Source organism: Leptidea sinapis, chromosome 2 (genome assembly GCF_905404315.1).
Source record: "Leptidea sinapis chromosome 2, ilLepSina1.1, whole genome shotgun sequence".
NCBI classification, from domain to species: Eukaryota; Metazoa; Arthropoda; class Insecta; order Lepidoptera; family Pieridae; genus Leptidea; species Leptidea sinapis.
The window spans coordinates 7,194,629-8,333,664 of NC_066266.1; the positions used below are offsets into that span (position 1 = coordinate 7,194,629).

A 1,139,036-nucleotide genomic window follows, 5' to 3' on the forward strand; every position below is an offset into this window, starting at 1 on the left:
TTGTGGCGCGTATTTAGACACGAGAGGTTGAAGTCCTACAACTCATCATGATGGGAAAAATTGCCGGAAGAAGAGGCGTAGGTGGCAGAAAAAGTCTTGGCAGCGCAACGTCTGTGAGTGGACAGGAATCGCGAGTGCGGCAGAACTATTTCATCTCGCGAAGAATTAAAAGTTGAATTTACAAAGTTGACTGCCAACCTTCGTTAGTCGAAAACAGAAGAGGCGCGGAGAATCTATAAAGAACTATTTACGCGCCTCATTAGGGCTGCTGGAAATCCAAACGTTTGTTTTTGTCAACGGATCAGCCTAGCTACCCAAACGCGGAAATTCTGCCAATATTCTTGATACACTTCACCGTAAGTAAGATAGTTTTAATTTAATGTAATGAAAGTTTTGTAGATAAAGCTATAAAATTTTTAGTTAAATTATAATATTTAATTATGTATTAACGTTGCGAAACTTAAGTGGCAGTGGGAAGGGAACATAGCTCGATGGACAGTTGAGGCAGTAAAGTCCTCGAACGATCGAGGCGCCTAAAAGATGCGACGATCTGGTCAAAATTGCCGGAATACGTTGGATGAGGGTAGCGCAGGACCGATCGAAATGGCGATCTTTGGGGGAGGCCTTTGTCCAGCATTGGACGTCTTCCGGCTGATGATAATGATGAGCATCTAAGTTTAATTTTGTAATTAATATTTATTATATTATACTGATTAAAATTTCAGATTAGATTCCTTATCAGCTATGTAATTATTGGGATTTTTTCAAATTAAAAATAAAAGAAATTGTGACACATAGTACCTTTATTAAAATAAATACTTGGTAACTGATACAATATTCCTGCTACTCACAACATAGTAAAATTTATAATATAATAAACAGTAATAGACTAATTTACATCTCAATAAATATTTAAATTATTCACTAGTCTATGACTAGTTCCTATAATATCTTTACAGCTATTAATAATTTCTTTTAAATAAAAACATAATATTATTATAACAATTGATTAAGATTTTCACTTAATGCATACACGGACGAGTAAAAAAGAAGGACTCCTCGCCGTGATATTAGCAAGTGAAGCACCGTTATGCTAGTGTGTGTGCGGTTACGGGGGATACAAGTTACATAATTTTTTCTCCCTTAAATAATCATATATGGTCACAAATACTTGTATAGTATCGTTTTTACACTTGTTCTAACGCACAACGGCATTTTTAAAATATTTTATTGAGACGCTTACTGATCTGTCACTGACGATGACAATTCTCATAATGGCCGCCTATCGGCCTGTAGTAGTGTAAGTGTGTGCGTGGGGCTATGTATTTACACGTTAATCGACATTTTTTGTTGCTACACTGTTATGTAAGGTGACACGGAGTTCTAATTTTTTTACTAGTCCGTGAATGCATATTGTGTATTTTTCAAGTTATAATTTCAAATATTTTCACTGATGTCTTAATTATGAAAACCACAGGAAAAAAACACTCATTAAGGCGACACTAAATGCCAGAGACCTTGAGCGATATGAGTTCACGGCTGCCGGCCCACCATCTATGTAACAAAGCCAATATTTTCAAAATTCTTGGGTGGAAAACAGTTTATATGCTTACAATCCTCGTTATTCACTACTAATCTGAATAAATGAACCTACACAAACAAGTACAAGCTATAAGAATAACTTTTCTGAGAGAAGTACCAAAAAAATGCATCACGCCATGCCAAAAAACTTGTTTAACTTCAAAGAAAAGTGTTAGTTCAAAAAGGCTCGGCAGTGTTAACTATAACCAACAGCAAGCATTAGCAACCTACAAATAAGACTTAAGAATATATGTAACAGGATTAAGTAGTGTTCATAGCTCGAAATGCTATACTTTCACCACAAAACTTGTCTAAAAACACCATGTTTGCGTGTTTTGTGCTTACTCTTCGCCTTAAGATTTTGTTTAACTGATAAATTGATGTTACGTGACCAAAAATTCAAATATTTAGATGTGAATTTAAAAGTCGAAAAATTTCTCATAAGTATAAATTTGTCCATTTATCAAAATTCATTTTGAATACAACATCATTCAACAATTCACTATTTGCCTTTTCATGTCAAAATTTATGTAAGTTATTAATAACCACTCTCAAAATAATGTCCAATTATATACATACTACATACATAGTAATATGTGCTTTGAATAATTTCAGATCTAATATCATAAATTTGTTTCTACATTTGTGAATATCTGAAAATATATAATATCTATGTGCTATATACTTTACACAAAATAAAACTGTAAAAAAAAACATATTTTTCTTATCTAACTCTACATACCCTAGGGTTTCATACGATTTTATAAAGTACAATAACTACATTAAATGTAAGTAATTTAAGACGGGTTTCATGAAACCATTAACTTTTGATGTAAGTAGTGAGCCTCAAGTCAAATTCTTGACTTTTTTAGACTTATATATAGGAGTTAATTCAAATACAATTTAAACAAATACTTTAAATATGGCATGAGGCTTTATATAATGAATAGCCCAATTGTCTTATTTCTGTATTTATGTGAAGTTCTTCTATTATTGTTTTGTGAATGTTGTCTACATATTTTGACGTTAGAAGAATTTCATTAGTTTGGGTTTCAACAAAACAAATTTGTGCGTAACCACAGCAGCTCTTGAGGTGAATGCTAGAGCAACAAGATAGCCACATAGACTGGTTTTGAAACATATATATAACAAATTGCTTAAGGACTTGGCAATACTGTCAAAAAAAAAAAGTTTATACCAAGACTCTTAAAATGGCTGCTTGAAAATAAGTTTATGCATACTTTTTCACATAATTATTACATGCTGGATAGAGTACATATTGTTTAATAAGTAATAATTTAAGATTTGGACATACCCTAATTCCCCCTTATACTAGGGTTATTCCCTTTCCAAATCTAAATAAATAATATCATTTCATTTCACTTCATGGATTCACAAAACACGCCTTTGAATACCGAATACACTAATATATTAAGCTTTCATTTAAAATGCAAGTGAAACTATAGCTCATTTTACAATTTATTAACCATAAACACGATTAAAGCACTTAGGAAAGTCGATAGTTACAAAATTATAAAAGGTTGGTAGAAATACTAAGGGGCTTACTAAATACAATAGTATTTTCTAATTCTTAACATACACATCTCACTACTACTTTCAATGTAATTACTTTCGCAATTGCAACTACTATCTATAGTCTATACGATACTTATATTATTTATCCTAATTCCGTATCTTCTATTCTATTTTTAAATCATCATTAATACCTAAGAAGAGATCCTTAATTCGGAGTACCTTGGTCTTTGGTTATCCCCTCTATTAAACATTGAGATCATTTTTTAGACTAGGCTATGTTTTGCACTAATATTACATAACATACCCTTGACTACATCTGTAATTAGTGAAGCCATAAATATTGTAACAGCATAAAAACTTTTTATTTATACATATACTTATTAAAGTGAATATTAAATCAAAATGATAGAATTTAGTGTTAAAGAAAACAGAATTCCGGACCTACAGCAGTTCTAGTTCAGAATCGGAAGTGAAAAGCAAGAGAAGAAGTGAAAAGTAGAAAGTGATACAGTGAAACCGGCGAAGTGGAAGTTCATAGAAGTGAACGCAAATAAAGACTCGTTCTTTTAAGCTGTGTATTATTTTCCAATCTTTGATCTGCTCTTATGACTCTATTAAAGTCAGAATTCGCAGAAATCAAATAAGAAACCAAAACTTTCTCGCAATGTTTTGAAGATTCTCGCTATTAATCTTTACTGTATCATAAAAGGCGATCCCTATAGCCCAGTGGTTGCTACCCTGCCTACCGAGTTAGATCGGTCCCTGGGATCGATTCACGGTAGGTGCAAACATTTATATGATGAATATAAATGGTTGTTTCCGAGTCATGGATGTTAATAAATATTAATTTATGATTAAATAAGTACTTGCTTTGTGCCCATTGTACAGGCTATGCCTAGTTTGGGGCAAAATAATTTGTGTAAAAATGTGTCAATATGAAAAAAAATCAAAGAAGACCTGAAGCTTGGTGCTTATCTTTGATAGACAGGACATACAGTTTCTTTAATAGTAGGGATGTATTTAGGGAACTCTTTGTGTGGCTCGATTAAAATTGCATACACGCAGGTGACAAGTGAAGAAATATTATTTTCACCGAAGAATACTACAAGCAATATGATAAACACACGTACACTTATAGCTCCAAAGAAGCTTCACAAGTAGTCAGAAATGTGTAGCGTCATACTTCTTCATTCATGGTTCAGGTGTTTTCTTATCGAGGAATCACACAGATTCATTTTTGTGAAAAGGAGTTATACATTAGCCAATGTGTGTCAAGAGTCTGTCTTAGAACGTGTTGTGATATGAAATATTTGCAAATAAGCAATATTCTTTTTAGAATGTATCATGGACTTTGCAGCAAGACAGCACCTGGTCACATGGAAACTACCCAAGCTTGGCTGGAAATAAGCGTTCCAGACTTTACAATAGCTGAAGATTGGCCCTCGTCTGTCCCAGATCTGAAACTCTTGGACTCCATATTATGGACAGTTTTAAATGACATGGCCTGTTCTAAGCATGGCGCTGTCTTCGAGTTGCATAAGAAATTGCTAAAACAAGTAGCTACTAAATTTCAGCAGCATTTTTAAAAGAAGCAGTTATCTCTGATAGAATTCTTTTTTATTTATTGCAGAGTCTTATATTTCTAAGATTACACACATTAAAAATAAATGCAATTTTATTTGTAAGAAGAACTTAAGGCTAGACTAGGCATAATCAAATTAATATTTTATACTCACTGTTATTTATTGAGTAATTTTAATATTTTTAACCTCAATAATTTATGTCTCTTAGGCCCGTATTACAGTAAACTGACTTCAAAAATGTACATAAAATAAACAACAGTACTCTATTTTATATGGATTCATATAGGATTAAGTATTGAGATGCTTTATGGAATATGGGCGTTAATCTCTTGACGCATAGTCCAGCAAGACAAAATTTTAATGACAATCCATATTCATGTTAATATTAAGAAATTACTTCGTCCAGGTTTGTAACAAACGTAAGACTAACATTTTATGTCTTTGGTTTTCCGTTTTTATCATTTGTGCTGTTCACAGTATTGTTGATTTTATTTACAACATCACGAACTTTACCTTTGTTAATAACAAGCTCTTTGTCGTACTTCGGTGTTACGATTTCTCTTGCATTTCCATTAAACTGCGGCTTCCCAGATGAATTAAAATTTGCGCTTTGTGATAGTTTTATTTCTCTAACTGATTTATCAATGTTGTTAATCAGATCTTTAGCGACAAATGTTGCAATCTCGTGTTTAATTCGATCTCTTTCCGATTTATCAAGAGTTGTATCTTTATTATCATTCCTTTTAGGACTTTCGCTGTGTGTTAACGAATGGGATGCAGGACTGTCGGGCCCTTGAAATGTGAAACTAGGATTTATATTTGGAGATTCATCTTCTTTCACTTCGCAGATTCTTATATCTTTGTCCTTTTTTTCACCGAGCAGCCAATACGTGGTCATTTTTCCTTTCCCCTGTTAGTGAAATCGTTCTGTATAACTCTTATATGATATAACGTTATGAAATAAAAATTTAAAAAAAAGAAATCTGATATATTTCAATAATTAGTTAATCCCAGTTTAGCCATGTATTGCATATTTATTATATGACAACTATGTATTATAGAACAATCTCCTACTCTTTTTATTACGTCGCTTATAACTAATAATAAATAAATAATTTTGAATTAATAATTTTTCTAATGCATGAACCTTCTGATAATAGCGCTAACACATACAGTTATTGTGTTATGTTTTTTAATAATAAGTTCAGCGAAACTTGAAGCAGGAGTTTCTCCCGCAAGCTCCGCGAAGCATGATTTTTCATATACACATGCTAAGTCCATGAAATGAACAGAATGTTTTAGTAAAATTTAAAAAAGGTTTAGGTTAGTTGTGTAGAATACTTTACAAATTGTACTGCCAAAATTGCTAGGTATTGCAAATTTTTAAGAAAGTTTACCTTCATTGCGATTTCTCCTCTGCATTCAAGATCGAAGCAATCATACAAATCAAGAACTTCTTTAGTTTTTGGGCTAACGTGAATCCTTAGTGCTTCACCGTGTGATTCCATTCGGGATGCAGTGTTAACAGTATCTCCGAACAAACAGTAGCGTGGCATTTTAAGGCCAACAACACCAGCGACGCATGGACCTAAATTTAAAATCGTAACATAGAAAACGAATATAATTTAAATGTTAATATTGATGTCATACTTGATTAGGTATATTTCTAATGTTGATTATTACTTAGTCACAATTTTTTATTTCTAATAAAATTAGTGCAAAAATTCAGTAAACATTCTGGTGGTCTAATACTCTTAAAGAAACTCTATTCAAAATAACTAGCAGAGTGAAAGATACTACGTAAGATCCTGGGCCCAAACTATCTGAAAATGGAGAATAGAGAGTCTGCAAGAATACCGACATATAAGACCTCGAGGCTAAGACCAATATTATTGTAGATGTTAAGGCCCATCTTCTCCACCGGCTCGACTACGTAGAACACATGAGAGAGGATCGTGGAGTAAGAAAAGCATACTCGGTATTAGCCTTCCAAAATCGGCAACTATCGCAATGCACAAGATTTTTACAGCAAAATTGAAAGTGCCTTACGGCATGCTATGCCCTAACCAAGTTCTGACTCATACTTTGTTTATAAGACGGTTTATTTTGCATGGTTTTATAGTTTGTTTCAATAGCTTTCTGATACATTCATTCAAATCATCCTAATTATAAGCAATACACGTAAAATAATACGCACTAACACACCGCTGCGCACGCGCCAAAATCATGCCGATTTCGAAAAGCTAGTAGAGCACTAACGCCGAATAGGTCACCTCTTGTACAGGTGGAAAGACGCGGTGAACGCTGACGTATGCGAGTTGAAAATCATGAAATAAATATAGCACAGGACTGCAATAAATGGAGAATTCTCATGACAACACCTCGACAAGTCACCATGTAAACCAAGCTAAACCATGACTGATGCACAATGATACACCTTCCACTTTTCCGATCACTTTGGAGCTATGACCGTGCATTTTGTCATTAGCTTGTACTACAAATTTCTCCACCTGTGAATGTTGGATGTAATTGGTTGGGACCTTCTTTTAGGTGTCAAAGCCTGTGTGAGAATATCCCACTCTTCCATATCTATAATCATTGAGTAGGTGCCTACTCAACACTAATAAGGTGTAGGTGTGTGACGATGTGTATGTGTGTGTTTGAATGTGTATAGATGAAGATAATATTGATTAGATATTGTTCATACCAGTATGCATTCCGATTCTCAAAAGCAGTCGTTCACCAGGTCGGTGTGGTACGGTTTTTGCTCTCACCGCGTTGAGCAATGCAAGAGACATTCGCGCTATTTCGGCTGCGTGACGATTTCCATTTCGCATTGGCAACCCTGACACCACCATGTACGCATCGCCTATTGTCTCCACCTAATAAAAAAACATCGATTAACAAATTTATAATCACAGCGCCTTGGGTACATTTAATTCATTTTAGTAATTCGTATTAAAGTATTTCATTTTTTTTCTAAGGTGTGATTCAATTTTATGTCACAATAAACAATAGTTAGTGAAAATTGGCCTGCATATAAATAAAATCAATAAATAATTATAGATTTAATGAATACATATGCCCTCAAATTAAAAAAATAATTTCGTGAATTTAATTCAAGTAAAAAGTAAACCTTAAATGTACATGGTTATAAATTTTTTTTAAGACAATAAGGGACAAGACGAGCAGGACGTTTAGCTGATGGTAATTGATACGCCCTGGCATTACATACATTACAATGCAGTGCCGCTCAGGATTCTCGAAAAATCCAAAATTCTGAGTGGCACTACAATTGCACTCGTGTCCTTGAGACATTAAGATGTTAAGTCTCATTTGCGCAGTAATGTCACTAGCTACGGCGCCCTTCAGACCAAAACACAATAATGTTTACACATTATTGCTTCACTGCAGAAATGGGCGCGCTTTACTCGTTCTCATTTACTTAACATTGATTGATGAAATATTTTTTTTAAATCTCAAGATGTATTACTGGAGAGTATCATACATGAGCAATTATAGAAAAATCATAAAAGCATTAATAAAAAAATGACAGCCTGTTTATTCCTTAAAAATAATAATATGCGACGTGGTCGTGCCCTTCGAGTCGATGGCTGGTCCATGCGTCATGCTCGTGAACGGGTGCTACTAGCAGTGGCAGGATGACAGTGTAACCAGAAACTCTGCTTCATGTTCTTAATTTTTTTTACAATCGCCAATGAAATGTTCACAAAATACCTTTATTTATTTACCTCGTGTGGATGATGCATCTACTGTAGTAGCAAGTACTCAAGAATTCTAGTTTTTACGTATTGATATTATATTTACTTTTTTTACTTACTCGTATAAGGCGTTGAGTATCTGACGTTTGAGTATTTCTGTTGCGTCACGTTACATAATATGTAATTTGCATAAATAATTTGTAAACCGATGAAACTGTAAATGTTAATTTATAAATATTTTGTTTTTTATGGTCACCTGGTGTTAAGTCATCACCGCCGCCCACATTCTCTTGCAACACCAGAGGAATCACAAGAGCGTTGCCGGCCTTTAAGGAAGGTGTACGCGCTTTTTTTGAAGGTATCCATGTTGTATCGTCCCGGAAACACCGAACAAGGAAGCTCATTCCACAGCTTTGTAGTACGTGGAAGAAAACTCCTTGAAAACCGCACTGTGGAGGACCGCTACACATCCAGATAGTGGGGATGATATCCTGACTTGTGGCGTGTCGTGCGAAGGTGGAATTCGGCGGCAGAAATCAGGTTAAACAGCTCTTCTGAACACACCCTTATAAATAATAAAATTAATTTAGAAATTAAAGATCAACCTTTGGCGGTGAATGTAAAAAGAAAAGGAAACTTGACATTCTTATGTATTATTTCCTTGGCCCACATAAATAAAGTGATTTTGATTTGATTTGATTACATAAAACATACCTTATACACGTCGAAATTTTCAATAATAGAATCAAAGCTGGTGTACAAGTCATTCAACAGATCTACGACTTCCAGCGGTGTAGACTCGGCAGAGAGTTGGGTGAAGCCAATAATATCGCTGAAGTATATTGTAACTTGATCATACGTCTCAGCCATCACTGGCTGTCCCATTATAAGTTGCGATGCTACTGACCTATATAAAAAGTAATTAATTAATTTATACTTTAGTAATAATAATATTGACACACTTTTTACACAAATTATCTTGCCCCAAGTTAAGCATATATAGCCTGTGTTATGGGTTACAAGACAATGATATATTTAATACAATATACTTATATACTTACTTAAACACACATAAATTCATATAAACATACATAAATACATTTAAACATCCATGACTCGGAAACTAACATCCATATTCATCATACTTGCACCTACCGGGATTCGAACCCGGGACCTCTAGCTTAGTAGGTAGGATCGCTAACCACTCGGCTACACAGGTCGTCGTTAATAAAACTAAAATAAATAAACTAAAAATATTACACAAATATTAGTTAAAAAATACAGAGTTTACTGTATTATCAAACATACAAATACCATTCATCCATTCCTCTTACAAAAACGCAATCACTCTAAAATCGTCTGCCTGTGTTTCTTCATGTACAGAAAATAGATTGGATTAAAGAATAGCTGGGTTTTAATAAAATAGTTTGGAAAATCCGAAAGTGCAGTCCTCAGAATCTCATTTTTCACAATAAAAGTGTACATAGGTACGTAGATGCACACATTCTCATGTGACAAAGATTGTGTATTCCCTGAAGGCCTTATAAGGTGTCACTAACGTCGTAGTGTGTGGTATTTTAAATTGAAAATTTTAAATAGAGTTAAAAAGATCCAAAGTGACAAGTACAGTATCATGACAATGAAACATATTATCTAAAATTGCAAAGTCTATCATTATTAAATAACTGTCTGTATAATTGTGAAGTTTGTCAACAACATTATTATTATTGTAATAAAAAAAAAATCCAGTACGATAATTGTTTCGGCTAATTTCCCTGCAATATACACCTACCTATTCATAAAAACATACGTACAGACTCCCAGAAAAGATTATTTTTTAATGTTATTATTTACTATTTTAAACAGAATTATTTTTATTGAAATACTAGCTGACCCAGCAAACGTTGTATTGCCATATAAAGTAATTAAAGAAACAAATCAATTACAAAAATTTTTGAGGTATAAAAAATAGATGCTACCGATTCTCAGACGTACCAAATATATCGTACTACAATTATTGTATTCGATTGCTACCCTGCAACCCTATAGCGGTTTTGTGAATGGAACAGAATAATGTAAAAATAGCGATACAAAAATAGTAGAATGATTCGATTTATCGATCGTAGAAGGGCGAAAATTTGAATTTGTATGTATTTTTCAATGCTGAATCATAATTTATTTATTTATTTATTTAGATTCACCAGTGGTAATTACAATAATACATTTATAATTATTATTATTATGCTAATTTACAAGGGTCTTATTACTAAATGCATTACCTTTTAAGGTGAATACCGCATGCTAAATTATATTGTGTGAAATAGTTACATAAAATAAATATAAGTTATAAAACAACCATTCTATAATGTAATGAAATTAAGAAATTAACAAAATCTACTAAATAAGTCAAGATAAACGTATTAAACAAATCAAGAATACTTATAAATTATTTATTTACAATACATTTTTTTACATTTTTGCGAAACCTTGGCAATGAATCACTGAATGGGTCCAAGCATTTATAATCGTTTATAATTTTGCATAATCGCGACACAGGTGAATTGATCCCCAAAATAGTTCTGCGAGATGGTTTTTCAAATAAGTTCACAGGTTTACGTGGGCATCTAGGCACTCTAAAATTAAACATAGACACCAGAAAGGAGTTGTCATAAATATTGTTAATACTTTTGTATAAGAAAAGTAAATCCAATATGTCCCTACGTTGTTTCAGAGTTAGTATATTAAAATATGTAAATCTTTCAGATTATGTTGCGAGTGATCTAGATTTCCCAATTGAGAAAGCCAAGTGATAAAGAAAACGCTTCTGAATTCTTTCGATTCTGAGACAATGGCTAGCGTAATGTGGTCTCCAGACGGTACTACCGTATTCCAAAATACTCACAACGAGACTTTTATATAGGATCATCTTCGTGCGCCAGTTCCTAAAAACTTTGCCATTGCGAATTACAAATCCCAGCATTTTAGAGGCTCTGCTTACAATAGAGTCTATGTGCGGTATAAACGTAAGTTTGCTATCAAATATAACACCCAAATCGTTAATAGTATCTACTGTACTGAGAGGAATATTATCTAAATAGTATTTAGTTGTAATATTATTTTTGCATTTTGTAAACGTTATATGAAAGCATTTATTTTTATTCAGTATCATACCGTTAAGCTCGGACCATCTAAATAAACTATTTAGGTCTGACTGCAATGCGCTAACGTCATCGGGACCATTGATTATCCTAAGAATTTTTAGGTCATCAGCAAACATAAATGGTGTGCAGTATTTAAAGCAGTTGGGAAGGTCGTTGATAAATATGTTAAATAGGAGAGGACCTAAATGCGACCCTTGTGGTACTCCTGATGTTATTTCGTATTTTACAGATTCAAATCCATTAGCCACTACGTAAAAACATCTGTCAGTAAGGTCTGAATTTAACAAATTTAAAATTGATCCAGCAATGCCATATACAGATAACTTCAAGAGTAAGATGGAAATTGGCACTAGATCGAATGCTTTACTTAGATCAGTGTAGATAACATCTACTCTTTTCCTCTTATCAACCGCGTCTATTAATAATTCTGAAAAATTTACCAAGTTTGTGCAAGTCGACCTTCCATTTATAAAGCCATGCTGGTAAACACTAAACGTATTTTTCAAGTAGCCATAAAGTCGTAAATAAATTACGGCCTCAAATACCTTACCAAGCAAAGAAAGTATGGAAATTGGTCTGTAATTCGTAACACTTTTTTTATCGCCACTTTTGTATACTGGTACCAGCTTGGCAATTTTCCACTTTTTAGGAAATACTCCCGTTTTTAATGAATTATTAAATAATACTTGTAGTGGTAGAGCAAGTGTCTCAGCACAGTTGATTAGGTACACAGGTGATATTTGATCAGGTCCAGCACCCTTATTACGATCGAGATGTTTAAGTTTCTGAATTATCTCATCTCGATCAAACTGTATAGACGATAGACACTGACAATTGAATTTAATATTGTTTAGGTTATTTAGAATTTCATTTTTTTCATATGGATTGTAATTCCGCTGCACGTATATGGATGAAAAGTGTGATGCAAATAGATTACAAATACCTTGACCATCAAATACACAAGTATTATCTTTTGTCATTTCAGCAGGATATGAATTAGAAGCATTTTGTTTTTTACGTTTTGTGAAGGTCCAAAAAAATTTTGAGTTAGAAGCGATTGCTTCTTCAGTAAATTCAATATAAGCGTTATAGCATTGTGTTGATAGTCTTTCACATCTTTTCTCCAATACTGATAATATTATCGCGTCCATCGGATTTTTGTACTTTTTATACCTTTTTCTTACTATTTCTTTTTCTTTTACTCTTTTGATTAAAGTTTTGTTGAACCACGGAGGAAATTTTTTACTATTATGAATTGTGATCTTAGGTATGTAATAAAATAAAAACAAGTAATTGTACAAAAAATAAAGTGTTAAGGGTGAACCACCTTTATCACTTAGGGGTATGAAAAAAAGATAGTAGCCAATTCTCAGACCTACAGAATATGCATATAAAATTTGGAAAAAACGTTGCATTGCCAATATTAAAATCGCGATACAAAAGTAACTGTCGATCGTAGATGGGTGAAAATTTTAAGTTGTATGTATTTTTAATGCTGACTCATAATCAAACAAATTTAAAAAAAAAATGGGACCACCCTTAACATTTAGGGGGATGAAAATATATGTTGTCCGATTCTCAGACCTACCCAATATGCACCCAAAATTTCATGAGAATCGGTCAAGCCGTTTCGAAGGAGTTTAACTACAAACACCGCGACATGAGAATTTTATATATTAGATATATTTCATTTACCTCACAGATTATTTGACTTGATATAAGTGAACTCATGTTCCTGTAAGTGAACTCATGTTCCTGTAAGTGCGGTAAAAATAAAAAAACATTATCAGTTTGGAGAAAATTCCTTTTTTGACATGTCGAGAGAAGAGCTCTACCTGAATGCTTTGCTTATAAGGCGTGTGTTAGATTATTAAGCTTTTATGTTATTATTTAATTATCATAAAGTACTAAAATAACACTTACTAGCCTTATTCAATATTCACATGGGGTGACGTTTTTTATAATAATAATAATATTGACACACTTTTTACACAAATTATCTTGCCCCAAGTTAAGCATATAGCCTGTGGGTTACAAGACAATGATATATTTAATACAATATACTTACATACATAAATTCATATAAACATACATAAATATATTTAAACATCCATTACTCGGAAGCAAACAAACTTTTAGATTATTAATAGGTACTAAAAGGGATAATAATATCAGAACAGAAAATAGAATAATATAATGAAAAATAATTAAAAGTACTTAACTCTGATGTGTCCGTTCGGTGCAGCAGCAACGAGCCGAATGTGACTAAGCAGCACTGCGCCGAACCAACGAAACCTTAGTAGACTTAGGTTGGCAACCCTGCTCATATTGGCTGTATTGACTTTAAAATACAATTGAGCTACTTTTTAGTTTTAAGATATCAAAACATAACTCTTTTCACCCTAAATCACGCAAACAAGGTTTTCAGTGTTATTTAGTACTATAAGATTATTAAAAAATAAAATAAAAATTTAGTAAGCTTAATAATCTAACACTTGCAATAGACTAACCACACAAATTTATATTGCGAATTTGAAAGGCAGTCTTGGAAAAGGACATACTTTTGGCATACAACCAACCTGTGTAATGAACTATTTTATATTTACGAGGAGTTTCCAGATTGATATGACATTCAGGGCCGGATTTAAACTTAATGTCGCCCCTGGGCACCGGAAAAAATCCGCCCCAATAATTTTACTTAAACTTATAGTTTATATATTTTATTTATCAAAACTAAAATACCTAATTTGTTGCAGAAACTTTATCAAAAGAAATACTAATTGATTTTTTTGTAATTCCAGAAAACAAATAAATCGATTATTATTTTAAATCTCCAAGGGAATAAATTGATTAAATCGTTTTTATTTTTTCAATTTTACTAAACGTGCCAAAATTATAATTTACAAATAATGGATAAATTGAATTTCTTGAATTATCAATTAAACCATAAATTATTAATTAACAGAATTAATTAATTATATTAAGCAACATTGATAAGAAAAAAAAAAATTATTTCACTTTCAAAATTTTGCCGTCCTAAAAATTTGCCGCCCTGGGCACTTGCCCCAACTGCCCCTAGTGTAAATCCACCGCTGATGACATTGATACGTTGAACGTATCTTTGTACGTAGCTTTGCATGACTGAAAACTAGCAATTTAATTCCTTTGCTGCATTGACGTATAATTAACAACTAGTTTCGAAATCGCCTATTGAAAGATCATCAAAAAAAAGTCCGAGTGGCGTTGTATATACATTAACTTATACAGATAACATTAACACCTTATTTCGTGACAGTGTCGTTCAAAGTATAACGACCGTTCCCAATATACTATCTACAGATAGAGATAAAGCTGCTGTAGAGATAAAAGAGTAAGCTGTACGTCGTCCAAAAGGCAGACAGCGTGTACGGATTAGATGAGTTACCGTCGATAAGTTTATTGGGACAGAAAAGTCAACGATAGTTACGATTTTATATCTCGAGTAGGCCACAGCCGAAGATAGACTGAATATTGGGAATGGCCGTAAGCTTATTAGATTTTGCTCTCGAGAGTTTGATTATGAAATAGACGGAACATTTCGTTTTAGCAATTCAAATGTAGTTCTACAGCAAAATGATTGAAAACGTCAAGTTAGTTAAGCAATTTCGTTCAAAGGGGCACTTACCTGAAATACGACGCTCCATCCTTTTGACGTTTGAATACTCTTTCATTTGAACAGTTTTTGAAAACTCTCCCTAATAGTCACGTACGGAGAGTTTTGCTTTAAACAATTTTAAGCGTGATTCTGAGTTAGTTCTTTACTGTACGTCAATGCTTTGATGTAAATTACTTGACAGAGGTAGTCCCATAAAAACACAAGAATGTATGTCAGGGCGAACGGTGTTTTGTAATCTCTTCCTATCCATCGACTTTAAACCCATTAGACTCGTTCTTGTACCCGTATTTGTACGATGATGACGATGTTATATGCTGTTATATACACCCATGTTTTAAATCCTTTATTACAAAATCTAAAACAGTTAACTTATTACCAACATTAAAACACCCAATGTCCTAATAACCATTACATCATCCAAACGAGTGTTGTAATGAAATTCAGTACAATTTTTTTCATTACAACACTCGTTGGGATGATGTAATAGTTACTAGGACTGGCTGTTTCAGAATCTTTTAAAGAGGATTTATATGGGTGTAGATAAAGTCTTGTATGCAACTCTTGATGATTAGGTATTAAAACACTCATGTGATACTATGATAAACCCACATTCGTGTTTTTATACCTTTTATTACACAACAGTTGCATAAATAACTGTTACAACTTGATCCCAGAAAATATACAAACCAAAACAAAATTTAAAATTTAATATTACAAAATTCAAAAGAATTGTTAAAAAACTTTTGTGTGGTAAAAGTTTCTTTAACAAAAAAGACTTTCTTAACAGACTGAATGGAGCGTCCGTCCTCAGGCTCTTTAATAATTAATTTTATTGTACGATGTTACATATATTTTAATGTATTTCGAAATAATGTGAAATTTTAATGAGAAAACACCTGCTGAGTTTCTTGCGCCCATTCTTCTCAGGTCATAGGCAAACTATTTCGACTAGCTGGTTGTTTTTGTGATGTGATTTTAAATCCTATCTACGCATATATATATGCGTAGATAGGATATAGGATACATATATTATTATAATATATAATAATAGATAATTATAATTGGAGTATCTGTTTGTAATATTGAAATAACCGTTTTTTACTGTAATATGTATATGAATATATATAGGGTACAAATACCAAAATCACATTTTTACAATTTTTTCTGATTGTTCCGGATAATCTCTGAAATGGCTGGACCGATTTTGCCGGGAGATTTGACGCGATTTTCGGCAGATAGCTGATTTTATAAGGAAAACTTAGGCAACGTTTATTGTATAAAAAATATTTTATTTAAAAAATAAAGTAATGTCCAAGAAACGGTCTACTATTAAAAATAATTTAAATGGCAAAAAACGTTTGCCGGGTCAGCTAGTTTAGAACAAAAATATTTGAGTTTGTATTTATTTTCGCAGAGAGCAACCAATTGAGTTGAAGGGTCTTCAAAACTCAGCAGTTAGAAATGAAACATATTTTTAGTAGCTCATAGGCTACTACATATTGATGTTCTGTTCCGTTGAACGACGTGATTTTATATTCATATAAATAATAAATGTTTTGTTCCGTAAGCGTTTTATGGATAATGAATAATAACCAACAATAAATAACCCAAATAATGTATAAATTCTTAGTCACGTATACATAATATTCCTTCAAAGAGTTTTTAGGGTCATATCAGCGGCGCCATGGTACACTTAGAATAAGAAAAACCAAAAATCGAAAATTTTGAAATACCCGCCGTTTTGGTCGAAACTAAAACGCTAGGGCCTAAACCTCTGAGCCTTCTAAGGGCTGATTTCACTATTGATATAAAACGCCATTAGAACAATTTAAACTAAGTTTGTGTCTGTAAGGGAGCTTACAGATTTATTTTGCATTTCACCAGCAAAAACAAATCGCAGGTATAGCCTAAACTTTGAATATTATCAAGATATTTCATCGCGTTCAAGAGCTGTCACTGTCATTTCTGTATCAGAAACGTTGATTTTGTTCATACTTATCGATGACTATTTTGATAGTTATTTCATACAATCTAGACATGCAAACTTAGTTTTCGACACGCGCTTAAAATGTCTCGATATAATCCTTGTGTCTCGAGATAAACATCAAGACTGGCATTTGAACTATTTTAAGTAAAACTAAGTTTTAGTAAACTCAGTTTAAAGTGTGATTGGTGAAATCGGGGCTTAACGTGATCTACTCCTTACCTATCTGCACAGACTTAAAGACCGATAGCATAATATTAGCCTCCAAAGAAAAAAAAGTATATTTGTCAAGATGCAAGAGGAAAAGATTTACGTTGACAAAAATAAATCCGGAATTTCGTATCAAAGATATCGGGTGAAAATTGCTATCCATTTACGAACGGCATTGAATTTCTTTCGTGACGTTATAGGATTTGAAGCAAAGCTGAAAATAATAACGTGGATATTAATTTATATAGGAATTAAATAATCTCATTTATTTATTTGTTTTGAAACGGTGTGATTTTTATAATGTTTAAGTTTATTTTAGAATGGATTCCTCACTTTTATTATTGTATATAAAATTTGGTTTCATGTGCTCAAATGTATCTCATAGTCAATCAATATAGAGAGTTGGGAGTTTATTTTTTGTTCATGACATCTTAACTTTTCTCTACTTTTTTCTCAACTTTTTTCCAAGTTGAAAGAAGATTCTCCAACTTTTGAAAAGGGTATGATGAATCACGTTAAAAAGCTAATAATTGCGGATTAATGTGAAAATAGCTTTTCCCCGTTATTAAAAGCCTCTCAAGAAAGACCTCGATAGAAATTACAAGTTGTATATTGGAAACATGGAGCATAATAGTTATTGGGATTCTTATGCCCGTTTACACAAACGTCCCCTAAGTGGGACCCTTAATCAATCAATTAAATCTGTTTATGGGTTACCTAATTTCACCTACGAAAGTTTTATCTTATTGTTCAGCCTTTATAACTTAACTAAATAGCTGGTGTTAGGGCAATATTTTGTCCAATATCAATTTATTTTTATTTTATTTTTTAAATTGAAATACATATAAAGTAAACAGCGCTATTTTCTTAAAAAACCACCAACTTTTTGTTGCTTTGTTTTATATTAGACACATGATTGCTTCATCCATCTTCAGGATAGATTTTTTTCCGATATCTACAGTTTCTCTACATCTACAGTTTTAAAACGATCAACAACTATCCGATATCTACAGTTTTAAAACACTAAACACTTGCACACACCAAAAACTCTCTGTTGCTAGTAAATTAAATCAAACTAAAAATAATTTCCAATAAATTTAAATTAGGAATGGTGTAATGTCGTCTGGTGTAGTGGGTCGAATGCTTTAAAAGATATTTTGAAAATCACTCGACTTTTACCAATATGTGATGATGAAATAAATTTATAACAATTATCGACATCAAGAGCCTTTTTATATTAAAATCATTTTTTGTTAGTAAGACATTTCCTAATTTAAAGCATAAAAATTATTTTCTAGTTCCTAAATTAATATAATTAATTATTAAATTCAGATTTCTTGCACATTTTTTTAAATTTAAATCTATGAATAACCTTCCACAACAAATTATCTCCTATCCGTTCCGGAAGCTTAAAATAACTTAGTCTTAGCTTATCAATGTAATAATTTGTATAGCATACTTGGGTAGAAGTTGATAGAGTAACTCTTCGCATTTCCTCTTTTCTTCGAGGTAATCAGATGTCCTTTCTTCAACCAGAGCTTCAAGGCTATTCGCGTATTGTTCCACTTGGGTCAACAGAAGGTCTAATCGCGTAGATGTTTCGCAATCTCTGAAAGGGAATTATAGTTATAAATAAAAATCTTAAGTGTTAACTCCATTAAAGTCCAACAACTTCGTGCGCGACCGTCCCACAGGGTGAAAGACGATTGCGGGGGCGGGGTATAAAGATGTCAGCGGGTAGCGGGTGGTGTTGCGGGGAAGGGCAGCTTGTGAGATTGCCATAACTCGCTACCTGCTGACATCTTAAGTTGTCGGACTATAATATTCAGTAAACTACATGCAGAATGCATGCATAGAACAACGAAGATTTAAGACAGGGTTAAACAAACATGATATACGCAATATGGTGGACACCCTGACATCCCAGTACTTTAGTAGTGTGTCCAGTACTAAAGTAGTTTAATTTTTGAAAATACGAAGTCGTTCCTTCATAGAAGACATTGAATACACGGGTAGAATACCCTATCCGTAAGCTTAGAAAAATAAATCGAAAAATTAAGTAAATAATTATTCAAATTTGAAAACAAAAAAAAATAAATATTTAAAAAACACAATTTTCATCAAATCCACGTTGACGCTACTCTCCTACGCGTTCTGAACGACTACGGCGCGGTGTACAATAAGTAGGTGTAAGAGCCTACGTTAGCGCGCGGCTACTAGATTACTTACAGGTTGTTGTTATATTATGAATAATTGATTTAGTTAGGTGAATTCAGTATTTTCAATTTCCTAATATGTGATTATTGTGGTTGAGCGGGTTATCAACTGTAAAGTACATCCTATAGATGGAGGCAAAACATAAGAGTTAAACAAGACATTTCGGTCGATGCGTCACTCGGACGATTGGCTAAGTTGGTAAGAACACTCGGATGGAATCCGTCAGGCGCGGGTTCGGGTCCCGTATCGTCCATGAATTTCGGTGCAAATTAAAATTTGTATATTTAATACCTGAGGTGAAGAAAAGTAACAAAGTGATAATGTATATTTACTTGAAAATTTAAGCTGAACACTAACTTCAAGCAAATGCTTATTGCCTGTTCTAAATTCTCGCAGATTTCAGTAAATAAATGGAAAACAATTGTAAGGACTGGTTTGCTCAAATATTATATAAAATTTACTATGTTTTTCGTGTGGGTAACTTTTTTGTAATTGTAGTATATTATAAGGGAAAAAAATGCTTTATTACTAAATTTTAGGCAACCAATGACTGTTGACAAAAAACACTAGTATTTAGATTTATCATGACAATAAGGGACGAGACGAGCAGGAAGTTTAGCTGTTGGTAATTGATACGCTCTGCCCATTACAATGCAGTGCCGCACAGGATTCTTGAAAAACCCAAAAATTCTGGGCGGCACTACAATTTCGATCGTCACCTTGAGACATAAGGTTTTAAGTCCCATATTAATTTCACTATCTACAGCGCCCTTCAAGCCGAAACACAATAATGCTTACATTACTGCTTCACGACAGAAAAAGGCGCAGGTGTGGTACCTGGCATACTGTGCAAAGGAGCCACAGGTAAATGCCTTTAGTCGCCTCTTACGAAAACCTTTGGCATGGAACGAATTATTTTCATGCCTCGGGGAAGCACAGGGTAATTAATGGAAATTAGTTAATCGTAAACCAAAAAGCAATCTTAAAATACGCTAAGTTGGATTATCAACTTATCATATTTTAAGCATATTAATGCCGAATATACTTGTTAATCCTTTTAATATTCTCCTTCAGTGCCAAGAAGTCCGGGCGGTCGTCGTCCGACAGAGACCAAGGTGGTTCACCGGTGAGTGACTGTCGAGGTGACACAGACAAGGGTGATGTGCCACGGTTGCGCATTTCAGCATTGCCTGTTAAGAAAAACATTGATAATCTTAATGAAAATGTATAATACTCACTATATGAAATGTTAAGCGATATTATCTTATAACACTAATAAGAGGAACGGAGAGGATGCATGTGGGAAAAAGAAAAAAGTAATGAAACTCTTAGCCCATCTACAATACTTAATTTTATCATCATCATGATGTTAGCCGGAAGACTTCCACTGCTGGACATAGGCCTAACCCAAAGATCACCGCTCCTCAGCACCAGCTTCTACCATTTGACTTTTTTAAAATGAAAATAAGGTACGAGATGAGCAGGTCGTTCAGGTGACGGTAATTGATAAAACCTACCCATTACAATGGAGTGACGTTCAGGATTCTTCAAATAACCAAATATTCTGAGTGGCAGTACAATTACGCTCGTCACCTTGAGAAATAAGATGTTAAGTCTCATTTGCCCAGTAATTTCACTAACTACGGCAAACACAGTATTGCTTACACATAACTGATTAATGACAGAAATAGGCGCCTTTTTGGTACCCATAATCTAGCCGGCATCCGATGCAAAGGAGCCTTCCACAGGTTTATTCCTGACCGTCTGACTCCCACATTGATAGTCTAAATGAAAACGAAAAATATTCACTGTATGAAATGTTAAGCGACATTATATAGCCAAATGGTTAGTGACCCTGACTACTAAGCAAGAGGTCCCGGGTTCGAATCCCGGTAGGTGCAATCATTTATATGATGAATATGGATGTTTGTTTCCGAGTTATGGATGTTTATATGTATTTATGTATGTTATTGTAATAAATATATCGTTGTCTTGTAACCATAGTACAGCCTATGCCTAGTTTGGGACAAGATAATTTGTGTAAGAGTGTGTCAATATTATTATTATTATGTTACAACAGTAATGATAGGATATGAAGCTTAACACATTAAAAAATTAACTAAGGCCTAACATAAGATGATGTTACGATGAAACGATTTGCCACCGACAAACCGTTTTAAACGGAACACCAGTACAAATATTTCAAGAAGAATAGCCTGAATTAAAACCTTACTCATTCTTTGGCATAATATTTCTTCCGCAGTTTCCCAGATATAGTGAAGTACAGTAAAGTTTCCGTTTAGATTATGAAAATCCAGTTTCAGTGGGGCTATCCTGGATGGTGCAAAGCCCATAATCATTCTGATAACTACTTGAATTAATTACCAACTAAGTGTTAATATTAAAAAAATACTGAGATAATATGGTATTTTGACGGTAGTAAAATAATGTTTATTTTAAACTTAGATCATTTATACGTCTGAATAGACTGTGACTGCTGTGAGAACGACGAAAAAGTGATTGAGGTTGACAGTTAACCTCTATTTAGAGCAATGCACCGCACACTAACACAAAGTGACATACAAATCGCGAGTGAAAGACTTAGATTGTCACGCACACTTAAGTAATAAACCTGGCCTGACTTTCATCGGTTGTCTAGCAGCAACAATCTCTTTCTAGACGTATATAAGTTATCTAAGATTGTAAATATAAAACTTCACTGTCACCTAAACAGATTTATTTAGTTTATTATCTAAGAACTTCAACCTAAGCACGAATCCCTTTCTTTTGTCACGGGTGGCAAAAGAAAGGGATAATTATTTAATTATTTTAATTATTGGACGAAATAATTCTTAACGTTATGAAATATTATTGACAAATTCATATAAAAACGGTATTTTATTTATTATGTACAGGAACAACGTCTGTCGGGTCAGCTAGTATAATTTAACTTTTCCTGAATCGTTATCGTATTTTCTTCTTGCACGTTATAAAACGAACTGAATGAGGCGAACAAAACATAATAGACACATTTAAATACTACGTTTGACCGAGTTTGTTTTGTTCGTGTTGCAATTAAATGCGACGGAAAAGCTTTGCACAATACAATATGCTCAACATAATACTTTATGGAAGCACGTTCCATAGCTAGAAGTGGTAATAAGCGATCTAAGCTAATAGTATTTCTCTAAACTCGTTTTGAAAATGGAATACAATTTGAACACTTTTTGAGAACTCTAATTCAAATCGTACGTTTCTCGAATAGAAATAGCGGATTTGTGTTCTTATATTCTGCACTTATCGTGTGTAGAAGTCGTACAAAATGGTTATGTGGTTTGTCGTACTTCTGTTAGCACTAAGAAGTGCTAGTATTGATATTATTAATTGCAACGACATAAATAAGCAGTACATTCGTGGTCATAATTCATTTGCGTTTCAAACAAATTCAAGGTTTATTGCAAGTATGTGTTCTGCAAAACATGACTTGCGAATAAATTTGTAGATTACTGTAGCAAAAAAGGCACTGATAGACGAACCTGTTAATAATAACAATAAGAGACGAGAAGAGCAGGAAGTTCAGCTGATAGTAATTGATACGCCCTGCCCATTACAATGCAGTGCCGCTCAGGATTCTTGAAAATCACAAAAATTCTGATCGGCACTACAATTGCGCTCGTCACCTTGAGACATAAGATGTTTAGTCTTATTTACTCAGTAAATTCACTAGCTACGACGCCGTTCAGACCGAAACACAATAATGCTTAATAATAATACTGCTTAGGCGCCATTGTGGAATCCATAATCTAGCCGGTATCCTGTGCAAAGGGGCGCTCAGAATTTTTGGGCTCTTCAATAATTCTGAGCGGCACTGCATTGTAATGGGCAGGGCGTATCCATTACCATCAGCTGAACGTCCTGCTCATCTCGTCCCTTATTTACATAAAAAAAATACAGGATTGTGAACAGAACGCCATTTGGTGCGTGTTTTTGCAAGTTTGATTATTTGTAAAGGGTACCGTAGCTAGTGGAGTTACTGGGCTAATAAGACTACATCTTATGTATTAAGTAGACGAGCGCCATTGCGATGCCCTTCAGCTTTTTAGCTTTACAAGCGGCACTTCAATGTAATGGGCATGACGTACGCTTTATCATCTGTGGGGAACTGCATCATATTCAAACCTGGAAATACTCCAACGCTTTCAATCTTAAATGCTGCGGATCATAACAAATTCACCTTGGTATATCACCAACATCCAACTTCACCGCGAACTGAAAGTACCAATGGTCAAACAGAGATACTTAATAAACTCAAGTCTTACGCAAAACGTATTAAAGCCCACCCAAACGCACTCGTCTGCAATTTGATGAGTAGAAGTTCTTTCAACAAGCCCTCAAGACCTCAATATTGTATAAGATATTGGCATTAAAAAAATGGATTGGTCACTGGACTAATACAATTCCACACTAATTAGAACTGTGAAACCTCTAGCCAAATGCCAAGTCATTAGGCAGATTGCAAGATAGTAAATATTTAAAAAAAAAACTTTATCTTTAGATGCGTAGATGCTCATCAACATAGACTTCGTCATCACGTGAAAGTAAAGGCATTCCAGCTCCTTGACAACCATGATACAGTTAGAACATTTATTAGTAATTGTAAATAAATAAAAAATAACGGGTTGAGCTCTGGGAGTCCCGGCAGAAGTGAAAACTTGAAGATCAACGTTGTGCATTTTTGACTATTTTTGAATCGTTAGGAAATCATTTAGGTTGCTTTATTTATCAATATAAGAGTACTAGCATTTATGTAGTTAAAAACAATATTCATCGTACACAAAAACGACAATTAATCTTATAAATTATATTTTTGTTATTATATTATAGTTTATAATTGTCACAAGAGATTCAAGTTAGTCCATCTTACGTATTTTCGATCAGGCCACGTGTCCTGACGCGAATTTAACATTTGATATCAATGCCAAGTAGAGTGCTCAACGAATCTTAAGAAGTTTTCACTTCGATAAAAATACCAGTTAAATATCCGCCCTTTCTTCGTCGGGTTAATAGTACTTACGTTTGAATTTATCTTCCAAGATTGCGGCACAGTAATCGCACGCTAGAGTGCAATGAGGGCGGCGTGACTCTAGCAGAGGGCTGACTGCGCGGCGAGGACTTGGTGAGTCAGTGCCTCCCGGAGGAACGAGGGACATTTTGCTCCTGTAACAATAAAGAATAAATAAATAAATTAAAAAAGCCGTATATTTCTTGCAATAAACAGTTAAAAATGTTTAATTGCTGGGGTTAGTAACTCTAATTGTTAGTACTTAAAGTAAATTTATTGAAGTAGGCGTTACTTTGCGGAAATCCATTATTATCCAAATGATTTGAGTTTCCTTTAGTGTTAATTCCGCCAATATTTGTCTTTAATAAATTTGACACGTGTTTCGCCTCTTTAACTAGGCATCCTCAGGACGTGTTGTCTCGCCAAAATCTGGCACGTGACTGGAACTGGAGCGACGTTTTGATTTGACTAGTATACTTTAGTTATTTCCATAGTATTATGTCCTATGGTATATTGCTATGGGGCAACGCTGCCGATATTAATACAATATTTGTGCTGCAGAAGAGGGCTATTCGCGCTATTTATAACCTAGGTCCTAAAGAATCATTGATAGCAAAATTCAAAGAAATTAACATCTTGACTGTTGCTTCTCAATATATTCTTGATAATGTAATGTTTGCTAGTTAATATTTAATAGTTTAATGTTTAATAGTTTGTTAGTTAGTTAATAGGCACATAAGTAGATTTGCCAGAAACTGTCATAACCATAATGTTAACACCAGGAACAGACATAAACTTATGGTGCCTACTACTCGGCTAAGTCCAGTTGGTAAGTCATTTGTGGGGCGATTTTACAACAAGATCCCAGAAAATGTTCGAAACAAAAATATTACGTTATTCAAAAGAAATGTTAAAAAACGTTTGTGTGGTAAAGGTTACTATAACATAAATGACTTTCTTAATGATACCACAGATACCTTAGACGATCTTCGTCGACGACCTTTCTTGAAAAAAGCCCACTGAGTCTGTTGCGCCCATTCTTGTCAGGTGTGAGGCATTCATTTTGGAATGGGTGGTAGTTTTTTGACTTTCAATAAGTGATGTCACATCCTATTTTGAATAAAAATATTTGAATTTGAATTTGTTAAAGCTGCCCATATGATGTCATGTGCAAAAGCCTTTTGGTAATCTATGAAAACTATATATAATGGTCTTCTCATCTCCTGGTATATCTCTATTGTAATTTCGAGAGAATGTATATGATCAATTGTAGAAGAGTTTTTTCATAAATCCCGCTAGAGCAAGCTTATGGGTCTATAATTTGAAATGTCATGAGGGTCTCCGTTTTTATATGTCAATATTATGTTTGATTACCCCTTTGGTTCGGTGTTATGCCAGTATCTAATATGTTGTTGAATAATTGAGTAAAGGGATTACCTAGTATCGGCAGTGCTAGTTTAAAGCTTTCGTTTGTGATGTAGTCTGAACCAGGGCTTTTCTCTGTTTTTAGCTTTTAAAGGTGATTTCTACTTCTTCTTTAGAAATATGTACTTCTATTTTCGTTGTTTCCTTCGAATTGCATTCTGAGTTCTTAATATAGTAGTATCTATTTATTACTGAAAATTGGGTTGTCGTTAGTCCTGTATAAGTCTCTGTAAAATTTGGTCGCAACTTTGATAATATCGCGACGGTTGTGTGTTGTCTTATTGTTTTGTTTTAATCCATCTATCCACGTTTTAGAAGTTGTAAGTTCTTTGTGTGATTTTTTTGTGCTTCCACTCTGCTAGAAATGTGTTTCAAAAGTAGCCGCTCTATGAATTGCGTAGTCGTTTCTTATGTATTTTCTTATAAGCTTGTTTAGAGCTGAGATTTCGTTTGTAATTTGTCTACTTCTCTTGTTGATTTTTTGTAATTCTTGTGTTCTTTCACGTTCACGTTCTGATAAGATTGTGTGAGTACTGTGCAGTTTTTGATTATTCTGTAAGCTTCTGGCGATGGCTCTATGTTATCGTACTGCGTCTGAACTGTCGTATTTTCTCAGCTCTCTAAAAGATTCTAAGGAATTTAAAACGTTTAAATATTTGTTTATTTGTTCTTTATTTTTCAAATTATAACGATGAATATTTTGATATTTACATCTGCTCTTCTTTGTACGCACGAGAGATAGTGTCTTACTGGTCTGTGGTCTGACAGATACATTATATTCAGTATTTCTGTGTTTTGAAACAAGTGTGCATTATTTGACAGTACACAATCAGTTTCGTTTCCATACCTTCCATCTCCAAGTCCATTTTATTCCCTTTTTCTTAAATAAACTATTTATTATTGTTAGTTTTGTTTTCTGCAGCAGTTGTAGTCGTTGAGACCCTTTCATCTGTTACACTTTATCCGTTAGGTTTTAAGACCAGGTATTCTACGTCTTTTGGCTGGCCAATTTCTGCATTAAAGTCACCCATTAATATGAATTTCTTGTGAGCTGACTCTGTTGCTGTATTAATAGAAATATAGAAGTCCTCTATTTCTTCACAGTTTGCTTTTTCTGTAGGCGCGTAAACTTGAATAATAGATAAGAGGGTGCCATCCATGTTTTAGTTGAGTAATGCGACTCTATCGGTGAACGCAAGGTAACTTTCTATGGTTTTTTGTAAGGATTTTTTATTAGAAAACCAACACCATACTTACCAGGTATAAAACCAGTGTAACCGAAGATAAAATTGTTGTATTCTTCTATTTTATTGACTAATCGTCGAATTTCTGATAAGCCAATGATTTTATGTCTTTGAATGCCTCTTTAAGCTCTATAAGTCGTGCATGTGTTGAAAGCGATCCGACGGTTATGAAGTAAATTGTTTCTTTCTTTTTAGGGTGTTGGTCGTCATCTTCCATGGTGACCAACCGGCTTGGAAGATATTATGTTCTGTTTTTTAAATGTGATTGTAATGTGTTAACCGTGCGAGAGGGGGGCGGGGGTTACTACTTATAATTTATGGACTTGTTTAATAGACGTATCATTGTTTTTAGTAGTTAAAAAGTTAGTATATTTGGATTAAGAAGTTCCTCCGATAAACTGGACGATCTCTGTAATCCAGTCTGAGTTTTGAACTTTTTATTTCTTTACAGAAATCAAATTTCTGATTCGTTCGTGTAGCAGTATTATTTTCGGGTGATATTGAGAGAGTTCTTTTCTTATTGGATAATATTAATTTATCATACCTGATTGTTGCGGAGTTTCCTTTCTCTATTTCATGTTTCACTTGCTGTTGCAGTTTCTTTATTTTTTCTTAAATATGTTGGGGGAAATCTTCTCTTATATAGTAGGTGGTATCTTTTAAATTTCTTCTTTTTTTGAAAATTTCTTTTTTTAAACCCAATGTAGCTAACGTAACACTAATGGGCCGAGGCTTACCACCTTTCTTTCCTATCCTCCTAGCTTCCTGAACGTCTCTTTGTTCGAAGCCGACAGAAAAGTATTGTTTTAAAAAGCTTACTACAATTGCTTCTAGATTTCTATAAGATTTTTCTGTTTCCAATAAGCCAAATATTACTATATTCCTTTGTCTTGCCTGTTTTTCCAGAAAGTATAAACGCTTTTCTTGGTTTTCTAGCTTTTTTTTAAGATTGTCATATTTTTCTTCCATTTCTTTAAGCTTTTCTTCTACTATATAATTTATATTTTGCATAACTTGTTCTGTAATAGACCAGTGCTGAAGCCTTTGAAAATGATAAAAAGTGAAAAAAATAATAGTACGATGAAACTTATTGGAAAAAGAAGAGAATATAACAAAAATGAAAGGAAAAATTAATTACGAGCTATCTGAGGTCGGGAAGTGGAAAAGGGTGGGGTGTTTTAGGGTAACAAACGGTTTATCTCGATTTCTTATGGCAAAAAGTTAATTGAATTTTTCACATAAACTTTGAGGTTATGTGATAAAAGTGAGAGAACAAAAGTTGTAGATCTTTTTATTACCTACAACTTTGCCATTTAAATTTTTGCCATAGGACTTGTTGTTTTGCCGGAAATTCAGATAAACCGTTTTTTACCCAAAAACATACCCCCCCGTTCCACTTCCCGACCTCAGATCGCCCGTTTTTAAGTTTTTCTTCCATTTTTGTTATATTGTTGCCCTTTTCCAATGGGTTTCACCGTACTATAAATTTTTTTGGTTTCAAAAATTATCGACCCTGGTAACCCTTTCACCTGCTTGTTTAATGGTCGATTTCTGTTCATAGAGTTGAATTTGATTTTTACGTAGCATGTTCATGACTTCCTCAATGGTAAAATTAGATTTATTTCACGTTATGTACTCTAATTATAAGAAATAATTTGCTACTTTTGACTTTCTTGCCCTCTTTTAATAGTAATGGGTACTTCAATGGATGGAATATCCTCACATTAGTTATAGACTAGATAGTACAGGGTGAATCTCCTAGATAGCGCTGTTTTCTTGAACAATGTTGCAAAATCATGCGCATTAATTTCGATTGCTTTAACATTTCTTCACTTTAATGCTGTGTATATGCACTATTTCACTTCTTGTGGTCTTCAATGTGTATTGATAACAGTTAAAATCAGAAAAAGACACTATTTCTTCAGTAGACCCGTTTTTATATTCACGTATTGTACACGTTTTTAAATATTTATTCACTGATTATTGAGCTTTGTCCACAGTATATGTGGTTAGTCACCTGTTTATGTTATCACTGCATTTACACTGGCCTGCAAAAGTAAGTATCACACTTTTCAAATTATTTTTTTTTCTTAACTATAGAAGGTAGAGATTTAAGATTAAAAGCGTTTTGTTGCAAATTTTATAGGCTTTAATTCTTAGAAACTAAAATTATACATTAGTAAAATTTTTAACTTAAAAAAGATAAAACAATAAAAATATACATTTTTAGTTTAGTGTAAAAAAATTCAACTAAAATGTATTACATGTTATTTCATTTTTAATAACTGGTATTGCCTCCTCGAGCTCTGATTACAGCTTCGAGCCGGTTTGGCATACTGAACACTAGGTTTCGGAGCCGATTGGGTTGGGAAATATTCTCCCATTCTTCTACCAGGGCCTGCTTTAGTGCCCTGAGGGTAGTAGGTGGTGGTCTGCGATTTCTGACTAGCCTCCCAAGCTCATCCCAGGCGTGTTCAATCGGATTGAGATCAGGACTTCTTGATGGCCAAGCCATCACGCTGATACCGACCTCCTGAATATACTCTTGTACGATATGAGCCGTGTGTGGCCGGGCATTATCATGCATCAGCATCGACCCATCACCCATATTTGCTAAATACGGCCCTGCATACTCATTGAGAATCTTTTGAGCATATCTTTGCCCAGTGAGGGTGCCATTTTCTATGGCTACTAGCTCTGTGCGACCTTCTGAAGATATGCCAGCCCATACATGTACACTGCCTCCACCGTATTGGACTCCTTCTGAGATGCAGGCTTGAAGGTATCGCTCACCAGGTCGCCTGTAAACACTTCGCCTTCCATCAGAAGTGTAAAGGGAGAATCGAGACTCATCTGCAAACAAAATTCTTGACCATTCTTCTTCAACCCACTGCATGTGTTCACGGGAGTATCGCAGTCTCGCTACTCGATGCTGTCTCTCGAGTTTTGTGCCACTCGCTGGTCTTCGGGGTCTTCTTCTCACTGTACTGTCACTAATGTAGTCCCTCCGGGTCTGAAGTAGCTGTTGCTGGACTTCAACTGCATTTTGGTGGCGATTTCTTAACACAGTGGAAATAATATAACGATCTTCTCGGGCACTGGTACACCTGGGTCTGCCATTACAAGGTCTCCTCAGATGGTGTCCAGTCTCTTCGTACCTTCGCTTTACCTTCTGGACGGTTCGTACCGTCACACCCACCATTCTTGCAGTGCGACGCGTACTGATGCCTAGTTCCAGAAAAGCCATGCACATTCTTCAACAGAAAGAGGCATGATAAATAAATGTTATGTGCTTTTTAGCATAAATTTTTAAAACAAGACCCATCGATCTTAAAAAAAATTTAAAACAGAAAGAAAAATGTGAATGGTAAAATTGTAATTCGGAAACGTCCACTTTGAAAAAGGAATGGTTTTGTTTTTGAAGTTTTTTTTCAGCCAATTCTTAAAAAAAGGTTACCGACTATAAAGTTTTTATGCAGAAAATTAAATTCTCTTTGGAGTCCTTTTTATTTCGAAAGTATATCTTGTGAACTTAAAACGTTATCCCAATTTTAAAAGTGTGATACTTACTTTTGAAGGCCAGTGTATTTTAATTGAAATATGTAGTTTATTTATATTTTTAGCACAAAATAAATACTGAGACGATTTTTACAGTGGCTCACTGGCGCCCTCTCTCTAAACAATAAATAATACTGCTGGAATCTTTTGAAGTGAACTCCGCATCCGTGATATGCGTCAGATTTTAGCGTTACACAAGAGCGTCAGATTTACGACCGTTACACGATATAATATATATGTATAGGTATACAGAGTGGCAGCTGCAGCACATATACCAAAACGTCAACAATTTTCGATATGAATTTTTTAGACATTTTTGATGATAAAGAAAACAATTAATTTATATACAATTCTTGTAACTATTTTTACAAAACTTTGATAACATTTAATAAAAATTATCATTACGGTGAATTGTACCAAGAATACTGGCAGCATTTCCGGGTTGGATAGCTAGGCTGATCCTTTGACCAAAATAGCTGCCAAGGGGTACTTGGGTTTCCAGTAGCAGTATATAATACTTTGTACATTCCCCACGGGCCAAGTGTCTCGTCACCAAACGGCACAAATTCATTCATTATTATTTAAATAAAATACTCCCATATTGCGTTATATTAGCTTCGCCTGAATATGCTATATTATATATAAACTAGCTGACCCAGCAAACGTTGTATTGCCGATATTAAAATCTCGATACAAAAGTAACCGTTGATTGTAGATGGGTGAAAATTGTATGTATTTTTTAATGCTGACTCATAATCAAAATATTAAAAATAAAAATTCGTGTGGACCACCCTTAACATTTAGGGGGATGAAACATAGATGTTGTCCGATTCTGAGACCTACCCAATATGCACTCAAAATTTCATGAGAATCGGTCGAGCCGTCTCGGAGGAGTTCAATGTTTAACACCATGACACGAGAATTTTATATATTAGAAGATAACGTATATGTAATGGTATATTAAAACGTGAATTTCACTCACTTCACGATGTCCAAATTACTTGAAAAGATTGACACGTAGCAAGAACCGATCACATTTTCACAACTTGGCCTTATTAAATACGTTAGATGTTTTTTTTAAATCCCTACTAATATTATAAATGTGAACGTAAGTTTGTCTGTTACGCTTTTACGCCGGAGCTACTGAACCGATTTTGATGAAATTAGGTATAGACGAGAGCTTGAGAAAGGACATATGATACATTTTATCCCGGAAAAATCCGTATATCCCGCGGGATTTGTGAAAAACTGAAATTCACGTCGATGACCTATAACTATACCAATAGTAGGTTTAGTTTGCCATAGCAATCTTCCTCGAAATAAGATTCATATAATATGTTGGGAACGGGAGCGAAAACCGGAACTGGAATATGAGATAATCTTCAATTCCAAACTTGCTTATTATTTTTAAAAACCCCTTTATCTACGCGGACGAAGTCGCGGGCATCAGCTAGTAAAAAATAAATTATAATTGAAAATAAAAAATACCGGATAAGTGCGAACCTCGCCAACCAAGGTGGTAAAAATAAATGTATAGTTTTCAGATTTATCCTGTACTTGTGGTAAAAGACTGTACTTCTTGCCAAATTTCATAGATGGATCGGAACAAACTCATCCTGTAAAATCCCTGTAAAATCATACAATAAAATTTATTATTTAATAGCCTGAGGGCCGTCGCTCCATTCCCATTATAAATTATGATTCCCACGAGATTGTCGATATATATATGGTTTTGCAGCATAAATGGCCGTATTTTTTACGTTAACTTGGAAGTTTAATTTTTTGCACAGCTTCAAGAGACTGAAGACTTGAGTATATCGTTTTAATTTCAACTCGATACCTAAACTCGTACCGAAGACAGACAGTTCTTGACAGACAGACAGGAAAACAAAGGGTTTCGTTTCTTTTCTTTTGAGGCATGCAACTCTAAAAACGCTTAAAGAAACCACATAATATTTTTAAAGATGTGAGTATTAAACGATATATCATTAATGTTAATACTAGCCGACTCTATCGACGCTGCGCTGTATAACTATATATAATCTAAATCTCGGAAACGGCTCCAACGATTTTCATAAAATTTAGTATACAAGGAAATTTTGGAGGCGATAAGTCGATCTAGCTACGTTTCAATTAAAAAAATGTAGTTTTATCCGTGTTTTAATGCGAAACAGCTAGAAAACAACGGTAATTTTCGCCACTATATACAAGACTATAATAACTCAGATGGGTCATTGGGTGATCCGGAAAGCAGAAGACCCCGGTTTGAATCCAGATGTCCTATTACTTTTTTTTTGTTCAAGTTTTGTACATTCTTAAAAATCCGAAGAGTCGTCCGATTATTATAAAATAAATTGTGAAAGTATTCGGGAGTAATGAAGTCTATATAGCCATAAGAAATTAGTAATGAAAGTTAATGAGTTAAAAATGAAGCAAAAAGATATTTCTGAATGGTTTGAAATTGATAAGATACACAATTACATCATACATTATTTTGTTATATCTCAAAGGGTTTAGCGTTTTCGTTAAAGCTCCCAGACGCCTCATTTTTTTTCCGATACCTTCAACAAATATCGTTAATGTATACCAAAAATTTAAATAAAAACTTAGCAAATTATATAGTTAAATCTTAGAAAATTTATTGATGTAGACGTTACTTTGCGGAAATCCATAATTATACAAATGATTTGAGTTTTCTTTAGTGTTAATACCGCCAATATATGTCTTTAAACAATTCTACACGTGTTTCGCCTATACACGAGGCAAATATTGGTGGAATTAACACTAAAGAAAACTTAAATCATTTGTATACTTAAATCTTCATCGAGAACCACGCTATCCATTGGTGGAAACAGCGTGAAAATCAGTGAAATAGTTTTTGTGTTTATCGCGAACAGACAGACAGACAGACGCGGCGTAGGACTTTGTTTTTTAATATGTAGTGATAGAAGGACGATTGCAATTGTGATATATTTTCATGATTTAATAATATTATAGATATGAGTCACAGTGAAGCGAGGCTTAAAAGTAGATTTACGAGGATAAAGACATATCACAATACAGTATGAAGTAGGTCATGTTTGCTCTCGAACACTGCTTTGATACTACTTGCTTGTATTGTTGTATTGTCGTTATTCAAATATCTTCTGAATACATTCATAGACACTATATACTACTACATAAAAGATTTATCGACGAGACGTCACTCGAACGGATAGCTCATTGGAAAGAGCGGTCGCACGGAACGCAGGAGGTTCTGGTTTCGAGTCCCGCATCGTTCATACATTTTGGTTTTAATTTTAATTATGTGTTATCCCAGAAGTGTAAGTTATTACTTTAACTTTAAAAAATAATAAATTGTTTAGATTTTAAAGAGCGACATCACAAGTCAATTTCCTGATATGCAAATATTGGGGTTGAGCAGGTTATCAACTGTAAAGTAAATCCTGTAGATGAAGCCACAACCTGAGAGTTGAACAAGATGTACAAAATTTATCAACGATACTTCACTCGAACGGTTGGCTCAGTGTAAATTCACTCGCACAGAACGCGGGAGAAATTTTGTTTTTAAATTTAATTTGTGTCATTTATTCCAGAAGGTTTTCACTTCAAAAATAACAATCTATTTACTAAAATTATACCTTAGATAGGATTTTTTTAGTAGATAGTAGACAGTTGTTGGTAGTAGTTAGTATTAAATATCTTGACTGTTGCCTCTAATAAACATATATTCTTGTTATGTACGAATAGGTACTTAAGTGAATTTAAATTTAGATTAACCATAAGGTTATGATATTTTTTATTTTTTTAACAAATTCACATTATAAACATTATTGTTAACAGCAAACAGTCGGCTAAGTCGAATTAGTAATTATTTGTGGCGTTGTATGTGCTTTTATAAAAAGATCCCAGAAAATGTTCAAAACAAAATGTATACAGTAAATTCAAAGGATTTGTTAAAAACGTGTAAAGGTTACTATAACATTAATGACTTTCTAAATGATAACGCAGAATAGGAATGGAGCGACCGCCCTCACGCTATTAAATAATCAATTTTATTGTACGATTTTACATTGCCCGCTGAGTTACTTACGCCCGTTCTTCTCCGGTCTGAGGCATACCTTTTCGAATGGGTAGTTTTTGACTTTCAATAAGTGATATATAGTCCTATTTTGAATAAAAATACTTCAAATTGAATTTGAATAAGAAAATGCTATCTAGCATTAAGATCCTATCCTTCAGCCAACAATAGTTTGTAAAATTAACGTTTGTTACGCTATCCATACATTCTTTCGTGTACTAAGAAATTTTAGAGTTGGCGGCGCAGGTTGTAGTATGTTTAGATAGTTTCAAAATGGCTGTACTTTTAACTATCATTCAATTAAATATTTATAGTAATAGATATTAAACAACCCAAGAATTTGAAGTGAAACTTCTTTAGAATAGTTGTGATTTCAAACCGGATGCAACGGAAAAAACGACAGGTAAGAGACACAAATACAAAAATGCGTAGGATGAAGCCGGCAAAGAATGAGACAGAAATATGCATACTATTGAAGTGAAAACTTCTATATCATCGATGTGATTTGAAAGTCGATGAAACTAAAATACGACGGTAAAAAGAGCAGTGACATCAATTCATAATATTTAACATGGGAGATAATGAGATAGGAAGCATAATACAATGTTTTGGTACCAGGCGATCATAGTTAATGAAGCGATTGTCTTAAGTATGGTTCGAGTATACCTTAATATATTCTGACTCCAAGCGCGTATTACTACATAGACACCAGGAGAACATATTATTATATATATTAGTGTTGGTAGGAATGCGTTTCATAGCGGTTGAAATCATGTGTCATCCTAGGAACACGTATATGTATATGTAGCAGGACTTCATATGCAGTTTAAAAATATTTTTGAAGTGAAGACTTCCTTGGTCTCGTTGGGCACTTTTTGGTAGGGAAAAATCATATAGGTTCGCGTCAATGATATGCTCATGACTGGCACACGCGATAATGAATAATTAAAAAAATATATAAAAATATATTTAGTTAGACACTTTTTGGATGGGTGAAATCTCGTGAATTCGCTTCACTGAAATGCTTACAGCAGTTTGACGTATGTACTGTGTATATCTTATAACTAAAATTGAATGGATTTAGTGAAATTATTATTGTGGTTATGCTGTGCATTGTTGAAATAGTGTTTTATTATTTTTAATATGGTTATCTTATGTGTGTGTTCTAGAAGTAAAACCTCTTTAGACGCGTAAAGTAATTAGGCGTCACTTCCGTCAGAAACAATGTTTTTAACCGTTTAAATTGAACTGTTTCAAAATAATTATATTTCTAAAGTTAATTTATTACTAGGGTTTATTTCAATCGCGCTTAAAAATTACACACATACTTATTTTAACTATTATTTATTGAAGTCAAAACTCCAGTATAATTGAGTTTACTAGTAAATAGAAATAGCTTTCTTCAACTTTCGCAGAAACAGTTATTTCCAAGAAGCTCATGCATGCGATCCTAATTTGTAACGAGATTTCTTTTCCTCTTCAGTCACTTTTAAAACGTCTCACAATTTGCAGTAATTTATCTTCAGTACAACGTAACAAAGAGATTCACTTTAGGTTTTTTATTTGAAAGGACTCGTAATTATTTCATCAATAAATTTTTCATTGAAAAAATAATTGTCTTACTAAATGTTTAAGGTTTGGCTTTCAGCTATAATGAATCATTTATTAAAGTGAAACTTTACTAATACGTCGCCTCAAATTTTCTTCAATCTACGAATGTTGCATTACAGGCGGCCGCGGAGTAGGGTATAAATTATTAATATCAACTACTACTGCAAGTCATGTTGGCTGAGTAGTTCAAGGTGCCAGATTTAGCTCTGGTTCCCGAGATGAGCTTGGGTTCGAATCCCACACGTGACAAAGATTTTTTTATTATATTTTATAAATAAGTAAAGCATTATATATACGCAAATGTTATTTCTTTGGATTATTATTGGTTCAAATATTACTTTTCACAGTTCCCTTTTTATGTTAAGTCGCATTTGCCAAGTATTTTCACTAGGTACGGCGCCTTTCAGACCGAAACACAACACAACTGGCAAAAATACACGTCGTTGTGGTACCCATAATCTAGCCGGCATCCTGAGCAAAGGAGGATTCCCACTGAATTTATATGATCTGTTTAAAAAGCGACGTAGAGTTTTCATATTCTATCTTCATAATCGCTGTGGATTGCTTGTATTCATTTGAATTGCAAATACTACATTGAGTAACTACTGAATCTTTGTAGTAAATGTATTTTAATTTCACAAACAAACTACGTAAACACATACCTATTAGCCCCCAGGTCGCATAAATTTTATATTATAACCAGCTGACCCGACAAACGTTGTTCTGTGCATAGCAAATAAAGTACTGTTTTTTATGAATTTGTCAATAATATTTCATAACATCAAGAATTGTTTCGAAAAAATGCTCCTGTTGTTATAGTGAAATTGTTTCACAGTGGACTTGTCAGACCGTGCGTCATTATTTTCTCATAGAAAATATGTCCTTACATATCAAATATTGAAAATAAAAATAATTATGGGTCCCAAATCGAAATAAAAACTATCCTATCTCTCAAGTTGTACTAAACTGCACTCCATGAAGTGAGTTTTTGAGAGTTATTTCTTGGAGTTTGAAATATAACTTAACTTATTTCACCGCTGCGAATAAGAAATCCCAGAGAATGTCACATTAGTACTCATTGGTGTATTTCGTCTTTCTGTAAAAATTATAGACCTATTTGAATGTTAATATTAATGACGAGTGAAAATCTTAGAATACATAACGTAAAGCCTAGCTAACAGTATTTCATGATCCTAATCTTTTTTATTTACGATTTGTTTGTTGTGGTTTGACGTTAATTGCAAGAGAGCATGTTGTTCGGAAACCTAGATGCCAGACCAGACATTAGGTCAATAGATGCATCCATTAAAAAAAACATTACGGGTTGCCGGCAGAAGCGAAAATTTAAACATTAACTTTGTGCATATTTGAATATTTTGGATTTAGATTTATCAGTATAAATTGCGAGTATTTATATGGTTCAATACAATATTCATTTATTGCGCTATCGTACACAAAAATGACAACTTTAGATTACATAAAAAATTTAACACTTCAAAACTATTACAATTATTCAACATTAAAAAGTGTATCTTTCAGAAAAATCAACATTCATCCATAATTTCAACGACTGTCTTACGAATTTTCGATCAGGTCACGTGTCCTGACGCGAGTTTAACATTTTATACCCATCGCAAGAAAAGTGTTCACTGCCGCTAAAAAAGTTTTCACTTCAATAATGAAATGTAATACTCAAAAATATCTGCAGTCCGCAGTTTCTGCAGACACTTATCTCTTCATTTGTGTACGATATGCGAAGAGATTTTACATTCTACAATTGTGAAAAAGTAATTGTCTTACTAAATGTTTAAGGTTTGGCTTTCAGCTATAATGAATCATTTATTAAAGTGAAACTTTACTAATCCGTCGCCTCAAATTTTCTTCAATCTACGAATGTTGCATTACAGGCGGCCGCGGTGTAGGGTATAAATTATTAATATCAACTACTACTGCAAGTCATGTTGGCTGAGTAGTTCAAGGTGCCAGATTTAGCTCTGGTTCCTGAGATGAGCTTGGGTTCGAATCCCACACGTGACAAAGTTTTTTTTTATTATATTTTATGAATAAGTAAAGCGTTATATATACGCAAATGTTATTTTTTTGGATTATTATTAGTTCAAATATTACTTTCCACAGTTCCCTTTTTATGTTAAATTTAACACTTTAAAACTATTACAATTATTCAACATTAAAAAAGTGTATCTTTCAGAAAAATCAACATTCATCCATAATTTCAACGACTGTCTTACGAATTTTCGATCAGGTCACGTGTCCTGACGCGAGTTTAACATTTTATACCCATCGCAAGAAAAGTGTTCAAAGCCGCTAAAAAGTTTTCACTTCAATAATGAAATGTAATACTCAAAAATATCTGCAGTCCGCAGTTTCTGCAGACACTTATCTTTTCATTTGTGTACTATATGCGAAGAAATTTTACATTCTACAATTGTGACATTTTCTCATTATAAAAGCTCACAATGTTCATGTTGGTTCACCACACAAATACAATTTTGCATTTCAACCTTACGTAATTTACGTTGAGCGTGTAGTGCCGTAATTGCATCGGCCCTCGAGTGGACAATTATACATGGATCACAGATTTTCAAATTGATTATATAACAGTTCCACTTAAGTTTATTCATATTGTTTTTATTTTTATTCATTTCATAACTTTATTATTATCTCACTACCATGTCAATAAAACTTTTATTAAAAATAACACATTGCTGAAATGGAAGAGCGGAGACACTTGGTAGAGAGCGGACACATTATTTGCCTCAAAGGTGACTCCTGCCACTAGCTGCTGTAAACCTATGTTTTTAAGTTAAATAAATTATGATTATTATTATTGTCTACAAACTTAAACATTAAACATATAGAGGGCAAATGGGCAAGTCAGCTGCATTTACGGCCGTTTTCAATAACGTATCTATAGTTACGGATACATTTCTGTCACCGTTTAATGACAAGATCGTACCTATCCATAGTTATGTCCAGTATAGTTATAGTCCAATGCTTTATATCGATAGGTTATTGAAATGTAAGTAAGCGTATAAGGATAGATTGTCCTACCTCCAGTAAGTTAAATTAAGAATAGATAGGTAATTGAAAACGGCCGTTAGTATATTCAATTAATATGTAATAATTGTCACTATTAATTTAACAGTTATGATTGGTACTTAATAATTTTAACAGTTATTTGGCTTACAATGTGAGATTAGTGTATGTGTGTAGTAAGTGGTTTATCGTGCTAATAATAAATCTTTAATATTAATAAAATACTATTGTATATGCTACCTATTGATAGGATTGAAGTTGGTACCAAGCCAAAAGTAAAAGCAGGTACCTACACTCGCCACGCGTGACTTTGAGCGGGATAGCTTCGTCTAGAACAAAACAACCCTGTCGGGCAGACTTCATTGATAATAATTGAGACAGAGGTGTATTAATTATACCTTTATTTTTTTATACTTTTAGTTTATGAAGTTGGTTTTTGTTATTGTAGTTTTGGTCGTTGCTTTTTGTTACAAAATTTGCGTGTTAATATATGTATGTAAGTATGAATAGGCTGCATCAAAGTTCCCGTCAGCACATGATATATTATGGAGCGTCACATGTCAACCTTCGTCACCGATAAAAGGTTGGATCAAACACAGTTTCCCCCGTTTGTTCTCCTATATTCAGTTAGGTATATTTAAAATACAGTCCACTTTCAGTGACAGATTCACTCATTTAAGTGGAAAAACAATTCAAAATAACAAACATTTTGCCAATGAGAATCAAGCTTGATTGCTGTGTTTTAGTTTGAAACCCATTTTAAGTTTTCTTAAGTATGAAAGTAATACCGACTTTATGTCTGTGCCCTTTTATACTTAGATAATTCATATGTCTCTTGCTGTTAAAAAAATAGATAAAAACAGGCCTGGAATATGAGTTTAGTGTGCGTGATAAGCTACGTGTTACACTCGCGATTTGTATGACAATTTAAGTTAGTGTGCGCGAATTGCTCAAAATAGAGGTTAGTTCTAAATTTTTTTTTTCGATTCGATTCTAAGTTTTCATAGCTGTCATAGTCTATCTAGGCGTATAAAAGATCTATGATTTTATGCTTAACCCGCTGATTCGATTGAGATTAAATTGAAGACTCTGAAATTGAAAATGATGGTTTTCATCCCGTATATCATCGCTTGAGGCCGAGATAAAGGTGGTGAAACTGTGTCTGGAGAGTCAAAGAATTTTCTAAAAGAGATATAAATTCATTTTAATTATATGGTTTACTGTAATATTATACAACAATGCCGGTATAATATTAAAATAAATACACTTATCATGTGCAATATGCGTCATTATATTATTTAATATCTGAATCTAGGTACCATAGATAATTTAAACGTTTAGATAGAGCCTTTTGCTGTTAGACAACCGATGAAAAACAGGCCAGGTTTATTACTTTAGTGTGCGTGACAAGATACGCCTTACACACCCGATTTGTATGTCACATTGTGTTAATGTGCATACATTGCTCAAACTAGTGGTTAATTCTCAACATCAAATTTTTTCGTTGCATTCAGGGCTGTCACACTCTATCTATAAATGATCTAAGGTAGGTGCAAATCCGAGGTATTCCGAGAATATAATACATACCTACTAATATTATAAATGTGAATGTAAGTTTGTTTGTTACGCTTTCACGCCTAAACCACCGATCCGATTTTGATAAAGTATTACAATGGAAAAAGATTTTTTTTATGAAAATAAGGGACAAGACTAGCAGGACGTTCAGTTGATGGTAATTGATACGCCCTGCCAATTACAATGCAGTACCACACAGGATTCTTGAAAAACCCAAAAATTCTGAGTGGCACTACAACTGCGCTCGTCACCTTGAGACATAGGATGTTAAGTCTCATTTGCCCAGTAATTTCACTACCTACGGCGCCCTTCTGACCGAAACATAGTAATGCTTATACATTAAATATTAAATATTATTAACAAAAATAATTTAACCTCTTTTGCGTCTTTTTAATAAAGATAAGTGTAAAAATATTAAACAGATAACCCCTACGAATATTATAAATGCTTTCACGCCTAAACCACCGAACCGATTTTGATGAAATTTAATACAGAGATAAACTAGTGCTTAAAAGAGGACATAGGCTACCTTTTATTGTAATAAAAATAAACGGAGTGGTTGAAAATTTGTTATCGAACATAAAATCAGTATTTAGGCACTTGATGAGAAATAATTTATAAAAATTTGTACACATTTTTGGAACTTTGACCTGCATGAGGAATACGGAAAGAGCATTTTGTATATGTATGTGTATTATTTAAAGAGTATCCTAAAAAATAAAAATGCCCAAAGTAATAAAGTAAGTAAAAGCTAGTATTCAATAAAGATATTTTTCTCTACACCAATTTATTATTTAAATTTGCTTTTAAATTGTTAAAAAAATAAGCGAATTGCCTTTAAATGCTGTATTGTTACGATTTATACAAAACTTGCATATATATAACTTAAGTTGATACAGGCGTGTTTTATTTTACTTATTTTTTTTAATTATTAATTATTTTTGCTGTTTCAGTCTTATTTGATGATAATGTAGTAGTAATGAATAGTTTATGTGTTAGTACGAGAGACAGTCTTTGGCATCTGCGTGCAAAGGTTCAAATCAATCTGAGGTTTTGAATGCCATGCTTATAAAAGTGAGACATACTGTTTAAAATATTGTATTGTCATCCGTCCTTGATTGGTGTGCAAAGTTTCAATTGAATACGATATTTTAAAGTGGGTGAAAATCATGTACAAAGATTCCATTACACATTACATATAAATAAATAAATTTTAATATATTTTGTTTATTCCAAGAATGCATATACATTTTAGTGGGTGAGACTTATTGAGAGTATATACCATTAAGTTGTATTAAGACACTAGTATTGGGAATCTCTTGCGACTTCCTTTCGGCCGTTCCCAATATACTATCTACAGATAGAAATAAAATACTATCTTCTACTGTCAGTAATTAGTTGTCAATAATCTGAAGCTGTCCCAATATATCCGATAGGTCATTCTAATCGCCTTATATTGGGACGCGTGAATTGCAATTTCCATACAATGTTCTATCCCTGGTAAGCTATATGTCGTCCCATTGACAGACAGCATGTACGGATAAGGTGAGTTACCGTCGATAAGTTTATTGGGACAGAAAAGTCAACGATTGTTACGATTTTTATCTCAGGTAAGAGAAAGACTGAAAATTGGGCGTTAGCGGATACATAAACAATATAGAAACAAACAGAAGTGATTAAAAACCAAATCTACAACTATCGTACGATTAAAACAAATCTGAAAACTGCGTGTTCTTTTCATGACAGTCTGATCAGAAGATTTTCTACTTAATCCTAAGCAAGACAAGTTAGCCAATGAATTAAGGCTTTTCTGCAAAAATGTAATGTCAGAGGATATATTTTTAGGTCACGATTTATCCATACTTCCATACTAATATTATAAAATGGAAAGATTTGTTTGTTTGTTTGCATTGAATAGGCTCCGCAACTACTGAACCGATTAGAATAATTCTTTCACTGTTGGGAAGCTACATTGTCCCCAAGTGTTACAGGCTATATTTCATTTTCAAAAAATTAGGGATCCCTACTAAAAGTCCAGTAATGTAACCCAAGGTGTAAAAATACGTTCGCGAACGACGTCGCGGGGTGTCAGCTAGTTTTATTAAGTATATAAGTACGTTGATTGACAACCAAACTGTCGTTTAGAAAAAGTAGTGCGGACAGTAATGTTGGGAGCTACTTTATCATTTCTTCTTCTGATCAATTTCATAGATAAAGTTCAAGCCTTAGATAATGGATTGGTCTCCGCTCCGCTCCAACTAGATACCGAAGGCGTAGTCGTGGTCATGACTATGGATAGATAAGATCTTGTCATTAAACGGTGACAGCAATGTATCCGTAAGTTAAACTAAGGATAGATAAGTTATTAAAAACGGCCGTTAGCTGATAAGTCGATGTGTCAGTTAAGAGCGATAGTTGGAGATGAGGGTTACTCGCGCTTTTTATAACCTTGGACCTAAATTATCATTTAGAGTAAAATTTAAGATATACACATCTTAACTGTTGCCTCACAATATATTATTGGTAATGTTATGCATGTACATAAGCACATAAGAGAATTTGCTACAAACTATCATAATCATAATGTTAATACCAGAAATAGAAATAAACTTATAATGCCTACTACCCGACTAAGTCGAGTTATTTAGTCTTATGTGGGGCGATGTATTTGCTTTTATAACAAGACCCCACAAAATGTTCAAAAAACAAATATAATAGAATATAATAGAAACGAATTCTTAAACAACGTTTATTTGGTAAAGGTTACTATAATATAACTGACTTTCTGATACCACAGATTAAGAATGGAGCGACCGCCCTCAAGCTATTAATTAAAAAATTGTACGATATTAGTACGGTATGTTCCCATATTAGTTTTTATAAAAAAAGAAGCCAGCTGAGTTTCTTGTGCTCGTTCTTCTCAGGTGACAGGCATATTTTTTCGAATGGGTAGTTTTGCCTATCAATAAGTGATATCACATACTACTTTGAATAAAATATTTGAATTTGAATGTCAATAAAATTTTAAAACATCACATAATAGAACATACATAACCCTTTAGTAGCAGTAGAAATATTTTAGATTTAGTAAAACAATATTAGTATGTAATTGCCTGAATATAATAAAAAAAAATCATACTGTATAAAAGGCAATTTAATACATCGTTTCACAAGAAAGCAATAAAAGGAAACCTAGCTGGGATGAAACGTGTAACCTCAATAGCAATCTCGTTGGGAAAGTTGAAAAAGACGGCACCTGTAGGGTCGAGAAATTTATATATAAGTTTAAAGTTTTCGACATAACTTTGCCAAGCACACAACGCTCGAGTGGGCAGGAAACTTTTAATTGGGACGATGTTAAGTTGATTCGGAAGTTTTCATTGTTATTTCTGAATGAACTTGATACTTGATACATTTAAGGTATTGACGTACATAAACAACTAGGTGTTGTATACAGGTTGGTTTTTTGAGATAGAGAGAGGAGCGGTAAATGATTGTAGCAGTATATCTGTAGGTATACGTCTGACTTAGTGTGCAACATTGTGCACATCTTGTAAGTGAAATTGAATGTATTTAGTGAATAGTAGTGTGTGTGCCTGAGCGCACTAGCTTCTTACCGCTCTTTACAGCGTGTATCACTTTCGCACATGATGTTGGATGAGATAGCATGCATTTTAGCCGCGCCCTACAATGAGCTTGAGTTCTGTTGACTAGTGTACCCTTAACACTTTTGTTTTAGATGCGTGCCGTATCTCAGAAACGTCGAATAAATAAAAATAGTTTTCATGTACGTGTTTATATAAGTTCTTGAAAACAACGGACGAAAGTGGGGATCATATTTCAGTTTGTGCAGGAATCTGTTCGTTTGAATTAATTTCGCGGGAAGTGGAAAAGCGAGGACACAAAAATCATTTGCATTTTCTTTTAAAGTTGCAGACACCGTAAAGACAAATGCAATAAAATTTACATTAACATAACTGAGCCAAACGTTCGTGTGACGTATCGTTGATAAAATCTTGTATGCTTTGTTTATATTAACTACTTGTGGAAGGACACGTTTTAATTACAGAACGGAAAGGTAAAAAAAGCTGTTCATTTTGTCTTGAAGACCGACATTGAACTCGTGACTTTGAACTCTTGAGATGAATATCCGACAAGAGCGTAGTAGAAATTGTGCCACTTAGTCTTTTGAATAAAGTCGTTAGGCCATGCAATTTGCGACAACTCTCAAGGCTCAGTAACTTGAAGTAACATTGCCTTTCCTCATATCTAGCCAGCTCCCGTTTATGAAGTTCTGGAAGGAGCTAGTCTGGTTGGTAATTCTCCAACGTTGGTCGCCTAACGGACCCAATTAGGGATCTGATTGCGGAAACAGGAACTACAAACACCATGATCTATTAATAATTTTGCCATTGTAATATTGGTGATAAAACCGAAAGGTAAGCTTCCCAAGTCCTTTATGATGCCTTGCAAATTAGTGAGTCAGGTAAATATAATTTTTGTTAGTTTTACTTGATTGCCTTTATTATTTTTATAGGTTTTTTATAATTTGTTCACCCACCAAAGACCAATGAACAATGTTCAGACGCAAGAAATACTTGAAAACTGGAACACACATAACGGACCAACTACAATAAAGTATTTCCAATACTTTGGTCAAGTGTCTCGACACCAAACGGCACAAAGATGTAAGATTCACTGAGACTGACATATTTGCGACGCTTACTGTTCAGCAGTCGAAGCAACAGCCCCAGCACTAACTGACGTAACTTGGACATAAGAAGGAGCCAGAGTGTCGACGCAAGTCACGTCAAATAAAAATTACAAACATAAAATAAAAATCTCTCAACATATTGTGACGGAACCCTGCAATTCTAGTAATAATGCCCACATCTCGCTGGTTTGTTGAATGACGGCATAATATGAATATAGAAAAGCCATTTTCCACCTACGTATGCAAGAAAATAAGAAATGTTACAGCTTTACAGTGTGGGAGTAACGAAATAGACAGACAGATCTAACAATGTAAGAAGGACGATATTGCCTGCGTCACAACGATGTCTTTACCGTGGAAATAGCAACGAGAGCATTATATTTTATACATCCTACATATGCAATTACGAAGACTATTTGTAGAACTAGTATTTCGCTGAAATGAGCACGTTATTGAATCAACTTTATTAATTCTTCAAGTAAATTATTTTACTAATCAAATTATATTTTTCAGTATACATTAAGCAAGAATAGAATTAACTTAAGTTTTTTTTACACGTGTGTATTTGTGTTCATATTGAGTATTAATTGACAAAATCTTTTTAATAGATCTACTTGTGCTGTCAACAACAGTAACCTCATAAACAAACAGTGAAAAAGACCTTTTTTTATATAATAATAAACACATATAGTGGCAAAACCTCTAGTAGAAGAAAAAATGTCTTAAATCATGGGTCTTATTTGCCTGTGGGCGTTCGTCTAAAGCTAATATAAAGTAAACATTTTCATCAAAGCAGGATTTGCTGGAAAATATTTTTCCGACAAAAATATTTACAAATCCGTTTAATTATATTATCGAAGGCTCTACGTGGGTATCACTGAAAATGTTTAGAACTGGCCAGTTAGAAACATTGCTAATGAAAACTTTTTTGAATTTCAATTTTAGAACTCTTTGATAACCTAATTTAGTTTATTGCATTAATTTGTCATTTGTTTTTGTGAATTGGCGGCAAATCTAAAACTCTTGTTACACGTGAAAATGAAACTAACGCGAGATCATTTTCGGTGAATGATTTATTATGACTTTCGTTGTGAGCTTAACGAAGCTATGATAAGCTGCTAGTATTTCTTAATGAAGCCCCATCTCGTGCCACTATGTACAATTGGTTACAAGTTTAAGCGTGGACGTAGCAATCTCAATGATGATCCGCGTGAGGGACGTCATTCAACAGCGACTACTGAAGATAACATCAGTGCTGTGCGATGCATGATAAAGGAAGATAAGAGAGTGACCTATCAGCAGATTCGGGCAAGGCTAGGAATTGGTATAAGTCAATTTCAAAAAATATCACACGAACATTAAGGCGTCAGGAAGCTTTGTACCAGATGGCTTCCCCATACTTTAACCGACGACCAGAAACACCTTCGCATGAACTGGTGTCGCCAAATGTTAGATAAGTCCAACGGCGGTAACTCAAATGTTGTATTTGACATCTCCACAGGTGATGAAAGCTGGATATATTGCTACGAACCCGAAACCAAAAGACAATCAGCTCAGTGGGTGTTTCCTTTCGCGGATTGGCTAAGGTAAAGAAAGGAAGAAGTCAAGGAAGAAGATGGAAGGACAGTTATTGCAGACTGGTATGTCAGTCGCTGTTTGCCTGTTGTCTAAGAAAAAATTCGACAGCGACATTCCCTCGAAGCAGGATCCTGCTTCACAACGACGTGAAGCGTCATTGCGCACTCCGCAAAACGGACTGTTGAATATTTGACTATGGCAGGTGTCGAGATAATGAGTCATCCGCCATACAGTCCTGACCTGGCGCCCTGCGACTTTTATTTATTCCCAAGAACTAAAGATCAAATTCGAGGTATGCGCTTTACGGGCCCTGAAGTTGCGGTGAGAGCGTACGTAAATGCCATAGAAGAGACCCCAAGGAAGACTGGGCCCACTGCTTTTCTCAGTGGTTCCATCGAATGCGACGATGTGTAGAGATGAACGGAGATTACTTCGAAAAACAATAAAGGTATTGGCAACTTAAGAAAAATGTATAGTTTTATGAAACCACAATTCAAGCGAAAGTTTTTACTTAGGTAGACAAAATAAAAGAAATTTTTGGAGAGTTATTCGAGTTAGTTAGTTTTAAAATCGCGCTTTTAATCTTAGCTTAGTAATTGAAAGATGAGAAAGATAATGGGAAACCGATAGTATACACAATATCCAACTATTAATGAAAATTTCAATCTGCGATTTTAGAGTACAGAATACAAAAACACAACCGACTTCAATATAAACTATTCCAAAACAGTTTAATATACTCTAAAAAGTAAAAAAAAAAAAAAAAAAATGCGTATTCTTCTAAAACTTAATGATCAATTTATTTTTAGAGTTCTCCTAAAAAATTAAATGAAAAATATTAGAGTACCCAAACAGTCTAAGAGGAATCTAAAAAAAAGGAAAACTATTCCACCTCAATTTTTATGCGATCTTCTTCAAATTGCCCTACAGATGATATAAATGCAAGTTGCCATGGTGCAACCCCGTGCCATATTTTACTGTTACTTACTAAAATTGAAACAATCTTGATAAGTTTTTTTGACGACCTGTATAGCCGAGTGGTTAGCGACCCTACCTACTAAGCTAGAGGTCCCGGGTTCGAATCCCGGTAGGTGCAAGCATTTATATGATGAATATAGATGTTTGTATCCGAGTCATGGATGTTTATATGTATTTATGTATGTTTATGTGTATGTTTATACGAAATTTATGTATGTTTTAGTAAGTATATTGTATTAAATATATCATTGTCTTGTAACCCATAACACAGGTTATAAATGCTTAACTTGGGGCAAGATAATTTGTGTAAAAAGTGTGTCAATATTATATATTATATTATTATTATTATATTATTAAGTTTAATAGTTTTAATAAAGGTAAGCAAAATATACTTGTAAGCGTCCGAAATTAACAATTAAAAAATTGGTACTCGTGCGCCGATTCCTCCTAGACTAAAGAGTCAATCAAATTATTACTATAACATAATGACTTTATATTTTTTTTTCTACATAATATTTTTTATTCTTATTTGTCTGAATATGTACACCTACTAAAAGTGTTACTCATATAAGACAGCGCCACAATTTCATTATAGCAACAGGGAGCATGTTTTACGAAATAATTATTGGTGTTATGAAATATTATTGACAAATTCATAAAAAACAGTATTTTATTTATTATATATAGAACAACGTCGGGTTAGATAGTCTAATTTTAAATGTGAAAGTTACCTTGTAGCTCTGAATCATTCCAATTCTTACAATCAGAACTTTGTACCTTTAAATTGCTCAGCCAAATTAGATGAATTAATTAACTACCGACGAGTCTGGATTAAGATAGCATACGCTACATTGTACCCGACAATTTTAGGTTCACTGGAGTGAGTAACATTTCCTAAAATATTGTTAACGCGATGGCTGGTCCATGCATCATACCTATATATACGTATACCAGGCTAATCCACCTATCAGTGGAAATGCTGCCAGTATTCTTGGTACACTTTCTCATAGTGACTGTTTTTTAATCTCATGTCATGATATTATATTATTTATTATAATAGTAACATAGGTTACTATTCAAATATATTTATAAGCATTGATTTTTAATATATAAATGATATCACATTCTAGTTGTTAATGTGTGTGTGTAGCACAGTGTGTGCGATTATTACTTTTACTAATACGTCGGTATCCATCCCTAATACGAAAGTATCCATCCCAACTCAGCGCTTTTACCAATCATATGTGACATTTCTTTTGACATAAATGAATTAAGTGATATTTATTCGATTCGATTGGATTCACTGACCTCTACTATGTACCACTGGACTGGCGGTTGTCAAAGTGCTTTTGTGCCTGTTTGATATTCGCCATTTTGGCGCTGTTGGCAAGCGAGAGTCTGCGAGAGTAGCAAACATCGATAGATGGTGGGAAACTATTTACAAAAAAAAATGTTTATTTTATTACGTTGATTCTCGAAGTGTAAATGGCACAGAAAACAAACGAAATTAATTCAAAATGCAAAAGACTTCAGAGTATTGTACGTTCCTTCGCAGCCTTCGCAGTTGTATTATACGTAAAAATTAGTTCTCTGGACGCTCGCGAGTGGCGCTTAAAATAGGCACAAATAGATTCCTGTCAAACATATTTGTACTGCTTTCGAAACTCAATCAACAAAAAATTTATAGAAGAAGTAAATATTTATTGACATTAATTTTATCAAATCCCCACGCAATATGAAGAATCGTTTATAAACACCTCAGCAGATTAACTTGTAGTACTGGAGCTCAGGTCTCTCTTTAAATAAATAAAATCGGAAATGGCAAATGCTTACCTTTGAGGCAGAACCTAGCTCCGCTCAAGTTTTAGAGCAAAAGCCGATTAATACTCTCAACGTTTTCACACATGGTTCTCGAGGAAGGTTTTAGTAAATAATTTGTTAAGTTTGGAATTGGGAACATGCAAGGGGTTTATATAAATGTAAAAAACTATAGGGCTTCTTAAAATCAATGGATGTTCTCATAATAAATCCATACATTTTGAAAAAAGTGTCAACAATTTTGTCAATATAAAGATTTAAGTGTAATTTATAATCCAAGACCAACTCCTACGTACCTAACAGATAAAACTTTACTCAATGTAACATTACAAAGAGAATAGTTATAGTTTATAATGCACTTTAATTTTTGAAAAGTTGATAGAATTACATTAACGTAAGCTTCATATTAAATTATTCTTTCTGCAGTAATCAGATAATCTATTTAGGTCCTGTTGGATTAAATCACAATAGTTAAGGTTTGTAACAGTTGTTTTTGGTTTGTTACAAAGTTGACTTGAATATTTTTAGATCATGCGCATATAATAAAAATTTACACTGCTAAATTCCATTAATATAAATAATAAACATAGGTCAAGTATGGAGCCCTGAGGTACGCCAGAATTGATGTGTATACTTACAGACCTAAACCCATTAATAACTACATTTTTAGTTCTTTTTGTAATTTAAGAAGAAAACTAGCGTAGTAAATAGCCCTGTATGCCAATAAAAGCAATTTTACCTAACAAAATTTCATGGTCCACCTTGTCAAATGCCTTCATAAAATCAGTATAAATCACATCTGTTTGAACGTTATTCTCCATATTATCAAACAGAAAAGAAGTAAAATTAATGAGAACGGTAATAGTAGATCGCTTTTTAACAAAACCAGGTTGTTCCTCGAAAAATATAGTATTAAGGAGAACAGGATTAAGTTCATTATAAACAAGTCGTTCAAAAACCTTTGCTGCTTCGCATAAAGTAGAAACGGGATGATAGGTTTCCGCGAAATGCTTAGAGCCGTTCTTATGAACTGGTACAATGATTGCACGTTTCCATACTTCAGGGAAATCGCCATAAAATATATATTTAATTTAATTAATAATAATAATAATTTTAAATTTATTTATTAAAATCAGATGTCAAGGTTTGTAAATGGCATTAGCCGTTCTAATGAGGATAAATGCAAGCAGCCCATCAGGTCCAGTACCTAATGATGAATCCAGGGTTTTTAATGTTGCTAGAACCTTATTTTCGGTGAGGTATTAGTAATCTAATGTTATATAATTCTCCGTTGATGCTGGTGTGGGTGAAAGAGGGAGAGAGGACGGTTAATAAGCAGATTGGAAAAAATCAGGGAGAACATCCTACAAATTCTGTCCCATTCAATCGATTGAAAATTTTTGTAACACATGTACCAACATACGTTTGAAAAGCATGCATTTCATGACATGAAAAGCATATGTTCGGATCTAGAAAAGTCAGGTTTACAGCGGAGCAAAAATAAAATTGAGTAACATTTTTGCAAAAAAATATTATTAAGACAATGAATATAATTTTTTTTTTGAGCGAATTATGGTAAACATAATACTTTTTATTTTTTAATAACTAGACCAATATAAACCTTAAACACAATTTTTTGTTTTTCACTTAGGTACGACTTTATTTCTGAAATAATTTCGTTTTCGGCACTTTTTGCGTACATTACGAGTATATACTGGCAATTTCTATGGCTGAACTCTAATTTTATATTGCAATGCAGAATCATTGCACACGGGTAGCACCTGCTTTCAAATAAAAAAAATAATGATCAAATTCGGTTTACCCAGTCGAAAGTTTTGCGGTAACAAATATAAAAAAAAACATACCGACGAATTAAGAGCCTCCTCCTTTTTTGAAGTCGGCTAAAAACTAATGTAATAAATTAATAATTTTATTACATTCTAATTTAAACCTAGATCTGAATAAAGAAAATTGTTCATAATCAGTAGCGTTTTTATATACTTCTTTCCAAGACTCAATCTGACCTGACCTAAGCCTTTTTTTTAGCACTGTGTATTAAAGATGACGAAAAACAAATAAGGTATCTGGTAGACTTGTGCTTTGCCAGAGAAGTGTATAATTTAATTATACCAAAAATTAAGTTATAAATGTATCAACAGCTTTGTCCACATCGCTTGTAATGAGTATCGTAGGCCAGTCAATATTGTTCATGTCCTTGTTTATAAGGTCAATATTAGCTTTATGAATATTATACTTTAGTAATGAACATGATTTATGAACATGAAAATGATTTAGTATTCCAGTGGTAGGCTCCTTTGCAGAGGATGCCGGCTAGATTTATAGGTGGGTACCACAAAGGCGCTTAATTCTGCCGTGAAGCAGAAATGTGTAAGAGTTATTGTGTTTCGGTCTGAAGCCGCTGTAGTGCCGCTATTGAAATTACTGGGCAAATGAGACTTAACATCATACGTCTCAAGGTGACGACCGTATTTGTAGTGCCGCTCAGAATTTTTGGGGTTTTCAAGAATCCTGAGCATCAATGCATTGTAATGGGCAGGGCGTATCAAATACCATCAGATGGACATTCTGCTCGTGTCGTCCCTTATTTTCATAATGGACACCGTGGCATATGATAAGAAACAACCTTAAATGAAATTGAAACACAAAAGGGGGGTGAATGTAGTTAGTTAGCTAACTAACTACATTGCAGGTGTTTAAGACGTAGTTTGTCACGCACACTAATGCAATTATGCCTGGCCTATATTCATGAGTTGCCTAAGAGCAAGAGCAACGCATAAATTATCTAAGGCTTGCACATTACTTGACGCTGTGGTGTAGAGGTGCTTCCCAATAAAACTTTGTTAGTAGTTTTAATGAAAATCAGTTATCAATTAAATACTGATGCATGTAATTGATAGAGCCCGTGACAATGCTGCAAAGTATGCATAAAATAAATAAAATATAATAAAATCCGACCGTTATAAATGTAAAAGGTAACTGAATTTCAAATTACACGCATCCAACCCGACTTTATATGAGTAATTATAGAAGTTGTATAAGCTGGATCACTTGGCGTTGCGTAGAGACATCCTTAATTGTGTGTCTTCTACCGCATTTATCACTGGGAGTGTTCCGAATAGCTGTTTAACCTGATTCCTGCCGCCGAATTCCACCTTCGCACGACACGCCACAAGTTAGGTTATCATCCTCACCATGTGTTATCATCCTCATCTGGATGTGTGGCGGTCCTCCACAGTGCGGTTTTCAAGGAGCTTTCTTCCACGTACTACTAAGCTGCGGAATGAACTTCCTTGTGCGGTGTTTCCGGGACGATACGACATGGGTACCTTAAAAAAAAGCGCGTACACCTTTCTGAAAGGCCGGCAACGCTCCTGTGATTCCTCTGGTGTTGCAAGAGATTGTGGGCGGCGGTGATCACTTAACAACAGGTGACCCGTACGCTCGCTTGTCCTCCTATTCCATAAAAAAAAGAGAAGGGTCAAATAAGGCAAGTTGTTATATAACGTCGCATACAAGAATTTTTCTACAATTCGGTGAATTTAATTGAAACAAAAAAAAACAAAAGTTGCTGGTTATATGGACGCGAATTAATATAATATTGACACTCTTTACCACAAATTATCTTGCCCCAAACTAGGCATAGCCTGTACTATGGGTACAACTAGACAACGATATATTTAATACAATATACTTATATAAACACATAAAAATGTATGGTTTACTTACTAATCTCTGGTAAGTGGTGTTATTTTTACCTTTAGGACTGGCAAAGGTACACCCATATAGCTTACTCGGGAAATGAGAAAACTACATACTATACCTAGCAGTATTTTGGAAAATTATATTTTAAAAAAAGTTTTTTCTTATGATTACTGAATGTTTTTGACACTCAATAAGTGATTTTGAATCCTATTTTGAATAAAAGTATTTGATTTTGAATTTGAATTTAACATCAAAATGTTTAGTCTTACGATGGAAATGGATAAACATAGAAATATTATGTATGTAATATATAATGTACTATCTATTACCTAATACTGATCGTGGCTGTATAAATGACAGATAAAAAAAGTGGCCAAAGCGAGTCGGACTCGCCCATGAAGGGTTCCGCAGCAGCAAGTAATTTAGTTTTATAATTCCCTTATTTTAGAAGTTACAGGGGGGGGGAGACATACTACCATTTCGGAAGTGTGTCTCGCGCAAAGTATTTAGTTTAGAAAAATATGATATTAGAAACCTTCAGTATCACCTATCTATTGCAACGTCCGATTAATGACAGCTGGCAGGTAGCGAAACGTCCGATGACGCGATTAAGATTATCCGACGGCGAGCGCGAGATTCATCATTATTAAAAGCGATATAATTACATAACGACTCCACCTATGGCTATATAAAAAATACATTCACGTACTTAAAAGTATAGCAAATCAACGAGTAAAATCATAAATTATGTTTTTGAACCCAAGTTATATATAAATAAAAGGTTAAAGCTCGAGATTATAGGTAGAAATGTGATAACATTTTCATTATATTAAGTTTTTAATTAAAATATTAGCGCACACATTAATAAAACTTGATTATTATTGAAATAGACTATATAACCTATTTTTTGATATTAATATGTCATTACTTCGACTTACGGGATTGTTGCATTAAACTAAAATAAAGCACCCATTCTTAGTATATACCTACAATTTATCTGCGGAATGCACAAGTAAAACGTGAAATACTTGGTTGTCTCAATACATCCAGATTGTTGAATATTATAAACATTATATTTATGATATTTTGTCCCTATTACAAGCAATGATTTACTGTTAATTAATTGGATTACAATAAAAATTTGATATTTAAACCAAATCGATAAAGTAGTATCGATCATACTGTTATAACTTGTCGATTTAATGTCGTAATAAGAATTTTATATGTAATTTGTAGATAAAATCGGAAACTAGATATCATGAGGATTAATTTCATATATAAAACAAATATAATACGTAATTAAAATATTACACTTACATGATAAACAAAACAATAACAAAACACTTGACACTACAAAAATAAACAAATGACAATTCCCCCCGGAAAGCGATTTTCAATTAATTATTTCTTTTAATTTTTGCTCGGATACTTGATATTTAAAGATAAGCCTATTACAATTACTAACCATAGAGTCTTAAAAATCGTATTTGACAAGCTAATTCACTCATACTACAGATTATAACACAAAATAAATACGCAAGTCGACTGGGCCACTCTGGTTGCCTGGACGTTTGACTGTCTAAAGAAAAAAGCCGCTCTAGTTGCCCGGACGTTTCAGTAGCTATCCATAAATGTCCCACACTTATCACTGCGATCCCAAAAATTTCTTGTTTTTTTTTTTTTAATTTTTGTGTAATAATCTTAATGCGGTCTAAGAATACATCTACTTACCTAAGTTTCAACAGTATAGTTGTTATAGTTTCGGAAAAAAGTGGCTGTGACTTACGGACGGACAGACAGACAGACATGACGAATCTATAAGGGTTCCTTTTTTGCCATTTGACTACGGAATCCCAAAAAGTAGAGGAGTAGAAAAAACATTAAATAATAAATTTATCAGAACGATTTTGAATTATGATTTTACACGAGTCTCAAAGCGACTAAAGTAAACAGGAGTATCAGATGTTATACTCGTATCCAATAATAATAACCATAATTATTGTAAACTATCCAACAACGTAACATTACACTTTTGCAAAATTTAACTACAACAGTTTATACTATAAATATTATGCTATGCTCTGTGTTATTTTTAAACAAATAAGTAATCTAGATGCAACGAAGTGTGTCAAGTTAAATTCGCATAAAAGAATTAGAAAGAAATTTATTATGAGTTTACCACAATGGTGGATTTTTCTGCCGTGAAGGAGTAATATGTAGCTTGATTGTGTTTCGGTCTGAAGGGCGCCGTAGCTAGCGAAATTACTGGGCAGATGAGACTTTACATCTTATGTCTCAAGGTGACGAGCGCAATTGTAGCGTCGTTAATAATTTTTCGGTTTCTCAAGAATCTAGAGCACTGTATTGTTGTGGGCAGGGCGTATTAATTAACATTAGCTAAACATCCTGCTCGTCTCGTCCCTTAATGACAGAAAAAAAAGATATGCGTGTACGCTGCATGAGTACTCGTGTTGGGGTTTTCTCTGTCTCTTTCGTCCAACAGTGCAATTAAATTATCTTCTATCAAGATCCGGTCATGAAGGCATAATATATTTTGTCGCTAATTGAGGTGAATTGAACCTTGTTCAGTTTAATTTCCTCAAGACTCAGAATTGCCCGTCAACTAGAAAAATCTCATGTCATGTTCATTTGTCGTATTACCGCTACTCAAAATCCCTTTCATCATCATCATTTGGAAGGCTGAGCAAGAATTGGCTTCGAAAAAACTGGTGGCCAACAATTTAATATAACAACACAACATACAGCGCTCAAAAAATGGTACTATATAGCAAATTGCGATGCCTTAAGAAATGAGAATGCTTAAATTATTCGAGCTACACATAGAAAATTATTAATACAACGCTCCTGTGATTCCTCTGGTGTTGCAAGAGATTGTGGGCGGCGGTGGTCACTTAACACCCGTGTGTCCTCAATTTCCAAAAAAAAAATTATTTATTTATTTATCAGGTTTATTTACTTATCACTTACAATAATACACATAAATATAAAAAGAAGAACTAAGAACTAGGAACTAAATGTAGTGATTATTTACAAATAAACACAGCATGCACAGAAATTAATAATTTTAAGTATTAAAGAGAATAAATTAAGAAATAATCAGTTTTTTTTTAATTCATAAATGAGTTGGTTACACAGTTACATAAATATACCAATTATTAAAGATTACCAATATTGGTACAAATGGTCTGGCGGAATTTGGGTAAGGCATCAGAAAATATGTCAATTTTAGCTACGCTATAAGAATTTAAAATTTTACATAATCGTGGGACTGGGGAATTGATACCTAGGATCGTTCGACGAAGTGGAGGACAAAGTGAATTAATAGGCTTACGTGGAATTCTTACTGGAACTCTAAGGCTAAATTCATTTAGAAATTTGGGGTAGTAGATAAAGCCGTTCAGTAGTTTAGGAGTATAGTTTTAACAGAAGATCCCAAAAGTTCCCGACGTTCGTCCAATGTGATAATTTTGAAGAAGGTTTCTTTGTAAGAAGGAATTTTCTTGATGATTTATTAAAGGTTATTAGAATGCCTATAGTCTCCGAATTGCAATCCCAAATAAATATTTCCTAAGCAGTTATCATAAATAAATGAAAAAGAGCTATGAAAATTCGGAGAACGTTATAAATATTGGTACTCACGTTTATATATATATAATTTATATTCCTTATGGTTGCTAACACAACCATTCATTTAATTTATTTCTTATCCACATTGGCTTTCATTTTCATCTTTATAAGAGAGATCGTTTTTTACATGCCAAGAAAAAAAAATTCTGAGTAATAAACAAACTCCTTTCTTCGATATTAAAAAATATTGTAGACGAAACATGTATGGTATTAAAATGAAACTTATATCTTAACACAAAAAAATACAATTGTAATTCGCATTAGTTCAATATTCCAAATAAATTTTAATGCATTTTATAAAAAAAAAAATTGTTACATGTTTCATTAGCACTTTAAGTGTAAATTTAGGTATTTTACAAACTAATGAAGAAATTAAAACTGATTTTTCACATTTTGGTTAAAATTTCAATATTTCTTTAAATGTATATTATAAAGTCATTGTCACAGAAAAACAGTAATTAAAGTGTAAACATTACTAGTGATAGAGGGAAAGTGATAGCTGCACTTGAACCTAAAGTTCAGCCAAGCTAAAACACAAATTAAAACCAGAAACAACTTCAAAACAGTTCGGATACTGACCTGAGTCTCTCAACTCGTTAAAACTCACGTCAGCAACCCCTCCGAATCTTATAATCACTTCATAACAATTAATGTTCAAGAACTTTAAATTTATGTAGCTTAATCTCGCGTAGCGCTACGTCTGTTCCGGACTACGGCCGTAGCTCGACTGTCTACGCGGGCCTACAGCTGCGATTCGAAAAGCTATGATCAATGAGGCTTCAAAACTGCCGCTCGGCGTGGTACGATCTCATCAACAATAAGTGATGTTTTCCTTTCGTTTCTTTACATTATTATTTTGATTTAACCCTCAACCCTGATAATGATGGATAGTAAATATTCCTACTTTGGAATAAAAACACGAAATACATTTTACGGGTCACGTAATTCTTAAAGTATTTTTTAAAGATATTTTTTTCACGTGAAAACATTGCCAAAGGCTGTTTCTTCAATACTTTTTTAATGTGCATGCAGGAGACTCTCTACACGTATTTTACGGCTTTTTAATATGGCCTTTGCGTTTATTTTGGCATGTACCCATATCATATTGAGTTCAAATCACTGAAGATGAAATAAAGTTCTATCAAGATTTTTATTTTAGTTTAGAACGTTCCTTGTAAATAACACTGAAGATTATGATCCATGTGATGGTATTAGAGGAAGAATGGTGTTCGCAAAAGGTGATAGATGCGGTAGAATAAACTCGATTCGAATTCAAAAAAAATTTTTATTCAAAGTCAAAAACTACCACCCATTCGAAAAATAATGCCTCAGACCTGAAAAGAAGGCGCAACAAACTCAGGGGGCTTTTTGTTTTCATCAAAAAAATATATTTAGAAAGTAAGAACAATTAAACTTATTATTTAATAGCCTGAGTGCGGTCGCTTCATTCCCAATCTGTGGCATCATTAAGAAAGTCATTTATGTTATAGTAACATTTTCTGGGATCTTGTTGTAATGGAGTATGTTTGTTGCATCGTCTTACATATTATATTGTAATTGAAATGATTTGTAAATCGATAGAAATGTAAATCTTGATATAAAAGAGTGGCAATGAGTTTCTTGATACTTCTTCTCATTAGCTCATCCCTTTACGAAGTAGCAGTAGATTCAATAAGAAAAATATTTTAGACTTAGACATAGACATCCATAATTATGTATATATGTCATTTCCGTGACCTACATGAATAATTTTATTTTGATTTGATTTGATTTATGCATTGCCCCACAAAAGACTTACTAACTCGACTTAGCCGAGTAGTAAGCATTATAAATTTATCTCTGTTCCTGGTATAATGGTTATGACAGTTTCTAACAAATTCACTTATGTGCCTATGTACATACATTACATTATCAAGATTATATTGAATTTTTTTTAAATTTTGCTCTTAATGCTTCTTTAGGACCAAGGTTATTATTTTGATAAATTTAAAGTTGGCAGGCAACTGAAATATCTGACGATTTAATATACCTTTGTAATTCACGCCAGCTCAGACTTAGGGACTCGACCAGTGATGAATATTTCAATTAGGGATTCAGATCTGCATCCTAAAATGTATATAATACAGTTAGATTCTGCAGGTTCTGAGGTAACTAAATACATACCAGTAATTTGCCTGTTTTCTTAGTCAATGCTGTTCTGGGGACAAATTCTCAGGTTTATCGAATAAGCAAACTCCTGAACAATTGTAGCTCGTCTGTTCACATTGCTCATGATTCCTTGTCCAGATTCAGGAAGAATATTAGTGATTGCTTTAATAAATAGCATAAGACAAAATTCCACTGTTTTTGGCAAACATAATATAGCAAAATCTGTATATTATATATCATATTTTTTATGAAAAAAAGGGACGAGACAAGCAAGACGTTCAGCTGATAGTAATTGATACGCTCTGCCCATTACAATGCAGTACCGCTCAGTATTCTTGAAAAACCTCAAAAATTCTGAGCGGCACTACAATTGCGCGCGTCTGCTTGAGTCGTCTTGTCTAATTTACCGAGTAATATCACTAGCTGCTACAAACTATTCTTACTACAATATTTTATTTTTTGTAATTATTTCAATATATATTTTGTTTTTAACCTTATTTTTATTATTTTTGTTTTTTGTTCACATATTATCTAGGCTGTATTTAAGTTTGTGTTAGTTATATTAAATATATTTTAAACATGTATTATCTGTGTTTAGGTTACGCGTTGTACAATCATTTAATAATGTATAAGTACCATAAATTTTAGCTAGGGGCGGTTAGTACCGTAGTAACATTTTTTTAATGGAATAGCAGGACAAACGAGCGTACGGGTCACCTGTTGTTTAGTGATCACCGCCGCCCACAATCTCTTGCAACTCCAGAGGAATCACAGGAGCGTTGCCGGCCTTTAAGGAAGGTGTACGCGCTTTTTTTGAAGGTACCCATGTCGTATCGTCCCGGAAACACCGCTCAAGGAAGTTCATTCCTCAGCTTCGTAGTACGTGGAAGAAAGCTACAATGCATGTATTGTTGCTTTTTTAGAATTTTTATTATAATAGAGCTAATTCAAAATAAATAAATTATAGAAAATTAACAGTAAATTTAACCTAAAATATAAAAATACAATAGCAGCATAAATTTAAGGATTTAATAAAATTAACATACATGAAAACTGTATATAAGAATCTGCGCAACTTAATAGACTGTCGAAACGTATATATATACTAGTATATATGTATTTATACTAGTGGACCCGACAGACGTTGTCCTGTACACACGTCTTAAATTTGAAAAATCGGTCCAGCCGTTGGGAGGAGTTCACTAACATACACATGAGCAGGAGGATTATATTATATGGATGGAATTGAGGATCTAAACCGATCTCAAATTCACTGGAACACACAAAAAATCATCAAAATCGGTCCAGCCGTTTAGGAGGTAGTTCAATTGTGAATCTAAACCATTCTCAAATCCACCTGAAGACACACAGAAAGTTTCATTAAAATGGTTCAAGCCGCTTAGAAGGAGATCAGTTACAACAGACGCACAAAAGAAATATATATATATTACTAGCTGACCCAGCAAACGTTGTATTGCCGATATTAAAATCGCGATACAAAAGTAACTGTTGATCGTAGATGGGTGAAAATTTGAGTTGTATGTATTTTTAATGCTGACTCATAATCAAACAAATTTAAAAAAAATGTCAGAAAAATTAAAAAAAGAATTTGGCGTCCACCACCCTTGACCACCCTTAACATTTAGGGGAATGAAAAATAGATGTTGTCCGATTCTCAGTCCTACCCAAGCCGTTTCGAAGGAGTTTAACTACAAACACCGCGACATGAGAATTTTATATATTACAAGATAATTAGGTATTATGTTGACAGTTTAGCAGTATCTACAAATACACAGAACAAAGTCAAGACATTCATATCCTCTGGGAACAATGATGTCTTTATAAATGTTAAATCTTAGTTTGTTTATCATTACTTACCATTCTTAGTAAAAAGAACTGCGCTGTCGTTTATCTGAAATGCGCTGACACGACAAACGCTGTTCTGTCAATAGAAAAAAAAATGATGTACCTATCATAATGTGTCATACACCCATTGGATTAATATATTTTTTTATGGAATAGGAGAACAAACGAGCGTACGGGTTACCTGTTTTTAAGTGATCACCGCCGCCCACAATCTCTTGCAACACCAGAAGAATCACAGGAGCGTTGCCGGCCTTTAAGGAAGGTGTACGCGCTTTTTTTTAAGGTACCCATGTCGTATCGTCCCGGAAACACCGCACAAGGAAGTTCATTCCACGGCTTTGTAGTACGTGGAAGATAGCTCCTTGAAAACCGCACTGTGGAGGATCGCCACACATCCAGATGGTTGGGATGATATCCTAACTTGTGGCGTGTCGTGCGAAGGTGGAATTCGGCGGCAGCAATCAGGTTAAACAGCATTTTCGTGTAAACAGATTTTACATTACCGCTTTATATGTAATTGCAAATTTTTCAAGTGTTAAAATGGATATAGTATGTTATCCTTAAGAGATAGACATACGCCATTGCAGACTTTTCTGTAGTACTATGTATGATATGCAATCTCTTTGGGCGTAGGTAGCGTTTTCGTTGAAAGCTCCTAGACGGCTTATTTTTCTTCCGACACCTCCAACAAATATCGAGATATGTATACAAAATATATACAATAACTTAACAAATTGTATACTAAAACCTCCCTCGAGAATCACGCTATCCATTGGTGAAAACAGAACGACAATCGATGCGGTAGTTTTTGAGTTTATCGCGAACACACAAACGTAGCGGAGGACTTTGTCTTATAATATATAGTGATTTACCTCATTTCTCAATTTCTTATAAAAAAAACAAAGTATCTATACAAGATCATAAACTACCTTACAACATACTTAGAATTCTATAATTTCTATGAGCGAATTTCATTGTTAACTACGGATTAGGAAGTAATCGTTATACGTTAAAACTTATATTATGGATATATTTAAACTTCAACTTAAAAATATTGTAACAAAATAAGACTCGAACTTAAAAATAATGATAATGAATTATTTAAAAACTTAAAATTAATATTAAATATTTCAAATAAATTCAAAATATCTCTTACACTCGAAAATCATAAGCTTATAGAGAATCTAGAATTTTTTATACAAACCCAAAAACCGACAAGAATTTAACAGACCTTCCTTCTCAGAATTAAACTAATACATATGGTGACAGGACGAGTAATTTTATACTGCCCAAAGTCCCTAACTGTCAACCTAAAGATACGCTACCTAACTTTGAAACTTGCAAAAAATATATTAATAATAAAATTATTTATATCAGGCATGTTACTCATATAAATTTAAAAAAAAAACAGATAAGCACTGAAAGGAATGGTCCTTCATCAATTCCATTTTATAATCAATAAACCAGAGAGATTTACTTCAGAAATGTCAGATGATATCTGAATACTCCACTGTTAGCGTGGGTATATTCAATTACTGATGTGAAACTATTTCAATAAGATTAATTAACACTGCCAGGGGCGTAGCTTCCCCGCCGTATCACCCCTATCAATTATACAGGGCTTGACTTGCGAAAGCAAAATTAATATAAACTTTTGCTGCTGGCCAAAAAAAAAGGCAAGGAGAGAGTATATTTAATTTGAATTGTTTGTAAAAAGTAACAGTTATATAATTACGATAAATAAATATTTCTTTTAATTTTATGCAAACTTTTAATTTTTCTTTTGTGAGAAATCTTTACCCCTCGTAAAGGCCCCCAAGCAAATTTTTATACGAGGCCCCGCCAAGTCACGCTATGCCACTGATATATGCAAAACTATTTTACTCTAACTTACACATATATTTGGGCAGTGTGACTATTTCAGAATAATATAAATATACTTCACAAACAACATATAATTTCCAAAAAATAAGACATTCAAATTACTTAGTAATATATACTTTACCTCTACTAATTAATTGAGAGCCGGTTTTTTCCTTCGGTGTATTTCCGAAGGAAAAAACCGGCTATTGAACCGATCGGAATAATACTTACACCATAATTTTTAATATATTTCGGAGAAGGTTATAGTGTGTAATATGTTGGGGAACTCTGCAACCAGTACTTTTTGACTTAGAAATATTCGCAAAACAGTGACAATACATACAATGGTAGCGCGCGAGGAACTTAGGTTACATGGCAAAACTACGTTTGCCGGGTCAGCACTTGTATAAGAATAAAATAAAAATAAAACAACCGACTTTCAAAAAAAAACTATTCCAAAATAAAACATTTATTATTTACTAAAAATTTTAAAAATAATTTTATACAATCTAATTAACTATTCTAATTCCAGTTGCGCATTCGACACAAGCACATCTCACCTACAGCTATGTATATATGATCTATATGTATTATGTGATCTAGACCAGATCGTCGGTCCATCTTCTGGGGGGCCTACCAACACTACGCCTTCCGGTACGTGGTCGCCATTCGAGGACCTTACTGTCCCAACGGCCATCTGTCCATTCGTCGAGCTATGCCCTGCCCACTGCCACTTCAGTTTCACAATCATTTGGGCTATGTCGGGGTTCTCCTACGGATCTTCTTATTTCTGATTCAATCTCGCAGGGAAACTCCGAGCATCTTTATTTTTACGGAGCTTCCCGAACGCTGCCCATCCGAGTTGGACTCGACGAGTGATCTCTCCCGACATTGGACCTCGATGTCTCCAGTTGGGCAACTGGAGACAAGGTAGACGTACTCGTCAATAATTTCGAGAGTACAGTTAAAACAGTAATTTTAGTTTAACTGTAGTATTAATTACCAATACCAATCTATAACCATAACACTCGATACAAAAATTTCATGTATTAACTAAAACATAAGGGATTATACCTAAATCACTGTCAGTCGAAAAAAAGTAATAAATTTTTAACATATTCTAACTCTGATAAAGGTTGTCATGAAAATGTTTTTATTATTAAAAAGGGATAGGCTTCAACATATCAAAGCTTATCTTTAAAGATAAGCCTTTGAGTTTGAACAGAAGGACAAAGTAAGGATGAATATTTATTAGGTTTGCTTAAAATCTTATGATTCAAAAACACTACACACAAATGTTATATATTCATTTAAAGCTTAAAATTACTTAGCTTCTTAAATCTTGAAAACTTTTCAAGCAATCCTAGCAATATATTAAAAACATTTGAGCGCAATTCTTATGATTTTAGTTTTATTAAAACTTGTAAATAGATTTCATATATGTGTACAGTCAAACACATCATTGTGGAAAGGATTTCCAAATTAAATATAGAAAATTGAAAAAAAATTGGTACATAATAAGTTGGGTTCGATAAAAAAGAGTTATTGTTATGAAAGAAGTTACAAACGCTGGAAGGGTTAACTGTTAAGTAATCTCCGCCGCCCCGCTCTTGAAACACCAGTGAAAACACAGGAGCCTTACTGGGTTTGTAGGAAGGTGTACGTACTTCTTAAAATACTCAAATCATATAACACATTCAACAGTTTGGTTGTGCTTGTCACAAACGTTTGTTAACGTCGTTACACATCATCATAAGTGTGATAGCGAAGCTTGTGGCGTTGTCGTAAGAAGGTGGATTTCGATGGCAGAAATCAGGTCAAGAACTCTACAGAATACCACTCCCTGTGATTAATTCGATAGAAGACACACAATGAAACCACTCTCAGAGTACTCGATCTCCGAGTATTTGACCGCATCTTTGTTGCACGCAGTCAAATGGTTCAAATTCAAACAATTTTACTAAAAATAGGACATAAAATTACTTATTGAAAGTAAAAAACTACCACCCATTCCAAAACGTATGCCTCAGACCTGAGAAGAACAGACGCAACAATCTCAGCGGGTTTCTTTTTTTATAAAAATATAATAGCTAAATAAATATAATCTATATATATATAAAAGAGAATGTATGTTTGTATTGTCCCTAATAACTCCTAAACTATTCAACCGATCTCAATGAATGAATCGTTTGTAATAGATTCGTTGAAGCGTTAATTTATATGGCAAAACACCGTTTGCAAGGTCAGCTAGTATATAATAAAATATTAAAATATAACAAAATAGCCTGTGGTCGGTCGCTCTATTCCCAATCAGGGGTATCATTAAGAAAGTCATTTATGTTATAGTAACCTTTACAACACAAACTTTTATTAACAATATTTTTAAATTTCGTAAAACATTTGTTTTGAACATTATCTGAGATCTTGTCGTAAAAGCATATACAAAAAAAAGACTTACGAACTTTGACTTAACATTATGATTATGACAGTTTCTAGCAAATTCACTAATGTGCCTATGTATACATGCCATACATAACATTATCCAAAGACTACACATAAAACATTTAATTATATTAAACATATTGTGCAACACCTAAATATATATTTTCAAATAATATTTCAACAAATAAAACAACAAAAATCAATCTTTAAATAGTAATACTTAAACATTTATAGCGTATATTTTAAATTCAATTGTATTATTATGAATCGTATAATTTATTAAGTGATTATGGATTTGTTCAAGAAAATGACGACGACTTGAAAATTTCAAGTAACAACCGATTGTAAACTTATGTAGCAAACAACATAATTAATAATTTAAAAGTCTTTTGAACTCTACTGTATCTGAACTGGATGGCTGCCAAATCATGATAGACTACGTTGTAAATACTGCCTGATAGAGGCTATTTAAGTTTTGTAAACTTTGCTCACTAGAGAAAGTCTCATTGCTAAAGCAAATAAACTTTTATTTACTTAATAATAATAATTTGGGCTTAAAATAAAAGTTTACGTTTGTTCCTGTGAATAATAGGCGAATGGAGAAATATAGAGGTAATGTGTCAGTTAAACTCTCAAATTTGGATTCATTGAAATATAATATAAATCCTAATGAAATGTATGATATGCTATTTAAAATAATTAAAACAGAGTTTACTTCTATATTTACTTCAAAGACAGTCAAATAAGGCGGTCTCTTGTCATTTAATGATTGGGCAACAGCTGGCATTCATAGGAGCAGACAAAGGCTATATGAACTATATAGTGAGAGATCATTATATAATCATGATACATCTTTTATCGAGTATGTTAAAAAATACTCTAAATTATTTAAAAGTGTTTGTTCTATTGCAAAGTCTATGCATATTAGACAGATAATTAAAAATGCACCGAATAAAATACAGATGAATTGGAATGTGATTAGCTGGGAATCTGGAAGAGTGAAAGACCACAACATTGAATACAATTTATCAATAAACAATACTATAATTCAATCTCAGCAGGAAGTTGCTTCTGCTTTTGAGAATTTTTTTTCTGACATTCCAGTTTCTATCACAAGCACTCTTGTCTTCTCCACCAGTGTTGCTGAGTCACTTCTTCTGGAAAATGTTAAAGAATGCCAACAAACTTTCAATTTTAGTTTTGTTAGCCCTGGAGAAATAATTAAAACTTTTAAGTCTCTCGACATGAAAAAAACTGCTGATATATGGGGCATTTCTGTTAAAATAATAAGTTCAATAATTGATGTCATAGCACCATATCTTGCAATAGTCTTTAATAATTGTATTAGTCGTCACGTGTTTCCTGACCTTCTGAAACATAGTAAAATTACACCAATATTTAAGTCGGGTTGCTCTTCTGACCCGAATAACTATCGTCCTGTGTCGGTTTTGCCGACCCTAAGTAAAATTTTTGAAAAAATAATTTTAAGCCAAATGCTTACTTACTTTAACTCTCATAAGTTACTTCATTTGAAACAATTTGGCTTTACTAGGGGACGTTCAACAACGGATGCAGGTGTTGAGCTAATCAAGAATATTTTTGATGCCTGGGAGGAATCGCAGAATGCACTTGGCATCTTCTGTGATTTATCTAAGGCTTTTGATTGTGTTCAGCATTCAACGCTGGTCAGGAAGCTATACCACTATGGCATAAAAGGAACTGCGCTCGATCTTCTGACTTCATATCTAAACAATAGAATTCAGAGGGTCGACGTGAATGGCAAGAGATCTCCTGGGACTCTTCTCAGTATGGGGGTACCACAAGGGTCTATTCTTGGACCATTCCTCTTCCTTATCTATATAAATGATCTTCCTAATCTTATAGAAAAAAAACATAAGGTAGTATTGTTTGCGGACGACACTTCACTGATTTTCAAAGTGAAAAGAAACCAAGCTATGTATGACGAAGTGAACGATATTTTATCTGACATCGTGTACTGGTTTAGCGCTAATAATCTATTGTTAAATAGCAAGAAAACTAAATACATTAAATTTACCGTACCAAATGTCAAAAATGTAAATGCAAATGTCTTGTTGAGAGGTGATAGAACCGGTGGAATCTGCTATATTTCTTGGCATAACTCTAGATTCCAAATTACAATGGGGCCCCCATATTGAAGGATTGGCGAACAGACTTAGTTCTGCAAAATACGCGGTTAAAAATATTAGACAATTAACTGACATAGATACGGCGCGACTAGTATACTTTAGTTATTTCCATAGTATTATGTCCTATGGTATATTGCTATGGGGCAACGCTGCTGATATTAATACAATATTTGTGCTACTGAAGAGGGCAATTCGCGCTCTTTATAACCTAGGTCCTAAAGAATCATTGAGAGCAAAATTTAAAGAAATTAACATCTTGACTGTTACTTCTCAATATATTCTTGATAATGTAATGTATGTTCATAGGCACATAAGTGAATTTGCCAGAAACTGTCATAACCATAATGTTAACACCAGGAACAGACATAAACTTATGATGCCTACTACTCGGCTAAGTCGAGTTAGTAAGTCTTTTGTGGGGCGATGTATATGCTTTTACAACAAGAACCCAGAAAATGTTCAAAACAAAAGTATAACGTTAATCAAAATAATTGTTAAGAAACGGTTACTATAACATAAATGACTTTCTTAATGATACCACAGATTGGGAATGGAGTGACCGCCCTCAGGCTATTAAATGATAAGTTTGATTGTGCAATATTACTTTGTAAACATATTTATTCGATGAAAAAAAAAAGCCCGCTGAGTTTGTTGCGCCCATTCTTCTCAGGTCTGAGGCATTCATTTTGGAATGGGTGGTAGTTTTTGACTTTCAATAAGTGATGTCACATCCTATTTTGAATAAAAATATTTGAATTTGAATTTGAATTTGTCACAACACAAAAATACATAAATAATAATATATGAATTACTATAGTTAAATAAAAAGAAACTATGAAATCGACAATGTTTTTTATGTTATTTGTGTTGTACAACTAGAGATTTACTTTTTTGTTTCATTACTTACATAAGACTACAAAACTAAAAATACAATAATTTTGGAGAGAATTTTATAACGATGAATTGAAAATTTATATTCTGTAATATAATGAATTCACGTCCTTCAAACATCTCTAGGAAATGTTTCACTGACTTATAAACGGCTGAGAGAGTTCTCTGTAATGAGCTGAGTATCTCTTCTCCGCCTCTGAGAATTCCTTTGAGAAGTAACCGAGTGGTTGCCAATTATTTGCATTGTATTGTTATAGGACGGCACCGGCTGCATTGTCAGACGCGTCACAGAATATTACAATGGGGGTATTATGAGATTAAGTTACTGCGAGTACAACTTCAAATTCAAATATTTTTATTCAAAATAGGATTCAAAATCATTTATTGAACGTCAAAAATTACCATCCATTCGAAATAGACTGCCTCAGACCTGAGAAGAACGTGTTGCGCAAGAAACTCAGGGGGCATTTTTTAATTAAAATATGGATTACAATGTAATATCGTCCATAAAACATTTATAATAAAAGAACCTGAGGGTGTCCGCTTAATTCCCAGTCTGTGGTATAATGACCTTTCCTACACCAAAGTTTTTTAACAATTCTTTTAAATTTTGTAATACATTTGTTAGTACATTTTCTGTAATCATGTTATAAAAGCATACATCGCCCAATAAAAGACTTACTAACTCGACTTGACCGAATATTCACAAACATTGATCATGATGATTGAAAATAAATTTAGTGGAATTTTTATTTATGAACAATTTCAAATAAAATGATTTCAAGCAAAGTTACGCTATCATATTGCAAACACAAAATCAATCAATTTAATTATTTACTCTCTCTTCTTTACTTCTTCCGGAAGGCGGAAAGGATGCAACGATAATGGACATTATAAAGCGTCACCTCCACGAACTATTGCATTGCGACATAACGATGTGAAGTTGCCAACACTTAATGAAGTAATAGGCGGAAGTAAGAGGAATAGGTGGAGGAATAACTTAACAATTGCTCATTAAACAATATTTGATACTGATAATATTTTCAAATATCATTTTAAATTAATTTATGGCTTGTCAAAAATAAATGGATTGATTTGGGAGCCAACCAATATAGGATTGCACTTGACATTTGATAGTATACTCGACACGGAGCGTGGCACTCTCATTGCGAATACGCTACGTGTAGTATCAGACGCGCGACGGTACGTTGACTTTTGCTCACACTTTTGTAAGTTTTTGTGATAAAACAACTCGCTCGTGGAGTTAGCGCCTTAACAAAGCGGAAGTGACGGAATTGAAAAAAGAATATTTATATTTTTACTACGTAGCGTACCTTTACAGTGTATTTTCTCTTGTGTATAATATAGCGTTCAGTTATACTTTATTGCATTTTATGTGCTCGAAAATAACCCACAAACCAAATAATATTGATACACTGTCACACAAATTATTTTCTCCTAGCAAAGCACAGCCTGCACTACGGGTGGAAGTAAACAATTCTTAAATATACATATAAACATCCATGACTCTGAAACAATCGTCCACAATTCACCATTATAAATGTTTGCACCCACAGGGATTGATCTATTCATGACAAGGAAACAAACATCCATAATTATTCATCATATAAATGTTTGCACCCACCAGGATTGACCTATTTCATGACAAGGAAACAAACATCCATAATTCATCATATAAATGTTTGCACCCACCGGGATTGACCTATTCATGACAAGGAAACAAACATCCATAATTCATCATATAAATGTTTGCACCCACCGGGATTGACCTATTTCATGACTCGGCAACAATCGTTCATAATTCATCATATAAATGTTTGCACCCACCGGGATTGACCTATTCATGACAAGGAAACAAACATCCATAATTCATCATATAAATGTTTGCACCCACCGGGATTGACCTATTTCATGACTCGGCAACAATCGTTCATAATTAATCATATAAATGTTTGCACCCACCGGGATTGAACTATTTCATGACAAGGAAACAAACATCCATAATTCATCATATAAATATTTGCACCCACCGGGATTGATCTATTTCATGACTCGGCAACAATCGTCCATAATTCATCATATAAATGTTTGCACCCACCGGGATTGACCTATTCATGACAAGGAAACAAACATCCATAATTCATCATATAAATGTTTGCACCCACCGGGATTGACCTATTTCATGACTCGGCAACAATCGTTCATAATTAATCATATAAATGTTTGCACCCTCCGGGATTGACCTATTCGTGACAAGGAAACAAACATCCATAATTCATCATATAAATGTTTGCACCCACCGGGATTGACCTATTTCATGGCTCGGCAACAATCGTCCATAATTAATCATATAAATGTTTGCACCGTCCGGGATTGACCTATTCATGACTAGGAAACAAACACCCATAATTCATCATATAAATGTTTGCACCCACCGGGATTGACCTATGTATGACTCGGAATCAAACATCCATTATCCATCATATAATGTTTGAATCTACCATGATTCCAGCCCGGCACTTCAACTTCAGTAATCAGGGTCACTAACAACTGGGCTATATCAGTCAAAAATAATTCTAATTTAAATATTCTAAATAATTTTAACCCATCTAAGATCAAATACTACCTGCAAAATATCACAATCAAATCTTCGTTATACTTGGCAAGAATACTATTTAACAAGATGTATTTTTTCAGAACATCATGTGAGCACGGAGAGTCGCCTCTTGTCGAATGTCAGTTTTATTCCCTCACCCGTCGTAAACAGGATCAGGGGATATTAATATGTTTGGCCGAGACTTTAATAACATTAACCTTTCTAACTACAATGTTCTTGAGGGTTACATATTATGACTGACACAACAATTTGATGTGAATTTATATATCTGTTAATTATTCTAAAGGTTAATTTAATAATTATAATTATTTTAATAATTAAGTTTAGGAATAAATAACAGATATATAATAAGTTGATGAAAGAGTGGAATGTTCCTGGAATTCCGCAATTTCATTTAAAGGATTATAATTTTATTTATTTATATTTTATATAAAATGCATTAATACCACTTTTATATCTTCAAAATTAAATATTCACTCATTAAATAAAATTATTGGGAATAAGAAATTGAAGGTTAGATTATTATCTATTTTATAATTAATTTTTCCTACTATCGTCCGCAAAATTCGATTTTGCGCATGCATTTGCGTTCGCAAAGTTCCACTTTCCCACGCGTTGACAAGAGCGTGCGGGAATGTAGCTGAGCGTGCGAGAATATTTGAAAATTATCATAGTGGTCCAACTTTGCGCATTTCAATACGAAAAATAGTATACGATACTCGTGCGGACGTAGCCAACCTGCACTTGCTTCGCTCGTTCGGGAACGACCTACTTTGCGCACTTGTATCGTAATGTACTATATTGACTACAAAAGTAGTATTAAATAAACATACTCTTGGAAATTAATAAAATACTGAGCATTGTAAAACAATTTTTTTACAACCGTTTATATTTAACGGCTAAAAACATTGTTTCTTACGGAAGTAACTGTGCATTACTACGAACGGTGAAATAAAATCTGAGCTACCGTCAATTCGAGCCTAAAGAAGTTTTACTTAAAATCCGAAGTCCACAAGACGCGGTTATAGCTCTGTTTTCAGCCACTTAGATTTCACTTCGAAAAATCTAACCGTGTTTCATAAGAAGAAATTGTCAAAAAAAATCTTGAAAACATTGTGTTTAAAACTTTATCGCATTTGCTAAGAGTTAAGAGAAAAATAGAGCCTACTTATTCGACCCACGTCACTTTTATACTTAGGCAACAAAGGAAGATTATGAAGCTTTTTAGGCGTGGAATATATTTTTATGAAAAGAAAATCTTTCTTCAGATTTTATTCTGCTGAATATTGAAGGTAGTTTGAATTAGAATTGCTATTATCTTACGTGATTCAGGCATTTTATGCAACTGTTGTTGAGAAGTACCAAACAATGTAAGTGGTGTGGGTATGAATAAAGTTTTTTTTTATCTACAGTTATTCAACGTTGCATACAATACTTCTTTTATGACTAAGTCATTTTGTTTAAGACAAAAATTAAACAAACAAAAACCACTGTATTGTATACCTACATGTCATCACTGGTAAGTGGTTTTATTTTTACTTCAAGGAATGGCAATACAGCAAACAAATTATATTTAAAAGATTTTTCTTAAGTTTACATAAAAATGTTTAGTCTTATGATTTAAGCATGGAAATATTTTTTTATAAAAGAAGGGGCAAATGGGAAAGAGGCTCACGTGTTGGGGAGAGGTGAGGCAACCACCCATGGACATCCACAGCAACAGGGGTCAAGAGATGCTCTTTTCTTGAAGGTCCCGAAGTCGTATTGGTTCGTGAAAACAGCAGCCGCAATGATTCCACAAAGTGACTGTGCGAGGCAAGAAATTTCTTGAAACGGTGTGGTTGAGAAATGTCAGACGTTATGACGTCATGCGGCTGGTATTTAATATTTTGATGTAATTTCCGGTGGTGGAATTCGGCCACTGATATCAACAACAAGCACTTCCCTTTGAAAAATGCGATAGAAGATGCAGTTAGAACCCACATCTCTAACGCCTAGGAATCAAGCCGACCAGAGATTACTTGATCGTTGATTTCATGAAACTTCCATACGTAACGTAGATGTGTTTGTCTGTGACATCAAAAAAACTGTAGGTACGTTTTAGCAACATTTAAGTACAATATACTATGCTTTTAAAGGCATATATTTTTCAAATACTCAATAAAGTAAGTACTATATACTATGCCTATACAAATGACAAATAAAAGTATAGAAGTACATAAAAAGTTTGATATATTTATTTATCTATAGACAACAAACGTTACGGATATTGTACAAAGTTCTATCAACGCGTCTCAATATAGTGCAAGACCTAGTTGTCAATTTCAGCCAACGGATAAGCTTTGTTCTCCAACTCGGAAACTCCGCTCAGTTTTCTTGGTACACTTACACCAGCGATAATTTTACTACATATACCCATATTCAGTTTTATAAGTATTGTTTGTTGTAAATAAATTGGTTTTATATTTTAACTTCACTATATTTAAAATACTATACTATTATGTATGTAATCTATTAGGCAACGGGTTCCCAACCAACTCGATCATCGGTTTTGTTAAAGTAAGTTAAGTGATCACCGCTGCCTACACTCTCCTGCTTCCACAGAGGAATCACAGGAACGTTGCGGGCTATTTTTGAAGGTTGGTAGAATATTGTATCATCCTAGAAACACCGTACAAGGAAGCTCATTTAACAGCTTGGTTGTATGTGGAAGTAAGTAGGAACGCCACACATCCGGGTGGTGGGAATGATATAAGTACTATATAAATATTCTGAACAAAGATATTGCTTCACACAATTCTAGAGGGTGAATTATCAGCTAAGTTCATGGAGTTGGAAAATCTTTACTCTGTGCTCGGGCTTTTAATAAAAAGTTATGGCATAATTGTTTCAATACTATAATATACTAGAGTAATTGCATTACTTTAGTTAAGTTGTAGTTGAAGTGATTTGTAAAACGATGTTGATTTAAAATACGGGCAATGAGTTTCTTGCTACTTCTTCTCATTAAGCTCAAAGTTTTGTGAAGCAGCAGTAAATGAAAAAAATAAAGAAACTTGAAACATATGTATAATTGTCATTTCATTGACATACATGAATAAAGTGAGTTTGATTTGATTTACAATTTCCAAATTAATAATATCGTTAAAAATTCCAGTTGATGTTCATTAGATTTTCTAGACGACAGACTAAAAGCCAGTCTATGAAGGTAATTTTCTATCGGTTTGGCTTGGATCCAACATCGTAAGTTCTACATGGCCCCGTGTAATAGTACGAATGATCCCTCTAGTGCTGTACATCATTCTTACAAGACTAGATATTGTAATAAAATACTTTCTCTCTTTCCAGTATTTTCACCAGTAACTAAGCTAACTTTTCTTATTTTTGTGATTTAGTGTTATTTGTACAAAAATTTGTGACTTTATTATGTTTTCGTTGCCTATATCACTAAAAGTTCTAGAATGTTTTGCAATATCTGTTTTCTTCAACTCCGATAAAAAAAGTTTCTCCAGAATATATATTATAAAAATACAAAACCTTACATTAATTACGAGCAATACAGTACAATACTTAAAAAATACAACATGTTGAGTTTAGTTGTTGTTATACTATATATATATATATATATATATATATATACTTATGCAATAATAAATATGACTGTATTGACTTATTTATTTATTTATTTAAAACATCACAAAATCCACAGAACTTAAAATAGGTTATAATAATACTATTTTGTAGGACTTACATCTAATAATGGATTTACAATATTTATAAAAAGACATGATATTTGTGCGTGTGGGGTTTGGTGAGAGTGCGTGTGTGTGTGTGCATGTGTGTGTGTGTGTGCATGTGTGTGTGTGTGTGCATGTGTGTGTGTGTGTGTGCATGTGTGTGTGTGTGTGTGTGTGTGTTTGTGAATTACTCTAAATTTAACCTTCCTTTAGATTTTTACTAACACTCCTTTTAAAGCAGCCTTTACTGTTATTAAAAAGTTCAGTACTGTTGAATTGCTTAGTTGCATAGAGTGCGACAGATTACCGAATTTTCATAATAATTAGTATGACTCAGCGGGACTTGGAATAGAGGCATGTGTCTAGTGCCAGCTGACGGCACTCGTAATTGTATGAATAGTTCAGTTAGCTCTGTACTGTCGATCCTACCATGAACTATGTTATGAAGGAAAGAGAGTTCCAGAACCTTGCGCCTGTCCTCAAGTGTCATCGTATTGTGAAACCTGCAAGATTCGGGGTAGTCCACATAATTGTGTTGTGCGCGATAGTTGATATGTTTTAAAAATTTTGCTAGTATGTTTTCAATTTCTTGGACATGTGTTATGTATCGTGGGTTCCATATATGGCTGCAATATTCATGAATACTTCTTACGTAAGCATAATATAGTATTTTAATACATTTTATGTCTGAGAAAGGTTTACTGACGCGCAGAATAAATCCCAAATTTTTGTATGACCTGGTGACTATTTCTGATAGGTGTTCATTGAATGTCATTATAGTGTCCATTTAAACTCCTAGGTCATGGATTAGGTTAGTTTGCTGAATGATCGTGCTATCTATATTATAATTGAAGTTGATGGTGTTTTTCTTTCTGGTGAAAGTAATAAACTTGCATTTGCTTACATTAATTTTTATTTTATTAGTCTTATAGTAATTGTTCAAATTATTTAGGTCAGTTTGGAATTTAAGTCAGTTGGATTATTAATACGTAAATAGATTTTTGTGTCGTCTGCGTACATAAGAAATTTTGTGTATTGAAAGCATTTTCCTACATCATACAAGTATGCGGCATATAACAAAGGTGAGAGCGCCGAGCCTTGTGGTACGCCGGAAGGGTTGTCTGTGTAATCTGAACGATGCCCACCTACTACTACTGCCTGGCAGCGATTGCGCAGGTAAGATTCGGTCCATCTCAAGAGATCACCGCAAATACCTAGCTCCTGTAACTTTCGTAGCAGGATGGTGTGGTCTACTCGGTCGAAGGCTTTCTCAAAGTCCGTGTAGATCACGTCTACCTGCGAGCCACCATCCATACCCTTCAATATGTCGTTAGTGAAGATGGTTAGGTTAGTGTTAGTGGATCGACCTTTTATAAATCCATGTTGTTGTGCAGGTATATTGCAATACAACGTTCGATAAAAATATTGATGAGCTATTTTTTCCATCAGTTTACTAAGTGTATTAAGTATTGAGATCGGGCGATAGTTCTCAATGGATGTCTTCGTGCCCTTTTTGTGAATAGGTACTATATGGGCCGTTTTCCAAATTTTCGGGAAGTAACCCTCACGAAAACATCGGTTGAACAGACACGAAATAGGCTGCGCAATACACTTCGCACACTTGGCGTAAAACAACGCTGGTATTCCATCACTACCAGCTCCTTTAGTAGTATCAATGTTTTTGAGTAGTTTCATTATAAAATTTTCATTCGTATGAATAGTGTGTAGTGGATCGTGAGCAACAATATTTCCAGGCACTGATTGATCGTTAGATGAATTATTAAAATTTCTAGAGAAAAAATTGTTAAATGAGGAGCATATTTCCTTTTCCGAGTAAAGTTCATCATTTCCATCGAACATCAGCTTAGGGTAGTTTCTGTTATTTTTTCTTCTGGATTTAACGTAAGACTAGAGACTTTTGGGGCATGTCTTTATATTATTTTCTGATGTTGTTATAAATGATTTATAGTCGCTACGTTGCAGCGATTTAACTTTAGCTCTTAAATAGGAAAACGTTTCATATTCTAGTTTATTGTTATATTTTTTCCAATAAAAATGTGCTTTAGCTTTTTCTTTAATGAGTTTTATTAATTCACGACTATACCAAACGGGATATTTATTCGTAGCAGAGAGAGTTACGTGGGGTACATTTAACACGTAAAATTTGTTATCGTGTACCCATTCGACATCATATGAGAGGAACACGTAGACATCATTTATTTGTCTTAACAAAATGTCGTACTAACGCTGATCGATCTATAGGGCAGCAGATTTATACAATAAAAATATTGTAACGACATCGAGATGTTTAATGAAAAAGAGCATAAATACAGGCGCTTAGTCTTGAATAAATTAAAATTGTTAAATAACATTTAAAACTGTTTGCTTCAGGAAACATGTCGTAAACTAAGTTTATAAGTAGTAGTTAAGTACTTAGTTTATAAATATTATATAAGATTGTTCATGACCCCACTATCATTAGTAAGTCGTGAATAACGGGGTTGATTGTACAAATAGTTGACTATTTGAACAATTAGTTATAAGTAATACTGTTTGTTGTCCTAAATAAAATAAAATAAAAATAAAACTCTATACGCAGGACAGCTATCATTCTATGAACGTTCAGACATCCGGCGTTGGTTTACTTTCTTATAGCTTACTAGCTGACCCAACAGACGTTGGTCTGTTCATAACAAAAAAAAACTTGGAATTTCGTAAAATCCGTTCTTAGCTGACCTCTACTCGGTGAAAAGAATATTCCTACCAAATTTCAAGACTTTAGCTCTAATGGTTCCAGAGATATCGTGATGAGTGACTATATACGTGGAAATGTATAATGCGCAAATTAATAGGAAAAATAGTATACGATACTCGTGCGCACATAGGTCATCCTGCACGAGAAAGATCTACTTTGCGCACTTGTATCGTAATGTACTATTTTCTTCAAGCGAGTTTCGATTTGTGTGCAAGGGACAATACCGAGTACCTCAAAATACACCTGAGTAGGGAGTTCAGCTATCTCCTCGACGAACAAAATGAGGACAACTTGTTATAATTTTAACCAATATCTATTTTAAAATAAAATGCAGCAAAGGTATTTTAAGATTTTTTGACTGCCTTTCAAATTAATTAATTCAAATTCATATACTTTTTATTCAAACTTTGGTTATTAATCATTTATTCAACGTCAAAAGCTAACGTTTATTCTAAAATATAACGCCTACAACCTGAGAAGAATGAGCGGAAAAAACTCAGCGGGCTTATTTTTAAAATAGAATTTCCTTACGATGATTTATAATTAAATAGCCTGAGGTTGGTTGCTCCATTATCAAGGTGTTTTATTATTAAGAAAGTTATTATGTTATACCTAGTAACCTTCTTTAGTACCTTTATGTAACTTTATGAATTTTCTAGGATCATGTTTTAAATCATATACATCGCCCAACAAAAGACTTACTTACTCGACGTAACCGGCTAGTAGAACGTCCTATTTGTTTTATAAATTACAGCAACTGTAAAATACTGTATTGATTGGAAAGAGTGGCCTTTGAATATCTAAAAAGTTCTTCTCATGAGCCCTACTTTTTCCGAACACATAGTAAATTCAATAATTAATATTACTTAAATATTTTAATGACGATCCAAAACTTTAGGTAAAGAGCTTAGCTAATTGAATAAAGTTTATTTCACTTTGACTTGTTTTCCTGTCAAAAGATGAAGTGTTAATTTACTTAAGTTTTTCTCTTAATGGTTAGAGAAAAAATTTCGGATGTAGGTTATTAGTAGTGCTTAATACAATTATTACGTCTTAAGCAGCACAAAGATGGTATTTAATATCGGTTGAACTGCCCATAACAAGATATCATAGGACATAATTTACATAATATTTTGGAAATAACTAAAGTAAGTTTACTTTCGTAAAGAAGTCGCTAAAGTAAGTCGCGATGTATCTACGTCAGTTAATTGACTAATATTTTCTATCGCATTTATCTATAAAAAAGTTATAACTGTCAGACAGATAAATTATTACTGGCTAATATCGTATACGGTTTAAAAATTCAATATGCCTAGGAAAAAAATACAAATTAAATTTTTTTCTTTAAAATTCTTAATAAATTTAAAACACTGGTATGGTAGGTACTTAGTTTTTGAATAATTTCGATGTTGTTATTTAAAGTTATGAAGTTACTATTTCATATTGATTCAAACAAAACAAATGTTATAACTATATTTACAATACTATGATTATATTAAAATAAAATTTTCATTACGTGGAAGCGTACCAAGAATACTGGCAGCATTCCCGCGTTGGTAGCTAGGCTGATCCGTTGACTGAAATAGTTGCCAGCGCTTAGATTACCACTAGCCCTATTGAGACGCGAAGATAGTATTTGTACGTTCTCAGCTCTCTGAAGCAGCAGCCCCAGCACCAACTGACGTAACTTGGACGTGAGAAGGCGCCAGAGTGTTGACGCAAGTCACGACCCACACCAGCGCCCTTCCCGTGTTCAAGCCACCAGGGTCATTCCATCAGGACGCTTGCCATCGCGGCGGGCAATACCATTTGTCTCCACAACAGCTGGTATATCAAGAGCGGTAAATGCCCTGAGGATGACTTCATTAATGCTGGCATGACGACTGATACGGTCTGAGCATCTACCTGAACGCCATATTTACATCGATGTGCATTATTAAATTATTATTATCATTAATAACTTACTATTAATTCTTATTATCTCCGATGCATATTCAAAAGCTTGTACACTGATTAGGTTAATAACATGTTTAAAACTAGAAAAACGAAATAACAAACCATTGAAATCTGAAATAATAAACCATTTTACTAATCTATCTGTTCATTTCTGTACTGCACAACTTCCGTATTTGGAATTGTGACTTTTCCAACTTGATATTTCACATAGAACAAAGCGCTTACTAACTTCCGCGTTAAACAATGAATTATTCAAATGAAATAAGTCTTATGAAAGCGACCCTTTCAGTATTCAACTAAGAAGTTATTAACTTCCGAATAAGTGAGTTGAAGATATAAACGCAGATATACTCGCTTTTTGGCCTTCCTTTCAGTAATCGATAAAGAATTTGAACATAGTTGTAAGGGATGGTTTCGAATGGTTATGTCAAGGATGAATATTTCAGGAAAATTAAAGAATAGCTTAAACGTTATTCGATTTTATCTCTTATGATTTTCATCTTATCTAACGAGTTATTGGTTTATTTATATATTTTAATACTAGCAAACCAGACAGACACGATTTTTTTGATAAAATAAGGGACGTGGTGGGCAGGACGTTCAGCTGATGGTAATTAATACGCCCTACCCATTACAATGCAGTGCCGCTCAGGATTCTTGAAAAACCCCAAAATTCTGAGTGGCACTACACTGGCGCTTGTCACCTTGAGACATAAGATGTAAAGTCTCATTTGCCCATTGATTTCACTGGCTACGGCGCACTTCAGACCGAAACACAGTAATGTTTACACATTACTGCTTCACGGCAGAAATAGGCGCCGTTGATGTACCCATAATCTAGCCGGCTTCCTGTGCCTACCACTGGTGGACTGTACTGTCAATAGAAAAAGACAGATATATTTGGGAATGATGTAGTCTAAAGCGGTCGGACACATGCAGTTAAAGTTAATGAGTTAAAAATGAAATAAAAACGTGTTTCTAAATGATTTTACAATATTTAGTAATAAAATAATAAGGATTAATATTGTATTTGTGTAAGCAGCCCTTAGAATACCGCTTTAAAACTGCTAATTATTTGAAGTATTAAAATGGATATAGTATGTTATACTTAAGAGATAGTCATATGCTATCGCGGACTTTTTGTGGACATATATAAAATACACAATTCCATCATACATTATTTGGTTACCTATATATCAAAGGACTTAGACGTCGTTTTAGTTGAAAGTTTTCAGAAGGCTTATTTTATTCCGACATCTGCAACAAATATCATTAATGTATACATAAATATAGTCAAAAACTTAACAATTTATACACTTAAACGTTCCTCGAGACTACTCTATCCACGGTGAAAACATGAAAATTGGTGTAATAGTTTTTGAGTTTATCGCGAACAGACAGACACACAAACAGACGTGGCGGAGGACTTTGTTTTATAGTATGTATTGATTATCACTCGCTGTGTTTCTAAAACCGTGGCTACCAGTAAAATACAACCGCAGTTTATTCCTTAACATTTAAAAGAAATATGTGTTTCGAAATTGTTTAAAATATACCTTACCATATTGTAACAAGAAGATTTTTCTTCTCCCGCATAAAACATTTCTTCCTGTAGCGTTCATTAGTCATATCTATATATTATGAAATAGAATTCTAAGGTCTTCTGATGAAAACCTATTATCAAACGCTACTTTTTTATATTAAGTGATAATATGTTTAATGTGTTTGCTATTTTCACTTGTTATTTTAATGTTTTGTCTAGGCTTTTCTTTTAAAACTTTTTTGAAACTATTGAGACTTTCTATGGCTTCAGAATGTAAATAAAAAATTGATTTTGTATCATTTTATTTATTTAATCGATTTTAGTAGCGAATCGATGCAGATGCTATTCGCGCTAATTATAACCTAAAGATTCATTGAGAGAAAAATTAAAGAAAATCCAAACGAACAAAACAATAGTCTAAAAACAAATAAAGTAAGGCGTTTTAAGTGATAGCGTTATAAGAAAACAACTTTTCATACGATCATTTATAATAATATGAGTCATAATAAATTTAAGTCAAAATTGTAACATAATCTATTATTACTGCACTCGCCGACCGATGCTACTTTTTAATAATCAAAGAACAAGATGCGTCTCAAGCCGAATGCTTAGAGCGATCGTGCTTCTCTATCACTTGTTCTTCTCTCTCTCTTGCACGCTCGACTCAGGCGGTACGTAACGCTTTTTCATGCGTGCAGCCGGCGATCGATTTATAAGACGTTTTCACGTCAAATATATTGTGGTAGCACCACCTAGTTAAATAAATGCGCACAAATCATTCGAGAATCTTCCGCAGTCCAAGACACCTTCCCTAACACTCCCTCATCCCTTACCGCCCCGCGAATCCACCAATTTTAGCTGCGGCCGAATTAGACCGACGCACGTATGGACCCGAAGACGCGAGGAACGTGTCGACGGTCGGTCAGTCCTGAATCGCGAACCAGGCAGCAACATTTTCAACATAATATTATATTAATAAGTGTCGAGTTTTTTCTCTTTTACCGCGTCAGTGCCGGAATCAGTTATGGTAAAAAAGACAATGCGAGAAGTAAATGGAAGATTACTGCTAAAGCCTACATCAGCTCCTTGGAGTGGCAGCCAAGGCCAGGTAGGACAGGAGAAGGCAGCTGCTTCCTGGTGTCACTGAAACGTTACGACAGTCACCCCTCAAACTTCCTTTGCCTAATGTCACAATATTAATTTTAAATACAAGTAACATAATTTGCAACGCTCATAAAGAAGTGGCGCGGCCATATTGTAATTTTTTTTTAATTTGTCTACTGTGTCACCATTTGCAGCTTACATACTTTTGATTGGTAATCTTTGAATCTGTTTGGATTTGACGTCATTGTGACGTAACTAAGTTGGGGACCTGTCCCCATATCAACGCGTGGTTATTATAGTATAATTACATTTTATAAGCAGAGTTGCCAATGTATCTACGATGAGTCACGACTATCCAATCTTTACAATAACAAGGCAATATCGCCTCCGCTACATTGTTATAACAGAATGGCTGTTTCATTACTCCCACGCTAGAAATCTATAAAGATTCTTATTACTATGTTGTTGCTTAGAGACATACATTTAATGCTTACAATTTAAATGGATGATTCGTTTTAGATAAGAATTAAGTTGTTATAAAAATTGCGTGCGTACAAAATTTCAATATAAAGTTCTAATATTAAAATACTAAACAAATACATCAACCAGTAGCGTGTATTTTTTCTCAATCTTCCTTTCTATCTCACTCGCTCTCTCCCTACTCGCGCTCCATGGCTATGTGCTTCATGCTACGTTCATCTTTTCTCACTCTCTCTCAATCGGTCTCAATCGCTCTCTCCCTCTTCTTTAACAAAACGTCCCACGTTTTCGTGTCACTTTATTGCGTTTCATCCGTAATAAACAATTTACATGTGCACAAAGAAGATTCAATCCAATAATATTTCTAGTGTAAGGTTTTGTGCACTTTATAAGTTTGATTAAATATTGAAACATGACCTCATGCAGTTTAATGAAAAACACTACTCGTATTTCCTTTTATTAATTAGGATTCCGTGAAAAAGATTATATTATAACATCTAGGCAGCAGAAGTCGCGATTGCTCATAATGGAAAATATGGAAATATTTTATGTATGAATCTAACAAAGTTTTTGCTGTCTAGACTGCAACAGTAATGAAATAAAATTGCTGACTTTATAGAAACATTTAGTACTAAGGGACTGCTACAAAATAAATTCTATTACAAAGGTGAATAGTTGCCGCCTGGGGCGAAAAAGTTATTTTACTTTATAAGTCCTTCTTTCTCCTACAGCTAACTTATAATGGCAATTTACTTTAAGGGTTCGGTGGAACATTATGATAAGATAATAATAGAAAAATATCGTAATGCAGTGCTAATATTACTTTTTTAATAACACTTATATTGGCGACAAGCTTGTTTATTAATACGGTTTTACTCTCGTTTTATCGGTGTGGGAACCGACTAGTTTCGGACCTCGGAGGTTCCAACACGTCACATTATATTAGGTTTGATAGGGTAAAAGTATTGGCTCGCAATAAAAACTTTGTGTCACGCAAGCTGCTTGCCATAGAAATTGACCGTCTACCAAATTTTAATAGAGACAAGGGTTGGGCTTTGCCTCCTACTTGGAAGCCAGTGTTACTAAACATATCTCGCAATAAGACCCATAGTGCAGATGATCACGTAGTGGACATTGTGAGTACATTTTGTGCACCCGTGAACACCAATAGTGGCATAGAGTCAGTGATACCATGCTCGTCATCACCACCGGCGCCCCCCACCCTTTCCAGCCGCGTACTACGAGCCCAAGGCCGCAGTAAGATGGGACGTTATCGCGAACCCACTACACTCACCCTGATAAAGAGCCTCCGAATGGTCCAAAACTAGTCGGTACCCACACCAATAAAACGTGAGTAAGGCCGTATTAAGAAATGAGATAATAATGTCTCAAGAAAGTTTTAATAATCGATCCCTACTCTGTGGTAGTACCGAGCGGTGGCAGATTATAGCCATTATATGGTTCAATATGTTGTATCTAAACTGGACAAGCACGCTGAACGTTAAGCATCCAAACCGCAAAATACGAAAGAAGAAATACGACAGTGCCTCCAGTGTCTGCGTCAAATTGCCCTTGCGAGATCTAAACACGTCGTCAAAACTGGAGAATAGCTTTGGCATTTCTTCCGCCATGCTCCGAAGTACTCATACTCGAACGGCATACTACTTATAGAAGTCAGCGCTTGTCCATTCGATCCCAAGACAAGATTGCCAGCTTGGATTCAGCTTCCTGCAGGCCAATTGCTTTTACCTTCCTGCTCTTCAAAATCACGGAAATCATAAAAAACCGCCAGCTCTCGGTATACCTAGCCTCTTGCCCAAAGACCGAATTTCGCCATTATCGATCGGCTGGCGATGTACTGGTATACCTAACAAATAGATGGGTGGCGGCTATTATAAGTAGCAGAAAGAATGCCCATTTGTTTGCATAACAATATTATGTTAATTAAAAGTACTGGAAGTCTCTCTCGAAAAATTGTCGAAAAATGTCAAAAGAATCTTTTTCTATCGAGGCCTTTCTTGGGAAGGTCACGGAATGGGTTAAATTGAACCCTGTTCATAGCATTCCCCACAAGACTTCGTTTACTCACAAAAAGGCCTTATTTTTCGGGTCTCCTGTTTTTCGGGGCTCGTCGGTAACACTCCCTCAATCCCTCGCTTAGTATTAGAACATGTCGAAATCTCTTACGATTGTCAACTGCACAGTCATATTCCGTTTCATAGTCAGTTTCCGTCGGGCGCCGAAGCTAGTGAAATTACTGTGCAAGTGAAATTTAATATCTTACGTGTCAAGGCGACGAGCGCAATTTTAGTGCCGCTCAGAATTTTTGGGTTTTTCAAGAATCCTGAGCGGCACTGCGTTGTAATGGGCACGGCGTATAAATTAACATCAGCTGAACGTCCTGCTCGTCTCATACCTTATTTTCATAAAAAATATCTGGTATTACAGAATCTATCTAGTACACAATACTTCGTGCTATTATTGTTAAACAATATTTTTTATGATAATAAGAGACGAACCGAGCAGGACGATCAGCTGATGGTAATTGCCCATTACAATGCAGTGCCGCTCAGAATTCTTGAAAAACCCAAAAGTTCTGAGCGGCACTACAATTGCGCTCGTCACCTTGAGACATAAGATATTAACTCTCATTTGCCCAGTATATCTACTATCTACAGCGCCCTTCAGACGGAAATACAATAACGCTTACAAATTACCACATGTTACTGTTTCACGACAGAAAAAGGCAAAAAAATACGACCGTAGCATAACTTAATGTAGCGTTCCGCGTGTCTGAACACAGTACGATTTGTGACGGGTGACCTAATTATAATGTAAGAACTAGGGTGTCGTGTGAAAAGAGACTTAATGCTTTGCGAATAAATTAATATTGCAATTATCAAAATAAGCACACTGTTATGAAACTTTACGATTATTTTGCTCACAACGAACTATAATGAGTTTATTGCTTTAATTATTCTAATATTTTTTCAAATATATTTTGTTACATATTTTCCTGATGGAATGACGCTGGTTTCTTGGACACGGGGAAGAGCGCTGGTGTGGAACGCGACTTGCGTCGACACTCTGGCTCCATATCATGTCCAAGTTACGTCAGTTGGTGCTGGGTCTGCTGCTTCGACTGCCGAAGACAGCAAGCGTCGCAAATAAATCGATCTCAGTGAGTTATACATTTTTGTGCCGTTTGATTTCGAGACACTTGGCCCGTGGGGCCCAGAAGCGCAGAGAATGTACAGAGTACTATCTTCGCGCCTCAATAAGGCTACTGGAAATCCAAAGCTAGCAGCTATTTCGGTCAACGGATCAGCTTAGCTATCCCACGCGGAAATTGGCAGCATTTCCGTGCTTATTCTTGGTACACTTCCACGTAATGGTAGTTTTAAATTTATGTAGTCGTAGTATTGTAAATATATTTATAAGATTTGTATGGTTTGAATGAATAAATTTTTTGTTACAAGTAATATGTTTGTGAACATTATAAGTTTTTGTATAATTTGTGAAGAATGTTATTACTTTTCTCGGGCAGTCTTTTTGTCTCGAGATTATTATTGGAAAAAATATTCATACCGAAACTTATAATGAATATTTTGACACCTCACCTTTTTTGTTCCGTCACTTTTCATATATTTTAGTTCGTTTATATAGTTTCATTTATAGTAAAGAGACAAAATATTATAGAACACATTAAAAAAATAGCTAGATATCTAATAATTGGTACGCCAAAGTGACTTAAAATTATATGGCTGGTCTTGTTGAGTTGGCTGGTCTTCCTCGAGGGTCTTTTCAACGCATGCTAGTTTTTTTAAATGGCAATAAGAGACAAGACGAGCAGGACGTTCAGCTGATGGTAGTTGTAACACCCTGCCCATTACAATGCAGCGCTGCTCAGCATGAAAAACCCTTGTAAAACCCAAAAATTCTGAGGGCCATTACAACTGCGCTCGTCAGTTTGAGTCATAAGATGTTTAGTCTCATTTGCCCAGAAATTAATTAATTAATTGATTAATTAGTTCTGGGTAGAACGTAAATATTGAATTAAATCACGAAACATAAATAAAACTGAGGGGTATTTTCTGTTGCAGGATTTAATTTGGTCTTCTCGCTCAAGCGACTATAGACCTAAAATTGGCAATTAGGGGATTTGTCAGTCAAGTCAGGGTGTGAGGGTAGTCAAATCAAATCAAATCAAAAATATTTTTTTTTCATAGGTAAATCATGTTACACTTGAAATATGTAATGCAGATTTCCTTAGAGAAGAATGAGCAGAAACTCTAAGGTTGCTCTTTTCAAAACAGATTAATGTTGCAAGTTCTTATTTTTGGTGCAATTTACAAATCATTTCAATTACAATATATGCAAAGTGACGGAACAAAAAAGGTAAGGTGTCAAAATATTCATTATAAGTTTCGGTATGAATAATTTTTCCAATAATAATGTTGAGGCAAAAAGACTGCTCGAGAAAAGTAATAACTTTCTTCACAAGTTATACAAAAACTTATAATGTTCACAAACATATTAGTTTTAACAAAAAATGTATTCATATTCATATTCATATTAATATATATATACAATAATATGACTACATAAAATTAAAACTATCATTACGTGGAAGTGTACCAAGAATACTGGCAGCATTTCCGCGTGAGATAGCTAAGCTGATCCGATGACCGAAGAAGCTTGGGATTTCCAATAGCCTTATTGAGGCGCGAAGATAGTACTTTGTACATTCTCTGCGCCTCTGGGCCCCATGGGCCAAGTGTCTCGAAACCAAACGGCTCAAAAATGCACTGTCTTCGGCAGTCGAAGCAGCAGACCCAGCGCCAACCGACGTAACTTGGACATGATAAGAAGGCAGAGTCCCACACCAGCGCCCTTCCCCATGTCCAAGCAACCAACGTCATTCCAACAGGAAAATATGTAACAAAATATATTTGAAAAAATTTTAGAATAATGAAAGCAATAAACTCATTATAGTTCGTCGTGAGCAAAATAATCGTAAAGTTTCATAACAGTGTGCTTATTTGCAATATTAATTTATTCGCAAAGCTGTAAGTCTCTTTTCACACGACACCCTAGTTCTTACATTATAATTAGGTCACCCGTCGCAAATCGTACTGTGTTCAGACACGCGGTACGCTACATTAACTTATGCTACGGTCGTATTTTTTTGCCTTTTTCTGCCGTGAAGCAGTAACATGTTGTAATTTGTAAGCGTTATTGTATTTCGGTCTGAAGGGCGCTGTAGACAGTGGATGTACTGAGCAAATGAGAGTTAATAACTTATGTCTCAAGGTGACGAGCGCAATTGTAGTGCCGCTCAGAACTTTTGGGTTTTTCAAGAATCCGAAGCGGCACTGCATTGTAATAGGCAATTACCATCAGCTGAACGTCCTGCTCGCTAAGTCTCTTATTATCATAAAAAAATATTGTTTAACAATTATAGCACGAAGTGTACTAGATAGATTCTGTACCAGTCATTTTTTTTTTAAGAAAATAAGGTACGAGACGAGCAGGACGTTCAGCTGATGTTAATTTAGACGCTGTGCCCATTACAATGCAGTGCCGCTCAGGATTCTTGAAAAACCCAAAAATACTGAGTGTCACTAGAATTGCGCTTGTCGCCTTGACACGTAAGATGTTAAGTCTCACTTGCCCAGTAATTCCACTAGCTTCGGCGCCCGACGGTAACACAGTATTGTTTACACATTACTGCATCACGGCAGGAATAGTCACCATTGTGGTACCCATAATCTAGCCGGGATCCTGTGCAAAGGAGCCTCCCACTGGTAAAACATCGTCACTCATCATTACTACAGCATCACTCACGCTCATCACAACAATCCCATTGAATAAATAAATGAAACTAAGTTTACCGTCATTTACATTTACATATAAATTATTAAAATGTTTCCTCTAAAAGTGAGAGAATTTGTAATTTCATATGAGAAATAAATTCTTTATCCGTAACCGTGATAGAGTTTATATAAACTCTATCACGGTTTTCTTCACTATTCTGCCTCATATGAAGTAGAATAGTTGATGAAGCCAAGACCGAAAATTAAGGAAGTAACTATGTTCTATAGAAAATACTAAACTATTTTAGTCTCCATGACTATTCAACCTCACTTCAAACGCTTCATACTTCATAGAAATTTTGCAGACATGAAGCTATCCGCCGCTTTCATTATATCATATACTAATAATAATTATAATATTGACACACTTTTCACACAAATTATCCTGCCCCAAGTTAAGCATATATAGCCTGTGTTATAGGTTACAAGACAATGATATATTTAATACAATATACTTACTTAAACATACATAAATTCATATAAACATACATAAATACATTTAAACATCCATGACTCGGAAACAAACATCCATATTCATCATATAAATGCTTGGACCTACCGGGATTCGAACCCGTGACCTCTAGCTTAGTAGGTAGGATCGCTAACCACTCGGCTATACAGGTCGTCATTCACATGCAATCTTGTACCGTCAAAATGAAAAAGAAAGTGACTGTACTATATTTAATGAAACATAAACTTTATAGATGCTTTCTGCCACTAGCGGTATAACAGTTAAAAATAATAATTACAATATAATGTATATAATTCTCGCGTTTATTACCAAACTCCACTTGTATCGTGGTTTCATAAAACCACACAATTGCTTTTTATTATATTATATGGCAATACAACGTTTGATGGATCAGCTAGTTTTATTGTATAATTATATCAAATAATCGTTACCACAATAATATATGAAACTATTTTAAATATTTATGTACAAATAAATCTTGTATGATTTATATTCGCAGCCTTGAAGTGATAGATTGTTGCCGAACAATCACAGTTATAAGAAACGTGTTTTCAGTAGAATGTGTGACAATTTATATCTACCCGGATCTCTGTTCCTTCGACAGGATTCAATTTATCTGTTGGCATGCAGTAATCAATCAAGTTTATTCTGCGAGGTAAACGATAGACGCTTTAAGCAATTCTATTATCTTATTTGTTTTACATAAAGAAATTGTTTATAAGATTATGTTTAACCATGGACGAGTAAAAAAAGAAGGACTCCGCGCCGTGATATTAGCAAGTGAAGCACCGTTATGCTAGTGTGTGCGGTTACGGGGGATACAAGTTACACATTTTTTCTCCCTTAAATAATCATACTATATACAAGTACTCATAAAGTATAATTTTTAAACTTTTTCACAACGCACTCAGGCATTTTTAAAATATTTTATTAAGACGCAAACTGATCTATCACAGACGATGACAATTCTCATAATGGCCGCCTATCGGCCTGTAGTAGTGTAAGTGTGTGCGTTGGCTATGTAATTACATGTTAATCGGCTTGTTTTGGTACTACACTGTTATGTAAGGTGACACGGAGTCCTTATTTTTTTACTAGTCCGTGTGTTTAACATACATTTAAAACAAATTTAATTTGAGAAGGCTTAAGCACATTGAAAGTATGGACCCTAAATACTCAGAAGATTAAGGTTAGCAAACATTTTATGAAATATATTATCTTTCTTTAAATTTCCAAACATTTATGGTTTCTGGTTTTTTATTTCAAATAATGTGTAAAATTTATATTAATTAGCTTATTATATAATTATATTATAGCGACAACCTGTGGTTAGCGATCCTACCTACTAAACTAGAGGTAGGTGCAAGCATTTATATGATGAATATGGATGTTTGTTTCCGAGTCATGGATGTTTATAGGTTTATTTATGTATGTTTAAGTAAGTATATTGTATTAAATATATCGTTGTCTTGCAACCCATAACACATTCTATATATGCCTAATTTGGGGCAAGATAATTTGTGTAAATTATGCAGACTCATAATAAAGGTCTTTAAGTTTCTTTTACCGTTTAAGAATAAAATTAATTGCAACAATTACAATGATTGGCCTGTCTATAAAACGGAAGAGCAATTACACAAAATTCAATTTGTACCTAATGGGGGTGATGTGTTAGCCGGAAGACGTACACTGCTGGAAAAAAGCCTCCCCCAAGGATCTCCACGATGGTTGGTTCCTGCTATACCCAATTCAACGTTTTTCGGCTATCTTGATCACATCAGTAGTCCATCCTGTAGGGGACCCACCAACAAGACGTCTACCGGCACGTGGTCGCCGACTTGCCCCACCGGCCATCTGAATGTAAATAACCCCTCAATGTTACGTGGTTGGCGAAATATAAATCACTGTTCAAATACCAAACCAACATTTAACAAATCCTCAGACTACCACATGATAGGCCGTCCACATAGTGTTCGTACAAAAATGGTGGTCAAAGTAGTAAGAGAAAGAATTCGAAGAAATCCTGTCCGAAAGCAAAAGATTTTATTTCGGTAGATGAAGATAGAACCATGTCGCGTATTTTAAACGATGACTCAGGACTTGTAGCCTATAAGACACTTACTGGTCATTTCTTAACAAAGAATTGGGTAGTAAAATCGAAACAACTACTGAAGCGGTAGGCAAAGGAAGGTTACAGAAAATTATTGTTTACGGATTAGAATTTTTTTACAATTGAGCAATATCTTAACAAATCAAATATCTGTATTTATGCTCAAAGCTGTAAGTAAGCTTCCCAAGTAGTTGACAGAGTGCAACGTGGGCACTATCCGATTTCAGAGATGGTTTGATGGGGTATTAGCTATGAAGGAGTGACTGAGGCAAATGAGGTTAAAGGTATCCAAACATCGGCATAAGTGTATCAAGATACCAATCATCAGAAGGTAGTAAAGTCCCTAAACAACACCATATTCAATATCCAAGAATGGTCCATCCAGCAAAATTCGGCGGTGGGTCATTAAGCTCGGTCTATGCAGTCTTGGTTGGAAACTAACGTTTCGGACTTAATCAGAGCTGAAGACTGGCCGTCGTCTAGTCCCGATCTTAGATTGTTTGATAGTTCTGCTGTGACATTATTTCATTACAAGAACAGGAAAAAGCGATATAATCATGATTCAACTCCTACAAAATCGCAAGTAACAAAAAATATTTATATTTTAATATAAAATTTGCGAAGGTATTTATAATAAATGTCATTTACAATGAGCTTTACTTAATCGAAACAGTTCTTGTTCGTAAGAATTAGGTTAACTTGCTCGGACGTGCTCTAAATACAGTGTAGGTAATTGAGTTTTTACGATTGTGGGACTGGCTTACGGTAAGAAATCGAATAATAAATATGTAATTAAGGTGAGTGCGGACCAGACACGAATTTGAATGTGGTTTGGTTTTGTAAGAAGTTATTTACGTATTTTGCACTTCATATAGTCAAATATTTCATTTACTTTTAAGCACTACATACAGTACATACTCCCCCTTTTTTTACTCGAGTTCACGCGTGGCATACTATTGTTGGCATCTTTAAAATGGAAATTACTTGTATATTCCATAATATCCGATTGAAACAACAAATGCAGTGGAAATATCTTCATTTTTTTGTTTATAACTTAGTTATTAGGTAAATTATAAAGAAATTATTTTGGGCTAGAATTTGCGTTCTTGTTGGAAAATATCTTTGTGCCAAATAATTCCATTCGTCAATCTATACACAAGACCGCGCCCTCTATTTGATAGTTGTGAGAGAGGAACGTTATCAGAAGCTGATGTTACATAAGAATTATCAGTTCAAAAAAAATTGAAGTCTTGGTACGTGTTGATGACACATGATTTCAACCGCTATGAAAGACATTACTATCACCACTAATATATATATGTTCTCCTGGTGTCTACGTAGTAATACGTCATGCGCATGGCGTCAGAGTATATTAAGGTTAACTCGCTTCATACATCAGACAATCTCTTCTTCAACTATGATAGCCTGGTACCCTGGTATCATCGTTGTTTGAGATTTGCGCAGTGTCAATATCGGCACTATGTATGTCTACATAGTTTGCTGATAGATGGTACTAGTGTGTATGTACTCTAAAAAGCTCTTTAAATATTAGTTTTCATATTGTTAGGATACTTAATTAGGCTAGCAACTAGTCAACCGAGTCACTGACTAGAGCCTACAAGTCTGGTTATGGTTGAACCTCATCATCTTCACTATCAATCACTTCTTCATCTTCAGTAACTACCTCGTGCAGGGACTTTTCCGCTAGTGAATCGGCTACAATGTAGTCAGACTTATAAGTCTCTAAAAATATAAATGAGAAAACTTTTTACAATTTGTTACCAAGATAATGATATAAATAATATATTTTTTACGAGTGGGAGGCTCCTTTGCACGCGTTGCCGACTAGATTATTGGTACCACAACATGTAAGTGTATTTTTACATAAGGTTATTGCGTAAAAGTTATAAAGTTAGCCCCCTGAAAATTGGCTCTGCAAAGATCGTGAAACGTCGGATTCAATACAGTAATAATAAAAATATAACTTTAACGCAAAAACCTGATATAAAATACAGTTATAGTTGCACGCGTTTTAATCGTTTAAAAATATTTATTTCAAATAAAACACTCGTGTTAATCAAAGACAATACTAAATAACTATTATGTTTAAATTGAGCCTATATTATAATATCCAATGTGCATCCATAAGAGACAGTTATTTCTTATATAGAATTCTTCTATAACTATAGAAATAACTCATTCTTTACACGATCTGCAAGTAATTTTAACAATTGAATTGAATTTCCTGACTTCAACACGTTTGATATACATATTTAACTCTGAGCCTAACACTATTGAATCATTACTTTCAAAATATTGATTTACGGCCGTTTTCAATAACCTATCTATCCTTAGTTTAACTTACTAGACGTGCACAAATCTATCCTTTTACGCTTACTTACATTTCAATAACCTATTGACAGATAGCATTGGACTATAACTCTATTGGACATAACTATGGATAGATAAGATCTTGTCATTAAACGGCGATGGCAATGTATCCGTAAGTAAAACTAAGGATAGATAGGTTATTGAAAACGGCCTTTACTAAATTATAATGTAATAAATTTTATGTGTGTTTGAATTAACTATAATTCCTATCTAATGTTCTGACTATTAATATTATTTTATGTTCATGTCCTTAATTTATGTTTTTTAGTAGTTAGAGTAAGAAACCCTATTTAATTTTAATTAAGTATTTCCTTGAATAGATTTAGCTGGAATTATAGAATTCTTGTTGTATTTTACATCTAAGTTACTGTATTTTACTTTACTGTATATTACAATAATTTCCATTATTAATACATATAAGCGAAAACTTTATTGGTGTAAACTGTAAGTTTTCCGAATAAAATAAAATAAAAAATAGTTATTGCGATCTATTTTTCTTTTGATTTTACCATTGGGAGGCTCCTTTGCACAGGAAGCCGGCTAGATTATAGCCGGTACAACGGTGCCTATTTCTACCGTGAAGCAGTAATGTGTAAGCATTACTGTGTTTCGGTCTGAAGGGCACCGTAGCTAGTGAAATTACTGGGCAAATGAGGCTTAACATCTTATGTCTTAAGGTGACGAGCGCAATTGTAGTGCCGCTCAGAATTTTTAGGTTTTTTGAGAATCCTGAGCGGCACTGCATTATAATGGGCATGGCGTATCAAATACCATCAGCTGAACGTCCTGCTCGTCTCGTCCCTTATTATCATAAAAAAAATTGAGTATAATGTTTTTAGCTTCAGTAATGAAAGTGTTAATAAGCAGGATTTATTACCGCAATTGAATCGTATATTTCTCCATAAAACGGTGATAACATACGTCATTAACGTAGACACACGTCCGAATGATCGTTACGCCGACACCTAATGTAAATAGCTCGTAGCATGAGTAATTGGGTGCCATGAGATTGGCTTGTTGTCTTATCTTGGCGGACTCACATGTTTATATCAAGTGAATACAACATTATTTATGACAATAAGGGACTAGACGAGCAAGACGTATAGCTGATGGTAATTTATACACCCTGTCCATTACAATGCAGTACCACTCAGGACTCTTGGAAAATCCAAGTTTTCTGAGCGAGTTTCTCATTTTCCCAGTAATTTCACGGCGCCCTTCAGACCGAAACAAAATAATAGGCAGGACGTATCTATTACCATCTGCTGAACGTCCTGCTCGTCTCGCCCCTTATTATCATAAAAAAAAATATTTTCTGGGATTTAGTTATACAAATTAAATTAGAAAAGCCACAACCTGAAAGTTGAACATGACAGACACACGGGACTCAAACCCGGTCAAAACCCAAACCCAAACAAGGTCGCGGGTTTGAGTCCCGCATCGTTCATAAATTTTGGTTACAAATTCAATCTGTATAAAACGGACATAATTACACGTGCAGTTAGTAATATTTAATTTCACGTTTAGGTTTTTATAATAAATCAAAACATTTAAGTTTGCATTAAGTTTTTAATTATTTACAAAACTAAAACAGTCTTATATAGTGAAAAAGTATTAACTTTGTCATTATATTACTTCCACAGATTCACATTCAAATTGACTAGAATAATGGAGAACTGTAATTGTGTAATAACATTACCTTAAAAATAACATCCCTAATCACATCTTTCAATGAAACATATGAAATCTCCTTTTTATCCTCTCTGCTTATATTACAGACTATAATATCGAAGTCAAATTTCATTAAATACGTTGAATAGTTAAGCCGTAGAAGGTCCAGACAAGTGCAGTATTCATCCAGTTCTACTGTACTGGACCTGACAGATCCACTTATGATCGGGATCCAATCTCATTGTGCTACGCCCTAGTTCATTTGGCGATACACTACGTATAGACAAACAAAAAAGAAGCCTGGAGTTTTGGGTATTTCCCTTTCTTTCACGAAACCTTGTTTCTTTGCATCACAGTCATATCGATGCTCATCCTAGTGCTCGACGCGAGGCTAAGGCGCTTTCTCCACAAACGACAGAATCACGACGCGTGCGCGATTCTATCGTCTGGAGATCTCCACGAAAGAGCGAGTATTCCACCAGTGTATCGTCATGACAGAATCGCTGCATTTCCTTGACGATGCGTTGTGCTCGCTACGAGAGCGCCACGTTCTGCGTGTAGAGACGCATTCATAGAGAGTATATAGAAATACCTGGCACGAAGATAATATTGCCGCGTTTCTCTTTCTCGTGGAGATGGCGCATTAGCTTACGTCATGTGTTTCATAAAATGGATGAGATACAAGGCAGGACTTTGTCCCCGTGCCGAGCCTTCAGAACCTCGAAGATCAATTCCAGGGTCATTCGCTGGAACGTTCTCCAAGATGTGACATCTCCTCGTAGAACAATACGAGTGCCTTAAGACCTATCGTCTCTATAAAATTCTCGCAATCATCCGACGTGACAGTATCATTTCATATTAGTTCGATTGGAATCATCCAAATGTTTTGTGTTTTCTTTTCTTTAGTTTTAATTCCGGCAATATATTGAGTCTTGTGCCAGATTTTGGCGAGTCACCATGTCCTGAGGATGCCTTGTATAGAGGCGAAACACGTGTCGAATTGTTTAAAGACAAATATTGGCGGAATTAAAACTAAAGAAAACGCAAAACATTTGGATAATTATGGATTTCCGCAAAGTAACGCCTACTTTAATAAGTTTTCGATTGCAATCTGCTAATTTCGTCACTATTTCGCTTTTGAAGTAAAATTTTAATATAATATCGCATAGATACTTCTAAGAGAAAATAAATATCTAATAATTTTGTATTCAAGAAATTTCTTACAAAACAATTTGAAGAAGGGTTCTTATTATTCAAGCGATGTTATTTTAATAAACGTCTGTTACACGTGTCCGCTCTCAGCCTTCAATAACAATCTCTTCAATTATTACATTATAATTCTCTATAAACAATATTTTGTGATATCATTTTAAAGCTTATTTTAATAAAAGAAATTTCTATCATTTAAATCTTCTTTAGTCTTGTAATAATATATTAAGGTTCCTGCCGCCGAATTCAAAGTTAGGATATCATCCCCACCATCTGGATGTGTGGCGGTCCTCCACAGTGCGGTTTTCAAGGAGCTTTCTTCCACGTAATAGTTAATTTCATTGTTCGTGTAATGTAAATTTAAAAAGTGTTTTATTTAAACCAATTTTATGTAAACGCCATACAAACTGTGTTTCGGTCCAAAGGGTGCCGTAGCTAGTGAAATTCCTGGGCAAATGAGACAAGCGCAGTTGTAGTGCCGCTCAGAATTTTTGGGTTTTTCAATAATCTTCAACGGCTCTGCATTGTAATGGGCATGGCGTATCAATTACTATCTGCTCAACGCCCTGCTCGTCTCGTCCCTTATTTTCAATAAAAATAAAAACGTTTTTATTTTTTTTTTAATATTAATTAAGTGAAAATATTTATATAGTTAAAGTAAATATACAATACAAGACTACCAACAACGAAACTAATGTAAATTCAATTCATAATAAACCCCGAAAGTCTAATCAATTAAGTATTGTAATTATGAATGACACCTCTCTTAGGTTACGTCCCATCTCTACAGGATGGTCTGCATTGTCTCTGTCATACTGTCAAGCTGTCTGAAAACAGTGGTTAATTATAGTCAATAACAAATTATAAAATAGTCTGAATAATATTATACAACTGTCTTTCAATTTAATACATGGTAGATGGTGTCAAAAGTGGGATCAACTGGTTTTGGAGGTAAAAATATAGCTGTTATTGGTCAATGTCAAATAGAATGCAAACTTAGCAATAATGTGAAAGAAAATATATCATTTATTGAAACAAATATTTATTCCCCTACTGTGTTAGGTCTATCAACTTGTTAAGAAATTGTTATAGAGTCTTTACTTTAAATGAATCTAACAGTAATAAAATTCTAACAGAGTACAACGATGTGGTCGATTTCAGGGTCTTGGATTCTCCGAGGAAAGTTCCATTTGCCTCACTTGACAAGCTTCGGGAAGAGTTGGATCGCATGTAGGAAATGAAGGTCATTGGAAAGGTTACCAAACCTAGTTCATGGGTCAATTCTATAGATATCACTGTAAAACAATTTGGTCAATTGTGAGTCTGTCTAGGTCCAAGATCTAACCAATACCTCACAATTCGTACTGTTAAAATTCGTACTGTTAAAGTACAAAATACATACAGTGACTCCAAAATGGTGACTGAGGGAACGCCTCAAGGATCAGTCCTAGGTCCCTTACATTTTTTATCTTATGTGAAAGGTTTTGGAAAACTGCCTGAAATACATCAAGTGTTACCAATTTTCAGATGAGACCTACCTTATAGTGTCAAGTAAAGATATCAATAAAGCATGTGAAGCTCTTCAGTCTGACTTGGACACGCTAACTTTGTTGCTGGTTTAGTACTAAACATTAGTAAAACTTAGGTCATTATTATCAAAATATATCAAGCACTCTTCACCAAAATCTATAATTTTACATAGCCATAATTTTTCTGCATAGGCTAGGAACCTGTAGGTGTATAAAAACGAAAAGATGAAATATTTAAACATTGCAAACTTTGCCCATTTGTGGTAAAGTTAAGCTTATGCTTGAGCTATTATTGTGTCAATACTTATTTAATGACAAAATAAGATTGTAAAAGATCCTATTCAAACAAGAGCCATAACTCAGAACCGGTTGTCGATACTGCGGGCCTGAAAAAAACTAAACGAACACTTACTTTTTCATAATAAACTTCAAATTTACCGAAACGGCTCAAAGTGTCAAAGCTCCGCTTTGCTCAATACACAACCTCCGCTCGACCGGATATGGCTTGTGTGACATATCGCACCATCGTCGGTGATGTTGATGCGAAAACCGGTCCAACACGCTGTTCCATCTTGGCAACCATTGGACAATCGGAGAAATAAACTCTGCCTTTCACATAACCCCCAAAAAGTAGTCCAAGTCCAAGTCAAACATGCCATGGAGGGAAGTAACTTGAGGCGCAGAAAGATACATAAAATCCGTAACAAAGCCAATCAATCAGGAAAAAACCAATCTTACAGATGTCGTTGAATATGCACTGAAAATGGAATGGCAATGGGCAGGATATGTGGCTGGGGTCCCAGACCAAAGATGGACTTTAAAAGCGAAAAGATGGACTGGTCCCTCAGGTAACAGATACCTAGATAGACACATAATAAAATCTATGCTCTTGAATAAATATGCTATTATTATTATAACACTGAGTAGCTCTGGGATCACAACTGTCAAAAATGTTTCAATGATTTAGAGACAATAATTACGAATTCTCCTGCATTAATTCATTATGATGTCAATATACCTGGTGTGCTATCAGTGGACAACAACATCAAAATCAGTTGTTGGGGCAGTCAGAGGGCAGGCGCTCCTCTCCAAACTTCCATCATTTGGGCTTCCCGAGAGCTTGTGCAAGTGGACCTCCAGCTTCCTCACTGGGCGCAGCATACAGGTCGTTGTCGACGGATATTGCTCGAACCCGAAGCCCGTGAATGGTGGAGTACCCCAAGGCTGTGTGCTGTCTCCCACGCTGTTGCTTCTGTATATCAATGATATGTTGGACACCTCCAACATTCATTGCTATGCAGACGACAGCACTGGTGATGCCGTATACACGGGCCATGCAGGTCTCTCTCGGGAAATCGTCGACGAGTGCCGGGAGAAACTTGTGTCTTCTATCGAGTCTTCTCTTGAGAAGGTCGCGGAATGGGAAAAATTGAACTTTGTGCAATTTAACCCCCAGAAGACTCAAGTTTGCGCGTTTACCACTAAAAAAACCCCATTTGTCGTATCACCGCTCTTCGACAACACTTCCCTCAAAGCCTCGCCTAGTATCGGAATACTGGGTCTCGAAATCTCGAGCGATTGCCAATTTCATGGTCATCTGGAAGGCAAAGCCAAATTGGCTTCAAAGAAACTGGGCGTCATTAATAGAGCACGGCAATACTTCAAGCCGGCCCACATACTAGCGCTCTACAAAGCGCAGGTCCGGCCACACATGGAGTATTGCTGTCAACTCTGGTCTGGCGCACCCCAGTATCAGCTCGATTCATTTGACCGCGTACAACGCAGAGCAGCTCGAATTGTCGGGGACCCAGTGCTCTGTGAACGGCTGGATCACTTGGCGTTGCGTAGAGACGTCGCTTCATTGTGTGTCTTCTACCGCATTTATCACGGGGAGTGTTCCGAAGAGCTGTTTAACCTGATTCCTGCCACCGAATTCCACCTTCGCACGACACGCCACAAGTTAGGATATCATCCTCACCTTGGATGTGTGGCGGTCCTCCACAGTGCGGTTTTCAAGGAGCTTTCTTCCACGAACTACAAAGCTGTGGAATGAGCTTCCTTGTGCGGTGTTTCCGGGACGATACGACATGTGTACCTTTAAAAAAAAGCGCGTACACCTTCCTTAAAGACCGGCAACGCTCCTGTGATTCCTCTGGTGTTGCAAGAGATTGTGGGCGGCGGTGATCACTTAACAACAGGTGGCCCGTACGCTCGTTTGTCCTCCTATTCGATAAAAAAAAAGTCATCATTCAAAGTAATCATCCAATTGCACATACCGATCTGCAAAAGGCATCAAATCGCACATACATAAAAAAATATAGATATGTTTTAATTTATCCAGTAAAGTAATTTAATATAAAGAAGTAACTCAAAGCAGCAGATATTCGTAGTGTATCTAGTCACAGAAAAATTTGAACATGCTGAAAATTCTATGACAAACGCAACTTACTATATGATATCATATTATGAACATTTAAGTCTTAGGTTTACTATATTCAGAAGGCTGCTTGCTCTTCTTGTGTAGATAATAAATTCCATAGATTTATTAAATGCCCATTACAGCACCGAAATATTGAGCATTACCACGTCATGTAATACAAGATATAGTCGAAATGTTGGCTTGAGTTACTGAGGTCATTGCCATAGACAGAATCAGTTAGGAATGAGATATGTAGCTTAGTTTCCTAACAAATAGAATCCATTCATTGCTAAGTAAGGTAGAACTTACTCGATGTGACATATTCGATTTAAGGGTAAAGTAAGGAATTACGTCCCATTTGTTTTAAATGCAAACATTATTTTGGTAAAATTTTCATCGGGATTTAGATTTTCCGTGTTATTGCTTGGCTACTATTAAAATTATGAATATGCATTCGACAGAACAACCGGTGGCATTCTGGTGTGCGAAAAGTTTCACGTTTAACAATAAAAAAAAATCTGTGCTACCTGATATATAAGTGAAGAAAACTATTTTTTCCCATATGAGGAGGGAGAGTAAGTAATCATAGTAAAAGTTTATACTGAAAAAGAGTGCAGAAAGCTAAACTAAATATATATTTTATGAAATGATTTACAAATTACTAAATTAAGTTATTCATTGTTTACGTTGTGCTTAACAACGTCAATAAGAGTCAGAATGTAAGATAGAAGACTGATGACACAATAAAGTTAAGCAGTCAGTTTACTCTGTTATTGATTAATAAAAAACTTCACTAACGTATTATTAAAATTATTATGATTTAAGGTCTTAAAAGTGGTCTTAATTATTTAAAATTAAAGCCAAAATAAACCTTCTATTAGAAATGCAGATCCTCCGTTCTTGATACTTTTACCCTAGGGAGAATTTATGTTGTACAGGTCTATGAACTCTGTACTATCAGAATTGGGCAAGTGCCAAATAGTAATATATATAAGATAAAGTAAATACAACCCGTTAAAGAAGCTATTTTAGTTTTGACAACTTAACGATCTCTAGATAATTAACAATTTACCTTTATCTTAATAATTAGTGTAGACAGGTAGCTCAAAGTGAACTATTTTGCCATTAATATTGACTTCGTTTCGAAAAAAACCTCGCTACATAGCATATTTTGAAAGTCATTCTCTTTTATGGCTTTGACCATGCTCTATCTAAATTTATTTTTTCACAATGAAACTAATGTAAATTCAATTCATAATAAACCCCGAAAGTCTAATCAATTAAGTATTGTAATTATGAATGACACCTCTCTTAGGTTACGTCCCAACTCAGGATGGTCTGCATTGTCTGTCTTACTGTCAAGCTGTCTGAGAACAGTGGTTAATTATAGTCAATAACAAATTATGAAATAGTCTGAATAATATTATACAACTGTCTTTCAATTTAATACATGGTAGTTGGTGTCAAAAGTGGGATCAACTGGTTTTGGAGGTAAAAATATAGCTGTTATTGGTCAATGTCAAATAGAATGCAAACTTAGCAATAATGTGAAAGAAAATATATCATTTATTGAAACAAATATTTACTCCCCTACTGTGTTAGGTCTATCAACTTGTTAAGAAATTGTTATAGAGTCTTTACTTTAAATGAATCTAACAGTAATAAAATTCTAACAGAGTACAACGATGTGGTCTTGGATGTCTTCCACCTGTCTGTCATCTCAAACTTAGTCCAGATGCTGTTCCATGAATATCTAAATTTATTTTTTCACAAATTGCATTATTATGTGACTTAGTAACTATACAAAATATTAAAGTACTAAATTATCATAAAGAAAGGCATAAACAGCAGAAGGGCAATTCAAAAGTTTTTTCCCCAAATTATTCATTAATAGAATTTTGAGTTTAGTACTAGATTTTAGATTGTCGACTTGACAATCTACAATCGTTAACGCTGATAGAAATCTCTAGTTAATCTAATATATGGGAATGACGTCACAATAACGTTAAGTCACGTGGTTAAAACAAACTAATAGAAAATTTGTAGCCAAGTTTACATTGTTGAAAATGATAGAATAGAAATGTAATCGTTTATTGTTTTTTTTATGATAATAAGGGACGAGACGAGCAGGACGTTCAGCTGATGGTAATTGATACGCCATGCCCATTACAATACAGTGCCGCTCAGGATTCTCAAAAAAATCAAAAATTCTGAGCGGCACTACAATTGCGCTCGTCACCTTGAGACATAAGATGTTATGCCCAGTGATTTCACTAGCTACGGTGCCCTTCAGACCGAAACACAGCAATTACATTATTTACAGCAACAACATTACTGCCTCACGGCAGAAATAGGCGCCGTTGTGGTACCCATAATCTAGCCGGCTTCCTGTGCAAAGGAGCCTCCCACTGGTAAGTGGTCGATGTTGATTGTTGATTGCTGCCAATGACTAAAATCACTACATCTCATATTACATCGTAGCCAAGTTACAGTTTTGACAAGCGCTAACGAAACATTATCTAAGTTTTTGTGCACTTCGCGTTCGCCGAGACCCACTAGATAACGATAAAAAATGGCGTCATTGGCGTTTATTTGATCCAGCTGTGTTGAGACGGAGAAGTATTTTGTTTATTAGACTTATTTTGGATTATATTAACCAATCCGCATTTACTATCAATACATACATACTTTCAATATATTGATGTGCGCTTATGATAAAGAAGTGTGGCTTAGTGGCATTTTTTAACATATTATTTGATTAGATAATATTATATGTAGGTTAGTAAAATATGAAAGTTAAAATAAAAGTACATTTAAATTAAAACCCTTTTTATTTTCAGTAAGTAGGTGTAGGTAGTTCTAAGTATTATTTTAATTTCTGATATTTTTCGTATTCGTATTTATTCGCAGCTGTTTTGTGCCTACGAGGATAATACGGCTCAACGCTTCGTAAGAAAAACATATTTATTTATTTATTCATTTGTTTTTGGGAAACAAACAGTCTTTAAAACATTTATAAAAATACGTATAAAAATGTACACACACCAATAAAGTTTCCACTAATATACACATCATGTGAGCAGTCACAAAATGAGGATGAACAAAATAAAAAACATACAAATCTAGAGAAAAAAAACAAACGGATTATTGCTTACTTAAATGAAATTATATATACAAGTATTCTCTAATATCTTTCGTAAACTGTTTGATCGAACAAGTATTAACATACTTCATATACTCAATATTATTAAATTTTATATTATACTTAATACAAGCCCGATATATAAAAGTATTTTGAACATATTTAGTACTTGTTGGTAGAACAAGAGTTAATACACCTAGCTTAATATTTTTTAATTTAAAAGCATAACTTAATTTCTTGTTTGTGGTAAAGAGACGGATACCCTTTCTTACATTATTGGGCCTAGATGTAAAAGGATGAAATTAGTGTCAATAAATAGCTTATAAATTAAAAAAGCATCACTGAAAATTTGAGGATATTTTGGCAATCTGAAAGCAGAGTTATTATAACGGCAACAACCTATACTAAACAGCTGATTTTTGAAATGCGATTGTTGTTTTAATCGGGAATTTTAAGATAATGAAATCTTAAGTTTAAGGTTTCTCGTGTTCTAGATTGTGAATTAGGCTAATTTTCTATTATTTAAATAGAAAAATATGACCGTTTTTCTAAACCATATCACAACTTATTACATTTTGGCCCAGAAATCCCTGTCTGCTTTAAACAAACAACATTTTGTTTTTATTACGTGACGTCTAAAATCTAATTTAGGTACTATTAAAATGGTTTTAGGAAATAAGGCTGTGACCTTAACCGCATTTAACGTTAGACGTAGTTCAGTTGAGGGTCCAGTTACTAAATTTAAGAATTATTTACAAAGATTATCCACGTTAGAAATATTAACTGTTGAAATGACACAACTTACACTGAAACTTAGCAAAATTTGAAGCTTTATCTACAAAATTTTACAAACTTCAAAGTCAAATAGAAATTTTTAAAGCTGTTCTATTAGAGTTGTTCTGAAACATTGTTGGGAACATTGAAAATTCTGAGCGGCACTATAATTGCGCTCGTCACCTTGAGATGTAAGATGTTAAGTCTCATTTGTCCAGTAATTTTACTAGCTACGACGCCTTTAAGACCGAAACAGCAACAATATTAACATTGTGTTCTTAAATCTTGCTGTGAAAACTCTATAGGATGTTGATGATTAGGATGATCATTATAATTTCTAATACAAATTAAAAATAATAATCTTATAACACGACGATTCACAAGTAACTTAGTTTTCCCTTCTATCGGCATTACTCAAAAACTGCCCCGCTTATTCATATTGACTGCACCATTGCAATCACTTTTATAAATACTTGTCAGCTTGATGTGTTACCAAGCGCTATCAACGTCATGAACTGCCGAAATAAGATATCCCAATTAATAATTACATTTTTTCAACTAACTCATTACTGTATTAATAATTTTATTTTATATAATTATCACTGATTAGAAATAAGTATAATCTAATATATAAAAATCTCATGTCGCGGTGTTTGTAGTTAAACTCCTTCGAAACGGCTTGTCATGAAATTTTGAGTGCATATTGGGTAGGTCTGAGAATCGGACATCTATAGTTACTTTTGTATCGCGATTTTAATATCGGCAATTCAACGTTTGCTGGGTCAGCAAGTAGCATATAATATTCAGATCTTCAGTTAACTTGATTCGTCTAAGTTAGTTGGCACTACAGCAGTGCCAACTAACAGGTCGTGCCCTATATAAGCCAGAGCGCTGAGTTCGAATATGCATTACTTATTGTGAATTCTAAGGGGTAATGCTGCCCAAATTGTATTGAGTCGGTTATTATTATAATTATTAGTGTAAACTGTAAAATACAGATATTTCTTCTACGAGTACATACTCTACAAAATAAATGTAGACATAGGTACCATTTGGTTCTCAAAAGTTCTTATGATAAGCTCTTATTCAACCCAATATTTAAATGCTCAACGCACCCTAAATATAATATATTCAAATCAACATTATGTCAAACCGTTGTGGCAGCTATGTATGATAAACATCGGTACGTGCTTTGTTCGCATGAATCTAAACAAGTTGAATTTATTGCATCAAGATAAAGTTTAAAAATGATAATTTGTCTGTTCACATACATTATTTGCTTTTATATAAGTTATATCACTTAGATTAAGGATTCTCCGCTGCGCTCCAAGTACATACCGCAGGTGTAGTAGCAAAGTGCGACAACTAATACTACGCCAGTGGTCGTACTCGAGCCAGCCTCGAACAATATGTGATGTTGACGTGCCACATGTTCTATTAAACTTTCCTTATAATTGAAACTAAAATGCCTGGTTGCGTAATAAAACTTTGTAAAAATATATACTATACGAAATAAGAGAGACACTTGGATCACATATCATCAGTAATTATTGTGTATTTTATTAATTTCAATGTAAAATAACACGAAGAGTATGTTACAAAATTTGACAGATGCCATTGAGTGTGAAGATGCCACGTACACAAGCATGTAATAGTTGCCGAAATAAAAAAAAATGTTCTTAGGTAGTGCGGTATCTAGTTGGAGTTTAACCTAAGTTATATGAGTACACTTAAATAAAATTGTGTTTATTCTTATTTACGATATCTACTTGAAGCATAACCAATTTTTAGGGTTAAGTACCTCAAAAGAAAAGACGGAACATTTATAGGATCAATAAGTTGTCCATCCGTCTGTCTGTCTCTCTGTCTCTCAAGACCCTTTATCTCGGGAACGCGTGGAGATATCGAGAATTGAAATTAAAACGATATTCTTAGAAACACAAGAAAATTTTCAAGACGTGACGTCAACTCTCCCCACTAGCAGCTGACAGACCGCTATATAAGCGGTAGCAGAACAGTTGGTGACCATTGGCGTTCGACCGTGGATGGTACACTGGACTCGTGCACCTCCTCGCCTGGTGAAGATAGTCGCCAACTTTCTCGAAAACCATCGGTTTCGAGTAAGGGTAGATGGTGCCATCTCATGGCCAAAAATGATGTTCGCCGGCGTACCGCAGGGGAGCTGTTTGTCACCCCTGTTGTACGTCAAATGCACAGATGATATCCCGCTCGAACCGATGGCAACTCTGGCGCTGTATGCAGATGACGCGGCGTACATTACCACGTCACTCAACCTGACACACGCCGCTGTGAAGATGCAACGCCAGCTGGACACCCTGCATGAATGGCTTAAAAAGTGGCGACTATCGGTAAACGTGGGCAAAACCCAGGCGCCGGCGACGGTAAAGTACCTAGGGGTCAGCATCGACCGCCGGCTCAACATGAACAAGCACGTCACGAAGACCATCGCGTCACGATGGCCTTACTTCGTCCAGTGCCTCAAGCTTCCCTTTGAGGGTGAAGGTCTTGGTGTACAAGACCCACCTACGCAGCCAACCCACATACGCGCATGAATGGTACGCGCTCGTGAGCCAAACAAATCGGAAAAGGCTACAAACCTTACAAAATAAGATCCTCCGACGCATCACGGGCGCACCATGGTACGTGATTAACCAAACAATCCAGAGGGACCTAAGAGTCGAGAGCCTGGCGTCTGCATTCATCGTCTCGCCCTCAGCATGTTCGCGCGTGCCGACGCGTCGGATCTTCATAATCTGCGAGATCTGGCCCCCTGGCACGCGCGGCCACCTGACAGCCACCACTACCCGCGCGATCTCGTGCGGGACGAGGTTGAAGAGTGACGTGTTTGCGCCCGGCCTGGCTGATCACCCGCCTTCTTCTTCGGGGCTTATCGCCAGGGCCCACGCAAACCGGTGACAACTCACCGGAAATGACACCAGAGCTGAGGGAACAGGCGCTTCCTTAGCTCCAAAAGATGACCTAAACGGGGAGCAAAGCTCCCCCGACAAAAGTAGTTACTTTGAATTTTTATACAAAATGAAGAAGAGGACAGCAGGGAACAACGCTCCCACCCCAATGACCTGCCCGTCTCCACTGGCGGCGACTATAACTTGCTGCAGGGGACGAGAAGTCCCGATCAGCATTTCCCCAACAACCCTTGCGGGCGCGGCGAGACAAGACCACGACGTTTTGGTGACCATTACTTCATTCGTCGTCGGACTGTGAACATCTAACCGAAATTCTGTCCATTTTCGTAATGATTGTTTGTAATGAGAAATTATTTAAATTGTGTTGACAGTGACAGGTGGAGAGGGTGAAGACGTCTATATAAGACGACGTCTCCCTAGCGTCGACACATTTTCGCTGCAACCGTTGACTAGTTAGGACGTTACTCTGCCCGATTTCTATTAGTCTTTGTTTTGTTTGAAATTTATTCTTAGAAGCTTAAAAACCTTTTTTGATCTTATTTCCTGATTTCAGAAACTGGATACTTCTTTCACCCATTTTTATTGTTACAGCTTTTTGTGTTTTACAGTAATTCGGTAGTGAATAATTGTGGTTCTGTCGTTATTAAGTCGAGTTCTTTTTTTTCTACGTAGGTAGACAAATTTTTATTTAGTTTGCGTTTAATTAGAGACTTGTTGATTTTTTTATGTCGAACCGTGAGCGTGATCATAGTGTGAATAGTTGTGATAGTCGTAGTCCTGGTTGTGGTGGTCGAAGCAGTGGCCTGACGAATATTTGTATTTGCGGCTCGAAATGCGGTTAATGTTTGCTTGTCTTAAAGCATACGAATTCTTTTCTAGGGCTTCGCCTGGGCCGTAGCGTTCGGATGTTTATGATACGAGGGTACGACAAGAAAATTTAAGTCTTAATAGGTCGTTATTGCGACATGATCAAGTATCACCATCACGTAAGTACAATGCTATTCGATTACCGGCTCAGGTCGAGTCACGCAATGTGTGCTGTTCGCCACTATCGGTCAATTTGCGGAGATTAGTGTCCTCTAGTAGGCATGGGGTATCGCAATTGAGAGATCGATGTCACCTGTTCACGTTCACGTTCTCGGCTTGGATCGCCGCCGCGTCGTTCGGAGCCCACTGCTCATAAGGCATCGGGAGTCTCAGGATCAGGATCGGGAGTCCGTTCAATTAGTAATGGAAGTGGATTAAACCTAGGTTTTTTTACGTTTCTAATTTTAACATTTACATTATTTGATAAGACTTGAATTTACAGGATACATTCAATCTAGAACGAATTTAAATGAAAATTTTATTTGAAAGCGTTGACTTTGATGTTTGAAACTGTGAGTGCATTGTTTTGCGCCACCCTCATTTCATCCAGGTGAGTTTTGAAATTGTTTGTACTTTACGATTTCAATAAAATTTTATGACATACGGATCGTAGGTTTACACCCACTCACCAAAACGGGCCTGTTTTCATCGATTGTGTAGCAGCAAGACTCTTGGTCAGTTTGGCCAACCGGATTTAAAAGATGTAGTAATTGTTAATTATGAACATTGATTTAATTAATTGTGTTTAGGATGTCATTGCATTTTATGCTCAAAGGTGTGTCACGGGCTTGAGGTGCTACGAAGTGGCAATTGCATTTTCTGCATAGCCTGGCGTGGTGCATAGCGTCTAAGAAGAAGGATGGAGCATCGTGAGACGCATTTTCTTCTTCTTTTCTTTTTCTTTTCTGGAGCATCTTATTTTCCATCGCGGCATCAGCTCTTGACGATGCAGTGTGGTGTCCGTTCGTGGTGCTGTTGGGTGGTACCTCTACATACTTATTTACGTTGTATGCTGATAGACGCGCATACTGTGGTATGTTCTGATGGTTTGTCACTGCAACATGTATAGTGAGAAATTTTAATTTTACGATTGAGGAGCATAGAGGGCGTGCCCATGCGCCGTGTAACATTATTATTGTTACAGGAGGAAGACTAGATTATTTTGTTGGAGGGCGCGGTTGCGTCCATAGCACTCACGATCTCTGCGAGTTTGGCATTCATCTTGACTGATTGCAACGATGGCAGTCAGTGAGCGAGGGCAATGTAACCGAAATTAGGAAATTTTAGTCTCATGATGCGGTTGCGTTAGAGTTCTGTTGTGGTTGCAATTGACCGTAAGGTATAATTTATAATCCGTCTTTTGAAACTACCTTCAAAGCAAAAAAAGAGTTTCATTACTACTGTTAACAAAGCCGTTTCGACTAAATTATTTCTGGTCACCCTCATTAAGTGTTTGAATTTATAAGAAGATAATTTTTTTTTTAAAATAAGTTCACACTACCGAATGTCCCTTGGCTATAATTATTTATGGCTATTGCTCGTGTGTCGGTGACACAGTTGGTGAGATTTTACTGTATACATTTGCTGGATAGGGATGGGATATTTGGTCAGGTTCGACCGAGCAAGAAGATAACTGAAAAATGTTTTTATTTCATTTGATGAAGTAAGGCAATAAGGTTTTTTTTATTTTCATGTTTAATGGATCCAACGATGTGTCACTGGCTCGGAGTGCTGCAAGGTGGAAACTGCATTTGCTGCTTATCTTGATGTGATGCGTGGCATCTACGGACGAGGCGTAGAGCATTGTGAGGAGCTACGTGTGCTGACGCTGCAGTGGGGTGCTGTAGATGACACCTGTATATGCTTATTTTACGTCGGTAGAACATGCCTACTGTGTGACGTCACTGTTCTGTGGTTTTAGCTGGATATGCCTACTGAGTGACGCCTCTGTCCACGCTTATTTTACGTTGGTAGAACATGCCTACTGTGTGACGTCACTGTTCTGTGGTTTTAGCTCGATATGGGTACTGAGTGACGCCTCTGTCCATGCTTATGTTACGTTGGTAGAACATGCCTACTGTATGACGCCTCTGTTCTGTGGTTTTAGCTAGATATGCCTACTGAGTGACGCCTCTGTCCACGCTTATTTTACGTTGGTAGAACATGCCTACTGTGTGACGTCACTATTCTGTGGTTTTAGCTCGATATTCCTACTGAGTGACGCCTCTGTCCATTCTTATGTTACGTTGGTAGAACATGCCTACTGTATGACGCCTCTGTTCTGTGGTTTTAGCTAGATATGCCTACTGAGTGACGCCTCTGTCCACGCTTATTTTACGTTGGTAGCACATGCCTACTGTGTGACCCTTCTGTTCTGTGGTTTAAGCTGGACATGTCTACTGTGAGACGCCTCTGTCCTTTGTAATAGAAGGTTGGAACGCCTTCCGCTTACTTAGTGTGTTCACAGGATTCGAGACTTGTGGCTGCAGACATGACGAGGAGTTTGCAGTAAAATGAAAGCGTTGGTGGTAACGTACTGGGGTTTTTTGAGAGCTCTCAAAGTGTTATTTTTATTATTATTTTTTGTGATACTACCGCATGTGTTGTGTCATATTATTTTGTTGTGTGTGTGTAATTTTTTGTACTAAACAATTGCAATTAATGTATATGTGGGTAAAATGGAACAGACCTATGTAAGTCCTTAAGGGCACATAGTTTTGGGGTGACCAAAACGCTACAAACTTGCTCCGATGCGCAGTTTGCAGGAAGCGATTTGCGTCAGTGGAGCCCATGCTGACTAGATACCCATGTAAAGCCTGCCAATGTTATTTAATAGAATTTAGGGTGACCCGTTAGTGACTGATGTAAATCCTAGTGCGCATGTGGTAATCAGTTGGACGGGAAGATACCTATGTAAAGCCTACTACGTTGTGATATATTCGTTATTGTGGTGCTGATCCATCTACGGAGAAGGATGAGGGCCGTGGGAACGCGGCCAAGTCAGGAGAGGCAGTCTTCGAAACTCAAGAAAATTTCCAAGACGTGACGTCACCTCTCATCACTAGCAGCCGACAGACCGCTATATAATCGGTAGCAGACCAGTTGGTGACCAATACTTCGTTTGTCGTCGGACTGTGAACATCTCACCGAAATTCTGTCCGTTTTCGTATTGATTGTTTGTAGTGAGTAATTATTCAAATTGTGTCGACAGTGACAGGTGGACAGGGTGAAGACGTCTATAAAAGTCGACGTCTCCCTAGCGTCGACACATTTTCGCGGCAACCGTTGACTAGTTAGGACGTTATTCTGCCCGATTTCTATTCGAATATTAGTCTTTGTGTTGTTTGATATTATTTTTAGAAGCTTAAAAACCCTTTTTGATCTTATTTCCTAATTATATATTCAAGTCTACAGTCTCTTGAAACTGAAAAAATCAAACTTCTAGTGTGTTCCACTTGCTTTAACTTTCAAGAAGCCCAAATGATAGAAGTTTTGAGAGAAGCGCCTTCTGCTTTACACGACCAAAGACCTTCGCTATATCCAGGCTAACTGCCAGGCCTTCTCCCTCACTTTCGATAGCCGCCGTTCTTCTATGTGTTAGATACACCAGAAGATCACCTGCCGACCGACCATAGCAAAAGCTGTACAGTCGGTCGTTGATCAACCGGTGAACCTCTAGGTATACCACAAGAGCTGACGTAACAATGCATTCCATAATTTTAGAAAGCAGAGAGGTAATAGCAATAGTTCTATAGTTAGGCGGATTCACAATATTTATTTATTTTTTTCGATTTTGTCAACCAAAGAAAAGGAAAAATAATCATTATATAACCATACTACATAGCCACATTATCTCTGGACTTCGCTGGAACGTAATGCCCTCTCCCATTTCCCTTTCACCCCTTCGCGGTCATCCTGTTGCGTGGTACCGTTTGCAGTTTTATTAGGTACCGTGCATGAACTTAGTGTTTAAATTCTCTTTGACCGTATATGTGATATATTCGTTCTATCACTACTTTGTGTTTGAAGTTTTAATTGTTACGTTTTGACTTTTGTTGTTAATAGTTCTGTAGTTTCTGTTGTTCTGTGTCGCTGTAATAGTACTGTCAGAGAAATAAACTGTACCATAAGCCTAGATGCTTTTCGTTGATTTTTCATCATTATTGTAATACTAATCAGCATCACAATACAACACCTTTAAATTAATCAATAATACAGAAAAATAAATCGTAATTTATTTACTAATATTGATATTAGAATTTTGTTAAGTGATGCTTGTTTTTCACACCGTAACAAAGCGGCGATGTGACGTCATTGATGTCAGGTCATTGAGATAATGTAAGGGTAGTTTATATTTATTCATATATCTGGATTATTTTGAAATTAGAAGAAGTAATAATAATATTTTAATGTGGTTAAGTTGGTGAGTTTGTTTGGTGTAATCTCTGGGTCTACTGTACCGATTTTGAAAATTCTATGCCTTTTCTTTCACAATTCTTAATTAACCCGAAAAATTAAAAGTCTATGTGGTAGCCGGATTAACAAACTTGGAGAAAAAGCTCATACTCCTTTCTTAAAGTCCGGCAACGCTCATGTGATTTCTCTGGTGTTGCAAGAGATTGTGGGCGGCGGTGATCACTTAACACCAGGTGACCCGTACGCTCGTTTGTCCTCCTATCACAAAAAAAAACGGTCAAACACGTATCTTATGGACGTTGCCTTAAAAAATGAGAGATATATTATGATTGTCACTTAATATTATAAAACAAATTCTAAAGATTTTCATTATATTTTAACCAATTGATAGCGTGCTTCTCGAGGAAGGTTTAAGTTTATAATTTGTTATGTTTTATATACATTAATGATATTTTTTTGAGGTTTCGGAAAAAATAAACCGTCAACGAAAACGCTGTGTAAGCCTATCGAGATATAACAAAATAATGTTTAGTGGAATTGTGTATCTTATATCGGTTTACAGAAAAGTCCGGAATGACATACTTAAAATAGATGTTATTACTTTAAAAATCGGTAATTATAATGCGGTAATGTAAAAGTTGGTTACACAAATACGTTATTATTATTATTATTTATAATTTTATTACTACATATTATAAAAATCATTCATAAGAATTACGATTTTGTTTCATTTTTAACTCATTAACTTTGATTACAGATTTCCGATAGCCTTAGACTACATTATTCCCGAATACTTACATTATTTTTTTAACAGAACAGAGTCTGTCGCGTCAGCTAGTTTTGTATATAACATATTCATGTGGCGCCGTTTGGACATTAGCTAGTATGGTTACACTAAAAAGTGATTCGGAATGAATAAAACTTTATTATTTTTATTATTATATATCGTCAAAATATGCACTCACACTTCAAGGTCCTTAAAAATTATGAACGTGGTTAATACGAGTAGACCCGTTAACATTTTAAACAATCTTACCACCAGAACTGTATTTCCAGCGGAGATCAAACCTACAAGTAGTTGCTCGAAAAGCAGACACATGAACTAATCGACCAACGTGCTCATCTTAAGTAATTTATATAGCAAGTGGCTGTATCTAAACGTATTCGTAATCTAAGGTGCTCATAGACTTATGTAAAATCAAAATAAAAGTTACTCCAGATAATAAAAGAAAAGTATTATTTTCCATAATATTACTACAGAACATTTTAGTTACAATTATTAGCAAAGTTTAACAGAACATGTGGCACGTCAACGTCAAACACTGTTAGAGACTGGCTCGAGTACTTTGGCGTAGTATTAGTTGCCGCAGTTTGCGACTACGCCTGCGGTATCTAGTTGAGACCAATCATTAATTTAAGGTAATTTGATCGAAAATGAAAACAAATAAGTTTAAAATTATGTAGAGGACATAAAAGACACACATAATAATAAATACATAGATTTCAAATATGGTTTACGATTTCATAAAAAGGAAAATGATTAATTTGTAGCTGCAATGTAAGAATAGATAAAATGTTGATAGCACTTCATTGTGTCTAGACGACGGTTCTAGGTACTTTGGGTGGCGTGGGGCATAAGGCCGCGAACATAATGAACAAAAAAGGCACATTTATAAATAAACATTTTTATGTTTTTAAGGTGATAACATTCACTTCTGGGATTAATTACAGAAAAAAAATTGATAACAATATTTTATGAACGATGCAGGACTCTAACCCGTGATCTCTAGCATTCTCTTCAAACTGAGCCAACCGTTCGAGTGACGTATATGGATAAAATCTTGTATGTCTTGTTCAACTCTCAGGTTGTTGCTTTATCCACAGGATCTACTTTACAGTTGATAAACTGTTCAACCCCAATATTTGCATATTAGGATATCGACTTGAGATGTCGCTCTTGTAAATCTAAACAATTAATTATGTTTTTAAATTGATAACCCTCACTGAAGCCAACAATAACGCGAGAGTAACAAAGCATACAAGATTTTATCAACGATACGGCACTTGAACGGCTGGCTCAATTGGAAGAGCGCTCACACGGAACTTGAGAGATCGCGGGTTCGAGTACCGCAACGTTCATAAAATTTTGTTTTCAAATTTAATTTGTGTATTTATTAATAACTCAAATTATTCTCTGATTGTTTCACATTTACAGCTGTTCAGTAAAAACATTTATTTTGAATATTGTTTTTGTTTTTTGTTTGGGCTAAGTTTTGAAACACCCTATGGGGTCTTTTATTTCAGTATGCAAGTATTTAGCAAGCCTCGTTCTGTTAAAATTATGCCTAATGTCATATCTCCTTGAAATCATTCAGGAATTTTCTTACTTCTCTTCTCTACTTATTTTTTTACCGTCCCTCTACATAATATAACCTCTATTATTGTTGTACATACGCGAAACCGCAGGCAAACACTGGCTCGGATTGGCACAAGATAGGGATAAATGGCACAACCTGGAGGAGGCCTACACCCGCACGGGGGTTCCTATGAATGAAATCAAATAACTAATAAATACTAACAAAAATTACTTTATTTCATTATAATTACTTATCCACTAAACAAAATGTTACTTAGTTCATAGGAGCAAATAAAAAAGCTCTTTATTTTATTTTATTATTTTATTTTTGTTGTACATTTTTTTCGAAAAATCGTCTATGATTCTCGTTTTAGATTACAGAGTATATCAGGCAAATTAAGAGTGAATTAAAGATTAATCTCAAAAAATTTCATATTTATTTATATATTCGCGTTTCATTCAAATTCAAATTCAAAAACACTTTATTCATGTAGGTCACGGAAATGACACTTATGAATGTCAAAAAAAAAAAACTTGTTTCTTATTGAATTTACCGCTACTTCGTAAAGGGTTGAGCTAATGAGAAGAAGTAGCAAGAAACTCATTGCCACTCTTTTAAGTAAAAATTTACATTTTAATTGTTTTACAAATCATTTCACTTGCAAAAGCAAGTCAAACTCATAAACTAAAATAGAATTTAATTCAAACCTATGTTGTCACGTAAATCAAATATACGCGTCTTAATTAATAAAATAACTGTATCGATAACATTTTTATATAGACTAACGGCAGTTCCCAATATTCAGACTATCTCTTACTTGAGATAAAAATCGTAACTATAGTTGACTTTTCTGTCCCAATAAACTTAACGACGGTAACTCACCTTATCCGTACACGCTGTCTGCCAATGGGACGACGTAAAGCTTACCAGCGATAGAAGTTTGTATGAAAATTGCAATTCACGCGACCCATTATAAGGCGATAAGAATGACATATCGGATATATTGGGACAGCTTCAGATTATTGACAGCTAATTACTGATAGTAGAAGGTAGTACTTTATCTCTATCTTTAGTTAGTACATTGGGAACGGCCGTTAGGATATATGAATAATTATCATCCCGTCTTAATAAAACTGCACATATCACGTTCACATGTTTCATCTTTAAAATAAAACTAGACGATGTCTAGGTGTGAGATTATAGGTAGTTTAATGGCTGGGCTCACGTACAAGCGATCATGAGGGGAGATATGTTCACGACTTCGTTTAAGCATATTATAGTCTGACAGAAGTCGTTATTAAACCGACGCGAATCCCAGGCGTGGATGATTTTTACAGTTTTTCGCATCACACGTCGTTCGCGTGACGTCAGAATATAATTTTAAGCTATACTCGCGTTTTGAAAAACCACCTACTTTCTCCTCATGTAGAAATGACCAAGTAGCCATTACTAGACTACGAATTGGACATAGTGGACTAGACTTAACTGTGTTACACCTGTTAGTTGTGTGTAATTATTATTTTTATGTAAATATTATTTGTAATCTTCCGAATAATATAAAAGATTGTTTAAATCAAGATGGATGTATAAGAACACTAGAATTTTTAATAATTATAGATTTATATAAATATTCGTAAGACACCGTGGTCGCTAATAACCTGTTGTTAAAATGCGACCTTAAACAAACAGAAAAAAACATAAGACAATTTCTTCTCCTTAAGTATCCAAATGTAATGAGATTTTCTTCAATGTTAATTCCGCTAAATTACGTCTTTCACTAATTCGACACGTGTTTCGCCTTTACACGAAGCATCTTGAGGAGATGATGTTCGCCTCTTTTCAGAAATTTTCACTTTTGTTACAGTGTGTACTAGCCCTTAGCTAACATCGTTTGCTTCTGTATATTAGATAAAGGTCCTATCATTGAAACACGAGTGATATTTGTGCATTTACGAGTTTAATTTAGATTTGTTTGACATGTTATACGTGTAGGAGGCTTATTTGTACAATATACCGGCTAGGTGAAAGATTTTGAAAGCGTGAAATAGTAACAGCTAGTGAAATTTTGGGTATTTTTTTAAGTTTGTCACCTCTGAACTTTCGACTTTTTTATTTGAATTGAATTTGGTCCAGATTAAATCAAATCAAAAATAACTTTATTCGTGAAGGTCACGGAAATGACACTTATGAATGTAAAGAATGTAATATTTTTCTTATTGAATCTACCGCTACTTCGTAAAGGGTTGAACTAATGACAAGAAGTAGCAAGAAACTCATTGTCACTATTTTAAATGAAGATTTACATTTTCATCGTTTTACAAATCATTTTAATTACAATATAATATGTAAAGTGATCAGATCTGCCAATGGTATCCATGAGAAAACCATAAAAGTCTTAAATTTGATATAAAGCACGTGACAAATTTATGAATAACTCAATATTGGCGGTCACGATAATCAATACGACGGTTCAATATGGCGAAGTGTCGCTGGTGTGGAAAATTCCTGTCACCGCTAGGTGCCGCCCTATGTGCAAGTTCAGCGATTTATCATAAAGCGTGCGTTGCAATTCCAGAAAATAAGCTCAAGAAAGTTAGCCCCCCAGATTTTTTTTTAATTTTTTTTATTTTTTTTTTATTACATCGTTAGTTCGCCATTTGTTCTTGATTGTTTTCTATAAACATTTGTTTGTTCTCGATTTTTTTTTTTAAATTTGCAATTCATTAGAATTGGTTAGGTTAGGTTATGTTAGAACAGTTAAAACAACGCACGAGCCGAGCGTAGCGTGCCGCGGCAGCGGCTGGCGAGTGCCAGAACCAAATAGCAGGCGATTCCCCCCAATTTTAATTAATTGTTTTCTGATCTGCGTAGTAGGTATAGTACTGTCCGCATCGAACGAACGGCTGGACAGCTTAGAGAAAAGAATAAATGCGCTTGAAAATCAAAAGGAAATGAACGATTCTGCTTCCAAAGTGAGTGCTTTGGAGCAGACTATTGTCCAACTTAGGCTAGATATCAATGACCGAGAGCAGGACATGTTACAGTCTGATATTGAGATATCCAATCTGCCAAAATCCAAACTTAGCAGGTTAAAATCCAACCCAAACTTTCATGGTTTTGGCGACAAAGCTAGATGTGCCTCTTAAAACATGAAGACGTTATGTAAAAAATTTGATAAAAGGGTCGAAATAAACAAATCATCTGATTCTGATGATGATGGTCATGAAGCAAACAAATCGCCATCAAAATGCCTGCGCCAGGTTTTGCTTCAACATCCCTGCTCGCTCCCATGTCACTTCTTACATTAAAGAAGCAAACATGTTAAAAAAGGAATCAAGCAGATGACTACATCTCACCAATCTACTCTTTGGGGTGCTTGAGAACGGTATCCCAAAATACTTGCGTGAGAAACATATGTGGTTGACTCATAAGTCAGCAGGCATTAAGCGAGATTTTTATATGACTTTATTGGTTACGCCGAGGTATAGAACAGTCGTATAAGTGCTGGAGTGACTTGCCACCACCAGTAAGATCACAAAAATCATTATTTAAAATAAATTAAAGACGTATCTTTTAACTACACAAAAAAAAAATTGAATTATTCATTCCAGCGCTTAGACCGTACCAGCGCTGCAGCTTGCTGCAGCACAATGCTGAGTGAGAGACCTGTATTTGATCACATACCTAAAACAATTATTGTTTTAATTTAATTTTAGATTTAGTGTGGTTTATGTTACTTAATTTTATTTTATTGTTTTTCTTTCTTTCTTTCAAAGATCCAGTTGGGCATGTCTTCCACTACTTCCCCTGAGGGTTTTGTTTGTAGTCTTCTTCATTCTGGCGGCTGGGGACTATACGTCTATATCTATATCTGTGTATGAGCACTGACTGCCGATCGATGGAGGTGCGCTGTACGTCTGCATCTCCTCAAGGATACTCTCCACACTAATAGAGTATGGAGAGAGCTTCTTTTAGACCACGTGGCATGCGCTCGTTATCAAACGTATGTGTTCCTACTTCAGCTCGCGACCTAGCGTGCCCATAAATCTCGAATAAAGTCTGATGGTTTTATTACTGAAAGTTGGTGTTTTTATAAATACAGATTCAATTATTAATCACAATCAACATCATTTCAGCCGTAAGGACAAAGGCCTCCCCCAAAGATCTCTACGACGATCGGTCCTGCGCTGCCCTCACCCAACCTACTTCGGCGATCTTAACCAGTTCGTCGGTCCATCTTGTGGGTGGCCTACCAACTTTACGCCTTCCGGTAAGTGGTCGCTATTCGAGGGCCTTACTGCTCCAACGGCCATCTGTCCGCCGGGCTTTGTCGGTGATTTTTGTCCTCGTACGGATCTCCTTCTCATTCTTGATTCGATCTCGCAGGGAAACTCCGAGCTCCAATTATTAATATTGCTATTCAAATGTTAATTCATTCGTTACTGATTTGTTTACGAACTCAGAGAACGCGTTCATACGTTACTGAATATGATTTGACTACATTATGGAGGTAGTTGTCAATTTTGCTCAAGCTGAATAATGAATGAGAGTCGATTTGATATTTTGATATATGTATGTATCTACAATGGCCAATGACCACGCTTTCGCGAGGGCAAGTTGAATTTTTATTGAAAACAAGAGAAAACAAGCTCAAACTACTCGAACCCAAAAGAAAGCGTGATAATCTTGACTTGCTAAGACGTGGAATAAGAAGGGAAAATGGAAGTAAATACGTACCGGGTCCTGCTACAACCGTCGTATATTCCTGTATTTTGGATATTTGGCTGTTCTGGAAACTTTCACCACACTCACAGATATATATAATTGTCAACAAAGTAGTTTTTATTGGTTTTAGCTCCAGCCGGGCCTTTTTAGTCGTTATTTTTATGTTTCATCGGGAGGACGCACGCGCTCGACCGACATTACAGTTACGACGTTCACCAGGCGGCGCCACTGGTAGGTATTAGGGAAGAAACAGAAAAAAGGTGGGAAATTTAAACTGGCTTGCAAGTAAGTACAGCCAAGATCAACATTATAGATAGGAGTAATTACTGTGGAATTATGAATTACAATAACATACCAAAATAACATTACACATAAAGAACTTCGGATATGGGACAGCAGGCTATTTAATGAAATAAATTCAAATGTTTTTACTCAAAACTAGCTGACCCGGCAAACGTTGTTTTGCCACATAAATTATTTTTTGAGTTAGACCGTTTCTTGGACATTGCAACATTATTTTATTTTACTAAAATAAAAGATTTTTTCTAAAATAATCGTAGCCTAAGTTACTCGTTATTACATCAGCTTCCTGCCAATAAAAGATCGGTCTCCCATCAAAATCGGTCCAGCCATTTCAGTGATTAGCCGGAACAAACAGACAAATATTACATTGTAAATAATGTTATTTTGGTGTATGTACCATATATATATTGATATATATGTAGTAAAAACAGTTAGTTCAATATTACAAACAGACTCTCCAATTTTATTTATATGTATCGATATGATAATATGAAATCACTTATTGAAGGCCAAGAACTTTTTTATATGGAAAAGGAGGTCAAACGAGCATATGGATCATCTGGTGTTAAGTGATCACCGCCGCCCACATTATCTTGCAACACCAGAGGAATTACAGGAGCGTTGCCGCCTTTAAGGCAGGTGTGCGAGCTTTTTTTGAAGGACACCGCACAAGGAAGTTCATGCCACTGCTTTGTAGTACGTGGAAGAAAGCTCTTTGAAAACCGCACTGTCGAGAACCGCCACACATCCAGATGGTGGGGATGATATCCTAACTTGTGGCGTGTCGTGCGAAGATGGAATACTGGGTTGCGCCAGACCAGAGATGACAGCAATTCTCCATTTGTGGCCGGACCTGCGCTTTGTAGTGCGCTAGAATGTGGGCCGGCTTGAAGTATTGCCGTGCTCTATTGATGACGCCCAGCTTCTTCGAAGCCAATTCAAATTCGCTACTGTCTTAGATATTTTCTTATATACCAGTAAACCTTTAGATACATGGAAGGGTATGGAGTCGACACCCAGACGTTAGCTGGTCAACTAGACCATTTGTATCATTCTTTAGCTACCAATCCTCTAGTAATTCATATGTCTACCATAACCAATGCACGAGAATTTAATAAATTCCAACATATAATTTCAATTTACAAGACAAGATTTAAAATTTAAATACAAAATTGTAATTGTATAAAAATTATTTAATGATATTTAAGTACACGTCGACACTCTGGCTCCTTCTCATGTGCAAGTTACGTCAGTTGGTGCTGGGGCTGCTGCTTCGACTGCCGAAGACAGCAAGCGTCGCAAATATGTTGGTCTCAGTGAGTCATACATCTTTGTGCCGTTTGGTGTCGAGACACTTGGCCCGTGGGGTCCAGAGGCGCGGAGAATGTTCAAAATACTATCTTCGCGCCTCAATAAGGCTACTGGAAACCCAAGCGCTGGCAGCTATTTCGGTCACCGAATCAGCCTAGCTATCGAACACGGTAATGTTGCCAGTATTATTGGTACGCTTCCACGTAATGAAAGTTTTAATTTTATGTGGTCGTAGTATTGTAAATATAGTTAAAAGATTTGTTTTGTTTGAATAATAAATATTACACGTTATTTAACTAAATTGTGCGGTATAATAATATTTTAATTGGTTGTATTTAATACCCTCTTTGTTACAATTTTATTTTTTCCACAAACGTAAAAAAACACTAGGTATAATTTTTTATCGACTTTTGATTTTTTTTGCCAAAGAAGAATATTTAATACCTTCTTTACTACAATTTGATTACACAAATAAATAAATCTGTGTATTTATTGATTTATAGAGTCTCGTGCCAGATTTTGGCGAGACAACACGTCCTGAGGATGCCTCGTGTAGAGGTGAAACACGTGTCGATTTGTTTTTAAAAATAAATAATGGCGGAATTAACACTAAAGAAATATTAAATCATTTGTATATTTATTTATTATTTATTTGTGTATTAATCCTCAGTTGGTTAGAGCACCGGCACGGAACGCCGGAGGTCATGGGTTCGAATCCCGCATCGTTCATAAAATTTTGTTTTTCAAATTTTATTTATTTGTGTATTAATCCTAGAAGTGAGAGTTATTACTTTAAAAACATAACATATTGTTTACAATTTTATTATTTTTTCTACAAACGTAAAAAAAAACACTAGGTATAATTTTTTATCGACTTTTGATTTTTTTTGCCAAAGAAGAATATTTAATACCTTCTTTACTACAATTTTATTATTTTTTCTACAAACGTAAAAAAACACGATGAATAATTTTTTAAGGACTTTTAATTTATTTTTCCACAGATGAATAACTTAACTGAGTACATAAGTACAAAAACTTTTTTTTTAGAAATACACCGAGAATAGTAAAAGAAAACAACAAAATAATAAGACAGTCTTTATTGTTACAGATTAAGTAAAGAGCGCAATATCAATTTACTGCGGCGCAAACAATTGGAATTATAAAACTATGGAATTCATTAACCAATCAACAATCTTACATTTTATGGTTAAATCGGTGAGTTCTCATGAGAAGCCTCTTAAATAATACATTTTTTATTTATACATTAATATTGTAGATACCACGTCGTAAGATAGCAATCAATTGGAACCTTAAATTCGGGAATTTAAACAATGATATAAATTGATGCAATTTCACATTTATCTGTGATCATCATCAGCCGGAAGACGTCTACTGCTGGACAAAGGCCTCCCTCAAAGATTTCCACGACGATCGGTCCTGCGCTGACCTCATCCAACGTATTCCGGCGATTTTGACCAGATCGTCGGTCCATACTGTGGGGGGCCTACCAACACTACGTCTTCCGGTACGTGGTCATCATTCGAGGACTTTACTGCCTCAACGGCCATCTGTCCGTCGAACTATGTGCCCTGCACACTACCACTTCAGTTTTCGCAACTGGGCTATTGGTTACTTTGGTTCTCCTACGGATCTCCTCATTTCTAATTCGACCTCGCAGTGAAACTCCGAGCATAGCCCTATCCAGTGCCCTCTGAGCGACAATGACCATCATAAGGTCCATAGTTAGCGACCACGTCTACGTACACGCATTACATAGCCCCAATTTAGGCAGAGTCTAACGGCCGCAATAAACATCCGCCATTATTTTGAATCCAAATTTTATGACACCATGTTAATCTAAGTCTGCATTGCAATGTGTTAAACTTCATTTCTCTCACATTTTTTATAAGAGGGAGCAAACTAGCCAAGGATCACACGGGATGCAACAAAAGGTATCAAGAGATGCTTTGCCAGCCGTCCCTAAGTCATATCGGTTCGGGAAAACGGTAGCCGGTAATTGATTCAACAAAGTGTCTGTGCGAGGCAAGAAATTTTATTCAAAACGCGCGGTTCTCGAATACCAGACGTCCGTAATGCGGATGGTATTTAGTACTTTGATGTAATGTCCGGTGGTGGAATTCGACCGCTGGTATCAACCCGAAGAGACATAAATACAAGTAGAAATCTAAGTAATATACTAAACGTCATACCAGAATTGGTTTAAAATAATAATAGGACTTTAACAAGTGCTGAATAATTATCTTAGTAAAAAATACAAAGCTATCCCTACGAAAAAGTAAGTAGACATGATATTTACAATATTAAATCACCATAATTTTAATTAAAAAGATATGTTTTAATACCATCCTATACTACCTTAATTAATACCATAAGGCACATTCAAATTGCAAGCTATTAAGTATAAAAATAACTATAACATGTGACTCAACGTGAGCCAATCACAGCGTTGAACGATCTTCAACGTAAAGGTTTAACCGGGACGGATGTTGAGCGGTAAGCGAAACTAATAAACATTTTGACTGTTGCATCTCAATATATACTTGATAATGTTCTATATGTTCATAAGCATATCGCTAGAAACTGCGACGATCATAATGTTAACACGAGGAACAAACATAAACTTGTTATACCTACTACTCGGCAAAGTCGAGTAAGTAACCCCCTTATTCATAATGGTCCGCTAACTTAAAACAGCCGCTGAGGAGTGTTTTTTCTCATTCTGACTTAGGTCAATAGAAGAAGACATAACGAGAATTAGCAATGCTTTAAGTTAGCAGACTATTATGAATAAGGGATTAAGTCTTTTAGTGGGCGATGCATATGCTTTTACAATATGATCCCAGAAAATGTTCAAAACAAATTTGTTTTCAAATTCAAAAGAATTGTTAAAAAACGTTTGTGTGGGAAAGGTTATTTAAACATAAATAACTTTCTTAATGATACCTCAAGACTTTTTCTTAAGCCTACCCAATTTCTGTGAAGTTGTAAATAGTAGAAAAATTATTTGTCATATAGTTTCACTTCTTACCTGTGTACTGTGGGTACACACAGATATTTTTCACTTGAATTAAGCCTACGTCAATATTTATTATTGCTGCACATTCAAAGACACCGCTCAACACCCATGCTGACTATACCTAATAATATATCAGATAAATATATTTATATAAATTCAATTTATTACTATTTACACAATAAACGTATACATCTGGTTAAGGCACCGGTTTTTACACACATACAAAGTTCAACACACACACACGTCAAAAGCTCGTTGGCATGTCTGCTCCTAAGGGGAACTTTTGACTGTAGTCCGGGCGCTAAAGAGGAAGAATTTCGTACGTTAATCTGTTATTACCTGTCCCTCTTACTCCCTCGTAAATATAATGCGTCTCGCTCGCACAGATGCAATGGCCGACAACAATGAAGTGACAGAGATAGGTAGAGATATAGTGCGAAGTCTCTTCAAACCCAGAGTCCACTGGACAAACAGATATATTAGATCGTTAGTGATCTTCTCTCCATCCAGCCTAGTGAGCAGGCGGTCCGAGGTTCGAGTCTCCTTCCGAGAAGCCCCGCGCCTGTGAGTTACATTTTCGGCCTCCAAGGCCCCCGCCCGGCTTCGCTGTAAAAGCCTTTAGGGTTATCAGCACAGAGGAGGTTTTTAGTCGGGTGTTTACACCCGAGTCCGACATATGGACCCCGTTTCGGGGTCTTCAATACGTAAATGTATTTTACTCCTTTCGAAAAAAAAGAGATAGGTAATAAAGGTCAACGTACGAACTTCTTCTCACTTTGCGGCCGGACTTTAGCAGAAGTTTGTGTTGTGACTTTCTTGATCAATGGTTTCGTATAAATTATCAAATCTATGTCTGAAAGAGCCATACAGTTTTCATAATCGCTTAATGGGCAATATTTTTGCAGCAGTGAATTGAAAATATCGCCTGTAAACTGGCTATTTCATATTAGAAATGAAAAAAAAGTTGTATCCAGATAAAATGTTCTTCGTAATTTTAATTGATTATAATTCTAAATATTCACTAATGTTCCATAAACTTATAAACACAGTGTAAAGTTACTCGAAGATTAAAATTACTTCTCCCTGTCATGTAATTCTGTACTGACAAAGGTAAGATAGTTTTAAACTTGGAATAACTTTACTTCGCATTTTTAAGTAACACTTGGCGATTGAAATCGTAAATATTTCAGTGCGAAATGCAGAGTTTGAATCATTGAATATATTTATATCGTATTTTTTTATTCACATTCATACCAATAGTAACTGTTTTCCTTAATAAATTACAATATGTTATAATAAATTGAAAAACTGCCAACAAAATATCGTTATTTTTAAATTATGACAACAAAAACCGAAACTCGCGTACACACCTAATTCACCGACGATTTTTACCACTGCAAGCAACGAGTGTTTGACAATCCTTTAATATTAATTCCCTTATCGAATTATTTAGTACTTAAAAAAAAGTCGGGGAAAATCCAATATATTTAAAAAAATAAGCCTAGATTAGCAATACAAAAGATTATCATTATAAATCCTACCTAGCTTTATATATAATACAGCCTATTTTCCTTTGAACAAATATAGACGATTTATAAATCTACTTAAATCGTTTTCACATGGCACTCCACACTATAAAACCTATTTTTATCTCTTTTAGACACTGGCTTACAATTTTTAAGTAATTCTTAAGAACTAACATTTTCTTAAAATCAAAATATAAATTCATTCAAAGGCACTATTTACGATTGTGAACCACACACAATTTGATATTGGATAATTTATATACATGTTAAATCAACTTCATTTAATTATTTAAATTGATGTCTTAAGACTGTTTAATTTTATATCATTCATTTTCATAATTTGAAAATGCCTCAATCACAATTACAATTGTAGGTAGTTCCTGAAAAACGGTCCAAGCCACAAACATCAGATTTTATGGAATTCGCGTTTAAAATTCACGGAAATGACACTTATGAATGTAAAAAAAAAATTTTTCTTCTTGAATCTACCGCTACTTTAAAGGGTTGAGCTAATGAGAAGAAGTAGCAAGAAACTCGTTGGGCTACTAAGTCATGATGTCATCATTTAAAGAGTGACAGTAGGGCTGCCATTTTTTGTCAGTCCGTTAATATGAATCACGTGACCAGTTTTGTTTTCTTAATTAAATTTCGATATGATTGTGGTTTGGGATGGTTTTCTGGAATTATGTCCAATTATGTACAATTACATACAGTACTTTATCTACTCACATATCATAAGCCTCCATGATGCATTCAGAAGCCGCATATTATGACCACCATAAATTATAACCGGTTATTACCGGTAATCAGAAGTTTTCTAGCGGCTGTGACAGTTATTTTTTAAATTCAGAGACAAACTAGAGTCGGCCTCAACTATAAAATCGTTCGATATCTTACTTACGTGCAAAATTTGTCAAATTTGTAAGCAAATTAGCAAAAGTTCGAAATAAAATGTCTATTGACGTTTACGTCATCTCGACTGATATTAGAATAGAGGTCAAATCAAATTTATTTATTCTTCAGAGATGTTCGAAATTTGAATGAATTAAATAATATTATCAAAATCGATATCGTATTGAAGGTTTACGTTATTTGTTTACGTTATTTGTTTATGATATTTGAGTATATAAAATTATTATTACATTATTATTATTTTCGTATCTGAATACATACTTTTATATAGCATTATAATACGAACAAATTTATTTTTATCCAGTAATTTAAGCTGTAAGATAAAACTAATTCTGTAATAACACTAATATAAATACGAGTGCAATAAACGCGTATTTTGATAGATATACTATTAAATTAAATCTGGGAAAATAGTAAAAAATATAAAACAAGGCATACAATAACAATGAACAAATATTTTACTACATACCATGGCACTGGGTCGTTTATCTAATAAGCATTACATAATTTATATTTACAAATTAATTAATACGACTAAAAATAATGTTATATAGTATGTGAAATGTAAATATTGTATAGTAATAAATTTTTATTTGTTCAATAGTGATTTACTTATCTTCTAAGTTCACGCAAAAGTGAAAATGCAATTTTGCCTTAATATTACATATTATTTACAAAAAATAGCCGTAATTATATCTTTTGAAATATTTAACAGCTTAAAAATATGCTTTTTGAACAATATCGTGTTGTTTAGCTAAATTACTACAAAATATTCCAAATAGTTTAAAGCCCCCCATACACGGGCACGCCATTTGGAGCGGTGTATAAAATTTTTTTGCACACTCGCGGGCGCACCAACTCGCCATGCCAATTCGTATAGGTAAACAGCGACACTAGCGGTCGGTGCTTTCGTATCAATAATTCCCTTTTGAAAAATGAGTTTTGTTACTGATGATGAGTTTTATACAACTGCCATAGTGGTTTGTTTGTATATAAAGTAAAAAAAAACCACAAAGAGAAAATTTTGCCACAAATAATGTAATTCCCTAAATTTCGAAATAAACTCAATTACGAATTCCCGATTACTCATCATTATGCAGCAAAGAATATGCACACTGCATCGTCAGAAAGTATTAGATTTTTGAGAGTTCACGAGCCGCTTGGAGCGATGGTGTGCCCGTGAATGGGGGGCTTAAGAAGCTTCATAGGACGGAATATATCTATTTATTCTTAAAGGTATATAAAACTGGCTGCCCTTTTATAGCTTATTTAAGATAAACTATTTTATAGATTTATAAGCTCATTACATCCATTAGATAATATCCTTAAGACTAAACGAAGCATCTAGAATTTAAACATATTCTTCATCATTACTAATCTGTTTGTTTTTGCACATATTCACAAAGACACATGATATCCAATTAATGTCATTTAAAAATCAAAATGGCGGCTCATAACGCTCTTTAAGACCAACGAAACGATACATGATCTTTTTGCAAATTGACAAAGCTGCTGCATATTTGCTGAAATATTTGCAAGCCAATTCGACAAAATATTACGAATACTTTAGCATCACTAATATTTTATTTCGCAAATATGTATGAGATCCATTTAATGTCATTTTACAATTATTATTCAAAATGGCCGCTTAGCACGCACTATTACGAATACGCTCGAACTCTAAATAATAATGATCGTTCTTACAAGTAAATTAGCAATTGGACAAAGCTACGTCATTTTACGGCCAAATCGATAAATATTGCGAATACTAGGAATAATTCGCTCGTCAAAGTATATTCAAACTAATGTCTTTTATGTTTTTAAAGCGAGTTTCACTAACGTAACTCAAATTGTCTGCATAACACGCAATTCCCAACATAATATGATGTAACATTCCTTCAATAGAACTTATCTTCTTCCAAGTCTAAGTTAGTTTTATTATTGGGTTGGTTGGAATGACGTCGCATCGTTCCCATGGTGTCATATTCGTTCGCGATGGCCTTTGGGTACAGTTTGGGTGTCGCCATAGAAGTGCTGTGGTTATTAGCGTTAGATATATTGTTGCTTTTTGATAGAATGATGCCACTACCTCCACCTATTCCTGAGAATGATGGTTGACGTTTCGCTTTCCGGGGCTGTGAAAAACAAATACATTTTATTGTTTTTTTTAACATATCCCACCTCTAAAAATCCTTATTTTTTATGACAATTAGGGGTGAGACGAGCAGGACGTTCAGCTGATGGTAATTGATACGACCTGCCCATTACAATGCAGTGCCGCTCAGGATTTTTGAGAACCCAAATTTTCGGAGCGGCACCTTGAGACAATAGATGTTAAGTCAATTTGCCCAGTGGTTTCACTAGCTACGGCGGCCTTCAGACCGAAACACATGTTTACACATTACTGCTTCACGGCAGGAATAGGCGCCGTTGTGGTACCCATAATCTAGCCGGCATCCTGTGAAAAGTAGCCTCCCACTGTATGGAGAAAATCGCACTGGAAATCGCGGCAGACTTGCCTCCGAGAGAAATACTTGACCAGTACAGCACAGCTCTAGTGCGACACAGCAAGCGGCGCGTCCCTTCAGAATGCATATTGTTAATTATTTAGTAAGCTACAAATATAATTCTATAAATAGAATTTTGTCTCCGGCATTCTCAAATAAGTGTGAAATCGTGTAGTCATTAAGAAGACGAGGAAAAAATTGTGATATTCGCCTTCTTGATAGCGTGATTCATTCAGTAATCAATTCCTTCCAATTTTTTTTTTCTCTTCCTTCTGCACACACAATAATTAAATAATGATCCAAACTGCTATAGAAATGACTCACGCTGCAGCTTACTGCAGTTGCAATGCGATAGGTACCGTCAAGAGACGTGAAGCGACTCGCAGCGCCGTTCTAAAGAGGTCCAGCCTTTACAGGCATCATCTATCTAAAGATGTATATATGTACTCTTAAGAAATAACAACACTTACGACTTCCTTCAACGGGACTGTGACGTAACTGTTCTGTTTTGTCATGTAGTGGGGACTGGAGGGGACTCCAGTCTGTTTGTTGCACCACATTGCCCCGCGACGTGACATTACTATTACCACTGCAAGGCAGACTAGACAACCTGAAAATATATCATTTATACATACGAAATAGTGACATCATTTTTAAGTTCACAATAGGTTTATAAAAAATAAGATAATCCTACTACTATTATAAATGCGAAAGTTTGTGAGTGTGTGTGTAAGTCTGTTACGTCTTCACGCAAAAACTACTTAATGGATTTTAATGAAACTTTACAATCATAAAATAGCTTATACATCAGAATAACACATAGGCCACAATTTATAAAGTAATATTGCATATCATCAAAAAACGTCGAAGAGTAAAAATACTTTATATTGCAAAACAACGTTTGCAGGGTCAGCTATCTATTAAATAATATTGACAAACTTTTACACAAATTATCTTGCCCCAAACTTATTTATATATCTTGTACTATGGGGCCAAGACAACGAACGATATGTATAATACAATATACTTAATTAAACATACATAAATACATAAAAACATCCATGACACGGAAACAAACATCGATATTCATCATAGCAATGATTGCACCTACCAGGATTCGAACCCGAGACCTCTAGCTTAGTAGACAGGGTCACTAACCATTCGGCTAAATGGGTGATCATTAAAAATTTACATCGTCGTCGTCAAGATAAAATGAACATCTAAATTTACACGTAACTCACGAGTTACGAATTGTGAAAACAGTGCATCAAATTCAAATTCAAATATTTTTATTCAAAATAGGATGTGAAATCACTTATTGAAAGTCAAAAAAACTACCACCTATTCCAAAATTAATGCCTCAGGCCTGAGAAGAATGGGCGCAACAAACTCAGCGGGCTTTTCTTTTTCATCAAAAATATGTTTTACAATTAAAGTAACATTTACAAAGTAATAAAATTTAAAAAACAAAAATTTATGAACGATGTGGGATTCGAACCCACGACCTCCGGCGTTCCGTGCCGGTGCTCTAAACCACTGAGCTAACCGTTCGATTACCGCCTTGTTATAAAATTCTGTTTGCTTTGTTCAACTCTCAGGTTGTGGCTTCAATGTTCACGGAACGCCGGAGGTCGTGGGTTCGAATCCCGCATCGTTCATAAAATTTTGTTTTTCAAATTTTATTAGTGTATTAATCCTAGAAGTGAGGGTTATCACTTTAAAAACATTACAAATTGTTTAGATTTCCAAAGTAACATTGTACAACTAAACTTATTATTTAATAGCCTGAGGGCGGTCGCTCCATTCCCAATCTGTGGTATTATTAAGAAAGTCATTTATGTTATAGTAACCTTTACCACACAAAAGTTATTTAACAATTCTTTTACGTAATACTTTTGCTTTGAACATTATCTGGGATCCTGTTGTAAAACCATATACATCGCCCCACAAAAGACTTGCTAACTCGACTTAGTCGAGTAGTAGGCATTATAAGATCATTGGTTGAACCGTATGTAGTTGTCCCCAGTATTCTACCGGAAACTAGATTTATGTGTAGTTGTTCTTTCAAAATGTATAGAGCATGTTGGCTATTGAAAAGATGCAATTAAAAACCCTCAGTGTTTTGAAGTGAAATCTTCTTTAGCTGCGTTGGTACTTTTTAGCTGTGGAAAATCTTACGGGTTTGCGTTATCGACATGCTCCTGACGCACTCGATAAATAAATAATTAAAAAATTTAATATAAATATATATAGTTAAACACTTTTTGGATGGGTGTACTCTCGTGAGGTCAAGTCCCTGAAATGCTTATAGCAGTATATCTGTAGCTATACAGCTGACTGATTGTGCAACATTAGTGCTGTGTATATGTTATAAGTGAAATTGAATGGGTTTAGTGAAAAGTTCAATGTGTATATGCTGTGCTCGGCTACGTCGAGTTAGTAAGTCTTTTGTGGGGCGATGTATATGCTTTTACAACAAGATCCCAGAAAATGTTCAAAACAAAAGTATAACGTTATTCAAAAGAATTGTTAAAAAACGTTTGTGTGGTAAATGTTACTATAACATAAATGACTTTCTTAATGATACCACAGATTGGGAATGGAGTGACCGCCCTCAGGCTATTAAATTATAAGTTTAATTGTAAAATATTACTTTGTAAAAATATTTATTCGATGAAAAAAAAAGCCCGCTGAGTTTGTTGCGCCCATTCTTCTCAGGTCTGAGGCATTCATTTTGGAATGGGTGGTAGTTTTTTGACTTTCAATAAGTGTTGTCACATCCTATTTTGAATAAAAATATTTGAATTTGAATTTGTGCATTATTGAAATATTTTTTTCTTTTGATTATTATATTATTGAAAATAGGTTTTAAAAATAAATTGAAAATATTTATTTAATTAATTGTTTTTAACTAAAAGTTTTACATTTTCACTTCCAAGGGCAGTCTCTACTACTACAATTTTTTTTTAAAAGAACAGTTCAGTACTCACCCATGACAAAGGCAGCGACGATACAGCCAATGATTCCAGCTATACTCATAGACTGGCCGCCGCTCGTCACGAAGGAAGCCATTTCGATGCTCTCACTGTACGCGGGCATTGCGTACAACTCTATAACATATTATGTACATATTTAAGGTTCAAAATTGTATGACTGTAATATTTCATTGGATTTCTAATGCAGATTACGAGCTTACATAATCTATGTGCTGAATTATAAGGACATGTAAACTATAAAACCGAGAATAACATATAACTCACTGGTCAAATCGCAGGATATTGATTTGTACTTGCCGTTTGAAAAAAAAATCACAAAATTTACACAAATGATTCTTTTTTTCACATTACATTTTTATTGTTATATCTACTACTACAATATGTGTAAATTATAGTTTCCCTCCCTTGCACAGGATGCCGGCTAGATTATGGGTACCCCAACCTCGCTGTAAATTTCTGCCGTGAAGCAGTAATGTGTAAACATTACTGTGTTTCGGCCTGAAGGACGCCGTAGCTAATGAGATTTCTGGGCAAATGGGACTTAACATATTATAATATCTCAAGGTGACTAGCGCAATTGTAGTGCCACTCAGATTGGGGTTTTTCAAGAATTCTAAGCGGCGCTGCATTGTATTGGGCAGGGCGTATCAATTACCATACGCACGTGGTTTTCATAAAAAAAACTGCCTAACACGTACTTTAAAATTATGAATGTAGTGGTAATTTGTAATGGAATCCCATTGATATTGTTACTAAGGTGCATATTAAGACTGCAATTTGTTATTTGCCTTAATTAATAAATAATTAAATATCTTACTCTACGGCAGTAGCCTTGAGATGATTCCAAACAAGACAGATTAAAAGCAAATTATAAATTTAATACTTTATATATGTATTGAAAAAACAATGAAATGAAATAAGTTTTACGCGCTGCACACTGACACACTGAAATAATTAAAAATGATTGCATGATTAAAACAATAAGAGAAAACGAAACGGATATACTTTGTCACTGGCGCGTTAGTATATACAAAAGTCTATCTCTGTCGAAATGCGTCCCAATCATATGCTTTCGGGTCACCAGCGGTGGATTTACACTAGGGGCAGTTGGGGCAAGTTCCCAGGGCGGCAAATCTTTTTTGAGCGGCAAAATTTTGAAAGTGAAAATATTTTTTTAGTCTTACCAAGATTGCTCAATATAATTAATTAATTCTTCAGTTTTGAAAAATAAATATATAAGTATAAGTTTAAGTAAAATTATACACTATAAGTTTAAGTAAAATTCCAGTATTGGGGCGGATTTTATTCCGGTGCCCAGGGGCGGCATTAAGTTTAAATCTGGCCCTGCGGGTCACGCAATGCGCATGCTCAGAATATAATGCAATATCATTAATAACCGCTGACTTGTATAAATACCACTGGACAGGCTGTTCAATATGTTTGACAGCAATTTTTTGTGCCTATTTGAAGCGCCACACGCGAGCGTCCAGAGAACAAATTTTGACGTATAATACAAATGGCTGCGAGATAAGCGTACTCTGAAGAATTTTTTTACATTTTGAATTATGATCGGTCGTTTTCCGTGTTATTTATACTTCAGGAATCAATAAAAAAAATAAAACAAATAAATCAAAAGTAATAAAATACACAATTTTTTTGTAGTTTTCCTATCGATGTTTTATTAGCTGAGGTTGTCACTACTGGTTTTAGTACCGTAGACTCTCGCTACAGCGCCAACAGCGCCAAAATGGCGAATATCAAACGGGCACAAAAACACTTTGACAGTTCATTGGTAAATAGTAGAGATCAGTGTAAGTAATATATAACTTACCGTTATCCATATCGTTGTCTCCGTCGCACTTAGCAACTTGTAGTTGCGCTCCGACGCATGCGCCCGACTCGCAACTTCTCTTTCTCACTCTCTCGCCACCTTCGCAGTCACCCCACGGACCCCAAGAACCCCAGCGAGCTTCTGAATCTAAATTCAAACACAGAAATACAATAATTCAGAAAGCATTGAATTGAACACAGTTAACTTGAGACTTAACATATTATGTCTCAAGCTGACGAGCGCAATTGTAGTGCAGCTCAGAGATTTTGGATTTTTCAAGAATGCTGAGCGGCACTGCATTGTAATGGGCAGGGCGTATCAATTACCATCAGATGAACGTTCTGCTCGTCTCGTCCCTTATTTTCATTAAAAAAAATGCGATTTGCCTTAAAGTCACGAGCGCAAACGCGTTTCAGAATTTCAATTTCGTGACACAGTCCTCGAATCATAAAAACGTCAAGATAAGTCTTGGACAGACCTGATAAAGGCTCACACAAACCACCATAGTCCAATGTTCCCGTAACGCTGAAGACCGTGGCAAGTGGAGGCGCATTATCCACCATAGATACGTATTGTGTGTACCTACAGCCTCATCCAAACCACTACCACTCTGACAAGAGTGAACGACTAATGACGCTGAGGAGATTTTACTAAAACAGCTATAATAGGGTATTCTGGTTTATCTATATCAAGCGATACAAAAATTTGTCTTAAACTTACCAGGACACGTGTTAACACATACGCGCCGCTCGAGTGCCGCGCCGGCGTCCGCGCAACCTTCGGGAGAGAGACACATGCGTGTTCTAGTCCGATGTCCTGTCCCACTCGCACCCGCACCGCAGCCGCCGCCCGCGCACTCGGACCAATCGCTCCAACACGACCACTCTCCTACAAATTCATTATACCCTAGTACTTATTACATTTATAAACTGGGCATTTATGTTATATAATTATATTAATTTAATTTACACATCACTGAAATTTATATATTTACATTAAATATAAGAAAATAGTAGGCGATATTATACTCAATGTTGAAAACTCTAAAAAGTTGTTAACTGAAAATAATAAAATCATTGTTGCTGTGTCCTGTTCTGAACTATACTCTTATAGCTGTTTCAATTTTCGTTTTGTTTGTTGTAATTTTGTAGTTGTTGTATATCCTTTCCGCAATTTTGCAAACGGTACTGATATTTTGGCAGTCTATTCTCCCTCCATTTGAGATTATGTGTAGGCTGTAATAAATATGAAAGCTACCGAATGACAGAGATTAGGTAGAAAATAGAAACTGAAACAGTTATTTGTGTTTCGACCGCGCTTTGAATACAACGCCACGCAATGACAAAGTGTTCAGTGAAAAACTTTCCAAATAACAGCATATCCAAACCTAAAAATGATGGTGTCGTAATTCAGGTAAGTGCCCATTTAAATTAACATATTAATTGTGTAACTAAAATGTTCTTGCCTCGTGTCCGCGTCCGAGCTCCTAATGAGCGTATACAATAGACTTTGAACATTACTGCCACGAAATAAGGTGTTAATTTGAATGAATATTTTATTGATATCTGTATATGTTAATGTATATGTATATTCAACGCAGCTTGCACATTTTGACTTCCTTTTTATAGGCAATTGGAAGTTGTTTATTGTATGGCAATGCATAAGCTGCAACATGATTTACAAATTACTGTAAAAACAACTTCAGCGGCACTGCATTATAATATTATATTATAAATAGCTGACCTAGCAAACGTTGTATTGCCGATATTGAAATCGCGATACAAAAGTAACTGTTGATCGTAGATGGGTGAAAATTTGAAGTTGTGTGTATTTTTAATGCTGACTCATAATCAAACAAATTTAAAAAAATAATGTCAAAAAAATTATAAAAAAAAATTTGGCGTGGACCACCCTTAACATTTAGGGGGATAAAAAATAGATGTTGTCCGATTCTCAGACCTACCCAATATGTACTCAAAATTTCATGAGAATCGGTCAAGCCGTTTCGAAGGAGTTTAACTACAAACACCGCGACATGTGAATTTTATATATTAGATAATATTGACACTCTTTACCACAAATTATCTTGCCCCAAACTAGGCATAGCCTATACATGGGTACAAGACAACGGAATATTTTTTTTTATGGAATATGAGGACAAACGAGCGTACGGGTAACCTGGTGTTAAGTGATCACCGAATATTAATATATCACATTATATACTTACTTAAACATACATAAATAAATAAATATAAACATCCAAGTCTCGGATACTAAAATAAAATTATGCAATATTGTACATTCATTTCTATCGCTATAAAATAATCACAATCTAGTCCCAGGTCTAGTTTAGTAGTCAGGGTTACTAACCATTCGGCTATATGGGTCGAGCATTAATGGGCAGGGCGAATCAATTACCATCAGCTGAATGATAACTAAATAAAAAAAATTGTTTAATACTAGATTCTTCCAAAGATTGTATGGAGAGTGTACAAGGTACCTTTACAATAAGGTAAACAAAGTGCTGTCAATTTACAACCTTAACAGAACTAAATACAAGCTTATCTTGAAAGAGTGGTAACAGAAATTGGACTATACCTCCACTGAAAACCTTCTACACTAATAGTAACTGAGAGTAAAGTTCGCTCACACACACACAAACACTCAGACACTCAAAAACACACACACATTTTATTACTAGATTAGTGCTTTTCTAGCTACTTTTACACACTTTCACACAAATTATCTTGCCCCAAGTTAAGCATATATAGCCTGTGTTATGGGTTACAAGACAATGATATATTTAATACAATATACTTACTTTCACATACATAAATTCATATAAACATACATAAATACATTTAAACATCCATGACTCGGAAACAAACATCCATATTCATCATATAAATGCTTGCACCTACCGGGATTCGAACCCGGGAACCTCGTCGTCAGCTACTAGTACAGATGTATACTATTTTAATAATTATGATCCTTATATCTAGGGGTGAGGACCTGGTGATCTGTATAATACAGGGTCAACCTACTTCAGACACTTGCTCCTCACAAAATACTAGATGTTAAAAAATGTAACAATACTGTACTGTTTTAGCTTTAAGATCTTTGTGAGGAGAAAATAAATAGATATGTATACATTACTATACAAATAAAATTTGAAAAACAAAATTTTATGAACGATGCGGGACTCGAACCCACGACCTCCGGCGTTCCGTGCCGGTACTCTAACCAACCGTTCGAGTAGCGTATCGTTATGAAATCTTGTTTGCTTTATTCAACTCTCAGGTTGTGGCTTCATCTACAGGATCTACTTTACAGTTGATAACCTGCTCAACCCCAATATTTGCATATTAGGAAATTGACTTGTGATGTCGCTCTTGTAAATCTAAACAATATGTTATGTTTTTTAAGTGATAACCCTCACTTCTAGGATTAATACACAAATAAAATTTGAAAAACAAAATGTATATTATTGTTATATTATTAACTCGTCTCGTACCTTATTGTAATAAAAAAAAAACTATATATGCAACAACCCACCAACACAAGCATGCGTGTTGCACGCTCGCAACATATCAGAGGGTCCCGTACAATGTGCTCGCCGACACTTCCTTGACCGGCTCTGTTGTCCGCCACCACATACGGCTGAGCAGCTACCCCAAGGTCCCCATGTCTCCCAACCACCCTCGTCCTCCGGTATACTGCTACTACAAGACCCTAACGCGGTGCAATAACGTTCCTCTTCTCGAGCAAGTGACAACTGGAAAAGAGCGATTAGATTTAATATTACATTCAATACATTTTTTGCACGAGTGAAATGTTTAGTCTATTTTTATTATGGAAAAGGAGGACAAACGAGCGTATGGGTCGGGTCGCCTGGTGTTAAGTGATCACCAGAGAAACCTTTAAGGAAGGTGTACGCGCTTTTTTTGAAGGTGCCCATGTCGTATCGTCCCGGAAACAATGCACAAGAAAGATAATTCCACAGCTTTGTAGTACGTGGAAGAAAGCTCCTTGAAAACCGCACTGTGGAGGACCGCCACACATCCAGATGGTGGGGATGATATGCTAACTTGTGGCGTGTCGTGCGAAGGTGGAATTCGGCGGCAGGAATCAGGTGAAATAGCTCTTCGGAATATCTCCATCTATATTATATCATTATATTAAAAGGCGTTAAAGGAATTTGTTTTCTAAAAATTAAATTCCTTTAGAATTCTTAATGATGTCATATCTAATATACTAGATACTACTACCGCTTCGGAAACAAATGGCGCTGTGAAAGAGATGGAGCGGCGCAAGAAACTCTCACAGCATTTTTTTTGCGCTCTTTTTAATCAAATGGTCATTTAAAACGTTTACATACTCATAAATCATAATTTGCACTCATTAAAATCTTTAATAGCGTTATAAAAAAAAATGTGTTTCGAGAAATTGCAAGTTAGTCCTGCCATCAATACTGTTACAATTAAAAATAAACAAAATATTAAATTTGAATTTGGAATCCGTCATTTTTAAATGATTGTTAATTGAGATTTCTCATATTGGCGCCAATACATTGTACACTATTTTGCGACATTAAAATGGAGTGGGGTGATAAAGAGAGCCGAATCGCTGTGATTGTATTACACAAAGTAGGTATGGAACCAAATGCAATTTATAAAACTCTCCATACGCTTGGTATTAGTAAAATGTTTATGTACCGGGCTATTAATAGGTACAATGAGACCTCCTCTGTTTGTGACAGAAAAAGGTCTACCGTCCATGTAGTCTTGGTCCAAAAAGGTGGTCAAAGCAATAAAGGAAAGAATTCGAAGAAATCCTGTCCGAAAGCAAAAGATTTTATCTCGGGAGATGAAGATTGCAACTAGAACCATGTCGTTTATTTTAAAAGATGACTTAGGACTTGCAGCCTATAAGAGACGTACTGGTCATTTCTTAATTGATAATTTAAAAAATGTAAATATACCCTACCTATACCCCTACCCTACCTATACCTATACCCCATACCACCCCATGGTAAAAATCGAAACAACTACTGAAGCAGAACGCAAAGGGATTTCACAGAAAAAATTTGTTTACGGGTGAGATTAAAGTTTGAAGGACAGGCAATGGAGACCACTTCAAAGAAGCCTTTAATATTTAAAATTGCCTTATATTTATGTATTAAACACACTGCGAAAGTAATAAATGTTATTTGCAATAGAATTTGTTTTTCTCTGTGTCAGTATTTATGGCAAGATATATAATATTCTGAAAGGCACGACGGCAGCGCCATCTACGCCCTAACGCACTTTATGTTTCTGTTTCATTCAACTATATTTTCGTTATATTTACCTTAATTTGTTCCGGCGTGGGCGCTTTGCACAAAAATTTAAATCGCTTTTCAGTATAACTGCCATCTGACGAATTGCCTAAAATAAAATAATTTTAAATATATTAATTTTGTATAAATAATACCAGTAGAAATGAATGTAAGAGACGAGAACTGAGTCATGTTAAGTCAAAGGAGAAGAAACCACTGTGGTAACAAGAGAAGTAAAAAATGTTGTAACACTTGATAAAATAGCCTCAAACCAGCAATAATTAAAATAAATAATTGAAATTACAAAGTTATTATCGTCTTCTATGAAAAATTCACGTGTCCCGGTGTTTGTTACCAAACTCCTCGGAAACGGTCTACGATCAACAAAATCTGTAAAATTTGCATACACGATAATAAAAATAATTAATTACCCAAAGTCTGCACCCAGGGTGTCCACGCGGTCGCCTTTCTGACGTCACACGGTCTCAAGTCGCAGGGCTGTCTCTCGGAGCGAGCGCCGTCACAATCCGCGCCGCCATATTTGGGGGCGGGGTCATTGCATGTGCGGCGTCGCTCGCGCACGCCCGCGTTTGCGCCGCAAGTGGCCGACGAACTGGTGCACGTAGACCACGCACTCCAAGACGACCAGCCACCGTCTACTGCTGCCAGCGCTGGATCTGTATAAATAGTATATACTTTACATATCTTTTCAAGCATAAAGCGCAGTAATAACGATGTAACATGTATTATAATAGTATATTATGAAACAAGTGAGCAACTTAGCATATACGAGGCTATCGACCCGTATAAATAAATAAAATAAGGTGCAATAATAATAATAATTGCAAACCTTAAATAGAATGCCTTGAATGACCTTAAATTAATAGTTTTTGATTGTTATTTTGTATTTCTTTTATAGTATTCTGTAATATTATATTAAATAAATAAAAAGAGTTATAAGAGACTTGGTAGGTGAAGCCTGATACAAATAGTTTGTGTTGTTGCTTGTTGATCTCCTAACGCCAGGGTGTCGAATTTACGTGACATGTAAAAATTTACTTTGATAAATTTTTCTGTAACGCGCCAAAAGAAGTATATCTTCAGTAATCAAATGTCCGCTCCGGCAACCTTCTCCGATAATATTTTATACCTGGGCAAGGTGGTAGATTAGCGCAGAACAGATCTTGTACATCCTGTCCCACGCAGACGCGGCCTCCGAACCTGGGCTCAGGTGAGGTGCAAGAGCGACGCCTAGACTTGACGGCGATCCCGCATGTGGCAGAACATGCCGACCAAGATGACCACGCTGACCAGCCACCGTGGACTGTGCAGTTTGCAACCGATATACCAGCACCTAATATTAATAATAATAATATTGACACACTTTTTACACAAGTTATCTTGCCCCAAATAAGGCATTTATAGACTGTGTTATGGGTTGCAAGACAACGATATATTTAATACAATATACTTACTTAAACATACATAAATACATATAAACATCCATGACTCGGAAACAAACATGCATATTAATCATATAAATGCTTGCAGCATGCAATAATGTGTAAACATCACTGTGTTTCGGTCTGAAGGGCGCCGTAGCTAGTGAAATTACTGGGCAATGAGACTTGACATATTATGTCTCAAGGTGACGAGCGCAGATGTAGTACATCTCAGAATTATTGGATTTTTCTTCTCATCCTTACGGCAGTGCATTGTAATGGGCAGGGCGTATCAACTACCATCAGCTGAACGTCCTGCTCGTCTCGTCCCTTATTTTCATAAAAAAAACCGGTAGTTTTCTCGAACCCGGGACCTCTAGCGTAGTTGGTAGGATCGCTAACCACTCGACTATATATTGAAAGAGTATTTATTGTATAAAGATAGCACACAACCAAAGGTTAGCGTTTCTGATCTCGTTAAATTCGCCGTGTCGGCATCGTAGGGTAACCCTAAGATATGCCGAGAGATGCATATTTTGTTTTTTTGGAATTTAAAGTATAACGGCCTTACAAATAAACTTGGTATAAACTATAAAGTTGTAACTAAGCATAAACAAAGAATATGCAAAATGTTTACAATACCGTTGACTTAAAATATGAATGTAAATAAATGTAATAGTATATGTTTAAATGTTTATAATTTTATTTGTAAGGCCGTTTATTTATTTAATAACTAGCTGACCCTGCAAACGTTGTTTTGCCATATAAATTACTTTTAGAGATAGACCGTTTCTTGGACATTGCAACATTACTTTATTTTTCTAAAATAAAGTTACTCCTTATTACATCTATGTACCTGTCAATAAAAGTGTCGTCAAAATCGGTCCAGCCATTTCAGAGATTAGCCGAAACAAACAGATAGACCACCGACCAGTGGGAGGCTCCTTTGCAGAGGATGCCAGCTAGATTATGGGTACCACAGCGGCGCCTATTTCTGCCGTGAAGCAGTAATGTGTAAGCATTACTGTGTTTCGGTCTGAAGGGCACCGTAGCTAGTGAAATTACTGGGCAAATGAGACATAAGATGTTGGGTGACGAGCGCAGAAGTAGTGCCGCTATACATGTAGTAAAAAACGATTAGGTATTTCAATATTACAAACAGACACTCCAATTTTATTTATATGTATATATATATATATATATATATATATATATATATATATGGATAGATATGTAGATCAGATGTCACTACATCACTGTCTCTACTAAATTTAATCACAGCCGGTTGGGTACTTTAACAGTAAAAAAGAAAGAAATAGTTACAGATAGCGCGGGAGTTGAATACCGAGTTCAGGAATGCGATAGTGCTGTGACCTAATTATGGTTGATGACCACAATCATTAGTGTACAGATAAATTTATACCAGAGGTGCTCAAACGGTCGATCGCGAACGACAGGTCGATCGCGAGTGCTTCTTGAGTCGATCTCGAGAAAAAAATCCGATATAGAACTATTCACAGATTTTGTTTTAGGTTACTAAATCCGGTAATTTCCGTACTATCTTATGAAAAGTATGCTCAGGACATGCAGTGTCACACTAGAACGCTTTGTTTTATAAGAGCCAATAAACTCGCAATTTTGAATATTTATGAGATTTTTCATTGATATTTCAGAGCAGCAAAACTAATATCTATGTCATTGTGACAGTCTACATAGACGACAATCCTTCATCACACATACTTGATGCCTCTCAGAGTCGATCAATCGTACTGTAACAATTTTGAGGTAGATCGCGAGCAGCTCAAGCTTGAGCACCCCTGATTTATACGATGCCTCAAGTTTACCATTTTACACTAGGTTAAAACGATGAAAAAAAAAATAATTTCATTAATTTTTTTCATCATAAAATGATGGCCTAATAATTAATTCAAAATTTTTGTTCTGTCTTTCTTCAACACACATGTCTTTAACATTTTATGCCATTTCTCGTACTTGGCGATACATAAAAACTGGTTTTTTGAAGTGCAAACTTCTTCTTCGTTGCGATTTGAAAGTCGATGAAACGAAAAATCGACAGTAAAAAAAGAGAGGAAGCATTATACTGTGTTTTGGTACCAGGCGATCATAGTTGAAGAGACTGTCTTATGTATCACGCAAGTGTACCTTAATATATTATGACGCCATGCGCACGATGCATGTTACTATGAGACCAGGAGAACATAAATAAGTTTAGCTTTCGTCAGTATACCTTTACAAGTTTGACCTCCATTAGCCGGTCTCGGGTTATCGCAGCGCCTCTTACGACACATGCACATGTCAGGTTTGTCATCTGTGAAGCTGTCGCGAGGGGTTCCGTCTTGCATGCATTCCTCCCAGTCTGACCACGACGACCAGCCACCGTCCACTGTGAAATAAACAAATATTTATACGATATATTCGATCCATGGAGATTCAACATGAGGGCTAAGCTATTTCTACTCACCCACGAGGGAATTATTAGCCACAATAACCTAATCGACAGACAGACTTTTTGAGTGGTGTGTAAGTATACAAATGATTTGAGTTTTCTTTGGTGTTAATTCCGCCAATATTTGTCTTTAAACAATTCGACACGTGTTTCGCCTCTACACGAGGCATCCTCAGGACGTGTTGTCTCGCCAAAATCTGGCACGAGGTGTGTAATTGAAAAATTGCCGCTCCCCTACAAAAAAGTGCCCAAGCCACGTTGAAGCCAAGCCAAGCCAAGCCAAGAAAATCTTAAGGGTTCGCGTCACCGACATGCTCATGACTGGGGCACGCGACTAATAAATAATAAAAAATATAAATATATACAGTTAAGACACAGGTAAATATATACAGTTAAAGGATGGGTTCAATTTCGTGAGACCGCGTCACCGAAATGCTTACAGCAGTATATCTGTAGTTATACAGCTGACGTATTGTGCAACATACTAGTATAGTATTGTGTATATCTTATAAGTGAAATTGAATGGGTTTAGTGAAAAGTATAATGTGTCTATAATAGTATTTTTGTTTCATTAATATATTATTGAAAATATATTTTAAAAATAAATTCAAATTAATAATTTAATTGATTTAAACATTATGAAAGTTTAAATAGTAATACTAAAAGTTCTAAGTTTTCACTTCTATCGGCAGTGCCATTTTTTAAATAATAATATTGAATGATCATACCAGGCAATCATAAACTAAGTATCTCACCAGGCGTCTTTAAAGTCGGGCAGGCAGCAGTACTCTGTACGAAGTATGACTGGTGCAAGTGAGTGGCCGCCTTGAGGCACAGTTCACGCGCGTCATCCCATCCACAGTGCGGGTCGGTAGCTCCCACACAGCTTGATCTACTCTTGTACCGGGAACAATGCTCGCTTCCTACGCGAAGTACGTTCGAATAGCTGCCTATGTACAAGGACATCTGAAAATATAAGTGTATCATAAGAGGAGACTTATGAATAAAAGAAAATGCACTATCCTGTTATTTTTTCGCATTTGATCTATCTAGGTAGCATTTAACGTACGGCCGTTTTCAATAACGTATCTCTAGTTAGGGATACATTGCTGTCACCGACTAATGACAAGATCTTATCTGTCCATAGTTATGTTCAATATAGTCATAGACCAATGCTTTATGTTGATAGGTTATTAAAATGTCACTAAGCGTAAAAGGATAGATTTGTCTACCTCTAGTAAGTTAAACTAAGGATAGATAGATCTTGACTTTCATAATGACATCATAGATTGTGTATCACTTAATGATAAATTTTATTGTACTAATTAAATTTTGACGAATTATTATAACGATTTAAAAAACAACTGAATTTCTTGCGCCCGTTCTTCTCAGGTCTGAGGCGTACTTTCTCTCGAATGAGTAGTAGTTTTTGACGTTGAATAAATGAATTAAAATACTATTTTGAATAGAAATATTTGAATTTGGATCTGATTTTGTTGAAGTCCTTAGTAGAACGAGCCACCTGGTGTTAAGTATCTGCACCTTTCTATGATAATATTATTTATTATACCATATATTATACCATTTTAATCAATCAAATAAAATATATTCAGATCATAATATATTCCATACAAAAATAGCATTGGCATACTGCCCGGTAAAAATACTGCACATACAATTACTTGTGGTACTAAAATATCAGGGTATTACGGAAAGAGTACGGTGCCCTGACGTAAAGTGATCACCGCCGCCAACATTCGGAATCACAGGAGCGTTGCCGTCCTTTTAGAAAGGTGAAGGAGCTTTTTTGAATTGTTTTTTATTTTTATTTTAATGATATTCAAACGATTTTCTGATAATTCAATACTATATTTTAATAATATGTATTATCTTTGATTAACGCGAGTGTTACACATTTAAATAAAACACTTTTTTCTTTTTTAATAAGATTTAGTTAACCAGACGTTTCGAGATCTTTCTAGATCACGAACTATAATAATAATAAAATATAATTTTAGCAAAATCTAATGTAAAAAGACAGTTACAATTACACGCGTTTTAATCCTTTAAAAAGTGTTTTAATTAAATTCAATACTATTTAGTCGTAGTTCGGTTCTGTATAAAACTTACAGTATCCTTAACGAATTGAATCTTCTGAATATCAAAGATATCCCCTTCATCTTTAAGCTTCCAGATCTCAACGAGGCAGGCTCCCTCGAAGCGCGGCAGTATTGCCAGCTTCATAATTGTGCTCTTCTCCGTTGCCACGAACGCTACTAGTTGTTTTCCCACATTTTTGGCGTTGGCAACATCGACGGTCACGTGGGTAAAGCGTTCTAGAGTTGCTCTGTACACTGGCTCACCAGATATCGGCTGAACCGAATCGTACATCAGGTGGTATGTGTGATATTCCATTGCCTGATGCTCTCTAAAATAAAACAAATTGATATTGAAGAACATACCTACATCTAATTTGCTAAGCTAGCCCATTCTCTAGCTACTCAGATAATATTTCTGGATATAACAAACGCGTCCGAATTTCACATGACCAGCTTAAAATACAGTCCATTTAAATAAATGTTCAGTTTAAATAGATATAAAAAAATAACAAGTTTAGACGCGAACAACAGTTGAGATTTAAGAGGTGAGTTGAAGCAAAATTATATATTACTTAGATAATTTATAAGTCTAGATAATTTATAAGGCCAGGGATATTAGTTTGGTGTGCGTGACAAGCTACGTTTTTTTTTCGACGTGTTTACAGCAGCTTTCATAGTCTATCTAGACGTATAACGGCCGTTCCCAATATACTATCTTCAGATAGAGAGAAATTATTTCCTTCTACTGTTAGTAATTAGCTGTCAATAATCTGAAGCTGTCCCAATATACCCGATAAGTCATTCGTATCGCCTTATATTGGGACGCATGAACTGCAATTTCCATACAAACTTCTATCGCTGGTAAGCTATACGTCGTCCTTGGGACGTTTATTGGGACAGAAAAGTCAACGATAGTTACGATTTTAGATAGACTGAATATTGGGAATGATCTAAGCAATAATAAATGAAAGTATTAAAATTTCACTCTCGACAAAAAACAAACGAACCGATTTTTCGTAAACAATTAAGCGTCACCAGTTAAAATTGATCCATGTGAAAACACTATAAGATTTAAAATTGAATGCAGTTAATTATTTATAGATGTTTACATTACTACTATCTCACCTAGTATTGTTGACACATCTGAAGTGTTCTCTGGCTTGTGGGGAAGGGGAACGCGGTTCCCAGGTGGAAGTTGGAGAGTCCTTCACTTTGTAGGGGCCGTCGAATGCTGCTTGGATGTCCGACATGTTGTAGATACATACAGCGCTGCCGGCAATGCTATTCCTGTAAATTGCTATTATATGAGAATCACCAAAATATGCACCAGTGGGAGGCTCCTTTGCACAGGATGCCGGCTAGATTATGGGTACCACAACGGCGCCTATTTCTGCCGTGTGTACTGTGTGTCGGTCTGAAGGGCGCCGTAGCTAGTGTAATCACTGGGCAAATGAGACTTATCATCTTATGTCTCACGGTGACGAGCGCAGATGTAGTGCCGCTCAGAAATTTTGGGGTTTTTTCAATAATCCTGAGCTGCACTGTATGTTAATGGGCAGGGCGTATCAATTACCACCAGCTAAACATCCTGCTCGTCCCTTATTTTTATAAAAGAAATGTGAATAATAAAGGGACTTGTACAACCAGGATACTAACGGGAGGCAGGTTAAACAAACACCTCTCAATCAAGACCTCAGAGATTGCAGAGCGTATAGATTATGTAATAGTGCAGATGAAACCCCGCCTCTCTGAATGTGGTCCTTAAATGTGTAAACTTTGCAATCTCTTTGGGACGTATCAAACGTATCTCTTTAGGAAGTCCAACTTTTCAATAACTTAAGATACGTCAGCTCACTGCAAAAGATATTATAAGATTCATGAAAAGAATCAATCTTAGCAGTGAGCTATCATTAACAGTGGTTATCACAATAGATCACACTGGTCCCAGTAAAACAGGGCTGCATTCAATTGTAAAGCCGCTTTACAATTCAATGCGGCCATAACATATCGATTCTTCACGAAAATTATTTGACGATTTTGCTGAATGGACAGAATGAAAAAAGATTAAAAGTTTCACAATTCAGTATTTTCAATTTGTAATTCATCAGTCAGTTCATTCAAATGTCAATGGGTATATGTGACACAATATATTATGTAGATTTTCAGCTGATTGTTAACAAAAATAAATTATATATCCTGCATTCTGAAGGCGACATTACAAGTTTCTACATTTATCAAAAATTAAAAAAAAAAAAACCTAGACATAACATAAAAAAACATATCGACGTAATGAGAACCTCCTCCTTTTTTGAAGTCGGTAAAAAACAGCAATTGCGAAATTGTAAACATATCAAATACATCACAATCATCTAACGTCATATTAGTAACATTAAAAATAACAGTTGAGCAGGTTATCAACTGTAAAGTAGAACACAGATGGAGCCACAAACTAAGACTGAACAATCTTACAAAGATTTACGGAACATGCGGCATGGTTGACGCAGTTGTTAAGAGCGCTGGGACGTAGCGCGGGTTCGAATAACGCATCATCCATAAATTAAGTAATAATTAAAACTTTTATATTTAAATAGCACAAGTGAGAGAATATCACTTACGAAAATAAAAAACTGAGTATAAATAAGTACTGTTTGAATGATAATAATATCAGAAGTACCCACATTTCATGTTAAACCAAAGAGGATGTAAATACTACGTAATAAGGACTGCCTAAGTAAAAATTGAAATTTAATTTAGTATGAAACGTCCAGTTTAACATAAGTTTGAAATAGTCGTAATTACAGTATTCCGATTAGCCACGAAGTATAATCCAGCTAAGTTTGAAAGCAGTTTGAACAGTTGCTTACAACGTAGTGGATTTCGGCTATCTACTTTTTTCACAAGATTACAGCCGTCATCTGTCAATCTATTGATACTGCACGTTTCATACAATCGAGTGAATCGCTTTGTTCTTAGAGAGTTTCGCTAGACTGGTTAAAGCCGTCATAAAGCTTGGCTTCCCATAAAAAAATATCATTATTTGATTGATTGATCAACTGTACTTACGTAGGAGTTGTGAAGACCGCTACCAATATCTTCTCTTGCGGAAGATATTCCATGCTCTGGATCTCATCGTAGTTGAAAGGGACATCACCAGGAACCGAGCAGTTGAGACGAGCCTTTAGGAAAGTACTCCAGTTTTTCTTCATCACCAAGTTACCACCTGGATCGTTCTTACAAACTCTGGCTATGCGCGAGTAGATTATCTAGAATATTTATACAAACACACAATCACACTTGTCTAAATAAACGTATAGTATAAGTAGTTGAAAAATGTTTTAAACATGAATAATATGAAAAGTATTGTGTGTAGAACGCAAGGCAAGTATTTAAAAAAAAAACAATTTACAATTTTAAAATCATAAATGCTATCATAATTACTTTTATACTGATTATTCCTCAACCGTTCCGAAATATTCAAAAATGCACAGCGTTAATGTTCAAGTTTTCACTTTTGCCGGCACTCAAGCGCACCCCGTTATTTTTTTAATATTGGTTTCGGCTTTTAAGTGATGTTGTAACTTAGGTATTATAACTAATTTTAATTGACATTGGGTAGAGACTTGAATGTGTAATGATAATTTAGATTTAGTTTGCAAAAGATGATTTTTATAGCGAGGTATGTTGCGTAGAGATGTCGCTTCATTGTGTGTCTTTTACCGCATTTATCACGGGAAGTGTTCCGAAGAGCTGTTTAACCTGATTCCTGCCACCGAATTCTACCTTCATACGATACGATGTGTGTGTGGCGGTCCTCCGTACGTACTACAAAGCTGTGGATTGAACGTCCTTGTGCGGTGTTTCCAGGACGATACGACATGGGTATCTTCAAAAAAAGCGCGTACACCCTCCTTAAGGGCCGGCAACACTTCTGTGAATCTTCAAATGTTGCAAGAGAATGTGGGCGGCGGTGATCACTTAACACCAGGTGAACCGTACGCACGTTTGTCGTCCTTTTTCCATAAAAAAAAATTGTGATGTAAGTTAGCCATCGTTCGGTATAATGTGTGCCCAGCCTAACGGCACACTACAGTAACTTACATTCCCGCAATTGAGAAACTCCACCGCGACTTCTCTGAAGACAAAGTAAACAAAGAGGTCATCTTCGAAGCTGCCTACAAACTGGGGCTCGTTCAGCCAGTTAAAGTCATACTGCGTGGTCCTCAACATGCCCGGGTCATATGGCGAGGCGCCACGACTCCTGAAAACAAACGCAACAAAATTACTATTTTTATAAACCAAAAATAAAGAAATTGTTGTTTTTTCGGAATTTAATTGAAATTATTCCTTCGATGTGTTTTGAAAGCTAAGACGTATATTATTGAAGGTGACAGGCAATTTATAATCTTTATATATACCTATAATTCTTCTGTACTGCTAAACCATCCGTTTAGCAATACAGAAGAAGAATATAAACAGCATGTGAAGACTGAATGAGAATCAATGTGTTGGATAATGTCGACCGTGTGGTCGTACAAACTACATGTGAAGACTGAATGTGAATATATGTATTGGATAATGTCGAGGTCGTATAAACAACATGTGAAGACTGAATATGAATAAATGATTTGGAAAATGTCGACCATTTGGTCGTATAAATAGTATGTGAAGACTGAATGTGAATAAATGTATTGGATAATGTCGAGGTCGTATAAACAGCATGTGAAGACTGAATATGAATAAATGATTTGGAAAATGTCGACCATTTGGTCGTATAAATAGTATGTGAAGACTGAATGTGAATAAATGTATTGGATAATGTCGACCATTTGGTCGTATAAATAGTATGTGAAGACTGAATATGAATAAATGATTTGGAAAATGTCGACCATTTGGTTGTATAAATAGTATGTGAAGACTGAATATGAATAAATGATTTGGAAAATGTCGACCATTTGGTCGTATAAATAGTATGTGGAGACTGAATGTGAATAAATGTATTGGATAATGTTGAGGTAGTATAAACAGCATGTGAAGACTGAATGGGAATAAATGTTTTTCTAAATTTCCACCTAATGTACAAATACAAATGGGGGTGGTATAATGGGCTGGTTCATTGATAGCTGTACTGCGGTGATACTGACCTGTATATAGCTGTGTCAGAGCTGGTGAAATCAGTTGGTGTTCCTGCGTAGTACTCGCCAGTGGAAGACAGGACGGCGGTCACGTTGGAGTGAGGGTTGTGAGGACAGTTTGCAACGCCGGGCACCCACTCCGCAACCATGTTGAGTGACTCGATCTGAAATACAAGATAAGGGCATTTACAAAATATATATATATTTTTTTAATGAAAATAAGGGACGAACCGAGCCGGACGTTCAGCTGATGGTAATTGATACGCCCTGCCTATTACAATAATACCAAAAATTCTGAGCGGCACTACAAATGCGCTTGTCACCCTGAGACATAAGATGTTAAATCTAATTTGCCCAGTAATTTCACTAGCTGCGGCGCCCTTCAGACCGAAATACAGTAATGCCTACACATTACTGCTTCACGACAGAGATAGGCGCCGATGTGGTATCCATAATCTAGCCGGCATCCTGTGCAAAGGAGCCTCCCACTGGTAAAATACAAAACATCAAAATTTATAATATTTTTTGTTAATTGGCTACAGTGGGATCACTTAGTTATTCAGCTGTGGAGTAGTAGGACTTACGACAGAGCCATTTTTTAACAAAACATTTAAATTTATTAATAGATAATGCCTGAACAGTGTCTGGGACTTTATTATAAAAGTGTATACATTTACCATTAAAGCTATTATGTATCTTATGAAGCCTACTAGAATAAGTCACAAGCAATCCCTTATTTCTAGTGTTATAATAATGAAAATCATTATTAAGAGCAAAAAGGTGGCGATTTTTGTAAACGTATATTAAATTTTCATAAATGTACTGACAATGAACAGTCATTATATTTATTTCTTTAAACTTTTCTTCGAGTGACTGTCTATATCCAAGCTGTTACATACATACTATTGTCAAAAATTAGAAAGTAGAAGTCTAAGCTGTCGTGCACAGATTTATTATCAATTTGCATATGCCATGTAATCGCTAGAAATCCGTCTAGACTGACAATCTATAAATAAAATTGGTGGTAAATATCTGCTTCGCATATTAAAGGTCAGTTGTCTGAATAATTCCGTTAATCTTATGATAATGAAATAGATAAGATGTTTCTGTGTATGACCTTAGTTCCTCATTATCGGGGGGGAGTAGGTCATGGCATGATAATATAATTAGTATTTCAGTCTGAAGGTAGCCATACCTAGTGAAATTACGGGGCAAATGAGTCTTGACATCTTATTTCTAAGGTGACGAGCGCAGTTGTAGTGCCATTCATAAATTACCATCAGCTGAACGTGCTGCACGTCTCGTCCCTTATTGTCATAAGAAATATATATATTCACTTGTTTTAGGTGAAGCGAAGTACACCAATCACCGACTAGTTAAAAATATCTATTGATAGTTAACTCACCTCTCGCCAAGTGCAGAGAGGACTGAAGGCGTTGGTGCCACACGTGAACAGTTTGTGACCGTACGCCAGGAGCACTTTGATGTAGTTATGACAGTCATCATCAGTCTGTCCCTTGTCTTGGCAGAGCTTGGTCTTGTCAGCCGGTGCTGGCCAATCAGCACGCTCCAACGGCCGTAGACCACGTAGAGACAGTCGGTACAAGGTGTCCCTAAAATAATAAAGTTATACAAATTAAAGTAACTGTTTTAGGCTCTGTTTTGGTCGAAAATTCACGTTAGTCTTTCGAGAGAATGTTTTAAGAGTTTTATTTTATAATATTTATTGAGAATACAATGTAGTTTATAGCTTAAAATAAAATAACACACACTTAAACTTTAAGAAGCTTATCTGTGTGTGAAGCCCCTTAAAATTAAATTACATAATATTTAAAAAGAAAAGAACAATTGTTTTTAATAAAAGTTATTACAACATAAATCTTATTTTAAACAAAGTAGTAGGAATCAATAAAATGGAAAAATTTAATCCCCGCAAATGCGTTGTCCATAAATTCCAACGTTTTTTTTTAAACGAAAATAAGGGCCGAGACGAGCAGGACGTTCAACTGATAGTAATTGATACGCCCTGCCTATTACAATGCAGTGCCGCTCAGGATTCTTGAAACACCCCAAAAATTCTGAGCGGCACTACAAGTGCGCTCGTCACCTTGTGACATAAGATGTTAGGTCTCATTTGCCCAGTAATGCTTACACATTACTGCTTCACGGCAGAAATAGGCGCCGCTTCAACAAATCAAATTAATATCACATTATTTACTTGCACTTAGCACTGCATTGTAATGGGCAGGGCGTATAAAATACCATAAGGTGAAAGTTCTGATCGTCTCGTCCTTATTATCATAAAAAAAAAAAAAACAAATAATACCTAAACGGTAGCTAATCAAATATGGTGAACAAGCGTAAATCAAAACAAATTTAAAGCACCTTTCTAAACTATTAAAAAACAGGATACCGATGTCCTTAAAGTACTTCCTTGTACGATAGCCTTATTGAATAGCATATATCGTAAATCCACGTTCGTTTGTCCATCCTCAATAAATTAACATCAATGTGTAATAAAAACACCATTACCGAAAGCGTCATCTAATGTGTGGCCACCTCATACACACAACCAATGTCTATACTAATACTATAAAGAGAAAAGATTTGATTGTTTGTTTGTTTGCATTGAATAGGCTCCGCAACTACTGAACCGATTTGAATAATTCTTTCACTTTTGGGAAGCTACATTATCCCCGACTGTTATAGGCTTTATTACATTGTCAAAAAATTAGGGATCCCTACTAAAAGTCCAGTAATGTAACACAAGGTTTAAAAATACGTACGCGAACGATGTCGCGGGGTATCAGCTAGTATTTTATATTTTGGTAAATAATGTTAAATATGTTGTATACTTACTTATATTCAAAGTCAAATTCAAATTCAAATATTTTTATTCAAAATAGGATGTGACATCACTTATTGAAAGTCAAAAATCTACCACCCATTCCAAAATTATTTTAGGCTTTTTTTTTTCATCGAAAAAATATGTTTACAAAGTAATATTGTACAATTAAACTTATTATTTAATAGCCTGAGGGCGGTCGCTCCATTCCCAATCTGTGGTATCATTAAGAAAGTCATTTATGATATAGTAACCTTTACCACACAAACGTTTTTCAACAATTCTTTTGAATAACGTAATACTTTTGTTTTGAAAATATTCTGGGATCTTGTTGTAAAAGCATATACATCGCCCCACAAAAGACTTACTAACTCGACTTAGGCGAGTAGTAGGCATCGTATCGACATGAAACTACCACCATTCGATGCTAAATTTATCCTAGATGGTTTATGGCTATTTATTCTTTTTATTGTTTAATTTATTTCCTTTAAAATTTCGTCCAGCGAAGCGGGCGGCATCGGCTAGTTTTAGAAAAGTAATTAAGGGTATATCTATTGAAATTCTAGAAAAAAAAATTGATAGATATTAAATTAGACTGAGCCGTCACTCTCGGCTTGTAACGCTCGTTCGGGTAAAGTTGGCTAGAGTCGACTAAGGGAGAGCTGCTTGGTTAGCAAAATGAACATTGTATTTAACCACATAAATGTTAGAGCTTTTATACTGATAAATAAAGCAATTCGTGAGAAAAAATTCACAATTTAAATGTTCAAGTTTTCACTTATTTTGTTGCACTCCCGGAGTGCAACTCGTATTTTTTTATTTCAATCATTATACTGATATAAATATGTTATTTGTGAAAACAGTTTCTCTTGCATCGTGGTTTCATGAAAGACAAAGAAAAAGAAAAACTTTGTAAGTAAATAAAGGTATACTGTGAGAATTTTATAAACGAATTAAATTCTTTAAAGATATGCCTAATGATTCTTTGCTGTATTCATTTTTTCAGGACTTTCATTTAGTTATAAGTTATAACTAATGCGTCTTGATTTTACAGAACGAAATTTGATGCCGCGTAAAAAATACATACATACATTCATACTCACGCCTTGTTCCCACCGGGGTAGGCAGAGACAATAGAATGCCACATGTTTCTATCCTTACAAACCTCACGCGCTTCCTCTACAATCATTACAAAATACAACTAATAAAATTGTGAATTGAAGTAGCGGTAGATTTAATAAGAAAAAATATTTTTTGACATTCATAAGTGTCATTTCCGTGACCTACATGAATAAAGTGATTTTGATTTGATTTGATATCCTAGTGGGAAAAGTCATGGACGAACGCTCGTAATAATCTTGCTAAGTTGCATTCAATGTAGAGTTATAAGTTGCTCGGTAAGATTTAGAGGTATCGAAGGCATCGCTATGATAACAAGTGGTAGCGCTAAAGCCTTCAACTGTTATCTATTTATATCCTCGAATGACACCCACGCCTGCAAGTTGCACAAGCACAACCAAGCTGGTTAGATTCACGTTACCTAGTACCTACTTAATATCACATTAAGATTGTGTGAAACTTAATACACATGTGAATATGTAAATAGTTACCACTTATGTAATATTATACTATCTTAAGAGGTTTTATTTAATCTTTATACTATCACGGGTAAAAGGGCCAATATTTGGCATTTAAAATTTATAGTAATTGTTAAATAACATATATTTTATCTACTCCCATTTCGTAATTTACTTAATCCCGAACCATAACACAAAACTATTCATTCCGACAGGAAATGTTCTTCAATCTTTTGCAAACGAGTTAACTTGTACAATGAAAATTTATTGAAGTAGGCGTTACTTTGCGGAAAACCATAATTATACAAATAATTTGAGTTTACTTTAGTGTTAATTCCTTCCTTGTCTCGTGCCAGATTCGTGTAGAGGCGAAACACATGTCGAATTGTTTAAAGATATGTTAATATTGGCGGAATTAACAGTAAAGAAAACTCAAATCATTTGTATTGTACAATGAAAACTTTTTAAATATTTGCATGGCATTAGCTATCAAAATTCAATATATGATTATGACTAAATGTCATCATTTATAATAGTAATGATAATTGACCTTTTCGTCGACAAGCGAGGTATTTAAATTATTAACTTGTTATTTTTCTAACATTTCATTATTGCTTTTTTTTGTATGCAAATTGCATCACTAGGTCAGAACTTAAACTATACCATGTCCGACAACACTTAAAAACAGACCTAAAGATTTCGCATCACATATATTAGATACATGTATGTATATAGGTATGTGTTTCACAATAATATTGAAACGATCAAAATATCGAGTTCAGCATTACATTAGAAAGTTCCCTACCCTATACCTAATTAGCCTGCACTCGCAAGCAAGATACCAATAGGTCCCACACAAACGGCCATTCCGCACATAAATTCTCGCAATCTTTACTCGCTATAGAACCGCTTGGAATTATTTAAGCTGCAAATTACGATCTGAGCCACCGATAACCCCGCGAATGTGATTATAAGACATTCATCACGCATATCCGATGCGTTTTCTCTCGCTTCCTCGACAAATGAGGACAGATGCTGTGAATTAATTCTTATTTATAGACACAGACGTACGCATTACTATATTTCTTCAAAACAAAACAATACTCAAAACGTAATCCTATTTACAATATTAATGATATTAAATCCAGTGTCCTGATGGTTTGTTTCCAGTGAACTCCTAAACTAATGAACGGATTTTAATGGGGATTACTTCATAGGGTGCAGTTTAGTCCAACTTGAGAGATAGGATAGTTTTTATTTCGATTTAGGATTCATAATTGTTATTATTTTCAATATTTGTATTGTACGGAAATATTTTGTATGAGAGAATTTATTGACGCACGGTTTGACAGTTCTGCTGTGAAACAATTTTAATTATAACAACAGTGAGCATATTTTGCGAAATAATTCTTGATGTTATGAAATATTATATTGACAATAAAAGACAGTATTTTATTTACTATGTACAGAACTCAGTCGGGTCAGCTAGTAGTTAATATGATTACATGAAGTAAAAACTATCAGGAAGTTCCAAGAATTCTTCTGATCCGTTGGCTGAAGTGAAAAGAGTGGCCGTTAAGTTTCTTGTATGATCTTCTCACGAGCTCAACAATGGTAGATTCAGTAATTTAAAAGAGATATTTATAGTGACTATTCAAAAGCTTACTTTAAGCCTAGTTGAATAAAGTTTATTTGACTTTGAAGTATCTCACTTCCTCTGTATGAGAAGCATACGAGATAGCGACTGAAGATTTAATACGAACTCTTTTTCGCCGCAACAAGCCATTAAGAACTTGGTTCCAAAAAACCATTATAGTTGTGTTGTACCAACATCTCTAGGCCCCGGTTATGTTACTTAATGTACAGTAGTTAAAAATAAGGTGCTCATGCACTTAGGCACGTTGGGATCCACCGTTCTATATCAATGCACGCAGCTGTCTGTCAATCTACACATTATTCTTGCAAAAATTCAATGACGACCCATATAGCGCAGTGGTTAGTGAACCTGCGCACTCAGCTAGAGGTCCCGGGTTCGAATCCCGGTAGGTGCAAACATTTATATGATGAATATGGATGTTTGATTCAGAGCCATGGATGTTTAAAAAATGTTTATGTATAGTTTACGTATATTGTATTAAATATATTATCGTTGTCTTGTACCCATTAGTACAAACTAGCTGACCCGGCAAACGTTGTTTTGCCATATAAAGTATAATTCACGCGATAGTTTTATAAGTAATAAAATATTGCCTATATTATAGCCTGTACATCTTTTTGTTCTATTGTCAATAGTTTTTGCAGCGCACGCAAAAATAGGTTTTCCATTTTACACCTTGTGTTACAAAATAGCAATTTTATTACGGATCCCTAATTTTGAAAAAAAAAATATAGCCTATAGCCTTCCTCGATAAATGGACTACCCAACACTGAAAGAATCATTCAAATCGGACCAGTAGTACCAGAGATTAGCGCGTTCAAACAAACAAACAAACAAACAAACACTGCAGCTTTATAATATTAGTATAGATAACACCAGGATGTATTACGAACTCATATTACATCGCAGTATTACACGGGTAACCAGTTACCGCAATATCATTGAAATAGTACAGTATCATATACAATTACATTACGATATCAGTGTACAATGAGAAATCAAGAGTTATTGGTTGTACATAAATATATGTTTACGCGACCTCGAATATGCGGAATTCGCTGCGATTGTGGGAATGCTTATAATAGGAGAAATAATCAAGAGTAACTTTCAACTTAAAATAATATTCAATAAATTTTGAATAACCAAGATCTTTAGTTTTCCAAAAATAAGAAAATCAGACAAGAGAAAGTTTAAATAGTACACGAAGGTGTCTATAACGTTGTATAATGTATAAATATCCGCACGACCGAGCCTTGTACCTTGTAAATCTTGGATTTTTAAGAATGTACAAAAGTTGTAAAAAAAACTAATAGGACATCTGAATTCGAACCGGGGTATTCTGCTTTCCGGATCACCCAATGTCCCATTTGAGCTATTATAGTCTTTTATATAGTGGCGAAATTTACCTTTGTATTCTAATTTTATTGTAGCTGTTTCTCATTAAAACACGGATAAAAATACATTTTTTAAAATTGAAACCTAGATCGATTTCTCGCCCCCGAAACTACATGTATACTGAATTTCATTAAAATTGCTGGAGCCGTTTCCGAGATTGATCGTTTAAAGGTATAAGATATAATATAACTGTATGTTAGTACTTTTTAAATACTTTTGTAAATATAAACTCATATTAAAACCTATTCGAAAATATATACATCCGACCTGAAGGAACGGACACAAAATAACCCAACGGGCTTCATTTTTAAATAACTTATATATACATTTCTTTACTTATTTTGCCTGCAATATATGAAATCTTTTAATACCTTCAAGGCGTCTGATCTGCTTAAAAATTTGCATATATATATATATATATATTATCAAGGCAAGGCTTTATAAGCGGTTTAACATATAATAAGACAATATAACTAACTTTAAACTTAACGAACAATTAGCTTTTGTATTATAACTGAGTATGATTTATACCAAATAAATATAGCAGATTCCACTGGTTCCGACCGGAACACGACCTTACAAGATGTTATTGATATTATTATAAGTACCTTCATAAATACATAATACTAATAAAACCGTTTTTAAACGAAACTTAATAATATATAATATACCAATCAACAATTAACAGATAGTAAAGAATAACATAAAATCTGCCAATGAACACAGAATTAATACAAAACCCATTAATTCACATTATGATCAGTCAAAACTGGTTCTTCAGTGAAATTAGAACACCGTATTGATTTATTATCATACCAAAATATCGTTTATCGTGAGAATTTACAACTATGTCATTAAAAACATATATTATACCGCGACTGTCTCTACAGTGTTATCCCCGCGCGATGATATGGGGACAGGACGCCATCCGGTGACGGAGGCACGGAAGCCGCTCTTTTATACCCTCGTCCCATGAAATGACGCGCTGTGATTGGTCGGCTGTTGTGACGTATTACCCCCGGAAGAGATACGTAACAAAGGTGTCGAGACTAAATTTGTTTGTTCATTCAACAATGGAAACATGTTATTTTTGTGTTTTATTATTTCTAATTGCTCTAACACATTTAAGCGAAATACAATAAATTTTCATAATACGTCTCATTGAATTCGTGCTTTTCATTACAATTTAATGAAACCGATTTGAAAAAAATAATATATTATATACGTTTGGTTTTTTTACGGAAGAAAACGTACTTGACGAACTTAATGTCAAATGATAACACCTCCTAGTGTCTTGCAACACCAGAGGTATTACATTACTAGAATCTAGAAGCTCTGCTTTTTAAATGGTTTAACCCGCTTTGTATGGTGCTGGAAATACCGCGCAATCAGTTCCACCTAGTTTGGTAGTACGTGGAAGAAAAGTTTCTTCCAACTAATAGTCGAAACTGCGTATTTTAACGAGACTTTCATTGGCATATAGTACATGTAACTCAGGGGCATGCATATTATATAGGCAATTAGGCAGTGGCAAGTTAATTTAGTTGAATTTGGTTCCGTTACTTTATAACCAAACTTCTAATGAACACCCCCCATCGTAAGATTTTCCTTGATACTAGATACCAACGATAAGTAATCTTTGCATATACAAAAGCTCAACTACCACTATTTAGATCCACAGTGCCTACGTTGCTAGAAAACCAATGCACGCCAATGATGTGACTGTATTTTAAAACCTTTGTGATAAGGTGATTTTAGTGAATTTGTTTCTCCGAAACAAATAAGTAATCTGTGGATAACGTAGTTGATTAAACATGTATTTACATTATAAGAATTGTTATTATGAAGTAAGATGTCATGTATAAACAATTTGTTATGTTTTTAATAAACGATGCGGGATTCGAACTTTCTTTTTTTTTAATTTTATTTGTGTTTTAATCCTAGAAGCGAGGGCTATCGCTTTAAAAACATAACAAAATGTTTAGATTTACAAGAGCGACATCTCAAGTCAATTTCCTAATATGCAAATATTGGGGTTGAGCAGGTTATAAACTGTAAAGTAGATCCTGTAGATGAAGCCACAACCTGAGAGTTGAACGAAGCATAAAAGATTTTATGACGATACGTCACTCGAACGGTTAGCTCAGTTGGGAGAGCACTGGCACGGAACGCCAGAGGTCGTGGGTTCGAGTGGTCCCAATAAAAAAATAAAACTTAAACCACATTAATTTTAGAAAATATATGTGTTTCCGCAATCTGAAAACCGGTCATTAAGACCAAATTGCTAGTCTTCTAACAAAATATCTCGTTAGCAACATAAAGTACCGTTAGCATATTGACGTATTACCGCGTCCATTACTTATGTAATGATATTGACTCGACGCAAATGTTGTACAAACATACAAGAAATCGAGATGGGGGCTAGCGTCGGCATCCATCAAAGACGGACACGCGTATCATGTCAAATTACTGTATAACTAAGTCCGATGTAAACACAGGCTATTAAAACACATTGTTTGTTCAAGTGTGGACCGTGCTTTATGTTTATTTCAATGAAGGTTACATGGAATTGTTTAATTTGATATCAAACAGGTTGGGAAGGACTTTTGTATTATATTGAGTCAGCAAAGGTCTGTAAAAAAATAAAAATTATAACTGTTCATTGCCAGTACATTTATGAAAATTTAATGTACGGTCACAAAAATCGTCCTTTTTGTTCTTAATAGTGATTTTATTATTATAACAATAGAAAGAAGGGATTACTTGTAACTAATTCTGGTAGGCTCCATAAGATACAAAATAGCTTTAACAACCCAACCGCTGTTCTGGCATTATCTATAAATAAATTTAAATGTTTTATTAAAAAACGGCGCTGTCGTAAATCCTATTACTCAACAGCTGAATATCTAAGTGATCGGACAGCCTGGGACTAGATTATGATTAATATATAGCAATAACAACGACAATGCAATGTTGTATATTTTATTTAAAAAAGAGCCCAAAAAGATTGATGGGAGAGTCTTGCGCTTCTTCTTCTCCCTCAGAGCGCTTTTTGCTTCCGAAGCGGTAGTAGTATTAGAAATGACATCAAAAAGAATTCTAAACGAATCAATTTTGAGAGAAAAATAAATGCCTTTTTATGTCAGGCGTTCTGGTATGGAAACTTAATGTAGACAAACCGACAGATATACCGGTGGGAGTTATCTTTAAGCAGGATGGCTACGTGGGTAACACAACGGAGCCTTTTAGTGTCATGCAGTAGGTAGTAATGTGTAAGCTTAATTGTATTTCGGTTTAAGGAGAGATTCATCTTATGTCTCAAACAACGACCACCTTTCTCATCTCGTGACTTTTTCAAATATTTTTATTCAAAATAGGATGTGACATCACTTATTCAAAGTCAAAAACTACCACCCATGCCAAAACGAATGCCTCAGACCTGAGAAGAATGGGCGCAACAAACTCACGGGCTTTTTTTTCATCGATTACAAAGTAATATTGTACAGTTAAACTTATTATTTCATAGCCTGAGGGCGGTCGCTCCATTCCCAATCTGTGATATCATTAAGAAAGTCATTTATGTTATAGTAACCTTTACCAGACAAACGTTTTAAGCAATTCTTTTGAATATCGTAATACTTTTGTTTTGAACATTTTCTGGGTTCTTTTTGTAAGACACAAAAGACTTACTAACTCGACTTAGCCGAGTAGTAGGCATTATAAGTTTAAGTCTGTTTCTGGTGTAAACATTATGGTTATGACAGTTTCTAACAAATTCACTTAGGTGCCTATGATGGCGAATATAATATCCTCAACAGCATACAATTATGCCAAACTAACAATATCAATAAAATTTCACAGCCTTTTTTGCATGGAAGAGGAGTATAAGTGAACATACAGGCCACCTGATTGGTAATCCAAGATCACCGCCGCCAGAATTATCTTGCAACACCAGAGGAACCAGACTTGAGTGGACTTTTGCACAGACACACTTACTGTGTTTCGGTCAGAAGGGCGCCGTACCTAGTGAAATTACTGGGCAAATGAGACTTAACATCTTATGTCTCAAGTTGATGAGTGTAGTTGTAGTGCCGCTCAGAATTTTTGGGTCTTTCAAGAATACTGAGCTGCACTGCATTTTAATGGGCAAGGCGTATCAATTAACATCAGCTGAACATCCTGCTCGTCTCGTCCCTTATTTTCATGGTGGTATATCGGTATAGTCGACCAGGAAACACTGCGTAAAGAAGCTGATTCCACACTTTGTTTATATATTCTTAGTGATTTTCTTACTGCATTAAATTCATCAGAAGACCACCTCGGGCAACCCTATTTGTAAGGCATTTGGAGGAATTAATGGGTGGATTGAGCTGGTCATTCATGGGCGTGCCGTTTGTGTCAATGACAAAGGGGTTGCATCCAAATTAATTGGCGCAATATTTTGACTACATCCAATTGATCTTCTCTTCTTCCTGTTCTTAGTGGTTGTGTGTGTTGTTTTGACGATGAGTACCTATTTTGAAGAGGAATTATTCTATATCCCCTGCACTTTGTCTCTATTTACAACAGAAAAATTCAAGAAAAAGTTATATTGTGGACATTTTAAATAGTTTGAAATTGATTCACCAGACGACTTTGCAGTGTGACGTCTCGTATTAGACTGAGCACAAAATGGCGTGATGGAAGAGCGGGTGCTTTCACGACGATCCCGATGTTGAGTTTTGCTTCGTGTTTTCCATTCAAATGGCGCGTTGGCTTAGGATCTGTTTTTGGTTGCCACCAAGCTGCTTTTGTGATTCGCGGTTCAATTTTGATACAGCGCTGCTACTCCTCCGTTTAGCTTGTTGGAGCAGTCGTGAATGCTTCACGATTGTTCCGTATGGATAGCGCGTTGACGTATCGCGCCGATTTTCATTTGTTTGGTGTATACACTAGGTCAAGCCAAATGCTGAGGTTTTCTCTTTCGCGGTTGGAATTTGGCCCGTCGCCACTCCTTTTGACTTGTTGGAATGGTCATGAATGGCGAGCTTCAGAAGGAAATGGGAATATCTTTCTTGTAGTTTTCAATCTTGTAGTTGGTAAAAATTTTATATCAATGGCAAATTCCAAGCTTTTTTAAGGCCAGACTTTTTTCTGAATAGGTTCGTTTGCTAAATGATAACGCTACTCTTTGAAACTGTTGTCTTTTTTATAAGTATATATAAACTTCAATATGGAAATTTGGTCAGTTGAGACAACTGATCCATTGTCTTTTGAAAATTCTGTAGGTAACATCATAATTTTAGTATAAACAGCAAGAATCTAACGACAAAAGCTGGCCTTATCCTAAACCACTTTAATTTTTTTTTTTTGGAAAATCTAATAATTTTAAAATAGATTTCTTAGTATTAACAGGCAATAACTTCAACATAAGCTTATAAAATTTGATGAATAAGTATAGAAGCTATGGCGGTCCAATAAATAAAGACCTTGAGAAAAAATATAAGTATTTTTACGCAACTAAAATAATAATTATATATATTATTGTAAGCGACCAATGGATTAACAATCCCAGACATACGAAAGCTATTGATTTATCGCACATTCAAACCCTAAGTGCTGAACAACATTATTATCCTTCCAAATAACGAGCACATTTCAAAGTTAATGATGTATTTACAACATTATTTCCAATCCAATCGTAAAGTTTTGCAACGAATACATAAAAATGCCGTCAACAACAACCTAATTTCTCAGGGCATAAAGCGTATCAAATTTATGAAATTTAAACTCCAATAAAGCCGGCAATAATCCTTGAGAGCCCTTCACTTAAATTACGTGTGTAAATTAAACAAACATGCTTAAATAGACGCGAGGGAATCGTGACAGAGAATCAACAAAAACTTGTCCCATCGTTTTTACATGTAACTCATTTGCAACGTTTGCAAAACCAGTTGTTAGCTCTAGGCATACATTAATGTTTCTTTTATGTTTTTCTTCTTGTGCTATTCTGTTGCCATACATGCTCTTGCTTTGTAAATGGTTCGTAAATCTTTTCTTGCGTAAATATTGTTCAATTAAATTTTGTTTTTGAAGTGAAAACTGCTTTAGCGGTGATATTTCTGTACTTGCCACCTGGGTTTTGGGACAGCAAGTATTCCATTGATCGAGCCAATCTCTGAACTATATTGGATGTCCTGTATATCGACGATAAACACCAATCTTTAAGTCTTCTTTGATACAAATCAGTGTTGGCAGGAATCTACATTTCTCGCAATATTTTTGAACTGAACAAGTGAAGTAAAAATGAGTTTTTTAGCGGCGTTGTGCACTTTTATTGGGATGGGTATAAAATGTTAAACTCGCGTCAGGACACGCCTCATAGAAAATTCGTAAGGCAGTCGTTGAAATTATGGATGAAATTTGATTCTTCTGAGAGATAAAATTTTAAATGTAAAATAATTGTAATAGTAAATTTAACAATGTAATGAAATAAAACTAACCAATATTTATCTAAATTTAAGTAAGGCAACCATCGAAAATTATCGTCATGCAGGCATCATGAAGAAATCTAGTATTTCCAGTAAAATACTAGTGGAATAATTTATTAAATCATTTTAGATTGATAGGATATTGATGGGCAGTTTACAATAACCTATATAGGTATCCTTAGTTTAACTTACTAGAGTTAGACAAATCTATCGTTTAACGCATATTGACATTTCAATAACCTATCGACAGATAGCATTGGACTATAACTATGGATAGATAAGATCTTGTCATTAAACGGTGATATCAATGTATCCGTAACTAGAGATACGTTATTGAAAACGGCCGTAATATGATAAGAAAAGTTTCAATCTGTCAGATAGGAATCTCACATTAGACCCAGCACCACGGACGTTATATGCCTTTTCATACCATAACAGGAGGTGGCCTCTTGAACCAACCAGTATTTATTATCCTGACAACGATATATTTAATACAATATACTTACTGAAACATACATATAAACATCCATGACTCGGAAACAAACATCCATACTCATCATATAAATGAATGCACCCACCGGGACCACTAGCTTAGTAGTCAGGGTTACTAACCATTCGGCTATATAGGTCAATTAAACTATACATACGAAAATAGTATATTGTCATCGAACGTGAATAACACAATAAACGTGAGGCAGAAATCAAGAAGATAAAAACCCTACCTTACTTAAATTACTTATAAGATTCATCTTCAAGTTTCAAGATTTACCTTCGATTATACAATATTTTCTGAACATTGCAAAGACAATGACCGCCCGTTAACTGTTATCGCGAAAATACGGCGAAGTACAAAGATGCGTCTTGCATTCCATTAATTATTGTTATCACACGGCGGGGCGCGACAAATTAACACATAGTTCGTTTAACTAACGACCACCTCGTTTCTACGCCTACACGGTTTGCATGTCCGTTCATTTTTAAAGATAGAAATGACAGATTGACATATTATAGCACATACAAGCTTTAATTCTATTACGGAGCATGTTGAATATAATTAAAACACATTCGAAACATAGATTTAAGAGATATAACAAAAATCACATATGTTATAAGAAAACTTAAATGACGCTGGACGGGACACAGACAAATGGAGCAAATTCATCACAGACTGGTACCCCAGAAACCTAACCAGGAAACGGAGGGGACAATACAGGAGATGGTCAGGTTAGCTAAAGATAGAAAATAGTGGAAGAAGTTGGAAGAGGCCTTTGCCAATAGACAAACAGATAGTGATAGATAATTTGTTTAGGATAGTATGTAAGTAGATATGTAATTCTAAAGAAAGGCTATATTATTATTATTATTATGTGTAACCCTTTACTCTTATTTTATAATAAAATTACTACTCGGTTAGAGCGCTTTTGCACTACGTCCGATCCGTATCGGTGAAAACACGGTCCGGAGTAGACGTAGAACTCTTTCTATAGCTGTTTACGCACTAGATCCGGCTTCTGTCATCCGTTTTCTTTCCGACAACCGAATAAATAGTTCTACGACTACTTCGGACCTTATTTTCTAAGATACGGATCGGACTCTGATCGGACTTAGTGCGAAAGCGGTCTTATATTATCTCTGGACCTAACGTCGATAACGTCACATCGTTGCACACGGTGTGCAAAACATGCATCACTAGAATATTATTATTAATAAGTAAACAAGGATTTAATTCTGCATTACAGATAGATGTAAAGGTTTTGTGTGGTAATGCTGATTATTTTTAAGTATTATAATGATGAAATCTGGGTGTTGTAAAAAAGTGTTTATTTTTCTGGCAGAACTATTATAGCGACACATAACAAATAAACTATTCTGTTATGTTTCAGTCTGGCGCCGTAGCTAGTGAAATTACTGGGCAAATGAGACTAAACATCTTACGACTCAAGGTGACGAGCGCAATTATAGTGCCGATTTTTCAAGAATCCTGAGCGGCACTGCAATGGATGAATTACCATCAGCTGAACGTCCTGCTCGTCTCGTCCTTTATTTTAATAACTAACTACAAATAGCTTTTATGGTAAATGTATACACTTTTATAATAAAGTCCTAGCCACTGTTCCGGCATTATCTATAAATAAATCTAAATGGCTCTGTCGTAAATCCGACCACTCCACAGCTGAATATCTAAGTGATCGGACAGCCTGGGAATAGATTCTGATTATTTTATAGCAATAGCAATTACAGTACATTTTTATTAAAAAGAGCGCAAAAAAAAGAATGCTGGGAGAGTTTCTTCCGCCGCCTCTCTCAAAGCGCCATTTGTTGCCGAAGCGGTAGTAGTAGGTATCTAGTATATTAGATATGACATCAAAAAGAATTCTAAAGGAATCAATTTTGAGAAAATAAATGCCTTTTTATTCCACTACTAACATTACCGCAATGAAAATATCTCGCTACTAGCTGACCCGGCAAACGTTGTTTTGCCATATAAAGTATAATTCACGCGATAGTTTTATAAGTAATAAAATATTGCCTATATTATAGCCTGTACATCATTTTGTTCTATTGTCAATAGTTTTTGCAGAGCACGCAAAAATAGGTTTTCGATTTTACACCTTGTGTTACAAAATAGCAATTTTATTACGGATCCCTAATTTTGAAAAAACAAAAACAGCCTATAGCCTTCCTCGATAAATGGACTACCCAACACTGAAAGAATCATTCAAATCGGACCAGTAGTACCAGAGATTAGCGCGTTCAAACAAACACTGCAGCTTTATAATATTAGTATAGATTAAAATGTTTAACATTAAATATACTCTCAAATATAAATCTCACAGTTCAGATGATACAATACATTTCAGTTAAATTATAACGATATATGACTGGCAATACAAGCAATATCTGAAACATTAATATTGATTCTCATATTGTAGCAACCTTAATTTTTTATTGACGCCACATATCTTTTATCATAACATTTTTACGTACCGCTGCGTAATGATTTAATGTGGCGTTTTGAATATTATCTCGAGTCGCATCTACCGCTACGCATGCAATGGCGTGAAAACTTTATTTATACATACTTGGAAAAGAAATTAAAATGTTATCGAGGACGTGTTTACTATGTAGGGCTTGTCTGGTTAATAATGTTGTACTTACGACCGTTCCCAATATTCAGTCTATCTCTTACTTGAGATAAAAATCGTAACTATCGTTGACTTTTCTGTCCCAATAAAATTATCGACGGTAACTCACCTTATCCGTACACGCTGTCTGACAATGGGACGACGTATAGCTAACCAGCGATAGAAGTTTGTATGGAAATTGCAATACACGATGACTTATTGGGTATATTAGGACAGCTTCAGATTATTGACAGCCAATTACTGACAGTTAAAGGTAGTAATTTATATCTATCTGTAGATAGTATATTGGGAAGGGCCGTTAGTAATATACTTAGATTACTTGTACGTTTTAGTCTATTGCTGAAAGACAACCGATAAAACAGGCCAGGAATATTAGTTTAGTGTGCGTGACCAGCTACGTCTTACAATCGCGATTTGTATGACTTTTAGTGTTAGTGTGCGTAAATTGCTCAAAATACAGGTTAGTTCTAAAGTCTATTTTTTTCGACGTTAAAAGGCATAAAAGGCATTTATTTACTCAAAATTGATTCCGTTAGAATTCTTTTTGATGTCATTTCTAATATACTAACTAGGATTTTTTAATAAAACATTTAAATTTATTCATAGATAATGCCTGAACAGTGGCTGGGAGTTTATTATTACATTAACTATTATGTATCTTATGAAACCTACTAGAATAAGTCACAATCAATCCCTTATTTCTAGTGTTATAATAATGAAAATCACTATTAAGAGCAAAAAGGTGACGATTTTTGTGAACGTTTATTTAATTTTCATAAATGTAGGTACTAAAAGCCAGTAGCTTTTACTAAGGTCGAAATCTACAGAGCGTACTTAGACTTTGCTCTGACGTTACTTATATAATACTTAGCTGAGTGTGATAAAACTTAAATTTGACTTTTGTACGTAACACTGCGTTACGGTATACTCGCGTCATACATAAGACAATCTCTTCTTCAATTATGATCGCCTGGTACCAAAACACATATATATATATTGCTTCCTTTCTCATTTTTCCCACGTTAAATCTAAATAAATTTCTGTGTCTCGCTTTTTCGTTTCACCGACTTTCAAATCACAATGATGCTATAGAAGTTTTAGAAACACTTGAGAGCATTACAAATACTACTATCCTGAGATCATGCGTGATTAAGTATGGCGTTATCTTTCAAAAAAAAATTATTAATGAATATCTTACGTATTGTATCTACGTTTCTACCGATGCAGAAAGTACAAATGTCAAGAAACAAATATCTGCTTCAAATCTCACCTGAACTTTGGCCGTTCATATATAAGACATAATAACATTAATGTCAAATTAGTAAGTAGTACCATGGACGAGCAAAAAAGTAGGACTCCGTGTCACCTTGCATAACAGTGACGCACCAAAACAAGCTGGAAAACGAGTAAATACATAGCCCAAACGCACACACTTACACTAATACAAGCTGTTTGGCCGCCATTATGAGATTTGCCATCGTCTGACAGATCAGTTTGCGTCGCAATAAATTATTTTAAAAATGTCGTCGTGCGTTGTGAAAAAGTGTAAAAACGATACTATAAAAGTATTTGTGGCCATATATGATTATATAAGGGAGAAAAAATGTGTAAATGGTATCCCCCGTAACCGCACACACACTAGCATAAAGGTGCTCCACTTGCTAATATCACGGCGCGGAGTCCTTCTTTACTAGTCCTTGAGTAGTAGGACTAGCATAATTAATGCACCCCGACGCAGAAAAGGGTATTGTAAGATTTGCACGTGTGTCTTTCAATGTTATGTTACTCTATCGTCAATAAAGAAAACGCACTTCAAATGTAATTTATTAAATTCCAATGCATTATGAGGCCTTTGTCTACGCCCTTGCAAGAGGCACCCGCATCTCTTGATCAGATTACAAGTGCCTAAGTATTGTGCTTTCCATACAAACATAAGCGCTTGTCTCCTGGAAGAGTAGGCAGAAATAACAAATTCATTAACGACGGCTCTGTCCGGGCATACTGTACTGGTCTTTTCCATTCGCATTGCAGTAGCAACAGGACTTTTAAGCTTACAACATACTCCTTTATAACATATTGATTTACTATCCTCATCTTTTCAATTCGCATCGCAGTAGGTACGGGACTTTTAGGCTTACACCATACTCCTTAATAACATGTTCATTAACTATACAGATCTTTTCCATTCGCATCGCAGTAGCTACGGGACTTTTAAGCTTATGTTATAGTATTTAGTAAATGAATATGTTATTAAGCATAATTACATATTCATTTACTGTCCTGGTCTTTTCCATTCGCATCGCATTAGCTACGGGACTTTCAAACCTTAGACCATACTCTTATTAATATATTAATTTACTATCCTGATCTTTTCCATTCGCATCGCAGTATTTTTGTAGAACATTAGGCTTACGTAACGTTACTGGACTTTCAAGCCAAGTATACATATGTCTACTGTGCCTATAGTATACTCACTTCAAAGGCCAGTGCAACGCATCTTTTGACCTCTACGGGTTTTTACTTTCTCTCAGCTTCCTCACTTACCCCCTCTAATATAGAAAAGCGCTCTTTATCTTATTCTTATTGTCAACCTTTCCCAACATTATCATCCATATTTTCTGTTATATCTAAACTCATATTATTGCCCTCATTACAGCTATAAAATTAGGAGCACATCTTCAAAACCTTCTCTGTTCCTTATGAAATAGAAAAAGAATTCTAATAATGGTTCTATGACAAATTATAGAATTTACAGGGGTTTTCGGCCTGTACCAGGGAAGCGAATTCAAAGAAGAGTGGTCCAGTACCGACCATATTGACACAGAACACAATTTTTCACGATTATTTTCGGTTAAACTAGAAAATTAAGATTTATTCCAATATACTTAACCCTTAAATACTATAATAAACACTATAGTTGGGTTGAGGCGAAAATAATCTAGATTTGACACACACATAACATTTTGTCGCGACCACTTGCCTCTTAAAAAAATGCCTCCCAAATTCTTAAATTGTTTTTTTACAAAAACTTTTAGCATACTGCCTAAGAGAGAAATATTTCTACTATCTGAACAAACAGGGTACATAAATCATTAAATTACTACTTCAAATCCGCCCTCTGTCCGTAAATTTCCATTGTTCCAAACATAAGTCAATTGTTGTACTTACAAGTATAGAGATATGCAAAAATTCTGGAAATATATGATCATGAAAAGAAACTATAAAGAATAACAATAAGAAATACTTTTCAATCAAAATTACAAGTTCGCTTTTCTCTGACATGTATTGGTATGTTTGTTTTAAATAATATCAAATGTAATTAAGAGTGCATCCGAGCTATGACTTATATTCTAATACGTCTATTAGAAATCCCAACCTAAAGCGTAATTTAATTTTAATTACTTACCACAAATAGGTATATAATTAAAAACATATTGCTGTATGAATAATGATATGATACCGACGAAGTAATAAATAATGATAAAATAATTAAACGTACAGCATTAATTACCCAGTACATATTTGAGTATTTTAAATATCAGAAACCTTTAGGTCGACTTTCAAGTGGTATATTCCATGTCTTAATTTAACTACACATTGAAAGTTTAAAGTAAAATAGCAATTCCTAATAACAAAATAAGGCGAGAAATCGAATGAGGTCATGTGGATTTCGTCGTTGAGCCTTGGTGTCGCGATTTCTTTACTATTTTCGTACATATGGCATATTCGCACGCTAAAGGTATACGACGTTCATAATCGTTTCTCAGGATTTCCGAAGATATTCCAATACAATTTTAGACCTCTTTAAAGTGTTAAAAGCGAAAACTGCCTCTAAGATTGGGCATCCTTTCCATGGTAGGCGATGCTTTACGCCAGTATAGCTTCTTAATATAATATATAAAGCTTAAATCTGATCTTAAATCCGCCTTATGAGAGGGCTTTGCTCCGAGTTTCCCAAATGATTGCGAAATTGAAGTGGCAGTGAGCAGGGCACATAGTTCGACGGACAGATGGCCGTTGGGGCGGTAAAGTTCTCGAATGGCGACCGGAAGACGCAGTATTGGTAGGCCCTCCACAAGATGGACCGACGATCTGGTCAAGATCGCCGGAATACGTTGGATGAGGTCAGTGCAGGACCGATCGTCGTGGAAATCTTTGAGGGAGGCCCTTGTCCGGCAGTGGACGTCTTCCGGCTAATGATGATGAAAACTCATCTTGTATTTAGAACTACCGCGCCCATCAAAGTATAATTGGTGACGAATCAGTGTATTAATTTCATAATTTCAAATTAGCCCAGAAGCAGCTTAGGAGCCGCGCGCTAGTATTAGTACTGAGTACTGACACCTTCTTCGTGCCTGCTTGTGCGAACACGTAAGGGTGTTGAACAGGCACAGCATTTCATTAAACTATATAATTTAATTGTTTTTTTTTAATGATAATAAAGGACGAGACAAACCGGACGACATGGAGTGCCGCTCAGGATTCTTGAAAGACCCAAAAATTCTAAACGGCACCATAATTGCACTCGTCGCCTTGAGACACAAGATATTAAGTCTCATTTGTCAAGTCATTTCACTTGCTACGGCGCCCTTGAGACCGAAACACAGTAATGTTTTACACATTACTGCTTCACGGCAAAAATAGGCGCCGTTGTGGTATCCATAATCTAGCCGGCACCCTGTGCAAAGAAAAAGTAAATGATGGAAAGTTGATGGAAAATTTCAATTACTTACTTTTATTTTTAGATTTATTTTTTATAATTCGGTCAAGTATTAAGTGTATTCATTTAATGTCTCCATTGCATAGCCACGCATACATCGATGTCCATAGCTGAGTCGCAAGCCAGAGATAGGTGAATACCTAATAACTAACATCCGACTTTCGCTGTTCGGCAATTATCGAACATACCCTGAGTGACCCCTATTAATCTATCTAATAACTATTCAGTAAAAAAGCGTTTAATTCCCATTCTTAATTTCAGAATTAAATTAAAGTAAATTAAAATCGTTATTATTAATTAGTTACCTTAACTTAAGCCTAGTATTATATGGTCTTTTACTCGGACCTTTCCATTTCGTTGTATGTAATGTCTATCTCTAGTAGGCCTCCCACAAGATGGACCGACGATCTGGTCAAAATCGCCGGAATACGTTGATGAGGGCAGCGCAGGACCGATCGTCATGGAAATCTTTGGGGGAGGCCTTTGTCCAGCAGTAGACGTCTTCCGGCTGATGATGATGATGACGAGTGTCCATCCCACCATAATCCACCGATTAAATTGTACCGGTGGATAATTCTATTCTCATTTACCCTAGCAAGCTTACGATTTCACATTAGCTTGAACACATTTCAACTGAGCTGGTAAACTATAAACTACATTAGCCTTATTTAATTTCACGGTGATTTTAATTACGCACACGACAGCCAGTAATCATTTTTAATATTAATACTGCCGCATGTTGTAAATCATAGACGCGATAACCATTTCTCTACTTCTTTATAACTTTTAAGAAAAGCAGCGGTTTTTAATTAATTATACCACAACCTGTAAGATTAGAGTGATTTATTATGAAAGGCTTTATATGGTGAACTAGAATAACACATTTTTAAAAGCATTCATAGTATTAGGATATACTAGCGTAGGTGCATAGACAATAGCTCGATAATTCTTGACCAATTTTGATTGAACAATGTGTGCGTTGACTAGAGGTTTTGGTAAGCAAAATTGTTCGAAGTAAATCCATCGAACAGCATTATATTAACCATGTGTTGCCTTTAGTAAGGCAACCATTGATCGGTCCGGTCCTAGTTACCATTAACCATTTGCCTATAACCATTACAGGACTGGTCCGAGTAACCATTTTAAACAATTAATAGTAGAGATCCGCGTACTCACCAGTAGAACCATTAATTATAGTTATTTAGCAAGTGTCATAGATAAGTTTAGTATCTTAAGTAAATAAATACTTCTACCATAAAACTAATATATATATCTACCCCTAAGTGCACCCCTTTTCAAAATTACTAAGAGTGGCTGACTGTTTACAACTTCTCAATCAAAAACGGCTTCAGTAACAATAGATTCGCTTTCCTTTTCTATCTTGCTGTATCTCCGTTAGAGATGTTCTCTCTTGCACGCATTTTTCGTCTCTAGCCTAGAATATTGTAAATCTATGGTACCTAACATGAAATGGATGGGTTCCATACCTAAATCGTGACCAAAGAAAACCCTATCAAGACACCGCTGTCCGCCCGTCCATCTTTATGTCAACGAGCTGTATTTTATAAACCACAATTGTCATATTATCATCATCATATCAGTCGGACTTCGTCCACTGCTGGACAAAGGCTTGGTGGCCTGTCTTCATCCAACGTATTCCGGCGATCTTGACCAGATCGTCGGTTCATCTTGTAAGGGGCGTACTAACACTACGTCTTCCGGTATGTGGTCGCCATTCGAGGATTTTACTACCCCAACGGACATCTGTCCTGCCCTTTACTTTTAATTTAATATATACCTAATCAATAGTCATATATAATATTTTCGACTCGCACTTGACCTGATTTTAGGATTCGTTAAAACATATTCCGACAGGACAGAGCAACAATGAAATATTTATCATGATTCAAATACATTGATATTGTATTGCGTAAAGAATATATACAAAACAAAAGTAACTAATATATCAATATTTAAATTGTTTGTAATAATTACGAATGAAAATTTAATATCATCCGATATCGGAAAAATTAGGTCAAAACAATAAATGGCGACCTGGTCAAAGCATATTTAAACGACTTAGCAATGTGTGTGACATTTGACACATACGTAATTGTTGATGAATGACAAAGAAAGCCCACCCAACAAAAAACATGCTTTGAATATCCTATTGGAATTGAAGAGCTTATGTAACTTATTAGATTAAACACAATCAGTGGTATTTTCAGATCAATCTGAAATGGCCGCTTTTTAAACATAGCGCATAATTGAAACCATTTCTTAACGGTTTATACAAAGCTTTTATTTTGACAAAAAAAAATATATCTACATCTTTACATACATACACTCACGCCTTGTTCCCGTCGGGGTAGGCAGAGACAATAGAATGCCAATTGCTTCTATCCTTACAAACCTCACCCGCATCCTCTACATTCATTACTCTGTTCATACATGCTCGCCGGTTGCGGGTGCTTCGGACCTTTCCTTTTCTCAAAACGTCCCCAATTTTGATCGACGAATGTTCTACGAGGTCTCCCGCGACCATTTTGCCCACACACACTTGCCTTATATATATGATGTGTCATTCTTTCTTCACTATAATGACATAGATTTGTTATTTTTTAAAGAAAATTGTCTATATTTGTAATAAATTAAAAATGCTTCTAATTCTGAATTAAAACTATGGCCATCTTGTGCGAGGGAGGTAGCCTAGCTCCGCTCGATTACTCAAGGCCGTTGAGTCGGTTCCCAGCCACATGGTTGTTTCAAAGTGCGAGATAGATACATAGACACTTCAAGGCACGCAATACTCTGGTATTAACACAGAACATACACGGCATTGATACAATCAGGTGTCCCTTAAGCTGGTAATAACTCTCGTCTATAACTCGTACCAATCCTTTCATCAGGCTTTCTTATTATTAGTGAGTTCCTGACTATACTTCTAGTTCACACATTGCTGCTAATAGTTATTTGGTTAAATTACCTGTGGACCTGACGTCGGAGACGTCACATCATCGCTTACGGATGTTACGGAGTGCAAAACAATCATCTAGGATATTACTATTAATAAATAAACTACGATATATTTTGTCAGTATGATATGGGTATTTATGTAAAGATACAACACCTTATTGTGATGCTGAATTTTATTGAAAATTCAATGAAAGAATCTAGGTTAAGTCGATTTCTGCTAGAACTATTGTAGTGATACAGAACTCTTAACAACAAAAGTTAAAACGTAACAATGAAAACTTCAAAAACAAAGCAGTGATAGCACGAAAATATCACGACATGTACCTGACAGTAATGAAACTGCAAACCGTACTGAAGTAACAGGTGAGCACGGAGGTGTGAAAGGGGAACGGGAGAGGACGCCACATTCCAGCGAGTATATCTACGTAAAATAGTGTGCGTGACAACATCTCTGATGTTATTACAAACTAAAAATTGGGCGAGGGATAGGTATACACCTAAGAAAATACAAAATCATTTATTTCGCACTTTTCGTGTACAAATTAACATTTTATACTGACCCCCACACTAGGCGGTGCCTGTCTCGTGGGGGAAATAGTAGAATTAACAGAAAATAAAGATATACAAGCGGCTAATGACAACAAGCTGATTACTAAAATTTAACTTATCATATAAATAAATAAACTTAAATTAATAACTATACAAGTATTAATTGTGTGTATATCATGTAGGCGAAAGTGTGTGTATTGTGTATATATGTATATATGTATTTTTTAGGCTTGTACCTTACGAAGATTTTCAGTTTCCATATAGGATAGTTGTATAAATTATTTTGATAGAAGCTCTTTAGCCTTGAAGATGGAGTGTTCTTTAAATTTACATAGCTGGACCAGTTTATTATAAATCCGGGGGTACAAAAAGGTTGGAAAGCGACATGCAAATGCAGTTTTGACAGTAGTAACAGGCAATTTGTAAACTCAAGAAGAAGTATACATCTGGATTTCTCTAGAAAATAATAATACCGTGGATGCACTAGATCACAATTTACAAATAACTGATACCAATAAAAAGGAGGAAAACTATATTGTGTGTCTTTGTCAGAGTTTTTTTGTCTTTTGTTTGGTGGCGACCCCCACTTACGACTAATACGTCAGTTGTGATGGTAATTTACTCGTAAATTGTGCGTGCTTGACATTTAGTGAAGTGGTAATTTAGTGTTGTGTATTCATTTTAAGAAATTTTATTATTTATATTATTTATTAGGCAGCAAAAGACATACTGAGCGGAAATCAGATGGAACGCTTAATTTGACCTAACTCATAACCGTACCTTCCAACAATTTTAGACATGTTTTTTTGTCATGTACACTGTAGGTACTTGTTGACACTTGGATCTCCTTAATTCTATTCAAATTTTTAATTTTAAATACCACCCACTTCGAGTGTAGTGATAGAGTGACCTTGTGAGGCCTTCAGGGAATACAAGAGCTTTGGCAAATGAGAACGAATGCATCTACGTACTTGTGTACACTTTTGGATTTTCCATACTATTTATGCATAGTTTAGGCAAAATATTGGGGTGAAAGTGCGTTTTTATGGAAAAAGAAACAAACGAGCGTACGGGTGACCTGGTGTTAAGTGATCACTGCCGCCCACATTCTCTTGAACCACCAGAGTGATCACAAGAGCGTTGCCGGTCTTTAAGGATTATGTACGCGCTTTTTTTGCAGGTACCCATGTCGTATCATCCCGGAAACACCGCACAAGGAAGCTCATTTCACATCTTTGTAGTACGTGGAAGAAAGGTCCTTCAAAACCGCACTGTGGACAACCGCCACACATCCAGATGATGTGTCAATTTAAATTTAACTAGAGCCATAAATATATAAAGTGGGGCATTTATTCATTATAATAACCACACAATAAGTACACCTGTACTATTGCGTCCCACGAAAAGTGTATATAAAGTCATTGCGGTATACTGTTGACATTCCGCCACGTATTGATTCAGATTGTCTCCATTCATCACATTCAAATAACTGCTATTGAAACAGTACAGTTGACGATAGACATCGTAAAGATGTAAAAAATAAATGTAGTTAGATGTAATGAAAAATAAATAAATGTAGATGTAAGTAAAAAATTGCGTTTTTCATTTACCCGTATTAAACGTTATACATACTTTTCATTTGCAAATATTAGTATGGTTAAAAATAGTTGTTTTCATTTAACAATTGTAATTTTAAATTTTATGAACGATGCGGGACTCGAACCTACGAGCTCTGGCGTTCCGTGCCAGTGCTCTAACCATTGTAAATTTTTGAGTACCTTTCGAACGAAACTGTATTGTCAAATATTTTCTTTAACTGTAGTTGGTTCATGTTTTACTGAAACATTTTAAGATCGTATGAACTAATTTTAGTAACATATACTTAACATAAGTCTAAGAATCATTCGCATTGGATTCAATTTGTTGCCAATAACGTAACACAGTCCTTTATTCCGAAGGTGAACAATCCGCTATTCCAGCCAAGATAAATAAAAAAATAGGCCTACTTTTCGTGTATGACATTTTAGTAGAAGGTTTTACTCACGATTCACTCACTGCAAATGTAAATAAATAACCGTTTATGTAGTAACTCCAGCATTGAGTTAAAAGCTTGCTTAAATTCAAACGACCCACACAAACAGCCCACTTGTCATAACGCGGCCGAATTGAGACATTTCCGAATATTTTCGCCTTATACGGACTGCGGATGAAATCTTGGTGGACAATGAACATAAATTATTATTATGTAGATCTTCGCCCACACAATACGTGTAAATACATACCGAACAACATATTTTTAAGAGGAAATATAAGTCTGTCAACTTTGCAAGCACCTATTTGTAGAGACGGTTGTGATGAAGTGGTCCCGCAATGCTACAAGCCGCCAAAAGTGGAGGAACATTAACAGCCACAACCACTCTGACAAGAGTGAACGATTAAAATTATGAGCAATTTTGTATAATATCTACTAATGTATTAATTCTAGGAGGCTTCATAAGATACATCTTCTTAAAATATATAAATTAAGTGACACGTTGTTTGTCCGCGATGGACTACTAAACTAACGAACGGATTTTAATGGGGATTACTTCATGTAGTGCAGTTTGGTCCAACTTGAGAGATTGGGTAGTTTTTATTTCTATTTGAGACCCATATTTATTTTTATTTCCAAAATTTGTTTTGTATGGACATATTTTCTGTGAGATAATTTATTGACGCAAGGTTTGACAGATCTGCTGTAATTACAACAACAGGGAGCATTTTTTACGAAATAATTCTAGATGTTTTTAAATTTTATTGGCAAATTCCTACAAAACAGTTTTTTTTTATTATCCACAGAACAACGTGTGTCGGGGCAGCTAGTAAACTATAAGGGTAAATGTATACACTTTTATAATAAAGTCCCGGCCACTGTTCAGGCATTATCTATAAATAAATTTAAATGTTTTAAAAAAAAATTGCTCTATCGTAAATCCTACTACTCCACAGCGGAACTGAGCTGATCGGACAGCTTGGGACTAGATTATGATTATTTTATAGCAATCATAATGATAGTACAATATTGTATGTTTTATTAAAAAGAGCGCTTCATGTCTCCTTCTTCTCTCAGAGCGCCATTTGTTTCCAAAGCGGTGGTGGTGCCGCCCAGAATTTTTGGGTTGTTCAATAATCTTAATACTTAATACGTCAATATGCGAAATCCTACCTACAACAAGTTGACATCTGTCATTCTACAACCGCGCGTTTTACAAACAAATTCTTGCCCCACTTTGTGGAATCTATTACCGGCTCCTTTTTCCCGAACCGACACGACTTACGGCCGTTCCCAATATACTATCTACAGATAGAGATAAATTACTACCTTCTACTGTCAGTAATTAGCTGTCAATAATCTGAAGCTGTCCCAATATACCCGATAAGTCATTATTATCGCCTTATATTGGGACGCGTGAATTGCAATTTCCATACAAGTGAGTTACCGTCGATAAGTTTATTGGGACAGAAATGTCAACGGTAGTTACGATTTTTATCTCAAGTAAGAGATAGACTGAATATTGGGAACGGCTGTTAGGGACCTTAAAGCATAGAGCATACCCCCATCATAAAAGCCGGCAACGCATCTATAGACCCTGGTTTTGCAGAAGAAAAACATTTAATTTTAAGATACCAAATTCTGTTCTGATATGTGTAAGCGATCAGTTTTACTATGAGACGAGAGGTTATTCGCAGTAACATAGGTGAACCCTCAACTCAAATCTATAATAGCAATAATGTTCTACTAACCTTGCACCAACGATGACCTGGTCTCTGGCCACATCAAATAGCAGTTGTGAAAACGATCTAGCGTCCTTGTCTTCGAAAATGTCGCTATCAGACGCCAGCAGGTCTAGAAAAAAAACGACACATTATAGCAGTGTTATCATCATGCATGGTTAATCTTATCAGGATTACAAAGATAACATCGACAAACAGGATCTATTACGCAAGCAGTATTCTGATAAATCCAAAATAATTATAGTTTAAAAACTGCTAAGTATTTTGCTTATTAACTGCACACAGAAATTTTCTTATCTCGGGAGCTGTGTGTCAGAGACGGGAGGGACTGAAGAGAATATCACCTCACGGATCGTCAAAGCACGAGCAATTTTTGCACGGCACCGATCGGTATGGCAATCACGGAAACTGATACGGAGAGTTAAGGCGAAGAGTAAGCAGAAAACACGCAAACATGGTGTTTTTAGACAAGTTTTGTGGTGAAAGTATAGCAATTCGAGCTATGAACACTACTTAATCCTGTTACACATATCCTTAAGTCTTATTTGTAGGTTACTAATGCTTGCTGTTGGTTATAGTTAACACTGCCGAGCCTTTTTGAACTACCACTTTTCTTTGAAGTTAAACAAGTTTATTGGCATGGCGTGACGCATTTTTTGGTACTTTTCTCAGAAAAATTATTCTTATAGCTTGTACTTTTTTGTGTAGGTTCATTTGTTCAGATTAGTAGTGAATAACGAGGATTTTAAGCATATGAACTGTTTTCCACCCAAGAATTTTGAAAATATTGGCTTTGTTACATAGATGGCGGGCCGGCAGCGAACTCATATCGCTCAAGGTCGCTGGCATTTAGTGTCGCCTTAAGCTCAAAATATTCCGGTCGAACGTGAAGACCGTATTCTTAAATCCATCAACCCAAAATCTTCTCAAACGGATAAAACGTTAATTACATTTTCACTTATTACCATAACTTGAGCAAATATGCACATAAAGACGCTGAGACACTACTTTGGTGAGCGGCGAGTTTCGTAATTCATAAAATGGCAAAACAAATTGACTTCACAGATACACATAATCATCCGAGTGCATAGGCAAATATTTATTACTTTTTTAATGAAAAGACGACTTAATTACTTCGTAAAGACTTAAAGACTGTAAGAAAATTACCGATTTTAAAGTTTCATTACTTTACTAGCTACAAGCACGGACGAGTAAAAAAAGAATGACTCCGCGCCGTGATATTAGCAAGTGAAGCACCGTTATGCTAGTGTGTGTGCGGTTAAGGGGGATACTATTTACACAACTTTTCCTCCCTTAAATAATCATATATGGTCACAAATACTTATATAGTATCGTTTTTACACGATTTCATAACGCACGACGGCATTTTTAAAATATTTTATTGAGACGCAAACTGATCTGTCACAGACGATGACAATTCTCATAATGGCCGCCTATCGGCCTGCAGTAGTGTAAGTGTGTGCGTGGGGCTTTGTATTTACACGTTAATCGGCTTGTTTTGGTGCTACACTGTTATGTAAGATGACACGGAGTCCTTATTTTTTTACTAGTCCGTGGCTACAAGAGCTATTATCTCAGTGAAGTCATGGCGATCGTCGAAATTAGCCATTTCTTGTCAAAGGCTGTAATTGCGACAAGGCAACACTTCTTACAATTAATGTTAAGGCGGTGCAGTTTCCTTATAAACGGTAATGTTACATAATTACGACAATTATCGGAACGGAAGTTGAAATAGCAGGATGTCATTTCTAGATGTAACTACAAGTGTAGGAATTAGTGGCACTGAATCATACCAGCCAGACAGATCGGGGCCAGTGGGAATGCGTATCTCTAATTATAGAATTATGATTAATACTGGAACAATGAACGATGCAGTTATTATGTAAACATTGAATGTTATCTGTGGAAACATTCAACTGTGTTTTGTTTTGCTCTTTTATATGATAAGACGACACCACGGGAGCAAGACGTGAGAAGGTTCATATAATGCAGTGCAAAGGGAATAATTCTGCACACCTTGTTTGCATTCATCACATTGTTGTTGTTCTTGCTACGACACCTACAATACAGAGAAGAACCAAGCTACTTGATCATCATGATGGATAGATAATTGAGTTAAAGAGACACGCTAGGCTAGTGAAGCAATAATGTCTTAGCATTACTGTGTATCGGTCTGAAGGGATAGCTAGTGAAATTACTGGGCAAATGAGACTTAACTTATCTTGATCTTAAATCTTATGTCTCAAGGTGACTAGCGCAGTTGTAGTCCTGAGCCGGCCTGAATTTTAATGGGCAGGGCGTATCAATTAGCATCAGTTGAACGTACTGCTCGTCTCGTCTCTTTTTTTCATAAAAAAAATAAGACACTTATTCGTGTAGGTGATAAGGACATATCATTCGCAGGTTGATAGCGGAACGGCAAAACTGTGCTTAAATGTCTTTAATTGTCATGTAAGCACACTGTCAACTGCACGGAACAGAAAAAACTAGGTCAACTGTCACTGTCCGACTCGGGTTCTAAATTCAATATACGTAATCTAAACAGATTGTTTTACATTGCTGCTTATTGACTAAGAATATTTTTAACAACTGCAGTAAATGCGGCAATGTATATAGCAGTTGAAGTTTATTACGGTGTGATTGGTGGCATGTTCCATATTTCGACTCTATTTTACGACACGATTTATCTCTATGCATGGGACGTCATTGGTGTAGGTAAAAAAATATGATGATCATGAAGGTCAAAGAATGTCAGATAAAATTCAAAGTGAATTACACATTTCACCATTCATGAAAAATAGCAAAAATCTTGTCAATCAATATTTGCAACTACATTTTCTCTTCGGTCCTCTTTTAAAAAATATGAAGCTTTATGACTTCTTCATAAGAAAACCTTTACCAAGCCATACCGATACAATATAATGATAACCACCACGGACTAGTAAAAAAAAGGACTCCGCGCCGTGATATTAGCAAGTGAAGCACCTTTATGCTAGTGTGTGTGCGATTACGGGGATACCGGTTACACAATTTTTTCTCCCTTAAATAATCATATATCCACAAATACCTTTATAGAATTGTTTTAACACTTGTTCACAACGCACGACGACATTTTTAAATTATTTTAATGTGACGCAAACTGGTCTGTCACAGACGATGGCAAATCTCATAATAATATAATGGCGGCCGATCGGCTTGTATTAGTGTAAGTGTGTGCGTGGGGCTTGGTATTTACACGTTTACCGGCTTGTCTTGGTGCTTCACTGTTATGTAAGATGACACGGAGTCCTTTTTTTACTCGTCCGTGGATAACCACATTGCACTTATTCCACCTCTTGTAAAACTTCTATGGAGCTATAGGCGTACATTTCGTCATTCTGTTTGATATAGTGTGTACTCTTCAATTGTGAAAATGTTTTCATCAGTGATAGGATATTTCTGTACTAGCCACCCGTGTTTTGGGACAGCAATTATTTTGATCGTGTCAATCTCTGTAACTACCTATATTGTATATCCTGTATATCAACGATAAGCACCAAACTTCAAGTCTTCTTTGAAGATAAGCAAATGAGATTTAGCAAGAACCTTCATTTTTAAAAGGTTCACATTTAAAACGAAACTTAAACTTTAAATTGGAGAAAAATAATCTCGCTAAAACATAATAAGCATCTAATAATCTATACTAATAAATGGAGAGCACTTTTTGAACTGAATACTTCTTTAGAGCCGTTGAGCACTTTTCTTGGGATAACTCCGCCTCCATATCCTTCCCTATATCAAAGGGTTGGTATGGTGCCGGTCCCAAGCCCGGATAAAGGAGGAGGGAATCCAAGCCAAGTTGTGAGACGTACCGTGACGAGGGCTGCGTGTCTGGGGGAGAGCTCAGACTTTAACGGTGTACCTCCGATACCTGGGCACCTCGGAGTGTTATTTTATGCCCTTCGGCCAGTAAGCGGGGCTCTGCTGGTTCGAGACCTTTATTTCCCTAGCTTCTCGTGTGGTGGAGTGGAGGAAAATAACATTTTAAGTTCTATTTTGTCTACCATAGGTGCAAACCTATCTATCTCGGAACCCGAGGGTGAGCGGCTAGACGCCCCCAAGGGAACCGAAAACTTACCTCAGGCCGAAAGACTAATCCCAGGCGAGCTGGCAACCGTTAAGGAAACCACAACGCCTACGGAAACAGACTCGAAACTGAGAAATATAAAGACGAAGCCAAAGAAGCTGTCCGGTGCAGCCCGGAAAAGATTCAGAAAGCTTCTCCAAACGGATATGCCTGTAGAGGAAGCCAAGGCGTTAGCCAAAATGCCTTGGAATGACCTACAGAAAGCAGGTCACAACCCTCCACCACCTGAAGCGAAAGCTGAAAAACGTGGCAGGTCAGAGGAGATTTCTCCGAAAACCCAGCCGAAGAAGTTACCCAGGCTAGATGACACTCAGTCAACCTCGGGAAGACCTAGCTTCAAGGAGGTAACCGGGTCCTCACGTGTGGGCATTCGACATACCCATACTATGAGCGAGGACGAAATGCGGAAAGTGCGCCGCGCACTTCTTGCTTTGATCACCGGGGCTGAACAAGGTACCGGGCCGACATTTTTGGGCTTTGCCCACAAGCCTGGCTGGATTCTAGTGACTTGCGAAAATGATTTCAGCCGAGAGTGGCTTGTGGACAAAGTCAAGGATCTGAAGCCGTGGCCGGAGGCAGAGCTCTCATGCATGTCGGAGGAACAACTGCCCAAACCCTCCATAGCCACGACTTTTCTGCCGAATACTGAGGCTGACACAGTCGAAGAGGCACTGAAGCTGATCCGAGCGCAAAATGCGGGACTGAACACCGAACACTGGAAGGTGCTCCACGCGAGGGAGGACAAGGGAGGCCAAGTGGTCACTTTTTCCTTGGACGATCCCTCCGCGGAGACTCTGAAAGAGTCCGAGTGCAGAGCTGCCCTTGGTTTTAGAAAGATCAATTTTAAGATCAAGGGCGTCTCTGTGGGTTCCGCAGCAGCGAGTGGACAGCAACCCATCCAGACCAGCGGGCCTGTGCGACCGGGAACATCCGGGATCTCAAAGACCCCGCTACGGCCGGCTGCCCCCACAACTACGTTCCGGGGCAAAGGGCCGATGTCGAGGAACGTCTCAGGTCCCCTCAGGGGAGGGAAGGATCAGAGTCGGGCTAATTCTGGCCGCGGGCGGAAACACCCATACCAGAAGACAGACCGACCTAAGCCTTCCACCTCCGGTGGGATCCAATGACGCTCCGCAGAAATAGGGCGAGGATACTCCAGGCAAACCTCCACCACGCCAAAGCTGCTACTGCAGTAATGGAGAAATGCCTTGCGAGTGGTGAAATCCTCTTTGCCCTACTACAAGAGCCGTGGGTCAATACCGGCAAAATACTGGGACTGAACACCGCTGGTAAGTTAATCTACAATACCAGCGGATCAAAACCCAGAGCTTGCATAGTCTTCAACAAGAACACTAATTTCTTACCTGTTACAGAGGTCTGCACCGACGACCTTGTTGCGGCGTATTTCTGTTTCGAAGGTTGGGAAGGCACCAAAGTGATCGTTTGCTTGGGATGGGTATAAATGTTAAACTCGCGTCAGGACACGTGGCCTGATCGAAAATTCGTAAGACAGACGCTGAAATTATGGATGAAAGATTTACACTTCTAACTAATTATAGTTCGGCTATTTCAACTCAAAGATCATACGGTCATTGGGCCAGTGGATGAATCATTGTGATTGCGAAGCCGAAACACCGCGAGCTCGAGGGATCTACTCACAGGAGTTCACGTTTCTCAAAGAGCTAAGAGACGTCGGGAAGATATATATATATATATATATATATATATATATTCATTAAAGTCAAATGTTATCAGAGCTTATAATTATTTATACATATTTTGATGTTCTTATAAAGCGATAAGGCATTGTTATGACTTAAATATTGGACTATATATTGAGATTAATATTAACCTGCGACCTTTAGTACGATTAAGGCGAACTGTTTTTAACTTGGTAGTTTTAGTAGTAATAATAGTTAGATAAATAGATAACCTTAATTTGTTTATAGAAACAGAGCCGGGTATATATATATATATATATATGGGCGGCGGTGATCACTTAACACCAGGTGACCCGTACGCTCGTTTCTCCTCCTATTCCATAAAAAAACAAACGAGCGTACGGGTCACCTGGTGTTAAGTGATCACCGCCGCCCACAATCTCTTGCAACACCAGAGGAATCACAGGAGCGTTACCGGCCCTTAAGGAAGGTGTACGCGCTTATTTTCAAGGCACCCATGTCGTATCGTCATTATTTGCAATATTTGTTTTGTATCCGGGTCTATTTTGTATAAGAAAATTTATTGCTGTGAAACAATTTCATTACAACAACAGTGTGCATATTTAAGGAAAAAAATCTTGATGTTATGAAATATTATTGACAAATTCATAAAAAAACATTATTTTATTTATTAAGTACAGAACAACGTCTATCGGGTCAGCTAGTCTTACTATATGTTTAGCAGTTAGCTGACGTATTTCAAGTGTTTAAAGAATTTGAGTTCCCAAAGAGATCCAACGTTTACGAATTAAAGGACCACATTCAGAGATGTGTAACGTGGTTAATAAGGTTCTATACACATCATTCGCAGTCTGCTAGTCGTGTGTCAACTGTCACTGTCCGAATCGGGATCTAACTTCCATAGACGTGACTTAAACTGTATAAATATACTACATTGCTGCTTATTGAGCAAGAATATTTTATGCAACCAGAGTAAATGCTGCAATGTATAGATATAGCAGCCGAAGTTCCATATTTATGTTTTTATACTACGTGATTTGTACTCGACATGACCCCTAATACCAAACTAAGTAAGCCTGGGATTTATAAGATCGATGAGCACAAAGTTTCAACAAGTGAACAATAGCTTAGAAGGGTTAACACTCGTTAACCCTTAACTCGTCATACTCAATAAACATGTGTTGTTCGGATCGGGGTTACCTTGTTTGTTTATTATCCTGAAATCATCTTCGGGCAACTCTCCTCGACTCAGCGCTCCGAGTAGAACTATTATAACGATCTTCTGTACGCCTCGATTCATGTTTGCTTGATCTGTAACAAAGGGGATTATCACTACATATTATATAACAAAGTCCTGGCAATAAATGCATTTTTTTTCCAACAAGAGGTCGGGGCAACATATATGCCTAATATTGTCACGCTAAATGCAGGCATATATATTTTCGTTGCTTTATAGCGTCAATGCGGACGAAGTCGCGGGCAGCAGCCACTTATTATAATTGTAAGGATAGGTTATACAAGAAAAATACTTTTATGCGTGTGTTGTACTATATATAATGTGTATATATTTAACAAGAACCAACTATTAATATAATGTCGTTATCTAATATCTTTAAACGAGCAATTCTTGTATATATATATATACAAGAATTGCTAGCCGTCCAGCCGTTTAGGAGGATATATATATATATATATATATATATATATATCCTCCTAAACGGCTGGACCGATTGACCAATTTGAGATTAGTTTAGAATTTAGATTCTCAATTCCGTCCATATAATATAATTCTCCTGCTCATGTGTATGTTAGTGAAATCCTCCTAACGGCTGGACCAATTATTCAAACTTTAAGACGTGTGTACAGGACAACGTCTGTCGGCTCCACTAGTATATATATATATATATAAAGATATAGTCTCTAGAATCTCGCAAACGGCTCCCACGATTTTAATGAAATTTAGTATACAGGTAGTTTCGGGGGCGAGAAATCTTATTTTCATATAAATAAATAAAAAACACAGAACAATGTCTGTTGAGTCAGATAGTTGAACAATAATTAGAACCTATCATCATACCGTGTTATCTCGTTACCATTAAGGCATCGTTGATAGTTTATAACACAATTTCCTGCTCATTAGACCATAATTTGCAGAGAGGCTATCTTCATTAAACAAACAGGCTAGATAGCCAATGTTTATAAAACGGCTCGAATATGCTAAGTAGACCGGCCAACGGCCATAACTATCAACTCACAACACTCTCTGGACCTTTTTGAAGTTTTGTTATCAAAGGTCATTAGCTTTGTATAGACTTATTTAAACGATTGGTAAGAGCTGCTAAAATGTTCCATTTGCTACAGATGTACAAACAAGCAAACTAGTTATATTTTATTCATCTTAATCTATACATATAAATAAAATAAAATAAAATTTGATTGTCTGTTTGTAATATTGAAAATACCGTTTTTTACTACATGTATATGAATATATACACCAAAATAACACTTTTTACAATTTTTGTCAGTCTGTCTGTTTGTTCCGGCTAATCTCTGAAATGGTTGGACCGGTTTTGACGCGACTTTTATTGGCAGCTGATGTAATAAGGAGTAACGTCGGCTGCGTTTATTTTAGAAAAAATATTTTAATTTAAAAAAATAAAGTAATGTTGGAATGTCCAAGAAACGGTCGAACTCTAAAAATAATTTATATGGCAAAACAACGTTTGCCGGGTCAGCTAGTCTTAATATATATGTATATAAATTACGTGTTACGTTGTTTGTCCGCGATGGACTCCTAAAGTAATGAACGGATTTTAATAGGGATTACTTCATGGAGTGCAGTTTGGTCTAACTTGAGAGATAGGATAGTTTTTATTTCGATTTGCGACCCATAATTATTTTTATTTCAGAATTTGTTTTGTAATGACATAATATTTTCTATGAAATAATTTATTGACGTACGGTTTGACAGTTCTGCTGTGAAACAATTTCATTATTATAAAAGGGATCATATTTTATCACTACATTGTAATGGGCAGGACGTATAACCATCAGCTGAACGTTCTACTCGTATCGTCCTTTATTGTCACAAAAAAACCATGATGATACACAAACAACGGACTGTGACGAAAACAGTACAATCGGTGGTTGATCAACTGGTAGCCCTTAAGATATACCAAGAGATGACGGTTAATAATGCTTTCAGATATATTGGAGAGCATTGAGGTCATAGCAAAACCTGTAGCTGGGCGGATCCGAGCTGTCACCTTTTTTAGGGATGGGCTTGGATGGATAAGATATTATGCCTGTCAAGTATGAGTGACGTCAGCACCACAGTGTATGTACATTTTATTAAAAAGAGTGCAAAAAAGAATGCTGGGAGAGTATCTGGCGCCGTTTCTCCTCTCTCAGAGCGCCATTTGTTTCCGAAGCAGTGGTAGTGTTTCAAGTGACACCAAAAGGAATTCTAAAGGAATCAATTTTGAGAAAATAAATATATTTTATGCCTTTTTATTGATGCTTTATGAACATATTTTAGTGTACATGATTTTAGAACATGATCCCAGAAATCCCCTTGTATTATAAATTATATCATCGAGTTAAAAGATTATTATATTTGGATCATTTTTAGTTAATAAGAAAGTGTAAATGACCAATTTAAACTTTAATCCTTGATCATAAGCACTTATAATAATGTCGTATAGTTTTTTATTTATCAGTAGAAAGTATTATCACGTTCCTCACCATAAAACAACACAAGAAGGCCCACAAGCACCCTCATCGATCCTCCTAACCAACTCTCGCCTGACCTGGATCGCCTCTTCGCATCCTGGGATAATCAGACGCAGTTAGACTCACTTCCAGTTTGTCATCATCCTTCTGATGTTCTTCCATCACCTTCTGTATTATATCCCAGCGGATACTCCCAAGGGAGTGCCGCTGCTTGCGCCTCTCTCTCCCCAAGAGAAGGTAGCCTAAGAGTAAGATAGTACAACTACGATACTAAGGTAAGATGAAGGCTTAGAGGGCACTTGCCCAAAGCCAACATCAGGTGGTGTTTAGTGGGTAGGCACTTAGGTTTTTATGTGAGTCCCACATAACCAACGCAGACATAAGCATTGGTATGCATGAGTATTCACCACCTCCCTCCCATCGTTATCCTGAAGGGTAGCTCATTCCATTTGTCAGCCACTTAGGTTTTTATGTGAGTCCCACATAACCAACGCAGACATGAGCATTGGTATGCATGAGTATTCACCACCTCCCTCCCGTCGTTATCCCGAAGGGTAGCTCATTCCATTTGTCAGGGCGCAAAAAAATGATCACGTATAAGGTTAAATACTATTTTAATTTATTGCGCTGTAGTATGTCAATTATTTTACATATTATAAAAAAGTTTATGCTTCAGAATTACTTATTTCAATTATTTTACAGTAACTATACATATAGCTCGCTTGGTGACTTCGCTAGTTTTCTCAATATTTAGTTATGGAGCGGAGACCTGGGCACTGAAAAAGGCCGACAGAGACCGAATAGACGCCTTTGAAATGTGGTGCTGGAGAAAAATGCTGCAGAATCCATGGACCGCCTTTCACACCAACGTGTCTATTCTAAGAGCACTTAACGTCAAAACTAGACTTTCCAGAATATGCCTTCGTAGGATGCTGAGGAGGGTCATAATCTGGAACAGCTTATGGTGACAGGCAAGGAAGATGGCAGGCGTCCCAGAGGACGCAGTCTAACGAGATGGTCGGACCAAATACGATCTGCTCTAAACATCAACTTCCATGATGCCCTTCATAAGGCTAAGGATCGCAGCAGATGGAGGGGATTGTTGTTTTTGACGTTCGATTAGTGTTCGTGAATATTTTTTTTTCAAAAGTATACATATTATAGTGTTACTATCTGACCCAGCAAACGTTGTATTGCCGATATTAAAATCGCGATACAAAAGTAACTGTTGATCGTAGATTGGTGAAAATTTGAAGTTGTATGTATTTTTTAATGCTGACTCATAATCAAACAAATTTAAAAAAAAATGTCAAAAAAAAATAAAAAAAAATCGTGTGGACCACCCTTAACATTTAGGGGGATGAAAAATAGATGTCCGATTCTCAGACCTACCCAATATGCCCTCAACATTTTATAAGAATCGGTCATGCCGTTTCGGAGGAGTTCAAAGTTTAACACCGTGACACGAGAATTTTATATATTAGATATCTTGTACGATGACATGGAAGCCTTCATGTGCAAGTCACACTTGAACGGTTCTTTAATCTGTTTTATGTTTTTTGGACATAGTTTGAAACTATAGTTGGGTCTAACGTGTGTTAAAACATCTGGAGTTGGGATACTGGAAACACAATGCTCACAGAGGAATAACAATGAACGCACACACGTAAGGAAGCAGCCCGTATTTCTCAGAACCTGTAACATTGAACCAATGAGTATTTAACTAATCGAAGATGCGGCTTAAATAAACTATTCAAGACTAGCTGACCCGGCAAACTTCGTACTGCCTCAATGCCTCAATAAAAGACCTAAGTTTTTGTATCGGATAAACTTAAAACAAACAAAGGAATCATTTAAAGATGTTATTTATCCGTGTTTTAAGGAAGTTTATTTTTTACCTCCTGAGAATGTTAGAAAGATATAAATTCTAGTAAATTATTCATTTAAACTATTCTTTCAATTTGATTTCTGAACGACGGGGGACACATCAAAGGAAAAACTAAATTGTTCCCTGGACTTCCACGAATAATTCAAGACCAAATTTAACCAAATCGGTCCAATTGTTCTCGAGTTTTAGCGAGACTAACGAACAGCAATTCATTTTTATATATATATAGACTAGTGGACCCAACAGACGTTGTCCTGTACACATGTTTTAAATTTGAAAAATCGGTCCAGCCGTTAGGAGCAGTTCACTAACATACACATGAGCAGGAGAATTATATTATATGGGCGGAATTGAGAATCTAAACCAATCTCAAATTCACTGAAACAAACAAAAAAGTCATCAAAATCAGTCCAGCCGTTTGGGAGGTATTTTAATTGTGAATCTAAACCATTTTCGAATCCACCTGAAGACACACATCAATCTCAAATTCACTGGAACACACAAAAATGTCATCAAAATCGGTCCAGCCGTTTAGGAGGTACTTCAATAGTGAATCTAAACCATTCTCGAATCCACCTGAATACACACAGAAAGTTTCATTAGATTCGGTCCAGCCGTCTAGGAGGAGTTCAGTGACATACACACGCACACAAGAATTATATATATAAAGATTAAACCTTCTCTGGACTTCCACGAATAATTCAAGACCAAATTTAACAAAATCGGTCCAACCATTCTCGAGTTTTAGCTAGATTTTAGATAAGAAAGTATGGTAAGGGGGAGGTCAAGAACGAAGTTATACGGACATTATGATTGTTTGTTTTTAAATTCGAGACTCCAGGAATAAAGCAAAGTGCAAGTAAAATCTTTAATATTAATTTAAAAAATATTAAAGTAATTATTGAATTATTGATAATAAAAGGCTTTATTATAGTAGGCACTAAACCATAAAAAATAACAGAATTAAATGATTGTTCATTGATCTCACTTAGTGTAGTGTGTGTTTAGATTCGTCAAAAATCTCTGCAATCTCTCCATTAGGGTAAATACTCCCAATATTGAACCGACCGGTCAGCGGGCAGGACATCGCCTTCTCCCCTTACAGCCCACAACAGGATTTATACTGCTAATAAATCTACACTGTAAAGTACCTGATCGTAAAAACTAGATCTGACGACTGCCATCTATTTTTACTCACAAGAGTTCAGTATAACTCACAGTAGGGAAGGTCATACAAATTTGTTTTATTCTGTACTTCGTTAAAACACGAATTTTAAGTAAGTATCAATCTAAAAATTCACTTTTAAAATAAAATTATTTAGGGATCGTAAAGTGTGGTGTTAGTTTGTAAATATTCCCAACCAGAGGCAGCCGCCAGCTCTTGCGAGGATACCTAGAGGAGCACCAACTGAACAGCGATCACCATTACGTACGGTTTCTTTTTCGCTCAGCTGGTTATCTTTTGCATATTTAATTCTTATCTATCTATATATAATCTGCCTCCTGATAACTTAACCTCCTCAAGGTTCAGTAAGATGTCATTCGGTTACTAACGTTTTTAACACAAACGTTCAGCAAGCCAGTCGAGCTTCAACAGTCGCCTGGCATGGTTGCCTTCTAATACCAAGTTCGTACATTAAGTGAAGTAATATAAGAAGTTAATGTAAATTCTAATAAACCGCTTATTGTAAAGACAACGTTTTACTGGATCGACCTAAAAGTGGGGACATAGCAAAGCCCTTCGATCGGGTGAGGCACAAAGCGAAACTGCCATTCTATGGGCTTCCCGAAAAGTTGTGCAAATGGTTGAACTTTTAGGCGGACTTCAGAACTATACACTAAAAAGTTTATCTCTTAAAAAAATCAACTCTCATCCATAATTTCAACAACTCTTTCATCTTCATTACCAGCATCATCATCGCCAATCTCTAACACTGGTACAATAGGTTTATGGTAGCTGAAGTAAGAAACAAAATAATAAGATAAAAAATTTAAATTAAACAAAATAATAAGTAATAAAGAAATACAAGTATAACTATCGCCTTAGGGATAATCTTCGCTAATTACAAAGCTTAAAAACCAAATAATAAAAAAAAAACAAATATTTCACTGCTGAGATTCGATCCCTCGACCTTGCGGTGATTCGGCTTCGTAATCACAGTGATTCTATATTCTATTCGATACATATAAAAATTAATATAAAATAAAATAAATCTGACGAATTTTCGATCATGCCACGTGTCCTGACGCGAGTTAAACATTTTATACCCATCACAAGGAAGGTGCTCAACGCCGCTAAAGAATTTTCACTTCAAATACATAGCAACACTGAACATTGGTTGTGACAATTTGTTTGACATTGGCTGTAGCAATTTAATTAGCCATAACTGTTTATAAAAGGCAATTTTTTTTTTGTATAGATATTTTATATTTATTAAGCTTATCTTTATGATACCTTAATAGTTAGTCACTTCATAGGCTAATTATAGTCACTGTTATTGTTATGAAATGATGTGTTCTCCTATAATTGTAGTACATACAAATTTACACAGATGTAAAGCATGTTTATACAGGATGTTAAAAAAATCTTGAACTATATCTTATGGTATTAAGTAGTGAGTACATATAAATATCGATTTTCCGGAAATCAACATAAAATAAACTGAAAAAAAAGCGTAACAACGTACCAAATTGTAAAAGTTTGGACACCTCTGTCAGCAGCCATTTTCATTTTTCCCCGCCCACACACCCATTTTATTCATGTTAACTGCGAAGGGCGCCCAGGAAAACAACGAAAATTTTGTATTATAAAACACTTTATTCATTATTATATCCACTTGTTCAGCGTCTCTCAACCGCACAGGGTTTTTTAACAGTGTTTAAGTAAGTTAATATGCAAAACTGTTGGAGATCCATACAAATAAATAAATACACTGAATTTCTTATATCTCCTGAAGTGATTAATAACAGCAATTATACAGTTATATGCCTAAGCCATAAGGCTACCTCGTATAAATTGATCACTCTCAGAGAACATTACAGCTACAAGCTGGCTTCATTATTCGAGTATAGCGGCTCATTATACACAGATAGGATATAGGAGTTGATTATCTATAGAGAAAGCTGGTTTAATAAATTTCAATGCTGTTAAAAGGGCCCTTTACAAACAGGTGGGTTAATAAGTGGATACAAATAAAGTTTTCTTTGTAACATTAATAGCTGTGATGATGAGAGTGAGAGATAGTTTGAGATTTTAGTTCACCAGATTGTTAATGATAGAGCCTGACAATTACAATACCGCCCATGGTTCTTAAAAACTGATGGGCTGCCAAGATTGCGCTCCTTACGTTGACACATAAGGTATTGCTTCAGTGGCCCCGTGCATTAGCTACGACGCCCTTCCAAGCAAAACTATGTAAAAAAAACCATTTGTCGTATCACCGCTCTTCGACAACAACTCCCATAAAGCCTCGTCTAGTATAGGAATACTGGGTTTCGAAATCTCAAGCCATTGCCAATTCCGCGGTCGGTCAACAAAAATCATAAAACTACAAGCAAATGCTTGTGCCAATTCGGCGTCTCTTTCTAGGTAGAATCTTGTCAATCGAAGCCTTCTACAAGTAAACTTATTAATAATAAATAGATTGTTTTAGTTAACTCGGCTTTCCCTTATGTTCGTTTCCTCTGATGAATATTTACTCTAGAATCTAGGGCGTTAAACATGTTTCACTAATATCTAAATGCTAAACCCCGGTAGTGCTTAATCTATCGATATCGATTCTATCGTAAAATTATTTATTACAAGATTACAATAATAAAGTAGATCTTTTATAATAATAATTCAAACGTATTCTGTGTCGTTAATATAATCCCCACTTCTTGGAACCTTGTCACATTAAACTATGCCTGGACGAGACGTTATTTTTTTAACGACACTTAGATCAGTCGCCATGTTATCGTACAGATAGTAAAATAATTAACTTTCTATCGCCTATTTACCATTTCAAGCCACGAGATTGCTGCTGCCACTATTTATAGGTATATATAATAATTTTGGATGCTAATTATATGCAGTTTTTGTTGTTTGTGTAATATCAAAAAACACACGACGCGTGTAGTATTTTTTTCTGTATTGGATGATGCAGAAAAATATTAGGAAAACGGTTAACCCTAAAGGCCTACTATTACAAATTCTACTCTTCGAGCTCAAATATTTAATTTGTGTTATTTTGAGCTCTTCAAGCTCAAAGTGTTAGTATGAGTAGTGACTTCTATGTTTCTGATGAAAGTTAAAACCCTATTTTATAATTTTTTTAACCGCTATTCCTTTTGAATGAATAAACCGATTTTCACGCAGTTTTCAGTCGAGCAGTAAAGCCATTGTAAACTATTCTAAAAAAAGCACATTTAGAAAATTTTATTTTCATCATTGTGTTCAGATTTCTCAAAATGTACCGGTCACACAATTTCTAAGTTTGGTCAAGCCCTTTCGAATGGCACCTACCGTGATGAAATCGGACGAGAACATTCAAGATAACTATTTCTTACCAATCTTGATTTCTTTGGTGTTTTAAAAGGTTATAGGATAACATCTACTGCTGTTCACTAACCATCCAGTAAGCTGTACTCTAATTCGTCCTTTTCAATAGAAATTGATATCTTCATAATTGTGCTCAAATTTAAGATTTTTAGAGGTATTTAGTTTAGGTTGTATGTTTTTAAATTCAACCCTGTTAACATTAATAGGATAAAATATTAGTTGTTTCTAACTTAATATATATTTAGAACAGCAAGAAAGTCTTCCAAACATTACTTTAACATGTATTCTTAAATAATATTACATTGATATTTTTTTTTTATTGATTTCGGGGCTTTTATATGTATGTAGCATGTCAGCCCCATTATAATCTAAGTACATTAAAAAGACAAAAGAAAAACAAAATTCTTAATTTAACAAACTAAAAAAAAAGTTAATAATAGTAAAAGCAAGTTATATCTACAGTGTTCAACAAATAAGACTTATGGATTCAAACAGACTTATGGCACATTGATATATGCAGTGTTTCACATCTGTAGTGTTACAAGCAATTATAAACTTTAGATTTGAATTGCATGGCTTAATGGATGTTGCATTGTATTCATTTCAAACAATTTACATACACTCAAAACTGTATTCTACATCTACTTAATGTCTCATGATTAAGTCATTAGAAAATATGTTTGTTTGATGTTTAATTAAAAAAAAATCGTTATAATATCAATCAGCACACTGGGCATGCTATCACAATATACCTAACTTAATAGAAAAATTCTTAAATGTTATCTATAATTCTATTTTTAATGTGTATGATCATAGCCAATTACTATCTAATATTATAAAGAGGAAAGATTTGATTGTTTGTATGTGTGCAATGAATAGGCTCCACAACTACTGAACTAATTCTTCTATTTGAATAATTCTTTCACTGTTGGGAAGCTACATTATCCCCGGGTGTTATAGGCTGTTTTACATTTTCAAAAAATTAGGGATCCCTACTAAAAGTTCAATAATGTAACCCGAGGTGTAAAAGTATGTATGTGAACGACGTCCCGGGTTATCAGCTAGTCAATAATAAAAACATAAGTGGCCACATATTACTGCTCATCCGGCATCAACCCTAAAACCCGTTGAAATAGTGTAGGTGCTGTATAAAACTGAATTATTGTTATCCCATATGCTTGTTTGTCCTTCCATAAAAAATCAAGCAATGTAGTTGATAACCAGTGTAGGTACTGTATAATATATGAAATTACAGATACAGTCAGTTTCAAGTACAATTCTCATGTCATGGTGTTAAACTTTGAACTCCTCCGAAACAGCTTGACCGATTCTCATGAAATTTTGAGTGCATATTGGGTAGGTCTGAGAATCGGATAACATCTATTTTTCATCCCCCTAAATGTTAAGGGTGGTCCACACGAATTTTTTTTTATTTTTTCGACATATTTTTTAAATTTGATTATGAGTCAGCATTATACATACAACTTCAAATTTTCACACAAATTTTTACAATTTTAGACAGTTACTTTTGTATCGCGATTTTAATATCGGCTATACAATGTTTGCTGGGTCAGCTAGTATACTATATAAACCAAGGTGAGGATGTCATAAAATGTATTTAGCAGGTAGGTAGGTACTTATTAAAGTAATATCACACATAAATTATAAATTCCATTTTAATTTCAGTAATTTCATAAAACCTTCAGTGTTTTTGCTCCAGTAAGGGTTATATAAAGCTAAGGAACTCAACATGTATCATAAGTTGTGTTTGTAGTTATACTTAATAAATATAAGTATAAATTAGTGATTTTAAATTGCTATTGAGATAAAACTCTACTTTTAGTGTACCACCACATTTAATGGCAAATTAGTAATTAAATATGATTAATAAAAAATAATTAATTCTAGCATCCGAAGTGGCGGTACATAATTAAAAAAAGAAAAGAAAACTTTTGACATTCATTAGTATAATTTCCTGGACCTACATGAATAAAGTGATTTTTATTTGATTTTATTTGAATAAGTACATAAAAAAAGATATAAACGTTCATTTTGGAGGTAGATATAATATTATAATAAATATTCCTTGCATATTATGGTGTAGAAAAACTTATAACTTAGTGATGTACATATAAAATGTAACGAGCACGAAGATTTAGTTAAAAAAATATCATTTTCAAAGCAACACAAAAACATCTGCAACAGCATAAACGGATACATTCGCGAAAAACTTGCATATTACGAAACAAAACACGAAACTTTTTACTTACCATAAAAGTAATGTGGGTGAACTTGTGATGTACGTATCGAAATTTGCTTTCCAAAAACACATTCTCCTTCTATATCTTCAGAACAAGCTGTGGTTTAGTTCATCACTGAACTTTTATCAATTGCATGTAACATTAACTTGGTCCCAAAAACTGTTTATTTACAAGCGCACTCACAAGGTTAAAAGTTTCAACATCTGATAAGTTCACTTTGATCTCACTATTTATATATACAATATTCCATAATGAGATTGTATTTGAAACTTATTTATACTAGAATTATGGAATGGTATTATGAACACTTATAAATTAATAATTGTAGCAGCGCAGGTAGTGTAGGGAAACAGCGCGCGGTTACACGTCTAGCTAGCAGTAAAAAAAACAATAAACCACAACGTCCTCGAACTCGAAGCCACCGATCAACTCGAGCACTGCGCTCCTCTACCCGCGCCCCGTTACTACACACATAAACACAGAAGTGTGCGTGAACACTGAATGAACGCGTTCATTCCACCAATCGAATGCAATAGTGTACGGCAGAGTGCGGGCACGCGAATGATACCATATCTCTGAATTTTTATTCTCCCTACATCATTGGAAATGACAAATACACAAGAGTGGCTATACTGTTTAAGCACTATGCCATTTCATTTTACTTTTCTTTCATTTGCAACTATATAAATATCCAGTTAATTCTCTTTTATAGGGTAGATATTTTGAAGTTATATAATAATATTATATTATGTATTAGAATGGTCAACAAGCAAAATTGTTAATTGTTGGAAAAGCTCCCAAAAATATGAGCGATGGCTCATTCAATTCGTAATAGCGCCTAGATAATTGTATCTCAAGTATATATTATGTAAAGTAAGAATGCTACCTTTTTGTATTAATTAATTAATTAATAACAATTGCAATTTTTATGGACTAATGCATACTTTCGACACATTTTTATATACTTTTTTGAACTTGCTAGCGTATAATAAGGTCTTCATATAATTTAACTGCAGGTACAGCCCACATTAGGTAAAAATATGAATACAGTTACTAATAGCATACCTGTCGTTATTTATGGATAGTCAAAAAGTTACATTATTATTCATTAGTATCAAGGTTTAAACCAATAAATGACCTACATCTCTATAATCAATTAACTCGAAAAATTAGGTGATAGTTTGGCTTGTTAAATTATCGGTAGATTAAGATTATCTATCAAAAAGCTGGCAATACTACAACTGTCAATGTTTCGAATCACGAATATGCCCAGAGGCAATGTGACTCGCTGTGTTCCGTGTTCGAACTTGGTAACAGCCAATATTATAAGTATCCCTTGTATTAGAAAGAAGAATCTACGACAGCATAATTATAAGATATAATAATATTAACTCGGCAACACTTCTAAGAATTTCGTTATAAAGCAGAACGTATCGAATTACATTTTAGTGATATGTGTACGAACACCATTAATATTTTGAACGAATATTTATTCAATATTTAATGCATGCCTGCTGTCTATGTTACGGTAGGTAATTGCTAATGAACACATACTGTTTATATTATTTTCTTTGAATGAACATTGAATAGACAACAGAGAGTTCGGTAACAAAATAATACCTACTTAGCGACTTTAAATAAAAATAACTTTTATTACTTTTATACCTATATAAATAGATAGTAAAGTTCCAATTCAATTATTTTTCTACTTAGGTAGGAACTTATAAGTTTGTATTATTTAGGTATCAAGGGTAAAAAAACATGGGAACGTGAAATTGTTAACTTATGATTTGTGACAGATGTGAGATTTGAAATGCTTCGGCTAAATGAAAATGTATATTGACTCGGCACATAGATTTGTTGCGGGTTGCTGAGTGCTCTGCTGCCATAATATTAATAATAGCTACATAATCTATGGACTATGGTATAGCTTGTGTATTCGCGTCCTTGCCACTTGGTCGCTCGCTACGATTGGCCACCGACCGCTTAAGAACCTCGACGCTTGAACCAGTATTATCAACAGTAACACGCTTATACAAAATGTATTTTATCGTAAAAAAGCGTGGGGTGCTTGACGCCTGTTGCCACTTTACTATAAATCTGTCATTCACTAATATTGTTGAAATTAGAGTATTTTGAAGATATCTTAAAAATCCCCACCCTCTTTTTGAGGTTAAAATACATTTTTGTATAAGTTTGTGCTTATTTAAAATTATTTTCTACTTTTTAGTTTGATTTTCTTGAAAAGCGTGTTTTTTAGTATTTCACAGTTGACTCTCTGTTACTTTAATGCGACCTGGTCGGCGCATTTTAAAAATTCATCGCTCGATTTGAAAGACTATTTTTGCTTGAATCCTATTTATAAATATAAATTTCTATGGGTGTTTCCTACGATTGTAACTTATAAATACTTAAATTTATATTTTTTTAAAAGAAAAGATAGGTACTTGATGTGTTTTCTACAAGCGATACCAAATCCAAAAAAGTACTTTTTCTGGATTTTTGCCTGTCAAGGGATTACAAAGTTATCTATGAAGTTGATGTTTGTGTGTTATGCCTACGTACCTAACACTTTAGAAACTTACAAGTCTGGGCGTCATAATTAATGTGGACTTTTATTTTTATTTGTTTATGACTTTGGAAGTAATAAAGCGTAAAAATCCTCAATTTGTGATTACAATAGACGAAGAAGCATTTACCGTCCAAACTTGTCAAAAATTGAAATGTCGAGAAAAACCCATAAAGACAGGGATTAAGCTTTGAGTAAAACTATATGCAGCTGAAGCTCAAAATCAAATATATAATAGGAAAAGTAAAAGAGGAAGACTACCTACAAAAATAAGAAAAGCTCATAACACAGAGGCTTTAAGAAATTCTGTTTTTTTTTTATGGAATAGGAGGACAAACGAGCGTACGGGTCACCTGGTGTTAAGTGATCACCGCCGCCCACATTCTCTTGCAACACCAGAGGAATCACAAGAGTGTTGCCGGCCATGTCGTATCGTCCCGGTAACACCGCACAAGGAAGCTCATTCCACAGCTTCGTAGTACGAGGAAGAAAGCTCCTTGAAAACCGCACTGTGGAGGACCGCCACACATCCAGATGGTGGGGATGATATCCTAACTTGTGGCGTGTCGTGCTAAGGTGGAATCCGTTGTCGGTATTCACGACGTAGAAGGTACCGATAAGGAAAAATAGTAGCACTATCTGCAAAAGGAAACTAGATGCCATCAAAACGCATAAAAGAAGCTAAGTCTTGCAAATCTTCTTCTACCGTAAAAAGTTGTGAGATCCCAGTAATATCAAAGTTGGTCAGTTGATTCTATCGACTGCTATACCCTTTTAATGGTAAATTCTTATCTATCTATGGTTTGCGTTTAAACAATCAAGGACAAGGGCTATCTAACTTAAAACTAATAAATTGAAACGTTTATTGAAATGCAAGTAAGAACAATCAGTCACTATCTCTAGTAGAGACTATCCGTCCTCCTAACGATAGCTAGACAACTTCGGTAGAAGATGATATCTGTCGATAGGTTATTGAAAAGTAAGTAAGCGTAAAAGGATAGATTTGTCTATCTCTAGTAAGTAGAACTAAGTATAGATAGGTTATTGAAAACGGTCGTAAATGTTCTTGATCAAATTATGTTATTGGATTCAATTAACTATTAGGTAACACCTCGGGCAACATGTCCTGTCAAAGTAACTATGCTTAATGACATTACTGCGAACTAAGGCGCCAGACACTAACCTTGTAACAAGAATAATACATACATAAATACTAATAATAAATACTGTATCATTATCGAAGAAAATATCGATGAATTATGCGTACGACAGTTAAGAATATTTTTTAAATTATATTTGCGTGCACACATAGGATATTTAGGTTGGCATAAATAAGAGTGGTAGGTATGCTAAATCATAAAAAAAAATTATTATAAATGCATCGAATTAATTCGCTCGGACCCCTTAAATAATATTGATAATCATTACTATCATGAAGCAGCTTATGAAGGAGATAAAAGGAGATATATATATATATATATATATATATATATATATATATATATGGACAGCATGTCGATTGTCTAATGAGTATTTGAAAGTAAAAGGACTAATGGCCTTCACTATGGAGAATTTTGGATGAATTTGCGCTTTCTAAAGAGATGGTGCTACTACTACCCACGAAAGTTTGCTTGATAATAATCAATATTAAAATCATGTTCTATTCTACAACTTCATAACGCAGGGCTGTAAAAAGAAAAATCAATTTGGCCAAAAATTAAAAAAATAGCAAAATTATTGTTTATTATGACATTCTCTTATTATGTAGTGGATGGCGCTTTATTTGCTAAACCATTTATTATGTTAGATAACAGATTTCAATCATTTTGTATAATAAAGTGAATAGGGACGTATTAAAATTACTATTAGTAATATATTTTGCGAAATTACGTTTTCAACATGTTTTACAACGTATCCTTTATGAACCACAAGAAAGCAGCAGAAAACTGATCCTGAATGAAGTCCCATTTTGTCAATTTTGTGTGAAGAGGTAACGGATAATCGTTTTTACGACATAAAATATCAAAATTTCAAAGCAACGATTTCCCGCTAATTGGAGATAAAGAAGTAATCTATTTGTGGTAATTATTAGTTCTGTTAGATTTAGTTTCATTTCATCACAAACTCTACCGAAAAATATTTTATTTTTGTCGGATTCGTAAACGCGTCCTTAATATAGTCTTCGTAAATAGTAATAGTTGAGAAGAATCGGCCTTATACCATTCCTTTAAATAAACTCGAGTGATCGATACTACTTATTGTATAATTAATTCTTTGACAAAAATAAATATGAAATAATTATTGATATATCTGTGGATTAAAATAATCACAAGTTATATATATATAATTATAAGAGGGACGCTAGCAGCATTATTCCATATAAACGTATTCCCCTTTTTTCTCCCTGCATAATGCTTTTAGAGCCTGAAAAAATCTCTATTTTTTGTCCAAAATCAAAATATGCTAAAGCTATGTCTTTACGTTTTGGTTTTTTCAATCAACTAACGACATAAGAAAATATGGGCTCATCAAAATTAGCCCCCCAAAAAAAAATTTTTCTATTTTTGAATTTTCAATATGGCATGTCGTTAGTTCGTAGTTTGTTCTTAATTGTTCGCTATAAATAATTATTTGTTCTTTTGTTGTTTATTTTAAAACAATTAATTAAGAACATACCCTTTAGTTCCTAAAAACATACCCCCGCCCCCTGTTAATGGGGGGAAACGCCTACTATTTGGTTCTGGCACTCGCCGGCCGCTTCCGCGGCACGCTACGCTCGGCTCGCGCGTTGTTTTAACTGCTCTAACATAACCTAACCTCACCAATTTTAATGAATTGCAATTTTTTTTTAAATAAATAAATCGAGAACAAACAAATGTTTATAGAGAACAATCAAGAACAAATGGCGAACTAACGATGTAACAAAAAAAAATAAAAATAAAAAAATCTGGGGGGCTTACTTTCTTGAGCTGAAAATATGACTCTTCAAACATCGTAGAAAATGCCAAAATTAATATAATGATGTCTCTAGACATCCCTAATCTATGATTTCCGGTTACTTATTTATGATTTCAACGCTGTAATACCTATAGACGTCGATTTGAAGTGAAAGTTGGAGTGCATTTTCACGAGCTATCCATCAAAGGGTCACGGGTTTAACCCTTGGTGAAGAACAATGGATTTTTTCACGTCTGGTGCAATAACGTTGTTCAAGTATTTTGCGGGTGGATAATCTATAATGGAAGACTTAAACATTCAGCACGTTTTGGTCTATTGTGAATCTTCCTAGTGTCATTGACGCATTAAAGATCATATTACCTGACAGTGGTTCCCACGGCAGTTGACGTGGAAAAGAACAAAATATGGAAGTTAATTAAGTTACCAGATGGATCCTCATTTGCACAGGATGCCGGCTAGATTATGGGTTATCTGTTTGGTTTTACCACAACTGCGCCTTTTTTTTGAAGCAGTAATGTGTAAGCAATATTGTATTTTAGTCTAAAGGGCGCCGTAGCTAGTGAAATTGCTAGGCAAATTACTAGTGCTGCTCAGAATTTTTGGGTTTTTTTAAGAATCCTGAGTAGCACTGCATTGAAATGGACAGGGCGTATCAAGTATCATCAGCTAAATGTCCCGCTCGTCTCGTCCCTTATTCTCATAAAAAAAATGATGGATGAATAAGTTGAATAGACAAATTGATAGGCCTGGATGAGGATGAAAGTATTGGGAAAGCTCGACCTAGTCGTACCTAGAATGTGAGCTTGCAAATATTGACGCGACTTGAAGAAGCTAAGAAAGTATTTGAAAACCGTGGCAAATAGATGTCCCGTATTCTTCGCCTACTTTCATGGGAACATTCGAAGTATAGAACGAATGCAGTTCTATTTATTTAATCATGAGAATTTGTTCAGAACTATGATTGCAGCTTAGATTTCAAACATGAATTTATTAATCCGTTTTGACATTTCGCAACAATATGTCCCTTACGTATGTACCTTACTACTTGTTGCAATTACTGTGACATGCCTAGTGGTAAATTTTAATTAAATTAGGTTAATTAACTTGTATTAACACAACCTGTTCTTGGTATGCTATAATGGAGATTGCATTACCAATTTGCTGCAGGTATCTTTTATAATGTTTAATAAAGTTATGAAATTTATGCATTTTTTGTCCTATGTGACAGCTGCCCTCTAAACATCAGCTGGGAATTTAATCTGCAACAAATATGATTGGAGAATAAGTCGTAAAAAAGTTCTAATGGATTTACTGTAGATTTACTAGACTCTTTACATATCACTCACATAGAGTACGTCATTTATTACAGCATAGACACGAAATTCTGTTTTCGCAAGCATGTTGTTTGAGATGGCCTTTTTCCCTTCAATGTTGCGTATACGAATTTTTACCACAGCTTTAACGGAAAGTTTGCTTATTTACCCTGTTTTTCGGGAGGAAATTGGCATAGTTCGATATGTCAACATTTTTCACTCATTTTGAAATGGCCTTCTAACTCCCTATTTTATTTTTATCCAATTTACAATTTTATACTAAAAACTTCCACGAGAACCACGCTATCCATTGCTGAAAAAAGCATGAAAATCGGTGCCGTAGTTTTTGAGTTTATCGCGAACAGACGCGGCGGAGGACTTTGTTTTATAATATGTAGAGAAGTGTTGTCACGTAATCAAATAATTTATCTTATCACAGCCACACTAACACGCAATCAGAAAAGCAACGACAAACAGTGATAACACTTAAATCTCCAATCACCGCCAGCTGAGGCATTGCATCAGCTTTGTCTACAATATTAACCATAGACCCACGGACTAGTAAAAAAATAACGACTCCGTGTCACCTTACATAACAGTGTAGCACCAAAACAAGCCGATTAACGTACAAATAACGTACATAGCCCCACGCACACACTTACACTATCTGTCTATCTGTGACAGATCAGTTTGCGTCTAAATAAAATAATTTAAAAATGCTGTCGTGCGTTGTAAAAGTGTAAAAACGATACTGTAACGATAAAGTATTTTTTATTTAAAGGCCATTTATGATTATTTAAGGGAGAAAAAATTGTGTAACTAGTATCCCCCGTAACCGCACAAACACTAGCATAACGGTGCTTCATATGCTATATATATATATATATGACGGCGCGGAGTCCATCTTTTTTTACTCGTCCGTGCATATACCTAGGATATGCTAGCATCACTTACCTCTACTATATACCACTGGACTGGCGGCTGTCAAAGTGCTTTTGTGCGTGTTAGATATTCGCCATTTTGGCGCTGTTGGCCATGTAGCGAGAGTCTGCGGTACTAAAACTAGCTAACACTAGTGATGACAACCTCAGCAAACATCGATAGATGGTGGGATACTATGTACAAAAAAATTGTGTACTATATTACGTTGATTCTTAAAGGATTCGGAAAACTAACGTAATACGAATATTCAAAATGAAAAAATACTTCACAGTATTGTACGTTTCTCTCGCAGCTATTTGCATTATACGTCAAAATTGGTTCTCTGGACGCTTTGTTGCTTCAAATAGGTACAAAAAATTTGCTGTCAAATATATTGAACTGCCTGTCCAGTGGTTTTAATACAGGTCAGTGGCTAGCATACATTACATTAACTAGTGTTGTTACGTAGTATTTACATCCATATATTAGTGGGTATATTATGGCTACCACAACATTTCTGCGTCTATTTCTGCCGTGAAGCAATAATGTGTAAACATTACTGTGTTTCGGTCTGAAGGGTGCCGTAGCTAGTGAAATTACTAGGCAAATGAGATTTAACATCTTATGTCTCAAGGTGACAAGCGTAATTGTAGTGCGCCGCTCATAATTTTTGGGTTTTTCAAGAATCCTGAGCGGCACTGCATTGTAATGGGTAGGGCGTATCAATATCCATCAGCTGAACGTCCTGCTCGTCTCGTCCCTTATTTTCATAAAACAAGAGCTTTCCCCTTAAATAAATTAGAGATAATGCAAGAATTTCACAGAAGAGGTCAGAAATGCACGCAACAGTACGTACGGTGTACTAACAATACCAGCTTACAGCCATGTGACTCTAATAACAAGGTTCTAGGAATTATAAAAGGCTTTATAACGAGCGACCTGTACTATATAAGGCTGCTCGCAGACGTACCTACAATTCTTAAATAATTAAATAATGTATGTACGCACGCAAGAAGTTATTTTTTTTTTTGGAGCAATAAAACAAAAGTATTGTAGATATAGTATTGTAGATGTAGTATAGAAACAACAATAATGTAATAAAGAAGGTAGGTATTAAATACAACCAATGAAAATGTTATTTTAGGGCATTATTTAGTTAAAGAACGTGTAATAAAGAGAAATCATTTTTTTATTCGTCCATTGGTTGTGGTTCTGTAGACATATGAGTTACATGAAGCTTGGTAGCTGACGTATGATATGAAATTGTTTAGTTGACCAGCTAACGTCAGGGTGTCGAATTTACGTGACGGTGTGCGCGAGCATTGTAAAATTCACTCTCATAATTATTCCGTAACGCACCAAAAGAATTATAACATCAAAAATAATTTTTATACTTTCACGGCGGCCATTTTGAAATTTATAGTCTTAATTTTGATTTTTGTTAAAGCGGCAAACGTCAACACTCTGTCAACTTTTCAGCTCTCTAATTAATTTATTTTGTGAGAAGCCCTCACGGACGAGCGGACGAAGTTTTAAAAGAAAGTTTTCCACAGGAGAGGCGGCAGCAGGGATCTTCTAATATCACCATAGATTTCTTCTCCTCCTTAACAACCTCATATGTTTAATTACAAAGCCTTCGAGCTATACCACTATGTTATACTGTCCATAATTTGCTTACAGTATCCATGAAAGAATAGGTTTTTAAAGAACAGACAGACAAATAGAATAGAATAATACATTTAGTCGCCACGCCAATTAATTGACCAGCCCGATTATTTACTTCACATCATAAATGTCAACGTTTATTTAAAAATCCGACAATTATACTTTATGTTAAGAATATGTTAAGATGAACTTGAAAGGCGGGGGTCAGAGACTGGTGGCTGGCATAATGCCACTCCTACCGCTGCCCTTCAGCCAAATGCGTTCATGGATACAGTCTCTAACCAACAAGTCGATAAATGCCTCAGACTGTACGATAGAAACGATTCCTGCCGTATCACCCAAACTGACACGTCGACTTATTAGCCTAAACAGACATGACATTCGAATTATGATGGGCACCCTAATGGGTCACACATCACTAAACAAGCACTTTTTTATAATCGGCCTAACGTACAGTGCAGAGGCTGTCTAGCCGAGGACGAAACGTTCACGCATGTAATCCTGTATTGTGTTGGGGTAGCCAACCGAAGGGGCTAGTGAATTCAAGATTGTACCAAAAAGTCTACGAACGCCCCAGGAGTGCTCTGAACTTCTGCGAGGAGAAATGGGCTGGTTGGAATAACTGACCAATACTGCAGGCAAAATGGACCCAACTGAGTGGTTTAGTTGCGGAAGTAGGAGCCCCTTTACCAATACCAATACTAAAAAAAGCGGCCAAGTGCGAGTCGGACTCGCCTATGAAGGGTTCCGTAGCAGTAAGTAACATAATATAGTGCTTGTAGTTCATTGTCACGATTTATTACGTATTAAAAAACTACTTTCTAGATCGTTCAAACCATTCATTCATTCAATTTTGCATGAATGTACATCATATATTTTTTTCATTCTCTTATTATAGAAGTTACAGGGGGGGGGGGACATATACCATTTTGGAAGTGTCTCTCGCGCAAACTATTAAGTATAGAAAAAAATGATATGATATTTTTGAAATCTCAATATCATTTTTGAAGACCTATCCATAGATACTCCACACGTATAGGTTGGATGAAAAAAATTTTTTTTAGTTTCAGTTATACGTATGGGGAACCCCCAAAATTATTTGTTTTTTTTCTACTTTTGTGTGAAAATCTTACAGCTTACAGAATACATCTATTTACCAAGTTTCAACAGTATAGTTCTTATAGTTTCGGTTGTATGGCTGTGACATACGGAGGGACAGACAGACAGACATGACAAATCCATAAGGGTTCCGTTTTTCGCCTTTTGGCTACGGAACCCTAAAAACCCGACAATTCTTGTGGTTCCTCTATTTGTAACAGCAGATATAGAAAAATTGTGTGTGCGTGTAATCTTTACGCGCGATTGTAGTAAAACTTAAATATAATTAACTTTAGGAATAATTAACAGATATATATATAACTATATTCTTTTTTTTTCTTATCTGAAACCACCACCGAAGGTTTTGAGAAAATATTACTGAGCATTTTGAAACAGTTTTTTAAACCATTTAATTATAATGGTTAAAAATTGTTTCAATTGACTTTTTTCTGCCGGAAGTACTAACGTAACTTCCATCCGAAAAAATATTCTGAGTTACCCCAAGTCACGCCCAAAGAAATTTACTTCAAAAATATTATATGAAACGCACACTTAGTGTGTATCGAGCCTTAAAGAAAGCTCTGAAGTCTAGAGTTTGACAGCGCAGTAACAAACCATATTCTATAAGCGTATAACGGGACTTCACGTGGGCCGTCACTGTTGGCGACGCAGATGGCTTGTTAGCTAATGTTATCTTAGCGACGCCACGCTAACTCGTAGGTACTACTTATCTTGTAATATTGAACAGATACTAATCTTACGTATGTTATTATTATTAATATTGAGTTTGGGTAGAACAGTATTTTTTTATGATAATAAGGGACGAGACAAGCAGGACGTTCAGCTGATGATAATTGATACGCTCTGCCACTCACTGCTCACAATGCAGTGCCACTCAGGATTCTTGAAAAACTCAAAAATTCTGAGCGGCACTAAAACTGCGCTCGTCACCTTGAGACATAAGATGTTAAGCCTCATTTGCGCCCATCAGACCGAAACACAGAAATGCTTACACATTTTTTCAGGCACCGTTTTGATACCCATAATCTAGCCGGAATCTTGTGCAAGGGAGCCTCCCACAGGTGATGGCAATGTTGAATATTTGCCAGGTCTGTCCAAGTCCGAGGAGTGTCAGTCGATGCCGGCGCTCATGGGCGTGATTGGGGCGACTGCTTATGGTGGGCTCGGGCTGAGCACTGCTTCACGGCAAAATAGGCTCCGTTGTGGTATCCATAATCTAGCCGGCATCCTGTGCAAAGGAGCCTCCCACTGGTATGAATATATTGACGTAATTCATAAGGGAAAAAAAAAGTGTGTACTTAATGTACGCACGCAAGAAGTTATTCTTCTCTGGCGTAATAAAATAAATATCCTTCAAAAAATATTCCTCGTGCTATTTTACGTTTGTATAAAAACAATATTGCAGTAAAGAAGGTATTAAATACGACCACATAATTTAATTAAATAACGTGTAATTAAATATCATTAAATTATTTTTATACTGTAAGAGCGAATATTTTATAAATTGAAATTAATATATTTTTTTTTGCTCGTCCATTGGTTGTGGTTCAGTAGACACATGAGTTACAAGAGGCTTGTTTGGTAGCTGAATTGGTGTCGAATTTGCGTGTCATACTGCCACTTCAGTTTCGCAATCATTTGAGCATTGCCAGTGACTTTACTTTTCCTACGGATCTCCTCATTTCTGTCTCATAAGGAAACTCCGAGCATAGCCCTTTCCAATGCCCTCTGAGCTACCATTGGCTTTCTCATCAAGTCCATAGTAGCGACCACGTCTGCGTACCCGTATATTGTGATACTAGCTGACCCGGCAAACGTTGTATTGCTATATAAAATATTTTTAGAGTTAGACCGTTTCTTGGACATTGCTTTATTTTTCTAAAATAAACGTAGCTTAAGTTACTCCTTATTACATCAGCTACCTGTCAATAAAAGTCGCCGGATTAGACGGAACAAACAGACAGACAGACAGACAAAAATTGTTAATAATGTTATTTTCGTGTATGTACCGTATATGTATTCATAATATACATTTAGTAAAAAACGGTTATTTCAATATTACAAACAGACACTCCGATAATTTTATTTCAATGTATAGATTATTCACACAATATTTTTATAAATTATAGCCTATATGTTATTCTGGTGTGTAAGCTATATTATTGCAGTGTGTTTGCGTTAAAGAAGTTCAAACATACATCCAGACATACAAACTTTCACATTTATATTTTTTTTTTTTTATGGAATAGGAAGACAAACGAGCGTACACCTGGTGTTAAGTGATCACTGCCGCCCACACTCTCCTGCAACACCAGAGGAATCACAAGAGCGTTGCCGGCCTTTAAGGAAGGTGATATTAATAGGATGTCAGGTTTATAAGAAGGTTCGCGAAACATTAGTATAATTCCGTTAATAATTTATTACACTTCACAGCAGTTACTATATACTCCTTCCTGGGTACTAATAATACTTATGTTTATTCTGTTCACCAATAATTAACACAATATCATAGCATGGCTTGTTATTGTATTGCAATCAATATTTACTTTTATCACAGCTTTTATCGCTCTGTTGCTGAATGACTCAACGTCGAATTTCTTAGGCTGCGGATGGCGGATGCCGGCTAGATTATGGACTCTACAACGGCGCCTTTTTCTGCCGTGAAGCAGTAGTGTGTAAGCATTATTGTGTTTTGGTGTGAAGGGCGCCGTAGCTAGTGAAATTACTGGGCAAATGATAGTTAACATCATTTGTCTCATGGGGACGAGGGCAATTGTAGTGTCGCCCAGAATTTTCGGGTTTTCGGGTAATGGGGAGGGCGTATCAATTACCATCAGCTGAACGTCCTGCGCGTCTCGTCATAAAAAAATAACTTGTTGCAATTCGAAGTGTAGAAGTGAAAACTTGTGCATTTTTTTATATTTTGGAATGGTTAGGGAATGTCTTGCACGAATTGCTTTATTAATCAGTATAAAAGTACAATATTCATTTATAGCGCTATCGTAGACAAAAATGACAATTTATATTACATGTACAACTTAACACTTCAGAACTATTACAATTATTTTACATTAGAAAGTTTATCTCTCAGAAAAATCATCTTTCATCCATAATTTCGACAACTGTCTTACGAATTATCGGTCAGGTCACTATCCTGACGCGAGTTTAGTTAGATTTCACTTAAAAAAAACTCGCCGTTAAACATGCTATAGGTAATAGAAGAAACACAGAAACCGCTCATCTTTTTCCCATTAAATGTTGCTTGACACAATAGTTGGGAGCTCACAATTATATCTTTCGTCTGATACTAGTTCTGTACTCGTAAGTGGTTACAAAATGATGTCATCGCGAATGCACAAAACAAGTCTGTTATCAGTCAGTGACGCACGAACATTATAGGTACCATATACCTTACTGGGCACTTTCTCTTTTTTTTTATGGAAAAAGAGCACAAACAAGGGTACGGGTCACCTGGTGTTAAGTGATTACCGCCGCCTACTTTCTCTTGCAACATCAGAGGAATAACAGGAGCGTTGGCGGCCTTTAAGGAGGGTGTACGCGCGTGTTTTTTGAAGGTACCCATGTCGTATCGTCCCGAAAACACCGTACAAGGAAGCTCGTTCCACAGCTTTGTAGTAAGTGGAAGAAAACCTCCTTGAAAACCGCACTGTGGAGGACTGCCGCACATCCAGATGGTAGGGATGATGTCCTAATTTTTTGCGTGCGTGAAGATAGAATTCGGCGGCAGGAATCAGGTGAAACAGCTCTTCGGAACACTACCGTGATAAATTCGGTAGAAGACACGCAACGAAGCGACGTCTCTACGCAACGCCAAGTGATCCAACCATTCGCAGAGCACTGGGTCTTCGACAATTCCAGCTGATCTGCGTTGCACGTGGTCAAATGGATCGAGCTGATACTGGGGTGCGCCAGACCAGAGATGACAGCAATACTCCATGTGAGGTCGGACCTGCGTTTTATAGAGCGCTAGAATGTGGGCCGGCTTGAAGTATTGCCGTGCTCTATTGATGACGCCCAGCTTCTTCGAAGCCAATTTGGCTTTGCCCTCCAGAAGGCCACAAAATTGGCAATTGCTCGAGATTTCGAGACCCAGTATTCTGATACTAGGCGAGGCTTTAAGGTAAGTATTGTCGAAGAGCGGTGATACGACAAATGGGTTTTTTTAGTGGTAAACGCGCAAACTGCGAGTTTTCTGGGGGTTAAATTGGACAAGGTTCAATTTACCCCATTCCGGGACCTTAGGAGAGGACTCGACAGAAGACACAAGTTTCTCCCGGCATTGGTCGACGATTTCCCGAGAGAGACCTGCATGGCCCGTGTATACGGCATCACCAGTGCTGTCGTCTGCATAACAATGTATATTAGAGGTGTCCAACATATCATTAATATGCAGAAGAAACAGTGTGGGACATAGCACACAGCCTTGGAGCACTCCAGCGTTCTCTTCTTGCAAAGTAATTTTACTTCTTATTAGATAACATACTAATAATAATACATAAACCTATTATTTTATCTCATATTGATTCAGTTTTACAGTATTTGTTGACAAACAATTAAATATCCAATTGATTTAAGTTTTCTTTAGTGTTAATTCCGCCAATATTTGTCTTTAAAACAATTCGACATGTGTTTCGCCGCTACACGAGGCATCCTCAGAACGTGTTGTCTCGCCAAAATCTGGCACGAGACCATTTGGCGACAATTTTTTTTAAAGACTTATAAATATTGGCGGAGTTAACACTAAAGAAAACTTAAATCATTTGTATAATTATGGATTTCCACAAAGTAACGTTCAATAAATTTACAAACAATTAAATTATTAAGATCTAAGTACCTACTATAGATATACTTTTTTCATCAAATATAGTAGTCGGGCCTCTTACACAGTAGGATACTATATTATATGGTAGGGTTGGCAACTGTACTTAATTCTTAGACGAGTACATTACCTGCTCCAACACACTGACAAACAGACAATAGACTACTCTCTTGTAGTAAAACTAGCAACCACTTTGACTTTGGCAAACAGTCATAAAACAGGTGGGGATGAATCGTTATGTCAGTACTTATAAACTCAAAGTCAAATAAACTTTATTCAATTAAGAAAAAAGCTAAGCGCTTTTGAATCGTGACTATAGATATTTCTTTTAAATGACTGAATCTACTATTTGTTCGGAAAATATAGAGCTCGTGCGAAGAACATACAAGAACCCAACTCTTTACAATCAATAGAATATTTTCAAATGGCTGTAATATACAAAACAAATTAGTTTGACAATTACAAAGAGAACATAAGTAAAACGAATTCATGTCAACAGATGTCGCTGTTTTCGTAAGTAATATCTTACAGTTTGTATTACTTGCAAATTTTACAAATATTAATTTTAAATTATTTTACCAAGACGCAATCAAAACACTACATTATTACCTTGTTATTACAAATTTTGTCCAGATCGTGAGAATTATTAATTACGCAAAAACGAAAATGGCATTACGATAAGTAAACAAGGCGATCTTAATTGGCGAGTTGATTACTTAATTATTTTTACTGCATACGTTTCAGTGTACAAACTAAATGTATAAACAATTATTAAACATGAGACGGATGTTAATGAACGTTCTCATGGCCGAACTCATTATAATTTACTTCCCGTTGATTATAATATTTTAATGTATTACGGGAACCTTATGATAAATCTCATGGTCGCTCAGAGGGCAATGGAGAGGGCTATGCTCGAAATTTCTCGAGAGAATTTACCCAGATTACCAGTGGGAGGCTCTTTTGTACAGGATGCCGGCTAGATAATGGATACCACAACGGCGCCTATTTCTGCCGTGAAGCAGTAATGTGTAAAAATTTCGGTCTGAAGAGCGACCATAGCTAGTGAAATTACTGGGCAGATGAGACTTAACATCTTATGTGTCAGGGTGTCGAGCGCAATTGTAGTGCCGCTCAGAAATTATTGGTTTTTTCAAAAATCCTGAGCGGCACTGCATTGTAATGGGCGTGGCGTATCAATTACCATCAGCTGAACGTCCTGCTCATCTGGTCCCTTATTTTCATTAAAAAAAAGATAATTGTAAAACTGAAAAGGCAGTAGACAGGGCACATACCTCGAACGAAAGTTAGCCATTTGGGCAGTAAATTCCTTGAATGGTAAATACATACGCAGGCTATAATACACACCCCACTAACTGGACCGGTGATCTAGCCAATATCGCCGGAATAGGTTGGATGACGGCAGCGAAGGATCAATCGTCCTGGAGATCTTTTAGGCAGATCTAGACCTGTCTTTTTAGGGATTTGTGAGAGAATTAATATCAGTAAGAAGAATTCACTTGTTGGCTGTTTGGCACAGAGTTGCGCCAAACTTTGCCACAACGTAAAATCGACTGTTGGTATGTCTCTCATAGGTGGACTAAAGACCGCATTTCAGTCACATTAATTTTCTCTTTAAAGAAGATTTTGAATTTTCTTATATTGTGTTATAACCATATAAAAATACTATATATTTCGCTCTCAGCCGTTTTATTTCTTTAAATAAAACCAGTAGTAAAAAACAAATTAACTTTTTGTGATAATTACGACGTGATTAAAAACAAAAGAACATTAATAATGTATAAAACTAATTTTGTACGCTATTTATATACACAACTGATAAGTTTTTACCCAATGAATAAATTTTTCATGGAATTAACTTCAGCATCACCTATTTCATAGTTCCTGCCGCCTAATTCCACAAGAATAATCGGTTATATTTTATAATTAATTGTCAAATCTCAGGAGCGTTGCCGGTTGCAAAACGTACGCGCATTTTTGAAGATACCCTATGTCCTATCGTCCCGGAAACATCGCACAAGGAAGTCTATTCCACAGCTTTGTAGTTCGTGGAAGCAAGTTCCTAAAAAACTCTCTCTGTCGTAATTTATCCTACTACTCCACAGCAGAATACCCAAGTGTACGGACAGCTTGGGACTAGATTATGATTGTTTTATAGCAATAACAATGACAGTACAATATTGTATATTTTATTTAAAAAAACGCAAAAAAAGAATACTAGGAGAGTTTCTTGCGCCGCTTCTTCTCTCTCAGAGCGCCATTTTTTTCCAGAGCGGTAGTAGATAATTAGAAATGACATCAAAAAGAATTCTAAAGGAATCAATTTTAAGAAAATAAATGCCTTTTATGTCTTTTAAACTGCACTGTGGAGGCCACATCGCCAACATGGGGACGATATCCTAATTTGTGGAATTTCGCGTGCCGGTGGGATTCGGAGGCAGAATTCAGGTCCTGCGGTCGGATCTGCGTTTAGTAGAGCGCTAGAATGTGGACCGGCTTGTTGTATTGCCTGAAGCATTAGTACATATAACTTTGCTTTGATATGTAAATAAAGATATATAAAAATTAAAAAAATACGCTCAAGGCCTTCTAAGATGCTTATAACGCATCTGCGATTTCTCCTCTTGTGTTGTAAGAGAGTGTGGGGGTGGTGAATCTACCACGAGGTCAGGACTGAGGAAAATTAATGTCCGCAATAGATGATTTTATATAAGTGTGTATGTACGTGGGTGACACTGAAAGTTTTTAGAACTGGCCAGTTAAACACATTGCTAATGAAAACTTTTTTTGATTTTCTATTTTAGAACTCTTTGGTAACCTAATGTAGTTTATTGCATTAATTTGTCATTTGTTTTCATGATTTGGCGGCAAATCTAAAACTCTTGTTACACGTGAAAATGAACCTAACGCGAGAAAATTTTGGGTCAATGATTTATTATGACTTTCGTTGTGGGCTTACTCAACAACAAAGCTATGATAGGCTGTGATTAGCATTTCTTAATGAAGCCCCATCTCATGCCACTATTTAAAATTGGTTTAACAAGTTTTAGAGTGGACGAAGCAACCTCAATGATGATCCGCGTGAGGGACATCCTTAACTGTTAACAGGGAACTACTGAAGATAACATTAGTACCGTGCGATGCATGATAGAGGAAGATAAGAGAGTGACCTATCAGCAGATACGGGCAAGCCTAGGCATTGCTATGAGTCAAGTTCAAAAAATATTACACGAACATTTAGGCGCCAAGAAGCTTTGTACCAGATGGATTCCCCATACTTTAACCGACGACGACCAGAAACACCTTCGCATGGACTGGTGTCGCCAAATGTTAGATAAGTTCAACGGCGTCGACTAAAATTTGACATCGTCACAGGTGATGAAAGCTGGATATATTGCTACGAACCCGAAACCAAAAGACAGTCAGTTCAGTGGGTGTTTCCTTTCGAGGATCGGCCAACTAAGGTAAAGAAAGGAAGAAGTCAAGTAAAAAAGATGATTGCCTCATTCTTTGGTCGGAAAGGTCATTTCACGACAGTTGTGCTAGAAGATGGAAGGACATGTACTGCAGACTGGTATGTCAATCGCTGCTTACCTGTTGTCTTGGAAAAAATTCGACAGCAGCCCCCTTCGAAGCAGGATCCTCCTTCACCACGACAATGCTTCAGCGCACTCCGCAAAACGGACTGTTGAATATTTGACTATGGCAGGTGTCGAGATAATGAGTCATCCGCCATACAGTCCTGACCTGGCACCCTGCAACTTTTATTTTCTCCCAAGAACTAAAGATAAAATACGAGGTATTCGCTTTACGAGCCCTTAAGATGCGGTGAAAGCGTACGAAAATGCCATAGAAGAGACCCCTAAGGAAGAATGGGCCCACTGCTTTTCTCGGTGGTTCCATCAAATGCGACGATGTCTAGAGAGGAATGGAGATTACTTCGAAAAACAATAAAAGTATTAAGCCGTTTATCATTTTCTAAACATTTTCAGTGTTGCCTAGGTATATGGTTTTACCTACACCCATGCTTTAAATCCTCTATTTAAGATTCTTAAACAGTTAGCTTATGGCCAACATTCAAACACCCAATGTCCTTATAACCATTACATCATCAAAACGAGTGTTGTAATGAAATCCAGTACAACATTATATCATCCGTTTTCATAATAACACTCCTTTGGATGATATTATGGTTACCAGGAAAGGCTTTTTTATGTTTGCAGTAAGCTAACTTTTTCAGAATCTGTTATAGAGGATTCATATTAAGGGTGTAGATAAAGTCTTGTATGCAACTGTTGATAATTAGGTATTAAAACAATTATGTGATACTATTATCGTAAACCCACATTCGTGTTTTAATACCCCTTATTACACAACAGTTGCATAAATAACTATTACGATTGTTAAATTGTGCTTATGTTTAACCATAAGCTTAGAATACTAGCGTAATAGACAAACACTCTCCTCATTACGGCGAGACTAAATTTAAAATGTTCATGTGTGCTAACTACTTTTACAGATGTGTTGGTGAGTTAGTGAAGTGTGTAGTATTGTGGTTTTGATCAATTCCTTTGACAAATATAGATAAACGAAGTCATATTCACATGGTGAATGGAGCTTTCACTCCTTTATGAACAGGCAGAAGGTGTCTAATAAGGCTCGTTTGGCTGTGCATGAGGGGGTTCCAACACTCATGTACGGAAGTGAAAGTTGGGTATGGCAGAAGAAACATGAAATCAGAATAAATGCAGTTGAGATGAGAGCGTTGAGAAGTATGATAGGAGTTAAAATTAGTGACAAGATAAGAAATAGTGAGATAAGGAAACGTTGTGGTCTGAAAGAAGATGTTGTGACAAAAATTGAGAAAGGTATGCTGAGATGGTGTGGACATGTCGAGACAATTAATGAAGAAAGATTGACGTAGAAAGTGTAAAAGTGTTAGAAGGGGAAGACCTAGGCGGACGTTTCAAGATCAAATCAGGGACGTCTTGGAAAAAGGCCAGGTCAAGAGTACCCTAAACCGAAGAACATGTATGAAAGGAATAATGATAGTGGACGAAGCGAAACAAGTGGAAAGAAGTGGTCTCTGCCTACCCCTACGGGAAAGAGGCGTGATTATATTTATGTATGTATTCACGTATACTATATTTTATTATCTAACATATATTTTTTAAATTAATATAATCTTAAGAAATTAGAGTACTTACTTCGTTTTTAAATTGTAATTCCAAATATTTCAGTGAATATGTTCTACGTAAATAAACACCACGAAAGTAGTATTGAAGACACAGTATTTACCTGTGAAATATTTCTTTATTTTGATTGTTGCTGACTAAAATGAAAACGCGGTCCAATTTGACAGGAGACTAATGGACACTAAATTGTTTAAAAAGCGATTTCGTGGTCCATCTATTCCGTCTCTTTCTCACACCTAGGTTTTTGTTCAATCATAGTTATCTCACTCTCACACAGGGTTCGTCTATTACGCTTTATATCTGTTTAACAAAACTTAAAAGCCTATCACTATTATAAAGATTAATCAAATCAAAAAAAAGACTATAGCGAGATAAAATCTCCATCAAATAATCGCTAAAGATTTGACAGATCATTTATTTATCACGACAATACAATGGCGCAGTATAAAGTTGAAAGAAATGCGAATAATGTTAAACACCTACGAGCATTAGTCTACGCCCGCGGCTAACAGAAGTGTGGAGAAACGAAATACCGACCAGAATAACATGAGCTCTCAATAAATAGTCTTGTCGATCGCTCATCTATAAAATATGTGAAGCAAGCGGCATGCTGATTTTGTACTAATTTTCTTTCTCTAAAAAATCTAATCTTTTTAAAAGATTTAATACTTTATTAAATATTTATTTATTTATTTAAATTGCGATTTAGTTACTAAACAAAATTGTAGTACTAAAAATATCATGTGCACCTCGTTATCGAAGTTAATTTAGAATCTAAAATTATTTTAGATTTTAGAACACCAACCGTATAGGTTTTTTAAAGTCATTACTTTATATAGACCTTATATACCATACTTTACTTACTTATACTTTTTATAGACCATTGTCTATTGGCGAATTATTTTATCAAATATTTATAGTACTTTAGATTTCACATTAATTGGACCCTTGAACTGGTGGAAAATATTATTACATGAATATGAATTACAACATATATGAACGTTTTCCCAAAGGTTAGAGAAGTTGGAGATGTTTTTCCACCCCAAATATTACCCATGTAGTTATTTCCATCCAAATACCTGTGGGAAGATCCTTTGCACTGGATGCCGACTAGAGTATGGGTTCCACAACGGCGCCTATTTCTGCCGTAAAGCAGTAATTTTTAACATTACTGTGTTGTGCCGTAGCTAGTGAAATTACTTAGCTCAGAATTCTGAGCGACACTGCATTGTAATGGGCAGTCATATTAATTTCCATCAGCTCAATGTCCAGCTCGTCTCGTGCCTTATTTTTATAAAAAAAAAACGCAAAATATATATACAACAGCATGCTAAAACCCCGACTTTGCCCGCTTTCACCTATGACGGAGCACGAAGTGCGTATTAATATAGTTCTTTCTTCAAAACTTACTTTAGAAAATACAATATTTTTAGATAAGTAACAAGTCTCTAAGAAATAAACTTAAAAGACTTAATTGAAAACCATCCAGTTTATAATATCAGGATTTTTAAGAATCCGGACGACCGAGCCTTGCTCGGATTTTAAGAATGTACAAAACTTGAATAAAAAGCAAACTTATAGAACATCTATTATCAGGGTTCGAACCGCTATCTGAGCTATTATAGTCTTGTATGTAGTGGCCAAATTTACCTTTGTATTCTAATGCTATTGTAGCTGTGTCTCATTAAAACACGGATAAAACTACATTTTTTTAAATTGAAATCTAGCTAGGTCAATTTATCGCCCCGAATTCCCCTGTAGGTATACTATATTTTCCGAGATTCAGTTTATATATACAATAATTGCTCGCTTAAAGATATAAGATAGATAAAAGTACAATAATTAAACATATATATATTATAAAATGCTAAATATATTATTATATATAACTGAAAATTTTTAAATTGCAATTTTAAGCAAAATCACGGGTCACGTTATATCGGTCGGTGTTAGAAAGTCAGCCGTAGTTTCGAGTGGGCTGCCATTGCATTGAACTATTATCTAAATATCATCCATCAGTATCATGGAAATATATATTCCATGTAAAGGCGTTATATTTATCTCTTTCGGATATTGTATAATTTTTAGTTTAGATAATAAATAATAATGCAAAATTTTAGTAACAAAGTATACCATAGATTACTTAGATTAGTGTACCATAGATTATATTATACTAGCTGACCCAGCAAACGTTGTAATGTTATATAAAATAAAAAAAGAATTGGCGTGATAGTGAAATAGATGACGAAAGATTCTCAGACCTACCAAATATATCGTACATAAAATTGATCGTACTACAATAATTATTATATTCGATTGCAATCTTGCAACAAATTTAAAAATCGCGATACAAAAATAGGTGTCAATCGTAGACGGGTGAAAATTTGAATATGTATGTATTTTTTAATGCTGAATCACAATAAAATAAAAATAATTTTGACAAAAACATAATAATACATATTTAGGGGAGGTCACCTTATCGTTAAGGGATATGAAAAAAAGAAGTTGGCCGATTCTCAGACCTACTATGCACACAAAATTTAAGGAGGAGTTTGGTAATAAACACCTACCGATATGTCAAAATGGGTTATTTTTGACAGGCGTCGCATTTCAGTGAAATACACACGAGCTTGAACAGAACCATGACACGATAAAGACTTTCAGGTATCGTATTAAAATAAAAAACAACTTTTTTCCGTCGGCCCTTCGTCTAAGTACGGAACACAACCATTGAACCTACTTGGCATAGGTAGCTATATATGAATGATATCTATTCATAACGAGCGTTACATTGTCATAGGTAAGTCATTCAATATTAAAAAAAACACAAAGTGGTTAGCGCACATAAAGAAGTTTTAACTTAAAAAAATAGTTCATTGTTTTTTTTATGGAAAAGGAGGACAAACGAGCGTACGGGTCACCTGGCGTTAAACAATCACCGCCGCCCACATTCTCTTGCAACACCAGAGGAATCACAGGAGCGTTAGTTAGCGAAAGTGTACGCGCTATTTTTCAAGGTACCCATGTCGTATCGTCCCGGATACACCGCACAAGGAAGCTCATTTCACAGCTTTAAAGTACGTGGAAGAAAGTTCCTTAAAAAGCGCCCTGTTGGGGACCGCCACACATCCAGATGTTGGGGATGGTATCCTGATTTGTGGCGTGTCATGTGTAGGTGGAATTCGTAGGCAAGAATTACGTGAAACAGCTCTTCGGAACACTTCCGTGATAAATTCGGTAGAAGACAAACATTGAAGCGACGTCTCTACGAAACATAGTTGAAATAGATATGATACATAAATAAAAACAAAAAATAAATAAAATAGCCTTTATTGCTGCTTTTCCTTACAATTAGTATATACATGCCTACTTACTAAACACTTAATTGATTTAATCTATTCTATTATTTGAACAATCGGCAACTGGATGTTTGTGTAGGACAGCTTGTCTATCGACAAAGGCCTCCATTTCCACGTATTCCTGTCTCTCGCTAAACGGGTCCATATCGGACCAGCCACTTTCTTGAAGTCATCTTCCCATCTTTTGCTTTGTCTGCCTCTATTTCTTTTGCCATCTCTTGGGTACCTTTCTGTTATTAACCTAGCCCATTTTTCTTTACTATCTCGTAACATATGTCCCGTTCAAATTTCTTTTGCCATCTCTTGGGTACCTTTCTGTTATTAACCTAGTCCATTTTTCTTTACTGTCTCGTAACATATGTCCCGTCCAACGCCAGATATGATACAGTAATGGATTAAATACACCTACACCTACAAGATAGCTTCATTCGGCCACATAATAATATATTTTATGTATCTTGACATAATAGGCGCATATGTCGAAGGCCTATGGTAATTCAGAACATCAATAAAATATTCGATATGGTCGCATATATTTAGAAGCGGACGTGCTATTAATCATCAGATTTTGGAATTAAGCTAACTAATATTCACTTTATATTTTTTCCTTGATTAAGGCGAATTATAAAGACATACCAACACTTTCTTACAGATCAATGTCACTGAAGATAGTTTCCACTATAATACAAAAACAGGTCTTAGGGAAATGTCAGTGAAATACTACAGAATTTATTACAGTCTTCTAAAATTATTGTTAAAAGAAAATAATTAGAAAACATGTTTCTTTATATATTTTTATAATGATATTGAAATTTATATATTTTCTCTTCTTTTCTGAAGTTGAAAAATAAATTATTGAAAAAAAATTACTCGAGTTTCCATGTAAAATGCGAAAATTATTTTTCACCAACATGAATACCTAGAGTATATCTTGCATGCATGCAGTATTTACCAGTGCGAGGCTCCTTGGTACAGGTTGCCAGCTAGATTATGGGTACCACAACGGCGCCTATTTCTGCCGTGAAGCAGTAATGTGTAAACGTTATTGTGTTTCAGTCTGAAGAGCGCCGTAGCTGGTGAAATTACCAGGCAAATGAGACTTCATCAATTGTACACATTTTGGAACTTTCTAGATTGATTACATTAGTTGCACACATTCTGGAACTTTCTAGATCATTCCCGAGATTTTCAGAATTTTACAGAGGTTTACACTTTACATTAGTTAGAGAAGGACAGATGTATCCGAAACTTATTCTACATCGTTTATGGCTAATTATTTTTTGAATTCCAACGTTCCTTCATTAATTTATTTCCTTTTAAAATTCGCCCAGCGGAGCAGCGGGAACGGCTAATTTAAAAATTAGTTTGCCCAATAAATTCCACTTCTCACATGTGTAATTTGTAGGCACTCAATTTTTAATGGCTTTGGTATTGTTTGAACAATACACACTAAGTATTCAGCATACTATATGTATTCGACAAGAATCTCTTAAATCAATTTAATATTCTTTCATTAAGCCAGCGACGGAGTTTAATTGAATAAGTCACTCTGAGAAAAATATGTACGAGTGAAATTATATCCTCAGAATTGCTTCATTTAATCGATTTTCATACACCAGCCCGTGCTAAACGCTCTAATAATTTATTTCATCTCTCAAACACCAGGACAAATACTGGTATACGTACGCCACTGCACAGAATTTTTGCCCTCCATAACTCTAGATTTAATGATGTAGATATTATTCCGTGTTAATCAAAAACTTACAAACTCAGAATAAAACAAATCCTGGCACAAACAGAGTAAGTTAGAAATCACGTAATTTCATCTAAATTGTAACAATATCTACAACTGCATTATGTCAGATTTATTTATTAACAGGTTGTCTGCAACTTAGTGTAATTTAAGTGTAAATCTAAATATTAAGTGTACTTAGTGAAACTGTTTAAGGAGACATCCTTGTGTCCATATTTCTATTTTTACTTAATCAACTTTATGTTTAACGACTTATCTGTATTTGTTTCCAAATAAATAAATAACATATCAAGGTATAGTTTTTACTTTATTACGATTTTATAATACTCATCTAGATGTATACATTAATCTTGCATATATAACTGTGAAGTCCCTTAGCCCGGCGCCAGCATTCGTCATCGGACCAGTTACTGGAGAATGTTAATTATTCACGCCATTTAAATTATAAATTTGTCACCCGATTATATCTCAAGTCCTGTTATTATGTAAATAGTTCGTCGCCCACAAACATATCTACGAGGTACATTTCATCATAGCTGCAATTATGAAAAGCAATAAATAACTAAGGCAAAAAAAGCAAGCACTGTTTACCAGTGGGAGGCTCCTTTCCACAGGATGCAGGCTAGATTATGGGTACCACAACGGCGCCTATTTCTACCGTGAAGCAGTAATGTGTAAGCATTATTGTCTGAAGTGCGCCGTAGCTAGTGATATACTGGGCAAGTGAGACTTAACATCTTATGTCTCAAGGTGACGAGCGCAGTTGCAGTGCTGCTCAGAATTTTTGGGGTATTTCAAGAATCCTGAGTGGCACTGCATTGTAATGGGCAGGACGTATCAATTTCCATTAGCTGGACGTCCTGCTCGTTTCATCCCTTATTTTCATAAAAAAAGCAATTTGGTGGTTTTATGAAACCTTGTGCAGTGAAACTTTGTGTCACAAAATAACAGTCACACTGAAATATATATATATATATATAAATATATATGTATATATATAGCCGAAAGAAAGAAACAAATTCTTTATTTCTTTAAAAAACGTAAATATAATGTGATAAATACCTTGGTGAGGTGTGGGGTTCGAATCTACCCCAACTCTCGGGAACCAGAGCTTAAATTTAGCGCCTTAAACCGCGCTGCCAAACTGATTTGAAAGCAGTATAAAACATGGCTTATTTTTGTCCCAACACCTTCAACAAGTTCAGTTCATATATACATACACTAACAATTATATACTGAAACCTTCCTCGAGAACCCCGCTGTTCATTGGTGAAAACGGCATGAAAATGGATGCTGTAGTTTTTTAGTTTATCGCTAACAGACAGACACACGCAGCAGATAACTTTGTTTAATAATATGTAGTGACACATATCGTAAGACTATTAAAGTTACTTTAGAACTGTATACAAGATTGCCTTCTAATGGCACCTCTTCACAATCGGCAATTAAAGGCGATTACACACGAGCACGAGCGTGTGGAGGGCTTATTCGCATCTAGTCGCCGATTATCATCTATAATCGTCATAGTAATCGCAGCGATCGGTTAATTGTCGGTTGTTTGGGCACGCATCAAAGGGATTTCGCGTGTATTACTGGAGGACACTGGACAGTGAGTGACTGAGAGACGCCGTACGTACTTCGGCTCGTCGTCGCGACGTTGTTTTGTTTCCCAGTATTTACATAGCGCGTTTATGATACAATGGCTACTGGGTGGTCAAATGAAGAAACATTTAAATTCATAGAACTTTATCAGAACTACCCAGAAATATAGAATCCCAAATATAAATATCACAAAGAAATAGTTTGTTTTTTTTTTAAGTGATAACCCTCACTTCTAGGATTAATACACAAATAAAATTGGAAAAACAAAATTTTTTGAACGATGCGGGATTCGAACCCACGACCTCCGGCGTTTCGTGCCGGTGCTCTAACCAACTGAGCTAACCGTTCGAGTACCGCCTCGTTATAAAATTCTGTTTGCTTTGTTCAACTCTCAGGTTGTGGCTTCATCTACAGGATCTACTTTACAATTGATAACCTGCTCAACCCCAATATTTGCACATTAGGAAATTGAATTGAAATGTCGTTCTTGTCTTGTCATCTAAACAATATGTTATGTTTTTTTTAAAGTGATAACCCTCACTTCTAGGATTAATACACAAATAAAATTTGTGAAATAATACACAAACAAATATAAAAATAAGGTAGGTACATAGGTACTCAGATATTTATTAAAGATGAGACATAATCGCTCACAAATATTATTTATAATATTATTAAATCATGAAATTACGTCCATCTTGAAGGACTGCCGCTCAATAAATGACCACGGACGATCGTGTGGATGCTTACACGATGATCAACGGTAAACTTGTCGATGACAGCTGATCGTAGAAATAGCGATCATCGCCGATAGTGGAGAGGAGGCATAATAGTCATTGACTTTTATGTACGTAGTATCAATAGCAATTCTTTCTGTAGGTCGACCGAGCCATGTATAACAAAAGTACCTACATATTGTTTGAATTTCACATTTCTCCACGGTGCTTTCATTTCTTAAATTGGACATACAAGATTTAGATCCGGTTTCAAGCTGTTTTATATCGTGTTGACATCTATCAGATAAGAGGTAATACTTTTGTTATAATGTTTATTAAACAGAAATAATACTTTTATATGAAACTAGCGGGAATCTATGACTTCGCTCGATTGATTTTAATTCATGATATAATTGGATTACAAGGATATGAAATCACTTATAGAGAGCCAAAAACTCATTCGGAAGCTTCAGACATGAGAAGAACGGGCGCAAGAAATTCAGTGGGCTTGATGTTAATTATAAAAAAATCGAAACAATCTAATTTATAATTTAAAAAAGGCGGTCGCTCCATTCTCAATTTGTGGCATCATTTAGAAAGTCTTTTAAGTTACCAGTGGGAGGCTAATTTGCACAGGATGATGGGTACCACAATGGCAATTTGTGCCGTGAAACAGTAATGTGTAAGCATTATTGTGTTTCGGTCTGAAGGGCGCCGTAGCTAATGAAATTACTGGGCAAATGAGACTTAATATGTTATGTCTCAAGGTGACGAGCGCAATAGTACTGCCGTTCAGAATTTTTGAGGTTTTTCAAGAATCCTGAGCGGCACTGTATTAAACGTCTTTTAAAGTGACACTAAATGTCAACGACCTTGAGCGATATAAGTACACGGCTGTCGGCCCGCTATCTATACAACACAGCCAATATTTTCGAAATTCTTGCGTGGAAAACGTAACATTTTAACAGATTATATGCCTACAATGCACGTTATTCATGACTAATCCGAATAAATTTACCTACACAAAAAAGTAAAAGCTATAAGAATAACTTTTCTGAGCAAATGCGTCATGCCATGCGAAAAAACTTGTTTAACTGCAAAGAAAAGTGGCAGTTCAAAAAGGCTCTCGAGTGTTAACTATAACCAACAGCAAGCATTAGAAACCTACAAATAAGACTTAAGGGTATTTATAACAGGATTAAGTAGTGTTCATAGCTCCAAATGCTATAATTTAACCATCAAATTTGTCTAAAAACACCTTGTTTGCGTGTTTAATGCTTACCCTTCGCCTTAACAATGTACTTTTTATATGTGACGTAACAACTAATCAACGCGAATGCATAGGGTTGTTTGCTTACATATTCGCGAAGCATACAAAATATTTTCTATTAATGATGAAATACATATAAAACGACTAACAAAGATTGTATATAAACTTTAATGACGGTTTATCGAACTTCTAATGGGATACGTCCGCTGTGCGATTCTGCAAAGCAAATAACGACTCGGGATACGTGATTGCAGTATGAATGAGAGGAATTAAAAGACTTCAACGTAATGACATACACGAGGTTCTGTTAAGACAATCAATAATCTGTTAAGCCACGATTCACGATCTTTATCTCTGTTATTTATGTCTTCGTTATTATGAAGATTCAGGTCTTTTATTTATGATCCTTTTCTACGTTTTGACGACATTTTTTCTCCAAGCGGGCGTTTTATCAAGCATATTAAATGTCATTGCGATTAAAATATAAAATTTTGAGCATAAATTAAGGATTGGTTACAATTAGATACCGCAGGCGTAGTTGTAAAGTGCTGCAACTAATACTTCGCCCAAGTGGGCGTACTCGAGCCAGTCTCGAACAATGTGTGGTGTTGACGTGCCACATGTTCTGTTAAACTTTGCTAATAATTGATACTAAAATGCTGGGTTGCGTATCAAAGCTTTTTAAAAATAATACTAAAATAAATAAGAAAGACACTGGGATCACATATTATCAGTAAGTATTTTGTATTTTATTAATTCTATTTTGTATTTTATTATGTCTATGTTAGCCGAATAGAAAACGAAAAGATTAAAGATTGAAGATTGTTTGATGTATAATAATACTTTACCGAATAGTCATAATGTCAATAGAATAATTATTTTTGGAGTCGGTGTCAGTCTAGGTAGGTCTGTAACTACATGCACAGGTGAGATGTGCTTGAGTCGCACGTGCGACGTGAGGGGGGGAGAGGCGAGAGCGGGGCCGCGGCGGAAGGACACCGATTCCAAAAATAAAAATAATCGTAACTAGAATTAGATTAATTAACTATATTGTATAAAACTCTCAATTATTTTTATACTTTACAGTGCATATTTATATCAATTGTTTTGGAATAGTGTTTTTGAAGTCGGTCGTTTTCTTGTTAAATTTTTTTTCATTGATTCGTTTATTTACCATTTATTATAGTATTATTCTTTTTCATAGACTGGTAAGCCTATTTGTGCCTATTTAGACAGTCGATCCTGAGAATTAAATTCCAGTCGTGCGTCGGAGCTGACACACATTTACCACCACTTCGGAAAAGGCTGAGCTTTAAAGAGAAGAAGTGGCAAGAAACTCATTGGCACTCTTTAGAAAGAATATACAGAAAGGTGACTTCTTATTACAATTACACTAGTAATTGTAATATGAAGTCACCATAAATAAGATATTATATTGTTCTATCTATTATATTTTTTATGAAAATAAGGGATGAGACGAGCAAGCAGGACGTTCAGTTGATGGTAATTGATACACCCTGCCCATTACAATGCAATGCCGCTCAGGATTCTTGAAAAACCCCAAAAATTCTGAGCGGCACTTTAATTGCACTCGTCGCCTTGAGACATAAGATGTTAAGTCTCATTTGCCCAGTAATTACACTAGTTACGGCGCCCTTCAGACCGAAACACAATAATATTTACACATTACTGCTTCACGGCAAATAGGAATTTGGATAGTTATAATAAAATGTAAATAAGTTAATCTTGCGAGCAAGCCCTCAGGGTTCCATTTGCTTGCGAAGCGTAAGTATGCAGTAATTTAGCTGACGTAAAAAGTTACTGTCTTAACGATGCATATCAGTTATGGGATCAGAAAAACAGGAAATATATTTACACCAGTGGGAGGCTCCTTTGCACAGGAAGCCGGCTAGATTATGGGTGCCACAATGGCGCCTATTTCTGCCATGAACCGTGAAAGTGTAAGCATTACTGTGCTTCGGTCTAAAGGGCTCCGTAGCTAGTGAAATTACTGGGCAAATGAGACTTAACATCTTATATCTCAAGGTGACGAGCGCAGATGTAGTGCCTCTCAGAAATTTTGTGTTTTTTAAGAATCCTGAGCGGCACTGCATTGTAATGGGCAGGGAGTTACAATTACCATCAGTTGAACGACCGGCTCGTCTCATCCCTTATTTTCATAAAAAAAATAAGCAGTAATTTACCTGACGTATTAAATTTACTGTCTTAACGATACTTTAAAGCTATTGGATCAAGAAAACCCAGGTGTATATCTACACCGATCCAATTAACATAATAATCCAATTAAAAATAGGTTGGCAACTCCTGATAGATGTCGCGTTGTATCAATAATTCAAAGAACTGGAAAGCGATACGATGTGATACAAATTACTTCACCGGCTGGCGTCTACTGATCGATTGAATTTAATCACCTGACTTATCAGGATATTGAAATACTATCTACACGTCTAAAGTTGTACGACATGGCAACTTCACAATTAATTAATTCAAAATAGATGATCTTAAATGAACGCGAAAGAGGTCACTTGTAGAATCCAACTCGGATGGGCAGCGTTCGGGAAGCTCCGTAAAACTTCACGTCCCAAATGCCACAGTGTCTGAAGACGTAGGTTTTCAACCATTGTGTGTTGTGAGTGATGACTTACGGTACGCAGACGTGGTTGCTAACTATGGGCCTGATGAGAAAGCTCATGGTCGTTCAGAGGTCAATGGGGAGGGCTATGCTCGGAGTTTCCCTGCGAGATACAATCAGAAATGAGGAGATCCGTAGGAGAACCAAAGTCACTGACATTGCAAACTGAAGTGGCAGTGGGCAGAGCTCATAGTTCAACGGACAGAGGGCCGGTGGGCCAGTAAAGACCTCGAATGGCGACCACGTACCGGAAGACGTAGTGTTGAAAGGCCCCCAACAAGATGGACCGACGATCTGGTCAAGATAGCCGGAATACATTGGATGTGGGCAGCGCATGACCAATCGTCGTGGAGATCTTTGGGGAACACCTAATGTCAGAAAATTTATTGAATAAGGCGTTACTTTGCGGAAATCCATAATTATACAAATTATTTAAGTTTTCTTTAGTGTTAATTCCGCCAATATTTGTCTTTAAAACAATTCGACACGTGTTTCGCCTCTACACGAGGCATCCTCAGGACGTGTTGTCTCGCCAAAATCTGGCAATCAGTCTCGTGCCAGATTTTGGCGAGACAACACGTCCTGAGGATGCCTCGTGTAGAGGCGAAACACGTGTCGAATTGTTTTAAAGACAAATATTGGCGGAATTAACACTAAAGAAAACTTAAATAATTTGTATATACCTAATGTCATTTTCCTACAGTCATAATGAACATGTAGATCGAATTTCGCTTGAACATACAATTCCTAACATTATCAAATAATATCTAATGTTATAATTTTGACCGACTCCAAAAAAGATGTTTTTTTTTTGTTTGTTGCCTCAGAACTTTCGACTTGGTGAGCGCTGGTGCTTCTCGTGTGGTCTCATTGCAATTTGGTCCAGATCTGACGATGGCATCCATAAGAAAACCATAAAAGTCTTAAATTTACATAAATTTAAGGTATTGGTGCACATACATATGTGCACCAATACACCGACAAATCCATATCTGTTGTAGCTTACGGTTGTTCCCAATATTCAGTCTATCTCACTTGAGATAAAAATCGTAACTATCGTTGACTTTTCCGTCCCAATAAACTTATCGACGTTAACTCACCTTATCCGTACACGCTGTCGCCTGTGTGTCAATGGGACGACGTATAGCTTACCAGCGATAGAAGTTTGTTTGGAAATTGCAATTCACGCGTCCCAATATAAGGCGATAAGAATGACTTATCGTGTATATTGGGACAGCTTCAGATTATTGATAGCTAATTACTGACAGTAGAATGTAGTATTTTATCACTATCTGTGGATAGTATATTGGGAACGGCCGTTAGTGGCCAAACAAGCGACACAGTTAACTCATAGCTGTCGTATAATTTATAAATGAAACGATCTTTAACTCTGAAATTTTACAAAATTCACTTGAGATGTCGCTTTTGCAAATCTAAACAATTTGTTATTTATTTTTAAAGTGATAACCCTCACTTCTGGGATTAATTACACAAATAAAAGGAACGGAAAACGGGAGTTTATTTGTGTTATTAAGCTTATTAGTTAATAAAATAATTGGCATATTATGATATTCACGTCTCGTATTTCAAACTATTATAAAGATGTTACACAACAGTTTAACTTGTCAAGAACAACATTCTGTTGTGATCGCAAGAATGTATTTGTTCATTAAAGTATCCTTATGAAGTATTCGTTAGCGGCTGCCAAATGACAGATTTTTATACGAGACAGCGTGGGTATGTTTGTAAAAAAAACTGTTGATTCTCCCGTGGGAATAGTACAAACCTTAATGGAACATTCAATAGCAATGGTTAATTATTAAAAAAATTAAAAAAGGTTGTGTGTGCACTTAATATCAAAGAGGATATAAATACTACGTAACAAGAGGCTGCTTAGTAAAATTAAAATTTCGTTTAGTATGAAACGACGGATAAGTTTGAAAGCGAACAGTTGTTTAAAACGTAGTGGATTTCGGCACTCTCTCCATTATTTACAAGATTATAGGCGTCATCTGTCAATCTATCAATGACTGCACGTTTCATACAAATGAGTAGTTTAGTAGTTTCTTAGACAGTTTCGCTCGGGTGCTTAATATGTATGTACACGCATTAGAAATTATATTTCGCTGGCGTTAGAAAAAAAAATTAAGTAGCAATAATGATAAAATGACGGAAAAAGAATATTTTATTTACATACAGTGAAAAGAAATGTATTTTACTTTTATATCAATCACTCGGTTTTAAATTTTAATATACTTAACAAGTTCGTTAAAAGTGTATATATTATAAAGTATAAAAACAAAAACGGGTTGCACTCCGGGTGTGCCGTCAGGATTAAAAACTTAAACATTAACTTTGAGCATTTTTAAATGTTTTGAAATGGTTAGGGAATAATTTCGACGATCTAGCATTTATGTGCCTAAATACTATATTCATTTATTACGCTATCGTACACAAAAATGACAATATATATTATTATGGGGTAACTCCACTAATATTTCAAATGTTTTTCTGGCACAAAAAACACTACGCGGTGTTTCGGCTTTGCAATCACAATGATTCAACCACTGGTCCAATGGCCGTATGATCATTGAGTTGAAATAGACGAACTATAATTAGTTAAAAGTATAAATATTTCATCCACAATTTCAACCTAACGTGTTACGAATTTTCGTTCAGGTCACGTGTCCTGACGCGAGTTTGACATTTTATACCCATTCCAAGAAGTAATTACTTAATGATAATTAACCTCAAACATGCAAATGCACCTAAAAAATAACATAAAAATGTTAGGATAGTCCACTTTATTACAACCAGGTTTTCAGTAGGTCTGACTATCTTGTACTGAAAAACCTAAAGAAAAACAATAGTTACAATTACAAATGTCTTACCGCTAGTTGCAAAAAGCATCCTTAAAGTTAATGTTTCATTAAATACTAGCTGATCCAGCAAACGTTGTATTGCCGATATTAAAATCGCGATACAAAAGTAACTGTTGATCGTAGATGGGTGAAAATTTGAAGTTGTATGTATTTTTTAATGCTGACTCATAATCAATCAAATTTAAAAAAAATGTCAAAATATTAAAAAAAAAATCGTATGGACCGGACCACCTTTAACATTTAGGGGGATGAAAAATAGATGTTGTCCGAGACCTACCCAATATGCACTAAAAATTTCATGAGAATCGGTCGTTTCGGAGGAGTTCAATGTTTAACACCATGACACGAGAATTTTATATATTAGATAATACTGTCACTTTCCTTTTCATTTTGACAGTCAAAGATAGCATGTAATATAACGAAATTTTTACGAATTTACAAAAGTTGAACAAAAAGAAGACTCATAGGACATCTGGATTCGAACCAGGGTCTTCTGCATTCCGGATCAACCAATGTCCCATCAGAGCTATTACAGTCTTGTATATAGTGGCGAAATTTACCTTTATATTCTAATGTTATTGTAACTGTTTCTGATTAAAATTCGGATAAAACTCCCTTTTTAAATTGAAACTTAGCGAGATCGATTTATCGCCCCCGAAATCCCCTGTATACTAAATTTTATGAAAATCGTTGGAGCCGTTTCAGATTCAGATTATATATATATACAAGAATTACTCGTTTAAAGATATAAGATTAACTTTAAGGATGTTTTCTACAACCATCGGTTAAACTGTTTTCATTTAATATAAAGTATTTTATTTAAATCTGTAACACTCGAGTTCTTCAAAGAATATATACTGCACAAAGAACGCAGCGATAGATTGAATAGCGCGTAGAAAGCGGATTAAGAACGGAATCGCCAACGGCACAATATTGATGCATTCCAGGGTCGAGTCCCTTTTACGGCAACCTCTGGTCTAACAGTAAACCGGCTTTGCAAAAAGACTCCTCTAATTACAGACAAACCTCTGCTGACCGCTACGGTACCGGATCTTGAGGTTAGCAAGCAAAAACCTACATTTATCTGATGCGAGCATAAATGGTATGGTCTGCCTGTGTTAACGACCGGAACGGATTTAATCTGATCTTATAACTATTGTATGTCCTGTGTTCAGTTTTATTTTGTATTGTCATTGTTCATTATGTATATTGTTCCTCTATGGATACCATTTTCTAGAACCTTCTCGGTGATAATGTAGAATTACTGAGGATTCTCCAACTTTTTTCCAATAAGTATAGGCTGCGTGTGTTGTTAGCATGTTTCGATCTTTGTTTTTGTAAATATTATTTATATGTTTTAGGAATTATTTACTTAAATGAATAAAGCATATAATGATATTTTGTGAAAAAAGTTTCACTTGCATTGTGGTTTCATACAATCACTTTTTTTAATGATTTAATTGGCGGCCATCTTGATATTTACTCTGCTATCCTAACTTGTGAGTCACATACTCGGGCAATATGTTTATTTTTATGGAATAGGAGGACAAACGAGCGTACGGGTCACCTGGTGTTAAGTGATCACCGCCGCCCACAATCTCTTGCAACACCAGAGGAATCACAAGAGCGTTGCCGGCCTTTACGGCCGTTCCCAATATACTATCTACAGATAGAGATAAATTACTACCTTCTACTGTCAGTAATTAGCTATCAATAATCTGAAGCTGTCCCAATATACCGGATAAGTCATTCCTATCGCCTTATATTGTGACGCGTGAATTGCAATTTCCATACAAACTTTTATCGCTGATAAGCTATACGTCGTCCCATTGACAGACAGCGTGTACGGATAAGGTGAGTTACCGTCGATTAGTTTATTGGGACAGAAAAGTCAACGATAGTTACGATTTTATCTCAAGTAAGAGATAGACTGAATAATGGGAACGGCCGTTACTCATCTATTGCGGTGTATGAAATGCCACTGACAAACAGACGAATAGGTTGAATACGGATCTTAGTATTTGGATACCATTCGGGTGAGGAACACTAACAACGCACTGTCAGAAAGTCTGTGTCTTATAATATGTGATAGATCTAGAAAATTCGTAAATCAACACCTTACCAGTGGGAGGTTCCTTTGCACAGGATGCCGGCTAGATTATGGGTACCACAAAGGCGCCTATTTCTGCCGTGAAGCAGTAATGTGTAAGCATTACTGTGTTTCGGTCTAAAGGGTGCCGTAGCTAGTGAAATTACTGGGCAAATGAGACTGAACATCTTATGTCTCAAGGTGACGAGCGCAATTGTAGTGCCGCTCAGAATTTTTGAGTTTTTCAAGAATCCTGAGCGGCACTGCATTGTAATGGGCATGGTGTATCAATTAACATCAGCTGAACGTCCTGCTCGTCTCGCCCCTTATTATCATAAAAAAAAAACTTCCGATCAGAAGTTATTGTAAGATAAAGTTGCCCTTACAAGTGATGTCAAAAGGTTCAATATTCTTTACACTCATGCTTATCTTATACAGAAGGTTAAGTGTTATTTTGATTGCATTTTTTTGACCGTTGATTTTCGTAGATATTTCTGGTTGTTTCGCCAACATTCCTTAGTCCACACATTTAGAGATGGACAAGGTGATTCTTAGAATGTGAATCTCTTATGTGCTACCAAATGATATTGCTAAATGCTAAGGTACATTTTTCATTTTATATAGGCGCTGTTAGGTAGTTTTTTTTTCTATTAAGAAAATTTACTTCAATCTTGCATCAAGTTCATTAAATATTTTGAATTATATACTTAGTTTTGAGCTGACTCGACATGCGTTGTTCCTTTTGTTATAATGAAATTGCCATACAGCAGAACTGTCAAACCGTGCGTCAATTAATCTCTAATATATAAAATTCTCGTGTCATGGTGTTAAACATTGAACTCCTCCGAAACGGCTTGACCGATTCTCATGAAATTTTGAGTGCATGTTGGGTAGGTCTGAGAATCGGACAACATCTATTTTTCATCCCCCTATATGTTAAAGGTGGTCCACACGATTTTTTTTTAAATATTTTTAAAATTGTTTGATTATGAGTCAGCATTAAAAAATACATACAACTTCAACTTTCACCCATCTATCATCAACAGTTACTTTTGTATCGCGATTGTAATATCGGCAATACAACGTTTGCTGGGTCAGCTAGTTATCTTATAAAAAAAAGCAATTGTTTGGTTTTATGAAACCACGATGCAAGTGAAACTTTTTTCACAAAATAACATAGGTATTAATATCAACATAGAAAAAAAACAAATTTATATATTATGCTTTGTATTTTTATAAAAAAAAAAAATCAAGTGTGTTGGGTTCGAACCTACTCTTCCACCCGAACGCAATTGCATTCAATATGCGAACTATAGGCGCCGACCGTCACGCGACATGCAACACACAGACGAAAAAGTTAGAGACGATGTATTAATAGTTTCACTTTTAAAAATATGTCCATACAAGACAAGTATTGGAAATAAAAATAATTATGAGTCCTAAATCGAAATAAAAACTATCGTATCTCTCAAGTTGGACGAAACGTATTTCCATGAAGAAATCCCAGTTAAAATCCAGATCAGATGGACGTATATGCTTACGCGTTCGTCCATCAATGCTTTTTTAATAGTTTATGAACATATAATAAACATATAGTTCTAATTCCAATTATCTACTTTATTATAATATTCTTTCTCATTACTCCAATCAATCACGCCATTATGAACATATAATAAACATATAGTTCTAATTCCAATTATCTACTTTATTATAATATTCTTTCTCATTACTCCAATCAATCACGCCATTCTTACAGCATTTGAATTTGTCAGTGTGCTACGCGAAACACATCACAATATCAATGTCTATACAGGATATTATTGGGTGTTTATTAAAAATCTAATATATATAAAATACTTATTATATTTTAGAAAAAAATGTGTGTGTGTACTTATGTATGCACGCAAGCAGTTATACTTCTTTACATAGCAAAGCAAAGACAAAATTGGAAAAATGATAGGCTACGATGGCTTTGACAATTAACTATTAAATAACGAATACGGCTGCATGGGATTGAACGCTTTGCCTATCCTAATAACGGACGAAGAAACCAAAAAAAAAACGAATGTCGCAAACGTCAGACACCAACTTCCAACCAACTTCAATATGGAGAAAAAAAATAGATTGGTCATACCTACGTGAGCGTAGTCGCGGGCATTATCGATAATGTCTTAAATAATTAATTGTACATATTTATTTACGATCTGGTAAACTGGTTCGACAATTTTCTATCATGTCCAGTAAAGCGCATAAATTGTACCTTACAAGAACTGTTTCTATGTTGTGTTGCATTCTGGAAATTCGCTGCTAGTTCTGTTCCAACAGAAACGCGGATGGAGCCATTTCATTTTGTGACATTAAAGTTAGATAAAATTTGAAATAAACAGGATAATACTGATGTGAAATAAAATGCTAATACACTATTAATTACGAGAGGACCAAACTGGGATTGTTACCTTTGCCGTCGCTTTATATTTTCGAGATATATATGTTTGTAAAAAAAAATAAAGAATTGTTTAATTCAGCTAATGATCTAAATCCGCGGAACCGGCGTGATCCACAAAGGCTATTTCTACATGGTGTTCCAAAAATTACTAAATATAATAAAAGTTGTGTATGAAAAATTACTAAATATAATGATAATAGTGTTCGTGTTTATAATAAGTTACCGAGTAGCATTAAGAATTTAAATTCTAGATTATTTAAGAATAAGCTATTTAGTTGGCTAAATTCTTATAATTTTTATAGTGTTAAGGAATTTATGGAAATTAAATTCTTATATTCATTGTAGTTCAATATTTGCATGCTAGGAATAGTGCTTGCAAAACATATAAGCTCATTATTATAATATTTTAACACCATTGTATACTATGTTTTTTTGCAAATAAAAATATTATTATTATTATATTATTATAAAGATAGTATCTAATTAATAATTATTCAAATAATTATTTAGTAAGGTTTTTTATAATAGGCATTTAATTTTATCATCTGCTATTTATACAATAATAACATTAATTTTAACATTTACGAAAATTTAATATACGTTCACAAACATCGGACAAGAACTATATATAAATAAATTTAATTGTTGAATTAAATAATGGCTTTGTCCTAAATCCTACTGCTGCATATGTAAGTGAACGGACAGCCTGGTACTAGATTATGATTTTTAAAGCAATATCAATGACAGTACAATATTGTATATTTTGATTAAAAAGAGTGCAAAAAAAAGAATGCTGGAAGAGTTTCTTGCGCCGCTTCATCTCTCTCTAGTAAGTTGTAGTAGTATCTAGTATATTAGAAATGACATCGAAAAGGATTCGAAAGGAATCAATTTTGAGGAAAATAAATGCCTTTTATGCCTTATACGCACGTCACATATGATGCCCGTGACGTCATCCGACACCACGCAGCAACAACATACTATGCCTGCATTTATCATGATAGTAGCCTATATGTTAACCCGATCACTTGTTCAGGCAAATTATCCTATTGTTATGAGGTTTTCTTGAGTGTTAATGCCACTAACTTTTGTTTTGTCGTTTCAGAATTTGGCGAGACAAAAACTCCTGAAGATGCCTCGTGTAGAGTCGAAACACGTGTCGAATTTGTGAAAGACAACTTACCTAACCTTACTTATGTTCATAAATGCAAAATTTGAATTAAATTTATCGTCTACATTTTGCGTTTAGCCCGTATTTACTAACAGACAAACAGATAAATGAACATACAGACAAGAATTCTATAAAATACGTTCTAATTTGCGTTAGGTATTCCTCGTAGAGCACACAGCACAGTATCCTTTCACAAAATATTCAATGTTTTTACTTTACACAAATAAAACTGACAAAATTTTATGAACGATACGGGATTCGAACTCACGTCCTCTCGCGTTCCTTGCGAGCACCCGTTCCAATGGAGCCAACCGTTCGAGTGACGTATCGTCATAAAATCTTGTATCCTTTGTTCAACTATCAGGTTGTGGTTTCATCTACAGAATCTACTTTACTGTTGATAACCTGTTCAACCCCAATATTTGCATATTCCGAAATTTACGTGAGATGTCACTCTAGCAAATCTAAAATTCTAAAGTAGATCCTGTAGATGAAGCCACAACCTGAGAGTTGAACAAAACATACAAGATTTTATCAACGATACGTCACTCGAACGATTGGCTCGGGTTGAAGAGTACTCACACGGAACGGTTTTCAGTTTTATTTAAGAAATTGTTTTTACGTTATCACGATTTCGTTACAATATTTAAATAGATAATTATCATTGCTATTATTCAACAATAGTTTTTACAAACCTTGTATATTTACTGCACGTAGTATTGTGTGCTAATCAGGCAATATCAAAGATGTTGAGACAAAGTGTTTTTAGTTGTTCACGTGAGTTGATTCTTAATTATATATTACATCGAAACCAGTAGCTGATGCGAACTGCGCTGAATGACACAACCTGTTTTAAAATTGAGAATTGCTCACAAAAACATTATCTTGTCTGTTCATTCATTGAATCTGGATTTTATGGGTTCGGTTTACTTGGCTTTTGATTTCTTGTTTAGAAGACGTATGTGGCTTGTGAATGATACTTTTTAGAGTGAAATTATTACAATCGCCTCAATATTTTTGTCTATCTATCCCATGTCACATTACAAACGGCCGCCGAATCTTTAATTTCAACTAATGCTTTGACCGAGTGGTCTAATATAATTGGCTCTGGTTTCCGATAGGGAGCGTAGCTTCGAACCCCGTAACAAAGGTTCTATTATTACATAACATTATTATTTTATTAAATATTCAAACATTGAAAAGTTATTTGAGTAAGAGAAAATTAAAAAAAAATATGATTATGAAATGATATCATTATGAAACAAGCCCTGTATAAATAATATATAATAATAATAATAATAATAATGCCCTGTACTTTTCCCGGGGCATTAAAAGAATAGGGGAGTACCAGGCCCATAGGTGTCGTAAGAGCCGACTAAGGGCATTTTAGTAGTGGGAGAGTCACGCTGCCGTCTTTTGACGTCAGCACAATCGGGCCAGACTCGTCCGGGTTAATTTCCACACTCGCACAGAATACCGGCGTGAAGTAGCGGCCTAGTGCCGCTATGTTTCGCATGGGTTAGTGTCGAGGACCGGTGGCCATCCCCTGGTGTTCCAAGAGATTGTGAGCGACGGTGATCACTTAACAACAGGTGAACCGTACGCTCGCTTGTCCCCCTATTCCATAAAAAAAAAATAATTATGCCTAATCCAAGATTCAATAATTAACATTATATAACTACTAAAATTAGATTCTGGCATGTTCCATCATACTTCTGATAGATAATTGCATTCATTACAAATCTATCGACTAGTTTTAATATTGCGGTATATCCGTTATCTTACGGTCCACATTTACGAGGCAAGTGATACAGAGAAGGTGAATAAGTGATAATTATGGTAATTAATCTAACGATAAAGTTGATTGATGCAATGTCTATGACGTGGAATGTGAAAATTTATATTCACCTCCCTCGCTATTGCTACTTGAAAGGGCGCAACAAAAACTTTTCGCGCGGTTTTTGTTGCGAGCGTGGGGCAGTGATTTAAATTTCGAAGCCCACGTGACCAGACACCCGGTAATTACTCCGCGTTAAAAATATAAGATATTTATAATAAACATTGTTAAATATTATCTTAATTGTTTCTCTTACTATAACCTATCTCACTTTTCTCGCTAGTTGAGGTGAAAAGTTGTATGTTTCACACGAGAGCAAAATTGTCTCGTGCCTTTAAATCACTCACTATCTCAGTATATATTATAGTCTACTAGCTGACTCTACAGACGATGTTCTGTACATAATAATAAAAAAAAATGTTTTTTTATGAATTTGTCAATAAATTTTCATAACATCAAGATATTTTCTTAACGTATGCTCCCTTGTTGTTGAAATTGTTTCACAGCAAAAATTTTCAAACCGTGCGTCAATAAATTCTCACACAGAAAATATGTCCATACAAAACAAATGTTGGAAATAAAAATATATATGGGTCCCAAATTGAAATAAAAAGTATCCTATCTCTCAAGTTGGACTAAACTGCACTCCATAAAGTAATCCCTATTAAAATCCGTTCATTAGTTAAGGAGTCCATCGCGGACAAACAACGTGCCACGTAATTTATATATATTAGAATCTTCGCCAATTCGTGATTTAAAGTGAGCACTCGCAGCAAAAAATAACTTTGCTTACTTGTTGAACAAATAACTATTACTGTATCAGTGGAAGTGAACTTGTTGGCAAGAAGATTTGCACACTGTTCAAAACAGGCCAAATTTACACTTTTTATTACACGCTTTTTATTAGCTGTACCTGAATATATGTTTATTTGTAACCGACCCATTTGGGCGCGATTTTGACCCACTTTAAACAGTCAGATTTCGTTCAATTTCGTAGATCTATCGAGGACCGATGACAATACATTAATTTGATAAAATTATTATTTTCAATGTCTAAATAAGTATTTTGATAATTTATATAATGTTCATCTACCGTATATAAGGCAGAAATTAATGGATGTTAATTTTAAATTTCTCTATAATTAGTTCGGTTTTCTTTAACTACTATTTATTAAGGCTTTGACTTACATTTTACACGTGGAGTCTGTGTGCCAACTATACACGTAAAACATTACGCTCTCAGAGTGCAATACAATAACGCATTTCGGATATTACTTGAGTTACCTCGTCCTCGGTTTCTCGTTGTTTCTCATTCAACGAGAGAAAATTTTAAATAAATAAACATGTTGCCTCTCAATATATTCTTGAAATTGTTATGTATGTATATAGGGACAACGGTGAATTTCCTAGAAACTGTCATAACCATAATGTTAACACCAGGAAAACAAACATAAACTTATAATGCCTACTACTTGGCTAAGTCGAGTTAGTAAATATTTTTTTTGGGGCGTTGTATTTGTATTTACTACAAGATCCCAGATAATGTTCAAAACAAATGTATTATGAAATTCAAAGGAATTGTTAAAAAACGTTGTATGGTAAAGGTCACTATAAAATAATGATTTTCTTAATAATACCACTGATTGGGCATTGAGCGACCGCCCACAGGCTATTAAATAATAAATTTTATTGTACGATTTTACATTGTAACCATGTTATTATATAAAAAAGAAGTCCGCTGAGTTTGTTGCGCCCGTTCTTCTCAGGTCTGAGGAATACCTTTTGGAATGGGTGGTAGTTTTTAACCGACTTAAAAAAAAGGAGGAGGTTCTCAATTCGTCGGTATTTTTTTTTTTATGTTACCTCAAAACTGTCGACTGGGTGAACTGATTTTAATAATTCTTTTTTTATTTGAAAGCTCGTGATTCTCGAAAAGTCCCATTGTAATTTGGTCCAGATCTGACAGTGGAATCCATGAGAAAACCATAAAAGTCTTAAATTTTGCTATACATACGTATAGCAAAGTGGATGATAAATTTACGAATAACTTAATATCGCGCCAACCGATTACGATTTTTTATTGGAAAGGATATAATTCAAAGATAGTTTGGTGAGAGTTTGGATAGGTTCTGATTACAGAATCCATGACAAAGTAACGGAACACTGTCTGTAATCAAATTGCAAAGTACTTACGTTCATTGCTGCATTGAAAAGTTTAGTATATGTACACATATTTAGAGAAATTGTTAGTTAGTGTACTACAAATTCACTAAAAATCATAAAATAAAATAAAAATTGGCATAAAAACAACCACCTTCAAAAACACTATTCCAATACAATAGATACAATGTGCACTAAAAAGTATAAAATAATTGCGTATTTTTATACAATCTAATTAATTAATCTTATTCTAGTTACAATTTTTGTAATTTTTGGAGTCGGTGTCATGCAAGATAGGTTTGTTACTACATACGTCATAGTTATAGGTGAGATGTGCTTGAGTCGTGAGGAGGCGAGAGGCGAGAGCGGGTTGCGGCGGAAGGACACCGATTCCAAAACTAAAAATAATCGTAACTAGAATAAGATTAATTAATTAGATTGTATTAAAATACGCAATTATTTTTATACTTTTAGTGCACATTATATCTATTGTTTTGGAATTGTGTTTGTGAAGACGATTGTTTATTTGTTAAAATTTTTTTTTTGACTTTCAGTAAGTGATTTCATATCTTATTTTGAATAAAAATATTTGAATTTGAATTGCACGAACAAATTGCTTCTGTGCAACAATGAGAGCGAGATGTGCCTCCCTGATGCTTGGTGTGCGTGGGACACAACAATTATTATAACATTATCTCGGATGGGCTGATAAACATGGCTATAATATATAATAATAAAATATTAATTTAATAATTAATTTTTAAAATTATAACAAAACATTAAGTAGTAGTACCTGCTACTAACTAAACTTTTTTTTATGACAATTAGGGACGAGACTAGCAGGACTTTAGCTGATTGTAATTGATACGCCCTGCTCATTACAATGCAGTGCCGCTCAGGATTCTTGATAAACCCAAAAGTTCTGAGTGGCACTACAATTGCGCTCGTCACCTTGAGACATAAGATGTTAAGTCTCATATGCCCAGTAATTTCACTAGCTACGGCGCCCTTCACACCGAAACACAATAATGCTTACTCATTTGTAATTACTGCTTCAAGGCAGAAAAAGGCGCAGTTGTGGTACCCATAACCTAGCCGGCATCCTGTGCGAAGGAGCCTCCCACTGGTGTCCGTGCAACTAAACTGAGTATGTAACTGTAACTTTATAGAATACTTCTTCAAGTAAAAACTTGGTTCTATAATTTTGACATATTTTTAGAATCAATGTGAATTTATATCTCACATGTTTATAAATTAAATTGTACTAAAACAGCAAAATACTAAGCTTTTTAAGCTTTTTTACAATTTTACCGTTACCAAACGATAACACTGAATTGCTAATTTGCAATTTTAACACAGTTTTAAGTCGTTTTTATTATAAATTAGTGGAGATTGATTTCATTGGAACGTGGGAAATTAAAAAATCAAGTATTTAGGAAATAATTATTGCTAACACACATGTACAGGCGTTTTAACCCGTTAAGTATGTAATGAGTTAAATTTATCATAAACGAGCACCGGTATTTCAAAGATTACTCCTTTCTTTCGAGTTTCTAAATAGTTGGTATAGAGCTTCTTGTCTGATTACAATTAAAATGCGCGACTCGAACCCACGTCAACCTCTCGCGTTCCGTGCGAGTGCTCTGTTTTCAAATTTTATTTATGTATTAATCCTAGAAGTGAAGGTTATCACTTTAAAAACATAACAAATTGATTATAATTAATGTTAACAAATTTAATAAATAAACAAAATTGGCAATGGAGACTTCCGTTAGAAGTGAAAACTAAGAACTTTTACTATTAAAATTTGAAAGTTCATAATGTTTAAAAACAATTAAACAATTATTTTTAAAACTTATTTTCTATAATATATTAATCTAACAAAAACACTATTTCAACAATGCACAGTATAAACACATTGCACACAACACATAAACACAACTATTTACTAAATTGCACAATACGTCACCTGTATAGCTACAGATATACTGCTATAAGCATTTCATTGACGCAACCTCACGAGATTACACCCATCAAAAAAAAATTAATTATTATTATATGTATATTCATTTTTTACTTATTTATTTATCGCGTGCGCCAGTCATAACCATGTCGGTGACGCGAACTCGTGTGGCTAAAGTAGTTTTAATCAAGTAGGCGTTACTTTGCGGAAATCCATAATGATACAAATGATTTGAGTTTTCTTTAGTGTTAATTCCGCCAATATTTGTCTTTAAACATTTCGACACGTGTTTCGACTCTACACGAGGCATCCTCAGGACGTGTTGTCTCGCCAAAATCTGGCACGAGACTGATATACAAATGATTTGAGTTTTCTTTAGTGTTAATTCCGCCAATACCTCGTGCCAGATTTTGGCGAGACAACACATCCTGAGGATGCCTCGTGTAGAGTCGAAACACGTGTCGAAATGTTTAAAGACAAATATTGGCGGAATTAACACTAAAGAAAACTCAAATCATTTGTATAAAGTAGTTTTCACTTCAAAAACAACGGCTTTTAATATTATTCTAACGTTTCTTCGGTTAGCACAATCTGAGACACAACTTCATGCGAGTAATTATGCATTAATATCCAATTTGCATAAAGGCATGGTTGGATCACGTTTCTGTGATATAATTTTGATGATCTGACCACGGCGAGCGTCACCTTTGATCTCATGTAGTCCGCGAAGAGCATGCCTAATGAGCGCATAGCATGCTACTGACTACTGACTAATGTACATGTCAAACTTGTAGTAATTGCATTTCCTTGCAATAATATAACCACAGAGTAGGAATCGATACTTACGAATAGAGACATGCAGCTCCTGTACTATGAATTAAAGTACCATAAATCGCATAGAAGTAGCGACAGTGGTGAACGGTAGGTATTGGTATTGGTGAGGGGCTCCTGTTTCCGCAATAAGACCGCTCTGTTGGTTCCATTTTGCGTGTGGTGTTGGCCAGTAACTCCATCCAGCCCAGCTCCTTCCAGAAGTTCGGAATACTCCTGAGGTGTTCGCAGACTTCCTGGAGAAACCTTGCACTTACTAAGGTTTTTGCCCGTTGATTGGCCAATCTAGCACATTCCAGCCCCTGCACCTAGGACTGTCCGTTACGCCGATTGTAAATAGGTGTTTGTTCAGTGATGTGTGACCTGTTAGGGTGCCGACCATGATTCGGATGTCAAGTCTGTTCAGGCTATTATGTCAACGTGTCAGTTTGGGCGATAGTGCAGGAATCGCTTCTTTCGACTGTCTACAGCCTGAGACATTTGTCCCTCGGGTTCTGTGTAGGTTGTTAGTGACAGAGCGTATCCATGACTGCATTTGGCTGAAGAGTCGCTACTCCCGCTGCTGGAGTGGCCCTGGGCCAGCCACTTCGGTCTCTGACCCTTGTCTTGCAAGTTCATCGGCTGCATCGTTCCCCAACGAACCACTGTGTCCCTTGATCCATTGCAGAGTTACCCAGTTGTTAGAGGCAGCTCGTTCAAAGGATCGGTGACACTCGTTTATCAGCGCTGAGTTATAGGTATTGCTCCTCAGCGCAGTCAGTACCGCCATACTATCGGATAGAATACGGATATTGTATTCACGTACTTTCCTTCTTAGTATGGTGAATGGTAGAAACTAAGATTACTAATATAAATTACTAAGATAAACATTATAATTTATATAGTAAAACTAGCTGACCCAGCAAACGTTGTATTGCCGATATTAAAATCGCGATACAAAAGTAACTGTTGATCGTAGATGGGTGAAAAATGCGAAAATTTGAATTTGTATATATTTTTTAATGCTGACTCATAATCAAACTTTAAAAATTTGGCATGGAGCATCCTTCACATTTAGGGGGATAAAAACTAGATGTTGTCCGATTCTCAGACCTACCCAGATGCACTCAAAATTTCATGAGAATCGGTCAAGCCGTTTCGAAGGAGTTTAACTACAAACACCGCGACATGAGAATTATATATATTAGATAACCGACAACCATAATTTAAACACTAGAAATAATTACAAGCTTATAGTGCCCCCTACTAGTCTCTGTAAAATAAACAATTCTTTTGCATGCAATGGTATTAAACTTTACAATAAATTGCCAAAAAATGTATCAGAATTATCAATAAATAAATTTAAATCTTTTATTGAGCGCAAACTTATGTCGAAGGCTTATTAAAGTATTGAAGATTACGTAAACGATAGTACAATTTGGAATTGAATAGTATTGTAGTTGCTTTTTTTTATGGATTTTATGGTTTGTCCTTGTATCGTTTTAGTGAATAGCATTATTTTAAAAATATGTATATGTTTGAACTATTGTGTAATTAACATGTATCTAGATTGTAATTTTTGATTGTTGACGACAAATCTTTTGATTTTATCACAATAAAATATTTTTGGCTTTGACTTTGAAGACAAATAATTTGTTACTGACACGTACTTCGAGTTTCTTGTTGTTGTGTTGTTATTATTTGATTAGAACGTAATCCAAAGTGAATTGAATAACTGTCTGTCAGTATATTATGTATATTTAGTTTTTTGTGTATTATTTTTTGCACAGACTGATCGTTTGACTTCAATAATTCTTTGATATCTATAACGAAAATCTAATTGCAAGAAAAAATAAAGTACACTGGTCTTCCACACCCCAGCATCAGCCATTTGACCGCGTGCAACGCAGAGCAGCTTGTGGTGGACCCAGTGCTCTGTGAACAGTTGGATTACTTGGCGTTGCATAGAGACGTTGCTTCACTGTGTGTCTTCTATCGCTTTTATCACGGGGAATGTTCCGAAGTGCTGTTTCACCTGATTCCTGCCGCCGAAAACCACCTTCGCACGACACACCACAAATTACGATATCATCCCCATCTGGATGTGTGGCGCTCCTCCACAGTGTGGTTTTCAATGAATTGTCTTCCACGTACTACAAAGCTGTGGAATGAGCTTGCTTGTGCGGTGTTTGCGGGACGATAGGACGTTCATATAACTTCAAAAAAAGCGAGCGCTGTAACTTTACGAAGCGGTTTACCCTGCCATAAGAAGTTATCTTTTAAATAATATATTTATACAACTGCCACCCCATTCTATAGATATGCGGTCATAATTACTCTAAAGCAGGGCTGCTCAAGCTTAAACTGCTGGCGATCTACTTCAAAATTGCTAGACTACGATCGATCGACTCTGAGAGGCTTCATGTAGGTGAAGGATTGTCGTCTAGGTAGAGTGTCACGATAACATAGATATTAGTGCTGCGCACAATAACATACAGTTTTTTGTCAAGGTAAGTGTAGGTTTGCTCTAAAATGTCAGTGAAAAAACTCATAATTATTCAAAATTACGACTTTATTGGTTCTTACAAAACGAACGCGTTCTAGTGTCTAAAGTTCTTAACTTAACTAAAGAGTGACTTTGGATGTTGAATCTGCATGACACTGCATGTCCCGAGTCCCGAGATATACTTTTCGTAAGATGGTACGTAATTACCGATTTTATTTTCCTAAAACATAATCTGTGAATAGTTTCTATTCTTCTTCGTCGGATTACTCTTGACAGAGCAGTCGTGGTCACGTCGAACGACGAACAATAATCCCTGGCTGTTGCTTCTCTGGCACATGTGTTGAGGAGAGTATTGGTTAGGGCTTTGATCTGGTCTGTCCAGCGCATAGGGGAGCGTCCTCTTGACCTACTGCCGTTGACCCTTCCCTGAACAACAAGTCTCTCTATGGCATGCTCTAAACGTCGCGTGATATGTCTGAAGTATCTGAGGATACGGGCTCTGACTATAGATGAAAGCCTTTCTTTCACCTATATCTATATATCAATAGTTTCTATATAGGATTTTTTTCTCGAGATCGACTCAAAAGTCACTCGCGATCGACTGTTTGAGCACCCCCGCTCTAAAGCTACAATCACTCGGAGAGCGATCGGCTAAACATGTCCCTCTAATCACCCATCCTAATGATCCGGTTGACTTCCACTGCGAGTATTAATACAACTTTCATCAGAGTGGCTTTATTAAATCGTCCAATCAGTAGTAAGTCGAGTTGACCGACGAAACAAGACATTTATTGCAAGAATACCGTATGTTATACCATAAAGAATCATTTGTAATGTGGTCTAAACAGAGAAAGAGTCGTCTGATCACTCAAATAATTTTCAGTTATATTTAGAAAATAATGCCTTTTTTCACTTTAAATTTAATAAAAAAACCAATGTGTGATTTACACAACACGACTAAAGTAAAAGAAAATTTTAATTTATAAATTTGTTTAAGAACGAATAGAAATTACGAAATAATTGAAATTAGTGCTGGGACATAAGCAAAAGTGAAACTTCAACCGACGAAGCTTCTTAAAAATAATTATTTGAAAGTAAAAATATACAAAAATATATTCCAAAAAATATTTCAGAAAAAATAAAATAAAAATATAAATAAAAATATTTAAATAGATAATGCAATATTAAAGATTTTCAAAAATATATTTCAAAATAACATAGTTCAAAAAAAAAATATTTTAAATAATTAAAAAAAAATCGTTAACAAAACCCAACTTCCGTTCGTATCACCACATAACCAAAATTTATGAACGATGCGGGACTCGGATCCGCGTCTCTCGGGTTATGTCCCATCGCTCTTACCAACTGAGCCAACCGTCCGAGTGACGCAGATTTGAACGAGTGACATCTCAAGTCAATTTCCTAATATGCAATTATTGGGGTTGAGCAGGTTACCAACTGTAAAGTAGATCCTGCAACAACCTGAGAGTTGAACAAGATATTACAAGATTTATGAACGATACGTCACTCGAGCAGTTGGCTCAGTTGGTAAGACGTTTTGACGGAACGAGAGACGCGGGTTTTTATAGCGTATCGTCTTTAAATTTTGGTACTTATTAAATTTGAATATCTTCAAACAATGCAAAGCACAGACATAATAAAACAATGTAATTAATCATTAGTTCTATCCTATGCACAGTTTTCTTATAATTACACATAAGAATTAATTGTAAATTGCTCTACATAATTAAGGCGACACTAAATGCCGGCGACCTTGAGCGATATGAGTTCACGGCTCCTATGTAACAAAGCCAATATTTTAAAAATTCTTGCGTCGAAAATGTAACATTTTAACTGGCACAAACAGTTTATATGCTTACAATCCTCATTATTGATTATGTAAATGTACCTACCGAAAAAAGTAAAAGCTATAAAAATAACTTTTATGAGAGTAGTATACTAAACAAATGCATCATGCCGAGATAAAACTTGTTTAACTGCAAAGAAAACTGGTCGTTCATAATACTTCTGGAGTGTTAACTTTAACCAACAGCAAGCATTAGCAACCTACAAGTAAGAGTTAAGGGTATGTGTAACAGGATAAAGTAGTGTTCATAGCTTCAAATGCTATATTTTCACCACAGGACTTGTCTAAAAACACCTCGATTGCGTGTTTTCTGTCTACCCTTCGCCTTAAGGGGATTATAAGATCTTTATTGAATATTAATTTAATATTGAATAGTTATTTTAATAGTAATTAACATAAATAATTTTATAATTAGTGATTTTTTTTGCGTCTGCCTATCGAATAACAGCCTGGGAGGCCGACATTCGCTACTTTTGTGGAATCATCACCGGCTCCTGAATTCCTGAACCGATACGACTTAGGGGCTTTCATTGGCATTGTAGCTAGAAAAGTCTTCTTTAGCCAGCATTGTAATACAATGTACAGTACCTACGTAATAAGGGTCAATATCACTTGTACGTTTCTAATGCTATCAGTACATATACATAACTGCTTTTTGGTTTTTTATAATTTTAGGGACTATTCATAAAGATAATTAGATAGTTATGATCAAAATATGGATTGCATTGTTTTCGTATTTTATTACATTCATTCCTACCGGAAGACCTAGTGTTGGTAGGCCCCCCACAAGATGGACCCGTGATCTGGTCAAGAACGCCGGAATACGTTGGATGAGGGCAGCGCAGGACCGATCGTCATGGAAATCTTTGGTGGAGGAAGGCCTTTATCCAGCAGTAGACGTCTTCCAGCTGATGATGATGATGGATTGCATTGCATTTTTAGTTTAAAAAAAATAATCCCCACCGGTTATTTTCAGTGCCACTATATTCAGACTCATGATCTATATTTTACCTCGTATATATATACGTCTCAAAAGCCAGCAACGCATTTTAGTACCTCTGATGTTACGGCTGTCTATAAAATATTTTTTTAATGGGTATAATATAAATACGCAGAGGTTCCCGTTAATAATGTAAATTGATAATTTAATTATTACTAAAAGATTTCTTACCTACTATTCCATTTAAGTTCAAAATTCAAATTTAAATATATTTATTCAAAATAGGATGTGGCATCACTTATTGAAAGTCAAATACTACCACCCGTTCCAAAACGAATGCCTCAGACCTGAGAAGAATGGGCGCAACAAACTCAGCGGGCTTTTTTTTACCAAAAAAATATGTTTACAGAGTAATATTGTACAATTAAACTTATTATTTAATCTATTCAGCCTGAGATCATTGAGAAAGTCATTTTTGTTATAGTTACCTCAACACACACATATGTGTTGAACATTTTCTGGAATCTTGTTTTAAAAGCATATACATCGCCCCACAAAAGACTTACCAACTCGACTTAGCCCAGTAGTAGGCATTATAAGTTTATGTCTGTTCCTGGTTTTAACATTATGGTTACGACAGTTTCTATCAAATTTACATAAGTACCTATCTACATACATTACATTATCAAGAATATATTGAGAAGCAACAGTCAATATGTTAAGTATACTATAAATTGATCACTGCATCATTTTTTCATCTTGTCGCTATAATTTGAGCATTATTTTTCATATTCGGACTTATTTAGATCGTATAACTGTAGAAATAGTACGTTTTTAGTCGTTCTTCGAAAAACAGAAGTTGTCAGAACAGCAAGCCCACGGATTCGAGAGTACATACCAACAAGGCACTCGCAATAGAATCACCTACCTACGCAGTCCCTTCACTTCGCTAATCTAACCGACCTATATATACAACTTATATTCGAATGTTATATATCACGTTGATCAATATTAATTACAACAGTTAGTTCTATTTCGTAATTAACTGAATCAGATAAATCACAACATTAAATGTTAAATAAAAGTTGGCACGTCTTAGATTGGTGTCCAAGATACCGCACTACCTAAGAACAATAGCTTTTTTATTACGGCAACTATTAGATGCTTGTGTGCGTGGCATCTTGACACTCAATGGCATCTTTCAAATTGTGTTAAACACGCCTCCTGTTATTTTACATTGAAATTAATAAAATACAAAATAATTACTGATGTTATGTGATCCCAGTGTCTTTCATATTTCTTGTAGTATTAATCTTACAAAGTTTTACTACGCAACACGGTATTTTAGTTTCAATTATTACTAAATTTTAACAGAACATGTGGCGCGTCAACGCCACAAATTGTTCGCGACTAGCTCGAGTACACCCATTTGGACGTAGTAAAAGTTGCCGCACTTTGCAACAACGCCTGCGGTATCTAGTTGGAGTGCAGCGGAGACCAATCCTTAATATATAATATAATAATATAACACTAGAAATAAGGGATTGCTTGTAACTAATTCTAGTAGGCGTAAATGTATACACTTCTATAATAAAGTCCCAGCCACTGTTCAGGTATTATCTATAAATAAATTTAAATGTTTTATAAAAAAATGGCTCTGTCGTAAATCCTATTACTCCTCTGCTGAATATCTAAATGATCGGACAGCCTGGGACTGATTGTGATTATTTTATAGCGATAGAAATGCTGTACTATATTGTAGATTTTTATTGAAAAGAGCGCAAAAAAAGAATGCTGGGAGAGTTTCTTGTGCCGCTTCTTCTCTCTCAGAGCGCCATTTGTTTCCGAAGCGGTAGTAGTATCTATTAGTATAAGACTGACATCAAAAAGAATTCTAAAGGAATCAATTTTGAGAAAATAAATGCCTTTTATGCCTTTTTAATCTAAGAGTTGGCACTTCTGTAAATCATACAAGTTATAAAAAGCTATTGTGTGGTTTTATGGAACCACGATGCAAGAGATTTTTTTTTCTAATAATGCCAGATTATTATATTCATAATGATCGAAATCAATATTATAAATAATACCACCCACTATACTATATAATACTACAAAATAGAAAAACATTAGAATAATACACCCTTTCTTAGTTGTGGGTTTGAACCCACGCTCCCTGTCGGGAACCAGTGCTTAAACCTGGTGACTTCTTATAGATTTCATCGGCCAAACTGACTTAAAGTGATTCAACTTCACATCTACTCCACGGCCCGCGACATGCGATAGATGGACGAAAACTTTTGAGGCGATGTAACAAAAGTTCAATTTTAAAATTTAATTCTCTAATTAATATGTGTCAAAAAAGTCGTTGATTTATAGCTTCTGTAATACAATTTATAGCTTTTTAATGCTTTGAAAATGTTTGGGACTGTTACACTCTTGTTGTTCATTGAAGAGCCTTTTTGCCCTTTGCTTCCCAGGCCCAAGAGTGTCGTAAGAGATGACTCAGGACATTTTCCTGTGGGAGGCCCTATCTTTTGTACAGGATTCCGGCTAGTTTGTGGCTACCACAACGGTGCCTTGAAGCAGAAATGTCTAAGCATAATTGTGTTTCGGTTTTGCGTTTTTCAAGAATCCTGAGAGGCACTGCATTGTAATGGGCAGTGCGTATCAATTACCACCAGTTGAACATCAAAGTCATAAAAAAAGTTGGAGAGCCATTGAATTAATTAAGCCATCAAGTGTTTCGATATTTCTGTTCCTACAAAATCAGCTGCGAGCAATTATATGGCTACACTTTAGCACTCTATACACAGGTTCGGCCACAACGATATGGAGTATTTATTGCCCTCATCTGGTGCACTCCATTTGACCGCGTGTAATGCAAAAATTCTCAAATTGTCGACCAAGGCCTTCAGTTATTTTTTACAAATCAAGATACCTAGATGCAGTTTTAATATATAAGGAAAGCCTAGTTTTCGAATTACATAAATTTATTATTCTATAAATAAGTAAAAATATTATTTTTTCTATGGTTTATGATATTTTTGAAAGAAATTTTTCACTTGCATCGTGGTTTCATAAAAATACACAATTGCTTTAATCTTAACACTTTTCTTGGAATGTGTATAAAATGTTAAACTCGCGTCAGGACACTTGGCCTGATCGAAAAAAGTAAGACAATGGTTGAAATTATGTATGAAAGTTGATTTTTATGAGAATTTTTTAATTGTAAAAAACTTTATAATTGTAAAATAAAATAATTCTGAAGTGCAAATTTTTTTATGAAATATAAATAATTGTCATTTTGTGTACGATGGCGTAATAAATGAATATTATTATAACCTTATAAATTTTAGTACGTTTATGCCGTTAATTAAAGCAATTCGTTCGAAATAATTCAAATTTTTTATTTAGCAATGTTCAAGTTTTCACTTCTGCCGGCACTCCCGGAGTGCAACCCGTTATGTTTTTATCAAGATCTATATAAATAAATTTATAAATCTATACTAATATTACAAAGCTGCAGTGTTTGTTTGTTTGTTTGAACGCGCTAATCTCTGTTACTACTGGTCCGATTTGAATGATTCTTTCAGTGTTGGGTAGTCCATTTATCGAGGAAGGCTATAGGCTATGTTTTTTTTTTCAAAATTAGGGATCCGTAATAAAATTGCTATTTTGTAACACAAGGTGTAAAATCGAAAACCTATTTTTGCGTGCGCTGCAAAAACTATTGACAATAGAACAAAATGATGTACAGGCTATAATATAGGCAATATTTTATTACTTATAAAACTATCGCGTGAATTATACTTTATATGGCAAAACAACGTTTGCCGGGTCAGCTAGTTATTACATAAAAATATTAAATTTGGTTCATAATATTCCTTAAGTCCTTCTTTTTGTAATGTATTTTTTGTGTTGGAATATTTTCATTGCGTTATGTTATAATCGACTCTCTAACGGCCGTTCCCAATATAATATCTACAGATAGAGATAAATTACTACCTTCTACTGTCAGTAATTAGCAGTCAAATAATCTGAAGCTGTCCCAATATAACCAATAAGTCATTCTTATCGCTTTATATTGGGACGCGTGAATCGCAATAATTTCCATACAAACTTCTATCGCTGGTAAGCTATACGTCGTCCCATTGACAGACAGTGTGCATGGATAATGTGAGTTACCATCGATAAGTTTATTGGGACAGTAAAGCCAAAAAGTTTTTATCTCAAGTAAGAGATAGCCTGAATATTGAGAACGGCCGTAAGAAACCATTTTTTGTGAATATTGAGGTATGACCGCGCCTTAAAATATGAAAATGATTATGACTAATTTAAATACAGAGCTCACAATAGATATTCTTGTAAATTCTGGAGATTAATTTGTGGTCACTGCATTCCCCTTAAGCAATACAAGCCTCCGGGCCATAACTTGCAACTGTCCACCTGAACTGGCGCCTTCGGTTATTTGCAATGGAATGTTTAATTACAGGTATTGACCTCAAATAATTGAATATCGTGGGCATAACAAAATGATTTAGAATATTGACGTGCTGTGACCGGATCTAGTTTTAATACAGTCTTAGTGTACAAATTATTTGAGTTTTCTTTAGTGTTAATTCCGCCAATATTTGTCTTTAAACAATTCGACACGTGTTTCGCCTCTACACGAGGCATCCTCAGGACGTGTTGTTTCGCAAAAATCTGGCACGCACCAGATTTTGGCTCGTGTAGAGGCGAAACATGTGTCGAATTGTTTAAAGACAAATATTGGCAGAAGTAACACTAAAGAAAACTCAAATCATTTGTACAATTATGCATTTCCGCAAAGTAACACCTGCTTGAATAAATTTTCAGTCTTAGTGGTTTGAATAATATAAGTATTTATGTGTTATAATAATAATATCCGGATGACCGAGCCTTGTTCGGATTTTTAAGAATGTACAACACTTGAATATAAAAAAATATAGAAAATTAAAAGGACATCTGGATTCGAATTCGATTCCGGGGTTTTTCTGCTTTCCGGATCACCTAATGTCCTATCTAAGCTGTTATAGTCTTGTATATAGTGGCGAAATTTACCTTTATATTCTAGTTTGCTTTGTATTGTAGTTGTTTCTCATTACAACACGGATAAAACTACATTTTTTTAAATTGAAACCTAACTAGATCGATTTATCGCCCCCCAAATCCCCTGTATACACAATTTTATGAAAATCGTTGGAGCCTTTTCTGAGATTCAGATTATCTAATATATAAAATTCTCGTGTCATGGTGTTAAACTTTGAACTCCTCCGAAACGGCAAGACAGATTCTCATGATATTTTGAGTGCGTATTAGGTAGATCTGAGAATCGGACAACATCTATTTTTCATCCCCCTAAATGTTAAGGGTCCACACTATTTATTTTTTTGACATTTTTTTTTAAATTTGTTTGATTATGAGTCAGCATTAAAGAATACACACAACTTCAAATTTTCACCCATCTACGATCAACAGTTACTTTTGTATCGCGATTTTAATATCGGCACTACAACGTTTGCTGGGTCAGCTAATATATATATATATATATATATATTATATTTGTTTAAAGATATAAGATAATAATATTGACACACTTTTACGCAAATTATCTTGCCCCAAACTAGGCATAGCCTGTAACGGGTACAAGACAACGATATATTTAATCTGACTTGTGCCGTGAAGAGTCTGTAGACTTGACTAAATCATTTTTAATTTCAACTCTGTACCTCCACGCGTTCCCTAGAAAAATAACAGACAGACGGAAGGACAACAAAGTAATCCTATAACTGCAAGGTCGTGTATATCATACAGGCTATTAGGCAGTTCCTACCTCGCTATCAACCTATTAAATATACTGTTAAAGTTAATTTAGTTTAAATTGCTTCCGTTATTTTGTAACCAAACTTCTATTGAACCCCCACTCATAAAATTTCCTAAATACCAACGGTAAGAAATCTTCAGGCTCAACTAAGACTAGTTAGATCTACAGTGCCTGCCTTGCTAGAAAACAAACCCTATAATATTAAACACTTAATAAAACGTTCACTCATTAATTCTAGACACTGGTTCTACAGTCATTATAAGACTGCAATATTATCCAGATAGGATACTGCATAATATCCATATTATGCAGTATCCTATCGCAGAGGGTAGGGCACAAAAACATTTTGTACCACATATTATTAGTTGAATAAAGGATTATTATTATTATTATTATTATTATATATGCACCTGGAGAATTCAATCGCCATAATTTCACAATTTCATCTAAATTTAAACTAAATGGAGCATAATAGCCAATATTTAACCCACTATTAGCATTCCGATAGCGATATCGGTATGATTATAGACGACATTTTGAAACATTGTTGATTGTTCGTTATCTATTTATAATGTAATTCGTCCTCAAATAAATCAACACAGATCTACGAAGTAACGCATTCGATTTACCAGTGGGAGGCTCCTTTGCACAGGATGCCGTCTAGATTATGGGTACCACAACGGCGCCTATTTCTGCCGTAAAGCAGTAATGTGTAAGCATTACTGTGTTTCGGTCTGAAAAGCGCCGTAGCTAGTGAAATTACTGGGCAAATGAGACTTAACATCTTATGTCTTAAGGTGACGAGCGCAGTTGTAGTGCTGCTCAGAATTTTTGGGTTTTTTCAAGAATCCTGAGCGGCACTGCATTGTAATGAGCAGGACGCATCAATTACCATCAGCTGACCGTCCTGCTCGTCTCGTCTCTTATTTTCATAAAAAAAAAAAAAGATTAAAACACAGAGTACTTAATCAGAACGGAGGCGGTATGTAATGAATGTCAAAAGTTTTCTCTTCTTATAATATGTAGCGCCACTTCGGAAAGGGTTGAGTTTTAATGAGAAGAAGGTAAACGATGAGGATACGGTATATATAACAAATTAACGATATAAAGTCGAAATTAATCATTATTATTGGTTTATTTCTCAAGGTGAACTGTTCAGTGTTTTATCGTTTTAATTCTTTGAAGCATTATGTGCAATTATTCTTAGAATATTTTATCAAATCTGATTTATTATAATATGACAATATCATTTTAAATTTACTAAAAAAACAAATTAGTCCATTAACGACGGAGTAATGGGAGGTATAGGAGTTAACAAACAAAAATAAAAAACTATTATGTGGTTTTAAAATGACGATGCAAGTGAATTTTTTTTTTCACAAAATAACATTTTAATATAAGCATGATAATCGAAAGAAAATAAAACAAATTTACCTACATTTTATGCTTTTCTCATCCGAAATAATTAATCATTAAAAACCTTTATCAGGTGTGGGGTTCGAACCCACGCTCATTCTAAAGAATCAAAGATTAAATCTCGAACCTTAGACTACTCAGCCATGAAAGCAGATGTTGAAATGAATGATTCAACTACACCCCTAATCAGCGGCCGGATGTGATGCGACATGCAAAACATGGAGAAAAAAATTTAGGCGATGTAACAATAGTTTCAATTTAAAAAATATACAGACGATTTGATAACCTTTTCTGTTTTTTGCTGTTTCGTTTCGCTCCTCGTTTGCGCCTTTGCATAACTTGAAGTGTAATTAAAAAAACAGTTATCCAAAATCTCTTTATGGCGGTGAGCTTAGAAAGGAATAAATCTACTCACCGCTCAAGATTCGTACCTAAGTTACATTCCGCTTACTTGATAGAACTAAACCGTAGCGAGACTCTCGACAGTTTCACCTCCAAATTTTAGGGTTATTACTCAAAGTCGAAGGAATCAACATAATTAAGCTAAAGTAGTCCTTATTTGATAACACATTACTATCAGATTGTCGTGAAAGATTATCGGCAATCGCTGGAAGCTGCTCACCTTTGTAATGGGCGTTGAAATATTCAAATAATGCAATGTCCTAGACTTAACAATTAATCGGTGGAATGCTATGTAGTATTTTGCTTATGCTTCAATGCTGTTACTAGTAAGCTTCAATACAAAACATTTTTTTTTATGGAATAGGAGGACAAACGAGCGTACGGGTCACCTGGTGTTAAGTGATCACCGCCGCATTCCCACATTCTCTTGCAACACCAGAGGAATCACAAGAGCGTTGCCGGCCTTTAAGGAAGGTGTACGCGCTTTTTTTGAAGGTACCCATGTCGTATCGTCCCGGAAACACCGCACAGGGAAGCTCATTCCACAGCTTTGTAGTACGTGGAAGAAGGCTCCTTGAAAACCGCACTGTGGAGGACCGCCACACATCCAGATGGTGGGGATGATATCCTAAATATATAATATAGATAACATATTATAAAATGTGAATATAAGTTTGTTTACATTATTTAAACTTTCGTGAGTCATTATTAAATTATTTATTGAAACAGCTTTACTCACGTTTCATCGGTGTCGGTACGCAGTAAGAAGTGGGACTTTATCGCGAACCTATCATACTCACCCTGATGAAGGATCTCCGTATGGTCCGAAACTAGTCGGTACTGACACCGATGAAACGTGAGTAAAGCTGTATCAAAAAGTAATTTAAATAATAAGTTTGTTTGTTAAGATTTTGATGAAATTCGGTGCAGAGACAGACTAGAGCTTGGAAAAGGACAAAGGCTTATTTTATTGCGAAAAATGGGCTTGGAAGGGTTGAAATATGGGATGGAAGTTGGCCTCTATCGAAGATGACACCATGAAATTTGTATTTAGGCACTTGATAACAAATAAAAAAAAATGTTCTAGCGGTTTTGAAAATTCGACATGTGTGGGTTTGAAAAAGGGGATGAAAGTTCGTATGGAAGTCCAAACAAAGTCATGCTTTCATACCTAGCTATTCGATTTTAATTATATTTAGTACAATAATGGAACTATTAACAGTTACAGGAGTTTCGTAAGAAAATTTTTTCAGCGAAGGATGGAAAAACTAAATAGTCTTTAAAAATGTATTCAAATAGGCAGTTTGTATGTGTATTATATGCAAAGTATTCTAAAAAATAAAAATCGCTGCGCGAAATAACTATTCCACGCGGACGAAGTCGCGGATAATAGCTAGTATATAAATATATAAATCAATATAAAAGTTTTCATCGATTATGAAAAAATCTCTACAGAATTTACTATATAGAACAATAAAATGTACTTTCAAAGTCTACAGTGAAATAATAACAAATCTATGTGATTTTTTTTATTGAAACTATATTCCTTATGACACGTTGTGGTCTTCCACCACATCATATAGCTTATTACATATACATTACAACAAATATTTTTCTTTCATCAAAATCGTGCAAGCCGTTCACGTGTTATAGTAGAATATCAACAGCGTGACAGAAATTCCTGCCGCCGAATTCCTCCTTCACACCACACGCCACAAGTTAGGATATCATTCCCACCATCTGGATGTGTGGCGGTCCTCCACAGTGCAGTTTTCAAGGAGCTTTCTTCTACGTACTAGAAACCTGTGAAGTGAGCTTCCTTGTGCGGTGTTTCCGCGACGATACGACATGGGTACCTTCAAAATAGCGCGTACACCTTCCTCTTAAAGGCCAGCAACGCTCCTGTGATTCCTCTGGTGTTGCAAGAGAATGTGGACGGCGGTGATCACTTAACACCAGAGGAATCACAGGAGCGTTGACGGCTCAGGTGAGCGTACGGGTACGCTCGTTTGTCCTCCTATTCTATAAAAAAAAGGGGAAATTGAAAACATTCTTAATTTGGCTTCGTATTTTTAATGTTATTATTTTATTGTATAATATTTCTAACATTTTATGCAAATGAAATAAAAGTGCTACAAAAAGTAGCAATATTATGCAAATTATGTGAGCTTTCTTCGTACTTCCGCTAGTATTTGTCTTAAAACAAAGCGACCCGTTTTTTTTCTCAACATGAGGCATCCTCAGGAGATGTTGATTATACTAACGTGAGTCTCATGCTAGTATTCGGCGAATCAATTAACACTCAATTAAATTCACATTTGGATAGGTATTTAATTAAGTTTACAAAACAATTCAATTTCATATCCCTTTCAAATTATGTCTAATATATGTATACAGGTATGCTAATATAACAAGTTATAGGTAAAGCTATAAAAAGGGAATTAAGAAACATAATTCTATTTCAAAAATAATCTCATGAACTGTAATTTGTATCTAACAGCAACGAAATATCTAAATTGACTCAAAACTAATTCATTGTGAAAGGTTATGAGATAAATATTGATTTAAATTGAACCTACATTTGAATAATTTCGAAAAGTCGAGAGATATTTACATTGATAATACAATTGTGGTTTGTTATTGCGCGTCGTTTGAATGAATGATGATCAGTTGAAGGGAGAATGGTGAGAGTGGGTTATTCAATTATATGCAACGATTCGAGTTCACGATGAACGCAGGCGCCAGCATGTCGCAACCTACACACAGCACTTGTGTCCTAATTGGCAACATTTCGCACGAGAGTATTTTAATAGTGGTTATAAAGGTAAATGTATTACTAAAGTTAACCTAGTTTTTCCGAGGCACGAATGTGTCTCAACAAAAAGTATTACAAAGTTAATTTAACCTCTTTTGCGTCTTTTTAATAAAGATAAGTGTATAAATATTCGAACCATTATTCCAAGCATATTAAACAGATAACACTTACTAATATTATAAATGAGGATGTAAGTTGGTTTGTTACGCTTTCACGCATAAACCACTGAACCGATTTTGATGAAATTTAATACAGAGATAGCTCTACTAGATCGGAAGAGGTCATAGGCTACCTTCAATTGTGAAAAAATAAATGGAAGGTTTGAAATAGAGGATAGAAGTTTGTATGGGAATTCGTCATTTTTGGAGATAAAACCATGAAAAAAGTAGTGATTTACAAACGTTTTGTTCGAGCATTTTTGAAACTTTGATCAAAACATCCTACATGGGGATGAAATAGGATATTAAATTTCGTTGGAAAATACTACCATATTAAAGAGACTGCCCACTATGACAAGGGATATCCGCTGTATGATAGAAGAAACAAAAAAAGAATGAAATAAAAAAAGCCACCAGCAGTGGAAAGAGCAGTTTTATGTGTATTATTTGCAAAGTATTCTAAAAAATTAAAATGCTTAAAGTTAGACTTGGTTTGTCCTGTTTCATCCAAATTGTTGAAGCCGATTCCAACATACAAAAACACATAATATGTGTATGGTATAATATGTATATGCAATAATTATTCGTTTAAATATGTAAGATTCTATGTAAACTGGAACCATTTAAATACATTTTTGTCATAACTTGGCAGATATATCAGTATCAAAATTCAGTAGATCCAAAAAGAACAAATATAGTTTTTTTTTATTTCATCGGTGCGAATATTTACTAATTAAGACATGAATAACATGAATTTCGTAACACTCGTCTCGTCATTTAGCAAATTTTCATGAGTACGCTGTAATTATGTACAAATACGTCGATAAGTATTAAATTTAATGACCGATCTGTAGTAGAAAACGGTTCTCCAATAATTTGAACATTTTAAGCCATTAGTTGACATCTTTATATGTAAACATTTCCCCCCTTATTCATGATAGTCTGCTAATTTAAAGCATTGCTAATTCTCACTCTGTCTTCTTCTATTGACCTAAGTCAGAATGAGAAAAAACACTCCTAAGCGGCTGTTTAAAGTTAGCGGACCATTATGAATAAGGGGTTCATGTTTGTCCGCGATGAACTCTTAAACTAGTAAACGAATGATAATCAAATCACGTGATAGTTTTTATTTAGGCTCGTGGTTATTAACCCTATCGTTTTTTAATTTTAAATTCTATTTCTGTTTGAATAATTCTAAGAGATAAATTTATGACGCACAGTTTGAGAGTTCTGCTGTGACATTATTTCATTACACGAATAGGGAAAAACGAAATAATTATTAACTTCTACAAAATTTCGTTATTAATAACAAAAAAAATAAATTTTGACATGAAATTTAATATGCATTTGTTTAGGTCAATACGTAAGTGTCTATCCCTACTCTGTGGCTTAGGTGAAGCGAATGGCAACGGTCACCTGTATTTGTTTCTAAAATTTTCGAACCCATGACCTCTCGGGCTCCGCCCGAGCGCTATTACCAACGGACCCAACCGTTCGACTGATGCGTGGTTCGTAAGTCTTGGTATGTCTTGTTCAACTCTCAGGCTGTGGCTCCATCTACAGGATCTACTTTACAGTAGCTAATCGGCTCAACCCCAGTTATTGCTTATTAGGAAATTGACTTGAGATGTCTTTCGAATCTTAACAATTTTTTTCTGGGATTAATAATTATACAAATTAAATTTGTAGCCAAAATTAAAAAATTGAGGGATATCCCTTTTTATTAACACGGACTAGTAGAAAAATAAGGACTCCGTGTCACCTTCCATAACATTGTAGCACCAAAGCAAGCCGATTAACGTGTAAGTACAAAGCCCCACGCACACACTTACACTACTACAGGCCGATAGGCGGCCATTATGAGAATTGTCATCGTCTGTGACAGATCAGTTTGCGTCTCAATAAAATATTTTCAAAATGCCGTCATGCATTGTGAAAAAGTGTAAAAACGATACTATATAAGTATTTGTGGCCATATATGATTATTTAAGGGAGAAAAAATTGTGTAACTAGCATCCCCCGTAACTACACACACTAGCATAACGGTGCTTCACTTGCTAATATCACGTCGCGGAGTACTTCCTTTTTTACTCGTCGGTGTTTAATAACAAATTGTTTAAAAATTCATTGCAATTCCATAACCGATAATATCACAATAGCTGACAATACAAAGAACCATTTGTGTGACACGTAATGCATTGTAGGTACGTATTCTTATTACGATCGACAATGTTATCAATAACGAGATTTCATTGAAGCGTAACAGATAGATGAGAGAACTGTTATCATATTGTGTTCAATGAATCGAAGTCAATATTAATTGATATGTCCTATTTCTCACAGCACTAGTGACACATTATTATAATGAGGTTAATGTAACGGACAGAAGCTTGTAAGGTAACGGTTATATACAATCAAACAATGATAATAAATTTTCTTATCAACTACTCTTTGTAGCTATACTTCTTTTGGCACGTTATGAAAAAATTATAAGTGTGATATTTTAAGATGCGCGCGCAGCACTGTAGAGGAACAGGGTGAAGTTGGTTCCTAAAGTTTTCTGACGTTTGCGTCATTCTTTATATTATTTTTGTTTCTTCGTTCATTATTGGGATAGGCAAAGGGTTCAAGCTTATACAGCCATATTCATTATGTGATAATTAATTGTAAAAGCCGTCATTGCAAGATTTTTACAAAATTGTTCTTCTATAAACGTAGAATAGCACGAGGATTATATCATTTTAATAATTTTTGCTTCGCTAGGCCAAAGAAGTATAACTTCTTGCATGCATACATAAGTACAAACACACTATTTTATTATGGAGTTTGAAGACCAACGAACTTGTGGTTTCTTGATCTTTCTCGTGAAAGTTTATACCTTACGTTATCATACTTGTGAATCTATAAGAGATATCATATACTATAATAGAGAATCGCTGAAGGCAAAACTTCAGGCCATATTCCAGTTGATAAACATCCTAACTCTTCCTTCAGAATACTTTGCCAGGAGCCATAACGTGATACTTGAACAACACATACCAAGATTTACGAAGCATGCGTCACTCGAACGGAAAAGACCGCTCCGGAACCCGAGAGGTTCACGCATCGTTCGTAAATTTTCTCGTCACCTTGAAACATAAGATATTAAATCTCATTTGCCCAGTAATTTCACTAGCTACATCGCCCTTCAGACCGAAAAATAATAATGCTAGCACATGACTGCTTCACGGCAGAAAAAGCCGCCGTTATGGTACCCATAATCTAGCCGGCAACCTGCAAAGGAGCCTCCCACTGGTAAATATGTATTAGTTTTAAGCATAATAAAAATTTATCCCTCAACATGTAGATAGGGTTATAGAAATAAGATTCTCAGACCTATATAATATATAAGGCTTAATTGTAAATTGCTATAATAAGTAGATTGTAATTAATTTTGTACAAATTTCTGTATTAACTATTAAAATAATTTTCAAATTCATGACATTTACCAATTAGCGTTGTTGCAATAATATGTCATTTATTGGCGCTCCCTTTGATAAATAAATATATTTCAATTCTATTCTTCAAAATAAAAAATCTGTGTTTGTGTATTTTTTTCCCTATATATTAAGAAACCGTTGATCATATTTTGATGAATCATTGATGGAGTGTTATTAGGCGACGGTTCTTGGCCCAAAAATGAGAACCTCCTCCTATTTTGAAGTCGGTCAAAAACTATAGTATAAATAGTTTTTAACCGACTTTATCAATTAGTCGGTATGTTTTTTTTTCTTAATTATTACAGCTAGAAGGGGATAAAAATTTTACATCTACTTTATTCTGTACTTCGATTGATGTAAGAAAGTAAGTATTGTGTTTTTGATTTTTGTTGCTCGCAGTACCGCCATATTTGTGTCTGTGTGACGAGGACAAAATCAAAAGCGATGCCATTTAAAAAATATGATAATTTGCTAGAATCTGAAACCTACCTTTTTTAACCCCTGCAATATATTTGATAGCAAAATTGTGTCCTGCATCTTATGTCGTTGTAATGTATAAAACGAATAGGCCAGTCCCTGGCCCAAGGGTGTCGTTAGAGGCGACTAAGGGCTTTTACCAGGGAGGCTCCATTGCACAGGCGAGATTATGGGTACCACAACGGCGCCCTTTTTCTGCCGTGAAGCAGTAATGTGTTTTAGTCTGAAGGGTGCCGTAGCTAGTGAAATTACTGGACAAATGAGTTTTAACATCTTATGTTGCTGCAAGGTGACGAGCGGAATAATTACGGTGTCGCTCAGAATTCTTCGTTTTTCAATAATCTTGAGCAGCACTGCAATGTAATGGGCAGGGCGTATCAATTACCATCAGTTGAACGTCCAGATCGCGTTCCTTATTGTCATGAAACGTTTAAAGATACTTTGTAAACATGATTGTCGTTCTTTATGTCAAAGTATGTTCTAGTATGAGATACTTTAGTAAGTAAGTACGTAAGTAAGTAAAGTTAAGTACTTTCTATTACTGTATTGTGATCCTGACCACATTTTCATTCAAGAGACGAGACGAGCAGGACGTTCAGTTGACGGTAATTGATACGCCCTGTCAATTGCCGCTCAGGATTCTTGAAAAACACAAAATTCTGAGTGGCACTACAATTGCGCTCGTCACCTTGAGGCATATGATGTTAAGTCTCATTTGTAATCCCAGTAATTTCACTAGCTACGGCGCCCTTCAGACCGAATCACAGTAATGCTTACACATTTCTGCTTCACGGCAGACATAGGCGCCGCTGTGGTACCCATAATATAGACGTGATTCTGTGCAAAAGAGCCGCCCACTGGAGTGTCGCGCACTTTTGTGTTCACTCTGGGACTCCATTCAAGGACTCTTTCCTCCTAGCATTCGAACTATACATTCTCCCAATATCTACAATACTGTGTTCTCTTTCATTAATAACTGTTGCACGGTGCGCTTCACCTACAAAAAATTTCCACTACAGCAGCGCCACCTATCTGACACTAACGTAAGTATCGTTGTCATGTCAGCCTTTATAATATATTGTGAGCATAGTTTCATTTCAGTTAGGCTTTCCGTTCTCGAATTTTAGATCAACATACATACACACATACATTCTTTCTCTGCCTCTTTTATAATATATAAACAGATTACTTGTGACGACCCGTGAGTAAAGCATATGTAATGGTACTTAAAACTAACTCACTAAGTATAACTGGAAAAACAACGTTTTACCTACAAAGTTTAAAAGTACCAGTTTAAATATTAAAGGAATATAGGTATCAATGAACATAATATGTGACATTGGTATCCCTGACTGCACAAAATCTTAATACTTATATATATTTCTTTTGTGCGTCTGTTGTAACTGAGCTCCTCCTAAACGGCTGGACCGATTTTAATGAAACTTTCTGTGTGTCTTCAGGTGGATTCGAGAATGGTTTAGATTCACAATTGAACTACCTCCTAAGCGGCTGTACCGATTTTGATAATTTTTTTGTGTGTTCCAGTGAATTTGAGATTGGTTTAGATTCTCAATTCCGTCCATATTATAATATAATTCTATTGCTCATGTGTATGTTAGTGAACTCCTCCTAACGGCTAGACCGATTTTTCAAATTTATGACGTATGTACAGGACAACGTCTGTCGGGTCCACTAGTAACTTATAAATTTTTACAGGCAATATAGATTTTTTTAAATTTGAATTTGACCATGAGACAAACACTCATTTGATACGAACCCGGGAGCTTCTAGCTCAGAAATTAGGCTAACTTTCCACTGAGCTAAAAGGCCATCAAATTATTAGAGTATTTCATTTAAACGAATTGAAAACAAAATCAAACCACTTTTTATTAAATTCATATTATAATCAAGCATATTTCGCGTTAAAAATTGATAAAAGTATAATTTTTGCTATCACACATCCTGTGGATTACTATATATCACAAGTTGAACATCCGTGTGTCCTAAATAGTTTATTTAAAACGTTCAGTCGCGCTCAGAAATCTCGCGATGAAGGTTCTTTTTATTTTTTCGCTTTGTGTGGTGCTTGGCGTTGATGGGAGATTGACTGAACGTAAGCAGACAATCTTTGTCTAATTATCAATTGTTAATTAATGTGGGTCTTCGATAGGTTTGTTGCTTTCTAGGTCCTTGCAGCCGAAATAGGCTGTATATCCTCAGGCTGTATGATGTTCAGCCCTAGGTATATACTTCTTACTATTTTCATTACGTTAAATATTATCTCTCGTTTTGTTTTTATTCTTAAGTTCTGTTCAATTTGCGACTCCGAGGCAGGCAACTTCATGCTCGCTTAAAAGACTATTTTTGTGCTGTCGTGGGGTGGGTTTTTCTCTTCTATTCTCGGCTATTCAATGCTTCCTGCTCTTGAATGGGCTCTGCTTAGCGTAAATGATCATTTTATTACACTGTCATCGCGAAATTTGCTTTTATCACAAATAAAATGTTTGTTCAAACAGTTTTTCTTAAATATTTTAATTATTGATACAGTTTTTTATATAGGAGGGGGCAAACAAGCAAGGGGCTCAAATGATGAGTGTGGTGAGGTAACTGCCCCTAAATTCCACATCACCAGGGGTCAAAAGATACGTTACCAGCCTTTATGTTGGGGATATGCTCTCAGCTTGAGGGTCCCTAAATCGTATTGATTCCGGAATACTGCTACCGGTATTTAATTTACAGATAAAGAATGCCAGACGTCAATATGATACGGGTGGAATATCGCATTATATCGTTTTGTCTGGTGGTGGAATTAGTAGAAGATGCAAAGAAAACCCACATCTCTACACAACGGAAAGTAATTAAGCCGATCAGAGATGTATATCCATTATATGTAGTCAAATGGAAGAATCTGGTACTGGGGATCACCCATCTAGAGGTGAAAACAGAAAGAACTCCATGTCAGGCCAAATTTGCTTATGCCTTATATAGCTGCAGGCGGTGGCTTGTAGTGAAGTACTGTCTCGCCTTATTGAGTACAGTAAGCTTTTTAGAGGCCAGTTTGGCCTTCTCTTCCAAGTGACAAGGGAACTGAACGTCGCTCAATATTAACAGGCTGTGGCAGTTAAAGGAGCGATCTCGAATCAAGGGGATACGACATAGGCAGACTTTTTAGCGCAGGTGTAACTTGTATATTCTTAGGCTAAAACTGGACAAAATATTGTCGGCCCCATTCCGAGACTGCATCGCATAACATAGTCTCGATTTCAGACACAATTTTGTTTTGGTTCTCGTCGACGCTATCCCGGGACATGTTGGCATGGCCAGTGTAGGAAGCATACCCTGTGGTGTCGTCTGTAGACAGAGACGTATTAGCTATCGGAGGTTTATCAAACGATTATGACGGAATTTTATCGAACGTTCCATAAGACTTAATACACGTTTATATATAAATATACAATAATAAGGCTTAAGACACATTTAACTAATATAGGTTTATACCTTCGATAAGCGTCATATTATGAATAAGGCGGTTAGTGATTTCTTGTCTGAAGTAAAACTTATGTCTGTGAATCCACAGTGGATCCAGCATGGGGCGATGTTATAGCCGCGGGAGGAATGCACATCGGTCATGGCCGAACTAAGCGATTTGTTGAACTTAATCAAGCACAAGTAAGTAATATGTTATTAAACAAATATTAATATATATCATTTAATTTGTACCAAAATTTATGTATGATGAGGGAATTTAAACCGCACCTCTCGTGTTACTTCGCAGCGCTCTTCCAATTAAGGCGACACTAAATGCCGGCGACCTTGAGCGATATGAGTTCACGGCTCCTATGTAACAAAGCCAATTTTTCAAAATTCTTGTGTCAAAAATTTAACATTTTAACAGGCGCAAACAGTTTGATTGCTTACAATCCTCATTATTGATTACTAATCTTAATAAATGTACCAACACAACAAAGTAAAAGCTTTAAGAACAACTTTTATGAGAGCAGTATACTAAACAAATGCATCATGCCGAGAAAAAACTTGTTTAACTGCAAAAAAACTGGTAGTTCATAATTGCTCTGGAGTGTTAACTTTAACTAACAGCAAGCATTAGCAACCTACAAGTAAGACTTAAGAGTATGTGTAACAGGATAAAGTAGTGTTCATACCTCCAAATGCTATATTTTCACCACAAAACTTTTGTAAAAACCCCTTGTTTGCGTGTTTTCTGCTTACTCTTCGCCTTAAGCTAGCCGTGGCATATTAGGAAATTGACTTAAACTTAATCCCAAGAAATCGCCAGCATGGCGCATCGTTGAATCTATTTCTTGACGGTTTATATAAAGCTTACATTTTTACAAAAAATAATTATATATCTACAGAATATAAGAAGAAAATTCATTACATTTCTATTTATTTTAGACAGTGAGAAAAAATATCACCAAAATGCCCCTAACTTTTACAGTTGGAGCCGTGCTAATTATTCAGTCTAGACGAAAATTTATTAATTGTACACCAATACTATTTAACACGACACAGTTTTGTTAGTTTTGTAAAGAAAATTCTATATTGTTTGCAATAAAATAAAAAATGCTTCTAATTCTGAATTAAAACTATGGCGATCTTGTGCGAGAGAGGTAACCTAGCTCCGCTCGATTCCTCAAGGCCGTTTTCTCGGTCACCAGCCTTAATATATCGCTCTTTCAAATCTTAAATTGATTAGTTAAGGCGACACTAATGCCAGCGACCTTGAGCGATATGAGTTCATCCCGGCCCGCCATCTATGTAACAAAGCCAATATTTTCAAAATTCTTGCGTGGAAAACAGTTTATATGCTTACAATCCTCGTTATTCACTACTAATCTGAATAAATGAACCTACATAAAAAAGTACAAGTTATAAGAATAACTTTTCTGAGAGTAGTACCAAAAATATGCGTCACGCCATGCCAAAAAACTTGTTTAACTTCAAAGAAAAGTGGTAGTTCAAAAAGGCTCGGCAGTGTTTACTATAACCAACAGCAAGCATTAGCAACCTAAAAATTAGACTTAAGGATATGTGTAACAGGATTAAGTAGTGTTCATAGCTCGAAACCTTCACCACAAAACTTGTCTAAAAACACCATGTTTGCATGTTTTCTGCTTACTCTTGGCCTTAAGCCCCAGAAGTGAGGAATGTCACTTAAGGCGCTATAGTCCTAAAAAGTAACATTTTTAAAAATCTACTTAAAATACTTCTACAAATACTACGGTTCCAATTTTTTGACATGTTTATCTTCATTTCTTTATCTAAGTTATCGCTGTTTCGAAAACACGATTACGAAAAAAAATGTCGATAGATTTATTTTTTGAAAAATAGTCTTTTTTATTTGAATTGTTTATATTATCGGAAAACTATGATAGCTATAAACACAAAACTTATTTTATTCGATAGTTTATTAGTATTTATAAGTTTTCATTGTGGGATTTATCAATACGCTTTGTGAATTATTTTATATTAATTTTTTTCGTAACAAACCAAACGCGACGTCTTGGTTGCATGCTCACTCATGCCAGCAGTACGCCCGTGACCACTGTCAAGGAAGGCACTGTGTTCGTGTCTCTCGGCCTCATATTAGGTAAGATTTTAGCAAACAAGTACAAAGCGGGAACCATAGTAAAAAAATAATGATGATGCGACAGCGTATTTGTTGAAATATAAAGGTAAATGGAAGTCGGAAAGTACTAAAATAAAATTTACGTAATATTATTTTGAATATTATGCCACGCGGGATTTTTGTATGTATGTACTTTAGGGAAGTTAGAATAATCCAAGATTAAATTATGATTTCATCAATATGGATATCGTGTCCGAGGTTCTCGAGGGTGCAGAGAACGATTTTGGGATCATTTTTGAAATCCAAGATGGCCGCCGCACAAAATTATGATTTCAGCAATATGGTTATCGTATCCGAGGTTCTCGAGGGTGCAGAGAACGATTGTGTGATCATTTTTGAAATCCAAGATGGCCGCCGCACAAATTTATGATTTCAGCAATATGGATATCGTGTCCGAGGTTCTCGAGGGTGCAGAGAATAATTGTGTGATCATTTTTGAAATCCAAGATGGCCGCCGCACAAAATTATGATTTCAGCAATATGGATATCGTGTCCGAGGTTGTCGAGGGTGCAGAGAACGATTTTGTGATCATTTTTGAAATCCAAGATGGCCGCCGCTCGTAATTATGATTTCAGCAATATGGATATCGTGTCCGAGGTTCTCGAGGGTGCAGATAACGATTTTATGATCATTTTTGAAATCCAAGATGGCCGCCGCACAAAATTATGATTTCAGCAATATGGGTATCATATCCATATTGCAATATACCATTGTATACACAACCTATAATCCGAACAATGCGTTATCGATCTGTCAATGGTTATAGCTAGTTTAATAGCCTTTTTTTAATGAAAATAAGGGACGAGACGAGCAGGACGTTCAGCTGATGGTAATTGATACGCCCTACCCATTATAATGCAGCGCCGCTCTGGATTCATGAACCACCCAAAAATTCTGGGCTACACTACAATTGCGCTCATCACCTTGAGACATAAGACGTTAGGTCTCATTTGCCCATTAATTTCACTAGCTACGGCGCCCTTCAGACCGAAACACAGTAATGCTTCACGGCAGAAATAGGCGCCGTTGTGGTACCCATAATCTAGCCGGCATACTGTGCGAAGGAGCCTCGCACTGGTAAAAAGTAGTGTGGCTGAGTTTTAACGACTCGTCGATCAAAACCGATTACTGTCACAATAGATTCGCTTTCCTTTTCTCTGTATATCCCTTAAATGTCTTTGTCTATATTATACTAGCTGACCTGGCGAAGGTTGTTTTGCGATATAAATCTAATATATAAAATTCTCATGAATGAAACGGTTTGACCGATTCTCATGAAATTTTGAGTGCATATTGGGTAGGTCTGAGAATCAGACAACATCGATTTTTCATCCCCCTAAATTCTAAGGGTGGTCCACGCCTATTTTTTTTTATTTTTTTGACATTTTTTTTTAATTTGTTTGAATATGAGTCAGCATTAAAAATACATACAACTTCAAATTTTTACCCATCTACGATCAACAGTTACTTTTGTATCGCGATTTTAAAAGCGGCAATGCAACGTTTGCTGGGTCAGCTAGTTTTATTTATATTATTAGTACTATATATACACAATATTTCATCATACTATTATTTTGTTTTTATTTATTTGGTGGCCGACTCTTTTTAAAAAGGATAAAATATACAGGTTGTCCCAAAGTTATGGGACATGAAGGGAAAGTACCTTAAATATCTAAGATAGATATTTTACTGAAAGAAGACTTTATGTTATTTTTAAAAGTTAGTAATTCTGGATTCAAAGATTTTCTAAAAATTACTTGCCTCGTCTGGGAATCGAACCGACTTAAATTAAAAAAAAAACACACCTACTCTTATGATGCCAATCGAAAGAATGGCCAAAAACTAATAACTCTTCTTTAGTAACATTGTATTCGTATCGTTTTTTGTATAGCATGTCTTTCACGTATCCCTAAAAGAAGAAATCTAATGGTGTACGGTCCGGGGATCTGGCCGGCCTTCTAATCGGTCCATTCGTACCAATCCAAGTAGGAAAACATTCATTTTACGTTGTTCCTTTCTTTTAAAATACTATGTTACTTAAGAAGAGTTATTAGTTTTTGGCCATTCTTTCGATTGGCATCATAAAAGTAGGGTTTTTTTTTTACATTTAAGTCGGTTCGATTCCCAGACGAGGCAAGTATTTTTTAGAAAATCTTTGACTGCAGAAGTACTAACTTTTAAAAATAACATAAACTCTTCTTGCAGTAAAATAGCCTATCTTCGATATTTAAGGTACTTTCCCTTCATGTCCCATAACTTTGGGACATCCTGTATAGTTTCTGAGACGTAGACATTACTGATTAGTGTTTTTTGGTGGGAACCCTGTTATATTATGTTCCGTTTCATAATATTTTTTGTACTTTCATTGTAAACAAATGTACAGGCTAATCTATAGTATTTTCAATCATTTATTTTGCATCTAATTTTTAAGTGAATGACTTCAAAAATAATTCTAAAGGAATCAATTTTGAGAAAATAAATGACTTTTATGCCTTTTACTAATACCATATACTTACAAAAATTTGGCGTGGACCACCCTTAACATTTAGGGGGATGAAAAATAGATGTTGTCCGATTCTCAGCCCTACCCAACATGCACTCAAAATTTCATGAGAATCGGTCAAGCCGTTTCGGAGGAGTTCAAAGTTTAACACCATGACACGAGAATTTTATATATTCGATAATACTACGCCCAAATAGTGGGCGTACTCGAGCCAGCCTAGAACAATGTGTGACGTTGACGTGCCACGTTCTGCTAAACTTTGCTAATAATTGAAACTATAATGACGGGTTGCGTAGTGAAACTTTATTAAATAATACTACAAGAAAATGAAAAACACTGAGAATACATATCATCAGTAAGTTTTGTATATTTTATTAATTTAAAAGTACAATAACACGAAGCGTATGTTACAAAATTTGAAAGTTGCCATTTAGTGTCAAGACGCCACGCACACAAGCATCTAATAGTTGCCGAAATTAAATAGCTGTTATTCTTAGGTAGTGCGGTATCTAGTTGGACCGCAGCGGAGACCAATCCTTAATCCAAGGTGTTATAAATTTATTATGATTATGGGAAATAGTATTATTATATCTATATATTGTGAATTTTGTGACGTAATAAAGGAAAGAAATAAATGTAATTCTTTTTCAGCCCAATATCCCTCACCAGGCGTGTCTCCTACCGGGTGGTAAGACTGGACACTGTCGTCATCTACATTACTGTGTGCAGGATGAATTTAAGAGAGACTTCATGAAGTTCATGGATTACCTTTGCATCATACAGCATTCGTAAGTGCACACATTTAGCTTCGTAATAATAACTTAATAATTATTACTACCACGGAGAAGGGATGGATACTTGGTGGTAGGAGTGGTTCCCATACTACCACTGACCTGTATAAATATCACTGAACAGGCTTTTCCATAATATGTTTGACAGCAAATTTTTTGTGCCTATTTGAAGCGCCACTCGCGAGTGTCCAGAGAACTAATTTTGACGTATAATACTAATGGCTGCGAGTTAAGTGTACAATACGCTGAATTTTTTTTTTTCATTTTGAATTAATTTCGATCGTTTTTCCTGTTATTTATACTTCAGGAATGAACGTAATAAAGTACACATTATTTTTTTGGAAATAGTTTTCCTATCGATGTTTGTTTAGCTGTGGTCGTCGTCACTCGTTTTAGTACCGCAGACTATCGCTACATGGCCAACAGCGCCACAATGGCGAATATCAAATAGGCATCAAAGCACTTTGACAGCCGCCAGTCCAGTGGTAAATAGTAGAGGTCAGTTCATACTACGAACATACTATGGTAACTTAGACCATTAATTTTTTCACTGAAACTAACGCCATATTTGTATGCCGACGTAGAAACGGAGTTTGTAACTTTGACAGTTCTTATAACTTTAAAACAATATTTTATTTGTTGCAAATGGCGTCTGCTTGAGTACAGCTACTGCATACAAATTTTTTTCGCATTTCGAAATAATTAAACTCCTATTTACGTGGATTAACTCCGAGAGTACTTTTAGATACACTTGATTAACTGTTATTTTAGTTGAAGTAATACATACAACAAAATAGTGAATAGAAAAAACATTGCAAAAAGTATTTGGATAAATACACTTACACACGCATTCATTAGTACTGTAATACACTCAGAAAGCGTCCAGATGGCGCTAACGGGTAAGAAAATTTAATGTGCCGAGTTGCCTATCTATGTCAGCATATTAATACTCTTACGGCCATTCCCAATATTCAGTCTATCTCTTACTTGAGATAAAAATCGTAACTATCGTTGACTTTTCTGTCCCAATAAATTTATCGACGATAACTCACCTTATCCGTACACGCTTGCTGTCAATCGACGACGACGTATAGCTTACCAGCGATAGAAGTTTGTATGGAAATTGCAATTCACGAGTCCCAATATAAGGCGATAAGAATAACTTATCGGGTATATTGGGACAGCTTCAGATTATTGACAGCTAATTACTGACAGTAGTAGGTAGTAATTTATATCTATCTGTACATAGTATATTGGGAACGGCTGTTATCTATGACTATGATTTACGAATGAAACTACCGTAAGGAACATTGCAACAGCGACAGTAGCAGGAACTAACACAAATATAATTTTTACTTAGTTTCCACATGCGTTTCGAATGTACTGTGTTGTGTCATGTTATTGACACAAGATGGCGTTTATCACAAAACTTGTTATTAATATCACAGAGTTGGATACCTTTTAGGATCAACATACTGCGGGACGAAATTACAGTTATTTACTTATAGCTAAGACTATAACTAAGGATGTATACCTACATTTATTTTAAAATCATAGCTTAGTTATATTGAATATTTTTTAAAAGAATTCTTGCTGTGCGTTGTACAAACAATACCTACCGACAGACCGCGAAATTACGAATAAAAAAGACATGTGGCACTCGGGGACTGCCGCGGTGAAGCTATTGCGTAGCATTTTTTATCAACTTATGCAATTATAGTTATTTATGCAGTATTTTTTTTAATTAAAATAATTTTTAATTAAAAAAGCAAACGGGAGCTGAGTAAAATTTAACTTGCAAGATTTGATTACAGACAGACAACGGGACAGGTGAAACTAAAAACTAAATAAAAATGCTTGTCATAATAATAAAAATTAAAAAAACGTGATAAAAAGGCTCGAACCTGGGACCTTCTGTACAACGAGCATTAGTGATAACCGCTGTTCCACGGCAAGTGTAAAAAGCGTGCCGAAATATCTATATACATCTAGTAAGTAAGTGTTAGGTTATTTTCGTTACGGATTTTCTGAATTCGGTCCCCACGCTCAAAGCCCGCGATAGAAGCTATGCAATAGCTTAAAAATTCAGATAACAAAATCTATTTTGAAGTGAGACCTCTATGAGTATGACTGGCTCGAAATCATAGACTTGAATTCTGGTTCCCGCCTTGCCATTATCAATCCTTACTTGATCCGCAAGTATGTTTCTTATTCAAAATCAAAACTTATAATCTTTCCCTCAAAGCTAACAGCATTTTTCCCATGTTGTTTTTACTAAAAGCAACATAGTATGACTGACTCTCCGAATCAGAGAAAACTTGAATTCTAGATTAAACCCTGCTATTATCAATCAAAAAGTAGGTTATCAGTAAGGTTGTTTCTCATTCAAAACTAAAACTAATCGTTTTTCATTCAAAGCTAAGTCTTTTTCCATGGTTAGTTCAAACTAACAACAACTTACTAGGACTGGCTCTTCGAATCACAGACTTGAATTCTGGATCCAGCAATGCCATGTTCAATCCTTTATTAATCTGCAAGGAAGTTTTTCCTTCAGAACCAAAACTAATAGAAAACACGGCTTATTTACGGACCTATCAATCTCTGTCCAGGGCTATAGGAGTTTGCTGTCCAGATTCCTTCGTAGAGGGATCTTCTGAAGCTGTCGCAGGCGACCTGCCCGCCACCGCGCCGCGTGATGAAAACGAAATCAATTTTAAGATATCCAAAGCAGAGAATAGAGGTCTGTAATTAAAGAACACCCTGTAGTATATAACTGTGTTTTATTTGTTGTCCTTTATGTTTGTAGGAATTCAAATATTATTAGTATTATATATCATTAAGTGACTTAGGTCCGTATTTCAGAACGACCAATAAGATATCCGTTATGTGTATTTTATCACTGTCTTCAAAATAATTGTCGATATAAGAGACAAAATGCGTTACAACTTTAGGTCTACTGAGTTTTGGACTATTTATTTATAAGTTTTCTAGTGCACTCTATTTTTTTTATTAATCTAAATCATATAATTATATAGTAATCTACTGGTTAGCGACATACAATTTAACTCTAATATTATCGTATACTTGACCAATGTCAAGAAGTGTTTGAGTTTATTAGAAGTAAAAATTAAAATCTGCCTTTTTATAAGATTTATATGGATATTAATTTATAAGTAAAATAGGTGTTAAAACTGTCTGTCTATGGGATTTTGTGGTGGCTGCTCAGTAGACATAAAATATGACAGATTTCTATGAACTCACTTATAATCTGATTCATTTTCGTTTCTTTTTTTATCCATTTTAGATACTATGCGTATGAGTTTTATGTACAACAATTACTCTAAACTAACGGAATATGTATACTATTTTGATACAAATTAAAAGTTTATAATAAATTATAAAGTTAGTAAACTATTCAATCATAAAAGAAACCATTTGAATTCATATTATCGTACACCAAAAGACTAAAATATTTTTTGGCGTCGGTAACGTACGCATAACTCTTATAAAAAGTTTTTATGTACTGTTGTCACGTTAGTAGTATACCATATCTAAGATTAGAGGCTACGTAACCATGATATGCTAAAAGCACTACCTCCTACAGATGCATCCGATTGGAGTCGGACGTTCTCACATTCAGAATTCATACGAGTTCAGTCGGATCATAATATAAATGCGTTATGGCGTCATCTAAAGAAATGGTGGAATTTGAATGTTACTTTAGCAGGTATTTATTCCTTAAGTGAGTAGCTGCCTTCTGTATTTTTGATGGTCCTTCGCCTGTGTCCAGGAACGTGATTTTCACCCACTTCAAGATAACCTATTTTCTCTAAAATTGTTATTACTATGTACTCGTATCAAGCACCTATGACAATATAATCATTACATAATTGGACATAATATCCTAACCAGGATACTAAAAGAATTACTGTTTTTAAAACTAATAATTTATGAAATAAATTATATTTTATCCTAAACTAAAAACTACGCTATAAAACTTAGAAAATATTTTTAACCATCAAGAGTTAGTTCTATAGCGAATAAAGGCCACTGGATCATCGTCTCTTCTGGACAAAGGCTTTCCCCAAAGATCTCCATGACGATCGGTCCTGTGCTGCCCTCGTCCAACTTATTCCGGCTATCTTGACCGGATCGTCGGTACATCTTGTGGGAGGCCTACCAACACTGCGTCTTCCGGTACGTGGTACACCTGCCCGTCGACTTATTTGCTTATTTTAGTTTAGCAATCATTTGGGCTATGTTTGCTTTCGACTTTGGTTCTCCTACGGATCTCCTCATTTCTGATTCGATCTCGCAGGGAAACTCCGAGCATAGCCCTCTCCATTGCCCTCTGAGCGACCAAGAGCTTTCTCACCAAGCTCATAGTTAGCAACCACGTCTGCCGACCGTAAGTCATCACTGACAAAGCACACTGGTTGAAAACGTTCGTCTTCAGACACTGTGGTATTTAGGACGAGGAGATTTTACAGAACTTCCCGAACACTGCCCATCCGAGTTGGATTCGACGAGTGACCTCTATCATGAAATTGGACCTGCCTAACTGGATTGTTTGTCCAAGGTAGACGTACTCGTCAACAATTTCGAGAGTTCAGTTCCCAATTATTACGGGAATAGGTGTGACATGGACATTAGACATGATCTTCGTCTTGTCCATTTTAATTTTGAGACCTACTCCTTGGGAACCTGTATCGAGGCTATCGAGCATATGGCTTAAGTCTTCCATAGTCTTAGCCATGATTACGATATCGTCTGCGAATTGAAGGTCATGTATTCGCCGTTGATATTGATGACCAGTCCGTTCCAATCCAGAAGCTTAAAGACATCTTCCAACACAGCGGTGAACAGCTTCGGCGATATGACATCGCCTTGTCTGACTCCCTGCTGCAGTCGGATAGGCTTCGAGATCTGATCCTGGAGACGGACTGACATGGTGGCGTTTCCATAGAAACACTTTAACGCTTCAATATGTCTTTAATCAATGTGGCACCTCTGAAGAGACTGAAGCACCACACTGGATGGATAGAATTTAAAAAAAACAGTGGCACTGCGGAGTGCGTACAGAAGTGAAAGCTTATTTTCTTGTGCAGGAAATACTTTTAAATGAAGTGTTGTTATTTGGTCACAGTTAAAAGTCACAATGTCGCGAGTTTATTGATTTTTTCCCATGACAAAAAATACCAGCCAGCCTAAAGAGGTTTTCATTTCAAAATCAGTGGACTATATCGTAATCTTTGTATTTTTAAATTAATTTCAACTTTTAAACATAACTACAATGACATATTTGAGTAATTACCATATTGGTGAGTATTGCAGGTTGCGGCCTCAGCACCCGGGCCCAAGGCCGTCTGACTGGAGCGCGGCCTGCCGTCCCACGCGAGTGGCCTTGGATGGCCTCGGTCACGCCCGAGGGCTACGAGCAGTACTGCGGAGGAGCACTCATCACCGACAGACACGTGCTCACTGCAGCTCACTGTACTAGGCGGTAATTACTTCTTATTTAACTTCCTTCTCCAAGATTTGCCCTGTGCTTCCCCGGGGCATATAAAGAATTAACGAAACCCATGCCTAAGGGTGACTCAGGGCATTTATCAATGAGAGGCTTCTTTGCACAAGATGCCGCCTAGATTATGGATACCACAACGGCGCTCTTTTTCTGCTGTGAATCAGTAATATGTAAGCATTATTTGATTATGTGATTTACTGAGCAAATGAGACCTAACGTCATAAGTCTCAAGGTGATGAGTACAAGTGTAGTGCCACTCAGAATTTTTGGGTTTTCAAGAATCCTGAGCGGCACTGCATACGACATATACATAGATTATATTTCACCAGATGGAAAGCTGAAGAATTGTCCGTCCGTCTTGGGGAATACGATCTGAAGAGGACCAATGACTCAAGATCGTATAACTTCAGGGTGATTGAGATACGTCAACACGAAATGTATGAGCACTCGAACTACCACAACGATATAGCGATACTGAAGCTGCATCGGCCAGCCGTGTTCAACACCTATGTGTGGCCCATCTGTCTACCTCCGAGGGGCTTGCAGCTGGATAATGAGCTATCTACAATTGTTGGTAAGTTAAGGCTATGGTCTCCTATTTCATGCTGTACGCGGCGTCTGGCGTTAGCTTCAACGTTCAATTCCGTGGCTTCCATCGTCTGGACGCAACGCACAGCGTCGGCGGTCAAAACGTCTGGCGTGACGCAGGTGGCTCAGTGGCTGCATCACAAATTTTTCTCAATATTGATGCTTATAAATATTGTTTCTATGATTCTTGTCACTTTTATCATACACTAGATTATAAGACTTCTGATTCAATCAACAATTCGTCTATTCCTTTATCAAACCTCAAAATTTTGTGTGACGTGAGCGACGACCTTCACGCTGCAATGGTTCGAAATGACTAGAGACGCGGCGCACGGTGTTCGGATGTCGACGTCAACACGCCAGCGTCGACGTGTGAAAGAGACCATAACAGTACATTTATATAGTAAGCATTATGAGGCAGCCTACAGCGTAACGAGACGTTGCGTACGGCGTAAAATAGGAGACAATAGCCTTAGTTATTGATGTCATCATAAAACTAAGCATCTTCAAAATTAAAAGGCGGTAATAAATGTTTAATATCTGAAGAAAGGTAGATAGATCTAAACTTAATGTGACCGTAACCATTAGGAACTTGACCTAGAATACAAATTTTTAATATACAGCGTGTAAAATAATTACATCCTAAAAGTGGGGGGTTGCAACGACGGTTTTTTGAGAAGGGCGGTGATGGCCAAGTTGGAAACTACGAGTATTGGAGAAATGGAGTCATGCCTTCGATTTATAAGAAAACAATAACTGCAGATTTAGTTTTTTTTAAATTGCTTAATATTTTGACGGAAATTGTCCCGCATGATATTTCAAAAAAAATACATCCTGTATTATTGAACTAATGGACTCTGATGATGATAAGGATCATACTTTGGAAAGATATGTATTACTAAAAATGAAAGGAAATAGAAAAATTTTACAAATTGCTTTTCACATCTTACTCTTACCTATCCAATAAGTTGCTCAAAATGGTTTCCGTTGACTCAAATTCCTATATTTACACGTCTTTCTAATGACCTTACTGCATTTAATACCACGACAGGATTGATTCTCGATAAAATATCAACAAAAAAAGTAAGATTTCTAACAAAAAGTTTGAATAGGAGGTGAGCTTTCTTGCGTGTTTAAATATGGTATTTCCTTTCATTTTAAGGAATACATTTCTTTGCAAAGATTGATCCTTATCAGCAACAAAGTCAATTGGTCCAATAATACAGTTTGTAATTTCTTTTGAAAAATTGTTCGGGTTGATTTCCGTCAAAAGTTCAAGAAATTAAAAAAAAACGAAATATGCAGTTATTTTAGACTTAGACTTTTCTCTAAGCCTCGTAGTTTCCGACTTGGCCATCACCGCTCTCAAAATGCCACCCTGTATAGTCTGAGACCGCACGACGATTACACCCGAGCCAAGACGAGTACCGCAACATTCGTACTCGCTCGTAGCTCGCCGTTCTTGACCACTACATGTATTATATGATATTCACCGAGCCTTTTCTGTAGTAACCCGGATATTTCAGGCTGGGGAACATTATGGTACGGAGGACCAAACAGTAATGTTCTGATGGAAGTATCAGTGCCGGTGTGGAACCATGACGAGTGTGTTAATTCGTTCACTGACTCGGTCTTCGACGAGACGATCTGCGCTGGCGGTCGCGAAGGTGGAAAAGATGCTTGTCAGGTGAGATTTTTAAACTTATACATTTTATTGAGTTTGAGGACCCAGTGCTCTGTGAACAACAGGATCACTAGGCGTATTTTGTTCCTTGGCGTAATAAAACAAAAATCCTTTAAAAATATTCCTCGTGTCATTTAACGTTTGTAGAAAAAACAATATTGTAATAAAGAAGGTATTAAATACAACTAATGAAACTTATGTAATTCTCGTCCATTGGTTGTGGTTGAGTAAACATACAACAAGAGGCGTAATTGAAGTATGATACAAATGGTCTAGTCCAGCTAACATCAGAATGTGGAATATGCGTGATGGTGCGCGCGCGCACCCTAAAAATTAATTTTGATAATATTTCTCTAACGCGCCAAAAGTATTATAATTTCAAAAATTAATAGCTTAGATTAAGTATTGATCTCCGCTGAACTTTGTAAAAATAATACTACAAGAAATAAGAAAGACTTTGTGTTATACATATTATATATTATACTAGCTGACCCGACAGACGTTGTTCTGTAGATATTAAAAAAATACTGTTTTATAGGAAGAATGATTTCGTAAAAAATGCTCCCTGTTGTTATAATGAAATTGTTTCACAGCGGAACTGTCAAACCCTGCGTCACTAAATTCTCTCATAGAAAATATGTCGATACAAAACAAATATTGAAAATAAAAATAATTATGGGTCGCAAATCGAAATAATAACTATCCTATCTCTCAAGTTGGACCAAACTGCACTCCATGAAGTAATCCCTATAAAAATCCGTTCATTAGTTTAGGAGTCCATCGCGGACAAACAACGTGTCATGTAATTTATATATACTAAGATTATACGTATTATATACTTATATAGATTAGATAGTATACTATAGAATCATCAATAAGTATTGTATTAATTTCAATGTGACAAATGTGTGTTACAAAATTTGAAAGATGCAATTGAGTGTCAAGATGCCACGCACACAAGCATCTAATAGTCGCCGTAATAAAAAAGCTATTGTTCTTAGCTACTTCTGTATCTAGTTGGAGCGCAGAAGAGAGCAATCCTTAATCTAAGATTAACACATTAGCGACCGATTACATCTCATAACCGTGCGTATTGTACATAGGGCGCGTTTAACGCAGTACGTATGAGAGCTGAAGAATCTCCTAAAAAATTACCATCCCTACTTAGTGCGTTAGGGACCTCTTCGATCTCTAATTATTTTTAATCAACTTTTGAGTGAAACTTGAAACGGGAAACATGTATGTATATTTGTCTCTGTGATATACATAGATCTGTGATACTCATTTATGATTATACGGTCTCACGCACATAGGAAGAGAACTCGATTTTTGGCACTGCACTGGCTGAAAAACGTACGACACCTTTTAGATCCCCTAACGCACTGATCCTGTTAATAAAATACATTTACAGGGTGACAGCGGCGGTCCTTTGATGTACCAGGTGTCAAGTGGTCGGTGGTCAATCATCGGCATTGTATCCTGGGGGGTGAGATGTGGAGAGAAGAGTCACCCTGGTCTCTACACCAAGGTTGATATGTACCTCGAGTGGATACTGCAGAACACAATCTTCTAAAACCTGCATTTATTCTTTTTTCTCTTGAATACAGAACTTATATAATATATTTCATTGTAGTTTTCTTCGAATTATTATAGATTCCCTTTCATTCAAAAGCTTAATGAAAGCTTTTTTTCGAGCTGGGTCTTCATCTGATGAAGTGCTACATTCTGTTCACTAAGGGCTGTCAACATCTATTAATATATTTTTAGACATCATCATCAGCCGGAAGACGTCCACTGCTGGACAAAGGACTCATCCAAAGATTTCCACGACGATCGGTCCTGCGCTGCCCTCATCCAACGTATTCCGGTGATCTTGACCAGATCGTCGATCCATCTTATGAGGGGGGCCTACCAACACGGCGTCTATATTAATATTTTTAAAATATTTCTTAGTAAGTAGACACCTTAAATCTACATACTTTTTTTTATGGGAAAGGAAGACAAACGAGCGTACGAGTCAACTAAATCACATGAGCGATGCTACTCTCGGAGGTGTACGCGCTTTTTTCAAGGTACCCATGCCGTAACATCCCGGAAACACCCACAAGGAAGCTCAATCCACAGCTTTGTAGTACGTGGAAGAAAGCTCCTTGAAAACCGCACTGTGAAAGACCGCCACACATCCAGATGGTGGGGATGATATCCAAATTTGTGGCGTGTTGTCCAAAGGTGGATTTTGGCGGCAGGAATCAGATGAAACAGCTCTTCGGAATTGTGATAGCTACGAGATAGAAGTCTCTACGCAACGCCAAGTGATCCTTGAACTTAGTGAACACTATATTATATGGCAGTTGGCTATGCCCACTACAATGGAATGCTACTCAGGATTCTTGAAAAAATGTGTTAATTCGGAGCGGCGTCGTAATTGGACTCGTCATTTTGAGACAATTCAGTTTCAAATATTATTTTTATTCAAATTTGTATATGAAATCATTTATTGATAGTCCAAAATTACTATAGATACTTCAAGTCATGATGGCGCGCGGCGCTGTGTGTGTGTGTTCTTGTTAATATGCAGTTTGATCTTATTCAGTCGGCGTCCGAGCAATTATCGACGAGCGTCACTGTCAAACAGATCAAAGCTGCATATTTACTAGCACACGCACATATAGCACCTCACGTCAACATGACTTGAAGTATCTGTATCCATTCGGAAATATATGCCACAGACCTCAGAAGAACGGGCGCAAGAAACTAATTTCAATATAATTTAAACAGCAATTTAAAAAGCCTGGCGGCAGTCGCTCTATTCCCAATGTGTGGTATCCTTAATAAAGTAATATATGTTATAGTAACCTTTACCACACAAAATCTTTTAACAATTCTTTTGGATATCGTAATACTTTTGTTTTGAACATTTTCAGGGATCTTGTTGTAAAAGCGTGTACATCGCCCCACAAAAGACTTACTAACTCGATCTAGCCAAGTAGTAGGCATTATAAGTTTGTTTGTTACTGGTGTTAACATTATGGTTTTGACAGTTTCTAGAAAATTCGTTTGTGTTTCTATGTACATACATAACATTATCAAGAATATATTAAGAAGCATCAGTTAATAATTATGTTTATTTCTTTAAATTTTTTACTCAGTGATTCTTTGAAAATTAAGTCAAATAGGTTGTTAATCACGACATACTATGTAAATGAACAAGACTTACCCCCTTATTCATAATGGTCCGCTAACTCTAAACAGCCGCTAAGGAGTGTTTTTTCTCATGCTGACTTAGGTCAATAGAAGAAGACAGAGTGCGAATTAGCAATGCTTTAAGTTAGCAGACTATTATGAATAAGGGGGTTAATATAATATATAAGTGTGTTTCAGGTTTCAATTATTAGAAAAAAATTGTCATATTGAATTTATTATTATATTTAATCACAGCATATCCGATGTAATCATTTCTCCACATTCTTCAATAGCTTGCAGCATTTCAAGCACATGTTTGTCTTCTAGAACTGGGTGGAATGTGAAAGCTATTCGAAAGAAGTTCTTGTGGTGTCGAAGCGGGGAGTAAGCCACCATTAGTCGAGCGCTCTTTGTCAATAACTCTTTTATCTTTGGCGTTATCTGCAAATAATTATAAATAATTACATAATTTGAAAAAAAAAAACAAGTCATAACTATATTTACAATACTACGACTACATAAAATTAAAACTATCATTACGTGGAAGCGTACCAAGAATACTGGCAGCATTACCGTGTTGGATAGCAAGGCTGATCCGTTGACCGAAATAGCTGCCAGCGCTTGGGTTTCCAGTAGCCTTATTGAGGCGCGAAGATAGTATTTTGAACATTCTCCGCGCCTTTGGGCCCCACGGGCCAAGTGTCTCGACACCAAACGGCACAAAGATGTATGACTCACTAAGGCCAACATATTTGCGACGCTTGCTTCGGCAGTCGAAGCAGCAGCCCCAGCACCAACTGACGTAACTTGGACATGAGAAGGAGCCAGAGTGTCGACGCAAGTAGCGTCCCACACCAGCGCCCTTCCCCGTGCCCAAGCCACCAGCGTCATTCCATCAGACGCTTGCCATCGCGGCGGAACACCATTTGGCTCTAAAACAGCTGGTATATTAAGAGCGGCAAATGCCCTGCGGATAACTTCATTAATGCTGGCGTGACGTCTGATACGGCCTGCCGATTTTAGGCAGGATAACCCGTGACGTCCAAGAGCATCTACCTGAACGCCACATCTACATTGATGTGGTTCATTCAGTTTTATACCTAGCCGGAGTGTTACGCATATTGACAATGTCATATTGTCAAATAGCGTTCCAATCGGCGCAGAAGGCAAGGCTTGTAACCAAAAGCCCGACTCATTTTGTGTCACGGCCAAAAGACGAGCACGCTCTGTTATGTCAGTAGATGAGATCAAAAGATCATCAAAGGCTGACTTACAAAGAAGTGCGTCCCATGCTTTTTGACACTTTAAATCGTCTGAAAAATTTTGAATGTTTGCAATATTTAGCCAAGCATTGTTAGCTTCGTTCAAATACACAACCTCTGAGTTACCTGGTACATGATTTACAATTCTAGTAACCAAAGGCTGCGCAATATGAACTGAAGATAGAAATGCTGGTAAGGCCACGCCCGAAACTTTGCGAGTACCCAAACCACCAAACCGTATCGATAAAGAGGCTTGAGACCATGCATTTGAAAAATCTCTTTAGATACACTTAAAATAAAACACTGTCAGCACTGAGCAGCCTCTTTGGATTCGGGAGCATAAAAGTAAACAGCTATAGTCACCCGTAACTATTTTTTTTAAGAAAATAAGGGGCGAGACGAGCAGGACGTTCAGCTGATGGTAATTGATACGCCCTGCCCATTACAATGCAGTACCGCTCAGGATTCTTGAAATACCCAATAATTCTGAGCGGCACTACAACTGCTCTCGTCACCATGAAACTAAAGAAGTCAAGTCAAGTCTCATTTGCCCAGTAATTTCACTAGTTACGGCACCCTTCAGACCTTCACGGCAGAAATAGGCGCCGTCGTGGTATCCATAATCTAGCCGGCATCCTGTGCAAAGGAGTCTCCCACTGGTAAAACCAAAAATACACAGCATTTGAGTCAAATACGTAAATCATTCAACCATTTCAAGTCACCATTAACCACGTAGGATATTGTGGGCCACTTGGGACAGTGCAGCCGATATTAATACCATCTTTGTGCTTCAGAAGAGGAATCATTAAGAGAAAAATTTAAAGGAATAAAAATTTTGACTGTTGCTTCTCAATATATTCTTGATAATGTTCTGTATGTTCATAAGCACATTGAGGAATTTGCTAGAAACTGTGACAATCATAATGTTAAAACGAGGCACACATATAAACTTGTTATGCCTATTACTCGGTTAAGTCGAATTTGTAAATCTTTTATTGGGCGTTTTATATTTTTACAAAATGATCCCAGAAAATGTACAAAACAAATGTGTTACGAGATTTAAAAGAATTGTTAAAAAACGTTTGTGTGGGAAAGGTTACTATAACATAAACTATAATGATACCACAGATTGGGAATAAGCGAACACCCTCAGGCTCTTTAATTATAAATGTTTATTGTACTATATTACATTAAAAAAAGCCCGCTGAGTTTCCTGCGCCCGTTCTTCTCAGGTCTGAGGCAGTCTAGAATAAGTGGTAGTTTTTGAGGTTCAATAAGTGATTTTGAATCCTATTTTGAATAAAAATATTTGAATTTGAATTATGAGGTAGGTACTCATCAACTGATTAATACAAAAATATATTGTCAAGGAGTTCCATTTTCAAAATTTCAGTTTGTTTTATATCATATTGTTTAGAAGTGGCCAGTTCTAAAAACTCTCAGTGTCACCTTCGTATTTAAAAAGTCGATCATGCAACCATAAATATTTTTCTATTTTATAAAGCGTTTAACGCGCCTAAAGATATTTTGAGTCCTACCATTATAAATTTTATTATACAGGTTGCTTATATTAACCTAATATATAACAAAAATCACATGTTTATTTGTCCTGCTATTCCAAATATATATTTATTTTTCATATTATGTACCTTGTGCATCAGCTCCCACCACGAGTCATCTTCCACTTGATGTCTCATAAACGAGGGTATATACCAGAAGCAGACGTTAGGGCACTGCATCGGCGCTATCACCAAACGGAACCCAGGCTTGCTAGCGACAGACTGCAAGCAGAACTCTGCCAGCTCCATGGTATGTTCTGTCATATGAGCCATACCCTCGATACCGCGGGCTTTCCAGATCATCCAGAGCTTAAAAGCATCGACCTAGAATATTTCAACTGGGTTAAAAATAATTTTAATTGTGGTCTACATTTGTTTAAGGCTAAGTACGACGGCGAATGAGTACCGGCTTAAGGTATGTTCTTATGTTTCACTCAAGCAAATAGCTTTAAATACCACTCAACATGCACCTAACAGGCATTCCTGAGCGTCGACATTGACAGGTATGAAATACCGGTCCTGACAGTTGAGACTGAATAGGATAGGTACCGTACACGAGCACAAGCCAAGGCAAGCACTACGATGGAAATGAAAAGAAGTTTCAACCCTCATGGCAGCGTACATCCATTTAAGTATCTACAAGGAAGCGAAAGAGGAGAAGATTTCAAGAGGCCTGTCAATCGACCGGCAGCCCCAGAAGAAGTTAAAGTAAGGTGAGACCTTTGAAGAAAGGGTATCTGGATGTACTTAGTACACTCTCCAGGACTGATTCTTTTATTCCTCTGTTGGTGCATGTAAATGTTGGCAGTAATGTTCATTTAGCAGTGAGTGCAGAAATTATCCTCACTAAGCTAGAAGTCAAATCGCCGGTGTTTATTCTTCTCGCGGGCGCATAATAAGAACGAAAGTAAACCAAAGAGAAGAGACCGACTCCATAGGGGAACGCCCGTCCCCACACCCAACAATCTGGGCGTATCCTTGCAGGGGCAAATAACCTGAAGCCAAGACTTGGAACAGGGTATATATTTCGGTTCATCGCAAAAAGCGCAGTCATTCTATCCTTAAATGCCAGCAACGCTCTTGTCATTTATCAGATCACTTAACACCAGTTGACTCGTATGCTCGTTTGTCCTGCTTTTGAAACAGCTCTTCGGAACACTCGCCGTAATTCGTACCGGGTGAAACAAAGGATAGTTTTTGCTCTATATGTTAAAATTTCTTCGCATGTGTTTACCTTTCTGCCACACTGTATACTTTTATCCCCCGTATCGTATCGCACATCGTAAAACTTGTCTTGTTGGAACAAATACTGTGCAGCCGCTGAGTTGGCTTCGTGTAATAGATTCTTCTCGCTAAGAAGAAATAGCGAGCACTGCAGAGGAGCGCCGGCCATCTTGTGTGGGTTCCACGATATCGAGTTTGCACTGAAAAATAATTATACGTGATGGCCGTGGAACACTCATTAGGAACGAAATTTCCTTCACATATTATTGATTAACAAATACATATAAATGAATTACTATACCAGTAGGAGGCTCTGCAACGGATGACGGCTAGATTATGGATACCACAACGGCATCTATTTCTGCCATGAAGCAGTAATGTGTAAGCATTACTGTGCTTCGGTCTGAAGGGCGCCGTAGCTAGTGAAATTACTGACATCAGACTTGACATCTCATGTCTCAAGGTAACGATCGCAGTTTTAGTGCCGCTCAGAATATTTGTTTTTTTTTAAAAAATCTTGAGCGGCACTGCATTGTTAATGGCGTATCAATAACCATCAGCTGAACGCCTCGCTTGTCTCGTCCCTTATTTTCATAAAAAAATAGTAATTATTATCGTCTGAGAGTGATTAAATGAAACGGGGAAGTAATGAATTGAAGGAATGATAGGGTATTTAGTAATTGATAATCTTTTTATACATTGTACACATTACATACGTTTAAATCAATGTAAACTTCATTTGACGACCTGTATAGCCGAGTGGTTAGCGATCCTATCTACTAAGCTAGAGGTCCCGGTATCGAATCCCGGTAGGTGCAAGCATTTATATGATGAATATGGATGTTTGTTTCCGAGTCATGGATGTTTAAATGCATTTATGTATGTTTATATGAATTTATGTATGTTTAAGTAAGTATATTGTATTAAATATACCATTGTCTTGTAACCCATAACACAGGCTATATATGTTTAACTTGGGGCAAGATAATTTGTGTAAAAGTGTGTCAATATTTAAAATATTAAATTATTACATTCTCCATCTCTACATTGAATCTTATTTAAACTATTCTTGCGCATCAGATACGAATTTATTTGAACCAATAAGCGCGCAGCTATTACTGACAACAGCCAATAGAATACGCGCTATGGATAACCGTCTAACCCCATTCGCCAGAAAGCATGCAACTTCGTCCCAATAAATAATTTAATTTGACAAAATTTTGTGATCACCACCGCCATTGCTTACTTAACATCTTGACTGTTGCTTCTCAATATATTCTTGATAATGTAATGTATGTTCATAGACACATAAGTGAATTTGCCAGAAACTGTCATAACCATAATGTTAACACCAGGAACAGACATAAACTGATGATGCCGACTACTCGGCTAAGTCGAGTTAGTAAGTCTTTTGTGGGGCGATGTATATACTTTTACAACAAGATCCCAGAAAATGTTCAAAACAAAGGTGTTACGTTATTCAAAAGAATTGTTAAAAAACGTTTGTGTGGTAAAGGTTACTATAACATAAATGACTTTCTTAATGATACCACAGATTGGGAATGGAGCGACCGCCCTCAGGCTATTAAATAATAAGTTTAATTGTACAATGTTACTTTGTAAATGTTACTTTAATTGTAAAACATACTTTTGATGAAAAAAAAAGCCCGCTGAGTTTGTTGCGCCCATTCTTCTCAGGCCTGAGGCATTCAATTTGGAATGGGTGGTAGTTTTTTTTTTGACTTTCAATAAGTGATTTCACATCCTATTTTGAATAAAAATATTTGAATTTGAATAACATACCTTGGGCGATTGGGAATGTAGTTGTTAAAAGTACGTTTATGAAAATACATTATAAAATATCATACTTACTTTTCTATTCCTTTCAGTTTAATTTTAAATTTGGGTGATAATAATAAACTACCACCCCAACATGCCTGTAACAGAGAAATATTAACGTTTTAAAACCTTGAAAAAGAATGTGCAATTATTAATAGGTATTTTTTTTTCTGCTTTTCGTTGTGAAATAAAATAAAACACAACTTGATTAAGGGAATGTTAAGACTGGGACAGCTGTAAGCCGTCGAAAAAAAAATAGAGGTTGACAGTTAACCTCTATTTACTCTTAAAAGGTAACATACAAATCGCGAGTGTAAACGTAGCTTGTCACGCACACTAAAGTAACAAAACTGGCCTGTTTTCTTGGGTTGTCAATCGTGTTTAAATTATCTAAGGTATATACTCCAAATACTAAGGAGCTAATCACTAATGTCAAATGTGGCTCACTTTTGACGACTTGCCAATCAAAATCGGTTACAGTGACAATAGATTCTCTTTCCTTTTCTATTTTGCTGTATGTCTGTTAGTATTTGTTTTGGAATCAATATTTTTTATGAAAATAAGGGACAAGACGAGCAAGACGTTCAGCTAATGGTAATTGATACGCTCTACCCATTACAATGCAGTGCCGCTCAGGATTCTTGAAAAACCCAAAAAATCTGAGCGGCACTACAATTGCGCTCGTCACCTTGAGACATAAGTTGATAAGTTACATTACATTATTCGCCCAATAATTTCACTAGCTACGGCTCCCTCCAGACCGAAATACAGTAATGTTTACACATTACTGCTTCACGGCAGAAATAGGCGTTGTGGTTGGTACCCATAATCTAGCCGGCTTCCTGTGCAAAGGGGCCTCCCACTGGTAGATAATATAGAAATTACTCACATCGACATGCATCCAGATCTTGTATTTCCGACATATTGCAGATATTTCTTCGATGTCATCAATAGCACCAAGAACCGTGGTACCAGCTGTTACATTTACCATAACTGGATATCTTTGATGAGACAAATCATGTTTTAAAGCAACTTCAAGCTCTTCTGTAATCATCTGGCCGGAGCCGTTTACTCTGACCGTTCTGACACTTTCTGTGCCGAACCCAAGCCAGTGAGCAGCCTTCATGATTGAATAGTGACTCTACAAAATAACAGAAGAGTGAAAAAAAAACTTATAACTTTTAGCAATAAAATTTAAAATTTCATAACCTTAAAAAAATATTTATGCGAATTTTTTTAAACTTATTTTCTATAATATAATATTGATCAAACAAAAACCCAATTTCAACAGTGCAATATATACACATTGAACTTTTCACTAAATCCATTCAATTTCACTTATAAGATATACACAGTACTAATAATTAATCTACTAGGCTCCATAAAATTGCTAAATCTTTTAAAGTGGATTGTGTTATATTTTATAATAAACTCCCAAATGAAATTGAAATATTACCTATTAAAAAATTTAAAAGTGTCGTAAAAAATAAATTAACATCCAAGGCCTATTATAATGTGAAAGATTATTTGAATGATAAAGATAGTTGGAATTAATGTTCTTAATTTTGTTAATGAATATTGTTATACTCATTTGAATGCTATTGTAACTTTTGTACTTCATCATGACTTGCACTTATAAAGTTATTTATTTATTTTATTTTTTTTTATTTGGAAAACAAACAGCTATATATTATACATAGTTTTAGCCTTAATTTAGAAAAATACAATAAGCCAGCAAAGTTTTCACAAACGTGTAGATTCATAATTGCTAGATTAATTACTCGATCGGGTACAACTAGGTTCGCATACAACACTAAAGTTATAGATAAAAGTAAGGGTTGCAGCTGCAATCAGGGAACGAGTTAGACACATTTCCTGATCTCAGATACAAACCTACCGTACTTATGAAAGAAAATATCAATTTGTTGGTATTTATTGTTATACCTATCGCATGACCTTTGGAGAAATTTATTTCTGCAGTAGTTACTATTAACTCGTGGAAGATGAAATGTGTACTGCTGCCGACAATTTCGCTTTAAAGGTTTTCGTGCTATATATTTGATTTTATTCAATAAATAACGACTATCGATCAACCCATTGACTAATTTATATAAAAAAAATTGATCCTTATGTTCTCGTCTTAATTCTAAGGAAGTTAAACCATTAGCCGAGAAACCAAATCTTTTATAGATGCACTTATGAAACTTACGCTGGATTCCCTCAATCATATCTACGTGACAGGCCTACTGTGGGTTCCAAGCGGTGGAAGCGTATTCCAACTGGGATCTCACCAGGGAGTTATAAAGTAAAATAAGAGATTTTGGGTTTTTAAAATCAGTTGTTTGGCGAAGGACAAATCCAAGCATCTTGTAGGCTTTGTTTTTAATTTTATTAATGTGTGATTCAAAATATAGTTGTTTGTCCAACATTATACCAAGGTCTCTCACCTCGTCAACTCTGCGGAGTTTATTACCCAATAAATAATAATTTTGCGTTGACACTGTCCTCTTTCTTGTAAATGATATGGTGCAACATTTGTCAACGTTCAAGTGTAAACCATTATTTGAGCAATAGTCAGTGAGACGATCTAAATCTTCCTGCAAACTGTTACAATCTAATTCCGTTTTAATAACTTTTAATAATTTAGTATCATCAGCATACATTAATAACTGAGATTTTTTTATACAGTTGACCACATCGTTGATGAATATATTAAAGAGTAATGGTCCGAGGTGGGAGCCTTGTGGTACGCCAGATGTTATGGGTACAAATGATGTAGTGTATCCCTTGACAGTTACAGCTTGGGTCCTATCACGGAGATACGATGTGAGCCATCTCAAAAGGTCACCGTGAATACCTATTGCTTCCACTTTTGCAATTAATAATCTGTGGGAAATTTTGTCGAACGCCTTCGAGTAATCGGTATACACGGCATCAACGCGAAACCCCTTGTCCATAGCATCGAAAATCATATCTAGCATCTCACAAAGATTTGTTTCCGTGGGACGCTTATTAATAAATCCATGTTGAAACGGTGTTAATAAAGGTCGCACTGCTGAAAATAAGGCATCATGTACAATTTTTTCAAACAATTTTGGAATGACTGATAACTTTGAGATCCCACGGTAATTCCTTATATTGTGCTTATCGCCGCTTTTGTGAATAGGGACAATAATGGATCTTTTCCAAATCTTAGGTAAGATGCCTGATCTGAGGGAGCTCTGAAATAGAAGCGTTAGAGGTATGGATAATTGTTTACTACATTTTTTTAGAAAGAGGGGATGAAGGCCGTCTGGGCCACAGCCTTTGGTAGGGTCAATAATTGATAAGAAATTTTCTACAGTTTTAAAATTAATTTCTACATATCCAATAACAGCTTGATAGTACTCACTTGCATAAATACTCGCGTTCAAAGTGTGGTTAAATTGTTTTTCAAACACGGATTCAAAGAATTTATTAAACAGTTGGGCTATATGTTGTCCGTCGTTGGCATTTTCGTTGTCTAAATATAAGCTATCAGGTATACTATTAACCTTATATTTTGACTGCATAAATGACCAGAAGCATTTTGAGTTTAGAGCAATATTGTTTTCTACACGATTAATATATAATTGAGAAAGCCTCCATTTTCTTGAATTCGTGTCTAAGATCAGAGAATAGAAAGTAGTCGGATTGCCTTCCATATATTTTCCATTTCTTATGTATCCTTATTTTTCTCTTTACAATTTTAATTAAGGGACGTGAATACCAGCATGGATAGCTGGTGCTGTTTATAACTAATTTAGATGGAATATACTTATCGATAATTGAATTCAATACAAGATAAAATTCATCGACTGCCGCATTTATTTCTTTATCATCCAGTAGGTCGCACCAGTTAATTTTTGCTAATTCCTCGTCAATCAGGTTATAATCTGCCAAGTGAAATTTTCTCACGAGCCGAGGAGGGGGTCTCAGGCTAGGCTGCAAGCCTTGAACATTAATATTAACACTGAGGGCAGGGTGGTGGTTATCTTCGGGTATCGCTAGAGCGACAGATCTCTGAACCGAACATTGAGAACTAGATATGACCAAATCGAGACATCTATTATTAATATTACTGATATAATTGAACTGGATCCAACCCGTAAAACATAAAAACGCCCATAGTTGGGAAGTCAACCGGTCCGCGCTGGTATTTAAAATTGTGTAACCTATATCACTAAGATTAGGTTGCCATTCAGCATTCCTAATGTTAAAATCGCCTACAAGTAAGACTTCATCGGTGGGGTACGCTATGCTCAGATCAGATAAGTATTCAAAAAATTGCTGTTGAGACCATAACTGATGCAGATTTTGAGGGAAATAGCAACAGAACAAACGGAGGTTTTTTAAAGATGGGCCCCGGCAAAGAGATATATTAATCTGAGTAATATCAGCGTCGGGGAACACTGGTAGTGGTCGTACGTTTAGTATATTAGTCATAAGCGTACGGTGTACTGCTATTAAGGTGCCGCCGCCCATTTTAACTCCCAGTCGGTCGTAGTCACGATCCGTCCGATAAACATTATAACGCGCGTCGAACAATTCAGCGTCGTGGATTCCAGACAGTAGCCAAGTTTCACTGATACATATTATGTCGTAGTTGTTTTGTAAAACATTTTTTATAAAGCTCGTGGTTTTCGTACGTAATCCGCGAACGTTTTGGTAAAAAAGATTTATTAACACTGCTCCAACAAGGTTACAATAATTATTTTAGGTATTACATAATAAAGTACATTAAACAAGTAAGCCATCGTACAAAATAAATAAATGGAACGTCGTCCGCATTGAACAATAATTAATATTACTTCGTAGTCATTGACAGGTATTAAATATAAGATCATACAATATAAACTAATTGAACTCGTTACAAATTCTCTGTATACTACGAATTTAATTGGTGAATAAAGATTTTTTGACTTTGACTTTGACTAATGTTACATAATACGTCAGCTGTATAGCTACAGATATACTGCTATAAGCATTTCGGCGAACTCACGAGATTTCACCCATCCAAAAAATGTTGAACTACAATAATATGTATTTATATTTATTGTTTAATTATTTACTTATCGCCTAAGCCAGTCATGAGCATGTCGGTGACGCGAACACAAGATTTTTCCCAACCAATGCGCCTAAAGATGTTTTGACTTCAAAAACTAATTATATAATTAGGGACGACTCGTTCGTGTCCCTCGCGGATCTGGTGTCCGTTCCTTAATTCTGCTTTATTTTTATATGACGTGAATTGTCTATATTTTATATAGAACGTCATTGGTTAATTCAAAACAATTATACCGTCATTTACATTCCATGTTTTCGAACACAATTAATTAAGAGATTAAATAATTTATCTAGTTGAAAATAAATGTTTTTCAGAAGTTATCGTGTAAACCTCACTATGTGGACTCTAAATCTGCACTATAAGCCACTAAAACCATTTTTTTTATGTAAAAATAGCAATTAATTAATTTTTTTTAATAAGTACAACAATAATTTATCTTTCGGACGGTGTGATTTTTATATCATTTATATGCAAAATAATATTTTTTTATATGATTTTATGCGTCATAGAGTTGATATTTGATTTTTAGGTCATAGTAGAACATACCTACGCGCATCCAATAGAGAAAAAAATACTTACATCTTCAGAAGTATATATAGTCATTTCTGGTAGATTTTTCATTCCTTTTGATTTGATTTCCGGGAATGCCTTATATCTGGCTGCGACTAAGGCATACATCATGGAGATACTTCCCCCTGGACTAAATATGCCGTCCCCATTGCTGAGTCCAAACATATCGAGGACACGAGATATCACGTTTAACTCAATTAGAGTAAAGACAGGGGCTACTTCGAATGTATATCTGTAATTAGAAGAGTTAAGATAATACCGTGGTATTTAAAAAAAAACTTTATTACAGTTCAGTGTTTCTACCAATAAAAGGTCCCAGTGAGACTTACATCTTTGTGCCGTTTGGTGTCGAGACACGTCTTGGCCCGTGCGGCCCAGAGGCGCGGAGAATGTACAAAGTACTATCTACGCGCCTCAATAGGGTTAATTGAAATCCAAGCACTGGCAGCACTTTCGATCAACGGATTAGCAGAGCTATCCAACGCGGAAATGCTGCCAGTATTCTTGGTACATTTCCTCGTAATAATATTTTTAATTTTATGTTATCATAGTATTTACTTATTGTATATACTAGGGCTTCCAATATCCCAATATATTCCAATATCCAAGATCCCGCAATACCGAGATCCCGCGCCATATTCTAATCCTGCGAGATGCAGGTTTACGAGCACGGGATCCGCGGGAATTGCGGGACTGAAATAAAGCGTGCATGCGATGCAAAATAGGTTAATCTGCGTGAAATATTATTCTTAATAACTCAAGTTATTAACTAAGTTTATTGATACATCCTTTTAAGGGTTTGTACCACAAGCTTGGAAGCAGAAAGGGCATTTTCTGCTGCAGGCTATATCGCATCTAAAATATCTAAAATATGCAGTAGTTTGGCAGACGACAGTTTGTACATGTGTTTCTTTCGCAAACATTTTCAGTTAAGAATTAAAGCTGACAAACTTAATAATTTATCAGTTTAAAATGTGTTTTATTTGGTTGATTTTTTTAATTTTTCTTTGTGTATTTTTTGAAAACGATTTGTTTTGTTTTGATTTGCTTTGTATTCCGAATTTTTTATTGTTTTTTTTTGTGAAAAAAATAGTACAATGTGATTGATGTCCTTTTAATAGTAATATGTACGTAAATAAATGTGGATTTGATAAATTCATTGTTTTAAAATGTGCATATTTTCAATATGAGTGATCCCGCAAATACCGAGATCCCGCGGGATTGAAAATTCGTAGTTCCGCAAATGCCGAGATTGAATACAGGCCGCGGGATTGGAAGCCCTAGTACATATAGTTATAAATTGCCTATTTCATATCAATAGCTCGTACTTTATACTCCTATTTTTGATAGTTTTTTTATTCGAAACCATAATCCCATTACTTTTTTCGTGACAGTTTAAGACTGAGTTCTACAGTGCGTACTTAGACTTTGCTCAGACTTTACTTACGTAAAACTTAGCTGATTTTAGGCCAAGTATAATCTTTGCTATTGTATTCATAGTCATTTGACAGCTGAAGTTATGGTGAGCTTAAGCTAAGACAGTCCATGGCAAATGCGTACAGTTATACAAATAATGGCGGTTTTTCTTTTTTCATGGGATACCTTAGATTAAGGATTGGTCTCCGCTGCGCTCCAATTAGATACCACAGGCGTAGTCGCAAAGTACGGCAACTAATACTACGCCCAAGTAGTCGAGCCAGTCTCGAGCATTGTGTGACGTTGACGTGCCGCATGTTCTGTTAAACTTTGGTGATAATTTAAACTTTAATGCCGGGTTGCGTGATAAAACTTTGTAAACATAAAACTACAAGAAATAAGAAAGACACAGGGATCAAATATCGTCAGTAAGTATTTTGTATTTTATTAATTTCAAATGTAAAATAACATGAACCGTATATTACAAAATTTCAAGATGCCATTGAGTGTCAAGATGCCACGCACACAAGCATCTTTACAAATAGCCAATACACACTACAATATAAAGTGGCCGGCGATAATAAAGCTATTGTTCTTAGGTAGTACGGTATCTAGTTGGAGCGATGAGCCCAATCCTTAATCCAAGTGTCTATCTAAAAATAATTCAATATCTAAGTGTGATCGATCGATTTTAATTCTAAATTATTTATCCATAGCTACGTAAGATATATTTCTGTCACATTTTCTCGATCAATCGATTGATCGTTAGTAATTATTTCAATCGTCTGGTTGTGTTTATTTTGGAGGTAGTCCAGTCCAGTTGTAGCTTCGAATAATATGTGGTTGAGCTACATACTCATGCGTCATTGAGTGTATTAATTTTAGATTTTAAATTATTTTACGCAAATTTACAATCAAATGCATAAACGGAAGTGGATTGTGGTCCTCTTTAGTCCTATAATTTTATATTAAATTGCAGATAACTATTAGATATGATAATTAAGAATTAAATTGAAAATAATGTCGGCAAAGTATATAATTTGTAATTTTTATGGAAAAAGAGGACAAACGAGCGTACGGGCCCACCTGGTCGTAATCACAGGAGCGCTGCCAGTCTTTAAGGAAGGTATTTATAAAGGTACCCATGTCGTATCGTCCCGGAAACACCGCAAAAGTAAGCTCATTCCACAGTTTTGTAGTACGTGGAAGAACGTTCCTTAAAAACTGCACTGTGGAGGACCGCCACACATCCAGATGGTGGGGATGATATCCTAATTTGTGGCGTGTCGTGTGAAGGTGGAATTCGGTGGCAGGAATCAGATGAAAAAGCTCTTCGGCACACTTCCCGTGATAAATGCGGTAGAAGACACACAATGAAGCGACGTCTCTACGCAACGCCAAGTCATCAAGCAGTTCACAGAGCACTGGGACCCCGAATTAATATTTAACAATAATTTTTGAAAGAACAACGGCACTGCAACAGTTAATCACGTAGATGCTGAAAAACAGCGCTGCAGCCATATTGGTTTACAGCACAAGCTGAGCATCGGCCTTTTCTTTTGCCACACAGCATATTTAGTTAAGTTAAATCAAATCAAAATCACTTTATTCATGTAGGTCACGGAAATGAAACTTAAAAATATTTTTTCTTATTGAATCTACCGCTACTTCGTAAAGGGTTGAGCTAATGAGAAGAAGTAGCAAGAAACTCATTGCCACTGTTTTATATCAAGATTTACATTTCCATAGATTTACAAATCATTTCAATTACAATATATTATGTAAAATGATGAAATAAACATACTCAGTTAGGATTAGGAATATATTTAGTATTTAGATTATATTTTTATGTGTGTGGTATGGAATAATTTTTTCTAATGTTTTAAAAAGATTTTTTATGTATCGACGCATCAAATGAGCTAGGTATGGAAGTATACAATTCAATGACTGATCACTGAGGGATTATACATTCGTATAGGATATCTTTATACGGAAAGTTTCTGGACTGGTGATACAATAGTTTAACAAACATAGCTGACCCGACAGACCCTGTTCTGTCAGAAGAAAAAAAATTATACAAGTATTCGTGAATAATAAAGTCTAAAGCTATCGGACATAATAAAGTTAATGAGTTAAAAATGAAACAATAACGTATTTTATGTATTAAATTATAAGGATTATTCCCTAATATCGTATTTGTGTCAACAACTTTTATATTACCGCTTTATAATTAACAATTTTTTAAAGTATTAAAATGGATAAAGTATTTTATCCTTAAGAGACACATATGCCATTGCGGACTTTTCTGTAGACCTGTACAAGATGCACAATTTCACCATACATTATTCTGTTATGTCTCAAACGGCTTAGACAGTGTTTTCGTTTAAAGCTATTGACGGCTTATTTTTTCGACTCCTCCAACATATTCCTTATGTATACAAATTTGTAAACAAAAACTTAACAAATTATATGAATATCTGTGCAGTTGTTTTTGATTTTATCGCGAACAGACGGACGCGGCGGAAGACTTTGTTTTATAGTAATACTAGGTGATGCCCACGACTTCGTAGACCGCGTAGACAAAGGGTTTTGAAAAATAATAAGCAAGTTTGGAATTGAAGATTATCTCTTATATATATATTGATACATTATTGCTATGGCAAACTAAACCTACTATTGGTATAGTTATAGCTCATCGAAGTGAATTTCATTTTTACCCAAATCCCGCGGGAAACATGGATTTTGTCGGGAAAAAATGTAGCCTATGTCCTTTCCCAAGCTCCAGTCTATCGCTGTACCAAATTTCATCAAAATCGATTCAGTAGCTCCGGCGTTAAAGTAAAAGTACAAACAAACTTAAATTCACATTTATAATATTAGTAGTGATGTAGTGACGAAGATTTATATATTAAAGCACTACAAAACACTACCGGCCTTACAAATAAACTTGGTATAAAGTTATAACTAAACATAAATAAAGAATATGCAAAATGTTTACAATATCGTTGACAACACTGTCAATACAATGATAATTATTTTCCAAATGTCAAGCAACCTTGCAAATAAGCGCGGGAAACGTTATACGTCCGAATAACCCAATCATAAACAAAATGTCTATTTGTAAACATTTTGCATTTTCTTGGTTTACGATTAGTTATAACTTTATGCCAATTTTATTTGTAAGGCCGTACCAAATCAAATACTACCAACTGGCTTGTGTTGAATGCCTCAGCTATCCATGCGCCCGCCAAACCATACGGATCTGTAGCGCCGTACAACTGGTTCCTGAACGTGTGTTTGTTCGTCTTCACACTGTACTGCAGTATCTTCCGAACTGACTTCTCCAACTCTTCGTTCGACACTGGTTCTGATATGTCCAAGTCATTACGAAGAATTTCCTACAAAAAACATAATATTGCCTTTATTTATCACAAAATGTTGATTCTATTTCTTATTTTTAGTTCTTTATATAGATCTAATTAATCACAGACTTTACCATTGGAAATTTCCTTATCACAGGATTCCGGCTAGATTATGGGTACCACAACGGTGTCTTTTTCTGCAGTGAAGCAGTAATGTGTAAGCATTATTGTGTTTCGGTCTCAAGTGCACCGTAGCTAGTTAAATTACTAGGCAAATGAGACTTAACGCTCTTAAGCGCTCAGAATTTTTGGGTTTTTCAATAATCTTGAGCGGCGCTGCATTGTCCTTACAATGCCATTGACAGGGCGTATCAATTACCATCAGCTAAACATCCTGCTCGTCTCGTCCCTTATTTTCATTAAAAAAAAACTTATTAGCTAGTGCATTATGTACATAATTATCACAGACACTATTTTTCCAAAGAAAACAAATTGGATAACTTTTTAAAACCTACACATTTTACCTGTATTTAGTCGTTCCTAGATCGTTTTAAGAAAATTGTCTATCATTTTGTCTGTTTGTTTGTCTCATCTCGTGTTCGAAGTTTCCGTACCTCGATGTTATAGGGATATCAAACTTTTACCGACCTACCGTCATGAAGTATTCAAGTACCGCATATGACTATTTTGTTAGAACGAATTCTTATCTGTGACAATGTTGGATTTAATGAAATTAATGATTTGATGAAATTAATTTCCCACCATCTATCAATGTTTGCTGAGGTTGTCATCACTAGTTTTAGTACCGCAGACTCACGCTACATGGCCAACAGCGCCAAAATGGCGAATATCAAACAGGCACAAAAGCACTTTGACAGCCGCCAGTCCAGTGGTACATAGTAGAGGTCAGTGTCATGTGGTCACATAAGCTACTATTACACGGATATTTATATAACACAATAAATAAAGATAAAACACGTACTTATAAGTTGGAAATCTGAACCGGATGAAACCTTCATACATATCAAGCTTATAGTGCAAATCGCTGTGGCATTACGTACAGCTAGCCACACAAGTTGTATCGCATTCCTATTATTGTCATTCATTTTGCCACAGTGAAAAATAAAAATGGGTGGATGTGCTTATGTACCCACGCACGCAAGCAATTGTTCTTCTTTGGCGTAATAAAAATCTTTAAAAATAAATAATTATTCCTTATGCTATTTTACGTTTGTAGAAAAAACAATATTGTAATAAAAAACGTATTAAATACAACCAATTAAAATATTATTATACCGCATAATTTAGTTAAATAACGTCTAATTGAATATCAATAAATTTATTTATATACAATTAGAGATTAGTTTTGAGGGGAAACTTCTTTAGAAACGTTGTGATTTGAAACTCGATGAAACGAAAAAGCGAGACGATAGAGAGACAAACAGGTATAGGATTTAGCTGGCGAGATAATGAGACAGACACATAAATACATACCCCCTTATTCATAATGGTCCGCTTTAATCAGCCGCTAAGGAGTGTTTTTTCTCATTCTGACTAAGGTCAATAGAAGAAGACAGAGTGAGAATTAGCAATGCTTTAAGTTACCAGACTATTATGAATAAGGGGGATAAGATTTAACGTGAGAGAAAATGAGATACGAAGCATTATACAGCCTGGTACCAAAAACCAGGCGATCATAGTTGAAGAAGAGATTGTCTTATGTATGACGCACCTTAATATATTATTCTTATATCATGCGCACCACGTATTAATACATAGATACCAGGAGAACATAAATATGGTAGCGGTGACAGTAATGTCTTTCAAAGCGGCTGAAATCATGTGTCATCCTACCAACATGTACCAGGACCTCATACGCAGTTAAGAGGTTCATGCACAATGCACATCTTAAAATTCTTATACTTGTTGGGCGTTGAATTTGTAACGTATGCAGCAATGATGCTTGGCTGCAAACGTCCAAGCATCCGGAGCGTTGCAACAAATATAAGTTACATAGCAATGTACTGTATGTACAGTCGTCTCGATAGGAATTAGCACTTCTAACACTTCCATTATTTAGATTTCAATTAGCAACTTCCATCAAGGTTGCGAGGAGTGAGTTTACGTCACCGGGTCGCGTTCATATCGTGCATGCGAATCATTAAATCAATTATCAAACATATCAGTTAAATCGATCAAAGCATTTTCCTCTTATCTTAATTGCAAGTGGAACGATCCATGTGTGATAAAATAGTAATATAAATCATTCTGCAAGTCATTCACGCAGAACTTGTTCAAGTATTTCATGAACAGTTGAATTCTTATTATAAACTAGCTGATGCCAGCGACTTCATCCGCGTTCACACATGACTGAACTACATGTTCATAAAGTGTTATAGTGCTTAGAAAAATCGTTTTAATAACTTTATATTAAACTAGCTGACCCGGAAAACGTTGTTTTGCCATATAAAGTATAATTCACGCGATAGTTTTATAAGTAATAAAATATTGCCTATATTATAGCCTGTACATCATTTTGTTCTATTGTCAATAGTTTTTGCAGCGCACGCAAAAATAGGTTTTCGATTTTACACCTTGTGTTACAAAATAGCAATTTTATTGTGGATCCCTAATTTTGAAAAAAAAACATAGCCTTCCTCGATAAATGGACTACCCAACACTGAAAGAATTATTCAAATCGGACCAGTAGTACCAGAGATTAGCGCGTTCAAACAAACAAACAAACAAACACTGCAGCTTTATAATATTAGTATAGATGAAGAAATCGCAATTATGTTTAGCAGGACCAAATGTCTAAGGAATAAAACTTAAAAGACTATTTTATTTTATTTTTATGAGGAGGACCAACGAGCGTACGGGTCACCTAATGTTAAGTGATGGGCGGATTATACTTCGGCGCCATATTGTAATTACAATTTTAAACTTACGCCAAATGACTGCACGTTTCATACTAAACTAAATTTCAATTTTTACTTAGGTATTCTTGCCTCTTATTACGTAGTATTTACATCCTCTTAGTTATAAAGTATAAAGTACCATAGAGTACGTACCTACGTGAAGAAGGAAAGGAACAGGGAAACTCATCAACTCAGCTTTTCAGCAAGCTACGCGTTATGGTTTCAACTTTGTATTTTTCTTCATTAATAAGGTCTCAAATGACTTTGAACACCGAAAAATCATTCTAGCTATAACCATTCTTCTATAAATAAATATACTTGCAATTCTTAAAAAAATTAAATATAATAATGTATTATATAATATGTCGAAAGATTGTTGTACTTTATTTTTCAAATCACATATTTTAACTTAAAAAATCAATGAATTGACCTCGGAATATTTCGTTTACGCGTTCGGTTAATATTGCGCCAAATAACATAATTTTTAGGTTTATTACATGCAGAGAAGAAAATTACGTCGTGTGGTTGTCTTCATTTTGTTTAGTCCTCAATTATTATTAATAAATAACTATTTTAACTTTTAAATACAACTCGTACGCTCTGGTCTCCTGCGAGCAAGGCACTGGCAGATTTTAACGCCTAAAAGGTGAGTATTGTAAAGGTTAAATGTCTGTCAATATATATGTATGTATAGCGAGTAGTGTAATGGCCGTTTCCAATATTCAGTAGATCTCTGGTTGAGGCCTACTTGAGATAAAAATCGTAACTATCTTGACCTTTCTGTCCCAATAAGCTAATCGACGGTTACTCACCTTATACGTACACGCTGTTCGTCAATGGGACGACGTATAGCTTACCAGCGACAGAAGTATGTACGGAAAATGCAATTCACGCGTTCCAATATAAGGCGATAAGAATGACTTATCGGGTATATTGGGACAACTTCAGATTATTGACAGCTAATTATTGACAGTAGAAGGCAGTAATTTATCTCCATCTGTAGATAGTATATTGGGAAGCACGTGCGAGTTCTAAGTGAGAATAGATGTGTTTATAACTAGCTGCAGTCCGCGACGTCGTCCGCGTGGACGTATTCAAAGCAGTAAAAATATTATGTCTGCATCTAGCGTGACAATATGCAGCCTCGGTCGTCGTGACCTATTGTGTATCATGCAAATAAAACATACATACAGACGAAGAGACAAACTGACTAAAAAGTATTATTTATAATATAGCACAGTTGCTGGAATTTTTCGGATATTGATCGCAAAGAGGGTCATCTTGAACAGCTGATTGTGGCAGTCATTGTAGATAGCAAATTTCCCAGAGGACGCAGTCCCACCACGTGGCCGGACCAAATACGATCTTCTCTAAACATAAACTTCCACAATGCCCCTCATGAAGCTAAGGATCGCAGCAGATGGAGGGAAATCGTACGGAAGGAATTGATGCAGCTCACTACCCTCAGGCCTCAATAAAGAGGAAAATCGACGCGAGAAATGGAGTAGTATGATTAATTAATTTATCTGCCATTGGTAAGCATAATATGTAGCCCCGAGAGGCGTGGTTTCGAGTCCCGCATCGTCCATAAATTTTGGTATGAATTAAATTTGTATGTTCCAGAAGTGTTTGTTTAAATATAGGTAGAGGCTATGCCGAAACTACAAACGTAATGATAAACATAAATAATAATAAATCCATGATCCAACATTTTACCTATAACAGCCAAAAGTAAGGTGTATACTTTCGAGTTGTAACAATTTAAATAATTCATTTAGGTCACAAAAATGACACTTAAGAACGTCAAAAAGAAATTATTATTGAATCTACCGCTACTTCGTTGGGGTTGAGCTAATGAGAAGAAGTAGCAAAAAATTCATTGCCGCTGTTTTAAATCAAGATTTACATTTTCATCGTTTTACAAATCAATATTCGGACGACCGACCGCCTTGCTCGGATATTTAAGAATGTACAAAACTTGAACCAAAAAAAAAACTAATAGGACTCTCTGTATTCGAACCGGGGTCTTCTGCTTTCCGGATCACCCAATGTCCCATCTTAGCTATTATAGTCTTGTATATATTGGTGAAATTGACCTTTGTATTCTAATGTTATTGTAGCTGTTTCTCATTAAAACACGGATAAAACTATATTTTTTAAAATTGAAACCTAGCTAGATCGATTTCTCGCCCCCGAAAGTACTTGTATACTATATTTCATTAAAATCGTTGGAGCTGTTTCAGAGATTCAAATTACACACAACAAGAATATGTATATATATATATATATATATATATTCAGGTAATATATATACAAGAAATGCTCGTTTAAAGGTAAAAGGAATTACAATATGTATAAAGTGACGCACTAGCTGGCATTCGCAAATATGAAATCCATGAAGCGCTAACAGCCCTGAGCTTGTGTTTAATTTTGTCTCTCACTGACTTTAGGTATAATAAACAATATACCTACCTGCAATTCCTCAGGGTACTTGAAGTTCACAAGCGGAGTGTGACACGAACTTTCTTCCTCTATTATACCATAAACTCTCTCTAAAAAGTTACCACCACGATCCATTATAAAACCTCTTTACCATAATGTGTTGTTTCAAAGAATGTTGGAGCAATACTGGCTTATAATACACCAGCGAGTAGTGACTAGTGAGTTAGTGACCAGACAGCAGACACCACTAAGTACTAACGTATTGATTACTGATGCACTTGACGTTGCGTTCTAAATTATGGTAAAACGATCGTGTTTGTTTATCAGTGAGTACAATCGTCTACAAAAGCAAATTGTTTAAATATTTGATAGAATATAGATAGATATATTTTATTTTATAATTAATTAATTAATAGAATTTAAGAATATTTTATTCAGTTAATTTGAATTGTAATTAAATGTAATTAATGTACCTATTGACATCAATTTTATTTGTTCAATGTATTGTTGGTAAATGTTTTAAAATAATTTTATTTAAAAAAAGTTAAAATAATAATATATATGTATTGTTATTTAATTTAATCTAATTCAATTAAATGTGAGTTAACTTTTTACGTATGACATAAATATGTGTTTTTTTATACGTCATATTTTTTTATTTTTATTGTACTAATATGCTTCTTAATTGTGAATGTTACTTGCGCCTATAATTATTAAAGTATCACTCAACTTGTATTTTTCTCAATATTATTTTGTATGTATTAGTGTATACTTTGTAGGTGCATAAAATAAATAAATTAAAAATATATACTTAATAGAAATATAGAATTGCGTTTTCAGAGTAAGCATTCAGATGGAGGTTATTTATGATAATAATAATATTGACACACTTTTACACAAATTGCCTTGCCCGAAATTAAGCATAGCCTGTTCGTATTTAATACAATATACTTACTTAAACATCAAATATTTAGATCATCAATACAACAAACATATACAGCATAAGTATAAATGTTTGTACCTATGGGGATTCGAACCCGGGACCTCTAACTCAGTAGGCATGGTCATTAACCACTGGGCTATATGGGTCGTCTCAATACAAACACGGCCACAGTAAAGGAACGAGATAGCAATTTCAATAAATCACGTGTTTGACAAGGACAAAGGATGGCGGCATAGATTAAAAAGTCAGATACAACATCGTAGCTATCGATTAAGCCGGACATATTATGGTACCAACCGTATAATATTACTTCAAAATGATTATTTTATAACATCGTACTTTGTTGTATCAACTGAGAAGTAATAGTATATTATGTGAATTGTGAACTCGGAGTGCGTATGCACATAAATAAATAAATTAACTGAACAGGATGAAAGCTTCCAAACACACTCCAAAGTTATTGTATATTTTTAAAGAGCTGTCACTTGGTTATAGAAAATAAAAAAGGTAGCTTTAGACTAGACAACTGAAATAAACCATCTTTTGCAACATATAGAAACATGTTTATTAATACGGCTACACGATTTATCGGTCTTTCATTAGGGTGAGTGTAGTGGGCTCGAGATAATGACCCATCTCTTACTGCGACAGAGCGGGGAACGCTCGGTGCGTCGGTGGTGATGACGAGCACGATATCACTGACACTATGTCACTATTCCTGTCCACGGGAGCACAAATAGTCCACTACGTGGTCATCGGCACTACGGATCTTATTGCGTGATGTGTTTAATAACACGGGTTTCCAAGTAGGTGGCAGAGCCCAACCCTTGTCTCTATTAAAAAAACTCCTACATTGCTTACAGATTATTTTTTATGATTAAGTACGTTTAAATAGCTCTACCCATGTGTTCATTTGATGTCGCCATTGTAGTGCATACTTGACTTAGCGCCAACTTCAAAATGTTGTACATAATATTATTTTTTTACTTTTTTACTTAATAGTAATTTCTATTCAGTTTTTCTACTGTATAAATTTTACTACATAATCTCATGAGTGAATCGCATCTGAGGCATAAATCACTGTGTAAGGTATAAAGTCATATCTGATTAATTATTCTCTATTGTTTTTTTTTCAATGACGATGCAAGTAGAAAGTTAGATTTCTCTTTTTCGCTTGTGATAATTGTAACATGCTACCCTTCTTTGACGTGTAATCGTAATGTAGTGTGCTCTTGCAATGTTAAATTATTCATGTGTGTATTAAAAAGTTTTTCGTTGCTGAACATTATTGACGTACAAAAATTAACTAGACTCCCAATTGCCTAATATAAGGTCATCAAAGGCCGTCTCTTTCGCACATTTCGCCCGCGACGTACTTTGTTTTAGCAAGTAAAATATAATTATTTAGCAATGATTATATTATATTCATAGGCATATAATAAACTGTGATAAACATAATACTTACACCAGGAATAAAATTAAACTTTTGATGCCTACTACTTGTTCAAATCGAGTTAGTATGTCTTTCGGGGCAAAATGCTTATACAGCATGATCCAAAAAAGAGTTCAAAACAAATGTGTTACGAAATACAAAACAATTGTTAAAAGTCGTTTATGTGTTGAAGATTACTACAACATATATGACTTTCTTAATGATACCACATCGACAGCCCTCAGGCTATTAAATCATAAATTGTTTTATACTAAACTGTATTGTGACGAAATTTTATAAAAAAAAGGAAGAAGCCCGCCGAGTTTCATACATATTATATTTATTTATTAATTTCTTAATTTAGTTACGAACTGCCAACAGAATTATATGTGATACATTAACATTAAACAAGTCTTCGGTGCTAGGGATACACATAATTAATATGAATTTGAATACATGTATTACAGAGGGCCTGACTAGAGAGCCTGGGCGTCATTGGGCGCTTCGCCGTCGAAAGTTCACGTGAGCCGATGCGTCGGGTGTCGCACACCTGCGGAATCTGGCCACCTGGTATGCGCAGCCACCTCTTCCCGCGGGACCTTCTGCCTTGAAGAGAAGCAGTGACGATGTGCTCAATCCGCTGCCCGGCTGATCACCCCGTATTTTCTCATGAGGCTCGATCGCAAGGCCCGCTTGAGGCGACGATCTCCCACCGGTTCGACATCGCGCCCAAATAATTTAGGCGCTCCTCGGTTTTACCTTAATATCTCATACCTAATTTGATATCCCACCTACATTATTATCACAAAGAAAAATACGGCATCGATAGGAATCCTCCGCTTCCTAACCAGATGATCTGATCATATCCATGCCATGCGGAAGAAATTCGATGCGTGGAGCATATTCTCCTGAACATCATTCCCCAGGCGACATTAGGGCGTGCGTGAGAAGATATTCTATATATATTACAATATTGTTGCATACATTTTGTCGTGAAACTCACTCACTTGGTAACGAAAACTGCTAGAGGACATGTACGCTTATCAGAAATCGGAGAAAAATTGGAGAGCCCAATGATAGGAACAGTGTTTCAGCTGTTAAAATTATTTTTAAAGTATTATCAAGTTTTTTAAAGTATTGCAGTCTTCGAAACTTATTTTAGTATGTTATCGTCGTTTATTTACGTTATAACATTATATTCAAATTATGAACAAAGTCTGTCCGGGCAGCTAGTTATTAATATGTATTGTAACAATATGTACTGTTAATCTTTGTTTTATTTTTTTTTGTGTAGATATTCTAAATTTTTCTATGCGACAATGAAGGCAAGCACTTTGCAGTTTGATTACAGACAGTTAGAAATTCTGCCACAGATCGCACTCTTACTGTAAGTCGTTAACGAGTTCCCTTGATCATCATATTCGACTAGGACACATACATGACCATAACTACGTTATGGTGGATGACTTAAGTATCCTACTAGCATGAAAAAGTTTCGGCCGAGTATCGTTAATTTGCTCCTAAGAGCTAATTGAAGAGTTCCGCTATTTTGTCATGGATACCATAATCAGAACTCAACCAAACTCTTTCCAAACTATTTTTGAAGTATATTCTTTTCAATAAAAAAAGAATCATCGATATCAGTTGGCGACATATTGAGTTATTCGTAAATTTATCGTCCATATACGTATAGCAAATTTAAGACATTTATGGTTTTCTCATAGATGCCATTGTCAGATTTTTACCAAATTACAATGGGACCACGCGGGAAGCACTTGCTTTCAAATAAACGTATAAATATAAAGAATTATACAAATCCGTTCTGCCAGTTGAAAGTTTTGAGGTAACAAACATATAAAAAATTAACATACCGACAAATTGGGAATCCTCCTTTTTGAAGTCGGTTAGTAAATATACCATAGGGCATAATACTATGAAAATAAATAAAGTAAACTAGTCGCGCCGTATGTATGTCATTTAGTAGTGTAATCTTTATCGTATCGTATGCTGCAGAAAGTCTATACGCCGATTTTATATATGGGGACCCCATTGGACTTGGAATCAGGAGTAATGTCAAGAAGTATTTCAGATTACACCGGTTTCACCACCTCTCCGTTTTAATAAAAGACTTGCACCTTTCTTATCGTATTTGGTGTGGTGAATTATAATAAATCCACATAGCAGCTACCAAGTTTTTTTTATTAATAACTATTATATTATTAATTTATTGCAGCTACTATTTTAAACATTCGGGCCGCTCGCTGTGCGGGCTGTATACTCGAGCTAAGCGTCAGATTTTCTAACGTTACACTAGGGCGTCAGATTTAGGACCGTTACACGATATATAAAAGTATACAGAGTGGCAGCTGCCACGCGCTACCCAAAACTAATACGTAAACAGTTTTTGCTGTGGAACGCAATGGAGTAGATTAAATTTTCTTATGTTGGATTTATATTAACCTCGTAATTGGAAAGGTAGTACTGTTAAAGTAATCATCGTTTAATACCTATTCGGCAGCCGGTACGTACACGAAAACGAAAACGAAACTGTACAAAACGAAAAACGAAAGCATCCAGTAGTTTCAGCAAAATAAATAGTTTGTTAAAAATACCTAGTTTTGTATCGTGCTGTTGCATACCGTTTTTAAAACTTCCTTCGTCTCTAGACGGCACTATTATTATTAATAATCATTCCATTATTAATTAATTGTAGCCAGTGTTTTCGTCGATACCGATAAGATTTTTTTGTCAACCTTACATACCATCGACATCGAATGATCGCGAATGTATATAAAAAAAAACTTTGGATATTCACGTGAACGATGTACAAATAATTATTATTTAAAATCTCACAAAAACTCTGAGAAGCAATTGCTGCTCAGAGTTTGTGATGTGGAAAAATTATTATACATATAAATATTATATCGATGACTGTACATAATTAATGTAATTTATCTAGGGCTAACTAAGAAGCACTAAATAAAATTGATTGATAATTATATAATATACATTTATTTGTGTATCAGTGCACTTACTAATTACATCATAAATTATGGTAATTAACCATCACATAATAGTATATCGTAACTTGATGTATTTGGCTTGTGATAGGAGTATCTATTTAGTAATTACTATTAACGTTCTTGGTGCTTCATAAGAATTAGTCTTATCAAAAATATGATATTAAAACTAATAACTGACATACCAACAACGGCATTCATCGGTAATCTGTATTGGCCAACGTACAGCAATCCACGCGTGATTATTTCACTTCGATCGCTTGTAGAAATTTCAACTCAATGTGCTCTGGAGAAAGAGGTTGCCGACATGATGGCGGAATACGCGCGGATAGTCACATCCGCATGTCACAAGGTTGAGTAGAACTCTCTCCATAGTGTGGAGAGTATTCTTGAAAAGATGCAGATTCTCAGTGCACCTCCACCAGATTACCCAACGCTCACTAAATCAATATAAGAACACCAGTATGCGGCCGTGCTCACCTCATTTGCACAGCAAAATCAGACGCCGACCGCGGTTGTGTTGGCCTCACCCGCCGCAGCGATGACGACTACCACCCCTGCGGCCATGACAATCCTCACAGACGCCACCACCAACCACTAGGGGACGATTCCGCTGGTGGTACTGAAGAGTCCTGCTGTTGGGATTGCCCCCGAATGGCCTAGTCGTCTTTTTGAATTTGTTCAAATTCTGGAGGTGTAAAAACAACCACCCAGGGACATCCGCAACACCAAACACGTATTGCCAGCCTTTATGGTCGGAGAATGCTGTGCGTAATGGTGATACTCTAAGCCTAAAAGTCCCTAACTCATATCGGTTCGAGAAAACTGGAGGTAGTAATTGATTCCGCAAAGTGGCTCAAAATGTTCTCGCAAAAGACGCGGTAGTAGAATGTCATATATTACTTAACATGATGTGAGTGGAATTTGACATTTTGACGAAATGTCGGTTGATCTGATATCTCCTCTGAGCACTTCCAGTGATATTATATGCAGTAGAAGATGCAAAGAAGCCCATATCTCTGTCACGCCAAAAAGTCACACCGATCAGAGATGTGTTATACTTCGATGATTTGAGCCGAGTTACTGGGAAGCGTCAGTCCTGTGGTGAAATCATTACCCCTTGTGAAGCTTGCGCCTTCATTGGCAATCATTTATCAGGTGGTGCTCCTGAAGGTATCGTGAGAGCTTGCGGTTGATAACTGATTTCATAACTTTGGAGGATAGGGAAGTAATGGTAATGGATTGGTAGTTGGAAAGATCCGAGCGTTACCTATCGGTTGATAGTAAAGACCGGTTCTATAACGAACTACACAAAGCGACGCATCTGGAGCCCTATTACCAAAATCGATATACGAAGTTTCGGTTGACGGATCGAACATTTTCCTATTACGAAAGTGTTTCGAATCCGACGATCAATACGAAGTCCGCGATTAGACATTTTATCTTTCGTTTACCTTATTTCCAAATTCACTTGACATTTACTTTTTAGTTGTCTGACTTGTTCGTTACTACAACTTCACTGTTTATGGTTCCGAAATGAAATCCGTCCGCACTATTCGGATCCGAAGTACTTTGGTAAAAGGATTTAATTCAAAGTTTGTCGTTCTTACGTTTCGGGCTGAAACTTTGGCTTTCGATTTTGGTCCAGGAGGTCTATATACCTCCTGGCGTTACGCGAACGTTTTTCCGTCTGCGGAGTGGCGACTCACAATAAGGACAACTTTATACGATTGAGTGAGAACTTACGATTAAACAGTATACAACAGCACAGTACTAAAATAGGTATTTTTAGCAAATCTATTTATTTTTCCGAAACAACCCGATTTGGTTTTCGTGTAGGTACGTACCGAGTAGGTATTGAACGATTATTATGTTTACAGTAGAGAGATTAATATAAACAAACCGAAGATAAGAGGTTCTCTTAAAGTATTTAATCTACTCTTATGTTGCTCTTGTAATGTATTTTTATGTAATTTGAGTATTGTGTAGTCTTAGGGTGACGGGCGCAGTGTGAACATCACATCGAAGTCATATCATAATATTTTATACCTTATGTCGTTTTGTATCGTGTTACAATACTGTTATGGGTAGGCTTTGACGCTTAATATTATTTTGGTTTTAATCGATCATCTTCTTGTAGAAACATTTAACCAACAATTGCCGTCGCGGCAATGAAATTCCGTAGATAGTGAAATTACTGGGCACATGAGACTTAACATCTTATATCTCAAGGTGACGAGCGAAATTGTAGTGCCTCTTAGAATTTTTGGGTTACTAAGAATCTTGAGCGGCACTGCATTGTAATGGGCAGGGCGTATCAATTACCATCAGCTGAACGTCCTGTTCGTCTCGTCCCTTACTGTCATAAAAACAAATGAACCACCCTTAGTAGGGGGAGTCCGGGTGAGCTTAGCAGGTGGGAGATAATAGCCTCTGCTCATAAAATCTATGTGGAACTGGATTTTGCGATATTACCACACTTCTTAGAGTCCACGCCTCACATCTCGCTAACACGACGCCGTTGCTATCGGCAGTTTGATTTAGGAGTGAGTAGTGACGATAAAATTTCGTGCTCGGTTTGTAATTTTTTTCAATTTTCGATATTCGATTTCTGCTGCTAACTGTGAATAGACTCCAGCGTGTCATTTATATACACCGTAAGTGTAATTATCCTAGTAACGACAGGCAGCTTTTACTTATTTGTCATAGCTTTTTATAAAAATGTACTAAAGGACAACTTGGCATGGGGTGGGAGACATTACCCTGCCGTCGGGGGGAGACTTTACCCAGGGTAATCTCTCCCCTTCTCCCGCAATAATATTTATTTTCATATAATTCTTGGACTTTCAACAACTGCGCACGGAATGATTGTTTCAGAGGTTTAAGACAAGAAACTTTGAACTAAGTTTAAGAACCCCAGAAGCAACCAACTTATCTAGATCAACCAGGTTAATTGAAAAAAATGTTTCTGATTTCTTCGAAAACTCAAAGAAGTTCAAGTTGTCAAATACGTAAATTTAAATGGAGTAACTTTGCTGCAGCCAACCCTCTGCAGAATTAATTTAAAGCCAGTAGATGTTGCCATTAACTGACCTCGCAAGGCTAGATATAATTCAGCCATTAGTTATTGGATGGTTAAAAACCCAGAACAAACTGTTAAGATCTACAATATAGCCATTTGTAAGAACAATTATCTCGCAGGCTTTTAGCTGACATCTTTACAGATGAAGGTTTTTATGCTCCATCACCATAAATTTTGACTAAGGAGGCTTCGAAGCAAGCAATTATTGTAATATTCAGACAATCAGCAGAGGTAGCTTCTACAATCTGAAGATCTGGATATCCAGAATAGTCAAACGAGAGTGATTGATTTTTATTCATGTGTTGGGAGAAGAAAAAGTTATGGATATGAGAATTAGTGCTTTTTGTGGCAAATATGCCTAAGAAATTTGCGTTGAAGTCTCCAAAGGTGATAAGGAACAGTTTATTTGTCCTATTGCTCCAATTAAGAGAAGAAAGTGATGTAGATTTAATTTTTGTTTTATTACTTTACCTAGTTTTAAACCTGGGTAAAGGCTCCCTACTTAGGGGGTAAAGTCTCCCACCCAGGCGGGAGATATAAGCCGAATGTCACTTTGGTATAAATCGTTAATTACTCTTAAACTATTAATGATGCGTCAAACTTTATTAAGATAAAATGTAGCTAATAAAACTTATGGAATATAGCGATTTGTAAGTAAAGAAAGAATTATGAGTATTTTATTCGAAGGGTGGTATATTCTTCCGGACTCCCCCTATATTATGATATATCAACAAAATTTAATTATATTGAGTATCGATTCTTACTTAATAATAATTAATTACTTTTCGTAACCATCATTCCATACCGAAAACTGTTTACGTTTTGGTTATGGTAACGTAGAAAGATCGCGCGGCGTCGACCCGTACGTCCGTATAATTGCATTGAATAATTGTTACGATAAATTAATGCAATAATTTTGAAGCGAAGCATAAATTAAGAGTAATATATTGAACTTCTGTGTGTTTGTAATTCAATACAGCTAATCAGCTCTGCGTGCGTAGTACCGATGAAGGAGCATAAGATTTATTTCATTTGTCAACGGACTTCCTTGATAATTTGATTATAATATTATGGCGTTGAAATATAATCCGGCTAAGTTTGAAAGCGAACAGTTGCTTAACTCATTCACTGTCTACAAAATAAATAAAAAACTTGGAACCACACTTTTTAATTCGAATTTCGATTAAGTACACATGAATGTTTAAAAATATGAATAAATGTATATTGTATACTCGTTTTCGTAAGTTGGCGTTGACTCGCCATAAACGTCAGCGGTTAAAGTGACTACTACAAAATGAACGGGACGCTTGCTCGGATCCGAGAGGGAGGCGCCGCTACTATAGCCCTGCCTTACTCGGATCCGAGTGGTAAGCAAGAATCTATTTCGATAAATTTCGGCAATCTCCGTTTTTTAGAAGATTACGTCATCTGTCAATCTATTAATTATTATGGCTGCAGCTCATCAAACTTAGCCCCCCCAAAAAAAAATTTTTTTCTATTTTTGAATTTTCATAATCGCATATCGTTAGTTCGTAGTTTGTTCTTAATTGTTCGCTATAAATAATTGTTTGTTCTTTTGTTGTTTATTTAAAAACAATTAATTAAAAATGGGGGGAAACGCCTACTATTTGGTTCTGGCACTCGCCGGCCGCTGCCGCGGCACGCTACCCTCGGCTCGTGCGTTGTTTTAACTGTTCTAACATAACCTAACCTAACCAATTTTAATGAATTGCAAATTTTTAAAAAAAAATCGAGAACAAACAAATGTTTATAGAGAACAATCAAGAACAAATGGCGAACTAACGATGTAAAAAAAAAATAAAAAATAAAAAAAAAATCTGGGGGGCTAACTTTCTTGAGCTGCGCGTTTCATACAATCGTTTTCTTAAAGAGTGTCGCTAGCAAAGAGTATAATAATATATAGAGAAAAGAGAGCCCTCTCGACGCATTATGAGGTGTCTATTTGAAAACTAGCGCCATCTGGAGATTGGCCCCGAAAATAACTATTATAAGCTCCAAATTTATGTTGTGTAGCAATTAAATAACTAACTCTACTTTTTAATGTAGGTATTGCAATTTTTTACCATGTTGAAATTGCGTGTAGAGTTAGTTATTTAATTTTGTCACAACATAGAACATAAAGGATAGATTTAGTAATGCAAATATGCAAAATGGAACACGAGAGCTACATACGCATGTACGCAAACGCTAGAACTAGCCGCCATTAAAGTTGAAAGGTTTCAAAGCGAGTGACAGCTGACAATGCTTTCATTTTCGGGCCAACTAACAGATGGCACTACAATCTTCTGAAAACGTCACTTTAAGGCGTCTGTCCCACCCCAGGTCGCTAGGCTGTCATAATATTAAGTAGGTACCCCGCCCCCGCTCATTTTATGAATTCTCATATTATGTAATAAATGTCATTGACTGAATTATTAATATTGCGAATATATAGCTATTTCTTAGTCAAAAAATATAGGTTCCGAATAATTTAAAGTAATCACCAACATTAACAAATAGGTACTAAAACCCTTCTCCGAAACATGCTAAGACGTATGTTACAAGTATTTTTCCGATCGGTTTATTAGTTTTATCAGTATAAAACTATAAATGAAGGAAAAAACTGGCTATGCATTTATTAGTAGGCTTAAGTAATAGATTGTTGACACAGAGTTTAGACTCTGACGTCACAGAAATCCCGCGCAAAATGGCGCGTTTAAATAGCTGAAATATATTGCCCGAAATCAATATTTATTTTTTAATTCAATTAGAATCAATAGCTTTATGTTTTCGATAACTTTTAGGGTGTAAAAAATCAAATAAAAGTATTTTTAAAAATCATGCAATGTCCCTATTGTGATTGCTTAAGGCTGCATTAACTTACACCTGAATAGACATGATAATAACAATAATAATATGTATTCTCTTAGAAATCTATGTATCTCTATCTTATCAACGATAATGCAATATAGTTTCGCGTAGCAACGTCTCGACGTACATGACTAGAGTTGTCAAACATTAAGGCATAGATATTTTTGACAGATTCGTCAACAATACTCGTAGCTCAGCGGAAGTGTTTACTTCAGACGCTGGAGACCAGTGTAAGAAATTTTTTAGGGTTTTGTAAAAGTAAAGGAAATTTCTAGTAAGTTACACACAAGTGTCACACAGTTACTTAAAAGTAAGTTAACAGTAAGTAGTAAGGTAACAGAGAACAAAAGATGGTGAATGTGTAAGCAGGATAAAAATAGTAAAAAATAATTTCTAATACAATGTAAATTAATAGACGGAATGGAAGAGAATCATCTTGAAAATAAAACATATTCGAGGGTATATAAGCCTTTTAGCGAGGCCTACAGCAGTTCTAGTTCAGACTTGGAAATGAAAAGAAAAAGAAGGAAGAGAAGTAAAAGTAGTGAAAAGTGGAAAGTGATTTAGGAGAAGAAGAAGAAGATAGAAGAGAACTAGTGTACGGTGCGGTGTGACCTGCTGAAGGCACCGCCATCGACCGGCGAAGTGCAATTTCGAAAAGTGAACTCAAAGAAAGACTTGTTTCTTTAAGCGGAGTAGTTATTTCCCATCCCTGACCCACTCTCTTGTCAATAGTATAACCAGTTTATTATATATGCTCTATGGTTCGTTATTATTATATAGTAGGCATTACATACCTTAAATATTTTCGACCACTGTAAGATTTTTTACGTAAACATAGCCTCCTAGATGAGGCATGTCAATCATATTATTAATTATTTACTGACTGTTTAAAAATCCTAATAAATGTAATAAAAATCGACGATGAATTTTCGAAGACCACGCACCAGATCACGAAGGAGTTCCCTAAGCTATTCGGCTAGCAGTCATAAGTGGCGAAATGTTAGCAAGAAAGTGTCGTGCAAAGATGACGACTTGAATGAAGACGATGAAGAACCTAAAGCTGGTGAACTTAATGATTGGGTGGAAGAATTTTTCTTACATAAGAAAGCATGCACTACTAAATCGGAAGAAGATGTTGAAGTAAAATTGAGCAAAAAACAAACATTAATATTATCAACATTAGTACCTGATGAATTACTTTTTATGGATACGTAAATATCTGATTATTATATGCATATGGTGTCGCCTATATGGTGGTTTAATAATCATTAAATGGATACTTATATTTCAGATTTGATAAATCGAATGTAAAACGATTCGTTGGAGTTCTTTTGATGGCTGATGTATCAGGCTACACAGCTCTATCGGAGAAGTATACAAATTCGGGAGAAGGTGGTACTTATAGGCTTACAGTGACACTTAACACATACCTTGGATCTCTGATAGAAGTTATCTATAGCCATGGGGGTGATATAATAAAATTTGCAGGAGATGCATTCCTAGCTTTATGGAAAACAGATAAGAAAACGTTTATTAATCACACTATTCATACTGCAATTGCGTGTGCTCTTATTATACAGCATTCATTTGGTTCTTATGAAACAGATGTTAAAGTTAATCTTAAGGTAAAGCTAGCAATATCAGCCGGTAATCTCTTTTTTGCACCAATTGGCTCCGGTATAGATATGACTTACATAATTATTGGGCTTCCAGTATTAGAAGCAAAAGCAGCCGAAAGTGCCTGTGCATCCGGAGAAGTAAAATTGACTTCCACTGCTTGGGGACACTGCTACTCTCGAAATTACGACCATGTCGTTGATGACAACGGCCTTGTAACTATAAAATCAATTTTATATGATCCTCGTGAGAGGGATGTAACAAAACCATTCTTAGGTTTTGGAGCAATGGTGAGACAAATGAAAAAGACTTTTATTTCAATCGAAAGTCTTCCCGATATACTTTACACATCGCCTAATGAACTAAGTAATGCAGACATATGTAAGCGAAATGAAATTTTAAGTTTACGAAAAACAATATTGTTAGCTGATGAAAAGGATGTTGGATCTGAAATTAGAAAATTTATGATAAGGCCTATTCTAACTCAAATAGATGCTCATCAGCCTCTAAAATATCTAACCGAAATGAGACAAGTTTCTATATTATTTATAACTTTGAAGCCACGAGAATGTTCATATGCTCAACTTATAACAATAGTCAATAATGCGTATCAAATAACATGTGAAATTGTGTATAGATCTATGGGTTGCGTTAATAAGATAATATTGTTTGACAAAGATGTGATGATACTAGTAATATTTGGTTTAAGGGGATTTAAACATGAGTCTGAAGCGCAAGCAGCACTGAAATGTGCATGTGGCATAAAAAAATCTGTGTCTGCACTTGACGGAGTTTTAGAAGTATCGATAGGTATTACAACTGGTCCAGTATATTGCGGAGTAGTCGGGCATCCATTACGAAGAGAATTTACAGTGATTGGAGCAGTAGTTAACAAGGCAGCAAGACTCATGTGTGGCTTTCGCAATAAAATAACATGCGACGAAACGACTTTTATCAAAAGTAAAATGTCTAGTAATGGGTTTACGCTGCAACCTGCTACTGAATTAAAAGGAATTGTAAATCCCGGAAGAATATTTGAATATACAGAAGATATAAGAGTTAAGGAAATGTATGATATTCCTGTTATTCAACCATTATTGGATCGGGATGATGAATTCAACTATTTTCAAAAGTGGATCAAAGATTTTAATTCACCCATTAGGGATTTTGATGCATTGTTACTAATAGGAGAATCTCGATTTGGAAAAACTCGGCTTTTAGAATGGATGGCACGATATACAAGAAGTATAAAACTAAAAGTTTGTTACATTTCTTTGACTTCTATACACGCAGCAACGCAATATTTAGCTCTAAGTCAAATATTTGATCAAATATTAGATGTAAAAAATCCAGCCGGTGGATTCGAAAAAGAGGAAAAAATTGTTAATTTGGTAAAACATTATAGTGATGAGCTTTGTTATTTGAATAATGTTATTAAGGTGCGTTTTGCTTATCCCGAGGGCATGTACGTGGATGGTGAAGATATACAAAGAGAAAAAGCCAAAGAAGTATTTAAAAAAGTCCTAACGGCTATACCAGTCACGTGTATCATATTTTTAGATGATCTTCAAAATTTAGATGTTGCGTCATGGGATTTCCTGTTACTTATGCTAGATATGAAAAAAATTTATACAGTTTTAACAGTAACACGTGGTAAATTCAGTTCTGTGCATACTTGGCTCTATAGTGTTTTTATTAGTAGCAAAATAAGAAAAATTGTTTTAGGTCCATTGAATTATAAATGGATCGCACCGTTAGCTTGCCAAATATTGGACGTTGAAGCCGTACCACATGATCTTTGTATTGCTCTGAGAACAAAATGCCAAGGAATGCCTGGCTTAATAGAAAGTTTTATAATTCATTTGTTTTCAAGCGGAGCCTTAGAATTTAAACAAATTAATAAGGATGAGTTGAAAAACTTGAACGAGGAAAATTTACAATTTCCTGAAAGTTCGGTTTTACGTCCGATAGCCTTAAATGTAGAAGACCAGCCTAAATTAGATTTGCTCATACAGGAAAATGAAAACACCGATACAGCAGGTGATATAAAAGTATGCATTGTTACAAGAAAACAAGAGTTGAATGCGGAATTCAATGTTCAAAATCTTGATGCATTAATTATGATTCAGATTGATTCACTTACTCCTTACCAACAGTTGTTGTTAAAAATATCATCTGTTATTGGCAATGTACTATCTAGAGATCTTTTAGAAAGTATCATGTATGAAAATGACCCAATAACGACTGCAAAAGCCATAAAAAGATTATTTTCCATGCGCATCTTTTCGTGTGCAAACATCAGATACAAAAATTACAACCGCAAATTAGGGTCTAATGTAAGTATTAAGTCTGACATTTCATTTCAAGCGGCTATAACTTGTGAATGTTGTTTTGATCATGATCCAGAGCTTAACGAAAATCTTCCAAAATATGCATTCTGTAAAGTAATGCGGTTTAGAGGTAAAAATGCTAGAAAAACATGCTACGAGCTATTGCCACTAAATCAAAAAAAGGAATTTCACTCTCGTATTGTTAATTATTTAGAAAACAACAAGCAAAAATGTCCTGACTGTGGTGGCACAATCATGATAATCCAATCTAGTATGAATTTTTATCCTGAAATTCCGTTTTGCAATCCGAAAAGAGTACTCGAACTGCAAACTCATATTGAACATGACGATTCTGACTCACCCAATGAAAATGAGTTTGAGATAGTTCCTATAACACAACATGCCAAAAATAATTCTATATATGATATAGAATCATCAACTTCAAAAAGCACTATAGAAGATCACAAGTCAGACCAAAGTTTAAGGCCCAGCAAAGTATCTATACTCAAAGTACCGGTTGATGATGAGATTTGTAATGATGAACAGAATAAACGGCGATCAACTAAGAGAGTCACAATGTCAAAAGTTGTCATTGAAAACCACAGCAATGATACTATAGAAGGTCACGCATTTTTTGATATGTTTCGGGCTATAGCTGAGGCTAATAAGCTTAGTGATTGGCATGATCTTGGAATATTAGATACTCAAGACACCTTAGAAGACACGGCTGTTGATAACCACAAAAGATCGTTTCACATAAAAATTGAAAAAAGCGTTTCTAAAATCGATTTCAAAAAATGTACGTGCACAGAATTAAACATAGTTATATATGAACAACTTGTTCACCATGCTGAAGAAGCTGAATTAAAGATAAAAGTAATAGAATTTCTTATCAAGCTTAGTTCGCTTAATATATTGGCAAACAATTGTGAAGCTGCAATCACTAACTTAGAAAACGCTGAAAATAAAATTAATAATGATATATTAATGGGTATTTATACTAAATTTGACATAAAAAAGTACACAGGCAAGATTCTTTCATTAAAAGCAGCCGCGTATTTAATGGGTGGGAAACATATGGCGGCTAAGACTCAAATTGAAAGAGCTGCAAATATGTATCAGATTAACCTCAAAAAAGTTAATGATATCAAGTTAAATTTTAGTAAAATTATAAACTTCGTTAAGTCAAAACACTCAAAATATAAAAGGCAATACAATATTTTAAAATCTGATTCAATATTTTGTTTAAATATAGCTACTTTACTCTACTCAACAATAGATGATGAGAAAACCTCACGCATAGCAGCACAGCATGCATTAAATTTGGTAAAGAGATATGAATGTCCAGTTATTGATTTATGTGATGCATTCACTAATGCTATTCAAATTGAACTGGATGATGGTAAGGCGGATAACACATTACACATTGAACGATGTGCTATAAATGTGTTGAGAAATTTATCTAAACCTATACAAGCTGATGAAGTTTACGCTATAGGAAAAATATTTTTCGCTACTTTTCACGCACGGTTGGCAAGAGGTGAACTTCCTGCTGCTATTCGATCTGGGTTTCGATCCCTGGTTGTGAGCAAATTTTTATGCGCAGAGAATATTTCACTAGATATTATACCTGACCTTTTCTACTTATTACTATGCCGTAGACGAGTAACAGAAGCAATAGATGTTATGAAATTCCTATTAGATTTACATCACGCACAAAATGTATCAGAATGCGAAACATGGTACTACGCTTTATCTATAGATATGATTTTGGACTGCGGTTTTCAATTAGAATCGCCGCAAGATATAAACAGATACACTGATTTCGCATTACGCAAAGGTAAAGCAGGTGGACAATCTCGCAGACGATTGGTTGTTGGTCTGTGGACATATTGGTTGCGAGCTGAGCAAGAACGTAAAGCAAAACGATTGGAAGTAGAGGCCTTGAGTTGGTGCAACGCCGAAGATGACAATGGCTCGCTAAAAACTATAATTAGCGCGTTAAGGCTCGCGGAAGGAATGTTACAAAGTCTAGCTGGGAAACTGGATGATCTCAAAAAGGTTAATAGCAGTAAATAGTTATTTCCGAAGCTATGTAACAAATTGTTTAAATTTTAAAATTCGCTAGTAATATTATTATGTCGAAAAATATTTTCATAAATGATATTTTTACTATAATAAAGGAAACCTAGAACCACAGAACAGTTAAAGACATCTCTTTAACCATTTCTCTGCGTAGAACAATATACTAAAGGTTGATTGACTTAGTCAATGAACCACACATATTTAATATCAAAGGTATATCACTTGTTTAATATAAAAACTATGTTAAAAAAAACCCTAAACACCACTAACAAATATAAAATCAAAATCCCTTAGATTAAACTCTATGATAAAAAGAACATTTCATATTAAATGTTTTCAAAAATATTAAGAACTCCTGACTTATTTATTTTACGTCGCCTTGACCTCGGTCCAATGGGGTATAGCGAGCATCAGCTGCGTGGTGTGGCGGCTCAATCGAATAAGGCAAGCTTTAATGGTTTTTAATGTTTATTACTAATACATAACTTGCGTTATCGCTGCCGCCCGCACGCCCTCCTCAGGGCACATGAATGAAATGAGTGTGTGGGCGGGGAAAAATTAAAAAGCCCCAGGCAGAGGTGTCCAAACTTTTAATGTACTTATTTCCTGAAAATCAATATTTATTTGTTCTCACTACTTGATACTACATTGGTAACAAGTAGTGACACATCACATGATGTAGTACCGGTTTTTTTTAACATCCTGTATATACCTAAACACATTTTATCATTAGGAGAAGTGGCAAGGAACTCATTGCCACTCTTTCAACTTCAGTAATATTATTAATTAATACTTTAATAATACTCAAACGCTTCGACGTTCGCGTAACGTACATATAAATAGTTAAAAAAGTAAATTATGAGTAGATATAGATATCTGTACATACTTTGATAAGGTTTTTATTAAATATAATATCCATCCCTAAGATTTAGGATTAGTCGTCTCTGCTGCGCTCCAATTAATACTACGCCCAAGTGGGCATACTCGAGCCTCTATTTTATTTATTTCAATGTAAAACTACACGAAGCGTATGTTACAAAACTTCAAAGATGCCATTGTGTGTCAAGATGCCACACACACAAGCACCTAATAGTTGCCGTAATAAAAAATCTATTCTTCTTAGGTAGTGTGGTAACAAGTTGGAGCTTAATCTAAGACCCATTGTTTCTAAGTATTTGTTAATCAGTCTCATTGTGACAGTACGTCATGTTATAATGAAGGTAATGTTGCACAGGTAGTTGATTTGATGGAACTACGGTCTTTGGCTGATAAAGAGCTCACAAGACTTGAACAAGACGTAAAAATTGTACGCGCAATAACACCGAGATGGTACTTGTTAAAGTCGAAATCCTTAAGTCTATCCGGGCGATATACTTATGCTGCAGTAGCCAACAACCAGGTAAAAAATAAACTATTATAATCTGCCATGTGTTCTACTAACGCTCCCTATCAGCTGATACACTAATAATTATATGTACTAGCGTATTCATGTTACAGAGGACTAGCATACACTAAATGAGTTGAGTACAATTATCCACAACTTTTGTTACAATTTAGTACAAACAATCAAAAAAGACGTTTTCACTAGTATGGAGTACTAAAATAACCTAAATTATGAAACAAATTACTCATCGCTTGGTAGAATTGTTGTTTTCTTTTAATGAAGTGAAGTTGTCAATATCGAGATAAGATATAAGTCAGGTATTGGAAAAGGTAATTTAATAGTTGACTCAGACGAGTTGCAGGTAAAAGGGTTTTTGAGAAAAAACTTGAACGCTTTAAGTAAAGGAATCACTGACCTGTATACATACCTACCACTGGACAGGCCGTTTGACAGCAAACTTTTTGTGCCTATTTGAAGCGCTACTCGCGGGCGTTCAGAGAACTAATTTTGACTTAATACAAATGGCTGCGGGGGAACGTACAATACTCTGAAGCATTTTGAATTATTTTCGTACGTTTTCCGTGTTATTTATAGGTACTTCAAGAATCAACGTAATAAAGGATACAATTTCTTTTGTAAATAGTTTCCCACCATCTATCGATGTTTACTGAGGTTGTCATCACTAGTTTTAGTACCGCAGACTCTCGCTGCATAGCCAACAGCGCCAAAATGGCGAATATCAAACAGACACAAAAGCACTTTGACAGCCGACAGTCCAGTGGTATATAGTAGAGGTCAGAGACAGCAATAGATACTAGTTTCGCTTTGATGTACAATAAACAACTAAGATGATGATAGCAGACCGGGCCGAACAAATTGGAACCAACTTACACTATATAGCCAACTGTGAAGTGGTGCAGAACTATTTTTACCCTGGTTCTACTATGTCAAGTACTGGAGGATGTGGCGACGAGATCAGACGACGGTGCGCCATCACCAGGTCTCGCAGTGGAACGACTGGAAAATATTTGGAGGGACAGGAGGATTACCAAGAAGACTAAAGTCAGATTGATGAACTGCCTTGTGTTTCCAATCTTTCTCTATGGAGCCGAAACTTTGTCTCTGAGACTGCAGAACCGCCATAAAATCGATGCATTAGAGATGTGGTGCTGGAGACGCCTCCTAAAGATGCCGTGGACTGCATTTCGTACCAATGTATCCATCCTCAAAGAGCTTCATATTAAAGACTAACCTCAATTGTGCAACTAAGAATACTGAACTTCTTTGGTCACGTCTTAGAATTGAGAACTCGATGGAGAGACTGGTAGTTCAGGGCCAGGTGGAAGGCAAGAGAGTATGCGGTCGATTGCCAACCCGCTGGATAGACGCCATCACAAAGGCTACTGAGTCCACCATGGTACAGTGTACTCGCAACGCCTCTTACCGTCAGAAATGGTAGCACATCATCAGGAGATCTACCCTCAGAAAGGACATCGACCTACCGAACACCCCACTGTGTACCTCGTCAGCGCAACCACGACCACTCTGACAAGAGTGTCCGACTAAGAAGAAGGAGAAACAACTATAATCCCCATCGCCTATTAAAAGATCGTCAAAAATGTCCAAGTGGCGTTGTATACTTGTATATAACTGTTGTTAATTCATGTTCAAACTCTGTTCTATGCGCTCTTTAGCACGAATGCGAACACTAAGCAAGCACATTTTGCTTTAACAATTGACATATAATTATTTCGCAAAATGAAAACGTCAAGTTAGTTACACAAATTTGTTAATTTAAAATGGACTTACCTGTAAAACGACACTTCAACCTTTACTAGTGTGTATATGCTGTTATTTGGACAGTTTTGAACATTTTGTCATTGCGTGGCGATGTATTCAAAGCTTCACAACTTCACAAGCAACTAAACGAAAACTCTGCCTAAAATCCGCGTAGGCAAGGTTTTGATTCAGATGATTTTTGAGTGTGACAGTGAGTCTACTTTATTGTACGTTAATGTAGTTTCAATTAAAAACAATATTTCAACACATAGTTGACAACGAAATATTCTTTAAAATTTAAAGGGACATATCTTGTGCTATGAGCCCAGGGCTAGGCCCGATTTCCACCAAAGCGGAGAGGAGAGGAGACGAGAGGAGATAAGCCGCGAAGCTGTCGGATAGTTTCCACCAGAGCGGAGAGGAGATGTGAGCTGTATAACACAGTTCACATCTCCTCGCCTGTGTTTATAGTAACGCTTTCGGGTGTGCAAGGCGCGGGGAGAAGGGAGCGGGGAAAGGGCGCGCGCCTATACACATCTCCGCTCCGCCGCGCCACTTGTTCGGTTACCGCGGCACAAAATTCTATAGAAAAATAAAACATCTCCTCTTCTCTCCGCTTCATCCATTTTCACCGCAGCTAAGCGGAGAGGAGATGTGGAAATAACGAAATCTGATTCTCTATGGCTCCCACTGGTAAATCCCTTTTCTTATTTATTTAATACTTAAGGATTTCATTAAAATATTTTTCTCCGAAAAGGCAATAAATAGAGAAGAAATAATAGTAAAACTAAAAAACAAAAAGTACACGACTCGTTAACTACGCTTATAATCCGAGATTCGTGACTATATATTTTGAAGAAGAAAATTTCTCAAAAATGCGTTGAAATATTGATTGCTTTAATTGAGAGTAGCGTCAATTCCTTGACCAAAACGTTCAGCTAGTTTGAGCACGGATTACGTGTAAGATTTAATACGGATTTATTCTTGGTTATCTACCTACGGCCATGTCGACCTTTCTATTTATTTATTTTTATTTAACCAAGGAGGCTCCTTTGCACAGGAAGTCAAATTATGGGTACCACAACGGCACCTATTTCTGCCATGAAGCAGTAATGTGTAAACATAACTGTGTTTCAATCTGATGGGCGCCGTAGTTAGTGAAATTACTGGGCAAATAAGACTTAACATATTATGTCCCAAGGTGACGAGCGCAATTACAGTGCCGCTCACAATTTTTGAGATTTTCAAGAATCCTGAATTACCATCAGCTGAATGTCCTGCTCGTTTCGTCCCTTAATTTCATAAAAAAAATCAACAACGGACTAAGCCCCGCATCGTTCATAAATTTTGGTACAAATTAAAATTGTATAAAATAAAAAAATTATTAATTAATTTAGGCACTAGAGGAATCAAGGAAAACAAGGAATGACTTGGAAGAGGAATTAGCAAGGGCAGCCACGGGCAATTCTCAGTTTTGGATTTCCAGCGCGAAAACTGGGCGATTTTTACATTGGAGAGGAGCGCTTGAACACGTTCGTACGAATTGGCATCCGCTCATGTACAGGATAAATACTAGTCGTCAGTGAATAATTAGTAATAAAAATCAGAAATAAATGATTAAAATTAAGATTACTTCCTCATTGTAATATTTGTATGCATATAGGCTATAGGTATCCTTACTTCCCTACTAATATTATAAAGGTAATGTAAGTTGACTGTGATAAAATTTATTTCATAGATACACTAAACCTTGAATTGCCCATGAAAAGTTCCGTAGCAGCAATTAAAAGAATATAAAAGTTCTTGTAGTTCGATGTAACTTTGATCAATGTTTTAATAATAGAGTAGTTTTTTGATTAAGTTATAATTGATAATACGATTTACGACGTATTAAGAAAAAACTACTTACTAGATCTCGTTCAAACCAATTTTCGGTGGAAGTCTGCAGGATAATGTACATCATATATTTTTTTTAGTTTTTTAATTCGCTTATTTTAGAAGCTATAGGGGGAGGACACTGTTTACCACTTTGGAAGTGTCTCTTGGAAACCTCAATATCATTTTAGAATACCTATACACAGATACAAAAATATTGAGTTTCAATTCTAAGTATGGGGAACCCCCAACATTGATATTTTTTTGTGTAAAAATCTTAATGCGGTTCACGAAATACATCTAATAACAGATTCGGAAAAAGGTGACTGTGACATACGGACGGACAGACAGACAGGCATGACGAATCTATAAGGGTTCCGTTTTTTGCCATTTGGCTACGGAACCCTAAAAAGGACCCCAATAGGCTACCTTTTATTGCAAAGAATAAAATGAAGGGGTGGCAGTTTGTATGAAAACACGTCATTGTCGAAGATAAAATCATGAAACTGTGTATTTAGGCACTTGATAAGAAATAATTTATAAACATTTGTTCGAGCATTTTTCAAACCTTGACATCCATGGGGGTGAAATAAGAGATTAAAGTTCACAGGGAAATACTATTAAAGTGAGTGTCCACAATGACAAGAGATATGCGCTGTATCAAAGAAGAGCAGTTTGTATGTGTATTATTTGAAAAGTATCCTAAAAGATAAAAAAATTGCTTATAGTAAGTATTCAAGGCGGACGAAGTCGCGGGTAAATTCAAATTCAAATATTTTTATTCAAAATAGGATGTGACATCACTTATTGTAAGTCAAAAAAAACTACCACCCATTCCAAAATGAATGCCTCAGGGCTGAGAAGAAAGGGCGCAACAAACACAGCGGGCTTTATTTTTCATCATAAAATATGTTTACAAAGTAATATTGTACAATTAAACTTATTATTAAATAGCCTGAGGGCATTCGCTTCATTCCCAAGCCGTGGCATCATTAAGAAAGTCATTTAAGTTATAATCTTTACCACACAAACGTTTTTTAACAATTCTTTTGAACATTTTCTGGGATCTTGATCGCCCCACTAAAGACTTACTAACTCGACTTAGCCGAGTAATATATTAGAGTATATTTATTATAGGCATTATAAGCTTATGTCTGTTCCTGGTGTTACTATTATGGTTATGACAGTTTCTAGCAAATTCAATTATGTGCCTATGAACATACATTACATTATCAAGAATATATAGAAGCTAGTATAATATAAATCACAAAGATGGCAACGACGACAAGACCCCAAAATATATTGTTGGGAAGGTCTTGATGAGAAAAGCTTAAAATCGTTCGAGTCTCGGTTTCTAGATGGTCGGAGTCTAAAGCTATTCAGTTTCAAACAACAAACGTGCCACCAATGGCCATTTTGAACCATTTGTAATCAAATTACATTATAAGTCACCTTGAGGGACCAGCGGGTCGTCACTTGTTTTCAAATTCAAATTCAGATACATTTATTCAAAATAGAATATGAAATCACTTATTGAAACTGATTTCAATTTATTTAAATTTTATTGGGGATGTTAAAAATTTTAACAAATTATAAATTTAATGAACTTTTAAAAAAGTATTTTTTTACGATTAAACCTACGAAAATACTGTTTTGTAAATGACTACAAGGGTTTTTTGATGTGGGAGAGTCCTGCTATCGTCCTATGACGGCGGTACGATGGGGCCAGGGGGCCTACTCCTAAAATCGATATTCGATATATCGTGGCATTAGTCGTGTCGAATCCTACTCTTAGTTACATCGTATTCAATGTCGAGACGATGATTCAACGAACGAAACATTATTCGATACTATCGATCCTAACCCCACCCCTAGTTGAAAATATCAGAGACGAATATTCAAACTCGACAAATAATCAAACGTCACTTTTACGATAATATCAACGACACCTTCTAGGCTGTCGATGCTATTATCGTTTTTAAGTTCTAGTTGTGCTTTTATTTTGATTATGGAGACAATTTCTTGAACTTCTGATGTATATTAACAATTTAATATAAATAAACATACGCCATATATTTAAATATTAATTACATATTCAACAGGTTTTTTTTTACTCTCGGAGAGTATATTGTTGCGTAGCAACCCTTCGAAGTATATGACGAGAGTTGTCAGACTTCAAGACATTGTTAATTTCAACAGTGTAAGCAGGATAAAAATAGTTAAACGAATTTTCTAGTACAATTTAAATTTAAAGATGGAATGGGAGAATCATTTTGAAAATAGAACGGATCCCGGGGTATATAAGCCGTACTAAGCGTGGCCTACGGCAGTTCTAGTTCTGACTCGGAAGTGTAAAGAAGAAGAAGAAGAAAAGAAGAAGTAGTGAAAAGTGGAAGTGTTCCAAGAGGAAGAAGATAGAAGAGACTTAGTGTTCGGTGCGGTGTGACGCGTTGAAGGTACCGCCGCCCACAAGAGGGACAGCGGCAGACCGGCGAAGTGCAAGTTCAGAAAAAGTGAACGCAAATAAAGACTCGTTCCTATAAGCGGAGTATTATTTCCAATCCCTGACCCACTCCCGTTTCAATATTTACCCGTATATTTTTTTAAGTGCAAATTTTTAGACTTTATTTTGAATCAAATGAGTTGTCGCTCATATTATATAAATAATTAACACGTTTTTGAACTTGTTGAATAGATTAGAAAGGGGACTCCTCTGTTTTTCCCGGTACGCGGCGGGGATTCCCCGCGAGAGCAACACATTACACAAGTTATACATTAGGCTAAACCTATGGCCAATAATATCATGATCATGTCATGCAAAGAGGATGTAAATACTACGTAATAGGAAACGGGACTGCCTCAGCAAAATTTGAAATTTAGTTTAATATGAAACGTGCAGTCATTTGACATAATTTTGAAATTACAGTATCGCAATTGGCCATGAAGTATAATCCGGCTATGTTTGAAAGTAAAGTAAGTAAGCATAAAGCGTAGTGGATTTTGGCTATATCCTTTTTTTGCAAGATTACAGCCGTCATATGTCAATCTGTCAATGACTGCACGTTTCATACAATCGAGTGAATCGCTTTCTTCGTAGAGTTTCACTAGGCTGATGACATGTAAAATTTTTCGGCTTCGTTCACGGCTTTTAAATAATGCATAAAACCGGGGCGCGCGAGGCCGTAGGCTGAGGCTCACATCACCCACACCTTACGCCGCAGCGAGTCTACCTTCTGTCAGTCAGCCATTTTGTAACAAGTATGAGTTCTCACTCCACGCCGTTAGTGCTTTGCATACCTTTTATTGTTTAAATCGCTGAAGGACTTGGCAATATGGATCTTAGATTGCTAACAATTATCATTGATAATACAATGCCATCGATTTGGGCTCATGTCAAGAGTATTTTGGTCAATATAACGTTTGTATGTAAGAGGAGGACAAACGAGCGTACGGGTCACCTGATGTTAAGTGATCACCGACATACTAGGCGAGGCTTTAAGGTCGGAGAGCAGTGTTACGACAGATTGGTAAACGCGAAAACTCGAGTCTTCTGGGGGTAAATTGGTACCCCATTTCGCGACCTTCTTAAGAGAGGACTCAATAGGATATACAAGTTTCTTCCGGCACTGGTCAACGATTTCCCGAGAAAGAATTGCATGACCCGTGTATACGGCATCACCAGTACTGTCGTCTGCATAGCAATGTATGTTGGAGGCATCCAACGCCTTTTGAATAAGAGTGCCAGAATAAACGCATTAGCAACGGCGTCAACTCAAGCGATATCAAAGTTCTTAATTTGCCAAAAGCATTTACAGATGAAGTTGTTACAAATTTAAGAGTAAGCACATGTTTCGTCGTGACAAACATGCAAATATTCCATTGTTTTCATTTTATAATTATTATTATAACTAACATAAATCAATAATTACCTATCTACACATTCAAGTTGGCCAACGTAAAGCCATACCTAAAAGACCTTACAAAATACAATTACTTAATTTTTTAATAAAATGTTAAGAGATAATGTAGTAAAAAATAATCACATAAATAATCAAGAAACAGATAATACTCTTGTATTGAGTAAAAACAATAATTTTTATTACCGTTACTAATTTAAATGTAAATCTAAACACGGTCTCCTCTCTTATTTGTTTTGGTAATTTATTAACTATTTTTACACACATAGTATAACTGTTTTATTGGTACAAAGTGGTTGTAATACTCGAAGTATAGTAGTATCACGCCATGGAAACAAAGAACAGTCGTATAACCGGGGGTAGGCCAATTTTCGACTTCTTTCATGAATTAAATCAAAATTATATATTTTAAAATAATAACAACAAAAGATATATTATGAGATTCTCATTCCGAGCCCTTTCATTTGATATATTATTATGAACATTAAGGTTTGCAAATCTTATTTTTTAATTCCTTTCTGCCTCGAAAACGACCCTAGATTTTTCTAAATATTTATTTACTTCGTAGATCGGTCACCATCCAACAAAATTTCACCTGATTTGGTCCAGTAGATTCAGAGCAAATTGACCATTGTTTTTTTAATTTTTTCTACGGCGCCCTAAAGCCAGATGTAAAGATATCCAATACTTGATAGTATTGGATATCTTTATCACATAGGCGCAAAAAATGTCTTCTAACATAAGGTTGCAAAGAATGAAAATAAACTGTGAGCAAAAATTTGATTCAGCTCTAATTGTTATAAAAATATATCTAATTGTATTTCGTATTTTTTTAACTTAGTCTCGATGAAGTTTTCAATTACGTCGTGTCAACGTGTGGTCTTTAGCAGATGCTGTTTTTTTAATTTTATTTAATATCACAGATTTTGCAGATGTAAATATATAATATTCTGTATTTGACAAGCAAGAGACTATACACTGTGTCCCGGCATGTAGTGATAAAACTATAGGAATAGTATTTACAAACTATTTCATAGAAGATAATATCACATATAGGGGTCAATTCTAAAACCCAACCAGTCTGCAGCTACTTTTATTATTATCTTAGCCAAATTCATCCTAATTTGTACAACAACGGTGGTTTAAGTTTTACGTCCTGTAGGGGCTTACTTAATGTTGGTCTTTTTTTAAAGGCAAATAAAAAAATGGAAAATTACTGTTTTTTTGTGACTTCTGAAGGGATAAAATTAATTTTGGACAGTATTTGATCACCTCTGGGTGCTTTATTATATAATTGTGTAATCTTTTTTTCTAAAATATAATTATATTTGAGTAGCTTAAAAAATTGGTATACGAATCACTGCTCTCGGTCTAATAATTTAAGAGTTATTGTTAATCAAATAGACCCCTTTACTTACGGGCGCAAACGCAGGTAAGCAACCCAGCTTGTTGCGTTGTGTGCGAGCGGGTACGGAAACATTTTTATAGGAAATAAGAAAGAGACAATGATTGGGTCTAATAGTGGTGCAAAACACACTGCGGTGGTCATATTGAGCACTTCACAGCTACATCCGCCGTCTGTAGACAAGTAGCAAGCTCTCCATTTCAGCAGCAACAATTGTATTGAGACATTCCAGAATTCTGGAGCCATTTAAATTTGGTGGCAATTCTACTGAACCATTCAGTTTATCATCTATCATAGCCACCCATACGTTGATTGAAAACTCGTGCTGATACGATGCAGGTCTTCTTCTTCTTCATACGGGAGCTTTCCGCAACTCGACGTCATATGCGCCTATTTTGCGTGCGAGGGTGGTAGAGGCTACTCCAACCAGCCAAGCTCCTCCAAGATGTCACCCAACCTCTTAACGTCGCGGAAGACTTCCCGAAAAGCGCCTGGTGACCCCAGGTGCTTCGCCCTGTAGTTTGCCACCTCACTGCATTCCAGTAGAACGTGAGTGGCTGTTTCCTCTGCCCCCAGGCAACCTCTGCATAGAGGGCTGTCCGTGACACCTATATTAAAGAGATGCCTGTTAAAATTGCTGTGACCTGTGGCCGCACATAATATTAATCTTAGTCGACACCGATTAAGTTGTAAGATTTGCGCCCCACCAGCCCTTGGGTATGACCCCAGTAACCGGTGTTACTAGAGGACAGGCTTTATGGAAGCAGTTTATTAAGGTGCTGTTTAAGTTACTTACCTGTTGATCAATTGTTTCTATGCTGTCTAACCTAGTGGTAGGCGGCTGTTTTCCCAGCTCTAGTTCTACTAGAGATCTATAGAGCCTCTGGTCAGTCTTCCTCGGGTACCTTGTAGGTTGATCGGGGTTACTGGTAATTTTTAAATCGTAGCGAATCCACCTGTGATCAGAGCATGATGCCTCTTATAAGACATGCCAACCCGCTATTAGATCAGCGGCTCTGGGGGCTGCCAGTGTCAAGTCAATTATTGTTTTGCACCGCCTACCCACAAATGTGGGCTCATTACCTTTGTTTAATATATCTAAATTAGTAGTAAATAGAAAATCAACTAGATCATTACCTCTATTGTTGCTTGCTTCCATTCCCCATAGCGGATGATGGGCATTGGAGTCCGTTGACAGAATCAGTTCCCATCCATTATGTTCGCAGAATCTGATTAGTGTGTTGAGTCCTTCAGGTGGTAACGCATCCGCGTCATGCATGTAGGCTGATGCAATAACGATGTTGAGGTTGTTTATGTCTTGGTTGGAATTCAGCCTTATGGCACACAGATCTCTGGAACAGAAATCCACAAGAGGCTGTATATTTTTGTATTCCCTTTAACGTAAATGCAGGCTCTCACCTCTTCGAAATTGTTTTGGAAGAGCTTACCACCAATATTGGAGAGTCCGCATACGTTGCCGCCCCTAATCCACGGCTCTTGGATCAGTGCAATGGCTAGTGTAGTAGATGCAACCTCCAACCATCTTCGAAGGTGAGCCGTCGCAGTAATGCTATGATGGAGGTTGCATTGTAAAATCCGTATTTTCTTATTGGGGGAAAGGGGCTCCATTGAGATCATCTTCCTCCCCCAGCCCAAGTTTGGTCAGGTCAAGGAGCTCATCGTCGCTTGATGTTTCGACGGCTCGACTCGACCCAGCCTGTGAGGTCTCCTTGTTTGGGGACGGTGGGACTACAGGTTTTGCGGCAGCTGCCGCGACCCGCATCCCCCCTGACTCGTTCGGAGAATCTATAGGGGTATCCACGAACCTCCCCTTGGCATCATGGAATTTTAGCTACACTGCACCCAGCCGATAGCCGAGGCGGCGCTTCCTCTCCAGTACACTTTGCACGATATCGTTGGGGATACTCACCACCACAAATGTCACCCTATCCTGCGGTATAATGGTGTGGACACGCCATCGCTCCACTTGTGCCCATGGGTTCCCCAGTCTAAGGCACATACCAATGAGCACTTGGTCCCCATCGTGTTCGTGTGGTAGACGGATGCCGCAGCGTACCATCTTCGGTATATCTTTTGCATCTATGACCGTGAGTCTGCCCACCCCTGGCAGATCCAGCTCCGAACAAACCCCGACGGTCCACTCCACTGCCTCCTGATTTTCACAGTAGAGGCGAAGCGAGCCGTCATAGTAGGTCGGCTTCCGCATGAAGATGGGGCCCTCAACGGTCATTATTTGTTTTCTGGCTGTCGCGATGAACGCATCGCCAGGTGTTTTTCGACTATGGCAGCCGTCTCTTTAGTAATATAGCCCGTTGCCGATGTGATGACGAGCTCAGCCTTGGGTTTGTCTGCAGATGCTGCCTCGGCATAAGTCGTCGATCTCGTGTCTTGGGCTGGAGTCAGTCTAGGCTTCATGGGCTCGCCTCGAGGAGGTAGGGTCTCGTCGAGCCTAGCCCTCTTTGTTTTGCCTTTGTCCTGTCCACTTTCCTTCTCGGACTGGCCAGTCGCCTTGGTTTCCAGCACAGTCTTACGGAAAATGGCTTTTGTCGTGGACGGTCCTGGTGTTTCGGTTCGTCTGTCGGTTTGTGTTTTTGGGGGAGAGGTGAGTGATTGAGTTTGGGGCTCACGTTTTGCTCGCCTCTTCTCCTTCTTTTTGAGTAACTTTTTGTGTTTTCGCGAGAGCCCGGGTTCACTCGCCAAGCCACTAGGCCGCTGAGCCAATTTGGGAGTGGTTGTAGCAGACCTGTTTTTTGGCGCGTTCACCTGGGCCCATTTGAGCTCGAAGTAACTTATGTTGTGTGTTTGGGAGGGTTCCATAGACCCTGTTTGCACCACCTCCATAGCGGAAGTAGCAGCTGTTGCTTTAGATGTTGAAGGGATGGCCAGTGCGGCTTTCCCTTCAGGTTTTCTCTCGGGATGCCCCTCGGGTGTGTCAGCGATGCAGGTCTTGTTGCATGAGAATTTTCCGGATCGTGTGTAAATTGCAAGAAATCGTTATCCCCGCTCTCGTAAATTTTACCTCGTCTGTACACATTATTAGTCTGATAAAATTTCTATTCTTATCTTCTATGCGAAACACGAGCAACTGGTAATCGCCTAATCCCTTGTTCAGCTACTCGATTGTGAACGATGATAAACGTACGGATGTCAGGTGTTGGTCCTCGTGGAGAGCGCCGACGTTATTCTCGCACCGCAACACTTGCGTTGCCATCGCACAGACCGTACTGCTTTCCATCCATCCTCTCAAATCCATGTCGCTGAAAAAGTAGGTTTCCAATTATACTCAAGTTAAGAGAAACCTTGAAGGAGTGCTATAATCTCAACATCAACATAGTTCTAGCGAAGATACTAGGCCATACCGGTATACTTGGTAATGAAAATGCCGATGCTTGTGCCAGTTTAGCTGCTCATACAGGTTACCAACAACATTCTCAAATCTTCTCTCATGACCTGTGCACAACCTTGAAAACAAAGATGTTTGAGAGTTGGTCCAACATAATATGGCAGATTTCCAAAACTTCTAAAGGCATCTTTTAAGGTGACATTCAACCCGTAAACCCTTTAAAACCGTGGTTCTCGAAATTTAGAAGCCCCAATAAAACAATATTATCAACAGTTTCCCGCTTACGCTTAAACCACTCTTGCACTCCAGTTCCTTGCCAAGCTTAAAATTAGAGACCATTGTTCTTTAAGTAAGTACAAGGAAGTTGTACAATTTCATACCTCCTGAAATCGCCCATGAACCCTAGTTTTCACTCCTTTTGTAGATATTTTATGTAAATATAATAAGCAAAATAATATTAAGTTATGACTAACATAGTAAATGTTTTATGTAATATTATTGTCCATTACTTATAATATAACAGCATGTAAAATATCCGAGATTTCAGGTAGTATAAGAAAATAAAACTGTTTTTAATCTGGGCACCGATCACTACCGTAATCACTTGCAAATTTGTTAACACCGATCAAATAACACACTCTAAGCTTGGTGGTCTACTGAAACGTGAAATTGACCGAGTTGTGGTGCCCCTTCCCATAAATAAGAGTATTATCTATATTCTATGCCCCTTCCACAGAAGCGACACTAGAAAGAATAAGTTCTACTTTATCTGTCACTGTTAGTGATCAATAATTAATTGTTCAACCTCGTAGTAATTGAGTACCTAGCTCTGCTATTATTATTATCTTACAATAATAATTATTGATAGTTGATACCAATTGATACCGTACCGTAATATCAACCAAGAACATAGCAATTAGAATTTAATAAAATAATTTATCTATTCTAAAATCGACTATGTAAAAATTAGCCTTATATTGTTATGTACCTAGGTACATATTTATTAAAAATCGTTAAACTTTTAAATTCTGCGTGATAAATTTTATCCAGTTATGTCACAATAAACTTTGTAGACTTGTAGATATTATAACTTGTGTGTGTGGTTTCAAATATATTGATAACTTTGCTTATATTATATATACGCGTATATAAAATATAAGGTTGATAAGTTTTGTTATCAGTGTCTATAACAAAAACAATGATAATGTAACTGGATGGTAACTGGGATCTTCTGAACAGTTATTATTAAGTCATTTTAACATTACCTAAATATTCTTCATACTATATTATTAAAACTCATATATTATATCAAAAGTTGGTTGGTAATTGATATTACATACCTACGTGAAACATGCCACAAAAAGTAGGCTTTTTAGGATTTATTGCTTATTCTGTGTCCCTTAATGAGTTAGTTGTTTTTAATGGATATTTAACAGTAGAAAGTGGAGTGGTAAGTTTTCATTTCAATAATAATTGTAGCTACAGTATCAATAATTAGTTAAATTATTTTATTACAGAAATATACACTAATTATTTAGTTTTAATAAATTATTATTAATTTGTAGATAACTAGAATGGGCCTAAGAGAAGAGTTTGAAAGCCTTAAGTATTCTGGGAGCTTATCTGGTTTTAACATCAAATATATGGGAACTAATCAAATTCTTATACCAGGATTTGTGGACTGCCACACACATGCACCACAATTTCCGAATATAGGTTTGGGACTAGACAAACCTCTAATGGAATGGCTAGATAAATATACATTTCCTTTAGAGAGACGATATTCAGATCTCCAATTTGCAGCTGATGTGTATACTAAAGTGGTTGTGAGTTTTATTATCTACATAATATTTAGAGACGTAGGAACACTAACAGCCGGTTTCAATAACCTATCTATCCTTAATGTAACAGTAGAGATAGACAAATCTATCCTTTTACACTTACTTACATTTCAATAACCTATTGACAGATAGCATTGGACTATAACTATATTGGACATAAATATGGATAGATAAGATCTTGTCACTAAACGGTGACAGCAATGTATCCGTAAGTTAAACTAAGGAAAGAAAGGTTATTGAAAACAGTCTTAAATGTATGTAACTTTAGCCTTTATTTATAAATTACCCGAACACTATAATTATTCGGGTAACATCCGCACGTAACCTTGGAGTTCTACTGGATGGTGAACAATAGTTTGTGGAACATGTGAATACTAAAATTAGAACAGCTTTTTTTAAATTAAAGACCTTGTATCAAATTAGAAACTATCTTAAAGAAGACTGTGGTACTATCTCAGTTCAATTACTCTAGCTCCGTCTATGGGCCGAGGTTGACCTCTAGCGCAGAGAGGGCTACACAGAGAGAGCAAAACTCATGTGTACGCTTTTGTTTCAACATACTCAGGAAAGCATATATAACTCCCTAGTTGAATAGCAAGGGCATCCTGAAAATGAGTGCAAGAAGACAACTTCACTATGCTTGTTTAACTCAAAAGGTTATTTGGAACAAGAAGCCTGAATATTTATTTGAAAAGCTCCGTTGGGTTAAAGATTTCAACATACAACACAACTTGCGTGCTAACAGACAACTCGGCCTTATAATCCCTAAGCACAAAACAGCTCGGTTTAAGGGATCTTTCAAATTCTCTGCAGCAAAAATATGGCATGACTTACCTCCTCCTCTAAAGAAACAAATGAGTATCGAGTCCCTTAAAAAAAATTATTATTATTTGAAGAGGGTGGCTATTTCCTAGTCCTAAAAGATTCCTAGTAACACTGCGTCAAAAATTGAACTATTGTATTCACCACTCATACTAAAGCTCGTCGTCAAGCCCTGCCGCCTTTACGAACCGCAGTAGTTCCTTGACGCGAGTGTTGCAAACACTATCTAGTGGCACGAAGTAGTCGCCAAAGATTGTGTTACGCTTATGCATTAATGGGCCGCAGTCGCAGAGTAGATGAATAGGTGTTTCATCATCCTCAAGGCAGAACCTGCAAGTTTTGTCGCTTTTGATGCCGACCACACTGAGGTGCTTGTTTAGGCGACAGTGCCCGGTTAGCATCCTAGTGAGTATGCATAGATTTTTCCTGTTCAAAGACTATTGACTAACTTAGACGACGTCAAGTCAGCGTCTAAAGCCAACAATGCTGCCTGACTGCTGAAATGCTGCTTTAAAAAAAATACCGTTTTGCTCTACTAAAAAAGCAACTTGCTGCGGAGAAATTGAACCACTTCCACTGGAAATATCTTTCTCTAAAAGATTTTTCTGTGTACGAACATAAACACATGCACACACTCATGCACATACCTAAACACACACATACATACACACACATTTACATACACTTGCAAGGGTAATCAGAATATTTTTTTTTTCTAATATTACATTTTATAAAAAAAAGATAGCTTAAGTAGGTAATTGGGGAGCCACAATACATCCACTCTTGGTCAACACTTTCATCCATTCCATGCCAGGTGAAGCTGAGCCTTTTCCTTTTGCCTTTTGTTTCATCACATATCATAATTGTTTATTTTATATGTGTAATGATTTGTATGGCAATAAAGAATTTATTATTATTATTCTGTGTGTAAAGTTTATAAAGTAACTGCTGCTGGTATTGTATGGTGTTGAATAGAAATTACTTATATATTTGATAGAATCCCATTAAATGAAAGTAACCTTCTGGCCTCAGCCCCACCTGGCACCTACTAACTAGAAAGTAACAGTCTACATGAACAAAAACTATGATACTTTTTTTGCTCTATTGATACACCAGTAATTGTCTGGGTACTTTAACACAATATCTTAAAAACTAATTTTGTTTTAAATTTTGTATTATAATACTTTTCAGAAAGGTTTATTAAAAAATGGTACAACAACAGTATGCTATTTTGGCTCTCTTCATTTAAAGGGTACATTGGAATTAGTGAACAGTGTGATAAAATGCCACCAGAGAGCATTAGTCGGCAAAGTTAGTATGAACATGCCTAACTCAGCTGGATATTATAATGATACTGCAAAAGAGTTGAAAGACACAGAAGATTTTGTTAGAAGAGTACGAGAGAAACAGGTAACTAAATTCATATATATTATTTATACTATTAGGATAAAATAAACATTTTTCAATAAGTGATAAACAATTAACCTTAGCAATTTGATATCACTTTGAGATCATATTAAATATGAAATTATGAATTTGCTAGAAACTGTCAACAATCATAATGTTACCATGAGTTCAACTTCTTATGCCTACTAATTGGTTAGGTCAAGTAAGTCTTTTATTGAGTAATGTATTTTTTTACAACATGGTCCCAAACAATTTACAAAACTAATGTGTTACCAAATTCAAAAGTATTGTTAAAAATGTTTGTGTGCTAAAGGTTACTATAACATAAATTATATTCTTAATGATACCACAGACTGGTAATGGAGTGAACACTGTCAGGCTATTTAATTATAAATTTTTATGTATGATACAATTTATTATATTGTAACTAAGTTAAGAAAAAAAACCCGCCGAGTTTCTTGCGACCATTCTTCTAAGGTCTGTGGGCTAAATCCTAATTTGAATAACAATATTTGAATTTTGTATAATATATTAGTTATACCGTCACACTCAGAGACATTTAATAATTACCTAAGTTGTTCCTAAGTCAAGATTTTAAAATTTTGTCTCTCAGCGTCAGTTAATGAATGATTAGCAGGCCTAATGACCTTATTATCTTTAAGTAATGCTCAACCCTTACTTAACTTCTAAATGAATGATTAGTGTTATATCAAAAGTGTAATCTTGTAAACTGTATTGATTTTGTTGACTATACAAGAATCTATAAAAAGTGGGCCGAAGAGGTATTTACATGATTATTCTGATCTCATTTCATGCAGCTAGCCTGCATTCACACCAGAATCTGTAAAAAGTGTTATATTTCCTTTGCTGGCACCCGATCTAAGGAAACCAACAATAGTTTCAGAAGTATTCAGGAATAGAAAAGGGTATTTTTCTATCAACATTCAAGCAGTCACAGCTCCAAACTTGATTTATGATTTAGTAAGCCGGTAGCCTGGCAGTGTACATGATAGTTTAATTTACAACAGCAGTGCTATTAAGTATAGTTTAAATATGTGTATTACACAATCTGTTAAAAGGGATAATTTTAGGAGACAACAGGTTTGCAGTTAGCAAAATGCTACATACACCATTTTGATCAACAAATTTAACTCCCCAAGAACATTATAACAGATGCCAAATTGTATTACAATTAATACTTGTTTAGTTATTACTTTTAGTTTATTTCTTTATTTGCTCAGTTATGTTTCAGTAATCAAAGCTCAATGTCGAGAGCCACTTGAATATTTCTGTTAATTTTACTATTTCTCCTACGAAACGGGCAACACCTAGTATGGCATACAACAGAAAATGTAACTGTGCACATGTAAAGTTCGAAATAAATGATTTTGTATTTTAAACAAGAAATACTGTGGAAAGTTGTTTTGTTATTTGAAAAAAAAATTTCCTTGTCTTAATGTGGTAATGGTTATTGTAGTGTACTGACATCTAGTCTTAACAGAGTATGTGTTAACTATCATGGTCACTGTCACGACATCGACAGTGACATTAACCATGTGATGTTAAGTGCTATATAAGGAATGCACAGTACAGCGGAAGGCCAGTTCTAATCGGCTAGTGGTTAAGTGCGGAAGTGTCCGGGTGTAGTGCTACATAGTAAAGATTAGTTGTTTCACTTGTGAGCAAACAAGGGACATTACTGTTATCAAGGTGGAAACAGTTGTAGCTGACACATGTGCATGTGCAAAACTGCATAACATCACATTGTTGGTAGAAAATTTGGTGCCCATGACCTGGGATGACATTCATCTTCAAAATGATCATGTTTAACCCTTATATCATTTATTCATCTACATAGAATGTAGCAGTTGTGAAAACATCAAATAAAGTTGAGGTTGACAATTAACCGCTATTTTGGGGAAAGCATGGAACCTGGCCTGTTGTGATCAGTTGTCTAGCAGCAAGAGGATCTATCGAGACATATAAACATATCTACAGTTGAACCAATTAGTGAAAACTCCAACAGCAATGGTTTTATGGTGTGACAAACTTTGGTTGATAGGTTTTTCTCTAAATATTAGTTCTTTGATAAATAAAAATCCATAAAATAAATAAATATTTATACTTTTATTTCAATCAATAAATAGAGATTAATCAGTTAGTACTTGTTTTTCTTTATTTTTTCTAATTCTATTTTCGCTTTTTCTAATAAATATTTGTTCCTCTCTTCTTCTAGCAATACTGCTCTTTTTTTGATCTGTTCAACTTCCAACTGTAAAGCAAAAAGTATATAAGGCAACTAGGCTATAAATTAAAACAAGATTATAAATCGTTACATAGATCGTTAAGATCTATAGTTAAGTACCTGGGTTTTTAATATTTGCATTTCCATATTTGTCTTATTTTCTAAATGTTCCTCTGTGGTTTTGATTACAGCTGCATCTAAAATTTTATTAAGAAGATATTAGTAATATGTGAATAAAACTATTTTGTATTGAAAGATACATTTTTGTATGTTTTTATATTTATGTATGTTTTCAATTGTAAATATCATATAATAAAAGTATTTATTTCTTGTTTTTACTTCAACACAAAACAAACTTTGGTTTGCGTTAAACAGAGTTTGATTAGCATGTAATGGATTATCATTATATCAGAATCCAAGAATGAGATACTGATCATGCTGGTTGGGTGTCTGGATTGCTCAATTAACAAGCTTTACTGTTCAGTGCACCAGGAGCCTAATAGGAAATAAATAGACCTGAATACAGAATTGTATTTAAATTTAATTATATTATTTTACTTTATACATATACTAACTGATACCCAGCGACATCGTTTGCGTACCAATTTTTACACCTTGGGTTACATTACTGGACTTTTAGTAGAGATCCCTAATTTTTTGAAAATGTAATATAGCCTAACACCCGGGGATAATGTAGCTTCCCAACAGTGAAAGAATTATTCAAATTGGTTCAGTAGTTGAGGAGCCTGTTCACACACAAACATGCAATCAAATCTTTCCTCTTTATAATATTAGTATAGATTATTGAAATTTTAACTGGGTGCATACGTTTTAATAAAGATATATTATTATTATTATCATAATTGGTTCTTAATTACTTACCTAAGTTATCATGTGATGTAGAAGCACAGATATTGGATTTTTCTTTATTTCCTATCAACTCCAATGAAATAGCACCATCACTTTCACTTTTTATATTATGTTTCTGATGAATAAAAATTTAAAATTAGAGTATGGACATCATTAAAATGAGACAACAGGCCAGGCCATACATAGCAAGGAAATAATAGGATATTATTGTACCAACCTCTCCAACTGTATGGGGTTTACGTATAACAGAGTACGTACGTGTGACAGTTTTCATATAATCCCACGCCTTTTTTAAAGTCATAGTTTCACGCTGTAAGAAACAGTATGTATAACAATTGTCAATAAGAAATAATTCACAATCCAATTTATCGTTAATAGTGGCCATCCCACCTTCTGTACATTGGCATTACAATTAAACTCCTTCGTAATTAAACTCCATGCTACTTGTTTCTCGGTGACAGTCTTGCCATCTGTTTTTTTTGATTCCACAATTGGTCTCCTTTTAATCAATTGTGTCAATAAACCTTTTTCGAAGGCGGTGAAATTGGCGAACCGTTTGCGTGGTGTTTTTGTTTTTTGAGACTGCTGAAATAAAACAGAAATATGATTGGAAGTTTTTCCAATACAATATGTGTCGTTTACTGCTGAATTAATAGATTCGCTTAATATACGTATAACGATACTTACCATGATATGATAAAGCTATAATTAAACTTTAGAACACGAAAGTTTCTTGTCGACTGAAACAAAAGAAAACAAAGCCACAACCTAAATAGCACAACCTCAACACTTCCACAGTTTAAAACTCCTTTTGTAACACATTGACAATTTGACAGTTACAAATAAATTTTACCAGAAAAAAAAGGATCCAGTTGTATTTTTATGAAAATAGCTGTTCCTTTGTCTTTCAATGTAAACGACCAATAAAAGAACAAATTTTATTTTTAGTACCTATTTAGGTATATGCTTTTAATGAAATAAACTTTTTTCCTTTAAAAAAACACCTTTTCAAGCGTGGCTGTTAATAGATTGCGCAAACGATACTAGAATGATGTGACGGTACTCCGCCCTACGTATACTTGAATATTTAAAATTGTCACTAACTAATTAGCCCTTAAATGTTGTCTCCAACATTAAATACACTTTCTGCAACTGCATGTTAGATATATCGTTAATTAACGGACTTAATGATAATTAGTTAAGTATTTATTATGATTAATGTTAATGTTAGTTTACTCTTTCTGAATGTGGCAAATAGGTAAATATACTTTGACTGCCACTCGGAGACGTTTAATGATTACTTAAGGCGTTACTTAGTGAAGTTTTAAAAATTTCGTCCGACTCCGTGAATGAATGATTAGCAGGCCAAATCAGCCATTATATTTAAGTAACGTTCAACTCTTACATAACTTCTTAATGAATGATTACTCAGATCAAACTTTCGGTTTTCTGAGGTTATGTGGTGACCGGATTGCCAATTGACAATGAATAGTTTGTTGATTTTATGGACTGTACAAGAAGATTGATGAAGAGCAAATACCTGAAATTTTAAAGGATGAAACTATAATAGCTATTAAGACACTAAAGTTTGATAAGGTACCTGGACCATATCTCGTTACAAATGAACTACTAAAAACTACATTACCAGTGATCGCTCCAAAACTAACAGATATATTTATCGAGATTCTCAGAACGGTTATTATTCCAGAGGAATAGACCAAATCGGCTATAATACTATTACATAAAAAAGGAGACAAGAAAGATATATCAAATTATAGACCAATCAGTTAATGTCCAATGTTTACAAAGTGTTTTCCAAAATCATAACATTATGTAGAATAGCCAATACCCTTGACGAATATCAACCTAAGGAGTAAGCTGGATTTCGTAGAAATTTTTCAACTATAGACCACATCCACACCCTTCGACAAATACTACAAAAATTCAAAGAATTTAAGAAAACCTATTTTATCGGATTTATTGATTTTAACAAAGCATTCGATACCCTACAACATGAATTTATCTAGGATGCATTACATTTTCAAGGAATACAAGTAAAATACATTCGAATCCTGAAAACGTTTACAAAAAGAGCACTGCACAAATAAAGTTTGATTCTATAGGTGAAGTGTATATTTAGTAGAAATTTTCCGATAGCCTAGAAACTTTAAATGGAATGTAACAGGATTTAGCGGATGAGAGTATTAAGGCAGGCCGTTCAATTAATTTAACAAAAACTAAAATAATAACAAATTCTGCACAAACAGTACGAATAACAGTTAATAACGAGCAAATAGAATACGTACAGGAATATATATATTACTCAGGGCAGTTAATATCTAATGAAGAATGTATGCAAAAAGAAATAGAAAGAATAATAATTAATACGTGGAAACGATACTGGTCACTCAATGCAGTAATGAAGAATAAAGAAATGCATAGGCATTTCTTAAAAGGCATAAAAGGCATTTATTTTCTCAAAATTGATTCCTTTAGAATTCTTTTTGATGTCATTTCTTATACTACTAGATACTACTACCGCTTCAGAAACAAATGGCGCTCTGAGAGAGAAGAAGCGGCGCAAGAAACTCTCCCAGCATTCTTTTTTTGCGCTCTTTTCAATAAAAATATACAATATTGTACAGTCATTTCTATCGCTATAAAATAATCACAATCTAGTCCCAGTCTGTCCGATCATTTAGATATTCAGCAGTGGAGTAATAGGATTTACGACAGAGCCATATTTTTATAAAACATTTAAATTTATTTATAGATAATGCCTGAACAGTGGCTGGGGCTTTATTGTAGAAGTGTATACATTTACCCTTAAAGCTATTATGAATCTTATGAAGCCTACTAGAATTAGTTACAAGCAATCCCTTATTTCTAGTGTTATAATAATGAAAATCACTATTAAGAGCAAAAGGGTGACGATTTTTGTGAACATATATTAAATTTTCATAAATGTACTGACAATGAACAGTAATAATATTTATTTCTTTAAATTTTTCTTTGAGAGACTGTCTATAACCAAGCTGATATATAGCACAAACAGCTCTCTTTTGCAGTTCAAACACTAATCTAGCGGTCGCAACATTCGTGTACTCTCTAATCTTTCTAACTGCATATGCCGCAGAGCTGAGTCTATCTGCTAGATGGGTAATATGTGGACTCCACTGAAGCTTTTTATCTAACGTGATACCCAAGAAGACCGTAGTGTCCACAAGTTCCAATCTCTGGTCATTTATAAGTACGTTGGTTTGTACCTCCGCTGTGTTTGGTGTAATGAACCGTAAACACTTTGTTTTTTTTACTGTTTAAATGCAGATTATTCGTCTCAAACCAACGCACTATTTTTGAGAGTGCATTGCTTACCTCGTCATCAACATCCGCACGTCGCTTCACTTTAATAATAAGTGAAGTATCATCAGCAAACAATACAATCTCATGGCTATCATCTACCACAAACGGTAGATCGTTAATATATATAAGAAACAAGAAAGGACCGAGAATAGAACCCTGTGGAACACCTATTCCCACAGGTTTACCCGAGGACCGTTTGCCATTTACATCGACTATCTGAACTCTATCGCTTAAATATGATTTTAACAGATTTAGGGCTCTATTTTTCACTCCATAATGCTTTAGTTTTAGGAGTAAAGTTTCATGGTGGACGCAGTCAAATGCTTTTGACAAATCACAAAAAATGCCCAATGCATCCTGTGACTCTTCTCAGGCGTCAAAGATGTGCTCAATGAGTCTAGTACCCGCATTAATTGATAATTAGTGAAACCAAACTGATTTTTGTTCATTAATTTACAAAAATGCATTTGTAGCTGTTGAAGCAAAAGTTTTTCAAAAATTTTACTAAAAACAGGCAGCACTGAAATAGGTCTGAAATTAAAGAACCCCGATCAAAAGAACTGCCCGATTTAAACAAAGGTATAACTTTGCTGTATTTCATGAGGTCAGGGAACACACCCTCATCTATGCATTCATTAAATATTATTGCTAATTCAGGTGCTATAATGTCAAGTATGTATTTTACAATATTAGTCGAATGGCCCCATAGGTCTTTTGTATTTTTTAGGTAACAGGTTTACCTGTAACATATTTAAATTTCAAATCAGTGGAAGATACTGGTACGTGTAATTTAAGCATATCATATGCTGCTTTTGGCGAAGAGTTAAGGTCTTTGGTCGTGTCAATCGGGATTTCGGAGAAGTATTTATCAAATTCATTTGCAATTTCTATTTCCGAATTTATAACGCGATTATTAATATTTAAACAGATAGAGGTGTTACGGCAATTCGATCTACCAGTTTCACTGTTAATTACACTCCAAGTCGCTTTTACTTTATTATTACTGTTTTTAATTTTATCTGCAATGAAACGTGTTTTCGCTTCATGACAAACTACTTTAAAGAGCTTGGAGTATTTTTTTACATATATTTTAAATTCTTCAATATTATTGTAATGTTTCTCATAATAAAGGTCATATAAGCGTTTACGACTTTTGTGGATACCCATTGTTTCCCAATCATTAAAACTATGTTTGTTGTTTACTGTCACCGTTACTGGAGTAAAAATCCTGTCAAATTCCTCACAGAAGGAATTGAAGACTAAGTTATAGTGAAAATTAGCAGTTTCGCCACAGTGTAAAAATGGTATCGTATTTACCAAATTATTTCTGAACCTCTCAAGACGGCAACCCGTAACTGGTATAATCGTCACCTTTTTTGGTCTGACATTGTCCAATCTTGTATTTACAAATTGTTAATGTCTTAATTCTTAAAGAATTACAATAGGTGTTAAAAGAAAGGATCGAATGAAATTAAAAGCCATTAAAAATAATACAAATTTTAAGAATGCATACAAAACATTCAATCAATTAAAGTGGAAATGGACAGGTTATATGATAAGAGAATAGAAAAGGCAATCACTAGACTGCAAAAGAAATTGAGGTAGACAGCCTATGAGATGGGAAGACGACATCAAGAAAATAGCGGGGCAACTATGGACTCGTATAGCAAAAGATAGGACAGAATGGAAATCTTTGGAGAAGGCCTTTTTCGGAAGACAAGCTGTACCACAGTAAAGACCGTTTGCCGATATTATTTAGAGGCACTTTTTTACTTTATTTTAGTACCTAGTGTATAAAATTAGTACAACAATAAAGGCTTTTTATACCCCAAATATTTTTATTACTTTATATGGCAATACGTTTACTGGGTAAGCTAGTATTTTATTAAAAAGAGCGCAAAAAAAATAATTATAGGAGAATTTTTTGCGCCGCTTAGAGCGGCATTTGTTTCCAAAGCGGTAGAAGTATCTAGTATATTAGAAATGACATCAAAAAGATCAAAGTTTGAGAAAAATAAATGCCTTTTATGCTTTATTTATTAGGTTTAATTTAGTGAAGCTTTTGAGTGTGGCAGTTAGACTTAGGTAATGTTTAAATGTAATAAACTCAACTTATATAATATAATAATAATCTTAACATCATTTCATATTTTCACTCATAATGACTTTTACTTTCCTCAGCGTGACCTGGTTCAACCTGTTGTAACACCAAGATTTGCTGTTAGTTGTGATACAGAGCTTATGACTGGGTTGGCCAAAATAGCCACTAGATATGCCTGCAGGATACAAGTAAGGACACTATTATATTTATTTAAGTCATCAACAAATAACAAGCCTCATTTGATTGAAGCCTAAATTAATGCATCGATAATAATTTTCCACTTATAAAGGAGAAACCCTTTCGATTAAGGATTGGTCTCCGCTGCGCTCCAACTTGAAAAACCCTTTTACATTGGAACATTGACCGAACCTTTGACATCTGAGTGAAGATTTCAGTTACCAAATTGTTGTTTAAATTAATGAGTTTTGAAGTGTCTGATGTTTCTAAGATAGTAATTTGTCAATATCTAGTGTAATGCACTTGTGATCCAGTAGCAGTGGGAGGCTCCTTTGCATAAGAAGCCGGCTAGATTATGGGTACACACCGGCGCCTATTTCCGCCGTGAAGTAGTGATGCTTAAACATTTCTGTGTTTCGGTCTGAAAGGCGCCGTAACTAGTCAAATTACTTTGGCAAATGAGACTTAACATCTTATGTCTCAAGGTGACGAGCGCAATTGTAGTGCCGCTAAGAATTTTTGGGTTTTTCAAGAATCCTGAGCGGCACTGTATTATAATGGGTAGGGCGTATCAATTACCATCAGCTGAACGTCCTGCTCGTCTTATTCCTTATTTTCATTAAAAACACTTGGTTCTATCTTAATATATTTCACTACCAAATAAGTAGGTATTTACTCTATGGTTGGTGGTCTAATTAACATGACATTGGCTAAATTGTGATGAATCTTTTGACTTGAGACTGAAACACAGTTTTCTTTTCTTATTATACCTATATGCTGATCCTAAAAGACATACACAAATATAATTACTTATATTCTTAAATATAAGTAAGTAGGTAGGTACTTATTGATATTTACAAATTAAAAATTGGTAATTTTTTAAATTAATTTCAGAGCCATATATCAGAACATAGAGATGAAGTAGAATATGTTTTAAAAACTAATCCGAATTGTACAAGCTATTCTGATGTTTACGACAAGTGTAACATTTTGAACAATCAGGTAATTAGGTGTTTTACGTTTTTTTATTTTCGTATGTGTTTCTCTTTTTACCACTGTTGTTTCACTTTATTATATGTCGTTATATAATGATTTCTTAAATTGGGTAAACATATATAGTCACTGATATGGATCCGTTTGAGTCTTATATTACTTTCGTGTTGAAATTTTAATAAACTTCCATACATTTACGTAAGGTCGTCAAAAATGTCCAAGTGGCCTATGGATACGTTAACTTTCATTCATTCAAATTAACACCGTATTTCGTAGGGGTAATGTTCAAAGTCTAATGTTTACGGTCATAAGAAGCTCATTGATGGTGGTGCGAAATTTCGTTGGTGATGTGTTTTGTTTTAGCAACTGAAATGTAATTATTTAGCAAAACGATTAAAAACGTCAAGTTAGTAAAATAATTTGTTAATTTAAAGCGGCACTAACCCGAAGTACGACACTCCATCATTTTTAAGATTGGATATGCTGTTACATTTCGACAGTTTTTCACGGAACACACACTTTGTCATTGCGTGGCGTTGTATTCAAAGCGCGGTCAAAACACAATTGAACCTAAACTGAACAAAGCTGAAAACTAATAGACGCGATGGCAGAGTTTTGTTTCAGACAATTTTTGAACGTGTTTGTCGAGTCTAGTGTACGTTAATGCTTCCATAATACTAATTGTATGCTAACAGTGTTTGACCGCGACAGTACTGTCAGGCGCTCTAATTGTATTCTGGTTGGAAGGGAGTGTGTATGAATGCTATTGTGATTATAGACACAGGCATTCATAGGCTCGGCTAAGTCGAGTTAGTAAGGCTTTTGTGGGGCGATGTATATGCTTTTACAACAAGATCCCAGAAAATGTTCAAAACAAAAATAGTACGTTGTTCAAAAGAATTCTTAGAAAACGTTTGTGTGGTAAAGGTTACTATAACATAAATGGCTTTCTTAATGATACCACAGATTGGGAATGGAGTGACCGCCCTCAGGCTATTAAATAATAAGTTATTAAACTTACAATAATTGTACAATATTACTTTGTAAACATATTTATTCGATGAAAAAAAAACGCCCGCTGAGTTTGTTGCGCCCATTCTTCTCAGGTCTGAGGCATTCATTTTGGAATGGGTGGTAGTTTTTTTGACTTTCAATAAGTGATTTCACATCCTATTTTGAATAAAAATATTTGAATTTGAATTCCATTGTAATTCGCACAGCGACGGGCGCAGTGCGACGTGTTCGGGTGCGTGTCGCATTACGCTACGATGAAAGTAATTTTTTATTGCTTATCATCAGGTGCATCATCTAGTTGAGCTATCACATTCACCCGTAAAAATAGTAAACTAACCAAAATGTGTGTGTATTTAACATTCACATAATATTACAGCCTTTCTTGTTTATTTGATTTACGTAAAAGTCCTCTCACACACGGGTAAGCATAAAAAAGCTTTCGTCAAACAAAATAAACATTAACATTACATCTAGGTAACAAATGAGGTACCTAGAGTTAATGACCAGATTAGTCCATGGCCTTACAGCTTTGTACAAGTAAATAACTATTAATTAATTAGCTAATTTTCATGAAAATTCCGTATGCTGTCTTATACGTACGCCTCACCTCAACCCTATTCAAGTACTTATGCCTAGTCTTGCCGTAAATACTAAAACAATGAAAAAAATATTTCTATTGCAAGTAATATTTATTACTTTTACAGTGTGTTAGTTTAATACATAAATGTAAAACAATTTGAAATTAAGAAGCTTATTTGAAGTAATCATTAGCTGCAATACAGTCCTTTAAACGTTGAGGCCGGTTGTCAATAGAAGCACGCACTCTTTACATGGGAAAATCGGTTTAAAGAACTTTAATTTCTCATTAAGACTGTCGTCACATGAGAACATAAAATCAGTGAGTGAGAGGCGAATTTGCTCATTGCTGCTTTCCGGTTTTTTAAGGCGGTGGTCCAAGTTACAAGATATAGTTTATTGTTATTATGATAATATGTTTTTATTCATTGCTTTGTAAATGATATAGCAGCCTTTTTTTGAAGATGTTGAGCGAAGTCGCTTCTCTTACAGTTTTCGGAAGCTTATTGTATAGCTGTGCTCCTGCAAATGTTATATTATTTTTACCATAGTTGGTTCTAATACTAGGTAATACAAGGTGTCTGGCGTTACGTAAACTATATTTGTTGGTATTGTGTTTTGTTGTGAATGTTGTATTTGAGTGAATGAGTCTATGAGTTATCTTAAATATAAGTATGCATGTGTAGTAGTTGTACAGTTGAGTAATGTTTAAAAATTCTACACTGCAATTCGTACGGATTGTTTGAGGGACTCCAAATTATCATGGCGTTTAGAGCAAGCTGTACTCTCTAAAACTGACCGTAAATCATAATCCAACGGATAAAGATCGGGTCTGGACGACGGCCAGTCTTCAGCTCTGATGAAGTCCGAAACGTTCTTTTCTAACCAATACTGCGTAGACCGAGCTTTATGACACGGCGTCGAGTCTTGCTGGAAGGACTATTCTTGATTATTGATCTGTTGTTAAGGGGCTTCACTACCTTATCAAGAATGGTATTATGATACACTTGTGCCGATGTTTTGATACCTTTTTCACAAAAGTATGGCTCAGTCAGTTCATAGCTAATACCCCACCAAACCATCACTGAAGTCGGATAGTGCCCATGTTGCACTCTGTCGACTAATTGGGAAGCTTGCTTAGAGCTTTGAGCATAAAAACGACCGTATTGTTTGTTACAATATTGCTCAATTGTAAAAAAAAATCTCATTCGTAAACAAAAACTTTCTCAAAGGGCGCCAAAACAGCTAACCAGGTGGCTTCTGCGGGCACACAGGACGTGTTGGCATTTCAGAGTGTTACACATAAAAATAAACCTTATCTGACAATCTAATTTCAGAGTATAATGGCGCATGCTATACACCTAACCGACGACGAGATCAAATTGTTCGCGGCTAAGGGTGTGTCGGTGGCGCACTGCCCTGCTTCTAACACGAGGCTGCGATCTGGCATGTGTCCGGTTCGGAAACTACTTGACAACAATATTAAAGTCGGACTTGGCACAGGTAAGCGTTGTTTGAAATTTAAAACTGTTTTGAATTCTGTTTTCCTTTGATGTTAAGAAGTCGAGGGGCTTTTCTTGCCTACATTTTCTTGTTCAGGGTGATGATGTATATGATAAAGAACTTTTCTAACTGCGAGTTGGATAATGTTAAGGGATTATTTTATTGATGTCATTAAAATAATCCCTTAACCTTTTAAACCTTGCTCAAAGTCCTACAAACCGATGTACAACAACGGCGCGAATTTGGGTCATTCTATTGTTATGTTCCTACTGCATTGATTTTGAAGGTCACAGCTACACATTATGGTTTTTTAGGAAGCTAACAGCGTGCACTTTAATTTAAATTTAAATTATATTCGCGAACAAATATTATTCAAAAAATGTTTGCGATCAAAATGAAAATGTAGGAGTGTAATACCAAAGAATGTGTAATAGTACAGAAGACTCACTCCGCAAAATCAACTACAGAATAATGGACTCTTGCGGCGAAACAATAAGGTGTAATTCAGATCGCACAGCGCTATTAACCTACATTTTTATTCACCTAGAAGTTGCCTCTCTTTTATCGCGTGACTCTTACTTCTTCTGACGACATTTGGATTGTCGACTTACCTAAAACTTACTATAAGGTCACCTCATATAATAGCTCAGTTTTTACTATAATATAAAAAGGGAAGTAATCGTAATTTTAAATCAATATTCTTTCGTTGTCAAACCTACATTAGTTGAAGACCACGACATACCTAATCAAACCTAAATAGGTTTATACTAAGTAGTATAGGAAATAAATAGGTAGCTATCATGAATGGTAATTTCATGATAATAATCACTTTAAATAAGGTTGTTTCTGCGTCTTTAAGAATCTTAAAAACAATTAATTGGGATCTAAATGACCTTTAATATGCTTTGCTTTTTTGTGTCTCTTAATTTTTAAGAGTTCGGTCGGACCGGTGAGTTCTGGCTGGCCTTCTCTGTAGAGGCCGCCACACGTACTTACGATTTTTATTATATTAGCCATTCTAATTGTCTCTAATTGCTATGGTCTGGAGTGTAACACTGGATATTTTATTATACTAGACATTGTCTAAAATCTCTTTCAAGTGTCTTTTGAGCTGTGTGCGATTTCTATGCTCTCGAGTTTAATACAGAATAATATTTTATTACATTAGATATTCTATTTGTCTAACTAAACTCTCTTTTCAAGTGTATTTTGAGCTGTGTGCGATTTCTATGTTCTCGAGTTTAATACAGAATAATATTTTATTACATTAGATATTCTATTTGTCTAACTAAACTCTCTTTTCAAGTGTATTTTGAGCTGTGTGCGATTTCTATGTTCTCGAGTTTAATACAGAATAATATTTTATTACATTAGATATTCTATTTGTCTAACTAAACTCTCTTTTCAAGTGTATTTTGAGCTGTGTGCGATTTCTATGTTCTCGAGTTTAATACAGAATAATATTTTATTACATTAGATATTCTATTTGTCTAACTAAACTCTCTTTTCAAGTGTATTTTGAGCTGTGTGCGATTTCTATGTTCTCGAGTTTAATACAGAATAATATTTTATTACATTAGATATTCTATTTGTCTAACTAAACTCTCTTTTCAAGTGTATTTTTAGCTGTGTGCGATTTCTATGTTCTCGAGTGTAATACTGGATAATATTATGTTATTATATTAGACATTCTAATAGTCTAAATTATCTTTCAAGTGTCTTTTTAGCAGTGTGCGATTTCTATAGTCTCGAGTGTAATACGGAATAATATTTTATTACATTAGACATTCTACTTGTCTAACTAAACTCTCTTTTCAAGTGTATTTTTAGCTGTGTGCGATTTCTATGTTCTCGAGTGTAATACTGGATAATATTATGTTATTATATTAGACATTCTAATAGTCTAAATTATCTTTAAAGTGTCTTTTTAGCAGTGTGCGATTTCTATAGTCTCGAGTGTAATACTGGATAATATTTTATTACATTGGACATTCTAATAGTCTAAATTATCTTTCAAGTGTCTTTTTAGCAGTGTGCGATTTCTATAGTCTCGAGTGTAATACGGAATAATATTTTATTACATTAGACATTCTAAATGTCTAAATTCCCTTTCAAGTATGTTTTTAGCAGTGTGCGATTTCTATGCTCTCGAGTGTAATACTGGATAATATTATGTTATTATATTAGACATTCTAATAGTCTAAATTATCTTTAAAGTGTCTTTTTAGTAGTGTGCGATTTCTGTAGTCTCGAGTGTAATACGGAATAATATTTTATTACATTAGACATTCTAAATGTCTAAAAGCCCTTTCAAGCGTGTTTTTAACAGTGTGCAATTTCTATGCTCTCGAGTGCAGTAATACTGGATAATATTTTATTACATTAGACATTTTAATTATCTAAATTCTCTTTCAAGTGTGTTTTTAGCAGTGTGCAATTTCTATTTTCTCGAGTGTAATACAGGATAATAATTTATTACATTAGACCTGTTGTCTTTTCTTCATGAATTTGTTTTAATACCTAATAAAAGACTTGAAAAATTAGTGCGATTTTAATATTACTAACACCATATTTTGTATCTTAGATATATCGGGAGGTGATAATGCAACCTTACTGGACGCAATGCGACGAACAATGGATGTATCAACCCACTTAGAGTTTCACGGTGGCCGACCCGCTATTAACTGGAAGGAGGCATTTTATTTGGCAACACTTGGCGGTGCTAAAGGTTAGATATACTTTAATGGCACAAAAGTCACAAAAAATAGTTATTTTAAAGTGATATCCCTCACTTCTAGTATTAATAATACAAATTGCCAAGATTTACGAACCATGTGTCACTCGAACGGTTGGCTCAGTTGGTAAGAGCTCTCGAACTGAACCCGAGAGTCCCGGGGTCGTGTTCGCATCGTTCATAAATTTTGGTTACAAATTTAATTTGTTCAATAACAAAGTTTTTCATAAGAATCTCAGTTCTTGATTTTTTTCGGTAATTGATGAAAATGTAGGAATTGATTAAAATATATTTTACTTTTAGTTCTGGGCCTCGACGACAAAATCGGTAACTTCAAAATTGGCAAAGAGTTCGACGCTTTGGTCGTAGACATTTACGCTGACGATAGTCAACTGGATAATTACGATTATCCACCGGAAGCCTCGGATGAAGAACGAATTTTGAATTTATTGCATCGTTTTTTGTATGTTGGTGACGATAGAAATATAGTTGAAGTATATGTTAAGGGCAAACAACTTATGATGGTTGTGTACGATGAGAATTAATACAAAATATACAAGTACGTAGGTACTATAAATTATATTTAAATAACTTTGAATAAGCGTTATAATATGTTGATTATATTCTTTAAAAAATGTTTTTTATTTCGCTGAAAATATTTAATACACTGATTGTATTGTATAAAATTAAGTCGAGAATTTAAATTGATTTACAGCAATTAAGGATTTTTATTCATTTATTTATAAATGAAGTTACATGCGAGTTAGTAACTATAATTACTTTCTACAACTTGGTAGTTGTAGAAAGTCATGCATTGTTCACTTGTGTACATTTTAATATTCGTTCTACGTGGGTAACACTGAAAATGTTTAGAACTGGCCAGTTAGAAACATTGCTAATGAAAACTTTTTTTGAATTTCAATTTTAGAACTCTTTGGTAACCTAATGTAGTATATTGCATTCATTTGTCATTTGTTTTTGTGAATTGGCGGTAGCTATGATATGAATGAATGAAGCCCCATCTCGTGCCACTATTAAAAATTGGTTTAACGAGTTTAAGCGTGGACGTAGCAATCTCAATGATGATCCGCGTGAGGGACGTTCTTTAACAGCGACTACTGAAGATAACATCAGTGCTGTGCGACGCATGATAGAGGAAGATAAGAGAGTATATATATAACCTATGAGCAGATACGGGCAAGTCTAGGAATTGGTATGAATCAAGTTTAAAAACTATTACATGAACATTTAGGCGTCAGGAAGCTTTGTACCAGATGGATTCCCCATACTTTAACCGACGATCACAAACACCTTCGGATGGACTGCTGTCGCCAAATGTTAGATAAGTTCAACGGCGGTGACTCAAATGCTGTATTTGACATCGTCACAGATGATGAAAGCTGGATATATTGCTACGAACCTGAAACTGAAAGAAAATCAGCTCAGTGGGTGTTTCCTGTCGAGGATCGGCCAACTAAGGTAAAGAAAGGAAGAAGATGAAGGAAAAAAGATGATTGCCTCATTCTTTGGTCGGAAAGGTCATTTCGCGACAGTTGTGCTAGAAGATGGAAGGACAGTTACTGCAGACTGGTATGTCAATCGCTGTTTGCCTGTTGTCTTGGAAAAAATTCGACAGAAGCGCCCTCGAAGCAGGATCCTCCTTCACCACGACAATGCTTCAGCGCACTCCGCAAAACGGACTGTTGAATATTTGACTATGGCAGATGTCGAGATAATGAGTCATCCGCCATTCAGTCCTGACCTGGCGCCCTGCGACTTTTATTTATTCCCAAGAACTAAAGATAAAATTCGAGGTATTCGCTTTACGAGCCCTGAAAATGCGGTGAAAGCGTACGAAAATGCCATAGAAGAGACGCCTAAGGAAGAATGGGCCCACTGCTTTTCTCAGTGGTTCCATCGAATGCGACGATGTGTAGAGAGGAACGGAGATTACTTCGAAATACAATAAGAGTATTGGCAACTTTCTACATTAAGCCGTTTTTCATTTTCTAAATATATTCAGTTTTACCTAGGTATAGTAAAGAATTTCACTAAACTAAAACAAGTGATTAGCACTTGTAAATATCCTATAGATTTGATAGTTCTATCCGAACTTAGTATTTCAGATAGTATTGGGAATTTATATAATTTACCGGGATATAATATGTATGCCCAATTACGAGATAAACAACGTGGCGGCGGTATAATTATTTATGTAAAGAATTACCTTAAGTTTACTCTAACACCGCACAAAACTTTTATTTTGAAAACTTAACAGGTATAATAAAGTTACCAACCGATGTAAATCTAGTTATATGTGCAATCTGCAAACCTCCGTGTAAAAATAAAAACATTCATGTAGATGAACTTAGCAGGTACATCTCACGGTATGACTCTAAAACAAATAATATAATATTACTTATACTGGCTGGCGATATAAACATACACCTAAAAAACCAATCATCCCATAAAGATTACTACTTGGATACAGAACCGGCCGTTTTCAATGACGTATCTCTAGTTACGGATATATTGCTATCACTGTTTAATGACAAGATCTTATCTATCCATATTTATGTCCAATTTAGTTATAGTCCAATGCTATCTGTTAATAGGTTATTTAAATTTAAGTAAGTAAGGTAAGTTAAACTAAGGATAGATAGATTATTAAAAACGGCCGTTAGTGAGTACTGATTGATGTGTGGCATTTCAAATTACACGAGAATAGAAACAAAATTAAATAAGATCACCAAACCTTTTATAGATCTATTTTTGCGCGGTTCCTCACTTTAGATCCGTACTCGACGGTGCTTGACGATGTACTGGCGGATCATTGAGGTATTGTATTCACATGCATTAATAACTCATCCCACACGAGACGTATACAGATTGCTACAAAAAAGATTACTATTGATCAAAATATTTTTCATAAAGAAATGAGTAGAGTTGACTGGCAACAGACTAAATTAATGAATACACCAGACAATATATTGGCTTATATTAAAAAGTCGTTTCTATTCAGCCAGAGGTTGCAAAAAAATATTTATTAATAAAGTACAAAAAAAAAAATTGAATCAAACACAGCTCCTTGGATAGATGGAAACGTAAATCGGCTTTGCGGAAAATAAAACAATTTATATAAGCTTTGGATAGAAATGACTGTACAATATTGTATATTTTTATTAAAAAGAGCGCTTACCAGTGGGAGGCTCCTTTGCACAGGAAGCCGGCTAGATTATGGGTACCACAACGGCGCCTGTTTCTGCCGTGAAGCAGTAATGTGTAAGCATTACTGTGTTTCGGTCTGAAGGGCGCGTAGCTAGTGAAATTACTGGGCAAATGAGGCTTAACATCTTATGTCTCAAGGTGACGAGCGCAATTGTAGTGCCGCTCAGAATTTTTGGGTTTTTTGAGAATCCTGAGCGGCACTGCATTGTAATGGGCATGGCGTATCATTTACCATCAGCTGAACGTCCTGCTCGTCTCGTCCCTTATTATCATAAAAAAAAAACATAATGCTGGGAGAGTTCTTGCGCCGCGTCTTCTCTCTCAGAGCGCCATTTGTTTCCGAAGCGGTAGTAGTATCTAGTAGTTATCAGAAATGACATCAAAAAGAATTCTAAAGGAATCAATTTTGAGAAAATAAATGCCTTTTATGCCTAAATAAGACTAGAATATAATAAAACCAGAAACAAAACTTCATAACTTAATGGAATCCAAACGTGACGCATATTATTTATAAGAAATTAATAAACATTGTAAAGATAAAGATAAAATCTTCAAAATTATTAAACAAATGCTAGGGCGGACAAATTAAACCATTGACGAAGTGATACTTAAGACGTTCGAAGGTCAGGGGCCTTTCCAATAAACAGATAGCTGATAATATATAATAACTTAAATAATAAGAAAAAAGGCCTATTCGTTGTATGTAGTATCTCTATATCCACAATCTAGGACTAATCTGGGTCAAAACGCAACTATTTCTAGGCTCTGTAGGTCATATAACTCACTGGCCAAATCGCAGAACAATTATTTATTCATTCCACTTGCTCAATATAAAAAGATAATACTTAATTTACACATGTGACTTAGAAACCTTGTTTTCATATTTTCATTTTTATTTTAAATTATATATTTATATTTTAGTTTATAAATGGTTAAAATTACTGTCCTATAAGCGTAGTAAAAATTATGAATGCTGTGGTAGCTTATAAGTGAATTAACTCTTATCCATATTATTATTATATTTTAAGTTTAAGCATGTAAAGAGTGTAATTTTTTAGTTGCCCAAATATATACATAAATAAAATACATTTGCGGAATCCTATATTAAACATGGTTTCAAGCTATGGCATTACATATTCCTCATATCTGTAATTATGTGTGCTTTGAAAATTAAAAGAAAACAAAAATTAAATATTTAAACATTGCAAAATCTTGCCTATTTATGATAAAGTTTAGGAAATGCTATTGTGACAAAAACTTTTATTGACAAAATAAGTTTGCAAAGATAGAACATCCTGTACAAACAAGAGCCATAACTCAGAACCGGTTGTTTATTCTCCGGGCCTGCAACGTGTAACGGTGTACGGCGAACGAACAACCAATTTCCTAATACCTCGCTTGCTAAATGAGCTGCCCTTCATTGAGCGGCAGAATTTAACTACTAAAAACATTAATTATAGATTAAAGGATTACCTATTAAAAAACTATAGCAGCTAAGATAGTTTGTACCTGCTAAGTTCAAGTCGTACAAAATTTCACTGTTGTTAATTTAATTAAAATCTTAAGTAGTGACATAATAAATAGTAATTGTTTGCATTAATTGTAACCTTTGTGGTTTTTAGATGCTAAGTTAACCTAGTTTGTATATTAGTAATAATATGTAAAATGATAAATAAATAAAAAAAAAACTAATATAATTATGAAAATCCTACTCAGTTATCACGTGTACTTCGAAAAGCATAGTCATTCAAAAAAAATCTCCTCAAAGGTATAAATTAATAGAATAGTAACTTTTTCCAGAGTCGCTTTTCTAAAGATCTTATAAATATGTTAACAAGCGATTTGCATTTTACAAGCTGACAAATAAGTGTTGGTAACAAACAACACACTCCTCGAACACTAAGACCAGCAACAAAATTATCGAAACTAGGCTCGCTAACCTTTTTCTAGAAGATGTAAGATAGAACTTACATGAACAATGCAAGAAAACCGCCTAAATCTTTGGTGTTCTGTAAATCAAACAAGCTTAAACTAATTAACCAGCACATTTGCCAAATAAATGGGGATTGGAAGTACCAACCCCCATTTACCCCTTTAGGGGGAAAATTTTGTCAAAATCGTTTCTTATCGCAGACTTATTTAAAATAACCTAACTTTTAAATTTCAAGTTAATAATAACAATTTAATTAAATCTACCATAACTATCAACTCGATTATACCACCTTTAAGGGGGGATTTTCCAAAATCCCTTTTATTAAGAAGACGAGAATTTAAAGCTGATTACCTAAATGCCGATTTTCACGTCTCTAACTTCATAAACATGGGACTTACATACAAACTTCTAACCCCTATTTCACCCCCCTAAGGGTGGTTATTTCTTAGCTGAAACCTAGGTCCTAGATGCCACCCAACTACCATTCATATATCAAGTTTGTGGCCTTTACGGTTTCCGAGATTTCGTGATTAGTCAGTGAGTGAATCAGTGGTATTTCTCTTTTATATCTATTAGTTTATAACTAAAGTAAATACAAAATTGGAATGATTTTCAATTCGATGTCAGCTCCAGAAGATGCACATACAAAATAACTTCGTCTTCATGACAAAATGAGAACATAATTTGTCTCACAGCTGCAATGAATAGGAGGCATTTTACTATTTCTGATATTATATCACATCTATGTTATTCATCTGTTTTGAGTCAGCGAGTTCAGAAAAAAAAGCTGACAAGGGTTGCCGGATGCAGATTTTGCAAAAACTTAGCACTTTTTTTTAATGAAAAGGAGGACAAACGAGCGTATGTGTTAAGTGATCACCGCCGCCCAGTTCCAGTACGTGGAAGAAAGCTCCTTGAAAACCGCACTGTAAAGGACCACCACACATCCAGATGGTGGGGATGATATCCTAACTTGTGCCGTGTCGTGCGAAGATGAAATTCGGCGGCAGGAATCAGATGAAACAGCTCTTCGGAACACTCCCCTAATAAATGCGGTAGAGGTCACACAAAGAAGCGATGTCTCTACGCAACGCCAAGTGATCCAGCCGTTCACAGAGCAGCACCTGGTCCCCGACAATACGAACTGCTCTGCGTTGCACGCAGTCAAATGGATCAAGCTGATACTGGGGTGCGCCAGACCAGAGATAACAGCAAAACTCCATATGTGGCCGGACCTGCGCCTTGTACAGCGCTAGAATGTGGGCAGGCTTTATTTATTTTAAATATTGTTTTAAAATATATTCACATAGTCATTAGAGATGACCAAAGAAATGTCTGGTTCAAAGCATAGTGTACCCATAAAGTTTCACCGTGTACATAATATATAAAAGAGAAATACCATTACATATATATAGTGACCACTACCAGCAATCAGTGTATAGCGTCTATAAGTATTTTATTATAATCAGGATATTTTATGGGAAATGAAATAAATAACAACAACTATAATTATAACTTCGTGTAATTTATAATAGAATGTGCAAATACAATGTGATATACAAATGAATTTATATAACGCATACTGCATGTCGGTAATACTATCTAATGTAAAATAACAAAAGTAGGTACTTTAATCAAAAACAGTAATCGAACTCATCTAACAAATTAAATGATACTACTTTATTATAATCGAAATAAAAATCTTAGTACAGTCGTTTTTATAGTTCAGTACAGTTCAGCTAAAAGAAGCACGCTGTGACAGTCGTTTGCAAGTTTGTCAGCTTGTGAAAATTAAGGTTCGAAGGACCAAATTGGTATTAATTTATGATGGCCACTTTTATAGTAATATAACAATTATTATGATTTTTTATAACAGCTATCATAGAATGCTACTGATAGCTGAAAATGTTTTTCATAATAAATTAAAAAAAAATACATAATACTAAAGTATTGTAATAACTACTGCCAACTCGAGTAGTTACCCGCATATATTCTCAAGCACCGAGAATACACAGCTACACCTTACAGAATACTTCCCTCAGACAACGTTGATAGCGTAATCAGCTGTAGAGTACGTGGATGCCGTTACGGGTTCACACGGTGCGATTTAAGTTGATCAACTACACAACGAAATCGAAACTATAACAATAGAAGAGTTTGACACAAATGTCGCTTCAAATCCTTGTTGAATCAAATTTAACACGACTGAACCAGAATAAAGTAATAGAACAGTACTTTAACTTCATATAGGAACGCCTGAATCTGCACGCACACATACACACAAGATGTACGGCCGCTAAGCAATCTTGGGAAGACAAAACTATTGCGTACAACGCCGAGTCTAGCCGCTGCCCGATTAACTGCGCCGCGTCGTCAATCTTTTTGTATATGTACCAACCCTAGCGGTCTGTCCAGACGTAGGTATAAATTCCAAGGAGACCGCTGAGTTACCCTACTGTTCTATTACTTATGTCTGTACTGTATACTTCGATCTATTACTTATATCTCTTAGATATTTCTTCTCAATTCTTATACAATATAACTTTTTCAATGTGCCATCTAAACGTGTTCATTCGATTTCGTTTCCGATTTTTCTTGGTCAACTGAAATAGAACCATGTGGACATGCCGTTACCCGTGGTTTATCCATGCAAATATACAAATTTCATAAAAGAAAATCTCAAATTAACAAATACTACATGTTATGATACAAATCTCGCCTGCCAGAAGCAAAAAATGATTTGGAATCATAAGTACCAGTATAGTATAAAAATAGTAGAATACAAGAAAAAGTATCCCATGGTATAAACCGGGTAAAGGTGTTCCGTAAAGAAGTGACGCTGTTAGTAACGGGTACATTCGACGGGAATGAACGACATGCTTCGATTGACAAACATACATATAACTAGAGTTTATCTACAATCCGAATAAACTTCTGTGGGAGCCAGTAACAACAAGGGCCCGTTTACACAACTCCTTTATTTAACCTAAGTTAACTTAAACCACTAAACCACTCACGGGGTACATCAATAAATTTAAATTAACATCTAATCAGAGATCTTTAACCTAGAGTTACATTACCCGACCAAAGCAGACGTCGTCTGTGTAAAACATTCGAATGTCATATACAAAATACTAAACAGTCTTATAAAATAATACAAATTAACCTATACTTAACATGTTTACTTGCAATGTTAATAATAAAAAATAGGACGCAAATCGAGAAAAAATGCATTTAAATAAAGTTGTGTTGCATCGGCTTCACAATAATACTAGTAACATAAGAATGATGACCGCAAGGCAACCAGCCCTATAATGTACACCTAAGAATACTTTAATTGGACTATTAAATACTCTTTTGGCCATTGAACACAGAATTTTGGACGTCACATGACCAACAACGCTACAGATCTGACACGTATACATTTAAAAAATAAATATATTCCTATATAATATTTTATTATGGTAAAGACTGACGAGTCTGCCACATGTTTATAGATACTTCAAGTCATGTTGACGCGCGGCGCTATGTGTGCTTGTTAATAATATGCAACTTTGATCTGTGTGATAATGACGCGGCAGTCGTCGTTACTCGTCAGAGCACTTTCGCACTACATCCGCTCAGAGTCCGATCCGTATACGTAACAAATACAGGTCTAGAAATCTCGGACGGATATTCGGATATCGCTTACGCACTAACATCCTCTGATCCAATTCCAAGCAATTCGGGGACCACTTTTTGGCGTCCGCTATTTTACGCGAACCCACACCAGAGCATTCACGTCGTTGATGAGGAGTCAAGTTCTGGCAATGCTATTGTACATACGAACGCGCAGAACTAAAGAATGCTGGGTACACCGCACCACGCAGTGTTACGGCAACACGACATGCTATTTTAAAATTACTACCGAATGAGTGTGTCAACTTTCGATTTAATTTTACATCACATAAAAGATATTTTGCATACAAAATCACATATGTTAGACAATGTATACCGCAAGAAGAAATGCTTGCAGTCTCGGTTGATGGAAGCCGGATCTAGTGCGTAAAAATAGTTCTTCGACTACTCCGAACCGTGTATTCACGGGTACGGATTGGACGTAATGCGCTCTCACTGTCAGACAGAGCAAAGCTGCCATATTTACAAGTACCCGGATAGAACTACTTAAATGTGATCATAAAAAAATATACTCAAAAATAAAATACATAATTCACCTAAATAAATCTATTTTCCATGATATTATTTCGAAACAAACTGTAATAAATCTAGTAGCCGTGCGTTACCGTAGACACTTACACCTACTTCGTGCCATCTTATGCGAAAACGTAGGTAAGGATGATTAAAATTTTGTTTTCTAAATATATAAGTTGTTTATTTGAAATTTCAACTATGCAATTAAATTTTAGAATTATTTTTTTACGATTAAGGTTAGATAGCTGTACCTGTGTGTTCATTTACGGCTGTTTTCAATAACCTATATATCCTTAGTTTAACTTACTAGAGGTAGTGAAATCTATCCTTTTACGCTTACTTACATTTCAATAACCTATCGACAGATAGCATTGGACTATAACTATATTGGACATATCCATGGATAGATAAGATCTTGTCATTATACGGTGATAGCAATATATCAGTAACTAGAAATACATTATTAAAAACGGTCGTTAATATCGCTATTATAGTGGCGCGCACCAACATGACGATCTGTACCTAGCGGTAAATCGCTCAGAATTTTTGAAAATTCAAAGTTATGAGCGGCACCGCGATTTTCAACTCAGTCATAAGATATTCATAAGCTTTCACACTAACCAACTGTTAGACGGCCGTAAACGAATATACAGACGAGCTGACAGCTCGACAATTTTGATTGTCAATGTGTTCGTTAAGCTACTGGTTCAATAGTCAAAATACTAAAGCGCTTATTACACTTCACTCAATTTAGTCGTTTAAATTCAGAAGTAGCTTTAGAAGCAAATTAGAAGCTTCTGATCGCACTGTCTAAAAATTAGTCGTATCAGTAAGATTTCTCTTTAAAATTTCATTTCTTTAATATCCCAAGCCCTGCTGACAAAAACTATCTCTGAAACTTGCTTAGGCTATAAGTATTATTCGGGAACATAAAACGTCCTCCACGCACGAAGAGCCACTAGCGACTGAAATCAGTAACTTAACGCGATCACACTTTCCTAAATGCGTTTCTAATCAGACTTCTAAATGATTCAGTCAGTCAGAAACTACACTTAGTTCTGAATTTAGGATGCTAGCTTGCTGAATGGGATTGTACTTATCTAAATTCACTAATCGACTGAATTCAGACGACTAAATTCAGTGAAGTGTAATAAGCGCTTAAGGAGCTAAGTGTGGCTGATTGTTTACGACTTGTCAACAACACAGATTCAACACAGTACTTCTCTGTCGCACGCATTGTTTGTTTAATCGCTAGTATATTGTAACTTTACAAGTCTATCATGGTCATCTTGCAACCTCCTACAGTAAACTAACTAGCCTCTACGGAAACTGTTATCCAACTCTGTAACACTAAACGTTAACAATAAAGCAATTCTATAAAAAAAAATCGATTGTGACATGAGTGTCCCGCGGCGCTAAAGACCTGTAGTAGCGCGGTAGGGACCAAAAAGTCATTCATCCGACGTAGATATTACTAGCGGTGTCCTCCGTAAAACGGAAAGTACCAACCAACTATGTAGTGGTTTAAATATATAAACGTACATCTGAATTTGCTCTGAACCGTTATATATGATGTAGTACACAAAGAAGAAGTATCGAGCCGATCGGACATGACTTGATCGTAGATGATTCGCGCCGCTCTGAATTCGGTTAAATGGAAGGAGCTAGGACTGGAAGCGCCCGCCCATAGTCCGAACAGTGCTCCATGTGAAAAACTGAATTTGTACTGTCTAGCCTTACTTAGCACACCAAGCTAATTTGGCCATCTCTTCCACTGATTCCTCTTCCAGTAACCACGAAACTGAACTTAGCTCATCATATCGACACCGTGTATTTCTATACAGACTGGCAATTTGGGGAACGTCAACAAAAGATTTTAAGGCAGTGGACGCGCAAACCCGTGTAAGTTATGTTTAAAAGAAGCTGAGATGGAATGTACAAACTGCCTCACATGTAAGTACATTCGAAAGAGCAGAGGTCATTTTACAATAAATACCCATATTTTTAATATTCCACTTATACAGTGATTATTTACAATTGATACAACAACAAACTGCGGATTGCACGTTTTGGCTTTAGTTTATGAATCAACGTTTCTCGAACACAAAAATTTGAGACTTCAAAGCCAGGTAGCTTAAAAGTAAAAAAAACCTCTTCACCCATTTTTAAGTTACCAACGAGACCCAAGCCAAGAACAAAATATTTCAAATCAGTCTAAAAACGGCGAGAAATACAAATTGAAAAGTTCTTATTTAAGTCATTCAATAAAACTCGACCGCCAGCGCCTCAAAGGCATAAAAAAAAACTTATTTTCTCAAAATTGATTCCTTTAGAATTCTTTTGCATATCATTGCCACCACGTTGGCCTACCATCCAGTGAACCCAATGATTTTCGCTTGAATTTATTTTAAAAACATCATGAGTTATAGACAAATCAAAACCATAACTAAACCTGCGTGAATCAGCGCTAGTAGGGAATATGGTACACTTACTGTAGAGGTCTGAAGTACCCTATCTATAAATCAAATCGAAATCAATTTATGTAGGTCAAGAAAATCAAACTTATGAATGTCAAGTCTTCTTTTCTTTTACATTTAACGGCGGAGTCATATTAGGGTGGTGCTACAGTAGCTAGCAAGTATGTAAAATTTAAAGCGAGCACCATATTTGATATTATTTAAAATAAACGTAAAAAATCAAAAATATTTTGGTGTGACAAATCAAATTAAGATTATACTTATTCATTTAGGTCGAAGAGATAACGAGTGAACGTCAAAAGTGCTTTTACCTTCTAAGACCAGTGGGAGGCTCCTTAGCACAGGAAGCCGGCTAGATTATGGGTACCACAACGGCGCCTATTTCTGCCGTGAAGCAGTAATGTGGAAGCATTACTGTGTTTCGGTCTGAAGGGCGCCGTAGCTAGTGAAATTACTGGGCAAATGAGACTCAACATCTTATGTCTCAAGGTGACGAGCGCAATTGCAGTGCCGCTCAGAATTTTAGGGTTTTTTGAGAATCCTGAGCGGCACTGCATTGTAATGGGCATGGCGTATCAATTACCATCAGCTGAACGTCCTTCTCGTCTCGTCCCTTTTTATCATAAAAAAAAAGACCATTACGGAAATGGTTGGGCTTTAACGAGAATAAAGGTACGGACAGACGTGCTCATTACTAGCACGAAAGCATGCTTTTATTGAGCATGTGCTCATTAATCAATCGACGTTTGATTTTCGAGCATGCTACCTGAGGCGCGGGTAGAAGGGGGCTTGCTCCGAGCGCGTCTGAACAGGTTTGCTTATTAGCATGCTATTATCGATTTGACCTCGATCCGCGGCGGGCGACTGTTTTTGCGTCAAATTAAAATAAAAACGAAAATTGAACCCTCAATATGTCGCGTTGGGGACAAGAAAGAACTTTGCTGTTTGTGTCACATTATCGAAGTTGCGAATAACGGCGGAACACATATTCTCCTTTATATAAAAATAATATTGCACGAAATGCTTATTAATGAGTAGGCTAACTTTAAGCATACTCATTAACGCTTTTTTAAAGCACGTCTGTCCGTACCTCAAGTGAAACAAAATACACATTGACAACAATCTTTTAAATCAACATTCAAAGCTTCATCGTTTTAGAAATTATTTCAATTACTATCTATAGTGCAACAAAAATACTCAAATGCCATAACTTACAAGAGTTAAAGTATAAATTAATTAAATAACGCTAGAAAATCTGACGTTATCTTGTAACGCTAGAAAATCTGACGCTTAGCTCGAGTAGACAGCCCGCGCTTCGCTTTAAAAATACAAGAGTTATTGAGTGCAGCAGTTATATCAATCCACACACTGTATCGTAACTATTTTCATTACCAACAATATCAAATTCTTCAACAGCATTTCACAGCATGAACAATGTCTATATTAATACAATTACCTCTTGCTACTGTAGCGCCACTCTGGCGGGATTTGGAACTATTATTCAGAGCTCAATAGCAATATAATTATCATTAAACTGCATGATACTATCACGCAAGTTAAGTCTCTTTTGAGAGAAAATAGTTAATATACACAGGCAGGTGACAGAATATAAACTATGAGACATTAATACTCTAATATTTAAAACTATTCTAACTTACAAATAGACGTTTACAGGAATGTTATAATAATTAATAACAGCAATTTCTAATAGTATTGTTCGTTTTAGTAGTAAGTCCTTGCTTATAGATAGATAAAGGAACAAAAGTCTTTATTACATTTACATTATGGCACATATTTCTATAGCTTGTGACGATTTTCAATAGTAGTTCGGTTACGAATACCTAAATAGGAGTTACTTTTTGGCATAAACTGTTTAAATAACATAGTATACAGAATTTTCAGTAGTCAATAAAGGTAATTTATCAAAAGAGAGCATATTAAAGAATCCCTAAAACATATATCCATACAGTATTAGATTAAAGAAGTTATATAAATAGTATCTCAAAAGTCACAACACTTCATAACACATAAAATATGTCTAAAGAATCGGATTTAAAAAATTCACACAATCTGGTATTAGTGTTAGAATGTTATAGATTTTTATAAAAACGATAAATTTGTAAAAGTATTTCGCCACAAATACAATTACCTAGATATTCAATGTCATTTGATATCATTTCTAATCTATCTCATATATTTGCTATGTAAAACTCTATTATAATACTTATTTACTACTGTGTTTTATATTCACAGTACCTACGGTTTAAATTCACACTACAACGCGTTGTAGATTTTGAAATAACAGAATCAGGCCAATTTCTTCAGTTAATACACGCGTTCTTATTACAAAGTGTGGCATATACTCATCGAAATTGCATTAAAAATATTATATCGAATATAATATTATAAATTAATTATACTATACACTGGCATAAACATCTCTGTATGACAGTAAAATAGTCTAACCTACTTAATATGTTATGAACATACTTTGTCCGAGCGGGAACGCTATATCGACAATACCGCTCCCTCATTTAGTAATATAATTTATAATATGTCCAACATTAATTTATAGGGAAATTTGTTCAAAAATAAAGTTTGTACCAAGGTACCTACCTTATTGGTATTGTCTGGAGAATTATTATTTAAATTAATTCGAACGAGAATGAACCGACTACTCTCCTTAAATATCGTTCGTGTCTCAGGAGTGAGTAGTTAAACTGTATACCTAAGTGTACAACTCCAACGTAAAATTGAATGTAAACCTATCGATAGCGCGGTCAAGGGATATAATACATAGCCCATTTCATGATCTAATTCCGCTTAAGATTCTGTTATATCGAGTTGCCATTCGGATTTTATGTTTCTAATAGTATTATTGAAGAAATGGATTACAAATTACAGCTCTACAGATAAATTTTATGTTTACTTTTTTATTATCCAACAAAACTGCTTAATTATGTGACGTAAAAACCCACGATTTTATTTACCAATATTATAGCCGAAGATAAGTCCAAAATAAATAAAAACTATATATGTAAATGCCCGTAAATTCTCAGCGACTGTCACTTCTAAGTAATTTTTTGTCGAAAAATTTCGGTGGGGAAAACAGGTGAGATCAACCTTTTTCCTGACAACGCTAACGTTAAATGTATCGGTAAACGTGAATTGAAGTACGAATGTCAATTGGAATAATCATTAGCCGGTAAGGCCGTCAGAAATATAAGACTTATTCAATAAACATGATCTTTGTCGTAAGTGTAATACCTCAATGGTAAATAATAGTTTGTCCCAGTTGCAAATAGGATTAACATTGCGGGCATTCGTTTATTCTTGTGTGCTAGATGGCATGATGTGTGGAAGTCTTGTCACCGCGGAGCAGAAATAATTTCGATCAGTGACCTTATATCTCAATCGAATGACGACCACGTACCGGAATACGCAGTGTTGGTAGGCCCCCTACAACATGGAACAAAATCGCCGGAATACCGGTCGTCATGGAGATTTTTGAGTTAGGCCTATGTCCAGCAATGGACGTCTTCCGGCTGATGAAGATGATGACCTTCTAGGTGAGCGTATATTTACGCTTGCGTAGTCAGTATAAAGACTATTGGCAGTTCAATGACCGAAAATCATTCTGATTCGCGACAGTTGTATAGCGCAATGTTGTGTTATGTATTGTGTGATCGCGGGCAATGGCACCGCGGGCATGCGTCGGGTCAGGCGGTCACTTTACGAGGCTGGACAGCGAGCGGGATTTCAGTGTCGGAGAGTGCGAGCCCGCGGCACACGCGAGCGCGCCTCGAACGCCGCCTCGAGCCGCGACGCTCGCGTTCATTGCCTGATATTACAAGCAAGGAAATGATTACCACATCCGTACGTAGACACTTCACTATACTTCACTTCGGCATACGATTCCCAAACCCGTATAACAAGACGATCACTGCAAGATTGCCGTGGAATACTGTCGCGTTAGGCCTATCGCACATGACACACTTTCTGTGCTACCGAGTCTGCGGCAGACCTGTGCGACCTATTTCACAGAATCAACGCACACGACGTCACTTTCGGTCATCTGTATGTAGAGATGTACACGCGATGGTAGTACAGAGATTTCGGTGTATTATTTCGTAATTGAGATAAAAAAATAAGATGACATCTCTATATTGGGTTCATCACAATTTTCTTTTTAAATTTCTGTCATGATACTCTGCCAAAAATGTATCATACAATGCTGGTCTGTTTAATATTTCTTGAACAAACATTGTTACATTGATGTCTAGCGCCATGATACACGTCAATCACTAGCAAGTGTAGACTACAGACTAAAGAGAGCGTCGTTTGCGTTAGCGCGTATTGACGCAAACGTTTATTTTTTGGCACACTTTTTGTACGGTGCGGTGCGGCGCGGTCTGTCAGATCTACGAGAATATTTTGTGTATCAGACTTTAGCGCGTCGTATGCGGTACTTCATATATAATTCTATCGGTTTTATTATCACAGACTAAGAAGTGCGTCACGGATAGTGTGTCATCTGTGATAGGCCTTAGTGAGACCCGCTTAACACGGACAAGATGGCCGCCATTTACAGTAAGCGACGGCATCTTGAAATGAACGACTCGTATATATTAAATAAACGGTATATACTCAGACAGTTGAAAATTGGAACATTCGGCTGTGTGACGATATCGTAAAGTACCACATACCATGAGTTCTTAGACTAATGTCACTTACTATACGGAGCTTGTTTGTAAAGTAATAAATGGTATTGAAGTTATCATGTTTTTAAAAATTGTTTTGTCGTCACAAATAGATACTATTGCAACACCAGGGCAATACATAAGCGTTGCCGGCTTTTGATATATTTACATTTTTAGACTTACTACCGACCAAAAATGGTGATTAATAAGTTCCGCATAGGAAGCGTGTGAGATAATTTAAATGTACAAAGCTAACTTAACTTATATCAAAAGGCATGCTATGATGAGGATCTCGTGCATTGAATTATCGGGAGGGAAGGGAGTACGGCATTTATTGATGTAACCAATACCGTTAACGTAATTGTAGCAAAAAAAATACAAGTACCAGAAGGGCTACTGAAACTTAGGATCCCTTCTGTGTAAACCTTTGTCATCGGGGAACGACAAATGCAGTCAGCGACGAGGCGATTTTTTTTTAAAGTGAAAAATTCTTTGGTCGCGTTGGGCACTTTTTGGTAGAGAAAAATCTTATGGGTTCTATATAAAGTTAGACACTTTTTGGATGGGTGAAATTTCGAGAGTTCGCGTCACCGAAATGCTTATAGCAGTATATCTGTAGCTATACAGCTGACTGATTGTGCAACATTAGTGCTGTGTATATCTTATAAGTGAAATTGAATGGATTTAGTGAAAAGTTCGATGTGTATACAGAAATACTATGTACTGTTGAAATGGTAGTTTTTTTATTAATATATTATTGAAAATACTTTTATAAAATAAATTGAAATTAATTACTTAATTGCAAATCATGAACCTAAATCTCGTAATAACAAAAATATTAATACACAAATAACTTCAAACAAAAGCAGCCAACAACTAACAAATACAAAATTAAAAAATGATAGTTCGGAAATCATTCAACTTTATAACCGAGATAGTGTCTTATACTAAGGGAAAGTAAAATTAGCTATGTTCTATTTATAATTTCCGCTTCAATATATCTTATATTTTATAAACAACCGTGTTAGAATACTTAGTTTCTTAGATAATACTTATAACACAGCGAAGACTTACCACCCAAAAGTACACGACATCTGCCTGTCTTGGAAGTATTTATGTCTGTATTTGTTATAATTTATTTAAAAGTAACCTCAACCACCATTAACTTACCGTGGACATAAAAATTAAAAATAAATCACAACATACCAATACACAGAATATTAGATTTCGAAAAACCTTGCCAGTTGCAACAAACATTTTTCACATAATAACATGCTACAAGAAACCAAATACATGTTTTTCTAGTTGCATTAACATCTATGTACATCGATTAAAGTATAAGCCTCGGATCTTGAGCGGTGAGAGAAACCAACCAAACCTATTATAGACACGTATATAGTCGTGTCGATTATTGACATCACTCAACATCCGAGCTATTTGTATCTATGTAAAATAAAAAACATTTACGTACTAAACAAACATATATGATAAACGCATGCAAACCAGATACGAACCAATCGATACAAACAAAACAATACACAGGCTTAAGCGAGGCCCCAAAAGCTTTAATACTGTGTTATTATTATTAGAATTAAAATAGTGACTTTTCACCCGACACATAACAACATGATCATAATACAGAATATCTGACAGACCGAGAAATTTCCAATCTCTATCCTATAATGTAACTCAGTTGTGACACAAATACTGTCAGACATTTTCGGCGCCACCTCCACGAGCGAGTTGGTTTTTTGGTTGACTATGACTACTTAGAACGTGCCTCCACACGGCATTGTAATCGCGGCGATACTGCGAGTGGCTAAATGCAACCCAAAGCAAACGTCCTCGCAACGCATTCGCCGCCGAATGTGTTAAAAATTACTAACGAAATGATTGTTCCACGAATCATCGCTGTCGGAATACAAGCCGCCTCGAGATATCATCGACGATCGATCAAAATACATTCGCTCGTGGAGGTAGCGCCTTCGAATTAGATGGGGGAGAGATATGACATTAACACAAATAAAAACGATGCCATGTGTCAAGGATGAGAGCCATCGCATGTTGCGGTCCCGCCCACGAAGCGTACACGAACACAGTACCGTTGCGACAGGGCGCGGAGTGCGGACGCTTAAAACAAAAACTCTAGACAGGCAACAAGCACGTATAGCGCCGTGCTCTCGTTGCGAGTGTTGTGTGGTGCGGCGCAGCGAGCGGGGACGGCGGGGGCGGCGGGGGGGCGAGCGGGGGGCGTACCGGGGCGGGGCCGTGACGTGTCCATCGACGCGGCCGGCTGCAGGAACCATTCCGAGCGCGTCCGCATCCGCGCCCGCTGCCGCTCGTGTACCTACATACCACCCACCACAAAATCACCCGCCAGCCTCACCCAGGGGGGCAATTCTAATTAACGCTTTTATTTATTTATTGGTCTACCAGCGATTTTATATAAAAATATTTCTTAAACAATTAACAATTTAAATTACATGTGCCAAATCATTTAAAGGTAAACACTACATGCTCATTTCGCTTTCTTTGCCTTTGAACCTTTTTAAGCTATTGCATAGCTTCTATCGCGGGCCTTGAGCGTGGGGACCGAATCCAGAAATTCCGTAACGAAAATAACCCCTACCACTTACTTCCTAGATCTATATAGATATTTCACCACGGTCATTACAGTTGCCGTGGAACAGCGGTTATCACGACGTATGCTTTTATGCAGAAGGTCTTGATTTTTTTAATTTCTTTATTTTTTTTATCACGTTTTTTAAATTTTTATTATTATGACAAGCATTTTTATTTAGTTTCACCCGTCTCGTTGTCTGTCTGTAATCAAATCTTGCGAGTAAAATTTTACTCACTTCCCGTTTGCTTTTTTTTAAATTAATTTTATCAAAAAAAATACATTAATACAAAAAATAAATAATTATAATTGAATAAGTTGATATTAAATGCTATGCAATAGCTTCACCGCGGCAGTCCCCGAGTGCCACACGACTTTTTTTTTATTAAATTATGGCACTACTAACTTCGTCGATGTGTAACCTAAACAAAATAGAGGAGGGTCACTACCGATACTTGGATTAGATTCGTTCGTTTAAGATATTTCGTATCGGAGAAAGAGAGTAGACCCCTTAGTAGTAAAAAGTAATTCGCAAATCGTTCGCCAGTGCCGTGGCTTACATCTTACATATTCTATTATCGCTATCAAGTAGTAATAGTTATAATTAAACTCCTATTGACGTTTCAACAAAGCGAAATTCCAATATGTTGCTAACAGATGTTCCTCAATCGTTGCCCGTACGATATATTTGTTTATATATATATAAAATGAAAATGGTCTTTGTTTGAGGTTCTTTCAAGCCTAAACCACTGATCGTATCGACATGAAATTACCACCATTCGATGCGAAATTTATCCTAGATGATTTATGCCAACGTTCCTTCATTAATTTATTTCCTTTTAAATATCGCCCAACACAGCGGACGGGAACGACTAGTATTAGGTATATATCTATTTGCTTTACTCAGCTTCTGGCAAGCTTTTAGAATTGCCCCCCTTGAAGGAAATACTGGATTCACGATTTACCCTTAATACACACACACGGAAAGCTTAATGTAACCCTTGAGTACATTTTCTTTACTGAAATTAGAGACGAGACGAGCAGGACGTTCAGCTGATGGTAATTGATACGGCTTGCCCATTACAATGCAGTGCCGCTCAGGATTTTTGAAAAACTCAAAAATTCTGAGCGGCACTAATAACGGCATAAGATGTTAAGTCTCATTTGCCCAGTAATTTCTCTAGCTGGCTTGACTTCAAGAACAGAAGCCTGCTATAAGGTATATAATATTATGTTGGTGTCAGCGTTTTTATATTCACCTCGTTGGCTATTTTCAATGAATAACTTTGAATAACTCAATTAATAAAAAATAACAAACGAAGCAATCCGTGTGTGTATATCCTTTAACAATATCAGATATAAAATGTTATAATACAATGCAAGTGTTTTATTTACGATTGATGAGCATATGAAATTCCTTATAAAATATATTTAAATCAACACAATATAAATATCCAAACAGTAGAACTGTCGTTCGCGATGAAACTACGCATCGTAAAGTAATAAAATATTCGAGGATTTGTTGTTTTTTTTTCATGAAAGGGACGGGCAAACAATCTGACGTTAGATAACCCGATGAGATACAGGAGTGTACGCGAGTTTTTATGGTACGTAAGTTATTAACAAAAACAAAGTTATTGTATATTTACATATTTTTGAGCAAAAACCGCCTAAGGGTGCTTACATAAAGAAACACGTTTCCGGTACAGACAAATCTGTACGGGTCGGTGACCAATGGGCGCAGGTATAATCTATATATACTTATAAAAATCAATTGCTGTTCGTTAGTCTCGCTAAAACTCGAGAACGGCTGGACCGATTTGGCTAATTTTGGTCTCGAATTAATTATGGAAGTCCAGAGAAGGTTTAAAAGGTGAATAAATAGGAAAATGCTGTTAAATTAAATAAAAACAACAAATTGTTTTTCCTTTGATGTGTCCATACATAATTTCTATGAGAGAATTTATTGACGCACGGTTTGACAGTTCTGCTGTGAAACAATTTCATTACGACAGCAGGGTGCATATTATACGAAGTAGTTTTTGATGTTATGATATATTATTGACAAATTCATATAAAAACATTATTTTATTTATTATTTACAGAACAACGTCTGTCGGGTCAGCTAGTATTTCAATATAATCTGTACACTCACTTATAAAGAAACAGGTTGTAACTTGTCGGTGCCGACTACCTGGACCGAGCCATACGGGTTTCAGCATTTACTGGTGCTGGTCCGACGAGCCGGAGGCCATGATTGTCACTACGGATAGATTTATCTGTTTCTTTATGCTGTACCGATCGGTAACCACCTGTACCGGAAACCTGTTTCTTTATGTAAGCACCCTAAGGGTTCTATTTCACCGGGACACCATGGCGGCGCAACCAGGCGCAGCTACCAACAAAATATTTTATTTTTATTTTATTTTATTTGGGACACAAAAAAATTACACACTAGATGATTACATTAGAGGAAGAAATAACATAAGTAGTACTAAGTGCATAACCAACGGCAATGTCCACGGGTTACTATATAAGTGTTAGGTAACAAGAAAGAAAAGTAGTTATTACAAACAGATGTTACTCACAATATTATTATGATGTTACATATAAGTCTCAAATGAGAATATTTAATTTCATAACAATGAGATTTCAATTTAATTAAATAACATTAATTAAGTTGATGCTGTTTCAATGTGCTCTAAAATATACACAGCTCTAAGGGCAGTTACTCATCTGGTGTCCGCAACCAATTTGGTTGCGCTACCATGGACGCGTCATGACTCTGGTGTCTATGTGGTATCCCGGTGTAACATAACCCTTACACTTCACAGCGAAAACATTTAAATCATGACTTGCTAATGTCAGCGGTCACTTGTTTACGATTTGAATCTATTCCTAACATTTAAAAACATTCAACGCGACTCCGTATTTCAAAGACAATCATTTTCAGGTGTCTTAATAATCAATAATTGAATTTTTATCAAATAATTTAATATCTAAGTACTACTATGTAGGCATTTATATTGTGCGACAGTATTTGCAGATTCTTTCATATGTCGAATTAATTAAAAGGGCATTAGTAATATCATTTAGTAATAATTAAAAAAAAGTTAGCTGCCTGTGCTAATGTTAGTCTCACACAAGAAATTATAATAACCCAACACCAACACCTTTTATAGTTAGAGAAAGTAGAAATATCATGAATTGCACACAAAACTAACTACGATACTTTGGAAACAGGATATCAATTATTATTTAATAATGAGGTAATATGTACTGCGTACACGAGAAGACACTGACCTGTATAAATACCACTAGACAGGCTGTTCCATATGTTTGACAGCAATGTTTTTGTGCCTATTTGAAGCGCCACTCGCGAGCGCCCAGAGAACTAATTTTGACGTATAATAGAAATGGCTGCGAAGGAACGTACAATACTCTGAAGTATTTTTGCATTTTGAATTAATTTCGTTCGTTTTCCGTGTTATTTATACTTCAACAATCAATGTAATATAGTACACAATTTATTTTTGTAAATAGTTTCCCACCACCTATCGATGTTTGCTGAGGTTGTCATCACTAGTTTTAGTACTGCAGACTCTCACTACATGGCCAACAGCGCCAAAATGGCGAACATCAAACAGGCACAAAAGCACTTTGACAGCCGCTAGTCCACGTTTGGCCCACTTTCGTCTAGTCTCCCCTACAATTTGTTCGGAATGTCTTCTCTAGAACGTAGCACATATTATCTCAATGTTATTCAATCAATACGAAGTAATATCGCTTGATATTTTCTTTAATTATTGATTCAATTTTAAAATGTTAAAAATACGAATTTATTCCGCTTTCGTTTCCAGTTCGCGTTGACTTGGAAACTATGATATGATATAATAGGAACCTAGGCAACATCTTTCATGCGTAAACATTACAAAACATATACAATTTCAATTTAAGAATAAAACTGTAACTGATTTACAAAAAAAAGTGTTCACCATTTAAAACGATATATCCCTCAGTGTGTGCTAGAAGGCAAATATATACATTTTACACCTACCCGCACAAAGTTTCATTTATTTGCATTTCACAAATTGTTAAAAATACAGTGTAATAACTGATTAATATTGTTAATTGAAGTCATTAATTATTAATATTATTCAATCTAATAAGCCTGAGATTTCATCTAGATACTTAGAAAAAAATATATAATTATATTATGTTTAAAAAAAGAACTTAGTTTCAAATAGACCTAAAAGCAGGTTGCTCGGAATCGATTGAAAAATTTGAATAAATCTCTTTTATTTACAAACATATCCCCAAAGTTGTAATGAAAGAAATGTGAACCTTATATACCATATCAATAAAGACTAGTATCAAACGCAGTGACAAAGACTTCCATACTTTTTGGTCCAAGTATGTGGAAGTAATACATACTATAAGAATATACATCGTTCGTTCGTGAAGTATTTACGTCGAAAGTTACATACTTTTTTTGGGAAATACTATTATCGATTTTTATTGTTATAACACTAAAAATAAGGTATTGTTTGTAACTAAATCTAGTAGGCTTCATGAGATACATAATAACTTTAAGGGTAAATGTGCATTTTGTAATAAAGTCCCAGCCACTGTTCAAATATTATCTATAAATAAATTTAAATGTTTTATAAACAAAATGGCTAATAGCTCGTAAATCCAACTACTCCACAGCTGAATATCTAAGTGATCCGACAGCCTGGGACTGGATTAACATTATTTTATAGCAATAGCAATGACAATACAATATTGTATATTTCATAAAGAGAGCAAAAAAAGAATGCTGGGAGATTATTTTGCTCCGCTTCTTTTCTCTCAGAGCGCCATTTGTTTCCGAAGCGGTAGTAGTATCTAGTATATTAGAAAAGACATCAAAAAGAAATCTAAAGGAATCAAATTTGAGAAAATAAATGCCGTTTATGTTTTTTTATGCCAAACTGAGCTAAGCATTTTGATTTTAGTTTTGTAAAAGTTTTCTTTTTAGTTTTTAAAATGTTAACTTGTTTGTGAATTTTAAAATTTTTTTTGATAAAATCTCTTATGGTCTGGTCTTATTTGCTTGATATAATTATAAATTTTGTGTTCACTGATCGCGCTCCCTTACGGCCGTTCCCAATATTCAGTCTATCTCCCGTTGTGGCCTACTTGAGATAAAAATCGTAACTATCCTTGACTTTTCTGTCCCAATAAACTTATCGACGGAATCTCACCTTATCCGTACACGCTGTCTGTCAATGGGATGACGTATAGCTTACCAGCGATAGAAATTTGTATGGAAATTGCAATTCAGGCGTCCCAATGTAAAGCGTTAAGAATGACTTATCGGGTATATTGGGACAACTTCAGATTATTGACAGCTAATAAGTGACAGTAGAAGGTAGTAATTTATCTCTATCAGTAGATAGTATATTGGGAACGGCCGTTAGTCTACTCGATCGCTTTAGCCAAGATGCCGAGAATGACAGCTCAGTATCTTTAAATACCCACAAAATAAAATGCTTAGCGCGCCTAAGCCTCGGTTTCACCAATGGCACTTCAAACTGAGTTCAATAAAACTCAGTTTTACATAAACGAGTTCAAATGACAGCCTTGATCTCGATTAAACACAAAGCGATTTCACCAATACCTTTTGATTGTGTTGACGTAAACTAAAATTCAAATTCAAAAACACTTTATTCATGTAGGTCACAAAAATGACACTTATGAATGTCAAAAAAAATATATAAATATTGTTTCTTATTGAATTTACCGCTACTTCGTAAAGGGTTGAGCTAATGAGAAGAAGTAGCAAGAAACTCATTGCCACTCTTTTAAGTCAAGATTTACATTTTAGTTGTTTTACAAATCATTTCAATTACAATATATGCAAAGTGACGCAACAAAAATACTCAAAAGTCAAAAACTGAAAGGCTTACATGAGTAAGTCAAAAAAAGAAATAAAAGTAAATTAATACTTATAAACACAAGAGTTATTGAGTATAGTAGATGCATCAATCTACACATACCGTAAATAAATAGAGGCATTATGTGAGCATTTCATAAAATAAAATATATATAACTGATAATCATAAATTATAGAATGTATCAAATACCTGTCAAAACTGTCATCGATGAGTATGAACAAAATCAAAATTGTAAAATTGTTGTAAAACGACAGTGATAGCTCTTGAACGCGATCAAATATTTTGATCGTCCAAAATTCGGCGGTCAGCATTTAAACGCGTTTAGACATTATCTGCGTTTAGTTTGTCTTGGTTAAATCCGAATTGAATCTGTTAACTCGTTTACTCGCGTAATCTTAGTTCAATGTGTTCTAATCGCGGTTTACTTCAATGGTGAAACCGGGGCTAAATTTGTTTTCACTTCAAATACAGTTATATTTTCCTACAACATGAACATTTTGGGCGGCCGATTTCGTTTCTTCAATCGCAAACCTAAAGTGCGCGCCGAGATTGATTACCTATTTTAACATTATGCATTTTAATTCTTTAACCATCATGGGAAGACTTCGGTATTTGTATGAATATGATACATAAGTCTTGTCTTTACTACATGGCTTTGGAAATTAAGATAGAAATCAATGGTATTAAGAAATCTTGATTCCTAAGTTTTGTTATATAACAGACACTAAAACCGGTAGATAACCATTTGGACCAAAAATGTATGAACCGTGAAATTAAAAAGATGTAATAATCGATTCCGAACAAACGTCTAGCAGAATTGCGCTTATTTTGTTGTCATTATGAGGGTAGTTAGAAAAAATCGGGTGTCATACCTGAGGTAAGTACGAGAGGCTCTTGGTACTCTCGGCGTATTTGTTGATAGCCCTCAATTCCTCGAGGGTCATGTGGGGGCTGGAGTTGCTGCATGTGGACTGAGATGAGGAGCTCATTGAAATCTGGAATGATCGTAATGCCACTTAGACCGCATATTTAAAAAAAAAGACAGTTGTGGGGTTTTATAAAGCCACGATGCAAGTGAAACTTTTTAAACAATATAACATATTAGTATCAGCATAGAAAAAAAACAATTTATATTATGCTTTAGGTACAAATTCATAAAATTAAATTATAATGCAATAAAAAAAACCTTTGACTGTTTTGGGGTTTGAACCTACTCTCACACTCGTGAACCGGAGCTTAAATTTGGCCTTAGACCGCGCGGCTAAACTGACTAGAAATCAGTAGTTGAAATTAATAATACAACTTCACCCCTACTACAATCGGCCGCGAAGTACCGATTGTAGTGCGATATGAGCGAAAGAATTTGACTCCTCTTCCATAAAAGAAACTATGAGAATTTATCAGGAAGTGATGATCGCCGCCCAATTTATCTTGAAACCCTTCAGGAATCACAAATGGCATAGCTAACACATGCAATTTGCACCTTCCGGTATATTCAAATTCAAATATTCTTCATCACAAAATAACTTGATAATAATGGTCGCAATAAAGTCCTGTTGACTTTATTGCTATAATTATTTTTATATATATCTAGATTGCAGGTCCAATCATAAAAAGCGATAGTAACCGCTGTAAAAAGTAAAAATGGAGCTGTACACACTCCGGAGGGATCCCAACCATATACCGAGGCAAGCGCTAGATTAGAACCCTCAAGGAAAACGCAAACGTGGCCGTCCAAAGCAAACCTGGCGGCGGACATTGACGAAGCGAAAGACATCGGAAAGACCTGGAGTGAAATTATGAGAGATGCTCAGGACAGATCGCGATGGAGATGCACTGTGGATGCCCACTGCCCCAGCTAGGGAATACAGAATAAAATAATGATAATAATTTAATGATAATAATTCCTTTATTGCTATATTTATTTATATATATTAAGTTATATATATATATATCTAGGTTGTAGGTCCAATAATAAAAAGCGACAGTAACCGCTCCATTCCCGCGGTGTGGTTCATTATCCCGTCGGAAGCCTTTAATTAAATCAGTAGGAACCGGAGTTAATATTTACTATAGCCTACCGCAACCATAATGATGGGCTTGTCTGTAGGTCAAATTCAAAATTTTTTATTCAAAATAGGCTTTGAAATCACTAATTGAACGTCAAAAACTACCAAGTGATACCCATACAGAATATATTGAGATGCAACAGTCAACATGTTTATACCGTTAAATTTTTCTCTTAATGATTACTTAGAACCTATCTTATGAAAAGCGCGAATAGCCCTCTTTTGCAGCACTAAAATGGTATTAATATCGGCTGCACTGTCCCATAACAAAATACCATAGGACATAATAGTATGAAAATAAATAAAGTACACAAGTCGCGCCGCATCTGTGTCAGTTAACTGTCTAATTTTGATGACCGCATTTGCTGCAGAACTAAGCCTATTTCGATCATAACAAGTCTCACCTTAAAGACGCTTTCCTCCAAGGATATGGAGAGCCGGGTGCAAGAGTCGAGCAGGCTGTGCTCGGGGATGATGCCCAGCCCGAGGGCACCGTTAGGAGTCGCCCCAACGACGCCCATGAGCGCCGGCATCGACTGACACTCCTCAGACTTGGACAGACCTGGCAAATAATCACAAACTCCTTTGCACAAGACGCCGGTTAGATGATTGGTACCACAACGGCGCCTGTTTCTGCCGTGAAGCAGTAATGTGTAAGCATTATTGTGTTTCGGTCTAAAGTGCGCCGGCAAATGAAACTTAATATTTTGTCACAAGGTGACGAGCGCAATTGTAGTGCCACTCAGAAATTTTCGGGATTTTCGAAAGTCCTGAGCGGCACTGCATTGTAATAGGCAGGTCGTATCAATTACCATCAGTTGATCGTTGAATTAAAAAAAAACAACCGTTAATAAATGTCGTCCTAATAACAACTACTAATTACATGCACATAAGTCAGAGTTCTCGAATTGATGGACCGTTTTCTATTGCTTTAAAACCCAGAACATATCGTCAATTTTACGACAGTGATGCCTCTAAACATGATCATTATATGCTCGTACTGTCACTTAATCTGATACGAAAAAAAATAATAGAGATTTACCAATGATAGCATTGCTGTCTGTAATATTGAGCAATTATAGCATTGCTGTCGTACGTTGACCAATGATAGGGTTTCTTTACGGAATGATGGACCAATTATAGCATTGCTTTCCGTTATTTTGACCAATGATATCGTTGCAAAGCGGGTTTAACTTGAAACAAGTGCAAGAAGTGCGGCGGGAGGTAACGGCCATTTCGATATACAACTCATGCAAGATGCGTGTACTTTATTGTTTGTTAGTTCTATATATCTTTCAGTATTTCAGCACAGGCTTGTTCGATCAGACTTTATTACAAAACATTGTTGTATTAGGTATACTTTTTAGGGTAAACGGCAAAAGGAAAAAAACGGAACCCTAATGCGGGGCCGTTGCCAACTCTTTTTCAATAAATATTTTTAATAAAACTAGTTTTAAGTAGTTAGTACTGCCCTGGGTATTGTGGATATATTTATATAAAGCACTAAACCCTAACGTTTGCATGTTATTCATAACATCTTAAAAGCCACTTACACTATACCTACCTATTGTGATGAATATAAACATAATGAAGAAGATAAAATCTTATCTAATCTAATCTTAATCTTAAGTATGTATTCATGAAACCCGTAAAACTAGTCTAAAAATAACTAACATAAAGTAAATATAACTAACCGAATTCTCACGCAGTGAATAATAAGGTATTTCAATGAATCTAAATTTAATAATATTCTTACATACAAAAATTATTATTGATAATATATTGTATACTAGAACTAATACTGTTAAAAAAAAGATAAACTTCACGAAATAGATAATACTATCTTAAACATTAAACCCTAAAATTATTAACTACAAACAAATCACTAGAGTTACATTAATGCTTCCATTACCAACTAAGTCCTCATCAAATTGTTAAATACAAATGAATGCCAGGTTAAAATCTAACATAAGCTACACAGATGATAACGAGACGTGAAACGATCTGAATTTGAGTGCTACCGCCAACCAAACCGTACACTGTTGATAAAATATACGAACGAGTATCACTCACCGATGTTATATACAAATATACAATACTTTATTTACAGTTGAGAGTAATTTTACAATTAACGAGTTTCGAGGACGCGACCTGCGAAAAAATTGTTACCTTTAGACCGTTTAGTTTTAAAATGGATGAAAAAATATTCGAAAACACAGTTAAACTATTAGTACCACAATTTCGTTTTTGATTGCTCCAAAAGATTATGCAAAACTGTTACTAAGGTTTTGCGAAACCCAAAAGTCAATAATTACTACTAAAGTTTATTTTGGAACATTCATAAATTTACCTCCAAAATTACTCATGCAATTCCAAACTATTAGGTACTAATTTACTAACTACTCTGGCCATAAATATTATTAAACTTAAAAACATTTATTTTTTCGAATTCAAATTTGAACAATAACTTTCCCGCCTTTCTTCTTTATTAATTCGCCATTCTTAATTAACCCTTAAAATCCTTGGACTCGAATAAATTTGGAACAAAAAAAAACCTTTTCAAAGATGAAATAATTGAGTAGAGTACCCCTAATGCAATTACCAGATCAAATATTGGAAAATAGTGATAATAAACTAAATTCTTACCTTCTAATTTATACTTGTTCCCCCATCGGTCGCATTCGCACTGAAGCCAGGTTTTCTCGGCTTCCAAGGATAATTGTCCTGAAAAACAATAACAACCTGTCCTGTATAAAGTCATGTTACCGGTTCTTAGCTTACCGTAGTGATGTAATTGTTTGATGCGACTCCTAATCATGATATTTACGAAGCATCCTTATACAAACGATGAATTCAAGCTCTAAAGGTTGGTGCATCCATTATACGATAATTTATATTTATACATTAACTTTGAATACAATTCGTATAGGACATTCTTGATTAAGCATAACAAACTGATTGGTTATATTTACTAAATTATTGATAAATTCAAATACGCTTAGTTCAAGCCTAGTGGATTTAGTTATAAATTTTGGTTGAACTAGCAAGCAATTCCGCATTATATCTGATGTGATTGTAGATGCCACCCAATCATATTGTCGCGACTACTGTCAAAATATTTTGTCGCAGCATCAAAGACGCTCAACTTTAATATTTCTTTGATTAAATAAATTTAATCGCGTAACTCATGACATAGAATTTAATCAGGGAGTAGCAATTGGTGGTTCCACTTTCTCTCATTAAGCTCAATCTTTTCCGAATTGGTGATAAATAGTTAAATGTACTTTGGCGCACGAATGCTACTGTACCTTTGGATTTGTCCAAAGTATATTATATTCAGTAGTTATTTTGTAACTATATATTACGATAGTTTTTTAGGTATAGTAAAAATATTTCAACATATTCCACAACAAATAAACAAATGCTTCAAAGTTATAAATATTAGGCACATTCATAACTACGCCAGGAATATTAGTTTAGTGTGCGTGACAAGCTACGTGTTACACTCGCGATTTGTATGACACTTTGTGTAAGTGTGCGTGCATTGCTCAGTATAAAGGTTAGTACTAAACTCATTTTTTTTTTTCGATATTTTCACAGCTGTCATGGTCTATCTAGACGTATAAGTGATGTGAGCTTTTGACATCCATAAGTATCATTTGTTTGACTACAATGAATATTGATTTGATTTGAATGCTCCGCAGGCTAGTTGGCCCACCTATTTTATAAAAACACCAAAATATTTTGTATTAAATTAATGTAATTTAAATGTTCATCGGTCAATTTTGATTCCGCAACTAGACAAAACTGATTATGAGATTTCCTGGTTTTAAAGTGGAATCAATTAATGGATTCAGCTAACCGTCAAGAGGGTAATAACACTTTAATTGCTGTTTATCGTTCGTTCGAGTGTTTTATATAAAACGCTTTGTATTATTTTTAAAACAAAACATAACGTGAGAAGCATAATAGAATGTTCTCATGATTAAAAAAACTTATAACCAAATATTTTCATACATACTTTCTCATATCTAATTTTAAAATCAAACCGTTATTTAAAAAAAAAATATAGACACAAATGGAAATGTTAAGACAAACAGACCCCTAAGTTGAGCCTTGGGGCACTCCTGTAAGGAAAATGTAAGAAATCTGTTTGTAAGAAAAACTAGCTAGCTAATTTCTGATAAAAATTATTTATATCTGCTACACAAGAGGTCCTAGACATAACATATATAATACGTTGCTGGTCTTTGAACTCAGAGCATTAGTAGTACAACTAAAGGCCTTCGCAGACCGGGACGGCATGGCAAGGGATTATAATTTTTTAACATTCAACCATATTGATATGGGAATACGACATAAATTGCTATGCTTTAAAATTATGCCATGACATCGAAAGTCATTTTATTCCACGGCATTGAATGACGCGCCACGGTCTCCCGCGGCGGGATACCGTGGCGTGCTGAGTTACCTGCGCTCGTTGTGACATACCGCGGGGTGAAGCGGGATTTGTTCTCTGTTTTTCGATATTTTGTTCGCTTTCAAACTAAGCCGGATTATACATCGTCGTCATATTGTAATTACTATTTCAAACTTATGTCAAATTTTCTTGCAACGATTCGATGTCATATTTTAGGGAAAAAAGATATGATTGACCTGTACCGAGAAACTATAACAACTGGTTTAATGAGTTTAAACGTGGTTGTACTAATCTATTTTGAATGTTTGCGCTTCAGCTGAACCTTCGGAAATTCCTTTCAGTATTGAGAAATGTATACTAATACTATAAAGGATTTGATTGCATTGAATATCTGAAAATACTGAACCGATTTGAATTATTCTTTCACTGTTGTGAAACTCCACTATCCCTGGGTGACATAGACTAAATTATATTTAAGAAAAAATAAGGGATCCTTACTAAAGCCGGTCCTACATTGGAAGCGGATTCGGTCTGGCCAGCAGGCCCGACCCGGCCAAACCAGACCAGTCCAGACTCGGCGCTCCTACACTGCAGCTAGACAGGAAGGGACGAACCAGTCAGAATCCAACGTCAGTACTGTGTGAACTCTCGACGAGGAAAGGTGTCGATATTGTCCGGAGTCTGGACTAGACGAAAAACGTTTTCAAACCTGTTTGATTGTTGTCATTTCAAACTTGTTCCCCCTCCCCGGAGCGAACACTGGCTCCAGTGTAGGACACGACGCGTCAATGTTTGTTTTATTCAGTCCCGACCATACCGTCTGGTCGGGAGAAATTCCGCTTCCAATGTTATACCGACCTAAATCTCCAATAATGTAACCCACTCTTATTAGGTAGTATTTACATCCTGTTTGGTGCTCACTTGCATATGCCTCCTGGTCGCGCCTGTGCCGTGGCGGCGGCGGATCTCTGAACGAGCATATCCACTCGTCCTTGACCCGCAGCACGCGGCCAGTGACGCGGGCGTAGTACTCGTAGTTATCTCGCCCGAACAGATCGCCGGCGCTGAACTGTTCTATCAATTGTCGCATTATACGGGTCGCCACCTGTTTGTAACATAAATTGTTCAAGTGATAACTTCTGACTGAGCTGTCACAATTACAATTACTTATATGATGTATTCAGAAAAGTTCAAAAGATTAGAAGGTACAAAACTGATAGATGCTCTTGAGCACGCTGTAGCAAAAGTGGCGCTGAACAGGTCATGTGGCGAGATTCATGGGCAAAAGATGGACAGTAGAAACGACAATTTGGGTAGGACCATCTGGCAAAAGAAAAAGAGGCCGCCCAAGAAACAGATGGGTAGATGATATAATAAAAATGGCAGGAAAAGAATGGAGAGGAAAAGCACAGAAGAGGAGACCTATACCCAGAATGGGGTTCCAATAACTTGACTTTTATATTATATGCATAGTGTTAAGATAATATTTATGTATTCGAAGATTGTTGGAATCAATTATAATTATTATTATTATTATTTTTTATGGAAAAGCAGGACAAAAGAGCGTCCGGGTCACCTGGTGTTAAGTGATCACCGCCGCCCACATTCTCTGGCAACGCCAGAGGAATCACAGGAGCGTTGCCGACCTTTAAGGAAGGTGTGCGCGCTTTTTTTAAAGGTACCCATGTCGTATAGTCCCGGAAACACCGCACAAGGAAGTTCATTCCACAGCTTTGTAGTACGTGGAAGAAAGCTCCTTGATAACCGCACTGTGGAAGACCGCCACACATCCAGATGGTGGGGATGATATCCTAACTACTATAATGTTTTAATTTTATGAAAAATAGATGCATTTCGAAGTATTCACTTCTGTCGCGTGGTTTAAGCATTTATTTCGTATAACCAGCTATAACAACATCAATAACTTTAATTTCCGACGTGCAGTCCTACTACAAACAGTTTTGTTTGAATATTATGATGGAAAATAATATAATGGCCAATTACAATTTGTCTCTTTGTTACGGTGTGCAAAACAAGCATCACTAAGATATTATTACTATACAGTAACTGGTTGAGGCAGATTATCCTCTCTAGATGCAACCATAATTGTGATCACGATCCTCGGACACGAGGGACCGACCCCAGAGTGAGAGGGAGGATATTATTAGTAATAAAAAAAACAACAGTTTATTTTTTCAGTATTATTTTCCCAGCGATGTACAGGCATTATCTATAAATAAATTTAAATGATTTATTAAAAAATGGCTATGTCGGAAAACCTACTACTACAGTAATCCTAATCCTACTACTAGAATATCTAAGTGATCGGACAGCCTGGGACTAGATTATGATTATCTTATAGCAATAGCAATGACAGTACAATATTGTATTGAAAAGAGCGCAAAAAAAGAATGCTGTTAGATATTCTTGCGCCGCTTCTTCTCTCTCAGAGCGCCATTTGTTTCCGAAGCGTATAGTAGTATCTAGTATATTAGAAATGACATCAAAAAGAATTCTAAAGGAATCAATTTAGAGAAAATAAATGCCTTTTATGCCTTTATAGATTGATAGATGTATTTTTGTGATGATGATTATCATTATAATGATGAAAATTAATGAAAGAATCTTGGTTAAGTAAAAAAAGTATTGATTAGTCTGGCAGTACTATTAAAGCGACACAGAACAACAGAAACTACAGAACTATTAACAACAAAAGTCAAAACGTAACAATGAAAACTTCAAAAACAAAGCAGCGATAGCACGAAAATATCACGACATGTACCTGACAGTAATGAAACTGCAAACCGTACTGACGCAACAGGACGAGCGCGGGGGGGTAAAAGAAATGGAGGGGGCTTCGCGTTCCAGCGAGGTTCAGAGACAATTTGGCAGTACATTAACAATATAAAAATAAGGTTTCACAGTTTGTATTTTTTCTTCATCTATACAAAATTTTGACGACTCATAGCCGAATGGTTAGTGACCCTGACTACTAAGCTAGAGGTCCCGGGTTCGAATCCCGGTAGGTGCAATCATTCATACGATGAATATGGGTGTTTGTTTCCGAGTCATGGATGTTTATATGTATTTATGTATGTTTGAGTAAGTATATTGTATTAAAATATATCGTTGTCTTGTAACCATAGTACAGGCTATGCCTAGTTTGGGGCAAGGTAATTTGTGTAAAACGAAAAATCGCCCGGTCGGTGCCGACTTATTGTATGTTATTTAACACACAAAGACTCATTTGACTATCTACACAGCAATCCAAACAACTGTATCAGCTCTTATCGAGTTATCAAAACACCACAAGTATTGCACATAGACACAATAAACATGCTCGTATCAAAATACGTTTACGTTGTAGAAACGCACAGACTGCGTCATAATTAAATTGATGATTCACAGGAGTGGCAGGATGTGACTAACCGAATTTACTGAACCAATTGTTATCTAAGGTATGCGGGATGGGATTTACATTACTCTGAACTCTAACGGCCGTTCCCAATATTCAGTCTATCTCTTACTTGAGATACAAATCGTAACTATCGTTATCGACTTTTCCGTCCCAATAAACTTATCGGCGGTAACTCACCTGGTACACGCTGTCTGTCAATGGGAAGACGTACCAGCGATAGAAGTTTGTATGATAATTGAAATTGAACGCGTCCCAAGGCGTTATAAGGCGATAAGAATGACTTAACGGGTATATTGGGACAGCTCCAGATAATTACTGACAGTAGAAGGTAGTAATTTATCTCTATCTGTAGATAGTATATTGGTAACGGCTGTAAGTAATTTACAATGGTGATTTTTACAGATTGATATGGATGAGACTATGCAAAAGATATATAAATCGTGTCAAATGTAATCAAAATCTTAAAATAATTAAGTTAATACCTGGAGTTTGTTAATTTGAATTTAATTGTTAAAATGTAAGTGCCCCAATAACTCTTAACCTCGCTGGAGCGTGAAGCCCCCTCCCGTTCCCCTTTCACCCTCTCGCGCTCGTCCTGTTGTGACAGTACGGTTTGTTGTGACAGTACAGTTTCATTACCGTCACCGCTTGGCCCTCTTCACACACGCTTAAAAGCGTTAATGTTACATCATATGGAATGGTTGTCTTAAACTGAACGACAGACGCCGAAATATATGTCGTTTATCTTGTTTTATTGATTAACATCGCTGAGTTTGGATCGGATTTACGACATAATTCGTTTCTAAATAACTGATTGATGTTAGAGTGTTTAATGTTTTGTCGCTAGTCTGTCCGTGCCCTAAGTTAGTGTACTTATAGGAAACTTACAATCTATGTGCATGTTTACTACAGATTGGCATGCTAAGTCTAATGTTGTAAAGGAACAATATTGTGTTATACTCACGCATACTTCATCCTTCGGTTGCATGTTTTCAAACAATTAGTTGAATATCTATTTATTGCTATTTACAAGTGCCACTTAGATGACATGTTGTCATATGTACCTAACGTAAATAGTACCAATTGTATAAAACATAATGTTATGCAATTTACATACAATACAAACAGTTGCACTTAGGTATATTTTTGCTGTTAGGTAATTTACTAAGGTAATTTTTACAGCTGACATGGATGATATTATCCAATAGATATATAAATCATGTCAGATGTAAAAAAAAACTTAAAATAATTAAGATACTTAATTGTTAAAATGTATATGCTTACATAGTTCCAGATCTAGAAACTATATATTTAAAATAAATAAAAGTTTCTAGGAACTATATATTTAAAATAAATAAAAGTATATTAATTTATATTTGTACTAAGGTATCATGAGTTTGCTCTTGCTGAAAGGCTCTCATTCGACTTAAAATATTTATTATTCAAATTCTAAAACTTCACCCTGCGAAAGGATCACACCAGGACCTCGTCAGTCTAGTCAGATAACAAAATCTTACCACACCAAGACTTAGTTAAATATCTGGGAGTACATCCCGACTTACATGCGTCAAACACATTAAATCGAAGAGAAAAGAATTAAACCTTCGCAATAAGAACCTTTACTGGGCCATTGCCCACCCAATGGTTATGGAAGTTGACAAAGCACGGATAACAAGTCTTATCTATCGATGTGTTGATCACAATTTTTTTTTGTTTTATGGAAAAGGAGGACAAACGTACGGGTCACCTGGTGTTAAGTGATCACCGCCGCCATTCTCTTGCAACACCAGAGGCATCACAGGAGCGTTGCCGGGCTTTAAGGAAGGTGTACGCGCTTTATGGGGCTTTCACAATTATGGGGAGTGCAAGTAATTGCAATATCACAAAACTGCAAAGAATGCAAAACATGATTTTTGATGAGCATAGTTAATGCGCCGTGACATTGAACTAATGCCGAAATCTACAATTATTTACGGATGAAAACTGTCAGGGATGAAATTTCCAATAGTACTGGAAGATATTGGGAAATACTGAAAAGGCCCCCAAATAAACAGGCTATAAAGTTGACAAGTCCAAGCAATCAAAGGCAGCTATAAAGGAGAATATACTTGATATTTCACAAAGATGAATGGATGTCCTCGCTGGAGGGCGCATATGTAAAGGAAAATTATTTCATTTCGAATATGAGGAAAATAAAACTATTTGTTTATCTAAACTATTCATAGATAATATGTAATAATATTAGTAGTACCTATTAAAAAATTAATTGTCAAATTAGGACAATTTATGTCGTCTTTTTGAATTTTAAATCCGAATAGTGAGTTCCATACTCACCGAGTAATTGTTGCGGCTTATTCCGCTCAAAGAAGTTTGTGCTAAGTTCACACTGGCTGTTTAAAAAGTCACATGGCCGCTGCATTTTTTTTTTATTAGTCCTTCTTTTACATAAAACGCTACACAGCTGACAGCAGTTCTATTTTTAAAGTTCATTCCGGCCCTTAGGTGGGACGTAATTTGTATGAGTTTTTCCCTCTCTGTGGAGAGAAGCAACATTTTTCCACCCAATAATCAGATCAAAACAACAATACTTTCCGAGTATGAGAAATGTAAAATTATTTTCCTTCACTACATCTGATATTAGTAACACTTGACTGATTGCAGATTGTACTGAAAGAAAAAAAATCCAAATAACTAATCTATACTAATATTATAAAGCTGCAGTGTTTGTTTGTTTGTTTGTTTTTTTGTTTGTTTGTTTGTTTGAACGCGCTAATCTCTGGTACTACTGGTCCGATTTGAATGATTCTTTCAGTGTTGGGTAGTCCATTTATCGAGGAAGGCTATAGGCTAGGCTTTTTTTTCAAAATTAGGGATCCGTAATAAAATTGCTATTTTGTAACACAAGGTGTAAAATCGAAAACCTATTTTTGCGTGCGCTGCAAAAACTATTGACAATAGAACAAAATGATGTACAGGCTATAATATAGGTAATATTTTATTACTTATAAAACTATCGCGTGAATTATACTTTATATGGCAAAACAACATTTGCCGGGTCAGCTAGTATTTATTATAACCAGGGAGTTCATTTCATGCCGATGACAGACGTATGACGCCAAGCTACATACAGGATGGAAAAAAAACGAATTGTTGGTTTTCATGACTACCTCTTCATTAATTGTATGCATATTTTGGCCCTTTTTATGGATTTTCGTGCATATTTCAGCTATTTTACTTGCATATTTTGGGCATTTCTGTAGCATATAACCCGGTCTCTAATAATAACCTTCGACTGCTATGTCTATCCATTTCTGACTGTGTCCTTTCATCCGTCCCATTCAGACAAGCGGGTCATGTCTGGGGACTTGTCAATAATACTAATAATAATAATACCATATTTAATGAAAAAATATTCGTTTTATCAAATAACTTCCGCTTTTTGCATATCAATCTTATATAATAAAATAACCCACAGGTGGCACACAACTAAGGAGAAAAGTGTGCTTACATTGTCTTTAAGCACACTTTTGCCGTTCCGTTATCAGACTACGAATGATATATCCATATGTATAGAACGTCATTGCGTAGAGGGAATAAATGAGACGCCATTTTCTAACGTGAAGCAGTATATGTGCGATCATTATTGTGTTTCGATTCGAAAGACGTCGTAGCTAGTGAAATTACTGGGGTATTGCGAATTAGCATATTATCATGTCTCATTGACGAGCGTAATTGCTGTCTTGAATCGTTGGCTTCTATTAAGAATCATAATTGGTATTAAGGCATTTTAAATGACAGGTTCCATCATTTACCATGAGGTATTAGGTATTGCTTTACTCATCATGATTATAAAAAAAATAGTAGTGGTGAGCGGGCTTCGATTCCTTAACTTAGAGATATATAAAATATAAATATAAACACCAGTGGGAGACTCTTTTGTACAGGATGCCGGCTAGATTATAACAACCACAACGGCGCCTATTTCTGCCGTGAAGCAGTAATGTGTAAACATTACTGTGTTTCGGTCTGAAGGGCGCCGTAGCTAGTGAAATTACTGGGCAAATGAGACTTAACATCTTATGTCTCAAGGTGACGAGCGCAATAATTGTAGTGCCGCTCAGAATTTTTGGGTTTTTCAATCGTCGTCTCAATCAGCATCAGCTGAACGTCCTGCTCGTCTCGTCCTTTATTTTCATAAAAAAAAAAGTGTATAAATATGAGAATTTTTAATCAAAACTACACTAGTGGGAATTGTAACTGAAATTATTTGTAAAAATACCTTTAAAAGAGTGGCAATGAGTTTCTTTGAGATACATTCTTCTTCTGCGAGATCGAATCAGAAATGAGGAGATCCGTAGGAGAACGAAAGTTACCAACATAGTACAAATTATTGCGAAACTGAAGTGGCAGTGGGCAGGGCACATAGGTCAGGCAATAAAGTCATCGAATGGCGACCACGTCCCGGAAGACGCAGTGTTGGTAGGCTCCCCACAAGATTGACCGACGATCGGTCAAGATCGCCGGAATACGTTGGATGAGGGCAGCGCAAGACCAATCGTCGTGGAAATCTTTTGGGGAGGCCATTGTCCAGCAGTGGACGTCTTCCGGCTGATGATGATGAGTTTCTTGCGACTTCTTCTCATTTAAGCTGAACCCTTTCCGAAGTGGCGGTAAGCACAAAAAGAAAACAAAACTTTTGACATTCATAAGTGTAATTTGCTTGACCTACATGAATAAAGTCATTTTAATTTGTTTTGATTTGAAATCGTCGTTTCTTATCGCCGTAGAATCAAAATTATTGCATATATACAAGGAATCGCAACATTAGCAAGATAATCATTGTAATCGATACAACAATGAACAACGTCCGCGATGCGAATCCAGCCGGTACGAGATAGGACTGATAAGTTCTACCCATTATAATGTATTGGTTCATTTAACACGACACGTGTTTCGAAATTTGGAATGTTTTAAGGAATCGCATGACAAACCGTAGAAAAGGATAATGCTCTCTGACAAACAGACAAACAATAAAATAATATAACAGCATAAGCCTTAGTGAAACTTTTATTACATCGTCTCAAACTTTTTCGTCATGTCGCGTGACGGTCGGGCGGCGCCTATAGTTCGCGAATTGGATGCAATTGGTGGAAGAGTAGGTTCGAACCCCACACACTTGATAAAGATTTTTTTATTTTATGAAAATGTAAAGCATAATATATAAATTTGCTTTTTTTTCTATGCTGATATTAATACCTATGTTATTTTGTGAAAAAAATTTCACTTGCATCGTGGTTTCATAAAACCACACAATTGCTTTTTTATAATAACTCACCAATCCAATTTCTAACGATGTTATTTTACGGAATACTGTTTTTTATTTATTTTTTATTTATATGTGTAATTTTTCTGTAGCAACCCGTATTTTGTCGGTAGCTTTTTGACAACGGTCTCTCGAGTGTACCACAGTATTCTCTCTATCGCCTTATAATTTCTTGCCCATTACAATGCAGTGCCTGCTCAGAATTTCTGAAAAAAAACAAAAATTCTGAGTGGCACTACAATTGCGCCCATCACCTTGAGACATAACATTTTAGGTCTCATTTGCCCCGTAATTTCACTATCTACGGCGCCCTTCAGACCGAAACACAATAATGCTTACACATTACTGTTTCACGGCAGAAAAGGGCGCTGTTCTGGTACCCATAATCTAGCCGGCATCCTGTGCAAAGCAGCCTCCCACTGGTAAATGCCCTAAGTCGCCTCTGACGACATCCTTGGGCCTGGGACTATTCTTTTTATGCTCCGGGGAAGCACAGGGCAAATTGGTCATAATAAACGAAAACCATAATAGTAGTAAAAATATAGTTAGATTTGATCTGATTAATGGAAATTATATTTACGTTCGTTTCTTAAATTGTTTTTACTGCTTATCTAGATAAGCACGCTAGCGTGGAAGACCGTTTTCTCAACATATAACCGAATACCGTCGAAGACCATCATACGAATCTGGGATAAAAATTAAAACCGGTTTTCTGAATACACACTGTCTTTGATAAACGCGGTAGAATGCGCAATTAACAAGACAAATAGTGAGTCAAAAGTCCCAGAGACAAGTTTGCGTCATTTTTTATCACACACATTATCAGCGTTCTGTTCATTAGTCTTAAGTAAAGTCGACAACGAGATTTAAGGCTTCAAATATACACACACGTACCTCACGACCTCTACTTTGCCGATTCAATAATGCTTATTTGTGTTTCAGTTTGCGCCTGTTTCTACCGTGAGGCAGTAATGTGTAAACATTACTGTGTTTCGGTCTGAAGAGCGCCGTAGCTAGCGAAATTACTGGGCAAATGAGACTTAATATCTTATCTCTCAAGGTGTAGTGCCACTCAGAATTATTAGATTACACAGATTATTCAAGAATCATGAGCGGCACTGCATTGTAATGGGCAAGGCGTATAAATTAGCATCAGCTGAGCGTCTGCTCGTCTCGTCCCTTACTTTATTAAAAAGAAAAAACAGATTACTTACTCGTAGAAACATGTATAAGTTTTAATGTTAAAATATTATTAATTTTAAATTATTATTATTATGTTTAATAATGTTATAATTGGAAAATTGATGTAACTGTGTAAAATTTATTTATTAATTTAAAGAAAAATGTTTTATTTGTAACATATTATATATAATACCTAAAACTAATTACTTCTGTGCATGCTGTGTTTATTTGTAAGTAATCACTACATTTAGTTCCTAGTTTTTAGTTCTACTTTTCTATATTTGTGTGTATTATTGTATGTGATTGTAAATAAACCTAATAAATAAATAAATAAAGTCCCAGTCCAACATTCAGACATCGCAACATATTATAAAACATCCTCCGCCGCGTCTTGTTTGTCTGTCTGTTCGCGATTAACTCAATTTTCATCGCCGATTTTCATGCTGTTTTCACCAACGGATAGCGTGGTTCTCGGGGAAGGATTTAGTATATAATTTGTTAAGTTTTCGTATACATTTTTGTATATATTATCGATGTTTGTTTGAGGTGTAGGAAAAAATAAGTCGTCTGGGAGCTTTCAGCGAAAACGATGTCTAAACCCTTTGAGATATAACAAAATAATGTAAAGTGGAATTATGTATCTTATATAGGCCTAAGAAAAATCCGCGATGGATTATGTCTATCTCTTAAGGGTAACATATAGTATGTTTCAATTTTAACTATTTATATAATGATAACGCATTTTTTTCTATTGACAGAACAGAATTTTTAGATTTTAGTTTATAAATTGTTAAAATTACTGTCCTATAAGCGTTGTAAAAATTATGAATGCTGTGGTAGCTTTTAAGTGTATATTATTATTATATTTTAAGTTTAAGCATGAAGAGAGTGTAATTTGTTAGTTGCCCAAATATATAAATAAATAAACAGTGTCAGTCGGGTCAGATAGTTACCTTAATATATATAAATCCAGTGTCCTGATATTTGTTTCCAGAGAACTCCTAAACTAATGAACGGATTTTAATAGGGATTATTCATGGAGTGCAGTTCAGTCGAACTTGAGATATAGGATAGTTTTTATTTCGATTTGGGAGCTATAATTATTTTCATTTCCAATATTTATTTTGTATGGACATATTTTCTATGAAAGAAATTTAGCGACAGTTCCACTGTGAAACAATTTCATTATAACAACACGGAGCATATTTTACGAAATAATTTAATAAGATAAATTCATAAAAATCAGTATTATATTTATTATCTACAGAAAAACATCTGTCGGGTCAGCTGTAAATAAATTTCGAGCAAACTCATGATAGCGCAAACGAACCGCGATCGTACCGTAATCGTGTCGTAATACGCCATTCAACAGTCACTTGGTAGTGATTCTATTGCGCAATGTCACGCTACAATTGGCGGGTAGTTGGAGAACAATTGGCACCGACCTTGAACCGCTGTACATCCTCCATAGTAGCAGTCTTGCCGTCCGACACGCATGAGTGGAAGAAAGACGGAGCTACCGACACGCCGAGCGCTTCCGAAGTCATACCTGTACCTGAAAATGTTAATTCCTTATAGTTGAGGGCTTATTATGTCTTTAAACGAGCAATTCTTGCACATATCTAATATAAAAAATTCTTGTGTCATGGTGTTAAACATTGAACTCCTCCGAAACGGCTTGACCGATTCTCATGAAATTTTGAGTGCGTATTGGGTAGGTCTGAGAATCGGACAACATCTATTTTTCATCCCCCTAAATGTTAAGGGTGGTCCACACAATTTTTTTTTTAATTTTTTTGTCATTTTTTATATTTGTTTGATTATGAATCAGCATTAAAAAATACATACAACTTCAAATTTTCACCCATCTACGGTCAACAGTTACTTTTGTATCGCGATTTTAATATCGGCAATACAACGTTTGCTGGGTCAGCTAGTATTTAGATAAAACTCTCGTGTCGCGGTGTTTGTAGTTACTCACCTCCGAAACGGCTTGTCTATAAGAGACAAACAGATAAAATAGATAATATTTCAACTAATTCAAAAAGTAATTTATGAAGGGACATATTTCCAAATCCAAATAATAACTGTGCATGGCTGTAAAGGCTTTTATTTATTATTATTCAAATGATTTGAGTTTTCTTTAGTGTTAATTCCGCCAATAATTGTTCTTTCCGCCAATAAAGAAAACTCAAATCAATTGAATAATTGTGGATTTCCGCAAAGTAACGCCTTCTTCAATAAATTTTCTTATTAATTATTATTACACGCTTGCAACAGATACACCTTACTGAGGGAAAATTGAATAAAAAAAGACCTTCAAGAAAAGGGCATACTCCCACCTTAAAGGCCGGCAATGTATCTCTTGACGCCATCTCCATGCAGGGTTTCCTCACCACTCCCCACCACGAGAGCCTCTTGCCCGTTTGCCCCCCTCTTATATAAAAAAAATGTGACGTAACGAAATAGCGTTACGGTGCCACTCGATACATTACATATTTAAAAAGAACGCACTGTTAAATAAATTATGAGGGTGCGGAAAACATCGTGTACAAGTACGAAATCTCATTTGATATGGTTTTTTATTTTGTTTGGCGGAGTTTTAACTAAAGGCACTTTTAGCGCTTTCAATATATAATATATAGTATATACCTACTTATATTTTAAATGTGAATGTGAGTTTGTTTGTTACGCTTTCACGCCTAAAACACTGAACCGATTTTGATGAAATTTACTACAGAGATAGATAAGAGCTTGGAAAAGCAAATAGGCTACCTTTTATCGCAAAATGCTTGGCGGGGTTGAAATAAGGGGTGGAAGTTTGTATGAAAGTTCCTCATTATCGAAGATAGCACCATGAAAGTACTCAGGCACCTGATTATAAATAAATAAATATTTGTTCTAGCTTTTTTAAATTTAGACCTCTTTGGGGTGAAAGGGTGATGAAAGTTCTATAGTTGGTAGATTATAAAAATTTATTAACCACAGCAAGTTGTTGTGTATTCTTTGCAAAGTGAGTATATTACAAAATAAAAAATGCTGCCCAAAGTAGCTATAGCACGCGCACGAAGTCGCGGGTAGAAGCTAGTATATCAATACGTTAAATTTTTTTGTAATAAATAATAAATTTCGTTTACTTCAAAGATTACATATACATTTTTTAGTGGTTGAGACTTCCCAGTAAGTTGTCTTAAGACACTTGTATTGGGATTATCTCGCAGCTTCCTTAGCAGATACATTTATTTAGTAGGCAATATAGAAATAAACAGAAATGATTAAAAACCAAATTTAACAATTTACAATTAATTGTGTGTGTGTGTGAGTGAGTGTGTGCATGTGGGTTTGAATTGGACCTTTAATTGGGTCCGTCTATACAATGCGTGTGTTTGCCATGTCAGTCTTTATTCTAAAATTACTTTTTCTGTAATATAACCTAAGAAGTTTCATTCCAATTCTTTGTTTTTTATTTTCACTTGTCCAGTTGCCCTTGAAAAAGTAACAAGATAGAGTCTTTATTTGTCTTTGAAATGTTTACTTCTTGTTCAATAAACTACTTAATTGTATTATTCTTTAAATGAAGTGCTCACGAAATTATACGCCCAGGTCGACCAAGGCCACAATTATTAACTATGATACCGCGCGGCTTCGTCCGTGTACACACAGGATTGAGCACGGCATTTTTAAAATAAAAGACATAAAGATATACATTTTTTTTTTTTAATTAGGAAGTTCATAATATCAGTGTTAGGAAAATACGTCCTAACGTTTGCTGAGAACTTTCCTTTTTGCGAATCGCGCTGCTGCCTCGTTTTTTAGTTATTAAATAATCCTTACATATTTTAAAGCATTAATATCTCTGTCTTTATTGTTTTTTAACATTTGTATTGTTAGTTTTTCTTTTCTTTATTTAATGTTAATTGTTCACATCTATTGTAATTGTAAAAAATTTGGTGGCAGTTTTTCGCAAATAAAAAAATATTATTATTATTATTAATATGCAGTTCCGACACTTTTTGTAAACAATGATGTGTTCTGTAAAGTACATTATAACATTATTTTATTCTATAATCAATAGTTATCACGCACGCGATGTTAAGAATATTTTAGGTATTGAAGTTATAATTCTTAATTTATTTATTTATTAAGGTTCACCGACAGATTATACACTATTACTAGCTTATAAAAATAACAAAATAAGTATAAATTATGATGTAAATCCAATTACAGGCAAACCAGCATGCATTTTTGAGTGGCACAAGTGCTGGTTTACAATGAAAAAATATTGTATTGTACTATAGAAGTGTACAAGTGCGCTTTATGAAAAAATGGTGAGAGTGAACTTCTAAAATGCGCGCGCATCACTCTAGCACAGAAGTAACCTAACCTAACCGGTTGAAGTTGGTTCCTAAAATTTTCTGACGTTTGCGTCATTAGTTGTTTTTTTTTTTGGTTTCTTCGTCCATTATTGGGACAGGCAAAGGGTTCAAGCCCATACAGCCGTATTAATTATATAATAATTAATTGTCAAAGCCATCTTTGCAATTTTTACAAATTGTTCTTTCTAAAAACGTCGTATAGTACGAGGAATAAATCTTCTGATTTTTGCTTCGTTAGGCCTACGCATACATAAGTGCACACAGACTTCTTTTTATACCTTGGGTTACATTAATGGAGTGAGAATACTTATTGTAAAGTTTTAGTAAAATACATAATTTGTCTATATATTGCGTAATTTGGTAGTAGAGCGGTAAATATCGTCACGTCTACGTTATCATAGGTATTAAATCATTTTTATATAGCACAATTCTACGCAAACAAAGTCATAGAGCACAGCCAAGCTTAGCTTTACATAAAGTTAGATAAGCAATAACAAACAAGGAAGTACCCACAGACAGTATATTAAACGCAACGTTAATGTTCACGCTCAATTGAACGCGTAGATGGATAGATACGTGTCCATATATACCATAATATTTGAATGCTGGCAATACACAGGGTGATACAAATAGAACAGTTTTTAATTAATCTTATTTTTCCTCATCCGTTAAGTCTATTTAAGCATATGAAAAATAGTAATTTCAATTATAGCTATTTTTTTTTCTTGGGATGGGTACAAAATGTTAAACTCGCGTCAGGACACGTGACCTGATCGGAAATTCGTAAGACAGTCGTTGAAATTATGGATGAAATATAATTTTTCTGTGATATAAACTATTTAATGTAAAATAATTGTAATAGTTCTAAAGTGTTAATTTTTTTTATGAAATATATATAGTAATTTATGTGTACGAAAGCGCAATAAATGAATATTGTATTTATCCACATAAATGATAGCACTTTTATATTGATAATGAGCATTCGTGCGAAATAATTCCCTAAACATTCCAAAATATTCAAAAATGCACACTCCCAGAGTGCACCCCTTTATTTATTTTATGGAAGAGAGAACAAACAAGAGTACGGATCACCTGATGTTAAGTGATCACCGCCGCCCACATTCTGTTGCAACACCAGAGGAATTACAAGAGTTGCCGGCCCTTCAAACATGTGTACGTGCTTTTTTAGAAGGTATCCATATCGTACCGTCCTGGAAACACTGCACAAGGTAGCTCATTCCATAGCGTAGTCTTATGGGGAAGAAAGACGCCACACATTCAGATAGATGGTGGCGATCATATCTTAATTTAAGAAGTGTCGTGCGAAGATGGAATTCGGCGGCAGGATTCAGGCGAAACAGAAAGTCATGGAGATTTTAATTAAATTATTAATTTAACATTTCAAGAAGAAAGTAATGGATATAATCGTAATAAAAGACGCATGATGAAGACCAAACGACTGTACTAAATATTTAAAATAAATATAGATACATATAACAAAAACGTCATGAAGTAAAATTGAATAATTTGTTAAATAATACATCCTGTGTGATCTACAAACAATACAGAAATGGAAAAAGTACTTTAAGTATATAGTTATTATGTTGTTTGTCTATTGTATGTCCGGACAAAACTACTGAACATATTTAATTCTAATTTAACATTAATATTAATAATATGGACACTATGAAAACTCTAAGTAAAGGGAGGACAAAACTTGCTTGGTTTTCTTGCCGGTTCTTTCCAGAACAAGGTCTCCTGGTAGTCTTTTGCACCGATGGCATCAAAATTGACTTTCGTAAGCATACAAATTGCACCACAATGAATAAAGAAATTTCATTTCATTTCGTTTTGTCAAAAATTGTGAGTGAGTGTATTAATTAATGAATAAATAACCCACTACACAACTACTACTAGCATCGGGAAACACGGTGACGAATTCGTAAGTCTTTTGTTGGGCGACGTATAAAAGTTTACTTTAATATAAATTACCATCTAAATGATACCACACGGTGGCTATACTATTGAGAAGTGAGAAGATCCGTAGGAGATCCAAAGTCACCCACACAGACCAGATGGTTGCGAAAATGAAGTGGCAGTGGGCAGGACACATAGCTCACCGTGGCCGTTGGGGCAGTAAAGTCCTCTAATTGCGAACACGTACCGAAAGAAGTGATTTTAGTAGGCCCCCCACAAGGTCGACCAACGATCTGGTCAAGATCCCGGAATAGGTTGGATGAGGGCAGCGCAGGACCGATCGCCGTGGCTCTCTTTGGCTTTTGTCTTCCGGCTGATGATAATGATGATGATTACAGTTTGAATTTGACGTAAATAAAAAAAGTACTGTAGCCGAACAAAGTATTATTGTACATTTAATACAAATAAGTGTTTGCAGCCTATAAACTAGTAAATACTCGCAATACAGTGGCGGCAATCTACAATGATGAACGCCATACGAAAGTCTTAGAGTATTTATGCAAGTGGAAGCGCCATGCACGGACTGTCAGATGTGAGACGCAAATGAAAACATCACTCAAAAACAGAACCATAACGTTACATTCGCGCAGTGAAATCATTCTTTGCATGGTGGAAATTGGGAAATAAGTGTTGGAAAAAAAATTGCGTGCGTACAAAGTATACATGTCAGAAGTGAAACCTGCATTGTGCATGAACCTCTAAACTGCATATGAAGTTCTGGTACATGTTGCTATCGTAGCAATGGCTCATGATTTCAACCTCTATGAAAGACATTACTGTCACCTCTACCATATTTATGTTCTCCTGGTGTCTATGTATTAATACGTCGTGCGCATGACGTCAGAGTATATTAAGGTATTCTCGCGTCATATATCTTCTTGAACTATGATCGCCTGGTGCCAAAACACTGTATAATGCTTCCTATCTCATTTCCTCCCACGTTAAATCTTATGAATTTATGTGCCCGCCTCTTTTTACTGACTCGCTTTTTCGTTTCATCGACTTTCAAATCACAATGATACTAAAGAAGTTTTCGCTACAATAAGACGTGTAGACTCAGTTTGTGAAATCCCGGTACTCGCAGTTACAATAAACTCCATCATCATTATAGGCGTGACGGGCACGGGCAGATATATATTATTATATCATCCAATGACAACGAGGCTATCAAAAGAACACTCGTTCAAAATCCGGGAACTGTTGCTCTAGCACATCTAATCGCTTCGATAAGTTGCGAAGATTCTAATTAATAAGTGATAAGTTAGCTGAGCAGGTTGAGTAGTTTCGGGTCGTGAAAAACGACATGCCAGTAGATCTTTAACGGGAAACATCACATTGGGATTTCTTGGTTATACTAGACAGATTAAACTTAGTAAATATATAAAGTAGTGACATTACAATAAGTTATAAAAATCTTACGTATTAGTTTAAAGTTTTACAATTTGTTAGCAGTCGTTAGATTTCGTTGGCGGACCGCACAATCAGTACTCGCCGTGGCAATCAAAATCAATATAGTAATTGTAGAGTGCAATTAAAATGCCGTCTCCACTTGGTTTAATAATCTAAGAGATGAGCCGATAAAAATATTATACTTGGCCCCCAAATAGATTGCCCATTGACCCAGAAAATGTAGGAGCATCCGGTTAATGTCGCTAGCGTACAACAACACTCAGTTATTTTTGTCGAATATCGAGATTTATTAGAGTGGCGCGATATCTGATATCAAATGTGAAGCCGTGTACACGCGATCACTCTCTGCTTTTAAGGCGAAGACTAAGCAACTATACACGCAAATAAGGTGTTTTTAAACAAGCTTTATCGTGAAAATATAGCATTTGAAGCTTTAAACACTACTTTATCCTGTTACACATACCCTTAAGTCTCATTTGTAGGTTGCCTTTTATGTCTTTTATCTTGAACTAACATTTTTCATTACAGTTAAACAAGGTTTTTCTCAGGATTGATTGGAACAAGGATTGTAAGCATATAAACGTTTGCTGTGTCTTAAAACTTTGTTACATAGATGGCGGGAGGGCGGCCATTAAATGAACCCATATCGCTGAAGGTCGCTGGCATTTAGTGTCGCCTTAATTAATAAAAGAAAAAGCGTGTGATCACACGACAGAAGCGCAAACTTAACAGCGAGGTTTAATATGAAATACGACTATTTTTGAAGTTATACTTCTCTTAGCGCCTTAGGGAAATAATTGAAACGATGCGCGCACACACAAGACAACATATAAAATAGTTGACGTTAGTTGGTCAACTAGACCATTTGCATTATACTTCAGCCACCAAGCCTCTTGTAACTCATATGTCTACGAAACCACAAGCAATGGACGAGAATTAAATAAAATTTCAATATATACAAGTTTTAAATAAAAAAATAATTTCTCTCCAATTGTATAAAAATAATTTAATGATTTGTTATTTAACAAAATAATTACATTGGTTGTATTTAATACCTTCTTTAATACATGATTGTTTTTTATTTTATTACGCCGAAGAAGAATAACTTCTTGCGTGCGTACATAAGAACATACACTGTTTTTATTCTATATTCATTTAGAAATCACATACAAGTAAATATTATTTTATACTAGTAAAGACTATGTCATGTTAAATAGTATTGGTGTGCAAATAATAAATTTTCGTAAATTTTTATCTAGATTAATTAATGATTAGCATGGCTGCAACTGTAAAACTTAGGGTTATTTTGGTGATATTTTTCGCAGTGTTTATAAAACAGAAATGTATAGAAAAACTTAATTTTATATAAAGCGTCAAGAAATGGTTACAATTGCCCGCAATTTTGTCGTTTTCTTGGTATATTGGCCTTAAATGGTAGTTAATGGCCAATATTAGCACGTTCTTGTCAACAAATCTCATTTCAATTTAACTATGGGAAATTTCGAATCCGAATAGCTTTTGATCCTGACCACTTAGAAACACAAACTCAACATCGCTTACCTAATCTGCCTTGCTTTATCTTTGATATTTTTTAGAGATGTTATTCTCTGCTTCTAAAGGATTATAAGATCGATGTCCTAAAACCTCCATCCGCATTCGCGGTCGCTAAGCCTTACTTGGTTCGCCGGCAGGAGGTAAAACGCAAGGTACAATAAAAAATACAAATTTTGTGAGGACGACGGAAATGTTAACATTTTATTAGAAGTTGACCAACTTTTATTGGAAGAAATAGAGGATATCTGATTTCAAAGGACGTGGATTACTGAACAAAATTTACGGACTTCCAAAAAGTGTATCATTTATTTTATAGTTATAAAAAGGTATTATTTTGGACTTTTTACAGCATATAAAAAAATCATCGGGTTTTAAAAGCATTATGTAAAATAGTATTTTAGCTTAGGTACTCTATTAGTTACTATATATAGAGTTTTGAAAGAAGATAATTCTCCACCGATGTAGTCAAAGATGGGGCGAATAGTTTGTCTGTTCCCTGGTAAAGATAGAGTAGATCGTGTAGCAGAGGTGAAAACCACTACTGGCACTTACCGTCGAGGTGTCTCGTATCTCTGCCAGCAGCAGCTGCCAATTTGGAAGCAGGAGCTTCCAAGGCCCCGAAGGATGTTGCGGCACATCACCAGTGCCAGTGGGTGAGGCGCGAGCACTCATCATAATTAAGTCACCTATCGGCCGCGACACTCAAGTCATATTTGTAGAAGTCAATTAATATACCATAGATTCAATACAGTTTTGGAGTGTTTATTTAATAATTCCCGAAGGAACAGTACGCCTACATGATATACAGTACAATACTCTATTTTAGAGTACGGTAGGAAAAGCTAGTTATAACGAGCAAATTTTATTTGTTACTAGTTGACCCGGCAGACTTCAGGCGACCTAAACTTTTGTATAAAATAAACTTAAAACAAACAGAAGGACTCCTTTTTTTAAGTGTACCCGTGTTTTAAGGAAGTTTATTTTTTACCTCCTCAGAAAGTTAGAAAAATAAAAAAATTCGAATTAGTTATTCATTTTAAACTATTATCTTTATTTGATTTCTGAACGACGGGGGACACGTCAAAGGAAAATCAAAATTATTGTTTTTATCTAAATCCGAGGATTTTCATGTTTATTTAAACCGTTTAAACCTTCCCTGGACTTCCACAATTAATTCAAGACCAAAATTAGCCAAATCGGTCCTGCCGTTCTCGTGTTTTAGCGAGACTAACGAACAGCAATTCATTTTTATATATATAGATAGATAATTAAATTACAAATTATTTATCTGACTCGCCGGAATAATCCAAACTGTATTGGGGCGAGAAATAAATAAGATTGAAAAATACTGCTCTACATGCAGGGGCGTGGATACCATATAGGCAATTAGGCAGTGCCTACCTCGTGAAGATCCTACATAAATTAAAAAGTTGGTTCTGTTTTATTTGGTTCCGTTATTCTATTGCCACTTTTTAATTGAATACCCACTCATAGAACATTTCCTTACGGTAGCCAGTCTGCAGATTGTATATCTATATATATAATCTATCTTTATATATATAATTCTTGTGTGCGTGTGTATGTCACTGAACTCCTCCTAGACGGCTGGACCGATTCTAATGAAACTTTCTGTGTGTATCCAGGTGGATTCGAGAATGGTTTAGATTCACAATTGAACTACCTCCTAAACGGCTGGACCGATTTTGATGATATTTTTGTGTGTTCCAGTGAATTTGAGATTGGTGTGTGTCTTCAGGTGGATTCGAAAATGGTTTAGATTCACAATTAAACTACCTTCTAAACGGCTGGACTGATATTGATGACTTTTTTGTTTGTTTCAGTGAATTTGAGATTGGTTTAGATTCTCAATTCCGCCCATATGATATAATTCTCCTGCTCATGTGTATGTTAGTGAACTGCTCCTAACGGCTGGACCGATTTTTCAAATTTAAAACATGTGTACAGGACAACGTCTGTTGGGTCCACTAGTCTATATGTATAAAAATGAATTGCTGTTCGTTAGTCTCGCTAAAACTCGAGAACGGCTGGACCGATTTGGCGAATTTTGGTCTTGAATTATTTGTGGAAGTCCAGAGAAGGTTTAAAAGCTGAATAAATAGGAAAATGCAGCTAAATTAAATAAAAACAACAAATTTGTTTTTCCTTTGATGTGTCCATACATCGTTTCTATGAGAGAATTTATTGACGCACGGTTTGACAGCTCTGCTGTGAAACAATTTCATTACGACAGCTGGGTGCATATTTTACGAAGTAATTTTTGATGTTATGATATATTATTGACAAATTCATATAAAAACATTATTTTATTTAGTCGGGTCAGCTAGTTGTATGTACAAATTCAATATTTGGACCTCATAACCTAGTATATACTGTCAGACTAAAGCGACTACGACACAAACTAAAAACTACGACTAGTAAAATCTACAGTCCCTAGCTTACTAGAAAATCAATGCACGCCCGTGTCTACATGACCGTTCCCTACTCAGAAACTGACTATTTCTTCCTATTATCTGATTCAATATGGTACACCTCAACTATTATAAATGTAAAAAAAAATGTTTCACAAGTAGCCCTTTATAATAATAATGGTAAATTCACGCCCCAGATTCCGCCCAGCTATGACACAATTATACATCATAATTAAGTCATGAAAGGAATGGTTACACTTGAGTTTCACACACTATAAGCCCGGAGTAGATAAATGTCAGAGGAATGCATTACTGCATCATTAATTTTTTTGTTTGAAGTTTTACTTCTTTTGGCGCGTTAGGAAAATTGTATCAGAGTGAATTTTTATGGATTCGCGCGGACATCGTCACCCTGACGTTAGTTAGTCAACTAGACCGTTTGTATCAAACTTCAGCTACCAAGCCTCTTGGAACTCATATGTCCACTGTACCACAATCAATGTACGAAAAATTAAATAATTTTCAATATTTAATTTCAAATTATATATTTACAAGTTTTAAAACAACAAAAAAATGTTTCTCTCAATTGTATAAAAATAATTTAATGATATTTAATTACACGTTATTCAACTAAATTGTGCGGTAGAAAAATATTTTCATTATTACAATATTGTTTTTTTACAAACGTAAAATAGCACGAGGAATAATTTTTTTAAGGATTTTTGTTTTATTATGCCAATGCAGTTAACTTATTGCGTGCGTACATAAGTCACACAGACTGTTGTTTTGAAAATTTTCTAGAATCATAGTAATAAGCATTACCTCGTCGAAACAATGATTTATCTATCAAACTAACCTGGGATAGAACCGAATTGAGCATAACAAATTCAAAATTTAATTTTTGAACGCAAGAAAGAAAAAACTTTTAGGTATTTCAACACACACACAAATAACAAAATGAAGCAACCTAAAATATATACAAATATAAAAACGTGTGGTGTTTAAAAAGGAGCCACTCAGCATGTGTTTCAACACAAGTGTGTTGCAACGCTGATCTTCTGTGACCCACGAGTGACACATGAACCTCGAGGGCGACACCTCGCCTGTATTCAAATATTACTATACTAATTAAACTTACAACAATTAACTATTAAACTAGACTTAAAAACAAGAACAAACATAAAAAGAGTAATTATAATTAACAATACCTAATTATGACAAATAAGTAAATAAAATAAAACAAAACAAAAAGCCCCTAGTCTCTTTGAACGCAACTAATGCTGGAATACTGACTTTGATATTCATTTAATATATATATATTCATTTTTAATTTAACTGAATTAACAGATAAACAGGCTTCGAAAGGTTGCGGTATTGGTAAATTACAACGGATTATTAGCGGATGTTGGTAAAACTCACGAATCAGACCTTAGTCGTAGCTCTGTGTATTATTTACTCAAGCAACAGTGAGATGAAACAACGCAAGTAAGAAGCATTACATCACTTGCCGCCTACACGACACGCGAGCGCTTGTAATTGGCGAAATTACCTCTAATTATATTTACGGTTTCATTGTTCCAATTTTTTTCTCGGAATCTCAATATCCTCGATTACGGCTCGCGTCTTTAATGGCCCGTGTTTTATCTCGTCTTTGTCGTTCTTGAATTGAAACATCACTATTATATTATACATTCATATTATTTTATCATTCCCACTTGCCTTAATGTGATTAAAGCTGACAGCCTTAGATTGAGGATTCGTCTCTGCTGCGCTCGAACTAGATACCGCAGACGTAGTCGCAAAGTGCGGCAAGTAATACTACGCCCAAGTGGGCGTTCCCGAGCCAGACTCGAACAATATGTGACGTTGACGTGACACATGTTCAGTTAAACTTTGCTAATAATTGAAACGATAATGCCGGGTTGCGTAGTAATAAAATAATACTACAAGGAATAACAAAGACACTGGGAACACAATATTATATCATCAGTAAGTATTTTGTATTGTATTAAATTCAATGTAAAATAACACGAAGCGTATGTTACAAAATTTGAAAGATGCCATTGTGTGTCAAGATGCCACGCACACAAGCATCTAATAGTTGCCGTAATATAAAAGTTATTAGGTATTGTGGTATCTAGTTGTAGCGCAGCGGAGACCAATCCTTAAGGCGACACTAAATGCCAGCGACCTTGAGCGATATTTAAAAAGCCAAAATTTTCAAAATTCTTGCGTGGAAAACAGTTTATATGCTTACAATGCTCGTTATTCACTACTGATCTGAATAAATGAACCTACACAAAAAAGTACAAGCTATAAGAATAACTTTTCTGAGAGAAGTATCAAAAAAATGCGTCACGCCATGCCAAAAAACTTGGTCAACTTCAAAGAAAAGTGGTAGTTCAAAAAGGCTCGGCAGTGTTAACTATGACCAACAGCAAGCATTAGCAACCTACAAATAAGACTTAAGGATATGTGTAACAGGATTAAGTAGTGTTCATAGCTCGAAATGCTATACTTTCACCACAAAACTTGTCTAAAAACACCATGTTTGCGTGTTTTCTGCTTACTCTTCGCCTTAATCTAAGCTAACAGCCATTTGACTTTTTATTTTGACTTCTAGTAATCAATTTAACAAATTCAGGCCTCAACATCAATATACATTATGCGATGGTCATTTTAATAATGATGCTCATCTAAACAACGTTAGTTCGTTGACTCGATTGAAAAAAAAAAATAGTGATTTTATGAAGACTGAGTGAAACGATGCCAGGTTTTACAACAGTCTATAGATCTCCTTCTATAGTATAGTGTGAAGTGACATTTATAATCAATATTATTTCGCAAATGACAGTGTCAATACATAACAAATGGTAGCCGAGACGTCAGAGAAGTTTTTTGAATTGACAGTTTAAAAAAAGAATCTAAAATAGATAAAAAAAATACGGGTTGCACTCCGGGTGTGCCGGCAGAAGTGAAAACGTACTAGCATTTGTGTGGTTAAATACAATATTCATTTATTGTGCTATCGTACACAAAAATAACAATTCAAATTACATAAAAAAAAATTAAGAAAATTTATTGAAGTAGGCGTTACTTTGCGGTAATCCATAATTATCAAAATGTTGTGAGTTTTCTTTAGTGTTAATTCCGCCAATATTTGTCTTTTAATCAATTCGACACGTGTTTTGCCTCTACACGAGGCATCCTCAGGACATGTTGACTCGCTAAAACTTGGTACGTGAGTGAATAAAAAATTAAACATATTAGAACTATTTGACGGAATAACCGCTTAAACCTATCTGGGTGTAACGTATTGATTCACCAAACGCCGAGAGGACACAAACTTTAGCACCATGAGTTCCTTGAGGATTAGCGGGGGCCTCCAACTCATCCATCTCTTCCTCGGAACCACACGTAAGTCTGTCTGTTTCGCCATAACTAATTTTCATTTTTAAGATCATATGTTTTCCTACGCACGCGCTTATACAATAATTAAGTATCAAATTTAATTTATACCAAAATTTATGAGCGATGCGGGACTCGAACCCACGCAACCACTAGGACGGTTGACTCGTTTAGACAGCTCGGACGGAACCCGAGCGGCGCGGTTTCGAGGCCCACATTGTCCATAAATTCTGGTACAAATTAAATTTGTATGTGTTAGTTTTAAATAAACTTTATTCTCATCGGGTCTTATTGACACTTACATGAGAAATTAACATTTTATCAATTAATGTTACCTACATTTTATACATACATCTTACAATGATTTTGGTAGGTATACAATGCAATACAATGTTAGGCAAATAGATAAAATAACCCACTTATGTTATTGAAACGTTTCATTATTGAGTATTTATATGCCTTTGAAGACTCGCCTTAATATAAGTGAATATTTTGGCATTTCTTATTTCCGAGGGTAGATTGATAAATAATAATAAAATTGACACACTGACACTAATTATCTTGCCCCAAACTACGCATAGCCTGTACTATGGGTACAAAACAACGATATATTTAATACAATATACTTAAACTTCATAAATACATATAAACATCCATGACTCGGAAACAAACATCCATATTCATCATATGAATGATTGCACCTACCGCGATTCGAAAGCCGGGACCTCTAGCTTAGTAGTCAGGGTCACTAACCATTCGGCTATATGGATCGTCAAATATCTAATATAATCCCAGAAGTGAGAGATATCACTTAAAACACAAACTGTTTAATTAGTTAAGTATCAAACCTGCTTTGTCAGCGTTGGATGCCATTACCCGGAACGTTCCAAACAGCAATACCAGAAGTCTCTGAGTGCAGATCGGCAAAGACAGCAGCAATCTGGTGACAATATTAATTGCATTATTCTTTTTTTATAGTATAGGAGTACAAACGTTACGTCACCTGGTGTTAAGTGATCACCGCCACCCACATTTTCTTGCAACACCAGAGGAATCACAGGAGCGTTACCGGCCTTTAAGTAGGGTGTACGCGCTTGTTTTGAAGGTACCCATGTCGATAGGTCCCGGAAACACCGCACAAGGAAGGTCATTCCACAGCTTTGTAGTACGTGGAAGAAAGTTCCTTGAAAACCGCACTGTGGAGGACCGCCACACATCCAGATGGTGGGGATGATAAACTAACTTGTGGCTTGTCGTGCGAAGGTGGAATTCTTAGATTATTTATACATCTAGATAGACTATGACAGCTGTGAAAACGTCGAAAAAAATTGTGTTTAGAACTAAAATCTAATTTGGAGCAATTCACGCACACTAACACAAAGTGTCATACAAATCGCGAGCGTAAAACGTAGATTGTCACGCACACCAAAGTAATATTCCTGGCCTGTTTGTAGGTCATTCAGGTTGAGGTAGGCCATCAAGCGTAGAGTTTTTTTGCTCGCAAAATTAAAAAAAATACTTCGTTTGTACTTTATATTAACGAATTTAGAAACTAGGTACACATTATATCTATATATATAAAAATTAATTGCTGTTCGTTAGTCTCGCTAAAACTCGAGAACGCCTGGACCGATTTGGCAAATTTTGGTCTTGAATTATTCGTAGAACTCCAGAGAAGGTTTGAAAGGTAAATAAATATGAAAATGCTCGGAATTACATAAAAACAACAATATTGTTTTTCCTTTGATATGTTCCGCGTAGTTCAGAAATCAAATTGAAAAAATAGTTTAAAATGAATAACTAATTAGAATCTTTATATTTTTCTGTCTTTCTCAGGAGGTATAACAAACATAATTTTAGCTACCTATAGTTGGTAGATTTTATGTACGATTTAATATTTGTTAGCTCTGAGAATCGGTCTATTTTTTATACCCCAAAATTTTTAATTCATGATTTTTTCTTTTAACTTTATATGGCAATACAACGTTTGCTGGGTCAGCTTGTAGCTTATAAATATAACATTGAAAAAAGAATGTGATGTCGGTTTCACAATCTGTAGCAAGGACCTCCGTCCTTGAGAGGATGAAAAAACAATAAAATTTGTGTAACGTCATTTATGGCTAATAAGTACAAAACGCACGAATGAAGATCAGAATAAAACAAGTAGGTAGTTATGTAATGGAATACGAGGACTAAAAATACTTCCAATAGTTTAATAAGGCTGGGTTGCACCATCTCACTTTAGCAATAACAAACATGTTAAAGTACCGGTTAAGCAAAAAATTTGTTGTACTATTTCACAATTTTTAGATGACGTCATAACTTTAACTGTTAACCATAACTGTCCAATCTTCGCCGATTTACGGCCGTTTTCAATAACGTATCTCTAGTTACGGATACATTGCTATCACCGTTTAATGACAAGATCTTATCTATCCATACTTATGTCCAATATAGTTATATTATTAGTTAAAGTCCAATGCTATCCGTCGATAGGTTATTGAAATGTAAGTTAAACTAAGGATAGATAGGTCATTGAAAACGGCCGTAAAGCTATTGTTAATGTTCCTTAATTAGGACGTGTCAAAAGTTTCAAATAAACATTCGATATTTATCATTTTTGATTAAGTTTAACTTTGCCAAGGAATACGATAGTGCAACACATTCCGCTGCAGTCTATGTTAAAGCCAGCGTGACTGTTAACGTTAATTTTGATTTAAACCTTAATTTTAACAGCTAATTATTCAATATATTTAATAATAATAAGATTTTATAAACAAATAACCTTTCCCTACATTCAAAAAAAGGAAGTAATAACCTAAGCTTTTCTTAAGTTAAACAATTTCAATATTAAATAGTACATTAGTTTAAGTTATCACTTTTTTTAAAGAAAATAAGGGACGAGACGAGCAGGACGTACAGCTGATGGTAATGGATACGCCCTGCCCATTACAATGCAGTGCCGCTCAGGTTTCTTGAAAATATGATGGCATTATGACATGCAACCCGGCCTAAGAATATCACTTGTTGTGTTTCAGATCCGCGCACAAGGCGCCGAGATTTACCGTGAACCGGTCGATGCAACGGTTCTGCGGAACCTGTAGCACCCTGTAAGGATGTGTGCCGCATACTATTGATAAACTCGGCATTTGAAGAGTAATGGGACAATAATATAGATCTACCCGCATGAAATGTAATGTGTATAGATTAAAATCTCATGAGCGTTTATTTTAGGCGGGTGTATTCCACACCCTATTGGCAGGGGTATGCCTACTATACATATAGGCAATTAGGCAATGCTACCTCGTTATGAACTTTTTTTTTGAGGTTTAGTAAAATATAATAAAACAAAATATATAACGACAACCTGTATAGCCGAGTGGTTAGCGATCCTACCTACTAAGCTAGAGGTCCCGGGTTCGAATCCCGGTAGGTGCAATCATTTATATGATGAATATGGATGTTTGTTTCCGAGTCATGGGTGTTTAAATGTGTTTATGTATGTTTAAGTAAGTATATTGTATTAAATATATCATTGTCTTGTAACCCATAACACAGGATATAAGTATATGCTTAACTTGGGGCAAGATAATTTGCGTAAAAAGTGTGTCAATCTTTATATATATAATTCTTGTGTGCGTGTGTATGTCACTGAACTCCTCCTAGACGGCTGGACCGATTTTGATGAAATTTTTTGTATGAGTTCAAGGGCATTCGAGGATGGTTTAGATTCACAATTGAACTATCTCCTAAACGGCTGGACCGATTTTGATGATATTTTTGTGTGTTCCAGTGAATTTGAGATTGGTGTGTCTTCAGGTGGATTCGAGAATGGTTTAGATTCACAATTAAACTACCTCCTAAACGGCTGGACCGATTTTGATGATTTTTTTGTTTGTTTCAGTGAATTTGAGATTGGTTTAGATTCTCAATTCCGTCCATATAATATAATTCTCCAGCTCATGAGTATGTTAGTGAACTCCTAACGGCTGGACCGATTTTTGACGTGTGTACAGGACAACGTCTGTTGGGTCCACTAGTATTATATAAAACACAAAGCCACATATAACCAAAATATACAAACACATTATTAAGGCGCGGTCGAACCTCAATATCCACAAAAAATTGGTTTCTTAGAGAGTCGATTACAACATAACGCAATGAAAATATTCCGACGCAAAAAAATACAGTGCACAAAGAAGGACTTAAAGAAAATTTTAAACAGAATAGAACATTTACGAGGGGTGGCTGATATAAAATCTACTTTGTTAAAGAAAGTTTTGAAAATCGAACTGGCCACTGCAAAATCATATTCTATATTTATTCCTTTATCAAAATTATGACGCTTATTTTTTTTCGCTTGCTTTTGTTTTTTTGGCGCGGCTTTGATTTCACCATGTCGAAAGAAAATTGTAAAATGATGAAATTTGAGCATCGAGCAGTGATTAAATTCCTAAGTAAAGAAGGAAATACGCCTACGCAGATCAGAGAGCGCATGTTAAAGGTGTTTGGTGATTCAAGTCCTTCTGAATTCGTCATAAAGTTTTGGTCGAAGCAATTTAAACATGGCCGTGAGAGCCTGGAAGACGACCCACGTAGTGGAAGGCCAATTTCTGCTGTTACCGCAGATAATGTTGAAAAGGTGAAGAACCTGATTCTTGCAGATCGGCGAATCAAGCAGTGGGAGATAGCCAGAGATGTGGGCATTAGCAAGGAACGAGTTCATGAAATTATTCACGAACATTTGGGCATGTCCAAGGTGAGCGCGCGTTGGGTCCCTAGAATGTTGACCCCCTTTGACAAACAAAGGCGAGTAGAATGTTGTCAGGCATTTCTAGACCTGGTCAAAGGTAAAGAAGAAGAGACTATCTCTCGAATTGTGACCTGTGATGAAACTTGGATTCGCCAGTGGGATCCGGAAAGCAAACAACAGTCAATGCAATGGAAATTTAAAGGAGAAAAGCCGCGAAGGAAGTTCAAGGTTCGGCCGTCGGCTGGAAAGCTAATGGCCACCGTATTTTCGGATGTCGAAGGGATTTTGATGATAGATTATTTGCCTAAAAATACAACAATGAATGCTGAATATTATGCAAACTTGCTTGACCAGCTTCGTGAACAAATCAAAGAAAAGCGGAGAGGCAAACTCAGCAAAGGTGTTCTGATTTTACAAGACAATGCTCCTGTACACACAGCCTTAACGGCGAGGTCAGCCCTGAGCAAAAACGGCTTCACAGAAATTAACCATCCACCTTATAGTCCAGATCTGGCTCCCTGTGACTATTTCTTATTCAAAGATTTAAAGAAAAAATTGAGGGGTCGCAGATTTTCGACGGACGAAGAAATGAAGGAGGCTGTGACTGACCATTTTGACGAGCAAAATAAAAATTACTATTATAACGGCATGATGTCACTTATTTGCAAATGTCATAAGTGTATTTCACGTGCAGGAGACTATATAGAAAAATAAAAAAAAACTAGCCATCAAAGTCTTTCTTTCATAGGTAGGTAGATTACTTATCAGCCTCCCCTCGTATATATAATTTGAAATATGCAGTAAAAAAGAAGTTGCTTCCTAAAATTTAACTTTGGCCTCAAAAATCTCCGAAATTTTAGCAAATTGTTAAGTGATAACTCCTTATGGGAGGGTAAACCACTAACTGCCGTAACGTAACGCGTTACGGCGCTTGTCTGTACGCATACGGCAGCGGTAGGCAGGTTCTTCCTCTCACACTGTAACCAACTGTTACTTTTGTAGGATTATATAATGATACTAATAATGTACATACACAAAATTCTAATAAAGGTACACATACAAGAATTATTACTATATATTTTATAATCAATAAAGATTTTATTAATAAATAACTTTTCCCTACATTCAACAAAAGGAAGTAATAACCTAAGCTTTTCTTAAGTTAAACAATTTCAATATTAAATAGTACATTAGTTTAAGTTATCACTTTTTTTTAAAGAAAATAAGGGACGAGACGAGCAAGACGTATGATGATAAGCTGATGGTAATGGATACGCCCTGCCCATTACAATGCAGTGCCGCTCAGGATTCTTAAAACCCCAAAAATTGTGAGCTGCAATACAACTGCGCGTCACGTTGAGACATAAGATGTTAGGTCTCATTTGCCCAGTAATTTCACTAGCTACGGCGCCCTTCACACCGAATCGCAGTAATTCTAACACATTACTGCTTCACGGCAGAAATAGGCGCCGTTGCGGTACCCATAATCTAGCAGGCATCCTATGCAAAGGAGCCTCCCACTGGTACTACTTCTGTAGGGCATCCCGAAAAATCTGACGTGTTTTTTACAACACGTTCATATTCGAGTTTTTGTTCTATCCTTACTTATACACCTCTGTTTAACTATTCTCTGAAGTACACATAAGTGTTGTTCGGAGAAATAAACCGTTATAGCATTGTCCGTGTAACGACAACATCGCGTGAGTTATGGATGTCGATTTGCATACAAGCAACTTATAAGATAATATAGACAATGGCCGACCGTATCGCAGAGATAGTCATTGTCTACATCTAACAACCTGGCAACCCGAAAGACTGCATAATCAAATTCAAATCAGTATTTCTATTTCAATGTCAAAAACCGCCAAAATTTCGAAAAAGTATGCCTCAGACCTAAGAACTGGAGTAACAAGCTCAAAAAATATCGTTACAATGTTGTATCATACAATAAAATTTATTATTTATCATTAGGAAAGTCATTTATGTTATAGTAACCCTATCCACACAAACGTTTTTTTAACAATTCTTTTGAATTTCTTAGTACAATTTGATCTTGTTATAAAAGCATCGCCCAACAAAATTCAAATTCAAATAAATTTGATTCAAAATAGAATATAAAATCACTTATTGAAAGTCAAAAATTACCACTCATTCAACAAACTCAGCGCGCTTTTTTTTCCATAAAAATATCGTTACAATGTTGTATCAAACAATAAAATTTCTTATTTAAAAGCCTGAGGGCGGTCGCTCCATTCCCAATCCGTGTTATCATAAGAAAAATCATTTATGTTATAGTAACCTTTCCACACAAACGTTTTTTAACAATTCTTTTAAAATTCTTAGCACATTTGCTTTGAAAATTTTTTGGGTTATAAAAGCATTTAATATATACATCGCCCCACAAAAGTCTAACTAGCTCGACTTAGCCGAGTAGTTGGCATTATAAGTTTATGTTTGTTCCTGGTGTTAACATTATTGTTATGACAGTTTCTAGAAAATTAGCTTATGTACATATATAACATCATCAAGAATATTTAGCTAAGTTACTTGTGTATGCCGATGCGCTACACGAGCTAAGCTAATCCCCTCCCGCTACCCCGCACACCCTTCGCACATCCTTCGCCAGTGCTGTCCACTGTCCAGTGTTCATTGTTGTACGCACGGTCGTTTAGTAGACAGTGACTGAGCTTCGGCTTAGCTGTTGGTGTGCACGCTATTTATTTCTAGCTCAGCTTAGCTTACTTCGCATAGCTTAGTTTAGCCTTGGCATAGCTTAGTTTTCGGTCTGCAACCGGCATTATAGCCTAAACACATGGTCGGATTAGGTCCGGCCGAATCATATTCGATGAAATGTCGCACTCATTCATTGTCCATCGCACAACATTATTATTATTACCGTATCGAGACGCCGCCGCCGGACCAAATCCGACCATGTGTTTAGAAGCGCGTAGGTATGATTTACTAGGACCTAAAAATCATAATCCAACGTTTTATAGCATAAAATCGTATATATAACAATAATTATATTGTACATGTGAATGATTCTTTGTTTTTTTTTTATATATTTATTTCTACAGCATAATATAATATCACATATAGCTCGATAATAAAAAACATAAGACATTTTTTAAATTCTTAAATAATCTATTAGAAATAAAATCGATTTAGGCAATATGAGATATATAGTAGTACTTAAGTAAAGTAGTAGACTAGCTGAGACCCGCGACTTACGTACACATGACTGAGCACGTAGTACATACTTATAAGAATCATTGTTTCTTAAAACAGGACTAAATAAATAAAAATGTATTTAAATTAAAAAAAAAGCGTGGTGTAAATTTAAGATATTTTAGAAATGACAATCCTTCTACTTATATAAAAAATAAGTTATTTTTAATCCTACTTTGAAATAAAAATATTTGAATTGGAAATAAAAACGACCATAGGTGGAAACAAACATTAACATCCACAAAAATATAAATGCGCGCACGTACCCGGATTAAAAGCCGGGACCTCTAGTTAATTGGGCAGAGTAACTAACCAATGGGCTATATGTTATCTTAATATATTATATAATTATTATAATATAATATAATATTGGCACACTTTTACACAAATTATCATGCCCCAAACTAGGCATAGCCTGTACTATGGGTTCAAGACAACGATATATTTAATACAATATACATACTTAAACATCCATGACTCGGAAACAAACATCTATATTCATCATATAAATGATTGCACCTACCGGGATTCGAACCCGGGACCTCTATAGCTTAGTAGTCAGGGTCACTAAGCATTCGGCTATATGGGTCGTCAAAAATATAAATAAAAAATAAGTAAAAGTAATGGTATCATATAAATCCAGTGAACGAATTTTAATGAGGATTACTTCCTGGAGTGCAGTTTAGTCCAACTTGAGAGATAGGATTTTATTTTGATTTAAGACCCATAATTATTTTTATTTCCAATATTTGTTTAATTGTTGAATTTATTGACGCATAGTGTGACAGTTCTGCTGTGAAACAATTTCAATATTTTACGAAATAATTCTTGATGTTATGAAATATTATTGGCAAATTCATAAAAAAAAACAGAATCTTATTTATTATATACAGAACATCGCCCGTACCATACTTACCAGTGGGAGGCTCTTTTGCACAGGAAGCCGGCTAGATTATGGGTACCACAACGGCGCCTATTTCTACCGTGAAGCAGTAATGTGTAAGTATTACTGTGTTTCGGTCTGAATGACGCCGTAGCTAGTGAAATTACAGGGCAAATGAGACTTAACATCTTATGTCTCAACGTGACCAGCGCAATTGTAGTGCCGTACGGAGTTATAGAGTTTTTCAAGAATCCTGAGCTGCACTACGTGTAATGGGCAGGGCGTATCAATACCCATTAGCTGAACGTCCTGCTCGTCTTGTCCTTTATTACAAGAAAAATATGTATAGGCATACTATATATATATAACATCCACAAACTTTGCCTTCTTTACAATATCAGTATAGAATCTATACTCGATTGTAGTATTTTTTATTTTATAGTTTTTAGTAATGATGATTTTAATCCATTGCTCGTCCTACCAAAATACGTGCACACGTGATAAAAATGGTTACAATACCTACAATAACAAAAATTAAACGATATTAATTTTTATTTTACTTTAGATAGTACGTGATTAGCGTGTATTTTTTGCAATTTTAGACTATATTTTTAATCTACCCCCTGCGCCATCTCAATTCCCCCTAATTTTCTCTGGGTCTTCTACTGCGAAACGCCCACGTTGAGAACCTATGGATACGATAATAAATAGTGTTTAATAATCTTAAATCATGATACGGGGCCCTTTAAGTAAGAGGCCGTCTCGCACTTGACCGGTTTTCTTTGATTTCTCATTAATATTAGCGAACACACTTGTTATAACCATATTGATGCCACTTATTGTTTCGACAGCCATTGTTACCGTAATGAGCGGTCGTGACGTACGACGGCGTCTCTTATTGCGGTAAACAATCGCGACATTGACTAACTTAGACCAAACATTTGAAGCGGCGCTTCCTTACTTGGTATCACAAGTAACTGTTAGCGGTAATTGATACCGCATATATGTTACACAAGCTGACCCGACAGACACTGATCTGTACATCTATAGATATAAATAAAATTGGAGTGTCTGTCACGGACGAGTAAAAAAAGGACTCCTTACATAACAGTGAAGCACCAAAACAAGCCGGTAAACGTGTAAATACATAGCCCCACGCACACACTTACAGTAATACAAGCCGATCGGCCGCCATTGTGAGATTTGCCATCGTCTGTGACAGATCAGTTTGCGTCCCAATAATTTTTTTAAAAATGCCGTCGTGCGTTGTGAAAAAGTGTAAAAACGATACTATAAAAGTATTTGTGGCCATATAATGACTATTTGACGGAGAAAAAATTGTGTAACTATGTATCCCCCGTAACCGCACACACACTAGATAAAGGTGCTTCACTTGGTAATATCACGGCGCGGACTCATTCTTTTTTTACTCGTCCGTGGTGTCTGTTTGTAATATTGAAATAACAGTTATTTACTACATGTATATGAATATATATAAGGAATATACACCACAATAATATTTCTTACAATTTTTGTCTATCTCTCTGTCTGTCTCTTTGTTCCGGCTAATCTCTGAAATGGCTGGACCGGTTTTAAAGGGACTTTTATTGGGAGGTAGCTGATGTAATGAGAAGTAACTTAGGCTACGTAAACGTATTAATATTTCATAACATCAGGAATTCATTCGTTAAATATGCTCCCTGTTGTTATAATGAAATTGTTTCACAGCAACAGTCAGACCGTGCGTAAATTCTGTCACAGAAAATATGTCCATACAAAACAAATATTGGAAATGAAAATATTTACGGGTCCCAAATCGAAATAAAACCTATCCTATCTCTCAAGTTTGACTAAGCTGCACTCCATGAAATTATCCCTATTAAAATCTGTTAATTAATTATACCCCTACACTCGAAACAAACATCAGAACACTGGATTTATATAAGTATATTAAGACTAGCTGACCCAGCAAACGTTGTATATCCGATATTAAAATCGCGATACAAAAGTAACTTAGTAAGTTGATCGTAGATGGGTGAAAATTGGAAGTTGTATGTATTTTTAATGCTGACTCATAAACAAACAAATTAAAAAAAAATGTCAAAAAAATTTAACATTTAGGGGGATGAAAAATAGATATTGTCCGATTCTTAGACCTACCCAATATGCACTCAAAATTTCATGAGAATCGGTCAAGCCGCTTCGAAGTAGTTTAACTACAAACAATATAAAATGAGAAAACTATATATTAGATGACTGCTTCATGTTTTTTGAAGTCTTTTGGCACGTTAGAGAAAAAATATCAGAACAAATTTATACGATGCAAGCGCGCACCGTCACGCAAATTCGACACCCTGACGTTAGCTAGTCAACTAGAGATTTTGTATCATACTTCAGCTACTCATATATCTACTGAGCCACAACCAATCGATGAGAATTAAATACATTTCAAATTATATACAAGTTAAAAAAAAACTCTCCAATTATATATAAATCATTTATTGATGTTTAACTACACTGGCCTTCAAAAGTAAGTATCACACTTTTAAAATTGGGATAACGTTTTAAGTTCACAAGATATACTTTCGAAATAAAAAGGACTCCAAAGAGAATTTAATTTTGTACATAAAAACTTTATAGTCGGTAACCTTCTTTTAAGAATTGGCTGAAAAAAAACTTCAAAAACAAAACCATTCCTTTTTCAAAGTGGACGTTTCCGAATTAAAATTTTACCATTCACATTTTTCTTTCTGTTTTAAATTTTTTTCAAGATCGATGGGTCTAGTTTTAAAAATTTATGCTAAAAAGCACATAACATTTATTTATCATGCCTCTTTCAGTTGAAGAATGTGCTAGGATCATTTTTCTGGAACTAGGCATCAGTATGCGTCGCACTGCAAGAATGGTGGGTGTGACGGTACGAACGGTCCAGAAAGGTAAGGCGAAGGTACGAAGAGACTGGACACCATCTGAGGAGACCTTGTAATGGCAGACCCAGGTGTACCAGTGCCCGAGAAGATTGTTATATTATTTGAAAAAAAAATGCAGTTGAAGTCCAGCAACAGCTACTTCAGACCCGGAGGGGCTACATTAGTGACAGTACAGTGAGAAGAAGACTTGCCGAAGCAAATTTGAAACCCCGAAGACCAGCGAGTGGCCCAAAACTAGAGAGACAGCATCGAGTAGCGAGACTGCGATACGCCCGTGAACACATGCAGTGGGATGAAGAAGAATGGTCAAGAATTTTGTTTGCAGATGAGTCTCGATTCTCCCTTTACACTTCTGATGGAAGGCGAAGTGTTTACAGGCGACCTGGTGAGCGATACCTTCAAGCCTGCATCTCAGAAAGAGTCCAATGCGGTGGAGGCAGTGTACATGTATGGGCTGGCATATCTTCAGAAGGTCGCACAGAGCTAGTAGCCATAGAAAATGGCACCCTCACTGGGCAAAGATATGCTCAAGAGATTCTCAATGAATATGCAGGGCCGTATTTAGCAAATATGGGTGATGGATCGATGCTGATTCATGAGAATGCCCGGCCACACACGGCTCATATCGTATATTCAGGAGGTCGGTATCAGCGTGATGGCTTGGCCATCAAGAAGTCCTGATCTCAACCCGATTGAACACGCCTGGGATGAGTTTGGGAGGCTAGTCAGAAATCGCAGACCACCACCTACTACCCTCAGGGCACTAAAGCAGGCCCTGGTAGAAGAATGGGAGAATATTCCCCAACATCGGCTCCGAAACCTAGTGTTCAGTATGCCAAACCGGCTCGAAGCTGTAATCAGAGCTCGAGGAGGCAATACCAGTTATTAAAAATTAAATAACATGTAATACATTTAAATTCAATTTTTTTTCATTGTTTTATCTTTTTTAAGTTAAAAATGTTACTAATGTATCATTTTAGTTTCTAAGAATTAATGCCTATAAAATTTGCAACAAAACGTTTTTAATCTTAAATCCCTACCTTCTATAGTTAAGAAAAAAAAATAATTTGAAAAGTGTGATACTTACTTTTGCAGGCCAGTGTATATTATGAGGATGAATATTATTTTCACCAACGTCAGGATTTTTTATGGAGGGACGAGACGAGCAGGACATTAAGCTGATAGTAGTTGATACGCCCTACCCATTACAATGCAGTGCCGCTCAGGATTCTTGAAAAAACCAAAATTCTGAGCGGCAATACAATTGCGCTCGTTACCTTGGGTCATAAGAAGTCTCATTTGCCAAATAGCTACGGCGCCCTTCAGACCGAAACACAGTATTGTTACACATTCCTGCTTCCGGCAGAAATAGGCGCCGTTGTGGTACCCATAATCTAGCCGGCAAAGGAGCCTCCCACTGGTAAATGTTAGTAAGTAGGGTGTTGAATTTGGGTGACGGCATGTGAACGCATCTTAATAAACTTAAAGAGCGAAGCTTAAAATCATATAATATACCAGAAATAAGCCAATATAAAAGAATATTTAGAGGTTAAAACCCACCAGCTTCTTCTATTTGACCGCATACATTTTCATTATTATAACACTAGTAATAAGGGGTTGCTTGTAACTAATTCTAGTAGGCTTCATAAGATACATAATAGCTTTAAGGGTAAATGTATACACTTTTATAATAAACTCCCAGCCACTGTTCAGGCATTATCTATAAATAAATTTAAATGTTTTATAAAAAAAAATGGCTCTGTCGTAAATCCTATTACTCCACAGCTGAATATCTACCTAAGTGATCGGACAGCCTGGGACAAGATTACGATTATTTTATAGCGATAGAAATGACTGTACAATATTGTATATTTTTATTTAAAAGAGCGCAAAAAACTAATGCTGGGAAAGTTTCTTGCGCCGCTCTCTCAGAGCGCCATTTGTTTCCGAAGCGGTAGTAGTATCTAGTATATTAGAAATGACATGAAAAAGAATACTAAAGGAATCAATTTTGAGAAAATAAATGCCTTTATGCCTTTTACGACGACGAGCGGCTCGAATCATCGAACGATCAAGCTCAGCTCGCTTCTTCGGCGTTGCGGTCTTCTACGGCATTTAATGGGAGTGCTCAAAGAAGTTACTGACGTCTAGCATTTCACAACCGCGCATTTGCAAAAAAAATTGCCCTGCACAGCAACTTTGAGGAATCAATCGGGAATTGATTTGCAGTTTTCCCGAAGCGATACAACGCACGGACCTACAAGAATAGAGCTTACTGCCAACTTAAGGGTAGGCGACACTATAATTATTATTCTCTTGACCACTGGTGTTGCGTGTGTTGACACATTTCATATCACCAGATCTTCAAAATAAAACTACTATTCCAGAGATGGGAAGAGAAGCAGGCAATAGACCCTTAGGAAGATGGGAGGACTACCTTCTTAAAGGATGGAGGAGATGCACCCAAGATCAGAAAGAGTATAACATCCCTTCAATGCTACGTTATTTGAGTCATATGCAGTAGTATTGTGACGCTTAAGTTTTAATAAATCAAAAAAAGCCCCTACTAAATAAAAACATTATTTTTCAATTTCTTTTCTTAGACAACCCTAACTTTTAAAGAGACCACCATTTTTAGGTGGTGACGTTTTTTGTAAACAAAACAATGTAACCTATCTACGGACTTAAACATTATCAAAGCATAGGTAGATACAATTCTTCTTATTTGTATTGGGCAGCTTTTAAACACTCCTGGAGTTTCACAATAAATACACGGAATACTCCTCTCATAATATATTGATTATTTTTAAGGTAGTTACATACTTAAGTAGGTACCTAGTTATTTCATCACTACTACCTTCAAAACAGCCCAGGTACATCACACATGATACAGGTAGAAGTAATTAGGTAGGTTTTGCAGCAACACCACTAAAGTAAGGGTTCAATGTTTCCTCCTTCCCTTTCAATACATAATACATACACAAAATCAATGCAATCCAAATAGTCCAACACGACAAACTGACAAGCATTGCTGCAGGACGACAACTAAAGTCAGAAATTACTTATTTTGGTAAATCGGAAAATTGAAATTTGGATTGTGATTAAGGTAAGGTAAGATCGAATCACACAAGAGGAAAAATTACATAGGCATGCACATGGCTTATTTTTATGTATTTCACATACAATTACAATAACTTACTTCCTATTATTGTGTAACAAATAAAAAAATAAGGAACTACATAACATTACATACTTTCACTAGTAATTGATACAACCTGCCTATTACAATTCAATGCCGCTTAAGAGTTTTGAAAAACCCAAAAATGCTGAGTGGAACTACAATTGTGCTCGACACCTTTAGACATAAGATGTTAAGTCTAATTTTCCCAGTAATAACACTAGATACAGCACCCTTCATATTGAAACACAATAATGCTTACACATTAGTGCTTCACAGCAGAAAAAGGTGCCATTGTGCTTCCCATACCCTAGCTGGCTTCCTGTGCATCCCTTGCACTATAATGAAAGTAAATACAAATTTGGATTGACTTTCAATGTTAGCTAAAGAAAATGCACATACAAAATAACTTTGTCTTCATGGTAAAACAAGAACATTATTTGCCTCACAACTGCAATGTATAGTAGGCATTTTACTATGATCTGATATCATGTCACATCTATGTTGAACAACAGCTGATAAGGGTGGTGGGATGCATGTTTTGCAAAAACTAAGCACTTCAAAAATTGATTTAAAATATAATGCAAATCCATTTCTGACTTCACATAGTCATTAGTGATGACCTAAAGAATGTCTGGTTCAAAGTATAGTATAGCCATAAAGTTTCACCATGTATTTTGAGCAATGCATGCACACTAACACAAGTTACACACAAATCGCAAGTGACATACAAGTAGCAAAATACATAGCTTGTCATTCGCACTAAAGTAATAAACCTGGCCAGTTTTCATTGGTTTTCTAGCAATAAGAGACTTTATCTAGACATATCAATCACCTAAGGTTATAATAAAGCTGTGTGGTGTCATCATGGTTCATATTATGTTTCAACACTTTTAAACACACATGTGTGTTAGAAGTGGCGTCATGTCATTTTACTTTGGCAATCGATGTCGCCAAACTCACACATTTATCAATTGAATATGTAATACACACAGTTAATTCCGGCTCTATGATAGGCCTTAATTCATAATCATGAAAAGTTACGTTCGATATTGATGTAAATAAATTTATAGATAGTGATTATGAATTAAGGCCTATCATAGAGCCGGAATTAAATGTGTGTATTACATATTCAATAGATAAATGTGTGAGTTTGGCGACATCGATTACCAAAGTAAAATGACATGACACCACTTCTACTAGCTTTTTCTGTTTGGTGTGTTTTAACAGTAAATGAGTTAACTATTATTCTGTAGCTTGGACACAAGAACACACAGTAGCATGTTATGTTTTAACAGTAAATATGTTAAATATTATTCTGGTAAAAAAAAATATGTCTCCAAAACTGCTTACCGTCTAATAGCATCAACTTGCTGTTCTGCCGGCAACTCAACAGCTCTAAACAGATGCATTTCACCTTCACGCCCAAATACACCGCCAGGAATTTTTCTAAAATGAATGAATATAAATAAATCCAAATATTGCACATAGTCCAAAAAGCATGTATTGAAAAATAATCAAAATTAATTTATTTAAGAGGAATTTAAATGCTTTCAAATGATCCCAAAAAAAAAAGAGTTATACTTTCCTCTAGCAGCCATTTTGTCAGTGTTTAATATCTACTTTTTTGTATTATAAATATTCTAATTCTAAATCCTAACTCTATGCCATTCTGTAGGGGTTAATGGTTCCTTTTGGATGTAGACTAACAAATCTTTGCAGATGTAAAAAAATGGATTGATAGATGGATTTAAGCAAAATGCAATGCCTAGTTCAATAATTTTCTCAATATTTTATTTTTTTTATAATTTAAATGTGACAATTTATGGCAAATAAAAATGTTCATGTAATTACTTTTTCCCATTGAATAACACTAACTATTGTTTTTTAAATACTGACCTGTCCTTCTCTCCAATATTTAAATAATTAGAAAATATTTTTTTCATTAGCCCAACAAATAGTAATGAAATAAATACATAAACTTACTATTATTACTTAGTGATTTCTGTACATTTTTATGGAGGTACATGTATAAAACTTAAATGATTATTATAATAAAATAAGAGAAATGAACCTTAAAAACTTCTTGAGAACACTGGCTATGGTATAAACTGAATAGTTATCCACATTCACGAGTCTTCCGGTTTGTAGGAAATGAATTAACTTCTTCATTGCGCCCTGATGGCCAGGAGCGCGAAACACATCACGTCTTAATGGTGCCTCTTTGTTTAATTTCAGTATCAGCACCTACAAGTTAATTCATTATTTTTTAATTAACACATTTACTTACGCTATTTTTTTTTAGTATAAGCATCTAAAACAACAACATAATCTGCAAATCATGTTAGCTAGTTTATGAAAAAAGGGCACTACATAACGTACTAGTAAAGGTCCAGGTATGTCTTCCTTGCATACTTCTTGTAATGGAGCACCGAATTTAACTTTTTCTAATCTCCTGGGGTATGGCAAAGAATTGGGATGGCCGCAAGACGTCACTACATTGCTTAATGTAGCTGCCCTCCGGTGCATTCGACGTGCCCAATTACTCATTTTATCACTTAATTGCACATTAAATATTCCAAATAAATTTCAATAAACATTTTAGGATTCGATTTTTAATAAATATTAGACGCGAGACAAAACAATGTTAACTACTAATTGGGAAACACTAGCGAATACTGTCAACTCAATAGCAAGCCGAGATAGGCGATAGCAAGTAGGTAGCGCCTAAAAGTGTTCTGTAAGTAGCGCACAGAAGTAGCGTATTGTTTGTGAGTTGTGACTTGTGAGCTATGTGTCACTTAAAATTTGCTTCGGTTTGACAGAATTAATTTTGACACATATGATAGATACAAAATTCAATAGACCAACTATCTGTACTACTAACCAACATAGTCTAAGACTCAGTCGTGAGACGTAGTTATTTATTCGTCACAGGTATTTGTAATATGTATAAAAAATATCACCGGTTGTCACTGTGACAAGATACCAAAAATAACAGTGACAAGGATTTTGTAACAACTAGTATTTTAGTAACGACTGTTATTTGAGTTACTGAAAAAACTGAACTGTTACTGAACAAGTATTTGATAATAACTAGTATTTTAGTAACGACAGATATTTGAGTAACAGCTGTTACAGGACAAATGATTAAGAGTATTTAGTAGGTAGTAACTAGTATTTTGTTACTGCTATAACTGTGTGATTTATATTATTTTGATTCATAGTAGGTAAAAAATAGTTATGGCTCAGCTTTTCTTTTAAATGTGGGATAAGAAAAACTATGTTTACTTATATTGTCTACTGAATATTTTTCTTTCAGACATATTCGCAAATAATAAAAACACCACTTTCATACTACCCCACTATTGATTAGATAAGATAGGTAGGTAAGTAAAATATTGAAGTAAATTTCAATTAAAAAAGCCTGTTTTCTTTGCATTATGTATCTACCTAATATTTTTGTTTCTGATATTTATCGTATTCGTATTTATTCACAGTTATTTTGTGCCTACGAGCAGCAAAATACGGCTTAACGCTTCGCAAGAAAAACCTATATTGATAATACCTACCAATGACGTTCCATACATATGGACATATCATTCGCAGTCTGATAGTGGAACGGTAATAGTGTGCTTTACGACAATGTATGCACACTTTTCTCCTTAGTCGTGTGTCAGTCACCTAGTCTAAGTGTGCTATAAAAAGTGCTCAAATAATACGTTAATGACGCAAAAAAAGATGGTGTGACTTATCACCGTTTATTTTATTTTATTCATAAAAGATGGGTTGGCAAAAAGCGGAAATAATTTAATAAAACAAATATTTTTTTATTAAATATGCTTCAATTATTGACAAGTATTCACATCCCTTTCTCTCCCGCTTGTCAGAATGTGACAGATGAAAGGACGAGACAAGCTCACAGTCAGAAATGAAAACTATAGAGTCGCTCTTTTTTTAAAGGCCCAGTGAACAATGATAAGCAATATTGTATTTTGTGTATGGAAAGTCATTAGCGATAGAATAACTTTTTTTAAAGGCTCTTAGAAAAATATTGTATTTTGTGGCCAGAAAAAAGCATTTAAAAGTATTGAAATCTCTATCAAAAGTCAATATATTTTGTCAGTTTAGTCAAATCGACGAACATAGAAAAGTCCAATTAGCCATATTAAGAATTTGAACTTATACTACAAATGCCTTAAAGAAAAAAAATCTATGTCTCAATGACAACAACATTTTAATAACCAGCTTCCCGAATTATTTTATGTAAATAAGAATATATTTGAGTATTTGTCTCCTCACTATAGGCTACCTTAACCTATTAGATCTAAATACATTTAGAGCGTCAAGGAGTAACAAATATACGGATAAGCCAATAAATAAACATACAAACTTTCGCCTTTATAACATGAGTGTAAATTTTGTTTAAAAACGTAAAAACCTCCGACTGAACATATCTTGATCAGAAAATTGTGACAGAATTACAAAACGTTTTGCCTGGGTTTTAAAAAATACCTAACTGCTACTCCACCAATCAAAATACGCAGCTTAAACTAAAAAAGGGGTTTACATTACTGCCTCTTGACCAATAATATTTTAAACAACTGGAGTAAACGCAGAAATGTATAGACATAGTAGTCGACGTTTATTAAAACCAGTATTGCCGCGTACGCAACTAGAACAAGCGGCCAGTGCACTCAATCACACATGCCCCGGATTATTGTAGAAGTACAACCGTTTATCGTGGTTGTATGAAGCTAGTCTCTGTACTTTTTTTACTAGTCTGTCTCGACTGTCGGTAAAATACTATTTTCAGATTATTTGTAAGGATTTTGCATATTCTTGTTTTATACTTAAGCATAACTTTATGCAACGTTTATTTGTAAGGCCGAAAAAGTTTTAAATTAGGAACAACTTTAATTTGCGTTTATTAATAAATCAGACCCGGCTGAAGAAAAGTAGTAAGAGTGCCAGTGGGCGGCTAGCCACCTGAGTCACTGAGCTCCCTTAATAATAATAAATTGTGTCCCTTAATCCATAGCAGTCACCCCTTTGCCAGAGGCAACTTGTACTTTCCTCTTTTGTTCGGAAATGTATCATAGATCAGTTAGAGTCCATCGATAAATTACATCACTATAACATAACATAAACCTGATTTTTTAACCCCTACCCCATCCTTATACTGGTCACAAATGTAAGACACCCTCCTACCTAGTGTGATGTCACATACTTTGCAATTTTATATTTAGAAAAACAGCAGTGTTCTGAAATTATTTTATACTTCCATTTAAATTATTTTTCAATAAAATCAAAGTTAAATCAAAGGATTTAATTACACATAAAAAAAAATCTATTTGCTGGTTTAGTACCACTGTAGTTTAAATTTGGTGTTGTTTGGTATTATATATTATATTTTGAGAAAATGCGATGTCACAAAATTTTGAACCCTCCTATCCCCTTATCACACGAAACCATAATATTCTTAGATCCCCTCCCTCCCCTCCCCCTTGACGCGTGACCTGATGTAGGGTAGGCCCCTTATTGAAATGCCAAAACAAGGAATTGTATCAAAATATCAAACTCTGCTCGCCAATTTTGGTTAGGATAATAATGTAAATGTATGTAATTGACGAATGGAAAATTAAATAAAAACCTTAAATCAAATATCAGTATAGAGTAATTTTTTTATTCTCATCTCTTTTCATTTAACACGAATTCGAGGTAATAAGCATAATAGGACATTGATATCTTCAAGCATACAATAAAACATAATATGTTATTATCAAAACTTAACAAAAATTACTAACATCGGACCGGACACATGAGTTGATTGATTCAGATTATTGTTTTCTTAAATTAATTATTTTCTCATAACTAAAACTGTAAACACGTGTGTTACTGTTTCCTAAATAAATAATAAACTAATTGGACTAATTAAACTCTAAGGAAACAATTCTAGTTAGTTCTTGTTAATTAAAAACATCAAAAATACAACGCCTTCCGGATACGGAAGTAACTGTTGTTTTGTATAAGTCATAATAATATCACAATTAATATGTTTAAAAAAACAATATAATATACAGAACATATGTACAGTAACGTAACAATTGCTTTATATGTTTCATCCAACAATGTAACTATTGTCGAGTCAAATTCAGCTAATGACAAGTTTTGTGAATTTTAAAAGTGAAACAACAACATACAATAAATAAATATACTATAAGAACTAAAGTCCTACACAGTGTTAATAGTTGATAGATGCAATGCTGTTAAATACTTAAACAATTTCTAATCTCTTCATCTCCTTAAATAGTTCAGCCCCCATTTTAGCCGGAGATCGAGTCACAATTACATTAGCCTTCTCTAGGGCTTTTATTTTATCCATTGCCCCTCCCTTTCCACCGGAAATGATTGCCCCAGCATGCCCCATCCGTCTCCCTGGTGGTGCAGTCAAACCAGCAATAAAGGACACAACTGGTTTTGCTTTTTGACCCTAAAATCAATTCAATCAAATTAATTATATGTAACATGGCTTGTTACGTTTGACCACAATGCTACCGTTGAATCATAAAAATACATTCTTATAATATCAAGATGCAATTGTGTTACACACAGGTGTATGACATGACATGTATATATCCATAATGGAATAATTATTAATAACACTAATAAGAAATACGATTTACATGAGTAATGAATATGGGTCATGGAATAGTCATGGAAGACTATACAGCAGATTTTACACAAAGTAATAATAAATAGTCTATATATTGAGTCTGTGCTGAAGAAAACATGAAGATGAAAATGATTTTTTTTTTATGATAATATATATATATGGCTAAGTTCAAGCAAAGTAATGCAATAATTAACTAAAATAAAAGTCAATTGAAATACGAAGATAAATATGCACTGCAAAATGCATGTATTAAAATTCATGTGATAATTTAAAAGGAAACCTTTTCTATGCCAATCCTTTACCTTGCTCTGTCAAAAAGAAAACCAGAAAAATAAATAATAATAAAAATACAAAATAACTTATATGTATACATTCTGTATATGTACAAACAAATCTTAGGAGATTTAACGCTGAGTCTGAGATCTACTGAGAGTGTACTTGGACTTATTTGCTCAGACTTTACTGACGTAAAACTTGGCTGGATGTAAGCTTGGCATAATCTTTGGTTTCGTTTTTGCGTTTTATAACAGCCTCCAAGCCTCAGCCAAGTTAAAAAAAAAATCAAAATCACTTTATTCATGTAGGTCACGGAAATGACACTTATGAATGTCAAAAAAATATTTTTCTTATTGAATCTACCCCTACTTCGTAAAGGGTTGAGCTAATGAGAAGAAGTAGCAAGAAACTCATCGCCACTCTTACGTAAGTAAAGTCTGAGCGAAGTATAAGTTCCGTCTATAGATATAATATATTTTAGGCTTAAACTTAAACTTCAGCAAAAGAACAGCTAATTAAATAAAAAAAATTGTATTTGTTTTGAAAATAAGTATATACTTACAGTGTTGTACTGTGTAAGATATTCGGAGGCCAATTCCTCAGCATTACCACCAATTTCCCCAATCAGGATAATACCCTTAGTGTTTTCGTCTTTCAAAAAGACTTCCAAACAGTCAATGAAATCAGTACCATTGAAGGGATCTCCACCAATACCAACACACAATGTTTGTCCCAAGCCAGTCTGAAAATCAATGACATGTCTTAATGTTATGGATGTCAAATGAAATGGTTGGCTGAGAAGTATACAAAAAAAAACACAGCCCTTGCTTCCCCGGGGCGTAAAAAGAATAGGGGAGTCCCAGGCCCAAGGGTGTCTTAATCTTGTGAGCTTCCTTGTGCGGTGTTGCCAAGACGATATGACATGTGACCTTTAAAAAAAGTGTACATTTTTCTTAAGTCTGGCAACTCTTCTGCGATTTCTCTGGTGTCACAAGAGAAACATTGTGGTGGTGTCAGTGATCATGTATCATCAGGTGACGCATATGGTTGTTTGTCCAACTATTCCAAAAAAAAAAAAAACACATACTAAGAAAGTTTATGGGCACTATACCATTTCTTATAAATATTCCCTGACACTAAGGCTTAAGGTTAGAACTAAAGCAAAATGTAAAATTTTAGATCAAATTGTTAAGGATACTTAATTCAAAATTAATAAGTCAGATTTAACACACATACATTAAAAACTGAATACTGACTGAACCGTAATAAGAAACTTGCGTTCCAGTCTTATAGTTTACAAAGAAAAATTATTCAAACGGTTGTAGATAATATATTAAATAAATATGCATTATATACCACAGTAGTTTGATGGCAGGCTTCGTATGTTAGCGTGCCGGAGCGTGATACAACACCAATACAACCAGCCTTATGCACTGCTGCAGGCATGATTCCAATCTTGCATTTTTCGGGTGCAATGATGCCTGGGCAGTTAGGGCCAACCAGCCTAGACTTATTCTGACGTAACAAGGCATGCTTTACACGCACCATGTCCTGAAAGTATATTAATATGGAGGATCAAATTAAGTATCAGACAGAATATTAGTAACATCTTACTAGTTGCAATCAGTACTATATGGCATTTTATGTATTTTGAACCTTATCTACATAACATGAAGATCTATAAACAACGAAACAATCTTAATAACTTGTTTCATATCTGGTCATTTTTTTATGTCAAGATTTATGACTATGTTGAAGGCGGTCAGAATAGGTAGAGCAGCTGTTGACTATCACAGTACCTCCATTTTATCCGCATCTGTTGGTGGTTTATTAGGTAGAGAATATGAGCTGAGGTGATCGCCTTATTGTTAAGCCAACATGTAGTAAGTCATTAGCATTGCTAATTTTATTGGAATTTGACCAATGCAACATTTTTACTTGCTTATTATATATTACTATGATAAAATAAAGGAATTATAATACATTAATTGTATAAAGTATAATCAAAGCACTCAAATCATTTGTCATGGAATTGTTTTAAATTAAATGGTCAATCTTTTGGTTGGAACAAACCTGCTTCACCCAACACAGAAGCTATTAGTGCAGAAGTGTCTTTATATATTATCATCATCATTCCAGCCATAAGACAAAGGCCTCCCCCAAAGATTGCCATGATGATTGGTCTAAGCTGCCCTCATCCAATGTACCTAAATATTATAAAAAAAATATTCTTACATGCTGAGGGAGTCCTTCTGTTATGCAAACAATCAGTGGTACTTCAGCCTCAATAGCTTCCATGATAGCTCCGGCGGCAGCTGGTGGAGGCACATATAAGACTGTTGCATGTGCACCAGTCTTCTCTTTAGCTTCCCTCACAGTCCCAAACACAGGTTTCCCAAGATGCTCTGAACCAGCTTTTTTGGGTGATACCCCACCAACGATATTAGTTCCATAATCAATGGCTTGTTGGCTGTGAAATGTACCTTGCTTGCCTGTGAACCCTTGTACAATCACTTTGGTGTCTTTTGAAAGCACTAAGTTTTTCCTTGTCTCATGATAGGGATTGTTTGTTGAAGATAAAAATCTCACATTACCAAACTTAAAGACTTCTGCAAAGGGAACAAATTATTAAGATAAATTCTGTAGGTGAGAGGTAAATGGCCTTAAGTCACAATCACTAAAGATTTCAGGAGAGCTACTTAAATATGAGAAACACATACTAAAAATGTAAACATGAGCCTATAGGAAAAATGCGATGTAGGATAGTTGTTAAGCAAAACCCTAGGCTTAGTTAGTTTCTGTAGCTATGAGCTTTGATAAATTTCAAGTCCTCTAAAGCATGCCATGGCTTGTTTTAAGGCTTTTTTTGGACTTAATATTCTTTACGTTTAGCAAGTATTCCAATTGGTAAGTACAATTATGTATCTTAAGTCACTGTATCATTGATAAAAAATAAAATATCATAATATAAAAAAAAAATATATCAATATTTTAATATTATTTATTAGAAATCAAATTTGTTTTTAAAATTAAATTACAAAGAAATTAAATAAAATGGATAAAAATAGGAATCGCCTTTCATAGCACCATAGTAGTTTCAAAAACACTATTCTGGTTCTGGCAGATCACGCGCTGTACTTTCGTGAGCCAGGTTGGTATAAAAATCATAAAAACATGACGGATTCATGACTTGCCAAAATGCTTTGCAATGGGTGCATAGCATTTTGCAAGTCATGATATTTTGGAGTTGTTGGCTTACAATCTAATCTAATGGGCTGCAGGGCTGGTAGGGTGATATCTAGTACTCTTCTTCGATTTCTTATCAAAGACACTTTTTCAAATTCTTCTTGCTGAAATGAAATTTTTTAATTCAAAGTGCCATAGTCTTCCTCTTTTAATCGCATCCATACTATTTCTCTGTAAGGCACTGATTAACCTAAGTCTTCTTTTTTGCGATGTATAAAGGGAGCTGAAGTACCTTCTTGTAGAATAAGCAAATTTTTGTAATCTTCTCTGGGCATATTTATTACTTCCATCGGTGCCATTCAGACAACTGAAGAAAAAGACAGTATAAATTGTTACCAATCCCATGGTGTCATTATAGAAAATTGAGGTTGTCTTTTTTTCTTTCTTTCTATAATGGAATGTACACCATCAACTTCTATAATTTGATATCTTCGTAATAATTTTTAAGTTTGGTATATTTTTTTATTGCCACAAGCAACACATTAATCATAATGTGTTATTTGTGGCAATAAAAACATAACAATGTACATTTTTATTTTGGCAGGCGCAATTGTCGGACCATATTGTGACCTCTGTGGTTGTTGTATTTGCCACCCTTTCTTCGAACCATTTGATCAAACCTGATGATAGTTAATTGCCTCCACAACCTGATACCGATTTGTCCCACATAATACAAGTACTATTGCCTGTCGGACTATCTAATATTGTATAGTTAAAAGTCCACAATTTCCGCCGGTAAAAGCTAAGGCCATTTGTCAATAACGGAATCTGTAAACATTTCTGTAAATCTACAGTTATCATTTTCTTACTAGCTTCAGTATTTATACAAGTCAATTTATCAAAGGCTTTTAAATCACATCTAACCTTTGCGTCTTTCAAGTGGTTGTCATATCGGGCTTTAAGATTCTCTCTCTCAGATCCTTCAGAGCCACGAATTTGAATTATAAACCGATCGCAATCATCACACGTACTGTTCTCTGGTGGTTTAAATCCTAAATTAAAATTGGTATTAAAAATGATCCTGTATGACCAAATTTTTGCTATCAACATTATCCTTTACACATTCTTCTACATATAACTTATACTTTAATTTTATATTTCTGTGCACCTAAATATTCTCGCCTCGTCTTTTCTCGGCTATAATGATTTTCATATTTTGGGAAAAATTCAATATGCTTTTTAATCCTGTCTACAACTTCAATCTTCGTTTTATTAGGTGGAACTTTTTTATCTCTTTTGTTTCTCTTCAATTCCATATTCCATTGCTAGATTTTTTATTGTATTTCTAACTACTGTTTCTGATATTCTTAGAGTCCCAAAATATCAAAAACACTAGCACAAACACTTGCTCGCCAGTGACAGACCACGGGCGGGAAGAGAGGTTCATACACATCCCGAGTCCCGAACCCCACGCGTATTATAGTGCAAAAGAATTGTAAGTCCCACATAATGTCTTTTCACTCCGAACTGTCATCTGCCTACAACTAATTACAAAAGGATAAAAGACTTTAAGACTGTTTAATTTTTACTTACTCATGGACTTAATGTTTAATAATATTTGCTAATTTTTAATTGCCTGGTGTTAAGACTTAATGTCTTTTACCATAATATAAATCTGATTTTTTTAAATTAGAATCTGTAAAAACATGCAAATCGTCAAAAATCGACTTAAGGTCTTTTACCTTTCACCTACAGAATTAATAATGCAGATATGCCAGTTAATGCAGTTTCATTTCAGATAACATAAAAGGTTACATAATTCATTCTCAAGTTTCTTGTATGAGTATTTGTATTGTAATATAATAAAATTCATAATAATGATTATTGCAAGCAAAACTTTATTTTTAGACGAAGGTCTCTGACGGTAATCACACGGTAACATTTGCCTATGATAAAAGTGACATTGAAGTTCATTGTTGAAAACGATATCAATTATTGATCGAAGCATACTATGGCTGTCCTCAATTATTATTAAATTGTATCGTTATTATGACCCTTATTATTATCCTAAATAAAATATTACTGTACTTATTCATAATGATTTGATTTCGGGGTAAAAAGTCAAAGTTTAACTGTTCATATTTAGTTCATTAATTACACATATTTATAACATAATCGGTAATGTTTGTTTACATTGCTGATTCTGTTATTATTTTAGTTACCTTTACAATGAGATAGAATCCTAACTGGAACAGCCATTGTTTAATTGAAGAATGTGAACTGGTAAAATGTAATGAAATATTATTACATATGCTCTGACACTGACAAAATACAGGCTATTACGTAAATGTACCATGGTACCATTATGTTTTTTTTTTTTAATTATTTGGCTTTGGAGTTTGGAAAATTACCGGTGTACAGTATACAGAGAACATCGTCAAAAACTCACTCCTGAGACATGACAGAACACATTCAACAACGTCTTAGGGAAGGTGTACGCGCTATTTTGAAGGTGACTATGCCACATAGTTCCGAAAACACCTGGACATTAAATTAAAATCAAAGTCCTCAATGAAACACCCAGTCTAGGGTACTGCGGGTTTTTGGAAATTGGCCATTTGGAAAAAAAATCCGAAAAGTGTGAAAAGAACATCAACATCTTTCGTTCTTTATCTACTGTATGGTGGGGTGCTAACCCATTCGCTCTTCGACGTTTTTCTATACATTGCCATTATTCGAAGGAGCCATAATATGGATTATCGTACCTTCCGTTTGATCCCTTGTCAAAAAATCAGGTCAGTATATATTAGACTAAATGCTTTCAAAATAAGTTGGCAAACAAAAGTCGATAAATTAACAATTACACATCTATAGGACTAGACTTCTTTGTTAACGTTAGTGAATACTTTATTTATGTTTTGAATTTATATAATATATGTTTGTATTGTTTTTATTTACGACTTGTTAATCAAAATCTTGACGGCAAAAATAGATTCGCTTACCTTAAATATGTATGGTTAGAGATGTCCGACTTTCTCGCACGATTTGTTTGTCTATATGCTACTATAATTATTGTAACTATGGTTATAACAAGAACTCGATTTATGACGTTGGCTAAAACGTTGCTTCACCATTATCACCCAGAAACAATATTACAGTCTATGACTCGGAAGAAACCATGTTGGGGCCGCCTACGCTGCGGATGATGATCCGATCGTCTAGCCATACCGGAGAGGGGAGGCATTGATCGTCGTTCCACTCTCCAGTGCTACGTCGCACCAGTTGCGCCCAAAGAGGATTTAAATACTACGTAATAAGAGGTGCTTGAGTAAAAATTGAAATTTAGTTTGGTATGAAACGAACGGTGATTTAACATAAGTCTGAAATAGTAATTCATCTCAAGTCATAAAGGCATTTATTTTCTCAAAATTGATTGCTTTAGAATTGTTTTGATGTCAATTCTTATACTACTAGATACTACTACCGCTTCGGAAACAAATGGCGCTCTGAGAGAGAAGAAGCGGCGCAAGAAACTCTCCCAGCATTCTTTTTTTTTGCGCTCTTTTCAATCAAAATATACAATATTGTACAGTCATTTCTATCGCTATAAATTAATCACAATCTAGTCCCAGGCTGTCCGATCATTTAGATATTCAGCAGCAGGAGAAATAGGATTTACGACAGAGCCATTTTTTTATAAAACATTTAAATTTATTTATAGATAATGCCTGAACAGTGGCTGGGACTTTATTGTAGAAGTGTATACATTTACCCTTAAAGCTATTATGTATCTTATGAAGCCTACTAGAATTAGTTACAAGCAATCCCTTATTTCTAGTGTTATAATAATGAAAATCACTATTAAGAGCAAAAAGGTGACGATTTTGTGAACATATATTAAATTTTCATAAATGTACTATGAACAGCCATAATATTTATTTCTTAAAATTTTTCTTTGAGAGACTGTTTATAACCAACCTGATATATAGCACGAACAGCTCTCTTTTGCAGTGCAAACAATATATCAATGTCAGCAGCATGATCCCATAGTAATATACCGTACGTCATGATGCTGTGAAAATAACTAAAGTACACTAATCTAGCGGTCGCAACATTCGTGTACTCTCTAATCTTTCTAACTGCACATGCCACAGAGCTGAGTCTATCTGCTAGATGGGCAATATGAGGACCCCACTGAAGCTTTTTATCTAACGTGATACCCAAGAAGACCGTAGTATCCACAAGTTCCAATCTCTGGTCATTTATAAGTACGTTGGTTTGTACCTTCGCTGTTTGGCGTAATGAACCGTAAAAACTTTGTTTTTTTACTGTTTAAGTGCAGCTTATTCATCTCAAACCAACGATCTATGTTTGAGATTGCATTGTTTACCTCGTCATCAATATCCGCACGTCGCTTCACTTTAAAAATAAGTGAAGTATCATCAGCAAACAATACAATCTCATGGCTATCATCTACCACAAACGGTAGATTAAGTTTAGTCAATTTCTTAATATTCAAATATTGGGGTTGAACAGGTTATTAACTGTAAAGTATATACTGCAGATGAAGCCACAACCTGAGAGTATAGCAAGACATTCCAAGATTTATCAACGTTACGTCACTCGAACGGGTGGCTCAGTGGAAGAGCGCTCGCACGGAATGTGTGAGGTCGCGGGTTGGAGTCCCACATCGTTCTCCATATTCATTATGTTATGTCTAACTTTAACTAGGAACTTTTCTTACATATAATATTACTAGATTTAATAAAGTTACCAGCAATATACATACTTTCAATTTTTATTGAACAGTGAACACTCTATGCAATGGAATGAGAAGGTTCATTTGATTTAGCGGTAATGATTGGCTCCATTGTGGTTTTTTGAGATGAGCGGTGATGGCCAAGTCGGAAACTACGGGTCTTAGAGAAAAGTCATGCCTTCGATTTATAGATAAAAACAAAAAAGTTGGTATTCCTTTCATTTTAAGTATTAAATTTATTTGTAAAGATTTATCCTCATCAGCTACAAAGTCCATTGGTCAATTTTTTTGAAAAAGCCTTCGGGTCGATTTCCGTCAACAGTTCAAGAAATTAAAAAAAAAACTAAATATTATTGTTTTCTTATAAATTAAGGGCATGGCTCCTTTCACGACTTTTCTATAAGACTCGTAGTTTACGACTTGGCCATCACCGCCCTTCTCAAAAAACACCTGTCTATATTATTATTTAGTGTTTCGAAATCTTGTCTTAATTGGCGTACGGAGGTCAAATCCGCAGTCCATTACATTTGAGAGACGTTTCAATCGGCACAACTTCGATAATTTGTACGTCTAGATTATACTCTTGATGGATGTCTAGCAACCGATGAAAACAGACTAGGTTTATTACTTTAGTGTACGTATGCGTCTTATACTCGCGTGCATTGCTCATAATAGAGGTTAACAGTCAACCTCAATTTTGTTCGATTACACAGCTGTCATAGTCTATCTAGACGTATAGATGATCTAAGACATAAACATCGGATTTATAATTAGGCATTGCAAGCGAGAAATAATGATAGGTACGTATAAGAATAAAATAAAAAAAATGTTGTAGGTATAATCTTTAATAAGCTATACAAATTGGTATGTACTTATATACTTTATAATTTATTATTTGGAATAAATAAAATTTACTTAATGTTAATGTCCTCCAAACATTGCACAAGAAAATACTTAAAAATAATCTAAAAAAAACGGCATATTTTTATATTCAGGCTGGAATCATTTGCTTATAAGTGGAATGTATACTTTCATGTTTTCAATATACACTATAACTTCTTGCGTGCGTACAAAAGCACACACAGTTTTTTTTGTATTACATATTATATACATCTGACTGGGTCCTCCCGATAGTAGTGACTGATTGTTGAATGAGAATTGAAGGAAGTTTTTTTTTATGAAAGTAAGGGACGCGACGAGCAGGACGTTCAGCCGATGGTAATTCATACGCCCAGCCCATTAGAATGTGGTGGCACTCAGGATTCTTGAAAAATCACCAAAAATTCATACTACAATTGTGGTTGTCTTCCTTGAGACAAAAGATGTTAAGTGTAATTTGCCCAGTAATTTAGTGAAATTGTAACTGTATTTTTATTACAACAAATATCATTAGTGTACACAAAAGATGAACAAAAACTTAACAAATTATATACTTATGTTTCTCGAGAATCCATTGGTGGAAACACCATGAAAATCGGTGCAATAGTTTTTGAGTTTATCGCGACCAAACAGACAGACAGTTGCGGCGGAGGACTTTGTTTTATAATATATATGCAAATATATATGACGCGATTACAAAAAACTTACAAATAGGTACAAATTTAAGTTTATATTAGAATAAAATCTAAATGTACACTGTAATAATTGTGCGTACAAAAATTAATTAAAATGTAATAATTAGTATAATCTTGGAATTATTTAAAATCTGACTCGCATACGAATGATAGTAAAATTTCAATTCAATGAATTTTAAAATCCAAAAAAGTGAAAATCTTAACAAACTTCAAAAAACGACAATCCAAATATCTACTATTTCTAAATATAAATTTAGCAAATATTACAATCATCAAAATACCAGATAAATATATCTAAACATATATTATAAACTTTCGAATAAGTATTTTATTATTTACTAAAATTATTAAGTTTGGTTATGTCGGAAACCAAAGAATACAAAATAAAATACCAAAAAGCTAAGGGTTTGTGAGAAAATGAAAAAAAAACTTGACGTTGGGCCGCGTTCACTAAATGACATAACGTCACACAGGACTATTTGACAACTCATAGCTTTTTTATCTGCACCCATGCTTTAAATCCTCTATTAAAGATTCTAGAACAGTTAGCTTATTTCCAACATTAAAACATCCAATGTCCTAATAACCATTACATCATCCATACGAGTGTTGTAATGAAATACAGTACAACATTACAACACTTGTTTGGATGATGTATTGGTTATTTCAATGTGAGCAGTAAGCTAACTGTTTCAGAATCTTTTAAAGAGGATTCATATTATATTCATAAAGTCTTCTATGCAACTGCTGATAATTAGATATTAAAATACACATGTAATAATATTAACCCACATTCGTGTTTTAATACATCTTATTACACACAACAGTTCCATAAATAACTAATAGAAATCAAAGAGTCCAGAGACACTTTACCACGGCATTTGTAAGTTACCACCTAAATGGGGTCACTTCTTGCACAGTACACGCCCGCTGCGCCGTGTTTTCGTGTTTGTATAAAGGATTTAACCCCAGTTTACTGTTTGTACTGTTGATTTTATTAAATTTGTTAAGAAAATTGAAGACTGATCTCGTTGTTGTTTTCAAAGGGAACACATAAATTGTAAAGTAGCTGCATCAATATACTAAGAAGTACACTAAATCAGTTTTAAAGTGACATGTCACTGTTAGAATTTGAATTATAGAGTTAATTTTTTAATCGTAGTGTCTGACGAGATATGCTGATACGCGCACAATATAAGATAATATACTTAGAATAAGAATTGGTGTCCAACTAGATACCGCACTACCTAAGAACAATAGCTTTTTTAACACGGCAACTATTAGATGCTTGTGTGCGTGGCACCTTGACACTCAATGGCATCTTTCAAATTTTGTAACATTCGCTTCTTAACATTGAAATTAATAAAATTAAAATGCTTTGTGATGATATGTGATCTAAGTGTCTTTCTTATTTAATGTTATATTCGTTTTACAAAATTTAACTACGCGACCCGGCATTTTAGTTTCAAATATTAGCAAAGTTTAACAGAACATGTGGCACGTCAACATCACACATAGTTCGAGACTGGCTCGAATACGCTTATTTGGTCGTAGTATTAGTTCCGCACTTTGTAACTACGCCTGCGGAATCTAGTTGGAGCGCAGCGGAGACCAATCCTTAATCTAATATAATATACCTACTGCTGTCTGTTACGATCGAACTAACAAATGACAATATGTCGAACATGCACCACCAAACCCTCTTCGGACTTAATTATTTGCCGAATTAAAAATATTCTTTAATAGTATATATACCTTATAATAGTGTTAATTATTAACTTTATAAATTAACGATTAGACAATTATTATGACAACTCTTTAAGTATCATTCGAACAAATATTGCAAAAACATTAATCTAAAGAAAATAAGCTTTAAAAAATATAACACATTAATAAAATTCGTACAATAATACACAAATATACTAACCTACAAAATGCGGCGCTATTCACAGTGTATTTGACAGACTGCAATCATGAATGACAGAAGTGTCATTGCGTAGGTAAGTACTGTCAAAAATGTCAGTGTCAAAAATGTATCACGTCCGCAGATAGAAGATGAACAATAAATGCGTCACTGAAATGGCAATAATAACGTGACAGACACATAAATTAGATTGGTTTCGAGAGTAAGTGAGATACACAAACAATATCTGCTATCCCTTTCGCGAATGCGATTTTCTTGGTTGGGCCCAGTTCATCAGCTCCCATGGCTGCTGTGGTGCAATTCTATTTAATTTAAATTCAAATTTATAATATGTAATTGAATGATTTGGTGTGAATTCAGTTAATATTAAAATATGGGATGTTCTCTTTTACGTTGTACAAATCGTCCAGAACGAAAACACGAAAACATAACACGTCACAGACAATTGATATCTCATTTACATACACAGCGAATGTAGTGTTCATCTTCTATCTATGGTCATATGACTAACAGTCATTACGAATTCAGTCTTTACATTATAATCTGTGGCTCCGGTACTGACAGAGCTATAGACTTATGCGGAAGTACTTGGCCACCGTTGACATAGAGTTCATCTTTGACAATGACGTCTTCCCCGAGTACTGTGCAGTTCTCCATTCGAACCCATCGTCCCACGATTGATCGCCAGCCGACGATACAGCCATCAAGCCAAGCGTGCTGTCTTACAGTCGCGCCGCGTAAAATCGTGCTTCGTTTTATACACGCTCCTAAAAAGTAGATATAAATTTAATATACATACAGTTGGTTTATACGTTATTCAAAAGAATTGTTTGAAAACGTTTGTATGGTAAAGGTTAGTATAGCATAAATGACGTTCTTAATGATACCACAGATTGGGAGTGGACCACTCTCAGGCTCTTAACATGTTAACATATTTTTTCGATGAAATAAAAAAAAGCCCGCTGAGTTTGTTGCGCCCGTTCTTCTCAGGTCTGAGGCAATCGTTTTGGAATGGGTTTTTGACTTTCAATAAGTGATGTCAAGTCCTATTTCGAATAAAAATATTTGAATTTGAATATGTTCATAGGTTATAATTAACGTGCAATGAACAACTAGACTCACAATCACGCTCAAAATTGTCTCTCTACTCCACCTACGCGTCTATTTGGCAGAGCCTTCGTTCAGACCGCGCTTTGACTACATCGCCACGCAATGAGAAATTTTTCACAGAAAAACTTTTTAAATAGCAGCATATCCAAACATGAAAAGAATGGAGTGTCGTGATGTGAAAATTGTGTAATTTGACATTTTAAATCATTTTGCTTAATACTCCCATTTCATTTGCTAAAACAAAAAGTTTTTGCCTCGTGTTCGCGCCCCAGCGTCTAATAACCGTAAACACTTTGAACATTACTGCCCCAAATAAGGTATGAATTTGAATGTTTCAATATTATCTGTCTAAGTTAATGTTTATATATATATATACTCGTACACATTTTTGCTAATGTATAACCCTATGTAATTAACTAATAATTAACAGAAAGAAATCTGTTCCTATTAAAAGTTAAACAGCATTTATATAACGATTACATAATAGCAAAGTTTATTCATCAAAAACTTCAATCAAATCAGCGCACCAATGCTTTTATGTATGATTTGGTTAGTGAAATTACTACCGAGACATCTTTTGCCTCAAACCGATAAGCGCAATCGCACTACGTGTAAGAATTTTGAGAGGCACAGTATTGTCAATTAACAAAAATATCAGTCGACAGTCGAAACTAAACTCCATTTATTAGACGCATTAAAACGCGGTAAAACTAAAAATGCAAAACTTAAATACATCGTTTGAACAAAAACTAATTGTTTTTTGTGGTTTATTATTAATCGAATTGAGGTTTTAAAAAAAATTAATGTTGTTTTAAAAGTATCAATATGATAATTATTATTATAAAATCTATCGATGGAAGTTAGACCTATTCGTCGCGACGTAGTAAGGTTTCATTGATAATTTCTAGACTAAATATTCACAGTTATATAGTACAGTGAGAAATAATTATTATTTTTAACGAAAACAAAATATAGTTCCGACACATTTCGTATTTATATTTCAACATTTCTAAACCACTAGCTCATTCAGTAATCTGACCTCGAAGAGATAGCACTTCTGCTATATAAACACAGGAAAATCCTCCTTTTTTGCTCAACGATTTGCTCTTATGCTTCAAACAAATCTACAAACTCCTCCCATCTGAATAATCTGATGATGAATTATCCCAAATCGATGATCTACCTTGAATTTCGATAGTAAAGCTTTATATACCTAAATTATACATCGCATGCAATTAACAATTAAAAAACAAAACAATAGTGAACACGTGTTGCACGTAATGAAATGAGGTGGGTCACTGGCGGCTGAATGAGTGAGACACCATGCAGCTCTATAGTAAATAATGGTGGTGCGACCATAGTAGCGACGCGATCTGTAACAATCAGTGCATGTGAAGTGGTCGCGCAACCAAACGGACACCAGAAGGCCTACCATCAACTTTTAATTCGCGATTCAAATCCAATGCATATCAGTTTAGGTACCTAAACTGAATCGCTAAGATTCGTACCATGAAGTGTCTATAACTGAATGGCGTTTGAATCGCTTATGGAAGAATGAACGAAAGAAATTTGTGTGTGGTCCGCAGTGTGAGAAAGAGATGACGCTGTACAGTCGTTGCATAAGTATGTCTCTCTTACTCGAACCATATGCGTTGCATTTCGAGACCTATAATGATATGATTTTAACGATTTTTTTGCGTAGAAATTACTACAAATATATTTTAAAATTGCGTTTTATAGCGTCAAATTATAAACCATTAATAAGCCCTTTTTAGTACTTATTAAATAATAGTAATATGTATTTAAAGTTCTTTGAATTACAAATTAAAGGTTTTCTTTGTTGTTTTCGTAAAAATATACTGATTAAAACGAGTTATGAACGCACCTCTATTGATATTTGATTTGACATGAACACAGAATAAATTTTTTTAAATTCGTTCTTGCGAACAAGCTATAGCCAGGGACCTTAATGCCTCGTCTTTAGTATTGTCATTTTCGGTATTTTCGGTAATTTGTTTTCCAAAAAAGTCCAATAAAATATTCTCATCTCATGTTTCATCAATACCATTTTCCTTTTCTGTATATTTTCACTATTTTTAATAGTTATTATCAAAACGATTCACTTTCCGCTAAGAAAGTAGCAACTTTTTTTGAATCGCTCACTTTGACACAAGCTATCCAGTTTAGGTTGAAACATTACATCAATGAATGAACGAACTAAAACAGTTTTCGATTCAACTACATCCTTGATTTGACGTCAACCTAAATTGAATAGCTCTAATGGGGTTGTGGTAGGTCCGCAGGTAAGTAACTCCCTATAAAGCTGTATGTATTTTGTAGCAGCTGTGCCTGGTTGCGCCACCATGGTGTCCCGGTGTAATACATCCCTTTATCTAATAAATATTCGATCGAAGTAAACAGTAATAATAAACATCTCACCATCTTCAATGATGACATCGGGTCCTATTGTTACATTTGGTCCTATCCTGCAGCCGTTGCCAATAGTTGCTGTCGGGTCAATCAAGACATTGCCTACAATACCAACTCCTTCGTGTAGTTTCGTTGAATTCTTCTGTCTCAAACTGTTCAAGTAAAGACACATGCCTGTAAAGCAATAGTGTTACAAAAGGTAAAGTGGCTTAAATTTATTACTGATTTCCATTTTGACTTCCACAGCATGACTGGTGAGACAAAAATGGTACTTAATGATGTAATATTTGGTGATCACATAATATTATTTAAATAATAACATTAAAAACTTAGTTCGTTTATATGTCTACATAGATTGTGACAGCTGTGAAAATGTCAAATAAAATAGACTTAAGATCTTCTTTAGAAGTTACTAACGTCTATTTTGACCAATTCACGTACACTTACACAAAGTGTCACACAAATCGTGAGTGTAAACTAATACTCCTGGCCTGTATTTATCTAAGTTTAAAAATATACATTATGTGCCTTTTTTATGACAATATGGTAAGAGACGAGCAGGACGTCCAGCATATGGTATTTGATACGCCCAGCCCATTACAATGAAAAACCCAAAAATGCTGAGAAACCCAAAAATGCTGAGCGGCACTACAATTGTACTCAGCACCTTTAGACATAAGATTTTTTTTATTCTTGAAGCAATGCAAAATAGTGGCATAAATCATTAAATTTCTTTGTTAAGAAATTTATAAACCACACCTGTTTTTTGTTAGATAAGGAAAGAAAAATCATTTATTCACTCAGGTCTCCCTGTGAGTCAAAAATGAAGAGATCCGTAGGAGAACTAAAATCACCGACATAGCCTAAATGGTGACGTTTGAGTGTTTTTGTTGCATCAATTTACATATTATATTGTATTTGAAATGATGTGTAAAACGATAAAAATGTAAATGTTGATTTAAAAGAGTGGCAATGAGTTTCTTGCTACTTCTTCACACTAGCTCAATCCTTTACGAAGTAGCGGTATTTTTTTTTGACATTATTAAGTATTATTTCCTAAATGAATAAAGTGATTTTGATTTCATTTGATTGCGAAACTGAAGTGCCCACTGCAACAGTGGGCAGGGCACATAGATCGACAAACAGATGGCCATTGAGGTAGGCGACCATGTCCTGGAAGACAAAGTGTTGGTAGGCCCCCCACAAATGGAACGACAATTTGTTCAAGATTGTTGGAATACTTTGGATGAGGCCAGCACAGGACCGATCGACATGGATATCTTTGGGGTACACCTTTGTCTAGTAGTGGTTGTCTTCCGGCCGATATGATATGACTCAGGTCAATATGACACTGTAAGATATCAAAGATAATACCACCACTTCGAAAAAGTTATCTGTATTAAAAGGCATTTATTTTCTCAAAATTGATTCCTTTAGAATTCTTTTTGATGTCATTTCTTATACTACTAGATACTACTACCGCTTCGGAAACAAATGGCGCTCTGAGAGAGAAGAAGCGGCGCAAGAAACTCTCCCAGCATTCTTTTTTTTTTGCGCTCTTTTCAATAAAATATACAATATTGTACAGTCATTTCTATCGCTATAAAATAATCACAATCTAGTAAGAGCAGTGGAGTAATAGGATTTACGACAGAGCCATTTTTTTATAAAACATTTAAATTTATTTATAGATAATGCCTGAACAGTGGCTGGGACTTTATTGTAGAAGTGTATACATTTACCCTTAAAGCTATTATGTATAGTATTAATGTAGTTTCAGAATTTTACATGATATAGGTTGGGCAACCCGTGAGGTATCAAAGGAGCGTAAGCAGCCTTTAATAAAAGCATAAAATTACTTCATTATTATCATCATATTCCAGATATATTGTTATCATCATATACCAGATCATTAGTCCATGTTATTAAAGTTAAGTAAGCATAAACATAATTAAATAAGTGGGTACAATTTTGAACATCAAATTCCTTTAAAGCAATATTCTAATACTGTATTAATATAAATACCTGTCAAAAAGTCCTTTGGTTGACCTACATCCATCCAGAAACCTTGTAATTCCATCGCATACAACTGACCATCTTTTGCCATGAAAGGAAATACCTCCTTCTCAATAGATGTGGGACGTAATTCAATTCTGTTAAGCACTGACGGGTTAAGTATGTACATACCTGGAAATAAGTTTAAAAATACTTTAATGATAATGTAGTAATAATTCAATTGGAGTGTAAGCGAAGAATTTATTTTTAAATGTCGTAAGTTGTGTTATATAGTGGGTAAGTACGTGTTTATGTTAGAATTGAAGGTGAGTGACATTTTAATAAAAAGGTATTTAAAAGACAACTGCAAACAACAAAGAGCGATTGAAGATTAAATCATAAACGACGACACAAGTTTCGCGCTAAACCTGCGTGAATCAACGCTAGTAGGGAAGATGTCCTACTAAATCGGGGCCCCCCGCTCCAAGAACTTTATGCGTACAATTACAAAGCCCATCATTACAATATATATAAAATATGAAAGTTTTAAAACATTAGATCTGAGTCATATGGTGTACTCGTCGACTTTGGAAAAATAACCCCTGATATAAATATATAATTAAGGTAAAATTTTTTGTAAGTTCAATTCATAATATGCAGCCAAGAATCTATTTGAATGTCACATTTCTTTTATATCTATGTAGCTGGTTCCCCGCGACTTGGTCCGCGTACACACGGGACTAAGCACGTGGTAGCGGAATTTCAATTCATTTTATGCATTAAAAGAACACTCTTAACATATTACGCTGTAGCCACACTTGTTGTAAATAATGACGTGTTCTGTAAAGTCGTATTACATTATTTTAATCCATACTTTCCGCAGCGCATGTGATGTAAAGAATATTTGAGAAATTTTTTACACCTTGCACTAAATTTTACAATATCAAAGTTAAGTAAGGATCCCTAATTAAAAAAAATGTATATAATATAATAAAAATATATGTGACCCGGGGATTATAGTGTAGCATCCCAACAGTGAAAGAATTTCCAAATCAGTTCAGTAGTTTCTGAGTCTATACAATGCAAACAAAAAATCAAATCTTTCCTCTTTATAATATTAGTATAGATTATAAAAAACAACTTACCCACATAATTATAGAGTACAATTATTTTATCTTATTATCTATCATAAATCAATTCAAATAGTTCTGACAACAAAAACTGATTTGATTTTCTTGCTAAACAGCCAATTTGATAAGATTGTACGGATAAGTATTTCATGATAGGAAAACCCAGTTCTAACACATGGTCACTTGAAACAAAAGGGGCTTTTTATGACAAGGGATGAAACAAAAAAATTACAGGGCCACTCAGGATTTTTAAAAAACTCATCTCCTTGAGATACAAGATGTTAAGTCTCATTTGCGCAGTTATTTCACTAGCCACTGCACCCTTCACACGGAAACACAATAATGCTTATACATTACCGCTTCACAGCCGAAATAGGCGGTGTTGTGGTACCCATAATCTAGCCGCCATCCTGAGCAAAGGAGCCTCACACTGGTAGTGTTGTCATCCCCGGTGTTTGGAGCCAGCCCTTTGGAGCCCAGTGCCATTTGTATACATGTTGTGTTCACACACAAACTTTTTGAATAGCTTCTCTGTTGTGTGTCACTTTCCTTAGAATGTTTTCATTCACCATAAGAATAATGAGTTGAAAATTGTACATGATTGAGGTTTCAAAAGTCAACATCACATTGGTATAGGTGCAAATCGAACCTTCACCAGCAGAGGTGAGGAGAGGCAGTGACTCTACCCTTAATGGTACCAATAATAAGTATAGATGCCTTAAAGCTTATAACACTTATGTAGCCATGTTATATCTACCTTGAAGTACTGTAAAAGATCTTAATTTGGTTTAAGTTCCGTAAATATGCTACAAATAGAGAATCCATGAATAGGGAATGGTAATTTATATGGGATGATAGGAGATACATTCTTAGGTGACCATATTGATTAATTCTTACCTTCAGGCAAGGTAGTGATTTAGTGAATTTTGTAATTTTCCTTCAATTGGTTGTAAGTAGGTAGGTATTTTATTATTATTGTAGGACACATTTACAAAGGATATTTGCCATGCCATGCACTTTTTTTTATGGAAAATGAGGACAAATAAGTGTATAAGTCACCTGGTGTCAAGTGATCACTGCCGCACACATTATCTTGCAACACCAGAGGAATCATAGGAGTTTTTCCTGCCTTTACACTTTATACATACTTTTTTTAAAGGTAATCATGTAATATCGTCCTGGCACACCACACAGGGAATCTCATCCCACAGAACCATTTATACCAATTAGATCCATGTATAAAGAAATGTTTATCTATAAATACAGGAATTGGAATTCACTTTTTTTTAATCCACAACTAGAGAATACACTAATAAAGGAAGCGCAAATAAGAAGCTTTTACTGTACTTAAAAGGTACCTAGTTTATTATTGCAAGTTACTTGAGGGACACACTCGTAGAACATGACATCACGATGGAGAGAATAGTTTACTCTGTGATGTTCAACTCAGCTGTAGTAAGGTAAAGTAAGTCCAAAACAATTTGATTTTTAAATAGAAATAAACATTGTGTTCAATTCAGACCTGCATTAATTTTATTTGAAATGAATTCTTGTGGTTTTTCTATAAAGCTCTCTATTTGTCCATCATCCTTGTATAAAACAACACCATATTTGGATGGTTCTTCAACTTTAGTCACTACTATTGTACCTTCCTAAAATTTAAAAAATAGAACTTAAAATTAGACATAATTTGACTGATTTGAATCCATGCAATGCAATGTTGTTTTATTTAGAGAGTATAAGCTTGTGGAAGGAATAAAAAAGAAGAATTATTGTCATAAAATAAGTTAGATAATAAATCAGAAATCATTAAAATAATTGACATCTTTTTCAACTTATGCTAGTAAGTAAATCTCATCAAGACTATTTCTTTATCATAACTTAAAGTTACATAAAAGCAGAATATGCATGTAAAAGTAAATTTATAGTTTTTTTTATAGTACATCATTGAGAATGTGTAATTATACATGGTAGAAATATGTTTTACATTACCTTTCCATGACTTCTGTGAAACTTGGCAAGTTCTTTAAATGGAAAATCACAAATTACATCAGAATTAAGTACAAAGAATGGTTCTTCACTGGAGCTTAAGAGTTCTCTAGCCAAAGCTAACGGACCTGCAGTTCCAAGTGGTTCCATCTCATGGGAGAAAGTCAATGAAACTCCAAGTTTTGATACTTGCTCAGTTAATTCTTTCTCCATTTCAACAGCCCTGTATGATACTGCTAAAATAACCTAAACAAGATAGTTAAGGGTTAGTGTTTACCCCCTTATTCATAATGGTCCCCTAACTTAAAACAGCTGCTAGGAAATGTTTTTTTCATTATGACTTAGGTCAATAGAAGAATACAGAGTGAGAATTAGCAATGCTTTAAGTTAGCAGACTATTATGAATAGGGAGGTTAGCCTATACTGACTCCCTCATGTCCTAATATCCATCACACTGCTGTACATAACTAATAGCTTTATATGTGTATCTAACACATATAAAGCTATTTAAAAAAGCTATTGAAAAAAATACGTAATAAAGAGAAAAGATTCAAACTTACTTGAGTGACCCCTGCTTCTACAAGGGCCTCTATTTGATGCATAAGAATAGGTTTATTAGCAAATTCCACTAAGGGTTTTGGTCTACTTAGTGTGAGCGGTCTCAGTCGGGTTCCATAACCGCCGACCAGTATCAGGGCACGAATTTCACCCAACTTCTTATCAGATCCACACATTTTCCACTAGATTTATGGAATGAACAATAGTAGTATAGTAGTCTAACAACAAACTATAGTAGCTTTAGTATTGTGTTGAAATATATGGTATTATCAACATATACGTGGCGTATTATTATCTATTTTGTGACCGTGTTTGTATGTACTTTGTAAAATATAAAGATTACGTCTTACATAGATTTTTTTTTTTCTTTTTTTGGCAATAGCGTTTACTTTTTGCCAATAACGTAAATTAAAAGATTGGGAAACTAAGTTAAAAAGGATACGGAAAACGGGAAAGGATCAGATAAGTAGAAAGAGGATTGAAACGGATATTAAAAATTTCATAAATATACATATATACTTACACAACATTACAAATATTTAAACTTTAATATGATTCTGAAGAATGAAAGATGACAATATTTTATAAAAATTTACATGGATACATAATTAGACAGGATATACAGGTAGGAAAAGGAACATTAAGAGATATTAGATCATTCAGGAATGAGAAGTGGTCGTATAGAGAACATGAAAAGAAAAATATGTGATCTAGATCACATTTATCGGATTCACATTCACACATGTCAGTAGATACAATGCCTAATCTATTAAGATGAACATGAGTGCAAACATGACCCAAACGCATTCTTATGATAGAAGAACATACTAACTTATTGCATTTGGCACGGAAAAACCATGGTTTAAATGAAATAAGTGGCTGAAGGTTAAAATATTTCCTGCCTTTTGATTGGCCAGTTTCAGTCCAAAGTCTATTCCAGCAATCCTGAAGGTGAACTATAGGAAGAGCACCTAGATCCTGGCAAAAACTTTATAAGGGAAAATGTCGCCATCGACCACGGCTTCATTAGCTAGTTGGTCTGCTTTTATATTACGAGGAATGTCCCTATGGTTGGGGATCCATACAAACAAAACAGAAAGACCAAAGTGATTGCATTTATTTAATAGATTTCTTATTTCTATGACAACAGAAGAAATATTTTTTGATATAAATGGGAACCTATTGAGAGACTGTAAGGCACTTTTTGAATCAGAGAAAATTATTGTTTTTGGAAGTTTAAATAGAATAATATATTCAATAGCCTTAAAAATACCATAACATTCCCCAGTAAACACCGATGTTTCCGGAGGTAGTTTAATTTTCTGTGATATTTTAAATTGAGCGTGATAGACACCTACACCAACAGGATCCGAGGAGGAATGTTTAGACGCGTCTGTGTAAATATGATGGTAATCAACCCAAACAGTATTTTTAAGAAGATTAAATGAAAAATTTGTACAAATATCGTGCTTATTTAAATCTGAGTTAAAATGAATTTCTGTAAGAAACATTAATGCTTCAAAGCTAGTACTGAAAAGAGGATAGTTAATGGATCGATGAATAGGAGCTTTTATGTTGATAAATTTCTTAAAACTATTGATTAGACAAGGTGGTTTTTTATTTGACCAATATGCAGATGAATCTATATAATGAGAAAGTTTCTGAAGTTTGTTATAAAGAGAGTGGTTAAGAAACTGAAAAGATCGGAATATAAATTTGTCTGCTAAATATTGACGACGTAGATGTAGTGGAGGATCACCACATTCTACTTGAAGAGCATTGATAGGACTTGACCGCATAGCACCAGAAACTACTCGTAAAGCTTTGGACTGTATGAGATCTAGTTTTTTAAATGCCTTAACACTACCAGGCTCCAGCAAGAATGTACCATAATGTAATATACTTTTTATAAGAGCATTATATAACAATTTCATACAAAAAAGGTGCGCACCCCACGTATATTAAGTTGTAAAAGCTTACTCTTTAAAATACTTATTACGACATTATTTATAATAGGCACAATTTATATCTAAGAACGCAGCTATTACTGATTTATTATTTGAAAATGATAATTGAATATCAGAAATGAATATACTTAAGCTATCAATAGTACTTTTCCCACGTCTGAAACCGAATTGGGATTCACATAATAGACCGTTATGCTCAACAAAACATTCTAAACGATTTTTTATAAGATGTTCTGTAATTTTCATCAAAACAGAAGAAAGTGCGATTGGGCGATAGGCAGAATGGTCTGAAGAACACCTATTAGGTTTCAGTACGGGAATTATTTCTTGACGTTTGCACGTGGAGGGGATGTTACCAGATCACTGTCACTATGGAATTTATAAGAGATAAATAATAAAATAAAGCATCATCATCCAAATGAGAGATAAAGGAATACGGAATACCGTCCAGTCCAGGAGCAGAATCCTTAACATGAGACAATACACCTTTTAGTTCAGTGAGAGAAAATGTACTGTTTTAACCAAAACAGTTATCATTATTTATATTTATTACAGGGTAACCAATTATTAAGTCTTCAGGAACGAAAGGTGGAGCCAATTTATCTAAAAAGCTATTAACTAAATGAAAAGGGATTGATTTTGGAGATGAATCTTTGTATGCAGATCTAAACCTTCTTATATTTTGCCACACAAGAGATGGTTTGACATCAGGTTATATTGAATAGCAGAGGTTTTTCCAGCCATCAAATTTCTTTTTCTTTAGAAATTTTGAAGTTTCTGACATACTCTTTGTAAGAATTTGAAAATTCTCATCAGTGGAACATTGACAGTATGTAATTTCAGCATATTTTCTTCTCTTTACTGCCTTAGTACATTCGTTATCCCACCAAGGAGGAGAATTAATAAAACCCAAAGAACTATTTTTAATTGGAAATATCTCATTGGCAACCTCAATAAAGATTCTTGCTAAAGAATCTGCACACTGAGATTCTGTACCTGGATTAATTTTTGGAAGTGTAATAATTTTGTTTTTTATTAGATCTTTATATAAATCCCAATGAACATCATTAAGCTTATATTTTAAACGAGGATAATATGATTTATGTAATACTTTATTGTTATTATTGCAGGTTGGAAATGATAATAATAGTGGGAAGTGATCACTACCAAAAGTAGATTGTAATGGATCCCAGGACAAAGAAGAAGCAAGATTAGGTGTAGTGACTGTTAAATCTGGAGCACTTGGGCCCTCGTCAGAATGAGAACGTCGTGAAGAACGACTATCATTTAATATACACAAATTCACTGAATCAAATATATCTATTTATGTGTTACCATAACTATTAGAAGATAAGTAACCCCAAGTTTTCCTGGCGACAGTTAAAATCACCAAGGATCATAAAAGGCTTCGGAAGAATTGAAATAATATCTATAATTTCATTTAAGATTGCAGAAGAAGGATGAGGTATATAAATATATACATAACAGATATTTTCAACTAAAGCAGCAATAATAGAAAAATCATTACTGTGAGAAGGAATAGAGAAGAGAGAAAAGGAAAGAGGGTGTTTCACAAGCATGACTACTCCGCCATGCCCATCCACACGATCTTCTCTGAGACATGAATAACCACAAATCTTAAATAAAGATCCTGGTTTCAACCATGTCTCTTGAAGAGCACAGATATAAGGTTTATATTTATTTAATAAATAAATAAGATCACTTTTTTTAGGAGCAATGCTTTGACAATTCCATTGAAGAACTTTGTCCATTATTTGGTTTATAAATTTGAGTATTTGCAGAAACTAATAAGGCAGCGTTGGACGGTGAAAATTCATTCGATTGACTAAGAGATTTTATAAGAGAAATAATTAAATCAATTACCGAGAATTCCAAAGGATTTTCATTTTCTTTGTTAATTAATGCACATCCACAATACAGGGGGTTGGGGAATATTAAAATCCCTTAAAATTTCTTGGTGAGCAGATTTGTCATATCCTTTGCTAGTGGAGGCTTTGGTTTAACAAAAACAGTTTTTTTATATGAAGTATTGTTTATAGCTTTAGGTGTTGAATGTTGATGCTGGGTTGGAAAAGTATTAGGAGTGATGTTAGGTGATGAGAGTAATGTATCTGCATATGAAATTCGAGAGACAGATGGATGTATCTTTGAAGCTTCTGAATAGGAAATACAGTTTTTAGCCATTGACTCCTTTATAGCTCTTTGTCTTTCATATTCTAAACATTTTTTATCAGTTGCAAAATGGGAACCTTTGCATAAACAACAAGATATAAAATCATCTTGAACAGAGCAGTTATCACCAGTATGTCCTTGACCACATCTAAAACATCTTGGTTTAGATCTGCATTGAGATTTCACATGACCAAACCGACAACAATTGTAGCATTGAATAGTAGGATATATATACAAGTCTACAGTAAGAGAAGTGTAGCACATATACACTTATTTAGGCAAAAACTGACCATCAAAAGTAAATACCACAGACTCAGTACATTTAAGATGGTTTTGTCCATCAATCATCATCTTTCGTTTTATACTCCTAATTTTTATGATTGGGCCACAGCCAATAAGAACAGAAACATTTTCTTTTATTTTCTCTTCGGACCACTCAGCTGGTACTCCTCTGACTATTCCTATTCTACTCACAGAAAATGATGGAAAAAAGCCTTATATTTTTCATTTTCTAAATTTTTGTTTTCAACTAAGTCATTTGCATCTTGGTACTTAGAAAAAGAAATAGATAACCTATTCCAGCCTATCCCTTTTAAACTTCCATTCACAATATTTTTAATAGAATTTCTTTTGAGAAAACGTCCAAATGTAACTGGATGTAAAGTAATATTATCATCGGGAGATGAATACTGTTTCTGAATCTGTACAACAAAAGGAGCAGCATCTAATGAGTTATAAACAGGGGGCTGTGGCTGTGGTGGAGTGTCTGTGTTATTTTTGTTTGGTCTCTACTACTATAGAAGAATTATTGCAGGAATCGACTTTGGAAAGAATTTGTTTGTCACTAATTTCTACAAATTTGCAATCACTTTCCTTAATATCCTTCTTATTACCACGGTGTTTTCGTCGTCTTTTATTACAGTGTCTGCAGATTCTGGGTCGAGCTGACACTCTTTTACGGCCACTAGATGTCTGAGACACAGAACCATCTGTATCCATCGTACTACCATCGTCATTGTTGGAAATTGTCACTACATGACCTATATCAGGGGCTGTCCCCCCAGGATCATCCGGGGGTCCATTATATCATAGAAAAGTGAAGAAAAGAGGACTTACCAAAAGGATGAAATTTACACAAATAAACAAATTTACACTTTAATAGAAACTAACTACTAAAATATATACAAACTACAACTTATCTGATCAAAATATCAAAATATTTACATAAAATTTAAATTAAAAATTATCAAAATTAGGTGCGACCGATCTTAAGTTTCCCGCCCTTTATTTTTTCTACGTAGGAATTGGATATTTATAAACAAAGACAGCAATTGATTACTACAGAATATACAATCCACTGATAACACTTACTCAATCTTAGTTGTATCGCAATACTGGGTCAGTGATCGCAACGCAGTCTGGCACAACTATCTAGTAAGTCTATCTATTTTACTATAATAATATATATATATATATATATATTTATTATAGTAGGTAGGCGTGTGGCTGCACCACTCGTGCGCAAATTATTTCGCCAATGACAAGTGGATTTTTATAGGGTTAGTTTCTAGCCTGGAACAACACAATATTATACAAAATATACACTATATTACATAATATTTGTAGCTTAATATAATTATATTTGACATATTTACATAAAAAATTACAATATGACTAAACACAGACGTTAACAGACATTCCACAATTTCTTCTTCGTCGGATTACTCTTGACAGAGCAGTCGTGGTCACGTCGAACGACGAACGATTCTACGCCAGTTATCCCTGGCTGTTGCTTCTCTGGCACATGTGTTGAGGGGAGTATTGGTTAGGGCTTTGATCTGGTCTGTCCAGCGCATAGGGGAGCGTCCTTTTGACCTACTGCCGTTGACCCTTCCCTGAACAACAAGTCTCTCTATGGCATGCTCTCCACGTCGCGTGATATGTCCGAAGTATCTGAGGATACGGGCTCTGACTATAGATGAAAGCCTTTCTTTCACCTTGAGCTCTTCAAGTATCGAGACGTTTGTGCGGCGTTGTGTTCAAGATACTTGTAGCATTCGTCTCCAACACCACATTTCTAGTGCGTCAATCCTTTGTGTCTCTCGTTCTTTGACTGTCCATGTTTCGGCACCATATAGTAGTATGGGAAACACTAGAGATCTTACTAACTGAACTTTAGTAGCTTTGGTGATATTCCTGTCCCGCCATATCCTCGTCAACTTCTGCATTGCAGATCTGGTAATAGCCATTCGCCTTCTAATTTCGTCTTCCGAGCCACCAGTATTAGAGACCAGTGATCCTAAGTATATGTATGACTGTACAACCTCGCAATTAGCAATCTCGACTATATCTGGTTCATCGTTTTGACTTCGATCGACAATCATCATTTTTGTTTTCTGCCGGTTTATTTTAAGGCCATACTGGAGGCTGGTATGCTCGATACGATGTAATAATTCAGCAATATTTTTCTTACTTGTCGCTATTAACGTGGTGTCGTCGGCATATCGGAGATTGGATATGTTTTGCCGCCAATTGGTATGCCATCTGTCCAATCTTCTAGAGCTATCCTCATAATGTGCTCCGTATAAATATTGAACAGAAGAGGCGACAAAATGCAGCCCTGCCTGACTCCTGCAGAGGGATGAAGTGGGTCGGACGTGACATTATCCACCTTGACTGAAGCGGAACCATGTTCATAAAGGGCTCTGAGGATTTGCACCAAGTGCTTGGGCACTCCCATCTCTATGAGGATCTTCCATAGTTGTGGCCATTTAACAGAATCAAATGCCTTTTGGAAATCAATGAAGCATAGGAAAGTCGGTCTGTTGAATTCCTTTGCTTTCTCTATTATTTGTCTCACAATTAGGATCTGTTCTCGTGTACCTTTGCCCTTTACGAAACCGGCCTGCTCTGGTGCTATATCCTTCAGAATATAAGCCTTCAGTCTTTCGTTTACTATATGGAGTAAAATTTTGCTGGCATGTGGTATGAGCGCTATAAAACGATAGTTATTGCATTTCGTTGTAGACCCCTTTTTGTGTAATGGTATGAAAACAGAGTGCGTCCATTCCTTCGGCCACATTCCGCACACCCAAATTTTGTTACATATGGTGTGAAACATATCTACTCCGAAATCTCCGCAACATCTGATGGTATCTATTGGAATACAGTCATTTCCAACTGCCTTCCCTCCTTTTAGATGGTTGATTGCAGCTTTAACTTTTTCTCTAAGAATAAGAGGTTCCAAGTCCTGATCTTCCGGTTCAGTGGAGATATAGCTGCGCGAATAAGGGTCAAAGAAGAGCGACTGGCAGTAATTCTTCCAGACTTCCAGAGTATTTTCCAGTTCAGTCACAACCTTTCCCTCCGAGTTTTCGATGGTCCATGTTGTAGAACTGAACTTTTTTGTTATTTAACGAATCTTCTTGTGAAGGTCTTTGGTTTCATGCTTTTCGCCGTGGATTTGTATTTCGGTACATATATTTTGAAGAAACCTATTTTTATCACGACGACAAGCCACTTGAATTCGGCAACTTAGACGGTTCTGCTGCGTAATGTCAGCCCCAGTAACTTTTAAAACACGTCTTTTTTCGATAAGCGCGAGAGTCTCGTCCGTTATCCAACGTTGGCGTTTTGTCGTCACGTCCTTCGGTCGGTCAGCAGATTTTGCGGAATCTATTATAATCGATTTGGCTTGAGACCAGACCTCATCTACTGTACACTGATCAGGTTTCTGGTTTACCCAGTTGTGTTTCTGTTCCTCTACACTTTTGGAAAATTTTTCGCAGTCCACGACACTTATACGAGCGCGTTTCTCAGTGGATCTCGCGGCCTTTAGTTTTACCTTAACTTCTGCCTCCAGCAACTGGTGATCTGTACCACAATCTGCGCCCGGCCTAGTAACGGTGTTTTTAACGGATGATTTCCATCTTGACCTGATCAGTATATAGTCGATTTGATTTCGGTAATGCCCGTCTGGTGAAATCCACGTGTAGAGTCTTTTGTGATGGTGTTGAAACATACTGTTTGTAATGGTAAGACCATTATCTGCCGCGAATTGTATAAACTTTGTGCCACGCTCATTTCGTTGACCAAGGCCATATCTTCCTATGACCTCTCGCAATTCATCATCCGTTGTCGTTGCTCCTATTTTTGCGTTAAAGTCACCTGACACCATCAGTATTTCCCTATTAGAAGTCTCATTGATCGCGATTTCTAAGGTGCGATAGAAATTTTCGACCTCGTCATCCTCTGCGGCACAAGTAAGTGCATATGATGTTTAGATTCACCGGATTAGATCTTATTTTAATCGATATGATTCTGTCGCTATAACACTTATATCCCATTACGCAGTTGTTGATGTCTTTTGGTAGTACAATTGCTACTCCATTTATACTTTTTGTGTCATGACCAGAATAGTATACGATGTTTTGTGTAGTTTCAAAATGCCCATTTCCCTTCAGATGTGTTTCACTTAGGCCACAGATATCGATGCTATACCGTGTGAGTTCCTGTTCTGCAATGTCCAGCTTACCCGGTTGAAGTATCCCACGTACATTCCAGTTCCCGATCTTAATGCCTCTTCTAATTTTAATGGCTGGTTTTCACTATTACTTTATTTTTATATTTACGGGGAAAATTTGATGATAGAACGTCATCAAAGAGAATTTAAACACTACGTTGACCTTCATGAACTATTTTTAAAATGTTTCATTGCCTGCAATGCCAGAATGATATGGAATCCAGAAAAGTGTTAATTCTATTCCATTTTGATGACAAGAGAACAGAGCCTCTCTAATCTGCAGACTAATAATTAGATGTCTTGAGTTACTCAGTCAGTAAAAATAACGATTTGGTTCGTGTTATGGGAGCGAGTAAACAGGATTGCTTCTTATAAGGCAACGGCCTCCCCTGTAAACACCGAAGACTCAGGAGGACATTTGAATTGTAAATTGACTTTAAACCTGGTGACCCAGCAGGCTGGGCCAAGTCAACTTTGCTGAGACATCTTTGAATCATCAGTGTAGATAAGGTGATTTGACAAATTTTAATGAACTAAGCATTAAAATTTCGAATTAGTATGGGGGGCTCCTTTGACCAAACCAAGATCAGTAACCACGGAAGGATTGAAAACCAGGGCTTTGTATGATGAATTTGGAGAATAGAGGACTCATCGATAAAGATAACAAGGGATGAGGGAGATTGGTAAACTTACGGAAACTATCCAATAGATAAGAAGGAAGGCGTGTGCTAAGGACTTGATATAGCTGGTCAAATTTAGTCTACAATGGGTAAGAGGAAAGGTTTAATATTTTGCTGCCAAACCGGTCACATAGGTATTGTCGTCGGAGATGTAAAGGAGGATCAACACATTCAACTTATAGAGCATTAGTGGGGGGAAGACTTCATTCTACCCAGAATAATTCTGAGTCAACGGTAATGAATATTATTTAGCTTCTCAGACACACTTTTCTTAAAGGGGTCTAAAACAAATGAGCTATAAACTAAAGCATAATATAAGAGTTTGAGGGAGTAGGCAAGAGCACCCCTACAGTCTCCCTCTACTGTATATACGTTCACATATATTTATTTCATATTCGGTATGAGCAAATCCGTTCAGTCTGTAATCAAGAAGTACTCCAAGGAATTTTGCCTTGCCTACCAAGTTGATGAGTTGATTATCATAGTAAAAGCAGGTAGGGATAGATCACTTCCTTGTAAACACAACTGCCTGGAATTTAGTCACTAACATAGAGGACTGAGAAGACTGCAAAACAGGTTACATATGAAACGTGTTACCATCGGCGGTACACTCAGCTGGTTCAGTTTTTGCCTGAGGGACGGAAGAGATTAAAAAAAATATGTTCGAATGTCAAATGTCTGTAGTGAGTATACTGATTCTGTCTGCAGTACTGAGCCCTTTGCGGAAACTGAACTGCAAAGGGGCTAGACCTCCTCTCCTTCTATTATCCACTCTAGACGGTTTTTAAGAAGGATCTCCGTAACTTTCGCTAAGGTGGACGACAGTGCAATAGGTCTGTATGAATTGGGGCCCCATGCTTTTTTCCCAGGCTTGAGAAAGGGCGATTAGTATTTGCGACTTCCAGGAACCTGGAATTATTCCTTTTTAAAAAAAACATTAATCAAATTTAGAAAGGAATTTACCAAAAAAGAGTAGGGCACACCATCTTCTCCTGGGCATGAATCTTTTAGACTACCAAGAACAATCTGAAGCTCTGAAACGGAAAAGGGGGCATACATTTCAGACATAATGGGTGCTGGCGTAGAAATAGGGATATCGTCCTGATGGGGAACATACGATGGAGCAAGTTTGTCAGCAAAAGTACTAAGCCACTCAGATGGATTATTGAAGTTTGGATCGGAGTAGTTAAGGGTTCTGAGAAATCTTCTTATGTTTAGCCAAACAATAGAAGAAGGCGATCTGGGGTTGGACGATTGGGGGAAACCATCCTTTCTTTCCTACCAGTTTTAGCATCAATACGCTTAAGAATATTTAATGAAATTCTCATCTGAAATACGAACTGCGTACTCTTTCTCTGCTTCCACTCTCTGATTGAACAAATCTTTACATTCCCCATCCCACCAGGGAGAGGAAGGCAATTGATTTCAAACAGAAAGATTTTTACGGGAAATATTGGAATTGGCCGAAGAAATAAGAGATTTGACCAAATGTTCTAAGTAAATCAAGCTTGGTAAAAGCACTCACACTGAAGATCAGGAAGGGAGTCCTTCAAATCATCCATGGTTTGAGCATAGCGAGACCAATCTGCGTTTCGCAAATAAATTGCGGAATAATTTTAGTAAGGGGTTAGGATTGGGGGAGGAATTAACCTTTTATTTAGCTACTACCTATTATTACCTAGTAAGGATAATAGGGAAGTGGTCGCTACCATAGGTTGTACAAAGAATTTTCCAGAATAGCAGAGACGCAAGGGAAGTTAAAGAAAGGGATAGATCTACTGCCGATTTTTGGTTCTGTTTGGGGTAAACTCTGCGAGTCGGAGAGCCATCATTCAGGATGCAAAGAGTCATATCGTCAAAGATGTCAACCAACGACGGAGCAAACCCGTCACAGTTGTAACACTCATAGAAATTGTGGTGGGCGTTAAAATCACGTATAATCATAGTGGGGCTGGGGAGAGAAGTTAGAATAGTTTAAATTTCTGGAATAAGGGTTGGACTTGGATGTGGAATATACAGAGAGTGGAAGGAAATATTTAAAGCTCTGTGTGCCTGCAGATGGGTCCGAGACCTCCCTGGACACGTGAACTATAAAAGCAAGTTTTTAATCCTCACTGTAACCTATAGTGCCATCAGTGAAAGAAGGATGCGTGTACTTTGTTTGTACTGACGCTTGCGGGGGATTTAGCCCTGATTTATTTCCGCTTTCTGTTCCGGGCTCACTGGATTCGACATGCCGCTTCCGAGAGGAGGCCGCCTGTCGAGACATATTTCTAGACCACCACCAAACAATAGGGTATACACAATACACAAAAACCGGCCACTTTTCAACAAAAAAAAAACTCTGAAAGACACCACAACCAACGCCACCACGACGAAACTCAAAACGCTTTTTTTTGCATAAAGTTACTTACAGTGTCATTTGTCAAGTGTCATCTGTGTACTAACAACTATTCCAGATTTCTTGCAATTCCGCGAAAACTGAAATCCGGTACATTTTGATTTTTGTCGTCTAAGTTTGTTGTATTATTATATGTCTTTGAGCTTTATAATTTATATTTTCTCAATAAAATATGTCTAAAAGAAATAGCTTGCCTAGTTCTAATACACTATTTAACTATTTCTCTAAAACACCTCCGTCCAATAAAAAAGCAAAAGCAAACAATGACGAAGAATCTAGTTTGCAGAGTTCGGTTTCAGAAAATAAATTCGAGAGTAAGTACATTCTACTGCATTGGCTATTCTTATTATAAATAAATTTTTAATTGGATTCTCTTACCTCCAGCCTTACTATTGCCAAGTCAGTTACCAATTTTATGTCATCTAAATATCCACTACCACTAATAATTATTTTTGGTAGGCTAGTTCAAAAATATTCACGATATCTTTATTTATTTATAGTTTTAATTTATGGTAATTACATAGACTAGCTTACTTACCCACTTACCATGTATTTGATAATAATTTAAGAACATAAAAATGTACTCTGTACTTTACTGTTTTAATAACAGTTTTGCAAACCATTAATGGCTTTGATGTTAGCTACTGATTTAAATTTTTGTAGGGATGTTACCATGATCATGTTAAAAAATTATACTACAGTTTTTTTTTATCATACTGTATACTTATAAAGTTTTTATTGTAGGCAAGAAGAGAGAGAGAGAATCAACACCATCACCGGACAATAAGAACAACAATGAAAATTGTGAAAAGGAATCGCCTATTGCTTCTAAAAAAAGAAAAAGAATCCGTATTAATCCCATTGATTCAGATGATTCTGATGTGGAAAACAAAGGTACTGCTAGTATTATACTTATTATTATTATCAAAAGTACTGTTGCAATAAATGATATAATTCAATCAATAATTTTCAGTAGACAATAAAATCGAAGTTTCAAAAATATCAACAGAGAAAAGGTTGCAGGATAGTTTCACTTATGAACCAAGTGATCCTTCAAAGTCTACAAAGGGAAAAGTTGTGAGCAGACCAAGTGTGTATGTAATTTTTTTCTTTCACCTTTTTTAATGAATTTGTCAATCACAAATGATTGTAACTACAGTAAATCTGCCCATTCCAATGCACTGGCAGTGTTCTTGACCTTATCTAAAACATTGTGTGACATAAGATGTTCAGTTTCAGTAGGCCAGTAATAATAGCTACTGCACCTTTCAAATCGAAACACAATATTGCTTATACATTACTGTTTCACAACAGAAACTGGGCCTCTGTGTTACCTGTCTTGACAGTATTGTGTGCAAAGAAGTCTCCCGCTGGCTCCATCTACATGATCTACTTTACAGTTGATAACATACTCAACTCAAATAATTACATATAAGAAAATTGACTTGAGATATCACTCTTTTGTTTTGTTATTGTGGAGCCACAACCCGACAGTTGAATAAACATACCAAGATTTACAGATCATGTGGCATACGGAAGTTAGGCTCAGTTTTATTCCTTAGTTGGTAAGAGTGCTATGCCGTAACCCAAGATGAGTGGGTTTAATCCCCCATTGTTAATAAGTTTTGGTACAAATTAAATTTGGATACTTAATCTGAGGAGTGACAGATATCACTTAAAAATAACATTAATGTTATTTCATTTGTATGAAGAAACTATATAACATGTTTCGTAATGTCATTCTGATAATCTCACATCACATGTGTTGTTCTTTACCCAACTAATTAGCCTCTAATTAGAAAATAACCACAGCTTAACTTTTTTGTTGAAATATATTCGGCTAGATGGTTGAATCATTTTTAACTAGCATTATAGTTTATAAACAATCAGTGAAAAATTCAAGAACATGACATATTTGACACAAACATTAGCTAGGTATGTTATTAACATGTTTTTAAATATTAATTTGGAAGAGAAAAGGTTTAATTGGGACAATAATATGTAATTGTATGATTTTTATTAAAAAAACATGTACATTTGTATCATTATAACCCTATCCTTGAGTTTCATACAGTTAATAATTAAATCATTTAGCTAATTAAACAATTGCTAATTTTAAATGTTAGTGAAACATGCTGGTGTAGTTGGCAGAAAAACTAAAAGCTGTTATTTAGTGATCATTTTAAAAGATTTGCTGGTTATATTGGCAGAATAACAATTCTAATGTAAAATAATATTTTTCTCTATCTGTATTTCTGTACTGTTTTACCTACCTAGGAATGTATATTTACTAAATTCTGAAGGTACAAAAAGATACAGCCCACCCCATTTACTTATTTTTATTATATTATGCCCTATAAATGCTATATTTTTATGGGGCTACTGCAGTGAGCTATTTGCACATTTTTTTATATCCTAGGTCCTAAAAAACCATTAAGAGAAAACATTAATGAAATTTTAAAGGTTGCCTCTCAATGTGTTCTTTATCATAACATTAACAAATGTAGCAACGGCGATAATCATAAATAATGTTAATATCAGGAACAAACATAAATTTATTATGGTATTATGGTGGTAAGGTAAATTAATTTAAATGTACAATTCACCTAATCAGACCATCCACACTACTGCACTTCAAGTGGTTATATTCTTTATATGAAGTTATATGCACATGTCTACAGACATCACCTGCATAGTGACATGGAAAGTTTCCACTTACAATTGTCGAGTCCCACAAGTGACCACTCTGAAGTGGTTCCCTTGAGGAAAATGTTTCAGCAATACACATACAGCATCAAAAATGACAGATATGAAAGAGCTACAGCCAATCACTGACAAATAAAAGTCATTCATATTGATTTCCTTTACTGGAATGCATGAAGTCGACTTGTTGATCACTAAGCATTGACTGGCATTAATATGGGGCCTCTTTGTTAAGTACCTGTCGACGACAAGTACACCCCCAATGCAGTGAACTTCCTACGGTGGATTGCTCTAATGAGCTATAATGCATATGCATGTTTTGGTGTCAGTATGTCAGTCTTTCAAATCTTTCAATCCAAAGAAAAATCAAAAGCTGTCTCCTTTTTAATTTTAATAATCAATCATACTCTGTTTATAGACCTGCAAAAAAACCTGAGGCACCAGAACCACAAAGTGTTGCTGATGAGGGTAACTGGGTTCATTGCAGACTTGATTGGCTCAAGCCAGATAAAGTAAGAGATGCACGGAGAAGAAGACCAGATGATCCTGATTATGATCCGACCACTTTGCATGTACCTGAAGAATTCTTGAAAACTCAGACACCTGTATGTTTTATTTTTACTTAATTTAGTTAACAATTGCCCGTATTAGGTTAAACTGAGCCTATATAATTATTTTGCTTAGTTCCTACTCCTGCATAAAATACTGTCAAAGATAGAAGTTTGTGCCTGTAGTAGTCCACATATGCCAAAGGATGCAATAGGCATGGTGCATGGTGGAGGCATCCAACTTATCAATACACAAAAAATATTGCAACACATGGCACACAGCCTTGACCAACTTGCAAAAACTCTCTTAAAGCCTGGAAGAAAGAAATTTTGAAGAAAATTCTTGAGACCAAGTGGTCTGGATATAGTAGCTTCAGTTTGGACGCTCTGGATTGGCTTTCTTGTCACGACATCTTCTTTTTCAGATTCAGTTTCCAAAATTTCGGTATTATTGGTAAAGTTTTGGAGTAGGAAATAGTTGACTATTTCCTCCTCGAAACTCAAAAATCACCGTTTTGTTTGCGAGAATGACTGAATGACACTGGTATTGAGATGTTACTTAAGATTTTTAGCTGTAGTAAGTTGGTGTTTGTCTTTCTTGCACTGATTTTCGTCTCAAAATATTGATTTAGAATTCTTAAATCTGATATAGGTCTCAAGCTTAGGTAAAGTCTCTCGCTCCAACTAAATACCGCACTACCTAAGAACAATAGCTTTTTTATTACGGCAATTATTACTTAGATGCTTGTGTGTGTGGCATCTTGACAGTCAATGGCATCTCTCAAATTTTGTAACATACGCTTCGTGTTATTTTACATTGAAATTAATAAAATACAAAATACTAACTGATGATATGTGATCCCAGTGTCTCTTATATCTTGTAGTATTTTTTTTTACAAAATTTTACTACGCAACCCGGCAGTTTAACAATACATGTAGCACGTCAACGTCACACATTGTTCGAGACTGGCTCGAGTACGCCCACTTGGGCGTAGTATTGGTTGCAGCACTTTGCGACTACGCCTGCGGTATCTAGTTCCAACTAGCGACCAATTGCAGAGACCAATCCTTAATCTAAGGTCTCAGGTTATATAACCTCTTAAGAATTAACGGTTAAATTATCTCCTGACGTCAATCACTACATATCATCGCTTTGTTACGGTGTGCAAAACAAGCATCACTATGATATTATTAATAATAAATAAACAACGAATTATTATTTCAGTATTATACCAGTACTGTATTATGTATTATCTATATCTTTATATATACATTTCCTGTGTGCGTGTGTATGTCACTGAACTCCTCCTAGACGGCTGGACCGATTTTGATGAAATTTTTTGTGTGAGTTCAAGGGGATTCGAGGATGGTTTAGATTCTCAATTGAACTACCTCCTAAACGGCTGGACCGATTTTGATGATATTTTTGTGTGTTCCAGTGAATTTGAGATTGGTGTGTGTCTTCAGGTGGATTCGAAAATGGTTTAGATTCACAATTAAACTACCTCCTAAACGGCTGGACCGATTTTGATGATTTTTTTCTTTGTTTCAGTGAATTTGAGATTGGTTTAGATTCTCAATTCCGCCCATATAATATAATTCTCCTGCTCATGTGTACGTTAGTGAACTGCTCCTAACGGCTGGACCGATTTTTCAAATTTAAGACATGTGTACAGGACAACGTCTGTTGGGTCCACTAGTATATATATATAAAAATGAATTGCTGTTCGTTAGTCTCGCTAAAACTCGAGAACGGCTGGACCGATATGGCCAATTTAGGTCTTGAATTATTTGTGGAAGTCCAGGGAAGATAGGAAAATGCTGCTAAATTAAATAATAACAACAAATTTGTTTTTCCGTGATGTGTCCATACATAATTTCTATGAGAGAATTTATTGACGCACGGTTTGTCAGTTCTGCTGTGAAACAATTTCATTACGACAGCAGGCTGCATATTTTACGAAGTAATTTTTGATGTTATGATATATTATTGACAAATTAATATAAAAACATTATTTTATTCATTATATATACAGAACAACGTCTGTCGGGTCAGCTAGTGTATTATAAATTATTCTAAAGGTATTGTGTTTTGAAGCTGATAATTATTATTATTATGAAAAATCAAGGAAACATGTAGGTTAAGTACAAAGGGTAAAATATTTATTTAGAACTATTATAATTTATAGCGACTCAGAACAACAACAACTTCAGAACATATTAAAAAATTAAAACATAACAATGATTTATTCGAAAACAAAACAGTAATGAAACTGCAAACCGTACTGACGGAACAGGACGTGCGCGAGGGGTTGAAAGGGGATAGGGGACCAGAGATAATGTGGCCATGTAGTACATTCAACTATAATTAAATACTCCCACACATATTTCAGGCACATAAACAATGGTGGGAGCTGAAGTCGACACACTATGACTGTGTGCTTTTCTTTAAAGTTGGCAAATTCTATGAACTTTACCACATGGATGCAGCTGTAGGAGTCAACGAACTTGGCTTCTCTTATATGAAGGTAAATAAGCCTTTACTATTACCCCCTTATTCATAATGGTCCACTCACTTTAAACAGCCGCTAAGTGAGTGTTTTCTCTCATTCTGACTTAGGTCAATAGAAGAAGACAGAGTGAGAATTAGCAATACTTTAAGTTAGCAGACTATTATGAATAAGGGGGTTAGTCTTTTAACCAGAAATGGTATGGTGCATCTATTTTTTAAAAATTGTCTTTCTGTATGTTATTTTATAACCCAAGAACTTGCACGAACTTCATGTTAATTCCTGTTAAGTTTAATCGTGTGACTATCTAATGGATAGGCTAATGATGACTATATACTGCCCGCGACTTTGTCCCTATTAAATTGGTGATCGCGCATCTTAGCGAAATCTTAAAAATCGGGTTAAATATCCTATGTCTTATCCAACGAAAAAATTATAACATTAACGCCCGAAAGAAATATTTTATAAACTTTACTAAATGACCGACAACCCTCCTGTGATTTCTCTAGTGTTGCAGGAGAATGTGGGTGGCGATGATCATTTACCATCAGGTGACACTGTCTGCCCTCCTCTTCATTTAAAAAAATAAAACTAACATAAAGAGATGGATTTTAATACCGCAGAAGTGGGCACAGCTAGTATACAATAATTGGTTATTGGCTACTTGACAGTTGTTACAATAAAATATGAAATATATGCAGTATATTACCTAATAATATATATAATTGTAACATATTTAGTTTTGCAGAATTGTTGCCACCCTTATGTCCATTCTGCGTGACGTCACATTGTATTAAACATCGTTTATTGACCTTTCCTCTATGGTTGATAGTTTATTTATTTTACGCTGTGAAAAATAATGAAGCCTAAAATAATTTTAAGTCTTATTACATATTTCTTGACTTTACTTATGTTTTCTAACATAAAATGTTATTGTAATTATTGTTATGATTTCAGGGGGATTTTGCGCACTCTGGTTTCCCCGAAAGCGCATACGCACGCATGGCTTCCACTCTCGTGTCTAAAGGATACAAAGTAGCTCGTGTTGAGCAAACTGAGACACCAGAAATGATGCAGGACAGATGTAAACGAGGTAGCCATTTTGTTTATCGCTTTTTTAGCCCATTTTACATGACAATACATTCATTCTAACATTATTTTTTGTTATTCGGCTTCGTTCTCGTGACAGGCATCGTAATGCTCGCCATGCCACTGCTTGTGGCGGGGTCGTGGGACGAGTCGTTCCCTTCCCTAAAATATGATTGAGGAGGGGAAATTTGGTCCATGCTTCATGCTCGCGAACGGGCGCTACATGTTCTTAAAATAAAGTTATTTAATATATTTATATTGTTCCCCATTCCATTATATTGATGGAAGGTTTAAACGTAATAAACTCGTCCCAAAATCGAAATCCAAAAAAGTCAAAATTAGAAGTTTTATGTTTATTTCTTACAGGTATGAATAGCTTGTTGATTTTTCTATACTGTTTGGTAATATACTGAAATCATGTAATTCAATAATTATAATATAACAAATGATGGATTTTCGTGTGCCACAAATACGGGTATTGGAATAACCTACTTTTTTTTACGGCGCGCGACGTTCTGAATTTTTTTTTTTGAAATTCATACAGATACCACGCATCGAGCAATAAGAATGTGGCTGTATGTTGAAACTCTTTGCGCATGAAGGGATTAAAAAAAACATAGGAGTGTTGTTATGAAATTCAGTACAACATTACAACACTCTTTTGGGTGATGTAATGGTTATTAGAACATTGGGTGTTTTAATGTCGGCAATAAGCTAACTGGTTCAGAATCTTTAATAGAGGATTTAAAGCATGGGTGTAGATAAATATATTAATTCAACTGTAACGCTGTAAGGTTACCAAATAAATAAATGTTTTTTTAGAATACCTTACAAGCAAATTCGATAAGGTCGTGCGTCGAGAAATATGTCAGTTGTCAGTAAAAGGTGCGGAAGTGTGTGGTTTACAAGACAATGGTCCGTCGGAAGCCAACTCACCGTTCATGTTGACAATTGCAGAAGAGGTATTTATAAATTTCTCTCATATCTCGAAAAAGACACGGGGGAGCGGTATTGCCATTATCGCGCCCTCCCTCGCACTTTCTCCCTATGTGATTTTTGACTCTAAATTACTTTGATTTACAAGCACTTGGAAATATTTATCATCATATCCGAAAATACTATATGATATAAGTTTCAAATTTAAATGCCACATTGTGTGCAAAAGATTTTCTGTCTCACTTCAACTCCTACAACTTCAACAAAGGCTCCTAAAGTCCTCCCGGAGAGTAGCGGCATTTCAAGTATAATTTTTACCCGGTATGCAGAAATATATTTTAAGATAACATTCTCCTATTCAATAATTGAAATCACTTCCATTGGATATTTTTTTTAAATTGGTTTAGTGTGCATGAAACAGAGCCTTTTACTTGGATTGGCTCCAATCATTGTATTCAGTAACGATTTTATTATATTAGCCTATCAGATCCCACTGCTGTTCAAAGGCCTCCCCTGCTTTTTGAATGAAATTTTTTACCTTTTTAACTTTGAAATATTTTTAGGAAAACACTGGTATCAGTACCTATGGTGTATGTTTCGTGGACACATCAATTGGGCAGTTTCATATTGGACAGTTTGAAGATGATAAACATTCCTCCCGTCTCTTGACTACATTAGCTCATTTCCCACCTGCTCTGGTAAGTATATATCTTAATTAATGTATTTTTGTGTATTTTTCATTGGCACTAAGTTCGAAAGACTTATATAATGACATTCGATACATATAGACAAATCACGTCGTATAAAAACAAAGCCGAAATATGGAACATACTACAAATTACACCATAATAAGGTTATACAAACAAATTGATCCTTATAATATCAAAATAAATGCTTTCATCGCATCTGGTATTTAAAGTAAAGTAATATTTTTAATAGTTACGAATATGGAACCAACCGAGTGCGTATCACGATACCATAGTGGTTGGTTCATCGTCCGCACTCACTATGGTGCGGTCCGAGTGCGGGCGAACTACTGAATAAATTTCATTCAATTTTAAAATTATAATAAGAGGGCGGAACAAAATATAGGCTACATATTGTCACGTAGGATGCAGGTAGATCTTAATAAGTATAAAAACAGCGCCCTTATGTTTGTTTCCAGTGAACTCCTAAACTAATGAACGGATTTTAATAGGGTTTACTTCATGGTGTGCAGTTTACTCCAACTTGAGAGATAGGATAGTTTTTATTTCAAATATTATTTTTGTATGGACATATTTTCTATGAGAGAATTTATAGAGGCACGGTTTGACAGTTCTGCTGTGAAACATTGAAAACGGGGAGCATATTTTACGAATAATTCTTGATGTTATGAATATGATTGACAAATTCATAAAAATCTGTATATTATTTATTATGTACAAAACTACCTCTGTCGGGTCAACTAGTAATAATATTATCGCTGCTTTAATGCGTCAACGCGGTCAGCATCTAGAGTCCTTATATGTATGTATATAGATCGTCATTGGATGCTTGCATCCATTTCTGGAAGGAGCCGTTGCTGTATACGGTATTTTTAACTTAATGGAACTTGAATTTTCTAAATAATTATTTCAGATCATCTACGACCGTAAGTGTACATCGGCACGTACCAGCAAGTTACTGTCTACACACTGTCATAGCGCCCGAAGAGAAGCAAGAAATCTGATGCCAGCAGAGAAGTTGTTGAAGTTGTTGGCCGAGAAGTATTACAAGACTAATGAATGTGGGGAATGGCCGGAAGGGATCAAACCGCTGTTGTACGAGGGTATGTTTATTTTATTGTAGTACAGTTGTCGCGCGAGTTGAATGCATAATGAGCTTGAATGTAAAGAGCGGTAACATCTCCCCCCTCTTTGCACACGCCTCGCTCGCCTGCAGTGTAGTGCTGTACCGTGTAATCGCGTTAATACTAAAGTTACGATCGATTTATTTGATTTTAATAACGACTGATCTGAATCCATCAAGTTTTTACCAGTGGGAGGCTCCTTTGCACAGGATGCCGGCTAGATTATGGGTACCACAACGGCGCCAATTTCTGCCGTGAAGCAGTAATGTGTAAGCATTAATGTGTTTCGATCTGAAGGGCGCCGTAGCTAGTGAAATTACTGGGCAAAAGAGACTTAATATCTTGTCTCAAGGTGACAGGCGCAGTTGTAGTGCCGCTCAGAATTTTTGGGGGTTTCAAGAATCCTAAGCGGCACTGCATTGTAATGGGCAGGGCGTATCAATTATCATCAGCTGAACGTCCTGCTCGTCTTGTCCCTTATTTTCATTAAAAAAAAAAAAGTTCTGTTCCAAAAAAACGAGTTTTATTCACCGCCGAGGACGAGAAGCGGTGAAAAATATTTTAGACATGTGTGTTGAAGAAAGGGTGAACAAAAATTTGAGATCTAATTATTAAGTTAAAATGGTAAACTTAAAGTGTTGTTTAAATATATCGACACACTCTTTGATTATGGTCATCATTTATAATTAGGTCACATCACTATCACAGTCCTGAACTCTACTGTTTATTTATATGCTATTTTATTTTATTGTAGTAGTTATATGTCTCGACGAGTGGATTGAACATTACAATATTGTTTATTCTACAAACGTAAAATAGCATGAGGTATAATATTTCTTAAGGATTTTTGTTTTATTACACCAAAGAAGAATAACTTCTACAGTACACACACCCTTTTTTATTACTTTATAATAAACTGAGAACAATATAATGATACTGAAAATAAACTTAAATTCAAACAAAGAAAATGATACAAAGTTACAGGCATTTAAACTTTTAGATAACGAGTAAGGATATTCATATAAAATATGTGTATTTATATAGCTATGACTAACTACTATGGCAATACTCGCGTTTAGTATGGCTATAAAAAAGGCATTTATTTTCTCAAAATTGATTCCTTAAGAATTCTTTATGATATCATTTCTAATAACTACCAGATACTACTACCGCTTCGGAAACATATCACTGTCTTATCGTTAACATTAAAACTCACTCAACTTTTTTGTTATTTGATCAGTTTAAAGAATGAATTAATATTTAAATTTGAGTATAATATCCACTTGGTTTCAATCATGCATCATGTTGTATCATTTACCACTGTCTTGCCAGTCTCATCACATCACTCTTGTTTTGAGCACTGCAAAGATAGATTTTTAAATGCATACAATAGTATGCACTTAAAAATCTTGATAAACGTTAAATCAATAATTATTTTGAGTACAATATTGGAAGCAGCTCTCTATGTACTCATTAAAGAAGTAATTTTCGTGGACTCCAATAATTATAATAAAACCTTATGAAATTTCCAATGTGGTCTTGTCCGGGCCTAACACAAATTGTTTGAGTTTGACGATCAATTGACCTCCACATTCATCCCATGCCATTTATCAGCCATTTAAAAAAAAAAGTGAAATTTACAACCAATAAGTATCGGCAGTAAATGTATAAATTCATTGAAATTATCATAATAATCATAATCACAGGCGTCGCGCTTAACAGAAAAGTGTGTGTGTTTATACGTCAAGATACTCTCTCTCTCGCTATTACACAACCAATAAAAAACGGCCAGGAATATTAGTTTAGTGTGCGTGACAAGCTACGTGTTACATTCGCGATTTGTATGACACTTTGTGTTAGTGTGCGTAAATTGCTCAAAATAGAGATAGATAGTTCTAAAGTCAATTTTTTTATATATAATATCTTAATATATATAAATTACGTGACACGTTGTTTGTCCGCGATAGACTCCTAAACTAATGAACAAATTTAAATAGGGATTACTTCATGGAGTCCAGTTTAGTCCAACTTGAGAGATAGGATACTTTTTATTTCGATTTAGGACCCATAATTATTTTTATTTCCAATATTTGTTTTGTATGGACATATTTTCTGTGAGAGAATTTATTGACGCACGGTTTGACAGTTCTGCTGTGAAACAATTTCATTATAACAACACGGTGCATACTTTACGAAATAATTCTTGATGTTATGAAAAATTATTTGACAAATACATAAAAAACAGTATTTTATTTATTATGTACAGTACAACGTCTGTCGGGTTAGCTAGTAGACGTATAAATGATCTATTTTTTTTTTTAATGAAAATAAGGGACAAGACGAGCAGGACGTTCAGCTGATGGTAATTGATACGCCCTGCCGATTACAATGCAGTGCCGCTCAGGATTCTTGAAACCCCCAAAAATTCTGAGCGGCTCTACAACTGCGCTCGTCACCTTGAGACAAGATGTTAAGTCTCATTTGCCCAGTAATTTCACTAGCTACGGCACCCTTCAGACCGAAACACAGTAATGCTTACACATTACTGCTTCACGGCAGAAATAGTATTTATATTAACACAAAATTTTGTTGCAGGTGATGCTTTAGGTCTAACGCCTGCAGCCAATAACTCCCTGGCAGTCAAAGCATTGGGTGGTTGTGTCACATTCCTAACCGAATGTTTGCTTGACATACAAATAATGGCTATGGCCCAGTTTACACAGTTCACCCCACCTGATGTCCTCAATAGCACAATGACGGTCGACGAGAGTAAATGGACTGGTGGAAATTCAATGGTGCTGGATAATATAACATTAAGGAATCTTAGAATTGTACAGGACGAAGGATGCTTGTATGAAAGGTTGAATTTTTGCTCAACTGCTATGGGGAAACGGTAAGTACACCTTCCTTAAGGGCCGGCAACGCTCTTGTGATTCCTCTGGTGTTGCAAGAGAATATGGGCGGCGGTGATCACTTAACACCAGGTGACCCGTATGCTCGTTTGTCCTCGTATTCCATAAAAAAAAGTAGGTAATATATTATCAAACAATACTTAAGGTAAAGTTTTACAATGACAAACAAGCGGTAGTAAGTCCACACTTTCTCAAAATACTTTAGGAAGTATTGTCCACTTTTTAATTGGTTGTAAGCGCTTTTTTTTAATGTACCCATTTCATATTGTCAGCCATGTGTGACAGTGTTACTGCCATATTAGAAAATTTCTTAAAACCACACTGGAGAAAAATGTCACACATCCTGACCACATAACAATATGACCCATTTGCTCGTTACATCATTTAGCGCTTATATAAAGGAGAGTGCCCGCGGGGTTTGGCCATTGTAGATGCCTTAGATAAAATAAATAAATAACTAGAAAATACTAAACAATAACTATATTTGTATTCCAGGTTGCTGTATCAGTGGGTGTGTTCACCAAGTTGTAATATATCCGTGATCAAACATCGACAGGAGGCTGTTAAGGCGCTGTTTGATAATCAGGAACTCAGTCAGGAAGCTAAGAATATTTTGACAACTCTACCCGACTTAGAACGACTTCTTGCCAAGTAATTGTCACCTTTATGCTGATTTTTTATGTTGTTCCATGTTTTTTCGTAGCTTTCATGATAGTAACAAAATGATTTGAGTTGTAACGCAATGCAGGACGAACTAAAGCGTAGCGCACCGCGTGATACCCCACATCATACTGAGCGACAACCGTTAAGAAATAAAATTTTAATTTGATTTGGTTATTAAAATAATCACTGGCAACGCGATGCGTTGGCACACTTCATATAGCAATTAAGATTTTTGAAGTGAAAATTTCTTTAGCGGTGTTGAGCACTATTCTTGGGATGGCTATAAAAATGTTAAACTCGCGTCACGACACGTGACCTGATCGAAAATTCGTAAGACAGTCGTTAAAATTATGGATGAAAGTTGATTTTTCCGAGAGATAAACTTTTTAATGGAAAATAATTGTAATAGTTCTGAAGTGCGAAATTTTTTATGTAATATAAATTGTCATTTTTGTGTGCGATAACGCAATAAATGAATATTGTATTTAACCACATAAATGCCAGTTTACTGATAAATAATAATAATAATATAATATAATAATAATATTGACACACTTTTTAAACAAATTATCTTGCCCCAAGTTAAGCATATATAGCCTGTGTTATGGGTTACAAGACAATGCTATATTTAATACAATATACTTACTTAAACTTACATAAATTCATATAAACATACATAAATACATTTAAACACCCATGACTCGCAAACAAACATCCATATTCATCATATAAATGCTTGCACCTACCAAGATTCGAACCCGGGACCTCTAGCTTAGTAGGTAGGATCGCTAACCACTCGGCTATACAGGTCGTCCAAAAATAAACGTTAATATTCAAGTTTTCACTTCTGCCGGCACTCCAGGAGTGCAACCCGCATTTTTTAAGTAACCATACAACATGGAATAAGAATTTCAAATAGAAATATTCACCTTTCAGAGTTCACTCATTGGGAAACCTGAAGAAATCCAAGAACCATCCAGATTCCCGAGCTATATTGTATGAAGAGAAGACATATTCCAAACGAAAAGTGTTGGACTTTATATCAGTGTTGAACGGCTTTACTGCAGCTATTAAACTGAATGAGATGTTCGCCGACGCTGACTCTGTTTTGTTGAAGAATATCACACAATTTGCACCGAAAGGAAAGTTTCCGGACTACAAGGGTACACTGAAGTTCTTTAAGGTGATTACTTACATACGCGTCTGTCTGCTCGCGATAAAATTATAAACTACTGCAACGATTTTCGTGCTGTTTCCACCAATGTATAGCGTGGTTCTCGAGGAACGTTTTAGTATATAATTTGTTAAGGTTTTGTACAAATTTTTCTATACGTTAACGATATTTGTTGGAGGTGTCGGAAAGAATAACCCGTCTGGGAGCTTTCATCAAAATGCCGTTTAAACCCTTTGAGATATAACAAAATAATATATGGTGGAATTGTGTATCTTATTTAGGTCTACTGAAAAATCTTATCTCTTAAGGATAACATACGATATCCATTTTAATACTTTAATATGGCAGTTATGGTAGTAATAAAAGCTGTTTTTATTACATAGTTATATTATTAATTAGTAAATGAAAAAATTTGCGTATATTGCGACAAGTATTCAACGCTCTTGATAAATTTGATGTTTATTATTTAATGTCTTATCTATCTTATCGAATACAACACATGGCTTTATAGTTATTTATGCAAGTGTTGTGTAATAAGGGGTATTAAAACACCAATGTGGACTTTATCTACACCCAGAATATGGATCCTCTAAATGATTTTGGAACAGTTAGCATACTGCTAACATTAAAACACCCGTCCTAGTAGTAACCTAATATCATTCATTACTGATTATATACAAATAAAGTAAGTATTAATGAAACAATTATTTATTTTAGTAGTAATTTAGATTTGTATAGTGCAATAATTAAAATTCACTCGAATATAATGTTCTTTTGCAGCGTTTAAAATGAATCGCTCATTTTTTGTAAACAAAACAATAAAAATATCGAAGAAAGATTTTTTTACGGCGCGCGACGTTCTGGTAGTGTGGAACGTGCGTACACGTTAATGTTCTTTTTTTGAAATTCATACAGATACCACGCATCGAGCAATAAGAATGTGGCTGTATGTTGAAACTCATTGCGCATGAAGGGATAAAATAAAAACATAGGAGTGTTGTTATGAAATTCAGTACAACATTACAACACTCGTTTGGATGATGTAATGGTTATTAGAACATTGGGTGTTTTAATGTTGGCAATAAGCTAACTGTTTCAGAATCTTTAATAGAGAATTTAATGGGTGTAGATAAAGTAATTAATTTTATATCTACTTACCAGTATTTGGTAATATAAAGCTGTTCGATGCATTTATTTCGAACACACTACTGTTTGGGTTTCAATCTATATTTACAATTATTATAGAAGAGCACGTAGAATGAGCTATTTTTACACGCTTCTTATTAGCTTCACCTGTATGTATGTTTGTTTGTAACCGACTCATTTGGGCGCCATTTTGACCCACTTTAAACTACCAGATTTCGTTAAAACTTAGTTGATTTATCGAGGACATTAACGATAACATTATTAGTAGATAACGATAAAATTATTACATTTTTCAATTTGAAAACCAAAGAATTTTGTTAATTTATATTATAATTTTTTCATCTATCGTCTATAAGGCAGGAATTGATGTTCATTTTAAATTTCAACCAAAGCGTGTTCTTTAATTTTTGAAATGAAAAGGTCCACGAAATCTGTCAAAGTCAAAGTGAAAAATTGACATAAATGAAAAATATTGCTTGTCAATGTCATTCAACGTCAACTCAATATATTAAGTTATCCTTGCAAAAGCTAATTTGCACTTAACTGTCAAGACTTCCCTCTAAATTGAATTGTCTGGCAATCGACACATTAATAAATCCTTTAGATAATTTATACGTCTAGATAGATGCTGTTAGGCACCGCATGACAACAGGCCAGGTTATTACTTTAGAGTGCATGACAAGCTACGTCTCACACTCGCGATAAGTCAGCCACATTGTTGTAGTGTGCGGGCGTTGCTCAAAATAATGGCTAACAGTTCGCCGCTATTTATTACGTGTTCGCAGCTGTCACAGTCTATCTATACGTATAAATTATCTACGAACCTTATAGAGATTAAAAAACAATGACATTTTTAGGAAGCATTTAACCATTCTGAGGCCGAAAAAGAAGGCATAATATTGCCTGGTGAAGGAGTAGACCAAGAATACGATAATACGCTGCGTCTTATTCGGGATATTGAGAACGATCTGAAAGAATATCTCGTGGAACAGGAGAAATATTTCCGATGTCGAGTAAGTATCCTTTCCAACCCTCGCAGGCTTTCTCTCAGGGCTCTCCAAACGCCAGTGAACCCGCTTTATGTAGATTTTACCAAGAAGCACATCCTTCAGGAATGTGAGGTCATCGCCATAATGAGGGCAGGTTGACTCAAGGCCCTCAATATCCAGGCAGAGGACATACCCCACCTGTGTCCACTAAGGATACTGCGCCTAATAAAGGTCATAGGCCTAGAGGATGTGATTTAGATATAAATTTCACTCCGAATATGCAAGGGAAAAATTCTCCAAACGTTGCCCAACTTGGGCGACCGTCCGAGCACACGTAAGGGGCACAATAATTCTACACATATAAGTGCTTTTTTCCCCCAACAATAATAATTATAAGTATTCGTGGGATTGTCATAAACGGAAGTAGAATAGTAGATTGTTAACCGAGGGTCGAAAGGATCAATTCCCGAGGTATATAGACGCCCGAGCGCAGCGAGGTCGGCCATAGTCCGAGCAGGAATTGATACTTTTACCCGAGTTAAACACTCTACTTTTCATTTCGAATATGAGGAAAATAAAACTAGTTGTTTATCTAAGCACAGATTAGTATCCCGCCAATTTATGTCGACTTTTTAAATTTCAAATATGGAACTTACCGCGTAATTGTTGCGGTTTATTCCGCTCAAAGAAGTTTGCGCTAAGTTCACACTGGCTGTTTAGAAAGTCACATGGCCGCAGCATTTTTTTATTAGTTCTTTTTGACATAAAACTCTTCACAGCAGTTCTATTTTTAAAGTTCATTCCGGCCCTTAGGTGGGAAGTAATTTGTATGAGTTTTTCCCTGTCTATGGAAGGAAGCAGCATTTTCCACCCAATAATCCGATCAAAACAACATTACTTTCCGAGTATGAGAAATGAAAATTTTTTTTTTACTACTCATACTAATTCCTCATGCAAGTAATTACTGAAGAGAAATACTTGCCTAATTTCTTATAGATATATTTTTGCTGAGTCTTCTATAATTTATACGTCTATATATAGCCACTGACTGTTAAGTAACGCATGAAAACAGGCCAGGTTTGTAAGTTTAGCGTGATAACAAGCTGTGGCTTACATTCGCGATACGTATGACACTTGGTTTTAGTGTGCGTGCGTTCTTGAAAATAGAGGTTAACGGTAAGCCGCTATTTATTTTTTGACGTTTTCACAGCTGTCAAAGTCTATCTAGACGTATAAATTATCTAAGACTAAAGTAAATGAAAGTATATACAACTTTTATGTATGTTGGTTGGTTTTTGAAATAAATAAATATAAATAGTGTAAGAATGTTATGATCCATAACTAACAAGACTTCTACTTATGATGCTCGCATCTTGAGCGGTCAGCGAAAGTATATCGCATGCAAATTTTTTTTTGTTGTTCAAAATATACAATAAACACACAACTAAACAATTGAAGCCATCGTCATGAAACTTTAGTGTTTATGTGAGGAATAGCTAGTTCACTTATTCTAAACTTAAAATATTTTAATATTAAATAATAATTATTCTAAACATATCCAATTAATGTAGAAAAATAATTTCATATTAATAACATGACTCATTTAAATAGCAAAAGAGACAAAGCAAAATAAAAAAAATTGCAAAATGAGACACCCAGGCTACGCTCATTTGTAATAGGCATTTCCTAGAGTATGTGGCCATTATCAGCGGCACTCTTTCCCATTGCCAGCTCAGATACGGATAATCTGCGCATATCGCATAAATACCACCGCTCAGGTTGCGTTTCCGGAACAAGATAACCCATTCCACAAACAAATAAACGCATTACTATTACAGATAAATTACATTGGCACAGAGAAAAAAAGGTATCAGCTAGAAATACCTCAGAGTGCCGCTTCGAAAGCTGGCTCCGAGTATCACTTCGAGAGTGCCCGGAAAGGGTTCAAGAGATATTCAACCGCTGAGACCAAGGTATCAAGCATTATTAAGATATTGTGTTACTTATTGACGGCGGACTAACGGCCGTTCCCAATATACATCTACAGATAGAGTTGAATTACTACCTTCTACTGTCAGTAATTAGCTGTCAATAATCTGAACTTGTCCCAATATACCCGATAAGTCATTCTCATCGCCAGTTCACTGTTGCAATTTCCATAAAAACTTCTATCCCTGGTAAGCTATACGTCGTCGCATTGACAGACAGCGTGTACTGATAAGTTACCGTCGATAAGTTTATTGGGACAGAAAAGTCAACGATAGTTACGATTTTTTATCTCAAGTAGGGCAGAACCGGAGATAGACTGAATATTGGGAATGGCCGAAAGGGAGCGACGTACTCGCTATGCACATCCTATAGCGAATCACCTACTACGCAGATAAGGTTATATTTTATCTGCGTATAAAAATGTAATTATCTGAAAGCAGGGGCGTGTATATAGGCAAATAGGCAGTGCCTACGTACCTATGAACCTAAATAAATATAGCACTAGTGTTCACGTTAACTTACTACCGACGGTAGGTAGTCTACAGGAGGTCTACTCGCAAAATCGACAACGATACATTCGGAACGATACGACAATACTCCGAATATATCGCAACTAACCTACTCTAACAAATGTTCGAATTCCTTATCGTTTATCGTTACCATAGACTAATATTTTGATTTTTTTACGATGTTAGTGTGAATGAAATATGTTCAAACCTAAACATTATCTGTGCTATGTCGCTGTTAAGTGTCAAAAGTCAAAACATAGTTTAGGCGCTAAGGACCATGTCAGACTCTGCACCACCAATTTGGTATTATATACACATAATGTAAATGTTAAATAAAAAGTAATGAATATAACCATATGACCATTTAAAATTGAATAAATAATACAAAACTTGCGGATGATAAAATGTAAAGAAAAGTAACTCAACCCTTCTCGTCGACTTCCTATTTCTCAGGCGGCCATTTGCATTATTTGTACGCATAAACGATCAACAAAATGACTTAAATGACTTAGTAGTAAAAAAATCCTGTTGAATAGTAAATCACATATAATTATTTCAACAATATGTATTAAGTATGTATATTGTATGGTATCTATCTATACAACTTGAAACGATAATAGCATCGACAGCCTAGAAGGTGTCATTGAGATTATCGGAAAAGTGACGTTTGATTATTTGTGAAATTCGAATATTCGTATCTGACATTTTCAACTAAGAGTAGGGTTAGGACCGAGAATATCGAATAATGTTTCGTTCGTTCAATCATCGTTTCGACGTTGATTACAATGTAACTAAGAGTAGGATTCGACACGACTAATGCCACGATTTATCGAATATCGATTTTAGGAGTAGGCCCCCAGATTGCATATTATACAAAGCGTTTTATACAACTTATGTCGTAATGTCACACTCACGGACTAAAGCTCAACTAGGATTAGTTAAAACTACAGTGCCCACCTTGCTACAAAACCAATGCACGCCGAGATGATACATTCACTCGGAATCCTACAGACTTTTGTTTTTTGATAACGATTGTTTGTACAGAGTGTTAAAATGAGTTCGCGATTTACAGAAAAAACGCGTTTATTGCTTCTGGATTTATTAATAATATCTGAACGACCGAGCCTTGCTCGCATTTTTTAAGGATGTACAAAACTTGAACAAAAAAAACAACTAATACGACATCTGGATTTGAACCGGGGTCTTCTGCTTTCCGGATCACCGAATTTCCCCATCTGAGCTATTATAGTGGCGAAATTCACTTTTGTATTCTAATGTTATTGTAGCTGTTTCTCATTAAAACACGGATAAAACTACATTTTTTAACAATGAATATACCAGTGGGAGGCTCCTTTGCACGCGATACAGTAATGTGTAAGCATTATTGTGTTTCGGTGTGAAGGGCGCCGTAGCTAGTGAAATTAATTATCTTATGTCTCAAGGTGACGAGCGCAATTGTAGTGCGGCTCAAAATTTTTGAGGTTTTTCAATAATCCTGAGCGGCACTGCATTGTTACGGGCAGGGCGTATCAATTACCATCAGCTGAACGTCCTGCTCGTCTCGTCCGTTATTGTCATAAAAAAAATGTTAACTAACTCAGAATTTTTGAGGTTTTTCAAGAATTCTGAGCGGCATTGCATTGTTATGGGCAGTGCGTATCAATTACCATCAGCTGAACGTCCTGCTCGTCTCGTCCGTTATTGTCATAAAAAAAATGTTTCAGGAATTTCTGGCTCGCATGATGTCTGCGGAAGAACAGAAACGCAACGTGCTGAAGGACTTGAGTCGTCGAATATTCGAGAAGTTCTCATCGCACCACGCGCAGTGGACGGCGGCCGTGCAGTGTATCTCGACTTTAGACGTGTTACTATCGCTCGCAAACTTCGCCACCATGCAGACCGGGGACGTATGTCTGCCGGAGATTAGCACAGACCTCACAGTACAGGTAACACACATCACATAAATGATTTTATAAAGCACATGTTGTATACTAACAAGGTGTAACAAAACAATCTTCATGTTCTATGGATTTCTTACAAGCTGAATATTAGGTTAAATGTAACGAAATGTTTGAAATTCAAAGTAAACTTTGCTACAAAATACCCACTAGGAAAATCATAAATAATCACTTAAAAACATTAAAGTACAATAACATTTATGGTTCGCGCGCAACACAATAGTTGGTTCCTCGGCTATTAAATGATCCATCTTTAATAGTTAGCATCACAAGAAAAATAATTTAGAGATAGTTGAAATTGCACTTTTTGAACATCCTGTAGCTTACATTCTGAGTGGGTCAAACATCGGGTTCTTTGGCATCGCCCACCGACCGAGCGAATAGTCATATCGCTGTGCGTGTGCGACAGAATAGCGCGATCGAAAGATAGCGGTGTCCCGTTTTCGCATAGAGATTTAAATCAGCGATGACTGGTGAACCTGATCTAATTATACTTTGCTTGTAAACTTTCTGTATGTACTTAATTAAGTTTTTTCTGTTCTTAATTTTATTTACCATTACGAACTCAACTCATGTTAGCAATCCGGACAAATCTTCGTAAATTTTGGTTTGCCGTTATATTTATGTAAATTTGTAACATTTTAAATAAATACTTTAACTTCATACTAGATTGCCCGATTCGAGCACGAGTTAAGAGTGACAGCCCTACCCAAATTAGCTTAAAGTGCAATTCAGCACTTTAACTAGCACATAAGTGCGGTCAATATATAGTTATTGCTGAGATATGCTTGAGTCGTTCTAGGCGAGAGCGGGTCGCGGTGGAAGGACACCGATTCAAAAAATAACAATAATCGTAACTAGAATTAGATTAGATTTTTTAGTGCATATTATATCTATTGTTTTCGAATAGTGTTGTTGAATTCGATTGTGTTTTTGTTAATTTTTTTTTATTGTTACTTCAGCCGTACATTAAGATAGTGGAAGGTCGCCATCCCTGTATTCCCATTGTGAACGACTTCATCCCGAACGACACGGTGCTCGGCGAAGGCCGATCCCTGATGCTGCTCACGGGACCCAACATGGGCGGCAAGTCCACATTGATGCGGCAGGTTGGGCTCATCACTGTGTTGGCCCACTTGGTAATTTACGTCACATTATTTAATTTTATAATAATGAATTTTTAGAGATTAAAGTTTCGGTCAGGAATTATTCAAAATAATAAAGGAATAAATAATAATCCTAAATTATACTTGTGCAAAGTTACCCATTTCTATAGTTTAATCATTGAATATAATATTGACACACTTTTACATAAATTATCTCGCTCCAAACTAGGCATAGCCTGTACTGTGGATACAAGACAATGATATATTTAATACAATATATAATAAACATCCATGACTCGGAAAGAAACATCCATATTCATCATATAAATGATTACACCTACCGGGATTCAAACCTGGGATCACTGGCTTAGTAGTAAGGGTCACTAACCATTCGGCTATATGCGTCGTGAAATATATATAAACATTGAATTTAAATATAGATTGTTTTTAATTGAACAGGGAAGTTACGTGCCGGCTGAACAATGTGAGCTAAGTCTAGTAGACCGGATATTCACCCGTCTGGGTGCGTGTGACGACATACTGTCGGGCCAGTCGACTTTCCTCGTGGAGATGAGCGAGACAGCCGCCATCGTCAAACATGCCACCCTTCACTCACTGGTCTTGCTTGATGAGTTAGGTAATGTTTTATTCTTCTCTATCAAACATTTTATATGTTCTTTTAACTACACCCATGCTTTAAATTCCCTATTAAAGGATCTAAATCAGTTATCTTATTGCCAACATTAAAACACCCAATAACCATTACATCATTCAAACGAGTGTTGTAATGAAATTCAGTAGTACAACATTACAACACTCGTTTTCATATAAACACTCCTTTGGATGACATTATGGTGACTGGCTTTTTTATGATAGCAGTAAGCTAACTTTTTCAGAATCTTTTATAGATGATTCATATTATTTGTGTAGATAAAGTCTTGTATACGACTGTTGATAATTAGGTACTAAAACAGTCATGTGACACTATTAAACCCACATTCGTGTTTTAATACTCCATATTACACAACAGTTGAATAATAAACTAACTTAGATCTACTTGTCGAATTTATCGCGAACAGACATACAGACGCAGTGGAGGACTTTGTTTTATAATATATAGTGATATATTCGTACTTTCTTTAATCAGGTCGCGGGACGAGCACGTATGACGGGACCGCACTGGCGAGTGGCGTGTGCGTGTCACTTGCGGAACGTGCGTGTCGCGTCATATTCTCCACTCACTACCACACACTGGTGCGACACCTGGCCGTACACCGCAACGTAATGCTGGCGCATATGGTGAGTTGAGGGATACTTCTTACAAGTGGGAGGCTCCTTTGACGCTGGCTAGATTATGGATACTACAACGGCGCCTATTTCTGCCGGGAAGCAGTAATGTGTAAGCATTATTGTGTGTCGCAAATGAGACTTAACATCTTATGTCTCAAGGTGTGTAATTTTAGTGCGTATCCATGAACTATCCACTTACCCGTAAGCGCACTATATATACCTATATCAACTTAACTCGCAACCGACGGAAGGTGGAGTGACTAATTTCTAATCAGTCTTCATTCGGTAAGATAACTCACCGCAATTACTAGTGATAGTATGAGATTACAGTTGTAGTGATTCGACTAATATATAAGTACTTATAGTGTAGTGTGACTCACAGTTACAGTACTTATAGTCCACTAATCATTGAACCAGATTAAAATTTTGTCAATTCAAATTCAAGGTAAATTGAATTTACCGCTACTTGGTAAAGGGTTGAGCTAATGAGAAGAAATAGCAAGAAACTCATTGCCACTCTTTTAAGTCAGGATTTACATTTTAGTTGTTTTACAAATCATTTCAATTACAATATATGCAAAGTGACGCAACAAAAATACTCAAAAGTCAATAAGTGAAAGGCTTACATGAGTAAGTCAAAAAAAGAAAAAAAAGTAAATTAATACTTATAAACACAAGAGTTATTGAGTATAGTAGATGCATCAATCCACACATACCGTAAATAAAAAGAGGCATTATGTGAGCATTTCATAAAATAAAATATATAATAACATTAACTTTAAAGGAAATAATAATAATAAAAAAAACACATCAAGCAGACCTCCCGGTAACAAGATCATCCAGACCCCACGAGTAGCACCCGTTCACGAGCATGACGCATGGACCAGCCATCGCCTCCCTCGACCATATTTTAGGGAAGGGAACGACCCGCCCCACGTCGCCGCCACAAGCAGAGGCATTTAAGCGAGCATGACGATACCTGCCACGAGAAATCTACCGAATAACAAAACAATTGAAGTTCATCAACATATTATGCAATACTTACTAAATGCCTCTACTTACAATTTTGTATATAATATATATCTTAATATGTATATTTCTTTTGTGTGTCTGTTGTAACCTAAACGGCTTAAACGATTTTAATGAAACTTTCTGTGTGTCTACAGGTGGATTCGAGAATGGTTTAGATTCACAATTGAACTACCTCCTAAATGGCTGGACCGATTATGATGATTTTTTTGTGTGTTCCAGTGAATTTGAGATTGGTTTAGATTCTCAATTCCGTCCATATAATATAATTCTCCTGCTCATATGTATGTTAGTGAACTCTTCCTAACGGCTGACGTGTACAGGACAACATCTGTCGGGTCCACTAGTATAATCATATATTTATGTGGTATTTTATGGAATAATAAGACTAGTGCCCTCAAGTTGTTGTGTCTTCTCGTGACGTCTCATTGGATGTGGCCATTTTTGTAACATTAAAATTACTACCTACATAAAAATTACTGAATTTGAATACAACTTACTGTATATATAGTGTCTGTCATGCCACCTAATCTAAAATCAAATAAAAAAAAATACCAATGGATCATTTAAAATTTTGATTGTAATATTTCAGGCATGTATGGTGGAGACAGACGACTCGGCAGTTGACAACGATGACGTGCCAGAGGAAACTATAACATTCCTGTACAAGCTGAGTCCCGGAGCGTGTCCGAAGTCGTACGGGTTTAACGCAGCGCGCTTGGCCGGGATTCCGGGAGATATCATCAAACGAGGCCTCAAAGTAGCCTCCGACCTGGAGCGAGAGGCCACTGTCGCTAGAACCTTTAAGGAACTTATGAAAGCAGATAAGGCCACCGAAATCAGGAGTTTGCTTGCCGCTATTTAGATTATTTATACGTCTAGATAGTCTCTTGCTGTTGTTACTCAATCGATAAAAATAGGCCAGGAATATTAGTTTAGTGTGTATAACAAGCTACGTCTTACACTCGCGATTTGTATGACACTTTGTGTTAGTGTGCGTGAACTGCTAAAAATAGAAATTAATTCTAAACTCTATTTTGGCGATGTCTTCACAGCTGTCATAGTCTATCTAGACGTATAAATGATGTAAGGGTAATTAATGTTAAGTTTTGATTATGAATGAATGGCTATATTGAAGCCGATTTTTTTCGATTGTTTTTTTTTTTTATAATGTGTCACTGTTAAATGTTTGTTATATTAAGTTTTACAAAAAGCTAACCGTGATTGCTGTAGTGTTATTTTGTTATTTCTATTTTATGCTTTTGTATTAATGATTTAAGGTATATTTTCAGTTGTTTGATCTGTTTCTTAATTGGACGTGGTTCCTGAAAAACGTTCCAAGCCACAAACATCACATTTTAAGGAATTCGTGTTTAAAGTTGAATATATATTAGTGTATTCCCTACATGTGGGTTGGGCTACTGAGTCATGATGTCATTTAAAGGGTGACAGTATGGCTGCCATTTTTTGTCAGTCCGTTAATATGAATCACGTGAATCAGTTTTGTGTTCTAAACTCAATTTCGACATGAATGTGGTTTAGAAAGTTTTTCTGGAATTACGTCCAATTAATAGTGATTTTGTTAACACATCTGTAATTACCACCGATATAATGATTAAGTATTAAGAGTGGGCACGGCAAATAAGCAATAAATAAAATTACATATTGATAAATGTCAATACAGATAGCAATGATTTTGAATCTAAAATCTAATTACCGTTTGCGAAAAGTATCCTTGTCATAACAATAATTAATTCAAATTAAATTTATAACCAATGCGGGACTCGAACCCGCAATCTCTCGTGTTCCGTCCGAGCGGTCTTACCCACTGACCCAACCGTTCGAGAGACGCATGTCCCGTTCATCTCTCAGGTTGTGGCTTTATTCATTATATATCATTTCAAAAATAACAAATTGTTTATAATAATTAATATGAAGCTATTCGTTCACTTGATTTAAACATTTGGAAAAAAGAAAGCTTGTATTACGGGTGTATTTACACCTGCCGTAAATTCGACACGGCCGTGTGTTTTACGTGTTTTCTATTGGTATCTCATATTAACTGTAAAAGATCACAGAACACATAAAAGGCATTTATTTTCTCAAAATTGATTCCTTTACAATTCTTTTTGATGTCATTTGTAACACTCCACCGCTTCGGAAACAAATGGCGCTCTGAGAGAGAAGAAGCAGCGCAAGAAACTATACAATACAACTTTTTAATAAATTATAAAATATTGTACTGTCATGGCTATTGCCATAAAATAATCATAATCTAGTCCCAGGCTGTCCGATCACTTAGATATTCATATTTCTTTAAACTGTAGATACGTACTAACGCCACCGTTCATGCGTTCGAACGCCTTCATACATTCCCGTTTCCACTTCACCTTTCTAATGCACATACTTTTTCATGTGATATTTATTCAGGCCGAAGAAAAAGGCCAGTAAAGCTACTTTGATTCCTCTGGTGTTGCAAGATAATGTGGACGGCGGTGATCACTTAATAAAAAAACTACACCATATTTATGCTTTATTACGTCCGTCGTTCCTATTTACTTATATATTTCCTCGGTGGTGGTAATTTCGTGCTTTCAACTATTAAAGCATTAAATATTAACCATATTTTCTATTGAATAGCTAATTTAGATATTATTTACCTTAAGACAATAATGCGACATCTATCTGTGCGCTTATTATCGCTGCTGTAACTGTCTTTTGTTGCTTATTTGTTGAAAACGTTACAAGTTCTGTACAAATTGAACGCTAGTGACTGAAAGGAGAGCTGTGAAATAAGTGAGTGTTTAACTTCTGTATTTGTTGATCTGATCCAAGCTATCATTGAAATGCCATAGAATCTGTGATTATTAATTGTTATCTATAGGTAATAATTCATTAATTTTGATAAATATAGTTATCTTTCGTCAGTTTTGTCTTTTATTTCAAAACCCGTTGTGTCTCAATCTTTTACTAAATATAACCGATAAAAGTACGTAATTTGAGGTTCGCTTTTTTTTGTTAGTCTTGTGGTTTTACCATTTTATATCTTTTTACCATCCTCCATAGTATTGGGATTCTAATGAATCCGAACAGCTCCTCTGAGCGGGGAGTCCGTGATGCGGAAGAAGCTGTAGAGAGAACCCACATCTCCACGCAACGCCAAAGAATCAAGCCGATCGGAGATGACTTGATCGTCGGTGATTCGAGCCGCTCTTCGTTATATGTGGTCAAATGGAAGAAGCTGGTACTGGGGAGCACCCGCCCAGATGTGACAAACGTTACACTTCATGTGAGGCCTAATTTGCGCCTTATATAGTTGCACGGGAATATTTAAATCAATTTTGTCATAGAGCGAGGATCCTTGAAGAGAAATGGCAATCAATGTTCACAACCTAGTCGCAAGTGATCACCGCCACCCATGCTCTTATTCTACATAATATCTTTGTTTATCTGCATAACATAGCAACTATAAAAAATTATAATATTTACAAGTCTCAAAAGGGCTTTAATTCATGGCCTTTGGAAGTTTTTCAGGTAGTCAGTCAATAAATGAACAAAATAAAACAACTTAATATGTTTTTGCGTCATGTTTATAAATTAGCTATAAAATTCATACACCTACTCATACATCTCATTTAGGTTAATAAAACAATTATTATAAGTACATTATTATAATACACAGCTTTGATAAATCCATTCAGTGATTCCCAGTGACGTCATCCAAAGCTTGCAAGGCAGTATTTCAGTAAAAATGCTATTATTATATTTAAGACTAGTACGGTAACTTAATAGAGATTTTTTCGGACTTTTGCTATGTGGTGCACTATCTCCCGTGTGGCGGTAGCAGTGTGATTTTGTGGGGTTGAAAATCAATAAAATTTAACGACAGAAGTAGATCATAGGTCAAAGTTCAAAACAATCTCTACTAAAGAATACTATTTATACACATAGGTACTGTAATAAAAGCTAAGCTCAAATAAACTATAAAGCATACGACATGTGTAGATTATATCTATATAAATAGTTAAGTAAATTATCTATCTGCATTAAACACTGACCTGTATATATACCACTGGACAGGCTGTTCCTTAAGTTTGACAGCAAATTTTTTATGCCTAAATAGACGCAAAAAGCGCCACTCGCGAGCGTCCAGAGAACTAATTTTGACGTATAATACAATTGGCTGCGAAGAAACGTACTTTGATGAATTTTTACATTTTGAATTAATTTCGTTCGTTTCCCGTGTTATATACTTCAAGAATCAACGTAATAAAGCACACAATTATTTTTGTAAATAGTTTCCAACCATCTATCGATGTTTGCTGAGGTTGTCATCACTAGTTTTAGTACCGCAGACTCTCGCTACATGGCCAACAGCGCCAAAATGGCGAATATCAAACAGGCACAAAAGCACTTTGACAGCCGCCAGTCCAGTGGTATATAGTAGAGATCAATGGTATTAAATTATCCTACCTCGCTTTCTATACTGCTTGGTGACAATTTTTTTTTATTTGTTAGCGGCGAAGGCATTATTTGCAGTCGTCGCGCATTAGAATACAAATTATTTCCCTGTTCACTACCGCATTAGTTTCGCTCGCTGATCAAATTGCTCTAAGAAAAAGCGATTCACTCGATTATATGAAACGTGCAGTCATTGATAGATTAATATATGACGGTTATAATCTTGTAAAAAACGAACATAGACGAAATCGTTTTAAGCAGCTGTTCGCTTTCAATCTTAGCCGGATTATAGTTCGTCGATTATGGAAATTTCTATTCAAACTTATGTCAAATGACTACACGATCATACTAAATTTAATTTTCAATCAATGGTATGTAATACCAAAATATGACCGTGTCTAAACCAAATAGGTTCTCTTTTTAAAGAAGATTTTTTTTATTATTAAAGAAGCCAAACTCCATACTGACAACACATCTTGTGCAAATATTAAATATCAGTAGGTACCAAAATTAATCATATTATTGACCAGGTTACTACCATGTGGTCCTTTTAAATACTATTATAATAGAAAAAAGTCCTAGCTAGCTTACCGCAAAGTGTCTGACTAAAAACAACACGGGGCACAGATGGTAAGAAAAACAGATTAAACAAAGTTTCCAGAAACAACCTCAAAACCGTCAAATTTGTATGGGACCATGACTCGCCTATATTGTAACACCAATTAGGTAAGTATGTAAGTTTATGTTTGGCATCCCCTACAATTGTATTGCATTAATCTTGCGTCGTTTTGACATCTGTCAATATGACACAAGATTTCATTCTACACTTGAGTATACAAACTCTGTCACCGCAATAATTCCAACTAACTTACCTACACCTACAATTCCCATATACCATGGTCGGACATTTCGCAACTCACTGAATGAAATGACATGTCAAGTTTTTTTATGTACTTTTACATATTAACGAATACCCATAGGGCTTGATGGAACATGAAACCCCGTAACAACAATTGGGCATCTCCAACCAAGTTAATTAATGTACTTACATAACACTAAAGATAAACACTAACTTTAATGTCACAGTCCTAACATTTTATAAACAGTGGTTCGCTGCCCAACATTAATTACTAGTTCCACACAGATATATTCGAAAAACAATTGAAATATGATACATATTTCGAGCAATATACGTCTATATAGGCACTTAAAATTTTCCTGAAATCACTCACAATAACTATTTTTTTTTTGCTATGACTGAATGGTACTATCGACAAAATTGAATTGTGAACCTACCTTAATGTACTTTTACTACAGTCTTAATAATTAAATAGGTCGAAATTTCTTGAACAAACGTTTCCTAATTACATAACAGTTATCATTTTATTAGACACTGACAATCCACCAACTGTCATACAATATTTTTCGTGCAAATATAAAAGAATTATCTGCAAAGTGGGTATATAAAAATATATATATATATATATATATATATATAATAAATGTTGTTGACGTTACATGTTCAGTCTACTCTTCGGATACAGATACAGAAAATATCTGCATTCCCATACAAAAGACCAGAAGGCCTACCATCAACTTTTAATTAGCGATGCGATTCCGATGCAGTTCAGTTTAGGTATCTAATCTGAACTGCATCGTTCTGCTAAAATTCGTACCATGAAGTGCCTTTTACACTCAAATTAAATGTTTGTTTAGGTGTTTTCGTACAAATAATGAGTTATGAAATATGAACGCATCTCCATTGATGTTTGATTTGACAGGAACAGTGAGCAGAGTACATTTTTTTAAATTCGTTCTTGCCAACAGGCTATAGCCCGGGCCCTTACTGCCTCTTCTTTAGTATTTTAATGATCATTTTGTTTTACAAATCCAATAAAGTATTCTCATCTCATCTTTCATCAATAAAATTTTCCTTTTCTGTATATTTCCACTATTTTTTAAAGTTTATTAACAACACGATTCACTTTCCTCTATGGAAATAGCAACTTTTTTCGAATCGCTCACTTTGACACATAAGCTATTTAGTTTAGGTTGAAATATTACCTCATGGTACGAATGAATGAACGAACTAAATCAGTTTGCGATTGAATTTCTTGATTTGACGTCAACCTAAAATAGATAGCACTAATGACGTCGTGGTACGAAATAGCAAAGCAGTTCATTTTAGGTAGTCAATTGAATAGCAATAAGACTTCATGGTAGGCCCGCAGGTCACCATTAAGTGATGTATTCTCCAACAATCGTTGGAACTGTTATAAAAACAGTTGGACAAGATCACCTTCGGGCTTATTAGTTCTGTGTGCTTCGTGTTGTCTGGCGGCTTTTTTAAGAGCCCTGTAATTTTTTTTTATAAATTATCAGCACATTAAAATTTTGAATATTTGCCAAAAAACAGCTTTTTCATCCACACGTGTCTATACATTATATATGAGTAACGCGCACTATTTTATACTAATTTTTATTGTTTTTCACTTTGTCAAATCGGAATATTATTATAGTCTATACTCTATGACATAATCAATGAACTGTCAATTGATTTGATTAAAATATTGCTTAAAATGATATAAAAGGCAACATTTATATTAAGTACATATCTGTATATTAATGGAATGTAACCATTTATTTATAATTAGTAACAATTTATTACTGCGTATTATTAATTTACATTTTGCTTTAAATACACAACAGTCTTAATAATCTTAACCTACAACGTACAATATCCACCATTCTAATTTTAGTCTCTATCTAAATTCACCTATTTCATTAACTGCCATTGTAAAATATTCCATTATGCACATTTTACATAGTCTGGCCATAAATATTGTTACAATTTATACCTAATATTATGTTAACATTTAATTTTTATTTATTTCTTCTTCCTATTAATGGGAAAGGCAAAGGCAGAGCCATGCAGCCATCGTCAAAGGTATGTTTTACATTTCAATGTGACGGTTGAATAAATTGAACTTAAATATTAATATTACTTGGAACCTATTAAGGGCCTTGATTTTTTTGTTATTCTCTATTGAACAAAATCATCAAATGAAAATCTAAAATGGTACCTATGATAATTATATATATTACCAATTACCTCCTTTGCACAGGATGCTGGCCAGATTATTGGTACCACAACGACGCCTATTTCTGCCGTGAAGCAGTAATGTGTAAGGGCGCCGTAGCTAGTGACATTACTATGCAAATGAGTCTTACCATTTGTCTCAAGGCGACGAGCGCAATTATTGTAGTGCTGCTCAGAGTTTTTGGGTTTTTCAAGAATCCTGAGCGGCACTGCATTGTAATAAGCATATACGTAGGTATACATACGTCCGTATGAATAACCATCAGCGGAACGTCTTGCTCGTCTCGTCCCTTATTGTCATAAAAAATTCATTTAGTATTTTTGGTAGTCAAATAAATATAGCTAGACGAAATTTTCGTATAAACGAAATGTAAAACCGTTTGGTTACTCCGGCGCATTCGCGTCTGTTTGGTGTACCGAATGCCTACCGAACTCGAGCCACGTAGGTATAAATTGCGTTAGGGTCGTTTGTATGAACATAAAATACTGTTTGATAACACTAGCGTACTTAAGTGAAACTCTCTTCATTGTAAAGACAAAAAGATGTGTATGTGATTCATTTCATCTAAATATAAATGATGTCTTCATTCTAACAATAGGTAATTATGGCTAGACTAGGTAATTCATTAATAACTATTTGTATAAGGTACGATAATTATAGTAATATAATATAATATATTAAAAAATAACTTTAACGTAAACAGTTATTGTAACACGCGTTTTAATCCTATAAAAAGTAAATCTTCGATACTCGGGTTATTAGAATAAATAACTATTATAATACTTACCCCCTTATTCATAATGGTCCGCTAACTTTAAACATCCGCTAATGAGTGTTTTTTCTCATTCTGACTTAGGTCAATAGAAGAAGACAGAGTGAGAATTAGCAATGCTTTAAGTTAGCAGACTATTATGAATAAGGGGGATACTGTTTTATGATCTATTAACAGAAAAGGTACCTATATGTTGTAATACTGGATATATTTAAAACACATAAGATATTGTTAAGTAGAAATATAAATTCAAAGCGACAAGGCGAAGATTACAATTGCGTCACTTTAAAAATTATTGAATCCGTACAAATTTTAGAAATACATTTTAAGATATTTCCGTACATAAATGTTCACCATAACATAGCTAGCTATGTTCTGTTTATCTATTCAAATTATTTCTACTCCGAATCCATTTTATATTATTAATTCATTTAAGAGGACAATAAGCACTTTAATTACATTAATTATTTAAAACTACCCGCACTTTTTAAATTTATATATAATATCATATAGGTACTTACAGCAGCGAATGTCATTAATTTATATTAGGATTGGTCGCGTTACGGATTGGCTTGCTTTAGTTATTGATATTAGACACGACAAAGTACTTTGCACTCTAAAATATACTTTTTATAATAGAGTAAGAAGGAGAACCAATTTCGAAATGCGATGATATGGCGTCTGTAAGACCTCTAAGTGTGACAGAGATCGCTTTACACTGTATACTAGTTATAACATCAAGACAACTTAAAACTTTCTACAATACCAAATTACAATTGACTTTCGTTGAATATTTCATAGACATTTTCGTTGTACAAGTCAAGCCCCTGCTGTCGAAGGTTGTAACACAAAGGGCGCGTCACAAAATTATAAAAAATATAATAAGTGGACTGTAATTTGTAATGAGTTTAGAAACACTGCATTAAAATCATATTTTACAAACTCTTGGCAATCTGATCAGTCCGATATGTATGTATATTGTATAAAAGATTGGTTTACTAACTTTATTGTCAGCGTTATGTCCAACAAGTTTAAAATATATTTTTGTATGAATTATAATAATAAAATACCTTAGCATGTATATAATTAAAATTATTAAACATATGTACGTGAACTTTTGATGTTAATAATATATATATATATATATCCTACGATAATGAAAACGAGAATAAATATAGGTATTCTATGAGATAAACCTAGGTTTACATGTCACCCTGTGTATAATACAATAAGAAATCTGTCAAATAGTCAAATTCTACTAAAATTACGAAAACAAACATATAGACAGTTATAACAAATTATTAGATTCTATACTACTCAAAATCTATTAGAAAGTAACGTTAATAACTAAACCTTGAATAATTCTTTTATTATGATTTCCATAGTAATATGTACGATATACGAGGACAAACGAGTTAGGTTATCTGAGCAAAAGTAACCATCGCTGACATAGGAGTGTCGGCTTAAGTAGCTAAAAACTACGTGAAATATATTATATCTATTGCCTTTTTAATAACAGTCCAGAAAAAATATGTGATTGGTTTATAGTGAATAGTTTTTTGGGCAAAGAAGAAAAGATAAGCATTCGGGTCCCCTCTCTTATTATTACAGGAGAGCCGATCGTTGCCGTCTTTTGGGTGTCTGCGGTATTTTCAAAATATCCACCTGGTAAACGTGTACTTCATACTTAGAGTCTAGACATAGTAGAGCAAGCCTTCATTCCGTAACCGCGACCATCCCTACACTCAGAGCTCATCGTAGGAGGAACTCTCGATCTCGTCGAAGGGCCTGGCCCGGCCGCTCCAACGGTCCCAGCGCTCCGAGCTGAGTAAGGATTCCGTGTCCTCACTCTGCGGGGGGCGCGGGTACACGATGCCATCGCCAAAGCTGTACCGTCACATTATCAATATCTTGTTTTGTTTATAGATAATAATTGAATTCTTAGGTACCAACAAACACCAATTGACTGATCGATTGGTGTAAAAGATAAGAATGTTTTAACATCCGTTTTCTTAATGACTTAGCGTTACGTGACATGATTATGTGCCTACAATTACCTAACTACTATCCAAAAGACTATTGTAATTTAATTTTTAATGTTTCAATATATATGTGCTATGTAGGACTACGGTGAGCCCACGTTTAACCACAAACCGACCACTCAAACAAATGAAAATGGCGTGTAGCGAGGCGAGAGAACGAGAAATTTTGCTACCATTCTTTTGCCGTCATTCGTTGTATTTTCACCTGGCCTTAGACGACTTACTCTGGACATAACCGAGAGATGGAGTTTGCGAGAATTATCACACAATCTTAATCTCTACTCCGGTTCGAAGGACCAATGTTTAAAATGGGATAGTATGCGAGTACAATACATAAACATTCTTACCTTTTACATAAACTACATAATGTGTTTGATTCAGTCAGAGGTTGAAAATTTTACTACTCTACTCTCGAGGTAACAGAAACTCTTGGTTTTAATCACATATATATGTTTCGCCCAATAGGATGATTAATTCTTGAGGTCGACAATTCTCACTATACTTATAGCGCAACAATGACACCACGTGATAGCACCAGCCCAAATCATTTGCAGTTTATTCAATAAAAAAAATAAAAAAATTTAGGACTATTCTGAGGTAGTTTTATCGTGATGCACATTAGAAAATGGACTACGAAAAAAGGGCGGCCTAGACATTCCTACATCGCATGATCAAACAGGGATGTATGAAAGGGACCATGTCGAGATTTTTTAATACTAAACTAAACAACTCTACTTTAAATTGAAGGTATAACTGATATTTACTCAATTAATATATTAATATTGTATTCTACTAACGGCAATTTACAGCCATAACCTTTTTAACACATATAGTATTTTATTAATAAACGCGATGTAAAGTTACTTTAAGTTTTAAATTACTTCTCCCTCTCATGTAATACTGACAAGGGTAAGATAAAGAATAAAATTTTTAACTTTGGAGTAACTTTCCTTCGAGTTTATTAATAACAGAGATACTTTATAGTTTGTAGTGTATGTATATGAAACAGGGGCGGACCGTTAGTTTGTGGGGCCCTGGGCTAATGCTACGCATCGGCTAGCCTAATTTATCAATAAATAGTCATTATGTTAAATAGCCGTTTTTAATAAAGTACCAACACAGTCAAGGAAAGTGATAACAGTAAATTAAAAATATTTTATTCTCTTTGCCCCACAAGTAGCAGTTGTAAGATATTGCAAAAGAAATCAGGTGTTTGTGTATTTGTTTTTTTTTTTACTTCAAAGAGTACGCGCATCTATCAAAGACGTCTCAGCAGAAAATACGTCATATGATTTGTATCATATAAACACAGATTGTGTTAATAATAAACGCGAGGTTATTCCAAATTTAAAACTTTTCGTCTTTATATTACCTTTGTCACTACAGAATTACATGACAGGCAGAAGTAATATCAAACTTGGAATAACTTTACACTGCGTTCATTAATGAGACAGAAAGAGTTACTGTCCTCCCTGGAGGATGCTCTTGAATAATCCTCACAAAATATCTGCATACAATAGATTATTGATTACAGAATGCCACATAAAAAAGAGTGTAGGCCCCTTTATATTCAAGGGGCCCTGGGCTCATGCCCAATAAGCCCTCATATAGATCCGCCCCTGTTAGAAAGTAGGAAATACGTAAAGTAAGTCATAAATTTGCGTTACAATCAGGTTTCTAAATACTGTTCACCGACCCTAATTACTTCTACAATTTAGAATGAATCAATTGAGACCTCTTTATCAATTCTTAACTTTTCTAACCATAAATGTAACGAAAATCACAAACTTTTTTTGTAAGTTAAACGAGATAAAATTGCAATATACGGTAGAGAGAAATACGCTGATTAAACTGAGCATATAATAGATAAAATAACATCAAGTATATCTATGTTCATATATATTTTCTGCATTTCCAATCACACTTCTCTCACTTTTAACTTGAACACACCTTACTTAATAATATTATTAAAATACAAATATATTGAAGTCTGTGGGCCATACAAATAAACGCCAATAAGCGATCGAGACTATTATTAATTCGCAAAATACTTTAACATGTCTAATTCCATTCTCAGTGTTTCTAATTATTTTGGACGCAAAACACGGAAAAAACTTAAAACGATTTATTTCTAAGGCCCAGTGTAATAATGAATGAACAGTGAATTCAGAGCGACTAAATATAAGCGAAATTTTAAAAAGCCTACTTATGGCAGTGAAGTATACAAGCGGAGTGATTTTGTATTGCTTATGAACTAATCAAAATTACTGTTTAGAATGAAGAATACTTTTAACAATTGTCAAACACTCGTTGCCCGCGGTGGGATGAATCATCGTCGACCGTGTACTTTGAAACTTATTTGTAACAGTATTTAGGAGCTTCTAGACGTTCGATTAATTAAAGAATTATTCGAACGTACGATTAATTAAAGAATTATTCGAACGTCTTGAAGAAAAAAAGGGAGTTGCAGCCTTATTTACGAACGATAGCATTAACATTAACATTATTCGTTAATTATATTATAGGTTCAAGTAGAAGGGTGCTGCCATCTAGGGACAAACAATGAAGTTGTACCCGTAGTAAAAAAAAATAAAAGAAAATTTAATTCAACCTTTGCTGCTTATTATGCCTATGCAAACGCCAATTTCTCATGGATTTATATGAGAAAATTGTAGTACAATACATTGTATATTTTACAACAAAAGCAAAAATGCCATCATTTTGGAAAATATTCATCAGAACGATCCCTGAAGGCCCTATTTTAAAAAACACAATAAAGAACATATTTGTTAAAAACCAATTCAATCCTTCAAACTACCTCATACAACCATGTCACTAGTGTTATCGAGTCTACTACAAGTCCTAACAAAAAAAAATTGAATTTATAAAGTAATTTATTTTTACAAAGTCCAAAGATATTTAATTCAAATAATAATTGAAAGTCACACAATAGTATGAAGTTTAATTATCAAATTAACAAATATTATACGCGTTTTTCACATTTATTTATTTACATCTATTAAAAATATAGTTTGTATTATGCCTAAGGAAGGAGTACGGCATGCGCTTATCGCTAAGTGAAGCACAGCAAGTATGCATCAATCCTTAGGCACTGATGATTTATTGCCCCGAGTGTTTGACATTGTTATAAACGCGATGCATGACTATAATTTATAAGAAGTGAAAAGGATTCGCCACATATGAGAAACGCATGTTGCTTAAGCTAAGTGTATCCGCTTTGACCACAAACTTCCCAGTCATATCCAGGGTCTATCAATATGTAAATTTAAAAATATCACAAAAAAAATCTGTGCCAAACAGAGTATTACAAAATATCTGATTATTTAGATTATAAAGTGCTTTGGGTTCAAAGCTGCTAAACTTAAGTTAGCCTAAAATAAGTTGTGTAATAAATATAGATGACGATGCATAAATAATATTTTTAAAATTAATCAATTGTTATTCTTTTTATTGGAAGAGGAGGGCAAACTTGCATACGTCATAGGAGCGTTGCCGGCCTTTCAGGACGCGCTCTATTTGAAGGGACCCATGTCGTATCATCCTTGAAACAGCGCACAAGGAAGCTCATTCCACAACGCCACACATCCATATGTTGGGGATGATATTCTAAATTGTGGCGTGTGGTGCGAAAGTGGAATTCGCCGACAGGATTCAGGTGAAAGGTTGTTATATTATTTTATAAGATATATAAAAATGCTATATTTGTGGCCTATTTACGGAATAAACATTTGAAATTGAATTTAAAGTCTGTTTCATTGAATTCCAAGCGCGTAATTAATTAACACAAAATTTATCAATAAATTTCGGTGTGAATAACTTCTGGACTCAAAGACGTACACAACAGTACAATTCAGTTCAGAGTTAGCGCTTTTTTATTTAAGTGCGAATCACAGTCAGTTGAACACGATCTGTTCTTATAGCCTAAACACATGATCGGGTTTGGTTCGGACGAAGTATTCGACGCGGTCTGGTAGCGGACAATATTCAATGGTATATCGCATTGTTCATGGCACAAAATAATAATTATAATTTTCCGTACCGAATATGACGCCGGACCAATTGGTGCGAGGCCCCCACTGGACCGTCCTATGGTCCGGCTGTACCAAATCCGACCATGTGTTCGGGTTATTAGACTCGTAAAAAAAAACTGGACGGAACATTGGACGCAGTTGTAATACTATCCATGGGTGCGTTTCGCGTATAAATTATGCGCTTGTTGAACTCAATTTATATCTATCATATTATAAATGTTATTGTAACCATAGAATTAGCTAATGACATGCGTGGCTGACTGTTTACGACTTGCCAATCGAAATCGGTTACAGTAATTATAGATTCGCTTTTATATCTTGCTGTATCTCCGTTAGAGTTTTTCTTCTATTTCGCAAGCTTTGTTTATGTAACCCTCACTGGGATTAATTATTGAAGCCACAACCTGAGAGTTGAACATAGCATACAAGATTTATCAACGATACGTCACTCGAACGGTTGGCTCAATTGGAAGAGCGCTCGCACAGAACGCGAGAGCTCGCGGGTTCGAGTCCCGCATCATTCATTAATTTCGTTTTCAAATTTTACTTGTGCAAATAAACTCTAACTTACGGTTGGCTTCCTATTATTTGCCTCACTATAAGTCTAATATCCTTTTGTCCTTTTTTATCATTCCTGGGATAAGTTGCGGTATTGGATAATGGTATAACGGTATTATTATGTGCTTAGCTTTCGATCAGCCAGCCCAAAACAATAACAACTTTTCACTTCTAATAAACTATTACAATCTAATCTAAACAAGTCTAACAATAACATGCAAAAGGACACAAATATGAAAACCACAAAAGAAGTGAATGACACAGATCGTAACATCTCGATCCGAATGAGTGAAATGCGTGTTACTTTATTGAGGGAGTTTCTTTAAATAAAAAACGGTCAATTAACTGTAGTCCTTATACTATTTGAGGGACCGTCCGCCCCCTTCTGGGGCACAGTCTCCACCGGTCAGTCTCGTGTCCGATCTCCAGGCTAAAATATTAATAAAACCTCATTCGATGTATTATTTAAATGAAGAGAAGAAAAAGAAAAGAAAGAGGAATCTTAAGGTGCCTCCAACGCAGAGGATATACAATACAGTGTTTAATATCATGTTGCAGATAAATGCTTCTATCAAGATACAAGGTTACATTTTGTGTTTACTTCTTATACTTTCAACCCCTTTCATCCCGAATTGAAAGACCAGGATCCAACAAAGAGCTCTATAGATGTTCAGGGTATAAATTATAATATTATAGAAACACGTGAAGATTATAAAGAAGAATGAGAGAAAATAGAAGACTTAAATGTCTCACTGGATTAATATGATAAACCCAAACCGCTTTTACTGATCAAATTAAAAAGTTAAATCACATCAATTGAAACAGTTATGCTTAAAATCACAATAAGGTCAATTGTGTCAATCAAGATATGGTGGCAATTTTGTAAAAAATAAAGATTGCATCCATCCGCCTGTTAATTTCGAAGCATCTACAGCACTAGATAGATATATAGAAAATAATATAAAAGCAGGCCTAACTAAATCTATTGTCGAACATAAAGTTAAAAAAAAACAAAATAAATGAAACAAAACATTTTATTGCGCACAAAACCATACAAAATATGAACGGTGTTACACTATGAGGTATCAGTCTTGTGTGTTGTATTTAGAACTCTAAAATAAATGCGTATTAAGCCTATAATTGCACTATAGAAGTATACGACAACCCCATGCTACATATCTTGAGTATAAAAATCACTTGTACAGTGTAAATTTTACACATAAGTCCTCTATACACCGTGAATTTATTACTGTAACAATATTTATTTACAATCTTTTAATATTTCTCTATAAAATCTAGCTACGCGACAGTAATATTATAATTTATTATATTATTAAGTACTAATAAAGCAAGATTTTGTTATCTTTTCAAACAATATTAGTATCTTCTTCAAATTTCACAAAAATAATTCATTTACATATAAATCCTATAGCAAAATATATGATAAAAATTAGGAGTCACCAATCCCTTATGCTCCGAAAATAATTAAATTAAAGTGAAATCGAATGTCTCAATGTATCTGGAAGAACTAACATACCTGATAACAAACTCAAATATTAAGATTGAACACACATCACTGTTAAACTGGGTTACTTGTATACTAAGGCCAAAGAGACGAAGTAAAGAATATAAACAAAACGGACCGTTACTGAGTTACATTGCAATAGCGAGCGATCAATCAGTAATGGCGTCAGATGGTCGAAGAAAACTGTCGGTGCGTGTTTCTTGGTACAGGGAATCCACTACCACACTTGTCAAAATTTGGTCCGCCATTTTGTGAACAACTTTACCATCTCACATCCACAACTCCCACAGCGGGTTTGGATTGCGTTCGGAGTGATTGGATTACTTTATTTCCATATTTACTTACGTTATTGTTATTATTAATCGGTTACTGTTAGTTTTCTTGTTGATTTTTGTTATTATTGTAAAAATGTGTTATTTTAATTATGGAGTCACAGCATGACACCTCTAGAAAACCTTTTAAAGATATCAATTCAAAATTCAATGTCAATTGTAAATAATTTATTCAAATAAAAATGTTTTCAACCACTTAAACTTTTCTTATATTCCTTATATCGTCTCTTTGGCTATGTTAGTAGTTACGTATATATTATACCTATGCATATTAATATAAAATTATATAATAATAGTGCTCTCTCATATTTACATTTGTGACAGTATTGTCTGTTATATAAATATTTAAAAAGAAAATGTGAGGGTAGTTGTGAAAAGAGTGTGATTTCTTAAATGGTACCCCGGTTGAACGGTGCGTGTGTGTGTTCAGTTTTTACTCTCAAGGTATGTGTGTGTCGTGCGTGTTCTCTGACCTTAACCGAGTGATGCCCATAGATTCATACCCGTGCGTTTCCTGGGCCGTGGTGAACGTCTGCAACTGATGTTCGCGCCGCACGGGATATTCGCACCCATCGCCCAGGCTGGCAACATTAGCTCTTTTATTGTACTACACTGCCCTTTTTCATACAATTAGGGGGGCTGCTTACAGTATTTTAAACCCTCACCACAAAACAGTCATAGAACAGTACTTTAACTTCATACTAATCGCCCGAAACAGCACGCACTCATACACATGATTTACACGACCGCTAAGTAATATTGGGGAGACAAAACTATTAAGTGCCACGCCGTCGCAGTTCGAGTAAAATTAGCTGTGCCGCGCCGTCATTCTTTTTGAATGTACCAACCCAGTGCTTCACCCAGACGTAGGTATGCAAAGAGACCGCTGAGTTATGCTACTGTTCTATTCCATGCATGGTGCCCTTACTGGGGAGTCGGACCTAATCACCTTGTAAGTAAAAACCGGCAAGTATTTACTTCTGGTATTGCGGATATCCATGAGCTGTTGGTCCTTCACTTTCTCATCGCGTGACCGTTTTGTTAACGGACAAATGCGAATCGGAAAGCGAGGGTCACGTACGTTTTTTTTATGACTAAAATACAAATGTATAGTTTTTCCAATTTTTCCCTATACTGGTAAAACTTCAAAGTTGTCAACGTTGTTGTTTAGTTGGTCGACGGAACATACCCTATAAAGGAATTGTCCGTAAGCGGTCTTTTATATTTTTATTTTTTAAACTTTATAATTGAATGTTTTTTAGATTTAGGCCTTTCCAATCTAGCTTTATTTGACGGTTAAAATAATTTTAAACACCTGCGTTTTCACAAAAAAAAAAATTAACTCACTATTACTTAATCTAAAATTCTCATTTTTTATGATTACTTTTGTACGGATTCTATGAATTTATTATTTAATTGTAAAAATAACACCACTATTTTTTTTTCATCTTTAATTTAAAAAAATCCTTTTTGTAAGTATCGCATTTGTATAAATATGCTGCATAACTAAAAGTACTCTGTGGTACATGCTAACAATACAGTAACAGATTTTACTTCCAAGGCTTTATCTTTCAAGTGTCTGTCAAAAATGTCAAATTGACAGAATGTCTCTCTCACAACGGTACTTAGAAGATAAACACTCTTCTATCAACGGTTTTTGCTATACAAACATTTTGACGTTGACAGTTGTAGGCGGATAACATAAATAACATTTTGACATGCGACTAGTATTCAAGATTTAAGACTATATATTTTTGTTTTGTAATTTACCTGTTATAAAAAAATATTATTTAATTTTACAAAAACGCAGGTATTTAAAATTATTAACGTAGCATTTTTAGATTACTTAATTTAATGTTTCATAGGGCATCGTAGCTTGGTTTGGTTTAGTGACTGCAAAGAAAAAAACACACTCCATACAGAAACGGGACATGTATTTTTGCATCCCGTGAGTGTCGAAATATCAGTTTTTTGCGGTATAAGCGACTTATCTTCTTTTTTATGTCAGCTTAGATTTTTTCGCAGGTTCAAGAAACTGTAAACCTGAGTGTGTTTCAACACGACACCTACAGTTTCCGAGATAAAGGGTCCTGACAGACAGACGGACGCTGTGATAGCGAAGTGATACTATAAGGGTTCCGTTTTTTTCTTTTAAGGTACGGTAACCCTAAAATAAAAAAAAAACCGTTATCTTATGTGTGTATTTACTGAGATGTGATGAGTAGAGACCGGATTATATGCAAATGCATATTGCATATGCTTTTGCATATTTAGTAACTTTTCAGCGGTAGTTGCATATTTTAGAAAAAAAAAAATTACTATGCATATTTAAGCTCGATCTCGCCCATCGTTCGATGCTTTTCATAGTACGCCCAAACATTGCACTCAACAAATTCTGCTCAGTAGACGTAGAACGCTCCTTTTCCGCTTACAAAAATTTACTAAGCGATCGTAGACACAATTTGTCTACAGAACATTTAGAACAGTACTTAGTAGTACATATTTTTAAAGGTAAATCTTAAATTTCATTGTTACCCAGTAGGTATATCTTGTAATAGTTTCTTTCACAAATACGATTGTCAGTACAAGCCTTTATAAAATAAAATAAAAATATGACTTTTTATTTTTTCCTGTTTAATTGTATGCATATTTTCCCTTTTTATGGATTTTCGTGCATATTTAAGTTATTTATATATATTTGCATATTTTGGGCATTTTTTGTAGCATATAATCCGGTCTCTAGTGATGGGTATTCTATTTTATAGATCCTGGATTACACAGCATAGTACTGTCATGTTTATTGAAATAAAAGTGATTGTATCTACATATTATAGAAGATCGCACATTTTAACTAAAACTAGCTGATTCGATAGACGTTGTTCAGTTCATAATAAAAAAAAACAAGAAATATTCCAACCAAATTTCAACTATAACTATAACAATTTCTCTACGCCTTATGGTTCCAGAAATGTAGTGATGAGTCAAAATATGTCAAAAAGTCGATACTTAGAAGTAAATCTCTTATAATATATATAAGAAGGTATACCACAAATTACGCTCTGCAAGCAAATTGAGTCGAATTAACATTGAAGATTATAAATATGATTTCTGTTTCCATTCATGTTCAGTACAAAACTACATTATTTTATTGTGGAATATTGGAAGGACCGAGTTTGCCAAGCAAATTATTGAAGCCCGCCGATAACGAACTGGAATCGGTGTTCTGATGACATGCAGTAAAAAGGTGGACAGCAATCAACGTCTTTTCGCATAGACATTTATGAAAAAATAATAACTTAACGTTAAGTGTGCAAACGTAAATCTCAATCAGTCACAGTACGGTTACAAATATTTGCATGACAAGCGTTATTTTATACACAAAACATTAACCCATAAATCACCACAAGCAAAATGGACCATAGTGCGATGAAAAATATACATATAGTACACGAGTTACTAACATACATATGCATAAAGCTGTATAGTAAACATAGATACAATTTGCTTAAATATATTTTATATAAAAAATGCATTTTATTGATGAAGATGATGATGAACAATTTTAATCATTCATGCTTCAATCACCTATTTCACATTTCGGTTTCACTTTGTGAACCTCTTTCTCATATTTGATTATATACCATCAAGTTTGGCTCCACGATTCTCCATTGGTGACTGACATAATATAAATCATCTATCAAGTAAATTTGAAAAGTATTTATAAAATTTAAACCACACAAAACGGTAACCCAATGGGTTATTACCTCGCTTTAAATGAAATTTGATCGGAAATGCAAAACAAAACGTTAATTAATGAAAGTATGGTGTTAATTTTAAGCTGCCACGTGTCCGGCCATTGGTCCTTCGAGCCGGTTTTTTAAATTTATAGAATTCATCTTATTCGCTTAACATATAATCCATTTAATAATGAGCAATTTCACGTTTTAGAAGTTCTATTTCATCACGCACTTAAGTATTTTTTATTGTCATTCACTTCTTTATACATACAAGACATGCACAGGTCATCACTCTAGCTTTACATGTTTCACAACTAAATCGCACAGACTAAAGTTAGCATAATCCACACAAGATAAAAATGTTAGTATATATAAATACCTTGACATAATAAATTTAATTATTTTACATCTGAAAACACTGGAATTAAGCTGAATACTCATAAAATATTATATTCAAGGTACTTAAGTAAAACGATTAAATTAGTTATTTATCAATCACCTAAATCTAAAAGCAAGCCTATAAAAGGTGTTATATATCCACACTATCACCTTTAATATCTATAATACTTTATGTAGACGCTATCTTATCTTTAATGCAGCTAAAACGTATTATAAAACTTCTTTAAACAGTATTCAATGAGGAAAAGACAAATTAATCTATTTAGTACTTATCTCGTTATTTTCATCAATATTTCCCTTTCTTTCAATATATTGTTTTAAGGATATATTACAAGAAATATAGTTGATAGACAATGTGTCATTTAATATAATTTGTTTATTATTGACTAATATATAAACGTATTAACTGATAATTGTATCAGAAGTGGGATGAATCTTGTGAATGATTAAGATATTACAATAATTATTCTATCATAGCAATGTAAAGTGAGCATACCTGGTAAACACCGGCACCAGCCACAAATTAGGGCTGTTTCCAAACACCTCCTTAAAGTTGTTGAAAACTCCCAGCGAGAAGCCATTTTTGTCAGAACCCCCCCGAAACATGGGCGCACGAAAAGCCTCTGCAATTCATGTTTATAACAATTTTATATGAACCGTGAAAATACCATAATTTAATTATTTTACACTAATATTTCTACATTACTCTAACAGCTTCCAACAGTCACATCTAATTTGAATACATTAGGTATCTCATTTTATATCTTTGATTTTTTTTTGGTCTTTCTGGATCTCAACTATTTGGGCACAATATACATAGTCAATTACAAATCTACACATAAACCCCTTTGATAATTTATACGTCTCTGGATAGTGCATCTTGCTGCTAGACAACCGATAAAAACAGGCCAGGTTTATTACTTTAAAGTGCGTGACAAGCCTCGTTACACTCGCGATATGCATGTATGTCAGTTTGTTTTAGTGTGCGCGCATTGCTCAAAATAGAGGTGAACTGTTAACCTCAATTTTTTTTAACGTTTTCACAGCTGTCATTCTTTTTCTAGACGTATAAATGATCTAAGATAAGTCTATTTAATTACTTTCAATCAGATTGATATTACATTTTACCATTGATCATGGTTCTAAGCACTGAATTTACAATGTGTCTGGTCGCACTGGCTGTGCTGCGATACGATATGAGCATATCTGAAACCATAATTAACGTTAAACACTTAAAAACATGATCAATTTATGTTTGTCACGAAGTAAAAGTTCTGTAATATTAATTGAGCAATAGAAAATTCAACATACAACTAGTGGTATGGGTGGACAATTCACGCCATCCAACCTACTGAGTCAAAAGTCTAAAAAGTGCCTTATTATGTGAGGTTTTACATTGACCTTACAAAAAAAAGGGTGTGTGTACACACGTAAGAAGTGAAACTTACAATCAATCTGTATCTGCAGTAAATGAATAAATCCATTGAAATTTGCAAGCATTAATTTTTACGATTATTAACATAATAATAATCATAAACCTCGAGCGTAACAGAGAAGAGTGACGATTTCGTTTTTTTTAATACGGCCATACGTCGATATGAAAGTTTCACTTCAAAAATTCATTAGAACAGAGAATGTATTTAATAAATGAACTTTAAATGACAGAGTTGTCAGTGGTAATTCAGTACTGTGGCACTTTGGTATAACCTACGTTACTACGCAAACTTATGTTACTATATTATAATTTATAAAAACACTAAGACCACTCTGCTTCATCTTAAATGGTATATTTTAACTGTGAGAGTTTTCGTTGCATAAGAGAACCAGCGTGCCTTCAACTGTAAAGTACTTTTGCAAGTTTTGTTGACGAACATCTTGATAAAATAAATGAATAAAACAATTTTAATTAGCTTGTGAACAGGGTTATAGTTGTGTGTAAGAGGTTGTTACATAATATGTTTTATCTGCACCCATTCTTTAAATCCTCTATTAAAGATTCTAAAACAGTTAGCTTATTGCCAACATTAAAACACCCAATGTCCTAATAGACATTACATCATCCAAACGAATGTTGTAATGAAATTCAGTACAACATTACAACACTCGTTTGGTTGATGTAATGGTTACTAGATCTGGATTTTTTAATGTTAGTAATAAGCTAACTGTTTCAGAATCTTTAACAGAGGATTATATTATGTGTGTAGATTAAGTCTTGTATGCAACTGTTGATTATTATATATTGAAACACTCATGTGATACTATTATAAACCCGCATTCGTGTTTTAATACCCCTTATAACACAACAGTTGCATAAATAACTATTACAGAACTTTGTATTAGTTTAAGAAGAAACTGTACGTTTTTAATAAATAAATAAAAATGTGGCTTAACGTACCGAGCGTTGTCCTGTTGTTTGCAGTTAAGTAGCAATGATAGCCAAAGAGCGATCCCAGCGAGATAGCGAACATGAGCGCTACGAAGAAAGCAAACACGATGTGATATCTACCGGCGCTGCTCGACGAACTAAAGTCACCCTGGCACATAATAAACATTGAACTAATTACAAACATATCATGCGATGGCCGACTGCCAAATACAGGAACTATTTAAGATACAGCCTGTCAATGTCACTTATACTTACATAGATACTCTGTGGTAATTATAATTATTGTACGTTTATTATTATAATTATTTACGTTACACAAAAGAATTGTACAAATTATTTAAGTTTTCTTTTTCTGGCAAATCTGGCATTTTGGCGAGACAACACGTCCTGAGGATGCCTCGTGTAGAGGCGAAACACGTGTTTTAAAGACAAATATTGGCGGAATTAACACTAAAGAAAACTTAAATAATTTGTATAATTATGGATTTCCGCAAAGTAACGCCTAATTCAATAAATTTTCAAAAGAATTGTTAAAGAAAGTTTGTGTGGTAAAGGTTACAACAAAAAGTTACATAGCATAAATGACTTTCTTAATGATACCACAGATTGGGAATGGAGCGACCGCCCTAAGGTTATTATATTTTAAATCTTCAAACGAGCAATTCTTGTATATATATATAATCTTAATATCGGAAACGGCTCCAACGATTTTCATAAAATTTAGTATACAGGGGATTTCGGGGGCGATAAATCGATCTAATTGTAACCTAACAATTTAACAAAAATTGAAAATTTATCCATGTTTTAATGAGAACAGCTACAATAATATTAGAATATAAAGTTAAATTTCGCCACTATATACAAGACTATAATATAATAGCTCCGATGGGACATTGGGTGATCCGGGAAGCAGAAGACCACGGTTGTATCCAGATGTCCTATTAGTTTTTTTGTGTTCAAGTTTTGTACATTCTTAAAAATCGGCGCTTGGCTCGGTCGTTCGGATATTAATAAGTTTAATTGTACAATATTACTTTGCAAATAAAGCCCTTCTTTTCTTCTCAGGTCTGAGGCATTCGTTTTGGAATGGGTGGTAGTTTTTGACTTTCAATAAGTGATGTCATCTCCTATTTTGAATAATAATTTGAATTTGTAATGTTAAATGTTGTTACTGTCTGTTAGATATTCGTACCTACCTAGATTCTCGAGATTAAACTATCCAGGTCAATTAAAATAGCGTATTTAATTAATTAATTGATCTCATTATGTTCAGAACGGGCCAACATTTAAATGTATGTTTGTTTATATCCGACTCATTTGGGCGCGATTTTGGCCCACTTCAAACGGCGAGATTTCGTTCTAAGTTCGTAGATTTTTCGAGGACCGATGACAATATATTAATTTCATAAATTTATTACATTTTTCATTTTGCAAAATAAGATTTTTGTTAATTTATACAATTTTCATGTATCGTCTATCAGGCAGGAATTGATGTTAATTTTAAATTTTATTTAGTCCGGTTTTTTGTAAAAAGCGTGTTTTTTAGTTTTTTTTTTAAACTATTATTTATAATATCATCTCATAATTCAATCAATGTTTACATAATCACCCCTTGTTCCGCTAAATCGTTCATCCGATTGGGATGGAGTTTTACATATTTTTTCATGTTATCCACTTTGTCGTAACACACCACTAGGTGGCGTTATCATGTAATTTATCTATAGTATAATTTTTTTACTAAGTTAAGGTATTGTAGTGAAACATGGAGAATAATAACTTGTTAGAAGATCGTACTGCCACGATGATTGATTATGATACTCTAAAATCGTACAATTTGGAAACTTGATAAGTTTAGATACGACAGTGGCACAAGCATTATTATATTTGTGTTAGTAAATAGTGAAGCTACTGGCCCAATTGGACTTAAATCTTCTCGAAGTGTCTAGTCTAGGTCTCAAAGTGACGAACGCAATTGCAATGCCACTCAGAATTTCGGGTTCAATCAAGAATCTGGAGCGGCACTGCAATGACATGAACTAAACGTATCATTTACCATGGGGTAAACGTCTTGCTTACCTTATCACTTTTTATTATGGAATAAGAAAACAAACATGCGTACGGGTCATCTAATGTTAAGTGATCACCGCCGCCCACATTCTGTTACAACACCAGAAGAATCACTGGTGCGTGGCTGGCCTTTTAGAAAAGTGAACGCACTTTTTTTAAGGTACCCACGCCGTATCGTCGCGGAAACACCGCACATGGAAGCTCATTCCACAGCTTAGTTGTAAATGGAAGAAAGTTCCTTGAAAACCACACTTTGGAGGAACACATCCAGATTGTGGGGATCATATCGTAATTAGTGGCTTGTCGTGCGAAGGTGTAATTCGGCGAAAGAAATCAGGTCAACACTCCCGTGATAGATGCGGTAGAAGACGCACAATGAACGTCTCTACGGAACGCCAAGTGACCTAGCCGTTCACAAAGCTCTGAATCCCCAACAATCACTTATTATCAAAGAAACATAAAATATATAAATAGAATCAACGAGGGCTTCATGATGATTGATTCAAAATTTGATTGTATAGCAATTCTAACTAGAACAAGGCCAAGAAGACGAGAAAAAGAATGTAAACAAAGTTTCAGGGGTTCAAAACATTTTCATTTATATATTGGAATACTGAAAAGAATCAATTTATTTCAAAGGTTGTTTAGATCTGCCAGGCTGTGATTCCATAATTAAAATAAACAAGAAAACTAAAAGGTAACGGATAAATAACAACAAAATAACTAAGTATATATGGAAACGAAAAAATACGTGTCACTTCGAAAGCAATTCAAACACGAATGAACTTGTTTACAAAAGGGCGGACCAAATGTTGACAACTGCGGTAGTGACTGCTTTCCACCCACCGACCTATATAAATACCACCAGACAGGCTGTTCCATATGTTTGACAGCAAATTTTTTGTGCCTGTTTGAAGCGCCACTCGCGAGCGTACACAGAACTAATTTTGACGTATAATACAAATGGCTGTGAAGGAACGTACGTGAAATACTCTGAAGTATTTTTGCATTTTGAATTAATTTCGTTTGTTTTCTGTGTTATTTAGACTTTTAGAATCAACGTAATAAACTACACATTGTTTTTTGTAAATAGTTTCCCACCATCTATCGATGTTTGCTGAGGTTGTCATCGCTAGTTTTAGTACCGCAGACTCTCGCTACATGGCCAACAGCGCACAAAAGCACTTTGACAGCCGCCATTCCAGTGGTATAAAGTAGAGGTCAGTTTTTCCACCTGTACCTTGCACCACCATGAAACACGCAACGACAGCTGTCCTCGATCAACTGACGCCATTACTACATATGAGTGATAAGGACAGAGATAATAATATCGCTATTGCAATGTAACTCAGTAACGGCGGTTTGTTTACATTATTTATCTTGTCTCGCTGGCCTTATCATAAATTTCGTATGTGTACATCTAATTAATAATTTATTTACTGTAAAATGTAATGAAAACTAATGACATTGCTTCACATTGTTTATTATATTATAAATAAAATAAAATCCCACTGCGACACATAAACAATGTGAAACAATTAACTCTTTTGATAAATGAACTCAAATAGCATCAATTACAATTAATTTACTAGAATAGTGTTTTTTTTATTTCTAACATGATTCAAATTGCTAATGATAACAGATTTTTGTCTGTTAATTTTACTAATGATTTGACTGTGACAAAATGAAGGTAGCTTGAATATTTATTTATAAAATTTACATCATTAAGAATTTCCAAGCATTGTTTTGTGTACAAGTTGCTCTCAATGATTTCGTCGCAGTGGTTCCGTTTGTATTCCTGGTATTTCTGCAATATATAAGCACATGAAATAAAGGCTATGTTCCAGCGTATCAATTGAACTTAACATAAATGATTATTTTAAAATAATCCAAACGAAAATAGCATATCACTGACAAAGGACATAGACAAAATGTGCCCAAAAGTGGACAAAAAGAAATGTACTACAAATAACATTTAAAAATAAATGCGGGTTGCACCCTGGGAGTGCCAGCAGAAGTGAAAACTTGAACATTAACGTTGTGTGTTTTGAATATTTTGGAATGGTTAGCGAAAAATTTCGCTTGAATTGCTGTACTTTCAGTATAAAAGTACTAGCATTTATGTGGTTAAATATAATATTCATTTATTGCGATGTCGTACACAAAAATGACAATTTATCTATACTAATATTATAAAGCTGCAGTGTTTGTTTGTTTGTTTGTTTGAACGCGCTAATCTCTGGTACTACTGGTCCGATTTGAATGATTCTTTCAGTGTTGGGTAGTCCATTTATCGAGGAAGGCTATGTTTTTTTTCAAAATTAGGGATCCGTAATAAAATTGCTATTTTGTAACACAAGGTGTAAAATCGAAAACCTATTTTTGCGTGCGCTGCCAAAACTATTGACAATAGAACAAAATGATGTACAGGCTATAATATAGGCAATATTTTATTACTTGTAAAACTATCGCGTGAATTATACTTTATATGGCAACACAACGTTTGCCGGGTCAGCTAGTATTACATAAAAAAGGAGAATGCCCATTTGCTGCCTCGCTTTTTCTCATGTGTCAAAATGAAATTAATATAGTAATTATATACTTAATTTTTGCCATCGGAATCAATGATTTGAATAGAGGAATTTCAATTTAAAATAAAAATAAAATATTATATAGATTTTCCTATAAAAGGCGGTGACGGAAATAAAGCCATCAATTTCTTTGAGTTTTACGGTTCAGCAAATGATTATAATATAGGTACTATTGAAATTTATTGATTCGATGCGATGTTTTTGTATTTTAATCGATTTTGGCAAGATCAAATACATACATATATTCTCTCATCATAAACCAGCCTCACATTTTCGAAAAATTAATGCTAAAAAAAAATATAACTTAAAAATGCTGACTTTTGCATAATCCATATGGGGATTAAAATGATCGCAAACAGTCTCCCTACAACTACACCTTTATAATTTTACTTTTACTACCATTAAACCTGTATAATTGTGTGTTAAGCAACATTAAAACTATAAGTGATTACCTTCCAGAACTTAACGAAATATGGCAGGCAAGTCGCCATTACGAAGATACAGTACACCAACGCGTAGCCAAGGAAGAGCATGAAGAACTTGTAGTTATGGTAACACACGCAGTTATTGACCCAGGGGCAGTGATGGTCCATCTTCAGCACGCACCGAGAACAGATGCTGCAATGGTGCGCACGGTCTGGCTTAACTAGAACGCAACGGTTGCAGTACCGCACAGAGCCCGACATAGTTCTGAAATCATAAGATACTTAATAGCTTTGAGGATAAATATATATATATACACTTTTATAATAAAGCCCCAGTCACTGTTCAGGCATTATATTATTGTTATTGACGACCCTTTAGGCCAGTGGCTAGTGACCCTAGCCTAGAGCTAAAGGTCCCAGGTTCGAATCCCGGTAGGTGCAATCATTTATATGATGAATATGAATGTTTGTTTCCGAGTCATGAAAGTTTATATGTATTTATGTATGTTAAAGTAAGTATTAAATGTATCGTTGTCTTGTACCCATAGTGCAGGCTATGCTTAGTTTGGGGCAAGATAATTTGTTTGTGTCAATATTATTATTATTATCTATAAATAAATTTAAATGTTTCATAAAAAATGGCTCCGTCGTAAAACCTACTACTCTACAGCTGAATACCTAAGTGTACCCGATAAGTCATTCTTATCGCCTTATATTGGGACGCGTAAATTGCAATTTCCATACAAACTTCTATCGCTGGTAAGATATACGTCCTCCCATTTACAGACAGCGTGTACGGATAACGTGAGTTACCGTCGATAAATTTATTGGGACAGAACAGTCAACGATACTTACGATTTTTATCTCAAGCAGGCCACAACCACCAATATTCAGTGTATATCCGATACACTGAATATTGGGAACGGCCGTTTATCACAAAATAACATTTTGTCTAACTGAGACTTGACTGACTGACTTTTTTTATGAAAATCAGGGACTGCACGAGCAGGGCGTTCAGCTGATGGTAATTGATACGCCCTGTCCATTACAATGCAGTGCCGCTCAGGATTCTTGAAAAACTCCAAAAATCACTACAATCGCGCGTACGTCTTCCGGTACGTGGTCGCCATTCGAGGCAGTATAGTACTGCCCCAACGGCTATCTTTCCGTCGAACAATGTTCCCTGCCCAATGCCATTTCAGTTTCGCAATCATTTGGACTATGTCGGTAACTTTAACAAAGTGCATAGCTGACGATTAATATCCCCCAGATATTTCTAATATACTTTAAAAAAGAAAAATCTCTCATAATTAAACGAATGCAATGGACAGGAAACTGGTATCACTGATGCATGCACATGCACTAGCAATGAAATGGGCTGAAAAAATTGAAACATTGCATGTTATACTGACAGGAAGTGGACTACAGAAGAAATACAGTAAAAAGAAATGTAGGCACAATATACCAAAATTTATGAACGATGCGGTACTCGAACCTGTGCTACTCGGGTTCCGTGCGAGCGCTCTTACCAACTGAGCCAACCTTCCGAGTGATGCATGGATCGTAAATCTTGGTATGATGTATGGTTCAACTCTCAGGTGTTGGCTCTAGCTACAGCATTCTACATCGCACTCTACGGTTGATAGCCTGCTCAACCCCAATTGCATATCATGAGGGACATCAGACAAAAAAAACAGTGGTCTGATGGCATAGTACAATCACCATGAAAGAAATGCTAGCAGAAAGCTAATGACAGAAAGTAGTGGATGATGGTGGAGAGGCCTTAACCACAGTATATATATTATACGCTAGAGCAGTATATAGACAACGCATAAACGATCGAAACGACGTACGCACACAGACGCAGGACTCAACAAGGCTGCTAAGCGGGCGTCGCAGTGCTGTTAGGGCGGTTTTCCTGTCACGCGGATATCCGTTAAATTCCACGTGACAGGAAAACCACCCTAGGTCACGCGAGCCTTCCGCCTGCCACGTGGAGACATACGTGACACCTGCCTATGTGTGCGTGCGTTATATCTAGCGTTTGTACATAGTTTCCATACTGCTAAAATCCTAATAAATAACAAATATACTATTAAGCAAATATATATAGCAACAACATCTGAAATGTACATAAAAATAAAAATAAATGGAATTAATGGCTATATTATTATTATTTAAGTAAGTACATTATTTGAACAGTAATTTATTAATATACTGGAACGATTTCTACGACTAATTTTACGAATTTAAGCAAATTTTCTCAATTAATTTAACTACAACATACCTTGTTAGCACAGGTATTGTATTCGCAAAGTTTTCAAGGATCTGTTTTGAGGTTTCCATTTCAAAGAATAGTCTCAAAAGTTTTCTTATTTCAATTCTGATTCTAGGATTGAGATAATTTACTTGTTTTGACAGTTGAATTATTTTTATTACTATAATTTAACAATAACATAAAATTATTAAGTAATTTAAGGCTGTCAACATTTACAAGCTTATTATACAGGGTGTCCCACGGCTATGCCATATTTTTTTATGAAAATAAGGGACGAGACGAGCAGGACGTTCAGCTGATGGTAATTGATACGCCCTCTCCATTACAATGTAGTGCCGCTCAGGATTCTTGAAAAACCCAAAAATTCTGAGCAGCACTACAATAGCGCTCGTCACCTTGAGACATAAGATGTTAAGTCTCATTTGCCCAGTAATTTCACTAGCTACGGAGGGGATATCGTTCATGATAATGTCAGTTAGTATATGCTTACGGCTTCATTGTCAGCTGTTTAATTTTGTGAACAAATTTTACATCAAATGTTAAAATTGATATGTTAAAGCTAATAAGTATTTTTTCTCAAGAAGCGGGTTCGATTCCCGGTTTAATGAGGCAATGATTTAAAAATCCATGGACACAGTTTAAATTGTTTTTTTTTTTAATAAAAATAAATTCTTCTTTCAATAAAATGTTACATCTACAATATTTAAGGTTTACTTCACCTCCATGTGGCATAGTCGTGGGCACACCCTGTATAATTGATTATTGTTGTGAAAATTTATGCAAATAATAAAAAGTAATGTGTGAAACTGAAATGTTGCAATTAAAATAGAGAACAGTTTATTTTCTAAAAAAATATTAAAATTCATATTAACCTCGTGACAATAGGAAGATCTTTTGCGAAATTTTCCAATATTATTCTTTGTGATTCCTCTGTGTCAGAACTCAATAATTTTTCTAATTCTTCTTCAGGTAACTTATACTGTAATATAAACACGAAAATGTATTAATTTACCAGACACAACTATTATGTGACGATATTTAGCGCATTTTGCATGACTTTTTACCACGCCCAGCCTTGTGGGAACAATTACCGGCTGCAATTTTTCCGAACCGATACGACTTAGGGACCATTTAGGGATTTAAAGCACAACTTAAACGCTGACAACGCATCTCTTGACCTTTCGTTTTGTCGCTGTCCAGGTGGGAGGAAGGGGGGGATATGTTTTATCAGTTACATAACTTGTGCCTCTAGGTCGCTTACCCCCACTTGAACATGATGATATATAAAAACAAATAAATTAAGTACCCCGCGACCGCTTATTGTATGGATTGTCATACTAGCTTTTATCCGCGACTTCGTGCGCGTTCAATAGTTACTTTGGACGGCATTTTTAATTTTTTAATGTACTCAATTTGCAAATAATACACTACAAACTGCTGTGGTTAATATATTTTTATAAGCTACCAACTATAGAACTTTCATCCCCACACAGGTCTAAATTTTAAAAATGCTAGAACAAATATTTATATGTTTCTTATCAAGTGTCTAAATACAAATTTTCATGGTGTTATCTTCGATGACGACGAACTATACGACCCCCTATTTCAACCCCGCCAAGCCCTTTATTAGCTATAAAAGGTAACCTATAAAGGTTCCCTCTAAAGGTAGCCTATGCCCTTTCCCAAGCTCTTGTCTATGTCTGTACTAAATTTGTATAAAATTTGTAAAATCATGAAAATCGGTTCAGTGGTTTAGGCGTGAAAGCGTAACAAACAAACTTACATTCGCATTTATAATATTAGTAGGGATTTAATGAAATGTCATTGACTGAATTATTTGTATTGTATATAGGTATTTCTTAGTTAAAAAATATAGGTTCTCAATAAGTAATCACCATAACTCACATAATAAAACCATTTCGGAAATTCGCTGCATCTTATGGTATGAGTATTATTCCGATCGGATCAGTAGTTTTTGCAGTATAACCGAACAAAAAAAACGTCTCTCCATTTATTAATATATACTAGCTGACCCGACAGACATTGTTAGGTACATAATAAATAAAATACTGTTTTTTTTTATGAATTTGACAATAATACTTCGCAATATTGTTTCACAGCAGAACTTTCCAACTGTGCGTCAATGAAATCTCTCATAGAAAATATGCCCATACAAAACAAATATTGGAAATAAAAATAATTTGGAGTCCTGTATCGAAATAAAAACTATCCTATCACTAATTTGGACTTAACTGCACTCCATGAAGTAATCCTCATTAAGATCGGTTCATTAGTTTTGGAGTTCAATGGACACAAACATCAGGACACTGGATTTATATATATTAAGATTAAGACTAGCTGACCCGGCAAAAGTTGTTTTGCCATATATATTTTTTTTTAGAGTTACACCGTTTCTTGGACATTGCAACATTACTTTTCTAAAATAAAGCCTAAGCTAAAATGATATTTTTTTTATAAAATTCTAGTCTAAATTACTCCTTATTACATCAGCTACCAGCCAGGAAAAGTCCCGTCAAAATCGCTCCAGCCATTTCAGAGATTAGCCGGAACAAACGACAGACAGACAAAAATTGTAAAAAATGTTATTTTGGTGTATGTACCCGTATATATATTTATTTATATATACATGTATTAAAAAACTGCTATTTCAATATTATAAACAGACACTCAAATTTTATTTATATGTATAGATATGTTATGAACGGTCTGACAATGTTTACCTACCACTTTAAGGTTAATTGCAAGTACACTGCTATAACAAGGCGGATAATATGTTATTGATTTTATTCCATAGATCATTGATTACATAGATACCAAGAAAACCCTTTTTTGTACATTAGAAATAGCTTTTAGTAAAACTCCGAAAAATAGGAAGAAATATATCCGATAATAACGCGAATAATAGACAATGTATTATCTTGATTCAAATAGGCTTTTAAATTACTGGGTCTACCTTCATTCTATGTTCAGAAAAAGTAGAGCTCGTGAGAAGAACCTAATCAATGAGTATTTTACATATTAAGATGTTAATATCACTAAATACTTATATTTAATAATTTAAGTAATTATATTTGTGTATGCCCTTTATAGTCTAACAGCATGTATATTTGTTTCATGTATAAGAAAATAAAACTTGTTTCAATCTTAAGCATGTATCACTGCCACTAAAATTTGAAAACATATACTCTTAGCTTGGTGGTCTACCTTAAAGTGAAATTGGCACACTTGTTGTATGACTTCCACAGAAGCCACAGTAGGAAGAATAGAATAAAGTATTTTACATTAGCTGTAATATACTAATATAACAAATTAATTTGTATGGTGTTGTATCCAATATATGGAATCGTGTTCTAAGTAAAAAGCAAATATATCACAAAAAGTAATAAAATAATCTTATTTATAAACACAGACGAGACCTAGAGTAACTTAAGGCGCGGTCATACCTCAATATCCACAAAAAATTGGTTTCTTAGGGAGTCGATTACAACATAACGCAATGAAAATATTCCTACGCAAAAATAAATTACAAAAAGAAGGACTTAATGAAAAATTTGAACCGAATTGAATGTATAATTAAAACTATCCAATAAAAATTTGGAAGTTGCTTCCCAAAAATAAACTTGGGAGTTAAAAATCTCTCAATTTTCAGCAATAAAATCATTCTTTTTTTTTAAGAATTTAAAAGAATTAGTATTTTTCTAAAACTTAAACCGAACAATTATTCAATTTAATATGTATATTTTGAATAAACAAAAGAAAACCAGTAAAATAAATACCCATTTGCAGCTTTGCAACTCAAATATTGTACCATTGGTTGTAGCGTTTACAATTCGAGTCAGTCCGCGCCTTAAGTCCTAATAATATTAGGACTTAATGCCTGTTTTTGCCAATTCCAATATTAATAAACATGGCGTAAGGAATGAGTATGCTAATCCAACTCTTCATTCCCCACAAAAGTTATATGTCTGTACCTTGTTTTGAGATGGTAATAATAATAAAAAATAACGGGTTGTACTCCAGGAGTGCCGGCAGAAGTGAAAACTTGAATATAAATGTAATACGTTTTTGAATATTTTGTAATGGTTAGGGAATAATTTCGCACAAATTGCTTTATTTATCAGTATATAAGTTCTAGCATTTATATATATTTCGCTATCGCACACAAAAAAGACAACTTATATTACATAAAAAATTTAACACTTCAGTTAACTATTAGGCTTCGTTCACACGGCATTGTCCTGCACGTTTTTTTGTAATAGTTTTTTTAACGTATAGTCAACCGGGTGTTCATATGGTAAATTTTCATTCGTGTGAAAACGAATAGTCGCAGTTGTCACAGTGAGTAGACGTCACTGATGGATTCACGCTGCCACCCCAAAAGACGCTCAGGTACTAAACGCTTCGGTTGCTATTCGATAAAAAACGTATGACATCGTGTCGTGTGAAGGAGACAAAGCTGTACCATATTCCACTGCGAACCGAATACGTCAAAGTTCATTCGATTTGCTTGACAAGACCGTTGAGTATGCGTTTAAACGTATAAGCGGTACACGTTTTTTTGCAGTACAATCGACGAGTGAATGGATCTATGTACGTTGTATAGTCACTATTTATACGTTAAGAAGTATACTGCAAAGAAACGTGCAGGACAATGCCGTGTGAACGAAGCCTTACAATTATTTTATATTAAAAAGTTTATCTCTCAGAAAAATCAACTCTAATGCATAATTTACTCGACTCTTTCGCTATCTTCAATACTAGCATCATCATCGCCAATCTCTAAAACTGGTACAATAGGTTTGTATGGCAGCTGAAGTAGGAAGCAAAATAAAAATAAAACATTTTGAACAAAATAATAAGTCGCATAGTAATACAAGTATAACTATCGCCTTAGGGAGAGTCTTCGCTAATGACAAAAAATGACAATTTATATTACTTGAAAAATTTAACACTTCAGAAATATTACAATTATTTTATAATAAAAACTTTATTCCTCAGAAAAATCAACGTTCATCCATAATTTCAACGACTGTCTTACGAATTTTCGATCAGGTCACGTGTCCTGACGCGAGATTAACATTTTATACCCATCCCAAGAAAAGAAAAGTGCTCAACACCGCTACACAATGTTCAATATTGGAACTCCCGGAGTGCAACCCGTATTTTTTTAACTCTTTTATAAGCTTGGTATGTATCTATGTTGCAGAATCTTCAATATGGGAAGGTATATGTATAGTATAGTATATGTATAGTATCCGGGCAGGGCAGAGCAGACTTTGTAACATATGAGCGAGTAGCATACACTGCACAAGAACATTCAATGCTTAGCCCCCACAGATTATCGCAGGTGTTTTATTTCATCAAAACAATGATGAAAAAACTTATTTAAGTATTGTGCAGACATCTCTATCAAATAAAAACAACTCTTTTATTGTATAATCAGGCTATTTCCCTGAAAACTTATTTTTTTCATCATATTTATTTAGCTATGTTACAGTATATGCTATAATTGATTTAAAAATTAAGTTTGCATTTAAAAATTGTAATGGAGGAAGAGTGATGTCTTACACTACAGACATTAATTAAAATAAATAAATAATAGTTAAAAAAAACTAAAAAGCACGCTTTATATAAAATTCAACTAAAAAATAGAAAATAAATTTAAATTGAAAATAGTGTAAAAAAATATATTTTATTGTAAAAAAAAGCGTGTGGTGTAGAAGAATTATTATTTTAATAATATCTTTAAAAGCCTTTTTAGTCAAATTAGTGTAATGTCATCGGTCCTCGATAAATATACAAAGTTTGAACGAAATCTAGGCGTTTAAAGTGGGTCAAAATCGCGCCCAAAGAAGTCGGTTACAAACATACAAAGTAAAAGCTAGTGTGTGTGCGGTTACGGGGGATACTAGTTACACAATTTTTTCTCCCTTAAGTAATCATATATAGCCACAAATACTTATATAGTATCGTTTTTAAACTATATCACAACGCACGACGGCATTTTTAAAATATTTTATTGAGACGCAAACTGATCTGCTACAGACGATGACAATTCTCATAATTGCCGCCTATCGGCCTGTAGTATTGTAAGTGTGTGCGTGGGGATATGTATTTACACGTTAATCGGCTTGTTTTGGTGCTACGCTGTTATGTAAGGTGACACGGAGTCCTTATTTTTTTCCTAGTCTGTGCCACTGTCTTTCTTATGTTGCAAGTTTGGGTGGACACACAATATGTGGGTCTTTGTCTTTGTGCTATGTTTATTTCCCTAGATAAACTTCAGCTTTGATGCTTTTTGTTTGCACTGTCAAATCATTTTCTATCACAAAAACTAATAGATGGTCAAATCAAGGTTTTTTTTAAAAGTTAATGCAACTTATAAGAGTCATTATGTTTTTCCCTGAATTCAAGTCAGCTTATAGTTCTATGTTGGCACATGATGCTACCTATATAACAATGTTTGTTTGAGTTTCTTGCTACTTCTTCTCATACGCTCAACCCTTTACGAAGTAGCGGTAAATTCAATAAGAAAAATATTTTTTTTACATATTCATAAGTGTCGTTTCCGTGACCTACATGAATAAAGTTCTTTTGATTTGATTTAACAAAGAATGACAGGAAAACTAAAAATTACAATGAATATACATATAACAATGATTACATGTCTTAATATATATAAATCCAGGTCACCCGTACACTTGTTTGTCCGACTTTTCCATAAAAAAAAAATCCAGTGCCCTGATGGTGTTTTCAGTGATCTCCTAAACTTATGTACAGATTTTTAATGGGATTATACTACTTCATGGAGTGCAGTTTATTCCAACTTAAGAGATAGGAGAATTTTTATTTAGATTTGGGACCCATAATTATTTTTATTTATATTTTTTTTTGTTTGGACATATTTTCTATAAGAGAATTTAATGACATCACAGTTTGACAGTCTACTGTGAAACAATTTCATTATAACAACAGGCAGCAAATTTTTGGAAATAATTCTTGATGTTATGTAATATTATTGACAAATTCATAAAAAAACAGTACTTATTTATTATGTACAGAACAACATCTGTCGGGTTAGCTAATATACATATATAATATGAGTAATGATTCCTTCTACGTTATTGCTTTTTATCTTGTAAACATTATATATGGCCTGAATATGTACATGTCAGCTTATCTTAATGGAGGTCTTGTCCATTGTTGACTAAACTGGCATTATCAATGTTGTACTTGTAGTTGATAAGACTAATTTAATCCAGATTTTTTCTCGGGAAGTGCCCACTAAGATACCTTCAAAATATTAAATTAAATTTGTTTTTTAATTTTTAAACACTAATATCAAACATTTTGATAGTATAGACTATGGCTGGCTAGCCTCTTAAATATGTATATAGCAGTAGACCATAATGTATGGTTTTGTGGCACACTTTCCATTTTCTAACACATCAATATTCATTATATGCAACCTATAAGCGTTCCTTTGTCAACATATTATATATTTTTATTACTGCTGTCTCACAGACTTCAAATCTTAATAAACATAGTGCTTAATCACGACCTATTTTCCACATAATATGAGTTAGAAAGAGTCTAAGCATAAATGATCTTAGCTGATATAAGTATTAAGGTTGATTTATTGAAAGATTTGATATTGATTAACATATAAATGATACTGTCTCTTAAGTACTCAAAACACAAAGAGCCAAATATTTTGATAAGCTTGTTCTATAACAAAGAAGGAGATGTTAGCCCATATCAAGAAGTGTGCATTGGTTTTCTAGGAAGGTAGGCACCGTAGGTCTTAGTTTAGTTGACGAATATGCAAGCTGGAGATTGCTTTCCGTAGGAATTTAGTATGTAGCGTAAGGAAATATTTTATGATTGGGTGCTCAATAGGTTACAAAATAATGGAGCCAAATTAAACTTAATTCACTTTAACTATTTAATATATTTTTTTAGGTTCATAGCGAGGTAGGCACTGCTTTATTCCCTATATGATATGCACACACCTGCCTGTATCATGTTTATCACTACATATTATAAAGCAAAGTCCTCCTCCGCATCTGTCTGTCTGATCGCTATAAACTCAAAAACTACTGCACCGATATTCAGGCTGTTTTCACCAATGGATAGTGTGATTCTTGGGGAAGGTTTAAGTATATAATTTGTTAAGATTTTTTTATACATTAACAATATTTATGAGGGGTGTCAGAAAAAATGCTGCCTAAACTATTTGAGATATAAGAAAAAAATTTAGGGTGGATGAATATCTTATAGGTCTACAGAAAAGTCTGTAATGGCATATATATCTTAAGGATAACATACTATATATCTTAATACTTTAAAAAAATGGCAATTATAAAGCAGTAAAAATGTAAATGCTGTTAACACAAATATGATATTATTCCTTAGCATTTTAAACAAGTTCGATACCTATTATTCTCTTATACACACCATATAATTGTTTGATACAATATGACTCTCCCCCTGACCATAATGCCTACTACTAACAAGGAATGGTAGTTGATCATTCAGAAATATGATTTTGTTTCATTTTAAACTAATTCATTCTTTAGAATGAACTATTCCCGAATACTTACATCATATTTTTTCTATTGACAGGACAGCATTTGTCGGGTAAGCTAGTATAATATATAAACATGCACAACCCAATGCAATATGCAATGCAATTAACTTAGCAACATGTAAAGAATTAAAAGGATCACAAACATAGTAAATGAGAATTACCTTATCCGGAATTGGCTTAATATCTGCAAATACAGTTCTCCAATAAGACCAAGCCAACATTATAAGCAATATATGGTATAAAATAAGATACACACACTGCTGTACAGTGCTCTCAATTGTAACTGCAAAAAATAAATAATTTGTTAACAAAGCTTACTTATTGCTAAAGAATTTCTTATTATAATTTCTTGTGTCAAATTAAAAAATGTGTGCATAAACTCATTGTGAGTAAAACTAATATGTAGCTCATTTCTTTTACGTAATTAGGTGCTATACATTTATTACCATGATTATACAATGCCATACAAGAAATTATTAAATATGAAGAACATAGAATTGACAACAAAACAAGTTATTTCGACCTGGGATGGTCTGTCTAATTGGTGATGACATATTCCAATTAAGAGCAATCAAGAGTTAACACGGGTATTAAATTTGGCAGTTTTTTACAATGAAATTTGCTGGATCTTAGCTAAATAACGTAACTTTTCTTGATTATGTATTATAAACAATTTGAAACATTTAAACCTAATGAATTAGTTACTTACATATGCATAACTGTAGTACATAAGCATAGTAAGACCATGACAAAATCGAAACGATCAACAAAACTGGAAGCCACTTGAATGCTCTCCAACACCACATATTGCACGTTCGAATACATGCACAATATCCCTTTGACACTCTATTATTTTGCACTGAAGAAGCCATTTAAATAATAATTTATTATATTACTGTGAAGTAATCCATGGTTCACTATGATAACATGCAATGAAAATTATTTGAATGGAATAGAATCATGAAGGAAATTAAAATTAGAAAATAGAAAGCTTTCTGGCTTGACGAGTGACGACTGACGTTTCACGCAAAGAGAATTTAAACACTACGTTCACGTTATTAAATTTAACGACATCTAATTGTCAACTGTCAAGTGACAAGTGTGAAGTGTGCGGTGACATCACTTTAAACTATCAAATTAAAAATCCATAGATGATTGAAAAACCCAATATATACAAATTACGTTACACGTTGTTTGTCCGCGATGGACAGATTTAAATGGGGATTACTTCATGGAGTGCAGTTTGGTCCAACTTGAGAGATAGGATTCTTTTTATTTCGATTTGCGACCCATAATTATTTTTATTACCAATATTTGTTTTGTATGGATATATTTTCTTTGAGAGAATTTAATGACGCACGGTTTGACAGTTCTGCTGTGAAACAATTTCATTATAGCAACAAGAAGCATACGTTACGAAATAATTCTTGATGTTATGAAAAATTATTGACAAATACATAAAAAACAGTATTTTATTTATTATGTGCAGTACAACGTATGTCGGATCGGCTAGTAAGTTTATAGGTCAAAGAACATACGTGCTCTTTATACATTTGTGCCTTGAGATGAAAGGCACCCTCAAACCTAATTTCTGTCATTATGTCTATGACTCATTATGTGTAAATAGTGATAAGAGATGTGCTGAGTAAGGCTTGACTCGAGTCAAACTAGATTAATTCTCGCTTTTGACTCGCTTACTCGAATACCAATAAAAATTGCGTTGAGTACGCTTGACTCACTTCTGATACTCGAGTCAGGTAAATCGACTTTGTGACTAAAAGTTGTGATTAGAAGTAAAAAAAAAGTGTCGGCGTGTAATCTTTACGCGCGATTGAAGTAAAACTTAAATATAATTAGCTTTAGGAATAATTAACAGATACATATCTATACTTTTTTTGCTTATCTGAAAGCTCATAGACAAAATAATATGTTAATTTCGTTTGCCCTTATTTGTCCCACCTATTCTAGGACATCCAGTATATAACAAATATTCTTAAAAAGTTTAAAGACAAGAAGATTTAATTTATACCATTTAATATATACTTAGATTAATTAAAGCCGTGTTATTAATAAATAATTGAATAAAAATAATAAAATTATTAATATCACACATATCAATATAAAGTGGAATTTATTCAAATAAAACAAAACTTATAACTATATTTACAATACTATGACTACATAAAATTAAAAATATCATTACGTGGAAGCGTACCTAAAATACTGGCAGCATTTCCGCGTTGGATAGCTAGGCTGATCCGTTGACCGAGATAGCTGCCAGCGCTTAGGTTTCCAGTAGCCTTATTGAGGCGCGAAGATAGTATTTTGAACATTCTCCGCGCCTCTGGGCCCCACGGGCCAAGTGTCTCGACACCAAAGGGCACAAAGATGTATGGCTCACTGGGACCAATATATTTGCGACGCTTGCCGTCTTCGGCAGTCGAAGCAGCAGCCCCAGCACCAACTGACGTAACTTGGACATGAGAAGGAGCCAGAGTGTCGACAAGCCACCAGCGTCATTCCATCAGGACGCTTGCCATCGTGGAGGATAATACCATTTGGCTCTAAAATAGCTGGTATATTAAGAGCGGCAAATGCCCTGCGGATGACTTCATTAATGCTGGCTCACGCCTGATACGTCCTGCCGATTTTTGGCAGGATAACCCGTGGCGCCCAAGAGCATTTACCTGTACACATCTACATTCATGTGGTTCATTCAATTTTATACCTAGCCGGATTGATACGCATATAGACAATGTCATATTGTCAAGTAGACTTCCAATCAGCGCAGAAGGCAAGGCTTGTAACCAAAACCCCACTCATTTTGTGTCACGGCCAAAAGACGAGCACGCTCTGTTCTGTGAGTAGATGAGATCAAAAGATCATCAAAGGCTGACTTACAAAGAAGTGCGTCCCATGCTTTTGGACACTTTAAATTGTCTGGAAAATTTTGAATATTTGCAATATTTAGCCAAGCATTGTTAGCTTCGTTCAAATACGCACTCTCTGAGTTACCTGGTACATGATTTACAATTCTAGTAACCAAAGGCTGCGCACTATGAACAGAAGATAGAAATGCTGGTAAGGCAACGCCCGAAACTTTGCGAGTACCCAAACCACCAAACCGTATCGGTAAAGAGGCTTGAAACTATGCACGTTTCTAAAATATTTTTAAGTGAAATATCAATTACATCAAGTAAATTTGGAAATTTCCATAACGGGCTAGACCTTAAGAGGTACGTAAATTTTGGAACAAATAAACAAGACCGAATAATAGTTAAGGCCATATGCAAATTAATTTTAAATAATCTGTCCGAAACGTTATTAAATTTTTTAATGTGATCATCTAAGATTGTTGGAATTGAAACAGGAAATAATGGTGAAGTGAAATTTAACTCAAGGCCGATTGAGCTAAAACTTTCTATTACAACTTTCAAATCATCTAAAACAGTGTCAAGTGGACATTGTTTTAAATGTCCACACCCAAAGTGCCATCCTCCAAGTACCAAACATTAAATTTTGATTTTAGTTTTGATATGGCGGAATGAATGGCTAGGCTAATTATTGCTGGACCAAGTGGGTTGCCTTGCTGACAGCCAACGGAAGACCAAATATTATGATTTTTGAATAATCATTTGGATGGTTTACTATAACATTGCCAAATATAATGATAGATTGCAGGAAGTGAATTATTAACTTCTCTCAGCAGAGCTCCTCTATCAATAGAGATAAAAGCATAACACATAGATGGGCGGCGGCTATTGAAAGCACGGGGGAAGGCCTGTCAGTTATATATAGGATATAGCGAAGGCCTTTGATCGTGTATGGCACAAGGCGTTCCTCTCAAAACTTCCATCATTTGGGCTACCCGAGAGCTTGTGCAAGTGGACCTCCAGCTTCCTCACTGGGCGCAGCATACAGGTCGTTCTCGACGGATATTGCTCGAACCCGAAGCCCGTGAATGCTGGAGTGCCCCAAGGATATGTGCTATCTCCTACGCTGTTTCTTCTGATATCACTGATATTTTGGACACCTCCAACATACATTGCTATGCAGACGACAGCACTGGTGATGCCGTATACACGGGCCATGCAGGTCTCTCTCGGGAAATCGTCGACCAGTGCCGGGAGAAACTTGTGTCTTCTATCGAGTCCTCTCTCGAGAAGGTCGCGGAATGGGGTAAATTGAACCTTGTCCAATTTAACCCCCAGAAGACTCAAGTTTGCGCGTTTACCACTAAAAAAACCCCATTTGTCGTATCACCGCTCTTCGACAACACTTCCCTTAAAGCCTCGCCTAGTATCGGAATACTGAGTCTCGACATCTCGAGCGATAGCCAATTTCGTGGCAATCTGGAGGGCAAAGCCCAATTGGCTTCGAAGAAGCTGGGCGTCATCAATAGAGCACGGCAATACTTCAAGCCGGCCCACATTCTAGCGCTCTACAAAGCGCAGGTCCGGCCACACATGGAGTATTGCTGTCATCTCTGGTCTGGCGCACCCCAGTATCAGCCCGATCCATTTGACCGCGTGCAACGCCGAGCAGCTCGAATTGTCGGGGACCCAGTGCTCTGTGAACGGCTGGATCACTTGGCGTTGCGTAGAGACGTCGCTTCATTGTGTGTCTTCTACCGCATTTATCACGGGGAGTGTTCCGAAGAGCTGTTTAACCTGATTCCTGTCGCTGAATTCCACCATCGCACGTCTCGCCACAAGTTAAGATATCATCCCCACCATCTGGATGTGTGGCGGTCCTCCACAGTGCGGTTTTCAAGGAGCTTTCTTCCGCTTACTACAACGCTGTGGAATGAGCTTCCTTGTGCGGTGTTTCCGGGACGATACGACATGGGTACCTTCAAAAAAAGCGCGTACACCTTCCTTAAAGGCCGGCAACGCTCTTGTTCTCTGGTATTGCAAGAGAATGTGGGCGGCGGTGATCACTTAACACCAGATGACCCGTACGCTCGTTGTCCTCCTATTCCATAAAAAAAAAACATTTTTGATCTACTTTTAGAAAGACATCACCAGAGTTACCCTCTAAAAAAGTACGCGCAGCGTGGTTTGCTGGTTCGCAACTACCTTTGCAGCTAAAACCCAACTGAGTTGGGATGAATTTAGTTGATAGAATTCAACGTTGTTATTGAATATTAACGAATATGGCTCGGACCCTTTGCCTGTCCGTTGGACGAAGAAAACTTAACGAATGTCGCAAATGTCAGACAGAACTATTATTTATAACTAGCTAACCTGGCAAACGTGGTTTTGCCATATAAATTATATATATAAACCTTCCTTGAGCATCAACGAATCTATTACAAAAGATTTCATTCAGATCGGTCGAATAGTTTAGGAGTTATTAGGGAAAATACAAACATACATTCTCTTTTAAATATATAGATAGATAGATTTATTACAAAGTAGTCATAAATGAACAAATACACTTGGAGGTTTTCAGAAAATCTTACTGAGCAGTTCGAACAATTTTTTAAACCATTAAATTATAATGGTTAAAAATTGTTTCAATTTCAATTTTCAATTATTATTCTGAGTTACCCCCAAGCCACGTCAAGTTTTACTTCAATAAAACCCCTTAGACTAAACGCTACAGTTAAAAGAACATTTCATAATAAATCTTGTCAAACACCTCTTTAGAACACCTGACTTATTTATTCTTAAAGTTACTTAGCATTCTTGTTGCGTAGATGTTTTTTGTCTGTGGAACGCAGAATCTCTATGCCTTTTTTAAAAAGTCTGGTTCATTAGTATAATACAAACAATGTTCAAAAAGTACGGAGAAATCTGTGCCGATACTAAGGCTAAACGTATACTGAGACACAGGACAGCACAGGGCAGAGCTCATTTTGTAATATATGTACGTACTACGAGCTACGTACGCTGCGGTGCAAACACGTACGGCTGCAGACATGCGTCTGTCCTGCTCTGCGTCTCGTTGTAGCGCCGACACAGACTTCCGCGTGATGCGTGCATGATTTTCAACTTGTACACAAAATTTTTAACTTTGTTGAAATGACGGATTATTAAAATCATCAAAACCAAAGTTACCGACATAGCCGAAATGATTGCGAAACTGAAGTGGCAGTGGGCAGGGCACATAATAGCAACCACGTTACCAGCGTAGGACCGATCGTCGTGGAATTGTTTGGGGGAGGCCTTTGTCCAGCAGTGGACGTCTTCCTATGATGATGATGACAGGTCATTTAATTGAATTAGTGCGTTGTGAACCTTGCTTGTATGATGCTAATCATCCAGAATATCCAAAAAAGATATTAAAAGACTTATGATAGGTAATTGCCGAGAACACCGAGAAAGAAAAACAGACCCTAGTGTATTAAAAATTACTGTGCTGTGCTGCGTCACCTGCATACGCTTAGCCTAAGAGCCTGGCAGTGGTCAGACTCATGTCTGCACCTAGCTCTTAGTACCTACTTACTCGTTACAATATCTGCTCTGCCCTGCACTGCGTGGACCTTTGTCGTCTGCGTCTCAGCATACGTATGTATTATAAGTCCATACTTTAGATAATTTAATTTATTGTTAGCAAACTATTCAAGTGTGTTCAGTTTCTTCATATTAGTTATTACCAGTTGCAACTTTATGTTTACTAACTTTTATGTATGAAAGGATTTGAATTCTGATGAAATTGCTTGTCGGCTGTTTCTCTGAAATATGTGCGAGGGGACCGAAGGCTGGTCCAAGCGTTAACTCGTGAACGGGTGCTGCTTGTGGTGCCAGGTCGACCTGTTATAGTTAATAAATCATTGTATTTGTTGGATGCAATTACTAATTGTGACAGTAATCACGACCATCATGTTCATGAAGCATACTTACACAAACAATGAATTCAAGCTCTAAAGGTTGAATTCATCTATTTCGATTACAAGTTTTTAGCCTTCCAATATTAGTATTTTGAAAAGAAAACAGGTTTGAGGAATTTAAATAACAACAACATTGTATTTTCACATCGTGAGATTTTATATTTGAACAAATATAATCTATTTTACATAATATAGGTACTTAAAATATTTACATTTACTTTCTTAAACTTAAACTTCACATCAACATTATTACCCTGTTCACTTTTCAACCGTTGTACATATTAATGCGGCGGCACTAAGAGGACAGATCATAGAAATGTAAATAAGAAGGTGATAGAAATGATATAAGTGCTAAATCCTTGGGGGGGTGTCGCCTATATATTATACACACATTACGTTGCTTGCAACGCTCCGGATATTGAGGGACTTATGCAGCAATGTAGGAAATGGCGGTAGTACGAAAAAATAAGGAATATCATAGTGAAGAAAGATTGCCATTTACAAACGGCACTTAAATCATTGAGGTACATTAAAATTGTTAACTAACTTGACGTTTTTAATCGATTTGCTAAATAATTACAATTCAATTGCTAAAACAAAATGTTCTCGCCTCGTGTTCGCGGCCGTCTCGCGCGTTAAGTAGTTCTATTACTTCTAATGAGCGTATACAATAAACTTTGAACATTCCTGCCACGAAATAAGGTGTTATTACAAAATAATAATTCATACAAATTAATGTTTTAATGTCATCTGTTTATCTGTATATCACCGCTTGGACATATTTTGACGACCTTTTTATAGGCGATTGGGGAGTCTAGTTGTTTATTGTACGTTAATGATTTTCATTAAAAAAATTGCTAACCGATTAAAAAATAACTTGGAACATTTTTATTGGAATATTCACAGGTTGTGGAAGAGTTTCCGTTCTATAGCTCACCTGTTAGGCAACTTGTTTAACACAGCTGTCACTTCTAGTACTTTCTTATTTAGATTTCTATGGGCAGGTCACCATTAGAGATAAGAGACCATTATTATCTAGCCAGGATTGACATTAATCATACGCAAATCAATGTCAAACAATCGCTGCCATAACTTATAGAATCGTGTCATACAACACTTATCGATACTTTTTTACATTCTTCTCGAAAGCGATGAATGGTCTATACGCGTCTGTTTTTTAGTAACTGGTGAATAATGGCTACGTGGACAGCGAATGTTCGGCATTGATCGCTTATTAAGCGATCTTCAGGCTGATGGTTGACTTATCTGCATTATTTTAATGTTTATAGCAAAAATATTTCATTATCTTTTTGTTAGGGGCGTAAAATTCATCTAATTTGTCACATAATTCCTGGGTACCGTGTAGGTTACCTCTAAAACGATTGGTTGACAATTTAAACAATTTCTTCGTCTTTGTATTTAATTACCGTCAGAATGAAGCCCCCAAATTTTTTCTGAGCAGCAATAGGCATGACGACAGACACCGGATTTAAAAACTTTTAAGTCGGTACAACTGTACTAGTTTAGGCAATAAATAATCTGTAACATAAATTAATGTATTTTTAAGAATCTACTTTGGTTTGGCGCGCGAAAACGCTCTTAGGTGTCATGGTGGCCTCTTATGACGTCACGCCTCAGATATAAATGATATCTTACTAGATATGTCAATATTACTTATTCTTTAAACTGTCATCATGCCCATAAAATTCTAACCAGTTCTTGTATTAATCTTAATATGGATGCTGTTCTCATTTTGACGTTATAGTCACAACTAGTTGAAAAGAGAAGAGCGAACATACTCGTCTAACGAAGAGTACCTACTAAAACAATTATTACTTCTAATAACACAGTCGCTCCAAATTCCCTACGCGAATTGATGCAATTTCTATGATCTGCATTCAATATTATTCAGGTACTTTCGATATTTGTTCGTGAAATTCGGGTTATAGTTTAGGATTAATAGCGGTGTTGCCAGTATTATGCTGATAATACTAAGAATCAGTTTCCATATGCACATGCTTGCAAAACTAAGGGTTGACTAAATACTTTCTACTATATAGCAACCTTTTAGGGCATTGCACGGTCAATTAAATTTAAATGGCAAGAACGCGTGGGATTGAGATTCCGAAAAATCTTGGATGGTTTCATTATTTAAAGCATTTTGTAAATAGTGGCATAAAAATAGCGCCCGGCTTTTTGGTGTAAATATAAATATTTATATGTAAAATTACTTCTTCAAATTCATATCACAAATAAACAATTTTTTTAACTGTATCGATGAAAGATGGGCTCGAATGTTGCATTGAAAACGCATGAGACGAAATTTAAAAAAAAATCCTGAAAAATTTATATTTAATAGCAATATCGTTTAGATATTAATAGTGTTTGAGAAAATAGAGCATTTAAGTACTAATAATTTCATTCATACAAAATGCTTCAATCATGTTTCAATGAAGCAAATATTGTAAGCAATGATTTAGTAAATGTTGCGATATGGTTTTAAAAAAACTTAAAATATTTATTGTCAATTTATATAGGCATTATTAGGCCTAAGCGTAGAACACACTGCAAGGTAAGTTATAAACAGTATTTTACCTGATTTTTATAAATTTAGTTTCAAACTTTGAATTTACCAAGCAATTCTATTCTATTCTTTCTACTGTGACTTCTGTGGAAGATACACCACAATTTAGCCAATGTCACGATTAAGTAGACCAACAAGTTTTATAATTTTAATGGTAATGATCGGTGCTAAGATTGAAAAAAAAATATTTTTTGTATTATACCTGATTAAAATATAGATGCTCTTCTACTACGCATCAAGAGTATCCGAACGACCTCTGTTGCTATTGTCGCTGTCAAGTTTGACAGTTGCCGCCATTTCAATAATTTTTGATTACAACGAATAAATAATTCGATCGATACATTTTTACCAAATGTAAATACTTATCTTATTTGTGTGTAGTCTAGTAGTATTTATCCGTCTCGATATTTAGAGAGTCAATATGATAATCATTAACTAAATTTTTAATAATCATTAATAATAAAGCCGAATAGTGTTTGCAAAAACTAATACTACTTAAAACACTTTTTTGGTTTGTCAGATTCTGCCGATGACAGATTTTTTAGACTTTTATTCTATTATGAGGTTTTACCTGTCAAATTAGCCTTGGAAGCGACAAGTGACGCGTGATCAATATTCGTTTATGGTTTAGCTAAATTTTTGTCAGCTTAGCTTGCACTGTGATCTACAGTTAGTTATACTAATTTAAGTAAATAAAATGTTTTGCATTTTAGCATTAGTTGTGTATAGAAGGACAACACTAAACTGTTGATATAGTAGGGGGCAGGCACTTATTTGTAAACTCTATTTAATTCCTAGATACTGAAGAAATTAAAATCATGCATTAGTTTATACATGCAAATAAAACGATTAAAAAGAACAATGGCAGAATAGTATTTACAAAATAAATATTGGATCATTTATACATCTAGATAGACTATGACAGCTGTGACGGCTTGACATAACCAAGTGTTGTTGTCATGGAAAATGCGAGTTACCATCCAGTGCAAATTAACATAGCACCCAAAACCACCGTGGTTAAGTTGATATACAAGAATGGCTTCGTTATGTTGAAGACTGTAAATCTAATGCAGAACTTTCTAATCTTGGTGCAAAAATTCAAACCAGAAACTGTTTATGTAGCAGACGAAATCTTAAAGGAGCATGGCAATGAACTATTGAGACTTCAGCAGCTCATATGGAGACAGTCATAAAAGATGCTTTCGAAAGTATAACACCAGAAGATTTTGAGGACTATGATGACGCATATTACGATTTAAGCTCAGTAATAAACGAGGGATGGCATAATAGAAGAGCTAGAACAATTCATCATAAGTGTGCAGGATGATAGTTCTATCACGGACCATGTTCTATTAAATTCACCTTAGCTGCCTAGCGGTAGTCATAAAATAATGTTCTTGCAGTGTAGGTATCTGTTATCCCTTCAATACTCTAGGTACTGATAATATTTGTACGTTGAAGTATCAATTTTAAATAATACATTTTACTGCAAAGAACTCGTGTCTCAATATTGTGTTGTGTACAAGAATTATAACATGTACAGTGTACATAATAACAGGTTAAGAATAATAGGAAAAGTATCAAAATTATTCATTTTTTTATATGAAGTTTTTTTTTTAATTTGCTAGATTCAGCTTTCGTTAGCTAGACTATAATAAAACATAGTCATGAAATATAATATCTTATTCGTAATAGAGATATGTCATGGAAATATTAATCGTTATAGTTTTCATGAGCAGAAAAGTTTCAACAGACTGACTGGTCTATCTATGGGGTCTGCCATTATTCTTTCAAAAATATAATATTAGCTACAAATGAACTCAGGGAAAATAGGAATTCTGCTTACAAAATGGTAGCTTAAAAATTATAGGTACCTAATGGTAGATTAGTAATGTATAGTAATAAATGACTTTTACGTCATGTAGTAAGTATATCGTAATTAAGAGTAAACCTTAGATTAAGGATTCGTCTCCGCTGCGCTCCAACTAGATACCGCACTACCTAAGAACAATAACTTTTTTATTACGGCAACTATTAGATGCTTGTGTGCGTGGCACCTTGACGCTCAATGGCATCATTCGAATTTTGTAACATACGGTTCGTGTATATATTTATTTTACATTGAAATTAATGAAATAAACAAAATACTTACTGAATATATGTAATCCCAGTGTCTTTCTTATTTCTTGTAGTATTATTTTTACAAAGTTTTACTACGTAAAACGGCATTTTAGTTTCAATTAATAGCAAAGTTTAACAGAACATGTGGCACGTCAACGTTACATATTGTTCGAGACTGGCTCGAGTACGCCCACTTGGGCGTAGATAGTTTACTTGCCGCACTTTGCGACTATGTATGCGGTATCCAGTTGGAGCGCATCGGAGACCAGTCCTTAATCTTAGGTTGAAACTATATTTTTTTTGACAAACCTAACTGATTTGTTGACAAACCGAAGTTATCGATTTAACTTCATTCAGTGCTATGTACAGCAATGGTCAATAATAGTACGGATAGGAGCAGAAATAATTTAGGACAGTGACCTAAGTAGAACCTATCTCTGTCACACACGTACAATTATGTTTTCGTCTCCCTCACACACGGCTAACTAAGAAGCAAAGTTCATTGACCGAAAATCTATTGCACCGCATACCTACGTACTAAAGCAAATACCAACATTGTTTCTAAGAAACCATACAAAAAATTACTCATTCATGTTAACATTAAACGAATTGATGCTTATTAAGAAGATCTCTATACACAAAAAGCATTTTAAGCTTTCGATACACTTATACTTACAATCTTACATTAGTTATATTGCAGTATTGGTAAAATATATACTTAATTTGTGATTTCTTTAGCAAAAATAACGCTGGAACAGGAAATATACCTTATTTCATTGATTTTATAATAAATGATGAAGCATTAATCACTTAAGTGTATAGTACTATGGCTAAAGTTAAGCGAACCAATCATTCTCCATTCACTTTTATTGTATCTTTTCCCCCTAAAACACATACACAATACACATATACGCTTACCGTGTTATCAATTAACGCGACGTAAAGTTATTCCAAATTTAAAACTTTATCGGCCTTACAAATAAAATTGGCATAAAGTTATAACTAAGCATAAACCAAGAATATGTAAAATGTTTACAAATAGACATTTTGCTTACGGATGGTTTGTTCGGACGTATAACGTTTCCCGCGTTTAGAACATCTATTCATTAGGAAAACTTCAGAATTATCATTGTATTGTGACAGTGTTGTCAACGAAAATGTAAACATTTTGCATTTTCTTTGTTTATCATCAGTTATAACTTTATACCAAGTTTATTTGTAGGTCCGTTTGTCTTTCTTTTGTCACAACAGAATTTAATGACAGGGAGAAGTAATTTTAATCTTGGTGTAACTTTACGCCGCGTTTATTAATAAGACAGTTATAAGTAGACCATTAGGGTATGCCATTAAGGTGACTTGACAGGTTTTTTGTTGGGCTTAAACACAAGGAGTATTTTCGTGACAAAACTAAATTCGGGAAATTCTATTAAATTGTGTTGTATCGCTCTGAAAAAAAAAGTGGCCCAACATTGATCTTAGTACTGTTTGTGTTAGCAAAATATCTCTTACAATAAGTACCACGTTGCCGCTTCTAATCGGGTCTGTAGATCGGTATTTTCGGTATGAACTCTATGAGTAGCACATACTCCATCATAGAGGACGAGTCGCAGTGTTGCTTCGTAAGACGCCAGCGTAATCCTAGCTTGTTGTAGAGTCTGCTATTTTCCCATTCTAAAAGTTTGTTGAGTGAGTGTTGTGTCTGAAAACAATAAGATTTGACAAACATTATAACCTAGGTCCTAAAGAATCATTGAGAGCAAAATTCAAAGAAATTAACATCTTGACTGTTGCTTCTCAATATATTCTTGATGACGTAATGTATGTTCATAGGCACATAAGTGAATTTGCTAGAAACTGTCATAACCATAATGTTAACACCAGGAACTTATAATGCCTACTACTCGGCTAATTCGAGTTAGTAAGTCTTTTGTGGGGCGATGTAGATATATGCTTTTACAACAAGATGCCAAAAAATGTTCAAAACAAAGGTATTACGTTATTCAAAAGAATTGTTAAAAACGTTTGTGTGGTAAAGGTTACTTTAACATAAATTACTTTCTTAATGATACCATACATTGGGATAGGAGTGACCGCCCTCAAGCTATTAAATAATAAGTTTAATTGTACAATATTTCTTTGTAAACATATTTTTTCGATGAAAAAAAAGCCCGCTGAGTTTGTTGCGCCTGTTCTTCTCAGGTCTGAGGCATTCATTTTGGAATAGGTGGTAGTTTTGACTTTCAATAAGTGATGTCACATCCTATTTTGAATAAAAATATTTGAATTTGAAATTAAAGGATTGTTGCATTCTAGTAAATTATGTATTTATAAATGAAATTTGTAATAATTAAATATATAAATAATTCAAATTCTATTATTTTCTTCTAAGGAGGATATGAAACCATTTATTGAACGTCAACAACCACCACCTATTCGAAAATTTAACCCACCAGAAACACCAGAAAAGAACTCTTTTTTTAAATTTCGTTACAGTCAAATATATCATTATAATAGCATGTAGGCGGTCGCTCCATTTCCAATTTGTGAGGTATCATAACCTTTATCTGATAAACGTATTTTAACAATGTCGTTTCAAAAGCCTAAATGTCTTTTAAAATTCGTAGGTATATACCTCGCTCAACAATAGACTTACTCACTCGACTTAACCGAGTAGTAGGCATAACAAGTTCATACGGATAGCTAAAAAATAAAAACAAATTTTATAATGTAATTAGTTTTTATTTTCATCTAAATCACATGTACATGAGACCATATTAAATCACAGAGGGATAAGCATCGCAATGTGGTTAAGAGTAAACCTATAGTTTTTATTATATTTTTATTTATTAAATTTTGGATAATACTAGTTCTAAGCCAGTACACCATTAGCACATTTAGATTATTATAAATCTAAATGTGCCTTAGAACATATTGTCACTGTTATGGGTCAATAATTCAACAATTAAATTAATAGTATAAAGAGGTAGTTTTTGAAGTTGTAAGGGGGTAATCTCTGGATGAAAATACTTTCATGGGAGTCAGATTTGCAAAGTAAGTTGGAGAAAAAATTGTCAAACAAAAATGTTTCTTATAAACACATCCACATGAGAGATATAAATTTATTTTGGCCCGTTTAGTGCCCCCTACTAGGTTCTGTAAAATAAACAATTCTTTTGCATGCAATGGTATTAAATTTTACAAAAAATTACCAAAAAATGTATCTGAATTATCAATAAATTTAAATGTTTTATTAAACACCGATTTATGTCGAAGGCTTTTATTACAGTGTTGAAGATTACGTAGACGATAGTACAATTTGGAATTGAATAGAATTATAGTTGTTTTCTTTTATGGGTCAGCCTTGCATTGTTTTAGTGGATAGCATTATTTTAAAAAATGTATATATTTAAACTTTTGTGTAATTAACATGTATCTAGGTTCTATTTTTAGTGGTTGATGTTGTCAAACAACCCTCGATTTTATGCCAATAAAATATTTTTGACCGCTTTTGTATATATACATGTGCTAGCATTGGAACACCCAAGTAATATGGTTACACTGATAACTGCAGGTAACTGCCAGTTTTGGAATAAAGATAATGATTACATTTATTTGATTGATAGGATAGGATTCTTAATAAAAAAAAATCTTGATAATATAATTAATATTTAGTTTAATATCGATGCACATTACACAAGGTAAGAACTTCTAATACAACAGAAATGCCATGCAGTGACAGTATAAAGAACAACAAAATGTGATCAGATTTAAATTTTCTTATTAATTTAACACTCCCACAAAAATTTAAAACTCTTCAAATCTTCTTTAGCTAAAAGTTTGGGTTGGCAATGCTTTGGTCAATATATCTGCTAACTAGATTAAGGCTGGGCCATGCATGTACCCTTGCCCATCTGGCTAAGTTGCATATAAGAGACAGCACTCTTTGTGAGTGTGGACTGGATGAAGGGACTCCCACAATCACATCTTTTTCAGTTGCCCTCCACTGTCTTCTTCTCTTTATGATGTCCTTCCTCCTGATATCCCTCACCCCACAGATTTCAAATCCTTACTCTCCTTAGTTAATTCTCCTTTTGTTTATATTCATTAGTTTTATGTTCATTCATTAACCAAAATAATATAAAACTAGTTTGTTTGTCTTTTAACCAACTAGCCCTTTATATATATTGTGTGTGTCTTTTTTGTTTTAGATCAACAACAGAGTTCTTAGCGGTGAATGATCTCAGCAGTAACAAACTTCTTAGTTTTTGATGACTTTATTTATTCATGAAGCTCGCTTTATATAACAGAGTTGATTAATATACACTAATTATTGGCAAAATCTAAAAGGATACCCCATCAAGCCAAACAATAAGATATCTGCTAATTAATCTTTACTAGGTACATAGTTAATTTTAATCAGGCCTAATTCAACCTTTTCTCTAATAAAATAATATTTAACATAATCTATGTGTTTAGTTATTTTATGATAAACAGGGTTATTAATTAGTTTTATTGCACTCTGATTATCAGTATAAATGTTTACGCCTTTGTAATCTTCACCTAAATCTAACGTTAGTTGCCTTAGCCATATCATTTCTTGTTCTGCTTCACATGCAGCCACAGTTCCAGTGCAATATCTCTTGCATACAACATGGAGCAAGCACTTCCTACTATGGTCTTATTTTCTCATTCTGCTCACCCATTTTGTTCTTGTATATATGAAGCAGTTAGCTCATGGACTATCCCCTCTTTGTCCAAATATTCCTTATAAACTTTGTTTACTTAGACAATATGTCTACTATTGTCGGTTTGTAATTCTTATGCTGTGCATGAATTTATTTGTCATAATACTATTATATTTCTTAAACATTTTCATCACATCACTTTTGTTTTCCATATACATAAAATATACATGCCTGTAACTGCATCTTTGAATAAGATAAAGTCTCATACATTGAATTGATGTTTTGACGCTAAGTCACCAGATTGTTGTCCACATACAGATTTGTGAAATGGAAACCTGCACTGTTTTCCACATGCACATGCCTCACATACAAAGTTGTTTATCACATTGTCACTAACTTTCAAACCTGCAGCAACATTATTGGCAGAGATACTCTTAATTTCTTTTATGTTTAGATGTCCCAGTCGCTCATGCCACATTTTTATATCATTTAGATTGTTCTGGACCAAGTTGCAAGTATCTGGAATGATTGTTTTGATATTCAACTCATATAAATTGTTTTCTTTGATTGTAGCAATCATGACAACTTGATTTTCTTTATAAATCAGAGCATTTTAATCTTTCTTTGTAATAATGTAGCATTTTCTTATTATAGCACCTTCTGAAAATCAGTTTCTTTTCAAACTTGGGACATACAACACATCAAGTAATTCACTGCTCTCCCACTGTCCATTGACATATTATCTCTTTATCAACACTGTACCAATGCCTTCTACAGATTGTTTCCTAAGTCAATGATTTATTGCTGTATTCTAACAATTCCATAAATAAATCCTTTCAAATGTCATGTGTGCATAGTCACCACTATCCATGATCCAAGAATTTTCTTCAGTATCATAGGACCACATCTGGAGACTTTCGGATTTTTCTTTGATTTGTCTTTCCTTTGAAAACGACTTTCTTTTGCAAAATGCCCCTGCTTTCCACAATTGTAACACTCAAATCTATGTTTAGTGGTTTGCACTTGACTCATTATGTTTTGGCTCATTCCACCAACTCTTTTAGCAACAAGCAGGGCTATCTCATGGTCTTCCACACACAATAAACTTGCTTCTTCATCTAACAGACGAGGGGGAAAATTATTTAGTTTGTTGTTTGGGATCTAATTACATCCACGCTTGACGTAATGACCTATAATTCAGGGGCAATGTTCCAAATATCTTAGATAAGATAACCATTTCACTAACACTCTCACCACTTTCTTTCAGCTGTTTTGCTAGCGTTTCAACTTCACGAAATATGTTGTGCTACACTGTCGTTTTCAGACATTTTGTACTGGTAAATCTTTCATGGATCAGCATTTTACATAATTCACTCTTTTGTTCGTATATTGATTCAAGTTTTGTCATTATTTCTATAGCAGTTTCACAGTTTTCAAGCAGTGTATTTTTTTTTAAATCAATTGAAGAGGTTATTATGAAACTCACCATGCCGTTTTTGTAGACGTTCTGTACTGTTTGTTTCTGTTTGTCTTCAAAGCACATTTTATTTGAAACTTCCATCGTCTAAAGTTATTTCAATCAAATTTTTCTGAATACATTGATCTCGTGGCATCCATTTTAGATATTAAGTGTCAATGAATATGAATTCTTTGAATTTATTTCTAATTAACAGAGTATACTGCGCCCATAACCTATTTGATTTATAGGATAGGATTCTTAATAAAATTATGTTTTCTTGATAATAAATATTCATTAATTTAATATCGATGCACATTACACGAGGTAAGAACTAATACAACAGAAACGCCACACATTGACAGTATAACAAAAACAAAATGCGATCACATTTAAATATTATTTTTAGCTGAAAAGAAAAGGAGTTGGTATTCTAGGACTAAAGCTAAAAATACTGTTTTATAGGAATAAGCCAATAATATTTCGAAACATCAAGAATTATTTCGTAAAAAATGCTCCCTGCTGTTATAATGAAATTGTTTCACAGCGTAACTGTCAAACTTTGCATCACTAAATTCTCTCATAGCAAAATATGTCCATACAAAACAAATATTGAAGATAATAATAATTATGGGTCCCAAATCGAAATAAAATCTATCCTATCTCTCAAGTTGGACCACACTGCACTTCATGAAGTAATCCCCATTAAAATTCGTTTATTAGTTAGGAGTCCATCGCGGACAAACAAGGTGTCACATAATTTATATATATTAATGATAAAAAAATAAATTATATAATGAGATATATTATAATTATAGTTACACAAGTGCCAATAAGTCCAACCTGTATGAACATTCGGAATAAAAGTCTTTATTATTATTATTGATTACTAATTGCAAAGTCCAACTTACCCTTTTACTGAGACATATAACTGGCCATAGAGAGCACCCTAGTGTGCAGCAGCAGCACACACAACCGCAGAAGAGCCACTTTACATTAACAGGCAATGTTTTCTTAAGCACACTGTTGATTCTAGCTATTGTCGCTTGATATTCTTCAGGTGCAATACGAGATTGTAGCCCCGACGGGAAATCACTGCTGAACCGGTTGCTTAATCCAAAACTGCAAAGAAATATTTGACATGTAAGCTTTCTCTATGTGTTAGATACAAATAAAATTTGTACCAATTTTTATGGATGGTGCGGGATTCGAACCGGTGTCCGAGCGCTCTAACAAACTCAGCCACATCCACAATCGTAAATCTGGGTATGTCTTGTTCTACTCTCAGGTTGTGGTTTGTGTACATTTAATCCCAGAACTAACCAATGTCACTTAAAAATAACAAACTATATTTTGTTCATTTGATGAGAGAGGCTGCCATTAAATTGAGCCCTCATTTCATCTGCTGCAGAATACTGACAAAGCTAGCATGAATAATGTGGCTAAGGATTCCTCAAAATCACCTGTAATATAAATGTATGTGTGTAAAATCAAATACAATTATGATAGAAGAACCTCAGAAAGAAATATAACATCTTATATACATATGAAACCAGAATAGGGATTAATTGAGCACACATAAAAAAGGACAGAAAACTAAGTTACAGTACCTCAAACAACAAAACAGATTCTTAACATTGCCATAAAATACTATATACTATAGATAACTAAACGAAAGACCGTCACAGAAACAAAACAAAAAATTAGTTAGTCTTTAACTGACTTTCAGCCAACAGAGATACAATACCAAAGACATGATCATGCATCACACAACAAAGTTTTGAAACATATCATGAAACTCAAAATGAACAAAATCAGGATCTGAAAATTAGACTAGTTCCTCTTATGGTTCAATTGTTTAACTTAATATGGTAAAAGATTATTCGTGCTTCCTTCATGTGCGTTTTTAATATCTCTTTATTTGCAGATCTAATTTGTTACCTAAATATATAGCCTGTAATTCTATATAAATTACCATATTCACCTTTATTTAAAAGTTTTATTTTTATTGGAACTGGACTTTTTAGACACATAATAATTTTGTTTGCTGATGACATAATAATTTTTGCCAGAACTTCACACAGCTAGCGGAGATGTGGGCCTGTCCATGAATGCAAAAAAGATGAAAGCTATGACTAACGGAAAAGCTATTATTGAATTAAAAGTAAACAATAACATCATAGAGTTTGTAACAGAATATGTATATTTAGGTCAAATAATATATAGGAGAATTGGAAATGCATGGTAAAGGTTCTGGTCCCTAAAAGCTATCATAAAAAATGAACAGACAAACATACTTATTAAAAAGAAGCTGTTTAACACATGTATATTGCCAATTCTTACCTATGGCTGCCAAACTTGGGCACTCACAACAGCACAATCCAATGCTGATGAGATGATGTTGATGGTAAGCCAGTGAGCCATGGAAAGAAGCATGATCAACAAAAAGAGAATAGACAAGATAAGTAATAAAACATTGAGAGAAAAAACAAGAGTAGCTGATGTTGCTTATGCTATAAAAAGTCTAAAATGGAAATGAGCTGGACACCTGATAAATGGAGCAAAACTATCACTGAATGTCACCCAAAGAGGTTGCAAGAGACAGAGAGGTATGCAAATTAGAAGATGAAAAAGTTAAAATGGCTGGATAAGACTATCTGCAAATAAAGAAGAGTATAGAAGAACAGGGGAGGCCTTTGCCCAGAGGCACACATATAATTAAGTATTTAGATAAGAGTCATGTATTAGGATTGCTTTTTGTATGAGTAAAAGGCTATTCTTATTATTATTTTACCCCACAAATACCAACATGTACCCCTTTTACTGTACTCGGAAGTGGCACAGTTATTGAGACATAACAATCTTACACAAAAAAGGAAAAGTTTAAGATACTATTATCATCATCTAAACAGCACTAAGAATGAAGTAGGTAGAAGAATTATTGTGAACTGTATAATTCTTTTCAAACAAGGAAATGTGTTCTATGCTAGAGCTAACCAGCTCTATGGTTATCATATGGAATGTCCACTAGAATATTTACAAGAACAATCAAAATGAAAATTATGTCATGGCAATAAACCATCAAATGAGTATAATGAAACAAAGAAATAACATATAATACATACATAAAAAATAAATCAAAATAATGGTGAACCCCAACATGCATTAACCTTCCGAAATTGGCAATGCCCCAGAACACTAGATTTATGAGATATACCAAAACTGAGAGTGCCACAGCACACTATCCTCTCACCAAGTTCTGACCTTTATTTTGTTTATAAGATAATTTATTTTGCATGGTCCTATAGCTTGTTTCAATAGGTTTCAGATACATTCACTCAAATCATGCTAATTATAAGCAATCTATTAATAAACCTAAAATAATACACATTAACAGAACACTGTGCAAGCGCCAAAATCACTCAAATCTGAGGCATACCGCAGGATCATAGTTTCCCAGAACGGAAGGTTATAGCTGAAATGGTAGTGATGAAATGGACCAGACCTGTCTAGCCTCAAAATAGAATGTTGGCAGGCTAAAAATATCATAGGCAGGTGATATTTTATTTTAATTGGAAGACAAAAAGTATATTAAAATTATAGATACAACTGTATAAATAAAAGAAGACTATAATATCATAATAATCATTATCAGTCGCCATAGTCGTCATAACAATCAGTTGCTAGGTTTGAAATAGAGTTGAAATGTAAGAGGATGGAGGAGACTTTTACATCCAGGAGATCTATCTTATTGCAATTTATAAGTAAACAATGTATTGCTTAATTTTAAGTGTTACACTTAAAATTAAGCAATACATTGTTTACTAAAGTGTTACACTTAAAATTAAGCAATACATTGTTTACTTATAAATTGCAATAAGATAGATCTCCTTATATAAAGTTTAATAAAATTGTTCAATTCATATTTATGTAATGATGCCACATAAACACTTCATTGTAAGAGACATTTTATCATTACAGCAGTGAAAGTTTATTGCTTAATGACCTTGTTTGTGGTTAGCTTTTAGTATCCAATTGAGCAAATCTACTCTTATTACTAATTGATGCACAGGAAATATAATTGTACTCAATTGAATTGGATAATTAAACAATTGTTTATAATGTTAATTGTTTCATAAATTCAGAATAATTTATATGATATTATTAAATCAAACAACACAGGTGTTTGTGTAACATCCAGTATGTCATAATTATTAATTACTTCTCAAGGGCCTGCAAAATATTGTGAGTCCAAAAATAAACATATGTCCTCAATAAAAATCATGAAAATGTAATATTGCTGCATTGGTCTTTGTCCAAGAAATTGTTCAATGTCATTGATGACAAAGAAAGCCTTTTAGGGCAAGAACGTATTAAAACATCATTTTATAATATTTTTAGTGTACAAATTTAAATAAAAATATTATGAAGTAAACAGCTGATAAGGTAAAACTTTACACTGTCATGTTTCCAGCTCCTCGAACAATAATAGGATCGGGCACCAATGTCACATGTGTTTCCTCTATATTTTCTTCAGCATCAGCCTCATCGAGGTATATTGCATCAAAATCTGCCATATTTCTTACGCACTATAAAATAATAGCTTATCAGTAATCTCTGTTCCAAGCATAACAAAGCTGAAAGCACTGTTTTCGTAAAGATTTTGGAATCATTAAAAAAAAAACATTGTATGACGTTTCATCACAAAGAACATTTTTTTTAAATACATTGCGTGGGCCGTGGGCTGTGGGGCATAGTTATCCAATCGATAAAAGAAAAAAATATTTTTATTTACTTAGTGGCACGGGATGCAAGACCATTGGCCTATGCTTTGATAAAATTTTGGTATTTAAAAAACATGGGGAACATAAGTAGGTACCAGGAAACTGGTAATTAAATTAATTTCATTTATCAGTTAATCAAAGTCATCAACCGAATCCAACAAATTGAATTTAAACAACAACAATATTCAGATATCTATCACAAAAATATTAATGCCTATTATGAAGGTTGGAATTGGTTCTGAATCTGAGTAATCGGAGTGTGCCAAGTAGTTTATAGGTATGTATCGTTTCTTAACTACCCAACTTTTTATTGCTGCCATAGAACGATATTTTCTTATTAAAAGAAAAACAATAAAACAATGACATTCTACACATATAGACAATTCACGTCATACAAAAACAAAGCCGAAATAAGGCACATGTCACATTTCTGCATTTACTCCAGTTGTAAAATATTATTGGTCAATAGGCAGCAATGTAAACATTTTTTTCAGTTTAACCTGCGTCTGTTGAGTTTAGAACCTAATTTGGACAGTGAAGAAAAAGAATGTTGCTATACAATGACATTCTATATATATGGACACATAATTCGCAGTCTGACAGTGGAACGGAAAAAGCATACTTAAAGACAATTTAAGCACACTTTTCTCCTTAGTCGTGTGTCAACTGTGTGTCAATCAACAAGTCTAAGTGAGCTATAAAAAGTGCATAATACATTAACGACTCAATAAGATTGATATGCAAAAAGCTTAAGTAATTTAATAAAACGAATATTTTTTCATCAAATATGGTATTAATTATTGACAAGTCCCCAGTAAGTAGAGGTCAGTAAGTCAGTTGTTTTTTTTTGTTAATTTTTTTTTTTATATCCTAGTGAACAATGATTAGAAATATAATATTTTGTGTAATGTGAACAGGTTACAAGAACGTGATCTCTTACATACTGGTGCTATTTATACGTTATCACAGAAATATATTAGTTATTAGTTATATTATATATTAGTTACCTAGTGATAATTGATACTTATTTACATCGCAAATATGTAAAAGCTAATATTTTTCGACTTTCCCGTACATGAGATAATGAAAGAGAATTGGCGCCAGTTGGTAGCAAGAGAGAGATGTGAAGAAATTTACAAACCAAATAAGCATATTTATATTTCACATTTGAAATTTGACTAAAGCTGTCATACAAATAAATGTTGATGTCCGTAGTTCAAGGAAATTAACATTTAAATAACCAGTTTAACTAATTATTTTAAGTAAATAAAAATGATATATATGAATATTAGTTTCTCTCATTAAAGGTTAACCTTAACTTATTAAATCCAAATCGCTTTAGAACGTAAAGAAGTAAGAAATTTAAACACAAGCCAATAAATAAACATACAAACATTCCTCTCTATAATATGATTTATGATTAAAAACGTAAAAAACCCTCGACTGAACAGATCTTGATCGGAAAAGGGGACAGACGGACGAACACAAAACTTATAGCGACTTTTTCGTCTGGATTTAAAAAAATACCTAACTGCTACTCCACTGATGTCGCTGTCAAAATCGGGTTCTAAATTCAAAATGCGCAGCTGAAACTTAAATAGTGATTACATTGCAGCCTATTGCCCAATAATAATTTAAACAACTGGAGTAAACGCAGAAATGTATAGACATAGCAGTCGAAGGTTATTATGGTGTCATTTGTGGCATGTGCCATATTTCGGCTTTGATATGAGGTGCATTGTCAATATGTATAGAACGTCATTGTTGCTATAAGTTTAACGTTTCTCAGTCTGTCCCTATTTTCTGATCAAGATTTGCGCAGTCGGAGGTTTTTACGTTTTTTTAAATCAAATATCACATAATTATAAAGGCGAAAGAGAAACAAACACTCAAAAATAATATTATATTTGTTTGTAAGTTGTAACTGACTCCTTAAGACGAGATTTTAACCGACTTTAAACGGCCAGATTTCATTCAAACTTTGTAGATTTATCAAGGACCGATGATAATACACTAATTTGATAAGATTGTTCCATTATTAAATTTGCAAAATAAGATTTTTGGCAATTAATATAATTTTTAAATAAATAAATCACTAATAAGCGCCATCTAGTAATTTAATGTAAACTACAATGGAACCGCGCGACATGTATTTCATGGCGGTGAATTTGTATTTCACGCCATCTAGCAGAATTTTAATAAACTCTTAAGGCAATTGTGAAATAATATCATGGAACGTACGCGTATACAAATGATTCTGTAATGATGAATGTAAAAATTTACGAAAAGATGGCGCTGTTTAAGTAATCAATTTCCATTATAAATTGATTTAACTGAGCTAATTATTATAAGGCTCATCAAACTTAGCCCCCCAAAAAAAAATTTTTTTTCTATTTTTGAATTTTCAATATAGCATATCGTTAGTTCGTAGTTTGTTCTTAATTGTTCGCTATAAATAATTGTTTGTTCTTTTGTTGTTTATTTAAAAACAATTAAAAATGGGGGGAAACGCCTACTATTTGGTTCTGGCACTCGCCGGCCGCTGCCGCGGCTCGTGCGTTGTTTTAACTGTTGTAACATAACCTAACCTAACCAAATTTAAAGAATTGCATTTTAAAAAAAATCGAGAAAAAACAAATGTTTATAGAGAACAATCAAGAAGAAATGGCGTAATATTGATGTAAAAAAAAAATAATCTGGGGGGCTAACTTTCTTGAGCTTTATTATAAGAACTAGTTCGGTGATCTCCGGCTAGCTGAATTAAGTGATCTTTCAATATAACTAAAATATTTTTAGTTGTAAATAATACAAATATATGTACTATAATAATAATACAAGAATACAAATATTTACAAATAAAAATATTTTAGTTAAATAAAGTTAAAAATAATAAAGTTAAAAATATTTTAGTTAAATATTGTAGTTAAATCCCTTCATTCAATCTAAAAAAAATTAACTAAAAAATGAAAGAAAAATAATAGTTTAAAAAAACTAAATAACACGATTTATATAAAATTCAACTAAAAATAGATTATAAATTTAAATTGAAATTAGTCTAAAAGAAATATATTTCATTATAAAAAAAGCGTGGGGTGTAGAAGAATATATATGCTTTTTTTTTATAATGAAATAGTATATTTTTGTACACTAATTTCAATTTAAATTTATTTTCAAACTTTGAAACTAACTTTTAAACTTTGAAAAAAATTTTTTTTAGTTGAATAAACAAAGCGCTTTTTTTGTTTTTTTTTTTAATCTATTATTTTAGACATCTTTTTGCCATATGTAGTTTACGTGGACATCAACATATCTTTGTATAACAGCTTTTGTCAATTTTATCAATGTGGCTAAATTGGACTTTCGAAAGAGATTTCAATACTTTTAATGTTTAAAATGTTTTATTATAATTTTTGAGCATTAATTTTTAAACGCTCACTACTACACTAAAACCTTTAGTTGTGATATAATAAATCAGCCTCGAGGAAATGATTCCAGCAAATAACACTCGACTTATTTGGTTTGTAAAATTCTTCACTACTTTCGCTTGCTACCTACCTACACCAATTCTCTTTTTTTTTATGGAATAGGAGGATAAGAGAGCGTACGGGTCACCTGGTGTTAAGTGATCACCGCCGCCCACATTCTCTTGCCACACCAGGGGAATCACAAGAGCCTTGCCGGCCTTTAAGGAAGGTGTACGCGCTTTTTTTGAAGGTACCCATGTCGTATCGTCCCGGAAACACCGCACAAGGAAGCTCATTCCACAGCTTAGTAGTACGAGGAAGAAAGCTCCTTGAAAACCGCACTGTGGAGGACCGCCACACATCCAGATGGTGGGGATGATATCCTAATCTGTGGCGCGTCTTGCAAAGGTGGAATTCGGCGGCAGGAATCAGGTTAAACAGCTCTTCGGAACACTCCACGTGATAAATGCGGTAGAAGACACACAATGAAGCGACGTCTCTACGCAACGCCAAGTGATCCATCCGTTCACAGAGCGCTGGGTCCCCGACAATCGAGCTGCTCTGCGTTGCCCGCGGCCAAATGGATCGAGCTGACACTGGGGTGCGCCAGACTCTCTGGTCTGCAATACTCTATGTGTCGCCGGACCTTCGCTTAGTAGAGCGCTAGAATGTGGGCCGGCTTGATGTATTGCCGTGCTCTATTTATGACGCCTAGTTTCTTCGAAGCCAATTTGGCTTTGCTCTCCAGATGGCCGCAGAATTGGCAATCGCTCGAGATTTCGAGACCCAGAATTCCGATACTAGTAAGGGAAGTGTTACCGAAGTGCGGTGATACGACAAAAAGGGATTTTTTTATTGGTAAACGCGCTTCTTCTGGGGCTTAAATTGGACAAGGTTCAATTTACCCCATTCCGCGACCTTCTCAAGAGAGGACTTGATAGCAGACACAAGTTTCTCCCGGCACTTGTCGACGATTTCCCGAGAGTGATCTGCATGGCCTATGTATACGATATCGCCCATGCCGTCGTCTACATAGCAATGTATGTTGGAGGTGTCCAACATATCATTTATATACAGTGTAGGAGATAGCATAGAGACAGCCTTGGGGTATTCCACCGTTCATGGCTTGGGATTCGAACAATAACCCTCGATAACGACCTGTATGCTGCACCCAGTGAGAAAGAAGCCCAGTTAAAAAGAGCGCAAATAGAATGCTGGGAGAATTTCTTGCGCCGCTTCTTGTCTTTTAGAGCGCCATTTGTTTCCAAAGCGATAGTTAGTATGTAGTATACAAGAAATGACATCAGAAAGAATTCTAAAGGAATCAATTTTGAGAAAGTAAATGCCTTTTATAATATATTATTGAAATAATTGTAGGCAGGGACACCTTAAATAGTAGGATACTATGTTATATAAGTAGTAGAGAGCGTCATTATGTTCGTAAACCCTGGCGAAGTAATTAAGTCAAAAGGTTAAAATATATGGGTGGTGGTAGCGACATAATATGTGCTTGTATGTACCTACATATTGTGCAGCTGTGACCTAGAAACGAAGTTGCCGTACAACCTTCGTTGCATATGTAATATTGTAACATAATGAAGTAAAAAACCGGTCAATTAAGATTCGAACATTCACACAAAAGGTTCTGTACCGCTTTATATCTTCTTAATATATATAAATTACGTGTCACGTTGTTTGTCCGCGATGGACTCCTAAAGTAATAAACGAATTCTAATGGAGATTACTTCATGGAGTGCAGTTTAGTCCAACTTGAGAGATAGGATAGTTTTTATTTAGATTTGGGACCCATAAGTATTTTTATTTTCAATATTTGTTTCGTATGGCCATATTTTCTATGAGAGAATTTAGTGATAAACAAAATAAAACTTAATATTATAAACAGCTTACTTACTGTAATTATTAAGGTTGTCTGGCCACGCGTGTCTATTCGCTTGAGTTGTTTTGTTCTAGAAGTCACGCGTGGCGAGTGTAGGTACCTACTATTACATTTGGCTTGGCACCGACTTCAAATCTATCAATATCTACAAATAATAGTATTTGTACCGGTTTGCATAGGAGGTGTATTAAATTAGATTTTTAGTTATTTGATACTTTTCAGTTTTTATGTCGGTTCTTTTAAACGTTTATTTTTTTTATTTTTGACTTTTTACTGTCAGTTAATAATAATATATAATCAACCTGAATGAAAACACCTAAAAAAGCCGTACACAAAAATCAAATAATATATCATCCACGTAAACAATTTTTTTATAAAAAATGCTCATAAAAAAAAAAACTACTGGGCCAAAACTATGTAAAATTTTTATGGGACCAAATGGCATCAATTCCGTATTGAATTACCTAAATCGGGTCATAAATCTCGAGTTATCGGTGTACATACATAAAAAAACACCAATCGAATTGAGAAACTCCTCCTTTTTGAAGTCAGTTAAAAATTATCGAGTTTATGTCCTATAATTTTATGTTAAACTTAAATATCATTTTATGCAATTTCTGTTGTCCACTTTTCTTTCCTTAAATAATAATAAAATATTTTATTTGCAGCTTAGAAAAATCACAAAAAATAAAATAAATGTTAAATTAAATTAAAATTACAAAATAAAACATACCATACTTATTAAAAAGACTAGGAACGTTAGCCGAAAATAAGCTCATGCTCGGCATACGCTCGCACACATATTATGTATGCTCAGCGCTGAGCTTCCAGCCATAAATAAATGCTGTGTACAATTTTAACTGGATCACAGTATTACATAATGTAACTGATGGTTTTGTCATTAAGAGAAAAATTTAAAGAAATAAACATTTTGACTGTTGCTTCTCAATACATTTTTGATAATGTTCTGTATGTTCATAAGCACATTGAGGAATTTACTAGAAACTGTGACAATCATAATGTTAACACGAGGAACAAACATAAACTTGTTATGCCTACTACTCGGTTGGGTCGAGTTAGTAAGTCTTTTGTTGGCCGATGTATATGCTTCTACAATATGATCCCAGAAAATGTACAAAACAAATGTGTTACGAAATTTAAAAGAATTGTTAAAAAACGTTTGTGTGGGAAAGGTTATTATAGAATAAACGATTTTCTTACAGACACCACGGACTGGGAATAAAGCGAAAACCCTCAGGCTCTTTAATTATAAATGTTTATTGTACGATATTACATTGTAATCCATATTTTATATTAAAAAAAAGCCCGCTGAGTTTCTTGCGCCCATTCCCTTCTCAGGTCTGAGGCAGTCTCTTTTGAATGGGTGGTAGTTTTTGACGTGCAATAAGTGATTTTAAATCCTATTTTGAATAAAAATATTTGAATTTGAATTTGATTATATATAAATAAATAAGTTGACTGTCAAGCTCATGTTGAGATATCCAGAAAATATATAAAACAAATATGAGTCAGGTTCATGTGTTAACGAGCGCTACCAACGTCATGAACTGCCATAAGATATCCCAATTAATAATAGCATTTAACTACTGTTAATATTTAAATACTATTTAATATAATTATCACAATAATTAGAAATAACTGTAATAGCATATAATATTCAGATCTTTAGTTAACTTGATTCTTGTAAGTTAGTTGGCACTACAACAGTGCCAACTAACAGTTGGTAGCATCATCACGGTAGACGGTCGTGCCCTATATAAGCCAGAGCGCTGTGTTCAAGTGGTATCCCAGCGGAAACTCCATAGGGAGTGTCGCTTGCGCCTCTCTCTCCCCAAGAGAAGGTCGCCTTCGATGTAGGCTTACAGGGCACCTGCCCAAAGCCAACTGCACCTAGGTTTTTACGTCAGTCCCACATAACCAACGCAGATTTAGGCTGCGTTGGTATGCATGAGCATTTACCACCTCCCCCCTCCCGTCGTTATCCCGGAGGGTAGCCCTTTCCCAAGTTTGGGCGCAAAAAAAATAAATTCAAGTGGTAATTTTTCCCAGTTTCTTACTTAGGTCAATAGAGGAAGACAGAGTGAGAATTAGCAATGCTTTAAGTTAGCAGACTATTATGAATAAGGAGGTTATTCTTATTCAGATTGTTGTGGTACCCATGATCTAGCCGGAATCCTGTTCAAACGAGCCTTCCACTGGTAAAGATTGTGTTCGCAACTCAATATACATATCACTCATATAGCTCGTCATCCCTACAGTCGAGTTGGCAAAAAGAGGACCAGGGTGTCACTGACTGGAATGAATGCTAGAAAGAATTTGAAGGATCCGTTTCTGCATAAGGTACCATTATGGGACCTTTAGGCACACAACAGCCTAGAGGCTTTATAAATAGCTCCATTATCGTGCAAAACTGGAGTTTTCTCCATAATGGAGGTGGTGATTTGTAGTGTGAAGATATAAGAAAATATAATAAGTATTTATCTATATTTTGGTAAAAATTGCGGCTGATTATTACTAGTAACAGATTATTATTGCTAACTACGTAGGTATTATCGAACGGTATCTAAATACAATCAGTAATTGTAGCTTTTGTTAATTGTTTTGCCGCTAATAAAAAACATGATATTTAGGTCAACAGTGTAAAAATCAATTGATGAGTGAATACTTATTTATTCAAACAAAACAAATCTTATAACTATATTTACAATACAATGACTACATAAAATTAAAACTATCATTACGTGGAAGCGTACCAAGAATACTTGGTACGCAGCATTTCCGCGTTGGATAGCTAGGCTGATCCGTTGACCGAGACAGCTGCCAACGCCTGGGTTTCCAGTAGCCTTACTGAGCCGCGAATATAGTATTTTGAACATTCTCAGCGCCTTTGGGCCCCACGGGCCAAGTGTCTCGACACCAAACGGCACAAAGATGTATGACTCACTGAGACCAACATATTTGCGACGCTTACTGTCTTCGGCAGCCCCAGCACCTACTGACGTAACTTGGACATGAGAAGGAGCCAGAGTGTCGACGCAAGTCGCGTCCCACACCAGCGCCCTTCCCCGTGCCCAAGCCCGAGTGAATTATAATAAAAATATTATTAAAACATCTTGAATAAAGAATCATTTCAAATGCTTTCCAAAAACTTATTACAAGCTCGTTATAGGGTCACTATAAAATAAAAATAAAATAATCCATTATTGCTGATTGAAGTTAAAAATAACTTAATTAAGAAACATATTAAAAGTTAAATAGAGGTAACAAAATATCATTAACTTAAACTAACTAGGTGCTATCGTTGGTTGCTCTCCGCTTGCAACAGCTTGTCTTTCGACAAAGGCTTCCTCTAACGGCTGTTCTCAATATACTATCTACAGATAGAGATAAATTACTACCCTCTACTGTCAATAATTAGCTGACAATAATCTGAAGCTGTCCCAATATGACAAGTCATTCTTATCGCCATATATTGGAACGCATGAATTGAAATTTCCATACAAACTTCTATCGCTGGTAAGCTATACGTCGTCCCATTAACAGACAGCACGTACGGAAAAAATGAGTTACCGTCGATAAGTTTATTGGGACAGAGAAGTCAACGATAGTTACGATTTTTATCTCAAGTAGGCCACAACCGGAGATAGACTGAATATTGGGAACGGCCATAAGGCTTTCCACTTGTCTCTATCTTTTGCTGTATGTCTCTCCCATCTGTTTGTCTGTCTTCCTATAGGATGATTATACACATGTCTAAGCAAGTTGTTATTTTTCGAGTGAATTAAACTCTCACTTCCACCCAAACCAAAATTTATGACCGTTGCGGTTATCACTTTAAAAATAACAAATTAATTAGATTTTGAAAGAGCAACATCTCAGTCAATTTCCTAATATGATATTATTGGGGTTGAGCAGATTATCAACTGTAAAGTAGATCCTGTAGATGAAGCCACAACCAGAGAGTTGAATAAGACATACCAATGTTTACCATGCGTCACTCGAACGCTTGACTCAGTTGGTAAGAGCACTCGGACGGAACCCGAGAGGCGTTGGTTCGACTACCGCATCTTTCATAAGTTATGGTTACAATTTATTTTGTATATACAAGCGTCCTAAGAATAATGTTAAGCGGATGTGCAGAGGCGGAAATTATTGGCATTATAAATAAATTATGTGCTTGATTTTTGTTTATAATCATAATCATATCATAATTTGAATATGAGTAAAAAAAAAGTAAATGAGTTTAAGTTTTAATTTTAAAAATATTAAGTATAATTCACTGATAATCTATAACCTAACCTACTCAACTGTTTCTGTTGAATAATTTTCTTAATTATGCTTAATTCAGACCTACATAATCATTTGAGTACTTAATTATTACAAAATAATAAGCTTATATGTAGGTACCTAACGAGCTAAGTTTCTAATCTCAATAATCAGTGTATATTTCAAACAAGATATTAAACAGCATGCAATTACAATAATATGTAGACCAGTCATGTCCTGGCAACATGTGACCCAGTTGTGTTGCCATTATAAATAATTTAGTGCATTGTTACATTAATAATTCAAACGTCTGATAAAGGGTACAGGGCCGATAGGTATCCGAGGCGGGTTTTGCTATTATAACATTGAACTCAACTTGAGTATAAAAGCCCCAAGTCAACCCCCAAGCATTCATAGACTTGCTGTACCTGTGCAAGACAATCACAATCTCAAAATGAAGGTACTCGTATATTTTATATTTCTTTTAAATACTATCGTTATAAATTTTAATTGCTTTCTAAAAATATTACATTTTGCTATTTTTTTAAGTGATAAACCTCACTTCTGAGATTAATTACACAAATTAAATTTATTCTACTGAGCCAACCGTTCGAGCGACGTATCGTTCGCAAATCTTGTTCAACTCTCAGAACGGAAACCGAGAGGATGCGGGTTCGAGTCCCGCATCGTTCATAAACTTTGGCTACAAATTTAATTTGTGTAAATATTACATTTCAAACTATAAAAGATCTTTTTTATAAACGGTTCTAATGTGTGGTTTTTAACATTTTCTAATATTTGATGACTCACTGACAATTCAAAACTAATGCATTATTTTTTTTACTTTAAAACTCGAAAGATTCATTAAATGAAACAAGTTAATATTATTTGCAATTCGTGTAAGTAACATTTGTATTTTCAAGGAATCATGTGAATACCCGCACAATATATTTCTAAACTAATTTATAAAAAAAATACATTTCTATGGCATAAACATAAAAAGCGTCTCGCTATGCCTTTCGCCTAAGATAATTTATACGCCTACCTCTTGTAGCCAGACACCGCATGAATACAGGCCAGGTTATTTCTTTAGTGTGCGTGCGTCTTAAACTTGCTATTCGTATGTCGCTTTGTGTAAGTGTGCGTGTATAGTACAAAATAGAGGTCAACTGTCAACCACAATTTTTTCGATGTTTTCACAGCTCTCACAGTCTATCTAGAAGTATAAATTATCTAAGCCTTTCACCCATATGAAAGGCTTAGATAATAATAACGACAATATTTTCTTAGTTAATCTATAAGAAAGCGTTACCTAGTGCTGTGCGACGCTTAAAAACAGCGGTACTTCGTTTGTGTGTTACAGTGAAACTTTTATTACATCGCCTAAAATTTATTCATCCATCTATCGTATGTCGTTTACCAGTGGGAGGCTCCTTAGCACAGGAAGCCGGCTAGATTGTGGGTACCACAACGGCGCCTATTTCTGCCGTGAAGCAGTAATGTATAAACATTACTGTGTTTCTGTCTGAAGGGCGCCGTAGCTAGTGAAATACTGGGCAAATGAGACTTAACATCTTATGTCTCAAGGTGACGAACGCAGCTGTAGTGCCGCTCTGAATTTTTGGGGTTTTACAAGAATCCTGAGCGGCACTGCATTGTAATGGACAGGGCGTATCAACTACCATCAGCTGGACGTTCTGCTCGTTTCGTCCCTTATCATAAAAATAATGTCGTAGGGGTAAATAGGGGTCAAGTTAAATCATTAATTTCAACCGCTTTCAACCTTGAGCGAGTGGTCTAAGCCACCAAATTTTAGTTATGTTAAAGGTTTTTAATGAAAACTTCCTTAACGGCGTTGAGCACTTTTCTTAGGATGGGTATTAAATGTTAAACTCGCGCCAGGACACGTGGCCTGATCGAAAATTCGTAAGACAGTCGTTGATATAATGGATGAGATTTATACTTCTAACTAATCATAGTTCGGCTATGTCAACCTAATCATCATACGGCCATTGGACCAGTGGTTGAAGCATTGTGATTGCGAAGCCCAAACACCGCGAGGTCGAGGGATTGAATCACAGCTGTGAAATATATTAACAGTTTAATTATTTGGTTTTTAAGCTTTGTCATTAGCGAAGGCTCTCCCTAAGGCGATAGTTATACTTGTATTACTTTGTTACTTATTATGTTGTTTAAATTTATTTTTTTAATCTTATTATATTCTTTCTTACTTCAGCTACGATAAACCTATTACATCAGTTTTAGAGATTAGCGATGATGATGCTTGTGATGACAATGGTGAAGGATTCGTTGAAATTTTGGATGAAAGTTGATTTTTCTGTGAGATAAACTTTTTAATGTAAAACAATATTGTAATAGTTCTGAAGCGTTAAATTTTTCATGTAACATAAGTAAATTGTCATTTTTGTGTACGATAACACAATAAATGAATATTGTATTTAACTACATAAATGCTAGTTCTTTTATACTGCTAAATAAAGCAATTCGTGCGAAATTATTCCCTAACCATTTCAAAATATTCAAAAATGCACAACGTTAATGTTCAAGTTTTCACTTCTGCCGGCACTCCCGGAGTGCAACCCGTATTTTTTGTTGCATTATATTTTATATTTATGTAAGCATAATGTATAATTTTCTTTTGTTATTTTGTAAAAAAAACTATAGAGCGATAAGGTAAAATTATCACAGCGAATTTTTAACTAGACCATTTATATCATACTTCAGCTTCCAAGCTTCCTATAACTCATTATTGTACAACCACAACCAATGGACGAGAATTAAATAAATTTCAATATATAATTACAATTTATATACAAGTTCAAATTAAAAAAAAACACTCCAATTGTATGATAATAATTTAATTGTATTTAATAACACGTTATTTAATTAAATTATGCGGTATAATAATATTTTAATTGGTTGTATTTAATACTTTCTTTATTACAATATTGTTTTTTCAACAAATAAAAAGCCAAAGAAGATATCTACTTGCATGCGTACATAAGTACATACACACTTTTTTATTTGCCATTTTTCTGAAAGGTAATTTATTATTCAAACAAAACATAATATCTTATAACTATATTTACAATACTATGACTACATAACATTAAAAATATCATTTAGAAGCGTACCAAGAATACTGGCAGCATTTCCACGTTGGATATCTAGGCGGATCCGTTGACTAAAATAGCAGCGCTTGGGTTTCCAGTAGCCTTATTGAAATCACGGACGAGTAAAAAAAGATGGACTCCGCACCGTGATATTAGCAAGTGAAGCACCGTTATGCTAGTGTGTGTGTGGTTACGGGGGATACTAATTACACAATTTTTTCTCCCTTAAATAATCATATATGGCCACAATTTATATAGTATTGTTTTTACACTTTTTCACAACGCACGACGGCATTTTTAAAATATTTTATTGAGACGCAAACTGATCTGTCACAGACGATGACAATTCTCATAATGGCCGCCTATCGGCCTGTAGTAGTGTAAGTGTGTGCGTGGGGTTATGTATTTACACGTTAATCGGCTTGTTTTGGTGCTACACTGTTATGTAAGGTGACACGGAGTCCTTATTTTTTTACTAGTCTGTGATTGAAATATGTATCATTTTCAGGTCGCCATTTTGTTCGCCATCTTTGTCTGCAGCGTATCGGCCGGCTATGTAGCACCCGTGGCACCCTACGGGTACGCCCGGCCGTACGGACTGGCCGGGCACGTGGCAGCGCCAGTCGCCGTAGGTGTAGCAAGACCCGCCGCGTACGCCGCCGCTGTCGACGAATACGACCCCAACCCACAGTATTCTTATGCTTACGACATTCAGGACGCTATAACAGGTAACGGTTCATTAATTTTCAACTTCTCTGATTCTTTTTTTTTATGAAAATAAGAACCTAAAACTGGTTCCTAGTTATAGCTCGTTGGTATATGGGATGATGGATCATCTATCTTCTGCACCTTTTCTTTGTCCCTAATAATATTGGGACTTGATCTATTTGCAGAAGGTGGCTATTAGTGCAGTACCTATTTGTCGTAGGAACACCGGGTCAAGATTATTTTTATAACAATAAGGAACGAGACGTTCAACTGATGGTAATTGATACGCCCTGCCTATTACAATGCAGTGCCGCTCAGGACTATTGAAAAATTAAAAAATTCTGAGAGGCACTACAATTGTGCTCGTCACCTTGAGACATAAGATGTCAAGTCTCATTTTGCCAGTAATTTCACTAAACTACGGCGCTCTTCAGACCGTAACACAGTAATGCTTATAAATTACTGCTTCACGGCAGAAATAGGCGCCGTTGTGGTACCTATAATCTAGCCTCCCACTGGTAATAGCCTATGATTAGTTTGGAGTTGGATAATTCAATAATTATTTAATATATCTGAATGTGCAGGTGATTCAAAGAGCCAGCAAGAATCACGATCTGGTGACGTGGTCCAGGGGTCCTACTCTCTGGTCGAACCAGACGGCACCCGCCGAATCGTCGAGTATACCGCTGACCCCCAAAATGGTTTCAACGCTGTTGTTCACAGGGAACCCATCGGCGCTGTCGTCAAAGCAGCACCCATAGCCGCCTACCACTAATTTAACTACAGTACTGTTCCAATATTAAATCTTTCTTTACACAAGTCTTACGACTGTTACCTCATATCGAAAGATTTAATATTGATTTCTTAATTGTTAAAGTGACCTGTTTCTTGTTGACTATTATTGATGTATTTATTATTATTTATTGTGTGAACATGTGTTAACATTAGGGTAATATATAAGAGGAATTATAGAATTTGTTTTATTTTACGATAAAATTATTACGAAGGACCGCTTGGTCAAATATGACCAGGAAACACTCTGTAGAACCTCAAGTTGTTTGCCCCCTCATAATTGGGTATATATCGTATAAGATATATGTAATAAAATCTGAATCATTTTTTATGAAAATAAGGGACGAGATGAACAGGACGTTCAGCTGATAATTAATATGTCCTGCCCATTATAATGCAGTGCCACTCAGGATTCTAAAAATAACCCATAAATTCTGAGCGGCACTACAACTGCACTCGTCACCTTGAGACATAAGTTGTTAAGTCTAATTTGTCCAGTAATTTCAATAGCTACGGTACCGTTCGGACCGAAACACAGTAATGCTTACACATTACTGCTTCACGGCAGAAATAGGCACCGTTGTGGAACCCATAATCTAGCCGGCGTCAAAAGAGCCTCCCACTGGTTCTGAGCTCCCACCTAACACTCTCACCTATAAGATGTTCTTAACTTTGGCTAACTTATTAATATAGTTCTTACAAAATTTCATCAAAATCATACTGGTAATTTAGTTCTGAAATATTAATACACACAGATAGAGTATAGAGAAACACACAGAGAGATAACTTTAACATTTTGGTATTCGTCTTGATGCAATTATTTAAAAACTAGAGTATAAAAAAGCAGCCGACCTCTCGTTGATGTCTTTTACTCTGTCATATGCCAAGTAGAGCGACCTGTAACTACATAGTTTCTAGAGCATACGTAAATATGATGTATTACTTGCATTACATGTGATATATTACCTAGGTTCTCCACATCGTCGTCATTGACCGATATTAAAAGAACTTTTGTGAGTAGAATAACTTAATTCCTTATTAACATCCTTAGTATCATCAAATAGTGGCCGTTGACTTTCTTGTATGATCATATGGTAGATTCAGTAATTTCAACGACGATTCAAAAGCGTAGTTTAAGCCTTATTAAATAAAGTTCATTTGACTTTGCCAAAAAGAATGTTAACGATTGATAATATAATGATTTTTTTTGATGCCAATCAACAAAAGCTGCGAAACAAACTAAACTTCTATTCAGCCTCAGGCAGTGTGTCAGCCCATACTCATCTCTCGTAGAACCATGGCTCTTCTTCTGAAGTTGCGAGTTGTGCATATAGAAATAAAGAGAGTGATGTTTGAATTCACCAGATGTACGATTAAAACGCAAATAATTGGAATGTAGGTTTAAAATTAACAATACTACTGAACAGGAACAGTGATTGCAAGAAAATCTGGAGTGTAGAATCAGGTCAGGGATCTGCTCACTGAGAAGCGCGAAGCCACTACAGTTTTATAGTAAACACTGAACTTTTATATGCCATTGGTTCTTTTCGGTCACTGTCAATCAGTTGTACCTTGGTTAGTGGCCAGGGTACATTTGTACACACATGCAGGGCACATGTTGTACTTTGGCCAGGATATTTTCTTAAATTATTTCAGACGTACACCTTCCTTAAAGGCCGGCAACGCTCTTGTGATTCCTCTGGTGTTGCAAGAGAATGTGGGCGGCGGTGATCACTTAACACCAGGTGATCCGTACGCTCGTTTGTCCTCCTATTCCATAAAAAAATATTCCAAATAAAATACAAAAGATTTTGTCTTAATAGAAAATAAATCTATGAATATAATTTTGATTATGTTCAGAATTTGTGAGTTATTGTTTGATAGATATGTTATTTAAACGAATAAAACGGTTAAAACCGTTTTACTAAAGTAAAGAAAACTTTTATCCATAATTTACCCCCAATTCCTCAATGTTTCCGACATACGACACGATACGACATAGTACTGGCCTAGGTACATAGAGTATGTTGTACCTTGGCCATAAATCCCTTTTTTCGTTTTAATTATTAAAATACATGTAAGTATGAAATATACATTTTTGGTATTTTGATGGTGAATACTCAAATAAAAAAAATACATATCTAAAAAACATAAAAACTGTCCTAGGTACAACAGATTCCCGACGTGACGGTCGATAATGGTACCGGGAGCTGCGTTGTGAGATTAAGTCGCTACCTAATGTCATATTGACGCCATTTTTACATTAAAGTACAATAAACAACTAAACTCACAATCACTCATAAAAATTGTCTGAAGCAAAACTCTCTGAAGTTGTGTTACGACCGCGCTTTGAATACAACGCCACGCAATGACAAAGTGTTCAGCGAATAACCGTCGAAATAACAGCATATCCAAACCTAAAAAGGATAGTACCGTATTTCAGGTAAGTGCCCCTTTAAATAAACAAAATTGTGTAACTTGACGTTTTTAATCATTTTGCTAAGCAATTGAATTTTTCTCACAACTTCACATCACCTTTAAATCAAACCAGACTCCTGTGATTCCTATGCAGTTGCAATAGAGCCTGAGTTGATCACTTGCAACCAGATCCCACATTTTCCACCTCCTATTCTTATTAAAACTATAGAAATGTTCAAACATGAAACAAACAAGCACAAATTATTGACATAATAATTAAATTCAATTATTAAAATACACACTTCGCAATTTTTGCCCTTGTCCGTAAATAGCCTGCATAATTGCCCCACATTTTGGCGTACGCGTACAAGTCATGAGTCATAGTATGTTGTATTTAAAGCTACATTGAGAGCAATAATTATAATCTAACCGTTCAAGTTAAATTATTTGTGATTCCTCACTTATCTGAGCTCTCAAAATATACATCGAAATGTAATAAAAACAATTAAATTAACAACACTTTTGCTTTCGGTAGCAGTAGTTAGTTTTTCCGTTTGGCTCATACCAGTGGAAGGCTCCTTTGCACCGGATGCTGGCCAGATTGGGTACCACAACGGCGCCTATTTGTGACGTGAAGCTGAAATGTGTAAGCGTTTATAGTGTTTCGGTCTGAAGGGCAGCGTAGCTAGTGAAATTACCGGGCAAGTGAGATTTTAAAACTTATGTCACAAGGTGACGAGCGCAGTTGTAGTGCCGCTCATAATTTTTGGGTTTTTCAACAATCCTGAGCGGCACTGCATTGTAATGGGCAGGGCGTATCAATAACCATCAGCTGCACGTCCTGCTCGACTTGTCCCTATTATTTCATAAAAAAACCACTAAGTTTAATTAGTTATTCATCTAAAAGTGCACTTGTGTTATCACCACTACATCACAAAAGATTAGCGTCATAGCTATAAAAATATTTGTCCAGTTCACACTACAGTGTGAAAGACAAATATTACCTACTTTAAATGGTATTTAGGAAGTGATAAAAGTATTTATTTTGATAATATAAAGAGCAATTTGTTAAGCTGTAAAGATAATAATCACTGAAAAATAAAAAAAGCTTAAGCAACATGGTCCAATTTAATTAAAACTATTATTAATTAATTATCAGTAATTATTTGGTTTTCGCCACGCGCCAACTTAGAGGTAGCTGACAGGCTGCATTCTAAAGTAAAAAACTAAACAACCTGATTGCATTTCTGTGTACTTTGGAAATGAAAAAACCATATAACAAGAAAGTCCTCATATCCGATTGCATGTAACTTAAGAGTCGGGTAACTGAGCAAAGGGACGCTTAAAACGTTAAATCCATATAAAAATCTTCAATTTTGACCTGACACACTATTCACAGTAAATACTAATCTAACAACACCTTTCAAGCTAACTTTCATCGAGTCTTTTAGTCTGCAGAGCGTGCCAAACATTTGAATTTCGCGCCAAAAATTCACGCCATTTTTTTTTTTTTTTATATTTTGATATAGGTACTCAGTGTCACCTTGACAGTAAATACGAATTTAACCACACTTTCAAGCTAAAATCCATCGAGCCGTTATATAGATACATACTCACGAAAACCGTAACCCTCCTTCTGGTGCTGTCGGGTAAAAATAAAGGATAATTTTACTTGCTAACAGCCTGATTTTTTATTATATAGGGGTGACATTTTTGGGACTGCAAAATAGCGCATTATATTATGTATTTTGATGTCCAAAACTTATTAGACTTGCTTACTTACTTATTACACAGTAAACAACTTTTACAAGACTAGACTTTCACAATATGTTATGACAAATCGAAGAAATGTTATTGGCTTCACGCTTTTGTGCCCTTGCTATCCTTTTGAACCGTTGAGCCGGTATTGCAGCCACTATCGCTTTCCTTGTTACACCAATTGCTCCTATGTAGAAGGTTGGTCTCAAATGTCTTTAGTCTTATAGTTTAGGATTTTGTTAAAGGTTTATAATATGATTATGAAAGAAAATGAAGATTTAAAAACAAAATAAACCAAGAATTCAAGCAACTAAAGGTTGATCCATCCAATATCCAATATGTTATAGTTATACAGTTTTTTCTTTATTACTTTTTATTAAATATTTCGTATTTAGAACACAATTCAAATTATCTTGGATGCAACACCTTACAAACTAATTTGTTTTGTATATTACAGCTAATACTCTACAGATTGAAAAGAGTGGCCGTTGAGTTTCTTGTATGTTCTTCTCACGAGCTCAACTTTTTACGAGCAAATAGTAAAATCAGTAATTTAAAAGATTATATTGACAATTAAAAAGCGCTCCTTTTTTCTATGACAGTAAGGGACGAGACGAGCAGGACGTTCAACTAATGGCTATTGATACGCCCTGCCCATAACAACGCAATGCCGCTCAGGATTCTACCCAAACAAACAATTCTGAGCGGTACTACAAATTACAATTGCGCTCGTAACCTTGAGACATAAGATGTTAAGTCTCATTTGCCCAGTAAATCTACTAGCTACGGCGGTCTCAGACCGAAACACAGTAATGCTTACACATTACTGCTTCACGGCAGAAATAGGCGCTGTTGTGGTTACCCATAATCTAGCCGGCATCCTGTGCAAACGAGCCTCCCACTGGTTAAATTATTTAAGCCTTATTGAATGGAATAGAAGTTTATTTGACTTTGACTTCAAGAGCTTTGTTGCAATACGGAACGTTCGAGTGAACGCAAAATACATACGTCTATAAATACAACCAATGCCACAGCGTACAACAATATTACACCGTAAACCTTTTACTAGAGCACATTGCCGAAATGAAAACGGTAATAAAATGTAGGATTTTATAAAGTTATCTAATTTGTTACAAAGGAAATCAGTGTATTATCAGAGTTTGTGTTTTTCAGGTGTTTCTGTGTGTTTGTGTCGTTCGAGTTAGCCTCGCTATAATAGTGACAGATCCGCCGCCGACAAGCACGGAATACAACTACTGGTATGACGTAATCGACCCCAGAACTGGTGATGTGAAAAGCCTTAAGGAGATTAGACAGGGCGACGTCGTCACAGGATCATATTCTTTGATCGATCCAGATGGCACAAAGAGAATCGTTGATTATACAGCCGACTCTACAAATGGTTTCAAAGCTGTTGTGCGTTCGGAACCTCTATCACCGCGACGTAATTACGGTTTGAAAAACAACTTGTACGAAACAAACAGTGTGTACCAGTCTCCTTTATCTTACAACGATAATAATAATCTCATTCAAACTTCCTTATCGTATGACTCAACAATGGCTGATACTTTTGACAATGATCCGGGTTACTTTTTTCCCGCGAACACAACTGGAATAGAACAAATCGACCGGCCAAAATTACGCCAAGGTCAATTTTTTATGCCCAATTACATGCAGTTTTATAATCAATACTCTTAACTGCTAAACTTGTTAGCTATTTTAATAATTGTGATATTAGTTATTTTGCATTAAATATTTTTTGCCAAATAAAAGTTGTGATTATTATAATGTAACTTATATGTATATCCGTACTTCAATATATAAACAGTCCATTTTTCAGAAATTTTATATTTTTATGGAAAAGTAGGACAATTAGTCAAAACGAAAGGCTCTTAATAGTGATTTTCATTATTATAACACTTGAAATACGCGATTGCTTGTAACTAATTCTAGTAGGCTTCATAAGATACATAATAGCTTTAAGGGTAAATGTATACACTTCTACAATAAAGTCCTAGCCACTGTTCAGGCATTATCTATAAATAAATTTAAATGTTTTATAAAAAAATGGCTCTGTCGTAAATCCTATTACTCCACTGCTGAATATCTAAATGATCGGACAGCCTGGGACTAGATTGTGATTATTTTATAGCGATAGAAATGACTGTACAATATTGTATATTTTTTATTGAAAAGAGCGCAAAAAAAGAATGATGGGAGTGTTTCTTGAGCCGCTTCTTCTCTCTCAGAGCGCCATTTGTTTCCGAAGCGGTAGGAGTATCTAGTAGTTATTAGAAATGACATCAAAAAGAATTCTAAAGGAATCAATTTTGGGAAAATAAATGCTTTTTACGCCTTTTATTGAGTGTACGGTTTACCTGGTGTTAAGAGACTGAGGGCTCACAGGAGCGTTGCCGGTCTTGCTTATAATAATATTATTGTGTTAAATAATATTTTTTACTTTATACACAAAATTAATTGTCCTTGTTTACAAAATTGTTAGGCACAGTCGTATATTTATTATAGCAAGGTACCTAAGTGGAATTATGTCTGATTTATTTCTTATTAGGTATATATACTTTAAGATTATTCAAATTTGTTTACTGTTTGTATGCTATTACGTGTAATTTATGTGTAAATATAAGTGAGTGTGCACGGCGAAACTATTTAAGAAGACATCCTTATATTCTTACTAGCTGATGCCCGCGACTTCATCCACGTAGATAAGGAGTTTTTATTAATAATAAGCAAGTTTGGAATCTAAGAATATCTCAATTTCCGGTTCCCCATTTCCCTATTATATGGATTTCGAGGAAATCTTCCTCGAAATAAGATGCTATGGCAAACTAAACTTTCTATAAGTATAGGTCATCGACGTGAGTTACAGTTTTTCACAAATCCCGCGGGAGCCTTGGATTTTTCCGGGATAACATGTAGCCTATGTCCTTTCCCAAGCTTAGTCCATCGCTGTACCATATTTCATCAAAATCGGTTCAGTATCTCCGGCGTAAAAGCATAACAAGCAAACATACATTCACATTTATTATATGAAGTAGGGATTTCTATCTCACTATGTCTATTTGTGCTTAAGGATGTATCTCTAATACTTTCCAAAATAATAAATAACACAAAATTAGGCAAAATAAAATATATATATACCTAACCATAGTTATAATCAAACGAGGTATGATTGTAGTCTTATTGTATACTTGCCACTTCACATATATTAATAAAATTATGAAAGTAATGACTAAAATTGTGAGACCCAATAAGTATTGCTACTATTCTATACTATACTACTTATCTGGTCATCCGGTCACCCCGATGTATTGAAACAGTCACGCACAATACCACTTCTTAATCTCATTTTTCTCTAAAGTTTTCGAGAAATGTATGTACGACTAATGAATTATTGTTAAAACTTTAATATTATTGCCCTTGCCATTTTTAACCTATTGAAGTCAGTAACTAAGAACCTTGATTGCAAAAAAAAGGCAACTGTTCTATATCTTGACACATATCTTTGGACATACAAAGCTTTCGATTTCGTAAATCACTGATCCCACAATCACAATTTAAAAGGGTCATTGAATTGAATCCTCGTTCCACCAGATTTCCGGATAGACTGGTTTATGGCCACTGTCCCAGAACAACATTATACCTAAATAGTAGCTACGCAATTTGTAAAATTATTCACCTCTAAAAATAAAAAACTTATCACAGAAACGATTTACTCCTGTTTAAATTGTAAATGGACAAAAAATTTACACTGTTAAAGATTTTTAATTTTTTTTTGGCATTCTAATTTAAATTAGCCGAATAGAAGACACCAAAATAAATTTAAGACATATAATGTATACTGTATTCGACGCAATAAATAAATTTCATTTCATTTCGGAAAGCAATAATGTTTGTACTCCGAGTATATCGTACTGCGCTCTTCAGTTTAAGATCTTAAGATGCGTCATGTTACTTACGTAATAACACCAAAATTATCTCATCCATAAGCCCCACGGGTAGATAACTAAGGTAGATATTTATGTTTTTATAGATCCACGTGTTGTATAACGTTTATCAAAACATAACCAATGAATTGTTATAATCAGTGTCATGACTAAAAGATCTTAATCTCGGAGCAGGAAATGATAATATGTGTTAAATATGCAAATCCCTCTACCTCCAGGTGAAAACCACAGAGCTACCCATAAATATCCAATGCTTGACATCTCATATTTCATTCAAGATTATTCCAACTCTCATTTCGAACGACTCTTCATTGTCAAAAAATGCATCGCCAGTATAGATATATATTCATGCAAACAGTGTGAATTTTTCGTCTCATATTATACTACTATAGCTATGCACCACATGTTAACGACGCGACATTAATAGTGATTTTATTATCTAATTTGTGAGGTAACTAGTAACGATAGTATTATATATTCTCCATGTTGCAGCGTCTACGTGTAAGCAGTAACAGCATCCTAAAGATGATTGCTGCCAGAGCTGACTGTTCCTTCCAGAAACACTGGATACAGTTAGCTCTAGGTTTATAAATATATTTCACTAATAATACTAACTTAGTTCATAATAAATATTGTTACTAATACATTTACTAATAAATATGGAGATGTCTCTGAATTAAATAAGTAAATAAATAAATAAATTGCACTCGGCAAGCCTTGACCAAATTTTGGAGTGAACTTTCTTGTGCAGTGTTTCCATTTTGCTACGACATAGGTTCCTTCGAAAAAAAAATGGTACCCCATGGTACCATTATTTTTTATCAGTATCCATATACTGGGAGGTTTTTGCGCCGATTCTAATCTTCCAGAGCGCCATCTTATTTTTCCTTTTTTTTGGAAAAGGAGGACAAACGAGCGTACGGGTCAATTAAGTGATCATCGCCGCCCACATTCTCTTGCAAAAGCAGAGAAATCACAGGAGCGTTGCCGATCGTTAAGGAAGGTGTACGCGCTATTTTTGAAGGTACATGTCGTATCATCCCCGAAACACCGCACAAAGAATTTCATTGCACAGCTTTGTAGTATGGGAAGAAAATTCATTGAAATCGCATTGTGGAGGACCGCCACACATCCAGATGGTGGGATAATATCCTAATTTATGGCGTGTCGTGCGAAGGTGGTGAACAGCTCTTCGGAATACTCCCGTGACAATTGCGGTAGAAGACACAATGAAGCGACCTCTCTACTCAACGCTAAGTGATCCAGCCGTTCACAGAGCACTTGGTTCCCCGACAATTCGAGCTGCTCTGCATCTGTTTATAAAGTGGTTGTAGTGATTTAATTCACGTCAAAAAGAATTTTCAAGGAATCGTTTTGAAAACATAAATGACTGTCTTTAGTCCGACCTGTTTATGCTAAAACTAATTTTTCTAAAATAGTATTAGCCAATGTACCATCAACAAAAAATGATTCATGATCCACTGCTGATATTTCTTATCATTTCATCATAAAACATTTATGTTTATAATTGCACGAAAAAGATATAAAACTAAGTATCTAATAAAAAGATAACAGATACTTCGACCTACTTGTTGATTATGACTGTAAGAAATTGGCATTAAGATGAATCACGAATCAATTTTGTCGATAGAGCCTTCTTAAAAAAAGGGGCAATATATCAGTGAATATCCCGTGAAGATCGTTCTAGACGTTTCAAAAATAACCGGTACAGACAGACAAAAAAGTAGGATTTACATAAAGTTGATATAATATTGATTTACACAAATAAAAGTGAAAACAAAAAATCATAAGTATATCGGAACTTTATACTTTATCCATGGAATTTGAGCTGGAATAGTAGGAACTTCATTAAATTAATTAATTCGGACAGAATTAGGAAATCCTGGATCTTTATTAATCCCAGAAGTGATGTAATCACTTTAAAAACATTACAAATTATTTATATTGTATAACAAAAAGACATTTCAATTATATAGTATGTCAGGATATGCAATTGTTATTTTCATATATTTTTAATAGACTGTAACTTGTTTGCCAGCTTTCTCAATCAGCCTTGCCTTCGTATTTGATCGACTTATATGTAGTATGAAAGTGTCGGTGTCGCAATACTTAGTACCGTTGACTCTCACCACGGCGGGGAGCGGTTCGACGCTCACCCACCATTTAATGTGTTTCGAAAGGAAACTTTTAAACGGACGGTAGGATTGTAAAAATAGATTTGTAAAAAATATCTTCTTTTGTATTGTGCTGTTGTATACCGTTTAATTGTATGTTCTCGCTCTATCGTATAAAGTTGTTTTTATAGGCAGTCGCCACTTCGCAGACGGCTAGTGTTCCTGTCCCACCAGAATCCAATCGAGGCGCTCTGTGTAATTCATTATTCACAGATGAACAAATGCCTCCCCCGAAGAACGCCATGACGATCGGTCCTGCGCTGTGCTCATTCAAGGTATTCCGGCGATCTTGACCAGATCGTTGTTCCATCTTGTGAGGGCCCACCAACACTACGTCTTCCGGTACGTGGTCGCCATTCGAGGACTTTACTGCCCCAGCGGCCATCTGTCCGTCGAACTATGTGCCCTGTCCACTGATACTTCAGTTTCGCAATCATTTGGACTATGTCGGTTATTTTGGTTCTCCTACGGATCTCCTCATTTCATTCGATCTCGCAGAGAAACTCTGACCGTATCTTCATTGCCCTCTGAGTAACCATGAGCTTTCTCATAAGCGTCATTTAGTCTTGCTCAATTAACAACGGGTGGTATTTCGTATTTTGACGTTTTCGGAATCTGAATTCATATGTGACCTTATTTGAGGCTTTATAAGGTCGACCACGCTCTTGTGATTCCTCTGGTATAAGAGAATAGGCAAAATAATATTCATAAATAGCAGTCGTTTTTATAAATCAGAAGAAGAAATTAGATTTATATATTGACAAGTTTTTGGAGTTATGCTTCTTTAGGCGCGTCATGAAAAAATTATGAGAGAGAAATTTAAAGATCGCGGTCTCTCAAAAGTAACAGGCTAAAGTTGGTTCCTAAAATTTTCTGACGTTTGCGACATTCGTTATTTTTTTTTGGTTTCTTCGTCCATTGTTAGGATAGGCAGTGTTCAAGCCCGTACAGCCGTATTATATATTTAATAATTAATTGTCAAAGCCATCGTTACAATATTTTTACAATATTGTTCTTTCTACGAACGTAGAATAGCACGAGGAATAAATAATTTTAAGGATTTTGCTTTGTTAGGCCAAAGAAGTATAACTTGTTGCGTGCATACATAAGTACACACACACACTTTTCCTTAATAAATTTTTGATGTTGTATTTTTTAAACAATGCTAAAACACTTTTGCACTATGTTTAAATTTATAGTAAATAATTATCCCATCACCTCGTTACGTCGAATTATCAATAGCCCTGTATAAACATTAACTGAAAATTAAAAGCAACCTTGGCTGAAATAAACATTCGGATTTAAAACGGTGTCTACCGGTATTCGACCCCTATAACTCGCTATATATATATTACCGTTCGCACATAAACCTTAGAGGTTTTGCGAGTATGTCTTTATTATTATATATATTAAGATAATTTTGTTCATTCAATAAATAAAAATAAATAAATAACTACATCATACGTAGTCAACGTCAAAGTCAAAGTTAAAAAAACTTTATTCAAATAGGCTTAAACTAAGCGCTATTGAATCGTCACTACAAATATTTATTTTAAATTACATCTTTTACCATATGTTCGATAAAATTGAGCTCGTGAGAAGAACATACAAGAAACTCAACGGCCACTCTTTTTCAATAAAATAGAGTATTTTAAAATGGCTGTAATAAACATAACAAATTAGTTTGTAGGGTACCGCATCCAATCAGTCGTGTTTAAATAATATAAATTATTTCATTTAATGAAAATAAAGAATTAAAAGTATACATATATATATAAACTATCGTATATTGGATGCATCAACCTTTAGTGCTTCTCATTGTTTGTGTAAGGATGCTTCGTGAACATGTTGGTCGTGATTACTATATTATTATTATTACCCAATTAGTAATCGCATCCAACAACTACACTGATTTATAAACTATAACAGGTCGACCTGGCACCACAAGCATCAAGCATCACCCGTTCAAGAGTTCGTTCTCTTCGCATATATTTGAAGGAAGAAGACGACCTGCCGTACGTAATACGACTAAACAATAAATATGGTTTTAATTATAAAATTTGACAATCACATACCTTATTTTGTTTTTCCATCAGTACCATCAGGTGACACGCACGCAGTGTTACAGTACTTAATTATAATAATATTGACACACTTTTACACAAATTATCTTGCCCCAAACTAGGCATAGCCTGTAACTATGGATGCAAGACAACGATATATTACAATACATAAATACATATTATAAACATCCATGACTCGGAAACAAACATCTATATTCATCATATAAATGATTGCACTACCGGGATTCGAACCCGGAACCTCTAGCTTAGTAGTTCCTAGTTAGTATTCCTCCTTGATTAGGTAAATAATATTATTTAGGAGATAATTATGTCCCAAGTTGTCAGGAGTATTTAAGTAGCAGTTGTTTTTGGAGCGATGTTCTTTGCTTGAACTGCCAAGCAATGTCAAACGAAATCCGCCTCTCGTACAGCCTTGGATTAACGGATTGTAAAGTTTTATGTCCTTATTTTTAACAACTTAGCACAATTACTTTAACAACTTTAACGATGGTTAAATCTGAAAGTTTAAAGTTATTAAAAAAGTAGTTTATGAATTCATCAGTTTCCTGATTTGTATTTTATGCAAGAAAAATGCGTGTTTAGCATTTTGCTTGGGGCCACGAAAAATATATGTTTAATTTTCAAATTATCGCACAAATTCGTACTTGATGTCATGCATTGTAGTAATCGCTAGTATTGCTACCGTAAATCGCATAACGACAGTTCCCAATATTTAGTCTATCTCCGGTTGTGGCCTACTTGAGATAAAAAACGTAACTATCGTTGATCCGTCCCAATAAACTTATCGACGGTAACTCACCTTCTGTCAATGGGTGGACGCACAGCTTACCAGCGATAGCAGTTTGTATGAAAATTGCAATTCACGCGTCCCAATATAAGGCGATAAGAATGACTTATCAGGTATATTAGGACAGCTTCAGATTATTGACAGCTAATTACTGACAGTATAAGGTAGTAATTTATCTCTATCTGTAGATAGTATATTGGGAACGGCCTTTAGAAGAGCGACAGTGGTGAGCGGTAGGAACAAAAACAAATAATTAATACTTGCGTGATATTGACACAAGATGGCATTTACGAAACCACTAGGCAAAAATTATTATTGTATTATGAAAAGAGTGACACTAACAACCATTCCCAATACTCAGTCCATCTCCGGTTGTGGCCTACCTACTTGAGGAAAAAAACGTAACTTTCGATGACTTTTCTGTCCCAATAAACTTATCGACGGTAACTCATCTTATACGTATACGCTGTCTGTCAATGGGATGACGTATAGCTTACCAGGGATAGTTTGTATGGAAATAAATAATTAGTATTTATTGCGAACGGCCGTAAATGACGCTTTGAAAGAAATTTTCCCTACGATTGTAATACAAATAATCTATTCAAAGAAGTAATGCAATCTGTTATTTAAGACTAACTACTTTATAAAAATGATCTATAAAGTGTGGTGTACAACTTAAATATTTTTAAAGTTTTTATCTTATACTAGCTGACCCAGCAAACGTTGTATTGCCGATATTAAAATCGCGATACAAAAGTAACTGTTGATCGTAGATGGTTGAAGTTGTATGTATTTTTTAATGCTGACTCATAATGAAACAAATTTAAAAAAAATGTCAAATAAAATTTAAAAAAAAAATTCGTGTGGACCACCCTTAACATTCAGGGGTATGAAAAATAGATGTTTTACGATTCTCAGACCTACTCAATATGCTCACAAAATTTCATGAGAATCGGTCAAGCCGTTTCGGAGGAGTACGGGAACGAACATTGTGACACGAGAATTTTATATCTTATATATAAAATTCTCGTGTCACAATGTTCACGTGTCATGGTGTTAAACATTGAACTCCTCCGAAACGGCTTGACCGATTCTCATGAAATTTTGAGTGCATATTGGGTAGATCTAAGAATCGTACAACATCTATTTTTCATCCCCTTAAATGTTAAGGGTGGTCCACGCGATATTTAATTTTAAATTTTTTAGGCATTTATTTTTAAATTTGTTTGATTATGAGGCAGCATTAAAAAATACATACAACTTCAACCATCTACGATCAACAGTTACTTTTGTATCGCGATTTTAATATCGGCAATACAACGTTTGCTGGGTCAGCTATTTTTACATAAAATATTATACCTTTGTCGCATTAGGATGTCCTGTAATGATAGCGGATGTTTTGATAAAAATAAATAAACATATATATTTAATTACACTAATTTGTAATATACTAGAAAAGCATTGACCACTGTTTGGAATGGTAACGAACGGAATACCGTGAAAAAAAATACGAGGGTAATTCATAATTTATCGTGTGTTCGGAAACACTTTATTCCTACATAATATTATAGTCTGCGCGTAGGACAATGAACTGACCAATTTATCGTAATTTAAAGTTACCGTTATGTAAGGAAAAAGAAGAATCCGATAGAATCTACCAACAAGAAACTTATATACCACTTTAAGATGTTTTATACACTACTAGCTGACCCAGTCGACGCTGTTCTGTCAATAGAAATAAAAAAATGTAAGTATTTGGGAACAATGTAGTCTAAAGCCATCGGAAATATGTAACAAAGTAAACGAGTTAAAATTGAAAAAAAAAACGTATTTTTGAATGATTTTATTTTATTATGTTGTAATAAAATTATTTAAAGATTACTATCGTATTTGTGTAAAATATTTAACTTTATAGCATTAAAATGGATATAGTATGTTATACTTAAAGCTGGGGTCCCACAGTCCGCTATTCTACGGATCAGCCACGCACAGCCGACGAGCACGGACGGCGACGCGCCGCAGGCAGGGCCGTTTTTTTTTTTTTTTTGTTTTATTATGAAAAATAGAATTACAATTTATTATTATATAACAGGCCAAAAACCACAGAGGTTTGTCCGGCATGTTAGAAGAAATACTATTATCGATTACAATTACAATAAATATTAACTTATAAATACACAATTTAATAATATAGTTACAATACAAACGAAAAAATTCCAACGTTCGAACGGTGCGTGTCGGTCTGTACCGGCCTGTTGTCACTGCCAGTCCAACATGTTAAGGGTGGGGTCCCACGGCCTGTGTCATCGCAGGCTAGACCATATCTTGACCGCACCTTTGAAGTTACCGACTAGTGTTGGATGCCGGCGCACCGTCACAGACGTGTCTGTGCTATCACGGACGAGGCCGGTCCCACAGTGCGTCGTGCGAGCTGGTCTGCGTGCGTCCGTTATGCTTGGGACCATGGGACCCAAGCTTAAGAGATACATACGCCCAGGGGCGGATCTATATGAGGGCTTTTTGGACATGGGCCCAGGGCCCCTTGAATATAAAGGTGCCTACACTCTTTCTTATATGGCATTCTGTAATCAATAATCTATTGTATGCAGATATTTTGTGAGTTTTGTGAGGTTTATGAGAGTGCACCTCCAGGGAGGACAGTAACTCTTTCTGTCTCATTAATGAACGCACTGTAATGTTATTCCAAGTTTGAATTCTGTAGTGACAAAGGTAAGATAAAGACGAAAAGTTTTAAATTTGGAATAACCTCGCGTTTATTATTAACACAATCTGTGTTTATATGATACAAATCAAATGACGTAAGTACATTATTTAAAGCAGGTATTTTACATAATGACTATTAGTTTATAAATTAGGCTAGCCGATGCGTAGCATTAGCCCAGGACCCCACAAACTAAAGGTCCGCCCCTGCATACGCCACCAAGGACTTTTCTGTGGACCTATATAAGATACACAATTTCACCATATTTTATTTTGTTATATCTCAAAGGGTTTATTTAGCGTTTTCGTTGAAAGCTTCTAGACGGCTTATTTTTCCGACACCTCCAACAAGTACAATGTATACAAATATGTATACAAAACCTTAACAAAGAACATATATAACCTTGCTCGACGCCATCCACTGGTGAAAACAGAATGAAAATCGGTGCAGTAGTTTGTGAGTTTATCGCGAAAAGACAGACAGACAAACGCGGCAGAGGAATTTTTATAATATGTAGTGGTTAAATAAAGTGGTTATTACAATATTGGAGTAATAATTATGCTATATTAAAAAGGTCTTATTACTAAATGCATTATTACCTTTTAAGATGAATACCGCATGCAAATAATTAATCGCGAGAGAAGAAAGTAGAAAAGAGTCGTAGTGTTTGTACAATTTCAGTTTGTATCACATTTGTTTTAAAATACACGAAATCTTTTGTTTATATATCATTGCTAGCTGACCCAGCAAACGTTGTATTGCTGATATTAAAATCGCGATACATAAGTAACTATTGATCGTAGATGGGTGAAAATTTGAAGTTGTATGTATTTTTCATGCTGACTCATAATCAAACAAATTAAAAAAAAATGTCAAAAAAAATAAAAAATTGGCGTGGACCACCCTTAACATCAAATATGATAGATGAAAAATAGATGGTGTCCTATTCTCAGACCTACCCAATATGCACTCAAAATTTCATCAGAATCGTTCAAGCCGTTTCGATGGAGTTTAACTACAAACACCGCGACATGAGAATTTTATATATTAGATAACAAAGAGATTAAAACATATACGATATTAAGTTCTATATTTATTATAATATTATATATATTTAATATATGAATTTAAAATTCCATTTTACCGCACTCTGGTTATAAACAATAGCATAATCACACACACACATCGAGATCAAACCTAAAGACACGCGTACATTACAAACTGATGAATAATCCACAGATTTTAACAAAATCAGCAGATTTTTGCCCTGCAGATTGATATTTTAATGGAAGCTTCTTTAAATGAGAACAAATGACGGCACGAGGAGATGGTCAACTATGGTCCAACTGATGTTAGGCCCCATTCTACCAATAATAGTGACAATACAGTTCTTACGAATATCAGTACTTCGGTTTCTTGTAGACAGGTACCGTCTACATCGCCACTGTTTGAGTTTGCAGCAATGTTCTGTTTTTATTATACCTACATCAATAAATTACCGATTTGACATAATATTAAATGTAAATTTGAACTCGCATTCACATCTCGCAGCTTTACGTGTGTTTTCTAACGATTCTAAAGTTTTGACCCATTAGTAGAGTCTCTCCTATACTATACGCATGAACGTCTCGTAGTTGAGCTTCTACATTATATTTAAATCGACTTAGTTAAATAAAAATTAAGTAAAATAAATACGACCACAGAATAACGAAACAAATACTGAAGGTGCGGCAACGGCAACGTGCTGTGTGATGGAAAATTGGCAACGTCGCATATAGGTACATGGTTTTGCTGCGTCGGTTTCGGTAGCGGACTAGTACCATTGTGCACTGAAGTCCTTGAATCGTAAAATGGAATGGCTCATGTGTAAGTTTAAGTAGCAACAATGATACGCGTGTCCTAATTTATGCAGGGCTAATGTAAAAAGCTATAAAGGCGCAACAGGGCAAAGCATAAACCAAAATCCACAGTAGCAACGTTTTGGTTGGTTCTTGTGCAGCCACATGAACTTCACGTGCATATCGTTGGGGTCGCATAGGCAGCACACCAACCTTTTGTCATTCGCGCTCGGTATCAAATTTGGACACTGCCACGTGCCTGGACCTAAAACAAATCCAATCAAATCTTAGAACAAGTAGACTCACAATCACGCTCAAAAATTGTCCGAAGCAAAACTGCCTACGCGCCTATTAGGCAGAGGTTTCATTCGGTTGTACTACGACCGCGCTTTGAATACAACGCCACGCAATGATATAGTGAAAAACTGTCCAAATAACACCATATCCAAACGAAAAAGAAAGAAGGGTCGTATTTCAGGTAAGTGGCCCTTTAAATTAACAAAATTGTGTGACTAAATTGACAGTTTTAAAACATTTTGCTCAAATTGCTAAAACTTAATGTTCTTGCCTTGTGTTCGCGTCCGTCTCGCGTGTGATGTAGTGTTACTACTTCTAATGAGTGTATTGAATAAATAGATTCTCAACATTACTGCCACGAAATAAGGTGTTAATTTGAATGAATGTTAGTAGGCGAGTGGAAGTCTAGTCATTTCTTGTACGTCAATTCAAGCAAATTATTAATTCCAAGAGTACTGAAAGATTAGAGAACTCCTTTTTGTAATAATTATTATGCTAGCGGCACGCTATGATGCCCGTTTTGACATATAATTATAATAGTGATGTGAAATGTCAATTTATTCTCGAAAACTGACAATTGACAATAAAGAACAGTAATTTTCTCCTTCAATGTAATTATTAATTAATACAAAACTTCATGAGTGGACAAACGTCAAAACGGCCATCATAGCGTGCCGTACGTATAGTTCAATATGTGATTGAGGTCCGAGTAGACATCGATTTCCAGACAACTGGTCTATAGGTATTCAGAAAATTGAACTGTATTTAACATCAACATACTAGCTTTTTACTATAAACGCCTGACTACAAGGTATTTGTGACAGAATACCAATTTTTAATTTTTTTGATCATCTGCCTGTTTGTCAATCTCCAAAACCGAATGACTGATCTTTCTGTTATAATTAATTATTTAAGAAATAATTAAATAAAACTCATTGTGATCTAAATCTGTTTCAATGGTTAGATTAAGCGGAGTCACGAGGGAATGCTTATATTTTTTATGGATGAGGAGGACAAACGAGTGTCAGGGTCACCTGGTGTTAAGTGATCACCACAAACATTCACTTGCAACACCTGATGAATAACAGGAGCGTTGCCGGCTTTCTAGAAAGGTACCCATGTCGTATCGTCCTGGAAAAACTGCAGAAGGAATCTCACACACAGTTTGATCGTACGTGGAAAAAAGTTCCAGTTCCAGTTGGAGGCTCCTTTGCACAGGATGCCGGCTAGACTATGGGTACCACAACGGCGACTATTTCTGCCAGAAAGCAGTAATGTGTAAGCATTATTGTGTTTCGGTCTGAAGGGCGCCGTTGCTAGTGAAATTACTGGGCAACTGAGCATTAACATCTCAAGGTGACGAGCGCAATTGAAGTGACGCTCAGAATTTTTGGGGATTTTCAAGTATCCTGCTTGGCACTGCATTGTAATGGGCAGGGCGTATCAATTACCATCAGCTGAACGTCCTGTACGTCTCGTCCGTTATTGTCATAAACAAAAAGTTCCTTGAAAACCGCAATGTGGAGGAACGCCATACATCTAGATGGTGGGGATCATATACTAATTTGTGGCGTGTCGTGCGAAGATGGAATTCGGCGGCAGGAATCAGGTGAAACAGGTCTTCGGAACACTCCCCGTGATAGATGCGGTAGAAGATACTCAATGAAGCGACGTCTCTACGCAACGCCAAGTGATCCAGCCGTTCACAGAGCACTGGGTCCTCGATAGTTCGAGCAGCTCCATTTCATGGTTCGAATAACTACTTATTGCTTACCTTTTTTAATAGCCAGCATTCTGAAAGGGTCACAGTCACCGGCAAGATGCGCCAGTAGTTCTCGCTTCTCTATTCCAGTCAACTGGTCCAGAGTATCGTGGAAGCAGTAGCGACGACCGACTACTCTAGAACGCCGGATGGTGTTCAGTACTGGTCGTATGCTCCACATCCTTAGCTGCGTCATAATTATATTATTTACTAGCTGACCCGACAGACGTTGTTCTGTCTATATAATAAATAAAATAATGTTTTTATATGAATTTGTCAATAATATATCATAACATCAAAAATTACTTCGTAAAATATGCACCCTGCTGTCGTAATGAAATTGTTTCACAGCAGAACTGTCAAACCGTGCGTCAATAAATTCTCTCATTGAAATTATGTATGGACACATCAAAGGAAAAACAAATTTGTTGTTTTTATTTAATTTAGCAGCATTTTTTCACCATTTATTCACCTTTTAAACCTTCCCTGGACTTCCACAAATAATTCAAGACCTAAATTTGCCAAATCGGTCCAGCCGTTCTCGAGTTTTAGCGAGACTAACGAACAGCAATTCATTTATATATATATAGATTTATATCAACCAAATTGTTGGTTATACAAATGCTTATGATATTATTGCCGTATTGTTATAAACTAGCTCCTTAATAATCATTTAGAGCAAAATTTAAGGAAATAAACTGTTTAACTGTTGCCTCTCAATATATTCTTGATAATATTATACGCGAGCGGACGACGGCCGGTCTATGCGTCAACTCGTGAACGGGTGTAGCTTATGGTGCCAGGTTATAGATAATAATTCATTGTATTTGTTGGATGCGATTAGTAATTATGACAGTAAAAAATTGCAAATCGCAGCAAGCTCTGAGCCATGCTTTATAATAGGGTAAACAAGGAAATATATATCCATTCAAAACAACTTTATGAATGTAAAAAAATGCTAGTAAGTTGGATAAATTCACTCACTTATACAGAAACTGAAGAACTTTTAACACAATCATATTAATTTAACAGTAACACAAACATTTAATTATAGACATACTTATAAAAGATTCATTCATTTGATCACAAACACACATTGACTCACACACACTTCATTATACCTCTCACACCTTACTTATCACTCACAACACACCCAATGCACACCTTATTTCTTAGTATGCATACTTCTTAGATATACTTCTTCGTAATTAGAGTTTGATTGTCTGTAAATAATGTAATAAGTATCAATAAGCTATGGAAGAGCGGAGTCTTCTGCCACAGGCGCTATAGAGCTTAGACGGAGGCTCCAATCATGACTATTGACATATGTACACACTTGATAAAGAAAATAAACATTTTGTTTTTGTATTTGTACAGTAACCACGACCATCATGTTCACGAAGCATCCTTACACAAACAATGAATTGAAGCTACAAAGGTTGATCAATATACGATAATTTATATTTATACAGTTTACTTTTTATAAAATACTAGCTGCCCCGAGAGACGTTGTTCTGTAGATAGTAAAAAAACAACTGTGTTATATTTCAAAACATCAAAAGTTATTTTGTAAATATGCTCCCTGTTGTTAGAATGAAATTGTTTCACAGCGGAACTGTCAAACCGTGCGTCACAATTCTCTCATAGAAAATATGTCCATACAAAACAAATATTGAAAATAAAAATAATTATGGGTCCCAAATCGAAATAAAAACTATCCTATCTCTTAAGTTGGACTAAACTGCACTCCATGAAGTAATCCCCATTGAAATCCGTTCATTAGTTTAGGAGTCCATTGAGGACAAACATTGTGACACGAGATTTATATATATTAACATTTGATATTTAAAACGGTTTTTAACTTTGAAACTGATTCAAAGTTATATTGGATGCAGCGTTTTACAAACTAATTTGTTTTGTAAATTACTGGCATTTTAAAATACTCTATTGATTGAACGGTGACGATACAAGAAATAAAGCTAATTTAATTAAGTTTATTTGACTTTAACTAAGTACATAAGCACATAAGTGAATTTGCTAGAAACTGTACTAAGCAAAATGTTAACACGAGGAACAAAGAAACTTATTATGCCTACTACTCGGCTTAATCGAGTTATTAATTCTTTTGCTTTTACCACAAGATCCCAGAAACTGTTCGAAACAAATGTGTTACCAAATTCAAAAGAATTGTTAATAGTTGTTAATGTGGTAAAGGTTACTATTACTATTCAATATTGTTTGGTATTACATAAATGACTTTCTTAATGATACCATAGATTGGTAATGGAGCGACCGCTGTTTAAGTTATAAATTTTATTGTTTGGAAAGTTTTATTAGAAAACAAGAAGCGCGCTGAGTTTTTCACTCTTAATAAACAATTTTAAATATAAATATTTGAATTTGAATTTTTCATTACTTCGATTGCTAATCTTTATTAGTTATATATAATATTATAGGAGGTAAAAGTTTTTGAGTTTGTAGGGGGGTAATCTCTGGATCTAAACTTGAAATTTCTGTTACCAATAGAAAGCCTCACTATTTGTGAGTGTCGTAGGCATTACTGTATTATATTTATCCAGAAAATAGATAGAAGGAAAAACGATCTAACACAAACACATCGAACGATGAGAGATATATTGTGATTGTTTTGTATACATGTATGTGCCATGTGGCAACATTGAAATTTACATCCTTTTTGATTCCTTACATTACCTACCAAAAAATTTCTACAATTTGCTTGCAAGAAATTTCAATACTTAATATTATCAGTACTTAATATGTAATAACTAGAGCTATGTTGGTTATTTTATAGTATTATAAGTTATTTGTGATAAATCTACCCCTATTTCATAAACAATTAGTAGCTTACACAGTAAAAACTCACATTTAATATAATTACTCCCTTAAATTTATTTTACACGTAGCAGATATTTTATTCGAAACCTTTTGGGTCCCTTGACAGTCGTCAAAAAATAATTGACAAAGTCATAATATTAATTATTTCTTATTTTAAAACTAATCCGCAAAGGTTCCATTCGTGAAAAGAAATAAATTTAAATAATTTATACGTCTTGGTAGAGCCTCTTGTTTCTAGACAACCCACAGAGACAACTAGCAAAAACAGGCCAGGTTTATTACCTTAGTGTGCGTGATAAACTGCATTTTACACAGAAATAAAAGTATTATTATTTTTATTATTTATTTATGAAAATAAGGCACGAGACGAGCAGGACGATATATAACCATAACAATGCAGTACCGCTCAGGATATTTGAAAAACATAAAAAACATATAAAGATGTTAAGTCTCATTTGCCCAGTAATCTCATTAGCTACGGCGCCCTTCAGACTTAAACACAATAATGTTTACAAATTCCTGCTTCTAGGCAGAAAAAGGCGTCTTTCTAAAAGTTCCGAAACGCTCCTGTGATTCGTCTCATGTTGCAAGATAAAGTGGGCAGCAGTGATCATTTATCGGTACAAATTAACGTTTAAAGTGAAAATGGAAGAGAAGCGAAAAAGGGAAGAGGAGGACAAACGAGTGTCCGGATCACCTGGTGTTAAGTAATCACCGCCGCCCACATTCTCATGCAACACCAGAGGAATGACAGGAGCGTTGCCGGCCTTTAAGGAAGGTGGACGCGCCTCTTTTTTTAAGGTACCCATGTCGTTAAATTTAATGTAATGTAATAATAATATTATACATATTTTTGATGGTATACAGTATGTTAGATCATTAAATGTATATTGATCAACCTACACAGCAAGGAGCTCGTAATATCTCTAACACAATAAGGGATTCATAAAGACACCTACATTGAGATTTGGAGTCAAGGATTTCAAAGAAAGCTGCTACCATTGAGACGCAAGTGATCTTTACATATCAATCCATCGTGTACTCTTATGCAACTCGAACAAATTAATAAGTCGTGTATTGTTTGAAAGCGTGTGCTAAAGAGTGACTTTTTAAACTATCCGGTTGATATCTACGATCGCGTAGTATTAACATGTGCCTCAGGCAGTCGAGTTTAATATAAAAGTCAGGATTTTTATCGTTGCAGCACATTCATATTGAGGTCTCCTCATAGCGAAGTCACATTCATATATCCAAAATGGCTTTTAAGGTAAGCTCTTTTTGTAAAGCTTTTATAAGTTTGTTAACTTTATCAAGATCGTATCTCTTCAGTGTTAACTCAAACTAACGAAATACCTACATAACGTATATACCTACAAGATTAACCTAAATATATCTAAACTCCTCCGAAACAGTTGAACCGATATGTATGAAAATGTGTGAACACATCGGGTAGATCTGAGAATTGGCCAACATCTATTTTTCATATCCCTAAATGATAAGGGAAGGGATAACCCTAATAAATTTATTATTATTTGACACATATTTTTATTTTTATTTTATTTGATTCAGTATTAAAAATAGATGTACAAGTTCAAATTTTCAGCCGTCTTTGATGAACACCTATTTTGTATCGCAATTTCTATATTATCTGTTCCATCCACAGATCCGCAATGGGGTTGCAAGGTGGAAATCAAATATAATAATTATTGTAGTAGGATACATTTTATATACGATATATTTGGTACGTCTCAGAATCGGTCGTCATCTATCTTTTTTACACCATAAATTTTAATTATTGAATATTTTTTTATTACTATAATTGGCAAAATAACGTTTGCTGGGTCAGCTAGTGTTATATATAAAATTCTCGTATCGCGGTGTTTGTTACCAAACTCCTCTGATGTGATTTGTGTGTAATTTTGGGTGCGTGTGGGGTAGGTCTGAGAATCAGCCAACATCTATTTTTATAGCCCAAATTTCTGTTTTTCATTTTTTTTATTAATTTGCATGGCAATACAACGTTTGCTGGGTCAGCTAGTTGTTTTACAAATTGTCTTTTATTATATTTTCAATGTAATAAGCCGCACGCCTCCATTATGATCATTTTCCTTTCGATCGTCTTCTTAAAACCACACCTACAAAAATTCTGTTGATTTTTCAGTATTTATATTCATCTGGTCTTGATTTATTTAAAGCTTAAGATAAAAAATATGTGAGTAGAACTTTGGACGACGCTTATAACTGTTTTACCAGTTTTACTGCTAGACAACGCAATATTTGAAGTTAAAAATAAGTTTAATTTATTGATGTAAGCTACAAATTGAAAACGTGATATAGGTTGCTACCGTAGATTGCTTTTTAGACGGTTAAGCAGCTTCTTTAATCCCACTTAATGTTGTTTGAATCTCTTTTGAATTTATACCCTTAAGCAAAGTTCGATCAGATAAAGACATACAGTTTTATTTAGTCTTTAGAACATAATCAAGAACTTTCCAACAATAATATTAGTCAATAGGATTCTTCAATTATTTTGATGTAGTTATATATTTATTGAATTTTTTTTTCAGTTGTTAGTCCTGATCTGCGCAGTCGCCGCTGCCCACGCCGGAGTGATCGCTCCAGTGACCTACTCCCACGCGGCGCCGTTGGCATACGCCGCCGCCCCCGCAGCCCACCTCGTCCACTCTGCACCCGTCGCCTACGCCGCTCCCGTCGCCAAGGCCGTCGAAGAGTACGACGCTCACCCTCAGTACAGCTTCGCCTACGACGTACAGGACGGCCTCACCGGCGACTCCAAGAGCCAGCACGAGAGCCGCGACGGCGACGTGGTCCAAGGGTCCTACTCCGTGGTGGACCCCGACGGCACCAAGCGCACCGTGGACTACACCGCGGACCCGCACAACGGTTTCAACGCCGTCGTCCACAGAGAAGCCTTAGGTGTTAAAGCTGTTGCCCCAGTCGCTAAGATTGCCCCGCTCACATACGCCGCTGCCCCAGTGGTCCACTCTGCCCCAATCGTTCACGGAGCCAACTACATCCAGCACGCGGCCCCAGTAGCCTACTCCACTCCCTACATCCATCATTAGACCAATGCTCTAGTCAAAGTGGGATATGACGTCAAGTATTAATTTATTTTAGTTGTAAATTACAAAATAAAATAAAAATAGTTAAAAAAAGTGCTGTCTTTCTATTTACTTCACCCTCTCCATTATTATTTATTCTATTTATAATGTTACACTGAAACACAAATTATCTTGTTTCTGGGCTGGGTTGCAACTTAGCTATTATAGTTAAGGTATAAGTCAAATTTAAAGATAACAGTAACGTTGACTTTAACATACACTGCGGAATGTGTTGCGCTATCGTTTTCCTTGACTTGGTTAAAGTTAAAAGTGAAATATCAAGTCAATATCGATTGTTTATTTGAAACTTTTGATAGGTCGCTATTTAGCATTAACAATAGCTTTAACCAGCGTAGTAAAATTGTCAAATGGTGCAATAGATTTTAAAGTGTTTTTACAGTTTAATTATTTGGTTTTTAAGCTTTGTCATTAGCGAAGTCTCTTCCTAAAGCGAATGTTATACTTGTGTTTTTTTGTTACTTATTATTTTATTTAAATTTATGTTTTTATTTTGTTTCTTACTTCAGCAACCATAAACCTCGGGTTTCGGGTCGTCAATTCGCTAGCATATTTTACGTCAATCGTTATATTTCATTTTACTAGTAACCTCCGATGCAACGCAATCCGCGAAAAAAATTGTAACATTTAAGGGCCTAATACAGGACACTGTATTAGGCCTTTACTGACAAGTAAGAGTAACATTTGAGTTCACTTAGAGCTTTTACCATAGAACAGAACCATCGATTATGATTTTCACTACCAACAACTGACGATAATTAGAGTAAGAAATTGAGAAAAATCTCCCGGATTTAGTCAATAGAGGTCGTCTATGATCACGATAACTTCTAGGTAACACACATATTTAGCCACTCAGTATAAATTAATATTGCGTTTGCCTGGAAGGTGGTGACACATTCGCCGAATAGACCATACAGATAACGTGCGAGTTGAATGCAGAGTTCAGACATGCGATAGTGCTGTGGCCTAATTATTATTGATGACGATAATCATGAGTGTGTCGATAAATTTAAAACAATGCTTTAAACTTAGATTAAGGATTGGTCTCCACTGCGCTCCAACTAGATACCAGACTACCTAAGAACTGAACTACCTAAGAACAGGTTTTTTATTACGACAACTATTAGATGCAAGTGTGCGAGGCATCTTGACACTTAACAGCATCTTTAAAATTTTGTTACATATGCTTCGTGGTTTTTTACATTGAAATTAATAAAATACAATAAACTTACTGATGATATGATATGATCCTAGTTTCTAGATCTAGTATTTCTTGTAGTATTATTTTTACCAAGTTTTACTCCTCATCCGAACCCTCGAGAACCTTGGAAACGATACACATATTGTTGAAAACATAATTTTGCGCGGCGATCATCTTGCATTAAAAAAATGATGCGAAATTCGTTCTCTGCACCCTCGAGAACCTCGGATTCGATATCAGTATTGTTGAAATCATAAATTTTGCGTGGCGGCCATATTGGATTTCAAAAATCATCCTAAATTCGTTCTCTGCACCCTCGAGTACCACGGATACGATATCCATAATGTTGAAATCATAATTTTGGGCGGCCGCCATCTTGGATTAAAAAAAACAAAATGGCGCGTAACCGTGACGATTTGCTAAAAAATTTCTCTCATACGTCAATAATGAAGTTTCACTTCAATGAATAAATTTTTCATCATTTTAATTTATTAAATCTCAAATTTTTGTTCTGCCTTCCAGCTTTTTTCAACAAACATTTCTAAAACATTTGTCGCCATTTCTCGTGCTGATAATGAATAAAACCCCGTTTCTCCCGGTATGAAATGAAATCTGATGGACTCGAATCAGTCATTATTAAAATAAAAAATAAAACAGAATCAGAACTACAGTATTAATGCAATAACGATAATGAGGAGGGCACAGCACTACACTGCAGGCGAGGGAGGCGAGGCGTGCGGATAGCGGGGGGAGTTGCACCTGCTCCTTACCTCAGGCACCGCCTACATTCAGCTTCCGCTGTATCTGTACCTTACATATTCAGATGCCCACCTGTTTCTATCTCTTCAGAATTATTAAGGCAGTTTCAGGTTGACATCGAGAAAGGACTGCTATTGCCACTTCTACAGCAATGAGATCATGTCACTACCTACAAAATGGCACATAATATATACTGTAATTAAATGTATATGAAAACTCAATACTTTTTTAGAAGAAGTTTTGAGAAACTTTAGTCCCCATCCATAATTATTATAATCTATCGTCTAACATTATACGAATATAATATTAATAAATAGAACCGATGAAAATATTATTACGCCACATGATTTAGTTAATAGTTATTTGTTCAACAAGTGAGCAAAGTTTGCTACGAGTTCCGACTTTAAATCACGAATTGGCGAAGTAGTCTAGAATTGAATCACGAGCGCAGCGAGTTCTAATATAGACTACTGAGGTAAAGTGAAACATACAACTCGTCTAGTAAAAGTAAGAGAAACAATTAAGATTATATTTAACAATATTTATTATAAATATCAAATCCTCGTAAAAAAATCAAAAGTTTAAAAAATTATAAATTCAAATTTCGATAAGTAACATAAATTTTTGTGACAATGAGATAATATGCTAAGCTAAAATGAGTTTCGGAACGCACCGGATCGCATTGTTTAATTTTTAACGCGGAGTAATTCCCGGATGTATGGTCACGTGGGGTTCGTTTGCCTCACGCTCGCAAACTCGCAACAAAAAGCGGTTTTGCTGCAATTTCACGTAGCAATAGCGCCCTTTTCGTTTTCGTTTAGGTGAAAATATAATTGCTTGCTCGATTCAGAAAATATGAGACGAAAATATACAACGCCATCTTGCAAAATTTTGAGGAAAGTTCAAAAATTTATTTCAATAAAACACGTTGTACTAAATAAATATTGCAAACCCTTTGAACCCCCTTAGAGTTTGAATTTTGAAAAATCCTTTCCACGAACACACCTACATCACTTAAGGAATATCTGTACAAAATTTAATGGTGCTAAAACCAGCGGTTTCAGCCGTGTGTTGATCGATCAGTCAGCCAGTTTCTGCTTTTATATAAATAGACCTTAGATAATTTATATGTCTAGATAGACAACCGATGAAAACAGGCCAGGTATATTACATTAGTGTGCGTGCATTAATCAAAATAGAGGTAAACAGCTAACCTCAATTTTTTCGACGTGTCGACAGCAGTCATAGTCTATCTAGATATTGAAATGATCTAAGATATATACTGATTTTAAGAAAATGTTACCAGCAATCTTACAAGACATTGCGGAGCTTAAGAGCAACTTTTATCAACATTGTATCAATCATCTTACGAGCATATAATGTTATCTCTCGCCCCAGGCACTCGAGATCAATATAAAAGCCAGGAGTCACATCGATTAAGTACATTCAAAGACAAGTCTGCTCATAGCGAAGTCACATTCGTTTATCCACAATGGCTTTTAAGGTTAGTGTATGTGTTCAGGTTTACTTTATATAAAAGCTTAAAAGGTTTTCAGGTAATTCGTAAATTGCCAATAAAAGATTCAATTATAATAAATAAATGGATTCTAAGAGTATTATAATTTTATTAATTTTAACTTTTGGGATTAAATATACAAATTACAGGTTACAAATTTAATGAGTATTATTTTGATATTATTAGAAAGTGAACAGTGAGTTAATTATATTATTTATAATACATCAATTCTTAAACTTAAATAATTATGCTCAACTAACTTACTACGAATGCACATCATTTCTAAATAATTTCATCAGAAATGATATGTATATAATAAGAAATGTTTCTTTTTTCAGTTGTTAGTACTGATCTGCGCAGCCGCTGCTGCCCACGCCGGAGTGATCGCTCCAGTGACCTACTCCCACGTGGCACCGTTGGCATACGCCGCCGCCCCTGCAGCTCACCTTGTCCACTCTGCGCCCGTCGCGTACGCCACTCCCGTCGCCAAGGCCGTCGAGGAGTACGACGCTCACCCTCAGTACAGCTTCGCCTACGACGTACAGGACGGCCTCACCGGCGACTCCAAGAGCCAGCACGAGAGCCGCGACGGCGACGTGGTCCAAGGGTCCTACTCCGTGGTGGACCCCGACGGCACCAAGCGCACCGTGGACTACACCGCGGACCCGCACAACGGTTTCAACGCCGTCGTCCACAGAGAAGCTCTAGGTGTTAAAGCTGTTGCCCCAGTCGCTAAGATTGCCCCGCTCACATACGCCGCTGCCCCAGTGGTCCACTCTGCCCCAATCGTACACGGAGCCAACTACATCCAGCACGCGGCCCCAGTATCCTACTCCACTCCCTACATCCATCATTAGACCAATGCTCTAGTCAAAGTGGGATATGGCGTCAAGTATTAATTTATTTTAGTTGTAAATTACAAAATAAAATAAAATAGATAAAAAAAGTCATGTCTTTCTTTTTACTTCACCGGAATCGAACCGGGTTCTACTGTTTTCCGGATCACCCAATCTGAGCTATTATAGTCTTGTAAATAGTGGCGAAATGTATCTCTGCATTCCAATGTTATTGTAGCTGTTTCTCATTAAAACACAGATAAAACTACATTTTTTTAAAATTGAAATGTAGCTAGATCGATTTATCCCCCTGAAATCTCCTGTATACTAAATTTTATGAAAATCGCTGGCGCGGTTTCCGAGATTCAGATATAAGATTATATACTTTTGTTTTTATCTTATATCTTAAGTATAAATTTTACATATATTTGTATTTTATTTGTAATTGTATTTTCTAATATGGGCTTGCTCGGAAATAAACGACTTTATAATTATTACTATTGTGATTGCGAAGCCGAACAACCGCGAGGTCGAGGGATCGAATCTCAGCCGTGTTTTTAAAGTTTAATGTTTTGGTTTTTAGCCTTTGTCATTCGCGAACTCTCCCTAAGGCGAATGTAATACTTGTATTTCTGTGTTACTTATAATTTTGATTAAATTTATTTTTTTATTTTGTTTCTTACTTCAGCTACCATAAGCCTTTTGAATCAGTTTTAAAGATTTACGATGAAAATGCAGGTAATGAAGATGGTGAGAGAGTCGTTGAATCTATTGCTATGAAAGTCTATTTTTCTGAGAGAAAGAGAGAGAACTATATATTTTTATTTTACATTAAAAAGTTTATCTTTCTGAAAAACAACTTTCATCCATAATTTGAATCACTGTTTTACGAATTTACGATCAGGTCACGTGTCGTGACGCGAGTTTAAGATTTTATACCCATCCCAAGAAAAGTGCTCACCGCCACTAAAGAAGTTTTCACTTCAAAAAGCGTGCGAACGAGAAGAACATCTGTCAACGTCGTACAGTCAGCTACGGTTGGAATTAGTTCTTTAGTATTTGAAATATTAAGCCACCTTAATGCAAAATTAAAATAATTTTAAATAGGCCTTACTTTGCGGCTATTCATAATTATTATCCTAATGTTTGAGCTTTTTTTAGTTTTAATTCCGCCAATATTTGAAACTCAGGCTCAGTCTCGTGCCAGAGTTTGGCGAGTCAACATCTCCTGAGGATGACTCGTGTAGAGGTGAAACACGTGTCGAATTGTTTAAAGACAAATATTGGCAGAATAAATACTAAAGAAAACTCAAAAACATTGGCACCTTAATGCAGCTTGACAAATCAAAATTAGTCATGCATTATTGGGCTTTTGGGTCCTCTATTCGCCAGCATATGTTACGTCTACAGTTGTAATTCATCTTACTAGTCACCTCCGATGCAACGAAATCCGCGAAAAAAATTGTAACATTTAATATTGTGATGCATTCACCGAATAGCTCTTACAGATAACGCGTGAGTTAAATGCAGAGTTCAGGATTGCGATATTAATGTGACCTAATTATAATTGAAGACGATAATCATGAGTGTGTCGATATATTTAAACAGTTAGAATGAAAAAAATTATAAATTATTTTTTCATCATTTTAACCTAATAATTAAATCTCAAATTTTTGTTCTATCTTTCGGTTTTCTTAAAATGGCGATGCGCCATTTCTCGTGCTTGGCCATAAATAAAAAACCCGTTTCTCCCGGTTTGAAACGGAACCTGATGGACTCGAATCAGAAATATTAAAATAAAAAATAAAACAGAATCAGATTTACAATATTAATTCGATAGCGATAATGAGGAGTGCACAACACTACACTGCAGGCGTGCGAGGCAAGGCGTGCAGACAGCGGGGGGAGTTGTTCTCACTTTTTACCTCAGGCCCCGACTGGATTCAACTGGCCCTATATCTGTACCTTACACATTCAGATGTCCTTATTTTCTTCATTAAGGCAGTGTCAGGTCATATCAGTATCAATAAAGGACTGCTATTGCCACTTCTACAGCAATAGGATCATGTCACTTCCTACAAAATGGCACATATATACTGTAATTAAATGTAGGCATACTAGGAACAAAACAGTTTTGATATTCATATAAAATGCGACGAAACAGATAAAACAGATATATTTGCAGACAACACTGAATCCTTTTTAATTTTTCTAACGATACTCTAGCGCCTAATATAATACGATTATTATATTATTAAAACAAATCTTATAACTATATTTACAATACTACGACTACATAAAATTAAAACTATCATTACGTGGAAGCGTACCAAGAATACTGGCAGCATTACCGCGTTGGATAGCAAGGCTGATCCGTTGACCGAAATAGCTGCCAGCGCTTGGGTTTCCAGTAGCCTTATTGAGGCGCGAAGATAGTATTTTGAACATTCTCCGCGCCTCTGGGCCCCACGGGCCAAGTGTCTCGACACCAAACGGCACAAAGATACATCTTTGACTCACTGAGACCAACATATTTGCGACGCTTGCCGTCTTCGGCAGTCGAAGCAGCAGCCCCAGCACCAACTGACGTAACTTGGACATGAGAAGGAGCCAGAGTGTCGACGCAAGTAGCGTTCCACACCAGCGCCCTTCCCCGTGCCCAAGCCACCAGCGTCATTCCATCAGGACGCTTGCCATCGCGGCGGGTAATACCATTTGGCTCTAAAACAGCTGGTATATTAAGAGCGGCAAATGCCCTGCGGACGACTTCATGAATGCTGGCGTGACGACTGATACGGCCAGCCGATTTTAGGCAGGATAACCCATGGCGTCCAAGAGCATCTACCTGAACGCCACATCTACATTAATATTATTAAATATAACATGAAAATATTATTACACCGCATAATTTAGTTACATAACTGCTTGCTTGATTCAGAAAATATGAGATGAAAGTATACAACATCATCTAGCGAAATTTAGAGGAAAATTTAAAAAATGAACTTCAAGAAATTTCAGGTCAAGAAATTTCTTCCAATAAATCATATTGTTTAAAACAAACTTTGCAACCCCTTTTCACCTCCTAAGGGGTTTGATTTTTCAAAAATCCTTAGAAACACCTACACGATTTCAGCTGTGTGTTGATTAAGCAGTCAGCCAGTTTCTGATTTTATATTATTAATAGACATTAGATAATTTATACGTCTAGATAGAGCTCTTGCTGCTACACAACCGACAAAAACAGGCCAGGTATATTACTTTAGTGTGCGTGACAAGCTACGTCTTACACTTGCGATTTGTAAGTCAGTTTGTGTTAGTGTGCGTGCATTACTCAAAATAGAGGTTAACAGTCGTTCTCAATTTTAGTCAACGTTTTCACAGCTGTCAAGACATTGAAAGGATCTAAGTAAAATACTAGTTTCAAGAAAATATTACCAGCAATCTTGCAAGGCAGTGCGGAGCTTAAGAGCAACTTTTATCAACACAGTATCAATCATCTTACGAGCACATAATGTTATCTCTCGCCCCAGGCACTTGATCTCAATATAAAAAGCCAGGAGTGACATCGATTAAATACATTCAAATACAAGTTCTCTCATAGTGAAGTCACATTCGTATATCCAAAATGGCTTTTAAGGTTAGTGTCAGGTTTAGTTTATTTAAAAGCTTAAAAAGATTTCACGTAATTCGTAAATTTCCAATAAAAGATTCTATTATAACACTAAATGAATTCAAAAGATTCAACGGTATTATGCTGAATATATACCATAATAAATATAACTTTTTTCAGTTGTTAGTCCTGATCTGCGCAGTCGCCGCTGCCCACGCCGGAGTGATCGCTCCAGTGGCCTACTCCCACGTGGCACCGTTGGCATACGCCGCCGCCCCCGCAGCCCACCTCGTCCACTCTGCGCCCGTCGCCTACGCCGCTCCCGTCGCCAAGGTCGCCGCCGTGGAGGAGTATAACGCTCACCCTCAGTACAGCTTCGCCTACGACGTGCAGGACGGCCTCACTGGCGACTCCAAGAGCCAGCACGAGAGCCGCGACGGCGACGTGGTCCAAGGGTCCTACTCCGTGGTGGACCCCGACGGCACCAAACGCACCGTGGACTACACCGCTGACCCGCACAACGGTTTCAACGCCGTCGTCCACAGAGAACCCTTAGGTGTTAAAACTGTTGCCCCAGTCGCTAAGATTGCCCCACTCACATACGCCGCTGCCCCAGTGGTCCACTCTGCCCCAGTCGTCCACGGAGCCAACTACATCCAGCACGCGGCCCCAGTATCCTACTCCACTCCCTATATCCATCATTAGACTAATGCTCTAGTCAAAGTGGGATATGACGTCAAGTATTAATTTATTTTAGTTGTAAATTACAAAATAAAATAGAAATAGTTAAAACAAGTCCTGTCTATCTTTTTACATCACCCTCTCCATTATTATCTATTCAATTTATAATACTACACTGAAATACAAATTGTTTTGTATGTTTAGGCTGAGTTATACCTTAGCTTGGCTTTGTTAACACTCTGTGCATGGGAAAATTCTTCACTCCCAATTGTACGGATTGTTTTAGGGACTCCAAATTATCATGGCGTTTATTGCAAGCCGTACTCTCTAGAACTGACCATAAATCTTAATCCAGCGGAATAAGATCGGTAGTAGATGACAGTAGGTCACCAGCTCTGATGAAGTCCGAAACGTTCGTTTCCAACCAAGGCTGCGTAGACTGAGCTTTATAACCCGGCGCCGAGTCTTGCTGGAAGTACCATTCTTGGTTATTGATCATGGTGTTGTTAAGGGGCTTCACTAACTTCTGAAGATTGGTATCTTGATACACTTGCGCCGATGTATTGATACCTTTTTCACAAAAGTATGGCTCAGTCACTGCTTCATAGCTAATAAATAGCCCACCAAACCATCACTGAAGTGCCGGATAGTGCACACGTTGCACTCTGTCGAATAATTGGGAAGCCAACTTAGAGCTTTGAGCATAAATACGGTGATTTTGTATTTTAAAATGTTGCTCAATTGTAAAAAAATTCTCATCCGTAAACAAAATTTTTCTTTGACCTCCCTTTGCGTACCGCTTCAGTAGTTGTTTCGATTTTACCACCAAATTCTTTTTTAAATTATCAGGTAAGAATTAACCAGTACGTCTCTTATAGGCTGCAAGTCCTAAGTCATCTTTTAAAATACGCGACATGGTTTGAAGTGCTATATTCATCTCTCGAGATAAAATCTTTTGCTTTCGGACAGGATTTTTTCGAATTCTTTCCCTTACTGTTTGACCACCTTTTTCGTCGAACACTACGTGGACGGCCAGATCTTTTTCTGTCACAAACAGAGCAAGTCTCATTGTACCTATTAATAGCCTGGTACACAAACATTTTACTAATACCAAGCGTATGTAGAGATTCGGTCTATCGATCGCAAAATTTTGTTCATTGTATTGGCGCCAAAATGAGAAAACTCAATGGACAATCATATAAAAATTACAGATTCAAAATTCAAATGTAATATTTTGTTTATTGTTAATGTATATAATAAATAAAATAATGTTTTTATGAATTTGCTAATCATAACATCAAGAATTATTTCATAAAATATGCACCCTGTTGTTTTAATGAAAATGTTTCACAGCAGAACTGTTAAGCCGTCGGTAAAAATTTATCTCATAGAAAGTATGTCCATACAAAACAAATATTGGAAAAAAAAATCTTTAGATTGTAAAGGAGGATGGCGAGAATGGACCCACATAATTTAAAAATTAAGGAAGCATCGTTTAATTACAAGTTTATATTAAATATAAACTTAAGTTTATACGATGTTAATACAAAAAATATTGAGGCGCTTAGATATGGGAGTCATAAGAAACAAATTCTTATAATTTATTAAAAAATAAGACATCTTGCACTAACGGAACGTTTTGCTCAATTATTGACATCTACAATTTTTTGATATGACAGTCATTTTTTATATAGATGTTCCGACACCATCAAATTATCTATATCTACCTACTCAAATCAGTAATTTAGTAGTAATTCAAAATAATATTCAATAAGATTATTATCGTTTTTTGATACTAAAATCAGTAGTTAAGTATCTTTAAAAGATTCGATACCTACTTGAAAAAATAATGAATTGTGAATCCTCAATTATTAGCTACTGGCCAACTTCTCACATATATATTATATTATCTTTTACCAGACAGTGATTAGGCATAGACATAAGATACAAATTATTGATTGAACAATAGATATCGATTAATAATTTTAGGTTATATTTTAGTTTTAGTTATATCTTTTTTTCTCCCACTTTTTTAGACTTACTTACGATTTGCTTTTTTCTTAGTTTTGACACGTTCTACAATTATTGATAAGTTTCCATGATGTACGCCATTTCCTTCAGTGGGTCCCAAAATACATGCAATTTCGCCGTCCTCCTTTTCTCCCACAATGACAACAGCCACTTCGTCAATGGTGGGTAAATTAAACCTCCTCGTGTGTTTACCGGTAGGTGTTTTGTCATCTCGATTGACAATATTATGGCTGTTTGATGTGCTCAAACTGCGTCGCAGTTCTAACATAGCAATACGACTTTTTTCTTGATCTGTCTCTCTCTGGTCATCATTGCGATAAGCACGTGAGGTAGTTCTTCTCACGTTTGATTGACAGCGACGACCTAAGTCAGGTCGTCTTTTGTAATTAATCAAAGTGATAAAAAGTTCTCACGCACCTAACAGCGTGTCTAAAGTGTCACTATCACAAATAATCAACAAAATAAAAAGTGGTTAAAAAAACTAAAAAGCGTGTAGTTTGGTTAATTCATAAAAGCGTGTTTTTTTAGTTTTTAAAAGTAATATTTGCATTGCTGAGTTAAAAATCTGTTTGGTTTTCGAAAAATGCCTAATATTAGATAAATCTGTTACAGATAATGGTTGACAATTAAAATTAACATTTAAATTCCTGTCTCATAGACGGTAGATGAAAATTATATAAATTTACAAAAATCTTATTTTGCAAATTGAAAAATGGAATAATTTGATCAAATTAATGTATTATCATCGGTCATCGATAAATCTACGAAGTTTGAACGAAATCTGGACGTTCAATCAGTTGGTCAACATCGCGCCCAAATAAAAAGCGTGTAAAAAGAGCAAATCACTTGAAATGTCAGTATCACAAAGGATAATTACTTATGTAAAGAAATGTCCTCGCGCACATAGCGATAGTACATAGTTCGTCACACACAAAGATAGAAGGATGCAATCGTTGTCTAAGGTATCGATCAACATAGAATATGTATCGACATATGGTTGTCAAATGTCAAACATTATGGTTAGGTACAGATTTTTTTTTTTTGTGACAAAACTTAATATTTATGTTTATCAGTGTACATAAAAATAATCTTATAGATATTGTGATAGATAGTTAACAACTGTAGTTAATCTACCAACTATAGTTAGCTAAAATTAAATTTATTTTATTACCTCCTGAGAAAGTTGGAAAGATTAATTATTAATTTTAAACAATTCTTTCAATTTGATTTCTGAAGGAGGGACGCATCAAAGGAAAAACAAAATTGTTGTTTCTATATAATTCCGAGTATTTTCATATTTATTTATCTTTTAAGCCTTCTCTGGACTTACACAAATAATTCAAGACCAAAATTAGACAAATTGGTCCAGCCGTTCTCGAGTTCAGGAATTCAATTTTATATTTATAGATAATTTTAATTCGTCTTTGTAGTAATAATTACATTCCACTTTAAAGGACTTGGAATTACGAGTGTAGGTTTGTTTCGAGTAGATACATTATGTACATCACTATTCTTATTAAATTGGCTTCTATGTTTATGGGCCCACAGGGGATTCTCGTATATGTACTGGCAGTGTACTGTCAATATTAATTTCACTAAACTTTTCGCTCAGTGAATCCCTTCAACGCTTTTTATAGACTATTCGGTATCCCCTTTTTAGCAGCACAAATATGTTATCAATATCTGCGGCCTAATTTACCAGTTTTCGCGCCTATTTCTGTCGTGAGGCAGTAATGTGTAGCTAGTGAAATTACTGGGCAAATGAGACATCTTATGTCACAAGGCGACGAGCGCATTTGTAGTGCCGCTCAGATTTTTTTTATGGAATAGGAGGACAAACGAGCGTACGGGTCACTTGGTGTTAAGTGATCACTCTTGCAACACCAGAGTTATCACAAGAGCGTTGCCGGCCTTTAAGGAAGGTTTTTTAATAATCCTGAGCTGCACTACATTGTAATGGGCAGGGCGTATCAATTACCTTCAGCTGAACGTCCTGGTCGTCTCGTCCCTTATTTTCATTAAAAAAAAATTACATAATATTTCACAACACTGACAATCTACACGCACATAGAGATATATCGTCGAAGTTGGCACAAGCCACGCATTTTCCGCCATTGGCAAACTGTAGCTCATTTTTATTACATGCACATCCGAACTGATGCGTCCATACAATACTAAGTATGAACTTGACCTAATGGCTCAACAATCGCCCCTATATATACCTCGACCATCCTGACTCCAACATAGTACACTTGGCACTAACAAACCATCCTTACAATGGCTTTTACGGTAAGTCTGACAAATAAATACATACGATTGTTTAGATTTAATATATTGTTTCGAAAAATTTAGTGATTCTAATAAAGTAAAAACAAAAAAATGTGTGTGTCAACGCACTCAAGAAATTATTCATGTTTGGCGTTATAAAACAAAAATCCATAATAATTTTTATTCTTCGTGCTATTTTACATTTGTAGAAAAGACAATATTGTAATAAAGAAGGTATTAAATGAAAATAATATAGTTAAAAACTAATGAAAATATTGTTAAAGCGCACAATTTAGTTAAATAACGTGTTAATTACATATTATAATTTTTTTTATACAATTAGAGAGATTTTTTTATATACTTGAATATGGATCGAAATTAAAGAATGAATATTGTCTCGTTCTCATCCATTGGATGTGGTTTAGTAGACACAAGAGGCTTGAGTTACAAGAGTCTCGCTAGCTTAATTATAATACAAATGGTCTAGTTGACCAGCTATCGTTAGGGTGTCGAATTTGCGTGACGATGCGCGCGCGTCGTTAAATTCACTCTGATAGCGGTGCAAAACACTCTTCTGGCATTCATTTTTGCGTTCATTTAATAAAATCAACAATATTGTAGTTTGTTTGGGGTTGAGCAGGTTATCAACTGTAAAGTAGATCCTATAGATGAAGCCACAACCTGAGAGTTGAACAAAGTAAACAAGATTTTGTAACAATACGTTACTCGAACAATTGGCTAAATTGGTTAGAGCACTGGCACGGAACGCCGGAGGTCGTGGGTTCGAGTCCAGCATCGTTCATAAAATTTTGTTTTTCAAATTTTATTTGTGTATTAATCATAGAGGTGAGGGTTATCACTTTAAAAACATAACATATTGTTTAGATTTACAAGAGTGACATCTCAAGTCAATTTCCTAATATGCAAATATTGGGGTTAAGCAGGTTATCAACTGTAAAGTAGATTCTTTAGATGAAGCCACAACCTGAGAGTTGAACAAAGTAAACAGAATTTTATAACGAGGCGGTACTCGAACGGTTAGCTCAGTTGGTTAGAGCACCGGCACGGAACGCCGGAGGTCGTGGGTTCGAGTCCCGCATGTTCATAAAATTTTGTTTTTCAAATTTTATTTGTGTACAATATTGTACTTGTCTTTGTTATTGCTATAAAATAATCATAATCTAATCCCAGGCTGTCGGCTCATTTAGATATTCAGCTGTGGAGTAGAAGGATTTACGAAAGAGCCATTTTTTAATAAAACATTTTATAATTTTATAGGAATCTTAGTTTATATTTACTTTTTATAGAATTTTATAAGTTTATCCCAAATTCACTGTAATTTTTTGTTATAATAATTGGAATATTAATTTTTTCATCTTATTTTGACTCAAATATCGAAAAAGAAACCCTTATTTTTACTCAAAAATTCACCAGTCAAATTATCGGCGTTTTTCGAAAAATTGGCCTCTTTCTGTTCGTCAAAAGCTCTACCTTCCGAGAGTGTACCTTCTGATAGAAAAATATAAATTACAATGGTAATTGTTCGGAAAATTTAAGCGTATAATTATTATAGTAATTTCACTAGCTGCGGCGCCCTTCACACCGAAACACAATAATGTTTACACATTACTGCTTCACGGCAGAGATAGGCACCGTTGTGGTACCCATAATCTAGCCGGCATCCTTTGCAAAGAAGCCTCCCACTTTTTGTTCTGAAGTAAATTCTAAAATCCAATAATGACAGCCGTGCACAGAAGGTAGTTAGTTTATTATTCAAAGGAGGTGATTGAACGGGTCCTTGAATAGCGCAATGAGCTTGTTAGTAATTTCTCCGCACAATATTGTTGCGTAAGTGTCCTAGTCTCGCCCGCTAACCGTGTCACTATTTCAAGTACGCTGTGACGCATCAATGTAACTCGTTCACTTACAAGATATCTGTTATACTTTTGTGCTACACATGCATATAATTAACGTTGTAACTAGAATTATATTGTGAGATTTTTATTATGTAACTATTAATAATATGAATAAAATTATTAAATATTTTATTATACAATTCGATAATTAGAATCTATATATACTGTAAAGCTTAATATGTTACGTGTATGTGTTAAGTAGTATATTCTAAAGGCAGGTCAGGAATGCCATCAATAAAATTCTTTTACAACAAAGTTTATGCCAGAGGAATTTGCGAAGATTTTCTTTATCTGATGGGCAAACGGGGAAGAGACTCACGTGATGGGGAGAGTTGAGGCAACCACGGATGGACATCCGTAAAACCACGGGTCACTGTTGACCCGTGGTGAAGTAGTTGAAAAGTGCTTTGACACAACTTAATAAATACTACTACTATGTATTGAATGTCCCTGAGTCGTATCAGTTCGGGAAAACTGTAGCCAGTTACTGATTCCACAACATAGCTGTGCGAGGTGACGTTCCTCGTAAAATGCAACATGATTCGGGTGGAATTTTGCATTTTGACATTATGTCCCGAACAACACATCTGAGCACTCTCGGTGATTTATGCTTATACTAGCCGTTCCCGCCCACTTCACTGGGTGAATTTTAAAAGGAAATAAATTAATTTTTTTTTCAACATATTACAAATACAATAAAAAAAAAGTAGCCATAAACCATCTAGGATAAATTTCGCATCGAACGGTGGTAGTTTCATGTCAATTCGATCAGTGTTTTAGGCGTGATTGAGCCTCAAACAAAGACCATTTTCATTATATATGACTTGCTTTTCAGTTGATCGCTGTCACCTTCACCTTGGCGCTGGCCCATGCTTCCGCAGCACCAGCTGTGGCAGTGGCTGCTCCAGTAGTCGCTGCGCCCGCTGTCGCCGCGAGGCTGGAAGAGTTTGACCCTCTCCCGCAATACAAGTTCGGATACAACGTAGCAGACTCCCTCACCGGCGACTACAAGAGCCAACACGAGCAACGCAACGGCGACTTTGTCCAAGGGTCTTACTCGCTGGTAGAACCTGACGGCACCCAGCGTATCGTTGATTACTCAGCTGATTCTGTGAATGGATTCAATGCCGTCGTTCGCAAGGAACCCTTAGTCGCCGCAGCTCCCGCTGTCGTTGCAGAACCAGCTGTAGTTCCAGCACGAATTGCCGCGGCTCCTGTAGTAGCACCGGTTGCAAGATACACCGCAGCATACACCGCCCCCGTCGCATATGCACCATACACCGCTCCTGTAGCCAGACTCACCGCATACAACAGTCCGTTAGCCTATTCTGCACCTCTTGTATCAGCAAGACTAACCGCCGCACCAATCATCTCGTATTAATTTTTTAATGACTTTTGTAACTGATTAAAAGACCGTGAACTATCTTAACGTGCCCTGTCTTTATTCATATCCTTTTAGCTACTGTTTCCACTCCTACTGATATAAAGTAGTAAGTAAGACCAAATACCAGGATCAATTGCCCTGTATTTCTAGATGCAGAGTGTATTGCTATTCCTAGCAGAGCGGTGTCTTTTATACCACCTACCAGAAGTGGGCAAAAACTATTTGCGTTTTCTGTTTTAAGATCGCCATAGCAAGTGAGATTACTGATACTGTTGAGACCATCGGCTTAATATGAACCAAATTTCGCTTTGGGTAAAATAACAGCGCAAGAAAATATCTTAAGCTTACTATGCTATCCCTACTATTAAGATATATAACCATTGTTAAGCCCGACTATGCTTCACTGTATTTTTGATGGAAAAGGAGAACAAACGAGCGTTTCATTCTCATTTCTTACATTCAGTCTCTTACAACACCAGAGGACTCACAGGAGCGTTGCTGGCCATAAGAGGAAGGTGTTGGCGCAACCCGGCAACTGTTCAAGGAAGATCATTCTACAGCTTTGTAATACGTGGGAGAAAGTTCCTTGAAAACCGCAATGTGCAGGAGCGCCCCACATCTAGATGGCGGGGATGATATCCTAATTTGTGTCCAAAATTCGGTTCAAATAGTTCAAATAGTTTTTCGGAAATCTCCCCGTGATAAATGCGGTAGAAGACACACAATGAAGCGACGTGTCTACGCAACGCCAGATGATCGATCCGTTTACAGAGCACTGGCTCCCCAACAATTCGAGCAGCTCTGCGTTGAACGCGTTCAAATGGTTCGAGCTGATACTGGGGTGCGTCAGACCAGAGATGGAAGTATATGATAGTCGATGGTATGTTTAAAAGCTACACTACTATACTAGTTCCTTCCGGTATGACTGTCAGGCCTGTCAGATTTGTATTGCAATTGTTATTTGTATGGTTGAAACGAAGTTAAGTCGGAAAGTTAGCCTATTTCACACTCACTTTGTTATAAAGTACCTACACTACCTAAATCCGTCCGCTATTTTCTGTGGATTACTCACTAACGTAATTTCGGGAACCTTTGAATAAAAATTTGTCCAGTCCCAGCGGCTTAGGATCTACGTTGAATCAATCTATCAAACAATTATTATTCTGTAGTTCAAGCTTTACAGCGCAGAGCCGGGCTCGCAAATGGGCTTAAATATAGTGTTGCGAAATTATTATTATATTATCTAATATTATTATTATTAATTAAATAGTGTATTTCTCTAAACATATTAAATCTTAAGTTAAAACTCCAAACTCATTCTAAGATTTTATTATAGTATTTGGTCAAAGCGCCATTTTACACTTGACGCGAAGTACCTACAGAAGAAAAAATATCTCTTGGACACCGTTGACAAACCAAACCTGAAAAAAATACAACTGTGACATTAAATTTTGTTACTATTTTTATTTATAAAAACGAAACCCAAACAAATTAAATATAAACGCATGACGTTACTTATGTATACAATTTTTAGATTTTATAAATACAACTGAATAAAGACAGAATTTGAAAATATAATGGAGGAGAAACAACTATACGGAGCTTTAACGGTTTACCGTGAACGTGGCGCATATCTGCGTCGTTTGGAACAATTTGAGAAAGCAAAAGCATCTTACGATGAGGCTTTCAATAGTTCACCTGAGGACGTCCGTATGCTCACAGGCAGAAGTCAAGTTTGTGCTGATGCTGTGAAACCAGTACAGGCCTACGCTGACGCAGAGATCGCCTTGAAGTTGGAGCCGGGCAACATGAATGCTAGAAACATGCAAGCACGAGCTATGTATACCATGTCAGACTTTGAAAGATCAGTTGTAATGAATTTCAGAGGAGCGCGTGTTCGACAGCAACCACCTTACTTCATGGAAGGAATTAATCAGGGCGTCGAAACTATACAAGACTGTATTGGAGTTAATAGTGGTAACGTTATGCTAGAGTTTTTACCAATCATTAAGCAAGTAGAAGCAGCTCTCCCAATCGGAGACGAACCTGTTAAACCAAAACACATCTCTCGTATTCCTCAACCAGAACGTAAGCGCAAACTCACGCAAATGGAAGCTAGAAAAGATTTGACCTTAGCCCGTGTACTTGCCATGAAGTATCTGGGACCTATGGCGTATGATAAATTTTTCCTGCAACATCTAACTAGTGATCCAAGGTTGCAATCTGCAAACTCTGGAGGAAGTAAAGAATTAAAACTTATTGTAGATGAAGCATTACGGTCACTTTGTGAACGCCAAGGTATGTTACGAGCACAACGGCCATACTATACTATTAAATTGGCAGAGAAAGCTGAATCAAAATATCAGAATAAATATAAGGAGGCGGTATTAATTAAAGAGCGAGAGATTGGTACGCGAACTGCTGAACGACTAGTCAGACAGATTGAGAAGAGCTTACGCCAGAATCGTATTATGGATGTTATGACACAGGCAGAACAGATGCAAATGTTTCTTGATGGGAAAGTTCCCAGAACTTTGCCAGACAAAGAACTATATACTGATCGTCTGTACAGAGCTGTGGGAGAAGGTTACCTTGCACAGCATCGTCTTTCGTATACCCTCAGTGAACGAGGTAATCGTCGTCGTATCGCTTTCCTCATGGGTCTACCTGTTGGACGTCCTAAGTCTTTCGATTCGGTCATGGCGAACTATCCTTACAAATTCATAGATATAAAGCAAGCAACCGAAAAAGTGGCAGCCACTTTAGAAATGTGCGAGAATTCTACTATGAAATGTTGGCTAATGTATGAATTAGCACGGCTATTGTGTACGCAGAAGAACTATGCATTGGCTAAATTTTATGCGAAACGATGCCAGCGTGAAGCTCAAGAAATCGGCAATGTCCCGTGGTGGTTAAATGGGTTGTTTGTCCTAATGAGTGGCGACATGCAACAAAATAACTCGAATGAGGTTCGGATTCAAGTAGAAGAAGCATATGAGTACGCCAAAAAACTACAGGACCCTGAACAAGTGCAAGCTTTCTTACTCAAGTGTGGTGAAATGGCTGCAGCACCAGTGTTGGCTGATGAAAGAAAAGCAATAGTACAAAGGGAGAGACAAATATTAGCAGTTATGGATGAGGCGCAACGTGTTGAAAGTTCTGTCTTATTCAAACGCATGTCGACGGTGCCTCCCGGTCGTAGATTCTCTGTACTGCCGAGGAAAGACACTGGACAAACACGTGCAGAGCGAAAGCATCGGCGACAAAAAGGTTTGTCAGTCATCCCTGGCCCTGAGCGTGTTTTACCACCGCCTCCAAAATCAAGTACTCTTGGATTCCAGGTTTTTGACATTTAAATCGATTGTTCATGCCTTGACGTTGCAAGTAAAAAATACGTTTTTATCCATTGCAGTATTATTATATTTTCCTTGTCAGTCTTTGTCGATATCAAGTCTATAATGGAAGCAGATGTAGTCTTAATACTATTCCACTACACGGCCACATTATCTCTGGATCTCGCTGGAACGTAAAGCCGGGGGGTGAAAGGGGAACGGGAGGGCCGTTTCCGCCCTTTCACCCCACGCGGTCGTACTGTTGGCGTAAGTACGGTTTGCAGCTTCATTACCGTTAGTTACATGTCGTGATATTTTCGTGCTAGATCTCTGCTTTGTTTTTGAAGTTTTCATTGTTACGTTTTGACTTTTGTTATTAATAGTTCTGTAGTTTCTGTCTCAGTTCTGTAACAAAAATTAATACTTTTTGTACTTAACCCTTTCAATCTTTCATTGATATTTTATCATTATAATAAAATAAGCAGTACCATAATACAACACCTTTATATCAATCAATAATGCAGATAAAATAAATCGTTGTTTATTTATTAATAATAATATTCTAGTGATGTTTGTTTTGCACACCGTAACAAAGCGACGATGTGACGTCATCAACGTCAGGTCCGGAGATAATAATATAACCGGGTAGTAACTTTTTTTATGTCAATACGGGACGAGACGAGCAGGACGTGCAACTGGTGGTAATTGATACACCCTGCCCATAACAATGCAGTGCCGCTCAGGATTTTTGAAAAACCCAAAAACTCCGAGCGGCACTACAATTGCGGTCGTCACCTTGACACATAAGATGTTAAGTCTCACTTGCCTAGTAATTTCACTAGCTACGGCGCCCTTCAGACCGAAACACAGTAATGCTTACACAAGCAGTAGCTTGACGGCAGAAATAGGCGCCGTTGTGGTACCCATAATCTCGCCGGCATCCTGTGCAAAGGAGCCTCTCACTAACTAATCAGTTTATTTCTTCACATTCGTTTTATGAGATTTAATTTGTATCTTACTTAGATAACAGTACTAGAACATTTATTATCTATTGCGACAATTTCTAGAAGTCTTGGACAAAATGCCAAACTGCCTTTACGCCTACAGCTTATTGAACTTTCGAACGTAAATGTTAATTTTAGCAGTAATGACAAGGTCGGGGTCTTAGCTGCATAATGCCCTTGGCCTCATTACTACTGTTGCGATGCACTATAAAACATTATTGTTAAACATTATATACCTTTTTATTAAAAAAAAAAGTTAATTTATTGAATTAGAGCGCTTTCGTACTACGTTCGATCCGAATCCGATCCGTATCTGTGAAAATATGGTCCGTTGTAGTCGTAGAACTAGGTCTATCGGTTGACGGAAAGAAATCGGATGACGCAAGCCGGATCTAGTTCGTAAACTACCATAGAAATATTTTACGACTATTTCGGACCGTGTTTTCACGGATACGGATCGGATTCGGATCGGTCGAAGTGCAAAAGCGCTCTTAGGAGTTATTTTCCTAAAATGTTCAAGTGTCTCTTGCCAAAATTCGAGTCAACATCTCCTGAGGATGCCTCGTGTAGAGGCGTGTCAAATCTTAGCGGAATTTACACTTAAAGAGGCTCACAACATTTGGATAAAAAACAGTTCATTTTTGTATAATTTTGTTGAAATCCTTAATTCAGCATAATATGGTGTACGGAAATTATACTAATATCATGTATATTCACAAGAAAACAATGTGTATATTTTTTTAAAAGCGCGTACACAGTTCTTAAAGGCCAGCAACGCTCCTGTGATTCCTCTGGTGTTGAAGGAGAATGTTAATACTCGTTTGTCCATCTCTTACAAAATTATTTTTTAATCAATGATGTATTATACTAGCCGGTGACGGACAGACTTCGCTTCACCTAAACAAATGTATACACATATTTAAAAAAAAAATCATTTCAATAGGAAATTGTTGTTTTCATGCATTATTCGCCCCAGCATCGGCAGTAATGAAAAATCGCTTAAAATATGTTAAATTTATTTGTAAAATGTATCAGATTTTGAGGTCAAAATTGAGCAGTCTCGTAGTGTTGTCTAAATCACAGACAACACTCACGGACTAGTAAAAAAAGAAGGACTCCACGCCGTGATATTAACAAGTGAAGCACCTTTATGCTAGTGTGTGTGCGGTTACGGGGTATACCAGTTACACAATTTTTTTCTCCCTTAAATTATCATATATCCACAAATAATTTTATAGTATTGTTTTTACACTTTTTCACAACGCACGACGGTATTTTTAAAATATTTTATTGTGACTCAAACTGATCTGTCACAGACGATGGCAAATCCCATAATGGCGGCCTATCGGCTTGTATTAGTGTAAGTGTATGCATGGGGCTATGTATTTACACGTTTACCGGCTTCTTGTGGTGCCTTACTGTTATGTAAGGTGACACGGAGTCCTTCTTTTTTTACTCGTCCGTGACACTACGCTAATACCTCGTCTAGCATCGGAACACTGGGTCGTTAAATCTAAAGCGATTCCCGATTGCATGTTCAATTGGAATGTAAAGCCAAATCAGCTCTTAAGAAACTTGAGGTCATCAAATCAAATCAGAAATATTTTGTTTCGAAAGTAAATTGCATTACACTTGAAATATATCATTATTTCATACAGTTCGTTCGGAAGGCAGATTTCCATAGAGAAGAATGAGCAAAAAACTCTAAGGTTGCTATTTTCAAAACAGAATGGTATTACAAGTTCTTATTTTCAAATAAATTTACAAATCAATTCAATTACAATATATGCAAAGTGATGCAACAAAAATTCTCAAACATCAATTACTAGTTGTCTTACACGAGTACATCAAAAAAATATAAATTAATGAGTAAAAATATAGTTATTGAGTATATACATAACTATAGTCCAACAAAGTAGATGCATCAATCCACACATATTGTAAATAAAATAAAGGCATTATGCGAGAATCTTATTCGCTATTATAATATGTTAAAAAAACACTGCGCTTGCGAAAATAAAAGAAATAAAATATATAAGACATGAAGCAGACTTCCCTGTGAGTGGATTATCAATTATAGAGCAGGTCAATACTTGAAGCCGGCCCACATTCTAGGGCTCTACAAAGTGACGGACAGACCTAAATAAAATGATTTTTGTTTATCACACCAGGGAATTTATTTCCTATTTTTTTTAAATTTGATTTCGATTTTTTAGTTTTTGTAGTTAATTTTGTATCTATATTTTGTATATCTAGTAATAGGCTCGAGAAATTTTAATGAAATCCACTAAGAAAACTCGAGTTTACCACCAAGCAGAACTTCTTTGTCCTGGTCCTTCCAACATATGTTATAAAAAAATAGATACACTATGGTATTATGTGGGTTGCATTGAAGTTATTAAAGCTTCTGGCAACCGTTCCAAAATTGCACCCTGTTCATCTGATGAAAGTAAAAAATGGTTGATTTAGTTTAATTTAAGATAATAAAACAAGTCAATTATAATTCATTCAAAGAAATTTAATAACATAAATAACAATTAGGTATAAAAAACTTAAAGATAAGTCGTAAGTACATTTATGTAACAAAAAAATTGTAATATTCCATCTACCAGTAGTAAGGGTTGGTTAATCTGGGGGCGAATACTGGAGCTGGGGCTGGGGCAAAGAGTGGAGCCCTGGCTACTGCGGGGGCTGGTAATACTGGGGCTGGGGCCACTAGGGGAGCACGGGGGTAGTAGGGGGATGGCGCAAGGTAGGGAGCGGGGGCTGGTGCTACTAGTGGAGCTGGGGCAGGTGCTAGAACTGGGGCAGGCGCAAGTACTCTAGCAGCGGCCACTAAAGGTTCGCGCCGAACGACTGCGTTAAACCCATTGATAGAGTCAGCTGCGTAGTCCACGATCCTTCTTGTGCCATCAGGGTCAACGACTGAGTAGGATCCAGTGACAAGATCGCCGTTTCTGTGCTCCTGGTGTCCCTTGTAGTCGCCGGTCAGCGAATCTTGGACGTCGTATCCGTAGGAGTATTGTGGTAGGGGGTCGACTCGCGCTAATGGTGCGGAGACGACCACACTTGCAGAGGCAACGCCTACTGCGCAGATGAATACTACAATCTGGAACAACATGTTTATCTTTTATAATGGGGTGGGTATTATTCGTAATCATCATCATCAGCCGGAAGACGTCTACAGTTGGAGAAAGGCCTCCCCCAGATCACGGCCGTTTTCAATAACCTATCTATCCTTAGTTTAACTTACTAGATATAGACAAATCTATCATTTTACGCTTACTTACATTTCAATAACCTATCGACAGAAAGCATTGGACTCTAACGGCCGTTCCCAATATACTATCTACAGATAGATATAAGTTACTACCTTCTACAGTCAGTAATTAGCTGTCAATAATCTGAAGCTCTCCCAATATACCCGATAAGTCATTCTTATCGTCTTATATTGGGATGCGTGAATTACAATTTTCATACAAACTTCTATCGCTGGTAAGCTATACGTAATCCCATTGACAGACAGCGTGTAATGTGAGTTACCATCGATAAGTTTATTGGGATAGAAAAGTCAACGATAGTTACGTTTTTTATCTCAAGTAAGTGATATACTGAATACTGGCAACGGCCGTTAAAAATATATATATATATGTATATATATATATGTATATATATAAATATGTATATAATATACATACAAAATTTCATACCTACAATTAAAAGATTTTTTTGTTAGTTAAGAAAGTAGAAGTTGATTCATTATAATTATTATTTTGTTTTTCCATGTTCTTGTAATGAATTAATGTGACAGCAGATCTGTCAAACTGTCAATGTCAAAATGAAACTTATTTGAAAGAATTATTCGTACAGAGATAAGGATTAAAATTAATAAAAAAACAATAAAGGTCACGAATCGAAATAAAAAACTATCATATAGGTATAGTTGGATCAAATTGCACGCAATGTGCAAAATTTAATTAAAATCAACTCACTAGTTTTGGAGTTCATCGCGCACAAACAACGCGACACGATATTTTTTATATTTAAAGATATAAGTTTGTTTGTATCTGATATACGATTTATTCGGATGTAATGAAAATTTAAAGCATTCATATTGTCATAGATATCAATATCTATTTAGACGAAAATATTTAAAGTATGTATATAAACTTATATAATTTATACATCTATTATTTACTAGTTTTATATCGCACATATTTTCGCATGCGCACCTTTGTAACTTAGCATAACTATGAGTGTAATATTGTAATAACCACTGGTGAATCTAAATAAATAAATAAAAATATAAGATAGATACACTGTGACAGCTGTGAACACGTCAATAAAAATAGCGACTAAAAGTAAGCCTCTATTTTTCAAACTAACGTATCGCGAGTCTAGGACGTCGCAGACAGCAATGGGCTCCATCTAGATGTATAAATTACCTAAGTATATAAAATACCATTGCGTAGGCTATTTAAAGTTGTCAATTAGAATTACGTAAGATATAGAAACGAATAAGTCGGTCAGTACGGAGAATTAATATTCGGTGTACGTACAGAGTTTCAATAGAGAACGACACTTGCGAAATAGTACTGCTCAAAAAGAAATGGTCAGTTTTCGTAACACTGTTGTCTCTTGAATATCAATGTTGATCGCAAGGAAGTTATGCAGTGTAATAAATTGGCCTGTGTTGAGAAATTGGTCTGGTATCAAACGAAAGCGATCGCCGATTAGTGGTTTTATGTGTTCGATTGTCGATCATTCAACATTGGTAACATTGAATATTGTTCTACATTTGAATAAAACACTTTTAAAGGATTAAAACGCGTGTGATTGTAACTCTTTTTACATTAGATTTAGAAAACGAGATCTAGAAAGGTCTTGAAACGTCGGGTTAACTAAAATGAAAATTTAACTTTTACGCAATAATGTAATGTAAAAACAGTCACAATTACACGCGTTTTAATCCTTTAAAATTGTTTTATTAAAATGTGTAACACTCGCATTAATCAAAGAAAATACTATTGTTCTACAACTCAAAGACTCAAAGATTGAATCTTTATAATATTAATTTAAGTGCGCAAAAAAAGAATGCTGGGAGAGTTTCTTGCGCCGCTTCTTCTCTCTCAGGGCGCCATTTGTTTCCGAAGCGGTAGTAGTATCTAGTAGTTATTAGAAATGACATCAAAAAGAATTCTAAAGGAATCAATTTTGAAAAAATAAATGCCTTTTATGCCTTTTTAAATAAGACCATGAGAAAAAAAAATACAATATTGAAATATGAGTTGAATAGAGACTCATCAAATAATGGAAATGATGAGCAATTAATTAGTTTTGTCCATATTGTCCTCTGTATCAGAACCTGCATGGTTCCAAGCATTCTTTTCTTTGTACTTCTGTTCTCCGTTCTTGTACGTTTGCCCGTTTATGTAAAAAATACGGTTTGCACTGCGGGAGGGCCGGCAGAAGTGAAAACTTGAACATTACATTGGAAGGTTTAGGAAATAATTTCGCGCGAATTGCTTTATTTATCAGTATAAAAGTACTAGCATTTATGTAGTTAAATACAACATTGCTATTGCGCTATCGTACACAAAAATGACAATTTATAGTACATAAAAAATTTAACACCTCAGAACTATTACAATTATTTTATATTAAAAGGTTTATCTCTCAGAAATATCAACTTTCAACCATAATAAACTATTAAAATATTTCACCTCGCGGTGTTTCGGCTTCGCAATCACAATGATTCAACCACTGGTCAAATATGACCGTATGATCATTTAGTTCAAATAGCCCAACTAAAATTATTTAGAAGTATAAATCTTCCATCAGATCCATAATTTCACAGTCTGTCTTACAAATTTTCGATCAGATCACGTGTGCTGACGCGAGTTCGTCGCTAAAGAAATTTATAGCTGTAAATAACTGATAAAATATTAATGATCTCTAAATTATTCTATTAAGTGAATCTATTATTAATGTAACCGACTTTGATGGACGGTAGTAAACGGACAACAAAGCTCAAAAATTCGTTACACACACTATCGGGCTGTCAGGTCAGCTATTAAGTCTATCCCCCTTATTCCTAATGGTCCGCTAACTTAAAACAGCTGCTAAAGAGTGTTATTTCTCATTCTGACGTAGGTCAATAGAAGAAGACAGAGTGAGAATTAGCAATGCCTTAAGTTTATTATTTATATTATTATGAATAAGGCGTTATATGTTAACATATATACATATATACAAGTAATATATAATAGTTCATTCTAAGTCTATGATTGAGATGTGATTGAGACAGTCAATACATGTATATAATACTAGCTGATAGCCCGTGACTTCGTCCAGGTATACACAGAACTGAGCACGTTGTAGCGACATATCACTTAAATATTTAAAATAAAAGAAGAACAGCATTTGCTGTCGCGACACTTTGTTCTGCAAACTTGTAGTACATTATTTTATTATATTATCAATACTTTTCGCAGCGCAAGCGATGAAAAAAATATTTTAGTTATTTTTTTTCACACCTTAGGTTACATTATTGGAGTTTTAGTAAGGATCCCTAATTTTTTTGAAATTATTATACAGCGTATATCACCCAGGGATAGTGTAGCTTTCCAAAAGTGAAAGAATTTTTCAAAGCAGTTCAGTAGTTTCGGAGCCTATTCAATGCAAACACACATACAATCATATCTTTCATCTTTATAATATTATTAGTATGGATAACTCATAGATTTTCTGATTGTATTGCTGATTTAAATCTGTCTATTAAGGTTTAGCTGGTGAAACAGTTTACAATCAAATGAGGGTAGATTATATTCGTTCATCACGAATGTTATTCATGTCTGCCTTAGTAGATGTTATCACTGTGGCATTTCGTGTTTATAATGCGGTGAGAGTGACACAATAACTTACTGTTTACAATAGTATGTTACAATTTATTAAATATGTTTAGAAATGTTGTACAAAATGACTGTTGCATCTCAATAAAAAGGCATAAAAAGGCATTTATTTTCTCAAAATTGATTCCTTTAGAATTTTTTTTGGTGTCATTTCTAATAACTACTAGATACTACAACCGCTTCGGAAACAAATGGCGCCCTGAGAGAGAAGAAGCGGCGCAAGAAACTCTCTCGTCATTTCTATCGCTATAAAATAATCACAATATATTCTTAATAATGGTCTGTATGTTCATAAGCACATCCAGGAATTTGCTAGAAACTGCGACAGTTAAAATAAAACTGTTATGTATTTTATTGGGCGATGTATATGCTTCTACAATATGATCCCAGATAATGTACAAAACAAATGTTACCGAATCCAAAACGGAACCTTTATAGATTCTTTATGTCTGTCTGTCTTTCCGTCCGTATGTCACAGCCACTTTTTTCCGAAACTATAATAACTAAACAGTTGAAACTTCTTCTTAAATAAGAGAATGATACAACTAAAAATAATATTTAATGTACATTACAAACTTCCACCGAAAATTGGTTTGAACGAGATATAGTAAGTAGTTTTTTTTTAATACGTCATAAATCGTAAACCGCAATTTACCTTTAACAATAACTAAATTGAAAAAAAAAAATACACTATTATTGAAACATCGATCAAAGTTACAACGAACTACAAGAACTTTTATATTATGTTACTTGATGCTACGGAACTCTTCATGTCGGAGTCGACTCGCACTTGGCCGCTTTTAATTTAATTAAATAAAATCTTACCTTGGTGTTCATTGTTGTTTGCTTGGGGTTTGGTTGGCAGTGCGATGGTGTACTGTGAGGTATCCAGGACGGAAACGCGTTTTATATGAGACAATACGTAACTGAAGACGTGACGGACATACGTGTGACTATTAAAGAAGGTGCGTTACGCTATACCTGTAACGTTTGGTACAGTTCTTACACGGATGTAATTTGGATCATTTGAAGTCACATGGTGGTAGTTTTAGACTTTTTTTGAATAAGAGACGAGCAGGACGTTCAGCTGATGTTAAATGATACGCCATGCCAATTACAATGCAGTGCCAATCAGGATTCTCGAAAAACGCAAAAATTCTGAGCGGCACTACACTAAGGGTGTTGAAGTTAGTGAAATTACTGGTCAAATGAGACTTAACATCTTCTGTGTCAAGGTGATGAGCGCAATTGTAGTGCCGCTTAGAATTTTTGGGGTTTGTCAAGAGTCCTGAACGGCACTGCATTGTAATGGGCAGGACGCATCAATTACCATCAGCTGAATGTCCTGCTCGTCTCGTCCCTTATTCTCATTTAAAAAAAAGATAACGACCAATGCTCAGAAATAATTTAGACTGTAAAATTTCATAAATTCGATCAAGCAGAGGCGTATGGCAACAAACAGTGTGATACGAGAATTTTATATAATTATATAATTAGTGTGGCCATAAATACTGTTACAGTTAAAAATAAACAAAATATTACATTTGAATTTAGAATCTATCATTTTTATATGATTGCTCTTTGAGTTTTCTCATCTTGGCGCCAATACATTGTACAGTATTTTGCGATATTAAAATGGAGTGGATAAAGAGAACCGAATCGCTGTGCTTGCATTACACAAAGTAGGTATCGAGTCAAATGTAATTTTTAAACTCTTCATACGCTTGGTATTAGTAAAATGTTTGTGTACCGGGCTAGTAATAGGTACAATGAGACCTCCTCTGCTTGAGACAGAAAAAGATCTGGCCGTTCACCTAGTTTTCTTACGTAAAACGTGTTCAAAGGAGTAATAGAAAGAATTCGAAGATATCCTGTCCGAAAGCAAAAGATTTTAGGTCATTATTTAACTGATAATTAAAAAAATGGGGTGGTAAATAAGTGGCGAAATAACTACTGAAGCGGTAGGCAAAGGGAGGTCACAAAATTTTTTTATTTACAGATGAGAAAATGTATTTCAATTGAGCAAAATTTTAACAAACAAAATGACCGTAATTATGCTGAAAGCTCTAAGGAAGCTTCCCAATTAGTCGACAGAGTGCAACGTGGGCACTATCCGACTTCAATGATGGTTTGGTGGGGTATTAGCTATGAAGGAGGGACTGAGCCATATTTTTGTGAAAAATCGACACAACTGTATCCAGATACCATTCTTGAGAAGGTAGTAAAGCCTTAGGTAACGAGCTTTTTTGAAGGTACCCATCTGGTATCACACTTAGCACTCTGGATGAGGATTGATGTCAATTAAATAATTTTTGTAGTCTATCCTATTTTTCAGGACCTTCAGGATAACCATTTTTTATTTCTGATACCCGGCAGAGTCTTGTATCAGTGCCAATATGTGACTACGATCTTTGTGCCAATATGTGACTACGATATCATTATAATTTTAAGACGAAAAAAGCAAAAATAAGTAATAGAGTGTGAGCGTCGAAAAGGTTCTACTTTCGCCAATATCACTATATATTATAAAACAAAGTCCTCCACCGCGTCTGTCTGTTCGCAACAAACTCAAAAACTCCACCACCGATTTTCAAGTTGTTTTCATGAATTGATAGATGTGATTTTTGAGGAAGGTTTTAGCTTTTAGTATATAATTTGTTAAGTGTTGTGTAAATTATCAAGGGATAATACAATCGATCTTTTTCAGACTAACTTTATGTCAGCGAGGAGCATGTTAAGACGGCGTTTCTTTAATAAGTATTAAGATAGTAGTTAAAAGTAGTACTGTAATGTCACTGAATCTTTACTTGTGTATTAACTGTATTAATTATTTAATTGATTTAAATTGTGCATTGTATTTTATTAGTTTACTTTAGTGTTTATTAGTATCGTTGAATTTAATTATTCTGTAACTACTGGCGGAGACCTATTGGCTCACAGTTATGTAAATTAACATATAAGGTAGCTAATAGCTGTTGGTCTTCCTAACAAAGGCAATAATTGCAGGTATCGGAATAAATAAGCCGTCTGGGAGCATTCAACGAAAACGCTACATAAGTCCTTTGTGAAGACCTGCCTATAGCATTACTCACTCGCACCTATACATAATTTGTTAGATTACCTGGCAGGTAGAAAGTCCAACCGAAGTGATCTGTCTTTATGAGAGTTTTATGTTTTAGTTATAAATACCCTATTCAAATTTCAAGTTGCCACAAATACATTTTTATATTTTTTGCATAATATTTTTGCACGTATCTGGCAATATTAAACACCTGACTAAATGGACTGGAATATTTTTTTTTATTTATTCTTTAAACATAAAACTACAACATATAAAATAATAATATTGACACACTTTTTACACAAATTATCTTGCCCAAAGTTAAGCATATATAGCCTGTGTTACAAGACAATGATATATTTGATACAATATACTTACTTAAACATACATAAATTCATATAAACACATATATAAACATACATAAATACATTTAAACATCCATGACTCGGAAACAAACATCCATATTCATCATATAAATGCTTGCACCTACCGGGATTCGAACCCGGGACCTCTAGCTTTGTAGGTAGGAACGCTAACCACTCGGCTATACAGGCCGTCAAATTGCATATTGCTTTTATAAAATTGCATATAATGCACATATTTTTGGAAAATAATTGTATTATTTCTAAAACTTTAGGGGTTCATTTAGGCCCGCTAATCACCAGCCAGGTCTGCAGATCCTGGTTGGGATAATAATATGAGAGGCATGGAACATAATTTCAGCTTGCCTCAAATACCCTAAAAATTGATGCCACCTCTCGGTCCATTAATCTATTTCAAAAGGTAATATTATACGTCTTTAACTGAAATTAAGAAGGAAAGAAAGTAATATCATTTCTTAACTTTGGTGAATATTACACGCGGCGTGACGTTGGTGAATATTTGGCGAATATTCTTATGTAATAAGAATATACCACCACTTCGGGCAAGTTGCGCTTTATCGAGAAGAAGTGCTAATAAACTCAGTACCACTCTTTTATTTCTATTTTATACCATGTTTGTTGAATGATGCACCAAAATTACTCAAACATTTTGACTGTGAGTTTTCTTGTGTGAGTTAATTAAAAGAAAAATTTATTAAGCATAAAAAACACTATAAATATAGTTAGGGAATAATTTCGCACGAATTGCTTTATTTATCGGTATAAAAGTACTAGCACTTATGTAGTTAAATACAATATATATATATATTTCGGTATCGCACACAAAAATGACAATTTATATTACATAAAAAATTTAACACTTCAGAACTATTACAATTATTTTACATTAAAAAGATATACATATCTCTCAGAAATATCAACTTTCATCCATTATTTCAACGACTCCTTCACCATTTTCATTACCAGCATCATTATCAGCAATCACTAAAACTGATACAATAAGTTTATGGCAGCTGAAGTAAGAAACAAAATTAAAAAGAAACAATTTAAACAAAATAATAAGTCGCATAGTAATACAAGTATAACTATCGCCTTAGGGAGAGTCTTCGCTAATGACAAAACTTAAAAACCAAATAATTAAACTGTAAATATATTTCACGGCTGTGATTCGATCCATTGACCTCGCGGTGATTCGGCTTCGCAATCACAATGATTCAAATACTAGTCCCATGACTGTATGATTATTAAGTATTATCCATAATTTCAACGATTGTCTTACGAATTTCCGATCAGGCCACGTGTCCTGACGGGAGTTTAACATTTTATACCCATCCCATGAAAAGTGCTCAACGCCGCTAAAAAAGGTTTTCACAATAAAACTCAAAAGTAAAAGTATTATGCGTGCAATTATATACTACTAGTGACGAACCGCTCGTGCCTCTTGCCCATTGATATAAATACCTGGCTCAGTAAATACAACAGACCTCACTTTCAATGTAACTCAGTGGGAAATGTTTAAACCAGATTAGCTTTTGATCCCGATCACCTAGAAACCTAAACTCAAACGATTTTAAGTTTTTCTCATCCAGACCTCTCCAACGATAAATTCCAGATATCATAAGCAACGCTCGTTTACGAGCATGATGCATGTACCAACCATCGCTTCTCTCGCAAATATCTTAGCGAAAGCCGCACCAGGACCCCGCCGCGAGCAGTACCATTCAATTCAACCCTGCCCCGGGAATTTAACTAAAAACAACCAACAGATTTATAATATATTTGCTCATAAACTACTTTTACTCATTCATAAATCTTATTTAGTATAGACGAGCTGAGTAAAGTAATACACACATTTTTTAAAATGGACTGAATATTTAAATAATGTAAAGGAATAACATAAATGCAATAATAATAGTATAAAATATATTTATTGATAAAATATAATTATTGATATACAGATCAAGTCTTTCTTCGTGAGCTCCGTGGTGATCAAGGGTATCTGTATCCAGCAGCCTCGTTCTGGACGAGCTTAGCCGGAGCAGCCGCTGAGTTCGTCGCCTGCTCCTGGGCAGCAGTGAGGCGAACTGGAGCTGCAGGCAAGTTGGAGGTGGCCTGGGCTACTTGAGTGTACGCGGCTGGCAAGGTGTACGCAGCAGCTACGGGTGCATAGCCGGAGGAATAAACCGGAGAAGAGTAAGCCACTGCAGGGTAGTTGGCAATGATGGGAGCAGCCGGAGCCGCAGCGTATCTAGCCACTACTGGGGCTGCGACCTGGGCAGCTACGGGTGCAGCTACGTATCTTGCCGCCACTGGAGCGGCGACTGCTACGGGTGCTGTGGCGTATCTAGCCACTACGGGAGCGGCTACAGGAGCTGCTGCGTATCTAGCTGCAGCGACGGCCGCATTGCTGTAATAAGTGGCCGGCACGGCTGGAGCTACGGCATAGCGGGCGGCAACAACTGCAGGCTGAGCGACATAAGGTGCCACTTTAGCAGCAACAACAGGCTCGGCAACAGCAACGGCTGGTTCAGCGACCACAGCGGGTGCGGCAGCAACTAAAGGCTCCCTTCTCACGACGGCGTTAAATCCATTGACGGAATCAGCAGCGTAGTCCACAACACGGCGGGTGCCGTCAGGCTCAACAACGGAGTACGATCCCTGCACAAGATCACCATCCCGTTGTTCCTGCTGGCTTTTGTAATCACCAGTGAGAGAGTCAGCAACGTTGTATCCGAAACGGTATTGAGGGAAAGAATCGAATTCCTCCAGTCTTGCCGCAGCCACTGGAGCAGTGTAGGCCACTGGTGCAGCGGCGAACGCAGCTGGGGCGACGCTTCCATGAGCCAATCCCAACAGGCAGGAAAAGATAACAACCTGCAACAGAAAATAAACTTACCGAAATGTTCACTCAAGCTAAAATATCCACAGTTTTATGACAGTAAAGAACGAGACGAGCAGGACGTTCAGATGATGGTAATCGATACAACCTGCCCATTACAATTCAGTGCCGCTCAGGATTATTGAGGAACCCCAAAATTCTGATCGACAATACAATTGCGCTCGTCACCTTGAGGCATAAGATGTTAAGTCTCATTTTCCTAAAGATAAATCCACAATTAGTAAACACTGAAATAACTTTCACTATCACTAACAATCCATGAGCGTACCTTGCAGACCATGTTGTGTTGTGATCGGGGAAGCTTCGAGCTGAATTGTACCCTGGTTAGAGACAAATGGCATTTATAGTTGTTGAGTTCGCTTGCTTCATCCCCGACGCATCTCCAAATTTGAATATATTCAAGTACGCACGTACTAAAGGCGACGGGCCAGGACAATGCCGCTCGAAACAAACGCTACTTGTGTAACCGGAACGGGGTCGGAGCTATGAAATGCGCTGGCTAAGCCTTATTGTCTCAAAGGGGTCCAGACTTTCAGCTCACGTTAAAATCCGGAAAAAATACTCAGGGCCAGTCTTGGTAGTCCATAGGCCTAGAATATACTAGATATGTGAATGTGTGCGTTAACTGGTAGTTTAATATTCAAAATACTAATGAGCAAATGCCACGTGTGGCTGACTATTTACGATTTGTAAATCATAATCGTTTACAGTAACAATAAATTCGTTTTCTTTTATAATATTATCCTGTACAAGTAATTATCACAACAAATACGATACTATTCTTAGATATCGTATATTATATTGATTCAAACAAAAGAATCTTATAATTATATTTACAATACTATCATCATCATTATCAGCCGGAAGACGTCCACTACTACAATACTATGGTTACAATAAATCAAAACTCTCATTACGGGGAAGTGTACCAAGATTTCTGGTACCAAGATGATCCGTTGACCGAAATAGCTGCTTGGGTTTCCAGTAGCCTTATTGAGCAACGTAGATAGTACTTTGTACCTATATACCCCGCGCCTCGGGGCCCCACGGGCCAAGTGTCTCGACACCAAACGGCACAAAAATGTAAGACTTCCTCACTCACAAAAATTTAAAACTTTCAAATCATCTAAAACACTCCACTTCTCCCAAAGTATCATCCAAGTACCAAAGTTTTGATTTTAATTTTGTTATGGCGGAATGAATGGCTAGGCTAAATATTGCTAGACCAAGAGGGTTGCCTTGCTGACAGCCAACGGAAGGCCAAATATTATGATTTTTAAATAATAATTTGGATGGCTTACCTTTCGCTATAGTGATGGCTTGCTTATAATATTGCCATATATAACTATACATTGAAGGAGTTGAATTTTTGACTTCTCTCAGGAGAGCTGGGATATCAACTGATTTAAAGGCATTATTCACACCTAATTTTAGAAAGCCATCACCAGAGTTACTCTCAAAAAAAGTACGCGCAGCGTGGACTGCAGCTTCGCAACCATCTATGCAGTCGGAACCCAACTGAGTTGGGATGAATTTAGTTGAAAGGAAAGAAGAAATATGTACAAAACAAATTTTAGAAACAAGGTGTCGAAAGATGCAACCCACGACTATAGGACGATAGAATACCAAAATCTTTTTTCTTAAGAGCGCATATATTCGCACCATATTAAATTTCGGTAATTTCAGTATTAACTTTTGCAGAAAGCATGAGATTAACTAAGAGAACAATATCCTCAAGCAAAGCTCTACAGTCTACTCTGCTTATGGGAACGAGTCTTTATTTGCGTTCACTTTTCCTGAACTTGCACTTCGCCGCTGTCGTTGGCGGTGCCTTCAGTAGATTACACCGCACCGAACACTAGTTCTCTTCTATCTTCTTCTTCTTCACCTTAATCACTTTTCACTACTTCTTCTTTTCTTCTTCTTCTTTTACAGTTAACACTTTTGAGTCAGAACTAGAACTGCAGTAGGCCACGCTTAGTACGGCCTCTCCCATTCCATCTTTAAATTTAAATTGTACTACAAATTTCTTTTAACTATTTCTATCCTGCTTACACATCTTCCATCCTTTTTACTCTGTTCGATTTGATCTTGAACTTACTAGAAATTTTCACTAACAAAACATAAAAATTCCATCGTATCCAGGTGTATCGAACCCGGGTCTACAGCGTCTATAATAAACACTTTTCCGCTGAGCTACGAGTATTGCTGACAGAGCTGTGGAAATTATCAAGGTCTTGAAGATTGACAACTCTCGTCATGTACGTCGAAACGTTGCTATGCGACAATAATACCCTATTAAAATTTCAAGTTGCCACAAATACATTTTTTATATTTTTTGGCAAAATATTTTTGCCTGTGTCTGGCAATGTTAAAACCCCGACTAAATGGTCTGACTTATTTTTTATTTATTCTTTAAACATAAAAGTATAACATATAGAAAATTGCATATTGCTTTTATAAAATTGCATATAATGCACATATTTTTGGAAAAAAAATAAATATTATTTCTAAAACTTTAGGTGTTCATTTAGCCCCGCTAATCACCAGCCAGGTCTGCAGATCCTGGTTGGGATATAATATGAGAGGCATGTAACAAAATTTCAGCTTGCCTCAAATACCTACCCAAAAATTGATGCCTGCTCTCGGTCCATTAATCTATTTAAAAAGGTAATATTATACGTCTTCAACTGAAATTAAGAAGGAAAGAAAGAAATATCATTTATTTACTTTGGTGAATATTACACTTAAGAATATAGCACCACTTCGGGCAAGTTGCGCTTTATCGAGAAGACGTGGTAGGAAACTCAGTGCCACTCTTTTATTTCTATTTTATACCATGTTTGTTAAGTGATGCACCAAAATTACTTAAACATTTTGACTGTGAGTTTTCTTGTGTAAGTAAATAAAATAAAACGAAGTTATTAATCGTAAAAAATACTGGTAATACTATAAAAATGGTTAGGGTATAATTTCACACGAATTGATTTATTTATAAGTATTTTATATTTATTGGTTACATAGTGGTTAAATACAATATTTATTTACTCGTATTTCGCTATGGCACACAAATTGACAATTTATAACAACATAAAAATTTAACACTTCAGAACTATTACAATGATTTTACATTAAAAAGTTTATCTCTCAGAAATATCAAGTTTCATCCATACTTTCAACGACTACTTCACCATCTTCATTACCAGTATCTTCATCACCAATCTCTAAAACTGATACAATAGGTTTATGGTAGTTGAAGAAAGAAGCAAACTAAAAAAAAAAAACAATTTAAACAAAATAATAAGTAACATAATAATACAAGTATAACTATCGCCTTAGGGAGAGTCTTCGCTAATGACAAAGCTTAAAAATCAAATAATTAAACTTTAAAGATATTTCACGGCTGAGATTCGATCCCTCAATCTCGCGGTGTTTTTGCTTCGCAATTACAACGATTCAACCACTGGTCCAGTGACTATAATTAGTTAGAAGCATAAATCTTTCATCCATTATTTCAACGACTGTCTTACGAATTTCCGATCAGGTTACGTGTCCTGACGCGAGTTTAACATTATATACCCATCCAAAACCCATCCCAAGAAAAGTGCTCAACGCCGCTAAAGATGTTTTCACATCAATAATACTCAAAATTAAACTAAAAATAATTAAAGATGATTAAAGGTATTTAATTAAAGGTATACGAGCAATTATATTATACTAGTGAAGTGACGAACCGCTCGTTGTTCGCGCATCTCTTGCCCATGCATTTGACTATACCTGGTTAATTATATGCAACAAACCTCATTTACAGAGTAACTCTATGGGACATGTTTAAACTTGACTAGTTAATTGTAACCACGAACTGTACCATTCAAGCGAGCATGACACACCCTGCGCCGGGAATTTAACCATAAAACCCCAACAGATGTGTGATATATTTGCTCATTAAATACTTACACTCATTCATTAATCTTATTCAGTATAGACAAGTTGAGTAAAGTAATACACACATTTTTTTTAATATGGACTGTATATGAGAAGAATGGAAAGGAATAACATAAATGCAAAAATAAAGGTAGAAAAAGTATTTATTGAGCTATTATATACAGATCAAGTCTTTCTTCGTGAGCTTCGTGGTGATCAAGGGTATCTGTATCCAGCACCCTCGTTCTGGACGAGCTTAGCCGGAGCAGCCGCTGAGTTCGTCCCCTGCTCCTGGGCAGCAGTGAGGCGAGCTGGTGCTGCAGGCAAGTTGGAGGTGGGCTGGGCTACTTGAGTGTAGGCGGCTGGCAAGGTGTACGCAGCAGCTACGGGGGCATAGCCGGAGGAATAAACCGGAGAAGAGTAAGCTGTGTATGCGGCGGGTGCTGGAACTGTAGCGTAGCTAGCCACTGCAGGGTAGTTGGTAATGATCGGAGCAGCTGGAGCCGTGGCATATCGAGCCACTACTGGATTAGCTACCGATGCTGTTGCGTATCTGGCCACTGGAGCGGCGACCGGGGCAGCTACGGGTGCAGCAACGTATCTAGCCGCCACTGAAGCTGCGGCGTATCTAGCAGCAGCGACAGCCGCATTGCTGTAATAAGTGGCAGGCACGGCTGGAGCTACGGCATAGCGGGCGGCAACGACTGCAGGCTGAGTGACATAAGGTGCCACTTTAGCAGCAACAACAGGCTCGGCAACAGCAACGGCTGGTTCAGCGACTACAGCGGGTGCGGCAGCAACTAAAGGCTCTCTTCTGACGACGGCGTTAAATCCATTGACGGAATCAGCAGCGTAGTCCACAACACGGCGGGTGCCGTCCGGCTCAACAACGGAGTACGATCCCTGCACAAGATCACCATCCCGTTGTTCCTGCTGGCTTTTGTAATCACCAGTGAGAGAGTCAGCAACGTTGTAGCCGAAACGGTATTGAGGGAAAGAATCGAATTCTTCCAGTCTTGCCGTAGCCACTGGTGCAGCGGCGAACGCAGCTGGAGCGACGCTTCCATAAGCTAATGCCAAAAGGCAGGAAAAGATAACAACCTGCAACAAAAAAAAAACTTACTGAAGTGTTCACTTAAGCTAAAATATCCACAGTTTTTTTTTATGATAGTCTGGGACGATACGTGCAGGACGTTCAGCTGATGGTAATTGATACAGCCTGCCCATTACAATGCAGTCTCGCTCAGGATTCTAGAGAGACCCAAAAATTCTGAGTGACACCACAATGGCGCTCGTCACCTTGAGACATAAGATATCAAGTCTCATTTGTCATAAATATAAATTCACAATTAGTAAACACTAAAATCACTTTCACTATCACTAACAATCCATGAGCGTACCTTGCAGACCATGTTGTGTTGTGATCGGGGAAGCTAGGATCTGAACTGTACCCTGGTTAGAGATAAACGGCATTTATAGTTGTTGAGTTCGCTTGCTTCATCCCCGACGTATCTCCAAATTTGAATATATTCAAGTACGCACGTACTAACGGCGACGGGGCAGGATAATGTCGCTCGAACAAACCGCTACTTGTGTAACCGGAACGGGGTCGCAGCTATGAAATGTGCTGGTCACACTTATTGTTTCAAAGGGGTCCAGACTTTCAGCTCACATAAGAACCCGGAAAAATTACTTAAAGCCGGGCTTGGTGGGGTAGTCCCATAAGCCTAGAATATACTAGATTTATGAATATATGTGTTAGCTAGTGGTTTAATACTGAAAATTCTAATGCCACGTTTGGCTGACTATTTACGACTTGTAAATCATAATCGTTTACAGTAACAATAAATTCATTTTCTTTTATAATATTATCCTGTACAAGTAATTATCACAATAAATACGATACTATTCTTAGATATGGTATAATATATTGATTCAAACAAAAAATTCTTATGATTATATTTAAAATATTATCATCATCAGCCGGAAGACGTCCACTGCTGGACATTAGCCTCCCCAAAGATTTCCACTACGATCGGTCCTGCGCTGCCCTCATCCAACGTATTCCGGCGATCTTGGCCAGATCGTCGGTCCATCTTGTGGAGGCCCCCCACAATACATACTATAATTATTACTATACTATCATTGCATTAAATTAAAACTTTCATTTTGGGGAAGTGTACCAAGAATACTGGCAGCGTGGCCGCATTGAATAGCTTGTCTGATCCGTTGACCGAAATAGCTGCTTGGGTTTCCAGTAACCTTATTGAGGCGCGTAGTTAGTACTGCCCCTGGGCCCCACGAACCAAGTGTCTCGACACCAAACAGTACAAAAATGTAAGACTCACTCACTTACAAAAATTTTAAAACTTTCAAATCATCTAAAATAGAGTTCACTTACCACGAAAAGTACCATCATCCAAATACCTAACATATTTTTTTGTTATTATTTTGTTATGGCGGAATGAATAGCTAGGCTATATATTGCAAGACCAAGAGGGTCGCCAGGCTGACAGCCAACGGAATAACAAATATTATGATTTTTGAATAATAATTCAGATGGAATACTATAACATTGCCAAATATAATGATAGATTGAAGGAGTTGAATTTTTGACTTCTCTCACCAGAGCTATCAATAGAGTTAAAGCATTTTTCACATCTAATTTTAGAAAGACATCACCAGAGTTACTCTCAAAATAAGTACGTGCAGTGTGGACTGCAGATTTGTAACCACCTTTGCAGTCGAAACCCAACTGAGTTGGGATGAATTTAGTTGATAGGAAAGGAGAGATATGTCTACAACAAATTTTAGAAACCAGGCGTCGAAAGATGCAACCCACGGCTATCTTGGATGACAACCATGGATTCCATATTAAGAATTAAGAGATAATTGAATTGGCTTTTTACTGTCAAAGGTTCTCATGAAATATTTACTATCGAATTTATTATTTAATCTTAACTAAATATGAAAGGTCCCCCTTTCTGAATAAGTATTTAAGTGTAAAACTAAATGGAATTCATACAATTTCCATTCCTCTAAGCACTTGTCTTGTTAGTGTATGTCTAGATTTGTTTATAGAAAGCTCTAAACAAATGTCTCTCCATGAATTTCCGTTATTTACTAATAATGTAACCGTGCAAAAGCTAAGGACAAATTCACACTATTGAGCTCGAAGTTTGGCGAAATCTTCCCACCCAAAATGTGTGTGCTCTTAAATGAAGTTTATTATCAAATCAAATTAAAGTCATATACAGACTTAAATTTAATCAGGGAAGGATCCGAGGAGCTTATTTTCAAACTGATTCCTGCCGCCAAATTTCATCTTCGTTTGATACCGAGTGGTGTTTTCATCTACAGAAGGTTTTCGTGAACCACTTTACTACGTCCTACTAAATTGTATTAGAACAGGGGTGCTCAAACGATCGATCGGGATGGACAGGTCGATCGCGAGTGATTTTTGAGTCGATCTTGAGAAAAAAATCCGGTATAATAAACTAAAATCGGTAATTATACCATCTTATGAAAAGTATGCTCAGGACATGCAGTGTCACGCTTCAACATCCAAAGTCGCCGATAATAACAATCTTTTTTCTTAAGATATAAAATTTCGGTAATTTCGGTATTAAATTTTCCAGAAAGCATGAGATTTACTAAGAGAACAATATCCTCAATCAAAGCTCTACAGACTACCTGCATTCAAAGTGATAGGACATACCATCTTTAAGATGCTGGGGTGTCAGTCCATCGGGGGCGCCGGCAGAACCAGTCTTAAAGTACATTATTGCTTTTAGTACATCACTATCATAAGCCCGTAGATGATTATCGGAAAAGGATGGTCCCGAAATAACACAATTAACATCTGGTGATGGGTAAACTCTGTAAAGCCAAAAGTGTTTCAATTAATTTCAATCAAAATCATTTACAATTACAATGGATTCCCTTTCTTTTATACTATTAGCCTGTATGAGAAATATTTAATATTCTTAGATTATATTTAGGTATGATTATATTTATTCAAAAAAAAATCTTATAATTATATTTACAATACCATGATTACATTAAATTAAAAGTCTCACTACGGGGTACTTGGCTGAGATCTATAGAACTTACTTAGACTGCTCAGACTAATCTAGAGAGTTAAGTTGAAGTCCGTATTTATAAACATCGCTTTGAGTGCGAGCTAAGCTTAAGGTTAAGTCCACCAGAACGACGACTTAGAAAAAACTCAGACTATAAGCCGAACAAATGGAGATCAACAGTTCCTTGCGTCATCAGAACAGCTGTTCTTTGACGTTTTAAAATTACCGTTTAATACGCTGTCTGCTGTCACGCACAGCTGTCACCTTGCTGTCACGCATCTAAAAATGTGTTCCGTTTCTTATACCAAATAGCATAAATAGATAAGTTGACAAGTCCGCATTTCTATAAATCATTAATTTTTTCATTTCAATCACGATTTCTACATATTTCAATAAAAATAATAATCAAATAAGTTTTGGATATTTTTATAATATAGGAATCTTTCTATTGTCAAAGTTTGTTTATCAAAAATTGATAGTCCTGAAACGCGCGCTTGACCTTTCTAGCATAAACTCAGCTGTCAAATGACTATAAATACCAAATCAATACCAAATCAAAGATTGCTCTAATCTTGAACTCAGCTAAGTCTTACGTAAGTAAAATCTGAGTAAAGTCTGAGTACGTTCTATAGATTTTATCTCTATATATATCAACCTAAGTCTCCGATGTCCATTCGTTCATTCTTCTGTCAGCGGACCGAATATATTTAAAAAAAGTTTTTGACGAAACATTAATATACTGTTTATAACACGCTGTTATTAGCTTCATGTATGTTAGTATGTAAAGGAAACTTTGAAAATAGATAGGCTACTTGCTACTTACATAAAGAATCATGACATAATATATATAGTGTCATCTAGCAGGTACGGTTCATTTAAATTATAGAAAGGATGTAGAAGCAGATATCATAGTTATGTGCTTACGGCCGTTCCCAATAAACTATCTACAGATAGAGATAAATTACTACCTTCTACTGTCAATAATCTGAAGCTGTCCCAATATACCCGATAAGTCATTCTTATCGCACTATATTGGGATGCGTGAATTACAATTTCCATACAAAATTCTATCGCTGGTAAGCTATACGTCTTCCTATTGACAGACGGCGTGTACGGATAAGGTGAGTTACCGTCGATAAGTTTATTGGGACAGAAAAGTCAACGTTAGTTATGAATTTTATCTCAAGTAAGAGATAGACTGAAAATTTGGAACGGCCGTTAATATTTATTTATTTATATATTTGGGCAACTAACAAATTACACTCCTTACATGCTTAAACTTAAAATATAATAATAATATGGATAAGAGTTAATTCACTTATAAGCTACCACAGCATTCATAATTTTTACTACGTTTATAAGACAGTAATTTGAACAATTATTCTAAGGTTATGTGATGGATCGCCTGACAGAGCGACAAGCATTTGACAAAATAATGTTAATTTAACAGATACCGCTGAAAATCAGTCAAAATCAGTGCTGTTTCATAGCCACGGCCGTGTCACAGATAATCCTGAGTCGCTGACCCATTTCTTTCACTACACAAGAAGTCTCCAATATTAAATCAATTACTATTTAAATACGTTCTCTTTTGGATTGTTTTGTACTTCTATCTTTTTATATTAAGTGTATCCTGTGAGTGTTTTGTGAAATAAATATTCTTCTCTTTCTTTCTTTCAACTATTTTCAGTCCAAGAGATTAAATAGGGATAGATTAAATCTACTCGAGCGCCGTGATCAACCATTGGATTGTGTAGATTAGATGATAAGATAAAGAAGAAAAGTTTATATGATGTGTCATATATTTATATGATCTGTCACTGGTGGGGGGAGTGTGTACAACAATGTGAAAAAGCAATTACAACGAAATAATCAAGTGCTTCAGATATTAACAGTGTTTGCGCCCCACGTGTTTCTGGTAATGGAAAAATATTAATCTGCCGGTTTGCATGGTGGGGGTGGCCAAACGAAGGGGTAGGAAAAAAATCTTTTACACCGCGTCATTGAGAGGAGATGTTAAGTGAACCCTAGCTTGTTAACTTAGACTTATTTGAAAGATTTGATTGTGGAACGCAATCTGTTATATCTGGAACTCTTATGTACCCATTACTTTATCTAGCCTATGGATTTCTATTACTTTACTTGGACATTGTGAAACAGCCCCTTAGATACGTGTAAAGCCTCTTGCTGTTAGGCAACGCATGATAACCGGACAGGCTTATTATTTTAGTGAGAATGACAGCTACATCTTTCACTCGCTATGATCAGCTGGAAGGCGTCCACTGCTGGATAAGGGCCACCTCAAAAAAACTCCACGATGATCGGTCCTGCGCTGCCTTCATCCAACGTAGTACGGTGATAAATGTGCGTGCTTATCAGTTCGCCGCAATTTTTTCCTATGTAATCACAGCCGTCACAGTCACAAGACATTTTCTTAATACATTTTGAATGATATTTTTATTATTATTTTTTAAGTAAGGTCGCGGAAAAGTGTCTTATAATTAAGATTAATAAAATCATTCCAACATACTACATTATTCCCACTGAAAGCTAAACAGATACACAATAATACACTTCATCCATTTTCAAACAAATTGCAGTTAATTCAATTCAAATTCATATTCCGCATCGAATTTTAAGCATATATACGTACTGCACGGTCACATTATCTTTGGATCTCTCTTTGGAATGAAAACTCTTTTTGAAAAGTTCAAAAATAAATTAGTGATAGCATGAAAATATCACGACTTGTACCTAACGATAATGAAACTGCAAACCGTACTGACGCAACAGGACGAGCGCGAGGGCGTGAAAGTGGAACGGAAGGAGGGCTTCACGTTCCAGCGAAGTCCCGAGATAATATGGTCGTTATGTCGTCATAAAATTTAACGAGGCAGGAGGCTACGATTGACAATGAAATGGATATTTATATCATTTTTAAATTTCAATAGTACGAGAGCTAGCATCTATTTTTGGGACGGTATTTGAAGCAAGCTGATATCTTGCTCCATACGTCTCCTATAATACCCCAACTCGGAGCTGCAGACCTGGCTTGCCTATAACGCTACTCACTCGCACCTATAAATAATTTGTTAGATTACCTGACAGGTAGAAAGTCCAACCAAAGTGATCTGTCTTTATGAGAATTTTTTTGTTATAAATAATACCCTATTAAAATTTCAAATTGCCTCAAATACATTTTTTATATTTTTTTGCAAAATATTTTTGCTATATATATATAGATCATATAAAAAGTTGTATATTGCTTTTATAAAATTGCATATAACGCACAATTTTTCGGAAAAAATAATATTATTTCTAAAACTTTAGGGGTTCATTTAGCCCGGCTACTCACCAGCCAGGTCTGCAGATCCTAGTTGGGATTTAATATGACAGGCATGAAACAGGATTTCAGCTTGCCTGAAATACCTACCCAAAAATTGATGCCAGCTCTCGAACTATTGAAATTTAAAAATGATTAAAATGTCCACTGATCTGTTTAAATAGGTAATATTATACGTCTTGAACTGAAAATTAAGAAGGATAGACAGAAGTATCATTTATTTACTTTGGTGAATATTACTATATACTTAAGAATATTACTTAAGAATTTACCACCACTTCGGACAAATTGCGCTTTAACGAAAAGAAGTGCCAAGAAACACACTGCCACTATTTTATATCAATTTTATGCAATGTTTGTAAAGTTATTCACCAAACCTACTCAAATATTTTGACTGTGAGTTTACTTGTGTAAGTTAATAAAATAAAAAGAAGTTATTAATCATAAAAAAATACGGGTTGCACTCCGGCCGGCAGAAGTGAAAACTTGAACATTAACATTGTGCATATTGTGAATATTTTGGAAGGGTTAGGAAATAATTTCGCACGAATTGATTTATTTATATATAAATAAGCGCTAGCATTTATGTGGTTAAATACAATATTCATTTATTTCGCTATCGCACGCAAACATTTCAATTTACATTTCATAAAAAAATTAACACTACAGAACCATTAAAATTATTTTACATTAAAAAGTTTATCTCTCAGAAATATCAATTTTCATCTATAAATTCAACGACTCCATCACCATCTTCATTACCAGTATCTTCATCACCAATCTCTAAAACTGATACATTATAGGTTTATAGAGCTAAATTACGAAACAAAATAATAAGTAACATTATACAAGTATAACTATCGCCTTAGGGAGAGTCTTCGCAAATGACAAAGCTTAAAAACCATATAATTAAACTGTAAAAATATTTCACAGCTGAGATTCGATCCTTGGACCTCGAGGCGTTTCGGCTTCGCAATCACAATGATTTAACCACTGCTCCAATGACCGTATAATAGTCGGACTATAATTACTTAGAAGTATAAATCTTTCATTCAAAATTTCAACGATTGTCTTACATTTTATACCCATCCCAAGAAAAGTGCTCAACGCCGCAAAAAAGGTTTCACTTCAATAAAACTCAAAAGTAAAGTAAATATTAGTAAAGTTATTATGCGTGCAATTATATACTACTAGTGAAGAACCGCTCGTTGCTCGCTTGTTTCTTGCCCATGTATATATATACCTGGTTAAGTAAATACAACAAACGTCATTTTCAATGTAATTCTATCGGAAATGTTTAAACCAGAATAGCTTTAGATCCCGATCACCTAGAAACGATTTCGAAAGTTTTTCTCATCCAGACCTCTCCAACGATAAATACCAGGTACCACAAGCAGCTCCCGTTCACGAGCATGATGTATGGACCAGCCCTTGCTTCCCTCACAAATATCTTAAGTAAGGTAAGGACCCGCCCCAAGACGTACCATTCAAGCGAGCATGACAAACCCTGTCCCGGGAATTTAACTAAAAAAACCCCAACAGATGTGTGATATATTTGCTCATTAATTAATACTTTCACTCATTCATTAATCTTATTCAGTATAGACAAGTTGAGTAAAGTAATACACACATTTTTTTTAATATGGACTGTATATGAGAAGAATGGAAAGGAATAACATAAATGCAAAAACAAAGGTATAAAATATATTTATTGAGCTATTATATACAGATCAAGTCTTTCTTCGTGAGCTCCGTGGTGATCAAGGGTATCTGTATCCAGCAGCCTCGTTCTGGACGAGCTTAGCCGGAGCAGCCGCTGAGTTCGTCGCCTGCTCCTGGGCAGCAGTGAGGCGAGCTGGAGCTGCAGGCAAGTTGGAGGTGGGCTGGGCTACTTGAGTGTACGCGGCTGGCAAGGTGTACGCAGCAGCTACGGGCGCATAGCCGGAGGAATAAACCGGAGAAGAGTAAGCTGTGTATGCGGCGGCTGCAGGAACTGTAGCGTAGCTAGCCACTGCAGGGTAGTTGGCAATAATGGGAGCAGCCGGGGCCGCAGTGTATCTAGCCACTACTGGAGCAGCTACCGGCGCTGTTGCGTATCGAGCCACTACTGGGGCGGCGACCGGGGCAGCTACGGGTGCAGCTACGTATCTTGCCGCCACTCGAGCGGCGACTGATACGGGCGCTGTGGCGTATCTAGCCACTACGGGAGTGGCTACAGGTGCTGCTGCGTATCTAGCTGCAGCTACGGCCGCATTGCTGTAATAAGTGGCCGGCACGGCTGGAGCTACGGCATAGCGGGCGGCAACAACTGCAGGCTGAGCGACATAAGGTGCCACTTTAGCAGCAACAACAGGCTCGGCAACAGCAACGGCTGGTTCAGCGACCACAGCGGGTGCGGCAGCAACTAAAGGCTCTCTTCTGACGACGGCGTTAAATCCATTGACGGAATCAGCAGCGTAGTCCACAACACGGCGGGTGCCGTCAGGCTCAACAACGGAGTACGATCCCTGCACAAGATCACCATCCCGTTGTTCCTGCTGGCTTTTGTAATCACCAGTGAGAGAGTCAGCAACGTTGTATCCGAAACGGTATTGAGGGAAAGAATCAAATTCTTCCAGTCTTGCCGCAGCAACTGGAGCAGTGTAGGCCACTGGTGCAGCGGCGAACGCAGCTGGAGCGACGCTTCCATAAGCTAATGCCAAAAGGCAGGAAAAGATAACAACCTGCAACAAAAAATACACTTACTGAAGTGTTTACTCAAGCTAAATTTTTTTTTATGATAGTCTGGGACGAGACGTGCAGGACGTTCAGCTGATGGTAATTGATACAACCTGCCCATTACAATGCAGTGCCGCTCAGGATTCTTGAGAGACCCAAAAATTCTGAGCGACACTACAATAGCGCTTGTCACCTTGAGACATAAGATATCAAGTCTCATTTGTCCTAAATATAAATCCACAATTAGTAAACACTAAAACCACTTTCACTATCACTAACAATCCATGAGCGTACCTTGCAGACCATGTTGTGTTGTGATCGGGGAAGCTAGGAGCTGAACTGTACCCTGGTTAGAGATAAACGGCATTTATAGTTGTTGAGTTCGCTTGCTTCATCCCCGACGCATCTCCAAATTTGAATATATTCAAGTACGCACGTACTAACGGCGACGGGCCAGGACAATGCCGCTCGAACAAAACGCTACTTGTGTAACCGGAACGGGGTCGCAGCTATGAAATGCGCTGGTCACACTAATTATCTAGACTTGTTTTTCGGACAATAATTTGATTTTCACGGTGACAGAAGATATTGTAATAATCCGATAAGGAGCAAATACATCTTTAAAAATATTAGATAACCCGACAGACGCTGTTCTGTAAATAGATAAAAAATCAAGTAAGTATTCGGGAATATTGTAGTCTAAAGCCATCGGAAATATGTAAGCAAAGTTAATGAGGCGAAAATTTCGATAAAACGTATTTCTGAATGATTTTATAGTATGTAGTAATAAAATGATAAGGATTAATATCGTACTTGTATAAACAGCTTTTACATTACAGCATTATAATTGCTAATTTTTTAACTTACTTCAAAAAATGAGGAGGTTCTCGATTCGTCGCTATGTTTTTTTTTTATGTTTGTTACCTCGGACGTTCGACTGGGTGAACCGATTTTGATAATTATTATTTTTTTGAAAGCTGGTGCTTCCCGGGTGGTCCCATTGCAATTTGTTCCAGATGTGACAATAGCAACCATAAGAAAACCATAAAAATTACTATAAGTATGAGCGCGACAAATTTACGAATAACTCAATATCGCGCCCACCGATTTCGATAATTCTTGTATTATTGGAAAGTATATACTTCAAAGGTAGTTTGGTGAGAGTTTGGTTAGGTTCTTATTATGGTATCCAAGACAAAGCAACGAAACTCTTCAATTCTAAGGAGCAAATTAACGATACTGTTATTTTTTTTGAAAAAAAACATAATTTTAAATATTATTAATTTTTATTACTAAAAATTTACTAGGCCGAATCTTTTATATGCTATCCGGATATTTGAGTCACCAACCGTCACGTCGTTATGGTCAAATAATTGTCGTAGTAAATATGATGAGCAATGGAACTCTTTATCGACTTACAGTAAGGGTGCGATCTGTGGCAGAAATTCTGTCTGTAATATTCGCGTTCATTGCTGCATTGAAAATTTTTGTAGATCAACAAATATTTAGACAAATTATTAAGTAGTTAGTGTAGTTCAGATTCACTAAAATTCTAAAAATAAAAAAAAATAACAAAAAACAACCGCCTTCAAAAACAATATTCCTAAACAATAGATTTAATATGCACTCAAATGTATAAAAATAATTAAAATTAAAATTCTAGTAACGATTATTGTTATTTTTGGAGTCGATGTCAGCCAATGTAGGTTTGTAACTACATACATAGTTATAGGTGAGATGTGCTTGAGTCGCACGTGCGATGTGAGGAGGTGAGAGGCGAGAGCGGGGCTGCGGCAGGAGGACACCGATTGACACGATGGCAAAAGGTAAAACAGATTTTTAATTATATTTATGATGTATAGTTTTCGATTAATGACGAAGAATAAAAAAAAATACCTTTTCCCCTTTTTTATAATTATAGGTAGGTAGGTTACCTTATAATATACAATACGGAACCCACGATTGGCAAGTTCGACTCGAAATTAAGGTAATTAAAATTTGCTGAAGTTGCAGGCACACACTCGTAAAATAATAAATAAATAACCGTTAATTAATAACCGTTTATAAATAAATAAAAACGTAACTTTACACTCCAGTCGACCTTCGTGACATATCCACTGACCTTATGTTTAGTTTAAATGCTACATATGTACCAACTCAAGACTATACCCAATGCTCTAGTTTACGAAGCAATTACAAATACCAACCGCCATTTCAAACTGGCTTTCACGACGCGTAGCGAATACATAATTACCTGAAAATTATGTGACTCATTCGGTGTTCTTTTATATAATTTGACGAGACTCTCACTCAAGTTTATTGTAGCTAGGAATAATAATAATAAGCATATTTATTGAAGAGTATATATTACATATTATATTACAAGAGTATATATAGGAAGCGCGTGAGGTTTGTAAGGATAGAAGCAAATGGCATTCTATTGTCTCTGCCTACCCCGACGGGAACAAGGCGTGAGTGTATATGTATATATTACATAATTTTATGTGTTAGTAACTTAAAAAATTATACCTTAAACTAATATTATTACTTAAATTATAATCTTAATCCCATCCGGGTATATACCTCCTCCATCTTCTTCCACATCTCTCTATTTTGGGCTTTCTCCAGCCAGTTTTTAGCGGCCACTGTAAGAAGGTCATCACTCAACCTCATTTTGGGTCTACCTGTTACCTGAGGGACCACTCCATCTTGTCAATTTTAAAGTCCATCTTTGGTCTGGGACCCTAGCCACATGTCCTGCCCATTGCCATTCCATTTTTAATGCATGCTCAAGGACCAATGTTTGTTTTTTTCCTGATGGTTTTGTTTCGGATTTTATCTATCTTTCTGAGGTTCAAGATAAGATTATATATATAATATTATATATATATATATATATACTAGCTGACCCGACAGACATTGTTCTATATAATATAAAATTAAGTTTATTTTTTATCTCCTGAGAAAGTTACAAAGATATAGATTCTAATTATTCATTTTAAACTATTCATTCAATTTGATTTCTGAACGGCCGCGGCGGTGGGACATATCAAAGGAAAAACAAAATTGTTGTTTTTATTTAATTCCGAGCATTTTCATATTTATTGACCGTTTAAACCTTCTCTGGACTTCCACAAATAATTCAAGACCAAAATTAGCGAAATCGGTCCTGCCGTTCTAGAGTTTTAGCGAGACTACCGAACAGCAATTCATTTTTATTTAGATGTTTGGCTTGCGTATGTGAGGCATGGTAAGATAAATGTATCCATTACCACCTTTTTTAACTCTAAGCTGAAGGATCCTCTTAATATTTTTTATGTGACCATAACTTTTTCCAAGAGTTTATGATCCTTCTTTCTACTTCTACATCGTTACTATTAAATTAAAAAGATTATTAAAAGTATATGCAAAAGACAACCTGTATAGCCGAGTGGTTAGCGATCCTACCTACTAAGCTAGAGGTCCCGGGTTCGAATCCCGGTAGGTGCAAGCATTTATATGATGAATATAGATGTTTGTTTCCGAGTCATGGATGTTTAAATGTACCTATTTATGTATGTTTATATGAATATATGTATGTTTAAGTAAGTATATTGTATTAAATATAGCATTGTATTGTAACCCATAACACAGGCTATATATGCTTAACGCGGGGCAAGATAATCTGTATAAAAAGTGTGTCAATATTATATGCGGTAAAAGTTTTTAAAACTACCTAAGCCTTTAAAACTACCAAGCAAGAAGAAATTTCAAATTTATTATTAAGCCCATAATAGCTTGAGGATAATATATTTTCCATACGGTCAAAAACTTCAATAAAATTAATTGTTTTATATATTACTAGCGGATCCGACAGATGCTGTTCGGTACATAATATAATAAATAAAATTAGTGTTTATTATGAAATTGTCAATAATATTTCATAACATCAAGAATTATTTCGTAGAATATGCTGATCTGTTGTTTTAATGAAATTGTTTCACAGCAGAATTGTAAAACTGTGGGTCAATAAATTCCCTCATAGAAAATCGTCATTATCATTAGCCGGAAGACGTAGACTGCTTCACAAAGGCCTCCCCCAAAGATTTCCACGACGATCGGACCTGCACTGCCATGTCCTTGCAATGTCCAAGAAACAGTCTAACTCTAAAAATAATTTATATGGCAAAACAACGCTTGCCGAGGCAGCTAGTATAGCTGAAAAGTTACGGTGCCTTAGTGTACTGTGTAATGGCAAAACTAAGTAAGTAAACTACCTGTGATCTAAATGAATTAATATTTTAAATAAAACAAAAACAATAATAACAAATTCAGATGTATAATATTTTAATATATTTTTACAAACTACTAAACATTTAATTATAACGTCACCACAGTTAACTTCTATATGCTTTTTTATTCTAACTAATGACTTCTAATAATTCTATGTGTGCATAATATCGTTTACCTTTCAACCAGTTTTTTACTGTGTGTGTACAAGCGTGGCTACCCATACAATAAACAACGACCTAACTGATAACATTACACTGTGATTGGTCAGGTTGTGTCAAGGAACAGTATGAGAATTTCGTATCACTCCGTACACTTTTATGTAGAACTAGCTGACCCGGCAAACGTTGTTTTGCCATATAAAGTATAATTCACGCGATAGTTTTATAAGTAATAAAATATTGCCTATATTATAGCCTGTACATCATTTTGTTCTATTGTCAATAGTTTTTGCAGCGCACGCAAAAATAGGTTCTCGATTTTACATCTTGTGTTACAAAATAGCAATTTTATTACGGATCCCTAATTTTGAAAAAAAAACATAGCCTATAGCCTTCCTCGATAAATGGACTACCCAACACTGAAAGAATCATTCAAATCGGACCAGAGATTAGCGCGTTCAAACAAACAAACAAACAAACAAACAAACACTGCAGCTTTATAATATTAGTATAGATGAAGTACATTACACATTACATTAAAATAAAATTAATTTAATAATATAAAATAAGTGTCAAATATGTTATGAGATTAAAAATAATTTAAGATTGTAAATAATAAGCATGCTAAGAGAAAAAAATAACGGTTTGCACTCCGGGAGTGCCGGCAGAAGTGAAAACTTGAACATTAACGTTGTGAAGTTTTGAATATTTTGGTATTAAAGTCTAGGATTTATGTGATATAAATACTATAAATATTAATTTATTCCTGTATCTTACACAAAAATGACAATTTATATTACATAAAAAATTTAACACTTCACAATTAAAAAGTTTATGTCTCCATCCATAATTTCAACGACTGTCGACTTATTTTCGATCAGGCCACGTGGCCTGACGCGATTTTAAATTTTTTTACCCATACCAAGAAAAGTGCTCAACGCCGCTAAAGAAGTTTCCACTTCAAAATTAATTAGGTATACTAAGATTAGTTCAAGTATTTAGTTAAATAAAAAAGGTTTATTACTTCTTGCTTTTCAATTTCAGTATTCAAAAGTTTTACAAAAAAAGATGAAGAAAACAGTTATTGTAAATTTAAAAATTAAATTATATGATTCATTAATTGTAAACGTTCTTTCCAATAATGTTTTTAAAAAATCAGAATGTCAGATAAATGTCAAATTACGAAATTAAGTACTTATTAATGATAAAGAGGTAATCTGGTAAATGTTTCACTGCCATATCATAAAACTGTCAAGAACTTTGGTGGAATTACGATACAATAATTACTTTGATGTTGCATTTGGGTGTGTCAACGGGTCTTTACGAATTGCCGGACCACGAGTGACGTATGTGATGGTACGACGCGCTTGTAAGGGTCGTCACGTACGTCCTTGGTTGAGCTGCCAACATTTTACGTAACATTTTGTTTGTACGCGGGTAATGCTCCATCGATATGCGTATCGTAAGGCAACAGTAGCGCACATGAATCTATTATAAGCCCTATTTGTGCAAAATTATTGAATTAAAACTTACTTTACTTGACTGGGGAATAAGTTGGTGACTGCGTGTGCAAACAGTGATTTCTTGACTTGGGCAGTAAGCTGCAGAGCTATTCCACTAAAAAAGTGCACTGCAATGCCACGCCTGTCAAAAATGTCAAATTTAGACATATCGGTGTTCCTTCTAAGCAGACATTTATAGCTATTCCAATAATATAACTGCACTGGAATTGCACGATAACTGCAAAATAATCGTATTCTGTTAAATTATTTTGACATTTGAACTGTTTTCAGCAGTTTTCTTGCAGTTATTTTTAAGACCTAATGAAGTAGATCGTAAGCATCTTTTGCACTTTAATTTTTGGGAAGTTTTAATTAATCATATAAATGTTTGGATTATTGATATGCCGATAAATAATACACTAATTTTAATTATGTTACATATTATAATTAATAAGAATCACTTTTATGGATTTTTACACTAAACAATTATATAAAACGAATATAAATATATATATATAAATATATTTCTTGATTATAATCAAGAAATATTTTTACAACAAACTATCACAATTATTAAATTACTTAACTACCTCATTTTAGATTGATAATTTCATATAATTGATAACTTAGAAGCAAAGTAAGAAATATAAATATGAGGATTCAACCACTACGTTCAAATATCCCAACATACGTTAGTTCTTAATAAATCCTAAAGCAAGTAGATGGCGCTTATCACCAAAATATGTTAAAATGAGGTTTTATATTCGCGAGTCTTAAGTCTCGCGAAACTAATTTGGATTCATTTTAAAATGTGTATTAATTTAAAAATACAATAAAAATAAATGTTGCAATGATCACACATCTATAGAAAGTTTAGGGGATTCCAAATTTGTAAAGACCAAAGAGTAGGTATTATATATGTAAAAATAGATTGTTTAGTGCGATGGCCATGTCAATCTATTTATTTAAAACATAAAATATATTTATATCAAGCTAAGGTCAATATATATAATTGTATTATCTATGGTCACTATAAGATGTTGCTAGGTTTATTAATTATTATGCAATAACTTAAGACAGAAACTGACGCGCGGGTCTGAAGGAGTAGGCGTACTGTATATAATACAATGGTCTGAATAAATATTTATTAAATTAATATAATTGGTATTTTTAAAAATCTGGATTACTGAAGGTTTGCTTTTTATTAAGTTTAATAACTATGCAAAGTTTATAAGTCATTTTCAAAGTATTTGTCTAGTGCTGACGAGTTATATTAATGAATTAGAGTCAACTTTGTGATTTTTTTCTATCGAGGAAATTTTACGACATCATGTTTCCACATCACTTAGTCGCTAGATCATATCCTAAATTTAATGATATATTTATTTCAACGTGATTGAAATAGAATTGTTGATACGTTGATAATTTGAGGTAGGGTGCGCCCTTGAGTTGGGACAATAATAAATAAAATAATAAAAAATATATTGATCGAATTGGTATTACTAGGTACATGGATCTCACAACTTGCAAGAGTTGGTTTTTATTTACAAGTTATTTTTTTGTTCTCTCTTATGTCCTATTTTTTTTCCATTCCGGTACCTTCTACTTCTTGAATACCAATAACAGAATTTTCCTAAAGCCCACTGTCTTATGGTTCCTGTATTATGAGTTTTTAATTTTGTAGGTAGTCTTCCTCTTCTACATTTCCGATACTATTTCTTGATCTTGAGCTACATATAGTGTTTCTTAAAACCCCTGTCTCTATAAGTTTTTCTCGAAGGCTTTGATGTTACAATTTTTGACAAGTCTCGAGACTAACAGGGTAAAAGCTTCTTTGTCTATTGTATTCACATATTCTGTATTCCTGAGCTTTAATACTTACAAAATCGATATTAATTAGATGTAAGCCGCCCAGAATTTTTGCTTGCCACACAAACACCAAGTGCATACATAACTTTGTAATCCTAGAAATCTAGGAAATTTTCCTATGTCTACATAGACAACTGGTCCGAAATTGCAAAATATTTTGGTTTTCCCCACACTAAACACTAATTTCATTCTGTTGAAGTTTCTATATCTGCTGCCTTAGAGTTTTGATCATCGGTCAATCAGCCAGTGAGTGACACAAATTAAGAAATTTAACTAGTTATCATTCTTAAACCACTGGGTTAAACTGAATCAAATTTAATATATATACATTATAGTGATAATACAATGCCTGCTTGGTTACTGGAAATTCTTCCTTCTTGTTTTATCCACTATGAAGTTATTGGGGTCGAAAATAGCCTGAACTGCTTCGAGAAAAGGATGGTACGGCCGTCCAGTTTGAATTTGCTCAACTTAGCCGGGGTACTTGTACCACCAGATGATAGTATAATTAGAGATACCCTTATTCTATATAGGTAGGTTTATTAAGTATAGGTCAGTCAGTAATTAACTGTTTGAGTGTGCTTATTAAATTTGGAGCAGATATGGATCTAAACAATTTTTTTATGTTTTTAAAGTGCTCGCCTGCAAACTCTCACTTCTGGGATTAATACACAAATAAAATTTTAAAACAAAATTTTATGAACGATGCGGGACTCGAACGGTAAGCTCAGTTGGGATAGCACTCGCAAGGAACGCGAGATGTCGTGGGTTCGAGTCGCATCTTTCATGAAATTTTGGTGTCAATTTTTATTTGTACGAGATATATGTGTGCGAGATACAATATATGAGCCATCTCGCAAATCTGAATATATGAGCCAGATTTTATATATGTTTACTGACCCAGCAAACGTTGTATTGCCGATATTATTAAAATCGCGATACAAAAGTGTGTGTATTTTTTAATGCTGACCCATCATCAAACCGATTTAAAAAAAATTGCCAAAAAAATTAAAAAAGAAAAATTCGTGTGGACCACCCTTAACATTTAGGGGGATGAAAATAGATGTTGTCCGATTCTCACCTACCCAATATGCACTCAAAATTTCATGAGAATCAATCGAGCCGTTTCGGAGAAGTTCAAAGATTAACGCCATGACACGAGAATTTTATATATTAGATTATGAATTTTTGTGTTATGAGGGGGTCAAAATTGGCTCCTAAGTCCCAGTGGTCAACTTCCTTGCCTACCCCGTGTCTAAATTATTAATGTAATCCCTACTAATATTATAAATCTGAATGTAACGCTTTCACGCCTATACCACTGAACCGGTTTTGATGAATTTAGTACAGAGATAGACAAAAGCTTGGTAGAGAATATAGGCTAACTTTTATCGCGAATAAAAAGCTGGGATAAATGGTTGAATCAGATGATGGACGTTTGTATGAAAGTTCGTCATTATCGAATATAACACCAAAAAAAAAGTAAACAAATATTTGTTCTAGCGTTTTTAAAATTAAGACCTGTGTGAGGATAAAAAGGGGACGAAAGTTGTATAAGCCACAGCAGTTTGTTTGTGTATGGTTTGCAAAGAGAGTATATTAAAAAATAAAAAGTGCTGCCCGAAAAAACTACTGCACGCGGACGAAGTCGCGGGTAAAAGCTAGTAATATTATAAAAAAGGCACCGTACCATTTGCGTGTGAATTCACACATTTTATGATTGTTCTGTATGCTATTGTTGTATTATTATTACCACTTTGGCGTTTAAAGGCCTTACAAATAAAATTGGCATAAAGTTATACCTGAGCACAAACCAAGAATATGTAAAATGTTTTAAAATAGTTATTTTGCCTATTATTGATTTATTTGGACGTGTCACGTTTCCCGCGTTTATTTGCAATGCTGGTTGACATTTGGAAAACTTCACAATTATTATCATTATATTGACAGTGTTGTCAGCGATATAGTCAACATTTTGCATATTCTTGGTTTGATCTCAGCTACAACTTTATAGCAAGACTATTTGTAAGGCCGTAAATGTTTAGGGACATAATTAGCAACCGTCCATATTTGAATAGATTATAATTATAAAATACTTGCTGACTTGTACAACGCTATTCTGCCAATAGAACAAAAAAATTATGTAAGTATTCGGGAATAATGTCTAAAGCCATCTGAAATGTTATCAAAGTTAATGAGTTAAAAATAAAAGAAAATGACGATACGACATGGGTACCTTCAAGAAAAGCGCGTACACCTTCCTTAAAGGCCGGCAACGCTCTTGTGATTCCTCTGGTGTTGCAGGAGAGTGTGGGCGGCGGTGATCACTTAACACCAGGTGACCCGTATGCTCGTTTGTCCTCCTACTCCATAAAAAAAAATGTTTTTCTGAATGATTTTATAATGTGTAGTAATAAAATGATAAGGATTAATATCGTATTTGTAAACAGATTATACTTTTTTCGCTTTATGATTGCCAACTTTTTAAAGTATTGACATGTAGTGAGTATTACGAGTAATATGTTATCCTTAAGAAATAGACATATTATGCCATCGCGGACATTTATGTGGACCCATAGAATAATAACGCTTTAAAAACACACAATTCCACAACACATTATTTTGTTATATCTCAAAGGGTTTTTGTTGAAAGCTCCCAGTCGGTTATTTTTTTCCGACACATGCACCATATTTCATTAATGTAGTTATACAAAAACTTAACAAATTATATAAACCTTCAAGAAACACGGTATACCTTGGTGAAAACAGGAATGAGGAGATCCGTAAGAGAACCAAAGTCACCGACATAGCTCAAATGATTGCGAAACTGAAATGGCAGGGCACATAGTTCGACGGACAGATAGCCGTTGGGACAGTAAGGTCCTCGAATGATGACTACGTACCGGAAGACGCACTGTTGGTAGGCCCCCCACAAGATGGACCGACGATCTGGTCAAGATCGTCGGAATACGTTGGATGAGGGCAGAGTAGGACCGATTGGTGTAGAAATCTTTGGGGGGGCCAGTGGACGTCTTCCGGCTGATGATTATGATGATTGGTGAAAACAGAATGAAAATCGGTGTAATAAATAATAAATAATTTTTGAATTTATCGCGAAATATTATGGTAATGATGACAAAAAATCATATTAATCATGGGCCAAAATGAATAATATTTAATAAATAAATAAAATATTGTTATTTAATAAATAAAATTATTCCTAATAGTGTAGTTGAGCTTTGTACAATGAGATGGAGCGGTATCCAGGATAGAACGTCATGGGACTCTTAAAATAGGAGCGTACACCTTCCTAAAAAGCCGGCCACGATCCTGTGATCCCTCTGGTTTTGCAAGGGAATGTAAGCGACGGTTATTACTTATTCATGATGTCTTCTCACTGTAATATAAAGACAATCATATATTTTTTATGACAGTAAGAGACGAGACGTGTAGGACGTTCAGCTGATGGTAATTGACACAGAATGGTAAAATTGACACACCCTGCCCATTACAATTGAGTGCCGCTCAGGATTCTTGAAAAACCTCGCTCGTCACCTTGAGACATAAGATGAGTCTCCTTTGCGCAGTAATTTCACTAGCTACGGCGCCCTTTAGACAGAAACACAATAATGCTTACACATTACTGTTTTACGGCAGAAATAGGCGCCGTTATTAGATTATGGTTACCAATAATCTTACTGGCATCCGGTGCAAAGGAACCTCCCGCTGGAAGAAATATATTATGTTTGTATAGTCTGTAGGGTTTGCGAAATCCCGACAACTTCAAAGTCCCGGAACACGAGACAGCCTACGGGGCTTTTGAAAATTTTAAGAAAATAATTCTGTTTTCATTTGGTTTTTAAAGGTGTACTCGTAAAAGCTTTTTGAAGAATTTTAATTCAGTTAATTCTAGAGAAAGGTATTTACACAAAGTAGTGATGGATACTGTTTTAATATATTAAAAATCAACATTTATTAAACAGAACGGTCCTCCACAGTGCGGTTTTCAAGGAGCTTTCTCCCTCGTACTACAAAGCTATGGAATGAGCTTCCTTGTGCGGTGTTTGCGGGACAATACGACATGGGTACCTTCAAAAAAAGCGCGTACACCTTCCTTAAAGGCCGGCAACGCTCTTGTGATTCCTCTGGTGTTGCAAGAGAGAGATCACTTAACACCAGGTGATCCGTACGCTCGTTTGTCCTCCTATTCAATAAAAAAAAAAAAAAAACAGAAAATTAAATCTTAATAACTTTAATAAAACAACTTTAACGTTACTTTCAGTCGTAATTGCATTGTTACTGCTTACTTCACACACAGATTTAATTTTAAGGTATAAGGTTATAAAATTAACTTAGTCAGAAATCATAGCAATTACTCTTAGATAATTGCACGTAATAATAATTTTGATGTATTCTGTTCAAGACACGACCAGGAGGTCTTGTTCTGAGAGGAACCGGCAAGAAACTCACCAAGTTTTATCCTCCATTGACAGTTTCCACAGTATTTTTTTCAGTTTGAGTTTGATGTATCTCACCACAGATTACATTCTTATGAGAAATCAAAATACAATTATTACAATTGAAAGAAATCAGGTATCTTAATGGCAAAATGACGTGGGAATAATGCTACCTAGCATATTAAATAACTTACCTGCATATACACAATCAGTCTCAAAAATAATAATTCTTGTAAAAGCGCATTTAAAAATATGAATACAATGAGAGAAAATGGAGATGGCGTTAACTGCTCTTGATAAATGTTTATAAAAAATACCTAAGAAAATATTCTTTAATCTTTTGTAATTTGACAGTACTCTATGATGCAAGATAAAGTGGGAAATTGGAGCGAAAGAGTTACAGAGTGGTATCCGAGAGATGGTAAAAGAAAAAGAGGAAGACAGCAAGACTAAGAAGACGAGATAAAATTGACAGCAGGACTTATCTGGAGAAGAGTTGCCAAAAATAGAAAAAAAGTGGAAAACGTTGGAGGAATCGGCATGTCGAACAAGGAGATATTTTATAGTTTAAAGGCATAAAAGGCCTTTATTTTCTCAAAATTGACTCCTTTAAAATTATTTTTGATGTCATTTCTAATAAACTAGATACCTACTACTACCGCTTCGGATACAAATGGCGCTCTGATAGAGAAAAAGCAGCGGATGAAACTCTCCCAGCATTCTTCTTTTTTGTGTCCGATCACATAGCTGTGGAGTAGTAGGATTTACGACAGAGCCATTTTTTAATAAAACATTTAAATTTATTCATAGATAATGCCTGCACAGTGGCTGGGACTTTATTATAAAAGTGTATACATTTATGTATTATAAATTAGTTAGAAGAAGAATTAGTATTATTAATTAGTTAGAAGCAATCCCTTATTTCTAGTGTATGCTTTAAGCTTAAGATTATTGGTTTTTCAAATGGTAATTGTTTTTAGTACGGAATAAAATGGCTTTATTATTATTATTATTATCTTGATATAGATATAATTACTTTTTAAAATAAAGTCCTTTGCGAATGTTTCATTTGCACCACGCATAAACCTACACAGGTTTCTGTAGCGCATCTTATACTTAAGTTTTAATTATACTCCTTTTTTAATATGAATAAAACTATTTAAAAAAGCAATGGTGTATGTTGCACCAAAACAGATCGTGTTGGCCTCAATAAAACAAGTTAGATTAAAGTTCTGGACGAGTACAGGACATTTGAATAGCCCTGGGCCTACTCTCACGGTCACACATCACTGTGCTTCAGCACTGGTGAAAGGGTGAACACCGCTGCTCATATAAAAGCTCAATCTATTCCCCAATAAGCATCATTCCACATCCTTTCGTCTCATACCTCACAATGGCTTTCAAGGTACGTACAGTGCGCACAAAAGTGTTTATTATTTAAAAAAAAAACGTGTTGCACTCCAAGAGTGCCGGCAGAAGTGAGAACTTGAACATTAACGTTGTGTATTATTTAATATTTTGGAATGGTTAGGGAATAATATCGCACGAAATGCTTTATTTATCAGTATAAAAGTACTAGCATATATGTGGTTAAATATAATATTCATTTATTGTGCTATCGTACACAAAAATGACAAAAAGATAAATTTAACACTTCAGAATTATTACAATTATTTTACATTAAGATGTTTATCTATCAGAAAAGTCATCTTTCATCAATAACTTCAACGACTGACTTACGAATTTTCGATCAGGACACGTGTCCTGACGCCATTTTCACATTTAATGCCCGTGCCAAGAAAAATGCACAACACCGCTAAAGAAGTTTTCACTTCAAATAAGAACGACAGACGAGCAAGATGTTGATTGATCTGACGGTAATTGCCCTGCCTATTACAGAACCGCTCCAGATTCTTGACTAGGATGTTAATCATGAGCCCAGTAGCTTAAGTAGCTACAGCGCCCTTTAACGTAACCCACAGAGGTATCGCTATGTTTTTTATATATATATATATAGAGAAGGCAAATGTACAAGAAGCTCACGTGAATAAGAGTAGTGAGGCAACCGCCCATGGACATCCGCAGGGGACTACCAGGGGTCAAAAGACGTGTAGGCCTTAAAGGTGTGGGAGTATGGTCTTTTCATGAAGGTTCCTAAGTCGTATCGTTTCGGGAAAACAGCAGCCTGTAAGTGATTCCACAAAGTGTCTGTGCGAGGCAAGAAATTTCTTGCAAAACGCGCGGTTTTGGAAAGCCAGACGTCAACGTGCTGCGGGTCGTATTTAGCACTTTGACGTCATGTCCGATAGTGGAATTGGGCCTCTGGTATCAACCAAGAGGCCTCCAACCGATTAATATATAACTATTTGTGTACTGTTTTTATTATAATTGGTTATTCTCGGGCAGCAACATAATATAGATAAATTCACGCTACCATCCACAGTTACCAAATCAATAGTAATTTCAATCAATATTTCAAGTTGGATACTGTGCCAATTCCTATATTAATTTACCTTCCATAGATAGAAAATAAGTGTGTGTATGTGTGTGTGTGTGTACGCTTATATGCGCACGTAATAAGTTCTTTGGTGTAATTAAACAAAAATCCTTAAAAAAATTCGCTTCGAACAATGTTCAAGATACTATTCACGAATGACTAATGTTATTAAAGCCATAGGGAGTGAAACCTTTATCGAAAGATTTATTTATTTATCGATAAATTACGTTTATCAACAGTTCGTTATCCTCGCCTGCTTCGTTGCGGCTGCAAGTGCTGGGCTCCTGCCAGCTGCCCCCATTGCGTACTCCGCTGGACCGGTATACCATGCCCCAACAGCGTACCACGCCGCCCCAGTAGCTGTCGCCAAGGTCGCCGCCGTCGAGGAGTACGACGCTCACCCTCAGTACAGCTTCGCCTACGACGTGCAGGACGGCCTCACCGGCGACTCCAAGAGCCAGCACGAGAGCCGCGACGGCGACGTGGTCCAAGGGTCCTACTCCGTGGTGGACCCCGACGGCACCAAGCGCACCGTGGACTACACCGCGGACCCACACAACGGTTTCAACGCCGTCGTTCACAGAGAACCCTTAGGTGTTAAAGCTGTTGCCCCAGTCGCTAAGATTGCCCCACTCACATACGCCGCTGCCCCAGTGGTCCACTCTGCCCCAGTCGTCCACGGAGCCCACTACGTCCACGCTGCGCCCGTCGCCTACTCCGCCCCAACCTACTACCACTAAATACCAAATAATAAAAGTAGCTTTAATACTTTGTTACCTTGTTGTAATGTGGAGTATTGTATGTTTTTGTGTAAGATACGATTAAATTATTATTTCCATTATTTCTTTGTTTGATTGGCACAAAAGATTTTGTTATATTTAAAACTAAAACTTATATTATCTTAGTTATAAAAAACCTATCGCTTTGATATCGCTGGCGGAATAGGTACAATCCTCGCCCGTCAACAAATACCAATATGTTTTTGTTTTTCGCATTCATGTGTAAGTCTTCGACACTTTGGCTCAGGCGATATTATCAAGTGGCCCAATTCTTTGTTCGCTAATTCAACCTCCTTTTCAATAAAATATAAAAAAACTTTGTTCTGTGGTTCAGTTTTTGATCAGACTAAATTTTAAAATATAATCAATGAGTTATTTTTTTTTAGTTTTTTAAAAACTAGCTGTTACCCGTGACTTCGTCGGCGTACACACATGACTGAGCACATATTGCTTAGAAAACTTGTTGTTTCTTAAAACTTTAATAATTTATATTAAATGAAGATATCACATTTTTTTTTGATAAGATAAGCGCCCAGCGTCTAAGGAATAAAACTTAGAACTTAATTGAAATCTATCCTGTAGCTTTTCCGTGATGCCCTAAAAGGACAACCATAGCATACATAGCTTTAAATAAAAAAATATATAATAGGTGCAGAAATATAATATAAATAAAAAATTAATTGTTCTCCACTTCCATATAAAAAAAATTAATCGAATCTCTCTTTATTTGAAGTCGGTTGTAAATATATCACAATTAATATTGTAAATTAAACATCATTTAGATTGATTTATGTTATCAATATAAGATAACCTAGTAACCTTTAGAATGGGTCTCAACTCTCAGTACGGACCTTTCGACGAAGGTCAGAACACGTTTGTTCGTTCATGAGAACTACTGTACGAGACAATCTGTGAACATACATTAATTATTGTAATGTTGCAAGATGAAGAATTAAAGGTTACACTACAAGTGATACATGCCTTTAAAACCTTATTTTAACACACTTAAATTAGCTTCTTACCGTAAGTAACAAAAATGTATTTTATCGTAAAAAAAAACGTTTCACTCTATACGTAGCGTATGCTTTAAAAAAAATATTATCTACTTTTTACCCGATTGCGCCAGAAGGGGGGTTATACGCGAGTATGTACGTATGCATAATTGTTTGGTACGCTCTGCAGCCTAAAAGACTTGATCAATTTTAGCTTGAGTGGTGTCGTTAGATTCGTATTTACTGTGAGAGTGACACTGGGTATAGCATATAATAAGAAAAAAAACAAAAGGGTGGATTTTTGCGCCAAATTCAAATACTTGCACGCTCTGTAGCCTAGAAGACTCGATTAATTTTAACTTGAGTGATGTCGTTAGATTCGTATTTACTGTGAGAGTGAAACTGGGTACCTATTTCATATAAGAAAAAAAGAAAATGGTGGATTTTTGGTGTTAAATTCAAATGTTTAGCACGCTCTGCAGCTTAAGATACTCGATGATTTTTAGCTTGAGAGGTGTCGTTAGATTCGTATTTAACATATAAATATGCTGTGAGAGTGACACTGGGTCTAGCATATAAGAAATAAAACAAAATGGTGGTTTTTGGCGCCAAATTCAAATGTTTAGCTAGCTCTACAGCTTAAAAGACTCGATAAATATGATGATAGTTCGTTTGGAATATTCTTTTAAAAAAGGGCATGAATGGGTGAAATATATATATATTATATAAAAGAAAGTCGTGTTAGTTACACCATTTATAACTCAAGAATGGCTAGACCATTTTTTTCTGTTGTTTGATTTTTTGGGTTACTTTTAGTCCGGAATAGGATAATAAGTAATATCGAAAAAAACACAAAAAAATATTATTATAAAAACATTTATTTTCTCATATATTTTGTATGGATTGACATTTTAACATGACACCGAATCACGACATTTTCTAGCAAACACTCAAAAATACAGTGTTTGTTTCCAAATGTTATCATTTGGGGCAGACATTGTCTAAGAACGACGATTTAATCCGATATTCTGGGTATTAATTTATTTATATTCTTACACACAATACAGTGGAAGAATAACATACCTACTATACTTATTCCTATGTATTATGTATGCTAATACTAGAAATAAGTGTTTACAAATCAGTAAGACGGACTTTGCTTTTGATTTTGTAGATACAAGGACAGAATCGCCATCGAATTGGATCATTGCAATCTCTCGAAGATGCACACCATAAATTTTAACTATTATATTTCATGGGCACCATGGAGGAACAACGACATGAAGAGATCAATGCAGCAATGATAGTAGCAATTCTTCATGATCTGCAGCAACTACTTCATGAACATTTTGCATGTCGAGTTAGCCCGCAAATCTTTAATTTCCGATCCGTCTTGCATTCGCCATCTCAAGACCAACAAATCTCAAGGCCAATTCTTGATATTTTGTGGTATGAATCTAGAAAATCCATTTCCCATGCTCAATCTATATATATGGATAAGAGATTTCCACGTATATATGTATAATGTCATTCATCATGATCTGATCTCTGGAACCATAAGGCGTAGAGACTTGAAATTTGGTAGGAATATTCCTTTTGTCGAGTAGAGGTCAGCTAAGAACGGATTTTACGAAATTCCATCGGCGATAGTTTTTTTTAACAGAACAACGTCTGTCGGGTCCACTAGTGATGGATAAAAGTTTGCATAGGAATTCGTTATTTTCGAAATTAAAACCATGAAACTTTGTATTTAGGCACTTAATAAGAAGTAATTTATAAACTATCGTTAGAGAAATTTTGAAACTTACACCTACATGGGGATGAAAAGGACTGTTCACAATGACAAGGGATATGCGCTGTATCATAGAAGAGTGCCGCAAGAATTTGTATGTGTATTATTTTTAAAACTATCCAAAAAATAAAATAAAGTGTGCCCGGACAAAGTCGCGGGTAATAGGTAGTCTATCTTATATAATGTTCAATAACACACACACTGGATTATTGTAGTAATAGAAGAAATAAAAATTTAGAAATAGATTAATTTGCATTAGGGAGAGTAACAATAACATAACGTATTGCTACAACACTTGGTAAACGTTATGAAGCTTCATCAATAAAGGGGCAAAATTCTGTATCGGGAAAAGTACTGATAAGAAACTCCCAGCGCATCTTTTAAATAGCAGTTCTCCTTAGTAGTTTTCATAGAACGAAAAAACTAGCTGGTGCGTGGTGCGAAATATTGATATCATCAAGACTGATCCAGTAGGTACAAATTAAAATCCTTAAAATGATAAAATATGGTGCCAACACTTGGCGGAAAAGGTCCAGTCAAAGTCCTGTTCTAATTTGGATTGATATGGATCAATCATGTTCGTGCTGCTACAGACGACAAATTTTGACATTTCCAATAAGTATAATTTGCATAAAAATCTATGTACTACATGACACATTATTTCTGGACCTTGCTGAAACGTGAAGTCCTCTCCCGTTACGGCCTTTCACCCCCTCGCGCTCGTCCTGTTGCGTCAGTACGGCTTGCAGTTCATTGCCGTTAGGTACATGTGGTGATATTTTGGTGCTGTCAGTAATTTGTTTTAAAGTTTTCATTGTTATGTTTCGACTTTTGTTTTTAGAAGTTCTATAGTTTCTGTAAATTGTTCTGGTGTCTATGTCGTGTGCTATAATAATTATGTCAGAAAAATAAATACTTCCAGATTCCATCATTGATTTTTCATCATTAGAATAATGACCAGCAATACAACATCTTTATATCAACCATAAAATACAGAAAAAATAAATCGTATTTTATACTTTTTTTACTGATAATAATATCATATTGATGCTTGTTTGCTGTTGCGCACCGTATCAAAGCGATGATGTGACGTCATCGACGTCAGGTCGGGAGATGGTGTAAAATTTCCTTTTGGTATATAAATTAAAAAACTATAAAATTGAACATGGCATTATATGTAACAGAACATTCGACTCTGCAATATGAAATTTTATTTTATGACTATAACGATATCAATGAGTTTATGAAAATTCTTGAAAAACATAGAATAAAAAAAGAATAAAAACTTCAACTAGCTTATAAAGCTAATAAAACTAGCTGTTAGTACACAACTTCTTCTAGGCTAAGCAATCGCCATCATTTATTGCCCATAAAGGCATTCCATTCTAAGCTTCCTAAAAGCAATATACCTAATTATTTGAAATGTCTTTCGACAATGGGCTAGTATAAAAAGAAAAGTCCTATTACAGTCTAAAGGATTATTTAAATGATAAGACAGATGTGTGCTAACTAAAGCTATTTATCGCTTTACCATATTTTACCGCTAGTGAAATTCGAGCTTTAATGAGAAGAAGTTGCAAGAAACTCATCACTATTCTTTTAAATCAAGCTTCAGCATTTAATACTATTTTATACAATAATATAATATGCAAAATTATTTAAAAAAATACTCAATGGTTTCGAGGCAAATATTCGTGGTTTCGAAAAGTGTGCGGCCTAGGGGTTTGCCTATGAGCACGACTATGGTATAATTAAATGGCTATTCTATTCCATTCTATATAGGTATTTTGGCTTCAGTGGAATGCCAACCAACAATTTGAGCCTTTCTCACTCGAGGCGTATGCCATTATTTTTAGACGTCAATGTCAAAATTACAACTGACAACATTGAAACATGATAAAACTTCAACTTCAACCTTCAATGAGTTCAAGGCGAGCTTGTGTTTTGATTTTGAAAATCGGATAGAAGCGTTCTATTACTTTGTGCAGATCTGGTGAAATATTAACTATTATATTTATCATACTATTGGCAAAAATATATCGTGAAAACGTACTAATGACTGACACTAGTATTTGCTTTGGAATCAAGTAATGATACTTTTTTCTCAAGAGATATGACCTAAACATTTTGGCGCATTTACGCCGCAAATGTCAACAAAATATAAAGGAGGCTTTCGTGCTAATAAAGAGTACTAAATAATAAAGAAATGGTGTCGACAAGAAGCATTCGATATAAATTTAGTGAAGGTGAAAGAGTTCTGTGCTATGAACCAGATCCTACAAAAGCAAAAGTATTATATGACTCAAAGGTAAACAGTTTTTGGAAAACAACATTATATAAATGAACTTGGGTACAATAACTATTAATGCAATACATACCTGGGATGCTAATGATATACATACATTAGCTGATATTAAGTTTATGTGCTGTAGTAGAATAAACACATCTGAACTCTTTATGTCATAAAAATATTTGTTTTATATTATGTTAGGCTAGAAACTGGAGGTATTAATGATGTTACTCTTTGTTATATTTTAGGTATTAGAAGTGATTGAGAATAAAGATAAACGTGGACGTAGAACAATAGAATACTTAATCCATTTTCAAGGCTGGAATTCATCATGGGACCGTTGTGTTGGTGAAGACTTTGTGTTAAAAGATACAGAAGAAAACAGACAGCTCCAGAGGGATCTGGCAGAAAAGTCACAGCTGCAATTGTGATTATTATTATACTTATCTTAACATTTAAAATCCTTCTATACCATAATAGTATCTTTCACCCATTTTTTACCAATATGGTGTATGCCTTCTTCAGTGTGTGCCAATTAGCCCAGTTGTGTGCTACCATCTTGCTATTACTTGCAGAAGCAGAATGTAAACAGTATAAATCCTACAAATTATGATAACATGACTTACTAATATTATATTACATTGATCTGCATGATGTATGATAGAACAACACACACATCTGTCATAAATTTTTAATTTTATGTTAACTAACCCGCACAAATACAAAATTTATAAAATGATTCAGCTGAAATGATTTCACAATTGTTTGCTGTACTATATATTAAAATTGGAATAGGAGAACAAATTAATGTATCGGCCACCAGAAGGCAAGTGATCACCATTACAGTCTCTTGCAACACCAGAAATCAGACGAGTGATAGCCCCTTAGATGAGAGTATGAGTATTATAAAGTACATACTTGGAAACCTATGCAAGGGTTTTTATTACTTAACTATTTTTAAGTATAACTTAAAATATTTGCATTAAAATTCTCATGACAACCACATGAATCATAAACACTATATAAATATAACATAAGACCATGTGTATTAATATAGATGTTTAATCGTCATTTTCACACTGTCAATTATGTATTTACATTGTAAAATGTATGTTAAAAAAAATTATGGATGATTATTATGGATGTATCTTATTGTCTTTTATTTATAACAGAGGTGCATATTTATATCGACGGGAAAGAAAGAAAGGAGGCAGTTCTACAACAGGATCTGCAGCTAAAAGGTCTCGTCATGGATTTAGTGATGATGGCTCTTCCAGCAGCACCCAACCTGATGGTGAGCTAATTCAATTATTAGCCGACTTTAGACCTCTGTACTCAAAAAATTTTGTTCTATAGTTATAAATGCTACACACAGGTTTTCCAACAAATTTTCTGTAATTTTATTAATTCACTGAGTTCAACAACTTTAAGCCTGCAGTTTTCATATATATATTTTGCTGTTCTTCATGTGTATGTGTAGGTTTCCTCACAATGTTTTAGTTAACCATAAAAACAATGGCAGGAGCGCCTCTCATTAGAGGCAAGAGCCCTACCCTTTGTGCCACAGATACTTTTATATTCTAGTAGCTTGTTTTGCCATATTATTATTTTTTAAATAGTATGTAACCAATAACTATCCTTCTTTTTCTGTGGTGCTGCTCTGCCAGATGTGGGCTTGGCCTCTACTATCTTCCAGCACTCCGTCTTTAGCTGTCATATCAATTATGAATTTTCTAATAGCATGTAGATTATCCATATGATATTGCTTAAATTTAGTGGCAACTTACGAGCTCTGTTAGTATAATTGATTACATTATATACTTTTCCTCACAGAGGGTGAAACAGCAATAGATACCGACACTTCTACTGGTTCAACATCAAGTGCGAATCCAAAAAGTCAATCTTCAACACATTCCCGTGGTGCGCAAATTACTGTACCATCTTCACTGAGGTATTTCAACTTTTATATTTTGATAGTATATTTTTTATTGAGAGTTGATAACAACCAACCGTAACTGTGCTTGAGGTAAATTACAACTGACAAATTGATATTTTGGACCAGTAATTTATACAAACTTGGATTTTTTTTTTAATTATGTTCGTAAATCTCCCCTATTCTTCTTGAAGGATACACAATGTTATTGATACTGTACCATCTTCACTGAGGTATTTCAACTTTTATATTTTGATAGTATATTTTTTATTGAGAGTTGATAACAATCAACCGTAACTGTGCTTGAAGTAAATTACAACTGACAAATTGATATTTTGGACCAGTAATTTATACAAAATTGGATTTTTTTTTAATAATGTTCGTAAATCTCCCCTATTCTTCTTGAAGGATACGCAATGTTATTGATACCAGTATATAATTGCCGTAAGTCTTTTAAGGGTATGAAATTTAAATATTTTTTCATGATCAAGATTTATTATGTTCAATGTATTATAGATTTTTTTTTTTTATTTATTATAATTTTTTTTTTCTAGTTATGACGAAAAATAATATGAATTATTTCGTATTAAATCTATTATTATTTAGTGAAAGATAATTATTTAAAAGGTGCCCTCTGGTGATGTTTATATGTAAAATACATGCAATATACTTCTTGATCTCATTGAATTGAGCAAAGGCTTTTACCAAAACACATCAAACAAGAATTTTAAATAAATTATGCCTTTTGTGGGATTTTTTCACTTCTGCCCTGAAAAAAATACATTCCATAAAGTTGGCACACAATTTATGCAAAAAATATATGTCTGGGTTGTTAGAGAAAGCATGCACAATGTTTTATTAATATATGTATCATAACCAGATTGATAATGTTTAAAAAAAATGTGGTCAAGTTGTGCCTTAACCATTTTATGTGTTCCATCCTTGTCAAGGGGAGTGCTAACCTTCTCTCCTTTCAATAGACACAGTAGTGATACTAGCGCCGTCAGTATATATATTAACTACTCAATAAACTTTGATAGCGTGTTCTAGAACATCACGGTTAATTCTTTTATTTTTACATTTAATGTTAAAACTACTGTTAATTATAGTAGTGTTTACTATTTTCAGAGGCTTGAGACTACTAAGATGTTATTTTTGTTTAAAAATTAGGAAATAAATAATATATACTGTTTGATCTGTTGATTTCAGTGTACAGCGCCATCTATGAGTATACAGTGGAGTAAAATATTAGAATACATTATTGCTGTCATATTCGGCGAGTATATGATATTCAGTATAAAAATTATGATTTTCTATAGAATAGACGGAATATGCAAATTTTTAAAATAATTATATAAATATATATATATATATATACTAGATATGCTTTTAACATCACATTAGCCTGTTTTAAATAAAATTTGTTAAACTCAGTTACGTTTTACTTTTTGTGCTCATGTTACTAGCAGGGGTATTAGTGGCAAATCATAACAAAACACATATTAAATAAATTTTATCCGAGTTCGTCATAGAACGTGTACCAATTTTCATTTACTTCGCTTGTACGATATATTATAAAAGCTGATGTAGTGCAACGCCATCTAGTGGTGACTTATGACAACGTGATGGTTTAAGAACTTGTCCCTGCAAAATGAATTCCTACTTTTGTAGTTAGTAACTATCACTTCACTAGATAAATTGTTTTATTTATTTTTAAACAAATTAAGACGATATTTTGTATACCTACTAGATATGTGTTTTTTTAACTGGACAGTATGGGGAAATTCTAATCCAGACGACATACAGAAAAACTATCTGAGGCACCATTTTGCTCTTTTTTTGTGATAACAATTTTGGCGTAGTTATTTTTTTGTACAAGCGTGAGTTGTGCATAAAAATGGGTCATTTTGATGGAAATGTTTTTTAATGGCAATTGACTCGGTTTCTTCTGAGCGTTATTTCATTGTATCGGATGAAAAAATACGAGCAGCAGAAGTTAGCCAAATTTAATAAAATGGATTCTCATAAATGTTTACATGCATCGAGCGGACCTATTAAGGACTCCGTTCAACTCGGAAGTGTAAAACTGATAATTGTGTTTGCACCGATAAATAGTCGAGCGGAAAGGACTCAGCGAGCCGAAAGAGTTTAAATGAACTCGCTCAGTTCTTGGCAGCGGAGCGGATTCATTAAAATTCCATAGCAGCGTTTCTACAGTGAAAGATTTGAGAGGAGCGGACGAGTAAAAAGTAGTTGAAACGAGTACGTCAAGGTCTCAGCGACTAGTTTAGAACTACTACAGATGTCAATAAGAGACAATAGATTGAAGTATATTAATTTATTTATTTTATAGTTATAATAATAAATAAAGAAGCCATTTTTATATGAACGTATGAGAATGTTTGCCCCTTTTTTTCTGTGCTTTAGATACAACAATATGTACTTATTTTTCTATATAGGTTGGTGCATGATCGCTGTCTTAACTTGATTCCGTGTCATAAGAGGCATTTATTTTCTCAAAATTGATTCCTGTAGAATAATTTTTGATGTCACTCCTAATACTACTACCGCTTCGGAAACAAATGGCGCTCTGAAAGAGAGGAAGCCGCGCGAGAAACTCTCTCAGGATTCTTTTTTGCGCTCTTTTTAATAAAATACACAATATTGTACTATCATTGTTATTGCTATACAATAATCATAATCTAGTTCCAGGCTGTCCGATCACTTAGGTATTCAGCTGTGGAGTAGTAGGATTTACGGCAGAGCCATTTTTTAATAAAACATAAATTTATTTATAGATGTATCTTATGAAGCTTACTAGAATTAGTTACAAGCAATCCTTTATTTCCAGTGTTATAATAATGAAAGTCACCATTAAGAGCAGAAAGGTGACGAGTTTTGTGTCACGGAACAACAATAAGGAACGTCGTTCCAAAAATATTATACTAACTAAAAGTCAATCTCAACAATATAGTGTTGTTATGATTATCGTTATTTTTGGAATTGGCGGCCAAATTTTACTTAGAACAACTCAAAAAATTTAGTTGTAGAAGAAAACGCAACTATACTGTGTAGCGCACATTGTATTGTTTTGGTGAATAGTTTTTTCGAAGTCGGTTGAATTTTAGTTAAAAATTGTTTTCGTCAAAAATTTCAAATCAAATCAAAATCACTTTATTCATGAAGGTCAAGGAAATGAGACCTAATGAATGTCATAGAAAATATTTTTTCTTATTGAATCTACCGCTACTTCGCAAAGGGTTGAGCTAATGAGAAGAAGTAGCAAGAGACTCATTGGCACTCTTTTAAATCAGGAATTACATTTTCATTGTTATAAAAATCATTTCAATTACAATATAATATGTAAAGTGATGCAACAAACATACTCAAACGTCAAACGTGTGTGAGCATTTTATAAGGGATTATACATAATATATATATATATATATATATATATATATATATATATATATATATAACTAGCTGATACCCAGCGACGTCGTTCGCGTACGTATTTTTACACCTTGGGTTACATTACTGGACTTTTAGTAGGGATCCCATGTTAATGAAAATGTAATATAGCCTGTAACACCCGGAGATAATGTAGCTTCCCAACAGTGAAAGAATTATTCAAATCGGTACAGTAGTTGCGGAACCTATTCAATGCAAACAAACAAACAAACAAATAATCAAATCTTTCCTCTTTATAATATTATGTATAGCTAAGTTTAAAAATAAAATTAAACTAAATTAAATAAACAAGTGTAATGAGTCGAATGTTGTGTTTGCAGAGCTGTGCTGACGTTCGACTACCACCTGGTGGTGAAGAGGGGCCGCATGGCTAGGCTACCCGCGTCTCCGAGCGCCGCCGAGATCCTGGAGTCTGTGGTCAAGTGGTTCGGGAGAGCTGGCGCCTGGGACCCTCCTCGATCTAAACACGAGCCACCCCACAAGCCAGATGTCAACGAGGTCTCCGCCAGGTACGCACGCTTTGGGAAGTCCAGTTTTAGCAGTCGGAGTCTCCAAAGGATGCCACATTCATTTATGGGTACCACAACGGCGCCTATTTCTGCTGTGAAGCAGTTATATGTAAGCATTACTGTGTTTCGCTCTGAAGTGCACCGGAGCTAGTGAAATGTTTCTCAAGGTGACGAGCGCAATAATTGTAGTGCCACTCAAGAGTTTTTACACAAGAATCCTGAACGCATTGTAACGGGCAGGGTGTATCAATTACCATCACGTCTCAACTTTAATTTTCATTAAAAAACAAAATTATTTTAAACGTATAATTAAGTTAATTAAATATTATTCATTTATTATTTAACTACATCAAAAGCTAGTCGTTATGTTATGAGAAGAGTAAACGTCCGAAAGAGTAAACTGATGATCTAAGGCAACTGTTTTTACCTATCCCACCATTCCTGATGTTTCACTCTATGAAACTCCCCCTTTTATAGAAAATGAGGAACGAGACGAGCAGATCGTTCAATTGATGGTGATAAACACCGAGATTGTACATGTTTCGACACAGAACATAGTATATGTTAAAAACGCTACATATATTCACAGAGGCACACTAATGTGACATTATGTGTCAATCACACGAAACACGGTGACTGCACAACGAGTATGCACGTTATCTCAAACACATCTTGCTGCCAAACTACTGTTTCTTAACTTTACTTAAAATTCAATTTACGTGTTTGTAATATTCATTATGTATAGCCGAGTGGTTAGCGATCTCACCTATTAAGCTAGAGGTCCCGGGTTCGAATCCCGGTAGGTGCAAGCATTTATATGATGAATATGGATGTTTGTTTCCGAGTCATATAGATGTTTAAATGTATTTATGTATGTTTAAGTAAGTTTATTGTATTAAATATATCGTTGTCTTGCAACCCATAACACAGACTATATATGCTTAATTTGGGGCAAGATAATTTGTGTAAAAAGTGTGTCAGTATTATTATAATTAAAAAGCATAAAAGGCATTTATTTTCTCAAAATTGTTTCCTTTAGAATTCTTTTTGATGTCATTTCTAATAACTTAGATACTACTACCGCTTCGGAAACAAATGGCTCTCTGAGATAGAAGCGGCGCAAGAAACTCTCCCAGCATTCTTTTTTGCGCTCTTTTCAATAAATATATATAGTAGTGTACAGTTATTTCGTTTTAATTTGTTTAGTTAGTTAGTATAAAATCATCACAATCTAGTCCCAGGCTGTTCGATCATTTAGATATTCAGCAGTAGAGTAATAGGATTTACGACAGAGCCATTTTTTTATTATTATAATATTTACTTATCGAACTTATACAGTTCACAACGACTTTATTGATTACATTCTATATAAAATTATATCAATGACGTTATTAGAACGTCATTATAATCCAAAGCTAAAATTTGAATTTGGATCATTTTATTGGCCAATGTTCTGGCGTGTTTTTAAAAATAGTTAGAAGCCATAAGCTCCGCATTTTATTATTTATTTGATACCTTGAACATTTTCATGAATTTAGCTGGAGCAGTTATCTTGAACTTACGACTCAATTCTAAACTAGTGCCGCATTGTCTAAACTGTTCATAGTTTCTTATGTGGTTATTGCAACTGTAGTTAATAATTACCAACAATAAAATTTGTATGTATACTATGTTTTATATGCAAAATGTTGAAAATGTAGTCTGCATGCAATTGTCAGAATTTTTATGTAATAACTAGCTCACCCGGCAAACGTTGTTTTGCCATATAAAGTATAATTCACGCGATAGTTTTATAAGTAATAAAATATTGCCTATATTATAGCCTGTACATCATTTTGTTCTATTTTCAATAGTTTTTGCAGCGCACGCAAAAATAGGTTTTCGATTTTACACCTTGTGTTACAATAGCAATTATATTACGGATCCCTAATTTTGAAAAAAAAACATAGCCTATAGCCTTTCTCTATAAATGGACTACCCAACACTGAAAGAATCATTCAAATCGGACCAGTAGTAGCAGAGATTAGCGCGTTCAAACAAACAAACAAACACTGCAGCTTTATAATATTAGTATAGATAATATCTTGCCTCAAAAACAATCGGGGTTCCGGGCAGGCCCGACCGATTATAGCTACTGCACTTTTGGATGTCGTTGATGATATTCTGGCGGGGCAGGATGTGGGGGAGGGAACTCTTCTTGCGTTACTAGACTTTTCTCGCGCGTTTGAAACTGTAAGCCCAGGGGCCCATTGGCGTCATTAGATCATAATTTCATTAGTATAACTTTAAGAACTATTATCAGAATGTATAATGACGTCAATAAACATTTTTTCTTTCTTTCTTCTTTTAGTAAAATAGCGCGAGGATTAAGTTTAAGGTTGTTTGTTTTGTTACGCAATAGAAGTATAACTAGTTGCGTGCGTATATAAGAACACACACACTTTTTTACTACACGAATAATTAAAAATTACCATTAAAATATTGAGGTGGCAGTTATTTGATAATAAACTCCAATGAAAAAAAAAACAAGTAAAATTTCGTCTCGTTGTCTCGCTGCCCGATAGAGATAATGCTCGGGGAGGGATTCCCCGACTCTGGCAGAGCCATCACTCTAATGGGGAAAAAACTCTTAAAAACCGTTGACATATTCTTGAGGGATTGGCGGGATGGCTTATTGTATTACTATTTATGTGATACAGCCGGCTGATGAACAAAATGGAGCTTAAAGTTCATTTCTTTAAAATAATAAATATATTCGAATCGGACATCTATAATTAATGGCCGGTAACGCTCCTGTCACCGGGAGTGAGAGGCTACTTTGCACAGGATGCCGGCTAGATGATGAGTACCACAACGGCACCTATTTCTGCCGTGAAGTAGTAATGTTGAAGTAGTAACATTACTGTATTTCGGTCTGAAGAGCGCCGTAGGTAGTGTAATTACTGGGCAAATGAGACTTAACATTTTATGTCTCGAGGAGACGAGCGCAATTGTAGTGCCGCTCAGAATATTTTGGGTTTTTCAAGAATCCTGAGCGGCACTGCATTGTAAAGGGCAGGGAGTATCAATTACCATCGCCTGAACGTCCTGTTCGCCTCGTCCCTTATTGTCCCAAAAAAATCCGAATCGAACAACAATAATTAAAGGCCGGTAACGCTCCTGTCACAAAAGCCACAAGATAGAGTGGTCCCTCAGGTAACAGATACCAACATAGACCCAAAATGAGGTGGAGTGATGACTTGGCTTGAATGAGAAAGCAAAAAAATAGGGAGTTTTGGAAGATTGTGGAGGCATTTACCCGAATGGGATAAATATAAGGAATATCATTAGTTTAAGTTATAATTTTTAAGTTACTTTGATATTTAAATCTGTAAAATCTAAGTCAAGTCAATCGAGACTTTTGTCTTTAAGTCAAAGTCAAAAATATTTTATTGACATAAAATTAAATGATTGCTCGTCAACGTCAATTACAAAGAATACAATTCAGATACATACATATTAATTACAAATCTTGAATAAACATGCTTGTGATTTTTAACTTATTTATTATTACGGCTTTACTAACAATTTCTCGGTGTGGGTACCGACTAGTTTCGGACCATTCGGAAGTCCTTCATCAGGGTAAGTGTAGTGGGCTTGCGATAACGTCTCGTCTCTTACTCAGTTAGTACCACACACGATAAAACGTGAGTAAAGCCGTATTAATACATAAGTTAATAATGTCTTAAACGAAAGTTTTAAAAATTTAATGCTTATTATTATTATTAACGCTCCTGTGATTCCTCTGGTGTTGCAGGAAGGCACCCCCCAACGGTGATTATCCTCCTTTGCATAAAAAAATTGTCAAAATGAAATCAATACTGTGTTTCAGATTGAACCTAGTGCGCGAGGTAGCAGATGGTCTGCGTGTGTACTTCGACTTCATACTGAAGGGGCACCTGCTTTACAAGCAGGAGATGGGGCAGTACCACGAGTTGTGTGGACAGTTTCTGGACTTGTAAGATACCTATTTACATCATTAGGACTATATTACACCGGTACACCATGGCGACGCAAACTGTCGCGCAAACTTGGTGTTCGTAACTATGAAACTATACACCCGTGTCGCCACACCACACTGAGACAGTATCGAAATGTTGTAGCCTCTAAATTAGGCACCCAAGTCGCCACACCACACTGAGACAGTATCGAAATGTCGTAGCCACTAAATTAGGCACCTGAGTCGCCACACCACACTGAGACAGTATCGAAATGTCGTAGCCACTAAATTAGGCACCCGAGTCGCCACACCACACTGAGACAGTATCGAAATGTCGTAGCCACTAAATTAGGCACCCGAGTCGCCACACCACACTGAGACAGTATCGAAATGTCGTAGCCACTAAATTAGGCACCCGAGTCGCCACACCACACTGAGACAGTATCGAAATGTCGTAGCCACTAAATTAGGCACCCGAGTCGCCACACCACACTGAGACAGTATCGAAATGTCGTAGCCACTAAATTAGACTACCGAGTCGCCACACCACACTGAGACAGTATCGAAATGTCGTAGCCACTAAATTAGGCAACCGAGTCGCCACACCACACTGAGACAGTATCGAAATGTCGTAGCCACTAAATTAGGCACCCGAGTCGCCACACCACACTGAGACAGTATCGAAATGTCGTAGCCACTAAATTAGGCACCCGAGTCGCCACACCACACTGAGACAGTATCGATATGTCATAGCCACTAAAATAGGCAACCGAGTCGCCACACCACACTGAGACAGTATCGAAATGTCGTAGCCACTAAATTAGGCAACTGAGTCGCCACACCACACTGAGACAGTATCGAAATGTCGTAGCCACTAAATTAGGCACCCGAGTCGCCACACCACACTGAGACAGTATCGAAATGTCGTAACCACTAAATTAGGCACCCGAGTCGCCACACCACACTGAGACAGTATCGAAATGTCGTAGCCACTAAATTAGGCACCCGAGTCGCCACACCACACTGAGACAGTATCGAAATGTCGTAGCCACTAAATTAGGCACCCGAGTCGCCACACCACACTGAGACAGTATCGAAATGTCGTAACCACTAAATTAGGCACCCGAGTCGCCACACCACACTGAGACAGTATCGAAAACAGAGATAGCACTACTGCTAAATGTAAGTAGGAAAAGAAAATTCAAGATAAAAAAGAAACTGGGGTGGAATCATCCTTGTTTAGCCTTAGTCTTTCATTTTTAATTTTCTATCGGAATAATCTGATCAGGAATTTTCCTAAATTGATGGTATACTATGAATTTAATTAATATACCTTTATATGATAATAGTAAAAATAATAGTGTTCTTTTCAATTGACGTAACAAACAGTTGACGTAAAATTCATTTTATACCAATAGAGCAATAGAATGATTATCATGAAGTTCATAAAGTGTACGAAATAGAAAACCTAATTAATGTCGTGGTTTATTTTTGAATCATAAATAACGGAATCAATAGTTACAATAAAGTTAGTGATATTTAATTAATTTTTTACTACACAACGAAGGGCAGCTAGTTTTGAATAAAAATACTTTGCATTACTCATGCGGGACAAGTAGTATGGCGCTCGCTGTTGCGGTTGAAAAAGGGCCGTTTGCCCATTTTTAAATTACGCGTGTTTTTTTTTTCGAAGATTAAACTGTTGTTTGAGTGCGAAAAGTTTACTTGTCGCACGCAAATTATACTTGGCACACGCAAATTTAGAAATATCAAAACTGATTTAAGGTTGACGCGTCTAACAGTTTAATAAATTAAATTATAATTTATGTTACAACAGTTTACAAACTAATATGGTGTCGGAAATAATACATAAATCGTCGCATTTCTTAATACAAACTAACACAATATACTATGATCTGAGTAACTTGTGGTGTGAACCCTCTCAAAATTGTTATTTATCTTTTGCAGTCCAGCAGAAATAAACTCGGAAGGTGAGGACCAAGAGAACCAGTCACCGCACGGCGATGTGACTGCTGATTGTCCCAGGATAGCGGAGTTCTCGCACCTCCCTCCCGACCCGGCGGCATATGAGCCTGACGATGGTAAGGCCTTTCGTATCATCACCACGGCCTAACATTATGGAATGAATGAAAAAAAAAATGAAATGAAAAATGTTTATTTTGAAACACATAAATATACAAATAACTTAAAGCTTATAAAGGAGACAAACAATAAACAAACAAAATCTGAAAAAAAACAAAAATGGTCCCAACTCAGCATGTTTGCTGGACATTAGATGAGCCATCATTCATTCTTCAAGTCAATTAATCTTCTTAGTCGGACACTCTAGTCAGAATGGTCGTGGTTGCACTGACGAGGTCCACTGTGGGGTGTTCTGTGGGTCGATATCCTTTCTGAGGGTATCTCTCCTTTTAATATTTTGACTAAATAAAAATAAATAAACTTTGTATAATAAATCCCAGAAGCGAGAGATATTGCTTTAAAAATAACAAATTGTTTATATTGGTATCATTTATAAAGATTTTAGTATCTGCCTTGAAAACACTATAAATATTACTGTAAATTCCTTATATTTTTTCTTGGAATTTTTAACTAACTTTCTTTACCTTAACCTTATTATACATCACCATTATTCAACCTTTTTTTGACAATGTATTATAACACGCGGTTAACGGTACTGGTGACACAATTACCTTTAACTTAGATTAATACCATATTATAAGTACCTACTGTGAACACTGTTTGTTGACCCTAATAAATAAATAGGTATTTACCTATTTTTATACAGAGGTAACGGTGTCGCCAGTCCAATGGTTTCAACCCATCACAAAAAATGCCCAAAGATGTTTTCATTTCAAAAAATTTATCTATGTTACAGAACCGTTAGTTAATCATGTGGATCGGAAACGTTCATCAATATCGGAGATCAATGACCAAAAAGACCCACCCACGGCGGACACAGCCCCCCCGGGAGATATAGACCCCCCGGGAGATATAGCCCCCCCGGGAGATACAGCACCCCCGGGTGATACAGCCCCCCCGGGAGATACAGCCCCTCCGGGAGATACTGCCCCTCCGGGAGATACTGCCCCTCCGGGGGACAGTACTGACACCGCCGCAGATATCAAGCCCGCCATACTACCCATAGTAGAGAATAAGGAGCACGCGAACGGACTTCTCAAGAAGAATAGACCGGTCACTGTGGCGAGGAGGTGAGAATTAATTTACATTTTTTACAATATGTTATGTTTTAAAGTGATAACCCTCTCTTCTGGGATTAATTCAATTCTAAATATATTTATTTTCTATCACAATAAAAACTTAGCATACACAGTTTATTAAAAATCTATCTAGAACTGGCCAGTTAAACATTGCTAATGAAAACTTTTTTTGAATTTCAATTTTAGAACTCTTTGGTAACCTAATGTAGTATATAGCATTCAAGCCCCATCTCGTGCCACTATTAACAATCGTAGTAGCAACCTCAATGATTATCCGCGTGAGGGTCGTCCTTTAACAGGGACTACTGAAGATAACATCAGTGCTGTGCGACGCATGATAGAGGAAGATAAGAGAGTGACCTATGAGCAGATACGGGCAAGCTTAGGCATTGGTATGAGTCAAGTTCAAAAAATATTACACGAACATTTAGGCGTCAGGAAGCTTTGTACCAGATGGATTCCCCATACTTTAAGCGACAACCAGAAACAGTGGACTGGTGTCGCCAAATGTTAGATAAGTTCAACGGCGGTGACTAAAATGCTGTATTTGACATCGTCACAGGTGATGAAAGCTGGATATATTGCTACGAACCCGAAACCAAAAGACAACCAGCTCAGTGAGTGCTTCCTTTCGAGGATCGGCTAGCTAAGGTAAAGAAATGAGGAAGTCAAGGACAAAAGATGATTGCCTCATTCTTTGGTCGGAAAGGTCATTTCGCGACAATTGTGCTAGAAGATGGAAGGACAGTTACTGCAGACTGGTATGTCAATCGCTGTTTGCCTGTTGTCTCGGAAAAAATTCGACAGCAGCGCCTTCGAAGCAGGATCCTCCTTCACCACGACAATGCTTCAGCGCACTCCGCAAAACGGACTGTTGAATATATTTGACTATGGCAGGTGTCGAGATAATGAGTCATCCGCCATATAGTCCTGACCTGGCGCCCTGCGACTTTTATTTATTCTGATGAACTAAAGATAAAATTCGAGGTATTCGCTTTACGAGCCCTGAAGATGTGGTGAAAGCGTACGAAAATGCCATAGAGGAGACCAACCATCAATAAATTCGGATAGTGCACTCTGCCAACTAGAGACTTAGAGCTTTGAGCGTATTAACGGTCACTTTGTTTTTTAAAATGTTACTCAATTGAAAAAAAATTCTCATCCGTAAATAAAAAATTTCTGTGACCTCCCTTTGCGTACCGCTTCAGTAGTTGTTTCGATTTTACCACCCTATACTTTATTTAAATTATATTAATGATTCTAGGTGCTTTTCATCTCCCAAGATAAAATCTTTTGCTTTCGGACAGGATTTCTTGGAATTTTTTCCCTTACTACTTTGATCACCTTTTTCGTACTATAATACTACGTGGACGGCTAGATCTTTTTCTGTCACAAACAGAGGAGGTCTCATTGTACCTATTAATAGCCCGGCTATTTTACTAATACCAGGTGTATGGAGAGTTTTAAAAATTGCATGTGACCTTTTCACCACGGACGAGTAAAAAAAGTAGGACTCCACGCCGTGATATTAGCAAGTGAAGCACCGTTATGCTAGTGTGTGTGCGGTTACTGGGGATACTAGTTACACAATTTTTTCTCCCTTAAATAATTATATCTGGCCACAAATACTTATATAGTATCGTTTTTACACTTTTTCACAACGCACGACGGCATTTTTATAATATTTAATTGCGACGCAAACTGATCTGTCACAGACGATGACAATTCTCATAATGGCCGCCTATCGGCCTGTAGTAGTGTGTGTGCGTGGGGCTATGTATTTAGACGTTAATCGGCTTATTTTAGTGCTACACTGCTATGTAAGGTGACACGGAGTCCTTATTTTTTTACTAGTCCGTGGTGTCAGTGTATATTTTACCAGGGCAACTATTTATTGAATTAGGCGTTACTTTGCGGAAATCCATAATTATTATACAAATGATTTTAGTTTTCTTTTGTGTTAATTCCGTCAATATTTGTCTTTAAAACAATTCGACACGTGTTTCGCCTCTACACGAGGCATCCTCAGGACGTGATGTCTCGCCAAAATCTGGCACGAGAGTGACAAGATCAGTCTCGTCCCAAGTTTTTTTACATAATAATAATAAATAAATAAAAACATTATTTGGAACAATTTGAAAAATCTTATACAAACAAGTAAAAACGATAATAGCTGCAAAAGTATAAACTGCAGCGCAGCTAACGCCCTTCTCCGAATACAATAAGGAATGATGCACAAAGATCTAAATAGTTAATAGAGTACGGTAATTGATAACAAGACATTAAAAAATAGTACAGGACATGTGATTTGAAATATATACATTATTATATTATGTGTAAATCTATATATATAAAAATTAGTTGCTGTTCGTTAGTCTCGCTAAAACTCGAGAACGGCTGGACCGATTTGGAAAATTTAGGTCTTGAATTATTTGTGGAAGTCCAGAGAAGGTTTAAAAGGTGAATAAATAGGAAAATGCTGCTAAATTAAATAAAAACAACAAATTTGTTTTTCCTTTGATGTGTCCATACATAATTTCTATGAGAGAATTTATTGACGCACGGTTTGACAGTTCTACTGTGAAACAATTTCATTACGACAGCAGGGTGCATATTTAACGAAGTAATTTTTGATGTTATGATATATTATTGACAAAATCGTATAAAAACATTATTTTATCTATTATATACAGAACAACGTCTGTCGGGTCAGCTAGTAAAAAATAAATTTATAAAGTCATACAACGGCAAATACTGATCATTAAAACTTTCACGTGTTCGTAAAGTTCGCTGCAGAGATGGACGCATTCTCACCGTACTTACATTTCATCCAGCGGCAGGCTCCTTTGCACAGGGTGCCGGCTAGATTTTAGGTACCACAACGGTGCCTATTTCTGTCGTGAAGCAGTAATGTGTAAGCATTATAGCTAGTGAAATTACTGGGCAAATAAGACTTAACATCATATGCGCAAGTTAGTGTTATAAATACTATTATTATATTTGAGGTGGCCTGCGCAGAATAGATGCATTATTATCCTCTATAAAATGTACTATACTAAAGCAAGCCGGTTTTGTTAAGGAAGCTTTCATATCTGTAAAGCTAGTTCAAATTTATAATATATTGAATTGTTATCAGATACAACGGTAGGCTACGGTCCCACAAGTCAACGGTGTCCCGTTCTACGAGCGAAGAACCTGTGCCCGGTGCCTCCACCTCTGCAGCGGAACCTAGGCTCTGCGAGACCCACTCCTCAAGGTACACAGATCATAACAGCTTATCAAAAATAGTGTACCTACGCAATAAGTTATACTTCTTTGTCGTAACAAAACAAAAAATGGCGTGCGTACAAAGTACACATGTCAGAAGTAAAACTTAATTATTAATTAATTATCCTAATCCGTTCTCTAAACCAAATATTTTTTGTCAGTATTAGAAATTATTAGATGTTCTACTTACTCGCGGCCGCGCGCTAAACCTGCATGATACAACGCTAATAGCGAAGTTGTTCTACTTACTAGCGCTGCCACGTGCATCACGCTACGTCCGTCCTTTCTCACTCTATCTCAATCTCCCTCTCCCTCTTCTTGGATAAAAACGTCCCACATTTCCGTGACACTTTATTGCGTTTCATCCGTAAAAACTTTACCCTCACGCGCGCAAAGAAGTTTCACTTGAAAAACTTTAAAAAAAAGTATTCCTCCTTTCTAGAAAGAAGAATATTAATATATATAAATCCATTGTCCTGATTTTTGTTTCCAGTGATCTCATACACAAATGAACGGAACTTACTAAGTATTACTTCATGGAGTGCAGTTTAGTCCAACTAGAGATATAGGATAGTTTTTATTTCGATTCGACCCACTATTATTTTTTTCCAATATTTGTTTTGTATGGACATATTTTCTATGAGAGAGTTTATTGACGCACGGTTTGACAGTTCTGATGTGAAACAATTTAATTATAACAACAGGGAGCCTATTTTTGCGAATTAATTCTTAATGTAATGAAATATTATTGACAAATGCTTGAGAAAACAGTATTTTATTTATTATGTATAGGAGAACGTCTGTCGGGTAAGCTATTATTTTAATAAAAAGGGTATTATTTAAATTCAAATATGTTTAATCAAAATAGGATAAAATATCACTTATTGAATGTCGAAAAATATCACCCATTCGAAAAAGTATGCCTCAGACCTGGTAAGAACGGGCGCAAGAAACTCAGTGGGCTTTTTTTTATATAAAGGTATATCGTATAATATTAGTATTTTATGCAACAGTTGTATAAAGCGGGTCAGGTGGGGTTTTTTGACCTAGACAACTAGGTAATTTTATGTTTTTTTTTTATGGAAATGGAGGACAAACGAGCGCACGGGTCACCTGGTGTTAAGTGCTCACCGCCGCTCACATTCTCTTGCAACACCAGAAGAATCACAGGAGCGTTGCCGGCCTTTAAGGAAACACAACACCGCACATGGAAGCTCATTCCGCGGCTTTGTAGTACTTGGAAGAAAGCTCCTTAAAAACCGCACTGTGGAGGACCGCCACACATCCAGATGGTGGGGATGATATCCTAACTATGTGCGAAGGTGGAATTCGGCGGCAGGAATCAGGTTAAACAGCTCTTCCGAACACTCCCCGTGATAAATGCGGTATAAGGCACACAATGAAGCGACGTCTCTACGCAACGCCAAATGATCCAGCCATAATATACTAACAAAATTAATATTACAAATTTTCAAGTTGCCGCACAAATAGGCGGGAAATGTATTGTATACATACTTATCGATTGTTGTTTTTTTATTTATTTAGAGCGTTGGTAACAAGACCATCAGCCCATACCAAAATACAATAATAGAAAAATATCTTTTTTACCAGTGGGAGGATCCTTTGCACAGGATGCCGGCTAGATTATTGGTACCACAACGGCGCCTATTTCTGCTGAAGCAGTTATTTGTAAACATCACAGTTTCGGTGTGAAGGGAGCCGTAGCTAGTGAAATTACTGGAGAAATTAGACTTAACATCTTATGTCTCAAGGTGACGAGCGCATTTGTAGTGCCGCTCAGAATTTTTGGGATTTTCAAGAATGCTGAGTGGCACTGCATTGTAATGGGTAGGGCGTATCAATTACCATCAGCTGAACGTACTGCTCGTCTCGTCCCTTACTATCATAAAAAAATTAAATCATTTTTCAATATGTACTCGATTACAAGAACAACCTCCCTTAGATTAATGGGCAAGAAAAATCTTCATAAGGTTAGACCTCCATTTTATCTCCTATTAACCCGTACTTATGTGTGGTGAGTGGTTTGATTTTCCCTCCAAGCAATGGCAAAGGTACACCCATACAGCCCCAGCGCGAAAAGTAAAAAATTACAAAATATACCTAGCAGCATCTTGGCAAATTATATTAACAAGTTGTTTTCTTAAGTTGACATTAAAATGTTTACAAGCCTAGCGAAACTCTATAATAAAAAGCGATTGACTTGATTGTATGAAACGTGCATTCATTGATAGATTGACAGAAGGCGGCTATAATCTGGTAAAAAACGGAGGTAGCCAAAATCCACTACGTTTAAGCAACTGTTCGCTTTCAAACTCAGCCGGGTTATACTTCGACGCCATAATATTGTTATTATTATTTCAGACTTTGTCAAATCAATGCACGTTTCATACTAAACTAAATTTCAATTTTTACTCAGGCAGTGCCGCCTCTTGTTACGAAGTATTTACACACTCTTTGATGTTTAGTCTAATGATCGTTATACCTAATATTTCTATGAACCTACCATTTTTTTTATGGAATAGGAGGAAAAACGAGCGTACGGGTCACCTGTTGTTAAGTGATCACCGCCGCCCTCAATCTCTTGCAATACCAGAGAAATCACAGGAGCGTTGCCGGCCTTTAAAGAAGGTGTACGCGCTTTTTTTGAAGGTATGGGTACCTTCGTATCGTCCCGGAAACACCTGACCTAGATTTAGTTGTATAATGCACTAAAACAATTGTGCTATATTTATTTCTCGTTTCATTTTTCTAAATTATAGGTAATACGTAGTACATACTATATATATTACGTACATGTAATATATTATGTAGTAATTAAAGGATATAGATTAATATCGTATTTGGCAATTTTATAGTATTAAAATGGATATAGTATGTTATGAGATAGACATATGCCATCGCATTTCATAATTTTCTGTAAAACATATGCCATCGGATTTGCGAATTATCTGTAAAACATATGCCATCGCATTTGAGAATTTTCTGTAAAACATATGCCATCGCATTTGAGAATTTTCTGTAAAACATATGCCATCGCATTTGAGAATTGTCTGTAAAACATATGCCATCGCATTTGAGAATTGTCTGTAAAACATATGCCATCGCATTTGAGAATTGTCTGTAAAACATATGCTATCGCATTTGAGAATTGTCTGTAAAACATATGCCATCGCATTTGAGAATTGTCTGTAAAACATATGCTATCGCATTTGAGAATTGTCTGTAAAACATATGCCATAGCATTTGAGAATTGTCTGTAAAACATGTGCTATCGCATTTGAGAATTGTCTGTAAATTCAAATTCAAATATTTTTATTCAAAATAGGATGTGAAATCACTTATTGATAGTCAAAAAAAACTACCACCCATTCCAAAATGAATGCCTTGGGCCTGAGAAGAATGGGCGCAACAAACTCAGCGGGCTTTTTTTTTCATCAAAAATATGTTTTACAATTAAAGTAACATTGTACAAATAGCCTGAGGGCGGTCGCTCCATTCCCAATCTGTGGTATCATTAAGAAAGTCATTTATGTTATAGTAACCTTTACCACACAAACGTTTTTTAACAATTCTTTTGAATAACGTAATACTTTTGTTTTGAACATTCTCTGGGATCCTGTTGTAAAAGCATATACATCGCCCCACAAAAGACTTGTCAACTCGACTTAGCCGAGTAACAGGCATTATAAGCTTATGTCTGTTCCTGGTGTTAACATTATGGTTATGAAAGTTTCTGGCAAATTCACTTATGTGCCTATGAACATACATTACATTATCAAGAATATATAGAGAAGCAACAGTCAAGATGTCAAAACATATGCCATCGCATTTGAGAATTGTCTGTAAAACATATGCCATCGCATTTGAGAATTGTCTGTAAAACATATGCCATCGCATTTGAGAATTGTCTGTAAAACATATGCCATCGCATTTGAGAATTGTCTGTAAAACATATGCCATCGCATTTGAGAATTGTCTGTAATACATATGCCATCGCATTTGAGAATTATCTGTAATACATATGCGATTGCATTTGAGAATTATCTGTAATACATATGCCATCGCATTTGAGAATTGTCTGTAATACATATGCCATCGCATTTGAGAATTATCTGTAATACATATGCCATCGCATTTGAGAATTATCTGTAATACATATGCCATCGCATTTGAGAATTTTCTGTAAAACATATGCCATCGCATTTGCGAATTTTCTGTAGTCTGTATACCTAGGTACCACTGAAAATGTTTAGAAAATGAAAATCGGCTTTATGTAGAAAGTTGCCAATACTTTTATTGATTTTCGAAGTAATCTCCGTTCCTCTCTACACATCGTCGCATTCCATGGAACCACTGAGAAAAGCAGTCGGCCCATTCTTCCTTTTCTATGGTATTTTCGTACGCTTGCTCGTAAAGCAAATACCTCGAATTTTAACTTTAGTTCTTGGGAATAAATAAAAGTCACAGGGCACCAATGACCTTTCCGACCAAAAAAGAATGAGGCAATCATCTTTTTTCCTTGACTTCTTCCTTTCTTTACCTTAGTTAGCCGATCCTCGAAAGGAAACACTCAATGAGCTGATTGTCTTTTGGTTTCGGGTTCGTAGCAATATATCCAGCTTTCATCACCTGTGACGATGTCAAATACAGCATTTGAGTCACCGCCGTTGAACTTATCTAACATTTGGCGACACCAGTCCACTGTTTCTGGTCGTCGGTTAAAGTATGGGGAATCCATCTGGTACAAAGCTTCCTGACGCCTAAATGTTCGTGTAATATTTTTTGAAATTGTTATCTTCAGTAGTCGCTGTTAAATGACGTCCCTCACGCGGATCATCATTGAGATTTCTACGTCCACACTTAAACTCGTTAAAGCAATTGTAAATAGTGGCTCGAGATGGGATTTATTAAAAAATGCTAATCGCAGCCTATCATAGCTTTGTTGTCATAGCATTTTCACGTGTTATAAGAATTTTAGATTTGCCGCCAATTCACAAAAACAAATGACAAATGAATGCAATATACTACATTTGGTTACCAAAAAGTTCTAAAATTGACATTCAATAAAAGTTTTCATTAGCAATGTTTCTAACTGGCCAGTTATCAACATTTTCAGTTTGTTACCCACGTATAAGATATGCAATAATTCCTTGAAAGCTCCCAGATATTTTTTCCGACACCTTCAACAAATATCGTTAATGTATATAACATATACTACTCGTGAACCACGCTATATACATTGGTGAAATCAAGATGAAAGTCGGTGCAGTAGTTTTTGAGTTTATCACAAATAGACAGACAGAAGCGGCGGAGGACTTCTTCTATATATGTATAATGAAAATGGTCTTTGTTTGAGGCTCTTTCACGCCTAAACCACTGATCGTATCGACATGAAACTACCACCATTCGATGAGAAATTTATCCTAGATGGTTTTTTTTTTAATTGTATTTGTAATAAGATGAATAAAATTACAGCGAAGCGGGCGCGAACGGCTATTCTAGATATATATATATATAATGAAAATGGTCTTTGTTTGAGGCTCTTTCAAGCCTAAACCATGAAACTACCACCATTCGACGCGAATTTTATCCTAGATGGTTTATGGCCACTATATTTTTATGTTGTATAATTTATTTACTTTAAAATTTAAAATTGTTGTTTTATAATATAAAGTGATAAAACATCGCCAACAAAACAAAACTTCCATGGTTTCTGAGCTGCATTTACTTATTGAATTTATAATCGGGTTTCATCTATACATATAAATAAAATTGCAGTGTCTGTTTGTAATATTGAAATAACCGTCTTTTTACTACATGTATATACATATGTATACGGTAATACACCAAAATAACATTTTTTACAATTTTTGTCTGTCTGTCTGTTTGTTCCGGCTAATCTCTGAAATTGTTGGACCTATTTTGACGGGACTCTTATTGGCAGGCAGCTGATGTAATAAGGAGTAATTTAGGCTACGTTTATTATAGAAAAAATCTTTTATTTTAATAAAGTAATGTTGCCATGTCCAAGAAACGGTCTAACTTTTAAAAGTAATCTATATGGCAAAACAACGTTTGCCGGGTCAGCTCGTAATAAATAAAACATTGTTGTTATAGCGTTGGCAGTAGTGGTTCGTCGACGTGCGATTACCGAGGCGGTGAGGGGGAGGGGAGGGACGAGAGGACAGGCACTCGGGCCAACTCGCACGTGCCAAGCGGCACTTACACGAGGACCCCTCTCTCATTACTAATGGAGAAGGTGAGTAGTCTAGCAGCCAGGGGCATATCATCTTATATATAAAATTCTCGTGTCACAATGTTCGTTCCCGTACTCCTCCGAAACGGCTTGACCGATTCTCATGAAATTTTGTGTGCATATTGAGTAGGTCTGAGAATCGGCCAACATCTATTTTTCATACCCCTTAATGTTAAGGGTGGTCCACACGAAATTTTATTTTTTATTTTTTTGACATTTTTTTTTAAATTTGTTTGATTATGAGTCAGGATTAAAAAATACATACAACTTCAAATTTTCACCCATCTACGATCAACTGATACTTTTGTATCGCGATTTTAATATCGGCAATACAACGTTTGCTGGGTCAGCTAGTATACTATAATATAATATTGACACACTTTTTACACAAATTATCTTGCCCCAAATTAAGCATATATAGCCTGTGTTATGGTTTACAAGACAATGATATATTTAATACAATATACTTACTTAAACATACATAAATACATATAAACATACATAAATACATTTAAACATCCATGACTCGGAAACAAACATCTATATTCATCATATAGGCAATTAGGCATCGCCTAACTCGTTATGAACCTAAATGAATATAGCACTAGTGTTCAAGTTAATTTTTATTTCTTAACCAAGCTTCTATTTAACACACACTCCCAAAAAATTCCTTACGCTAGATACTAAATACCTACCTATGATAAACAATATTTTCATATTCCAAAGCTCAATTGCGACTAGTTAGATACACAGTGCCTACCTTACTTGAAAAAAACAGTGCACACCCCTGCTATAAACATAATATATAAATATCACAGTTATAACTGCCGGGTACTGCCTGGCCGAGTGACAAGCAATTGACATAATAATGTCAATTTAGCAGCCCAAGAGAATAAATAGAGGTTGTGAAGGTTAGACACTAAAAAGGTTTATATATAAGGCTAGTGAAATTACTAGGCAAATGAGACCTAACATCTTATATCTCAAGGTGACGAGCGCAGTTGTAGTGCCACTCAGAATTTTTGGGGTTTTTCAAGAATCCTGAGCAGCACTGCATTGTAATGGGCAGGGCGTATCCATTACCATCGGCTTTACGTCCTGCTCGTCTTGTCCCTTATTTTCATAAAAAAAAATGATACCAGTCACAGATGGGGGGAGCGTGTTTTTTCTTTATTCTTTATAAAAAATAAGGGACGAGACGAGCAGGACGTTCAGCTGATGGTAATTGATACGCCCTACCCATTACAATGCAGTGCCGCTCAGGATTCTTGAAAAATCCATAAATTCTGAGCAACAACACAATTGCGCTCGTCACCTTGAGACATAAGATGTTAAGTCTCATTTTCCCAGTAATTTCACAAGCTACGGCGCCCTCCAGACCGAAACACAGTAATGTTTACACATTACTGCTTCTCGGCAGAAATAGGCGCCGTTGTGGTACTCATAATCTAGCCGGCATCCTGTACAAAGGAGCCTCTCACGTGTACAACAATCTTAAAAAAAAACAGTCACAAAGAAACACTCAAGATCTTTAGATATTATTAGTGTATGCGCCCCACATGTTTCTAATAACGGAAAAATATTAATCTGCCGGTTTACAAGGTGGGGGTGGCCATTCGAAGGGATAGAAAATAGGAAAAGTAATGTTATATAGCTGTAAGCATAACTGACAATACCCCATTGGGAAGCTCCTTTGCACTCCTGCTAAAAGGAGGAAAAATTCCGGTTATTTTATTTTTATTTAATTGAATTGCGTTACATGCGACTTAGTTACTAAACAAAATTGTTGTACTTAATAATTATCACATTGCACCTCGTAAAGCATATCAATGAACGACAGAGGGGCAGACATTAAATTTTTTTTTTCTCTAAGTATTCATTAATAGAATAGTAACTATTTTTCAAAAGTAACTTTATCAAAGAGCTTATGAATTTTTAAATATTGGTCTCGGCTTTCAAGTGTTCTGGTAACTTATAAATTTTAACTAACATTGAGTAGGGACCGGAACTGTGTCATGTTAATTTAGATTTTGTTTGCAAAAGATTATTTTTATAGCGAGGTGTGTTGAGTTAGGTTTGCTCTCCAGATGACCGCGGAATTGGCAATCGCTCGAGATTTCGAGACCCAGTATTCCGATACTAGGCGAGGCTGTAAGGAAAGTGTTGTCGAAAAGCGGTGATACGGCAAATGGTTTTTTTTTAATGGTTAACCCGCAAAATTGAGTTTTCTGGGGTTAAATTGGACAAGGTTCAATTTACCCCATTCCGCGACCTTCTCAAAAGAAGACTCGACAGACGACACAGTTTCTCCCGGCACTGGTCAACAATTTCCCGAGAAATGAGGCCTGCATGTCCCTTGTATAAGGTATCATCAGTACTGGCGCTTGCATAGCAATGTATGTTTGAGGTGTCCAACATATCATTGATATCCAGAAGAAACAATGTAGGAGGTAGCACACAGCCTTGGGGCTCTCCAGCTTTTACGGGCTTCGGTTTCGAGCAATAACCGTCGACAACGACCTGTATGCTGCGCCCAGTGAGGAAGCTGGAGGTCCACTTCCATAAGCGCTCGGAAAGCCCAAATGGAAGTTTTGAAAAAAGCGCCTAGTGTGATACACGATCAAAGGCCTTCGCTATATCCAGGCTAACTGCCAGGCCTTCCCCCTTGCTTTCGATAGCCACGGCCCATCTATGTGTTAGGTATACCAGAAGATCACCTGCCGACCGACCATGACAAAAGCCGTACTGTCGGTCGTTGATCAACTGTTGACCTTCTAGATATACCAAGAGCCGTACTGTCGGCCGTTGATCATCTGTTGACCCTCTAGGTATACCAAGAGCTAGTGGTTAATTATGCTCTCCATGATCGTGGAGAGCAGGGAGGTAATAGCTACAGGCCTTTAGTTTGCCGGATCCGAACTGTTTCATTTTTGTTTGGTCCAGATCGACAAGGGCTTGCTTCCATGAATCAGGGACTACGCCTTTTGAATATGAGTGCCGGAATAAACGCGTTAGCAACGGCGCCAACTCAGGGGCACACGTTCTAAGCACGATTGGAGAAATACAATCTGGCCCGCTCGACTTCCTGACGTCCAATTAAAACAGAGCTCACCGAACAGTTTTCTGTCTAAACTGTACTTCAGGCATAGAGCTCTGACACCAAGGGATGGTCGGCGGTGTTTTTCCGCTGTCGTCAAGAGGCGAGTTGGAGGCAAAAAGAGCGCACAGAAGATCGGCTTTCTCTTTTGCTGTATGGGCCAGGGTGTCAATTATCATATGCAACGGCAGCAGAAACGGCTGGTTGAAGTTACCATCCTATTCTAGTCGGATAACTGGAAAGCTGCTCATTGATTTAGGAAATAAATGACCCCCGTCTCAGATTGACATAAATTATTAGATTTAGATAAGTCTATGGAAATTTGGAAAATAATGTGACAGAAGGCAATAACGGTAGTTATCGATCTCCATATTTTCTCGTTATTATAGTGAGTATGTGGAAAAAATCAATAACTAACGGTAAGAACTAAATAATTACTTTTAAAATTCTAAACAGAGTTATGGCAGAACTAAATAATTGTCTATTGGCAGTTTTCTATCATAATAACAATACTAGCACCATAATTGTGCATCGCTTACATTAACTATGTCCGATATTATAATATGTAAAAACATCGACTGTAAAATTTTACGCACATAAAAAGTTATCGCCATTTTTGTTGAAAATAAAACACTAATTCGCAATTATCTCGGAACTTTGGTATTGCTAGTTATTAAATTTTGACACAACGACGACGATATTCTCTACTAGATATATCCTATAATTTAAATGGTGCTTATGTACTAGGAAACACTCTATACATTGTGAAACACAAATGATGTCTTAATTCCAGAAAAAGTCCCTTAATCCCAGAAGTGACTTTAAAATGTATTACTTATTATAGATTATTTAGTGACTATTTATTATATTATTGTTGGATTGGGACGAATAAAATTGCATTGGACACTTTGTAATATTTATAAACTGTGTGTTTTTGTTATCAGGTTGCAAAATTTGAACTAATACCTCGAGACCAGAGCACGGAACATCTTCCATGTCGGATATACGGCGCGGTCCACTTGGCGCGACTATTTGGTAAGCATTCATTATTGCAACCTTTAACTTCTTTTAATCTTGAAAGATAAATTAATAGTACATTACGATACAAGTGCGCAAAGTAGATCGTTCCCGCACGATCCAAGCGAGTGCAGGATGACCTACGTGCGCACGAGTATCGTATACAATTTTTGCTATTAATTTAATTTATTAAGTTGCGCAATTTGAAACATTCCCGCACGCTCACCGAATTACCGCATGCTCTTGTCAACGTGTGGGAAAGTGGTACTTTACGAACAAATGCATGCGCAAAATTGAACTTTGCGCACGATAATAGGAAAAAATACTTTTTAGTCCTATATCGGCATACAGGATTAGTTCCACATAACAGAACTCTTTAATTGACAAAAGTATGGACACGAAATTTTATGTGCGAATAATATTTTTTTTCACTTGATCACCAGAGGAATCACAGGAGCGTTTCCTTTTAGAAAGGTTAATTCGCTTTTTTTGTAGGTACCCATGTCGTATCGTCATGGAAACAGCGCACAAGGAAGCTCTTTCCACAGCTTTGTAGTACGTGGAAGAAAGTTCCTTGAAAACCGCACAGATAGTGATGATATCCTAATTTGTGGCGTGTCGTGCGAAGGTGGAATCGGCGGCAGGAATTATGATAACTGGTTTAAGTTAAAATTGAACTCTAGTAAAGATGTTGCGTATTTAAAAGAAAACTGTGTAATCATAGTTAAAAATTATTAATACATTTTTTTTATCATTTCAGTTGTTTTGCCTAAGTTCTTAAACGCAACACAGATGAATGACATTAAGCTGAATGTAGTGCTCAAATACATCGACATATTTGTCCAGTAAGTATAATACACATAATAATAGAAACAGATATAAGTTTATAATGCGTACTTCTCGGCTAAGTCGAGTTAGTAAGTCTTTTGTGGGGCGATGTATATGCTTTTACAACAAGATCCCAGAAAATGTTCAAAATAAAAGTATTACGTTTGTTTGGTAAAGGTTACTATAACATAAATGACTTTCTTAATGATACCTCAGATTGGTAATGGAGCGACCGCCCTCAGGCTATTAAATAATAAATTTAATTGTACAATATTACTTTAGTAGTAAGAGTAGGCCAGCGAGTAGGGACTCACGAGCTTAAAAATGAAGATGCCTAAAGAATTGCATATTAAAAGGTCATTGCGATCGAAATTTTATTTTTTTAAGCTTCTAAAGACGCTGAATCAATCTAATTTAAAGTAATTATTATTATTATTAAAATACCATTCATGATAGCTACCTATTTATATCCTATCTGCTAAGTAGATTTGACTATGTCGCGGTCTTCATAACTATCTGCAACTAATATAGATTTGACAACGAATATTGATTTCAAATTACGATAACATACCCATTTATATAATAGAAAAAACTGAGTTATTTTTATAAGTGTGTTTGTTGCATCATTTTACATGTTATATTGTAATTGAAATGATTTGTAAATCTTGATATAAAAGAGTGGCAATGAGTTTCTTGCTACTTCTTCTCATTAGCTCATCCCTTTACGAAGTAGCGGTAGATTCAATAAGATTTTTTTTTGACATTCATATAAGTGTCATTTCCGTGACCTACGTAAATAAACTGATTTTGATTTGATGACCTTATCCTAGGTTGGTTCAGTTTTAAGTAAAGAAGTCAACCCTAATGTCGTGAGAAGAGTTAAGAGTCACGCGATAGAAAGAGAAGCAACTTCTAAGTGAATAAAAATGTTGGTTAATAGCGCTGTGCGATCTGAATTACACCTTATTGTATCGCAGCTAAAGTCTCTATTTCTTTAATTGATTGCGGAGTGAGACTTCGGTTCTTGTACTATTGTATTATATTCTTTGACAATAGTCCCGATCAGCATACTTTTATAGATTGCCAAACGCCACGCTCATAGCCCACTTTGTTACTCGGTTTTCAGCTACTGCTAATAATAACAGTGAAATTTATGAACAAATAAACAAATCGGCTAGTTTAATATAAAAAAGGACTACAGAGCTTATAAAATAACACAAATAATACAATTGTTTACAAGTGAAACTTGTTTCTACAATATAATACCTATATTAATATCAGAACCATAATTGAAATAAAAAAATAACAAATTTATATATATATATATATATATATTCTAGGAAATAAGATCAAAAGGGGATCTTATAACAATTGACAAGTTTTAATACCACTTACTAAAAATTCACAAACAAGCTAACATCGAAATTGTCCACAATCTGCTATCAAAAGATCTTGGAGTATTTTGGCCACATTGCCCGAGGTATCCCAGTAATTTTGACAAACTGATAGTCAAGGTGGAGGGTAAAAGACCACGTGGACAATCACATAGCCGCTGGTCGGACCTGATCAAGACACTCACTGTCCTACCACTTACAACCGCAATAAGGATGGCCGAGGACCGGAAGGATTGAAAGGCTTAAACGTTACGACAACGTTGAATTACGGACACGACCTTCAAAATTATACATGATATATTAATGTCTTATTTTTAATAGCATGGGTAATCTTAAGTTATTAGTGTGTAGCTTGGGAAGTAGGAGGTGTTTATAAGTTCCAACACATCGGTTTTATTCATTGACCCACTGAGTAACGACGATTTTCGAAAAAAAAAAGTTATTTTTATGTAGGTAAAGGATGTATAATTAATTTAAATAAAACACTTTTAAAGGATTAAACTGCGTGATGTTGTAACTGTGTTTTTACATTAGATCTATGCGTAAAAGTTACATTTTTATTTTAGCTTGAGAGATAGGATTGTTTTTATTTCGATTTGGGACCCATAATAATTTTTATTTCCAATATTTGTTTTGTATGGACATATGTTCTGTGAGAAAATTTATTGACGCACGGTTTGACATTTCTGCTGTGACGCAATTTATAACAACAGGGAGCATATTTTACGAAATAATTCTTGATGTAATGAAATATTATTGACAAATTCATAAAAAACAGTATTTTATTTATTATGCACAGAAAAACGTCTGTCGGGTCAGCTAGTATAATATAAATAATAGGAAAAGTTTGTTATACTTGTTTTAAATAGATATGGAGAATTTATCTGAACTAGTGGTCATCTAGAGATCGAAATTCGACCACAATTCATATTTTAATTATTAAGTTTGATTTTTATAAGGTGTTATTTGTCTAAGACTACAGCTCTATAATGTATGTGTGTGTGTATGTTGTTGTGTCATTCAAGCGGTAGTGTGTAATATTTATTTTTATTAATTTAATAAATTTATATGGCATATTTACCAGTGGGAGGCTCCTTTGCACAGGATGCCGGCTAGATTATGGGTACCACAACGGCGCCTATTTCTGTCGTAAAGCAGTAATGTGTAAGCATGTGTTTCGGTCTGAAGGGCGCCGTAGCTAGTGAAATTACTGGGCAAATGAGACTTAACATCTTGTCTCAAGGTGACGAGCGCAGTTGTAGTGCCGCTCAGAATTTTTGGGGGTTTCAAGAATCCTGAGCGGCACTGCATTGTTATGGGCAGGGCGTATCGATTACCATCAGCTGAACGTCCTGCTCGTCTTGTCCCTTATTTTCATAAAAAAAAAGACGTTGTTCTGTATATAATAAATAAAATAATGTTTTTTTATGAATTTGTCAATAATATCATAACATCAAGAATTATTTCGTAAAATATGCTCCCTGTTGTTGTAATGAAATTGTTTTACAGCAGAACTGTCAAACCGTGCGTCGATAAATTCTCGCATAGAAAATATGTCCATACAAAACAAATATCGGACGACATCAAAGGAAAAACAAAATTGTTGGTTTTATTTAATTCCGAACACTTTCATATTTATTACCCTTTTAAACCTTCCCTGGACTTCCACAAATAATTCAAGACCAAAATTAGCCAAATCATTAAGCCAAATTAGTTCTCGAGTTTTAGCGAGACTAACGAACAGCAATTAATTTTTATATATATAGATTTGATATAAAAATTGCTTTATGCACTTCTTATCCATATAAAGTATAAACTTTAACTGGGTCCAATTTCACGTTCATCCGTTCACGCTATTTTTTTAAAAAGGGCACAAAGTTTTCGCTTTACGTATAAATATATAGATAAATATAAATAACACTAGCTGATACCCGCGACTTCGTCCGCGTACAAACATGACTGAGTACGTCGTGCTATAAAAATCGTTATTTCTTAAAACTTTAATAGCTTTATATTTGATGAATATATCGCAATACTTTTTAGATAAGGGCCTCGTGTCAAAGGAATATAAATTTGAAGTCTATCCAGTATTTTTACCGTAATGCGCACAAATGAAAACCTCTTTCATTATATTTATATACATTTCCGCAAACATTAAGAAATGATAAATAATAACAATATTTAACTTATATAATAAATTATTGTAACCGCTCGTAAAAAGACACCTAATCCTTGATGCCTAGACTCAAACATAATAATTTAAAAATATATTTTACCGAGGTATCATAATGTATATTGCAAAATCACGTGGAAATACATGCTACCTAGCATATTAAGTAACTTACCTGAAGATCTATACACAATTAGTCTCAAAAATAAAATTCCTGTAAAAATGCCTTTAAAAATATGTATACCCTGACCCCCTTATTCATAATGATCCGCTAACTTAAAACAGCTGCTACAGACTGTTATTTTTCATTCTGACTTAGGTCAATAGAAGAAGACAGAGTGAGAATTAGCAATGGTTTAAGTTAGCAGACTATTATATATGAATGAATTTCGTTATGTAGTTTAGCCCTTCATTTTGTCTATTTTGTTAGACTTTTATTTAAGGCGCGGACTGACTAGGATTGTAAACGCTACAACAAATTGTACAATATGTGTGTTGATCATGTGGCTAAGCTGCAAATGGGCATTTATTTTACTGGTTATCTTTTAATTATTCAAAATACACATATTAAATTAATATTTGTTCGGTTTAAGTTTTAGAAAAATACTAATCCTATTAAATTGTTTAAAAAAAGAATGTTGCTATAGCTGAAAATTAAGAGATTTATAACTCCAAAGTTTATTTTTAGGAAGCAACTTCCAAATTTTTTATTTGGATATTACAAATTATATATAAATATTCTATTCGGTTCAAATTTTTCTTTAAGTCCATCTTTTTGTAATGTATTTTTTGCGTCGGAAAATTTTCATTGCGTTATGTTGTAATCGACTCTATAAGAAACCAAATTTTGTGGATATTGAGGTATGTACGCGCTTTAAGTAAAAATATTATTTGTTTCAGATATCTCGACGAACATACGGAGTGGTTCGGAGAGGGATTCTATGTGGATAACATCTTCGGGCGGCCGCGTACATAGCTGTCTGTCTGTAATTATGTCACTGACCTGCTTAAGTACCACTGGACAGGCTGTTCCATATGCTTGACAGCATTCTTTTGTGCCTATATGCAGCGCCACTAGCGAGCGTCCAGAGAACTAATTTTGACGTATAATATAAATGGCTGCGAAGGAACGTACATTACTCTGAAGTATTTTTGCTTTTTGAATTCATTTCGTTCGTTTTCCGTGTTATTTATACTTCAAGAATCAACGTAATAAAGTACACAATGTTTTTTGTAAATAGTTTTCCACCATCTATCGATGTTTGCTGAGGTTGTCATCACTTCTTTTAGTTTTAGTTTAGTTTATCACCCTCGCTACATGGCCAACAGTGCCAAAATGGCGAATATCAAACAGGCACAAAAGCACTTTGACAGCCGCCAATCCAATGGTATATACTAGAGGTCAGTGAATTATGTACATATAGAGACACCTGTTGTTGACACTTCACGTGGCCCGGATTCTGTTATCTCTAATAAATGACTTGAAGACGAGTCGTTTGAAGTTTCCTGATTACTGTGTAATCTATGTTTTCTTAGATATAATGTGATAGCGTAATTTTTTACAAATTAATAAATGTAAAATTGTATATGCACTGTTTTATTGGAAGAAATATATTTTAAAGGATTAACTTGGATTAAAATCTGCCGCAGTTCAAATATATTTTTAACTGAATTGTAGAATATACTCCAACGGGGTAAAGCCTTATATCATTTATAAGTGTAGATAGAATGCGACAGCTATGAAAACGTTGAATAGAGGTTTACAGTAAACCTCTATTTTTAGCAATGCACGTACACTAACTCTCGGAACCGCTTGCAAACTCAAAATTCTGCTTCGTGATCCGTTTCCACTAAAGGCGCCTTAAGCTATTTAGAAAAAAAAGTGTAATAAGTGTGTACTTAACTCATATGTCTGCTACATAAGTTATGTTACTTATGTACGCACGCAAGTAGTTATTCTTCTTTGGCGTGATAAAACAAAAATCCCTAAAAAAATATGCCTCGTGACCTTTAAGCAATATAGTTATAAAGAAGGTATTAAATACAACGAATGTAATAGTTATTTATGCAACTGTTGTGTAATAAGGGGTATTACAACACGAATGTGGGTTTATCACACGAGGTGATAATAGTAACATTTAATACCTAATTATGAACAGTTGCATACCAGACTTTATCTACACCCAGAATATGAATCCTCTAAGATTCTGAAACAGTTAGCTTACTGCTAACATTAAAACAGCCAGTCCTTGTAGTAACCTAATATCATCCATTGCTGATTATATACAAATAAACTGTTTTATTGAAAAAAATATTTATTTTTAGTTTTAATTTACATTTTGTATAGTGTAATTATTAAAATTCACTTGAATATTATGTTCTTTTGCAGCGTTTAAAATATCCGGCAGTGTGCTGTCAAAATAGCTTATTTTGTCAAGAAAAATGGCGGGGATTCGTATAACCTACTTTTTTTACGGCGCGCAACGTTCTGATAGTGTGGAACGCGCGTGAATGAAAATGTTATTTTTTTTTTTAATTCATACAGTTACCACGCATCGAGCAATAAGAATGTGGCTGTCTGTTCAAAAGCTTTGCGCATGAAGAGATCGAAAAAAACAAAGGAGTGTTGTTATGAAATTCAGTAAAACATTACAACACTCGTTTGGATGATGTATAATTTAAAGCATGGGTGTAGATAAATATTATTATACTGCATAATTTAGTTAAATAACGTGTAATTAAATATAATTTATTTATTTTTATACCATAAGAAATATTTTTTATAACACATAATAATTAAGGTGTTTTTAATTTCAGAATAATGAAATAAAATAAAAAAGGATCAATACAAAATAATATTTATTACAAAGAATCATTTTTTGTTTATTCAATAACAGAAACAATTTTACAATGACTATTGAAGCATGGTTTTATGTCTTGAAATAGTCGACAAGAGCATATAATCTTTTTTACCTTTAAATACCAAAACAATAAGGTTTTCTATTCTATGATAATGGCAAACTTTTTGGTAGTTTCCGGTTATTAGAATATTTCCCAATAAATCTTACAAATTAAAATCACAATATAAAGTTAAGATAATTAATACGTCTTGATAGTCTCTTGCTTAGACAACCCATAAAAACAGTCCAGGAATATTTGTTTAGTGTGAGTGACAAGCAACGTCTTACACTCAGGATTTGTATGACACTTTGTGTTAGTGTGCCTGAATTGCTCTAAATAGAGATTAGTTCTAAACTCAATTTATTTCGACGTTTTCACAGTCTACCTAGACATATAAATGATCTAAGATATTAAGATACATCGTATCAACGTAGACACATGTTTGGCATCAAATTTACTAACACATCCAACCATTTCGTTCAATAATCATTCATTAATCTCTATTTAAATCAGCAATGAAGGTACAAATTTAGCAGTTAAACAAAGTATTCCAATACCATTATAAGGAACCTCTTAATACCTATTTATTAATCGCAACATAAAAACTATTTAAAACACACATTTTATTTTATTTTAGAAATGACAATGACAGATGAATAATCAAAATCTGTCAAACACTGTTTCGCGCGTTAATCGCCTCTGAGTTGCCACAACAAATATTAAATTCCATCTAAGGTAATAAATACAAAATTCGAAGATAATTTATTCATTCACACAAATAAGTCAGCTAAGGTTCAGTTCAATCACTCGAAAGAGAAAATTATCGAGTAAAATTATTTCCTCTGTGAGTTCGTAATATGATATTCGTATGATGATATTAATCTCAGCTTTATAAGATCGAAAAATCATTTTAAAGTAACATCGCTTTAATTCCAACGAATATTAAATCAAATAGTACGGTATTAATTGAGACATATTTTTTATAGACGTTAATAGTGTTCCATTCGGTGTATGACGCGTTTGTACTCGTCTTCTAGAGCGAGATAGTGGTTTGCGAGTCGGTGCTGCGTCTCGGTCACACCCAATGCGGTCAGGGTCGCTGCGAACTCGTCCGGTTTTAGAACTTTCTGGAGCTTTTTCATTTCCAACTTCTTTTTCTGGAAATAATTTATTCACTTTATATTGAGGCAGTATTTTTGTTTTTAAAGTAAAACTGCTTTAGGCGCGACTACGAGGTAACTGGATGACAATGCAACGGAAGTTGGCGTCAAGATGGCGTCACGTTTCTGTTCCATCTGGTTTTTGGTTTCTTCGTCCATTATTAGGGCAGGCAAAGAGTTCGAGCCCATACAGCCATTAAATCTAACCTTCAATTTCTTATTTTCAATTATTTTAGTTAATGACTGAATATTTTAAAACGTGCCAGTGGTATTAATGAATTATAAAAAGAATATAAAATGAAAATAATAATTAGTTAAATGAAATGATGGAACCCAGGAATATTTTACTCTTTCACGGTCATGTGACACAAGAAAAAAGTATGATATTTCTGAATGGCAGCATAATGAAATGGATATGGAACTCAAAGAGGATATATTGAATCACGATGCATAATAAATATGTGCTGGGAGATTCAAAATAATAATGCTTAATGTTAATAGACTCAAGTTTGCGTCACACGAAACAATATTTTATCGGAAAAAACCTTTAAAAATATACCGACCTGGAAGGGTGCATTGAGCCTATTCTTTACATCTAATCTATACTGTTGGTAGGCAATCTTGTCCGAGGTGTTGGTGTGTTTGAGTCTCAATATTTCATAGACGCGCCGTGCTTGCTTCTTATTGATTTTGTATTTACTTCGCGCCTGATTCGCCATTTCCACTGAGAACCTGCAATAATATTAAAAAATTAAAAACACAGTTCGTCATGCTCACTGAAATGGCATTGCTTGCGGCGGCGTCGTGTGCCGGGTCGTCTCTATTCCCTCAAATATGTGCGTAGGTCCATGCGTCAACTCGTGAACGAGTGCTGCTTGTTGTGCCAGGTGACCGATAATTAATAAATCATTGTATTTGTTAGATGCGATTACTAATTATGACAGCAATCACGACCATCATGTTCACGAAGCATCATTACACAAACAATGAATTCAAGCTCTAAAGGTTGACGCATCCAATATACGATAATTTATATTTATACAGTTTATTCATATTTATCTTCATTAATATTTATGAAATATTCGCTATTATTCAAACACGATACATATATATTGGTTGCAGCACCTCACAAAATAATTTGTTATTTATATTACAGCCATTGTAAAATACCCTATTTGATTGAAATTTTACGAGCCCTACTTTTTCAGAACATCTTGCAATCAGTTATTTAAAAGAAATATTCAGATTCAAAAGCGCTTAGTTGAATCCTAAATGAATAGAGTTCATTTGACTTTGAATTATTTATTACTATATAGCTGGTGAAAATTCTGATATTACTATTCATAATATGGTACGACTTGGAAGAAATGGGAGTCTTTTTTATTGTGACCATACTTAAAAAAGGTAATTGTGAGTTGTGATTTGAATAAAAATTTTTGTAGTAGTAGAACGCACATCCGCCACGAAATAGCAGATACATTCGATACCTAAGTTACAAAGAGTAACAATTCGGAAAAGGGTTCGAAAAGAAAAACCTCAACTGTCAACGACAAGGGAAAAACACCGCCGACCATACCGGTGTCAGAACTCTATGCCTGAAGTACAGTTCAGACAGAAAACTATTAGGCGAGCTAAGTTGACACCGGTGCTAACGCATTTATTCCGCCATTAATACCCAAAAGGCCTGCTGACTCATGGAACTAAGCTTGCCCATCCGATACAAACCAAAAAGTAGATATTCGGATCCGGCAAACTACAGGCCTATAACTATTACCTCTCTGCTCTCAAAAATCATGGAGAGCATAATTAACCGACCGACAGTACTGCTTTCGCTATGGTCTTTTGATATACTTAACACATAAATGGGCGGCGGCTGTCGAAAGCAAGAGAGAAGGCCTGTTAGTTAGCCTGGATATAGCGAAGGTCTTTTATCGTGTATGGCACAAAGCGCTCCTCTCAAAACTTCCATCATTTGGGCTTCCCGAAAGTTGCATGCAAGTGGACCTCCAGCTTCCTCACTGGCCGCAGCATATAGCGATTGCCTATTCCGCGTTCATCTGGAGAGCAAAGCCAAATTGGCTTCGAAGAAACTGGACGTCATTAATAGAGCACGGCAGTACTTCAAGCCAGCCCACATTATAGCGTTCTACAAAGCGTAGGTCCGATCGACTTGTTTCTCTTTGGTAATAGTGGGTTATCATTTATGGAAAAATATCTCATACTTATATCAAACTTACTGAATTACAGACTTATTACACTTTGGAACTGAGATTTCGACTTGAACTGGTATAAGATGATAGCATAGATAGTGAACCTCAAAAAACTACCAACCATTGGAAATAGTATGCCTCAGACCTGAGAAGAACGGGTGCAAGAAACTCCGTGGGCTTACTTTTTAGCTACCTATTGTCGTAAATAATTTTTACGTCTAGATAAAGTCTCATGCTGCTGGACAACCAGTGAAAACAGGCCAGGTTTATTACTTTAGTGTGCGTGCAATGTTCAAAATAGATAACTGTCAAACTAAATTTTTTTAGACGTTTTCACAACCGTCACAATCTATCTACACATATAAATGCTCTAACGGCCGTTTTCAATAACCTATCTATCCTTAGTTTAACTTACTAGAGGTAGAAAAGTCTTTCCTTTTAAGCTTACTTACATTTCAATAACGTATTGACATAAAGCAATGGACTATAACTATATTAGACATAACTATGGATAGATAAGATCTTGTCATTAAACGTTGATAGCATTGTATCCGTAACTAGAGACACGTTAATGAAAGCGGCCGTAAGCCTGTTTTGGATGGGTGTTTTTTTCTGTCGTGAAGCAGTAATGTGTAAGAAGTTATTGTGTTACGGTAAGGGCGCAGTAGTTAGTGAAATTACTGGGCTAATAGGACAAAACATCTTATGTTTCAAAGTGACGAGCACATTTTTTTTACGGAATAGGAGGACAAACGAGTGTCACCTGTTGTTAAGTGATCACCGCCGCCCACAATCTCTTGCAACACCAGAGTAATCACAGGAGCGCTGCCGGCCTTTAAGGAAAGTATACGCGCTTTTTTTGAAGGTACCCATGTCGTATCGTCCCGGAAACACCGCACAAGGAAGTTCATTCCACAGCTTTGTAGTACGTGGAAGAAAGCTCCTTGTAAGCCGCACTGTGGAGGAGATGGTGATGATATCCTAACTTGTGGCGTGTCGTGCGAAGGTGGAATTCGGCGGCAGGAATCAGGTTAAACAGCTCTTCGGAACACTCCCCGTGATAAATGCGGTAGAAGACACACAATGAAGCGACGTTAATTACAATGCTGCTCAGAATTTTGGGTTCAAATCAATCCGGAGCGACACTCCATAGTCTTTTTTTTTTCCTATACAAAAAGGTTTCTTAATACAGCTGCCTAATGCCATATTTCCATAATGGAATAGATAAATTAATATGGTGGCATTGTATATTTGAATTTGTAATTTTTTTTGTCCAAGATTTCTTCGAGATGATTGTCGTCGTCGATTTCAAGGTATGTATGTGGCTATGCGAGATCTCTAGGATCCTTTCATATACTAGCACTGCTCATGGAACAAGATATATATACAAATTCCATATGTACAATATATTTCATATGCTAGCATCGTTCCATATCAACGATCTTTTTCATATGCTAGCATTGTTCCATATTTACAATCTCTTTCATATGTTAGCATTGTTGCATATCAAGGATCTTTTTCATATGCTAGCATTGTTGCATATCAAGGATCTTTTTCATATGATAGCATTGTTGCATATGAAGGATCTTTTTCATATGCTAGCATTGTTCCATATTTACAATCTCTTTGATATGTTACCATTGTTGCATATCAAGGATCTTTTTCATGTGGTAATATTGTTCCATTTCTAAAATCTTTTTCATATGCTAGCATTGTTCCATATCGACAATCTCTTTCATATGCTAGTATTGCTCTATGTCAAGGATCTTTTTCATATGCTGGCATTGTTGCATATCTAGGATTTTTTCATATGATAGCATTGTTGCATATCAAGATATTTTTCATATGATAGCATATCAAGGATCTTTTTCGTATGCAAGCATTTTTCCATATCAAAAATCTGTTTCATATGCTACCATTGCTTCACATCAAAATTCTTTCTATATGCTAGCATTGCTCATGAAGCAATATATATATAAGAAACATATATCTTTTCAAAATTTTTGTTGGGGGGTCAGCTTACTTATAGCAATACGATAGATAGGGGTTCATCATCTTTATTGGAAGATAAAACAACCTCTGCTGATGATGCTTTCCCGTTCAACTGGGCTAGATGGGTTATAATAGAGCTTTTATGTTATTGAAATTGATATCATTAGAAGAACTTGGCTAAAGATTCTTGCCTTACTAACATCAATTGAACTCGGTGATTGTAAACTATGGTATCCACAAGATGATGATATGAGAATAATTACCCTTGAGCAAGTTGGTCCGGTTGGAATGCTGGCAGCAGCTCACAATCCTTGGCATCCACATAATCACGAATTCTTTGGAAATCCTGGGAAGGATCCTCAACGGTCATATCCAATACCTCCGGTTTAATCACAAAGTGCGAGTATATAGTCTGAAACAGTTCAGGATAGTTCAATGAATGTATGTATCTTACTCATTTAATCTATACTATTATAAAGTTGCAGTGTTTGTTTGTTTGTTTGAACGCGCTAATCTCTGGTACTACTGGTCCGATTTGAATGATTCTTTCAGTGTTGGGTAGTCCATTTATCGGAAGGCTATAGGCTTTTTTTTTCAAGATTAGGGATCCGTAATAAAATTGCTATTTTGTAACACAAGGTGTAAAATCGAAAACCTATTTTTGCGTGCGCTGCAAAAACTATTGACAATAGAACAAAATGATGTACAGGCTATAATATAGGCAATATTTTATTACTTATAAAACTATCGCGTGAATTATACTTTATATGGCAAAACAACGTTTGCCGGGTCAGCTAGTTTATTATATGTGTAACACAATATCAAATATTGATAACTGCTGATTTAAAATATGTCTGCAGTAACAGATATGGTAAAAAATATGATTATAAGGTAATAAAAATTGTTTGGGAATAGAATCGAAAAATCTGGCCATAACTATATTTATTTATTTATTGTTTCACAAAAAGTACTTATTGTAATTAAAAAGCAAATAAATGTAATGAACAAAGTACCTATGTACATTATATTCTTTTAGCATCCGGAGCCAATCAAGGAGTTACCTGTATTTTGACAAACAGACCCAAGTACTACAAGTATTTTTTCATTTCTCATACTCGGAAAGTAATGTTGTTTTGATCTGATTATTGGGTGGAAAATGCTGCTTCCCTCCATAGAGAGGGAAAAACTCATACTAATTAATTCCCACCTAAGGCCGGGAATGAACTTTGAAAATAGAACTGCTGTCAGCTGTGAAGAGTTTTATGTAAAAAAAAACTAATTAAAAAAGAAATCTGCGGCCATGTGACTTTCCAAACAGCCAGTGTGAACTTAGCGCAAACTTCTTTGAGCGATAAGCCGTAACAACTGCGCGGTGAGTTCCATATTTAAAATTTAAAAAGTCGAATTATCCTAATTTGACAATTCATTTTAAATAGGTACCACTAATATTATTATATATTATCAATAAATAGTTTATATAAACAACTAGTTTTATTTTCCTCATATTTGAAATGAAATAAAGCGTGTTTAACACGGGTCGAAAGAATCAATTCCTACTCGGACTATAGCCGCCCTCGCTGTGCTTGGGCGTTTAAATACCTCAGGAATTGATTCTTTCGACTCTTGGTTAACAATCTACTATTATTTATTTATAGCCCTAACACTATTGCAATATATATCTATATTTTGTTCTTAATAGCGTACCTTTTTAATACCCATACCGTATACTTAGTTTATTCTATAATATTTGCTATTTTTACAGGTTTATAAGATGTATTTCCAGAGGTATTTCATACCTTAACAAGATTAGCGCACAGTCCCAGTTTCCTGAAGGGTGGCAGCGTCAGCACCTGAGAGATGCGCGGGCGCAGGTGCGCCGGATAGGCGTAGTAGCGATACACTGTCGCGTACGCACACGTGGCGTACGAACACGTGCCCGAGAGCGAGTTGGACGGATACTTCTCGTACCTGTAAATAATATATCATTTCATATACAAATTAAATTTATAACCAAATTTTATGAACGATTAGCTGACCTGGCAAACATTGTTTTAACATATAAATTATTTTTAGAGTTAAACCGTTTCTTGGACATTGCTAAATTACTTTATTTTTCTAAAATAAACGTAGCCTAAGTTACTCCTTATTACATAAGCTACCTGCCAATCAAAGTCCCGTCAAAATCGGTCCAGCCATTTCAGAGATTAGCCGGAACAGACAGACAAACAAAAATTGTATAAAAAAAATGTTACTTTGGTGTATGTACCGTATGATAGAATTTATTCATATAGATGTAGTAAAAATCGGCTATTTCATTATTACAAACAGACACTCCAATTTTATTTATATGTATAGATGTGGGACTCGCACCCGCGACCTCGCTTTCCGTCCTAGCGCTCTTACCAGCTGAGCCAACCGTTAGAGTGACGTATGGATCGAAAATCTTGGTATGTCTTGTTCAAATCTCGGGTTGTGGCTCCATCTACGGGATCTACTTTACAGTTGGGAAAGAACAATGGCGAAGTTTCATACTACAAAATATTTGAAATTGAATGGAAGCGTCTTAAGAACTGACGTGTACTAATTAATTCTCTATAATTTTCTGCGTCTACTGACATTATTCATTTTTAATTTGGAACCGGGATAATGGAGAAATAAATGATTATTTTGTTTGAGTTTTTAGGTTAGGTATTTATTTTTATTACTTTACCGTTCTAACTATATTATACTTATCTATTATATTCCAACTAACATGTTCCAACAACAATAACACTGAATAACACCAATTCCAAGAATCTTTAAGGATAGGAACTAATAACCATAGGCAAATAGTTAATAAATACCTAATTACTAACGACTACGGTACTACTGTCTACGGTCAACAACTCTGAGTATTATATTATGATAAAATGGAAACTTGTTACTTGATGCAATGGTAATAACAGTTTATTTGCAACAAACCAGAGTTGGTTGTCCATAGCTTTATAAGTAATTTTATAAGAGTCTTTTAAACTAAGTACTTCCATTTTTATAATCTTAAAAAACTGATAAGAAAATAAGTACCTAGTTTTCTAATGTCTTTTTCTCAATCCAAGATCTTATTTTATAGAAGTAGGTAGCAGTAAATTAAACAAGCAAAATATTTTATTTTGTTTATTGTTATATAAACAGCGTACGTTAGACCAAATCGTGGGGCATATCATAGTCCGGTAATGGAGAGCAGAAGTAGTTCAAAATGAGGTTCAGAGTTTAAAACGAGAGAAAGATATTATTCAAGTCCAAAACCAAGCCAGGTAAAATAGAAACTACTTATTAAAATAAAGAAAGCACAAAACAACACAACAGCGGTAACTATAATTGATAGGTATTATTAGCATTAGGTAGATCATAGGTGACAGGTATAGACATTAGAAACTCATTCATCACTCGCTCATCGCTGTCAGTCATATTGACAGATAGCTTTCCTTGATCTAACCTAAAATGGATGTGATTTCATAGTCGTGACAGCATATAATGTGAAAATGAAATAAATATTTTATTTATTTCCCCGGTTCCTTTTGCAATACAATTTTATCTAACAAGTCAATTTATCTACGAAGTTTTTTTTGTAACTATCCTAACCTTAGACGGTTATTCCTATAGTCAGGTAAAATTTCGCCATTGTTCTTTACTTTACACTTTCTTTCAAATCTAAACAATTTACCATTTGATTTGAAAGATTTCAAGTCCTTTTTTGTCTATTGCAATTGTGTGACCTGAGAAATATATAAAATATTTTAAGTTCTTTGAAAACTGTTTGTGAATTTCATGAATAGAATGCCATACAATGAATTGAAGGACATGGAATTATGACATATCCATGGCTCAAGGATTTTCCCTGTGACAATGTTGAGGGAACGGATCTGTCTACTCTTTGGTAGCACGTACATCAAGACAATGATGCGAACTTAACAACATTATAGCTAGATAGATCTAGCTTATATTTGGTGACAGACAGCCACAATTTAACGAGACTTATATTCCAAGATCCCGCCACTTGATTCTGCAGGTATGTGGTTTTTGATAAAACTAATTTTAACTTAATGTTTAGGGAATATGCCATGTATTAGCGAAATTTATTTTAATATAACTAATTTTATAATGTAAATTGCACCTATATAATCTCTATATATAAAAATGAATTGCTGTTCGTTGGTCTCGCTAAAACTCGAGAACGGCTGGACCGATTTGGCAAATTTAGGTCTTGAATTATTTGTGGAAGTCCAGAGAAGGTTTAAAAGGTGAATAAATAGAAAAATACTGCTAAATGAAATAAAAACAACAAATTTGTTTTTCCTTTGATGTGTCCATACATAATTTCTATGAGAGAATTTATTGACGCACGGTTTGACAGTTCTACTGTGAAACAATTTCATTACGACAGCAGGGTGCATATTTTACGAAGTAATTTTTGATGTTATGATATATTATTGACAAATTCATATAAAAACATTATTTTATTTATTATATACAGAACAACGTCTGTCGGGTATGCTGTCTAGTATGAAATAAACGATGCTTTGTTAGGAGTATCGAAACGGTTCAATATGAATAATTTATTATTGAATAAAATTAAAACAAAATGTTTGAAATTTACGTTGCCAAATGTATGGAGTACATACAAAAGTAAATATTAATGACACTTAATTGAAAATTGATGATAATGCAGTATTTTTAGGTATAACATTAGATTCCAACCGTGCAGTGGGGGCCTTATTTACACAATTTAACTTGTAAATTTAGTTCAGCAGCTTTTGCTGTAAAAAGGATACGAAAACTTACCAATGATATTTAAAAGTAGAGATAGGTTACGTAGACGATATTCGGTGTTTGAAAATGATACACTAACGCACACATGAATAATTTAACATTGCAATAGCACACTACATTACGATTACACGTCAAAGAACGATAGTAAATGCAATTATCGCAAGCGAAAAAGAAATAACTCTAATTTGATAATTGCTTCGTATTTGTATAGAAAAATACAGTTAATTCATCAGATATGATTTTTTATCGTACACCGTGATTTATGCCTAAATTACGATTTATACATGAGTTCATGTAGTAAAAGCTATAAAGTAGTAAAACTGCATTGTAATTAGGTAGATAATGCGGCATTGATTTCAAAAAAAATATTGATTATAATATATTGCCACATTGATGATATCAATTATTTATACAAAAAATAATGAAAAACATACAGACACCACAATAAAACCGAAAGGTATCTGGTATACAGTAAGGGTCCCATTTTTACAATTACGACGGCTCCCAAAAAGTTTTAAGATTACAATTATTGTTTTTTGTATCTTATATTATTTATGAATGTCTTTTTGTTGAGGGTTTATTACAATAAGGTAATGGGAGAAGAAGAAAATGATCCATTGATTCATCTGCAGTTAGAAAGGGGTATACTGAAAGGGACAGTGTTACTGAAAAAACTCCTATGTAAGCAAATAGCACTCACTGTCTACATCCGCTACCTACCCTAAAACTTGTTTTAGTAGTTTGATAGTTTAGCTACCTATATACGCACTTGTTTATTAAAAATTATTACATTTCGTATTACATTCACTGCAACAACGACTTTTATACATCAATTCCTAAAATATTCTACCTCGATCATCCCGGAGCAGACAGCATCAATATTTTGTCATTTCTGTACGTTGGTCTATGATCGGCTTGGCGGCGATCGGCGTTGTCATGGCGACATATTTATTTTGTCAGATAAATAATGAAATCAAATAAAATGTTATAATTCATGATTTCTTAACTATGGTATGTAATTCTAGGATTTTATGGTTCAGCCTTGTTTTGTTTTACTGGATTGCATTATTTTAAAAATATGTATATGTTTAAACTTTTGTGTGATTAATATGTATTTTTATGAATTGTATTTTTTGTGATTTACGTTGACAAGCATCTTTTGATTTTATGTCAATAAAATATTTTGACTTTGACTTTATATGTTTTTTAATAAACGTCATTTTAAAGGAAATTATGTCAAGAATTGGAAAGAATATGGTTGCCAGTTCTCAGTCAGCCGTAACATAAAGGTTACCAGGTGTAAAAACAGGTACATTTTTATTCATTATTCGTAGTCATCTGTTTTTTTTTATAATTGTAATACAAAATTAAAGTTTTATATTTACTATTTACGATAAACCATGGTAGCCAGATAAAAAATGGCCGCAAGCAGAGGTTTACATGATTTCAATAAACGATTCGCGAAGTATACGTTTTTAAATCAATTTAACGTAATTTTAAAGTAATTGAAAAAAAAAAGTGATTACCAACTCTCAGTCAGCCGCAACGTTAGGGTTGCCAGGTGTAAACAGGTATTTTGTTGTTAATTATTTATAGACATCTGTTTTTTATGTTAATACAAAATCAAAGTTTTATATTTCCTATTTCCGATAAACCATGGTTTTCAGTTAAAAAATGTCGTAAGTTCTTGCGTGCGTACATAAGACGTATGTACGGTAGAATTTATAGTTCTTTGCCGTATTAAAAAGTATGTTTATCCAAGAGACTCACTGAAATATAAGAATGAAAGTATGCAAAAAAAAAACAACTTACATGATGAAGAATGTCCACTGATCATCATCTACATCAATGAATGATGCTGCATCAACATACCAGAGCAAAAATGTTTGCAAGCGCTCGTGATATGCCAGAAAGCCAGGAGTGGATGTTTCACAGTAATACACTTCAAAAGTTCGCTTTGGGCCGCCATTATCTAATCAAAAACAATCAAATTAAATTGAAAAAAAAAAAACATTAAAAAGTTGTTTGAAGCAATACTATATTAAGGCCGGCAACACGTCTCTTCACCCCTGGTGTTGAGGATGTCCACATCAACGGTCCCCACCAAGTGAGCCTCTTGCCCGTTTGCCCCCTCTTATTTAATAAAATATTCGGTAGTGAGCATTTATTGCCTTGATACTGGTAATACATATAAATAATTGGTATAGTAATAGTAAATTTTTGGTCTTTTGTTATGTTTTTTCTTTATCATCTCATATAATTTTCGTTTTATTGTCCACTTAACTCTTATATCATGTATCCTTTCCTATGTGTGTAAACTTTTAATTGTCTGTTTGTCCTACTGTAATTATGTATGTTACCAAATTTTAAGTGTCATACAAACCGCGAGTGTAAGACATAGCTTGTCACACACACAAAACTCATATTCCTGGCCTGTTCTCATTGGTTGTCTAAGAGCAAGTGACATTATCTATACATAACATAGTTTATTATCTAAGGTTGAACCATTGATCCTCGTCATGGTATTCATTGTTTCTAATAAGTGTGTTATTTCAAATTCAAATGTATGTTTATTCAACACTTTAGAAAGGTTAGTAACACTACTGTGGTTCCTATGTTGTCGTTACAAGAGACTACATACCATCAGTTGACCTTGTATGTCTGTTTGTCCTACTGTACCATAAAAAAGCTTCCAAACTTTATGTATTACACTTTATATCATTATATCAAATGATTACAATTAATAAAATAGTTTATGAAGTAAGAACTTTTTTCATTTAGTGTCTGTAAGCTGTTGATTTATTACTCTAGTCTTAACATGTTCTGAACTGAACCACTATTCATGATTAATTTTTTGTACTCACTAGATTCAATATTAAATGACTGGATAAGCTTTCCATATGGAGTGAATATCTTATCCTTTTTCAGCATAGAGACAAATTGGTCTATATTGGTGACATATCCTGGTGCTAATACTTTTTTTATTTCACCTTCTATATCATCAGCCTTAAGGCCCCCAAACTTTTTGGAATCAATCTGAAAAATGATATAATAATCTTTATCTATACTAATATTATAAAGAGGAAATATTTGATTGTTTGTGTGCATTGAATAGGCTCCGAACCTACTGAATCGATTTGAAAAATTCTTTCACTGTTGGGAAGTTACACTATCCCTCGTTGTATATATATAATATTTACAAAAATTTAGGGATCCTTACTAAAACTCCATTAATGTAACCCAAGGTGTAAAACAATACCTAAAATATTCATTACATCGCGTGCGCTGCGAAAACTATTGATGAGAGAGTAAAATAATGTACTACGACTTTGCAGAACACATTATTATCAACAAAAAGTATCACAACAGAATAATTCAGAAGTGTTTTTGGTTACGTGTTTTATTTTAAAGATTTACGTGAAATGTCACTACTACGTGCTCCGTGTGTTGCAAGTGTGTACGCGGATGAAGTCGCGGGGTATCAGCTAGTTTAAGATAAGTAGGCAATATCCATAATTTGTTAGTAACTTATGCTAATACATTTCTTAATTTATTGGTGGATGCGTTAGTCTAACAGCCCGTGAACCCCAGACCTACATTATTTTATAAAAGCTGAAAGTTTGTCAGCGCATGCTCCCAACACAGGTGAGAACAATGGACCATTATGGAGTTTCGGTTACAGTGGCTTTGGCATGTAAAAGGTACTAAAGGTGTGTAAAATACCGATCTAAATACATCAAATAGAGCGATCTTTTGTTATTATCTTCAGAACATTATTAAAAATCACGTTATTCATTGCCAGACACCCTTAATCTTCATGAAATTATAATTTTACTTATGTCATAGTATAACAGCTGAATTTTATATATAATACTTGAGTAATAATACTATCAACCAACCAAGTAGATGATGGTTCCTCATTAGCCAGACACTTTTGACAGTTCTAACCCCTTGCCAGACGTGGCTTAGGCACGTAAACGGTACTAAAGGTGTGTAAAATACCGATCTAAATACATCAAATAGTAAAGTGTGATTTTTCGGTATTACCTTCAGAATATTATTAAAAATCACGTTATTCATTACCAAACACGTAACATCCAGGCAAACTCTTGCCAGACACCCTTAATTTTCATGAAATTATAATTTCACTTACGTTATTTATTATCTTGTTGATGATGTTGTCTTGTCTTGTTGAGATGATTTAAGAAATGTATAAATAAAAGCCGACTTTTATATATACTTACTTTTGCTTAAAGGGATTTTACCCCAGGAGGGTACCGGCTCACGTACCACGGCACTCCGCTCCAAGCTTAACGTAGACTTTTGCAATATCAGGGGAATTCACTCCAATTTAAACGCCAAACTCTAAATTCCACCCCCACCTTGAGACGGCGCAGCCGCCTCTGTGTTTCCTTACGGAGACGCAGATATCTCGACCTAGCGATACGACCCGCCGCGTTTGGCACTACAAGTCAGCAGATTGGGATATGATGCGTTCCTTTTTTGCATCCTAACTTTGGGGCAAGGTTTGTTTCCCTTCGGATGATCCTAGTGTAGGCACTAGTATCCTAGTGTATGCCCCCTAGGGCATGGATATTTTTAAACCAACTGTAGTACCGATCGGTGGCAGATCACGGCCCTGGTTCGATGCGTCAGTTAAAGCAGCACCTGACTGCAAACAACAGGCGTATCGAAGTTGCGCTGCGGCGTTGGGCTCAAAGGATCCGAACTACAAAGTTCTTAAGATAGAATATAACCATGCCTCCAGATTTTTTAAGCGGCAAATCGCCCGTGCGAAATCGAAGCAACCGTCAAAATCGGCAAGCAGCTTCCTAGTTACCCGACCGGAACACGCAAGTTCTGGTCGTTGTCGAAAGCTGCTCTTGGTAACTTCAACCAGCCGTCCCTGCCGCCGATGCACATGAGGAATGACACCCTGGCCCATACGGCAAAAGAGAAAGCCGATCTGCTGTGCGCTCTTTTTGCCTCCAACTCGACCCTTGACGACAACGGACAAACACCGTCAACCATCGGTATCAGAGCTCTATGACTGAAGTACAGTTCAGACATAAAACTGTTAGACGAGCTCTGTTTTCGTTAGGAAGTCGAACGGGCCGGATGGCATTTCTCCAATCGTGCTTAGAACGTGTGCCCCTGAGTTGACGCCGGTGCTATCGCGTTTATTCCGGCAATCTTATTCAAAAGGCGTAGTCCCTGACTCATGGAAGTCAGCCCTTGTCCATCCGATTCAAAAAAAGGTGACAGTTCGGATCAGGCAAACTACAGGCCTATAGCTATTACCTCCCTGCTCTCCGAAATCATGGAGAGCATAATTAACTGCCAGCTCATGGTATACCTAGAGGGTCACCAGTTAATCAATGACCGACAGTACCGCTTTCGCCATGGTCGGTCGGCAGGCAATCTTCTGGTATACCTAGCACATAGATGACGGGCGCTTCTCGCAAAACTTCCATCATTTGGGCTTCCCGAGACCTTATGCAAGTGGAACTCCAGCTTCCTCACTGGGCGCAGCATACAGGTCGGTTATTGCTCGAATCCCAAGCCCGTGAACGCTGCATTGCCCCAAGGCGGTGTGCTATCTCACTGTTTCTTCTGCATAGCAATGATATGTTGGACACCTCCAACATACATTGCGATGGAGACGACAGCACGGGCGATGCCGTATACACGGGCCATGCAGGTCTCGCAAGAATGGGGTAAATTGAATCTTGTCCAATTTAACCCCCAGAAGACTCAAGTTTGCGCGTATACCACTAAAAAAAACCATTTGTCGTATCACCGAGCTTCGACAACATTTCCCTTACAGCCTCGCCTAGTATTGGAATTCTGGGTCTCGAAATCTCGAGCGATTGCCAATTCCGCGGCCATCTGGAGTGCAAAGCCAAATTGGCTTCGAAGAAAAAGGGCGTCATAAATACAGCACAGCAATACTTCAAGCCGGCCCACATTATAGCGCTCTACAAAGCGCAGATCCGGCCAAACATGGAGTATTGCTGTCATCTCTGGGCTGGCGCACCCCAGTTTCAGCACGATCCATTAGAGCGCGTGCAACGCACAGCAGCTCGAATTGTCGGGGACCCAGTGCTTTGTGAAAGGCTGGATCACTTGGTGTTGCATAGAGACATCACTTCATTGTGTGTCTTCTACCGCATTTATCATGGGGATTGTTCCAAATAGCTGCTTCATCTGATTCCTGCCGCCGAATTCCACCTTGGCATGACACACCACAAGTTAGGATATCATCCCCACCATCTGGATGTGTGAGGGTCCTCCACAGTGCGGTTTTCAAGGAGCTTTCTTCCATGTACTGTTGTTGTAAGCTGTGGAATGAACTTCCTTGTGTGGTGTTTCTGGGACAATAAGACATAGGTACCTTAAAAATAAGCATGTTCACCTTAAAGGCCGGCAACACTGTGATTCCTCTGGTGTTGCAAGAGAAAGTGGGTGGTGGAATATTTTATGTTGCTTTTTTTAAACCTGTTATTAACAGAATAAATTAAAAATTTTAACAATTTAACATAGTTGTAGCATCGAATGTCTTTTCTTAGAATGTTTTCAAAATTTACATAGACTATCACTGCACCAAAAAGTTTATTTGCATAAGTCATTCTAATCACGAATCTCTTCTTACGATTTACAATGTTTGCCTGCCAAGTGGTTGGGACTATCAAAAGTGCTAATGAGGAATTATCATCTACTAATTATCCAAGTATTATATAAAAAAATCAGCTTTTATACTATGGTGAAAGCATAATTATAATTTCATGAACATTAAGGGTATCTGGCAATGAATAACATGATTTTTAATAATTTTCTGAAGGTAATATTGAAAAATCACACTTTATTATTTGATGTATTTATTCCATAATGGTCCATTGTTCTTACCTGTGTTGGGAGCATTTGCTGATAAACTTTCAGCTTTTATAAAATAATGTAGGTCTGGGGTTCACAGGCTCTTGCTCTGCTGTGACAGAGACATGTTATTTTTTTTTATGATAATAACGGACGAGATGAGCAGGACGTTCAGCTGATGGTAATTGATACGCCATGCCCATTACAATGCAGTGCGGCTCAGGATTCTCAAAAAACCCAAAAATTCTGAGTGGCACTACAATTGAGCTCGTCACCTTGAGACATAAGATGTTAAGCCTCATTTGCCCAGTAATTTCACTAGCTATGGCGCCCTTCAGACCTATGCTTACACATTACTGCATCACGGCAGAAATAGGCGCCGTTGTGGTACCCATAATCGAGCCGGCTTCCTGTGCAAAGGAACCTCCCACTGGTAAAACCGCACTCACATATTTTTTCACTTCCAGCTATTTGCATTTCTGTTCTAAGTCCTCATCATCATCATTTAGTGTGCATGTCATATAAGCTTAATAAAAAAATATTTTCTCTAAGCTTCAATAAGTAAATACCTTTATGTTTAAGTTTTTTTAAATTTAAGTATATTCCTACAGTGTAATGTTAGTCTCATGTTTTTAATTTAACACATTTATACATATCATAATACGAAAACATTCCTCAATTATAATTATGGATGTTGATTTCTGAACAATATAATATCTGAATGTTACAAAAATAGCCTTTTTAACATAAAATGTATAATTAAACTTTATAGAAGCACTAACCTTGTCTGTGTAAGATATTCCTAGATAGGTCTGAAGATTTCCTGCGCTGTAATATAGCTTGATCTGTAAGTCTGTATAACCAAATATGTTTTCGTTTTCGCCAAATACTTGATGACACATTTCAGGTCCAAAACTTGTTTTATCATCTTCGAGATCGTCTTGATCTCTAACTGTAATACATTGTGTGTTTTTATTAAATGAAATCGAAATACCTTGTATACGAAACGATGTAAGAAGGTATGAAAAAATAAATTTATGAACCGGGTTTGTTTGTTCTCCAAGTCTATTTAAATAAATAATTATGAAAATATTTTACTCACCCAGTTTAAATTCGAGAACCTCGTTTCCATCGACCACTAAATGTCCTAACCCGTCATTCATTTTTAAGATTTTTATAGAATTTGCTCCGATTCCCGCGCGAAACCAATGGCCTTATCTTTCAACCACTTAATTTCTTAGGTAAATAATTTAATACGAGCACCTTCAGACCAATTTACAAGAATATGCCGCTGTGAAACTATTTCAAATTGCCATATCTAACTTTCATTCACTTCGAGCTTTTTAATTGGAAATTGGCAATTGCATATCCTTGTTTATTAATTCTTCCCTTCCTTGTTCAATCGTTTGACTTTGAATTCGCTCCACAGAATTTTTACGAGTATGTCCAATGAGTATGTCGAACTTTAGTCTATATAGACCATAGAGTATATTCTCAATGACAAAAACATCAACTATTCCAGTTTCAATATTCTAATAGCAATAAATCCTTATTTAAGGCATAAAATCCTATACCACAATATTTAGTCGTAGAGAGAGTAGTAATTTATGCAATTTTTTAATTCAATCCGATAAAAGCAAAAAGAATACAGCCTTGTGTGAAAAGTTATTTTCTATTTGCTTCCCAATGTGTCGAGAGCCAATGAGCTATTACTTGGACTATGCAGGTCCTGGCCCACCACCTCGAATGCTGATAACAGAGCTACACAATCTTTCCCGGACGGAAATTTAAACAAGCTCTGAAAACAGCAAAAAAACGGGCTTTCCCGCCTCGGCAAACATGCTCGACGCGCTGCAACACTTTGGAAACTTCGAACGCGATATGCATCATTATATTGCACCCTTATGGTGCTGAAGGACGTCTTCTTGCATCGGTACCATAACTAGCAGGTATAGTTAATTTCATATTTAACAGGATTTTTTTGTACTTCCAAGTAATTTATGTCGTTTTATTGATCGTTTATGCCGATAGACTATAAAAATTTACGTTCTATAGTCTAAGGTTTATGCGTAGAAAGTTATGCAAATGGCCGCCTGAGGAATAGGAAGTGGAAGAGAAGGGTTGAGTTACTTTTTTTTACATTTTTTTATCTACAAGTTTTGTATTATTCATTCAAATTTAAATGATCATATTATATTCATTAAATAATTTTTAAAATATTTACATTTTGTGTAAACGATGTAAATAGTCTGGCATGGTCCTTTGCGCCTAAACAATGTCTTGACTTTTGACACTTAACAGCGAAATAGCACAGATTATATTTAGTTTTTCAAGGTTTGCACATAATTCATTCACTCTAACATCGTAAGAAAATCAAAATATTAGTCTATGGTTAAAATAAACGATAAGGAATTCGAACATTAGTAGAGTAGGATTATATTCGGAGTATTATCTTATCGAATGTACTTATCGTTGTCGATTTTGCGACTAGACCTCCAGTAAGGAAGATAATTCTAGCAAATCCTGTCCAAAAGCCAAAGATTTTATAACGGAGATGAAAATAGCACCTAGAACCATGTCGCGTATTTTAAAACATGACTTAGAACTTGTAGCCTATACATTAATTAACTGATCATTCATAGAAGAATAGGATGGTTAAATCGAAACAACTACTAAAGCGGTACAAAGGTAGGTCATAGAAATAAATTGTTAACGAATGAGAAAATCTTTACAATTGAGCAAGATCTTATCAAACAAAATGACCTTATTTATGCTCAAAGCTCTGAGGAATCTTCCCAATTAGTCGACAGAGTGCCACGTAGGCACTATCCGACTTCAGTGACGGTTTGGTGGAGAACTATGCAGGAGTGACTGAGCCATACTTTTATGAAAAAGTTATCAAAACATCGGCACAAGTGTATCACCTTTCTTGAGAAGGTAGTGAAGCCAAATAATAATACAATTTTTTTTCTTTGTTTCAGTAATTATGGCAAGACTAAGTACGTAGAAACTACACTTAATTAATAAGTTTGTAAAAATTAGAATAAGTGTTTCATGTTATTAATGCTTTGAAGTCATATTGTAATTAGTTTGAAGTACTGATATTATGTCATAAAGTATTTTCTTAGTTTTCTCTAAGTTATTTATAACATGCGACGAGTGTAGTACACGGTAAAATCCGAATGGGTTTATATTTGTACTTAAATTTAAGTAAATTGTAAAATACTTTTTTTGTGTGTAAAATAAATAAAATAAAAAATAAATAAAAGTGGTTCCTTATTTTATGTATTTGTTATGTGCAATACATAAACACAGGCCAAGTGCATGCCTATGTATTATACGCTCTTGTGTGGTTCAGTGTAGTGTGCATACACGGTAAACATAATCACGATTTCAAGGGATATTTACCTAATTACCAAAATAAGTAATTTTAGACTTTAGTTATCTTTCTGCAGTCGGGCTTGTCAGTTCGTCGCGTTGGACTTTTTGGATTGCAGTGATTTCGTTTGATAGTGTATTGAAAGGGAAGGATTGCTTATTTTTGTCCATTTGAAACATGTCACCATAACCTTAAATAACACATCTTTAATCACAATAAAAAAATAAATCACAATTGATCAGAATTTTCTTAGAAATAACACTTTTTGCCGATCAATGAATTGAACATTTCCAAAATATCACCACTTTACGACTCAACTAAGACTGGTGTTAAGTAATCACCGCTACCCACATTCTCTTGCAACACCAGGAGAATCACAGGAGCGTTGCTGGCTTTTAGCACATTGGGAACGAGAATCACTGAAAGATGTAGTGGGCATCTGTAATCTGTAGCCTATTTTTTTGTAAGAGGCAACACTTTGTCATTATGTGACGTCATTATGGCCTGGTTGGGTTAGATTTGCTTGGAAATTTTTGTTAATAATCTTATAATTTATTATATTAGATGTTGTGCTACGTATTTTAGATATAGTAATATAAATACCTCATACAGTAGCGTTATTTTAGGACAGAGATTTATTTGTCCGACGATTTGTGACGAAAATGAATCGCCATGAAGGTGGGTAATGATAATCAAAAATTTTGCTTTGGTATTGTCACCTACATTTATTTGAAGATTTAGTAAACACATCTAGTTAATATTTATTTTGAGTTTGACGTTATATATTATGATGCGTTTAATGTTTGCTATTAATTGTCTTTATTTCAGGAGTCAGCTGCGATTCTTGTTTGAAAAATAATTTTAGAGGACGACGGTACAAATGTTTGATTTGCATTGATTACGACTTATGTGCTGCCTGCTATGAAGTTGGCGCAACTACAAATCAACATACAGCTGACCACGCCATGCAATGCATTCTTTCAAGGAGTGATTTTGGTATGCTTTCTCACATATTTCGTCACAAAACACCTAAATGTATAAATGTTGCAATAATTTTACATAAACACGTTTCCTTATTCAACATCTTTTGTTCTTTGAAATTATCTAATTTTGCAGTTTTATTTTTGTTATTGAATACTAACACTAATTAAAATCAATATTGGGTGATTCAATTACTGATTTAGGGGTTCCTCACCATGATTATTTTCATGACATACTTTGTCATGCTAACTATACATATTGTAAGTAATCATCTATTCAATGCCTTTATAATATCAAAGTAGACATCCACCACAGTATAATATTGTAATGATTTATAAATCAATAAAGTACTAATGTAGTACAAAAGAGTGGAGTAGTAGAAAAGAGGTAGTAAATAAGTGCTCTGATCTACAAATTAGTCATTCGTGTTAGTGTGGTAATGTCATGTCAGCCTTTGTCACCTGAATACAGTTATTTGATAACAATAAATTATATCTATTTATATTTTCTATTAACTAATTGGATTAGATTTACCAATAACTGTACTCATACTGTCTATTATTTGTTTCTTTTTCAGTCATATATATATATAGATATAGAAAATTCTCATTGCCTATTTACAACTATAAATTGGACAGTTATTCTTTTATAAAGGCATAAGAGGCATTTATTTTCTCAAAATTGATTCCTTTAGAATTCTTTTTGATGTCATTTCTAATAACTACTAGATACAACTACCGCTTCGGAAACAAATGGCGCTCTGAGAGAGAAGAAGCGATGTAAAAAAGTCTCCCAGCATTCTTTTTTTGGGCTCTTTTCAATAAATTATACAATATTGTACAGTCATTTCTATCCCTATAAAATAATCACAATCTAGTGTCAGGCTGTCCGATCATTTAGATATTCAGCAGTGGAGTGATAGGATTTACGAAAGAGTAATTTTTTTATAAAATATTTATATTTATTTAATTTATATAATTGATAACTAGCAAGCCATAAAAGTCTTTGAAGTAAAACAATTTCTGCCAGTAGTGCTGAAATTTATTAATTATCATGTGAAAAGAATGGGGACTTTCATAGAATAAACTATATGAGAATTGTTTCGGACATCTTAGTCTCATAAGATAGCACTGGCTTCAGACTATTATTAGCTTGTTAGTGACTGCTCACACTCGAGGTATGGTTAGAAATAATGAATTTTTAAGTAAAATGTATATCTAATATATAAAATTCTTGTGTCATGGTGTTAAACTTTGAACTCCTCCGAAACGGCTTGACTGATTCTCATAAAATTTTGAGTGCATATTGGGTATATTGGGGTCTGAGAATCGGACAACATCTACTTTTCATCCCCCTAAATGTTAAGGTTCCACACGATTTTTTTTTTTTAATTTTTTGAGTCAGCATTACAAATAAAAAAATACATACAACTTCAATGTTATCTACAACATCCCATCTACGACCAACAGTTACTTTTGTATCGCGATTTTAATATAGGCAATACAATGTTTGCTGGGTCAGCTAGTTGCTATATATATATCATTGTCTTCCACACATAGTACAGGCTGTGCCTAGTTTGAGACAAGATTATTTGTTTAAATGTGTGTCATTATCTATTATACCATAAACATAACCAACTGTAGTTGTTTCTTAACACTTTAATGTACAGCTATATTTTAGACCCTCCTCCCTGCGTCGTAATTCTCAGTACTGAGGGTTGTGACCACCCCCCTGTATCACTTTCTCACATATGATCGCTCTCCATCTATTCCTGTCTCTGGCGGTGTGAAAGGCATTGTGAACCATTGTGAATATTGGTAACTAAATGTGTGAGGTAAACCTTAAAGGTGTTATAACAAAAAAGTTAAACATGTGTTGAACACTTGTTTTAGTAAATTCTAGTACAAATCTGTCTTTCAGTTGTTTAGCATTCAACAATCTTTAGACATTGCTTATGTTTAAACATGAGTTGAAGCTTGCCTAAAGTGTGTCTTACGGATAGATTATATTCATGTGGAAGATCTAGATTATATGATGATGAATTGAATTTTTTGTGGTTGTTTATCTTTCAGTTAAACACAAGCTAAACATTGTTTTGTAATAGAAAAAGATAAAATGTTGTTGTTGTTAGGTCACTGACATTGTTATAGTTAGCTCACAGTCAAACAAAACATGACTCCATGTTTAAATAAATTTTTTGGAATAACACTGTATAAGTTTTATCTGTTACTAACAAAATATAACATTAAAGTGTTCTGATTAAATCAAATCAAATCATTTTTTCATAAAATATTTTTATTGCAAGTCACATTTTACAATAGATTGGAACATTAATGGCCGTTTCCAAAATACTATCTACAGATAGAAATAAATTACTACCTTCTACTTTTAGTAATTAGCTGTCAATAATCTGTAGCTGTCCCAACTCCCAATATATCCAATAAGTCATTTGATAGTCATTTATCGCTTTATATTGTGACGAGTTAATTGCAATTTCCATATAAACTTCTATCGCTGGTTAGCTATATGTCGTCCCCCATTGACAGACAGTGTGTACTGATAAGGTGAGTTACAGTTGATAAGTTTATTGGGATAGAAAAGTCAACGATAGTTACGATTTTAATCTCAAGTAAGAGATAGACTGAATATTGGGAACGGCTGTTAATGGGTAAACAATATGTGACACCCTGCGAGGGCACAGCAATGTTTTACATAAAAAAAAATAAGTCTTATACATTCTTATGATATTAAAAATACAGACAATACCACTATTATTTTTAGTATAACTATTTATTTCTATGTGATAACAAATTCTCACACTTAGTGTAATTAAAAAATTCTTTTAAATAGAGAAGGCTTCTCTTACTTTTTAATTTTGTTTGGGATGTGATTATAAATTTTTATTGCCATGTGGTGAAGTGGTGATTACAATGAATAAAGAATAATGATTATCATAATAGGAGCATACAAAGAGGATAAAGACTAAAATACACCTAATAGTATGGATTAAATTTTGTCCCTTTAACAATCTGATGATTTTTGACTACTTATTCTTTATCTTAGATCATTTACACATCTAGATAGACTATGACAGCTGTGAAAAAATCGAAAAAAAAAAATAGACTTTAAAATTAACCCCTATTTTGAGCAATTCACACACAATTACGCAAAGTGTCAAAGAAATTCCAAGTGTAAGATGGTGCTTGTCACACACACTAAACTAATATTCCTGGCCTGTTTATATTGGTTGTCTCGCAACAAGAGACTATCTAGATATATAAATTATCTAAGTTCTGTTTGTAGGGTGAATATGTATGAGTGATACCAAATATATTGAATTATACAAATCAGTTCTATTTTTAATCATAATAGTCGTGGTCTGCTTAGAATGTGTTCAGCCAATGTAATTGAATTAAGCTCAGTCTTGTTGAGTCAGTGTTTGCTGTTATGTATATATTTTTATTCAGTGATGTATATTTTAGCAAGCACTTGTTTACTTTCATGACAGCAAGTTATTTTTTTTTAGCATAAACTTAAAAATTAACTTATTATGTAGTTGAAGTAGAACTGTATCTTCCATTTTTAGATCTCAGGTTGGGATGTGGTTTGGTTCCTATTGCTTTTTTTTTATGAAAATAAGAGAGGAGACAAAAGGGACATTCAGCTGATGGTAATTGATGCGCCGCTCAGGATTCTTGAAAAACCCCAAAAATTCTGGCACTACAACTGCGCTCATCACCTTGAGACATAAGATGTTAAGTGTCATTTGCCCAGTAATTTCACTAGCTATGGCGCCCGTCAGACCGAAACACAGTAATGCTTAAATGCTTGCTGTATACATCTTATCTCCATAGATCATGTTATAACATATCACAAAATGATCTAAGTTAGACTTAGTTCAAATAATAATAATGCTGAATTAAAGTATTTAACACAAATTATCCTGTATAGAACTAGGCATAGCCTGTACTATGGGTACAAGACTACAATTAATTTAATACAATATACTTACATATACATAAATATAAATAAACATCTATGACTTTGAAACAATCTTCTATATCTGATGTTGATAGATCATATCATACACAGAAAAACAACTACAATAATGTATTAAATAAAACTTAATAAACAGTGTTTATGTAGATACTGAATGCAACTCTCTCTGATACACTCTGATGTAATGCTCACCAAATAAATCTCCCTTGGTGACATTAACCAACTTTATCCAAACAAATTTGATGGTTTAGTCATTCATTATCCATAAAATAAAGTGCCCCTTGTGGAGTTTTCATTTCTAAAACAATTTGAATAGTTTGCATTAAAATTTCACCTTATTGAATATGTTGTTAAACAAGAGTTATATCTTCAAACAGACCTATTTGGCCTTTGGTTCACTAAGACATTTTTTTGGAAGTGAAACATTTCTAGAATCATTGTGACTTGTAAATGTATAGGATTCAGCCGGCAGGAGAATGAAAGAGACACATAAATTCATAAGATTTAACATGGGAGAAAATGAGATATGAATATCATACAGTGTTTTGGTACCAGGTTGAAGAAGAGATTGTATTATGTATGTTGCAAGTATACCTTAATATATTCTGACGTCATGCGCATGGTGTATTATTACATCAGCACCATGAGAACTAAATAAGGTAGTGGTGATAGTAATATCTTTCATAGTGGTTGAAATCATGTGCGATCCCAGCAACATGTACCAGTGCCCCAGAACCAGTACTCAGGTTCATGCATAATGCACATCTTAAAAAAATTGTACAAGTGCTGATCCGTTGTTATTCTTGGTTCTCTTTCTTCTCTGCTTCATACCTCCTCCACTCGTGTTTACCGAGGCAACAATGTTGTACATGTGTTAAGTATGTGTTTCTGCGTGCATTCTTAGTACAAAGCCTGAGAAAGACCTCATAACAATCATGGTGTTATGTAAATGTGTATGTATTATAGGTTTGTAGAGATGCTTATACTAAAAGTCTTCATCATTTTTGAAGGGTTCACTTCTACCACATGTAAATGAACACACATGATTTTTTTTTATATTATTAGAGTATTTTCACATTGCAATGTCTTTTTTAGACCTGTACTATGGAGGAGAGAGCTTAGCATTGGAACAACCTCAAGCATACACATGTCCGTTTTGTAATCGGATGGGTTTCACCGATGCAACTCTCATTGAACATGTAACTGCTGAGCATGCAGATACTTCTTTAGCTGTAAGTTGATATAGAATAGTTATCTTATTTATAACTGCAGTTTTATCATATTTCAATAGCTCATTGAATGCCTGGCATTTTGCTGAGGAATATGTTCTTTTAATAAGTGATTGAAAAATAGTATGATATACTATTTTCTAGTTTTGGAGGAGTTAAATAAGCTAAGCATCTTAAGATAGATCATGGCTATATTTACCTGTTTGCAATTTATTCTACATACAGGCTAGTACATAGTATGGAGACACTAAAAGACATTATGGGCCGAGTGCAAGGCATATGGCCTGGTTCAACCTGGGCTTAACTGAGTACTATTGCGTTTAATCTAATGCAGACCTCCACAATGAATATTGCTTTCAAATATTAAAATAGATGTGATGATTCTACAATTTGGTGTAAGGCTTCAGTTTAAAGTGACACTTTGTCAAAGATATAACAAAAATTATTAAAACTGGATGTGAACAAATCAGCTAAGACCTGTTCTATTAAAATTAAATTTAATATTGAACACAAAAGAAGTTGCTCAAGCTGTTAATTATTTATGAGAGTTTGCAATACATCTGATTAAAACAAGCCTAATTCTGCTATTGTGATAGCAATAATTTATTGAATTTTGTTTTGTAAAAACAATATCACTCCGTGTTTGTAACACTCATCGAAATTAGTTCCAGGTGTAGAATGGATGCATTTGTTTATTTCAGGTTGTATGCCCAGTATGTGCGTCTCTACCCGGTGGGGAACCTAACTTTGTAACAGATGACTTTCCTGGACACCTCACACTGGAACATCGGAATGGTCCTAGAGATCTTATATCGTTTCTAATATCCTTTTTATACTAACCATTATACCTGAACATCTTACATTTCATTTAGAATATATTATATTTTTAGGGCTAATAATAGAAATCTGCTTTAGTAAACAGTTTTAAAGAACAATGTCGAAATCCGCCCAGAACTGATAAACATGGGACTTACACCATAATTATTTAAATATTTTAATCTATTAGTAACAAATATTTGTGTCAAACAGACACTTGTGAATCAAAACGTGTATTTAAAAAGAATTGAACCTAAAGAATTATAATAATAATAAATTCTTTATTTCCACCAATTGATCATAATGTGTTAGTAACAAAGTAACTTAAAACCTAGTGTTAATAAAAATTATCTTAAAATCTAAACCTTCCTAACTTAAGACAGGATCCACTTGTCAGCACGTATCACACAGCAGTGGTTCAGGTACTGACAATCGAACCTGTGAGAAAATGCCCTCAGAATACCCTTGAATACTGACGGCCGACATATTTGACCCACAGACTACATACAATCCTAATAATCGATTTCATTGCTAATGCTTACATCGGTACATTTTTAGATGTTGTTTCATAGCAACCTCAAATTGATTATATGAAAAATCACACTTATTCAATTCGATATAATACAGTTTATTTACTATTATATTGAATTAAAATGATAAAAAACATTAATTTTAGTCTCTCTCTTGATGGCGTATTCTTTTCGATTTCGCCAATGATGACTGTTTATTAATCAACTCTGCTATATATGGCTTCGTGAATAAACAAAGTCTTCAGAAACTAAGAAATTTGTTACTGCTGAGATTATTCACTGCAAAGAACACTGTTGATGCATCTAAAACAAAAAAGACAAACACAATATATACAAAGGGTTAGTTGGTTAAAAGACAAACAAACTAAAGTTTTATATTATTTTGGCTATTGAATGAACATAAAATATGAACAAAAGAGGAATTAACAAAGGAGAGTAAGTAAGATTTGAAATCAGTGAGGCGGATTCTTATTAGTCTGTGCTGTCACTGTCACTTGATCTCGACCTTCGGTTTTGTTGTGTTTTGTGCTCTCAGTGTCTCATTAATTCCATTTTTATTTATACCTATTTAAAACTCGGCTATTCCAACGGACACGGATTTGATTTCTGGTGTTGGTACTAATGCTTTTAGTGTTAGTTGATTACCTTGTTAGTCAATATATAAGTATATTTACTTACCTATTGTAAATAAAAAGGTGTTACTGAATGCTCAATTATAACCTCAAAATGTGATTATTTTAATAAAATGTCCGTGTCCGAAGTGAAGTGTCCGTTTTGTAAATAATATGTGTAGAGAATCTGTAGGTAATTTAACACACTTCAAGAGATTTTGTTTCACTGCCGGTGATGGTGCTGGGGCGAATAATGTATCGACATAGAACAATGTCCTTTTCACACCTCATAATTCACGTTCCATATTATTTTTCTCCCATTTTTCATTTCATGATTTTTATTTATGTATACAATTTTGTTTTGTTATGACATACGCAATAGATTACTGCCCGGCTAAATTATCTCTGGACCAGCCGTCGATGACGTCACATCGTCGCTTTACGGTGTGCAAAACAAGCATCACTTGAATATTATTATTAATAAATAAACAACGATTTATTTATAAGTATTTTAGATTGATCTAAAGGTGTTTTGTTGTGATACTGATTATAATTATTATTATAATAATGAAAAATCAAATTCAATTAATATTTTTATTCAAAATAGAATATAATATAACTAATTGAAAGTCAAAAAAATGGGTGGTCGCTCCATTCTCGATCTGTGGTATCACTAAGAAGTGACTTATGCTATATTTACCACACAAACGTTTTTTAACAATTCTTTTGAATTTCGTAATACATTTGTTTAACACATTTTCTGGGATCTTGTTGTAAAAGCATATAAAACGATCACACAAAAGACTTACTAAACTTTGAAGAATCTGGGTTGAGTAAAAAAAAGTATTTATTTTTCTGCAAGTACTATTATAGCAAAACAGAACAAAAAAACCTATTAAGTATCAACAACGAAATTCAAAACTTCAAAAATATCAATACTGTAATGAAAATGCAAACCGTACTGATCCAACAGGGTGAGCGCGAGGGGGTGGTAGGGGAACGGGAGGGGGCTTCGCGTTCCAGCGAGATCCAGAGATAATGTGGCCGTATTGTAAATGACACAGTTTTTTTTTTTTTATGTTTCCGTTATTTAATTTATGATAAGCTCCTTAATGAGTAACCACGATGAGCCATCGGGCATCAGGCATGGCGGGGTCCGTCGAGTGCCCACCCGTGGAACTTCTCGTCCGTATCGCCGCACTAATATGCAATTCAGGTATACAACCTATACTTCGTAATCAGGTTTTTATTGATACAATTTAGCTGTTTAATAAAAAGCTCCTTAACTTTTTACCACGATGACCCGAACGACATCAGACACGGTGGCTATCTTCGCCGGCGCGCCATAGCGCAAATGAGGTATACTTTATTTTTCATGTAATGGTTGTTTTTTATGCGTTGCGTTGAGTATACTTAGCACAATTTTGTTGGCTGAATTATTAATAGTAGTTTATGTGACTGTACAATAATGAAGGGCATTGAATACGAATGTTTTAATGCCTAATTATATACAGTTACACTATTTTATCTACTCACATATCATAAGACTCCATGATGCATTCAGGAGCCGCATATTATGACCATCATCAATTTAAACCGGTAATAGTGGCTTTGAAAAGTTTTCTGGCAGCTGTTTTAAATCCAGAGACAAACTAGAGTCGGCCCCCAACTATAAACTTATAACATTATAAACAGACCAATTACGATAAAAACACTAAAATTAAATTGCGATCCAATTTGATAGGAGACTATTGGACACTAAATTGTTGCAAAACGGTTTCACCGTCCATCTATTCCGTCTCTTAGGTCTTCAACACCTAGGTTTTTGTGTAATGAAAGTTATCACTCTCACACGATTCGTATATTACGCTAGAACCTATACTAAGCTTATGGACCCAACTATCACATAGTTTGATACCTTACTCGGGTGCAACATTTGTCGAATCTCTTTTCAAATCACATTTCATTTCGAACTTAACGGCATCTCGACGGATAATAGAATAGAGTTCAAATTGAATTTCTTTGCTTTTCAGAGATGTTCGAAATTTGAATGAAATAATATTATCGAAATCTATTTTTTTATCTAGCAATAATACAGATAAGAGATTAGTTTGCAACAAAACAGTCTTATTTTAATGCTGGTCATTATGTGCAGTACTTAAAGGCATCATGGAAGGCTTGTGATATTTGTGTAAATCAACGTATGAATGATTCAGTAAATGTACTGCAGTAAATTAAGTATAAAATGCGTGCTTTCAATATTTATTTGCTTCAAAAATAACTTGAGATTTATAATAATTTATAAGTCATGGTGTTGTTACGTGTCATCCGTCCCTAACAATCTATTTAGATTTATAATGCTATTTATAATTAGATCCTAAGGTAAAAAAAAGCGTGTGTGTGTGTGTACTTTTGTATGGACGCAAGAAGTTATACTTCTTTGGCCTAACATAGCACAAATCCTTAAAATTATGTAGTTCTCGTGCTACTTTACGTTTGTAGAAAGAACAATATTGTAAAAATCTTGCAACGATGGCTTTGACAATTCATTATTATATAACGAATACGGCTGTAGGTGCTTCAACCCTTTGCCTATCCTAATATTGGATGAAGAAACCAAAAAAAAAATTACGAATGTCACAAACGTCAGAAAATTAAAAATAAAACACTGTTACTTTCGTTTTACAGTGATGCGCGCGCATCTTGAAATTTCACTCTCATAATTTTTTCATAGCGCGCCTAAAGAAGTATAGCCTCATGGTATAATAATAATAATAATATTGACACACTTTTTACACAAATTATCTTGCCCCAAGTTAAGCATATATAGCCTGTGTTATGGGTTACAAGACAATGATATATTTAATACAATATACTTACTTAAACTTACATAAATTCATATAAACATACATAAATACATTTAAACATCCATGACTCGGAAACAAACATCCATATTCATCATATAAATGCTTGCATCTACCGGGATTCGAACCCCGGACCTCTATCTTAGTAGGTAGGATCGCTAACCACTCGGCTATACAGGTCGGTATATTCTTGATAATGTAATATTAGGCACATTAGCAAATTTTCTACGAACTTATATTAATAATGTTAACATCAGGCACAAATATAAGCTTGCTATGCTTATAGGTATACGGTAGGTGTTAAGCTAACACTTATATGCAAACAAAATTTATGGACGATGCTGGACTCCGTGCGATCGCTCTTCCAACTGAGCCAACCGTTCGAGTGACGTATCGTTGATAAATCTTGTATGTCTTGTGTAACTCTCAGGTTGTGGCTTCACCCCAGATGTGAGGGTTATCAATTTAAAAATATATATATGCTCTTAAAACATGATCCCCGAATATTTACGTAAAACAAATGTGTTACGAAATTCAAAAGAATTGTTAAAAATCGTTTGCGTGCTAGAGGTTATTGTAAAGTAAATCTGATTAATACTAGATTGGGAGTAGACGAAATTTTATTAATAAATTAAAAGACTTGTGCACGTTCTTCTCAGGTCTGAAGCGTATGTTTTCAAATGGCTAGTTTTCTACGTTCAATAAGATATTTCAATTAGACAGAGGAAATATACTTTGAGACTTTGAGTTAATCTATTAGACAATAGATACCTATAGAAAAATTGAAAACCTGTAGGTGATTTTTTGACTTAAAAATAATGACGCAATTAAAGTATTTACTGAAAAGAATACATTTTATTTATTTATAAGTATCTCAATTGGATAACTCGTAGGTCGGTCTTGTTTAAATGCTATCTTTTTTCCTATGTGGCGTCGCGTACTTATAGCTAGAAAATCTAAAACTAAATCGGTGTTTGGAAATCTATAAAATCACAAATTAAGTAAATTTTTTAAATGACAACCACATATGGCCATAATTAAGTTAACAGAAGATAACAAAATTTAACAACAAATTACTGGGCAAATGAGACTTGACATCTTATGTCTCAAGGTGACGAGTGCAGTTGTAGTGCCGCCCAGAATTTTTGTGTTTTTCAATAATCCTGAGTTCTAACATTCTTAGAGAACACAATAATATTATAAAAGGTGTGTGTGTGTGTGTGTGAATATCTAAGTGATCGGACAGCCTGTGATCCCACACCAGTGGGAGGCTACTTTTCACAGGATGCCGGCTAGATTATGGGTACCACAACGGCGCCTATTTCTACCGTGAAGCAGTGTTAAAAATGCAATGTGTTAACATTACTGTGTTTTGGTCTGATAGGCGCCGTAGGTAGTGAAATTACTGGGCAAATGAGACTTGACATCTTATGTCTCAAGGTGACGAGTGCAGTTGTAGTGCCGCTCAGAATTTTTGTGTTTTTCCAAAATCCTGAGCGGCACTGCATTGTAATGGGCGGGGTGTATCAATTACCATCAGCTGAACGTCCTGCTCGTCTCTTCCCTTATTTTCATAGATTTTAGACACATTATAGCTGACATACGTATAAAAAGACAAGTTATTTGATAGAGTATGTAGTATTTATATATTGTAAGCTGAGCCTATTGCCGTATAAAGTAATTAAATAAAATTCAATAATTAAAATATTTGGGCTATTAAAAAATAGATGACGACCGATTCTCAGACTTACCAAATTTATCGTACTACAATAATTATTGTATTCGATCTTGCAACTCTATTGCTGACCTGTGGATGGAACAGAATATTATAAAAATAGCGATACAAAAATAGATGTAGATCTATCAATATGTGCGACATAATGGCGACTGGTGACAGAATATATTTTAATTGTTTATTAATTCAAACTATGTATATAAATATCGAATATCGAATTGTTTTTATAGGGACAGTGATTTTGCTTACATTAGTAAAAGATGGTTTGGACACGTGGAGCGAATGAGTGAAGAAAGAATCGAATCGAAACGCATCACATATGTGTGTGGGCAAGTCGGTCGCGGGAGACCAGGAGAAAAGGAGAGGTCCGAAGCACCCGCAACCGGCGAGCATGTATGGAAAAAGTAATGAATGTAGAGGAAGCGCGTGAGGTTTGTAAGGATAGAAGCAAATGGCATTCTATTGTCTCTGCCTACCCCGACGGGAACAAGGCCTGAGTGTGTATGTATGTATGTATGTATGTAGTAAAGGATATTATACGTAGGCCAAAAACTTCCCTTACTTAAAAAAAAAACTTATCACATATTATTAAACAAGTATACAATTTGATGGAGGAGGCTTTTACCGCTAAAGTCGTTTCTTATGTCGAAAATAATAACTAATAATACTAACAAAATAGTTAATTTTATTTAAAACAGTGAAATACTTACACATACTACAAATAAGTACAACTTATTAGTAAATACCTGAATGTAAAGATGTAAGGAAATAAAGCTGTAAATAAATAATACAAATTGACATATATATATTATACATACCTACTTCAGTTATGTAAAACAAAAATATATTCTAATAATGTAGAAGAGAAGATAAAAATGTAAATTTAATTGTGTATCGTATAAATAAGAAAAAAAATGTTGTATATAATTAAAAAAAGAAATATTTAAATCACAGCTTCTGATGCCTACCAAGAAAATAGTTATGGACTCTGAAATTCTTCCATGCCTCACCTATGGCTGCCAAACCTGGACGTTTGATCTAAAAACGAGAAACATAATAACAGACTACTCAAAGGAGAATGGAGAGAAGCTGTCTAGGTTTAAAAATTAAAGACAGGGTGAGAAACGCAGACATCCGAAGCAAAACAAAAATAACCGATGCACTTACTTTCTCCCTCAAAAGAAAATGGAAGTGGGCGGGGCACGTGGCCAGATACTCTGACGACAGATGGACACACAGAGTAATTAAATGGTCCAGCCCTCGAGGCATTACAAAGAGAGGCAGGCCTTGTGTTAGGACAGATGAAATAGTGGCGGTGGCGGGGCAAAGTTGGATAGAGACTGCAAAAACCATAACTAAATGGAGTTCTTTGGAGGAGGCTTTTACCCAAAAGGGGTCCATACAAAACCAGAGATAGAAACTTAGAATATTAAACAAATGTTATTTTTTTTTGCATGGAATCAAATATAATAATCAATAAAGCTTGATTATATAAATAAAAAATAATTTAACAATAAAAATGTACAACATTACACAATTACATTGTATGTAAACATTACTAGTTACATTACTACTTTGATAAGTTTATAATAGTATAATAAAAAATATCGGGTACAACTGTAAGGGATCACACTTATTGAAAGTCAAAAACTACCGCCCATTCCAAAAATAATGCCTCAGGCTTTAGAAGAACGGGCGCAACAAACTCAGTGGGCTTTTTTTCATTAAAAAATATGTTTACAAAGTAATATTGTACAATTAGACTTAAAATTTAATAGCCTGAGGGTGGTCGTTCCATTCCCAATCTGTGGAATCATTAAGAAAGTCATTTATGTTATAGTAACCTTTACCACACAAACGTTCTTTAACAATTCTTTTGAATATCGTAGTACTTTTGTTTTGAACATTTTCTTGGATCTTGTTGTAAAAGCATATACATCGCCCCATAAAAGACTTACTAACTCGACATAGCCGAGTAGTAGGCATAAGAAGTTTGTTTGTTCCTCGTGTTAACATTATGATTGTAACCGTTTCTAGCAAATTCTTCATTGTGCAATGTGTAACATATAGAACATTATCAAGAATATATTGAGAAGCAACAGTCAAGATTTTTATTTCTTTAAATTTTTCTCTCAATAATTCTTTAGGATATAGGTAATAATTAATTACACCATTAAAGATACCAAATTCCTCCGTTAAATTGCACTTCACTTTAGTATTTAGAACACTTATTTATTATTGTTTATTACACCATTTGCACAACACAAGTTAACTTTTTACGCCATAGAGTATGTTCGCCCTGCGATAGATTTCCCTTCTCAGATAATAGGTGTACTTTTTTTACAATATCTCCAACATATTAAAAAGGTTGCAATGATGATATGCGTGAAAATACGCATGACTCTGGGATTTAATTTGTCATTTGTAATCTCATACTTATTTTATTATGAAAATAAGCGACGAATCGAGCAGGACGTTCTGCTGATGATAATTGATACGACCTGCCCATTACAATGCAGTGCCGCTCAGAATTCATGTAAGATAGCAAAAATTCTAAGCAGCACTACATCTGCCCTCCTCACCTTGAGACATAAGATGTTAGGTCTCATTTGCGGCGCCCTTCAGACCGAAACACAGTAATGCTTACACATTATAGCTTCACGGCAGATATAGGCGACGTCGTGGTACCTATAATGTAGCCGGTATCCTGTGCAATGGAGCCGCCCACTGGTTTACTAATGTCAGCATAGTAGGCTGGTGTTTGCCTGATTTGCCTGCCCGTATTTGGTAATGATAATTTCTTCACTGCTTTGCGATTTTACCATCTTGGTGTGACACGTTGCTAATTAGATGTTGTCGGATTGACGAATGATTAATTATAAGTTTAATTACGCAGGCATGAATCGCATTGTAGGCTTGATGAGTCGCCCCGTATCGGGTTCGGATCTGGTTATTGTTAACGTGCCCATCCATCTTAGTTGTGGATGCCTTTGACTTATTCGGCGGGGCGTCTCGTATTTCTAGGTATGTATCATAAGTGCAGGCTTTAATCGATCGTGCGGCTCTGTACATTTATTAGCTCTATGGCGAATTCGCGCATAATAATCACATAGATCGTCGGCGCCCCGCGACTTACGTGGCATCATATTAGTGCTACGAAATTTTGATCGATAGCGATTGTGAATATGTGCGTCATAATTGCGTTTTTTTTGTGTTGAAATTGAATGTTCTGCAATTCCATCACTACATCGAACAGACAAATGAGCCACTTGTGCTTGCAACACGTAAGTTTATCATCTGACGTTGTGGGTTTGTATTTTCCATAATTTTGTCTGCAATAGTTGCAAAATTTTCCAAATCCTTTACCTCAGTGACGGCAAGGACAGAGCCCACATGATACTCAGCGGTTCGCCGGGAATTTTTGTCGTGGCATGTGCAATTCTCGCATCTGTCTCGATAGTTGAGATGGTTTCTCATCACCAAGGTCGATTTCGCTCAAAAATTTTTGGAGTTGACAATTTTGTGATTCTTCGTACACTGCAAACAGTCTTGCTTTCTTGGTATCATATTTCTTCGTCTCTAACTTGTTGAATGACGTTTTACCAGTGGGAGGCATCCTTTGCACAGGGTGCCGGATCGATTATGGGTACCACAACGGCGCCTATTTCTGCCGTGAAGCAGTAATGTGTAAACACTACTGTGTTTCAGTCTGACGAGCGCCGTAGCTAGTGAAATTACTGGGCAAATGAGACTTATCATCTCGTCTCAAGGTGACGAGCACAATTGTAATGCCGCTCAGAATTATTGGGTTTTCCAAGAATCCCGAGCGGCACTGCATTGTAATTGTCAGGGCGTATTAATTACCATCAGCTGAACGTCCTGCTCGTCTCATCCCTTACTGTCATAAAGAAAAGACGTCTTTTCGCAGCTTCGTTGAACTTCGCTTCGTCGCTTCGTTTTTGTGGTGTTAATATGGCTTCACATTGCACACCATAAACGAGCTTGATTGCACCAAAATTCTGGAATTCTTGATGATACTGTGACTGTTGCCAACTTGGATGCTGGCTCACGGTGTTATGTTTTCAGTGGTCATTTTGTAATACACTTGTCGTGCAAACTGACTGGATCATAATCACGTCGGGGTCACCAATTCGCCTATCATAGTGGTTAGTGGAATGAAAGGCAATTGATGTATATATATATATATATATATATATATATATATGTTTAATAATTCAATCTATGTAGCAGTGGACAGTGATTTATGCTTACATCAGTAAAAGATATACGTAGACACAATTATATATTTGTCATAGCTTAAATGGGGTAAATTGATTTGCAGGGCAAATTACTTAATCAAAAACAGACCCAACTCAAGGTCAGCGAGGTTTCATTAAGAAAATTACTAAAAATTCTCCCTCTGGTATTAATATTGTTAAAAAGTCTCCTCCATTTGACCACATACAACGAAGAGCGGCTCGAATCACCGACGATCAAGTCATCTCCGATCGGCTTGATTCTTTGGCGTTGCGTAGAGATGTGGGTTCTCCATACAGCGTCTACCGCATCACGGGGAGTGCTCAGAGGAGTTTTTCGGGTTGATAGCACCAGGCGAATTTCACCACCGGGCATTATGTCATAATGAAGTCTCGCGTTGTGAAACCACGCGTGTGAGAAAATTTCTTGCTTCGCACATTATATTAGGCTTTATTTTGCAGAAATCCATTAAATTCCACTTAGATTTGTCTTCAATAGAATGTCAAGAGAATAAAAATGAGTACCTAAGTATCAGTGGGAGGCTACTTTGCACAGGGTGCCGGCTAGATTATGGGTACCACAACGGTGCCTATTTCTGCCGTGAAGCAGTAATATGTAAATTATAATGTGTTTCGGTCAGAAGGGCGCCGTAGCTAGTGAAATTACTGGGCAAGTGAGACTGAACATTATGTCTCAAGGTGACGAGCGCAATTGTAGTGCCACTCAGAATTTTTGGGCTTTTCAAGAATCCTGAGCGGCACTGTATTGTAATGGGCAAGGCGTATCGATCAGCTGAACGTCCAGCTCGTCTTGTCCCGTATTTTCATAAAAAAAAACCTAAATAAAAAAAACTTGGACACAATTTAAAGAAATTAATATCTTGACTGTTGCTTCTCAATATATTCTTGATGACATAATTAATGTATGTTCATAGGCACATAAGTGAATTTGCTAGAAACTGTCATAACCATAATGTTAACACCAGGAACAGGTATGAACTTATAATGCCTACTACTCGGCTAAGTCGAGTTAGCCTTTTGTGGGCGGTGTATCTGCTTTTGCAACAAGATCCTTTAAAATCACTTTCTCAATGATACCACCGATTGGGAATGGAGCGACCGCCCTCAAGGTATTAAATAATAAGTTTAATTGTACAATATTACTTTGTAGAGATATTATATTGATGAAAAAAAGCTGAGATTATTGCGCCCATTCTTCTCAGGTCTGAGGTGTCATTCGTTTTGGAATGGGTGGTAATTTTTGAATTTCAATAAGTGATCTCACATCCTATTTTGAATAAAAATATTTGAATTTGAATGTAAATGAATGTACTAAAATTTATTAGAAGTAAAAAACTGTTTTGTATTGGAATTCATTTTAATTTCAACATATTTTGATAAACTGTTATTTTACTAACATATTTAACTATTGTTATCCAAGTTGTACAATATGGTAAGGAAGGTAACTTCTAATGAATAATGTTTAACGCTGTAAGTAATCTGTACACTTAGATATATTTTTTTTATGTAATTCATGTATTGGTGTGCGATTTCCGAATAAATAAATCAATTCCGATGCCTGCTCGATTATAGGTACCACAATGTCGCCTATTTCTGCGGTGCAGCAGTCATGTGTAAGCATTACTGTGTTTCTTTCTGAAGGGCGCCTTAGCTAGTGAAATTACTGGGCAAATGAGACTTAACATCTTAGCTCAGAATTTTTGGGGTTATTCAAAAATACTGAGCGGCACTGCATTGTAATAGGCAGGGCGTATCAATTACCATTATATATCCCTTATTTTCATAAAAAATATACATTTAATACAACTCAGAACATTTGCATTCAATTTTATCAAATTGAACATGATGGTCGTGAGTTGTTAGGCATATAATGACCCTTGTACACTTGTGTGACTATTGCAGCACCAGCGGAGGGATATCATCGCTGTCGCCGTCGTCGCGTGATGCTGTGGTGGACCCGATCGCCGAGTTGCTGTCGCAGCTGTCTGGAGTGAGACGCGGGGCTGGCCAATCAAACACGCCGAGCCAGCTCCAGCAGTTGCAGATGCAGCTACAGCTGGAACGGCAGCAGGCAACGGTAATCAACACAGCTTGTTATTTTTATATGATACTATCTGACCCAGCAAACGTTGTATTGCCATATAAAGTAATAAAAATATATATTTTGGGGTATAAAAAATATGTGCAACCGATTCTCAGACCTACCAAATGTATTGTACTACAATCGTTGTATTCGATTGCCATCTTGCAACTCTATTGCGTATCTGTGGATGGAATAGAGTAATATTAAAATCGCGATACAAAAATAGGTTTTGATCGTAGATGGGTGAAAATTTGAAGTTGTATGTATTTTTCAATGCTGTGTTCTGTCACTTTTGGTATTAAAATATGTAAATAAGTGCTAGCTCTCTTATCAACTGAGCCAACTAGTATGTCTTGTTCAACTGAACTCAACCAAATCAAGAGTTGAACATCGCATATCTGCCAAGATTTTGTAACAAAATTTGGTACAAATTGAATTTGTAAACTGTAAAAATCATTGTTACCATACCGTGAGAGTGGGTTGCGCAAAGTTGCTGTTCAAAGTACTTAGGTAGGTAAGTAGATCTAAAACTATCTGTGTTAGTCTTAAAAAAATAGCATTGTTAAGCAGGGTCTGCTGCGCCAATTTTTTAACACTTAAACAAAATATGTTAAAAAAACATGTTAAAAGGCAAAGGCATTTATTTTCTCAAAACTTATTCCTTCAGAATTCTATTTGATGTCATTTCTTATACTACTAGATACTTCTACCGCTTCGGAAACAAATGGCGCTCTGAGAGAGAAGAAGCGGCCCAAGAAACTCTCCCAGCATTCTTTTTTTTACGACATTACGACAGAGCCATTTTTTTTATAAAACATTTAAATTTATTTATAGATAATGCCTGAACAGTAGCTGGGACTTTATTGTAGAAGTGTATACATTTACCCTTAAAGATATTATGTATCTTATGAAGCCCTGTTAGCAAAACAGTCCGTCAGCTGCACCTGTTTCTGTTTCATTTCAAAATTAAGTTCCGACTCTACTAATGTAACATCCCAAAGAACCGGTCTTTCTGTTGTATAAAAGTATTGTCTTTGTTCCATTCCATCACAAACAAATCAAGTAGAATTATCGCTACGAATGATAGGTAAGTCTTCATTCAGTGAACGCTAGCAAAATATGCGTTAATTTCCCTCCCCGCAGACGTGTGTTATCCACTTCTCGCGGTAACCATGTCAAGATGTTTTATTTAACAAAACTGTTAAGCCACGCCCCTAATCTGTTTATAAAACATGTTTTTGTGTTAGCAAACACGAAATTACGACGCATCGGACGCGGCTTTAAAGTAACAGGGGGGGGGGGGTACCTTCAGGAGGTTAACACTATTTCTATTTCCTTTAGGTAATTGTTGTGTAGTTTTTTGAAGTTATACTTCCTTTTCGCGCGTTAGGGAAAATATATTGTGTAATGAGTTTTAAAAATAAATAAAGACCTAAAGTTATTAAGAATTTACTGTCTACTTTTTTTTGTTAGAAACATACTGTTAATGGAGTAATAAATTAATACATACTATAGAGTAGCCAGATATTAACAATTTTTTTTGATACTTTAAAATACATAAAAGGGCCTCCGTCTCCGCATAGTTTTTGGTCATTATCCATCTTATTACAACTTTTTTATAGTAATAATAATGTTACAGATATATTATTTTACGTATTTATTAAATTAGTGATGTCACATCCTATTTTAATTAAAAATAATTGAATTTGAATTGAATTAATATATTAATATTCCAAATTTCAATTGTATAGTTACAAACAACCAAATGTATGTTGGTAGCAGGCTGCAAGACAACAGCTCGAGCGACTCCCGCGGCGGCCGACAGCATCCTCGAATGCTCCAAACAACGCGCCGCCTGTTATCGTTCCCGCTCCCGCTCAAGCAGAAACTTCTGAATCCAGCCTGCTGCTGACCGAATTCCTAGGTAACATAGGTGACAAAACCTGTGTCAGTATACTCAAACACACGCACCCAAACCTAGATAACACAGGTCCATATTCTAACACACATTTCTATGTAACTATATTCACGCACCTAATCCTAGATAACATAGGTCCATACTCAAACACACATTTCTATGTAACTATATTCACGCACCTAATCCTAGATAACATAGGTCCATACTCAAACACACATTTCTATGTAACTATATTCACGCACACAATCTTAGATAACATAGGTCCATACTCAAACACACATTTCTATGTAACTATATTCACGCACCTAATCCTAGATAACATAGGTCCATACTCAAACACACATTTCTATGTAACTATATTCACGCACCTAATCCTAGATAACATAGGTCCTTACTCAAACACACATTTCTATGTAACTATATTCACGCACACAATCTTAGATAACATAGGTCCATACTCAAACACACATTTCTATGTAACTATATTCACGCACCTAATCCTAGATAACATAGGTCCATACGCAAACACACATTTCTATGTAACTATATTCACGCACACAATCTTAGATAACATAGGTCCATACTCAAACACACATTTCTATGTAACTATATTCACGCACCTAATCCTAGATAACATAGGTCCATACTCAAACACACATTTCTATGTAACTATATTCACGCACACAATCTTAGATAACATAGGTCCATACTCAAACACACATTTCTATGTAACTATATTCACGCACCTAATCCTAGATAACATAGGTCCATACTCAAACACACATTTCTATGTAACTATATTCACGCACCTAATCTTAGATAACATAGGTCCATACTCAAACACACATTTCTATGTAACTATATTCACGCACCTAATCCTAGATAACATAGGTCCATACTCAAACACACATTTCTATGTAACTATATTCACGCACCTAATCCTAGATAACATAGGTCCATACTCAAACACACATTTCTATGTAACTATATTCACGCACACAATCTTAGATAACATAGGTCCATACTCAAACACACATTTCTATGTAACTATATTCACGCACCTAATCCTAGATAACATAGGTCCATACTCAAACACACATTTCTATGTAACTATATTCACGCACCTAATCCTAGATAACATAGGTCCATACTCAAACACACATTTCTATGTAACTATATTCACGCACCTAATCCTAGATAACATAGGTCCATACGCAAACACACATTTCTATGTAACTATATTCACGCACACAATCTTAGATAACATAGGTCCATACTCAAACACACATTTCTATGTAACTATATTCACGCACCTAATCCTAGATAACATAGGTCCATACTCAAACACACATTTCTATGTAACTATATTCACGCACCTAATCCTAGATAACATAGGTCCATACTCAAACACACATTTCTATGTAACTATATTCACGCACCTAATCCTAGATAACATAGGTCCATACTCAAACATACATTTCTATGTAACTATATTCACGCACCTAATCCTAGATAACATAGGTCCATACTCAAACATACATTTCTATGTAACTATATTCACGCACCTAATCCTAGATAACATAGGTCCATACTCAAACATACATTTCTATGTAACTATATTCACGCACCTAATCCTAGATAACATAGGTCCATACTCAAACACACATTTCTATGTAACTATATTCACGCACACAATCTTAGATAACATAGGTCTCTACTCAAACATACATTTCTAAAAAAAGGCATAAAAGGCATTTATATTCTCAAAATTGATTCCTTTAGAATTCTTTTTGATATCATTTCTAATATACTAAACACTACTACCGCTTCTAAAGAAGAAATAGATAGAAAGAAATAGCGCTCTGAGAGAAGAAAAGCGGTGCAAGTAACTCTTCCAGCATTTTTTTTAAATCAAATAAACAATATTGTATTGTCATTGCTATTGCTATAAAATAATCATAGTCCCAGGCTGTCGGATCACTTAGATGTAACTATGTCACTCTAATACTACTCTATGTAACTACATACATACATATTCACGCACAATGCTAGATAACTATACTCACACACACAGTTCTAGGTAAGTGTACTCACGCCTACAATGATAAGTATCTCTAGGTATCAACACGCACAATTGTAGACAACTATACGGCGCTATTAGCTTTGACCTGCTACAAATACAAATTAATAAGGAAATCGAAACTTTATTCGCTTGGAGTTAAAGTTCATTTTTAAAGTTTTCTAATTTAAAGGTTTTTATTTTTATTCTTTTGAATGTTATCGTAGTTATCTTTAGTTTTCTTAAAAGCTTATTCCACTGAGATTTGTCTATTAAACAATTCGACGAAAAAATAAACAAAGACGAGAATACTCCAAGTATTTTAGTCTCGTTCCAAGATTCGGCGAGTCAATATATACCGGTGATGCCTCGTGTAGAGGCGAAACACGTGTCGAATTGGCTAAAGACAAATCTTAGCGGAATTAACACTGAAGAAAACTCCTAACATCCCGCAAATTATAATTCATAGATATGAAAAGGCTACTTATTTTTGAAGAACTTATACAATAATACCCTTTTAGAAGTTGACATATTTTCTATTTTTCAATTGCTAAATAAAAGATAAAGATACAAATAAAAAAATATTGTACTCTTTTTAGATAATTTTCAAAATTGTTATAACTGTAAGTTGCGTCTATACTTGAAAATATTGCTATACTATATTACCATACTTGCTTCGCTCGAGCGGGATGACCTACGTCCGCACTGATATCGTATACTATTTTTCCTATTAAGTTGCGCAAAGTTCGACCATTACAATTATTTTGAATAATTGTAGCTTATCCAGAAGACAAAGATGTAAACAAGCCGGCGTGACCAAGAGCGCTCGGGCCCGGCCGAGGTTCGCGTGTTTACTCTTGGTGGTATTTTGCGAACGCAAATGCATGCGCAAAATCGAACTTTGCGCGCGATAATAGCAAAAATAATATACTTTGCCCACTCTTATCATAATGTACTATTGTTTATCTTGTATGGGACTCATCGTCGATACTAATTTTACCTATAAACATTACGTATATAATTTGTTAAAGACTGTATGTTCCCTAAAAATAAATAAACAACGCCTAATTCAATAAATTTTCCATTTAAAATGCTTATAATGTGATTGTAATGAATATACAGCTGATAGCGAGGGCTCCGACGAGTCAGAAGCGGTGAGTCGTGCGGCGCTGATTCGCGGTTTGCTGCTCGCGTCGCTGGGCCGCGCCCCCCCTGCGCCGGCGCCGCCCTCGCAAGCCACGCCCCTCGAGCAGGCCCCGCCCACCTCAATGCCTGCAGCGCCTCCCGCGCCTCCACCCGAACAGCCGCGCGCCGCACAACCCGTGCCTCGAGCCAAACCAGCGCCCCGCACCAAGGTATGCTGACATTTGACAGGGAACCACAACAGCGCCTATTTCTGCAGCAGTAATGTATAAGCATTACTGTGTTTCTATCTAAAGGGCGCCGTAGCTAGTGAAATTACTGGGCAAATGAGACTGAACATCTTATGTCTCAAGGTGACGAGCTCAGTTATAGTACTGCTGAAAATTTTTGGGTTTCTCAAGAATCCTGAGCGGAACTGCACTGTAATGGGCAGGGCGTATCATTTACCATCATCTGAACGTGCTTTCCGTCTCGTTCCTTATATTTATAAATAAAAACATTTTGACAATGACATTGTCAATTGTGCCGGTCCATAATACTGGCTGAATGCACACACCTCGTACTGCGAAAAATTACTAGCGACATGTAGACACCTTGTGGCAGTTTTGTCGTTTAACAGTATTTTTTTTCTTTATTTTCCCAAACATTACAATAAATAATATCTAGTATTACAAGTTAAAAATATGTTTCTAAATTATATTATTAATTATTAATATACAATACAGGCAGCAAAGACTGAATGATGAATTATGAACTGGGTTTCAACTGTCAGTGACCTACATAGTCAAATCAAATTATCAAAATCAGATAAAACAAAAAAAATAATAGGTATGATAAGTCACTATGGAAATAAGTTTTGCAAATAAAACAAATAACATCTTGAAGCTTAGAGACGTGAACTGCTATATATTATTGTCTTTCTTTCTTACAATAAAGCTACATCAATTAAACCGCTGAAGTATTACGCTAGAAGCTATGGTTTAATTATGTATTAAATATATAAAAACTTAAAAATACAAATACGCGCGACCTTCACCCAACCGTTAAATAGATGACAATATTTATACAAATTATTATTTTATAACTAGTTTATAATTTTTAAATATTCTATCGAAACTCAAAACAGTTTTCATAGACACAACTCTATTTGACTGTGTTTGTTAAATATCACTTCAAGTCAAATAAATACTCAAACATCGGCTTCAAATAATTAAAAAGATATCGCGTGTACCCATTATAATAAAAACCAAATTAATACTTACCTAATTTTATATCTGTCAACCCAATAAATGACGCGATAAAATTCGTCAACCTAGTTTGCATGATACTTTCGATTGCATGTGATTTGTATTTTAAATATGCTGCAATGTTATATAGAAATCAATTTTATGTATTAATAATATTCTTTTCAGTAAAATTTTCAGACAACCGTGTCATATTTTCGAAGCCTCTACGATGCCATTGATAGTTAATTACAATCACTGATCTCTACGATTTACCACTCGACTGGCGGCTTTCAAAGTGCTTTTGTGCCTGTTTAATATTCGCCATTTTGGCGCCATTGGCCATATAGCGTGAGTCTGCGCTACTAAAACTAGTGATGACAACCTCAGCAAAACAAACATCGATAGAAAATATATTTACAAAAAAAATATGTAATTTATTACGTTGATTCCTGAAGTATAAATAACACGAAATTAATTCAAAATGCAAAAATGCATCAGAGTACTGTACGCTTCTCTCGCAGCCATTTGTATTATACGTCAAAATTAGTTCTCTGGACGCTCGCGAGTGGCGCTTCAAATAGGCACAAAAATTTGCTGCCAACATAATGACCAGCCTGTCCAGTGGTATTACTCAACGCCACTCACATTACATGCTGTAAATAACAACAATTTATTCCTTCATGAAGTTGATTAGTTTTCCGAAATGTCAAGAGTAAAATATAACACGACTTGTAGACATTATTACTAAGATAATAATTTGTCCTGTAACATCTGAGTTAAAAGGACTTCTATTATTTTTTTTTACTTCCCTCTCAAATCTTATAATAAAATTCCCTCATTATTGTCGTATTATATCAAAGTATACTGGTTACAGTGTCGCCAACCTCATGAAAATCTTTGAAAATGTAGACATAGCCTGCTTCGTGTCTTCTGTATCATAAAACACCAAGGTGACTGACATTTACAAATTTGTATAATTGGACCGTGTACCATAAATACACGAATAAATCTTAGATAATTTATACTTCCAGATAGAGCCTCTTGCTGCTAGACAGCAGATGAAAACAGGCCAGGTTTATTATTTTTGTTTGCGTGACAAGCTACGTCTTACACTCGTGATTTGTACGTCACTTTGTGTTAGGGTGCATGCATTGCTCAAAATAGAGCGTATCTGTCACGGTCTATCTGGACGTATGAGTGATCTAAGTAATATTATTGTATAAATCCAAAATGACTTAGGATAGTATGGCAACTAAAGTTTATCCATATTTTCAAACGGCGCCGTATCATCGTAATATTTCAGGTTCGAGCATCGATCTGTTCGCATGTGCTAATGTAATCAGTTCAGAGTTAGTTTAATAGTTTATAGTCCTTAAGTTTACTTAATTAAATCATTTATAAATTATATTTGTACGGTAAACATCACACGCTACTCCTGGTCCTTCGAGCCGGATTTAAACAGCGGCTATGAGATGCAAATAAATAATATAGTATTTATAAGTTTTACACACACTATACTTTATACTTTTGTTTGTACGTCACCCAATTCTAAACAAAATACGGAATATTATTTAGTTTAATTATGTATATACATTACAATAAGCATTGAATCATTGTAATAGGAAATTATTTTATATAGAATGCTGGAAGTACAGTGACTTATACCATTTCGGGGTCTCAATGAGACAGGCATATTTTCTTCTTAATTTAGCACTCAGGTGACCATAATGTTTTTGACACAACTTTAGGTTAAACTTAGGATAGTAATAGCATAAGAAATTAAAGTAAGATCTTTAATTATATTCGTTTCACCATCTATCCAGGAATACTATTAAATAGAAAAAAAAAAGATTGAAAAATTACCTTAGTCTTCATTTCATAAAAACGAGTGGCAAAGGGTGTAACTTTTGACGCATATCTCGAAAACTCGAGCTAATTTTACCGGTACCTTTAATAAAATACAACTAGTGCGATACAAATTTGTAAAACGCTACAGTTATTATGTATAGTTATGTCACGGTACGTTTTATGGTACAGACCCATATTATTTTTGTAGCGACGTCACAGGGAGGCGAAGGCGTGGTTTTATGGCCAGGAAGTCCTTCCGTAGGAAGTATATTTCAAAAGATGTGCAATAAGTCGAGATTAAGACGTCGCTTCTAAGCACTGCGCGAAGGAATTCAGAAATTTTTGTGGTACCACACAAATCGATTGATGGTACAAATGATACCAAATTAATTGCTGATAAGTTTATATAAAAAGATTTGCAATAAGTAGGAGAATTTTTAAGTCGAGATTAAGGTGGTGTCAAATTCACCAAGATCAATTAAAAATGGACGTCGCTTCTAGCACTGCGCGAAGGATTTCAGAGGTTACAAAGCAACTTAGCTCACTCATAATATACTATTATTGTACGATTTTACTTTCTAACCATATTTAAAAAAAAAAAGAAGCCCGCTGAGGTTCTTACGCTCGTTTTTCTCAGGCTATCTCTATTTCGAATTAACATCTAAATTGATTCCTTTACAATTCTTTTCTTGATGTAATTTCTAATACACCAGATACTTCTACCGCTTCGAAAACTCAGAGATGAAACGGCGCAAGAAACTCTCCCATCATTCTTTTTTCGCGCTCTTTTTATTAAAAGAAGAACAATATGTTTATATTGTCATTGCTACTGCTTTTTTAATGAAAATAAGGGACGAGACGAGCAGGACGTTCAGTTGATGGTAATTGATACGCCCTGTCCATTACAATGTAGTGCCGCTCAGGATTTTGGGAAAACCCAAAAATTCTGAACGGCACTACAATTGCGCTCGTCACCTTGAGACATAAGATGTCAAGTCTCATTTGCCCAGTAATTTCACTACCTACGGCGCCTATCAGACCGAAACACAGTAATGTTAACACATTGCACATTTAACACTGCTTCACGGTAGAAATAAGCGCCGTTGTGGTACCCATAATCTAGCCGGCATCCTGTGAAAAGTAGCCTCCCTGGTGTGGGATCACAGGCTGTCCGATGACTTAGATATTCACACACCCACGCACGTTTTATAATATTATTGTGTTCTCTAAGAATGTTATTTTAAGGCTAAGAAAGAGCGGAGCCTCCGGGCACAATCATTCTTTATATGCTTAAAAGGAGGGACACACTTCACAGGAGCGTTGCCTGCCTTGAAGGAAGGTGTACGCGCTTTTTTTGATGTGATATAGTATGCTAAATCCATGTCGTATTGTCCCAGAAACAACGCAAAAGGAACTTAATTCCACAGCTTTGTAGTATGTGGAAGAAAGCTCCTTGAAAACCGCACTGAGAATTTTTTAAAACCAATAAAGAATTTAATTATTATTAATTATTGTAGATATTCAGCTGTTTTGTAATGTGCAGGAGTGTGCGGCCCGTGCTCACGGAGCCGCGCGGCAGATGCCCGAAGGCAGGTAGGAGCGAGACGCCACGCGCAAGCCACGCCCCGCCATGCCCCGCGGACAACATGCCCCTTACAACGACCCAACCACGGGAGACTACCAACACATCAACCAATCGGCATCAAATACAACTCATTATTGAACGAAGCGAAGCGAAGCTGAGCGGAGCTCCCACCGGGTGACTCCAATTTATTTCTGTGTTCAATTGTTTCTCGGCCATTTCTGGACCGATTTTAAAATTTTTTGAAGGTTTTGAAATTTTCTAGGTTATTTTCAGAATTTTGATTCAATTATTATAATTAAAATCAAACATGATTTACAAATTATTCTAAATTAGCACTCGCTATTTATAGCCGAGCCGATTGAACGAAACTGTAAAAAAATTGTAACACTGCTATCCTTTGATCATTTTAGAATGTTCACCTCGCTTCGCTCAAATATACACCGTAGCGAAGCGGGTTCTCGAAACCACTCTTAATGTTCACATTCATCGTTAAATCACAGCGTGTGTGTTTTACCTCCCACATTTTGTGAGACGTGATTGGATTGTTAAAATCTTTCCGGGGTAGCTGTGTATGTGTTAAGTAAAATAAAGTTGCTTTGGATAAAAACATGGATTTAAATCTACGTATGCTACTGCCCAGATTTCCCAGTGTGGGTAGGCAGTCGCCTGCTTTCTACTTGATAGGTAACTAGTATAAATACTTTCGTAGCAATTACTTACAATTAGGATCGAATATTGAGTCGAGTAGCGTTTCGGGAAATTTAATATTTTCCGCGATGCTCGTAGACTGAGTATAATGTAGATGAAGGAGCGGCTGCCGCGCCGATTAATTGAGATTATTTTCGCGAATTTTGGGTCGTGGCTTACGATTGGGAAAAATAATGTATATTCATTTTAATTTGAAAAAAAAATGTAAAGTGTACCGTGTGATTATGAAACCTCGACGCGAAATATTCGCGAACGCGAAACCGTCTCGAATTGCAGCCTTAAAATTAGTTTCTTTTCAGATTGAATTCAGCCCATCTTGAGCACGGTGTTAAATTGACGAAAACTATATAATTATTCGAAACGTAAACAATACGTCACCGAATACTCACTTTTATCCTCGTAAGGCCCATTGTTAAAATCACTTTTACAAATTTACGCCCGGTTGGCATCACATGTGACATGACTTAGTAGGTTCTGCCCAGAACGAATATTGTGAATAAAAATGTGATAGAGTTAGATATAATTTTGACATCTTTTTTTACATAATAAATATATTGTAAGCAATAGATTTCCGTGCATAAAACCGGATATATTTTTGTTCTCATTTCATCACATTAGGCCGTACTCGCACTTATACTAAAGACTTTATATGTAATTGAACGATGACATTGTGATTTAATTAGTGCTTTTTTAAAGTTTTATCTAATAGAAACGAAATATTTACATATTGAAAAATTGTTTATTTCTTACTAGAGTATAACTTACTTTGGTTTACAAACAAATCAGTCTTCATAATTAACGATCAACAGAGGGTAATTCTGTATCTTTATCGCACTTAATGTGAGGAACATACTATTAAAAAACACTTAAAACTAGATTTTTGGAACCTAGTATTTTTAGAATCTTTTTAAGATGCACGTAAAATGAACTTATGAATTATTTTATAGAACTGTAAATTTAAATACTTCAGTTTTAAAATAAAAACAAAAAAAAAACTAAAACAAAACTTCACTCAGAACTTCTAAACATAACAAAACTAGAACAAGTCTTCTTTAGAAAAAAATGTTATTTGTATCTGCTATCTAACGAATTTTATGATACATGAAAAACCTTGTAGCAGTTCCTGTCTTTTGTTAGACACAAACTAATATTGCAACTACTACATTGGGTACGACTTTTGTTGTAATGGCAAAATCGGCATCTCGATTGAGTATTTACGAAGACAGGCATATGTTTCGCTCCAGCGGTTCGACGCTTCTTAGATGGTAGCTGGGTGGTAGGCTTGCCTCTTTTACGTTTACGAAGAGTGTCCGCATTTTCATGGTCACAGTCGATGGAATCACCATTTTCAGACTCAGGGGAAATGTTCATCTCGATAAGTTACTCGCCCAGCTCCATTTTGAAGCTTCGTAATTGTTGAATCTTTTTTGGTAGTTCTCCTCTATTTATCTCTCATTTTTTATACTGCAACCAAGAATTTGTAACTGCCAGATCAGTCATATGAGAAAATACACGTTGAGTCCATTTCTTAGTGCGATATCTATTGGGGCATACGGTCGGCGAGATCTACTCTACCCATGTATTTATTGTAATTTTTGACCACCAAAGGTCTATTCACGGAGAGATATTGTTTTGAACGCTTGCACCATCTTTGGCATACATCTATAGGTTCTTGGCTTTCTACCGTAGACATCATAGTAACGGGTTTGTTGTCATTCCATTTTGTTACAGCAACACAATCATCAGCGCTGACAATAGTATGGACGCTGCCCCTGCCACGTTTTGTTAATTCTTTGTCCTCAAGTAGTACAGTCCTTGCAGGACCTGGGACTCTATTTTTTTGGATAGTACCCGTAGACCTGATTCCTATGACAAGGAGTTGTTTAACCAATTTTACTGATGTGAAATAGCGATCAAAATAAAAATATGACCCGGCACTAAGGAATCAGCTAAAGTCAGCACGGCTTTTTCACCTAGTCCAAGAATAGAATCCTTTAATCCAAGATAGGTGGTATCACCTTGGTAAATGTTAAAGTCTATTACGAGACCGTTAGGATTAGCTAATACGAACGCTTTCAGTCCAACAGGGTTTGGTTTTCCAGGACAGTATTGTTTTATTCCGCATGATCCTGTAAAAGGAATAATCATTTCATCAATGGATAACCGCTGTTCTTTCTCTTGACGTCTGCATCCTTCCCGAATCCGGTCTATTAATGGCCGCATTTTCCATAACTTATCATTTCTACGTGTATCGTCTATAACATCACTGTCAAATACTACTTTTATGGAATTTCTTAAAAGCGTGAACCTGTTTCGTGACATATTGTCAGATATTATGGATATTCGCCATTTATGCTCCCAGTACATGCGAAGCCATGGATAGTTTAGTGAGGCCATTACAAATGTTATGCCTATGTATACATATAACTCCTTCTTGTCCAAATTCAGTGATCGGCCATGTAATGCAACTGAGGTTTGGTTAGTACATACCACAATTTTTTCAATTATTTCATCATCCAAGTATTGTTGAAAAAATGAAATTTTGTCGAAATGTTAGTCCCAGTTTGGAATATAAGAGGGCTGTGTAATTTCAGAATGCTCTACATAGAAAGACTTTGCTAACCATTCGTTATTCCCTGTAGAATCGCTTGTAGGGAGTCGTGAAGTGGACAAATTTTGTCTGCCTCTGCCTCGACCTCTCCCGCGAGGCCGGCACGAATATCTTGGTTAAAATTATTCATTTCTGATTCGCCGACATCATCATTGCTATCGCCAGAGTTTTCCGATTCTGAAGAACTTGTTGTATGAGGTTCTTCTCTTGGATTATATTCGGCATCATCTTCATCGTTGAGGTCTACGTTCCTCTAAGTACCTAAGGATATCGTGCTCGTCTGAAAATAAAATAAATATATACTTATATAAATAAATTTAAGACTAAATGAGACTATTGCATTTCAGCACTACAAAAACGATGTAAATTTAAATAGTTTTAGTTTGAAACAATGAAATGTTTTAATTTTATAAAATTATAACAAATTAAATTCGTATTGTAATAAATACTACAGTAACGTTACCTATCATTACGATTCAATGTGATCTCATGATACCAAATAAAAACAAGTAAAAAATATAAGTGACATCTGTTGTCATCATCTGATCACAAAATAATATTCTCAAAATTTTACACATCTGAAAGCTGTATTATTTACTAAATATTATTAAAAAACAATGCATTATAAATATGCAACTAAATTACAATTCAGTGTATTGTTTCGTTAAAGCGATTATATAGATAAATAAGGATTTAACTTACTTAAATTGTTTCGCCTCGCCATCTTGACCACTTCACAAGTAATAATTCAATAACCGGTGATTGACTTTCGCACTCACCTGTCAAAATTGGGGCGTATATGCAAGCCAATGGCGTCTGAGCAAAAAAATCTAATGTCATGGCGCGATTTTGTTATTTTAAGCGGGATATTCGAATATGCCATCAGATGAGGTCGCTGGGCGGTAAGTGAATATACTTAGATATTTAGTTGGGCTGTAATGCAAAACCTAATTATTATGTCATCATATGAGGTCATTAGGCCTTACGAGGTTATAGTGAGTAATAAAGTTAAAATTATATCGCAGCCTGGCTAATCGCAAAACACCTATTTTATCAACATCTTTAAGAACGCCAAAATTTCGGCTGCCCTAAGTGTATCTTGTCCGACGAGAAACTTGTAAAATTTTAGCCGATATATAAATTTTAGAATATGTAAGCTCTGGTTAAAAATAAGTTTCAATTCGCTGGCGGGAATAGATTCTGTTGATATTTTCATGCACCTAAAGGGCCGCATTAATGGCTTCAGTATGCTTTTACTAAACCTAATTATAATTATTATAAACTTTTGTACATAACAATGTTAGATTTTGCACGCGTGCTTAAAACGAACTTTGATTTCACACGTGAAGTATTTGTTTTAACGATTCTAGTCTTCGCGGGACTATGTGGGCATTATACTGTATCTAAATTAGTCGGTTCTTCTTCCCGTTTGGGGTACATTTGGGTGGCTTAAGTAAAGATCTACGACATGTTGTATAAATTCAACCAGTTGCCATCATCGAAATTGTGATGTGATAGGTACATGATATTGTCTACAAATCAGTATTTAGTCTCATGGTTTTATTGGAGGTGTGTTGGAGTAACGCGGTGGCTTAGCGCGGGGCGCGACTTGTCATCCGGCGTGTGAGACTGGCTTAAGTCTGAGCTGATATACGGCGGGTGTTTGCTACTGCTATCCTCTTCTCGTAGTAGACGTGTGAAAGGGACGGCGAGAGACCACGCGACACGCTCCGCGAGCGTAACCCGCAGAATTATATTGTTGTTTTTCGCTAACACTTACTGTAAACGCTTCACTATGTTCGTTTTTGTTGGCTTTAGAAATATCAGTGTGATTTCCCTTATATAGTTAATAGTTATGGAATGTTAAATCTACGTATAAGGCGAACTCTAGGTACTTTCGCAGTTATGGGAGGAGTCCTTGGACTAACTGGAATGATTTTGTACATAGCACGGATTAGACTATTGTGTTACTGGTTATACGAGTGTATACATTTCCGTAAATGTAATTAGAGCTAAAGAAATAGATGTATTTTTGTAACAGTAACAGCAACGATTAGTGACTCCCAACTCACCGACTCCTCTCTAATGTATTATAAATTATTATTGTATTATTAACAGTACGCCGATCTACGTACACTCGAATGTGACGCGGTACCAATGAAATGCTTATCATTTCGCCCATTACCTATACTCCAACATTACAAGATGTTTGTATGTACTCTAATTAAATTCTATAATATTATTAAATGTTATTTTGTTTTCCTCCCATATCAAACTTTTATTTTAATCACCTTTTGTTCAACAGAATTATCTATAGTATAATACCTGTACGATACGATGGAGATAGACCGGCGCAATTTTCAGAACAGCGGGCCTACCATGAACTCTTATTTCGATTAAATTGACAACCTAAAATGAGCTGCTTTGCTATTTCGTACCACGACGTGATTAGAGCTATCTAATTTAGGTTGACGTCAAATCAACTGATTAAATCGCAATGATGTCAATTGAATGTCAAAAATGATGTCAATTGAATCGCAAACTGATTTAGTTCGTTCATTCATTACAGTACTTACATATATATTCAGTACCATGAGGTAATATTTCAACCTAAACTGGATAGCTTATGTGTCAAAGTGATCGATCCGAAAAAAGTTGCTACTTCATTAGAGGAAAGTGAATCGTGATGTTAATTACTTTTAAAAAATAATGAAAACATACATAAAACGAATATTTTATTGATGATAGATGATTTGAGAATATTTTAATTGACTTTTTTGTAAAACAAAAGACTGAAAATATCTACCGAAAATGAAAATACTAAAGACGAGGCAGTAAGGGCCCGGGCTGTAGCCTGTTCACTAAAACGAATTAAAAAAATTGGAGGTGCGTTTATAACTCGTTATTTTTACGAAAACATGTAAGCCAACATTTAATTTGTAATTCTTATATTAATAAAAAAATATATTAATTAATTTTCTATGCAAAAAAAACCGCTTAAATCATATCATTTTAGGTTTCGAAACGCAACGCATATGGTTCGAGTAAGAGAGACAAACTTATGCAACGATTGTAGAGCGTCATCTCTTTCTCACACCGCCGACCACAGACAAATTTATTTCGTTCATTCTTCTTAAGCGATCCAAACGCCATTCAGTAAAAGGCACTTCGTGGTACGAATTTTAGTGATTCAGTTTAGGTACCTTAACTGAACTGCATCGGAATCGCATCGCTTATTAAAAGTTGATGGTAGGCCCTCAGGTTCAAGTATTATAACTATTATGACACTGCTGTAGATTACACTGGGGGTAGAAAGACCGCAGACTTTGTTCGATTTATACATACCCAAATGACAACAAAAGAGTGTGATAAAACATGCTCAAACTGGTTTTGGAGTCAATGTAGGGAACGATGGCAATTATGAGACAGTTCTTAGTAGCAATCAACCCAGCTTTGTAATGTTTCATACAATGTGGTGTGATCATTGTAACAAAGTGAAACCCAACTTCATCCGCCTCGCGACAACGATAAAGAGCGAGAAAATCAAGGATAATATTTCAAGGAATTGTCAATATGCAATTCCCATTGGTACCACATAACCTAGCCAGAATCCTGTGCAAAGGAGCCTCCCACTGTTAACCCTTGTTATGTTAGTAAATAAAGTTTATTTATGTTAGCCCCGCTTTCAACATTGATTTAGTACACGGTAAGATCACTTTGAACTAAGCTTACGCCTGTTAACGAGTTTACAGATTCAATTCGGATTTCACCAAGACAAACTAAATAGGTTAAATGCTGACCATCGAATTTTGGACAGTCAACTTACTTGATCGCGTTCAAGAGCTGTCATTGTCTTTATCTTATTAGAAACGTTGACATTTACACAATTTTGATTTTGTTCATACTTATCGTTGACAGTTTTGACAGGTATTTGATACATTTTATTGTTTATGACGTGTAAACTCCGTTTACGCTAGCACCTCAGAATGTAGATATTTATTGGTGAAATCGCTTTGTGTTTAATCGAGATCAAGCATTGGAACTCATTTGCGTAAAACTGAGTTTGAAGTGTGATTGGTGAAGTCAGAAGTGACGTAAAAACCACGTCAGGGTAAGGCGAACGCTTCAATAATCCCCAATCAAAAATACCGTTCCTAAAGTAATAAATGTCTGCTGACGTCACTCAAACGTTAAGGGCAGTAGACACACAGCGTGCGAGAGTGAAGAACATCTCTAACGGAGATACATCAAGATAGAAAAGGAAAGCTAATAGATTGACAAGTCGTAAGTCACGCTTGGCGTTAGCTAATTAGTATTTTTAATATTAAACCACTGGCTAAGGTACACATTGAAAAGTTTAATTATTGGCCAGGCATTATCGGGCTGACAGGTCTATAAGACTATGGTACAGTCCGTACTCGAGTCGGCCGTCAACGGGCGAACATGGGATAGATAATTAATTGAACGTCCCGCTTACTTATTTTATTAAGTAATAAAGAGAAAAGAACGCACAAAGTCGCCTGGTGGTAATTACTGCGGCCCACATTCGCTTGCAACATCAACAACAACGTCTGGACGTATAGGGATAATTAAGTTGATCAAATATTAATAACTACCAAGTGTCAACGCACCGTATCTAGTCGTTACCAGAGCACTGGGTCCCCGACAATTCGAGCAGCTTCCACGCGGTCAAGTGGTTGGAGTTGATACTGGGATGCACCGCACGAGATATGGCACTAGATTTTTCAGGTACAAAACCGAGAGTCCGGTACGGGCACCCTACTACCTCACCAAGTTCTGACGTTTATTTTGTTTATAAGATGGCTTATTTTGCATGGTCTTATAGCTTGTTTCAATAGCTTTCTGATACATTCATTCAAATCATCCTAATTAAAAGCAATCTATTAATACACGTAAAATTATACATTGACAGAACGCTGTGCGAGTGCCAGAATTGCGCCAATCTGAGGCATAGTACCACGAGATCTAAGTTTCTCGAAACGGAAAGGGAATTGACAAACGCTTCGCTGTAGTCCCTTTTGCGTACAATAACTAAAGTATAGAATGGGCCATCTAGTGTTTTAAATTTGAAGTACCGTTTACTTTCACATTTAAAGGCAGAATGACATTCACATTTTCACAGGAAGTTAGCTTTATGTTTAACACAAAATGGGACGTATAGCGTCCCATTTCGTTGATAAATTGCACTCGAACAAAATTGGGAAATATTAAATACTTTCTCCCAAAGCAGTGAGACTTTAACGCAAACTAAGAAATTTATGTGGAAAATTTTTAATCGTTCTCAGGAACTAAACATTTCTCGGACTCTCTCTTGCATAAAGACCTCGGTATGAAGGCTTACAAAGTTCAATTAGTCAAAGAACTGAAGCCTCATGACTATCCGATGCGTTTAGCTTGGACCTACGGGTGAAGATTATTTGGCAGAAAATAAAGAATTTTACCGGAATTGATGTTTATAAATTCTTTAGCCTAAGAAAATATTGAATTTTAGTTAACTATGAAACGCAGAATGAAGCTGAACACTAGATTCGCTGTCAGCGTATGTAAAGGAGAAAGCAAAATTCAGTGACGTGTGTTATGTTTTCATGCTTTCGTTATTAACGAGTTGATACAGTTTTCGACCTAAACCCAAACTGCGACAGACAATATAGATTTGTCTTCCGAATATTAAATTAACCATTTGTTTTTTTTTTTCTAGTATTTTTGAAAAAGATGGCAGCAAAGAAATAGGTCTATATTTTGCCACTACTTTTTTACTACCAGTTTCATAAATAGGCACGACAACAACTTTTTTCAGACATGTGTTTGAGTTGCTTAATAATTGTGTTTAAAATACTATCCCATCCAACTGCGCAGTTATTTGTAAAACTCATAATTATTATATCCTCGTCGGTCCCGTGTCCCGTCAGTATCTATTAACACGAAGGATGTAAGGGTGGTGCTATGAGGGAAGGTTATTTTGTATGGAATTACTGTGAATCCTGGCCTTTTGCTTATTGCTTTATTGGATCTAGTTCACTTATTTTTTTCTTGCCCTATATATGACCGGCCTTCTTTTTTAGATAGTTTGATATCCATCCGTGTCACTTTCCCTACATAAAAAACCCTTCTGTATTCTGGTGATCCTAGATAAATAGTCTACTTTCTAAATATATTTATAGAAATAGTATGAAATTGTAAATAATTATAATTTATTTAATCTGTAAATAATAGTTTTCATTTAATTTATAGCATCTAATTATTTCCGTATATTTTTATTTACCTTATCAAATAACATAATTGTCGTCTTGTACATCTTATAACGCAATTCGTTTCCCTACCTTGGAATAAATAAAAACACTTCGAAGTAAAACATACGAGACAATTTCCAATATGATCTCCATATTATTAAAAGAAAACTTAATTGGCGGATGCAAGGAATATGCGAGCCAAAATCTTCAAGTGAGTGGAAATTTAAAAAAAAGTGACAGCCGTCAGCCATAAGAATTAGAGCGCCTATAAGTTGTGACTTGTGAAGCTGTGGCTTGTGACAGTAAATGTAAATAAAAACTATATTTCATTTACGCCTTATTTTAATAAACAGAAACTAGGTAAAACTTTTCTCTGTTACTATGGCAGATTCTACAGTAAATGATATTTCTAAAATGAGAGTGGTAGATTTGAGGAAAGAGTTAAAATCACGTGGACTGTCGTACACTGGTGATAAAGCAGAGCTAATAAATCGGCTTGAAACAGCAATGGCACAAGATCACGCCGATATCAACTTAGATTCTGATGAAATCGACTCCGATGCCGTATTAGATGATGAAGATGATAAAACTCAAAATGATGAGAACATTCTGGGAGATTGCACTGTAGACTCTGTCAGTGAGGGTATATCACTTGCTGATGTATCTCCAGAAAAGCAATCTGAACCGCTAAAGAAAATGAAACGGAAAATCTCTAACGAGTCACAAAAGGAACCAGATAGTGACAATAAAGATAATGAAACTAAAACAATTGTTTTAAATAGAACAATGTCTATGAATTCATCGACTAAGCCAGTAGAGAGTATAGATGAAAAAGATATAGATGGGCAGACAGCAACGTCTCTTAATAATAAAATTAAAATAACAGCAGATCTTGATATGAAAACCAGATTGGAACTGAGAGCCAAGCGTTTTGGAATACCTGTGAAAATACCAGATGTTGCAAAGAAAGAGGTGAGAATGCAGCGCTTTGGGAAAATAAGCAGTAATGCAAGTAATTTAAATACTTCTCGTTCAATATCACTATCTGATAATCTCGAAAAGCTTAAAAAGAGATCTGAAAGATTTGGGCAGTCTGTTTCCTCCCTAATGGGTGATATTGAATTAAAGGAAAGGCTTGAAAGACGAAAAGAAAAATTTGGAAAAGTCAAATGAATAAATGTTGTAATTTAACAGTTTCATTATATGTCTAAGAAATACTTATGACATTAAGCTGAATGTATTCAATAATATTATAGCATCCAAATAAAAAGTTTGAATAGTAATAGTTTTATTATCCATTTATTTAATTAATATTATAAAATGGCAATTCCTTAAAGTGTTCATTTGAAACTTCAGCAGCAGTTTTTTCATTATTTTCATTTGTTTCTATTGAGCTCTGGAAATCCTGAGGTATGTTAATGGAAAATTCTAAATTCGGTTTTTTATGGAGGGTTGCCCATCTGACAGCTATTTGCATGTCAAGAGCTTTTCTAAATCCCATACAATGCATATGTCTCATCTTTTCATATTTTATCCTAGTGAATCCCAAGCATGCCAATGTATATTGCCAACATTTAATTAACTTAGAATTAGCACCAACATGTTTAGAATCAGGAGTAATAATTATCAATAGCCCACCCGGTTTCAATAAATTGTAAGCATTTCTACAAGCTACTATTCTCATTTCAGAAACAGGTAAATATTCAAGAAAAAAACAGAATGTCACAATATCATAAGAATTTTGCTTTAATTTCTTGACAATATTTTCCTCAACTATAGTGTTGTCACCAATTTGAACATCAATAAAATCACAACTTTTTACATGTTCATTAGCTGGACACAAGTCAATTGCTAAAACATTTAAAAAACTAAAGTTTCGAAATGGATTATAACAACTACCAACATCTAATAACCTTAAAGGTTCCACATAACACTCATTAATATCTAATATTATCTTAAGTATTTTACTTATTTGTAAATCTCTTTCTCTGTATTTGATATAGTCTTTATTAATATAATAGTTATAACATAGATCAGCTGACCACTTAATTCGACAAGTGGTTAAACTTTCTTTATTCGCATTTCTTTCGTCCCAGAACTTTGTAGCTAGTCTTTCCATACACTTAGCATATCTTAATAAATTATGTGTGTTGCTGCAGTGCTCCTTCCAGGCATAATATGATCCACTATTTCCAGCTGCGTTTCTTAATTTTATGTGTGTATCCTTTACATATTCTGCTAACTGTTTGTGTTCATCACTAGCCATTGATTACTGGTATTAATAAATATTAAATAATGTCTATCAAACAACTTCTGCTTTTCCACCACGTCGATAAAAATTAGTAATAATAAATAAAATAAAGATAACCTAAAAAAAATTTTTTTTTTTCATTTCTTTTTGGAGACTTTGGCTCGCACATTCCATTCATCCGCCAGCTTCACATTAGAAGTTTTCTTGCATGTTGTACTTCAAAGTGTTTTTCTTTACTCCAAGGTAGGGAAACGAGAATTTTGATATTTGATATGGTTCAGATAAAGGTAGGTAAATAAATAGACGCAAAGAATTATTTTCAGATAAAATACTTTATTTACAATTGAATTCAGGAGGGTTTTATCGGCATTTTATTTTTGGATAATATTATATTGGGCATATGATAAACACCCACTCCTACAAAGCCTTCAGGCTTGTGTTTTGATGCATCGGTATAAATATGATGCCACCCCGGCCAGTTTGCCTTAACCGCAGCATTAAAATAATAATTGGCATTATATTTTTCAATATTTGGAATGTAATAAACAGACGAAATAGTTGACAAGGCTTCATATTTACAGTTAAATAAAACAAGCTTTGGAGATCCATGTGTCGAATAGTGAATCGATTTATATAACTAATTAATAATTTCTTACTAAATAAGGGAGTGTCTTGTTATTCCAATATCTTGACGATTCAATGAAATCCGTGAGAGTATTTAATTTGGTAAATCAAGGGGCTATTTAAAATTGTATCACATGAAAAAATACATGATCAGATATAAACTGTTTACTGTGCTTTAAATGAAGCGGGGGCTCGTTGCACTCTACTTGTAATTCATTCAATGGATTAGATTTCATAGCTCCAGTTATTATTCTCATAGCTTTTGATTGGATCTAGTTTACTTAGACCTGCTAAATTACAGGGCTCTAAAAAGAAGGTTCCGTAATCAAGGTTACTCCGTACTGTAGCATTATAAAGTAGCTTTAGGAAAAATGGATGTGCACCCCACCAAACACTAGAGGCATCTCATTAAATTAAGTAGCTTTTCTCATTTAGTAACTACCTATTGACAGTGTGCCATTCCTGTCAATTTCGAATCTAAAACAACTACCAAAAATTTGACATGGTTAATAATTGGTATTCGACGATTATCGTAAAATATGGAAATTGGAGGATGTAAACGTTGACGCGTGGAGAGAACTACCGAACTTTTAAGAGGTGAGATGCTGAGATAATTTTTATCCATCTTTGTTCTACCTGACTTTTTCAAAGTAAATGTTTCATCTGCAGCTTGAAGAAGTGAACTTGTAAATGCATTGCCATAACTATTACAAACAACTCCATGTGATAAATTTGAAACATTCAAGGTCTACGACACTATCATATTTATCCAATATTTTTTCATTGGTGAGTTTATATGTCGAACGAATAAATAAATAAACGTGGCTTTCTGTAAAAACTTTGTGAATAACGAAAATCATTAGTTGAAAATGAAACAATAATAGGATAGTGATCACTTCCATGTGAAAAAAAAAAATATTATTTTAAATGTTGTTGTTATTTGTACCTTCCCCTTCCGTGACATGCAAAGATCGGGTACCATGTATGATAACTTTTTGGTATCTATTCCACAGAACACTATAACGAGATCTATAGATATATAGAGAGAGAGAAATAACGAGATCTATTCACTGTAGGTCTGTGGTGTAGGTTATAGGAAAGGAAACGGATGTCTGTGGTAATTATTGAACGTAGTGTTTATATTCTCTTTGGTAATTATTGAACGAACGAAGTGTTTAAATGGTCTATTTGTAATCTTTTTGGAAGCTAACGAACTGTTTTGTATACCATTTAAATTCTAATCTAAAATACCAGAATGAATGACCCGGACAGTTTTATTGAAGAGTGGGTTAGGGAAAATGATCCTATAACAATGTCTCTCCCTGACATAGAGTATGAGCCTCATCTTCTCATATCTAAGGTAGGTAGGTAGTTATATATTTTATCAGAATGATAATGAATAGAAAAAAATATATATCAACTGATTTAGAACAAGTTGTGCCTAATAATAATAGCAAGAATTAAAATAAACCTAGATATTATTTAATAACAGGTCCGCAAGCATTACATGGAATATGTGATAAAACTTTTGTCATTTAATTATGAGAATAATCAAAAGTTATTAAATAAAAATACTTACCTTCCGAGTGCTATATGGAGATGTGCCAAGATAATTGAAACTAAAGCAGCTCAAAGCTGCATGGTTGTCGAGTTATACAGGAAGAATATTTTAAAAATGGTATTGAAAATTCATATTTTGCTATTTGAACTTCAAGTTTTTTTTTGTTTTATTTTTTAAGTCAGGTTAATAATTTTTTCAGATAAATGATTTAAAAGCTGACACAAAAAGAGGAAGACTTCATAAAAAATTGTTTGAATGCTTGACAAGTCCATCTTTAAATGAGAAAAAAACTCAAACAAAGGCAGGCTCTTTTGAATGTGAATGTTCATGTGCAGGACGTAAAAAAGTTCGGAAAATTAAAGAGTCATTTTCACAGACATCTTATGAGTGTGATAAAGAAATAATGAATGAATCTCAATTGTTCAATTGTTTGAATACTTCAACACCATTAGAAACTCAAAGCATTAATAAAATAAATGAACTGCAAGCTGAATCTGTATCTCACAGTGCTGTTGATGTTATGCAGCAGTTAGAACAAATCTTTCAAGGAGACTCTGCAGAAGATTTATTTGATGGTGTTTTATGTAATTCCAATGATTTCAATTATGAATGCACAAAGAAAATACAGCAGGATAATCAAGATAAAAGCATTGGTTTTAATAATGAATCTGTGAATGAAAGATTTGCCTCTATAGCTGGTACTGTAGAAAGAAAATCAGACAATGTAATAGAAAAAAAAACATTGAAAAATAAGAAAAATTCAGGCAAATGGTTGTGTGAAGAGTATTTCCTAAGAACGAAACTATTTGAACTATTAGACCAGATACAAGATTGTAACAGAGATAAATTGTTAAGGGTAATTACGTTATTTATTTATTACAACATTCAAGAGTTGACAAAATCCAAATAATTTTATGTGGTTCAGTTATAAACATATCTTAAGTGATCATTACCTCCATAGGAGACAATGGTGAATTTCTTCAAAATTAATACTGATATTATGATATTATTTAACTGAAATTTATTGTGGAATGTACCCATACATAAGCCTTTCTCAAGCTATGCAGTCAATGTAGTTTCATATATTCTACATGACTTAACAACCACAGACAGCCACCATAGTGGTGGCTAGATATAATAAAATCCACACTAGTTTCAAATCAAATCAAAATCACTTTATTTATGTAGGTCACGGATATGACACTTATGAATGTAAAAAAAAAAAAAAATATTATTGAATCTACTACTAATTTGTAAAGGGTTGAGCTAATGAGAAGAAGTAGCAAGAAACTCCTTCACTACAATAAGTAACCATAGGAACCACATGTTTCTGTTTAATGAAGCTGTGCTCTGGCTGAAGCCATGAATGCTTCATTAAATTGGTAACCAAGTTTCCATTAAATTAACGGTAGGTTTAAAATTAAATATTTTTTTTAGATAAAGCAGATGCTTCATGAACTGTTTGGTGATGATAGTGATGATGAAGGTGTTGTCTCTCCACTAAATGAAACTCATGAATTTGTTATCAGTTGCAAGGAAAGAGTAGCACCATGGGTTGTGAAATTGTTAACACCATATTACATTAAAGGGAGAATAAGAGGCAAATCCCTCTTTAAAGCTCTTGCTAAACATCTCATAAACTTAATCTACCAGTGCAGCAAATATCCTCGTAAGTTTATTTCTTTGTTTATGCAAACATTTTCTCGATATGGTCAAGTTTATTTACTTATTGGGTGTCTCAACAGAATACATATTTATACATTTACAAACATAATATTATTATTCAATTTTATAAGAACTTAAACAGGAATGTATAAAATTATTTTAAAAAGGTCATCAATAAATGTCCGAACTCCAAGCAGTGTTGTATATATGTATACATTAACTTATACAGATAACATTGAATCATTTATTCACATTAGAACCTTATTTCGTGGCAGTAATGTCCAAGTTTTAGCAATTGACATGTAATTACTTAACTTACTTACGTCAAGTTACACAATTTTGTTAATTTAAAGGGGCACTTACGTAAAATACGAAACTCCATCCTTTTGAAGTTTCGATTCCTTTTTATTTGGACAGTTCTGCACCAATCACTTTTTCGTGGCATTGTGTTCAAAGCGCGGTCGGAATACAACTGAATGACACTCCTGCCGTAGGCAGAGTTTTGATTCAGACTATTTTTGAGCGTGATAATGTGTCTAGTGCTATATTGTACTTCAATGCTATTCTGACAATAAGTATTGTTACAACTTTAAAACTTTTATTTTTGTTTCATTCAAATTTGGAACATGTTTATTATTTTACAAACTTCGATCTTTACTCGAAATTTCGTATATATTTTTTCGATGTTAAGGGCCGATTTTTCAATCTTCAGTTAAACAACTAGCGGCCATTTTCAATATCCAATCTATCCTTAGTTTAACTTACGGATACATTGCTGTAATCCTTTAATGACAAGATCTTATCTATCCATAGTTATGGTCCAATGAATCATTTGTCAAAAGGTTATTGAAATGTACCTAAGTAAGCGTATATGGATAGATTTGTCTACCTCTAGTAAGTTAAACAAAGGATAGATGGGTTATTGAAAACGGACGTAGATAAGCGAAATATGACGGATAGCGCACTTTCGGATTTTTCAACAGGCAGATAGAAGTTATCGAACGAATAGACTATCGGGTGTTTATATTTATCGGCCCCTTTGGGAGCCGGTTAAGAACTATCGGTGCGATAAATATGAAGTTTTTAGGCTATATTTGTAGGTAACTCATAGCTAATAACTATCTTCTTTTCACGACGATATACGTTATTTATGATAGTAGGAATTATAAATTATACCTAGTCTTGCCATAAATGTGAAACAAAGAAAAAAAAAATATATTGCAAATTACATTTATTACTTTAATGCATTATTAATTAATACACTATTATATTTTAAATTGTTTAATATTATTAAACAATTTAAAATATAAAAAGCTTATATGAAGGGGTCTCTATTGGCTGCAATACACTTAAAACGTTGAGGCCAGTTATTAATAGAAGCACGCACTTATTCCACGGGAAAATTCTTCACTGCCAATCGTACGGAGTGTTTTAGGCATTTCAAATTATCATGGCATTTAGAGCAAGCCGTAATCTCTAAAAGTGACCATTAATCATAATCCAGTAGATTAATATCGGGACTAGACGACGGCCAGTCTTCAGCTTTGATGAAGTCGGAAACGTTCGTTTCCAACCAAGACTGCGTAGACCGAGCTTTGTTACCCGGCGTCGAGTCTTGCTGGAAGGACCATTCTTGGTTATTGACCATGGTGTTGTTAAGGGGCTTCACTAACTCCTCAAGAATGGTATCTTGATACACTTGGCTCAGTCACTCCTTCATAGCTAATACCCCACCAAACCAACACTGAAGTCTGATAGTGCCCACGTTGCACTCTGACTACTAATTGGGAAGGAATAAAATGGCGCTCAATTGTAAAAATGTTCACATCCGTAAACAAAATGTTTTTGTGGCCTCCCTTTGCATACCGCTTCAGTGGTCGTTTCGATTTTACCACCATATACTTTTTTAAATTGTCAGTTACGAAATGACCAGTACATCTCTTATATGCTGCAAGTCCTAAGTCATCATTTAAAATACGCGACATGGTTCTAGGTGCTATATTCATCTCCCGAGATAAAATGTTTTGCTTTCGGGCAGAATTTCTTCGAATTCTTTCCCTTACTGCTTTGACCACCTTTTTCGAACGAACACTACGTGGACGGCCAGATTTTTTTCTTTCACAAACAGAGGAGGTCTCATTGTACCTATTAAAAGCATTTGGCTCCATACCTACTTTGTGTATTGCAAACACAGTGATTCGGTTCTTTGTATCACCCCACTCCATTTTATCATCGCAAAATATTGTACAATGTATTGGCGTCATAATGAGAAGACTTAATGAACAATCATATAAAAATGACAGATTTCAAATACTAATGTAATATTTTGTTTATTTTTAAGTGTAACAGTATTTATGGCCAGACTAAGTATATGTGTTTATAATATAATCAGAACATATTAAGTAAAAACCGTGCGCAAAAAAAAATTTTTAGAATTGTTTAACTTACTTTTAAAGGTTCGTTATACAGATGTGCTATCAGAGAGTGTTCAGATGGTGTGATCTTGAACATCTCTGGCCACGATTGCATTGGCCGCTAGCATGGCCCATGCATTCTGCCTGGTATACAGTGTTACGCTTACCCAAGGAGTCAGATATGCTGATATTAAGATCTTCCGAGAAGACTCCCGTGCCTGTGCCCGAATTATTCTTCGAAGCATTTGTGTAGAGGTCGAGCTCATGAACTACCACGTCAGTGTTCCAAACTTAAAGACATGGCCGGCAACTATCTAAAAAACACGCCAACCTCAAGTCGTCTATAGAACAAGTAAAATCACTATAATTCCTATGGAAAAATATACACAACATACATGCATATTAAAGGACTGCACCAAACATAGTCCTTTCAAATAGAATTCTTTTTATTTTTAACTGTGTCTTCAATAAATAAATACATAAGTACTTATAAGTTTTATTAAGATTACATAATTTAAAACTAAATGCACTTTATTTGTACACCTTCAAAAAATTTGCTACACATTATTACCTAGGTAACACTGAAAATATTTAGAACTGGCCAGTTAGAAACATTGCTAATGAAAACTTTTTTGAATTTCAATTTTAGAACTCTTTGGTAACCTAATGTTATTGCATTAATTTGTTTTTGTGAATTGGCGGCAAATCTAAAACTCTTGCTACACGGTGAAAATGAACCTAACGTGAAAAATTTTTCGGTCGATGATTATGACTTTCGTTGTAGGCTTACTCAAAAACAAAGCTATGATAGGCTGCGATTAGCATTTCAATGAAGCCCCATCTCGTGCAACTATTAACAATTGGTTTAACGAGTTTAAGCGTGGACGTAGCACACTCAATAATGATCCGCGTGAGGGTCGTGCTTTAACAGCGACTACTGAAGATAACATCAGTGCTGAGCGACGAATGATAGAGGAAGATAAGAGAGTGACCTATCAGCAGGTTTCAGTTTTGTCAACATTTAGACGTCAGGAAGCTTTGTACCAGATGGATTCCCCGTACTTCAACCGAAGACCAGAGACACCTTCGCATGGACTGGTGTCGCCAAATGTTAGATAAGTTCAACGGCGGTGTTGCAAGACAAAATAGTCTTGGTCATCCTATGCATAGTTTTTTGAAGTAGTTTGGTACCAAAAGATCGTCTAGAAGAAGAGATTGTCTTATGTATGACGCGATTATACCTTTATATATTCTGATCATGCGCGCGATGTATTATTACATAAGATACCAACGAGAACATAAATATGGTAGTGGTGTTAGTAAAGTCTTTCATAGCGTTTGAAATCAAGTGTAATCCTAGCAACATGTACCAGAACTTATAAAGTTTTGAGGTTTAATGTTAATTTTGCATCGGATACAGCTATTCCATTGTCGTTATTATCATACTTTAGTTACCATTAGCCTCTTGTATCATTCATCGAAGATGTATGTCTGAGCCGGAATAAATGGATGTAATATAAAATAATTATCAACTTTTGGATCACTATGATCTTTACTAAGACCAACAATTATCCTTTTCCCGAAATTTTACATTCATGTCATTATTTTGATGCCAAATTTTTGGAAGGTTTCACTTCTACCACATATGAATTGCACACGTTTTTTTTTTAATTCAGTTCCCAGCGCAGTGGCACATACATGCACACATGTTTTATTTTTAATACAGTTCTTGACATTCAATAAGAGATTTGAAATCCTATTTTGAACATTATTTGAATTTAAAATATTATGAATGAATATATTTATTGTTAATTCTGCAATCAATGTGTTCTTACGTTTTATTTTTGTGGGGCACTTAATTTTCTTTAAATATGTTTTATTTACTTTCAGAGGAACATGAAGTTGTTAGTTTCATAACAGACTTTCTCGAAAACCACCAGATGATAAGATGCGAAGCTGATTTCAAACAGTTTAAGATTCATAATATTTGAGAAGATCCATCGTCCAAGTCCATAGGGCTTATCAACTGTAAAACTGAGATATGTTTCTTGTACCTATTTACTATCAATGTTGATTAAAGGAAAACATTTTTGATTGTATATGTATTTTTTATTTCAAAGTTTTCGCTTTACACTATCATGATCAATGTCATGTTCGGATTTTCTTTTGTTTGCTTTTTTAAACCACTCTGTCAAAGGCTTCTGTGAAGATTTGACTTTACTCTCTAAATCTATTTTCTTATTACAATCTGAAGATTTATATTTGGAGTTATTGACTATTGTAGACACTGGGTGCCATTCCAAATTTTTCGCAGGTAACAGATGGCTTAATGCTTTTTCTGCTGGAACATTATCAACATCTAGCCAAGACTGTAAAATAGAAACCTCTTTCAATATATATTATAGATCTTTAATAATATTATGTATAATAAATATGTTAAATTACTGGATTTGTTATTTAACTTTTTTTTTATTTAAAGACATTTCATTGGTATACCTGTTTTACAATTACCTCAATCTGTTGTTCACATTCTAAAATCGCAGGCATCCTATCATGAAGCCAGCTCATAACATCATTTGACTCTAAGGTTATAACAGAATAGGAATATATATTCTTATTTTCACTGTCCTGCCAAACATTATATAAACCGGCCATGTAAAGGAGTCTTTTGTTTTCCCACACATTTTCTGTAGTGTGACAAGATGTTGGTTGACAATTATCATCAACAGGCTGGAAAAAATAATGTTATATTACACCATAACTCTTAACCATATCCATCCAGTTATTTAACAAAAAAATCCTTAGATCATATAAATGTCTAGATAGACTTTGACAGCTGCTGTTAAACTGTTAAAAAAATAGAGGTGGACTATTAAACTATATTTTGAGCATAGCTCAAAAATTAACACAAAGTGGCATACATATCGCAAGTGTAAGATGTAGCTTGTCACACTAAAGTAATAAGCCTGGCCGGTTTTCATTTGTTGTCTTGCAGCATGTGGCTCTATCAAGACATATTATAAATTCTCTAACAAATCATGAAAAATGAATATTATATAAATATTAAAAATAATACAAAAAAAATATTGAAAAAACATGTATTTATGTATGTACTATGTTATATATGTATTTTAAAAAACCTAAATTTAGAAACTATGTCTGAAATAGCAAAAAAATATACTTTTCAATAGTTGTTTTGCCTGCTCTCTTGGAATAATATTAACAACACTGCTACTTCACTTTCCATTACAAAAACATCCAACTATAAAGGGATAAAAGGCATTAATTTTCTCCAAAATTGATTCCTTTAGAATTATTTTTGATGTCATTTCTAATATACTAGATACTACTACCGCTTCGGAAACAAATGGCGCTCTGAGAGAGAAGAAGTGGCGCAAGAAACTCTCCCAGCATTCTTTTTTTGTGCTCTTTTCAATAAAAATATACAATATTGTACAGTTATTTCTATCGCTATAAAATAATCATAATCTAGTCCCAGGCTGTCTGATCACTTAGATATTAGGCTGGCTGGAAAAGGATTTACGACAGTCCTTTTTTTTTTTATAAAACATTTAAATTTATTTATAGATAATGCCTGAAAGAGGCTGGGACTTTTTTAAAAGTGTATACATTTACCCTTAAAGCTATTATGTATCTTATGAAGCCTACTAGAATTTGTTACAAACAATCCCTTATTTCTAGTGTTATATCACAATAATATGTTATTAGTCATTACTTTGATAACAATGACATTATATTGATTGTTTACCTGGGTGAAATCCTGTTTCATATAAATGTAATATGGTTGTTTAATCTTTGTTTTTATAGTTGTTTGCCATTCGTAGAAACCTTCAGCCACAATAACACATCTCCCACCGTTATTTAGTATGGGACTGTAAAGCTTTGAATATCTTATGTTTTCTATTCGACAATTATTTGTTGTCAGCTTGTGGCTTTTATAATCACCCTGTATATTAAAATTTTATTGATGAATGATTCCTGATAATTCTGTATATTAAATGAGACATTTATCGAAAAGAGTATTACAAATATAATTTATTTCTTAAGCAAAACAAGCTTAGGGATTTAGATGCCACAAGGTACACAAAACATGCTAGGCATGCTTAAGTAACTAGTTAACTAGGTAAATATAAAAAATTTCTTATAATTCAGGTAAGCACAAATATTTTTAAAATAAATTAACAATTTAACAGTTCTTATCGTTTAGCTATATCAAAACCAAACCAAGACTGTAAGAATAACACATAATATTATATTAGTTAATATTAAAAAATCTAAATAAATATATACATAACTTGTGCCAAGGAGGTATTATACCCCACATCATTGGTTTAAGTATTCTCTGACCAGCATCTGAATCTTTTAGAAAATTTCTAGCAGAAACTAAGACAGGAGTAATATCTGTTGGAGCAATATTAAATGAAGGAGAATATTCTTTCCCGTCATTGTATTCTGTAAGGTAGCTCGGTTTAACATAATCATTTAAACTTTTATCTCTATATCTGCAGGCACAGCGGAGCTGCTCCTTATCTAGAGATCTGAAAAATGAGTTTAGGCATTAAGATTATAAGTTTGAGGAAAAATATTTACCATGTTTAGTAGGTAATAAAATAAGACTAACAATCCGGTACGTCCACACATATTAAAAGCACCGTCAATTTAAACATCAAGATTTATTAAGTATTTAAACATTACTTAAAGAACAATTTAAAATTAATAAGTAGGTATATTTATTAGGATAGGTGCTAACTGGTAGCTCGAAAATGAGGTGGACGGGATCTCCGCTTTATAAAGTTTAAAAACGTATTTAACAGGGTATGCACTATTCCATCTTAGTTTTATCGTAATTAACAAGTACTAAAATATTGCAGTAGTAAGGACAATTAATATTAGCATCTAATTTGATTGCATTATAATGTATTGTATATTGTACAAAACCTGCACAGAGATGTCGCTGCTTTCATAGAAGGAAAATCCAAAATATTAATATGTCACCTGCACGGCGCAATGACAAATATAGACAGATGGCCGCCAGTGTCTGTACTTGTGTTGTATGTTGTGTTTTGTGGTTTATCTGGAAGAACAAAGACTGTTTTATTGTTTATGCTTTAAACCTATATCTGTTAAGTTAGTTTGTTCACTCAAACATAATATTTACATTCACTACGGCTTTGGCAACTAGACACACGACACCCAACCATGCCTTTAACTTTTATATGTTGAAAGGCACCCGTATCTCTCACCAAATATGTTTTGAAACAATAAAATCACAAATTCCCTATCGCAAGCTCGATGACATGATAGATCTTTGTTTATTTGCCCCAAAGTTTGACTTTGGGCCAAATAAATAAATGGGTTACGCGATAGAGATGCAAGATCAATAGTTTCGTCCTGTTTTATCTCGGCCTAAGTTGTATATCGCCTGTCCTTTCTATATTTTGTAATGAAGTTACCGACGCTACAGAAGTAGCGTCAATATTCTGAGGTATTGTGGGTTTTGCGGTCACCACAATTTAGCCAATGTCAGGGTGATATATGCTACCAAGTAGTACTATTAAATATTCTTTGATAATGGTACGGTGTTGAAGAGCGCAAATAGAATTTTAACACTCTTTCAAGAGCGTTCCAGTGTGTACGGGAATGATCACTGTTAAAATAACAACAGTTTTATTATTTTATTTAAAATTTAGAAACAAATACTTACATATAGGTACAAGCTGTTAGAAAAATTGGAAATAGACTAAAAAAATGCACGTAGTGATAAATAATATATCTGTTGTCGGATATAAGAGTTAGAATGGAGTGTTACTTAGAATTTAATTTGTGTGTCGGGCGGGGAATTTCAGCAGTGAACCCTAATCATAAGTTATTGCGAGAAATACTGGAGTGGACGCATATCGGTTTAGGCGTAAGTGGCAATTTAAAAAAAAATACCGGCTCATGGGTAGTCTTGAATTTTGAGAACGATGGTTTTGATGGGATACTAGGTTGAAGATCTCCATAGAATTTTCTTTTAAATTTTTGGTTGTTTTCCAATAATTTACAAACTATCATTCGTCATTGATTTCAGATAAGTGCTTAAGTAATTAGAGAATATTTGTGGAGCTGACTTAGCACATGCATCACCACATTCATTAACCAGGATACCGAAAAACCGATGCTAAAATGATGGTAATGGTGAAGATACATGTTTGGTACTATCTAGAGTGGTAAGTAGCTCCAATTTTTGAAGCAGTGTTATTCTCGATACTTAGCTATTTTAAAAAGTAATTTGCTTACAAGGAACTCACTTCACGAAGTGAGATAGAGATAGAGGACACACTCAACTATGGCATTGATAGTCAATTCTAAAATCAAGCTTTGTTTATATTAAGTATTCTTTAAAAGCATTACATAATAAGAACAATTTTAGTATGTAAGAATATTTATTTAGGGTAGGTAGCTTGAGATGGAGCCGCATAAAAGTATAAAACGTTCAAAATCTCAAGATTTAAATTGATACTTAAAACGTTGAACGTATTCTTATTATTTCTATGTACATAAAATTATTACAATATATATACATCGATTATATAGTATTATTTATACTATTATTATGGTACAACAAAGAGTTCTACGTATTCTATGACGACTCCGAAAAAAGACAAGGCTTAATAAGGTCTAGTTACCAGGCCATAAAATCCAAAAAAAAAATCTATGACGACTTATTGTGAGTTGTGACATTTAAATAATTTTTCAAAAAAGGAAAATAAATAATTAGGTACTAGGTACCTTTAACTAGTCGAATAAACCAGAACAACTTTGTGTCTGTAGTTTGTTCCTTTTTATCTACGTAGTGGTGAAATGTAAGTTAGATACTTATTTATATGTAGATATAATGATGTATCTCTAAATTGAGATTAAAGCCTTCTTTAAGAAACCACTATGTGGAAGTATGTAACTCGACGGCTCCGGGATACCTTAGAAAGAAGCGCCAACCACTTTGATAAGCGAAGTTCTGCTGGAGTTGTAAATTCAAACAATCCACCAGATAACAATAATTCGAAGCCTAATGCTCCTAGTTGTTGGTTTTCTACCAGGAAATGTTGGAATTCGTATGATTATGACAACAATGCTAAAAGCAAGAGATGGAACTTTGAGGATTTAAACCGAACATGGCTTGGTGCTATTACATGGGTAAGTAACAGTTTCAACTTTGGAGGCTCCTGTATTCTATATTTCTAATATTAAGTGAGAAAAACTCTGTTAGTTCAAATGCATAAAAAACATAACTAGTTTAAATTAAATTTTGATTACAGAGCAGTGCATTGGTATTTGGATGGTATTCAAGTCAATTGCTACACCTAAAACTAAAAAATGAATTAAAAGGGGGAAAATGCATCAATCTCTCAATCAACTCTATTTTTTCTTCTATTGGCAACAGTAATGTGAAGAAAATAGACTCTATTTACGAAATAGAAAATAACAAGGAAAGCTTTCCTGTTGTGAAATTGATATCAAATGAATTTTCTTCTGGGGGAACATCAAGTAATAAAAGCAGTGAGAGTTCCGATGACGATTTGGGAGAAGTTTTAAACTCAATAGAAAACAGGCTGGGTTTGGCAGCAATTGAGAATGGTCAACACAAGGATGGATTAAATTTGTTGAGGCATGTATAATATTGGTTAAAACTTTTTTGCATAATCTTTTATACAACAATAGTTTTTTTTAAAGAAGAGGCGGATAAATATGTGAGTCTTCTGTTGTCAAGTGATCACCGCCACACCATGTTGCCTTGGAAACACTGAGACAAAACTCTTTCTACACATCAAAACATTTCCCAGTGGGAAGCTCCTTGGCACAAGATGCCAGCTAGATTATGGGTACCACAACGGCTCCTATTTCTGCTGTGAAGCAGTGATGTATAAAAATTATTGTGTTTCAGTCTGAAGGACGCTGTAGCTAGTGCAATTAATGGGCAGATAAGAATTAATATCTTATGTCTCAAGGTGATGAGCACAATTGTAGTGCCACTCAGAATTTTTGGGTTTTAAAGAATCCTGAGCGGCACTGTAGCGAAATGGGCAGGGATTATCAATTACCATCAGCTGAACGTCCTGATCATTACACCTTATTTTCATAAAAAAAAACATGGTTATATGGTGCTAGAAAGTTCCTTAAAAACACAGTTTGGAAGAACTCCCCTATACAACAATGTTATCTGATATTCCCATATATGAATGTTTCGGATGATCATGTTTATTCTACTAGCAGTCATACAATATCAACAGTCCATGTTGAAATCTTGTTTTCAACATGTGTATACTAAATCCTGCAGATCTAAAAGTTATACTTACTAAATGTAGTATTTTAAAGAACCATGGATGAAACTATACATTATTAATAAGTAAAATCAAAACTTCATCTTAAATATAACAAAATAATAATAAATTAAACAATACTAGAGCAAAATAATTTCCTTGAAACAAAATTAAAACATTTTAAATTCTTTTTATCATAGAATATTAGCAGTAAAGCCTATTTATTCTAGTCTAGTCTTCCAACTTGCAAAGTCAAATTATTACCCTCAAAGTTACAGTAAGTCTTTTGTCTGTTTACACTTCAGATGAGCTGAGAATAAATTAGTGGAAAATACTATCTTATACATAATATAAACTACTGCATTCTAACAGCTACCCAGGCCAATTAAAGTTATGTTGTATTCTGTCCAAATAATATAATATCTATACTATCATCCATTGATTAGGAGTGGATTAAAAACAGGCATCTTGTTTTGTATAAAATGTATTTTATTATAACCACTCTTGTCAAGATTTATGCAAAATATGACTTAAATCTATTCAATTTTGCTCAGACATACATACAAACAAACAGACAAAACTCTATAAATTACTTTTTGGCTTCAGTATTGTTTGTAGGATATATAAAATTGGGTTTGTGTAGGTTCAGCAACAGTGACCCTCTTTTGTGATGTACTTAGCCTTGCACCTAAAATGTAATGGAATCCAGGCATAGCGAAGATGTCCACCCCAAGTGTAGTCATGTAGAAACACGAGTTGTAGTGTTTTATAGATAGCTTATTGAGAGCTTTGTAAAATATTGAATGTTCATTTCGGAGTCATAACGCCCCTCCCGAAAGTATGGAAAGTCGAATTTGTGTGTTCGAGTTTATAGGAGTTCTACTGTATTAAGAAACTGCGTACGTTGAATAATGATAAGACCGCTTCACGCAATTTTGATATTACCTATGATATTTACCTAAAGTAATGGGCAGATTTAACTAATTTCTTTATTGTAGAATTTATTTGTCCTTTTTTTATGAAAAATGTAGCGAGACGAGCTTGACGTTCAGCTGATACGCCCTGCCAATTACAATGTAGTGCCGCTCAGGATTCTTGAAAAACACAAAAATTGCGCTCGTCACCATGAAAAATAAGATGTTAAGTCTCATTTGCCCAGTAATTTCACTAGCTACGGCGTCCTTCGTACCGAAAGTAATGCTTACACATTACTGCTTGACTGCAGAAAAAGGTGCCGTTGTGGTACCCAAAACCTATCCGGCATCCTGTGCAAAGGAGCCTGGTAAAGCAATGTGACAATAAGGCCAACAAGATGAGATAAAGAATTGAGAAAGAGAAATAACAAAGTTTCAGTGCATCAAAACATTTTTATTTGAATAAAAAAATATAATAAATTATGGATGCTCTATTCTCATCGCTGTTCTATGTATTAGACAAAGATGATTCATCGGAAGAGTCGGAATTAGCTCATTATTAACTCAGTATGTATAATGTAACTCAATACGTCTGTTTGTTTACATTATTTATCTCCTCTCATTGGCCTTAGTATAATTATATTATATATTATTCTAAATAAATTTAAATCTAAGTGTTATTGCACTTACAGGCAACAACCACATACAAATATTACATATCTACAAGTAAATTTCAAATTTTATTCCGTAATGTACAGGGGCTCCATCATGCTGTATTCATATTGAACAGTCTAAATCAATGTCAAAAAACTCTCAAGTCTTTTTTTTAATCTTACTATGGGATGACATATTGCTATTTTCAGGAATGAATATTTTGAAAATATTGACAACGTTTCATTCATTCTACAAATAGTTATGTGTAATGTAGCCTCTTAGTTAGGTTATGTAATATATATGCATTAAAGATTTTTGAATTCATTGAGCGAAGAGAAGCTGATCGGAGCTCCCACCGGGTGACCAATTGATTTCTGTGTTAAATTGTTTCTCAGCCATTTCTGGACCGATTTTAAAAATTTTGAACTCATAGAGAGCTTTCGAAATTTTCTAGTTTATTGTCGACAGAATTTTGACTGGATTCATTTATTATAATTAAAAACAAACATGATTTACAAATTATTCTAAATTAGCACGCGCTATTTATATTTATTGAAAAATTGAGCCGATTGATCAAATCACAATAAGTTTTAATTGTAACACTGTTATCCTTTGACCATTTTCGAATGTTCGTGATCTATAAGCATCAACTACATAGTAAATTACACTGACTTTTACCTCACTTCACTCAAATATACGCCGCAGCGAAGCGGCACGACGAGAGACTGTGGCATCCTAGTAATTGTTTATGTTTGAACAGGTCTGCTGCAAATAGACACCACGCACCAGCACTCTACAACTTAGGGCTTTGCTATGAGCAAGGTCTTGGGGTTGATATTGATGAAAAAGCTGTAAGTTGCAGATCACTACATATTATAAAGCTAAGCCCTAAGCGTCTGTCTGTTCGAGATAAACTCAAAAATTATTACACTGATTTTCATGCTGCTTTCACCAGCTTGGTTCGATAGAAAGTTATACATTCCAAACCTCTTTACGTATAGGCTCTGATGTCACATAATTTAATATTATGCAAGAGTTTTCAAAATCAATTTATTCATGTAGCTCAAGAAAATGACAGTTATGAATGTCAAAAGTTATCTTTTTATATCTACCGACACATCAGAAAGGGTTGAGCTTTAATCAGAAGTGGCAAGAAAGTCATTGCCATTCATTTAAATCAACATTTACAGCTTCATCTTTCTGTTCATTTACATAATATTAAGCAATACTCACTAAATACCTCCCTTTCATTAATTTTCTCTCCAATTTTGTTTGAAATAAAAATATATAGTACAAAAAACCAAACCTTATCATACCTGTGAACAATGCTGTATCTGTTAGAGATGTTCTATACATTGTAACAAAGTGAAACATCTTTACTATTATGTCATTATTATATACAATATTATTTATAGGCTATGGAGTTGTATCGATCAGCCGCAGCACTTCAACATCCCGGAGCTCTTTATAACCTGGGCATCTATTATGGTCAAGGACGTGGTGGACTGAACAGAGATAGTAGCACAGCAACTCGTCTGTTACGTTTGGCTGCAGTACAAGGCCAGGAAGATGCTATTGCAGCTCTTAATAAGCTTTCTATAGATGTTAATGAGTCATCAATGAGTGAAAAGCCATTTGTTCCATTTGAAAATGAACATATGCCTACACAATCTAAATTGTTTGTTCACAATGTTAATACTTTAGCTCAGTACAATTACGAACCTATTGTGTACTAAGATATCTACTTATTTTTGTTCTTGTTTTAAAAATGTCTTTATATACTATTTTTTCTTTATCGGTGTTTTGTTTTAGAGTGGTAATTGTGATCTTATAAATTTAGTTAATAGGTACTGACATAATACATATGTTGCATGGCGAACAATTATATTAGCTTTATGTATCTTAAAACATATACGAAATATAATTTCGTTACCTTTGAGCTATGTATGTACATTGTAATCTTTGTACTAAATCTTTTGAGTTGATTCTTTTATAAATTAACACACATAATAATATTATGACAATGGTTTAATTACATAGTTTGTAATCGAATAACAATACAACCTTAGTTTGTCATTGTGAGAATTAAATAAAAAGATAAAATTATTTTAGAATTTTTATTACATGTTTCATTTATATATTACAAAGTAAGTAAAGCTTATAATTATTAAATCTTAACTAAATCAACACACGAAAATAGTTTATGTCAAGTGTCCCCAAAAATCAGATACAATGACTCCTGTGTCTAGTCCATTGCAGGAATGCAAAAAAAAATACTTTCTTCACCGTTCCGCAGAAAAATTAAGAATAATCGACTCTGAATACACATACATGAATTGCTCTGGATCTGAAATTAAATAATATGTTTATTAGAATGTATCAAGAATATCTTTGCTATTTATATCTTATCAACATGTTAAGATATGACCTGCACTATGTCTGTACATATTCAAATGATATTTTTCCTATGAACGCACAAGTTTGTAAGAGTGAACACTCATTTGTTTCAATTAAATTTGTTTTTTTGAAAAGGAAGACAAACAAGCGTACGGGTTACCAGAGGAATGACAAGATCGTTGCCGGCCTTTGAGGAAGGTGTACGCGTTTTTTTTTTGAAGGCATCCATGTCGTATAGTCCCGGAAACAACGTACAAGGAAGCTCATTCCACAGCTTGGTTGTATGTGGAAGAAAATTCCTTGAAAACCGCACTGTGGAGGAACGAATCAAGATGGTGGGGATGATATCGTTATTTGTGTGGTAGAAAACACATAATGAAGCGACGTCTCTAAAGCAACGCCAGGTGATCGAGCTGTTCACAAGAATTTAGATAATTTTCATAGTGCGTATATTATTTGTAAACGACTGTGTTATTACAAAAAAAAAAAGTAAAACATGTGTTGAACACTTGTTTTAAAAACACTTTTTTTTTTTTGTGTTCTCTTACAAAGCTGTGTCTTTCTGTTGTTTAGCGTTCATCAATCTTTACACATTGCTTATATTTAAACACGAGCTGAAGCTTGTCTAAGGTGTGTTTAACAGATAGATCATAATATTCATAAGGAGCATTTATATAATTTGATGAACAGATGACAGCTGATAAAAATTGCATTCCGTTCCTTTAATTTTTCCTGTACACTTCAGTTTATGTTGTGCTTAAGGACGTTTTAGTTAAACAAAAGCTAAACACTGTTGTAATTGAAAAAGGTAAACTCCATTTTAGACGTCGTTATTCTTAGGTCACCGACGTTGTTATGGTTAAAGTCACAGTCTAACAAAACACGTGTCTATATTTAACTTAATATTTGTAATAACACAGTGTATGTTTCCTGAAAAAAAAAGGAGATTGCGGGCGTAAAAATGTTATAAGTGAAACCTGCATTGTGCTAAAACCTCTAAACTGCTTATGAAGTCCTGGTACATGTTGCTAGGATGACACATGACGGCTATGAGAGACATTACTATCACCACTATCTATGTTCTCCTGGTATCTATGTAGTAATCTATCTATCTATTTAGCTCCGTTATTCTATATTCCATTCCATTTTTCTATTGAACACCCACCCAGTATATTTTAGCTTACCTAATTAATACCTTTGATAGGCATTCCGTAAGAATAAACAGGAAATCAGTTTAACCAGTTATGAAGCTACTAAAAAGGGTCTGCTACACATATTATCGTGTAAGTGCATTATATTTATGAAAGAGGCATTTTAAAACCATAAAATTGAAATGCCGAGAGCAAATCCTCAACCTTTTCAAGTTATGTGTGCAATATCTAAACTTCTAACTACTATATTATTATTTACTTATCAATTATTAGGTACTTGTATCTACAGCTGTGCCTACCTAGTGAATGTATTAAGGTATACTCGTGTAATACATAAGATAGATAATCTCTTCTTCAACGATGCTCCCCTGGTACCAAAACACTGCATAATGCTTCCTATCTCATTTTCTCCCACGTTAAATCTCATGAATTTATGTGTCTGTCTCTTTCTACTGTCGCATTTTCGTTTCATCGACTTTAAAATCAAAAATAAATTTTATCTATAAATAAATCTGAATGTTTTATAAAAAATGACTCTATCGTAAATCCTATTACTCCACAGCTGACTAAATCTAAGTGATTCGACAGCCTGGGACTAGATTATGATTATTTTATTTTTACTAAAAAGAGCGCAAAAAAGGATGCTGGAATAGTATCTTGCGCCGCTTCTTCTCTCAGAGCGCCATTTATTTCCGAAGCGGTAGTATTATCTAGTATATTAGAAATGACATCAAAAAGAATTCTAAAGGAATCAATTTTGAGAAAATAAATGCCTTTTATGCCAACGATGGTAAAGATTTAGTATTCACTTTAAATAATAAAATATACTTACTCGGTTAGTACTTGCGAGCGTACTCGCGGGCGGCGGGGTAACGGTCGGGATACGTGGCGCCGGGCGGTGGCGGTTGATAAGCGGGTTGATAGCGCGTCTCGTACGATCCATACCGCGTCTCAGCCGCACCACTCGCCGCATTCGACCACGAGCCGTCGCCTCCGCTACCGCCTGTCACAAACACCATCATTGTCAAGTATTCGGTCCAGTAGCCGGGTACTTACGGCCGTTTCCAATATTCAGTCTATCTACGGTTGTGGCCTACTTGATATAAAAATCGTAATGGTCTAACAGCCGTTCCCAATATACTATCTACAGATAGAGATAAATTACTACCTTCTACTGTCAGTAATTAGCTGTCAATAATCTGAAGCTGTCCCAATATACCCGATAAGTCATTCTTTTCGCCTTATATTGGGACGCGTGATTTGCAATTTCCATTCAAACTTCCATCGCAGCTATACATCGTCCCATTGACAACGTGTACGGATAAGATGAGTTACCGTCGATAAGTTTATTGGGACAGAAAAGTCAACGATAGTTACAATTTTTTATCTCAAGTAGGCCACAACCGGAGATAGACTGAATAGTGGGAATGGCCGTAAGAGCCCGTGGACCCCAGACCTACGTTATTTTATAAAAGCTGAAAGTTTGTCAGCGCATGCTCACAACACAGGAACAAGAACGATGGACCATTATGGAGTTTGGGTTACAGTGGCTTTGGCATGTAAACGGTACTGAAGGTGTGTAAAAAACCGATCTAAATACATTAAAATATAATAAAGTGCGATTTTTCGGTATTACCTTCAGAATATTATTAAAAATCACGTCATTCATTGCCAGACACTTAGCATTCTTTGCCTTAGGCAGAGATTCCGTTCAGTTGAGTTACGACCGCGCTTTGAATACAACGCCCAATGACAGTGTTCAGTGAAAAACTGTCCAAATAAATCCATATTATCCAAGTTTAAAAAAGGAAGGAGTGTCGTATTTCACAGTGCGCCGTTAAATTAACAAAATTGTGTTACTAACTTGAAATTTTTAATCATTTTGCAAAACAATTATATCAATGAGCTTCTAAATAACGTTTACAATAGACTACTTTACTGCCACGAAATAAGGTGTAAATTGAATGATTGTTTCAACGTTATCTGTATAGGTTTAATGTATACGTATATACAACGCTGCTCGGACATTTTTGACGACTTGGAAGCTTCTCGCATTACCTTCTGGCTGACCACAGCAGGTGCGTTTGCCAACGGTTTTAATTTGTTTGGTACTTTTCTTTTGACTTTTGATGTCACGGAGATTGTCAGATTAACAACACATAATCATAGATATATTTTGTGTCATTATATTATAAATAAAAAGATTACATTGTAAATATCACAAGATTATTTTTTTAGCAGAAAACGGTGTAAAACTGCGAGAAAAATTATTTCTAGAATAAAATATGGCCAAATCTGACACAATAGTCTTTGTCGTATTCGTACGAATCCCGTAGAGCAGCGAAGTAGCGCTTAAAAAAAAAGCGTAAATTACGTTAATATTCACAAATACTAGCCTTCAGTAAAAATAATAGAATAAGTTGTTTTTTTTTTTCTATTCAATAATGAAAACATAAATTTTAAAGAATCTCAGATTAGGAAAAGGAGTTGAGGAAAATACCATATAACACCAAGTTTGGGGCGTCGACAAATTCTCAAAAATGCCTCACGTAATTGGACGTAGTGCCTGAAAAACGTTCCAAACCAAAAACATCACATTTTAACGTTTATCAGGAATTACGTCTAATTAATGGACACCCCCCTTACCAACGCCTCTCCCCGGTGAACGCCAAATGCACTCGACTTTGTGTTTTGTAAGCATTCAAAATTACCTTTACTGGCAGTGGCACTTTCAGAGTACCGGTTAGATTGGTTCCAGTTTCTCGGCTCTGGTTTACCGGATGGAGACACTCGGTATGGACGACTGTCGCGGGCTTCATATGACCTGCTAATTGAAAATGGTGAGAGGTGAGGTGCCACTAGTTATTACTATTATTTGAAGAGGGCGGCTATTTATCTAGTCTATGTATTGTGTTCGCCACTCATACTATAGCTCGTAGTCAAACCCTGCAGCCTTTACGAACCGCAGTATTTCCTTGACGCGAGTGTTACAAACACCACCTGGTAGCAAGGTGTAGACACCAAAGATTGTGTTACGCATATGCATTAGTGGGCCGCAATCAAAGAGTAGATGAAGAGGCGTTTCATCTGCCGCAAGGCAAAATCTGCAAGTATTATCATTTTTGATGCCGACCACACTGAGGTGCATGTTTAGGCTACAGTGCCCAGTTAGCATCCTGGTGAGTATGTATAGATTTTTCCTGTTCAAAGATAGGGCTTCATTCGCGTATCTACTGTTGAAAAAGAAACTATGCTGCTGGAACAATCACATGTATTCAGTAAACGCATATAAAACATGGAAGCAGTCTTGTCATACTATGTACCGTTGGTTATTAGCACAGTCTCAAATTAAGTCACAATACAGTGAACTATCAATCCATGAAAAATAGTGTTATTGGTATTGAGTCTAGGTGGGTTATTATTAGCTTTATCAGTTAACGGCCGCTTTCAATAAGCTATCTATCCCTAGTTTAACTTACTAGAGGTAGACAAATCTATCCTTTTACGCTTACATACATTTCAATAACCTATCGTCTAACACCTAATCTATATTGGACATAACTAGAGATAGATAGATCTCCAAAATCATGGAGAGCCTAATTAGCCATCAGCTCTTGGTATACCTAGAGGGTCACCAGTTGATCAACGACCGACAATACGGCTTTCGTCATGGTCGGTCGGCAGGTGATCTTCTGGTATACCTAACACATAGATGGGCTGCGGCTATTGAAAGCAAGGGTGACGGCCTGGCAGTTAGCCAGGATATAGCGAAGGCAAAGATCGTGTATGGCACAAGGCGCTCCTCTCAAAACTTCCATCATTTGGGCTTCCCGAGAGCTTGTGCAAGTGGACCTCCAGGTTCCTCACTGGGCGCAGCATACAGGTCGTTGTCGACGGATATTGCTCGAACCCGAAGCCCGTGAATGCTGGAGTGCCCCAAGGCTGTGTGCTATCTCCCACGCTGTTTTTTCTGCATATCAATGATATGTTGGACACCTCCGGCATTCATTGCTATGCAGACGACAGCACTGGTGATGCCGTTCACATGGGCCATGCAGGTCTCTCTCGGGAAATCGTTGACCAGTGCCGGGAGAAACTTGTGTCTTCTATCGAGTCCTCTCTTGAGAAGGTCGCGGAATGGGGTAAATGAGTAATTAATCGAAGCTGTGGAATGAGCTTCCTTGTGCGGTGTTTCCGGGACGATACGACATGGGTACCTTCAAGAAAAACGCGTACACCTTCCTTAAAGGCCGGCAACGCTCCTGTGATTCCTCTGGTGTTGCAAGAGAGTGTGGGCGGCGGTGATCACTTAACACCAGGTGACCCGTACGCTCGTTTGTCCTCCTATTCCACAAAAAAAAGATAAGATCTTGCCATTAAGCGGTGACAGCAATTTATCCGTAACTAGAGATACGTTATTGAAAACGGCCGTAAGTGGTTTTGTAAATAAGGTGGACACAAAAGCTCAGCGATTGCACCATCGTCCAGTACTGTGCATTCGCCCAACATAATTTACGTGGTTGGTTCTTGGCATGACAAATTACGGTGATTGGTTTGCGCGTGTGACATTTTGTCAATGTTTTTCAGATATGTGGACGATATATGCGTTAGGTATGAGGAGACAAGTCATAGTAAAAATATCGTATTTTTACACTATAAATATTTGCTAGATTAGTTTGTTCCAAAAAAAAATTTAAAATATTTTACTTTCAGAAATGCTTCCACGTGTTATATACGTTCACTGCATATGGAGCCATAAAAATAGTTTTTTTTTAAATGATTGTTCTAAAGAGACGGATTTTAAATGATAAGTGTATAATAATTATAATGGCTATATTTACATATTATGGCTATGAAGTATCATAAATTCATAATATTATAATAAATGTAAACTTACCTCGGGTCCTTTGGTCTGGTTCCAGGTGGCATTGGTTGCCTGGTTTCATCATTAGCGTTGCCATTACTTGTGTATTTCATGTTAGCATCTGAAATAATTATTTTATTATTATAATTATTTTTCATTTGTTAATACTTTTTTACTGGACAGAGCTTATCACGGCCGAAAAATGTTTGGTTATGGCAGGGGTTCGTTCCATGAAAATGTATCATACTAACTTTTGTATGAAACTCTATTTTGCTAAATATTTATTTATTTATCATATACGAGCGATCCCTTTTTACATAATTAAAACTATGAAAGTAATACAATATTTACGTTACTTACTAATCAACATATCTTATTTTCTAATTATAAACAAACATGGTTTTAGTGTGTCTGGCCACAGATAGTAAACTAGTATTATATAAATCAATCCAGTTTATCTGGTTGTTAGTAGCTTCGCTGAGCCTAAAAATAGGAGAGTGCTGATACAAACACATGTTTTCAACCAATGAGTAGAAAAGTAAGTGCCTTTCTTTCTCAAGATTCTACTAGCGAATTCTAATATTGTGAAAAAAAAATTATAGTGATTATAAGTTGTGGTACCCATAATCTAGCCGGCATCCTGTGCAAAGGAGCCTGCCACTGATAAATACCATGCCTAACACGCCATACCATATTTTAGGGCCCCGGCACAAGCAGAGATATTTTAGACGTTGATACATTTATTTATTTATTGTCCAAATAACAGTGCCACTTACACTAATCCACCCACCATTGAATGGATCCCACTGAGCATTCTTGTTCAAGAGCGGGTTAAAAGATGCCAATGAACCGGTATAATAATATAATATTGCCACACCTTTACACAAATTATCTTGCCCCAAATTAAGCATATAGCCTGTGGTATGGGTTACAACACAACGATATATTTATAACAATATACTTTACTTAAACATACATAAATACATATATACATACACATAAACATACATAAATACATATAAACATCCATGACTCGGAAACAAACATCAATATTCATCTTATAAATGCTTGCACCTACCGGGATTCGAACCCGGTATAGGTGATACGAAAAGTTTATTTGTTCGTGGGTGAAGATATTGATTGATATCCACATATTATTTTTTATGAATGTTAGTTAATACTTACTGGAGACGTGACGTGGGTACTCGCGCTTGTATTCCCTGTCTCGCTCACGCTTGTCCACGTTGCGCTCATACCCGGATTGGAGTTCGAAGCGCGGCGGTGGCGGCGCCTCGAACGGACCGCTACGAGACGACTGCGACGCAAAACATTATTTTATAGCGACACAAACATCCATGACATGCTAGTTTTTATTGTAATTATAGATATATTTTTTTTTGGGCTTAGTCAAAGATGACTATGTCACTCCTCATACTCATACGGCCATTCCCAATATTCAGTCTGTCTCCGGTTGTGGCCTACTTGAGATAAAAATCATAACTATCGTTGACTTTTCTATCCCAATAAACTTATCGACGGTAACTCACCTTATCCGTACACGCTGTCTGTCAATGGGACGACGTATAGCTTACCAGGGATAGAAGTTTGTATGGAAATTGCGACAGTGAACTGGCGATAAGAATGACTTGTCGGGTATATTGGGACAGCTTTAGAAGATAGTAATTTAAACTCTATGTCGTAGCGTACACATTCCATCAAAATATGAAAACATCGATTCAAATTTGTGTTAGCTATCTTTTCATCATAAATTTAAATTTATTTGATGGAAAGTGCTCGGAACGAAGTCTTAACACTGTTACGATATCCGTCCTTTTAACTTTGGATTCTGTAAACCATGGACATCGAGGGAGCTGTCACACTATTGTTTTATACCATATGACCTTTTCCGACCTTTCGTCAAAATATTCTTGCCAATGCTTGTTTTTATTAGAATTATAGATAGAGACATATATTTATTTACCATAGGGAGTGACAATAATATAACACATTGCCACAATACTTGGTAAACGTCATGAAGTTACATCTGTTCGTTCGAGTCTATGACACGGGGAGAAGAACTAATAAAAAAGCTCCCAGTCCATCTTTTAAATGATATAACAACTTAGCCTGCATCATATAATATTATACAAAAAAAAAAAGACAATGAGACAAGAAAAATGCACCAATATCTTCAATATAATCTATAATTTATATTACTTCATAAAGCTAAACTCTTTCTAAAGGTTTGGTAAATGCAAAAAGAAATCTTTAGACATTCATAACCGTCATTTCCTCGAACCTACATGAATAAAGTGTTCAAATTTTAATTTTGTATTACTCATGCGGGAAAAGTAGTGTCTTGGCGCTTGCTCTTGCGGTTGAAAAAGAACCGATTGCCCATTTTAAAATAATGCATGCAAGTGCGTGCATTGAGTGCGAAAAGTTTACTTGTCGCACGCAAATTTCGAAATTTCAAAACCGAATTGAGGTTGACGCGTCGGACAGTTTAATAATAGGAAATAAAATTAAAATTTTAGTTACAAAAATTTAAATACTTAAATCGTCGCATTTTTTAATACAAAATAGTATGTGCAACTTGTGCGACGTTGTCGATTACCCACTCAAGCGAATGACCGCACTCGCCTCGCTGGTGCGTTCAACTTGTATGTATGCAATATATTTATTAATAAAAGTTACAATTTCTTTATCACCATGCCCCGCAAAACTGCTTACGCAGTTTGACCGCAGGTAACTCGCTTTACATAAACATAGCTTATAGATTATTAAATTAGGTTATATTAATACAGTTAATTTACGTAAATGGTTACAGCGTATTTAACAAGTGTTTTTTTAATAATCAATTTTTATTCAGCAAGTTTAGGCTCACGTCTTATGTCCTCGGGTAAAATATTGAGTAAGTATGGAACTCGTTTTTTTAACGTTCTATCTCCATAGTAATTTTGTACTATGAGTATTTCAAATTTACTATTGGACAATGACGTTGTTTCACAATATACTATTTACTTTGACTTTGAAGGGTAAATATGGTGGTACCATGGTGGGAGGTGGTGGACGCTTGTGGCGCGTGTCTCGCTCGTAGGTAGGCTCTGGCGGCGAACCCGGCTTGCGGTACGAGCTACTCTCGTATCCGCGCTTGCGACGCTCCTCCTCTAACCTGTCAAAAGGAATTACTTTCTCAAAATTGATTCTATAATAATATACAGCTTATACAGGGTGTTTTTTTTTGAGAAGGGCGGTGATGGCTTAGTCGGAAACCACGAGACTATCGACCGTTCCCAATATACTATCTACAGATAAACATAAATTACTATCTTCTACTGTCAGTAATCTGAAGCTGTCCCAATATACCCGATAAGTCATATATTCGGACGCGTGAATTCCAATTTCCATATAAACTTCTATCGCTGGTAGGCTATACGTCCTCCCGTTGACAAACAGCGTGTACGGATAAGGTGAGTTACCGTCGATAAGTTTATTGAGATAGAAAAGTCAACGATGGTTATTTACTGACTGAATTTTGGGAACAGCCTTTAGAGAAAAGTTGTGAAAGTGAAAGAAACCAATTACTGCATATTTAGTTTATTTAAATTATGTTTAACTTTTGACGGAAATTAACGCGAAAGTCAAGTCAGTCAGCCAATGAGTATTGACGCAATATGCACATTAGTATTTGAGTTTATCTAATTTGTTAATCAATGAAACAGCCTGAGAAGTAGACTTAATATAAACTGTTCACTTTATTGTTTATAATATAACGTATCTTCATGGAAATATGGCGCCTGCCGAAACAGATTGTAGGACTTAACCTACCAAAAGTCCTCAGTCAAATAAAATTACATATACAATTTTATTGTATTACACGGGACTTTTTATGTGAGTATCATAAGTAAAGAATTAAGTATATTTATACATAGAAATTCACAGATATTCGTTGACTATCCGAAACATGCCAAGTTTTTAGTTATTTATTATCAACACACAATTTTTATTTGACCACAGTCAGGTTGTAGTATTATTTATATGAATATATAGAATATATTTTGGGGTGTACATAAAAGTTCAGATTGTAACCAATACTATTATAGTTACGATTATAACAACATAATATGATATTACCGCAGTTGTTCTCTCTTCAATTCAAGTCTTTCCAGTTCAAGTTTCTCTCTTTCCAACCGATGTCTTTCTCTTTCCAGCCGCAACAACTCATTCTTCTCACGTTCAATTTTTTCTCTGAAACAATCAAATATTTTAGCAAATTTTGTATATTTTAAACAAACATTTCATTCGTCATCAAAGTAGCGGCCCAACCTCTCACTTCTCAGCTTCTCTCTCTCAATCGCGAGCCGCCGTTTCTCGTCTCTTTGCCGTCTTTCCCTTTCTCTCAGCGCCTCTTCAGCCGCCCTGCGTCTCCTTTCCTCTTCACGTGCCATCCGGGAACGTTCTCGAGCTCGCGCTACGTCACGTTCTTTCTGTTTTGTGAATTAAAGCAACTTACAACAAAGTTAAAGAATATGTATGTAGGACCACACAGAGGTTAGAACTTAAACCTATTATAGCACGCCTGTCTCACTCCCCTGCAGGTATCGAAATCGTTAGTACACGTGGCGGCCACGCCGGCGTGGCTATTCAGTAGGGACTCACGAGCGAGCAGTGAAACACGCGCGAGCTTTCTTAGTCACCTACTTCACCGATCCGTCCGATATTTTAAAAAACGAGAAACATAAAAAAGGCAAACGATAAGATCATTGCGATCAAAATTAAAACTTTTTAAACAACCTAAAGACACTGAAACACTCTAATTAAAAGTGATTATTATTATGGTTATTAAAATACCATATCTTGATATTCATTGATACTGATAGCTACAAATTTATTACCTAAACTAAGTAGGTTCAATGGTTGCTTCGTTTTTCGTACTTAGACCAAGAGCCTACCGCAAAAAGTTGATTTTTATTGTTAATATTTACCTAAAGTGTGTGCAAGTCGTGCTCGTGTCATGATTCTGTTCAAATAATAGAAAAAACTAGTAGAAGTGGCATCATACAATTTTACTATGGAAACCGATATCGCTAAACTCACACATTAAAGTAATACACACACATAAATTCCTGCTTTATGATACGCCTAAATTCTCAATCACGAAAAGACATAACTACAAATTTATTAACATCAATTTCGAACTTAATACAATTACGCTAATCTCATATTCTTAAAGTTATTATGACAGTCAGAATTTTTTTTAAACTGCGAAAAACAACACCTACAAAAAGTAAAAGTAATAGGACTCTGTAAACATAGATTTGACTTCTGTCAAAATACCTAGTGTTGTACGAAAATGAATAAACGTATCGATAAGTTAGTGTAAACTAGAAATGATGTTGTCAGGGTTGATAAAGTATATTACCAATAAAGTACGTCGTAAGCTTAAATTATAATAGGATAGTTTTATTTAAAAGGATGGATAAATATTTAGTTCAATTCAAATGAAATTAAGACAGCGTGCACGAATAGCAATTCTGAGCGGCATTGCATTGTAATGGGCAGGGCGTATGAATTACTATCAGCTCAAGCCTGCACCCTTATTTTCATAAAAAAATGTGATGAGGTTTTTCTTCTACTCCACCTCAACTCCATGTGCCAATTATTAAAATTAAATTAAAAAAAAAATTGTCTATATTTAAAAATGAACACTTATTTAGTTTAACTAGAATCTTACACATATTTGTTAAATAATAATAAGGTGTACCGAAGACAATTAAAACTATTAATTTTAATTCATCGTAGTCTCTCTTGTACACAATTACAACATCCATAATTATAACATTTTGATTACTTACACCCTTATCGCATGATGCATGGAAAAGAGCAATACTTGAATACAATTTAGAATGATAAAATTATATCGATATGAACATGCATGCACTTGTTGAGTAGCAAGATATTTTTGTTGATTACATTAATTATTCTGACATAAGTTACATCCATTAAACGTAAAGGTAAATGAACCATACGTATTATCGTAATATTATGGTTCATTTTTAATTGTATATTTTGGACAACACATAAAAAATATTAATTGTATTTAAATCGGAAAATTATGATTACAGATGATAGGAAATCCCTTCGTTGGACATATTTTTATTGCGGCTATTACTGTTACCACAGAACAGAAAAAAAACTAGTAGAAGTGGCATCATGTCATTTTGCTATGGAAACCGATGTCGCCAAACTCACACATTTATCTATTAAACATGTAATACACAATGCTTTATGATAGGCCTAAATTCAAAATCACGAAAAGAAATAACTACAAATTTATTTACATCAATTTAGAACTTAATAGCATAACGCTAATCTCATATTCTTAAGGTGATAATGACAATCTCGGAACTTTTTCTTAAATTGCGAAAACTTCAAGTAATAGGAACTCTGTAACCATAGATTTGACTTCTGTCAAAATAACTAGTGTTGTACGAAAATTAATGATCATATCGATAAGTTAGTGAAAACTAGAAATGATGTAATCAGGGTTGATAAAGTATATTACTTATTCATGGTTTTCGGTCTATTTTTACGATTCTATGAAGTATTTCCTCTACTCCATGATTTAATGAGGTTTTCCGTCTTGGCAACCTCGACTCAACCTTATCTGTGAAACCTCAATATATGCCAAATATTAAAATTTAATTAAAAAATTGTTTGTCTATATTTAAAAATTAACGGTTAAATAGTTAAACTGGAATCTAACACATATTTGTTAAATACTAATTAGCTGAACCCAAGAGACAAAACTATTAATTTGAATTTATCATTGTCTGTCTTGAACACAATTACCACTATCATATTACAACACTTTGCTTACTTACCCTTATCGCATGGTGCTTGGAAAAGAGCAATACTTGAATTCAATTTAGAAAGAAAAAAATTATTTCGATAAAATTATATCGATATGTACATGCATGCACTTGTTGAGTAGCAAGATATTTCTATTGTTACATTAATTATTCCAACATAAGTTACACCGATTAAACGTAAAGGTAAATGAATCATACGTTGTAATATTATGGTTCACTTTTAATTTTATATTTTGCATTACACATAAAAAATATTAATTGTATTTAAATCGGCAAATTATGATTACCGATGATAGGAAATCCCTTCCTTAGACGTATTTTTATTGGGGCTATGTTTTCTACAGTCCAATATGGCACAATAAGGCATATTTGTATTTTTTTAAAAAGATAATAATGCTTCACTTGACATCTAACGACTGGTCTCACTTGAGGCTCGAGTAGGTACATTTTGCACGCAATAGTGGCGACAGAGTTATGCCCATATACCACTTCCACTAGTTTTTTTTGTTCCGTGGTTTTGTTTAAGCACGTATGTATTTTTCTTATTATTTAAATATTAGGTCTTTACCTATGAAGTTGCCGTTTGGTATGAAAAAATTTAAACGATTTTTTTGTATTTTTTTATTTGTATTAATCGAAGTAATCACCCATGCAATCAGCATTGTGTTCAGTTCTTCACAGTACACATCTGCAGGACCAGGATCCAACCAACTTGCAGTACCATTTTTCATCGCAGGTAACAATGCGGTTCAAAATTCCCTCATTTGTGTGTCTTTTGAGTAGTGCAAGGCACGTCTCGACGCGTACTTCGCGCTGGCGATCATTGAGTTCGTGGGGCACCCATTAGTCAAGCTTTTTTTACCTTGCCATTATTGACCAATATTGTTTTGACGCTAACGTCGAAAGCAGATGCCAATTCTGTCGTAGGTCATGATCAGCTTCCAAAATCGCCTTTAATTCGTTATTTAACGTCGTTGATGTTTCTTGCCGCTTGTGCCACGTTGCTGCCACGACGGTACTCATATTCCATAATTACTCGAATTTTTAACGAATACATGATGACGAAAAAGATTTAAATGCGATGATATTGTAACACTAATCAAAAAACAAATGACTACTTTTGGAAAAATAAATCCATGTTTTTAAAATAAAATTAATTTGAAATTAGAATTGTTAGCCAAAAAGAAATTATTTCGATTTGAAATGGACAGTACTGCAGAACGGCAAATTCATAGGTATTTTTTACCTATTAGTTCATTTTGCTCTGTGTTGACTATGTCGTGGTCTTTCAAAACATACATTACTATCTGCAACTAATGTAGGTGACAACAAAACAAAATTGATTTAAAATTACATGTATCTACTTATATCATAGAAAAAACAGAGCTCTTTTTATAAGATTTCCTTAGGTAGGTAGGTACAGTTTTAGGCAAAAAAGACAACCGAACGTCGTGAGAAGAGGTATGAGTCACGCGATAGAAAGAGAGACAACTTCTAGATGAATAAAAATGTAGGTTAATAGCGTTGTGCGATCTGAATTGCACCTTATTGTTTGACCGAAGAGTCCCTATTTATTTAATTGATTTTGCGGAATGAGCCTTCTGTATTTGTACTAGTACATATTCTTAGTATTTTTTTTATAGTTTTTGTTATATTTTCTTCCTTTTCCAATGGGTTTCATCCTAGTAGTTTTATTTTCTTTCAAAAATTATCGACCCTGTTCTAAAGGATGTTAATCACATCACTCTGAGATCTAATATTGAATTTCTTTTGCCTATAATTGGCACAACCTATGCCTTCATCTTCAAACTGGTACAAATCAGAACAAATATGTACCAGTACCGACAGACAAACGCTGCAACATTTTATAGTTCTTCTCTTAATATAATATAAACTTGACAAAGATTATCGAAACGTCACTTTGTAACTACAATATAATTATGAATAAAATATTTTTGATTTTAACTGGTCTTGCCATTAAATAATTGCTAAATATAATAAATGTTGCAAATGCAAATGGGAGGAAATTAAATCAAGCTTAGTCTACATAGAATTACGGTTCACGGACGATAATTTTACGTGATAACGTCACAAAAAACATCTTTTTATACGATCAGAGTTATAATATCTTTTTAACTCAAAATCGTAACCTAACCTATTATTACGGCCGCTAGCCGACTGATGCTACTTTTTTTTAATAATCAAAGAACAAGATGCCTCTCAAGCCGAACTCTTACGCCGATCGTGCTTCTCTATCGCTTGTTCCTCTCTCTCTCTTGCACGCTCGGCTCAGGCGCAACGTGACACTTTTTCGTGCGTGCAGCCGGCGTTCATAGATTTATAAGAGACGGTATCACGTCAAGTTTCATAGGGTTAAAATAATAGATTTTTAATATCAAACAATAATCATTCTATACTAAATCTACTTTAAACTTTAATAAAAAAAAAAACAAACCGATATTCTATAAAAAAACGTACCCAAATTTTTGAGAATGACAAAACTTCCCTAGGTGATCGTCTTCTGTCTCGACTCTTGGTGCTGCGGTTGGCTCTTTCCTACAAATTTATAATTCATAAGTACTCTACGAAGTAATTAATAACTTATCTTGGGAAAAGACACGAATTATTGGAATAAGACGGGTAGCCGCAATGGATATAATGTCATCCCTACCTACATCCCCGTAACTAGATATTGCAATAAAATTTATAAACAAATTTTATGGACGATGCGAGACTCGAACCAGCGACCACCCTCGCGTTCCTTGAGAGTGCTCGTCCACTGAGCCAAACGTTCGAGTGACGTATCGTTGATAAATCTTGTAGGCTGGTTCAACTCTGAGGGTGTGGCTTCATCTACAGAATCTACTAAAAAATGGTAAGACCTCGCCGACGAAATGTGCGAAAGAGACGGACGTAATCATTGATCTTCTAATGAGCGTATACAATAGACTTCGAACATTACTGCCACGAAATAAGGTTTTAATTTGAATGAATGTTTTAATGTAACCTACCCTGCATTAGTTAATGTACTGTAAGTAATGTAATGTAAGATACGTAATACAACGCCGCTCGGACATTTTTGACGACCTTTTAATAGGCGATTAGGAGTCTAGTTATTTATAGTACGTAGTAAATGATTTACCGACAAATTAATGTACCAATAAGTGTTACCACGGTTCTTAATTTTTTTTTAGCACCTTCAATTATTGTTTTAATTTTATTTAACACGTATTAAGTTTTTTCATTATAAGTGTATAAAATAAGGCAAATTACAAATTGTAAAATTTCAAAGTCAATAGAATTTGCACAATAAGTTAATAAAAAAAATACAATCTTCCCTACATAATGTATTATTTTTCTGTTAAAAAACTGCCTTAAGTTAAGAGCTATTGACTAATTGCGATTGCAAATACCACTGCATAGGAAAATACTATTAATCTATATGACAAATTATTTGGTAGTGGTAAATATCGTAATTATATTAGGGGTCAAAGTTTCAAATTGGCGATTTGTACTGAAAAATTTAAGTTCGTTTTTTATAATTTAACATATTAATTCAAAATAATTACCACTATATCTAACAGAAAGGTCAATTATAGCTTTGCGATAGAACTATGTGGCTAGATTCGACAAACTATGTGAAAGAATTTTGATACTATTCTGAGAAGAAAACTTTTTATCACTTAGAAAATTGTTCAAATTACGAAAAAAGTGGCAAGTCCATTGGAGCAAGGTCTGGCAAATACGGAGGGAGAAGAATGGTTTCTAATTGCAGTTCCTTTTAAAACGGTTTCTCATGCTGTATGAGGTCTCGCTTTATCATGGAGCAATAATGGTGAAGATCGATTCATGAGTCGGGGCTGTTTCACTGCTAGTTTTGATATCAATGTTCGGAGTTTGGCACAGTAGACGTCTGCCGTTATTGCTTGACCAGATAGGAGAAAGATATTGTGAATAACACCATGCTGAGACCACCAAACAGTTACTACCTATTAACTTATTATTGGTAAGCTTTGCTTGAGGACAGTGTTGCGGCGTTTGACCTGGGGTCGGCCATTGCATTTTTCGCTTACGGTTATCGTTAAAAATCCACTTTACATCGCATGTCACAATTCGATCCTATATTCCTTCATTTCTGTATCGACACAACTAGGCAACATAAGTTTCAACACGCATTTATTTCTGCAGATCAGTCAATTAACCCATCTTTCATATTTTTTATTTTATTAGTTTGACGCAAATAAGTCAATATTGTTGGTGTCAGGTAACGTTAAGCTTTGCCGCTAATTTCTGCCATTCAATAATAATAAATATAAAAAATAATTCTATGGCTACTTCGGTACTTAATCTTCTCCGGAATGGAGATCAACGGAAAGAAATCGGATGACGCAAGCCGGATCTAGTGCATAAACTACCATAGAAATAGGCTACTCCGAAACGTAATTATACGAGTACGAATCGGACTCTGATCGGACGTAGTGGGAAAGCGCTCTTACCCGTATTTCTTTAGATAAAACTATTTAATTGTGAGTTTCTCAATATAGGTATAGTCATAATTTTGAGACTATTATTGGGTTATATTAAACTCATGCTGTGTCATTATAGTTACATGATAGACCAGGGTCTAGAAACAATAATTAATAGTAGGATGAAACCCATTGGAAAAGGAAGAGAAATAACAAAAATGAAAGGAAAAATAAGGTATTTATGGGTAAAAAACGGTTTATCTCGGTTTCCGGCGAAACTACAAGTTCTATGTAAAAGAGTTAAATAGCAGAAAGGATACTATAGGAAGTAAAAAGATCTACAACTTTTGTTTTCACACTTTTTCACGCCATAACCTCAAAATTTATCTGAATAATTCAAATAACCAAGTTTTTTGTTTTTATCCTTTACACAATAATTTTGTTTCCATGCAATTTGGTGGAAAAATTACATTTTAATATCCCAAATACACTGTATTTTTTAACGATCGAACAACGAACAAAAATAACCCTTATTTTAAATCAAAATTTCTCCCGTACATATATTTATTACCTTTTTCAAAAAAGTCGATGGGCTTTTCGGTTGTTGAAGTCTCTACTTTTTGATTGTGTGAAAATAACAAATACTTTAAGCCCAAGAAATAGTTTAACCCCAACAAAAAGAATTTCATAGAGAATTCATACCTGTTATTTCGTAGCAGCAAATATATGGATTACAATTAATCAAATCAATTAAAAAATTAAAAAAAAATATAATATAACGCTGAATCATTATCCTTTTAACATGTAATCAGTAAATGTACTGGTCTATGACAGGGAGAAGTTAATTTTAAACTCGGAGGCACTTTACACTGTGCTTATAAGACAGATACTGTATATTTTATATAGAAATATTTCTTACTTTTTCTGAACGAAGTGACTTCTCTCTAGTCCTAGATGCAGACCGTTGACTTTCAGCACCAGACACATCACCGTCTTTCTTTTCTTTGCCCTCTTCTGCTTCAGCAGTTTCTTTGTTCTCCTAAATATTTCAAATACACATTTAATGTTAAATATACAATATTTGGCAACAGGTGAATTTAGCTGTGTTTTCACATCATTTTTTTTAAGTTGCAAGGACTAACTTTTATTTATCTAATATCTTATCTTTTAAATACTAATATCAAGTGAGTCTCGATGTCGGAGAGATTTACAAATTATATTCAACAATATGTTCCCAACTATAATCAAGATTGCAGCAATTTGTGACAAAAACGACGTCACATAAATTATCACACAAAAATATACCTAGTAAAATGGGGTGAGGAAGGGGAAATAGAAACTTTTCCACCTTATAACAAATTTTCATTGTAAAAAGTAATATTTTTGAACTTCATAGGTCATTTGTTTTATAATAATCGCAATAAACACAAAAATGTGCGCGATCCCTACTCACTCCATCATTGAGGTTATAAGGGACACTAGACTTCTTGTCCCGACTCCCACTTTTAGATAGCCGTTCTTAGCCAAAAAATACATTATTTTCAGGTGATATTTTACGTAACATGTTAATTGGTAAATATAACTTAATTTTTTTGGTTTAACTTAAGCTTCTGATACAGACTGACAGATTCTTATTTAACTTAAATTACCCAAATTTAGGCAAATTTTAATAACTACCAATTATGTGTTAGGATCCCTATACAAAATGAATAAGGTATTCACAACTTTATTCATAAATCAGTACGCAAATTTGACCTTGCATACCTTTCAGATGAAGCATGGATTTATACATCTGTGAATGTATGTATTTGGTGGAGTTTATGTGCTGTTAACATCTTTGATAATATAGTGAAAATATAGTTACAATACTGTTTTTTTATGTATATTATATTTAAAAAAAAGCGAAAAAAAAATGCGGAGGAAGCAGAGTTTCTTCTCTCACAGAGCGCCATTTGTTTCTGAAGCGGTGGTAGGGTTAGAAGTGACATCAAAAAAAAATTCTAAAGGAATCAATTTTGAGAAAAATAAATGCCTTTTATAGAAGAGAACAAGCGAACAAACGAGTGTACGGTTCATTTGATGCTTAGTTATCAGCGGTACCCACATTGGAGGAATCACAGGAGTGTTGATGGCCCTTAAGGAAGGTGTAAGCGCTATTTTCAGAAGGTACCCATTTTGTATTGTCCCGGAAACACCACACAAGGAGCCACTCATTCCACAGCAAGTGGGTACAGCAACAATCTGCCGAAAAATATTTAATATTGTCTTATATATTTAATGTAATAACCAAATTATCATGGCGTTGAGAGCAAGCCGTAAAGACGACGGCCAGTCTTCAGCTCTAATGAAGTCCGAAACGTTCGTTTCCAACCCAGACTGTGTAGACTGAGATTTATGACCCGGCGCCGAGTTTTGCTGGAAGGACCATTCTTGGTTATTGAATATATATGTTGTTAAGGGGCTTCACTACCTTCTCAACAGTGGTATCTTGTCTACATATATACACTGTCCCATCGTGTTTTCCATACGATGGTACTAATCATTGAAGCAACCATTCCATTCGGAAGTTGGGGTCTCAAAAATGGCCGTTTTGTAGGCGTCCACAGCATCTTCAGGTGATGAAAATCTCTTACCACGCAATTTATTCTTTATTTTAGGGAAAGTATAGAAATCATTAGGGCTTAGGACGGGGCTGTACGGCGGATGGTCTAATAATTCTATGTTTACTTGCTCTAGAAACTCTTTTGTTTTGTGCGCGGTGTGAGAACTCGCATTGTCGTGATGGAGGATGATGCGGCGGTTGCAGTTCTCTTTACCGAGTTCAGAAACGACCTGTGGCAAACAAATGCTAGAATACCATTCTGCATTAACCGTTCTTTGTCCCTCAAGAGGAATAGTCGCAACATGGCCGGTTTTGGAGACAAACGTGGCCACCAGTTTTTTTGCAACACTCCGTGAACGAACAATTTTTGTTGGCTTTAACACATTTTCGAACACCCAAACTCGTGACTGGTTTTTTGTTTCGGGTTCGTACGCGTATTTCTAGAATTCGTCACCTGATACGATGTTGTATACAGCATTTGAGGATCCTGCGTGGAATATTTCGAGTGTTCTGACGCACTAAGTAACGCGAGCCGCTTTTTGCTCTTCACAGAGCAAATGCGGTATCCATCGGGAAAACAACTTTTTTACACCTAATTGTTCATGCAAGATTAATTGTATTTGACTCATGCCAATGTCTAAAGTTGCCTGAATTTCGCGGTATGTCACATGTTGATCTTCCTCAATCAGCTTACGCACAGCACCAACGTTTTCTTTGGGGACTGCAGTTTTTGGACGACCTTGACGGGGATCGTGACTGAGCTTGACACGTCCACGAAATTCAGCAAACCAGCGATAAATTGTCGTTTTGGATGGGGCTTCATCACCAAATTTAGAAATCATCCGGTCAACACACGGTTTTTGTGTTAAAACACTTCGAAAGAATAAATCATCGCTCTAGAATTTTCTCGAGTCATTTCCATTTTCTCAACGACTAAGCAAGTTTGACAAGACCTTGTGACGAGACCAAGAATCTTTTTTTGAATAAATAAATGGTATTCATATTTTAAAACCAAGGAGTTTTGAATTAAAAAGATTTTAATGTGAGAGGAACAGTGGTAATATTCCATTCCCGATACTTTTAGTGCAGCCCTCGTATGTCTATCTCCCGAGATAAAATCTTTTGCTTTCAGACAGGATTTCTTCGAACTCTTTCCCTTACTGCTTTGACCACCTTTTTCGTACGAACACTACGTGGACGACCAGATCTTTTTCTATCACAGAGATGGTTTCATTGTACCAAATAATAGTCCGGTACATTTTACTTTTAACATTTTACTAATACCAAGCCTATAGTGCTTTAAAAATTGCATTTGGCTCCTACTTTGTGTAATGCAATCACAGCGATTCGGTTCTATTTACCACGCCGCTTCATTTTAATATCGCAAAATATTGTACAATGTATTGGCGCCAAAATGGGAAAACTCAATTAAGAATCATATAATATAAATGACTGATTCCAAATTCAAATGTAATATTTTGTTTATTTTTAATTGTAACCTTAGAATAAAGACAATATAGAAGTAGTCGCCGCGTGCCCCATTAAATAGCAATAGTTTTGCTTACTGAGCAGAACACTTAGTTCTGTCATAGTATTCTGTCTGTCATCATATTGAAATTAGCTTACGTTCGTTGCTGCATTGCACCATGACGAAACGTCCTGTTTTTGCGCTCTTCGCAAGTCGCTTTTGAAATTGTCCTCGAGGTAGATTTCCTCTCTACATATTAATAATAATAATCTACAATCTGATAATTATTTTTATCTACGCCCATGCTCTAAAACAGTAAGCTTACTGCCAACATTAAAACACCCGATGTCCTAATAACCATTACATCATCCAAATGAGTGTTGTAATGAAATTCAGTACATAATTACACTCATTTGGATGATATTATGGTTACTAGGACTGGCTTTTTAATGTAAGCAATAAGCTAACTGTTGCAGAATCTTTTATAGAGGATTCATATTATGGGTGAAGATAAAGTTTTGTATGCAACTGTTGATAATTATATATTAAAACACAATAACCCATATTCGTGTTTTAATAACCCTTATTACACAACATTAGAATAAATAACTATTATGGCCAGACTAAGTATAAACAATAGATACCTCATTTTCCTTAGTTTCTTCCTTCTGCTCTTTACTCGGTCGTCTATCAGCTCGATTCGCCGACGTTTGTCGCCGAGATGATGACTCAGATTCTGATTTTGCTTTTTCTACTGATATCATGCGACCGTGCAGTTCTAAAACATTAATCTTATATTAATTTTTATATATAATTACCTACAAAGACACAATATATTGACGTGATTCAAAATCACGCTCAAAAATTGTCTGAAGCAAAACTCTGTCTACGCGTCTATTAGGCAGAGTTTCCGTTCAGTTGTGTTTCGACCGCGCTTTAAATACAACGCCACTTAACGACAAAGTGGTCAGTGAAAAAATTACAGGATATCCAAAATTAAAAGGAAGAAATGTCATATTTCAGGTAAGTGCACCTTTATATACAGATATTGCGTAACTACCTTGACGTTTCTAATCAATTTTCTTTCACCTTTTATTTTTTTTTAAAGATGTTGATGTTAATTTAAAACAGCTTAAACAGTTTATTTTAACTATACATTCTTAGTTGGTTAGAAGAAGACTAACTTAATTTTAAATATTATAACTATCCTGTATAGTTGTCAAATTGACATTTTTACTTTTTCTCATTTACATTCGACATATAAACAAACTGCATAAATAAAATCAATATGAATAACAAGTACCGAAAATAAAAACATTATCTTTTCAAAGTAAGCCATAAATTAATTTATCATTACATAGAATTCACTCTTATACTGTCAGCACTTAGTTTGAACTTTTTTTTATAACAGTAAGGGACGAGATAAGCAGGACGATTGGCTGATGGTAATTGATACGCCCTGCCCATTACAATGCAGTGCTGCTCAGGATTCTTGAAAAAACCCAAAAATTTTTAGTAGCATAATTAGCTATAATTGCGCTCGTCACCTTGAGAAATAAGATGTCTCATTTGCCCAGTAATTTCACTAGCTACGGCGCCCTTCAGACTGAAACACAATAATTCTTACACATCACTGCTTCCCGGCAGAAATAGGCGCCGTTGTGGTACCCATAATAATAGGAGCCTCCCACTATTTTTCAATGTCGCTATATAAATAAGTATATTTCTTCGAGCTATAAAATCAAACATTGCTATGTTTACTACAGCTGTCCTTATAATTTCGAGTTTTAGAAGTAAAATGTGTTCCGTAATGGTAAGAGAGAGAGATGTATTGAGGTGCTATTGCACAATTGGTTTTGCCATATAACAGGTTGTCAAATTCAAACCGTCAAGCCGAAACATCATCAGAAAAAAAATCTATCACATGTTACTTAGAAATTATGGACACTAAACAAAAAAAGCAGATTTCCTCCATATTTTAACAATTTTTTGGTTATTGTGGTTAATTTTGTTTTGCCAATTTCAAACTTGTCACCATAACCTTAAATAACATGTCTTTAATCACCATTAAAAATAATAATACAATTGCCCCAAATTTTCTTAGAAATATACAGCCAATAGTCAAACCAGACCACTTGAAGATGTTGAATTTTGGGCCTTCCTGTATACATTGAATATATTCAACAGAAGATTTTATAAAATTACTAGCTGACCCAGCAAACGTTGTATTGCCGATATTAATATCGCGATACAAAAGTAACTGTTGATCGTAGATAGGTGAAAATTTGAAGTTGTATGTATTTTTTAATGCTGACTCATAATCAAACAAATTAAAAAAAAATCAAAAAAATAAAAATTCGTGTGGACTACCCTTAACATTTACGGGGATGAAAAATAGATGTTGGCTGATTCTCAGCCCTACTCAATATGCTCACAAAATTTTCATGAGAATCGGTCAAGCCGTTTCGGAGGAGTACGGGAAGGAACATTATGACACGAGAATTTTATATATAAGATATGATAAATGTGATACCAAAGTCATCATACCTGTCCTGTGTAAATTTTTAATACAGCTCTCAGCATCTTGAGGACTAACCATCGTCACGTAACCATAGCACCGTGATCCCGGTGTCCGAGCATTTGTTACAACTTTGGCTCCAATAACCTGCAATTATATTCATGTTTCAAATGTGTGTGTTCACACTCAATCTGATAATGCTACTATAGGAAGTTTATGTAATAACAGAATCACTTTTGATATTTTCATAAATTACCTTTTAGATTTAGACTTTAGGGAGTCAATTATGCATGTATATGCTATGCTCAATGCTACACAAATAAAAAGGTAGAAGCCCACCAAACAGGATGAGGTAATAGTGAAGGATGTAAGCAAAAAAAATGCAGTTAGGGCACTATCATAGTGGTTTGCCTGCAACCTGACCAGATAACACAGAAACAGAATTCAAAAATGATAGTTGTTATCGCCAGCTATTGTTCTTTACAAGCATCTATTTACTTTACAAGCATCTATTTACTTATAGGTACCATACAGCTTCATATGCAGAGAATGAAATGAAAGAAGAAACACCGGGTCAGTTTCTTAAATCGTTTGACAGGAATTGAAATAAAACGAGGTGTGCATTAAACAAACTATTTTCCATTTTTCTGAGCAAATATGTAGTTTTTGTAAAAATCGAAGATGTTGCAATTGTTTGTGAATAAAACCCAATAATTTAGTACCTAGTTAATTAATTTAATAATTTAGTGAAAACTCGGCGAAACTATGAAGGTTTTGTAAAGATCGAGTATTAAATGAAAAAAATAATCATTATTTTTAAAATATAATTAGGTGAAATGTTTTTTTTTGTTGAAATAAATCGATATTACTTTACGACGCCATCTTGGCAAAAGAGTCTAGGTTAGGTTAGAACACAAATATTAATGTAGGTTCTTTAAGATAAAAGAAAATACATAGAAGTAAAATATGTATATAAATTATAATAAATAAATGCTTATAAGATCAATTTAGCGTCCATTATTTGATATAAATGTTAACATTAGCTCAAATTTTACCAAACTATTTTTTTTTTATGAATAACTATAGTTTTCTAGGTAAAAACAAGTATGGTAAGGGGTCAGGGGATACCTGAATACTCTTCCCCAAACCCTCTCGCGCCTCCCAATTCAGGGTGCATGGTTAAAAAATTTACTAAAACGGCCGAAAAAAATGTGTTTCACGTATAGTTTCGGGACCATTTGGTCAACCTAATATTTTAGTTTGTAACACTCTAGGTAGGTACAACACAATTTTAATTAATTCATCTTATATTTTCAACAAAATAATTTTATAATGATATGGTTTAAATTAAACTCTTGAAAAATGACATATATGGTCCGCTTTTTTATTAGCTCCAGAATACGTTAATTAGTTTTCCTATAGAAGCTCCATAACCTAGGTACGCGTAGTTTTTTTTAAAATGATTTTGTTATTACAATTACCTAGGATATAGATATTTTATTACCGGGAGGTCTTCTTGATGTGTTTTTTTATTATTATTATTTCCTTTAAAGTTAAAGTTATTATATATATTATTTTATGAAATTGCTCACATAATGCCTCTATTTATTTACGGTATGTGTGGATTGATGCATCTACGATGCTCAATAACTCTTGTGTTTATAAGTATTAATTTTCTTTTTTTGACTTACTCATGTAAGCCTTTCAGTTTTTGACATTTGAGTATTTTTGTTGCGTCACTTTGCATATATTGTAATTGAAATGATGTGTAAAACAACTAAAATGTAAATCTTGACTTAAAAGAGTGGGAATGAGTTTCTTGCTTCTTCTTCTCATTAGCTCAACCCTTAGTAGTAACCCAAGTAGCGGTAAATTCAATAAGAAACAATATTTTTATCTTTTTTTTTGACATTCATAAGTGTCATTTCTGTGAACAAAATTTTCACCATCACAGATATCTCAAGTATTATTAATTAAGTATAATCCTTTTAACAATTTTTATTTTTGTTTGAATGAAAACTGTGTACCGCAACTAGCACACTCTAATTTCTCTATTATATTTAAATAACCTAATACCTATTTTTAACACACAGTAACTTGTTATTTCATTGTACAAACAGCAAACACAAAATTAAAACATTGAGCAAATAAAGTAAAAAACAAAATGCATTCGCAGCAGAGCGAAACAGGTATTATAACCTGTTTATCTACATTACACATGATATGGGATCGTTGGTTTAAATGTTTACCTCGCTATTCGCGAAATTCGTTAAAATTTAGGCAGTGGGACAGTAGGCTGGCTAACCTTATGCTGCTGTTAAATTGCGAAGATATATTTTCTCACACGCACCTTCTTCTGTGGTCATATAACTTTCAACAAACATTCTTTCTAAATAATTTCTATGTAGCGGAGCCGCTCCTAATATGCGTTTGTAAAACTGCCTACCAAAGTTTTAGTGTAAGGTAAAACCTTGGTAAACCGTATTGTTTATACCGTATATTTTGGTTATAGAATAACAGAAAATTAAACTAAATTAACTATAACAATAGTGTTATATAATTTTAGTTTGGGTTTTTGTTTAGGTAGGCTATGCTATGCTTCTTTGGCTATATTGATTGCACACCCCTCACTGACCTCTACTTTAAACCACTGGACTGGTGGATGTCAAAGTGCTTTGTTTCTGTTTGATATTCGCCATTTTGGCGCTGTTGGCCATCTAGCGAGAGTCTGCGGTACTAAACTAGTGATGACAACCTCAGCAAACATCAATAGATGGTGCAAAACTATTTACAAAAAAAAAGTGTACTTTATTACGTTTATTCTTGAAGTATAAATAACACAGAAAACGAACGAAATTAATTCAAAATGCAAAAATGCTTCAGAGTATTGTATGTTCCTTCGCAGCCATTATACATCAAAATTAGTTCTCTGGACGCTCGCGAGTGGCGCTTCTAATAAGCACAAAAAATTTATTGTCAAACATATGGAACAGCCTGTCGAGTGGTATTTACACAGGTCAGTAATGTCCCTGCACAAATCCTCCAATCTTGAGCACTGCTTCTTGATGACTGTAGTAATATGAAAAGGCTATTAGACTTCTAGGATAGTCTGGGCTAATTGGAGTAGGACAAATGGACAAGCAGAATGGGCCAATCAAGTTTGCAAAGAGCCCACTTAAACTAATTTTGCATGTGTATATTGCAGAAACTGTAATATCATTGTAGAACAGAAAATATATACCTTTCCATGTTTGCTACAAAGTTGCTTTAGATCCTTTGCACGGGTATCACCAGACAATCCACTGACCCAAAGATTACGGGCCCCACTCTCTTTATTCTCCTCTTTTTTGTCCTTTTTATCCCCCTCTTCCTGTTTGTGTTTGACATCTAAAAGAATGCAAATATTCTAATCTCAGTCACACTGAATATAAATTACAGTATGTCATTAATGACTAATGTTACAAACCTTTTTGACTAATGTTACAAACCTTTTTCAGTTTTCCCTTTCTTTTCATCCTCATTAATGCTGCAATAAAGAAATACTTATTACGATTAAAGGGAAACAATAATTATTCCTATGTGACTTTTTAGTTTTCAGACAGACAGCATTCTCATTAATCATTTAAATTTTATCTTTTGTTTGACATGTAACACAATCATCTACAAAGTTTTGCACCAGTTGTACTCCACCATTGCTGCCAACAGGAACTCTGCAATTCTTAATTTTCACTGCTACACTGCGGCCATGTTGAATTGCTTGCAATCTTTCTCGATGTCAACAGAAGCTGTATCCCTCGGAGTCACCAATATTCTTCAGAATATCTTCAATAGTTGTTCGATCCTGTATAGAAAGGAGCACGTAGCACGAAGCGCAGCCTCAGGATAGAGGTGAATCTTCTTGGAGGTGCAAAACTTTGTAGTGAATATAATTTTTTTTTTAATTATTTATATTTATCGTAGTATAAAGATGCGCATTGACGGCGTCTCGTTCAGCCAGTCGGCGTTCACCAACCTAGTGGTAGCAGCTACGGTGATTTCGTCTTGACTTTCATTACTTGGTATGCTGTCCTCTGCCGCTTCATCATTAAGAGTTGAAGTGTTGTCAGCCATCTCAGCAGCCTCCTCGTGATCAGCATCATCTACGTCAGTGATAACAATGAGGTACAGGTACAGCACAGATTGCTTCAAGTAGCAATCTATCCTGTTTCTTCTCGATGTCTTTCTCGGAGAGAAGAAGGATTACATTTCTTGTATCCTAGATTTGAGCTTCAAGCTAAATATTCACCTGAAAACTTGAGTTGACATTAACACCATTGCCTTATTGACATATGGAGAAGTAAGTGAGCCAAATATCCCATACATAGAGTATATATACCAGATCACCTTTTTTTTCATAGGTTTACACAGCACAGCCTTTACTTGTGAATTCAGCTTGGTTTGCAATTATTTAAATGTTGTATGCTCTCCAAGCTCAATGTAACATAAGAAATCTTCCTCTTGTAGGTGAATTAATTATGCTTTTTCACATCCAATGTTAATAGGTTCAAAGCACCATTGGTTGTTTAATTTTTGCTTCCATTTTGTTTATACCACTCTAAACACTTCACAATGATTATTTCAATTCACATTTTTAAATTATTTTGAATAAAATTATTATAATGACAGATCTTTAATTGACAACAAACAATTATAGTTAATATTATGAGATATATAATAAATAAGTTACCAAATTTTACCTCTTGAGGGTGATTCCTTACCTTTATTGATTTTATCAGTGCTATCAGTCTGAAATGAAATGAAGACTATTGTTTAATAGATGTTAAATTACTTACAATGATGTCATCATAAAAATTATACATAACATATTGTTAGCTGTTGCAACTTTAGAAAATAAAAATAAAATTCAGATAAATAATTTATTCTGTTTGGATACATTAGCTGTGCATCACATTATATTTCCTCACAATCTATTTAACTTAAACACGATCTACATCCATCATGTAACCATTGGACATCTTTGGTTTTATAGGTGGTAACATAAAATTTATCTTGAAGATATAGCAACATACCTCTTCATTGAGTAACTCATCATCTCCTATGTCCAAATTGATACTATCTTCACCATCTGTATTATTTTCAGCTTTGGGATCTTCTTCAAGCCTTATGTCTTTATCGAAGCATGGCTTCTTCGCTTCCGTAGAGTCCGCTGCGTCTTTTATATCTCGTTTACGAGATGCTTTTTCGGTTTCATCCACTTCCATACTATCATCCTTTTTAGTTTGTTCTCCATTTGATTCAGATTGGTCTTCATCTCCAACCTCCGCATCCCGAACAATCATATCCTCCATTGCAGGAGAATCCTCTACGTCAGGCTCTAATAAACTTTCAGCTCGCCGTGTTCGTTTGGTTGGAGTTTTATTTTCAGTAGCCCCCAAATCAAATTTGTAAGTTGCTGGATCGTTGCCTTCTTCTTCCAATTGCTAATAAAGATAATATATAGTTATATTTTTCATCTACAACAACAAATCTAAAACTGAATTTGTTTTGAAATTTATTACCTTCGATAAGCGTTGAATAAGCACGCTTCGAATCCCACTTTTGTCTAGGTTACGTTTTTCTAACTCGGCGCGCAAATCTATAACACGAAGTTCTTCCAGTAGTTTCTTTCGATCAGACATTTCAAGCTATTTTTAAATATCTATTTTAGGCACGAAACTATTTAGAATACAAGGTAGAGCACTAAACAGATACTTAATGAGTGATTTCAGAATCCAGATACCTCACTTAGCAAACAAAATGGCGGATTTGATGAAATGAAATTATAAAATTCATATTTCTAACATAGAGCAAGCAGCGCCCGCAATAAGGCATCCATAGATCATTATTTTTTTTGAGTTTCTTCCGTTTCTTTGTCAATGACAGGCAAAGGGCTTAGGCAAGGTTGAGGCCCGACGTAGACTACCTATATTTATTTTAGCTCATAACCATAGAGATAGGAACCATTCTTAAAAATCTGAAAAAGTATATAATACTATGCTGTTAGATTGTAATAAATGTTTGTCCTTAACAAATAATCACACACAAATAAACAGAATAAATTAAGTTCATTCTCTATAATAAGGTGGCTTGTGTTCCGAGTCCAATACGCTAAACTCTCTAAATCTCGTTTTCAAAAATCTACAGTGTGCAAAAAAGTTTTTGTTTCCATTTCAATTTCCCGTAACGATTAATATTTTTATTTTTAAAACATCATATATTACATCTTACATTAAAATACATAGATGTATGGGTTTTAGGTAGTAGCTGCGATACCTAACGGTTGATATTTTTTCAAATTAAAAAAAAAACATAAGCAATAAAATTAGCAAATATTTATCTACAATCATAAATTTGGTAGGGAAATACTATTTGTTAAGGGCACGACCCTTATCAAATAGTGTAGGTTACATCAGAACTTACTCCAGTTGGTACTATCCAGGGAGCTAAAAAAATAAATAGTTATTTGTATTTTCATTTTTGATTAGGTTATATAATTATGCTATAACTTATATAATATTTATTATATATATAATTATATAATTTTACTATCACGCTGAATCGTTACTTTCATCAATTTCTACTTTTCCAGACACTATATCGTTATCATTTAAAAATAGCCATTTCAAAACAAAGACCAAACGTAACAATAATATCAAAAATTTTAAAAAATACAGATCCCTTAAAAGTATTTTATTTAAACGAAAACTTTTCAAATATCTAATATGCAACAAGCAAGAGAATAACTCGAATATTTTAGAGCGCAAAGATACGTGCAACGATAACTGTGATGCTATCGCTTAGTCACTAAGCCTTAGTGTGTTCAAAGTTATAACAGTTAACATAATTTGTTACCCAGAAAAAACATTAATCATGTTAATATTTAATGCTTTAAAGGAATTATAATTTTAAGTGTGATCTGTATAAGTGTGACACTAGACACAGTGCAGTAATTAAACACTACTTTAACTTCATACTAGAGCGCCTGAAAAAACGCACGCAGTCGTACACATAATTTACACGTATAATATACGATAATATAGAATTCAACAAGTTGTAGCCTAATCTGTACGTAGGTTCAGAGTTGGCTAAAGATCTCACCTCACAGAAATCCATCCATTATCACGCAAAAAAACCTGAGTAGATCGTAGTCGCTAAGCCTAGCTAAACTCTCTAAGAAAAAAGCGATTGTATGAAACGTGCAGTCATTGATAGATTAAAAGATGACGGCTATAATCTTATAAAAATTTGTGATAGCCTAAATCCAAATTTACGTTTTAGGCAACTGTTAGCTTTCAAACTTAGATGGATTATACTTCGTCGCCTATATTGTTATTACTATTTCATACTTATATCAAATATAACTGCGCGTTTCATACTTAACTAAATTTCAATTTTTACTTAGGCTGTCCAGCCAGGTAGGCCCTACCATGAACTCTTATTGCGATACAATGGACAACCTAAAATGAACTGCTTTGCAATTTCGTACCACATTGTCACTTGAGCTATCTAATTTAGGTTGACGTCAAATCAACTGATTAAATCGCAATGATGTCAATTATTGAATGTCAAAAATATGAGATGAGATATACTGATGTTTCTCGACTTGTATACTAGTCTACGGCATACTTTGAGCTAAAAATAGCTGAATCCGTCAAGAGACTAGGACGGAAACCAAATTGCGCGACGTCAATCGCAATATTCTTCAGCAGATCGGGTTGTAATAACCGCTCCAAAATTTAATTGACTTGGTGCTCGTAATTAGAAAACAAAACGGAGAGATCGCCTATTGCTGAGCAAAACTGGTTATCTACTAAAACAAAAGAAAATAACTCATATAAACTGATGTTTCATTGTTTGAATGTTGATACATAAGCTTATGAAATAACTGTAAGACATTTTTAATTGACAAGTCCTTAGTATTTGTGATTTTAAATATTAATGCAGATTTATTATTAGATGCAGTTGGCATCTAACGCACACATTGACAGATCAAAACAGGTCACGAACTATTGCACTTTCCAGCGGTGCAATTCTCGTAATTTCAAAATTATTGACGTTAAGTTCTGATTCTATGCACGTTTTGCTCTAAATTCGCATTCACTTATAATTTCCCTAGAAAGTTATTTATATCGGGGCCGCGCGTCAACAACGTTTGAACAACAGGCTCGCTCGAAGTTATTCATATTGTTCTACCAAATCGAAAATATTTCTATTATTATTAAAAGGGTTATCTATGCTCTGCTAAATGATATTTTAAATTGACAACTCAACCAAAACTCAAAATTTGCACCATCTCCCAACAATTAACGCTCGATCTTGTTACGAGAATTCGCATCATATAGATTTATTCTCTACTGCATCGGAACGTAACTTCATAACAATCGGAACTGAACCGTAAATCTGTGTAACGAGAATACGAAATTCCACTTTATAACTTAAGGTCGCTTCGATCGTATTCACATTTTGTTATGAAAATAGGCTGCCTGGTCGTCTAGGTACGCAAGTATATTATACTAAATATTTAAATTTTAAACGAGGGGTAAGTGGCATGCACTATTGAATAAATGGTCACGTGAGTCACGTGTTTTTAGAAGTGTGTCAATTGCCACTGTCAGTTTGGAATACTTTGTCGCTGCTAATAAATGAAAATAATAAATAATTCGATTAAACATTGATTTCTTTGATTGAACTTGATAGAGTAAAACTAATATATTTATATTGTTTGATTGGTAAATAGTTAAATAGTGCAAAAACGTAAACAAGTCACAATTGTAATTGGTAATTATTAATAAAAATATCTGTTTAATAATATTGCAACGAAGCATATTTTTTTGAGTACTGAAGTATAACTACCGAGTAGTTCCTACATTTGTAATTATATTATATAACTTCTTTTATGTAAAATGGATGGTGAGTACATTTTTTAATCTTACTTGTTGACACATTTTTAATTTTCATTATTTACAACTGGTTATTATGGTACACCTTATCCTTGACACAATAGATATCATAAAAAAGTAACATGTCTCATGGACATTACCTACATACTTCTTTAATTTCGCCAAATTTTTTAGATCAGCTGCTAAAATTTTTATTTTTCACATCACCCAGAGAACATTTTTTGCAGTGGATGACCTCAACCAGCCCCTAATTATGTTATCTATAATAACTTACAATAATTAGTTTGTATCAAAGACTTGTTATAATTTAAATACACTTCTGTTAGGTAACAAAATATGAAGTTATGCATGTGCAGTTTCTTATTTTTGCAAATAAAGGTTTTGTATTTGTAGAGAAAAGTTTGCAAACAACATAGAAACAAAGTCTATGTTTCTCTTGTCATTGATGCATGTTAAGTATAAATAATGATTGATTTTTAACTTTTCAGATATAACAATGAGTGATATAAATGATTTATTAGATAAGACACTCTTAAAGCAACTGTATCTTATAGAGGAAAAATTACAGAGTGAAGTGAATATAGAAAAGTGCATTAATAATGGTTGCTACAATCTAGCAAAATCCCGTTACATTATGGGTCAAACATCGGTAAGCAAAGAACGCCTTCCATTAGAAGCAAGTACTGAATTTTCTGCTTCTACCTTGTGTGAAGAAACAGACCAAGATAATGTGAAGCAATTCCAGTTAATTGATAATGATGTTAACACAATTAATCCGATGCATTGGTTTGGTGTCTTGGTACCACAAAACCTACACAAGGCCAAAGACTTATTCAAAAATGCTCTTAACTATGTTGTAGAGTGTGCAAACATACAAATGCAATTAAATGAGAATAGGAAAAATATTGAATGTTTAAAAATATACATGGAATCAATTCATTAGGAAAATTTATAAATGCAATATCAAGTAATTGAATATCTTAATTTCACCTAAAACCAATATGGTTTTAAGCCTCTGGTCATGGAATTATGTAAGAAAAACCAGCTGAAATTGTGCTTTACAATTGAGCATTTTAAAATGATACTCTATTCTGTCTGTTAAATATGACTATGACTAGGAACTTTATGATTGTGATCTTTGAAGTGAAACTTCTTTATCAATATATTAGAGGAATTGTATATCAATGTCATTAAAATTTTCTGTTACATGCCATGTTGTTTTTTTTTATCGAAGTTCAGTTTAGTGACGTAAATAATAATATATTAGTCTGAAAGTGATAAAATTAAAATCCTTTTTTGTATGCATGTGCACAATAAATATCCTTAATTTTAATACTGGATGTTGGTTAATGCACTATGCACATGAAAACTCCAGTTAAACATCTCCAAGATAAGATGGATCAAACACAGTTGAGATTTATCTAATTTATTTAAAAAAAAAATCTTTTGTTTTCCTCATTCAATAGCTTTGTATAAGCATTTGTCTTCCTATTCCATAAAAAAAAGCATATGTGTTGGTTACATTCCTCCATGGTGCGGTTTTCAAGAAATTTTCTTCTATATACAACCAATCTGTAGAAATGTAAGGACTGTGCAGTTTCCGGGATGATATGACATGGGTAACTTAAAAAAAGCACATACACTTTTCTAAGAGGCCGTCAACGCTCCTGTGACTCCTATGGTGTTGCAAGAGAATGTGGGTGAAGGTGATCACTTAGCACAATCTGTTCCTCCTCTTCCATAAAAAAAATATGCAGATTCTCAATACATACTTGTCAGGGCTACTTTCCTATAATGTAATATTTGATGTTTTTTTATTAAAGGAGGCAAACCAGTATGTTGCTTAAGTGATAGGAAGTGCTAACCCTCTACCTCCATGGAAATCACATGTCAGATTATTCCACTAAGTGGTTGCAATGCAAAGCAAAAACCTTCATTTGAATCATGTGGTTGTGGTATTTCAGACATCCACTGTGAGACCTTTAGCAAATCTCCTCACCTATCTTTTGCTGCCAAACATAGTAACTACATGTCTATTCCTAAATAAGTACTTACCGTAAACATTTGGCCGGGGCAACATACAATGTCAAGACACTGCAGACCAACGAGAAGTTGGAGGAACTGCATGAAGCTTTGAGCTGGGATGTCATGGGATTGGGCAAGTTTTTGGCCTCAATTCATTTCATATAGAACAAAAAATAGAAATCACCAGTATTAGGCTGCGAGCGCTGAAGAACTGCTACGTGCGTAGAGCTACGCTGCGTTGACGAGAATCGTCGGTAGAGCTCGGTCCGCTTGCGCGCTATGGCGATGTGAGAGAGATAAAGCTGACCGAGCGACCGATCGTAGGCGCGTGTGTACATCGTCATCAGAAATCGTAAAGAAAAAGAATTTTCTAGCAGTTTCGAATTTATTGTACAATTTTCTCCTTCAATTAGGCGGTCTATAATAATTGGGTGAACATGAAATCTTCTCCAACTTTAATTCCGTAATCGTTTGCGTAAATGGTACGCACATATTATTATTGTTTACGTCTTTATAATTTATACGTCTTGATGGAATCTCTTGCTATTAGACAAGCGATAGAAACAGGCCAGGAATATGAGTCTAGTGTGCGTGACAAGCTACGTGTTACACTCGCGATTTGTATGACACTTTGATTAGTGTGCGTGCCTTGCTCAAAATGGAGGTAAACTCTTTTAACTCAATTTTTTTTCGACGTTTTCACGGCTGTCATAATCTAACAAATCTATTAAAATAAAATTCCAAATTTTAGCATTTTAAAATATTCTATTCGATTCAAACGTTTAACGTTGTAGAAGGCTCTACTTAGATATCGTAGTATAGTCACTAGGTTTCAAGAAATCGTTTTTTTTTACAAACACAGTTTAATAACTACATTGAAGTAGAATATAGTAGTAATGGAAGAATAAAACTAGAATTAGAAATGAATGGTGCGTCTCGTATCCCGAACTAGACTGCCTACTGTAGTCATAGTCACTAAAATCATAAAATGAATATCATTGTGGTGGCGTCGTGTGCGGGGTCGTTAAAATATGTGCGAAGGGAACCATGGCTGGTCCTGAGTTCGACCGACGATTCTCGTCAGCGCGACGTAGCTCTACGCACGTAGCAATTCATCAGCGCTGGGCTGAACGCTCTCATTATTATTACGTTTTCATAGTTATAGCTACGCTCGATCGACGTCAGCGCTGATGGTGAGTTGAGCACTAAATGCAACCTAAGTAATACTGGTTTTCTAAATAACTCTAGACAATAATTGTTTTTAATTATGTAATTGAATTTATTTATTATAAGGAAACATACCAAACACATAACACGAACTGAACAATATAGGAAGAGATACAAGACATAAATACATATGCACCCTATAACATATGTTTCACATATACAATAATAACAAAAAGAAATCAATGTGGCACACAGTCACACACGCAAACATTCACAGAAATAACTTATTTAATTATTGATTTAAAATATTAAACAAGTATAATTAAATGAGGGGCAATGACAACAACGATTCTAATTTTAACTCTATGTCGTGTCTGAACGCAGCAGGGGAGCACGAAAATATTATCTCGATGTCAAGAAAATACTAAGAAACAATACTTACACATCCTGTGTAATGGCGCGTGCAACCCAATGTTTGTTCTTGGGGACGATAGTTCAAATAAGTAATGCATGAGCGGAGAGACACGGCTGGAAAGCCTTCGAGACCGAGGAGCTCAGAAGAAGTCAGCTAACCAGTAGGTACATAATCTTCTTTAACGTTACACAGTCTCTTATAGTGCGCCGCTGGCATATCTGAAGAATGGAATGAACTGAAAAAGACTCGGTATCCTTTTACGATAATTTAATATGCGTTAGAACTTTTTTTGGACTGTTTGCGATTTTTTTTTCGTGGATCGAGTACTAATCGTGGATCGAGTAATAATTTTATATTAGGCTTGCTTGTTCTAGTTGGGGCCGCACGAGGAAATTATGTATGTAAGTACTTTTGTTTTTAAATTGCTTGGATACACGTGTTATTCAAGCCCAGCAAGCGAAAAGAGTTATTTAAAATATGGGTGCCAAGGGTTAGTGTAGGTACGGTCCAAATTAACACCCAGATCATTAATTACTGTAGAAACTTAGGTCAGCTCTTGATTGTCTAGCTTAGTCGTTACACTTTTTATATGCCAGGTATAATTTATTACGTCTGCAGTATGCATCAAGTTTGTTAAGGTTCTCCTGAATACAGAGAATGTCAGATGGGCAAGTTACTTTTGTGTGTAACTTTAAATCATCGACGTAAAGTAAATGACAATGTGAAAAGGACTATGATATATCTATATATATAAAAATGAATTGCTGTTCGTTAGTCTCGCTAAAACTCGAGAATGGCTGGTTCGATTTGGCTAATTTTGGTCTTGAATTATTTGTGGAAGCCCAGGGAAGGTTAAATAAATATGAAAAAATGTTCGGAATTAAACAAAAACAACAATTTTGTTTTTCCTTTGATGTGTGTGTAATTTTTATGAGGGAAATTATATTACGCACGGTTTGACAGTTCTGCTGTGAAACAATTTCATTACATCAGCAGGGTGCATATTTTACGAAGTAATTTTTGATGTTATGATATATTATTGACAAATTCATATGAAAACATTATTTTATTTATTATATACAGAACGTCTGTCGGGTCAGCTAGTCATTGATAAAAATGGCAAAAAGAAAAGGTCTAAGGAAAGAGCCCCGCGGTACACCGGAGAGAAGGGAGAACTGGAGAGGAACTACATATATCCGTTTACAATTACCGAAGGTATTCCCGCAGATAGGCCACAAACCAACTCAAAATTACCTTTAATGCCGTTGAAAGATAACTTCTGTAAGAGTTATACATGGTCAACCTTGTCAAAAGCCTTCTGGAAGTCTGTATATATAGTATCTACCCGAGATTTACTATCTAAGGCGGTCAAAATGTAGTTGGTAAATACAAGAAGATTGGTGAGAGTTGAAATGTCGACAACAATACCGTGTTGTTGATCAATGATCACATTTTTTAAGCTATAGAGCACATGACGGTGCAATAACCTTTCCTGTACTTTGTAGAGAGGATAGAAACGGGACGATAGTTCTATGTTATTTCTTGCTCCAGGCTTAAAGATGGGTGTTATGTAGGCAATATTCAGAATCTGAGGAAACAGCCAGTTTACAGGCACTTTTAAAAAATATTCTCTAGTGGCAAACTGACTCGTTTGTGCGATTAAGAAATATTGGACTAATATCATCCCGGACCTTTATTATGATCGAGTGTATGCACTTTGCTTTTTCCAACCTGAGAAATGCATACGTGACTAATAAGAACATGCGAGTCATTGACGATGCTCTCACCAACAGGAATTAGAGAGAACTTCGTTTGCTGAACGCTTGTAAACGAAGTAGGTAGGTACTGAGCAAACATTTCGACAATGTTGTTTGGGTCGCTAGACAAAGTATTGCCGCACTTCATGAATGAATAATGTTGCTTTTTATGCATATAAAACCTCTTTTGTTTATGGTACTCGTTTTTTTACAAATGAGTTTATATTACTTGATACTACAATTTAATTGTTTATTGTGTTAATAATAAAATCTATTGCTTTGCTTTTTTGTGACAGGTTCAGTCACACAGTGTAACCTAAGTAATGGATTTTTATAAAACACACATAAATAAAATAAATTTTATAAATGATATTTTTAATAATCATTAAATACATCTCTAGGTTCATCTAGCAATAATCTATACTTAAACTCAACCAAAACAAGGAACATTAAAAATTACATTGCATGTATAAATAATTAATAAAATGCAAATAATACCTCACACACATTTACAATAATTACTAGTCTTTGTTATATTGTGCGAATTGGTTAGTTTTTTGGTGAAATTGAGTTTAAATATCATGGCCAAATAGCACTTCAAATGGTGAGGGCATATCAAATCTCAGAGAGACTCCACGACCAAGTGTTATCTAGTCTTACAACTGTGCATAAAGGAGACATCGAAACACTTGATTATCGTCTTAGGTTGGTACTATCTGACCACGATTTTAATCTCAACTAAAAATCTATACCTATCGGTATTCTACAACACCTAATTACGTTTACATTACCCAATGACGTTCTATACATATAGACAAATCACGCCGGATAAAAACCAAGCCGAATTATGGAACATGCCACAAATTACACCATAAAAATAAGTTTCGACAGCAGCTATATCTATACATTGCCGCATTTACTGCAGTTGTTTAAAATATTGTTGATCAATAAGCAGCAATGTAAAACGTTTATTCAGTTCCGGTTACATTTGTTGAATTTAGAACCCGATTCGGACAGTGACAGTTGACAAACAACTAAGAGCGCTTTCGCACTACGTCCGGTCAGAATCCGATCCGTACCCGTGAAAATACGGTCCAGTGTAGTCGTAGAACTATTTCTATCGGTTGACGGAAGCCGGATCTAGTGCGTAGACTACCATAGAAATTAGACACACTGTTATACAAATTATCTTGCCCCAAACTAGGCATAGCCGTGCCTATCTACCATCTATGGGTACAAGACATCGATATATTTAATACAATATACTTACTTAAATATACATAAATATATATTAACATCCATGGCTCGGAAACATATATTCATATTCATGATATAAATGATTGCACCTATCGGGATTCGAACCCGGGACCTCTAGCTCAGTAGGCAGGGTCACTAACAACCATGGGGGTCGTCAAATAGTTCTACGACTACTTCGGACCGTGTTTTCACGGATACGGATCGGATCGGATTCGGATCGGACGTAGTGCAAAAGCGCTCTAAGAAGAAAAGCTTTGCCGTTCCGCTTTCAGACTGCGAATGATATGTCCTTAAATGTGTATAGCACGTCATTGCACTTACCTAATAAATTTTGTGCTCAATTACATATAAAAGCGCCACGACTAGACACATGTTGAGCTAATGGATCGTTTCGAAACTTACAATAGTAAAGTGGTAATTTAGATCACAAATAAACTGATAACAAACGCTTACAGACAAAATAAATTAACATCATATTATTATCGCCTACTTCCCAATAAAATTGATTGGTAACTAACAGGGGGAAATACCTACTATGTAAGTACCACGTTTGTTCCAAGAATGCCGTTACTTAACCTCTCTCTAAAAACAAACCACTCAAAACAATCGACAGTATTTTAATAATTATTATATTTAAACATAAAGAGATGTCAAATTCATTGAATAATAAATACTTACCTAAATCTATGGCAGATCGTACTACGACTGTAGTTCAGCTACTTAATTTGTGTTCGTCACGCAAAGCGGAGTTCGACCTAGCTATCTATATACTTCTATCAATTAATATTATAAAACAAAACTAAAGCTATTATTAACACGACATCGGATTTCGGACGCCGTCCTGTATCGGACTATATTCGATGGAATGTCGTATTGTACCGAGTACGACTCCGGACCAATTGATGCTTACCGTCCGTTGTACCAAATCCGACCATGTGTTTCGGCTATAATACTTATGTGACTAACTTTTGCCTACAAATATAGGTATGTATTGCCTGCTGTTTTTTTTTGCATGCAGTACATTTGTGTGTAAGGGCGCTTTCGCACTACGTCCGATCCGTACCCGTGAAAATACGGTTGGTGTACGTAGTCGTAGAGCTGTTTCTAATGGTTGACGGAAAGAAATCGGATGACGGAAGCCGGATGTCTTCGTCCGGTCTTTGTTTTCACGGATACGGATCGGATTCGGATCGGACGTTGTGCGAAAGCGCTTTAAGACCATAGATAGCAATAGGGCGAAATGTGATAAATAATGACAAACGAAACGACATTTTTTTTCTTTTCTCTAATGACGCGGCTCATATAGGTATTGTTATCGTTATATTAAAGAAATAATGTAATGCGATCAACAGTATCAGTATTACTGTTAAAAATACCATTTTGTTACTTATGGGCATTATCGGAACGGACGTGTAACCATTAGATACACTTACAATATATTAACGTATAGACGGAGATACAGCAAGATAGACAAGGTAAGCGAATCTATTTTTGCTGTAACCAATATTGATTAAAAAGTCGTAAACAGTCAGCCACGCTTGGCAAGAGCTCCTAAGTACCTATTTTGAATATTAAACGAATAGGTAATGCGCACATTGGACAAATCTGAATTGTAACGTTGTCTATACGCTAATATATTCTAAGTCTATCTGTCTAAAGATGTCATTTTAAAATGACAGCTTACCGAAATCTATGATTTGACTACGTAATAATTAAATTAATATTTAATGGACATCTAACATAATATAAACTACTACAATGAATACATGCGAGTAGGTACAGACCGAACGACTTGAAATGTCTTGAAAAATGACTTTCGGGGATTTCAGCTTCATATTTATAAATAATCAGAGATCATAATATTTCCCCGAGTAATACGCGTTTCTCTGTGTGTTCAATTTCGAGTTAGGACCCTATTCTAGATAAGAGTTACCATTTAGTTATTTGTAAAGTCCTGACAAAAGCCTGACATTTCGATATAAGTCCGGACTTTTTAGTTGATCTAATTTAGATTTTGTTTCGCGTAAAGGTTAAATACTTATTTGATATAAGTTAATATGTAGTTTTATTATTATATTCCATCTAATTAAAATTTGACGATAAGTGCGGATTATTCCGGATATCTCCGGTTTAATCCGTACGAATGGTAACTCTAATTCCAGATAGCGTCTCAATCGATGAATCACAATCAATATAACTATATATATTCATAGTTATCTTGATAGACAGTTGTCTTGACAGAGACAGCACTACACATCATAACTTGATGATAAGCGTATGATATATCACCATCCAATGCGCTTCGTTCGATGGGGCGATCGAACAACGGTGATCATAAGCATTCGGCGATATTTACACCAAAACCAGTGACTCTTTGTATATTATTTTCGTTTTACATTTGTATACCTACGTTTTCCCATCTATATATACTATAATATTGAAACCAAGCGAAGTGTCTGCGCGTTGGCTATTAATCCTTATATTCAAATTCTATCTTGTCGGCCTGTACACAGCATAACAAACATAGGTAGATATAAAAATTAACTAAGTACAAAATAAAATTTAAAAAACAAAACACATGTATAAAAACAGATGAATGCAAATAACGGCACTATTGCGAATTACTAAAATCGTAAGAAAGGAATAATGTAATTCGTAATAAGTAGTCTTATGCTAGCCAATACTTATGCGAATATAGTTTCTTTTTAAATAACGGTTTTTATAAATGATTCCATATTTCATTAAAATTTCTAAATTCGAACACATAAAAATGATAAAAATAAATAAATATTTGTAGGTACCTCAACAAACAGTAAATTGTTGCGTTTTACAAAAACACTAAAAAATCTTATAAGTTTCAGTATTAGGTACCTCATTCAAAGTTTGTAATAAGCAAAATAGTTTAACCCCATGTTAATTCTATAAAATTATATTCTTTCATTAAACAGCTCTACAAAACTATTATTGTGATGAAATTAAAAAAAAAAATAACTTTAAGGTAATTCAAATTGCCACAAACATTTTGATATACTTTATTAAGGGCGTTTTATTATATGTTTTGATGTAATACTTTTGATGTGCTGGAGCTCTATATTCCTTCATAAGTAGGCGGTAGTCTCAAACATAATGAGAACGGAATGCATAATACCACGACAATTATACTAATTACTATTCAGTACTGAAATACTAAAATTTGACAGTGACAAGCGTTCAACGGTTGTGTGCTCAGCGTATTGTGTGTAATACCGAATCGGCAGTGCTCTAGGGCACTAGATTTTTCAGATACACCAAAACCGACACTGCCGTATGGCACTATACTCCCTCACCAAGTTCTGACCGTGGGCGGTGCACGTGGCCAGGTACACTGACGATAGATGGACACAGTATAATTAGATGGTCCGGACCTCGAGGCATTAGAAAGAGAGGCAGGCCTTGTCGTAGATGGGCAGATGAACTAGTGGCTGTGGCGGGGCAAAGTTGGATATAGACTGCAAAAAACCAAACTGAATGGAATTCTTTGGAGGATGCTTTTACCCAAAAGGGGTCCATAAAAACGAGAGATATAGAGAGAAGTAAGATTAAATGTAATTTTTGCATGGAAGCAGATAAAGCTTAATTATTATTATATTGCTACATTTAAAATAAAACGCATTCACAAAACGCGCCAAAGTCCCGCCGATCTGAGGCATACCGCGCGATTCCGTGTTTCCCGGAACGAATAATTAATTAAATTTTATCTTTTACCGGTGTCTACAATCAATTTATTCTTGATAATGTAATGTATGTTCATAGGCACATAAGGGAATTTGCCAGAAACTGTCATAACCTTAATGTTAACACCAGGAACAGACATAAACTTATGATGCCTACTACTCGGCTAAGTCGAGTTAGTCTTTTGTGGGGCGATGTATATGCTTTTACAACAAGATTCCAGAAAATGTTCAAAGCAAAAGTATTACGTTATTCAAAAGAATTGTCAAAAAAACGTTTGTGTGGTAAAGATTACTATAACATAAATGACTTTCTTAATGATACCACAGATTGGGAATGGAGTGACCGCCCTCAGGCTATTAAATAATAAGTTTAATTGTACAATATTACTTTGTAAACATATTTATTCGATGGAAAAAAAAGCCCGTTGAGTTTGTTGCGCCCATTCTTCTCAGGTCTGAGAAATTCATTTTGGAATGGGTGGTAGTTTTTTGACTTTCAAAAAGTGATGTCATATCCTATTTTGAATAATAATATTTGAATTTGAATCACATAACAATTATTAGTATTAGTATTATTAGTATATGTAATAATAGTTAGTATTGTATTTAATCTGTGTTGAGCTGAAAATAAATATCGTATCGCATTGAAACTGCATCAAACAGACATTGAATATTCGATATTCAGGTGTGGATTAAATCTTAAGATATATTGCAAGAGGAGACTTTAATGTGTAATACGACGATTACTTAGTTTATGCTCATACCTGGCATGATAACACTAATACGGCACTTTATTTATAAACACGAAGTTTTTCCCATAAATAATTAAGTAGTTGTGCTCATAAACTTTGCAACTTCTTCTATTATAAAGTTTAAAAATAAATAAATAAGTTAAAAAATGAACATTTTAAAAATATAACGACCGTCTTATAGGATTGGCAATAGCCGTGACCCAATTAGACTTAAACAATTGTGCCAACAATTTAAAAATAATACGGCCTTATTTCGAATAAAAAAATAAGACGCAAATAAAAAAGGTATATAGAAAAAAATCTTAGAAAAGTGATATGATTACAATAATAGATAAGATATAAAATTCATACTATGTAACGGTAATAATTTAAAATGTACCTCCTCGAAAAGACCATGTCATTTCCAAAGCTAGGTTTACCCTTCACCAAACTTTTAAATCGATCCGACGTTGATGCGTATAGTATGTAGTACTATAGTTATGTAATAACAAAAAACTTCAGAGTGATCTAAAAGTTTGGCGTGTAAGTATGTTGTAATCTTGTGCATATGCAAGGAAACTATGAATTTTAAGTACTATAGCCAAGTTACACCTAAAACTTATATGTAGTGGCGTAGTTTTACTAAATAATTGGCAAATATAATGTCTACCAACAACATTTATATAACATATATAGGTGACCTTATAAATTTGTACTCGTATTAAATTTAAATTGCTCTAATAATTTATCCTCGCGCTTATTATTTAAATATCGAACATAGTATGGACTAGTATATACGTTCTCTGTGGTTTTATGATCCCGCGTCTCTCGTCTCTTGTGCCATAGATCGCCAATCGCTACGAGTGCACGCTGCGTCCCTCCACCACGCTTGCACATCTGTGTAGTGGACATGCCGCTGTCGACGGCTGTTTGCGTGTACCATTGCGCAAACTCGACAGAAAAAGTATGTATTTATGAATTCACCGGTTCCCTGAAAAATTAATAAAGGCAAATTCAGGGTAATTTATCTAAGGAACTATTACAAAAAACCTGTTTTAATTTAATAAAATATTGATTTATCTTAACTATTATTAAGAATCTTAAATCACCTTCCACTTGAAATATGAATTATAGAGCGCATCATCTTCGTCCAGACGATTGAGGTATGCCGCGAGCTCCTCAGGGTTCGCGAACTCTTCCACGTGAATGTAGGAGTTGTGCGGGGCGACGGCTGCATATTCCGAGGGTCTTGCACCCATCACTATTGGCAGTGCGTCGTGTCTGAAAATTTGAAAAAAGAATAAAGTAATTAGGCTTAGAACAATGGTCGTAGTAAGATTCGTTCCTTTCTCAAGACTTTCTTAAGATTCACATCTTACTACAAAATATATAAACGGTTTACAGTTGGTAGTAATCTTTTAATAGTATTGTATAGAGTTTTACGACGAGATCAGTTGAGACTTAGCATTGATTTTTCCTTTTGATAGTTATAGATCAGCTAAAGACGGAGTTTACTCAATTTGATCATCTCGCTAGTCGATTTCGTTAAAGGTTAAGCACCAATTGTTTGGGATATTGGGGTCAAGTCCACTCGTTCACTAGACCTAACAATCCCCTTCGGCCTATCTGAGTCGGATTTCTTACAATAAAAAAATCGATATCCGACAAGAAAATCATGCCCATGATGGATGGGGAACTGAATAAAAATACATGTACTGTACATATGAAGCTCTTGGCATAACCATAATCCTCAAATGTATCAAGCACACTGTTAGCTCCAACTCGAGACATGTATGTTTTGTATTTATAGTCTTTTTGCTTACCAAAACAGAATGCTCACCAAATATTTTTATTATTCTTTGACTTTTACTATTACTTTACTAGTATCTTAAAGTACAATTTAACTAATTATTATAAAACCGTTACGTTATGGTTTTGATCCTTTACTTTCCTACCAATGATTCATTTCATTACCTATCAAATTCATGTGTTGCAGCAATTTTGCGTACTGCATTTATCCATTATGGCAGGTAAATTTATTAGCATGCGTTTAAGTATAAGCCTATAAAAAATTATAAAGTAGGAAATACACAACTAATAATAATTACTTAAATAAAATACTTTTTAAAGGATTAAAACGTGTGTAATAATTATAACTCTATTTTTTACATAAGTTATCTGTCTACAGCAAATGCCACCTCCGAGGTAAGAAATGGCGCTAAACTTCACAATGACGACTATGACAAATGTCAATGTCAATAGCCCCTCCGAAAATATCAAGAAACGTCGGGTTTAACAAATAAAAGAAAGTAACTTTTACGAAACCAACTTATGTTAAAAAATACAGTTACAATTTACACAATACAATGCATTTCAATTTTTTTTTTTTTTATGGAATAGGAGGACAAACGAGCGTACGGGTCACCTGGTGTTAAGTGATCACCGCCGCCCACACTCTCCTGCAACACCAGAGGAATCACAAGAGCGTTGCCGGCCTTTAAGGAAGGTGTACGCACTTTTCTTGAAGGTACCCTTGTCCCGGAAACACCGCACAAGGAAGCTCATTCCACAGCTTCGTGGTACGAGGAAGAAAGCTCCTTGAAAACCGCACTGTGGAGGACCGCCACACATCCAGATGGTGGGGATGATATCGTAACTTGTGGCGCGTCGTGCGAAGGTGAAATTCGGCGGCAGGAATCAGGTTGAACAGCTCTTCAATCCTTTAAAAAAGTTTTTTTTTAAATGTGTAACATGTCATGGTATGTCGACTGTACTTACTGTAATCCGTTCACGAAAAATTTCTCCGTGACGTAATCACGGCAGTTGGAGTTCTCGAAGGCGAGGTAGAACTTGTAGTCTTTGTCGAGCATCTCGAGGCAGTTGGGGTCGGCACGTGGACAGTGGTGTGAGCCACAGGCGCCGTAGATGTCGACCGATATGAACTTGGAGAGCTGGCGAGCGTACTGAAGCCGGCGATTGCGAGCGTGGCAATTTGATACGAACCAAGCTACCTGAGAAGCAAAAGACTTCTGTTAAAATCACATTAACCCACATTGAAATAAGAAAAAAGATCTTAATTTGGTTATATACGGGAGACTAGGTAGACCGGAATTGCGCGTGTATAATATTTCATCCAATCCGTTAGAGATCTTAAAAATACAAACACACTCGCCTAACTTAGAGTTACATTCCACTAATGCTTGTACAACCTTTTTAATTAGTTTATTAATGTCAACCATTAGCTAGATGAATTACACACGAAATCGTTCGTAGTTTTCCGAAAAGAAAATAATAATAAAACACGTAGTTTTCATGATGATCGGTTATGACGTAGCGGCTCAGAAATTAATGATATAATTATAATACACAAATAAAAATTGAAAATGAACTTCCGCATCGTTCAAAAACTTTTATTTTTTAATTTTTATTTGTGTATTAATCCCAGAAGTGAGGGTTATCACTTTAAGAACATAACATTACATTATAACAACCAATGGAGTCGTGACGTCATTCAAGTTTCAGTTGACAAGGCCGATTGCCGTATATTATTAATATTAATATGAAAAACGTGTAATTTTTTTAAATCTTTTATCATTTATTATTTGATTCGTTATTGCAGTCATCTTACCAATTACATTTTACATACTATCTATCAAAATGAATCTAATTTAAAAAGGGCGTCAAAAAGTTTTCAATTTTTTTTTTCTTTTTCCACTACTCGGGTGTATTGAAAAGCCCTCGACTTCTTCTCATGCCTTCAAATCCTCTCCTTCGTGACAAATGTATGTTACTTACTATTTAAAGGTTTTACAACTCGTTAAGTTGCTTAGTTATATGACTGTAAATTACAGGCCCATTTGCTACTCTGAGATAAATATAGCGTTAGAGGATTTAAATAACTTACGTGTTCCTCGTTTTTATTTTCAAATTCAAATATTTTTACTTCTTCTTTTTTATTCAAAATAGGATTCAAAATCACTTAATGAACGTCAAAAACTACCACCCATTCAAAATAGACTGCCTGACTCAGACCTGAGAAGAACGGGCTCAAGAAACTCAGCCGGCTTTTTTTATATATAAATATGGATTACAATGTAGTATCGATTAATAAAAATTTATAATTAAAGAGCCTGAGGGTGTTCGCTACATTCCCAGTCTGTGGTTTCATTAAGATAATCGTTAATGCTACAGTAATCTTTCCCACACAAATGTTTTTTAACAATTCTTTTAAATTTCGTAACACATTCGTTTTGTACATTTCTGGGATCATACCTATGTAACACTGAAAAAAAAACGGCTTGATAGCCGTTTTTCATTTTCTACATTAGTAGAAAGTTGCCAATACTTTTATTGATTTTCGAAGTAATCTCCGTCCCTCTCTACACATCGTCGCATTCGATGGAACCACTGAGAAAAGCAGTGGGCCCATTCTTATTTAGGGGTCTCTTCTATGGCATTTTCGTACACTTTCACCGCAGCTTCAGGGCTCGTAAAGCGAATACCTCGAATTTTATCATTAGTTCTTCGGAATAAATAAAAGTCGCAGGGCGCCAGGTCAGGACTGTATGGCGGATGACTCATTATCCCGACATCATAGTCAAATATTAAACAGTCCGTTTTGCAGAGTGCGCTGAAGCATTGTCGTCGTGAAGGAGGATCCTGCTTCGAGGGCGCTGCTGTCCATTTTTTTCCGAGACAACAGGCAAACAGCGATTGACATACCAGTCTGCAGTAACTGTCCTTCCATCTTCTAGCACACCTGTCGCGAAATGACCTTTCCGACCAAAGAATGAGGCAATCATCTTTTTTCCTTGACTTCATCCTTTCTTTACCTTAGTTGGCCGATCGTCGCACCCACTGAGCTGATCAAATTGAACATCTGTTACGCTGTAGATACAGTCTTCCTAAGGATCGGGACCATCTTGAGAGCCCTGGCGTCTACGAAATTCCATGCGATTGCGGCAAAACGCTAATCGGTGAAACGGGACGCAACATAAAAATCAGTCTCACCGAGCACATCCGCCGTGTACGGAAATTGGCAACACCTCGGCAGTGGCAGAGCACGCCCTAAACTCCGATACGTCACATTATATTAGGTTCGATAGGGTGAAAGTATTGACTCCCGAATTAACTTTGTGTCTCGCAAGCTGCTGGAAGCCATAGAAATCGACCGTCGACCTAATTTTAATAGAGACAAGGGTTTGGGTCTGCCACCTACTTGGAAACCCTTGTTATTAAATGCATCTTGCAATAAGAAAAAGTGAGTACGTTTTGTGCACCCGTAGACACCAACAGTGATACCATGCTTGTCATCACCAACGGCGCACCCCGCGCCCCCGCCCTGTCCAGCCGCGCACTACGAGCACAAGTCCGCAGTATGAGACGGGACGTTATCGCGAACCTACCACACTCACCCTGATGAAGGATCTCCGAATGGTCCAACTAGTTAGTACCACCGATAAATCGTAAGTAAAGCCTTATAAAATAAGTTAATCATGTCGCACGAAAGTTTTAATAATCCACACAATTGGTTTTTTTTAACCACGATACTCACCTTTTTTGTTTTATTAGCTGCATAGTTCCTGTCGAAGTCCTTCGCGGTGATTAAAGGATCGTGGTACACCCACTTTTCGTAGGGTGCCACGATGTCGGAGTCGCGTCGGTAAGTAGCTGTCCAGTTGAAGACGTCCAGTGAGGCTGCACGAAGTGACGCTGTGTGATACGGACACTCCAGGTAATACAGGATCCAAATCTGAAAATTCCTCAAGTTTAATACCTTAATTTATGAGTTTACTAGCTGCTGCCCGCGACGTCGTCCACGTGCATGTTACAAATCAGCAAAAATACTATCCCCGCTAGCATGATAAAAAGTAACCTTCATATTGTCCCGATCTCTTATGAAAAAAATATATCCCTTACAGCCGCACGTGTGGCCAAATGAATAAACAACTGAAAGTCAAAGATATCAATGTTGTACATTTTTTAAATCTAGAATGTTCTAGCTGTCATTTTTTTTCAAATAGTTTAAACAAAAAGAAAAATCTTTTTAATCTCAATATTTATATAAAAACTGGTTAATCTTTTAAATGCTTTGATCATATAGATAAATTTTCTTAAAACCATCTATTATTTCATTTATTTACCTCATTAATATCATATTATTATTAACAATGTAACATATATACAAATTTAATTTAAATTACATGATAAATCCCCCCCCCCCCCTTTGATGTACAATAAGCAACAAGACTCACGATCACGCTTAAAAAACTCTGCCTACGCGTCTATTAGTCAGAGATTTCGTTCAGTTGTGTTTTGACCGCGCTTTGAATACAACGCCACGCAATGACAAAGTGTTCAGTGAAAAACTGTCCTGTTATCAAAACTTAAAAAGAATGGAGTGTCGTATTTCAGGTAAATGCCCCTTTAACTTAACAAAATTATGTAACTAACTTGACGTTTATAATCATTTTGCTGAATAATTACATTTCAAATTATTGATTAAGTAAGTATATAAGAGACTTAACATCTTATATCTCAAGGTGAAACTATTTAATTCTTAGGAGCAAATTAACGATACTCGGCCGAATCTTTTATATGCTATCCGGATATTTGAGACACCTATCGTAAAGTCGTTACGCTCAACTAAATGGTCGAAGTCAAATATGATGATCTATGGAACTCCTTAACGGGTTACAGTTAGGGAGCGATATGTGGCAGAATTTCTAACTGTCTATAATCAAATTGGAATGCGCTTACGTTCGGTGCTGCACTGCATTTCAGTGTTACCTATGTATTCTGCTGCAACTTAATAATCAATATATTTTAGTTACAATTATTGTTATTTTTGAAGACGTGTGAGAGGGGAAGAGAGTGCCTACCGCTGCCGTATGCGTGTGACAAAGGGAAGCCAGACAGACTGGGGTCGTAACGCGTTACGTTACAAAAGGGTTTTCCGTTCCATAAGAAGTTATCACTTCAATAAAATGCAACAAATACTTTGGTGTTAAATAAAAATCTACAGGATATTTATTTTTTACTAAAAACAAGCGGCAACGCCAGGAATAACTTTTACTGTGTTATCCGTTTTCATCGCCCACATGTATTGCCAAATTGTGCCAATGTTTGGAAAGTGTTTTCAGTACTGATTGCTGAGAAGTACGTTAATGCGACAACATTTAGGGTCGATAATTGTCGCTTTCACTCGTTCCATACCATATTATTATTATTATTTTCATTCAAAACAAAACAAAAAATAATTTAATTACGCCAAACACACAATAATGCGTGAATGTCAAAAATATCTGATTAAACATTTCGGAAAAGTTGAGCAATAATGAGAAGAAGTTGCAAGAAACTCATTGTATCACTTTTAGTGTCAATACGATTTACAATCACGTATTGAACGTCATAAACTACCACCCATTCGACGTGGTATGCCTATATACATACAATACTAATAATAATATACTATATATATATATATACTAGCTGATCCAGCAAACGTTGTATTGCCAATATTAAAATCGCGATACAAAAGTAACTGTTGATCGTAGATGGGTGAAAATTTGAAGTTGTATGTATTTTTAATAATGACTCATAATCAAACAAATTTAAAAAAAAAGATCAAAAAAATGAAAGAAAACCGCCCTTAACATTTAGGGGGATGAAAAATAGATTCTGTCCGATTCTCAGACCTACCCAATATGCACTCAAAATTTCATGAGAATCGGTCAAGCCGTTTCGGAGGAGTTCAAAGTTTCACATCATGACACGAGAATTTTATATATATATATATAAAGATATATATATAAACATATATATATATATATAATTCTTGTGTGCGTGTGTATGTCACTAAACTCCTCCTAGACGGCTGGACCGATTTTATTGAAACTTTCTGTGTGTCTTCAGGTGGTGTTACACGCATACGCATTCGAGAATGGTTTAGATTCACAATTAAACTACCTCCTAAACGGCTGGACCGATTTTGATGACTTTTTGTTTGTTTCAGTGAATTTGAGATTGGTTTAGATTCTCAATTACGTCCATATAATATAATTCTCCTGCTCATGTGTATGTTAGTGAACTCCTCCTAACGGCTGGACAGATTTTTCAAATTTAAGACGTGTGTACAGGACAACGTCTGTTGGGTCCACTAGTATATATAGTATCGTACAATAAAATTTATAATTGAATAGCCTGAGGGCGTTCGTTCCATTCCCAGGCTGTGGTATCATTTATTGATAATAAATAGGTCACAACAGTTTTTTTTAACTTGTGGTTATGAACTATTATAAGTACATGATAAGAAAATTATTTATGTCATAGTAGCTTTAACGAAACAAACGGTTTTTGACAATATGTTATTAAATTTGTAACACATTTGTTTTGTAAATTTTCTAGGATCATGTTATAAAACTTAAAAGGATATATATAGCCCAAAAAATACTTACTAAAACGACTTATCCGAGTAGTAGGCATCACATTAGATCATATCGACACCGTATAAGGTATTTGATGCCGATTAACATTAAGTGAATCATCTTTTCTTTCATGGAAAAGGAGGACAAACGAGCGTACAGACTATGGGTCACCGCCGAGGTGTTAGTGATCACCACTGCCCACATTCATTTTGCAACACCAGAGGAATCACAGGAGCGTTGCCGGCCTTAAAGCGAAAGGAAGGTGTTCGCGCTTTTTTTATAAGGTATCCATGTCGTATCGTCCCAGAAACACCGCACAAGGAAGCTCATTCCATAGCTTTGTAGCACGTGGAAGAAATCACACTGTGGATGATATCCTAACTAGTGGCGTGTCGTGTCTGTTCCTGCTTTAAACTAATCTCTTTAAATATAAATAGCGTGTTCTAAATTTGTTCACCATGTACCTGGTTAGGTGAGCGATTGATATTGAGCGGTGTGTGATGGTCCTTGAACAGTATAGCATCGGCAGAGGCAGCTTCCCTCGTGTCACCAGTTAGCGTGCACCTGTCCACCGGACATTTGTTCCTCAAGAACTCGGTTCTCCCACCAGACACTCCCCAAGTACTCAGCCCATTTGGAAGCAGTATCTTCTTGACAGGAATGTCTTCGTCTTCCGGCAGTGTATACAGCAGTTGTTCTGTAATTCTGGAAACAATGGGAAAAACCTCTTAAACAGAATCACGCAACGATACGATAGCAATTGATATATTAAAAATAATCAAAAAGAGGAGAAGAAAGAGTACGGAAAAAGGGCAGATCCTATGCTAGATGTGAGGACAAGTTTATAAAAACTGGTTATTACTGGATCGTCCGGCCCTACCAATTCCAACCATGTGTTTGACTTTTAAGGCCCGCATATTATTTCAAATGATTATTCAATGATATTCCGTCAATCTAATTTATTGAAGTGAAAACAACTTTGGACACATTATGACGCTGTCAACACCAAAATGCCTGTGAAGATTCAGGATTTTAGCCCAGGCTTTAAGCCTACTTGCTACCAATTACATATTCTCTGCTATTTTTATAAATAAATAACTTAAACACATGGTCGCATTTGGTAAAGCCGGACCATCGGACGGTCCGGTGGGCGCCTCGAACGAATAGGTTCGCCAAAGTACTCGGTACGGACCGGATGGTAATAATAATAATTTGTTGGACAATTTCACATGCCATCGAATATGGTCCGCTACCGGACTGTGCCTATGAATGGGCCGTACCAAATCCGATCATGTGTTTAGGTTATTAGTAAGTCGACCACGTTACCAACACCGGGTTGCGTCATATTAGTATATGATATGTACGCCATCCCACGGCTATGCCACATCAAGCGGAATTACCTTAAATATTGTAGATGTAACATTTTACTTTTTTTTTTATGAATAGGAGGACAAACGAGTGTACGGATCACCTGGTATTAAGTGATCACCGCCGCCCACATTCACTTGAAACACCAGAGGAATCACAAGAGCGTTGCCGGCCTTTAAGGAAGGTGTACGCGCTTTTTTTGAAGGTACCCATGTCGTATCGTCCCGGAAACACCGCACAAGGAAGCTCATTCCAAAGCTTTGTAGTACGTGGAAGAAAGCTCCTTGAAAACCGCACTGTGGAGGACCGCCACACATCTAGATGGTGGGGATGATATCCTAACTTGTGGGGTGTCGTACGAAGGTTGAATTCGGCGGCAGGAATCAGGTTAAACAGCTCTTCGGATCACTCCCCGTGAATAATGCGGTAGAAGACACACAACGAAGCGACATCTCTACGCAACGCCAAGTGATCCAGCCGTTCACAGAGCTGAGCTATTCTTCTTCGAGCTGCTCTGCATTGCACGAGTTCAAATGGATCGAGCTGATGCTGGAGTGCGCCAGACCAGAGATGACAGCAATACTCCATGTGTGGCCGGACCTGCGCTTTGTAGAGCGCTAGAATGTGGGCCGGCTTAAAGTATTGCCATGCTCTATTAATGACGCTTCTTCGAAGCCAATTTGGCTTTGCCCTCCAGATGGCCACGGAATTGGCAATCGCTCGAGATTTCGAGACCCAGTATTCCGATACTAGGCGAGGCTTTAAGGGAAGTGTTGTCGAATTATTTAGAAAGCTATGAGAATGCTGTTTAATTTTTTTTTCTTCTTTCAGTAAAATATTCTACATTATTTAAGGTACTTCACCTCCATGTGGTATAGTCGTGGGACGCCCTATATATAGATAAAGTTATCTATAGTTTTAAGTATGAATCGTTTCTCTTTGCTAGCTAAGAAACTATATATTTTTTTAATTATAATTTAATTTTCAAATTGTGAACTTAAATATTTTTATTGTATACGCAGAATACAGAACAAACGTTCTATACCAAAATTAAATAAATTAAAAAAGAACTATTTTAACTTATCTTCTATTTCTGAATACCTGTTTTATTTTATAGATTTGTAATGATTAATGATAAGTGGCAATTGCACTTGGCACACCTAAGTCAACAACAGCTGATAAGAATAAATTGCGAAAACATTTAAATTCTACACAATATGAGTCTTTATATGTAATTGAAGGTTTTCGAATTTTCTTCGGGGACAACTAAAATCTATATCTTAATATATATAAATTACGTGACACGTTGTTTGTCCGCGATGGACTCCTAAACTAATGAACGTTTTTATTTCGATTTGGGACCCATAATTATTTTTATATTCAATATTTGTTTTGTATGGACATATTTTCTATGAGAGAATTTAGTGACGCACGGTTAGACAGTTCCGCTGTAAACCAATTTCATTATAACAACAGGGAGCATTTTTTACGAAATACTTGATGTGAAATATTATTGGCAAATTCCTATAAAACAGTATTTTTTTATTATCTACAGAATAACGTCTGTCGAGTCAGCTAGTATTATATATAATGAAAATGGTCATTGTTTGAGGCTCTTTACGCCTAAACAACTAATCGTATCGATATGAAACTACCACCATTCGATGCGAAATTTATCCTAGATGGTTTATGGCTACTTATTTTTAATTGTATATGTAATAAGATGAATAAAATTTAATTTATTTCCTTTTAAAAATCCCGCATCGCTGGGCGGAACTGGGTGGAACTTAACTTCGCGTTGGTTATATAACACAGTAACTGTCTTATTAATAAACGGAGAGTAAAGTTACTCCAAGTTTAAAATAACTTCTCCCTGTCATGTAATACTGTAGGAACAAAGAAAAGATAAAGAAAAAAGGTTTTACTTTGGAATAACTTTACTTTGCATTTATTAATAACACACTAACTGTCTTATTAATAAAAGGAGTTTAAAGTTACTCCAAGTTTCAAATAAATCCTCTCTATCATGTTATTCTGTAGTGACAAAGGAAAGATAAAGAAAAACATTTGAATTATGGAATAAGTTTACTTCGCATTTATTAATAGCACAGTAACTGTCTTATTAATAAACGAGTTTAAAGTTACTCCAAGTTTGAAATTACTCCTCCCTATCATGCTTGCAATGCAATTCGGCAGTGACAAAGGTAAGATAAAAACCTACGGCCTTACAAATATATATCTAATATATAAAATTCACTTGTCATGGTGTTAAAAGTTGAACGCCTCCGAAACGGCTTGACAGATTCTCATGAAATTTTGAGTGCATATTGGGTAGGTCTGAGAATCAGGCAACATCTATTTTACATCCCCCTAAATGTTAAGGGTGGTCCACACGAATTTTTTTTTTTAATTTTGTCTTTTTTTTTTAAATTTGTTTGATTATGAGTCAGCATTACTATCAAATTTTCACCCATCTACGATCAGTTACTTTTGTGTCGCGATTTTAATATCGGCAATACAAAGTTTGCTGGGTCAGCTGGTAAAGTATAAAGTTATACCTGAGAATCAAGCAAGAATGTACAAAATGTTGACAAATAGACATTTTATATAGACGGATGTATAACGTTTCCCGCGTTTATTTGCAAGGCGTGACATTCTGAAATCTTCAGAATTATCTTTTTACTGACAGTGTTGTCGGCGATATACGGCCGTTTTCAATAATTTATCTCTTAGTTACAAATACATTGCTATCACCGTTTAATATAAGATCTTATCTAATCATAGCTATGTCTAATATAGTTATAGTCCAATGCTTTATGTCGATAGGTTATTGAAATGTAAGTAAGCGTAAAAGGATAGATTTGTCTACCTCTAGTAACATAAACTAGTGATAGATAGGTTATTGAAAACGGTCGTAAGCCAACATTTTGCATATTCTTGGTTTATTCTCAGTTATTAACTTATACCAAGTTTATTTGCAATGTATAACTTTACTTCGCGTTTATTGATAACAAAGTAAGTGTTTATCGTACCTATCGTCTCCTGGCGAATCTTCTGGAAAGATCTTGGCGTGCGGATCATGATGCGTATTCCGGTTCTCTCCGCCGCTCATATACCATGGTCTGCTGGATCTCTCACTCACCTCATTGCTAACTACTTCCTTGCTCTCATCGATAACGTTCTGAAAGAGCAACACAACGTTACGCTTTTTAATTAAAAGGGCCTAATCGTACACCGTGACACTCACAATAGGACATATTTACATTTAGTTGATCTAGCTCTAACTATGCAAGTAACTGTTTACTTTTGAATGATGTTTTAGATGGCAAGTCTTTTTTTATGACAGTAAGGGACGAGACGAGCTGAACGTTCAGCTTTAATAGAAGAAATCTCAAACATTTAGGCTTTAAGGCCAAAAATAATAAGAGAGGTATCGTCAAATAGGAATTTCTCATCTAAATTGAAAATATACATTATAGTCAAAACTGCTTATATTTATTAGACGAATATTTTCAATTAAAACATTGACATTTTTTTATAAATAATATAATATTATAGTAATAAATAATACTTCTACTAATCTTTTGTTAAATTGATATTATTGTAAGTAAAGATTTAGATATGTATTTTGTAAAATTTGCACGTCATAAATGTGGCAAACATGTACTTTATAATATTTATGTAACATCAATCTAATACACAAATAAAATATGAAAAAAAAAAAATTATAAACGATGCGGGGCTCGAACCCACGACTTCCGGCGTTCCGTGCCGGTCACAGCCTGAGAGTTGAACAAAGCATACAAGATTTTATGACGATACGTCACTCGAACGGTTAGCTCAGTTCGTTCAGTTCTGGGTTCGAGTCCCGCATCGTTCATAAAATTTTATTTGTCTATTAATCCTAGAAATGAGGATGATCACTTTAAAAACATAACAAATTGTTCAATCTAACATGTTTATGCAAATAAAAACATTCACTTTTATTTAATAAAGCGGTCATCTTTACATTACCATAATGTAACAATGCATTTGGAAGACGGAAATGGGAGTATTTATTGCCAGACACAATAATATAATATTTAAAAAACTATTTTCAATGTAATTAGGAGTATATTGGGCATGTAAATTAAATTAATTAATTAGTATTATGCTGAGGTGAACTGCAACTCTGCATTTATAATATAAATTAGTAAATAAGTCTACTCGTATACTAGGTGTAAGTTGCAGAATAAATGATTTTTCTTTCTTTCTTTTTAAATATAATATAATATGTTAGTAATTAATAGCGATCTCGTCTCCACGGATCAAACTTACATAGTTTCTTGTGGGTGACTTTATTAGTGTTACATCTGTTAATACTTTTTTTTTGTAAACAATAAATTTAAAAAAAATTAAAAAGGTGTAAAATGGCATTGACTTCACTGGTTTTCGACTGTAACGGTCTTTTGCGCGTGTATGTTATAACGTGGACTTTTACCTGTACGTGTAATAGTTATTTATGCAACTGTTGTGTAATAAAGGGTATTAAAACACGAATGTGGGTAATAATAGTATCACATGAGTGTTTTAATACCCCTTACACACAACAGTTGCATACAAGACTTTATCTACACCCATAATATGAATCCTCCATAAAAACAAACAGTTAAAAAGCCAGTACTAGTAACCATTATATCATCCAAAGGGGGGGTGATTATGAAAATGGATGATATAATGTTGCACTGAATTTCATTACAAAACTCGTTTGGATGATATAATGGTTATTAGGACATAGGGTGTTTTAATGTTGGTAATAAGCTAACTGTTTTAGAATCCTTAATAGAGGATTTAGAGCACGAGTGTAGATACAGATTCTGAAACAGTTACCTTATTGCCAACATTCAAACACCCAATGTCCTAGTAACCATTTCATCATCCAAACGGATGATATTATGGTGTACTGAATTTCTTTACAACACTCATTTGAATACTAATGATATGTGATTCCAGTGTAGTTCTTATTTCTTGTAGCATTATTTGACAAAAATTTACTACGCAACCCGGTATTTTAGTTTAAATTATTAGTAAAGTTTAACAGAGCATGTGGCACGTCAACGTCACTTGGGCGTAGTATTAGTTGCCACACTTTGCGACTACGCCTGCGGTATCAATCCTTAATCTAAGTTACTAGAATTATTATAACACTAGAAATAGGGGATTCCGTTTAGGAGTGGTAGTGCCATGTTGGGTCCTCACGGACACAACCGAATTGGGCGGGCACGCCCGGAGAAATACCACTCCCCCACTCGAAACCGGCGTGAAATAGCGGCTATGCCGCTGTGTTTCGTCCGGTGAGTGGGGTATCCGGAGGCCTACACCCCTCCTCCCAAATACAAATGGCAGCACAGACTAAAACGAGACTACTCCAGGACGGTACCAGGCTATGCAGCCCTGGGCGTCCACAATTAGGGCCTGTACCTAACAGTGGTTGCCCAGGCTGCCCCGCGTATTTTGGAGGGGGCAAATCTGCGCTGACTCGGGGCAAACAGAGCAGGAGGCTCAAACCACCCTCCTCCACACTCGCTGTGGACTTTTGCAACATCAGGAGGCTTCGCTCAAATTTAAATGCCGTCCACTTTCACCTGGAGACGGCGAAGCCGGCCCTGCTCTTTTTAACCGAGACACAGATATCCTCCCTGGCTGATTCATCTTACCTTTCCTACCCGGGGTATAATTTGGAACACTCCTGTATACTACGGGCTGGCGTGTGCGTTTACGTCAGGGAGGATGTCTGTTCTCGACGCCTGAGTTTTCTTGAAGGACAGGACCTATCCATCATCTGGCTGCGTGTAGACTGCGATGACCATCCGCGAATCTACGCATGCCTGTATAGGTCCCATAGCGGTAACGCAGAGACTGACCGGCTCCTCGAACACTTCCAAATGGCTACAGATTCCGTGTTGGAGCAGATCCCCACTGCAGAGATCGTGTTTCTTGGCGATTTTAACGCCCACCACGCCGAATGGCTCACGTACCACCGATCACGCAGGGAGATCTGTTCACGACTTTGCCTTAGCATATGGTCTGACGCAACTGGTTATTGCGCCAACGCGAACCCCAGATGTGCAAGATCATACACCTTCACTGTTGGACCTTCTGTTGACCTCACATCCGGACGGCTACCTAGTTTCCGTTGACCCTCCTCTGGGATCGTCGGACCACTGCCTGATCCGGAGCACCGTGCCGATCATGCGCCTAACACGGCCCCGCTTCTTAGGCTGTCGCCGCGTGTGGCACTATAGGTCAGCCGAGTGGGACGAGATGCGATGCTTTTTTGCATCCTACCCGTGGAGGCAGATCTAAATGCCGCTGCTGATGCTGTTGCTGATGTGGTAATGCAAGGTATGGAACTCTTCATTCCATCCTCCTCTGTGCCTATCGGTGGCAGGTCCCAACCATGGTTTGACCGCTCCTGCAAAATGGCCTCTCGCCGAAAGCAGGAATGCTATCAGGCTTGGGTCAATGCGGTGGTACCTAAGGATTTGAATTCCAGCGAACTTAAAAAAACACTTCAATCATGCCTCCAGGTCCTTCAAAAGAGTTATTGCTGACGCGAAGTCGAAGCACATTGGCAGAATTGGCGAGAGACTTGCACGCCTTCCCTCGGGAACTCGTGCGTTCTGGACGCTCGCCAAGGCTGTTTAAGGAAACTTCTGCCAGCCAGCCATTCCGCCACTGCACACGGATGATGACTCGCTGGTCCATGACGCGAAATAGAAAGCTGATCTCCTGGGCTCCCTCTTCACCAACTCGACTCTGGATGACCAAGGTGCACCACCACCGCATATTCCGCGGTGCGATTCATATATGCCGGAGGTAAAAATCCGGCATGGTACCGTGCTTAAGGCGCTTCTCACCTTGGACATTCATAAATGGAGCGGGCCCGATGGCATTCCCCCGATAGTGCTGCGGACATGTGCTCCGTAACTGGCGCCGGTCCTTACCCGTTTTTCTCGGCTCTCCTACACATCAGGCGTATTCCCGAAATTATGGAAGGCGGCTTTAGTGCACCCGATCCCTAAGAAAGGTGTACGCTCAGATCCGTCCAACTACCGCCCCATTGCCATTAGCTCCATTTTCTCCAAAGTAATGGAGTCGATCATCAACCGCCAGCTCTTGGGATACCTAGAAGGGCACCAGCTAATCAGCGACTGCCAGTACGGTTTCCGTCAGGGTCGCTCAGCTGGTGATCTTCTTGCGTACCTCACCCATAAATGGGCGCAAGCGGTTGAGTCGAAGGGAGAGGCGTTGGCGATGAGTTTGGACATAGCGAAGGCCTTTGATCGGGTGTGGCATAAAGCGCTTATAGCGAAACTGCCATCCTATGGGCTTCCCGAGAAGTTGTGCAAATGGGTCACTAGCTTTTTGGCTGATCGGAGCATCAAGGTTGTTATCAACGGTGCATGCTCCGACTTAAAACCCATAAACTCTGGTGTCCCGCAAGGCTGTGTGCTATCCCCTACGCTGTTTCTTCTGCATTTCAATGATATGCTGCAAATCAGCAATATTCATTGCTATGCGGACGACAGCACGGGGTATGCTTCCTACACCGGCCGTGCCAACACGTCCTATGCTTTGCAAAGTCTCGGAATGGGGCCAACAAAATTTAGTCCAATTCAACCCCAAGAAGACAAGTTTGTGCGTTCACCACTAAAAAGTATCCCCTCGATTCGAGATCACTCCTCTAACTGCCACAGCCTGTATTGGCATTCTTGGCGTCGATATATCGAGCGACGTTCAGTTCCGTGGTCACTTGGAAGAGAAGGCCAAACTGGCCTTTAAAAAGCTTGGTGTACTCAGTAAGGCGAGACAGTACTTCACTAAAAGCCACCACCTGCAACTTTATAAGGCGCAAATTCGCCCTCACATGGAGTACTGTTCTCACCTCTGGGCGGGTGCTCCCCAGTACCAGCTTCTTCCATTTGACCGCATACAACGAAGAGCGGCTCGAATCATCGACGATCAAGTCATCTCCGATCGGCTTGATTCTCTAGCATTGCGTAGAGATGTGGGTTCTCTCTGCATCTTTTACCGCATTTATCACGGTGAGTGCTCAGAGGAGCTATTCGGGTTGATTCCAGCGGCCGAATTCCACCATCGGACATTACGTGCAAAGTATCATCCGCATCACGTAGACGTCTGGCATTCCACAACCGCGCGTTTTCTTCGAAATTTCTTGCCTCCCACAGCCACTTTGTGGAATCAACTACCGGCAGCGGTCTTCCCGAACAGATACGACTTAGGGACCTTCAAGAAAAAAGCATACTACCACCTGCCGGCAACGCATTTCTTGACACACCTGTTGTTGCGGATGTCCATGGGCGGTTGCCTCACCTCTCCCCATCCCGTGAGCCTCTTGCCCGTTTGCCCCCTCTCATAAAAAAAAAGAATTGGGGCCTTTTTTAATTTTTATATTTTTTAAGCAATAACAGCAGGATGATATAATGTTGTACTGAATTTCATTACAACACTTGTTAGGATGATGTAATGGTTATTAGGACATGGGGTGTTTTAATGTTGGCAATAAGCTAACTGTCGTAGAATCTTTAATAGGGGATTTAAAGCATGGGTGTAGATAAAGTAAAAAGTGGCAGTGTCTCACCTGGACCTGTAAGTTGATACGCGGCGGTGGCGGAGGCGTAGGTAGTCGCACGGCGTTATTGTAAGGAGGTGGACGAGGAAGCAGCAGAAGTGCCAGCGCTGTTAGCACGAATGGCACGAGCAAGGCCAACCGTCTGAGGGCTCGCGCCGTCCGTGCCCACATAATCAACGCGCTTGGCCACAACGCCTGACACCGGCGCCCATTCTACTTTGAACCCACGGAGCTCTGTGAACAAATTGTAGTTATAATATTGAGTATTCTTCGTGATAAGAGGAGTGACAGGGAACCCAATGCTCTGTGAATGGCTCGATCACCTGGTGTTGCGTCGAGGAGACACTTCATTATGTGTCTTCTACCGCATTTATCAGTGTTCCGAAGACCTGTCAGGTGTTGGTAATTGATACGCTCAATATTATAGAAAAACCCAAAAATTCTGAGCGGCATTACAACTGCGCTCGACACTTTGCGACAAGATGTTATTTGCCCAGTAATTTCACTAGCAACGGCGTCCTTCAGACCGAAACACAGTAATGCTTACACATTACTGTTTCACGGCAGAAATAGGCGCCGTTGTGTTACGTATAATCTAGCCGGCATCCGGTGCAAACGAGCCTCGAACTGGTGTTCACCTGATTCCTGCCGCCGAATTCCACCTTCGTACGACACGCAACAAATTAGAATATCATCCCCACCATCTGGATATGTGGCGATCCTCCGCAGTGCCGTTTTCAAGGAATATTTATCCACGTACAAGAAAGCTGTGGAATGAGCTTTCTTGTGCGGTGTTTCCGGGACGGATACGATATGGGTACGTCGCAAAAAGCGCGTACACCTTTCTTAAAGGTCGGAAAAGTTCCTGTGATTCCTCTGGTGTTGCAAGAGATCCGCAGGTGTAGTGGCAAAGTGCGGCAACTAATACTAGGCCCAAGTGAGCGTAGTCGAGCCAGTCTCGAACAATATGTGACGTTGACGTGGCACATGCTATGCACGTGGCATATGCATAAACTTTGCTAATAATTGAAACTAAAATACCGGGTTCCGTGGTAAGACTTTATAAAATGAATACTACAAGAAATAAGAAAGGCACTGGGATCACATATCATCAGTAATTAATTATTTTGTATTTTATTAATTTCAATGTAAGATAACACGAAGCGTATATCAAAATTTGAAAAATGGCATTTAGTGTCAAGATGCCACGCATACAAGCATCTAAGTTTTCGTAATAAAAAAGCTATGGTTCTTAGGTAGTGCGGTATCTAGCTGGACCGCAGCGGAGACCAATCCTTAATCTAAGAATATAAACTTACCAATATAAATTATATGTGTTCCATACTCATAATAATGACAGCATGGATTAAATAAGATTTGAATATTTCATGCACACTAAGCATTTGTACACTTATGACCCTATAGATTAAAATATAACTAGAATCTAAATTTAACATTATTTAATTTCGTTATTATATAAATGATAAAAGAACAATAAAATATTAGAGAGCAACATAGGAATTTTACATTGATGTGATATATTGACAGAATTAATAAAAATTTGCAATATTATGAATATGTCAAAACCATAAATTTATAGAGGTTGGACGTTTAGTTTCAATTACAATTATTATAATTAATTCACAACTTGTAATATAACGTTCCTCGCATCACTTTTTAAAGCTTTCGGCATTTTTCACTTATTGAAACCAGAAAAAGAAAAATAAACACACGGAACAAACAATCAATGGTGGGAATGTCATGGAATAACAGACTGATTGACATTTCAAAATAGCGACGTTAGTTCTACTTTTGGCCACCGGGCCTGATAAGTTTGTGGCACTATATCTACAAGTAAAAATCGACGAATTGGGGGTGGGGGGCAACGGTGTATATATGTTAGAGGTGTTGGAAAAAATAAGCCGTTTGGGAGGATGAAAACGCTGTCTTTACCCTTTGATATACAACAAAATAATGTATAGTGGCTTAATGTAAAAGGTGTTTACACAAACACGTTTATGTTTCATTTTTAACCCATTAACTTTGATTAGGCACACCTCCCATCGCCTTAGACTACATTTTTCGCGAATACTTACATCATTTTCTTTTTTATTGATAGAACAGAGGGCCAACCATCAACATTTAATAAGTTCAGTTCAGTTGAGGTACCTAAACTGAATCGGACGAAATTTGGACCATGTAGTGCCTTTTACTGAATGGCGTTTGGATCGCTTATGAAGAATGAACGAAATAAATGTGTCTGTGGTCCGCGGTGTGAGAAAGAGATGACGCTCTACAGTCGTTGCATAAATTTGTCTCTCTTACTCGAACCATATCGGTTGCGTTTCGAAACCTAAAATGATATGAACTTAGCGGTTTTTTTGCGTAGAAAATACTATAAATACATTTGAAAATTGCGCTTTATAGCGTCAAATTATAAACCATTAAGCCCTTTTTTGTACTTATTAAATAATAGTAATATAAATAAATATAGTTCTTTGAATTACACATTAAATGTTTGCTTAGGTGTTTTCGTAAAAATAACGAGTTATGAACGCACCTCCATTGATGTTTGATTTGACAGGAGGACAGAGTACATTTTTTTTAATTCGTTCTTGCGAACAGGCTATAGCCCGGGCCCTTACTGCCTCGTCTTAATATTTTCATTTTTGGTTTTTATTTTCAGTATGTTGTTTAACTAAAAATTCCAATAAAGTATTCTCATCTCATCTTTCATTAATAAAATTTTCTTTTTCTGTATGTTTTAACTATTTTTAAAAGTTATTGACAACACGATTCACTTTCCTCTAAGGAAGAAGCAACTTTTTTCGAATCGCTCACTTTGATTCATAAGCTATCCAGTTTAGGTTGAAATATTACCTCATGGTACGAATTAATGAACGAACTAAATCAGTTTGCTATTCAATTAACATCATTTTTGGCATTCAATTGACATCATTGCGATTAAATCAGTTGATTTGACGTCAACCTAAATTAGATGGCTCTAATCACGTTGTGGATGAGGGCATCGCAGGACCGTTCGTCGTGGAAATTTATGAGGGAGGCCTTTGATGATGAGGAATCACGTCGTGGTACGAAATAGCAAAGCAGTTCATTTTAGGTTGTCAATTGAATCGCAATAAGATCAAGTTAAGTTCATGGTAGGCCCGGTCAGCTAATTACTTATAAATAACAATTATAAGTCGATAATCAGGATTTATAAATAGAGGCCAAAATGTGCATTTTAACCTCTTTTGTGCATTAGTTCGTTGCCCCGTCGGTGTTTCAGTATCAAATTCCGAATATAACATGACCGCTATTTAAACAGAGTTGTCGAACTTTACAGTAACCATTAGAACACATAGGCACAGAAGACATATATGTACATAGGTCATGCTAATTTTTTACCGTTTCACGCAACTCGTAGATAAGAGTAACTGTTTCGTAATCCTACAACAGTCCAAAATAAACGGTTTGTTAATAAGTTAGGGTAAAATAAGTAACGGAATAGTTATAATAAATAAATGTAAAATATCATAAAAAATAAATTAATATAATACATTTTTTAAAATAAATAATTTAATAATATTTAATGACACGTTATTTAACTAAATTATGCGGTATAGTAATATTTTCATTGCTTGTATTAAATACTTTCTTTATTACAATACTAGCTGACCTGGCAAACGATGTTTTGCCATATAAATTATATATGTAAACCTTCATTGAGCTTCAACGAATCTATTACAAAAGATTTCATTGGGATCTCTCGAATAGTTTGGGAGTTGTTAGGGAACATACAAACATACCTTCTCTTTTATATATATAGATTGTTTTTTCTACAAACGTAAAATAACAAGAGGAATAAATTTTTTAAGGATTTTTTTTACTTTGTTTTGTTTTGTTTCATAAGTATACAAAACTTTTATTTTAAATAAAATTTTAAGGATTTGAAATCAAAGTAGGTAATATTTTTCCAAGAATTCCAAATAAATTGAAGCTTCAACTTGAAAAATGTAAGTCAGGGTTGTGGTAATAATATAACAAACTCGTAACAATACGACTACAATTGTATTTAAATACATAATAATGAGGTGTTTACAATAAAAACAATAACCGGCACGCATATATAAATATTTGGTCGGTGGAGCGAATGTGGAATACTTTACTAACAACAAAAGGTCTGTGTTTGAATATGAACGAGATATACATATCTTAATATATATAAATTACGTGTCACGCTGTGTGTCCGCGATGGACTCCTAAACTAATGAACGGATTTTAATGGGGATTACTTCATGGAGTGCAGTTTGGTCCAACTTGAGAGATTGGATAGTTTTTATTTCAATTTGGGACCCATAATTATTTTTATTTTAAATATTTGCTTTGTATGGACATATTTCCTATGAGAGAATTTATTGACGTACGGTTTGACAGTTCTGCTAAGAAACTATTGCATTATTTAATTATTTTATTTGTATAAAGAAACTTACAGCTATTTATATTACATAAAGTTATGATAATCTATAAATATTACACTAGCCAAAATAGTTCCTAACGATGCTTATTACATAGTGAAGTTTTAAGACTTATTAAAAATAATAACAAGAAAAATACAAAAATTTAAAGAGCCAATAAATTCACTGATACAAATATAACCTTTAGGTACCAATTTTTTTAACAAAAGATACAAAATGGCACTTCGAAATATGTCAATGTGGTTGTTATTATTAACAGTCATTATAGCAACAGGGAGCATATTTTACGAAGCAATTCTTGATGCTTTGAAATCTTATTGGCAAATTCATAAAAAACAGTATTTTATTTATTATCTACAGAACAACGTCTGTCGGGTCAGCTAGTCTATACTAATATTATAAAGCTGCAGTGTTTGTTTGTTTGAACGCGCTAATCTCTGGTACTACTACTGGTCCGATTTGAATGATTCTTTCAGTGTTGGGTAGTCCATTTATCGAGGAAGGCTATAGGCTATGTTTTTTTTTCAAAATTAGGGATCCGTAATAAAATTGCTATTTTGTAACACAAGGTGTAAAATCGAAAACCTATTTTTGCGTGCGCTGCAAAAACTATTGACAATAGAACAAAATGATGTACAGGCTATAATATAGGCAATATTTTATTACTTATAAAACTATCGCATGAATTATACTTTATATGGCAAAACAACGTTTGCCGGGTCAGCTAGTATTATATAAAACGAGAAATAATAAACTAATTGGCAATACACATCTTAATTATTGATATAGCCTAGTTATCAATACATAGTAGGAACAAAATGGCCGCCCGCTGTCTGTCCGCTGTATATGCTTAGTCAGCGCTTTTTAACCGACTTCAAAAAAGGAGGAGGTTCTCAATTCATCGGTATGTTTTTTTTTATGTTTGTTACCTCAAAACTTTCGTCTGGTTGAACCGATTTTGATATTTTTTTTTAAAGCTGGTGCTTCCCGTGTGGTCCTGGTAATGGTCCTGGTCCCATTGTAATTTCGTCCAGATATTCTGACTTTGGCATCCAGCCCATATCATCTATAACTATGTAGCTACAAACCTATCTTGACAGACACTGATTCCAAAAATTACAATTATCGTAACTAGAATTAGATTGTATAAAAATACTCAATTATTTTTATACTTTTAGTGCATATTATATCTATTGTTTTGGAATAGTGTTTAGAAGTCGGTTGATTTTTTTTGTCTTTAATATGAGTTTCAGTCCCCATGAAAACGTGCTCTGAAAAGGTCACGAAATGTCGTGTTAGTTAAACCAATAATAAAAATGTAACTTTTACACGAAATCTGATGTAAAACACAGTTACAATTACACGAGTTTTAATCCTTTACAAAGTGTTTTATTTAGATTGTTTTAATGTTATCTGTATAAGTTAATGTTTACGAATATACAACGCCGCTCGGACATTTTTTGACGACCTTTTAATAGGCGATTGTGTGGTATATATTGTACGTTAATGATTTTTATTCAACAGAGGATATGAAATTACTGAAATTTAATAAAACATCCAACCATTCGGAAATGATTGCCTCAGACCTAAGAAGAATGGGCACAAGAAACTCAATGGGCTAATTCATCTATTTTTTTAATAAAATTTCAATACTCTAGATAGCCTGACAGCGGTGGCTCCATTCTCATTCTGTGGTATCATTTAGAAAGTCATTTATTAATCTAATTAGGGTATGTTCCGATATGCACTCCGAGCACTGCACAGTGCAATCACTGTAGAAAAATTCGTTCCGTTATGGACTGTAAGCATTGCTGTGTTTTGGTCTGAAGGGCGCCGTAGCTAGTGAAATTACTGGGCAAATGAGGCTTAACATCTTATGTCTCAAGGTGACGAGCGCAATTGTAGTGCTGCTCAGAATTTTTGGGGTTTTTGAGAATCCTGAGCGCTGCATTGTAATGAGCATGGCGTATCAATTACCATCAGCTGCACGTCCTGCTCGTCTCATCCCTTATTATCACTTAAAAAAATACTGCTGCAGTACCCTAGGGAAATATATGACGTCATAAATCGTCGCCATATTCTACTGTGAGCACTGGCGTTTTCGAGGCAAGGTAACCGAGTGCCTAACTTTTTATAAACAATACCTGCAGTTTAATCCCAAATATAATTTGACAGTAATCCAACAACAGTTTTTCTTTAATGAACTAGAAAACTTTAATACACTTATTTGAATACTGCGTCAAAAATGCGGCTGACAGTATACGGGATTCCGTTCCGTTTTAAATAGTAACCAGTATAACTAACTATAAAGGAACGGCTTCACAGAATACTAAATTGACGTCACACCGTACAGTGGTCGCAGTGCATATCGGAACATACCCTTTGAAACAAACAGTCACATACATATTTAGGTTTACACAGAGAAGTTAATACTAAATTAGACATACAGTTTCCATAACATTAATAATAAATGACAATTAAGACTAAAGTACAGCAGAGAAAAATAAATTACAAAATAAAAATATAAAGAGGTTCTAGTAAAAAAAAAAAACAGGATAAAAAACTTAATTAGATATCGATAATCGTTCAAATCTCACTTTTACTTAGCATAGTTAGAAGATTCTTTTTAAAACTGGACAAGGTTTCATTAAAAATATTCAAGTGAGCAAGTTTTCTATTAATAGGTCGACATGTCCGGCTTATATCACTATTTCCAGTATAGCATGTCCACGGACGAGTAAAAAAAGGACTCCACGCCGTGATATTAGCAAGTGAAGCACCGTTATGCTAGTGTGTGTACGGTTACGGGTTAGTTACACATTTTTTTCTCCCTTAAATTATCACATCTGGCCACAAATACTTATATAGTATTGCTGTCATCTCTGGTCTGGCGCACCCCAGTATCAGCTCGATCCATTTGACCGCGTGCAACGCAGAGCAGCTCGAATTGTCGGGGACCCAGTGCTCTGTGAACGGCTGGATCACTTGGCGTTGCGTAGAGACGTCACTTCATTGTGTGTCTTCTACCGCATTTATCACGGGGAGTGTTCCGAAGAGCTGTTTAACCTGATTCCTGCCGCCGAATTCCATCTTCACTATCTGGATGTGTGGCGGTCCTCCACAGTGCGGTATTCAAGGAGCTTTCTTCCACGTACTACAAAGCTGTGGAATGAACTCCCTTGTGCGGTGTTTCCGGGACGATACGACATGGGTACCTTCAAAAAAAAGCGCGTACACCTTCCTTAAAGGCCGGCAACGCTCCTGTGATTCCTCTGGTGTTGCAAGAGATTGTGGGCGGCGGTGATCACTTAACAACAGGTGACCCGTACGCTCGTTTGTCCTCCTATTCCATAAAAAAAAAATAGTATCGTTTTTACACTTTTTCACAACGCACGACGGCATTTTAAAAATATTTTATTGCGACGCAAACTGATCTGTCACAGACGATGGCAAATCTCATAATGGCGGCCGATCGGCTTGTGTTAGTGTTAGTGTATGCGTGGGGCTATGTATTTACACGTTTACCGGCTTGTTTTGGTGCCTCACTGACACGGAGTCCTTATTTTTTTTACTCGTCCGTGAGCATGACCTACTATTTTAAACTGCGAACAACGGTTTACTTCGACAAGTACCTAAGTATTTTTCTTTTGGGAACTTGAAAACAAAGTGCATGTAATGAATGCAATTATAAAGGAGCATCAATGTGGTTATTTACGATTTTATATACTAGCATTGCATCAAAAGAGTTTCAGCGTTAGGTTAGCGACGTTAGTTTATGTAATAGTATATCAATATCCAAAGGAAATTCAAGGTTTAAAAGCAAAAGTGCCCATAGCATAATATTGACACACTTTTACACAAATTATCTTGCCCCAAGTTAAGCATATTATATAGCCTGTGTTATGGGTTACAAGACAATGATATATTTAATACAATATACTTACTTTAACATACATATATACATTTTAAACATCCATGACACGGAAACAAACATCCATATTCATCATATAAATGCTTGCACCTACCGGGATTCGAACCCGGGACCACTCGGCTATACAGGTCGTCTATAACGGCTATAACATGTTAAGTAATATAACTGAGAGGTATAAAAACTGCACAATATCGCCATAAAATACGCAAACATAGTGTAAAATTGTACAATTACCAAGGATGTCATAAAAGCGCTAACAAGCGAACAAATTGTTGTTGCATGCGCTACAATGAACACTCGTACAAACGTTATAATCGACTATCATTATGCTGTTAAGTCAACACACGAAAAATGTACCTATAGTAATATGAAATAACATGGCCATATATGTGTTAAATATAACACTGTTAATTACAATGTTATCAGCTCTATACTTTATCTACTTAATCTTTTTTTTATGAAAATAAGGGACGAGACGATCAGGACGTTTAGCTGATGGTAATTGATACGCTCTGCCATTACAATGTGGTATCGCTCAAGATTATTGAAAATCCAATAATTCAGAGCGGCCTACAACTCGTTGCCTTGAGACATAAGATGTCAAGTCTCATTTGCCCAGTAATTTCACTAGCTACGGCGCCCTTCAGAACGAAACACAGTAATGCTTCACGGCCAGAATAGACGCCGTTGTGGTACCCATAATCTAGCCGGCATCCGGTGCAAAGGAGCCTCCCACTGGTAAATCATGTCATTAATCATAAGCATGTTCCGGAGAAGGTTCTAGTATATGATATGTTGGTGATTACTAGAGATCGGATTATATGCGAATGCATATTGAATATTCTTTTGGAAGAGAGAAACCGCATTAATTTTACAGGAACTGCAATTAGAAACCATTCGTCACCTTCCGTCTCCAGAACTTGCTGCAACAGATTACCAATGTTTACCGTGATTTGGACAATTTTCTACGTGATAAAAAGTTTTCTTCTCAGGAGGCAATACAAAATGCTTTCAGAAAGTTTGTCGAATCTAGATCACCATAGTTTTATCGCATTGGCGTAAATGACCTTTCTATTTGATGGCAACAAAGTATAGATAATAATCGTATTTATTTTAATTAAATAAATATGTTAAATAAAAAATTAATTAATTTTTCAGTACAAATCGGCAATTTCATACTTTACCCCCTAATTTATTAGTTGCATTGTTTTGTTTTGAAATAATATTGCATATTTTATTTACGTAATAGAAGTAGTTTGAGAAAAATTTATCATTCATTATAATAAAAAGTCTAAGTATACTTTGATGTTCTATTTCCGTAGCCATAAAAAACGGGAAGGGTTTAGTATGATCTTAAATATCACGCGCTCCAATTATGGATTGGAATTTTAAAATAAAATAGTGTATTTTTGAACGTATTTATTTCGTTAATTATTTTTATTAAGAAAATACAAAAGAATTATGACTATTATTATCCAAGTATGACTTCCAAATATAACAATGTGAATGATAATAATATTATACAGTCATTTGCAAAAAAGCGGGCACATTAGTAGGGAAAAGGCTTTTTTTACTATTAATTAAAGCAAGGAATAGTTTTCGTTAATTTGATAATTGCATTTTTATTAAATCAATGAGCAATAAAATCAAAGTTCAAATCATTGTATTGTAAATATACTTATATTTATGTTGCGTCACTTTACATATCATCATCATCATCAGCCAGAAGACGTCCACTGCTGGACAAATGCCTCCCCCAAAGTTTCCATCTGTCCGTCGAACTATGTGCCCTGCCCACTGCCACTTCAGTTTCGCAATCATTTGGACTATGTCGGTAGCTTCGGTTCTCCTACGGAATCCTCATTTTTAATTCGATCTCGCTGATCTGAGCGACCATAAGCTTCCTCATAAGGCCCATAGTTAGCGACCACGTCTGCGTGCCGTCAGTCGTCACCGGCAACACACACTGGTTGAAAACCTTCGTCTTCAGACACTGTAGTATTTGGGACGAGAAGATATCACGGAGCTTCCCGAATTAACTTTACATATATTGTAGTTGAAATGATTAGTAAAACAATGAAGCTGTAAATGTAAGCAATGAGTTTCTTGCCACTTCTTCTCATTAAAGCTCAACGTTTGGCGGAAAATATGAAAAGAAAAGAAAAATTGACATTGATAAGTGTCATTTCTTTGACCTACACTAATAAAGTGATTTTGATTTGATTTTATAACAGAACATTATGTTTAAGTTCCAATCGCTAGTGGTGTAAGCTAGCCGACTAAAAATTTTTGATGTTTAAAATTCGGTTGTGATTTCGTGAAAAGGGACGTGAAATGTGTTATAGGAAACCATTGAGCGCGCTATTTAATTTGAGCAATGAGTGTACGCAGTGTTGAAGAGATGGGTGTGAAATGGTGCCAACCAATTTTTCGTGAGGTTGGTACCACTACGTACTTTCTCATCTCGTTTGATGTTTTTTGTTAATATTAAGTTTTTATCTCTGGTTTGGCGCACCCCAATCTCGAACCATTTGACCGCATGCAAAGCAGAGCTGGTAGAATTATCGCGGACTTAGAGCTCTGAGAACAGCTGGGGCAGTAGAATCCTCGAATGGCGACCACGTACCGGAAGACGTAGTGTTGGTAAACCCCCCATAAGATGGACCGATGATCTGGTTAAGATCAGGCCGGGAAAGGTTCGAATTATCGTGGAGATCTTTGGGGGAGGCCTTTGTCCAGCAGTGGGCGTCTTCCGGCTGATGATGATGATAATGGTCGTGTGTACAGAAAACGATGTAGGATGTATTTTATCTTGATAAGATCGTCCGTACATACACCGAAAGCCGAAGTTTCGTCCGAAACGAAAGAACGACGAACTTCAAATTAAATCCTATTACCAAAGTACTTCGGATCCGAATATAGATTTCGTTTCGGAACCATAACAAAAAGTAAAGGTCAAGTGAATTTGAAAATAAGATAAACGATAGACAAAATGTCTAATCGCGAACGTCGTATCGATCTTCGGATCCGAAACACTTTCGTAATTGGAAAATGTACGATCCGTTATGGTTGGTAATGGGGCTCCAGCAATAACAATACCGCACCTTACCCGGTTAGGTATTTCCTACATCCGCATCACCGTCAGTAGTCACTCCAGAGTAAATAAATTAATTTAAAAATGGGGCGCCGTAGACTCGGACAAAATCGCTACTCCATGCATAATTCTGTCCCAAATCTATTTTGGAGAATCTACTAATATAGCATAAACTTATATTTTCGTTGTTTGTTGGTTCGGAAGGGCTTTTAATTTTTACGTTTAATAATAACACGATCGCGTTGTCTAAACATTTCTCGGATGTGACGGCGGCGACCTCATTAAGTAGTTCATCTATTTTATAGGAATTCTATTAAGAGGATTCATATGGAAAAACAAAAATTAAATTTCGTTTTACGCAGATAAGCGCGCGGCACAGAACAATCACAAACGCGGCACATATATTAGGTGAAATTTGTAGTTCTTGTTTGTGTACCAATTATTAGAATTTGTTTTTGAAGTTATACCTAGTTTTTTTAGCACATTAGAAAAACATCAGCCTAGCGAAACGAAAACCACAGAGAACGTATATACTAGTGCTTACTATGTTTGATATTTAAATAATAACCGCGAGGATAAGTTAATAGAGTAATTTAAATTTAGTACGAGTACAAAACAGGCTAGCGACACTCTCGAAGATATAAGCGATTCACTCGATTGTATGAAACGTGCAGTCATTGTAAGATAGACAGATGACGGCTATAATCTTGTAAAATAAAAAGGTCGAAATCCAATACGTTCTAAGCAACTGTTCGCTTTTAAGCTTTGTCGGATTATACTTCTAAACTAAATACTAAACTAAACTCATACTAAACTAAATTTCAATTTTTACTTAGACAGCGACACCCTGACGCACACTGGTTCCATATAACGAAATCGTGGACTTAAGGTGAGGTCAATTTGAAGGTCAAGGAATCGAACAGATTTTTTTTATGCTTCCAAAGCGCAGAAAGTGTAAGGACATAAAATATTGGCCGTGACTTCCTGAATGACCTGTAGTAAGTTTCATTTTAACAAAATCATAATTTTCTCCGTACAAAAAATAATTCAACGTTTTCTCTGTCTTAAATTAATACATATATCAGAAAAACTACGATCTAATCGGGACGATACGACATGGGTACCTTCAAAAAAAGCGCGTACACCTTTCTTAAAGGTCGGCAACGCTCTTGTGATTCCTCTGGTGTTGCTAGAGAATGTGGGTGGCGGTGATCACTTAACACCAGATGACCCGTACGCTCGTTTGTCCTCCTATTGCATAAAAAAAAACTCCAACAGAAAAAGGTGTTCGATTCCTTGACCTTCAAATTGACCTCACCACATCATCCACGATTTCGTGATATGGAACCAGTGTGATGTTGTCAGCTGGTCAACTAGACCATATTATGTATCAAACTTCAGTTACCAAGCCTCTTGTAACTCATATGTCTACTGAACCACAACCAATTGTAATCGTTATTCGACATTCAATTTGTACCAACATTCAGTTATGATAATATTAATATAATCATTTCTAACCTGTTAATATTATATTATTTTAGTAATTATATTTAGTATATTTTTAGTAACTGTAATATTATATAATCACATGCAAAATCTTAGTGATGTCACTTTATTATGATGTTGGTAGTTTCGTATTATTAAGGTTGGTAGTAAGGTAACTGTTACGAATTGCTCTCGAGTCTCGGCTATTGGACACTTCTTGTTGAGGCAGTCGAAAGTATCGGACGTGCTGGCTGCTGGTCACATAAATGCTGGTGAAATAATAGAATATATACAGGGTGTCCGAAAGTTATGGGACATGAAAGGAAAGTACCTTAAATATCGAAGATAGGCTATTTTACTGAAAGAAGACTTTTTGTTATTTTTAAAAGTTGGTACTTCTGCGCTCAAAGATTTACTAAAAATTACTTGCCTCGTCTGGGAATCAAACCGACTGAAATGTAAAAAAACACCCCTACTTTTATAATGCCAATCGAAAGAATGGCCAAAAACTAATAACTCTTCTTAAGTAACATAGTATTTTAATAGAAAGGAACAACATAAAATGAATGTTTTCCTATTCCTGGCCGGCCATCTTATCGGTCCATTCGTACCAATCCAAGTAGGAAAACATTAATTTTACGTTGTTCCTTTCGAGGTCCTTAAACACTAAAGAAAACTTAAATCATTTGTACAATGATTATGGATTTCCGCAAAGTAACGCCTACTTAAATAAATTTTCTTACAAAACTTACGATAAATTTTACGCTGAACATAAATATAATTACAAATTATACCTTAATAAAACGTTTACGTATGCTGAGCGTTCTTATCACATCTACTGAAATGCAAGTAACAAACTAAATTGAAATGTTAATTGACCATGAAATAAGATTTCTCTGTCTAGAAATAATGTAAGAAAGAAAAAGTTTAGAAATAATAGTCACACAAACGACACTAAGTCAGTTTCATCTATCAATATTAAATTATGAAATTACTAGCTGACCCGACGGACGTTGTTCTGAAGATAATAAAAAAATACTGTTTTTATGTATTTGCCAATAATTTTTCATAACATCAAGAATTATGTATTTCGTAACATATGCTCCTTGATGTTAAAATGAAATTGTTTCACAGCAGAACTGTCAAACAGTGCGTCAATAAATACTCTCACATAAAAAATGTCCATACAAAACAAATATTGGAAATAAAAATAATTATGGGTCCCAAATCGAATTAAAAACTATCCTATCTCTCAAGTTGGAATAAACTGCACTCCATGAAGTAATCCCCATTAAAATCCGTTCATTAGTCTAGGAGTCCATCGCGGACAAACAACGTGTCACGCAATTTATATATATTAAAGATGTTACTAAGAGTTTACTTTGTTTCATAAAAAATACGAATTCAATATTTTTTTTTTTAAACTTGAGAGTTATTTATATTTTCAAAATTAAAATCATAGTTTTATTATCTGTATGTCACGTGACCGAAAACATCGACCACCATTTTGTGACTTCGGCATTATAGCAGAAACAATTTGTTTTGAGAAACACACCAATGAACGGTTGGTTTACGGACTATGAAAGGTCATTTTTATTTTTAGATAAATCAATAAAGATTGCACCGCACATTTGACATTTCTTTGTTAATGCTTTTATGACGTCACGATCATGGCGCGACTATTTAATTATTTATCATTTAAATAAAAAATAATTATTTTAGCACGTGGATTATTTTAAGGAAATAAAAATAGCACTTGGCTAACGCATCATTATAATCATTTTAGAATATATTTAGAAAAATCGAAGAATAGCCTATTGTATCCGCAAATCCACCTTTTTTATATGAAAATAAGGGACGAGACGAGCAGGACGTTCAGCTGATGGTAATTGATACGCCTTGCCCATTACCATGCAGCGCGGCTCAGGATTCATGAAAAACCCCAAAAATACGCTGAGCGGCACTACAACTGCGCTCGTCACCTTGAGACATAAAATGTTAAGTCTCATTTGCCCAGTAATTTCACTAGCTACGACGCCCTTCAGACCGAAACACAGTAATGCGGCGCCGTTGTGGTACCCATAATCTAGCCGACATCCTGTGCAATGGAGCCTCCCACTGGTGAACCGTCGTAGTAGGTGTAAGAATTTAAAGAAAATACAGATTTAAATTTAAGAAGGACCTAAATTCAAATCCATTTATTTTTAATCCATAAAAATAACTACGTTTAAAAATACCAACTTCCAAAACTGAAAAGTATATTAATAACTAAAAATTTAATTTAAACACACCTCATCATCACATACAAACCTTTACCTTTAATATTAATAAAATACTATTATTTATATGTGCTACCTATTAATAGGTTTTAAGTCAGTGCCAAACCCTAAACAAAATAAAACTTAATATTATAAACAGCTTACTTACTGTAATTATTTAAGTTGGTCTGGCCACGCGTGTCTGTACACTTGGGTTGCTTTGTTCTAGACGAAGCTATCCCGCTCAAAGTCACGCGTGGCGAGTGTAGGTATTTACTACTACATTTGGCTTGGCACCGACTTCTAAGCTATCAATATGTAGCACATACAAATAATAGTACTTTATTTATATTAAAGGTAAAGGTTTGCATAAGAGGTGGATTAAATTAAATTTTTAGTTATTTGATACTTTTCAGTTTTTGACGCCGGTTTTTTTAAACGTAGTTTTTTTTTTAATTTTTTACGTTTTAGTGTAAGTTAATAATAATATATAATCAACCTGAATGAAAACCCCAAAAAAAGCCGTACACAGAAAACAATTATGTCATCCAGGTAGACGAAAATTTTCATATAAATGTTCATAAAATGAAAACTACTGGGCCAAACTATGTAAAAATTTTATAGGACCAAATGGCATCTATTTTGTATCAAACAAAAGAAGAATTACATAAATCGCAGAGTAATCGGTGGACATACATAAAAAAAAATACCGACCGCATTGTTAACCTCCTCCTTTTTGAAGTCGGTTAAAAATAGGACTTTACGACTTATACTATCATCCCATATAAAAAAAATGCTAGGGATTTTCATTCGGGCGCGCATCACAGAAATTGGTGTTCTCATTTTTAATCCTTATACGCTTGGTACTTATCTTAAAAAAAATATTGAGATATCAAATCAAATCAAAAATATTTTTACTTCATCGGTAAATCATATTACACATGAAATATGTCGATTTTTCATACAGCTCATTCGCGAGGCAGATTTCCTCAGAGATGAATGAGCAAGAAACTCTATGGTTGCTCTTTCAAAACAGATTAGGTATAACTAATTCTTATTTTCAATGCAACTCACAAATCATTTCAACTACAATACATATATGCAAAGTGATGCAAGAAAAATACTCAAACGTCAAAAACTGAATGGCTTACAGGAGTTAGTAAAAAAAAAGTAATTTTATAATTATAAACACAAGACTTATTGAGTACAGTAGATGCCTCAATCCACACATACCGTAAATAAATAATAAAGGCATTATGCGAGTCTTTTATTAAATAAAATATACAATAACTTTAACTTTAAGATAAATAAAAAAAAATGAAGCAGACCTGCTACAAGTAGCGCCCGTTCACGAGCATGACGCATGGACCAGCCATCGCCTCCCTCGACCATATTTTAGGGAAGGGAGGAAACCGCCCCACGTCGCCGCCACAAGCAGTCGAATTAGCGAGCATGACATTGCCTGTCACGAGAAATCTACCGAATAACAAAAGAATGTTCATCTAAATATGACGCAATACTTACTAAATGCCTTTACTTACGGTTTACCATTTTGTTTCAATTAACATAAGTAACTCATAATAATCATTCAATGTAAAATCATACACATACATAACATACACATACACACACACAAACACGCACGCACACAGATATCCTGTTTCTATAATATTTTTGTTTTGTTAAATAGTTAAAATTGTAAATCCAAGATTAATATGGAATCGTGGCCTTCTGACACAGGTGTTCCTCACTTAGTAGAAGGTTACATCCGCAGATATACAGACACAGTATGTATTTGTGTTCAATAAAAAAAAGAGTACTTTAAGTTACTAACGCCAGCTGAGCTAGTGAAGAAAATTTGTCTTTCTATTCGAAATTTTAATACATACATACATTCATAAAATCACGCTTCTTTCCTGTAGGGGTAGGCAGAGACCACTTCTTTCCACTTGCTACGATCCTTACATACTTGTTTCGCTTCGTCCACTTTCAATATTTCTTCCATAGATGCTCTCTTTCAGACCACAACGTTTCCTTATCTCACTATTTCTTATCCTGTCACTCAGTTTAACTCCTATCATACTTCTCAACGCCCTCATCTCAACTGCATTTATTCTGCTTTCATGTTTCTTCTGCCATACCCAAATTTTACTTCCCTACATGAGTGTTGGAACCCACCCCTTCATGCACAGCCAAACGAGCCTTGTTAAACACCTTCTGCCTGTTCATGAAGGAGTGCAAAGCTCCATTCACCATGTTTCCAAAGTCAAAGACATTTTAAAGCATCTATAATTACGCGGTACCTTCAAATCCCTTCAAAAATCAAGCGTGGTAATGCAATTGGCCACGTCTCTAGCAATGAGAACTGATGGAGAGACTGGTCGATCGCCAACCAGCTGGATACACGCCATCACAAAGGCTACTGAGTCCACCATGGTCCAGTGTACTCGCAACGCCTCTAACCGTCAGAAATGGAAGCACATCGCCAGGAGATCTACACTCAGAAAGAATATCGACCCACCGTGTACCTCGTCAGTGCAACCACGACCACTCCGACGAGAGTGTCTGACTAAGAAGAATGTAATGTATATTTTAAACAGGTGATCGCCAATACCACAGAATAGTGTATCTATTTTGTAGTGTTGCTATTGTCAACGTCATAAACAATGCGTTGTTAATTGTCAACAAACTGTAGAGCGATGAAATGAATGCAACAGCTCAATAATTAATGATTTAGTAATTTATTCAAACATGACACTGGTATTTAACGATAAGGTGTAATTTTATAGTCATTTGCTAGTTTTTATCACATTTACGAGCGAACATAGTCGCCTTTTTAGAAATTCGCTGTAAACAAAACCATTCATTCATTGGTAGCTTAGATTAGGGATTGGTCCCTGCTGCGCTCCAACTATATACCGCAGGCGTAGTCGCAAAGTGTGGCAACTAATACAACGCCCAAGTGGGCGTGCCACATGTTCTGTAAAAATAATACTACAAGAAATAAGAAAGACACTGGGATTACATATCAAATTTATTAAATTAATATGAAGCGTACGAATATGTGACAAAATTTGAAAGATGAAGTTGAGTGTCAAGATGCCACGCTCACAAGCATCTAATAGTTGCCGTAATAAAAACGACCAATCCTTAATCTAAGGTTTGTCTACTTCAGAAAGAAACTTTATCAATCAAAATCATTTATCTCAGGAACGCGTGGAGGTATCGAGATACTGAAATTAAAACGTACCTATATATATAGTTTGACACTCTCAAGGGAATCAAAATTTATAGGCTACTAGCTAACACAGCAAAAGTTGTATTGCAATATAAAGTAAAATTCAATGATTAAAAATTTTGGAGCATAAAAAATAAAATGGCGACCGATTCTCAGTGTGTGTCTCAACCTGTGCAGTGGATGGAATAGAATAATATTAAAATCGCGATACAAAAATAGGTGTTGATCGTAGACGGGTGAAAATTTGAAGTTGTATGTATTTTTTAATGCTGAATCATAATAAAATAAAAATAAAATTTTTGATTTGATTTGGTTTAGCCGTTTCGGAGGAGTTTGGTAACAAAGATACACGAGATTTTTATACGTAAGGGTTGACCTAGAATAATGAAATTTGGGAAGTAGGTTAAATACCCTTTTATACTACAAGTATAGGGAGTAACCTGAAAACTATACATTAGTAATTAAATCATAAAATATATGATAATAATTATTATGACAAATATAATATAATATTTCCAAAATATTCAAAAATCATCGCACATTTGAATATTTTGGAACAGTTAGGATATAATTTCGCACGAATTTATTTATCAGTATAAAAGTACTAGAATTTTATTTATTTCGCAATCGCACACAAAAATGACAATTTATATTACATAAAAATTTATCACTTCAGAACTATTACAATAACCTTACATTAAAATCCGCGTAGTTAATTTCAACGAGCACGCACTGTGGTAAAAATTCCGCGCGATTTGAGTCATTTTGTGCTCAGGTCTCAGCCGAGACGCATGTGAATGGACCATAATAATTTTGCCTTGTATCATGTACCGTACCTATTAACACGTATCAAAAAATACTGGAGGACCAAAAAATGATAAGTTTTATTTTTTTTTTTACTACAAATAGCGGACGGAAATTATGCCAGTATAATTTTTTATGCCATAAATATGACTTTGATAGCGCGTGCTATCTAAATAATATATTCATATAATTGTATTGCGGTTTTTTTTTATGGAATAAATGGCGGTAGGCTCTGTCTGTACATATTTTTTTTAATTTTATGATAAGCATAACTTTTACTACTCACCGATGCGAATCTACAGTTTTTTTTTAATTATTATTAGTTTTTGTCTGTGACTCTTATAACTCAATTACGGCTTGACCGATTTTGATGATGATTGGTATATATTTAGAATATTAGATCGCGCAGATAATAGGTAATGTATTATGATGCTAGTACGCCTCGTGGTATGTTTTACTTATATTATACTAGCTGCCCCGACAGACGCTGTCCAGTAGATAATAAAAAAAATACTGTTTTATAGGAATTTGCCAATAATTAAAACATCAAGAATTATTTCGTAATGCTCAAATGTTCCCTGTTGTTATAATGAAATTATTTCACAGCGGAACTGTCAAACCGTGCGTCACGAAATTCTCTCATAGAAAATATGTTCATACAAAACAAATATTGAAAATAAAAATATTTATGGGTCCCAAATCGAAATAAAAACTACCCTATCTCTCAAGTTGGTCCAAACTGCACTCCATGGAGTAATCCCCATTAAAATCCGGTCATTAGTTTGGGAGTCCATCGCGGACAAACAACGTGTCACGTAATTTATATATTATATTAAGATTTAATTACTTGGTAAAAGAAGAGCCTTAAGGAGAAGACAAGTAAAATATGGCTACTTACTCTTTTCATATTAATACTTAAATCGTAGTTAATCGTAGCTATATATAGCGCAACTACTAATAATTTGCCATACAAATATTAAAATCAAACAAAATACTCAAACGACTTGTGTAAGCTAGCCTCAAAACGAGTGACGATTATAGTAACTTCACCAATCCAAATACTCCGTATATATGTATAAGTGAAGGTATGCGAACATTACATCTATGATATATCCTATTAATATTATAAATATGAAAGTTTGTATGTCTGGATGTATGTTTGAACTTCTTAAACGCAAAAACTACTGAATGAATTTTGATGAAACTTTGCAATAATATAGCTTACAACACCAGAATATCATATAGGCTATAATTTATAAAAATATTGTGTGAATTATCTATATATTGAAATAAAATTGGAGTGTCTGTTTGTAATATTGAAATAACCGTTTTTTACTAAATTTATAATATGAATACATATACGTACTGTATATGCACTAAAATAACATTTTTACAATTTTTGTCCGTCTGCCTGTCTGTCTGTCTGTTTGTTCCGTCTAATCCGGCGACTTTTATTGGCAGGTAGCTGATGTAATAAGGAGTAACTTAGGCTACGTTTATTTTAGAAAAATAAAGCAATGTCCAAGAAACGGTCTACTTCTAAAATTAATTTAAATGGCAAAACAACGTTTGCCGGGTCAGCTAGTATTAAATAACTTTAAAAAATTAATTTGAACTAAAATTTATAGACGATGTGGAATTCGAATCTGCGCTTCTAGGGCTACGCCCCAGCGTTCTTCCAACTGAGTCAACTGTCCGTGTCAATTGTCATAATTTAAAAATCAACATCTAAGTGATCGCCTAGGTCCCATACTGTATATACCTATAATGAAATGTTATAAATTTTGGAATGGTTTCTTTAAAAATCTTTACAAAGATTGATCCTTATCAGCAACAGCGTCCATTGGTCCAATAATGCGAATAGTATTTTTTTTTGAAAAATCATTCGGGTGGATTTCCGTCAAAAGTTCAAGAAATTTTAAAAAACTAAATATGCAATTATTGGTTTCTTATAAATCGAGGGCATGACTCCTATCACGACTTTTCTCTCGTCTCGTATTTACCGACTTGGCCGCCCTTCTCAAAAACCAACCTGTTTAATCATTAGTTTGAAGACACCAGGCGAAGAGCACGACATCCTTCTCTCATAAGCGATACGCGACTGAGACAGAGTGAGAGATCATGCCCACTTAGCCGCGCTTCGTAAAAAATTCGCACCGCAACTTCGAATTGTTTGCGGTAAAATATTCGCGCGTATTTTTTCCGCAAGTGCGTGCAGTTTCATTAAATTTCATATGTCACAGAATTATGAGGGAGAAACCGCGCGATAAAAATTCAGAATGCGTCCTAGCACTAAATCGAAAAAGCTAAGCCTTACGAGATAGATCAATTTAATGTACTAAGGAATTGTTTATATTAAAATGATTGATAAAAAAGTCCGCGATATTTATATTTAAATATTAACCCACCATTTTTATCTTTCACATTTTTCGAGCACCCCAATCTCTTTACACAATAGTTAGCGTAACCAACATATTTATAATTTTAATTTATTTAAAACAAGCGGACCCGATAGACGTTAAGTCTTCTATCGAGTCCTCTTTTGCCCAATATCCCCCGCAGAAGACGCAGGTTTGCGCGTTTACCACAAAAAGAAACCTCAATATCAATATAGAAATTAAATTTCTGACAAAACTTAAGATTTATCAATCTACTTAAAGATAATCTAATACTATCTATCAGAAGAAGAAATTAACAACTGTTGTTAATCTACCAACTGTAGTTAGCTAAAATTGTGTTTATTTTTTACCTCCTGAGAAAGTTAGAAAGATATCATATATAAAAATTCTAATAAGTTACTCATTTTGAATTATTCTTTCAATTTGATTTCTGAACGACGGGGGACACGATAAAGGAAGAACAAAATTGTTTTGTTTCTTTAATTCCGAGCATTTTCATATTTATTAACCCTTTAAACCTTCTCTGGACTTTCACAAATAATTCAAGGCCAAAATTTGCCAAATCAGTCCAGCTGTTCTCGAGTTTTAGCAAGACTAACGAACAGCAATTCATTTTTATATATATAGTAGATACATAGATTTAATATGAGGTTGTTTTTATTTAACTGTCAATTTAATTTTAAACTGTAGACAGTCATCTGGAAACCACTTTTTGACGTTGTCAGTTCCGGTCCGAGGTTCGAGTCTCCTTATTAGACGCCCCGGACTGTTGTTGCGTAGTCTTTGCGTCTTCCACGGCCCACGTCCTACGTCGCTGTGAAAGCCTTCAGGGCTGACAGCATAGAGGAGGTTTTTAGTCGGTCGACATATGGACCCCGTTTAGGGGTGTCGATACGTAAATATACTTTCCTCCTCTCCAAAAAAAAACTTTACAGGCATACAAGTTGTAGCACCGGCACGGAACATCGATTAAAATGCTTTAAATTCCATCGTCTGTATTGTTGTATGTCTTTTGTTACTAAATACGATCTTCAATTACAAGGTTTGATCCAAAACGGCGAGTATGTAGGAATGTTAATACAATAATAATAATAAATCTTTTGTATTGACCTGAAAATACAATCGAGGTTCAACGCCAAGCATTGAAATAGTGGTTTTCAAAAAATTGTAGCTTATACCACAGAACAGGTATATCATTTACCTGCTCTGTGGTTTATACTGACGCAGAAATGAGGTCACGCAATATGAATGTTTTATACATACATTTAGCAATAATTGTGTGATTTTTCAAGATAAGTTTTTATCTAAATGTGCCTATTTAAACAGTAATGTAGGTGACAACGTCGCTTTAGTTATCGCGAATCAGAACTGGACGATATCATTCTTGTAGATAGGATATCGATATGAGATAAAAAAGGCAATTGTGTGGCTTTATGAAACCACGATGCGAGGGAAAACGCTTTTCATGCCATTGCATTTTATATATAACATTTTATATATAAAATTCTCGTGTCCCGGTGTTTGTTACCAAACTCCTCCGAAACGGCTCAACCAATTTGTGTGCATATCGGGTAGGTCTAAGAATCGGCCAAAATCTATTTTTCATACCCCTAAATGATAAGGGTTACTCAATTTTCTGATCAGAAAGCTCATGGTCGCTCAGAGAGTAATGGTTATTACCTGCGAGATCGAATCAGTAATTTGGAGATCCGTAGGAGAACCAATGTCGCCGACATAGCCTGAATGATTGCGAAACAGAAGTGGCAGTGGGTAGGGCACATAGTTCGACGGACAGATGGCCGGTGGGGCAGTAAAGTCTTCACATGGCGACAACGTACCGGATGATATAGTGTTGGACCGCCCCCCCCACAAGATAGACCAATCATCTGGTTAAGTTCGCCGGAATACAATAGATGAGGCTAGCGCAGGACCGATCGTCGTGGAGATCTTTGGGGGAGGCCTTTGTCCAGCAGTGGGCGAAAGAATTTCAGGAGGGCGATCAGATTTTCCACAGCGATTGAATTTTTACTTAAGCTAAACGATATCTTACTTTAAAGCACCCGATACTCATTTGTTTCTTAATAGAGGAGTAAGTCATTCCATTTTTTTGCTCAAATCCGATACTAGACTGCTTTGTTAACGAAATCCAATCGACAGAAGTTGCGGAGGGCAGCTATTAAATAAATAAAGTTGAAATCATACTGCTTTCATAATCTTTTGTTATTATACAAACTTTATTTGTACCAAAATTTATGAACTATGCGGGACTCGAACCAGCGTTTCTCGGGTTCCGTCCTAGCGCTCTTACAAACTCAGCCAACCGTTTGAGTTACGCATCAATAGTAAATCTTGTTGAACTCTCACGTTATGGCTCCATCTACAGGATCTACTTTATGGAATATTAGGAAGTTGAATTGAGATGTCACTCTTTCAAATCTAGACAGATTGTTAGTTGACGGTTGGCGCAGATGGTAAGAGCGGAAACCGAAAGGCGCGGGTTCGAGTCCCGCATCGTCCAAGTTTTGGTTCAAATTAAATTTGTATATATAATCTCAGAAGTGAGAAGAATCACTTAATAATAACAAACCGTCTTCTGATATCAATCAACCACTAATTACTAATTACATTGGTAATTATTCTGTAATGGGGAGATGACGTCAAATATATATAATCACCTTAGTTTTCGTTAATGTCAGTATTCTCAATTCATTAACTTCTAAAAGGACAAATCAAGAAATAAAATAATTGTTAAAAATACATGCTTTAAGTCTAGAACATACAACTCCAATTTCCTGTAAATAATTACTTTTCTACAAAAAATTGCTAAAATAAATGTGTTTATTTTTTTAAACTTGACTGATTATAAATTTAAAACGTACATCAGTAACATTATCTCAGAATTCGAAAAGAATATATCCTAGCCTTACCTAATTAACTAAATAAATATATATATATATATATATAAATGTATTGCTGTTCGTTAGTTTCGAGAAGTTTAAAAAGGTTGAATAAATATGAAAATGTTTGGAATTAAATAAAAACAACAATTTTCATTTTCTTTTGATGTGTCCCCCGTCGTTCAGAAATCAAATAAAAATAATAGTTTAAAATGAATAACGAATTAGAATTTTTATACCTTTCTAAGGAGGTATAAAATAAACTTCCATAAAACACGGGGATACTTACAATAACACTTAAAAAAGGATTCGTTTTGTTTGTTTTTAAACAAACATAAATTTAAGGTCTTTTATTTATCCATTGAGGCAGTACGAAGTCTAACTAGTCTTAGATATAAAATTCTCGTGTCGCGGTTTGTTAGCAAACTTTCCAAAACGGCTAAACCGATTTGTAATAAATTTTGTGCGTATATCGGGTAGGCCTGAGATTAGGCCAACATCTATTTTTCATACCCCTAAATGATAAGGGTGACCCACACCTAAATATACATTTTTTAATTTTTTGACAATTTTTTATTATTTTTATTTTATTATATTCAGCGTTACATAATACATACAACTTTAAATTTTCACCAGTCTACGATCAACAACTATTTTTGTATCGCGATTTTTATATTATTCTGTTCCATCCACAGATCCGCAATAGGGTTGCAAGATGGCAATCGAATATAATAATTATTGTAGTACGATAAAAGTTTGTCTGAGAATCGGTCGTCGTCTATTTTTTAAACCCCATTTAATTTTTTTAATTTACTTTATACGGCAATACAACTTTTGCCACCAAATTAAAATTAAAATTATTCTCGTATTTTTTTAAATCTAGTTGTAACTAGACACTTTAAGACGCGCATAAAGCCGAAAAAGTGTCACAATAAGTAAACCTTTATCTAAGTTATATCTTTAAACGGCCAATTCTTGTATATATATATAGTATAGAATAGGATTACCTTATAATTCTAATATATTGAATACTAGCTGACCCAGCAAACGTTGTATTGCCGATATTAAAATCGCGATACAAAAGTAACTGTTGATCGTTGATGTGTGGAAATTTGAAATTGTATGTATTTTTAATGCTGACTCATAATCAAACAAATTTAAAAAAAAAGTCAAAAAATTAAAAAAAAATCGTGTGGACCACCCTTAACATTTAGGGGGATGAAAAATAGATGTTGGCCGATTCTCAGACCTACTCAATATGCTCACAAAATTTCATGAGAATCGGTCAAGCCGTTTCGGAGGAGTACGGGAACGAACATTGTGACACGTGAATTTTATATATAAGATGAATCACGGATACGGCTCCAACAATTTTCATAAAATTTCGTATACCCCCTGTATTTCGGGGGCGATAAATCGATCTAGCAATGTTTAAATTAAAAAAAAATGTAGTTTTATCAGTGTTTTAATGAGAAACAGCTACAATAACATAACTATATACAAGACTATAATAGCTCATGGGATATTGGGTGATCCGGAAAGCAGAAGACTCCATTTCGAATCCAGATGTCCTATTAATTTTTTTGGGTCAAGTTTTGTACATTCTTAAAAATCCAAGCCAGGCTCGGTCGGATGTTGTTAATAATCATGAAACATTTGAATTAAACCTATTCAGTATTATCACTGTACAGTAAACAGTACTTTAACTTCATACTAGAACGCCCGAATCGACTAACGGCCGTTCCCAATATACTATCTACACATAGAGATAAATTACTACCTTCTACTGTCAGTATTAAGCTGTCAATAATCTGAAGCTGTCCCAATATACCCGATAAATCATTCTTATCGCCTTATATTGGGACGCGTGAATTGCAATATCCATACAAACTTCTATCGCTGGTAAGCTATACGTCGGTCGTCCCATTGACAGACAGCGTGTACGGATAAGGTGAGTTACCGTCGATAAGTTTATTGGGACAGAAAAGTCAATGATAGTTACGATTTTTATCTCAAGTAAGAGATAGGCTGAATATTGGGAACGGCCGTAAGTCTGCAGCATACGCGGTTAAAAAGATTAGACAATTAACTGACATAGACACGGCGCGACTAGTATACTTTAGTTATTTCCATAGTATTATGTCCTATGGTATATTGCTATGGGGCAATGCTGACGTTATTACTACAATATTTGAGATGCAGAAGTGGGCTATTTATAACCTAGGTCCTAAAGAATAAAGAATAAAATAGGGTTAAAAAAACATAACAAATTGAATAGTATTTAAAGTGAAAGCTTTGTGTACGACTCTCACTTAACCAATTTTTAATCTATATTAATTTGTTAGAGGGGCTTAAGAACCGTTCTGTTATCTTGAGAGTCAGTTTTATCTATAATGTTCTTTTAATAATAATACCAACTATTTTAATTGTTATAACAATTAAATGGTAATAAAAGGCTTACGATATTTGTTGATAGATATTTTTAGATGAGTTTATTTATTACTATGTCCCTGCTGCTTTAGGTCTCAATAAAAGGCATAAAAAGGCATTTATTTTCTCAAAATTGATTGCTTTAGAATTCTTTTTGATATCATTTCTAATAACTACTTGATACTACTATCGCTTCGGAAACAAATGGCGTTCTGAGATATAAGAAGCGTCGCAAGAAATTCTCCCAGCATTCTTTTTTTGAGCTCTTTTCAATAAAAATATACAATATTGTACACTCATTTCTATCGCTATAAAATAATCACAATCTAGCCCCAGGCTGTCCGATCATTTAGATATTCAGCAGTGGAGTAATAGGATTTACGACAGAGCCATTTTTTTTATAAAACATTTAAATTTATTTATAGATAATGCCTGAACAGTGTCTGGGACTTTATTATAGAAGTGTATACATTTACCCTTAAAGCTATTATGTATCTTATGAAGCCTACTAGAATTAGTTACAAGCAATCCCTTATTTCTAGTGTTATAATAATGAATATCACTATTAAGAGCAAAAAGGTGACGATTTTTGTGAACGTATATTAAATTTTCATAAATGTACTGACAATGAACAATCAAATAATAATGTTGGGGCTACTGAAAACCAGTGCTGCATTGGCGTTGCACGTTGAATACACCGGTTCTCGTCCGATCACCGAAGTTGAGCAACGTCGGGCGCGGTCAGTACTTAGATGGGTGACATTCACTGCCGCACAGTACCTTTATCGTTTTTAGCAATAAATTGTATTATTTAATTGGTTTAATTAATTAGTTCTAAGAATTTATTACTCATTCTGGTTCAATAATTGTGTGGTGGTGGTTTATTATCAATATTTTTTTATTATTTTCTAATATTGTTAGCTTAGATATTTTATTCGTCTAGATACAGCCTCTACCTGCTAGACAACCGATGAAAACAGGCCGGGCTTATTACTTAAGTGTGCGTGACAAGCTACGTCTTAGAGCGCTTTCGCACTACGTCCGATCCGAATCCGATCCGCACCCGTGAAAACACAGTCTGGAGTAGTCGTAGAACTATTTCTATGGTAGTTTACGTACAGAGCCGGCTTCCGTCATCCGATTTCTTTCCGTCAACCGTAGAAATAGTTCTACGGCTACACCGGACCGTATTTTCACGGGTACCGATCGCACTCTGATCGGACGTAGTGCGAAAGCGGTGTTAGTGTACGTGCGTTGCTCAAAATAGAGGTTAACAGTCAGCCTCAATTTTATCTAATTCTAATACGAGATATATAAAATTCTCGTGTCGCGGTGATCGTAGTTAAACTCCTTTGAAAAGGCTTGACCGATCCTCATGAAATTTTGGGTTTATATTGGGTAGGTCTGAGAATCGGACAACATCTATTTTTCATCCCCCTAAATGTTAAAGGTCCACGCCAATTTTTTTTATTGACATTTATTTTTAAATTTGAAGTCTATGAGTCAGCATTAAAAAATTCATACAACTTCAAATTTTCACTCATCTACGATCAACAGTTACTTTTGTATCGCGATTTCAATATCGGCAATACAACGTTTGCTGGCATTGACTGTTTGACGTTTGAGTAATTTTGTTGTATTACTTACCAATATCCGGACGACCGAGCCATGCTCGGATTTTTAAGAATGTACAAAACTTGAACAAAAAAAAAACTAATAGGACATCTGGATTCGAACCGGGGTCTTCTGCTTTCCGGATCACCCAATGTCCCATCTGAGCTATAATAGTCTTGTATATAGTGGCGAAATTTACCTTTGTATTCTAATGTTATTGTAGCTGTTTCTCATTCAAACATGGATAAAACCATTTTTTTTAAATTGAAACCTAGCTAGATCGATTTATCACCCCCGAAATCCCCTGCATACTTAATTTTATGAAAATCGTTGGAGCCGTTTCCGAGATTCAGATTATATATATATATATATACAAGAATTGCTCGTTTAAAGATATAAGATATTATATTGTAATTGAAATGATTTGTAAATGTTGATTTTAAAGAGCGGCAATGAGTTTCTCGCCATTTCTTCTCATTAGCTCAACGCTTTAAGAAGTGGCGGTAAATTTAATTAGAAAAATTTAAATTTTTTTTTTGACATTCATGAGTATTGTTTCCGTGACTTACATGAATAAAATGATTTTGATTTGATTTAACATGCATTTTTTAACATGTCTACCAGCTAAAGAAATGTTTGACCCGAGTGAATAATCATTTAAAACATTGACAGAAAATCATGTGATAATACATAAATTAGATAAACTGAAACATAATAGGTGTAATTAATATGATACGATTAAAAACTGTGTGAAGTTGATAAAATGTAATGAATTAGAGACTCTTTGTTTTTCGATGTGGTTTATCAATAATTGGATTAGTTTATAACAGAATATTAGTATATTCTATTTTCACCTCACTATGATCAAAACCTATTTTTATATCACTATTAGGGTGGTAAGATAGCAATCGAATACAATAAATTTTGGTACGATAAATTTTATGTACAATATATTTGGTAGGTCTGAGAATCGGTCGCCATCTATTTTTTAAACACCAATGAATTTTTATTAATGTAATTCTTTTTCTTTTTTACTTTATACAACGTTTGCTGGGTCAGCTAGTACAGTTATAAGATTTGTTTTCTTTGAATTAATAGCTTCAAGAAAAAATAAATATATAAAAATAATTAAATCTTTCACATTAACTATTTTCTTTTAATTTTTAAAATATCTCACGGCTGAGAATCGATCCCTCCGCCTAGCGGTATTTCGGCTTCGCAATCACAATGATTCAACCACTGGTCCAATGTCCGTATGATCAGTTAAAATAGCCGAACTATAATTAGTTGGACGTATGTATCTATCATCCATAATTTCAACGACTATCTTACGAATTTTCGATCAGGTCACGTGTCCTGATGCGAGTTTAACATTTTATACCCGTCCCAAGAAAAGTGCTCAACGCCGCTAAAGAAGTTGACACTTCAAAAAAGAAATCAAATTAAAAACGTGCGAACTACAGCCCGCTTCTTCGTTAATTTTCGCGGATTGTTAGAAATTCATGGTTTTGTTTGGAAAATGAGGTTTTCAAGTAACACTGAAAGTACAGAACTATCTCCTGAAAGTATTAAAAGTGACGCAAGAAAAGTGCTAAAAAGAAAAAGTCTATTATTACATGAAAAAGCTTTTGTGTTTTCATCTAGAATGTCCATCTCCAGTGTGTGCATCCAGAATCTGTGGTTTTGGCCTACTTCCAGTAGGTAAGTATTTAGCCAAATGAAACAACCTTCCACTCTTTGAAGTAACTACTCGATGCTTAAATCAATAGTCAATGTAGTCAGTTCTAATAACGAAGTAAAACTGGATACACATTCTAAATTAATAGCTTATCTGAAGACGATGTCTGATGGATTTAAACCTAAATAATCGAAATTGTTCTCAGTCAAAAATGTGGAGACTTTCCCTAATGAAGCACCCGACAAAGTCTTTCTTCCCGTTAAAGTAAGTAAATATATTTTATACTTTTCAGTTTTTGAAGTCGGTTGTTTTAATTGTAGTTTTTTTTATTTTTTAACCGACTTCAAAAAGGAGGAGGTTATCGATCGGTATTTTTTATGTATGTTAACCGATTTTTATTTATTTCTTTAGTTCGATGAAGAACGGATTCCAATTGGTCCCATGAAAATTTTACATAGTTTGGCCCAGTACATTTTATTTTATGAACATAGGATATAGGAACATAGGAGTTTTCATTTAGGTTGATTATATGATTAAATATTATAAATATTAACGGACACTAAAAAGTAAAAAAAACTACGTTTAGAAAAACCAACTTCAAAAGCTAAAAAGTATAAAATAACTAAAAATTTAATTTAATACACCTTTACCTTTAATATTAATAAAATACTATTATTTGTATGTGCTACATATTGATAGCTTTGATGTCGGTGCCAAGCCAAATGTAGTAGTAAATACCTACACTCGCCACGCGTGACTTTGAGCGGGATAGCTTCGTCTGGAACAAAACAACCCAAGCGGGCAGACACGCGTGGCCAGACCAACCTAAATAATTACAGTAAGTAAGCTGTTTATAATATTAAATTTTATTTTATTTAGGGCTTGGCACCGACTTAAAACCTATCAATAGGTAGCACGTCATATAAATAATTGCATTTTAATAATATTAAAGGTAAAGGTGTAATAAATTAAATTTTTAGTTATTTTATACTTTTCAGCTGTTGAAGTCGTTTTTTCTTAACGTTTTTTAACTTTTTAGTGTCAGTTAATAATAGTAATATACGAGTATAATCAACCTGAATGAAAACTACTAAGAAGCCGTACATAAAAAGAATTATATCATCCACGTAGACAAAAATTTTTCATAAAAAATGTTCGTAATGAAAACTACAGGGCCAAACTATATAAAAATTTTATGGGACCAAATAGCATTTATTTCGCGTCGAACTCAAGAAGAATTACGTAAATCAGATCAAAAATCTCAGCGTAATTAGTGTACCTACATATATAAAAAATACCGATTGAATTGAGAACCTCCACCTGTTAAAAATGCGCCCTCTCCATAAAAATATCATATTGCTCCCTTATGATATAATCTACTATTAAATATGAGCTGCTGAAACAAAACCTATTAATATATAATGACGCCTTAAGAGGCCATAAGAAAAAAATATTTATTATCAGGATAGAAGTTTCTAATCATCCCTTTTAACCCGCCTGTAATAAATCATGCTATATTGATTGCCGCATAGCTAATTGGTTAGAATAATAACTTCTTTACTAAACTCAACGGTTCTAAAACTTAGTATATCGAGTTTATGCCAAAAACGCATTGAAATAAAATTTAATTGTTGAGATTGGATTGGATTGTTGCTACGGCATAACAATTTATGAGTTATGGTAAATGTTTGACTGTAATCAAATGCGTGAAGAATGAATGCATTTTACAATACATTGTAGATTCGTAGAGCTGTGCTTTGTTATAATATTATTACGTAAACATAACACGCTATTTAGAATATTGTATATATTAAACAGTTTGCTTAGTGAAAATATTATTAAAGCATATATTGATATAATAGACGTACGCTTCGTGTTGACACGTTTACTGTCAAGGCGACCTGACTCCAGTGACAAGAAAATTCATTCTTATTTTCCTTGTATTATTTGCCTGGAAATATGTATGTATATAACACGTATAATTAGTAGGGGCGGCGACACGAGCGTCCGTGTTACGTGAATACGAGTACCCGAGAGAGACGTGCATGGCTCGTGTATACGGCATCTCCAGTACTGTCATCCGCATAGCAATGCATGTCGGAGGAGTCCAAAATATCATCGATGCAGAAGAAATAATTTAGGATATAACACACAGCCTTGGGGAACCCCAACGCTCACGAGCTTCGGGTTCGAGCAATAGCCATCGACTACGACATGAATGCTGCGCCCAGTGAGGAAGCTGGTAGTCCACTAGCATAAACTCTCAGGAAGCCTTAATTTAATAATGAAAGTTTTGAGAGAAGCTCCTTAAGGCATACATGATCAAAGGCCTTCGCTATATCCCTTGCTTTCGTTAGCCGCCGCCCAACTGTTCAGTTCAATGTTTTCTACCGCATTTATTATAGGGACAGTTCCGCAGAGCTGTTTCACTTTATTCCATCCGACGATTTCCACCTTTGCACAACATGCTACAAACTCAACTTACATCATCACCATTTGGATGAGTAAGTTCCTCTCCCCTGTGGTTTCAAGGAACTTTCTTTCACGATAACCCAACTATTGAATGAGCTTCCTTGCCTAGTTTTTCCAGGATGATACATCATGGTTAAATTCTGGCCGACGCTAAGTTCTGCGTCTAGAAACGCCTGTGTTGTATGACTTTGGGTGAAAACAAATATAATTTACTCTGAGAAAGACCTTTTTGTGTTGTATTAATGCTCTTGGGCGATTTCAGCCACTCTGAGTGTTATAGATAATAAAGTACCCTAACCCATTAAATACTGCCCTATTTTTGAGTTAGTAAAGGTTTAGGGAATTAATAGATAGATTAACAATACGCATATTACCTATAGATTATCCAGTGGTTTTTTTAAATGGGGTAGATACTTTCAATATAATAGGATGTATACATGTATATGTTTATGTAGACATCTTCAACAGTAAAAAATACCTTAGTCATAGATGGATTATGATTAAGCTTTGCATAAAGTAAAAAAAGCGACTTTGATATCAATACAATACATACGAAGTACTGAAAAAGCCATGTCCTATGACGTGTGTTGTTAAATGTATTAGATATTTTATTACGTAGGTACCTATTTTCAAAAAGTAACTAAGACTTTGATATTGTTTTAAATTAAAATATGTACATTTAAAGTCATAAAATTTATTAGATAACTTTTATTGGTTGCAGAAATATTAGAACATATTCTACTGTTATTTAAATTATTGTTTATTTTCAAAGGAAAATAGGGGTACAAACAAGTGCATTAACTTATAATAATATAATGAATATTCTTCTGGATATAAATATTAAAATCAATAATGTTCAAAATATATTTCTACAACTCAATAAATTGTATCATATTATGCTCACTTACGTAATATGAAAAATAGGTACCTACTGTTGTCATAAAAAAAATGAAAATGAGCGAACAGAACACTCAGCGTGACTTGTGTTACTTACACGAAATTTGATCCCGTTTTTGTAGCTGTTGTAGCCGAAGATGTTTTCTCACTTTGATTATTGTGTATTTTGTTTCACAGTCCACTTGAGTTTATTTTAATGATTTAGTTCGGGTGTTGTGTTTAGCGTCGAATGTCGATACAAGCGCGCGCTGTGAGTGATCCGCGGAGACGTATTGGCGGGCGGTCAGAATGCGCGCGCATTCACGACTGTGCCTGCCGGCCGGTCGACGCGGCGCTCTGTCGCACGACCGACGCATTGCAATGACGTGGGCCGCGACCTAAACTGCCTACTTCTAACTTAAACGCAACTGAAGGCTGAATGAAACCAGTGCCCTAGCCTGCTCTTGAAAAATTATATAGGTCCAATTTATTTATTTATATCTATTGTAATGTGTTAACATTACCGTGTTTCGGTTTGAAGGGCGCCGTAGCTAGTGAAAATACTGGGCAAATGAGACTTAACATGTTATGTCTCAAGGTGACGTGCGCAATTGTAGTACCGCTCAGAATTTTTGGGTTTTTCAAGAATCCTGAGTGGCACTGCATTGTAATGGGCAAGGCGTATCAATTTCCATCAGTTGAACGTCCTGCTCGTCTCGTCCCTTATTTTCATTAAAAAAAACACGGCTCGTCATGCTCACTGAAATGACATTTTTTGCGGCGGCGTTGTATGCCGTCTCCTTCCCTCAAATATGTGTGAAGTTAACGATGACTGGTCCATGTGTCAACTCGTGAACGGGTGCTGCTTGTGGTGCCAGGTGATAGTTAATAAGTCATTGTATTTGTTGGATGCGATTTGAATTTGACAGTAATCACGACCATCATGTTCACGAAGCATCATTACACAAACAATGAGTTCAAGCTCTAAAGGTTGACGCATCGAATATGCGATAACTTTATATTTATACAGTTTATTCTTTATTACTTTTTATGAAATATTTGATAATATTTAAACACGATTTTTATTGAAGAGAGTGGAAGTTAATTTTCTTGTATGTTCTTCTCACGACCTCTACTTTTTCCGAACATAATATTATGATATATTCAGTAATTTAAAGTAAATATTTATAGCGACGAGTCAAACGGGCTTAGTTTAAACTTTAAGCCTGATTGAAATTTCATTTGACTCAATCTCAAGGTGCTTTAAGGTGCTGATTCGACAAACGTTGTTTTGCGATATAAATTAAGTAGGTACCCCGCGCCCACTTTATGTATTGTCATATATAACGAAATGTCATTGAATTATTTGTATTGTGAATAGATATTTCTAAGTAAAAAAATATAGGTTCCGAATAAGTAACCACCAACATGTCATACACTAAAACCTTCTCCGAAACACTTGCATCTTATGGTTAAAGTAGGGGAACGAAAGTGAAGGGAACGGCTCCTATTTCTGCCGTGAAGCAGTAATGTGTAAGAATTACTGTGTCTCGGTCTGGGCGCCGTAGTTAGTGAAATTACTGGGCAAAAGAGATTTGACATCTTATGTCTCAAAGAGACGAGCGCAATTGTAGTGACGCTTACATTTTTTGGGTCTTTCAAGAATCCTGAGCGGCACTGCATTGTAATGCGCAGGGCGTATCAATGACCATCAGCTGAACGTCCTTCTCTCGCTGATCGTCTCGTCCCTTATTGTCATAAAAAAGAGAAAAAAGAGGTTCTCTATATAATAGACTAGCTGACCCGACAGACGTTGTTCTGTATATAATAAATAAAATAATGTTTTTATATGAATTTGTCAATATAATATCATAACATCAAAAATTACTTCGTAAAATATGCACCCAGCTGTCGTAATGAAATTGTTTCACAGCAGAACTGTCAAACCGTGCGTCAATAAATTCTCTCATAGAAATTATGTACGAACGTATCAAAGGAAAAACAAATTAGTTGTTTGTATTTAATTTAGCAGCATTTTCCTATTTATTCACCTTTTAAACCTTCCCTGGACTTCCACAAATAATTCAAGACCAAAATTAGCCAAATCGGTCCAGCCGTTCTCGAGTTTTAGCGAGACTAACGAACAGCAATTCATTTTTATATATATAGACTAGTGGACCCAACAGACGTTGTCCTGTACACACGTCTTAAATTTGAAAAATCTGTCCAGCCGTTAGGAGGAGTTCACTAACATACACATGAGCAGGAGAATTATATTATATGGACGTAATTGAGAATCTAAACCAATCTCAAATTCACTGAAACAAACAAAAAGTCATCAAAATCGGTCCAGCCGTTTAGGAGGTAGTTTAATTGGGAATCTAAACCATTCTTGAATCCACCATAAGATTAAACATCAAATTCACTGGAACACACAAAAATCTCATCAAAATCGGTCCAGCCATTCAGGAGGTAGTTCAATTGTGAATCTAAACCATTCTCGAATCCACCTGAAGACACACAGAAAGTTTCAATAAAATCGGTCCAGCCGTCTAGGAGGAGTTCAGTGACATACACACGCACACAAGAATTATATATATAAAGATTATACTATTACTAAAAATAAAACTATAGGTAATTAAAAAATTATAATTTTCAATAAGTGTTTGCTGTAAATTACCTACTGTAAACATTTTATTTTCAAATATTGGTAAGACTCGTTTTGAAAATGTTTAAAAATTGGCCCCACGCTATTTAAAGTGAAAACTTCTTAAGTGGAATTCAGCACATTTCTTGAGATATTAAACTCGCATCAGGACGCGTAACCTGATCGAAAATTCGTAAGAAAGTCGTTGAAATTATGGATGAAAGTTGATTTTCTGAGAGATAAAGTTTACAAGCTGATAACGCCTGGCCGTAGTTGACTCCACTTCGTCTTTATCATTCTCATTAACGACTCCTTTTTGTGGGTTCTTCACATACTCAATAAGATCTTCAATTCATTGAATATCGTAGGGTGTCACATTGTCAACAATGGAAGAATATCCAGGAAAACCCTGCAGTATCCGGAGTTCTTGTTGTTCTGTTGCTGTACTAAGCAGGTCCTACTGCATTTACTTATTCTTGCCCTAATTACACTGTTACTAATAAAAGAAGTTCCTAGGTAACACTTAAGTCTAAATAACCACTAAGAAGTACCTAAAGTTTTACAGTATAATTGACCAATAGATTATTCTCGAAGCACTCATTATATTCCAATTAGTAATGGTACTTATTAAGACATTATAGTTATTGTTATAACTGTCTGAGTATGTTTGTGTATGTATGGTGGTACGTAGTTGTGTGTGAAAATATATTTAAAGACTTAAAAATACTGCCAGTAACTAAGAAAGTTAACTATTTAATTACAAAAGAAAATTATTATTCAAATAGATTTAAAAACCCAATCCGACTGAGAGACAATATTAGGAATAAATATATAATACCCAAAATATGTAATTATTACGGGGAAAGGTTAAGGGAATATGTTGTTCCTAAACTTTATAACAGTATCGAATAGTTAAGAGAGGATCAAGAAGACTGTAAATGAGTACTAAAGAAAAAATGAAAAGAGCACTTCCTTAACGTCTCCACGTAAGCCTTAATATTAATTAGTATTTATATATTATATTTGTATTAGTAGTATATAGTATAGTATAGTTTAGTTGTTATATGTATACAGATAAGATTTTACTTTGTTTTTTTAGGAATATTATGAATTTATAACTAAGTAATGTATTATGTGTGCATAAGTAATAGTGCAGATAACTTACAAATTAGGTAGAGTTATATTTATAATAGATGCACGATATTATAATATAGTTTAAGAGCGTAAACTCGCCAACAAACTGTTGCAACAGTTTGGCGAGATGTAAAATTTAAGTACCAACTGTGCATACTTTTATAATTAAATAAATTAAAAAAAAAAATGTGTTAATATTATGTAAACTAGTAGTGCAGCCGGATCAACACAAACTCCCACATACGTACGAACGAGTGTTTGTCCATCTGTCTGCCTGTCATCTGTCCGAGGGTGTATGTTTGTACCTACTTGTAACTGTAAATGTGAGTATGATGTGAATTTTTTTATGAAAATAAGAGATAAGACGAGCAGGACGTTCAGTTGATGGTAATTGAAACGCCCTGCCCATTACTGTCTGTTTACGCACCGCTGATGATGAAATTGCACGGCGCAGGGCAGGGAAGGGGTGGTCCAGAGCCACGACCCAGCAAACCAGTCATCGAGATAGTCGATTAGATTAGCACACATTCAAAAATTTATTCGTTAATGTATTATTGTGTGATGGTTATTTGTTTTTGCTAAATAGACTAAATTATTGCTTATTACAATGCAATGCCACTCAGGATTCTTGAAAAACCCCAAAAATTGTGAGCGGCACTACAATAATTGCGCTCACCTTAAGAAATAAGATGTTAAGTCTCATTTGCCCAGTCATTTCTGCCGCCATCGTGTGCAAAAGAGCCTCCCACTGGTTTTTAAGTGTGGAGCCTTATGTGGGACGAGGGTGAATCGTCTGGGAATTGTCTGGTCTGATCCTGGTCAGCTAATAAAATATTATTCGCAAGAACCTCGAGTGGTTCCCAGATTTGATATATTGGTGGGTTCTTGCAAATAATTAAGTTATATATAATTATTTTTGGGTGTTTTACGACACTAATTACAATCTATAAATGAACCTACAACACAATTGGAAATTTAAAATTACTGAAAAATGTAACATCGCGAACCGAAAAAATGTAACATAACTGAATTTTATAGCATCCTCTCTTTTTGATAGAATTCAGATAGTTGAAATCAATAGTAAACTGAACTGGTTCACTTGTAACAATGGGGGTGCCACAGGGCTGAATATTCTTATAAATTAGCAAATTGTCAAATTTTAAATGGAAATAATCATGAAATACTTATACTATTTGCAAATGCCACTTGACATCCCGCAGTGTCAGAGCTCTATGCCTGTTCAGGATGAAACTGTTCGACAACTAGTTTATTCCAGCACTCATATTCAAAAGGCGTTGTCCATCCGATCCAAGACAAGGAGGCAGTTCGGATCCGGCTAGCTACAGGGCTCTACATATGGCACATTAAAAGCTTTGCACTTCTAGCTAATCGGAACTATTTGAATTTCGAATGTTAAATTTTTTGAAACGATGCAACCTTCTTAGTAATAAAAAGAACAATTAACGGGAAATCATTTGACAATTGTTTTTCTAGTTCTACGTACGCAACGAAAATGGAATTAAGTCGAAAAGATTTAAGAGGGATGTTTTTTATGATTTTAAAAGTTCTCTCTCTCTCCGCAAGACTGTCTCCCTCGTGCTCAAAATGCTTTTGGGAGACAAGCACCTTGTTTGAGCACCGTGAGGCGATGGTTTGCTGAATGGTCGTTTGAGAGAGGTCGGGTTTTTTTACATGACGAATTTCGTGAAGGGCGGCCTTCAACTGCCGTTAACGAAAATAATGTGGTGACTGTTATGCGGCTAATTGAAGAAATCCCGCGGTTGATGAACCTATGAGACAATTCGAGGACTAGTGAGGATTGGTATGGGTCAAATTCACAAAATTTTACACGAAGAATTGAAATTTCGGAAACTTTGTTGTCGTTGAATCCCTCATGAACTGACAGCAGAGCAGAAACGGTCTCGTGGAATGGTGGTCACAGATGCTAATGAAGTACGACCACGGACATTCTAATGCTGTTTATGACATTGTCATAGGAGACGAAACGTGGATTTATTGTTTTGAACCCGAAGAAAACATCGACCTTGTGAATGGGTGTTTGAAAATGAGACCAGGCCAACAAAAGTGAGGCAGGCGAGAAACGTTTGTAAAAAAATGATGGAATTTTCTTAGCTACGAGTCCTATCTGCACAATTCCACTTGAAGATCAAAAGAGTGTTAATGTCGAGTGTTAATCTACCATTTGGGTGTTAGAAAAAGTTCGCGAAAGACGACCAAAAAGCCGCGTTCTCCTACATCATGACAACGCTTCTTCATTAACTATTGTTTTTATAGTTATTAAAAATACTACTATTTACATAACAAATCTTATAACTATATTACAATAGATGGGTACTCTATAATTATATACTTTTATAAATTAATAGCTGACCCGTCAAACGTTGTTTTACCATATAAATTATTTTTTGAGTTAGACCGTTTTTTGGACATAGAAACATTACTTTATTGTTCTAAAATAAAAGAGTTTTTCTAAAATAATAGCCTATGTTACTCCTTATTACATCAGCTACCTGCCAATTAAAGTCCCGTCAAAATAGTTCCAGCCATTTCAGAGATTAGCCGGAACAAACAGACAGACAGCCAGACAAAAATTGTAAGCAATATATTTTTAAATATTCATATCTAAAATATATAAAATATGTAGTAGAAAACGGTTAATTCAATATTACAAACAGACACTCCAATTTTATTTATATGTACCTATAGATAATAATTTGTTCACACAAAACAAATCTTATTACAATATTTACACTACGATGATTACGTTATATTAAAACTATCGTTAAGGGGAAGTGAACCTACAAATACTGGCAGGATTTCCGCGTTAGATAGCTAGGCTGATCCGTTGACCGAAATAGTTGCCAGCGCTTGGGTTTCCATCAGCCCTATGCGGCACATAGACAGTACTTTGTACATTCTCCGCGCCCCGTGGCCCCACAGGCCAAGTGTCTCCACACCAAACGGCACACATGTAAGCCTCACTTGGACCAACATATTATAGATTACTTTGGTTTTAAATTATGTTACATATATCATTTGGCAAGGACGCTCACTTTTTTTGTAGCTACAACTCATCCCAAGTATACGGTCTTGTTTTTTACATTTTTCTCTTCTTCCTCGTGATTCATTTTTCTTTATTAATTGCGACTTCTTCTCTTTTTTAGCTTTCTATTCTGAACTCTTCTAGTATATGTTTATAGTGGCTATGCGAATATTACTATGTCATCTGCGAATATCAGATGTTTCATAAGTATCTCTTCATCTGTCACTATTAGATTTTTATTAGATTTTCCCAGTTTAGTTTTCGGAATGCATACTCAACTTATCTAACACCCCTTTCCTTACTGCTTTCTATCGTTTCTATACGGATTTCGGCTTTGCTCTCTATATAGATGTTTCTTATTAGCCTTTTTGAATACCTACCTTGAGGCTGCAGTGCCTGCCTTATACCAGTTGTGATTAATCGTATCAAAGGCCTTAGTATAATCCACAAAAGGTATATTATGTAATGGTATGTTGTACTCATTCCACTTTTAAATCAATTACTAAGATTGATTAGATACTATGAGCGCAGTCTGCTGAATATATTGATCTTCATTTAAAACTGTAGTTAGTCTTTGAGGAGGACTTTAACGAAAAATTTGTATTTTTTTTATGGAATAGAAGGACATATGAGCGTACGGGTCACCTGGTGTTAAGTGATCACCGCCGCCCACAATCTCTTGCAACACCAGAGGAGCGTTGCCGGCCTTTAAGGATTCAGTATGCGCTTTTTTTGAAGGTACAAATTTCGTATCGTCGCGGAAACACCGCATAAGGAAGCTCATTCCACAGCTTTGTAGTATGTGGAAGAAAGCTCCTTGAAAACCGCACTGTGGAGGACCGCCACACATCCAGATGGTGGGGATGATATCCTAACTTGTGGCGTATCGTGCGAAGGTGGAATTCGGCGGCAGGAAACAGGTTAAACAGCTCTTCGGAACACTCCCCAGACAAAAGGACAAATATCAGACATAAGGCTATACTTATTGATGTTAAGGCATTCTCTTGAACAGATGCACAATATTAGATTCAGCCCAATGAGAAGGTATATTTTCTGTTTTTTTTTTTACATATATTACTCAATATTTTTGTCAGTAGTTTTGCTGCCATTGATTCATTATATACTAGCTGACTCGACCGACGCTGTTAGAGAAAGAATGATGTATGTATTCGGGAATAATGTTGTCTTAAGTCCCGATTGCTTGTGTAATCAAAGTTAATTAGTTAAAAATGCAAAAAATACTGAAATGATTTTTTAATATTATGTAGTAATAAAATGATAAGGATTAATATTGTATTGGTAAAACAGCTTTTACATAACCGCTTTATAATTTACAATCATTTAAAGTATTACAATGGATTAATGGCCGTTCCTACGGCTACTGCCAGTAATTAGCTGTAAATAATCTGAAGCTGTCCCAATATACCCGATAAGTCATTTTTATCGCCTTATATTGGGAGGCGTGAATTGCAATTTCCATACAAACGTCCATCGCTGATAAGCTACATGTCCTCCAATTGACAGACAGTGTGTACGGATAAGGTGAGTTACCGTCGATAAGTGTATTGGGACAGAAAAGTCAACGATAGTTACGATTTTTATCTCAGGAGATAGACGTATGACATCGCGGACGCGTTTTCTGTAGAGCTATATAAGATACACAATTCCACCATACATTATTGTGTTATATCTCAAAGGGTTAAGGCAGCGTTTTCGTTGAAAGATTCCAGACGTCATATGTTTTTCCGACATCTCCAACAAATATCCTTAATGTATAAAAATATTCAAACAGACACTTAACAAATTATATACTAAAACCATCCTCAAGAACCACACTATCCATTTGTGAAAACAACATGTTGAAATCGGTGCTGTAGTTTTTGAGTTAATCACCAACAGACAGACAGACGTGGCGAACGACTTTGTCATGTAATATGTAGCGATTAAGACTGTTTGATATATTATTAGGCCCCAGTGATTTGTCGCTTAGTTTGTATATTATCATAACATAATTTACATAACAATGAATAGGGTTCAGTCTATCAAGTAGATACAATGTAAGTATTGTTAAGGATCTGCTAGTTTGTGGTGGCACAGATAACAACTCAAATATGTACTCATACATACTGTCAAGCTCATCCAAAAATAGGCTTATATGCTTGAATACCATATAAACATCTATATGCGCTGCCGTAAGAGATGACTAAGGGCTAAATGTCACCACCGTGAATTATAGCCCTAAGAGCTTTTCAATGTTCTGTATGAATGTATACACTTTTATAATAAAGTCCCAGCCACTGTTCAGGCATTATCTATAAATAAATTTAAATGTTCTATTAAAAAATGGCTCTGTCGTAAATCCTACTACTCCACAGCTGAATATCTAAGTGATCGGACAGCCTCGGACTAGATTATGTTTATTTTATAGCTATTGCTAAAATATATATAGCGCATACAATGACAGTAAAATATTGTATATTTTTATTAAAAAGAGCGCAAAGAAAGAATGCTGGGAGAGTTTCTTGCGCCGCTTCGTCTATCTCAGAGCGCCATTTGTTTCCGTAGTGGTAGAAGTATATTAGAAATGATATCAAAAATAATTCTAAAGGAATCGATTTTGGGAAGCTAGCCATGGTAATTTATTAAGACTTTTTAGTTATTGTTATAACTGGCTGCGTATGTTTGTATGTACATACATGTATTAGTAATCTCAGCGGATAGTCCATATGGAGTGCCGCTTGCACCTCTCTTTCCCCAAGAGATTGTCGCCTTCTATGAAGGCTTAGAGGGCACTTGCCCAAAGCCAACCTCAGGTGGTGTTTAGTGGGTTTTTGCGTGAGTCCCACCTAACGAGCATGAGCATTAACCACCTCCCTCCCGTCGTTATTCCGGAGGGTAGCCCTTTCTCTTTGTTTGGGCGCAAAAAAAAATGTGATCACTCGACGCCCATGAGTGACCGTACGTCCGAATCGTTTGTGGTTTCTCCTTCTCATAGTGTTATTGTTATGGCAATGCTCGGAGTTTTCCTGCGAGATCGAATAAGAAATGAGGAGATCCGTAGGAGAACCAAAGTCACTGACATAGCCCAAATGATTGCGAAACTGAAGTAGTAGTGGGCAGGGTACATATCTCGACGGACAGATGGCCGTTGGGGCAGCAAAGTCCTCAAATGGCGACCACGTACCGAAAGACGCAGTGTTGGTAGTCCCCCCACAAGATGGATCGACGATCTAGTCAAGATTGCCGGAATACGTTGGATGAGGTCAGCACAGGACCGATCGTCGTGGAAATCTTTGGATGACGCTTTTATCCAGCAGTGGACGTCTTCCGGCTGATGATGAAAAGTCGCATACGTGAAATTTTTTAACATCGTGAGGAACCCCAAAACTTCACAATAATTATTTTTACCTGAGGCACCTAAAGAAATTATATTAAATAAGATCTCTTGTTTTTTGTATAAACCCTACATTCTAAGAGCTTGATTGATCTCTGTTATCAAGGGTGTTTCTCTCGATACGGTACGGTATCTCTGTTTTAAGCGTTCTCTACTCGAACCAATAGGAGCCTTATTTCTACGATTCTGCTGTACGTCCTTCTGTCTATCAGCGTGCTGTATCTAATACGCCGCAGTAGACAAACGGGTGAGATTTTGGCAAAATTAATAATAGGGATTAAAGTATGAAATTGTCGTAATAGGTAGGCATAGCACCTTCATTGTTTTAGATTTTTGAGTGAAACTTTTTTGTCATGGTACCAAAGTAGTTCTTCTTTTAACAAATTTGCAACATTCAGTTATCGACTTTCAGTTGTTTTTTTTATTCAACTTACGGCCGTTCCCAATATTCAGTATATTCCTTACTTGGGATAAAAATTGTAACTATCGTTGACTTTTCTGTCCCAATATACTTATCGACGGTAACGCACCTTATCCGTACACGCTGGCTGTCAATGGGACGACGTATAGCTTACCAGCGATAGAAGTTTGTATGGAAATTTCAATTCACGCGTCCCAATGTAAGGCGATAAGAATGACTATCGGGTATATTGGGACAGGTTCAGATTTTTGACAGCTAATTACTGACAGTAGAAGGTAGTAATTTATCACTATCTGTAGATAGTATATATTCTTGGAACATTCGAGTGATTTTTAAATACGAGTTTCCTCGCGGAACTAATGCGGCAGAAACAATAAGCACAAACAGCTCGCAATATCAATGTTGCGTATGGAAATTGGACTGCTAATGAACCGTGTGATTATGGTTTAAACGCTTTCTTGATAGAAACATTGAATCGAAGAAAGAACCACGTGGAAGACACAGGTCAATAACAATGAATTGAAAGAGATGGTGGAAGCCGATGCGAGTCAAACTACCCAGGAATTAGCGGCATGTTTTAACGTTACCTTACCAACAATATTGACTCATTTGGGTCAAATCAAATGGGTGCCTCGTGATTTGACTGATCTGCAGAAAGAAACTCGTGTTGAAACTTGTGTTGCCTTGTTGAATCGATACAGAAATGATGGAATATTGGATCGCGATTATGGCATGTGATGAAAAGTGAATTCTTTACGATAACCGTAAGTGAAAAATGCAATGGCTGACACCAGGTCAAATGCCACAAAAGTGTCCTAAAGCAAAGCTTACCAATAAAAAGGTAATGGTAACTGTTTGGTGGTCTCAGTATGGAGTTATTCACTATAGCTTTCTCCGATCTGGTCAAGCAATAACAGCAGATGTCTACTGTGCCGAACTCCGAACAATGATAGCAAAACTAGCAGTGAAACAGGAACAGCCCCTATTCATAAATTGATCTTCACCATTATTGCTCCATGATAACACAAGACCTCATACAGCACGAGAAAACGTTTTAACTCTAGAGGAAATTCAATTAGAAACCATTTGTCATGCTCCGTATTCGCTAGACCTTGCTCCATCGGACTCCGATTTTTTTCCTGATTTGGACAATTTTTAATGATAATTTAACTAAAAATTTTTGGAATAATATTCCATTAAGGGTATAAAAATCGCTTTATCAATCCTAATTTTATACTTGGAAAATTGGAATGACAATCCTAAATAATAAAAGTAGACTAAGTCTCCCAACTAATATTTTTATTAAACTCTGTGTCTTAGCCCTGGTTAGAAATATTGATTGAAATGGAATAAAATGATGAAATTTGAATACTTTCAATTCTTTTTCATGTTTATATAGATATACAGTTTACATGGGGTGACTGAATCCCAATACTTTTCAATCAATATTTTTAATCAGGGAGTTTAGAAAAAGTTTGAGACGATGTAATAAAATTTTCACTTTTAAAAAAAAAACAAAAAAAGATTGAGAATTCCTCATACGTTACTATAAAGGAAGCAATGAATTATTAAGGATAGAAAGAAGGGCACAATACACATAGAATGAATATTGCAGTCTGAAGGCGATATTTGAAGGCAACATTCCAACAGGTATTCAAACAAAAGTTGTGAACTAAAATTTGCGTGCTTGACAAATGATGCCAGACATGAAATTCACAGCCAAATCAAATAATGTGACAAGCACATGTCAAAGAGGATTTGAACCAAAGAGAATTTAAACTCTAATTTTAACGTAGAATGTAAATAATTTTACCAGTTGGAGGCTCCTTTGCACAGGATACCAGCTAGTTTATGGGTACCACAACGGCGCCTATTTCTGCCGTGAACCAGTAATGTGTAAACATTACTGTGTTTCGGTCTGAAGGGCACTCAGAATTTTTGGGGTTTTTCAAGAATCCTGAGCGGCACTGCATTGTAATGGGCATGGCGTGTCAATTACCATCAGCTGAACGTCCTGCTCGTCTCGTCCCTTATTCGTATATAAAAAAAAGAGTTACCAACGTGAATCCTTTATAATATTATAGTAAGGTTAACACTTAACAGAAACGAAGGTAAACCTCTTGGGATATAAATTGTTTGCTGGGTACTTCAATGTACTTATATTTGCAGTCTGTTTTGGTTTAACTGCCTACATGAAATATCGACGAGCAGATTATATTATTAATATGCATATTAATCCCACCAGTCACCGTCATCAGTTATGTTTTTCACGAATATCTTTGGTAACTCCTACGAAATGATATCAGATATGTATGATGCAATCTATCCATATAACTACTTGGATGCCGCATTCGCTCGTCGTACCGGTTTTATTAAATATACACTTGGAACTTATCTAAAAATAATATCATTTGCAATATCTTCATTTAATATAAACTTAGGTAATCCTCCAATCAGATACCGCAGGTGTAGTCGCAAAGTGCGGCAACTAATACCACGCCCAAGTGGTCGTATTCCAGCCAGTCTGGAAAAATGTGTGACGTTGATGTTCTCGTAAACTTTGCTAATAGTTGAAACTAAAGTGCCGGGCTGCATCGTAAAACTTTGTAAAAATAATACGAGAAGAAATAAGAAAGACACTGGAATCACATAATATCATCAGTATTTGTATTTTATTAATTTCAATGTAAAATAACACGAAGCGTAAGTTACAAAATTTTAAGGATGCCATTTAGTGGCAAGATGCCACGCACACAAGCATCTAATAGTTGCCGTAATAAAAAAACATTGCGTGCGTATAAAGTACACATGTCAGAAGTGAAACCTGCATGGTGCATGAACCTCTAAACTGCATATGAATTCCTGGTACCTATTGCTAGGATGACACATGATTTCAACCGCTATGAAAGACATTCCTACCACCACTAATATATATAATAATACGTTCTCCTGGTGTCTATGTAGTAATACGTCGTGTGCTTGGAGTCAGAATATATTAAGGTATACTCGCGCCATACTTATGACAATCTCTTCTTTAACAATGATCGCCTGGTACCAAAACATTGTATTGTGCTTCCTATCTCATTATCTCCCATGTTAAATATGAATTGACGTGACTGCTCTTTTTACTGTCGCTTTTTCGTTTCATCGACTTTCAAATCACAACGATGATAAATAAGTTTTCACTTCAATAGTATGCATATTTCTGTATCATTCTTTGCCGGTTTCATCCTTCACATTTTTGTATTTGTGTCTCTTACCTGTCGTTTTTTCCGTTGCATCCGGTTTGAAATCACAACGATTCTAAAGAAGTTTCACTTCAAAAAGCTTATTATTCTTAGGTAGTGCAGTATCTAGTTGGAGCACAGCGGTAACCAATCCTTAATCTAAGAATATAAAGTTATTAATGTTTTAAGAAATAACGATTTTTAAAAGCACTATGTACCTACCTACGTATACAGTCATATGTGTACGAGGAAAAAGTCAACAAGTATCTTTTATTTATCCAAGATACACAATAACAAACTACTTCATATCAAGTGTTGGAAACGTTTCTATATACGTATATTATATCTATATTTATAAAGAACAATCACTATTAAAGGTCCATCCTCTTACCTCCCTTCTAAATCAGTTTGGAAAGGTTTACCTCAAGGCTCAGTCCTTAGTCCCCTTTTATACAATCTGTATACCTTTGACCTCAGTAGTACATTAACCCCTTCTGCCAAATATTGCAAAATGCAGATGATATTGTCCTGTATACTACAAACAAGTCCATACAAGATTCATCTAATTATTAAAATTATATAATACATGGGCTGTCACTATCAACTTCTAAAAGTAAAGTAGTTTAATTCGCAAATAAATGACTATCTCCTCTTACCAAAATTAAAATTTATAATGTTGAGTTGCCTGTTGTCTCTAATGTTAAGTTTCTGGGTGTTTGGTTGGATCACAAAATATCAGGCTTAAAGCACTTTGATTATGTCTCACAAAAATGTGAGAATTTTTTTAATATTAATATAAACGCTCGCCCTTCACCCAAAAATTATTGTACAATGCAATCATTCTCAGCCACATGGATTATGGCACTATTTTCTTGATCCCAAGAAATAAAGCAGGCCTGAATAAATTGAGCAAAATTCAAGCATTTAGTTTACACATTATATTAGAAGCCATGAAATCCAGTCCTATTAACACAATGCAAATCAAGTGTGTGGAACCTCCCCTTTCACTTCGCTGTCAATGTATTGCCAATAATTTTTAACTAGGTGAATGTCATCAAACTGGTTGTACATTGCTCAGTATAAAGAAAAATTGAAAAACATGGAGGAGGCTTTTACCCTAAAAGAGGCCATACAATCAACTGAACATTAACAAACTATCTAATCATAAACTATTTTATTTTACAATACTAATATGTACAATAACGAAAACATGCAATAGTACCTAAAATTGTATGGATTTATAAAGCTTACATAATAATAACACAAAATGATACTAGTTTGATATAATATTGACAGCCCCTATAGCCCAGTGGTTAGTGACCTGAGCTAGAGGTCCCGGGTTCGAATCTCGGTAGATGCAAACATTTTTATGATGAATATGAATGTTTGTTTCTGAGTCATGGATGTTTATAAGTATTTATGTATGTTTAAGTATGTATATTGTATTAAATATATCATTGTCTTGTGCCCATACTATGCCTAGTTTGGAGCAAGATAATTTGTGTAAGATTGTCAATATTATTATTATATATAAAGCAACTTTTTTTTCGTTCTCTTCACAGTGTCTGCACAGAAGTAGATACTCAAGATAACTATTTTATTGTGCAACAATCTCACATGTGATGGAACGGCTAAAAAATGAGTTGAGCTGTTTCAATAAAATTATCGATAATATCATAACAAAAGTTTTGCTTTAACATGTACTTCTAACTCTTAATTAAGCTTGATAAGGTACATTTTACAACACCAATAAAACAAAAGACTATTTGAAGAGATTTAATATTACCCCACAATGAAAAACAATTTAAACAAACATGAACTAATGTTCGCAAGTTAAAAAACTAAACATAATTATTATCAAATTCCAAATTACAGATCCACTACACAATCAAGTTATAACCTTACTTAAGACTATTTATATGTCTTACACAATGTCACTCTGATCTTAATTCTTACAGTCAAAATAATTCTAAAGTATTCTTTCCCAAGTTAGAATGTACTCTCATTCATCGCTATAGCTATACAGAGTGTAGCTTCAATGGCAACATTAAATAAACACACAGGTAGAAAAAATACATAGTAATTCACCTTAATAAATCAATTTTCCATTATATCATTTTGGAACAACCTATAAGTAATCTAGTAGCCGAGTGCTAGCAAGGCACTTACTACTTAAGGGTGATTAATGTTTCATATCCTAAACTAGCAGATAAACCTGGCGTTGCTAGGTTTAAATTACATCACATGTTTAATGATATACGAAATATTTAAGGGTCCATTTTCTAAATCATAGATGTCTATCTTAGATAATAAAATTTACCTACTTATTTGACCACTTAACAAGTGTATCAAATTAATCATTTTAGAATGTCTCAGATTATTTTGGATCGATTTTAACAGTTGCAGATATTTTGGAACTTTCTAGATCTTTCCAGAAGCTTTCTAATACATCCTGGATCAATTTGAACAATTGAAACCATTTTAGAACTTTCTAGATCATTTCAGAAATTTTTAGAATTTTCTAGACCATTTCGGATAAATTTTATCAGTTGCACAAATTTTGGAGCATCAAGTTCATCCATTGTACATATTTTGGATCTTCTTAGATCATTCCAGAAAGTCTTAGAACTTTCTACAGAAAGCCTTTACAGATTGTTACATCAGTTGCACACATTCTGGAACTTTCTAGATCATTCCTGAGATTTTCAGAATTTTATAGAAGTTTACATTAGTTAGGGAAGGACAGATGTTAAAATTATTTCACATTTTTGCCACCCAAAACCACCAACTTCCACCCATCCCGATCAAACTCCCTTATGCACACCAGGGGACCGAGTGGTATTTTACCATCCCAATGGGAATTTGATCGAGTTGCGGATGATAGAGAAAACCGTGGACATACGTACGAACATTAGGATTTTATATAATAATATTAAGATATATAATTTGTTTATTTGAAAATTCCAATTATCTGCTCAAAATTTAAGAATTATTTTGTTTAACCAAAAGGTTAGATAGCTCAACCCCTTCATTTACTGTCACCATTATAGCCACTTTGTATAACCATGATTAGACAGCTCAGATTCATAAGACAATAAATGTTTACCTCAATAGTTAAGCAGAACCTATGCATCGCTAAACACTTCATAAATATTTGCACCTAACAGTTTCAATTTCTCATTCAAAGTCAGTTGTTGTGTTAATAAATCTGGAATGTTTGTGTTGCTCTCACAAGTATTTTTAGTAATCAAGTCATTAATTGCTGGCAATAATTTGATAAAGTGCATTTCAATTTTGTTAACATCTTCAAACTGATTACTGCGATCTAATTTTAAAGCTAATTTCGTGACCACATGATCCTCAGAGATCTCCAAATGTTTTTTAGATGGTGGATCCCATTTTGACACAAATAAATTTGCAATTTCATCAACAACGCTAGAGAAGCTTCGACTTACTATGGATGTTGTAACAGACGTTACCTCATGACTTTCCAAAAGATCCATCGTTTCATTGACTACTGTATCAAACTTGGCTTCAATTCTCACATCTGCATGATCAACTAAATAATGTACCAGTTTCTTCACTGGATCACCTGCACTTGTATCAGTACATAATATTGTTTGAATGGACCAAAATACTTGCTCCACTTCTTGCAATGTGATTTTGTTTTTTAGTGATATTGGTTCAACAACTCTCTTTACAGTTTTTTCAATTTGCCTCACCAAGTCCTCAATACCTGGTCCAATGAAATGATGGCATAAAGATAAATACTTAGTTTGTAAATCACTGTCAACAAAATGTGCATCTTCATGAACCGAGTCCCTATACAGGTACCCACCGATAATATTAAGTTGTACACGTAATGTGACTTGTAATATTGAAAGTGCATACACCAATACACTTATTCTTGTAAAAATCATTACTTTCAATTGATCCCAAAGTGCTAATTTATTTTCTGGATTCTCTGCTAGCTTTTGAATTATCTCTTCTGTATTCAAAATGGTCAAAATGTTGTCGGAGACTATTTTTGAGAGTGATAGTATTGTTTGATTGCATGTGCGCTCGGTGGTTTCAAAATGTTGTTTCTTTCTTGTCATTTCAAAAAACTTCTTAGTCTCCTTCTCTTGCAACTCTCTCAATTTTTTTTGAGCATATGTCATAACGAAGTACACTGATCCTAGTACTGCGCCCGTCACTAGGAACTTTCTCCTGTGCCTTTGTAAAAAGTTTCCAATTCTAGAAAACATATTGCAAGTGTTATACTAAACTAAATAATAAAATTTACTCAAACTCAAGAGGTGAATCAGAACGGTATTTTGTTGTGTTCATGAGACGTTTCGTTATGAAAGTAGTGGCATCTATGAATCTCTCAACACAATTCACAAGGCATACTTCAGTTTTGGAGTCCAACCGAGTTGAAGGCCTACCCATACATGTGTCCCAACATGTATCTGTGAGACTGTGTACAAGAACCTGAAAATACAATAAATATACATAAATATTTTTTTTTTGAAAATTAGGGACGAGACCAGCAGGACGTTCGTCGTGATGGTATTGAAAAACCCAAAAATTCTGAGAGGCACTACAACTGCGCTCGTCACCTTGAGTCATAAGATGACAATTCCCATTTGACCAGTAATTTCATAATAAAACACAGTACTACTTCACAGCAGAAATAAGATTTAATAATAATTTAAGATATTAATTATAATAAATCTAGCACGGTAATTAACAAATATCTCACAATAAAAAATAGATCTCTCTTAATAGAGAAATTATAATATGCAAGCTACTTAATGAACCCACATGTCTGAGGTGATATATAAAAATTTAAAAGAACAATACCTATTTTTGTATGGAACCCCGTACGATATTGCATCAAATTCAAACATTGCTTTTTAGTTTGTGTAATCATACATATTATATTAACACCTACAGAAGCTATTTTTGTAAAAGAAATCCGGGTTTCAGAGTTATTTTATAAAATCGAACATAACCTCAAAACTAGGCAAAAAATATATTATGTTCAATGATACCAATAACGTAGTTTATATTCACACGAAATACTTGAACGACCATTATTACTCTAAAATCAGCATCAATCCACATAAATTAGTAATAATTATGAGACATAGTAAGTCTCGGGGAGTTACCCAACATTTACCTATATTGCTAATACTGTGAGTGGATTACGTTAAGGGGTAGGTACATATTAAGGGTATCTAATATTGGGCGCTACAGACTGTGATCATACTACCACACTAATACCTATAAAACGTTACCATAAGGCGTGTGATCATCATCCATCAGTCAGGGTAAAATAACCGTCCATTTAGTTTAGCTAGAGCTCCTTGAACAACAATAACCCTTTAGTAGCTAATCTTATAATACTATTCTTGACAGACACTATTACTCATGTGGTCGTCGTGAATTGACTAGGTACCTAGGTAAGTAAAGGATAGACAATAAAACAAATAATCTGTTTCGGTTTTAATAGTAATTCACAGCCAAAAAAATTTAATAATAGGAATATTAATTGTTATTGTCCAATGACCAGCATAATACCTATTAATAACATTAACATATTGAGTCTAAACAGCATCTTGAACAAAAATGATCTTTTAATAATCTTAAAAAGGTACTATTGTTGACAGACACTATTGTTCATATTCTGAATGTTAGGTAAGGGATAAAAAAAAAATAACATAAGACATAATTCTTGGATTTAACCTAAGTTGAGGGATATGATAGTTTTGTTGTGGAATAGGAGGCAGCTCAGGAACCTTGAGATCACCACTTGCTCCAGCATCTGGCAAAATAGCTTCTGACAGAGCAGCACAATTCGAGTCATGCTGATCACGATGTTCCACTTCTCTTGTAGCTTACCTCCAGCAGGCTACACATACTCTTTCAAATCTGGGGATCTAAAAAATGACAATACAATGGGGTATAGCATTGATAATAGTATGTAAATGTACAGTAAGCATTTGGAATACATGATAATGATCAGTCAGAGTTAGCATTAGTTCAAAATAGAAAATAAGTCACATAAATACCTAGAATGAAAACTTCTTCCGTAACATATTCATAGAAGTTACATCTATGATAAGAGTAAAGTATTTTAGGCCCCAAAATTTTGACAAATATTATTGTTATGAAATAACAAGTGGGAGTCTAAAATAAATGTACATATTTTCTTTATTTCTATAAAAAGATTTTTTTTAAATTATAGATGATCCATCGGAAAATAGAAGGTGCCTCACATTCTTATATATTGAAAGAGTACAAACAAGATCTTCTTACCTGAGTAGGAGTTCTCCAGAACTGTAACATGTTAATCATTGGAGTAGACACTTGCTCTAATTAATTAATGTTTCTGGGTAACAAATTAACACATCCTCTTGCCACCGGGTGACTGACGGCATCAGTCAGTCGACCGGTCAACCCACAACTCATCATATTAATTGCACAATGAAATACACAGAAATCAGCCCACAACATAAAAACAAGTTCTACTAACAACACTTAATGCAATCAATATTTATGTAACCTCAACTCACACAAAGGTAATATGTCAAATGACAGTTCAATCAAGTGTCAGAAATGAACCTGCCGCGATTTAGGGATGAGATCGATAAATCAAAAGCAAGAAAATTGATTTTGTGTACTGGTTTTACTTATTTGTTACTGTTATTCCTTGAAAGAATACAAGCCTAATACATATAATCATTGAATGTATTTAAAGTAAATGTTATAATAGCTAAGTATAAAAAATGATTGGAACAATTGGAATGATAGGTTAGTCGATTAATCAAATAACGTTACTATAGCATGCTACATCTCATCTGTATGTGTGAAAGTTATGTAGACACAAATAACATTTGAAAAACAAAATTTTATGAATGATGCGGGTCTCCACGACCTCCGGTGTTCCGTGCTGGTGCTGTAACCAACTGAGCCAACCGTTCAAAGTAATGTCTCATTATAAAATTTTGTTTGCTTTGTTCAACTCTCAGGTTATGTAAAGACAGTAAATTAATATGCATACTTTTATACTTTAAATTAGAATTCCTTATTCAAGTAATATCATTAAATAATTATGATGATAATTGCTATATGTATATTTTTAGTGTTGATGCATGGGAGTTTTTGGTACCACTTTTGGTCATTGTCCTTTGCTCTCTAGCTATTTATTCAATTATAACAAAAATCTTTATAGGTTATAAAATATTATTACACACAATTTAAACATTAATATTGTATTACACAAATAATTATGACATCACATAATTTTCAACTCTTATCAACACCAATTTATACTTACTCTTACTTTAAACCTGTATGTCAGCATAGGCTAATAACCAAAAATATAAGTTAGGCATGTATTGGACAAAATGATTTTTAAGTTCACTAGAAATTTCCTTAGCCTATCGTTTAAATAACTGTAAGCCAAGATAATACTCTCAAGAGTTTAATTTTGTTTGGTAATACAGAGCAAAGGTCATCTTTTGTTGGCCAAGACAAACTGGCAATACAGGAAAATTGTACTTATTTACAACGCAAAGTTACAATATGAGGATAATTTATAAAATTATGATATGGTTAATAGGCACATGATATTATATGATTTTACCTGAAACCTCTGCTTTTGCGTTTCAGACAGGATGAAATTTTGCAATTGTGGATCTACAGTCTCAGTTTCGCTCATAATCAATTTGCACTATTTGTTATTCAATCTGGATTTCTTGTTGATTGGAGAGATATTTAATAAATATCTAGTAAATGTAAAATTTTATTATTTACTTTATTTTTACATCATATTATTTTAGATATACCACAAATTGAAATTACAAAAACAAATCGTATTCGGTAGGTATTACGTTCGTAATCTTTTTTTTTGGCATATTATGACCTGGTAACTAAGACCTTTGCCAAGTCTATATTTTCTATATCTATATCTAATATTTATACTTTTCATTTCACCTATCATTTCACTTTTTTTTTATAATGTTAAAATTGTATTCTTAATATATTTATATAATTGTTAATAATTTCTTTTGTCTCTTAATAACCGATCAAGTGGAGGCGGGCAGGATAAAGAATCAGATAAAATTTTTGAATCACTGATTTCACTAGCCAAAGTCTGTCAATCTGAAATAATTAGCGTATAGAGAGTTTTAAAAATTGCATTTGTCTCCATACCATTTTAATATCGCAAAATATTGTACAATGTATTTGCGCCAAAATGAGAAAACAATCATATAAAGACTTCAAATTCGAATCTAATATTTCGTCGGTATACTGCAAGAAAACTAAATGCATAAAGTTGATAATTATAATTTTGGCATTATTGGTTCTGTTAAAATCATTAAATCCCTTTCTAACTTTAAACAAAAAATAACTAACTTTAAACTAAATAATGAACAAATACGTCTATGTTATTAAAATGCAAACTATGTTATTAAAATGAAAACCAGGATTTTCCGCTAAGGCTAATAAAAATATACTGAACCCCAATGATATTTAAAAGTATGGATAGGTTACCTAGACAACATTCGGTGTTTGTAAATGATACACAAACGCACACATGAATAATTTAACATTGCAATAGCACACTACATTACGATTACACGTCAAAGAAGGATAGTAAATGCAATTATCGCAAGTGAAAAAGAGATAAGTCTAATTTGCTAATTGCTTCGTATTTGCATAGCAGAAACACGGAATCATTCACCAGATATGATTTTTTAGCGTACACCGTGATGCCTAAAATACGATTAATTCATGAGTTCATGTAATAAAAGTTATAAAGTAGTAAAACTACATCTAAATTAGGTAAATTAGGTGTTATTTATTTTAAAAAAATAATATTGATTATAATATATAGCCATAATGATGATATAAAAGCGAGAGTAGACCTCCTGGTACGTTACATACATTCCAAGATTAAGTACTAATAAAATATCAAATAGCCTGCTATTACTAATCTCATTCTATACCACCTTTATTATAAGACTTTGAAAGCCAGAACTTATTATAATCATCATAATATTATTTAAGAAAGACGCTCAATAACTAACAAGAAAACTCAAGTTCCGCAATCAAGTGGTTACGAACGCTATGTATTCTGCCTACGATTTCACTTCTGGTTGATTAATCTATGACACATATTATTTGCCCTTGTCGCGCTGCAGTTGACATCATATTCTCGATCTTGCTCGAACCACCACGTTAATAATTCGAGATTTATTTGTAAATAAGAAATAAAATCGTGATAAAATACAAATACGACGTTCTTTTATATAATTTCGTATGGTATGAAATACCTTCACTCTTACATATCTTGAAAACATAGTATTTGCATTTTCTTAACACACAGGTTGGCATTTTAGATTATTATTGTCTCACCACGAAAACGTTCCGCTCAGCTCGCTGCTATTAGCCGACTAAATGAAACTACAGCAATTGTCTGAATTTGTCTGCAACATTTTACGCGCGCTAGTGCGATATCTTCCTCTTTATTGTATATAATATCATTGCTGATCCCTCAAAATCACATAAATAATGCACCATTCACAGTCGTTGCTAGCAATTGAAAACGATTGGCGAAAATTATGGAACTCGCTGAGCAAAAGAACAAGGGTACAAAGATGTAAGTTATACTTTTTAATGGCATGGTTTTGCAACGATACGTCATGTTTTAAAAATATTCGTCACCAAAAATTTAGGTCTCTGGCGCATAAATACATATTTATAACGAATGAAATGATGTCATTTAATTTAGTTGCCCGCTAATGAAGTCTTCCTTGTACAATTTTACTCCTCCTGAAATCCCTCGCCCCACTTCCATAAAATTCCTTCTATCCTAGTTTTCACTCCTTTTGTAAAAATATTAAACAAATTAATATAACACGATAATTGTTAATTGTCCATTATAATCTAATAGCATGTTTAATTGTTTAAGATTTAATAAAAGATAACAAAACTGTTCAATCTTGCCACTGATCAATACCTAAGCTTGTTGGTCTCTGCCTTGTGGTGCCCTTTCCACAGAAGCCACTATAAGAATAATAGAATAGAATCTTATGATAAATAAGTATTGAAATGATTAAACATTACTGTGTTTCGGTCTGAAGGGCGCCGTAGCTAGTGAAATTACTGGGCAAATGAGACTTAGACAGAGAACTACTGTGACAGATTTAAAACTGAAATGACATTATATTAGGTCATTATATTATTACTTTTTCAATATATTATTATTATATATTATTTAAAAATTCTAATTTCAAAGATTCGCTGCCTTCTTGTTGTGGCTGCAAAACATATCAACAAGGCTGTATGGTCTATAAAAAATGCCTGGCCCGGAACTTAACACCGAACTCTGGACAATATAAAGGCCGGAACCAAGCTGGAACGCATAACCGCGGCGCTGCGCAGCGCTGCAATGCACACTAAGCGTCAAAATATTATTTTAATCATTTTGTTTCGAGCATGTCGCAGCAGAGCGGTGCAGCACTGCGCGTCGCGTCATAGTTTCCTCCGAGAGAATATTTTGACGCGCAGCACCGCAACGCGCGGTTCAGTGACGCTCAGTGCGACACAGCAAGCAGTCCGTCGCTTCAGTATGCATAATGTTATTTATTAAGTTTATAAAATTTTGTCTTCGAAATTCTGAAATAAGTGTGAAATCGTGAAGAGTCATTAAGAAGGCGAGAAAATAAATAGTGATATTCGCCTTCTTGATAGCGTAACATTGGAACTCAACAATCCAATTCTTATTATTGTTTTCTCTTCCATAATTCTTTTTTCTTAAATTAGTTCAATAAACAAATAATGACCAAATCCTCGTCACTATCGCTCATCCTGTAATGTTGCTCGCACGCAAACTCCTTTAGAAATGACGCGATCTGCCGTTGTAATGCGGTAGGTACCGTTTAGCGACTCGCAGCACAGCGCTGATATAGTGCGGTTCCTGCCTTTAATAAAAAATTGTAAAATGTAAACAACTAAACCGGAACAGTGAATTATTATTGTATGGCCTTGACCCCTTTGCCTGTCCTAATAATGGGCTCGGAACAAAACCAAAAAAAAAGGAACAGTGAAACTCTCCAGTCTCGTTATTAGGCCGCGTTTTCATCTGCATGATAAGTTCCGCGAGAAAACTCCGACAGTCTGTCTGACAGCAGCTTGCAAGTGTAAACCCCATTGCAAGTGCTGTCGCGACAGTTTGTCAAGCGCTTTTTGCGAGTAGTTGCGAAAAAATGTCTCAACATGTCTGCATAGACTCGCGACAGATCTCACTGCGTATCGGTCTAGTTTCGTATATCTCGCAGCAAGTATCACCCGCACGGCTTGTGTTTTTGCTTAAAATGAAAATAATAAGTCATCGGCAAAGTCGTAAATGGTCTCGTGAAGAAACTATAAAGTTAATAGGATTTTATGAGTGCAATCCTTCTTTGTGGGACTAACGGTATGCGGATTATAAAAACCAAATTAGAAATAGCTCTGTGCTTAATTCCATCGTAAAAGAATTCTTTACTACTGAGAATGAAGTCCGAAAAATCACAGCATCAAAATGAGTCTTTCTTTCGGTGATATCGAATCTCAGAAATGTGTGACTTGTTTTTTTTATAATGTCACCTAGTTTTACTAAAATAACACTTCTTAATGAACTGCGGTCATTCGAATAATATTGAAATATTGTTGACTATCTACCAGTTGTATTTCACGTAGTAAATTATGGTAAACATCAGCTTCACATCTCGGAAACGCGGCCTTAGAGTAGTTGAAACTTGAACGTAGTGCTTAAATTCTCTTTGGGTGTAGTGTAAAGTGTTCTGTGGTAAAAATTGAAAGCTGTGAAAATGGCTTAAAGGTCTCGTTAAGTCGTTACCAGGCCATAAAATCCAAAAAAAAAAAAATAAAGCTGTGAAACGAGAACTTAGAAGTCATTACAAAAATTTACGTGCGGAAATAATATATTATCAGCATTATGGTTCTGAAAAACCATTGGAAATTTGTAAAAGACATTGATCTAAGCGGGCATACATTAATTATTCCAAGCGTTGCGACTGGAAATGTCGGACAACTTACTTGTGATTTAGTTATTTCTTCCCTTGGTATGAATTTGTTAGCATCTGTTTACACTCCTGCACAAATACCTGTATTCGGAAGTGATCCATACGATCTCACTTCGACTTCTTTTTCATCATCATGTCAGTTATATGTGTCTTCATCTCACAAGCTGATTGTTCTTCAAATTAGGGCGCCATTAATTTATAAATACGCTCAAGAGTTTTTAGAACACCTTGTGAATGAATTTAAGGAAAGAAAGATAAGAGATATAATAATATTGACAAGTAGTTATGCACATGAAAAAAAACACATAATGAGTTCTCCTTTCAGATATCTTTCAAGTGAAGTTACACCGTATAGAGAAAAAATTGACTATTTTAAGTTAATGTTGCATGAATCGCACAATGACAGCTTAAAGATTTTTGGAGGTGGCTATGCTTCAATGTTGTATAAAATTATTAAAGAAAAAGGTTTACCATGTCTTGTGTTGTATAAATACTGCTCGGAAGGAGACAATATTCCCGACTCTTATGACATGATTGGCTGTTTAAACAATATATATCCTTTGTTTGATGAACAAGATGATATCTATGGCAAATTAGTGCAGCCAGCTTCCTGGACACTTCTTTTTGGTCGTCCACCTCCCCAGGACATCTATTAATATTTTATAGTTATTATGATGGTGAAGATAGATTTTCATAATATTGTTTGTTAAAGAAAATTTTCAAAATTGAACATTGTTTAATAAATTGAATGTTAGTGTTACTTTTATACTTGAACATTATTAATAAAAACTGGAAAATAAATATCCTTTCATTTATTACCTAAAAAATAAGATAAAAACAATTATTTCAAGTTAAACTTTTATTACATAGCTTCAATTTTTTTTTGCCCATCTATATAAAGTAGTAGGGAACTTAATTTGCTCATGGAGTAGCACATTACTAGATGTACTGTAGTAGGGGTGAAGTTGTATCATTAATTACACCAACTATACATTATAAGGATACTTTGAAAATATATTTTGTGTTTCCTTGTAAGATAATTATATGGATTGTTATAAGATAATATTATTTTATTATATATTATATTATTATTATATATTATATATCGAGCCCTCACCACATGGCAATAAAAATTTATAATCACATCCCAAATGGAAATAAAAAATAAAGAGAAGCCTTCTCTATTTAAAAGACATCTTAAAAATTTTTTAGTTTCACAATGCTTCTATGTTTTACCCGATTTTTTTAATTACACTAAGTGTGAGAATTAGTTACAATATAGTATAAGAATGTATAAAATGTATAAGACTTATTTATTTTATGTATTGCGTTGCTGTACCCTTGCAGGGTGTCACATATTGTCTACCCATTAATGTACCAACCATCCTACTTTAAAATGTGACTTGCAATAAAATATTTTGATTTGATTTTTAGTATACCAGTGGCACTCCCACTAACAATCAACTTCCTCGCTGTTAATAAACACATCAATGCAATGCAATTCTGTGCAATCTGTATTTTTTATTAGGATTCAGATTTTTATTTCATACAAAAAGGAAGATGTTTAATTCGCAGTTAAATACTAAAGTTATAAATAGTCTATCCCATCTTTTTTATTGTAATAAACTTTTATTTTTATTTTTTATTTAAACGAGGCAACTCCAATAGATCAACAAAGCTTCTTAACACATTGCTTATTGTTATGTTTATCACTATCACTACATGTTATAAAACTAAGTCCTCTGCCGCGTCTGTCTGTCTTTTCACGACAAACTCACAAACTACTGCACCGATTTTCATGCTGTTTTCACCAATGGATAGCTTGGTTCTCGAGGAAGGTAATAAAATCAAAGTTTTGTTTGCATATTTGTATAATTAAAGATATTTGTTGGAGGTGCAAAAAAAAATAAGGCGTCTGGGGGAGGTTTCAACCAAAACGCTGTCGAGATTTGCCTGCCCTTTGAGATATAACAAAATAACGTAAGGTGGAATGGTGTATCTTAACATACTTTATCCCACGGACTAGTAAAAAAAGAAGGACACCGCGCCGTGATATTAGCAAGTGAAGCACCTTTATGCTAGTGTGTGTGCGGTTACGGGGTATACCAGATACACAATTTTTTCTCCCATAAATAATCATATATCCACAAACACTTTTATATTATTGTTTTTACACTTTTTCACAACGCACGACGGCATTTTTATAATATTTTATTGCGACGCAAACTGAACTGTCACGACTTGTTTGCAGACGACGGCAAATCTCATAATGGCGGCCGATCGGCTTGTATTAGTGTAAGTGTATGCGTGGGGCTATGTATTTATACGTATACCGGCTTGTTTTGGTGCCTCACTGTTATGTGAGGTGACACGGAGTCCTTATTATTTTACTCGTCTGTGGCTTTATCCATTTTAATACTCAAAAAATTGGCAATTAGAAAGCGGTAATATAAAAGCTGTTTGAACAAATATGATACTAATCCTTATAATTTTAATAATCTCTTTCAGAAATACGTTATTGATTTATTTTTAACTTTGATTTGGTACATACTTTAGACTACATTATTCCCGAAGACTAACATCATTTTTCTTTTCTATTTACAGAACAGCGTCTGTCTGGTTAGCTAGTTACTTATAAAATTAAACCACAACGAACATATTAGCTATAAATAAAATTTGAAAAACAAATTTGTATGAACGATGCGGGACTCGAACCCTCGAACGCCGAAGGTCGTCGTTCCGTGCCGGTGCTCTTACCAACTTAGCCAATCGTTCGAGTAACGCATCGTTCATAAAACTTTGTTATTCAAATTTTAATCATAGAGAGGGTTATCACTTTAAAAACATAACATATTATATTAGCAATAAGTTACGCCAGTTCCTAGGTAATATAAAAATATTTAAAAAAATAATTCCCAGTAGCAAGTAACAAGCTATGGCCGTACATATTCTTCATATCTGAAGCAAATAAACAACAATTAATAAATAAAATAAAAAAATACATTATCTGCAAATATGGTTAGAAAATTGAAACAAAACAAAAATGTAATATTTAAACATTGCAACATCTTGCCCATTTATTATAAAGTTAGGCAAATGCTATTGTTTAAATACTTTTTTAATGACAAAATAAGATTGTATAAGATAGAACATCCTATACAAACAAGAGCCATAAGCCAGAAGCTAAGGCGTAGTATTAACTAACTAGCTGACCCAGTCAACGTTGTTTTGCCATATAAATTATTTTTAGAATTAGACCGTTTCTTGGACATTGAAACATTCCTTTAAAAAAAAAGTTTTTTTTTAAGTAAACGTAGCCTATGCTTATTTAATCAGCCATCTGCCAATAAAAGTCCCGTCAAAATCGGTCCAGCCATTTCAGGGATTAACCGGAACAAACAGACACTCAAAACTGTAAAAAAAGTTATTTTGGTGTATATACCGGTTATTTCAATATTACAAACAGACACTCCAATTTTATTTATGTGTAGTATAGATTAATAATATTAATTGTAGCCTTTGTGGTTTTTAGATGCTAAGTTGACCTAGCTTGTATATCAGAATCGCATTACGAAATTTAAACGAAATTTTACATAAGACTGACTTGTTTGTTTGCTCACTGAACGAGTTTAAGATTAGAGTGTATGTTCTAGTAATAGTAATTATCTAGTATAAGTAGGTATAGATTGTTCAAAGTAGCTCTAAGATGTATGTTTATATTAATTTAAATAATTAAATTTAAGTCAAGCCTCTATCGCTATAGGTCACTCGGTAAGGATAGGGGCTCTATTGGTTAAATAAATAAATAAATTAAGTATTGTGCTATATTGGTTGATTATAGTTCTACAATACTTGACATGGACATGCTAAAATATCGTTAAATTTGTCATCACTATATATTTTCAGCCCCTCGTATTCCCCTTTAAAATGACCTCGGAGCTCATAACAGACAGGTACGGATTCATCTAATATCATATTAAGCTCAAATTCATGGTCTAGGCAAAAACTAAGACGAAGACGAAGACGTGTACGTTTTAGATATTTTGACGCGCTACCCACCATTCCACGGGCAGCAGCGGTCGTGCTCATTGACGTTCTATAAAAAGCTAGACTACAAATCACGAATTAAAAGTCACAAGCATTAACTTGTACAGATAACATTAAAAAATTAATTCAAATTAACACCTTATGTCGTAGTTGTAATGGTCAAAGTCCGTCCAGGGGTGCATGGCACCAAAGGATTACTATAACGTGGTTTCACCAATCGAGCGGTGGCTGAGAACCTCTCTGACAGCTTCTAGTAGGGCGGTTGGAAGCGGAAGAGGGGATGTGGAGGCTTATGTCTAGAAAAACAATAAGAAATAAAATAAAATCGTTGTGGCCCAAGCAAGTAGCGGCGAACCCAACAATACCCAAAGACTCTCCCAAAGTCTTGGGAGAAGTGCCTGGGTATAGAGCTCTGTCTTTCCCCCCACACACAAGGGTTGAGAAGATAACTCGACGACGACACAGTTAATTTTACTTGGACAGCGACCAGTCTCTTCGGCATACGGCGTCGCACTAAATAGTTTTGTCTTTCAAGGATGTAAATCGAGTGTATAGGTGTATGCGTCCATTCGGGCGCTCTAGTATGAAGTAAAATTACTGTTCTACTGCATTGTCCTGCCCCTTGCTTTGTAAGGTGAGAAAATATTGCAGCCCTGTAGCATTCTAGTCGATTGAGCAAGCAGTTCACTGAATACGTGTCATGTCCCATCGTAGCCTTTATAAACGGGCAATGCCATTGAAAACTGCGCATTACAGTCAGGTGCAACCATGCATGCAAAATATTACAGCAGCTAAGGATCAAATAGCAAGAATTTTCATGCTTATAAAGGTTATAATTCCTATAAACGTTGAATGAATTCCTTCTCTTTTCGTTTTGTATTTAAAAGATGTTATCGAACTGAACTGATTTAAGCTGAGTACGTGTCCATTAAGTGTTCAATCGCCCTGGTTCATTATGATTGCGAAAAAGGTTTCTTCGCATTCTATATAAAATCTGAAAACTTTTTTTTTGTATTTTATTACAGTATATTATATGTGCCATTTTGTTGGAGTTATTTTTGCCATCTTGTAGGTAGTGATATGATCCGATTGCTGTAGAAATTTTGGAACTTCTGGTCTAATTAATGCGTCAAGTTATAGTTTTGGCAGTCGTCTGTTGATGTTAACGTGACACGTTCACCAGTGGGAGGCTCCTTTGCACAAGATGCCGGTTAGATTATGGGTACCATAACGGCGCCTATTTCTGCCGTGAAGTAGTAATGTGTAAGCATTACCGTGTTTCGGTCTGAAGGGCGCCGTAGCCAGTGAAATTACTGGACAAATGAGACTTAACATCTTATGTCTCAAGGTGACGAGCGCAATTGTAGTGCCGTTCAGAATTTTTGAGTTTTTCAAGAATCCTGAGCGGCACTGCATTGTAATGGGCAGGGCGTATCAATTACCATCAGCTGAACGTCCTGCTCGTCTCGGGCCTTATTATCATAAAAAAAAACACCGCCTATAGAACTCTGAAGAGACCAAAATTGGTGGGAAGTTTTCACCTTACGGTTGGTAGTAACTATATGTGTGATGCCTAGCGTGAGATCCGATTGTAGTAGTAATTTGATTAACGAAAAGACCAGTGGGAAAGGACATACATTTACCAATGGGAAGCCCCTTTGCACAGGATACCGGCTAAATCATGGGTACCACAACGGCCTATTTCTGCCGTGAAGCAGTAATCTGTAAGCATTATTGTGTTTCGGGCTGAAGGGCGCTGTAGCTACTGAAATTACTGGGCAAATGAGACTTAACATCTTATGTCTCAAGGTGACAAGCGCAGTTCTAGTGTCGTTCAGAATTTTTGGGTTTTTCAAGAATCCTGAGCGACATTGCATTGTAATGGTGAACGTTCAGCTTGTCTCGTCCCTAATTGTCATAAAAAAAGAAAAAAAATACGCCATATCAAACAGTGTGGAGTTTTGTTGTTTTTTTAATATTCAGTACGTGCTAACGCATCAAACATTGAATAGTATTTTTTTTATCTCGTTTTTTCCTATTTATAATCCATACATAACTGATATAAGTATAACGTAGACACAGAATCACGTTTTCAATCAGCACTGTTTGTATTTCCTGCCACACACACGCTGTGCATACAATAGAAATCAATTTGTGAGCAAAGGTCCACTCCCGTCCAATTAATATTCACCAGCCGCGTTAGGGTTCGCGTTATAATTTTCAGCTATTTGAGAATATTCTAATAATTGTCTGTGAACATAAACAAGTTTCTAAAACACTGAGAATCAGAATCTGTAATAAACATTCGGCCATTTAAAAAAAATTAAAAACAAAATAGAAGCATGATAAAATACTGTTCTAAATTCAAAATTTAAAAATGTTAGGGCTTTTTTATCACAACTTTGAACGCATTCCCGCCAATAGTTTATTTTTGTTTATATTTTCAGTTATTTAGGAGATCCTGAACAACTTCTAGACATTTTATAATCTGTTATTACAAGATTGTCGTAACAATTTTTCCAAACAACTAACCAAAGAAGCAGGAAGTGTTCTGTCTATTAATTATGTTTTTGTGCATCGGTATTCTTTTAAGGACCCCAGCGCGCGGTACCTTTTTTCATCGTAAACTTTCCTGTAAAATACGTAATCTTCGTTTCTTCGGCTATAAAACTTCACGACAATTCATTGCCAATTCATCTTTGATGGATGTTTTTCCACGTTTAAATTCGCCGCAATAAAGTACAAAATATGTAATAGAGTGGAGTCACAGAACAGAAGAAACTAGTGGAAGTGGCATGTTACCCCTGTCGTCACTATTATGTTCAAATGTATTTACTCGAGGCTCAAGTGAGACCAGTTATTTAATGTTAAGTGAAGTATAATTATCTTAAAGAAAAATACAAATATGCCTTATGTACCATTTTGGACTGTAGAAATCATAGCCGCAATAAAATATGTCCAACGGATATATTATGATCGCTAATCATAATTTTCCGATTTAAATACAATTACTTACTTTATTTTATGTGTTGCGCATAATATACAATTAAAAATCAACCATAATGTTACGACGTATGGTTCATTTACCTTTACGTTTAATCGATCTAACTAATGTTAGAATAATTTTTGTAAACGTGTGTGGAGTAAACGCACCAAATATACCGTATACTTTTTCGAACTAAAACTGTTCAAACATAATTGCTTAGTTACCGCGATCATTTAAATTTAATCCCTTTATTGGCATCACGCTCTGACATTATACATCTGAGACACAATAGATATTTTTTTTTTCAAATGAATATTCCAGCTTTACCAGCTAGAATTTACTGTTTTATAGTTCCAAATAGAGAAAATGCTTACCTTGTAAATCCACTTTTTCACAATCAAATGAATCATCACATAATTGTATTCCGCTTCCGTGTAACGAAATTTGAGAATGTCAATGTCATTAGCCTTTCATAAACAAACCATGTGCCAAACATTATAGTAGAGGAGCCCAAGCGGAGATTTTTGGATTTATTCGAGTGCGTCAGAAAAACATAAGAGGGACATAATTTGGACCTCGTGAAATACTCCCAACATAACAGAGCCATGTCTATAGAGCCGATCAAATAAGTAAAAGAATCGATCCTTAGAACAACTCGAGCGTGTCAGATTTAGGTAAGATAAGTTAATTATATGCAGTAAAGTGTGCATTTCAATAATCTAACAATTCGAGCGTTACGTAAGGAAGTCGGAAAGTCACAAAAATTCAAACCAAAAATTTCAAACTGTCAGGTTAAGGGAATTCCTCCACACAATTGTAATAGCATGGTCAGGACGACAAGGACATTAAGATGATCCGTCTGTATAGTAATCTAACTCTATTGGTATTATACAAAAAGATCAGTTATAACTTTTGGACACGTCCAAATCGTCAATCTTTTGACCAGGAGCTACAATAGGGTTCACTTAACATCTCCTCTCAATGACACGGTGTAACAGATTTTTTCTATTTTCTACCCCTTTGTTTGGTCACCACGTGCGCACGACGCTCGAGTAAATTCCTATTTAGTCTCTTGAGCTCCCCTATCATCGTATAAATTGACAATATTTTGTCAAATGGTTGTCACTCTGTCAAGCGATCCTTCAAATAATTATGATAGCTGCTACCACATCCATCCTATATTTTAAATGGCCCTTATTTGTTAGATAACACTAGGTATCTATATATATTGTGAAAATTTATTCTATAGGTAAGTAGCCAGTAGCCTATCAGGAACTTATTTGGACATTGTGAAACAGTTAAATGTTTAATTTATATAATGAATAAGAAATAAAAATAAAAGAATAAAATAAATATTATCTACAATTTTAAATCTATATGACTACTATCGCTGCAGAATCGAGTGTTTTAATTTTTAAATTTTGTTATATTGTCCCTAAATAGGCCAATGGACTTATTTCATCGATAAATTCATTGTATAGTTTATTTAACCGGGGTATTTGGGAATGATGACCGAGATTGGCCCTGTGGGTAGAGTGAGAAAAAAGTGAAATAGGATACCGTGGCGGGAACCTTGATGGATATTTGATTCAAAAGATTAGTGTTATTTGTAATACCATTTATGAGCTTGAATAAAAATATCATATCATGTATTTCCGGCTAATTGATGTGTGATATATGTGATTCAAAACTTAAACTCGGTGTCTCTTACACAAATTCAAATTTAAATATTTTTATTCAAAATAGGATGTGACATCACTTATTGACAGTCAAAAAAACTACCACCCATTCCAAAATGAATGCCTCAGACCTGAGAAGAATGGGCACAACAAAATCAACGAGCTTTTTTTTCATCAAAAAATATGTTTACATAGTAAAATTCTACAATTATTAAACTTATTATTTAATAGCCTGAGGGCGGTTGCTCCATTCCCAATCTGTGGTATCATTAAGAAAGTCATTTATGTTATAGTAACCTTTACGTTTACCACAAAAACGTTTTTAACAATTCTTTTTAATAGCATAATACTTTTGTTTTGAACAACTTTGTTGTTGTAAAAACATATACATTGCCCAACAAAAGACTTACTAACTCGGCTTAGCCGAGTAGTAGGCATTATAAGCTTATGTCTGTTCCTGGTGTTAACATTATGGTCATGACAGTTTCTAGCAAATTCACTTATGTGTCTAAGAACATTTACATTATATTATCAAGAATATTTTGAGAAGCAACAGTCAAGATGTTAATTTCTTTGAATTTTGCTCTCAATGATTCTTTAGGAGCTAGGTTATAAATAGCGCGAATAGCCCTCTTGTGCAGCACAAATATTGTATTAATATCGGCAGCGTTGCCCCATAGCAATATAACATAGGACATAATACTGTGGAAATAATTAAAGTATACTAGTCGCGCCGTATCTATGTCAGTTAATTGTCTAATATTTTTAACCGCGCTGCAGAACTAAGTCTGTTCGCCAATCCTTCATATGGGGGCCCCATTCTAATTTGGAATTCAGAGTAATGCCAAGAAATATAGCAGATTCCACCGGTTTTATCACCTCTCCGTTTTACAAAACACTTGCATCAACATTTTTGACATTTGGTACGGTAAATTTTATATATTTCGTTTTCTTGCTATTTAACAATAAATACGAATCACACCTTTGAAGTAAAAATCCATCGTGGCGTTAAGGCAGCAAAGCGTGCCAAACATTTGAAATTGGCGCCAAAAATCCGCCATTTTGTTTTAATATAGCCAGTGTTAGTCTCACAGTAAATATGAATCTAACGACACCTCTCAAGCTAAAATCCATCGAGCCGTTCAGGTTGGATAGCGTGTCAAACATTTGAAATTGGCGCCAAAAATCCGGCATTATGTTTTAATATACCCTGCGTCACTCTTACAGTAAATACAAATCTCACGACATGTCTCAAGCTAAAATCCATCGAGCCGTTCAGGCTGCAGAGCGTGCCAAACATTTGAAATTTGCGCCAAAAATCCGCCATTTTGTTTTAATATAACCAGTATCAGTCTCACAGTAAATACGAATCTAACGACATCTCTCAAGCTATAATCCATCGAGCCGTTCAGGCTGCCGAGCGTACCAAACATTTGAAATTGGCGCCAAAAATCCGCCATTTTGTTTTAATATGCCCAGTGTCAGTCTCACAGCAAATACGAATCTAACGACAACTCTCAAGCAAAAATCCATCAGCCGATTGCAGAGCGTGCCAAACAATTAAACGTACTTGCATACATACTCTCGAAAAACATAACCCTCCTTCTGGCCCAGTCGGGTAAAAATGGTCAGCATACCGTCATTGATTTATAGTAGCCCATCATCTGACTTTAGTACAGTCAATAATGCAAGGCCGTTTCCCCCAATATAAGTGATAAATAGCCCCTTTATCATTTAAGCATGATGAGATCTTTATGGAGGCGTGAAACAGCTATTTATAAAAGCTGCTGTTTACGAAATAAATGTGCCTCATTTTAGTATAACAGGTCTAAACATATTAAAACATCGATTTATTTGATTAATTGTATCTCGGCGGAAGGGGGTCAATCATTAAAAATATAAAAACTGTGTGTGTATTTTATTTTATCTACACCCATGCTTTAAATCCTCTATTAAAGATTATAAAACAGCTTAGTGCCAACATTAAAACACTCAATGTCCTAATAACCATTACATCATCCAAACGAGTGTTGGATTTAAATTTAGTACAAAATTATTATATCATCCGTTTTTATAATAACTCTCCTTTGGATGATATTATGGTTACTAGGACAGGCTTTTTTAATGTTAGCAGTAAGCTAAATGTTTCAGAATCTTCTATAGAGGATTCATATTATGGGTGTAGATAAAGTCTTGTATGCTACTGTTTATAATTAGGTATTAAAACACTCATGTGATACTATAATCATAAACTCAATAAATTATGGTAAGCCCACATTCGTATTTTAATACCCCTTATTACACAACAGTTGCATAAATAACTATTACATAATAAACATATTGAAATATATTTAATTCCCGTGAAATAGTTGTAATTCGTAAAAAATCACTCTGTTTATTTTTCCATAACTAATAACTACATTTTTCTGCTTATTAGTTCTATAGGGAATGGGTTGGTAGAAACCGGGAGATGATCTGAATACCGTGCAACGAATAAAAGTAACATATCTGGGTCATGCGTTACGGATAATTTTGATCATATACAAAAGACTACAAAATAGAATACAGGCGAAGTAACTGGATTTAAAAAGAAAACATGGCTCCTTAACATCCGGGAACAAACATACGCTCATAGACATGAAGACCTATTCACATAGCAACAAACAGGAAGAACTTCGCTGAACCGATGGCTCCAGTACATGGAGAGAGATTGTATAATATGATAAAGATCATATGTGCGTCTTACATAACATTGCGAATGGTTTTATGGATAGACATCTATTAAGTTTGATAAACTTTAAAGTTCCAACACGATCTGTGCGTATTCCATGTTTATTTTCGATCAATTCCTCAAATAATAATGTATCGCATAACAACCCGATTATGAGAATTTGTAGAGAATTTAACGAAGTGTGTGCTGCTTTTGATATATTCTTTACAAATGTAGACATTTTTAAAAATACTCTTTATAAAACTTTCTAGTTTATGTAAAATAATTTAATGTTTAACTAAATTTCGTTATACTGTAATTACTATTGTGTCCACTTATTATTTTTTTTATTTTTTTTTACTGTATTTGGTGAATGATGTGTACAATTTTAATTGGATCTCAGGATCATAAAAATATGCTGTACTTGTTATTAGATGATAGTTTTATCTTGTTATCTGTTATTGTACCTACTTGTAAATAAATAAATAAATAAATATAAATACGTGCCGACCTTCGCGAATCGAAATTGTTTTCCGTCTACAACAATCGTCATCTAACGCAGCTTTACCTCGATACAAAGTTGATATAGTCGTCAGTAGATGACTGTAGGCACGACAATTCACGGCATGTGACGTTTTGATTGCAATTGCCGTTCGAGAAGGTGTTTTTTTTATGGTATACGTTTCATCCTCATATCCGAGAATACGATAAAGCACGGCAATACTTCAAGCCGACGCACATTCTAGCGCTCTACAAAGCGCAGGTCAGGCTACATAATATGTAGTATTGCTGTCATTTCTGGTCTGGCGCAGCCTAGTATCAGGTCGAATTATTTAACCGCTTGTAACGTAGAGCTGCTCGAATTGTTGGAGACCCAGTGCTCCGTGAACGGCTAGATCATCTACCGCATTTATAACAGAGAGTGAAAGAGAGAAGAGCTTTTTCACCTGAAACCTGCCGCCGAATTTCACCTTCGCACGATATGCCATATATTAGGATATCATCCTCACCATCTGGATGTGTGGCGGTCCTCAACAGTGCGGTTTTCTAGGAGCTTTCTTCAACGTACTACAAAGCTGTAGAATGAACGGCCTTGTGCGGTGTTTCCGGGATGGTACAACGTGGGTACCTTCGAAAAATGTGCGTACACTTTCCTTAAAGGCCGACAACTCTACTATGATTCCTCTGGTGTTGCAAGAGAATGTGTAAGTTTGTAAATGTGTAGAAAAGTAAACAGCTCGGCTGTAGAAAACCCATGGCAAGCTGTAGTAGATATTGTAGGCACTTAGTAAAACAAATTGTCTATGTAGCTATCTATATTAAACTCACAAGGACCCTTCCTTCATTTATAATTTTGACGTGCCGTTGACAGATTTATGGGTAACCACTTACCAGTGAGAAATATTTGCTGAAGCGTATCGTGACGTAAGTAACAGCCGCTTTTCATGCGACGACACGGACACGATACGATTTGTAGATTCGTTTTGAAAAATATATCATCTAATGCTAAAAATTATAAATAAATAAATAAATAAATATTTTGAGAAAAGTTCCGATTATTTTTTGGACTCTGAACCTCTATAAAACTAACTACAGTATGCTGTGAGTTTAAATGTGATACATATAGTAATTACATTCGACATGAAATGATTCAGCCTTCGATTTTATTTTTGATTAACAACTATTGACGAAATAATGAGTAGGAATATTAGAAACAACGAAAACTTTATTCAAATTATAAAACAAAACAGTTAATAGGTAATTAAAATGTCTGCCATTTTAATTACCGATTAACCAAGAACATTTTACTCTTTCATCAATAAATAAAAGTAAAAAAAATAATTAACAAAAAAACAACCGACTTCAAAAACACTATTCCAATACAATAGATATAATGTACACTAAAAAGTTTAAAAATAATTGCGTAATTTTATATAATCTAAATAATTAATGTTATTCTAGTTACCATTATTGTTATTTTTCGAATCGGTGTCCATCCGCCGCAACCCGCTCTTGCCTCTCGCCTCATCACGACTCAAGCACATCTCACCTATAACTATTTATGTAGTAACAAACCAATCTTGGATGACACCGACTCCAAAAATTACAATAATTGTAACTAGAATAACATTAATTAATTAGATTGTGTAAAAATACGCAAATATTTTTAAACTTTTTAGTGCACATTATATCTATTGTTTTGGAATAGTGTTTTTGAAGGCGGTTTTTTTTTTGTTATTTTTTTTATTTTATGATTTTTAGTGAATTTGAACTAACAATTTGTCTGAATATGTGTAAATATACTAAATTTTTCAATGCAGCAAACAGACAGTGTTCCGTTAATTTGTCATGGATTCCGTGATCAGAACCTAGCCAAACTCTCATTAAACTATCTTTGAAGTATATGCTTTCCAATAAAAAAAGAATCATTGAAATCGGTTGGTGCGATATTGAGTTATTCGTAAATTTATCATCCACTTTGGTATACGTATGTATAGCAAAATTTAAGACTTTTATGGTTTTCTCAAATTACAATGGAACCACTTGGGAAGCACCAGCTTTCAAATAAAAAAAGAATTATCAAAATCGGTTCACCCAGTCGAAACTTTTGAGGTAACAAACATAAAAAAAAATACCGACGAATTGAGAGCCTCCTCCTTTTTTGAAGTCGGTTAAAAAGAAATAATTTAGATAAAAAAGTATCAATTTAAACCTCATTTTTCTTCTGATTTATAAAAACGATTAAACACTGGTTACTTATAAATTTTAAATCGGTCCAAATTTAAAAATGCGAGACGAAAAGCGATATTATTTAAATTTTATTCAGTAAAATGCTTTAAAAACAAAAAAAAGGTTATTAAATTTGACTTGTAGATAATTTTAAAAACATAACCGTTTCCTTACCTCTCCTACAATGCATAACTTATTTCAAAGAAACTGAAAGAAAAAGTAATCACAGAGGAAGCAGGCAGGAAATTCATATTCGAACTAAACTTAAGATTGTTCAATAAAAGTTCCATAAAATTAATTAAAAGTAATACCCAATGTAGATAAACCAAAAAATACAAATGTAAATAATAATAACGGGTTGCACTCCGGGAGTGCAGAAATCTTGAACATTAACGTTGTGCATTTTTGAATATTTTGGAATGATAAGGGATTAATTTCGAATGAATATACTTTATTTATCAGTATAAAAGTACTAGCATTTATGTGGTTAAATACAATATTCATTTATTATGCTATCGTACCCAAAAATGACAATTTATATTACATAAAAAAATAACACTTCAGAACTATTTCTACACTCAAAAGTTTATCTCTCAGAAAAATCAACTTACATTCATAATTTCAATGACATTCTTACGAATTTTCGAACAGGTCACGTGTCCTGACGCGAGTTTAGCATTTTACACCGGCGTAGCGAAACTCTCGAAGAAAAAAGCGATTCACTCGATTGTATGAAACGTGCAGTCAATGACAGATTGATAGATGACGGCTATAATCTTGTATAAAAAGGAGATCCACTACGTTTTAAGCAACTGTTCGCTTTCAAACTTAGCCGGATTATACTTCGTGGCCAATCGCCATAATGTAATTACTACTATTTCAAACTTATGTCAATTTACTGCACGTTTCATACATAATTTCATTTTTATGCAGTCCTGCCTCTTATGACGTAGTATTTACATCCTATTTGTTTTATACCCATCTCAAGAAAAGTGAAGAAGTTTTCGCTTCAATAAAAATAAACTAACAGTTTAGTAGTTATAGTAGGGGTAGGGAAAGAAGATAAATAATTAACTAAATAATCAAAAACCAATTATTAAATAAAGCGCACGAAACGGGCCAAATATCGTGTTTCTCAAAAGATGTAAATGGCATTATTTATTGATCTCATAATAGCGTTGAAATTCGTGCGTGGAATCGAATGACAAATAGGTGCAATTTATTGGTAAACCAACGCACGGTATCGGATATTGCTTTACATGGAATTTCTTTGAACAATGGACTTTAGAAATAATATGTAACTATTAATAATGTTCATAAGTACGTTACTATAAACCGACGGCCCTACAAATAAAATTGGCATGAAGTTATAACTAAGCATAAACCAAGAATATTTAAAATGCTTACAAATAGACATTTTGCTTACGAATGGTTTGTTCGGACGTATAACGTTTCCCGCGTTTATTTGCTTGTCATTCGGAAATTATCATTGTATTGACAGTGTTGTCAACGATATTGTAAACATTTTGCATTTTCTTTGTTTATCATCAGTTATAACTTTATATCAAGTTTATTTGTAAGCGAACGTATATACAACGTGTTACAAAATACTCCGAAAAAATATAATTAGTTATCAAAGCCAAAAATTGTGTCAAACCTGTCTGTCTAGCTGTCATGTCAGATTATTAAAGAGAAAGGCCTACTTACCTATTTTACCTAATAATTGTCTACTTTAATACTTTTTCTATTTTACATTTATAAATGTTCGCTACCTCAAGTTGTCAATGTCAAGTTGGAAAAAGTTTTCACATTAATAACACCGACGATGGTGCGAAATGCCACACAAGCCGTATCCCGACGAGCAAGGTTGTGTATTGAGCTAGGCGGAGCACACTCCGAGCCGTTTCTGTAAATTTGACGTTTTTTATGAAAAAGTAAGTGTTTGCTTAGGATGTTTCGTTAGGTTAGGTCTTTTAAAAGTTTTGTCGTTCCGCGAATTAGGTAGAAATGTAGGTACATTCTGCGTAATTTACTCTTTACTTTTACTGAAATAGCGTTTGCACATCAGTGAAATTAATACTTATATTTTATTTTTTGGGGTACGTTACTACGGTTCTTAAATATTGTGAATGGACTCGTTATAAGGCCCCATTTTACCTTCTTTCGGCTTTACGGGTACTTTATAACACCATGTATAATGTAAACTTAACATTTTTCTAAGAAAATTTATACGTTTAGATCTGTACCTAAGAGGCTATCCTCTTGTTGCTAGAGAACCGATGAAAACAGGCCAGGTTTTTACTTTAGTGTCGTGACAGGCTACGTATTACGTGGTATTACACTCGGGTTTTGTATGTCACTTTGTGTTAGATTGCTCAAAATAGAGGTTAACTGTGAACCTCAATGTTTTTCGACGTTTTCACAGCTGTCACAGTCTATCTAGACGTATAAATGTACAGTTGTAAAAAAATAGAGCCAAACTGTTAGCCTTTATTTCAAACGCACGCACACTAAAACAAAGTGACGGACGAATCGCGATTGTAACATGTAGCTGTTATGTACACTAAAGTCATAAAAGTGGCCTGTCATCATCTATGTCTATAAATTATCTAAGAATGAAAAGATTTCATTTACATTATATTCTGTTAACAAAATTTGTTTATATGTTTTAATTATGAACATTATAAAATATGTGATTCTGAAAATGCACATACATACTAACAAACTGTAAACGTAAGTTGTTACTGTGATTATTAAAAAATATTCTTAAGAAGCGATGAGATTACAATTAAAATAAGGGTAATTATGAAGTAAATCAGTTAAATGAAATTATTTTGTATTCGTATCCAAATGAATTTTATATCCCAACTAGCCGTTCCCATCCGCTTCGCTAGGCGAACTTTCAAAAGAAATAAATTAAATAATAAAAAATAAGTAGCCATAAACTATCTAGGAGGGGGCTCACCTACCTACGCATCTACCAGTGGGAGGCTCCTTTGCACAGGAAGCCGGCTAGATTATAGGTACCACAACGGCGCCAATTTCTGCCGTGAAACAGTAATGTGTAAACATAACTGTGTTTCGGTCTGAAAGGTGCCATAGCTAGTGAAATTACTGGGCAAATGAGACTTAACATCTTATGTCTCAAGGTGACGAGCGCAATTGTAGTGCCGTTCAGAATTATTAGGTTTTCCAAGAATCCTGAGCGGCACTGCATTGTAATGGGTAGGGCGTATAAATTACCGTCAGCTGAACGTCTTGCTTGTCTCGTCCCTTATTTTCATAAAAATAAAAATAAATTTCTCATCGAATGGTGGTAGTTTCATATCGATACGATCAGTGGTTTAGGCGTGAATGAGCCTTAAAAAAAGACCATTTTCATTATATCAGACTAGCCGTTCCCACCCGCAACGCTGGGCGAATTTAAAAAGGAAGTAAATTAAATTTTATTCATCTTATTACAAATACAATAAAAAAAAGTAGCCATAAACCATCTAGGATAAATTTCGCATCGAATAGTTGTTATTTCATGTCGATACGCTCAGTGGTTTAGGCGTGAATCAGCCTTAAAAAAAGACCATTTTCATTATATACATATAGACTAGCCGTTCCCGCCCGTTACGCAGGGCGAATTTAATAAGGAAGTAAATTAAATTTTATTCATCTTATTACAAATACAATAAAAAAAAGTAGCCATAAACCATCTAGGATAAATTTCGCATGGAATGGTGGTAGTTTCATGTCGATACGCTCAGTGGTTTAGGCGTGAATGAGGCTCAAACAAAGACATTTTCACTATATAAATAAAGAAGATATTTGTAGTTGTTGGTGAGTAGTAAAACAGTATAAAACAGCTTACAAAGAAAGGTCTATTTCAGTGTTTTGTCAATCGAGAAATCTTCGAAGTGCAAACATCTTCAAGTTCACTGAGCAATATCATTTTGTGGGTATAAAATTATGGCGGCTGCACATTAGTGCCGTGAATTGATGCGAAAATTCACGGTGTGAATTCTTGGCACAATTTGTGCATCCACGTTCACGGTATGCTTGCAATAATTGCACTTGAAACACGACGCAAAATGGACGTTGAAACTGCTGCTGTAATAACTTTGTTTGATGTGGCGATTTATCATTATTTAGGCGTCCAATAGAACAAAGTTATTAGAAAATAATAGTAGTTAAAAAAACACTAAAAAACACGTTATTTATAACTAAACCGAAACCGAACTAAGAAATAGAAAATTTATTTTGAAATTTAAAATTAACGTCAATATCAAACAGCTGCCTTATATAGAAGATAATTATATTAAAAATAATAATAAGAATAATTTTATCAAATTAAATGTATTGTCATCGGTCCTCGATAAATCTATGATGTTTGAACGAAATCTGGCCGTTTAAAGTGGGTCAAAATCGCGCCCAAATGAGTCGGTTACAAACAAACATACACAAAGGCGAAGGTTTTTTTTTATTTTTTTTTAATTTATCATATTAAGGGACGAGATGAACAGGACGTTCAGCTGATGGTAAAGCTGATAACTGCCCATTACAATGCAGTGCCGCTCAGGATTCTTGTAAAACTCAAAACTCGTCACCTTGAGACGTAACATCTTAAGTCTCATTTGCCCAGTACTTTCACCAGCTAGGGCGCCCTTCAGACTAATAAAAAGCGTGAAAAATGGATATGGTGAATGACTGAAATAAATCAATACACAATAGTCTTTTTTAATTTCAATATTCATCTGAGTACTAGCCGCCTCCAAGTGTCATAATTTTTGTTTTTATCTTTAAGATGCGAGTTTTTTTGGATCCCACACCACATCATCAGAATGATAATGGTCTATAAAGAACCCCGTGAAATCCGTTCCCATTTACGATCACGCCTGTGCACGGAGCTTCACGGCACTAATGTAGAGCCGCAGTTAGAACGAGCTGTCACACTTGTTAGTTAAAACTTAGTATTTTCTTAACGCGAGTGTAAACATTTAAATAAAACATTTTTAAAATAACTCCTCAAGTCTTTCTTATAAGGTCGTGGGAAAGACTTTGTAAATTTTCCTTTTTCAAACCTTCAAATAGATCTTCTGAACTGTAAAGTTTACTTCTAGCTCGTAATGAAGATTCCATAAAGAAGTGCAGGCGTGAAACTCAGTGGTTTCTCTTGGAGACTTCAAACTTTACCTCGCTCATTATTAAAGAATACAAAATTCAACATTATAAAACTCATACACGTCCCCAAGTTTTATCTCTAGGGGAGAATGTTTCCGTTCTTGGCAACTTTGCAGACAAAAAACTGTAATGGATTCAGTACGCGACGTTTTATAAAATCCAAAAATGTCTTGGATAAGTAATAATAATTGTTAATATCAAAATGAGAATATTTTTGATTCTTAGTCCTAGATCAAAATTATAAATATCTACTAACCACCTTATTCATAATAGTCTGCTAACTTAAAGCGTTGCTAATTCTCACTCTGTCTTATTCTATTGACCTAAGTCAGAATGAAAAAAAAACACTCCTTAGCGGCTGTTTAACGTTAGCGAACCATTATGAATAAGGGGGTAAATATTTACATAATATGATTCATATATTTGTCGGTACATACATACATACATATATGCAGATACACGTTAGACCTAAGTACAAAGACTGTAAAAATATTGATCCCTTGTATTTAATTAGTCCCACCTACATGTATTACAAACACACACACACAAACACACTCAAACAAACAAGTTTTTTTTTATTTACCTTCTTTTTAATTTTTTATTAATAAATTTGCAGTTATTTAATGAAATTGTTATATTTAGAGTATCTTTTCCATAATAATGCCAATGATTGCAGCCAAGTTAAGTGGTTTATTGTTAATTATAGCTCTAATTGATCCCCCGATACAATCTACAACTAGTGTGGCGATTCAATAACAATCACAATGTAGTCATATATAATATATACTTGTAAAATATTTAAACTTATTGTAATGTAATGACAATGCAAATGTAAAAAGATCGATTTAAATAAATTCTTCTTATTCTCAAATAAGATCATCATTATACCCCATTAAGCCATGCTTAGCTGTCTGTTTACGATTTGTCAATCAAAATCGGTTACACTAACAATAGATTCACTTTCCTTTTCTATCTTGCCGTATCTCCGTTGGAGTTGTTTGTACATACCTCAGAATATTGTAAGTCGACCTTCATCATAAAACGACAAAGATATCCACGACCATCGGTCTTGCGCTGCCCAGTCCGCAGTCTTGTCCAACGTATTCCGGCGATCTTGACCAGATCGTCAGTCCATCTTGTGAGGGCCTACCAACAAGGCGTCTTCTGATACTTATTACGGTAGTATACGCACGATTGGGTATTTGAACGAAGCTAACAACGCTTGGCTAAATATTGCAAATATTCAAAATTTTCTAGATGATTTAAAGTTTCAAAAAGCATGGGAAGCTCTTCTTTGTAAGTCAGCCTTTGATGATCTTTTGATCGTCTTTTTGCCGTGACACAAAATGAGTCGGGCTTTTGGTTACAAGCGTTGCCTACTGCGCCGATTGGAACGCTACTTGACAATAATATGACACTGTCAATATGCGTATCTCTCCGGCTAGGTATAAAAATTAATGAACCACATCAATGTAGATGTGGCGTTCAGGTAGCGTGGGCGTCACGAACTATCCTGCCTAAAATCGTCAGGCCGTATCAGTCGTCACGGAAGCATTAATGATGTCATTAGCCGCTCTTAATATACCAGCTGTTTTAGAGCCAAATGGATTACCCACCGGGATGTAAAGGGCACTGGTGCGGGACGCCACTTGCATTGACGAGTCTTACATCTTTGTGCCATTTGAATAATGTATCTTAGCCCCTCAATAGAGCTACTGTTAACCCAAGCGCTGGAAACTATTTCAGTCAACGGATCAGCCTAGCTATCCAACGAGAAATTTCTGTCAGTATTCTTGGTACGCTTCCCCGTTATCATAGTTAAAATTTAATGTTATCTAAATAGTATTGTAAATAAAGTTATAAGATTTGCTTTGTTTGAATAAATAATTTATAATCTTCCTTTTGATCTTGATGATTTTATCTGACTTCATATTAAGAAATACCTATCGTGTTTTCACGATCTTACCACCGGAAATGTCAGTTACCTAGAGTGAATTTTTGCTTACAGACTGTATGATAAATAAAATCAACATCTTAATATGGGTGTTACTGTAACCGCAAAGATCACGTTTTGGTTTCAGTTATTACTCGCAAATTGTCGATGATAAATAAATAAATACTGTCTTGAATAAAAAAAAATATTTGTATTAGTGTGTGTACCACAAATACGCGAAGGTCTAGCTCTACGTGAGTGTTTTCTTTCATCCTCTCCGATTTATGTCAAAGTCTTACATTGCGTCATGCTGGTGCACACACTCAGAAGGGTCCATTTAGTGCTCGACCGACGGTCATCGCTGATGTCGGTCAAGCGTAGCTATAACAATGAAAACATATAAGCGCATACAGTTCAGCGCTGAATTATCTATACGCGCGTAAAGCTACGTGGCGCTGACAAGGAATATCGGTCGAGCTCGTCGATCCGGCGTGAGTCGGTCTGTTGCCACGCTATGGCGATAATATACTGCAATTGTACGCAATCAAGTTTGCTGTCAGCTGAACACTAAACGCAACATGGTCAGTGCGTACGGATACGCGCAACGCTTGGCCGGCGATCAGCACTAAATGCAGCCTAAAGAAACTCATCAGCGTCCGTCTTGTAGCTACAATATAAACCAAGGATATCTGTATATATATCTCATTATATCAAACGAACTCTCAAACTGAACACAGAAATGTGTCGGCTAGCGGAACTAAATCATAACTCAACTACATTTTCCTCATAACTAATAACTTGTTGGCAAAATCAATAATTGGCAACGTAGAAACTCAAGACGTCTATCGAAGCAAACTTGATACATTTAATGGGGATTGCGCCCAGTTAGTTAATTAAGCAGTATGAACTGGGTGGCGTAGGTTCGGAACGGACCCTGCCCAAATTGGGGGTAATTAAGTTTATGATGTTAATAACTTTCAGTGTACACGTGTAATATTAAACGAATGTACTAGAAGTACGAAACAATGGTAACGGTTTTGTATCCAATAATAAAAGTTGTGATAAATGAAATCGTTATGGCAGTTCTTCTACGGTTATTGATAAAGTTAGATAATAGAGAACACTCAGCGTGTTGAGCGATTGCAAAACAACTTAAAAAAATAAGAGAGTTTGTAATCACTGCGGTAATTACTCTCTCATAGTGCCAGGGGAATCACAAGACCTTATAAAGAAAGTACATTTTAACTGCCGGCACGTACCGGGCGAGGATTGAACCGGGGCTCCGTGGTGAGAGTCAACGTTTCAACCTATTGGGACACCGACGCAAAAAGATGACTAAAAACTTATTCAAGCAACAGCTTTCTTACGGAATGTTTTATTTGTTTGCGGTCATATGGAAAACTCTGGTACAGGGGAGCCTACGTCTTGCATCGAACATAGGATAATTTATATTTATACAGTTTATTCTTTGTTTTTTTTTTTTTAATTTATGGAAAAAGGAGGACAAACGAGCGTACCTCGTGTTAAGTGATGACCGAAGCCCACAGTCTCTTGCAACACCAGAGAAATCACAGGAGCGTTGCCGGCCTTTAAGGAAGGTGTAAGCGCTTTATTTGTAGGTACCCATGCCGTATCGTCCCGGAAACACCGCACAAGGTAGTTTGTTCCACAGCTTTGTAGTACGTAGAAGAAAAATTGTTACTTTTTATGAAATATTTGCTGTGAAAAACGTTTATCACTTTAAACACTCATAAATTGGATACATACAAACTAATTTGTTTTGTATATTACATCCATTGTAAAATACTATATTTGATTGAAAAGAGTGGCCGTTGAGTTTCTTGTAGGACCTTCTCGCGAGCTCTGCATTTTCCGTACATAAAGTTTATTTGTCTTTTGACTTTCTTTCATTTGCATTCGTTAAGTATTACTGTACCGTATTGAGTGAGGCAATATTGGTCAGACAGCCGAAGTGTGTGGATGTATCTGCTAACGTATATATAATAAAAGATGTATACATATCTGATGTTTAATTTACAATTTCTGAGTGTGTTTAATTTACAATTACTTAGTGTTGGTGCTTATTAATAATAACGCATGCAATCCGAATAATGTCTAATTAGAAATACCGTCAAGTTAGATTCGATTAATAATTTTTATGGCACCTTAGATATTTCTTTCGTATTATCATATCTTATATCTTTAAAAGAGCAATTCTTGTATTTCTTGTGTTTCATTTCTAGGTTTCAATTTAAAAACATTAACAATTTAATAACATTAGAATACAAAGGTAAATTTGGCTACTATATACAAGACTATATATAGCTCAGATGGGACATTAGGTAATCCGGAAAGCAGAAGACACTGGTTCGAATCCAGACGTCCTTGGCAGATATTACACAGGCTCAACGCACACGATACACTTCTGGTAATTTTGTCGGCAGAACTGTAGGGATGTACACGCAATAGAAGTACAGAGATTGCGGTGTATGATTTCGTACTGTAGATATAAAAAAAGACCACCAGTGGGAGGCTCCTTTGCACAGGAAGCCGGCTAGATTATGGGTACCACAACGGCGCCTATTTCTGCCGTGAAGCAGTAATGTGTAAGCATTACTGTGTTTCGGTCTGAAGGGCGCCGTAGCTAGTGAAATTACTGGGCAAATGAGGCTTAACATCTTATGTCTCAAGGTGACGAGCGCAATTGTAGTGCCGCTCAGAATTTTTGGGTTTTTTGATAAGTCTGAGCGGCACTGCGTTGTAATGGGCTTGGCGTATCAATTACCATCAGCTGAACGTCCTGCTCGTCTCGTCCCTTATTATCATAAAAAAATAAGAAATAGAGAATATTGCGTTCATCCTATTCTTTCAGAAAGATTAATAAAGGGACTGTTTCATATTAAGCAATCAGTTCTAAAACTATATACAAATTAATTTGCACACTTCATTCCACAATTTTCTTTTTAAATTTCTGTCATGATACTCTGCCAAAGATGTTTCATACAGTGCTGGTCTGTTTTCTATTTCTTGAATCAACATCGATACATCGATGTCCTGTGCCATGATACACGTCAATCACTAGCAAGTGCAGACTACAGACTTAAGTATTTATCACGTAAGTATTACATTTTTTTGCCTACCTTTTGTACGGCCGCGGCGCGGTGTGGCGTGGTCTGTCAGATCTACGAGGATATTTTGTGACTAGACTATTTGCGCGTCGGATGTGGTACGACATATAATTCTATCGTTTTTACTATCACAGACTAAAAGGTGCGTCACGGATAGAATTTCGTCTGTGATAAGCCTAATTAATAATCTGTGTAACTGTCATTTAAAGTAAGCGCGGGCGCCCATAGTAACAACAATTGGACAATATATTGACAATTACCATCATTAACTAATAAATTATCAAAACAATATATCATTAATAAGGGGAGAGATGAGGGCAAATGTTTGGACGTGGAGATTGGCAATTAATGTTACATTCTATCGTACCGTTCCACCCAACACCCTCCCGGATCACAGATACCTACGCGACAGATTTATTCCTTCTCTGAATGTATTATTGCCTTTTGTAATTAGATATTTTCAATATTTTCCGCATTGCAGATATTTTTTTGGAATAATAAGTGTAATAAGAGATACATAAGCCGAATGTGTAATGCTTCGTCTTTGTTGTAAGTAGAGGTATTTTGTGAGCATTACCTATACAAAACTTTTCTTTTTATTTAGTTGAATTCCCGTTATTGGCTTCAATAAACTCGCTTTAAATGGCAATAACTTAAGCAAGTCAACGTGTTTGATTAATTTTGCTGTGTGACTTAATTTAATTAATAAAAAAATAGCTAAATATACTAGCTGACCCAGCAAACGTTGTATAGCCGATATTAAAATGGCGATACAAAAGTAACTGTTGATTGTAGATGGGTGAACATTTGAAGTTGTATGTATTTTTTAATGCTGACTCATAATTAAACAAATAAAAAAAAATGGTAAAAAAAAAAACGTGTGGACCACCCTTAACATTTAGGGGGATGAAAAATAGATGTTGTCCGATTCTCAGACCTACCTAAAATGCAATCATAATTTCATGAGAATTGGCCAAGCCGTTTCGGAGGAGTTCAAAGTTTAACACCATGACACGAGAATTTTATATATTAGATAAAGCTGTGATTATTGATTTACGGACGTTTCATTAAATTATCTATCCTTAGTTTAACTTACCAGAGGCAGACAAATCTATCCATTTACGCTTACTTACACTATAACTGTATTGACCATAACTATTGATAGATACGATCTTGTCATTAAACGGTGACAGCAATGTATCCGTAAGTTAAACTAAGGGTAGATAGGTTATTGAGAACGACCGTTATAGGAACGGGAATCCATTTCTTGCTGAAGTGATTATAAATGGAAAATGCATAACTTTAACATTAATCAGTGTCAGTGTAATTAAATTTTAATTTCATCATCGAACTAAATCATTCTATTTATTAGTAAAAATAAATTACTTAGTTTACAATTTAATAATAATAAAATTCACACACTTACACAAATTATCTTGCCCCTAATTTGGCTAAGCCTGTGTATTTATGTATTTTAAATACAATTTACTTACTTTAACATACATAAATACATATAAACATCCATTACTCGGATACAAACATCCATATTCATCATATAATGGTTTGCACCTACCGGGATTCGAATCCGGGACCTGTAGCTTAGTAGGAAGGGTCACTAAATATTAATTATTTAAGATTATCCCAAGATTAACCCATTCTACTATTTGTTAGTGACTTCTTCTTATAAAGCAAAACATGACAGGACTTGATTCAGTTTCTATCTGCGTAGAGATGTAGTCTCTGCATCTTCTACCGCATTAATAACGGGAGTCCATTACGTGTTAAGTGTTACTTATACTAAAAAGATAATTATTTAAGCATATGTGGGTCTCTTGTTCTTGCCGAATCTTTCACAGCTTCAAGAGATTGTAGACTTGAGTATATTCAACTAGATACCTCCATGCGATTTAGTAATTCTTTCGTTGGGCGATGCTTCTACAATATGATCCCAGAAAATGTACAAAACAAATGTGTTACGAAATTTAAAAGAATTGTTAAAAAACGTTTGTGTGGGAAAGGTTACTATAGCATAAACGATTTTCTTAATGACACCACGAACCGGGAATAAAGCGAACACCCTCAGGCTCTTTAATAATAAATGTTTTTGTACGATATCACATTGTAATCCATATTTTATACTAAAAAAAACCCGCTGAGTTTCTTGCGCCCATTCTTCACAGGTCTGAGGCAGTCTCCTTTGAATGGGTTTTAGTTTTTGACGTTCAATAAGTGATTTTAAATCCTATTTTGAATAAAAACATTTGAATTTGATATTGACTACACATTGGACAACAAAGCGATCTTGGGGTCTAATCTCTTTATCCGAAACTAAAAATTGTAAACGAACAAAATTTAAACGAAGTAACGGTAGTGACCCTACTCTATTTTGTTTTCGGACACATCGACGAAGTTTGGAACCATAGACAATATTCGTGAACGATTGAAATCAACTTTATTTTTATGCAACTAATTTGAAGAATTCTATTTTATACTAACGATGGGTAGTAACTAATGAAAATCAAAATTATCTGCATTACACACGCAATGTAAATATGTCAAACTAGTCCTAACGATTTTTTGTTTGAATAATGTAAAAAGTTTTCTAAGAATAGTTCTCAGATTCATCGGAACGAATGGAACCATAGTAGGAAACACCCGAAACTGCGATCGAAACGTTCGTTTTTCGTTGAATAAGAGTAGACATACTAATACTAAAAATGCTATGATAATTTATATATTTTTTCAATTGCTGCATAACACTCATGCTAAATTAATTAATAATTCTGTACATAATTTAATCAAACCGCATTCATCCCCTTTGAATTACTTATCAGTGGTAAAATACGTAATAATATTACAGAACACAATACCAATTTTCAGTAATTTGTACGTTTCGGGTTTCACGCAACTTCCCATGTAGCCTCAATTAAAATTTGATCCTGAATTAATATCGTATGTTTTTGGGGAATATAATGAGTTGGTAAATTATTCTTATTTGGATTATTTTCGTGATTCAAATTCAAATATATTTATTTAAAATAGGATATAATATAATTTATTGAAAGTCAAAAACTACGAACCATTCGAGAAGGTATCAGAACTGAGAAGAACGAGGGCAAGAAACTCAGCGGGCTTTATTTTAAATATTTATTACAATGAAATATTGTACACCAAACATTTATATTTAAACGAGCAATGCCCCGCGGTGTCACTCGCGTAGACCGAAGTCGTGGTAGTGGAAAGTCTACTAACGGCTGTTGCCAATATTCAGTCTATCTCTTACTTGAGATAACAATCGTAACTATCGTTGACTTTTCTGTCCCAATAAACTTATCGACGGTAACTCACCTTATCCGTACACGCTGTCTGTCAATGGGACGACGTATAGCTTACCAGCGATAGAAGTTCGTATGGAAATTGCAATTCACGCGTCCCAATATAAGGCGATAAGAATGACTTATCGGGTATATTGGGACAGCTTCAGATTATTGACAATTAACTATTGACAGTAGATGGTAGTAATTTATCTCTATCTGTAGATAGTATATTGGGAGCGACCGTTAGTCGGACTATAGATTTATTTTTACTGCTAGTATTATTACACTTAGTGATTATTTTATTATTGCATTAGTTTCTTTAGATTGACGTTTTCAAATTCGTTTTATCTTTTGAATGGAATGTCCAATTTTAATAATTTTATAAAGTATTTTACAAGTATTAATAATAGTATTTAATAATGTGATAAGAATTAATACAGAGGTATGAATGATATGGTTTGATTATTGCGGGTACTTTTATAAACTATTAAAATCTAAAAAAGTTGTTATTGTGGCATAATTACAGAAGTAGGACATATTGTATCGCGGATTATAGATATTGATACGTTGTGTAACAACATATTGTAGAACATTTTTTTGTTCGATAATCAATGTTGTCCGCAGTGTACGCGACGTTTTTATGACAGATTTTTTCACACCTTGGGTTATATTATTGCATTTTATTTAGGGATCCGTATTTTTTATAATTCAATATAGCCTATGTTACTCAGTAAAGATGCAGATTTATAATAGTGAAAGAATTATTGAATCGTTCCTGTAGTTTCTGTGTAAAAATATGACAAACATACATACAAAAACACAAATGTTTCTTTTTTTATAATATTATTTTAGATAGCATCATTAAGAAAATAATTGATGTCATAGTAACTTTTACCACACAAACGTTTGTTAGTTAGAATTGTTAACAATTCTTATAAATTTCGTAACACATTTGTTTTGTACATTTTCTGGGACCATGCTATAAAAGCATATACATCGCTCCACAAAAGATTTACTTACTCGACTTAAGCGAGTAGTAGGCATAACAAGTGTATGTTTATTCCTCGTGTTAACATTATGACTGTCGCAATTTCTAGTAAATTCTTTAATGTGCTTATGAACATATAGAACATTATCAAGAATACTGATAAGATAATGTAATGATATATCTTTTAAAATTGAATAATATATCACAGGTACATAGTATTTTATGTCAGATGTTTTACCAGGGTAGGAGTTGTTCGGATTGCTACCAGCACACTAATTCCGGATGTTACGTCCAAATGCTAATTTGCACGCATCATGTAGCCAAGTCAGACCTAAGGCTTCAATATTTTATCCTAAGTTATTAGAAGAAATGATAGTTTAATTGTTTTAAAATGTTTAATGTTGTAGTAAACACACTACAGGACTGACCATTGAACTAGGCAATATTTTTTAATGCACTGCATTACAATATAGTGCTCCTCAGGATTCTTGAAAAACCCAAAAGTTCTGAGCGGCCCTAAAATTACGCATGTCACCTTGAGACATAACATATTCATTTACCCAGTAATATCACTAGCTGCGGCGCCCTTCAGAGCAGAACACAATAATGCTTACACATTATCTATGACTGAGTAAAATTGCTAAATCTTTTAAAGTGGACTGTGTTATATTTTATAATAAACTCCTAAATGATATTAAACTATTACCAATTAAAAAATTTAAATGCATCATAAAAATACATTATCATCAATATCATTTGTGATGTGAAAGATTATTTGAATAATAAAGATAGTTGGGATTAATGTTTCTAAATATTATATATATATATTTAATGAACATTATTGATATATACAGACTTAATAATAATAATTTAGTTAATTTATGAATTATCAGTAATTTTGACTTATCGTCAGGTTGACTTTTAGTCTAACTCTTATCAATAAGTTCAAAAACATATTAGTTCTTCATTATTAACAAAATAATAAACTTTAATTATATTTTATCGCGATATCTTGTTAGGTATATATATAAGAAGGACCATAACAAGCCAAAAATTTATAATCATATCACTTAAACCTTTTCTGTAGTCATTTATGATATAATAGAGTTTAAAAAAAAATGTTAATAATAAATATTAAAACTTTTTGAAAAATTTAGACTGTAGCCCTTTCAGCTGAGTTAACAGATTAAAAAACGTGTCTTTTTTATATCGAAGTACCTATTACCCCTATACCCTTCAAGGTTTGAGATTTTTGAGTGAAACTTTTTTCACATGATACCTATGTAGTTCTTTTTTTATAAGATGTGCAACATTCGATTAAAGACTTTCAGTTCTTTTTTTTTCAGATAAGACAAGTAAGATGGACACTTCGAAAATTCGTGTGATTTTTGAATACGAATTCCGACTCGGAACTAACGCGACAGAAACAGCTCGCAATATCAATTATGCGTTTCGAGAGGGGAGTGCTAATGAACGCATCGTGCGATTTTGGTTTAAACACTATTGTGATGGAAACTTTGATTTAAAGAACGAACAATGTAGAAGACCACCTACACAGGTGAATAAAAATGAATTGAAAGAGATGGTGGAAGCCCATACGGGCCAAACAACCCAGAAACAAGCCGTTACCTTACACCAACAATATTGACTCAGCGACAAATCAATAAAATAAAAACATATGAAAAATTGGTGCCTCATAAATTGACTGATCGGCAGATAGAAACGCATGTTGAAACTTATCTTGCCTAGTTGAATCGATACAGAAATTAGGGAATATTGGATCGAATGCAAGCGACTTGCGATGAAAAAGAATTCTTTACGATAACCCTAAGTGAAAAATGCAATGACTGACCCCAGGTCAAACGCCACAACAGTGTCCTAAACCAAACCTTACCAATAAATAGTTAATGGTAACTGTTAAGTGGTCTCAACGTGGTGTTATTCACTATAGCTTTCTCCGATCTGGTCAAGCAATAACGGCAGACGTCTACTGTGCCAAACTCCGAACAATGATATCAAAACTAGCAGTGAAACAGCCCCGACTCTTGAATCGATCTTCACCATTATTGCTCCATGATAACGCGAGACCTCATACAATACGAGAAACCATTTTAACTCTTCAGAAACAGTAATTAGAATCCATTCGTTACCCTCCATATTCGCCAGACCTTGCTCCAACGCACTACCATTTTTTCCGTGATTTGGATAATTTTCTACGAAATAAAAAGTCATCTTCTCAGGAGGTAGTACAAAATGCTTTCACACAGTTTGTAGAATCTAGGTCATCACAGTTCTAATGCAAAGGCATAAATGACCTTCCTATTAGGTGGCTGTAATGTATCGATAATAATGGTAAGTTTTTTGCTTAAATAAATATGTTAAATTAAAAAAATATCGAATTTATTTTTTTTAGTACAAATCGGCCATTTCATACTTTAACCCCTAATATTAAGTTAACGAAAAATTGCGTTTTTATTAATTTTAAGTATATCATACACTTTGATTGACTTTTATCTCAAATAGGTGCAAATTAATTTATATCTCTGTAATTAGTACATACACCCGAAATTAAATATTACGTCACGGTATGTATATATAAATAAACTAACGATGTCATAGATGCTATTCTGGGCATAAATGGTAATTATGTCCCAATTTTAACGTGGAATAGAATGAAAGTCCTTGGCATTATTTTGGTCTGGAAGCTGGATCGCATCCCGCTACGTCAGTCGCCTGCGGGTCGTAGCATACATCGCTACGGTTTTACGTAGCACAGACTACGCGTGTATTTATTTCATCGTAGATCTTGTAATTCACGGTATAGATAGAGCCTTTGCAATTGCGAATAAATACTATTTTATCGAATGATTGAACGAATTCTTGAATAAAAGTGACGGTAAATAAATCATTATATATATTTTTTTTAATTGTTTTGTTGTGATTGCTAAAACAATGTTATGTTTTTATTGCCACGCTTAACAAAGTATTGTTTATTACATAGTTTATTAAACAATTTAAAGACATATGAAAGTTTAGCTAAATTTAGTTTTTCAGAAATTATTTATAATGTTTCCGTCAATGTGGATTCTCTGCATTACATTTCTTATGTTGGATGTTCGTATTGAGGCACTGCCACAAAAAGGTATGTAAATGGTTTTTTATTCATTTAATAAAATACTATATCTATTCTAAATTAAATTTTTTTTTAATTTGTTTATATTTATTTATTATTTTTTCGTACTTTATTGACGTTTTAGCGTTCTAATATAATATAAAGAGTATATAAAGAGTTTCTTGCGCCGCTTCTTCTCTCTCAGAGCGCCATTTGTTTCCGAAGCGGTTTTAGTATCTAGTATATAAGAAATGACATCAAAAAGAATTCTAAAGGAATCGATTTTGAGAAAATAAATGCCTTTTTATACCTTTATTAGCATTACTCCGTAAAACAATGAAGTTGTTAATGTTAATTAACAAATGTAATCAGTTTATTGTCACTTCACTTCCATGTCCGAAGCGTAATAAAAATAGTGAACATTAAAATGTATTACTTTGACATACATAAGTGTTATAGTTTGACCTCAATAAAATATCTCATTTACTTGATTTGATTATATTATATGTTCAAAATTAAACATAAACAACAAAAAAAAATCATAATTTATATGGGAACGTGAGTGAAACATAAACGGCTATCAATGCACTGTAGTTTATAATATAATATTGACACACTCTTACACAAATTGTCGTGCCCCAAATTAGGCATAGCCTGTACTATGGGTACAAGACAATGATATATTTAATACAATATACTTACTTAAACATACATATAAACATATAGACACCCATGACTCGGAAACGGACATCCATATTCATCATATAAATGTTTGTACTTACCGGGATTCGAACCCGGAATCTCTAGCTCAGAGGCCATATCAGTAACCACTGGGCTAATTAGAGCCGTCAGACGTATATTCATTGTTCATATAGGAATAAATAATTTTGAAGGGTTTTTATAAAGATACAACCAGTCAGTCGGTTAAATGTAAGCGAGATGAAGAATTGTGTTCCGTTGTAAAAAAATACCAAGCTGTATTTTTAGGATTTTTTTTAATTTTAATTTGCGTATCGGCGAGACAGACGGACTTACGAGCTCTAGAGATCTCTCTAGATATATCACAACTAGCTGACCCGGCAAACGTTGTTTTGCCATATAAATTATTTTTAGAGTTAGACCGTTTCTTGGACATTGCAACATTGGTTAATTTTTCTAAAATAAACGTAGCCTAAGTTACTCCTTATTACATCAACTACCTGCCAATAGAAGCCCCCTAAAAACCGGTCCAGCCATTTCAGAGATTAGCCGGAATAAACAGACAGACAGACAGATAAAAATTGTAAAAAAAATATTTTGGTGTATGTACCAATATATATATATATATATATATATTCATACACACATTTAATTTAATTTTTAAGTCTGTCTGTCTGGTGCGCAATAAAGTCTACAACACGTTTTAAATTTTGATTGAAAATGATCAGTACTTGAAACGGGCAATATACACACAAATTCAGACACACAGTCGTTTTTTCATGTTCAGTTTTTGTAGTGAAAGGTCTTTTAGGCGGGTTGGGCACTTTATTGTAGGGGAAAACCGGTTATTACAATATTACAAACAGGCACTCCAATTTTATTTATATTATAGTAATGTCCAAGAAACGGTCTAACTCTAAAAATAATTTGTATGGTATAACAACGTTTGCCGAGTCAGCTAGTATTATATATAAATGCATCATTGTAAACGAAAGAAAGACTAAGACACGACTTCATATTCAAATCTATTTAGTAAAAGTAGAATTCAAGGAAATACGTTTGCACGTCATACATTTTAAGCAAAAGAAAAAATACTTAAAGTAAACGAAACAAATATAAAATGTAGATGTTATATAATTGTAATTATAGCCTGTCCACATATTTGTATCCTTACAATAATCCTCGATTTCATAGCAGCCCTTTTCCAATCTCCTTTTGAAGTGAACACATCTTCAGCAGTCGTTGAAATTATGGATGAAATTTAATTTTGCGAGAGATAAACTTTTTAATGTAAAACAATTGTAATAGTTCTGAAGTGTTAAATTTTTAATATAATATAAATGGTCATTTTTGTGTACGATAGCGCAATAAATGAATATTATATTTTAATTCTGATAAATGAAGCAATTGCGAAATTATTCCCTAACCATTTCAGAATATTCAAAAATGCACAACGTTTATGTTCAAGTGTTTACTTCTGCCGGCACTAACGGAGTGCAATCCGTTATTGAAGTGGAAACTTCTTAAGCGGCGTTGAGCACTTTTCTTGAAATGGGTATAAAATATTAAAATCTTAAACTGTTAAGCAACTGCCGTTGAAATTATGGATGAAAGAATTATACTTCTAACTAATTATATTTCGGCTATTTCATCTGAATAATGATACGGTCGTTGGACTATATTATAATATAATAATGACTGTATTATAAAATTTATAACTCGCGACAGGATTCGTGGCCTGATCGAAAATTCGTAAGACGGTCGTTGAAATTCTGGATGAAAGATTTATACTTCTAACTAATTATAGTTCGTCTATTTCAACTTAATGATCACGGTCATTGGACCAGTGGTTGAATCATTGTGATTGCAAAACTGAAACACCACGAGGTGGAGGGATCCAATCTTTTTTTTTCTCAGCTGTGAAATATTTTTACAGTTTATTTATTTGGTTGTTAAGCTTTGCCATTAGCGAACAATCTGCCTAAGGCGATAGTTATACTTGTATTTGTTTTTTTTTTATTATTTTGTTTCTTAATTCAGCGATCATAAACCTATTGTATCAGTTTTAGTGATTGGCGATCATGATGCTGGTATTGAAGATGGTGGAAGAGTTATTGAAATTATGGATGAAAGTTGATAATTCTGAGAGATAATCTTTTTAATGTAAAATACTTCTAATAGTTCTGAAGTGTATAATTTTTTATGTAATATTAATTGTTATTTTTGTGTACGATAGCGTAATAAATGAATGTTGAAAATAATAGAAGCAATTCATGCAAAATTAATCGCTAACCATTGCAAAATATAAAAAAATGCACAACGCTAATGTTCAGGTTTTCACTTCTGCCGGCACACCCGGAGTGCAAACCGTATTTTTTTATAATAAATGTAGTTTAAATTTATGCATAGGCAAGTCATGAATACTTTGTGGCAATGTATTAAATAGTTTTATACTTAAGGCGCGGACTGACTAGGATTGTAAACGCTACAACAAATAGTACAATATTTGTGTTGATCATGTGGCTAAGCTACAAATGGGTATTTATTTTACTAGTTATTTTTTAATTTTTAAAAATACACATATTAAATTGAATATTTTTTCGGTTTTAGTTTTAGAAAATACTAATTCTATTAAATTGTTTCAAAAAAGAATGTTGCTATCGCTGAAAATTAAGAGATTTATAACTCCAAAGTTTATTTTTAGGAAGCAAATTCCAAATTTTTAATTTGGATATTTCAAATCATATATAAATATTCTATTCGGTTCAAATTTTTCTGCAAGTCCTTTCAAATTCAAGAAAATTTTCATTGCGTTATGTTGTAATCGATTCTCTAAGAAACAAAATTTTGTGGATATTGAGGTATGACCGCGCCTTAACACCATAAATGAATCACCAACTTTGTGGAGCCTAAGATTTGTAACTAATCCTAATAACTTCGGCTTTTAATTTACTACCCAATTAAATATATAATATAATATGATCATTAAAAAATAAGTTTTTTTTTTATTTCTATTACATTTCATTTGTTTAGATATTTACACGATGGTGTTCAGGCGTTTAAAAACGGCGGTACTTCGAAACGCGTCAACACTTTTATAATATTACCCACAATATTGTGGTTGCATCTGTCACATTGATTTTATACACACGTAACAGTTGTTTCTCGCATCCTTTCTTTCGATTGTAATTAACGAGTACTTACAATAAACCGTTCTTACAATTTATTTAGTATTGTCATTTAAATAAGTACTCCAGTGTACGAGAAACGTACAATGGCTTTAAATAAATTAGTAAAAATAGCCTTTTTTATTATGAGAGTAACACCTCCAGTGTCAGCATTTAACAAACAGTAGAGTTTATGCTATTCTATTCTATTCTTCCTTATGTGGCTTCAATGGAAGGCATACCACAAGTTTGCCAATTTATTTATTTATTGTCCAATTAGTACGGCAGTGCCATTCACACTAATTATACGAAACACTAAAAGGAAAAATTAAAAACAATAAAAGAAATATTAAAGACAAATTGAATAAATTATACAATTTCAATGCTCTCCACGTATCTTAGTAGTTCAGAAACTAGGGAAGTCCACCCATCATTAAATGGATCCCATAGATTCTTCCCAATGTCACGTTAAGGTAGACCACCAAACTTACAGTTTGTGTTTTCTAATTTTAATGGTAGTAAGCGGTGCTAAAGATTAAAAGACGTTTTATTTTCTTATTTTATACCTGAAACAAATATACATATATGCTTTAAGAATTTAAAGGACATACACAAATAAAATTATTAAATATAAGTACGAAGCGATGTTTACAAGTAATTCTTATTTTTCTAAGTGATACAACAAAAATAATAATACGAATGTACTTTTTGTCAATGTCAATGTCAAATAAACTTTATTCAATTAGCCTTTAAGTGCTAAGCGCTTTTGAATAGTCACTATAAATATATCTTTTTAATTACCGAATCAGAATTACTGAATGTTCGAACAAAGTAGAGCTCGTGAGAAGAACATACAAGAAACTCAACGGCCACTCTTTTCAATCAAATAGAGCTTTTTTTAACAATGGCTGTAATATACATAACAAATTAGTTCATAGGGTACAATCTAATATCTGAAGTGTATTTAAATAATATCAAATATTTCATAAAAAAAGTAATAAAGAATTAAATTGAATGAAATTAATTTATGCATAAAACATACATGTATTCTTCACGGATGGACAAATGTCTCAGGCTGAAGACAGAGGAAAGAGGCGATTTTTGCACGATTACCCAAACTGACACGTTGACTTATTAGCCTAAATAGACATGACATCCCAATCATGGTCGGCAATCTAGCGGGTCACACAGCACTGAACAAACACCTATTTACAATCGGCGGCGTGACGGACAGTCCTAGGTGCAGGGGCTGTCTAACCGAGCATGAAATGATCACTCATGTAATCCTGGAATGTACTGGGTTGACCAATCAACGGGCAAAACCTTAGTAAATACAAGGTCGCTCCAGGACGTCTGCGAACACCCCAGGAGTGTTCTGAAGTTCTGGAAGGAGCAGGGCTAATTGGAATGATTGGCCAACACTGCACGCAAAATGGACTCAACGAAGCGGTCTAATTAAGGAGACCCTTACCAATACTAATATGTTCTTAAAACTCACTTTATATAAAATAAATAATTTCTTATAAAATAAATAACAGAATATTTATTTTTATAATAAATTCAGTTTTCGTAGGTGCAAGCTACTTAAGGTGATTGAATTCATTATGAAGAACAACGGTTTGGTCTTTGGAAAAAATACTGCGAACATTTTTATGCAAATATGCTCCGATCTTAAGCAACTCTTACATTTTAAAGTCATACCACAGCGTTTTACAAATTTCCAGCGAAATTTGCCGTTATTAAAATGCACACGGCATTTTCTTTTCATTACTGATTATGAAATATCTCAGTTATTCAGATTTTTTTAAATGAAAATAAGGGACAAAACGAGGTGGACTTTCAGCTGATGGTAATTGATACGCCCTGCCAATTACAGTGCAATGCCACTCAGGATTCTTGAAAAACCTTAAATTCTAATTGGCACTACAATTGCACTTGTCACCTTGAGACATAAGATGTTAAGTCTTATTTTCCCAGTAATTTCACCAGCTACGGCGCCCTTCAGACCGAAACACAATAATGCTTAGACATTACTGCTCCACGGTAGAAATAGGCGCCGTTGTGGTACCCATAATCTAGCCGGCATCTTGTGCAAAGGAGCCTCCCACTGGTAAATTATATTCTATAAATGTTATTCTGGACCTATAGTACTAGATTTTAACTATATTTGTTGCAGCTGTCGGAAAAAAATAACCCTGAGAGTTTACAACTTAAACACTGTCTTTGATATATAAAAAAATTATTTATGTTGGAATCGTGTATCTTTTATCTATAGAAAAGTTTGAGATGGAATATGTCTATCTCTTAAGGATAACATTCTACTACTACCTACCTACCAAAGAACAATAGCTTTATATTGCGGCTACTATTAGATGCTCGTGTGCGTGGCATCTTGACACTTAATGGCATTTTTCATATTTTGTAACATACGGTTCATGTTATTTTACATTGAAATCATTGAAAGTTTGACGGAACATGATATTCTGGCAAGTCTACGTCACACATTGTTCGCTACGAGAGGCTACGACACTGGCTCGAGGACGCCTACGGGCGTAGTATTAGTTGCCGCACTTTACGACAGTGCCTGCGCCATCTAGTTGGAGCGAGGCGGACACCAATCATTATTTCTTAAGCTATATCCATTATTTCTTAACTAATTAAATAACGATTAAAAAAATCCGATTTGTTTTGACTGCATTATTCCCGAATACATTACATAATATTTTATTTTCTAATGACAGAACAGCGTCTGTCGAGTCAGCAAGTTTACTTAATAAAGAGACCATAAAGAATTTCTTCTCTAACTTATATTAATTTAATTTATTTCATGACTTGATTTCAACTTTATCGCGTACCGTGTTTCAAATACAGAAGTTTGTACTGGCTCATTGGTAGTAACTCCTCAAGATCTCTCGAGAACAAACTCCAAGTATATCAAGTGGCCATCAAGCCTTTCTGGACTAATGGAATCTAGCTTTGGTTTATTATATTAATTAATTAATTTCTAAGTCTTTATTCACTCAAAGTGCATAGGTATGTAAACGTTTTTGTTATTGATGACATACTGGCTGGTTGTAAAAAAAAAATTCGATTATGTTTTGTTTTTTTCATAAAATTAAATGAAAGGGAATTCGTTTGAATTTAAGTGCGTTTTTATTGCTACGTTCAGTCTTGATTTCATAAAATTACCAACCATTTAAATAAAGTTAGCGACAAAATTGAATTGTTAAATATTCTTTACGTCATGGAGCGACGTCATTTGACGGCAAATGAAATGCAAATGGCTGTAGGGATAGGGTAGGGATAGGGAAAATTTAAATTAGTACATGTTGCTTAGACTTTTTTGATGTGTGTATATGAAAATGCAATCCTGAAGAGCATAAGACGGTACGCAAAGATTCCTCTCGCCAAGCAAAAAATCGCGGCAACTCGAGAAAAATATAGATCTCGTTTAGAAGTCCAATCGAACAAAATTCCTAATGTGCTACTTGTCCCAAACGAGGCAAAACGACTTAAAATAACACAAGTTTTTCGAACTAGACAAATACGTCTCAGAAACCTAAATGAAAGAGTCCTTCTCGCTGGAAAAAGGGCCTCTGCAAGCCTCTCTCCCTTATAGCACCTGCTAATAGTATAAGCTTTTGATTGCAGATAGTTACGTAATAACAAAAAAAAAACTTTAACGCGTATTTATTTTCGTTTCGATTATTCGAGACGCGTAACTAGACCGCTTTTTAGTGTTCCGTACCTCAAATGGAACAAAAGAAAACCCTTATAGGATAACTTTGTAGTCCGTCCGTTAGTCCGACCGTCTGTCTGTCTTTATCTCGGGTATTTGAGTTAAAATTAAAATGATATACTAAAAGTCTACAGTCTATTGAAGCCGTGAAAACTTTTTATCTAACGTAACATAAGATACGGCCGTAACTATTGTATTTATAAAACTATATTTGTTCCAGAAGCCAATCCTCTCGAGTGCTATCAATGCTCTGACGACCAGTTGAATTGTACTGACCCTTTGCCAACTGCGAGATGTTCGCCTGAACAATACTGTACCACCATTGCTACTGCACCAAGTAAGTTTTACATGCAAGCGACACACAGATCATTCACAGTCGGTTCTCAAGGAAATTTCTTCTACGTACCCTTAGTGGACTTTACCTTACTCTTTTTTTATGAAAATAAGGGATGAGACGAGCAGGACGTTTAGCTGATGGTAATTGATACGCCCTACCCATTAAATACAATGCAGAGCCGCTCAGGATTCTTGCAAAACCCAATAATTCTGAGCGGCACTGCAATCGCGCTCGTCACCTCAAGACGTAAGATGTTTAGTCTTATTTGACTAGTAATTTCACTAGCTACGGCGCCCTTCATTCCGAAAGACAGTAATATTTACACATTACTGCTTCACGGTAGAAATAAGCGCCGTTGTGGTACCCATAATCCAGCAGGCTTCGATATAGCAGGAGTACTGTTACGTATTCTTGTCTGTACAGTGCACCTTTTTGTACCTTTGTAGAGCACGTTTTCAGTCCCCCTGCAAAAATCACGAAACGTCGGGTCAAATAAAATAATAATGAAAATGTAACTTTTACGCAAAATACTTATATAATAGTTACAACTTCACGTGTTTTAACACTCTAAAAAGTATACTATTTCAATGAGTCATCTAAAATCTTATTTTGAATTTGAAAGAATTGCCTTGAAGATATTTTCATTTCGTATTCCATTTTCAGACCATATTTTTTATTCAATATTGCATATGTATTAGATTTAGTAATTAGTTACATTCGTTGTTCATTTAGTAATAATTAATGGCAGGTGTAATATTTTCATGCAACACGTCGCTCAACAAAGAGTCAAAAAACGGGAATCATCAATTTCATTTAACTGTTACAATAAAAATATTTATTCATCAAATAAAGTTATTATAACAAACAATGATACATTTTTACTAAAGAAACAGTAACAGAGTTGTTATATTATTAAGTTTTAAATTAATTATAGTGAAAATAATTAAGGTTTTTATTTAATAGGAAAAACTTTTTAGAGTACCATATTCATTGGATAAAATGTTCTTTACAGATTTTACAAGCATATTAACATGCGCTTCAGCAAGAAAAACGCCATGTACTTTGGAACGCAAGGAGGAACAAATTGTGTTGACCTGCATATGCATGTGGAACCTATGCAACGCGCCTATCAATCAACATCTAAAGCACTCGTTACTCAATTATTCATCAAACTTTCCAGCAAACTCTAGCTCCGATTTGACTGAAACATTTTTAAATTCGTTATTCGCAAACGGTGAGCTAAACGAGTTTGTTCCAAAGGGCAATAAAAGTTTGATTGCTCCTATTAAAGAAACGCATTCATCAGGTTTTGTTGATGCTAACAAGTTATTGAATGTTTCACTTCCAAAAGCAGAGGCTTTGAAACACCAGGTCACAGTGCCACCCGATGATGATGAAGATGAGAATGAAGGAAGTGGAACTGCAGTTGAAGACTCCAAGGCAGTACCTTCTGCACCTGCAGCACCTAGCTCCTATCTACCGGCTGATAAAAGCATCGCAACTTACGATGTTATAAGCCATATTCTCATAGCCATTCTAGTATATATTCACTTCTAGGTTAAACTTTAATAAAATTACGAGTTGCACCAAAGAATTATGTATCCATCTAAATAAGGGAGCAAATATAAATTACTTGTCTAAGGGAAATGTCTATTACGTAAGAGCGTTTTGTAAAAGGTAATATAAATTTTACGCGCTGCCTTGGATGGAGTGGTATACGATGAATATTTACGTATCTCGAGGGAGGGTTATGTACGTCACACTATTCTATTTATCTCTTGAATAAGAGAAATGAATACGTAATTTGCCATATCTCTTAACACTAATATGAAACGTACGTGCACGTTTTTATATAATAAATTGCTTTACTGATATTGAATAATTTTATTCGAGATAAATTACAGATCTAAGCTATGCAAAATTCGTCGTCATTTTTATTATTTTTGTAGTTATGCTACTGAGTACTAATTTTTTTTAACCTTTGTGGTTTTGTTTGTGGAAACAATTGCGATTATGTATGAATTACAACTTTTTTGCTGGACTATGATTTTACTATGTGTCAAAGAGGATATTCAACAAGATTCAACATGATTCCTATTGTCAGTTACCAAATTCACGCAGCATTCTGAATACCATAATTCACGCAAGGTGATTGTCAATTTTGCGGCTTAAAGCAAACTTACATCAGTCCTTTTTCTAGTTAAATAGAAACTCATTTATAGTTAAATTCTTTAACTCGCTAGTTTTCGAATCAAAAAAGCCTGAAAAAAGAGCCATAGAATAATCCAACTAAAAATAGTGTGTGTACTCGTAAACGCATGATGTTATTCTTTTTTGGCGTAACAAAACAAAAATCAATTTTTTTTATTCCTCGCGCTATTTATTGTTCTAAACCACTGACCTCTACTATATACTGCACTGGCGGCTGTCAAAGTGCTATTATGCCTGTTTGATATTCGCCAATTTGGCGCTGTTGGCCATAAAACTAGGATGACAACCTCAGCTAAACAAACATCAATAGGAAAACTATTCACAAAAAAACAAACATTGTGAACTTTATAACGTTTATTCCTGAAGTATAAATAGCATAGAAAACATCAAAAATTAATTCAAAAATGTGCATTTTTCGGAGTATTGTACGTTCCATCGCAGCCATTTGTATTATACGTCAAAATTAGTTCTCTGGACGCTCGCGAGTGGAGATTCAAGCCACAAAAATTTGCTGTCACACATGTGGAACAGCCTGTCGAGTGGTATTTATACAGGTCAGTGTTCTGAACACATTCTTATTCTGTACACGCAGGCTATTGTACTGCTTCTGCGCAAAGTCGACCCACAGACTGCTTCTAAATCTGCGGATCATGTTCGCCCTAACAGACAACGCATTCCGCTCCCTTTCGATATCTGCAACATCCTTCATCTTATAAAAACACATATAATACGATGAAACAAACATATTAGTAGGTTCTATATTTATTATAATGCTAATAATCTTTATTCTTTTAATTATTTCATATAGAGTTAAGTAATTATATCTTAAGAATTTGAAATTCAATTATTTACCATAACATTTCAATTAACTTAACTAACATACGTATGTAGCTATAATATGTAACTGTAATATGTTATAAGTACTATTTATTAATAAATCTTTCAAAATTATAGAATTGTTTTTATTAATAACATAAAAACGATTCCAAAACAAAGTATAAAAACAAATGCGTATTTTTATACAACCTAATTAATCTAATTCTAGTTATGTTTTTTGTTATTTTTGAATTAGGAGTCCTCCCGCCGCGGCCCCGTTCTCGCCTCTCTCCGCGTCACGTCGCATGCAACACAAGCACATCTCAGCTATGTATGTAATTACAAACCTACCGTGGCTGACCTCGACTCCAAAAATAATACTAATCGTAAATAGAATTAGATTAACTAATTATAATGTATTTTGTTTTAAATCGGTTGTTTTTTTGTTAATTTTTTATTTTATGTTTTGATTTTTAGTGAATCTGAATTAAACTAATTTCTCTGAATATGTTTAGACCTACTTAACTCTGCAATACAGTAATGAAAGTAATCACATTGCAATTTGATTACAGACAGTTTGATATTCTGTCACTGATCGCACCCTTACTGTAAGGTGTTAAGGAGTTCCATCGATCGTCATATTTGACTACGACAATTACCTACTTGAACATAACGACATAGCGGTATGTGACTCAAATATCCGGATAATATACTCGTATAATTAATGAGTATCATTCATTTGCTTCTATGAATTGAAGAGTCCCGTTACTATGTCATGGATCCCATAATCAGTTCCTAACCAAACTCTCATCAAACTATCCTTGAAGTACATCTTTTCCAACAAAAAAAGAATAATCGAAAGCGGTTGGCGTGATATTAAGTTATTCGTCCATTTGTCGTGCACATACTTAATACAAATTTAAGACTGCTATGGTTTTTCATGGATACCAATCTAAGATCTGGTTAAAACTACAATGAGATCACACAGGAAGCACCAGCTTTTCAACAAAAAAGAATGTCGACTGCTCACTCCAAGCGAAGTCTGTTCACAAGCATGACGGATGGACCAGTCAGACTCAATTCCCCAAAAACGGCACCTCTCGCGTGACTTGTGAGTACGACGAGCGGTTTATTTTTATGACAGCAAGAGACAAGACGAGCAGGACGTTCAGCTGATGGTAATTGATACACCTGACCAATACAATTCAGTGCCCCAAAGGATCCTTGAATAACCAAAAATTCTGAGCGGCACTACAACTGCGCTCGTCACCTTTAGAGATAAGTTGTTAAGTCTCATTTGCCCAGTAATTTGCCCACTAGCTACGGGCCCTTCAGATTTAAACACAATAATGCTTACACATTACTGAGTCACGGCCGAAATAGGTATCGTTGTGGCACCCATAATCTAGCCGGCATCCTGTGTAAGTAGCCTCTCACTGGAATACACCTACCACAGGAATTCGAAGGTAATTGCAAACTAACTTTGACATTCATAAGTAATTTTTTATTTCTTTCTTGGCTTTTGTAAGGAATGAGTGGGCCTTATTAGAAAGCTCAAAGGGCAATGGAGAGGGCTACGCTCGGAGTTCCCGTGCTAGATCGAATCAGAAATGAGGAGATCCGTAAGAGAACCAAAGTTACCGACATAGTCCAAATGATTGCGAAACTGAAGTGGTCGTTGGGGCAGTAAAGCCCTCAAATCTGACCACGTACCAGAAGACGCAGTGTTGGTAGGCCCCCCACAAGATGGACCGACGATATGGTCAAGATCGCCGGAATACGTTGGATGAGGGCAGCGCAGGACCGATGGTCGTAGAAATCTTTGGGGGAAGCCTTTCTCCAGCAGTGGTCGACTTTCGGCTGATGAAAAAGAAGAAGAGTGAGAGAACTTTATAATGGGTCTTTTTGATAACGACTTATCGGAGGTTTAAAATGTCGTTAATATACTCTTGTTAAAAATGGTATTCATTGGCCTCGTGGTCTAGTGCCATCGACTTTACCCTGCACTATTAAGAGTTCTATGGAGGCGCTTTCACGTCGCGATACATGCCCGAAGAAATTGAGAATGCGAGCTTGTACGGTAGTGTACAGTCTCTGTTTGATGCCGAGCTCCCGAAGAATGGAATCATGGGTTCGGAATCCCGTCCACGATATACCGAGCATTCTTCTACAGCCCCACATCTCAAGAGCATTGATCTTTTTCATCTCACTTTCTCGTAGGGTCCATGTCTCAGCAGCATAGAGGAATATGGGGAATATGAGAGCCCTTGCAAGTCGTATTTTGGTGGTTTGGTGATAGTGCGATCCTTCCATAATTTCCTCAATTTATCCATACGGCATACTTCAATTAAATATTGGCACATTACTGCCGCACAACTTTTTAGAGAAATAACGTTATAGAATGCGAAAAAAAGATCCCTGGATTAAACTAGGCGTCTTCGAAAACGACGACGTAAATCACATATTACAAAGTACTAGCTACTACTACTAATCATTTCGTGACTTTCGTACATAAGAATAGGATGTTGGTAGAACTGGATGGTAGCAAGTTGTTTCCTATAATTCATGGACAAACAAACTCGAAAAACTTCTTGAAGGGCGCGGCTAAAATTTGTCGGAGTTTAATCGACCGTGAACCTGACAATATTGGTTTTAATGTTGTCAAATTATTTTGTTGAATAATTTTTAAATACTCCCATAACAATGAATTCAGTGCCTTTAGGTCTATTATAATACTTTGTATGATAATTGAACTAGTGACAAAATTGAATCGTGGCCCACCTAAATGTCATTTTTCTACAGTCATAATTATGGAGGGTAGAGGCAAGGAGAATCATCTGTGTATATGAAAAAAGACGTTTTCTCATAATTACGTTTTAGGGTTATATTTACTACATTATTTTGTACAACGTAAGTTATTGAATTTGTCACTATTTTAGTCGAGAATAATATTAAATTTTGTAACTCGGCATACTTCACTTCGTTTAGAATAGCTACATTCGCCATACTTCATACCGTACTCTGTGCCTATACCAGCGCCTTCGTGGAAGCATTTTGACCTGTTATTTACTACACAAGCTGGACACTTTTTCAACTTTTCTCCCTTAAGAGATGATACTGCTTGCCTCTACCCTCCATAGTCATAATAAACAAGCACTACCCGCTGGTTATATTACTTTGGACCTGACGTCGATGACGTTTGGATGAAGTCACATCGTCGTTTTGTTACGGTGTGCAAAACAAGCATCACACAATGATATCCCAAATAATTATTAATAAATAAAATACTATTCATTAAAGTAATGCATGTCGCGTGACGGTCGGGTGGCGCCTATAGTTCGCAACAGCTGACCGTGTAGTGTATAGAGCTGTTACTCATTTGTGCCACAAAATAGCGTGGAGCATTTTGTTTGTTTTTGTCAGTGTTTAATGTAAATATTATTCCAAAAATTTTTAGTTAAATGACTATAATGTGAAAAAAAGTTTCACTTTTACCGTGGTTTCGTAAAACCACACAATCCTTTTTTTTCTGTATTATTGATTGATTTGATGAAAAGGTGTTGTGTTGTAATGCTCATTATTAATATTATAATGATGAAAAATGAATGGAAGAATATAGATTAAGTACTAAAAGTAATTATTTTTCTGACAGAACTATTGTAGCGACACAGAACAACAGAAACTACTGGGTGGACCAAAAGTCCGTTTATAATTGGAATGATGATTTAAAAAAAAACTAATTACATTAGATCAAAATTGTTTATTGTTTTCGATAGTAAACAAAAGGGGAATTTATTTCTTAAAAATCACATCATCCATTTGCAATCCTTCATTATTCTGGCATTGCTGCAATCTAGAGCGGAAATTTTCGATAACAGCTTTACATGTTTCTGTTGAGATGTTTTGGATTTCGGTGCAAATACGGTCCTTTAATTCGTCAAGAGTTACTGGGTTGGATGGCTGGAATGCAGGGGTTTTTGATCACCATGATATAGTGTCACTCCAATAATGACAATTTTGTCTATTAACATGCCCATTTAGGTGGAAGTGTGCCTTTTTGAGAAAAAAATGTTTGTAAAACTGGTGAATCGCTCTACCATTTCGTTCGCAAACTGCAACCTAGTGGCATGGTCCTGAGGCCTTAATTCCTGCACCATTTGGATTTTATAGGAATGTAGACTTAAATCTTTCTTGAGAATGCGGTTTAATACATCATTATCTTGGCACGTTAAGGACAGCAGACCGCTTTCGAGTTGATAGTCCAGGTTGGTCACGAACAGACGATTTTACTCGCTCCACATTTTCGGGCATTTCTAGACCGGCCAGATCGAGGTAAATCCATTGTTGAACCCGTCTTTTCAAACTTGAGCACCCATTTTTTAATTAACACACCTGATGGAGCTTGATTTTTGTGTCGTATCTTGTAATGATTGCAAAACTTTCGTTGAGCTAAGGTCGCAGAATCGTTGTTTCGATAGTACTCGCGTACACAAAATGCACGTTGACTACCGTTAAACGACGCCATGGTACTAAATTCCCATTGGCCGTTCTTGCAATGCGTAACCCTTCCACCCCCCTCCGCCACCGCTGCTAGACGCGGCAACCGATTCAAATGTAAACGGACTTTTGGTCCACCCCGTATTTTCAACAAAATTCAAAACGTAATAATGAAATCTTCAAAAAAAGTAGTGATACAGTGATGGCACGAATATATTACGACATGTACCTAACGTTAATGAAACTGCAAACCGTACTGACGCAACAGGACGAGTCCGAGGGGGTGAAAGGCGAGCGGGAGGGGGTTTCACGTTCCAGCGAGGTCCAAAGATAATGTGGTCGAAATATAACTTGAAGATACATTTCCTAAGTAACTGTTAACATTTTGAAGTTATACTTCTTTAGGCGCGTTATGAAAAAACGATGAGAGTGGAATTTTAAAATGCACGCGCATCACTGTAACACAAAAGTAACAGATTGAAGTAGGTTACTAAAATTTTCTGACTTTTGCGTCATTCGTTATTTTTTTTTGGTTTCTTCGTCCATTATTAGGACAGGCAAGGGTTCAAGCCCCTACAGCCGTATTTATTACTTAATAATTAATTGTCAAAGCCATCTTTGCAAGATTTTTACAAAATTTTTCTTTCTAAAAAAGTAGAATAGCACGAGGAATAAATCATTTTAATGATTTTTGCTTCGTTAGGCCAAAGAAGTATAGCTTCTTGCAAACATACATAAGTACAGACACACTTTTTTTATTAGATACAGACCACCAATTGCCATACAATCATTTCCGTGCAAATATAAATCTGTTTTTAGGATTTTAAAATATAAACCTAACTGTTATTATGATATCAAAAGTATTATCAGTAAAGTGAGCCATGAATCAATATTGTCTATGATACATATTAAACAAATATTGGAACTCACTTATTGGCTGAGGACCCGCCGGCTTACTTTCTCAACTTAATCGAACTTAGCTTTAGGGTTTCTCAATCGATTACGTGCCTGAACAGAATATCTATTATAGGAAATCAATCACCCTCTTACTCCACAGGATGTCCAAGTTTATCTTTATAATGTAATATAGTCGAAATAATATATATTTGATCATATATTTATTTATATTAGGGGGGCTGACAGCCATAATACAGAGCTTAATAAAAATGTTAAAAAGTAAAGGCCATTTATGAGCCTCCACAAGTAAAAATCTACTAAAAATTACAATGCTTCACAGTTAAGTCCAGTTTTAACATTTACGAGATTTAAAGCTTAAAAACTAAATTATATACAATACAATCCTATTTAGAATCTAGCCCTAAGTTACAATTGGCCGAAATTCTTTTAGCTGATTGCACGTCAGAGCAGAATTGGTCAATATAATACAAATGTTTTAATTTATTGAAAATATTTGAAGTGCGGTGGACAAATGCTCTGTAATTGGACGGATAATATCGGCGGCAGGAATCAGGTCAAACAGCTCTTCGAAACACTCCCCGTGATAATTGTGGTAGAAAACATACAATTGAGCGACGTGTCCTGTGATCTCACAGAGCACTGGATTCCCGACAATTCGAGCAGCTATGTATTGCACGCGGTCAAAAGGTTCGAGCTGATACTGAGTGCGCCAGACAAGAGATGACAGAAATACAGGAGTATATGGCCGCCATGCGCATTTGTAGAGAGGGAGAATGTGGGTCGGCTTGAAGTATTGCCCTGATCTTTTAATGACCCCCAGCTTCTCCAAAGCCAATTTGGCTTCCTTGACACCTTAAAATATAAAGTGGAGTCATTTGACGTCTGTCAGTTTTATCTTCATAGTGAGGTGTCCTGCTCAACATCGATTAAAGTACGTGAATCGATACGGACCTGAAACATATGTGAATTTTAAAAATCATTAGGCCATTTTCTGTCCATTATTATTTTTCTTTTTTGAATTTAAGGAGCAAAATAAGACAAGTACATAATTTAACAAAAAAATGCATTTATTCAGATGAACTATTAGTATCGTCATCTTCATCACTGCTGTCAGCACTCAGAGATATTATTAATTCATTTTCAATAATATCGTCTATTCTCACATCTCGTTCAAAATCTTGTAAAATTATTTTGTTTGTTTTCTCTACGACTATTCTCCAGTCTTCTGTTGTGACTTCTACACACGCATTTAAAAGCAGCGTCATCAGTTTAGCAGTACTAAAGGGTGGTTCAGCATTGTTTCGCGCTGCACGACTCTTTATGTGTGCGCAAATACGAGCTCGATGGCGTTATACTGACAATGGTAGGGACGCAATCACATCACATCAAAAGCAATACACAATAGCTTATGCAGTTTTAAGAAACCAACAAAATATATTATTTTATACCCGTCGTTACAAGGTTACGTTGTTAAAATTTGATGAACTGTCAAATGTTACCTATTAAATTGACTCTACTGTACTATATTTATTAATTTTTTTTTATTTCACTCCATTTAAAGTCTAATTTTAAGTCCTAATGGAATGACGCTGGTGCCTTGGGCACGGGGAAGGGCGCTGCTGTGGGACGCTACTTGCCACGACCCTCTGGCTCCTTCTTATGTCCAAGTTACGTCAGTTGGTGCTGGGGCTGCTGCTTTGACTGCTGAAGACAGCAAGCGTCGCAAATATGTTGGTCTCAGTGAGTCATACATCTTTGTGCCGTTTGGTGTCGAGACACTTGGCCCGTGGGGCCCAGACGCGCGGAGAATGTTCAAAATACTATAAGCGCTGGCAGCTATTTCGGTCAACGGATCGGCCTTGCTATCCAACACGGTAATGCTGCCAGTATTCTTGGTACGCTTCCACGTAATGATAGTTTTAATTTTATGTAGTCGTAGTATTGTAAATATAGTTATAAGATTTGTTTTGTTTGAATAATAAATATATTTTTTTAATTCATTTAAAGTTAAGCTTTCAATTTAAAGTTTTTAGTTAAATTATTAATTTTGCAATACTTCTGTGGACCAGCTATTACACAGATAGTCATATTTATAATTCTATTGTAATATAAAAACTATCACTGATTGATGTCGTAAACTGATAAATAAAATAAAACGGAGGATTGCGGCTGTATATTGCCACTAAAAGGCATAAAAGGCATTTATTTTCTCAAAATTCATTCCTTTAGAATTCTTTTTGATGTCATTTCTAATATACTAGATAATACTACCGCTTCGGAAACCTCGGTATTATATATGAAATTGCTTTGAACTTGGAAGAAGAAATTAATCGGTGTTACGGGTCTTTCCTTTTAAAGATTTTCCTACGAAATAAAAGTTAAGAAATTCGAAGGATTGGTGAGAGTATATAATGTAATAAAGTCCCAAAAAAAGCGCAAAAAAAGAATGCTGGGAGCGTTTCTTTGTCCGTTTCTTCTCCCTCAGAGCTCCATTTGTTTCCGAAGCGGTAGTAGTATCTAGTATATGAGAAATGACATCAAAAAGAATTCTAAAGGAATCAATTTTGAGAAAATAAATGCCTTTTATGCCTTCCTTACTGCTTCACGGCAAAAATAGGCGCCGTTGTGGTACCCATAATCTAGCCGGTGTCCTGTGCAAAGGAGCTGGTTGTATTTTATTTTCATCACCTGTTTTCATTTCTCCACCGTTATTTACCTGAGATATAAAAACAATGTTTCTTTATTTTTCTCTTAATAATACTTTGTGTGTTCACGAATACTTAATGTGACGAATAAATTACCCTAGTCTCTTGAGAGTCAGGAACCCCGAAGCCGAAATTGTAGATTCCCTGAGAGTTGTTACGCATTAATTTACCCTACAGCGACATAAGGGAATATTTTATCTCTAACGGGGTCATACAGGAATAGCGAATAATATTTTCAGCGAGATTTATACCAACGCTTTGAGAATTCCCAATATTTCGACAATGTTGTCTAACGGCCGTTGCCAATATACTGTCTACAGATAGAGATAAATGACTACCTTCTAACTAGCTGTCAATAATCTGAAGCTGTCCCAATATGCCCGATAAGTGAAATTATCGCCTTATGTTGGGACGCGTGAATTGCTGTATCCATACAAACTTCTATCGCTGGTAAGCTATACGTCGTCCTATTGACAAACAGCGTGTACGGATAAGATAAGTTACCGTCGATAAGTTTATTGGAACAGAAAAGTCGACGATAGTTCTGATTTTTTATCTCAATTAGGCCACAACCGGAGATTGACTGAATATTGGGAATATTTTGCACAATGTACAAAATAGTCTTGGTTTCGCATTTGGATTCTAGAATGTTCCAAATATTTATAATAGTGATTGATGATTCGTCATTTTTGTCGATGATTTGTACATTTAGATTAAGAATTGGTCTCCACTGCGCTACAACTAGATATCGCACTACCTAAGAACAATAGCTTAATATTACGACAACTATTAGATGCTTATGTGCGTGGCATCTTGGCATCTTTCAAATTTTGTATCATACGCTTCGTGTTATTTTACATTGAAATTAATAAAATACAAAATACTTACTGATGATATGTGTCTTTCTTATTTCTTGTAGTATTATTTTTACAGTTTTACTACGCAACCAGGCATTATAGTTTCAACTAGCTGACCCGGCAAACGTTGTTTTGCCATATAAAGTATAATTCACGCGATAGTTTAAGAAGTAATAAAATATTGCCTATATTATAGCCTGTACATCATTTTGTTCTATTGTCAAATGTCAAATGTTACCTATTAAATTGACTCTACTGTACTATATTTATTAATTTTTTTTTATTTCACTCCATTTAAAGTCTAATTTTAAGTCCTAATGGAATGACGCTGGTGCCTTGGGCACGGGGAAGGGCGCTGCTGTGGGACGCTACTTGCCACGACCCTCTGGCTCCTTCTTATGTCCAAGTTACGTCAGTTGGTGCTGGGGCTGCTGCTTTGACTGCTGAAGACAGCAAGCGTCGCAAATATGTTGGTCTCAGTGAGTCATACATCTTTGTGCCGTTTGGTGTCGAGACACTTGGCCCGTGGGGCCCAGACACGCGGAGAATGTTCAAAATACTACAAGCGCTGGCAGCTATTTCGGTCAACGGATCGGCCTTGCTATCCAACACGGTAATGCTGCCAGTATTCTTGGTACGCTTCCACGTAAAGATAGTTTTAATTTTATGTAGTCGTAGTATTGTAAATATAGTTATAAGATTTGTTTTGTTTGAATAATAAATATAATTTTTATTTCATTTAAAGTTAAGCTTTCAATTTAAAGTTTTTAGTTAAATTATTAATTTTGCAATACTTCTGTGGACCAGCTATTACACAGATAGTCATATTTATAATTCTATTGTAATATAAAAACTATCACTGATTGATGTCGTAAACTGATAAATAAAATAAAACGGAGGATTGCGGCTGTATATTGCCACTAAAAGGCATAAAAGGCATTTATTTTCTCAAAATTCATTCCTTTAGAATTCTTTTTGATGTCATTTCTAATATACTAGACACTACTAGCGCTTCGGAAACCTCGGTATTATATATGAAATTGCTTTGAACTTGGAAGAAGAAATTAATCGGTGTTACGGGTCTTTCCTTTTAAAGATTTTCCTACGAAATAAAAGTTAAGAAATTCGAAGCATTGGTGAGAGCTTAGATCATTTAAACTAACGGCCGTTCTAACGGCCGTTCCCACTATTCAGTCTATCTCTTACTTGAGATAAAAATCGTAACAATCGTTGACTTTTCTGTCCCAATAAACTTATCGACGGTAACTCACCTTATCCGTACGCGCTGCCTGTCAATTGGACGACGTATAGCTTACCAGCGATAGCAGTTTGTATGGAAATGGCAATTTACGCGTCCCTATATAAGGCGATAAGAAAGACTTATCGGGTATTTTGGGACAGCTTCAGATTATTGACAGCTAATTACTGACAGTAGAAATTAGTAATTTATCTCTATCTGTAGATAATATATTGGGAACGGCCGTTAAAAACCAAAGATACCTGTAGATTGACCACACTTCACTACGACAATGCGTTGTTTTTATGAAAATGAGGGACGAGACGAGCAGCACGTTCAGCTGATGATACGCCCTGCCCATTACAATGCAGCGCTGCTCAAGATTAATAAAAAACCCAAAAATTCTGATCGGCACTACAACTGCACTCGTCACCGAGAGACATAAGATGTCAAGTCTCATTTGCCCAGTAATAATAAATTATTAGGTATGGCGCCCTTCAGACCGAAACACAGTAATGCGTACACATTCGTCACCTTTTTGCCCTTAATAGTGATTTTCATTATTATAACACTAGAAATAAGGGATTGCTTGTAACTTATTCAAGTAGGCTTCATAAGATATTTAATAGCTTTAAGGGTAAATGTATACACTTTTATAATAAAGTCCTAAAAAAAGCGCAAAAAAAGAATGCGGGGAGAGTTTCTTGGGCCGCTTCTTCTCTCTCAGAACTCCATTTGTTTCCGAATCGGTAGTAGTATCTAGTATATTAGAAATGACATGAAAAAGAATTCTAAAGGAATCAATTTTGAGAAAAAAATGCCTTTTATGCCTTCCTTACTGCTTCACGGCAAAAATAGGCGCCGTTGTGGTACCCATAATCTAGCCGGTGTCCTGTGCAAAGGAGCTGGTTGTATTTTATTTTCATCACCTGTTTTCATTTCTCCACCGTTATTTACCTGAGATATAAAAACAATGTTTCTTTATTTTTCTCTTAATAATACTTTGTGCGTTCACGAATACTTAATGTGACGAATAAATTACCCTAGTCTCTTGAGAGTCAGGAACCCCGAAGCCGAAATTGTAGATTCCCTGAGAGTTGTTACGCATTAATTTACCCTACAGCGACATAAGGGAATATTTTATCTCTAACGGGGTCATACAGGAATAGCGAATAATATTTTCAGCGAGATTTATACCAACGCTTTGAGAATTCCCAATATTTCGACAATGTTGTCTAACGGCCGTTGCCAATATACTGTCTACAGATAGAGATAAATGACTACCTTCTAACTAGCTGTCAATAATCTGAAGCTGTCCCAATATGCCCGATAAGTGAAATTATCGCCTTATGTTGGGACGCGTGAATTGCTATATGCATACAAACTTCTATCGCTGGTAAGCTATACGTCGTCCTATTGACAAACAGCGTGTACGGATAAGATGAGTTACCGTCGATAAGTTTATTGGGACAGAAAAGTCGACGATAGTTCTGATTTTTATCTCAAGTAGGCCACAACCGGGGATTGACTGAATATTGGGAATATTTTGCACAATGTACAAAATAGTCTTGGTTTCGCATTTGGATTCTAGAATGTTCCAAATATTTATAATAGTGATTGATGATTCGTCATTTTTGTCGATGATTTGTACATTTAGATTAAGAATTGGTCTCCACTGCGCTACAACTAGATACCGCACTACCTAAGAACAATAGCTTAATATTACGACAACTATTAGATGCTTGTGTGCGTGGCATCTTGACACTCAATGCCATCTTTCAATTTTTGTAGCATACGCTTCGTGTTATTTTACATTGAAATTAATAAAATACAAAATACTTACTGATGATATGTGGCTTTCTTATTTCTTGTAGTATTATTTTTACAATTTACTACCAGGCATTATAGTTTCAACTAGCTGACCCGGCAAACGTTGTTTTGCCATATAAAGTATAATTCACGCGATAGTTTTATAAGTAATAAAATATTGCCTATATTATAGCCTGTACATCATTTTGTTCATTTTGTTATTGTCAATAGTTTTTGCAGCGCACGCAAAAATAGGTTTTCGATTTTACACCTTGTGTCACAAAATAGCAATTTTATTACGGATCCCTAATTTTGAAAAAAAAAAAACATAGCCTATAGCCTTCCTCGATAAATGGACTACCCAACACTGAAAGAATCATTCAAATCGGAGCGCGTTCAAACAAACAAACACTGCAGCTTTATAATATTAGTATAGATTATTAGCAAAGCTTAACAGAACATGTGGCACGTCAACGTCACACATTGTTCGAGACTGGCTCGAGTACGCCCTCTTGGGCGTAGTATTAGTTGCCGCACTTTGCGACTACGCCTGCGGTATCTTGTTAGAACACAGCGAAGACCAATCCTTAATCTAATGTCACAACTTGAACTGACGTTGATGACGTCACATCGTCGCTTTGTAACGGTGTGCAAAACAAGAATCAGTAAATAATATCCCAGTATAATCTATATACAAAAAAATGAATTACTGTTCGTTAGTCTCGCTAAAACTCGAGAACGGCTGGACCGATTTGGCCAATTTAGGTCTTGAATTATTTGTGGAAGTCCAGGGAAGGTTTAAAAGGTGAATAAATAGGAAAATGCTGCGAAATTAAATAAAAACGACAAATTTGTTTTTCCTTTGATGTGTCCATACATTATTTCTATGAGAGAATTTACTGACGCACGATTTGACAGTTCTGCTGTGAAACAATTTCATTACGACAGCTGGGTGCATATTTTACAAAGTAATTTTTGATGTTATGATATTATATTATTGACAAATTCATATAAAAACATTATTATATTACTTTTGGCGCCGTAGCTAGTGAAATTCTGGGAAAATGAGACTTAACATCTTATGTCTCAAGGTGACGAGCGCAATTGTAGTGCTGTCAGACTGAGCGGCACTGCAATGTATCAATTATCATCAGCTGAACGTCCTGCTCGTCTCGTACCTTATTTTCATAAAAAAAAGACATACCGATAAGTTGATTTTGTCAACAACATTTTGTTAACAAACGGTTGTAATAATCTCTATTCTATTCTTTCTACTTTGCCAAGTCCATCGACACATAAACCTAGACATAGGCCCGCTTTCGCACTACATCCGATCAGAATCCGATCCGTTTCCGTGAAAACACGGTCCGAAGTAGATAGAACTATTTTTATAGTAGCTTACGCACTAGAACCGGCTTCCGTCATCCGATTTCTATCAGAAATAGTTCTACGACAACTTTGGACCGTGTATTCACGGGTATGGATCGGATTCGGATCAGACGTAGTGAGAAAGTTAGAGTAAATCATGTCATATCGAGACAAATATAACACGTAACTGATGGTCTAAAATAATTATATAAGGAAGACCAGAAACGTTATCGATGCAAATTGTGAATTATTTTAAAAAATTGACTTTATAAAAAATATACATAAAAATTACCGACTTAAAAGTATGAAGATAATTGAGTATTTTTATATAATCTAATTCAAGTAACGATTATTGTTATTCTTGGAATCGTTGTCATCTCGCAGCGGCCCCGCTCTCGCCTCTCACCTCCTCACGTCGCTCGTGCTACTCAAGCACATCTCATCTATAACTATGTATGTAGTTACAAACCTACCTTGGAAAAAAAACCAACGAGAATCAAAAACAAATAAGACGAGAATTATCAAAATCGGTTCACCCAGTTCAAAGTTTTGAGGTTACAAATATAAAAAAAATACCGACGAATTGAGAACCTCCTCCTTTTTCGAAGTCGGTTAAAAAGGGGATACAGTCATCTTCTACTATGAACATTGTGTCTGGTTTTGGGCAAATGCGGCATGGTGTCGGTTTGGGCTATAGTGCAGATATTATTGCTTCTTTTGTCTGTCTGTCTGCACTTTATTAAGTATGCCTACCGGGTTTAAAACACTGCGGCTAAATCGCTCTTACACGCTAGTTTTGAATGGGAGAGTGGTATTTTCCTGGGAGTCCGGCCGAATTCAGTGGTGTTCCCTCAGAGCACTACCACTTACTTTGGTATGACAAACACCAAAATGGTAATTCAAATTCAAATATTTTTATTCAAAATAGGATTCAAAATCACTTATTGAACGTCAAAAACTACCACCCTGAAAAGAACGGGCGCAAGAAACTCAGCGGGCTTTTTTTTAAAAAAAAAATATGGATTACAATGTAATATCGTACAATAAACATCTATAATTGAAGAAGCTGAGGGTGTTCGCTTCATTCACAGTCTGAAGTATCATAAAGAAAATCGTTTTTGCTATAGTAACCTTTCCCACACAAACGATTTATAACAATTCTTTTAAATTTCGTAATGCATCTGTTTTGTACACTTTCAGGGATCGTATTGTAAAAGCATATACATCGCCCAATAAAAGACTTACCAACTCGACCTAACCAGTAGTAGGCATAACAAGTTTATGTCACAGTTTAGAAAATTATCAAGAATATATTGAAAAGCAACAGTCAAAATGTTTATTTCTTTAAATTTGTCTCTTAATGATTCTTTAGGACCTGAGTTAAAATTAAATAGTAAAATACCTATCACTTTCCTGATTCGATTCCAGTCCTTTGCGTTCCAATCTGCTAAACTCACCAGATCACGAATGCATATATCAACAAGCAGATCAAATTATGTTACAAGTTAAATTTGGCACCGACCCAAAGCTTCCGCCTATGATCCAGATTGCGACGGGCAAACTTGCAGCTAATTGCTCGATAACTTAACCAATATCTTACCTTACCAACGTCGTTGCCAACTCAACATTTCAGACTTTATTGTAAACTAAACTATTAACTAATCCGTGTAATTCACGTCAGACATAATTTACTGTTAATAATCCCTACTTCTTCTTTTCAATTCAATGCAATTCAAAATATAATGACCCGACAGACGTTGTTCTGTAAATAAAATACTTTTTTTTATGAATTTGTCAGTAATATTTCATAACACCACGGACTAGTAAAAAATGAAGGACTCCGCGCCGTGACATTAGCAAGTGAAGCACCTTTATGCTAGTGTGTGTGCGGTTACGGGGTATAACAGTTACACAATTTTTTCTCCCTTAAATAATCATAAATGGCCACAAATAATTTTATTTCATTGTTTTTACACTTTTCGTTTTATAACACAATGTTTGCTGGGTATAATAATATAATATATTAAAAAAAAAATAAAAAAATAGTCAAGTAAAAAAGTCATGCTATAAGATGATGATAGCAAAGTGACATGACCAAGGTCGTATCGTGATATGTTACAGCTTTGACCGTTTTGTGTTGCGTTACAGCACAAATCACATTATTATCACTGTTATCAGCTGGTCATTTGAACGATCCAGCACTTATTACCATAAATATTATTATGATGTGAATCTGGTTTATTTCGTTTCAGCTATATAATAAAGTGCCTGCTCCTTTTCAATAGCACGTTGAACGTCCACACATGTTCCAAAAATCGAATCCAAACATATATCATGGCTATATATTATTAAAACAAATTTATTCTTGTCTATATCTACTTTAACAAATCGTATTGAGCGTTCGGATGATCCTTTGCTTAATACGGAACCTCATCACCCACATTTGGACAATCATGCAGTATAAATACTTCAAATAAGAATATAATGCCCTGTTTTTCTAACATAAAAAGGAATTATTGTGAAGCTATTATCTAATTAACAGCGCAATACAAGAAGTGGACTGGTTTTCTCTCCTATCTTCTCTTTCAGCCGAAGAAACCGTGAATGTCTTTTATACACGAATTCATATAGTCATCAACACTTACCAAAATTAGTTCACCTAAATTCGCGGGTTAAATTGCTTCTTACTACATGTCATAATAAGTACATTAAACTCCTTGAAGAATAATATACAAAAATACTCGAAATATGAATCGTCTTTAAAAGAGTCTAACTCTAGTTATTCTCGCGTAATGTAGTTTGACGGTGACGAATCTGATGATCATTGCTGTATCTTTGAACCCGCTTTCGTTGGAGCATATAGTATTGACCAATTTGAAAATATAAGTTGCGACAACGGTCATACTCCGTTAATTGACAATATACGTCTCCACAGACCCAATATTTACAGACCCCAATGAAGGCGCCGGTCCTGATAACATTCATCCGGTTTTTCAAAAGCGTACTTGCAAAACGCTATCTATTACTTTAGAAATTATTTTTAATAAATGTTTATCTTTATGGTTACTTTCCTAGTACCTGGAAGATAGCTTATATTACGCCTATATTTAAAGCACGAGCAAAAAACCAAGACGCAAGTTATCGTCCGATCTCTATACAGTCATCAATTCCAAAAAAAATTCAGAATTTGGTACACCAACACAAAGCTAAAACACACAATCATAGAACAGCAACACGGTTTCGTTGCTGGCAGATCTGTTTTGTCAAATTTTCTTGTTTTTACTGATTATTTATTTTAAGGCCTTGGTAATAAAAACCAAATTGAAACAGCTTACACAAATTTCCAAAAGGCTTTTGACAAGATGGACCTACTGTTATTAAAAAACTTATCATTTAATGGAATTAAAGGTAACCTCTTGCGTTGGTTTGGTACTAACCAAAGTGCCCGAGTACAATCGGTAGTTATTAATAGTGTCTTCTCCCCTACAGTTAACGTAACGTCAGGCGTATCACAAGGCTCTATACTCGGCCCATTGTTTTTCACACTTTCACAGCTTGAATATGTCACCCCAATATGGAATCCGCTGCATAAGGTATATGACCATCAGGTCAAGATGATACAAAAAAAATGCTTGCGGTTACACTTTCGCTTGGGTGGACGTCGAAACCACTATAAGAATCTCATAAAAAAATTTAATATTCTTTCTAATAAAATGGCTTAATAGCCAGCGATGACCAACACCTTGAGAAAAATATGTACGATTGAAATTATATCCTCAGAATTACTTCATTTAATAGAATTTCATATACCAGACCGTGCTACACGCTCTAATAATTTATTTCATCTCTCAAACACCAGGACAAATACTGATATACGTACGCCACTGCACATAATGTTTGCTCTCCAAAACTCAAGATTTAATGATGTACATACATTTTCGTGTTCCTCTAAAACTTACAAACTTAGAATAAAACAAATCCTGATACAAACAGAGTAAGTAAGATATCACGAAATTTCTTCTAAATTGTAACAATGTCTACAACTGCATTATGTTAGATTTATTTATTAACTAGTTGTTTGCTACTAAGCGTAATTTAAGTGTAAATTTAAATATTTAGTGTAGGTACTTAGTGAAGTTGTTTAAGGAAGCACCCTTGTAATATATATATTATTTATATTTTTACTATATCTACTTTATGTTTTAGGCTGTATTTGATTCCAAATAAAATAAATAAATAAAAAGTGCTAGACGAAGAACTCGTTATAGGGGATATTATTGCAACTGCGGATGATTTTATGCTTTCGCAATAAATATAACGATATAAACGCCGCAATACCACTAAGGAGGTTGTGTAAGCATGTTTAGAAACTCTACAAGCGGAGAAGCTCTATAAAGTATTCTTAACTTGGCATCATTCGAGCATCGTTATTTTTGGATTTGTGTTCTTTGAAATCAAATGTACGTTCATAGTAGAGCGTTGGTGTTGCAACGTGTTTTATTTTGAATTTTATGACATTCTTTAAAAAATCACTCTTTTTAATAATAATAATTATAATTTATTTCAGACATACAGCCATATTTCAACAATAACTACAATATAAAGAGAATAGAAAATATATACAAGATTACATTTGACCTTACAAATAAATTAAAATGCGGGAAAAAATATTACGTCCGAATAAACCAATCATTAGTAAAATATATCTCTATAAAATTTTCTTGGTTATATCTTTATACCAAGTTTATTAAAAGGGCCGCATAAATATAGAACAAAAACACTATATATCAAGATATAGTCGAGTATTTGTTTGAGGCTAAAGACTTTTCTAAATTTCAAGAACGATCAATATTGAGTTGGACTATGGCCAAGTAAAATAGGTCAGAACCCCTAGTTTATATCAGCTCAATATAAGTGCAAAATCAATGAGAATATTCTGTTTAATTAAGTATTACAACGACGAGGCGTGAAGCGTACTCACAATATTAACCGCAAATTGTTTTTGTCGTCCAATTGACTCGGAGCTCGCACAATTAAGCTAAATTAGCCAGTTGTGTGTCGGTTGATTTTAAAGAAATACTTGTTTCTATATTATGTTGTAGTCAAGAACGTCCAGGCTAAGAAGCGAGTACGAAGATGATTCGGTATTCGTCTTAGCTTGGATGTAGTCAGCGTGCGTTGAGAGTGCGGGCGAGAGCGGGTGCGCGGGCGAGCGCTGAGCAGTCAGGGTAGGACTATCGAGCGAGGCGGTTGTGTCGCGCGTGCATGCTGGGAACACCACGTTTTATTACGTAATCTATAATGGAGCTGTGTGAAGTGAAACTGTCGTGTTAAAACCACAAAAATCTTGACCATGTGACCGGCTCTGCCCCGTCATATATATCAATACTTATATATAAATGTACAACGCACTACATTTAACGACCGAAATAGTATTCACTCTGTTTGATCGAACTGTACTTCATGGTATGGTATGGTAAAGGGGCTCGCGTTTCCGCAATTAAACCGCTCAGTTGGGTTCTTTGGTTCAGAATCGAATAAGAAATGAGGAGATGTATGGGAGAACCATAGTCACCGACATAGCCAATCTGATTGGGAAACTGAAGTGCCAGTTAGCAGGGCACATAGCTCGACGAACAGATGGCTATTGGTACTGTATGGTCCATGAATATAGAATGGTGGCCACGTATCGGAAGATGTAGCGTTGGTAGCCCCCCCCCCCTTCAAGATGGACCAATGATCTGGTCAAGATCGCCGGAATACGTTCGATGAAGGCAGCGCAGGACCGATCGTCTTAGAGATCTTTGGTGGCGGCCTTTGTCCAGCAGTGGACGTGTACCAGTTGATATGATGTTGGGTACATTTTGTTTAGTGTTGGTCAGTCATCCCAAAACCAGCCCAGCTCCTTCCAGAAGTTTAGTACACTCCTGGGATGTTCGTAGACTTCTCAGAGCGACCTTTTATTACTAAGAGTTTTGCCCATTGGTTGGTCACTCTTGCATATTCTAGGATTACATGAGTAACAGCCAGCAACCCTCTGTTCTCATGACTGTTCGTTACGCCGATTCTGAAAAGGTGCTTATTTAGCGCTGTTTGACCCATTACGGTGCCTTCCATGAAGGATATCTTGTCTATACAAATGATTTAAGTTTTCTTTGGTGTTAATTCCGCCAATATTTGTTTTTAAAAAACAATTCGACACGTGTTTCGCCTCTACACGGACATCCGGCACAGGCATCCTCAGGACGTGTTGTTACGCCAAAATCTAGCCCGAGATTTTTTTTTAAAAACAAATATTGGCGGAATTGACACTAAAGAAAACTTAAATCATTTGTATAATTATGGATTTCCGCAAAGTAACGCCTAATTCAATACATTTTCTTGATATCTTGTCTGTTTAGGTTGATCGTGTCAGTTTGGGCGAATTGTACTGCAATCCGTTCACCTTACTGTAGTGTGGCCAAATAGGATGTAAGTACTACGTAATAAGAGGCAGGACTGCCTAAGTAAACATTTGAAATTTAGTTTCGCATGAAACGTGCAATCATTTGACATAAGTTTGAAATAGTCATTACATTAATAAGGCGACGAAATAAAATCCGGCTAAGTATGAAAGCGAACAGTTGATTAACGGTCGTTAACAATAACGTATCTCTAGTTACGGATACATTGCTATTACCGTTTAATGACAAGATCTTATTTATCCATAGTTATGTCCAATAGGTTATTGAAATGTAAGTAAGCGTAAAAGGATAGATTTGTCTACCTCTACTAAGATAAACTAAGGATAGATAGGTTATTGAAAACGGCCGTAAAACGTATTGGATTTCGGCTATCTCCGTTTTTTACAAGATTATAGCCGTCATCTGTCAATCTATCAATGACTGCACGTTGCACACAATCGCTTTTTTAGAGAGTTTCGCTAGGCTGAGTGTGGCTTCGAAATTCACGCAGTGAGGTAGCGTTCGTTAGAGCAGCTAACAATATTGAGGTACCAAAATAGTAATTAAAAGGTGTTCATCAAAATGCTACGCCATCTAAAATTATCTTTTGGTCACGAGAATATTAAATAGCTCGTTAGAATTACGAGTGTAACCATATTAATCGTTGTTCTAATATTGCTTCATACATATAATATATTATACATTAAATATATATCATATTTCCCCGATCATTACGAGAGCGTTTGTAAGAAACATATTCATTAGATCGTTTTTTCTCCGACATACTTTGCAAATCCGACTACAAAGAAAATGTCTTTTAATTTTTCGAGGTAATATAAAATAGACGGGTACGAGTCCCACATCGTCCATTAATATTAAATCTGTGTATTTCTCATTGTTGTTGTAACATCTCCTATTCTTGTTTGTTCACTTACGGCCGTTCCCAATATTCAGTCTATCTCTTACTTGAGATAAAAATCGTAACCATCGTTGACTTTTCTGTCCCAATAAACTTATCGACGGTAACATACCTTTTCCGTACACGCTGTCTGTCAATGGGGTGTATAGCTTACCAGCGATAGAAGTTTGTATGGAAATTGCACTTATATGCAGACTTATCGGGTATATTGGGACAGCTTCAGATTATTGACAGCTAATTACTGATAGTAGAAGGTAGTTATGTATCTTTTTCTGTAGATAGTATATCGGGAACGGCCGTTCAATTTACCTTTTTTATTATTTTTTATTTATTTATTTATACTATTAATCATTTACAGAAAGAATCTTAAAAGCTAACATAGTCCCGCAAAAATGTTTGGTCAGTTTGTCTGCAGGATCAAGTCTCTTGTAATACATTAATGTTTATTAGAACATTGATTTTATACAATTGTAATTAACAAATATTGATAAAAAATATAATAAAAAAATCTAATTTTAATTTTAAGGTAGTGTTGACAATAAATATTTCTTAAAATTAGTTTTTAATTTTCTTTTACTGGTTTCTAGTCGGATGTCCTCAGGCAAGCTGTTTAATAGATAAGGTAGGCGTTTTTTCAAAGTCCTATCTCCGTAGTAGTTATTGATTCTAGGAACCTCGAACTTACCAGCGGACATCAACCGAGTAACGTGGTCGTGCATAATTGGGTTATGTTCCTGATTAATCTGTCTTTTTTTGAGCATGTTTCTCTCTATAGAGTATTGACAAAGTTCTACTTTGTGTATGTTAGCTTTGATTGTGCCCATAAAGGCAGACATACGTCAGGACTATTAATAAGAGAATGAGCTTCCTTGTTTGATGTTTCCGGGACGATACAACATGGGTACCTTTAAAAAAAACGCGTACACCTTCCTTAGCTAACTTAGTAAGTAATCAGGCTGGCAACGCTCCTGTGATTCCTCCGGTGTTGTAAGAGAATGTGAGTGATCACTTAACACCAGGTGACCCGTACACGCTCCTCTTCTGTAAAAAATAAAAAAGAAAACTCGAACATATGATAAATAATCAATTAAACTGTAAATTTATACATCCGTTATGAAAATAAACGTGGTTATACAGAGTTTGTGTACAATTTGTTACCCGAGGTTAACAATAAAAAGGTAAAAGTCGCAGACAGGTTTTTGCGCCATTGCAGTTCATCGGCGCTCACGTGTCTCGTAAACGAACTGCACTGGAAAAAGAGGAAAAACAACGCTTAAACTGGTGTACAAGGGTGAGACATAATTAAATTTTGTACATGGATAATATACCAAAATAATTGAATATCTATTCTATTTATTTGTCATTTAACGGCAAATTTAAATTGTTGCGAAACGGCAAGATTGTCAGGAATGGGCCAACACGACACCAATGTATGACAATTATTAAACGCATTCAATACAACAATGAATTCAGGTTGATGCTGGGGCTGCCTGGATTTTGTAGTGCTTCGGCAATGTTCGAATATGCGAGGGTGGACGGCTTCCATGCCATCCAGCACAAAAGAACCGCGACATTGCTAAAGACCTATTGTTACTCATTACAATGCACCGATTATAAAGGCATTTATGCGGCTTCGTGTGCCTGTTTAGTTATAATAATATCAACATAATATTTTATTAAGGACATTTTACTAACAATTATTATAGAATTCTGTTTCTCAATTTTTTTTTATGGAATAGGTGGACAAACGAGCGTAGGGGTAACCTGGTGTTAAGTGATCACCGCCGCCCACATTCTCTTGCAACACCAGAGAAATCACAAGAGCGTTGCCGGCCTTTAAGGAAGGTGTAAGCGCTTTTTTTGAAGGTACCCATGTCGTATCGTCCCGGAAACACCATATTATTATTATGTATATGAATTCTGTGAACTAGATTACACAATTTACAAATTCTCCTGCATAAAATAAGATTTGACATCCAAGAAAGTCTCAAAACCTTCAATTTCTAGATAAAACACGTATTCATTTTACTGTTACGTTTATCTGATATTCTTTCCCACATATTACAGCGTCCGTATCGATCCTAAAGTCATCCTTTTCTTATTCAACCTATCACTTGGACAATCTGAGATATGACGCACATTCAGTAACGTCCCAGAAGCCCTTAGTTCCGATGCTAAAGTTCTGATAATAGAGTTCTAATAATAGAGAAAGTTATACTTACAAATTTATTTTGTGGGGAATTTAGTTGTGGGGCACAAAAAACCACAGACGTACAATCGTTAAACTTAAAAACATAAGTTGTGACCTTAGATTAATCATTAGTCTCCACTGCCCTCCAACTATATACCACAGGCGTAGTCGCAGAGTGCGGCAAATAATACTACGTCCAAGTGGGCGTACTCGAGCCAGTCTCAAACAATGCGTGACGTTGAGTATGCCGGTTTGCGTGGTAAAGCTTTGTAAAAGTAATACTGCAAAAAATAAGAAAGACACTGGGATCACATATCATCACTAAGTATTTTGTATTCTATTAATTTAAATGTAAAATAACACGAAGCGTATGTTACAAAATTTGAAAGATGCCATTGAGTTTCAAGATGCCACGCACACAAGCATCTAATAGTTGTCGTAATAAAAAAGCTATTGTTCTTAGGTAGTGCGGTATTTAGTTAGTAGCGCAGTGGAGACCAATCCTTAATTTAAGGGTTAAACTTAAAAACTGTGACATTTTACCCTTTATAGTCTATGCTATACATGTTATCTTTGACTGTCAGAATGAAAAAGAAAGTGACGGCATTAAATTTAATGAAACATTAACTTTAAAGATGCTTTCTGCAACAAGCGGTAAGTAAGAAAATATAAGTCTAACTCCTAGTTTGCATGTAATAAGGTAACAATAGCTGAAGCCGGTTTCAGATTTAATGCCGTCTTGCTAAGGCGGGTGAGACAATAATCTGTGCGATTGGAACAACTGGAACTCCCACTAAAAACCGTACGTACCTATATCTCTCGCCGGTAGCTCAATAGCTTTTTCAGTGAAACGAGCGCGGGCAAGGCGGTCTTAAATTCTGTTCATGGACGCGAAGAGTCAGCCGACGCTACTCAAATCACGGAACAGATGTGTACTGAATCGAATAGGGAATATAGTTTACTAGAAACCAAAAAAGAAGTTTAATATTTTTTTGTCATTCTGTCTATATTATTGTAATAGGGCATAACGCAAAAAATACTGAATAGGTTTAATTCAAATTTTGCACAAAAGTAAAAATAAAGTAAGTATTATATTTAATTATCAAATTTTCTCTAGGAACCGTAAAAAAAAAAGAAAATAGGACATCTAATATGTACCGGTGTGCATTCAAAGTGCCGTTTTGTATAAAGACTAACTCCGTACGGTCCAATACATTAATCGCTGCCCAAAATGTAACTGAGCCTCCACCATAAGGGATTATTTCTCAAAGTAAACTTCTGCGAATCGTTACCTATGCCTTCGCAGTACTCGCCCACGTAGGTCCTCAGCATACAATGATATTCTGGCTGCAACCGAGAATAATACTCTACCCCCGTCTTTTTGAGTCTGAAGCTGAGTCTAGCATCTCTGTGTTCGCGGAGTAATTAAGGACCACGGGCTGGTCGGCGACTGCATATATTTGCAGCGAGAAGCCTCCTCCTGACCTGAATCCATAAGCTGGTTTGCACCCCTCTCACTTTCTCTAGAGTCTTTTTGAAGTCAACATAAGAGGATGTGCGATTTCTTAATGCCTGGTTCACCAGGAAGCGGTCATCTCGAGCTTCTATGCATGGTTTTCTTCCAGAACCAGGCCTTCTACTGAAGGAACCAGTCTCTTGATATCGTTGCCAAGTTCTCTCGAGAGTCGAACGTCTCATGCTTAGCCTCTGGGACACTTAACATTGACTACACCCTTCCTCAAATAGCGTTATATCTTTGCTCGCTGTTATAGAACGCTATCACCCATTATAGAGACCGCTAAATAATCTTATCAAAACTTAAAAATATTAAGGAAATAGTAAAATCCGACAATAATTATCTAAAAATTATATACAGTTCATTACGTACTGTCAACGATTACCGCCACGATACGCAGGTAACAAATAATTAACTGCAATTTTTGTTTAAGTCTGATTATGTCTTAAATTTGATTTTTTTTTGCAAATATTTTTATATATACTTATATATAAATATAGAAGTATATTTTAGTTTCACTCTTAGACCTTGCACCATTGAGGTTAAATTTTAAATAAAAAAAAATCAAATTTAAGCTCCCAAAATTTAGTTTATGTATTCAAATTTATTGAATTAGGCGTAACTTTGCGGAAATTCATTATTATACAAATGATTTAAGTTTTATTTAGTGTTAATTCCGCCAATATTTGTCCTTAAACAATTCGACACGTGTTTCGCCTCTACACGAGGCATCCGCAGGACGTGTTGTCTCGCCAAAATCTGGCACGAGACTCTCAGTCTAGTGCCAGATTTTGGCGTCGAATTGTTTTAAAAACAAATATTGGCGGAATTAACACTAAAGAAAACTTAAATCATTTGTTTAAGTATTCAAATATTTGTCTTTCAAGATACTCCAACATCAAAATCCTTTAGTCGAGTAATTCAAAATATTTAATGTAAATTAATAATGTAATATATACACAAGTATTATTGAGTTACTGTAAGCAGATGCATGATTCACACTGCAGTAGGAATTAGACAAGCATTTACAATACAAATGCAACAATGAAGTAAGTATTCAATAGATGTTATGTTACGTTGAGAAGCATTTAATTCGACACACGAGGTATTTTCTCATCGCTAACAATGAAAACTGCGGGGCAAACAAAATAGAACAAGCAAACACAACTCCGGGCAGAGCTTTACACTTTCAATGAGAAACCTACGTCATTGTTCAAAGGTGTTTTTAGATGCAACAGAGCATTAACTTGTATTTTGTTGGTAGTAATAATTTGTGAAATTAATTTTATATGCTTTTTATATAGTAAATTTATACAAATGATTTGAGTTTTCTTTAGTGTTAATTCCGCCAATATTTGTCTTTAAACAATTCGACACGTGTTTCGCCTCTACACGAGGCGTCCTCAGGACGTGTTGTCTCGCCAAAATCTGGCTCGAGACTCCACTGGAGTCTTTTTTGAGATTTTGTAGAGGCGAAACACGTGTCGAATTGTTTAAAGACAAATATTGGCGGAATTAACTCTAAAGAAAACTCAAATCATTTGTATAATTATGGATTTCCGCAAAGTAACGCCTACTTCAATAATGTTTTTTTTATAGTAAATTTATTCAAACAATACATATCTAATAACTATATACATTATCCCCGTGGTAGTGTTATAGGCTATATAACGTTTTCAAAAAAATTTGGGATCCCTACTAAAAGTCCAGTAATGTAACCCAAAGTGTAAAAATACGTACGCGAACGTCGTCGCGGGGTATCAGCTAGTAATAAATAAAATAATGTTTTTTATGAATTTGTCAATAATATATCATAACATCAAGAATTATTTCGTAAAATATGCTCCCTGTTGTTGTAATGAATTTGTTTCACAGCAGAACTGTCAAACCGTGCGTCAATAAATTCTCTCATAGAAAATATGTCCATACAAAACAAATATCGGACGAAGGGGGGCACATCAAAGGAAAAACAAAATTGTTGCTTTTATTTAATTCCGAACATTTTCATATTTATTCACCTTTTAAACCTTCCCTGGACTTCTACAAATAATTCAAGACCAAAATTAGCTAAATCGGTCCAGCCGTTCTCGAGTTTTAGCGAGACTAAAGAACAGCAATTCATTTTTATATATATAGATTATACTATAACACTATAAAAAAAATCCCGTCGTGTGTGTATACTCTTAATTGTCAAAACGATTAACTCAAATCAGCAGAACGGATGTTTACGATTCTCTAAATTAGATATATAATATACCTTTGCGGTAAAACTAAGGACCTGAACTTAACAAAGTAAAGAAGAGCTTTAATCGTGTATACATTATTGTGTTTCGGTCTGAAGGGTGCCGTAGCGAGACGAGCAGGACGTTCAGCTGATGGTAATGGATATGCCCTGCCCATTACAATGCAGTGCCGCTCAGGATTCATGAAAAATCCAAAAATTCTGAGCGGCACTACTACTGCGCTTGTCATCTCGAAGCATAAGATGTTAAATCTCATTTGCCCAGTAACTTCACTAGCTACGGCGCCCTTCAGACCGAAACACAGTAATTTTTACACATTACCCATTATCTAGCTGAATATTGATAATAATAATAACTTTACTGAATTCTGTTTTCTTAAAATCAACAATATGTTAAGATTACAAATATTTACAATATTGGATAATTCCCTTAATTAGAATAAATACAACACTCGTTAAAGATTAATTAATAAATTAATTAATCACTTGGCGTTGCGTAGAGACGTCTTCATTGTGTGTCTTCTAGCGCATTTATTAAGGGGAGTGTCCCGAAGAAATATTTCACCTGATTCTTACCGATGTATTCCTAAGTACCTTCGCACGACACGCCACAAATTAGGATGTCATCCCCACCACCTGGATGTGTGGCGGTCCTCCACAGTGCGTTTTTCAAGGAGCTTCCTTCCACGTTCTACAAAGCTGTGGAATGAGCTTCTTTGTGCGGTGTTTCCGGGAGGATACAAGATAAGATACAAGAGTTACAACAAAAAAGCGCGTACACCTTACTTAAGAGCCAGCAACGCTCCTGTGATTCCTCTGGTGGTGATCACTTGAATAATAATAAAAGAAATGAACGAATTGCCAGTAAACAACATGTTTCCACACCAGACAGATCGATCTTTACTTAAGCCTCTGCACTACTTCAGTACTCTGTGTTATAATAAACAGTAAACATAACATCATATTATATCTTATATCTTTAAACGAGCAATTCTTGTATATATATATATATACAGGGTGTCCCGTAATCAGTGGACCAACGGGATACCCGTGATAGGGGTGGTCATCATCTATCGAAAACACCAAATTTTTCTGTTCTAGGGCCAGTAGTTCAAAAGATATGATTTTTTAAGCATTATTTTGAAAATTCTACCCTTATCAACACAAAAGTTGAAAAAAAATATTTTTTATTTTTATTTTGCCCTGTTTCTTAACTTAAGGTGGCTGAGGAAACATGTGTCTTCACAATTAAATCCATTTTTGTGAATAAATATTGCCAAATTGAAAATTAAAAACCAAAACATGCGCAAATATCAAATAACTAAATTTGGAACGTGATGTTTGAAGCAAGCTAGTGCAAAAAAAATGTATGACAGCCTTGCGGACCATTATTTAAAAAACATCTGCAGTTCATACTGATTCCAAAAAGGTATAACAATATTACATTTTACAAAAAAAATAACTTAATAACCAATTTTAGACTCCAATTGCGAGAAACATTTAAGCGCTATCTATTCTGAGAATTATTTTGTTATCGAGAGAGAGATAACACAATATGCTATCTCTTTCTCGCTCAGGTACCTTTTTCGTTTACGGGGTCCTATTGGCCGACGCCTATGATCCCCACACCCTAATTTTTCAAATTATTCTTAGTTTCATCAGAGACTTGCTCATAGCTCGTAGCTGCACACGTGTTTTTTACTTCGCTACCATTACGACTCTTTTTTTTGGTGACTGACGCTTGAATTGGACCTTGTTTGTCTTTGTGATTTGGATACTGTTTGCCCGGATTTTATAAAATGCCTAATACCTATACTCCTCGTGAATATGCTGAGATGTATTTTATTTACGGTCTGTGTAATGCAAACGCTCGGCAAGCAGCCCGTACGTATCGTGAGCGCTATCCTAATCGCGACCGCTATCCGGATCATCGAATTTTTCTCCGTGTAAATAACGCGTATTTAGAAGGCAGAATTCCCGGAGCTGCAAACAACGTGGGAAGACCTAGAAGAGTCGATGAACTTCAAATACTGGCCGAAGTGACAGAAGAACCTTCTACGAGTGTTCGTCGTATTTCAAGACGTACTGGTATAGCAAAAACAACAGTACATCGCATTTTAAAAAGAAACAGTTTATACCCTTATCATATTCAACGAGTGCAGGCACTATTACCTGCTGATTATCAACGGAGGATAGATTTTTGTGCAGAGATGCTTCGCCGATGCCGACAAGATCCACTATTTTTCAATTCAATATTATGGAGCGATGAATCGTGTTTTAAAAGAGTTGGAGTGTTTAACATTCATAATTTACATGAATGGGCTGTTGTGAATCCACGTATTGTACGAGAAGATAGATTCCAGCACCAGTTTGGAGTCAATTTGTGGGCTGGAATCTTAGATGGTAAACTTATTGGTCCATTTGAGCTCCCACCGAGGCTTAATGGTGCTCGGTACTTGCAATTTTTAAGAAATGACTTAAGTAATTTATTAGCAAATGTACCACAGGAGGTATGTGAGAGGATGTGGTTACAGCATGATGGCGCACCCGCTCATTATTGCAGACAAGTGAGGGAATATTTAAACGAGTCTTACCCAAGTAGGTGGATTGGACGAGGAGGTACAATCCCATGGCCAGCTCGATCACCTGATCTTAATCCATTGGATTATTTTTTATGGGGATATTTTAAAGAATCCGTATATGAAACCGTTAACGATAACGAAAGACAGCTAAGACAAAAACTGAATGTGGTGAGTGAAAAAGTCAAAAATAATGAAAGGGCGTTAAAAAGTTTAAAAAGAAATTTTATAAGAAGATGCCGGCTATGCCTTAGAGTAAGAGGAAGACATTTCGAACATTTATTATAAGAAATAAATAAAAAAATTCTAACTATTTACTTTTGTTTTATTGTAAATTCCGCCAAGAAATTGCTATCTAATGTTGATTTAAAATAATTATTGTCTTTTATTGTTTCACAATAATGATTAATTATACCTTTTTGGAATCAGTATGAACTGCAGATGTTTTTTAAATAATGGTCCGCAAGGCTGTCATACATTTTTTTTGCACTAGCTTGCTTCAAACATCACGTTGCAAATTTAGTTATTTGATATTTGCGCATGTTTTGGTTTTTAATTTTTAATTTGGCAATATTTATTCACAAAAATGGATTTAATTGTGAAGACACATGTTTCCTCAGCCACCTTAAGTTAAGAAACAGGGCAAAATAAAAATAAAAAATATTTTTTTTCAACTTTTGTGTTGATAAGGGTAGAATTTTCAAAATAATGCTTAAAAAATCATATCTTTTGAACTACTGGCCCTAGAACAGTAAAATTTGGTGTTTTCGAGAGATGATGACCACCCCTATCACGGGTATCCCGTTGGTCCACTGATTACGGGACACCCTGTATAATCTGAATCTCGGAAACGGCTCCAACGATTTTCATAAAATTAAGTATGCAGGGGATTTCGGGGGTGATAAATCGATCTAGCTAGGTTTCAATTTAAAAAAAATGGTTTTATCCATGTTTGAATGAGAAACAGCTACAATAACATTAGAATACAAAGGTAAATTTCGCCACTATATACAAGACTATTATAGCTCAGATGGGACATTGGGTGATCCGGAAAGCAGAAGACCCCGGTTCGAATCCAGGTGTTCTATTAGTTTTTTTTTGTTCAAGTTTTGTACATCCTGAAAAATCCGAGCAAGGCTCGGTCGTCCGGATACTTGGATTAAAGTCTGCCAGTCTGTATTTTACTTAAATCGTAATAAGTAAAAATGAAGGATAGCTGTTATAACATTCAACGGTATATTTCTAAGCTATGATGTACATACATATGATATGGAACGTATGGATGTATGCTTGTTACTGTTGTATGTATTTTTTAATGCTGACTCATAATCAAACAAATTTAAAAAAACAAGTAAAAAAAATTTAAAAAATTTGGGCGTGGACCACCCATAACATTTAGGGGGATGAAAAATTGATGTTGTCCGATTCACAGACCTACCCAATATGCACTCAAAATGTCATGAGAATCGGTCAAGCCATTTCGGAGGAGTTCAAAGTTTAAAACCATGACACGAGAATTTTATATATTAGAAGAAGACCGCTGGGCGGTAGTTTTTGACTTTCAATAACTGATATTATATCCTATTTTCAATAAAAATATTCGAATTTGAGTATAAACTAATTATTCAACTTGTTAAATGAACTCCCAACCTATGAACAGAGTTAAACAAAGTTGGAAATGCAAAGTGAGTTTCAATTATGTTCAGGTATTTATGAAGCTGTATAGCTCGGCGTGCATTAATAATCAATATTGTCTTCGACGACCCCAATACTGATTGTACCTCCACACTTTCATAATAGAATCCTGAATTTATAATTTGTTGACAGAAGACCTGAATATTGTGATTTCTGTAAAATGTGAACGTATAAGCTATGCCGTTTTTACCTACTAACTGATTACTTCCTCAAATCAAATCAAAATATTTTATTGCAAGTCACATTTTACAGTAGGATGGTTGGTACATTAATGGGTAGACAATATGTGACGCCCTGCAAGGGCACAGCAACGTTATACATAAAATAAATAAGTCTTATACATTTTATACATTCTTATACTATATTGTAACTAATTCTCACACTTAGTGTAATTAAAAAAATCGGGTAAATCGTAGAAGCATTTTGAAACTAAAAAATTTTTAAGATGTCTTTTAAATAGAGAAGGCTTCTCTTTATTTTTAATTTCGTTTGGGATGTGATTATAAATTTTTATTGCCATGTGGTGAGGGCTCGATAACACTAATGACATACTTGTTTGGGGAATTTTGAATTTGTTTAAATTTCTATTATTCCTTAATCTTTATATATATAATTCTTGTGTGCGTGTGTATGTCACTGAACTCCTCCTAGACGGCTGGACCGATTCTAATGAAACTTTCTGTGTGTATTCAGGTGGATTCGAGAATGGTTTAGATTCACAATTGAACTACCTCCTAAACGGCTGGACCGATTTTGATGATGTTTTTGTGTGTTCCAGTGAATTTGAGATTGGTGTGTGTCTTCAGGTGGATTTGAAAATGGTTTAGATTCACAATTAAACTACCCCCTAAACGGCTGGACTGATTTTGATGACTTTTTTGTTTGTTTCAGTGAATTTGAGATTGGTTTAGATTCTCAATTCCGCCCATATAATATAATTCTCCTGCTCATGTGTATGTTAGTGAACTGCTCCTAACGGCTGGAACGATTTTTCAAATTTAAAACATGTGTACAGGACAACGTCTGTTGGGTCCACTAGTATAGATATAAACTTTAATCTACTAGGTTTAAGCTAAGCGATTGTGAATCGCCACTATAAATATTTCCTTGGAACGTATATCGTCCAGGGTAAAGTGGAAGACTTTAGACCGCGTGGAAGGTCACCAATGCGATGGACCGATCAGATCGAATATGCTGCAGGCGGCCCCGTGCATGAGTGCACACGAATGACCTGTAACAGAGAGGGATGAAGAGAAATTGTGAGGTGGATTACTTCCCTAATGAAACTTCTTGAAAACCACTACTGCACTGTAAAGCGCGTTTCGACCGAGAAGATAATATCAAATATACCTAAATACAAATACATTGCTATGTTCGCTTACAACGGTCCCGATATCGAGCAAGTGGTGCAGCAATGGTGGGCAAATTTACACATTAATTCAATTGATGAGTATTGTAAGGAAGACTATCCCTTTTTTGGTAATTTGGTCAAGTCCTAGGCTCTTATTATTATCTAGTTTTGATAGTGTTTTATATACCTCTCTAGTAGTACTTTGCTTCATAGGGACATCAATACCAGAGTCGTCAGTATGCGTGCCTTCATTAGGTTGGAATACGTTAGGTAAGTGGTTTGCGAAAGTGTATATTTTTTGTTGTGGGGTTCTGGACCATTTACCATCTTTCAGCTTGAGGGGTAGTCTGTTTCTTTTCTGTTGGTTTAGGTCCGACGTTGATTTAGCCTTCCAAAGAGAGTAGTTTGTAGACTTTGGTGCTGTAAAGGATTCTAATTGCCGTGCAAGTGTTTTGTTTGCGGCATTCCCAATGAGTTATTCTTGAGTTTTATTTTGAGTTCAACCATAGCTCTATTGTATGCTTGTTGGTTTTAATTTTAAATTAAAACAAAATTCCTTGATTTGAAACAAAGACAACGTTATCTAAAATTATGAGTGAGATTCCCACGAATAGCATAAATAAACAAACTAAAATACCTACAGCCAGAAAATTATGTATTACAAATACAATACAACACAGTCACATAAAATTCTCATGTCGCGGTGTTTGTAGTTCAACTCCTTCGAAACGGCTTGACCGATTCTCATTAAATTTTGAGTGCATATTGGGTAGGTCTGAGAATCGGACAACATCTGTTTTTCATCCCCCTAAATGTTAAGGGTGGTCCACGCCAAATATTTTGGAGTTTACTCTTTAAGAATCGATTTTCATATAAGGCGTCTGGTATGAGAAAAATATGGATAGTAAAATCTACTCATCAAATCTCATAGTAACGTTTTTGCTGCGCATCATTTCTCGCGCACCTTTCACTGTCTTGTATTTTGAAGCTTTATTATTGAAATTGATTTATTATTATACTTTCATGAAGTTACGTGAAAATTCTATAAATTATGGAAGATTGTGGTTTAAATAATAGTGCCGGAAAATCTGATAAGCACGCAGGTACTAAGTAATTTACAATTCACACATTACAACACTATTACATGTATTGTATATAAAATAAACATGTGTGCTTTGTATTTATTAAATATTGAATAATTCAATATAGTTCAAACAAATTTATATGAGCTATATACATAATTAAATGTTTAATTTAACATGGAGAGTATATATAGCGCATTTCACGACAAATAGACAATTTTTAACGATTATTGCGATAACGTATAAATCTCCGCGAAAAGGTTGATTATTGCCGCCTCGCACTAAAGTAAAGTGTTAAAAAAGAAGTCTGGTCTGTAGTGTAGCCTGAGAAGAGATTTATTTTCACCAGTAAGTCCAAAAACCTCCAAATACAAGTGTACAATACTTTGTAATTATTAAATATATAAAAGTTTGAGCGTATCGATAGGGCTGTACCTAATTGTAAACAATATCGATAGTATGTGTACCTATCCATTTGTAAATGGTTATACACACACGGAATAAGGAAAAAAGGCTGGAAAGGCGTAACAGCCGCTCCGTCACTATGATAAAACAATCATACTTAAACCGTATCATACGTTCACTACTTGTAGTTTTTTTACTGCTTGTCGTTCATGTTTAGAGTGCGTCAGGAACGTAGCTACGATGAATAGTGTTATAATAACGTGTTGTGGTATTATTACTTGATAGACAAATATTCAGAGTTCTAGAATCGAGGAGGTATATCTTTTCATCAGTAAGTCAAAAATAATAATTAATATCTCTTTAGTTTCAAAAGTATAGCAACGACTATGAAATTTTAAATACTTGTCAACTTTCAAAACGCTAGATTTTATTAGCTAGCTAGATTACCTTTGATATACATTTTACGAAAAACTGGATCTATTGGTTTTAATGATGTAGGTGTTGAACATTTCTGTAAAACATTAATACTTTCTGAAGTTTTTATATTTATGCCATTTTACAAAATAAATGAAGTCAGATGGCCTTGAATAGACGAGAATATAAGTTTAATGTTGCTATAGACACAGGAGAACTTTAATATCTATCAACTTATATATCAAAGGATTTGAATCTACAGAGTTTCAGAATCGTCATAAAATTGTATACAGATAAGCTTCAAATATAAATAAAAATATATTGTTGTAAAAATATGCACCACTTTGTAGTAACTGAAATATTTAAAGATTTAATCTATCATCAAATTGGACAGTATCATATGGAAAATCATGTGACAGACTAAAAGCAATCATTGAAAAGTATCTTAACTTAAGCTTGTACTTAATTGTAATGAGCTGAACGTCCTGCTCGTCTCGTTCCTTACTGTTATAAAAATTAAGCTGCTAAGTATTTATATGTTATTGACAAATATTATGTAATTTATTTTAATACACTGTTCTAAATTATCGACAAAAATATCGATAGCATTTTCTCATTTGTCAACCACTATTCATATCAGACCATAGTCTGACAAATATAATTTCATACTTTTGACAGTCCACTAGGTATGGGGGTAATGTTTAATCTTTTTCCGCAGTCATCTGGAAGACAGAGCGTAGGTTGGTTTCAAAAAATCTGTGCGCCATTATAGAACAAGGCAATACTTCAAGCCAGCCAACATTCTAGCGCTCTACATAGCGCAGGTCCGGCCACGTTTGGTGTACTACTGTCATCTATGGTCTGGCGCACCCCAGTAACAGCTCAAACCATTTGAACGCTGAACGCCGAGCTGCTCGTGTTGTCCGGGATCCAGTGCTCTGTGAACGGCTTGATCATCTGACGTTGCGACATGGCTTATATTTTGTGAATAAAGTACCCATGCGTATCAATTATTATTTACATGATTTTAATATATTCGATTTAAATATCAAAACCGATTTTCGAAAGTTGAGTTGTTCGTTATGCGTGGCACATCACTATACTCATGAACCCATCCATGAAGTATAACATTATCGGTATGATAGATTAACTAAAAAAAATGAAAATGTCAAAAGTAGGCGTGTGTAGGCCAATTATCTATGTGTTGACCAATTATAGGGCTGCGTTAGTGGTTACGTATATGTGCGAATGCTTGTGTTTATTTGATTAGAGCGTGTGTAGGGCGTGTAGTATAACATCGAGCTGCGACAGTTGTTCCCATACAAATTATGCGTGATGGCCATTCTAATGTCTTCTATCTGTTCTGTGCTATTAACTATGAAGTTATTTTATTTATTTAATATCTATATTTTTTTTATTAATAACTTTAGCTTTTATTAACTTCTGCTGTATGTCTGTTTGTAACCGACTCCATTGGACTTGATTTTGTTTAGTACCTGTTCTAAGACAATCGTTCTTGAGGAGTAAACTCCAGTCATGCGTCGGAGCTGACACACACGCTTTCTTTTTAAATTTTTTTTGACATTTTTTTCAAATTTGTTTGATTATGAGTCAGCATTAAAAAATACATACAACTTCAAATTTTCATCCATCTACGATCAACAGTTACTTTTGTATCGCGATTTTAATATCGGCAATACAACGTTTGCTGGGTCAGCTAGTATAATATAAAACTTTCAAATAAAGAATGCATTTCGAGTATCTAATGAATGATATACATTTTGTTAATAATTTCAGGCGTGTACAACACTCGTCAGAATTATTCAGTAATGTTTAAATTCATTGCAAATCTATATCAAATGTATTGCAGTACATATGTGTATGAGATTTGTTACCTGAGACCAACAATAAAACCTTAACAAGTCGCAGACAGGGTTTTCTGCCCTTCGGCATTGCAGATGAAACTGACTGATGTAATAATCCCCTCGTGAACGAACTGATGCTGCGCGCTAATGGAATGGCGGGAAAAGAGAAAAACGACGCTTATACAGTTGAAGTGCTTTCAATTTTATGTACCTATGGTATGTTAGGTTCTGTTTGATTACCCTTTATTATAAAGTGTGTTGGCTTTTGTATAATACAAAACAGAAAGTTGAAGAGTTGTATGATGCTAACATAAAAAAATAAAATATTTATTACGTATTCTTAATTAGATAATAATCTACTTTTATCTCTAAAACATATTAAATTAATAAAACTTTAAGAATGCCATATTTAATAGAACAGATAAACTTATATAATATTATTTTTGTTCTTAATTAAATAGATATTTTATAAAATACATTTAGAGCTTTATTAAATAGAAAGATTAGTGTTATTATTTTATTTTATACATACCTTTTTAATAATTATAATAAATTTATTTCCCAAACATTACAATAATTAATAATAGCTGTTAGTAGTTACAAGTTACAAATAGTTCTAAATTATATTATTAATTACTTACATACAAAACAGGGAGCAAAGACAGCTAAACTAGTATGAACTGTGTTTCAGCTGTCAGAGACTTCTCGGTACAAGATATCATTACCTATATAGTCAATCAAATTATCAAAATCAGATAAAATAAATTAAAAGTATAACTTCTAAGAATGTGTGTGTATGTGTGTGTGTGTTTGTGAGTGTATGTGTGTGTCTAGATATGTTATTATGATTTGTTTATATGTATTAAGTTGTTTTATTGTGTAACATTCTCGGTCTCATGGAAATTCAGCCCATGGAGCCAGTTTTTGGTTGTTTTTTTGCATTGTAATAAAGTCTGTAGGTATATGTTTAGTCTTGCGTTGGCTGCATTATATATCTGGTTACTGTGAAAATATAATTGTCGTCTTGCCAAATTTAAATATTTCGTTTCAGAATAGGTCCGAACGTTAAATTTTTATGTTTCTATAAGATAGTCATTTGCAGACAAAGCTGGCGGACCGTAAGTACACCTGATTCTAAATAGACGCAATTAGTGCTATATCTGAGAGGTTTTCTGAGTAGGACTTTTAAAATTCCTCTGCTTCTAAAATTCTAGCTGCATAAGTGTAACTAATACAGACACCTCCCATACTGTCACACAATATTTTAATAGGCTTTGAGATAGCCTTTATTTGGAAAATATGTTATATTTTACAATAAATGAGTATTTTCAATGATAATTACTTGTTTTATTTATAAGTTTTTGCGTTTTTGTATTGTAACTTCATATGTTCTTTCTTAAACAATAATATTATATAATAGTTTAAAAAAATATAAAAAAAAAATTTAAAACGCATAAGTAAATTCTTTTTGATATTCGAAAATTTCCTAATATAAGATAAATCGGTTAAAGATAATGGTTGAGATTTAAAATTAACAGAAATAGACGATAAATGAAAATTATATAAATTAACAAAATTCCTATTTTGCAAATTGAAAAATATATTAATTTTATTTTAATGAAGTCGAAATCCGAAATGTGACCGTTTAAAGTGGGTTAAAATCACGCCCAAATAAAAAGAATGTAACAACATATTTCAAACAACTACCAAACATTATATTTATTGACATTATTTATTAAATATTTGTCACTCTTTCAGCCTTTCAGTCCCCGGCAGATAACTTTGATATTGCTTGGATCCAACCTATAATTTAAATGACGCATCTGCTGGTTAACATTATTTATCTACACTCAACCTTCAAATCCTCTATTAAAGATACTAAAACAGTTAGATTATTGCCAACATTAAAACACCCAATGTCCTAATAAGTAATAACCATAACATCATCCAAACGAGTGTTGTAATGAAATTCAGTACAACATTACAACACTCGTTTGGATTATGTAATGGTTACTAGGACTGGCCTTATTAATGTTAGCAGTAAGATAACTGTTTCAGAATCATTTATAGAGGATTCAAATTATGTGTGTTGTTAAAGTCTTGTATCCAATTGTTGATAATTAGGTATTAAAACACTCATGTGATACTTTTACTCAAACCATGTACCCACACGTATACCCACATTCATGTTCTAATACCCCTTATTACACGACAGTTGCATAAATATCTATTATACATAGTGGAACGCAAATGATGTCTTTATTCGATAGATGAGTAGATTATTCCTAACTTTACTTGTGCATTGTGAAACAGGGCCTAATTCAAGTAACCGTTTGGAATTAATATAATTTATTTTATACATTTCACATCCCGTCACTTTTCTCATAAAAAAGAAACTATTACACTCATTGAAATCAAGAGCTTCTCCATTTTACAAAATATAAATACAGTCTATAAAGTAATATAACTTAACTATTAAATTATAAAATCTATGCCTTTTATCATCTATAAATTTAATATTATTAATATTTTGTCCTCTGTGCTATACGGGGCTTGATGTATCAAAAGCGAATCATTAAAAAACCTATGACTAAAAACGAAATTTACTTCACAAAGGTAATTAAAACAGGTCTTCGAGAGCTTTTGATGAGACATTTTGTTATTGGACCTGTTTCAAGTGAATATATTCTGTAACGAGCCATTTTAATGATTTTACTGCGCAGAGATTGTAAATTGTGAAGTAACAAAAACATATTTTGAAGTGAGAACTTTAGTCATGCTCTTGGTATGTCGAAAATTACCGAACTTTTGTAAATTATGTTTGTGTATGACAAATATGCCAAACACCATTTTTTTTTAAATTGGAATAGATACTAACTCATGCACCTAACATATTTATGCAAATAAAACTTATATACCTTTTAAGTTATACACGCGAAGTTACTTCCTTGGCGTAACAAAATAAAAACCGTTAAGAAAATATTACTCGTGCTATTTTACGTACAGTGAACAATATTGTAATAGAGAAAGTATTAACACATACCCAATGAAAATATTATTATACCTGCATAAGTTATTTAAATATAATTTATATTAAATATCATGAAAGTGATATATGTCAAATGTCAAAAATGTGAATGCGGGTGTTTTGTTAAACGGAGAGGTGATAAAACAGGAAACTGTTATAACCATAATGTTAACACCAGGAACAAACATAAGCTCATAATGCCTACTACTCGGCTAAGTCGAGTAAGTAAGTCTTTTGTGGGACGATGTATATGATTTTACAACAAGCTCCCAGATAATGTTCAAAACAAATGTATTACGAAATTCAAAAGAATTGTTAAAAAAAAACTTTTGTGTGGTAACATAAATGACTTTCTTAATGATACCATAGATTGGGAATTGAGCGACCGCCCACAGGCGATTAAATAATAAATATTTTAGATAAAGATAGTTGGAATTAATGTTTCTAAATTTTGTTAACGAATATTGTAATACTCATTTGAATATTATTGTAACTTTACTAACGTAACGTAACTTTCATTGTCAGTACATTTATCAAAATTTAATAAACGTTCACAAAAATCGTCACCTTTTTGCTATTAATAGTGATTTTCATTATTATAACACTAGAAATAAGGGATTGCTTACAACAAATTCAAGTAGGCTTCATAAGATACATAATAGCTTTAAGGGTAAATGCTTACACTTCTATAATAAAGTCCCAGCCACTGTTCAGGCATTATTTATAAAAAAAAAATGTTTTATAAGAAGTGGCTCTGTCGTAAATGCTATTACTCCACGGCTGAATATCTAAGTGACCGGGCAGCCTGGGATAACACTTTGATTATTTTATAGCGATAGAATACAATATTGTGTATTTTATTTGAAAAGAGCGCATAAAAAGAATGCTGGGAGAGTTTTTTGCGCCGCTTCTTCTCTCTCAGTGTGCCATTTGTTTCCGAAGCGGTAGTAGTATCTAGTATATTAGAAATGACAACAAAAATAATTCTAAAGGAATCAATTTTGAGATAATAAATGCCTTTATATGCCTATTTGCCTTTATTTTTAAAACAATTAGTGTCATACGATTGCAACCAACCAACCGCTGATATTAGCATTTTCGTCTCTAGTAACACTTCCCCTCTACGACCTTTTGTTAGCTTTTTTCATATTTTCTTGACCTCATTTCCTTGGAGAGGCTCCGTGGCTAGTTTCTTGAGTGAGCGTTTTCCTGTTCTTTCATAATTACACACAAACTTAGTGATATACAAAAGTATTGCGGGACACAATACAAGTTTCAACAGAAGATATAAGTTGACGATGAACTCACGAGCTGAGATCATTTATAAGTCTAACGGCCGTTTTCAATAACGTATCCCTAGATAGATCTGTTAACGGATAGATTGCTATCACCGTTTAATGACAAGATCGTATCTATCCATAGTTATGTCCAGTATAGTTTGTTATAGTTATAGTGCAATGCTATCCGTCGATAGGTTATTGAAATGTAAGTAAGCGTAAAAGGATAGATTTGTCTACCTTTTGTTATTGAAAACTGCTAGACTGCGACAGAACACGTCAAAAAATAGCGGTGAACTGCTTATCTCTATTTTCAGCAAAGTTCCGTTCAACATAAAGTCAAATCTTGAACTCTATATAAATCTCCTTTCTGTTCGATCTCATTTAAATGTTGAGAGAGGAAAGTTATTTTACTTCACTCCTAACTCCAAAGTCCCATTATCTGGATGTGAGGCTTCCTCCACAGTGCAGTTTTCATGGAACTTTCTTCTTTCTCTTCCACGTACAACCAAGCTGGTGGAATGAGATTCCTAGTGCGGTGTTTCCACGACGATACGACATGGATAATAACATAACCTTCAAAACATGCGCGTACATTTTTTTAAAGGGCCGGTGACGCTCCTGTGATTCCCCTGGTGTTCCTTTTCCTGGTCCTGCTTCCATAAATAAAAAAAATGTTGTGTGTACAAAGTACACATGTCAGAAGTGAAACTTCTTTGGATAACTAATTTTTAAATCTCGTTTATATCAATTATCCTAATCTGTTCTGTAAACCAAAAGTTGTTTGTCAATATTAGTAATTATTAGACGTTCTCCTTACACGCGGTCACGCGCTAAAACTGCACGATACAACGCTAGTAGGCAAGATGTTCTACTTACTCGCGGCTTCGCGCTAAAACTGAACTATGCAACGCTAGTAGGGAAGATGTTCTACTTTTCCACAGCCGCGTGCTAAACCTGCACGATAAAACGCTAGGAGTAAAGATGTTCTACTTACTCGCATCCGCGCGCTAAACCTGCACGACACAAAGCTAGTGGGGAAGATGTTCCACGTTATCGCGGCCGCGCGTTGAAACCTCGAGATCCTCGGATACGATATCCATATTGTTGAAATTATAATGTTGTGCGGCGGCCATCTTGGATTTAAAAAATTGATCCCAAATTCGTTCTCTGCACCCTCGAGAACCTCGGATACGATATCCATATTGTTGAAAACATAAATTTGCGCAGCGGCCATCTTGGATTTCAAAAATGATGCCAAATTCGTTCTCTGCAGCCTCGAGAACCTCGGATACGATATCCATAATGTTGAAATCATAATTTTCGCGGCAGCCATCTTGTATTCAAAAAACAAAATGGCGCGTAACCTATAATCGTGACGGTTTGCTGTAAAATTTCTCTCATGCATCGATAAAGAAGTTTCACTTCAATACAAATCTTTCTTCCATGTACGATTATAATTTGAGAACAAATTTTGTGTAACTTAACCGACTTTTAATTGTTTCGTCAATCATGCCTGTTGAATTTCTATTCCTCCATCCTGCGGTACGAAGCCTTCTCCTCGTAAAGGTAAAGCAAATGTGTAAAAGAAATTTATAAAATTTGATGGATTTTGACTTACAATGTTTTCTCACTGCAATTAAATCTAATGAGCTGAAAAATTTGAATGTGAAACATTGTTGAGCTCAACGGCCTCATAAATACAGAAACGTATTTGAAGCACACTTTGCATTTTCAACTTTGTTCAACATTGATGTTTTAATGAAACGAGAGCTCGACTTCACACGTTGAATAATTGGGCTTAAAGTTGTAGATGGCAGAAATTTATCTTAATTTACCAATGTGCTGCCTGTAAGAACAGTTTTGTTAGTTGATAGGGTTGCCAACAACATACTATTAAATATTCAAAATATCTACCAAGGAGCTAATGCTAAGCGGGGCTGACTGTTTACGAGTTGTAAATTAAAATCATTTTTTTTTATGGGAGTAAGGTCAGACGAGCAAACGGGTCACCTGGTAGTAAGTGATCACCGTCACCCACGTTCTCTTGCAACACCACATGAAAAACAGGAGGGTTAGGGCCCTTTGGAAATGTGTACGCGCTATTTTTTAAGGTTACCGTAAGAATAGATTCGCTTTCATTTTCTATCTTGCTGTATTCTTTTTATTAAAAGATAATAAGGGACGAGACGAGCAGGACGTACAGCTGATTGTAATTGATACGCACTGCCCATAACAATGCAGTGTCGTTCAGGATTCTTGAAAAACCCCAAAAATTCTGATATATAAGATGTTAAGTCTCATTTGGCCAGTATTTTCACTTGCTACGGCGCCCTTTGGACCGAAAGACAGTACTGTTTGCACGTCAGAAATAGGCGCCGTTGTGGTACCCATTATCTAGCCGGCTTCCTGTGCAGAGGAGCCTCCCACTGATAAATAGGTAATAGAACAGTACTTTAACTTAATACTAGAGCATCTTAATCGACTTTCGCACACATACACACGATTTATACGGCCGCTAAGCAATCTCGGGAAGAAAAAAAAAATTGAGCTATCCGAGTCACATTAACTGCGCCGCGTCGTCCGCGTCGCCAATCTGTTTGCATGTACCAACCCTAGCACTCCGGCCAGATGAAGGTATAAATTTGAAGGAGATCTTTGAGTTTCGCTACTGTTCTATTTCTTGTATGTAGTGACAAGACCAACAGCTCAAACAAAATACAATAAATAAGAATATTTAAATAATTTCTCAATATACTCGACCACAAGAAAGAACCCTGATAGGTTTATGGGCAAAAATTTATTTATGTAGGGTAGACCTACATTTTGACTGCTCACTCGACACAATGAACAAAATGATAACTGCCGGGCTATACTGAATACTCTGGGAGACATAAACTGAGTTATACTTCGATGGGTTGCAGGACATGCAAGTATCGAAAGCAATGAATGCGCTGTCGAACATGCAAAAAATTGGTGCGAAAAGCACTCTATTTGGCCCTGAACTCTTCTGCGGTGTCCCAAGGAGTCTTGTTGATTCAACCCTTGATACATCATGTACACAAGAGAGCATTAAACTCTGGAGTAATACTCCGGGCTTAACCCATCCCAAAACCCTAATCCAAGCCTTCAAAAAGAAAGCTGCATGAGGCACTAGGGCTAAGTAGGGATAAGTTACGCATTCTAACCATGACACATACTGGACACACAATCACCTCTCAATCTTAGGTCTCAGAGATTGCAGACTCTGTAATAGTGCAGATTAAACTCCGTTACAAATTCTCTCTGAATGTAGTCCTGCGTAATGTAGCATCTCTTTGGAAAGTCCGATTCTTCAACCACTTGAGATACGTCACCTCACTAAGATATAATAAGATTAATAAAAAAATCATTCTTAGCAGGGAGCTATACAGTGCCTATCACAATAGATCACATTAGAAACAGTGCTGCACTGAACTGTACCAAAGCCACTTTACAAACTATACCCCCATTTTAACTTCTCACTTGTCACCTTAAACAGAATGTCAACAGAAAGTCACAGACAACATAAGCCGTCGTAAAGTTTCTAATACTTTAAAAGCATTAATAGAATGAAGCGCTAAAGTGGGAAAACATGCTTTTCTCGGACAATGTCTTGAGTTTGAAACTCATATACTTATAATAATGTTTATAAAACATTATAATATCTAAACATTACCAAATTCTGGTGAATTTTAGATTGTTTGTTTAGAACAATATGACATAATATATATGCATGTACCTTCACCCAACCAAACAGAGTTATTCACGTTAAAAAGAATAATTTAATGTGAATGGTTATAAAATTATTAAAAAAATTGCCCTTTTTATAATTAACTAGTTGACCCGACAGACGTTGTTCTGCACATAATAAATAAAATAATGTTTTTTATTAATTTGTCAATAATATATCATAACATCAAGAATTATTTCGTAAAATATGCTCCCTGTTGTTGTAATGAAATTGTTTCACAGCAGAACTGTCAAACCGTGCGTCAATAAATTCTCTCATAGAAAATATGTACATACAAAACAAATATCGGACGACGGGGGACACATCAATGAAAAACAAAATCGATGTTTTTATTTAATTCCGAACACTTTCATATTTATTCACCTTTTAAACTTTCCCTGGACTTCCACAAATAATTCAAGACCAAAATTAGTCAAATCGGTCCAGCCGTTCTCGAGTTTTAGCGAGACTAACGAACAGCAATTCATTTATATATATAGATTATTAATTTAGTTCATATCAACTCTCAACTGTGTGTGAACGAGTAACTAAGAATTGAAACTATTAAGAGTACGATGTCTAATTACTCCACATAGCCGAGGAATATCTTTCAGGAAAGTATAAAAAACCATTTTATGAAGATAGGGGTTACTAAATTATAATGAATTTTGTAATTTTTTTTAATACTTTTTTTTTATTTATTATATTTCCCCAAGTTAAGCATATATAGCCTGTGTTATGGGTTACAAGACAATGATACATTTAATACAATATACTTACTTAAACATACATAAATTCATATAAACATACATAGATACATTTAAACATCCATGACTCGGAAACAAACATCCATATTCATCATATAAATGCTTGCACCTACCGGGATTCGAACCCGGGACCTCCAGCTTAGTAGGTAGGATCGCTAACCACTCGGCTATACAGGTCGTCTTCGTCGTCAATACTTGAAACTTAACTAATAAAAAAAAATTCAATGAGATATCACTGATCACTATAAAAATATTATAGTAGTTAGTTCGGGTAAATTGAAAACACCATATTTTTAACCGACTTCAGAAAGGAGGAGGTTCTCAATTCGATCGGTATTTTTTTTTTATGTATGTACACAGATTACTCTGAGATTTATGATCCAATTTTTGTGATTCTTCTTTAGTTTCATGCGATATGATTGCCATTTGGTCCCATAAAAATTTTACGTAGTTTGGCCCAGTAGTTTTCTTTTTATGAACATATTTTATGAATTTTTTTGAAAAGGTAAAGAATTGCGTTAGAGGTGTATTAAACAAAATTTTTAGTTATTTGATACTTGTCAGTTTTTGAAGTCAGTTTTTTTAAACGTAGTTTTTTTTAATTGTTGTATTGTACTCGGCGTAGCTATTACGTACACTTGTCGGAGGTCTGATGTGGTGGAACTAAGCAGGTGATGGGGGCTCACGCTTGATAGCAGAGCTTATCGTCAATCAACTGTTAGGAAGTGTTTAAGAGATGCTGGCTTGCAAGTACAAGGCTATGACTTAATAGCTATCTCTAACAGGATCCAGGCTTAGCTCTTTATTCTTAACTCCGGGTCTTCCCTAACTATAGGCCTTCCCGAAATCACACTTCTGACACCAATTTTGTTAGGATGGACGCGCTGGTGGCCTTATAAAAAAAAACACTTTTTGACTCTAGAATTACTTTAATTTCCACACACAATTTTATACAGAACTTACTCACAAGACCGAATGTAGCCAACTCTCCGCACCGCATGGCGGCTATCGCTTTTATATAAAACTAATATGATAACTCGGCAATTTACCTCATATGACAACTGTTCATAACAGTACGTAGAGGTCTTACGGCTGCTCCCAATATACTATCTACCGTCAGTAATTAACTGTCAATAATCTAAAGCTGTCCCAATATACCCGATAAGTCATTCTTATCGCCTTATATTGGGACGCGTGAATTGCAATTTCCATACAAACTTCTATCGCTGGTAAGCTACACGTCGTCCCATTGACAGACAGCGTGTACGGATAAGGTGAGTTACCGTCGATAAGTTTATTGGGACAGAAAAGACAACGGTAGTTACGATTTTTATCTCAAGTAGGCCACAGCCGGAGATAGACTGAATATTGGGAACGGCCGTAAAGCTCATGACGTGATGATCAATCTGTCTGATATATTGTTTACTGATCGATCAATCTACAGCGTGTATGGGAAACCGGACACTGGCCGCATATTAAACATTGTGCAACATAATATCTACAACCCGGTTACATTATCCCTGGTCCTGACGTCGATGACGTCACATCGTCGCTTTGGTACGGTGTGCAAAACAAGCATCACTAAGATTAATATCAATTAAAAAACTACGATTATTTTCAGTATTATAGATTCATGTAAGGGTGTTGAGTTGTGATGCCAAAAATTATTGTTGTAATGATGAAAAATCAATGTAAGAATCTGGGTTAAGTAGAAAAAGTATTTATTTTTCTATCAGTACTGTAAAAGCGACATATAACAATAAAAGCTACAGAACTATTAACAACAAAAGTCAAATCGTAACAATGGAAACTTCAAAAACAAAGCAGTGATAACATCACAACATGTACCTAAAGGTAATGAAACTGCAAACCGTACACCGTACCTTGTGTTCACGACAGATCGCTTGATCGTTTTGATTAAAGTTCATCATAGGTGGCGGTATGTAAAATTAGTTAGTTGTAAAAACCCACTATTAATAATTTTCGCAAAATGTCTCGTATGTAAAATAATTATAGTTCATTTAGTCCTTCCCACAAGCACACAGCCGGTCTGAGGTTCGAGTCTCCTTAGGAGACGCCCCGCGACTGTTGTTGCGTAGTCTTTGCGGCCTCCACGGCCCACGTCCTACTTCGCTGTGAAAGCCAGGCCTGCTAACAGCACAGAGGAGGTTTTAGTCGGTATGGGGTGTCCGCTTACGCGGACACTCGAGTCCGACATATTAGGCAGTAGGGAAAACTTACGCATTCTAACCAGGACACTAACGGGCACTGTAAAATTATAAAATGGCGGAATCCCAGGAATATTTTATTCTTTCATCAATAAATAAGAATAAAAGAGAAAATCAAGAACTCGATTATTTCTTGACCTGTAAAAAGTGTAAATTCTGATGAATAATAATATCAAAATATAACATTCTTTGTAATTTTTTTTTTTCATTCTTTTTTAAAATCTCACTTTATAAAATAATATTAATTTTATTATATACTAGCTGACCCGGCAAACGTTGTTTTGCCATTTAAATTATTTATAGAGTTAGACCGTTTCTTGGACATTGCTTTATTTTTCTAAAATAAACGTAGCCTAAGTTACTCCTTATAACATCAGCTACCTGCCAATAAAAGTCGCCGGATTAGCCGGAACAAACAGACACACAGACAAAAATTGTTATAAATGTTATTTTGGTGTATGTACCGTATATATATTCATAATATACGTTTAGTAAAAAACGGTTATTTCAATATTACAAACATACACTCCAATTTTATTTAAATGTTTAGATAATTGACACAATATTTTTATAAATTATAGCCTATATGTTATTCTGGTGTGTAAGCTATATTATTGCAAAGTTTCATCAAAATCCATTCAGTAGTGTTTGCGTTAAAGAAGTTCAAACATACATCCAGACATACAAACTTTCACATTTATAATATTAATTATTATTTATATTAATAAAGGCATTTTTTTATTTTAGGTAAAGAAAATGCCAACTTTGCTCAAAAGATGAAGTTATATCGACAGCTTTTCCGAGAAAAAAATAGCAAAAAATCTAACAATGCTCCTAGCTCTTAAGTAATACGTGAGTGCTTAGTTGGTCACACGGCTTTATTTAATGTAATTTATTAATGCATCTGTTAATTATTCCTAAAGATAATAATTATTATTAAGTTTTACTTCAATCGCGCGTAAAGATTACACGCACACACTTTTTTTTTAATATAATACGATTGATCTACTGTCAGCTAATATTAATTTACTTCGTCGCATATTCGAAAGCGAAGCCCCAAAGAAATATGATTGTGTGTTCGACGATGCGATAAAAAGGCAATCAGAGTATCGCGGTTATTCAGTATCTTGAGGCTAAAGGTGATATTTGCGTGTTGGGGGAATTTATTTATTTACCCTTAAAGTTGATTACTTGATCTGGAATTGAATTCTCGTTACACGCCTTAGCACATATTGTAAATCGAATCGCTGATTTCATTCAAATCTCATAGAATTTCAATCTTAATGATCTGGTATTAATATTATGAAGTATAATATGGTTTAGAAAAAAAAATTAAAAATTTGTTTTATTAAAGGCATTTATTTTCTCAGATTGATTACTTTAAAATTCTTTTTGATGTCATCTATACTAATATTATAAAGCTGCAGTGTTTGTTTGTTTGAACGCGCTAATCTCTGGTACTACTGGTCCGATTTGAATGATTCTTTCAGTGTTGGGTAGTCCATTTATCGAGGAAGGCTATAGGCTATGTTTTTTTTTCAAAATTAGGGATCCGTAATAAAATTGCTATTTTGTAACACAAGGTGTAAAATCGAAAACCTATTTTTGCGTGCGCTGCAAAAACTATTGACAATAGAACAAAATGATGTACAGGCTATAATATAGGCAATATTTTATTACTAATAAAACTATCTTGTGAATCATACTTTATATGGCAAAACAACGTTTGCCGGTTCAGATAGTTTCTAATATACTGACTGCTCTGAGTGAGAAGGAGCGGCGCAAGAAACTCTCCCAACGATTTTTTTTGCACTTTTTTAATCAAATATAAAATATTGTATTGTCATTGCTATTGCTATAAGATTATCATAATCGAGTCCCAGGCTGTCCGATGACTTAGATATTCAGCTGTGGAGTAGAAGATTTACGACAGAGTAATTTAAATTAATTTATATATAATGCCTGAACAGTGACTGGGACTTTATTATAAAACTTTATATTTAAGCTATATTATCCCACATATTGAAGGATTGGCGATCAGACTTAGTTCTGCAGCATACGCGGTTAAAAAGGTTAGATAATTAACTGACGTACCGGCGCGACTAGTTTTACTAGAGTTATTTTCATCAATAATCAATAAAGAAAATGGACAATGCTCGCCTACAGACGGCTCAGTGAATATTATAAGGTGTTTACTTATAAAATGAGTACCACAACGACGTCTATTTATTTCTGCCGTGAAACAATAATGTGTAAGCATTACTGTGTTTCGGTCTGAAGGGTGCCGTAGCTAGTGAAATTACTGGGCAAATGAGACTTAATATCATATGTCTCAAGGTGATCGAAATTGTAGTTCGAGTAGTTTTTTAAGAATCCTCAATCAATTAATTACCATCAGCTAAACGTCTTGCTCGTCTCGTCCCTTATTTTCATAAAATATTGAAAACTGTACATCATAAAAATAATTAATATTCTGCTTAGCCTATAGCACCATACGCAGGGGCGTCCATATCATATAGGCATTTAGGCAGTGCCTACCTAGTTATGAACCTAAATAAATATAGCACTAGTGTTAAAGTTAATTAAGTTAAATTAATGCTTACACTAGATACTAAATACCAACGGTAAACAATCTTAGGTTATTCCTAAGCTCTACTATGACTAGTTAGATCCAGTGCCTACCTTGCTAGAAAACCAATAAACGCCCCTGTTCATACGATACTCCATATGACACGGTTGACTAAATTCAAAATTTGGACGCCTCTCCTTGCATAAAGACCCTCTTTTGCCTGTCTTTTATGATTTAATTACAATTTTGATTGCTTTGAGATTGTTCAAATATACGTTTTTTTTGCGGCATAAACGGCAGTGTTTACGTTTACTTTGAAGTAAGATTTTTTCACAATTTCAAGAGACTGGTAGACTAGTTGAGTATACGGTGTTAGTTACAACAGCTGGCGTAAGATAAAGGATCTTGATATACAGACAGACAGATAGACGGACGGACAGACGGACGGACAGACGGATGGATCCTATAAGGGTTCCGATTTATATTAAGAGATCGCTTCAACATATTTCCTATATATTGTGCGCTAGATGGCATTGTATTTTCTCTGTTTTCTAGCATCCACGCGGACGAAATCGTGGGCAACATCTAGGTATAATAATAATAATATTGACACACTTTTTACACAAATTATCTTGCCCCAAATTAGGCATATATAGCCTGTGTTATGGGTTGCAAGACAATGATATATTTAATACAATATACCTACTTAAACATAGATAAATACATATAAACATCCATGACTTGGAAGCAAGCATCCAAATTCATCAAATAAATGCTTGCACCTGCCGGGATTCGAACCCGGGACCTCTAACTTAGTAGGTAGGATCGCTAACCACTCGGCTATTCAGTCGTCAGAAGGTATGAAACAGGGTTTATAACTTTCGTTAGTTGAGCGCAGGCGTCGACAGGTCCGTGGGCAATTCCCGCTTCCTACCTCCGCGGCCCGCAATCAGCGCGTAATCCGCGCGGGCACGAGTTGATCATATATTGCTTTTTTACTAATAAATAGTCAATTATTATATTATATTTTGATAATTATAATGTGGCTAGATTGCCCGACTTAATAACCAATCTAAAAACTATATAAAACTAAACAAGTTAAGTAAACAACTATATTTTAAACAATATGTTATGTTTTTTTTTAAAGTGATAACCCTCACTTCTGGGATAAGGTAATACACAAATAAATTTTGAACACAAAATTTTATGAACGATGCGGAACTCGAACCCACGACCTCGCGCGTATCGTTCGAGTGCTCTTCCAACTGAGCCAGTCGTTCGAGTGACGTATCGTCACAAAATCTACAAATGAAGCCACAACTTGAGAGTTGAACAATGCATACAAGATTTGTGACGATACGTTACTCGTTCGAGTTGGCTCAGTTGGAAGAGCACGGAACGCGAGAGGACGTGAGAGGGACCAAATGGCATCTATTTCGCATCAAACAAAAGAATTACGTAAATCGGATCATCAGGCTCAGAGTAATCGGTGTACATACATTAAAAAAAATACCGATCGAACTGATAACCTCCTCCTTTTTGAGGTCGGTTAAAAATTACGCGAACTAGAAAAAATACATTTACGTTTTATCTTTGTTGCGTCTATAGCTCTCTGTTATACGAATATCAAATAAACACCTTTGAACCTTTTAACGAGGGTTTCACATTCAAATGAACACGCTGTGTTGGTCCTATACTTTTTGTTTGTTCTCTTTTCTTTACTGTTAACATTTCATTGTTAGCGTAGAATAATGCATTATGCTCTGAGTACACGGAAAATAAATTAGTATTCAATTAAATTAACAAGTGTCAGTATGTATCCTATCTCGCTTAAGGCGAAGAGTAAGCAGAAAACACGCAAACATGGTGTTTTTAGACAAGTTTTGTGGTGAAAGTATAGCATTTCGAGCCATGAACACTACTTAATCCTGTTACACATATCCTTAAGTCTTATTTGTAGGTTGCTAATGCTTGCTGTTGGTTATAGTTAACACTGCCGAGCTTTTTTGAACTACCACTTTTCTTTGAAGTTAAACAAGTTTTTTGGCATGGCGTGACGCATTTTTTTGGTACTTCTCTCAGAAAAGTTAGTCTTATAGCTTGTACTTTTTTGTGTAGGTTCATTTATTCAGATTAGTAGTGAATAACGAGGATTATTAGCAAATAAACTGTTTTCCACCCAAGAATTTTGAAAATATTGGCTTTGTTATATAGATGGCGGGCCGGCAGCCGTGAACTCATATCGCTCAAGGTCGCTGGCATTTAGTGTCGCCTTAAGGTTGTGTTAAATAAGTTAATTGTGAACGATCAAATTATGTAGTATCCGTAAACTTGTCAACATTATACATAGGTACTAAATGAATTATCAAATTATTTACGTCTTATATTATAATATCTTTAAATATTAATGATAGAATTGTGAAATTCGACATGTTTCAGTACAACAGTAGTGTTGGTATTTAGACAATTTTAAAACATACTTTACATGTCAATTGAAACATATTGGATTATCAACAATATTATGTTAACATCTTAAGTACAATGTTTCTTGCAAATAAAATTTCATTAGTTTCATACTAGAGCGCTCGAATCGACGCACGCACACATACACACAATTTACACGGACCCTAAGCAATCTTGGGGAGTCAAAACTGGTGCCACGTCGTACGCCGCCGAGACAGCTCGCTGTCCGAGTTAAATTAGCTCCGTCGCGCCATCCACTTCGTCAATCATGTTGTGTGTACCAACCCTAGGGCTCTGCCCAGACACCTATGTCTGGGCAGAGCCCTGGGGTAGGTACAGGTTTTCTAGGGTGGTATAGGGTTGGTAGTAAATTATACCTATATAATTTTATGTTTTTTTTATTAGATACAATAAAGTATCATTCATTCATAAAGATTCACAAATGTGATTCTACTTTGAGATAAATGCTGGGGCCTATACAAGTGTAGGTACTTGTACTTTTCAACTAAAGATAACATTCATAGCGAATCTTTGAAGATAATAGGTACATACTTATTAATGAAACATGTTCCACATGTTGACGAATGAGCTGGCGAGCTATTATGTATTAGTATTTACATAATTACAAAACTATACAATACCAGTGGGAGGCTCCTTTGCACAGGATGCCGGCTAGACTATGGGTACCACAACGGCGCCTATTTCTCCCTTGAAGCAGTAATGTGCGCCGTAGCTAGTGAAATTCCTGGGGAAATGAGACTTAACATCTAACGTCTCAAGGTGACGAGCGCAATTGTATCTAGAGCCGTTTAGATTTTTTGGGTTTTTCAAGAATTCTGAGCGGCAGGGCGTATCATTACATTATATCACGAATCACATTTTTGCTTACTGTGTAGATAATACATTGTTTTACTAACAATTATTTTTATAAGTTTTTTTTTAATAAGGGACGAGACGAGCAGGACGTACAATTGGTGGTATTTGATACGCCCTGCCCATTACAATGCCAGGACAGGATTCTTGAAAAACCCCAAAAATTCAGTCACCTTGAGACATAAGATGTTAAGTCTCATTTGCCCAGTAATTTCACTACCTCCGACGTCATTCAGATCAGATCAGATTTTTGTTTTTTTTTTTGTATTTATTTATAACATATATCAACTTACATTCAAATTACATTTATTTACTCGCCAAACGTTATGTTTATCGGCGAGATGCGCTCATTAATAATTATACATAACCTACTAATAACCTAATTATATACAAACATAACATAATCTAAAATTAAAATATAACAATGCAAGCTGCGAATAACTATATTATTATAATATATTATATTTCTATACTTATTACCTAATATTGTCCAATAATACATACTTAAGCTTTTTCTTAAGTAATCCAATTTTTATCTTGGGTGTAAAATTAGAATTACATTAAAAGGCGCCGTTGCCGTACCCATAATCTAGCTGGCATCCTGTGTAAAGGAGCCTCCCACTGGTAAAAAAATAAGAAAGTATATCTTTATACATAAATTGCAAACTTCTGCTGTATAATCCTGTATTTTGTATTGACAGATTTAATTTGTGACCCATTTGAAAAACTCCATGCCAAAATTAAAATGAAACTCAAGAATTTAATATGCGTTCTGTTTATTTAAGAAGTTTCATATACCTCTGAATTTGGAAAATGTGACCTGATTACTAAAAAGTCCTAATGAGTTTGAGTTTTGACTAATGAGCGAGAGTCTTGCTTTATTTAATTTGAAAAAAAAAAATATTGCGTGCGTACATATTACACTCTAAGGCCGGTTTCAATGGTCAACCGACCGTCGCTCGGTGCGTACGTTCCGTCCTGACCATACGTATTAACCAACCGTCTGTTTCTATCATTTAGTGCTCTCCTGACTAACAAACTGATTTGAGTCGTATACGAAATGGACCCGTTTACGAATGGTTTAATTACTGCTTATTATATTCGTAGACGTTTTAGGAACAGAAGACATAGATATTGTGTTCACCTAATCGTCGCCAAAAAAGCATTTCAAGGGGAATTTGCTATTATATATTCATTCACAATGTCGATCAGATGTTTTGATGAATTATAGGCGAAATTACAATGCAACTTGAACCATCAAAACTTATTTCGAGCTCCTGTACTTGTTATCCTGTAGTGGTTTGCGAAGTCGAACTTCGGTGATTAACCGTTCGGTGTCGATATATTTGATGGCACATGATTTCAACCGCTATGAAAGACATTACTATCACCACTAATATAAATATGTTCTCCTGGTGTCTATATAGTAATACGTCGTGCGCATGGCCTCAGAATATATTAAGGTATATTCTTGTCATACATAAGACAATCCTTTCTTCAACTATGATCGCCTGGTAACAAAATACTGTATAATGCTTCCTATCTCCTTATCTCCCATGTTAAATATTATGAATTTATGTGTTCCCTTTATTGTCGCCTTTTCGTTTCATCGGCTTTCAAATCACAACAATAGAAGTAAGAAGAACTAGAGAAGTTTTCACTACAATAAATAAAATAATGGTGAATTATTTATGTACTACTTGCGATTATTGTTGGTCGAGATAGATTGCGCAGAGTCAATATCTACATCGTTTGCCGATAGATTGTGCTAGCATCAGTATGTATGTACTCTAAAACGCGCTTTAAGTATTTGTTTCCATATAGTTAGGATACTTAATATTTGTTTATGTTAATTATTCTACCAAATAATAAAAAGCGTTGTACGATTAACACATCAGTGTTTCCATACTAATTCCACGGTAGCGTACTTTACAAAGCGAGTAACTTTTAATAACTCACGTAGAATGTAGAAACCATAGACTTCATAAATACAAGCTAGTAAAGACGTGCAAGAGAGACGAACCATTTCTAAAGGAGATACAGAATGAGAAATGGAATGAGAGCGAATCTATTGTTGCTGTCACCGATAACGATATACAATTGTCGTAAACAGACGGCCACGCTTAGAATTAGCGTTTTTTTATGACAAAAGGAACGAGACGTGCGGGACGTTCAGCTAAAGGTAATTGATGCGCCCTGCCCATTACAATACAGTGCCGCTCAAGATTCATGAAATACCCAAAAATTCTGAACAGCGCTACAACTGCGCTCGTCACCTTAAGACATAAGATGTTAAGTCTCATTTTCCCAGAAATTTTACTAGCTACGGCGCCCTTCACACCGAAACATAGTAATGCTTGAACATTACTGCTTCAAGGTAGAAATAAGCGCTGTTGTGTTACCAATTACACTAGTTATAATAAAATACCTTTATATGTAAACGAGAGCTCCTACGTTTAGAAGTAGATTAACCGTAAACTTGAGTTTCGGAGTCAAATTTATTGGATACATTTAGAACTTTGTGGACGGTTTACGATCTTCTTGTAATTTATGTAGAGTGTCCCTATCCTATATCTTTCGTAACACTAGTTAATTAAAGTAAGTAATTTAGTTGCGAAACTTAATTTAAATATTTTTATTAAAAGTTGGACTTCTAAGACTGTTGAATAATAAATAAAATAAAATTATTATTATAGCCTTTCCTAATATATCTATTCAAACAAAATAAATCTTTTAATTTTAAGCATAAAATTCCCTCTTTATTAATTTGTTTAAAATAAATATATTTATGAAAGTCAATAAGAAGAAAGGGTAAGAAACTCACCAAGTTTTATCCTCCCCTTACAGTTTTCATGTTAACCATACATTTTTATCAAATCAAAATCAAATCAAAATCTTAGAGAGATTACACTTATATTACGAGATGACACTTATGAATGTCAAAAAAAAAATATTTATCTTATTGAATATACCGCTACTTCGTAAAGGGTTGAGCTAATGAGAAGAAGTAGCAAGAAACTCATTGCAACTCTTTTATACTAAGATTTACATTTAAGTTCATCGATTTACAAATCATTTCAAATTACAATATAATATGTAAAATGATGCAACAAACACACTCAAACGTCAAATAGTCAATGTCTTACACGAGTAAGTCAAAAAAGTAAATGTAAATTAATACAAAAGTTATTGAGTACAGTAGCTGCATCATCCGCATATACCATTAATAAATAGTGTGAGTATTTTATAAGCGATTATAAATAAATAAATATGTATATATCCATACATATATATCGTCTATACATTCCTCAACTTTATAATACGCTTTCGTCATTAAAATTTCGTTAATATGACGCCTAATTTATTTAACGGAAGTTCAGTCACTGTGGGAGTTTATTATATTATAAGTATAAATTTCCCCATGAATAAGTGACCAGTTTTATGAAGCCTTAATGTTGGAACAGCAAGTCTATCTCCACCTCTTGTGTTTACATATCTTATGTTTTCTTGTATTTTTGTGATAATCACCATTCTTCATTCATTTTATAGAAAACCGAACGAAAAAATAGAAAATATTTCCTACTTTTTAGTTTTGTTTATTTATAAAAGCGTGTTATTTTAGTTTTTTGAAAGTATTACTTGCATTATAAAATTAATTAATTAATTCGAAAATTTCCTAATATAAGATAAATCGATTAAACATAACAGTTGAAGTTTAAAATTAACAATAAATATAGATATATCAGCAAACGTTGTATTGCCGATATTAAAATCGCGATACAAAAGTAACTGTAAGATGGGCGAAAATTTGAAGTTGTATGTATTTTTTAGTCATACAAAATAATCATAAATTACATTCATAATCAAACAAAATTAAAAATAAAATGTCAATAAAATTAAAAAAAAAATCGTGTGGACCACCCTTAACACTTAGGGGGATGAAAAATAGATGTCATCCGATTCTCAGACCTACCCAATATGCACTCAAAATTTCATGAGAATCGGTCAAGCCGTTTCGGAGGAGTTCAAAGTTTAACACCATGACATGAGAATTTTATATATTAGAAATTAAGTTTAAAATAAACATAAATTCCTGCCTTACAGACGATGGATGAATTATATAAATAAATAAAATCTTATTTTGCAATGCAAATGGAATAATTTTATCAAATTCATGTATTGTCGTCGGTCCTCGATATATCTACGAAGTTTGAACGAAATCTGGCCGTTTAAAGTGAGTCAAAATCGCGCCCAAATGAGTCGGTTACAAACAAACATACACACAGGTGAAGGTTTTTTTTATTTTTTTTTAAATTATCATATTAAGGGACGAGATGAGCAGGACGTTTAGCTGATAGGCCCTGCCCATTACAATACAGTGCCGCTCAGGATTCTTGTAAAACTCAAAAATTCTGAGCGGCACTACAACTGCGAAATCTGGCCGTTACAAACAAACATACAGACAGGTGAAGCTAATAAAAGGCGTGTAAAAATAAGAGCATAACAAAACAAATCTAGTTATTACGAAATGTCAAAATTATAGACGCGAGTGTTTTGTTAAACGGAGAGGTGATAGCACCGGTGGAATCTGCTATATTACTTGACATTACTCTTGATTCAAGATTACATTAGGGTCCCCATTGATAATTGGCTAATAGACTTAGTTCTGCAGCATACGCTGTTAATAAAATTAGACAATTAACTGATATAGATACGGCGCGACTAGTATACTTTAGTTGCTTTCATAGTATTATGTCCTATAGTATATTGATATGGGGTAATGGTGCCGATATTAATACCATCTTTGTGCTGCAGAACTATAGGGCTATTCGCGCTTTTTATAACATAGGTCCTAAAGAATCATTAAGAGCAAAATTTAAACAAATAATTTTTTTAACTGTTGCCGCTCAATGTATTCTTGATAATGTTATGTATGTGCATAGGCATCATTTTAGCAGTGGGAGGCTCCTTTGCACAGGATGCTGGCTAGGTACAATAACGGCGCCTATTTCTACCGTGAAGCAGTAATGTGTAAGCATTAATGTGTTTCGGTCTGAAGTGCGCCGTATCTAGTGAAATTACTGGGCAAATGACAAAAGACTTAACATATTATGTCTCAAGGAAACCTGCGCAATTGAAATGCCGCTCAGAATTTTTGGGTTTTTCAAAAATCCTGAGCGGTACTGCATTGTTATGGGCAGGGCGTATCAAATACCATTAGCTGAACGTCCTGCTCGTCTCGTCCCTTATTTTCATAAAAAAAGGCATATAAGTGAATTTGCTATAAATAGTCATAACCATAATGAACATATATAATATGTTATAATATGTTATGTCATATCATTTGGAACAAATATTCCTTCCTCAAGTATCGCTATAATTTTGCTCGCTGTTATCATTCTAGCAACCATTTTAAAAACTAAAATAAATGAAACACTAAAATGGTATCATGACATAAAAATATCAAGGAAAAAAGACAATCTGACAATAATTATCTTAAAGTGATTTAGAGTTCATACGAACCATCAACGATTCCCGCCCAAATAACTGCAATTTTTGTTAAAGTCTAACGAATTTGGGATAAACTTTTGTATGCATCGCAATCGCAAAACTTCATTAATGTGCCATTGTAAGCATGTGTAAGCAAAAAGGCGTGTTGTAAACTTAAAACAGATTCGGTTTTATGAAGAAATAGATGGTTATATATAAATTGATTTAAGCAAAATTGATCGCTCGTAAGTGCTTCAGCGTAGGTCGCGGTCTCGTTCAGCGGGTCCTCCTCCATCGCTAACAGGATAAATAACGATCAGAGACTAGACGCACGATATTTATCGACGAGACTTATATAGCTTTACTTACGATTAATCGGTGTGGGTACCGACTAGTTTCGGACCATTCAGAGGTCCTTCATCGGTGAGTAACACTGTAAATCATTGTTACAAAACGCGTCTCGCAATAAGACCCATAGTGCTAATGATCACATAGTGGACATTGTGAGTACATTTCATGCACCCGTGGACACAAATAGTGACACAGTGTCAGTGATACCTTGCACGTCATCACCACCGGCGCCTGTCCAGCCGCGCACTACGAGCACAAGTCCGCAGTAAGAGGCGGGAGGTTATCGCGAACCAACCACACTCACCCTGATGAAGGATCTCCGAATGGTCCGAAAGTAGTCGGTACCCACACCGATAAATCGTGAATAAGCCGTAGTACTTAATAAGTTAATCATGTCTCACGCAAGTTTTAATAATTTAAGAGACTTATACAGATCGAAGATATCTGGATTTTCAGAAATCCAGTGATCGGTGATACATTTTACTACACACTCGATTGATATCGAGATCCAAGTATCGTGAAAAATATCGAACGTGTAGCATTCGCTATTAACTGTATGTACTCGTATGAGTAAATATAATAAGATCTACATTTACTGTATTACACACAGACATACCAACTGTATGAATGCGAGCCTTTAGTGTAGATCGGCCTTTCTGATTATTTTTTTATCACAATAAGGGTAGATGCGAGTAGGACGTTCAGCTGATAGTAATTGATACGGTTACTCAGGATTCTTGAAAAGCCCAATAATTCTGAGCGGCGCTACAATTGCGCTCGTCACCTTGAGACATAAGATGTTAAGCCTCATTTGCCCAGTATTTCACTAGCTACGACGCCCTTCAGACCGAAACACAGTAATGTATAAACATTACTGCTTCTTGGCAGAAATAGGCACCGTTGTGGTACCAATAATCTAGCCGGCATCCTGTGTAAAGGAGCCTCCTACTTTTAAGTTAGGTAAGTAAGTAGGTTAATTGTGTCACTCTAAAGAATATTAAAGAAATAAATGTGTTAACTGTTGCATCCCAATACATATAATATGAAAATCTTTTATATATTCTTAAAAACATCAGTAACTTCATCACAAAAGTGTCGTTACAAAACAAATACAATAATAAATTTTACCAGTTCGAGGCTCCTTTGCACAGGATGCCGGCTAGATTATTGGTACCACAACGGCGTCTATTTCTGCCGTGAAGCAGTAATGTTTAAACATTACTGTATTTCGGTCTGAAGAGCGTAGTACCTAGTGAAATACTGGGCAAATGAGGCTTAACATCTTATGTCTCAAGGTGACGAGCGCAATTCTAGTGCCGCTCAGAATTATTGGGCTTTTCAAGAATCCTGAGCGGCACTGCATTGTACTTGGCAGTACGTATCAATAACCATCAAATGAACGTCCTGCTTGCACCGTATTTAAAAAAAAAACTATAAATAAACATACGCTACACTTGCATCGAACACGTCTCCACAATATTAGTAATTCGTTTAAGTGCCAGTGTATCCGCTCTTACAACAAACATCCCAGTAATATCCAGGATCTATTAATATGTTTTAAAAATATCATTAATATAATTGGACGTAATTCTAGAAAAACGTTCCAAACCACAATCATGTCGAAATTGAGTTAAGAACACGAAACTGGTCACGTGATTCATTTTAAAGGACTGACAGAAAATGGCAGCCCAACTATAACTCCTTAAATGACATCATGACTTAGTAGCCCAACCCACATGTATAGAATACACTAATATTTCTGTTTCATTTTGACAGTCAAAGATACCAAGTGATATAATGAAATATTAACTGTAAGGATGCTTTTTACAACTAGCGGTTAGGATCAAAGCTGCTCAACTTGTTTAGAATAAAGTGTGTAAACAATATGTTATGTTTTTAAAGTAATAACCCTCACTTCTAGGATTATAGGCAAATAAAATTTGAAAAACAAAATTTTATGAACGATGCGGGATTTGAACCCACGACCTCCGGCGTTCCGTGCCGGTGCTCTAACCAACTGAGCTAACCGTTCGAGTACCGCCTCATTATAAAATTCTGTTTGCTTTGTTTAGATTTACAAGAGCGACGTCTCAAGTCAATTTCCTAATATGCAAATATTGGGGTTGAGCAGATTATCAACTGTAAAGTAGATGCGGTAGATGAAGCCACAACCTGAGAGTTGAACAACGCAAACAGAATTTTATAACGAGGCGGTACTCGAACGGTTAGCTCAGTTGGTTAGAGCACCGGCACGGAACGCCGGAGGTCGTGGGTTCGAATCCCGCATCGTTCATAAAATTTTGTTTTTAAAATTTTATTTGTGTATAAAGTGTGTAATAAATATAATAAAAAACCTCGTGTATTAAATATATTTTAAAAATTGATTAAGTTATTATCTCAATTTAAGACATGTTTCTTGAATACAGACAGATTAATCTACAGCGAAAACAGTAAAATGGACACTTGGCGGGCGCCGGGTGGCCATTAATATCAGTTATCCTGGGTAATATCTGGATAAATCGGGACGTTTTGTGATATACTTTAACTATATTAATAGATAAGTAGCACTCATCTTTCAATTTCATTAATTTGTCAAGAAATCTTTTGTCTACGAAAACATTTAGATTCCTGCTTTAAACAGGGTAAAAAATACAAAATGTAATGTGCTTAAATTAATCTGAAATAGCTTTTAATATAAAAAATACTGTGTTGGATACGTCAGATAGCTAAAATACTCAACATTTCAAAGGACAACGGAAATTCATTAAGTATTCGCAAAGGAAAATAAAACGTGAAAATAGCTGAAAAGCTTTTAGAAAAATACAGCAACGATATTTTTTATTCATTCAATTATGTCTATACATTAATCATTGAATAGTTGTAGCGTTTATTGACAATCTTTCATTTAACATACCCGTCCCCAGTTTTAGAACTAGCAAAGAATATGTAATGTAAGAAGGATCACTCCGCAAAATCAATTAAAGAAATAGGGACTCTGGACAATAGACAATAATGTGCAATTCAGATCGCACCACGCTATTAACCAACATTTTATTCACCTACAAGTTGCGTCTCTTTCTATCGCATGACTATTACCTCTTCTGACAACGTTAGGGTTGTCTTCTTTACCTAAAACTGTACTGTATAGGGTTACCTTATAAAAATAGATCAATATTTTCTGTAATATAAATAAGTATGTTATCGTTATTTTAAAACAATATTCTTTCGTTCTCAAACCTTCAATAGTTGCAGATTGTAATATACATTACTTTCTGTTACTTATACGCGTTGTACGCGCCATAGTCAACATACCTAGTTAATTTTTCCTTCAAAAAGTAGGAACTAGGTATTTAAATAGATTTTTAGGTGCATACACAACTAATTTTTTTTTATGGAAAGGCAGGATAAACGATCGTATGGGTCACTTGGTGTTAAGTGATCACTGTCGCCCACGTTCTCTTGCAACACCAGAGGAATCACAGGAGAGTTGCCAGCCATTAAGGAAGGATTACACGCTTTTTTTGAAGGTACACATGTCATCAATCAAACAAATCTTATTTTCAAATGAGAGCTATTTGCTTGATTCCTGCCGCCGAATTCCACCTTCGCACGACACGACAACAATTTAGGATATCATCCCCACCATCTAGATGTGTGACGTTCCTCCACAGTGCGGTTTTCAAGGTACTTTCCTCCACGTACTACAAACTTGTCGAATCAGATTCCATGTGCGGTATTTTCAGGACGATACGACATGGGTTCCATCAAAAAAAGCGCGTACAGTTTTCGAAAAGGTCGGCAACACTGCTGTGATTCCTCTGGTGTTGGAAGAGAATGTCGTCTTCCATAAATCAATACACTACAAAGTACGACTCAATACAATAATAAAAAATGATCCCAAATATGTTCTCTGCACCCTCGAGAACCTCGGATAGGATATCCATATTGTTGAAATCATAATTTGGCGCGTCGGCCAAAATAATCGTTTTATAAATAATAGCTAGCAACGGCGCCTCTATCGTCACGCTTTTTCGTTTCATCGAGTCTCAAATCACAACGATTCTAAAGAAGTTTCACTTTAATAACATACGATTGCAAGATATTCTATGTATTCTAATTTAAACGTTTAAGTGTTGCAGACAGACAGATTAACGACATTAGCGAGTAAAGTAAAATGCTTATCATTTAATCATGCATTATCTGTCTTTGTGTTTAAAATTCACGCCAAATAATTTGATGCGATATTGGCACGTTGAAGCTTAATATATTGTTTACGTAGTTAATGAAGCGAGTGCTCAATTTTGTTCGGTCAGTTGAAGCAACAGCGAATATTTCCCCGCAGGCCATAATGTTTTACTAACGAACAATTTAAATTCAAAGCCGAGCAGCTACTAATATGAATAATAATTAAATTATTCAACATTAGAATTCAAATTAAATGCATACTTCACTAATACGTATTCCTGTGTACTAGCTAAGATTTATTTATTTGCGTATCGTTAGATTTGGGTTTCCAGTAAGCAAACTCAGTGTTGCTAGGATAACACATGATTTCAACCGCTATGAAAGACATTACTAACACCGCTACCATATTTATGTTCTCCTGGTGTCTAGACAGTTATAAGTCGTGCGTATGACATAAGAATATATTAAGGTATACATACCTACTCGCGTCATACAAAAAATATAATAGTATGCATATTTCTGTCTCATTCTTTTCCGGCTTCATCCTACACTTTTTTGTATTTGTGTAAAAACCTGTCGTTTTTTCCGTTGCATCCGGTTTGAAATCACAACGATTCTAAAGAAGTTTCACAAAACAAAGTCGCTTTCTCTGTCCCTATATCCCTATGTATACTCAAATGTTTAAAACTACGCAACGGATTTTGATGCGGTTTTATTTAATAGATAGGGTGATTGAAGAGGAAGGTTTATATGTATAATAACATGCATTAAATAGTGGAGAAATACTGTTATTTTTGAGGTTTCTAATGTGATGTCGTAAATAATAACATTAATTCCGCTTACATTACAAACGCAGGCTGAACCTTACGAGATATATCAAAATAATCTATTAAGTATTGTACACATTGAAAAGGTCTACAGAAAACTCCGCTATGGTATAAGTCTACCTCTTATGGATATCCCACAATAACACTTTTTGTCATTTACTTTTTACGACAAATAATGGCTAATTTTCGAAGCGATTTTAACCAATACAACCAAAATACCCACCAAATAAATACCTTAAATACATTGTTGATTTAATATAGATCTATATGGCCCTTTACAGCATATGATTTAAATGAATATTTTCAAAGATATTACAGACTTAAAAATTGCGGGATTTTTTTCTAATATACTAGATACTACTACCGCTTCGGAAACAAATGGCGCTGAGAGAGAAGAAGCGGCGCAAGAAACTCTCCCATCCTTCTCTTTTTGCGCTCTTGTTAATAATATTTAATAGTATTAGTAAGTGTAATAGTGTACACACGTAAGAAACACTTGAAACTTAGAATCGATAAGTATCTGCAGTAAATATATAAATACATTGAAATTAGCAATTGTTAATTATTATAACTGTGAATCTTATTATGTTGACAAAATCCAAATTAACTCATTCGATAAACAAATAAAGAACAGATGTATAAGATAAATTTAAAGAATTTATGAAGGTATTTCTTTCCTCTCCTCAAAATTCAATCATTGGAATTCTTTTAGATTTACTTGCGCCGTCGTCGTACGCCGGGTCGTCTCCTTCCCTAAAAAAGCTGGTCTATGCGACAACCATCGAATGAGTGCTAAAACATCGAGTTTGACTTAGTATCCCGTAGCATGAATTATGAGGTAAAAAAAAAATAATTCACTCTTATACTATTAGTTATGACGTACGGTATTTTACTATGGCGTCATGCTGCTGACATTGATATAGTGTTTGCTCTGCAAAAAAGAGCTGTTCGTGCTATATATCCGCTTGGTTATAGACAGTCTCTCAAAGAAAAATTTAAAGAAATTAATATTATGACTGTTCATTGTCAGTACATTTATGAAAATTTAATATACGTTCACAAAAATATCACCTTTTTGCTCTTAATAGTGATTTTCATTATTATAACACTAGAAATAAGGGATTGCTTGTAACTAATTCTAGTAGGCTCCATAAGATACATAATAGCTTTAAGGGTAAATGTATACGCGCCTATTTCTGCCGTGAAGCAGTAATGTGTAAGCATTACTGTGTTTCGGTCTGAAGGGCGCCGTAGCTAGTGAAATTACTGGGCAAGGTGACGTCTCAAGTCTGTCAAGTCACAATGTCTCAAGGTGACGAGCGCAATAATTGTAGTGCCGCTCAGAATTATTGGGTTTTTCAGAATCCTGAGCGGCACTGCGTTGTAATGGGCATGGCGTATCTATTACCATCATCTGAACGTCCTGCTCGTCTCGTCCCTTATTATCACAAAAAAAAATACACTTCTATACTAAAGTCCCAGCCACTGTTCAAGCATTATCTATAAATAAATTTAAATGTTTTATAAAATAAAAAAAACGGCTCTGTCGTAAATCCTATTACTCCACTGCTGAATATCTAAATGATCGGACAGCCTGGGACTAGATTGTGATTATTTTATAGCGATAGAAATGACTGTACAATATTGTATATTTTTATTGAAAAGAGCGCAAAAAAAAATGCTGGGAGAGTTTCTTGCGCCGCATCTTCTCTCTCAGAGCGCCATTTGTTTCCGAAGTGGTAGTAGTATCTAGTAGTTCTTAGAAAAGACATCAAAAAGAATTCTAAAGGAATCAATTTTGAGAAAATAAATGCCTTTTATGCCTTTTTATAATTTTTCCCTAACGCGCCAAATGTAATTTATCATCAAAAATATAAAAATTCTTTCTGATAAATAAAATCAAACGGCGCTCACGGTCAAGTTGTACATTAACTCATTGAGAATAAGTAGTTGTATCAAATACAAATGTATCTCTTCGACGCAATTGTCTGCGTCAACATAAATTGACCCCGACAGCTTCAATGCAAGGTCGAGTGGTTGTCTTCTTTACATCCTGCGATAGCACTGTCGTTGCATCCTGCATTTATACTGCATTCGATTTGTGTACGTATCTGACACGAGTTCTCGCTCGTTTTAATAATAAACCTTAGATTATTTATAGGTCTAAATAGACTGTGACTGCTTTTCACAGCAGCGTCGAAAAAATAAAGGTTAACCGTTAATCTCTAATTTGAGGAACGCACGCACACTCACACAAATAGAAATCGAGTGTAAAACGTAGCTTGTGTAGCCTGTGGAACGTGGAACCAAACTGGAATGTACCTTGTGCGGTTTTTCCTGAGCGAAACGATATACCTTCAAAAAAAGGCCGTACACCTTCCTTAAAGGGCCGGCAACGCTTCTGTGGTGTTGCAAGAGAACGTGGGCGGCGGTGATCACTTAACAACAGGCCGTTCGCTCGTTTGTCCTCCTCTTGCATAAAATTAAAATGTATACTATGTGTGCAAGAAAACATAGATTAATAAAATATATAAAATATATACATACTATAATCATTGACTGAGAAACAAACATAACCGTATTCATTATATAAAATGCTTGCACCTACTGGGATTCAAACCTCTAAGCTCATCAAACAGGTTCACTATCCATTAGGCTATATGTGCCAATTTAATGTTCATTTCAGCCGGCAGACGTCCACTGCTGGACAAAGGCCTCCCTCAAACATCGCCATGACGATCGATCCTGCGCTACCCTCATCCATCTTGACCAGATCGTCGGTCCATTTTGTGGCGGGCCTTCCAACACTAAGTCTTCCTGTGCGTGCACTCGAGGACGTTACTGCCGCAACCACACATCCAGATGGTGAGGATTATATCCTAATTTAATGTCTATTCCTTGTTTTGGGTGAGATTATTTGTATAATGTATATTTACCAGTGGGAGGCTCCTTTCCACAGGAAGCCGGCTAGATTATGGGTACCACAACGGCGACTATTTCTGCCGTAAAGCAGCGATGTGTAAACGTTACTGTGTGTCGGTCTGAAGGGCGCCGTAGCTAGTGAAATTACTGGGAAAATGACACTTAACATCTTATGTCTCAATGTGACGAGCGCAATTGTAGTGCCTCTCAGAATTTTTGGGTTTTCAATAATCCTGAGCGGCACTACATTGTAATCGGCAGGGCTTATCAATTACGATCAGCTGAACGTGCTGCTCGTCTCGTCCCTTATATTCATAAAAAAGAAGTGTGTCAATATTTAGTTATTTACTTATAAGATAAATAATCTCTGGAGTTCTCAATGCCAATGAGGTCATTGAGAAAATCAATTAGAGCTCGTAGCTCACGTCGTTATTAATAACGAGACAACATAATAGGCCCATAATGTGTTCTTGTCATAATGTTTCATGTCTCGTACCGGCTTGTCATTAATTATTTCGGATTATTATTCTCACCTTATATACTTAGTCTGTAGTCGATAAATACTGTTACAATTAAATAAACAATCATTTAGATTTGAATTTGGAATCTGTCATTTTTATATGATTGTTCATTGAGATATCTCATTTAGGCGCCAATACATTGTACAATATTTTGCGATATTAAAATGGAGTGGGGTGGTAAAGAGAACCGAACCGCTGTTATTGATTGCATTATACAAAGTAGGTATGGAGCCAAACGCAATTTTAAAACTCTCCATACGCTTGGTGTTAGTAAAATGTTTGTGTACCGGTATTAATAGGTACAATGTGATCTACTCTGTTTGTGACTGAAAAAGAATTAGCGGTCCACGCAGTGTTCGTACGAAAAAGGTGGTCAAAGCAGTAAGGGTAATAAAACCTGTCCGAAAGCAAAAGATTTTATCTCGGGATATAAAGATAGCACCTCAAACCATGTCGCGTATTTAATAGATGACTTAGGAAGGCTGCAAGTGCAGCCTATAAGAGACTTACTGTTTGGTCTACGCAGTCTTGGTTGAAAACGAACGTTTCGGACTTCATCAGAGCTGAAGACTGGCCGCCGTCTAGTCCCGATCTTAATCCGCTGGATTATGATTTATGGCCAGTTTTAGAGAGTACGGATTGCTCTAAACGCCTTGATAATTTGGAGTACCAAAAACAATCCGTACGATTGGCAGTGAAGAATTTTACCATGGAAAGAGTGCGTGCTTCTATTGGCCTCAACATTTAAAGGACTGTATTGCATCGAATGGAGATTAATTTTTTTATATTTATGTATTAAATCATTGTAAAAGTAATAAATGTTATTTGGAAATGAAATTTTTTTGGGTTTTTTGTTTCAGTATTCATGGCTAGACTAGGTATTTATAAAACTATGTATACAGGTGAGCTAAGTAGCTCATTATACATGAGGTTGTGGGTTCCAAATTGCGCAAATTAGCCGAGCTTCTAGAGAGCAAGTTGTTCACGAGATTAATACGCACTTCCTTAACACAGTCGCGAGGATAAAACAAACATCTAGAAACAAAACAAATATAAATAAAATTATGGTAAATGGCGCGCATGTTTTTTTTTTCTGCACAGGCCAAACGTAAGATCTTTGATTACATATAGCCTTACAGCGTACTACAAAATTATAATTTTAGTGATAAAATGCATATATTTTATAACCAATTATTGTGAATTATAAGTAATATGTTAGTAATAAGTGATTTTTGTCTTAATCAGGGAGGGACGCATTTATATATTCCAAAAATTTAAAAGGATTTTCAGTGGCATAAAACCTCGTTGTTGTTACAAACAAAACTCTATTACCCGGTTAAATTGAAAATGCTCTGTTTATTCTCGTAGTACTTGGTTGTCGCTTACTTGATATAAAAATCGTAACTTTCGTTGACTTTTCTATCACAATAAAGTTATCCACGGTAACTTACCTTATCCGTACACGCTGTCTGTCAATGGGAGGACGTATAGCTTACCAGCGATAGAAATTTTTATGGAAATTGCAATTCACGCGTCCCAATATAAGGCGATACGAATGACTTATCGGGTATATTGGGACAGCTTCAGATTATTGACAGCAAATTGCTGACAGTAGAAGGTAGTAATATATCTCTATCTGTAGATGGTATATTGGTAACGGCCGTTAGTTCACATAACTTTGTAATGATAATTCTTTTATGCACTAGTGTGTAATATTATAATACACATGTGTGTGTGTTCGGTATATGGCCTTAACAACGATGTAATAAGGATCAATATACGAGCAAGTGTGTTAAAAAATTAATATCCCAAGACATAAATTATTACCAACTCTGTATAGTTTACATAGGACAGTCTACAAATTACGCTCTCATAAAATACAAAGTGACCCTGGCACCGCGCACTTCAAGGAGTTCACCTGACCTACTTTAAAGCTCGTCCTAGCTCTAGCGGTGTACTGAAGACTTTGTTTAACAATTCAAAATGGAGTCTTCTATTTTATACAATTATTGCCTTAATATTCCATACAATTAAATAAGAGGTTCACGCCCTTGAACGCCTTTATTATTTTACATTCCCGCCACTCTTCACTCTGTCACATACTGTTTCTGTTTCCATTTATGTATACGTTCTTTATATTTTACGAGTAAAGTACAGTAATCGCCCCTATATCGCAGTACCTTAAAATGCGTTTTCTATGTCACCATTGTAATTCCTTGTATGACATGGGCATTCCAACATAACGCGGATTTTCCACTTGCACGTTGTCAATTGTGTTATTACACATAACACGTCTTCCATGTGTGTCAAATGTGTTTTTACACATTACACTTTCACATCCGTCATTTGTGTAATTACACATAACACTTACATGTGTGTCAAATGTGATATTGCACATTATACTTTCACGTGTGTGAATTGTGTTATTACAAATAACACTTGCATGTGTGCCAATTGTGTTATTACACATTGCACTTGCATGTTTATTGTGTTATTACACATAACACTTGCAGGTGTGTCAATTGTGTTATTATACATAACACTTGCACGGGTCTCAATTGTGTTATTACACATAACACTTGCATGTGTTTTAATTGTGTTATTACACATAACACTTACATGTGTGTCAAATGTGATATTGCACATTATACTTTTACGTGTGTGAATTGTGTTATTACACATTGCACTTGCATGTTTATGGTGTTATTACACATAACACTTACATGTGTGTCAAGTGTGTTATTACACATTGGACTTGCATGTTTATTGTGTTATTACAAATAACACCTGCATGTGTGCCAATTGTGTTATTACACATTGCACTTGCATGTTTATTGTGTTATTACACATAACACTTGCATGTGTGTTAATTGTGTTATTACACATAACACTTGCATGTGTGCCAATTGTGTTATTACATATTGCACTTGCATGTTTATTGTGTTATTACACATAACACTTGCACGTGTGTCAATTGTGTTATTACACATAACACTTGCATGTGTGTTAATTGTGTTATTACACATAACACTTACATGTGTGTCTAATGTGATATTGCACATTATACTTTCACGTGTGTGAATTGTGTTATTACAAATAACACTTGCATGTGTGCCAATTGTGTTATTACACATTGCACTTGCATGTTTATTGTGTTATTACACATAACACTTGCACGTGTGTCAATTGTGTTATTACACATAACACTTGCACGTGTGTCAATTGTGTTATTACACATTGCACTTGCATGTGTGTCAATTGTGTTATTACACATAACATTTTCACATGTGTTCATTGTGTTATTACACATATCACTTGAACGTGTGTTAATTGTGTTATTACACATTACACATGCATGGGTGTCAATTGTGTAATAACAAAATTAATATATTTTATTTTATTTGTATATTAATAACCTTAGTAAAATAGTAAAACTATGCAAACAATTGGAAAACCTTGTTGGGAATTGCGATTAATTATTATTATTACGAATTACGGAAGGCACAAAAGTCATTTGTTTTCTCAAAATTGATTCCTTTAAAATACATTATGATGTTATTTTTAATATACTAGACACTAGTACACTACCGATCGAGGTGGAGGACGTAAAAACGCATTATACGGAAATATGCAAACATGACACTGTATATAGATATATTTCGATGTAATAAGTACGATTTGGTATCTTTTGTTAAAAAAATTGGTATCTAAAGGTTATATTTGTATCAGTGAATTTATTGGCTCTTTAAACTTTTGTATTTTTTTTTTGTAATTATTTTTAATAAGTCTTAAAACTTCACTATGTAATAAGCATCGTTAGAAACTATTTTGGCTAGTGTAATATTTATCGATTATCATACTTTTATGTAATATAAGTAGCTGTAAGTTTCTTTATACAAATAAATAAATAAAATATCTCTATAACGCGGTTTCCTATAGTTATAATAAGTCTACTTCTTATTCGACTACGGGGAATTTTTTTTTTACGTCTACTGATTGAACAAAATTGATTTCTCACTTCATTACTCACGTAAACAATATCTGCATCAATGCGCTATTATCGGAAATTAAATTATTTGGTATGAATTTCCAACACAAATAAGTTACTATTTCTTCATAATATATTGTTAAAATATTTAAAGTATTTTAATTTACTCTTTCATTTCTTTTGCTAGTTAGTTTTGGTATTCATTAAATGTCCTGTAAATTAAAATTTTCTATTCAATCCACCGCATTTCTTTTTCTATTTAATCTCCAAAAAACACATTATTGCATCTAGATGGGTTTAATCCTTTATATCGCTGGCAGCGTGGGTTTAGAAGCCTGTTGTAAGCTGCCACGGATTTGATTTTTTTTTAAATAAGTGACGGAGACGAGCAGGACGTTCAGCTGATGGTAATTAATACGCCCTGCCCATATTACAATGCAGTGCCGCTCAAGATTATTAAAAACCCAAAAATTTTGAGCGGCACTAAAACTGCGTTCGTCATCTCGAAACATAAGATGTCAAGTCTCATTTGCACACTTATTTCACTAGCTGCGGCGCACTTTATACCGAATAAACAGTAATGCTTACACATTACTGCGTCACGGCACAGAAAGGCGCCGTTGTGGTACCCATAATCTAGCCGGCATCCAGCGCAAAGGAGCCTCCCACTGGTTGAGTGAGTAGAGTTTTGCTTTTAGCATGAAAAAATGTCTAAAATAAATGTGCACACAGTTGATGAATTCGTTAGAGTATTTTTCAAGACTGAATTATGTTATGAATTTAGGTAAGAAGAACTTTGCAATGATAACTCATTTACTCCAGATAAAGCTTATGGATGTATCAAAGTATCGTGTACAAGTGCTGATCTGGCAAACTTTGTTTTGCCATAAAACTTAAATACCCTGCGCCCGCTCATTGTATGAATTGTCATTGACTGAATTATTTGTATTTCGAATATATAGGTAGGTATTTCTAAGGAAAATCTAGGCTCTGGATAAATAATAACCAACAAAGGTATACTAAAACCTTTTCGCAGTATAACCGAAGGAAATAAAATTGCCAATTGAAGATACTACCGATAGAAAGGAAAACTTACAAGTTCTAGTATTAAAATTAAATTTATAATGTTTAAAAACAACTAAATTATTAATTATAATATAATATGATACCAGTATTTTAACAATGCATATACCTACACATTAAAACTTTCTTTAAATCCATTAAATTTCACTTATAACATATACATAGCACTCCTGTTGCACATACAATACGCCAGCTGTATAGCTACAGGTATACTGCTATAAGCATTTCGGTGACGATAATTCACGAGATTTCACCTGCCATAAAACTATCTAACTATATACATAATATTTATTTTTTTAATAATTTATTTATCACGTGCGCCAGTCATAACGCGAACCCATAAGATTTTCACCTACCAAAAAGTGCCCAACGCAGCTAAAAAAGCTTTCATTTCAAAAACAGCGAAGTGATTTTCAGCCTAGTGTACAAGGCTGCACAGCGCGTTTAAAGGCGATTGCTCAAAACAGTTTGGACCACCGCCTAGATTTGCATCAAATTCAAAGTTATTTTATGGCAGTTCCCAATATACTATCTACAGATAGAGATAAATTACTACCTTCTACTGGCAGTAATTAGCTGTCAATAATCTGAAACTGTCCCAATATACCCGATAACTCATTCTTATCGCCTTATATTGGGACGCGTGAATTGCAATTTCCCTACAAACTTTATATCGCTGGCAAGCGATACGTCGTCCCATTGACAGACTGCGTGTACGGATAAGTTGAGTTACCGTCGATAAGTTTATTGGGACAGAAAAGTCAACGATAGTTACGATTTTTATCTCAAGTAAGAGATAGGCTGAATATTGGGAACCGCTGTTAGATGATACGTAAACATCCACTCATTACCCCCCAGTTAACATTTTTGAAATCAAAACCCGGGTTTTGTTTTCTGGCTCCTTCTCATGTCCAAGTGACGTCAGTTGGTGCTGGGGTTGCTGCTTCGACTGCCAAAGACAGCAAGCGTCGCAAATATGTTGGTCTCAGTGAATCAGCTTTGTGCCGTTTGGTGTCGAGACACTTAGCCCGTGGGGCCCTGAGGCGCGGAGAATGTTCAAAATACTATCTTCGCGCCTCAATAAGGACTACTGGAAACCCAAGCGCTGGCAGCTATCTGGTCAACGGATCAGCCTTGCTATCTAACGCGGTAATGCTGCCAGTATTCTTGGTACGCTTGCACGTAATGATAGTTTTAATTTTATGTAGTCATAGTATTGTAAATATAGCTATAAGATTTGTTTTGTTTGTATAAATAAACCCGGGTTCTGATGTTATTTACAGCTGAATATCTAAGTGATCGGACAGCCTGGGACTAGATTGTGATTATTTTATAGCGATAGAAAAGAGCAAAACAAAAAAATCATCAAAATCGGTCCAGCCGTTTAGGAGGTAGTTTAATTGTGAATCTAAACCATTCTCGAATCCACCTGAAGACACACACCAATCTCAAATTCACTGGAACACACAAAAATATCATCAAAATCGGTCCAGCCGTTTAGGAGGTAGTTCAATTGTGAATCTAAACCATTCTCGAATCCAACTGAATACACACAGAAAGTTTCATTAGAATCGGTCCAGCCGTCTAGGAGGAGTTCAGTGACATACACACGCACACAAGAATTATATATATAAAGATAATTACTATATTAATGTCATTTTGACGCATCAGAAAAGCCTAGGTTGCAAATGGGCATACTCCTTTAAAAGTAAAAGGTTAATCCAGTACACAATATGCGATTTTATCATAGCTGTGCGAGCTTCAAATTAATTCGAACAGAAGAACCAAAACAATTTGCGGTTAATATTATAAGTACGCTTTAATACAGGCTTCACGCCGCGCCATTGTGTAACTTAATTAAATACAATATTCTCTTTGTTAGCAAGGTTGCACTTATATTGAGTTTATCTTTAAGCTGAACGGGGCTGTGACCCACATTTCTTGGCTAAAGTCCAACTGGCTATTAGGTCCATCTTGAAATTTTAATAAAATTCTTAACTCTGGCTCCGTCTACATTATAATGGTCTTTAAAAATTTATAGACTCACTGATAGTAATAACAGTTTTCAGTTCCTTAGACAATAATTTATACGACTAGATAGACTGTGACAGCTATTAACACGCCAAAAAAATAGCGGTAAATTGTTAGCCTCTATTTTCAGCAACGCACGCACACTAAAACAAAGTTAAACGTAGCTTTCATGCACACCGAAATATTAAACCTTATGCGTTGCCTAACAACAAGAGACTCTATCTTTATATGCGTTGCATTTGAAAACCTAAAATGATATGATTTTGCGGTTTGTTTGCGTAGAAAATACTCAAAATACATTTTAAATTTTATGCTTATAGCATCAAATTATAAACCATTAAGCCCTTTTTTGTACTTATTAAATAATAGTAATATAAATAAATATAGTTCTTTAAATTTCAAATTTAATGTTAATTTTCGAAAACACCTAAGTAAACACTTAGGTGTTTTCGTAAATTATAAACTCACCTCCATTCACCATTGATGTGACAGGACCACAGAGTACATTTTTTTTAATTCGTTCTTGCGAACAGGCTACAGCCCGGGCCCTTACTGCCTCGTCTTTAGTATTTTCATTTTTGGTATTTATTTTCAGTATTTTCTTTTACAAAAAAGTCCAATAAATCATTCTCATCTCATCTTTCATCAATAAAATTTTTCTTTTCTATGTTTTCACTATTTTTTAAAAGTTATTAACAACTCGTTTCACTTTCCTCTAAGAAAGTAGCAACTTTTTTCGAATCGGTCACTTTGACAAATAAGCTATCCAGTTTAGGTTGAAATAACACCTCATGGTACGAATGAATGAACGAACTAAATCAGTTTGCGATTCAGTTGATATAATTTTTGACATTCAATTGACATCATTGCGATTTAATCAGTTGATTTGACGTCAACCTAAATTAGATAGCTCTAATCACGTCATGGTACGAAATAGCAGTTCATTTTAGGTTGTCAATTGAATCGCAATAAGAGTTCATGGTAGGAGAGCTCTATTTTGAGCAATGCAAGAACACTAACATAAAGTGACATACAAATCGCGAGTGTAAGACGCTCTATCTAGGCATATAAACTATCTAAACACATAGGTACGATATTGTTTTTATTTATGTTAACTTACGGCCGTTCCCAAAATTCATTCTATCTCTTACTTTAGATAAAAATCGTAATAAGGTAGTAATTCATCTCTATCTGTAGATAGTAAATGCCGTTCCCAATATACTATCTACAGATAGAGATGAATTACTACCTTCTACTGCCCTAATCTGTTAAAATCATATTTAAGCCACACTACAGCCCTAAATCTGTTAAAATCATATTTAAGCGAAAGAGTTCAGATAGTCGATGTAAATGGCAAACGGTCTTCGGGTAAACCTGTGCGAATAGGTGTTCCACAGGGTTCTATTCTCGGTCCTTTCTTGTTTCTTATATATATTAACGATCTACCGTTTGTGGTAGATGATAGCCATGAGATTGTATTGTTTGCTGATGATACTTCACTTATTTTTAAAGTGAAGCGACGTGCGGATATTGATGACGAGGTAAGCAATGCACTCTCAAAGATAGTGCGTTGGTTTGAGACGAATAATCTGCACTTAAACAGTAAAAAAACAAAGTGTTTACGGTTCATTACACCAAACACAGCGGAGGTACAAACCAACGTACTTATAAATGACCAGAGATTGGAACTTGTGGACACTACGGTCTTCCTGGGTATCACGTTAGATAAAAAGCTTCAGTGGGGTCCACATATTACCCATCTAGCAGATAGACTCAGCTCTGCGGCATATGCAGTTAGAAAGATTAGAGAGTACACGAATGTTGCGACCGCTAGATTAGTGTACTTTAGTTATTTTCACAGCATCATGACGTACGGTATATTACTATGGGGTCATGCTGCTGACATTGATATAGTGTTTGCTCTGCAAAAGAGAGCTGTTCGTGCTATATATCAGCTTGGTTATAGACAGTCTCTCAAAGAAAAATTTAAAGAAATAAATATTATGACTGTTTATTGTCAGTACATTTATGAAAATTTAATATATGTTCACAAAAATCGTCACCTTTTTGCTCTTAATAGTGATTTTCATTATTATAACACTAGAAATAAGGGATTGCTTGTAACTAATTCTAGTAGGCTTCATAAGATACATAATAGCTTTAAGGGTAAATGTATACACTTCTACAATAAAGTCCCAGCCACTGTTCAGGCATTATCTATAAATAAATTTAAATGTTTTATAAAAAAATGGCTCTGTTGTAAATCCTATTACTCCACTGCTGAATATCTAAATGATCGGACAGCCTGGGACTAGATTGTGATTATTTTATAGCAACTGTACAATATTGTATATTTTTATTGAAAAGAGCGCAAAAAAAAAGAATGCTGGGAGAGTTTCTTGCGCCGCTTCTTCTCTCTCAGAGCGCCATTTGTTTCCGAAGCGGTAGTAGTATCTAGTAGTATAAGAAATGACATCAAAAAGAATTCTAAAGGAATCAATTTTGAGAAAATAAATGCCTTTTATGCCTTTTTACTGACAGTAATTAGCTGTCAATAATCTGAAGCTGTCCCAATATACCCGATAAGTGAAATTATCGCCTTATATTGGGACGCGTGAATTGCAATTTCCATACAAACTTCTATCGCTGGTAAGCTATACGTCCTCCCATTGACAGAAAGCGTGTACGGATAAGGTGAGTTACCGTCGATAAGATTATTGGGACAGAAAAGTCAACGATAGCTACGATTATCATCTCGAGTAGGCCACTGCCTGAAATAGACTGAATATTGCGAACGGCCGTAAGCCTCACATAATTTACAATCTGACTTTGAGAAGCGATGACTTCTTTGTATTTCACTCGTTCATTTTGTATTCACACTACTAAGTTTAATAACACCATTAGACTGAAGGGCTATAAAATATTATAATAATTTGTAAGTAAGTAAGTATACCTTTATTTGGAACAAACACTACAAATAAAGGGTAACATTTTAAAAATATAATAACAAAATTTGAAAAACTTATGTGAATAATTACGAATCTCATATTTTTATGATAGTAAGGGACGAGACGAGCTGGACGTTCAGCTGTTGCTAATTGATACGCCCTGCCCATAACAATGCAATGCCGCTCAGGATTCTTACAAAACCCAAAAACTCTGAGCGGCACTACAGTTGCTTTCGTCACCTTGAGATATGAGATGTTCAGTCTCATTTGCCCAGCAATTTCACTAGCACACATTCATGCTTAAACATTACTGCTTCACGGCAAAAATATTCACCGTTGTGGTACCCATAATCTAGCCGGCATCCTGTGCAAAGGAGCTGGTAAAGATTTAACATGACAAAGAATAAAAAAAGTCCCATTTTAAAAGTAATCACTTGTCATCAAAAGGAAAGTAATATACATCAAGAACCAATGAAAAAACTAAAGTAACACTTTTTCTAGATTTGGTTGTGTTTTTCTTAATACTGACACACTTTTTATACAAATTATCTTTCCCCAAATCAGGCATAGGTATATTAGGTATATAGCCTGTGTTATAGGTTGCAAGACCACGATATATTTAATACAATATACTTACTAATATATATATGAATATAAATATATACAATATAAATACATATAAAACATATTGTTGCGTAGCAACTCATCGAAGTATATGACGAGAGTTGTCAAACTTCAAGACATTGTTAATTTCAACAGCTCCAACAGCAATACTCGTAGCTCAGCGGAAAAGTGTTTACTTTAGACGCTGTTAACCCGGGTTCGATACACCTACCAGTCTATGGATTTTTTTGGGTTTTGTAAAGTTAAAGGAAATTTCTAGTAAGTTCAGGATCAAATCGAACAGAAAAAAAGGGATGGAAAATGTGTAAGCAGGATAAAAATAGTTAAAAGAATTTTCTAGTACAATTTAAATTTAAAGATGGAATAGGAGAATCATTTTGAAAATAGAACGGATCCGGGGGTATATAAGCCGTACTAAGCGTGGCCTACGGCAGTTCTAGTTCTGACTCGAAAGTGTAAAGAAGAAAAGAAGAAGTAGTGAAAAGTGGAAGTGTTCCAAGAGGAAGAAGATAGAAGAGACTTAAGTGTTCGGTGCGGTGTGACGCGTTGAAGGTACCGCCGCCCACAAGAGGAACAGCGGCAGACCGGCGAAGTGCAAGTTCAGAAAAAGTTAACGCAAATAAAGACTCGTTCCTATAAGCGGAGTATTATTTCCAATCCCTGACCCACTCTCGTGTCAATACAATACATATCATCCATGACTCTTGATGAAACAAACATCCGTATACCGGGATTCGAACCCGGGACCTCTAGCTTAGTAGGTAGGATCGCTAACCACTCAGCTATACAGGTCGTCAACGTTTTTTCAAACTTTTCAGGTTTGCTACTCAGCATATTAGTTGGATAAACCCAACACATATTTTCAGTAGCTACCTTCAAGAAGGGAAAGATATAGATATAAAATAAATAATTACATAACAGTATTGTACTAAAAAAATATACACACATAAAATATATATATTCACACAAAATATTAGAGTCAATAACAATTATTTCATAATCAAATAGTATTTGCAAGCTCTAATTCAAATAATATGTGTCTTAATTAGTGTGCACATCATTAGTACCTCGGGGCTTCAAATGATTATTACTTATTTAATATTACACAGACAATATTAAGGGTATGTTCCGATATGCACTGCGACCACTGCACAGTGTGACGTCAATTTAGTATACTGTGAAGCCGTTCCTTTATAGACAGTTATACTGGTTACTATTTAAAACGGAACGCAATCCCGTAGACTGTTAGCCGCATTTTTTGACGCAGCATTCAAATGAGTGTATTCAAGTTTTCTAGTTCATTAAAAAAAACCTGTTGTTGGAGTACTGTGAAATTAAAAATATTTGTGATTAAACTGTAGGTATTGTTTATAAAACGTTAGGCACTCGAGTGCTTTTGACTGATCACGTGATCAGAGTACTGCGAGTACCTTACCTCGAAAACGCCGGTGCTCACAGTAGAATATAGTGCCGATTTATAACGTCATATATTTCAATAGGGTACTGCAGCAGTATACTGGCAGTCCATAACGGAACCAATTTTTTTACAGTGATAGCACTGTGCAGTGCTCGCAGTGTATATCGGAACAAACCCTCACATTGAAATATCATTCAATATCATACATTTGAGTCAGTGAACACAATTAGTTACAATATTGAGATTGCCGAGTAAACAAAACCTACAACCTAAATCGCAGGCGGTATCGTTGGTAAAAAATGACGGTAGTAGATAATTATTGAACTGAAAACTTCTTTAGCCGCATTGGGCACTTTTTAGTAGGGGAAAATCTTATGGGTTCGCGTCACCGACATGCTCATGAGTGGCGCACGATAGTAAATAATTAAAAAAATATATTATTAAAGTCAATCTGTACAACTGCCAATTTTTTGGTAGCTTTTTTGACAGATGGCCGTTGGGACAGTAAAGTCCTCGAATGGCGACCACGTACCGGAAGACGCAGTGTATGTAGGCCCACGAGATGGACTGACGATTTAGTTAGATCGCCGGAATGCGTTGGATAAGGGCAGCACAGGACCGATCGTCTTGGAAATCTTTGGGGAAGGCCTTTGTCCAGCGGTGAACGTCTTCCGGCTGATGATAATGAAGTAAATGCTTGTAATAGCCATAACTTGCACCATTTTAGACTATATTAGCCTTTTGAATGGGCGATTAGTTACCTACCTAATAGCACTTAATAAAGTCAGGGTATCTGAACTACCACCTTTGCCAGTAAGGTAAGATATTGGCGAAGTTATCGAGCAATTAGCTGCAAGTTAGTCCAACTTAAGCTTGATCGTAAGCGGCGGCTTGGAACACTTGGACTGGAGCCATTAATTTAATCTGTTTGTTGATATATGCGTTCGCAATACTTTAAATATACCTTTAATAAAACACTATTGTTTGAAATTTCAAACGACAATAACTTTTGTATAAATGAAAGAAAGGATTTTCACGCGATTGTTAGTTGTTTTACAAGCCTCATATAGAATCTTTGATTTGGTCGAACTTAGAATTTCGAAGTAATTCCGAAAAAAACACATTTTTCGGTTTTCTTTCGTCAACAATAATCAACCCGGTTTTTTACCGGCTTGGTAGCGATTGACGTGTTTTTTTGATGTTAAGAGCTGATTAGTTTTTGTGATCTATCGGTATTCCAAAAAAAATAGATTGGAAAAGAAAATCCTTATTTTTTGAGATATCTTAAAAAATAAAAAAGTCCGAATAGGTCCGAATTGTATTCAAAATCTAAGTTTGGTGCTAGTGCGTGTAAGCTTCCGAATGGCGCCAATCGAAGTTGGTCGAGCCGTTCAAAAGTTATATGAGGTATACATACATCCATACACACCCACACACACACACGCATACATACATATAGACGTATTCACTCCATCGCGGGAATAGTCAGGGAAGCTTCCTAGAACCTTAAAACGTCGGGATCTGATGAAAACTCGATTTTTGAAAATTTTCAATTTTATTAGCGGGTAGTTGAATATTATTCCTCGTTATATTTTCAGTTTGTGGAAAGAATAATATTTAATGAAGAAGGTATTAAATAAAACTAATATTGTACCTTAGAATAGTTGACCTATATAAGGATTAATTAAATATTATTAAATTATTAATAATATTATTTTTAATTATATATATATATATAATTAGAAAGAAATTAAAATTTATTTTTTATTTTATTTTACAACTTATACATGTTTAAATTTATTAACCACCGTCAATTTAGCTTAGGTTTGTGGCTTAGCGGATATATGAGTTACAAGAGGCTTGGTTGCTGAAGTATGATACAAATGGTCTAGTTGACCAACTATCGTCAGGGTGTTAAATTTGCGTGAGGGTATGCGCGCGCATTTTATAATTCACTTTGATATTTTTTCCCTAACGCACAAAAAGAAATAAAACTTCAATATTTATAAAATATAAAGCCTTGTTCTTTATCACAGCAACGTTTTTCAAACCAATAATAGCTGCGGTATTCATTTTATAACATCTGTTTGTTTATCTTTCTTTACATATTGACGCCCCGCTCGTCCCTCGCGTGTCTTCTGCCCGTGTATGCACGCCTGGTTAACTCTCTGGGAAAAATTGGGTTTGGGACATACAGAGCGTTGAAAAATGTGAAAACAGCTATTTCTTTGCTAACAAACAAAAGCACGTGACTTACTTTAAACAAACCAATTTGTTCAAAATGGCCATTGTATGCACGTTCTTGTGAAAAAGCCTTAATTTCAATGTTATTCAAATTCAAATTCAAATTCAAATATTTTTATTCAAAATGGGATTTAAAATCACTTATTGAACGTCAAAATCTACCACCCATTCAAAAGTGACTGCCTGAGAAGAATGGGCGCAAGAAACTCAGCGGGCTTTTTTTTTTTAATATAAAATATGGATTACAATGTAATATCGTACAATAAACATTTATAATTAAAGAGCCTGAGGGTGTTCGCTTTATTCCCAGTCCGTGGTGTCATTAAGAAAATTGTTTATGCTATAATAACCTTTCCCACACAAACGTTTTTTAACAATTCTTTTAAATTTCGTAACATATTTGTTTTGTACATTTTCTGAGATCATATTGTAGAAGCACATACATCGCCCAACAAAAGACTTACTAACTCGACCCAACCGAGTAGTAGGCACAACAAGTTTATGTTTGTTCCTCGTGTTAACATTATGAATGTCACAGTTTCTAGAAAATTCCTCAATGTGCTTATGAACATACAAAACATTATCAAAAATGTATTGAGAAGCAACAGTCAAAATGTTTATTTCTTTAAATTTTTCTCTTAATGATTCTTTAGGACCTAGGTTATAAATCGCGCGAATAGCGAATCCTCTTCTGCAGCACAAATATAGTATTAATATCGGCCGCACTGCCCCATAACAATATACCATAGGACATAATACTATGAAAATAACCAAAGTATACCAATCTCGCCGTATCTATGTCAGTTAACCGTCTAATTTTCTTAACCGCATATCCTGCAGAACGAAGCCTATTCGCCAATCCTTCAATATGGGGGCCCCACGGCAATTTGGAATCAAGAGTAATGCCAAGAAATATAGCAGATTCCACTGGTTTTACCACCTCTCCATTTAATAAAATATTCGCATCTACATTTTTGACATTTGGCGTGGTGAATTTAATATATTTGGTTTTATGATTATTTAACGATAAGTTATTGGCGCTAAACCAGTACACGATGTCAGATAGAGCATTGTTTACTTCGTCATACAAAACTTGGCTTCGTTTCACTTTGAATATAAGTGAAGTGTCATCTGCAAACAATACCACCTTGTGTTTTTTTTCTACAAGGTTAGGTAGATCATTTATATAAATTAGGAAGAGGAAGGGTCCAAGAATAGACCCTTGTGGTACCCCCATACCGAGAGGAGTCCCAGGAGATCTCCTGCCATTCACCTCGACCCTCTGAATCCTATTATTTAAATATGAGATCAGAAGATCGAGTGCAGATCCTCTTATACCATAGTGGCATAGCTTCCTGACCAGCGTTGAATGTTGAACACAATCAAAAGCCTTAGATAAATCACAGAAGATACCAAGTGCATTCTGTGATTCCTCCCAGGCCTCAAAAATATTCCTGATGAGTTCAACACCTGCATCCGTAGTCGAGCGTCCCCTAGTAAAGCCAAATTGTTTTATATGAAGTAACTTATAAGTGTTAAAGTGAGTAAGCATTTGGCTTAAAATATTTTTTTCAAAAATTTTACTAGGGGTCGGAAACACCGAAACAGGGCGATAGTTATTTGGGTCAGAAGTGAGTCCCGATTTAAATATTGGTGTAATTTTACTATACTTCAGAAGGTCAGGAAACACCCCATGTTCAATACAGCTATTAAAAACTAGTGCTAGATATGGTGCTATGACGTCAATAACAGAACTTATTATTTTTACAGATATGCCCCATATATCAGCAGTTTGTTTCATTTCTAAGGATCTGAAAGTTTTAATTATTTCTGCTGGGCTAACAACACTGAATTTGAAATTTTGTTTACATTCCTTAACATTTTCCAAAAGAAGTGACTCGGCAACACTGGTGGAGGAGACAAGGGTGCTTGAGATGGAAACTGGAATGTCAGAAAAAAAAATCTCAAAAGCAGAAGCTACTTCCAGCTCAGAGTGGATTTTTGTATTGTTTTTTATTAGATTATATTCAAACTTGCAGACTTTCGCTCTTCCAGATTCCCAGTTAATAACTTTCCAAGTCATTTTTATTTTATTTGAAGCATTTTTAATTATTTCTCTAATATGCATTAACTTAGCAATAGTACATACTTCCTTAAATAATTTTGAATAATTTTTCACATATACAAGGAAAGATGCATCATGATTACATGATGATCCCTCACTATATAGTTCATATAACCGTTGTCTGCTCCTATAAATACCAGCTGTTGCCCAGTTGTTAAATGACGAGAGACCACCCGAGTTGACTGTCTTTGAAGTAAATATAGAAGCAAACTCTGTTTTAATTATTTTAAATAACTTACCATACATCTCATTTGGACTACTGTTATAATTCAAATACAAGTTTGAGAGTTTTTCTGAAACATTGCCTCTATATTTCCCCATTCGCCTATTGTTTACCGGAACAAACATAAACTTTTTAGTTGAAGTACATTTGTTCCCTTCAATATTAAAAGAGGCTAATTGACCAAAGTGGTCTGAGCTCAGTTTACTAATTATTGATTGAGAAATAGGTTTATAATTAGTAAAAATATTATCAATACAGCTTTTAGAGGTGCTAGTTACTCTAGTAGGTTCTAAGAAAATATTTGATAAATTATATGATTTAAACAAAGATTTGAATCTAATACTTGTGGTGGAGTTTTGTAATAAGTTAATATTAAAGTCACCACAAATCATAATATATTTCTTAGATTCTGATAATTTCAATAGAACCTCCTCCAATACACTCTCAAATAACTCATATAATGCATCGGGGGGTCTGTATATGCTTACAACAATGGCACACTCAAGCTCTGCACAGGCTATTTCAATGGTACATTCAACAGAGAGGCCCACAATATCTTTACGGTCTTTGAACTTAAATGATTTACTTATAAGTATAAGAGAGCCGCCACGTGTTGCCTTGTCTCTGCTAAACACACTTGCCACCCGATGACCACTGGTTACTCTATAAGTCTATAATATAAAGAATAACTTTTGATACCGGCCACTTAGAAACCCCAACAATATCTGCACCCAAACGTCATTGTCTGTACCTGTTGTGGTCACTGAGAAATAAAATTTACAACGCATTGTTTGTGATTTATATACATACATTTCAATCTACACATCCGTGATGTCACACTTATTTTTTTTCTATTGTGTTTCCAATTCACAGAAATTCACCGTTACTAATTAAAATTCAAGTTAAACCATAAAATATTTTTTTGAAAACGGTCTTGGCTGATAGGGCAAAAAGGGTAGCATGTTATCTATAGCACATAGGCAGTGCCCAGTCATAGGTTTTTTTTTTATTTTTATTTATCATATTACATATACCGATATAAAACTAGGTCGTACGTACACGGTGTTCGGTTACAGCGGAAACACATGAAACAAAAAACAAAACAAAAACTTCGAGAAGCTGGGCGTCATTACTAGAGCACAGCAATACTTCAAGCCGGCCCACATTCTAGCGTTCTACAAAGCGCAGGTCCGACTACACATGGAGTATTGCTGTCATCTCTGGTCTGGCGCACTCCAGTATCAGCTCGATCCATTTGTCCGCGTGCAACGCAGAGCAGCTTGAAAAAGAAGAGCTCAGCTCTGTGAACGGCTGGATCACTTGGCGTTGCGTAGAGATGTCGCTTCATTGTGTGTCTTCTACCGAATTTATCCCAGGGAGTGTTCCGAAGAGCTGTTTTACCTGATTACTGCCGCCGAATTCCACCTTCGCACCACACGCCACAAGTTAGGATATCATCCCCACCATCTGGATGTGTGGCGGTCCTCCACAGCGCGGTATTCAAGGAGCTTTCTTCCACGTACTACAAAGCTGTGGAACGAGCTTCCTTGTGCGGTGTTTCCGGGACGATACGACATGGGTACCGAAGTAGGGTAGTCAAAAAAAGCCGGCAACGCTCCTGTGATTCCTCTGGTGTTGCTAGAGATTGTGGGCGGCGGTGATCACTTAACACCAGGTGACCCATACGCTCGTTTGTCCTCCTATTCCATAAAAAAAAACACATAAGCGGACCATATTTGATATCATGTCGCATTGTCTATTGCACAAAAATTATTATATTACCATCCGAAGCGTACTGAGTAGCTACGACAGTTCACCAAATGGTGCGAGGCGCCCTACGGACTGCTTATAGTAAAACTACCACAGTCTACTACGAACTACGTAAGTACTTTTTCTGAACTAATTCTAGTCTATGTATTTCTTACAGAAAGGTCCAGCACGAAGGGTTATCATTTAGTAGTTTGAAAAGTCCTGACAAAAGCCTAACATTTCGATAAAAGTCCGAACTTTTTAGTTAATCTTGTTTAGATTTCGATTCTCGTAAATACTTATTTGATATTAGTTAATATGTACTTTTAAAAAAAAATCTGCACATATCCGGATTAATCCGGACCGATGGTAACGCTACCCGCATGCGTTATAACTCGTGCCATTAAATAAGCAAACCTAAACTGGCAGCGACACAGGTCGGACTGACAACGAGACAGGGATGGCAGATATTTAATATTACATGTGCGAGTGAGAGCGAATCAACAATAGTCGCCATTTTAGGTTCATATCTTTATTGCCACGATTTATACACATATTTCTGAACAAAGGCCTCCCCCAAAGATTTTCACGACGATCGGTCCTGCGCTGCCCTCATCCAACGTATTCCGGTGATTATGAACAGATCGTCGGTCCAACTTGTCGCGAGCCTACTAACACTGCTATGTCGGTCCTTGGGACTTTGGTTCTCCAACGGATCTCCTCATTTCTGCTTCAATCTCTCAGGGAAACTCCGAGCGTAGTCCTCTCCATTGCCCTCTGAGCGACCATGAACTTTCTCATAAGGCCCATAGTTAGCGACCACGTCTGCGTACCGTAAGTCATCACTGGCGTCCCACACTGGTTGAAAACCTTCGTCTTCAGACACTATGGTATTTGGGACAAGAACATTTTACGGAGATTCCCGAAGCTGCCCATCCGAGTTGGATTCGACGATTGACTTTGTCCTCTTCCGGCTGATTTTGATGATGATGGTGATACAGCATATTCAAGTTGTGAACGTATTTTTAGGTATAAAAAAATGTTGTGTATGTCTCAGATAGTTTTTACCATATTTCCAAAAATATGAAATTTGAAACGTTTCATCCTCACAGGATATATAAGTTTATTTAAAAGCGCTTAAACTCTGAAACTGTTGCTAAATACTCAATTATTTATAATCTAAGTTATTACCCAGCTGCAAAACTTCCCATGCATAAATAACTAGTTGCTTAGGTCAGAGCTTAAATGACGTAGTTTGCAATAAATATGTAGCAATAAATGTATATTATATGACTTTTTCTATATAAGCACATGCACATAAATAAGATAGTATGAACAATGAATCAAATCAAAATCACTTTATTTACCTAAATCAGGAAAATGACAGTTATGAATGTCATAAGTTTTTCCCTTTTTACCAGTTACAAAGGTCCTAAAAACTTGGACATATTTAATCATTTTAATTGCTTAAAATATCTGCGTTATAAAAATATACACCAAGAGTGTATTATATTGAATAAATGTAATTGTGTAAATACACCACTAGATTTGTTATTCAAAAAAAAGATCAAGCTTTGAACACGGCCGAGTGAAAAAAGAAGGACTCCGCGCCGTGATATTAAGCAAGTGAAGCACCGTTATGCTAGTGTGTGTGCGGTTACGGGGGATACTAGTTACACAATTTTTTCTCCCTTGATTATTTAATCATATATGGCCACAAATAAGTATTTGTGGTATATAAGTATATAGTATCGTTTTTACACTTTTTCACAACACACGACGGCATTTTTAAAATATTTTATTGAGACGCAAACTGATCTGTCACAGACGATGACAATTGTCATAATGGCCGCCTATCGGCCTGTAGTAGTGTAAGCGTGTGCGTGGGGCTATGTATTTACACGTTAATTGGATTATTTGGTGCTACACTGTTATGTAAGGTGACACGGAGTCCTTATTTTTTTACTCGTCCGTGGCTTTGAAGAATAGTTTTGAGATCGAACTACCGTCAGTTTTTTTTATGTGAAAGTTGTATACAAAATTAATAGAAATTAACGTATGTTTCTCAACAAAATGTTCAGTGAAGACTTTGATAAGTTTTAAATCACATAAATAACCGCATAACAAACTATTTTTATTATTAATATTTCTTAATGCAGATGTGTATAGTTTAGAAATGAAAACTACTATAAAATATATATACTATTCAAAAACAATATAATATGCTCTCAAAAGTAAATAAATAATTTTGTATTCTTCTACAAATTTATTATCAACTTAATTTTAGAGTTCGCCTTAGTATAATGAAATGAAAAGTATTTAACTTTAAATTTAAATAATATTATATGTCTTCCGACGACCTTATTGTACACGGTAAAACTCAAATGAGTTTATGTATGTACAATAATTGTGTTACCTATAATATGTTATTTGTTAATAAGAAATAAATAAATAAAATAAAAAAATTTGGCTATCTAAGAGTCAATCAAATTATTACGACAATATAATCATCGAAATCGGTTGACGTGATTAAGACTTACATGGTTTTCTCATAGACGCCATAGTCAGAACTGGGTCAAATTGAAATGGAAACACACGGGTAGCACCAGCTTTCAAATAAAAAAAGAATCATTAAAATCGGACCATACAATCGAGTGTTACAAACAAATAAAATACCGTCCAATTTAGAAAATTCCCCCTTTTTTTAAGTCGGTTTAAAATAAAATAGAATACGATTACAGTCAACACAAAATGTCATCGTTAAAACATAACAATATATAAGTAATTTAATTCATTGCCAATATTGAAATCCATGTAAACGTCGGCGATGTTATTTGTATCCTGACAACACTGTCGGTAGGGTGGGAAGTGGGCCATGGACAGCAGTATGCAATAAAGAGTAATCACTCTTGATAAGTTCACGGTCGAAGTAAATTGCTGTCAGAAGAGAGCTTCACTTAAGGTGCTTACGGATTTGCTTACGATTTTGTTGTTGATTGTAAAATTGTGTACTTACACATTATTTACACCAGGGGCGTGCATTGGTTTTATAGAAGGTAGGCATTGTAGATATAACTGTACAGACAATACTGGTTTTTGAGGTCTGAATATTGAAGTTGTTTTTGTTTCGCATATAGTTTCCGGCCCATTTGGTCAATATAATGTTTTCGTTCAATGAGTGGATGTTCAATAGGTATTATTTAATACAATACTGTTGTATTGAATTAATAAAGGTTTGTTTATATAATAATGGAACCAAGTTGAACTAAAAAAAAGTTTAACACTAGTGCTATATTTATTTAGGTTCTTAACGAGGTAGGCACTGGCTAATTGCCTATATGATATGCACGCCCCTGACTTACACTGGCAATCACATATTTTTTAATGCTGACTCATAATCAAACAAATTAAAAATAAAATGTCAATAAAATTAAAAAAAAAATTCGTGTGGACCACCCTTAACATTTAGGGGGATGAAAAATAGATGTTGTCCGATTCCCAGACCTACCCAATATGCACTCAAAATTTCATGAAAATCGGTCAAGCCGTTTCGGATCAGTTCGGTCCCGCACACCGTGACACGAGAATTTTATATATTAGATGTATGTTTTAGTAAGTATATTAAATAAATCGTTGTCTTGCAACCCATAGCACAGGCTGTGCCCACTTTGGGGCGACTTAATTTGTGGATAAGTGTGTCAATATTATATATTATAAAATTATCTTAGATTAAGGATTGGTCTTCGCTGCAATCCAACTAGATACCGCAGGTGTAGTTGCCAAGTGCGGCAATTAATACTACGCTCAAGTGGGCGTACTCGAGCCAGTCTCGAACAGTGTATGACGTTGACGTGCCATATGTTCTGTTAAACTTTGCTAATACATAATTGAAACTAAACTTGCGTAGTAAAACATTGTAAAAGAATACTACAAGAAATAAGAAAGACACTGGGATCACATATTATCAGTAAGTATTTTGAATATTATTAATTTCAATGTAAAATTGGGCAGCCGCAGCCCAACCCTTACATCTCGCCTTATCACGTTGCACGTGCGACACAAGCGCATCTCACCTACAACCTTCCTACAAGTATGTATATAGATACAAACCTACCGTAGCTGACATCGACTCCAAAGATAACAATAATTGTAACTAGAATTAGATCAATTAATTAGATATTATGTCTATATAAATATATATAGATCACAAATATGTTGGCCTCAGTGAGTCATACATCTTTGTGCCGTTTGGTGTCGAGACACTTGGCCCGTGGGGCCCAGAGGCGCGGAGAATGTTCAAAATACTATCTTCGCGCCTCAATAAGGCTACTGGAAACCCAAGCGCTAGCAGCTATTTCGGTCAACGGATCAGCCTAGCTATCCAACACGGTAATGCTGCCAGTATTCTTGGTACGCTTCCACCTAATGATAGTTTTAATTTTATGCAGTCGTATTATTGTAAATATAGTTATAAGATTTGTTTTGTTTGTATAATAAATATATTGTAAGATTAATTAGATTAATTAGATTGTATAAGCATACGCAATACTTTTTTTTTACTTTTTAGTGCATATTATATCTATTGTTTTGGAATAGTTTTCTTTGCAGTCGGTTACTTTTTTATTGATGGCCATTATGGCAGTAAAGTCCTTGAACGGCGACCACGTACTGGAAGACGCAGTGTTGATGGATGATGGACCGACGATTTTTTGATTGTCAAGATTGCTGGAACAGCTTGGATGAGGGCAGCACAGGACCGATCGAGATGGCCATTTTTTGGGAGGCCTTCATCCAGCAGTGGACGTCCTTCGGCTGAGATGAATAGTCCCTGTCGACGGCTTACTTGGCGGTGTATAGAGGCGTCAGTAAATTTTATCTGGAACACGCCCTGTAACAAATATGGTAGTAGTATTACCGTCTGTACATCACCATCTGGATATTTGGTTTTCCTCCACAGTGCGATTTTCAAGTAACTTTTTGCAACCAAACTGGGAAATGATCCTTTGCGCGGTGTTTTCAGAACGATAAGACAAGATTACTTTTTAAAAAAACGCGTGCCCATTCCTAAAAGAACAGCAAAATTCTTATCATTTTTCTGCAAAAGACTGTGGTCGGCTGTTATCACTCAACATGAAGTGACCGGTACACTCGTGAGCTCTCAGACAATAAAAAACTTAGAGGATAATAAAACCTTAGCGTTCCGGTTAATTAATAACAGAACAAAAACAAAGGAGCCGAATTCAATTAATTTGAATTAAAATGGTAAGACTGGTGAAAAGAATGGCACAAATGAAAAAAACATTGCAGGAGGCATTCACCCGAGAGAACCCAACTATCGGAACAAAATCTCTCAAATAAAATTATTTTACTTGAGAGACGTACCTTTTATACGTCTAGATAGAGCTGTCTGTCTCGTGCTGCTAGACAACGGATGAAAACAGGCCAGGTTTATTAATTTAGTATCCTTTACAAGCTACGTCATACGCGCGCCGGTCAGAATTTTTGGGCTTTTCAAGAATCCTGAGCGGCACAGCATTGTAATGGGTAGGGCGTATCAATTACCATCAGCTGAACTTCCTGCTCATCTCGTCCGTTATTTTCATAAAAAAAAGCTACGCCTTACACTCGCAGCTTGTATGACACTCTGTGTTCGTGTGCCTGCATTGCTATAGAAAAATAATAATAGAGGTTAACTGTCAACCTCTATTCTATTTGACAGCTTTCACAGTCTATCTAGATGTTTGAATGGTGTAAACAATGATCATGGTCGTGATTATAACTCACAGAAATGATAATATACCTCTTCTACTAAATATCAAGGCACGAAATCTATTTCGATGCTCCTCGAATAAAATGTGAAATTACCAATCATTTGTCTCATACAACATGCTGAGTAAAATTTATATTGTATAGGAAATCTATACAAATAGCGTCATTCATCGTCATTTGTGCAGCTCTGATGTCAACCGATAGAGCTCAGAATGAAGATGGAACGCTGAAAACCAACCACAATATAAATACTCGCAGTGTACTTCGTTCCCGCCAATTTCACAAACCCAGCGGCCATGTTTAATTCTTTCCCGTCAGAGAGTTCCGAGCAATTTACAGAAATTAATTGCATGCACATGTGCAGTCTGTAGTCTGTGCTACATGTTAGGTCATTTGTAAAGTCAAAAGGAATTGTTTAGCCATTTTCTGATGCATATTATTTTATTTAAACTTCAACATATTTGGATCAAAATGATTTAATAGAATAAGATTGATTCTACGTTTGGGAATACAGAAACGAATATAAATCTTATATTAAACAAACTAATACTTAACTAAAGCAAACCTTAATTGAACTTGCCAATTAAGAAGAAAAAAGCAATATTTGATATTAATTATTTTAAGTTATAAGTTAAGTTTTAAGAGAAATAATAGAGAAATAAGTAAAGTTTACTTTCATATATAGGAAAATTTGATGAAGTTATTTTTTATGCCATTAAGGGACGAGACGAGCAGGACGTTCGGCTGATGGTAATTGATACGCCCTACCCATTAGAATGCAGTGCCGCTCAGGATTCTCGAAAAACCCTGAGCGGCACTACAATTGCGCTCGTCACCTTGAGACATAAGATGTTAAGTCTCATTTGCCCAGTAATTTCACTAGCTACGGCGCCCTTCAGACCGAAACACAGTAATGTTTACACGTTACTGCTTCTCGGCAGAAATAGTCGCCATTGTGGTACCCATAATCTAGCCGGCATCCCGTGCAGAGGAGCCTCCCACTGGTAGTTAGCGTATTATAACGTTCAGGAATATATAGACATTTGATGTATGGATACTGACTGATAAAACTGTAAACTCACAGATCAAGGTATCCTGGTAGCCTCTTGAACCGATGGCATCAAAATTGACTTTTGTGTACAAATCATAAGTAAATTAAAAGAAAATCATTTCAATTATTACTAAACTAAAGCAAACCTTAATCAAAGTATTAAAAAACAATACTACAATAGTTTAATTATTTATTTATAATATCTTAATATATATTATTTACGTGACACGTTGTTTGTCCGCGAGGGACTCCTAAACTAAAGAACAGATTTTAATGGGGATTACTTCATGGAGTGCCGTTTGTTCCAACTTGAGAGATAGGATAGTTTTTATTTAGATTTGGGACCCATAATTATTTTAATTTTCAATATTTATTTTGTATGGAAAAAGAATTTATGGGAGAATTTATCGACGCACGGTTTGTTAGTTCCGTTGTGAAACAATTTCACAGTAACAACAGGGAGCATTTTTTACGAAATAATTCTTGATGTTTTGAAATATTATTGGCAAATTCCTATCTATAAAACAGTATTAATTATCTTCAGAACAAAGTCTGTCAGGTCAGCTAGTATTATGCAAAGTTAGCCGCATTAACGTTGCAGTCTGCATTTACCTTACCTGAAGCTGGCAACATTGTCTCTCTGTATTGCCAAACTTATTCGTTGGCAAAGGTGCGTGCCAAATCTCAAGTAACTTGTCAAAAATATAAGTCGCCTCACGGAACAGAAAAAACTAGTGGAAGTGGCATGTGAGCGTTGCTCTGTCGCCACTATTGTGTACAAATGTACCTACTCGCGGCTCAAGTGAGACCAGTCGTTTGATGTCAAGTGAAGCATTATTATCTTTTAAAAAAATACAAATATGCCTTATTGTGCCATTTTTGACTGTAGAAATCATAGCCGCCATAAAAATATGTCCAACTATTAAGCTAATAATTATTTAAGAAATATGTGTAAGATTCCAGTTAAACTAACGTTAATTAAAATTAACTAAACGTTAATTTTTAAATATACACAAATAATTTTTTAAATTAAATTTTAATATTTGGCATATATTGAAGTTTCACCAATAAGGTTGAGTCGAGGTTGAGTAGAAGAAAAACCTTATTACATTTTTTTTAATGAAAATAAGGGACGAGACGAGCAGGACTTTCAGCTGATGGTAATTGATATGCCCTGCTGATTACAATGCAGTGCCGCTTAGGATTGTTGAAAAACCCAAAAATTCTAAGTTGCACTACAACTGCGCTCGTCACCTTGAGACATAAGATGTCAAGTCTCATTTGCCCAGTAATTTCACTAGCTACGGCGCGCTTCAGAACGAAACACAGTAATGTTTACACATTAATGCTTCACGGCTGAAATAGTCGCCGTTGTGGTACCCATAATCTAGCCTTTATCCGGTGCAAAGGAGCCTCTTCCTCCTAGTGTTTTTCTAATAAAGTTAATAAATATATGCTGCTTTTAGGATCCATTCGACGTCGAGGTCAGTAACTAGTATACTATAAAGTACGGTGAGACTGACCCGATATCGAGGCCGCAATGCAGACGATATGCAGCGGCCAGTGATGTTCCGCTGACCTAGATCGCTCTAAATCCCCAACCACACTATCTAGACAAGTATCTAGCACAAACTAATGTTCTATCTGCGCATCTAGCCTTGTTGAAATATAATAACTATGCTCATCATATATATATCATATGAATCATACTAAACTATATCTTATAAATGTTATAAATATATTTACAATTCTTAGATTACATTAAATTATAATTATCGTTACGGGGGAGTGTTTTTTTTTATGGAAAAGGAGGACAAACAACCGTACGGGTGCTAAGTGATCACCGAAGCCCACATTCTCTTGCAACACTAGAGGAATCATAGGAGCGTTGCCGACCTTTAAAAAAGGTGTACGCACTTTTTTTGAAGGTCGTATCGTCCCGGAAACACCGCACAAAAAAGTGCATTCCACAGCTTTGTAGTACGTGGAAGAAAGCTCCTTGAAAACCGCACTGTGGAGGACCGCAGCACATCCAGATGGTGGGGTTGATATCCTTACTTGTGGCGTGTCGTGCGAAGGTGGAATTCGGCGGCAGGAATCAGGTGAAACAGCTCTTCGGAACACTCCCCGTGATAAATAAAGTAGAAGACACACAATGAAGCGACGTACCTATGCAACTTTATAGATATATAGCGATAGCTAGGCTGATCCGTTGACTGAAATAGCTGCCAGCGTATTGAGGCGGGTAGATAGTACTTTATACATTCTTCGCGCCTCTGGGTCCCACGGGCCAAGTGTCTCGACACCTTACGGCACAAGGAAGTCATTACAATTGCGCTCGTCACCTTGGTACATTAAAGTAAAGTATCATGTTAAGTCTCATTTGCCCAGTAACTATCGAAAGTCTGTAATAACAATAATATTGACACACCTTTACACAAATTATCTTGCCCCAAACTACGCCTAGCCTCTTATGGGTGCAAGACAACGATATATTTAATACGAAATACATCTATCCTAATTCTTAAGTTAAGTGCAATCGGGTATGACGACTTTCTTGTTTTAGAGTGTTTTCATTTTCTAATTACACAGATGCGCAGTCGAGTTTTTTAAATTACAGTTTATTTTTAGTCTTATTATTGAATGAGTTTGCGTTTTACCCAGTCGAACGGCTCTGTTTTAAAATTTATTGCCCGGAGTCACTTTCACAATTAATACAAACCTAACGACAACTTAGCTCAAATCCAATGAGCCCTTCAGGCTGCAGAGCGTGTCAAACATTTGATATTGGCGCCAAAAATCCGCCATTTTGTTTTTTTTTTTTACTTTGATATACCCAGTGTCACTCTCACAGTAAATATGAATTTAACGACACCTCTCAAGCTTAAATCATAAGAGCGTGCCAAACTATTATACAAACATACATACTCTCGCAAAATATTACCCTCCTTCTGGCGCAGTCGGGTAAAAATGGCACCGCTGTGCTACGGAAAGATGTGCAAAAATTATCCATGCAACGGTTAAAACTAAGTCGACAAGTTAAACATAACCTTGTGATAATGTAACTCGTCCAATTTAGAAGAAAAAGTCTTAAAGCTAATGAAAGAGTCGATTGCTATAAGCACCTATAAGCCTACAAGTTACGAAATTATATTTATATTCTATCGTATATTGATAATTAAGCGTCCGTCGTTCCACCCTACGTCGGGCATTCGATAGGCAGTTAGAACGGAGACGCAAGCCGTTCGTGCACACGCGATTCGTATACGAAAACTTTAATACTCACAACATAACCTAAAATAGTTGAAGTATCGAAATTAAATTCAATATTTATTTCAATTCAAAGGCGGACGTGCTTTTCATGAAGTGAATATTTTAGCGACGCGAGAGGAATAATCTATTTTTCATGTTTCATTTTCTTGGATGTTGGACCCAGATGGCGGGAAGAAAGTTTTATTGGTCGGCGTCAACGTGCCAGATAACCGTTGTGGCTTTCATTTTGTTAAGTGGTGAGTAGAGAGAAATATAACTTTTGAAATTTCCAAAGAGGTATGAAATAAGGTTGAAATTGCTTTTTCACTTTGAAAATAACAATTTATTGAGCGTATTTGACATATTATTTATTTACTACTAGCTGACCCGACAGACGTTGTTCTGTATATAATAAATAAAATAATGTTTTTATATGAATTTGTCAATAATATATCATAACATCAAAAATTACTTCGTAATATATGCACCCTGCTGTCGTAATAAAATTGTTTCACAGCAGAACTGTCAACGTGGACACATCAAAGGAAAAACAAATTTGTTGTTTTTATTTAATTTAGCAGCATTTTCCTATTTATTCACCTTTTAAACCTTCTCTGGACTTCCACAAATAATTCAAGACCTAAATTTGCCAAATCGGTCCAGCCGTTTTCAAGTTTTAGCGAGACTAACGAACAGCAATTGTTTTTTATATATATATATAGATTTTGAACTAGGATTAAAATAATGATAAACACTGAAAATAAAATCAAACAGTGACTCACAAATTTGTATCTGTTTAATGAAATAAGGGCCTTGAATAGTGTTGAAATAGTGGCCTTTGAGATTCTTGTATGTTCTTCTCACGAGCTCTACATTTTCCGAACATATGGTAGGGTAAGTAATTTAAGAGAAATATTTATAGTGACCATTCAATAGCGCTTAGTATAACCGTAATTGAATAAATTTAAACAGATTTACTATGGCAAATGTTAGGTGTAACGTCACATTTTATTATGTTTATTTATCTAATTATCTTTTTCTATGAGGACATTTCTATTAGGACAGCCTGGGAATAGATTGTGATTATTTTATAGCGATAGAAATGACTGTACAATATTGTATATTTTTATTGAAAAGAGCGCAAAAAATAGAATGCTGGGAGAGTTTCTTGCGCCGCTTCTTCTCTCTCAGAGCGCCATTTGTTTCCGAAGCGGTAGTAGTATCTAATAGTTATTAGAAATGGCATCAAAAAGAATTCTAAAGGAATCAATTTTGAGAAAATAAATGCCTTTATGCCTTTAGGATATATTAAAATATATGTCTTTTCTGTTATTTGATCGATTGAATTTATTTTTACAATTATTTTTTTATTAAATCTTTTTTTTTAAATAAAATGTAAATTTTTGATTACAGTATAATTCCTTATTGCATTACGCATTCATTGGCATTTTATGCAACAGTTGTATAAAGAGGGTCAATAACCGCGAGTGGCGCTGTTTGCGATTTGAGCCGCAGGCGAACGTACTTATTTCTGGTGTGTGGTTTCATTTTTCCTACGGGTACGGTACGGTTTTTTTGCTTAAGTTAACATGTTTATTCTAGCGATTAAAATATCGATCTAGATTTAGTTGTATGTGGTTCCAAAACAACTGTGCCTTTTTTGGCGACTTTATAGTACTGTAAACAATGCTTTTTAGGCCATAGAGTATAGAGTTTTTCAAAGAATTAATTAATTGTGTACTCGTGGCTATATAAATGTAATATATAAAATTCTCATGTCGCGGTGTTTGTAGTTAAACTCCTTCGAAATGGCTTGACCGATTCTCATGAAATTTTGAGTGCAAATTGGGTAGGTCTGAGAATCGGACAACATCTATTTTTCATCCCCCTAAATGTTAAGGGTGGTCCACACGATTTTTTTTTTAAATTTGTTTGATTATGAGTCAGCATTAAAAAATATATACAACTTCAAATTTTCACCCATCTACGATCAACAGTTACTTTTGTATCGTGATTTTAATATCGGCAATACAACGTTTGCTTGGTCAGCTAGTGACATATAAAAGAGTAGAAAAAAGAGAATAAGTTTATTTATTAATCTATTAATATAACTTGTAATTAAAATATAATAAATAAATAGTTCAATAAGTCCGAGATTTTACAAACCAAAAAACTACCACTTTTTTATCACAGTAAGGGACGAGACGAGTAGGACATTCAGCTAATGGAAATTGAAGCGCCCTGCCCTACGCAGTGCCGCTCAGGATTCTTGAAAAACCCAAAAATTCTGAGCGGCACAAAAATTACGCTCGTCACATTGAGATATAAGATAGTATTAAGTCTCATTTGCCCAGTAATTTCACTAGCTACGGCGCCCTTCAAACCGAAAAACACAATAATGCTTACACATTACTACTTCATGGCAGAAAATCGCCGTTGTGGTACCCATAATCTAGCCGGCATCCTGTTTTGTTTCCTCAATATTTCTGTATTTGAAAATTTCAATTATATACTTTCAAATTTAGAATTAGTTTTGAATTTGAACGATTGACGTTAAATAGCACTACCCGCATGTTCATTTAATAACGCCATTATAGCGCCAAGTATATTTAAGTATGTATAATGTATATCGCAATATCACCAAAACCAACAAAATACATCTTGTAAGGGCTCTCATATTCATCATTTTCCTCTATGCTGTTGAGACATGGACCCTTCGAGAAAGTGAGAAGAAGAAGATCAACGCTCTTGAGATGTGGTGCTGGAGAAGAATGCTCGGTATATCGTGGACGGAATTCCGAAACAATGAGTCCATTCTTCCGGAGCTCGGCATCAAATAGAGACTGTACACTACCGTACAAGCTCGCATTCTCACTTTCTTCGGGCATGTATCGCGACGTGGAAGCGACTCCATAGAACGCTGAATAGTGCAGGGTAAAGTCGAGGGCACTAGACCACGAGGCAGGTAGGGACCAATCATCAGGGGATGAGGTGGACAGACCAAGTGTGGCAAGCTGTCGACAGTACTCTGCATGAATTCACGAGAAGAGCGGCAGTTCGCGACGAGTGGCGTCGCATTGCGAAACAGGCCACCTACCTCGACGTGACGGCCACCACCACTCTGACAAGGGTGTAACGCCGAAGAAGAAGAAGATTAATATAAATATGTATTTATTAACAGCAAAACAATGCTATTCTCTAATGCCTGCATTAAATGCAGTAAACATTATGAACTCTATTTAAATATATATGGCACTAGCTGATACCCGCGACTTCGTCCGCGTACACACATGACTAAGCACATAGTACTTACAAAAATCTTTATTTCTTATGACAAAACATAAGAATTATCGTTCATAAAAATTTTGTTTTCAAATTTTGTTTGAGCTAAAATTATGTTTATATTTTACCTGCTGAGAAAGTTGGAAAGATATATAAATTCTAATTAGTTATTCATTTTAAACTATTCTTTCAATTTGATTTTTGAACGACGGAAGGAAAACGAAAAACACATCAAAGGAAAAACCAAATTGTTGTTTTTATTTAATTCCGAGCATTTTTATATTTATTCACCTTTTAAACCTTCTCTAGACTTCCACAAATAATTCAACATCAAAATTATCCAAATCGCTCCAGCCGTTCTCGAGTTTTAGCGAGACTTACGAACAGCAATTCATTTATATATATATAGATGTATGCCTAGCAGAGATTGTAGCTACAACCCGTTGATAGACAGACTCGTATTATGCAACTTGGCATTTCCAGCGTTCCATTGAAGTGGAACGCTATTATAACACTTTGAACTAAGCTTACGCCTGTTAACGAGTTTTCAGATTCAATTCGGTTTTCACCAACACAAACTAACCGCAGTTATTAACGGGTTTAAATCCTGACCGCCGAATATTGGATGTTCAACATATCTGATCACGTTCAAGAGCATCACACTAACATGACACTAACTTGATTTTGTTCATCATCATCGATGTTGTTTTGACAGAACTTTTGTTAAAAAAAATCAAATATGTTCTATTGTTTATGACATGTAAACTCAGATTGCGTGGGAGTGTGGGAGGCTCCTTTGCACAGGAAGCCGGCTAGATTACGGGGGTTAATAATATTATAATAATAATGATATTGATACACTTTTTACACAAATGATCTTGCCCCAAATTAAGCATATAGTATAGCCTGTGTTATGGGTTGAAAGACAACATACTTACTTAAACATACATAAATACATATAAACTCGAAAACAAACATCCATATTCATCATATAAATGCTTGCACCCATCGGGATTCGAACCCGGGACCTCTAGCTTAGTAGGTAGGATCGCTAACCATTCGACTATACAGGTCGTATGTGTAAACATACTGCTTTCGGTCTGAAGGGCGCCGTAGCTAGTGAAATTACTGGGCAAATGAGACTTAACATCTTATGTCTCAAGGTGACGAGCGCAATTGTAGTGCCGCTCAGAATTTTTGGATTTTTCAAGAATCCTGAGCGGCACTGCATTGTAATGGGCAGGGCATATCAATTACCATTAGCTGAACGTCCTGCTCGTCTCTTCCCTTATTTCGATAAAAAAATACGTCAACACACTCAAAAGGTATTGGTGAAATCGCTTTGTGTTTAATCGAGATCAAAACTGGCATTTGAACTCGTTTACGTAAACTGAGTTTTGTTAAAGTCAGATTGAAGTGTCAATGGTGAAATCGGGGCTAAATAAAAATGAACTTTATGGAAGACAAGCTTCGTGCGCGTGCAATAGTTACTTTGGGTAGCATTTTTTATTATACTCTCTTTGCAAATAATACACAGCAAACTGCTGTGGTTAATACATTTTTATAAGATACCAACTATAGAACTTTCATTCCCCTTTTTTCATTCCCACAAAGATCTATATTTTAAAATTTATTTATTTCTTATCATGTGCCTACGTACAAATTTCCATTTCAAATTCTATTTCAACCCCGCCAAGCCTTTGTCTGTCTTTATCCTAAATTTCATCAAAATACAGTCTCTCAAAGAAAAATTTAAAGAAATAAATATTATGACTGTTCTTTCTCAGTACATTTATGAAAATTTAATATGCGTTCACAAAATCGTCACCTTTTTGCTCTTAATAGTGATTTTCATTATTATAACACTAGAAATAAGGGATTGCTTGTAACTAATTCTAGTAGGCTTCATAAGATACATAATAGCTTTAAGGATAAATGTATACACTTCTATAATAAAGTCACAGCCACTGTTCAGGCATTATCTATAAATTAATTTAAATGTTTTATAAAAAAAATGGCTCTGTCGGAAATCCTAATCCTAAGATTGTGATTATTTTATAGCGATAGAAATGACTGTACAATATTGTATATTTTTATTGAAAAGGGCGCAAAAAAAGTGCTGGGAGAGTTTCTTGCGCCGCATCTTCTCTCTCAGAGCGCCATTTGTTTCCGTAGTGGTAGTAGTATCTAGTAGTTATTACAAATGACATCAAAAAGAATTCTAAGGGAATCAATTTTTGAGAAAATAAATGCCTTTTAATAGTTTGAGTGGTATAGGCGTGATAGCGTAACAAACAAACTTACATTCACATTTATAATATTAGTAGGGATTATCCAAAGTTGTCAAACAATCGAACTAAGACAAATGTTAATCTATGTGTGCTTTAATATTAGTAATTCCCATATTGTTTCTTCTATATATATTGAAAATGGTCTTTGTTTGAGGCTCAATCACGCCTAAGCCACTGATCGTATCGACATTAAACTACCACCATTCCATGCGAAATTTATCCTAGATGTTTTATGGCTACTTATTTTTTTATTGTGTTTGTAATAAGATGAATAAAGTGTAATTTATTTCCTTTTAAAATACGCCAAGCGAGGTGGGCGGGAATGGCTAGTTACATATTAAAAAATATTCGCCCGATTTTCAATCTTGTCATAGAAATGCAGGCGTCTGTAATATATTCACACTAAAACTAATGTTTTCGGATTAATATATAACAGTTCCATTATAATATAGTATCTGAACCTGTATGGATATTAATAATTTAACCTCGATCGTTTTGGTGAACATGTGTAAAATTTCTTCCTCTCCTTCATTTTAAATCTAAAATTATTACCTTGATTCCTTCAGAACCTACCTTAAAAACAATTTAAGTGACGGTCAAACTGTATTCTTTTGAAAATACGAAACACTATTCAAATAACTACTCATAAATCTCGACTTGTATTTTACCAAGCATCATACTTAGTTCATTTACGGCCGTTTTCAATAACCTATCTATCCTTAGTTTAACTTTCTAGAGGTAGACAAATGTATACATTTACGCTTAATTACTTTTCAATAATCTATTGACCGTTCCCAATATTCAGTCTATCTCCGGTTGTGGCCTACTTGAGATAAAAATCGTAACTATCGTTGACTTCTCTGTCCCAATAAACTTATCGACGGTAACTCACCTTATCCGTACACACTGTCTGTTAATAGAAGGACGTATAGCTTACCAGCGATAGAAGTTTGTATGGAAATTGCAATTCACGCGTCCCAATATAAAGCGATAAGAATGACTTATCGGGTATATTGGGACTGCTTCAGATTATTGACGGCTAATTACTGACAGTAGAAAGTAGTAATTAATCTAGTATTCTGTAGATAGAATATTGGGATCGGCCGTTAAAGCATTGGACTATAACTACTCGTATATAGGACATAACTATGGAAAGATAAGATCTTGACATTAAACTAATAAGAGATACGTTATTGAAACCGGCTGTTAATAAAACAGAGTACATATACGTACTATTTGTTAAATATTCATATTATAATGTTCCATCGACCGTGGAAGAAGCTGACATGTTCTCACAGACAAACTGAACGTATTATTTTACGTAAGTCTAACGATCATCAATAAATCAACCGCTTTGAATATCTTTACTACTATATGACGACGCCCAGACGACCTGTATAGCCGAGTGGTTAGCGATCCTACCTAAGCTAGAGGTCCCAGGTTCGAATCCCGGTAGGTGCAAGCATTTATATGATGAATATTGATGTTTGTTTCCGAGTCATGGAAGTTTGAATGTATTTATGTATGTTTCTATGTATTTATGTATGTTTTAGTAAGTATATTGTATTAAATATATCGTTGTCTTGCAACCCATAACACAGGCTATATACCTAATTTGGGGCAAGATAATCGGTTCAAAAAGTTTGTCAATATTATTATTATTATTATATGAATGTTTATGGTTAGCGATCCTACCTACTAAGCTAGAGGTCCTGGGTTCGAACCCCGGTAGGTGCAAGCATTTATATGATGAATATGAATTTTTGTTTCCGAGTAATGGATGTTTATAAGTATTTATGTATCTTTAAGTAAGTATATTGTATTAAATATATCTTTGTCTCGTACCCATAGTACAGGTTATGCCTAGTTTGGGGCAAGATAATTTGTGTAACAGTGTGTCAATATTACTATTATCATATAAAACAAAGTTCCCCGTAACGTCTGCCTGTCTGTATGTTCGCGATAAACTCAAAAACTACTAATTTCAATACGGTTTTCACTAAAAGATGGAGTAATTAACGATGAAAATTTGGGTGTATAATATGTTTACGTTTTGTATTTTCTTTATGATAATAACGGACGAGCAGGACGTTCAGATGATGGTAATTGATACGCCCTGTAGTACAAATTAGTGCCGCTCAGGATTCTTGAAAAAGCCAAAAATTCAAAGCGGTACAACTGCGCTCGTCATCTTGAGACATAAGATGTGTTAAATCTCATTTGCCTAGTAATTTCACCAGCTACGGCGCACTTCAGACTGAAACACAGTAATGCTTACACATTACTGATTCACGGCAGAAAAAGGCACCGCTGTGGTACTCATTATCTATCGGGCAAAATGTGCAAGGGAGCCTTCCACTGGTAAATGCCCTTAATCGCCTCCTACGACACCCTTGGGCCTGGGACTTCCCTATTCTTTTTATATCTCGGGGAAACAAAGCAAATATGTATATGTGTATGTTTAATGGTAATGAAATGCCGATGATTCTTGAAGATTTCGGAAAAGAGTTAGGAGCTTTCAGCGAAAACTAACTTAATCCCTTTGAGAAATACGAAAACAATGTTTGGTCGGATTGTTTCTTTTTTATAGATCTACAGACAAATCCGCCGTAGTATATGTGTACCTTTTAATGGTTAACTACTTAACCTATTATAATTTTTCCGAAGGTTCCGTACATATTATTAGGTACCTAACTATACATATAAAAAAGGGAGTTTTTTTTTTCATTCTCCGTCTATACTATAAGTTATACACAAATATTAAGTTTAAGTTTTAAGAAAGTAGTTATTTTGAGTTTAACGATTACAAATGTTTCTTTTAATAAAAAAAAGGTTCTTAAAGATGTCCACGGCGTATTTACTCCAATTCGATTTTGACAGTAAGCAAATAGTGTTATACACCTAGTCTTGCCATAAATACTGAAAAAAAGAAAAAAAAAATCTATTGCAAATAACATTTATTACATTTACAGTGTGTTACTTCAATACATAAATTTCTTCAAATTCTTTCCCTTACTACTTTGACCACCTTATTCGTTCGAACACTACGTGGACGGCCAGATCTTTTTCTGTCACAAACAAAAGGAGGTCTCATTCTACCTATTAATAGCACGGTAGACACACATTTTACTAATACCAAGCGTATGGAGAGTTTTAAAAATTGCATTTGGCTCCATGCCTACTCCATTTTAATATCGCAAAATATTGTACACTGTATTGGCGCCAAAATGAGATAACCCAATGAACAATCATATAAAAATGACAGATTCCAAATTCAAATGTAATATTTTGTTTATTTTTAATTGTAACAGAATTTATGGCCAGACTAAGTATTTAATAACATGATTTTATTTTATCAGAAAAAAACATTTTCAAAACTAATATAATATATACTAGAAGAAAAATCTCCTAGTAAAGTAATATTCTCATACTTGGAGTTATAACAAGCTCTTGATATAGGAGCGGTCACTCGACTGGCTCACGACAGACTATTGAATAAGTTTTTATGTAATAAAAGTTCAATAAGTTTGTACGTAGACGGCGGACAAGGGTCGCTGTGATTCGATATTCATAGGTCGAATATACACTGTGGATATATATATATATACCTGTTTTATAGAATAAGATATAACGATTCGCGCCACTTTTGAGTTGTCATCTTATATTACCGTAAGGTCCACGTAAGGAACTCATGACAGCTCAAAAAAACAATTAGAGTAGATTTGGAAGGGGTAGAGGCGTCTTTTATTTATTTATTTATTTAAAACATCACAAAATTAATTTAATTGAAGTGAAAATTTTTAAGCCGCGTTTGGCACTATTTCGTAGAGGAAAATCTTATGGGTTCGCGTCACCGACACACTCTCAGGCTCATGTGATAAATATAAATAATTAAAAAGAATATTTAAATAGATATATGTGGTTAGACACTTTTTGGATGGGTTTATCTCGTGAGTTCGCGTCACCGAAATGCTTTTAGCAGTATATCTGTAGCTATACAGCTGAGGTATTTTGCAACTTTAGTGCTGTGTATATCTTATAAGTGAAATTGAATGGGTTTAATGTGTATGCATATATGTATTGTGCATTGTTGGAATAGTGTATTTGTTTGATTAATATATTATTATTATTTGAAAATAAGTTTTAGAAATAGATTTAAATAAATTGTTTTGTTTTTAAACATTGTGAAATTTAATTTTAATACTGAAAGTTCTAAGTTTTCACTACTGTCAGCACTCTACTACTGACATTTTTTCTTATAAGTTACCGTTTTAATAGTTCCCTTATTTTAATGTTCAAAGTCGGTATTTTTCTTATTAAATGTTATCTATACTAATATATAAAGCTGCAGTGTTTGTTTGTTTGTTTGAACGCGCTAATCTATGGTACTACTGGTCCGATTTGAATGATTATTTCAGTGTTGGGTAGTCCATTTATCGAGGAAGGCTATAGGCTATGTTTTTTTTTTTCAAAATTAGGGATCCGTAATAAAATTGCTATTTTGTAACACAAGGAGTAAAATCGAAAACCTATTTTTGCGTGCGCTGCAAAAACTATTGACAATAGAACAAAATGATGTACAGGCTATAATATAGGCAATATTTTATTACTTATAAAACTATCGCGTGAATTATACTTTATATGGCAAAACAACGTTTGCCGGGTCAGCTAGTTTGTACTAAGATGCGATCGCCTGAATACTTGGGGCGAGGAATTTTATGCTGTTCTAGAAATTTCAATCAAAGAAAGAGGAGTTTATCAAGTGTAATATCTTGGCAAATTTATTTATTTTCGGCTTTTTATGTTTGATAATTCATAACTCCGTAGATTTTAGAAAAAAATATTTTTTCCTGAAACGCTACATTGGTCCTAGTTTAAAAATATGCTGAATTCACTCTTTTGTACTGGATGCCGGCTAGATTATGGGTAGTACAACGGCGCGTATTTCTGCCGTGAAGCAGTAATGTGTAAACATTAGATACTGGGTTTTGGTCTGAAGGGTGCCATAGCTAGTGAAATTACTGGGCAAATGAGATTTTACATCTTATATCTCAAGGTGACGAGCGCAATTGTAGTGCCGCTCAGAATTTTTGTGTTATTCAAGAATCCTGAGCGGTACTGGATTGTAATGGCGTATCAACAACCATCAACTGAACGTCCTGCTCGTCTCGTCTCTTATTTTCATAAAAAAGTCGCCATGTTCTGTAAGTATTTTGAAGTGGTAGGTTATACAGTCTAGTTAGAAGAAGAAACAGTGCCGTATAGGGACGTCCGAAAGAGCGAAGCTTAATAGTATAAGGCGTACGAACTCAGTTATTTAAGAAATAATAAAAAAAAAAAGACGTAAGGCACAATTCACACGGTTTATTTATAATAGACAGATAGGATAACCGAAACATCTGAGGAGCCACTGTGTTTGTAACTATATAACATATATATCGTGTAACGGTCCTAAATCTGACGCTCTCGTGTAACGCAAGAATCTGACGCACGTGGATAGAAAGCCCGCGCTTCCAGCGGCCCGAATGTCTGTATGAAAGCAAAAAACAGTCTCGCACTGACCTAATTCGTTAATTCAATCACTGAAAAAAGTCTCTTAAACCTATTATTAAGTATCGATAGACAGCAATTAGGTAGGCAATATGAAAACAACTTATAACAACAGTGTAGATTTAATATAAAAATAAAACATCGATCTAGCTAATCAGATATCAACGTCAATTATTTTAATAACTGCTATTACCTAACGTTATATGGAAAACCCTACAATAATTGTATATGAATTAAACGGACATTGTCATTTTATTGATTACAATAATTAATCGCTATTATTTTAATACGTAGGTAGATATATTATCACTTCGTTTCAAAATTGAGTGTGTATACTGTGTAGTGTATAGACTATTACTCATTTACTTTCATTACTTTTACCGTGGTTTCATAAAACCATACAATCCTTTTTTTTTTTACTTTTTTTATTTTGTTTTGTATAAATTGCAAAGCGATTCACTCCTAACTACTACTATGTAAATCTAGCAGGCGAGTTTCATATGTGAATGAAATTGAAAAGAAATTTTGATTTGATTTGATTTGATTTTGAAATGGATTCGGATTTGGTACGGCCGGACCATTGGATGGTCCGATGGGCGCCTCGCACCAATTGGCCCCGCGTCGTACTCGATACGGTCCGGACGGCTATAGTAATTCTTTTGTTGTAATGCGACATACCTTCGAATACAGTCTAATTACTGACAGTAGGAGGTAGTAATTTATATCTATCTGTAGATAGTATATTGGGAACGGCCGCGAGTCAAACAAGGTTCCGGATAGGTAATTACCAACATATCATATACTTAAACCATCTCCGAAACACGCTGAATGGTATAAATATTATTCCGATCGGTTCAGTAGTTTTCTCTCTTTAACAGAAGAAAAAAACGGCTCTCAATTTATTAGTATAGATTTTATATTTAGCAGAATCCAAGAAAGTCTTTTTAAATATATTAAACTCGATACGATTGCTTTAGATTGAGGAATTGCTTTAGATTACTTTGGGAATTTAAGCTCAGTGACGAAGCACTGAAATTGTATTTCGAGATAAGCTCGAAACGGAAAGTTGGGGATAACTTTGTCTCTTGAATGTTTTATGTTACCAGCTGCCAAGGATTCTACGAATACTTGCTTGATAAGAAATTCATGTGAGCCGCCAAAAATACGAACATATAGCACGAGATACGGCTACAAAATCATTACATTAATCGTTTATGTAATAAAAATTTAATTTTTAAAGTGATACTTTTATTACATCGTCTCAAACTTTTTCGTCTGTGTGTTGCATGTCGCGTGAAGGTCAGGCGGCGCCTATAGTTCAGCAGCTGACCGTATAATGTATAGACTACTAATTATTTGTGCCAGTGGTCCACGCTATTTTGTTGGTTTTTATTATTTCCCATCATCATTCCAATTTTCTAAGTATAAAATTATGATTGATAAAGCGATTTTTATACCCTTAATGGAATATTATACCAAAATTTTTAGTTAAATATCTATAATGTGAAAAAACGTTTCACTTTTACCGTGGTTTCATAAAACCACACAATCCTTGTTTTTATGTATATATTCTTTTTGGAATAAGTCAAATAATATTATTATATATTGTATATATATATAACAATACTCGCGCGCTAATTTTTTTCCGCCTAGGTAAAGATAAGTTACTTATTAGATTAATAAATTAGATAAAAATTTGATTTTGATTACCTGCACGATGAACCTAGTGAACTTGCAGTCGAAAGACTAATAGTGTGTCTTTGACGTGATAACGTGTTATAAATAGATGAACGCCGGCTGCACGCACGAAAGTGTCACGTTCCGCCTAAGCTGAGCGTGCAAGCGACACGCTCTCGTCACAAGTCGAGCGCGGAACAAGTGCTCTCACGTGTTCCGCGCTCTCACTTGTTGCGGAACAAGCGATAGAGAGGAACGATCGACCTAAGCGCTCGGCTTAAGACGCATCTTGTTCTTTGATTATTAAAAAAGTAGCATCGGCGAGTTAATTGTAATTACATAATTACTGCACTTGTTATATATCATATTTAATAAATTATGTTACAATTATTTTCACTAAAAATTATTATGACTAAATAAAAGACCGCATAAAAAGATGTTTTCTTTTGACGTTATGACGTAAAATTATCTACTTTACAGATTTTTTTTTTAATTACTGCTACTTTTTTATGCTTAGCTAACTTTTTCAGTATCTTTTATAGAGGATTCATATTATGGATGCAGATAAAGTGTTGTATGCAACTGTTGATAATTAGGTATTAAAACACTCATGTGATACTATCAAACCCACATTCGTGTTTTAATACTCCTTATTACACAACAGTTGCATAAATAACGATTAAATAAGTAATTTATTACTTTATTTCTAATTTTGTGTCGAAATTTTATGTCAAACTTCAAGCAAATGAAATTTGCCTTGTGCTTGGCGCAAAAAGAATAGGGGAGTCCCAGGCCCAACGGTGTCTTAAGAGGCGACTAAGGGCTTTTTAGAAGTGGGAGAGTCACGCTGCCGTCTTATGACGTCAGCACAATCGGGCCAGACTCGTCTGGGTTAATTACCACACTCGCACAGAATACCGGCGTGAAGTAGCGGCCTAGTGCCACTATTTTTCGCATAGATGCAGGTCATGCTCTTACGGAGAATTAAATATTCTAATCTTAGATAACTTATACGTCTAGATAGAACTGCTGCTTGCTGTTAGGCAACGCATAATAACAGGCCAGGTTTATTACTTTAGCGTGCATGACAGCTACGTCTTACACTACGTCAGTCACTTTGTTTTAGTTCGCGTGTGTTGCTGCAAATAGAGGATAATTGTTCGCCGTTATTTTTTTCCACAGGTTTACGCTGTCACAGACTGTCTAGACGTATAAATTATCTAAGGTTCTAATTTAATAATATAAACTGTTTTTACTGAATATTAAAAATCAAATAATTTGTTATTTTTTTAAAGTGAAAATCCGCACTTCTGCGATTACTTACACACTACTTTAGTGCACAAATTAAATTTGAAAACGTTCGCACGGAACGCTTCAACAGAGTCATATATCATATTCATAAATTATGTTATCAAAATTAATTTCTTTAAATAGAATCAATATTTTTCTCTGTTATATTATAGCGTAAAACGTCAGTGAAAGATTGAACTGGTCTGTTAATTTTTAACGTGACCATTCAACTATAGATAATTAATTAATTATACAAATGGTGGTCGCGCACCTGTATTACACTACAACAATGAAAATTTCCCCGGAGGCGTTCCGCAATTCAACGAACTTGCCAATTTAAATTCACAACCAAAGCAGTACCTCTATTACATACATGATATACTTAGTCTGGCCAATTAAAAATAAACAAAATTATTACATTTGAATTTGGAATCTGTCATTTTTATATAATTGTTCAATGAATTTCCTTATTTTGGCGCCATTGTACAATATATTGCGATATTAAAATGGAGTGGGGTGATAAAGAGAACCGAATCGCTGTGATTGCATTACACAAAGTAGGTATGGAAAGAGTGCGTGCTTCTATTCATAACTGGCCTCAACGTTTAAAGGACTGTATTGCAGCCACTTTGAATAAGCTTTTTATATTTTATATTGTTATGTATTAAATACTATGTATAAAACTAACACACTGTAAAAGTAATAAATGTTATTTGCGATAGAAAGTTTTTTCTTTGTGTTAGTATTTAAGGCAAAACGCTTTATTAAAAAGGAACAGATAATATGTCAGAAAGCGCGCGAATTACGTAACTCAATTGGGACGCTTAATTAGTGTATTAACAATTACGCGCAACTTCTGTTTTCTCATTGTTTTAATTACGCCACCCTTTTTTACATTAAGATCACAAAATATTATGTCATAAGCGCGCGAATTACGTAACTCGAATGCGAACTAATTGGGACACATTTTGACAGCAGACACAGTACACATTCTGTGAAACTTTGATTATTTGGGAGTTCATAACGTATCCATATTATAAAATAATTGGTATCTTGCATGTCTATTATTTATTGTTACATCTATGCAGAAAAGCTTTAAATTAAAGGACCCACTTCAAACCCACATGCAAACTCACACTCACTCACTCTCTCTCTCACACACACACACACACACACACACACAGTTACATTGTGCGATACTTGTAAAATTGTAGAAGTTGCTAGATATTCCCAATACAAATGTCCTAAGACAACTTACTGGGAAGTCTCAACCACTAAAAATGGATATGTAATTTTTGAATTAAACGAAATTTATTATTATTATATCTAAGTTTATATTTTTATGTTACCTTTGCTCTAGTCTTTTCTGTTATTTGATTATATTGTTTTATAAGAATAAGCAAACTAAACAGTTGTTCTGATCTAACGCGAATGAAATAATAACAGACAGATAAAAAAACAGATTGATCAGAAAGATTAAAGTTTGTGTTACACTTTTACTATCGCCTTTTGAATACTAGCACCCGCTGGCAAATTTCTTTAGGTAATGCTTCCTTTTTTAGTGACTTCTTAAATTTAAATGGTAGTGGTAGAGCATGAGTCTCAACACTGTTGATTGGGTACACAGGTAATATTTGAGCATCCTTATAACGATGGTGATGTTTCGATTTCTGAATTATGTCATATCGATCAAACTGTATAGATGATAGCCACTGACTTACGGCCGTTCCCAATATTCAGTCTATCTCCGGTTGTGGCCTATTTGAGATAAAAATCGTAACTATCGTTGACTTTTCTGTCCCAACAAACTTATCGACCGTAACTCACCTTATCCGTACACGCTGTCTGTCAATGGGAGGACGTATAACTTATCAGCGATAGGAGTTTGTATGGAAATTGCAATTCACGCGTCCCAATATAAGGCGATAAGAATGACTAATCGGGTATATTGGGACAGCTTCACATTATTGACAGCTAATTACTAACAGTAGTAATTTATCACTATCTGTAGATAATATATTAGGAATGGCCGTTAGATAATTTATACGTCTCCCTTGCGGTCAGACAACCGATAAAAACAGGCCGGGAATATTAGTTTAGTGTGCGTGACATACTAGGTCTTTGTAGCGCACTCGCGATTTGTATGCCACTTTGTGTTAGGGTGCGTGAATTGCTCAAAATAGAGGTTAGTTCTAAAGTCTATTTTTTCGACGTTTTCATAGTCTATCTAGACGTATAAATAAACTAAGAATATATTATATATATATATATATATTTATTTGTTTTCGTACCGCCTTCGAATCAATAAATGTTATGTTATTAAATGAAATTGGTGTTTTATAACCCATTGTTCATTCAAATTTAAAACTAGAATTGTGTGCTTTTAAATATTAATTTTAATAACTAGGCGAGTTACGGCAGTTAAATAGGTCACGAGGTTTAGCGCTCTTGAATTATTAAATGTATTCAGCAATTTACTTATTCAGTATACGTGGCCAATTCTTACTGGTGCCACTTAAATACTCGTTTTAATTAATGGCCATGCATTCATGCTGTTAAACTATAAAGTATAAGTTTCACTAGATATAAATATGTATTTTTTATTATAGAATAAAATATGGACACCTGATGTTCAGTGATCACCGCCGCCCACATTCTCCTGCAAACCGAAGAAACACAAGAGCGTTGCCGGCCCTTTAAAAAAGTGTACGCGCTTGTTTTGAAAGTACCCATGTCGTATCGTCCTGGAAACACCACAAAAGGAAGCTCATTCCACAGCTTTGTAGTACGTGGAAGAAAGTTCCTTGAAAACCGCATTGTGGAGGAACGCCACAAATCCAGATGGTGGGGATGATATACTTATTTGTGGCGTGTCGTGCGAACGATGAATTCGGCAGCAGGAATCGGCTCTTCGGAACAGTCATGCTACCTAGTATCTAAAAGATCTGGATTAGTCCACCAAGACTTTTCTGTCCAACCAAGTTCCGGCTTGGTATCTAAATAGTGATTTTCATTATTATAACACTAGAAATAACGGATTGCTTGTAACTAATTATAGTAGGCTTCTTAAGATACATAATAGCTTTAAGGGTAAATATATACACTGTTATAATAAAGTCCCGGTCACGGTTCAGGCATAATTATTAAAAAATGGCTGTGTCGTAGATTCTACTACTCGACAGCTGAATATCTAAGAGATCGGACAGCCTATAATAATGTGGACAGCGGATAATTATGATTATTTTATAGCAATAGCAATGAGAGTACAATATTTTATATCTAATTAAAATGAGCGCAAAAATAGAATGCTGGGAGAGTTTCTTGCGCCGGTTCTCGTAAATATACTATATTGGGAATGGCCGTTAATTTCTAATAAGAAATGACATCAAAAAGATTTCTAAAGGAATCAATTTTGAGAAAATAAATGGCTTTTATGTGTTAACGTCCTGATAGTGCTTATTGTGCCTGTATTCTCCTAACAGAATTCGTGAATCAGAAAGACACCCGAGACTTATCAGTGAATAGCAACCATGACCATTGCTGGTTTCTCCGTGTCAAATGTTCCCACTTCCCAATGAGCACACGGAAGACCCTGACCATGAGTGGTAGTGTCGCGGAGCTTTGGCTGGAAGCGATCTTTTTTATGTATAAGAGGGGGCAAACGGGCAAGAGACTCACCTAATAGAGAGTAGTGAGGCAACTGCCCGTGGACATCCGAAACAGCAGGGTCAAGAGATGCGTTGGCGGTCTTTAAGGTGGACGTATACGGAAAGCAGCAACCGGTAGTTGATTCCACAAAGTGTTCTACGCTAGGCAAGAAATTTCTTTCAAATCGTTCGGTTGTGGAATTCGAGACGTCACCGTGTTGCGGGTGATATTTAGCACTTTTACGTAGATAATGTCCGGTTGAGGAATTCATCCGCTTGTATCTCTACGCAACGTCAAAGAATCATACCGATCGGAGATGACTCGATCATCGATGATTCGAAGCGCTTTTCGTTGTATGCGGTTAAATGGAAGAAGCTTGTGGGGAAGTGGGGAGCGCCCGCCCAGAGGTGAAAACAGTACTACATGTGAGGCCGAATTTCCAACTTATATAGTTGCAGGCGGTAGCTTATAGTGAAGCACCGTCTCGGCTTACTGAGTACACCGAGCTTTTAAGAGGCCACTCTGGCCTTCTCTTCGAAGTGACCCAGGAACTGAACGTCGCTCGATATATCGACGCCAAGTATGCCGTTACAGGTCGACCGTCGAATCGAGTATACGACAAAGGGAGACTTTTATTGGACTAAATTTTGTCTGCCGAATTTCGAGACTTTGTAAAGCATAGTCTCGATTTCGGACGAAGTTTGTTCCGGTTCTCGAATCTCGTCGACGCTATACCGGGACATGTTGGCACGGATGGTGTAGAAAGCATACCCTATGCTGCCGTCGATCTTCGAGCAAAAGGACCAACCTCATGAAATCCCCCATAGTAGCTGGACCTTCCTAAAGCCTGCATCACTATAACACTTTATTGTTTTCTGGAGGACATGGGACAATGAGAAAGCGAGCCTATCTTCATGAAGTAGCACAATTCTTTGCCATATATCCAGTAATTTGATAACGTGACCACATCCTGGATATTAAGTTATGACTTATAGATAATAAATACGCGTTGACTACCACCATTTTCTATCATACCCTTCTCGTAACATTGTAGTACGGACTAGTAAAAAAAGAAGGACTCCGCGCCGTGATATTAGCAAGTGAAGCACCTTTATGCTAGTGTGTGTGCAGTTACGGGGTATACCAGTTACACAATTTTTTCTCCCTTAAATAATCATATATCCACAAATACTTTTATAGTATTGTTTTTACACTTTTTCAATCTGATCTGTCACAGACATAGGCAAATCTCATAATGGCGGCGGATCGGCTTGTATTAGTGTAAGTGTATGCGTGGGGCTATGTATTTACACGTTTACCGGCTTGTTTTTGGTGCCTCACTGCTATGTAAGGTGACACGGAGTCCTTCTTTTTTACTCGTCCATGCATTGCAAAGAGAATTTAAACACTACGTTCATTGGCGCATTGTAGGACCTCGATTCAAATGATGACTTTGTTGCTAAACTAATCTGCCACTGTCTTTTTTGTTGCATTTCTATTTTTATTTTGAAAATATATTTAATGAGGTTTTAATCCGTACGAATATAAATTTATTATGGAAACCTTAAAGGTTTTATACTAATGATTAGATAATTTCGGATTAACGTATACCTAGACTTTGTTGATTAGTGTATGTTTAGGTAGAATTATACGGATAAAGATAATGTGATATATTATATTCGTATATGCGATGGAAGAAATCCTAGAACTCGATTGCATGAACCTATTGCTCCTTTTCAATGAATATTTTTGTTATTGGGTTGAGTTATTGTGATATGCTTCGTCATGCTCGCCTAAATGCCACTTCTTGTGGCGGCGCCGTGAGGTGGGTCGTTCCCTATACTTTCCTAAATTATGGTCGAGAGAACCGAATGGTGGCCTGATGAGAAAGCTCATGGTCGCTCAGAGAGCAATGGAGAAGGCTATCGAAGTTTTCCTGTGTGATCGAATCAGAACTGAGGAGATCCATAGGATTTCCGTCAAATGTCAAGAAATTTAAAAAAACTTCTTATAAATCGAGGGCATGACTTTCACGACTTTTCACTAAGTATCGTAGTTTCCTACTTCGCCCTTCTAAAAAAAACCACCCTGCATATAATATACTTATAATTTAAAAAAAAAAATTTTTTTACAGGTGTCATCGCAGAGGATGGTCGCAAGTGTTACTGGTGCGGACCTTTAGCGGATCAGGTGCACCGCAGTCGTCGGCCGCCGCCATGCGACGCGCCGACTGCGGACGTCACCACGTGCGACCCTGGCCAACCGCACTGCGCAATTGTCGCCACTGCTCCTCGTACGTTACACAAACCAGATATAAGACAAGCTATACATGGTTATATCATATTCTATACCTAGTATTTTTTTTTAAATACGAGCGGGTTGTTCAGCTGAGGTCATTGATACGCCCTACCCTTTGCAATACAGTGCCGCTCAGGATTCTTGAAAAACCCAAAAATTCTGAGCGGCACTACAATTGCGCTCGTCACCTTGAGACATAAGATTTTAAGACTCATTTGCCCAGTAATTTCACTAGCTACGGCGCTGTTCAGACCGAAACACAGCAATGTTTACACATTACTGCTTCACATGCATTCTTTAGTTCGGTCTATTTCATGTGCTGTGTTGGCCAGTACCAAAACCAGTCCGGCTCCTTTCAGAAGTTCAGAACACTGCAGGAATCTCAGAGCGACCTTTTTTTTGTTCGACCATTCTAGGAATACTTGAGTGACCATTTCAACCTTAACCAGACATCCCCTGCACTTAGGGCTATCCGTAATTCCCACTATCATGCTTCCTACTACTACTTTTAATATACATACTGGCTAAATTAACCAGTTTGAGGCTTGCACAGGAAGCCAGCTTGATTATGGGTACCATAACGGCGCCTATTTCTGCCGTGAAGTAATGTGTAAACATTACAGTGTTTCGGACTGAAGTGGGCCGTAGCTAGTGAAGTTACTGGGCAAATGAGACTTAACATCTTAAATATGTGAACGTCCTGCTCGTCACGTCCCTTATTTTCATTTAAATATATATAAAATGATTGCGAAACTGAAGTAGGCAGGGCACATAGTTCGACGGAAAGATGGCCGTTGGAGCAGTAGAGTCGTCGAATGGCGACCACGTACCGGAAGACGTAGTGTTGGTAGGCCCCCCACAAGATGGACCCACGATCTAGTCAAGATCGCCGATCGTCATTCCGATCTTTGGGGGAGGCCTTTGTCCAGTAGTGGACGACTTCCGGCTGTAATCATGATGATGATATACTGGCTTTATTTATTTATTAAGCAAACGATCCTGTCTAGGACTTCTACCCAAATGCCGTTCCCCTACCTCTTCCATGAAACGAAAACGTGTCCATAACCTGGATATTACGTTTTGGCAACTGTTCGTTGGCGAGAGACTCCATCCAACGTAAACACAGCTCTATTCGTCTCGTGTTAGATGTCGACGTGACATTACGAGAAAATAACAGGCTTTTACTTAAAAGAAAACAAATAATACAAAATTATTCAAATCAATAAACTATGCACTGTTAAATTGTAACAAGAATTAACGTTCAATAGTCAAATCGCAATACGCAGCAGCCTAGCGAAAGTATCTAAGAATAAAATATGGTTTAAAAAAACTAAAAAACACGCTTTGGTTAAAAAGATAGTGGTTTAAATTCAAAATGAACATAAATTCTTTTTGGACGATAGATGAAAAAAATATATAAATTAACAAAAATCTTATTTTGGAAATAAAAAAAAATTGAATTATTTTATCAAATAATACAATAAACACTGTCATCGGTCCTCGATATATCTACGAAGTTTGAACAAAATCTGGCCGTTTAAAGTGGGTCAAAATCGCGCCCAAATGAGTCGGTTACGAACAAACGTACATACAGGTGAAGCTAATGAAAAGCGATTCGCGCGATTGTATGAAACGTGCAGTCATTAATAGATTGACAGATGACGGCTTGTAAAAAACGGAGATAGCTCAAATCCACTAAGTTTTAAGCAAGTGTTCGCTTTCAAACTTAGCCGGATTATACTTCTTCGCCAATCGCCATACTGTAATTATTACTATTTCATACTTATGTCAAATCACTGCACGTTTCATATTTAACTAAATTTCAATTTTTACTTAAGTAGTTCCGCCTCTTATTACGTAGTATTTACATCTTCTTTGATGCACATAACTCTATCATTTCATCTTTTATTAGATGTCAACGTGACAGAACGAGAAAAATGACAGGCTTTAACTTAAAAGAAAACATATAAAACAAAATTGTTCAAATCAATTAACTTTGAGCTGTTAAATTGCAACAAGAATTAACTTTCAACTGTCAAATTCGCAATACGCAGCTTATTGTCTTCTTTTTTTATTTTAAATTTCGAAAGAGGCAACCGAAGAGATTTTTTTTTGTATACAACTTATTTTTGTACTCCAAATAGTTTTTGAGGTATGAAGTAATGAATGAAATGTCCTTAGATAAAGTTGATGTGTGCATAAAAGGGGGCAAAAATTGTGAATAATTTACCTGATGGTATATGAGTGATGCCAGGGTACATCTGCAATACCAGGTCTGGGGGTTATGGGGTTACCATTGAAGTGAATGTATTTATTTGCTTTGCTCGCTTCCCATTTTTTTATGAAGGACAAGACGAACCGGACGTTCAGCTAATGGTAATTGATACGCCCAGCCCAATGCAACGCCGCTCAGGATTCTTCAAAAGCCCCAAAAATTCTGAATGGCACTACAACTGCGCTCGTCACTTTAGTACATAACATGTTAAGTCACATTTACCCAGTAATTTCATTTTCATTCCCATATCGTTCCAGCAGTTTTTCCGAGGAAAATAGCCACAAACTGACGTCAGTATTATTCGTGTTGGTAGTTTGAGTCCTTGACGAGATAACGTCATTGCCGTAAGGTCATATATCCGATCTCCTTTCTACTTAGGTAATACTCGGGTACGACCGAGAGTAGAACATGCACGTAGTGTGTGCAAATGCAAGGCATTGCAGATGAAATAAGCACATTTCTAAAACATATCAATAGCATACTTCAAAAACAGTTCGGATTTCGAAAAAGGAAAGAGTACCTCTCATTTATTGTGCAAATTTCCCGATGAAATCAATGACCATTTGAATAAACTTTATGTGCTCGATTTTTTCATTGACTTCAACAAAGGCATTTGATATGCTACCATACTATGAATTATGTAAAATATTGGAGCAGTCTGGTATTCTAGGCCCCTACCTAGAGTTTTTACAGTAACAATATTGTAACTGATCGAGGAACTGCTCAAGGCTCAATAATCGCAGCGAACAAATATCTTATATACGTAAACAATATGTGAAGGTAATTGAAAGAAAGAAAGAAAGAAAAATGTTTATTGAAGTCATTATACATTCTGATAATAATTCTTAAAGTTATACTAATCTAATTATGATCTAATGACGCCAATGGGCCCCCAACTCAGCATAGTTGTGGTTTCGAAAGAATCCACAACGCTGGTCTTCCGTGGAAACCCAGAGAGCGATACTAAACTATTAATTCTCTATGAGTACAAAGCACAAAAAATAGTGAAACTCGGATCTAAAATTAAAACTAACAACAAATAAAAACAATTAAACTTGATTTAAACTTTCCATTGCCACACGAAACAAACTAATTTTTTAAATATTTTAAATTGATTTTTGGACATTAATAAGATATTCCTTGTATTTAATTTAATGTAAATAGCTCTAAACTAACGCAGTCCCGTATGGGAGGCGGAATATTATTCCAACACTTCGTGAAAGCTGCCACAAAATGCAGTTGTACGGTGTTTTGGGCAAACCAAACGTGTAGCCATACGCACCTGGTGTCGTGAGAACTCCAATTTGTGGAACAAATAAGGTGGTGTACGAGTACGGATAATTTTAAAAAGCAAAGTGGCAAAATGAAGGCACCGGCGCGAATTCATGTTCATTAGGTTACTGCGATTAAGGTAAGGGGTAATGTGGACTCTACGAGGGATATAAAAGCACGCTTTAGCGTGCACATGCATTCTGTACTTGCTGAATATTTTTTTTTAGATTTAGACAGAAGACACTCGCCAATAGCAGAATCAGCGTAATTAAGTTTAGACAATATTAATTATTATTAATTCAAACACGGTTTCGTATACCAGTTTGCTGACGACACGTGTATAGTTGTGGCCGACACTGATATTAAAATAGCAGAAAGAAAACTTCAAGAAAGCCCCTAACGCTCAAAACACCAAGTTAATGTGCATAGAATCTCCTCATAACAAATCTTTATATAGGCCTTTGACAGTAGCCCACTGTCACGACTGTCAACATAAGTCATAACAGCACAAACTGTACACCACTCGACGTAGTGAAAAAACATATGTACCTTGGGCTAATTATAGACAATAACTTTACCTGGGGTCCTCATACAGAATATGTATGTAATACCCTAAGATCGATACTTTCTAGATTATCAATACTTAAGTACAAAATTAACTATAAAAGCTTGAGACTACTATATCTTGTTCTGGCTGACTCAGTCGTTGAACACGGGTTGTGCTGTTATGGCAGAACATATAAAACATACTTAGAAAAAATATATAAATTACAAATAAGACTACTTAAAACCATTGTGCCTAATCATGTTAAATATAAATTTACTTATAACGACCAAGAACTATTTTCCTACTGTAATGTCATGTCGATACACTCTAAAATAAGATTCACTATTTTAGTTGTAGAATTTAATAACACATATTGTAATCTTAAGAAATATGAAATAAAACAAAATATGAGGAAACTAGCCTGCCTTAATAAGTTTTGTCTACCTAAACATAACAACGTATATGGTAAAGGAACCTGTAACTATATATTACCTAGGATATAAAATACACTACCTGATGATCTTATAGATATATATATATCTAGATAGAAAAAATTTCAAAGTAAAGCTAAAAAAGTACTATATAGAAGATAATAACCAGGAATACCTATAAAGTATATTTTAATATTACCACTACCACTTAAGCCTTATATATATAGATATATATATATATTCAAATTTAAAGTAATGACAATAATAATTCTTATGCGATTTTACTGCTCGCACATAAACCTTACCGGTTTTGCGAGCCTTTATTAATGTATATATTAAGATAATTATATTCATTAAATAAAAAAAAATAAAAAAACCCTGCGTTTGCCGGGTCAGCACTTCTTTACGATGTAATAATTCTGATAAGATTTGTATTATTTCCAGCATACACGGAGTCAAGATACTGCGTAAAAATTTATCAAGATGAATGTTATTCGAACTTTTGTAACACGACAAGAACGTGGAAAATGACATGTCCATGCAAAGGAGATCTATGCAACGGGCCGAACTTCGACAGGGAAAACGAAGCCTTTGCAGATTTAATCTCAAAATCTCAAAAAACAAACAAGAAACGTGTAAGAAGGAGTGTAGAAAAAAAATTGCAAGAAAACAAAATTCCTCACCAAAAATCTGGTGAACTAAACTCTACTTTTCAATATGGAAGCGTAGAGAAAAGAAAAGAATTAGTTACAGAAATTCACATTGAACCTAGTAACGATAAATCTATCAAACGAGTAGAACGAGAAGAAACAAAAACTTCTGCTAACACATTTGATACACAGCTAGATACTATTGATAATACCATACCGACTATTGGAAATGAACTAATAATAGAAATCCAAAATGAGAACGTTAGTCCCGAAAATCAAGATCTACAAGAAACAATTCAAACATCTGTAGATGCACACCACAACCATTCTACAAATGAAGAACAAACCACAGAATCTTTAAAAAATGATGTCACTGACATGACACAAGACATGTCGTCACCAGCTGCCAGTAATTTATACGCAACAATTAAAACAGCAGACGTTGAAAACAAAGATAAGCCTCCTGTTAGTAACTTAGTCAAATCTAGTGAAATCCCAACAGCTGAAGCACTTCAGCAAAATGCAACATCTGTAGATGCACATAACAACCATTCTACAAATGAAGAAGAAACCACAGAATCTTTAAAAAATGATGTCACTCCTAAGATTATACCTACCGAAACAACAGGCATGTCGTCACCAGCTGTCAGTAATTTCGACGTAACAGTTAAAATAGCAGACGTTGAAAACAAAGATAAGCCTCCTGTTAGTAACTTGATCAAATCTAGTGAAATCCCAACACCTGAAGCACTTCAGCAAAATGCAAATCCAACTCACTTAGATACTGTAAAGACAACTCTTGTTGAAGAATTTATTACGACTACTGATACCATTGTTGCCACAACTGTAAGTGCAAAAGCTCAAAAGAACGGAATTGGACCAAAGACCGACCTTAATTTGTTGGTTTATTTCATGATATTATTATTTTATTCTACAGGTCAATTTTAATGATTGATTATAATATCAATTGCATTTGCACAAATTTAGATAGATACTTATGCACTAGTTTAGTTATTTATGATCTCACGAATGTTTGATCAACTTATAAAGTATTTTTTGTGATAATAGTGTGTATTAAGTTTAAGTACAGCTATCGTTAGTAAAGATAAAAATCTATAATAGCATTTATAATTTAACATTTGCATGGCAAAAATACAAAGCACTGAACAAATAAAATATTCACACACCATATCCATTTTTATTTTAATCAAATGTAAAATCATAATGTTTTGGTAAATGTATACCACTTGACTTAGATTCTAAGCTTTTAGTACCTTTTGCATACGATTCTCTGATATCTGACTCAAATGGGATTTCGGCCTTACGATGTTTAGGGTTAGGACCATAATATTCAATAGTTGGTGGAGGTGCTATTTCTGTATGAGTTGCATTTCGTTTTCTATTTTTCAGTCCATCGCAATGTATATCCTCATCTTCGCTTAGCTCATTTTCTATGGGAGTTGTATCCTCTGTATTAATAAAGTTTTTATATGTAACAGTTTGCTCACACTTTTTTGAAGAGAAAAATAGACCTTTGGCACCATCATCGTTTTGATCACTTATTATGGGTGCTGGTGGAGTTACATGTCTTACTTCAGACCATGTCTTTGGTTTCTCAGAATGTATTTTACTACCATGAGCATCAAAAAGGTACTCGGATCTCTTTGCCAACGAGTCGTTCATTGTAGGTGGTGCAAATTCTTCGATACGTTTTGATCTCTGTTGCTCAACATACTCTTCTTGTGTCATTTCCTTAAAATTTTTAATATCTCCTTCTACTCCTTCTTTACCCAAATCCCATTCACGGATGTAGCTATCACGTACCTTTTGCCTCTCTTTTTCAAGTTCCTCTTTACGCTTTCTTTCCTCTTCTTTTGCTTTGGCGTCTGCTTCGTTTCTCTTTTCATGCAAAAATTCTAATTGACTTTCTAGGAAGGCGTCTTTCCTGTCTGAAATAACATTCATGCTATTTACTAACTATTTAATATCAGAAGTTTTTTTGTATATGATAAGAGAACATTTACTCGAAAGAAACTATGAAATCCATACGCATGATTAAAATCTTGAATGTATTATTCGATTAAAACTTCGTGCATCAAATTATTTGTCATAATTAACAATTTATCCACAGTGGATTTAAATTGAATTGTACTTCGGTGTAACTTTGCGGATCTTTTGACTTTATTTCAAGGCTCGAACTGCTCAAGGCTCCGAAAATTCACAAAACTCAAAAATTTTAGGTCAGTGACGTGGCGTATTGATTGTTATTTTTATTGTATACTCTTAAAAAATTCAGAAAAACAATTTCTGAATTTTTTACATAATAAATAATAATGATAATTATTTACTTCGTTTAAACATTTCCAATTGTATTTGAAAAATTTCTAAAATCGTCCCAACTGTATTTTTTATTTATATGGTATAAGTTCAGCTAATATGTCAGTAACTATAATTGTAAACCAACCTTCAGCGTCCTCGGAGGGCAATCCAGCCCTCATTCTCTGCCTCGCTCTAGCGGCTGCAACTCTAGCTGCTACTAACTCGTCTCGCTTCTTCCTTATCTCTTCGGCCTCCCGTTGGGCTTGCAATGTTTCTTGACGACGTTTCATTAAATCTGCCATTTGTTTCTGTCGTTCGGTCTTTCTCGCCTCTGAAATAACACAACATTGTGATAACAACGCATTAAAGGCAACGCAGTAAGTCCCCGGGTCACGACAGCATTAGTATCGAGCACCTGCAGCACGCGGATGTACAACTACAGAGAGTGCTATCTATGTTGTGTAGGTCACTCCCATCTGCCTGATAATCTAATGCGCACTATATTTGTACCAATAATGAAAAATAAAACTGGTGATACAGCTGATGTTAATAGCTATAGACCGATCTCTTTGGCCACAGTGATCGCTAAAGTGCTGGACAGTCTGCTCAGTAAGCATCTGGATTAATACGTTTCGCTAAACGACGCGCAGTTCGGTTTCAGGCCCGGGATTACCGCCGATTGGTATTCTGGCCCTCAAGCAGAGTGTACGGTATTACACGAGTAGAAAGACCCCAATATATGCCTGCTACCTTGATTTATCGAAAGCATTCGATCTTGTATCGTACCACATTCTATGGGGTATCGTACCACACGCATTGGTATAATAAGCAAAAGAACTTCGTAAGATGGGCAGGCTCTGCCTCGGAGGAGTACGGGCTGAAATGCGGGGAGAGGCAGGGGGCTGACCGCTCTCATGCTCTTCAGTCAGACAACCGACTGATCGATGAGCTCAGCAGATCCGGTATCGGGAGTCATATTGATGGAGTATACGTGAGCAACATCAGCTACGCAGACGACATGGTGCTGCTGAGCCCATTGATTGGTGCTTTACGAAGGCTCCTGAAAATTTGTGAGTCCTAGTAGCACATGGGCTCAAATACAACGCGAAAAAGAATGAAATAATAATTTTCAAGGCCGACAACAAGTGATAAACATTCGTTCTGAATTTCAGTTTATATGGTACCGCTCTAAATAAAGTACAGCAAGTTAAGTATTTGGGTCACTGGGTTACTGAGGACTTCAATCATCAATGAATGATTTTATAACGTACTGTTAGTCATTTTACATCTGCAGCCTGTGGGTTAACTATAAAGTGCGGACATACAGCAACTTGCGCGTTCAATACTATAACGCGTTCCGGGTGCTGATGGGACTGCCGCGCTACTGCAGAGACCCCGCTATGTTCGCGGTGGCTGACACAGATGGCTTTGCGGCCACCATGCGCAAGCGATGCGCTTCTAACATGCGCCTAATGCGCGACACTACGGACCGGTGGGACTCTCCGATGCTGGCCCGCTGGATAAGGCTGCACGAAGTCCTATAGTAATTTACCGTCATCATCGGGAAGTCCACCCGGACCAGCCTGTGATTTTATTTTATTTTAATTTAATTTTTTCACATAACACTATTAAGTTTGCTAATTGTATTTCCATTCATCATTCATCCCCACAAAGGTCTAAATCTTAAAAACTCTACAACAAATATTTATTTATTTCTTATCAAGTGCCTTAATACAAAATTTATTCATGGTTTATCTTCGGTAAACTTAACCTAAAACTTTCATACAAATTTCCACCCCCTATTACAACGACGCCAAGCCTTTTATTCGATAAGATTTAATGCGATAAAAGTTAGCCTATGTCCTTTCCCAAGCTCTTGTCTATTTCTGTAATAAATTTCATCAAAATCGTTCGGTGGTTTAGGCGTGAAAGCGTAACAAACAAGCATACATTCACATTTATAATATTAGTAGGGATACCTGAACCTACAATGAACTTGAGATCTATAGCGTACTTAGACTTTGCTCAGCTTTGTCTCTCCATTATATACAACGCCAGAACGCAACCCTTATGGCTTGGCCAACCCTATTGGCTGGCGTATCTGCTCTTGTATTTATTGTAATGCTATTTTTATAGCAGTGATTACAATGTATACACGAATTTCTCGAACTGATCGCGTATAGTTTGTATCGTGCAATCTCGCGTCTTCATTCTCGACTATAGATAGTACAGCACTTACATACACTGAACAAGACGTTAACAAATCCAGTTTTTGTTTCAGTAAAATATTCTATTCTATTCTTTCTAGTGGCTTCTGTGGAAGGGGCACCACAACTCGCCAATGTCACGTTACAGTAGACCACCAAGCTTAGAGTGTGTCATTTGATCGGCGGAGCTTTTCCAAGGTCAAAGTTGAGGATCATATCGACACCTCAGTTCAAAAGTGTAATAAGTCTGTAATTCAGTAAGGTGATATAAGTATGAGTAATTGTTCCATAAATGATAACCCACCATTACCAAAGAGAAACAAGTCCAATACCTATACTTCCAATACCTATTTCTTAATAAGTCTAAAATATTTTCGTTTTACACAGTAACAACCCGAGTTGTTTTTTTTTTTTAATTTAGTTTGAGAACCCTTTTTTTAAATTGTTATCCTTTGGAACTGAGGTATCGATACACAGCAAGTTTTTCACAGAAGAACTGTCAAACCGTGCGTCAGTAAATTCTCTCATAGAAAATATGTCCATACAAAACAAATATTGGAAGTAAAAATAATTATTGGACCCAAATCGAAATAAAAACTATCCTATCTCTTAAGTTGGACTAAACTGCACTCCGTGAAGTAATCACCATTAAAATCTGTTCATTAGTTTAGGAGTTCACTGGAAACAAACATCAGGACACTGGATTTCTATAAATAAAGATTATTACAAACATTCCGTTCGGAGGGATCCGTAAAATCATCTCGTCCCAAATACCACAGTGCCTCAAGACAAAGTTACCAGTAATGACATACGGAACGCAGACGTGGTCGCTAACTATGGGCTTTATAAGGAAGCTCATGGTCGCTCAGAGGGCAATGGAGAGGTTGAAATCAGAACCAGTCACTAGCATAGCCAAAATGATGGTGAGACTGAAGTGGCAGTGGACAGGGCACAAAGCTCGACAGACAGATGGCCGTTGGGGCAGTAAAGTCCTCGAATGGCGACCACGTACCGGAAGACGAAGTGTTGGTAGGCTCCTCACAAGATGGACTGAGTTAAGATCGCCAGAATACGTAGGATGAGGGCAGCTCAGGACCGATCGTCATGGCGATTTTTGGGGGGAGACCCTTGTCCATCAGTGGACGTCTTCCGGCTGAAATGATATAAACATTCCGCAAAAATTAAAAAACGCCACTGACCGTCAAACAAAAGATCTTGATAATGGATGTCCTTGACTTTAGCTAGAAGCTCCTTCTCCTTTTCTTCCCATTTGTCTCTTAAAGACTGGAGATAGTCATTTGTTTTCTGGACCAAAATCGTTTTTTCTGGTTGTTCTGTGATCTGTAAAATAATAAAGTGAAAAATTTACATAAGGTGTCTTGTATAATACAGTAAGTGTGTAGCTCATGTACGGGGCCGGTGTTATTTTTGACAAACAAGGTGACACAGCGTATTTTTCATAGTAATCAGTTTATAACCGACTTCAAAAAAGGAGGAGGTTCTCAATTCGTAGGTATGTTCTTTTTTATATGTTTGTTACCTCAAAACTTTCGACTGGGTGAACCGACTTTGATAATTCTTAAATTATTTGAAAGCTGGTGCTTCCCATGTGGTCACATTGTAATTTAGCCGAGATCTGACAATGGCATCCATGAGAAAACCATAAAAGTCTTAAATTTGCTATACATACGTATAGAAAAGTGGATGATAAATTTACGAATAACTCAATATCGCGCCAACCGATTTTTATGATTCTTTTTATATTGGAAAGGATATACTTCAAAGATAGTTTGGTGAGAGTTTGGTTAGGTTCTGATTACGGAATCCATGACAAAGAACGGAACTCTTCAATTCTTAGAAGCAAATTAACGATACTCGGCCGAATCTTTTTTATGCTATCCGGATATTTAAATCATCTACCATAACATAGTTAAGGTCGAGTAATTGTCGTAGTCGAATATGATGATCAATGGGACTCCTTAACGACTTACAGTAAGGTTGCGATCTGTGGCATAATTTCTAACTGTCTGTAATCAAATTGCAAAGCACTTAGGTTCATTGCTGCATTGAAAAATTTTGTATATCCACACATATTTAGACAAATTGTTATTTAGTGTACTTCAAATTAACTAAAAACCATAAAATAAAAAAAAATAATTAACAAAAAAACAACCGACTTCAAAAACACTATTCCAATACAATAGATATAATGTGCACTAAAAAGTATAAAAATAATTGCTTATTTTTATACAATCTAATTAATTAATCTAATTCTAGTTATGATTATTGTAATTTTCGGTCGGTCGTCGGTTTGCTAAGTGTACTGACCCAGTGAAGGTGACGCTGTTAAGAACTTACTACCGTCTAAGCTTCTATACATGTCACCTTTGGGCAAAGTACACCAGGCGTGCCATCAACAACATCAGGGTGCAATACAATGATGCGTATCGTATCCGCTGAAGTTGCCTCGGTACTGTAGCTAGCGACGGCCATGTTCGCGGAGGCCAGAGTACCGGATTTCTTTGCGATCATGAGATCGTGTACCGCAACATTCTGGAGCCGATTGCGAGAATCCAAGTTGCATTCAAGTTGCAATCCGAGTTGCATTTCGTTTTCTATTTTTCAGTCCATCGCAATGTATATCCTCATCTTCGCTTAGCTCATTTTCTATGGGAGTTGTATCCTCTGTATTAATAAAGTTTTTATATGTAACAGTTTGCTCACACTTTTTTGAAGAGAAAAATAGACCTTTGGCACCATCATCGTTTTGATCACTTATTATGGGTGCTGGTGGAGTTACATGTCTTACTTCAGACCATGTCTTTGGTTTCTCAGAATGTATTTTACTACCATGAGCATCAAAAAGGTACTCGGATCTCTTTGCCAACGAGTCGTTCATTGTAGGTGGTGCAAATTCTTCGATACGTTTTGATCTCTGTTGCTCAACATACTCTTCCTTAAACTTTTTAATATCTCCTTCTACTCCTTCTTTACCCAAATCCCATTCACGGATGTAGCTATCACGTACCTTTTGCCTCTCTTTTTCAAGTTCCTCTTTACGCTTTCTTTCCTCTTCTTTTGCTTTGGCGTCTGCTTCCTTTCTCATTTCATGCAAAAATTCTAATAGACTTTCTAGGAAGGCTTCTTTCCTGCCTGAAATAACATTCATGCTATTTACTAACTATTTAATATCAGAAGTTTTTTTGTATATGATAAGAGAACATTTACTCGAAAGAAACTATGAAATCCATACGCATGATTAAAATCTTGAATGTTTAATTCGATTAAAACTTCGTGCATCAAATTATTTGTCATAATTAACAATTTATCCACAGTGGATTTAAATTGAATTGTACTTCGGTGTAACTTTGCGGATCTTTTGACTTTATTTCAAGCTCGAACTACTCAAGGCTCCGAAAATTCACAAAACTCAAAAATTTTAGGTCAGTGACGTGGCGTATTGATTGTTATTTTTATTGTATACTCTTAAAAAATTCAGAAAAACAATTTCTGAATTTTTTACATAATAAATAATAATGATAATTATTTACTTCGTTTAAACATTTCCAATTGTATTTGAAAAATTTCTAAAATCGTCCCAACTGTATTTTTTATTTATATGGTATAAGTTCAGCTAATATGTCAGTAACTATAATTGTAAACCAACCTTCAGCGTCCTCGGAGGGCAATCCAGCCCTCATTCTCTGCCTCGCTCTAGCGGCTGCAACTCTAGCTGCTACTAACTCGTCTCGCTTCTTCCTTATCTCTTCGGCCTCCCGTTGGGCTTGCAATGTTTCTTGACGACGTTTCATTAACTCTGCCATTTGTTTCTGTCGTTCGGTCTTTCTCGCCTCTGAAATAACACAACATTGTGATAACAACGCATTAAAGGCAACGCAGTAAGTCCCCGGGTCACGACAGCATTAGTATCGAGCACCTGCAGCACGCGGATGTACAACTACAGAGAGTGCTATCTATGTTGTGTAGGTCACTCCCATCTGCCTGATAATCTAATGCGCACTATATTTGTACCAATAATGAAAAATAAAACTGGTGATACAGCTGATGTTAATAGCTATAGACCGATCTCTTTGGCCACAGTGATCGCTAAAGTGCTGGACAGTCTGCTCAGTAAGCATCTGGATTAATACGTTTCGCTAAACGACGCGCAGTTCGGTTTCAGGCCCGGGATTACCGCCGATTGGTATTCTGGCCCTCAAGCAGAGTGTACGGTATTACACGAGTAGAAAGACCCCAATATATGCCTGCTACCTTGATTTATCGAAAGCATTCGATCTTGTATCGTACCACATTCTATGGGGTATCGTACCACACGCATTGGTATAATAAGCAAAAGAACTTCGTAAGATGGGCAGGCTCTGCCTCGGAGGAGTACGGGCTGAAATGCGGGGAGAGGCAGGGGGCTGACCGCTCTCATGCTCTTCAGTCAGACAACCGACTGATCGATGAGCTCAGCAGATCCGGTATCGGGAGTCATATTGATGGAGTATACGTGAGCAACATCAGCTACGCAGACGACATGGTGCTGCTGAGCCCATTGATTGGTGCTTTACGAAGGCTCCTGAAAATTTGTGAGTCCTAGTAGCACATGGGCTCAAATACAACGCGAAAAAGAATGAAATAATAATTTTCAAGGCCGACAACAAGTGATAAACATTCGTTCTGAATTTCAGTTTATATGGTACCGCTCTAAATAAAGTACAGCAAGTTAAGTATTTGGGTCACTGGGTTACTGAGGACTTCAATCATCAATGAATGATTTTATAACGTACTGTTAGTCATTTTACATCTGCAGCCTGTGGGTTAACTATAAAGTGCGGACATACAGCAACTTGCGCGTTCAATACTATAACGCGTTCCGGGTGCTGATGGGACTGCCGCGCTACTGCAGAGACCCCGCTATGTTCGCGGTGGCTGACACAGATGCTTTGCGGCCACCATGCGCAAGCGATGCGCTTCTAACATGCGCCTAATGCGCGACACTACGGACCGGTGGGACTCTCCGATGCTGGCCCGCTGGATAAGGCTGCACGAAGTCCTATAGTAATTTACCGTCATCATCGGGAAGTCCACCCGGACCAGCCTGTGATTTTATTTTATTTTAATTTAATTTTTTCACATAACACTATTAAGTTTGCTAATTGTATTTCCATTCATCATTCATCCCCACAAAGGTCTAAATCTTAAAAACTCTACAACAAATATTTATTTATTTCTTATCAAGTGCCTTAATACAAAATTTATTCATGGTTTATCTTCGGTAAACTTAACCTAAAACTTTCATACAAATTTCCACCCCCTATTACAACGACGCCAAGCCTTTTATTCGATAAGATTTAATGCGATAAAAGTTAGCCTATGTCCTTTCCCAAGCTCTTGTCTATTTCTGTAATAAATTTCATCAAAATCGTTCGGTGGTTTAGGCGTGAAAGCGTAACAAACAAGCATACATTCACATTTATAATATTAGTAGGGATACCTGAACCTACAATGAACTTGAGATCTATAGCGTACTTAGACTTTGCTCAGCTTTGTCTCTCCATTATATACAACGCCAGAACGCAACCCTTATGGCTTGGCCAACCCTATTGGCTGGCGTATCTGCTCTTGTATTTATTGTAATGCTATTTTTATAGCAGTGATTACAATGTATACACGAATTTCTCGAACTGATCGCGTATAGTTTGTATCGTGCAATCTCGCGTCTTCATTCTCGACTATAGATAGTACAGCACTTACATACACTGAACAAGACGTTAACAAATCCAGTTTTTGTTTCAGTAAAATATTCTATTCTATTCTTTCTAGTGGCTTCTGTGGAAGGGGCACCACAACTCGCCAATGTCACGTTACAGTAGACCACCAAGCTTAGAGTGTGTCATTTGATCGGCGGAGCTTTTCCAAGGTCAAAGTTGAGGATCATATCGACACCTCAGTTCAAAAGTGTAATAAGTCTGTAATTCAGTAAGGTGATATAAGTATGAGTAATTGTTCCATAAATGATAACCCACCATTACCAAAGAGAAACAAGTCCAATACCTATACTTCCAATACCTATTTCTTAATAAGTCTAAAATATTTTCGTTTTACACAGTAACAACCCGAGTTGTTTTTTTTTTTAATTTAGTTTGAGAACCCTTTTTTTAAATTGTTATCCTTTGGAACTGAGGTATCGATACACAGCAAGTTTTTCACAGAAGAACTGTCAAACCGTGCGTCAGTAAATTCTCTCATAGAAAATATGTCCATACAAAACAAATATTGGAAGTAAAAATAATTATTGGACCCAAATCGAAATAAAAACTATCCTATCTCTTAAGTTGGACTAAACTGCACTCCGTGAAGTAATCACCATTAAAATCTGTTCATTAGTTTAGGAGTTCACTGGAAACAAACATCAGGACACTGGATTTCTATAAATAAAGATTATTACAAACATTCCGTTCGGAGGGATCCGTAAAATCATCTCGTCCCAAATACCACAGTGCCTCAAGACAAAGTTACCAGTAATGACATACGGAACGCAGACGTGGTCGCTAACTATGGGCTTTATAAGGAAGCTCATGGTCGCTCAGAGGGCAATGGAGAGGTTGAAATCAGAACCAGTCACTAGCATAGCCAAAATGATGGTGAGACTGAAGTGGCAGTGGACAGGGCACAAAACTCGACAGACAGATGGCCGTTGGGGCAGTAAAGTCCTCGAATGGCGACCACGTACCGGAAGACGAAGTGTTGGTAGGCTCCTCACAAGATGGACTGAGTTAAGATCGCCAGAATACGTAGGATGAGGGCAGCTCAGGACCGATCGTCATGGCGATTTTTGGGGGGAGACCCTTGTCCATCAGTGGACGTCTTCCGGCTGAAATGATATAAACATTCCGCAAAAATTAAAAAACGCCACTGACCGTCAAACAAAAGATCTTGATAATGGATGTCCTTGACTTTAGCTAGAAGCTCCTTCTCCTTTTCTTCCCATTTGTCTCTTAAAGACTGGAGATAGTCATTTGTTTTCTGGACCAAAATCGTTTTTTCTGGTTGTTCTGTGATCTGTAAAATAATAAAGTGAAAAATTTACATAAGGTGTCTTGTATAATACAGTAAGTGTGTAGCTCATGTACGGGGCCGGTGTTATTTTTGACAAACAAGGTGACACAGCGTATTTTTCATAGTAATCAGTTTATAACCGACTTCAAAAAAGGAGGAGGTTCTCAATTCGTAGGTATGTTCTTTTTTATATGTTTGTTACCTCAAAACTTTCGACTGGGTGAACCGACTTTGATAATTCTTAAATTATTTGAAAGCTGGTGCTTCCCATGTGGTCACATTGTAATTTAGCCGAGATCTGACAATGGCATCCATGAGAAAACCATAAAAGTCTTAAATTTGCTATACATACGTATAGAAAAGTGGATGATAAATTTACGAATAACTCAATATCGCGCCAACCGATTTTTATGATTCTTTTTATATTGGAAAGGATATACTTCAAAGATAGTTTGATGAGAGTTTGGTTAGGTTCTGATTACGGAATCCATGACAAAGAACGGAACTCTTCAATTCTTAGAAGCAAATTAACGATACTCGGCCGAATCTTTTTTATGCTATCCGGATATTTAAATCATCTACCATAACATAGTTAAGGTCGAGTAATTGTCGTAGTCGAATATGATGATCAATGGGACTCCTTAACGACTTACAGTAAGGTTGCGATCTGTGGCATAATTTCTAACTGTCTGTAATCAAATTGCAAAGCACTTAGGTTCATTGCTGCATTGAAAAATTTTGTATATCCACACATATTTAGACAAATTGTTATTTAGTGTACTTCAAATTAACTAAAAACCATAAAATAAAAAAAAATAATTAACAAAAAAACAACCGACTTCAAAAACACTATTCCAATACAATAGATATAATGTGCACTAAAAAGTATAAAAATAATTGCTTATTTTTATACAATCTAATTAATTAATCTAATTCTAGTTATGATTATTGTAATTTTCGGTCGGTCGTCGGTTTGCTAAGTGTACTGACCCAGTGAAGGTGACGCTGTTAAGAACTTACTACCGTCTAAGCTTCTATACATGTCACCTTTGGGCAAAGTACACCAGGCGTGCCATCAACAACATCAGGGTGCAATACAATGATGCGTATCGTATCCGCTGAAGTTGCCTCGGTACTGTAGCTAGCGACGGCCATGTTCGCGGAGGCCAGAGTACCGGATTTCTTTGCGATCATGAGATCGTGTACCGCAACATTCTGGAGCCGATTGCGAGAATCCAAGTTGCATTCAAGTTGCAATCCGAGTTGCATTTCGTTTTCTATTTTTCAGTCCATCGCAATGTATATCCTCATCTTCGCTTAGCTCATTTTCTATGGGAGTTGTATCCTCTGTATTAATAAAGTTTTTATATGTAACAGTTTGCTCACACTTTTTTGAAGAGAAAAATAGACCTTTGGCACCATCATCGTTTTGATCACTTATTATGGGTGCTGGTGGAGTTACATGTCTTACTTCAGACCATGTCTTTGGTTTCTCAGAATGTATTTTACTACCATGAGCATCAAAAAGGTACTCGGATCTCTTTGCCAACGAGTCGTTCATTGTAGGTGGTGCAAATTCTTCGATACGTTTTGATCTCTGTTGCTCAACATACTCTTCCTTAAACTTTTTAATATCTCCTTCTACTCCTTCTTTACCCAAATCCCATTCACGGATGTAGCTATCACGTACCTTTTGCCTCTCTTTTTCAAGTTCCTCTTTACGCTTTCTTTCCTCTTCTTTTGCTTTGGCGTCTGCTTCCTTTCTCATTTCATGCAAAAATTCTAATAGACTTTCTAGGAAGGCTTCTTTCCTGCCTGAAATAACATTCATGCTATTTACTAACTATTTAATATCAGAAGTTTTTTTGTATATGATAAGAGAACATTTACTCGAAAGAAACTATGAAATCCATACGCATGATTAAAATCTTGAATGTTTAATTCGATTAAAACTTCGTGCATCAAATTATTTGTCATAATTAACAATTTATCCACAGTGGATTTAAATTGAATTGTACTTCGGTGTAACTTTGCGGATCTTTTGACTTTATTTCAAGGCTCGAACTGCTCAAGGCTCCGAAAATTCACAAAACTCAAAAATTTTAGGTCAGTGACGTGGCGTATTGATTGTTATTTTTATTGTATACTCTTAAAAAATTCAGAAAAACAATTTCTGAATTTTTTACATAATAAATAATAATGATAATTATTTACTTCGTTTAAACATTTCCAATTGTATTTGAAAAATTTCTAAAATCGTCCCAACTGTATTTTTTATTTATATGGTATAAGTTCAGCTAATATGTCAGTAACTATAATTGTAAACCAACCTTCAGCGTCCTCGGAGGGCAATCCAGCCCTCATTCTCTGCCTCGCTCTAGCGGCTGCAACTCTAGCTGCTACTAACTTGTCTCGCTTCTTCCTTATCTCTTCGGCCTCCCGTTGGGCTTGCAATGTTTCTTGACGACGTTTCATTAACTCTGCCATTTGTTTCTGTCGTTCGGTCTTTCTCGCCTCTGAAATAACACAACATTGTGATAACAACGCATTAAAGGCAACGCAGTAAGTCCCCGGGTCACGACAGCATTAGTATCGAGCACCTGCAGCACGCGGATGTACAACTACAGAGAGTGCTATCTATGTTGTGTAGGTCACTCCCATCTGCCTGATAATCTAATGCGCACTATATTTGTACCAATAATGAAAAATAAAACTGGTGATACAGCTGATGTTAATAGCTATAGACCGATCTCTTTGGCCACAGTGATCGCTAAAGTGCTGGACAGTCTGCTCAGTAAGCATCTGGATTAATACGTTTCGCTAAACGACGCGCAGTTCGGTTTCAGGCCCGGGATTACCGCCGATTGGTATTCTGGCCCTCAAGCAGAGTGTACGGTATTACACGAGTAGAAAGACCCCAATATATGCCTGCTACCTTGATTTATCGAAAGCATTCGATCTTGTATCGTACCACATTCTATGGGGTATCGTACCACACGCATTGGTATAATAAGCAAAAGAACTTCGTAAGATGGGCAGGCTCTGCCTCGGAGGAGTACGGGCTGAAATGCGGGGAGAGGCAGGGGGCTGACCGCTCTCATGCTCTTCAGTCAGACAACCGACTGATCGATGAGCTCAGCAGATCCGGTATCGGGAGTCATATTGATGGAGTATACGTGAGCAACATCAGCTACGCAGACGACATGGTGCTGCTGAGCCCATTGATTGGTGCTTTACGAAGGCTCCTGAAAATTTGTGAGTCCTAGTAGCACATGGGCTCAAATACAACGCGAAAAAGAATGAAATAATAATTTTCAAGGCCGACAACAAGTGATAAACATTCGTTCTGAATTTCAGTTTATATGGTACCGCTCTAAATAAAGTACAGCAAGTTAAGTATTTGGGTCACTGGGTTACTGAGGACTTCAATCATCAATGAATGATTTTATAACGTACTGTTAGTCATTTTACATCTGCAGCCTGTGGGTTAACTATAAAGTGCGGACATACAGCAACTTGCGCGTTCAATACTATAACGCGTTCCGGGTGCTGATGGGACTGCCGCGCTACTGCAGAGACCCCGCTATGTTCGCGGTGGCTGACACAGATGGCTTTGCGGCCACCATGCGCAAGCGATGCGCTTCTAACATGCGCCTAATGCGCGACACTACGGACCGGTGGGACTCTCCGATGCTGGCCCGCTGGATAAGGCTGCACGAAGTCCTATAGTAATTTACCGTCATCATCGGGAAGTCCACCCGGACCAGCCTGTGATTTTATTTAATTTTAATTTAATTTTTTCACATAACACTATTAAGTTTGCTAATTGTATTTCCATTCATCATTCATCCCCACAAAGGTCTAAATCTTAAAAACTCTACAACAAATATTTATTTATTTCTTATCAAGTGCCTTAATACAAAATTTATTCATGGTTTATCTTCGGTAAACTTAACCTAAAACTTTCATACAAATTTCCACCCCCTATTACAACGACGCCAAGCCTTTTATTCGATAAGATTTAATGCGATAAAAGTTAGCCTATGTCCTTTCCCAAGCTCTTGTCTATTTCTGTAATAAATTTCATCAAAATCGTTCGGTGGTTTAGGCGTGAAAGCGTCACAAACAAGCATACATTCACATTTATAATATTAGTAGGGATACCTGAACCTACAATGAACTTGAGATCTATAGCGTACTTAGACTTTGCTCAGCTTTGTCTCTCCATTATATACAACGCCAGAACGCAACCCTTATGGCTTGGCCAACCCTATTGGCTGGCGTATCTGCTCTTGTATTTATTGTAATGCTATTTTTATAGCAGTGATTACAATGTATACACGAATTTCTCGAACTGATCGCGTATAGTTTGTATCGTGCAAGCTCGCGTCTTCATTCTCGACTATAGATAGTACAGCACTTACATACACTGAACAAGACGTTAACAAATCCAGTTTTTGTTTCAGTAAAATATTCTATTCTATTCTTTCTAGTGGCTTCTGTGGAAGGGGCACCACAACTCGCCAATGTCACGTTACAGTAGACCACCAAGCTTAGAGTGTGTCATTTGATCGGCGGAGCTTTTCCAAGGTCAAAGTTGAGGATCATATCGACACCTCAGTTCAAAAGTGTAATAAGTCTGTAATTCAGTAAGGTGATATAAGTATGAGTAATTGTTCCATAAATGATAACCCACCATTACCAAAGAGAAACAAGTCCAATACCTATACTTCCAATACCTATTTCTTAATAAGTCTAAAATATTTTCGTTTTACACAGTAACAACCCGAGTTGTTTTTTTTTTTTAATTTAGTTTGAGAACCCTTTTTTTAAATTGTTATCCTTTGGAACTGAGGTATCGATACACAGCAAGTTTTTCACAGAAGAACTGTCAAACCGTGCGTCAGTAAATTCTCTCATAGAAAATATGTCCATACAAAACAAATATTGGAAGTAAAAATAATTATTGGACCCAAATCGAAATAAAAACTATCCTATCTCTTAAGTTGGACTAAACTGCACTCCGTGAAGTAATCACCATTAAAATCTGTTCATTAGTTTAGGAGTTCACTGGAAACAAACATCAGGACACTGGATTTCTATAAATAAAGATTATTACAAACATTCCGTTCGGAGGGATCCGTAAAATCATCTCGTCCCAAATACCACAGTGCCTCAAGACAAAGTTACCAGTAATGACATACGGAACGCAGACGTGGTCGCTAACTATGGGCTTTATAAGGAAGCTCATGGTCGCTCAGAGGGCAATGGAGAGGTTGAAATCAGAACCAGTCACTAGCATAGCCAAAATGATGGTGAGACTGAAGTGGCAGTGGACAGGGCACAAAGCTCGACAGACAGATGGCCGTTGGGGCAGTAAAGTCCTCGAATGGCGACCACGTACCGGAAGACGAAGTGTTGGTAGGCTCCTCACAAGATGGACTGAGTTAAGATCGCCAGAATACGTAGGATGAGGGCAGCTCAGGACCGATCGTCATGGCGATTTTTGGGGGGAGGCCCTTGTCCATCAGTGGACGTCTTCCGGCTGAAATGATATAAACATTCCGCAAAAATTAAAAAACGCCACTGACCGTCAAACAAAAGATCTTGATAATGGATGTCCTTGACTTTAGCTAGAAGCTCCTTCTCCTTTTCTTCCCATTTGTCTCTTAAAGACTGGAGATAGTCATTTGTTTTCTGGACCAAAATCGTTTTTTCTGGTTGTTCTGTGATCTGTAAAATAATAAAGTGAAAAATTTACATAAGGTGTCTTGTATAATACAGTAAGTGTGTAGCTTATGTACGGGGCCGGTGTTATTTTTGACAAACAAGGTGACACAGCGTATTTTTCATAGTAATCAGTTTATAACCGACTTCAAAAAAGGAGGAGGTTCTCAATTCGTAGGTATGTTCTTTTTTATATGTTTGTTACCTCAAAACTTTCGACTGGGTGAACCGACTTTGATAATTCTTAAATTATTTGAAAGCTGGTGCTTCCCATGTGGTCACATTGTAATTTAGCCGAGATCTGACAATGGCATCCATGAGAAAACCATAAAAGTCTTAAATTTGCTATACATACGTATAGAAAAGTGGATGATAAATTTACGAATAACTCAATATCGCGCCAACCGATTTTTATGATTCTTTTTATATTGGAAAGGATATACTTCAAAGATAGTTTGGTGAGAGTTTGGTTAGGTTCTGATTACGGAATCCATGACAAAGAACGGAACTCTTCAATTCTTAGAAGCAAATTAACGATACTCGGCCGAATCTTTTTTATGCTATCCGGATATTTAAATCATCTACCATAACATAGTTAAGGTCAAGTAATTGTCGTAGTCGAATATGATGATCAATGGGACTCCTTAACGACTTACAGTAAGGTTGCGATCTGTGGCATAATTTCTAACTGTCTGTAATCAAATTGCAAAGCACTTAGGTTCATTGCTGCATTGAAAAATTTTGTATATCCACACATATTTAGACAAATTGTTATTTAGTGTACTTCAAATTAACTAAAAACCATAAAATAAAAAAAAATAATTAACAAAAAAACAACCGACTTCAAAAACACTATTCCAATACAATAGATAGAATGTGCACTAAAAAGTATAAAAATAATTGCTTATTTTTATACAATCTAATTAATTAATCTAATTCTAGTTATGATTATTGTAATTTTCGGTCGGTCGTCGGTTTGCTAAGTGTACTGTCCCAGTGAAGGTGACGCTGTTTAGAGCTTTCTACCGTCTAAGCTTCTATACATGTCACCTTTGGGCAAAGTACACCAGGCGTGCCATCAACAACATCAGGGTGCAATACAATGATGCGTATCGTATCCGCTGAAGTTGCCTCGGTACTGTAGCTAGCGACGGCCATGTTCGCGGAGGCCAGAGTACCGGATTTCTTTGCGATCATGAGATCGTGTACCGCAACATTCTGGAGCCGATTGCGAGAATCCAAGAATGAGATCCTGAGCACGCTGACGGGGGTCTGGATTGCTCAATTCACAAGCATTGGCGTTCAGTGTACCAGGAGACTAATAGGAAATAAATAGACCTGAATACAGAATTGTATTTTAATTTATTTAATTTTTAAATTTAATTGTATTATATTATTTTACTTTATACAATATATACTAGCTGACGTGACAGAAGTTGTTCTGTAGATAATAAAAAAAATACTGTTTTATAGGAATTTGCTAATAATATTTCAAAGCATCAAGAATTGTTTCGTAAAATATTCTCCCTATTGTTATAATGAAATTGTTTCACAGCGGAACTGTCAAACCGTGTATCATTAAATTCTCTCCATACAAATATGTCCATACAAAACAAATATTGAAAAATAATTTTGGGTCCCAAATCAAAATAAAAACTATCCTATCTCTCAAGTTGGACCAAACTGTTCTCGATGAAGTAATCCCCATTAAAATCCGTTCATTAGCTTAGGAGTGCATCGAGAACAAACAACGTGTCACGTAATTTATATATATTATAAGATTATTGTAATTTTAACTGGGTGCATACCTTTTAATAAAGATATATTATAATTATTATTATTAATAAATAGAATGCTCGTTTGTTAACTCGTTGTTTACAAAAACATGTTTTTACTGGCTACATATCGCATCGCACATAATACATATAGGTACATACCTGAGGTTCTGTGTCATCAACACTGCCTTGTTTTCTTGGCATTGCTTTCAGTAATTCCTCGTCTCTATTTTTATAAAGATCAAGATCTGATTTAAGACATTTCCGTGTTCTTCCCAAGCAGTCTGTAAACTGTACCCTTAAACAAATTTAATCGATCTTCACTGCCTTTTCTTTTTTTACCGAATCTTACTTTAAAGAAAAGTGGTCTACAATTTCTTGTACGAATATTTTAACCCACACTGCTGTTATAAAATGTTTACAAAACATTTTCAGACATTCCCCCGCACGATACACCACAAATTAGTGTGGTTCATCCACAGTGCGGTTTTCAAGGAACTGACTTGCACGTACTACAAAACTGTGGAATGAGCTTCCTTGTACAGTGTTTCGGGTACCTTGGAAAAAAACGCGCCTCAAAGGCCGCACCTGTGGTTACAGGTGCGTTGCCTCTGACGCAATAACAGTAAGTAATTGTATGTAAAATACATAAATACATACCACATGCATGTCTATGTATTAGTCGCTTTTGTATGGTTTGGTCTGGTTTGCAAACACCTTACTCATAATCATAATTTTAGAGTTTAGTTGCCTTCCGGTATTTTTCCTTATCAGTTTGTCGCATTGGACTTTTTGGATTGCAGTGATTGCACACAAATCTATTGCATATGACTCAAATAACGTAGTATTGAAGGGATGTAATACCCTTTCTGTAATACGCAGTATAATATACTTACCATTCACCATCATCCCCTTCATCATGAGTAGTAGAAACTGTTTCATTATCTTCAGTGTGATTTGTTTCAGCTGTACTTGTATCCTGTTGCTTCTTCTCTTTAAAATCAACTAAGAATTGTGATGCTAATTTTGAATCCCCTACGGCGTCAGATAAATGATCATACAGCTGTGCTTTTTTCTCCAATGCTAACCTGTAATGGCATATATTGTCAACAAATAATATAACATAATATAATAATAATAATAATATTAAAACACTTTTTACACAAATTATCTTGCCCCAAATTAGGTATATAGCCTGTGTTATAGGTTGCAAGACAACGATATATTTAATACAATATACTTACTTAAACATACATAAATTCATATAAACATACATTTTAAACATCCATGACTCGGAAACAAACATCCATATTCATCATATAACTGCTTGCACCTACCGGGATTCGAACCCGGGACCTCTAGCTTAGTAGGTAGGATCGCTAACCATTCGGCTATACAGGTCGTCAAAAATGAATACAAAAACAATATATTTTTTAAGTGAAAACTTCTTTATCCGCGTTGGGCACTTTTTGGTAGGGGAAAATCTTATGAGTTCGCGTCACCGACATGCTCATGACTGGCGCACGCGATATATAATTTAAAAAATAAATATACATATACAGGCAGCGTGACGCTATAATGACGACATTTAATGAACACACAGGTACAGCGATCTAACCTTAATCGACAAAATTCTAAAATTTAAAGTAAATAATCGAAATTTTGAATTTTTTAAAGAAACTTTTAGAAATTATTTATTTAACAGAGTAGGTGTCGGTGCCTATGTTAATGTGCGGCTATCAGATTCATTACAGGTTGTTAGGAAATTTGATTAATGTAGGTGAATTATGTATTTTATTCTTGAATATTTTTTTAAGAATATGGTAAAGAAGTCTTCATTGTGGAGCCACTGTATATAGTTCGATACTTTATGGATGGGTGCAATCACATGAGCTCGCATCACTGTAATGCTTATAGCAGTATATCTGTAGCTATACAGCTGACATATTGTGCAACATTAGTGCTGTGTATATCTTATAAGTTTATTTTGGGTTTTGTGAAAAGTTTAAATCAAATCAAAATCACTTTATTCATGTAGGTCACGGTTTTTCTTATTGAATCTACCGCTACTTCGTAAAGGGTTGAGCTAATGAGAAGAAGTAGCAAGAAACCCATTGCCACTCTTTATACCAAGATTTACATTTCCATCGATTTACAAATGATGTGTATAAACCATTCTTTTATAAATCGTTCAATGTGTATAAACTGTGCTTTCTTGAAATAGTGTTTTTGTTATATTTTATAAATAAATTTTAATTATTAATTTAATTGTTTTGAACATAATAAAATTTAATATTTTAATACTAAGACTTCTAAGTTTTCACTTCTATTGGCAGTCTCAACAACCGCCATTTTTTTTATTCATTTCAAAATATAAGTAATAGTATATAGCTTTACATACAATAACAAACACTTTAACTTTAGGAAGCTTATCTGTGTATGTTAGCTGCTTAAAATTTAATTACAAAAATAGTTTTAAAATAGAACAATTTTCAATTGATTTTAACATCATAGATTGTGTTATAAACAAGGAAGTATTTAATATTGAATTAGTAATCTACTTAGCTAGCAGCAGGTAAAATTATATTAAACATGGATGATGGAAAAATATTTTTTTACCGATTACTTATATATGTTATTATTTTTCACTTAAACAGGAATAATGTTGTTGTTTGATCTGGTACCCAGGGGCGTGCACTGATTTTCAAGTAAGGTAGGCACTGTGGATGTAACTAGTCGTAGTTGAGCTTTGGCATATGAAAGATTGCTCACCGTTGTTATTGAGAATGTAGCGTAAGGAACAATTTTATGAGTGGGTGTTAAATAGGAGATTCGGCACAATAGATCCTAGGATTTGAGTACATTAAAATCCCCAAATCATAATAAATAGAAGTTTGGTTATAAAATAATGGAACCCAAATAAATTAAATTAACTTTAACACTAGTGCAATATTTATTCAGGTTTATAACAAGGTAGGCACTGCCTAATTGCCTATATGATATGCATGCCCCTGCTGGTACCATATATATTTGTATATTTAGTTAAATATTGTTTCTAGTAAAAAGATTTCAAGGAACCCAATGATATACTGCAAAAATTTACAAATTGCAAAAACAAATAATACAAAACTTTTCCTTTTATACTTTGGCAGCTTTTATCATTATTTTTTTATATTACTTCTAGTAGTACATTCATTGCAATATCATAATATGTGTATTACACAGGCATGTTTATTAGCACAGATGGTTTGGACGTAAGTAAGCACAGCATGTTGCGTTTGTGCACATTATTGACACATACTATGCATCCAATCCAAATAAATTATTTTCATTCTTTAATGTATCTGTAATGTAAAGCATGTAATTTGATATGAATGCTTTTACTAAAGTACTGAAACAATTGGAATAATACTTACCTTAAGATGGAGTATGATTCAGGGAGTTTATTAGTATATGTTATGGTGGTGATTAACCATGTGGAACCTATATCTCTTTTGACTTAGTAATAGCCCTCTATGCAGAGGTTGCCTGGGGTCAGAGGAAACAGCCGCTCACATCCTGCTGGAATGCAGCGAGGTGGCAAACATTAGGGCAAAGCACCTGGGATCACCAGACCCTCTTTGGGAAGTCTTCCGAAACGGTAAGAAGTTGGGTGACTTCTTGGAGGAGCTTGGTTGGTTGGAGTAGCCTCTACCACCCTCGCACGCAAAATAGGCGCATATGACGTCGAGTTGCGGAAAGCGCCCGTATGAAGAAGAAGAAGAAGACTTAGTAATACCTATATATTCTTAATACAAAATTTCAGACAAACAATAGGGATGTGCAGATATGAGTACTTAATTTATATGGCAAAACAACATTTTCCATGTTCACTAGTTATAAATATAAGGAATATCATCTTCCTAACATTGACACAGGGAGAGAGTGAATCATACTAGAGGAACTGTGTTAGAAGGTAGTAGAAACTAACCATATTTTGCTTTAAAGTGTAACTATTATTATTTAGTAATCTATACACTCATTAGTGTTTAAAAAAAATATACTTTAGATTAAGGAATTAAAGTGTTAATTATTTAATTCAATTTAATTAACTTCCTTGGAATTATTTTTGTGAAATGGACAAAATAAATGTGAAAGTTACAACTAACATGTTTATTTATGTATTTTACTAACTTTTACTAATGATGTGTCCTTATTGTAACAATTCCAATTGAATTGGGGAGCAAATTATATTTTTTAAAAAACTTTGCAAATAATACACATAGAAACTGCTGTGGCTAACTATAAATTGCTTATTTTAATACATTTTTAAAAAGTACTTTATTTTGTTTTTCCATCCTTTGCTAAAAATAAAAATTTTGCATTTTTGATACCCAATTTAAACCCTACACAGATTGTAATTTCTAAAATGCTAGAACAAATATTTATTTATTTCTTATCAAGTACCTAAATACAAGGTTTCATGGTAGCATCTTTGATAATGTTGTACTTCCATGCAAACTTCCACCACATATTTCAATCCCTCCAAACTTCATATTCTTACGATAAAAGGTAGTCATGTCCTTTTCCAAGTTCTAGAAAATTTCTGTACTAAATTTCATAGAAATTGTTTCAGTGGTTTAGATGTGATAGTGTAACAAACAAACTTACATTCACATTTATAATATTAGTAGGGATGACCAATTAATGTTAATTGCTTACATTTAATTAAGTAAACAAGAAAATAAAATAATAAAGAATAATATTATCTTACTTTGACTTACGACAGGCTTCTAATTCATCGGTATCAACAGCTTTGAGATTATCTCTAAGACTTTTTTTTCTTTCTTAAATTCACTTTGGTTTCCATCTTTTGTTTTTATTGAAGGCTTAAAGTTATCTATATTGTGCTGTGGAAGATTTTTTTTATCCTTTACCTCCTCTTACTTTTTCAGCAGCTCCGCTTTTAAGCTAAAAAGCTGTAAGAATTTAAATGATTATAATACAATGCATGATAAGAATTATAACGATTAGAAACTCAATTGATACATAAATAGAATATTTTAATAACTCACTGTTGATTTATTGAAGTTAATTTTCTTCGAATTGGATTCATTCATAATTATTAGACTTTATAAGACAGGAAAGTCCTCGGTCCTAAAATATTGATTTATTTAGAAGTATTTTGTTTCATTCTTTGTTTTTTTTTAATTTCACTCCTTTTTGGAGACTTTGGCTCGTACATTCCATGCATCCGCCAGCATTTCTTTCATCGATTCACATTGCAAATTTTCTTGTATGTTCTATTACAAAGTGTTTTTATTTATTTTAAGGTAGGAAAACGAATCACGTTACAAAAATGTATAACACGAGAATTTTAATATTTGATATGGTTAAGATAAATGTTAAGGTAAATAAAGATATACAAAAAAGTAGATGAATACATTATTTACAATTTAATATTATTGCTATAAATATATCTAGAAAGTATACTATACAATATAGGATCAACAGAACTCAGGGGGGTTTTTATTGAAGTGGGGAAAGGAACACGGATGGATATCAAACTATCTAAAAAGGAAGTTCGGTCATATTTAGGACAGGAAAAGAATAAGTGATCCAGATCCCCAAAGTCGAGTCCGCATTCACATTGTGGCCTATCTATAATATGAAACCTCGCAAGGTGGGCCGGACAAGTGGTGTGTCCAAGGCGCATTCATATCAATATGGTGGTAATAATTTTATCAAGTTTAATGACAGAGAACCATGACTTGTTAGGAATTATTTGTTGAATTTCGCAATAATTTTTTCCTTTTAATTGGCCACTTTTTGCCCAGACTTTACCCCAGGAGGCCCTGAGATAAAGACCAGAAAGAACAGCTAAATCCTGAGTATATATTTAAAAAGGGAATTTGTAACCAACCACCACAGCTTCATTTGCAAGTATGTCGGCTGTTTCGTTGCCTATTATGCGACAGTGGCTAGGTATCCCCAGACAAAAGTGACTGAAAGACCTTTTGTTGAACACTCGTAAAGATTACTTCTAATGTCTGCTATAATAGGAAAAAATGATTTTGATTTGAAGGGAAATCGCAAAAGAGCCTGTAAAGCACTCTTGGAATCACATAAAATTAAACTATTATTAATTTTACAAAGTAAAACATATTCAATGGCTTTGGCGATGCCAAGACATTCAGCAGTAAAAACTGACGTGTTAGATGGGCATTTTATTTTTTGGACAATATTATATTGGGCATGATAAACTCCTACTCCTACAAAATCTTCTGACTTGTGTTTTGACGCATCGGTATAAATATGTTGCCATCCTGGCCAGTTTTCTTTAACAACAGAATTAAAATAATTATTGGCATTATATTTTTCAATATTTACAAGCTAATGAACAGTCGGAATGGTAGATAAGGCTTCATATTTACATTTAAATAAATCAAGCTATGGAGATCGATGTATCGGGTAGTGAATCGATTTATACCTCAAATAACTTTTTACCAAACAAGGTAGTGGCTTGTTATTCCAATAACTTGATCATTCAATGAGATCCGTGAGAGTATTTAATTTGGTTATCAAGGGGCTATTTGAAAATTGCAAAACACGAAAAAATAGACGATCAGACAAAAACTGGCGCGGGTTCTTTACACTCTACTTGTAATGCATTCAAAGGACTAGATTTCATGGCTCCAGTTATTATTCTCACAGCTTTTGATTGGATAGAATCTAGCTTTCTTAGACCTGCTAAATTACAGGCCTCTAACAAGAAGGTTCCGTAATCAAGGATACTCCGTACTGTAGCATTGTAAAGTAGCTTCAGGGAAAACGGATGTGCACCCCACCAAACACCAGAGAGGCATCTCATTAAATTAAGAAGCTTTCACATTTAGTAACTACGTGTTCACAATGAGCCATTCCTGTCAGTTTTGAATCTAAAACGACTCCCAAAAACTTGACATGGTTATTAGTTGGTATTCGACGATTATCGTAAAATATGGAAATTGGAGGATGTAAACGTTGACGCGTGAAGATTACTACCGAACTTTTAAGAGGTGAAATGCTGAGACCATTTTCATCCATCCAAAATTTTAAACAATCCAAGGAATTTGATATTCGGCTACATAATGAACTAAATGTGTTACCCATGGCATATATTACTAAATTATCAGCATATTGAAGCATGTTAATAGAGTTCGGAAGTGAAGATTCCAAGTCATGAGTATATAGGTTAAAAAGTATCGGACTGAGTACAGATCCTTGTGGAAGGCCTTTCCACACAAATCTACTTTGATCCCGTTGTTGGTCAAGTTTTATTGTTCTACCTGACAGAAGGTTTATAATAAAGTTTGTTAGAATATCCGGAATAGCAAGTTTATTCATTTTATATTGAAGAATATGCAGATTGACATTATCATAAGCTGATTGCAAGTCTAAAAAGACTGCAATAGCTGATTCATTACGTGTAAAAGCCAATCGTATATCTGTTGTAAAAGTACCCACACTATCCAAAGTGCTCCTACCTTTCCTGAATCCAAACTGTGATTCGGGTAGTATTCCACGATTTTCAATGACCATTCAAGACGATTTTTTACCAAATTCTCAGCAACTTTTGCGATTACAGGTGATAATGCTATTGGGCGATATGATGATGCTAGACTCGGATACTTGTCTGGTTTAAGAATGGGAATAATAATTTTCGATTTCCAAGAAGGCGGAACATTGCCTGATAGAATTATTTTATTAATTAAATCCAAGTAATACTGAAGAGAAGCTTGAATAAGGTTTGCTAAAAAAGAATATGGAATACCATCTTCACCTGGGGCAGAGTCTTTGATAGAAGTTAAAGCACTTTGTAGTTCTTGCATAGTGAAGGTAGAATTAAAGATACATTGGTTTTGGAAGATGTATGAAGCAATATTACTACAAAAAAGGTTGTGTTCCGGAACTGAAGGGGGAGCTAGACGATCCAGAAATGTTTCGCTTAAATTTGGAGCTAATGATATAATACGATTATCACTGATAACATTTCTAAATCGTATATTTTGCCAAACCATAGATGGATTAACATGAGGAGAAATGGATAGGCAAATTTTTTTCCATCCCTGCATTTTTTTTTCTTTTAGTAGTTTGCGTGCACTTGATATAGCATCAGACACGGCGCTAAAGTTCTCGTCTGACATGTCTCTATTGTACCGTTTCTCAGCCTCTTTTCTTAATTTAACTATTTCAGTACATTCTTTATCCCACCAAGGTGGAGAAGGGATATGGCGAATAGGTGACTTTTTCAAAGGGAATGTTTCATCTGCAGCTTGTAGTAGTGCACTTGTAAATGCATTGCTACAATTATTAACTCCATGCGATAAATTGGGTAAATTCAAAATGTTAAAGTCTACGGCTCTTTTAAATTTATCCCATAATTTTTCATTTTTGATATTATATTTCAAATGTGGCATTCTGTAAGAATTCTTTAAGTAACGCGAATCATTAGTCGGAAATGAAACAACAATTGGGAAATGATCACTTCCATGTGAGCTTGATAACGTATGCCATGTCATACATGAAGCTAAACTTGGCGAAGATAGAGAAAGACCTATTGCACTAATATATTTTTCGTTTGGTCCTGTGGATCTGGTAGGAGCACCAGAATTAAGTATACAAATATTATGAGAATCAAGTATGTCTAACAACATTTCACCACCATATGTAGAGAAAGAACATCCCCAAGAAATATGATGGGAGTTGAAATCTCCTACAATTATAAAAGGACGAGGAAGACGTGTGATAAGACTGTTAAAGTAGTGAAGAGCTGAAGAAGAAGCGGAAGGAATATATATAGAAACTACACAAATATTATTTATCTGTGCTGCTACCACGGAAAAATTACTATAGGTAGGAAGTGAGAGAGGATAGAAAGAGATAGTGTTTCTGATAAGTAAAGCGGCACCACCATACCCATCAGACCTATCATCTCTTAAGCAAGAAAATCCGTGGATTTTAAAAGGGGAGCCTGGCTTAAGCCAAGTCTCAGAGAGTACAAATAAACAAGCCCTATACTTGTTTATTAAGTATGTTATTTCAGATTTTTTAGAAACTGCACTTCTACAGTTCCATTGTAGAATTTTTTGAAGTACTGCCATTTTTAAGGGTTTCTGGATTGTTGAATATATCGATTATAGATGCAACGTTGTACGGTATTTTAATATTAGACTGGGTTAATGTCTGAATGAGAATTTGAATGATATCTGATGTAGTCAATTTGGAAGTGTGAAATTCTTTGATTATATTTTGATAAGCCTCTTGATCATAACCATTATTTGATTTAGGGGGTGTTCGACGATTTCTGAAGATTGTTTTCCTATATAAACTATTTGGCTGTGACTGATGAGATGAATCAGGGCGAGTAGACAGATGGACTGGAGTATTATAAGAAACTGGTGTTCTTCCTGCTATATAAGCATAGGATTTATTAATAGGAGGAATCAATTTTGCTGCTTCCCCATATGAGATGCATTTTTGTGCCATAGAAATTTTAATTTGTTTTTGACGGGCATACTCTGGACAAGATCTACTAATAGCAAAATGATTACCTGAGCAATACCAACAAGTAACATTCTTCTCATTTAGATTACAAGAGTCACCAGTGTGTTCAGAACCGCATTTGTAACATTTACATTTTGATCGGCATTGCAATTTCGTATGTCCAAATCGACAACAATTGAAACATTGTATAGTTGGGTATGTGTATAGCTCTACTGGTAAGGAATAAAAACAAACGAATATACGTTCCAGCAGGACCTGGCCATCGAATGTCAGAACAACATTTTGAGAAGGTTTGCAGACAGGAGAACCCTCCATGTTAGTCTTATAATTTATTCGTCTAACCTTGAGAAGCTTACCACAACCACTAGGCACTGACACATTTTCAATAACACCCTCAATTGACCAGTCCGAGGGCACTCCTTGTACAAAGCCCATGCGCATTATTTGGAATGATGGAATTAATGCTTTCAAGTTCATCTTTTCTAAGTTGGAATTATCAATGAAGGTGTTAGCATAAGTGGGGAGCGCACGCCCAGAGGTGAAAACAGTACTACATGTGAGGCCGAATTTCGGGATTATATAGTTGCATTCGGTTGCTTAAAGTGAAGCACTGTCTCGACTTACTGCGTACACCGAGCTTTTGAGAGGCCACTTTGGCCTTCTCTTCCAAGTGATCAGGGAACTGAACGTCGCTCGATATATCGACGCCAAATATGCTGATACAGGCTGTGACAGTTAGAGGAGTGATGTTGAATCAAGGGAATACGACAAAGGGAGACTTTTATTGGACTAAATTTTGTCTGCCGAATTCCGAGACTTTGCAAAGCATAGTCTCGATTTCGGACACAAGTTTGTTCCGGTTCTCGAATCTCGTCGACGCTATACCGGGACATGTTGGCACGGATGGTGTAGAAAGCATACCCTATGCTGCCGTCGATCTTCGAACAAAAGGACCTCATGAAATCCCCCATGGTTTGGTCACCAGAATAGTAGCTGGACCTTCCTAGAGCTTTTGTACACCTGCATCACTATAACACTTTGTTGTTTTCTGGAGGACATGGGTCAATAAGAAAGCGAGCCTATTGTAGTACGGACTAGTATAAAAAGAAGGACTCCGCGCCGTGATATTAGCAAGTGAAGCACCTTTATGCTAGTGTGTGTGCGGTTACGGGGTATACCAGTTACACAATTTTTTCTCCCTTAAATAATCATATATCCACAAATACTTTTATAGTATTGTTTTTACACTTTTTCACAACGCACGACGATATTTTTAAAATATATTATTGCGACGCAATCTGATATGTCTTGGATCTGTCACAGACGATGGCAGGTCTCATAATGGCAGCGGAACGGCTTGTATTAGGGTAAGTGTATGCTTAGGGCTATGTATTTACACGTTTACCGGCTTGTTTTGGTGCCTCACAGCTATGTAAGGTGACACGAAGTCCTTCTTTTTTACTCGTCCGTGCATTGCAAAAAGAATTTAAACACTACGTTCATTGGCGCATTGTAGGACCTCGATTCAAATGATGACTTTGTTGCTAAACTAATCTGCCACTGTCTTTTTTGTTGCATTTCTATTTTTATTTTGCAAAAATATTTAATGAGGTTTTAATCCGTACCAATATAAATTTATTATGGAAACCTTAAAGGTTTTATACTAATGATTAGATAATTTCGGATTAACGTATACCTAGACTTTGTTGATTAGTGTATGTTTAGGTAGAATTATACGGATAAAGATAATGCGATATATTATATTCGTATATGCGATGGAAGAAATCCTAGAACTCGATTGAATGAACCTATTGCTCTTTTTGAACGAATATTTTTGTTATTGGGTTGAGTTATTGTGATATGCTTCGTCATGCTCGCCTAAATGCCACTTCTTGTGGCGGCGCCGTGAGGCGGGTCGTTCCCTATACTTTCCTAAATTATGGTCGAGAGAACCGAATGGTGGCCTGATGAGAAAGCTCATGGTCGCTCAGAGAGCAATGGAGAAGGCTATCGAAGTTTTCCTGTGTGATCGAATCAGAACTGAGGAGATCCATAGGATTTCCGTCAAATGTCAAGAAATTTAAAAAAACTTCTTATAAATCGAGGGCATGACTCCTTTCACGACTTTTCACTAAGTATCGTAGTTTCCTACTTCGCCCTTCTAAAAAAACCACCCTGCATATAATATACTTATAATTTAAAAAAAAAAAATTTTTACAGGTGTCATCGCAGAGGATGGTCGCAAGTGTTACTGGTGCGGACCTTTAGCGGATCAGATGCACCGCAGTCGTCGGCCGCCGCCATGCGACGCGCCGACTGCGGACGTCACCACGTGCGACCCTGGCCAACCGCACTGCGCAATTGTCGCCACTGCTCCTCGTACGTTACACGAACCAGATATAAGACAAGCTATACATGGTTATATCATTTATCGTTATATCGTTATCTATACCTAGTATTTTTTTTTAAATACGAGCGGGACGTTCAGCTGATGGTCATTGATACGCCCTACCCTTTGCAATACAGTGCCGCTCAGGATTCTTGAAAAACCCAAAAATTCTGAGCGGCACTACAATTGCGCTCGTCACCTTGAGACATAAGATGTTAAGACTCATTTGCCCAGTAATTTCACTAGCTACGGCGCCGTTCAGACCGAAACACAGCAATGTTTACACATTACTGCTTCACATGCATTCTTTAGTTCGGTCTATTTCATGTGCTGTGTTGGCCAGTACCAAAACCAGTCCGGCTCCTTTCAGAAGTTCAGAACACTGCAGGAATGTTCGCAGAAATCTCAGAGCGACCTTTTTTTTTGTTCGACCATTCTAGGAATACTTGAGTGACCGTTTCAACCTTAACCAGACATCCCCTGCACTTAGGGCTATCCGTAATTCCCACTATCATGCTTCCTACTACTACTTTTAATATACATACTGGCTAAATTAACCAGTGGAAGGCTTGCACAGGAAGCCGGCTAGATTATGGGTACCACAACGGCGCCTATTTCTACCGTGAAGTAATGTGTAAACATTACAGTGTTTCGGACTTCACTAGCTACGGCCCGTAGCTAGTGAAGTTACTGGGCAAATGAGACTTAACATCTTAAATATGTGAACGTCCTGCTCGTCTTGTCCCTTATTTTCATTTAAATATCTATATATTAAATGATTGCGAAACTGAAGTAGGCAGGGCACATAGTTCGACGGAAAGATGGCCGTTGGAGCAGTAGAGTCGTCGAATGGCGACCACTTACCGGAAGACGTAGTGTTGGTAGGCCACCCACAAGATGGACCCACGATCTGGTCAAGATCGCCGATCGTCATGGCGATCTTTGGGGGAGGCCTTTGTCCAGCAGTGGACGTCTTCCGGCTGTAATCATGATGATGATATACTGGATATATTATGAAGCAAACGATCCTGTCTAGGAGTAATGGTATGACTTCTACCCGAATGCCGTTCCCCTATCTCTTCCATGAAACGATAACGTGTCCACAACCTGGATATTACGTTTTGGCAACTGTTCGTTCGCGAGAGACTCCTTCCAACATACACACAGCTCTATTCATCTCGTGTTAGATGTCGACGTGACATAATGAGAAAATAACAGGCTTTTACTTAAAAGAAAACAAATAATACAAAATTATTCAAATCAATAAACTATGCACTGTTAAATTGTACTTACTTCTTACACGTAAACTTTATGCATATAAATGCGCCATAACCTGTATATATCACAGGGAATTAAAGGTTTATATTAACTCATAGTTATTAAGATAGTTGTATGAAACTGTTTGTTCCTTATATAAATAAAAAATAAAAAAAATAATAAAAAGAATTAACGTTCAATAGTCAAATCGCAATACGCAGCAGCCTAGCGAAAGTCTCTAAGAATAAAAAATGGTTTAAAAAAACTAAAAAACACGCTTTGGTTAAAAAGATAATGGTTGAAATTCAAAATGAACATCAATTCTTTTTAGACGATAGATGAAAAAATTATATAAATTAACAAAAATCTTATTTTGGAAATAAAAAAAATGGAATAATTTTATCAAAAAATACAATAAACACTGTCATCGGTCCTCGATATATCTACGAAGTTTGAACGAAATCTGGCCGTTTAAAGTGGGTCAAAATCGCGCCCAAATGAGTCGGTTACGAACAAACGTACATACAGGTGAAGCTAATGAAAAGCGATTCGCGCGATTGTATGAAACGTGCAGTCATTAATACATAGATTGACAGATGACGGCTATAATCTTGTAAAAAACGGAGATAGCTGAAATCCACTAAGTTTTAAGCAAGTGTTCGCTTTCAAACTTAGCCGGATTATACTTCTTCGCCAATCGCTATACTGTAATTACTACTATTTCATACTTATGTCAAATCACCGCACGTTTCATATTTAACTAAATTTCAAATTTAATTTAGGCAGTTCCGCCTCTTATTACGTAGTATTTACATCTTCTTTGATGCACACAACTCTATCATTACATCTCTTATTAGATGTCGACGTGACAGAACGAGAAAAATAACAGGCTTTAACTTAAAAGAAAACACATTAAATAATATTATTCAAATCAATTAACTTTGCAATTAATTGTCGAATTCGCAATACGCAGCTTATTGCGCAATGGCTTAAAACCGTCGCACAGCCGGCAATCGCTATCCTCGTCTGACAAATGATGTTACGCGCTAACTCTCTTTCACTCTACCTAAATATTTATCATTTTTAACAGCCAGCAACCCTTATTTGCGGCCAGATTTAATTAGGTAACCATGTATGATAATTAATAGAAAAAAATTAGCTTCAATTGGATATATAATTAATAAATATACGTTATGAACGTATAAATGTATCGAAATCATACCTGTTTACACCTGGCTGCGAAGAGGTGCGGTCAGGTGCGTAATGGGAACCGTGATTTTTTTAAATTATTATGTAAATTGCCTTGATAAAGACGATATTTTATTTAAAAAACAAGTGAACGAAATTTTTCCCAAAAAAATAATATAATTAAAAATATTAGCGGCCAAATTTTGGTAGGCAACTTCGTAGATATATATTCTCCTAATTATAAATATACATAAAAATTTGGTTTTTAGCAAATAGCCGATGAGCGCACTAATCCTGCAGTCGGATCTCGTACTATAAGCACATTTCTAAAACATATCAATAGCATACATCAAAAACAGTTCGGATTTCGAAAAAAGGAAAGAGTACCTCTCATTTATTGTGCAAATTTCCGGATGAAATCAATGACCATTTGAATAAACTTTATGTGCTCGATTTTTTCATTGACTTCAGCAAGGCATTTGATATGCTAACAATGCTTAACAATATTGTAACTGATCGAGGAACTGCTCAAGGCTCAATAATCGCAGCGAACAAATACCTTATATACGTAAACAATATGTGAAGGTAATTGAAAGAAAGAAAGAAAGAAAAATGTTTATTGACCTCATTATACATTCTGATAATAGTTCTTAAAGTTATACTAATCTAATTATGATCTAATGACGCCAATGGGCCCTCAACTCAGCATAGTTGTGGTTTCGAAAGAATCCACAACGCTGGTCTTCCGTGGAAACCCAGAGAGCGCTACTAACGCACAGTCCTCGGATCTAAAATTAAAACTAACAACAAATAAAAACAATTAAATTGATTTAAACTTTCCATTGCCACACAAAACAAACTAATTTTTTAAATATTTTAAATTGATTTTTGGACATTAATAAGATATTCCTTGTATTTTAATTTAAATAGCCCTAAGCTAACGCAGTCCCGTATGGGAGGCGGAATATTATTCCAACACTTCGTGGAAGTTCAAATTCAAATATTTTTATTCAAAATAGGATTTAAAATCACTTATTGAACGTCAAAAACTACCACCCATTCGAAAGAGACCGCCTCAGACCTGAGAAGAATGGGCGCAAGAAACTCAGCGGGTTTTTTTTTAAATATAAAATATGGATTACAATGTAATATCGTACAATAAACATTTATAATTAAAGAGCCTTAGGGTGTTCGCTTTATTCCCAGTCCGTGGTGTCATTAAGAAAATCGTTTATGCTATAATAACCTTTCCCACACAAACGTGAATTTGAATTTGAATTCGCTATTTTAGTTGTAGAATTTAATAACACATATTGTAATCTTAAGAAATATGAAATAAAACAAAATATGAGGAAACTAGCCTACCTTAATAAGTTTTGTCTACCTAAATATAACAACGTTTATGGTACAGGAACCTGTAACTATATATTACCTAGGATATAAAATACACTACCTGATGATCTTATAGATATATATATATCTAGATAGAGAAAACTTCAAAGTAAAGCTAAAAAAGTACTATATAGAAGATAATAACCAGGAATACCTATAAAGTATATTTTAATATTACCACTACCACTTAAGCCTTATATATATAGATATATATATATATATATATATATATATATTCAAATTTAAAGTAATGACAATAATAATTCTTATGCGATTTTACTGCTCGCACATAAACCTTAGAGGTTTTGCGAGCCTTTTTTTATGTATATAATAAGAAAATTATATTATTTATTATATTTATTTTTATGTATATAATAAGTATATAATATGTTCAATAAATAAAAAAAATAGAAAAAACCTGCGTTTGCCGGGTCAGCACTTCTTTACGCTGTCATAATTCTGATAAGATTTGTATTATTTCCAGCATACACGGAGTCAAGATACTGCGTAAAAATTTATCAGGATGAATTTTATTCGTACTTTTGTAACACAACAAGAACGTGGAAAGTAACATGTCCATGCAAAGGAGATCTATGCAACGGGCCGAACTTCGACAGGGAAAACGAAGCCTTTGCAGATTTAATCTCAAGATCTCAAAAAACAAACAAGAAACGTGTAAGAAGGAGTGCACAAAACAAATTGCAAGAAAACAAAATTCCTCACCAAAAATCTGGTGAACTAATCTCTATGAATATGGAAGCGTAGAGAAAAGAAAAGAATTAGTTACAGAAATTCACATCGAACCTAGTAACGATAAATCTATCAAACGAGTAGAACGAGAAGAAACACAAACTTCTACTAACACATTTGATACACAGCTAGATACTATTGATAATACAATACCGACTACTGGAAATGAACTAATAACAGAAATCCAAAATGAGAACGTTAGTCCCGAAAATCAAGATCTACAAGAAACAATTAAAATATCAGTAGATGCACACCACAACCCTTCTACAAATGAAGAACAAGCCACAGAATCTTTAAAAAATGATGTCACTGACATGACACAAGACATGTCGTCACCAGATGCCAGTAATTTACACGTAACAATTAAAACAGCAGACGTTGAAGACAAAGATAAGCCTCCTGTTGGTAACTTAGTCAAATCTAGTGAAATCCGAACAGCTGAAGCACTTCAGCAAAATGCAATCTGTAGATGCACACAACAACCATTCTACAAATCTTCATTTGAAGAAACCACAGAATTTTTAAAACATGATGTCACTCCTAAGATTATACCTACCGAAACAACAGGCATTTCGTCACCAGCTGCCAGTTATTTAGACGTAACAGTTAAAATAGCAGACGTTGAAAACAAAGATAAGCCTCCTGTTAGTAACTTAGTCAAATCTAGTGAAATCCCAACACCTGAAGCACTTCAGCAAAATGCAAATCCAACTCACTTAGAAACTGTAAAGACAACTCTTGTTGAAGAATTTATTACGACTACTGATACCATTGTTGCCACAACTGTAAGTGCAAAAGCTCAAAAGAACGGAATTGGACCAAAGACCGACCTTAATTTTTTGGTTTATTTCATGATATTATTATTCTTTTCTACAGGTCAATTTTATTGATTGATTATAATATCAATTGCATTTGCACAAATTTAGATAGATACTTATGCACTAGTTAAGTTATTTATGATCTCACGAATGTTTGATCAACTTATAAAGTATTTTTTGTGATAATAGTGTGTATTAAGTTTGAGTACAGCTATCGTTAGTTAAGATAAAAATCTATGATAGCATTTATAATTTAATATTTGCATGGCAAAAATACAAAGCACTGAACAAATAAAATATTCACACATCATATGCATTTTTATTTTAATCAAATGTAAAATCATAATGTTTTGGTAAATGTATACCACTTGACTTAGATTCTAAGCTTTTAGTACCTTTTGCATACGATTCTCTGATGTCTGACTCAAATGGGATTTCGGCCTTACGATGTTTAGGGTTAGGACCATAATATTGAAAAGTTGGTGGAGGTGCTATTTCTGTATGAGTTGCATTTCGTTTTCTATTTTTCAGTCCATCGCAATGTATATCCTCATCTTCGCTTAGCTCATTTTCTATGGGAGTTGTATCCTCTGTATTAATAAAGTTTAAATATGTAACAGTTTGCTCACACTTTTTTGAAGAGAAAAATAGACCTTTAGCACCATCATCGTTTTGATCGCTTATTATGGGTGCTGGTGGAGTTACATGTCTTACTTCAGACCATGTCTTTGGTTTCTCAGAATGTATTTTACTACCATGAGCATCAAAAAGGTACTCGGATCTCTTTGCCAACGAGTCGTTCATTGTAGGTGGTGCAAATTCTTCGATACGTTTTGATCTCTGTTGCTCAACATACTCTTCTTGTGTCATTTCCTTAAACTTTTTAATATCTCCTTCTACTCCTTCTTTACCCAAATCCCATTCACGGATGTAGCTATCACGTACCTTTTGCCTCTCTTTTTCAAGTTCCTCTTTACGCTTTCTTTCCTCTTCTTTTGCTTTGGCGTCTGCTTCGTTTCTCTTTTCATGCAAAAATTCTAATAGACTTTCTAGGAAGGCGTCTTTCCTGTCTGAAATAACATTCATGCTATTTACTAACTATTTAATATCAGAAGTTTTTTTGTATATGATAAGAGAACATTTACTCGAAAGAAACTATGAAATCCATACGCATGATTAAAATCTTGAATGTATTATTCGATTAAAACTTCGTGCATCAAATTATTTGTCATAATTAACAATTTATCCACAGTGGATTTAAATTGAATTGTACTTCGGTGTTACTTTGCGGATCTTTTGACTTTATTTCAATTCGAAGGCTCGAACTGCTCAAGGCTCCGAAAATTCACAAAACTCAAAAATTTTAGGTCAGTGACGTGGCGTGTTGATTGTTATTTTTATTGTATACTCTTAAAAACAGTAACTAATTAGTTAAGATAATTTCGTTCAGAAATTGTTCAGAAATTATTTACTTCATTTAAACATTTCCAATTGTATTTGAAAAATTTCTAAAATCGTCCCAACTGTATTTTTTATTTATATGGTATAAGTTCAGCTAATATGTCAGTAACTATAATTGTAAACCAACCTTCAGCGTCCTCGGAGGGCAATCCAGCCCTCATTCTCTGCCTCGCTCTAGCGGCTGCAACTCTAGCTGCTACTAACTCGTCTCGCTTCTTCCTTATCTCTTCGGCCTCCCGTTGGGCTTGCAATGTTTCTTGACGACGTTTCATTAACTCTGCCATTTGTTTCTGTCGTTCGGTCTCATCAGTACTGAACGAATAATATCCAATACCGTGCATTCTCGCCTCTGAAATAACACAACAATGTGATAACAACGCATTAAAGGCAACGCAGTAAGTCCCCGGGTCACGACAGCATTAGCATCGAGCACCTGCAGCACGCGGATGTACAACTACAGAGAGTGCTATCTATGTTGTGTAGGTCACTCCCATCTGCCTGATAATCTAATGCGCACTATATTTGTACCAATAATTAAAAATAAAACTGGTGATACATCTGATGTTAGTAACTATAGACCGATCTCTTTGGCCACAGTGATCGCTAAAGTGCTGGACAGTCTGCTCAGTAAGCATCTGGATTAATACGTTTCGCTAAACGACGCGCTGTTCGGTTTCAGGCCCGGGATTACCGCCGATTGGCATTCTGGCCCTCAAGCAGACTGTACGGTATTACACGAGTAGAAAGACCCCAATATATGCCTGCTACCTTGATTTATCACATGTATGTACCACATTCTATGGGGTATTTTGAGGAATAAAATTTCTATTAATATAAAGTGCTGTTACTTATGCATTGGTATAATAAGCAAAAGAACTTCGTAAGATGGGCAGGCTCTGCCTCGGAGGAGTACGGGCTGAAATGCGGGGAGAGGCAGGGGGCTGACCGCTCTCATGCTCTTCAGTCAGACAACCGACTGATCGATGAGCTCAGCAGATCCGGTATCGGGAGTCATATTGATGGAGTATACGTGAGCAACATCAGCTACGCAGACGACATGGTGCTGCTGAGCCCATTGATTGGTGCTTTACGAAGGCTCCTGAAAATTTGTGAGTCCTAGTAGCACATGGGCTCAAATACAGAAAAAGAGTGAAATAATAATTTTCAGGGCGGACAACAAGTGATAAACATTCGTTCTGAATTTCAGTTTATATGGTATAGCTCTAAATAAAGTACAGCAAGTTAAGTATTTGGGTCACTGGGTTACTGAGGACTTCAATCATCAATGACAATGTGAATATTGAAAGGGAGCGCAGAGCGCTGTCTGTCCGATGCAACGTGTTGGACCGCAGGTTTTGGTTCTACGGTGCACGTAGACTGTCAAAGTTGCGCTTTTTAAAACGTACTGTTAGTCATTTTATATCAGCAGCCTGTGGGTTAACTATAAAGTGCGGACATACAGCAACTTGCGCGTTCAATACAATAACGCGTTCCGGGTGCTGATGGGACTGCCGCGCTACTGCTGAGACTCCGCTATGTTCGCGGCGGCTGACACAGATGGCTTTGCGGCCATCATGCGCATGTGATGCGCTTCTACAATGCGCCTAATGCGCGACAGTCCGGACCGGTGGGACTCTCCGATGCTGGCTCGCCGGATTAGGCTGCACGCAGTCCTATAGTAATTTACCGTCATCATCGGGAAGTCCACCCGGACCAGCCTGTTATTTTATTTTATTTTTTCACATAACACTATTAAGTTTGCAAATTGTATTTCCATTCATCATTCATCCCCACCAAGGTCTAAATCTTAAAAACTCTACAACAAACATTTATTTATTTCTTATCAAGTGCCTTAATACAAATTTATTAATGTTTTATCTTCAGTAATGACAAACTTTCATACAAATTTCCACCCCCTATTACAACGCCGCCAAGCCTTTTATTCCATAAGATTTTATGCGATAAAAGGTAGCCTATGTGCTTTCCCAAGCTCTTGTCTATTTCTGTAATAAATTTCATCAAAATCAGTCGGTGGTTTAGGCGTGAAAGCGTAACAAAGAAGCATACATTCACATTTATAATATTAGTAGGGATGCCTGAACCTACAATGAACTTGAGATCTATAGCGTACTTAGAGAACGCCAGAACGCAACCCTTATGGCTTGGCCAACCCTATTGGCTGGCGTATCTGCTCTTGTATTTATTGTAATGCTATTTTTAAAACAGTGACTACAATGTGTAAACGAATTTCTCGAACTGATCTTGTATAATTTGAATCGTGCATGCTCGCGTCTTCATTCTCGACTATAGATACTACACCACTTACATACACTGAACAAGAGATTAACATATCCAGTTTTTGTTTCAGTAAAATATTCTATTCAAATTCAAATGTTTTTATTCAAAATAGGATGTGACAACACTTAAAACTTCACTTTCACTTTTTTGAAAGTCAAAAACTACCACCCATTCCAAAATGAATGCCTAAGACCTGAGAAGAATGGGCGCAACAAACTCAGCGGGCTTTTTTTTTCATCGAATAAATATGTTTACAAAGTAATATTGTACAATTAAACTTATTATTTAATAGCCTGAGGGCGGTCACTCCATTCCCAATCTGTGGTATCATTAAGAAAGTCATTTATGTTATAGTAACCTTTACCACACGAACGTTTTTTAACAATTCTTTTGAATAACGTTATACTTTTTTTTTGAACATTTTCTGGGATCTTGTTGTAAAAGCATATACATCGCCCCACAAAAGACTTACTAACTCGACTTAGCCGAGTAGTAGGCATCATAAGTTTATGTCTGTTCCTGGTGTTAACATTATGGTTATGACAGTTTCTGGCAAATTCACTTATGTGCCTATGAACATACATTACATTATCAAGAATATATTGAGAAGCAACAGCCAAGATGTTAATTTCTTTAAATTTTGCTCTCAATGATTCTTTAGGACCTAGGTTATAAATAGCGTGAATAGCCCTCTTCTGCAGCACAAATATTGTATTAATATCGGCAGCGTTGCCCCATAGCAATATACCATAGGACAAAATACTATGGAAATAAGTAAAGTATACTATTCTATTTTTTCTAGTGGCTTCTGTGGCAGGGGCACCACAACTCGCCAATGTCACGTTACAGTAGACCACCAAGCTTAGAGTGTGTCATTTGATCGGCGGAGCTTTTCCAAGGTCAAAGTTGAGGATCATATCGTTACCTCAGTTCAAAAGTGTAATAAGTCTGTAATTCAGTAAGTTTGGTATAAGTATGAGTAATTGTTCCATAAATGATAACCCACCTACCAAAGAGAAACAAGTCCAATACGTATACTTCCAATACCTATTTCTTAATAAGTCTAAAATATTTTCGTTTTACACAGTAACAACTCGAGTTGTTTTTTTATAATTTAGTTTGAGAACCCTTTTTTTAAATTGTTATCCTTTGGAACTGAGGTATCGATACACAACAAGTTTTTCACAGAAGAACTGTCAAACCGTGCGTCAGTAAATTCTCTCATAGAAAATATGTCCATACAAAACAAATATTGGAAATAAAAATAATTATTGGACCCAAATCGAAATAAAAACTATCCTATCTCTTAAGTTGGACTAAACTGCACTCCGTGAAGTAATCCCCATTAAAATCTGTTCATTAGTTTAGGAGTTCATTGGAAACAAACATCAGGACACTGGATTTATATAAATAAAGATTATTACAAACATTTCATTCGGAAAACTCCGTAATATCTTCTCGTCCCAAATACCACAGTGCCTCAAGACAAAGTTACCAGTAATGACATGCGGAACGCAGACGTGGTCGCTAACTATGGGCTTTATAAGGAAGCTCATGGTCGCTCAGAGGGCAATGGAGAGGTTGAAATCAGAACCAGTCACTAGCATAGCCAAAATTATGGTGAGACTGAAGTGGCAGTGGACAGGGCACAAAGCTCGACAGACAGATGGCCGTTGGGGCAGTAAAGTCCTCGAATGGCGACCACGTACCGGAAGACGAAGTGTTGGTAGGCTCCTCACAAGATGGACTGAGTTAAGATCGCCAGAATACGTAGGATGAGGGCAGCTCAGGACCGATCGTCATGGCGATTTTTGGGGGGAGGCCCTTGTCCATCAGTGGACGTCTTCCGGCTGAAATGAGATAAACATTCCGCAAAAATTAAAAAACGCCACTGACCGTCAAACAAAAGATCTTGATAATGGATGTCCTTGTCTTTAGCTAGAAGCTCCTTCTCCTTTTCTTCCCATTTGTCTCTTAAAGACTGGAGATAGTCATTTGTTTTCTGGACCAAAATCGTTTTTTCTGGTTGTTCTGTGATCTGTCAAATAATAAAGTGAATAATTTACATAAGGTGTCTTGTATAATACAGTAAGTGTGTACCTCATGTACGGGGCCGGTGTTTTTTTTGAGAAACAAGGTGACACAGCGTATTTTTCATAGTAATCAGTTTTTAACCGACTTCAAAAAAGGAGGAGGTTCTCAATTCGTAGGTATGTTTTTTTTAATATGTTTGTTACCTCAAAACTTTCGACTGGGTGAACCGACTTTGATAATTCTTAATTTATTTGAAAGCTGGTGCTTCAAAATAATTGCTTATTTTTATACAATCTAATTAATTAATCTAATTCTAGTTATGATTATTGTAATTTTCGGTCGGTCGTCGGTTTGCTAAGTGTACTGTCCCAGTGAAGGTGACGCTGTTTAGAGCTTTCTACCGTCTAAGCTTCTATACATGTCACCTTTGGGCAAAGTACACCAGGCGTGCCATCAACAACATCAGGGTGCAATACAATGATGCGTATCGTATCCGCTGGAGTTGCCTCGGTACTGTAGCTAGCGACGGCCATGTTCGCGGCGGCCAGAGTACCGGATTTCTTTGCGATCATGAGATCGTGTACCGCAACATTCTGGAGCCGATTGCGAGAATCCAAGAATGAGATCCTGAGCACGCTGACGGGGGTCTGGATTGCTCAATTCACAAGCATTGGCGTTCAGTGTACCAGGAGACTAATAGGAAATAAATAGACCTGAATACAGAATTGTATTTTAATTTATGTAATTTTTAAATTTAATTGTATTATATTATTTTACTTTATACAATATATACTAGCTGACGTGACAGAAGTTGTTCTGTAGATAATAAAAAAAAATACTATTTTATAGGAATTTGCTAATAATATTTCAAAGCATCAAGAATTGTTTCGTAAAATATTCTCCCTGTTGTTATAATGAAATTGTTTCACAGCGGAACTGTCAAACCGTGTATCATTAAATTCTCTCCATACAAATATGTCCATACAAAACAAATATTGAAAAATAATTTTGGGTCCCAAATCAAAATAAAAACTATCCTATCTCTCAAGTTGGACCAAACTGTTCTCGATGAAGTAATCCCCATTAAAATCCGTTCATTAGCTTAGGAGTGCATCGAGAACAAACAACGTGTCACGTAATTTATATATATTATAAGATTATTGTAATTTTAACTGGGTGCATACCTTTTAATAAAGATATGTTATAATTATTATTATTAATAAATAGAATGCTCGTTTGTTAACTCGTTGTTTACAAAAACATGTTTTTACTGGCTACATATCGCATCGCACATAATACATATAGGTACATACCTGAGGTTCTGTGTCATCAACACTGCCTTGTTTTCTTGGCATTGCTTTCAGTAATTCCTCGTCTCTCTTTTTATAAAGATCAAGATCTGATTTAAGACATTTCCGTGTTCTTCCCAAGCAGTCTGTAAACTGTACCCTTAAACAAATTAAATCGATCTTCACTGCCTTTTCTTTTTTTACCGAATCTTACTTTAAAGAAAAGTGGTCTACAATTTCTTGTACGAATATTTTGACCCACACTGCTGTTATAAAATATTTACAAAACATTTTCAGACATTCCCCCGCACACTGCGCGAACTACTTCGCACGATACCACAAATTAGTGTGGTTCATCCACAGTGCGGTTTTCAAGGAACTGACTTGCACGTACTACAAAACTGTGGAATGAGCTTCCTTGTACAGTGTTTCGGGTACCTTGGAAAAAAATGCGTACACCTTCCTCAAAGGCCGCACCTGTGATTACAGGTGCGTTGCCTCTGACGCAATAACAGTAAGTAATGTATGTAAAATACATAAACACATACCACATGCATGTCTATGTATTAGTCGCTTTTGTATGGTTTGGTCTGGTTTGCAAACACCTTAATCATAATCCCAATTTCAAGGGATATTTCTCTATTTACCAAAATAAGTAATTTTAGAGTTTAGTTGCCTTCCGGTATTTTTCCTTATCAGTTTGTCGCATTGGACTTTTTGGATTGCAGTGATTGCACACAAATCTGTTGCATATGACTCAAATAACGTAGTATTGAAGGGATGTAATACCCTTTCTGTAATACGCAGTATAATATACTTACCATTCACCATCATCCCCTTCATCATGAGTAGTAGAAACTGTTTCATTATCTTCAGTGTGATTTGTTTCAGCTGTACTTGTATCCTGTTGCTTCTTCTCTTTAAAATCAACTAAGAATTGTGATTCTAATTTTGAATCCCCTACGGCGTCAGATAAATGATCATACAGCTGTGCTTTTTTCTCCAATGCTAACCTGTAAGGGCATATATTGTCAACAAATAATATAACATAATATAATAATAATAATAATATTAAAACACTTTTTACACAAATTATCTTGCCCCAAATTAGGTATATAGCCTGTGTTATAGGTTGCAAGACAACGATATATTTAATACAATATACTTACTTAAACATACATAAATTCATATAAACATACATTTTAAACATCCATGACTCGGAAACAAACATCCATATTCATCATATAAATGCTTGCACCTACCGGGATTCGAACCCGGGACCTCTAACTTAGTAGGTAGGATCGCTAACCACTCGGCTATACAGGTCGTCAAAAATGAATACAGTAATAATATATTTTTGAAGTGAACACTTCTTTATCCGCGTTGGGCACGTTTTGTTAGGAGAAACTCTTATGGGTTCGCGTCACCGACATGCTCATGACTGGCGCACGCGATATATAATTTAAAAAATAAATATACATATACAGACAGCGTGACGCTGTAATGACGACATTTAATGAACACACAGGTACAGCGATCTAACCTTAATCGAAAAAATTCTAAAATTTAAAGTAAATAATCGAAATTTTTAATTTTTTAAAGAAACTTTTAGAAATTATTTATTTAACAGAGTAGGTGTCGGTGCCTATGTTAATGTGCGGCTATCAGATTCATTACAGGTTGTTAGGAAATGATATGGTGGAAAATTGATTTATTTAGGTGAGTTATGTATTATATTTTTGAATTTTTTTTTAAGAATACGGTAAAGAAGTCGCCATTGTAGAGCCACTGTATATAGTTTGATACTTTATGGATGGGTGCAATCTCATGAGCTCGCATCACTGAAATGCTTATAGCAGTATATCTGTTGCTGTACAGCTGACATATTGTGCAACATTATTGCTGTGTATATCTTATAAGTTTATTTTGGGTTTTGTGAAAAGTTGTACTTCGTAAAGGTTTGAGCTAATGAGAAGAAGTACCAAGAAACCCATTGCCATTCTTATACCAAGATTTACATTTCCATCGATTTACAAATCATTTCAATTACAATATAATATGAATAATGATGTAACAAACATACTCAAACATCAAATCTTTTGATTAGTGTTTTTGTTATATTTTATAAATAAATTGAAATTATTAATTTAATTGTTTTGAACATAATAAAATTTCATATTAATACTAAGAGTTCTAAGTTTTCACTTTACAAAAAATGGCAGTCACTACAATTGCCATTTTTTTTTATTCATTTCAAAATATAAGGTAGTATATAGCTTTACATACAATAACAAACACTTAAACTTTAGGAAGCTTATCTGTGTATGTTAGCTGCTTAAAATTTAATTACAAAAATAGTTTTAAAATAGAACAATTTTCAATTGAGTTTTAACATCATAGATAAACTTAAGAAGATAATAGTGTCGTAAACAAGGAAGTCAATATCATAATATGTGTATTACACAGGCATGTTTATTAGCACAGATGGTTTGGACGTAAGTAAGCACAGCATGTTGCGTTTGTGCACATTATTGACACATACTATGCATCCAATCCAAATAAATTATTTTCATTCTTTAATATATCTGTAATGTAAAGCGTGTAATTTGATATGAATGCTTTTACTAAAGTACTGAAACAATTGGAATAATACTTACCTTAAGATGGAGTATGTTTCAGGGAGTTTATTAGTATATGTTATAGTGGTGATTAACCATGTGGAACCTATATCTCTTTTGACTTAGTAATGGCCCTCTATGCAGAGGTTGCCTGGGGTCAGAGGAAACAGCCGCTCACATCCTGCTGGAATGCAGCGAGGTGGCAAACATTAGGGCGAAGCACCTGGGATCACCAGGCGCTCTTTGGGAAGTCTTCCGAGACAGTAAGAAGTTGGGTGAGTTCTTGGTGGAGCTTGGCTGGTTGGAGTAGCCTCTACCACCCTCGCACGCAAAATAAGTGCATATGACGTCGAGTTGCGGAAAGCGCCCGTATGAAGAAGAAGAAGACTTAGTAATACCTATATATTCTTAATACAAAATTTCAGACAAACAATAGGGTTGTGCGGTGATGTGAATACTTAATTTATATGGCAAAACAACATTTTCCAGGTTCGCTAGTTATAAATATAAGGAATATCATCTTCCTAACATTACACAGGGAGAGAGTGAATCATACTAGAGGAACTGTGTTAGAAGGTAGTAGAAACTAACCATATTTTGCTTTAAAGTGTAACTATTATTATTTAGTAATCTATACACTCATTAGTGTTTAAAAAAAATATACTTTAGATTAAGGAATTAAAGTGTTAATTATTTAATTCAATTTAATTAACTTCCTTGGAATTATTTTTAGTCAAATGAACAAAATAAATATGAAAGTTACAACTTACATGTTTATTTATGTATTATACTAACTTTTACTAGTGATGTGTCCTTATTGTAACAATTCCAATTGAATTGGGCAGCAAATTATATTTTTTAGAATACTTTGCAAATAAACTATAAATTGTTTATTTTAATACATTTTTATAAGCTACTTTATTTTGTTTTTCCATCCTTTGCTAAAAATAAAAATTTTGCATGTTTGATACCCAATTTAAACCCTACACAGGTTGAAATTTCTAAAATGCTAGAACAAATATTTATTTATTTCTTATCAAGTACCTAAATACAAGGTTTCATGGTAGTATCTTTGATAATGTTGTACTTCCATGCAAACTTCCACCACATATTTCAATCCCTCCAAACTTCTTATTCTTATGATAAAAGGTAGTTATGTCCTTTTCCAAGTTCTAGAAAATTTCTGTACTAAATTTCATAGAAATTGTTTCAGTGGTTTAGATGTGATAGTGTAACAAACAAACTTACATTCACATTTATAATATTAGTAGGGATGACCAATTAATTTAATAATTTTTGTTAATTGCTTACATTTAATTAAGTAAACAAGAAAATAAAATAATAAAGAATAATATTATCTTACTTTGACTTACGACAGGCTTCTAATTCATCGGTATCAACAGCTTTGAGATTATCTCTAAGACTTCTTTTTTCTTTCTTAAATTCACTTTGGTTTCCATCTGTTGTTTTTATTGAAGGCTTAAAGTTATCTATCTTGTGCTGTGGAAGATTTTTTTTACCTTTTACCTCCTCTTGCTTTTTCAGCAGCTCCGCTTTTAAGCTAAAAAGCTGTAAGAATTTAAATGATTATACAATGCATGATAAGAATTATAACGATTAGAAACTCAATTGATACATAAATAGAATATTTTAATAACTCACTGTTGATTTATTGAAGTTAATTTTCTTCGAATCGGATTCATTCATAATTATTAGACTTTATATTAAAGGAAACTCCTAAGATATTGATTTATTTAGAACAGGGGTGGGACAGTCGCCTTAAAGTGACGTTTTCAGAAAACTGTAGTACCATCTGTTAGTTGGCCCCAAAATTAAAGCTTTGTCAGCTGTCACTCGCTTTGAAACCTGCCCCCTTGTCATAAAATGGCGGCTACTTCTAGCGTTTGCGTATGTATGTAGCTCTTGTGTTCCATTTTGCATATTTTTGGTATTGAAATTGAAGTGTAAGTGCGTCGAGTCGAGCCTTGCGTTCCTCCGCCTTGCTGTTGCGAATTAACTCGAAGAATCTCCTTATTCTGTGAATTTCTACTTTTCGTGATAGAGACACTTTTGTTTGTGGAATTTATGAACTTTGGTGTAATGCCGAGACGTTGTTCTTTCGGTTGTAAATTATTCTCTTAAATCTTAACAGTATAGTTTATTGACTAATCTTGTGATAAATAAAGTATCATATAAGGTTGGTTCTACTACCGGTCCGTAGATTGAATTTGCAATCATGGTTAAAACTATTATAAACATACCGGTTTTCTGTATCTTGCCCCAAAGATTAAACTCCAATCCCTCATATCACCTTATGTCAGACTTCAGACTCCCTCTGACTTATATGGTTTAACACACTTAATAATAATTGACAGCTGTGCTGGCTTCTGACACTGTTTTTATCAAGAGAAAAGTCAATATATGAGTCCAAAATCTAATAGTAGCCCAATGGTCATAACACTAGGTTATCACAATTTGTCTGATGGCTTTAATAGTCACTCAATTTATTTAATAATATTGTTTATTATTTTCAGAGATTTCAATGCATCATTTCCCAGATGCTGTCAAATTTCCTGAGCAGTTTAAAACTTGGGTCAGTCTTGTTGGTAGAAACCCTGAAACATCTGATTTTGAATATTATAAGATGAAGTGAATTTGTGTTATACACTTTTCTGACAGACACAGAAATCGTAATCAACGGCTAAGCACATTGGCAGTTCCGTTCCGATTTAACACATATTGAGGTAATATTCGATTCTATTCCTTATTCTGTCAGATTTAGTCACACCACTAAGAATCTTTGTTGAGTTGATGGTTTTTTTTGAAGGTATATTGTATCATTCTGGAAACACCTGATTTTCTAGCATGTGCAGTTGCATGTGCAGTTGCATTTCTAGCTGAAACTGGTTCATTATCAGTGTAAATCATTAAATTTATAAAACAAAATCTTTACATATTCACATTAATTTTCAGGACAAGTTCAGAGTCAAGTAATCTTAGGATAAGCTTCATCCACACAACATTTACTGCCTACAATACTGTTCAGGTAAATAAGTTTTAAAACTTATTTACAATATTTTATACACTTTATTATATATTATGAATGTCAAAAATAGTACATTTTTCCATTTATCACTACTTTGAAAAAGCTTGAGATGAGAAGAAGTGGCAGATAACTCATTCCCATTCTTTTAAATGAAAATTGACCTATCATGATATAATTTATACCAAAAGAGCATTGTAATTATTAATAAATGTGGGTGTCGTAAAGGTTACTATAACATAAATGACATTCTTAATGATACCACAGAAATGCCACCCTCAGGGTATTAAATAATAAATTTTATTGTATGATTTAACATTGTCTCTAAGTGTAAAATCTGTCAAAATTTAGCCTAGAAATGGGCATTGACAATTTGATTTTGTATCTAATTGTAATAATAAAAAATGGTTATGGTATCCAAATCAAGAATTAGAAAATTGCTTCCATGACATTCAAAATATAATAACTGGGATCTTAAAAACAGATATACCCAAAAATATATAAAAAAGCATATTATATAAATAGCAGATGTGATGGTAAATTATCTTTTTAATTGCACCACACATAAAGAAAAGTTGAAACAATATTTTAATAACACAACTATAAATGTTATTTTGTATAGTTGGTGCAGATCGATCAATCGAATTTTGTCCGGAAAATTAACATATGTGGGTGAAGACGAAACAAAAACAGCTGCCCAACAATATTATGATATACATAAATATTATAATAATAAAAAATAATATGCAAATATTGCTTTTCATTTCTCCCTCCCAATTACCTCAATTACTCATACCAGCACTACTCAATCCTATCCTTTATGTTCTACGTTGTAGCAAAATTAAATAACTAATAAATATTTAATTGCGTCACAACATTAAAAATTAATTTTATAATTTCGAGCTTATATATAGTTATTTTCGGGGCCAATTTCCAGATGGCGCTAGTCGTCAAATAGACAGCTCATAATGCGTAGAGAAGGCTTTCTTTTACCTATATATTATTAACTCTTTGATTTAGAAGTATTTTGTTTCATTCTTGTTTCAATAAATTTACAAAGACAACAAAGAATATAATAATATATAGGGAAGAAAAAGACAGACAGTTTCAAAGAGGATATAAATTATAAATGAACGTAGAGTACTCTTTTGATGTCACAGCCTCACAGGTTATAATATCACTGATTGTCACTGTGACAAGATATCGAAAATAACAGTGGCAATGACGTTGTATCTAAGGCTATCCTTTATATTCTATCTACACGTTCTATATATATAGACAATTCACGTCGTAGAAAATCAAAGCCGATTTTATAATTATGGCACATACCACAACTGATACCATACCGGTTTACTGCAAGAAATCATTAAGTACAATTAATAACTGCGCGAACATCGTCTTGACGAGCCCTATAGAATGCAAAAACATATAGATTCGTCTCGATTTTATTATATACAGAACACAACATCTCAAGTATTAGTACATTTTATTTTTCTTATTCATTCTTAACTGTTTTCCTTTCTATAGCACTTACCAAAATATTGTTTCTTTTAGTAATTTCTAAGAGGAATAGTGGTACCTAGGTATATACATTTTCGAAAATGTTAAGCAGGTATAAGAGGTCCGAGTTATCGTTTGGAGACAAATGAACATCTGCCTGCTACGACTCATTTTTACATTCTCCGAGTATAACACCGGGAATATTCGCGGCTTGGAAGATATCAAAATCCTGAAGATTGGGGCTGGAAAAAGCATGCAAACATTTGGATGCCTATACCAGCTTCAGTGAGCAGCTAACCTGACGCATCGAACAAGGGCTTTGATCTGCCACCGAGAGTATAATATCTGAGTTTGTGGCGTTAGGTGCGGAGGTCCAATTTGGCGGTAGGAATCAGTTCAAACAGTAGTAGTAGAAAGAAGTAGAAACACACAATGAAGTGAGTCGGTTCATAAAGCCGTTGATGATTCTAGATTCAAACCAATGGTTCGAGGTTACAACAGACAAAAGATGAGAACAGTATTTGATGCCTGGATCTGCGCTTTATGGAGCACTAAAATGAGGGATGACGGGACGGGAAAAATTTACTGATTATCTTTCCAGGCCTAACGAAATAACAACAAGAAATTAAAATAGCACTATGACAATGTCAACCAATCTGTTGTGTCTGGCGACTACGTCGGAGTATGTTTACATTGGGTTTCTTGAATATTTCTATGCGAACGATCAAAAGCTATGTGCGGCGATGTTATTTACTATGATGAGCAAATTTAAAACAAAAACAAGAAGAGAAGGACGCGTTACTGAAACAAAAAAGAAACAAATGTTTAGCGATATTGCGACTTTAGAGACCAACAGAAAAAAATAAAGTTGAGCTGATGAAAATTATAAAATTTATTTCAAAAGACAGCCCTGAAACAATCAAAATCATAAAGATTGGGAAATACAAAGTTAATGAAAACCGTCCCATTAAAGCCTGCTTTGAATCAGAATACACCACAAAGATTATACTTCGAAATATAAATAAGATGAAAAACGACGCAATAAGAATCTTTTCAGATCAAACACCATTTCAACAAGCACGGTTTCATAAACTCAGAGACGAACTGAAACGCCGGACTGCAAACGGGGAACACAGCCTGCGAATCAAGTATATTGATGGGTATGCCTAAAATTGTCAGCTCTCTTCCGAAAAACGACATACTGTAAGTAATCGCAATAAAAAAGTTAAAACCACTACATACTAAGTCCTACACAATTATGATGGCTTAATAACTAATAAAAAATCACTGAAATGTCTATATCCTAACGCACGGAGAATAGTTAAACCTGGAAAGCTTGACTAGATACGATGTATAGTGGATTCATTTATAACTGCACTGCATCTGATAATTTTATCAGAAACTTGGACTAAAAGCGACGAAGAGGCCAAAAGACTTCATATACCGGGTTACACTCACTACTATCACTACAGAAAAACTACAATTGGAGGAGGGGTCTCGATTTTTGCTAGCAACAAATTGAAACATTATCTAATTGAAGAACTTTCGTAGGATAACAACTTCTTATGGATATATTTGGAAAAGCTATCCGTGGATATTGTTGCCATATATAAACCTGGTCGATCAAACGTCAAAAACTTTCTAGACACCCTATCAATACAAATAAATAACAAGAAAAAAGCAGTAGTTTTTGGTGACTTTAATTTTGATTTATTGGCCCCCGAAAACTTAGTAGAAGATTATAAGGTACACTCAAAGAAAATCGTTTCAAAATTATCAACAAGATCAATTTTGAACACTGTACTTGTGAAACACCACAAAAGAAAACCCTGCTAGACCATGTATCATTGTCATTGAATCCTCGATGTATCCTCAGACCATAAGCAGGTATTCTTCGAAATAGATAAATTTGAACCAGAACCAAAACAAAAATAGAATATTTACCACAATTGATTATACTAAACTCAATAAATATGTAGAAATTCATAACAACGAGAATGCCAATGATAATTATGCACAATTTGAAAAAAGATTGAAACAAACTATTCAGCACTGCAAAGTAAAAAAAACTAAATTACTGAACCCTCCAAATCAGGACTGGGTAAATAAAAGCATAATACATAAAATAAATCAAAAGAACATACCTTGGAAACAACATAAAAGCAATCCAAAAGATGAGGAAATTGAGAAAAAGTTCGTAAAAGAAGGAGAAACCGTTTCAGAAGAAATATAAATTATGAAGAGTAATTACTATTATAAAAGATTCTCTGAACGTAAAAAGAAACCAAAGAAGATGTGGGACCTAATATATATACCAGACTGCTATGAATCCTTGTGCAGAATACTATGGCAAATAGCTATGAGTTCAAACAAAATAAAAATGAACGCTAGGTTCTCATTGAACGCTTTGATATCGCTGCTGCTTGGTGACAAAAATACTTAAGAAGCATTACTCCAAAAAGGGCTGAAGGAAAACAAATAATATGCATAGATGTAACACACCAGGGATAGAATAATAGAAGAGCTAGAACCATTCGTCATAAGTAAGGATGATAGTTCCATTAGTAAGGTGAGACGAATCTGTGTGAATAGAAATTTTAGAATCAGATTTTGATGTGAATAAAGGCTGTTATTCTTGGTTTATGGCTTTTATTTTTATGTTCACACCAGCTGTGTAGTGGTTTTCATAAAATATTGTTCTTGCACTGTCGGTACTTGTTACTCCTGCAATACTAGGTTCTGATAAAATGATCCCTTTGACATTATAGTAAACGTGTAGTAAAAATTTTTAATAATACATTTTACTGCAGATCTCATGTCTCATTATTGTGTGTACAATAATTACGTAATAAACGATAGAAATTGAAAAACCAAAACCAGTATATAATATCCGGTAAGGAATTAACAAAAAAAATAGTAAAAGTATCAAAATTATTTAGTCCTACTTTAGTTGGTTTGCCGCCTTTTGCTAGGTTCAGGTTTCGCCAGACAATAAAAGCTACTCATATCAGCTGTTGTATATTGGCTAAAATTCTCGAATGTAAATTTTACAAACCATTTAAAAAATAAGATTAAACGTTCTGCTGCCTATGACGTTTGGGTTTTTGATCTCATTCTCGCCCTCGGCTATGGCTCGTTTTTTTTGATGAATTCATGGTCGTTCTCTCTGACAACCTTCGACGAAGGAAAATCTAATATCAAAAAGAATTGGCATCAATAGTACCTGTGAAGTAAATTTCTCGCATGATATACTTAAAATCATATTGTTAAGAATTATCAACTTTATTTCTAAGCCTTCGTGAAGTAATAGTTTTTGTGAAATCAAGATGTCAACTCCTGCAAGACGACGTCTCATGAGAGATTTTAAACGGTTTGTAGTGCTATGATCATTAAAAGCTATTATTAAACTTAAAAATACAATCCTTGCTGCTTATAACCAACTGATTGATAAAAATTGTACATTATTAAAAGTTCTATAGTGTACTACGAAACACCATTCTAAACAAAAGATCGATTTGTTGATTCTACATAATTTTTACTTATTTTATCCTTTGTAATGCGTCATCATTCCATCTTCTTTTTTTTTCACAAATTAGTTATTTGTGACTCTTGACACATTTTTATTATAATTAATTATTAAATGACCTAATTAATAAAATATGAACCTTAAGTTTGTAATTTGATCTACTTTCAGCCTTCAAGAGGACCCTCCCACTGGAGTGTCAGGTGCTCCAACTGATAATAATATCATGATCTGGAATGCTGTTATTTTCGGACCTCATGATACACCATTTGAGGACGGCACATTTAAGCTCACTATTGAATTTACAGAGGAGTACCCTAATAAGCCACCCACTGTTCGTTTTGTTTCAAAGATGTTTCATCCAAATGTGTATGCAGATGGAGGAATATGCTTAGACATATTGCAGAATAGGTGGAGCCCTACGTACGATGTTTCAGCCATCTTAACTTCAATACAGGTATTTTTTAACCTAATTTGAATTTACAATAAAATATGTTTATATATTATTGCAATTAAAAGTATTTAATGGTGAACTACACAAATTTTTATGGTTTTTACAGAGTCATTATTGAGCTATAGATAACACTCACATAAGGCCTGTATTATAACAATATTTAATTTTAATTTACAGTCCCTGTTAAGTGACCCGAACCCCAATTCTCCAGCAAACTCAATGGCTGCTCAGCTCTATAAAGAAAATCGAAGGGAGTATGAGAAGCGTGTAAAAGCATGCGTGGAACAATCATTTATTGATTAGTAATAATACTTTTGGGAGTCTGCACACTCATATTATACAAAATAATATAAACTCCCTTAGTTGTAAGGGGTGCTACTAATTCATTGGGACAAGTGTTCACAAATAACAATTACTATTACCCTACCAAATACCTTTGCTGTCAGTTTTGGATTAAATAAATACTATGAACTACTTCAGTGAGTTTGCATTATTGATATACTAGTAGTTTTGAAAGTTATTTCTGTATCACACTAATTGTAAAGCAATTGTTCGTAGTATCTCAATAATTGGTATAGAAATATGTTTTAACCGTAGATCATTTTCACACTTGACTTAAATCTCATTAATTCACATTGAACTCTGATATATGTATTTATACTGTCAATTACGTACTTTATGTATTTTAATTATTATACTTTGTTGATCATTAAAATATGTATTTGAAACTAGTATATTTATTAATGTATTGTTCCCCAATTAATATAGTTGAAACATTATCATCTGAATAATTTATTTATGTATATATGTATAAGTTTTATAAAAAAAGCACATCATCCGTTATTACATAACTTTTCAGTGGCTATCAATAACATAATAATTTGAATTGCTTATTTATAACATGAAAATTATAGTAAAGGTATATTATGCAAAATATTTTTGTCATATTAAATGTTTTTTTAGTTATCTTGTGTTTTTGTTATTCAAATTCTTATAATTTCTCTCTTCTATGATTATTTTACAAACTTAACATGACTACACTATGTGATGATGAAAACACTATTCTTCATTCGTATCATAATTAATGGTATGGTGCTGAAATTAGCACCTCTGGAACACCATAATCATCAGCCGGAAGACCACTGCTAGACAAAGGTGTCCCCGAAAATCTCCATGACAATTGATCATGTGCTGCCCTCATCCAACATATCTCGGAAATTTGACGAGATCAGACGTTGTAAGCTCCTTGAAAACCGCACTGTGGAGGACTGCCACACATCTAGGTGGTGGGGATAACATCCTAATTTCTGGCGTATCGTGCGAAGCTGGATTTCGGCGGCAGGAATCAGGTGAAACAGCTCTTCGGAACACTCCCCGTGATAAAAGTGGTAGAAGACCTTCTTCACACCTTCAAGCTGGGCCACATTCTAGCGCTCAACAAAGCCATTGTCAGTCAAAACATCCCTGGTCTGGTGCACTGGGGTGTCCATATCACCTCCAAAATTTTGATCCACTGCACTGTGGAGCTGCTTGAGTTGCCGGAGATACAGTGCTCTGTGAATGGCTAGATAATTTGTAATGCGTTAAAATGTTGCCTTTTAGTGAGTCTTCTACCACAGGGTAGCGAAGGCCTGCGGCCGACCACCACTTTCGCACAAGACACAAACTTGGATATCATTATCTATCTTTTGAGATGCACCAGTCGGGCGCAAATTATTTCGCCAATGTCGAGTGGAATTGAAGAGACACGTTATGAATGGAAATTTTGTATGAATTTAATTTGGATAATTTATAAGTGGTAGGTTTTTTGAGTATAGCGATATTTTATATGGTTAGTTTCTAGCCTGGAACAACACAATATTATACAAAATACACATGTAGAGTGTACATATTTACAGCTTAATATTATTATATTTCACATATTTACATAAAAAAATTACAATATGGACTAAACACAGACGTTAACAAACATTCAACGTTTACTGGACGGGGAAAATTCGGTGGAAGAACGTCATAAAGGGGATGAAGTAGTTTAGGACAGGAAAATACTATATGAGATACAGTACCGTCGTCCAAGCCACATTCACACAAGGAGTGATCTCTAACTCTGATCTTGTGCAGGTGGACAGGTGTGCTGGAATGACCAAGACGCAAGCGACATATTGTGGAGGTAACCCATCTGTCTGCATATGCGGACGTGACGATCTACATCGCGGCTTTCATTACTACTACATTTCTTCGTTTCTAGGTCAATATAACATGGGTACTATAAAAAAGCGTGCACACTAAAAGGCCGACAACTCTCCTGTGATTCCTCTGGTGTTGCAGAAGTTGGTATTCAATCAGTTTATATTGGTTTATAATTACAAGACGCTCATTTGTTCTTCTCTACCATATAAACAAAAAAAAACGTTAATTAAAAAATTCGACTGCTTTTAGATGTGATTTGAAAATGGATAACCATAAAACAAGAAAGTTGTCATACCAGATTGCACTAAGCATAAGAATCGCCAAAGTTGCCTTAGCATTGCTTATAAGCGTCAAATCCATACAAAAAATGTCATTTAGACCTTACACAATAGTCTTTAGGCCTTAACGGTACATTAGATATAGAACAGGAGCTACTATTTTTAAATTGCTTACTATTTTTAAATACAAGAAAAATTGTAGCAATCAGGATTTTGTTTTTTATTTATTTTGATATACCAAGTGTCACTCGGTAAATACGAATTCTACACCGATCAAATGACACACTCTAAGCTTGTTGGTCTTTCAACGTCACATTGGCGAGTTGTGGTGCCCCTTCCACAGAAGCCACTAGAAAGAATAGAATAGAACGTCACCTCTCAAGCTAAATTCCATCGAGCACTTCAGAGCACAAAGCGTGCCAAACAATACATACAAACCCTCGAAAAACAACTCTCCTTCTAGTGCAGTCGGGTAAAAAGTACCCGATGGGTGGACTAAGTGACCTGCTTCCCGATACTAACTTATCGAATCTTCTACAGCATCTATCTCGGCGAACTTTTAGCAAAATCCACCAGACATAACCTCATTATCAGTTAATATAAGAAAGCATTGATGTCTGGCATACCAGCGCCATTCTCAATTTATTTCCTCCACACAGTCACTTTTGATCACCATGAGATTTCCATTAGGTGAACTTCTTGCCTAGTTGCATTCTAAGGTCGAATACCGATATAAGACACTAAGGCGAAAAAAGAATGCTAATAAACGAATAAGAACAAGTGTTTGAGGCGATGGAGTGAAAAAGGAGGAAGTCCTTTCATTGGCCTTCATTTGCTTTATGCGGTCAAAGCCTTTTTTTATGACAATGAGGGACAAGATGACCAGAATGTTTAGTTGATGGTAATTAATACGCCTTGTCCATTACAATGCAGTGCCACTCACTCATTCTTGATAAACCTAAAAACTGTGGTACTATGATTACATTACCTTGAGACATAAGATGTTAAGTCTCATTTCCCTGGCCCTTCAGACTGAAAAACAATAATCTTTATACTGCTTCATCGCAGTAAAAAGCACCATTGTGGTACCCATAATCTAGCTGGCATCCTGTGCAAATTAGCCTCCCACTTCTAAAAATGTAAATCAGCCTTATATAATAAAATACGATGGTATATATATCTGAATCTGAATACAAATTAGGTAATTCTATAGTATAGGTACATGTTTATACTACTTACAGTAAAACAATTCATCTTTTTGGAATAATAAATAATCAATAAAAAAAAAATATTTATTAAATTAGTGAAAACCTCTAAAACATTGCTTTTACATCTTTAAAAATCTATGCTTAGAACTAGGCATATATATTATGATACAGTATTTGTTAAGCCAAAAAATGGTGGATATCTGGTGTTCCTAAGCATTTAATAATATTTTGAATTAGTTACTATAGAATAAAATTATGATAAAACAACATCTTTGGACGGCTAAATGGTAAGCTTAGATAATTTATACCTATATCCAGAATCTAGATAGACTGTGACAGCTGTGAACATGTCAAAAAAAAGGTGAACTGTTAACCTCTATTTTCAACAACACACACATACTAAAGTGACATAAATATTGTGAGTGTATATGACAAGTCACACACCTAAAGTAATGTAACCAAAATGGCCTGTTTTCTAAGAATAAGAGGCTTTATTTAGATTATAGATGTATAAATTATCTAAAATTGAAGGCTATATTTAACATTTTCTTGACAGGTATGGTATGGTACATCGATATTTTTATGAATATTATTGCTTTAATAAAAAACATAATAATAACTTATGAATATGAAAAAGTTAAACTAAAGAGTAATGAAATATAAATACATATTTAAAATTATTGATAATCAGTTCTTTTTTTTTAATATTAACCCTAAGTCTATTTAACTAATAGACTATTATTATTAATTATAATAATAATACTTTAATGTGTGCAATTATCACCTGGTTTTAAGATCTTCTCTTAGTTTATAATGTATAAGCTGCATACAGACTGTTGCATCTTCCGCACTGTCATGGCCGTCAACAGAATTTTGAATTATTTTCTTTAAATATTCAGATGATAAATTTCTTAAGGCTCTCTTATAAGGAGGACCCATTTTATGAGGGAATAACACACTAGTATCTATGACAGTATCGTGAATTAATTTTAGAGCCTTAAAATCTGATTCCAAGCTGTGCCCTATTAATATTGTTCTACTGTTAAACATAGCTAATAAAGTGGCCTGCACTTCAAGTAGTGTTGTTCTCACATTCATCATTTGTTCTTCAGTTATTCCCGAATATCGAGTATTATAGTCTACTATTGGATGTAAAGGCTTTATAAGGGTTTCGTAAATCACCTTACACTCTGAATTAATTACTGTTACCCTTGTCAAATCTAAGCCATGTGTTGTGTAACACATTTCACAGTCTAAAGCATAAACGCCATAGTCCTCCATTTCTCGCTCTGGAGGCATCGTTTTTATATAGCCTTTAAGATTATCAAAATCTGTGTATTCATATACATGAGTGGAAGCTATACAGCATCCGTCTGAAGTGCCATCTTGGCTGCAACATTGGTATTTAACTTCACCTCGATACCTATATTTTTTGTTTGGATGATATATACAGTCTTCTTTAATAGAAGGAAAACCTTTCTTATCAATAGTATATTCTTTCTTACACCTACAACAAGTTCTGATGAAGCCTTTGGGAGGTGTTTGCTTATTTTGTCCATATATAATAGCCCTGCCCTTTTCTCCTGAACTATGGACCCTTGGAAAGCCATTGTTCTGTAAATCATCTTCATTCAAAATCCATTTCTTTATATTATTATAGAATTTTGCACCAGAATACTGTTTACAGTCATCATAATTTTTCTTGCCTCTGTTTTCAATACTCCATGAACCACTCACAGCGCCAGTATTACTATTAGGGGTTTTGAGTGCAGCGGAGCAATCGGGCCCAGACTTCTTAACACCATTACACTCCTGTAGTTCTTTTTTTAACCTACTTATAGCTAACACAGATGAATTTTTATAAATTGGTACTGTGTTGCATTTCTTACTAGTTGTTAACTCTTCATGCTGTGCTCTTGCATAGGCATCAGTTGGTGATGAATAAATCTTCAAACATTGGTCTATCATTAAATTTAAATAGGTGGATCTGATATTTGCTGGAATTTTTGACCCCAAAGGTTCCAATACACCTGGCCTATCAATAAATTTGTCATTTGGTACATGTGCAACTCTTTGTGATCCTTTTTTTACAGTCTGTATTGTTGTAGATGGCATACTTGTTGATGGTATGCTTGTTGATGGTTCATTTCTAATAGTATTAACAGTAGAAATTGATCTCTTTGCGGTTAACATTGTAGAAGCATATGGTACATGGGCTATGCGAATCTTGGTGTTTCCTGGTCCAGATAACAATTTCGAGCTTTCTGTTTTTACAGTATTACTTATTGTTGGGGTTTGCTCTGCAATATTTTTGTTTGCATGAAACTGTTTAATTTTAACCAATCGTTCTGCCATTGCTTGAGCTGCACTGACTTTGAAATTGGGTTTTACAGTAGGTTTAGGTATTACTTTAATATCTTTGTCAATTGCACGTGATATCCTCTTTTTTGTAGGAATATATTCTTCGTCAGATGCAATTTCCTGGGTATTGGTATTCTCTTCGGGAATTTTTGCTTTGGGTTCTGGTACATATTCTTCAAAAATTCGCTTGCATTCTTCAGCTATATCTTCGTCATCAAGCTCTGATAGTAATTCTTCATCCTGTAATTCCATATTATCAGACATATTCTGATCACAATCAGAAATGGTTTCTGATTTATTATCTTCTTTCTTTTTCTTCTCATGTTTTGTTTTTTTATGAGATTTACTGTGAGTATCATGTTTTTTCTTTTTGTCTTCTTTTCTAGTTTTTGAGCTCTTTGAATCTCTAGTTGTATGTGATGATGTATTTTTTTTTGAGTCAGATGACTTAGAATGATGATCTGTAACTTTTGAACTTGAGTGTGATTTTTTATCATATTTATTAGAACTTTCTTTTGTTTTATCTGTTTTACTACTTTTATGGTTTGATTTTCGATCAGGGTCTTTTGAATGCTTATTTTGTTCCCGGTGTGAACTTTTACTGCTTGACTGGGACCTTGTCTTTTCATGATCTTTATGTTTTTTACAATTCTCAGCTATAGAATCTTTACTATCTTTTTCATGTAATTGTTTTTTAACACTTTCTTTCTTTCTATCTGCTTCAGACTCTGAATATTCTTTATCACTTTTGGGTTGAACTTTATCACATTTTTTTTCAAGTTGTTCTAATTTTACAACTTCCTCTTTTTTAGTTAGCAATTGATCTGCTCTCATTTCTTCGTTTTCAATTTCTTCATCATCCAATATCTGATCTAGGATATCAAACTCTGGACCCAAATCATCAAAACCATTCAGATCATTTGATGTCTTTTGTTTTTTTGTTGGTGGCTCATCCTCATCACTTGAAAAACAGGGAACTAAGTTCTTAGGTGTAGGCTGGTATTTAACACTTGGAAAATCAACCTTTTTAGAAACAACTGCTGGTTTATACTCAATAATTCTTTTCTTACTGGTATATTTATCAGATGGGACATAGTTCATACTAGAACTTTGTGATCCACTTATTGTATATTCTTGTATTTTAGTCTCTGTGCCCGGTTTATATTTCTCATTTGACTCTTTTACAGAGCCAATTGGTGAATAGGTATCAAGCTGCGCACTCTCAGCACCTGGTGTATATTGAACAGGTGCAACATAAAGCTTTGAACCAAGAGTGTCTACAGGCCTTTTTATTTGCAAAGAAGAGGGCTTTCGAGGTGTATAAGGAACTGGAATATGTCTGCGTCTTTGATCCGAATTCTCTTGTGTTTCTGATTCACTATTATTTTTATTTAATTCTGATATTGGTGTTGGGTTATATGTCGCTTTACTATGCGTTAACTGGTTAGTATTTGGGTTGTCTTTAGAGGACGACGTAGCTTTACACTCGGTTTGTTTCAGAACTTTTTGGACTGCTGCTGAAACTAGTTTTTGCAGTTTCTCTCCATGTACAACGCCATCACCGTTTATATTTTGTGCTTCTTTTCTAACGTGACGAAAATGGCAATAGGGCCGATCACATAAACCTGTATTGTAGAACGGACAGTTTATGCCATTAAAATAGCCTGTTGATGGAAGCATGTTTGAAATAAATAAATACACTTCAAAATTATAAGCTTATAAGAGAAATTCACACATCTACAACAGTTTTCTTGTAATTTTTAATAAAACTATTTAAAACAAATAGATACTCAGGCTGAAAGCAAACGCAAAGACAATTTTAGGGATCAATCTTCAGTACCTACTACCTAGTTTCCTTTCATCAAAAGAGGTGACAAGTGACAATGATAAACATATATCCGTTCCATTTTTTTTAATTAAGAGCATTGGTAATGAAACTATCAGCTCAAAACCAAAATACAATAAAAGAAGAATAATATGTATTTATTAATATTATTAACAGCTGCACAAATAAAAAGTTTATTAACAAGTGTATTCATTCATCCTTACATTACGAATAGTATATACTCGGCATAAATATGTATTTGCATTCCATTTTTTCGACATTATTATCAGATGACACAGATGAGATTACCATAAACTTTCACTCGTTTAGTGAAAAGAGAACAAATATTGGAATTTATACTGGGTGAAATTTAATACGATCTTTCATTTTGTAACCCGCGTGGTACCAACATACAATAAGTTCATGTCCCGCTACAATCTACTCCCTATTCATAATATTCGATACCTACTACGACGATGACTTGACGACCTGTACAGCCGAGTGGTTAGCCATCCTACCTACTAAGCTAAAGGTCCCGGGTTCGAATCCCGGTAGGTGCAAGCATTTATATGAGGAATATGGATGTTTATATGTATTTATGTTATGTTTAAGCAGGTATATTGTATTAAATATATAATTGACTTGCAACCCATAACACAGGCTATATGCCTAATTTAGGGCAAGATAATTTGTGTTTGATAATTTGTCAATATTATTACAATGTGAGTTCTATAACGGCTTTACTCACGATTCATCAGTTTTGGTAATTGGCACCGATTAGTACGTGTCAGTGTGACGTCACCGTGAACTCACTAGATCATAGAATTTACTACATTCACCCTGATGAAGGGCCTTCAAATAGTCGAAACTACACGGTACCAACATGCTAAGTTATATAAATGAATATTGTCACACGAAATTCTTATAATTTAATATAAATTAACATAAGACCCGGAAGGCTTTTCAGTTTTCTGAAGATCTGAAGCTATTAATATTAGCATTTGTACATAAAAGACATATGAACAAGAAAACACCCTTGCCCCCCGTAACCCCCACAAGATCGACCGATGATCTAATCAAGATCGCTGGAATAGGTTGCGACGCAGCACCGATCGTCATGGCAATCTTTGGGGGAGGCCCTTGTTCAGCAGTGGACGTCTTTCCTCTCAAATGATAATAAATCAATATTGTTGGTTTTTGCAAAATTTTTTGAGACCGTTGTCCATGTCATGTATCCAGATTTTTTTGACAATAAGGGACGAGAAGAGCAGAACATTCAGCTGATGGTACTGTGATGGATTGACACGCCATGCCCATTACAATGTAGTGGCGCTCAGGATTCTTGAAATATCCAAAAATACTGAGTGGCACTACAATTACGCTCGTCTTCTTGAGATATAAGATGTTAAGTCTCGTTTGCCCAATATTTTCACTAGCTACATTACCCTTCAGACCGAAACAGAATAATGCTTACACATTACTTCTTCACGGTAGAAATAGGTGCCATTGTGGTATTCATTATGTAGCCGGCATTCTGTGCAAAGGGCCCTCCCACTGGTAAAGTTGTCCCAGTTGTCACAGCTTAAATTCCATCCTCTCACTACAGCTTTATGCAATATAGATTAACCGTCATCAACCTCGCTGCATTCACAGACTGTGTAGTGTGTAACTAAATAGATGGGGGCTCTTAAGAATACGTTGTGTACATCATGGCAGATTATTCTAAATGTGTTGACCGCACTAAACATTGTATCTAATGATTCTATATTATAGCTAGTCGTACGGATTGTTTTAGAGACGCCAAATTATTATGGCGTTTAGAGCAAGCCGTACTCTATAAAACTGACCATAAATCATAATCCAGCGGATTAAGACCGGGACTAGACGACGGGCAGTCTTGAGCTCTGATGAAGTCCGATACGTTCGTTTCCAACCAATACTGCGTAGACCGAGCTTGAGTCTTGCTGGAAGGACTATTCTTGGTTATTGAACATAGTGTTGTGAAAGGGGCTTCACTACCTTCTCAAGAATGGTTGAATCTTGATACACTTGTGTCAATGTTCAATTAATCCTTCATAGCTACTACCCCGCCAAACCATGTATTTAAGCTGTTTTCTAGGGTTATCAAGAATCGTATATGTCGCACCTACTCCTGTAACAATTTGGGAACTGTACTCTCAAAATTGTTGACGAGTAGGTCTACCTTGGACAAACAATCCAGTTAAGCAGATCCAATTTCATGCAAGAGGTCACTTGTCGAATCCAACTCGGATGGGCCTTCGTCGTCCTTCGACGTCCCAAATACCACAGTGTCTGAAAACGAAGGTTTTCAACCAGTGTGTCTTGCCAGTGATGACTTACGGTACGCAGACGTGGTCGCTAACTATGGGCCTGTTGCGGAAGCTCATGGCGGGTGGCACAGTAAAGTCCTCGATTGGCGACCACGTACCGGAAGACGCAGTGTTGGTAGGCCCCTACAAGATTGACCGACGATCTGGTCAAGATGTAGGACCGAAATTCGTGGAGATCTTTTGGGGAGTTGGATGATGTTGAGTCTCATTCATATTGTTATACAAATGTCTAATATCTAACTTGTAACGTAATACCTTCGTAGCATTATAGATCGTGCATAATAACTGTAATAAGCGTATGCCGAAAGATTCGTTCTGAAAAGAACATTTTATTTTATATAACGTAATATTAGCTCTGATAAGAACCATTTCATAATGCTGTACATCAACTCATAGAATCATACAGATCACCAGTAGTCATCTCATCGAAGTACAAGCATCGTCACGTTCTCTCGACGACCGCAGATGTACTCACGTGATCAGTCACATGCTCCGCATTACATAACCTCGCAACAAGGCCGAGCGTACTCAACTGAAGCGTCGCGGGGTCGATCACTATTCATTCATTTTAATCAATGAGCGACAGAGTAGGTGCTAAAAGCTCATTGACATCGGATGATCGAGGTTCGACTCGAGTTTACTGCGATAGCATTAGTTTTAAAGCGAGATAGAACACATAATATTATTCTCAATTCTTATTGAATGAAACGTTTTACTATTGGTCAAAATGTAAGCTTTAGTATTGGTGTGTATTTTCTAAACATGTAATTTTTTTTTATGTAACAATTGTAATTGGTTTACTAGTTTTAAGGATTTTGTATATATATCATGTAACTGAAATAAATCATCATCTTCCACATATTCCTCACAGTCAAGCAGTTGTTTTATTTAATCGCGAAACGCTCAGTCTCTAAAGTGGTGACCCCGACGTGATTTAATTATCGTGTTGTACATCTTTTAACGCAATTTGTTTCCTTTCCTTAGAAAATTAATGTGGAATCAAACACAATCACATGTGGAACATTCAAGAAAATTTACAATGTGAAATAAATAATTCAAAATAAAATGAAATCCGAAACTAAATACGGCGGATGCACGTATCGTTCGAGCCTAAATCTCAAAAAAATAATGGAAATAAAAAACCTTTGTATTGACTCAAATGTCACATTTTCACATGACACATACCTACCTACTTTGCATTTCATAACTCTCAACTCAATAATTTGTGTCATGGCTGTCGGATCAAATCGGACCGAGTTTGTTGCCTATACGCAATACCGACACTGTTTCGCAATTTATTGAAGGTAAAATTTTGTCAAAGCTCATTTCGTTTAAACAAGTACATAATGGAGTTAGTTATTAAGTTTTTTGACCGTTTACCGACTTCTTTTCAGGATGTGACAAAGTTAATAACAAACTTGATTGACAACGTAGCAAGTGCCTTAGAATTTTTATACCCCAATTTTGCTGATAAAATATAAGAATGATAGAAGAAATTGTAAAAGATTATACTGCTTACCTGAACTTGGATTTAGGAAGCAATTTGCAAACCATACAAGATGTGATTGATAATATGATAACTAGATTAGAAGAATTGACAAGCGTCTTGCACATGATAAAGACAAAAAACAATGATTGTAACAAAAGTGTAACCCAAGATATATGTAGCTATCGAAATGAAGTAACTAATTTATCAAAAAAAATAAAAGTACTTGATCAGGTTGTTTCAAGATTACAGAGAAATGTTGATATTTTAGAGAAGCGAGTTGAAAAGGCAGAAACTGATTTTGGACTGTCTCAAGATAACAAACTAAAGAGTATATTTAAACCTTTTCTTATGAAAAACAAAGAATCACAATCCAGTAATGACACTCTAAGTGTGCCTTTTGAGAATTTACCTATAATCAGTGTTATGGATTGCTTTGAAAGTACCTGATGATTCCAGTAATGTGTCCATTTTTATGATTTTAATGAAACAATATTTTAAGAATAGCTTTATTTACTTAAGAGATTAATTATTATTTTTAATAATACTGGTTTCTTTATTTTTACTGCGTCCCTGTTGATCCAAATCCTCCTTCACCTCTATTTGTTTCAGATAGGTTAGAAACTTCAATAAGCTCGGGATAGTAAATTTTTTCACAAATCAATTGTGCAATTCTATCACCTTTGTTGACCACAAATTCCTTATCTGAATGGTTGAATAGTACAACACCTACATTTCCACGATAATCTTCATCAATGACACCAGCTGAAACATATCAAATATTTAGTCTCAGAAAGGTTCATATTTCAATTAATATGGCATTTACTGTAGCTGTGTAGATGATAATGAATGTTGTTGCCAAAATAACTTTTCTATTTTGACCTATACAAAGTAAACACACCCAATCCAAGAATAATATGGGTGGACTTGCTCACTCATCTGTGCAAGCAAAATACCTATACATATAAATAAAATTGGAGTGTCTGTTTGTAATATTGAAATAACCGTTTTTTACTACATCTATATAAATATATATACAGTACATACACCAAAATAACATTTTTTACAATTTTATTCTGTTTGTTCCGGCTAATCTCTGAAATGGCTGGACAAATTTTGACGGGACTTTTATTGGCAGATAGCTGATGTAATAAGAAGTATGTTAAGCTATGTTTATTTTAGAAAAATAAAGTAATGTTACATGTCCATGAAAAAAAAATAATTTATATGGCAAAACAATGTTTGCCAGGTCAGCTAGTTTGGCTTCACACCCCTTTATGTACAGCTATCCACAAGTAGCAGTGAATGTGTTCAAAAGCCTATTGATAAGAAATAGAATAACAATCTCAGAATATTCAACATTTAAAATTCATCAACAAGTGTATGTACAGTTAGGGTTTCCAGTCATACACTAAAATAGAGTATTGCTTGCATACTATTTTTCTTGTAGGTTTACTTTTTACGGTTTTAATCTATAACACTAATAGAGTATGTATGCTAAAATACTCTTTTTTACAAAATTTTTACTATAGGTACTATTGCCAGTCATGTAATATTATTCAAACCCATTATCATAACCACAAAGTCACCTTTTTAATGTTAATATGTTAACAAAAAGTACAAAATAAATGATACTCTTTTTTGGTAGTCTGTACTCTTTATTAAGCTTCTTTGAAATCAGATATACTCTATTAATTCTATATATTATTATTTCTTCTAATAAAAGTTGGCAACCGGATGTACAGTTGATTTGATGATTAAAAAGGGTACAATAATTTGTAACTGTGTAATAGCTATGTTATTATTCAAACACTTGTGAAATTATAATTAAAACAGTATGTTTATGTATTTTCTTCAAATGTCTTAAGAAAACATATAAGTTTATCGAACCAGGCAAAGTACCACTGTTCACAATTTAAATTATAAATGAAAATACACATATTTAGCCAGAGGTTGACCCGTTTAATGTACAGAATAGGAAGAACTTAGTATCACTTGTGTTAAATACAGAGCAAGAGTTGCAAGCCACTTACTGTTCCTGAGGTCATGAGAAAGCTGAAATGCCAGCACATCTTGGAATTGAATAGATGTCCATAATTCATTGGAGAGTGTTTTACCTATTAGGGATTCTACTCTAAATAACATTGAATTCATCTGCTCATAGTCTTTCGACTGATTGCATGATAATTTATATATAAAAAAAAAAATTGTGTAAAACTATGGTCAAAAATGTGGTCTTATAATTTACCTACACAATACCTACAGGAAAAAGGACAGTAAAACATATTATGTATCTAATAATTCATATGTTTATCAAGCACAAAAAAAAGCAAACAACAACTATAAGAAATGATTGCAAAGGAAATAATTGTGTATTTATATATTGTTTGCTGCTGCCAAGCCTGTGTCACTCCCCATGTCGGTAACGAAATTTTAAGTAAATGTGGCAGTCTACGGAGTAGGCCAGTTAGAAGGAACTCACATGCGATCTTCATTGTCACCTACTTCACTGATCCGACTGATTTAAAAATGGATATGAATTTAAGCATCCTTAAGATGCTAAAACAATCTAATTTCAAGTGATTATTATTATAATGAAATTAACCTATTTATTTCCTACATACTTAGTAGGGTTGGCTATGTTGTGGAACACAATGCATACATTCCTATCTGCAACAAATGTAGGTTTGACAATAAAAGAATATTGATTTAAAAATATGATTACATACCTATTTATATTATAGAAAAAATTGAGCTATTTTTATAAGATGACCTAATACTAGATAGGTACAGTTTTAGGTAAAGAAGTCAACCCTAATGTTGTCAGAAGAGGTAAGAGTCATGAGATAGAAAGAGAGGTAACTTCTAGGTGAATAAAAATGTAGGTTCAAAGCACTGTGTGATCTGAATTACACCTTATTGCATGACCACAAGAGTCCCTATTTCTTTAATTGATTTTGTGGAGTGAGGCTTCCGTACTTATACAACTATATATTCTTTGCTGGTGCCTGGAGCCCTGGGCTTCAGATAATTGATCTGTAGCCTTCATAACCTTCATATTTTTGTACATCCATGCATAGTTCCACCACTGTGTTTAGCTTGAGGCCTTTTCATATCTGTTAATAATCAATATAAAACCACCCACATCAACTCACTTTAAATCTATATATATAAAAGAGAATGTATGTTTGTATGTTCCCTAATAACTCCTAAACTATTCGACCAATCTCAATGAAATCTTTTGAAATAGATTCGTTGAAGCTCAAGGAAGGTTAACATATATAGTTTGTTGTGTCACAATCCCACCCACACATTTACTATATCCCTCGAACCGTTTATTGACAGAACAAGGTCTGTCGGGTCAGCTAGTTATAAATAAATATGAAACTCACCACCAACATCAATGAAATTCTTTACAGCTAATCCAGAACGTGGGGCAACTCTGCCATAACATTCAGATGGCAATTCTATTTGTAAGTCTGTTTTGACTAATTCTTTACCCCTAGCTGGTACAACATAGTCATAAGCACTGCAAATAGAATTAATAAAGATTAAACAGATAGCAAATATTGAAGTAGTAAATCTGTATGTTCTGCTGCAATTATTTCGGGATGAAAAATATTCGTTAAAAGGTCTGTCTTTTGGCTAAGTATGATATCAGTTATTAATATTGTGGTGTTAATATGGTCATAAATAAACTGAACAAAGTCTGATAAACTTTTTCAATGTTGAATGTTCCAATAGTTGACGATACATGGTCAATGTTGGTAGTAACTATATAAAATAGAGGTCTAAGCTACATCAAGATTTCTTTTGCCCATAAATCTAACATTTTTCTTGTAATCAAGTATATGAGAAAAGTGATTTAAATGTCCTTCTTTTATTGTATGTCAGTTTGAGCTGATGATCTTGTTACCAATGCTCTAAATAAATAAAACTAAAAAATAATCAATGCTGCTAACAAGCTATAAATAATAAAATAGAGTTTAATCTGGATAATAATATAAAGGATGATTTTCTTTTAAATTCCTGTGATTTTAAATGCTATTGTCTAGTGTATTCTGTACATCACTATTGACTATTCAATCTGATAGTAGTCATTTTCCGCAGTTAAGCTGGTGTTTGGTGTTATCGATGTTAAAAAGTTTTTTGGGGTAAAAAGTAAGTAAGTATTTTTAATTTGCTTTGAAGTCTGATAGTTTTAAACATTTTATAATAGTCACTGAACTTTTATATGCAATTGGTTTGTTTCTTTAACTAGTATTAAAACAATCATAAAGTTACGAGATAAGTAACACCAAATTATATGATTCCACCATTTTGTTGAAGTTGGAACAGTGTTGTACCTTGGTCACTGTCAATCTATTGTACCTAGGTCAGTGGCCAAGGTACATTTAGATGTTGTATGTTGGCCAGGAGAATATTTTATTAAATTGTTTCACATTCATGTAATATAATATTCCTAACAAAATATAAAAGCTATATTGTCTCATTAGAAAAGAGAAACTATGAATATCGTTTTGATTTTGTTCAGGATTTGTAAGTTATTTTTTTGTTATGTGTCCTAGGTACACCACAGTACTGGCTTAAATACATAGGGTATATTATTTCCCTACTACCCAGAATAGACTAGGTTCATGTTATCCCAAAGCATAATGTAAATAAATTATATTGTAATATCTACAAATATTTAACAACACAACCAACCCTGTAAAGAAATTGCTAAATAATATTAGTTCACAATGCAGCTAGCCTATTCGTCGATATAGTCTTAATTTTAATGTTTTAAAGTAACAATGTAAGGAAGAGTACCTTTTCAAATCGAAACCAGCTGCTTTATCAGATCCTCTAACTGGAGGATATGCGTTTTCAGTGAGACGCGTAAATTTCAATTCTACCTTTGAAACCATTTTAGCTGCAAAAATTTTCTCTAATATACAAACGAGCAGTTACTGATACACCGGAGTTATAAACCTGGAATACATTAATCAATAATTAAAATGTACAATCAATCATTATTACTATAAAATACATAACTTGAGTAATTCTGCCTATTATTCCAAAATCCATAAAGAAATTTCTTTCTTAGCTTGCTGCTTAGTTATTCAATCAAAATAATATAATCAGAATAGACGTATTGTACTTACTATATTTTATTGCTACAATTCTTATATCTTTAAGTAATTAGAATTAGAAAAATATAAAGAACAAGCTTGAAAATTAAAATACTCACAAGTTTAGCGCTAAACGCAATTTTACCGCCTTTTCGTCTTAACAGCTGTCAGCACAGTGACAGAACATTTTTTTTGGCACTTCACTAGTGCACTGTATGCGCATTCAGCCAACAGAACACTTTATATCGAGCAAAGAGAATAATACGTTCAATATTGAGGTTGTCATGTAACTCAAAATTACAAATCTTGTGTATTCTTTTTATTACGGCTGTTGTGGAAAGGCAACTACAAATTCCAATGCGGTCCCAAGTTGACAATGATTATCGTATTTCTTTTCAATGATACAATACCCAATACAACTATTTTTTTATGCCATAAATTGGAAATTATTTTTTTAATACAATAAGGTTCTACATATATATTATATGGACATATCATTCGCACTCTTATAGTGGAACGGCAAAAGTGTGCATAAAGAAAATGTAAGTTCAGCTTTCTTCTTAGTCGTGTGTCAACTGTGTGTCAATCACCAAGTCTAAGTGGGCTTTAAAAAAGTGCTCAAGCCTCAAATAACACGTTAACGACGCAAAAAAGGATGGTGTGACTTACTACCGGTAAGTTTATTTTATTCATATAAGATGGGTTGGCAAAAGCGTAAATTATTTCGTAAAACTAAATTTTTTTCATTAAATATAGTACAATTATTGAAAAGGGTTCACATCCCTTTCTCTCCTGTTTGTCAGAATAAGACAGATGAAAGGACGCGACATGCACAAAGTCAGAAATGAAAACTATTGAGTAGCTCTTTTTTTTAGAGGCCCAGTGAACAATGATTAGCAATATTGTATTTTATATACGGAAAGTCATTGCCCATAGAGTCTCTTTATTTTAAAGGCCCTTAGAACAATATTGTATTATGTGCACAGAAAGTCATTGTCAGTAAATATGAACGGCTTACAAGAACATGAGTGCTATTTACACGGTAATACAGACGTATCGTAGTGATCATTGATACTGATTTACACCGCAAATCTGTAAAAACTAATATTTTTCAGTATTTCCGTACACGATATAATATAAAGGAATTGGTGCCAGTTCGTAGCAAGAGAGAAATGTGAAAAATTTTAGAACCCAATTAAGTCAAGTGGCATTTGCTCGAATCATTTCCTCGAGCTTGATTTATATATCACCACTAAATTTATCATCTTATTATCTTAATAGACCCAAATACATATTAGAGCGTTAAAGAGTAACAAATATACGCACAAACCTATAATTAAACATACAAACTTTCCCCTTTATAATATGAGTGTGTTTTTTGATTAAAAACGCAAAAACACTCCGACTGAACAGCTGATATTGATCGGAAAATAGGGACAGACTGACGAACGTAAAACTTATAGCAAATCTTATTTTTCGTCTGGGTTTAAAAAAATACCTAACTGCTACTCCATTGATATCACTGTCCAAATCGGGTTCTAAATTCAAAATACGCAGCTGAAACTGAAATAGTGATTACATTGCTGACTACCAATAAAATTGAAAAAAAACTCGAGTATACGCAAAAATGTATAGAAATAGCCGAAAGTTATTATGATGTCATTTGTGGCATGTGCCATATTTCGGCGTTGATTTTGTATGAGGTGCATTGTCTAGATGTATAAAACGTCATTGGTTACAATGTTAAATCGTACAATAAAATTTAGTATTTAATAGCCTGTGCGAGGTAGGGCGGTCGCTAAATTACCAATCAGTGGTATCATTTAGAAAGTCATTTATGTTATAGTAACCTTTACCACACCATAGTTTTTTAACATTTCGTTTGAATTTCGTAACACATTTGTTTTGAAAATTATCTGGGAGCTTGTTCTAAAAGCATCGACTTAGCCCAGTAGTAGGCATTATAAGTTTATGTACCTATGTCCCAAATGTTAATATTATAGTTATGACAGTTTTTAGTAAAAGCACTTATGTGCCTCTGGCCTATGTTCATACATAACATTTTCAAGAATAATATATTGAGAGGCTGAGTGAATATGTTTATTTCTTTAAATTTTGCTGTTAGTGATTCTTTAGAATCTAGGTTATAAATAGCGCGAATAGCAGCACAAAGATTGTATTAATATCGGCAACATAGCCCCATGGCAATATACCATGGGACATAATACTATGAACAACTAAAGTAAACTAGTCGCGCCGTAACTACGTCGGATCTTTTAACCGTGTATGCTGCAGAACTAAGTCTATTAGTAAATCCTTCAATATGGGGGCCCCATTATAACTTTGGAACCCAGAGTAATGCCAAGAAATATACCAGATTTCATGGGTTTTATCACCTCTCCGTTTGACAAAACATTCGCATTCAAATTTTGACATTTGATACAGTGAATTTTATATATTTTGTTTTCTTGCTATTTAATATTAGATTATTAGCGCTAATCCAGTACACGATGTTAGATAGAATATCGTTTACTTTGACTTATATAGCCTGGTTTCTTTTCACTTTAATAATATCAGTGAAGTGTCATCCGCAAACAATACTATGTTATGTTTTTTTTTCTATAAGGTTAGGAAGATCATTTATGTACTCAATAACTTTTGTATTAATTTACATTTAATTTTTTGACTTACTCGTGTGAGGCATTTGACGTTTAAGTATGTTTGTTGCATAATTTTACATATTATATTGTAATTGAAATGATTTGTAAATCGATGTAAATGTAAATCTTGATATAAAAGAGTGGCAATGAGTTTCTTGCTACTTCTTCTCATTAGCTCAACCCTTAACGAAGTAGAGGTAGATTCAATAAGATTTTTTTTTGACATTCATAAGTGTCATTTCCGTGACCTACATGAATAAAGTTATTTTGATTTGATTTGATTGAGATAAGGAAGAGGAACGGTCCAAGAATAGACCTTTGTGGTACCCCTATACTGAGAGGAGTCCCAGGATATCTCCTGCCATTCACATTAACCTTCGGAATTCTGTTGTTTAAATATGAAAGCAAAAATCGAGCGCAGTTTTTTTTTCCATAGTGACATAGCTTCTTAACCAGGGGTGAATGTTGAACACAATCAAAAGCTTTTGATAAGTCACAGATACCAATACCAAGAGCATTCAGTGATTCCTCCCAGGCATCAAACATATTCTTCACTAGCTGGCCCAGCAAACGTTGTAGTGCCATATAAAATACCTAATAAGAAAAAAATTAAATAATTAAAATTTCTGGGTTATGAAAAATTCATGGCGATCGATTCTCAGACCTACCAAATATTAAATCCTACATAAAGTTACTACAACAATCCATATCCATATCCAATAATTTATGTAATCTCTCCTATTATCCTTACCAGAGTCTTACCGGAGATACCCGTTTATGTATATGTCCAAATACAAAAGTTCGTGCACGCCAAAAAGTCGGATATTCGTTATTGCGAGAACTGCTGCAACCATTAATTGAAAATGAGTAATTTAAAACCTAAAAAACCATCTTTCATAGATAGCCAAAATAGAAAGTCGAAAATATTTATCAATAACATTAAATTAGGAATTATGTGATTATAACAAAATACTTTTTTTTTCATATATACTTTAGCTCATTTATACGTCCAGTGAGCGAGACTGTTGCAAATCACGCAACTAACAAAAAGTGTCACCCAAATCGCGAGTCTAAGACGTAGTTTGTCACGCACTCTAAACCATTATACCTGGCCTGTTTTTATAGGTTGTTTCTAAGATACATGCATTCAAGGTGAAATTCAATAGGGAAAAATTATTAGTTCAGATTTTTTTTTCACAACTACAAAAATTTTTGGGCAAATCAGTATAAGAGTGACGCTACGCCATTTGTAATTTGAAGTAAAAAATCGTCCCCGCTTGTCTATAAGAACTATTTTATTTTATTTTTATTCTATTCGGAAAACTTACAGCTAGGTTATTAACAAGTAGGTAAGTATATAAATAAGTACTGAAGGCTAAATACAAATTTATAGTTATATAAATAACATTAAAAATTAAAACAAAGGAATTAAATTAATGAGGTCAGAAAAGTAACACTTAAAATAGATTAGGTTAATCACACGTATGTTATTAAATAATTGATTATAATTAAAGAAAGGTATTGCTTCGCTTGGTTATTTAT

At 35.2% G+C, this 1,139,036-nt stretch overlaps 41 protein-coding genes and 2 non-coding genes across 85 annotated transcripts; 18 read left to right on the forward strand and 25 right to left on the reverse strand.

The window, feature by feature from the left end:
* Positions 1-1,081: 1,081 nt before the first annotated feature.
* On the reverse strand, positions 1,082-58,440 carry LOC126976009 (atrial natriuretic peptide receptor 2-like). The gene is made up of 8 exons (XM_050824148.1): positions 58,301-58,440; positions 24,724-24,866; positions 20,695-20,839; positions 18,892-19,041; positions 9,137-9,329; positions 7,408-7,582; positions 6,098-6,288; positions 1,082-5,610 (listed from the first exon to the last, which is right to left on the reverse strand). The coding sequence occupies exons 2-8, from the start codon at positions 24,857-24,859 to the stop codon at positions 5,134-5,136; spliced, it is 1,467 nt and encodes a 488-aa protein (XP_050680105.1). The 5' UTR covers positions 24,860-24,866; positions 58,301-58,440; the 3' UTR covers positions 1,082-5,133.
* A 64,474-nt stretch (positions 58,441-122,914) lies between these two features.
* LOC126975498 (semaphorin-5B) lies at positions 122,915-198,896 on the reverse strand. The gene is made up of 20 exons (XM_050823427.1): positions 198,467-198,896; positions 187,237-187,347; positions 180,217-180,319; positions 152,504-152,711; positions 151,108-151,262; positions 150,065-150,224; positions 149,030-149,229; positions 147,092-147,253; positions 145,998-146,295; positions 144,623-144,833; positions 143,649-143,804; positions 141,109-141,312; positions 140,390-140,635; positions 139,991-140,067; positions 138,197-138,416; positions 135,362-135,529; positions 134,642-134,788; positions 132,805-132,924; positions 130,285-130,424; positions 122,915-129,442 (listed from the first exon to the last, which is right to left on the reverse strand). Exons 2-20 carry the CDS (start codon positions 187,334-187,336, stop codon positions 129,206-129,208), a joined length of 3,312 nt encoding a protein of 1,103 aa, XP_050679384.1. The 5' UTR covers positions 187,337-187,347; positions 198,467-198,896; the 3' UTR covers positions 122,915-129,205.
* A 27,150-nt stretch (positions 198,897-226,046) lies between these two features.
* Positions 226,047-226,120, reverse strand: Trnaf-gaa (transfer RNA phenylalanine (anticodon GAA)). Its single transcript has one exon. It is a non-coding gene; the product is annotated as a tRNA-Phe (tRNA).
* Positions 226,121-267,669: 41,549 nt separating this feature from the next.
* Positions 267,670-284,037, forward strand: LOC126976211 (venom protease-like). Its single transcript, XM_050824461.1, has 8 exons — positions 267,670-267,787; positions 269,252-269,343; positions 274,480-274,616; positions 277,229-277,359; positions 279,954-280,122; positions 280,473-280,717; positions 282,258-282,418; positions 283,827-284,037. The coding sequence occupies exons 1-8, from the start codon at positions 267,724-267,726 to the stop codon at positions 283,986-283,988; spliced, it is 1,161 nt and encodes a 386-aa protein (XP_050680418.1). The 5' UTR covers positions 267,670-267,723; the 3' UTR covers positions 283,989-284,037.
* Positions 284,038-285,825: 1,788 nt separating this feature from the next.
* On the reverse strand, positions 285,826-307,541 carry LOC126976014 (cysteine sulfinic acid decarboxylase). The gene is made up of 8 exons (XM_050824160.1): positions 307,307-307,541; positions 301,765-301,952; positions 297,148-297,370; positions 292,372-292,623; positions 291,516-291,580; positions 289,654-289,843; positions 288,510-288,743; positions 285,826-286,039 (listed from the first exon to the last, which is right to left on the reverse strand). The coding sequence occupies exons 1-8, from the start codon at positions 307,409-307,411 to the stop codon at positions 285,848-285,850; spliced, it is 1,449 nt and encodes a 482-aa protein (XP_050680117.1). The 5' UTR covers positions 307,412-307,541; the 3' UTR covers positions 285,826-285,847.
* An 11,984-nt stretch (positions 307,542-319,525) lies between these two features.
* On the forward strand, positions 319,526-329,454 carry LOC126975489 (adenylate cyclase type 10-like). Of its 2 annotated transcripts, XM_050823415.1 has the most exons (5): positions 319,526-319,838; positions 319,919-321,897; positions 321,970-324,635; positions 325,894-326,058; positions 329,220-329,454. In XM_050823415.1, exons 1-5 carry the CDS (start codon positions 319,549-319,551, stop codon positions 329,406-329,408), a joined length of 5,289 nt encoding a protein of 1,762 aa, XP_050679372.1. In that variant the 5' UTR covers positions 319,526-319,548; the 3' UTR covers positions 329,409-329,454. The 2 variants fall into 2 exon arrangements, with proteins under 2 accessions (XP_050679372.1, XP_050679362.1); XM_050823405.1 differs by having other exon boundaries at positions 319,919-324,635.
* A 9,730-nt stretch (positions 329,455-339,184) lies between these two features.
* Positions 339,185-677,707, forward strand: LOC126976118 (guanine deaminase). 2 transcript variants are annotated; one of them, XR_007731843.1, is made up of 9 exons: positions 339,185-339,833; positions 339,949-340,209; positions 342,238-342,456; positions 351,113-351,220; positions 352,104-352,211; positions 355,130-355,295; positions 357,880-358,023; positions 358,333-359,567; positions 677,624-677,707. XR_007731843.1 is itself a non-coding variant. In XM_050824316.1 (8 exons), the coding sequence occupies exons 1-8, from the start codon at positions 339,735-339,737 to the stop codon at positions 358,572-358,574; spliced, it is 1,347 nt and encodes a 448-aa protein (XP_050680273.1). In that variant the 5' UTR covers positions 339,185-339,734; the 3' UTR covers positions 358,575-362,939. The 2 variants fall into 2 exon arrangements, 1 of the variants encoding a protein (XP_050680273.1); XM_050824316.1 differs by lacking the exon at positions 677,624-677,707 and having other exon boundaries at positions 358,333-362,939.
* LOC126976593 (myb/SANT-like DNA-binding domain-containing protein 3) lies at positions 344,562-346,366 on the reverse strand. Of its 2 annotated transcripts, none has more exons than XM_050824996.1 (6): positions 346,256-346,366; positions 345,959-346,153; positions 345,786-345,878; positions 345,581-345,683; positions 344,819-344,895; positions 344,562-344,725 (listed from the first exon to the last, which is right to left on the reverse strand). In XM_050824996.1, the coding sequence occupies exons 1-6, from the start codon at positions 346,256-346,258 to the stop codon at positions 344,612-344,614; spliced, it is 585 nt and encodes a 194-aa protein (XP_050680953.1). In that variant the 5' UTR covers positions 346,259-346,366; the 3' UTR covers positions 344,562-344,611. The 2 variants fall into 2 exon arrangements, with proteins under 2 accessions (XP_050680953.1, XP_050680962.1); XM_050825005.1 differs by having other exon boundaries at positions 345,959-346,150; positions 346,256-346,329.
* On the reverse strand, positions 364,695-432,412 carry LOC126976057 (rho GTPase-activating protein 20). Of its 3 annotated transcripts, XM_050824203.1 has the most exons (12): positions 432,038-432,412; positions 431,730-431,902; positions 431,009-431,104; positions 415,532-415,623; positions 400,975-401,084; positions 393,989-394,000; positions 390,528-390,711; positions 387,833-387,910; positions 385,591-385,748; positions 383,990-384,112; positions 376,815-376,905; positions 364,695-373,699 (listed from the first exon to the last, which is right to left on the reverse strand). In XM_050824203.1, exons 1-12 carry the CDS (start codon positions 432,203-432,205, stop codon positions 373,578-373,580), a joined length of 1,407 nt encoding a protein of 468 aa, XP_050680160.1. In that variant the 5' UTR covers positions 432,206-432,412; the 3' UTR covers positions 364,695-373,577. The 3 variants fall into 3 exon arrangements, with proteins under 3 accessions (XP_050680160.1, XP_050680181.1, XP_050680170.1); XM_050824213.1 differs by lacking the exons at positions 364,695-373,699; positions 376,815-376,905; positions 383,990-384,112 and adding an exon at positions 387,260-387,337 and having other exon boundaries at positions 385,625-385,748; XM_050824224.1 differs by lacking the exons at positions 364,695-373,699; positions 376,815-376,905; positions 393,989-394,000 and having other exon boundaries at positions 383,875-384,112.
* LOC126976335 (succinate--CoA ligase [ADP/GDP-forming] subunit alpha, mitochondrial) lies at positions 435,315-442,155 on the reverse strand. Its single transcript, XM_050824630.1, has 5 exons — positions 442,016-442,155; positions 438,843-439,216; positions 437,964-438,158; positions 437,170-437,349; positions 435,315-436,148 (listed from the first exon to the last, which is right to left on the reverse strand). The coding sequence occupies exons 1-5, from the start codon at positions 442,050-442,052 to the stop codon at positions 435,933-435,935; spliced, it is 1,002 nt and encodes a 333-aa protein (XP_050680587.1). The 5' UTR covers positions 442,053-442,155; the 3' UTR covers positions 435,315-435,932.
* On the reverse strand, positions 445,382-462,695 carry LOC126976255 (mannose-1-phosphate guanyltransferase beta). 3 transcript variants are annotated; one of them, XM_050824508.1, is made up of 7 exons: positions 462,539-462,695; positions 457,265-457,444; positions 456,708-456,950; positions 456,238-456,367; positions 453,616-453,777; positions 451,600-451,764; positions 445,382-448,817 (listed from the first exon to the last, which is right to left on the reverse strand). In XM_050824508.1, exons 2-7 carry the CDS (start codon positions 457,436-457,438, stop codon positions 448,582-448,584), a joined length of 1,110 nt encoding a protein of 369 aa, XP_050680465.1. In that variant the 5' UTR covers positions 457,439-457,444; positions 462,539-462,695; the 3' UTR covers positions 445,382-448,581. The 3 variants fall into 3 exon arrangements, with proteins under 3 accessions (XP_050680465.1, XP_050680469.1, XP_050680455.1); XM_050824512.1 differs by lacking the exon at positions 457,265-457,444; XM_050824498.1 differs by lacking the exon at positions 462,539-462,695 and having other exon boundaries at positions 457,265-457,711.
* Positions 469,084-494,707, forward strand: LOC126973064 (probable DNA mismatch repair protein Msh6). The gene is made up of 8 exons (XM_050820181.1): positions 469,084-469,339; positions 469,770-469,919; positions 469,999-470,119; positions 472,147-472,333; positions 474,670-474,804; positions 475,744-475,879; positions 476,698-476,883; positions 494,700-494,707. The coding sequence occupies exons 1-8, from the start codon at positions 469,198-469,200 to the stop codon at positions 494,705-494,707; spliced, it is 1,065 nt and encodes a 354-aa protein (XP_050676138.1). The 5' UTR covers positions 469,084-469,197.
* LOC126976296 (palmitoyltransferase ZDHHC2-like) lies at positions 496,980-533,758 on the reverse strand. Of its 3 annotated transcripts, XM_050824570.1 has the most exons (8): positions 533,454-533,758; positions 532,906-533,027; positions 525,006-525,112; positions 521,883-522,120; positions 516,782-516,920; positions 514,883-515,009; positions 510,754-510,831; positions 505,666-508,823 (listed from the first exon to the last, which is right to left on the reverse strand). In XM_050824570.1, the coding sequence occupies exons 1-8, from the start codon at positions 533,614-533,616 to the stop codon at positions 508,748-508,750; spliced, it is 1,050 nt and encodes a 349-aa protein (XP_050680527.1). In that variant the 5' UTR covers positions 533,617-533,758; the 3' UTR covers positions 505,666-508,747. The 3 variants fall into 3 exon arrangements, with proteins under 3 accessions (XP_050680537.1, XP_050680527.1, XP_050680545.1); XM_050824580.1 differs by lacking the exons at positions 505,666-508,823; positions 510,754-510,831 and adding an exon at positions 496,980-503,628; XM_050824588.1 differs by lacking the exon at positions 510,754-510,831.
* LOC126976653 (cysteine-rich hydrophobic domain-containing protein 2) lies at positions 539,713-555,120 on the reverse strand. The gene is made up of 3 exons (XM_050825139.1): positions 554,884-555,120; positions 551,337-551,547; positions 539,713-545,983 (listed from the first exon to the last, which is right to left on the reverse strand). Exons 1-3 carry the CDS (start codon positions 555,000-555,002, stop codon positions 545,816-545,818), a joined length of 498 nt encoding a protein of 165 aa, XP_050681096.1. The 5' UTR covers positions 555,003-555,120; the 3' UTR covers positions 539,713-545,815.
* LOC126976733 (cytochrome c oxidase subunit 5B, mitochondrial-like) lies at positions 586,511-592,293 on the reverse strand. Its single transcript, XM_050825276.1, has 3 exons — positions 592,202-592,293; positions 589,330-589,504; positions 586,511-587,523 (listed from the first exon to the last, which is right to left on the reverse strand). Exons 2-3 carry the CDS (start codon positions 589,496-589,498, stop codon positions 587,348-587,350), a joined length of 345 nt encoding a protein of 114 aa, XP_050681233.1. The 5' UTR covers positions 589,499-589,504; positions 592,202-592,293; the 3' UTR covers positions 586,511-587,347.
* Positions 593,387-599,806, forward strand: LOC126976612 (larval cuticle protein A2B-like). 2 transcript variants are annotated; one of them, XM_050825090.1, is made up of 3 exons: positions 593,387-593,440; positions 594,741-595,110; positions 599,498-599,806. In XM_050825090.1, exons 1-3 carry the CDS (start codon positions 593,429-593,431, stop codon positions 599,644-599,646), a joined length of 531 nt encoding a protein of 176 aa, XP_050681047.1. In that variant the 5' UTR covers positions 593,387-593,428; the 3' UTR covers positions 599,647-599,806. The 2 variants fall into 2 exon arrangements, with proteins under 2 accessions (XP_050681047.1, XP_050681039.1); XM_050825082.1 differs by lacking the exon at positions 599,498-599,806 and having other exon boundaries at positions 594,741-595,349.
* On the forward strand, positions 603,212-604,030 carry LOC126976610 (larval cuticle protein A2B-like). The gene is made up of 2 exons (XM_050825050.1): positions 603,212-603,262; positions 603,416-604,030. Exons 1-2 carry the CDS (start codon positions 603,251-603,253, stop codon positions 603,938-603,940), a joined length of 537 nt encoding a protein of 178 aa, XP_050681007.1. The 5' UTR covers positions 603,212-603,250; the 3' UTR covers positions 603,941-604,030.
* On the forward strand, positions 608,202-611,560 carry LOC126976608 (larval cuticle protein A2B-like). The gene is made up of 2 exons (XM_050825034.1): positions 608,202-608,236; positions 610,967-611,560. The coding sequence occupies exons 1-2, from the start codon at positions 608,225-608,227 to the stop codon at positions 611,510-611,512; spliced, it is 558 nt and encodes a 185-aa protein (XP_050680991.1). The 5' UTR covers positions 608,202-608,224; the 3' UTR covers positions 611,513-611,560.
* On the forward strand, positions 612,864-614,921 carry LOC126975862 (outer dynein arm-docking complex subunit 4-like). Its single transcript, XM_050823940.1, has one exon. The coding sequence runs from the start codon at positions 613,093-613,095 to the stop codon at positions 614,869-614,871; it is 1,779 nt and encodes a 592-aa protein (XP_050679897.1). The 5' UTR covers positions 612,864-613,092; the 3' UTR covers positions 614,872-614,921.
* On the reverse strand, positions 618,349-619,414 carry LOC126976713 (larval cuticle protein A2B-like). The gene has a single exon (XM_050825218.1). It carries the CDS (start codon positions 618,970-618,972, stop codon positions 618,457-618,459), a length of 516 nt encoding a protein of 171 aa, XP_050681175.1. The 5' UTR covers positions 618,973-619,414; the 3' UTR covers positions 618,349-618,456.
* On the reverse strand, positions 628,196-629,401 carry LOC126973074 (cuticle protein 19.8-like). The gene is made up of 2 exons (XM_050820191.1): positions 629,374-629,401; positions 628,196-629,080 (listed from the first exon to the last, which is right to left on the reverse strand). The coding sequence occupies exons 1-2, from the start codon at positions 629,383-629,385 to the stop codon at positions 628,196-628,198; spliced, it is 897 nt and encodes a 298-aa protein (XP_050676148.1). The 5' UTR covers positions 629,386-629,401.
* On the reverse strand, positions 632,262-634,461 carry LOC126973078 (cuticle protein 19.8-like). Its single transcript, XM_050820206.1, has 3 exons — positions 634,430-634,461; positions 633,378-634,130; positions 632,262-632,375 (listed from the first exon to the last, which is right to left on the reverse strand). Exons 1-3 carry the CDS (start codon positions 634,439-634,441, stop codon positions 632,262-632,264), a joined length of 879 nt encoding a protein of 292 aa, XP_050676163.1. The 5' UTR covers positions 634,442-634,461.
* On the reverse strand, positions 642,145-643,589 carry LOC126976345 (cuticle protein 19.8-like). Its single transcript, XM_050824643.1, has 2 exons — positions 643,467-643,589; positions 642,145-643,177 (listed from the first exon to the last, which is right to left on the reverse strand). The coding sequence occupies exons 1-2, from the start codon at positions 643,476-643,478 to the stop codon at positions 642,215-642,217; spliced, it is 975 nt and encodes a 324-aa protein (XP_050680600.1). The 5' UTR covers positions 643,479-643,589; the 3' UTR covers positions 642,145-642,214.
* Positions 656,795-658,768, forward strand: LOC126976643 (larval cuticle protein A2B-like). The gene is made up of 2 exons (XM_050825133.1): positions 656,795-656,835; positions 658,167-658,768. The coding sequence occupies exons 1-2, from the start codon at positions 656,824-656,826 to the stop codon at positions 658,665-658,667; spliced, it is 513 nt and encodes a 170-aa protein (XP_050681090.1). The 5' UTR covers positions 656,795-656,823; the 3' UTR covers positions 658,668-658,768.
* Positions 663,427-696,552, forward strand: LOC126975853 (male-specific lethal 3 homolog). The gene is made up of 13 exons (XM_050823928.1): positions 663,427-663,798; positions 664,029-664,207; positions 664,953-665,074; positions 665,614-665,731; positions 669,505-669,693; positions 673,565-673,690; positions 675,641-675,774; positions 676,572-676,905; positions 680,051-680,170; positions 686,320-686,461; positions 690,500-690,590; positions 691,333-691,417; positions 695,865-696,552. The coding sequence occupies exons 1-13, from the start codon at positions 663,697-663,699 to the stop codon at positions 695,938-695,940; spliced, it is 1,818 nt and encodes a 605-aa protein (XP_050679885.1). The 5' UTR covers positions 663,427-663,696; the 3' UTR covers positions 695,941-696,552.
* On the reverse strand, positions 666,607-666,697 carry LOC126978232 (U6atac minor spliceosomal RNA). The gene has a single exon (XR_007732558.1). It is a non-coding gene; the product is annotated as a U6atac minor spliceosomal RNA (small nuclear RNA).
* Positions 696,553-697,804: 1,252 nt separating the features above from the next.
* LOC126976162 (histone acetyltransferase type B catalytic subunit) lies at positions 697,805-716,343 on the reverse strand. The gene is made up of 8 exons (XM_050824391.1): positions 716,012-716,343; positions 715,692-715,861; positions 710,901-711,072; positions 709,849-710,008; positions 705,024-705,195; positions 703,491-703,639; positions 699,589-699,757; positions 697,805-699,022 (listed from the first exon to the last, which is right to left on the reverse strand). Exons 1-8 carry the CDS (start codon positions 716,070-716,072, stop codon positions 698,855-698,857), a joined length of 1,221 nt encoding a protein of 406 aa, XP_050680348.1. The 5' UTR covers positions 716,073-716,343; the 3' UTR covers positions 697,805-698,854.
* A 2,419-nt stretch (positions 716,344-718,762) lies between these two features.
* LOC126976177 (E3 ubiquitin-protein ligase Kcmf1) lies at positions 718,763-752,758 on the forward strand. 6 transcript variants are annotated; one of them, XM_050824416.1, is made up of 10 exons: positions 718,763-718,966; positions 719,117-719,284; positions 724,364-724,500; positions 725,199-725,318; positions 727,579-727,670; positions 727,772-727,813; positions 737,233-737,407; positions 739,193-739,337; positions 742,513-742,745; positions 747,151-752,758. In XM_050824416.1, the coding sequence occupies exons 1-10, from the start codon at positions 718,951-718,953 to the stop codon at positions 747,202-747,204; spliced, it is 1,182 nt and encodes a 393-aa protein (XP_050680373.1). In that variant the 5' UTR covers positions 718,763-718,950; the 3' UTR covers positions 747,205-752,758. The 6 variants fall into 6 exon arrangements, with proteins under 6 accessions (XP_050680373.1, XP_050680390.1, XP_050680382.1 ...); XM_050824433.1 differs by having other exon boundaries at positions 739,196-739,337; XM_050824425.1 differs by having other exon boundaries at positions 725,199-725,315; positions 727,576-727,670.
* Positions 752,759-757,016: 4,258 nt separating this feature from the next.
* On the forward strand, positions 757,017-758,045 carry LOC126976513 (SAP domain-containing ribonucleoprotein). Its single transcript, XM_050824883.1, has one exon. The coding sequence runs from the start codon at positions 757,144-757,146 to the stop codon at positions 757,933-757,935; it is 792 nt and encodes a 263-aa protein (XP_050680840.1). The 5' UTR covers positions 757,017-757,143; the 3' UTR covers positions 757,936-758,045.
* On the reverse strand, positions 758,027-759,139 carry LOC126976386 (S-adenosylmethionine sensor upstream of mTORC1). The gene has a single exon (XM_050824696.1). The coding sequence runs from the start codon at positions 759,026-759,028 to the stop codon at positions 758,066-758,068; it is 963 nt and encodes a 320-aa protein (XP_050680653.1). The 5' UTR covers positions 759,029-759,139; the 3' UTR covers positions 758,027-758,065.
* A 1,663-nt stretch (positions 759,140-760,802) lies between these two features.
* LOC126976139 (uncharacterized) lies at positions 760,803-767,376 on the forward strand. The gene is made up of 5 exons (XM_050824342.1): positions 760,803-760,997; positions 761,130-761,315; positions 761,398-762,054; positions 762,636-762,867; positions 767,168-767,376. The coding sequence occupies exons 1-5, from the start codon at positions 760,893-760,895 to the stop codon at positions 767,266-767,268; spliced, it is 1,281 nt and encodes a 426-aa protein (XP_050680299.1). The 5' UTR covers positions 760,803-760,892; the 3' UTR covers positions 767,269-767,376.
* Positions 767,365-770,348, reverse strand: LOC126976394 (abasic site processing protein HMCES). Of its 4 annotated transcripts, none has more exons than XM_050824707.1 (5): positions 770,237-770,348; positions 769,593-769,836; positions 769,047-769,244; positions 767,789-768,007; positions 767,365-767,646 (listed from the first exon to the last, which is right to left on the reverse strand). In XM_050824707.1, exons 1-5 carry the CDS (start codon positions 770,260-770,262, stop codon positions 767,392-767,394), a joined length of 942 nt encoding a protein of 313 aa, XP_050680664.1. In that variant the 5' UTR covers positions 770,263-770,348; the 3' UTR covers positions 767,365-767,391. The 4 variants fall into 4 exon arrangements, with proteins under 4 accessions (XP_050680664.1, XP_050680688.1, XP_050680671.1 ...); XM_050824731.1 differs by lacking the exon at positions 770,237-770,348 and adding an exon at positions 770,049-770,225; XM_050824714.1 differs by lacking the exon at positions 770,237-770,348 and adding an exon at positions 769,920-770,225.
* Positions 770,349-771,991: 1,643 nt separating this feature from the next.
* LOC126976324 (uncharacterized) lies at positions 771,992-777,272 on the forward strand. 2 transcript variants are annotated; one of them, XM_050824620.1, is made up of 5 exons: positions 771,992-772,143; positions 772,204-772,474; positions 772,597-772,946; positions 775,927-776,017; positions 776,582-777,272. In XM_050824620.1, exons 2-5 carry the CDS (start codon positions 772,223-772,225, stop codon positions 776,900-776,902), a joined length of 1,014 nt encoding a protein of 337 aa, XP_050680577.1. In that variant the 5' UTR covers positions 771,992-772,143; positions 772,204-772,222; the 3' UTR covers positions 776,903-777,272. The 2 variants fall into 2 exon arrangements, with proteins under 2 accessions (XP_050680577.1, XP_050680567.1); XM_050824610.1 differs by having other exon boundaries at positions 772,013-772,474.
* On the reverse strand, positions 777,270-807,347 carry LOC126975707 (scaffold attachment factor B2). 6 transcript variants are annotated; one of them, XM_050823715.1, is made up of 18 exons: positions 807,066-807,341; positions 806,577-806,987; positions 806,265-806,292; positions 805,520-805,646; positions 804,996-805,033; positions 804,749-804,894; positions 801,537-801,654; positions 799,634-799,767; positions 795,839-795,958; positions 792,932-793,009; positions 787,908-788,068; positions 787,716-787,829; positions 786,633-786,753; positions 784,764-784,893; positions 783,612-783,699; positions 781,426-781,538; positions 779,547-779,717; positions 777,270-777,513 (listed from the first exon to the last, which is right to left on the reverse strand). In XM_050823715.1, the coding sequence occupies exons 1-17, from the start codon at positions 807,183-807,185 to the stop codon at positions 779,551-779,553; spliced, it is 2,214 nt and encodes a 737-aa protein (XP_050679672.1). In that variant the 5' UTR covers positions 807,186-807,341; the 3' UTR covers positions 777,270-777,513; positions 779,547-779,550. The 6 variants fall into 6 exon arrangements, with proteins under 6 accessions (XP_050679672.1, XP_050679668.1, XP_050679687.1 ...); XM_050823711.1 differs by having other exon boundaries at positions 781,426-781,541; positions 807,066-807,339; XM_050823730.1 differs by lacking the exon at positions 805,520-805,646 and having other exon boundaries at positions 781,426-781,541; positions 804,974-805,033.
* An 8,821-nt stretch (positions 807,348-816,168) lies between these two features.
* Positions 816,169-873,912, reverse strand: LOC126976129 (glycoprotein 3-alpha-L-fucosyltransferase A-like). Its single transcript, XM_050824332.1, has 8 exons — positions 873,713-873,912; positions 839,950-840,174; positions 834,338-834,486; positions 830,402-830,642; positions 827,066-827,263; positions 824,290-824,522; positions 822,621-822,792; positions 816,169-822,502 (listed from the first exon to the last, which is right to left on the reverse strand). Exons 2-8 carry the CDS (start codon positions 840,109-840,111, stop codon positions 822,323-822,325), a joined length of 1,335 nt encoding a protein of 444 aa, XP_050680289.1. The 5' UTR covers positions 840,112-840,174; positions 873,713-873,912; the 3' UTR covers positions 816,169-822,322.
* Positions 873,913-889,243: 15,331 nt separating this feature from the next.
* On the reverse strand, positions 889,244-895,362 carry LOC126976224 (peroxisomal biogenesis factor 3). Of its 2 annotated transcripts, none has more exons than XM_050824468.1 (2): positions 895,115-895,362; positions 889,244-891,954 (listed from the first exon to the last, which is right to left on the reverse strand). In XM_050824468.1, the coding sequence occupies exon 2, from the start codon at positions 891,726-891,728 to the stop codon at positions 890,607-890,609; it is 1,122 nt and encodes a 373-aa protein (XP_050680425.1). In that variant the 5' UTR covers positions 891,729-891,954; positions 895,115-895,362; the 3' UTR covers positions 889,244-890,606. The 2 variants fall into 2 exon arrangements, with proteins under 2 accessions (XP_050680425.1, XP_050680431.1); XM_050824474.1 differs by lacking the exon at positions 895,115-895,362 and adding an exon at positions 894,806-894,994.
* Positions 895,363-899,379: 4,017 nt separating this feature from the next.
* Positions 899,380-900,362, forward strand: LOC126976527 (proteasome assembly chaperone 2). The gene has a single exon (XM_050824906.1). The coding sequence runs from the start codon at positions 899,474-899,476 to the stop codon at positions 900,215-900,217; it is 744 nt and encodes a 247-aa protein (XP_050680863.1). The 5' UTR covers positions 899,380-899,473; the 3' UTR covers positions 900,218-900,362.
* Positions 900,363-930,989: 30,627 nt separating this feature from the next.
* On the forward strand, positions 930,990-942,398 carry LOC126976531 (uncharacterized). Of its 6 annotated transcripts, none has more exons than XM_050824935.1 (4): positions 930,990-931,144; positions 931,295-931,390; positions 939,186-939,302; positions 940,315-942,398. In XM_050824935.1, exons 2-4 carry the CDS (start codon positions 931,315-931,317, stop codon positions 940,857-940,859), a joined length of 738 nt encoding a protein of 245 aa, XP_050680892.1. In that variant the 5' UTR covers positions 930,990-931,144; positions 931,295-931,314; the 3' UTR covers positions 940,860-942,398. The 6 variants fall into 6 exon arrangements, with proteins under 6 accessions (XP_050680892.1, XP_050680903.1, XP_050680885.1 ...); XM_050824946.1 differs by having other exon boundaries at positions 939,189-939,302; XM_050824928.1 differs by having other exon boundaries at positions 931,303-931,390.
* A 95,756-nt stretch (positions 942,399-1,038,154) lies between these two features.
* Positions 1,038,155-1,099,949, forward strand: LOC126976022 (uncharacterized). The gene is made up of 4 exons (XM_050824172.1): positions 1,038,155-1,038,435; positions 1,058,051-1,058,209; positions 1,063,184-1,064,326; positions 1,099,860-1,099,949. Exons 1-4 carry the CDS (start codon positions 1,038,333-1,038,335, stop codon positions 1,099,871-1,099,873), a joined length of 1,419 nt encoding a protein of 472 aa, XP_050680129.1. The 5' UTR covers positions 1,038,155-1,038,332; the 3' UTR covers positions 1,099,874-1,099,949.
* LOC126975514 (trichohyalin) lies at positions 1,064,568-1,111,295 on the reverse strand. 12 transcript variants are annotated; one of them, XM_050823453.1, is made up of 16 exons: positions 1,111,164-1,111,295; positions 1,110,865-1,111,070; positions 1,107,705-1,107,896; positions 1,106,908-1,107,043; positions 1,105,457-1,105,598; positions 1,101,390-1,101,611; positions 1,100,747-1,100,871; positions 1,080,572-1,080,713; positions 1,077,311-1,077,496; positions 1,076,671-1,076,795; positions 1,074,842-1,074,983; positions 1,071,583-1,071,768; positions 1,070,944-1,071,068; positions 1,069,115-1,069,256; positions 1,065,854-1,066,039; positions 1,064,568-1,065,338 (listed from the first exon to the last, which is right to left on the reverse strand). In XM_050823453.1, exons 1-16 carry the CDS (start codon positions 1,111,206-1,111,208, stop codon positions 1,064,593-1,064,595), a joined length of 3,048 nt encoding a protein of 1,015 aa, XP_050679410.1. In that variant the 5' UTR covers positions 1,111,209-1,111,295; the 3' UTR covers positions 1,064,568-1,064,592. The 12 variants fall into 12 exon arrangements, with proteins under 12 accessions (XP_050679410.1, XP_050679472.1, XP_050679478.1 ...); XM_050823515.1 differs by lacking the exons at positions 1,100,747-1,100,871; positions 1,101,390-1,101,611; positions 1,105,457-1,105,598; positions 1,106,908-1,107,043; positions 1,107,705-1,107,896 and adding exons at positions 1,082,645-1,082,780; positions 1,083,379-1,083,570 and having other exon boundaries at positions 1,111,164-1,111,223; XM_050823521.1 differs by lacking the exons at positions 1,100,747-1,100,871; positions 1,101,390-1,101,611; positions 1,105,457-1,105,598; positions 1,106,908-1,107,043 and adding an exon at positions 1,082,645-1,082,780 and having other exon boundaries at positions 1,111,164-1,111,223.
* A 5,856-nt stretch (positions 1,111,296-1,117,151) lies between these two features.
* LOC126976674 (ubiquitin-conjugating enzyme E2-17 kDa) lies at positions 1,117,152-1,118,987 on the forward strand. Its single transcript, XM_050825154.1, has 3 exons — positions 1,117,152-1,117,414; positions 1,117,739-1,118,024; positions 1,118,199-1,118,987. The coding sequence occupies exons 1-3, from the start codon at positions 1,117,371-1,117,373 to the stop codon at positions 1,118,322-1,118,324; spliced, it is 456 nt and encodes a 151-aa protein (XP_050681111.1). The 5' UTR covers positions 1,117,152-1,117,370; the 3' UTR covers positions 1,118,325-1,118,987.
* A 2,782-nt stretch (positions 1,118,988-1,121,769) lies between these two features.
* LOC126975507 (RNA exonuclease 1 homolog) lies at positions 1,121,770-1,125,899 on the reverse strand. The gene has a single exon (XM_050823440.1). The coding sequence runs from the start codon at positions 1,125,736-1,125,738 to the stop codon at positions 1,122,478-1,122,480; it is 3,261 nt and encodes a 1,086-aa protein (XP_050679397.1). The 5' UTR covers positions 1,125,739-1,125,899; the 3' UTR covers positions 1,121,770-1,122,477.
* A 4,316-nt stretch (positions 1,125,900-1,130,215) lies between these two features.
* Positions 1,130,216-1,135,028, reverse strand: LOC126976685 (deoxyuridine 5'-triphosphate nucleotidohydrolase). Of its 2 annotated transcripts, none has more exons than XM_050825183.1 (4): positions 1,134,954-1,135,028; positions 1,134,533-1,134,694; positions 1,133,113-1,133,249; positions 1,130,216-1,130,485 (listed from the first exon to the last, which is right to left on the reverse strand). In XM_050825183.1, the coding sequence occupies exons 2-4, from the start codon at positions 1,134,628-1,134,630 to the stop codon at positions 1,130,283-1,130,285; spliced, it is 438 nt and encodes a 145-aa protein (XP_050681140.1). In that variant the 5' UTR covers positions 1,134,631-1,134,694; positions 1,134,954-1,135,028; the 3' UTR covers positions 1,130,216-1,130,282. The 2 variants fall into 2 exon arrangements, with proteins under 2 accessions (XP_050681140.1, XP_050681148.1); XM_050825191.1 differs by having other exon boundaries at positions 1,134,868-1,134,969.
* Between the last annotated feature and the right edge of the window lie 4,008 nt (positions 1,135,029-1,139,036).

What these genes read in the sequence shown, in the direction of transcription:
- LOC126976009 (XM_050824148.1), bottom strand. Translation starts at nt 24,859, where the DNA reads ATGTCCCTCGTTCCTCCGGGAGGCACTGACTCACCAAGTCCTCGCCGC. An exon ending in CTCTATCAACTTCTACCCAA is followed by an intron (nt 9,330 to 18,891) that starts GTATGCTATACA and finishes CTTTTTATATAG; the next exon opens with GTCAGTAGCATCGCAACTTA. An exon ending in AAAATTTCGACGTGTATAAG is followed by an intron (nt 7,583 to 9,136) that starts GTATGTTTTATG and finishes TTTTTTTATTAG; the next exon opens with GTGGAGACAATAGGCGATGC.
- LOC126975498 (XM_050823427.1), bottom strand. Translation starts at nt 187,336, where the DNA reads ATGAATCGAGGCGTACAGAAGATCGTTATAATAGTTCTACTCGGAGCG. An exon ending in TTCAATTCGTTAAGGATACT is followed by an intron (nt 144,834 to 145,997) that starts GTAAGTTTTATA and finishes TTATATTTTCAG; the next exon opens with ATGTCCTTGTACATAGGCAG. An exon ending in CAGTCCCGTTGAAGGAAGTC is followed by an intron (nt 129,443 to 130,284) that starts GTAAGTGTTGTT and finishes TGTTTTTCACAG; the next exon opens with CCCCGGAAAGCGAAACGTCA.
- LOC126976211 (XM_050824461.1), top strand. Translation starts at nt 267,724, where the DNA reads ATGAAGGTTCTTTTTATTTTTTCGCTTTGTGTGGTGCTTGGCGTTGAT. An exon ending in CTTTGCATCATACAGCATTC is followed by an intron (nt 274,617 to 277,228) that starts GTAAGTGCACAC and finishes ATCTCTGTCCAG; the next exon opens with GGCTATAGGAGTTTGCTGTC. An exon ending in GTGGAAAAGATGCTTGTCAG is followed by an intron (nt 282,419 to 283,826) that starts GTGAGATTTTTA and finishes ATACATTTACAG; the next exon opens with GGTGACAGCGGCGGTCCTTT.
- LOC126976014 (XM_050824160.1), bottom strand. Translation starts at nt 307,411, where the DNA reads ATGGATCGTGGTGGTAACTTTTTAGAGAGAGTTTATGGTATAATAGAG. An exon ending in AGATCTGGATGCATGTCGAT is followed by an intron (nt 291,581 to 292,371) that starts GTGAGTAATTTC and finishes TCTCTGTTACAG; the next exon opens with GCATGTTGGGGTGGTAGTTT. An exon ending in GGTGGGAGCTGATGCACAAG is followed by an intron (nt 286,040 to 288,509) that starts GTACATAATATG and finishes AATTATTTGCAG; the next exon opens with ATAACGCCAAAGATAAAAGA.
- LOC126975489 (XM_050823405.1), top strand. Translation starts at nt 319,549, where the DNA reads ATGAATTTTCGAAGACCACGCACCAGATCACGAAGGAGTTCCCTAAGC. An exon ending in AACTGGATGATCTCAAAAAG is followed by an intron (nt 324,636 to 325,893) that starts GTTAATAGCAGT and finishes AATGTTGCACAG; the next exon opens with GTAGTTGATTTGATGGAACT. An exon ending in CTGCAGTAGCCAACAACCAG is followed by an intron (nt 326,059 to 329,219) that starts GTAAAAAATAAA and finishes TAATTAATTTAG; the next exon opens with GCACTAGAGGAATCAAGGAA.
- LOC126976118 (XM_050824316.1), top strand. Translation starts at nt 339,735, where the DNA reads ATGCCACAAAAAGTAGGCTTTTTAGGATTTATTGCTTATTCTGTGTCC. An exon ending in TAACAGTAGAAAGTGGAGTG is followed by an intron (nt 339,834 to 339,948) that starts GTAAGTTTTCAT and finishes ATTAATTTGTAG; the next exon opens with ATAACTAGAATGGGCCTAAG. An exon ending in GTAACATTTTGAACAATCAG is followed by an intron (nt 352,212 to 355,129) that starts GTAATTAGGTGT and finishes ATCTAATTTCAG; the next exon opens with AGTATAATGGCGCATGCTAT.
- LOC126976593 (XM_050824996.1), bottom strand. An exon ending in TACATCACATGATAACTTAG is followed by an intron (nt 344,896 to 345,580) that starts GTAAGTAATTAA and finishes ATAAAATTTTAG; the next exon opens with ATGCAGCTGTAATCAAAACC. An exon ending in TGCAAATATTAAAAACCCAG is followed by an intron (nt 344,726 to 344,818) that starts GTACTTAACTAT and finishes TTTGCTTTACAG; the next exon opens with TTGGAAGTTGAACAGATCAA.
- LOC126976057 (XM_050824203.1), bottom strand. Translation starts at nt 432,205, where the DNA reads ATGAGTAATTGGGCACGTCGAATGCACCGGAGGGCAGCTACATTAAGC. An exon ending in CGACCAGGAGGCATATGCAA is followed by an intron (nt 387,911 to 390,527) that starts GTGAGCACCAAA and finishes ATTGTTTTTCAG; the next exon opens with GACAATTATCCTTGGAAGCC. An exon ending in CACGTCACGGCCCCGCCCCG is followed by an intron (nt 373,700 to 376,814) that starts GTACGCCCCCCG and finishes TTGTAATATCAG; the next exon opens with GCAATGAACGCGAGCGTCGC.
- LOC126976335 (XM_050824630.1), bottom strand. Translation starts at nt 442,052, where the DNA reads ATGGCTGTTCCAGTTAGGATTCTATCTCATTGTAAAG. An exon ending in CAGAAGGACTCCCTCAGCAT is followed by an intron (nt 438,159 to 438,842) that starts GTAAGAATATTT and finishes ATATACTTTCAG; the next exon opens with GACATGGTGCGTGTAAAGCA. An exon ending in CCTGCCATCAAACTACTGTG is followed by an intron (nt 437,350 to 437,963) that starts GTATATAATGCA and finishes ATTGATTTTCAG; the next exon opens with ACTGGCTTGGGACAAACATT.
- LOC126976255 (XM_050824508.1), bottom strand. Translation starts at nt 457,438, where the DNA reads ATGTGTGGATCTGATAAGAAGTTGGGTGAAATTCGTGCCCTGATACTG. An exon ending in TTCACAGAAGTCATGGAAAG is followed by an intron (nt 456,368 to 456,707) that starts GTAATGTAAAAC and finishes TTTAAATTTTAG; the next exon opens with GAAGGTACAATAGTAGTGAC. An exon ending in ACCAAAGGACTTTTTGACAG is followed by an intron (nt 451,765 to 453,615) that starts GTATTTATATTA and finishes ATTGCTTTACAG; the next exon opens with GCATGTGTCTTTACTTGAAC.
- LOC126973064 (XM_050820181.1), top strand. Translation starts at nt 469,198, where the DNA reads ATGTCTAAAAGAAATAGCTTGCCTAGTTCTAATACACTATTTAACTAT. An exon ending in TTCTGATGTGGAAAACAAAG is followed by an intron (nt 469,920 to 469,998) that starts GTACTGCTAGTA and finishes AATAATTTTCAG; the next exon opens with TAGACAATAAAATCGAAGTT. An exon ending in TTGGCTTCTCTTATATGAAG is followed by an intron (nt 474,805 to 475,743) that starts GTAAATAAGCCT and finishes TTATGATTTCAG; the next exon opens with GGGGATTTTGCGCACTCTGG.
- LOC126976296 (XM_050824570.1), bottom strand. Translation starts at nt 533,616, where the DNA reads ATGGCTTCTTCAGTGCAAAATAATAGAGTGTCAAAGGGATATTGTGCA. An exon ending in GATCTTCCTATTGTCACGAG is followed by an intron (nt 522,121 to 525,005) that starts GTTAATATGAAT and finishes TTATGATTTCAG; the next exon opens with AACTATGTCGGGCTCTGTGC. An exon ending in ACGGCCCAGGAAACGCACGG is followed by an intron (nt 508,824 to 510,753) that starts GTATGAATCTAT and finishes TTAATATTTTAG; the next exon opens with CCTGGAGATCGGACACGAGA.
- LOC126976653 (XM_050825139.1), bottom strand. Translation starts at nt 555,002, where the DNA reads ATGGCAGATTTTGATGCAATATACCTCGATGAGGCTGATGCTGAAGAA. An exon ending in GGAGCTGGAAACATGACAGT is followed by an intron (nt 551,548 to 554,883) that starts GTAAAGTTTTAC and finishes ATTTCTTTGCAG; the next exon opens with TTTTGGATTAAGCAACCGGT. An exon ending in TTATATGTCTCAGTAAAAGG is followed by an intron (nt 545,984 to 551,336) that starts GTAAGTTGGACT and finishes TATTGTTTTCAG; the next exon opens with ACACAACACTCACTCAACAA.
- LOC126976733 (XM_050825276.1), bottom strand. Translation starts at nt 589,498, where the DNA reads ATGTGGAGCATACGACCAGTACTGAACACCATCCGGCGTTCTAGAGTA. An exon ending in AATGCTGGCTATTAAAAAAG is followed by an intron (nt 587,524 to 589,329) that starts GTAAGCAATAAG and finishes GATTTGTTTTAG; the next exon opens with GTCCAGGCACGTGGCAGTGT.
- LOC126976612 (XM_050825090.1), top strand. An exon ending in CGTCCACAGAGAAGCCTTAG is followed by an intron (nt 595,111 to 599,497) that starts GTGTTAAAGCTG and finishes GAGAAGCTCTAG; the next exon opens with GTGTTAAAGCTGTTGCCCCA.
- LOC126975862 (XM_050823940.1), top strand. Translation starts at nt 613,093, where the DNA reads ATGGAGGAGAAACAACTATACGGAGCTTTAACGGTTTACCGTGAACGT.
- LOC126976713 (XM_050825218.1), bottom strand. Translation starts at nt 618,972, where the DNA reads ATGTTGTTCCAGATTGTAGTATTCATCTGCGCAGTAGGCGTTGCCTCT.
- LOC126973078 (XM_050820206.1), bottom strand. An exon ending in TGCCAGCCGCCTACACTCAA is followed by an intron (nt 632,376 to 633,377) that starts GTAGCCCAGCCC and finishes TTTTTTTTTTAG; the next exon opens with TTTGCTTCTTTCTTCAACTA.
- LOC126975853 (XM_050823928.1), top strand. Translation starts at nt 663,697, where the DNA reads ATGGTGTCGACAAGAAGCATTCGATATAAATTTAGTGAAGGTGAAAGA. An exon ending in AAGTATTATATGACTCAAAG is followed by an intron (nt 663,799 to 664,028) that starts GTAAACAGTTTT and finishes GTTATATTTTAG; the next exon opens with GTATTAGAAGTGATTGAGAA. An exon ending in CCGGTCACTGTGGCGAGGAG is followed by an intron (nt 676,906 to 680,050) that starts GTGAGAATTAAT and finishes AATTGTTATCAG; the next exon opens with ATACAACGGTAGGCTACGGT.
- LOC126976162 (XM_050824391.1), bottom strand. Translation starts at nt 716,072, where the DNA reads ATGAATGACGGGTTAGGACATTTAGTGGTCGATGGAAACGAGGTTCTC. An exon ending in GGTTCTCGAATTTAAACTGG is followed by an intron (nt 715,862 to 716,011) that starts GTGAGTAAAATA and finishes AATGTATTACAG; the next exon opens with TTAGAGATCAAGACGATCTC. An exon ending in CAGTGGACATTCTTCATCAT is followed by an intron (nt 705,196 to 709,848) that starts GTAAGTTGTTTT and finishes TATTATTTACAG; the next exon opens with GTACGAGAAGTATCCGTCCA.
- LOC126976177 (XM_050824416.1), top strand. An exon ending in TCTTTCAAGGAGTGATTTTG is followed by an intron (nt 719,285 to 724,363) that starts GTATGCTTTCTC and finishes TGTCTTTTTTAG; the next exon opens with ACCTGTACTATGGAGGAGAG. An exon ending in ATGCAGATACTTCTTTAGCT is followed by an intron (nt 724,501 to 725,198) that starts GTAAGTTGATAT and finishes TGTTTATTTCAG; the next exon opens with GTTGTATGCCCAGTATGTGC.
- LOC126976513 (XM_050824883.1), top strand. Translation starts at nt 757,144, where the DNA reads ATGGCAGATTCTACAGTAAATGATATTTCTAAAATGAGAGTGGTAGAT.
- LOC126976386 (XM_050824696.1), bottom strand. Translation starts at nt 759,028, where the DNA reads ATGGCTAGTGATGAACACAAACAGTTAGCAGAATATGTAAAGGATACA.
- LOC126976139 (XM_050824342.1), top strand. Translation starts at nt 760,893, where the DNA reads ATGAATGACCCGGACAGTTTTATTGAAGAGTGGGTTAGGGAAAATGAT. An exon ending in CTCATCTTCTCATATCTAAG is followed by an intron (nt 760,998 to 761,129) that starts GTAGGTAGGTAG and finishes ATTTAATAACAG; the next exon opens with GTCCGCAAGCATTACATGGA. An exon ending in GGAAGAATATTTTAAAAATG is followed by an intron (nt 761,316 to 761,397) that starts GTATTGAAAATT and finishes TAATTTTTTCAG; the next exon opens with ATAAATGATTTAAAAGCTGA.
- LOC126976394 (XM_050824707.1), bottom strand. Translation starts at nt 770,262, where the DNA reads ATGAAAGCAGCGACATCTCTGTGCAG. An exon ending in TAATACCTCCTTGGCACAAG is followed by an intron (nt 769,245 to 769,592) that starts TTATGTATATAT and finishes TTTAATATACAG; the next exon opens with GGTGATTATAAAAGCCACAA. An exon ending in TGAAACAGGATTTCACCCAG is followed by an intron (nt 768,008 to 769,046) that starts GTAAACAATCAA and finishes TATTTTTTCCAG; the next exon opens with CCTGTTGATGATAATTGTCA.
- LOC126976324 (XM_050824620.1), top strand. Translation starts at nt 772,223, where the DNA reads ATGTGGAAGTATGTAACTCGACGGCTCCGGGATACCTTAGAAAGAAGC. An exon ending in GGCTTGGTGCTATTACATGG is followed by an intron (nt 772,475 to 772,596) that starts GTAAGTAACAGT and finishes TTTTGATTACAG; the next exon opens with AGCAGTGCATTGGTATTTGG. An exon ending in TTGATATTGATGAAAAAGCT is followed by an intron (nt 776,018 to 776,581) that starts GTAAGTTGCAGA and finishes TATTATTTATAG; the next exon opens with GCTATGGAGTTGTATCGATC.
- LOC126975707 (XM_050823711.1), bottom strand. Translation starts at nt 807,185, where the DNA reads ATGTCTGATCGAAAGAAACTACTGGAAGAACTTCGTGTTATAGATTTG. An exon ending in TGTCATTCTCAAAAATTTGG is followed by an intron (nt 788,069 to 792,931) that starts GTACGTTTTTTT and finishes TTCACAAAACAG; the next exon opens with AAAGAACGTGACGTAGCGCG. An exon ending in AAGTGCCACTGCCAGTAAAG is followed by an intron (nt 779,718 to 781,425) that starts GTAATTTTGAAT and finishes TGTTTGTGACAG; the next exon opens with GCGGTAGCGGAGGCGACGGC.
- LOC126976129 (XM_050824332.1), bottom strand. Translation starts at nt 840,111, where the DNA reads ATGTGGGCACGGACGGCGCGAGCCCTCAGACGGTTGGCCTTGCTCGTG. An exon ending in CAGCTAATAAAACAAAAAAG is followed by an intron (nt 824,523 to 827,065) that starts GTGAGTATCGTG and finishes TTTGCTTCTCAG; the next exon opens with GTAGCTTGGTTCGTATCAAA. An exon ending in TTTTTCGTGAACGGATTACA is followed by an intron (nt 822,793 to 824,289) that starts GTAAGTACAGTC and finishes TCAAATTTTCAG; the next exon opens with ACACGACGCACTGCCAATAG.
- LOC126976224 (XM_050824468.1), bottom strand. Translation starts at nt 891,728, where the DNA reads ATGTTTTCTAGAATTGGAAACTTTTTACAAAGGCACAGGAGAAAGTTC.
- LOC126976527 (XM_050824906.1), top strand. Translation starts at nt 899,474, where the DNA reads ATGGTTCTGAAAAACCATTGGAAATTTGTAAAAGACATTGATCTAAGC.
- LOC126976531 (XM_050824919.1), top strand. Translation starts at nt 931,315, where the DNA reads ATGTTTCCGTCAATGTGGATTCTCTGCATTACATTTCTTATGTTGGAT. An exon ending in TGAGGCACTGCCACAAAAAG is followed by an intron (nt 931,391 to 939,185) that starts GTATGTAAATGG and finishes TATTTGTTCCAG; the next exon opens with AAGCCAATCCTCTCGAGTGC. An exon ending in CACCATTGCTACTGCACCAA is followed by an intron (nt 939,303 to 940,314) that starts GTAAGTTTTACA and finishes TGTTCTTTACAG; the next exon opens with ATTTTACAAGCATATTAACA.
- LOC126976022 (XM_050824172.1), top strand. Translation starts at nt 1,038,333, where the DNA reads ATGTTTCATTTTCTTGGATGTTGGACCCAGATGGCGGGAAGAAAGTTT. An exon ending in GGCTTTCATTTTGTTAAGTG is followed by an intron (nt 1,038,436 to 1,058,050) that starts GTGAGTAGAGAG and finishes ATTTTTTTACAG; the next exon opens with GTGTCATCGCAGAGGATGGT. An exon ending in AATTGTCGCCACTGCTCCTC is followed by an intron (nt 1,058,210 to 1,063,183) that starts GTACGTTACACA and finishes TATTATTTCCAG; the next exon opens with CATACACGGAGTCAAGATAC.
- LOC126975514 (XM_050823453.1), bottom strand. Translation starts at nt 1,111,208, where the DNA reads ATGAATGAATCCGATTCGAAGAAAATTAACTTCAATAAATCAACA. An exon ending in TTAACTTCAATAAATCAACA is followed by an intron (nt 1,111,071 to 1,111,163) that starts GTGAGTTATTAA and finishes AAATTCTTACAG; the next exon opens with CTTTTTAGCTTAAAAGCGGA. An exon ending in GCCCTCCGAGGACGCTGAAG is followed by an intron (nt 1,065,339 to 1,065,853) that starts GTTGGTTTACAA and finishes ATGTTATTTCAG; the next exon opens with ACAGGAAAGACGCCTTCCTA.
- LOC126976674 (XM_050825154.1), top strand. Translation starts at nt 1,117,371, where the DNA reads ATGTCAACTCCTGCAAGACGACGTCTCATGAGAGATTTTAAACG. An exon ending in CTCATGAGAGATTTTAAACG is followed by an intron (nt 1,117,415 to 1,117,738) that starts GTTTGTAGTGCT and finishes ATCTACTTTCAG; the next exon opens with CCTTCAAGAGGACCCTCCCA. An exon ending in CCATCTTAACTTCAATACAG is followed by an intron (nt 1,118,025 to 1,118,198) that starts GTATTTTTTAAC and finishes TTTAATTTACAG; the next exon opens with TCCCTGTTAAGTGACCCGAA.
- LOC126975507 (XM_050823440.1), bottom strand. Translation starts at nt 1,125,738, where the DNA reads ATGCTTCCATCAACAGGCTATTTTAATGGCATAAACTGTCCGTTCTAC.
- LOC126976685 (XM_050825183.1), bottom strand. Translation starts at nt 1,134,630, where the DNA reads ATGGTTTCAAAGGTAGAATTGAAATTTACGCGTCTCACTGAAAACGCA. An exon ending in GCTGGTTTCGATTTGAAAAG is followed by an intron (nt 1,133,250 to 1,134,532) that starts GTACTCTTCCTT and finishes TTCTATTTGCAG; the next exon opens with TGCTTATGACTATGTTGTAC. An exon ending in GAATTTCATTGATGTTGGTG is followed by an intron (nt 1,130,486 to 1,133,112) that starts GTGAGTTTCATA and finishes GATATGTTTCAG; the next exon opens with CTGGTGTCATTGATGAAGAT.